The sequence below is a fragment of the Mastigoproctus giganteus genome, chromosome 1 (assembly GCF_048544385.1).
Source record: "Mastigoproctus giganteus isolate SK-2022 chromosome 1, ASM4854438v1, whole genome shotgun sequence".
In the NCBI taxonomy this organism is placed as follows: Eukaryota; Metazoa; Arthropoda; class Arachnida; order Uropygi; family Thelyphonidae; genus Mastigoproctus; species Mastigoproctus giganteus.
In genome coordinates, this window is record NC_143575.1 from 116,644,161 (window position 1) to 117,797,593 (window position 1,153,433).

Sequence of the window (1,153,433 nt, forward strand, 5' to 3'; positions counted from 1 at the left end):
TCCAAAATTTAAGGAAGAGCTGTTTTTGCAGATGCAGAATAAGTTCCCTTTTTTTGAATCATCATGCCAGTGCTGATAGGATATAGTGACTGTCTAAATACGGCATTACGTTCTTCCTGTCTATAAATTAATACCTTAAGTTTAAACACTGATTAGAATGATTGTCCCTCCCGGTTCACTTGATAATATATTTTTTTTTAAGTACAGTACTGACGTTTAAGTTGTTCGCTTGATTTGAGATTTAAATTCACTTTTCTAGGGATAATATCTGACATAATAAAATTACGTTTCTACCTAGGAATGGACTTCCTTCTCTCGTCTCTGTGTATGGTTCCAATTTTGTAGCGAAGGCTGCATTATTATTCATAACATATTCCATTAATTAACCAACGATTTTGTCACAAAAACAAGTTAATTTCTTCAGATTCATGGTTTATTTGTCTTCAGTGTAAGTCCACTCACGTTAAGAATATTTTAAACCTGTTTTTTTACTTCTGAACTTAGGAACGTGTTCTGCTCAATTCGTCTGAGTTTCATTCAACGTTCGAAGCTCAGGTTACAACTATCGAAAATGTTTCGAAATGACGCCTAGATACTATTATGTATAAAGTTTCCCAAATCCGGAAGCAGGCTCTGCATATCGTTTCATGGAACGAATATCTTTGAGTCTCTCGTGCGTTATTTACTGTATAGATCTCCGTCTTATCATACAAAGGAAAAATATATAAAAATCCATTAGTTAACAAAAATAAAATATTGAATAAGTTACTAAAACTTGAGAAGTTTAGAAATATGAAAGTTTCTGCAGACACTGATTTCTCTATTTACGTCGAGGAACTTAGTTGGGCAAAAAGATTTTCCTCATGTATAAATTTCATTTTGGAGGAATCGATAAACCTACTCTGAAAATAAATTTTTCGAAGTGGGTGATTGAAACAGACTGGCTTAGCAGAACGAAAGCGCAGTATCAAATCTCTCAATAGTTTTCTATATAGAGAATTTAAAATACACAGCAGGTATGAAATATAAGAAGACTGGCCGGATACTTCAAACTCGCAAGCTCGCACTAAATTGTGAAAACTAGAAACTATTCCGAAATTTTATTTGAACTTTTTACTCACCTGCTGGCTTTTGTGATGACCGAGTGGAAACTGACTTTGTCCTCCTCTGGGGCGTTTCAGAAGTAAATTTTGACACTTTAATACATATTTCGCCTGAAAGTTTAAATAAAGCAATATTAATGCCATTAAATAATAGTCACGTAAACATAAACGTAATACGGTTTGAACAAAATGAAAACGTTTCACATAATATAAAATTTGCATATTTTTTTGATTAAAACAAGAATATTAACACTCAGGGATGCACACTTTGGACCGTTCAAAGGCGCTGTGCCTAAAAGTAGCACTCCTGTGCCGATTGTGACATCCTCCAATTGCATCTTAGAATCTTCACTGTTATTATGCAACTTAACTATATCCTTTTTAATATTCTTTCTTAATTTTCTACTTTCCTCTCTTCTCATTGATACTGACGTGCTTCTTTTTGGTACTAGGGTTCATATGGTATCTATCTTTTACATCGCGCTGAGCTTTGAGTCTCAGTGCTGGATTTTTATTTCTTTCCCCCAATTTTATGAAGTTTATTTTATTATTTATTTTTCGCTGTTAGCCATTTTCAGAACCCCTCAGTTTGCTTGGGACGAATTTATTTTTATTTTATTTTACTTTTTTGCTTACCTTCAGCCTCATGCTGGATTTCGCTGGTGCTCCCTGGGTACGAGATTGCTGACATCCAATGGTCCTTAGCACCACCAGTGGATGTGGACGTTTTATTAAGAATCCCACACTCGCTTTGGGCATTCTGTATGGATTGTCGGGTCTACCACGACTAACTCTGAGTTTGTGGTTGGTTCACCTCCTCGTGGTCTATACGGGCACTGGGCAATCAACTCCTGGTGGAAAAGTGGCCAGAAATAATTGAACAACACACATTTCTGGCTGTTTTAGAATCCTGTAATATCACATGTACCATAGCGAGTTGAACAATCGTCCTGGTACCGCCCTACGTAAGCTGTTATATTTCTTCTTTTATTATTTTAGCCTGATTAATTCAGACATGGTGTTACAAAGCCGACAAAAGTCGCTTCGGTCTAGAAGCAATTCGAACCTCGGCTGATAAAAATGACCATCCGCAGTGAGGAAGAACGGTCATTCAAACCGTCCACGAGTGCTTCTGACAAGTAAATGTTATTAAAAAGCATCCACCTGGGTATTTTCAGATGTTCTCGTGATAAATAGTCATTCATCATAACAGATAAGACGTTGAAAGAAAATTTTATTGCACTGTCGAGGAAGAAAGAAAGGCGAAAATTACACTCATAAATTGTAATTTTCCATGAGAAATTAGTTTCAACATTTAAGGAAGTCGATTCCTAAATAGGCACAAGAGTCGGTTACTGCAGCAAGAGTCATGGCAATGTTAACCTTATATCAGGTAATAATACCCCCCCCCTACAGACTTGGTGAATGAATATTCTATTTAGAAGATGACATGTTACCTGACACCAAAAGGATGATGTTCGTCATAAACACTCGACATTTAAACCATGAATGCATAATGCCATTCAGATAAATTTTCAAAGGAGTCTCCGTATTAAGAGACCTGAATGAGGGAAAATTGCTGTATGAAATCCTTTTCCCCAGGCGCAGAGATATAATGTATACGATGTGTAAGTTCTTTATATTTGAATCTTGTGATACATTTCAGTTAAAATCGCCCGAAACTAAAAGCTTGCTTATCTATAAATTTCAACGAAGTCTATCGCAAAAATATGCAATAATTAATCTTGTATTCAACAATAATAATTTGAACGAGTTAACACAATGGCAAGTATATGGAAGGTTGTTTGGTTGGTTTTAATGGTGTTTTATTGGTACAAGATCATTATGGTCATTAGGTGAAGGTGGTTTATTGGCACAAGGTCATCTAAGGCCAAATTGTGCCTGTCACAGTAATTCTGCAAATCAAGTTTTTTTTGTTTTTTTTTCGGTCCCGGGTCAGTTAAGTTCGTATAAATGAATTTTCTTTAAAAAATTAAATAGGTCCAACTGATTTACATCATCACTGAGAGAATATGGTTCATCTGTAATGAACTGCTGTATATTTTGATTAGAATTTGTTAATCGAGCAGCATGATTGTGGGGACAGTCAAGAAGGATATGTTTCACTGTTAGTACAGCGGGACAATGACAACAATGAGGAGGTTTCTCACAGTTAACAAGCGAAGGTGGGTGAGATGGGTATGCCCGATGATTTGTCCTTGCAAGCACAACCTCTTCTCGTTTGTTTAATCGTGCAATAGATTTCCAGTATTGTGTCATTTTCTTTATTTGGAAGAGTTTATGGGTTTGTTGCTGCATTACTGATGCCCATTGGTCAATATCCCTGTTTCATAATGAGTTTGCACTCTTTATAGGGATCGAGGCAAGTGAAGACACGGCGGTTGACTGGATTTTTAGGTGCTTGACCTGCCTTCTCATTTCCCTGTATTCCAGCAAAACCTTACCGCTGTGTTGTATTCTGTGAGATATATCAACTGTGCTCTGATTTCTTTCAAAATAGAATGACAGTTGGGACATTTATGTTGTAAAGCAGTTACTGCACTCTAGGAATCTGTATAGATTATTATCTCTTGATTAGACATATTGTTGACGTGCTCAATAGCTATTTCGATTATACGAGGTTTAGCGGTGTAAATACAGCAACAGGGGAAATTGTTTCGATATAATACAAGTTGGGAGAACCACTGAAGCACCTACACATGTATCAGATTTGGATCCATCAGTATATATTTGCAGACAGTGCGTGTTTGCTGATGCATGAGCTGAATGTAGTTGCTGTATATTTTGATTGTCCAACGCTTGTTTTCCCCACTTAAGGTTTAAATGTGGATCATGGTGGCTCCATCTTCCCAGCGTGTTGGTGGATATTGTCCAGTGGGTCACTCCAATTCTGCATTACGTTTTTCAATCTGATTCCAGCAGGTTTATGTTCATTCGGTTTATTCCTGTGGCAGTTTACGAAAGACGGGTTAAGAGATAAGATCAGAGAGGATGTGAGGAGAGGGAGAGAGAGAGAGAGTCCATAGTGTATATATTATATTCCTAGTTAACTATAAACTTAATGTTAGTAGTGAAAACTATACTATACATTACTAGTTTTAGGAATATAACTACTAACCATATACACCTATTAATAGTTAACTGTATACTACTATATTAGTATTAATACCATACACTATAATTACTAACCATATACTAGAGGTCTCCACGGACCAGGGCCTTGGGTCGGGTAACACGAACGACGTTCGGTAACGATGTACAAATAATCGAAATGAATTATTTCAAACATTTCGGGCTATTTCTTACGTATTTTTTTAAAATATTTGTATGTATTTAAAATTTTAAAGGTTTTTAAAGGCGCATTCGCCAACGTCTCCAAAATATATCGAAAATTTGCACTCTTTCGTGGAAATAACCCGCCAGCAGTGTAAGCTCAGAAAGAAATTTTAGTGCAGCCTGAACAGCGATGCAAGAGAGTCGAAAGTAGCGACAATGTTGACTCGATTTTAATTCTGCACAACAAAAAGCGTGTGAAGAGGTGGTTGGTGGATATCGATATTCGTTTTGAAATTATATTAAGTATGTTGAATTGAAAATTTATTTTATTTTCTGTTTTTATAATTAATATTGATAATTATTATTGCTATATAATTATTAATATTGAATTTTGAATCTGAAAGTTTATTTATTATTATGAAACTTCAGAAACTAATGTTGACGATCATATTTTATATAAAAAGTTTCAGTCAGGCCAGGATAAAATTCGGTTCGACTGGGGTCGGGTATGTGTAATGAATTTGAAAAACAAATTGGGTCGGGCCGTCTAGACTTCGAAACGGGCCGGGCCGTCTAGACTTCGGAACGGGCCGGGTTAAGCGGGGGAAAGCTTCTTTCTTGCATAACATATGCTACTTACTCTACCGAATCAACGTCAGTGACTGAGTTAGCGTTATTTAGGAAATTACGCAATTTCCGTCTTTTAATATGAACAATGTAAAGTTTTATTCTCATGTCAGCCACTTTCTCTACCGAATTAACGTTAGTCACTGACTTAGCATCGTTAAAGCCATTTAGGAAGTGACGTCATTTGCATCACTTCTATAAGAAAATTTCGTTACCAATTGATTTTGATTCAGTCAGAACATGTAGTAGGTGCAGCCAAAGATGTTTTCACATAAAAAAAAAAAAAAAAATCATTTAAAGTTGGAATGGCTGGACAAATGTCTGAAATAGCCCAATACCGGTTCTTCACAAAAGACGAGTTGCTACATATGAACGAACGGACATGTTTAACATTTGCGAACCTGAAAAACAAAGCACTAGGACATTGCGTTTTGCCTTAGCAGCGGGAAACTCTTGTGTTTCAGTCATGTTACAATTATTAAAGTTAACATAGCAGTTAACAAATGCAAGACAAGCAGTGATCTAAGTAGCAAATACTACTAGTGTTTTTAAAGAACCAGCAGGTATAAGCAGCAATGGGTTTGAAATTACCAGCATCAACAAATCCAGTTCTTTAGTGAAGCAAAATCTTAGAATCTTAATTCCCACGTAAGCCTTTCAACTCAACACATTTCAACGAAATTTAGCTTAAGCGAAAAAAAATCTCAGATGACTGAAATTTTAATCTTGGAAGTACATGAAAAACCTATGCTGTGTTATTTATTAAGCAGTTTTAAAATGGCCAACTAAAAAACCTGACTCATTTAACTGAGAATAGGACGCTTTCTCCGCCCGGCAGAATGGCGATGATACTTTAAGATCTTACAAATATAATAGAAATATCTGTTTTGCTAAAATAAATCCAGGAAGGGCGATGGAAAAGGAATATTAAGTTAGAGATAGTAAGTATTAAGACTGAATATTAAGTTTTAATGTAAATAAGGTTAAAGTTAGAGAAACGCTGGATTTGGGGATAGGAAAATTATAGACGTATATGTTAAATAGCGGCTAAATGAAAACAAGTAATTTCGAGGGACAGCGGTAAGCACTACGGAAGGGGTTCCATTAGCGAACAGGGGCGTGAAAGGGTTGCTGAAGGCAAGAACAATAGTACCGTGAAATGGGATTATGAAGTGTCTCTTCCTAAGCCACCGTTAGGAAGTAAACAGGAAATTAGAGGGAGTCCAGTGTTCGCGTCAAAAGAAAACGGCGTCAGTGTGAATGATATTTTGGCAAGTTGACCATATTTAGCAGAGGTGTGAACACAAAAATGAATGTTTTGGAGGTGAATGGCAAACATGAAAAGGTCATACTGCCGTGTGAAAAAAATAAGAAATTTCTAGAGAAAGGTTGGTTTGTGCGCTACGGAGACAGCTGTGGTCCGATTTTTTGGCAAATAGGACGAAATGAAAAATTAAACAGTATGGGGATTGGTTACGAGACCTTGGGGGAGGCATTCCAAACTTGAGGGAAAAAGAAAAGATCGGGGGGAGTAATTAGCATTAGCATGGGCACATGATGCAAGAAAGCAAGCTTATATAGGATCAGGCAAAAAAAAAAAAAAAAAAAAAAGACACACCCTTCTCATTTCACCATCAACTTCTACAACGACAGATGGAAGTTTATTCCAGCAATCAACTACCCGCTGGCTAAAGGCAAACCTCCGTACATCTATCCTACAACTGTATTTCCTCAATTTGCATTTATGCCCTCTCTGGCGATTATTCTGAGGAAGAATCCCATCAGCATTGAGCATGCTCAAACAATTTAAGGCTTTATACACCTCATTCAGATCACCTCGCTGGTGCCTAGTCTCCAGACACTGTAATTTGCAAAATTTAAGCCTTTCTTTGTAAGAGCAGCCCTTTGTTACATTCACTAATCTTGTTGCCCTTCTCTGTAGTCGTTCCAACAGCTCTACATCTGTTTTGCTAAAATAAATCCAGGAAGGGCGATGGAAAGGAAATATTAAGTTAGAGAGAGTAAGTATTAAGACTGGATATTTAGTTTTCATGTAATGAAGCCTAAAATGAGGCCTCCAGACCTGTATACAGTACTCAAAGTGTCGCCTGACCATTGCCTTATACAACGGGATGATCACCTCCTTATCTCTGCTAGATAAACTCCTGTATATTCCTGTATACTCTTGCAGACCGTCTGCACTGCTCAGAAAACTTCATATCTGCCTGCACAATTACCCCCCAGGTCCTTTTCACTCTCTACCACTAGTGGTAATTGAGCAAGTGTCCACTCTGTGTCTGACTTCTCTGTGGTCCAGGAGAGAAAGTCGTGAGTTGCGGGTTGAAGTAAATTTTTTGGTGGTGGGAGTTCGCATCTCGTGGTAGTAAGAAGAAGAAAAAAAAACAAACATGCAAGAACGAAAGCCTTGTCTGGCATCGGAGTGATAGGCCGTGAAGGCGGTGGTTAAGTTTAAGGGTAGAACAAGATAGAAAGAAAGCCTGGTCCAGCATTGTAGGGCAATGATAGGGTGATCTGCGTCCCCTAGCAACGAAATTGCAAGATAACCTCCGTAGTTTTGTCGTGTAAGAGCCTACGCTTGTGTCCGGCCCGTTGAGAAATAGCCAGTTGTGCAGATATGTGAGCCAAGAAAAGAAAGAACGCCTGTCCGCCTCTAAGGAAAGCAGAGTGCCCAAGAAATGGAAGAAAGCCTGTCTGCCACGAAGGAAGCCTGAACGCAAGGAAATTGGAAGTAGCGCCCATTCCGGAACGCAAGTCTGTTCCTGTTTTTTATTGAACCCGAACTCAAAGACTCGTAATCTAGCTCTGTAAGGAACTGAGTGATAGTCCTTAAAAAAAAAAAAAAAAAACATTCCTGTTGTATAGGCAAGTTAGTACTAAGGTTGAGACAATTCGTTATAAATGTTAATGATAATGAAATAACGTAAGGGTGGTAAAGGGGATGACCAAGATGATAACTAGAGAGTAATTAAGGTAGAATGGGGGATTTATAGCGAACATTACTGAGGTAAAAGGACACCAGTTGTAATACATTTCATGTGTTAAAGGCTATAAACAAATATACAAAAAGAGTAATAAAGTTGTTTGTTATTTGGTTTTTAGGAGCATTAACAACTAAGGCCATATTGCTCCTAGGATATGCGGTGGTCATTCCCTCACCTTTCCGCTTCCTCCGTATTTGGTGGTTACGGGCTCGAACCTCGGTCTAATCAAGAAGCGTGTACTACGCACTGCTGCTCCTGCCCACGGAGGCGCCAAAAGGGTAATAAGAGTTGAAATGAGTTTTATTGATGTAATTGATAGAAATTGGTAATGTAAGAGAATGATTGAGTAATCATCGAGGATTCACATTCAGTAAGATACAACTGATACAAACTGATGTTAATAATTTGTAAATTGAGAATAGTTGATGAGAGACAGTGTATTGTACTAGTATGGTACAATAAAAATGAAATGTGCATATGGAAATTGGTGTGCTTGTATTTATTTGGTTTTTTTATGTAAATGCTGTATATAATGTTCATTAAAGGTTGTAATTTTTTTTTGTAAATAAATGCGTCTTTAATGTCCTGCTAACACCCGCTTTACACACTAGAATCTAGAATTTTCTGTGAATTACAGTCAGATTTGCGTTTGTGGGGTGGGCTTGTAACATCAGTAGGGTGGAAGTCAAAACAAAAAATAAATAAACTTTTTTTTTATTCCCCACAGTACATTAGCTGCCGACCGGGCTAGCCAGGTGCCTGCCTGGCAACCCAAAGGTCGCGGGTTCGAATTCCGCCTCGGGCTTGGATCAAAGCACTGCAAAAACCTTGGGAGGTGCATTATGGCCACACACTTTTTTTTGGTAGTTGTTGGCACATGCTAACAACTACCAAAAAAAAAAAAAAAAATTAGCTTGAATACCGCACGGTAGCCAGCGCGTAACGTGCTTGCTTACGGAACTGTAGGATGTGGGCTCGTTTGTTTGTTTGTTTGTTATTTGGTTTTTAGGAGCATTAGCAACTAAGGCCATATTGCTCCGGGGATATGCAGTGGTCATTCCCTGACCTTTCCGCATCCTCCGTATTTGGTGGTGACGGGCTCGAACCCCGGTCTAAATCAAGAAGCGTGTGCTACGCACTGCTGCTCCTTCCCACCTGGCTACGGAGGCGCCTGTGTGTGGGCTCGTACCTCATAAGGAAGCATAAAGGAAGTTTTTCCTAGCTCTCCTCGGATAACCGTGTTGAGTTAGTTGGTCTCAGGTGGGGATTAACCGCTCACAAACCAAAACCGACCGAAGAACCATACACGAATACAGACCCCTACATACATAATTCAACACACCCGTTTTTGGGTGTATTGAATTTTCAAGGGGAAACTACCCGACTGGACAGGGTATTCCTTACTCCCCATAGAAAAAATATTCATTGTATTAAGGGTGACAAAAAATTAAACAAAAAAAAAAAAAGAAAAAAGTTCATTTTCTGAAGCAAACCGAAAAAGAAAATGAAACAAAATTTAATAGTACAGCATTTCAAAAATTCAACTTTAGGCACAAACGTGCCTACAGTTGAAATGCTGTACTGCTTTTAAATCATTTTCTTTTCAGTTTGCTTCTTAAAATAAACTTTTTTTTTTGATTGAAGTCCTGCACTACTTCTACCACTTTATGAAATGAAGTATTAAATGTAAAATGTATAAGTATACCGTAAATATTATTTTCTTCTCATATTACTGATAAATATTACCAGTTAAGAGCGCTAGTATCATCCTCACTAAGTAATTTTTTTATTAGGCTTTCACAACGTGAAAAATGATTAATCTCATAAGGAGAACTTTTTTCACCCTACTTGTCAAAAATAAGCTTAAAAAAACAAAACAAAAAAAAAATATATATATATATACTTAAAATTAGTAACTACAGTATTCTTTTTATAAAATAAACTGTTGATGTAATTTTTCACAAATTACAGTTAGTTTTTACCGCCAAGCTGTGCTGATATTTTTATTTTATTATACTTTTTCTTAGAATAAAATATTTTATGTCGTACAAGCATTGTTATTTAAACATTCTTCTCTAAACATTTCATTCCAGCTCGCTACTTGGGCAATATTTTGACCCGTAGCAATCTCTGCACTGCATTGCTGTTATGCAGAACTGTCCATTCCTTCACGAACTTATCTTGAAAAGTGCAGGGGGGAGGGAACTTGCTAAATTCATATTACAGAAAATAACAGTTCATCGAAATCTTTATTCTAACTCTCTATTCGTTTTAAAAATACAGTAAAACAAGGTTATATATTTCGTGAAGTATTAAGATATACCGTAGCTATTATGTAAATTTTGCATTCACACTAGGCTAATTGCTCTTGACAGCAGTTTTTTTTTTTTTTTTTTCACTCCTTCCCTTATTGTATTTAGAGGGTTTAGTGTCAGACAACGTTAAGTACAAAATCATTTTTATGTAAACTTTTTTTGTAATTAACCAAGAAAAAGTCATTTTGACGTTTTCTTGGTTTACCGAAAATGTGCTTATAGCCCAAGCTAACTTGTAACTACCAAAGAAATACATTTCTATGACATGATATGAAATGTTATTTGTAGTTAACTCAATTTTGAAGTTAACGTTGTCTGATGCTAAGCCCTCGAATTTACACACCGCTTTGCACAAATGTAAGGGGTAACTCAAATGATACTGTCTGGCCTTTATCAAATAATTAGCAGTTTACCGTCAATTAGTAATTAGTCCTATAATTATTAAGTTAGAAAAATACTGAAAATTCCTTCAAATGGACGTCATGGAATACCTCAAGCTTAGAGAAAAACAAATGCCAAGTATATATTAGATTTTACTAATAGTTACAAACCGGAACCTTATTACTTTTGTCATCCTGTATCTATAAGCCTTTGTCTACTTTAATCTGAAAGTAACGAGGAGTTCAAAGACTTGTTTTTTCACAATTTGAAAATTTACACTTTTAAGAACCGTAATTAAGGTTTGTCTCCTCGCATTTCGCCTTTCGAAATAATATAAAGCCGAATATGAACACTCCAATCATGTTAAACGAAAATTAATATAATTGAAATAAAAGCAAAAAAATAAATTTTAAGTTACCTTTACACAGCACGACACATCCGTACGGCACAAATCTAAATTTCGAACTAACCGCAACAGTTGAACAGGCAGCGCCACCTTTACGTGGCGTATTAGGAACTAGTCTTAAATTTCACGATTTTTTTTTTTTAGTTAAATCATTATGTTTATAATTGCTGGAACTCGATTAAAAGGATCCAGATTAATTTACCAGCATAAGAAGTTAATTTTTTTGCTCCCCATAAATGCTATAATAACAAATTCCACACTAGGATTCCACTCTTAAGAAAAATTTCGATGTAGTGGGGAGTGATAGTGCAAATAGTGATTACTCTATCTCATTGTGTGAAGAAAAAAAAAAACCGATGAGCTAATATTCGTTGGTACCTCACCCCAAGCCTTTGCCATACGCGTCATTTAATGGTAATAGAAATACTAGTAGTAATAGCGATACAGTGCAAGGAAGCAAGAGGCTTTTGCTGCATTGACGAAAAAAAAACAAAAAACCTGTAAATAAATTAAAAATAATACTTGCTTCCCCCTCACATGGGTCAAGTTGACCTTTGAATTTATTCAAACTGTCAGCCTGCGAAAGCAAACTGTTCCAGCAATCAACGACTCGCTGACTAAAAGGAAACTTCCTACAATCTAGGTTAAACCTCTTCCCCTGTAATTTGAATTTATGCCCCCGAGTTGTAGAATTCTCTTTAACAGTAAAAATTTCGCCTTCATTCATTTTAAACCACTCTCAGAGCCTCAATTAGGTTACCTCTGAGGTGTCTGGTTACCAAGCTCTGTAACCCACATAATCAGTCTTTACTCGTATGGTCACCCTTTTGCTGATCTCACCATCAAAGTTTTCGCCTTCGTGGGTAGCACAGTTGGTAGAATCGCCGTCATCCCCCACACAGAGTGGAAAAGACTTGAGTTCGAGTCCCATCGATAACATGAGGAATATTATGGGCCTTTTTCACAACCTGGCTGAGTTGGTCGGGATCAGGCGAGGGTAGCAAGGTTTCTTTCTCCCAGAAACTCTGGTTTTTCGTCCAGCAAACAGAAAATCGACCGCAGAACACATGCAATTTACAGATAATATATACGAGGCAATATGGCCTTAGTCGCCGATGACCATAAGACTCTACTACAATAGAAAGTTGCGCGCCTTTGGAACTTTTCAAGAAGTTCAATGTCTTTTTTTTTCAGATGAGGTCTCCAAACTTGAACACAGAAAACTTATACAATGGGACTATCACCTTTATATCTCTACACGATATTGTTCGATAAATCAGCAGTCTAAACAGCCAACCAGGACACCATGAGCTTTCCTGTTAACACCGTTCAGAAAACTTCATTTCTCCCCGTATTATAACTCCCACATCCCTTTGTTCCTCTGCTGTTTTTAATTCAAAACTACTAAGCGTATAATTTATTTTAGAGTTACCATAATAATAATATATAAGCCTTTTGCTTGTATTTTGCTGCATTAAAATATAGCGCCACTTTTCTAATCGTTCTTGCAGGCTGATCGTTCTTGCTTGGTAATGATCATTAACTTGCTTGGTAATGATCATTAACTACTCTAGCAATCTTTACTTCGTCTGCAAATTTTGACTTCAATCCTTCTATCTCATCGTCGATGTCGTTTATGAAAATTAGAAACAACCGTGATCCAAGAACTGTACGACCCTACTTCTGACTTTACATCAATCTGAAGAATATCCATTAATGAGAGCCCTCTGCCTTGAAGCCACCCAGCAATCCATCTTTCCAGTCATCCCAACATGTGAGGGACAGAGTCAAATGCCTTGCTAAAATCCAAATAAAGTATGTCAAAATTGTCCCCTACGTCCAGCTAATGAGTAAATGTATCAAAATAGCCTACTAAGTTAGTTAAACGAGATTTTTCGCTTAACAAAACCATGTTATGTGCTATTCAGAATGCCATATGTATCTAAATATCTCCCTGGATTGCACTCTTAATCAATGCTTCTAAGATTTTCCCCCGCTGAAGTCAGACTAACCGTTCTGTAGTTACCAACTTCGCTCTTAGAACCGCCTTTATATATTAGTGATACGTTGCCACTTCTCCAATCCAAAGGAATCTCTCCCGAGTCTTAAAATGTCCTCATAGTTAACTTCAGTGTATCTATGCACTCCCTATCGCCCTATCTCAAAATTACCTGGTACATGCCGTCAGCTCCAGGAGTCTTACACTTTATGCTTTATGCTCGAAGGTTTTGCTAATAAAAAGTCATTCATCTGTAATTTCGAAACCATTAATTTCATATGACAGCCTCACTCGCACAGCGTCTTCTTACTAAGAAGGTTCTTTCTTCATTAAAGACAAATGCAAAGTACCCATTCAATTCAATTGCAATGTCAGTTGGCTTATCTAAGACTGCTCCACACCGAGTGCACAGACTGTTCTAAGACTGTTCCGATCTGATTGACTTTTTCCGGCATTGTATTCACATACATGAAAAATTCCTTGTCCCCATTCTTTGCTCTCTTAGCCAGTGCTTTCTTATGCAGCCTTGGCCTCACCAACCTTATCTGTGATACCATTACAAATCAACTTATAACTGTTGTAGGCTTCGTTACTTTTCATCGCGAAGCAACTGTCCCATGCTATCTTTTTCTGTTCAATTTGACCGGCCAGCTCTGCAATCATCCATTTCGGCATCATTCTCCTGCAATATTTTTTTTAATGGCATGTATGCGTTCATGGCTTCTGTGATTTTTGCTTTAAAAGTATGCCATAATTCAAATGTATTTACCCTCACTCGGAATTCCACCCAATTAAGAGATACCATATAGCGCCTTAAACTATCAGCGTCCTCTATTCTGAAGTTAAAACCCGTGCCTTCAATTTTAATTACTGGAACATCTTTCAACTGACATCATGCCATATTATGGCCAGATAGGAACCATTGAAATAAACATGTAACATAGCAAGGGAGAGGCCTATCCTTTAGCTGCAAAGCTACTTGCATCGAAGCCGGTATCAGATCATTCTCTGTTGTCTTCTGCACACCTGATAGACAAGTTATCAGTCTGTCCGTCAATTTCGACCTCTACGTAAAATATACGAAGCATTAGCTATAAATTTCCTATCCTCTTGGGTAAAGCTAATAGGTATCGTCCATAAATCATATGTCTTGTTGAACGTTGACAAACTCTACACTTGAGGACACTGTGCACAGTTTGTCCACACTTCACTGAGGCATATGATACAATGGGTGATATCTGACGTGAAAACTTACAGCGATCTAGCCATCAACCAAACATACAGCTCCGATTCACACAACTGAACAGACTCTTAAGGAATCTTAATACGTTTGTACTCAATGGTTCTAATCACGAACTATTTATATTTCTTCAAAAATTCCTACAACCCATTCAGTCTTATCGAAAATACCAACATGAATTTCTCAATTGGATTACATTCGTACATAAAGTAAGTACTAACCTGCGACCCATCCCGAATAAAAACTTAGTCTGAATGAAGAAACCAAATAGATCCAGCCAACATCTGCACAGCCTCACAGCTACTACTCAAAATTATCTTCCTGGAGAAAGTTAACAAAACTTAAATCGGCTGGTCAACCAGTATACCATTTCAACAAATAATGTACTTCCTACAACAAGAAAACATATGCATATCTGGCTCCGACGGCATATTAATCTTCGTTACTAAAGCTCCCAATTTCCACATTTTTCTGGCGCACGTTAGCACGTGATCAAAAGGCTCATTATCAAACATAACTTCCTGAAATTTGAGGAATCTGAAAAATTAATTTCATTCCAAGGCAGATCAATTCCAAGGAGACATCAACTTATTACAAAAATCAGAAAGTCCCAAAAATTATTGAAAAAGGTTTTACTTGCATTCCTTCAAAAATAGGTTAATATCAGCGAACCGCTGATATTGGCCTATTTTTGAAGGAATGCAATTAAATGATGTACTTGTTCAAGATGAACCTTGGTGGAACCAAGGTTCATCTTGAACAAGCACATCACCTTCACCTACTGCTGACGTACTTACGCGTATATAACCCTCATTACAAAAATGCTCAAGCGATATTCTAGACATATTTGTTGACAGAAAAATTTCTTTACAAAATAAAATTCTAAAAATCAAATAAACTTTTCATAAAGTTAAAGGAGCAGCGGAAATACTTAATATATACTTTCGGATAAACATGATTTAAGTGGCCAACATATTTTTCGTGTTCACAAGTGAAAGATGCAGGGAAAGAACGATCAAAGTCACTAGTGATTTTCGACCGTTTTTTAATAACGGCACCCCCAAGTAATTTATTTTATTTTGTGGCACCCCTACTGAATTTTCTGCTTCTATAAGCCAAATATAAAATATTTTGAAGATCCATCTACTAGAAGTCGAGTTATTACATCAGAACGGATGGACCGGCAGACGGACATGGTGAAGACAACAGGCGCTTTTCGCATATATGCAAACGCCCCTGAAAACGAAGCTTTTAATCCACTCTATAACTCACTGAAACGTCACCAAATTTTTACCTACAACGAAATTTCATGCGTCAATTTGTCTCATACACCGAACCATCATACATCGAATTATCGCATACAGCGAATTGTCATGCACCAAACTATCTTGCAACAAATTGTTTTAGTAGTAATAGAAGTAATGGCAATTGATGCAAGAAAGCAAGTTTATATAGCATCAGCCAAAAGAAAAAAAAAGTTCAGACATTCGTACCCTCCAATAATTTGTCTAGTTCTCTCTTGAATTTGTTCAACCCATCCACTTCCACAACAACCGATGGAAGCCTGTTCCAACAATCAGCCACCCGCTTACTGAAGGCAAATTTTTGGACATCTTATCCTACAACCAACCTTCATCAACTTGAATTTATGACCCCCTCATGTGTGTAGTATCAATAAGTGGCAGAACACCATTAACATTCAGCTTACTTAATCGAGTCAAGGCTTTATACACCTCAATCAGATCTCTCCCGCATTTTGCGGGTCTCGAGACGCTGCAATTTCAGAACTGAAGCCTTTCTAGGTAACAGCATCCTTTTGTTTCTTTCACCAATCTGGTTTCCCTTCTCTGCATCCGTTCCAGCAGATCTACATCCTTCCTAAAGTGAGGCCTTCAGACCAGTATGCAGTACTCTAGATGCGGCCTAACCATGGCCTTATACAAAGAGATAATCACCTCCTTATCCCTGCTAGAAAAGTTTCTGTATATCATTGACAAAACCCCATGATCTGTCCTGGAAACATGTCTGCACTGCTCAGAGATGTATTTTTCGTGTAGTACTACACAGTTGATAAGTTACTCTGGAGTTACTGCTACCCAAGTTCAATAACTTGAATTTGTCAATTTTAATTTTCAACTGCCATTTATCAGCCCATAGGCCCAATTTTCCTAGATCTGGTTGCAGTAGCTCACCTTGATGAATGTCGTTAATCACCATGCCAATATTTGTATCATTTGCAAACTTAGATATTAAGCATGATATCCTTCATCAATATTATCGATGAAGGAGTCTTTTTTTTTTTTTAATTTAGAACAAGTGGGCTATATTAGTGGTACATGGCTTTTATTTGGGAACACATGAAGGCGGTGATGGTGTATACGTTAATTATCGAATAACTTTAAATTCGCTATAACGGAAACCCCAAATACGTATAAAGCATAAGGAGAATGTCAAGATGTACGCATAAGGCGCTGACCAAGTTAACAGAGCAAAAAAAGTTGGGCCAGTTATAGAGTGATGAAAAGCACTGCAGTATGCAACAGAAAGTGTCAAAGTATATTCTTATATTCATTTTGTCACGATTACTAATGAGAAAATATATTAATAAAGAATATTAACTTTCCAGAGTAATATACATATATATATATATAAGACAATTGAGAGATATTCTAACACAAGATAGAGCAGTAGAATACACATGATACCATTGAATCACGCGCCAGCCATTGTGGCCCATAAATGAGCTCCACCTTGTACCTAATAGCAAAATTTACCCGCAATAATTTGTTTTTTAACGCTTATATATAAAACTTTTGTTGAATTGAAATATTGCAAAACATTGACTCCTGCACACCCAAAAAAGAATAAATTAACATTAAGTTTCTTTGATTTTACACTAAAAAATATTATTAATGGAAGACGAAATGACTCATTGGTGTTGCTTGGATTTCCTTATGTATACTTTCAGATTCCTGCCCCTCTCCCAATACTGATCTGAGGTTGGATTCAGTAAGAATCCATTAAGGTAAACAAATTGTATATTTAAGTGCGAAAGTTCTTGAAGTGTTCCCCCTATCCCAATAAACTGCAGTTTATAAATAATTTAAAGTGGTAATAGTGTTTTCCTTCAAATATATTCCCTCAAATAATACCCCCGTCCATGAAAAAATAACCATTATGATAATCCTATAACGAATAACATCCAATATTTTAAACGGTACGATAGTGAAATTGTAGTAACCTTATAATACCGTGATAAATCTGACTAAAAAATGAATAGCAAATATAACGATCTTATTGAATAGCAAATGCTTAGAAAACGGTACTCACCTTGTATAAATCTGCAATAATTTTTTTTTTTTTTTTTTGGTAGATGGTGGTTAAATTTAGGTTGGAAGAAGCAATAAAAAGAACTAAGCCGGGGAATGGGGTGAAAATATTTTAAACAGATTTTAAAATGAGCGCAAGGAAGTAGAAATGCAAATCTCCAATCCTTGGTTGTCATAAAGAGGTTAAAAGACGTAAATGAAAAAAGGGAGAAGACCGGTGGTGCCAATAGTCGTTGCGAAGGACTTTCGTTGAGTAAACCGTCATCAGTTGGCAAATGGAAGAGAAGTGAGCGCGTGTTGTATGGAAGTTTAGATAAACTTTAAATAATATATAGAGGAAGCAGAGGACGACAGCTATTTTTATAAAAGAGAATAAACAAAAGGTAACCAGATTAATGTTTATGTTTTTATTGGCTAAATATAAATTGATCTATAACGGCAGATACGTATATTTTTTTCAGTTATTTATCACGAATTTATTCTGAATTTACTAAGCAGATACCGCAAATGTTTCTTTTTATCTATTTATTATTTTTTTTTTTTGGTCGCAGGTCATAAGGCCCCACTACATTATACTAAACATGGGAACATGCCCTTGCGTTAAATCTCATTTGTTTGGTATAATGTAGTGGGGCCTTAGTCGGGGATGTCCTCAGGAATCCGTCCTGGGGCCGACATTTTGGAATGCGGTTCTGGATCAGTGGCTAAACAGAACGAGTGATTCACAGTGCCTGCAAGTGGCTTATGCAGATGATTTGGTTGTGGGAGTTTCCGGAGGATCTAGAATAGTGTTGGAGCAGAAAATACAAGAAATTTTGGAGGACCTCTCCTAGCGGGCTGCCTTCAATAAGTTAAAAATTTCGTCTAAGAAAACAAAGTTCATGGTATTCAAAAACATTTTGACTACAATCGTCTGCCCAGAGTGCTATTAAATGGAAATCAAGTTCCTTTTGTGTCTAATATTAAGCATATAGGAGTAATATTGGATGACAGATTAGGCTTTCATCTACATGTGTTGCATCTGTCTGACAAACTCAAGAAATTTACTTCCTCTGTGATTCGTATTTCAAAGAAAGAATGGGGACTTAATAAAAGAACTATGTCCTTGTACTATAAAATTATCTTTTTGCCAATCGTTGCCTATGCTGCAGGGGTGTGGATGAGAGCAGTGGTCAAAGGTAGAATTAGAAATAAACTCATGTCGCTTCAGAGATCAATGTTGTTGGCTTCGTTGCTTGCTCCGAGAACTGTATCTACGGCTGCGCTGCAGGTGATTGCGGGGTCCATTCCTCTTGACTTGTACATTGTTTATCGTGGAATGCTTTATGCACTGAGAAAAGCAATTCCTACTCATTATCTGGATATTTCTATTGATCTGGCTACTGGTATTAAAGAAGAGAATCTGGAACGGTCTAATTGAAATATGGAGGACTCGTTGGAACTCTTCTGAGGTTGGAGAGATAACAAGGAAAGTTATTCCATTGGCGGCTTTTGCCATTTCGAAAACAGTTTCACCATGGTTTTATCCTTCGGTATTTACCAGTTATATACTGACAGGACATGGTTCCTTTCGTGACAAATTGTATTCAAGGGGATTGGAGCCGTCTCCGTGGCGTTCTTTTGGTGAGGCGGAGTCTTCGTCCCATGTACTGTTTCTTTGTCCTCTTTATGGTGTTGAACGGCGGTGGCTTATTGGAGAGATTTCTGATCTTGCTTGATAATGTACAAGTTCTTCTTAGTGGAGTATCTAGTTTTCAGGCTTTACAGACTTTTGCTGCTGCTGTATTTGCTAAGAGACTGATCATAAGAAATCTATCGGTTATTGAATTGGCAGCGTATATGATCAACGTATGAATGCATCTGGGCTTGGGCGCTTCATACCTGGCAGTGCCTTGTTTGGTCTGTGGCTCCCGAGCATGTACCACTATGGTGGGTTTTTTTTTTTTTTTTTTCCGGTTCTCGGGTTTGGACGGCCTGAGACCGGGAATGCGGGCACCCACCAGTATTGCACTTCCTCTGGTGAGTGCGGGATTGTGCTTTTGCACTACAAAATAGTAGAAGCAGGTCCGGTTCCACGTGCCGGGAACGGGCATCAGTTAGCAGCTGCTTTGGTGTCAGCTGCTTCCTGATGGCAAAGTGACCTGATATTAACAACATACTACACTCACAAACATTTCTTTAACACATTTTTAATCTTTCCTATACAAAATTTTTATTATTAATTTTAGATATTCGCTCAAAATTGTTATCAACTCAAAATTTCTCTTGTTTTGAAAATTCTGTTTCTTTTCTATTTATCAAGTCCGCTTTACAGTTTTTCTGTTAACTATTTATGAATTAGGTGGAGATGGGCACATGCATAGGAACCAACCCGACATAGTATAAACACACTCGCACAGTACCTCGAACCCTGCTGAAAATGGGGCTGCGTAGCTGCAGGCCGCTCCGAGTTCCCATGCTAACCACGGTTCACCGGTGACATTGTAGGCTCGCGTGCCTACAATGGGCACGCGAGCATCCAAGCTGGACCTTGAGTGATTGGAAGAAGGTTGTCTGGTTCGTTTCTTATTGCACCATGTGGAAGGCCGGGTACGTGTGTGTCTGGGGTCTACCACCTGCGCAGGTAGCACAATGGTATCATCACCTACACCCCACACCTGGTGAAAAAGACCTGGGTTCGAATCCCGTCGATGACGGAATGAAATTTATTGGGCTTTTTTCACTCCGTGACTGAGTTAGTCGGTCTCAGACGTAGATTGCAAGGTTTTTTTCTCCCAGAAACTGGGGTTTTTCGTCCAGCAAAACAGACAAATCGATCAGAGATCACACTCAATTAACAGACATAAGACTCACAGCACGGCAGATGAATTTAATTATTCGGGTGGCCTAAAAATAATAATTTTAAAAATAATAGTTACCTAAACATCATTGCTGACTAGGTATACCCTTTCATGGGCAACGGTCTTCCTTTCTGGAGGTGTCGTCTTTCAGCAGGATAATGCACCATGCCACACCGCCCGGATTGTTCGAGACTGGTTTGAGGAACATGAGGAAGACTTCCGGGTATTGCCCTGGCCTCCAAATTCCCCAGGCATCAATCCCATCGAGCATCTGTGGTTTGTGTTGGAACAGCAACTCCGATCTACGGCGTCTCAACCACGGACCTTACAGGAGTTAAAGGAGGTGCTGGTATCAGATACCACAAGACACAATTAGGTATCTTGTAGCGTCCATGCCTCCCCGGGTACGAGCTGTTTCGGCTGCACGTGGAGGACCAACATCATATTAGGTAGGTGGCCATAATGGTTTGGCTCATCGGTGTACATGGAACAATATAGCCTTAGTCGCTGATGCTTCTAAGCCATACTGCAACGTCATCATTTTCTTTACTTGGACAATATATGTCAATGCAAATCAAATAATATTAATTTTGATTTTGTTAATAATGAACCCTCCATTTTCAAGCTATATCTTTAAGTTTCTTCAGATAGCAAAAATAAATGTCTACTTGTAGTAATGTGAATAAATTTTTCAACTGTAATGTGGTTTGTTATTTTTAACTTTTTTTTTCTTTTGAAGTTTCGAGAAAGTCATAATTTTTCATTTCACATAAACTTATCTTACGCACATCTATCAAATTCGCTCAGTAATCATTGACTAACGTAGTTTTTGTCCTGCGTGTTTGTGGTGTAATTTCGCAGTCAGAAATGAGAATTCAAATAAATCCATTAATTATCCAGAATCTCATTACAACCATTATTATTACATCTATTTCCTTGATTACATTTCTTTTCTCGTGAAAACTGCTTTTTTTTTAACGAAAACTTTCCTTTCTGTTTAATAATTTTATTTCAGTGTGCAGAATGAAATCGCTACAAACGTGGAAAAGTTTGCGAAATTACGATCTTGCTGCCCTGATCGACTTCAATCTTTATACTTAAACGATTTAGGTCATTTTAATTAAATCAATTAATTAACTTTAATGAAGCTGACGTAATTAATATGGATTATTAAGCTTATTCTTCAATCTAACAAAGCAATTTAGTTCTGATCGTTTCTATAACCTCTGACGTTATTTTGAATGATTGCATCTTCTATAAGTAGCCTTAGTAATGAATTAGTGCGCAGTGTTTGCGCGCTATTAAAATTAATTAGAACTGTTGGAGATATTGCTGTACCCATAAACCCACTGTACAAGAAAATTAAAACCCGAGACAGAGAGAGAGAGAGAGAAGAGAGATTGAACGCTGAACAAAACCGTTAATAGCTTGCATAATTGTTGCTGCCTGCTTGAATTTGATTAGGTTAGATTGGTTGCAATAAGTACTGAGGCAGCTAAGGACACGAGGCGTCAGTTATCATTGACTGTAGTTGGATTTGAGGGATGATAAACCCGAACCTGATTTGCCAACAACAATGGCTTACTGCATTAAATTAGTACAGTGCTTTACTATCGTACATTATTGGGAATTTCAGTGCGACATTTATAATATTGTGACCTACAGAATGAAAGAACTATTCAAATAAATCAAGAGAGAAAGCAAACAATTATCAAATTTTTCCATATCATGTGCAGGTTATGTGACGTGTGTGGCTACAGAAAGAAATATTTAAGCAAAAACTGCAAGTACATTATGTTGTTTCTTATAACATTACTCTCAATACTGTTATGATATTAATCTAAGGGGGTCTCCCCAATAATGAAAGCGGCTTTATATTTTATAGCATCTTCACTATTACATTTTAAAGGAATGTCGTTAAAACTGGCACCTTATAAAAATTTCAAGGAAATTTATCTTATCTATAAAAACTTAGATAAAATAGGACAACCTCAATGTAACAAAGTAAGTTCTCTCAGCAATCTAATTTATTTAATGTGCGTTCCTACGGATTTAAATGTTTGGACTTCAAATGCAATTAGCCGATTGAGTCGGCTAACAATAAGCATTAACCAAATACTGGTCTAAAATGCTGATTTAGCGTTCACTTCATATCCTATAAGACAGCAACCATGTCCAAGAGTGTGGTGGGAGGTACTTTGCCGCCCCAAGCAAGCTCACTTCTCTTTTATTTTGCCTGTGCAAAAATAGGAAATGAACAACGTTTTCGGATCCTTAAATCGCGTTCGAAAATGTAATGCCCCAAGCGGACTTGCGAAGGCCAGCCAAGACCGAAGAGACCACACGAGGTGAAGTGAAGCAGAAGTTTTGTGCTGGTGGCTTTAAACAAGATTTCTTGCTTTTCTTGTATGCTTTTTTTTTTTTTTTTGATTTGGTAGTTATTGGCGCATCGGCTTCTGTGGCCATATTGCACCTCCCAAGGTTTTTGCAGTACTTTGATCCAAGCCCGAGGCGGGAATCGAACCCGCGACCTTTGGGTTGCCGGGCAGGTACTTTACCCACTCGGCTAGCCCGGTCGGCTTTCTTGTATGCTGAACTTTCTAACCGGTATTTCACATTTCTAACATTTCTCTATTCCACGAAAAGGATTAAAACAAACTTATAAAACATTCTGAGAATTGAAGAATTGGGAATTTCAATGCAAATCGTCACCCAAAAAACAGGATTTTTTCAGAATTCTGGTACACTTCACAGAGGAAAAAAAAAAAAAAAAGAACGAAAAGGTCGCTGATTTTAGCTACGGTTTCTCTTTATTGTTTTTTAGTGGAAAATTTAAGAAATATTTGCTCTCTCTTTCGTGTCTTGCAATAGTCCTTTCTTTGGTTCGAGAGCAGTGTCGCTTTCTAAGGCGCGAGATGTAGCTAAGAGAACACACATATCGCATTAATGTTTCTTTGCACAAAACGTTCTGACATACCGAAAGGTATTTTTCTGAGCCAGCAGATATCAAACCAGAAAAAGTCCTTATTTTTCACCTGATGTATTCGTATGTAGATTTGTATTCATAATAGCGTTTCCCCACAATCGATTGAAAAAAAAATCTTATTTTTCCGTAGGATTCTCCAGATAAACTGCTGCTGTAAGAAGATATTTTACTTTTTAAGTGTTGGAACATACGGGCGCTCTTGCTGACAGTGTGCGATGAACAACGAGAGTACTTGTTAACAAAAAAGAAACCAATGTAACGCATTTTTGCTGCTGCACAGTGCGAATGCTTTATTTCGCTTGAGAGAGAGACAACTTTATTTTTCCTTTGGCTCACCCGATAAAATATTATTTTACTAAAGTTAAACTCTTATTCTCAGTCATTTCGTGAATGGCCACACAGTTCTGAGTAGACTACCTGATTTTCTCTCGCATAACTACGAGCGATATGGCCATTTAAAAAGCGACCGCGTCCCTATCTGCAGAAAATACATATATTGTCCAAAATATTTGAGGTTCTTCAGATATTGCGACATGAAAGATGTCAAGACGAATGTTACGCTATTCCTACTTATGCATAGCTCTGATTTTGATATGATCGAAGTAGAATTGCGCGACTTCATATACTGTACTTCATTTAAGGATATGTGCTAATTCTTTAAGCCATGATTTCTCATACTGTGGGTCGCAACCCCCGTTTGAAACCCTTTGTTTAAGCATTTGAGAAATGTTGAATGGATATGGGGGTAGCGCAGTAAATAGCGTTATTGCCTCTCCTCTCTCTCTCATATAGTGCGGAAAAGGTGCAAATTACTTCCTCGCAGTGAGTTAAAATTGCAAAATACTTCTTGTGAAGGTGAGGCAATTTATTAGGTTATTTTAACACTGGATAGAGGGCGCTCGTTTATTCCTTCTGAAAACTATAGTTTTCCATCCCTCAAAACACGTGGATCGATCACAGAATGCAATTAATTTACATACATATTATACGCTTGCATAGCTTAACTTAACTCAGCCCAAATCTTAAATAACTCACCCCCACTGTGGAGGCTGTGTTGTTTCTGATTTAGTATTTTCGCACACGAGCTTCGATGGCTATAGTGAGCCATTCTTATGATTAATTTACGGATGAGTTTTGTGGTGATTTGATACTTGCTTAAAATACCCACTCTTGTAGTTTCTGCGTAACTGATACCTCCTTAAAAAATAGGCATATTTAAGATTAAAAAGCCTCATTTTAAGGAGGATTTAATATAAATCAAAGATTCTGTTTTATAGTAGGAGTATTTAATATAAATAGAGGACTATGTTTTATATTAGGTTATAATAGTTTATAAGTTTTATGAACTGGAAAACTTCGGCTGCACCAGTCTGTTTGTTAACGTTGTTTGTAAGGAAATAGTTTTGATGTCACGAGCAAGGTTTTAAAGGCAGGCACGATCTCTTAAACTCTGCACGATCGTTCTCGTGCAGCGTTTTGACAGTCAAGTAGAAGATTTTGGACTGTTGGCATTGTTAGTCAGAGCAGCAAGGTGGAGATTCGGGCCTGAACAAGTAGGTTTCGATTTAATTTAATATGATTTTAATAGGTCAATGGTAATGACCTATTAAAAACTTAGGCTATGATGATCCAACCCAAAAATTAAAAAAAAAATCAAAAACTACAGCAATCTACAAATAGATTACCATGTCAGTGTATATAAAACAAGCATTAAATATCTATAAAAACAAGTAAAGAATAAGAGTATATATGGTAAGCATTAAAATGCATTTCTATACATTTGCATAAGTTTACAGTCTGTTAAAATTGAAGCAATTCAGACATCCTGTCTGTCAAATAAAATCGGAGAGGTGTACATACATACAAGCCATGCAAAATTAGAATTTGTGGTATTCAATAAATTTGGGGTAGTCATCAGAACTTATTATTCAATAAGTCATCAGAACTTATTATTCAATAAGTTCTGATGACTCTCCTATTTGCACTACTCGCAAATAGGAGAGTCATCAGAAAGATTGGCGCTGCATATGAATCCCGGCATATCTTACTAAGGAGTTCGTGTAATGATTGTGGGCAGTTCGTGGCGCTTATAGTTATAATTAATTATAACTATTATTTTAACAAAACCTGACCAAGCTCATATCCGTATGTGTGTATTATGTCAGTACAAGTGTGTGGCCGATTTGTATGTGGGGCGGAGCCTTCGTGGGTAATATAGTTGGTATCATCACTGTCTTCTCCCCACGCCGGGTGGAAAAAAGACTTCAAATTGAATCCCGTCAATGACGCAAGCAATTTGTATGGGTATTTATCTCAACACGTCTGAGTTAATCGGTCTCAGGCTAGAGTAGCACGGTTTCTTCTCCCCGAAACTCGGGTATTTTGTCCAGCAAACTGCAAATTGCAAATCAAACACAGAATACAAGCAATTTTACAGACACAATACGTACAGCGCAATATGTTCCAAGTTTATGATGCACCAAAAACCGAACAACAGCCAACCAACCAGCAAGTGCTTCTGGGTTAAAAACCTCGGAATAAATCACGGGGAAAACCCTACTCGCGTCCCATGAAATCTGTCAATTACTTCCTCAATTGAAGAGGACTTTAGAAATTACTCCAATCGTATATGGGACTCGAATCCAGGCCTCTCTAAACGAGTGACAAGTAGGGAATCCACAATACTGTCATGGAGGATTGCTGTTAGAAACGGTAGGGCCAGCAGCCATCCGTGACAGTAGAAAACGGCAGGATGTGGCTGACTGATGGTATCAGAGTCTGACTGACTCTGATTATATCACGGTGAGAAAATGCATCAGAAGGTACGTGAATTAACACTATAAATAGTTCTGGCCTGTCTCTGCTGGATAGGAATGGACACCAACTGGATTCACACTCTGTGGTTTCCTTGGGCCAGTCAATCAATATAGCAACATTACCCAATACTAAACAACGGAGGCATGCACACTACTTCACTGATTAGCCTTTTTTGTAAAACCAGAGAAAAATATATGCACCTCATTAATTGTATGATATTGTAAAAATATGGCGGCGGGGTTGCCGAAAGCTGGCTGAGAACGCCTAGTACAATAAATAAATAAATAGTCTTCAGCAGAAACTGAGGACTTTTTGTTAACATACCACTGATTTGTCTGCGCGGGTATCACAGTGGTATCGTCACCGTCCTCCCCTCACCGGGTGGAAAAGGCCTGGGTTCGAATCCCGTCGATGACGCGAGGAAATTTAATGGGCTTTTTTCACTCCGTGGCTGAGTTAGTTGGTCTCAGGCGTAGATAGCAGGTTTTTCTCCTCAGTAACTGGGGTTTTTTCGTCCAGCAAAACAGGCAAATCAACCATAGAACATACGCAATTTACAGACACAAATACGGGTTAATGTATTTAATTAGGGGTAACTCTAAAATAATAATAATAATAAATACCACTGATTTTTTGGGCAATTACAAGTGGGAGGATAAGATGCTAGCAATGCTAGAAGGTCCCAGCCATAAGAATGGCAACACTATTGTGTTGCCATTCTTATGGCTGGGACCGACTACACAAATAAATAATAAAAAAAGTGCCCTAAAAGGAGCTGAGTGGAACAGCTTCTTTACGATTCCTGTGCAGACAGGACTGCTATTGTTAGAGTAAAGGCTTCAGCTCGTATAATCCGATTGAAGCCAATTCATATCATGAGCGTTACCATTGGGAAAACAAATTCTTTCGTATTGCTTGCCAGTATAATATAGGGAAGTTTTTTTTTTTTTTTTTTTGATTTGGTAGTTGTTGGCGCATCGGCTTCTGTGGCCATATTGCACCTCCCAAGGTTTTTGCAGTACTTTGATCCAAGCCCGAGGCGCGAATCGAACCCGCGACCTTTGGGTTGCCGGGCAGGTACTTTACCCACTCGGCTAGCCCGGTCGGCTATAGGGAAGTATCAGGCAAGCGATATTTACAATCACTGTTCATTTGGCTGCAATGTAAGTCCAGTCATTACCCGTGATCTCAATGCGGCGCGGCTTGGATCTTGCAGAAGCCAATATAGAAATCTGATTCCAAAAGGTAATATTGCCTCTGCTGCACCATAGACAGTTTTTATTATTATTATTATTTTTTTTTTCTTATGGGTGGTCGATCCTAGCTACACTATGGCACTTCATGTATTTGTGAAGATCCTATACCCAGAAGGAAGGTCAATTAGTGTTGTAATGCATGTGTACCGTAGGGTGGAGTTGGTTATATTGTTTGTATTGAGTGATCGGCCACTTAGCTCAGTAGTCAGTCAGCAGAGTACAAGTATTTTTCTAAGTATAAGTATTTATTCAATAATATACATTACAGAGTTAACTCCAATGACAGTTTATATGTACAGTATTACAAGTCAAATTAAATAACAGTGCATTTAAGAATGATATACATCTATACATATCAGTGAAGAAGAGAAGGTACATGCAGGATGCAAAGCGGCTAGATGAACGCGCAAAAGCTGCATACCCATATTGAATGCAGGCTGTATCCGTAGAGTAACACCAACTGCATTTTAACTATTTTCAATACTAAAGCCTGCAATGAACTGAGAGAATTGGCATACACAATATATTTTTGGTAGTGGTGGGTTTGTATGTGATCCAAAGCTACACAACGTGCAACTGTGCAGTGTATGCTACATTTAAGGGGAATCTTCTAGGATACCGTGACGTCTGGAACGACATCAACAGCAGATCCCACTGACAGTTCTGACTTCGAACCATCTGTACAGATCGACAAGAAAGGTACTGAGTATACCTAAGGGAAGACAGAAGAAGGAGTGCCAGCCTTCTCCAGTCGCGGATGTAGCAGGGTGAAGGAGGTTTTCTTTGGCGACGGGATAATTTTCTCTTCCGTAATACGTAAATCTCTGAGTAAATCTGAGAAAAGTAGAAGTGGGTGAAATTTGCGTTTCTTATTCTCAATCTTCTCAGTATAAATTCTTCTTTTTTATTTGTTTGTTTTCGTACGGGTGTTCCAGTGTTGTAATGCCTGGTTTTATTTAAAATAGTTTTTATTGGCTTTTTTCTGCCATTTTGTTGCCATTGTCATATACAGTGCGAAAAATTTTTATTTTGTTGCACAGAGCATTAAACTACAATACATAAATAAGCTTTCGGCTGGGTGGCAGCCTTCATCGGATTAAAATACTTCAAGTATTTTAATCCGATGAAGGCTGCCACCCAGCCGAAAGCTTATTCATGTATTGTAGTTTAATGCTCTGTGCAACAAAATAAAATTTTTTCGCATTATGAATCCGGAGCACGTAGGCCTCTTTTATTATGTCATATACAGTACTGCTATTTCGACTCGTGATTTTATAATATAGGTATGGTACCTTATAGTTACATTAGTCTGACCGATCTTTCGTCTTTCTGCATGGTCTACTTGTTCGTCTCTGCCGATTTCTACATATCCCAGTACGCAGCGGAATGTTATGTTTTTATTCCGTTCTATTTGTTTTATTAGCTTTTTCTGGTCTGCTCTATAGAATCAAATGGATATTCGTAGCGCACTGTCTTAATGCTTGTGGAGAACTTAGCGTGCCAGTAAACATTATACCATTGGGTATGTTGGTTAGCCGTATATAATTCATTGCTTGCTGTATTGCTTCGAGTTCGACGGTATAAATACTTCATTCTGCTTGGAGTGGTTGTGTGTTGATAGTATTCGAGAACTTGTCTGCTATTCCAGTTGTGGTTTTTGTTTTGGAATCATCTGTGTGTGTATATCAGGATGAAATGGCAATATTGGTCTTCATTGGCCGTATGTAATTGTTCGAAATTATGTTCAGGTAAGAAATTCTTGTTCTACTTACACAAATGAGTAAGTAGAACAAGAATTGCATGTTACATGAATAGGGCGATATGAACTTTAAATGGAGTTGCTATCAATCGTATAGATTTAAATTACGTTATAAGATTATATTGTAATTCTTTTATACTCTTGCTAGTTTATTGATACTGTACTTAGTGTAATCTATATATGTTTTGCAACCTTGGTTCATATAAGGTTATTCATAGAGGGAAGTACTGATCTTACTTCCACAGCCTAGTACAACAGCAAGTTCTGTCTCCGTAGTTGGGTGTACTCTATATATTTTTATAGTCATTTAGGTGTACTCTATATATTTTTATAAGAGGACCAATGTGCGATGTGCTCTTAAAGCTGTAAGCAGAGCGCTATGACGCACTGGATCCAGCCATCTTAGGGCACTCTGTTTGGCTAAGCTATACATTGGTGCTCCGCAGCCTAGTCCAGTCTTATCATTGTTCTGTATAGTTTCAATAAGATGTAGCGGCCTATACCCCTCGTTGTTGCCGATAACGCTCTCAAAATAAGTGTTATCAGTACTATCTTGAGCTAGTTTGTTCTTTGTTGCTTCTTACGTGCTAAGAACGTCAGTTATGTTTATTATTATTATCATTAGCAATGAGTTTGAGAAATATTATGCCAAGTTTAAATTAGGATTATCTAATCAAGTTTTAGGTCAGGGTCTAAGTGCAGGCCCACTGTCTCTTTTATGTAAAGATTGCGAAGCGATTTGTCTGGGACCAATTGATGACTTTATTTATTGCACCCTCTGTACTGTGTTATGTTGGGCTTATTTTATAGAATTAGAAGGAGATACTGAAATCATCATCATAGAGAGCCTGTTTATGGTAGATAGTATCTTTGGGTTATCGAGTTTATTTTTATAACAAATAGGATGATGCTGAGAACTGAATCCTGTGTTAGCCCTTCTTCTTGCTGAAAGACCTTTGAGAGAGTGGTTTATATTCGTACTTGGAAGTTTCCAAACTATTATTTTTAGGCCACCCAAACAGTTAAATTCATCTGCCGTTCATTGTGTATTATATCCGTAAATTGTGTGTTCTATGGTCGATTTTCCTGTTTTTGCTGGATGAAATACCCGAGTTTCCGGGGGGTTGGGGAAACTTGCTATCTACGCCTGAGACTGACTAACTCAGGGCCACAGAGTGAAAAAAGTTCATTAAAGTTCCCCGCGTTATCGACGGGATTGGAACCTGGGCCTTTTCCACCCGGTGGAAAAGGCCCAGGTTCCAATCCCGTCGATACCACTGTGCTACGCGCGCAGAAAAAAAAAAAAAGTGGGAGGTGCCCTCTTAGACTCAAGTCTCGAATACATGTCATAGATTATACTAAAACGCCAAGGTACCATATGCTTTCTCGATATAAAAACCTGACTAAATGCTCTTTCATGACGAAAGCATTCCGATGTTTTCTTCGATTTTTATTAAGACGTCTGACGTTGACCTATATCTGCTGAAACCGCATTGTGCCAGATCCAAGAGATTATGATTTTCCAGATGCCAGATAACATTTGGATTTATGACCTTAAATTTTCCTAGGCAGCTGGCGACAGCTACCTGAGGATAGGGTTTGAAGGACGTTTGAGAAAGAAAGAAGGCTTGTGTGATGCCATTTATCAGGAAACTTGTATTCCATATAGATTTTGTGGTATCAAAGGAGTAGAGATCATACCGATTCGTCTCTACTTTCTTTAGAGTAATATAATGGATTCCGTCAAAGCCTTCCGCGTTTTGTCTGGTTCATGATAACTGTTTATGATCTGATATTTTAGGCGGTTGATTTTTTTCATTTTGCGGAGAAATTTATGCATTTTTCTGTACTGTACTTATATTGCTGTAAATTTAACTGGAGAGTAGTAGTTGTAGTAGTGGCATGTGATGCAAGAAAGCAAGTGTATGCAGCATCAGCCGGAAAAAAAATCACACCATTCCCTCCAAATACCTGTCCAGTTCCTCCTTAAATTTATTTAACCTATCAACTTCCACAACGACAGATGGAAGTTTGTTCCAGCAATTAACCACACCCTGGCTAAAGGCAAATTTCCGCACAATCAATAGATGTGCGGAAATGGCCTGACCGCTGCCTTATACAGAGGGACAATCACCTCCTTTTCCCTGCTAGCAAAATTCCTATATATCATTGACAAAACCCCATGACCTGCCCTGGCAGCCTGTCTGCATTGCTCAGAAAACTTAATATCTGACTGCACAATTACTCCCAGGTCTTTTTCATTTTCTACCACCTTAAGTGTATTACCACACAGTTGGTACTTTTCTCTGGGGTTACTTCTACCCATATGCAGTACTTTGCATTTGTCAAGGTTAAACGTCAGTTGCCACTTCTTAGCCCATCTGCCCAAATTATCTAGATCATGTTGCAGTAGCGCACTGCCATTACTGTCATTAACAACCCTGCGAACCTTTGTATCATCTGCAAACTTCGATATTAAGCCTGATATACCTTCATCAATACCATTGACAAATATACAAAACAACAGAGGACCCAACACCGAACCCTGTGGGACTCCACTAATAGCATTAGTCCACGAAGAGCAGCACCCATTAATTACCACCATCTGTCCGCTCCCACTCAACCATCCTTTTATCCATTGTAGCAACTTACACTTAATACCATTCTGCTCCAATTTGTACAATAGTCTTCCATGCGCAACAGTGTCAAAAGCTTTCCTGAAATCCAAATATATGATATCAAAATTATTTTTTGCATCCAGTTCCTTTGTAACCACATCATAATATCCTATCAAATTTGTCAGACAAGACTTTCCCTTAACAAACCCATGCTGTGTCTGAATTATTGCTGCAGTCTTGTCCAGATGATCCTGAAATGCATCTTTAACCAGTGAATCCATTATTTTACCCGGAACAGAAGTTAAACTAACTGGTCTGTAATTACTCATGTCACCATTCGATCCCCCTTTGTGAATTGGGAAAGATTTGCACAACATCTCCAGTCCGTGGGGACCTCCCATGAGTCCAAGGATGCTCTCATAATTATGGCTAAGGGTTTGCTTAGTTGCTTTGCCGCCTCCTTTAATATAACTGGATAGATCCCATCCACCCCAGGTGCCTTTCTTATGTTTAACTTCAACAATTTCTCCTCCACTTTGCTCTCAGTTATTACAAAATCATTAGGCACCCTGCTACAATTTGATAACCTTCTGGCACTTTCAAACCTTAATAACTCCTCATGTGTGAATGTAGATGCAAAATACTCATTCAGTTTGTTTGCTATCTGAGCAGGATCATCAACAGTCGAACCATCGATGTCAAGTGGACCAATCAGATTCATCCCCTTCCTTTTAGAGTTTATATAAGTAAAGAAATCCTTGCTGTTTTTCTTAGCATCTTTTGCCAAAGATTTCTCGTAATCTGCCTTCGCTTGCCTAACCTCCTTTGTGACCTTATTACAGACTAGCTTATATCTGCCATAGGCTTCTGAGTCGCTTGATAATTTATATGCATCCCATGCATTTTTCTTTTCTGTCACGAGTCTCATTAGATAGCCATTTAGGCCTAAACCTTGAACAATATTTCTTAATAGGTATGAAACTTTTAGTAGCATCCATGAATAATTCCTTGAATGCTTCCCACTTAGAATTTACTGTTGGTAACATCGTCAGTTGATCCCACTATACTGTGATCACTGCCATCTAGTGGTTCCTTTATCTGCAAATTCTTAATACACGAATGATCACTGCTGCAGAAAACAATCATCCAATAAATCCACAAAAGTCTTACTAGTGTGTGAGTGACCAACCCACAAGTTCCAGTCAATATCTGGGAAGTTAAAATCCCCCATTATAAGACATTCTGAACTACTAGCCCAGTCTATTTCTCTGTACAATTGTTCATTGTACTCATTCGAGTCATTAGGCCTATAACACACTCCTATTCTTATTTTTGCTTTCGCAGTGCTTAATTTTCGCAGTGCACACCAAACTGACTCAACAGTTCATCTATATCAACTGGATACACTTCTTTTGATTTTATGTTTTTCTTAATTATTTATTTGAAGTAATTCAATAGTAGCTATCTTGTTGTGAAGGCAACCACATTATGAGATACATTTAAAACGATGCCTTCTACGCTACAATCGTAGCTCAAATATATGGGTTAACTATGGTGTATTTACACCGATATTATATAGTTAATTAACAGCATAACACCTCCTCCCTTCCTATCCTGACTATCCTTTCTGTACACATTGTACTCCCCAAATTCCAGTTCTGCATTCCTTATTTCTGTGTGACACCACGTCTCTGATATCCCAACAATATCCGCCTTCGATGTCTTCACCAACACTTCGAATTCATCAAATTTATTTGCTATATTTCTAGCATTGGTATAGATGCAAGTATACATGTACCTATCCTTATTATTAGTTACCATAACACATCCCATATACCCGCCTGTTTCACGATGACTGCCATCAATCCCTGAAACCCCCAGCAACCCTCGCTCCAGGTCGCTACTTATTCTAATAGAAGTTGTGCAAGAACCACCTTCACCTCTGCCTGCGGCTACGTTTAACCTTTTAGTCTGTGAATTCCCCCAAGCTAGCAGTTTTCCGACCCACCTAACATTGCCTCGATAGCATCAGCAAATATTCTTGCACCCTTTCTATTTAAGTGTATCCCATCCCTGTAGAAGCAGTCTCTCCTGTTAACAAGCACAGACCACGCTGAAAAAAAATTCTACCCCTTGAACCTTGCACATTCCCTCCAGGGCCGAATTCATGCCGAGGCAGATATTTTAGCGAAAGTTTCACCTATGGCATTTGCTGCACCTTTAGATTTTGCTGTGACTTATCATTGCCATTGATAATTAAATGGTGAAATTTCGGTATCTGATATTTATTTTTTTTTAATTTTATTCTTTGCTGTCTTACTGCAATTAATAGTTCAGGAGAAAGTATCCGGGATACTTTATTACATGCACGTCTAACATCTCTCGCTCTCGTTTGCATTTCTTCTATAATGTATTAGATTATATGTGGTACAATTCTTGCGAAAGATATTCCTCGCTTTATTTCTCGCTCGTTTCGCTTGATTGTATTCCTTCTCCCATAAAGCTGATGTAGAGAAGATGTGGATGTTTTTAATATAAGTAGTGCTGGTGCTTGGTTAATTTTATCTATTACATATTTAAATGTCGAATTTTTTGCTGTTCACTTACTGCTCGATTTTTATATTTTTTCTTATCTGCTAGATCTAGTCTCCATCTAGGTTAACGCTGGATTAGCAAGACTACAACATGGCTTTGTAGTTTTTGGTGTTTTTTCGTTACATTAGCTTCTTAATCCATATTGCACCTTTCATATAGCGTTCCGAGATATGTACATATCCTCCTAGTTGGTGTCTTAAATTTTATCATAGTCTCTATTAGTTTTATGAAATGGAAGAATTTTTTGTGATATTTTTGCGTATTTTCATGCAGCAGCAGAAAAATCAGAGAAACAAGCAAAATCAAGCATTAAAACAGTCTATAAGAAGACGAATACAATTATCTGCAATAACAGCAGCTATAGAGAAAGGTAACATACGCGCTTTAGACTTTTCAGAAACGAATTGAGTAATCGCAGAAAATAAACTAAAACTGGGCTTTAAAGTAGTCCTGCTATTTGAGTTTAATTTAGTCATTTACGCTTAGCAAAGAATTCTTTTCTCCTTCATATTTGAAATTATCTGTCACACAGGCATAATTGTTTTAGAATCTGCCTTGAGGATGGCAGGTGGGAATTCCCTGAATATTGATTACCTGCTTGTCAATATGTGAAATGCCGCACTACCTCCGACACTGACTAAAAAGAAACTCTAAAAGACTAAGGAGGCAATTTGAAACTTGTTTTACATTGACAAGCTTACACTGACTGGCATTCTAACATCGTGTTTTACTTGTATGAATGAATGCATTGAGTCATCCTTGTCTCTACAATATGCAGCCATTAGCGGCTTTTAGAGATGCCAACCTCTTCACACACTTAAATCTCTCACATACATCAGACATGGAAAAAAATTACCTGCTTTAGCGACTGTTGGAACGTAAGTACATGAATGTGCACTTAAGCTATCCCAATTATCTCTGGTTGCTGTTAGCAAGAGAGGAAGAATGTTCTAGTTCCTTTGCTTGTACAAGGGAGAGTTATAGATAGAAACCAACAAAGAAGCTTGCCATTGCTTCTGTCAACAGTTACCAAATAGCGAATCAAAAAACAAAAGAAAACATTTTTATTATGTGACAACGCTGAATAAATAGTAATGCTCCTAGAAAATCCAAATAGAAACCGGCTGCAAGAAAAGATAAACCCTGTTGAACTTTAAAATGATACTGAATTGAAGGGATTGAATCTACCCATTCTGTAGAGTACTTAAATTACGCAATACACCAAGATATTAATATTCATTTATTATGTGTACCTCATTCAATATTCACCCACATATTACCAGACACTGTGTCGTGGAATCCACATCATTTCCTTGTGCTGCTTGTGCAATCTTTTCAATAGTTTTGTACGCTGACAAATTCAGATAAAAATGAATCAATTTCCTATCCACCAATATTAACTACAGAATTTTAAAATGCAACATAATGTTGCATTTGTCCTTATAGATAAGACCTACAATCCTTGCTGCTAAGAGAGTCGTTGTCTTCGACCACTCTTTTCACTTAGTTTTACCATAAGGGTAGAACAGTTGATAGAAACTGTTCTCCTCCCCACACAGAGTAGAAAAGACCTGAATTCGAGTCCTGAGTTTGACTTTCACCTGAGTTCGATGGCGTGAGGAATTATCATAGGCCTTTTTCACAACGTGGCTGATTTAGTCGGTCTCAGGCAAGGATAGCATGGTTTTTTTCTCCCGGAAACTCGGGTTTTTCTTCCAGCAAACAGAACATCGACCTCAAAACACGCAATTTACAGACATCATATATATGGCGCAATCTGGTCTTAGTTGCTGATGCTCCTAAAACCCAACAACAACACTTAGTTTCTATGGATTATCATCATATTACAGGATTAACTGATAGATTGATCGATTTATTTCGGTTTTAATGGCGCAAAAACGACTAAGGTTATAGCGCGAAGGCAAAGTTAAAATTTAAAAAATGATCGAAATTTTGGTGACTAACCTTTTGAATAAGTTACCCCGTCAAAAAGTTCACTTATAGTGCATGTATTAGAGTGTACTTATAGATCACTTATAGTGTACAGAAATAAATAAAATGCAATATAAGAATAAAAATAAACTGACTATTTTATATATGCGTATACGTAGCTTGTAAAAACTTAAAAACTGCTGACACATCATCATTGTCGGATAACATCTGACTGAGTTTATATGACTCACTCAGATGGTTAAAAGCGCTAAAACGTGCATTTATAAAATTTGTATATATATGCTTAAAACATGTGAATGGGGTCCTTCAAGCCACCGAAGAACGCCATAATCTAATATTCATCATAGAACTGTATGATACGGACTGAGTGAAGTGCACCGGTCTGCACTCGAAGAAGTAGAAGAGGGAGGGAGAGAGAGAGAGAGATCACTGAGAACGTTCAACCATCTCATGGGTTTTGCGTAGATGAAGAATGTGTTGGAGAAATGTGAGCTTTTTTTTCAAATATGAGTCCCACTATTCCATTAGTATCGTCTACGATACTAATGGAATAGTGGGATCTTCTGTTGTGAGAACCTGAATCCATTACACTGTACCCAGGAGTTAAAGCAACAAAAAAAAAAAAAAGATAAATAAATAAAGTTGGTGAGGAGTGGGGTAAAATGGAAGGGATGGGAAGTACATAGAGAAGTACGGGAAGAAAGATAGAGACATCCCCAAGAAACGTAGAATTACAAGATTAACAAAGAAAAGTTAAAACAAAGAAAGTCTTGACAGTGGCGTCAGGTAATCCGAACTGGTGAGATCTACTGGTAGCTCTTAGGAGAGCTTTTGCACCCTACCATGTTGCATTTATTTCCGGACAGCCGATAATGCGCTGTGTCATCGGGCCCCCACTGTGCCCGAGTGGTTGGTATCGCCCATTTTGCTTCACTTCATGACGAAGGCTTTACGTAGTTCGATTCAATTTTGACAAGTAAATCTAGGATAGACCTGTTTTTATGGAAGCCATATTGGTGATCAAAAAGAAGGTTTTGGGAGTGCAGAATCCAGGTGAGCCTCTTATGCACCATCCTTTCAAAGATTTTGCCCAAACAGCTTGTCAATGATATCGGTCTATAATTCTGAACTAGAGAGGGATGTTTGCCTGGTTTTGGTAGAGCACAAATATAGGAATGGCGCCATGACAGAGAATGTGTATTTTCTGAAAAGGTATGGTTATTAGAGCTTAAAAATATTCCTAGATCAGCTTCACATAGATGTTTCAGTATACTAATGGCAACCCCGCTGTCAGTTACACATAATTTAGCAGTACGCTTATATACTCCCTCTCCTGTTTGCCCAAATACAGGGAGGGAAAAAACCTGCCATGACCAAAAAAGATTGATATGAACAAATTGAAAAATAATCAAATTACATAAAAAATAAATATGCATATAATTAAATTTCAGAGAAAGTCCAAACTTCATTGGAAATATCTGCATCTCTTCACAGTCTATTGGAAAGCCAGCAGCGCTAGGAGCTGCCGAAAAGAGAAATACCAGCGCCAGGAGCTGCCAAGAGCAGAAATTCCAGCAAAAGGAGCTGGAGTTATAGTGGATATAGCAGTCTCAAGCCTCCACGATTTCACAGAATTCTAGGTAATTCGGCTTACACCATACCGCATTACAAATCCATGGCTTCCAGAAGTGTCTTCCGCCTAAGAAATATTGCAGTTAAAAAGGCTTGGAAAGTCAAGAATCAACTTGGAATCAACTAGAATTGTCTCGCAGCTTTCTGCCATAAGATTGAGATTACTAACCCGAGATACCAATTCAATTCGTAGATCGCGATCGCTGTACTCCTCACAGTTGTACATAATATGTTCCCATGATTCTCTTTCACCACAATGGCAACTAGACCTTTCATTAATCCCTAAATCATGCAACTTTGCATTAATCGAACCATGACCAGTTAATAAGAACATAGCTTGTAAGTTTGGAACAAACCATTTGCAGTGAATGCCGTATAGAGATTTGCTCAAGGATTCTGTGAGCGCTTATTTAATAACAAAATAAAGCTATTTATGCCAAATGCACACCAAGCCAATATTTTTCATCTGTATAACTGAGTGTGTTCTGGAATGGAAAACACATAAACAATGCATAATCCGTTGTTTATGGGTTTTCCATTACGTAATGTCTGTCAAGGAAATCCTACACATCAATTTGAGGACCAGCTAAATATACAAACGGTAAGAGAGAAAAATGTTATATACTTAATACTCTACTAGGCCTACGTAGTTAATACAGTACTATTTATGCTTGTACAATTTATGCTGTACTAAAAGTATAGAAAAGTAGAAATGAAACTCATTATGAATTCCGTTATGCTAATTCTATTAAATATTTTAATAGCAGGGATTCAGAAGAAGGAATTTATTTGCGCAATTCTGTAGTCCAAAGTTAATGGTGCTATTGCCCTGGTTGGTAAATGGAAAATAAAGAATAATCGCTTTTTCTAAAATGATCAGCAGCGTGACGTTGGTGAGCAGAAAGCATATGAAGATTGTACTAATTTCGATTTTAAAAGAAAAAATCCTGGTACAATTATTACATGGAAAATTTGTTTTCCTTATATAGCAGAAATGGAATTACAACATTTGAGATAAGAAGTGAGTACAAAAGAAAGTCAGAAAAGGAATCTGGGAATTGAGTGTCACCAAATGGCCGCTAGAGTGGCTCTTAGAGACAGCTGAAGCAGCAGATATCGCTACACGTGGAACTGAACTGAGCGGATGGCAGATGGAATTAAAGCCGGGGATCACTTATAATTGACAGATAAAGGCAGTTGCAAGTGTTCGCATTACAGTTAGAAAGATGTGACAGTAGCTATTAGAAACAAAATTCTTTCGTAAAAGCACAGACCTTTGAAACACGGAAGAATGCATGTTTCCTCGCCAAGCAAATGCGTTTTCTGAACTCTCCCATTTTTAGGTTTTGAGTATTTACAACTACTGATCTCCACATTTCTATGCGTGATATTCTTTATTGGAGTACACAACTTTAAAGCTTTCATGACTGACGTAACGAGCTTGGAAAGCTGCAAAATACTGATTAAATATCCATATTTATTCGGACTGTATTTATCCTGTTTGAAGTTTTGCTCTGTTGATTCGATAATAGAAAATAAATAAAAGCTGATTATTCAAAGATTATTCCCCAAAGTCATCGTGCTAATTTAACAATTATAAATGCCTGAAGGATTAGTTATTAACCCTTTCAGAAGAGTGGCCAACAAAAAAGTGGAGTCTTATGAAGTGGGGACAACGGTGGAGTCTTATTTATTTCATGGAAATTATGCAATTTTTTTATTATTATTATTTTTTTATTTGGAATGACAGATCGTTCAAACTTACTTAAGACATTTATGAGAAAAACGGCTTAGATTTGCATTCTTCTTAAGTGTATTGCTTCATCAATATTTGAATTCACTGCCGATTACGCTCGATTTTAAAGTTGGAAAAAACTAAGTTTCTATTATTTACAGCAACAGGAACTGTCACTACAACTGGTTATATGGACAGAACTACACAAAGAAAACGTTATTTTTTCAAAAACATCAAAAATTTGGCTTGGGATAGAGAACATGTATCGAGAAGCTGGTATCTAACGACATATCAGTATCACTCAACTGGTAAACAAGATTCACCTCAGATAAATTTATTGTCAGTCACCAGTCTGGATATTATCCAACAAATTTGATATTTTCATTGCTGTCAGAGAATAAAAGAATGTGTACTGTTCTTTGTCTAAAGTTCCTTAGGAATACTGACATAAAAATGGTATTACGCACATTTATAGTAAGGGTGAACTGTTTTCTTTTTTGCTATGGTGTGTTTGAGTTAATTGGCAAACCTTAACACGCTGCAGCATTTTTCCAAATGTGCTTAATGGAAGCTTGATAATTTACCCATTTTAATTTGAATTTAACCAATAATTATTTGCATGTCTTTCCAAAAAAAACAGATTGTAACACTGCATTCTGTTTTTTTCTGTTGTATACCGTTCCATATTATGGTAACGCTTTTGCAGTTTTGGGGGTGTTTAAATCCCTGCTCCGATTAGTTGAAAGGCGTTTATGTAAAATTTCTGAATATTTTTCGTGCGATACTTATCGTTTTAATGTAACAACTGTTGTGTAATCATTATAAATGCTTAACGCAATTTCTCCGCATCCCACGACTTTCTGGATTTCAAAAATCGGGAGGGAAAAGAAAGTCTTTATAATTACTGCGAAATGGGGGTAAAATTAAGCATTGCATTCCAGTATTTCATTTTTTGATAATTATGCTTTCCATTACTTATACCCCACCGTCCTCGTGGGTAGCACAGGTGGTAGGATGCCGTCCTCTCCACACCAGGTGGAAAAGACCTAAGTTCGAGTCCCGTCGATGACGTGAGGAATTTTTATGGGACTTTTTCACAACGTGGCTGAGTTAGTCAGTCTCAGGCGAGGTAGCGTGGGTTTTTCTCCTGGAAAATCGGGTTTTTCGTCCAGCAAACAGAAAATCGACCTCAGAACACACGCAATTCATAGAATGCGATTAAAGTTGGAATAAACATGCTCAATCTGAAAGTCTACCTACCGGTGTTGTGCTCCACTTGAGTGAGTAAGCATGCTGTTAAGCATATATGGGCACGCATTCCTGAAAGCAGTCGGGTTTCCGATAATGTCACTGTTTTAAGACCACACGAATAAGGGTTCTTATTCGTGTGGTCTTAAACAGTTAAATACAGTTAAATTTACAGGTTCGATAATTCGGAAATACTTTGCAGGCAGTTTCATGCATAAAACCCTTATCAGTCACATGACACTTGGGCCACATGCATAAAACAAGTGATGTAACCTACAAAGGCTTCATGTATAACAAACTACCATAAATGCCAGTTATCGAACCTACAAACTTAAGATATTATGTTACATAAATCATAATAAAAATACAAGAATAATCGAATGGAAAGCCGTATGTTAATAATGGCTTTAATGTGGATTCAAAATCGTAGTTGCTTTCCTAAATACTTCTAGAAAGCATTATTGCCATTTCAGGTGTGACGGAGTTGAGGATAATTTAAATAATTTGGAACTTTTTTTTTTTTTTTTTTTAATATTAAGAAATCACAACAATAAAGAAATATTTAGGTGGTGTCCCTGTCCATGATGGAGTTACATCAAAGTTGTTGTTATTGTTGGTAAAGCTGTTTAACGGTACGACGATTGTAGGGCCAAGATTTACAGGTTCGATAATTCGGAAATACTTCGCAGGCAGAGATTGCCTGTGAGGCAAAGCCATTTCATGAAGAAGCTAAAGCAAATCAGAATTTATGATATAACTTGACCTGTTTTAAATAGTTGAAAGTGCCAGTCAGATTACATCGTTTCCCATAAAATATGTCAATGGTGACTGTAATTAGGTTAGAGATTGCATATTTCTTATGCTGACATTGTGGTAGTAGATGCAGTCAGCAAGGATGTGTATTATTGAAAGCAGTGTATTATAATGAGGGCGGTTCATTGAGGGGGGAATCTCTCCCACTAGTAGATATAGGCGAGTGAGGCGTGTATACCGGATGTGTGTTCTTGCTAAAACTACCTCTTCCTTCCGATTTGTTTTATAACTAGATTGCCATAGTTGTAGTTTCTGTTTGGTCTGCTACAGTTTGTCAATGGTTTTGTACCTGCCAACTTTGAAGCCATTTATCATTACAAGTTCTTTATTTATCATTATACACTGCTCAATAAGATTTCAAAACAAAATATTTTTTTATGAATATTTTATTGTGAACAGTGCCGCCGAAGGCGAATTTTTGATATAATAGACATCCAGGCATGCGAATTCTGAGTATTCAATAGAAATCAATAGCATTAAAATATTTCATGCATATAAAAACACGAGTTGCGACCACATCACTTCATTACCGTTTCTTGGCTTGCTCAGTGGGATAGCCAGAACATCTCCAGAACTCAGGATGGAAAGTCACCATAGTATAGAACTTTAGATGGTTCTTTGAGATGGTAGGGTTGAAGCCTGGCTGAAGCGTTGGAGAGGATTATGCGTAGTGTAATCCCCTCTAACCCATATAGTGTGCCCATAGCTTCGAGCATCATGTATCGACTTCTGTAATGTGACCCTTTTGGTAATTCTTATACAACTCCTATAAATGTCTTTTATACCTGTCAGAAGTTTTTCTCGGTGTCTCCCCATTTCATCGTTATTCTATGGTACGTCACCGCACCAAATTTTGCCCTGCTTCATCGCAAGTGCACGAGTTACACCACGTTTTCTACCTGTTCTGTTAATTTTATCGACTATTGTATGTTTTAAGTAATTTAAAAATTGTGCTATGCTTTACGTAATTTAGATATTTGGCAGCTAGCTTTTTCTGCTACATCATTCCCAGAGATTCCAATATGCCCTGGAATTCAGCAGAACGTTACTGTCTTTTTTTATTTTATTTTATTTTTTTTTTGGTTTAGAAATCCGAAATAAGCTGCAATTTGTTGCAATGTAGAACATATAGAAGAAGAATTGTTTTTAAAGCTGATATCGTACTCAGAATATCGGTGTAAATTTTTAAATCTGTGAAGTAATCGTTTGTGTTTGTTTGTTTGTTATTTGGTTTTTAGGAGCATTAGCAACTAAGGCCATATTGCTCCGCGGATATGCAGTGGTCATTCCCTGACCTTTCCGCATCCTCCGTATTTTGGTGACGGGCTCGAACCCCGGTCTAATCAAGAAGCGTGTGCTACGCACTGCTGCTCCTACCTACCTGGCTACGGAGGCGCCAGTGAAGTAATCAAATTATTAAAATGTTCTGAAGCTAGTTTAATGGCATATACCTGTAGTTCAGCAGTATATATACTACATTCTATCGGTAGAGAGACAGTATTGTATAATGCATGAGATACTGCTACTGCACCCACAGTAGTATCCCTTTTCCAGTCATCAGTGTAAATTTGAAAACAATGCGAATGATCAATTGAATGAACTGTGTGTAGTTTCTGTATGTTGCTAATGAATATTTCTCCCAACTTTCAAAGCAGTTGTCGTAGGAAGCTATTTCTAGGGACCAGGATGGATCTCGTTGCAATATTTTTTTTGGAAAATGTTGTCAAGATGAATGTTCCAAGTGTTTATCATATTTTGTAATCTAATTCCAGCAGATTTGTTTTCATTTGTCTTATTTTCATAAAATATCAACAGTGAATCAAAAAAGGTATTTGTGATTTGTGGGTAGGATGTAATGGTAAACTCCGAATTTTAACTACTTAGCTGCATACAGTAGTGTTTCTGTATGAAGGCCTTATACTGGAGATGTTCGAAAAGCTTCCTTCGCGAATCTGAGGGAACTATGCTGGGTGATGTGAGCTGAAAATGCAAGTTTGCTATCTAGTATTAGATACAGAAATTGGAAGGAGTTGGTTATTAGGATTAGTTGACCTTTTAATCTTAATTCTGCTTCAGGAGGTATACCACAATTCTAATAGAAACGGAAAACGGTAGGTTTCTGTTCTAAGAGTTTAATGGCAATAACCTGCCGTCCATTATGTGCCGTCCAATATATTATTCTTTTTTTGAAGTCTGTAGTTGTCTTTCAATAGAGTACGTATTCTGACAAGGACTCCAGACTGTGAGATCGTCTGCAGTCAAATAAGCTTTAACCGTATTTGGGACGTCTTGAAACATATTTATTTCAATAGAAAACAAAATAGCAATAAATATTCTTCCTTGCTCTATACATTTTTCTTGAATGTATGCTTGAGTCAGTATGTTTTTGTATCGTACTTGGAAGGTTCTGATAATCATAAAACTTTGCATGAAGCGAGGGATTAATGTTCACTTATTCCATAGGAGTGAAGGTTTTGTAGGATTCCGAACCCTGAAAGGCTTTTACTCCTATATTATGCAAAAAGCTCTTTCGACATCGAGACACCATAACTAAATGTTCCTTTTGATAAATGCGTTACGGATATTTTAATCTGTTTTGATCATTGTATTGAGTGTAAGTCTATTTCGCCTAAATCCATACTGATTTTCAATCATTCGTTTTTGTTAATTTCCGAAATCCCCGTGATCTCCTTATGTATCAGTTTTTATAATAGTTTTCCTAAGCAACGGGTGAATGATATTTGTCGATAGTTCTATAGGACTGACTGGTCTCGGTCTCAGTTGAGGGTAATATGCTTTTTCTCCCGAAAAAAAAAACATGCTATCCTCGTGTTTTTCGTCCAGCGAACAGAAAATCGACCTCAGAATACCTGTACATGTAATTTATAGAGAGTATACACGCAGCAATATGGCCTTAGTCGCTGCTCCTAAAAACCCTACTGTAATAAACAACAAGCAGCTGACCGGTCTTATCCTGATAAGGGAATGCTGCAATGATTGTAGGTATGAATTTTCCAATAGGATCCAATTATAAAAATTCAGCAGTGAATTTAACAATTTAATTTAATTTTAATGCTATTTCATTTAAATGTTTTAACATACTGTTATATATTCCATCTGGAACTGCAGCGCTGTTGGATGTCCTAGTTAAGGTCTTCTTGAGTTCAATTACTTTGAAAAGTTGATTATAATCAAAAGTATTTATAATAATTAGTATTTATTCTTAAAGTTTATTTTATATCAGTCAACTATCTTTTTTATATGTTGGAAAGACTGATCGTATGCAGTTACTGCTGATGCTTTACAGAATGTTTCAGCAAAGGCATTTGCAATCCCCAGAGGGAAGGATACATCATCTCCATTCCAGCTGAAAATTAGGGAGGATACCTGTGGATATTTGCCAACCTCTTTTTATTTATTTTTATTTTTTCAAATTATGTCCATTTCTGTGTCTTTAGTTGATGCAAAATTTATCCAAGAGTCTTTTTTTGCAGTCCGTCTAATTTTCCTAGATTTCGCTCTTTCCCTTATAATTAATGAGGTTCGTTGTTATGGGGTGAATGTGAAATAAGATCCATGCTCTATTTATTTCTTTTTTTGATTTATTGCAAGATTCATCCTACCAATGGTTGATATATATTTTTGCGTTTTCCACAGTGTAACTGGAGTACTGACTTCGTAGTTTGCTTTCAGTATTTTCTTAGTTATGTATTCCGTAGGTTGTCTGTAGGTTAATTCTGTATAATGTGACTTTTAAGAAGATATGATTGCAGATTTTTTTTTTTTTTACAATCTGCTTTGGAGAATTTCCAGGTTCGATTTTCTCTATGTAATGATCTCGATGTTTGTAATTTGCAGACGAAAGGAAAATTATCACTACCAAAAGGTTCAATTAAAAAAAAAAAAAAATTCTTGTTTATACTCTGGCACGACCACCAGGCCAGCGGAGTTTACACTAAATCATCAATACAAACGTAATCGTATTTCAAAGTCACGGTCTTGAACTCTGGTCCACTCAAAGAGCGCGTACTACGGCATTTATGGTGACTACTCAGCTACGTCAGGCCTAGTACTGCCCACTCTATGCTCGGGAATAGGATGGGGAGCATATAGAAAGGTCAATAGCAGAGGTGGATTCTGTTGTTAAATGCGTATTACTATGTGATCCTCTGTTAAGTAATGTTAGGTTTTGCTGATCCAGTAAATTTCCTAAGATTTGCCCTCTTTCTGCTCACAATGGGCGGTGCCCATTGAAGTTTTAATATCTGCTTAGATCGTCTTTATTGTGTAACCTCTATTAGTAGAGTTTTAATAGATTAGTATATTGGAATCCCGTTATCATTTTGAGCGATCTTGCTGTATTTTCAAACCCTTTTGGATAACGAAAGGAGAGAAATAATTCTCAGGCTCAGTTGACAATGCGTGTACAATCAAGAAGCCTGGAGGCTCTTGTTCATTTATGTCCTTTTTAATCTCTTTGGGTATGAGAGATCATGATCAGTCTCATGTAGGTCATTTCGTTGAGAGCTCGATGGTCGTAATGGTGGTCCATTGTGTCCATTCTGCACTCCTTTTTCGGCCTTGGGGGTTAGCTTTATCATCCAAGTTTCCGGCCCCGCTGTAGGGAGGTCGGAGCAGTGCCACCAGAGTTAAAGTTAGTCTGTTAGATAAAGAGGAGAAAAAAATAAAGAAATATGGCTTTCCTTTTTAAGACTTGCTTGCAGTTCGTAAAGTAAAATCTACTCTTTTTTATGAAAACGGAAAAAAAATCTTCAACAGTCTCTTTGAAACAGATCGCTTTACAAGTCGCACAATAATTGGTTTGGCCACAAGAAAGTTTGGTATCCGTGGCCACAGCATCAAAGAAAACATGACGAAGAACGATAGAATTTTGATGTCATTATCATAATACGTTAATTTTATTTATTTATATATATTTATTTATTTACTTATAGTTTTTTTATTTATATATTTATATTTTTTATTTATTTATTTACTTATATTTTTTATTTATTTATTTACTTATATTTTTTAAATTATATATATATATTATTAATTTACTTATATTTATTTATTTATGCTTATATTTATATTTTATTTATTTATGTTTATATTTTATTTATTTATTATTATTTACTATTATTTAAACAAAATTTTTTTTTTTGCTTCTCCTGCTATTCCGCATCACGTCTCACCCGTAAATGTAACGGAAGGACTTCAGCAAATGGCCTGCTTTTTATGTATCACGATCAATCGATCATTGTGACAAAGAAAGAGAGATTGCGATCAATAAAAAAGAGGTGACAGCATTCGTAGATAAGAAATAGTTTCGTTATTTGATTAAAAAAACTTTTATTTCTATAAAAAAAGTTTATTAGCCACTTATTTTTATTTTTGTTACACGCCTTGCGGTAATGATGCTCACATTCAGGAATTTGGTTGCCTTTTTAATGTTTTATTTAATTAGTGAGTTAATGCCTTAGTAAAATTCTTTCGACCAAATGTTCCAACAACTTCTGCAGTAGATAAATCTTCATACCAATCTAAAATGCCCTTTTTTTGTATACTGTTGACAGATGCAATTTCTTTCCATTGCATTATTTGTTTAAACAGAGAACATTCGTTTAATGGCCGTAATTTTCGTGCGGTTTTAAAATAAAATAGTTAAAATAATTTAACCAAACTTAAAGTTAGGCTAACTTAGTTTTAACTTAAATTTAACAATTTAAGTTAAAAAATACAATTCACATTATCACTGAAATTATTTAAGTGGGATATTGGATGACCCCGAGAAATTTATTATTTGGTGTTTTCCATATTTTTGTTGTTATTTTATTTTTATAATACTTTATATGAAGCCCATGTGATATTCACTTCTCTTTTTTTAATTCTAAAGCAAGCTTGCAAAAGTCTTAGCAGAATCCAATTATCACGTTTATAAATTATTAAGGAGCACCAGAGTCTTTGTTCAGAACTCAGACTACAGTAGTTTTCTCTGCCGTATAAATTGGCGATTTGAGCTTAAGGGATTAAGGTTCTACATTAGGACTGCACTGCTAAGTTAAAACTCCATTAAATCGCTTCTGAAACTACTGTTAAAGTAGCGAAATTTCAGTTACACATGCGAGTGTTTATCGTTAGGTCTTAGCTTGGGAAAAAGCTCAGAAAAGAAAGCGAAATAACAAAATGATTAAATTGGAAAAGACAAAACTATTTAAATGAAATAAATCTGAGAAGATACAAAAAATATTTAGTTTGCTATACGTGATGGGTGGAACATATTTTATTTTATATTAATGCTCTGAATACATTATAAATCTAAACATATTCATATCCTTTCGTTCAAAATTTGGATTTCTTGATATACATGAAATGCAAATGAATGTCATCCAATGTGATTTCTAACTCGATGGAGAGTTCAAAAATTTTTTCATATGACGATGCTGTCTAGTTATTGAAACTACAGTAGAACCTTCTAGCACATGCCAGCTTTTTAAAAATCACAGTTTTTTTAAAAGTTATGAAAAAAAAAACGCATAAAAACTATTATTTTTAGGCCACCAGAACAATTAAATTCTTCCGTGCTGTGTGTCTTATGTCTGTAAATTTCGTGTGTTCTATGGTCGATTTGTCTGTTTTGCAGGGGGGAAAACCTTGCTATCTACGCCTGGGACCGATTAACTCAGCCACGGAGTGAAAAAAAAGCCCATAAAATTCCTGACATCATCGACGGGATTCGAATTGGGGTTTTTTCCACCCTATGTGGGAAGGACGGTGACGCTACCACTCTGCTACCAGCGCAGACAGGTTATGCACTTAGCCATAGTATACTGGTGTGCAAAACTTAAGGACCAACACTTTCTAAAGTTTACAACCACAAAAACTTTACTTAAGGCACGCTTTACTGATGAAAGTAGATTCAGTCACAGCAGCGATTCTGGTCGTCAGCTAATCTGGCAAGGGGTTGGCACACAGTATCACGCCACAAACATCACTGAAAGGGATCGATATGGCGGTCGGTCGAGATGTTCTCGTCTGGGGAGGCATAATCTTGGATGGACGTACACAAGTCTAGATACTGGAAGGCGGTACTGTAACCGGTGCACGCTACTCTACTGAGGTAATCCTTCACCATGTGCGTCTGTTCCGAGGTGCCATTGGCCCCGAGTTCGGGTTTATGGATGATAACACCACACCCCATCACACTGCTGCTGTTGATATGCTTTTAGAAAGTGAGGACATTGTTCGTATGGATTTGCCTTCCCGTTCCGCCGATCTAAATCCTATCGAACACATTGGAAACTCTGGGGAGACGCCTAGCAGCACGTCCACACCCATCAGAAAATGTTCAACAGCCGAAGATGGCGCTGACAGAAGAATGGACGATGTTATTGAAAGAACTTATCAACAACATTGTTCTAAGTAGGGACAAAGCCTGCATCGACATTAAGGGTGGCCATATCTCCTACTGAGGACCATCTCTTCCCTATGTTCCATCTTTTGGCAGTGATGCATCTGTGTCATGGCAGCCAGTGATATGTTGCCATTTTTGAATAAAGTTCCTATGTACCGTTTTGTTTCCGTTGTTGTGTCGGTGTTGTTTCCTTCATCATTTCTGTACCTGACGAGGTTCATTTTGTTTGATTTTCCCGTATCCAGGCCACTCCTATGAGAAGCTACAGGTAAAACCCTGACTGGTTCTTAAATTTTGCACACCACCGTTTTTATTTTTTTATTTTTAGCGTATTATTTTGATCAAATAATACGCTAACTCTGAACCTTGTAATCTCACACAAAACGGCAGTCGCCAGTATTAAATCAAAATGCTAATCTGTGTTGGTTCAGTGAGTAAGATATTTATTTGAGAAATAATGGCTGCGGTTTCGAATGCTGCTAATGGTATGTGAATTGTGATTGTCTGATGTTCGATATTGTCTGATATTAATATTCTGATATTGTCTGAATATGACCACCCCTATGAAAACTGAATACGACCCGTTGACCATGTGAGGTACGAGAGTGCGGAGTTAGTCGCCGTACGTATCATAGATAAGGTATCAGTGGTTTCAGTAGGTAGTAAAATTCCGAGCGTGATAGGTAAAAGGAAGGATTTATCGGACTTTGATAAAGGACAGATCGTGGGTGCTCGACGAGCTGGTGCCTCGATTTCCCAAACGGCTGAACTGGTGTAGTGTTCGAGAGCCGCCGTAGTTAAAGCGTACCTGGAATGGCGTCAAAATGGTCAAACAACAACCCGACGGCAAAACTGCAAAGGTCAGCGAAAGGTTGATGTTATACGTGAGCGCCGGGTCCGACAACTCGTACAGGCGAACAGGCGCAGCACTGTTGAACAGTTGACCACCCAATACAACATGGGCCAGACCGGAACAATATCTGGCATGACCATGCGTCGCACGCTCGCACGTATGGGCTATACCAGCAGACAACCCTTACGGCATCCTCTTCTAACCAAGACTCGCCTGGTGCAAAGAGCATGCAAGTTGGACATTAGAAGACTGGAAGGTGTGCTGGTCGGATGAGTCACGTTATTTACTCCACACCGTGGACGGTCGTGTACGGATTTAGCATTAGTAGAGGCATATGATGCAAGAAAGCAAGCTTATGCAGCATCAGCCAAAAAAAAACAAAAAAAAAAAAAAAAACCCTTCCACTTCACCCCTCCGTTCGTTCGAAATACCTGTCCAGCTGAGCCTTAAATTTATTTAGGCTATCAATTTCCACAACAAGGGATGGAACCAACTACCAGCTGGCTAAAGGCAAATTTCCTGTCTTTCCTCAATTTGAATTTATGCCCTCTCAGGTGATTATTCTGAGCAAGAGGCAGTATCCCATCAGCATTGAGCATGCTCAAACCATTCAAGGCTTTGTACACCTCTATCAGATCACCTGGCCGGTGCCTAGTCTCCAGACACGGTAATTTGCAAAACTTAAGCCTTTCTTCGTAAGAGCAACCCTTCGTTCCGTTCACTAATCTTGTTGCCCTTCTCTGTACTCGTTCCAGCAGCTCTACATCCTTCTTGAAATGAGGCCTCCAGACCTGTATACAGTACTCAAGGTGCGGCCTGACCATTGCCTTATACAAGGGAATAATCACCTCCATATCCCTGCTAGAAAAAGTCCTGTATATCATTGATAAGACACCATGAGCTACTCTTGCAGCCCGTCTGCACTGCTCAGAGAACTTCATATCTGCCTGCACAATTACCCCCAGGTCCTTCTCATTCTCCACCTCTGTCAACAACATAAGGCTCTTCATCCATCATGTATGGTATCAAAAGTGTAGGCCGGTGTAGGCGGTTGTATGGTGTGGGGCATGTTTCATTGTCAGGAACTTGGACCCCTGGTGCATGTGGAACAACGTATCAGTGATCACCGCTTTCGTCAACTGCTTGCTGACTGTGTAAACTCCGCTATGTTACACTTTTTCCCGAATGGCGATGGTGTCTTCCAAGGTGACAATGCACCGAGCCATCGGGCACTTGTTGTGCAGGAATGGTTTGAGGAACACAGTTCTGACTTCCAGCATATCGATTGGCCTCCGAATTCCACCGATATCAATCCCATAGAGCGCCTTGTGGGACACTATGGAAAAGCATATCAGGCGCCTGGATACACCAATCACCTCCATACCTGCATTGCTGACCGCATTATACACAGCTTGGTTGGCCATACCTCCCGAACGCTTCCAACATCTTGTTGAAGTAATGCCACGTCGGATAGCTGTACTGAGAGCAAAAGGAGGAACTACGAAGTATTAGCTAGGTGGTCATAATTCAGTGTAAAACCAATGCAGGACTTTTTCACCATGTATATCTCTAGGGGACTGAAGGCCGATACAATTGTCATACTGTATGATAAGTAACACAACATTTTTGTCCTCCCTCTGGTTTCTGATAACATGAACGGTGTGAACATTGGCAGTTTATAGTACAAATCTCAGGCTCAAATGACTGATATGTAAGTCACTGCTTCTTTATGGGTTACCACTTCCACTTAATGATAAGAAATAACCGCAATTTCTGGGGGTGATGTAAGCATTCCTTTTTCATTTAAGAAAATTATTACCGTAACCTGCCTACTAAGCTTAAGTGGTTAAACTTTCAAGAAAAGTGTGTCTCGAGAATAATAATCATTCATATAATAATAATAAAGACATAACAATAATTACCCTGTGTACTTGGTAGCAATACCCGTCACGAGGTGGAACCCCCAATCAGGGAGAAATAATATAAGAGCAGCAATAATAATAATTAAAATTCGAATAAATTTCGTGGGTTCAACGTCAAGACGGGGTACTTTTTAAATTGACAACATAGCCGAGGTAATTACTCTTGGTGGACTTTTATACGATTAATAATGGTCCAACCGCCTCCAGAGAAGCACTATCCGTCTTTCTCTTGGAAACGAGGGTTTTTCATTCAGCAAAACAACAGGCCCACCACATAATGCAAGCAATTTACAGTGGTACTTTACAGACTTGGATGCTTTGGCGCAAAAACAAACAAAAAGTAATAAGAGTTATGACACACATCTACACTAACCCTTTTCTCGGGATTCCAAATCAAACAAGTTTAAAACACCACTGCCAAAAGCAGATTACTCTTTGCCCAGAAAATAATGCTCGTGACATCATTCTAGAGCCAGTAAAATTAACTGCTCCATGTTCCATCAAATGCCACAGTTCTACAAGTATTAAAACAGAAATCACTCTGTATTATTCTGGAACACCACTGTAGTCGCATATCGTTTCCATAATGAAATAATATACAGTGCCTGTAAATTATTCACCTGATTATGAAGCTCGATTAAAATGTTATTGTAATAGGTGTCTTAACATCGTTTGCTACAGTTCTCAAAGCAACCCAATGAGTATTTTATCATGCAGTTGGCAACAAGGACTGCGATACTATAGCATTAAAATAGCGACAGTGCAGGAGAAAGCAATGCGTCTGTCGTGGCTGTGAGATTCCAATCTCCAGTGACCACAAAGAAATCTGGGCATAACAGGACCCTGTCATATGTGCCGACCTTTCGCACAAGGAGATGCAAGAGAAAGAGTTCCAAAATGACATACGCAATCAACTGTTACTGGATATAAATTTAACCACACTCAGTCCGGAAAGCAACCTGTCAAAATCAAAATAAGCGTTTTTTGATTTTAGCAGGTATGCTAAAAGCAGTCTTCAAAAGGTCTTCAAAAGGCGTTGGTATCATCTCTTCACGTATAATCCCACAACATGGACGTTCAGACGTTCCTGAAACCGCTATGATCTCTCCTCGTACCTGCTCTTCCCTCATCACCGGCCACTATCAGAACTGAATGAACACTTAACTGGACATCTTCCTCGTTGGAATGATGGCACTGAACTGATGGAAATCAAACTCAGACACTTCCCATTGCGCCTACCCAACTGTGCAGACCTCCCTTGTTCTGCAAGCTGTGTTCCTTTCCCTGGCCTTCGGTGGGCTCCCAGACCAGTGGCGATTCCTACTTCTCCCTTCCCACCTTTTTTACGCTGGAGGATGCCTTCTTTCCTCATCCTCCTTTTGCCTACTTTGACTCCACCACTTCTACTGTCTTCCCCACTCTCTCTTCCTTTTTTATTTTTTTTTTTTTTGTTTGGTCTCCGTCCAGAATGCTCAGGCGACCCTGGCGGAGATCAGCCAAAGTATGAAGGCAGCCTGGCTCACCTCCCAGTAGTGGTGGCGGGAAACGTAGGGTTTTACTAGGGCCCCTGCGACCAAGTATCCAGAGACAGAACAACAGAACATAACACAATACTGCATAAACCAGACACTACACTTTTTTCTGGCTTATGCAGTACTGTAGTTCTGCATTCCATCACAGAGTACATACGGCGCAGATGTGTCAAACTACAGGTGGCCCCTAATCCTAAATACAATGCCACTATGCCACATGCGCAGTAGGTAATCTCTTCGAAGGTTCAGCGGACGTTCCGATGCATCTACACACAAGCTGTAAATTGGAGAAGTTCTAAAGGCTCCTAGAGTATGCGGAGAGCATGATGGCGAATGGTATCTAGGCGATTTAATATGCTCCTTCTTGCTGAAACGTATACAGGAGATCAATAATCCAAATGAGATCTAATCGAAGTTTTATATAATTGTAGTAATGTATACCTGTCGGCTTCCCCAGGCCATTGAAGGCCTATGCGCAAGGTGTTAAATTTTGCAGCTATTTCGAAGGCAGCTAGTTCGAAGCCTTAATATATGTTCATGAAAGATAGTCTTTTATCTAATATTAAACCTAAGAAGGAGAAATTTTTAACAGCAGGTAGAGGAGTTTTATTTAAGTATAAAACCGGTTCAGGATGAATACCACGCATTTTACAGATGTGTATAACAGCTGATTTTTTCTCAGATATTCTATATCCATTATTTTTAGTCCATGCTTCTATTTTCTTTATGGATAATTGAAGCTGTCGTTCAATAGTGTTCATGCAAAGGCCAAGATGTGTCTTCCTAATTTTTTTGATATAAATTAAATTTAATTAACTTTCTTAAATGTGTTTATCAAATTGGATTTTCCGAATGAAATTAAACAGTTCAGCTAGATTTGAAGAGGTACCTAATATCTGTTGAAGGGTAAGTGGATTCTGATTATTTCATAAACTCTGGAAACAAAGGAATATGGAATTTCTGAATCGAGGGCATACCAAAAGGATGTCTTTTACTGTAAGCTGAACTTGGCATTGAAAACAGAGCGGGGGGATTTTTATTAGCTAATTCATGATAATGCGCAAGATGTGTGTGGCCAATTCGCAGCCTCGCCAGCATTACTTCTTCTCTGCGTCTTTCTGTGATGTTGGAGTCCCATATTTCTGGATTTGGTTTTATTTCCTGTAGTTCAGTGGTTCCCAGACTACTGAGATTTACGGACCCCTTCAAAAATCAAAACAATTTTACTGACTTCCCTTCAAAAAAGAAAACCCAGTATGAACACTGAGTTTTCTGAAAATAAAATGCAAAGTTTAATATGTGAAACAACTCAACTTTATTCTTATTTTTATACAGGTACATAATAATAACTTTATTTATCATCAATTTGCTATACATAGAACGAATGATTTGAAATATGTATACACTAATCGTATCGAAAATAAGTAATGTTCAATGACGAAGTTCGTTGTGATTCTATCGGTATATATTTTAAGAAAATAAACGCATATTACTTGATACCTTCTGAACGTTTCGCGGACCCCCTGAAACTGGTATACGAACCCCAAGTTTGGGAAATGCTGCTGTAGTTTATTGATGGTTTGATTTCTCCATATCTGGGCCCATTCGTCTTCACTTTCTCTAATAATAATTGGCCTAAAATCATTGTATGGGACTATCGTTGTTTTGTTTCTCAGTTCTGATGCTGAGGAGGTCTCCACTACAGCCCTTCCTTTCCTTTCTCCGAAACGAGCCCAGCCGGTATCAAACAGCTACTGTTATCACAGTACTTATTATTTAAACTAAATGATTGCAACAAAAAAAAAAAAAAAAAAAAAAAACAGCCAGCAGACGAACCGCCAATACTGGGCCTAACAGGCCCTGGTCATGCGTGCTGATCGTTCTGCATTAGCAGACGCAGGAGAAGGACTTGCTGCGTCCCAGTGAAGTTTCAAAGATGCTTCGCAAGGAGATGTAACATGTCTCTCACCAGGAAACAGAAGTTAGCGCATCGCAAAGAGATACAAACGTTGATTTTTGTTGCACCTCAAGGAGCTGCTAGTTCGTTGCCGCATAAGGAAATAGCAGGTGTTGCCCCACAACGAGATGAAAAAAATTGACCCGAAGTCTGTAATCTATCCAATAAGATATCAGTTCTGATTCCTGTATACTACGGAAACATCCCTTGTAGGAATAAAGGAAACAATTGAGGTCGAATGAACCCTTCCTTACACAAGCAAGTAGAGCGTTGCTGAACTCCATCTGCATTTGAATGGGGCTTACATAGTCCGAGCATTCGTTATCATGAAGCAGGATTATACCTCTGTCACCTGTCCTATTTGCAAGTCTGCGCGGGTAGCAGAGTGGTATTATCATAATCCTCCCCATACAGGGTGGAAAAGGCCCGGGTTCGAATTCCGACGTTGACGCGAGGCACTTTAATGGGATTTTTCACTTCGTGGCTGAGTTAGTCGGTCTGAGGCGTAGATAGCAAGGATTTTTCCCCCAGAAATGGGGTTTCCTCATCCAGAAAAACAGGCAAATAGACCAAAGAACACAACGCAATGTTATCCTATTGATATGCGTTTTATTCTGAGACCCGCGGGAGTAGGAAGTTATAGGATTTCAGTATATTGTTCCGAGTTATTGTTAATATCAGTTTCTTTCCTAAAAATACAGTGGTCGAAGAAAATGATTGTCATAATTTTCTTTCTTGTTTTTTTATTACAGAAATATGGAATGAATATTATTTCTCGCATAGAGACATAGGGACTGATTTTTTATAACAATGTTATCTTCATTATACACAGTCAACGCTGTTATAAATTTCTAGTGGTTCGGGTCCAGCAGCAGTTGAATATTAATCATTGCATAGTGTATAATTTTCATGTATAATTTCAAATAGATGGTACGTCTTGTACGTACCATCTATTTGAAATTATACATGAAAACAGACACCATAACAGAAAGCAAACAAAACAGGTGCTCTTGCTGTGAATTAACGTCTCGCCGTGTGGGATTTAGCATACGCGCCAGAACTAGTTTCTCTTAGTTTGCTAAGAACTTTTAATATATGGAGTGTTTCTCATGTTCGTGCACATTTTAATTGAACAGTGTTTCGCGTTCTCGTAAGCAGAAAGCTTCTTAGAAACTACACAGTAGTATTTTATTATAACCGTGTATATTGTATTGCACTACCATTGTCACCCGTGACCTTATTCCCTGTCTGTCAGTCTATGTATACATCCGACAACAAAACACCGATAGATGTGTCGTTTCAGACAAGATAGGCACCCGCCTTCTGATACTAAAATCATTTCTCTTGCAATCTCTGACAAATTGCAATATTTGTCCCTGCTTGGCACACTTGCCAGTCCGGAAATGTCGCACACGTTAGCATAGCGTAAATATTGCTGACGTTCCACAGCCAAATAATCTCATATTTTATTACGCTGGAATGATTCCCTCTCTGTCAATATGTGGTAGTCAGATTTCAATGTCTATTTAAATAATAATTTATAATATAAAGCAAAGAAACTAGGGAATTAAATCAGAAAGCCAAATGCTGACTTTCAACGAAAGCGAATTCTATGCTTTGGAAAGTAATAAAAACAAGTTAAAAAGATTGTATAAATTACTGTTAATCCAGTTAATATCAAACAGCAACGAATCAGTGTGAAAATTCAGTAAGTCCAACATAAATAAATGTCAGAAATATCAACGCCACTGACGTCGTATATCATTCTCGGGTATATCTTTTTCGTGATATATCATTTTCTCCTAGCAAACAGAAAATTGACCTGAGAACACACAATTTACAGATAATATACATAGAGAAATATGGCCTTAGTCGCTGATGCTCCTAAAACTCTACTACAACAACATTTATATAGCACTAACCTTCCAAGAAATCTTTTCAGTAAATGGCAGATTCAAGCGACGTATTTTTTCAATTTTTGTAACCTTCAAAAAATGAAATCGAAAAAAGGTTAATAAAAGTTAAATATATGAATTTAATATGAGTGAACGTTGTTTAACGTCTGAGCTCATGCTCAGACTTCAAACAATAACGAGTAAGAGCTCTTGCAATCGAAGCCCTGCGGGGCAGTTTTCATTAGGCTTATAATGATATAGAATGGTATATTGAGGGTCAAACAGATACTGTCAGCTGGGTTGGGATGGAATACATTTAATCTTTGCAGCATAATTACACAGTAAGGATTTTCTTCTGAGATGTATGGGGGTTCATTTGCCTCAATATGCAGGCTGTGGACAGGAGATGTCCTGAAGGTTCCCCACTGACCTAGGAGCACCATGCTGGATGGTGTTCAGCCGTAATAGAGAACCTTTCCAAGAGGAGTCATAGACAGATAATCCAAGCATGACCTTATTAAGGTACTATAGAGATCGAGGAGGGAGCTTCTATCAGTACCACAGGACATAGCGGAGACAGCTCTTATATTCAGTTTTTAAGGCAAGTCGTCCAAAGATTTTTACATGAGCAGCAAAATTAAGTTTAATATCTAAATATAACCACAATAAACGAAAATTGTTGGTAAAACGAATCAGGCTGTTTTTAAAATATATTTATGGGTCCAGATGTAGTTTGCGTATTACACAGAAATAAATTGGAGAAGATTCTTTTCTGCCAGGGAATAACCATTCCGTAGCTGTTGTTGGATTTTAGGAGCATTAGCAAATAAGGCCGTATTTCTCCGAGTATACTGTATGTAAATTGCATGTGTGTTGTGGTCGATTCTGTCTGATGGACGAAAAACTAGTTTCCGGGAGAAAAACCCATGCTACCCTCTCAATGAGACCGACTAACTCAGCCACTTTGTGAAAATGGCCCATAAAAATTCCTCGCGTCATCGACGTAACTCGAACTGAGGTCTTTTCCACCTGGTGTGAATATGACTGCGATCCTACCAACTGTGCTGTCCACGAGGGCCATTCCGTAGTGCCCATGATGCTATTTTAGTTATGGAAATTTAAAGTTGCCTTTCAATAATGTTCATAGTTTGGAATGACAAGACGTAACGAACTCTCTTGTGTAGCATAGTTAGTAGAATCACCGTCCTCTGAGTGGAAAGGATCTTAGTTCGAAGTTCGAGTCCCGTCGATGACGTCAGGAATTTTTATGGACCTTTTTCTCAATGTGGATGAGCTAGTCTGTCTCAGGCGAAGGTTTCGTCCAGCACACAGAAAATCGACCGCAGATCACAAGCAATTTACAGACGAAATACACGGAGCAATATGGCTTCAGTCACTGATGCTCTTAAAAACCCTACTACAATGACAAGAGGTAATGAGATCGCCAGAAAACGTATACGATTCTACTGATTTGGTTCATTGATTTGGAAAACCGAAATGATTTGGAAAAATTGTTCATATATCTGACCTGAAACGTACTGCAGCTTAGGAACTTTTGTATAAATTGGGCTAACTGACTTCTCAAGCCGAAAGAATGAAGATCTTTAAGTACTCCCTATCACCAGGCTTTCTTGATATCGAGATTAATCATGACTAAATGTTGTGTGCTTATGAAGACATTACGGATATTTGCCTATTCCGGATTCTCTCGGAACCCGTCCTGGTTACTGAGATTTACGGAACCACGTTAGCTGCCTGGGAACCATCTTTTCTACAACTTTGCCTAAACTCCTAGTTAATGAAATCGGCTTATGCGCTGAAAGATATGATCCTTTCCTGATTTGGGGAACACTACGACAATTGCGTAATGCCAAGAGTTAGGATAAGTATTTTCTAAAAACAATCGATTGTAATATTTTAACAATGTTCTTTTTGCTCTGTTGTTTAATTCTTTTAACATTACGTAGTACTGTAGATCCCATCTGCACCAGCACTACGTGATGTTTTTTGAGAGACCCTAAACGTTCTGTTGGTGTGAATAGCTGGTTGTATAGGTGTATAACGATCGTAGAAAAATTGATCTTATGCTGTTCTGCAGATTCTTTAATTTGCTGAAAGATTGGGTTTTAAGTGTATAATGTCGAGATACTGCCAAGTGATTCGGCTAAGGCATTTGCTATTTCTCCCGGAGAAGACAACGCCTTCCCTTCCCAGTTTAGTAATGAAGCTGGGTCTGCACGTATTTGCCATTATGTGTTTTTATTTTCCCCCAGATGAGTCTTGTATACGTGTCCTTGTTTATACTTGAGGAAAAGCTAATCCAGGTAGCTTTCTCTGTTTTTCTTCTTGTTTCGTGGAACTTGGCTTTCAGTCTTTTTAACTTAATTAGATTACTCGTTGTGGGGAATTTGGGAAACAAATTACAAGCTCTATTTTTTTCCCTGTTTAGCGTGTGTACAATCCTTATTCCACAACTAATTACTGTGTTTGCGTTTCCTCGGCAAAAATTTTGATATTGTAGAGGTAATAGCGTGTAATATTTGATTAGTTTTATGTTCTGTGACATTACTATGGATTGGACTATTTCATCATGTAACTGGACATGAGAATCCTCTTCGTTCCAGCGTGCCCTACGAAATTTTAAACTGGAGATACGCAGTGAAAGGGAGTTTACTCGTGTTTGGAGCTTGCAGAGAATCAGTAGATCATCGCTATTTAGTGGGTTTTTAAGAACAGACCACTCCATATATGGAGGGAGAATAGATTGAAAGGTTATTACATCCATGGATCCTAAATGAATATAGGTAGGCTCACCAGTGTTCAAAACGGTAAGTTGACAAACATCAAGAAGGGATTGTATTAGTTTACCTCTCTTGTCGATTGTAGGAGATCTCCACAGCGATTGATGAGAATTGACGTCTCCAAGAAAGCAGAACGGAGATGCTAGCTGGTCTATTAGACTTTTTAGGTCATCTGAAGAGAACAAGAAATTAGAAGGAATATATACAGTATAGATGCTATTGTAAGAGTGACGCCAATTACTGCGCGCACTGCCACTACTTCCACTATTTCAAAAGAAGCGTGAAAAGCAACATGTTTGCATGGAATGTTGTTTCTAACAAGAACCAGTACTCCTCCACCGCCTGGAGAGCCAATTCTCGTATCTCGTTTGAAGACAGTGCATTTTTAATGGTAGAACGTACTTGTGAATTTAAATAAGTTTCCTGCAGGGACATGCCTGCTACTTCATAGTGGTCGATGAGATCGTGAAAATCATCTTTTGTATTACGAAAGTCCCTACAATTAACATTGAAGGATTCTTTCCGTTAAGCAATTTTGTTGGTTGTTTTTGTTTCTGACTGCTTTTTAGTTGTAGCTTGCTTATATTAATCTACTTACTTTCGCTTTGTCTTTCTTAGGAAAGAAAGGACCTGTCACGTCCATGTCATCGGTTGCGTGAAGTTCTAAAATCCTCATCTGAATCATTCTGTTGATTAATATCCATTTCGGTTGAAAGCGGTGGTTTTATTTTATCATGGTTTCTGTCACTTTTGGTTTTGCTGTTGGAGGAACATCGGCTTGAATAGTAATTGGAGTGTTACTGGCTTGTTCAGTATTTTGTTACGCAGGACACTGTTTAGAAGTGGAGAGCTTGGAACGTGCCAATTGGCGATAGGTATATTTGGCGGAACTATAACATCTGTTTGAATACCTACTGACTGGAAATGTTATCAGCTGTGGTATATGCACGCTTTGGCTCTGTTTTTATTATTTCTATTCTCGCTTCTGAACATGTGACTGTGTTCTCCACTTTATATGTCTGGATTTTTTTTCCCTTGCTTCCATCGTTCGCAAATTTGGAAACGCCAGGTGATTATCCTTAAAATTTGAGAAATGAGAAGATGTGGTAGCAGTGCAATTAGATTGATTGTGCTCCTTTGATCCACAGTTATGACATAGTGCTTCACCTCGATTGGCAGTGTCCGTATTTTTGACACATAGCACCTGATGGAGTGCGGGATACAAAGAATGGAATGGAGATAGCTTGCTTTGACAGATGTTGTTAGGATGAGAGAGCTAAAAGTGAGGATTATGCTCATTATGGGAAAAAGGATACGTCTTTCCCGCAATGGGGAGGCAGGAGCTGCGCCGCTAGAGTGTGACAAAGCGGTATAAAAGTTAGAACTGTATGTTAGTTTAAAAAAAAAAAACGAAAGTAGTTTTCCTTTCTGAAACTTGCTTACAATTCGTAAGACTAAGTTGACTGTTAATTAAAGGGAACGTAAGAAAACATAGAACCGAAGAAATCTGTATCTTTGAAAAAACGCTCTAGAAATGACTTAGAGAATCTCTTAATCACTATAATGCTTGCCACCCAGGGCCATGATCTTAATAATTATCTTGTAACTAGTGCTCTCTATTTCATACAGATGTTTCTTGTGCCATGTTTTTTTTTTTGTTCATTTATTTATTTTTTTCATGAAAACACCAAACACGAAAGGTGTTGGAACGTTTTATGAAAACTCAATTGTATGTTTGTTTGTTTGTTTGTTTTTTTTTCCCCGAAATTTACACTTGTCCGAAATTTACCCTATTTTTCGCTCATTCCGAGAAAAATGCAAATGCTCTTTATTTCTTTTTTCTGTCTACAAACTCTTTGCAAAGTCACATGAAATTTTATTACACTATATTTACATGCATTTGTATTGGGGCATACACTTTTTTTCAAGCATGCACATTCACTACGTGGGTTTAAGAATGATTACATATGCATATATTAACAACTTCTTCCTATGGGTCTCCAGGCTCTGCTCTATATCAGAGGAATTTTCGAAATTGTAACTTTTATACCTCTAAATTAAAACAACCTGTTGCTAAATGAATGGCAGATTAACCTATTAGCCACGCATTTGCTGTAGGTAGTACAATAGCATGGAAACTCGTCGTGAAGACAAAGTTTGTTCGGCTGTAAATGTGTGTGTGGGGGGGGTGGTAATGGGTTTAAGGACACAAGGGTTACTGAGGTCAAATTGTGTCTATTCGTAGTTTTTTTTTTTTTTTTTTTTTTGAAACACCGTTTATAAATGTTAATTTAAATGCTACTGTATAGGCCAATAAATTTTAAATAGATTATAAGTTCTTCTATATTTCCATAATTTCCCAGAATATAAGTTAAATCATGTGAGATGTTCAGCCTTGAGACCGACTGAAAAGTGTTTGACCAGATGGTTGAATATAAGGGACAATCGGATCGTAAGTTGACCGTGACAGGATGAGCACTAGGGTAGGTCTTCTCTCAGTAACAGGAAGAGATGGGTATGATGTGTGAGTCCAATTCATAGTCTTACCAATACCACTTCCTCTAGTCTGTTTCGTCTGAAGCCTAAAAGCCACAGCTTTGGTTCTTGTTTTCTCTGGTAAAGTTGATTGTTGATGTTACCTTTCCAGATCTGTGACCAGTTGTAGTATCATGCTTTGCGAATGATAGCTTATAATCAGTGTAAGGGACCTGATGGTGTTGTGAGAGAGGGTTGAGGATGTTTAGTAGCAAGGTTAGAACTTTCATTTCCCTGAATGCCAGAATGGCCAGAGATCCAGCAAAAACTGATTGGACACGCTGTAGGTGAATAGCTGGGAAATGTATTTCAAGATGAGATGAGAAATTCTTCCTTATGGCAGAGACAGCACTGAGGGAGTCGGTGTAAATAATGGCAGGTAAGATGGAAAGCTCAATAATTTTACTAAGTGCTAATTTGATAGCATATAATTCAGCTGTGAAGACGCTGCATTATAGCGAGGCTGTAATTGTAAGCGAAGGAAAAACTGCAGCAGAACCTACAGTACTGGCAGCTTTCGATCCGTCAATATAGATTTTACAGGCATGGGCGTTCAGCGTAGTGTGAGCTGAGTGCAACTGCCTGATTTGCAGGGAGGTACAGTATTCTTCCCCCACTGGAGAGAATGTGTATTGCACCTGTTCCAAGGTGAAACACCTGCAGTTGTGTCCTAATAAGTATCACTTAAATTGATATTCCAACCTTGGAAAAGCTATTTAATCCTGAGTGAAGCAGGTCTATTTTCATTTGGCTTGCTCTCATAGAAGAAATTCCACCGAGTATTATAAAGATAATTCCAAATGGGGTGCGCTGGAAGACGATGGATCTTAGTAGCTTAGTGGAGCAGTAATGTTCCACTACGAAGATGTAATGGAGGATCATGCGTTTCACAATAGAAAGTCTTTGGATTGGACACGTCCTGAAATCTCCCTATGTAATCCTCAGAGCACTGTGCCACTGTGCTGGATGCCATTTATAGGTTGTAAAGTAATGCTTCTGGCAGAGTCATATACTGGACAACCATAATTTAGGCGTAAACGGATTAAAGTTCTGTAAAGATGCAGCAAAGTATACGGATCAGCGCCCCATGGCATTAAAGAGATTGATTGAAGGATATTCAAAAGTTTTAGACAAGTATTTCTTAATGGAGTGATGGGAGCTTGAAAGTTTAGCTTGCTGTCTGATATCAAATCTGACGCTTGCAAAAGTCAATGGTAGCGCATTTATTTTTCGATAGTCGATAATCATTCCGTGAAATCCAAGGTTCTATTTCGGTTATGGCTAGCTGGAGCTGCCGTTCAATGGTGTTCGTACTTTGAGATTGACAGGAAATTCTAAGGTCGTCTGCATGTAAATTTCAACGGCTTTTGGGATATCTCGTGTCATGTTGCTAACACGAATTGTAAATAGTGTTGGACTTAGTGTCGACCCCTGCGGGACTCCTTCTTTCTGAATGCAGAGAGTAAGTTTTTATAACGGACCTGAAAAGAACGCAACTGCAGAAAATTTTAAATTATTTCAGGAAAATGGTCCCTTAGTCTTAGACGGTAAAGATCCATAATAATACCATGACGCCAGGTAGTCTCAAATGCCTTTTCAAGATCTAGGTTGACCATGACTAGATGTTTTTTCATGACAAAGGCACTGCGAATATGAGATTCGGTTTTTATGAGCACGTCTAGCGTTGATCTGTTTTTCCGAAAGTCATACTGATGAACAGACAGGAGATTCTGTGACTCCAGGATCCAAGTGGGCCTTGCATGAACCATTCTTTTGAAAATTTTACCCATGCAGCTCATAAGAGATATTGGCCTGTAACTGTGAACAAAGGAAGGATCTTTTCCAGATCATGAGAAGCATTTTCCCGTTCTTTTTTGGGCGTGCAGTATCTATAGTGTTATTCGCATGAAGTTCCTCATAATCTGAGGGCACATCTACTTCCATACTGCTGGTGCTTTTCTTGCTAGCTTTACTAATTTTCAAATTTTTCTGTCGCACTGTCATGCGAGACCGTTTTCGCAAATTCTAAATACACTCTGGGTGTATTTGTATTTTCAGGATACTCATTTTACCTTAAAATTTGAAAAGATATAGTATGTGTATTCGTTTTCGATTAAATTATTTAAACGTTTTAAAATAATATTTTTAAGCATGATTATTATCAATGTCTTACAAGAATTAAAGTGAGGATCATTTTTATGATGTCATTTCCCGAAATTTGAATTATCTTTTTCAGTCGCCTCCAGAAAAACTTAAATACGGATTTCATTGTATATAATTTTCTTTAAAACTTGGAATTCCGAAATATATCTTGCTCTCCTTAATAAATTACCGTGACTGAGTTGGTAGGGGTTAGGTGAAGTTTGCATGGATTTTTCTTCCGGAAATTCGAGTTTTTTTTATCCAATAAACTCACCAAAGAATATATGCAGTTACAAACACAATATACTGACGTTTCGCTTCAGTCTTAGGTGTTTTGGCGAACCTAACTATCATAAATTGCATTTTATTTAGTTTCACTCATACAACACAATGCTTATTTATAAAAACAATTCTGTTATAACACCAAGTTTGAGGTTACATCTTTATGCCATTTATGGTCCGCAACATTTTACAACGTTCGATTTGATCTAACACAGCAGAACCTATTCTTCAGCTATTCAAAAAATAAAAGAAAAAAAGCTATTCATCTTAAATTCTCTAATAGTGGAAGTATTTACTACTGAAGGGACAGTTCATATACACCCCTTGCTGGAGCCACTTACAGAGCAGATGTACTTTTATGTGAAAAGTCAAAAGCATCTCTTTCAATATATAGGTACCATTACGCTGCTTTTTCTTTGATTTTACATATTCATACATATTCATCTAGAGAGAGAGAAAGAGAGATGGAAAAGGAATCGAAATAAAACAGCTGGGAGGGAGAAAGTAATTACCGAGAATTTTCGAAAGGTTTTAGTGAAACGAGAACTCAATAAAACGATAACATAGAAAGAAATACTGAAACACAGAAGCAATTGAAGAACGCTGATACATTAGAGTTAGCTTAAGTACCATCAGGAGAACCGTACAGTTTGTTCAGATTAATAGAAATGGTGAGACACAGAGTAACAATTTGCGAAACAAAAAAGCAGGCACAGAATAATTAAGAAAGAGTGTGAGAAATAAAATTCATATGGAGAAGAAAGATGACAAGATGTAAAAGGGTAGAGAATTCGAGAGCAAACGCAGAAATACATTAAAAATAACAAAGTTTATCGGAAGGTGGGCAACTATTTGCAAATCTAAAGAAGTGTCTTTCCCTATAAACTTCTAGCATTCTTGTAGGTTAACTAATCAACTATTTGCATTTTCGATCTGGCCCAGATGGCCGTGATGCCAAAAATTTTCTAACGTAACAAAACAACTTGCATTATCTAGCTTACGCATAAGAGCTCAACTTCACAATTATCTTTTATCACATTTTATCATAAGGAAGCTTGTTTATATAGTCGTGGAAGGATTCCTTGCTTTTCTCCAATATTGAAACAGCACAACAGAAGTTTTATTTTAATAAAACCCAGATCCTACGATAGGAGGGATGGATAAAATAGTAACCAGTCATTGTAAGGCAGGGTGGGTATGTGTATATAAATAAATAAATCCTCTTAATTGTACTACTAGTAAAATGAAACTACTGTTCTTCAAGCGCTTCACAGCCAGAAGTCTAGGGGTTAATAGCATAAGGTTTGTAAATAATAAGAAAAAAATAATCAAAGCATACAAATAAAATAAAAGTTAACAATTATACACTACAAAATTGGGCAGATTGAGAAATTATACAATATGAAAATGAGACATTTATACAAAAGAAAATATGTTCTTCAAAATATCCGTTTGCTAAAGATGGGTACACTGGTATACATGTGATCTTGAAACAATCAGCATGCTAGTTCAAAAGATCGCTCAAATAGTTCTGGCTCACCTAAGGACAGAAATCAGGTGATTGTTTATTTTGCAATCCCATGGGCTAAAGCCATGGGATTACAGAATAAAGCCATTCAACACGAACAACATAATTCAAAACCACACTATAATACATAAAAACCCACTTCACCTATAGCCTTTTATCTAATATATATCTTAATATATTACGCAACGCACTTGACAAATGTTGGCTGGGACCGCGAATTCATAATAAATAAAATAAAAATTTTATGACTATGCTTCCTTTCTCTAACCAGAGATGCAGGGACGCTACCCAATATTCTTCCAATAGACCACGAGAAAGATCTGTCAATCTCTTGTGGGACTAATAATGGGCTGCCTCGATTTGAAATATAAATGAACAAACCATCTTCGAGAGAGTTGCAGTGCAATTTATTTGAAATGCACTGACAATCACCCAAACGATTGTTTCATTCATAAATTCATACTCGTAAAATGCTCGTTTGCAAAATATGAGTACAACTATCGATAGTAATGCACATACATCATTGTATGTGTAATTATTATTTTTAATTTAATACCAAAACAACTTTTTTTTTTATTTTGCGAGGTGCGGATAAATGCGGATCTATAGATCAAAAATAGATCAATCAGGATCTATTTTTCATAATATTTAGATATTCCATCAATCAGGAGAAATAGACTAAAATTTGTTGTTGTTTTAGGCGCATTATGGACTTAGACCACGTTGTACAGTATATTTTATATTTGTAAATTCTGCGTTCGATTTCATTTGCCTGTTTGCTGGGCGAAAACCAAAACATCCAATCTTCACCTGAGACTGACTGACTAACTCAGCCACGTTGTGGAAAATTGCCAATAAAAATTCCTCTTGTTACTGAAGGGATTCGAAATCAGAACTTCTCCAAATTTTTATATGAATTTTTTTTTTTGTAGTGGAATAGTTTTAGGAGCATCAGCGACTGTGTATATTGTCTGGAAATTGTGTGTTCTGAGGTCTATTTTCTGTTTTCTGGATGGAAAAACCCAAGTTTCCTAGAGAAAAAACCATGCTGCCCTCGCATGACCCAGACTAACTCAACCACGTTGTGAAAAAGACCCATAAAATTGCTTCCATCATAGACGGAACTCGAACTCAGGTCTTTTCCACCCGATGTTGGGAGGGTGGAGATCCTACTAACTGTACTACCCACGAGGGCAGTTATATGCAAGGTAAAACTGTTTGTAATAGATTTAATAGATTATCAGATTATGATGGCGAATATGATCATATTGTTATAAAATAATTTGAAACAGTAAGCAAATGCTATTTAAAGAATAGCTAAGAGTTTCTAAATCTGAAGTTACTGCATCTTACCGAGCACATTTATACTGGACATCACATTATCCAGGCTAAAAGTTTAGAAGCAGAGCTTATGACAACAGTATAGTTAGTTATTTATGTATTATTATTTTTATTTTTTTTGAAATTACGAAATATTTTAAGATTTTTTATTAAGCATTGGGAAATTAACGATAAAAAGTACTGGATTGGCGATCTGTAAGGTTCCCCATATTTATTTTGAAGATGGACAGGTTTGACGAACTTGATGGTCTAGATGATCTCATAAAATTTCTGTGTTGAGTTTAAATCAGTAGTTGGAGCGGCCACACTTAATTTGCAATATCCCTCTTCCTGTTGTTTATTTGCTAGAAAGTCCCTACATAGCTAAGAGCTATTCTTCGGGTCATTGTCACGTTGTAATATAAACTTTCTTATCCACAGTCGAAGTCCGGAGGACATTGCATTTTTTATAGCATTTTACTTTTCTTCAAATTTCTTAATTCTAACGACGTCACCCACTGCAGAAAACTGGAAGGAATCCCGGATGATGACGAAACAGCCACCATGCTTGAATCGTCGAATGGTAGTTTGTGCTCTTTAAAGGAAACAATACTCCCAATTTCTAGGATATTCTAGAATCAACCACAACGTTCTACCACATTCGGGAATCTTCTACAGTGTTTATAACATTCAGGTGTCTTCTGCACCTTTCTGGGATATTTCCGAATATTCTAGAGAAATTAAAATTATTTCTTAAATATTGAGTTTTTGATTTTTATACATAATAGAAAATATTTTAATAAAAAATGGTAAACAAGTTGATTCTATTTTAATAAAAACTTTGAAAATTAAGAAAAATTAAACTTTGTTCCAAACTTTTAGGCGGGAGTGTAGATAAAAAAATATCGCATTAGGTTTATCCGAGAACAACATCATCTACCCACATGTATTATTACCATAAATTGCTCTTGTTTTCTTGTCGGTTTACCTGCTTTTCCTGACGAATAACCCGATTTTTCGGGGGATAAAAATCTTGCCTTACTCAACTGAGACCACTTAGCTCAGCTACAAAGTGAAAAAAAGCCCATCAAAGTTCTTAAGATCATTGAATGGATTTCAACCCGTACCTTTTCCATCTGGGGGTGGCGAGACGGTGATTGTATCCACTTTGTTACCCGCAAGGACTCTAAACTACATCAGGCGAAGTGTTCGACACCACTCTAGAATTCATAGCAATATGGTGTCTACGTATTTGAAAGTGACTGTGTTTAAATCCTGCCATGTGCAGGTGAAATTTATAAAGTAGTTTTCAGCAATGGATTTGAAGGGTAGTCAACAAAAGCAACGAATAAAAAAAAAAAAAAACGTATACTTCCGCCTTACTACGAGAGAGGTGATTTTTATCTAACTCGAAAACAAACATACTTGTATATTTATATTATATTACTATTATACATGATTTCAATAAGAAACCAAATGCGATATACCTGTAACTGAGAAACCCCCCAGTTACAGAAAAATCTAATCAAAAGGAACTATTTATTCTAGTATCCGGCTTCTCAGTAACATGCATAATACTTTTCTGGCATGTAAAAGCAGACAAATAAAATATGTGACCTGTTATGATGACTGGAATGAAAGTGCAGTTCATTTCAACAGAGATTAAGCATTTGCGCTACTTGCTATTAGAAAATTACCACAGCTTCCATAAATTAGCAGTAAAGCCTTTTCAAATATTTATTCGAAATTATTACACGTGGATGTAGGCTTATGTTTCTATAAATATTAGCCAGCCTTTGCGTGATAAGAATATTTTTGGCATGTTCGTTAACTGTGTTAACTTGGCTGCAGTTTATTATTTACTCTGACGTCAAGAGGAGAGACATCTTGTTCAGAAAGTGTGGCAACTAAGATGTTTTTAAAGAGTCTTCGTCTTTTTCTGGGCATGCTCGATTCATTTCGCAAGGCAGAGACTTCACTTAGTAGGATGCAAAGACCTGACTCCAGTTCATCAGCATAAGAATAGGAAATTCTTGATTATGCGGCAGCTTCGTTGAGATGCTGGGTTTATAGTGAGTGTTCATGCTGAGTATCACTTTGGGTCGGCACTGCGGAAAGTGTAACGTTCAAGTACCAATTAACTGAATGTAGTCCTCCAACTGATTATTCTGTTCTCAAACAGAATATATTAATTAATGCTGAAATTAATAAAATTTGAAGGACAGCTGCCATTTAATACTCGAATAACTAACAAGTTATAGAAAGTTCGCGCGCTAAACATAAAATCTTGCACCAGTCCGCGAATTAAATGATCACCCCTCGTATACGAACAAATGTACTTTAAATATTTAGGAAACTTAGTTTATAAGAAAAAGTGCAGCATTGTAGAAGGTGAAATCTAGAAATTTGTGTCACCCATTTGTAACAATGCTTTTTAACATGTTATTACTCATACCCATGGGTAATGACATTGTTACAATGGGTATGGGTAATAATATTGTTACAATGGGTATGGGTAATAATATTGTTACAATGGGTATGGGTAATAATATTGTTACAAAGCATTGTAACTACTGTATATTATAACCCATGTCTGTATGCAGGTTCACATAATGTCTCATTTTCCAAAAACACCAGTTTGTTGATCTTGGGAAGTGGGGGGTAGAGGTTTGGTTATCACTCCAAGTTATTCCAGGGTGTTCAGTTGTACACAATATGAAAATGAAAATTGGCCTGTAACATAGTACACGATAAAAATCATAGATAGTATTTACTATATGTGATCCCACAAGCCAAGACCAAAGTAAGCTAAGGAATCCTCCAATCAACAAATGAACTTGTAGTTTGAAGGAATCTGTTTTGTGGAGACGGGATACATTAAACAAGGGTAGTGGAAGAGTTTTTTCAAGTGTCACTGGTGATATCTTAAAGGTTCAGGAAAACTGCTAGTCTGGGAAGACAAGTATAATATAAATACGCTTTTATCTGATAATATTGGTCAAAGTAATGCTTGCACATACCTCAGCAGTTCTTGTTTGTTACAGCAACAGATCATATTAGCAAATGTTCTGAGAGCAGAAATGTTTCAAATGAGCGGGTAGCTAATACCAGGAAAGCGAGCTGAAATAACTTCAAGGGGTGTGTCCGGGTAGTGAACTATACAAGTACACCAAGTCTTAATTGTCTATACAGTAATGCCAAAAGTGTCATCAATACAATGAGTGAATTCGATCTGCTGGTTAGGGCAAGTAATGCTGACACAATAGAGCTTATGGAAAATGGTGCCACCCGGAAATAGGGAATCATGAGTTTCAGTATGGTATGTACAATGAATTTAGAAAGAATAGGGCAGATAGAAGGGGTGGTGGGGTAATTCTTCTTATCACATGAGCGCGACAAAAGCTTTCTGGATTCAGACTTTTCGAATGCTAGTATAGGATCTGTATGATGTGAGAAATTTGGAGGTAAAGGTATAATGAGAGTGGGAGTAATTTACAGGCCAAGTGATTGTGAAGATTACGATTAGAGCCTCTACATGAAAGTGGAATGGACAATTAAGCATTGATGTCTTATTGTGGGTGATTTTAATTTGTCTCTAATTGATTAGTGCAACTGGGAAAGAAACTCGACATGGACAAAATTTTTAAATAACCTACATGATTGTTATTGGTATCAATATGTCAGGGAAAGTACTAGGGAAAAGAATATTTTAGAACTGATCATCACCCATGAACCAGATGACATAATAGGGCTGAGAGTAAAGGAACCAGTAGCAGGAAGTGATCATGGGGTTCTACGGTGGATGATAAAGAGAGATGTAGCAGTATTTAAAGATAAATGAAGAATGGGTTATAATTTCAGGAAAGGAAATTACGACAGATTAAGGTGTTACATGGCCTCTATTATTAAGGTAGATATCTCACAGCGAATACAATTGAATTATGGTATACTTTTAAAACATTAATCACAGAAGTCTTGAATGCGTGTATACCATTAAAAAATACTCCACGGCGAAGAGTCCAAGTTGAATGAATAATGAAGTTGCCAGATTACTTGGGCAGACAAAAGACAGCATGGAAAAGTTACAGAGCAATAAAAAGTACTGAAGCCTATAACAGCTACAAATTGATCTGTAATAATGCCACAGAAAAGGATAGGCTGGCAATGGCAGATTATGGGAAATCGCTGGAAAAGAAGGGGGGGGGGAATAAGGAATTCTTCACATACAGTATATAAATGCAAAGAAGAGAAGGATAAATCAGATACAACCCTTATATAATGGACGTGGGATAATAATATATACCCCATCTGAAGTTGCAGATGAACTCAAGAGTTACTTTGCATCGATATTTACAGAAAAAAACCCTTTATGCCGATGGAAATTATGGGAATAAATTTGAAAAATATGTAATTAATGATATTGAATTTTCACATGATTATTTAATGAAAAAATCTTCGAACCTACAGACCAGTAAGACTCCTGGGGCCCATGGCATATACCCTATAATTTTCAGGGAGGCGGCAAGTGAGTGCATTGAACCATTAAAGCTAATTATTAGAGCATCAACGGACTCAACTAGAGGTATTCCGTTGGATTGGATAAGTGCCAATTATGGCACTTTTCCAAGGCAGTTCTAAGAGTGCAGTGGGAAATTACCTACCTGTCAGTTTAACTTCAATAGTAGGGAAAACAGCCGACCGGGCTAGCCGGGTGGGTAAACTGCTGCCTGGCAACCCAAAGGTCGAAGGTTCGAATCCTGCCTCGGGCTTGGATCACAGTTGAGCAAAAACCTTGGGAGGTGCATTATGGCCACAGAAGCCGATGCGCCAACAACTACAAAAAAAAAAAAAAAAGTATGGAAAATCATGGAGGCAATGAGTAAAGGTGGAATTCAGGATCATTTAGATAGAAATGGAATTCTGAAGGATACACAACGTGGTTTTGTAAAGGGAAAATCATGTTTAATAAACCTGGTTAACTATTTTGACAGGGCCACTCATGAGCTGAATTTAGGGAATAATTTTGACATTGTTTATTTAGATTTCAGCAAAGCATATGACTCAGTCCCACATGAGCGGTTACTTTATAAGCTTTAACAGGTTTAACATAGGGAAAATCCTTAGATGGACAGCAGGATGGCTTCAGGGCAGGAGTCAGAGGGTTGTAAGAAGTGGGGTTCCCTAACGATCAGTATTGGAACCACTGTTGTTTTTGATTTTCTTAAATGACATCAATGAAGGGATAGAGGGTGTGATGTCTAAATTTGCAGTTGATGTAAAGATCGGTAGAGTTGTTAATGATCACACCATGCACAGCTTCTTCAGAATGACCTACATAGACTTGAGGGATGGTCAGAAAAGTGGCAGCTATGCTTTAATTCAGCAAAATGGGAACAGTCCTTGGGAACAGTAACCCCGAATTAACTTGCAGGCTTGAAGTGGTGAAACCCATGTTTAGTCTCTAGAGCAAAGTTTCCGGCATTACCCCCCTCCCCCCCATACTTCTCTTTCAACCCATGCACCGTACTAAGTACTATAGGTTTTGACACCTTTCATGTTTGGGGTTTCCATAAAAAAAAAAAAAACTTATACACTTGGTGGAGTTGAACTTGTTGTTGTTGTTGTTTAAGAGCTATTGGTGCAAGAGCAGCTTAGGCTAGGGAAGAGAGTTTCGTATATCAGCATTTTTCACTTTTGTTATTGTGGTTTAGAATAAAGCCAAGATTCTGCTTTATAATCATGTAGCTTGTCTATAAATGGTATACTATTAATTTTATGTATTGGAAGTATCCAGTTAACTTAAGGAAGAAGAAAACGTCAGTAACATTTGACTGGTTATCTAAAATTGTTTTAAACATTTAAGTTGTTTTGCGTACGAGATCCAATGTGAAATTTTTTCCTCCTGAAACCAAATTAACTTTTATAGTAAAATTAGCTCATAATTAGCTTAGAATCGTTTCGACAACTAACAAAACATATGCTGAAAATTTGGTGTTAGTCTGACTTTTCCTTGCCCGGGCAAAACCTGAATGTTCGAAACTAATACATGAATAGGTCTCCGTTGAGGGGAGGATGGAACTGAGTGACAACAATCTTCTGATCTTTTTGGGATACCATAAGAGATGGATGAGTTACTGATATGGTATAATGCCCTTTACCAATAAGAGATATTTTAATAGCGGCAGTTGAATGAAGAAGGATAGACTTCGATCCCTCTGGTGGTCATTCTTTTAAGCATTATAAATACAGTATTTTCCATCTTACTAAAGAATTTATATTATTTTTTAATATAAATTACCTTGTTAGACATTGTTTCACGAATGCATTTCTGTTTCATTATTTAATATATTTAATTATTTAAATTATTTAATTATTATTTTTGTTTAATTATTTAATTTCATGAATATATTAATGATATTATGTATTTGAGTATTACGAATTGTCTTTTTTTAATATATGATTTTTAAAATATGCCGTTTTCATGCGCTTTCCAGATGGATTGATACAGGATAGATGTCAGATTGATGTCGGATTTTACTGAATTATTCACAGTACTACCTAGAAAGATGTGAGAAAAGTTATCTTTGAATATCACTTTTTATGCTCATAAAATCGTACAGTTAATGATTAATATATAAAAAAAGCATACTCTTGAGTTTTATGACGCAGATACGTGTATTTTTTAAACAGCGCATAAATGAAATTCTTTTCCTTACTCATTGACATATTTATACAGTTCAGTTTGAATTAATAATTAGATTCGAACCTTATCTCTGATTTAAAGAGAAATATGTTCCTAATTTTCGGACACATTATCAGAATATTTTACTACAGAATTTATTCAAGAAATTGATTTATGCGTGTTCTCTTCGTACATGACAATTGCTAATTTCTAAAATCCGCAGTGTGATATGTGAATGCTTCCTGGGAACTTTTATCCCCTTTCGTTCTATCGTGTTTAGAACAAACAAATTCAGTATGTTCAACTTGAAAGAAAACAGAATACTTTTGTCAAAATATATGCTATCAGATTACATAGACATCAAACAGAAATATATATTGTGTTGTTGACTGTACTGTGCATCCTTCCCATCCGAAAATTTACAGAATGCCAAATTATTTGCCACTTTTCCTGCATTTAGTGTGTAGGATTTTTGGTGTAGTTCTGAATTTTTGAACGATGAATATAGCGGTTGATTACATTCCTTCAGAAACACCCTCTTATTTGGTTCGCAAAGTCTTTTCTGACTACGATACGTTGTTTCCAAGCACTTCAAAGATGCCCGACTGGATCGATATCAGGAGAATGTTGTGGCCAGGACAGATTTACGAAATCCATGGAATGTTGCGGAAGCGATACGTTACCATAGCATTAGCGACCTAAAAGACCATAATAACTCGGGAACGATGAAAGCAGCGAAAGTGATCCTGAAAAGAAAAAAAAAAAAATCTCGCCGCGATCTGCAATATCAGATGAACCTTCCCAGCTACAAAGTTCCCTAAATCTTCTCGGATTGTAAATCATATGAAACATAAAACTTAGTCCAAATTGGGGTCAAGTTTAATTATTATTTTCAGAAGGAAAAATATTTAATTATCACTTAAAACAGAGACAAAATGTATAAAAATATTAGCAGAGAGAAAAAAAACAAAAATCTTATGAACAGTTTAAAAATTCACATTTTTTTTTCACATCGAGTGGTAATAGCGGTAATTTCTGTTATCCACGTAAAATATTGAAGCTGCTTTTTTTTTTCTTTTTTTTTTTTTTTTGTGGATCAGAATTTCTGAGCAGTAGAACTGTTTTTGATGATACTTTTTCAAAGATTCCTCTCAATTCACGTCATTTGTCATGATCGCATCTGTTATATTGTTCTTGTTATTTGCGGATTTTTGTAAAAAAGTTACTTTGTTTATAATGTGCCTGTTATGATTTTGCGGTCAGCATAGGTGTACTTTTGCTGATGTGAAGTTTGTATTAAATGTGATTCTAGTTTAAAGAAAGTAAATATGTTATTAATGTTTGATTTGTCTCCTAAATCTGAAGGGTTAACGAGTCTGACATTTCCTACTTCTGAATACTGTCAACAGTATGATAAAGTAGATATTCTATGAAAATGTGCTGTACTTCATTTAAGAATGGCATCTGAAACATTGCGAAGGATCACCTTTCATCAGAAGAAATTAATGTGGTAGATATGTATGCTTAATAACTAGCGCCGGGCAAAGACGCCTTCTTTATATCTGTTTGAGCGAAAGTTTAATTGTCAAGTTTTATTATACTGTACATTGTTTGTTTATCACATATCTATTTTTTTTCGAGGTTTAAATCCGTTTAGTTTCGTAGGCTTTTCTAATGACGGTGATGAAATCATTTAATGGCACGTGGTGGTTTGTTGAAAAAGCACTAGACGGCTTTTGGCAGCTTAATCATCTCCATGGAATTCCAGAAGAAGACTCTAGCTAGTTGCTGCTTGTTCCTAAGATGAGATAGAATTGAAAGAATTTCCCTTAGGTGTGGACTGGAACAGGAATCCTCTCGCTGCAAGGCATATATCACTTATACAGTGGGTGAAGATGTTTTTTTTGCAAGGGAAAATGTAACAACGTGTTTTAAAGCTAGCAAATATGACGAAAAGTTCAGCAGTATATATGATATACTGCGAGAGACTGAAAAAAAACAGATAAGGCTCTAAAATAGACAGGCAGGACCTGTCTATTTTAGAGCCATGAGTATACAGGATACATATAGCTGGAGAATTGCATTAAATATGCAGAATGCAACTGTCTGATATGCTGGTGAGATCTTTTCTGTTGTGTAAGATCCATGCCACAGTCAAGTAAACTGATTTCCCATACCGGATGGGATATCAAATCATCTCGGAAGATTCTGTCTATATTTATATTCCATTCCTCAAGTTGTTGTTGATGACGGAGAGGGAATTTAATGGCGCAAAGGCTACTATGGCCAAATTGAGTCCCTAACTTTGTGTAATGATCACATTAGTAAACAAAAGGATTTAAAAGTCTACTTCATTCCCATCTGGAGGCCATCTTCCCTGTCGGCCCCCTCCTTCTGCCTCCCCACCCACTACTTTCTCTTTACATAGAGTAAACTTCCTTCCCACACAAGTCCAAATTGAAATACACCAAAATTATTGCCCGAACAAGTTTTTGCGAATAACCCCATGCACTGCTAAAATCAACAACCGCATGTTGAAGAAACCTTGATCTTGTTTGTTTGTTTTTTGAACCAGGTCCTAGCCACTGAAATCTCAGGAAAGTAGGTGACAGGACCACCCAGAATACTTTATAAAATACTGGTAACACCCGGCCAGCCTCCCCGTTTGCGAGGTATGGTAACGCCGGGTCCCATCTGGGGCCCGGCGGCTAACAGGCCGGAAGAACAAGGGGCACAACACATTACACAGTACAAATCCCACGCACCATTTAAATCTTCGGCTTATCCGATGCAGGGGTCTAGCAGCTAAATGGCCAGAAGAACAACGATACACAACACTATACTCATACAATATCCATACACTTTTAAATCTCTGGCCTTTACAGTGAATTGTTACATCCACAATGAAAGCAACGCGGAGATGGGGGAAACCCCTGGTGCCGTTAGACACGAACACACTATACAACAAACACAACTTACCGAATGGGGCAGCCCTGGCGCTCGGACTGAAGCCACCCCACATTTATGCCCTGTTGGCGATCAGGAAGGCTCTCTTGTCTGGCCTAGTTTTTACCCTTCCCTGGCGGGGGGAGACAGCCCTGCTATCCCCTCCCCTTCTCGCCACCCCTTCTTTTCTTTTTGGTGGGGCATGGGCATGCACCACTGTAAACTGGAGTTGTCTTCCCTATCGGCTCCATACTTCTATCTCCCCCCAGTCTTCAGCCTCCCTTTCCACTCTACCTGCATTCTAGTGAACGCCCCACGCAATCTAAATTCTACAATTCAAAATCAGTTTCGCCCACCATTCTTTTGACCTTCTCCTAGCGCGATCACATTTTTTTTCAAGTCCTAGCCACTGAAATCTCAGGAAATTAAGCGGCAGGACCTACCATAGTGAACTATATACTAGTGGGTACCTGGTCTGCCTCCACGGGGCGAAAGTGGGGCGACGTCGGGCCTCAGTAGAGGTCTGGCGGCTAAACGACCAGAAGAACAACAGTACAAGGCATCACACATATACAAAGTCCATACACTTTTAAATCTCTGGCTTTTCCAGTCAACTAGTTCACCCACAATGTAAACTACGCGGAGATAGAGAAAACTCCTGGTGCCGTTTGACCCTAAACACACTTTACACTTTATTTTACAACAAACACAGGCGGAGATGGGAGAAACCCCAGGTGCCGCTAGAACCCAAATATACCTCATACCTCCCATCCGATTGCAAACAGAAGTCAAATACCTGAGTCTTTACATCGACTCAGGCTTAACGTTCCTTTACCACCTCAAGTACCCAGCCACTAAATCCCAGAGATATGCCACCGTGATCAGGAGGGTGAGCAGGGCCGACTGGGATCTAAAACACAAAGCTTTGACCTTAATCTACAGAGCAGTTTATGTTCCCATAATGTGCTGTGGTGCTTCCATTTGGTTCAAACAAGCAACGCTAGTGAAAAATCGAAAAATAAACCTCCAGTTTGACCTTACAATTGACTCCAAGATTGAAAAGAAGCGAATCACACAACACCTAAAAGCGATATGGCAACAGAAACGGGAAACCGAAACCACGCCGAAAGAAGAGAGATCACAAGGTGATTCCTACCAACCATCAGTGTAACTCACCCAAGACCTCCTCCTTGGTTCTCGCCTAGGCTGCATGTGACATTCGTCATTACCAGACACGGCGCCTTCCGCTAAAAACTGACAGCCATGGGAATTGAAAGAGATCCGCAATGCCATTATGGCAAAAAGGAGTCCTGAGGGCGACTCAGCGTGCCCCGTCTACGACACCAGTAGGCTCAAATTCCATATGTAAATCCAAAAAACACCCCACGAAACCAAGAGTCCTTGCTGCTTATGGACGAAACCACGAACAAGGCACTAACTACATACGTGTAGGATACCTTTGCGCTTAGACGAATAAAGATCGCTGAACAGAGAACAGCGCTGGATCAGGTGTCTCAAGTTCCGAACCGAACGGGAGTGGGACAGTCCTCCTGGCGTCACTTGGTGCGGGATTGCTGGCTCTCTTGGAGAGCGGGATTTAGCTGCTAACCCATAGTGGGTAGGATACTGCTGCTGGCATTCGTCAGGGTGCGGGATACAGAAAGTTCTAGGCCAGATGGCCATCATACATGAGCACCCTCCCCCTGCAACTTTAACTCTCCAACCCCATCCCCTACTTCACCTTACCTAAGGTGGACTACCTCCTTACCTATCAGTCTGATCTCTCTTTTCCCTCTTTAAAACCCAACTTGTCTATACCCCACACTCATATCTTCCTCTTTTTTTTTTTTTTTTTTTCAACTTGGTCTCCGTCAGGAAGCTTAGGCGACCCTGGCGGAGACCAGCCAAAGTATGATGGGCAGCCTGGCTCTCCTCCCAGTGGTGGTGGCGGGCAACGTGGGGTTCCACTAGGGGCCCTGGGTCCAAGCAGCCAGAGACACAACAACAGAACATAACACTACTTTGACACAAACTAGACTTTACACTTTTCTGGCTTTTACAGAGATTCTGTACTTATTCCAGAGTACTATGGCGCAAATGTGGGAAACCACTGGTGGCGCCTTCCACAAAACACGATGCCACTAAATTGACTATTTTTAGATACGTGAAGAGTTCTTAAATGATCTCTTCAATTTAAATATTGGTGTTATCTCCAACAATGTGGCTTATATTTAGCAATTCAGTTAAGTTACCAAGAGATCGGAAGATAGAGATTTTAGCAGGATGATAATGAGCATGAGCACATTCCATAAGGATTTCATTTTATAAAAAAAACAAGTGTGATGGATCAATCCCGAGCAAAAAAAAGAGATATGTTAAATGGATTTGACCAATTCTTGTTCTTGCCAGTACATCTTCGTGCCTATTCCATCGGAAGATGGATTTTCATAACTGCAGTTTCTGCTTCATTTGTAGAAATTTATAACATGTTTGGGTGCTCTACAGCTGAGGACCATGTTCATTAGATAAGTGTAGTATGATCGATTTATAACCTGTAAAGAGAATTGGAATAGACGTCACTATAGAGTTTCTTGCTGTTTGATCTGCATGTTTGTATTCCAGGTATTCCAAGGTGTCCTGGATTTTGTCAATGCGCTTGTTTCTCAATGTTGGCCTGTTAATTGTCACTGATTTAAAATATTAGTGATCCGATTTGTATCAACAGTAGATGTCAGTTTCGGAAATTATTTTTCAGAGCCATCAGTGTACTCATAACAGTCCATATAAATTATGATCTATGAGCTGAAAAGGTTAGTTACTGAGCAAGCATGATCAAAGCCATTATAATGGTGTAACGTTCTGCTGAAAAAACACAGCATTCGTTTTGTAAAAAGATTGAGACAGGAGATTTTAGGAGGACCACTGAGCCCTCACAGCTGTATCAGTTTTTGATCAAACAGTATAAATTTGCAAGTGCTTGTACTTTGGCCATGGTGTAGGCGCATGTAGCGTTTGAAAAGTTTTTTGTCCAGGGAGTGTTTCTTCTATTCCGAAAGTGATCAGATACCCGCTCGCTTCCATATCATTATGACTTGACTTGACGGCCCGCTGCGGCCCAACACCTGAAAACAACAAACCAGAATGGGGACCCAGACGAGAATCAAAATAGGGTAACAGATATAATACTTGCAGCGAGTGAAGCATCGATGAAGAGGAGAAATCCCAAACCGGAAGCAGTCCCTGGTGGACTCGCGAGATCCAGCAACTCAGAAGGGAGATTATGAGAAGAAGAAAGCTCTTTCAACGGGCAAGACGCACATGGCCTGCTGCTGAGGTCCAGATACTGAAGGAGCGCTATAGAGAAGCAAGAAACAGATATACGGATGCCATAAAAAGAGCAAACAAAGAGCCTGGGAAAACTTTGCAGGCATAACAGGAAATAATGAGCCATGGGGGGAGGGGGTAGTCTATAGGATAATGACAAACAAACTCCCCAGGAGGAAGTTATTTCTACCACACTGACACCACAGGGGAGCCAAACCACCACATGGCAAACATTCAATCACAAATATTGTGGGCGCTATTTTCTCGGAGACTGCAATGCCTACTTCACCTGAACAGCATAGACTATGCCAAGAAAATGACATGTACACCACTGACTCCTGTGAACCTCGTTCACGCTGGAAGACTGCGGGACTGAAGCTGATCCCAAAAAGGCCCACGAAGCCTCCACAACAGGCAACCACCTACAGACCGATAGCTTTGCTACCGGTGATCAGCAAACTATTTGAGAGAATGCTATATGCCCGAATTGACACACATTACGAGAGTGCTGAACTGCACATGTCTACCCAGTTCGGCTTTAAGCCCGAGTCTTCAACAGTAGAGGCACTTAGACATCTTCTGCATGGTGCGGCCAGTTCCAATAGTAAATACTGCCTAATCATCTGCATAGATTTCCCGGGGCGTTCGACACCATTTGGTGGCCGAGTGTCCTGGCAAGACTAAGGCGGATCAACCTTCCCTGCAACTTGTATCTCACTATCAAGTCTTAACTTACCGACAGGAGTATTAGTGTCGTGGCACCCTATGGTTGAGTAAACCGCCGTGTCTGCAGTGGTTGCCCCCAGGGTTCTGTCCTGGGGCCACTCCTGTGGAATATTGTCTTCGATGAGTTCCTGGCCACGGACCTTGGTGACGTCCAAACCCAAGCTTTTGCCGACGACTTGATCTTGAAAATTGCTGCCCACAGTAGAGCACAGTTGGAGGTAAAAGCAAACCATGCCATCAAGATACTATAGGACTGGACCATCTTACACTGCCTAAAAATCTCACCGACTAAGACATCCTCAATCTTACTGAAAGGCTCCTTTGACCTCTGCAGGCCGCCTAAAATAAAGGTGAACAACACCACAATTACACTCCAAAGCCAGCTTAAGTACCTGGGGGTGATATTAGATTGTAATCTTTCCTTCAAGCAGAATCTCACACATATAAGGACAAAGATAAGGAAGTATTCTGCACTGTTAGCCCGTGTGGTCCGTCGTGACTGGGGACTTAAACGTCGCATACTCTCCTTATATTATAAAACGACATTCCTATCAGCTATAACATACGCCTCTGCGGTTTGGTATCACAAGGCATCAACTGCTGTAAATAGAAGCATAATCGGTTCAATCCACAGAACTATCCTGTTAACCATTACCAGAGCCTGCAGCACCACTAGCACTGTTGCCCTACATGTCTTGGCCGGAGCCTTTCCCCTTGACCTGGACATCACACGCACAGGAATAGCCTATTATATAACCAAAGGAGTGCCTTGTACCCATCTAGAATACACAGTGGATAACAATGCAACCCACAAGGCTGAAAAGAACAGGCTGCAGAAATACCTAAAACAAACCTGGCAATACCGCTGAACAAACACAGCAAAAGGGAATATCACCAAACAGTTCATCCCAGATGTAGACAGAGTATACCCCATTCTCCCAACCTGGCTGCAACCCGGACTTTACACAACCTACCTCCTTACGGGTCATGGTGCTTTCAATGCAAAGCTTACAGCATTGGGAATAGTGGAGGATCCGCGCTGTACTTGCGGGAAATAAGAAAGCTGGGTGCACATTATGTTTGAGTGTGCCCAATACGAAGACCTTAGATGCAGACTAATAACTAGAGTTCATTATCTACCGAGGGATCTTGAGTCACATCTACTAGATGCACAAGAAGAATATTTAGCCTTAACTGATTTTGCGCAGGGATTATTTACCAGGCGCCAAACACTAACCGCCATATACAGAAGACCTTAACGGAATGAAACAAAACAAACCTGCAAATAGCAGCGAGACGACACAGAGGAGCCGACTATACAGACCTTGGACTGACTACAAAATGCACTGGGAAAAGACAAGTGACAATATATTGTTGTTGTTGTTGTTATTTGGTTTTTAGGAGCATTAGCAACTAAGGCCATATTGCTCCGGGATATGCAGTGGTCATTCCTTGACCTTTCCGCATCCTCCATATTTGGTGGTGACGGGCTCGAACCCCGGTCTAATCAAGAAGCGTGTGCTACGCACTGCTGCTCCTTCCCACCTGGCTACGGAGGCGCCCACACACACAATATATTGTCTAACCACAAGAGTCATTATTACCGCCAATGGAAGCGAAAAATACCTTTAAATAGTCGTGACATCAGAACAAAGGGGCACTGCCCCAAGACCTTGCAGCATAGACCCACTACATAATGACAAAAGGTAGTGTGAGGACTAGCAAACATCACGGAAGGGATAAAAACGCATAATGACAGCCAGTAGACTTGATTATGACCCCAAGATAATGACCAGAAAATAGGACCCAGACCACATGCAGTCTGGAAGGATGACATCCCAGATTTAACCCCCTATTAGTGTCCCACCTAGATGAGACTCATCTAGGTGGGATAAGTCTCGTCTAACTGCAAACTGACGGAGACGACATACTACGGTGGCACTCTTCCGCCGGGACAGCCTATTAGCGACCCAGATTCACACTCTCTTGAGCGGATATTTCTTTCCAAACTCCTGGGGAGGGGGGTGGAGAGGCTTGCCTCTCTCTCACTCTGGTGGGGCACAGGCATGCCTCACTACCTGCAGGGGCCATCTACTCTGTCCTTACGTACAATTTCTTTCCCCCAGTCTTCATCCCCCCCAAACATTTGTCTTGCACAGCGTTTTGCCCTACATATCAAAATCAAAAGAGAACATCAAAATTCTTGCCCGAACCTATCTGGTTTTTAAAACTCACTTTTACCGCACAGTCCCACGTTGCATACTATTAATACTAAATTGTCAAGTATCACTAATTCCAACCGCTTTTTTTTTTTTTCGGTCTAGCCACTGAAATCCCAGGAAAGTAAGTGGCAGGATCTGCCAGAGTACAAATATTGGTAACACCCGGCTGGTCTTCCCGTGGTGGGTATTGGTAACGTCGGGTCTCACTAGGGGCACGGCGGCTAACAGGCCGGATGAACAATGGGCACAACAAACTACATAGTACATATCCCACACACTTTTAAATCTCTGGCTTGTCCGATACAGAGAACATACGCGGAGATGGGAGAAATCCCAGGTGCCGTCAGACCCTGAACATACCTAATACCTATGACTTGACGTAGCCGAGTGGTGAGGAGCCTGAGTGCAGTGGCTTGCGCTCTTTGATTGGACTGAGCTTAAAGCCCGTGACTGCTAAATACGATTAACATTTGTATCGATGATTTATTGTAAACTCCACTAACCTGGTGGTCGTGATGTCAACATATGGCCCAGTTCTATAGAACGGCCAGAAAGTGAATGTCGTCATTGATGGATTTTTGGGGGTACAACCAATGGTCCGATTCTAAACCATGAGAAACGACCCCGAGCCATGACAACGCCTCCACCGATCATCATTGTAACTATAATACACCTCTAGTAGAGAACTTATTCCTGGCATTCTCCACACTCAGAGTGTAGTCTACATAACGTGACTTGTCTCTCCAGGGGAGAAAACAAGTCGCGTTATGCAGACTTTATTTATGTAAGACTAAATGCAGCTAGGCATAATATTTTAAGAGTTCTATTTATCTATATAATATCGGAGTAAAAACACCACAGACAACCCTTAAATGAAATCTACGATAGTAGTGTAAAAGGGCATAATTTCAACTGTATCTTATATTGTGTTCATCCTTCATTATGCTTCACAACAAGTTACCATGTATTGCACTGCCTCGAATAAGTAACGCTTCACTAATAGAGAAGAATATTGTTACTTGTTCTCATTGGGCACCACCAACCAGTCGGCACCGTTTCAAGGCTTGTTGGTCTTTCATCGGTGGGTGGGCAGGCACCCTGGTATTGAAAACATAAAACTCTATTTTCTTCACAACTGGGTTGTCATGTTGCAGTACCAGGGTGCCTGCCCGCCCACCGATGAGTGGTGGTGCCCAATGAGAATAAGTAACAATAGTCTTCTCTATTAGTGAAGCGTTACTTATTTGAGGTAGTGCAAAACATAACTCTTTGTGAAAGATCAGCACAATATGAGACACCGTTGAAATGATGCCCTTTTATACTATTATGGTAGATTTCATTTAAGAGTTGTCTATGGTGTTCGTTTGCTCTGAATCTCCATAAAGTCCTCTCCGTCGCTTATTCTGCTGTTTATATTACAGTGGCGGACAAAAAAACTCCATCACCTTAAAAAAAAGTAACATCTGTAGTGAAACGTATAAAATATTGTTTGATTACAGTCATTTTGTTTGTCGCAAAGCAAAGGTATTGCGTCAGATAACGCTTCTGTTGCATCGCAGTAATTGCAAGGTATTGCACCAATACGGCGTTGGAAGGGTATACGCGCTCATCAGTATCCTGTTTTGCGGAGATATAAGCATGGCTTCATGCGTTCAGTTGACAGCAAGGAAAAAAAAGTGTAGCTGTTGCTCTGTCCCACGAAGGGTTTTCTACGCGTGCTGTGGCTGATAAAATAGGCTGCCACCAGTCAACAGTATCCCGGGTGCTGGAATTAAAGCGTAAAACAAGTAATGTTAAGAGAAGACCTGGATCAGGCCGTAAGACAGTGATTGCGCCTTCCCATGATCGATATTTGAAACCGCTATACCTTCGTAATCGCCATCCTAGTGCTCCTGATCTAAAACTGGAGATGGCCTCTGGTGTTGAAACAAGTGCACGAACAACTATCCAAAAACGGCTTTCGGAATATGGCGTGCATATCTATCGGCCCAAGAAAAGGTTGCATCAACCTTTGTTGATCCAACAAATGAGGAAGAAGCGACTTGCTTGGGTTAAAACCTATGTTTCATGGACAAAAGAGCAATGGCACACCGTCATTTTTTTGACAAATCGAAATTCGACCTTCATGGCTCGGATGGGAAGCGATATATCAGAAAACGAAAATGGGAGGCATAACATCCTGACTGCATAACACCGACTGTAAAGTTCCCCGCCGGTCAGATGGTCTGGGGATGCATAACAGTAAAGGGGTGGGGCGAATTAAGATTATTACCGGAACGGTGAATGCAGAAACTTATACTACTATCTTGGAGGAGTGCCTGAAACCCGTTATTAGGGATTACCACACAGACGTCCAAAACTGCATTTTTCAACAGGACTCCGTACCTTGCCACACAGAAAAATTGGTAAGTTTTACGCTATTTAGATTTAATGACGAGTTTGTTTTCTTGTCTCACAAGGCTTAAAACATAAACATACTTACACCAAGATTTTCCCTCGTTTTTCTCCCTAAAGGTGAGTCATACCTCAGAAATGCTGACATTACAGTGTTGGACTGGCCCGGCAATAGTACAGATTTGAGGTCTGTTGAAATTTGCTGGCGCACGATGTCGTCTAAAATTGCTGAGAAGTTGACAAACAAGATTCAGCTGCCGGAGAGCATCGTAAGGATATGGTACCACGAAATTAGACAGCCGTATGGGCAGAAGTTGATTAACTCTATGCTAGATCGTTGCAAGGCTGTAATTGTAGCTCGAGGAGGAACAAAAAAATATTGAGGACTTATTTTGCTGATTTACAGTACATAATACTATTACATTAACTTGTCATTTCAGTTTGTTCACGTAAATGCAATAAAATGTATGTTTGGTTGTCATGATTGCTATTTGCATGATTTCTCATATTTCTATTAAATACGTATTTTACCCTTTGGGAAGATATTTTTGGCAATTAGGTATATCAGGTGGAATCTTTTTATTGGATTTCATTCACAGAGATATGTATATCCCATCTGACAAATGCATTTCGAACATTTCTGCAGCCCAAAATGCAGCGGAAAACACATTATTTGCAAAATTCACAAGTGATGCAGTTTTTTTTTTTTTGTCCGCCACTGTAGTTCTGTCATTTCGTATGTTCTTTTAACCCTTAATTGGTATAGTAGGACCACAGAATTAAATTTCTCGTCTGTGCCGGTTTTATTTTATTCATAGTCATAGAACATTTCAGCCTTTTTACTAACTGGTCGATAGCATTCTTACAAAATTTTACCTTTTATTTTCTTTTAACCTAAATTAGCTCAGAATCTGCTTGAAAATAATATACAATAAAGATGTGGTATTCTGCTTGTCTTCTGACAAACTGAATTCCCACTACTTAAATAATATTTTTGAGTATATAATAATTAACGCGTAATTATGATTTTTTTTAATAATTTTGCTTCTAATTTAGATGTATTTCTGTTTTTTTTTACAAATTTATATTTAATCTTTCAACTTTCGATAAACTTAATTTTTTTAATGTTTTATGTAACACTTTCTGTAAAACGAAATATAGAAGAAAGTTTAAATAATTTTTTTTATAAAAGTTATTCAATATTACTTTATATAGTTCAAAATATATTCCTAGTGTAACGAGACATTTTAACAAAGTCGGCAATCAGCAGAATTAAAAATACGAGCAGTGTGCGAAACCTCACTGTACTGCTAACGCAACAAAAATCACACCGAACTAGTTAAGGCAACGGGTTCCTCATATTTTCCGATACTCTCCCTAAAATGATAAACGCATTTCTGGAAAATCCCCATGACTAAAATTAATAATTTTATTTGGCGAACTGGGCAAGAAATAAATATACGATTTCCTTTTAATGATTAACTTTGAATCTAAACAAGTATACCTCGTATATCAAATAAAAGTGATAGAACCATACAGCTTTATGCAATACACCATCCAGCCAGGAATGCAATTATACTGCAGTCATTGCATGGATTTGTTAAGGCGAGATCTTGTCTGACAAATCTGATTGGATACTATGATGGAGTAACAAAAGAATTGGATATTTCGATTTCAGGAAAGCTTTTGATACTGCTGCACATAAAAGACTGCTGTAAAAATTGGAGCAGTGTGGCATTAGAGGCAAGTTTCTGCTATGGATAAAGTGATGGTTGAGTGGTACACTGGCTAATCTGCGCCTGTTCATAGGGATGTGTTAGGAAATAATTCAGAATTGAAGCCATTTCAATTTAATTTTAGAAAACTATTCAGAATTGATGATATATTCCAATTTTTTTTTTTTTTTTTGAGAAAGCTGAAAAGTTCATAAATGCCTGATCGCCAATAAAATGCTCTAGTGATATCGGTTGTTGAAGATTTGCTAAAGAATGCAGGTCGTATGTTTTGTTCTGTTCTGTTTATAGTGAGGACAATCAATAAGAATAGGTTTGACTGTTAGTTGTGCTGGGCAGTGTAGACACTGAGGAGGATCATCATCTGTGAGTAGATGGAGATGAGTATGCCCTATTTTTGCCCGTGCAAGTACCACTTCTTCCCTTCTCGTTGTCTGGATGCTCGAATGCCAAAATTTTGGGTCTTGTTTAAACTGGAAAAATTTATTATTGGACACAGGTCAAATCTAAGGTTGACGAATTTTTTGCAGACATAGCTGCCAGTTTGTTCCCCTTTATCCCTGAATGTGCTGGAATCGAACAAAAGTTAACTAATTGTTGATGTTCAATTTTCAACAGCAACCTCCTGATTTGGCATAAAACAGGGTGATTCTTAATCTGTGTAAATTAATATTTTGGAGATATGTAAAAATTCATATTTTGCAGAGGAGCTGACGAATTGCCTTCGTCGATATCATTTATTAATGAAATCGACGAAGGCATATCAAGCTTAATGGTAAGTGTACAGATGGTTACAAAGGTTGGCAGGGTGGTTAATGACAGTAAAGAAGGTACTGCAAAGATCTAGAAAAATTAGGCAGATGAGCTGAGAAATGGTAGCTAAAGTTCATTGATAAATGAAAGGTACTGCACATACGTAGCAGTAATCCCAGATTAACATATCAACCGTGTGGTATAACCATTCGTAATGACAAAAAATGGAAGGGACCTGGGAGTAATTGTTCAATCAGATTATATGAAATTCTCCGAGAAGTGCATTCATGCTGCTAGGAAAACTCATGGGGTATTGTCAATGATACACAGGAACTTTCCTAGCAATAATAAGGAGGTGATTATTCCATTGTATAGGGAAAGTTAAGCCGCATTTGAGTACTGCATACATTTCTGGAGGCCTCATTTTAGGAAGGATGTGGATCGGCTGGAATGGGTGCAGAAAAGGGCAACGAGAATGGTGAAGGAAACAAAAGGGTTGCCTTACCAAGAACGGCTTCTCTTCCTTAAACTGCAGGGTCTGGAGACTAAGCACCTACGAGGTGATGTGGTTGAGGTGTGTAAAGACTTTGAATGGACTAATGATGATGGCATTCTTACTTTCGCTTAGACTACACACATAAGGGCAGTGCCACGTTAACGCTACGGCCAAAGTGACCATAGCCGGGGGGGCCCCGTCCAAAGAAGGGGCATTATTTTCAGTGTAAATATTTTTTAAAGTAGTGCTAAAAATTTCTAATAATAATAGTTTTTATATACATATATATTAAAGGGGCCTCAAATTTAAATATGGCCGAGGACCTATTTCATCTTTAATCCGGCCCTGCATAAGGGGACAAATTTTAAATTGAAATCGAGGAAGGAAGGTTTTAGGGCAGATGCGCAGAAATTTTCCTTCAGCCAAGGGGGGGGGGGAAGACGGTGAATTGGTCGGTTGGAACGAAGTTTCATCTATTGTTGTTGTTGTGGAAGTGGGTAGTTCGTACAAATTCGAGGAAGAACTACACAAATTATTAGAGGGGGGATGGACATGTGATTGTTGGAAGTGCCGGCTATTTTTTTCTTTTTGACTGATGCTGTATAAGCTTGCTTTCTTGTATCATTTGCCACTACTAATACTGTTAAAGTGTGTTTTGTTTTTAAATAAGCAACAAACCTTAGCATTACTGAACAGTCCGATCTCGATTAGCATGCTTGAGGCAAAATATAAAAAAAACATTCTACCCATGGGATCGCTACTCACAGTTCGAGGGCACCTGAATTATGGGTTCAACTTGATTCGCACTGCTCGCAAAAATAGGAGGGCCGTTTAAAGACGTCAGTGCAGATAAATTAACTGTTTCCTTTTTCATAATGAGGATGCAAATGGTGTAATCAGTTTTGAGAAACATAACAAATGTAAGCATATATTAATATTCACCTGATTATGCATATTTATATCTCAAATCAATGAAAAACAGATCATCAGAGAAATATAAATCTTGTTTTAAATAATACATACTTATGTTCGTGAGAAATCATGTACACTATGATTAATATTCTCGATGCGTTATAATTACCAATATGAAGGTACTTCAGAAGTCGAACCTTTGTACAAATATCCATTTCGAAATGACAATACATTGTTTTTAACCTATTTCCCTCAGATAATGATAATTTTTTTTTTTTTTTAATCATGAAGCAAGAGGGTTAAGACTTGATAAAGACGGTGATAACTTGAGATAAATGACATTCCTTATTAAGATAAATTTTATTTCATTTATATTTTCAGCGGGAAATATTGATTACAAAATATAAAAAGTTAAGATATAAAGTGGTGCAGTACTGTCAAAGCTATGATGGTAAGTCTGGGGTGGGTTGGTCACAATACTGTCCCTGCTATCGCTGACATAAGTGCACACGAGGACTGTCTAAAAAGTTATTTCACACAAATGCACTGATGCAAAGTACATATATAAATAATATGTTCTCGTGACATATTTTCCACAAATATCAGTTTTGGGCAATTTTCTCTTTCAAGGTGTGTTTCCTCTTGCACTTTGTTGGTGTCCATTTTCAATAAACAATATCCTGGCATATTTCTAATGTCCAAAGGGAATTATGTTTGTTCATCCGTTCTGAACCTGCAAGAACAAGAACATATCAGTCTGCTGATGGCGAAATTTGACATTTTATTATTATTAGGGTGCCTTACACTATCACAGCAAGAATAATAGTTAATTGCCTACTCAAAAGCATTATATTTATAGAATATCTTCTATAAATGGCTGGAAAGTTGAAAAACTCAACTTTCATAGATAAATTAATTTTACATAAAATTCTGAAAGCATTGTAATTACATGCAGTAATTTACTAAAGTACTTTGTTAAAGTGACAAATTTTCTAATAAACCTTGTATTCAGAATTCTTACTGCTAATAATTCGTTATATATTTACCGTAAAAAGCCGTGGGCACTGTAATGTATTTTTTACGCCAGCCAAAATTAAAAAAAAAAAGATACTAGTAAACATTTCTAAAAACAAAGAATGAAAAAAGCAAACTTAGTGTGAGAAATTCACGTACCAAAAATCAGAAATTGTCTGATTTTTCACAGTCAATTCCAAATCGTTTATTTCTACCACAATTTACCTTCCACCACACACTTACATTACATATCCAATCGCCTCAAATTCTTTATCTGGAGCTATTCTCATATACCGCATCAATTTCAAGTTTGCTGATTTGCTTTCAAGTTTGCTTCAGGAAATGTTTTTCTCACAGTTGATTTAACAACATGAAATCAAAGCAAGACAAGGAGAACCGAAGGAAAGGACACCATTTCATTAAGGAAAATGGTGAAGCAAACAGACTGTAAGTTTTTTTTTTTTTTTTTTTTTTTTGCGTTATATTGTGTTATAGGCGCATCAGCGACTAAGGCCATATTGCGCCGTATATATTTTCTGTGAATTGCTTGTGTTCTGTGGTCGATTTTCTGTTTGCTGGACGAAAAACCGGAGTTTCTGTCAGAAAAAAATTATCCTACCTTCGCTATATTTAACGAATCTCCCATTCATCTTGCATTCTCTAGTAGTGTTATATATTTTATTAACATGGAGGGGTTATTAAGAATTTTTGCATGGCAACTAAGGCCACTAGACGTCACTATTTTACAGATACTATACACTGGTATCTATTGTTATATTAGATTTCCAGTTTGTCAGTTTTGGTGAATGAAAAACCAGAGTTTCCTTAGAAAAAAGAAATATCTCTTATTGAGACCAACTCGTCCACGGTGTGCAAAAGCCATAGAAGTTCTCTTCTTGAAAGGGTATTTTATCCACTTCAGCCAGGGACGTGAATCGATGTCGGCGTTAGAGCATCACAATGCTATCTATTGCACTACCGTGAGAATCGCATTAGCACAGTACATTTAACATTTTGTTAATTCTACAATACCAGAATATATCCATATAAACTCTTAGGTCTGCTTACGTGGCTGTCGAAGAAAGTTTAAAGATGTATCAGAAAATTACTATTATTATATTTTTAAATTGTGGATCGATCGCCTACAAACAACTATTTTTTAACACCAAAAAATTACCTGATCTAAATAACAAAGTATGTCCCAAAAGTTCCAAGATTGTCTTTTTTTTTTAAATTTGTAGATATTCGTGTAATTTTGTTTACCTAATTAGTTAAGCGATTCAGTTCCCTGCTTGGAACTGAATGTGATGGGTATTGTATGCTATCTTTACGTACAATAAATATTAATTATTATATTATTACTTCCATGAAAATTATTGCTGCTGTTGTTGTTGTTGTGGTGTTTCTGGTTCAAGGGCAACTTAGCCCATATTGCGCCTCCCAAATCAATTTAATTTACACATAAGAACTGCTTGTACAGCAGTTAGAAACAGTGATACATTTGAATTTGTTTAAATAGAAAAAAGAATTCAGAGAGATTTGCTTCTTTACCTATGATGCTATTGAGAGACAAGTTGTAGATCTGAAATGATACTAAAAGATGTTCGTTGGACATTGTTGAACAAGCTACATTCAAGAAGTATATGTTTTACTGTAAGTGGTTGCAAGCAGTGCGCACATTGCGGAGGATCATTTCCGGTAAGCAGACATAGATGTGAGGTGAGTGTGACCTATTCGGATTCTGGCTAAGATTACTTCTTCTTTTCTATTTTTACTACTTTTACGAAAGCTAGAAGTCCATAATTGTGATTCGGGTTTTATTTGAAAGAGCTTGTTATTTGTTTGCATTTTCCACAGAAGTTTTCACTGTTCCTTGCATGTTCTCCGTATATTGTGTCTATAATCAGGATATTGGACTAGAGGCTATGTTGGAAGGATGCTTTGCAGCATCATCTGCACATTCATTTCCTGGAATACCACTGTGGCCAGGAATCCAAGAAAAGATAAATTTGCTGATGCTCATGAGTTTTAAAAAAGGATTGTTAGGTGAAGAAGTGCCTTTCAAAGCTAAAATAGCACTTTGTAAATCAGTATATATTATGCTTTTATTTATTAACAGGAGTGAGATATTTTTCAGAGCAAGCTTAATGGCATGACTGCTGCATTCGGCTGGAAGTGAAAATGAGAAAGTTGAATTTGGGAAGACAGCAGCTGCACCCACTTGATTGTCACTCTCTGAACCATCAGTATAGATCTTGGTGAATTGGGGGTACTTTTGTTTATGAACAAAATGTAGTTGTTGGATGTTAATCTCTGCTATGGAACGTTACCTCATTGTTCAAAGTATTCATCAGAAAAAGTGTGAAGGTAGTCCACGGGGGATCTGTATCATTTGGTTCTCTGAGGATATTATCAAACTGGATGTTCAGGATTTCTGTTAGATTCTGCAGTCTGATACCAGTAGGCCGAATTGTTCTGGGTTTATTTGCATAGTAAGTTTTCCACTGAGAATTATTCAGGAGTGACCAAACAGGATGAGTAGGCAGGATTTTAATTTTAGCCGAGTAGTTCATCAGCAACATCTTTCTTCTGATGCTAAGTGGAGGTTCGTTGTTGTTATTTGGTTTTTAGGAGCATTAGCAACTAAAGCCGTATTGCTCCGGGGATATGCGGTGGTCATTCCCTGGCTTTTCCGCATCCTCCGTATTTGGTGGTCACGGGCTCGAACCCCGGTCTAATCAAGAAGCGTGTGCTTAGCACTACTGCTCCTGCCCACCTGGTTACGGAGGCGCCATGGAGGTTCGTGAGCCTCAACATAAAGACTTTGAACTGGTGATGTTCTGTATGCACCTAGGGCTATCATACGAGAAGAATGTTTGATGGGCGCAAGACGGGCTAAGGTGCTCTCCCTAGCTTGGTCATAAACAGGTGCTCCATAGTCTAGCCGAGATCTAATTAAGGACTTATATAAGTGGAGCAGGGTATAACGATCTACACCCCAAGATGTACTGGAGGTGACCTGGAGCATATTAATTTTCTTTGCGCAAATGGCTCTTAGATATTTTATGTGCTCCTGTAAGTTTAATTTATTATCAAAAATTAGCCCTAGAAGACGAATACTGTTCACGAAATACTGTCCATTTTGTGCCATCCATGATTCAATGTTATTTATGGATATTTGTAGATGCCTTTCGATATAGTTCATATCGAGAGGCATCTACAAATATCCAAACACCTAACTGAGACAAATCAGCTCGCGGAACCTAATAAAACCAAATTAAAGTAACCAAGACAATAACAGAAGCCAGCAATGCAGCAATAAAAAGAAGAAACCCGATCCGGGGGGGGGGTGTCCCTTGGTGGACCCTGGAAATTCAACAGCTCAGACGGAAAACAATTAAAAGAAGAAAACAATTCCAACGTGCAAGGCGCACATGGCCAGCCCATGAGGTTGAAGCTTTAAGGGAAAGATATAGAGAAACCAGAAACAGCTACACAAATGCGATCGTTAAGAGCAAACGCAAGGCCTGGGAGACTTTTGTCAGCACAACAGGGAACACCGAACCTTGGGGAGTGGTATACAAGATAGTCACGAGTAAACTTCCCAGGGGGGGAAGTTATTTCAACCACCCAGACACCACAAGGTGATTATACCACCACGTGGCAACAATCTATAAACAATATATTGGATGCCATCTTCCCAGAACCAATAGAGCCAACACTCCCAGAGCAACTTATCATCTGTGAAGATAAAGCTTCCTCAACGGACACTCAGGAGCCACCCTTCACACAGGATGAACTAAAACAAATGACAACACAGATAAGTAACAATAAATGTCTGGACTACTTAGAACCCGAAATTATTAAGAAGATTGGGGAGATCGTTCCAGACCTCCTCTTACACCTCCATAACAGCTACTAGGCTAAGGGCATCTTCCCTAAAAATGGAAGACAGCAAAGGTAAAATTAATCCACAAAAATTCGAACAAACCACCCCACCAGCCAAACTCCTATCGACCAATAGCCCTGCTGCCGGTTGCAAGCAAACCGCTAGAAAGACTACTCTACACAGGGATAAACCAGCATTACCAGGCAGCGAAACTCACAGAGACATCGCAATACGGATTCAAGCAGTGTTCCTCTACGGTGGAGGCCTTACGTAGCCTATAGGAATCAGCAACAAACTGTAATAATAAATATCTTCTAGTCATCTCCGTTGACTTCGCCGGGGCGTTCGACACCATTTGTTGGCCGAGCGTCCTGGCAAGACTAAGGCAGGCACACGTACCGATCAACTTATACTCCATAATTAGGTCATATCTCTCTGAGAGACGCATCATGGTGGAAGCACCTTATGGTAGAGTGAATCGTAGTGTCCGCAGGGGCTGCCCCCAGGGTTCTGTTCTGGAGCCACTCCTGTGGAACATGGTTCTGGACGGGTTCTTGGCTTTGGACCGCGGCGATGTGCGCTCCCAGGCCTTTGCCGATGATTGGGTCCTCACCATTGCTGCGGATAGCAGGGCCCAGCTACAGGAAAAGGCCAACCAAGTAATGCTGATATTGCAAAACTGGACCTGACACCATAGCCTGATACCACCACCACAACAAGCAAACTTTTGTTGATCTGCAAGCTTCGCTTAATGAAAATGTCTTGATTACTTCCATTATTGCTGGAGATAAAAGTTGGTGCCTCTTTTGTTCCCATTTCATGGATCGACAACCGGCTTGAGGATTTCAAAACTGTTATTTCCTAGCAGTTGTAATACTTTTATTGAGTATAAAAACTTGATAAAAATTATATAAAATATGGTTGCAAAGTTAAGTTTGGAAACGCAGGATGATTGAAGTTTTTCTTTTTACCAGGCGTCTTGTTTTCTCAAAACTGTTTTCTTGGTGAAGGTGTTCATAACCACTAAAGGAAGTTCCCTATAGCAAATAGGAAACGTCTGTATGAAGTGACTACACTAAATACCATAACTCTACTTGCACTATATAACGTAATACTTCCTCTACGCTGTGTAAAGAAAAAAAAGAAACAACAACATTCTCTTTTCAGGTCGGTTGTGTATCTTTCCTTGTCTTATTCTAACCAACTTCTAGAACTGACCGTGGCTACTGGTGTTTAGTCAAACTTGTTTTCTAGGATTTTTTAAAGAAATAAACAATGTTAACGATTTTTCCAACTTCTGTTATTTGTCTAAAATAAATGGATTGTCTTCTTTGAAGGACCATTATAATACCATTAGAAATCTTAGCCAGATGGGATTTCTAATGGCATCTAGAAGTTTTCAACTGTTTCCAGGTGACCCTGGGAAGAAAATCGACTGAAGTTGCAAAGGCTCTTCAAACTGAAGCTTCAGTTTTTTGGAGATTTAATAAATATACTTTAGCACACAATAGTGTCCTTCTAATAATATCTTACTAATGCTGATTAATTGTGAAGGTTAATGAAGTAAAGGCGGTGCATAAAAATATAAATGTTAAGCAAATTGGAAGCTATGATGAGTATAAATGACATATTATATAAAACATATGTAATTTCAACGAACTGAAATGGCATATGTTTAGAAGTGCAGTTTCTTATTCTGCTGCCAAAACAAACGCACTACCTCCTATGTAAAATTTTGGTGTGCAGCAATTAAATTACTGCTAGCAGTATCATATGTCCTTGAGTTGATTGTGATTCGAGCCTACGTCACTACTAAATACGGAAACTGAAAAATTCGAAACCACACCTGCGAGCTGTCGTGTCGAAGTATAAACAGAACTTATTTTCTTTAAAATAAAATTTTGGGAGTTATTACTAGTTGCTGCTGCACCTCTAACGAAAAACTGAGTATGCATTTATAAAAAGAAAAAAAAAAGAAAATTCTGTACTCTGCATCTGCATGTTTTCTATGGAAGTTTTATTTAAGTGGTAATGCTATTGTACTGCCACACGGGTTTCAAGATAGAACAGCAAAGACTATCCAATCAGATAAGCAATTAAAAGGTTCGTTAAAAGGTTTTCAAAGGTTTGCTTGGTTTGTTAAAAGGTGTTGGAAATGACAACGAGAATGGATTTACTGACAGAAAGGAGAAGTGTGAGCCCGCTGAAACCATTGAACAGAAACAATTATTCAGTCCTGGAAACTGTGAAAACCACTCTAGCAACAACTGGATTTTTTTTTTCGACAAAAGAAAACTCTTTCCCTAAAAAATTCAGATACAACAAACTCTGAGAAATTTACAAAGATAGGCGATTCTATGTGTGTGGTGCATTTCAGAAATTCGTCGAAGACACTCCAACTCGAATTCACTGAATTTGATTCACCGATAAGTAACATTACTAAACAAAATGTGCGGTGCTAGACCGCAGAAAATTTCCACCTAGTCATGAAGGCACTTTGCATCCAGAACAAAGTATGGTGTGGAGATCTGTTTTATTTCCTGGATTTGACAAATCATTTATTATGTCTACGCGGTAGCACAGTAATATCGTCACCGTCCTCCCCAAATCGGGTGGAAAAGAAAAATTGGAGTTGTGTAATGAAGTTATCTAATACTGAATGGGGAAATGGTACACTACGATCTAAGCTATAAGGCCGAAAAGCGATGGTGAAATAGCACATATGTATGTGTTTTGTTTAAAATAATTAAATGCACTTGGCATAATACTTTAAGAGTTTAATATCTATATAATATCGGTGTTTAGGTACACCATAGATAACTCTTAATAAACTACAAAGTAGTTGTTGTAGGCATCATTTGCTGTTTCTCATATTGTGCTCTGCCTTCACGACGAGTTGCCATGATACTGCACTACCTAAAATAAGTAACGCTTCACTAATAGAGAAGACTATTGTTACTTATTCTCAGTGAGTACCACCACCCAGACATGTTTCAAGGCTATTTGTATATGTGTGGGATAATAGCTCTACTATCCACTTGTCCCTATTAGACTTAGAAAGCAAAAAAGGTAGAGGGAAAGTAATAGTAGGAGTGGAAGAGGAAAAAGAAACATGTAGAAGAATGAAAGGGACTAACTCCTTCAACTCACACCACTCAAAAACTCATAAACTCCTCGAATGGGTAACGCTTCCCCAGTAGAGAAGACTGTTTTTACCCATTCTCGGAAACTCCGTGAATATCAGGCTCCCCAGACATGTTTCAAGGCTATTGGCCTATCATCAGTGGGTGGGCAGGTACCCTAGTATTGCAGACATGACGACGCAGTTGTGAAGTTAATCGCACAATATGAGAGATGCCAAAAGGCGTATAAGATAATATTTAAAATAATTAAATGCACTTGGCATAATACTTTAAGCGTTTAATATCTATATAATATCGGTGTTTAGATACACCATAGACACTCTTAAAAAACTACAAAGTAGTTGTTGTGGGCATCATTTCGTCGTGAAAGAGCACAATATGAGAAAGAGCAAATGATGCCCACAACAACTACTTTGTAGTTTTTTTAAGAGTGTCTATGGTGTATCTAAACACCGATATTATATAGTATGTGTTTTGTGTAAATGAGAGAGAGAGAGACATTGATAGTTATTTGATATTTATTACTTAAAGCGGTTCTTGGCAACCCCGCTGTCAGTTACACATAATTTAGCAGTACTCTTATATACTCCCTCTCCTGTTTGTCAGGGAGGGATACAGGGAGGGAAAAAACCTGCCATGACCAAAAAAGATTGATATGAACAAATTAAAAAATAATCAAATTAGATAAAAAATAAAATATATATATAATTAAATTTCAGACAAAGTCCAAACTTCATTGGAAAGATCTGCATCTGTTCACAGTCTGTTGGAAAGCCAACAGCGGTGGGAACTGCCGAGAAGAGAAATACCAGCGCCAGGAACTGCCGAGAGCAGAAATTCCAGCACAATGAGCTGGAGTTGCAGTGGATATACCAGACTCAAGCCTCCATGATTTCATAGAACTTTAGGTAATTGAGCACAAGGAACTGGAGTTGCAGTGGATATAGCAGACTCAAGCCTCCACGATTTCACAGAATTCTAGGTAATTCGGCATACACCATACCGCATTACAAATCCAAGGCTTCCAGATGCAGAAGAGTCTTCCGCCTAAGAAATATTGCAGTTGCAAAGGCTTGGAAAGCCAAGAAGTTCTCCTGTTTATCAACTAGAATTGTCTCGCAGCCTTCTGCCATAAGATTGAGATTATTAACCCGAGATACCAATTCAATTGGTAGATCGCAGTACTCCTCATAGTTGTACATAATGTTCCCATGATTCTCTTTCGCCACAATGCCAACTATATCTTTCATTAATTCCTAAATCATGCAACTTCGCATTAATCGAACCATGACCAGTTAATAAGAACATAGCTTGTAAGTTTGTTTGGGGCAAACCATTTGAAGTTTATCGAAGCTGCATTTCTTAAATCTGTGAAAAATGTTTATGTAATCTGCCCTTTATCACAAACACTCCAACACTCTTGCCAGACTTTTACCAAAGAATCCCAGATTCTTGTCCTTTCCCTCCTTCGATCTGCCAAAATGTCCACCTGTATATTCAGAAAAGAACAGGGAATGCCAGTGAGAGAGAGAGAGAGAGAGAGAGAGAGAGAGAGAGAGAGAGAGAGAGAGAGAGAGATGGTGGAATACAAATGGAAACAAAGGCAATTGAAGTCCCAATGTGAGCCGCCACAGCTTCTAGGGAGGTTAGAAATTGAATATGCCTGAACGGTATGTTAGAATTAACAAGAATAGCTTCTCCTTCAAAGACAGACGACTCTGAATTCCTATTTTGATATGATATATGTAATTCTAAATTTTGTCAAAACTTGCGGTGAGAAGAATGTTTCCTGCAGGATATGTTATAGAACTGATCAAGTAAATCCTTTAAGTCATCAGAATGGTTGTTTAGTTCCTCTGCAGTTCCATTGTATGATGTTTTCCATTAATTAGGTTTGGCTGTGGAATATCGTGTGACTGTTTTTTGTCAGCGGAGCATTACTTCCAGTCTTTTGTAGGGAAGCTGGGGTGTCCAGTATCCATAGAGTCGTTAGCATGAAGTTTTAGTATAGGTTATCTAGTAGTCTAGTGTAGGTTATCCTCATTATCTGAATGTTCATCCACTTCCATACTGTTGGTGGGTGATTCGGTTTTCTTACAGTTTTTAGCAGTTTTCGATTTTTCAGTGTCATGTGACAACGCTGAAGTATCAGTTGGGAAGCTAATTGTTAATTGTTGGGATGCTAAGTGTTAGTGGCTTCGATCATTTTAGTTTGAGGAGGGTCTTTTCTAGAGGTTGATAGCGTAGCTTTAATCCAGTTAGCTACAGAGATGTTGGGCGGTACTGACACATCTGTTTGAACTGCATCTTAAAGATAGCTGCAAGTGTGAGACATATAAGATCAACTAGGAAAGCTCAACATAACACGTCCGCGTGCCTCAGGATATGTAACTATATTTCTGTGAATGACTATATTTTTGGCATTAAAAACAAAGACTACAATTCGGAATGCAAGGCCGAATTTGGCACTTTAGCCAGATTTTATTGTGGATGGCAAATCTGTAGCGCTGAAAGTTAAATGAGTCTAGTTGGACTGAGATTTCTCTTTTTTAGTCATGATTCGTTTGGTCCTGATTACCTTTTGATTGCCAATTTTCTGAACTCAGCAATTAAAAGGTAATTACAGCCAGAGAGACTGTAAGTAAGTCCCATTCTGTGTTGATCACTTTAGAAGAGTTCAAAGTATTGAGGGGAGTACAAGAATCGCTTGGTCACGAATACGCTTGGCACTCGGGTCACATATTCATGTACAGGAGATGCAAAAAAAAAAACCCCAAAGTGCTATTAATTATGAATTATATTATGAAATGAATGTATAAAACCAATCAAACTCCGTCGCATTTAGAAGCAAATCTCTGAATTTTTTTTTTTTTTTTTAAACCAAACAGTGAGAATTGCACTCAAGTGAGAAATTGATCAATGGCACTGTCTGTTGTTACTGCGTGTTATCAAGTATTTCTGTTAATAGCTAACTAAGGTTGGAAAACTACACACTATAGCAAGTAACTACAGTACTTCTACCAGCTGCAAAAGTACAGTATAACGCTGGGAGATAATTTTAGCCGCAAAAGATTTTCATTTATCGACAAATTCTACCAATTATGGAATCGAGGAAATGCGAAGAATATAAAAGGCAGCTAATTAAGTGTAAGCAAAAGCTAATACTATTCATTACAATTATATGAGATTATAAACGTTGCCAAGAATGCTAATTCCATAGCGTTTCTTTCGATACAAATTCAAGAGTAATTCACTGTTAATGCACACCACTGCTAAAGCTCTATTTTATAGTTCGAATGAATTTTATAATAAAATTGAAATTAAATAGCTGAAATACATTGGAATTACTAGTAATGGGAGTTGTGCAATGATGTAGCTGTAGTATTCTTCGGTCACTGCTGTATAATACACAGCAACACATTAGGGATCCGAAAAAAAATAAAATAATAAATAAATGAAAATGGGTAATCAGAATATGACTGAAACTCAAGAACCATTCATTTACATATATTAATTATAAAAGCAATAATTAAAAAGGAAAATCCTAAAAATTCACGAAAAAAGACAAAAAAAAAAACTTTAAATGATGTGACTATTTCTTAAATTTATACTGGAATTCACTCAGAAATTTCTATTACTCTCATCTGATTTATCATTAAAAACAAGTGAAATTCGAGATTCCCTATAAAAAAATTATGCTGCCATTTTCCCCCAATAATTAAGGAGCTATAACGGAAGAAACTCAATAAGGCTCCAATTCGGAAGTCCAAAAGTTGCCAAAAATGAACTTTTTTCATTTCTTCAATTTAAAGCCGAAAGTGGAATTTTTTTTTTTTTTTTTTAATTTAGTCAGAAGATTTATTCCAAGAGACTCCCGCCTAATTCAGAGGAGTTGGTAAACTCAGCAGCAAGTAATAGAGATCGTGCCTGCAATTGATACCGATGACAATAAGCAAGACATTCTTCACACGGTGTATTGGAACCGAGTTCAATCTCATTCATCTTCGTGGCCTACTCGAAATCATTCTTTGAGGTTAAAGATAGCTGGCGCAATACCAGCTTACTATTTCCTTTTGTCATATTAGGGAAAAATACCAATACAAAGATATTCTTGGGTGAAATAGCTTTCCAGTGGTCTTTCCTGGTTTCTAAGCATTGGTTCCCCATATTGTCTATAATATGTTCACGCAACCTTTCTGGATCCATTAATCTATATTGCCACCTTATCCAGTGACTGACTGTTCTACAACAAGAGTGCCTGCTGTAAGTTATCGTAAGAACTTTTATTATATACCATATTATCTATTTTATTACCTGTGATTAAGCACGTTATCTCTACCGGTGATGGCTTGCTATCTTCATGCTTAATCACAGGCTTAACATTTAAATGGCGCTATTGTTAATTGGCACCTTTTTAAAGGTTTCAATAATTTGCAGATTGCAAAGGACGTAGATGAATTTCAATTATATATATTCCAGATTTGCATGCAGAACAAACATCGTAAAGAATTTACACTTTATAATTTAGAGTAGTCAATTTTTAACGGTAATTACAGTAGTAATTACTGTTTTACCTTCTAATTTACAGTAGTAAATTTAAAGGCGAAACATTAATGACAGAAGGGATGACAATGTTACTATAATTCTGTCAAATGTAAAGGTTCCTGAAAGCTAATTTATCGGTTTGTTGTTTATTTAGATGTGCCGAAGCAGCGAAGGTAAGAACCAGCCTCTAAAAGTGTAGATTGAACCTATTTATGACCCATTTACTCCTTTTGTGGAATAAAAAAAAAAAAAATGTAGAATTTACAGGAGAGAAAACTATTCAGCCTTTGCTCAAGACATACAACTGCTTTCTCGAACAGTAAAGGAAATGAAGAAAAGTGAGAAAGAACTTTAAAAGAGGACTAACAGAAAGCTCAGGGAATAAGCATTTATGCCATCCATAACGCAGTCACATATATAAACGTACCTCCTGAATTCAACAGATCCTATCAAAATGTAAATTAAATTTCACAACTGAATACGAGTGTTAATTTTTCTCTGTACTTATAGTATAAGGGGTCTATCTCTGTGGGTACATTTTTAATGGGTCAGAAAACTGCACTGAACTGCCTGTAGTATACAGTTATGAAAATCGATTCGTAATCTACTGTGTTTTTGCATTTTAAAATTATAAGTAAAACATTAGGCATGCATAATAATCTATGGGAGGGGGAGAAAACTGGCGAAGCGACCATCACAGAAAATATAGAAATTAATAAAGAATGAAAACAAAACTTTCTCTCCCTGAGGAAATTCTTTTTCATTGGCTATTTTCAAATAGATAACTTGCCTTACTAAAGATAATTGTTGTCTTTATTGTAGCCTTCATCTGAGAGGCATAAACCACCTCACATAGACATTCTGTAATTTAATTATAAAATGGCCAGACAAAAGCAGATATTTTCGGTAACGACAAAATGTGAGATTAATTAACAAGAAATTAGTAAGGAAATTATGGAGTAGAATGTATGCTATTTATAAGTATTCTGCATTTAAGTATTATTATGCAACAGAATAAAAAAGATTATATAACTGATATTAATAGTAGTAATAGAGGCATGTGATGCAAGAAAGCAAACTTATATAGCATAAGACAAAAAAAAAAAAAAAAAAAAAAAACATTTCACACATCTATTCCCTCTAAAAGTTTGTTCAGTTCCTCCTTGAATTTATTTAAGCTATCAACTTCCACAACAACAACAGATGGAAGTTTGTTCCAGCAATCAACTACCCGCTGGCTAAATGCAAATTTCCGCACATCTATTCTACAACTGTCTTTCCCCAATTTGAATTTATGCCCCCCCTCTCAGTTCGCAATCTGAGCAAGAGGAAGAACTCGATCAAAATTGCGCCTGCTCAACTCATTCAAGGCCTTATACACATAAATCATATCACCTCGTAGACGACTAGTCTCCAAACACTGCAATTCGCAGAACTTAGGCCTTTCTTGGTAAAAGGACCCCATCGTTCCCTCACCAATCTCGTTGCCCTTCCCTGTACTCGCTCAAGCAACTCTACATCCTTCTTAAAACGAGGCCTTCAGACCTCTACGCAGTACTCAAGGCGTGGCCTGACCATTGCCTTATAAAAAGAGATAATCATCTCCTTTCCCTACTAGAAAAATACCTGTATATCATTGACAATATCCCATGATCTGCTCTGGCAGCCTATCTGCGCTGCTCAGAAAACTTCATATCTGATTTGTTGTTGTTGTTTTGGTTTTTAGGAGCATTAGCAACTAAGGCGATATTGCTCCGGGATATGCGGTGGTCATTCCCTGACCTTTCCGCATCCTCCCTATTTGGTGGTGACGGGCTCGAACCCCGGTCTAATCAAGAAGCGTGTGCTACGCACTGCTGCTCCTTCCCACCTGGCTACGGAAGCGCCCATATCTGACTTCACAATTCTTCCCAGGTCTTTATTCATTTTCTACCACCCTAAGTTTAATACCACACAGTTGGTAGGTTTCTCTGGGGTTACATCTACCCATATGCAGTACTTTGTATTTGTCAATGTTAAACTTCAGTTGCCATTTCTCAGCCCATCTGCCCAACTTTTCTAGATCCTGTTTTAGTAGCACACTGTCCTTACTGTCATTAACAACCCCGCCAACCTTTGTATCATTCTGCAAACTTCGACACTATGCCTGATATACCTTCATCAATATCATTGATATATATACAAAACAACAGAGGACCCAACACCGAACCCTGTGGGACGCCACTAATAACATTAGTCCACGAAGAGCAGTGTCCATTGATTACCACTCTGTCTTCTCTCACTCAACCGCCCTTTTATCCATTGTAGCAACTTGCCCTTAACACCATACGTCTCTAATTTGTACAGTAGTCTTCCATGCGCAACAGTATCAAAAGCTTTCCTGAAATCCAAGTATATGATGTCAAAATTATTTTCTGAATTCAGTTTCTTTGTAACCATATCACAGTATCTAATCAAATTTGTCAGACAAGACTTTCCCTTAAAATACTGTGTTATTTTATATGAATTATCACTGCAGTCTTGTCTAGATGATCCTGCAATGTTTCTTTAACTGATTGACTCCATTATTTTTTTTTCCTGGAACAGAAGTTAAACTAACAGGTTTGTAATTACTTGTGCCACCCTTTGATCCCAGTTTTGTGAATTGGGGATACATTTGCACTTCTGTAGTCCTTGGGGACTTCTCCTGAGACTGCTCTCATAATTATGGCTAAGAATTTGCTTACTTGTCTAACCGCTTCCTTTAATTTAACCGGATAGATCCCATCCACCCCAGGTGTCTTTCTAACTTCAACAATTTCTCCTCCACAGTTATTACAAAATCATTAAGCTCCCTGTTATAGTTTAATAAGCTTCTGTCTTCCACTTCCCTACAGAATTCCACATGCGTAAATGTAGATGCAAAATACCCATTCAGTTTGTCAGCTATCTGAGCAGGATCCATCAGCAGTCGAACCATCGATATCAAGTGGACCAATCTCATTCACCCCCTTCCTTCTCTAATTTATATAAGTACAGAAGTTCTTCTTGTTTTTCTTAGCATCCTTTGCCAAAGGTTTCTCGTAATATGCCTTCGCTTGCCTAACCTCCTTTGTGACTCGATCACAGACTATCTTATACCTACCATACGCTTCTGTGTCGCCTGATAATTTATATGCATCCCACATGCATTTTTCTGCTCTGCCACGCGTCCCATTAGTTCATCTGACAACCATTTAGGCTTACACCTCAAACATTATTTCTTAATCGGTATGAAAAGCCTAATAGCTTTCACGATTAATTCCTTGAATTCTTCCCATTTAAAATTTTCTGTTGGTAACATCATCAGTTGGTCCCACTGCTGCATGGAATTTAAATATACACTAATATATATACTTAGTGGCCAAAATAGTGAAACTCTTCTGCCAGAGCGCGAATTGCCTAGCTGTACACAAAACAGGAGGAATTGACAATACTACATACAACGCTGCCTAATATGAATCTCAGATGTCGATTAATAAACAAAGATCCATGCATTAGGCGTAGGTAGGAGAATTATTTTCTGCATAGATGTGGCAAATCGTTCGTGCGAGGCTATTTAGAGTAATGAATTAATTTGTGACAGTGAAGTGAAACCCTTCATAATGTCCAAAACTATAACGTGAGAAGGTGGGTAATACAGCAAATAAACTAGTCCTAGTCAGAGAACCTTTTGGCAGATACCGATTGTTTCAATCAAGTCAGTGTAGAGCGCTAGTCAGGATAGAATATACATCTTAATTGCAGCATCATATAAATACGAGGTCAATTTTAACAGTACAATGTATTCGAGGGTTTAGTGTCAGACAACGTTAACTACAAAACTGCATTTTTGTTTTGGGACGACTTTAACTTTATACAAATAACAACGTATATCATGTTACAGAAATGTATTTCTCTAGTAGTTTATTAGTTAGCTTGGGGTATAATCACATTTCCGGTAAACCAAGAAAAAGTTATTTGACATTTTCTTGGTTAATTACAAAAACGTTTACTGCAAAATCATTTTGTAGTTAACGTTGTCTGACACTAAACCCTCGAATACACTGTACTGCTAAAATTGACCTTTCACAGCATATGCTAGGGGTTCAGCATCAATAACAGGCAGAGTATGATAAATTATTAAATATAGAAATGGATTAAATATTAAAATAAAATAAGGATCAATACTACGTAAATACAATAACAGATTTTCACTATTCTTAAAGTAAGGCTACTTTCAACAGGGACATTCTCTGCTCAAAAATGAAAATGATGCTTTAGCCCCAATAGATTCCACTACATATTTTTATGTATAGGAGGTTCGCGTATGGAATTACCGCATGATTTGCTTCAGCATATTAAGTCAGGGATATAGAGTGTATTGGTGAAGGGACCGACAATTTTTGTTCCACATGTTTAGCTGAACAATTCTACTTAATAAAAAAAACATTGTAGAAGATATCGTGCACCAGACTGCATTATGACATCAAATTAAATCAAATTCTGTAAGAAACTGAGACCCGAAGGCTATAGAGCCAGCGTGCATGGGATATCCTTGAACTTGGTGTCATTTTTGAACTTCTGTGTCGAGCAGCAAGCAACATTAACGCATGGAATTTCCCAAGTCGGAAATTTCTTCTATCGCGTTTGTAAATGGTGAATTTTTGAAACCTGGTTTTCAGTCACGTAAGACATAACGATTCCACCATTTTCCACAGTGTATTTCTATGCCCAGGAACAAAATTTATAGATAGAAAGATCACCGCTTCATTATCTGAATGTCTAGAATGTTAGAAGTATAGCATTCTAGAACACAGGCGCAGCTGATTTCAAAGTGTTCAGTGAACACTTTGCGGCAGTCACTAATGTGAAAATTTTAATTGCTGCAGTAAGCATCTACTACAAAACATATCGTGCAGTAGTGTTGTGAAATTTGATGAAGATTTCGTTTGGTGGAATATGAAATAAATCAACAAAGGAAAGAGAAAGATAATTAACGGTGACAGCTAATGAATAAAATTAACACTCGAACGATGTATGCAATTAAAGGAAAATTAAAGCTGTAAAAGAACATGAACGTGGAAAGGAAAGGTTAAGGAAATGTGAAGGAAAATAAACACTTGTAGTAAGGGAAGAGAAAATGGCGAAAATGCTAAAACATTTACTTAGAAAACAACAGAAAAACACATTTTTCAATTAGTTAGTTGTTGTTATGGAGGTTTAATGGCACATAAGCTAATGTGCCTTCAATTAGTTGGTGTTTCGATTTTATGAACACACGTGACACTTTCGCAGGTAGCAATAGCTAACGATTGCAGTGCTTCTACACTGTGAAAATGGACTGGGTTTGAATTTTGTCAAGATAAGGGGATTTTTATGGGCTTTTCTCATCTCGGGTTAGTAATCTCAATCTTATGGCAGAAGACTGCGAGACAATTCTAGTTGATAAACAGGAGAACTTCTTTGCTTTCCAAAAGCCTTTGCAACTGTAATATTTCTTAGGCAGAAGACTCCTCCGCATCTGTAAGCCTTGGATTTGTAATGCGGTATGGTGTATGCCGAATTACCTAAAGTTCTGTGAAATCGTGGAGGTCTGAGTCTGCTATATCCACTGCAACTCCAGCTCCTTGTGCTGGCATTTCTGTTCTCGGCAGCTCCTGGCGCTGCTGGCTTTCCAACAGACTGTGAACAGATGTAGCTCTTTCCAATGAAGTTTGGACTTAGTCTGAAATTTAATTATATGTATATTTATTTTTTATGTAATTTGATTACTTTCAGTTTGTTCATATCAATCTTTTTTGGTCATGGCAAGTTTTTACCCTCCCTGTACTTGGGCAAACAGGAGAGGGAGTATATAAGAGTACTGCTAAATTATGTGTAAGTGATAGCGGGTTGCTATTGGTTCGCTGGGACCGCTTTAAGTAATAAATATCAATATCGTGGCCTAGTTAGTCGAGTTTATGCTACAGATGCATAGCTCTAACTTCGTCCAGAAGCTCATTTTTTGGTGGAACAGTATCACAAAATAGACTCACTTTAGAGACAACACACTTATGCCTCAAAGCCGTGGTTGTTTTGCCTCAAGAACAAAAATATAATTAGGAACACATGAGCTTGCTTGCTACTTAATCATACAATGATTTTATCAAAGACGGCTATATGTGTGAAATGGGCATTTTATAAATGTTTATAAAGTATTTGTACATGGGATCATTAAGTGATTGGAATTCTCACTGAGACGTTAACTGTTAATGATAAAAAGGATTTCCCAATTAGTTTAAATGTGACAGATGACTTGAAGGAAACAATACACTAAACAAAAAAAAAAGATTTCTTTGATAAAACAGTTTAAATATTTTATCTTCATGATAATTTATTCAGATATATTCATTGGAGATGAGATCCAGTCCAATCCATGATATTACTTTCATATCCATCGTAATATCCTGACATTACATTTAAACATAGTTGGATCACTCTTCCAGTTTGTTAGTTGCGTTCTCATAAATGTTTTGCCTTCATTAGAGGATTTTTTTTCTGAAAGAACTTCTTGTAATGAAACTTTAATTCTTGAAAGAGGGAAGGAGATAAGCTGACACGACAAAATTCGCGGCCCAATCATCCAAAGAGCAATGCAATTTTCTCTGCCAGTGACGCAGTAATCTTAACTCATGAAACTTGGATTACTAGAAATTGATTACTTTGAGCTGTTTCTACAGAGATGATCCTTAAATTCCATAGCGTACCGGGGAAGAATTTGGAACAGACAATGCACGATTTTGCAAAGGTAAGTACGGTTAATAAGGTCAAAATTATTCAGGTGTAGCAAATAGGCATTTATACATGTAGGTGTGAAAGAATTTTTAAATCCACTATATTTCGTCGATAGGTTTTATTAAATTATAAAATTCTAGACAATTTCTACTTTCTGGTATGTAGACCTACCGAACTTTTTACCTGCGGCTACAATTGTCAGTGAAGATGTTCCTTTTAGTCGTCGTTTAAACTAGAATTAATTTACATAAAAATGGGAAGTGTTCGAAATTTAATGGAACATTTTAAACGATGAATAATACACTGCTGAAACAAGAGGACTGAAGTTAGTGTTTATTATCCTTCTACTGTTATTACATGAATGGTGAGTATATAAATAGTATACTCCTACTTTATGATTCAGTTTTGCATTGGTCCCGATCTATCAGATGTGTACGATTTATCAATCTTTGCTAATTTTTCATTTATTTATTATTCCCTTTCCGCAAACTTCTATTAGTTATTCGAAATCTCTTTGAGCAGATGTGCAATATGAAATAAAGAAAAAAGAAAAGAAAAAGATTATGAAATCAATATCATTTTTTTATATTTTTTTCATAAAGGTCGGACCCATTCACATGATTCCAACTCACAGCATTACCCTGCGGTTAAAATAAACACATCATCCGCGATAGAACACGAAGTCACGAACTCCTTTTTTGCACAAAGTGTAAACAAAAAAAAAAAAAAAAAAAAAAAAAGGCTGGATTCCTGTTCATTTTTGTGTATGTTTAATACACATAAATAAATAAAACAATGTTTTATTTATTTTTATATATAAAATAAATAAAAACGTATGTAGAAGTGCGTATTTAGAAACTTTTAAAACTTTGAAAGAAATAAGTCTGAAATTGTTGTTGCAAATAGATATATACCGCACGCACAAACCAACAGTATTAGTAAATTAATAAGAGGAGTTTACCTCAATATAGTACGTGGAACACTTCCGTATGATACCCTCCAGAAATTAAAACGGAAAAAACGAAAAAAATCGACAACTTACCGGTACATTAAAGTAAAGTATAAATAATTAAAGTAAAATATAAATAATCAATTTAACACAATTCAAAATCAATTCAAAACAATTAAAATTCAAATTAACGCAATTAAAAGAATTCTTTTAATTGCGTTAATTTGAATTTTAATTGTTTTGAATTGATTTTGAATTGTGTTAAATTGATTATTTAATTATTTATATTTTACTTTAAATATTTATACTTTACTTTAACGTACCGGTAAGTTGTCGATTTTTTCGTTTTTTCCGTTTTAATTTCTGGAGGGTATCATACGGAAGTGTTCCACGTACTATATTGAGGTAAACTCCTCTTATTAATTTACTAATATTATTATCAACGTAGAACATATTGAGTATTACAGCTCTGATTCATACTATCAAACCAACAGTATATATCTATCGGATATTTCAATAATGTTGGATTCAACATTTAATGGAAATCACAAGAGATGCAGAAAAATCTTTAAAGATGCTGTAACAGTCGTTCAAGAGTGTGAAAAGCACATATCCTTTCTAATTTTTACATGCCTTCGAAATGGTAGCAAATTGAAGACACTTTCTAAATGAATAGAGATTAAAAAATCCTCCAGAACCAGTATCCTTGGTATTTGATAACGATTAAATGGTATTGCTAGGAAGTGTTAATGAAAATGGTGTCTTGGACTGGGTGTTTATAGAAATTTCGTTTTTCCTTTGCATATAAAAGAGAGCAAATGAAAAACGAAATTCGAAGCGATCGACAAGCGAATGTATATAGACACCATTTAACGGACAACAAATAAAGAATTTTATAGAGGTAGTTTGCAGTTTTAGAGGTAGTTAGAAGTAGATTTTATAGGTAGAGATAGTTAGAGGCAGATTTTAGAGATAGAGGTAGTTAGAAATTTTCAGAGGTAGGTAGTAAATAAACAAAAATAAACATTTTTGTTTGGGTCAGAAACATACAGAAATCAGATGTAAGTGCAGAGGTCATAAATGAATAGAAGTTATAAAATGTTCCACAATTTTTGATTTTTGTGCATTTCCTTTCTAACAGATAATGCGTAATAATTCAAATTCCACTCTCAAAGTTTAAGTGCAAATCCGTGCTCTGAACGCTTGTAACACAGCAGTTGCGAACATTGTCCTTCCTCACCGTGTGGAAAAGGCCTGGATTCGAATGCATTCAATAGGGGAGGAAATTTTATAAGCTTTTCTCCCAGATTCAGTATGAAGATTATCGTAAGATTCGTAAGTATTACACTTACAACAAAATGTACGCAAAAGGTCTTCTGCGATTTTCTCTCTGAACTCTTTGGCTGCTAAAATCTAAATCAGCTATTCAAGAGTTTAGGTGGTGTATTACTTGTTATTGTTGACCAAAAATTGAAACTGCATCTGCGACTTCACCCTTGTCCAGGATTGAGTTAACTATGTCGTTTATTTCGGGGTTTAAACTTTTATGATTTATAAGGTTATTTTCCTCAACTGTTGTAATCGGAGGTTTTACTGCACAACAGCAGCTAAAGGCCAGTATGCGCCAAACAATGGTAGGAGATATCAGGTGTTATTAAAAGTGAGATATGTGCATTATGTGGGATTTAAGCATTAAATTATGTCAGAGCATTTTAATTTTTTTTGGAAAGTAAAAAACTGCATTAATGTCAGATCTGTTGTCTAAAATTTATTGCAAAGTAGGGATGATTTGGGCTGCATGCCTTGATAAGAATGTGGCTTGCTGTATAGAGAGGGCAGTTAACTACAATGGTGTGCAGAACTTAGAGACCAATACTATTTCTAAAGGTTACAACCACAAAATCTTTACTTAAGGTACTCTTTACTGATGAGAGTAGATTCAGTCTCAGCAGCGATTCTGGACGTCAGCTAATCTGGCGAGAGATTGGCACACTGTATCACCCCGCAAACATTACTGAAAGCGATCGATATAGCGGTCGAGGCGTTATCTTGGATGGACGTACACAACTCCATACTGAAAGGTGGGGGAGGGTACTATCGCGCTGCAGCTGTTGATATGCTTTAGGAAAGTGAGGACATTGTTCGTATGGATTAGCCTGCCCATTCCATCGAACACATATAGGACGCTCTGGGGAGACGCCTAGCGGCACGTCTACACCTACCAGAAAATGTTCACCAGCTGAAGATGGCGCTGCAGAGGAATGGACGTTACAGCAAGAACTAACTTATCAAAAACATTATTCTAAGTATGAACAGGCGGTGCAAAGCCTGCATCGACATTTGGAGTGGCCATATCTCCTCATGAGGATGACTTCTTCCATTTATTCCCTCTTTGGTAGTGATGCATCTGTATCATGGCAGCCAGTGCTATTTTGCCATTTTTGAATAAAGTCCCTCTGTACCATTTTGTTTCCGTTGTTGTGTCGGTGTTGTTTCCTTCATCTCTGTACCTCACGAGGTTCCTTTGGTATGCTTTTCCCATATCCTGGCCACTCCTATGAGAATCTACAGGTGAAAACCTGACTGGTCCTTAATTTCTTCACACCAATATATGATATGCTAGACTGTGACTTACGCTTGGTAGTTCGGACAGAAAGGCGGATCTGAGGAAGAAAGAACATAAAAGTGAGTAAGGTGTGTGTGTATGCCCTATTCGTAGTTTTGCAAGCGTGACTTCTTCCTTTCGATTGAAGCGGAAGCTAGATATGCTAGATATAAGCGGATGCCAGTAATTTATACTTCGACTTAGTACAAAACTTTTATAGTCTGTGGAAAGGGATTTTGAAAGAAACGTCAACTGGTTCCACAGTAAATTTGCTGCAGGAACAGCATTCTCATTGCCAGGTATTGCCATGTTGGCTAGCGACACAACAAAATTTTACTACATTGATGTCCATTCTCTAGGTCAGTCAGCAAGTTATGAATATTGCCAAGTAGGTAGGTGTGATGTTTCTTTGGTTGTTGTAACCAAAGATTTTTTGTGTTTTGGTGGACCTCGTAATCGTTGAAGCGAACCGTTTCCAAGACTCTCTTTTGCTAGCTCTAGGTTTTTTAAACTGCACTAGAGCAGCAGCGGTTATGTTTCTCTCGTTTGCATTTGATATTCCACCAGGTTTTGGTCTTATTCGATGACTTATGGATGATAGTTTTGGTATTGTTGCTTCAGTGATCTACCATATTTGGTTTGTCATATAAGCAACGGTAGTATTAATTGATACATTTGGAACAACTGTTTTTTTCTAGGATTGTTAGCTGCCTATATTTTTTCCAATCATCTTTTGCAAAGTTCGATTTGGCTGTCTGATTATGGCAGGGTGGTAAATTTGCTTCTATATGACAAATTATTGGGTAGTAGTCACTATCCAATAGACCATCATGAACAACATGAAACTGTGGGAAAATGGGCTGGAGAGCATATCGAGAGGTTAATTGCTGAACTTGTCTCAGAAGGCAATGAAAATAAATGGGTAATGCAGAATTCAGTAGCGTCAGATTTAACTTATCAAGTAACTTTATAATATTTTTCTCGTTTATCCTATCACCCCATAAAGGATTATGTGCAATAAAATCCCGCAAGATGCAAAAGGGGGAGGGTGCTGAGATACAAGAGTTTTAAGATCATTGTAAGAGATATCTTGGTTAGGGTGAAGATATAATGAGACAACGGTAAGAGAAAAACGAAAAGATATTCTAGCGGTTACTGTTTCTAGTATTGTTTGTAATATTTCGATGGTTTAGTGTCAAACACGTTAACTACAAATCATTTTGTGGTCAGCGTTTTTGTAATTAACCAAGAAAGTCATTTGACATTTTCTTCGTTTATTGGAAATGTACTTACAGCCCAAACCAACTTGTAAAGTACTAGAGAGATACAGTTCTATGGCATAATATGTTTTGTTATTTGTATAAAGTGAAACTAACGTTATCTCAAAAAAAAAATGCAATTTTGTAGCTGAAGTTGCTTGACCTTCGATTTAATGGTCGGTAAGAAATATTGGAGCTGACTACAATTGCAACCCATCCATGAGTCGAATTGGTTACACGAGAAACTAGGAAAGGGAACTTTTCTGTAGATAACACTATGTTCAAGTGAGGTAATATAACAGAAGCAGTTAAGTTAGTTTCTCGAAGGAAAGAGGCAATTGGGTTATACTGGAGAAGGAGAGCCCGAATGTTATCAATGTTGCTGCGATATACCCTCTACAATTCCATTGAAGGAAACTGGTCATTATCTGGGAGTGCGGTCCTCAGTTTCTGTCCAAGGGCGATGGTGAATAGGTTTTCTTTTCGGGAAGTACAGTCTTGTCTCCATCTCTTCCTCTGGGAAGAGGTTGAGAATTGATTCTTCATGGTCAACGTTTCCTTCCATTTCCATGCCTAATGAGTCATTTTTAGTAGTATTATCACTTTTTGAGTACTTTGGGTATACTGTTCGGCATTATTAGTATGCCGAACAGTGGCTGGTGTGTTAACAGCCTTGTTTGTCTTAGATGTTTTACTAGATAAGGGCACACTTTCCAAAATTGACCGCGCCTAGTCTAACATTGATTTGTTTGGAGAAAATTTTACTTCTGTTTGAGTACCAGTCGTTCTTCTTTGGACAGTAGTGGTTACTGGAGCTGGCTTTTGAATTACTTGAGTGTTCAATTGTGCCTGTATCGATTTTTTGGCTTCTTGGTACGAGATGTTTTGTTCGGCTTTGACCGGTTGAATGTTTTTCTTTTTTTCCAGGGGGGACCAATCTCTGGAGTAGGCAGTATGTGGGCCGTTGCAGTTTGAGCTGCTCTGTTTTACAGTCCGAGTAAATGTGCTCGCGTGAACCGCAATCAGCACAAGTGGCTAAACCTCTGCACACATTTAGAGAATGTCCAAATTTTGGGCATTAGAAACAGCATATTGGGTTAGGAATACAGTATACAGTTTTATTTGACAGTTGAAATACTCTGCTTTTATCAATTTTGGAGGTTTTGGGCTATCAAATGTGAGTAATATGTTCCGAGTTGGAACTAGAGCATTGTCTCGTTTAGTATATATGCGCTTTATATCCACAATTTCCTGTAATTAATTTTTCAACTCTTTATTTTGATAGATTTATGAGATCCTACTCAGCTATCACACTTTTAACAGTGTCATCATTTTTTTTTTTTTTTTTGGCGTTTAGCATTGCATGAGTTAGAGTCTTCTACCTCATGAGTATTCACTTTAGGATCCCTAGATTCCGTAGGGGATTTCATTTTGCTCCTTTTGGCCCTGGAAAGATAACTTTTCTTTCCAGGTTTCTGGCCACTCCATGGGAAGGCGGGGGCAGTGCCAAAAGGGTAACCAACCTCCTGAGTTAGTTTCGTTAGTACTACTAACAAGAAACAAAAAAGATATATTTCCTTTCTGGAATCCTGCCTACTTCTAGCAGAAAACCATTTGCTTCGTGCACACACTATAGAGGTCGCTTAGAATCGCTTGGTTACACTAATAATCGTTTGTCACCCGGAGCCTTCCCCAAATGAAACTCATTTGTACAGATTTGTATAAATGAGATTTAAATAACAGACTTTATTTTATTTATATCCGTTTCCCAAATAGACATGGAATTTGTTCAAGGAGTCTAAATAGTACAAGAAATAATAAGCACACATTCTCTTTATTAGTGGATTCTATTTCTCTCTCTCTCTCTCCTAGAATAATTATCAAATACAGGTTAAATCCACACTGTAAACATTACATTTATAAGTTATTCATATTCATTCACAGACTTACTGCTGATATTCAGCTTGAGATTAGTTTAATCCCTTACAAGAATAACAGCTCTTTCCAAGAATATGCGACATCTTCCAATGACAGGCAAATTCGCAACCTCTTTGATGTAAATTGCTAACTGAAACCATGATTAAATTATTCAGATCCTTTAAGGATTTGAATAATTTAATTATTGTCTTCAGTTAATAGAAATTCTCATTGTTTTACCTCTTCGTTATTCGCTCTGTTGTTATTCTGTTTGCAATTATCCTATTTGCACAGACACTGTGACTACACTTTATTATGTCAAGATCGATAAGGCATAGCTACAAAATTAAATAAAATGTGTGTTCTGTTTTTTTTTTTTTCTTTTTTTGGTTCAACTTATTTCTGAAGTTGAAAATCTTAATTAAATTATTTCAATGCAAAAATAAACAGCATATTTTATATATACAGCTGCTACTTTTCTGCTCGATTTTAAATTCAGTAATAAAAAAATATCTTATAATTATTATTCTTGAAAGCATTATACGTCGATCCTTTCAACCTAAATTTAAAAAATATCTTAAAAGCGATTTTACGTCTTTCACATTAAACAGTGTGAAATGATTACTCTGTAAACCGAACATAAAAAAATCGAAGAATTTCAAGATAAACAAACAGGTGTATTTGTCCAACAAAATAAACTCAATGAAGATTCAAAGCCTACCCCATTACATTTTGAACATTAAAAATGGTTGAATAATAATTACATTTTCTGACTAAACAACAATTTAACCTCTCTTGTGGTTAGCAATAAGCACCACTACGCGCTAACAATTTATAAATCCTTTAAAAGACAGGACAAGGATATTAATGCTGTTGTCCTCGAAATCCTACTTTGCCAAATCTGTCACCCTGCTTAATTAAACTACATCCGAGTTAATTATCAACTAAAGCAAGAATTAAACGCAATGTAATGAAGGTACGTGCTAAACCCTAGTGCACACGCATATCTCATCCCCGTTAAGTGCATGTACAAAACGGCTGCCAGGCGTGTCCGTCATGCTTACTACAGAACTCACGGAAGTCTTCGCCGTGAACAAATTTACGTGTATGTAAAGATAAGTTGGTGTTTCTCTGCCTGACGTACGCATACAAAACTGACACCCAATTTATCGCCACGCCGAATGGCATGGCAAGAGCAGATCTCGTTTACCACCGGCTACTACTTACATTGTAACTTCCTGTGGTGGTTGCCAGCTAGGAATCCCGGGCTCCGTTGTCGCGAGAAGAGGCTGCGCTTCAGGGAGGGTATCCTTCGGAGGAGACTTCGTATTTCCTTGAAGGGGAATCTTCTGAGGCATAACATTTAGCGTTTTCGTCGGTGAAGGTGGTAGGCAGTCTCGTGGTGGACCATATGGACTCATCATGTTGGGGGCCTCCTTCAGTATAAATGATTTTGGCACATCTGGGTTCAGTTCCCCGTCGTCGCTGGTTCTGGCCTTACGAGAAAAATACATGTTGGATGGGCTCGTAATGGTGTAAAACAAATTCATTCGATATCACAGTTTGTCTAGATGGATATAAAATAACCAAATTAACCATACCATCCATCAGATTACAGCAAATAAAAAAATTCTACATAATTACAGAAACACCCTTCCTAATTGTGCGTAAAAAACGAAGCTTGTAAGGGAAAAATACACTTAAATTTCAGATCCATTTCTTGAAATGACACATCAACACAAAACTTGCAATTTATTTTCCTAACCCAAAAAAAGTTAATTCTGCTGTAGATCTTACAAGTTAAAATAGAAATATTTGTTTTGCTAAATAAATCCAGGTAGGGCAATGGAAAGTGAGGTTAGCATTAATGCCCGAGTATTAATTAAAGATAGTAAATGTTAAGATTTGATATTTAGTTTAATTGCAAATAAGGTTAAAGTTTGAAGAACACTGGATTTAGAAATGGACAGTTTTAGGCGTGGGAATTAAAATAGTGGCAAAAAGGTAAACAAGTAATTTAAATAATACAGGAGAACAAACAGAGACAGTGCAATGACTAGAGACGGTGTGCCATTTGAGAACAGACGTGAAAGGGTTGCTGAGGGAAAGAACAACAGGACGTGAACGGGATTTAAGAAGCCTCTCCTTTGATCTAAGCCACTGTTAGAAATGAAACAGGAAATGAGTGGACGTCCAGTGTTCGCGCCAAAATAAAACAGCGTCACGGTGACTGATAAATATGGGTAAGCTGGCCCATATTTAGAGAGAAAGCGTGAAAACGAAAATGAGCGTTTTTGGAGGTTACCCGCAAACATGAAAGGTCATACTGCCTTGTGAAAAAAATAAGACATTTCTAGAGAGGGGTTAGTTTGTGCGCTAGGGAAACAGCTGGGGAGAGTTATTTTGGCAAATAGAAAGGAATGGAAAATTAAAGAGAAAATGGGGATTGGTTGGAGTCCTTAGGGGGAGGCGTTCCAAACTTCAGGGAAAAAGTAAAGATGGGGGGGGGAGAAAAATAAAATTGAGAGTGTGTCCATTCTGTATGGTGTGGTCTAAGAGGAGAAGGTCGTGAGTTGCTGGTGGAAGTAGAGGTAGGCGAGTTTGGTAATGTAGGACTTGTAGAAAAAGTCTGAAGAGTAGATCGCGACGGAAACGCTCATGGGTTCCAGCTCCCACCCGTAGAGAATGAGCCAAGAGTGTACACATGTGCCTATATAGCCTACCTGAAATGGTGCGTCCTGTCTGCCACTAAGGAAAGCAGAGTGCCCAAGAAAAGGGAGAAACCCAGAGAGCCACATAACTGAAGTAAGCCTGTTCGCCACGGAGAAACCCAGAGTGCCACAAGACTGAAGTAAGCCTGTCAGCCAAAAGGAAGCCTGGACGCAAGGAATGTGGGATCAGCGGCCATCTCGGAACGCAAGTCTGTTCCTTGTTTTTTATTGAACTCCGAACTGTTAGACTTAATCTGAACTCCTGTTAGAAATTGATTAACAGTTCTTTCGAACGAAGTTAAATTTGAAATAGGCAAATTAGTGCTAAGGTTGAGATACTGTAGTTTGTTATGAATGTCGATGATTATGAATTAATGTAAGGGTGGTAGAGGGGATGACTAAAGAGTAATAGTGAATTAATAGTGAATATTACTGATGTATGAGAATACCTGTTGTAAAATCATTTCATGTGTTAAAGGCTAGAAACAAATATTCTAAAAGAGTAATAAGAGCTGAAGTAAATATTACTGATGTAAGAGATAACAAAAAATTGGTAATGCAAGAGTATGATTGAGTAATCATCGAGGATTCAAATTAAGTAAAATACAACTGATACAAACTGATGTTAATAATTCGTAAATTGGGAATTGTTGATGAGAAAATGTACGTGTATTGTGGTATGGTATACATATGTATTTGGAAATTGGCATGCTTGTATATAATTATATGTTTCTTTTATGTAAATGTTATCTTTAATGCTCATTAAAGGTTTGTAAATTTTTGTAAAATAAATGTGTGTCTTTAATGTTCTGCTAACACACACACACAGCGCTTTACACACCCTAGAATTGGGAATTTTCTGAAAATTTAAGTCAGATTTTAGTTTGTGGGGTGGGCTTGTGATGTCAGTAAGTGTTCAGTGAATTGCAGTTAATAAGTTATAATTATATAATATTCATTCATATCCCCCTACACTGTATTAAGCATTTAAAGAACTGCTGATACCAAATAAATCCAGTGATCACGAAACGATTGGATGGAATACAGTTTAAACTCGATTAAAATTTTATAGTTAATAGGTATCTTAAAATCGTTTTGCAGTTACTCAATGAGTTGTTTTCTCATGTCTTGATCACAGAAAATACTGCGACACTACATCATTTAAATGGCGACAGTGCAGAAGAAAGCAATGCGCGTGTTCTGGCTGTGGTATACCAAATCTCCACTGACTATAAACAATCATTTTCAACAGGAATTTCAGAAAGATCCACCTAGGGAACAATAAATGAGGCGTTGGTTGAAACAGTTTCAAGAAACCGAAAGTGTGCTTAATCAGCAAGGAATAGCTAGGCCTAGTGCATCTGCAGATAAAGTTTCGGAAATTCAGGAAGTGTTTACCCGAAGTCCTACAAAATTTATCAGCCAGGCAAGTCTGCAGGTGCAAATACCGCGAGCAACATTGCAGAGAGTGATACGCAAAAGATTAAAACTTTGTTCTTACAAAAAGTGCAAATCGTCGAGGAAATTACGCGTCACGACAAATCACAACGAGAGGAATTCGGTGTTCACATTCTCAAACGTACAGACGAATATGGGCACTTTCTGTATTTTTTTTTTTTTTTTTTTTTCAGTGTTGAGGCGACATTCTACTTGTCTGGTAAAATTAACAGTACACAACTGTTGCATATGGGGATCTGCAAATCCCAACACAGTTCGAGAACACGGAGGAAATATTTCCAAGGTAAGCGTGTCGTGCTCACTGTCCTTCACTGGTGATTGGGCCATTTTCTTCACTGTAAACACTGTAAAATCCACAAATTACCTATATATGCATCTTAGCTGGAAGATAACTAGCCACATGTGTTCTATCAGCAAGATGGGGCACCACTACACTGGAGCTTGCATGTGCGCCATTATCTCAATAAAAATTTCCTAATCTATGGATCGGCCGGGATGGTCCCATTTCACGGCTCCTCCTTTCCTGGTTATCACACCTATGGTTTCTTTGTATGGGACTACATAAAGGACAACGTGTATGCCAATAAATTTAACAACAACAACGCAAAGTTAAAAGATCGGATCGAACAGGAAATAAGTTCATATCTCTAAAGATGCTTCAATACACTTGGAATGAAATTGGCTAACGTCTTGACATTCTACCCAGGGTGCCCATGTGGAGTTGTACTGAATTTGAGTTGGACTGATTTATCAGTCAGTAATACAAAATCGTTTCACAGTAACAGTGTATTAAATGTTTCTCTAAAGTTAATTTTTCCAAATTATCATATAGCGTTTTCAAGTTACTTGTCCGCGTATAAAAGATGAAAGTATAAGTATCAAGGAAGGTTTGCAGAGTAGTCATAACTTTAAAAATTTATTAAAGACGTCAATTCCTGTCCTCTTGTAGAGAGAATAACATCTCAACTACTTAATTTTCATCAAACTGAGAGAATTCCACTGGCAAGGAAGACTATTTCCGAATTCCAATCTACATTTAACCGAGAAATTTCAACATGCTGGAAGGATTTTCGACCTTTATAGACTAGATCAGCCATTCATATTATTAAATATAATAGTAGTAGAGAATACGTATAGGAGGGAATAATCATAAATGAATATGTGATTACGGATTGTCGCTCGGCCGTTGCCTACAAACATCATATATATACTCTTCTCATAAAGTTCAGAACATGGTAAAGTATCACGTACAAAATTGCACGCATTTTGCCAATCTGAAAATGTAATTTCGTAAAACTGGTCATTCAGAAAACCTGGCAATTCTAACTGATCAATATTGATCGGTTCTTACAGAAACAATTTTCACTAATTTCAAACAAATACGAGAAACGGTGCAATGTGAATCAGACTACAACTATAGAACTTTTAAAAAAGTTTTATCCAGAGAAATAGCATTCTTTACAAATTAAAGATAATGTGTAGTCAGCTGTAAACGGGAATTTTATCAGTTTTATTTCTGTTTCATGATTTTTCAATTAGCAGACAAAATGTTTCTTTCTCAGAAAATCTCCATTACAAAACAACAGAAGAGCACTGAACTCATTTTATTTTTTTTATTATATTTTAAATAATATGACCAAAACGAAAGTTAATTAGTTAATTTCCATGGATTTTAAATTTCCAACTGTGTTCATCTAATCGCGGAGTTTTTAATCTAGACTTAATATTTCTTTTGTAATGTTTGTAATATACTGAATCATACTATGTTTCAAGTTTTCAGTATGAAATCTTCTGCAGAAATAGAGCAACAAGATGGTTTTTAAATACGGTGACGTAACACGTTGAGTAACGTCGAAGAATTCTGAATTTATTTATCCTGCAGAAACTTGGCGCAGGTCTGTAATTATGTCTTATCCATCTTCTTGAAAGTGTTTCTATTTCCGGTTTCTTTGAAGACGCTGTTATGGTAACAAATTTCTATAACACATTTTGATAATGCTAGGCAGCGATAATAATTGTAACTCCATCCTTTTCGAAGATTAAGATCTATTACTACCGTAGGCAGATATGACATACTAAACTGTCGCTCGGACGAGATTCAGCTATCCCTCACGAATAGCATAAAAGTTATTTTTACCACACCAAACCGAGCTCTGTTTATTGACTTCACCGTCACAATTAGGTTGAGTTTCATCTGTTATGAAGCTCAAGAAAATAAAGAACACGCCATTCTCCTCACACATTTGAAGTAAACATTAATGAAAATGGTTGTAACCTATGTCAACTGAATTTTACAATGAATTACATTCAGAAAACAATCAGGCCTTCACACATGGGATATATTTATTCTCGAGCATTTATCCTTAAGAATTTGTGAAGTTCTTATGACCGATTTTTGTATATTCTACTGAATGGTTCCATATATGACTGCAGCCATTTCTAATGTTGCAATGGTAGTGAGATTGTAAAATGATTTATTTTTTAAACAATACAGCTCATGACATAAACAAGTGATTTGTGAAAAAAAAAAAACAGTTTCAGAAAAGAACAATTTCTGAAATCTACATAAAAAACTGAGTTCAAAACAGCTATTAGTTTACAAACACCGAAAACAATGCAGGGTGATTCATTTGTTTTCATTTGCAGTATGTTCTGTTGGGATAAAGTGTGTTTTCTTCACGCTTTGAATGAACGGTCGCACTGCGGTATATGAAACGTCCAAGGTGGGACTTTACGAGAGGCAGTAGGCTGTATCTTACCAAGGTCACGTTGCTAGTCAGTGAGTAGGGAGCGAAGGCGTATCCCTGTTGATGGGTTTGTAGATGGAAAACTATGTAAAGGTGCTCCCATTTGTGTGTGCGAGAAAAGTCCATTCCAAGTAGGATTGTCCGGTTGCCCTTTGAATTTTACTACGTAGTTTAACAAAAGCATTTGTCTGCGTAGATGCAAAGGAGGTTTCATTTGCTTCTGCATATAAGCTCTGAACTGCCAACTTACGGTATGTCCCTAGTGCAAAACGAAGAGAACTGTGGTGTGCGGCATCAAGCCGAAGTAAACAACGTGGTATTGCAAAGTTGTGTGTAGACTGCAGAGCCGTAGTCTAGACGTGACAGTATTAGTGCATGGTACAAATGCAGTAGTGTGTAAAGGTCGGCTCCACATGTTGTGCCAGATAAGATGTTTTGTTTTTTAAGACAAGTAATCCGGAACTATTTACAAGGAAGGTAAGTTTTTGATCAAAAAATCACACCAAGAAAGCGGACACTACGAACCACTGGGATTCCGGGTCTGGATTTAGGTTAGGCTTCCTACAGAACTGCATTCTGACAATCCTTTTGGGTGAGAGGCGAAAACCGTTAGTTTGGGACCATTTAACAACTTTGTTGATGGCACCTAGCAACTGTCTTTCTACCATTCGCATATTAGGGGAATGGAAGGAGATACTGAAGTCATCGGCATACACGGTAGTGAACACTGCTTGTGGTAGGTCCTGAGTTATTAAATGCATTATTATAATAATAAAACACGCCTGCGTGCTCTGGATTCATAATTTATTTATTTTTGTTACACAGAGCATTAAAACTATGATAAATGAATTAGCTTTCGGCTGGGTGGCAGCCTTCATCAGATTAAAATACTTTGAATGGCAGTTAGAATAGAGATGCACTGCCAGGATGGTACGTGAGACACGTGGTTAATTGTTTGTTGATGTTTGTGGCTGTGACGTATGGTGGTGACGTGGCCAGCGTTTGTCTATGGACAGAATTACTGTTTCTGTGATGGGGTTAAGTTGACAACCACTGTTCCTGTTCAACGAGGTATCCGAGCATTTTATACTTAACGATTCCAACCAGGTGCGCCTTAGGTAATGGTGGGACTTGTCTACAACCACGACATCGCGGTGTGGGTCGATGTCGTGGTGGGTTGTCCAGACATGCTCGGCAATAGCTGAGTGTTCTACATCCGCCAAACGGATCGCCCTTTTTATGTTCTGAGAGGCGTTTCTCCAGACGACGACCAGTCTCTCCAAAGTAGCAGCTCGTGCAGTCACGGCAAGAGATGCGATAGACCACACCACTCTGTAGAAGGGTGGGGACAGGTGTTTTTATGTTGGAAAGGAGAGAACGCAGTTTCTTGCCTGGGAGTTGGATGCACTTTACCCCATGCGATCTTAGGATTCTACCGATCTGCTGTGATAGGTTGGGGTAGTATGGGATGAATGCCCTCGTGGAAGACTCGTCACTGTTGGCGTTGCTGTTGGTCGTCACGTTGTCGCGTGCTTGTAGATCACATCTGTTAAGGACATCGATGGGGTAGCCACACCTCGTAAGGTCTACTTTGACTCTGGTGATCTCTTTGCGCCTTTCATCTGCAGAGCTGGAGTGTGTCCAGGCGCGAGTTAGCAAGGTTCGGGCGGTTGAGAGGAGGTGGCCCCGTGTGTGTGCTGAATGGAAGTTGGTAAATTGGCCAGCACACATAGGCTTACGATAAACCGTCGTCTTCAAGCATGTGTCTTCGCGCCGGACAAGTGTATCTAGGTATGGTATAGAGTTGTTCGACTCCAGCTCAACCGTGAATTTTATGAAGGGCGACAGTGAGTTGAGGTGGGTTAGGAGTCGCTGACTTGAGTCTCTAGGGATCACTACGAACACATCGTCTACGTAGCGACACCAAAAGGCGATGTGATCCGGTGCGTGTGTAAACGCACGTCCCTCTAACTCCTCCATCACGATGTTTGCTGTGACCGAGCTGACAGGGGAACCCATGGCTGTGCCATGTATCTGCTGGTAGATTGAACCATTAAACATGATTGCACCCCCTGTTAAGCACAGTCTGAGGGCGGCGGAAATGTCATCAGGCGTCAGCTTAGTTCTGTCGCTGAGGGTTCCATCATTGTCCAAGAGTTGTTTTGCGCAAGAGATGGCAAGTTCCACAGGGATGGAGGTAAAGAGTGATACGACATCGAACGATGCCATGACTTGATCTTGCGAGATGGATATAGTGCGGATCCTTTCTATGAACTCAACACTGTTGGAGACGGTGTAGGTGGTCTTGCCAACTAGAGGAGAAAGAAGTCTCGAGACAAATTTAGACAGCTCGTAAGTCGGTGATCCACAGCAGGATACAATAGGTCTTAGTGGCGTGCCTTCTTTGTGCACTTTCGGCAGGCCGTAAAACCGTGGGATCTGACACCCGGAGGCACGGAGGTGATTACGGGTTGACTGTGTGATTTTCCCTTGCTTCAGCCAAGTGTTGGTGAGGATATTCACCTCTGACTCCCATCGTTCCAAAGCCTTGTTGGGGTCGATGGTTAGGGGTTTGTAGACGGTAGTGTCTCGTAAGAGCAGTAAGGCTTTCGCCATGTAATCAGTGTGGTTCATTACAACTGTACGACGGCCTTTGTCCGCCGGTAGAATGACGATGGACGAATCCCGTTTCAGTGCCTTGAGGGTAGAAATCTGTATACGGCTGAGGTTTGAAGAGACGGGGCGAGCATGGTGTAGAACTGCTGCAGTCTTTAAGCGGATTGCGTTGGCTACATCTTCTGGGAGGCGTGATAAGCTTGCTTCCACACCCAAGGCGATGTCGGTGATTGGTGGGCGCTTTGGAAGAACGGCAAATGTCATGCCAAGGGTCAACAAGTTTGTTTGTTCTGCAGATAACTGCTTGTTGCTTAGGTTCAATACGAAATCCGTGCAATTTGCGGGAGGGGCATTACGCTGGCGCCGAAATTGACGGGATTCATTAATCAAAGTATTGAACTTACGTTTCTGTCGGGCACAATAACGATCTGATTCTCTGACGGCCTGGCAACATAAAGTATTGATTACCTTGGTGTAAATAGGATCGGGAATCAGAGCCTTAAGGTAGGCAAGTAGGGCTGCTTTGCTCGTTGAAGCACGTTGTATGTCAAGATGGAGGCAGCCGATCCATATGCGTAGAGTTCTGAAGCCGAAGTTCCGACAGGCACGTCCCATACGCTCACTAGGAAACGGTTGTTTGTAGCGAAACCCTTTCGGTATAATCCAGTTAGCTTTGCATCTATGTGCAAACCTCAGGTGTTGCCTGCTACGGGCTATGAAGATAAAATCTTTCCTAAGCACCCACCAATCACCGACATCGCCTTGGGTGTGGAAGCAAGCTTATCACGCCTCCCAGAAGATGTAGCCAACGCAATCCGCTTAAAGACTGCAGCAGTTCTACACCATGCTCGCCCCGTCTCTTCAAACCTCAGCCGTATACAGATTTCTACCCTCAAGGCACTGAAACGGGATTCGTCCATCGTCATTCTACCGGCGGACAAAGGCCGTCGTACAGTTGTAATGAACCACACTGATTACATAGCGAAAGCCTTACTGCTCTTACGAGACACTACCGTCTACAAACCCCTAACCATCGACCCCAACAAGGCTTTGGAACGATGGGAGTCAGAGGTGAATATCCTCACCAACACTTGGCTGAAGCAAGGGAAAATCACACAGTCAACCCGTAATCACCTCCGTGCCTCCGGGTGTCAGATCCCACGGTTTTACGGCCTGCCGAAAGTGCACAAAGAAGGCACGCCACTAAGACCTATTGTATCCTGCTGTGGATCACCGACTTACGAGCTGTCTAAATTTGTCTCGAGACTTCTTTCTCCTCTAGTTGGCAAGACCACCTACACCGTCTCCAACAGTGTTGAGTTCATAGAAAGGATCCGCACTATATCCATCTCGCAAGATCAAGTCATGGCATCGTTCGATGTCGTATCACTCTTTACCTCCATCCCTGTGGAACTTGCCATCTCTTGCGCAAAACAACTCTTGGACAATGATGGAACCCTCAGCGACAGAACTAAGCTGACGCCTGATGACATTTCCGCCGCCCTCAGACTGTGCTTAACAGGGGGTGCAATCATGTTTAATGGTTCAATCTACCAGCAGATACATGGCACAGCCATGGGTTCCCCTGTCAGCTCGGTCACAGCAAACATCGTGATGGAGGAGTTAGAGGGACGTGCGTTTACACACGCACCGGATCACATCGCCTTTTGGTGTCGCTACGTAGACGATGTGTTCGTAGTGATCCCTAGAGACTCAAGTCAGCGACTCCTAACCCACCTCAACTCACTGTCGCCCTTCATAAAATTCACGGTTGAGCTGGAGTCGAACAACTCTATACCATACCTAGATACACTTGTCCGGCGCGAAGACACATGCTTGAAGACGACGGTTTATCGTAAGCCTATGTGTGCTGGCCAATTTACCAACTTCCAGTCAGCACACACACGGGGCCACCTCCTCTCAACCGCCCGAACCTTGCTAACTCGCGCCTGGACACACTCCAGCTCTGCAGATGAAAGGCGCAAAGAGATCACCAGAGTCAAAGTAGACCTTACGAGGTGTGGCTACCCCATCGATGTCCTTAACAGATGTGATCTACAAGCACGCGACAACGTGACGACCAACAGCAACGCCAACAGTGACGAGTCTTCCACGAGGGCATTCATCCCATACTACCCCAACCTATCACAGCAGATCGGTAGAATCCTAAGATCGCATGGGGTAAAGTGCATCCAACTCCCAGGCAAGAAACTGCGTTCTCTCCTTTCCAACATAAAAACACCTGTCCCCACCCTTCTACAGAGTGGTGTGGTCTATCGCATCTCTTGCCGTGACTGCACGAGCTGCTACTTTGGAGAGACTGGTCGTCGTCTGGAGAAACGCCTCTCAGAACATAAAAAGGGCGATCCGTTTGGCGGATGTAGAACACTCAGCTATTGCCGAGCATGTCTGGACAACCCACCACGACATCGACCCACACCGCGATGTCGTGGTTGTAGACAAGTCCCACCATTACCTAAGGCGCACCTGGTTGGAATCGTTAAGTATAAAATGCTCGGATACCTCATTGAACAGGAACAGTGGTTGTCAACTTAACCCCATCACAGAAACAGTAATTCTGTCCATAGACAAACGCTGGCCACGTCACCACCATACGTCACAGCCACAAACATCAACAAACAATTAACCACGTGTCTCACGTACCATCCTGGCAGTGCATCTCTATTCTAACTGCCATTCAAAGTATTTTAATCTGATGAAGGCTGCCACACAGCCGAAAGCTAATTCATTTATCATAGTTTTAATGCTCTGTGTAACAAAAATAAATAAATTGCATTATTATGTTAAATAGAATGGCACTTAGCACTAAATCTTGTGGGACCCCTTCTTCCTGGATAAAATTTGAAGATCACTGGTTGTCGATTCTAACTTGAAATGGGCGGTGATTTAAGAAGTTTCTGATAAACTGTTGCAGGTGTCCGCGTAGTCCTAGATCATATAGGTTTCATATAATACTATCTCCTAGTTGCGTCAAAAGTTTTTCTATGCCAGAAAGAACCATGACATGGCGTTGTTTTCTACGAAAAGAACGCCATGTCATGGTGCTTTCTGGTCATGGTTCTTTTCGTAGAAAAGAACGCCTGATCAGTAGGTCTAGAATGGATCTGCCTTCACGGAAACCACATTTCACTAGGTTAAGGAAGTTATTTTTAACTACAAACCAGGTTATGTGGGCATTATATATATATATATATATATATATATATATTATTTTTTTTTTATTATTTTTTTTTTTTTTAATTTTATTTTTTTGTTTTTCCAGTACCTTGGGAATAGTGGAGACATATTTGCGGAGGCTGGATTTGCGAGAAACAATAAAGCTGGTTGCACATTATGTTTCAGTGTGCCTAATACCTTAGATGCAGACTAATGACTTGAGTTCACTATCTAACGAGGGCCCTTGAGTCCATCTACTAGATATGCAAGAGGAAACTTAGCCTTAACTGATTTTACTCAGGCGCCAAACACTAACCGCCATATACAGAAGACCTTAACGGAATGATACAAACCAAACCTGCAAATAGCAGCGAGACAACACAGAGGAGCCGACTATACAGACCTTGGACTGACTACAAAAAGCACTGGAAAACACAAGTGATAATATATTGTCTAACCACAGGGGGCATTATTACCGCCAATGGAAACGAAAAACACCTTTAAATAATCAGAACACCAGAACAAAGGGACACTGCCCCAAGATCTTGCAGCATAGACCCACTACATAAAGACAAAAGGTAGTGTAAAGATTAGTAAACATCACGGAAGGAATAAGTCCCCCATAGTGACAGCCAGACTTGATTATGACCCCAAAATAATGACCAGATAATAACGGGACTCAATGGCCAGCTCTTCAGGGCCTGCAAACTGACGGAGACCATATATGGTGGCGCTCTTCGCTCGGGACAGCCCATTGGTGACCCAAATCTGCACTGTCTTGAGCGGATCTTTCTTCCCAAACTCCTTGGGGGGGGGGGGGGCTTGACTCTCTTCCCCTCCCCATTTTTCTCACTTTGGTGGAGCACGGGCATGCTTCACTGCCCGCAGGGGCCATCTACTTTATCGGCCCCTTACTTCCAATTTCTTTCCCCAGTCTTCAGTCTCTCCCAAACTTTTGCCTTACACATCGAAAATTAAAAGGGAACATTAAAATTCTTACCCGAACCTATTTGGCTTTTAAAACTTACTTTTTACCGTACAGCCCCACATCGCATACTATTAATACTAACTTTTTAAGTATCACTAATTCCAACCGCGATCTTTTTTTTTTTTTTTATTTGGTCCTAGCCACTGAAATCTCAGGAAAGTAAGTGGCAGGAGTCGCCAGAGTACAAATATTGGAACGCCCGGCCGACCTCCCTGTAGCTGGTATTGGTAACGTCGGGTCTCACTAGGGGCCCAGCGTCTAACAGGCCAGACGAACAATGGGCACAACATAGTACATATCCCACACACTTTTAAATCCCTAGCTTCTCCAATATACAGAACATACGCGGAGATGGGAGAAATCCCAGGAGCCGTCAGATCCTCAACATACCTAATACCTAGAAATGATAGTTAAGTCAAAGTTAACTCGTGCTGCAACTGCCTCAAGAGAGAAAGAATCTTTATTTGTCCTATCAAATAACGGAAGGTTTGTTTTTTTAGTGGGATTGGTTTGTAAGTGCGATTATCAGCGCTACACCTCCATATACCAGATTGTTCCGGTTGTGTGTAACACGATCTTGCTGATAAATTATGTAGTTCCGGAGGGAAACAGTTATATGTGGGATTAGATTGGTTTCCTGTAGGCAGAACGCGATAGGGTCATATTTTGATGTTTTCGTCCAGAAAAACAGAAAATCGACCAGAGAACACACACACAATTTACAGACAATATGTACGGCCCGCTATGGCCTTTGACGCTGATGTGCCTAAAAGCCTACTACAATTACAACTTTCATATTGTGAGAGGTGTCCTTGGATGTCATATAAATTACCACGATGTTCTCCACAGTTCCACTGCAGAAATGTAAGCATTATTTGGGTTTAGCAGAACTCTTTATTTGTTTTCGAGGGGCTGAAGGTTTGTTTCGCTCAAATTTACCATTCCCTTCTTTGGAAAGTATGGTTTCTCCATGTCCATCTCCTAGTTAGTGAATAGTTCTATAACCTGCTCACCTTGCTGTGAGCTACCTTCTAAGTCCATGCAATCTGTTTGGGTTGCATCAAAAAGAGTAGAGTACTGTAGTGTTTTGCTCTAGAGTGGCACCTGATTGTATAGTAATTGGCGTATTTATAGCTTTACTTTGTTTAGTTGCGTTCGGTTTATTGGTACAGTGGCCAATAAAACAATATTGGTACAGTGGCCTAAAGTGACCAGATCCTTAGCATTCCAATGAGGGACATCTAGTGGGGAGGGAGGACTTAGTCAATACCCCTAGAAGAAATATACACTTTTTTTAAATTTTTTAATATATACAAAATATAAATTAAATACAACGACTTTTTTTCGAATAACCTTATAAAATAAAAGATCGAACTTCTTAAAAAAAACAAATATATCGAATATATATATAATTTTTTTTTTCACAGACAGCCTGAAATTCAGTTTATAGTACCCCTCGTTTTACGCTACGTAACGAACAAAGGGTTGCGTGAAGGATATGAACTGAGAAAAATAATTATAATTAGAAGGGAAAAAAAAAACACTTATTACATGTTTTTAATCGATTTTAATTTTTGTTTAGTGAAAAAAGGCCAGGTTTTTTCTTTGAAATAATAATAATAATGGCGGCCATAATAACCTCAAAGAAGGAAGGAAAGAAGGAAGAATGTGTACACCCTCATCCACCTGATGTACATGGATGACATGAAGCCCTACGCGGCAACCGAGAAGCAACTCCAGCAACTACTCCGGATCACCGAAGAATTCAGCAATGATATTATGACAGAATTTGGTCTAGACAAATGCAACACTCACGGACTGCACCAGGGAACATTAGTCAACCGAAACTACCAGCTGCAGACTGGTAAAGAGATCGAAGCCATGACAGAAGTCTACAAATACTTGGGGATGATGCAGGCTCAGCAGTTACAGTACAAGGAAATAAGGCCTGCCTGACCGAAAAATACCATCAGAAACTCAGAAACCTGCTGAAAGCAAAGCTGAAGGGAGCAGACACAGTTAAAGCCATAAACACCTATGCAGTCCCTTGGGTCATAGATTGGACTAACACCGAGCTGGAGGATATCATGAGAAAGACAAGGACAATGATTACCATGAGGTGCCAACACCACCCGAAGTCAGCCGTGGAGAGACTGACAATTGCTCGGAAAGGAGGAGGAACGGGCCTGATAGACCTCGTCGAACAACAGAAAACAGCGATTGCTAACCTGAAGGATTACTTCCAGAAACACAGAGCAGCACGCCACCAGGCCATAAGGAAGACAGACAAGCAGTATGCCCATTCAACCTAAGCGAGGAGTCCCTTCCCATCCAGAAGGCACAAACGAAGCTAGAAAGATGGTCCAAGAAGACACTTCATGGCAGACACAAAAACACATAGATCAAGATCACATAGATAAAATTGCTTCCAATGCACAGCTCACGAGCGGGACGCTCTTCCTTGAGACTGAAGGATTTATGCTCACCATCCAAGACCAGGTAATCAACACCAGAAACTATAGAAAATACATAGTCAAGGAGCCCGGAGTGTCAGATAGCACACGTCGACGATGCCACTTGGCCTCAGAAACGATCCAACACATCACCTCGGGATGCAAGGTGATCACACAGACTGAGTACAATCGTAGACACGACCAGGTAACCAGGATAATAGATCAGAAGCTAGCAAGGAAATACGAGTTGATCAACGAAAGCGTACCGTAATACAAGTACGAATCCCAGGCAGTAATAGAGACCCCAACCCGTACTGGAACCGTGCCATAATAACGGATAAGACAATACCGCACAACACACCGGACATAACCCTTGTGGACAAGAAGGAAAAGACTACTTATCTGACTGACATAGCGGTACCCAACACTGGCAACCTGCAAAAAACCCATGGGGGGAAAAATCAGGAATTACACGAACCTAAGACAGACGATCAAACATATATGGCATATGCAATAGGTAATGACCATCCCGATCATCGTGTCAACCACAGGTATAGTGCCAAACACCCTACATAACAGCCTAGCAGCAATAGGTCCCCCAGTGAACACTTACAAAGAACTCCAGAAAGTCGCAATCCTGAACAACTGTAGGATAGTCAGAGTTCCTCAACCAACAGTAATTCTCCCAGGGATCACATCTGGTGAGTATGGGCTTGGCACACCCAGGGTCCTGGGTGTGCCAAGCCCATACTCACCATACTCTCTCTCTCAGGGTAACTCAGAAATTTTTTTGGCTGGTGCGGCATAAGCCTCAGGCTTCCTTTCACTATATGGCTAATAACAATAATAACAACACCAGACATAACAACAACCACTCTGAGTACTTGGTAGCAATACCCGTCACGAGGTGGAACCACTAATCAGGGAGAAATAATAGAAATAATATAAAAGAGTAATAAAACATACATACTTTTTTTAACAATAAAAACAGTGAATTTTTCTTAATAATTTTTCATTATTTTCAAAATTGCAAATTTCAAAATTGCAAAAAAAAATTTCATTATTTTCAAGAATTAGCAAAATTGCACGTAACTTGTAGTACTGTTTTCAGCGTTTCTACGGTCAGTTGATTTTTGTTGATGTCCACACCTTATTTATTACCGAAAAAACTCTTTCCGTTGTACCACTGGTTTCCGGCAAACACAATGCAAATGATTTGCATTATGTTTTTTCATTAAGTATGGAGGCTAGTTGTCCAATCCGGGACATTTTCCCCGACAGTTTGCAATGCGGGGGGGGGGGGGGCAAACGACTGAAATCCGGGACGTCTGGTCACTTTACCAATACTAACTGTGTCCACTCAGATAGCGATTCGCTTGGTGGTATTGTTACCATCGTTTCGGTTGCAATTGATATTTGTCTTTTGGTTACTATTATTTTTTAGGCCACCCGAATAATTAAATTCATTTGCCGTTCTGTGTGTGTTCTACGTCGATCTGTTTTGCTTAACGAAAAACCCTAGTTTCTGTGGGGGGACCTTGCTATCTACGTAAGTCTGAGACTGACCAACTCAGCCACGGAGTAAAAAAAGCCCATTAAAGTTCCTCGCGTCATTGACGGGATTCGAACCCAGGCCTTTTCCACCCGGTGTGGGGAGAACGGTGATGATACCACGCACAGACTCTTTTGGTTACTTGAGAATAGGTTGGTTTATTCAGAGCTGATAAGGATTTTTTGGCCTCTTGGTAGGTGACATTGTGTTAAATTTTGTATCGCTGTATTTTTTTTTTTTTTTCACGTTTCCAAATGGGACACTGCTTGGAAAATGGTGAATGTGCTTTTCTACAGTTAAAACAACTGGAAGTTGTAGCTGTGCAATCAGTATTTGTGTGCAGTGGATCCACATGCGGCACATTCAGCCGCTCCTCTGCAGACTGTCTATAATGCCCAAACTTCTGGCACTTGTAGCAGCGTAAGCAGTTTAGAATATAGGCTTTAACATTACAGTTAAGCCAACCTACTCTGATCACTGTTGGTGGTTTGAGGTTGTCAAAAGTAAGTACATAATTCTTCTGACACTGATCACTCCCTGATCTTGCAGTTCTTGTTTTAGCACTTCATCTGAAACGTTGATGAGGTCCCACTCGGTGATGACACTTCTTGACTTGTTCAGGGAAACGTGTGGTGAAACGGTAACTGAAGTTCCACGAAAAGGTTTTAGGTTTAGTAGTTGCTCAGACTGTCGAGCAGTGGCAACTTCAACCAGTAAGTCCCCCAATCTTAAACGACGAACTGTCTTGAAGGTACCGATTATGTTTTCTAGGCATGTCTGCACTAGAAATGGCAAGAGTTTGCCAATCGGTTGTTCTTGGGTTGAGTAGATAATAAGAATGGTTAGAGTTCAGATTCTGTCTAAGTCAATCTTTAGATGTTTAGCTGCAACAAAAGCAGGCTCCGATTTTTGCGGCACTGTAAGGAGTTTCATCTATGCATGCAGTGGATTTCTGGATTTTATTAATTGTTTGCTCCATTTCGCCCTGGAAGGGAGAGCTTTTCCCCTCCAGGTTACCGGCCCCGCCACGTTGAGGCAGATGCAGTGTCACCTCTGTGACCAAAAGGTGGTGGGTTTTTGTTGAAGGTTACTTTTCCCCCTGGTTTAGTAGAGTGCTTTCTTTACTGAATATTATTTAACTGAGTGTTAGTTGAATACAATATGCACAACACTGTCATTAAACATCCGTAGTCAACTTTATATTATCATATAAAATTAGTACGATTATTAACAACTTTTAACTCTTAAGGCCATCTTGGCAGGATCTAGTGTTAGTGTAACGCTGAAAACAAGGAAACGATTTTATTTCTTTAAGAGAGAGCGCAAATTTACTGACAAAGACATTTGTTCACAAAATCTCTTGGGGCCAACATTTAGCGGCTGCTGATTTGCTGACTTAATAGTCCTTCCACCGTTTATATCGAATTAAAACATTGTTTCTTCATATCTGTATAGAACTGTATAATTAATCTTACGAGTTTTTCGTTTCAAGAGAAACTCTTGTAATACTGCCTACTGGATGCTTCAATCCATTCCAAGGATGTGTGAGTCTACAAACGTTAATTATAGGCATCCATTAATTTTCATAAAATGACTTATTTCTTGTACACCTTCCAGTTGTGAAGACCCCATAATTCCCTACAGGAGGCCATTTTCTCAAGTATATATTTGTAGTGCATTTAACGTTACCTTCTCCTTCCCAACTTGTTTTTGTCTTATATTTGTCTTGTTTTTGTTTTTGTCTTCATTCCTCGTGTTCATTTGGAGTATGAGTAATGAGCTCCAGCTTCGTAGCCTACCAACTAACGCCTAATCACACAGAAACTGTTGTGTTCATATTACACAACATTTTATTTTATATTCTGAGTATTTTATTTCGTATCTTATGCGTCTCGCTATATTCGGAACCAAAATATAGTTAATACTATACGCACTTGTGTAACTTCTATTTATGAAAACGCCTACGTTGTTTTTGAGGTAGAACAACTGAAAGTATGGAACACCAATGTATTGTATCTGTAAATTGAATGCACTCGTACTCTATCGTCAGTCTGACTGTTTTATAGATAAAACCCCGGGTTTCCAGGAATAAAATCTTGCAATCCTCGCCCGAATCCGATTAATTCTGTTACAGTTTGAAAAGCCCATAAAAATTTCTCCCGTCTGTACGGAATTCGAGACCAAGCTTTTACGCACGGTGTGGAAGGAGAAAGATCATGACTGAGACTTTATGTTGGCGGTAACGCTAATACAACTGCAACATAGTCATATTTATCGGCTGAGTGGTTAATAAACAAACTCAGATCATTAAATTAAGAGGTAGAATTCTAAAATAGGTGTTCAGTTTCCAAATATTTATAGTTTTTTTCAAAATGGTACACTTCTCTTTATAGGACAAAATGGGACGTTGTTTACCATCTGACGTACTATCCTTCCATATTTTCTTTAACAACGTTTAAACACCTTCTGACCTATCATATCCTATCCTTTTCAAGTGATCTAGTTATGCCGGCGTTAATGCATTTGCTGCTCTTTATGCATTTCTGGACATCTTGTGTTTCTCACTCTTCGTGGAGTTTATATTACGTATTTTCTAATATTCAATTGCAGTCTTTCCAAATTTCCATTATTCTGATTACAAGAAGTAAAATATTCCAGGATTTTTCTTTAAATAATGTAGCTGATTTGACATAAGCAAAGATATTGAGGCTAATAAAATTTCCCACAACACAATAGGATGTAGAATATTTTGGTTACATTTCCCAGATACTTTTAGTGAAACTGCTTGCTAACGACCTGTAAAAGAGACGAACCTTTCTTATGGAACACCCCTTTCTGAACTAGACTAGTATTATATTATCATAATTACTTTATTCTGTTATGCAATTTTCTCCATTTGCTGTTGCACGAAGTAGATTTCACAAGCTCAGCAGAAATTTATATTCAAATGAAAAAAAAACTGTTATCCATATTCACCCTTAAGAAATTAATAATTCGTAAAATGCAGAGGGAATCTTCAAAGAGACAGAAACAATAAAGTTCAGTTATTGTATAATTCGATAAATGTGAAGCGTTTATAGTTAACTGGACATTATTTGTACAGAATATCGAAAACAATTCCTTAATTGCAATCTCCTGCACGGGATATAACTAATTATGTAGTATATTATGTAAACAGGGGTGCTCAAAGTCCTGCAGCTTTTAAATTTGAAAAAAAAAAAATAAAGTTATACAAATGATGGAACAATTTAGTACAAATTATTATGAAAGTCCAAGTCTTAAAATTTTTAATATAATAATTTTATTCATGTAAAACTGATTTTTCTTTTGTTGTATTTATATTTTATCAATTTCTCTTTTATTTGCAGATATTGAATCTGCAAATAAAAGAGAAATTGGCCCAAATGGCTACAACTGAAGAAAAAGTTAAATGTGTGCTTTGGCTTGCAGAGTTTAAATCAACAACAGCAGTTGTGAGAAGAAAGTTCACTACTCGTAATAAAAAAGATGCACCCCAAAAAAAGTCAATAACTAGTTGGATGAAAAATTTTCAGTGTATTTATGGAGTTCCAGAATCAGCTTGAAAGTTGTATCAACAATGATGGCGGCCATGTTGAATTGTGAAAATTAAAAAACTGCTTTAAGACTTGAACTTTCATATAATTGTTACTAAATAGTTCTATTATTTGTAAATCTTTAGTTATTAAAATTTAAAACGGGTGCAAGACTTCATGACGCCTATGTATAACAATAATAAAAAGTTCTTTATTAACTGCAATTAGATACAATCATGATTCAGTAAAGAGATAAATACTGTATTAGCCATTGAACAACTTTTAATAACAAATGGCGTGAAGCTTTCAGGGTTAAATGAGCCCCTTCATCAGCAAATTCTAACGGGATAAAGCCGTTAGAGACACATTTTAACAGATATAGAGTTGTGGGCCCAGTGATGCGTGCATGGTCAAGAGATTAAACATTCAACTACATACTAGATTGCTGCTCATTGTTGTTGTACGGACGTGTGTGTATTTGCTGCCAGCGTTTATCCAGTTTCAAGATAGTTGCCTCCAAGATAGGGTGTAGCCTCGTGCCCTTGCAGCGATTCGTAGTTCTTGAATTGCATGATATATTAAGCGACTCTAGCCAGAGGTTGTGTCGAAAGTGTCGAGATGGCCTCCAAGATACGGCTACACCCTCTCTTGGAGGCAACTATCTTGAAACTGGTTAAACGCTGTCAGCAAATCCAAACACATCCGTGCAATAACAATGAGCAGCAATCTAGTAGTTGAATGTTTAATCTCGTGACCATGCACGCATCACTGCGCGCACAACGCTTTATCTGTTAAATTTTGTCTCTAACGTCTTTATCCCGTTAGAATTTGCTGATGAAGGGGCCCATTTAACCCTGAAAGCTTCACGCCATTTGTCATTAAAAGTTTTTCACTCGATTATACAGCATAGATATCTTTATGCAATGGAGTCCAGTACAACAGGCCCATTTATTTTCATGATTTATTACTCAGATGACGAGAGGAATCTTAGAAAATTTGTCTACAAATGCAAAATTACGCTACGTATATCGTCATCCATCCAATAATATAGCCAGAGGGCGTCCGGTAACATTAATTTAACAAAAATTCCAATCAAATAAAATAAATAAAAAAATAAGAACAAAGGGAAAAAAAGAAAAAAAAATGTTAGTAATTAAAATAAGATAAAATACGAATTAATAATAAAATAAAATTCCATTATCAGGCAATGACACAATCGCCCTTTGATATTTATTAGTTTTATGTGGTCCAGCGCTAGCTCTATAGCATACACCTCTGCTGTGTATATACTGCAGTCGTAGGGAATCTTCTCAGATATTGTGCAGCCTGGGAAGGCTGCACAATATCTGACTTTCCCCTGTTAATAAGGAACAAGTTGCATGATGGTAATTGGGCATGCCAGGGTGGAAGGGGGCTGCCTTGGTGACTGGGCGATATTGTCTACCGTGATGTTCAGTTCTTTGAGCAGCTCTTGGACCAGAATACCAAAGGGTCTGTTGGTAGTCTGATGGTTGTTGTAGAGATTTTCATAACGTGGTTGGAAAACAGATGTCCACGTAGGGTTGTCTGGCAGGGACTCCAGTTTAAAAGTATATTTGAGCAACAATTGCTTTCGTCGAAGCGGCAAAGGCGATTCATTTGCTTCGACATATAAACTCTGGACAGGGGATGTTCTTAATGCTCCAGTAGCGGTATGGATGGCTTGATGGGGAATTGGGTCTAACCACCACAGTACATCTTGTCGTCTCCGCATAGGACATAGCCATCTTATACATGCTTTTCTGCAGAGGGCAGATGACCCTCCTATGTGCGAGTACACTTGGGACCCATAATCTAATTTAGATCGCACAAGTGTACGATATAGGCGGAGTAAAATACAGCGGTCTGCACCCCAGTCATTACATATAAACTCTGGACTGGGGATGTTCTTAATGCTCCAGTAGCGGTATGGATGGCTTGATGGGGAATTGGGTCTAACCACCACAGTACATCTTGTCGTCTCCGCATAGGACATAGCCATCTTATACATGCTTTTCTGCAGAGGGCAGATGACCCTCCTATGTGCGAGTACACTTGGGACCCATAATCTAATTTAGATCGCACAAGTGTACGATATAGGCGGAGTAAAATACAGCGGTCTGCACCCCAGTCATTAAAGGAGATGGAGCGTAAGAGATTCAGCCCCTTGTGCACTTTGTCCGTTGTTGTCGGATGTGTGATAGAAAAGTTAGCCTATATTCCAATATGAGCCCCAAGAATTTTGAATTTTGTCTCCGAGTCTACTGGAATGATATTTTGTTCGAGTTTCAGTTCTGGTTCAGAGTGAAGGTTCTGTTTGCCGCAAAAGCGTACGCAAACGGTGTTCTGATACGAGAACCTGAAACTATTACTCATTACCCAAGGGTTGACACCGTCAACGGCATTTTGCAATTGCCTTTCGATAACCCCCATGTTTCATGACTGAAAAAAGATGCTAAGGTCATCAATAAAAGAGGGCACTGTTTACAGTTGGAGAAAGTTGTTCATTAATAGAATTAACTCTGATAGCAAAAAGCGTAACACTAAAGAACTGACTGACCCTTGGGGAGCACCTCCTTCTTGGCACAAAGTTCGAGAGAGATAAGACCCCACACGGACTTGAAATGTGCGGTTTAACAAAAAAAAAAATAATAAAAAAAAAAAATAAATAATAATAAAAAAGAGCTAGATGTCGCCTAAGACCACGGATATAGATATCTTTTAAAATTCCAAATTTCCAAGCCATGTCATACGCATTTCCATATCAAAGAATATCAACACCAGGTGCTCGCGTTTTAGGAAAGCATCTCGATTGATATTTCCAATCTTATAAAATGGTCGAGTGCTGATCTGTTTTTTTTTTCGGAAGCCACATTGAATTCTAGAAAGGAAGTCATTTGCTTCTAAGTACCACATGAAGCGGGCATTGACCATCCTTTCCAGGATTTTGCACAGATAGCTTCTCAGAGAAATTGGATGGTAATTGGTCGGAATTTTTTTATCCTTCTGTGGCTTCGGAAACGCAAGCATGCTTGCCTTATGCCAGGAGGTCTGGAAATTCATCTTCAAGATATATCCTGTTGTACGGGAGGAGCAGCCGATCCATAGATTCAGATGAAAAGTGTTTAATCATCTCATAATGGATGTCATCTAGCCCAACGGCACTTGCCTGCGTTTGAGGTATACCACTCAGTTTCCACTGTGTGAAAGGCTGATTGCATGCCTCAGAGTTGCTTGAGGACAGCTTCAAATACAGTTTATCTTCTTTTCGTTTTAAAGCCAGAAACTCAGGGGGGTAAGATGTTTCAGCAGACACTTCAGCAAATGTCTTCCCTACAGTGTTCGCAATTGTAGTTGGGTCAGTAATTGCACATTCAATATGTTCCAGGATCGATGTTGCACGTGATGTGTATCTGCCCATCATTTTCCGGACTTGATCCCAGACGAGCTTAGGGGACGTAGTCTGGGTGATGGAAAATGTGAAGCGGATCCACGATTCTTTCTGACTCTGACGTCTAATGTAACGTGCTTTGGTACGTGCACGTTTGAAGGCGATTAGATTATCTGTGGTGGAATAGGACGAAATATCTCGCACGCCTTGTTTTGAGCCTTTCTTGCTACTGTGCATGCGGCATTCCACCATGGTTTTAGAAATAGTGGAAAACGGGTCAGTGTTTTCGGAATTGCTATTACCGCTGCCTGGACAATAGTTTCTGAGATTTTAATTGGCTCCGATTTTAATTAACATCATTAATCGGCTCCTTGCTGATTGTATTAAATGTTGCCAGATGTTTTAAGGCATTCCAGTCAGCATAATCGATCTTCCACCGTGGTAGCCTAGGCGGGTGGCATGATTTCTCTTTACAAAGAGTGGATATCACGGGGAAATGATTACTACCATAAAGGTAATCCTCTATCTGCCATGTACACGCAGGGAGAAAAGATGGGGAGCATATCGAAAGATCAATTTCAGTAAATGTACGGGTAGCATGTGGAAGAAGGTGTTAGAACCCACATTTAGAAGTACAAGGTTATTGTTATCGAATATACGGTCAATAGATCGACCCCTTTCATTGATGTCAGAACTACCCCACAGAGTATTATGTCCATTGAAATCCCCTAGTAATAGAAAAGAGGGCGGCAATTGCCTAACGAGATCAAGTTCTGCCTGGGTGATGTCATTTCCAGGTGGCAAATAGATCGAGTAGATGGTTAGAAGAAACCCTATTGAAGGATGTATGGCTACGGCCTCTAAATCAGTAGTGAGCGGCGTAACTTGAAAAGGGATATGATTACCCACAAGGATGGCGACTCCTCTGTAGGTTACTACTGTTATTTCAAAAATTACTATTTAAAACTAAAACTAGTACTTGAAAGCATCAATTTAAGGCCAGACTTGATGTGAACTATATGGATAGTAATTTTTTTATTTTCTTTGTAAGAAAGTCGCACAGATTTTTATGTCTTCTGAATTACATTTCTAAATTATTAATACAAGCACTTTAAACAAATGAAAGGCATCAAATATTGACATTATGAAATGCATTATTCATTCTACCTATAAAATGTATAAAGGTGTAAATATTCTGTTATTTAAAAATGTCTCTAATGTTTATTAATATTCTCAGAATTGTAAGATAATACTCCCCTTCTCGAATATAAGGGAAACAAAGACTGCAACAGAAACAAAAGTTCGTTGTTTGACTTTCGCAACATTGCCGCAATAAAGGCATAACCATTGTTTGGAAATACTTCTAGTGGAAGTGAGACACTGCGAAATTCATCCGAGAATTGGACTTTTGTTTATATCTACAAAATGAAATTTATGTTATCAAAACCTGGAGTAGATTTATTTTAAGGTCTATTATTTGGTGACAACAGTATTAAGGTGATTATATTTAACTATTCTTCTAACAATCCTAAAATACTTATTAATGAATATGAATCATGGTCAGAATCATGCTAGAATCATGGTCAACTCGTTCGCGTACACGGCTGTGCCTTCATGTTTAACCGTTCACCTACAGCGGTCATAGTCAAAGTAGCCAAACGCGAAGGCATAAAATATTGAATTTATTTGAGAAAGTTCCAAATTTCCGTTACTTCTGGTTTATCACCCATCATGCGTCAGGTGTACGATAGGTTGGCATGAGTGTGTTGTGACTTTGTGATGGAGAGATGCCCTCCCATCGGACTGGCTGCAGTGGAGACAACTTTCTCTTGAAACTCCCTGCCACTGCTCGTGTCATGCTAACTCACCCTGAGGGCATGGAATGGGGTTCTGACACTGGCTCCAACTAGTCTGGTCAGTGTGGGGGGGGGGGTTCGCTATAAGGATATCGGTGAATAAACCCACACTGATCAGACTAGTTGTAGCCAGTGTCAGAACCCCATTCTATGCCTCAGAGCACACTTCCCTATGACTTTATCCCCCGTTACCTTCCACCAACTACTTTCCCCTGGTAGACCCTATCACCCAAAACACTTTATGCTGTCCTTAACAGTACCCCTCCCTTTGGTGGAGAGTAGGATGCTGCTACAGGGGTGCCTCTAAATTCCTTCAATTTCCTGGTGGAAGTTTTACTATCACCCACCTCTTTTGCCTTCACCTTTACTCCACACCTAAAACTCTTTTCCCAAGCGCCCTTTCTAATAAAAACTTCCCGCTACTTTTTATTTTTTTATTTTTGAGTCCTCTTGGCAAGTTGACGGTTCTCACCGCCAGAGAACCTATCACCTCACAACCTGGCCCAATTCCCCGTGGTGGTGAAGAACGTCAACTAGGGGACTGTAGTGTTCCGCTGGCCCGCTAGGCTAAGGGGTTAGATGAACAACAGACCAACATAAGCCAACTGCCCATCGCAGAGTTCGGGAGAACCCCCTGTGGGGGTTTTCGCTATACTACCTCAACTACGCGTTTCGGAGTGAATGGTTCTTAGAATCTGGTCTACAAAAGAAAAAAATGACTGCCTGGCACTGGATAAGCAGTACTCACCCTGAGGGCATAGAATGGGGTTCTGACACTGGCTCCAACTAGTCTGGTCAGTGTGGGGGTGGTCGCTATAAGGATATCGGTGAATAAACCCACACTGCCAGACCAGGCCAGTGTCAGAACCCCATTCTATGCCTCAGAGCACGCTTCCCTATGATTTATCCCCCGTTGCCTTCCACCAACTACTTTCAGGCGAAAGTAGTTGGTGGAAAACACTTTCTGCTGTCCTTAACAGTACCCCCCCCTCACCTTTGGTGGAGAGTAGGTCAAAACTTCCGAAATTTCCACTTCATAATGTGATTTTTTCACATTATGAAGTGCTTCCTTGCATCATTTAAACATTCTAAAACCCACTTAGAATGCTGGAATAAAAAATAATAAATTAAATCATAAAAATTACAGCTTAGCAAATAAGCAAAATAAACTGTACCAACACTCACTATGAGAAACAAATTCGTACCTGAAAAGGCGCAACTGCAGGCTGTATAAACGCCAAGAATTGTACTGCCATACCCACAACAAATAAAATAACAATGCTTAAATAAAGAAAAAAATTATGTGCACTTGTGTTTATAAGTCTTTAAAAAGATCCCCATCTCTTAACAAAGGAAGAGCATTATGCATTACCTAAGACATTAAAAAGACCAAGTGAAGCTTTGTTTTTTGGAAGAGCATTATGCATTCTTAAGATATTAAAAAGACCAAGCTTTGTTTTTTTAAGAAAATGCGAAATATCCATCGCCATATTATTTCTCATTCTTAATATTTCTTGTAGACATCTGAAAAGGAAGGTGACAAAAAACCAAACAAACTGGCAAATTAACAAGGAAACTAATGGCATAGCTACAGCCAGATTGACACCAGTGTCCTGATTGATCAATTGCCTAGTGCACACAGGGGTCTCTCGCCTTCCGATCAAATCAGCTTAACCTTGTTAATGGGACGACAGCTGACTGTCTGAGCAAGGAGAATATCCAGTTTTGTGCTGTAGTTTGTACTTTTTACCATTAGCAGTTAGCTACTCATTAACTACCTTAGAAATCTTGACCAGCACCGGAAATGTTGGGGTTATTCTCATTGCTGTCTGACTTCAAGGAATGTTCTAGCCGGAGACGAAAATTAAATAAATAGAATTACCTTCGACAGAAAATCGTAATTATAACTATGTATGCTTCTAACCTAACCTAGGAATCACAACGAATTAGTGTAATCTATACATAGCAGTGTGATTATCAAATAGGGTGCAGCAGGACTTAAAAACTTTTATTCTTTGTGAAGCACTTACCAAAACTTCATTCTGTGATGTTCACATGATGCGTATTTAGGATTTGTGTGGCAGTTATTTTTAAATGTGGGAGAGGGGTAAGCAACCGGAATTTGATCTAAACCATGCATGATTTGCCAATAAGAAGGTTTGATATGTACATCTCTATCAACTCAACTTTTTTATTCTCACATAGGAAGCACACCACACACCGTGCACGTAACGTACCCACGTAAAGGGATGCCCTCGAACAAAACCCTGTGTTTCCGAAGAGGAAACAGATATCAAACTCGCTCGAGACCAGCTAACTGACAGAAGCCATAGAAAAAAAAAAATAATAAATAAATAAAATAAATTATTTTAACGGCACCCAAGCTCATCGCTGGTATCCTTATGCGCAGTTGCTATACAGGAGTTCACGCATTGGCAACTGCCCATACTGAATTAAGATTCATGGAAATCTTCCCGCGAATACATGGGCAAATTTCGATGTGGTGGCTGAAAAGTCCTATTCTCTCCTCGTGAGGTCAGTTAACCACACCCTTAATGAAGAGAACTTTAGAAATTCATCCCATCATTGACAGGAATCCTGTATTTGTTTTTGCTCAAAGCATATGATAGCTCAATTACAAGAATTTATCTAATAAACTTTTAACTTTCATATGATATGAATCAAAACATAGTCGAGTATATCCCGAGTCAGAAAAACTTCAACACATCAATAAAATATTCGTTATTAACGTTTACATGATGTGCGAAAACAACATATAATGAACAAAACCCAAAATGCTTGTTATCGTCTTATGCACTGTTAAACATGACCAACATTGTTCATTTGTCCTCACTTTTGGTTAACACCGTATTATTCTACTACATGACTATGTTATTCCCAGAAAATAGCATAAACGAACATTTTATAGCAAATTTTACTTCTTCAGACTGTTTAGTATTGTGAAATAAAATTATAATTAATAGAACTTTTTTTTGACATTATCAGAAGTAGCAGTAGATGTATCGGCATAACGCTTTATGTGCCAATAAAATACTACAATGAAAATGATGTTTTGAGCATAAGTTAATTTAACTTAGGGGTTAAAGGAAGGAAGGAGTAAAATGCATTTTTGGAAAGTGAAAAATCCTCCATTTCCAGGAGGATTTTTCACAGATCAGATTCTGAGGAGGTCTTTTCATTACCTCGAGTACCGCCACATCCATGATTATCCACGAATGCTAAATCAGAACGTAAAAAAACGCTGTAAAAAAACGCTGAATGAAATACATGTATTAAAAATACTCAAACACAAGAGCATAATATCAGTGAAAAAGAAAATAACATAAAATTCTCCCTTCGAATTGCTGTTTTATACTTTAACGATATTTTTAGGAATTTAGTATAACTTTATGTTTTAGACCCCATTCCAAGGTTAATTCACAATAAAAAGGCACAGCATTTTATCCGTATTCACTAAACGACCTACCCCTCCAAAACTGTTACACAAAAGTTAGAATAAACTGTAACACAATACTGTAATCTTTAGTTATGTAAGAAAACATGTAAGGCAGCTGACCTGATAAAAAGCTTTTTGCAGCTTGTTTTCTAGGTTTTCTTTGTCCCTCTGGTAATAAACTCCTGCGAATATGAGGACATTAAGGATGAGCAAAGAACATCCAACAGCGATTGTGACACTGAGAGCAGTCGAGTATATCCCGTGATGGATGGTAAGTGGCAAAGACTCCGTGATGTTGGACGCGGCGGTTGATGATGGCACGTTCGAAGCATTTTCAGGAAAATGAGATGTCAACGCCGAGTCAAAACTCTCGCTTTCATTTTGCAATTCAGACAGGGTGAACAGCGACGTACTTGATCTAAGGGTAGTGTAACTGGGTGAAGGCGGTGGGGATGAATACGATGATGAGGAAGAAAAATCATCTAAGGCATCCTGTTTTACTATTCCGTCGTATGTGTAAGGATTGTCATGCTCCTGTAGGAGGTGATGTTGAAGGGAAACGTTTGCGTCCCCTGACCGATGGAGTCTCGGTATCAGGTGAAGCCAGTAAGAAAGACGATGGGCGTGATAATGATCCCTTACTTTAGGCTTCATTGCTAGAAAAATAATAGTTTTCTACCATTAGTGAAAAAATTAAACAAAACAAAACAAAACAAATAAACATATTTACTGTTATACAGTAACGGTAAATTATTTTCTACTAATTATGTAGAAGACTCGTGCTATGGATATTTTATTCGGCAATAACGTAAAATAGAGGTTTACTGGATAAACTTTATCAGGTACAATCTCATAGAAAATGATATTCGAAAAGCTTTCATGAATATGAAAACAAATATTTCATATTAAGCTAACAACAAAAGAAGGATGGCTGTCAACAAAAAACGAAGAGTTATCTCTCCGACTAAATTAGAATATTCCTAGCAGTTTTTAGATATCTTTACGTCAAATTTTAAATAAATAACTTCAAATTAAACATAAATTTCAAAGATATAGAACTGTGAATAACAGTTACCTTTACTTGCTAATAAGAGTTCTTACTGCACAACCTTTAATCAGTTATTAGTTTAAATGCGAATGCAATTATTTATTTGACTCAGTTTAATTACATGAATCACCTCTGTACGGCAGTAAAGGCTAGAACGGCGAACACTGTATGCTATTTTAAAAATGCTCATTACCAACAGTATCAAACATTTAAAGTATGTTTCGATTTTATTATCGGTAACCAGATAACTGATAAAGAAAATGGCTGTTACGATCACAAAACAGCTTACGCGCCTTTTATATTGAAGAATAGGAGTAGATGAATTTTATTAACCTTGTGAAATCAAGATTATTTAAGTTTTATTTCCAATTTGATATAGTCCTAAAAAGATATTTACCACCTTCAGGTAAGATCGCAGAATTATGGAAATTCTTTCAACTGTAATATGTTTAGGATATTTTATGGTCAACGTTAAATGCAGTTGTAAGGAAACATATTTCTAAGAAACTCTTTAGGCGTGTTTAGGACTCAGAACAGGATGTTGTCCGCCTTTGAGCGGCCTCCTGGGTAAAAGCTCGATCTACAAACTGTTAGATATCCGGTGCATGAATTCAACGAGTTAAGGAGTTGAACAGGGATGACAACGTTTCGTTCTGTTAGAATCGGTCTAGTTTTCTAAACTAGATCTTACCTTCAGGTACTCTCGTTAGTACTATAGTGGTTATAATCACTGTCCTTCCTTGCAGAGGGGAAAAGTGAAAATGAGTAAAATGTGGTCCATTTTATCCATCGTTCAATTTGTTCAGGCACATCACTAAACACTTATTTCTTATTATTTATATTTTCTTTATGAAATCAAAATACCAGTCACCAGCTAGAAATGGCATGAGACGTAGGAGGATGCAAAGAACATTGGTGAAAGCATTTAATTGGCCTGAGTGCAATTGGTTGGTTGGATATCTAGGAGTTAAGCATTTGAAAATAAGGGCAGCATAAACAACCTTTTGGTGTCTGCGATTCACTGTTTAGTCCGTCGAACAGAAAAAAAGTGCCGTTCAGAAACTAATACCTAAATAACTAATAAACATTAAAGAAGCATTATTGAACGAAAGCAAAGTGGCGTGAATGAGTTCAATTTCGATTAAATGAGTCTGCAGCTTGTGAACGCTGTTTCAAAGAAGCAGCTAATCTGAATTACTGCATGTTAATAGAAAATAAAATGGAACGGTGACAATGGATTACTTATAATATTCTTTGCTTTAAAGATCTTTGTAATTGAAGACACCAAAGTAGAAAGCATTTACCAGTGACAGCTTTATTCCACTTGGATAATGACGGATTTTCAGGAGAGTAATTAATATGGAACAATTTTTTTCATTAACAGAATACACTCTAGTTAGCACTGCATTGGAAGACTTAATTGTTTGGATAAAACAAATTTTAATTTTGAGAATGCTATAATAATAATGGTGCAAGGGAAAGGAATAACTATACTTAACTTGAATTTGATTCTACTGGCGCAAAAACAAAGGAAAAAAGTTCAAATACGAAAAACGATAGATTCTGATAACCCTTAAAAAGGTTACCTCGTCATATATATATATATATATATATATATATATATATAGAGAGAGAGAGAGAGAGAGAGAGAGAGAGAGAGAGAAGCAGTATAAGTTTAAAAATAAATTATCTAATTTAGATACGAGTGTATATACAGTATTAATGGCTTGAAAAAAATATTCAAAAACTTAGCTTGAATATTTTAGACTTTCCCTGTTTCTGTATTAGTAGTATGGTTGCTGTTAATTACAGCGTTATTTAATAGGATTTTTCAGTGATGTTTTATCCAATTCCTCTATATATTATTTCAAGGAGAGAGATTATATCTGCAAGGCTATTATAAAACCCTAAATTCACAAAGGATGCTATCTTCTTTAGCTCTCTTTTTTTCAAAAATGCTATCGGATTCTCTATCAGAAAAAAAAATCAGTGATAAATAGCCAACCGGTGTTCCTTATTATGATGTTGTCCATATAAAGGGATTTTTAGGATTGCAAAGATGAATTTTACAAGGATGGAGAAGGATACAGTTGCGTTTAAATGATCTCGCTTTCAGAAAGTTCTCTTTTCCTTTTATATTTGTACAATAAATAAGGAAGTGGGAGAAAACAGTTCTATCGATGGCTGTATTTATATTTTACCTATGTAAAAAAAGTCTCGTTTTTCTGAAATTTTTAGTTCTCCAAATTACTTGTGATTTTGTACCCGAATCTGTTTGCACTGTATTTTCTTGTAAATTGCTTTGGAATTATAATTATGAGGTATATTTTAGGTGTAATAAAGTAACATTCCGCTATTTATACAAAAACACACATTTTTACCGTACATTGCTGGAGAAAAAAAAAACCGAGAATCTCGTTTTAGTAAAGACCTGATATACAAATTCAAACTTCACTAAACTGAACAGGAAAACAATTGACATTTGTACTTAAAAATGTGGACTTTCCCTTTCGTATTAATCATAATGATGTCAGTGAACTAGTTATCTTGTTATTATTTAACAGAAATAACGTCAAAAGTGCAGAAAACATGCAAACCAACTAGTGATTCTGCGAAACATATGCACGCAAATTAGGACTAAAAGAATCAATTCAAATCTTTAAATCCGCTTCTAAATGCATTATAATGTGTTCAGAGAAGGGCAGAGTTTTATTAGGTGTCATCCTGACTACTTAAATCAAATTCTGTAATTCAGGGATTCAGCTTCATCGGCGATCTGAAGCTATTTTGAAGACTAATCAAGAACTTAACCAGAAATAATTGAATTATACCGTTATTCGAATTCCTGAGAGAACAACGGTGTTCGCTATTTACAAGTGACTTTAATATGACAGAAGACAACATGCTTCTCGAAAAAAATAGTTACTGGGTCCACAGAAGCACATAAATTGATCTCGAAGGTCAATTTTACTTGTCTTGTTTGCAGACAAGGAAATTTAATCTGATTTGCTTCTCATACGTGGACCATTTATGGATATTACAAATATCCTTGGTATCGCCTAGGGTTATACTCATTGTGGAGCGTTTGAAGTACAAGAGAATTCAGTAACCAGTTAAGTAATGTACACCCATTTTATTTCAGGTGCATTTAATTATAATGGAACGCACTGGTTGATAATTACCAAATAATGTACCTCTGGGATTAAAATCTGTTGTATGGTACTCAAAAATTGATTATGAAAACTTGCCTACACAATAGCCACATGATGAGTAGCCTAATGTTGTAGAATATTGTTGTCTGAAATGGGTGCGTCAGAATTTTGTAGGAATTTTTGCCACAGAAGAGAAATTTTAACCAGTAGTCTTAGAAGTTGGTACAAAAGTCTGTTAGAATATTTTAATAGGTCATGGAAATTTCAGAAACATAGACATTCTAAATTTCCAGGAAAGTTTCTTATAAGTGGATGTTATATTAGAAACACCCTTAATATATTAAAGGTGCTTCTAATTTGAAACAGACTTTAACGCAGGGTATTTCAAAATTGCACGGAAAAAATGTATAAGCATATTGCATAGCTAAAAATACGGAAAAAACTCGTATAAACACGCCTCAAAAGTCTTCCTTTCAGACATAATAACATTAATCATAAATGACAAATGTCCTGTAAAAATGCTTCCTCTGCAAAGCTATACAGGACATTACATGAACAGCAACTGTATTCATATCACAGTACGTCTATACAAGAATTATTTTCTCAAGATAGGAATAAATGTAGACATTTTTTTCGGTGCACACATAGCCATCAGTTTCTGAGTATGTTCTAATTACAACAGCAACATCATGTTTTACAATGCATGGAATTCTTAAACCACTCATACTTGGGACGAAGGAAACCCACATGCGATTGTCAGTATTCATTATCGACATACTTTTTCTTTCCTTTTAATGTATGGTGCGATGTCTTTGGGAAAATCTTATTAATCTTTTTTGTTTTTTTTTTCAGGCAAGGTTTTCAGGAATTCCAATTTTTGAAACCTACTGGAACACACGCCTGACGTAGCCGAGTAGTCAGGAGCGTGGATATAGTAGCATACGCTCTTTGAGTGGACTGGGGTCAAGCCCGTGGCTGCTAAATACGATTAGTATTTGTTATTGATGTTATTGTAAACTCCACCGACTTGGTGGTCATAAACAAGAACATGCCCTAGAAAATTGATAATGTTTCTGGATAATGTTGTGGCCTGCTACCCCGTCGAACTTTTATGCACTCATCCCACTTTTCCCGTGTTGTTTCTGGCTTCTAAAATACTGAATTATAAATCCTTCAAAGATGTTTCGTTATCGGACAGCAGATAACATGCTATTGTTGCTGGCTTTAGGCACATCAGCGACTAAAGCCATATATTGCGCTGTATAGATTGTGTCTGTAAATTGTATATTCTGTGGTCCATTTATCTGTTTTCTGAACGAAAAACCCGAGTTTTTCTGGGATACAAAACATACAATCCTCACCCGAGACCGAATAATTCAACCACGTTGTGGAGAAGCTAATAAAATTCCACGATTTACTGGATTCGAACTGTGGGTTTTTCCTCCCTCTGTGGGAGGGCGTTCATTATAACTACGCTCCTACCCTTGAGGCCTATAAATATTAAGCCTCTTTATGCGTTTGGTAAACGAGTCTTAAAATGGTTGAAACTCCTTTCATCTGCTTTCGGTGCTCTTCGGTAAGCGGAGTTTAAAAGCCTCCGCTTACTGGAGGGTCAATCGAGTTTCAACTTTGTTTGTTGAATTCTCATATACCAAATACTTTTCTTTGTTAAAGTTAGAAATTTCTCTATAGAAAATTAATGAAATTCGAAAGAATGATAATGCCTATAAATTACCGAATATATAGGCATCATCATACTCTCGAATATATCAAGGCTGTCATCTCTTGTCTAACATATCAAGGCTCTTATCTCTATAAGTGCCTCGATATTTTACAAGTAATAACAGAGGAAAGATTAAGGTGAGAGTGTATGTCGTCAGAGCAGGGAGAACACAGACAAATAAACATATACGGGGAATATTAAAGAAAGCAGAACGAGGGTGCGAAAGTTACTGTAGCTAAAGTCAAACTGACTAGCACACTATTCGTAACCAAAAAGATGAAGATCAGTAAATGTCACGGAAAGGTCAGGAGCTAAAGTAAGATCCTCCCAACAGTTATGCCGAAACCATTTTTCTTGAGCAAAGCGACCAATAACTTCTCACAATTATCTGAAACATTATATTTATTAGTAAATTTATTACCTTCTTATTACACATATTACACATGAAATATGGAAACCTTTCATTTCTTATTCAATGAAGGATTGTTCAACCTTGTTTACTGCTAGTAAAAATTGCGACAGTTTATGAAGAATTGATAAAAAAAAATTTATAACGATTCTTGCTGATTATATGTAACAAGGTATCAAGTTAATAAAATAATTTAAAATGAGTCCAGTCATCCCCTATACTTATTTAAAAATGACTACTCAAATCTTTTTCTTTCTTTACAAAAATAGAATCTCTCCTGTTGTGTGCGAACTGTTCTGAAATTATGTTAAACTTCTTGATTCTGTTTACCATAATTAATAAGATTTTTTTAGAACCTTATTGAGCAACATGCGCAACAGTGTCAAAAGCTTTCCTGAAATCCAAGTATATGATATCAAAATTATTTTTTGCATCCAGTTCCTTTGTAACCACATCATAATATCCTATAAAATTTGTCAGACAAGACTTTCCCTTAACAAACCCATGCTGTGTCTGAATTATTGCTGCGGTCTTGTCTAGATGATCCTACAATGCATCTTTAACCAGTGACTCCATTATTTTACCCGGAACAGAAATTAAACGAACTGGTCTGTAATTACTCGTGTCACCCTTCGATCCCTCCTTTGTGAATTGGGAATACATTTGCACATCTCCAGTCCGTGGGGACCTTCCCTGAGTCCAAGGATGCGCTCATAGTTATGGCTAATGATTTGCTTAGTTGCTTTGCCGCCTCCTTTAATATAACTGGATAGATCCCATCCACCCCAGGTGCCTTTCTTATGTTTAACTTCAACAATTTCTCCTCCACTTTGCTCTCAGTTATTACAAAATCATTAAGCACTCTGCTACAATTTGATAACCTTCTGCCATTTTAAAACCTTAATAACTCCTCATGTGTGAATGTAGATGCAAAATACTCGTTCAGTTTGTTTGCTATCGTAATCTGCCTTCGCCTGCCTAACCTCCTTTGTTACCTGATTACAGACTTGCTTATATCTGCCATAGGCTTCTGAGTCGCTTGATAATTTATATGCATCCCATGCATTTTCTTCTCTGTCACGAGTCTCATTAGTTCATTTGATAACCATTTAGGCCTAAACCTTGAACAATATTTCTTAATAGGAATGAAACTTTTAGTAGCATCCACGATTAAATACTTGAATGCTTCCCACTTAGAATTTACTGTTGGTAACATCGTCAGTTGATCCCACTGTGCAGAATTTAAAAAAATGCCTGAGACCCCTGTAGTCACCTGTATGAAAGCAAAAACCTTTTCCTTTACCCCTGATGGTAATTATATCTTAAAGTAAATCCCACATCAGTACACTGTGATCACTGCCCCCTAGTGGTTCCTTTATCTGCAAATTCTTAATACACGAATGATCATTGCTGATAACCAGAACAAGAGTATTACCCTCCCTGGTTGCCTCTCGAACATGCTGGTGCAGAAAACAATCATCCAATAAATCCACAAAAGTCTTACTAGTGTTTGAGTGACCAATCCACAGTTCCAGTCAATATCTGGGAAGTTAAAATCCCCCATTATAAGATATTCTGATTTACTAGTCCATTCTATTTCTCTGTACTATTGTTCATTGTACTCATTCGAGTCATTAGGCCTATAACACACTCCTACTCTTATTTTTGCTTTCACAGTGCTTATATCACACCAAACTGACTCAACAGTGCACTGTTCATCTATATAAACTGGATGCACTTCTTTTGATTTTATGTTTTTCTTAATTAACAGCATAACACCTCCTCCCTTCCTATCCTGCCTGTACACATTGTACTCCCCAAATTCCAAACCACAATTACTTCCTGGACGATACAAAACTAGTCGCTGTTCCTTGCCAATGGGAATTGGTTGTCCTCAGATCAAACTGGCGTCGTGCCATTGATTTACGTATGTGGTGTTACTTCTCCAGGTTTCAACCATTAGCAGATCCAGTTGGGCGTGCACTAAGCGCTAAAGCATCTAAAGATACGAGGCGTCAGTACATTGTCTACTACCGTATTTTTCGATTCCATTGCTGTTTTCTGGACGAAAACCCGAGTTTAGGAGAGAAAAGACCGTGCTGCCCAATCTCGGGTAACAAACTCAGCTACGTTGTGAATAGGTCCATAAAAATTCCTCACCACATGAACAGGTTTCGAACTCAGCAGTTTCCGTCCGATGTAGGCAGGAATGACTGTGTCACCAGTGTGATCCGCCGTTCCTGTGCTATCCACAAGAACGGCGGATCCACTAAGGTAATAGAATAGATCTAGAATATAAGAACGGGGCAATTTCGTACCCCCAGAACCTGAGTAAATTGGAACAAATACTGTGTATTTTAAAATATTACTTCAGTTACTGTCAATTACATAAATCATCAACATGATATCGTTCCTCCGAGAAAAACAGTACGGATCCAACCCTAGTTTCATCCAAATAAACAAACACGCGATTTACAAGTACGAAAACGTTTCATTTAGCGGATACAAATGAAATGCGATTCTGCGATGATATCTATGTGAATCCGTCCAGTTGAAAAATATTAGTTAATGATTTTTAAAAGGGAAAACAGCGTTTAACAACAAAAGCAACTGAACTTTATAATTCTTGTTTTAATATTTCTAATTTACGATAAATAACTTTTTGGAGAAGTGTTGCAACTGTTTCCCAAACAACATACAGTACGAATAAAAATTGCACAAATGACTTAACACAGACATTTCTGGTTGGTCGTTTCTTGTGGGGTGTTTAAAACATTGGTTATCTGCCTGCTTTTATGCTCGGTTCGGCGTGTGAGATTATTCGCAAAACAAATGATAGAGAAGAGTATATTCGTGCGCGTTGTGTTCTAATGTTGGGTGGCTTCTGAATCAACTCCACCGTGGTACACAGTGATGATGATACATAAACTCTGTGATATATATCATCAAAATGTTGTAGTTTATTTGTGTTGTTTTAATTGTTTCTGACCTCTATGCTACAGGGGGCTTAGAGGAGAACAGGTATTCTGTGTGTTATCAGACACTCAGTCTAAAACACTGATGGAGCCAATATCTTTCTATTACAGAAGATTTAGAAGTCCGGTTAGCCTGCCTCCCTAAAATCCACTGATGCACACCTTTTCGATGGTAAGCCCTCTTACGTCACTTAGGTGGCAACGCACGTGTAGAGTGGTTCTCTTCAAGACGCCTCGTCAGCGTCAAGAGGAAAAGACCAAAACCTCCGGCATATGACAGCACGACGAAACAAATGGCCCTAAGTCCCCAGCGGCTTTCACTCCCCCTCTTATGGCAGCGAGAGGATCAGAGTGGAAGCAGAGGGTGCTAAGAATCTCTGGGTACGACCAGGCTGCCATGCACGGAAACTGAACTTGGCCTGTTACAATGTAAGATCACTCATTGGTGAAGACAGGATATTAGAGCTGGAAAAGGAACTAGAAAATTGGAATATCATCGGTTTGGTTGAAACAAGCAGAAATGAATCACTTATAAGTTTATCAAGTGGAAATCTGCTGTACACCAATGGAAACAGTGAAAGGAGTGAAGGTGGAGTTCGGTTTCTGGTCCATAAAGATTTAAAAAACAACATTTCCGAATTCAAAAGTACATTACCAAGAGTGTAAAGACTAATACTCAAGATTTTTAAGTGGTACAAGCTAAAGGTTATAATGATTTATGTACCAACATCGAGCCATTATGATAAAGAGGTTGAAAAAATGCACACCGAAATTGAGAGTCTTCTAGATGAGCAGAAAACTCGCTACAATATTATTATGGGGGACTTCAATGTTAAGATAGGAAAAAGACAAAACAGCGCAGAAAGGGGAACTATAGGAAATTTTGGAATTGGTGAAAGAAATGAAAGATGTGAAAGACTTGTGAAATTTGCAGAATCTCGAGGATTGTCAGCAATGAACACTTTTTTCAAGAAAAGGGTGAACCGAAAGTGGACATGGAAGAGTCCAAATGGATTAACAACTAATGAAATCGACTTCATCCTCACTAAAAGAAGATACATCGTGAATGATGTTACCGTCCTGAATAAGGCAAATGTTGGAAGTGATCACAGAATGGTAAGATGCACACTTGATATAGATGTAAGAAAAGAAAGTAAGAAACTGACTCGAGTAAATAATACAAAGGTCTTTGAGATAACAGAAGAGGAGAAAAAAGCAGTATGTACTAAAACTTAACAAGTTTGAGCTTCTGCAGATTGCTCACGACCAAGATATCGACGAAGATATTACAACTTTCTGAAAGTGATAAAGCTCAAGAAATCTATAGGGAAAAAGAAAGCCAAAGAAGAAAAAATTGTCAAGAAACACTTGTTATGATGAACCGAAGGCGGCAAAACCGAAGGCGAGTTGTTAAAATTGGGAGGAAGAGACATAACACAAAAACTGGCAAGGCTCTTCACAAAGTGCATTAGAAAAGGTGTGACGCCAAAGCAGTGGAATAATGCAATCATAGGTTTGCTGCATAAGAAAGGAGAAATCAGAAATTGGAAATTATATACCAATTAGCTTCTTATCCCACATCTAGAAGTTGTTCACAAGGGTCATTACTAAGAGATTAGAAAGAATAGTTGATGAGAATCAACCGAAAGAGCAAGCTGGCTTTAGGACAGGATTCTCAACTATGGATCACCTTCACGTAATATCACACCTAATGGAGAAAGCAAATGAATATAAAACACCATTATGCCTGGCATTTGTGGATTATGAAAAGGCATTTGACTCCATACAGCATAAGGCAATGTTTCGGGCACTGGAAAGACAAGGCACAAATATCCCATACATTATGATTTTGAAGAAAATATATGAGAACGCTACCTCCTTTATTAGACTAGACAAAGACAGAAGGAAATTTAAAATCGAGAATGGGGTTCGAAAATTAACACAATATCTCCGAAGCTGTTTACTGCTGCCCTTGAGGAAGCTTTCAGAAGATTAGACTGGTCGCAGAAAGGAGTCAATGTGAATGGAGAATACCTAAACCATTTACAGATGACATTGTGGTCATAAGCCACGATCCCAAAGAATTAGAGGAATATCTTAATCAGTTATGCACAGTTAGTAAGGATTTTGGACTAAAGATGAATATGGCTAAAACAAAAGCAATGATGAACAAGTAAGCCACAGAAAGGGATATAATGATTGAAGGAACAGTAATCGAAAAGGTGGAGTCATATACTTATCTGGGACAAGTTATTAGCTGTAATAATCATAAATGGCTGGAAGTCAAGAGAAGAATAAATTTTGGATGGATAGCATTCAGGAAATATAGTCACATACTGAAGAGTAATATCCCAGTTTGTCTGAAACGTAAAATAATGAACCAATGTATACTTCCCACATTTTTGGTGAGTGGCACTCACACAAAAGTGAGTGCCATTCTTGGGCACTCACCAAAAGAATGGAAGAGAAGCTGAGAACTACACAGCGAAGAATGGAACGAATTATATTGGGAATCAGACTGTTAGAAAGAAGAGAAACACATGGATTAGGCAGCAAACTCAAGTAAAGGACATTCGTATCAAAACTAAAGAATTAAAATGGTCTTGGGCAGGACACATAGCTCGAAGTCATGATGACAGATGGACTAAGAAAATAACAGAATGGTACCCAAGAGGAGCTAGAAGAAAACCTGGAAGACAACGGCGGAGATGGATAGACGAAATTCATGAGTTTGTAGGTAGTAAATGGATGGCCATTGCACAAAACAGAAGGAACTGGAAAGTTGCTGGAGAGGCCTTCATCCTGCAGTGGATTGAAAATGGCTGCTGATGATGATGATGCTACAGGGAAGCAGCGATCCCAAGGAAGGCGGCTTTCAAGACGACGTGTCCTCAACTACACTCGAACTGTCTTTAGCGGACTAAATCCCGCGCCATATGGGTGTCACAATACCATACCTCTTATGCCCAATCAGTGGTTTAGCCATCACCCTCCACAAGAGTGAACAGGCCAGTGAAACAAAACCCACCTCAAGATGAGCCCAGCAAAAAAAAAAAAAAGAGGTTTATCCTTCACCAGAGAGGGTCTGATGCTAGCAGTTTTTGAAGGTTGATCACCGGAAATCAGGTTTCTCGAAGCACAGGAAAAGCAGCAGAGCAGGAGTCGTCGAATAATTGAAGGAACGACAGCTGTCAAATATTTTGGATGAAAAGGTTTGGAGAGCAGTTAAAATTTTTTGGTCAGCGTGTGCTAGCATGGTCTTTCTGGAAGAAAGACCATGCTACCCTTGCCAAGTGTGTGTATGTGTTTTTTTTTTTTTTTTTTTTTTTAAGTCTACTTGTAGAGATCAATTTTCATTTCTTTTTTTTTTTTTTTGAGAAAACGGACAGGAAATCCAATGTCATGCTTTGGATGGATCTTCAAGATTGTTTCATCTGGAAATTTCAATGGTGTCCATCAGGAAGTGTATTTCTTTCTGACAGAATCTGCGTTTTCTGTTTGGACTTTTTATAGGAGTTGTAGTTGTATTAGCAGCCAGTGGTCTCCGTTGTCTCATTTACTTTCATTTCTATATTCTATTTCTGTATTTTTTTTCCTCATATTTCCACTGCCCTCAAGTTTTATAAGAAGCTGAATGGTTGATTTTGCAGTTGGAACAATGCGAAGATTGGATATTACAATCAGCATTAGTATGCTACTTGAATTCACATTTTTAGCATACTGAGGCTCCTCCTCAGACTGGTTTAATGTGTCCAAATTTCTGACACTTATTATATCTTATTCTGACTATAGGACCAATGCAACAGTTCAAATATCTGGCTTTTAATGATGACAGAAAGTTTGGTAAAGTAAAGGTCAGCATCATACTGACACCTGTAGTTTACCAAAGTTTACTGTGAGTTGGAATAAGCTCGCCATCATTTTTTTTTTTTTTTTCCAGCATGCTTCTTTTTGCCTGTGTGACTTTTAGTTCTTGCAGTTCCTAGATAAGTTACTTCTCCGTGACATTTCATTCGTTTCCATTCTAAAATGACACCTTCTTTATAGGTATTGAATGTGGTATGTGGAGGAAACCTTGAGTGCAACTCCACTGAAATGAGCCGAGTTTGAGAAGAAACTCAGAGTGTCTGGTAGCTGAAAGTCTCAACCACCAGATAAGTCTCTGTACCATTCTCGGGGGGGGGGGGGGAGATCTACTCTTTTAAGGCAGTTTTATGTGAGAAATGGCGATAGACTGCCCTCCCTTGGGCTAGTTTGTTAGTATCAAGAATTAACTGGAATCTACAAGAATCTACTTCCTTGATTCTACTGGCATGTAGAATCAAGGAAGTAGGATATCCATCCTGGGGAAGGTCTTTGTGATCGAGAGGCTGAGTTAGTTTGTTGTACTGTTAGAGAAAGAAACAGAAAGGTGAATTTATTTTCTGGATCTCTATCTACTTCTTGTAGTGAGAAAGAGCTGCACATTATAATCAAATAAGAAAACGGTGTTTGTAACAAAATGAGTCCATTCACTGAAAAGACAACTCCTTAGAGACAACGCTTGAACGCATTATTTTTTAATTTTTTTTTTTTTTGGTTTTTTTTTTTAGGAACATTAGCCACTAAGGCCATATTGCTCCGGGGATATGCATTGGTCATTTCCTGACCTTTCGCATCCTCCGTATTTGGTGGGCACAGGCTCGAACCCCGGTCTAATCAAGAAGCGTGTGATACGCACTGCTGCTTCTGCCCACCTGGCTACGGAGGTGCCACGCAAGAACAGATGCCAATACAACTAAGTACCTGCGTTACTTCCGGGATATTTCTGAAATGCTTGGCCATTTCAACTTCCTTACCTTCTTTTCACACCTACAATCATTTACTGGGCTGTTAGAAAATCACAGTTTCTTTGGAAAAGATAAAAAAAAAAAAAACAATCACAGTATTTTCACAAAATAAGCACAAGTACAGCATTCAAAGAATGCCGACACCTTTTTTTTTGGTTGAATTTAATTTCAAACACATTCGGCATCTTTCCGAGTTAAGTCTTCACTGATTCACTCACTGGAAGGGCGCTCGGTTCCTATCGACAATAATTATATAAGCGATCATCGGTCGTCTTGGAAGTAGTACCATATTATTAATATTTTAATAAATAATTATTAACATTAAAATAATTAATATTTTTCTTTTCAGAAGTGTTCTATTTGTTTCAACACACTGCACAGAAGGCGAGAACACTCTGACGGTACAAAATATTTTCCAATAGGAGCATTTGGTTTGCTAAGAGACTTCTAAAATAAACAAACGAACATAAGATTACATTAAAGATATTTAGTTTACTCTTAGGTCGGTATATATATTCAATATATTTAAGTTAGTCTAAGAATTCAACTACAGTTTCTATTTATCAGTAGGCACGTAGTTTTTCAGGCTCGCTTTTGTTGTATAATAAATATCTTTTCACTAGTATAAGATATTTGTGAATATGCAAACGAGCAAATGATAACAATTTATAGAAGTATAAATTTATACATGTATGAAAGCGGATCCTTCTGCCTACCGTTATTAAGTTACACCCACTTCAGTTTTCATGCACAGCCATTAGGAAAAATTAATATCGTGAAGGTTTTAAGAATAGCATCAATTCCAGTTTATTTACCTTTAAATCTCAACAAGTGTTGTGACGTAATAGTAAACAACTCTGAGTAATGGCAATGGCAATATACAACGCTGGTAAAAATGGCAAAATTTAATTCTTATTCCGAACGTTGTTGCTTTCCAATATGAGTCCTTTTTAACATTGTATTCATTGAATTATTTACTGAAATGGCAGATACACATCTGATTCTCTGTACTTCTAAAGGAATTTAATTGCAACTCAACGATCTTACACTGATAAATATTCTAACTATGGTGTCGTCGATAGCAAAACATTTCAAAACTGCGATAGCCGATTAAGAGAGGATTATTCATGCCATCCTCGTCATTTGGAAGAGCATTATGTCCTGGTACATTAATAATGAAATATAATTAAAAGAGTTTATGAAACTAGTGTTTGAAGAATATCCGCTACGGTTCTTTTGCCGTGTACTTCTGTAAGAAATACACTCTGTCAATGCACCTATGATTTCTAATGGGTGTAGGCTTGAGAGATACTGCAATAGCAATAATTCTGCCAGCGGATTTGCAAATGATCCGGTCTACTGTGCTGAAAACAGGATTTGTGGAGAAGAATTAAAAATGTTGGTGATTCAGTACGGGTTATACCGTGCTGAAAGAATGCGTTCAGGGAAACTGAACGCTTGCTTAATTTAAGCAAAAGGTAAAATTTTAAAAAGTAAACCTGTTCTTTCCAGCTTATTAAAGTTATAGTTCATGATCTTTCTAAACTTATTGATCTTTTCTTGCAGCAGAAGATAATCAAAGCACCAGATATCAGCCAGATCGTCACCAACGTTTCTGCTAGAGACAATTCACGTGGTTTTCTACTTTTATAAAAAAATGCACAAGAATCCACCAGTTGGGCAGGCTGTTCCCTATTTCAGTATTAAAACTTTTAAATTTCTTCAAAGTTAACTGTCCTCAGTACCTAAACAGTAAAATCTATCGATAAATCCTCGGCCTGCTTATAAACAGCTTATCTTATGAAGTGTGCAACACAGAACAACAGAAAGAAACCATCAGTTAGAACACGAAACAGAAGGTAATTCACCACACCAGCTAAAATTCAAGTAGTCGAGACTCCAAAGTTTCCATAAAATAATTGTTTTGCAGATAACAGCTTGTTGCCCCTAGGGCCAGAAAGGATTGTCTGTTTCTTTACAGAAATACAATGATTTATTTCTTTATTTATATTATAATGTCACTATTATAAAGACATTTTCAAAGTTTTATTTACGTTAAAAAATAATCGGGTTTTATGTACATAATTGTAAAATAAACTCATTAAAAAAGTTCAATTTATGGGCACGAACGTCAACAATGCCACTAAAACCTTAAACTGTTTCTTCGACAGAATTAACCTTTAGAGTTATAAATGCAGTAAGGCGAAAATAATTAAGAACCTTGTCGCTTAAAACCCTTACGAGTTTTTTGATACTTTTTAACTAAGGTAGTTGATGAGTTTCTTTACTAAAGTTTCGGATACTCTTCTTATATTTGTCGTATAAAAGCCTGTGAAAGAATTACAAAAAAAATAGTCCTATTCATCTCATTAATCATGTTCAAACGACATCATTACTGAAAAAAAAAAAAAAAAACTGGCGAAACAAATACAGGGAGTTAACCTTATACGTATATATGACACGCGAGTGTCATCCATCACTTATTTTCCAAGCTTCGTTTCCTTGATGTATATATTCTCCGAGCTGACCCAGTAAAGAGGCAGAACTTTAATTAGGAGCAGCTTAACCGCCATGCACGTAATAATCTGCAGGGAGTGAAGATTAAAAGTTAAATAAAACACTTCCTTCATTGACTTGCGCACAAGTACCAAAGACCAACCGAAATTACATTGGAATAAAGAGATACTTGAAACCTGTGAAATCACGCTGGACATTCCTTTAACTCTTAATTGTGCTGGCAGGGTCTACTAGAGCTCAGCAATTGCTTGTAATTTTTACAACCTTAGCTAAATAGTGTTTTGTAATATCCAGATATTCTGTTTATTACTAAAATCTGAACTGCCAGCATGCTTTTCAATTTTGAAGTGTATTTTTCCTTGTTAGAAATAGCATTGAGTGCAATGTACCCCACTAACAGTTGTCTTAGTATTTTGTATTTTTCCGCTTTTTTTTTTTTTTTTTTTTTGAGGGGAGAGTACTTTATTCTTTATATTTTTCAATAAATATTTTTGGAAAATAAAAAAAGTTCGTTTTAATACAGCAGATCCTAATAAATCCGATATCTTTTTTTATTTACTTATTTTTTTGTAGTTGTTGGCGCATTGGCTTCTGTGGCCATAATGCACCTCCCAAGGTTTTTTTGCAGTACTTTGATCCAAGTCCGAGGCGGGATTCGAACCCGCGACATTTGGGTTGCCAGGCAGGTGCTTTACCCACCTGGCTAGTCCGGTCTGCGTTTTATTTTAAAGATTATGCATAATACAGAGTGTATCATAACATGTGCGACCCACTTTAGGGATGGATTTAGCACCCAGAAACAATAAAAAACAGTTCATATGAACATTGGTCTGATATGGCCTTATTTCCAGTTACATTCATTTTTGTGGTCCAGGAATTCTTTTTACAAACCGAGTTAGTATAGCTGGCTCCATTCAAGTGTTTACGAACAATACTCGATATTTCATACAGGGCCTTGCTGTAGATATGTAAACAAGATCCCCTTTGACTGATTTCAGTTAGTTCTCCTGGCAAGGGCACGACATTTAGAGCGAGCTTGTTATTAACATTTTGATACTGTGCATTTGCTGTGATAATGAAGGCTTATTCAAATCGAGGGACGGCAGACATGCATCTCATGTATGGACTTGCTACACGCAATGCAGTCGAGACAAGACGCCTGTATGCTGAAAACTTCACTAATCGTCATATCCCAAATAAGAGGAGCGTTCAGAGAGTACATGAGCGCCTTGCGGAAACTAGTTCATTTAGAAAAGAAGTTTCAGATGGTGGTAGACCCAGCAGCACCATAACAGCAAATTCGACAGACACTTGGAACTTTTGAACATGCGAGGTGGTCCATGATGGGACGCTTGCAGGCATGTATTTAGGTGTACGGTGAACTGGTCATTTTGAGCATTTCCTATATAAACGTAAGCACATATAAACGTTACAGCCCTTTTTGTTGAAACAGAAAAATTACTAACTTGGAAAGAAAGGGAAATCACACCTATGTTTACAATACCTTTTTAGGGTCCGTAGTCTAACGAAGGGCCCTTATAATGTCAGTCGGTTGTCTGCCTGTCCGTCCGTCACAGCATTGTATTTCTGGAACCACTCAATCTACGGACTTGAAATCTTGCATGGGTTTGTACATCATGTTGGCCAACATAACGCTACATTGATCGTTGTTGACAAAAAATTGTTTGATAAATGGGGGAGTAAAATTGGGGGGACAAAAATGTTGTCGACAACCTGTAACTTATTATACACCATTGGAACGAGCTGAACGAGCAGGTTTAGTGTATAGTGTATTCGTTAGACACGAACACACTAGCTACGCGTTATTCGATGCTTATCAAGGGAAAACTATTCCGATTAAAATCTATCATTTACTTTTTGTGATAAAATTAAAAAAAATTTTATTGCACTTCGATAGCGCGCTTCTTTGTACTAAGTAACTCTCATTTTGGTGACAAAAATGTTGCTAAATAGTTAGTTAATAATTCTATAAAGGTCACTTATAAATTTTACGATGAGAAGCATTTTTTAACAATTTTCAAAGCTGGAGTTGTCCCTGAAAGGAGGTACTCAGAGAGCCAGTGCTGAGGCGGCAGTGGTGGGGAGGCGCCTGCGCGGAGTCTTTCACGGCCCTCACCTGCCAATCGCTTCTTCCTCAAGGCTTTAATCGCTTCTCCAGGAAGAATGTGGAGTCGCTTCTCCCACCCTTGTCATTCACAACAACTGGAAAGACTCTAATAGACAACGTTTTCGTTAGTATCTCAGTTTTAGGACAAGCCAGGGTTCTAGAAACTTTTTTCAGTTACCATAAAGCTCTCTATTTGAGATACTACACTAAAGAACATTCGTGACTAAGGACCCTTCATCCTGAGTGCTCGGCACTCAGGATGAAGTTGACCGATTTGTGTGTGTGTGTGTAGGTCTTAAATTCATCCCTGAAATGGGTCCCACATGTTATGGTACACCCTGTATATTTAAGGTTCGTTTGTTATTTTTATTATATAATAAATTATTTATCCTATGACTCAGACAACGACGGCCGCCAGTATTAAGCCAAAATGTTAACCCGCACTGCCGGATTGGGCCAGTGAGTAACGTATTTATCTAAGAAATAAAGATCGCAGTTTCGAATCCGTCCTCCGGTGAGGGTGTTGCGATTATTTAATATTTTTTTTTTTATGTGAGATATGAATAGCACGATACGATTTCGACAGTCTATTCGCCTTAAAAGGAGAATACGTACTACTGTACTATTAGGTCCATTACTGTGAACAAGTGTTCGATGTTTTCAGAAATGGATATGCGTTTCAAAAGCGTAGTAACAATGACATATTGTCTAAGAAATATGCGAAACAGAAAGAAACTGGTGTTTTAAATTATTAATAGAACATAATGCATAAATCTGGCAAACGCTTTTTTTAAATCCGGCCAACATATCTTACCCCTGCTCTTGTATGGTCGACTACCCTTGAAGAAATATTCAAAATATTTCTGATTTTTGAGGTTCTACTGTATTTTTTGCAGCACCTTGAATAAGGAAATTATGTACCATGATTGAACTTCGTTCGTTGAGTACTCGCTAATTCTGATGTGTCCATTCTTCGATGAGGTGATATGTATAATGGTGGAATGTATAATATTCATAATGAGAATCTGACAATTCTTAATAATTCTCATACAAGGGTCAAAACCAGTTTCCAACGCTAGTTTGCATGGTATGGAGTTGTTGAGAATTAATTAATTGAACCATATACGTTCAAGAATCGTCTATTGAGGGGTGGGGAACATACCTTGCTTTTTTTTTTTTTTTTTTTTTTTTTTATTATGAGTTGCCGGGCCTTTTAGATGATCCTTTATTAATGCGACAGCATATATATTTCCATCATGATAGAGCCGCACTGCATTACTTTATTTTTTTTTCACGACAGGTTTCCAATTTATCTGAATCGTCAAAGTCTCGACTAGTGGATGAGTTCAAAATGTTAACGATAAGAATGCACGCATTTCGTCGAGGAATATTGGTCGCAACGTTTGAATTGCCAAACAAGCGATAGAAAAACCACGCAAAACCATTACGTGAAACATTTTGGGAAACTTCTATAATATCGTCATTAAGGTTCATTTTTAAAAATAATTGATTTTCTAACATAAGAGTAGGCTTTAAGATGATTTTAAAATATTTTGGAACTTATAATTCTGAAATAAAAGTTTAACACCGTATTACATTTATGTATTACTTATTTTTCCCTACAATTGCCTTATCTCCATGTGTTGATATGAAACTTTTGATAAAAATCGTTCAAAGAATAAAACGATGATATTTGACAGATTTCTCTTCGAAAGCTCTGCATAATTATATCGATATGTGACAGAATAACACTGATATGACAAACGGTATACATAATACTGAATTAATATTATTAATATAATATTGTTTGAGTATTTTTATACAATGTTTGCTTAATTAAGTGATTGTTTTTTTAATAAAAAAAGCTGTTTTATTAAAAAACTAATTATTCAACATAATCAGACTACAATTGGGTATTATTTAGTATTAGTATTAGTAACGGCCGCATGGTGCAAGAAAGCCTATGGCTTATGCTGCACCAGCCAAAAAAAAAAAATCCGAACAAAACAATGATAAAAACAAAAAAAAAAATAATAATAATAAATAAATAACTAAATAATAATAATTAATAAATAAAAAAAATAAAATAAAATAAAATAATTTTGGTAAAATCGAATCGAATGGTTAGTAATATCCATATTGTGTGTACACGTGCATTCACGGGCCGATTTATATGTTGCGAGGGTTGAAAAACACGGAATAATTCGCAGGGGAACCATACCTCCTTCCTCTGAGATTGGGTAACTACAGCTTGGATGAAAGAGGATTTCCCCAGTCATGGACGGGAATCGAGCCTTTACGCGAGTGACAAATAGTGATGTATTATGCTTACTAAGCTACCACAGAGAACCCTGAAGTAAAAAAAAAAAAAAAAAAGAAAAAAAAAAGAAAAAAAAAAAAAAGAAAAAAAAAAGAAAAAAAAAAAGAAAAAAAAAAAAAGAAAAAAAAATTAGGGATTATCCGAGCTCATACCCCCAAATGCAAATTTTTCATAATTATATAGATATAATTATGCTTCTGGTGTATGATCAAATTAATCATGTCAGTTACACTAACATGCCTGTTTTGCTGGGGGATCGATTTCCGGTAGAGGAATGCACGGCACCTTCTTGATGCCGACTAACTCGGCCACAGTATGTAAAAGTTTGTTTGTTTGTTTATTTGGTTTTTAGGAGCATTAGCAACTAAGACCATATTGCTGCGCGGATATGCGGGGGTCATTCCCTGACCTTTCTGCATCCTCCGTATTTGGTGGTCACGAGGCTCGAACCTCGGTCTAATCAAGAAGCGTGTGCTACGCACTGCTGCCCCTGCCCAACGGAGGCGCCTATATGTAAAAGAATCCACAAAAAGTTTTATCATCACTAACAGGATTTTGTTGTCCATATTATTTTACTTACATAAAAGTGTATTTTCAGGGGCTTATTTGCATGTTATGCAAATCAGGTTGAAACAATTGCAGATTGAAACAATTCACAGAAAAAAAAAGCCGTACACACATTTTGCCTGAGATTGAACCAACGGAAGCTTTGTAAATCCCTCCTATCATCAAAGGGAATCGAACTCAAATTTCTCCAAACGAGTAGTATAGGGCAAGATGTATCTCCATGCCGACTAAGCTGATAAGGAGAACCGCCTCCAGCTCATTATAAACCAGTCTTCAACATCAACTATACTAAAGCCTCTAGAAACAGCCTTCCTGCCAGTTCTGAGTGATACGTAGAATCATGCGTCACTACAGTTTAATTTTGCACTGGCTAACATATATATTATCGCTCGTATATTTGTTAACTAGAACGGAATCCTCAAATCCTTCGAATCTAAAGAAGAACTCGTCATTGAATATGCTGTGACTTAGAGACGGCCTTTGACAGCTACAGTTTGAGTGTCCCATTAGATCTACTTAATTGTTACTTTCTAATCTGAGGAGAAGTTTCTTTTTGTACAATTCTTGTTAAAAAACATCCATCCACTTTAAATATCAAAAGCAGAGCTGTGTCAAAACAACTGTGTAAGGCTGTGATGTGCTTTTACCGCTATTGTTTTTGAATATGCACAAGACAGCAGTCTCCTAATATCGATAAGATATTATGAGACTGTCAAGTCTTGAGTGCAGCCTCCCTAGAGGTTGTTGCAAATTAGATTCTTGTTATTTGCTCGCTTTTTTTTATGTATATGGAATGTTCCACCGAGCGGTGGGCAAGGATTGTGTAGGAAAGTTTGACGGTACCCCAAATGCATGCGGAGTGTTTCTTGTGCTACTAACAAGTTTCTGGATTTCACTTCAATCAAGAACCTGCAGGAAAGATTCATTACAATGCAATCACAACTACTAGCGAATATATAAAACTAATGAGCATACATTTGCTCATTTAGCTGAAGACTAACATTTTGTTCGGGCAGTGTAGATATATGCTGATTGCATCTTGTAGGCAATGGTCATTGTAGTAAACAGCTATACTGCCACTATAAACCACAAACTACCTCAGAGCTGATTTCACCATTACAGGAAACCTCTGGCGGATATTTCAAGCAGCGGGTTCAAGAAAAATATTTTTAAAGTATTGCACGTTTGAAGGCAGCGTCAATAATACCTAGGATTTTTCTGTGAGGATATCAACTAGTAAATGAGCACAGATAATCGAGAGCGTTTTAATGATAGATTATGACGATGTGAGGCCGCAGTAATTCAACCTCAATAAGAAGCAGACTAATGCTGTAAAGGCCAAGAGATTACAAATCGAGCGTTGGATACGCAAAATAAGACTTATTGCAATACGATTTTCTGTTAGGATGTTTCCGACGAGACGTTGAATAAAATAAGGAGTATTAACATCATAAAAGAAAGTGTAACAAAGATAGCTATACAAAAGCAAAAGGAATTTGTGTTCGGAGTGAATGAAGGAAAATCATTCAATCTCATCTGCTAGAGTGCTTTCATTTGGTTCAAAGAAGAAAATTTAAATCCCAATGCGAATCCAATAAGTTTCATTGCTGATAATTTACGAGTATTTCGTGGTTTTCAGCTAATCTAACCAATTTGAAACGATCTGCGACTGTGAAGCAGACTCATGACATCGTTAGACAATCACGCAACTGTTACTCTACGCACACATTGAACTGTCGTTCAATACAGCGAAAGCACACAAGCATAAAACTATTGTTGCCATTTAAATGTAAGACAAGAAAATCTCTAGTCTCGTCTCCCTCCCACTTCTCTACATATCGACACAATGAGGAACATTCGATAAGACTTCTGCAACACACACACAGTTTCACCAGAACAAACGCTACCTACTTCGACCGATATTCTATAAAACACCGATGCAGTTCGACCGACATCCCACTTTATGGCAAATTTTGTACTCCTGAAGGGTGCAGGAGCAAAAATACGGGATATTGATATTTCATACTAAAATGAAAGAACGAGGCTCCCTATTATGCAAAGAATTTTTCCCACAAACATGCTGATTTACGAACTCATTTCTTTCTTTATTTCCTAGAAATATCGCGCTTGTCACAATAAAAGTGATATTTTTAAAACGCAGTTACAGCATCGAGTTTTAAAGAGAAAAATAATTGAAAATTTAGGATATTCTAAAAGACATTATTGCGAATTACCCTAAATTAAATCATTAAGATCACTATTTATCCTGCATCACTATTTATAGCACGTGCTAAGTATTTCAATTCAATGTAATTTTAAATAACCAGTAGAGATATTTAAATATTAAGTGGAGTACGCATCAGACGTGTCATTTACCCTTCCATCGTAAAAGAAAACGGTAATTGGCTGTTTTTAAACTGGAAATAATGGCAACCGAATGAATAATAAAAATTTATTGAAAATAAAGAGAACTGTGAACATATCAGCAGGTATGCGGCTTATCGACTGATTTCCATTTGACACTTTTGATTTAACATCTACGAAGATGCAAACGAGTATGAAGACGATTCAATAAGATAAGAAACGTGCAATAAAAATTTGTAGTGTTTTGCTAAAATATGCTTTATTCAACATAAAGCTACTAATTCAAAAATAAAAATTTTAATTATCACTCAGGATTATGTAGTTCCGTATAGATATAGAATCTTTCTATACATTAAAATAATTTTCCTCCCAGTGATATTTATTCAGCCAATTGGAGAAGACAGATGCGGATTACGTGTAATGCGTAACAAATACAAAAATACGTAACAGAATCTTGTTTTACAGTGGTAAAATGCTTCTGTTTAAACGTGGTCACGCGCTATGTTTATCTAACATGACCACGCGGTACCATTCTTGATTTCCATATGTAACGTATTTATTTAAATAAGCTAAATGCAACAAGGCGTACTATTTTAAGAGTTTATAAGATTCTATATCTATATAATATCAGTGTAGATACACCATAGACAACACTTAAAGAAAAACTACGGTCGTAGTGTAAAAGTCACCCAACGATGAAAAGCCAACTAGCTTTGAAACGGTGCCGTCTGGGTGATGGTGCCCACCGAGAATAAGTAACAAGAGTCTTCACTAATAGAGAAGCGTTACTTATTCGAGGTAGTGCATACTAAACCATGTAGTGCAATACATGGGTTATCATGTATTGCACTACATCGTTGTGAAGGATGAGCACAATATGAGAGACACATGAAATGCCTTTCACACTACGATCGTAGTTTTTCTTTAAGAGCCGTCGATGGTGTATCTACACTGATATTATATAGATATAGTAACGTATTTATGTATTCATAGTAGAGGAAGAGACATACACAGAGTCGAAAACTACTGTAAGTATTTTATTATATTTTATCAAAAGAAGCGAGCCCAGCGAGCAGGGGGCGAAGCCCCCTAGTTATGCATTAATTGAATAAATGCAACAATAATAGTAGATAAGAGAATTTGGGTTTTGATCATAATACGTCGATTTGGAAAAATGAATTCTAATATGTCCAAAACGCATGAATGAGCTAATCTAAAATATAAAGACAAAAAGTAAACAGCTATTCGCAACTATAAATGCAGCGACATCCGCTCCTAACAGAAATGTAATTGATGATCAGAAGCACTAAACCTGAAGTTTTAAAATTCATTTTGCAATAAATGGGAACTCCCATAAATTCTACCCAACAAATAAAACAACAACAAACACTAGTTATGCAGAGAAAATAGTCTCCAATTTTAAGCCAGTTCTCATAGCATGCTTTCTTCTTACATTAACAGCAATTTAAAGTATACTGTATTTTATTCTGCTTTAAATACAAGGTATGTCAAAATTATGTTAACAATTATATGGAATGAACATTTTAATTTTATTTTATCTGTCAAGCTTGCCACCACTCTTCTTTCTTCTAGCATTAACCTATCTGCCATTATATCTGAAAAAAAAAAAAATAATAAAAAAAAAAAAAATAATAATAAAATTCAAATAAAATTCCATATAAGTGTTAACATAATTTTGACATACCCTGTATTATGCAGGTCTAATTCGAGCACGATAATATCCAATTGTGTATACATGTACATCTTCAACACAGAGTTAAAACGCCATTATCCTTCTTGCCAGTTTGTCTTAGCTACTTATCAACGTCGGAAGCTGATGACTGTGGTCGCATGGTCTCCGTCAGTTACACGATGTCTGTAAAACAAGAGGAAGCGGCACAGCTCAGATCAAGTCCTTTCAGTGATCATCACTCAAACAGATCCGGTAATTCAATTTTACTATTTTCATTTGTGAAAGAGCCCTTTCACATAGATATATTGAAGTAAAGGACTTTTATTCAGAAAACAGCAGTGCTTAGCAAAGGTTTTATTGTTGAATGTATGTTAAAGGTCAAATTCTTCAACTCCAACTTTCAGATGAATGTTGATATCGTTTCTGTTGATGTCAGGAAGAGAAAACCACTAAAATTCTATTTTTCGCGATGCTGTGCGAAAACTGGGTCAACATAAATAAAAATGCCCAATGGCTATTTTGACTGGGTGTCGCTCGTTAATTGTGATACTTGCAAACTATGGTTGCTCTTTAAAATGCTTTGATACATGTTACCTTTTTGATACATGTTATAGGCTCACGCAAAACGTTTAGTAAAAAAAAAAAAAAAAAAAATTGAGAATGAAAAACTTTTGACGATGAAAGATCGTAGGTGTCCAAATATTTTATTATTTTAATGTGGTTATGTGCTTCTCTGGAAGACCTCCTGCTGCTAGGTTGTTATATTTTCTCGGGCATCTCAGGCTAGTAGCGGCTTTATTATGTTCTAATTGGTAATTGCTTGGTCTATAGTCTTATTTCCACAGGTTGTACTTGACTACCTCAAAAACAGAATACTACAGGCCAAGAAATTCGCACTGATAACCTCAGAAGCAGAAAAAAGAATTCTCACTAAGGAACCAACAACGTCTTACACGCATCAGATGTGATTTCGAAGTGAGAATAACCACCCAAAAGCACTTAGTCCACCAGTAGGTTTCCATATTTACAATAATTTATTGCAGTTTGAGAAACGGAAACAGCTTGAATTTCGAGTCTGCCTCGAAGAATTTCTATTTCATTCGACTTTCTGTTATTAAGCGTACGATATATTTGAATTTTATATATTAGCAGATAGTGTTATATGTTCAGCGGATTATTAAGTGACGTCCAATTATACTTGGTAAGAGAAATGGAGAGCTAAGGCAAAATTATATAGCTGACTTTAGGGTTGTAGGGAGATGGATGTAAGGTGAGAAAATATTCAATAACGTTGTATTTCGTATGTCAATCCGATCAGTATTTCAGTGAGGTTTCATCGGCATTATGCAAAGGGAGAATCCCATAATGAATGGTATTCATTAAATAATGCAAGAAAGGAGACGCTGACTATAGCACAAAATCTTCGAGTTCATGGATGGTATAGGAATGGTTGAGGGGAAGATAGATCGAGACAAGTGACAGAGTAATACCAAGCACTGTACGCGTAGTAACGGCTTCTAGGGAGATTTGTAGTGAAATAGTGGAATGCGTTTGAAAGGACTCACCTATTCAATGGTATATTTACTCCCTCAAAGGAGTAACTCAATTTGTAGTAGATCTGTACTGTTGAAGTTGTTCTTAAATTTGCTTCATATAAGCAGATTATAATTTGCTTCATATAAACAGGACTATAATGTTTAATTAGCTCATCGATGCATCATTACTGCGAAAGCCTGAACAAATTAATTTCATTAAAAGATTTTGTTCATCCCTTGGATTTAAATATAAAAGTCCAATCTGTATGCTTTATGGCAATCTTGAACCTAACCGGTGTCTAGACTTTATATCTAGATTTGCCTCGGACTCGGAACAATGTACTCATCTTGAGACACCAACAACTGAAATCCCACCTGACACGCTATCTGCAGTATCAATTTCCAGGGAACAGCTTATTGCTGCCATAAATTCTATACCGGCTTCTGCTAAGGCAGGTGCAGATGAAATACCCCAATTCATTATTAAATGAATTAGCCCATACATTTTGGGTCCCCTTCTAACTATTTTTAATGCTATTTTGTCAAGTAATTTCTTTCCCCAGCAGTGGAACATCTATCTCGTGAAGCCTATACCAAAAATTCAATCGCCTACTCTTCTTAAGCACTACCGGCCAATCTCCAACGCCTCAAGTCTTCTAAAACTCCTAGAGAAGGTACTTCTCCCCATTCTAACTAAACAACTTCTTCCACATCAGTCTCATCAAATCCACTATTCTCTTCCTCATAGATCCACTGTGACTAATCTCTTAGCCACCACCAGCTCTATCTTCTCTGCGTTTGAATCTCATGCAGAGCTTGCAGTCACCTATGTAGACCTCGAAGCAGCTCAATAAAGCTATAAATCAATAAATCATCAATAAATAAAGCAATAAATCAGCAGCTCAATAGACCCCGAAGCTCAATAAACGTTCCTGCAATGCTGAAGCTACTTTCAGACCATTATCAAATCAAGGGAGACACTCTACAGTTCCTCACTTCACTCCTTCAAAATAGAATAATCCGGCTTACTGTCCACAGCCAAACATACGAGCGATGTGTCTCTTCAGGCATGCCACAGGGTGGTGTCTTATCCGGCCTCTTATTTACAGCGCTTATCTCGCCGCTTGTTGAGTCCAGGCATGATACTCTATGTTATGCTGATGATATGAAATTCCTCACACTGATTTCCCCACATGATGATCTTATCATGATAACAGCATCAATTAACAATATACTCCTGGAATTTTCAAACTACCTCAACCAGTTTGGAATAAAAATAAATCCAGAAAAGTCTGAATTTATGATATTCTCATTAAAGAAAACGCCTTCCTATATTCAGCCAACACTATGCAATTCCCCTATTCCCATCGTCCGTCAATAAACATACTGATTTGGGGGTTGTTTTTGATCCTAAGTTCTGCTTTGGTAACCACATGGAAAAGCTGCTCACCCAGGCAGCTCGACTCCGATGGATGTCCAAACAGCATTTGCATTATATTAATGAAGTAACGACCACCAGAAGATATATAAAAAGCACGGTATACTCTCCGCTTCTATATGCTGCAGAAGTATGGGCATCTGCCGCCCCTAGCACAATTCGACCACTCTTTTCTACTGAGTTTTGGCTCTTAAAATGGGCCATAAACAAACAAACTTCCTCCACAGTTAAGGACAACTGAAATGGCCAGTTTGATAAAAATTCACAGGCTTCCCAGGCTGATTAGGTTGAAATGCCTTACCACAACTGTAAAAATGATCACTGGAAAGATCTCGGCACCATCATTCTGGGACCTTGGAGAGTCCCTCAACCTTCCCTCAGAGCGATTCCAACTCTATGCCCACATCTCAGCCGTCTCCACCTATCCGATAGGTTTCTGCCATATCAGCTACTTTCATGTGCCTAGTCTTTGGATGCTGATCTTAAGTATTCTAATGATAAGGAGTACAGATGCCGCATCCTTAAATTGTACTTCCCTATCCCTGATTCTTCTCCTTGAAGCTCGCCTTAACGCCGCAGTCCAGCAATGCGACATGAAGATGGCTTACCAACCAACCTTGCAGTTTTCCACCTATATATTCTCTGTACATTGTGATGTTTTTAATTGTATTATACTTTTAGTTGAGCTGTATTTACTTTTATTCATTCACATATGTATTTTATATTTAATTTATTAATTTCTTTTTCTTACATATCGTAATATTACTGTTAACCCCTGGCCTTGTGGCCGTGAAGGGCTTATTGCAATGTATCCATTGTATTACTATTATTATTATTATTGCAATAAAGATTTCTTTCGGGTGGGAAAGTTACAGAAATGAGTTAGGGCATTACTAAGCTAAATGCTGCAAAATTGCTTAGTCAGTGAATTTGGTGAACGTTTGGGGTCAAAAGCAATTGGGACCTTAAAATCATCCAGAATAAGTGATATTGCTTTCGGAGGTTTCAAATGGATCGCTGCATCAATATCCTCTAATTGTTGAATAGTGGCTAAAGAAACTGGGGGAGCAAGGTAAAAAAGCAAAAGCAGGAGAAACTTTCCTGCACGATTAATTAATAAAGAGATACCATCAATGGAAGAATGTTTAGTGAACTGCAGCACTTTGACCAAGTGATGGGTAAAGATAGTAACACCACCCTTCGAGTCTCGATCCAAACGATAGACAGAATAGGAAAAATATGAAATTTCATTGTCAAGTACGTGAAGATTTAACCAGGTTTCAGTAAGGGCGACTAGGGCAAAATTTTGTTGCAGAAGGAAGAGACGAAAAGCAGTGATATATTTTACAACACTTCTACAATTTACATAAAATAGTAACGATAATGATGACGACCTTGATAAACATTGGGAAGATAACTGCTAGCCAGTATGAGTAGGTCTGACAAGATAGGCAGCAGCGCCAGAAGACGACCTGTACGGCTTAATAATAGCATCGACTGGCCAAATATCAGTATCTAATACATGTGCTTGCTCAGATGGATTACTTAAGATTAGAAACGACGCATAGTCTGGATAACGGGTGGACAACTTCCTCACAGAGCTGTGAAGACCTAACTCAATGTTCAGAAAATCCTCAATATCTGAAGGAGCAAGCTGACTGACGAAAGACCGAGCCTCGCGAGGAAAAGCTTGAAATCTTGAGCTCTTATTAGTTCCGAAGGCAAATAAGGGCGCTCTACTTCCGTTAGATGAAGAACGAGATAAGTCAGCTGATATTGTTGAGTGTTTATGAGATAGACGCTTGATTATAATTGATGTGACAACGACTGTTCGCAGGCGCTGAGGAAAAGAATTGAACTGTCAAAGCAACGCACTGAGGTGCTTTTATAGGGCCATTCACATTATTCGACATCAGTACTCCAGAAGAGCAAATAGAATCGAGAAATATATTTGAAGGCGTAGTGGAGAACTTGACATTAGCATTAGTAGAGGCATATGATGCAAGAAAGCAAGTTTATTCAGCATCAGCCAAAAAAAAACACACCACTCCCATTTCACCCCTCCGTTCGCTCGAAATACCTGTCCAGTTGAGCCTTAAATTTGTTTAGGCTATCAACTTCAACAACAAGTGATGGAAGTCGGTTCCACCAACCAACCACCCGATGGCCAAAGGCAAATTTCCGCACATCTATCCGAGATCCGTCCTTCCTCAATTTGAATTTATGCCCTCTGAGCTGATTATTCTGAGCAAGATGAAGAATCCCATTGGCATTGAGCATGCTCAAACCATTCAAAGCCTTATACACCTCTATCAGATCACCTAGCCGGTACCTAGTCTCCAGACTCTGTAATTTGCACAACTTAAGCCTTTCTTCGTAAGAGCAACCCTTTGTTCCATTCACTAATCTTGTTGCCCTTCTCTGTACCCGTTCCAGCAGCTCTACATCCTTCTTGAAATGAGGCCTCCAGACCTGTATACAGTACTCAAGATGTGGCCTAACCATTGCCTTATACAAGGGAATAATCACCTCCTTATCCTTGCTAGAAAAATTCCTGTATATCATTGACAAGACACCATGAGCTACTCTTGCAGCCCGTCTGCACTGCTCAGAGAACTTCATATCTGCCTGCACAATTACCCCCAGGTCCTTTTCATTCTCCACCACTGTCAGTGTAGTACCGCAGAGTTGATACGTTGCTCTGGGGTTACTGTTTCCCATATGTAGTACTTTACATTTGTCAATGTTAAACTTCATTTGCCACCTCTCAGCCCATCTGTTCAACCTTTCCAGATCCCGTTGCAGCAGCATAGCGTCAGTGGTGTCCTTAACAACCCTGCCAACCTTTGTATCATCTGCAAATTTGGACATTAAACTTGATATCCCATCATCAATATCATTAATAAACACCGAAAACAACAACGGACCCAACACTGAACCCTGAGGAACTCCACTAATAACATTAGTCCACGTTGAGCAGTGTCCATTGATTACCACTCTCTGTCTTCTGCCACTCAACCATCCCCTTATCCATAGCAGCAATTTGCCTCCAATGCCACACTGCTCCAATTTGTGGAGCAGTCTTCCATGTGCAACAGTATCAAAAGCCTTTCTAAGATCCAAATATATAATATCAAAGTTATTCCCTGCATCCAGTTCTTTTGTGACTACATCATAGTATCCAATCAAATTGGTCAGGCATGACCTGCCCTTAACAAAACCATGCTGCGTCTGAGCTATAACTGAATTCTTGTCTAGATGATCCTGCAGTGCTTCTTTAACCAGTGCCTCCATTAATTTACCTGGAACAGAAGTTAAACTAACAGGTCTATAATTACTTGTGTCAGCCTTTGATACTCCTTTGTGAATTGGGGTTACATTTGCACATCTCCAGTCTATGGGTACCTCCCCTGAGTCCAAAGAAGCTCTCATAATTATGGCTAGGGGTTTGCTTACCTCCTTTGCTGCCTCCTTTAATATAACTGGATAGATCCCATCCACCCCAGGTGCCTTTTTTATGTTTATCCTCAACAATCTCTCCTCCACTTTCCTCTCAGTTATTACAAAATCATCCAGCTCACTGCCAATGTTTACTTTACCTACATCATTCTCCTTCCTGAATAACTCCTCATGCGTGAATGTAGATGCAATATACTCGTTTAGATTGTTAGCCACCTGAGCAGGATCCTCAACTGTTGAACCATCAATATCCAGTGGACCAATCTGATTCTTCCCTTTCCTTCTAGAGTTTAAATAGGTAAAGAACTCTTTTCTGTTTTTCTTTGCATCCTTTGCCAAGGATTTTTCGTAGTCTGCCTTTGCCTGCCTAATCTCCTTTGTGACTTGGTTACAGACCAACTTATATCTATCATAGGCTTCCATGTCACCCATTAATTTGTATGTATCCCATGCATTTTTCTTCTCTGCCACATGTCTCATTAGTTCATCTGACAACCATTTAGGCCTAAACCTTGAACAATATTCCTTAGTTGGTATGTAAAGCCTGGTAGCCTCCAAGATTAGTTCCTTGAATGCTTCCCATTTTGAGTTTGCTGTTGGTAACATCATCAGTTGGTCCCACTGTATAGAATTTAAATACTGTCTCAGACCATCATAGTCGCCTTTACGAAAACAAAAACCCTTCCCTTTACCTCTGATGGTAGTTACCTCCTTGAGTAAATCCCACTTCAACACACTGTGATCACTGCCACCTAGTGGTTCATTTATCTGCAGATTCTTAATGCATGAAGAATCACTACTGATAATCAGATCAAAAGTATTGCTCCCTCTTTTTGCCTCACGAACATGCTGATGTAGAAAACAATCATCCAATAAATTCACAAAAGCCTTGCTAGTGTGCGAGTGACTAACCCACAAATTCCAGTCAATATCCAGGAAATTAAAATCCCCCATTATAAGACTCTCTGATTTACTGGCCCACTCTATTTCCCTGTACAATATCTTATTATACTCATCAGAGTCATTACGCCTATAGCACACTCCTACTCTCAATTTTGATTTCTCTATGCTTATGTCACACCAAACTGACTCGACACTGCCCTGTCCACCGATGTCGACTGGCTTCACTTCCTTGGACTTTATGTGTTTCTTAACTAATAGCATAACCCCTCCTGTCCTGTCTATCCTTTCTATACACATTGTATTCCCCAAATTCCAGTTCCGCATTCCTTATATCTGTGTGACACCACGTCTCTGATATCCCAACAATATCTGCCTTTGATGCTTTGAGCAATACCTCAAATTCATAAAATTTATTTACCAAACTCCTAGCATTAGTGTACACGCAGGTATACGTGCACCTGTTTCTATTCTTGGCTACCCTAACACAACCCATGTGTTTACTTGTACCGCAATGACTCCCAGCAGTCTCTGAAATATCCTGCATCTTGTTTTTCAGGCTTCTGCTCATTTCAATAGAAGCAGTGCAAGAATCACTTCCACCTCAGACATTGTCAGACAGAGGCCTAGGTAACTGGGCAGCATCCAAAGACAGGCGAGCAACTTGATTGGGAGTATCTTTACCATCCAAATGTAATGGTAACGACGTGACAGGACTTATAGATTCAGCTGATTCATGAAAATCACTGAAGGAAATCTGTTTAGGATGTAGGACAGGAGGAACTGGAATAGGTTCTGTGCGATCATTCTGGATGAACTCTTTTACAATTTCACAATCAGAAGCATCAGCAATGGAAGATTAATTGATAGTATTTGTTGGGTGAGGCTTAGGCTCTTCAGTAGTCCTACAGTTGAAGGATGTGAAGAACGAGCTTGGAACGCTACATTGTACGTCATGAAGCGGATAAAGGACTTGGGATTTCCCAGTGGGCACAGCGTTAAACTGTAGCATGGAAAAGTCTGAAGGGTGAAAATTTGTGCAGGAAGAGTATGAGACCGAAGCTTGCATAATTTCAGGATTGGTTGCTGGTTCTTTACTGGGAGCCCTGGAAAATTAGAATTTTGCGGAGATACTCAATCCTGTTAAGGTGGGGTGAGACTGATGAAATTGTAGAGGCAGGAGGCCCATTAGAACTCTATACAGATTGAAGATGAGACGATGATTTATTAGAGATTGGTGCTGAATTGGAAACACTCAGAGGGCCGACAGCAGACGGAGAAGTAAAGTAGCACTTAGGGCAAATGTGAGATCCAGGGTTCTGGTGTGTATGAACATCGTCAGGCAACGCTGACATATATAGCGACACTGGACTGCAGTAAAAAAATTGCCAGAACAGCAGACACAAATACGAGATGCAGTGACAGATGTACAGTCTTCAGTTACAGTAGAGTTGTGGGTATGTCCAAGCGTCATGCGTAGAATCCTTACTGTGCATTTGGAATAGGTTTTATACTTTTTGTAGTAGACTATTCATTGAATCCAAGAGATTACTTGTTACAGCAATTTGCCATTCGGGATGGCTAGATAACAAAGAATTACTACCCTATAAGGATCGCATTTCAGATGAGGTTTTTGTTTGTTGATCTTGCATGCTTAGAAATTGTTTTGCTGGATGCAGCATTTATAGCCTCACAACGTTCTCTGATAGAATTAAGTTCATTAAAGACAAGCTTCAGATCATCAATGCGACTGACTAAACGTCTTTTAGAACTGTCATTCGAAGTGATATCAGTATTAGACGAAGGAAAACTGAAAGAGTAGGTGGAAGATTTAAAGATGGGGAGGCAGTCACCACACTTCCAACAGTTCCGGGCTTTTCTAGTTAGCTTGCGACTGGTGGGAATGCAGCTAAAACAGTAGAAGTGAGAATAGATGCTACAACATAGGTATTCATTTCACATAGAGTCACAGATAATACACACCTGCGGCTCCATTTATACAAAATAATGATATACAAGGAAATGTTCTATAAATAAATAATGAAAGATGCGATGCAGCCCAGACTACATTACTCGAACTTTATAATATTTCACACAAAGTGATTTGACAGTTTCTAATAACTACAAATAAAAATACATTCGTTGGCTGTGAGCAAGAATCAGTGCTGTTAGACGATTCACTTCAAATTAAGCTCTACTGCCACAATAGCAATAAAATTGGTTGTTTTGCGAATAGATTTAAATACAATCCAGACATGTAACGTTGTTTATTTGTGATTTCGGACTGGTTTAAAAGCAGACTAGGACGTAAACTTTAAAACATAGTAGAAAATTTACAGCGAATAATCTACAAAGATGCATGTAACTTCACTAGGTTAACGTCGACACTAAACTAAGCTAGCATATAAGCTGGTTAGCATATCCAAGTGATGTGGAAGGTAACTAGGCCTAACAAATATAAATCCGGTGTAATCAATATAAAAAAACACTTATCTGCGAATCAGTAAAGCATTGATCACGAAGGCTGGGAGAAACAACTGTTACAGTGCAAAATCCGCTGTAAAATAATTAAACTATAATAAATCACTCAACCAATTGACAATTGGTTGAGTGATTGAGTTTAGTGGGTCGTGTTCCAAGCCGCTAAGTGGATTTTTCTTATTTATTGATTTGAAATTATTGTTTTTCTAAAACTTTTGATTTAAATTTAGTAGTATAACATTATTTTGTGATTTGTTGATTAATTTGGTGTATTTATTCTTTACTCGGCCTTGTAAAAGTATCGGTAAGGGTTTCCACGTGTTCGTAACTACCGTTAGTAATTTTCCCGCCATTGTGATACCGTACTAGATATACCGTAGGTTATATACCGTACTAGATAGCGTTAGTTAAACTTCTTTAGCAGTTAAATTGTACGTTTAAATAAATACATATAACGACTTAGATTACAAACGTAGTATAATTAAAAACATAATTAATTAATAAATTAATAGAATCATGACTCAGACCAGAGCAGCAAAGCAAAAGGCTCAAGCTAATGGAAGTGCTGTGGCTCAGAGCAGAACTGAGGGGGGGCAGTTGTCCTCTGACTCACAGCCTTATAAAATGCACTGTTTGCTTGATGTTTGCAGAGCAATCGGGTACGGGACATGATACTGCCAAGGGGGATGTCTTTGTGTGTGCGCGATGCAAGGAGTGTATCGATATCAGGCAACAACTCGGCGTTCTTATGGGCCTATATGAGAGCTTGAAGGACAGGGTGGATGCCCTCGAAGAAACTAAATTGAGGGGCCCATCAAGCTCTCAGCTGCCTACATCAACGCCAGAGCTTGCACTTGGGCATCGCGTGACACAGAGACAACCCCCAAGGCAGAATGCGCTGGTCCCGAAGGAACTAGTAGTTGTTGGTGACTCTATTGTCAGGGAAACGGGGAACATGCTTTGTAAAAAAGATAGGTGGAACAGGACCAGGGTATGTCTGCCAGGGGCAAGGGTTGATGACGTTGTAGAGCGAATATCATCTTTTAAGGGCACAAAAGGTGATATAGTTGTACACGTTGGCACTAATAATATTAAGAGTAGGAGACCGGCAGAATTACTTAACAAGTACAGGTCACTGTTGAACAAAAGCCGAGAATTAGGGTTGAATTTGAAAGTGTCTGCAATTCTGCCCAGACACGATAGGAGGGAGTATATGATGAGAGCCTTGTCGATCAATTCGGCCCTGGAAAGATTGTGCAAGGCTCAAGGGGTAGAATTTTTTTCAGCCTGGACTGTACTTGTTAACAGGAGAGATTGCTTCTACAGGGATGGGATACACTTAAATAGAAAGGGTGCAAGATTATATTTGCTGATGCTATCGAGGCAGTGTTAGGTGGGTCGGAAAACTGCTAGCTTGGGGGGAGACAAAGACCAATAGATTGACAGTAGCCACTGGCAGAGGTGAAAGAGATTCTTGCACTGCTTCTATTAGAATGAGCAGAAGCCTGAAAAACAAGATGCATGGTATTTCAGAGACTGCTGGGAGCCATTGCGGCACAAGTAAACACATGGCTTGTGTTAGGGTAGCTAAGAATAGAAACAGGTGCAGGTATACTTGCGTGTACACCAATGCTAGGAGTTTAGTAAATAAATTTGATGAATTTGAGGTATTGCTCAAAACATCGAAGGCAGATATTGTTGGGATATCAGAGACGTGGTGTCACACAGATATAAGGGATGCGGAACTGCAATTTGGGGAGTACAACGTCTACAGAAAGGATAGACAGGATAGGAAGGGGGGAGGTATTATGCTATTAGTTAAGAAACACATAAAAACCAAGGAAGTGAAGCCAGTCGACATCGCTGGACAGTGCAGTGTGGAGTCAGTTTGGTGTGACATAAACATTGGGAGATCAAAATTGAGAGTAGGAGTGTGCTATAGGCCTAATGACTCTCATGAGTATAATAAGGAACTGTACAGGGAAATAGAGTGGGCCAGTAAATCAGAGTGTCTTATAATGGGAGATTTTAATTTCCCAGATATTGACTGGATTTTGGGGGCTGGTTACTCACACACTAGCAGGGCTTTTGTGGATTTATTGGATGATTGTTTTCTACATCAGCATGTTCGGGAGGCAACTAGAGGGAGTAATACTCTTGATTTGATTATCAGCAGTGATTCTTCATGCATTAAGAATCTGCAGATAAATGAACCACTAGGTGGCAGTGATCACAGTGTGCTGAAGTGGGATTTACTCAAAGAGGTAACTACCATTAGGGGTAAAGGGAAGGGTTATTGCTTCCGTAAAGGCGACTACGATGGACTGAGACAGTATTTAAATTCTATACAGTGGGACCAACTGATGATGTTACCAACAGCAAATTCAAAATGGGAAGCATTCAAAGAACTTATCTTGGAAGCTACTAGGCTTTACATACCAACTAAGAAATATTGTTCAAGGTTTAGGCCAAAATGGACGTCAGATGAACTAATGAGGCATATGGCAGAGAAGAAAAATGCATGGGATACATACAAATTAACACATGACACAGAAGCCTATGATAGATACAAGTTGATATGCAACCAAGTTACAAAGGAGGTTAGGCAGGCGAAGGCAGATTACGAGAAATCCTTGGCAAGGGATGCAAAGAAAACAGCAAAGAGTTCTTTACTTATGTAAACTCTAGAAGGAAGGGGATGAATCAGATTGGTCCACTTGATATTGATGGGTCAAGTGTTGATGATCCTGCTCAGGTAGCTAACAAACTAAATGAATATTTTGCATCGACATTCACACATGAGGAGTTATTCAGCGAGGGGAATGCCAGAGGTGTATTCAACTCTAGCAGTAAGCTACAGAATCTTGAAATAACTGGGAGTAAAGTGGAGGAGAAGCTGTTGAAGATAAACACAAGAAAGGCACCCGGGGTGGATGGGATCTATCCAGTTATATTAAAGGAGGCAGCAAAGGAAGTAAGCAAACCCTTAGCCATAATTATGAGAGCTTCCTTGGACTCAGGGGAGGTACCCATAGACTGGAAATGTGCAAATGTGACCCCAATTCACAAAGGAGGATCAAAGGCTGACACAAGTAATTATAGACCTGTGAGCTTAACTTCTGTTCCAGGATAATTAATGGAGGCACTGGTTAAAGAAGCACTGCAGGATCATTTAGACAAGATTTCAGTTATAGCTCAGACACAGCATGGTTTTGTTAAGGGGAAGTCTTGCCTGACCAACTTGATTGGATACTATGATGCAGTCACAAAAGAACTGGATGCAGGGAATAACTTTGATATTATATACTTGGATCTTAGAAAGGCTTTTGATACTGTTGCACATGAAAGACTGCTACACAAATTGGAGCAGTGTGACATTGGAGGCAAATTGCTGCTATGGATAAAGGGGTGGTTGAGGGGGAGAAGACAGAGAGTGGTAATCAATGGACACTGCTCATCGTGGACTGATGTTATTAGTGGAGTCCCTCAGGGCTCAGTGTTGGGTCCATTATTGTTTTCTGTATTTATAAATGATATTGATGATGGTATATCGGGCTTAATGTCCAAGTTTGCAGACGATACAAAGGTTGGCAGGGTTGTCAAGGACACTACTGACACTATGCTGCTGCAACAGGATCTGGAAAGGTTGAGCAGATGGGCTGAGAGGTGGCAAATGAAGTTTAACATTGACAAATGTAAAGTACTACACATGGGAAACAGCAACCCCAAAGCAACGTATCAACTCTGTGGTACAACACTGACAGTGGTAGAGAATGAAAGGGACTTGGGGGTGGTTGTGCAGGCAGATATGAAGTTCTCTGAGCAGTGCAGACGGGCTGCAAGAGTAGCTCATGGAGTATTGTCAATGATATACAGGAATTTTTCCAGCAGGGATAAGGAGGTGATTATTCCATTGTATAAGGCGATGGTCAGGCCACACCTAGAGTACTGTATACAGGTCTGGAGGCCTCATTTCAAGAAGGATGTAGAGCTGCTGGAACGAGTACAGAGAAGGGCAACAAGATTAGTGAATGGAACAAAGGGGTGCTCTTACGAAGAAAGGCTTAAGTTTTGCAAATTACAGTGTCTCGAGACTAGGCACCAGCGAGGTGATCTGATAGAGGTGTATAAAGCCTTGAATGGTTTAAGCATGCTCAATGCTGATGGGATTCTTCCTCTAGCTCAGAAAAATCACCTGAGAGGGCATAAATTCAAATTGAGGAAAGACAGATGTAGGATAGACGTGCGGAAATTTGCCTTTAGCCAGCGGGTGGTTGGTTGGTGGAACAGACTTCCATCCCTTGTGGTGGAGGTTGATAGCCTAAATAAGTTTAAGGCTCAGCTGGACAGGTATTTTGAACGAACAGAGGGGTGAAGTGGAAGTGGTTTTTTTTTTTTTTTTTTGGCTGATGCTGCATAAGCTTGCTTTCTTGCATCAAATGCCTCTACTAATGCTAATGCTAATAATTCCCAAAAGTCAAACGTAAAGTGATACAGAACACGACCACAGCCATGCTGACCGTGTAGTTTTGTATTATGCTGAGCGATTAAACAACAAAAGCTTTCACATAAGGGCCACCCGTGAACAGCTCATCTGCAATATGTCCATAAATTGCGTTCTCTGGTCGATTTGTCTATTTTGCTGGTGAAAAACCTTTCTATCCACGCTTGAGACCGACAAACTCAGCCACGGAGTGAAATGAGTCCATAAAAGTTCCTTACCTCATTGACGGGATTCGAACCAGGGCCGTTTCCACGCGGTATGGAAAGGATGGTAATATAACAGTGCTATCCACTCAGTTTAGCTGAGTGTCTTGGTATGAAACCCTAAGGTAACTAGAGTATCAGGAGGAAGATGGCCCTTGGAGGTTGTTCAGCAACTGTTTGATCCTAAATACTTTGACATATACAAATATTGAATAGATTAGCCATAGGCGTTGAGAAGCTCTGCAAGGCCAGAACCTACAGATCTTCCATTCTTGCAGACATGTATGTCCTCTTCTTGTTCTAGGTGGACTCTCTGAGATGTCGCGCTATCCACGCCCTGTTGTATCTGTATGTACATTTATATGTTGTATCTTTTTTTATCTTCAGCAGAGGCTGTTTAAGACCGTGTATTGTATCTGGGCTCTGTACACAATGCATTTGTCTGTCATTTATATTTAATCTCTGTATGTAACTCATGTCCTCTAGCTAGCAGTAAAGGGACATTTCTTCGGAAATTAACTGATATTAATAATAATATAATGGTCTCCACTCTAAACAAATTGTTAAGATTTTGAAACCGTTACAACGAAGTTCCAAATATGGCGATAAATTTATAACTTTATAACAAAGTGCAAAAAGTTAGAACCAATAACGTCTAGCATTTTTATAAATCAAAGAAAATATTGGGGTGAAACTCTGGAAATGGAACATAAATAGCTTTGGCATGAGCATCAATGGTTTAAATCTTTAATAATATGGTAAGTATTAGGACTGACATTCAAGAGTACAGTTACACTCACAACAATAGCAGTTAGCTATTTGTTGCTTGTTTAGTATCTATTGTTACAACAAACGTTCAGCAACGGTTATTATTAATATATCCGTTGGCACAGTTTACTTATTTAAATATTGCATCATTGGATAAATTTTCTCGGGGTAACATTTGAGGAGGAACTCATGTCAGTTTAGTGTGCTGTTTGATTTTTAAGTAAGCTTGACATTTAAAATAATTTTTTAAAGGATTTTATGTTGTATTCTGCAGTGCTAATAATGGTGAGCCAAGGCAACTTTATTTCATCTAATATATACCAAAAAATTAAAGATTTAAAGTATCTATACAGTATAATTACCCTACCCCCCGACACGCACCTATTTTGTATATATTACAGTTATGAAGATACGCATTGAATTCGCTAAAATCATTTCATGCCGAACGATTTCCCAAACTGAATACCATGATTTACAGCAAATGTAGAATTAAGTTCCTGCAGGTACATACCAATGCTGAGATACTTTTGATGTACAGGATCATATGGCGGCCAGGTGGCTTTCTCAAACCTTCCTCTTACATTGTCTCCTAGCGTTTCGATTTCTTGAGTCATTATATTTGGATCGCTGTAAGTAAAATGGCAATTTTTTAGGAAATCATCAAATAATATTGCTAAATAATCAAGTAATATCAATATTTACATATTTTCTGTCAGAAGGTCTTCTAATTGATGTTGATATGGGGGTTTCTCAATTACAAGTGCATTATAGCCAAAGCATAAGCTGCTTTGGCTATAATGCACTTCTAATTGAGACTGGCTAAATTGACATATATGAAAATATGTTTGTTTTTTTTTTTAATAATTTTGTCAATTAGCACCAGTGCTACTAAGGCCATGAGGTGTCATTACTAATGCGTGTGTGTGTGTGTGTGTGTGTGTGTGTGTGTGTGTGTATATATATATATATATATATATATACTGAGAATATTTATGACCAGTATCTGTTTCGCTGGATGACAAGCCCTGTTTAGCTGATTGAAAAATTCCTCACGTCATTGACGAGATTCGAACTCAGGTCTGGTCCACCCGCTGGAGTGGGAGAAGGCGTTTTGTTTTTTTCGGTTTAGGTTTTATTGGCGCAAGAGGAACCTAAGACTATAATGAGCCAAAAAACAGTCACGGAAAGATTAAGTTAAAAAGATTGCGGTGACCTATAAAGTTAGCTTCCTATGTCAGTCTGTGCGGTAGCACAGTGGAATCGTCACCATCCCCGCCACACTGGGTGGAAAAGGCCAGGGTTCGAATCCCGTCGATAACGCGAGGAACTTTTAAATGGCTTTTTCACTCCGTGGCTGAGTTATTCTGTCCCAGACGTAGATAACAAGGATTTCCCCCTCCAGGAAAATCTGTGGTTTTTCCTCCAGCAAAGCAGGCAAATCGACCAGAGAACACACGCAATTCACAGACACAATACATATGGGTAGTTGAAGAGACTTTCGAGGTGATCCTTATATAATAGTTTCATTTAGGTCACTATGTCAAATGATATAACGATAAAAGTATATAAGCTATAAAAGACATTTTTAAATAAGATTAAACATTTTTAAAGATTTTAAATAATTAAGGACGGCTGAAACGTCGTCGTTGTCGGATAAAATTTCGCTGAATGGCGAAGACTCAATCAGGTGACTAAATGCGGTAAAATAAAAGGCTCGTTCGTGTCTGTAACGTGGACGCTCAGTGACAATATGCTGAATGGTTAAAACATTATCACACACAGGAGAGGTATCTTCCCTCAGCAGGAACGAGTGTGTCGATGACGGCGTCCTATCCGGAGGCGAGCAAGAACAACTTCGTACGCAACGAGGAAGAACAACTTCTGTAATCCAACGAAGTTGGATAACAGACTTTGTCTGATAAAGTTTGTTCATAACTTGCCCATGCCAAGATTGTTGCCACTGGGAGAATAATTTAGAGGGTATCACATGCATGTTGTCTGTCCTTTCTGGATAAAGAACGGTGACATTTTCACTAAAGGTTTCTCACTTGTAGAGTGCATTATCAGGTAACGGAGTATTGGGCTTGATATTACTTCTGTTTTCTGCCTTTTTTTAATGAAGTGACACTATCACGGTCCACATCTAATTTTTCAGGTAGGGAGCGTGTTAGAGCCCCGATAAAATACCTTTATCAGATTCATAGGTTTTTTTTTTTATTTTTGTTCAGGGTGCAGGCTCCCCACTCACCCCAAATCGGATACGCACTATCCGGAAAGCAATAAAATGCGCTCGGAAGTAAGACCAGGGCTATCCAAACACTTATTCCCATTGCTGCCAGACTAAATCCTGCCCTTGGACCATAAGTGTAGGGACATGCCATTGAGACGGTTAGTCCTCGCAGGCGAATCTGCTAGCCGATTGGTCCTATGCCCACTCAACCACCAGTTCCCCCTTTCCGAATTTCCACGGGTCGCAGCGCACGGCAAATACTCCGTATTCCTATGGTGTTAGCCTGGAACGTAGGCTGTGGGCGTTGGATCCCAGTAATACTGGGATCCAACGTCGAGAGGGCGATGGTGATTTTATCAACTGTGCTACCAACGTACAACACAATGCTTCACAACTCGGCTGCTACGGTGGCACCCCAATCTTCTCAATACTTTGATAAACACGCGCTCTTATCAAAGGCTCAGTTAATCCACTTGCGTCTATATTCAATTACAGATCTGTCACCAAATCAGCTATTGCCAGACTCGTATAGACAAGACTGGAGTAATAATTCAGACACATCATGGGTTTATTAAGGGAAAGTCTTGTCTGACAAATTTGATTGGATACTATGATATGGTATCAAAGGAATTGGATGCAAAAATTAATTTTGATAACATATACTTGGATTTCAGGGAAGCTTTTGATACTATTGCGCATGGAAGACGATTGTAAAAATTGGAGCAGTATGGCATTAAGGGCAAGTTGCTGCAATGGATAAAGGGATGGTTGAGTGGGAAAAGACAGAGTGGTAATCAATGGACAGTACTCTTCGTGGACTAATGTCATAAGTGGAGTTCCCCAGGGTTCGGTGTTAGGCCCACTGTTTGGCTGTATATTTATCAATGATATTGATGAAGGTATATCAAGCTTAGTGTCGAAGTTTGCAGATGATACAAAGGTGGGCAAGGTTGTTAATGACAGTAATGGCAGTGTGCTCCTGCAACAGGATCTATAATAGATGGGCAGATCGGCTGAGAAGTGGCAACTTAAGTTTAACATTGACAAATGCACAGCATTGCATATGGGTAGAAGCAACTCCAGAGAAACGTACCAACTGTGTGGTGTTACACCTAGGATGGTAGAAAGTGAAAAATACCTGGGAGTAATTGTGCTATTGGTCTGAGAACGAAAAAGGCCTGCGTTTCGAATTCCGTATCGACGGTAGGAACTTTTATCAAAGTTTTTCAAAACATCACCCCGTTAGTCGGTCTAGGGTGCATAATTTGATATCCTTAAAAATTTAGTCTTAAAAAATTCAGTTTTTAGGTTATTACAAACACAATATATTCATATATTGCGTTTGAATATTTGAAATTCATATATGAATATATTCATACCTTAATTGGTTTACAACCTTAATTGGTTTTATGCTTACGCCACTAACTTTTATGTATTGCGTTATTTGGTCACTTTTTTTTTTAATAAGTAATGGTACCAATTCTTCTCAACAAAAATCATAAGGTGGTAGATGACTCATCAACCGGTACAATACCACCACTTTGCTTATTGGAGGCTTCAAGTGGTGAAACCCATGTTTAGTCTCTAGAGCAAAGTTTCCGGCAACTCCCCCCATACTTCTCTTTCAACCCATGCACGGTACTAAGTACTATAGGTTTTGATACCTTTCGTGTTTGGGGTTTTCATATAAAAAAAAAAAAACACAACGCTAATAAAATGAGTGACAAAAGCTGGGAAGCAATATGGTACATGTTAATGTGGAGAACACTTTCTTCTTACAAAAATAACATTACGAAAATTAATTCTTACCCGGTAGGGTTGTTAATGACAGTAAGGACGGTACGCTACTGCGACACAGGATACAGAAAAGATGAGCAGATGGGCTGAAAGGTGGCAACTGAATTTTAACATTGACAAATGCAAAGTAAAATCTGGGGTTACCCCAGAGCAACATACCAACTGTGCTCTACTACGATTCGGGATAGTGGAGAATGAAAAAGAATTGGGGATAATTGTGCAGTCAGATATGAAGCTTTTTGAGCAGTGCAGACAGGTGCCAGAGCAGGTCATGGAGAATTGTCAATGATATACAGGAATTTTGCTAGTAGGAAAAAGGTGTTATCCCTTTGTATAAGGCAATGGTCAGGCCACACCTTGAGTACTGCGCACAGGTCTAAAAACCTCATTTTAGGAAAGATGTTGAGTTACTAGAACGAGTACAGAAAAGGGCAACAAGATTGGCGAGTGGAACAAAGGGTTGCTGTTACCAAGACAGGCTTAAGTTCTGCAAACTGCAGTGTCTGGAGAGTAGAAACACCCGCGAGGTGATCTGATTGAGGTGTATAATGAATGGCTTGAACAGGCTCAATGCTGATGGGATTCTTCCTCTTGCTCAGATTACAAACTTGAGGGGGCATAAATTGAAAGTGAGGAAAGACAATCGTAGAATAGATGTGCGGAAATTTGCTTTTAGCCAGAGAATAGCTGATTGCTGGAACAAACTTCTATCTATCATTGTGGAAGTTGATAGCTTAAGTAAATTCAAGGAAGAACCAGACAAACCTTTAGTGGGAATAGATGTGCGATTTTTTTTTTTTTTTTTTTTTTTGGCTGATGCTATATAAGCTTGCTTTCTTGCATCACATGCCTCTACTAATGCTACTACTATTTCACATTGCTCTTTTACTGTTTCAGGGGATATATGTTTCATAAAATACCTTCGAAAAAATAGCCTTATGACTGCGATTTCAATATTTATATATAAAGAGAGGCTCTTTTCTTTACTATATAAATACCCGGTCTTTATACATAAAGAAAAATCTCATGTTCTCTCTTAGTTTTGTCGTATGTGACTGAGTAGAATGGTGCCAGTCTCCCATGATCGGGTGTGGGGGGGGAGGGCTTGGCCTCTCGGTACTGGCGAGGCTCCGTCCCGGAGGCAGTTCAGTCGTTGGTTTCCGCGCTTTCCTGGCATGGGCATTTCACCGACTATGCCAACTTGCGGCTCTGCCGCCAGCGCTTTTTTGGCGATCTGTATCGTGCTCCCTTGCGCGGTATCTTTACTCCCTCTCCCCTGGCGGGGGAAGAGGAGTTCCCTCCCGCCCCCTCTTCCCCCTGGTGGGGTCTGTCCTCACTGATATTTTTTGCGGTCGCCTTCCTTATCGTCCCCATATTTCTATCCCTAGCCACTGAAATCTCCAGAAATTAGGTGGCAGGGCCTGCCAGAGTACGTTTTCTATTACGATTCCTCTATGACTGACCTGCAGTCACGTGGCAAAGTGTGGGCAGCGGGAGTCTAGGGGTTCAACGGCTAAAAGGTCAGAGGAACAACATAACGCGAAATTACACTACGCAACCACACAGCACTTTTTATAAAATCTCTGGCCTTCGCAGAGTTTCTGAGCTACACAGAATATACAACGCGGAGATGGAGAAACCTCTGGTGCTTTTAAACCCAAAACACTTTACTTTATTCACTCCTCGTGAGCTTTCAATTTACATTTTAATGCTGTTAAATAGGTAGTATATTAAACAATTCTCGTTATAGATATTCATAATAAGTGGATTTTATTGCATTTAAATTTAATCTACACTTATTATTTTAGCTTAAAGTAGGGACGAAATTTCTCCACTTTATTTTTTTTTTGCAATCAGCGAATCCTGCAACAATACGAAAATGAGACTTGCAAACTTTTGTTTCTAACTTGAACCAAAAAGACACATTTTCTTTAATTCTTCAAATATATTACTTTATTTCCAACCTATTAATATTATTACTTCACATTGAAATTTACCTTTAGACACAACAGCCTAGTTAGAAGGGGGTGAATATACTCGTACTAAAGAAATAAAATGATTAAATGTGATTTGAAATGATTGAAATTGAATTGAAATATACTACTGAAATACTTGTTATAATGAAAAGAAACGACTTACTAATGAAATTGCAAACTTGAACCCTTTCACACAATTCGGTGATCTATCTTCGAATTTTTATCTGAAAATAACAGACTACACTGCCAGTAACCAACTCTAATTCGAAATATAGCGAGGTTTAGCTACCACCCTAAAAAATCCGGAATGTCACCTTGTTATAATTGCTGTCATGACAACACTTCACTAGTATTGATTTTCGTGGTTCCAATAAGTACTTCCTAAAAGAACACTAAATTATATTTTAGGCCTTCTAGATAGTGGGCATCAACCGACTTCAGCCCTCTTCATTAGAGAAAAGCTAGAAAAATCCACTGATATACTAGATTTCGTTGAATCAGTGTCTATTCCTGTAACACCAAGAAAAGCCAGGATGATAGCTTCGCATTTCTTGATAAGAGATATTTCGTTTTCTTTATATAAATAAAATAGAATTCAAAAATGAGTTTATTTTTTGCGAGTTGCAGCTATTACTGCAGCTGTCATATAATAAACTTGAACTGAATAATTTAGTTTATTCCTTTACGGGATATATTTTTTAAACGTTTCGTGTAAATTTGGGCGAACGTTATAGTTGGGGAGGTTGCAACGAGCATCCTATATTTTCGCCTTTTGTACCTAATCAAATATAGTCAATTTATATACACTTAATGTTCTATGAACGGTGTGCTAGTTTAAGAAGATAAAAAGCTGCCATTACAAGAGAAAAACCCTACTCTTCCGCTCGACAGACACTGCCAAACTACTCTCAGTTTGAAAAACAATCTATAAAATCTTTCCATCACCAACCAAAACATAACGCTAAATCCCGGCTGTGAAAATTGGAATTTACAGTTCTGTTTAATACAGAATTTGTAATTATTTAAGAAAACTGATTCACTGTATTAAAACGGAAACAGGAATAATCGAAACTGGTGGCGAAGTCACCAGTTTGTTACAATCATGGAGGAATAATTATAATATGGGGCATTCTTTTCTTGTTTAATGGAGCCTTTTTTTTTTCTTTTTTGTTTGTTTAATTGTGAATGGTCTTCTGTACACATTAGGGAAAAGTATACCAGAATCAGTTCAAACAGTTCTGGCCTAGAAACATGGCTATATTTCCAGTGCGTATTCTGTTCGCTACATTCCAATGGGAAATGCCATTACTGTACTATTCGTGTACCATACCACTTTGCAAACCCTTCTTAATTAAAGCATTTAAGCATTAGCTTCGTAAAATAACATAAGTCGACAATAGAGTGTGTGTGTGGTATGGGTGTTTAATGGCGCACAAGCTGCTGTGGCTATATTGCGCCTATTCATAGGTATGTTGAAAAGATAAAATAAATAATTAATGTAAAGACGGTTCAATCTCATTTCATTCCAGAAACTAATCACAGTCGCTTATACATTCCTATTTGTTTTAAATAACAGAAAAGTTCATTAATATTGGCATTTTCACCAATGATATCATTTAATGTTATCCATTCACGGAAATTAGCCAGAGAATGAAATATTGAAGTTCGATGTTGTTGAAAATGTGGACACTCAATCAAAATATGTTTGACTGTTAGATGCTCAGAGCACTGTGAACAAAGAGGAGGATCATCGCCTGTGAGTAGATGGAGGTGAGTTAGATGGGTATGACCTATTCTAATCCGCGCGAGTACCACTTCTTCTCGCCGAACTGTCTGAATGCATGAGTGCCAAAATTTTGGGTCCTGTTTTATCTGGAACAGTTTGTTATTTGTTTGTTTATGCCATAGCTCTGTCCATTGTGCATGAAAAGCTGTTTTAATTATAATATTATAATCAGAAACTGGAATAAAGGCAGAGGTTAAATCTACTGTTGATGGATTTTTAGCCGAAATATCAGCCAACTCGTTCCCTTTGATGCCTGAATGTGCTGGGATCCAGCAGAAGTTCACTCGTTGCTGGCGATCTTCAATTTTCAATAGCAAATACTTGATTTGATTTAGTATAGGGTGATCCTTATAAGAGAAATTCTGCATTGCTCTAATTGAGCTGAGAGAGTCGGTGTAAATTAAATATTTTGCAGATGGGTGAAGACTCAAATTTTCTAGAGCTAATTGAATTGCATATAATTCCGCTGAAAAGCTGCTGTACTCAGGTGGAAGAGAGGCTGATATGATAGCAGAGGGAAACACTGCTGCTGCTCCAACAGTTGAATGAGATTTGGAACCATCAGTATATATCGGTAAGAAGTCAAAACAGTTTTGAATATGGCTAGCATGGAGTTGTTGCACATTCAGAGTTGGTAGACGATTCTTTCCCCATTGGAGAAAATAATTATCACAGGCTGGTTGAGGAAATGGGGTCCATGGTGGGCAAGAATCATTCTTTCTGTGCTGCCTACTCTGGAGAGGAACATTCCAATTTTGTGCTATTTCAAGGAGCCGTAGGCCTGCTGGGCGTATTTTATTTGGTTTATTTCTATAGAGATTGTGAAATGATGGATTAAAGAGATATGGTTGGATGGAGTGCGAAGAACAGTTTCGTATTCTGAATGCATATTTAAGTAGTAACATTTTTCTGCGGAGGTAAAGAGGGGGCTCATGGGCTTCAATATGTAGACTATAGGTTGGTGATGTCCTATAAGCACCAAGAGCAATCCTCAGTGCATTGTGTTGTACAGGATCGAGCCAGCGTAATACACTCTTTCGAGCAGAATCATAAACTGGGGCACCGTAATCTAACCGAGATCTAATCAGTGCTCTATATAAGAGCAGCAAAGTTGTACGATCTGCTCCCCAAGACTGGGCAGATAGAGCTCTAAGCATGTTCAGCTTTTTCAGACAGGTAGTACGTATTACTTTAATGTGCTCAAGGAAATTTAACTTGCTGTCTAATATTAATCCCAAGAATCTAATATTGTTGGTAATCGGGATGCTGGAATTTGATATCCGGAGTTCAGGGTCTAAATGTAATTTGCGTTGGTTACAAAAGTGGATAGCAACTGTTTTCTGATGGGAAAGCCGATATCCATTGAACTCAGCCCATTTTTGAATTTTATTGAGGGACATTTGCAATTGCCGTTCAATAGATCTCATGTTCTGAGAGTGGCAAGAAATGGAGAGATCGTCAGCATAAAGATAGGCTTCTACAGTATTTGGAAGTTCTTTGGAAATGGAATCAATTCTAAGGGCAAATAGGGTTGCACTCAAAACCGACCCCTGTGGTACTCCTTCTTCCTGCAAGAAAGTAGAAGAAAGGGAGTTTTGGTATCGAACCTGGAAAGAGCGGATCTGGAGAAAGTTCCTAATGAATATAGGCAGGTTGCCTCGTAGACCAAGATTATGTAGGTCACTGAGAATGCCATACCGCCAGGTTGTATCGAATGCCTTTTCTATGTCAATGGAGACCATGACAAGGTGTTCATTTTTCACAAAGGCATTGCGAATTTCAGATTCGGCCTTGATCATCAGATCTAGAGAGGACCTATTTTTGCGAAAGCCATGTTGACAATTACTCAATAGTTGTTCAGTTTCAATGATCCAGCTGAGTCGACTGTGGATCATTTTTTCAAGAATTTTACCAAGGCAACTTGACAGAGAGATTGGCCTGTAACTATTAGGACTGGAAGGATCTTTTCCAGGTTTCAAAAAGGGCAAAACTGTAGCATGGTGCCAAAATGTTGGATAAGTATTTTCCAGGAAGATCCGATTAAAGAAAACTAGCAGCATTTGTAAGTTTTGCTCATTGAGATGCTGCAGCATGACATAATATATGCCATCTGGCCCAGCTGCACTGTTTCTCGTTGTTTTTATGGCTCGTAAAAGTTCACAATATTCAAGGGGCTGATTATACGGAAGTAATAGTGAGGTTCTAAAGTTAATGGGCCTCTGTTCGGTGGAGGTCTTAATTTTTTGGAATTTCGGAGTGTAATTTGATACAGCAGAGACTTCGGCAAAGGTTTTACCCAAGGCATTCGCTATATCTAGAGGACCAGAGAGTTCTTGTCCATTGTATGAAAGAATTGGGGAAGGGATGATTGGAAACTTCCCAGAAAGCTGTCTAATTTTCTTCCATATTAATCTGGAGTCGGTATTTCTGTTGATAGTACATGCAAACCGAGTCCAAGAATCTTTCTTGGCTTGCCTGTGAATGAACCGCGCTTTTGCCCTTAGCTTCTTGTAGCTAATTAAATTAGCTGTTGTCGGAAATCGACGGAATAAATTGAATGCTTTATTTTTTTCCTTCTTTGCTTTCGTGCACTCTTCGTTCCACCAGTAGTTGAAGTGCCGTCGGGTTGGGGGGTTTGATAATGGAATTGAGTATTTTGCTGCAACTAAAAGACTGGATGTGATATAATCGGTTACTTTATCTATAGGTTGTAGCTGAATAGTTTCTTTGTCCAGAATGATTGCTGATTGAAATTTGGCCCATTTGGCTTTAGAAAATTTCCATTTTCTGCAGGGTTGATCTAATGGTAGTTGTGTAGTGAGCAGGTTACAGACAATTGGAAAATGGTCACTTCCCATTGGATCATCCATGACGGACCACTGAATGACTGGAAACAGTATCGGAGAACAAATTGAGAGGTCAATTGCAGAGGTCTGTCCAGTAGGTAACTGTATATGGGTGTGTGTACCAGTATTAAGAATGGTAAGGTTTTGTTTATCTAGTATAGTTTCAATCAGTCGGCCCTGTCTATCTAATTTAGAGGATCCCCATAAAGGGTGGTGGCCATTTAAATCCCCTAGCAAGCAGACTGGTGAGGGTAGCTGTACTAAAAGTTCTTCAATATCTTTGAAAGTGTAGGAATTGTTTGGTGGGAGATAGACTGAGACTAGCGTAAATGCAATCTCAGCAATCAGACGCACAGCAACGGCTTCAATTTTGGTTTGAAGAATGATTTGACTAGCAGGGATCTTTGAGTTAATCAAAATAGCTACACCACCACGAGCAGAGTCAGATGAATTCCGATCTTTTCGGTAGACTGAGTAGTTATTTACAGAAACAGAAATTTTAGCAGTTAAATAGGTTTCCTGCAAACAGAAACCCACTGGAGAGTAGCGTCTAATTAAGTATTGAATGTCATCAAAGTTGTCTCTAAAGCCTCTACAATTCCACTGTAAAATATAAGGCATTATTTGAGTTTAGAAGAAGCTGTACCTGACGTGGCTGTCTTGTGGCGTTCTGGCTTTGGTTTATTTCTTTTTGGAAAGGTGGGGCGACCTGTGTCCATATCTTCTTCTTCTTCTTCTGCAAATATTTCAAAAATCGGATCTTCCTGTTTAGATGGGTACTCTTGATCCATTGATGTTTCCTGAATACTCTGTTTTGAAGTTGAACTGGGATTATTTGGTGTAGTAGCAATCATTGATGAATGAGGAGATTTTGCTGGAATCGTAAGAGGCGTATTACTTGCTTGATCTGAGTGCTTCTGGATATTGGACTGTTGCTGAGAAAGAACATCTCGAGCCCAGTCGGAGATTGATATGTTGGATGGAACAGTAACATCAGTTTGCGTGGCTATTGTTTGATATTTTTTTGAAATACTGGCATAGCTACGGTTAGATATACTGGGTGCAATTAATTTTCTTGCTTCCTGATAAGTAACTTTGTTTTCGACTTTATATTTTACAATTTTTTTCTCAATTTTCCACTTCTCACATGTTTTAGAGTAAGCAGGATGATTACCCTTGCAATTAGGACAATTCATTTCTTTTGCCGAACAGTCGTTTTGACTGTGATCAGAAGATCCACAGTTGGGACAAGCTGGGTTCCCTCTGCATGCCGTCTGAGAATGGCCATACTTTTGGCATTTGTAGCATCTCAACGGATTAGGAATATAAGGACGAATGCGACAGAGTAGATATCCTGCTTTTACTGTTGAGGGTAGATTTGGACTGTTAAAGGTGAGAATGATACTTCTGGTGGGTGTGAGTATATTGTCCCTTTTAGTCATGATTCTTTTGACAGCAATTACATTTTGTTCATTTAGCTCTTCTTTAATTTCTTCTTCTGTCACATTCAAAAGGTCCCAACTAGATATAACACCCTTAGATGTATTTAGGGTTGCATGGGCAGTTACCTTTACTGGAATTTTTGCAAAGTTTGTCACTTTCAGGAGTTTTTCAGAATGCCTGCAGTTGACAGTTTCTACTAGTAAGTCCCCCGATTGCAATCTCTTAACCATCTTGGGAGACCCTGCAATACTTTCCAAGTGTTTTTGGATAAGAAAGGGGGATAGCTTACTAAGAGGCTGTTCTGATAATGAATGCATTATTAAAAATGCAGGAAACTCGGTCGCAGAGGAAATGGTTTTTAACCTCTTTGCTTGCGAAGAGTCATGTTCGTGCTCTGTGTTTAGCCGACTGCTTGTCGGTTCTAAACAAGGAAACATATTTTGTTCCATCTTGGCTCCTTTTAGCCCCTGGCAGATGAACTTTTCTGCCAAGGTTACCGGCCCCGCCAAGGGGAGGCAGGAGCAGTGCCTGGAGTGACCAAGCGAAATTAGTAGGAGTTAGTCGATTAGATATGAAAAATAAAGAAAGGTTACTTTCCTTCCTTGCTCTCTACCAGTACTTTTGATACAAGAGCTACCAAATTAAAGGATTTCTCAAAGAGAGGAACGTAAAAGAGAACGCAGAATTCACCTATCAAAGAGTCGCAGTGAAAGCACAAATAGAAATCGCTCAGTCAATCGCTTGGCACCCGGGGCCATCGACAATAGAAACATCTTGTTAAAATCAAATAAAAAACCGGCAGAGCTGACCTACTCTTGATGCTAGCCACTTTCCATCATTATAAAGCACTCGGTGACCCACTGGTAGTTCAAAATTTGTCAGTTGTAAAAATTAATACGAAATATAATTAACCAGTTTTAATCTGCGAGGAATTCCATTTTTCGTAAGGTGAGAAATTTGTTATTTTCTGGTCCTCGGTTGCTTTATTTTTATTGTTCTGGTTTACCTTAGAAATATGAAAAATTACATCTTTCGAAAGGTGACTATACGAGATTTCACTAAATATAGTTGCTATGAAATGATCCTTTATACGGGCTTGTTTGAAACTTCTGAAATAAAAAAAGAAGAAAATCCGGACCGATTTTTAAAAATCTCATTAATTTAATAGGGGAGGAAACTAATTAATTAGAATATCTGAAGACTCCATTAAATTTCTCATCAGTCCAAAAGGCCATCATGCGCTTTCTTTTATCTTAGAATGTAATGAAGTTAATATAAAAAGTTATGAAGAATTAGTAGACTACTGGAGGTTTAAATGTTTTTTGTTTTTTTTTCTGGCTTTTAGGTGCCTATATAGCCTTTAATTCCTGAAACAACAAAAAAGAGTGAATCACAGTTTTGTTGTTTTAAGTACAGTCAACAGTATAAAAATGAAATAAACTCTTAAATATAACAGAAACGTTATTCAGTGTTTTGTAATTTTCAGAGAGAAAAACTATTAAAATCAATGCTTTAAAAGCTGCATGATTTATTTATTTTTGAAATAAAAAACTGTCATAATGCATTCGGTTTTCAATACTAATTTGAAAGAACTACAACAAATACGGTGCTGTTTCGTGTATTCTCTCTATCTTGTGGATTCCTCTGACCATCTGGTCGTCCCGAAGTATAAACAGAAAACTTATTTATTTAAAACTTATGCATGGTGTGGAGCATTCACCAGGAGCTGATTCCAATCTGGAATTTTCAGCTAATAAACCAGTACGAAAAAAATACCAGCTACCAGTTACATTATATGCGCCCCGCATATGTTCATCCGCCCACTTATATAAGTATCCGATTCCGAACGGTTACCGAGTTATTGATGTTAAATTTTACCAAATCGGTCATGCAGTTTTTTTTTTTTAATAGTTATAAAAACATTAAAATAATGAATTAGAATAGGCAGACATTATAAATAACAAACCTTATTAACATAATAAGAAAATAATAACTTAGAATAGAAAAATTTTATTCGTACGAGATATGTTTTCTTATTCTTATTTATATTTTAATTATTTTTATACAGATGCTGAAAACTCCACCTCCACAGCTACCTTTTTTATTTTAAATTCAAACATCCATAATTCAGGAACTGTTCAGAATCGGACACGATTTTTTTTCATTGTTTCTAGTCCTGAATCGATCTAAGAGTAGGCCCATTTCAATCTGCCAATTTCCTGCATCTTTCCAAAAAAAAAAAAAAAATCCTGTAAAAACATCGTGGAAAATACAGATACTACAATTGTTCAATATTTGTGTGCGGAGGAGATTATGTTATACAAAAAAAACCTACAGAAACTGAAAAATCAAAATGCATTTTACATTAAACGAGCACCAGCTAATTCTCTTCACAACTCTGAATCGTGTTCTTCATTAAATTGTATTTTGATTTTTATCTTTTAAAATTTTCTGTTTTATTATGATGTTAAAAATTACAAACAGTTTGATTTATAATTAGTTGCTACTTGCAGTTTCGCTTAAGTGTAGAAAACCTCTATTCCATTTTGCTTTTTTCTTCAGTTCAAAGAAAATATTATTTCCACATTGGCACGATGATACGGAATTGAAAATAATAATACTGACACAGCTTCAAGACGTCTGAGAACGAAAAAGGCTTCGTTCGAATTTCTTTTCGACGTGTTTCACAACGTGACCAAGTTAGTCGGTCTCGTGCCAGGGTTGCATAATTTCATCTCACTGAAAATTCAGTTTTTCGTCCAGCAAACAGCAATTACGACTGATAAATTCAGGCTATTACAAACACAATATATGACTGATTCATAATCTTAGTTGGTTTTATGCTCACGCCACTACCTTTTATGTATTGCGTTATTTGGTCACTTTTTTTTAAAGTAATGGTACAAGTTCTACCAAGCCTTAATTCTGGGTCAGGATGAAGATTACGTTTGGGACAGAAGTGTATACAAACGGTCTTCTGTGATGAAAATCTGAACCCATTAGACAATGACCAAGATGTAAGGTGATCAATGTTCACCTTACATCTTGGTCATTGCATACCAGATGTAAGGTAAGGTGATCAAGGTGTTTGCAGTTTCCTTTCAATGACCCTCATATTGCATGAATGACAAAAAAAAAAGCAAAATCGTCAACGTAGAGGAAATTGTTTACCGTGGGTGGAAGTTGTTCTGTAACAGTTTATTTTGATTACAAAAAAGCGTGACACTTGGAACGGATCCTTGTGGGACTCCCTCCTCCTGACAAAATACTCAAGAGAATGTGCATCCTAAACGGACTTGTAATTGGTAATTCGAGAGAAATATTTTAATAAAAAGAGATAGGTTACCCCTACGACCAAAGTTATAGAGGTCTTCTGATATGCCAAATCCCCAGGCTGTGTCGTACGGTTTTTCAATATCAAAGAAAACTGCTACCAGATGCTCGGATTTAATAAAAGCGTCGCGAATGTACGTTTCAAGTCGGATTAAATGATCCAAAGTGAATCTGTTTCTTCGGAAGCCGTACTGTGTCCTGGAAAGCAGACCATTTCTTTCTAAATACCATACAAGGAGATTAACCATTCTTTCCATGACCTTGCACAAACAGCTTGTCAGAGCAATAGGACGATAGTTACTTGATTTCTAGGATCCTTTCCTGGTTTTGTGAAGGCAAAAGCGATTGCCTTTCGCCAGGAATCCGAAAATTGTTTATTATGAAAAATTATATTCAATAAAATTAAAAGGTGATCCTTACATTGTGGTGAGAGGTGTTTTATCATTTCGTAATGGATATCATCTGGCCCGATAGCACTTGCACGCGTGAGAAAGAGTGCTGCATTTAACACTTCAGCGTAAAGGGCTTGTTATATGTTTCAAGCCTTTTTGAAGAGAAGTTTAATGGATATTTCTCATATTTGTTTTTCAGGGCCAGAAACTCTGGGGGAATGATGTTATTGCAAATATTTCCCCTAGATTGCTTGCAACTGAAGTTCAATCTAATTGGACATCCATTGTGCTCGAGGATCACTGAAAGGCTTGGTGGGCATTTACCCTTAATTTTCCAGACCTTATCCCAGATTGCTTTTGAGTTAGCAGCCTGAGTTATGGATGATGTAAAACGGATCTAAGATTTCCTTTGGCTCGAACGTCGGACATAACGTGCTTTAGCACGTGCAAATGATATTAAATTTTCAGTCGTGGGACATCGGCGGAATATCCCCCAGGCTTTGTTCTTTGCTTTTTTCGCTGCTGTGCATTCTGAATTCGACCAGGGTTTGGGAAATAGTGGGAATCGGCTGGTTGTTTTTGGAATTGCAATTTAAGCTGCATGGACTATTGTTTCTGTGACGTACATGACTGCATCACTGATGGGCTCCTGATTGAATATAGTGATGTTAAGATTTGCCACATGTTGAAAGGCATTCCAGTCAACCTGATCAATCTTCCACCGTGGTAAACTAAACGGCAGACACGGTCTACCACCAGTTAGCGTGGTTATCACGGGGAAGTGATCACTTCCATATGGGTTTTCCTCCATCTCCCAAGTAAGTGAAGGAAGGAGAGACGTGGAGCAGATAGAAAGATCAATGGCAGACAACGTACGGGTAGGCATGTGGGAGAAGGTGTTTGTTCCCACATTTAGGAGACAGAGGTCATTGTCAGTGACCATATGCTCTATGACTTTTCCCCTTCCCATATGTTAGCACTACCCATATGAGAGTGTTACGTTCATTGAAATCGCCAAGAAATAAGCAAGGGGAAGTGTAACTTCACAAAGGCACCGTGTGAAGTATAACTTCATAAGTTGCCTTTGTGAAGTTATACTTCATAACTGGGTTGTCTCTATTGAAACACCAGGGTACTTGCCCACCCACCGAGGAGAAGCCAACAAGCTTTGAAACGGTGCAGTCTGGGTGGTGGTATCAGCTGAAAATAAGTAACACTAGTCTTCTCCACTGGTGAAGTGTTACTTATTAGAGCAGTACAATACCATGACAACTCGTGAAGGTATTAACAATGTCAATTTAATTAATTAACTACTTTGGTAGATGGCTACGTTAAAATGATGCTTTTGCACTAATCTATATGTTAGTCATTCTACCTCGTAGCATGAAGCCTTTGCCCTTACATATTTTATAGTAAATTCGAAAAGCAAACTTGTTGCTAATATACAGCTGGCAATCACGAAATAATGGGAATGACAAACATCACACGAAATAATGGGAATGACAAACATCAGTGAATAAGAATTGCATTCCTTCACGAGCGAGATAGGAAAGATTGAATAGACATTATTAGAAGTAATTACCATATTCTTAGTTATTATATAGCTAAGAATTCCATTTCTACTAAATAAGCAATTTAATTGAATTCTAATGTATCTCTACATTTACATTTGACAGAAGTCCAAATCACGTGGTGGGAGAATTATTTACATGTTAACGTCGTTTCTCGTTTATAGTTCTAATGGCACAGTAGCAGTACTTGAAGTAGAAATATCATTTTCAATATTTATATTTTTCAGTTTATTTTTTGACTATTGTGCCATAGACGTGGATTGTTTCGGCTTTTTTGAATTCTCGAACATTTAATTCCTGTATTTATAAAAGATATTTTTTTTTTTTTTTTTTTACAAAGGTTTCAATATTTTAATTTCTGGAAATAAGAAAAAAAAAAAAAATTATAAAAGATATGAATCTTTATGTTCTATCCAGTTATCCAGTGTTAGTGAATAAGAATGGTTCTACTGTACATTCTATCCGGTTATCTAGACATTCTATTAATGTAGACACTCTATCCAGTTATTTAGTGTTAGTGAATAAGAATGGTTTTACTATATTAATATTTCTCATTCTTGACGAAGGCCACAAATTTCTTCACGTCTTAACATTGGTGGGAGATAAAGACATGAAAGCCAACATCTCAGGCGAGGTAGTGTTATTGCAGCAATATGGCTTTAGCCGCTAAAGTTCCTAAAACTACTACTATAACGACAACAGTATAAACACCAATTACATGTATTACAAATTCGCAACATCCATGATTGTTTTATTCCACATATCTGTTAGTTTGCGATTTTCGCTCGGAGTTTTCTTTTATTCACTAATGCCTCTCAAAACAGTGGTGGCAAATTCGTCGTGTAAAATTAATGCAATTTGTGTGAAATGATAAACACCTCGTATTTGAACTAAGAACCATTAAAAGAATACTATAGAGCGAAACCATGAGAATTTATTAAACGTACCAGTTTTATTGTGAAAGTTGGAAAATAAAAGGAAGGGAAACATGAAAAAAATCATAATAACAGCGACTGAAAATGTTTAGAAGAGGAATGAACGGATATGATATAGAAAAATACAGTGTAGTGATAGTGTACAGTGATAGCTTAATAACAATGGTGAAAAAAATGTTTTATTTATAAAAACTGTACAACAGAGAGAATGAATAGAAATGTGATAAAAGGAACCATGCGAAATAAATTGCAAATTTGAAGAGAGAGAGAGAGAGAGAGAGAGAGAGAGAGAGAGAGAGAGAGAGAGAGAGAGAGAGAGAGAGAGAGAAATCAAGGTTTAAAGAATTCTCTGAAATGAGATAAGTATAAGCAAAAATTTATACAGTAGAAGCTTTGACAAATGATGTTAAACAGACACCAATAAAGGCTGACAGCGAAACACTGAACATAATGCCAAAAAGGATATCTAGATATGAAACCATAAATCATCGGGGCAAAAAAAAAAATCTGAATTGAAATTTTTACGAAGGAAGACAGAAACAAGCCTAGACAGAACATTTATAGAGATGGTTTAAATAAAGATGAAGAAATGACTTACTCAGATTTAACTGGCAGTGAATAATTGTGATATATGAAATCCGAGATGTGAATACTGAATAAACGAAAAGCAATAAATGGTAGGAATTGCGAGATCTAAGGAATGCGAAGCATCCATTCAGAATTAATCAGGTAAATATTCTGTGGAGGGAAGAATGAAACTACTTAAAAAGTAATAAAATAAATTTAAAGATATATTTATTTAAATGTATATACATTTAAAGTAGTTACCTTCGGCAACGACTGTACTTCACACTTAGATCTACTATAATCCTTCTTCATCTCCGTAGTTGTTTGCTCGATAGTTTCATCAAAAGATCAAAACTAGCTCTGATTATACTTTTGTAATGAACAATGAGGAACAACAAAAATTAAAATAAGGTAACCAGCACGGTTAAAGAAATTGGGCGTGTTTTGTTAATGGAATTTATTATATTAAAGAGAGAGTTTTACTACTGGAAATTAAAACCCTGCGCAACAACGAGGGGCATTCAATAAATTACAATGAAATGAGCATTGGGTTATCATCAAGTTTTTTACAAAAGAAGGAAATAGGCCAAAATTTATTATAAAAGCTATTTATGATGATGATGCTGTCCCTTCTGAATATCACATGCACTTTTTTTTTGGTCTAAGCAGTTTAAACGAGGTCTTGATTCCATATCATATAAAGTGATACCCGCTCTGGACGATCAACTCCAGAAATGTCCAAAAATGAAGTTTATGCTCGATAAAAGCATTAAATTTAGCGTCTGTAGTTGACAGAGATGAAATGTTTCTTAGGGATCGATATTAACCATCCTCCATGAACACTTAGCAATTTCAAAAGTCAGTTCTCGCTGGATGCCAAGGTTGCTCTTGCCTCATCAGAAACGGCACAGGACTCACTCAAATTTGTGCAGGATGTAGATCCGCAAGGGTTTCTTTCAAAAATTGACTGATGGATTCGTCACTGGAATTTGGAAACAAAACAGGAATCTATGCAATGGAAACACCATAGCACACCACCGCATGAAAAATAGCTCAACTCTCCGCCGGGAGAATCATGGCCATTTTTTTGGGATATGGAAGGAAATGTTTTGATAGACTACATGCCATAAGAAAATGATTACTGCAGATGGCTGCTGCTCTTTTCAAAAATTTTAAGAGGGCCATAAAAGAGCAGTGAAGATGGAAATTGATACACGGCATCCTGATTCTTCATGACAATATTCCATACACAAAGTAATATAAATTGCTTAAAGTCCTATAAAGCAATTTATGCTTTTAACGATTGGGAATTCCAGGAATGTAGGATAGACAGTTGGTCTGGACTGCAGGTCTAAACCATGTTTGTTTTCATCACCAGAGATATTACTAAAAATTACCAAGCTCCAATAGAACTATTACGTTAACCTCTTATATAGTTATAAACAATTCGAAGTTTCGACTTCGTAATTTTCACTCTGGGCTAGCCGACTTTATGCTTTTTGCAAAGACAGAATACTCCACTCCATAAAATGCAATGGAACAGATGAGAGGGAGGAAAAAATTATATTTCGTCTTCTTTTCAATTGCGCCATCTACATACATTCTGGGCCTTATGGCCGTGATTTCACTCTGTATACTGTAAATTGTAATAAAAAAAACTCTGTCAATTTGGTGTAAGACAATTCGCGAATGACAGTTTGGTGCTTAACAATTCATGTGTGCTGCAACTGAATGCACAACGAATTCACTTTGCTACAAGTGGATGCATAACAATTCAGTTGTGCTACAAGTGGATGCATAACAGTTCACTATGCCCGCCTCAGTCGGATTCAGTCAATTACTTGTATCGCACAGAAACCAGAAATTAAGAAAATCAGTGTAGTAAGTTGTTTGGGAAACTAAAAACAAAACTTTGATCACTTATAAAGATGGAACGCAGAAATTCAGAAAATGAAGGAAAAAAGAAAATAATGCATATTTTCGTCTAATTATTTTGTATAAGAATATTCAAGCTGATACTACTACCCATAGGCAAGTTGGCTACTAGAACAACACCTTTCTCCTGAATTTGGATCAATAAGTTTCTTTTTACTTCTGAATTCTCAGTCAGGAAGAGCATAGGCCTCTACAGCCTTGGAGGTATCGCAATATAATATAAATACAGAAAAAAACCAGAAATATAAATACAGAAAAAACCAGAAATATAAATACAGAAAAAAAAACAAGAAATATAAATACAAAAAAAAAAAAAAAAAAAAAAAAAACAAAATGATAATCTTCATTTATTTCTTTGTTTCTTGTTTCTGTGTCAATGATAAATTTCTTCTAAACCCTCGGGCAATCCATACTGCTAGAATAGAGTACAGTTTTCTTCAAAAGCTTTCCAGAAAGAAAAAAGCCACCCTTCATTAACTTAACTTTTTTTCCCTGTGGTTTTTGTGTTAATAAGTTTGCCTCCAGCTTCCCAACCCTCGACTAATCCAGGCCAAAACAACGGCATAACATTCAACGGTCTTCAAAAAAAAAAGTAAAAAAAAATAATAATAATCTTCATTAAAATAAGTATAATGCGTTTAAAACGAACATTACAAGATGCGTATTTAACAACCCGTACCATTTAAAAGGGCTCTTCTTTTGACCCCAGGAATAACTTACTTCCATATGCAGAGTATTTCCTACAGAAGTGAAATATGAATAAGTTTCTTTTGTTTCCGAATTTTTAACCTGTCCGGGGTACTTAATATAGAATCGCCATTAAAAATAAAAACAGTAGCATGCGCATTAAAAAACGAAGGTGGATAGTGCACTCTATCAAAAATATCAAGAACCATTCGGGGATCAATAAATTAACTATTTACGGCACGGTATGTTAAAAGTTTTGTGTTTTCGGTCTTGCTTTGTCATACACCAAGTTCTCGCATAGATTCTCCGAATTGACGTACTCTCTAAATTGTTTCACCAAATTGTGACATACAGCGAACTGTCATGCACCAAATTATCTCATACACCGAACTGACGTGGATCCCTGTCCCACCACCATTGCTGTGAAACTCTCTCTCTCTCTCTCTCTCTCTCTCTCTCTCCCTCCCTCCTTCTCTCCCCCCGTATATAAATGAAGGGCTGCTTATTGAAAGTTTTTTTTTTCGCATGCCTTATCTTAGCAACAAAATATAAATACATTTTAATTTATGTCGCCATTTATTCTACATGCTTTTTTTGAAATGTTTTAATTAAAAAAAAAATACTTCTGAACTTAAAGAGTCGCTGGCAGATGCTAATATATGACAAACACCAGCCACCTGTAATGACAAGTACTGTAATATAGCGAGCTGCAAAAACCTCAAGGAATTCCGCAGTGTGTTCTGATTTTAATAAACTCGCAAGTCGACGAACAAGGTTGGCTTGATAAAGTTTACTTGACACTGCAGACTGCTCACAAGAAGGAAAAAGAATATGAAAGTTGGAAACTGAGGCCATCAACTTTTCTAATGATGGAAGTGGTCACGCTTGTAAAGAAGTAAATGAGGACTGCTAATCAAGTGCAGACGTCTGAGAGCTAGAAAAGGGTTAAAATAGAACTCCCAAAGACACGGGAAGTTCCCATATTCGTTCTACAATGAATCTACTGATCAGCAGTGAAACAGGAAGTGGGAGTAACTCTGAACAGATGTAGAAGTAACACACGCAAGAAGTGTTAAACTTGAACACAATGCTTTTTTTGAAATGTTTTAATTAAAAAAAAAATACTTCTGAACTTAAAGAGTCGCTGGCAGATGCGGGTATTTTGACTTATTATAAATCAGTTATCAAAAGTTTAGTTTCCCTGGTGTTTTAATTCTACGCAAGGTTGGTGAAAAAAGACTCAAAAAAACAGTATGGATATACCCAACCGCAGAGGCCTGTTTGGAGAATTATTTCGATGTTATGGCCGTCCATTTGTGCAGTGCGTCAGAGAATTTCAGAGGCATAGTGTTAGGGAGGCGAAGCATGAACAACATTTGAGGTTTGCCCATCGATGCAAGACGCATAATCTCATTCCACGAGGCTTTCAAACAAAGCTACCCTTTGAGGATGAACGAGTATTTAACATTACCAAGTGGTATCAAAGGAAGATCCTTAATATATGGATCGGAAAATTACATAATGATTTATACCACATTAGGAGAGGTAAAAGGCAGTGCTTGGATAAGTTAAGTGATAAGTTGTCTCCGATACACTTAGCAGGAGTGGTTAGTGTAGTAACAGCTAAAGCAAAACGAATTTCGGACAGTTATAGACGGAGACAAATGGGGAAGTTTGACAAGCTTAAAGAACGATCCAAGCCTAGGGGCAGTGGTGATAGCACCACCAAGAATTTTGTGGTGAATATGAGCAATAAACAATTAACTAAGGAGCAATTGGAGGTTCTAAATTTAGGACCGGAATTTGCCATGGTGCCGCCCAGATTACCCGTTGCAGAAGTAGCTATGGGCGTGGAAAGGGCTATAAGCAAACTTCCCGAAGCTACAGCTAATGAAGTTCGAGTAAAAGTAGCAGCGATCCTGAGTCAAGCTAAGGATGCCCCCTCCAATCTTAATGTGAAGCAAAGAATTGCGTTAAGAAGCCTTAAACAGGATGATAGCATCGTAGTCCTACCCGCGGACAAGGGTAGAGCAACTGTGGTTCTTGATAAGGAAGCGTATAGAAGTAAAGCGTTGTGTTTATTGGAAGATCAGATGACTTATAAAGTTATTCAGAAAAGTCCTCTTCTTAGTTTGGAACGCCAAGTGAACGGTATGGTACAGGGTTGGCTTAAGTCCAACAAAATTTCTAAGGAACAGTATTGGATGTTGCGCGCTACAGGTAGCCAAATGCCAAGATTTTATGGCTTGCCTAAGATTCACAAAGTGGATGTGCCACTTAGACCCATAGTCTCATTTATAGGCAGTCCAACCTATGCACTTTCTGGTTTCTTAGCCAAATTGTTATCCCCACTAGTGGGACTTTCAGAATACAGTATTAAAGATAGTAAAGACTTTGTGCAGTTTATTAGAAGCCAACCCATAGAAGAAAATGAGATCATGATTTCCTTCGACGTGAAATCGCTATTTACATGTATTCCAATTGATCATGGGGTGTGGTGTGCACGCTTGGCATTACAGAGGGACACCACCCTAAGTACTAGAACACAGCTAAAGCTAGAGGATATTGAGAAAGGAATAGAGTTATGCCTCTCAAGTACCACTATGGTATTTGATAATACTATGTATAAACAGGTTAATGGTGCAGCCATGGGCTCCCCCATCAGCGCAATTATAGCTAATTTAGCTATGGAGGAGCTCGAGGCCAGAATATTTAATGCTAGTGTTCTCCCTATGCGCCCCTGGAAAAGGTATGTGGATGATACGTTTTCAATCATTCGGAAGGGGAGTGAGGATCAAGTGTTGATCAGCTTAAATGGCTTCTCCCCATTCATACAATTTACATCGGAGGTGGAAGAAGGAGGAGTTTTGCCGTTCCTAGATGTGTTGGTCTGTAGAGAAGGTCGACAGCTGAGGACTAGGGTGTTTAGGAAGTCCATGTGTAAAGGGCAGTATACGCATTACAGCTCAGCCCAAACCAACCATCATAGGAACAGTGTGGTAAGAGCTTTAGTTGAAAGAGCAAAATCACATTGCAGTGCCTCCGATGATAGAAAATTAGAGTATGAACGGGTCGCGACGGATCTTGCAAAATGTGGTTACCCCCGGAGGATTATAGAGAAATATGTTAAAGGAAATCAGAGGAGAGGCGAGCCATTTACACCGATAGCCACTGCATACATTCCCTACTACCCGGGTTTGACTGATCATATTGCTAGAATACTAAGAAAGTACCAGACGCGTTGTGTGCAGCTTCCAGGACGGAGGCTGCGCACAATCGTGTCTCAGGTTAAAGACCCCATTAAAAAAGAGAACACTAGTGGGGTCGTATATAGCATTAGATGCCCGGATTGTGGGGAGTGTTATGTAGGGGAAACAAAACGCCGTCTTAAAGATCGTTTGGGGGAACACACTAAGGCAATAAGAAATGCGGAATATGGCAAGTCCGCCGTGGCCGAGCATTTTAGGAGAAGCAACACCAGATCTCCCCGGACGATGCTATCATCACCGATCGGGCGCATAAGTTCTGGGACCGTAAGTGGCTCGAGAGTTTGCGGATTTGTTCTACCATTAACATAAATAGGGATAGAGGCACGCGGATTCATCCCATCTTTGAGACCACTATCCTCAAAAGGGATGAACGATTCCGTGTGGCTTCCACTCGAGCCGCTTCCAGTTCCACAACGCGAGAGAACGAAGCACACGAGAATGGAAACACGTGAGGAGTACCGTTAGCCTGCTGATATTTAAAGTTGTACTGCATAGCAGTGTTTACCGCTGAAGAAGAAGGCTGAGCCTTTGAAAGCTACGGTTTTTATCGTTTTAATCAGTATATTTTATGCATTTTATTGATTGTAATGTAGCAGATTTTAATAATTTATATGTAGAGTTTATTGTAAAGTTAAATTTGTTGTAGATGCGGGTATTTTGACTTATTATAAATCAGTTATCAAAAGTTTAGTTTCCCTGGTGTTTTAATTCTACGCAAGGTTGGTGAAAAAAGACTCAAAAAAACAGTATGGATATACCCAACCGCAGAGGCCTGTTTGGAGAATTGAACACAATGTTTTAACTCTGAGCAATTTTCCTTTTTAATTGTTTATGCTTGGATTAAAAGTAATGCACCGTAAAGCTTTTCGCTATAATAAAGAGATACCATTTGTCAATTAAAAAAATAATCTGCTTAGCTTTCAAAGTTGTGTTGTTCATGCGGTAAACACCTGCTCAGCATTTAAAAATATCTAGAAATCACATGGTCTCGTTGATTGCATTTAATACCATTCTGTTACCCTGAAAAAGTTTGCTGCTCTCTCAGTTTTGCGTTTTTCGCAAATCAAAATACCTCGAAAGTGCACTATTTCCTGTTTATCGCAAGTTCATATTTTTCAGTGCACTTGCAGCTGCTTGAATTGTGTTGAAAAAAATAAATGGCGTCAGTGATGCATGCAAAAATCGAATTAATGGCTCAATGAAGACGCCTACAAATTTCAAAGGAGAACGTGGGCTGGCAATGCTCTGAACTGAGAGTCTTCATTAAAAAAATGAAGACACTGTTTCAATCGGTGATTAATTTGTTTTTCCTTTCATTTGCTTAGTTTAGTAAAAGTTCATTCATTTGAACTCTACATCTGAGATTTGAGCTGTGAAAAGGATTGGAGGCCCTTTTTTAGTTGACGATTCGAATACACAAGCTGTATCTCCCTGCCCTGATATAAGTTACACTACTTATAAACATGGACTAAAAGCGAGCCCACAGTGTAAAAAATAAAAGCTGGTATAAGTTAAAGTGAATGGAATCCCTTCACATCCAGTACAATGCATGTGCATAATTCAGTATGCTGTGGCATATTCCGAAGAATACGCCACAGTTCACTGAATTATACATACGCGACAGCTTATTGAAAAATGTAATGAGTGCATTAAAGATAGTATCCTGACGTGCCAAAATGGATGACAATCAGATGGGTTAAATGAAGAGCACGGAAGAGGTGTTAAAGTGGTGCTGAAATGTAATCAAAATGAATAGTAATTCGCTTTGAAATATTATGTCAACAGTTGGGGAGAAGTGGACACAAGCAACAGGAATAACAAGTTAGTTAATGTAAGTAGTGTGTTACATTTCAGGCACATTAGTGTATAGTGTGTTTAGGGTCTAACGGCACCAGAGGTTTCCCCCATCTCCGCGTAATATACATTGTGGAGTGATACAGAACACAACACAATGTATATTACGCGTTCATGTTTTATTTATTTATTTTTTTATTTTAGTGTGGGGCTTGTGTAGTTTTGGCAAGGGTCAAACGCTAGTCGCAAGATAGCTAGAGAGGGAAGGGAGACTGAAGACTGGGGGGGGGGGGGTGAAAGACAGAAATATGGGGTCAATAGTGAAGATAACCACAAAAGTCGGCGGGGCAGCCCATGCCTCACCAGGTGAAGATAGGGGATGGCAGGGGGGGAGGGTACAGAGTAACCATCCCCTGCCAAGGGAAGGGAAAGAAAGAGAACCGAGTGAGGGTACCCGGTTCAGATCGCCTAATGATGTTTCGGCAGCAAACTGCATAATGTCTTTGTCAGGTCTTCGTATGCCATTCCTGGGACATGTTGTCCCGTCCGTGTGAGTGGTCAATTCCAGATAATGATTCCAGTTTAAGCCAGTGGTCAGATCCAGGTTAAAGTTAATGATTAGTTTTTCAGATTGTAGCTGTTAGGTTTTTGTTTGGTTGACACATCTAAGGATCTTTATTATGGATGACGATTGGTTAGTTTGTGGGAAAATTCCTGCTAAGGTTGTGGGTATGTTCTTCTTCTAGTAAAAAGATCCTGCGCAATCTGCGTTAAGGCTTTATAATTGTCCTCGCTCTCCAGGAGATATTGTTCTTGGTTTATTGGCGAGAAACGTATTCTAGTTATTAAGAGGCAGCGGTTGTTGTTATTTGGTTTTTAGGAGCATTAGCAACTAAGGCTATATTGCTCCGGAAGAGGCAGCGGAGGTCTTCGTATAGTTGGCAGTGGTGCATGAGGTACTCCCATGTCTCTGGCTGTCCACAGTGGCAGAGAGTGGTGTCACTCAATCCGAAACTGGAGAGTTTTGCTCTTATTGCGCCGTGTCCGTGAGTAGGTAAGATGTCAGCAGTCCCGGTGAAAACCAGTTTTGGTTTTTGGGAAACACTAGTTGATTATCCGGTATGAATCTTCGGGTAACTTTGTCCAGCGGGTTTGCCAGGCCTGCTGTAGGTGGGTGAGAAGGCGTTTTTTCTCGAGTTTACGATCGTTCGCCGGATCAGCTGTGTAGTCTAGGCAGGTGATTGCTTTGCGTTTGGATAGTTGATAAAGCAACCCAAAGCGGACGATCTCCAGGTCCAGGGGGAGAGCGCGCATGAGGACCTGGAGGGCGTGGGTGCTTACAGTGCAGCAGGCTCTCAAGATTGTCAGTAGGACTGAACGTTGAATGGTCTCTAGCTTCCTTTTGTGTACTGCTGTTACCGCCTTGTGGAACAAGACTCCTGATGCATATGTTATTGCTGGTAAAAAGACTGCCTTATAGAAGAGGGCTAGGGTCCTCTTCTTAAGACCCCAGTCGCGACGAGTGATTCTAGCTATTAGTGCGGAGTATTTTTTGATTTTTCTTCGGAGGTAAGTAAGATGGGGTGTGAATTTCAGATTTTTATCCAGCAGAATACCAAGATATTTAAGTTCGGTGGAAAGCTTAATTGTTGTTTCCTGAATCTTTATCTGGGGAGGCCTTCTGATATTGAAAGAACTTTTAAGTAGGATAGAGCAGGTTTTTTGCTGGGGATATCTTTAAGTGGTTTTGGGTGGCCCAGTCTTGTTGGATATTTATAGCACGGTTTGCAGAGATCACTAGTTGAGTTCTTGAGTCTGCCGCCAGCATCAGGATCAGGTCATCCGCATAGGCCTGTGACCTCACATCACTAAGGTCGAGGTTTAGAAAGCTGTCGAGCACCACGTTCCAGAGAAGTGGGCCAAGTACTGAGCCTTGTGGGCATCCTCTATAGACTGGTCGTGTGACTGAACAGTACGGAGCATTGACGGTTACTGTTCTGTTTGCAAGATAAGTTTTTATACAATTGTACAAATTAGCTGGTAGTTTTGCTTTCCGGAGTCTGCCGAGGACGCTTGGCCACCAGTGGGACGATTTATAATAAAAAACGAGAAAGAGCAACAGCTTTAATGCGCGAAACGAGACCATTTTGTTTTTGCGCAGCCTCAATTTGTCCATTCATTCCTCCAACCAAAGCATAGCAACAATAATAATATCTAGTGCTTCATCTGAAATATAGGGTATATAGTCAACGTGATATGTATGAAAAAAACATGACAATTACGCGATCTCTATTTGTCTAATGCTAATTAAATTTGGGAAGGCTCGACAAATCGTTCTAAAAGAGACAATTATAAATTACATGAAAATCCATCCACTAGAACTTCAGGTATTACATACGCACGGACGGGCATGGAGAAGCTAATAGGCGCTATATGCATATATTCTAACGAACATAATGAGCACTTCGAAAGGGAATAATCGGAATGCTACTATGGGGGATAGATAAGAATACATATAAACCTGGATTTTCGGACTCCATTTAATCAGATATTGAATTTTCTGAACAGCATGTTCGATCAGAGGATGGAAAGAGGTTGTCCGGATAACCATATATAGATTAATATAACTTCTGATAGAATATATGCATGCAGGGCAGCGATAAAAAAAAATGTCCAAACTTTATGAATGTTTAAGATAAAATGCAGCTAATTTCATCATCTGTGTTAAGAGAAAGATAATCTTTATTGCAACCAACAATATTTACAGGCTCATGTTGCAATGCACCCTTCATGGACAGAGGACCAGTTGTTGTTATTTGGTTTCTCGGAGCAGTAGCAACTAAGGCCATATTGCTCGGGGATATGCGGTGGTCATTCCCTGACCTTTCCGCATCCTCCGTATTTGGTGGTGACGGGCTCGAATCCCGGTCTAATCAAGAAGCGTGTGCTACGCACTGCTGCTCCTTCCCACCTGGCTACGAAGGCGCCCAGAGGACCAGGAGTTCAAGATCAAAATGAGACTGAACACAGAAACAGAGAAAAAAAAAAACCATAAAAATGAAACACCTTCTGACTGAATTTTGTGTATTAAGTGCAGCATGTACAACCGTGAAAACATGAAAGTGTTCTGTCGTGGATCTTGTGACAATTCCGATTCTTACCTAAAAATGATATAGAGTATATTGTTATGCACATAAAACTATTCACAAGACCAAGGGTATAAAACTAACACCCCGCGGAAGTGATTCTCGGGAACTTGCGGTTTTCATTATAGAGTAGACAACACGGCCATGTGCATTACTGAAGGAAGTATTTTTGCGTGTTTTCATCTTAAATTGTATATATAATTTATATATATGAGCAAAGTTAACAGTTAAGCGAAAGAAAGAACTGACAGATGGAAATGTAAAGAGCACAAGGTGCCTAACTAGTAGTAGATAGAAAGAAAGAAAGACATTTTAGGGGTGGATGACAGGGAAAGAAGGTGAAAAAACTAAGTGAAACATTAAATAATAAGGAATTAAAGGCTGAGTTAGAAAGTCAATTACATGGAATAAAGCTACAAAATAAAAGTAAAAATAAATGATAAATATTGATGATTACAATAAAACAGCATGCATCAGATAAGGGTGGGAACGTTTGATGAAAGAAATCTAAAGATGTGAGAAAGTAATGAAAAGCAATATAATAAAATTTTATTTATTTTTTTTAAGCACTGCTTTATTTTGCATTCCAACTCGTTAAATTGGGCTCCTCACGTTGAGAAACTCACTAGTACATTATCTCTGTTCAAATGATGTTTTAAGGTAACAACTGAAAAAACGCCCGACTTTCCAGCAGCACTTCCCCAACATTAGGCAAAACCTTGTCGGCCATATCGACGATAAGACAGAAACTTACTTAAGAAAGCAACCAAAAACTTGCCACTCAGTATACACAAACATGTCTGGTTCCGTTTCCCATGTACGCCTAGGTTATATGGTTCTCTACTTCTCTCACTAACAACAAAAATTTTCGGAGTATCGAGTACTGGATATTAAAGTTGCTGAACCGTGTTACCGGTAATCCATTAACCATCTTCATATCTAACATGCATACTAACCATGGCACCATTTAACTGCCTCATGAAGAAAATATCCTCTTTCAGCTCATTACTGATTGTCTTAACTTCCTCAAAGTCTACAACCGGATGGAGTGCTCTAGGCTGGTCCACAGACTTCAAGATGACGAGTGGACTTTCCATAGCAGCTCGTCACTGAATTTGGCGATCAGAAAATTTCTCTCTCTAATATAGTTCGAAGATACAACACGCCAAAGACTGACTCATACAAATTCTTTGGTGATAAAGCTTATAGAACTCAGAAGGTACAGGATATTTACCGCTAACTATTAGAACCATAGTAGTTTTCACCTTGTTGGAACCTTATCTTGAAAAAGTTCTAACAATAGTTTTGTTCTGCCCTAACTTCGTCCCTCTGCCGAGGAGGATATTGTATTTAGGTTTCATTATATATAGTAATGTATATTATTCGTATGTACCACTAACACTAACTGTGTGTCTATATTAGATCCGTGTATATGTATATATCCACTTTTTAAACAAGCAAATGACAATAGGCAATATGGCAAAATATTACAAAATAACAATGCCTATAAAAATTAGTATATATTCGTATGTATAAATATAATTTATATTATTTGTGTGCATATCTTGAGTTTCTGTATATATATATATATATACACACACACACACACACACACACACATTTGTGTAAACATAAAGAAATGTTTCCACATTTTTTATGCATAATTTGCATGTTTACTATTCTGTTGCAATGTATAAACAGCTTTCAGCTAGATACTCCCTAGTCGAAACCTGCTTAATGGTGAAGTAAAGCAATAACTTAACAGTAACGTATGTGATAAATATTTAACTTAATAGTGAAACAGAAGCTGAACAAGGTGGTTACCCATTGAAGTTCATTTAAATTTTTTAATCATTTTGGTCTCTCAGTTGAAAACACAGAAGTAGGTTTAACCCTCAACACTTATTTTAAATGATTCAAATTTCAAAGCGTGCAATGTGGAAAGTAACTGCTACAAAATCCTTGAAATATCAGCATTAGTAGTCAGCATATGATGCAAGAAAGCAAGCTTATGCAGCATCAGCCAAAAAAGCAACAAAAAAAAAAAAAAAAAACCCGCTCCCATTTCACCCCCTCCGTTCGTAACAAATACCTGTCCAGCTCAGCCTGAAATTTATTTGGGCTATCAACTTCCACAACAAAAGATGGAAGTCTGTTCCACCAACCAACTACCCGCTGGCAAACTTTCGCACATCTCTCCTACAACTGTCTTTCCTCAATTTGAATTTATGCCCTCTGATTATTCTGAGCAAGAGGAAGAATACCATCACCATTGAGCATGCTCAAAGCATTCAAGGCTTTATACACCTCAATCCGATAATTTCGCAAATGCCTAGTCTCCAGACACTAATCTGCAAAACTTAAGCCTTTCTTCGTAAGAGCAACCCTTTGTTCCATTCACTAATCTTGTTGCCCTTCTCTGTACTCGTTCCAACAGCTCTACATCCTTCTTAAAATGAGGCCTCCAGACTATATACAGTACTCAAGGTGTGGCCTAACCACTGTCTTATACAAGGGGATAATCACCTCCTTACCCCTGCTAGAAAATTTCCTGTATATCATTGACAAGACACCATAAGCTACACTTGAAGACCGTCTACACTGCTCAGAAAACTTCATTTCTGCCTGCATGATTAACCCCAGTCCTTTTCATTCTGTCCACCACTGTCAGTGTAGTACCACAGAGTTGATACGTTGCTCTGGGGTTGCTGTTTCCCATATGTAGTACTTTACATTTGTCAATGTTAAACTTCATTTGCCACCTCTCAGCCCATCTGCTCAACTTTTCTAGTGTACAATGGTCTTCCATTTTGTAATCATAGAAGGTAAACAGAATTTTAAAACCGAACTGAGATTTTTTTTTTTTTGTTAGTTGTTGGCGCATCGCCTTCTGTGGCCATAATGCACCTCCCAAAGTTTTTGCATTTTACTGTGATCCAAGCCCGAAGCGGGATTCGAACCCGCGACCTTTGGGTTGCCAGGCAGGCACTTTAGCCACCTAGCTAACCCGGTCGACATTTTTGATGATAATCAAAAACATTTCGTTACAAAATTTTGCTGCAGATATTTGATTTAGATGCATAAATGATGAACATACACAGTGTTAAGTAAGATAACACGAAGCATGAAAATATAACCTCTACAAGTAATAAAACTGCCACATCAAAGAGGGACACAGGGGCTTTTCTTGAGAGAGGAATGGCGATGGCGCTGCAGATATATTATTTAAATTTCCATCCAACTGCTAGCCAAAAGGCTATATTATTATTGTATTAAAACTGTACTATGCTATATTATTATGACTTTTTCTCCTTATGAGATTTTTTTCACCCCGTGGAACCAAATGCATGAGGTGGCTAGTTGTGTCCGGTTATTATTATTACTGTTGATCTAGGAACTCTGAGTATCCTACAGGTGTTCAGGATCGCGGCCTTCTGGATTTAATAGTATTCATAATTTATCCCAACAGGAAGAAATAATATAATGATATTTGTTATTATTATTATTATTATTATTCAAAAGGCAGATAAACTTTACATAAAGCCAAAGATCAATATTTTACACTAAAATAAGGAAGCTAGACTTACCCGACTTTGGCAAAATTACTCCAGTGAGTCATTACAACCTCTGAAAGCACCATCTCAGATTTAGTATAGTTCCTGGAGAAATGAGATAGTGTTCCTACTAAGGGTGCTCCAAAGACATACGGTAGATCCTCTCCATGGATGCATCCCAATCGTGGAGCGTAATCGCCATCCTCCGTCTGGTGACCGAACATATAAAAATACGATCGCATTTGAACAGCGGAGGAATGAAGATTGCCTACACGAATCAACGGTGCTACGATAAGAGCGTCTCCCACTGCATCTGCTGTGCCATCAAAGATATCCGTTGGATGCAACATGGGGCGAGACCAGTCCATGTACTCATTTACGATAGTGAGGAAGATCTCCTGCAAATGATAGGTAAACAGGTTCCGCACTAATGTCCGTAATAATCTGTCTCTCCGGCTAGTTTCTATTCCGAAGCGTTCTTCCATTGCAGAAAAATGGAAATAAGACTCCATTCGGGTTACACCAAACAAGAGATCATAGTGAGCATACAAATCATTATATTTTTCCATTAACACTGCTGGCTCGTGCGGAAGCACAATTCCATCTATCGTTGGCCCGAAAGACGTCAGGTGATCCGGTACTATAAGTTTCACGCCCATAATCTGGGACATAGATTTTTTTCTCAAGCAGTCCACTAGCGCTGTATTGTCAATAGCGGGACAATTTAAAACACGAGCAAGATAAAGAGCGTATGTCACAGCATCACGAGCGATGGCCCACGGACTAAGAGCTGATCCACTCTGCATAATAGCTCGATGGAAAAGACCTGAAAATTATAAAATTCTTATAAGTAAAAAAAAAAAAAAAAACAGTATCGCATGTTTAGTAGAACAAGATTATTGTAATACATATTTAATATGTAAACATCTTAAATAAACAAGCTTTCCTTTAAAAATGACACAAGTTATATTTTTCAACAAAGATAACACGTTTAAACCAAATTTATGCAAAACGAGAGATAAGTAAATTATGCTCTAGTAAATTCGCTATAAAATAATTGCAATTCAGAAACTTTCTATTACAACAAATTTTCCATGTTTATTTTCATAAAAATAGTTTGTACATATCTTTTCTGTGTCGGAGATTTCTTCATTAAAACTCTATGGCAATAAATCTTATCAGAATTATATTTAGAAATGATTTTCTAAAAAAATGTAATAAAACCAGTTATTGCACGACTTGTTTTTAAGTTGACCTCCGTTAAATGTTAATTCATGTCCACTTCACAAGATCTGTTACAAATTTAAGTTTATTGTGATGTCTGACTACTTGACAACGGCATACCTTGAAGCTATGAAAAGGTAAATTGTGGAATCCACGTACCCTATATTTCGCGTTTCAATAGTTACAGATGATTTATTTATTTATTTATTTATTTATTTTAACATCCAACAGTGTTTTGCTAACTACGCAACTTTAGCTTTCCGAGCCTACGAAGGTCTGGCAATCAGTGCTTCATGTTTTTATCCTCCGATTCTGCCATCAGACGTTAAGGAAAACACTTCTAAAGCAATTGAATTTCTCTTTAGGTGCTTCTAAGAAATGCGGAAAAGAGAAATTCAAGAGAAGTCGCGTTCTGTGCATCTCTTTACCACTCAACAAGAGGTAAGAGACGCACAAAACCTAGAACGCCAACAGAACCGCTCACAAGAAACTAAACGGTAGTTGACGTTTACAAATGTGGCAAAAAGCGTAATCCATTCCACTGAAGACGTCAACTACAGCCAAATTTTCGATTCAAAATTTTCGCAAACCATCTTTAGAGCGATTGAGGGAATCACGCGAAATGCTTGACGCCCAGACACAATAGATAGCAACACGAGTGGGAAAGATCCAAGCTTATAATTAGGATATACCAACGGAAATTTCTGGAAGTTGGAATTTTTTTGCAACTTGAATACTTCAGAATCTGTATTTTATTTTGACATCAAAGGTGCTTTCGACAACATAGATCTCAAGAAAGCGTTTGAAATACTAAAAAATCATTTTCCCGTTGACACAGTGATCATTTCCTATCTTCAGTACAGCCTAAATGGCAGATTTCTCCTCTTCCCCACTAATACTGACAACATTCTCGTCACAACTTCAACAGGCATTCCTCAAGGTGTTCTCTCCAGTACTATATTTTTAGCATCTCTTCAACGACTTCTACAAGAAAATCCAAATCTATTTGCATATGCGGATGATTTAAAGTTATTTATAATCTCCAAAGCCAGTGATGATATTCGCAAAGTTATTCATGATGCGAATTTACAGATTTGTCAAATCATCAAGTATCTGAAAGACCGCAATCTGACTCTAAATGCAAGCAAATCAGCTAAAATTAAAATTACTTATTCCCTTCAGAAACAACCCAACCACATAGAAATAAAAAATGCAGATTTTTATTTCTATGTGCAGAAATCCCACAAAGACGTTTTTAGTTGTTTTTTTCTTTCCTTTAATGACCACTATTTATATGTTGTTCAAAAATTCAAAAAGCAAGAGGATAAATCAAACAAAAAACAGCAGCAGCGATTCAAGACAACAACAACAACAAAAAAACAGCCATTAAGCAAAGATGCATCTTTCCCATTCTGTCCTATGCTTCCAAAATCTTGTCTAGAACGTAACCGTCAAGAAATTCATTGCCCTAGAATATTGGGTTCATAGATGGCTCAATAGTAAGCTTCGTTTTCGCCATACAATATCCAGGCACCAGCTTTATGAAAACTTAAAAACAAAGCCTCTGCAGCAGATGATCAACGAGACTGAAGTCCTGCTTCTTGCAAAGTTAATTAATTTTGCAAGAAGCATGACTTTTGCATGCGATTCACCAAACTTAACCAATATAATAGCTGCTCCCAAAAGAGAAAATTAAAGAAACCAATTCAAATCCAACCTCTCCAGGCTCAAACAGATGGACAGAATTTTCCCCCAATGCATTCCTTCATCTCATAAATCATCACAACATTGATTGCAGAAGGTTACTTAAAACTCTGAAGTCAATAGGAGTCAGATATCCGATAAAATGAAGAGAAATAAAAACAGCAGCCTGCTTCAATCCAGTAACTGCAACTGAAAGCCAAATGTACTGTTCTGCAATTTTTTTTTATTAATTCAAAAATATAATTCCTATTCATTATTAATGGTTATATGAAATCTGCTATGTATTCGATTATTTTATTTTATTTCCTTTGCACCGTATTACTTTCCCTTGCCATGTGCTGTGATGGGCTTGCTGTTTTTGCAATAAACGAATATTTATTTTATTTTCCTAGCGGTGTGTGCGGGAATGTCGGGTTCCACCAGGGGCCCAGCGGCTAAAAGCTAGAAAATACAGAACCCAACATAATGTCATATATGACACTTTCTGGCTTTCACTGTGATACTGTTTATCTCCCCAGAGTTCATATGGTGCAGACATGGGAAACCACCGGAGGAGGAGGAGGAGCTATTCTCTAACACTGTGCACTCCCGACTCATATACATTACATGGGCGAGTTTAGAGGCAATGCTGGATTTAGGTAGACTCTGGGACACATATTTTAAAAGCCTTAAAAATAAAATCACGAAGACTGTCTCGCACCAACTCACTGAGTTGTTCTGAGGTCCCTGCGAATTCGGGGACTCTGAAATAACTGAGATACTCTAAACAAATCTGCGTTGTTGGTGCATAGTGCAGACGTATCGTAATGACGAGTGAGTCAGTACGATATATACCAAGGGTCGTCAATTTTTTTTTTTTTTCGTCGTCGGTATTATAAAAAATGAAACCAACTCATTAGGGTTCATATATCTTTTTTTTGCATAAAATTAATAAAACGCCAAGTAAAGATAAAGTATTTTTATTTCATTTTATTGCAGACCACGAAGATAGATATATTCACCCATGATATGAAATATATGATGATTTCTTAACTTAGCAATAGTATCACGTAACCTGACAGTCTCCACGTCGATTTTAACTTCAGTATTTGAAGAAGAAGAAAAAAACAAAAGTTTCAGGGTTTTTTTTTCTTCGAGTGTACTAATTCTTGATCTTTTACCAGCAAATTGCAATGCTTATTAATCTTATTTCTTCATTTTTTTAAAAATAATAATTGAAAATTTTGCAAATGTATTTTTTTATTACTAAAAGTATTCATTAGTTTGAATGAAAAAAAAAAGTTTATTAATTATGATTAAATTTTCAGAAAAATATTGGTAACATTAAACAGGAACATGAAACAATTAATCTCTGCCAAATTTAAGTTTGTGGATCCGTTAATTGCGCGAAATTTCGGCATTACTCGAACACAACAAATTGAGCCAATTTTTGGAAAAAAAAAATAAAAAAAAAAAACAACTTTGAAATTAATGTATTCCAATGAAAGAAATAATAATAGATTTCTGTTAATTCTGCCTCTGAACGTAATGAATATAAAAACACTAAATTATTCATATCCTTTTCTTTTTCCAGGGTTCTTGCAACATTCACTACATAAAAATTCACTGAGGTTAGTTGATTTACTGTTTATGACCACAAACTACTACAATTTCTTTTATTTTCCGTGATAATTCTCACAAAGGTGAGTGGCAAACTTTGAGAACCTTTTGAAAACTAGAAAGTATGCCACTCAGATGAAAAGCAGTGTTGCACTACACGACGAATTATGCTTTGCTGGGCACAATGCTGTAACTTAAAGGATATCGCGTAGCCTCACAAGCTCACTCACCTTGCATTGGGTGAATAACACTATGAAAGGACTATAAAAAGCAGGATATACAAGCCTAAAGACTTTATTAGGAAGATAAAAAAAAAAAAAAAAACTACTTATCTCCAACCTGTGAGTCAGCAGGATTAAATATTTTCCCGTAGGCGACGAGCTACCACCACCAGTTTAAATGTCCGTTTAATATGTCAAATTTGGAGAACTTAAAAAAATGGAAAACTAAGATACTTTATGCACATATTATTGACTTAAGGACTCGCGGTCCGCGAATATTGAGATCCATTTTTGCTCCTTTAGCTTTAATGGTTGGCGTGGGCTTTAATGGTTCCCGCCACGTGGAATCAGTAGTGATGCCAAGGAATGACCAAGCAGCTTGGAAAAGTTAGTTGAGTTAATGGGTAGTATGAAAAGAGAAACAAAAATCCAGAAAGGTAACAATACTTGGAGATTAGAAGCTGCTGATTAGAACAAAAGAGGAGAGACCTCGATATATATATATATATATATATATATATATATATATATATATATATATATATAAAAAAACTAATATACAGTATAACTATATTATAACTATATTATATATAGTATAACTATATACAGTATTTCTATAGAAACCACTATACAGATCACATAAAATCGCTGGATAACTGAAATTCGCTTGGCAGCTAGGGCCAAAGAGGATATAGGTAATGGTTTCTTCATGCGTCAATAGTCCTTATGTAAATGTTCTAAAACGCTACCAGAAACATAAAAAAAATTATGTGCACAGTTGCGATACATTTTTGGGTCAAAATATTTTTAGGGCTTATGAAAAACTAGTTTAGCACTAGTATTTATAAATAAAATGCTAATGAATGGAAGAATGTGCCCTTTTTGCTAGAAAGGTGTGATTGTCGTCGTCGTCCTCGCACACGATAAAAAAAAAAGACCGATTCCAATCCCTTCTAGACGAGAGGAATTTTGATGGCCTTTTTCACGATGAGTAGTTAGTTGGGATAGGGTTGCAAGGTTTACAGCTCCCGGGATATTGTTATAATCACTGTCCTCCCGCACCGGATGAAAAAGGCATGATGTCGAATTTCGTCAGTTATGTAAGGAATTTTTAGGGACTTTTTGCACGTCGTGACTGAGTTAGTCAGTCTCAAGCGAGGGTTGGATGGTTTTCTCCGGTAAACCCGGTTTTATGTGCAGCAAACCGAACGAAGTATTTAACGGGTATTTAGTAATTACAGGATACTTCATAGACTCAGTTGCTTTGGTGTTTAATTGATGCACAATCCCTTCCAGCAACTTACTGCGTTCGATATTCGATGGCTAGGAGCAGAATGATCCCCATAATCGAATATCGAATGCAGTAACGAGTATTAAATTTATTTGATTTCATCTGCAGTGTTGAAATACCTTCTGGAGTCCTATAGTAAAGTGAACGCTTTACTATCAATTAAAATGAACACTCAATCAACAGAAGCCAACTAAAATGGACAACTTCTCCTGCTGGACAAGTCAGAACTTTTTGTTTTGACATAGTGTTTCTTTTCAGAAAACTGTAGTCATTTTTTCTTTGCTGATAGTGCATTTTAGCGGTATTTCGAAAAGAAAGAGGCGTTGCAACATTTACGATCAGCAACAGTTTTACAGCGAAACAGAGAACTATTTAGTTCTAACGGTAGTCACAACTATTTGAGAATTTAAGAGTGGCAATGTGTTACCACACTTAATGTTTACTTGGCATCTTTGTTTCTTGGCGTATGTTTATCCACCGAAATTAAAACTATAAGAAGAGCGCCAAGGTGTCATAAGAAGCACCAATTATGCCCAGATAAATTTTATAATTATTTTCTTGAAAATACAATCTACTTGCAGGAAATAATTCTGATAGAAAAGGACGTGGAAAATCCAACTCTTCTTTGGTCGGCTATTTTTTAAAGTTTATACAAAGAACATAAAGGTGAATCTTTTCTCGTTTATTGATAAATTTACTGTTACAATAAATCTAAACAAGAGTAAACTCCACCGAATTCAAACCAAGCTTCGTTTTTGATTAAATTAAATAATGTGCTGAAACACATTATTGTTGGCGAAAGCCATTTTTGGTATATACCATTGAGTAAATTAAATTTGCTACTTAGTGCACTGATGTTATTGGAGAATCTTCCCCACTGGGGAATTGCGTTTTATTTACAGAAATGCAATTCCACGGCTACGAGTGTTTAAGTGTATATTATAGAAATCGTAATATTCTCTTAAACACTCGTCTATCGTTATCCTTTAACACGTGTAAGGAATGAACAGTAGACTTTTCATAATAAGTTTCACAAATTTATCCATGATAGCTGGAATAGATTCTCGGTTATCTATCGGGGATGCGCGTAAATTTGTAACTAATTATTTCAGTAAATGTCTTCAAAAACTTCAACAGCAATAATTGGTTGAATGTAATCGATTTTCTCTTGTGATCAAACCAAATAATTATAGTTCTTCTGGATTCCATTCGCCTGTCTATAGCTACTTGCATTAATGTTTATTACGCATGAATGCCACAAAGAAACGCAATAGCAATGATGACGATCTAAGAAAAAACAATTTGAAAGATTTGTTAGGTAATAATTCAAGTTCAAAGAAGCATGTAAACGCGCAGCAATTGATCCCAATTAAAATTTCGGAAGCCAAGAAAAGAAAGGCATGAATAAAGGACAAAGTGAGACTCAGATTTTGTTAGCTAATCGTGCAGTGGCATGGTTCATTTCCAGTAATTATAAAGTGTGGAAAGATCATTTAGCGAATAGATCGTTAAGATAATAGATAAGAGTAGAATAACTAGCTTTACCTCAGGTAAAGCTAGTTGCTTATAATTTTCTTCATGTCTTGTCACACCCTACATGTTAACAAATATGGGATGCGATCTAACCCCATATTATCCTCCCCATCCAATTCTGCCTACTTCTGGATTATTATCCATTACGAGGGTACTGCCAACTGGGAATGCCACTCTTCAGTTTTAAGATGTTGCATTTATTCCTCATTTCATTATTCATTATATATGTACTTGTTTATGGTGGCACCCAGACTAACGTCTATATCCACCTGTATATTCTGTGTTCAAGTATTCTACAAATGGGCCTGTAGTGTAAAGTGTGTGTGTAATATGTTATAAGGAAAAAAAAAAAAAAAACACAGGCCACTCTGCCACCAGGGAACAGGCACTATCCTGCTAGCAGAGATTCCTCACAATGCATTTCCCATTCTCTTTTAATGTAGATGCGGTAACGGTCTTACATGAGAATATTTTATTAGTCCTATATTAGAATAGTTCGCTGGAGGACAGATGTGAGGAAATTTGCCTTCAGCCAGAGTAACTGAATATTGAAAAACCCTCAATTCATGGGAGTTCCTTATGTACCGGTGATTTTGCGAATATCTTCACTTCACAACGGGGATCAAAGAGTGAAATAAGTTAGTAAGCAAGGAAAAGTAATGGAGTCACTAGTTAAAGAAGAAATGCAGGACTATCTGGACAGGAATGCAATTACAGCACGTTTTGTTAAAGGACGGCCTTATCTGACCAATCTGATTGGATACTACGATGCATTAAAAGAAGGAACTGTAGGATGCAAAATATAATTTTGATATCATACCTTATACATTATGTACGGCTTTGTACGCCATACATTAAATTTCGGAAAAGATTTTGGGCTGTTACACTTTTTTTTTTTTTTTTTTTTTATGAAAACTCCAAACACAAAAGGTATCAAAACCTATAGTACTTAGTACCGTGCATGGGTTGAAGAAGTATGGGGAAGGGGTGCCGGAAACTTTGCTCTAGAGACTAAGAATGCTGTATATTTCGGATAAAGGAATAGTTGAGTGGAGAAGGCAAAGAATGGTTGGTTAAATAAATAAATATTCTGTTTATATTCCGGGACGACCAAACGGTCAGAGGAGTACACAAGATAGACAGAATGCAAGCAACAGCACCGCATTTACCAGTCATAGGTAAATGCGGTGGCTTGAACCCTGGTCACTCAAGGCACGTGTACTTATGCTCACGCACGTCTGACCACTCGGCTACAGCGGCCTGTGATATCAATGGGAACTGCTTTTCTTGGACTAATGTCATTAGTGGAATTCTCAGGATTCAGTGCCGCGCCCATTGTTATCCTTGATGAGCTCCTTGGACTGGACCTAGGTCCTGTAGCTATACAAGCCTTTGCTGATGATGTGACCATCTCGATTGAGGCTGACAGCAGAGCTTCTCTGGAAGCCAGAGGAAACCAGGCACTTCAAATCCTTCAGAACTGGGCAGCCCTACACAAACTAAGACTCTCACCCCAAAAGACACAATCCATTCTCCTGAAGGGATCACTGCAGCCTACTAGAAACCCCACTATCAAACTTCAAGGCCAAACCGTCAAGCTAGTTTCTACGTTAAAACTACTGGGAATAGTACTTGACCCTAAGCTCACTTTCTCTCCGCATCTTGCACACCTCCACGCGAAAGTGAGAAACTACACTGCTCTCATCGCACAGGAGAGTCGTCGCGATTGGGGATTGAATCGACGCACCCTTAAGATTCTGTACAAATCAATCTTCCTTCCCTTCATAACGTATGGATCAGGGGTCTGGTTTCGCAGGGCAACTCTTTACAACAAAAAACGTAAACTGGGAACCATCCAGCGCACCATCCTTCTTACTATTACAAGGGCATGCTGTACAGTTAGCAACCCAGCCCTTCAGGTTCTTGCGGGCGTCCTTCCGCTTGATCTGGAGGTTATTCGAAGGGTCCTCCACTACTGTCTATCCAGGGGTATACCAGCAACTATCCTTGGACACTCCATCAATAACCTGAATGAAATCAGGCAGGAAAAGAAAAAATTGCCATCCTACTACTTCAGACCTGGCAAGACAGATGGACTGCTACCGACAAGGGCCCAATCACCAAGAAATTTATAACGTATGTGAATGCCGTATTTCCTAAATCTCCAACTTGGTTTTCTCCTGGTCTTTATACCACCTACCTCATTACTGTACACGGATCAATAAACCATAAATTAACATCCATTGACAACCCCTACTGTGCATGTGGTGAAATAGAAGACTGGAACCATCTAGTATATACCTGTCAACACTACGAGGACCTCCGCAGCATCCTGTTTACTCGTATACAAGATAACCCTCAAGGAAATGAACACTTATTCATCACAGAAGAAAACTACTACTATGAGTTTACTAAGTTTGCACAAGCCCTCTTCACAAGACGGAGCACCCTATTGCCAACACAAAATAGGAACAACCCAAACATCTGATCCTAACCTAACTGGCCAACCGATCTTAACCTGGATAGGATCAACTGGCGTATGGACCACCTCATTCCTCAGTGGCAACTTGCACACGGTTCTCTTGCTGTGTCTTATTTATCGTCCTTCCCGGGTTCCCCTTTCAACTGATGGCGCTTATTGCTCCATTGATAACCTGGAGGATACCTTCGCCTACATCCTCCATATTTCTAGCTATACCCTCCTTTCTTGCGTACACTCTGTACTTCCCCGACTCTACCTTTTTTTTTTGTCTCCGTCCAGGAAGCTCTGGCGACCCTGGCGGAGACAAGCCAGAGAATAATGGGCAGACTGGCTACCTCCTAGTGGTGTGTGTGGGCAACGTGGAGTCCCACTAGGGACCCTGCGGCCAAATGCCAGGACACACAACAGAACCTAACACAATATGTCATATACAACACACAACACTTTTCTGGCATTTACAGTAGTACTGTATTCCTTCACAGCGAACATATGGCGCAGATGTGGGAAACCACAGGTGGCGCCTGACCCTAATACTATGCACACTATTGTTATCCAGATCAAAAGTATGCGGAAGACTAGGCACCCAGGCGTGGTAATTGAAACCAGCTCCAGAGAAGAGGCACAAACAATCTTAAGTAATGAAAATATGACCAAGTACGGTTTAAAGGCAGAGGCTCCCAAGAAAAAAGGATTCAATTGTCTTATTTGACATACACCAAGGTGTAACCCCAGAAGAACTCAAAGAGGAAATTTACCACAAAAACATAAGTCTGCACCTACCTGAGGACACTGTGGAAGAAGACGTTAGCCCAAAATACAGTACTAAATCTAAAACACATTTAAATGTCAATTGGGCAATCCAGCTCTCCACGCGAGCATGACAGAGTCGCATTTTCATAGGCTGGAGAAGCCATAGGTTTAAGGATCATATTTCAGTTACGAAATGTTACAAGTGCCTCCGCTTTTGTCACACATCACACATGCAACCAGCGTGATTCAACATGTGGCCACTGTGCCCAAAAAGGGCACAAATACAGAAACTGCCCAGCAAAAGACCAAGCTCCCAGTCAATGCAAACCTGCAAAGCAGTGAAAGCTCTTCATCAACACTCAATCAGGGATGGGAACTGTATGGTATACCTAAAAGCCAAAAGCCAATACCAAATGAGAATCAACTATGGATAGAAGCCCCTCTACAAACTGCCACCATGAAATTTATTTATTTATTTGGAATTTATTTATTGGAATTTATGGAATTTATTTTTCAAAATTACAAGAGTAATTTTAATTAATAAAAGTGGATATTTTTTTATTATTATTTATTTTTTTTTTTTTTTTTAGTTGTTGGCGCATCGGCTTCTGTGGCCAAACGCACCTCCCAAGGTTTTTGCATTTTACTCTGATCCAAGCCCGAGGTGGGATTCGAACCCACGATTTCATAATTGACCCAGCGAGTAGTACTAAAACAGAAAACGTCCGATTACAGGCCTACCTACTTCGGGAGTGGCAACAAAGATGGACCGATACAACAAAAGGAGAAATTACAAAACAATTCCTCCCCAACCTTAGCAAAATATACCCCAAGCAACCGGCCTGGTACTTTCCGGGGAAGCACTTGACTTCGCTCCTTACTGGTCGTCGCCCCTTTAAGGAGAAGCTGCTCGGGTTCAGCCTTGTTGAGGACCCCAACTGCACGTGTGGGGAGGTCGAGAACTGGAATCACTTGGTCTACGACTGCCCAGAATATGAAGATCTCAGAAGCATCCTGATCACAAAGATACACTACCTTCCGAAAGGACTGGAATCCCATTTCATTGACACAGAAGAGGAATACAGAGCACTTTCTCAATATGCGCAGGACCTCTTCGAGAGGAGAAAACTGTTAATTACCATAAATCGTGTCTGACGAAAGACCACCACAAGTTAAACTATATCCAACGGAGTGACTACAGAGAAAAACCTTGAGACAAGTTAGTGAAAAACACAAGGACGGGGCTTACCCCATGAGCGACTGGACTGAAATCGACTCGACATTGAAGAAAAGAGATTTAACGCAGCACAGCTGCCAAACGCCATTTGGCGACTTGAAGAGGGCGCCCCAGCCTCCATCTTTAATATCCCTATCCCCGGTGGGGGGGAGGAGACGGTCTTACTGTCTCCTCCCCTCCTCACCATTCCCACTTTCCCTTCTGGTGGGGCATGGGCATGCCCCACTGTGACTTGGGGTTGCCTCCTCTCTCGACTCCATACTTCTGTCTTTTCCCCCCAGACTTCAGTCTCCACACCCACTCTACCTGCACATACGCAAGCGAATGCCCTACACGTCGGAATTGATTTAATCATCTCCAAATGTCTCAGGAAATTAAGCGGCAGGACCTGCCAGAGTAAATCTTAGTCTACTGGTGTTTCCTGGTCTGCCTCAACGGGGCGAAAGTGGGGCAACGTTGGGTATCAGTAGGGGTCCAGCGGCTAAACGACCAGATGAACAACGGTACATGACACTACACATATACAATATCCATACACTTTTAAATCTCTGGCGTTTCCCAGCGAACTGCTTCACCCACAATGAAAGCAACACGGAGATGGGGGAAATCCCTGGTGCCGTATGACTCTAAACACACTTTACAGTGTGTTTAGAGCCATACACTTTACCTTTGGGCCACATAGTCTATGATTGTCAATACTATGACGATCTCAGAGGGCTACTAATAACAAGATTGAGATACCTCCCAAAAGGACTGGAGCACCCCTTCGTGGACACTGAGGATGAATATAGAGCGCTCTCCCAGTAAACGCAAGACCTATTCACCAGGAGTAAAACACTAATAGCTATCTACAGCAACGTACATAGAAGAGATTGACAAAAATCGCCGCCAAATGTGACAGAAAACTGAAACCCGCAGGGGACCAGTACTTGGACAAGAAGAGTGCCGATCACACGGAAAAGAAAAGCAAAGATGGGGTCGCCCCACGTGTGACAAAACAGAACAGAATGCAGCACAGAGAGTAGAGAACAGACTAAACGCGGCACAGCTGTAAACAGCCTGATGGCGATCTGAAGTGGGCACCATAGCCCTCTTCACCTATTATTCCCACTTCCTTGGGGGAAGGGGACGTTTTATTGTCCCTCTTTTCCACCCCCAAACTTCTACTCTGGTGGAGCATCGGCATGCCCCACTGAAAACTGGGGCAATCTACTCTATTGGCCCAATCTTCGGTCTCTCTACCTTCATCATAGCGAAAGCCCCACACGCCAAAAACTTAATATGACAAAATTACCTTACGCCCAAAACTCGGTCTGGCAAACCAAAGCGATATTACCCCTACGATAGCGCAGATTTTTTATTTATTTTTTTTCTTTATTTATTTATATATATATATATATATATATATATATATATATATATTTTTTTTTTTTTTTTTTTTATTATTATTTATTTATTTATTATTTTTTATTAGGTCCTAGCCGCCGAAATCCCAGATAAGTAAGCGGCAGGACCCGCCAGAGTGAATCTACAGCTACTGGGTTTCTGGTCTGCCTCCATGTAAGTGGGACAACGTCACACACTTTTAAATCTTTGGCATTTCCCAGTGAACTGGTTCACCACAATGAAAGCAACGCGGAGATGGGATAAACCCCTGGTGCCGTATGACAACAACACACACTTACCTGTGGGTTGCCAGGCAGGCACTTTACCCACCTGGCTAGTCCGGCCATCCGGTGTATTTGAACACTGTTACACTGTTTCTGATAGATAGAGATTACCAGAGGCTTGCTAAATGTTATGATAACGGTACGCTGTTGCATTGAAACTTAAAACATACAAATGATCAACGACTGGAAGAGAGTTCCTACTCGGGTAAAGTTAACATGAAACAGATGATTTTTTCGCAGTGAGATTATACAATGAAACGTTAATAATACGCATATGACACGTCAAATAAAAATCGTCAAATACATGATGCTCCGTCAGAACAGAATTTTATTATTATTTTTTTTTTATAATTCTTGTCTACTTAAATCATCAGCTATTACGTATATATATTGAGTGGCAACTTCATTAGCTACAACTTGCTAACAGTGAGCATATTGCCATTTAGCCCTCAGAACAGCCTGAATTTTGTGGCAAGGAACCTTCGAGGTTTCGGAAACGTGTCACATGGATGCTAATCTCGGCAGACTCAATTGCTTCCCGCATTTGCTGTAAATTGGAAGGTTGTCAATCTCTACTCTGAACGGCTCGTTACACTTTGAGCGCCTGTGGGATGCCCCAGTCACCACATGTTCTCAGTACAGTGGACTACGGTTTAGCCAAACATGGAGGTGCATTGACATTAGACAAAATAAAATCGTCCCTTGAGGTTGTCCAAGATGTTTTAAACATAATAAGAAGTACTTGGAGCCTATTTAAATCTTATTTGAAGATTAGTTATCGAAATAAAAACAGCTACGCCAGATTACCGTTTGCACCCTCATGAACTGTAATTTTAGTTTCATTCGAATCGCAGACATTGAAGTTATAATGGATAGTACTTATAATCTGAGAACGGCCATCTTTATAACTATCTGATCAGAATATGCATACTTTTATATAAAGTATGCATACTTTTATATAAAGTATGCATACTTATAAATAAATGTTACGTGAAATCTGTTTATTTGCAATTATTTTAGAAAGGGGATTGATATTTATGAAACAGTTTAAGGGAGGTGCAAGATATAAAAGTTTTTGCGAACCTCACTCCTAGATAGCAAAGGAAAGGACACCTTCGCACGGACTTATAATTTGGGTTTGAATCGGGCTGCAAGCAAGGGTTGTTAATAGAGAGAACAGATAAAACCCGGATTTTCATATTTGCAAAGTATTGCAAAAATGAGATTATCAAACAATACCTTTGATAATTGCCAATGTGTTTGGTCATTAAAACAGTTGGACAACTTTTCCATAAAAAAAAAAAAAAAAAAAAAAAAATCAGAACTGAAATATGCAACTTTTACAAAAATCCCTTGGTATACAGTACATTGCATACTTTTGTAACGTTATAGCAAAGAGTGTTTTTATGCATTTATTTCTATTACTAGTACTTTTAAGTGATTTATATAGAACTTTATTATATTATTAAATTGTATTTATATGAATTATTCTGCAGATGCAAGAATTTTATTGTGCCTCATGCAGTTTGCTAGATTGGGAACCTGTAATTAATCAGATAAATGCATATATGTAATCCCAAATTTTTAATTAACATACACGCAGCAGAAATTGCTAAACTTAGCGGTTGATGGGAATTTGACTGTTGAAATTGACAGGAATTTCACTGTTACTTGTATTAATTCTATTATAATGAAAGAACCGTTACTTAAAGAAATGCCCTTTCCCTTACTTTCTACTCGTTTCACTGATTTTAAGATTGAAACGTGTGGCTAGAATAAAACAGAATTAAACATAAAGCAAGAGAGAGTCGAATTAATCACATTTCAATAAGACTACTGGCACTGAAATTAGTGCTAACTTATCGTAATTCTGTTTTTGTCAAGATTTTGAATTTTGTCTTCAGTCAAATTGTGCTTTAACCCTCATGATATACGTAATTCGTATAATTATACATCAGTAAATGTGATACGGTCACTCGCTTAAATTCTCCTAATGGGATTTTGTTCTAATACAAAATATGTAGGTCAAGATTCGTGTTTCAAATCTGCTTCTCCAAGTGGGAGAGTTAGGAGTTAAATATGGCATTAGCATTGAAACGAAATTGATTTCTGAACCGTGTGTCTCACTCTAAATATTTCGTGTTTGTGATAAAAGATGAATTCAAAAGAAGTTTTGGAACATTGAATTCCTGAAAAGCATGCTTGCACGATGTGAATTATTCATGTGACCGGCCTCCTCATTTACAAAGAAAATCGTAAACTTCGGAGACACAGTGGAGAGGGCGAGAGACAGAAACGAGAAAGTAATCTATAAATATTTATTGGACGTCTCAAAAGTGCAAACTTTCATTCACATCGAAACGAGGGAAGCTGAATGGACGAAACCAAATGCAGATAATAGAACGGAGTTATTCTGAGCTTCACAGAAATATCTGCGAGAACGAGATTTGTTTCCTTGATAACTCTTGGAACATTGTATTCCAGCATAGCTTAAGCCAAGATGAGATGAAAACTGCAAAATGCGTATTTACTGTAGTAAAACTACTGCGTAATGCATTTTTTGCATTAGTACATTATCGTTAACGTTTACAAATTATATATAAAATTTACTGGTCAAAATTTTGTTTTAGTTCTTTTGTTAACTTTATTCGTTTTTCTTTATATACCCTATTGCATTCAGAAAATAATACAAAGAAAATTAAAAACTAAATAGTTATGAGATTTATGAGGTCAATTAGTCCGGGAGTTAAATGCCACAAGGAAAACACCACTCCAACTTGATAAAAGAAAACTTTGGCCGCAGTTAAATAGCTAAAATTTAATTCTGGCCAACCCATTGGCCAGAATTAAATGTGACCCTGTGGCCCTCTAGAAGAGAAAAAGAGATATAAGAAGGAAAAAAAAAACAGTCTTTGTTTGCAAATACAAACAAAACACAGTATTATGATTGTTTATATATTTGTAATGCATATATTACAGTTAAATATATGATGTAGATTATTAGCCTCTAAAAAATTGAAGATATTTGACAATTTACACACTTGGACACTTTTCGGTTTCATCGGCTGAAGCGTAGGTTTCGGGTAAAAATTTCTCCTTATTCCTTTTATGCTCTATTTTCCAATTCTACCATGTCAATGCGTGCATCCGTATTTGGAGAAAGCAACACGAAACCATGACACCTGGATGATCTACTGTGGTGTTTGGCAGGCTAGACGCGGTGGTGTTATGGTTTTAGGACTGCTTTCATGGCCTGTCCTTGGTCCTCTGAACACCATTATTCAACAGCTCGATGCAAACGCCTACCTTTCTATCGCTGCCGACCAAGTACACTCCTTCATGATAACTTTCCTCATAACTCCAGGGTTTACAACCATAAGGCCATGGCAGGTTGCTAATTGGTTTCAGAAACACGAAAATAGATTCTGCGTCCTCTCATGGCTGCCAAAATCACTCGACTTCAACCCAATTGAGCATACTAGTAGTCTACTCCAAAAGGAAATTCGATGCGACGACCATCCACCTGACAAATGTGCGGCACTACTGGACACAGTGTGCAACATATGGGTACCACTACCACAGGACACCCTGCAACACCTTGTGGAGTCCATGCGAAGACGTATATTTTACGGGCAACATGCTCCACGAGATATTAGATAGGTATTGCTAATGTAAAGCCAACTCTGTGTACTTATAACCTCTAATAAATAAACTAGCTTCCTAATGGCTTTTATACGGTCTAGTCCTTTAAACAGATCCTCGTATTTGCATAACCGTCCATCTATGATGTATTAATTTCCCCTGCAGCTCTCAATTTTTTCGTCTTTCTAAACAATTACCTAGCTCGACACGTCTAGGTTTGGTCTACAGAAAATAGTGGACTTCACATTCTTCTAAATACGAGGTATATTTGATGAGAAGTAGAATAAGTTGTTGGAGTGGGATTTATTGGTGCAAGGGCTGCTATGACTAAATTGCGCCTATTCGAATAGGTGATATTCGCTATAAATTTCCTAATAGCAAGGATAAGAAGGAGGAAGATAATAAATTAGGTAATGTATAGAAATTTAAAGCAGCTGAAGCGCAGTCAAGTAATTGATGTTCGCCTAAAAATTAATATTTGAATAGACATTGATTGTCATCGCACTAAGAAAGAGGCAAAAAAAAAAAAAAAAAAAAGTTTTCTGTCACATCAAAGGGTATCACCAAACACAATAAGATCACCGAAGATGAAGAAATTGCTCTTCCCCGGGAATGACATATCAAAGACTTTAACGAGTGCCTCGATGCTGAAGACGACAGCTTGTTGTGACCAGACAGTTGACAGGCAGTGGCATCAAAAGATAGCCGATAATGTGAACAGACCGAAGAATCTGAGGAAGGTAAGCCAATAGCAGAAGTCAATCAAAGGTCTACATCACTTCGTTAGGCATTGTCGCTATCGCAAAAGTGAATTCCGATTACGCGTTGCCGATGCGATGTTGTTTTTGCACAAAAGAAACTAAGGCTATGAGGTATTAACACGCTGTGCCCCTAATTTGCGTGTTTTCAAAGGTTGGTTTCAGAGTTTTGGCGATGAAAATTCGTACAACTATCGTCTAACTAATTCGGCAAGAGGGTGGGAAAAAGACCCTCACCATAAGGGATTGGACTTGAAAGGAGAGCAACTGTATGCTGGTTGGGAGGGTTACCGATGGGCAGCATGATGTTCTACACATTCAATTTAATATTCTATTTTATTACCTGTTAAACTACTCATTCTTAAATAATATTCTGATATTGATATTAATTTGTGACACGAGGCAAGACACATTTGTCATTCCCATATGAATCGCTGGGATACAACACATTCTCCTTCCTACAATTTTACTTATGGTTACAGGAGAAAGTTTAGGAAAAGTTAGAGATCGAGTTTTGACTTTTTAACGATTTTCTTAAAGTATGTTCAGAATACCAATGTGACCACTATTCCACAGCAATAGCACGCGCATTTTAGGGCTGCATTTGAAGTCATATTAGAACTATTTTTTATCGGTTTTTACATTTTAGGAAATATATGAACAGTCAAGAAATATTGAATTCGTTTATTAAAATTATTTATTGTGGTGTACAAAGTGTGTGAATATTTATTTCATGATGGATAACACTTGCGAAGAAAAAGTCTAATTTAAAGCCATACTATCTGAACTAACTTAAAACAAGTCTTTATACTGCTATACTAAGGCAATGCAACCTCATGCAGAATAAAAAATTCAGCCAGCATATGAAATTTTAATTTTGTGTTAGAAACCCGTTTTATTTTCGTTTAAAGAGAAAAGATGGGTCCACTCAAATTACGATTCGATTTACTTTAAATTTCTTACCAGTCTTAATAAAAAATTGATTCATATTTGAGTGATTTGAAATTTATTCAAATTCCTGGGATCAAGTGAAAATACACAATTGGTTCTTTCTTACAGACATCCCCAAAAGAGTTTAGGCGTGACTCATCACTCAAGTCTGCGATAAAGGTTCTCTCGATTGTTTTTTTTTTGTCTCATTTTCGGTTACTTTGAACGGGTAAGTTTCAAGTTCATTAAAATATTTTAAGGTATTTGCCTCGATATGTGAAAACATAAGCGAAGCAAATGTTCACGAACTAACCAAATCCATTCAGCGCATAAAAAAAGATTTTTCAGATTGTTAGTTTCAGGTTGTTAATAAAAGATGAATAATTTATTCTGAATGGTAACTGATTTAGCATATGCCATATGTTTCTGAGAGTAATAGTATTTTTTTTTCCTTATTTCGGAGATTACGCTACCCTGCAAAATTTATTCGGACATCCTTCCCCAATGCAGTCGGTGGTGAGAACGAGATTTGTGTAAAGCATGAATACTTTACGTTCGCACAATAGCACAAACAAACAATCAGTCTCAAGGAAGCGCTTACTATATTTCACTGAGGTTCGATCATCTGATACCATTTCAGCAATTTGTTACTGAGTGTGACAGCCGCATGTTTGAACAGTGCAGATTCAAACGAAGCCGACATAGCGAAAAGATAGAAGAACGAAGCCGATGTGAGCGTGCGCAAAGCTATGTAACTAACGAGATAAGAAATCAAAGACCGCTGAAGAAAGTAATGAAAGCGAACCTAGAGAGATCCATGGAAAGCGTGATGTAGGACCCCAAAATGTCCATAAGAGCGCCCAATGTCCACAGTTAGCTACACAGAATAGATTGTCCTGAGTGCTTCCCACAAGCCCATAGATATCACCCCAACGCCTTGTCCACTGTTGAACGGGGAACAGTGGGAACAAAAAGAGGTCGAATGAGCTAGTTTGTACATTTTACAATCTGCACGCTTTACCTTAAATTGAAACAGGGTACGGTTGAATTATAACATAAAGTATCCATACCAATTTTATCCACTCGTATCATTTTTTTTTTAAACTAATGGGTTCTCATCATTTATATATGTATAACAGTGTACATTTATCACATCGAAACTGACAGAGAAGGAAGGAAGGAGAGGTTTGTATCTGTATTTTCAGCGGTCGACGATTCGTTTAAAATCAGCTCACCCTCACTGGCACAAAAAAATAATATAATGGAAGAGATGACTGCAAACTATAAAGCTGTAGTTTTTGGATATATAGCGTATAATGAAAAACCAGTTTTAGCCTTTTAAAAAGGAATTAATATCACACGAACTTGAAGATAAATATTAGTGAGGATGCGAGCTCTAGTGACCGAACAATTTTTAAAGTTTTTTCTATTCATGTTCAGTAGTTAGTTATGAACGGTTAAAAACCTGAAGAATCTTAGTTTATGAACTGAATCTGTAAATTTCGTGTATTATTTGTTCGGTTTGTTCTATGAAGTATCACAGTGTCTGGGAACTAAAGAAATGAACCATAGCCAGAACCAACTAACTTCGTCACAGTCCAAAAATCCCCATAAAGTTTAACTCGTCTTGACGGGACTGAAATCCTTGCCCATTTCTACACAGTGTGGTAAGACAAGCATTACAATCATTGTGTTAGGCTCGAGGGTTATACACGTTCAGGAAGTTATCATAGTAGTTTAGGGGTTGCAAAGGAACTAAGCACATCGGTTTTCTCTGCAGAAGAAATATTTATATTTGCAGAACATAAATTGTGATAATGTAAGCAGGACTCTTCTTTTTACCTACAGTATAATTACTAACGTCAACAAACGTTCGCTTACCTCGCTAACTTATAACAGAGACAACGAATTAGTTGTCGTTTATTCACTGTGTGCTGGAAAACTTTGATGAAAGGTTAATCCGGTTTTCGGCATCTAAATTCATGAAAGCGGCGGAAACGTAAGCGGCCATTCAAATTACTCCGATGCATTTCTAAAGAATTTGCAAAAACTATGAAAACAGTTTGTTGGTTAAGTACCTTTGCTGTTGTTTCGCATTTTAAATAAGGTTTAATTCCATGTGGCTTACGTATAATTTTATCTTTGTTGAAATTTTTATAGTGAATGAAATACTCTTAGGAGCATTACAAAACAAATTACAGTTTCGAAATCGGTAGAGAAAATAACATTACTTTGATGCTGCCAGATTCCTTCTTTCTTCGGAAAAGGTTAGAGAAAATTTAAAAATATATATTAGGTTAATTAAATTGTACCAGACTACAGATCAACCGCCTATGAACTTAATGAGTCAGACATAACGTTACATTTCAACTGAATGTTAATAGATTCTGCAGAGTAAAGAGGCCGGCTAATCAAAAACTAGTTAACAGATTTAAAGTATTATGTGACACATGCCATGCTTCAGAACTTCGAAACTGGATTTTAAATAAAGGCAATTTCACTCGAATTTTTGATAGCTGGTGTCACACAGAATTGTGCGGTTTCTCTTTGAGTAATTCCGTTTTTTGTTTGTTTTTTTTTTCTCTAAAGCAAACAGGAAAACTAGTCTAGAATAAGCTTAATACATTATTCCATATACCGTTGCTTTCACGTGGATCAGAAGGAGATCGATTGAGATTTGCGGAGGATCTGGTATTTGTAAACTTTGTTTGCTTTTTAGAATCCGATGCGTTTGCACTAACTTGCACGATGTAGCAACTTTTTTTTTAAACTGTTGCAATCTTTACTATAGGCAGGAAATAAGCTGGGGATTTGGATACAAGTCAATTGCGATATGCTGTTCTTATCATGGAGATATTAACTGTGTACTTTGAAGGATTGTGGTGAGGAAAAATCTGTTACCTGTTGATGTTTGAAAGCACAAGAGCAACTTTGGCTATAATGGGCCTAGCTGAGGTTAAAAAGGAGGAGAGTTTCGCACAGCGTTCAGAAATTTTGGCTTGTCTCCGTAGATTTCAGAATACCGTGACTCGGAATAATGATCATGTAGTTTCTACAGAAATGGTATACTAACTATTAAATGCCTAGACTATGTGTTGCAAGTAGCAAATTAATTTCAGAAAGAACAAATCCTCAGTAATATATGGTCAGTCATCGAGAATTACTTTGAGAGTCGGATTTTCCTGTGTAATTATTACAGCTTGAAATGGATAACGATCCGTGGATAACTTCTGCAATATATAGTTTGAATTTTACTTACTTTTTTAAAATAAAATCTAAATATTGTTACAGACTGGACGTCGCACCCGACATAAGAATTCAGTTGTCTACAATCACTTCCAACTTTAAAGGAGTTTTTGAGACGAAAACAACAATATTCTTCACACAAGTAGCCTATGAGGTACAATTAGGTACGTAAGTATACGCAATGAGGTAAGTATACGCAAATAGTGTCAGTTTATTATTCATTAATTTTTTGTGTCGGTCTGAAAAAGGTAGACAGCAAACATAATATATCAGTTCCGAGATATAAATTTTTAATTCTGGATACCTATCGTCTTGAACACCCCATATTTCAGTGAGCTAGGATGTGAAGATTCGTAGTTATTTTTCGAAGCCAAAAGGGGTCCGCGAGCAAAAATAAATTATACAAAGTTACTCCAGAACGCTCCCTCTCAAATTTATGGCAATTTGGTATAAATTTCTGTAATAATAACAGTGGAACTCGACAGTTATGACACTGAGGAGGGTCTTCTCCCTCTGAGAAGGAAGGAGTGAAGCATTAGTGCATGCCCGATTCGTAACCAAACAATTATCACTTCAACTCGGTCAGAGGTTAGTATGCCATGCCATAGCAGAATTGTTCGTTTAATTTTGTGAAGTTTGTTGTTGCTCTGATCTTCCAAGACACTGGCCAAATTTGAGTGAAAAGCATAATTAGAGTTGGCGGCTTCTTTTGCTCTTTTGTCTTGTTGTTCGTTTCCAGTGATTCCTAACTGGCCCTCGTGGGTAACACAGGTGGTAGAATCGCCGTCCTGCTCCACACTAAGCGGAGAAGAGCTGAGTTCGAGTCCGGTGGATAATGTGAGGAATTTTTAGGGGCATTTTTCACAAAGTGTTTGAGTTAGTCGGTCTCAGACGAAGGTAATATGTATTTTTTTTTCCCGAAATTCGGATTTTTTGCCCAGCAAACAGAAAATCGACCTCAGAACAAAAGCAATTTACAGAGAGTATATGCGGAGAAATACAGTCTCTGTCGCTAACGCTCCTAAAAAAAAAAAAAAAAATCCAACGGCAACATTCCTAAGTGTCCTGGGATCCAGCTGAATCTGATATTGTGATTACTTTGCATAAGCGCTGATAGCAAAATGGATCTGTTGTAGAATTGGATGTGCTGTGGTTTAAGCATTCTGAAAGGCAATGAAAGAACTAACAGTGCTTCAATTCAATCTGGTTTACAGCCATCAAGATGGATTGTAATTTAGCAATAAAAATACTGCATTCTTGTGGGAATCGTTGGATGAACGAGCAATCTTGAAAAGTGAATGGCGACTCCTATACAAGTTTGTTTTTTACCCACCAGTATACACTAAGTTGGTTTTGCATTAGCAACACCCCCCCTTGTGTAGGAGTGGACCGATCTGTGAGTTTGGTGAAGGCTCACAGCCGGAAATGGCTGATAAAAGATTGTGGGTCGCACACGTGGCGATTAGATATTCAGTGTTTGAGAGAAAGAATAGGCCGAAGTCGCAATCTTTCCGACTTTGAACATAGAATGATCGTGGGGGTAAGACGTGCAAATGCCAGTATCTCGGACAAAGGCCAAAATTATTAATTGCTCCAGTTCTGTGACTACTGTGACTGGCTCAACACGTATGGTTGACATTCGCACTGAGTGTCGAGTCTCATAACGCAGTACAAATGGCCCCGCTAACCACCCAGTACGAAGTATGAATTGCAAGACCAATATCCACATGGGCTCTAAGCTGGACATTAGTTCGTACAGGTTATAGAAGTCGACAGCCATCACGAGTACCCATTACCCATTCTCACTGCAAAACACAAGAATCTGTGCCTTCCATGTGCATGTCAGCACCAACACTGGACCACGGCCGTATGGAAATGTGTGTGGGTGTGGTATGGGTGTTTAATGGCGCACAAGCTGCTGTGGCTATAGTGCGCCTATTTATAGGAATATTATATATAATAATTAATATGAAGCCATCTCAATTTCATTTCAACTCAGAAACTATTTATATTCGCTCATAAATTCCAATTTCTTTCAAAAAACAGTAAAGTTCACTAATATTTGCCTTCTCTCCAATGATATGATTTAATGTGATTAATTCTCGGATATTAGCCAGAGAAAGTAATATGAAGTTCGAAGTTGTTGATAATGTGCACAGTCAATCAAAATATGTTTGATGTTAGATGTTCCGAGCAGTGAGAACACTGAGGAGAATCATCGCCTGTGAGTAGAGGGAGGTGAGTCAGATGAGTATGTCCTATGCTAATCCGTGCGAGTACCACTTCTCGCCGAACTGTCTGAATGCTTGAGTAACAAAATTTTGGATCTTGTTTCAACTGGAAGTTTATTATTTGTTTGTTTATGCCATAGCTCTGTCCACTGTGCATGGTATGCTGCTTGAATTATTATATTATAATCAGAAGCTGGAATGAAGACAGAGGTTAAGTCTAAAGTTGATGGATTTTTAGCAGAAATATCAGCCAGCTCGTTCCCTTTAAAGTTTGAATGTGCTGGAATCCAGTAAAAGTTCACTCATTGCTGACGATCTTCAATTTTCAACAGCAAATTCCTGATTTGATTTAAAACAGGGTGATCCTTATGAGAGAGATTTTGCATTGCTCTAATTGAGCTGAGAGAGTCGGTGTAAAGTAAATATTTTGCAGATGGGTGAAGAGACAAATTCTCTAGAGCTAATTGAATTGCATATAGTTCCGCTGAAAAGCTGCTGTACTCAGGTGGAAGAGAAGCTGACATGATAGCAGACGGAAACACTGCTGCTGCTCCAACAGTTGAATGAGATTTGGAACCATCCGTATATATCGGTAGGAAGTCAGCATAGTTTTGAATACGGCTAGCATGGAGTTGTTCCACATTTAGAGTCGGTAGACAGTTCTTGCCCCATTGCAGAAAATATGCATCACATTTCAGTTGAAGACAGGTGGTCCATGGTGGCGGGGGGTAATTTTCCACCTGTTACCTATTGCACAGAGAAACATTCCAATTCTGTGTTATTTCGAGGAGCCATAGGCCTGCTGATCGTATTTTACTTGGTTTATTTCTATAGAGATCGTGAAATGGTGGATATGGCTGAATAGGATGCGGAGAGCAGTTTTGTATTTTGGCTGCATATTTGAGTAATAACATTCTTCTACGGAGGTACAGAGGGGGCTCATGAGCTTCAATGTATAGACTATAGGTTGGAGATGTCCTATAAGCGTCAAGAGCAATCCGCAGTGCATTGTGTTGTATAGGATCCAACCAACGCAATACACTCATTCGGAACGAATCATAAACTGGAGCACCATAATCCAAACGGGATCTAATCAATGCTCTATATAAGAGCAGCAAAGTTGTACGATCTACTCCCAAGCTAGGGCAGATAAAGCTCTTAGCATGTTCAACTTTTTCAGAGGTAGTGCGTATTAATTTAATGTGCTCAAAAAAGTTTAACTTGCTATCAAGGATCAATCCCAGGAACCCGATATTATCGGCAATCGGAATGGTGCAATATTATATCCGAAGTTCAGGGTGTGTATGCAATTTGCGCTGATTGCGGAAGTGGATCTCAACAGTGTGCCGATGGGAAAGACGATATCCATTGAGCTCAGCCCACTTTTGCACTTTATTGAGAGTCATCTACAGTTGCCGTTCGATAGATCTCATGTCCGAAGAATGGCAAGAAATAGAGAGAGACGTCAGCGTAAAGATATGCCTCCACAGTATTTGGGAGTTCTTTTCTAATGGAATCAATTCTCAGGGCAAATAGGGTTGCACTCAGTACTGACCGTTGTGGTACTCCTTCCTGCGAGAAGATAGAAGAAAGGGAGTTTTCATATCGAACCTGGAAAGTGCGGCTTTAGAGGAAGTTCTTAATAAACAAGGGCAGGTTTCCACGTAGACCAAGAGTATGAAGGTCACTGAGAATGCCATAATGCCAGGTGGTATCAAATGCATTTTCTATATCTATTGAGACCATAACAAGGTGTTCGTTTTTTACAAAGGCATTGCGAATTTCGGATTCAGCCTTGATCATCAGATCTAAGGATGACCTATTTTGGCGAAAGCCATGTTGACAATTACTCAGTATATGTTGAGTTTCAATGATCCAAATGAGTCAACTATGAATCATTTTTTCGAGAATTGTACCAAGGCAACTTGACAAAGAGATTGGCCTGTAACTATAAGGATTGGAGGGATCGTTTCCAGGCTTCAAAAATACTAAAATTGTAGAATGGTGCCAGGAGGTTGGAAAAATATTTTCGAATAAGGGCCGACTAAAAAGGACTAGCAGCAGTTGTAAGTTTTTTCCATCGAGATGCTGCAGCATGACATAATATATGCCATCTGGCCCAGCAGCACTGTTTCGTGTTGTTTTAATGGCCTGTAAAAGTTCACAATATTGAAGAAGCTGATTGTATGGAAGTGATTGTGAGATTCGAAAGTTGATAGATCTCTGTTCAGCGGTGGTCTTAATTTTCTGGAATTCTGGAGTGTAGTTTGAAGCAGCTGAGACTTGGCCAATGGTTTTGGCCAATGAATTTGCAATATCTAGAGAAGAGAATTCTTGCCCATTGCAAGAAAGAATTGGGGAAGGGATGGTTGGAAATTTCCCAGAAAGCTGTCTGATTTTTTTCCATATTAATCAGGAGTCGGTGTTTCTATTGATAGTAGATGTAAACTGAGTCCATGAATCTTTCTTGGCTTTCCTTTGAATAAAACGCGCTTTCGCCCTTAGCTTCATGTAGTTAATTAGATTAGGTGGAGATAGACGGAATCAATTAAATGCTTTGTTTTTTTTTTCCTTCTTCGCTTTTGTGCACTCTTCGTTCCACCAGTAGTTGAAGCGCCGTCTTTTCGGGGGCTTTGATAATGAAATTGAGTATTTAGCGGCAACTAAAAGACAGGTTGTGATATAATCAGTGGCTTTATCTATGGGCTATAGTTGAATAGATTTTTGTCCAGAGTGATTGCTGACTGAAATTTGGCCCAATTGGCTCTAGAGAATTTCCAGTTCCTGCAGGGTTAGTCTAATGGTGGTTTTGTAGTGAGCAGGTTACAAACAATTGGGAAGTGGTCACTACCCATGGGATCTTTTAGAACGTACCACTCTATAGTCGGGACCAGTACTGGAGAAATAATTGAGAGATCGATTGCTGGGGTGTGTCCATTTAGGAGCTATATGAGTGTGTGCACCAGTATTGAGTATGGTTAGGTTTGGGCATCTAGAAGTCTTTCAATGAGTCTACCCCATTTATCTAATTTTGGAGCGCCCCATAAGGGGTGATGGCCATTAAAATCCCCTAATATACAAAAAAGGTGGAGGAATCTGTAGGATGAGATCTTCAAGGTCTTTTAAAGAGTAAGCATGGTTTGGTGGTAAGTATATTGAGACAAGCGTTATGGCAATATGGAGAGTTATACGGACAGTAACAGCTTCTAATTCAGTCTGAAGAGGGATATGTTTAGTTGTGATCTTTAAATTTATGAGGACTGCCACACTGCCATGGGCAGCATTAGCTCTATTACGATTTCTTCGATAAAGGCAGTAGTTCTTTATCGAAGGAGAAATTTGTAAGGTTAAGTAAGTTTCCTGGAGACATAGGGTAACTGGAGAAAACCGGTTAATTAGATCTTTTATATCGTCTGTGTTGCAACGAAAGTCTCTGCAATTGCATTGTAAAACGGTGTGCATCATTTAGGTTTTGTTGAGGATTATTCATCTGACTGTTTTTTGAATGAGGAGCATTTTTCCTGTCTTTTTTTGGGAAGGTTGGGCGTCTAATATCCATTGTGTCATTCGCATGGAGTTCAAGTATACGTTCCTGAATTTCTGAATGGACACTGACTTCCATGCTGTTGGTGCAGTTTTCTTGCATTCTTTAGTGGTTTTCAATTGTTCACTATCAAGAAAAACCTTTGCATTATCGGTCGGGATGCTAATTGAGTGTTGGTCGCTTCGCTGGTTTTAGCTTGAGGTGTGTTTTTTCCAGAGTTTGCTAATGTAGTTTTAACCCAGTTAGCTATAGATGTGCTGAGTGGTATAGATACGTCAGTTTGAGCTGCTGTTGAGTGAGAGATGCATATGAATGGCTGGCATTGTCAACATAACTTTTCTGCGTGCCGCATGGTATGTCAGTTTATGTTCTACTTCATATTTTCCTGTTTAATCCTGTTTTCCACATTTCACATGATTTTGAAAAGGCCGAATGACTTTCTTTACAGTTGGGGCTAACGGGAGTAGAGGCTGTACAATCTGCTTGAGTATGTACCTTGGAACTGCATATAGGACATAGGCATCACCTCTACATGCCTGCTGGGAATGTCCTTATTTCTGGCATTTAAAACAACGAATGGGATAAGGGATATAAGGCCGAATTCTGCAATTTAAATAGCCAGCTTTTACTGATGATGGCAATTGTGGAGTGTGAAAGTTAAGATTATGGATCGAGTTGAAACGAGATTTCCATCTTTCTTAGTCATTATACGTTTGGCGCTTATTACCTTTTGATTGCTCAATTCTTTAACTAATTCTTCCTCATTCACTGTAATTAGGTCCCATTCTGTGATGACACCTTTGGACGAATTTAACGTATTGTGAGGGGTGACAGATACTGGCAGCCCGCCAAAAGTTGTTGTTTTGAGCAGCCACTCAATGTTTGGAGGATGCTGTTTCTATCAGGAGGTCTCCTGATTGTAGACGTTTAACCATTTTTGGTGTTCCAGCAATTGATTCCAAATATCTCTGGATAACAAATGGAGATAACTTGCCTACAGGCTGGTTGGAGAGAGGGTGTATCACCAGAAAGTTTGGCATCTCATTGCACTGCGCTTCTCTTCGAATTCTTTTCGGTTGATTAGTGTCATTGATATCAGACATTTCCTATCTTGAGCTTTAAGACCCTAATAGCGGAAAATTATTCAAATCCATGCTTGCTCCTTTTAGCCCTGGGAAAGGGTGATTCTTCTCCCAGGTTACCGATCCCGCCACGTGGAGGCAGGAGCGGTGCCAACCAGTGACCAAGCGATCAGAAGATTAGGAGAGCAGTACGATGCTATCAGTATGGAAATATGTTGCCTGGTCTAGTGAATCCTGTTTCCAACTCTCTCATGTTAATGGGTATATTCACATTTGGAAAAATCAACATGAGGCCATAGCTTCTGGATGCACCGTTGGTTTCGGTATGCCGGAGGAAATGGCGTAATTGTTAGGGGTCTGTTTTCGTGGCATGCTACGGGTACACTAATCACTGTTAATCAACGGCTCGATGGGAACGTCCACCTTTCCATTCGTCGCCAACCAAGTACACCCCGTCATCATGACAGAGTGTCGAGCAACACTTCAGCGTCCATCATCGAAATAATTTGCTGTGGAAGGTTTCTGACAGATTTCAGGAACATGGCAATGAATTCTATGTCCTACCATGGCCTTCCAACTCACCTGATCTCTACCGAATTGGGCGTGTTTCGGACTAACTGGAAGAGGCAATTGATGCGGTGACCATGCACTTAATATGCGGACATTACTGGTCACGCTATACAATGTATAGGTAGCATTACCACATAATCTGCATCACTTTGTGGAGTTAATGCCAAGAGGTGTGCGGGCTGTATTACGCGCAATACCATTTCTAAAATAAGCAATTTGGTTTAATTTATTTTTTAATTGTAATAAGAGTACATTGGTGTTTGAATATTTTAAATGTAATACTTATAATATAAAAGTAAAATCAACTCACATCACCAACGAAATTGTCAAAAATATTACCATTAAATCTTATCCAGTATACATTGGGTACCATAGTTCGAGTACTCTTAGCCGAAGATTGCGTGCGCATCTTAACCTATTCTACACCCTCAATTTTTGAACCCTTTACTTAGTCGATTGATTACAGATATAACACTATGAAATGTTCCTTCAAATTATTAAAAACTCAATCATAAATATTTCATACTAAAGATGCTGCTATCCGGGAGCGGTCCTGGGTAGGGGTTATAGCGTTCTCCTTAAAATCAAAATACTGGGGATTTTTACTGCTATAAATTGCTTTAGCGCACCATTATAAATTAGAAAATTCTGGGACCTTCCCTACTAATAACTAATTTTTAAGCTATATTCTAATAAAAGTGCTATTTGTCTTTTTTTTTCCTTTTTGGAAGCTGCTAACAGTTTTCGAAAAAGTGCGCATTCTTAGCCAATGCACTTTTATTCCTTTCTTTATTTCCCTGCCTTGCCCTTTAGTGTATTTTCATTTTCTACATTACGTTACGAGTAAGTTCAACTCGGCGCAGACAAATTAATGGCACCGAAAAGTAAACTAAATAAAAACAACGTCTGTAATTTTATTAACAAGAAAAGCACAGCAAGAAAATAAGTCAATTTTAGAAATAAAAGAAAGCCAATGCAGAACAAGTATGCTTTTACATTCTCGTTCTGTCCTGGAAAGAAATCCGATTCTCAAGTTGAAACAACGCTTTATATTCCAAAGAATAATTCACACATAGTAATTTATGCAATTTCTTATACGCTGTCTTCACAGTGCGTGATGTGGCAATGGAAAATAATAAAATTAAAGTTGAGATGACAGCAGCTGAGAATACTGCAGTAAAGCCAACAGCAGAAAGGAGATGAATAATATAATTACCAGAAGTGTAGATCGCCAGATTAAAATAAATATTTTTAAAGTTTCTAGTCACTCAAAGATTAGGAGTCGCTTCAGACTTCTTGTTCACAAAAACTGATGAAGTTACCAACAGCAAATTCTAAATGGGAAGCGTTCAGGGATAGTATTGTAGCAGCTACTAGGGTTTTTACACCAACTAAGGGATACAGTTCAAAGCACAGACCAAAATGAACGTCAGATGAACTGAGAATACTGCAGAAAAGCTAACAGCAGAAAGGAGATGAATAATATAATTACCAGAAATGTAGATCACCAGAATAAAATACTATTTTTAAGGTTTCTAGTCACTCAAAGATTAGGAGCCGCCAGTTCAAAGCACAGACCTAAATGAAAGTCAGATGAACTGATGAAACTCATGGCAGCGAAGAAAAATGCATGGGATGGATATAAATTATCAGATGATACCGATATCTACTGTAGATATAACATAGTCTGAAATCAAGTCACAAAGGAGATTAGGCAAGCTGGGGCAGATTACGAGAAGTCTCTGGCAAAGAATGTGAATAAAACTAGTAAAAACTCTTTCTTTCATAAACAGTAGAAGAGATTGAATCACATTAGTCCACTAGATATGAATGGATTAACCGTTGATTATCCTGCTCTGGTTGCGGTTATTTTGCAGGCACATTTACAAATTTTTAGGAATGGGGATGACAGAAGTGATTCAAATTCGGCTGGGGAATTGAATGGTTTTGTGATAACTGAGAGGAAAGTGGAAGAGAAATTGTTGAATTTAAACTTAAAAAAGGCGACTAGAGTTGATGGAGTTAAAAAGAAGCAGCGAAAGCTCTAAGCAAATCTTTAGCTATGATTATGAAAGCATCCATTGATTCAGAACAGGTTCCTAATGTATCCCTAATTCACAAAAGAGATCAAAGATAATTAAAAATTTGTTAGGAAAAATAATGAAGTCACTGGTTTAAGAAGTATTGAAGAACCAGCTAGAGGGGAATGCAATTATACTGAAGTCAAACATGGATTTGTTAAGGGGCGATCTTGTATGAACAATCTGATTGGATGCTACGGCAAAAGAACTGGATAAGTAATGGTATAAAAATTATTTTGATACCATATAAAAAGTTTGTACTTACATTTCAGAAAAGCTTATGATACTGTTAAAAATAACAGTACACTGCTATACAAATTGGAGCAGGTAGGCATTAAGGGCAAGTTGCTGTTGTGGATAAAGGGAGTGGGAGAAGACACACAGTAGTTATTAATAGGCATTGCTCTTCTTGGACTAATGTTAGTGGAGTCTACCAGTATTATATTAAATGCTGGCCCAGTGTTTTCTATACTTATTAATGCTATTGGTGAATGCTTATCAGGCTTAATATCTAATTTCAGATGATGGAAGTTGGCAGGCTAGTTAATCGCAATAATTAGAGTATGTACTGCAACAAGATTTAGACAAAACATGAAGATGGACTGAGAAGTGACAATTGAAGTTTAATATTGGAAAATGAGGTAATTAACAAGGGGAGAAGTAATCCCAGATTAAAGTAACAGTTGCCTGTACCACTCAGGGGAGTGAAGAATGAAAGAAGACCTCTGATAATTGTGCAGTCAGATATGAAATTCTCTGATCATTGCAAATAGGCTGCTAGGGCAGCTTATATGATTTTTTCAATGATATACAAGAAATTTGCCAGAATGGATAAGGAGTGATTATTCCATTGTGTAAGGCAATAGTTAGGCCAAATCTTGAATACTGCATACAGATCTAGAGACTTCATTTTAGGAAGGATGTGAACCTGTTGGAATGGGTACAAAGAAGATTGGTGAGGGGAGCAAAAGGGTGCTCTTGCCAGGAAAGGTTTAATTTTGCAAATTACATCGTCTGTTAACTACACATACGCGAGGAGATCTGATTGAAGTGTTTAAACCCTTGAATGGATTGAGTAAGCTTAAGTACTGAAGTAGTCCTTCTTCCTTCTCAGACTACACACATGAGGGGGAGGGCATAAATTCAAGTTGAAGGATGGTTGCAACTTGAAGGCATGATGTGTGGAAATTTTTCTTGGGCCAGAGGGTGGTAGATTGTTGGAAAAAACTCCCATATGGCGTTGTAGATGTGGATAGGTTGAATAAATTCAAGGAAGAATTAGATAAACTATTAGAAGGGATGGGCAGGTGAAATGGGAAGTGTTGGCTTTGTTTGGCCGATGCGGTATAAGCTTGCTTTCTTGCATCAATTGTCACTTACTACTACTGAAGCACACAACCATACTCAGTGACGAGTGCAACTCGTCACTGAGTATGGTTAAGGGCGGCTTCTACAACGTCAGTTCAAATCCGCCTCGTAGTCTATAATTTTACAGACTTTTGTAAAAATGGGCTACACGTGTAGTAGTGTTATGTTTCGGTGCGTGTTGTGTTGTTTTGTGTTCGCAGCTTGGCTACCCAGAAGCAGGAGTAGGCTGGAAAGCTGCTTATGAGTACTCTCTACGCCATGGGAAGGTGGGCCAGTTCCAGTAGATAGGATACTTGGAGTCTCAGTTTATGAGACAACAGCAAAAAAAAAAAAAAAAAAACAGAAAAAGAAAGAATTAAAAATAAAACTTAAAATGCTTAACACTTCCCTTCACTGAATTCTTATGTACTGTCTTTATAAAGTATTTATACTACTATACATATTATTTTTCTTTATAAAAATTATTAACTGTCCACTCAATTTTTACAACACCTATCCAAGGCCATTCGTATCAGCAGAAATTGTCGGCTTTTAAACACCTGATTGGCAAACACATGAAGCGCATTTATATTAAAGGGTGTCTCTTGTCCAGGAGAAATTGTTCCCACAGTAGTTTCAAGTTCTGTCCCGGTGTCCAGATAATGTGCATAGTCATACAAAATATGGCTCCAACTCTCCACAAAAACAGTGATGTGTATTGCTCAATCCTAACTTATACAATTTCTCATTTAACGAACCATCTCCTGTAAGAATATAAGAGCTGAACATGCCCATGGAGAACCACTTATTTGTCCTTATGTCCATCAAATAAATAAATAAATTTCTTAGTCACTAATCCAGCTTCGGATGTATCCTACCTGTCCTACCATTTGTTCACCAACTCAATCCAACATCTTTCTTTTTCTCTCCTAACATCTTGTTGTGTGTCAATCTCAATCCCTATAAATGCAGTCAGAATCTGTTTACAGATATGAAAACATAGCCCTTGAAATACTAAGAAAAAGTCCAATGGTAACACTCCGGCTAATACCTGCAAAGCTGTCTGCTTTGCAGGAGCAGCATACTGTTCTACAAAAACGTAGGACAATACCAACGGCATTGTCCTTTGCAATGACACAAGTTTTAATTTAAATATAACAATTACTGCCCTATGGTACCATGCTGCAGCAGCATATGTAACCATCGGGAGGAAGACTGCAGAAAACTATAACTTCAAAGTTTGTAGCAACAATCCCCACTCTGCACTTGCTGTCCTAAAAACAGCTGCAGTGAACTTCTTAACTTCACTAGATAAATAAGAAAGATGTGGAGAGAAATTTAGCTTGTAATCAATTGTCATTCCTAAATATTTCACTTCAGTTGCAAGAGGAAACTGAGTCCTATTAATTTTAATTTGAGGAGGTCTGCTTAGATCAAATTTAGTCTTAAAAATAATCATGTTAGTTTTTGAAGGACTAATGGTAAGCTTGTTCTGAAGAGTCCACTTATACTGATCCTTTAATACCTGGTTGGCAGAAGACTAACGCTCTTCAGGAATTACCTTCAGTGACATTGATGATATGAACGGTGATATCATCAGCATATGTAATAAGTCTAGTACTGTCAAAAGTTCATGCTAAATATTCCGGTAATACCATATTTCACATTAACGGTCCCAAAATCGAGCCTTGAGGACACACTCCAGTAACCTTCAGCTCTATTCACAGAAATTTTGATTTCACCAGTATTTTTCTTTGTGAAAAATAACTTCGTACTAAGTTATATAACTGCTGAGGACACTTAGCTTGACGTAATTTTGCGAGGGAGCTCTCCAACCAAAGGAAATTGAAAGCCCTCAAAATACGAAAATAGCAAGTTTTCTTTTTTATCTGACTCACAAAATTCACAATTGCTTCTTCACTGGATCTTCCAGGGCAAAATCCATGTTGCTGAAGGGATAATAAATTAGCCTCAAAAAGCGAAGCTATTCTGGAAGCCGCAATGCGATCTCATTTAGAGAGAGAGTTATGGTTTCTACGTAAGTTATTCTGGGTTTTTCAGCCTGCACAACACTCAAATCGGCTCATGATCAGACGTACTTGTACAGACATCATAGAAACAGCACAATATGCCCTTCCATGGCAACTGACTATATAAATAACAACTTCGCCCATTCCACATGTTTCATCTGTTTAGATCTTTAAACGGTCTGGCAGGGAATCCATTCCAATGAGAATGACCCTGAATTTTTATGACAGATATATACACTACACTCGTGACATGACGGAAAAAGCACTTAATGATAGGCAACCATGCTAAAAACTAATGCATTGTATTACTTTTTAATATGTGCAATTTCGCTGTCCTGTGATTATTTTTTTTTCTAATAAGTCAGTCTTAATTTTCAAATCGCGCTCTCTCTCTCTCTCTCTCTCTCTCTCTCTCTCTCTCTCTCTCTCTCTCTCTCTCTCTCTCACACACACACACACACACACACTGATAAACGTTTCCCTTGAATGCACTTAGTTTTTAATTTATTTAAGACTAGTAAATGAAAGAACAACAAGGCTCAGTAAGTCATATGTTATTAATCAGTTTTAAAAATAAAGGGAATTACCTCAATATATGCATGTAGGACATGTTTTTCATTAACACTCTCCTTGAATTCAAGGAGAGGGTTAGTGAAGAAACGTCCTACATGCATATATTGAGGTAATTCCTCTCTTTATTTTTAAAATTTATTGAAGACTGGAACAGACTAAATTAGGTGCATAACTGGACCTTCATGCTTATTGCTGACAATGCTGCTATATACCTTTAATTCGAATAAGTAATACCAGGCCAGGCCATCTTTACTTACACATTAAAGAGATCCACTCATGTCACGCACCGAGCATGATAATTCCTTTAGATTACAGACTTCGTATATTTCTTGAAAACATCTTCATGTGTTTTCTAGATCACGGCCATCGGTACTTGTAAAAAAAGTTGCAAATATGAAAAGAACTACACAGGACACTGTATCTGTTTATGCAACTGCACATAAGAATGTTGACATTTCAGTTTTATTATACAATCTATCAACAATCTATCCATCCAACTATCACCAACTAATCATTGCAATTAATTCCCAGTGTCCATCATGTACAGCTGGAATCGATCAAATCCCACACTTTATAATAAAGTGCTTGCGCCCGTATATTACTGACCCATTAAGCCACATATTCAATTCCATCTTGATTTAGCAGGCTTGTCCAAACCAGTGTAACAACTATCGTATGATAATACTTGCTAAAACCCGGTCTACAGTTCACCTGCATCATTTTTAGACCAATATTGAATGAACCAACTTTATTAAAGCTCAAGGAAAAAATAATCCTTCCGAATTTATCTTTTAGCTCGAATTCTAAACACCATTCTCCTCTACCAAACACATCCAGAATTTCGTAAAGTTCCTTGCAATTCAAACCTTTATTCTCAACGACGTCGAAGACGATGCTAAACTTGCAGTCTCTTTATCAACATAAGAAGTAGCCGGATAGCCTGACCACCCCCCTGCCATTCATTCTTCTAGAATCCTTCTTCTCCAATATCACTAGGAGGAAAACTTTTTTTAATGTATAGAGAGATAAACTGGAACCTGAGGCACTAAATAAATTTTCAGTACATTAATCGCATATAGAAAAATAAACAATATTACAAATATACATATTATAAATATGTATGGTATGAATAGAATAAATTAGATTAAAAATTTATAAATATTAATACATTTGATCATTTTCATGTTCTTAATTAGAATATTTATGCATTCTTTATTAAAGTTAGGTGGCTAGTTAAAAGGATATAGTGAATTTTCTGCAAAGGAACTAAGAGAATGAAGCTATTTAGATTATGAATGTTACTGTACATTCGATACCTGAACCACAGAGTCTACAGATAAAAGTAGAACACTACTTCTCAAAAGACCACCAGCCATTCCTAATAAAGGACATGCACTCAAGAATCAACGTTCATTCAAATATTTTGGTATTATCCTAGATGACCGCAGAACGTTCATGCCACATCTAAAGTCCATGAAAGAGAAGGCCAAAAATTATATCAACATGCTTGCTCGCTTCACCCGCAAAGACTGGGTTCTTAAGGGACCCGCACTCCACTTTCTATATTCAGCTGTTTTTACCGTTCATACGGCCGTATGTTACGAACGGTAACATACGGCGCTGCCGTATGGTTCCATCGTTTGTCCATCATCAGCACTAGGAACGTTATCCTGCAGATACAACGGATGATGTTATTAAAAATGACTCTGTCTTGTAGAACGACATCAACAGCAGCACTACAATTCGTAATAGGCTGTATCCCTCTTGCCTCCAAGCGGCTTTCACAGGGCTTTTAGCATTAGTAGAGGCATTTGATGCAAGAAAGCAAGCTTATGCAGCATCAGCCAAAAAAAAAAAAAAAAAAACACTTCCACTTCACCCCTCTGTTCGTTCAAAATACCTGTCCAGCTGAGCCTTAAACTTATTTAGGCTATCAACTTCCACGACAAGGGATGGAAGTCTGTTCCACCAACCAACCACTCGCTGGCTAAAGGCAAATTTCCGCACGTCTATCCTACATCTGTCTTTCCTTAATTTGAATTTATGCCCTCTCAGATGATTATTCTGAGGGAGAGGAAGAATCCCATCAGCATTGAGCATGCTCAAACCATTCAAAGCTTTATACTGTGGGGGGTGGTAAATGATGTTTTATTTTACTTGTATCTTCTTTTTTTGTATTAATTTATATTTATTTATTTATTATATTTATTTTATTTATATATATATCCCCTTATAAACCCCTCCCACTTTAACACCTGACTTGATTGATCTCAGAAAATCCCAGACTCACGGGGACCCCAATTATATTAGGTATTCTTCCACTGGACTGGCTGAGTTTCAGAATAACAGACACACACACATGAATGTAGAATGATACAATGTTTATTAACATATCATACATAAAAACTTGCAATAATATCTAACTGATTAGAATATTTGGTTGGAAACTTGTTATCTTTCTAACTTTTAAATGTGTATATATCTTGATCTCAAACCAATTATCTCACCAACAATTATCCAATTCTAATACATATTCTTATACTTTATATCATGATGTCTCTTCATGTTTTTACATGGGCTTCGATAGGGCGTAGTATTCACCTCATACAATCCGTCTCACTCTACTCCTAAACAGTCTGTATAATGGAACAACAAACTACCAGTCAATGAACTGGCTAACAAAATCCTTAAGAGTTCGTTTCTCAAATTTGTAAGGAAAGTACATTTACTCAAACATTTTCTTGTAGCCAGGTTAACAGTAAACATTAATCAACTCAATTAAATAGTACCCTTCTGATCAATTAGTCCACAACTCCTTAATAGTTCACCTGTTAATCAACTCCTACTCCAATCAGATATACTCACAATAATTCAACTTTCATAATAAATTAAAGTTCAACCTTAACTTCACACTAGTTAGAAAACCTTTACTCAATCGTAACAATTCTTAGTTAATTATTACCTCTTTTCTTTCTATCAAACTTTAATATATAGGACTTCACTTCCAATTACAGATTACTTACGCCTTAATTATATTACACTTATATACATATATTCATCACTTAGACATCCCTCCTTAACTATATAGCATTCTCCTATAGTCCTTCCCTTATTAATATAGGTACATTTATTCTCAGTAAACTTCCTAACACTTACGTGATTGTCTGGACTTTTCTCCCTGCTCGGATTCTTTTCCTATCTGCCCTTCGTGTACTGGAATGCAGAAGGCGCCCATCCGGGATCACGGTAATCTTTCTGATGTTTTCCTACAGGGTACTGCGCGGCTGGATTTAAATCTGGATCCTATATTCCTTTCTAGTCGGCATTTTTTTCTTCCGTGGACTGAGGTGCTTTCCTAGTAGGCCAGTCGTTCGACTGCTCATTTGATTATTCTTTGCCTAAAGAATTCTCAGAGTGTGTTTCTCTTTTCTCCTTCCATACTGCTTCAATGTCTACAGGTGAACATTCCTTCCTATTGTAGTCGTACGCAGTTCTTATCACAACTTCCATCTACCCCAGGACTTAGACCACGACTCCAACTTAGACCACGACTTTCCTTCCTCAGAAAAACTCCTCGAATCTCCCCAGTATCAATTTTTTTTCAGACCCTTCTCTACGTTCTCTCAAAAATCCCTCCGCTTTCTTCCTGGCCAATCGTTGACTTCCACACCCTTTCCTTCGTGATTCTTATTCGTCTCCTTTCATTTCCGTGGGCGTGTTTTTTCATCCTTTTTGTGTCCGAACTTCCGTTGATCTGGAAATTACGAGATCATTCTAGAAGGTAAAACGTAAGTTCCGGTCAACTAAGAAAGTTTCAGGCTTTCTTTGTGACCTCACAATCACATCCATTACTACCTCGCCCACACCTGCTAGAGTCGCACCGTGAAATTTTTAAAAAGGGCCACTCCCGCACTCAGTGCCCTTTCTATAGAGTATATGCTCCTGTCTTAAGTGGGATTTGTTTCGGTCAATTACTTTTACTGACTCGCTTAAGGAATCCTTTACAAACAAGATATAACTAGAGCTAGGCGTGGCTGGAATAAACTTCCAAATTCCAGTGGTTCCTAACACATATTATTTGAGCTGAAAACTAACTATTTACACTACAATTAATTCTCCCAATATTTAACAAAACTTTATTAAATTATTGTAAGGATGGGTCCTTACAATACACCTCTATCAGATCACCTCTCTGGTGCCTAGTCTCCAGACACTGTAATTTGCAAAACTTAAGCCTTTCTCCGTAAGAGCACCCCTTTGTTCCATTCACTGATCTTGTTGCCCTTCTCTGTACTCGATCCAGCAGCTCTACATCCTTCTTGAAATGAGGCCTCCAGACCTGTATACAGTACTCTAGGTGTGGCCTGACCATTGCCTTATACAAGGGAATAATCACCTCCTTATCCCTGCTAGAAAAATTCCTATATATCATTGACAATTCACCATGAGCTACTCTTGCAGCCCGTCTGCACTGCTCAGAGAACTTCATATCTGCCTGCACAACCACCCCCAGGTCCCATTCATTCTCTACCACTGTCAGAGTAGTACCACAGGTTTGATACGTTGCTCTGGGGTTGCTGTTTCCCATGTGTACTACTTTACATTTGTCAATGTTAAACTTCATTTGCCACCTCTCAGCCAATCTGCTTAACCTTTCCAGATCCTGTTGCAGCAGCATAGTATTAGTATCAGCCGCATGGTGCAAGAAAGCCTATGGTTTATGCTGCACTAGCCGAAAAAAAAAAAAAAAAATCCGAACAAAACAATGATAAAAACAATAAATAAATAAATAAATAAAATAAATAGCTAAATAATAATAATTAATAAATAAGAAAAAATATATATAAATAAAATAAAATATAAATAAAAAGGAAATTAAACCTAAATCCTATGCGCTTCCCTTACCCGAACGTACTATCCAGATGACCTTTGAATTTCCCCAAACTGTCGGCCTCTATCACCCATGAAGGCAACTTATTCCAGTAATTTATAACTCGCTGGCTAAAATAAAACTTCCTGCAGTCCAATCTAAACATTTCCCCCCGTAACTTGAATTTATGTCCCCTAGTTTTAGCATCATTTATAACCTTGAAAATTTTGTCCTCATTCATTTTACTGATGCCTCTCAGAGCCTTAAACACCTCAATCAAATCTCCTCTAAGGTGTCTAGTTTCCAAACTCTGCAACCCACATATTCGAGGTCTTTCTTCATAAGGACGCCCTTTTGCCAATCTCACCAGGCGAGTTACCCTTCTTTGCACCCTTTCAAGAAGCTCGATGTCTTTCTTTAGGTGCGGTCTCCATACTTGAACACAGTATTCCAAGTGTGGTCTAACATAAGCCTTATATAATGGGATTATCACTTCCCTATCTCTACTTGCAAAAGTTCGATAGATCATCGATAGGACACCATGGGCCTTCCTTGCAACCTGTTTACAATGCTCAGAGAATTTCATGTCTGACCGTATCGTAACATCCAAGTCCCTTTCCTCCAGTACTGGGTTTAGTTGAACTCCACCAAGTGAATAGGTTTTTTTGGGATTACTGTTTCCCAGGTGTAATACCTTACACTTTGTTGGATTAAAGCACAGCTGCCATTTTTCTGACCATTCTTGAAGTCTATCTAGGTCTCTCTGAAGAAGCTCAGCTTGACAGTGATCATTAACTACTCTACCAATTTTAACGTCATCTGCAAATTTAGACATCACGCCCTCTATCCCTTCATCAATGTCGTTTATGAAAATTAAAAACAACAGTGGTCCTAATACTGATCCTTGGGGAATCCCACTTCTTACATCAACCCAATCTGAGTAATAGCCATTTATCACAACCCTCTGCCTCCTGCCCTGAAGTCATTCTTCTATCCATCTAAGCATTTTCCCAGTGATTCCAACCTGTTCCAGCTTATAAAGCAACCGCTCATGTGGGACTGAGTCAAAAGCTTTGCTGAAATCTAAATAAACAATATCGAAATTATTCCTTAAATCCAGCTCGTGAGTGACCCTTTCGAAATAGCGAACCAGATTTGTTAAGCATGATTTTCCCTTTACAAAACCATGCTGAGTATCCTTGAGAATTTCAATTCGATCCAAATGATCCTGAATTCCACCCTTGATCATTGCCTCCATGATTTTCCCTACTACTGAAGTCAGACTGACAGGTCGATAATTTCCAAATTCACTTTTACAGCCACCCTTATGTATGGGAGATACATTTCCACTTTTCCAATCCAAGGGAATCTCCTCAGAGTCTAGTGATGCTCGCATAATTAGCCTCAATGGTTCAATGCACTCGCTTTCGACATTAAGCTTGGTATATCATCATCAATATCATTTATGAATACAGAAAATAATAATGGACCCAACACAGAGCCCTGAGGGACTCCACTAATAACATTAGTCCACGACGAGCAGTGTCCATTGATTACCACTCTGTCTTCTCCCCCCTCACCACCCCTTTATCCAGAGCAGCAATTTGCCTCCAATGTCACACTGCTCCAATTTGTGCAGCAGTCGTCCATGTGCAACAGTATCAAAAGCCTTTCTAAGATCCAAGTATATAATATCAAAGTTATTCCCTGCATCCAGTTCCTTTGGTGCTGCATCATAGTATCCAATCAAACTGGTCAGGCAAGACTTCCCCTTAACAAAATCATGCTGTGTCCGAGCTATAATTGAAGTTTTGTCTAAATAATCCTGCAGTGCTTCTTTAACTAGTGCCTCCATTAATTTTCCTGGAACAGAAGTTAAAATCACAGGTCTATAATTGCTTGTGTCAGCCTTTGATCCTCCTTTGTGAATTGGGGTCACATTTGCACATTTCCAGTCTATGGGTACCTCCCCTAAGTCCAAGGAAGCTCTCATAATTATGGCTAAGGGTTTGCTTACTTCCTCTGCTGCCTCCTTTAATATAACTGGATAGATCCCATCCACCCCGGGTGCCTTTCTTGTGTTTATCTTCAACAATTTCTCCTCCACTTTACTCTCAGTTATTACACTGTTCTCTAGCTTACTGCTAGAGTTGAATACACCTCTGGCTTTCCCCTCGCTAAATAACTCCTCATGTGTGAATGTCGATGCAAAATATTCATTTAGTTTGTTAGCTACCTAAGCAGGATCATCAACAGTTGACCCATCAATATCAAGTGGACCAATCTGATTCATCCCCTTCCTTCTAGAGTTTACATAAGTAAAGAACTCTTTGTTGTTTTTCTTTGCATCCCTTACCAAAGATTTCTCGTAATCTGCCTTCGCCTGCTTAACCTCCTTTCTAACTTGGTTACAGATCAACTTGTATCTATCATAGGCTTCTGTGTCATGTGTTAATTTGTATGTATCCCATGCATGTTTCTTCTCTGCCATATGCCTCATCAGTTCATCTGACATCCATTTAGGCCTAAACCTTGAACAATATTTCTTTGTTGGTATGTAAAGCCTAGTAGCTTCCAAGATAAGTTCTTTGAATGCTTCCCATTTTGAATTTGCTGTTGGTAACATCATCAGTTGGTCCCACTGTATAGAATTTAAATACTGTCTCAGTCCATCGTAGTCGCCTTTACGAAAGCAATAACCCTTTCCTTTACCCCTAATGGTAGTTACCTCTTTGAGTAAATCCCACTTCAGCACACTGTGATCACTGCCACCTAGTGGTTCATTTATCTGCAGATTCTTAATGCATGAAGAATCACTGCTGATAATCAAATCAAAAGTATTTCTCCCTCTAGTTGCCTCCCGAACATGCTGATGTAGAAAACAATCATCCAATAAATCCACAAAAGCCTTGCTAGTGTGTGAGTGACCAGCCCCCAAATTCCAGTCAATATCTGGGAAATTAAAATCCCCCATTATAAGACTCTCTGATTTACTGGCCCACTCTATTTCCCTGTACAGTTTCTTATTATACTCACCAGAGTAATTAGGCCTATAGCACACTCCTACTCTCAATTTTGATCTCCCAATGTTTATGTCACACCAAACTGACTCGACACTGCACTGTCCAGCGATGTCCACTGGCTTCACTTCCTTGGTTTTTATGTATTTCTTAACTAATAGCATAACCCCTCCTCCCTTCGTATCCACTCTATCCTTTCTGTAGACGCTATACTCCACAAATTCCAGTTCTGCATGTTATGCTTTCCCATGTTATCATAAAGAACAAAAACTGAATTTCTGGGGATAAAATTGTAGTCGATGCAGATTCGAAATAAGAACTCCGGCGTACTTGGCAGGAACCTTTTCTCTCTGGCAAATCCCAACTATCAAGCTATTTCTACCTAGTGTCTCCTACCTCAACAAACAAAGTCTTGGCTGGTTCTTCCCTAATTTACATACTACCTCTCTTCTGACAGGACATGGGTCTTTCAAAAAGAGACTTCAGGCTTGTAAACGAAGCCCATTATGTATCTGGAGAACTGGAGGCCTGGCAACAGGTAATGACACATATAACATCTACCTGGACCTACGTAAGCCAACTGTTACTGGATCTAAATTTAACTACACTTAGTCCGGAGAACAACCTGTTAAAATCAAAAGAAGTGTCTATCTTTTAGCAGGTATGCTTCAGCAGTCTTCAAAAGGCGTTGGTATCATCTCTCCACGTATGATCCCACAACATAGACATTCAGACGTTCCTGAAACCACTATGATCTCTCCTCGTACCTACTCTTCCCTCATCACCGGCCAATATCACTACTAAATGAACACCCAACTGGACATCTTCCTGGTAGGAATGACGGCACTGAACTGATAGCAATTCAACTCACACACTTCCCATTGCACCTACCCAACTGTGTAGACCTCCATTGTTTTGCAAGCTGTCTTCCTTTCCCTGGTCTTCGGTGGGCTCCCAGACCAGGGGGTGATTCCTACTTCTCCCTTCTCACCTCTTCTTTCCGCTGTAGAATGCCTTCTTTCCTCATCATCCTCCTTTCGCCTACTTTGCTTCCACCACTTGTACTATCTTCCCCACTCTCTTACCCCTTTTTTATATTTATTATTTTTTTATTTGGTCTCCGGCCAAAAAGCTCAGGCGACCCGGGCGGAGATCAGCCAGAGTATGAGGGCAGCCTGGTTCACCTCCCACTGGTGGTGGCGGGAAACGTAGGGTCCCACTAGGGGCCCTCCGGCCAAGTAGCCAGAGACAACAACAAAACATAACACAATACTGCATAAACCAGACAGTACATTTTTTTTTCTGGCTTATGCAGTAGTTCTGCATTCTATTACAGAGTACATACGACGCAGATGTGAGAAACCACAGGTGGCGCTCAATTCTAAATTCTATGCCACCTGAACCATAGCTTGCTAATACAAGCCATAAACGGTAGGGGTCGACTAGTTGGACATTAAGTTGATGTATTTTATGGCAGCATTCCACAATGCCAATAAAATGCCTGTCTTAAGATCGACTACTAGACGAAGCTCCTTTGATACTGTTTCAGAGAATGTCGAGAATACAAGTTACCAGATGCAACTGGACTCCAAGTATCGATTATTGAAGGGAAATTTTATATAAGGGAACGTATAATATGCGAAAAATTGGAATTTTTGTATTTTATTCAATAACAGACACATAAAAAATTGGAGCCACAACAGAACAGAATATTGCAAGCTTTACCAAAACAATTACTCAAGGTTGCTCGTAAATTTTTGTGATGCACGTGCTTAAATTAATAACAGTAAATTTAATGGCCATAAATCCAGAGGTGCCCTAATTAATAGAGCAGCTAACATGTTTTTCGAGACAACTTTTCCTTTTTATGATCGTTTCGCATCCATCTACATTAATGCGATCACATTTCGTATCTAAGAAAGCGAGTTAGTGTAACAAATATCAGTGTGATGTGTTTATCTAGCTTGTCTCCACCCCTACCCTCTAGACATCTCAAGACGGAAGTCAAAACAATTCTTCACACGAAAAACTATGTTGGCTATTATTGAACGCAACGACCACAAAAGGCTGTTAAAAAAAAAATATATATATATATATACTGTATATATATATCGCAATAACAAAGTCAGACAGTTATCAATTCTCATCACTTTGCGTACTTGGTACACACACTGTTCTAAGAAACTATTGGCTGAAATAGCGCATCAGAAATAATATGTGCGATTCAACCAGAGGTCAGACATGAGCCAACCAGCAGATAAGTTTCTCTTAACATCGAAGGTTTGTAATCGCTTCACTGAAAATCCTGTACTGTGGCACAAGCCAGTGGAGAACACGCCAATAGATGAGCAGCTCTGGCACACAAAAGCCAGATGTCTGTTTATTATGTGACTAACAAGGCAGATGAATTTGCGATAAAGTATTAGCTAGCAGCACACAAGAATCGATATATCTCTTGAATGGATTCCCATATTGGAGCAAAAATGAGTCATCCGGAGAATCTGTCACTATCTGAAAGTGTGATTCTTCTCCTGAGAGAAACATATCAGTGGAAGGGTAGACATGTCACCGCAAACAATTTCTTCTCTCTATAAACTAAATAAAGCGAAGAGAATGTACATTAACTTCTATGGCTCCATAAAATTCCTGGGAATCGCTCCAGAAGAATGCACTCCTGTCCCACCTTTAGTGCATTAGTTTTGCTTGTATAAATTGTTCATGTATTCTGATTGTCTGACCTTGTAATTATAAGTGTATACAATTATCATTCATAATATCATTATGAATATAATTATAATATTCACTGTTCAAATACATAGAAATAAAGTACGGTAAATGTATAGTAGAAGAAAATAAATCAACAAACATGTGTGAATATATGTATAAATCAAGAAAATAAATCAACAAACATGTGTGAATATATGTATAAATCAAGAAAATAAATCAACAAACATATGTTAAAAGTCCATAGAAAATAACCAAATGGCAATAAATATTTCTCAGCCCATCACTCATTTGGACAAGTCTAGGTCGTAGCCCATCGACGATTGGAGAATTCCTTACAAGCTGTCCGATTCAAGGTTGCAGTATTAAGAATTTTTATCTTTTCAAAACATGAAAATCAGCCAATTAGCACAAGCTTTTCCAGTCTCGATACTCACCAATTTATATTAGAGCTTACTTCGCTTTACTTAGTAGCGTAATAATTGAATAAATAGATACCAAGACTTTAATATTAAATGAACTGGACAGATTTCTGATTCCTCTGTACGTTAACAAATTTCCAAATAAACGCTTTACTCATGAGTGTCGGTCTTCATCAAATATCCAAGTCTATTTGAAATTTATTAACAATTCACATAATGGGCAATGAAAAGCAGATCCAGACCTTCTGACCTATTGACAGAACATTACAAAACTAGTTTGGATAGAATGGGAAACTGATGAAACCGTCAGTATTCTGTATGTTTAATTTCAAGAAATTCTGCAGGGCCTCTGTGATAAATAACATCTGCCATGACATCTACATAATAACATGTGATTGACATAAGGAGACAATGTAGGTATTTGCACTCAGTCAACAACTGAGTGCCGGGCACTCACGATGAAGGGTCGTTAGTGTAGTATCTCAAATAGAGAACTTTATGGTAACTGAAATAAAGTTTATAGTACCCCAGCTTGGCCTAAAACTAAGGAAGTAACGAAAATGTTGTCTATTTGAGTCTTTCCAGTTGTTGTGAATAACAATGGTGGGAGAAGCGATTAAAGTCTTGGAGGAGAAGCGACTGGCAGGTGAGGGCCGTGAAAGACTCCGCGCAGTCTCCTCCCCACCACCACCGCCGCCTCAACACTGGCTCTCTGAGTATCTACCTCCTTGCCGTGACAATTCCAGCTTTGAAATTTGTTAAAAAATACTTATCGTCGCAAAATTTATAAATGACCTTTATAGAATTATTAACTAACTACTTAGCAACCTTTTTGTCACCAAAAGGAGAGTTACTTAGTACAAAGAAGCGCGCTATCGAAGTGCAATAAAAAATTGTTTTTTTAATTTTAACACAAAAAAGTGAATTATAGATTTCAATCGGAATGGCCTCCGTAGCCGGTCAGGAGCGGGAGTGCAGTAGCACACACTCTTTGAGTAGACCGGGGTTCAAGCCCCTGACTGCTGAATACGGTCGATCTACCAACCCGCACTGGACCAGCGTGGCAGATTATGGTCCATTTCCCTCAGCATGAATTGTTGAGGAGGCTTCCATCCTGCAGTGGGTTGATAATGCCTGCACTTTACCTTTTTTTTTTTTTTTTTAACGCATTGCTAATGAAGTATGGGGTATGTTTGGGTTCTAGTGCACCTGTGATTTCTCCCATATCCGCCTGTGTTCGTTGTAACGGACAAGCCAGAGATTTGAAAAGTGTGTGGGATTTGTACTGTGTAATACCCCTTGTTCTTCCAGTCTGTTAGCCGCCTGGCCCCAGATGGGACCGGACGTTACCATACCTCGCCAACGAGGAGGATGGCCGGGTGTTACCAGTAGTTTGTAAAGCAGGTGGCAGGACCACCCAGGTTATAGTATAACCTGGGTGGTCCTGCCACATACTTTCCTGATATTTCAGCGGCTAGGACCTGATTTGAAAAAAAAAAAAAAAATCGTGGGGTTTCTTCAAAATGCGGTTGTTCATTATAGCAGTGCGTGGGGTTATTCGCTAAAAAACTTGTTTTAAAGGCCTAATAGGTCGGGAAATAATTTTGTTGTATTTAAATTTGGGCCTGTAGGAAAAGAAATTTACGCTGTGTAAGGAGAAAGTAGTGGGTTCGAAGGCAGAAGACTGGGGATGAAGGGTCGTTCGTATCTCAAATAGAGAACTTCATGGTAACTGAAAAAAAAAAAAGTTTCTAGTACCCCGGAAGGGGCGCCTCCGTCGCCAGGTGAGCAGGAGCAGCAGTGCGTAGCACACGCTTCTTGATTAGACCGGGGTTCGAGCCCGTGACCACCAAACCAAATACGGAGGATGCCGAAAGGTCAGGGAATGGCCACCGCATACCCCCGGAGCAATATAGCCTTAGTTGCTAATACTCCTAAAAAAAAAAACAAATAACAACAACAATAACCCCGGAAAGGGTACTACTAAACAGAATGAGGCCGACAGGGAAGATGGCCTTCAGAGGGCAGCAGAGCATGCCCATGCTCTGCCAGAGGGGAGAAAGTAGGTTGAGACAAGCGTATCCAGCCCAGTTTGCCATATGGCTATTCGTCAGATCTGAAGTGCCTCTTTAGTGCATTCGTAGTTGATTTGCTGTCTTTGGGGAATCAATGGTCTTTAATGTAGTATCCGAGTGACATGTTTTCACATCTGGTTTTTGCCTGTTTAATGCATTCCTTGATGGATTACTTTCAATGGGGAATCATTTGTCTTGCCAGTCTTATTCGGGTATCATGTCCACTCATCTCAGGTTCGTCTGTTTAGCGTATTCCTTGTTGGATTGCTATCATTAGGGGATTATCCATTTCAACAGTCCTGTCCCGGTGTCGCAACACCCGATCTGATGTTTGTTTCTTAGTGCGTTCCTTGATAAATTGCTATCATTGTTTTTCGTCTACTGAATAATGCCTGCGCAAATTTGCTGAGGGCAGCAAATTCCTCCTTGGAGTCAAGTAGGCGTTATTCTTGGTTTGTGGGGTGTAGCTCATTCTCGTGACAAGTTCTCCTCTTAGATCTTCATATAATTCGCACTCATGGATAACGTGCTTCCAGGTTTCGATCTCGCTAGAGGGGCAGTGAGGTTCCTCAATAATACTGTGGAGCTTATCTTTAAAAGGTCCATGTCCTGTGAGGAGGAAGGTAGTGTTCAGTCCTGGGCAAAGCCATTCTGGAGCCTTTGGATATAGTTTCGTGACATTGTATATGAATTTACGGGTGATCTCGCCTTTACATGTCTTGTACCCCGGACTTTACATGTCTAGTCCACCTAGTCTGCCACTGTTGCGTCAGATGATCCAATATTCTTGCTTTTTCCTTTTTATACTCCTTAGTCATATCCATTGTGTATCCATTCGTTGTTATGGGAATTTTCCGTGATAGCTAATTTCAGGGGGGGGGGTATTCATGTGTTGTTTAGGCGGATCCCAAGGTTTCCCTCATCAGCCGCCGTCGTACATCTTGTGTAGAAGTTTACGTCAAAACCGGCCATTTTATGTAGTGTGTTGGATGTGTAAGTGCAGTGATATGGTGTGTTGCTATGTTTTCGGCCGGTACCTGGCTCTTAGCAGATGGGAAGTAGCAACACCTGGTCACCACGTCCCAATCCCGCCACGTGGAGGCGGCCAGGATCTACTATCACCTGCTGGACTAACCCAGGGCAAAAGACCCGAGAGAGTCCAAATTAGGATGAAATGAAGCAAGACTAAAGGAGATAGCGGTGGAGAAGTGGACTGACTTCTCATGCTATGGGAAATAATCCCATCTTAGAAGCTAGGATCAGCAAGATCGTTTTAAATATAATTATGTATAATCTCTTGTAGACATTGCTCCAAGCACTTATAATTTTTTTATCCCAATCACGCTATAAACAGGTTCCACGTCTTCAGAAGAGCACCAAGAATTTGCGCACACTAAATACAGGAACACATTCAATGTCCAGGAGGTTATATTTGATTACAATGAGTGTCCAATCATCATCAACTTCTGATAAAATTATCCCAAATTAGCAAGTCTAAGCTCCTCTCTTCTTTTAAAAGCAAGGCAAAGGTGTTCAGTGCTATAAATGCCGCTTGAGATCGGAAAAGCGCAGGTTTATTTCCCATTGTGAAGGTATCTGAAACAAGCTGAAATTCAACGCCTGTATTCTTGATAATATTGACAATCGAAAATAATGTGGTCAACATTCTCTTCCTGTCCACAGAGACAAAGCGGGGTAGGAGACAGTCCTATTTTGAATAATTTGCTATTAATACTCTCGTGGCCGGTGAGTAAAAATGTACCATGCAAGACACGTACAAACCACCAAGGTTCTCTCTTCCTGAACACCTTCACCGATGGTAAAAACTCTCTGGTCACGGCGCCAAATTCCGAAGCTGACCAGTCTCTTTGCCATTTATCTACATAAATGGAACGAAGCCTTCTTTTCTCAGACGTTAAAGAAGCATCTAAGTCGAGTTGCACATCATCCAAAGTGACTGTATTGATTTTTTCAGGTGATACATCATATATCTGTATTGTATTTCACAATGTAGGGGTAATTTTCCCACTAACACCTGCAAAGCCATAGTATAAGTGGTTCTACACGCCCGTGACATCTTCAGGAGGGCAGCACGCTGGGCCTGCAGAAGCTGTTTCATAATTGCGGACTTGTTGGCCCTCTGTCTCCACGCTCCAGCCGCATAAGCAATGATAGATAAAAAAAACACAGTTATAGTATCACCTGAGTGAATTACCTCTCAGGCCCCATTCTTGCCTGGTTACCTGTCTCAATCGGGATAAGAAAGACTTGCACTTCTCTTTCACATATCTTGCATGGGGTAGAAAACTTATGGAATCATCATGTTGAATACCTAAATATTTTGTAATGGCAGTATATTTAATTGTCTGTCCTCTATACTTTACAAGTGGCGGGCGTTCTCTACCTAATTTTCCTTTTAAAAGCATCTGCGATGTTTTAGTTGTTGAAACTTGCAGTTTGTGAATTGCAGACCAAGTTGAAAGTTCTTGTAAGACGGAGTTAGCTATGTCTTCCAGGTTCTTCCTTGAATTTCCGCGGACAAGAATAGTAAGATTATCTGCATAGGCAATCATCTTTGTTCCTTCAAATTTCTTGGTGAGCCATGAATCGAAAAACATTCCAACACAAGGGGCTAAGAATTGATCCCTGTGGGTAACCCCTTATAACATGTCTAGAGACCTGTTTAGTACCACTCTTAACTATAATAGAGCGCTGGTAAAAATAGCTAGTAAGTAATTTGAAGATATTGGTCTAGATACCCCAGCCTCCTGGAACATCTCCAGGAGGAGTCAAAGGCCCCTTTGAAGTCCACAATGAGGCCAAGAAGGTATTTTGTATCAGTTTCCTTTTGCAAAGTAAGGAGACTGGCAATTGCATCCTCAGTCCCCTTGCCACGAGTAAAACCAAATTGATAAGGGGATGATAATGCTTTATTGGTATGAATAACTAATAGCCGATTAGAGATCACTTTTTCCAGTGCCTTGCCCATAACTGGTAGCAAGGAAATCGGCCTGTATGAAGCCCGGTCGTTCCTCAGATTTCTTAAGATGTTTAAGGAGTATCTTAAGATTTGCAATTTTCCAGGTTTAAGGAAAAATTCCATGTTGTAAACAAGAATTAAACAGCTTGAGAATAAAAGGAGAAACAACTTTCCAGGCTCTTTTGAGGACGTCCACTTCAAGAACATCAAAACCGGGACATTTCCCAAAGCGCATTGAATTTATTGCATTATCTACTTCTTCAAATGTGAAAGGAGGCTCTTCAGACTGTCCAATATAAGTCGAATTTTTAGATTTAATTTCCACCTGCTCCGGGAGCTCCAACGATCATCGTCCTGGTGTATGATTACATCAAGAATTCTATTAATAGTAGACGTCCATGAAAGGGTGTCCTGTTTCTCTGTAGTTTTAACTGAAGCCAACCCCTCTCCAGGTGTGATCTTGTTACTCTATAACTTGTACGCCAGTCCCCAGGGATCAGCATTTCCCTGGGAACTCCCAATACTTTCCCATGAAGCCTTTTTCTGTCTGTCTGTCTATATATATATATATATATCTTGGTGATATTGCCGTCGAGCTTGCTTATATCTATTTTGTAACACCAGTATTTCCAGGGATGAACGGGTTCTATCAATTTTTTCTCTGTGAAATTTAGGTCGTGTTCGCCTAGTTAGCGATTTTTGGTTCGATAAAACTAGTGACCGCCAGGGCACATAAGATTTCCTCATCGATATGTCACACGCCTGTAGTATATTGTTCTGAATGAAATTTACCTGGTTGTCAACAGAAAGAATTCCCATGACGTTCAGCTGGTCCGATGAAAGAGACTTCATGAGGGAACTATCAAAAATTTGCCATTTGGCCGATTGTGTATGATACCTAGGGTTATCAGTTGTATTCGATCTGGTTTTAGAGATATCAGCACCCAAACAGAAGGTGATTACATTATGGTCGCTAGTGGACCAGCTTGTGTGTAATTTCCAATCACTAATCTTAGAGGCAATGGACGAGGTAATAAGAGACATATGGATGTAGGAATGCCCTTAAGGGGTTATACAAGTCGGAGGAGGTCCAGAAGTATTAAGAATTCTTAAACGTTGTGAAATAATAAGGTCCTCCAGCAAATCTCTTTTTTGATTTGTTTGTGGACTGTTCCACAAGGTGGACTCTGCATTCGCATCCATCAAAACGATGACCTGTTTATCCGTAAGAGATAGTAATGTTGCATCCAGATGGCATAAAGGGTGACCCCTAGGCATAGCCCACCTCCACCTAGTGGATCTGTATTGAATGTAGCAGCCAACACCTGGGCAGCTACTGCCTGGTGCCTGTCCCCAGGCACGAGTAGCCGAGTTCCCTTTTCTTCCTTTTTTTTAACCTCTTACATGCCAAAGTGCACAAAATTCCCACTCACTGGAGGTAGTGCAATACCAGTGGGCGCCAGCTATCCCGCTCCCAGGCTGTCCAGGCCTTAGAGCCCGCAAAAAAAAAAAAAAAAAAAAAAAAAAAAAAAACCAAGGCGAAAAACCAATGAAATCACACAGCCAAGGCAAACATTTTTAAAGACACAGCATGCATGGAACACAGACTAGGAATCTTTGTTACCGTTAGGGTTGGATCTGTAATCACGACTAAAGCCCAGATCCATCGTCGAGCATTTCCGCCAGTCAGTCCCTACTGTGATAGGGTTGGACTGTATAATCCGATAACGAATGGGTAGACCCTTAACAAAACCTTTATTTGAATAAGGTTCTTGAAGAGCAAGAACCTGAATGGAATGCTCTTGAGCAATAGTAGTTAGATCATTCATAACTGAAATTGACGCTGGCAATTCAGTTGTAAGAATTTAAGTTTGGGGTAATTTGAAGAACTTGAAGCTGTACCTATTGATGGTGTCCTATCCATAAGGGGTCTTGGACCTAATCATATTAACAGCTTAAATACTCAGGACATTTAGAATCCCTAAATGAATGCTGCGCACAGTTCCTTTTCCTCTTCTTACAATTTAGACACTCTGATGGTTTATTTTTATTTGGGCAGTCGCCAAAATTATGATCCATAAGTCCACAATGCCTACAGGTTTTCTGCTCCTGAGTACAAACTCTTGCAGAGTGGCCATATCCCAGGCATTTAAAACACCCGGGGAACAATGGTGTAATCTTTCACTGTATGTGAGGTCCAACCGCTAATGTGAATTTTAAATTTTTAGCTCCATGAGCGACGTAAATAGAGGGGGGAGACACGAAAATCACTCCCATTTTCCTGTCTGGCGCCGCCGTTTTTAATTTTAAAAATATTTTAAACCTACTCTTTCAGCTCTTTCCAACGGTGTATAATAAGCTACACGTTGTCGAAAACAGTTTCCCCCGACATTTAACCTCCCATTTCTCAGAAAAAGTTTTGTCAACAACGATCAATATAGCGTTACGTTGGCCCATATGACGTACAAACCCACGCAAAATTGCAAGTCAATAGGTTGAGTGGTTCCAGAGTTACAATGCTGTGACAGACGGACGGACAAACAAACAGACAACCGAGTGACATTATAAGGGTCCTTCGTTAGACTACGGACCCTAATAATCAAAAAATGAAATTTGAAAACTTCGGCAATATGATGAAATTCTACCATTACTCTCCTACTGATACGTTGTCATGGGCGATGCGCGGCATCACAGCGAATTAGGTAATTATGTCTGGCCCAAATAAGACCGCATCGAATGATTAGCACACCTAGCTTTTGGGTTGTCAGTAACCTTGAACTAATTTTATCTAAACCACCTTTCCAGTCAATTATCAAAAATGCATAATCAATTATGACTTCCCATTTATGCCCACACTAGTTTTACAAGTTCCAAATGATTAAATTATGGCGATTCTCGCTATCGGAAAAAAAAAGCCTAATCACTGAAAATATTTTTTTTTTTCAAGAAAGAATTGTCTTTATCAAGCAGTTAAAAAATAAGTTGACATAGAATTCATAGAAGAGAAGTTAACCCGTTTGGCTTCAAAGCCTTGCTTTTCACACTAACATATCTTAAAAGCCAGTACACGTACTCTGCTGATGAATACTTCATGCGCATATGGAGGTTTCGATGCTTATAAGCGTTTTGGAGAAGTCTGGAATAAAATCAATCCTGCCGGTGACTGGATTATATTAAGTCTCTTCAATCATATCCCCCTCCTCTAAAATCGGAGGAGGATATCATTATCTATGTGAATTAAATTGGATTTTTCAGTCTATACAACAGGCATAATCGGCAACAAAACCGTATGAACTATCGCACTCTGGCCTGAGCAGCCGATGTGGTAAAATTTCCATAAAGGCACGAACTTCAATCGACGATTAGCAAAATTCAGTAAGCGGAAGGAGTGTTAACAAAAGAAGAAAGAAAACCAGAGTACCAACCATAGAATAATGGTCCACGCCTTGGGTGGTGTCCCCAGTTCCACTCTCACGCTCCTAGACTGCATCCAAAAAAGAGCAATCAGGTTAATTAATGACATGTTTTACACACTCTGTAGCCGAGTGGTCAGGAGCGGGAGTGCAGTAGCACACAATCTTTGAGTAGACCGGGGTTCAAGCCCCTGACTGCTGAATACGATTGATCTGCCAACCCGCACTGGACCAGCGTGGCAGATTATGGTCCATTTCCCTCAGCATGAATTGTTGAGGAGGCTTCCATCCTGCAGTGGGTTGATAATGGCTGCACTTTACTTTTTTTTTTTTTTTTTTTTTTTTAATTACACACTCTCTCCACTCTTTAGCACACAGATGTTCAGGCTATCCTACACGCCTTTTGTATAGGTATTTCCATGGCACTCTTCATTTGAATTAGCATCGGCAACAGCTTTCCTCCTTCCAAACTTTTCTGAACACGTTTCTCAGATAGTCAACGTCCATTCATTTTCTAACTCTAAACTCTTAAGAAAAAAATTTCCACTTCTTCATAAATTCACGTTATAAAATATTTTCTACCTTCTCTACATGTTGAGAAAGTAGAAACCTATATGTAGTACTAAAATACTATAGGTTCTAATAACTTTCGTGTTTGGATTGCCAAAAAAAAAAAAAAAAAAAAAAAAAAAAAAAAGAAAGGTTTGCAAGGATTATCTTTTGTCGCATATACAGGGTGATTCAGGAAGAATAGTAAATATTTTGGGAGGTTATAATATCGATTATTTTGAGTAAAAAAATTATATAAACACGTGTCCCTTTCTCAATGGATACGGAGATACAGCGTTTGAATCTTTTCTTGAACGATAGATCGGCCACGGTGGTCCCGTTCGTTAGCCAGAAAGGTCTCCAAGACCTCACCCCGCTAGATTTTTGTTTGAGGGCTGGATGAAAAGCGCAGTATACAATGAAAAGGTGAATACAGGAGACGAATTGATCTCTCGCATTTTGGATACTGCTGCCCTCATAAAGGAACGCCAAGAGGACCTCAGAACAACAACACGTCATATTACCACTAGAGTTGCAAAATGCATTGAGGTTGAGCGGTGGGATTTTCGAACATTTACACACAATGTGAACTGTAAAAAAATTGTCAATTATTTTTCTTTTGTATCATTCAAAAAGTCAATAAATGCAAACAATAGTCATTTATCGTTCTTTAGTACCTCTTTTGTGCGCATCAGTTTCAAACAGCTGTATCTCTGTATCCATTGGACATATTTTATATGAACTTTTTTTTACTAAGAATAATCGATACGATAACCTCCCAAAATATTTATTATTCCTCCGGAATCATCCTGTATAGTGTGTTAAAAAGCAGGGAGTACTGTCGAGGGCCGTGCAAAAATGGAAAATTTAAGGTAATGAGTATATTATTTAAGTCTCAAAGCAACAACGGAATGAAACTGTTCATCGTCATAAACATTCATTTTTCCCTTGCACATAATACGATAAACAGCTCAAGTGGACTGCAAAGTTTGACAACTAAACATCTAAGGGGAGGTCTGATTGAGGTGTACGTGATACTGAGGGTTGACTAAACAAATGAGGAAGATCTTTCATATTTGTGCCCCCACAAGAATGTGGGGGCACAAATAAGAAATCACAGGGTATAAGCAGAAGAATGAATCTGATATACTTTAAATTTTATCAGCGAGTTGTAAACTGCTGGAACAATTTGCCTCCTAATGTGCCGAAGCAGTGTATGGCCAAGTGAGTTACTAGCAAGTTCAAAGAAGAATTATACAGTTACCTTGCGGAAATGAGAGAAAAACAATCGAATATTCATAATATTCGATTGTCTTTTCTTAATGCGGAAAACGTTTCTTACATCATTTGGCCTTAATAATTCCATTACATTCAGTTTCTGCGTATTTAGGAATGTTCGTAATTCAAGAAAGCGCATGTCATCTTCTTGCCCGCCCGCTGCATAGACTCAACTGAGTGGATTCAAATATAAAATTTCATATTTGGATCTTTCAGGAATATTTATCGAGCTCTCTCATATTTCATTAAAATCGATAGACATTCGGTTACTGTCTTTTTTTTTTTCGTAAATGGGCATACAGGGCGACTTTTTATTTCATTGTAATTTTCGTTTTCTCTGTAGTTTCAAAAGCTTCAAATTTTTCTTATCGACGACATCATCATTGTTCTAGAGAGAATAGTTTCGAGATTGGCTGGCAACGCTGGCATGGAATACTATCTAGTTGAGATGAAGAAAACGACAACATGCAGTAGCGAGCAAAAATGTTTATTATTACGGAAAACTACGGAAGTGGGAATTCAATTCTTTCTACTCAAGAAGACAAAGACTTCGGCGTCGTGATAGACCAACATAAGAAACAGCGTTGAGGTCAGTGGATCAATTTGAGAGAACAGGCAGAATTTTAAAAGGAAAGAAAAAGTCATCCGGCCCGACCGTCATTAAGAGCGCCAGAAAGGGTTGATGAAGCTCTGGAAATCTTGCTGCGAAGCCCAAGGAAGAGTTTATGCCAACTTTCGAAACAGATGAAGATATCTCACAGTGCAGTAAAGAAGATTTATTTAAGTTACTTGTTTGCATATTCCTACAAGATTCAGCTCAGCCAGCCACCAAATGCGAAAGAGCGGCGTCTTCATTTTGCTATGAAATCAAGTGCATTCTTAGAGAGAGAGAGAGAGAGAGAGAGAGAGAGAGAGAGGACTTGACATTACAAACAAAGTTTAATTTTCTGACGAAGCACACTTTCTTTTAGATGAGTCGTGAATAAACAAAATGAAGATTTTCGTTCTGAAGAATGCAGCATATGCACAAAGGGTCACTGGTGGAGTGCCAGTTCTGCATTTTGTATTTTTGGGCCATGTCGTTTACCTCAGTGTCATTGCGGACAACTGTATACTTCTTTTTATGCGCTATAATACAAATTGATGTGGATAACAATATGTGGTTTCGACAGGGCGGTGCGAGGACTCCATACTGAAGGAGTTGTTTTGGAGTTCCTGGACGAAATTTTTGACAACACAGTGGTTCATAAACGCCACCCTGAGGTGTATGACAAAGGACTGGCATTGTGCTAATATGCCCTCGTGAGTAGCACAATTGGTAGGATCGCCGTACTCCCCACACCGGGTGGAAAAGAATTGAGTTTGAGTCCCGTTAATAACATGAGGAATTTTTATGGACCTTTTTCTTTTATCAACCTCAGCAATAAAAACGAAGTGAGCATGATGATTACTACAATTTTATTGTTAATTTAACAAACTGATGGTGGAGAAAGTTCGGTATCACATGGATCTGAGATGACTGCATAAAGGGCTTTCTTAAACTTATTACTTTGCCAATGTTGAGACTAAGATCTTATCTGCCAGGGGAGGGTAGTAGCATGGTACCCTCCCCTGGTAGGTAAGATCTTAGATCATACCAACTGTGATACCCACGAGAGCAGGGTGCCCTCGTGGGTATCACAGTTGGTATGATCACAACCCTCTCCAGATCGGTGTAAAACACCTGAAATCGAATCTCGTCAATGACCCGAGGAATTTTTACGGATCTTTTTCACAACGTGACTAGGTTGGTCAGTCTCAGGTTTTTTCCTTCCGAAACTCGGATTTTTTTTTTATTTGTATAAAAACAGTAACTTGACCATAGAACACACGAAATTTACAGACATTTTATATACTGCGCAATATGGCCTTAGTTGCTGATGCGCTTAAATCCCTACTACAAATCCCTACCAACTAACATGTACCATCGCATTGGCTATAATTCAAAACTTTTCGGATCACCTATCTATGTACGCTATCCCAATGTAGACCCCCTTCTCTTCACATTATGAAATTTATCAGCATAGAATACAGGATGATGAGGCGAGAAACTTGGCCGCAGTACTCTCAAGCAACAGTAACATTCTTCAATTCATCATGTGCTGACAAGCTATATGAAAAGAATTAAATTAATTAGTTCTTTCAGGTATAATGTGCATTGCGGGCGTCTAGGATAAAAAGAATATGTTTGGATTACCAAATGCGGTAATAATGTTTCTACCAATGTGAAATAAAATAAATAAATAATTCTATTTTTGTAGAAGAGATGTGAGCAATACTCTAAGTAATGTGAGAAAATCAGAAAAATAATCTCAGTTCACCGGATACTAGAACGCATTCAAAATATATCCATTACCATCCACGTCATTTCCCCATCTTCGAGATAAATGAGCACTCAAAGTTTTCACATTTGAGTTAATGTCATGGCGCGCGATTCTATTTAAAATATTTAGTCGAGTACAGATCGCCGATAGTTGACATGCTCTCCCACAGCACTCTGAAAAAGGTGAAAGCTTCAATTAAAAAATGGTCTTACCATTCTTCTAATAACTGTGATATTGAGCAAGTCCATCCTTAGGTGGACAAGATTTATTTTATGGTGGATGGATAGTTTGATGAGGTCAGTTCTCTTTTCCTCCATCCCACTCTAACAAACAAAAAGGGCGTTTTTTTTTTAAAGTATAGCTATAAGTAGTACTGTATTTAAAAAAAAAAAATCCTGTTTTCAATTAACTGATGTAAAGTGATAAACAGCACAATTTCTGTGCAGTTATGAATGTAAACTCATGTTTCTAGATAACATTTTCTATGATGCATTTCACTAGAAAATGCGCCTTGTTTAAACAGTGTTTACAAAAAACGACTTTAGTTGCCGCTAAATGTGTAGTGATAAAGAAGAATATGCTTAGTAATGATGTTAGCACATGTTTATTTTCTTTTTACAGAGAATTAATTTACTTTTTGTTTTCTCTGAGTTTGCAAAAGTTATACAGTACTTGGAATTTACTCAAGGAACTACTAGGCAATTTCTCTCATTCATTTCATTCATCTGATTCATTCAAAGACAGAAATCATAATGTGTACTGTTATTTTTTTAAGTCATTTTAAATGACGTCTTTCCTATAGAGCAGAAGAACATTCTCAATTGCTTAGAAAAGTAGCCGATTCCCAGAAAAGTTGAATAACGCTTCCCTAGAAGACAGGCCTCGTGTTTCTGGTACCACTAATAGGTTAATTACTCTTTCTTTTGTTACATATAGATTTTCTGGTGACCGTACAATACCACTGTGCCGATTGACAGTGTCGTTGAGTTTAAAGTTGCTTCATCGGACCGATTAAGTCTGGAAAAGTTTAATTTTAATAAGAAACTAGTCAAAGTGAAGTGTGTATTTGTTTTCGGAACGCCAGTAGTTTCCTCTTCAATATGTACTTTTCTTCTGCACGGTACAGTACACAATCGATCTGAACTCTCTAGCTGTCAGATGTACATTTAACAGCTAGAAATTTCAGCAGCTTATGATAATAAAAGTGATTTATTATTATCAAGTGTGCGTGTGTTAAGATATTGTGCCCAGCAAAACCGATCAGCGAAGTAATGAATGTGTCTGCATAAGTGGTGGTTTGCGTTAAACGATTAACCTCTTAGGTATAAGGCAATGATCAGGCCACGTCTTTCGTACAAATCTGGAGGCCTCATTTTAGGAAGGATGTAGATTTGCTTGAGCGTGTACAGAGAAGGGCAACAAGATTGGTGAGGTGAACCAAGGGGTCCTCCCACCAAGAGAGGCTTAAGTTCTGAAAATTGCAGCGGCTGGAGACTAGGCACCTGCGAGGTGATCTGATTAATGTGTATAAGGCCTTGAATGGGTTGAGCACGCTGAATTCTGATGGGATTCTTTCGCTTGCTCATATTACGAACCTAAATTCAAATTGAGGAAAGACAGCTGTAGAATAGATGTGCGGAAATTTGCCTTTAGCCCGCAGGTGATTAATTTCTGGAACAAACTTCCATCTGCCGTTGTGGAAGTTGATAGCTTAAATAAATTCAGGGAGGAACTGGACAAACTTTTAGAGGGAATGAATGGTTGTGTGAATGAATTTTTTTTTTTTTTTTTTTTTTTTGGCTGATGCTACATACGTTTGCTTTCTTGCATCACGTGCCTCTATTACTATTAGCCCATATAGCAAGGATATACACACCACTTGTTTTCGTTTCTGCACACCATCTAATACTATCATTCTAAGCGTTTTAGTGCTGATAGAAGAATCCCACCCTTTTCTCTCGCACTGCGACATGGTAAAAAAAAAATTATATATATATATATATATATATATATTCAAATAAAATGAAAATAAATGAAAAAATAAAGTCCATGATATATAGTGCACAGCTGGGATTATGAGTCAAGTCTATAATATAGTCCAAGGTTGAGATTGTGAGTCAAATCCGTAGTACACACAAAAGTTCAAATTATGAATCAAGCCTATAAGTGTATTACAAGGTTAAGGACGTGAGAAGAACACCAGGAACTACCCTGATCTTGAAATTGTAAGTGACCAAGCAATCTTCTATCTTTGAGCTAAAATACCCAAGTATCACTGCAGAATATCAACAGAATGACCAGTACCAACCTGATAACGCAAGTTGAAGATATCAGCATTCGTTAATTGGTTTTTAGGAGCATTAGCAACTAAGGCCATATTGCTCCGGGGATATGCGGTGGACCCCTGACCTTTCCGCATCCACCGTATTTGGTGGTGACGGGCTCGAACCCCGGTTCAATCAAGAAGCGTGTGCTACGCACTGCTGCTCCTTCCCACCTGGCTACGGAGGCGCCGATATCAGCATTCAATGACCATAAGTAGCACATTGATGGCGCCAGCACTCGATGTGTGACAAGAAGACATTCAACGCAGTACACTGAGCTGCAAGATACCTACACAGCAAAATAATGATGGCAGCACCTGATGTGGCACAAGGAACCAATCAGTGCGGCACAATGAGTCGTAACTACCTCTTAAGGAAAAGAAGGATACAGTATGACAATAAGTCACTGTTACAGCAAGCAATTATAATGACAGCTTCATAGGGAAGAATACAACACAAGGAATATTGCTAGCCATTTCAGTACAGTGAACCACACCAGCCACAACACAATTAACAGAGTCATTATTAGAGTTCAAGGAGCTACTGTTAGGCACGAACATTATCATTTCAATGAAGTCTGATGTGAAATCCTCCAGTCTGACACAAATAAGCGTCCATTTGTACCAGCTTGGTTTCGCAATACTGGTTTAATGGTGAATCCGGCGCATAAACCTAACAGACTTCCTTGTCCAGGTATGTTGCAATTTTAAGTACATGGAAATGAGAGGTGATTTTCATTAAAAACACAGTTGTAGTTTTTTTTGACATTATAGAGGTTTCGTCACTTGTCACTCATTTGGAGAAGTTTGTGGTCGAAACCCGTCAATGACTGGAGGAATTTCTGATGGTCTCTTCAATCATGACTGTACTTAAGCGGATTTCAAGGAAAGAAAGTAGGCTTCCCCATGAAGTATTCCGGGTTTTTTAGTCGCACAATATAAAAATCGGCCCATGAATAGACATCGGAGTAATATATTCGATAAGTCAGTGGTAGAGATCAACAACTTTAAAAAAAATTAAACTGAAAAAAAATTAAACACCTTAAAAACATTTAATCAAAAGCAATTCTTTAACAATATGCATAGCACTTTATGATAACTAAACACACAATGTACGTCGAATATTTTCAACCAATTATGTCATGAAACAAAATTCTGCCTTGTTCATTTGTAAATGCACACTATACGCAATTATTCCATTATGAATGTAAGAGAACTAAACGTTCAAAGGAGACACCTTTGTTACATAAGAATTACTTAAAGTTTTGATAAATTAGTGCAACGTAGATAAATGCGTTCCCCTACAGCAACAAGAGAATTGTAGTTTCGGGAGCAACACACGACCGTACATTTATTCAAGAGCCTGAAGGTCAGCTGCGCAGGCTCTCAGACAGCTGCAAAGATTACATCGCTCAAGTACTATGATCAAAACGGCAGATGGTAGACTCGTGCCATTTCTGCACGGCATCGTATACCGAATAGAAAGGACAAGTACAATTCGTATGTATACAGATATCAAACTACTTTCTCGGTATATCCGAACACGTTACACAGTCATCAACAAATCAGAAACAAACATTTGTGATTCTTTCATACTTTTAACTTTAAACATTTGTGATTCGCCCATACTGTCCCACATTTTAATATTATCAACAAAGTTACGATCTGGAAAAAACTGTTGAAAGTAATCTATTTAAGATGTAGTATGAATACCACAAAATCCCACATACATTTAATTGACTTCAGAATATATATGCAATAAAAAAATTGTAATAAAAAAAACAGTAAAATTAGCGATTTTACGTTTCGACTTTTATCGGACCTGATGAAAATCCAATGAGAAAAATGTCGTCATTAAGCAGTATGTGCGCGTGTGTGTGTGTGTGTATATATATATATATATATATATATATATATATACATACACATATATATACACACACACACACACACACACACACACACACGTTTTAAAACAACAACATTTTTTAGAGGAAAACTTTCAAAATTCGAATTGATGATAAGGAAAGAACGGTATCTGTTGAGACATCGATACTCCATAAATTGCCCTTCTGATTCGCCCATACTTAACCGTAATTCTCCAGAAAGTAATTACGACCTATTTTCGTTGTGTTACTTTCCTCACATGGTCAGGCGCCTCCGTAGCCAGGTGGGCAGGAGCAGCAGTGCGTAGCACATGCTTCTTGATTAGACCGGGGTTCGAGCCCGTGAGCCACCAAATACGGAGGATGCGGAAAGGTCAGGGAATGACCACCGCATATCCCCGGAGCAATATGGCCTTAGTTGCTAATGCTCCTAAAAACAACAACATCACATGGTCAGGTTGACAACTTGCAGTTTAATGACCTTGAGAGTTGGGCAATTTAAGCAACGGATATATTGGCTCTGTAAACTGTGCGTGTGTTTTGCAGGTTGGTTTAGACGTACGGGAGAGATAAAACCCCACATTCCCAAATTCGACTGATATCTCCCGCTGCAAACCTGTGAAATTAAGTCCCAAACCTCATCGAAACGGAGACGAGTAATTAAACCACGAGAACAGGCAGGGGAAAACGTAGAGGTTAAACGTTCAATATATTATTCTATTTCCATTGTCAGAATTAAAGTTTAGTAAAGATACTTTACCACGTGAAGTATTTAATTAGTTATTGAAACGAGAGGATAACTATTACAATGTACCCAAACACACCCAACAACCAAATAAATTGGCTACGTTTCGGATTTCTGTGTTGAAATTGTCCGGATTTCTGTATCTGTCTTCAAGGCCTGGAATTCAACGAATTTCAACCCACAAATCCGAAACGTAGCCAATTTATTTGGTTGTTGGGATTGTTTTTGTCTTTTGTAATAACGTCCTCTAAGTTTATGGAGCTATTGGAGGATCGGTCAACAACTCTAGTGAAAAGTTACCAACTAATTCTCAATCTGCTGAACTCTCTGCATAGCTAGCGAATAATATTCCTGATTCTGATTGTAATCCATCATTTAACCTGTGTTGGAAGGATGTTTGCAAACATCCTTCCAACACATATTAGCATGTCCATCTCAGCATTTTTCTTCAAAATGTAAGAAACATAACAAATAAACTGTCTATGCTTATTTCATTAATGGTTGAAGAATCGCATGACATCATATATTTAGTTGAAACGTGCATGCAGGAATCTCTACATGATGTTTTCCTACTGCCGAAGAATCTCAGCTTACACGCCATACATGACATCAAGAATTCATCGTAGAGGTAGTGGGACAGCAATAATTTTAAAATCCAATATTAAAGTTCTGAACACATACAACTCTAATACCTTCAACTAAGAGGGAATTTCCCTACTAATCCAAGTTAAGGATTCTCTGCTTCAAACTTATAATATTTATATTCCGCCTGGGTCTACTGATGACATCATTAATGAAGTAATAACCTGGATCACTACTGTTCTTAAGCTTCAAACTAACATCATTATAATGGGCGACTTTAACCTTCCCCTGCCCAAATATAATTTACAAATGAAGGTGCTGTCCGACTCATTTTTCGTCCTAGGAGCTAAAAAAACCAACGTCCCTGTTACAAGAGGTAACCAAGCGCTTGATCTTGTATACTCTAACTTTCCACTGCATGAAAAACTTAGCAGGAACATTACGTTTAAATCTGACCACAAAAGTAAACAACTGCAAGCAACAATTTGCTGCAGGAATCCTCGCTCTCTTCTGGAAATCACTAAAAGAATATCATCAATTAAATTCCTTCAGAAAGAAAAGTTTTTGCAGCTCTTAAAATACTACCCATGAGATTCTCTTAAAAATATTCCTAAACAGGACGCCACCTTTCTTCTTATAAAATGGCTGAATCAACTGAAAACAGAGTCGGCATCCAAACTTGTTAGAATATCTTCTCACTCCAAACCTTGGTTCAAATCCCGCCTGAAACCATACTTTAAAAGTAAGCAAAAATACCACAGACAGTGGAAGAAATACGGCACTTCAGCAGCACACATAAAATATAAAAAGAGCAGAGCTTTGTTTCAACTCAAAAAAATTCAGTCATACAAAAATTATGTTATGACCACGCTAAAGCACAAAAAAGAGCACTTTCTACAAAAACAACAGATACCTTACAGCATGATCTAGATTTTGAATGGATAAGATGCAATATGGAAACAAGCAGTTCTGACATTTTCACTGAAGGTATACAAAACAGATTTATAGCATTTAATTCTTATGAACAAGCAGACAACGAGCAACATGATGTGTCTCCGGGTCAAGCCCTGCTAATTAACCAACTTGTGAACAAGAATACAGTTCAGCGTGCAATTAACCAAATACATCCTGATAGTAGAAAAGGTCCTGACGGAATCCCTGGTTTTATTATTAGATTGTCCAGCGTATACATTATTTCCAGGTGCATCTCCCAGCCATTCTTTCCAAGACAGTGGTAAACTTTCAGGATTACGCTGATTTCTTAAAACGCTTGCAGAAATAACCATCCCGGCCATCGACCAATTGCTGTTTCGTCAATAATCACTAAAAGTATTGAAAAAAATCATGCTACCATATCTTTAACATGCAATCTTCGCTAATGCACCTATCAATATGCATTTTGTCCTATAGGGCGCTCCACAACAACAAACCTAGCTGACACCATTGTACGCATCCAAACTGCGTTTCAAGATAAGGCGAGTATTTTATTTTGACATCAAAGGTGCTTTCGACAACATAGATCTCAAAAAAGCTTTTGAAATACTAAAAAATTATTTTCTCGATGACGCAATGATTATTTCCTATCTTCAATACAGCCTAAATCGCAAGTTCTCCTCTTCCCCACTAGTACTGACAATATTCTCGTCACAACCTCAATAGGCATTCCTCAAGGAGCTGTTCTCTCCTAGTGCTATATTTTCAGAATCTCTTCAACCACTTCTACAAGAAAATCCAAATCTACTGGCATATGCCGATGATTTAAAGTTATTTATAATCTCAAAAATCAGTGATGATATTCGCAAAGTTATCAATGATACGAATTCACAGATTTGCGAAAACATCAAGTATCTGAAAGATCTCAACTTGACTATACGTGCAAGCAACTTTGCTCAAATTACTTATTCCCTTCAGAAACAACCCAACCACAGAAATAAAAATTGCAGATGTCCCAATCCCAAATGTTTACGCTCACAAAGACCTTGGAGTTGTTTTTGATAAAAATCTTTCCTTTAATGCCCACTATTTACCGTAATTTCCCCAAGTATAAGACGCACCTTAATTTTGGGCCCCGAAATTTGAAAAAAAAAAAAAAAAATGTATTACATAAAGTTATTGAACTTAAGTTTGATTCATCATAAAATTCATAACTGTCAAAGCTCCCATCCATTAGCTTGTCCTCATCTGTGTCTGATGACGAATCACTGTCTTCATATATTGCCTAGTCCTCAGTTCCATCTATGGCATTTGAAATGCCACACTTCTTAAATGACTTGACAACGATCTAAATCTTGATATTATTCCAGGATCTTTTCACCCAGGTACAAACTTCTCCTATAGTTGGTTTCTTCACTCCTTCACTCTTCCTGCTGGTGTCAAATTCTCCCCAGAAGACTTCATCCATTGGTTCCATTCGTCTCTCATGTCAGCTTTGAAGGGTTTGTTAATGCTGACATCAAGTGGTTGGAGCTGGAATGTCAAGGTATGACGGCAAGTTTTGTTTTTTGCTCTGCAGCAATCTTCTTTGTATTTTTTGTTATGTGTGCCCTGAACTGATCAAGCACCAATAGGGCAGGTTTGCGTAAGACCCTCACCTGGTCTCCTGCTCCACACTTTCTCAAACCAGATCTTCATCCCATCCTGATCCATCCAACCCTTGTCATGAACGTGGACAATCACTCCTCGAGGAATGTCTTCTTTTGGCATTGTTTTGCGTTTGAAAATCAGCATAGGAGGCAGCTTGGTTCCGTCGGCACAACAAGCTAGAACAACTGTATAATGGCTCTTTTCATGTCCACTTGTCTTCACAGTTACAGTTTTCACCCCCTTCTTATCAACAGTTCTGTTACTTGGGACATCAAATTGAAGGGAGACTTCGTCCATATTTGCAATCTGTCCCAACTCAAACTGATGTGTCTCCCGACATTGAATGACAAAACGATGAAATTCAAGGACCTTCTGCTCATAGCTTTCAGGCATCTTTTGGGCAAGTCTGGTGCGTGTACGCATGCTTAGTCCATTCCGTTTCATGAACCTGAAGCACCAATTGTGTCCTTCTTTGAAATCAGTAACTTCTTTTTCATCAGCAATTCTTCTTGCCTCATGCTGAACCATCTTTATGGACACAGGAATTCCAATTGCCCTTTGCTCCTCAATCCATATCTTCAATTCCCTCTCTAAATCAAGCCATTTTGCTGACTTGCCTCTAATGGCCTTCTTCTGCCGTGGCGTTTTCAGTAGGGTTTCTTCTTTCCGTAGCCAGTCTCGGATTGTTTTCTTAGTTGGAGGAGGACCAAACTTACGTTCAGCAGCACGATTTCCATTCACTTTTGCAAACTGGATCACTTTTAACTTGAATTCAGCACTGTACGAAAATCTTTTCTGAGCCATTTCTGGGCAGAACGTGGCAAAACGTAACCTAATATGCGAAACAACTGTATAAGACGCACCCAGTTTTTAGACCCCAAATTTTTCGAAAAAAGGTGGGTCTTATACATGGGGAAATACGGTATATGTTGCTCAAAAATTAAAAAAGCAAAATGGTTAATCAAAAAAGAAACAGCAGCGATTCAAGACAGAAAAATCAGTCATTAAGCATGTTCAAAGATGCATCTTTCCCATTCTGTCGCATGCTTCCGAAATCTGGTCTGGTGCCATCAAGTAAACGTCAAGAAATTCCTTGCCCTAGAATATTGGGTTCTCAGATGGCTCAATAGTAAGCTTCGTTTTCCCCATATAATATTCAGGCAACAGCTTTATGAAAATCTAAAAACAAAGCCTCTGCAACAGATGATCAACAAGTCTGGAGTCTGCTTCTTGCAAAGTTAATCACTTCTGCATGCGATTCACGAAACTTAGCCAATATAATAGCTGCTCCCAACAGGAAAATCCAAGAAACCAGCAATTCAAACCAACCTCTCCAGGCTCAAACAAATGGACAGAATGTTCCCCAATGCATCCCTTCACCTCATAAATCATCACAACATTGATTGCAACAGGTTAATCAACTCTGAAGCCTACAGAAGTCAGACCTCCAATAAAATGAAGAAAAATAATCCAACCCGGTAATTGCAACTGAAAGCCATATGTCCTGTTCTGCAATTTTTTTTTTAAATTCATAAACTAAAATTCCTAGGCATTGTTAATATCTATATGAAATCTGCTATGTACATTTCCTTTTATTTTTCCTGCCCCTAGCCATGTGCTGTGATGGGCTTGCTATATTTGCAATAAATGAATATTTATTTATTTATTATTAAACACTTCACGTGGTAAAGTGTCTTCACCAAATCTACTTAGTAATAATTCCATATAATATCCTTCTCAAGTTTTATCATATTTATTTGATATGACTGAAATTTTATAAAACATAGTGCAAAATTTAAAAAATAAGGCTTGAAATTCCTTATAGAAGGATTTCAATCAATTTACTCTTTTTATGTACTTTTTACTATTTTATTATATATTTATTTGTTATTTAATTTTTATTTTTAATAACTTTTTGAATTTGCTTTCCACGGAAACCGCAAACGTTGCATCTAACTTGTTCCTAATGGACCTGATATTTTGAAATACCCCCATATGACAGGTTTGCTAGGGAAATTGTGCTTAATGTATTTTACTTCATATACAATAAAGATTTATTAATTAATTTACGTATATCCAGTTATATGGTGCTCCATTTTCCTTTCAAAGCAGAAGTGGGTTTTCAGCAGTACATAAGACCTTTGTAGGCGCATCGAAATCCAGCATTCTAATTCATCCCACAGGCACTCCTGGGTTGAAGGCGACCATACACACTCAAGAATGACAGTAAAGCCATCGCGGTCGGAACAGTTGGTATAATTACTGTCCTCCCTACACCGAGTGGAAAAGACCCGAGTTCGAATTCCGTCAATGATGCGAGGATTTTTATGGTTATTTTTCACAACGTGGCTGAGTTAGTCAGATTCAGACGAGGGTGTCATAGTTTTTCTCCCGGAAACGCAAATTTTTTATCCATAAAACAGCAAACGTAATTTATAGATATATTATACATGGCGCAATATGGCCTAAGTTGCTAATGCAGCTACAACCAATCACCAACCAATGAAGTCAGTTTATAATTAGCACAGATGTGTCAATTTTGCGAGCTGACACATGCACAAGGACGACAGTAGGTCAACAAAGCCTAGGCATATTTTTTATTTATTGCTGGAGTCCATCAGTAAGCCTACCCTGGGAACTGCACCCCCCATTCGCAGTCGGATCAACATTCGGGACAAGTGGAATTTGACTCTTGCCTTATGCGGCCACCACTGAAGCCCCCTCTCTGCATTTGTTTCTCCCTCTTCCCCTATCCCAGAAGGTACGAAATCATGGGTGACGAAATCCGCACCTGTCACAATAATATGACTCCCAACCAAGGCAAAACTAGTCTCAGAAAAGAGATCTTTCTGAACAGAGCAGAAGCACAACATGGTCATTGGCTCCAACCGTAACACATGGGGTATCAAAATCATACAGCGTAGAGGAAGGAGGCCAAGGCCCTGCAGCATTTTTATGCCCGGAAACAACGGTGAAATAATTCGAAACTCTGCTCAAGAAGCTCAACATACTCGGTACCCCTCTCAAGGTCAAAACCAGACATCCATCCTATGCCTCATTCCGGATCAAGATTGTTTTAATATCGACGAGTATTTAAACGCAGTTATCTCGCCTGCATGTCTCTTGGTGATGTCATCATTTGGCGACATAAGGAAGAACTGCATTCACAGGCAAAATCTGATGGGGACGGTGTGCTCCTCTCAGCGAACCGGCGCCTCCGTAGCCAGGTGGGCAGGAGCAGCAGTGCGGAGCACACGCTTCTTGATTAGACCGGGGTTCGAACCCGTGCCCACCAAATACGGAGAATGCGGAAAGGTCAGGGAATGACTACCGCATATCCCCGGAGCAATATGGCCTAAGTTGCTAATGCTCCTAAAAACCAAATAACAACAACTCAACGAACCAGGCAGTCGCTTTCAACCGTCCAGCAAAACAGGCAAATCGACCAGAAAACACAGGCAATTTGCAGACATAACACATATAAGGGCACATATAAAAAAATTATGGGTGGCCCTAATATAATAATTTGAGTCTCCTTCAACCAGCTGAAAGAAGAGCAGCTGCCACCCCGACTGAGTTTGGCAAATTAACCAATTCAGATAGCCAGATTGAAGTGCACGTTACGAGGAGGTAGAGTGCTAGTTCCAGGCTCTGCTCAAGAGGAATCTGGCTCCAATCATCTACCCTTCTCAGCATTTCTTTGAAAAACCTAATCCAGATTAAGTTCACGAACGACAATCATGTAAAATGCTTCATACAAAACATACGAAGCCTAAAGAACAAGCTCAGAGCACTGACTGATATGTTTCTCAGAGTGGATTACGATGTTGTTGTCCTAATTGAAACCTGGCTTCGCGACGACATGTACATATCGTCCTTATTCACCAACTTCGGTTATCAGTCAATTCTGGCGAACAGGAAAGACAAGAAAAGAAGCGGGGTCTTAATCTGCCAGAGGCAACAGCTCCCTCTTATCAAATCTTGGGCATGCCCTGGTAGCAATTTTGAAGCGGTCCTTCGCTACTAATCTGTGGAATCCAGTTTCTAGCATGCGCAGTTTATTTACTCCCATCTTCAATGCATTATTAACTTCTTTGCCTGGCTCTTGACCTCAATTGCAAACCAGAGAGTGATAATTTTGGGAGGCTCCAATCTGCCCCTGCTATCTGCATCGAAGCTCCTTGATAGGTTAATTATGGATCTCTCTCTCTAATCCCAATATCCATGGCATCTATGTACCATCCTCTCGTGAAGAAGCCACATTGCAGAGAATTTTTTCCAGCTATGGCAGTGTGGAAACTGTAAGCATCTCTAATTCGACATACTTCCGACCACAGGCCAACTGAAGCATCTATGATCCTCGTTGCAAAGGAATGCTGTAACAAATCGAGCCCGATTCAAAAGATCAATAAGGTTGTCTATGATCCAAAATACTTAAAAATTTAAACATCAATTGACCTCTTTTCGCCCTCGTAACCTGCGTGAAATTGATATTGAGGAAGCAGCGTTTTGGTTTCAGAAATTGCTGTCAATCATTGTTATGTTATTTGTTATTTGGTTTTTAGGAGCATTAGCAACTAAGGCCATATTGCTCCGGGAATATGCGGTGGTCATTCCCTGACCTTTCCGCATCCTCCGTATTTGGTGGTGACGGGCTCGAACCCCGGTCTAATCAAGACGCGTGTGCTATGCACTGCTGCTCCTTCCCACCTGGCTACGGAGGCGCCATCATTCATTGCAAGAGTGGCCATGTGAACAGTACGTGTCATCAGCCCACGCTCTAATCCGTGGTGGTCCAACACATTATGTACCAATTTAAGAAAAAGCAACAACTACATGCTCAATTCAAGAGGATACATTCAAAAAGTTCATACTCAGCTTATTCACTAGCCAGAAGCACCTTCCAAAAATCCAAGAAGCAGACAACCAACACGTTCGTGGAGAAAAGAATAACCTGTGGACAACGAGCCTGGTCGACCAATCAAATCCGGATTAACACAATCGTTAAGCCTGGCCCAATGGAGCGATCATGTGACTCGGTTCTTCAAAACAGATAGTGAAGCGACAGGCTGCCCCCTGGAAAAATAGCCATTATGACATAACTAACCTCACTAAAGTGTCGCTGCAAAGAGGAGCTAATCAAGGCCATCAATGCCCTGGTCGATAATAAAACGATGGAAAGTGACTATTCCCTCCTTTTGGCTAAAAATTACTTCCTACGTCATCAGTGAGGAGCTGACTAAGATGTACAATAGGGAGTCGACCCAGTCGCTTCGCTCAATTACAGAGTTGTAATTGAGAAAACCTGAGAAAAGGCAGAACTTCTAAGAGAGGTTTCATAGAATTATCATCGTAATAAATTACCTAGCAACGGCATGGAAGTGGAGAGTTTGTTAAAATTTAAAGTGGAACTGGATGATCTCTTTTAGGAGATTATTAAATTATTTAGTGACGGATCAGATATGAGTGATTGGCGATTTATATAAATAAATTTCAAATCACTGTATCTCTCATAAAAAAGGCAATGATGTCTTTTTATGACAGACACAGAAAACGTTCACTTCCTTAAGTTCTACTGGAGACAAATATGAATTACCAGCTCCTTTCTTCGCCAGCGTTCTAGGCTAGGGCACGGAAAACTACGACCCGTGGCAGAAATGCGGCCCTTTGCCTGTTTTTGTACGGCCCGCGAGCTAAGGGTGGTTTTTCCATTTTTAAATGGTTAAAAAAAAAAAAAAATCAAAATAAGAATAATATTTCGTCACAACTTGAAAATTTTATGAAATTCAAATTTCAGTGTCCATAAATAAAGTTTTATTGAAACACAGCCACACTCATTCGTTTACGTATTGTCTATGGATATTTTCGCGCTACAAAGGCAAAGTTCAGTAGTTGCGACAGATACCGTATGTGGCGCTCTCATCGCTTTGCACTGGACTCGGCACACTAGTTTTCACAGTGACGCAGTGATAACTTGACAGCGTTTCGAGTGCCGCGCGTTTTTCCATACCGCGACATTTTATTTTTATTTTATTACCAGTGCGTACCCATCATGTCAAAACAAGAAAATATGAGAAAAGTGGACTTCGAATGTCGCACTTTCAATGCTCTGTGGAGTGTGGATTATTTTGTTATCGGATTAAATGCCAAAGCATTGTTTATTATGCAATGACACTACAGCGGTGCTAAAAGAAAACAGTATACGTTGACATTACCAAACTAAGCACTCATCACAGTATTCCCAACTCACAAGAAAGAAACGGCAGAAAAATTAGAACGGAATACCTCGTCACAGCAGAATTTCTTCGCAAAAATAAAAAATTAAAATGAGGCTGCAACAAATGTAAGTTTCCGAGCGACTCATTTATTAGCCAAGCAAGGAAAGCAGTTTACCGATGGTGATTTAATTAAATCGTGTTTGATTGCAGTAGCCAAAGAAATGTGTCCAGAGAAAATAGACTTGTTTAAGACTATTAGCCTTTCGAAGAGAACAGTTTCTCGAAGAGTTGAGGACATTGGGAGTAACATCAATAGTCGATTAAAAAAACAAGGCGAATGATTTCGAGTGGTTTCCTTGGCTCTTGATGAGTCGACAGATGTTTCCGATGCTGTTCAGTTGTTTATTCGAGGAGTCAATGCCGACTTCAAAGTGACTGAAGAATTAGCCTCTATGAATAGTCTGCGTGGAACAACTACAGGCTAGAATATTTTCATAGTTGAGAAAACACTAATTCAGTACAACTTGAAGTAGAATCTGCTAAGATGTGTTACAACTGATGGTGGTAAAATGTGTGGAGCAGGAAAAGGCTTAATTGGACAAATTTACGAAGGTTGTGAAAATGAAAGTTGTTTAAAGCCTATGGTTATTCATTGTATTATTCATCAGCAGGTACTTTGCGGAAAATATTTGAATCTATCATGTGTCATTGAACCAGTAGGGTCAACCGTGATCTTCATTCGCTCTCGTGGACTTAACCATCATAAGTTCCGTGAATTTTTATCTGAAATGGAAGCTGAATATCCTGACTTGCCCTACCACACAGAAATTCGATGGAATAGCATTTGTAAGTTTTATGTGTAAAGATTTTTTGAGCTCAGGACCGAGATTGAAATTTTTCTGAAAGAGAAGAATCGCCCTCAACCGCTATTCATAACGTATCTTAATGAATTCAACCTAAAATTACAAGGAAAAACAGCGCTTATATGCGAAACTTATACTGCGGTAAAGTCATTTAGACAACAACTAAATGTCAAATAAACTAACGTTTTTTGAATCAAAAGTAATGTTAAGCTGATTTATACACTTTTCGTGCTGTCAAAAGTTAAACCAAGAAGCGAGATCTCCTTTTCCATACAAATTTGCAGAAGACATATTTTCCAACATCAAACCACAGTTCCCAGCAGCGTTTTCGGATCTCGATGCAATGGCAAAAGAAATTAGCATATTTCAAAATCCATATAATTGCGCAATTGAGGAGGTGGTTCCACCTAACCTTCAATTGCAGTTGATTAATCTGCAATGTAATGACATGTAAAAGTAAATATCAAGAAAATAATCTAATGGAATTCAGTATTTGGATATCAGTATTTGGCACTACCTATCTGCGTGAAAAGACATTTAATATGAAATACGCAAAATCTCATTACAGATCAGCATTAACAGTTACAATTGAGTTTGATGATAGGGAACATTAACTTTGAATCCCAACATAGCGAAATATTTTCTCCAAAAAAAAAAAAAATTCCATTCTTCTCATTAGTAGACCTGTATTCCAAAAAATTGTACTCGATAATTATAATTTGAATTTCGTCAATAAAAAATTAGTGGAAATTTGTTCTCTCTATTATTATATAAGTACCTACATAATAGCCTCGACTTTGCCTCTTGGCCTGCAAAGCCTAAAATATTTACTGTCTGGTCCTTTACAGAAACAGTTTGCCGACCCCTGTTCTAGGCAAAGAAATACTCAAAGCAATTAGCTATAAATAATTAAACTGCTTTTTCTCAGCAATGTTTAACAAAATGATTTTCTCCAATTAGGCTGTTTAATTATAATTGGTAAGTATCGGTAGGTATATCCTCAAAAAGGTTACAAATAGGATGAGGACTTGGTGGCGATTACCACCCCGAGGCCCAAAAGCGCTTCTACTTGTTATTGCTGCTAAGGCCAAAATTGTTGGGAACCACCGGGGCCAGTGCACCCTAGAAGGATGTTTAATATATTTAAAATGCATCAGCACATTTTAACAGTAAAATATTGAACGAAACATCATGACATTAGCACTGTTACATATGATCACGACCAACAGTATACACAGAGTAAAGTAAAGAGTCTAGATAAGCGCCATTGCAGTTTATAGATACCCACTGAAAAAAAAACTTTATAAAAAACGACTGCAGCTAGAACGTCACCACCTGTCAGGAGTCTTTAACAGCCAGAAGAGTTCCGGCTCTTAATCAGCTCTGTGGGCCACTGGGATTTGTCTGTCGGTGAAAAAAATCACAACTGTTAAATCATACACTGTTATTTCCCTATACATTATAAAGAAATTATGCTTTTTATTGTTGTCTCCCATTACTTCTGTTTGTGACTTCCTCCCCAGGTACCCTTAGTGTAACGGAAAACTGACATTCTAATGTAAGTAGGTAATATTTCAAAAGTTTCTTACTAGTATGGAATGCATGGGATTTTTTCTGATGGAAAGGAGGGAGATTCCCTACTTGATCTATTTTCCCGAAAGGCAATTAAATTGTTCACATAACAGCTCTGTACTAAGAACAGGTCTGCAGGTTTCTGCTCCTTCAGGAGAACTATAAATTCTTCCTGTTGGGGCGGTGTGCATGCACGTATACTTTGTACTGAAAACGCTTGTGTGCCGCGTAAAATATCTCATTCTGGCTTATTTCCTCCACTAACTAAATAAGGAAAGAACCTTTGCTCAGTTATAGCGTATGTAGCAGCGTGACTCCTCAAAACATTTTAACTAACGAAAAGCTTTGTGTGTGTGTGTGTGTGTGTGTGTGTGTGTGTGTGTGTGTGTGTGTGTAAAAGATCAAAAATTGCAAACAAGTGTCAAGAGGGAAATGTCAGAGTGCATATTCAGTCACTAATGCATTAGAGGGGAAACCATAATTTTCCTTGCGAAATTTATATTTGCTTTGAGGGCAGAAAAAACATCCTTTTGACTGCCGGGTTGCTTCTTACTGTTGAATATTTGATGCATTCAATTGACATGGGACACATATTTTAGATTTAAGTGTTAAAGTATCAACTTACCTCTTGCCATGGGAGATAACATTAGTAAATTAACGCAGGCAGCTCCATAACTCTGACCAAAAATAGTAACATTATTAGGATCCCCTCCGAATTCAGCAATATTTTCTTGTATCCAATGAAGCGCCGCAACTTGGTCCATTAAGCCATAATTTCCCCTGGTTGAACTGTCGATCGCAGGTAAAAATCCTACAAATAGTAATTCCATCAGATGCAAGACTTTCTCAGTTTATACATTCCGTGTACAGAAGAATGTTATAAGAAAAAAATATATATTATTTAAATATGTGGGTAGTTAGCCAAAAAATAATATTTTTGGTTATTTATAATACTTAAGTGCTTTAAATTCATTGAATATTAAACGAAATTTTACATTTTTTAACCAGATTTATAATAATAAAAAAACAGATATTCACATTTGTAAGAGTTTTAATTCTATATTCAGAATAAATCTGATGGACCACTACAATAGTGATCGATCAGAGACTCAGTGGCATAAGCTGTACAGAGTACTGTATTATTGTTTTCTTTTATAAACAAACTTTCCCTTCCTCGTAACTGAATTGGGCTGCTTTGAATAACCGCAAAGCCAGCTAATATACACTTGCACTGGTATCGTATTTACATAAATTCTTTTTTTTTTTTTTTCTTAAGGGGAAGCGCTTTATAAATATTTGTGTATATTTTAAGTATTTTAATCATAGTTTGTGTTTTGGCAAGGTGTCATTACAAAATTCAAATGACTACTCTTTGAAGGTTTTCATAGTTTAAAAAAAGAAAAAAACAATAATCACCATACTACGTTATATATTGTATATATTATACATTACACTTATTACACGTATACTTGTATAATAATTGTTCACAGTGTATTCTTGAAATCTTCCTCGTATTCTTCAAACCCCCGCTGTTATGGGAATTATTGCATCAGGCATCCATATAACTATTCACTGCATGCAATAAAGATATTATATAAACCAGTCTTTCGCACATTTGACAAGGTGGATGCTGCATCTTCAAGCTGAAAACATTTGTCCACCTTGGAAAACCGATCCTCAACAATTTTAAGATGTGCTGTAGCGTTCAGTTGCCTTCTCGTGGAATTGGGGGGAAAACGGAATATCACGTAAACATCTCCACACTATTAACTCCTACCCTAGTAGCCAGAACTGTTGGTACACAACGAGTTGATTTCAGGCAACTGTGCGGTTTCCTACGTATGTGCGCTATTCCATCAGTTTTGAAAATAGCGAATCGTAACTCAGCGAACCACATGACTTGCTTCCAGTATTCTCAGCACCAACGCAATGTAATGTATGTATATATTACAGCTTGTGTGAAGGAACAACTTAAGCAAGTTTCTATTAAACTGCATACAATTATGCAATTGTATGAAATTAAAACAGCAATAAAATCTAAACACCTCTGTAACATGTATAAGCTAGTAATATCTCTACAATCAATAAATATCTTCAAACATCTCTATAATCTACAAATATCTCTAAATCTCTGAAAACATCTACAATACAGTATCTGCAGTATACCGTAGTTATTGCATTCTGTTGGAGAGATGCTGAGACCCATAAATGTTCTTGTTTATACTCCGGCGCGACCACCAGGTCAGTGGAGTTTAAAGTAAATCAGTCAATACAAACTTTAATCGTATTTAGTAATCACGGGCTTGAACCCCGGTCCACTCAAAGAGCGTGCATTATGGCACTCGCGCTCCTAACCACTCGGCTGCGTCAGGTCAGTGGACGAAACAGCTGCAATCACTCAGACCTTTATCCGTTTTTGAGCATCATTATAGATGTGTAGTTCTGTGAACATTCTAGGACACGTGCTGCATGTACCCTGTAAAATAGCCGGACCAGGAGAATTATTCCATTTGTGCAAGGATGAAAGTAGAACCTACTATGATGAAACTATGATGAAAGTAGAACCTACAATGGCTCTGGGAGGCATCTTGGAAGAATATTAACATTCCAGCTTTGTATCATCGTTTGAAGTTTTTCATTACGTTTCGCGTCATGTAGTGTAGTTGATTCAGATATGTCCAACTGAATGAGAAGGAAAATTTCAGATTTTTGAAATATATTCTCTTCCTGAGCAAAATAGCTCAGGATGAATGTGCGAGTTTATTTTCTTCTGAAGAACAGGGATGTTATGAAGGCGTCTAGAGTTTTTGAAGGGCACTGTTCCGAACAGTATCCAGACATGGTAAAGAGTTCTTCCAGAGAGAGTCGTAGATCCATAGTCTAAGGACGGAATTAAGACAAATTCCGTCTCAATAAATGTAATAGATGGCCCCATTGGCACCCCACGATACAGTGTAGGCTACCCTTAAAATATGAATTTAGTTTCTTAAGATACAAGTCAAAAATAAGTTATAGGTCGAGTTCTTATTGAAGCAAAATTCAAATTATTACATTAGGGCCACCCGTTTTGCCAGTTTTTCTGGGCAAAGAAAACCCCCAGTTTCTGGGGAAAAAAAAAACTTTGCTATCTATGCCTGAGACCGACTAACTCAGCCACGGAGTGAAAAAAAAACATTAAAGTTCCTCGCGTCTTCGATGCGATTCGAACCCGGGAGTAAGAAGCCAAAAGGGACAAATACGGAATCAGAAATCAGATGGAAATTTTGTTACGCTACTCTATACGAGTATTTCTGACTGTTGATAAAATTTGTGTTTTTTTTTCTGAAATGGATGGCTCGAGATTTCTGTTCTGCAATACCAGTCTTCCCAACTTCCACAGTTCAGAAATTTGCGTGGTGTCTGGTTTATCACACCGATAACGGGGGCGATACCGCAAAACCCAACGTTTGTAAAAAAAGCTGTATCAATATTACGCTCGGAGATTTCATTAGACCAGTTGAAAATAAGTATATATTACAAATTTTTGCTTCTATTTTCTTATCTAATGATTGTTCTGTAGTTATGATCCAACTGATTAAAGCTGTAATGTCCGTGACTTTTTTGAAAATTTCGGTGAAAATGCGTTAAATATAATATTGAGTTTTTCATGATCATAATTATGCATATTTCATTTCGACAGAAATGTCTTAGAAATTCATGAATACACTATCAAATTATTGCTAAATTTCTGGCACACTAATAATGCTACAAAAATTAAGAATTGTTGCACTCCGTATCAGAATTCTTGTAAATTGCAACAGATGCTCGAAGTACTAGTTACTACCAATTAGGCACAAAAACCCAAATTAATACTACATAATGAAAAACAAAATAAAAATACCAGAATTGACACGCACTCGTTTAGGAAGGCATAGCGGCAGCAAAATCCTGCGATCAAATTATACAAGTGTTGCCTGATATCACACAAGGAAACCCCTCCCCTGCACCAAACCATTGGATGAATACAGACACCTACTAAGAAAGAAAAAATAACAGAAGAGAAAATTTAGGGGAACCACTAGCGTTGCGACCCAATGTGCCCCTATTAGGCGAAATAAAATTTGCCGCCCTAAATCGTGCTCCGTGTGCATAGTATTAGGGTCATGCGCCGCCTGTGGTTCCCACATCTGCGCCATATGTGCACTGTGAAGAAATACAGAACTACTGTAAATGACAGAAAAATGTTGTGTTGAATACGCAGTATTGTGTTCGGTTCTGTTGGGTGTCCGGGCTAGGCTCTACCAGGGTCGCCTTAGCTTCCTGAGAGAAACCAATGTTGAAAAAAAAAAAAAAAAAAAAGATAAGAGTGTGTGGGCTTTAGAGTCAAGAAAGGGGGGGGGGAACAGGTAGAAGTATGGGAGGTGAAGAAGATATCCCTCAGGTACAATTCCATTAGGCGAAAATACGATCACGCTTTGTGCTCTCTTGCTGTGCAAGAGAGCACAAACGTGATTGCCATTTGACACAATCTTCTTACTCTTCTTATTCAGGTCCGGTCGTGATATCAATTTCAGTGGTGATGTCGTCCGGCGATCTGTGTCTAAGTCAGTAGGAATATAAATAGGAATGCAGCTGTGGCTGTCCAATACTAGATCTACTCAGATTTTGTGGTGGTGTAGTCGAAATGCTAAGGAATTCTGACTATTTAGAATTTATCAAAAAAAATCACACAAAGAAAAACTCCAGATTCCTTATTAAGAGGTGACAGATCCTCTCAGCTAATAGACCGAACCAGACTACACACCAGTTACCAGCTGCAAAAGGAGAAATAATGAATCAGAACACCAGAAGACCAACTAAAGTGGCCGTCAGAGGTTCAGAATTGAACTCCAAAAAATCCAAACAACCCAAATCAAGCTATCTGCAGCAAAACGCAGCTGCAGTGAACATACAACAGCATTACTTCCGACCAACAACGAACAGTAATGCAACAAATACATTTGATGGTCACAACATGCCGTTTGAAAAAACAGTTCCAAGAATTGGAGCTGCTTTCAAACGGCATTTTGTGACCATCAGATGTACACCGACAGTTGAACCAAGAGCATGGAGGATGAAATCAGCACATATCAGCAGTAAAGTTACTTCCAAGCAAGACAAGATCTTCTTCACCCAAGCAGCTCAGAGTCGTGATGCAGTTATTGGCTCCAACCCTAACACACTGAGTATTAAAACGGTGCAGCGTAGAGGAAGGAGGGAAAGGCCCCTCCAGCATTTTTTGTAAGTCGACTATTCCCGGAAACAACAGTAGAACAAATTTAAATCCTTCTGAAGCAGCTCAACATATCCAGTACCCCCATAAAGGTCCACACCAAGCATCCATCCTATTCCACTTTCCGGATTAAGATCAAAAGGTTCCAATATAGAAAGATATCTAAACACAGATATCTGGTCCGCAGGTCTCTTGGTAATGCCATTGTTTGGCAATCATAATGAACAACCAGGTACAAGCGATCTCGAGACCAGAGACGGGCAGTGTGCCTCTCTCTTCATAGCTAGGCAGCGAACCAGACTGTCCCAACTTACAATCATGCAGATCAATGCACAACACTCTAGATGCGTTGCTGATGAGATCAGGCTCATTGCAACGGAAAATTTATTTGATATTATATGCATTCAGGAATCTCATGTCTCTAAGCACATTTATGGGCAATCTTCCAAAGTTATGAGATATCCCATGACTACAAGAATCATCGAGTCCTCTGCAACAGATCCTAAATCTGCCATCATCATATTCAACAGCAAGCTGCATATCACTGTTATCTTTGGCTTGTGTAATCAATCAAAATTCCACCTGTATTTTAGTCTCTACATCAACTTTCTGTCACTATATTGTCCACCATTAGCAGATATTAATTTATCACAAAGATATCTAGAACAGGTGTTTGTTATTTTAAATCCCACATATTTAATAATTACAACTGATTCAAACGCAGAATCTTTCTTATGGTTCAGCAGTGTCTTGGACAACAGGTAGGATTTTCGAGGAATTTTTACTCACCTACAATTTAAATCTGCACAACTTACCCAACCAACCGCACACCTTCATATCTGACTGAACAAGTACCCCCATGTCTTTTTCATTCTCCACCTCCCTGAGTGTAGTACAACATAGTTGATACATTTCTCTACGGTTACTGCTACCCATATTGAGTACTTTGCATTTGTCAATGTTAAACTTCAGTTGCCACTTTCAGTCCATCTGCCTAACTTTTCTAGATCCTGTTGCAGTAGTATACTGTCTTTACTGTCATTAACAACCCTGTCCACCTTTGTATCATCTACAAACTTGGACATTAAGCCTGATATACCTTCATCGACATGATTAATAAATACACAAACTAAATACATACAAAATAAATACATTAATAAATACACACACAACAATGGGCTGGGCCCTGCACTGAACCCTGGGGACATTCGCTAATAACATTAGTACACGTAGAGTAGTATCCATTTATTACCACCCTCTGCGTCTCCCACTCAACCATCCCTTTATCCATTGCAGTAACATGCCCTTAATGGCATACCGCTCCAATTTGTACAGCAGTCTTTCATGTGAGACAATGTCAAAAGCTTTCCTAAAATTCAAGTATATGATATCAAAATTATTTTTTGAATCCAGTTCCTTTGTGACCACATCGTACTATCCAATCAAATTGGTCAGACAAGACAACCTTTACACCACACAAGGCACCTGCTCTTGTGTGGTGTAACTTTTGGTATCTTCTTACAGTTGTATTTGCTGCGGAGTGGATGGGGCAGCTGGCTGTTTATTACACCAAGTATATTATTTATCCATGTGTGCCAACTTGTGGGCATAGTTCCAAAAGGGATCTTTGTGGATGGAATCACTTCACTCTGTGGAGCTTGTTGGTAGTGACCTTGAAGACTAACCCCCACAGGGATCCAAGTTGCCAAAAGTAAAAACAAGGTCTTCCCGCGATTTTCATTTGCGCCTCCTAATTGATGCAGTGTAGGTATTCCGAACTTCCCTGCACTACCACCTGAGGGCTTCTACCGCAGCCTCTGGCCATGATCTGCGAGCGCGCTGGAAATTTTTAAATGTTGAATATTGATAAACGTTAGCCAATCAAAGAGCAATGCCAAAAAATAATATAATAATAATAGTGTAAATAAATAATTGGCGCCGTCCTGAACTCCCGCTCGTGTGCGACGCCCACCTCGCCTACCCACTTGTGGCGGTACTGTGGGAAAACTACAGTGACCGCTTCATCATGTTGGTACTTTTCACTTTAAAAATTCCCGAACAAATCTGTCGTTGCCTTCTAAATAAGAAAAACGACCATGATGAGGGCAATAAAGACAGGTTCAATAGAAAACGTTTTAAACATGGTTAATCCAATAACTAAGCAGGAACTTAAACTGAAAAAACGAAATACAAATTTCTCTGTAAATCGGAACCAATCAACACGCCTAACGAAAATGCAATTAAGCAATGTGAAGGCTACAAAGTTTAGAAAGTAAGACAAAAATCAAAGGAGGCGTGGAGCACAAACAGGTTGGGAACCACTGCGCTATACGATAATCATGCCATAATGACTATGATTCAATTTTGGAAATTAAGTTGAATATCCTTTTCGATGGTGCTGATACATTGCGACTACTAAGAGATGCGATCAGCGAGCCCAAACGCAAACCTTCCAAAAGTATTCGGACGCAATCACGTTTGGAAAAACGTGAACAAATTAACGAATCCATAAGGTGTTGGCCCATCTTATTTGCCCCAATCTGTCGTGGTACACTTTTAACCAGTTCCTTATGGCAGGAATTTATGTCCATTTTTCCTTCAGTGGACTGTCAAGTTGAGTTGTAGAACAGAGAGGCGTACTGGAGATAACCCTAATCCAGCATTCCGATTCATCTCAAAAGTGTTCGAAAAACGAGTTGTTGGACTTTTTTTTTTCTCATGTAAGGTTTTTGAGCTACTTGAATATTCCAGTGAGCGTTAACGTTTTGGAACATGGAATGGCTGTTTCCATGTAACTGTCATAGTGTGGCTCTGCAGAATTCATCAAGAGGCTAGCGTACAACTCAGCATTGATGGTGTTTTTTTTTTCACTAAAACCAACTTTCGGTCTGAACTACAAAAAGTAGCCGCACACTATTAACCCGTCTCCTCCGAACTTGGCATAATATATTGCGGTAGATGACCTTCCTCAAGTATTCTCAACACCAGCACGGCGAGTCGTGTTACAATCTGAAGACAGTAACACAGCTCGCCGCTAGGTAGGCCTTGTTTTCATTGTTCCATGATTCAAGAACGACGGGCTAAACCTGTGGTCTGCCACCTATGGCCCAGGTGTCAGAAAGTGACTCGCCAACAATGGTTACCAATAGCCCAACATTTTAATTCATTTAAAATAATTAAAAATCCACGACGGAATTTCAATTCGAGTACCTTGCATGCATGGTTCTCGAATAGTTGTAATAGGCGGCGGGTGTGCTGCATTCTTTATTATTGATATATCGATATGTAACACCCGAAATTTCAATCACCATTCTACCTGAATTTGGTTCTTCCTATGTTCTTCCAGGATAGAGGGCGCTGACCAAGTACTGGTCACACGCATAGTTTTGGTGCTCCGTTATTTGTTGTGCCGTTTATTGGTTTCAAGTGTCACATTTTCGTTTATTTTGTGTCCATTAAGTTCCTCTTCTCAAGATGTGTCCATGGACATCAACTTCGTGAAGATCGGCCAAGGTAATCGAAAGTTATGGTAATTTTTATTAGCTTTGCTCTCGCCGGGTCACAACGTGATTTTGCATTGTATATTGTTATATTGCCAATTTTGTTAAAGTGAACAGTACCACAAATAACTCCAAAATATTGATCATAGTAACTATCGGGAACAGTAATTGAACAGTTCTACAACCACATGTAACTTTCATGATGAATTTTGGATCTTTTTCTAGTTTTCCTTGTTTGACTTTAGTATGCTGGTTAATAAACAAAGGCCTTTGTTCTCAATGTACACCACGCGGTCAAGCCCTGTTTGAGTGACCGTTAGCGTGAGTTGGTAGCTACGTACCTCAAGACATCTATATCCAGAATATTTATTGGTACTAAATTTATTTGATTTAAATATGGTAAATAGAAGTTATTAATTTCATTACATTTAAGATATTAAGAACATATATATATATATATATATATATATATACACAAATTTTTGTATATATAAAATAATAATAATAATAATAATAATAATATGTGCAGAGCTGTGCTCCCAATGGCTCACCAGGACGACCAATAAACCAAGCTCATCATCCAGTATTCTTCATATCTAGGGGTTAAGACTTCCCCCCTCCCACTCGTAAAACTCCGAGATTCTGAACTAAACACTGCACCCCAGCAGCAAAGCAACTCAGCAACTGCCCTTCAGAAGCTTTCATCCCGCAGATTTTCATCCTGCTGCAAAAAATTATCTTGGCACCATTATCCAATTCTGGATATGGGAACACAAGACCTGAAGGAGAGGCCAGACAGTAAAACAAGGCCAGCTAGAGGGTTCCCAAACATCTACCGACAAGCGAGCGGTGAAACCCACCCTGGACAAACCAGAAGAACAGGACGAAACCAGACAAAACACCACCTGCAAGAGGAGAAACAAGAGGTACAATATTGAAAAACCAGACCGGGAAATGAGGAGCAATAGTGAAGCAAGAGATCGACAGGAACCAAGCAAAAACACAGACGAGCAAAAACAAAGGGAAAAAAATCTTCCCCCTGGATCTCTCGTTGCCACAGGGAACAGTCCTTGAGCAAGTGCTCACGCTGCTAGCCACTCTAGAAAACATAATGAAAGATAACAGTAGCAGAATTTTTTCAACCTTAAGAGCAGACATAGTCTTAATGGACTAATACTTCAATGGACTAAATTAGAAACAATCCTCCTGCAAACAAATGTGGAGCACCAGAGGGCGCTGGCGCTTGCAGCCCTAGAAGCATATAAAGATGCTGAGGTGACAAACAAATGCTACAGCGTGCCCCATCATATGCCCAAGCGCTGAGGCAAACCCCAAGTGAGAGGGAAAAAACCAGCGAATTACAAGTTTAAAAGAAGAAAGTACTCACAAAAACTCCAAATATAGTGATACTGAGACCTACCGGGGACAGCAACCAATCAAGTGAGCAAATCAAACAAAAAGTCATAGATAATATGAAGGAACACTTTCAAAACACCAGGATAAAGTCTATCCGCAAAACCCGGAACCCAGGAATGGTGATTGAGACTCAGAGCGAGAAGGAGATAGAAGAAATAAAAGCAAATGAGAAAATAACCACATTAGGGCTAAAGGCAGAATTACCGAAAAAGAAAGGCCCAACTATACTAATATTCGATGTAGAGTATGACATGGATCCACAGCGATTAACCAACAAGATTTATAGAAAGAACTTACAGAGCCACTTCCCAGAGTTGGAACCCTCTGAGCTGATTTTTCCAAAGTTCAAAATAAAAGCAAAGAACGGGATGGGAGTAAATTGGACGGTGGAACTGATGCCATCTGCTTGGCAAATCTTAAGCACCCAAAACAGAATTTATATAGAATGGAGCAGCCTGAGATACAGGGAACATATGTTCATTCCCAAGTGCTTTCGCTGCTGCAGATATGGCCACACCACCCATACTTGCACACAAAGAGAGCCGACCTGCGGCCACTGCTCTGGCAAAGGACATGAGTACAATACCTGCCCCAACAAAACCGACGCACCAACCTGCGCAAACTGTAAGAGTCTGAAACTGGGGCACAAAGACGCAAGGAATCGATACACAAAATTAATAAAGGACACCAAGCGCAAAACCTGGGAAAATCTTGTTTCCACAGCAGGGAACGCTAACCCCTGGGGAGTTGTTTATAAAGTAGCCACTAACAGACACTCCAGAGGAGAAGTCGCAGAAGCAACAATGACCCCGCTGGGTACCCTGACCACTACGTGGGATGACTCGGTGACCAATATCCTAAACACCACCTTCCTGGAACACGTAACTCCTACCCTCCCGGAACAACTGCGGATCTGTCAAGAAAATGACTCATACTTCACTGACCAACAAGAAACACCCTTCACTGTGGATGTGCTGCATGCGGCCGCCATGCAAATCAGAAGTAAAAAATGCCCTGGCTCAGACCTAATTGAACCGGAAATTGTGAAGAAAACGGTGGAATACACCCCGGATCTGTTACTCACGCTATATAACAGCTGCCTCAAAGAAGGAACTTTTCCTAATGACTGGAAAATTGCCAACATCAAACTTAAATTGAAAAATCCATCAAAGCAGCCAGAAAAACCAGAGTCTTACCGTCCGATCGCCCTACTCCCAGTTGTAAGCAAACTATTCGAGAGAATGCTGCACAAGAGGCTACTCCACTATTACGAAGGGGCAAATCTAACAAACACAATGCAATTTGGATTCAAACCTGGCCTATCCACGATCGAAGCTCTCAAGACACTGCTGGATAAAGTAGAAGCCTGTACTACCAAATATTTTCTAGTTATCAGTATTGACTTCGCGGGGACGTTTGACGCCATCTGGTGGCCGAGCGTCCTCGCGAGACTTAGGCGGGCTGGAGTTCCCCTAAACCTGTATAACACAATCAGGAGTTATCTAACACAGAGAACGATCGAAGTACATGCACCGCATAGGAAGCTAACTAGACAAATCCACAGGGGGTGCCCGCAGGGCTCTGTCCTAGGACCCCTGTTATGGAATATGATTTTAGATGAATTCCTGGCCCTTGATATTGGCGAAGTCGGCGCCCAGGCTTTCGCCGATGATTTGATAATAACTGTTGCTGCTAACTCACGACCGCAGATGGAAGAAAAAGCCAACCACGCGATAGGAATTCTGCAAAACTGGGCTACAATCCATTGCCTGCGGATTTCTCCAAGTAAGACCTGCTCGGTACTCCTGGAGGGCAGACTCGACCTTGCCAGACCACCGCAAGTGAAAATCCAAGGCACCACAATTAAACTTGCTACAGAAATCAAATATCTCGGAATCATCATTGACAAAAATCTGTCTTTTCAGCCCCATCTAAAGTACATTAAACAAAAGATACGGAAATATTCTACATTGGTTGCAAGAGTGACCAGGAGGGACTGGGGGCTAAACAAGCGGACCCTGTCCCTCTACTACAAATCTACCTTCATCCCGGTCATCACATATGCTTCACCAGTTTGGTACAAAAAGGTAACCACAGTGGTAAATAGAAGAACCTTGGACAGCATCCAGCGGTCAATAATTCTGACAATCACACGAGCTATCTCCACAGTCAGCACGCACGCACTTCAGATTCTGGCCGGAGTCCTCCCGCTGGACTTGGAAATCATCAGATGCGCCCTGACATATAATATGGCAAAAGAAATACCATGCACTATCCAGAACTTCACGTTGGATCTCGCCAACAACAGGAAACTTGAAAAAACCAGACTTCTCGACTACCTCCGACAGGAATGGCAGGATCGGTGGACAGAATCCACTAAAGGTGAAATCACCAAGAAGTTCCTCCCTAGCGTTAACAGAGTCTTTCCAAAACCCCCGAGTTGGTTTCAACCAGGGCTCCACGTCACCTCTCTGCTCACAGGGCACGGGCCATTTAATGCAAAACTATCTAGCTTCCGAATCACTGAGGATCCCCGTTGTCTCTGTGGCCACGAGGAGACATGGCAACATCTCATGTATGACTGCGACCAGTATGAGGACCTGCGATGCAGGCTCACCACTGCTATCACCTACTTCCGGCAGAACATGGAACAGCATCTTCTCGACTCGGAACAAGAATACAAAGCCCTTACCATTTTTGCACAGAAACTCTTTGCTAGAAGGCGAGCACTTATAGCAAACCACCATGCACAGCACCCAGAAGCTGATGATGAATCCCAAAACCAGGACTAGAGAAAACCGGAATACACAAGAAAACTGTACCAAATAACCCACGAACATGACCATCATTTAGCCTTGTTCACGAGGGAACTGACAACCAGGAAGACCTATGTCTGAACCAGAGACAACCTGACACAGGACTTCATTCATGTATGACCCTGCGACTGGGATCTGAATCCCACATCGAAAAAGAACACCAAAGAAGATCCGGTTCAGATCGCTTGGACCAGCACGTGCTCACAACTGTCAATGCCTGATGGCGATCAGTAAAGGGCTCCCTTGCCTGGTACCTTTACTCCCTTTCCCCTGGTGGGGAGGAGGAGATAGTCTTGTCTCCTCCCACCTCTGCCAACCCTGATTCTTCTCCTGGTGGGGCTTGGGCCTGCCTCACTGAAAATCCTGGGGTCGTCTTCTCTATCGTCCCCATACTTCTGTCTTTTCCCCCCAGTCTTCAGTCTCCCCCCTACTCTGCCTAATACGCCAGTGTATAACCCCACACAAACTGCAAAAACTTAACTTCGTCCAAATTAAATCGCATACACCTCAATTGGCTTTTCTAATTCCAGCGCTCACCCCTACCGAGTTTTTTTTTTTTTTTTTTTGGCCCTAGCCACTGAAATCTCAGGAAACTAGGTGGCAGGGCCTGCCAGAGTAGAATTTCATTCTGTGTACCTGGTCTGCCTCCACGAGGCAGAGTGTGGACAACGTTGGGCCTCAGTAGGGGTCCAGAGGCTAAACGGCCAGATGAACAACGATACACAACACTACACATATACAAAATCCACACACTTTTAAATCTCTGGCTTTCTCAGTGAACTGGTACACCTACAATGAAAGCAACGCGGAGATGGGAGAAATCCCTGGTGCCGTTAGACATCAATACACTTTACACTTTACACCAACAGAGAATAGATTATGGCCACACACCATAAACAATTCAACTCCAGCGTTCTCACATTCCACCAACTCATTGCACAGCATGCCAGAGCGGTGGCGGAGCAAGTCCGACTAAAAGCCGACGATGAAAACGCTGACATCCTCATAATATTGGAACCGTACACGCACCAAAAGCAAGTACGGGATATCCTATTAAATACAAAATTGTGCAGTACACAGATGAAACTCCATGGGCAACTGTGATAATCAGTAACCCCCATATCACGGTCACAAAAATCCCACAAATCTGCACACCATGGGCAGCATGTGCCCACCTTGTCACCTCCCTGGGAAATCTTTATGTGGTTGCTTTATACTGCAGGCCAGGGGCAGAAATCGACTATGCGATAACATACCTGGAGAATCTTCAAACTGCACTAAGCGGACACAAGATAATAGTGGGGGCAGACGTCAACTGCAGGTCTCCCCTCTGGCACAGTACCACGCCTGAAAGAAGAGGCTCAACGAATGGGCAACGGCTCGAGGAGCACCTGGCCAACTCCATATTTGTTGTTAAAAACCAACCCTTCTGCCTCCCGACCTTCTGCAACACCTTATGGAAAGCAGAGATTGACATAACATTAGTCACAAGAAACAGACACCCACATCACAAATTGGACGACCTCGGACCATCGTACAATAACCTACACATTAGAAAGGAACCTGACAAGAACAACTACCGACAGGCACTTGCTAAATAGATTCGCCCTCAGCAAGGCAAACTGGGACACCTTCCGAGAGAGTCTACGCACAGCAGGCCAGCAATACCTGCACACACTGAGGGAGCAGGAATGCGGGAGCGAAAACCAGGAACGACTCCAGAAGGATTTAACAAAAATAACAGAAGCAGCAGAGAAAGCCATGAAGAGAAGAATCCCCATTGCAGGGGCCACGCCCTGGTGGACTCCAGAGCTCACACGAATGAGGAAATTAGTTCAACACAGAAGAAAACAATTTCGGAGGGCTAGGAGGAATTGGCCGCAACAAGAAGTCACTGAACTCAGGAACCAATATAGAATCGCTATAAATTGTTATACTGAACAGATAAAGAAAAAGAAAAGAGAATCATGGGAGAGGTTGGTACAAGGGTCAGGAAACAGCAACCCCTGGGGGGGTGGTATACAAAATTACCACTCACAAACTCCACAGGGGGGAAGTCGTGACAGCCACCAAAACAGCACAAGGAAAGTTAACCATAACCTGGGAGGCGTTGATTGGGAACATCCTGGACAACATCCTTCAGGAGCTGCCAACAACACTAACAGATGAGCAGAAGGCTATCTGCCAAGCAAACAATTGCTATAATAATGACCAAATAGAACCCCCCTTCACCTTAGAAGAAATTCAGGATGCAGCAAGTCGCGCAAAAAAATAAGAAATGCCCTGGACGGGACTTAATTGAACCGGAGATGGCAAAAGAAGCAGCAATGGAACATATACCGGAATTACTGCTAAAACTATTCAATTGCTGCCTGGAAGCAGGTAAATTTCCACTACAGTGGAAAAAAGCAAATTTAAAACTGCTCCTAAAAAACCCAACAAAGCCACCAGAGACAGCTAGTTCCTACAGACCCATAGCCCTGCTACCAACCCTCAGTAAAATATTCGAAAGGCTGCTACATACCAGAATCACAAGGCATTATAATGAAGTAAATCCTAACATAACAAAGCAATATGGATTTACTCCTGGCAAATCCACTATCGAAGCAATACAGAACCTCCTCTCTAGAGCCACCCATTTCCAAAGGAAATACTTCCTCGTCATCGCATTCGACACCCTCTGGTGGCCCAGCGTCTTGGCGAGACTCAGAGCTGCCAACCTTCTATTGAATCTTTATTATTGCATGAAGGATTACCTGGCTGATAGAGCAGTGCAAGTTACCACACCATATAAATGCAATCGCCAATATGGCTGCCGTTGTGAACAGACGTGTGTTTCATCGCTCCGCTAATTTCAGTTTAAAATATGTGTTTTACTTCTGTCAGTGCCATGAAATGTATCCTCACTTGAAGACAAACTGGACTGGATTCCTTTGGTGAGAAAATTTTGCCTATATATTGGGAATTTGGTCAGGTTGAAGCGTTATTTATCTGTATCCTTTGTTGCCAGACCGCATGGTCACCATGTCGCTGACAACAGGGCTATAGAGAGGCTGCCGATATAACACGGCGGCCGCGTTTCCACCTGACACCTTGACTGGGGAGGTGCCCCAACTAGTGCAAACTGAGCAGTTGTTGTGCTCTATTAATCTGTGCCTTTACCGAATAATATCACCAAAGAAATATGAATTTAATGTGTCCCCCCCCCACCATAAACTCTCCATGGAGAGAGAGAGAGGCTATCTTCGCACCTGTGCTTCTACCAGAAATCTGACTGCCATGAACGTCTTCGCCGCTACTAGATATCCCGCTGGGAAAGTAGTCCCGTCCTTTTAGGAGCATTTCTATATCCGGCGTTTCCCCCCCCCCCCACCATAAACTCTCCACGGAGAGAGAGAGAGGCTATCTTCGCACCTGTGCTTCTACCAGAAACCTGAATGCCATGAACGTCTTCGCCGCTACTAGATATCACGCTGGGAAAGTAATCCCGTCCTTTTAGGAGAATTTATATATCCGGCGTTCCCCTCCCCCCGCTCAAAGTGCTGTGGGGAGACCCAAAACTTTCACAGTCCATTGTGTGCCTTCAAATACACCCACGAAGTTGTGGTCGGCATCAATCGCCATCATTTTTAACAAACCATCTAACCCCAACATTGTGAACCCGATTAACCGAACAGTCCCGGTAATCCGGAATCCACGGATATGGAGGGGAAAGATAAGCACAAACATTCCCTGACAGAGACACAAAATGATGATCCCATCATTATTGATCAACTGGAGGATATAGAGGACACCCGACCTGGGACCCCCCCAACCAAGCGGAAAACCCGCAAGCGATTGGTTCCCGAACCGGAACGCGAAACACGATCTCGGGTTGAAACAAAGGAACAGCCAGAAGCCAATGCATCGCAAAAAGAAAGAAATGATGAAAAACAACAAGAACTATGTCTGGACCATACCATACCAGAAGGCTCCGTATACGAGAAAACTCTCTTTCTGAAAACGGCCCTCGAAACCATTTTTAAGGAGAATCCCAGTAGGATATCGTCTGGCCTGAGATCACAGATTGTCACCATCTTTCACAAGATGGAGACAATCCTGCATGACACATATGTTGAAAACGAGAGAGCCATCACACGGCTACACGCCTACATCGAATGCGGGGCAAGACAAATGCCACAGCGCGCCCCGACATATACAGAAGCGCTGAGGACCCCACCGGAAACGCAACAGACAACAACGCACCAGACAATAACAACGCACCAGAAGAGGAAGACGCTACTACCAACACCAAACCTGGTGATACTTAGACCGAAACAAACAGGGAAAATTCCCACAAGCGAAGACCTCAAAGCAAAAGTAATAAATAACATGAAGGAGGATCTGAAGCTAACACGAATAAAAGGGATGAGAAAGATGAGAGACGTAGGGCTGGTAATAGAGACAGAGACGAGGCAAGAAATCCAGAGCATCATTGAAAACCCCAAGATTGAAGCCCTTGGATTAACGGCCCAGCCGCCCAAAAGGAAGGGACCAAATATAATAATTTATGACGTTAGCCCAGAAATTACAGCCACCCAGATAGCTGAAGAACTTTACCACAGAAACCTCCAACGCGAGATCCCGGACAAGCAGCCACAAGAAGTGATAACACCAAAGTTCCACATAGAGGCGAGAGGAGGCTTAAAAAACAGCTGGAGTGTGGAACTAATCCCGGAAGCGTGGCAAGTCCTAAAGGACCGGACAAGGGTCTACATAGAATGGGGAAGCTATCGTTTTCGTGAGCGGGTGGCAGTACCGAAATGCTTTAGATGCTGTAAGTTCGGCCACTCCAGCCACGTCTGTTCCCAGACAGTCCCAACATGCGGACATTGCACTGAAAAGGGACATGAATATAAGGAATGCCCACACAAAGACAAGGAAGCCACATGCGCAAATTGTAAAACAATGAAACTCGAATATACACACTCAATCAGGGATCCTAACTGCCCAATCTATATAAAAGCCAAGAGCACCTACCAAAACAGAATCGATTATGGGTACAAAAATTAAGAAATATAACACAACCATGATAAAAATAATACAAACAAATGCCCAGCGAGCAAAAGCGGTGGTTGACCAGATTCGGGTCAAGGCCGATGAAGAGAACATAGACGTTATTATATTACAGGAGCCGTATGTCCATGCAAGGCGGGTGGCGGGCTACCCATTACAATATAAAGTGATCCACACAGAAGAAGACACCCCGTGGGCGGCGGTATTGGTCAGAAACAAGAATATTACCGCAACAAGAATAACGCAACTATGCACGGCTTGGGCAGCCTGTGCCCAACTCATCACAGCACTGGGTTCCCTCTACGTGGTGGCTCTATACAGTAGACCGGGACAAGAAATAGAGATCGCCATCAACTACCTACGCTACCTACAGAACATCCTGCCAAACGAAAGAATCATAATAGGCGCGGATGTAAACTGCCGCTCCCCACTATGGTATAGCACTACAGATGATAGAAAAGGGACATCAAACGGACAGCAGCTTGAGAATTACCTGACAGGATCACAGTTAGCGGTCCTAAACCAGCCACACCAGTTACCGACATTCTGTAACACCCTCTGGGAGGCCACAATCGACATATCCTTAGCCACTAGGAACCTGGCGAACCACGTGGCCGACTGGAGGGTGGAGGAAGCCTGGACCACCTCGGATCACCGAGTTATAACTTGCACAATAACAAGAACAATGACAAGAGCAACAACAATCAACCAACGATGCCATAGATATGCAGTTGCCAAAGCGGACTGGCCGCTATTCAAAGAACTACTAACCACAGCGATCAACAGTAACCCACTAACCCTGAACCCATTGAACAGCCCAGACGACCTGCAGAAAGTTACTACGGAACTGATGACAACTATCAGTAACCAAGCAATAAGAAAAAAACACCCCCAACTGGGGGCAGTACCCTGGTGGACTCGAGAAATTGCCATGCTCCGGCGGCAAACGATAAAAGCAAGGAAGGACTTTCAGAGGGCCCGCAGATCATGGCCTGCAAACGAAGTCGAAGTCCTGAGACAACAATATAGGGAGATAAGAAACCGCTATACTGATGCCATTAAGAAGAGCAAAAGACGCTCTTGGGAGCTCTTAGTATCCACAGAAGGAAACACTAACCCCTGGGGCCTAGTCTATAAGGTAACCACCAACAAAATGCCCAGAGGGGAGGTGAATGCCACAACCAGGACCCGGCAGGGAAACCTTACCACGACCTGGGAGCAGTCGATGGACAATATACTGGACACAATCTACCAGAAACCAGCGATGCCGATACTAACAGCACAGAGAGAAATATGCGAGAGCAATGCCAGTTACACCAATCAGGCAATGGAGCCCCCCTTTACCAATGACGAGCTCAGCGTGGCAGCTAGTCGAGTAAGAAGCAAGAAATGCCCAGGTCTCGACATGATTGAGCCGGAAATCTTAAAGAAAACTGTTGAATACGCACCGTACCTATTGCTCACCTTATACAACAGATGCCTGGAAGCCGGCCACTTTCCAAAGGCATGGAAAACGGCCAACTTAAAACTAATTCCAAAAAAACCCCAAAAAAACCCAGAAAGCCCAGATGCATATCGACCCATCGCACTGCTCTCGGTGGTAAGTAAAGTATTCGAAAGACTACTTCACAGAAGAATAATTGCTCACTACGGAAAAGCTGGACTCCATGCCGCGAATCAGTATGGCTTCAAGCCAGGGACCTCGACAGTGGACGCACTGGGAAACCTACTCAGGACGGTACAAGAATGTAGAAACAAGTACCTGCTTCTCATCTCGGTTGACTTTGCTGGGGCGTTTGACTCACTTTGGTGGCCAAGCGTCCTGGCGAGGTTGAGGGAGGCACGGGTGCCAACAAACCTATTCAAGGTCATGGAAAACTATTTATCACATAGAAGAGTGGAGATCAATGTAGAATACCATAAGGTCACAAGAGAAGTACACAGAGGCTGTCCGCAGGGGTCGGTGCTGGGACCACTCCTGTGGAATATGGTGTTAGATGAGTTCTTAGTGATGGATCTGGGACCCGTCAGGACACAAGCATTCGCTGATGATCTGATATTGACCGTGGGAGCGGATTCCCGGGCCCAGTTGGAAACCCACGCAAACCAAGCACTGCAGCAACTCCAGCAATGGGCCGCAAAACACCAGCTAACAATTTCACCCACAAAGACCTCTTCAATCCTGCTTAAAGGAACCCTGCAATTGCGACGACCACCGCAAATAAAAATTAACAATGTCACCATTAAGTTTGTAAACCAACTTAAGTACCTAGGCGTGGTGCTGGACAACAACCTCTCGTTCCAGCTGCACCTAAAGTACATAAGAAAAAAAATCAGGAGCTATTCTGCACTGGTAGCCAGAGTTACTAGGAAAGATTGGGGACTCAAAAAAAGAGCCCTGACGCTATATTACAGGACAACGTTTCTCCCAGCAATTACTTACGCCTCAGCAATTTGGTTCCCAAAAACTGCACTGGCAGTGAATAGAAGAATTCTGGACATGATCCAAAGGACCATACTCTTAACTACGACGCGTGCGTGTAGTACAGTGAGTACTCCAGCACTACAGGTACTCGCTGGAGCGCTTCCTTTGGACCTGGAGGTCGTTCGCACAGGTCTGCTATACTTGCTATCCAGGGGAGTGGCGGCCACACATCTGGACTACACAACTGACCCAGCGAACAACCTAAAAACGGAAAAAACTAGATTACAGAACCACCTGCTAAAATTATGGCAGAGAAGATGGACGGAGACCACCAAGGGTGAGATAACCAGAAGATATCTACCTGACCTCCAGAAAATCTACCCAAAACAGCCGACCTGGTACTTCCCAGGGTACCATTTGACATCTCTAATAACAGGACACGGACCCTACAATGAGAAGCTGCACGGATTCGGACTCACTGAGGACCCAAACTGTACGTGCGGGGAGACAGAAAGCTGGAATCACATAGTGTACGAGTGCCCACAATATGAAGACCTCAGAGGAGTACTTATAACAAAAATAAGATACCTACCAAAAGGATTGGAATCCCATTTCATAGATACTGAGGATGAATATAGAGCATTATCCCAGTTCGCACAAGACCTCTTCATCAGGAGAAGGACATTAATCACCATCTACAATGACTGACATCAAGTACCACTATTGAGACACCAGCCAGCACAATGTAAAGGCTGCAACTAAAGATGAGGGACACAAGCACAAGGACGGAGCTTGCCCCATGAATAAAGAAACTTGAAACAATAGCTGCCAATAGCCATATGGCGATCTGAAGAGGGCACTCTAGCCTCCTTCACCTTTAAACCTACTTCCCTGGGGGGAGGGGGGACATTTTCGTCCTCCTCTCCTCTCCACCCTATATCTTCTACTCTGGTGGGACATGGGCATGTCCCACTGAAAACTGGGGCTACCTACTCTATTGGCCCCATATTTCTGTCTTTCTCCCCCCAGCCTTCTGCCTCCCCCCCTCTCTATCTATAAGCTAGCGAAAGCCCTACCCAAAAACCTAACATATCTAAATTACCTTACGCCCATAACTTGGCCTAGCAAAACTAAGCGATTCTACCCCTACGTCGACGCGTTTCTGTCTCTTTTTTTTTCTTTTTTTTTTTTTTTTTTTTTTTAAAGGTCCTAGCCGCCGAAATCTCAGGAAATTAAGTGGCAGGACCTGCCAGAGTGAAACAGACTACTGGGTTCCTGGTCTGCCTCCACGGGGCGTAAGTGGGGCAACGTTGGGCCTCAGTAGGGGCCCAGCGGCTAAATGACCAGATGAACAACGGTACAAGGCATCACACATATACAAAGTCCATACACTTTTAAATCTCTGGCTTTTCCAGTCAACTGGTTCACCCACAATGTAAACTACGCGGAGATGGGGGGAACTCCTTGTGCCGTTTGACCCTAAATACACTTACACTTACACACTTACACTTACCATATAAATGCTGGGGCATGGGCATGCCCCACTGAAAACTGGGGCTATCTACTCTATTGGCCCCATATTTCTGTCTTTTCCCCCCAATCTTCGGTCTCCCTCCCCTCTCTACCTTCATCATAGCGAAAGCCCCACACGCCAAAAACTTAATATGATAAAATTACCTTACGCCCAAAACTCGGCCTAGCAAACCAAAGCGACATTACCCCTACAACAGCACAGATTTTTTATTTATTTATTATTTTTTTTTTTTATTTTCTTTATTTATTTATTTTATTTTTATATATATTTTTTTATTTTTTATTATTATTTTTATTATATTTTATTTATTTATTGATTGTTTTTTTTTATTTATTTATTTTATTTTATTTTTTTTCTTTTATTTATTATTTTTTTTATTTTTATTTTTTTTAAGGTCCTAGCCGCCGAAATCCCAGGAAATTAAGCGGCAGGACCTGCCAGAGTGAATCTACAGCTACTGGGTTCCTGATCTGCCTCCACGGGGCGTAAGTGGGACAACGTTGGGCCTCAATAGGGGTCCAACGGCTAAATGACCAGATGAACAACGGTACAGAACACAACACATGAACAATTCCCACACACTTTTAAATCTCTGGCATTTCCCAGTGAACTGGTTCACCACAATGAAAGCAACGCGGAGATGGGGGGAAACCCCTGGTGCCGTAAGACAACAACACACACTTACACTTACCATATAAATGCCTCAGTCGCCCAGTCCGCAGGGGCTGCCCCCCCTGCCGAATTTTGTCTTAGACGAATTCCTCACCATGGATCTGGGTGGCGTGGAGCCCCAGGCCTATGCAGATGACGTGGTCTTGACCATCGAGGCTGACAGCAGATCCTCCTTAGAAATGCAAGCAAATGATGCCCTGCAAAAGCTGCTAGACTGGACGAAGCTACACTTGCTCAAACTAGCACCCGACAAGACAAAATCGGTGCTGCTAAAAGGTACGCTAGACTTAAGGAGACCACCACAAATTAAGATTGAGAACAAAACAGTTAAGCTGTGCGAACGGATTAAATACCTAGGAATAATCCTGGACAGAAAATTAAATTTCAAGCCGCACCTAGAATATATTAAACAAAAGATAAGAAGATACGCTGCACTCATCGCTAGAGTCACTCGCAGGGATTGGGGACTCAGACGTACTACTCTGTCTCTGTACTACAAAGCTCTCTTCGTCCCTGCCATCACATATGGCTCCCCTGTCTGGTACGCGAGGGCGGCACTAGAAGTGAATAAACGGATCCTCGAAACCATTCAGAGGACCATCCTCCTTATTATGTCGAGAGCAACTAGAACAACTAGCACGACTGCCCTCCAAGTCCTGGTAGGAGTTCTGCCCCTGGATCTCGAAGGTATCGGCTGTGGTCTGCTCTACCATCTTGCCAGAAACATATCGGCTACAATGTATGACCTCACCACTGACATCACTAATGACCACAACTATGAGAAGAGAAGAATCACCGACCACCTCGTCCAGATTTGGCAGAGGAGATGGAGCAACACAGAAAAAGGTGCAGTGACCAGAAGATTCCTCCCCACTGTCACCAAGCTGTACCCTAAGACGCCAGCGTGGTTTCACCCTGGTCGAAATACCACCTTCCTCCTTACAGGGCACGGCCCGTTTAAAGCTAAACTTCACCAACTTGGCATCATAAATAACTGTCCCTGTGGCAACCCAGAGTCCTGGAGACACTTAATGTTTGAGTGCGAATTGTATGATGGCCTACGACTACGCCTAATAACGGCAATCCAATATATCCCAGACAACCAAGAACCCAGATTATTAGACACTCAAGAGGACTACAAGGCACTCAGTCAATATGCCCAGGATCTATTTTCTAGAAGGAAAACAATGATAGAATTATACCAAAGGCAACCCGACTAGAAAGAATGCAGGAGGTCAAACAAATAAAAAAAATAAAAACTCAGCATACTACAGAAAGTCAAGACTTTAGGATGATTTGGTTGGCCTACTGTCGACCCAAAACTGCACTCCCTTGTGCAGTTTTTTTTTTTTTTTTTTTTTTTTTCGGGGAGGGGGTATTTGCTCTTCTCGCCATATTTTTTTTTCTCCTCTCCTCGCCTCCCCATGTCGTGGGGCATGGGCATGCCCCACTGAAAATGGGGGATCACCTTCCTATCTGACCCCCTCTTCTTCCTATTTCATCCCCCGTCTACACCCTCCCTCCCATTACTTTCTCTTGTACAGCGATTGCCCCACATGTCCAAATTTAAATCACATCAAATTTTGCCCGACCGTTTAGGCTCTCTACAAATAGTTCTTTCAGCGTAAAACCTCACGCAGCGCTTTCTAAATGCAATTTTACTTAAATCAACAGCGATAACTCCAACCTTTATTTTAGGTCCCAGTCACCGAAATCCCACAAAAGTAAGTGGCAGGACCTGCCAGAGTATAATTAGTCTCTTGGTACACCCGGCCGGCGTCCCTGCCGCTAGGTATGGTAACGCCGGGTCCCACTGGGGGACCGGCGGCCAACAGGCCGGATGAACAATGGGCACAACAAACAACATACCACATGACCGATACATTATTTTTAAACCTCTGGCATCGACAGGGTACTGTCACTCGATACATAGAACATACGCGGAGATGGGAGAAATCCCCGGAGCCGTCAGACCCTCAACATACCTATACCTATGTTCTTCCATAGGTGTGTATAGAGTTCTTCTGCTGATGCTTTTGACTGTTGCTAGTGGTTATGGATATGGTTTTAGCTTAGCGATTACCTTGAATCTTCTTCTGAGATTGTTGAAGTATATTTGCTGTTCCACTTTTCTTCAATGTGCTTTGAACTTGAAGAGGATTTTGCTGATAATGTTAAGGGATTGTGTTAACTTGAACTGAAGAACTGCACCTTCATCTTGCTTTGAAGTTGCTAAGTGATGAGTCTTTTGGTTTGGAGCTTGTTTTATGGACATCATGGGATAAGTCTCTCATTGTTCTGGTAGTGTAAATTTATCCTGCTACAACCTTAGACTGATGTAAAGCATTTTTATCTCATTGCATCTTGTTTTCAACCCCTTACATGATTGGATTTTGTTAAAAGAACTTGTTTTGTGGTCACTGGAATAAGTCTCCCAATGGGCACAACAATGGACACAAATTGCTGATCCTGATAGGGATGGACTTCGCGGGATAGATTTCTCCCACTGGAGACTGATGAAAAAGATCTTCACTGTTTGCTACCCGTTGGGATGGGACTCTTCCAGGATACCTTCTTCCACGGAACTTGTTTGAAGAGAATTCCTTCACTTCCTTCTATTTCTTTATTCTTTTACTTCTATCTTCTGCTTCCTAGTGGATCCCTCTGTCTGGTTCTCCTCTTCTCAATTCTTTCCTTTCCCTTACCATCCCAGACTGCTCCTACTATTTCCATTTTCTCACTATTCCAATCCATATTGGGACTTGGTCCTAGTATGGATCAGCAATACAATAGTTCCTGGCAGCAAGTGGCGAGGATAGAGATGCGGAACGCGGTGATCAGGTGTTGCTGCTTCCCATGTGCTGAGAGCCAGGTACCGGCCGTCAACACTGCAACAGAACATATAACAATACTTACACATCCAACACACTACATAGAAATGGCCGTTTTGGCGCAAGCTTCAACACAAGAAGTACAATAGCGGTTAATGGGGGAAACCCAGGGATCCGCCACAACAACACATGAATATCCCAGAATATGTGCGAACAAATATTTTCTCAAATGAATTGTGCTAAATACATTACGAACAGGTTAACAGGAGACAATTCAGAATTGTGTTCAGCTAAAAGTAGCAAAATACCAACCAGATTCAGTAACCCTTTCGGTAGAAATTGAGCATCAAGGGAGCCATTAAAAATTCTTTCAATATATTACTGAAAATCATATTTAAAAAGGTATTAAATATTTTTATTACTACGGGTATATAAATAAATATACTTAGAATTGAATTTAAAATTGCTTGAATGATTTTTTCTTTTATTAATTGCATTGTACATTATTTACGATATCTACCGATCGAGTGTTATTACCCATAATATTAAAAAAAAAAAAAAAAAATGAAAAGCAAGATGTGACCCGCCATAGAAAAAGGTTGCCGACTACTGAGCTAGATGCTCATCTCCTGGAAACTCGAGTTTTTTGTGAACAAAACAGGTAGAGTAACGAAACAATTCTTCAGTTTTAAAAGATGCGCACACAATGTATTTTTGGGAAAAATATATATACGCAATAATTTATAAATATATTAGTATTAATTCGTACCTTTCTAACCTTTCGCATGTAACTTTAATTCGTTTAAGATTTTACATTCGGTGTATAAGTCGACCTTAAAATTTTATACAATTTTTTAATGCTTCACAGGTCGACTTATACGGCTGAATATGCAGTAGTTATCGTTGTCCTTGTAGAATGAACTTATTCTAGAAATGCAATTCAATTTGCAGTATGGACGGTGCTTTCAAGTGATCTGTGTACTCTTTCATGCATACATGCCAAAACAGTACTTGACTTTCTCAGTAAATAATAAACGATAGGACCACTGCGACTATTCAGACAATGAAACTAAGGCGTATATATTGAAATTTTATAATATCTTAAGAGAGAAAACTGATGGGATGAAGACATCAATTTTCTATCAGTCAGTATTTCCACCAGCACGTTACGGTTATAATACTCACCTAATATCCCTAGCCTGTAATTAATCGTGACAACCACTACATTCCCAAAACTGGCGAGGACACTACCATCATATGGGTTGCCGGAGTTCCATTCGTACGATTCCCCATGGATGAAGACCATAACAGGTAAATTAACTGGCTCACGGCCCACTATTTGAAAAGAAACAAAATGAGAATGTAGTATGCTGAATTTCATTTAGGCTTATACCATTTATTTTCACAACTTTACACTGTAATAATTACTTATGATAGGCACAATATAATTACAGTGATAATAATAAATTCAGGTAAATTTAAGGCAAAAGCCTCATACAAAAAGGAGTATAAAGCATTTCGTATTAGTAACGCATAGCTTCAATCCGTCATAGCAAATAGAAAAATTAGCAATTAGAATAGTTTGCTACTTAGTGCATCGATCTCATATTGCGAAGGCTTCCCACCATGAGTTGTTTTGGTGTTGCACTACTATGAATAAAATTCCCTGCTCCAATGGAGAAATGTTTTTTGCTATTTTTAAGTGTCTGCTGCATTGCTGTCTTCCACCCTACTTACAATCAAGTCCTATTCTCTTCGAGTTTGTATCACCAGTTTGTCTGTGACAAGAGAAGTATTACAAGCAAGCTCTGAGTATGAAGAGGTAATGGACAGGGGATATGTTGGTCTTTTCCAATTGCGGAAAGGGCCTTGGCACAAGGGTATTTTGATGTGCTTGCGAAACGCTAGCAGCGTTATGGGGCTCGTTCTGACGATTGAGTAGAAAAGTCATAAATGTATGAGGAACTTATCTCCAATGTCCTTTTTTTTCCGTGCAACTCTGTTTATGAAATAAACATGTTAATTACGTTTAGTATAACTCACATAATTCAGAAATTATTCAAACCTTCAACGTGACTTGCTCCTGAGTTACTAAGATATTTCAATTTTGATTTAGAGATGTCATCATTGGATCAATAAAGTAGATAGTAAATTAAATAAAGCAGCACAATTAATAATAATAATGAAGAACAAAAGGGAAAGAAATGAAGAAAAAAGCGAAACAAAAACAAACAATAAAATTAATTAAGAATAAGAATGGCCGAATACATTTTGCAAATCCCAAGATCGGGTACACATTTGAAACCATAAGGTTATCGTCCCCCTGTGTGTCATGCAATAACTATTGAATTAATGAATTTCTAGCTAATACAGGAAGTACTAAATTAATGAGCAGAGTACAGGTAAGTGATCTGGCTAGGAATTTTCATTCTCAGTTGGATCAACATCCAAGTCTTGTTTTGTTTCAAGGATTCTTTATTATTATTCTTTTATAAATGGTGTTCTGTGTTTACAATAATTATCACAAGGGCAAGCTGAAAGAAAAATTAGCTTAATTAATTTCACTTATGTCTTTTTACGTATTTGTGTGGATATCTTCCTCCCAGTTTCCTTCTAGGTAAAGACTTTTTTATTTTATTTTATCCTAACATAGAGCACAGCTAGATCACACTCATTATGATTCTAATATTGCCAGTGTATCCTTTATGATAGTATTGGTCTCGCCATTGTTCTCGTTTATACTCCGGAACAGAAAAATACAATAAATATGAATACAATTCGTTTAATCGTATTGAGCAGTCAGTCTTCAACCACTGTCCACTCAAAGAGCGTGTGCTACTGCATTCTTGCTCCTCACCATCAACTACGTCAGACTTATCACTCGTTTGGAGAGGATGGGTTTCCTATCCCATCAAGGACTGTGAGAATTCCTTAAAGCCTCCTCAACAGGGGCTGTAATTAGCTAATCGTATATATTTTTTTCATATAACGAAAAACGTAATTCCATGGCTATTTTTTTAATATCTTTCTATACATTCAAATAATTTTCCTCCTAGTGATATTTATTCAGCCAATGGGAGAAGAGAGATACGGTTACATGGTAATACGCAACAAATACTAAAATACGTAACAGAAGCTTGTTTTATTGTAATAAACCAAGCTTCTATTTCAGCGTGGTCATGCGATATGTTTATCTATACATTCAAATAATTTTCCTCCTAGCTTTCTAGCTAATACAGGAACAATATCACAATGATCGCACGGTACAATGCTTGATTTCGATATGTATTCACAGCGCAAAGAGACAAACACAATGCCGAAAGCTTCTCTAAGTATTTTATTTTACTTCATCAAAAGAAGCGAGCACAGCGAGTAGGGGGCGAAGCCCCTAGTAAATTATTATTTCAATTCTCAAATACATAGTGTCAATCATCAGAGGGCGCGAGATGAACACAGAAATAGAGAGAATGCTCAGACGGGCCGAATCGTCTAAATGCATCTAGGTTTTACGAACAATTCAGGGTTAGACTAAAGAAAGACTGTACCCCTTTGTTATTGGAGCATGAGCATTGTACCGCCTTATATATCAAAAGATTATTATATCTATTTTTTTTAACATATTGGGTGCATGAAAGCACGTGGCTTACAGCACAAAATCAGAATAAGGATTGATTTCTTCGTTTATAAAGTGCAATTACTTTTGTTTCCCAGAAATATAATTTATTCTGATTAATCTGAGGAAAATATTTCTATCCAGACGAAAATTGATTACTCCCGTCGAAATTATAATTAAATGTTGCATAAACTTCATTAATTTCAATCGCAACGGCTATCTAAATTAGCAGAATATATCCAATCTTGGCAATGCACATAAATACAGAAGTATCACCTGTTGGTAGTTAAAACTATTTCATCAAACGTACAGTTCCACCAGTCTCTAAAGGCAACTATTTACGACCTTCAACTATTGCAAAACAACTTGCAAATGCCGACTAGATAAATGCGTGAATAAGAATTCTCTCATTACCAAGTGAACGTCTAACTTAATAAGAGCGTTAATTTGTCTACATTCTACGCGACGCCTAATTTAATTTACTCTTAATCAATTTACTGCACACGAAATAAGTGAACTAAATTCCTAAATAAGGAAGACATCAAATAAATATTGAACCTTCTCTAGATGTCTTAACTTTTGGCAATTTTTCTTTTGCGTTATATTTATTTCTTTAAATCTTTGTAGTTTTAAAATTTCTTATTTATCGTAAGTAATATTCACTTAATAAGTGAATTTTATTATTTCATTTCTTACCATTGGTATAATTTCTGAACGTCAAATACTGTACAGAAATTTCGCAAAATACGTCGAGGTATTCTAAGAAAAAATTTATTCTAATGCTGATGATTCTAAGAAATTTTTTTAAAACCTTATTTTGAAAAAGTTGTGCTGTTCGTAATGTTTTAATAACTTTGTCATTACTGTATTTTGCGGCACAGAGCACATTCCATGTATAAGAAATGTACTCCCAAACGAAACTTATTGCAGGTTACATTCCCCATAAAACATAGTACCATATTTACATTCAGTGGTCACTGAATTCTGACCACCCCAATCATAATGAACTGTGCCGCATAGCTAACAGTACAAAAAGACGAACAGATTCCTGCGCTAGAGCAGTAGTAATTTGTATCTGGTCCATGAAAATCAAAGCGATAAAGCAGCAGTTATGGGACGTAGTAAAGATATCATGGAGTTTCAAAAGGGAATGATTGTAGGAACTCGTGCGTAGGATGCTTCCATTTAGGAAACAACATATCTTGTTAGTTGCTCACGGCCCATTGTGGACAAGATGTATAAAGAATGGTGTCGAACGAATCAAACCACCTCTCGCCGACAAAACTGAAAAGGATTACTCAAGATGGATTACGTTCGTGGTCAGCGAAGGGTGCAGGGCGTTGAACGGCAGGTCATTGTGCGACAGATGATATCGCAATAGAATATGGGGAATGCAAGAACAATGTTACAAATAACGATACGCTACACATTCAGACATTATCATTACTTTCTTATAATAATGATGTTATGTTGTATAAATATTTACGGTTTTTATTTCCATGAGCTTTACCACTTTTTCCGCCACTCTTTTATTGCTATTCTGTGCTGGTTTTTTTTTTTTTTTTTTTTAAGGAGCATTAGCAACTAAGGCCATATTGCTCCGGGATATGCGGTGGTCATTCCCTGTGGTCATTCCCTGACCTTTCCGCATCCTCCGTATTTGGTGGTGACGGGCTCGAACCCTGGTCTAATCAAGAAGCGTGTGCTACGCACTGCCGCTCCTTCCCACCTGGCTACGGAGGCGCGCCTATTCTGTGCTCTATACGTTTACAATTCTTAGTTTTTCTGCCATATATATTTCTTTAGTTTCGTTCCTCTGTCATTACATCTGCCACATAATTATTGTTATTTTTTATTTCCTTGTGATCCGTGCCACCCTTATTTCGTTATGCCGCCTGTTACTCTTGTTATATAAATTTTCCCGCTTGTGACTGCTTGCTACTCTTGGCTTTTTCATATATTTATGTGCATGTGTACATAGGTATGTAAGGTGTATTGATGTCATGCGGCACCAGGGGTTCCCCCCACTTCCGCGTTGCTGTCATTGCGGGTGTACCAGTTTGCTGGGAATGCCAGAGATTTAAAAGTACATGACATTACATGTGTAATGTCATGTACCGTTGTTCATCTGGTCATTTAGCCGCTGGAGCCCAACGTTGCCCCACCTTCGCCCCGTGGGGGCAGACCAGAAACCCAGTAGACTTAGTTACTCTGGCAGGTCCTTGGGGGTTTGATATTACGTAGATGGATAGGCCGAGACTGGGCGAAGATTATTTTGAGTGTTGTTAAATTTAGTGTGTGGGGCGTTCGCGTTGTGTATAGATAGAGTAGGAGGGGACACAGAAGACTGGGGACGTTAAGATAGAAGTATAGGAGCGAGAGAGGATGTAAAGTGTAAAGTGTGTTTAGGGTCAAACGGCACCAGGGGTTTCCCCCCCATCTCCGCATAGTTTACATTGTGGTGTGATAAATACAGTTCACTGTAAAGGCCAGAGATTTAAAAGTATATGGATCTTGAGGTGCGTAATGTTGTGTACCGTTGTTCTTCTGGCCATTTAGCCGCCAGACCCCAGCTAAGGCCCGACGTTGCCCACACTTTGCCCCGTGGAGGCAGACCAGGTAGACTAGTATTACAGTTATTTACTCTGGCAGGCACTGCCACCTAGTTTCCTGAGATTTCAGTGGCAAGGACCTTCAAAAAAAAAAAAAAAAAAAAAAACATTTGCGTGGATTGATCGCTAGATTGAAAGACCGAAATGTGAGCGAAATTAATTTGGAGCTATTAAATTTTGACCTGTGGGATATACGCTGGCGAGCTGATAGAGAGGGAGAGGAGACTGAAGACTGGGGGGAGAAAGACAGAAGAAATGGGGTCAATAGAGGAGGCGACCCCATTATAAGTCAGTGGGGCATGCCCATGCCCCACCAGGAGGAAATCTGGGTTGGCGAGTAGGGGGGAGGCAGGAGGGGGATGTGCCCCCAGTTGGTCAGTGAGGAATGCCCATGCCTCACCAGAGAGGAAAGGGGGGGGGGGTTGGCGGGGAAGACAAGGTGTCTCCTCCCCGCCGTGGTAGGGTTGGAAAGGAATCGAGTCAGGTGCTCAATTCTGATCCCCAACGAGGCTTAATGGCAGCGAAGCTGCATGGTTCAGGTCCGTGTGGCCCTTTTGCAGATTCAGGGTTCAGTCAGTCAGTCATAGACCTCAGTATATACTATTCTTTATATTACTAACTGGGTTGCTGTGATGTGTAATTGTATTCCTACTGCACATTTTCGCTAGCTATACTCTGTAATACTTGCAAAATAATAAGAGAAGTTTACCTCAATGTAGTACGTAGAACACTATATAATTCATTTTTTAAATTCCAACGTAGAACGTATTGAGCGTTACAGCTCTTTTCATACTATCTAACTCTATAATACAAAGAAATCATTTATTTTTAATTGATATTTATTTTAATTTCAATTAAAATATTAGTTATATTAATTTTAATACTGATATACTAGTAGCATTCAATTAATGTAACTTAGTGGCAAATAATGCACGGAAGCAGCCTTATACAACAGTAATAAAAGAAAAAAAAAAACAGCCTTATATTTCATCGATGGAATTTTGTTCCACCCGTTTGAATCCATTGCAAGTGATTGCTTACAATCAGTTCAAATCATGAAACAGTTTAATGAGGCCTACTCGCAGGTTTGTAGTTTCAAAGCGCTGCAATTTTTAGATCTGAAAGATCTGATTTCGGAATTTCATCTGAATGATCTTTCAGATGTGTGTCAGCGGTATCAGGCGCCCCCCCCCCCCACAAAACGGCAACTTTTTGCGACCACCGTGAATATATTTTTTTTATGGAAATGGTGACTATACTTTTAAGTTAATGGACATGCTGAAGACAATATATGCGAACAAACCTAAAAACGTAAATAAAACAAAAAGCATTTTATTAGATTATAATAAAAACTTTAATGAGAAATTTGATTTAATGTCTTAATAATACACAAGGACAAGATAAGGCGATGGCGAACATATTGCATCCTACGTGCCAAAAATAAGCTGAAACAAAAAACAACAATTTCGCTTTCCGTAGGAAAAAAAAAGAAAAGAAAACTGACTAAAATTAGTAAATGGTCTTATTTAGAGTGTTATTATTATAAAAATGTAACAATATATGGAAGTTTCTAATGAGAACTTGGTTGCTTATAGTATGCACACAATCGAACTTATGGTTTTCACTACCGGATGTGGCTGACAGATCGTAATAACAATTGTCTTCAACGAAAAAAAAAAGGCACTTTTTTTTTTTATATTATAAACTATTTTGGCTTTTACATTTTCAATAGTATCATTGGGTTACACCTCCAGTGTTATGGGTTTACCAATCAACGTTTTCACAAAAATCTACATGGTTTTACTTCACCATTGCTAAAATACTCAAACGCAGTTGTTATCGCTTAGAGTTCCAATAATAAAGTGGGTGGCCGCATGCCCGTATATTTTCCTATGCGTGCCTCATCGTGGTATGTGTACCATTAGTTCACCATCTCTAAACTAGACAAATTTCGATTTAAAATTATTGATTTATGCAAATGATTTCATGAGTGGCCATAAACATATGATCATAATCTGGTAAAAATTTATGGAAGTACCCTGAGACGTGTGATCACCATAGACTGAAATGCAAAATAACATTAGCTCAGCATGCTGAGAATGACTTAATTCGCGCTGATGGCATCAATTCCATAATGATTTCTGAGAAAAGGACCAGTACCTGGAAACTTTAACAGAATCCTCGGCTGGACTGAGATCTGACTGGCTATTCCATACAGTCTCTCTCTCTCTCTCGATATTCGTACACTATGAGAGCTCTGCAAGTGCAGTACCATCAGAGCAGTACTATGAGAGCTCTGCAAGTGCAGTACCATCACACGGTTAATCATACAGATGAAAGTACTGAAGTACTTTCATCTGTATGATTAAAACTGTATTTCGACTTAATAGTGAAGAGCACCCTGGCCCAATGCACCTGGGTCCAGTCGACGTTCTGTCAGCACGAATTTATACAGACTACTTTACGTATCCTGTCCAACGTGCATAGGAAACTCTCTGGTGAAACCTCATATAGGAAAGATCTAGTTCCTTTCAGTAGATGAGACATATCATCTATGGTATGCCTGAACACAAGTTCTCCTATAAATTGAGCAATGTCTAATACATATTGTTCTGGTGGTGAAGTTTCTATGTCATATAGCAGTTTGAGAGACTTAATGGCGATCTTGAGTGACTAAGCCATAAAACAGTTTGGGCGTTTTCAAACTGGTTTCGCAGTTTGCTTGCAACACTGTCAGTCCTATTATGCTACATACGCGGAATACTGATTCCGAAAACAGGTTTGTATATTGGTTGTTTCTATCTTGTAAACTAGCTTTTCTTATATTTAGAAATAAATTCGCGTTGTTTGTTTTTTTGTATTGTTTGTTTGTTTCTTAGCTTCTGAACCCCAGTGTATTTTCTTAGTTTCTGTATATACTTCATTTGTATAAGTTTCTCATTCAGACCCTCTTAGCTAAGAAGGGCGCTACGATAAAGCATTGGTTCGAATACCACTCTGATTAAGGAGAGATTTTATTTAGCCCATTTCAGGCGATCTCTTTCTCTCTGAAACTCGAGTATTTCATCCAGAGAAATACTAAAAGCTGATCATAGAATATACTCAATTTACAGACATGACATACCGACACCTCACTCTCACGGTTAGCACAGCTGTTACGAACACCACCCTTCCTCGCTGTGAGCAAAACGCCAGTGTTCGACTTTCAGTCTGGATGGTAAAAACTTTTATCAGCTCTTTTCCAGTGGGCAGAATTAGTCAGTGTAAGAAGAAAGATTTGCACTGTTTTACCTCCTGGAAACTGACTTTTGTACAGCAAACAGGCGAACCCATCAAAGAATGCACACTAGTAGTCTCAATATACTGACTTCGTCAATTCTGATAGTTCAGGGAGTCAACAGCCTTGGCACAATATGTATTAAAAATATCAAGCGATCCTTATTCGGAAAATGTGCTTATAATTTCGAACTTAGAAATATATATAAAATTACGATAACATTACCTTTCACAAAAGATTACACATTAAAACATCTCTACGAGTTAGTATCTTATTAAAACTTAAGAATTTAAGCGGTAAATAAATCTTCCTCATTTTCTGGGAATTGTGCTTACGCGTCGCTTAATCTTGTCAGCAACCTGCATTTCTCTGTATCCAATTAGAGGTATGTCTTCGGGCTGTATTGCTCTCTAATTCGCTTTATCAATAGTTTATTCAATTTAGAAGAAGTCTTATTGGATTAACTCCTTGTATATTTCCACCTCTTGCTCAACTTTTGTTTCGCCATGCTAATACCAACGAAAGTACTTCAAATTCATCTGTTCTATGTTTTCAATCAGAGTGGGACGCGGATAGTGGATGAGATGTTAAGAATATAGATGCAGTTATTTAATTAGGGTATTTTATTTTTAATCTAAATTTGATAAAGCAATGGCTTACTGTAAACGCGGGAGAGAAAACTTAGCATTACTCTGAATTTATAAGCAGCTGATTTGCACAAGCATGCAATATAGTAAATCATACTATAATAAAATCCTACATATCGTCGCTACTTTTCTGTATAGAATAGATTTTCAATTAAGTTTTAACCCTTCGAACTTGTCATACAAACAGAAATCTATGCAGAAATTACTTGAGAAAGGATGAACAGTGTTAGCATCCAAGATAACGTTTCGTAAGACAGGAAAATGATCATCATACATTTCTTATGTGTTTGATTGGGTGAGGAATTTAACATTGATAATCAGGAAAGACTGCGCCATTAATTACATGTAGAAAGGTTTTTATAACCAAGTTAAAATGTAGAGATAAAATAATTTGAAAAATGATCCATACAGTGCAAATTAATATCAGCATTATTGCCAGCATTCAAGAAATGAGCAGAGCTTTTTTTTTTTCGTGATAAACATAAGTTTTCATCAATGTTAATCACGATTACACTTATAATTGATTGAACACGTGTACCTGATTTCGTATATCAAGTAAACAACTCTTTTAGAGAATGAAATTTTAATACTAGCACCAATGCACGGAATTGTGGATAAACCATTTGAAACTGAAAGGTTTGCGCTCGCGCACTGACGGCAATTTCGGCATAATCTCCCCACAGCATTGGTCTGCAAGTTAACCCTGCATGTACAAACACCTTTCGTGGCAATATAATGGCCATAGGTCTTCCTCCCATTTAGGAATGGGTATCCGATTTCGGAAGCTGGCCCGGTTGGTCTCCAGATGAAGTGTAAAATTCCCCTTTCCTTAGGAAACGAGTTTTCACTTCATACAACGAATTACCGAATGAACGCTATTTATAGACGACATACAGAAATGTCAAGGTTTTCGTTGCCTCAGCGTTAATCTGAAAGAACCCGGCCCTTGAACAACCGGTTGTTCAAAAGCGAGTGTTCCAGTCTACTATCGCATCGGAAATACTATCCGCTAACTATAATTCATCTGAAGCATTTTATTATGTTAATGGATAGCATTTTATCTGAAAATAGTAAGCATAGTGCTTACTGCTGTCTCAGATCAAATACAGCTATTGAACGTGGCAGTATATTAACGGAACATAGCATATCCGTCTCCCAGTTTTCTTTATGTTATCAAGTAGCTTCTTGAGTACGCTATAGTTTGTTACAAACTGAATACGTTAATGAATTTTAATGAGACTTATCATTATGTCTAATTTAATCTAAACAATAACTGAGGAAAACTGAAAATGTTTAATGCTTGGAAAGCTACGTAATTTAGAATTTCTTAACTTCTAACAGTTAAGTTTGCTAACAGTTATTGTTTTGACGAGGGCTTAACAGTGGAGATGGGCAACCAAGGCCAAAATGTCTTTTATGATTCATTTAATAGTAGGTTCTTCAAAATGTTCTTTGTCTCCGAGACCATATTCTAATATTCAAGGAACCTGTAAGCTAGAAATCGTTCGCAAGGTGTGGGATTTCACAACTAAATAGCGGATCCTAACAGGTTCCGTACTTAAAATGCTAACAAACGTTTTCAGTGTGCTGCAGTTCAAAAAAGATAGAAAACTGCTTTAATGATTTTCTGAAACTCAATCACTATTAAATACCAAAAGTAACTAGAAATGTCTTAAGTCAAATAAAAGAAGATTCTAGTATGGTGTTTAAAGGACATTAAATAAATAAATTTTCTGTTTATACTCCGGCACGACAACCAAGTTAGTAGAGTTTACAATAAATCGTCAATAAAAATGTTGTTGTTGTTTGGTTTTTAGGAGCATTAGCAACTAAGGCCATATTGCTCCAGGATATGCGGTGGTCATTCCTTAACCTTTCCGCATCCTCCGTATTTGATGGTGACGGGCTCGAACCCCGGTCTAATCAAGAAGCGTGTGCTACGCACTGCTACTCCTTCCCACCTGGCTACGGAGGCGCGTCAATACAAATATTTATCGTATTTAGTAGTCACTGGCTTGAACCCCGGTCCACTCAAGAAACGCATGCTATGCACTCTAGCTCCTGACCACTGGGCTACGTCAGGCCTAAATTCGTAGACGTAATTGTAGATTCTGAAAATAATTCATAAAGCCTAAAAGCATATTAAGTTATAAATAGTCACATAACAGAATTCTTATGTTATTCGATATAACAATTCAAACCAAAAAAGTCAAGCAAAATTATGTCTCCATTTCGGGGGTTCTTTGGGATCTCTTTTCAAGATGAAAAGATGTTTTTACATTCAAGTTGCTGAGTTTTTTTTTTTTTTTTTTTTTTATGTAAACCCCAAACACGAGAGGTATTAGAACCTATAGTACTTGGTACCGTGCTTGGGTTGGAGGTTGAGAAGACGAAAGAAGATACTTGTTGACATTGGACTTGAACTTCTGTAGACTGCAATTTTCACGAAATACGTATGAAGGAATGTTGTTCTAGAAAACGGCAGTTGAATGAATAAACGAGGAAGATGAAGTTGATTCTGTGAGTTTGAAGTTAGACAGTAAATGGGTGTTGGCTGGTGGCTGCACGTGTTCGGACTGTTTTGAAAGAGAGAGAGAGAATTACAGAAGCCAATTCAGAAGAACAGTGCCAATGGAAATATCTGTTGAAGAGGCATGCAGCAGAAACAGTACGTCTATGAGACAGCGAGTGGAGAGACTCTGTTAGAGATGAATCGTTAATTAACCTAACTGCCCTCTTCTGAATGGAATCAAGAAGCCTAAGAGAGGTTTTTGGGCACCACCCCAGATATGGGAACAATATTCTATGGTAGGGCGGATTTGCGATTTGTACAGAGTGAACAGCTGTTTAGAAGAAAAGTAAAGCCGAGAGCGAAAGAGAAAACCAAGTTTTTTAGATGCAGAGGAAGCAATATTTGTAATGTGCTTGTGCCAAGAGAGATTAGAAGTCAGGGTAGTCCCCGAAAGAGATATATCATTTTGCCTAGAAATCGGAGTGTCACTAAAGATAAGCATAGGAGCAGAAGAATCCTTTTTTGCAAGATATAATAGAAGATTGAGTTTTAGAAGGATTGAAATCAATTAAGTTGTCTTTGCCCCACTGGAGAATTACCTGGAGTTCGGCATTTGAGGAATTGGTTCCAGATTTTCGAGAAGTTGAAGCTGATTGAGCAGGACAAGGTTTCTCAAAATGGAAAGTGGAATGCAATGTGCTATCATCGGCAAAACTATGGATAGGATTTCCAGTCAATGGAAGAAGGTCATTAATATACAAGAGGAAAAGAGTGGAGGAACTGAACCTTGGGAGACACCAGCATTAGTGGAGACGTTAGAAGACATCTACCATCACCCTCAGTGAGCGATCGGAGAGAAAACTGGATAACCAATTACAAAAGACAGTTGGCAAACCATAAGATGAAAGCTTGTTTAGAAGACCTTTATGCCAAACACGATCGAAAGCCTTTGAGATGTCAAGAGCAACTGCTTGTGTTTCACCGAACGTTTCCATTGAATTAGTCCATAAATGAGTAACATAAGCCAGAATATCACCAATGGATCGACACTGATGTAATCCATACTGGGGATCGTTGATCAGACGGAAGGATGTTTAATTATTAATCAGGAATAAAGAGAACGAACGCCTTGAGAAATTTCTGTTATCTGTTCAATTGATTCACACCCTCGCAACTCGACCATATCATCTTACCTGATGAAACTTCAGAAGACCTAATGCGCTTCATCATCCGACTGGGATTAGTGCCCCCTTCAATATCCATTTTAGAAGCCTGAAGATTTAAAACCTGCAGGAGGAAAATCAGGACTCTAAAAGCGAACTTGGACACTTCCCACCTAGTTTCACGTAACACTCAGTGGCTTATCTAAACATGGATAGACGGTTGTTTAAGCACAAGAATTGTTACATAACTACTTACCTCCTGAGAAATCTTCGATAATGAAGTTCCCTGCAACCGAAAACTGCAAAAATAACTCTCCGATTCTTTTTAAACGGTAATTAAATATAATATCCCGTAATTTACAACCTCCCATAGATCACGCATTTGTTTAAAAGGTGCCACAGGATCGACATAGTCATCAGCTCTCCTGACGGAAATGAAAAGCAGCAAACACTCTCGAGAGGGTATCTATTGAACTGGTCTTGTAATTATTATGATCGTCCTGCTAATTTGTGATACAACATTAAGACAAGATATTGCAAATTTTTGTACACTTTTTTGTTGTTTGATTTTGCTCCCAAGCAACTAAGGCCCTGAGGACTTGTAATAGTTGTAGTAGTAAAGTATTCAGAGCATCAGCGATTAAGGCCATATTGCTCTGTGCGTATTGTCTGTAAATTGCTGTGTTCTGTGGTCGATTTTCTGTTTTCTGGATGAAAAATTTGAGTTTATGGGAGAAAAGTCATGCTATCCTCCCCTGAGACAACTAACACAACCATGTTGTGAAAAAGGCCCATAAACATTCCTCACGTCATCGATGGAACTCGAACTCGGGTTTTTTTCACCCGGTATAGGGAGGGCGGCGATTCTACCAACTGTGCTACACGAGGGTCGAAGACTTTATGTATTGTCCACGAATCGCGTGTATTCTGTATTCGATTTGCCTGTTTTCTGGATGAAAATCCAGAGTTTCCTATTTGGTAAGTGTCAATTCCTCCAATTACGTAACATCATTGACTAGCGCCCTTACACAATTACGCTATCGGTCGGTACTTGATATAGTTGTATTTAATACAAAGTAGATAGGATCGGAAATGACAGGTAGAACAAAACATCAAAGAACTGTAAAGACATAGGCAAACAAAGTAAAGGAAGACCAAGCAGATGGATAGGTTATCTATCCTGAACCCAAAAAGCAATATACTTAATGGAAAAAACAAAACGAAGAAGCAGATCCGAATAAAGAAAAATGCTCGAACTTAGAATTAAATTTAAAAAAGGTTACTAGTACATATCATCAGATATGTACTAGTAGCATATCTGAGATTAGAATCATTATTGGAATGCAAAATTAGAACGCATTTTCTGAAAACAAAGTAATATCACGGGTTTGATGTAGCCAGAACAAACGTTCTGGCTAAAAACAAACTGCTTGAATTCAACAATATACACGATATATATAAACCGATATACACTACTGCCAAAAAGATATGGATAACCCTGGATTTGCAGTAAAATGAACTACAGTGAAACTTCCCTTTAACGGACAGCCATGGGGAACGAAAATGTGTCCGTTAGAGAGAAGTGTCCGCTAACAAGAAGTCTGAGGGAGAAAAAAAAAAAAAAAAGAAAGAAAGAAAGAAAAATCGTTAAACGTTTAATGTAAAATTAAATTAAAATATATACAGATTTTGAACAATATTTTTGTAAATAATATACATACAATTGTGCTATGCATATTATGACTTTATCTTAAGAAAAATACATACAGTAATCACTTATTTTCTTCTGCACCTTCTTCCGGCTGATAATTTTGTTTTCAACATTTGTTTGGAGTGAAGAAACCATCGAAAGTCCTTCAGTATCTTCTTCAGCGGCGAAAAACATTTTTAAACGATTGATTTGTATGAGCGCTTCTTCTATTTTCATCGGTGGTTCGTCGTTAATATGTTCTTCGACAGAATGACCTCCTTCAATTTCTTCATCCTCATGAGGAACTTCTTGAAAAATATCGATGATAACGTCGTTGATATCTAGAGCACCATCTTCTGTAGTGAGGTTCGAGTCTATATCTTTGTAGCCAGGGTCACTTGTAGCGGAAGTGACCATTATCAATAGATGTTGAAGTTCTTGTTCTTCTTGGTACGTACTCCACATTGCTGTTCACAACTTCAATTTTTGCGTTTGAGAAGGCAGACTTTACAAAACAGTTCACGACAGTTTGTTTTCTAATTGCGTTTACTGAAGAGGAAATCCATTGAATCGCATCTAGGATGCTGATTTTCTTTGCAAGGTCACTCGCACATGTTACATCATTCATGTTTGCAATGAGATGTCTTAAAACACGTTTTCTGTAGTGAAGTTTAAAATTTTTTATTATCCCTTGATCCAAGGGCTGACACTCTGCAGATGTGTTTGGTGGCCGAAAAACGATTTGAATGTTGGACAATTCAATGTGCGGGTGAGATGCAGCATTATCCATGAAAAGAATATTTTTTCTGTTTTGACGAATCATGTTTTGGTTAAAGTCGCTCGTGATATCTCGTGTCATCCACGCTTTTTTATTAGACTTCAAGTCAACATTCAAAAGATTCAACTTTATGCCCTCGAAACAACGAGGATTTTGTTGTTTTCCTATAACAAGAGGTTGTTCAAAGTCTCCCAGCATATTTGTACACAATAGTACAGTCAAGCGTTCCTTAGATATTTTTCCGCCCTGGCGCTTTTCGTTTTTTAGACTCATTGTATTTTCAAGAAGAGCTTTAAAAAACAACCCTGTTTCGTCACAGTTGTAAATATCCTTGGCTTCAAAATCATGACATAAATCTTCCAATTTGACGGTCCACTCTGTTACAACCCCAGTATCAACAGATCCACCTTCACCACTTACGGTTTTCCAAGAAATTTTATGCCGAGTGTCTAGCCATTCCACAGAAGCTTTGAACTCATTTATTCCCATAGATTTCGCAACCTCCAAAGCCTTTTCCCTAATAATAGGCCCATTAATGGGAATTTTTTTAGCACGTGCGCGACAAAACCACTCATACGTAACATTGTCAGTTTGAAGTCCAACAGTTTTCGGGAATGATTTTTGAACCTGTTCATTTCAGTGTTGCCAAAATTGTTCGAGCAGTTCATTTTTTTTTCTTTAGGATGTCGCTTACCTGCGTCTTCCCGATTTTGAATTTTGCAGCGAGATTGCGAACACTATTTTTTTGCCGATCATACGCATTAAAGAGTTCGACTTTATCTTTTAAAGTTAAATGTTTACGAGAAGACATTGTGCACTTCACACGACACTGAACAAAACTGAAAACTGAAACGACGAAAGGCCGACCATATCCCCCCCCGCACACATCGAATTCATCAGAAGTTTTACACGTGCCTAAAATTCTTGAAAAAGGGTTTAGAACCGCGACGTAAACCTTGATAAAATTCAGAAAATCGGAAATAGAAAATAGATTGAGGCAAAATGTGGAAGAAAAGTTCCTTGAAAAAGGGCCGTGAGCTCTCCCGCAGTCCGTTATGGGGAGAGCAAATTAAGTGCTATCTGAACGAAATAGTGCAGATTGCCTGTCCGCGTCCGTTACAGAGAATGTCCGCTAGACAGAAGCTGCAAACACGTTAAAACCAATGGAGGTGAGTTGGGGAATTTGAAAATGTCCGTTGTAGAGAGGTGTCCGTTAGAAGTTTCACTGTATTTACATGTTAAGGAACAGATATAAAAGCAACTGTGTTCACGGTAGAAGTAAACAGATCAAAGAAATACAGCAGATGGGTCAAGACGTTGAACTTAGCAACTGCTAACAGAGAGTCATATCAGTGATCAATGTTTGTGCCATTGCAGCAACAAATCAACACATTAGATTCAAGGTGGCTTATGTTCGTCCAAAACAGAAACGTCGTGGTGCTTGTTAACTCGCCTACTGGAAAGTTAATGATGCGAAAGCGATCACTTTCTCCTTCTGTCAATCATGTCCCTCCTTTCCCCTAAGGATTTCCTTAGGTATTGTACTAAAAACGCGGATTGTAACCATTTTTACCAAGTTCTTGAAGTCTTGCTACCTACTGATGTTTTTACCTTGATCCAAAACACTCCTGATAACACAGTACTGCAATAACACTAAGGCTCCCCCGTAGCCAGGTGGGAAGGAGCAGCAGTGCGTAGCACACGCTTCTTGATTAGACCGGGGTTCGAGCCCGTTACCACCAAATACGGTGGATGCGGAAAGATCAGGGAATGACCACCGCATATTCCTTGAGCAATATGGCTTTAGTTGCTAATGCTCCTAAAAATAAAAAAATAAAATAATAACACTAACCAAAAAGTATCCAACAAAAAGCTTGCTCTATTGCCATTCCAAAACATAGGCCTTTTTGCACTGTCGTCCCTTGGTGGAACATTGGACAGTCAGAAAAAGAAGTGCACTTCCAGAGGGCTCGTGCTTCACTACCACTCCCTGAAATTGACGCTGCCAGAGAAACCTACAGATTTCTCTGAAATGCCTACACAGATAATATCAGAAAATCCAAGAAAAATTCCTGGCAAGAATTTTTCCCATGACTCCTGATCAACAACACATTACCAGGAACATGCAATCTATCAACACTGAAGCGCCCTTTTTCAATGGAATAATTTCAAGCTGCTCTGCACAAAACCAAAGACAATAAAACCTGTGGAAATGATCGTCTTGAGGTGGCGGCTTCAAAGGTTTTGCCGAAATGTTCCTTCACCGCCTACTAGCTACCTTTAACAATTCTCTCTCGAATCTGGATACTTTCCCAAAATCTGGAATGAGATTACTATAAAACTTATCATCAAAGGTCCTAAAATACTTTCAGAAATTGCCAACTCCTAATGTATGCTTCCTGTCTTCTGCAAACTGCTTGAATAGCTTCTTTACATTCGGATGGAAAGACACTATACAGAATCAAACCTGACATCTTCCCACCAATTCGGAGTCAAACACGGAACTGGTACAGAAGATGTTCTTCAGTACCTACGGCTAAAACCAATCATGTCAAATACTCCCTTGCCATCAGTGGACTTTGCTGGTGCTTTTGATCGCCTGTAGTTACTAAGCATACTGAGTTGTTTCGTCGACTATAGTAGTACGTTATCCGATATCAGAGTCCACCTAATGACAAATGGTTGATATATCACTGATGTGTTCGCTTTGCTTCTGTTAGAACTGCGCTCGAGATTTAATGGCAAAGCTGAGTGTCGATTATAATTTTGTTTAGTTGTGATCAGCGGATGCATTTAGTAATTTCAACTGAACGCAGTCAGCTATATTGTGCAGTTCTCATCCATATTATCCTCTGATCTGAAAATAAAATCCAGCAATGTTTCTTTTCGTGCAAAGTCATATTCTTCGGATGTTTTAGCCAATTCAGATATTTATGCTGTTGTTTGAGATATTCTTGAAACAAAAAAAAACTTTCCTAAACCATATTTTTGCGAAGGTTCATTATCAAATGGAAAATAAGATAAATAAATAATCTATTTATACTCCGGGAAGACCAAACGACCAGAGGAGTTCACAAGATAGACAGAATACAAGAAACAGCACCGTATTAAGCAGTCACGGGTTTGCACCCCGGTCACTCAAAGACACGTGTACTTATGCACCCGCGCGCCTGACCACTAGGCTACGGCGACCTAGTTAAAAGATATATAGTTAGTCGTATGATCAATGCATTCCATTGATCATATGATCAATGCACCTCTTTGAGTAAATTTTTTTTTATTATTCATATATCCCGATAAGGGTTAGCGATGATAATATTTTAAAGCCGCTAATAACACTTATAAAATTTTAGCGACACGTAATTTAATGATTAATAAGTAAATACCAGAAAACCGAGAAAAACCAGAATAAAATGACCTGGTTAACCCAGGAATTTCAATAAAATTCCTTGGCTGACGAGGTCGGCTGGAAAGATAGCAGAGACTCAAAAAATCGTTTGAGTTTGGAAGAAATTCAAAAATATCTATTTAGTTGAGTGCAATATTGATAAATCGATATTGTTGAGCCTTATCAATAGGTTTTGATTAATGTACTGATAAGGCTGAACTGTCCTAGATTGTTGTTCAATAATGTCATATGAAACTATTCCTGTCATCAAGTAAGCATAGTACATAGTCGGTTTAAAAACGTATTAGGTTGAGTGAATTCTACATGGTTAATGGTTGGTATTCGAACATGGTCTAGGCCCCATGTTGCGTACACTAGCGATATGATAGCTTTCCTGTCATGTTCCACTGCGAAAGAGAATTGACCACATTAATTTGGCAGCTAATCTTAATTGGTTTGCTGGGTGGATTAACACTCTGGCACCATTTGTACGCGGATTTCTTCCAGCGCCGATGCTTGAAAAAATCACACAGTTCGAACGATAATATATATAAAAAAAAAAAAAAAAAATTGTGCAGATGAAGTCTGACATCGTGTTTCTGCATCGCTGGACATCTACAAAATTTACGTCAAATGATAACAATTAGTCAGTATTCGAAATGAAGTGAATTTCAGTACCATTCAGACCACAAATGTTTTTTTTTTTTTTTTTTTTTTTTTTTTTTTAAATTCTGGGTCTAACTTATTTCAAAACGGTGCTATCCCACCTCCCAGTACTGAGCGCCATGGAACCATACTTAAATTAAGAGATCAATATTTTTCAGGATATGTATTTAAAAAATATATATTTTCCCTCAATTTTCAACGTGGTGGCTATTAAATTCCTAAACAATGAATAGTTCCTTTCTTTTGATACTCACCTGTTCTCTTGTGTACACTCAATCAATAAAACTGGTAACAGAAAGAGCGCCGATGCGGGAACAGCGTATGAAAGAATAAGAAATTATCTTCAAACGGCAGACTTTAATTACGTAATAATTTCCAACAGCACGATATCCTTAAAATATAAATCTAATAAATCATGAAGAAGTACGCAACACCATCATTTTATGGACAATTTTACAGACCAACTGCGTAATGAGCTGTGTTATAGGAACTTCCCAAAGTCGATTCTAGATAATGAGCCCTAGAATTTTCGAGTTAAGGAAATTCACTTTTTTTTGGAAATAGATATCGCGAAATCAATCGCCAATGCACGCATAAGTCTTTCCTTCAGGGACAAACTTTTATTGAAATATGCTTGTCTTGAAGATTAATCCATGCATGTCTAAGTACATACTTAAGCAAGGTAAAAATCAATTACCATGACTTTAAGGCAATGATGTGCAATAAAAAAAACCTGGTTCAGCACATGAAAAAATAAAAAAGAAATCATTTCTCAAAAGGATGAAGAAACGATTACGATCATGAGATTTTCAAAATTCGAGTTTTTTAATCACAATTGCAGCCTTGTATACTATAAAAGTTTCTAACTTATTAATTACCATAAAATTACTGTTATTGGCAATCTTTTGGGGGTAATTAATGCGAAATTTAAACCTATGACTCGTCTGTATGGTAGAGTAGTTTTGTTTCTAGATCAATCGAAATAGATTTCTAGGGAGCATTGCACAACTGCTTCATGTATTACTTTATTTCTGAACTAGTCAATATAACGGAAACTGACTTCCCATTGAAACTTTCATACAGGCACCATACTCGGATCACAACATTTCATTCCCTATACAATATATATATTTTGTATAACGACAATCTTCTGAACTATATATATTCAGTACACGTATGAACGGAACGCAAAAGACCGAAAATTCGATATTAATTATGGATTACGCTATACTATATAAAATGCATATTTAAATTAATTTCGATGATATATTTGTTTGTAATATTTGTTCCAAAATTCCTTGATGAGATGTCATAAAACTTGATTACGGAGCAGATGTCATCAACAGATTATATTATAACAAATTACTTTAATATATATACAAAAAAAAAATTTATTCAGTGCGTTACATTTCAGAAGCGTTAATGGCCCTACTTCATGATATATATATATATATGAACAACAATAAACATAATATCCAGTGCCTCAGCTATAATGTATGATATATGGATATCTTATACGATTGTTTATGAGAAAAAAAGAAAAATTATAATTGCCGGATTTCTTTTGGTCTGAAATTTGGGATCGCACGACTGGAAAATAACCTAAGATCAAAGCTAGTTGACACAAGTTTCCTTCAACGAAAAGAATAGCGAAAAACAGAACTTAACCTTGTCATTAAAATATGGCTTAATTCTTGACCAACTAAAAATAGTTAAAACTGAGTCTTCAAGCGAATATACAAGCAGCCTCTTTTATGTATTTTATGCAACGACTATAATTTTTTTTTAATTTGGCAGAACAGAATCTCTGTAATTAATAAACATTCTTCGATTACTATTTAAATTAAAATTGAAGTCTAGGATTAGAATGGACGTTTATTGTCTAAGATTATGCTGAAGTTTCGAATTGTACATATTGCAAATTAACTCTGTAAATAACTTTTAAATTACGAGGTCTAACAATTAAGTTATTTATTTATTAATGACATTTTATTTTATGTTTTGGTAGTGTTAAGTATAATCTAAAACCATCTGAAAATAGCAACTGTAGCCTCGTATATAAGATCAAACAACTAAAATTCATCCAATCAATAGTCGCACTCAATTTTTTAGATGTATCTATGTATTTAAATAAAAATATATATATTTATTCTTTAAATAATAATTACTCAGTTACGTGCGATAATTATCATGTAAGTGGTGTCAAAAAATGCTCAGCTAACGTGATAGCCAACCTAATCCACCTTGCTATCATCGAAGAACATTGGCCACATCCTAGGTATTTTTGGTATTTGGTATGTTGAGGGTGTAACGATTCCAGAGATTTCTCCCATCTCCGCATATGTTCTCTGTATCAGTAAAGCCAGAGATATAAAAGTGTGTGGGATACGTACTATGTAGTGCCCATTGTTCATTCGGCCTGTTAGCCGCCGGGCCCCTAGTGAGATCCGACGTTACCAATACCAGCGACGGAGAGGCCGGCCGGGTGTTACCAGTGATTGAATCAGTACTCTGGCAGGTCCTGTCACCTACTTTCCTGGGATTTCAGTGGCTAGGACCAAAATAAATGAAATAAAAAGTAGAGAAATAAATAGTCTCGAGGATGTTTTATTGTGGTTTCTTACTGCCTCACGACAGGATATCAGACAAGATATTAAAAAAAAATATATATATATATATATTACGTGGGCAATATTAGATGTAAATAAAATCGCCACAAGGTTTCCTCTGGGATTATTTAGTTTTCCCTATCAATGGAAGCCAAACGTTAGATACGCGAAATCTTTAGACAGCTGCACTGGCAAGTGCAAGAGAATTTCCTGCCCTTAAGTGTTAAAAAGGATATCCGGACATAAAATTTATGTCCGTTTGTCTACATACTCCGAAATTCTTTTGAAATCAGCCGGTGAAATGAGAAAAAAAAAAAAAATAATAATAATAGTACTAATAAAAAAATAATGACATGTCCTCAATAATAAAATAGAGTGAAAATTTAATTTCCGTGCTATATATAGCTTGTATGTACTAGCCTGGAGAATGAAGAAATTTGGACTTATTACTGATTCATAGATCAGTAGTTGCAACTGTAACATACAGCTAACATCCTATATTAGCCGTATTGTCAACTTTAATCAATGGAACGAGCCAAGTTTTTCAGAAGCATATAACTAAGCAAGTGGAATTATCCAGTTCTTATTTATTTTATTCTCCCTTCTACATGTCTTTGTATTTGGTGCTCTTGAACTGCTCCTTTCACTACATTAAAACCACAATTCTGTGTATTAATCGATTTATCTATTTATTTGTTCAGTTTACCAGTTGATACATGCCACCAAATAACAATAGCTAGCAAGGCAATGGAGTCCACGTAGCGCTTCTTAAATATACAGTTTTTTAATACCGGAATTTCCCAGGAAATTTTACTGATTCCCGGGAATAATTGTATAAATTTGGAAAAAATCGACTGTTTATGTTTATATATTTAAAAATTTATAAAAAAATTACAGGAAACAAAGAAAAACTAGAACATTCTATTTCTTTATTTACAACTAAAATAAATTTCTCTGTGAAAAAATAACAAAAAATTAACTTTCTTTAAAAAATTGAAACCTTTATTTAAAATTTCGACATTTACAATCAAAAATGAATTTTTTAATGTATTTTGATAATAACTCCTTAAAAAAACAAAGCATCAATACTCCTATCACTAAGGCTAGTTCTCAACTTTTTGATAAATAAACCGACTGCAGAAAATGTTCTCTCTGATTCAACAGAGGTCGGTGGAATGGTTTTTAGCGAATCAACTAAATGCATAATGTTGGAAGCTCTGTCCCTAGTTGTCTCGAATAATTGCAATTTTTACTTAAAAACCACGCCTAAACACTGTTTGTGATCCTGAGAAAAAGTTTAAGATTGCACAAGTTTTTTCTTAGATTGAATCACTGCTTCTAACTTGTCTCTCAAGTTAGAAGCAGTGATATCCTTGAGCAATTGAGCAAACTCATGGTTTGTTAAATTTTTTGATTTTCTTCATTTGATGCTTGTGTTGGGGCTGGGGATTCGTCTTCGTTGAAAAAGTCTAATCAATGTCAGCTTAGCAAATTCAAATAATAATTCTTTGTTTGGTAAAGATGGGAGGGCTAAGAGTCACTGGAAAATTCACATAATTTTCCCTAGTATTTAAATACTGAAGCAGGCTAACCAAATTCGTATTCCTTCTCTCGTGTATAGTTTATCTTCTTGGCGAATTCTGACTTTTGTCGTTGTAACTCATTAATAATGAAAGCAAATACTCCTTCAGCAGTTAGCAGAGTTGCATAACTTCTCCGCACCAATTATCACTGGTGCAGGGTTGAAACAGTATCTTGCAGGACACCGAATTCTTCATTAGGGAAACTTTGATTTTCTTTAATATCAATTAATGCTTTATAAACGGCTGCTCTTGTTTCTAAAATTCTCTCAATCATATCCAATAAACTGGCCCAGCGAGTTGTCGAATCTAAAATTAGCATCTTTTCGCAACCATGTTCTGCTTTCACGTGGTTTTGAAGAATTTCATTCTTGAGAGGGGATAGATATCCTGAATATTTTAACAATCTTTCTTACTTTTTTATAGTTTCATTAATGCCTGTAAAATTTTGGTGCTGCTTTCTTCATCTACATTGGCAATTAGATCTATTTTATCAGCAAAAGCTAACTCCTCAATTTCAATTGCTGTAGTCAAATCATCTAACTCATTTTAATGATCGTCATCTGACTCGTTTTCTGCTTGATTTCTACTTGAATCGATTATTTTCTTAAAAATACATCACATACAGCCAGGTGTATGCCATGTGCATAACATAAGTGATGTTGGTAGCTCATTAATTATCTAGATTTAATCATCACACTCGCACCATCTATGACGCATGCAACAATGTGCCTCTGAACAGTACTCAGCCCGAATTCTTCTAGCTTAGCTTCTACTGCTTTAACAGCGTCTTCTGCAGAAAAATAGCCAAGAATTCTTAGCATACCTAAATCCACCTTCACCCGTATAAACGTTCATATTTAGGTATCGTCTGTTTATCTATTTAGGTAAAGGTGGTTTTTCAGGGAAGAATACTTGTCAAGATATGCTAAACCTAAAAACCTTTATTTAATCTTGTCGAAATTTCATTTTTAACATGGGTCAAGCACTAGAATTTACAGGAAGAGAATAACCTTTGTCTCGCATTGCCTGTCTCACGAAGTTACTCTTTGTAATTGCATTTACAGTGAATTCATCTACAGCAACAAGTTTACTTATAATTTCTTCTAGAGTTTTTCTCCTTCTTGACAAAATACGTTAGTAATGTTCCCTTTCGTTTACCTGCAGAAGAGCATACTTCATTGTCGTCAGCTGTTTTGCGCTTACCTAAGCATTAAGGGAAAACAAAGGATTTAAATCAGCAGCCATGAGCAGTAATACAGAAAGACAAATAATACTGAAACTGAAGAATAGCGATGGTGTACTTATAAACAGCAGAGAAGGCATAATTCAAATAGCAGAAGACTACTATAGAGAATTATACAAGGAGCGAGGGAATGATAGCAGCAGTGGGAAATATAGATTGCAAAGTAGCAACACATACGACATACCCGATATTCTTCCTGATGAGGTAGAACATCATCAGCCCCGGGGGAAGATGAAGTTACTGTAGAGTTGTTAAAATTGAGAGGAAGAGACATAACACAAAAACTGGCAAGGCTCTTCACAAAGTGCATTAGAAAAGGTGTGATGCCTAAGCAGTGGAATAATGCAATCATAGTTTTGCTGCATAAGAAAGGAGATAAATCAGAAATTGGAAATTATAGACCAATTAGCTTGTTATCCCACATCTACAAGTTGCTCACAAGGGTCATTACTAACAGATTAGAAGGAATACTTGATGAGAATCAACCGAAAGAGCAAGCTGGCTTTAGGACAGGATTCTCAACTATGGATCACCTTCATGTAATATCACAGCTAATGGAGAAAGCAAATGAATATAAAACACCATTATGCCTGGCATTTGTGGATTATGAAAAGGCATTTGACTCCATACAGCATAAGGCAATGTTTCGGGCACTGGAAAGACAAGGCATAGATACCCCATATAGTATGATTTTGAAGAAAATATATGAGAGTGCTACCTCCTTTATTAGACTAGACAAAGACAGTAGCAAATTTAAAATCGAGAAAGGAGTTCGACAAGGAGACACAATATCTCCGAAGCTGTTTACTGCTGCCCTTGAGGAAGCTTTCAGAAGATTAGACTGGTCGCAGAAAGGAGTCAATGTGAACGGAGAGTACCTAAACAATTTACGATTTGCAGATGACATTGTGGTTATAAGCCACGATCCCAAAGAATTAGAGGAAAATCTTAATCAGTTATGCACAGTTAGTAAGGATTTTGGACTAAAGATGAATATGGCTAAAACAAAAGTAATGATGAACAAGTATGCCACGGAAAGGGAAATAATGATTGAAGGAGCAGTAATTGAAAAGGTGGAGTCATACTTATCTGTGACAAGTTATTAGCTGTAATAATGATAAATGGCTGGAAGTCAAGAGAAGAATAAATTTTGGATGGATAGCATTCAGGAAATATAGTCACATACTGAAGAGCAATATCTCAGTTTGTCTGAAACGTAAAATAATGAATCAATGTATACTCCTCACCATGACTTATGGAAGTGAAACTTGGGCACTCACCAAAAGAATGGAAGAGAAGCTCAGAACTACACAGCGAAGAATGGAACGAATTATATTGGGAATCAGACTGTTAGATAAGAAGAGAAACACATGGATTAGGCAGCAAACTCAAGTAAAGGACATTCATATCAAAACTAAAGAACTAAAATGGTCTTGGGCAGGACACATAGCTCGAAGACATGATGACAGATGGACTAAGAAAATAACAGAATGGTACCCAAGAGGAGCTAGAAGAAAACCTGGAAGACAAAGGCGGAGATGGATAGATGAAATTCATGAGTTTTTGGGTAGTAAATGGATGGCCAGTGCTCAAAACAGAAGGAACTGGAAAGTTGCTGGAGAGGCCTTCATCCTGCAGTGGATTGAAAATGGCTGATGATGATGATGAGCTGACATCATCTTCAATGATTAAAGACGCAGTGATCTTATTCATACTGTACCTCAATTTTAAGCCACGGCACAATAAAGTGGAATAACATTTTATGCATTTTGCGCTTTAGAGTTCCTTATGAAATATTGCCAGACAAAAGATTTAGAATTAGATATGGGGGTTTTAATTTGAAATCTAATACTATGAATGATACAAAAAATTGCACTGAAGGGAAAAAAGAATGAGAGTTGAAACTGCACACGATCAATATTAACTGCTAACTAACTAGTAGCTGCCAGGTTAAGACATGTCACATGATTCCAATTCAATGAGTTGCTTGAAGCACACACCACAGGCAGTAACTAAGCAAAGCAGCAGTTTCAGGGCGCGGCGCTGTGTGAGTCAAGGTTGCCAACTAGCATTTTTCACTACCAAACTGGCATTAATTTGGTACGGTAATTAAGAATTTGGTTGGTAATGAAGATAAATCATTCGGTATTCTGGTAATGAAAGTGGTGATATTTGGTAATAATAAAGTAAAATATCAAGTATGAGATATAGATATATATATATTTTTTTTTTTGAGTAATTGGTAATAAAATCGAGAATTTCGTAATAATCTTGGTAGATTTGGTAATACACCAAGAATGAGACTTGGCAACCATGGCGTCAGTTGCCAAGTATTACTTGAGGATATATGAGATGCCTGGAATTGCAATAACTCTTTCATAATCCATAGTATATTGAACACGGTTGTGTTCAATATACTAGGAGCGCAAGGAGGATTTTTCTTAGAGGAGGGTGCAAAGTACATACAAGTCACAAATTTAATATGCACTGATCTGCAAAATTTCATACATTTATATTACATATACCACACTAAAAACAAAATCTAACCGTCTTTTACTTTTAGATAACATTATCAAAATTTTAGTTCTATGCAAATGAATTTTTTTTCAAATATTTCATCTTTTCAATTTAAAATTTTTGTCTTGTGGATACAAATGCCCTTTGCATAACTCTAGTCGCACTCCTGTCCTATACAACATATACAAGTCAGTGGGGATGAAAATACTACTATACAATTAAGCCGATATTCAAACTATATTTCATGATATATATATAATATCGTTTCAAAATTAACCTGTGGTATTCAGAAAGTGAGAACACTTCGCGGCACAAATACAGTAAACGTGAATGTATGCAGAATTTTTCTTAGAGAAATTTTAGTGGTTAATATAAGAGTTTATATAAACACCGAGTTCTAATCGGTCACAGTACTCTTTTTCTTCTTCTTTTATTAGTTCTCGATTTGAGTCCTCCGAAACGCGTTTTATATTATGTTTCGGCTTTGCTATTAAAAATATTTTTCTCAGTGTTATTATTTTCAACAGTAATCAAAAGTAAAGTTAAACAAATAAACTAAATGAATCAGCAGCTTTACATATGGATGAATTTTTTTAACTGTTAATCTAATGGCATTAAGTCCATACGCGGCTACAAATTACTCCATACAGTCAATGTTCATTAAAGTATTCAAATTAGTTAAGACTATTCGCCACAGCAATACTTCAGTCGGCAGCTGTTTACCCAAGAGACAGGACGCAATGGAATGAGACTTGCATTGTGCTTCTATTCGAAAGAAAAATTTCAAACTACCTAGAAAAGTCTAAGCCTGAAACTCGGCATTGTCTTACAGTAAATTCCAATTTATGGTGCACGAAACGGGTATTTCAACAGGAGAAACGATTTCTTTCAAGGCAAGTAGTGAAAATTACAGAAAATAAACTGCGTAGCTGCAAAATCTTTTCTCAACCTATATAAAAGTATATTTGGAGAAAATAAAAATATTTATTTTTGATATAATTGGTAAATATAAAAAAAAAAAAAATCAGATTTCGAATATGTTATATAACAAATAAAATGAATATGCTTCACTGCGTTCGATTTATATATGTTTTGTATAGACTATCGAAATCATTTCATTCTAACAGAGTTAAAATACCAAAGTTCATTCATTGTTAAAACGTTTCGCGAAATGAAAGGGAGTTCTATGGCTGGTTGTTGCTCTTATGCATCCCAACGCTGAATAAAACAATCACAATATGTATTCTGCACTCACTGACCAAAAAATTATAAACCTTCATCAATACCTAGTAGGGCAACCTTTTGGCCGAATTACAGCCCGCGTGGATTGCAGTAGGTGTCTAAGGGAGTCTAGCTCCAGGTTTAACCATTCTTTTATTAGGATATTTTTCACTTGCTGGCTGTACTGTGGTCTGTAGAGAACTGCGAAACCGAACTGCCCTTTCCAACGTATCACAGACATTTTCAATTATATTCAGATTTGGAGAATTAGGCGACCAGGGTAGATGTTGAAAACCTTTGGAATGTTCCTCGAACCATTCAAATGATGCGTTATTGTTTTAAAAGAATCCATCGCAATCCGGTTAAAAATGAAGCATTGCAAGGTGAAGTTGGTCCCATACGACAAAAAGTATTCATTTGAGGTAACATGACCTTCTAATGGTATGAATGAACCCAGTGCGTACCAACAGAACATAATCCACAGTATGATACCACCTCCAGCCGCTTGAGCGGTGGAAACGAGACAGCTTGGATGCATGGCTCCATGAGGTTCATGCCATACTTTCACCCTAACACTGGTGCAAAAAAGTTTAAATCTAGACTTCAGATCGCATGAGCTTTTTCCACTGTTATACAGTCCAGTTTGGCGTTTCTATCATCAATCCAGTCGACTCTTCCGATAGAAGTGGGTTTTATAGGTAAACGATATTAAATCGAAGATTCTTCAACCCTTCCACGTAGTTCGGTTAGAAATGGGTCTTTATTTGCCTAAAGTGAATTTTTCAGTCATTTTCTGCACATTAGACCTTCTATTCTGACGCACGCACAATTCGCTTTAAACTCTTCGGTATGTTTATGGCAATAGTCGCGAAACAACTATTTAACATCTACACTGGTGTGTAAAATTTAAGGACCAGTTAGGTTTTCACCTATAGCTTCTCATAGGAGTGGCCTGGATATGGGAAAAGCATACCAAAGGAACCTCGTGAGGTACAGAAATGATGAAGGAAACAACACCGACACAACAACGGAAACAAAACGGTACAGGGCGACTTTATTCAAAAATGGCAACATAGCACTAGCTGCCATGATTCCGGTGCATCACTGCCAAAGATGGAACAAAGGGAAGAGGTGGTCCTCAGTAGGAGATATGGCCACCCTTAATGTCGATGCAGGCTTTGTACCGCCTTGACAGGATGTTACATACTTAGAACAATGTTGTTGATAAGTTCTTGCGGTAACATCGTCCATTCCTCTGTCAGCGCCATCTTCAGCTGATGAACGTTTTCTGGTGGGTATGGACATGCCGCTAGGCGTCTCCCCAGAGCGTCCCATATGTGTTCGATGGGATGTAGAACGACGCAACAGGTAGGCCAATCCATACGAACAATGTCCTCACTTTCCAAACGCCTTTCATAGCTGCAGTGCGATGGGATGTGGCGTTATCATCCATAAACACGAACAGGGGTCCAATAGCACTTCTGAACAGACACGCATGGGAAAGGATTACCTCAGTACAGTAGCGTGCACCGGTTACACTACCTCCTTCCAGTATCTAGAGTTGTGTACGTCCATCCAAGAAAACGCCTTCCCAGAGAACACCTCGACCTCCATATCGATCCCTTTCAGTGATGTTTGCGGGGTGATACCGTGTGCCAACCTCTCGCCAGATTAGCTGACGTCCAGAATCGCTGCTGAGACTGAATCTACTCTCATCAGTAAAACGTACCTTAAGTAAAAATTTTGTGGTTGTAACCTTTAGAAATAGTATTGGTCCTTACGTTTTCACACCAGAGTACTTAGAACTTCTAAGTTAACATTCTACTTATAAAAAGCAAGAAGTTCTACTTAGGCTAATTGAGGCTAATTTCCATTTCTGTCAACTAGGTAAATAATGGAACATATTAACTTATTTTCGAGAGGGGAGGCTTAAATAAAATAATATATCACGTTAGCTGTAGGATCCTGATACACGTAAAGAGGATCTACGGCTAGAATAATGCAACACTTTGCTTGCATCGGATTGTTATATGCATGAGTTTGAAAGAAGTAGTGATTATAATTTCAATGCCATTCGTCTTAAGACAAGACGGCTGATCTAAATAAACGCATCCATTAGGGTAGTCTAGGAGCCCTTCATAAAAAAGTATAGTTCTAAATAGGCTGTGTTTATAATCTTTGTGACTGTCATCTTGTTTCAAAATGATGGGGCCAAATAAATCCTGGATCAAGAAACTTGGCATTCGTATGGCAAACATTCTTTGAGGTGGACTAAACACACAAAAGTTATTTGCGGTAGAGGTACAAAAGGATATGGCGAACTCAAGATTTCCTTCGCTTTTATAAGGAAGGTAAGAAAGTTGGAAACCGTAAAATTAAAAACTGAATTTGTTTAAGCATCGAGATTATATTTAAAATTCATTCTCTAGAGTTTCATTCTCTACATCGGAAAATGTATTCTCTATTTAAAATTTTCTCAGATTTGTTTCTCGTGAATTTCTCAAATATTGTTATCTATGCAAAATACACTTCGCTCAACTAGATAGTAAACTGCTCTGATAAATTGTTTTGATTTATGCGCTGAATAATTTCTTAATTATTTTCGAATTAATATACTACCTTTTAAAAAGTTTCTTCTTCCGATCTGAAACTTAGTTTTGATAAAAGCTTGATCAAAATAATTGCCGAATCGCTGTCCCAGCAATACATACACCCTCACCAAAGAAGAAAGATCCATGAAAACTTGATCCAAATGATTTCTGAATCCAGTGAAATTTGGTAGCAGGAAAATTAAATTATTTCAGAGGTAAAATTTTTAGCTCAAAACATCCTTGACTTTCCTTCGTTAGTTGTTTTGATAAACTGTGGTAGGTTATCATTTAAAAGGTAGTCAGAGAATTGATGAAAGATTTGACGATTCCATTTTAAAAACACAGTCATAATACTCTACCACAAGCCTTTGGATACACCTATGATTGCAGAAAAGGAGCGCGATATCAATTTGCCTTTTGATTCAGCAAGCATAAATACCTTTCACCACCTGTGATAAAATAAAAATTATCACATCCGGGGAAATAAACTTGCTTTCCTCCACTGTCTCCTTACTTTGAAGCAGTATCATACAATGATTGGGTCAAGGCGTCTTTATCCGTTATGTTTTTCAGGTGTTCCTCAAGGAGTGGCATCCTCTTGTGGAATCAAAGTCCACACGTCGAACCAAAACATCTTTTTGAATGCCTCGGTTCAATGTGTGGGTTCCCTGTAGGTGAATGTACTATCATAAGTTGGCACAAGCCACAGGACATGGTACAGAAAGAGCATTATTTTCCCATTGTGATAATACTATTGATAAGGGATGCTGAGATTTCAAAAATTTTGCCGATTTATCAAAGTGTGGATATCCCCACCCATGTTTTAGACAGAAATTGACTACATAATTATAAGTATGTTTCCCGTTCTGATCGCAATACTGAGCTTATTGCCACTGCTTATATTCCCCACTATCCGGGAGTATCTGCACGTCTTGACAGGGTGTTACGTCGCTACCATATTGGTTGTGTTAACCTCCCTGGCAAGAAGTTGCAGTCAGTGCTTTCTAGTTAAATCGATTATTCATTTGTTCATTTCGGTTTATCGGATGATATGCCCGGTTTGAGAGGTTTGTCACACTGGTAAGTCCGAAAGGAGACTTTGTGATTGTATTTCGGAACACAAGCTATAATGTCGAAATTTTGAACCGTGCACAAGATGCTTATCATCGTTCCTGGTTAGAAGCGCTCCATATATGTGGCGGATTCCAACATTAATCGTAATTGTGAACTTGTATGCATCTCATTATGGAAGCGATCATTTTGCAACATGCGTAATGGCGAGTTAATAACGTGGCAAACATACGTCCTACCCCCCCCCCCACAGAGTCTTCTTACCCTCCACCCCCCCCTCTCTCTCTCTCCATCCACGATCAGAACTAGTTTGGCTTTAACGCATGCACGTATGTTACACGATTGCAGGGTTTAACGATTTGTTTCATACTTCCCCTCTAAGTTGCTAAAGGGGCACGTCGTTCCGAAAGCTGCTTGATATATATATATTTTTTTTTTAACACTTAGTTTTTATATTTACTTTTAGTATTTATTTCTTTAAAGTATTATAATTGTTTCCATATTTTTGTCTTTTATTATATGTTTATTTCTTAATTCTCACTGTATATATTTTGCATGTGAATCACGTATTTGGCATTTACTTGATTCACATGCGACGACGGGTTTCATTCAATTTAACGACAGCCAAAACACCGAATAGATCAAAAGATCGTCAATACACCAACAGTTCAAAATGCTTCATTTTAATTTATTCGGCGTTCTTTATAATATAAACATATTCACTGTCTGCGTAATTTGATGCGGTTAATTCCGAAATATGCAATTTATTAAAAAACTTGTTTTATTTCAACGTTTTTCAGTTGTAGCAATATTTATTTCCAGTATGCTTATTATCGACTCTCAAAGCCTTTTCTAATTATCTGATGTGCCGATGATAAAGAAATCCTAAATATCATAAAACCGGGATAAGACGAGCTCCACATAATTAATTATCCCGATATGAAAGTTAATTTTTAGTCACTTTCTCTATTTCCTTCAACTCCAAGAAATCTAAGGTTGGTATTTTTTTTCCTTACACGTTGCAAGGCGTGTTCATTCAAAAAGCATATTTTGTTGATCGTGGTGCACAGCAATAAATATATAATTTTCTGGGAACACTAATGCAAGAAATTTCATTAATTACTCCAAATTTTTATTTACCGAGTGAATATTTTTGATATATATATATATATATATATATATATATATATATCAATAAATACAATTGTACTATCTTCTTCTCTTTTTTTTTTTTCTCTCTGAACAGTTAACCGGTTAGATTGTGACAATCACTGAAAAACAAGAACCTCAATTCCCTTCATCCTATCCGAACTGTAAGCGAAAACTTTCAACATGTAGATCGTTAACCTTTCAGGATGATTCTGTATTTCAGGTTCCCCAACATCTTTCCCTGTGGATTACTAGTCATTAGCACGATCGGTAATAGAAAGAATAATTTTCGCACATTTGTTCTCCTGCATTCACAGCTCGCTATGGATTATTAATTATAAATATTAATGAAGGAGCTCATTTTACTGGGCATTTGCAGTTTCCATTTGGACTAGCCATATATTTCTCTGAACGAGCTGAAGTATTTCTGAATTAAAAATGAGGACAAGGCGAAATTTTACTTAATGTATAGAAAACTAATTGTAGGAGGTTTTTCATACGGTCTACCAACGATTTTCGATGGAGATTCAATTAGCTTGCAGGTGATGAACAATAAAATCGGTCAATTAATTTTCTAATAAAAATTCTTAAATGTTTAAGCATTTACAAATAATTTTCGATGAAAAAATTAGGTTTGAGAAGCACATAAGATTATTACCCATTAAATGTATTCATGCTTCACGAAAAACCAAGCAAAAGCTGGCCCGCCCACATTAGTTTTGAAACTTCGGGATTTTTAATGGACTGACAATATGAAGTGTTACTAAAAACGACCTGAAAATAGTTATTTTGAGGGACATAAAAAATATAGACGTTGAAACAAGTCAAAAAAGAAAGCGTGAACGCACACTGTGATATTAGAAATACAACTTATTATTTTGACATCACGGGCAGGGGTGGAAGCTGAAGGCACTGGCCAAAAATATTTTGTGGGAATTTGTTTTTTATTACTTTTAAATTATTTAAAATTTATTATATTTTTTTAAATTTTAAATAATCATAGTCCCGATTTCAGTCGGGGTCTGTAGTTAATCGATCTCAGGCGAATGGTGCAGGAATTTTCCATCCTCGCAATATGAAAATCGGCCTGGAAATACAAATACATCGTGAAGCCAAAGTAGATAATTTTCATCAATATCAGAAAAATCGCTGTCTTATAAACTGCATAAGTTAGTTTACCTTTGCAATCTTTCATGAGATTTGCAACGTACACGTTGTTAAGTAATAATAATACTGACCAATGATGAAAGAAAGCAAGCTTATACAGTATTAGCCAAAAGGAAGGGAAAAAAAAAAAAAAAAAAAAAAAAAGTGAATGCCGAACACGCACAGCCGTAGTTAAATGAAACTTCTTTAGAATCTTTTGATACGCCCGCTACGCGTTGAACAATTTGACGGAGTACTTCTGGCAGTCGGTTTTGGCTTCTTCGCTTTTCGTTTACGACTGGGCTTCGAGGACTCTTCAATCGTTTTAATCTGCAGTATCAACTTCCATGATTCCTTCGTCCAAATTCACTTCTAACATTTCTGGGGAGATGTAAGGCTCTGAAGATGTAGATGGACCTTCTCCAGCTTCTTTGTTCAACTCTATCGCACGTTGAAAAATCCACGGACGTAAGTTACACCCATGTGAAAACTGCCCTGGACGCGCTTAAAGAAGTTTCACTTCAAAAATAGCGTGCTTCAATCAGTATGGGTACTGATTGGATCATGCGTTGCTCGTGTCTGGTACAGAGTGATACAATGGCGAGGGGATGAATCATTTCGAGTCGCATTTTCTTGACGATTTTTGTCCATCCACGGACGCATTGCACGTGGTACATGCTCTATACACCATAACACTCACCGGAGTGGCTTTACAATTGATTCACTGTATGATCAAATCCCTTTACGATGGCCACTCCATAACAAAATACCGTTCACTGTACGATATGTAGTAAGCGCCGGTAATTGTGATAGGTTTACCAACTGAATTTTAATTCTGTTAATTAACGGTGATTCTAATAAGCGAAAATAGAAGGAATATTATCCACATGTTATAAAAGTAAAGATATAAAGCACAAATTTACGCTTTATTACCTTACCAATTAAAAAGAAAGGAAGGCAACTACACCGGGTATTCCCCGGTGATCACCCTCCCCATCAGTAACCAGGCTTAACCCTGCTTAAACTTCGGTGATCGGATTCAGCCTAGTATGATAGTTGGCTGTTCAGAGCGCGTGTAATGCGTTTACTTATGGCTTAGTTTGCTGTGTCGCATTTTTGTCAATTCATGAACGCAAGGTACTCCCATGTGAAAACTACCTGAAGCGCGCCTAAAGAAGTTTCACTTTAAAAAAAAAAGAAAGAAAAAAAAAAAAAAAAAAACACTACCCACCCATTCTGTCCCTCCAATCTAATAATATATTTAATTCTTCCTTACCGTTCAAAATTAGTCACTTCTACAACTCCATATTCTCTGGGTGAAAGGAAATTTTCGGACAGCCATCCATTTTCAGTTTGAGTTTACGCTCACTTCTGTGTGCTGTCCGAGAAAGAATGCCATCATCGTTTAATTTACTTAATCCACTTAATGACGTAAACATTTCAATCAGATCTTCTCGAAAGTGTGCCAAGCGTTGCAATTTGTAAAACCGGTCTTTGTGCTAAGTGTACCCCTTTATGTTCTTCACTAATATGTTTGCTCTTCTCTGCACCCGTTCCAAGAGACCCACATCTTACTTAAAATGAAGCTTTCAGACCAATATGGCAGTACTCAAAGATGTGGTCTAACTATTTAAATATACCTTTCATAATCATACATTCCCATACAAATAGTTAAACATACGATAAATAAACATTTCTTTGAGATACCATTCTCTAGCAAAATATAATCAGCATGGCTTGAGAGAGAGGTGAGATACTGTCTGAGCCAGACGTAAATGTAGGGCAACATCCCACTCCAAAACCATAAATATATATGAATAAAATCAATACAAACAAATAAAAACAAACAAAAGCAAAATTTTTATAAGCTTTAATTTATATAACATAAATTATTTATCATACCCATTAAAATGCCGCACAATTTCCATATACTTTAAATTTATTTGAGACATAATTTGACGACTGAATAACATTACCCAAATTGGAATATGAAAGGAATTAATTATTTTAAAAATGCTTAGTTCAAATTTATTTATTATATTTGAAAAACCTATTGCCCATGTCAGAATTTATGTTAAGAACTGATAACCCATTTAGCCGTTCTTCAGCCATTATAGATCTCTTAAATTTCTTTACTTTCTTCATGATGCTAAAACTTCTTTTCGCGGAAGCAACGGATGCGGGTAGACTCAAAAATAGTCTAAGTGCTACGGGCAATTTGGGAAACAACATGATTAGATTGATTTTAATTATGTTCTGTAGCAAATTCGCTGGAGTTTGTTTTGAACTAAAGTTTTTCTGTAAATTTTCTTCGTAAAAACCCGTTCATCGCATATTTCGTGTGAAATATCGTTAGCATACAGTATTTCTGTTGTAATTTTTTGCTGAAGTTTTTATTTTTTCATCTGTTAAATCCTGAAAGGTCCAAATAAGTTAGATGTCGCGCAAGGATCCAAAACGCCGTGTCAGTCCAGATATTACTGAATCAATAATATCATTTCCAGCCAAGGAAATAAAGAGAAACACCATTAGATACATTTATTTATAAATTCAAATGGAGGGGATTTTATGTCAGTAAAGTTCATTGTATCAAAAGAAATGGCACCAAGAGAAAATATAATCAAAGTACAAAGTTGAAATCCTCCTATTTCAAACCACCAGGTTTGCTGTCAAAAACACAAGTTCTCCCAAAAACCATCTCCAAAAGGAACTGCAAGATATATTTGTTTAAAGGTCCCACTATCTCATGCATTTCATCGATGTTTAAATGTGTCATATTACATGGAACGGCTTCCAGGGAATAATTACAAGACATGGAAAATAGAACTATTTTTAAAATCGCCTTGCGAAGGAATTTCAAGACCCAATTATTTATAATTGAATTGGGTTATCATTTAGATTTTGCCAAATCAACATTTTTCTCAATGGATTCCCGCCCTCGGTATACTTCTGCAAAGGAACGTGAGCCGATTTTATTTGCAGGAAAAAAAATGGAAAAAAACAGCGATTGTATATGATGCTAGCTCTGAAGTATATCTATCTATACTTTGTGTGGCAGGCTGGGTTTTCTATTTTCTTATAAGTTTGAAACTTGATAGATAGTTTTACACAGCGTTCGGCTGTGCAAAACTGCGACCTGTACGATGGCAGTTTGTATTGCTGCAACTCACGCTGCAGCACTTTTTTTTTGTTTGTTGTTTTCTTTCTTCAAACAACATCTGTTTATATTCATTTCAGTAGTACATTGATGTTGTTAGCCTAAACGGGGCAAAGAAGAACCAGACGACAAATATCCTAAACCTAAAAGATAAACGCCGATGTTTTTGACTTGAAACCCCTGTAAGATAGATAGATGTATGGATTGTTTAATATTGTATAATGAATAAATGAAAGTCACTGAGCAAAAGAACTTCCTATGATTTTTTTTATACAAATATGAAATTATTAACATTTTCATCTGTAGTAAAGACACTTAAACTTCATTTTAGTTTCCTTTGTTTAGAATATATAAATTTTTTTTCTTACTCCTAAGATAAATTGCGAAATTTTTATGAATTTATTGAAATTTCAAAACAACAAAATCGGTTACATTTTCGATGCAAATCAGAAAGGGGAGGGTGGGACGTGGAAACCTAATTGACCATTGTTTCGGTCATTAAAAGAGACGTGATAGCTGGTGTAGATTAATAATGTTTGCTGTATTTTAGGGATTAAGTTGTGTTAATTCTTATGAAAGAAATGATTATTATTAACAAGCTATCTAGAATTGTAGATTACTTTGTTCTAATGCTGAGTTAACAGCGATGAGGATATAGCTCTTTCCGACAAGCATGGACTTACTCTCTAAATTCTAATGTTGAGAATTAATGATAGTTATAAATACAGATTTTACTGTAGCTCTTACGCTTACCAGCTATAATTTCTAAGAACAACGAAACTTAAGTGTCAGTCTTATTTTGCTTGTTTATTAAAAATAAAAATATAAACCATTTTGGTGAAAGAGTTGGCTTATGCATGGTTACTGCACGTTCATCATTTCTACTACCAAGGCGGATACCACCACCTAGACTGCACCGTTTCGAAGCTTGTTGGCTTATTCATCGGTGGGTGGGCAAGTACCCTGTTGTTGCAATAGTGACAACTCAGTTATGAAGTATAACTCCACAATATGATAGAAGCTTGAAGGTGTGCGTGGTTTAATCTAAAAATATTTCTCGGCTAAATGCCTAAGGGTTGGGTTTACATGGTTACTGCATGTACATCATTTCTACTACCAAGGTAGTATATGAATGCATCGTTTAAGCGATGCTTACATTAAAGTAAGTCGATCATCGTATTTTCTGTTCCGTATGAAAATATCGCATTATTTTTGTCATTGTGCATTATACAGAGATGCAGACCTGTTATTGTCACAATTCAAAAATACCTTTTCTTATACATATGATCGAATATGAATGCCACTTTTCATACTCAGGTTGGAAATATTTTTTTTGTATGAATAGCCGATGTCCTTAAAGATTACCTCTATTGAATAATCGTTACATGCCTAAAGAAATCTGCTGAATAAACATCTAAATTGTTTTGCGAACTTAATGCATTATTCATTTCCGCTAATGTTAATGGGATTCTCTTAAAAAAAAAAAAAAAAAACACACCACCAGCTTTCGACAATGAAATAGTCACCGCGTCAATAATGGTGTAGAGGTGTTGCAGTAGTTAAATAAAGCCAAAATTATTGTATTAGTGTATCTGATGTAATTTTGGTTTCATTTAGTCGAGAAACTATAGACAAAAACAGAAACACTTCTCTCAGCGATTTACCATGTTCAGATGTTCGAGGAAACTTGCTCATTTCGAATGGGAAGAATAAATAAATATAAAGTTTCAGTTTATACTCAGACCATCACATGGTATGAGAAGTTCACAAGATAGAGAGAATACAAGAAACAGCACCGTATTTAGAAGAAACGGGCTTCAACTCCCGGTCATTCAAAACACGGGTACTCATGTACCCTCGCACCGACCACTCGGGCTCAGGCATGAGCTACTGTACTCACCTAAACCTTATGGTTATATTCTCAAAGAGCCCATAGAATCGTTTGGCAGATACAGATGAACGCAGACAAAAAGAATTGATTTCTACAACTCTCTCTCTCTCTCTCTCTGACTAATTTATGTTCTGAACGTGAAATTATGCTGGTCGATTATTTTTATCAAGCTGAAAAATATAACCGAGGAGATGGAAGAGCGTGTGCACACAAGCAAATCTATTCGATGTGTACACTGATGCTATTTTCGCAGCACTCCGGAACAGGACAAATTTTTAAAAGGGAAATTAATTCCTTACTTGTGTTAAGATAAAAAAGGCATTTCGTGCTATAACGTTATTAGTTATGGCAGTATGCTCTGCATCATTAATATTAGGCTCATTAGTGTTAGACTGCCTACTTTCTTGGTTCGATATTTTTACTGAATTAATTTATCTCGCAGAGCTGAGCCATCGAAACTAAATCTGCATAAAAATAGAAAAGACTGAAGATTTGGTTAAGAATGCATATAATCAGTCACGTACTTAAGAATAACTTGGGGTAATAAGTTTCCAGAATTTAGGAGAGACGAAATTAAACATATTCGTTAATAATAATAAAAATAAGAATTATATATATTGTTCTCTATGTTTATCCTTTATAAAATATGTTATTTAATAACAAAATAAGGTTGTTTGTTTGTTTTTTAGGAGCATTAGCAGCTAAGGCCATATTGCTCCGGGGATATGCGCTGGTCATTCCCTGACCTTTCCGCATCCTCCGTATTTGGTGGTCACAGGCTCGAACCCCGGTCTAATGAAGAAGCGTGTGCTACGCACTGCTGCTCCTGCCCACCTGGCTACGGTGGCGCCTAATAAAATAAGGACATCCTACCAGGCACTAAAAGCATTTGCGCTTTTTTACTCTCTAAAATGCTAAATGCAGCTACTGAATACGAGTTACATTCAAAAAGTTCCAGGAATTTTACTATAAAAGTCTAATGAATGAAAGGTTGCGCTTGTTAACTTGCTCCATCGGTCTTCTCAACCTGTGAGACATTATTTAAAATCTTGGGTGTTTTTTTTTAGCTTGGGCAAGTTGTTATGCCCAGAATAGTCCTTCTAATATTACGTTTTGTATAATATAATAATCCAGCCACCAAAACTCCGTACTGAACAGGAAGCCTTCCAGAAATAATCTGTAAAGCTCCAGAGGAGACATTCCGGAATGCACGTGTGAACTCGAGAAGAGCGAATCTCTGAGCTTGAATCAAATATTTCCATATTATCACATTATTAATTCTGTGAACCCAAGTTCCAGAGGTATAGATTAGGACTGGGAGGAACAAACAGTCATATAATAAATTTACAGATCGTCTTTTGATTCTCCAATCGGTCCTAACGATCCTCCGAAGTTTGGCATATAATGTTCTAATTTTAGTTTTCAAAAACTTGACGTGCTCAGTAAAAAAGAGACACTCCTCAATATATAAACCTAAATACCTCGTGACTAACATATCGAACGGCATCCCCATAAAGCCTAACAGTAGGGACTGTTCAGATGCAGTTGCTTCTGAAGCGCCGCTTCAGAAGCAACTGCATCTGAACTTGTAATTTTGCGACTTGTAATTTTGACACCAATTTTCTAACATACCTAAAACCTCTGGTTTCAATCAAAGAACGAGAGGTTCCTTGTACTAATACTGCTAAATCATCAGCATACGCTATAAATGTTATGCTGGAAATCTGTTTCTTTAAAAATTCATCTAATTCGATGTTCCACGCAAAGGGGCCAATCACCGAGCCTTGTGGACATCCACATGAAACCTTCTTAATAATTTGGGTATAGCTTGTCTTAACTATTTCTCTACAACAAAAATAACTCTTGAACACAGAATATAAATTCTGAGAACAATTAGAAATCCTTGTTCTACTCAAGATACCCTCCCACCATAGCCGGTCGACTGCTCCCCTGAAATTCACAAATATAGCAAGGACGTACCTAGTATCACTCTGCTCGACCATGTGTATCAATAGATATACAGCGCCATCTGTGGATATTCCTTTTCTGAAACCAAATTGATATCTAGAGGATTTTCTGCATCATATATAATCATTAAGCGATTGATCAACAGCCGTTCACACACTTTGCCTAAAAGAGGGAGCAGAGCAATAAGTCCGTACGACCCTGTCGCATTAAGCATTCTATCCATGCCTTTAACAATTAATTTCACCCGAGAATTCTTCCAGCATTGGGGGAAGACTACTCCACCTAAACACTTATTAAATAACTCAATATACAATTCAGGTTTCAATACATATGACTTTTCATAACAGCAACTTCAATTTTATCTAGGTCCAGCGACTTGCCATCCTTTGTGCGGCCCATCGCTTCACTAACGTCTTCGTTCGAGAACTTTTGCTCCGCATTCATTGATTGGTAGTGATCATTTTCGATAATCATTTGTTGTTGTTCCAGGCTTTCATTCCCAATTCCAATATCAGGAAAGAGGTCTTCCAGAATTCTGTCCACAGAACAGTGCAAAGTTAAAGTTTGATTTTCGCCAACTCCAATGGTATTAACAACTTCAGATAGATTTTTCCTGTTTATTAGTACTTTAAAAAGAGTACTCCATGGATTTCGGGATCCTTGCTCTTCAACATATTTTCTCCACGACGTAATCCTAGCCCTGTTGACAGCTTTAACATAGTTTACTTTGCTCTCTATATAACTCTAAATAAATACTACATAGATCTAAATTTCTATACCTTTGTTGCCTCTGATATTGCCTTCTCAGTTTCATAGTTTGAGACCTGAGTTACACTTTTACAGCAGTTTATACAGTACTTCTGTGTAAAATGGCCTTTTTTTCAAAGGATCATCTCCATAAACTTTATGTAATGCTTGCAGAGACAGCACTTTTCCCAAGTTTAAAGAACTTCATGTTAGCAAGCTGTTCAAACTGACATTCTGCAACAATCAATTGTGACATACGAGTGAAGTAGTCGAGCCAAATCCCACTTGGTATGCGTGCGCACCAAACCATCTAGCTTACCCCAAACAATCCAGCTGGCTAACCCTCCCACCCACCTTAACATGATATACCTACTAACATGGCGCGTTCAGAGAGAAATTAACCAGCTTTGGAATTGGAAAGACCCCCACTCTGCCACTAGGGGGGAAACAGAGAATTGGCAACATCTGATGTTCGAATCCCCACTATATGAGGACCTGCTTTGCAACCTCATCACAAGAATACAACGTCTAACCAAAAATCAGGAGAACCATATCATAGACCATCAAGTTCACTACAAAGCTTTTACCTTCTATGCCCAATACCTATTTCAGCGGTGTAGAACCCTCCTGGAACCGCATTAGTCACTGTCCAACTACTGCAAATAATGGAAAACGTGGCATTCCAGGATGCAAAGTGCCTCCTTCCCCGAAAACGGGACCCCACGATAAACCACAATCAACCATGCGCAACTGTAACTGGACCACGTGCCAGCAAACTGAATGTCCCACAGACCGGGACTCCTTCAACAAACAGGAACAAAACTGGTCTCAGACCTAATGACTATTCTGGAAACTACAATTCGGGACACTACCACCAAAGTGGACAATTATCCTGGACAGTGATACTGACTTAGATTACTCGGAATAGAAAACCTCTCACGACGTTAGAGCCAACACAGACGGAGGGACAACATACCACGTTCGGCTACAAAGGCAACTTGAAGATGTGGATTTATCCGACTTGACTTTTACTGGACATGAGTTCAACTGGACTTGACGCAATTACAAAACGACAAAGTTCCAATTAGACTCAACTAGCATTGCCCTGATTGCCGATTAAACCAAAATAGCCACATAGCGATCAGTCCATATGCCCCATTCCTTTCCCTCACCTTATTGAGCCCTGCCTCCATTGCTTCTTGGGGAGATGTCTTCTCTTTCATCCATACCTTTCCCTCCCACTTTTCAATCTTGAACCCCCTCACTCTACCTATACGTTTTTTTTAAGTCCTTGCCGCTGAAAGCTCAGGTAATTAGGCGGCAAGATCTGCCACAGATTTGGGATTGCCTGGCTACCTCCCAGAGGTTAGTGGCGGGCAACATGGAGACGATGTTGTCCGCCACTAACCTCGGTGCAGATGTGGGAAACCCCGCCCAAAGACTATGCCACTATAAACAAAAATAGATTCGCGGTATGCAAGAATCCTATAAAGCTCTTTATTTCAAGAAAGTCGAAGCGAAGTGGCACTCGGAAGCTTTCACAAACAATCCCATTAAAGTGTTGCACCGATATCGTTCGTACTCGAGTTCTTTGACGAATAATTGAAGAAGCTATGATTTCCTTTTATTGTACCCATAACTGCTTCAACTGTGCGTTGTTTCTCACACCCTAAGACAATTTCTAAGAGCTTACGACATCCTCTAAACTAACGTTATTGTTGTATTTACCACGTGGTAAATCCCTCTGCTCTTTCCCCTTCAACCAGGTGGGCGCCTTCACTACCGCCCTCTCTTTCTCTCTACCACTTCCACTCCTACCACTTCCTAACTTCGCAATACTATCTTCTAATTGTCACTTTTTTAATTTTTTTAAAAATATTTTTCTGGGCTCTCCTGTAGCCTATCTGTAGCCTTGGCTACCACAGGGTTTGCCCTGCAAGTGCTTCATACTCTCTACTGCCCGGCCGGCCTCCTCGTGGCGCTGGACGGTAAACTAGAGGTTTCTGTGTAAAATCACCAGCACCTAGGCTAAGAGGCCAGCTGAACAACACCACCGATATAACTCACACTTCACGAATACTCACTAAGTTACAAAAATCTGGCCTTTACAAAAAGTTTTGTATTCATCACATTGCTTGACGCGGAGTTGGGGGACCCCCCGGAGCCGCATTAGAAATAACACTATACGCTATACCACGTGGTATATATTAAAACAGAATGCGGCTGTTATGAGCAACTTCATATTCCATGCACAGATTTTCTCAGATACAGTACATTTATTATATAACAGCGTTTTTTTGTTTTGTTTTAGTTAGCACATCGGCTTCTGTGGCCATAATGCACCTCCCAAGGTTTTTGCAGTACTCTGATCCAAGGCGGGATTCGAACCCGCGACCTTTGGGTTGCCAGGCAGGCACTTTATCCATCTGGCTAGCCCGGGCGGCATGAAACAGCGTAAATGACTACATTGCACAATGTTCTGGGTCTCCAACACAACGTTTCATATGTGTCTAATTTCGAGTGATTATGATTAGACTGCTATTATTATTTCTTTCTTCTCCTCATGTTTTTTTTTTGCCTCCATTCTGCTGTGGGTACTAGACCAAGGACGTAGGGTGGTTGTTATGTCGGTTACTATGATTGGTACAGTAGCTCTCTGACTATCCTAGAGGTGTTCAGCATCGCGGCTTTCTGTAGTTCGTTGTCGGTAATCCCTGGGAGGTTTCTTGCTGCTAATTCTTATGTAGGGTCCTTGGCACCTTGCTGGTGGTTGACACAGTAATCAGGATATAATTATCTATTCCATATGTTACATCGCTTCAGTCTGTATAACTCCTAATCTTTTCGTCATACGTTTTCTGGAGGTTGATGGTGCTGGGTATCGCTGTGTTGACCAAATAGGTGGTCTTTTTATCATTATTATTAAACTTTTTCTCCTTCAAGGGATTTTTTTCCTGCCACGTGACGGATACTGCTACCAAGTGCAAGGGGTGGTTGTTTTGTATCCGGTTACTATAATTATCATAACTGTTATTACTGTTGGTCGAGGCACTCTCTTACTGTCTTATAGGTGTTCAGGATTGCGGCTTTCTGGATTACATGTAAGCATTCTCTGGCAGGACTACTGCTGCTAGCTTCTTATTTTTCTTTGGCACATTGCCGGTGATTCACACGGTAATCGGGATGGTCATTACTTGTTCCATATGCCACATATCTCTGACTTCCTTAATTTTTCCTCGTATGATTTCGGGATTTTGCTGATGTTGGGCACCGCTATCGATCAGGTAGATGGGCATTACCTTCATGTCGATGAGGGTTATGTCTGGTCTGTTGTGCAGACCGCCTTGTCCCTTATTATGGCCAGATGCCAGTATAGACTGAGCAGAGGTCTCCGCTATGGCCTGTGGCTCGTACTTATACGGTAAACTTTTTTTGATCGGCTAGTATTCTTGCGCTTGCTTATGATGTATTACCCTGGCTATCTGCTCGTGTCTATGAGTGTACTCTATTTACGTGATCTCCTGCAGTGGTGGACTGGATTGTTTCTGGAGTCAGACGGCATGGATAACATGTGGGATCCGTTACTCCGGGATCCTTGGCGATGTATTTCCTAGTAATGATTAACTAATCTTGGATGGTGAGCATTAAATCTCCCATCCCAGGGAAGAGTTTTACTTTCGTGAGCCAAGCGTTTGAAGCCATCTTATCTATGTAGTCTTAATGGAAGTAATTGTGTCTGCCATGGTATCTTCTTCTCCTATCTTTCTATCTTTGTTTCTTCTATCTGTATGATTGTGGTCTCCTTGTTGTTGATGTTGAGTGCCATTTATCTATTCTTCTTATGGCTTGGAAGACTGGAGCGCTGTTTCCCTGGAAGTAATTGCGCAGGTTCTTTATCGTTTCCTTCGATTGTTCAATGAGGTCAGTCAATCCCCTCTCTCCTTCTTCTACAGGCTGTTAGTCTCTCGATAGCAGACTTCGGCTGGTGTTGGCGGTTCCTGGTCATCATAATCCTGGCCGATCTCAATCTCCTCATTGGATTAAGCTCGGCCTTGATCCAATCTACGATCCCGAAGGAATACCTTAGTACTGGGACTACATAAGTGTTTATGGCAGTGACCATGTTACCACCATTCAGCTTTGATATTAAGGCTTCTTAGTCTCGCATGGTACTTCTGAGTCAGGCGGCCTTGAGCTCCTTGTGTTCTAACTGGTGAACCAGCATGATTCCCAGATATTTGTCTCTCCCTCTGTCATGGCTTCAATTTCTTCACCGGTCTTCAGGTGGTAGTTCTGTCCGACTAGACGTCCTTGATGTAATCTATGGGTCTTGAATTTGTCTAGGCCAAATTGCATCCCGATGTCTGAACTCTTCAGTGATCCAGAGTAGCTATCGGAGTCGATTCTACATTTGTGGCACAGAGTTTGATGTCATCCATGTACATACGGTGTGAGAGGGTGTACAGGTTCTTCCTTCCTTCTTTTACGGTAGAGCATGGTGAACAGTGGGTTGACTGCTGGACAGAACGATAATAGTCAGTGGCGAAAACATAACTGCACTTGATAATTAACATGAAATCGGGCACTATTATCATGTGAAAATTGTATGATTTAATGTAGCTGAACTTCTGTCACCTGTTTCTTCATAGTGCTCGTTCACAAGGAACCAGGTCGGATGTGGTGTAAACTTGTACGCAGTAACGGATGTATTGCCATGCTGCCATTCAGCAAAACTGTCGATTGTTGCTGATGTGCCTAAAAACATCGCCAGATGTTTTTTGGCATATCAACAACGTAGCCCATATTGCTCCTGATACATTATGTCTGTAAATTGCAGTATGTTCTCTGATCGATTTGCCTATTTGGTGGAAAAAACCTTTTTTTCCTAGGAACTAAAGCTTAATATTAACGCATATGTAAGAAATATTACCCAAAAAATACAACGCACAAGTTTCAGATATTGACTGGAATTTGTTGGTTGATCACTCAGAGACTAGCAAGCCTTTTGTGGATTTATTGGACGACTGTTTTCTATAGCAGCGTGTTATAGAGGCAACAAGAGGAAGTAATACTTTTACTCTGATTATCAGCAGTGATTATTCATGCATTAAGAATCTGTACATAAAAGAACCACTAGGTGACAGTATCGCAGTTGTATTGATTTTGGATTTACTTATAGATGTAACTGCCATCAAGGGTAAAGTGTAGGGGGGTTGCTTTCGTAAAAGTGGCGACAGTGGTCTCAGACAGTTTTTAAATTCTTCACAGTGGGATCAAATGATGATGTTACAATCAGCAAATTTTAAATCTGAAGTATTAGAGGAATTAATCATAGAAAGAAGCTACTAGGGTTTTCATTCCAACAAAGAAGTACTCTTAAAGTTATAGGCCTAAATGAATGTCAGATGAACTGATGAAAATCGTGGCAGAGAAGAAAAATGCATGGGATGCATATAAATTAGAGGGAGACACAAAAGCTTATGGTAGATATAAACTAGTCTGTAATCAAGTCACAAAGGAGGCCAGGCAAGCGAAGCCATATTAGAGGAAATTTTTAGCAAAGAAAAACAGCAAAGACTTCTTTACTTATGTAAATACTAGAAGGAATGGAGAAAATCAAATTGGTCCATTTAATATCGATTAAGTGACTGTTGATTATTCTGCTCAGGTTGTTGACAAACAATAAGTATTTTGTATCTACACTTACACATCAGGAATCCTTTAGGGAAGAGGATGCCAGAAGTTTATAAAGTTCTAACATGAAGCTAAATGATTTTATAATAATTAAGAGGAAAGTGGAAGAGAAGTTGTTGAAGTTAAATACAAGAAAGGCAGGTGGGGTAGAGCAAACCCTTAGCCATAGAATTATGAGAGCTCCCTTGGATTCAGGGTAGGGCCCGGCGGATTGGAGATATGCGAATGTATCCTCAATTCACAAAGGATGATCAAAGGGTAACACGAGTAATTACAGACCTGTTAGTTAACTTCTGTTCGGGGAAAATAATGAAGTCACCATCTAGACAAGGCAGCAATTATACTTCAAATATAACATGGGTTTGTTAAAGGGAAATTTTGTTTGACTAATTTCATTGGTTACTAAGATGTGCTCACAAAGGAACTGGATGTAAAAAATAATTTTGATACCATATTCCTGGATTTCAGGAAAACTTTTGATACCGTTGCATATAAAAGATTGCTGTACAAATTGGAGCAGTATGGCATTAAGGGAAAATGCTGCTATGGATAAAGGGATTGGTGAGTGGGAGAAGACAGAGGCGCAATCAATGGACATCTCTCTTCTTGAACTAAGTTTATTAGTGGAGTTTCCCAAGGTTCGGTGTTGGGCCCGTTGTTGTATGCTATATTTATCAATGATATTGATTAAGGCATATTAGTCTTAATACCCCAAGTTTTCAGATGATACAAAGGTTGGTAGGGTGGTTAATGACAATATGCTACTGGAAAATGATCTAGAAAATTGTGGCAGGTGGGCTGAGAAATGGCAACTGAAGTTTAACCTTGATAAATGAAAATACTACATATGGGTAGCAGTAATTCGAGAATAACGTATCGAGTGTATTTTCCACTACTCTGAGTGTAGTATATTACACTCAGAGTAGGGGAAAATGAAAAAGGCCTTGGAATATTTGTGCAGTCAGATATGAAGTTCTCTGACCAATGCAGACAGGCTGCCCGGATAGCTCAAGGGGATTTTCTCTATAATATACAGGAATTTTGGTAGCAGTAATAAGGAGCTGATTATCCGATTGTATAAGGAAATGGTCAAGCCACATCTTTAGTCCTGCATACAAGTCAGGAGGTCTCAATTTTGGAAGGATGTGGGGCTGCTGGAACGAGTACAAAGAAGGGCAACGAAATTGGTGAGCTGAACAAAGGGGTGCCCTAACCAAAAAAGGCTTCAGTTCTGAAGATTTCAGTCTGGAGACTAAGAACCTGCAAGGTTTTGAATGGTTTCTTGGAAGAATCCTTTGGTATCCGCTGTTTCACGCATAGTGTGAAACAGCGGAAACCAAAATCACACAGCACTATTTGTGATAGGGCGTGGTATATGAACAGTATTATTTACATACTTAAAATTTTACCAGAACTTTGCAATTATCTTTGCCTACATAATGGCTAAACCATTCTTCATTCATTTTTTTGAGGATGAAATCAAATATGGCCGTTTTATTATTAGCACCGAGGCAGCTAGACTTTTTTTTTTTTTTTAAGCTCCGCCCCAGATTAAAAAAAAAACAAAACTGTCATCCATTAAAATGGGATTCTAACCATATCCTTTTCTACACTGTATAGAATGGCAGCGCTTGCATAATTATAGTATGAGGAATAATAAATGAACAATAACCAAACGGTTATTGTTCCGGCATTGTTCCTAGTCACACTTCCAACCATGACATGGATAGAGCAACTAGTAATCTCTTTCGGAATGGCATTGCTGTTAACTTCTCAAGCCACTTTGGATAGATGACATTATAAACCTTTAACGAGAAAAATTTGTCCTGACCTAATTTTGTTTTCCCACTCAGTGATTTCTAGCTACAATACAGAAAGACAAGGAACGTAACAGAAAACATTTATTATTCTGAACATTACTATCGAGAATTAAACATTTAATTAAGTTTAATGTAGCGTAAAGTGTAGTTATTTCAATTAATCACAGTGCTTCCTTCCTTTTCTACCTCATTCAACAGCTAACAAAATGACTTCCTGTCTGCCAGCCATTAAAGTTAATTTCCAGCGACAGAAAACACATCAACTTTCTGTAGCTGGAAATTCCAGTAACAGTGCCTGTAAATACTCCCCTAGCGAGGCCATCAAAGACCAAAAGTGTAAAGCAAGAATACAAAAAAAAAAAAAAAGCCATTCTCAGCTTTTCCCTAATCTGGTCTATTACACTGGTCAACACACAAAATGTTACGAAAACACCCAATCTTGACTAATTTTATGCTACTAAACACGAATATCACATTAAAATTTGTCTATTGGCTCTTGTTTTAGAATTGCAGTTAGTGTCCCAGTATTAGCGAGTTACTCTACATTATCAACTACGGCTCTCGGCAAAACGCATAGCAACACAGCAGTTTCAGTACCACCGCGCGCTTATCAAGTGATCGGCAACTGCCGCCTTGCTCTGCATCACGTGATAAGTTGTCGCCAAAAATGTGTCTTCAACTCGGTTGCAGTAATCCTCGAATACGGCTAGGTACTGGGTGATTTGTACTCTGTTAACGGTTCTTTCCTGAGATTCCTACTTTTTGTCCAGTAGTTGTGTCATGTAAGATTAATACGCCCCGTAATTCTGTGAATAGTCCGGATAATTTCCGTTACGCACTTGGAAAAGTCACGTTAGCTTCAAGAAAGCGTCCTTTAACTCGAGCCATAAAAAAAAAGCCTACTTCTTGAACTTTAGGTGTGAAATAGGCGACCAGGACAAGAACTCGGCTCTATACATATGATTCACTACCTGTTCATTAAAACGCAATGGTTTTGGTGAACAGGTAATTCATCAAAACCATGTGGGTGAATCGAAATGGACGTTTTATGCTATTCGCAGTGCCCATGATATGGAGGGAGCAATAAATCACGTCACAGGCTGCTGCTTCTGTATGGTGTCTCCTATTAGAAAAGGGATGACAATGAAGAAAAAGTGGACAATGCCGTACCTAAATATTCCATCTACAATTCGTTCCGTGCCTCACGGTGAAATACTACCTGTTCCTGAATCACCCAACCGTTTTTCTGTACCCTCTGATGAAAATCAACTTGATATACATGAAGTACAGCAGCCGTCTACGTCAAGGGATAGACCATTTTGTCCAAACCTTTATCCTTCTGAACCACATAAGATCACGAAAGTGAGCTTAATGACCTCATCATGGATCTCCAAATGCCGAAGAATAAGGCAGAGCTTTTGGCCTCGAGGCTACAACAGTTAAATCTTCTAGATCTGTGAAAGTGACAACATTTCCTACTCGAAATAAAGACGATGATAAATTCTATCAAACAGAAGGTGAACTCACTGTTTGTAACAATGTTGATGATACAAACAGTGAGGTCTCATGACAGCAATGAACATGAAGCACGTTCCCGAAAAATGGCGACTATTTATAGACCATTTAAGGTTAGCCTTAAGGCTGTATACAATGGAAATATGCTATCTTCAATATCTGTTCCGTATGCCGTCCGCAAAAACGAAACATACGCAAACATGGAGAACATCCACTTTGGTGTACACTTTTAGAAGTATGAGTGGCAGATATCTGGAGATTTAAAGGTAATCGTCATTTTATTAGGACTACAAAAGGGTTACACTAAGTACTGTTGCTTTCTCTGAGAGTGAGATAGTCACGTCAAGGATATCATTCCAAGAAGATGAGATAGCCTCAATGAAAATCATCAAACAGGGGTTTCACGAAAAATTTCGTGAAAGCTTTGTAAGTGAACGGTCCTGCATTCATATACTTGCAAGGGAAATTACCAAGACTTAGTACATACAAGGCAAGCGTTTTTATTGGTCCACAAATACGGCAACTTTTCAAAGACGAACAGTTCGAATGTGTTCTCGGTAATAAAGAGAAATCAGAGTGGAAAGCCTTTCGAAATGTTTCGATTGGTTTTCTAGGAAATGTTAAAGCCTGCAACTATGGGTAGCTTGTGGAAGACCTCATTAATTCTTACGAAAAACTGGGGTGCAACATGTCATTGAAGATGCATTTCTTGCATTCACACCTAAATTTCTTCACGCCAAACAGTGTAAAGTGTATTGATGTCTAACGGCACCAGGGGTTTCCCCCAACCCCGCGTTGCTTTCATTGTAGGTGTACCAGTTCACTGGGAAGGCCAGAGATTTAAAAGTGTATGGATTTTGTATAAGTGTAATGTTATGTATCGTTGTTCATCTGGCCATTTAGCCGCTGGACCCCTACTGAGGCCCAATGTTGCCCACACTTGGCCCTGTGGAGGCAGACCAGGTACACAGTAGTATGGAGCTTTACTCTGGCAGGCCCTGCCACCTAGTTTCCTGAGATTTGAGTGGCTAGGGCCTATGTAAAAAAAAAAATTGTAATGCAACACCCGGCGATTTTCAGGGTAAGACGCTAAGAGATTATTAGAGGCCAAAAGGGCATGCGTGACTTGATTTGAACAATTAAAATTTTGGTAGTGTGGGGCATACGCTATGATATTTAGTCAGAGTGGGGAGGAGACTGAAGGCTGGGGAGAAAAGTCAGAAATATGGGGTCAATAGGGAAGACGGCCCCAGAGAAGGTCAGTGGGGCATGCCCATGCCCCACCAGGAGGAAAAGAGGGGTGGGCGAGGGGGAGAGAAAAACAACAGAGCCGTCCCCTCTCTCCCCCGCCCAGGAATTGGAGTAAAAGCCCTGTGCAAGTGAGCACAGGTGTAGGATCGCCTTGTGGCGTCGGCAGCAAAGCTGCGTGTAGTCCCAGTAGTTGAAGTGTCCAAGCCGTGAAAGTTCGTCATTCTTGGGACAGTCCCGACCTGTCTAGTAGTAGTACTGTATATCCATTTTTGTGCAGGCGATGCATGAGCGGGTATCCTCACACTCGTCATTCATATTTCCGCGTCTCTATCAGATAGGTTGTTGTGCTAAGAGTCCGCGAGGTCCCTCCTTATTGAAGTTTCTTATATTCAGAAGTTGTGTTTTGCGCTGGAGGGGTAAGCAGCTCTTGCACAAGTTTCTCCTTATTATTGTGGTTCCTTGTGAACAGCAATTCGTGTTTTGCGCCGGGTGAACAACTCCTGCGCGAATTTGGCTAGTGCCTTGTACTCTTCGCATGAATCTAGTAGGTGCGACTCGAGATGTCTTGCGAAGTATGTGGTTGCTGTCATAAGTCTGCAGCGTAGGTCTTCATAGTTGGTACATTCATACATTATGTGTGTCCAGGTTTCTGGCTCCCCACAAGAGCAACGTGGGTCCTCTAGGATTCTGAAAGATGCTAATTTCGCGTTGAACGCTCCGTGGACTGTCAGCAAATAGGTTGTGAAGAGACCGGGTTGAAACCAGGGTGGGGGCTTGGGGTACACCCTGTCTATGGTGGGCAGAAATTTTTTTGTAATTTCGCCTTTGGTTGTGGCAGTCCATCGATCCTGCCATACCTGCTGTAAGTGCCTTTGTAGTCTGATTTTTTCTTCTTTCTGATTCGCAGCTGTGTTTACTGTAAAGCCAAGGAAGGTGCAGGGTTGTCCTTTTGCAATGCTGTGAGTGATGCCGCAGCGAATAGCCTCTAAGTCCAGAGGAAGGGCCCCCGTTAATACCTGTAGGGCGGGAGTGCTGGTGGTACAACAGGCACGGTTGATTGTTAGCAGTACTGTCCGTTGAGTGGCGTCCAATGTCAGTCGATTTACGGCGGTTACGGCTTTTTGAAACCAGGCTGGAGAGGCGTAGGTTATTGCTGGTAGGAAGGTTGTCTTATAATACAGTGACAGGGTGCGTTTGTTGAGCCCCCAATCTCGTCTTGTGATTCTGGCCACAAGTGCAGAGTATTTCTTAATCTTTGCTCTAATGTATGTCAGATGGTGCTGGAATGACAGTTTAGAGTCAAGTATAAAGCCGAGATGTTTTAGTTGGCCCACTAGTTTGATAGTCTTATTTTCCACTTTGATTTGTGGTGGCCTGCGTAGGTCTAGTGTTCCTTTGAGCAAAATCGAGGAAGTTTTGGTTGGTGATATCTTCAGTAGATGAGTCTGTATCCACCCCTGAAGTATCCTCAGGGCCTGGTTCGCCTTGTAGTCCAGTTGGGCCTTGCTGTCTGCAGCGACCGTCAAGATTAAGTCATCCGCGAAGGCCTGGGAGTGGACTTCGCCCAGCAGTGGTGCCGTCAGCGAGGAACATAGTGAGCGCTTCCATCAAGATAACGCAGCGATGGAACAAAGATACAAAAGAAAATGGAGTGCCGCCATGTTGGCCGATTATTGTTGGATGGTAAAAAGGGATGCTCCCGAAGCTGAATATAAGGAAAGGGTCCCATGTTTGATACAGCTATGTTCATAGCTGCATTTTACTGCAATATAAATAAAAAAATATCTTGTATAAATATAAAAACAAGTTAAAACAAGAGCCAATCTGCCATTTTAAGCACAGTTTTCGTGTTTAGCACCCCGGAATCTATAAAGTAAACACACTTTCATGCCCGTAACAAGATATGACCCAAAATTTGTTGTTCAGTGCTGTTATTTATTCTCTCTCTTTCTCTCTCACAATATGTCAAAACTGTGTGTTCGAGAGAGTCAGAGGCTTGGATATTTCGTCAGGTTGGATTTCCGTTCGTAGGATGATCGAGAAACAGCGAAATTTCCCGGCAGTACCGCTTAAAATCGGCCAACTCTAGTTCCTTCCTCGCATCACCAAAGCAAATTTAATTTATCTTTGCAAGTGGATAACGCTCATCAGAGCTTCAGTGACTTTGCTGCGTACATGTTAAATGATTACCATATAATGGTACATCATAATTTTCTGCTTTTATCCCAAAAGTGTGTGTGTATATATATGGAGATAGATTTTTTTTTTAAAAAACTAATATTTATTGTAGTTTTAAAGAATGAAAACAATCAATTTAGAGGAGTTATTAAGTAAATAGAAATGTTAACTGCTACTTTCAAATTACTTAGTGATATGGGTAATAGAATAAAACAGATCGCTTCTACTGTACGAAGATCATAATAGCAAGATCAAATTCTAAGGCAGTGGTTTTCAATCGGGGTGCCGCAACAACATTCCAGGGGTGCCACGTAATTTGGGTTTAAGTTACTTAAACGTATTATTATTTTTTAATTTATGTTTATTTTATTATAAAAAGGTGTACAGTCTCTTTTTAATTTTGTGGTGATCTATAATTGATGGTTACTTAGTACCTCTATATAAAACATAAAATTATTACATACTGTATATATATAATTTGTATCATGAAATGTAATTTTTATAATTATTATTATAATAAATATCATATAACATTTATATTTTTAATATTATATATATACGGATATATACAGAGAGAGAATCGGATCTAACAGGCAGAAAATTGAGTAGGGATGCCGCAAAATAAAATAAATTATTTAGGGGTGCCGTTATTAAAAAAAGGTCGAAAAACCACTGTTCTAAGGTATTGTTGATTATTACCACAATTTAGAGGTAAGAGTTTTTGTTTTTTTTTTGTGGATCCCATGGAGAATAACGTGAACTATTATATTAGGAAGTAATTTATGAAATATTAAGAAAATCGGAGATGAAGTAAAATAATAACAGAGTAATAACGTAAGGTAAAATAAAAACAAGTATATTATAAAATTAAGAGAAATTTCAATTGAAGGACAGCGCATCATAAAATAAAATAAGACATTACTGACTAGAGAACTAAGCAGGTGTTTTCTTCATTTCAGGTTAGGCATAAAGAAACAAAACAATTTTATAATGGCGAGAGCTGATATTTATTATCAGAATAGAAATAACATCAACCATAATCGTCTTTTTACAAAAACGATTTGTTATTTAATCAAGATTCGCTCTTCGGTATAAGTTGTCGAAAACTTCAGCCAAAACAGTTGAAGCACATGGTATTTCCTTTTAAACGATTTTTCCCGTTTCCTGTTTATCTACAGCAAAAACAATCAATATAAAAGGTTGAAAATGTCAGATCGGACCACCGATTTTTTTAATAATTTCATTATATTACAGATATGCACGCATATCCGTGCAGTAATGAAATTAATAATGTATTATGTACTTTACAAACAACAGCACTTGAATATGCAAGTAATCTGATAATTCTGTACAGCAGACATAATTGTTTTAAACGCTGTTTTCTAACAACATACCCTTTAAGAAAACGAAGACAGTTCTTGTGTGATAATATACAACCCGATTTCATTTGTATTTCTTTACTCGCCCATACTTTTAAATGCTGTACTATAACTTTTCCAGTTAATGAATGAGAAAATGTGGGATTTTGATTTATCTTAAGATGACTGGAATGCGATCTCAAGATAAATCAAATATAGAAAATTTGCAGGTACATTTTATCAAAATAATGGTCTAATCAATAGCTTATCATTAAATCATGGAATCTGCGGCACTGACTGATGACAGTTAATTCATCTTCAAAATAGCCCCATAGTTCAGGCACACGTTTCTGAGGAAAACTGGTCAAGTATCGCAATATTGCACGTTTACCGAAAGCAACGCTTAAATTCGAGAGGAAATACCGAACATTATATTGATTAGTTTTAAGATGCGCTTTTTAGCCAGACTTGCGATTATGATAATCAAAACAAAACTTAACACTAAGTAGACTGTCGGAATAAGTAGCGAAATATAACAATGCACGAAAAACTGAAAAGCTTCAATTTCTCGAAAGCCGCTAGCAATTCCTTAAATGCTGATCTGGTAATTCTCAATGGCGCACAGATAACTTATTTAATTTCGATCCTTCTAAAGCTCAGTCCTGTTTTAGATCTCCCAAAAAGGAATCTTCCACTCCTATTCTTAACTTCGATTACATATCAAATTTCTAGACAATATCGCATGATTCTATTAGGCATCGACTTCTAAGCTCTCTTGGCAAAAGAGCATCACAAATATTGCTTACTCTGCATCTTAAACTAGGTTTTCTTTTTCGCTCTCGGCGTTGCTTGTCTTCTAAACAGCTACTCATTCTGTACATACCTAAAACCTTACCAATGAATATTGCTCCCGCATCTAGGGTGATGTCCCCTATAACCTCTCTCTCTCTCTCTCTCTCTGACTTCTAGACGCCATTCAAAAGAGGACAGTTGGACTAATTAATGACCTATCTCTTACAAAATCGCTCCACCCTCTGTCTCTGCAGAGACGTTTTGTTTCTGCTGCTTGATTTTTCTATAGACACTTTCACTGGCACTGTTTTCTGGATTGGCTTCTATAATTCCCGCTCTTTCTTCCAAACCAGATATGAATATGTGCCGCACCCAGTGAATATCCATTTCCTGGTCAACTTCAAACTCACAGAACCAACTTTTCTTCTTCCTCATTTAATTCTTTGACTTCCATTTTTTGGAACAAACTCCCTTCACACGTTCCTGAAAATTACAATCTACAGAAACTTAAGTCTAATGTCGAAAAATATCTTCTTTTATCTTCTCAGCCCCCAACGCACGCAGGATAGCGTTCCAAGAATGGGCTCAGGCGACTTTTTATCAGTGCAGCCATCCTCTAAATAAATTGGATCTTACAGTTTTTTTTTTTTTCCTTTTTAAATTGTCCTAGGCGGTTCCTGCTAAAATTTGGAAACAGGATCATCCATTATCGTACAGATTAAAATTTGGAATGTCATACATAAAAATTTAGAGAATATAGTCTAATAACATGCAAACAATATCGTGCAGATAGGCACACACAAAAAAACCAAAAAAAAAAAAAAAAAACATCTATGTGTTCTGTATCATCTCAGTTGATACAGTACAGCATACCATGACACGTTTTAAGAGCATCATACGTTGAACCAAAAACAGTTTCCTACCATTTTTTTCTTGAGTGCACATCACAAGATACATTTGTAAGGAAGATACAGTCGTTCAGAAAGTTTAGTGCTTTGTCCCTTATTCTCCATTTATTTCAATGTTGTAAGTGACACCCAATCAAGAAAACTTTCCCTTCAGGAGTAAAATTTTCATGTTTGTGTTAGATAGTCAGTTTGTACAACTTGCACCATTCGCTCATCAATCGATTTGACCTGTTCTCAACCTCCAAATATGCTTCACCTTCCACAAGCATTATGAAATAATTGGCATTTTCACACGTGAGAAATTCTTACGCAACCAGTCTTTCAAAGTTAAATTTCATATATGGGGAGCCTAAAACCGATCTTTCTGGATATTCCCTTATCACCTTCGGGTTATTGAGCAATTAGCTGATTTTACCGTAACCATAATACCCTTAAGGTAACCCTGATTACACTGTAGATTTAAGAACTGTGCTTGGCTAAACACAACATCATAAGGACGTTATCCCAAGAGGTGGTGTCAAATGCACCCGCAAAGACCACAAATATCAAAAGAACATACTTGGAAGTCGAGCTATTAACTGAATTCATCAAACAGCGTAGTGCATAATCTGTTCTTCTACCACGGATAAAATATGTTGCCCACTGGACACAGGCTATTTTCTTCAGTGGAAACCTTTATGCGTTCTTCCAATATCGTTTCTGGGAGAACGCATAAAGGCTCAAAGGCCTGCCAACAAGGAAATAGGGTGGTATGTTACTGTTTTGTTCCTTGGTTTCTTTGGAGACTTTAGCAAATCATTCTTCCAGGAGGAAGGGGGAAAATACTCCATCTCGGAGACAGTTATTGAACACTATTAGCAGAGCACTTTATAAAGATGTTTGACAGTATCATTCTCGATCAGATCCATTCTCGAACGCGTATTACGCCTTATCGTATTTTCTAGCTCATCAACTGTAAACTGTAGTTCACAGTTCCACTAACATATCTTAAATTTAAATATTTCAAGCGAGCAAGCACTTGAAGCTTCACGATTTTATCATTAGTTCTGCCAAAGCGATCGAAGATTCTATTCACACTACGTTCCAAACTGGAGCATTCATCCCCTTCTCGTCCTATAGAGAACGTAATGTCGCTTGATGGATCTTCCCTTACCACAACCAAGTTTTTATACTATTCCCCACGGTCATCGTTTCCTGTTGTTTTTACTAACGGCCCCCATGATTCATATTTTCTTTCGTCTAGTAGGTGGACAGATACTTACGTCGTAGTAGGAGATACCTTTTCCTGAATTCCACATCTTAGTGATCATCTTCGTGTTTCCTGCGCTGGAATTGGTTCCTGGTTTTATGAACTTTTTTTCGGAGATTCGTTAACTTCACCTTTCGTTAACACTACCTTTTCATTGGAATTCATGTAATCTGTATTTGTCTCATCGAGGCCACCAACGCATAATAAAAGAACCGCTGAACTAGGTTTACTACATCCCTTTTCAGTCATGCTAGTAGATCCTCCCAACCCTCGTAGTAGCACAGTTGGTAGAACCGCCGTCCTCCCCTTGCCAGGTGGTAAAGAGTCGGCTTCGAGTCCCGTCGATGACGAGATGATTTTTATGTGCCTTTTTCACAACGCAGCTGAGTTGGTCGGTCTTAGGCGAATGTAGCATTGGTAACTAAGGCAATATGGCCTTAGTTGCCAATACTCCTTATACCCCATAACAACGACGGATCCTCCGATAAACTATCTAGACTCCCTTTGACGTCATCATTAAATGGAGTCCAATCAGCATACCGCAGAGAAAATCGTCTCAATTCTCTTTCATGGACGACACTAACTCTTACCTAGGGGTTCTTATTAGAATAAGATTGCTCGATGATTACTACAACCCCAATCTATTTTAACGCCCAATCACTTATTATTCGTGAATTTTGGAACTTTGACTAAGTCAAGTTAACGTTTGACTCCCTGTTCACTGTCAAAACGATTGAATCTTTACCAGGTTTTTTATGGACCACTAGATTGTGGGCTGATATTAATTCATCCAGCAGTCTGCTTTTAATGTCTATAATTTGTACTGTACTACGAAGTAGATGAATAGGGTAAAAACCCCTAATGAACCATTAGGATTACTCGTGTTATCCTGAATAAAATTATAAATAAGGACCCAGTGAGAACAGAAACAGACGGTGTTCCACAGCTTTATTAAGGTATGCAGTACGTTCATCCTAGACTCTTTCTAAGATCTCTTCAACCTGAACTTAAGCGAGACAACTAAGTGAAACCAGTGCCCAAACTAAAGAACCGAAGAGAATCCAAGCATTTCAGGACAGTATCCACTTGCCCCACCCTACTAAAAATAGCTGAAAAGGTAATACAAACGGATTTTGCTCAGCACTACTTCTGGCATAGGTCGTGACTTGCATATAGCAAACAAGGGCAGATCGACGATCATAAAATTGCTGGAAACCATGCTAAGAATTCAGCATGCACTCAACAGTAATGTACAGCTGGGTATCCTCTTTCTGAATTTAAAACAGAAGATATTTTAACATAGATTGGGAACTACTAGACGTCACTGAGGCGTTCATTAGGTATTGTCACCTCTTAGTCAGCCACAAAAATCTTCGAGCGTGATACAGATTTAGTGAAGGAGTACCCCAAGAATAGTATCCTATCGGTAACCCCATTTGCAGAGGCACCGGAACCTTTCTTGGTCCTATCTGTTGACTTTGTTTTTTTTTCACAGGCGACATTAAATTCTTCATAATCAAAATCAGCAAACTGGGAAGCCTTTGATACTTCCTTTTCCTCCGTGCTCCTAAAGCACCTCCAGAGAAAGCGAGAGAGAGAGAGAGAGAGAGAGAGAGAGAGAGAGAGAGAGAGAGAGAGAGAGCGCGCGCGCTTTGGGCGGCTTTCCGCGGTTGAGCTTGTCGACTTGGTCATCAACTGTATTAAATCTGCCTGAAGTAAGTAAATGGCCAAGCTCAAGAGGCTGCCAACGAGTGTGCCTTGGTAGGCGTCGTCTCCAACGCGTCAGCAGCAGGGCTTTCACCTAATTGAACCTCTCTCTCCGATCAATTCAAGACCCTCAGGAGGTAGTACGTCAACTCAATACACCAACAAAAACAAACATCCTAGCAGAACCTTGTATCTATCAAATGCAACAGCGACAGTTCGGGCCCTGTCCACAAGATAAGGCAAAAACTCTTCACGCCCAATATCATCGACTATCACCGTACAAGGCACCCTAGAAACCGCCATCTGGAGAGACATAATGAACAGAATCATTGACTAACTGTTTATTATGGATCATCCCAACATGATTAATGACGAAAAATTTAGGATCATTACAGAGAACTTCCTACTCTCCCGGCAGGAAGACTTCACCATCTAAGTAGCGGAAGCTATTGCCATGTTCAAGGATTGCAAAGCACCTAGAGTCCTGACCTTATTAAGGGGGAAGTGGTGAAACTTGCCTGATTCCTGACCTCCTCCACACGGCGTATAGGGGAAACCCTGGTTACCGCATATTATACAAACAATACTTGAACTTGACCTCCTCCACAGGTGTTTTCACGTGGAGGAGGTCAGGAATCAGGCAAACCTCCGCCTCATTTAAAACGATCAAGCTGCTTCAAATATTCACCCAACCACATACCACCCAATTGCACTTCTCCCGATCCTGAACAAGGTGCTTGAAAGATTCTGCTTACCAGGATGTAGAATTTCTCAAAAACACGTTTCCTTACAACACAGTCTCCGTAATGCTCTTGCCATAGATCCCTACGAATTTTCCAACGACATTAGCTACAAGAATCCTGAACTCAAGAGTATCAACCAGTTCACTGATAAACAGCACAGCAACCAATTCTGAAGTCGGATAGGAACGAAGTAACAAGAATGATCAGTTTTTCATAAAAACTTAGCATACTGATGGCAAGCCTCCAGTGTTAAAAATCATGTCAAGCACTCACTGAATCTTCAGAAGAAACGTTAGTGACTATGCTCTAGACATTCTGTAAAACTGTCCAGGAAAACAGCAAGCCGACAGAAGAATACAATTTAATTGTTATTATTATTAAACACAAGGTTTTGCCCACACAGAGCCTGAATGAAAGGAAGGCGTAATACAAGTTAATAAAATTAAAGTTAAAAATAAAATGCATCCATCTCTGTGAAATTCACATATGCATTCAAGTTAGAAGGTTTGAAATAATATAACTTTATGATAATGTGCACACTTTTTACAAATGATGTTTTTAAATATTAGTTCAGATAAAATGATTAGAGGTCAATGGAAACGTGTATAAATTTTTACAGTTTGATCTGCATTTCGGACTATCCAGGATGATATCTATATTTATTTATGGTTGCAAATTCAGTTTAGGGGGGAAAAAATCTTCCCTGAAACGCGGGAGGATTTTTCCATCCATAACCTGAGAACGACTAAATCAGTTACGTTGTGGGAAAAAAATATAATAAATAAATAAATGTTCCTTGTTTTCTCTAAAAAAAATTACAGCACTGCATTTTAAAACTGACGAACGCAGACTTCGTGTTTGCTACAGAATGCCAGTTTTCAATGAAATCGTACAGTGCCCTAAAGAAAAAAAAAAAAAACAAAAAAACAGAATTCCTTAGGTTTTTCAAAAATGGTGAATTTTGCATGGAAAAACCTATTCCTGAGTTACGATATACATCTGCATTCCAATTATCCTTTTTCAATAGAGAAAACTATCAATTCAGAATATTTGTAAAATCCCCATGCAACCTCATGAGAGCTTATGCAACCCGGTTCAGTAATTGTTTTGTACCTTGGGCAAAATGTCATCTCATTGATCTTGTATTTCTGGGGAGCAGATTGCTCCAAAGAACAAAATACATTGCAATATACTCAGAATGTGGACAGAGTGTAAAATAATATAACTAACTAAATACACTGTCTATTGTATTGGTTCGATTCTGTAGGAGTAAAAGGGAAATATGTGAAATTACATTCTTTTCCTTTTAGGCAAACCTACATAAACTGATAAATTGTAAAAAAAGTTTTGCGCATTTATAGTATCAGTCTATTTCACTTAAAAGTATGAAAAAAAAAAAAAAAGAAGATTATCCTGTAGTATAGAATCCTCGATTGCTATATGTATATAAACTGAGCTTCTCTTGATAAGAGATCATAATATTCTTTACCGGAGAACCTGGCTATCTGAGTCCTGAAGTTTCTTTAACTTACTCCGCCTTCACTTTTTTTTTTTTTGGCATTAAGAGAAATGGTACTTTAAAATAACTTCAGCTGCTGCAGTAACCATGGTTACCAAAATAATGCCTATCTTTTTTGATAAGAGCGGAAAGAGAAGAACTCGCGTCATTTCACATTTTCTTGTAAATCAGTGTTTCCTCACTCCTTACGGTACAATTAACTCGAAGCCACGTGGTTAGCTGAGCGATCGCATGGATAGTTGTTCAGGATGCATTCACGCTAAAAGAGGTGCGGATCCTGCGGTACAAATGAAAGATACGCCGAAATCACCCTCAAATATTTCAGTTCATTTACAGAACCTCTTTAAATACGAAATAGAGACTGCCACTCAATGTATTTATGAATAAAGTTTGAAAGAAAGCGTGACGTTCATGTATGTATAGCCATACATAATGAAAGAAACAGCAGATGGTGAAAGATATATACAGAATTTCTATATTTTACGGCGTTTATTACTACTTTTGTAATGGCACAAATCGTAAAAGCATTTTAAAAAGCGGATTATCTAGTACCCGCCTCTTATCCGTATTTACTTGGCGACATGCTTAAACATGTATAAGTTGAAATAGCATTTCCATGTAAACTAGAAATCAATTTACAGCAACGTGGTGTAAAAATTAAAAATAAAAAACTGATCTATAAGAGAGCGAATTGGAGATCAAAACGTTTCTTTCGATTGCAAACTTTTACTATCCTCAGCGGGTAGCGCGGTAAATAAAGTTACTACTCTCGTATACCGTATGAAATGAGTTCGAATTGTATCGGGGCCAAAGTTGAAAAAACCTGCATGTTCCGAATATCCCACACAACACTTTTTTTTTAAAGAATGAATACGAATTTATTTTCTGTATCCAGATCGTGTTTTAATATCGGTGATAAACAAATACTTAATTGAAACTAAAGCCAGAGAGACGTATTAAAACGTAGCGTTTTTATTTTCTCGTTTGGCTGTAGCTTTAGAAGAAACTTGAAGCTTCGGATTAAATTCACAAATAAGCCGAAACTCAACTTTTTGCACCCGCTCCCTTTTTTGTTTTAGGAAAAATGATTTCGAGTCATTATTTTAATGTATTCACAGTTTTTTATTCTTCTTTCCACCTCATACTATGTCTGAATTCGTCTAGCTCAGAAGCTAGCATGGGTTTTTCCGTTGGAAGTTAGGCTTATTTTAACCCGAAAAACAGGAGAAACGACCATAGAATATACAAAATTTACAGAAAAGATATGCAGTACTAACATTTAAAGGTCTTAGGTTCTGAACAAACCAACTAACTAGGTCTCAACAACCATCGTATTTGAGATCACAATGATTAGTAATATAACCACTCATCTGACGTAATGAGTTGGGCTTTGCTGAGCGTAGGCGAAAACAGGGCAGCGGCGACTTTACAGGATTACGAAATGCATCTAGATATGTGTCTCATCACTGTGGCGCAATAATTGATAGTGGACTACTGTGGTGCAATCGTCTGGAAATCAGGTCCGACTTCAATCCACAGATATTTTTTTCTCTTCTTATTCCGGAATGGCTACATATTCTCAGATGAACTCACACTGCAGAGAATACAAGAACATGTCATCTTTAGGGATCACGTGGGCCAGAACTACTGTACTCTCAGAGCGAATACTGCTCGCGACAGGCTTCAGATCTGGAGAGTTTGCGAATCAACAAAGCCGACCGGGTTAGCCTGGTGGGTAAAGTGCCTGCCTGGCAACCCAAAGGTCGCGGATTCGAATCCCGCCTCGGGCTTGGATCAAAGTACTGCAAAAACCTTGGGAGGTGCATTATGGCCACAGAAGCCGATGCGCCAACAACCAACAAAAAAAAAAAAAAAAAACAACAAAGCGGGTCAGAATCTTCAGAACATATCTGCACACTTATCAGCCAGTGGCATGACGCACTGTGCTTCTGAACGATGTAATCAGCTTTGGAAATCAATGAAAACATTGACAGCGGTACCTGATCCGAAACAAATGATTAGAAACTCCAAAGCTGATAATATTTATTGCGTTTGTATTAAATGATTGAAAGAAATTAAACAAAACTTCCTCAAGACTATAACACCGTCACCAGCCTGCGATATCATAATCATGCACTTAATGCAATGTTCTTCGTGTTCTTTTTTTTTCACAAATATCTTTTTTCGGCACGATTCAAAAGAAAACGTGATTCGGCAGTTTAGCACATCTTTTATAGTCATCTAGTACTTCACCGCGAGATTCCTGTATCGGTCGCAACTGTAGTGATGCGAGAGTATCCAGTAGTGTTACTTTCAAAACCTGCTTTCATGCCGTAAACGGTGGTGCAGGGCATCTTACAAGAAGTGTAACTGGACTACTTGCTGTTGGATTCAGAGTTGGGCGCCTAAATTCTCTCTCTCTCTCTCTCTCTCTCTCTCTCTCTCTCTCTCTCTCTCTCTCTCTCTCTCTCTCTCTCTCTCTCTCTCTCTCCTATTGGCAAGTACTAACCATTCCTTCTTTCTTTCACACTTACTTTCTCTTCCGATCGGAATGAATATCGAGTACTCAGGAATCTTGCGCGCAAGCATAACCTTACGAATGACATACACACACGCTACCACAAATAGAGTACTGTACCTTCAAATACACACCGCGCAAAAGAATGAAGAAAGAAGACTGCCTGCTACCATAAAAACTAATTAAAAGCTAAATCAGTTCTCTTAATTAGTAGAATACATGTCGCATGAGACCCTCAAAACCGTTCCTCATCCCTCAATAAATACAATACCTTCTTTAATACCAACCTGCTTCAGAGACAGCCCAGATTTTTTGATAAACGGGAAGGCAGTCTTTCGCTCCTTCAACTGTCAACGCAGCTAATAATTTCGAGCGTGTACCCTTGGCCAGATTCCTACGTTCCACTTCATCCTAAAGCTGCTCAATGAAAGATACCGGTCAGGCTCATGAAGCTCTGCACACCCATGTCTTTAAACGAAGTCACTATATACTGTGCAATATGATATGTTGCATTCTCATTCCGAAAACAGCCCTCCCCATACTATTCCCACAGAACATGAACAGCAGGAATGTCCAGAATGTCAACATACTGCGAAATATTAATTATTCCAAAAACCCAAACCACGATAAACAATACCAGGCCGTGACAGCCCCTCCGCCAAAATTCACACTTGTGACTGCAAACTCTGGTAAATAACGTTCTCCGGAAAATCCGCGGACCCAAACACGTAGATAAGATCGGAAAACCATGTACCGTAATTTCGTTTCCCAGGCAAATCGATACCGTGAATGCCTGTGTGATGTTTGTTTGTTTGCTGCAGCTCTTCAGTAATATCTAAAGCTGTGCAGCACACTGTGTATTCTGCTTGTACCGATATCAGTTCCTGTAGCCACTCTGAACTCCTCGTTAGCCGTATTCGATTAGACTGATGGTATGTATGTACGTACCGTTCTTCTGATTGCCCTCATATCTCTCTTTGCTAATTTTTGCGGTCTACTTGAAAAGGTACCAGTTATAGTAGCACCATGCCACTTCTATTTGGTTATTACGTCAGCTACCATTGAATTTAGTGCGTTGCAATTTTGCTCCAGTTACACGAACAGACTGATTGATAAAGTTCCTATGATGATTGTTGTAAGTCGCTAAGCTTCACAATTTGACCCATCCACTGGATTTTATTTATCTGCTTGCAGCATGAAGGCATTTGCTTTTATACCTCATTCTTGTCAAATGGATGGCAGATATGGTTAATTTTTCTCTAAAATACCAGAGTCCAGTTACTTTTGGTAATGTGGTATGTATTTGTATACTGTAGTTCTTAGAGTAATTGTTGACCTCAGTAAAATTTTGTAGAATAATTAAAAATTTATTACTCACTGGCCAAGTCGCAATATGCTAATCCCGAATTAAATTGAGCGTTTATACACTTAATCATGTCTATATCAACGTAAGGAGGGAAAATTCTGTCTTAACTCCTTCAAGTTGCCACTCAATTCCGTCCACGTAACACGAGAATTCGTCTCACCTTCGCTTACTGCTATCCTGTTCCAAATACAATGGAATACACTGCTTCATGGAAGTGCTACTGGAATGTTCCTTTTTTGCTGTTGTTTTTATTTATTTCTTTCTTTCACTTGTCCCTGCTAAGTCTATTTATGCTTTGCTGCTTCTTACGTACATTGGATCTTCTCTCTTTCAAGAAAGCTTTGGTTTCTTTTCTTCCTTTATTTTATTTATTTCGTTTTTGTCTTTTCCCTAAATTCCTTTATTCCAACATTTGACTAATGCAACTTTCTTTTTGAAGAGTGCTTAATCTGCGGATGACTAAGCGAAAACAAAAACACCACAGCAGATGAAAGGGCTGGTGTGCTGTTGCCAAAGGAAATATTTCTGTCACTAAGCATTCCTGAATTTGTAACACAAATGCTAGCTAATTTAATGATGAGCACACTGCTACATCGGAAAGATGTATTTTGCCAAACAGAGAAGGGAATAATCACAGATTAACAAGACGGCAGTTGAACACTAAATAATCGCATTCCGATTAAAGCAAATAATTGAGTGACCTGCTGTCATTCAATATAAAAAAATGTGTCTGCTAGATATCAGGAAAAGTATAGCATTTTCCAATTGAACTTGATGCAAAAGCACCGAAAGGGTTACTGATAACTGTAAATCAACAATTACATAGAACATCAAGCTTTTTTTCTTTTTGACCAAGGACCAAAACCGATAAATTTTTGAAAGGTCGCAGGCATAAGAGCTAATTACGCACAGAAAGAAACATCCCAGCAACGATTTGTTTATGCTTGCAATGTATTTATTTAATTTATTTTTTTCATTTAATAATCAAACACGAAAATTAACAATTACACTGGGCAGCAAATCAAAGTTATCGATTTTTTTCCCCTTCCGAAATGAGGTGCATATCGTAGATTTTTAAGAGCTGAATACAGATCTAAAGACAGATATTGCTTAGAATCCAAGGATTTAGAGAATAATGCAAGTTACCCTTACTGAAATTTTAATGGACTTTAAAAAAAAATAAATAAATGGCATAAAAATAGTATTTTTCTTTTGTAATGGTTAGGAGCCTTTCTGGCACTCTGAAATACGAAAAATAGGGCGTCCACCTACCTTGCTACCCTTTCTCCATAGGAGCATTTTATTGATGAATACGCACGCAGTGTTCATCAGTAACGTGTTCAATGATATCAGGAAAGAAGTCAAAATGAGAGAATGAAGTTTAATTTCAGAGAACATATTGATCGAAATTTTGGTAAGTCTGTAATAAATTCTCGGTCATGATGTTATAGCTGTTTACTCTGTTGTTGCCCAAAAACGTTCAATTTTTCTTGGACTTTTAAGCTTCCAAAGGATTCAGCACTCTTGCAAAATGTTTACCTTTCAGAATCGTAATTTTATTTCTTATGCTGACAACAAAGTATTTTTTTGTCTAAAGAAAGAGCTCTTGTATCTGTCGTCAATATCCACGCCAACACCAAGCTTCAAGAACTGCATTTATACTTAGATAAAATAGGTTTGTGGCTAAATTCTGACAAGTCAGCACAACTGACAATAACTAACAAAAAGATAAAAAATCAAATCGAATTATCTATTAATTGAGCAAAGGCGAAGAAAGTCAGCTCATACACCGACCTGAGAGTGACGTGAGACGGGGGCCTCAGCATCCAAAGGCATATTCAGAACATCAGATAAAAACCTCTTGCTGCCATATGGGCTGTAAGATAACTGGGATTCGAAACCAGCAACTAGTGAGCCAATACTGAATCTTGAAATATCAGATGAACTAATTACACATGCAGCAGAGAATAAAAATGCATGGGATACATATAAATTAACAGGTGACACAGAAGCCTATGATAGACATAAGCTGGCCTGTAACCAAGTCGCAAAGGAGTTTAGGCAGGCAAAAGCACATTACTAGTAATTTTTGGCAAAGGATGCAAAGAAAAACAGCAAAGAGTTCTTTACTTATGTAAACTCTAGAAGGAAGGGGGGCGAGATGAATCAGATTGGTCAACTTGATATCTATGGTTGAACTGTTGATGATTCTGCTCCAGTAGCTAACAAACTGAATGAATATTCTGCATCTACATTCACACATGAGGAGTTATTCAGGGAGGGGAATACCAGAGGCGTGTTAAACTCTGGCAGTAAGTTAGATAATCTTGTAATAACTGAGAGTAAAGTGCAGGAGAACTTGTTGAAGATAAACACAAGAAAGGCACCAAAATGGTGTGGATGGAATCTATCCACACCATTTATATTAATGGAGGCAGCAAACCCTAAGCGCCATAATTATGAGAGCTTCTTTGGACTCAGAGGAGGTACTCATGGACTGTAGATATGCAAATGTGACCCCAATCCACAAAAGAGGATCAAAGGCAGACACAGGTCATTACAGACCTGTTAGTTTAAACTTCTGTTCTAGGGAATTTAAGGGTAATTGGGTTAATTGCTGAAACAAAACTTCCATTTGTCGTTGTAGAAGTTGATAGCTTAAATAGATTCATGACCGAACTAGACAAACATTTGGAGCGAGTGAATGGGTGAAATACGGGTGTTTTTTTTTTTTTTTGCCTGATGTTATATAAGCTTGCTTTCTTGCATCATGTGCCTTTGCTAATGCTATATATATATATATATATATATATATATATATATATCGTTCCTGTATCCCTATATGCTTCGACAATTTGGTCCTCTGCTCCAAATATTAGGAAATTTCTAAGCCTGGAATACAGGCTGCTCCGATGGCTAAATAGGATTACCAGGAAGCCATTTACAATTTCAAAATCCATACTGTATGCAAACTTAAACGTAGCTCCCTACATAACATTTGCACAACTTTTGACTGGGAGTTTAGATGCCCCTCAAATTGAAAATCTTGTGGTCAGTCCCCGTCGGGGAGCCCGGCTCCACTACCCTCGTAATCTCCGTAGCGCTCTCCACCACTCAGACGGATTAAGGCGGTTGTTTCCTACCAGTACTTTGGAGCTCTTTAGAGTCTTCAAAATAGACCCAGACAGGTACTGCCCTGACAGAACCTACTGGAAGCTCATTGCAGCTGATCTGTACACTAAACTACATATATAATGAAGAATGCATTTCAAGAAAGAGTTTTGTTCATAGCAAAAGACTTCGAAAGCCCATGAACTCATAAAAGCTGTAATGAACGCTTTATAGTGTCTTCAAAAGACTCATAGGACTGACGATATTCCGTTCAGCGGAATGACTATGACATTCAATTCAGGTGTAAAATGACTGTAGTTAAATTTATTTATTTATTAATTAATGTATTTTCTGATATTTTATCTTATGTAACTATATGTGTTCCTATCTAATAAGTTAAGTTCATACATAATAAGTATGTATGAACCACCCTCCTAGACAACTTCTGTATAGGAATGTTTGATTAATAAACTGATAACTTTCTGATCAGCGGACTGACAGGTATACTTTCTTTGATTTTAGCAACACAAAAAAAAAAAGTTATTCTTTATACTCTTAATTAATAAATTGTAAACTCCATTGTAAACTCTTCTTCTGAATCAAAGGAGTTTACAATTAATTATTTAAAAAAAAAAAGGAATACAATCATTAACCATATTTAGTAGTCGTGCGACTTTGAGCTACGGTCCAATTAAACGCATGTACATTACTAGACTCTCACGCTTTATCACTCGGCTACGTCTGTTCTAATGCGTGAAAACTTTAGTTTTAAATATTGTATGCCATTTCCTATCCATTGCTTTTACGAAATTCTTCGTTAGATCCAACTTTATGCAATAGTGGAAAAAAAAAAGTTTGTTCGGTTAAGCAGCACACGTGACATTTTTCTTTCCAGGTCAAGATTCAGGCGAGTAGGCCAAATCTTAGTTCCCTAATGAACACAACCTTGCTATACAAAAAGCAACACTGGTATGCACTTTTTTATAAGATTCTTTTCCCCCTTTTATTTATTATACTAGGCTGTACAAGCAGGCCTTTAGCAGTCCTATGGTCCATGTACAGTATCATAGGAATAAAAGTGGGAAAAATAAAATTATTTTTTCGGATGACCATTGCATGCTTCTGTTGTGAAGTAGTACAGATTTTAGGCTAATATTCGAAGAGTCAAATTTTAATCGACTCTTAGAATATAAACTCGAAGAATGGAAGTTTTTAAACTTCCATTCTTCGAGTTTATGTTCTCTTCCAAGGGCTCAAGGCAGTCCACCAACGTCATTACAGTTGCTTAGTGCAATCTAGAGCGTTATATGAAGAAAGCTCTCTGGTGTCCGAAATACAAATATAGTCGTATTGTTTTGCTAAATTCCGTTCCTTCAGACTAGATTACAAAAGCTCTACCTCAGCTTTAGAGAGATTTAAATCACGCAGAAGCTTGTTTTAATTCACTTTGAGTTATGAGATGAAGCGTGTTTGGATTCCCAGCGCATTCACATTCTGAGCCCACATGGACCATTTCAATAGGACCATCATTCTTCTAATGACCAAGTTTATGGTGGAAAAGGTAGTCTGTCACTAACTGGTCTTATAGTTAACAGGATATTCGGATACGAAATTTTTTTTTCTATCTTGCCCTTTCCGTCCTTCAATTTCAGTTACATAAAAACAGTTGTCTTTCAGGCTTTCACGGTTTGGTTTGGTTTGGTTTTTAATGGCGCATTGGCAGCTAAGGCCATAATGCGCCAAGACAAATTTAAATGTTATTAAACATTTTGGTAGCAAAGGCTACCACGTCAAACAATTAATTATTATGTTTAACAAGGTATAAAAGTAAAAGCATAAAACTTAGATCTTTGTATAAACATTAATAAATTGTAAAAAGTTAAAAACGTCAGACATTGTCTCTGTCACATATTATCTGACTGAGTGTAAATGGCTCAGTCAAATTATTAAAATCAGTAAAACACATGCGTCGTGCTTCAATAAAAACAGGACATTCTACAAAAATGTGACTGACGGTTAAAATTACATTACATATCTCGCACATAGGTGGGTCATCCGCCCTCAGGAAGTAGGAATGGGTTAGATGACTATGACCTATGCGGAGCCGAGCAAGAACAACTTCCTCTCTTCGGTCCCTGCGTAGACTGGACTGCCATTGCGCAATTACAGGCTTAATGCGATGTAATTTATTTGTGGCCTGTCCGTGCCAAGAATCTTGCCATTGGGAAAGCAGTTTAGAACGTATTATTTGCCTGTAGTCTGTATAGGGGACTGACAGACAATGATTATCCAGGGAAATGGCTGATTTAGCAGCGGCATCAGCCGATTCATTTCCCCGGATCCCAATGTGGCTTGGGATCCAGCAAAAAGGCTTTCGCGAAAATCAGTAACAAAAGCTTTGGTTAAAATTTAAGTATACAATATCAATATTATTTTGTGCATCCAGTTCCTCTGATGTTAAGTCGTAGTAGCCAATCAGATTGGTCAGACACGATCTTCCCTTAAGTAAATCGTTTTGTGATTTCCGTATAATTTCATTCCTGTTAGCATGAACCTGCAATACTTCTTTGACCACTGACTGCATCATTTTCCCTGGAACAGAAGTCAAGCATTCAGGTTTATAATTACTCAGTTCTCCCTTTGAACCCCTTTATGAACAGGGGAAAAATTTGCACATCTCTGATCCATAAGACCTCCTGAATCCAAGAATGCTCTCATAACTACAGCTAAACTTCTAAAGAAGTAAGATCTTTTTCTGCTTCTTTTAATTCAAATTGGATAGATTCCATCAGTACCAGACGCTTTATTTACTTTAATCCTCAATTTCTCTTCCACTTTCGTCCCAGTTATCACAAAATCGCTCAGCTTCCAGTTATAAGTTGGTACACTTCTAGTATGCCCATCCATAAACACTTCTTCATACGAGAATGCAGATGCAAAGTATTTTTTCAGTTTTTCAGCAACCAAAACAGGATCATTAATAACACTACCCGACAATTTTTTTTCGTCATACCTCTGGAACGAAAGTTGGTAATTCTGAACAAAATTAATGTCCTGATTATGAAAATATCAATCTTTTACTTCTGTCACATCTACATTAAAAGGTATACGTATTTGTTTAAATTCCTTGTTTTTATACAAGGAATTATTACACACAATATATGTTACTTAGACATATTTCCCACTCAATGATTTCTTTTTATAGTCCAGATTGCTTTCGCGTTTAAGGAACCAACAGTAATCTCCCATCATGGCAGAGTCCGTCCCATCGACCTTGATATCTTTTTCCATTGCAGATACGTCCTGGTTGAAGCGCCATCCTTGTTTATCACTGACATCTGCTAAATTTTCAGGAAAGAAATTCAGATTGGAATGAAGGAAATGCATTTTCAATGACATTCGGTACCCCATGTTTTGTAACATTTCAGCAAGTTTTTCACCAGTTGCTCATAGTTCTCTTCTTTTCTCTTTCCGAGGAATCCATGTACCGCAGCCTTGAAAGATCTCCATGCAGCCAGTTCAACATCATTCAGGTTTCTTTGAAATTCTTCATCTTTTAGGAGCTTTCTTATTTGGGGATCTATGAAAATTCCTTCTTTCAGCTTTGCATGAGATAAATTTGGAAGCATTTTCAGTAAATATGCGAATCCTCTGCTTTCTTTATCCAGTGCCTTAGTGAAATTATTAATCAGTCCAAGCTTGATATGTGTAAAGGAGGAAGGAAAAACCTTTTGTGGATCAACCAATGGAACATGCTTTACATTGCTTTTGCAGGGAATATATTCATCTCTCTTATCCCAGTGTTGTACGACGTAGTGTTTGGCTGTTGTTCGACTATCCCACAAACACAGGAAACAACAGTATTTAGTGAAACCACCTTGCAACCCAACAAGCAGTCCAATCACTTTGAGATAACCACAAATATCCCAACCATAGTCATTGTAACGTGTAGCAGCAAGAATCTGGGATATATTATCGTAAGTCTCTTTCAGGCGAACAGCATGAACAAGAGGAAATTGATGGCAAAGTATTTCCATTATAAAGCAGTACTGCTTTCAAACTTAGCTTTGACGCATCAATGAACAAAAGCCATTCAGAGGTATTGTGATCAATGTTCAGTTCGTGCATAAGACCAGCGACGTCTTTACATAAACACGTTGTTTTCCATTGCAAAATATCTTGAAAACTCTTCATTTCGCTTACGGTATATTGTAATGTTTGTACCTTCGGCGAGCAAGTTCCACTGTTGTAGTCTGAATTCGAGTAATTCAGCCTTCTTTAGTAAGCCCAAGTCTCTGATCAAGTCGCTTAATTCTTCTTGTTCAGTTTAGTGTGGGCCTTTTCTTTTTCTGGCTCGTAGTCCAAATCGTATGAGGTACATGGTTCAGCGACATCTGGTAAAACAATTTCTTCTGTACCTTCATCACTACTTCCAGTACAGCATGATTTTGATGGCACAGCTACTGGCAGTTCTTTACCGTGTGGCACTGGCCTAATTGCTGATGGGATATTTGATGCAGTGCTTGCTCTTTTTGGAAATACCTTTTATCTTTGTTATGCAGAAATAGCAGTCATCGAAATGATTCTTGGGCTCGCACCACACCCACCATAGGGACGGCAAAAGGTAATGCTCTCAGCTTGCCATATAACCACAGCCTTAAGTTCGTTGTACAAGTAATACAACAAATACGTTGAGCCCAATTTTTTTTTTTTTGGTCACCGATCTTGCAGCCGAAGTACAATGAATATGCAACTTTTGTGACATTGTATATTTTCTTCCTCTGCGTTTTTGGGGTTAAGTGTCCACAAACATAACAGAAGTTGTCTGGGTGATTGACGCAAGTTCTGTGCTTTGTGTTCTCCATTTTAATAATGCATTAATCTAAAAACAGTAAAAGCAATTGGTAAATTTGAACAGAAGGTGAATTCTTGTAGCGTAGTTTAGTATACACTATATATTGAACAGTTGAATGGTGTAATAAAATTAATAAAAATGCTGATTTGCCTGGAAAAGTGCGTCAAAATCAAAATATACTATATTGCAAGAACAGTAATGATGTACTTGCTTAACTTTTAGCCCAATAAACAAAACCAACGAAAAGTTAATAAGTTTAAAAATTGTATCTCAAACAGTAATGATATCTTTGTACAGAATCCAGTTATCTAAATCTTAAAACTGAGACCCGATAGGAAATTTTTATGATTGATTTTAAATCCTATACATAAAGCTTGACCAGAAACAACCATTGATTTACTGAAGGTAAAAATCATGTTGGGTAGTGTAATTTTTATATCATTCATATCTAGTTTCTTTTCTTCTATTGTAGTTAACACGACTGGTTGCGCGCACGCACGCACACACACAACGAATGGCAATGATATACGTTTATTTTTTAACCCGCCTCTGAGACGCAAAGCACAATTAAAGCAACATATACTGTATAAGGAGCCTACTTGTCCAGAATTTGCAGACAAAATGAAGTTCGCATGCTGTCTTAATCTATAATGCTTAGGTGCATTATAGATTGTCTGTGAAATTTAATATGTAATCACTGCACATATAACAGCTACCTAGTGAATAAACCCACTGACGTGACATTTTAAAAGTACATTTAAATGCAATTGACACAATGAACTATAAAAAAGCACGAGTTTAATAATATGCAATAACGTTAACTAACACTGATAAATTTGACTGATTTATATCCATCTGACATGCACGAGCAAATGGAGTAAGAACAGTCTAGAAACTGATCACTGCAGAAAGATTTTGAAAACTGCTGATTCCAGAACTTCTCACTCAGAAGAACAGCTAATACGAAGAGATAAACCAAAATCTGCGTACGTGAAAATCGAACTATCTAAAATTGGCAAGTGAATTCAAACTAGCTCTGTTCAAAGTGCCACCCAGGCTTCTTCGGTCTAAAAGATCATACTGAAAGTGACTGATCATCGGAAATGTCTTCGTCATGCAGTGATAAAAATATTTTGATAAACTGGTAATTATTACAGTTAATCATTATTAACTACATACGGCCAGTATACACAAGCACGGCGATACATTATTTCGATCTATATGGTAAATTCTAGCGTATCATACTAAATGCAAATTAAAATATGTTAAAATTCTCTCAGTTATCAAAATAATAATAATTCCACATTGCTGTATACCGCGCTACGAAGTAATCGTATTTATATTGCAATACCAGCAGACAAACTGGCATAATTTTCTGGAAAAACATTATTTAACAGTATAAATTTTAGTTCTTGCAAACTAAGTTGGGTAAATGTGATCACTTGTTAGTTGGGCATCTTACTGGCCTATGCTGATTTTTCCTGACGCCACATGGCAATTTTTTTTATTAAACCCCGATTTCTTGTGAAATTTCTATTTTAATTCAGCAATTTTTAGGACATCACTAAAATCGTTTTCTTTCTAATCCTTCATCGGAAAAAGTCGTTTGCACTGAGTACGGGGGGGGGGCGTATGGATGGATATTGGAGACCATGCAGTATCGCCAGACCTCGAAACATGATTGGGAAACATGTTATATAAGACTCAAGTTCAAATAGCAAAACTTAGTAAACGGTACTCACCTTAGATAATCTGCAGTTGTTACTTGAGGTAGGATGGATGAATAATTTTGGGGTTTAAGAGGTTGAATAATTTAGAATTTAAATGGGTTAATTAGTAAGGATACGGAATTAAAATAGAAATGCACAACTTCGTCCCTGGTTGTCACTGAAGAATTAATTGATTAAAAACTCTAAAATATATGGAACCGGTGAAGCCAAGCTATTTTAGAGTTTTTAATCAATTAATTCTTCAATGACAACCAGGGACGGAGTTGTGCACTTCTACTTCCTTGAGCATATTTTAATTCCGTATCCTTACTAATTAACTCATTTAAACTCTAAATTATTCAACCTCTTAAACCCCAAAATTATTCATCCATCCTGCCTCAAGTAACAAATGTAGATTATCTAAGGTGAGTACCGTTTACTAAGCTTTGCTATTTGAACTTGAGTCCAATCAAATCGGTACTTTAAGAAATCCTATAACTTATCTAGTTATATAAGACTTGCATAATGGCAAAGAAGCGCGCTTTGTTTTTTCGACTTCTTGGAAATAAGCCCTGTTCAGGTCTAGTCCTAGTTTCCTTAACTTATTTTGAAAAGAAAAACGACTGAAATAAATGAACGTATCGTCTTGCATTATATTGTCATCAGTCCTTCATGCAGGTCTAAGAATCCATTCTTTCGCGAACAGAATTGGTCGGTATATCCGATGGAAAGAGTTTTCCTCAATTACCCTTCAAATATCTCTGAATTAAAAGAGACGATTCCAGAAGAATTCTGAATGATTAATGGGAACTTGTGGTGCCATGGAAGATTTTCAGCACAGATGGGAGATTTTTGTAACTGACGAGGCAGCGCACATGGCTTTTAAAGCGCTAAAAGCTTTTGTACTGTTAATTTTTTTTTTTTTTTTTTTACAAAGTTTGCCAATTTGTTCAACTGATATTGAAAAATAAAACCACAAATTCGCAGTGCCATATCTTGGGTAAATTTCCATCAATAATCAAGACTCATCAACAGCAAATATTTCAAAAATAAACAGTACAGTAAGCAATATTCGGTAACGAATCTTAAAAGTGCTATAGCAATTCCTCCTTTCACAGCTTTTTCATGGAAACACGACTCACCTATTTCTTTAATGAAACTAATTCGTTCCGGTTAGCTTCACACCTGGAATGACAACAAAAATCTTCACACCATTTTTCTGGATATGAAATCTCTTTCGACTCAGTCCAAATCACGCCCCTTCTTGCCTTACTTGAAAGATTCTACGGGATATCCGGAAATATGCTCGAGATCCTCAATAATCTGCTATCTAGGAGAATGCTTCACTTCACAGGCAATAGCATTATGATCTGCAAAAGCGCGGAGGTAGGGATCCGACAAGGTGGTTCTCTCTCAGCCTTGCTATTTGCAGCAATATTCGTCCCACTAATGTATCAAATTCCAGCGTTCCTATCGTATGCTGATGATATTGTATGCTACTTGCCATACAAACGCCATGTTGGTGATTCACAAGAAAGGCAAGCTTCCTCTGAATCTGTAAACAGCTACCTAAATACATTCTGAAAGTATGCCAAATTTTTGGGCTGTCAGTTAATCCAGAGAAGTCAAACTATCCCATCTTTACTCCAAGTCGGATCACTTCTGACTTTTACTGCATCTTCTCTACGTCCGGATTTAGCAGGAAATGTTCCGACTCCCACAGACAGTATTAAATTCCTAGGAGTAATTCTTGATGCCGACCTCACCTATAAACAACAAATCCAAGTTCAGTATTCCAACGCCCTAAGAGCCTTCTTGGGAAAGAAAACTGTGCAAAACGCACAATAAGCAAATAATCAGGCAATACACTGCAACTTACTTCTTTGGCAATACCTTGTAACTTACTTATTGAAGTAAACCAACTTGTTATCGCACCAGATCTACACGACATCTAAATCTGCACTCTGCTCCAACCTGCAATAGACGCCCACAGTCCATAGAGCCCATGTTCTAAAAATAAAGGCATTCCTTCATCTGTGCTAGCTAAGTATGATCACATCAACATCTGGAACACGGTTGGTTGGCGCTTGCCAGGCAGACATCTCTGCAGTACGCCCTCCTTGTGGTCAATGCTCCAGAGGTTACAGAGTTTCAAGAGACACTTTCCAAATGCGACTCTGGACACTCAACTCGCTCAACATCGACCTGTGGTCTATTGACAAGGCATATCGCGATGGCATATTTGCCTATCTTTCTGTTTGTAAAGGACAATTATGTAAGTTGCGGTCTTAGTTAACCGATGTCATTTCATGTTATGCTCAACTTGTAGTCCTTTTTCGTTTTAGTTACTATTACATTTTGATTATTATTGTTTTTGATTTTATTTTTCCTAATAAAAATAAAAACACTTGTATAAATAACGTATTGTAAGATTCCTCTGGGTTTCTGTGTAAGGAATCACTATTGTATACTATAGTGATTCCTTACACAAAATGTTCGAAATGTTCTGGAAGGCAACCGTACAATTCGAAAGAACAGTAGCCATGGAAATATGTGAGTATAACGCATACAGTGGAAACTCGACGTCGATGTGACAGAGTGGAGAGTTTTGTTCAATGGATAAATTAACCTGATTGTCGTTTTCTCGATGGACTCACCACTCTAGGTGTCAGAACAATATTCGATGGCAGTGAACATTGATTTTTTTTAAAGAATCAATAGAGGAAAAGTAATGCCAAGAGCGAAAAAGAAAACCTTGTTTTCTATGCACAGAAAGCAACATCAGTAATGTGTTTATGTGAAGAAAGAATAGGAAGTCAGGTAACTTCAATTGAGATAAGTGATCTTATATAGAAATCTGAGTATTACCGAAAATGAACAAGCGAGAGTTTTTTTTTTTTTTCCAAGAACTAACAAAGGACTGAAGTTAACTAACTCTTCTTCGCTCCGTTGAAGAATTACATGAAAATCCGCATTTAGGATTTCTCAATGTTGAATGAACAGATAATAATAATAATAATAATAATATAGCTGCAGAAAGACCTATAGTGGTCTAAAGAAACCAGAATAAGAAAATGGCTCTCCGCATCGGAATTTCAGTTTCAGGTGAATTCTGAATGAGCATATGGGAAAAACAATATAAAGTCATGTTAATATATCGTATTTAGTGAAGATCTTGCGGCATTGGATATATATATTTTTTTTTTTTTTTTTTTTTTTTTGCTGGAAGACATTGCACTTGCAAGTTAACACCATGGATAGCAAACGCCATATTTATAAACATGATAAATCACACAGGGTTTTCTTTTTTTCTATTTTTTAATATGTAAGAACATATACGTGTATGTCGTCAACCGCGCTAAACTGCAGAGCCCATACAATTCAAAAACTCGGAATCACAATTGAAGTTTCACGATTCTTAGTTTTTAATTTCCAATCGAAAAATTAAATGATCAGCGACATCTGCCGAGTACGAGACCAAATTCGGACAACTGCAATTGGCAACAATCCTTACCTGCGTCTTTTCACTTACCAGTGAGCTACCCCCAAATAATAAAACAATTGCGTACGTAATCTGAGAAAATACTCTTAAGGAAGATTACATCAAAATAAAACTATAATAATTATCGGTCCAGAAACAATCTGAATTGTTTTAAATAGAATACAAAAGTTTCCAATGAACGATTTAAATTTCTCTTCACCTTGATTATGGATGACCAATTACACCACATTATTTCCTAATTTCGAGTTAAAGTTTCTCATCACAGTATTTACTAATACTGTAATGTGCTGCTAAGCTTGTCCAGTTAAAGGGACATTCGATGCAACAGAACTGCGCTAATCACAATTAAGAGCATATAGAGCACGGCCTAGACTGACAGCTAACAACATTTCATTGCCACTTTGTAGTAACGAATGGCTATATGAGATACAAAATTATCCTGATGGAAAAATGCTTCCGATTAGAAAATGCATTATTTGATTCAGAAAATTACTCCTAACCGGATAAATATCTTTCCGAGATCCGCTCATATTTTCCACCGAAACTACGTTCTAATTATACAATAACTGCCCTCAATTTAATACGAATGGTCACCTGGGTTATTGCGTGTCTGGGCACGAGGCTTGCAAACATCTGTAATGAGGTAGATTATCTGCAACAATTTCCCGACAACTCGCACTGCAGAAATACGATTAAATGGGAATCCTCACAGTCAGCAGCCAGTAATCAGTTCTGAGCTTCTATTACATGTCTTAATACCCAAACACGCCCATCTATTTGGAACATTGTGTATCGACTTTCCACTCATCGAGTAAGCTGACGTAGTTAGTGGTAAGAACAGTTAGCGACTAGTGAACTGAAGCGTAACCATGGTAGCCAATGATGTACGGACACCACAAGTTACCATGATGTGTTTGTAGTCTTGGCATACTAAGTTTGGCGCTGGATCTGTATATTACAGTACAAAGCGTCATAGTCTACATTTTTCGACAATTCGTAGTAAATTCTTCTGAACTCTTCTTTATAGTCTGCCCTCTGTTACAGATAAGTATATTGGGAGTACACGGCCTACAAAAAATGGCCATTTTTTATGATAAAAACTGTAACAAAGATCTCTTCTTAAATAAATTTTATATATAGCAGGGATAGGCACAATGCACGTACACAAGGAGGCACAGTCATCCTAATATTTTTTTTTTTTTTTTTTTTTTTATGAAGTGAAAGAAAGTAACACAAGAGCTGGGCTTTTCGAGATTTGTTCATTACAAAATCAGAGCAATAACATCTTCAAACAGCACATTGATCAAATCAGCTGACATGGCACGTTACACATTGTTTTGGCATCAAGAAAAAAAAATAATAATAAATAACTATAACTATTTCAAAACTCGCTGAAGTGCCTCGTCGCCTCACCTTCATACAGCGAGTTAAAGACAAAGGCCTCGCCTGATGATAATTTCTGCAATACATAGTAAAAAAAGTAATTAATTAAAAGTTAGAGATAACCTGACTAACGCAGCTTCCAATTATCATTTATAGATAGCTTTCCAAAATGCAGTCTTCTGACTGGGCTAGTATTAAAATTTCCTAAGCAACAAATTCGAACGTACATATATTTTTTTTCTTTATTTCTCGGTATTAAAATATTTGTAGTCCTAATTTTTTAAACATTTTTTGTACTGTGCACCACAGCACAATGTGGAAATATTACCTCCTGGAAAGGACGTAAATTTTTAAAGGTGTCTCTCTACCTTGGAGAATTTTATAAACTCATTCGTTCGCCATAATAAAGACAATAGGAAAAGAGAAGGTTTTTAAATATAGTTTTAAATTGAAATTAGTTTGCCACGTGGTGTAAACCTGCGAACTTTGCTTAGAACTAAACGTGTTTACGATAGTAGTTTAAAGCAGAAAAGATCAAAAGTTATATCTGGATATACAACCAATAGAAAAAAAAGCTGGGGTTACTGTAGCATTCATTATGTCTCTTCCGCATAAATTATTAAAACTGATGTAAGCAGGCGGGATTCTCAACCACCTTTCCACTGTATAACTGTCGTTTTTGTACTATTGTAAAGTCAACCAAACAATCAATCAATAAATATTCCTTTACTGCCTAGTATTTTTGCAGCAATACATGAAGCAATTTATCACAGATGAAAGATATACCGAACTTTGAGAGATGGAACTAATATAACTGCAACACAAGCAAGAGACCCCAAGTACCTAGTAAAACAGAGTGAAATGTCTTAATATACATCATACAAGAGCAAGAGAAATGTGCAAACAGAAAAGCAAGACAAATTGAATATGTGCAGTTACATATTCAATCTGCAAAAAAAAAAAAAGCTTTTAAATCTGGCAAAAATATTAATATATCAACATTTACTATTCCACAGATTTCACAGTTTAAAAAAAAAACGATTACAAGAACAAACTTTAATTTAACCATCTGGAATTAATAATCACATTATCTTAACTTTCAACAAAACAGACAGACCATAATATGATAACCTTACATTATATAGAATTAGTGTTTACAAATATTCAGTGATAACAAGAAGTATTCTAAGTTTTGGTTGAATTTATATGTGCAAAAAATGCAGGTGCTAAGCATAAAAATACAAAACAATTTATTGAACCAGCTGAGAGAAAGTTACACCCAAATACGCCTTTCCTCGAGAATTAAAGAAATATTTGGACGATGTACTTACAATCTCATTCATTTTAAGTATGGAAAAGCAACCATCAGATATGACAGAACATATCTGATGGTTGCTTGTACTATATGTAAGAACGCAGATAAAAACGCCATTAGATGTTCACCATCTAACAGCATAATTGGGAGCTGCAGTTGCTAAATTGGTATAGTACGCTTAAATCTAAAGATGTAAGTTTGCTCAAGGCGTAAGTCCCCTAACGAGAATGACAAAACAGAGATGCATAAAAAAACAACTGAAGCGGAATTTTGTGTCACTAGCGACTCGGAAACTGAAGAATCCATGCCACAGGTCTCTGACAACGTCACGGTAACGTAGCTGAACGGGAAGCTAAATAACTCATTGGCTGAAATCTTAAGCTGTGACGCATGCCCAGACGATTGCGAACACAACATATGACGAACCCCAAGATGTAAATGACACTCTTGATTGTATAAAAGAAACGAGCTGTAGCAGTGCTCGGGATATTTATAAAAACAAAACAAATGACGTTCACTTAATGCGCAACACACAGAAGCAAAAAGATTTACAAAAACCCTTTGGGAATCCAAGAGGATGAATTGGAAAGAAGAAAAGAATCAACTAATATCCAAACAGAAGCTATTTAATAAATTAGACAGTCCTACACGCAATTAAGAGACAAATAAGACTACACAAACACTTGAAAACCCACAAGCTTGCTCAGCTGACAAATCGGAAGACACATAGAAACACAGCTCAACACTACCCTCAAATTCAAAATTAGAACAGAGATGCATAAATGTCACTACAAACCAATCTTCCAACAAACAAAAATAAAAAAGGAAACAGCCTCTAAGCCAAAATCGCATTGAAAAGAAACCAAGTACCCTATCAGATCCTTGTGAGAAGCAACAACCTACCTTCGCTCACACTGTTTCTCTCCCGACAAAATCAGTTTATCAGAGGTCCACTAAAAATAATACCTTCAGCTAAGTGTCCATCGGCAACAACAGGAACGCGGACAAATGTCCGTGCGCATGTTTTTGATCCCGCGGATTAAATTCCAGCACCACGTCGAGTTTATCATCAAAATATGTGAAAGGTAGGATAACAATCTTTTTTAGAGGCGAAACTGTCTTCCCCAATGGTGGAAAGGCGCCAGTTTTTCTAGGAATCTTTGGTATTTTCATAACTCAAGACATTGATGTCTATTTTCATGTGAATAAAACTGAAAATAATTAGATATTTGGTCTCGTTCAGACGTATATGAATACATACATAAAAAAAAAAAACGCAGTAAATCAGCGTTTCGCTTTTTTGTCATTTTTTTCCCGTTATTGCGCTAAAAAGTATCGTAGTTGTACTCTTACCAATCTGCCTATTTTAAAGTAGAGCCTTAATCCTTTTCAAATTCTTGATTTTAGTATTTTCTCTATTGTTTTTAATAGTTTGTATGGATTTCAGAAACACTGTGACAGCTTCATTTTTATTGATGACTTTTCTCGAAGTAGACAGTAAAATTAAAATATTGTATGTATTTTTTATTGCTTGATTTTCATGTTTTCTTTCTATTTACGTTCAACTTTTTATCTACACATTTTCATCAATAGAGAACGCTGAACCACCTACATTCTTGTTTCATCAATTAATTAAGCTGCGTACCGAAGTGATCGTAATAATCGGCTTCCACTGTATACAGTGGTATACTTGTACACACACACACACACACACACACACACACACACACACACACACACACACACACACACACACACACACACACACACACACACTTGTATATTGAATCTGTTTGTAGGCTAAAACGGGACTCAGAGAATAGAACTATACGCCATTTGTCAGGGCTCCAAATCACATGTTCATGACACTAGTTTCGACGAGTTCTGCGGTTGTTTGGGATTAATGGGATTCATGTTAATCAAGGAAAACATGGACTTCCAGGGAAATATGGAGTGGAGGGGGGGAAAGACATGATTTTTTTCCAGTCCAAGTTTTCCTTGGAAGCTACATTTAAGTGTCAAAGCGAGTGCCACGCTTTGGGAAAGTCTGTCATATACAGAAACAATAGTTATGATAATATAAAGAACAGTCTACGTAGACTTGCTGAACTTTAAGCATTTTCAAATTGAAAAAAAAAAAAAAAAAAGCACACGCATGAATAGGAATAAAACAGCTGAAACCATCACTTTAGGAGGCCGGTGAGATATAAATATAAGCTGGCCAGTCACTAAAATTGGAAAAAAACAGATAAATCTAGAGAAAATTTTAAGGAACATTGACACTTAGAATTTCAATAATACTTTTGGTTGCATGAAGTCTGTAGTTTAATATTTCTGATTTCTTGAGTATGTTGAGCTACACAGAGTTCTGAAATTTCATAATAAAAAGTGATTCCTGCCAAAGTACCGAGAAATGCTATTGTAACAATAAAGATATTCTCTATGGCATCTGGGTAAAGCAGACTGGGTAAAGTTATCGATCTACTGTTTTTTTTTTTACAGTCATCTTTCGCATGAATTCAAATTGAGGAAGGACAGTTGCAGAACAGAAGTGCGGAAATCCTTCATCCAACAGGTGGTTGAATGCCGGAACAAACTACCATCGGTGTGAAGTAGATAGTTAGTTTGAATAAATTCAAGGAGGAACTAAACAAACTATTAAAGGGGATGGATGGGTAAAATGGTTTTAATGTAATGCATTAAAAATAACTGCTTTTTAATTCAACTATATCTGCCGTTTTTTGTTTTTTTTTTTAAGTTTGTAACGTTGTGATATTTTATTTCACTGCACAGTGAATAAAACTATAAAAAAAAAAAAAAAAAAAAACTGCTGAAAAACTCCAACTGGTAATCAAATCATTAGATATTTCGTCACGATCAGCGTATATGAATACATAAAAACAGACATTGATTGCAATTAAAATAGTAAGGTATACCAAACTCTATAATGTTGGGCAAAAATAAATTTGGCTGATTAGACTCGGTTGAGTCATTACAGAAAATGTTACATTACTTGAGCCGTCGAGTCAGTTGGAAATAAAAGTTGCCATTCAGCACAATAGCAGTTCACTTATTCCAGTCATTGATGCTTTCGCACTATACTTATACATGTCACTGTGATTCAATACCAAACCTGTCCGACGGAAATAGCAGCTAACTTTATACGCTGCTCGTCAAAATTAACAAAACACGTAGAAAACGTAGTGAACTGGTGCAGCTTGTGATGAAGCGGGACAAATTTTGGTATGGTGGTGTACCATAAAATAACGATGAAATGAGAAGACAACGAGAAACTTCAGGCAGGTATGAGGCATATTTATAGGAATTGTATAAAATTTACAAAAAAGGTCACATTACAGAAGTCGATAAAAAATACTCGAATATATGGTCGCATGATATCAATACGGCTGAGCTGGTCGGTCTCAGGTGAGGTTAGAATGTCCTAAATTTCCTAAACATTACACCTTAAAAGAACACGAACTGTTAAGGATTGCATTCATCGCGAGAAATTCAAAATTACTGCATAACCTGAATAGCTTATATACATACAAAATCGTCTGCTCATTTTTTTCTGTTTATTAAAATTATTTTTGCTAAGTATTCATATTCCAGTTTCATTTTACAATTTATATTCATTTCTCCATTCGAGTTCATAAAGAAATGTGGATATAAAGATTGTTTGATTTGAATTTTTATGGCGTATGTACTATTGCATTAATTGCCGACTTGTAGAAAATTTTATATAAATTTTCTTAATACGTAATTTATTGTTTTTTTATTTGTTTTATTCTGCTAGTTGCGGATAGAAACAATGCATATTGGGTTTGGAAACGGTACCGGTTTCTGCGGATGCGAGTCTAAACATTGATTCCCCCCCCCCTCCCAAGTCTCGGTGCCATACAAATTCTAACAATGTTCCATAACGTAAGCACATGGTCAACTACACCATGTTTAGGGTATGTAATTACATTTATTGCAAGAGGAAAGCTTTTTTAAAAGATCATGAGGTTCTGCTTTTTGTGAGTAAGATAGTGACTGATTTCTAGGGATCATCATCATCATCATCATCAGCCATTTTCAATCCACTGCAGGATGAAGGCCTCTCCAGCAACTTTCCAGCTCCTTCTGTTTTGAGCACTGGCCATCCATTTACTACTCAAAAACTCATGAATTTCATCTATCCATCTCCGCCTTTGTCTTCCAGGTTTTCTTCTAGCTCCTCTTGGGTACCATTCTGTTATTTTCTTAGTCCATCTGTCATCATGTCTTCGAGCTATGTGTCCTGCCCAGGACCATTTTAGTTCTTTAGTTTTGATAAGAATGTCCTTTACTTGAGTTTGCTGCCTAATCCATGTGTTTCTCTTCTTATCTAACAGTCTGATTCCCAATATGATTCGTTCCATTCTTCGCTGTGTGGTTCTCAGCTTCTCTTCCATTCTTTTGGTGAGTGCCCAAGTTTCACTTCCATAAGTCATGGTGGGGAGTATACATTGGTCCATTATTTTACGTTTCAGACAAACTGGGATATTGCTCTTCAGTATGTGACTATATTTCCTGAATGCTATCCATCCAAAATTTATTCTTCTCTTGACTTCCAGCCATTTATCATTATTACAGCTAATAACTTGTCCCAGATATGTATATGATTCCACCTTTTCAATTACTGCTCCTTCATTCATTATTTCCCTTTCTGTGGCATACTTGTTCATCATTACTTTTGTTTTAGACATATTCATCTTTAGTCCAAAATCCTTACTAGCTGTGCATAACTGATTAAGATTTTCCTCTAATTCTTTGGGATCATGGCTTATGACCACAATGTCATCTGCAAATCGCAAATGGTTTAGGTACTCTCCGTTCACATTGACTCCTTTCTGCGACCAGTCTAATCTTCTGAAAGCTTCCTCAAGGGCAGCAGTAAACAGCTTAGGAGATATTGTGTCTCCTTGTCGAACTCCTTTCTCAATTTTAAATTTCCTACTGTCTTTGTCTAGTCTAATAAAGGAGGTAGCACTCTCGTATATTTTCTTCAAAATCATAATATATGGGGTATCAATGCCTTGTCTTTCCAGTGCCCGAAACATTGCCTTATGCTGTATGGAGTCAAATGCCTTTTCATAATCCACAAATGCCAGGCATAATGGTGTTTTATATTCATTTGCTTTCTCCATTAGCTGTGATATTACATGAAGGTGATCCATAGTTGAGAATCCTGTCCTAAAGCCAGCTTGCTCTTTCGGTTGATTCTCATCCAGTATTCTTTCTAATCTGTTAGTAATGACCCTTGTGAACAACTTGTAGATGTGGGATAACAAGCTAATTGGTCTATAATTTTCAATTTCTGATTTATGTCCTTTCTTATGCGGCAAAACTATGATTGCATTATTCCACTGCTTAGGCGTCACACCTTTTCTAATGCACTTTGTGAAGAGCCTTGCCAGTTTTTGTGTTATGTCTCTTCCTCCCAATTTTAACAACTCTACAGTAACTTCATCTTCCCCCGGGGCTTTCTGATTCTTCATTTTCTTCAATGCATGTTCTACCTCATCAGGAAGAATATCGGGTATGTCGTATGTGTTGCTACTTTGCAATCCATCTTCCCCACTGCTGGCATCATTCCCCTGCTCCTTGTATAATTCTCTATAGTAGTCTTCTGCTATTTGAATTATGCCTTCTCTGCTGTTTATAAGTACACCATCGCTATTCTTCAGTTTCAGTATCATTTGTCTTTCTGTATTACTGCTCATGGCTGCTGATTTAAATCCTTTGTTTTCCCTTAATGCTTGTTCTACTTTTCTTGTGTTAAATCTTCTTATGTCCTCTCTGAGTCTCTTTCTAATGGCTTTGCATAACTCAGTATACTCAATTTTCTCCCTGTCAGTGTTTTTCTTGCTTTTCATTTGTCGTCTTCGGTTCATCATGACAAGTGTTTCTTGACTAATTTTTTCTTCTTTGGATTTCTTTTTCCCTATAGGTTTCTTGGGCTTTATCACTTTCAAAAAGTTGTAATATTCCTCGTCGATATCTTGGTCCTCAGCAGTCTGCAGAAGCTCATACTTGTTCTTAAGTTCCAGTACATACTGCTTTTTCTCCTCTTCTGTTATCTCAAAGACCTTTGTATTATTTACTCGAGTCAGTTTTTTCCTTTCCTTTCCTACATCTATATCAAGTGTACATCTTACCATTCTGTGATCACTTCCAACATTTACCTTATTCAGGACGGTGACATCATTCACAATATATCTTCTATTAGTGAGGAGGATGAAGTCGATTTCATTAGTAGTTAATCCATTTGGACTCATCCATGTCCACTTTCTGTTCACCCTTTTCTTGAAAAAAGTGTTCATTACTGACAGTCCTTGAGATTCTGCAAATTCCACAAGTCTTTCACCAATTCCAAAATTTCCTATAGTTCCCCTTTCTGTGCTGTTTTGTCCTTTTCCAACCTTAGCATTGAAGTCTCCCATAATAATAGTGTAGTGGGTTTTCTGCTCATCTAGAAGACTCTCAATTTCAGTGTAGATTTCTTCAACCTCTTCATCATCATGGCTTGATGTTGGTGCATAAATCATTATAATCTTTAGCTTGTATCTCTTAGAAATCTTGAGTATTAGTCTTGACACTCTTGGTGATGTACTTTTGAATTCCAAAATGTTGTTTTTAAAATCTTTATGGACCAGAAACCCAATTCCACCTACACTCCTTTCACTGTTTCCATTGGTGTACAGCAGATTTCCACTTGATAAACTTATAAGTGATTCATTTCTTCTTCTTGTTTCAGCCAAACCGATGATATTCCAATTCACATCTTCTAATTCCTTTTCCAGCTCTAATATCCTGTCTTCACCGATGAGTGTTCTTACGTTATAACAGGCCAAGTTCAGTTTCCGTGCATGGCAGCCTGGTCGTACCCAGAGATTCTTAGCACCCTCTGCTTCCACTCTAATCCTCTCGCTGCCGTAAGAGGGAGAGTGAAAGCTGCTGGGGACTGAGGGCCATTTGTTTCGTCGTGCTTTCATATTGCTGGAGGGGTTGGTCTTTTCCTCTTCATGCTGACCAGGCATCTTGAAGAGAACCACTCTACACGTTCGTTGCCACCTAAGTGACGTAACAGGGCTTACCATCGAGAAGGTGTGCATGAGTGGATTTTAGGGAGGCAGGCCAACCGGACTTCTCCTAAATCTTCTGTAATAGAGAAATATTGGATCCATCAGTGTTTTAGGCTGAGTGTCTGATAACACACAGGATACCTGTTCCCCTCTAAGCCCCTTTCTATTTCTAGGGATAGAAAACTGTAAAGAGTTTCTTTCGGTTCCAGTTCGTACTTTTAGATTCATATAAACAGCTTCCTATAGACTGTATGCAATATTGTCATACCTTTCACTGGTTTTTGTACCCAGAAGGACTCAATGTCTGGTCAATTCAACAGTATCATCGCAAACAGCAGAGCGACCTTTGCCTTCACAACTACTGCAGTTTCAATGAAAATTACTGAATGAATGACCAAGTGACAAGTCGTGAAACCGGCTGTTTTAGCAGTGTCCGACCTTCCAAATAAATGGTAAATTAGCCTTTTGGCGATTCCACTTGACCGAAATTAGTAACTTACTTATGAAGCCAATATTTGCTTTCCATATTTGCTTTATTTAGGCTGTTTAAATCCTTCTGGCCACAAAAACACATGAAAGGACAAACAGTACTTCACGTAATTCCATTAAGACAAAATAGCATTAACTATTTTATAATTTTCATGTTCTAGCTGCTTATTATTTACTTTTATTTTGCGTAATCTAAAATTTATACTTTGTGAGATGTTGCCATTCCACCAAATTAAGTGCTCGCTAACATGATTCAGTGCAACGTGTATAGCTCAATTGAAATTCACGACACTTGCAAAAAGGCGAATTTAAGCATCTATCACTTGTCATATAAATAAATAAATTTTCTGTTTAAACTCCGGGACGACCAAACAGTCAGAGGAGTTCACAAAATATAGAGAATACAAGAAGCAGCACCGTATTTAGCAGTCACAGACTTTAACCCCGGTCACTCAAGGCACGTGTACTTATTCACCGGCGCGCCTGACCACTGGGCTACGGCGGCCTTTCTCGTTCTAGAATATAATGCAGTAAATATAAAAAGGGGCAGTCAATAGAACAACCTGTTTAATTATTTATTGGACAGTTTCACATAACCACAGGATAAAATAGGCGCCTCCGTAGCCAGGTGGGAAGGAGCAGCAGTACGTAGCACACGCTTCTTGATTAGACCGGGGGTTCGAGCCCGTCACCACCAAATATGGAGGATGCGGAAAGGTCAGGGAATGACCACCGCATATCCCGGAGCAATATGACCTTAGTTGCTAATGCTCCTAAAAAAAAAAAAAAAAAAAAAAAAAAAATCATATTCGAGTTACCCAAGCCTCCTACTTGAGACGTCTGTACAACACAATGCACATGCCATCTCGCATGTCGAACCGCAAAGAGAAAGACCTGATTGCCAGGTCTTAAGACAGTGTTAAATGGCCAAGGATATCATTTCAACATACTGCAGTAATTAACTGATCAAATAAGTGGCTACCGTTTTAGTTCGATTGAATTTGACTGATTGTTGACTGAAATTAAATGTGTTTCAACTTGACATTATTCTTTTATCAAAAATTAAACGCTAAAACGTGGACTAAATGAATAATTCATTGCAGCAAGTAAATAATTAAAGTACTGTACAGAGTTGTTAAAATTAAAGTATCTATATGTAGAGGGCTCTGGAGCGAGTTCTAAGGCTCGTACTGAAGAGAAATTTAGACTACAGGTACAATAAAGAACGCGCTCGCCATTTATTGGGAAAAAAATTAGTTACAAAATTTGTCACTGTATGGCGCGTAACTATCTTAGTTACGATTATGAAAATAACGCAAGTTATTTGCTTAATCGTAAGTTATTGCCACAGCGCCACTACTCAGCTCTACTGAACTGTATAAAAGCAAAGAAGTCTCTTCAAAATCATACAGTACTGTAGATGTTGGCCTGCACTACAGCAGCAATGCCAACAACGTTGCAGGAAAAGGCGCTATTAGTGAAGCTGTACTGTCGGATCAACAACAATGCAGCTGCGGCTATCAGAGAATTCCGGCGTCAGAAGCGCATAAGGCCCACGTGGATCTATGGCTGTTTGTGCTGTCCACAAAATGATTGCGAAATTTGAAGCGACAGGATATCTTGGTGTTCAACCAGGTAGAGGTCGAAAACGAGTGGACTCCTCTCGTGTTGAAGATGTGACTATGGCTGTCGTGGATTTATCGAATCGATCTCCATGTGGCAGCGCAAGTGTACCAGTTGTTTCTCGTGAAGTGGACGTGCCGTATTCCACTGTAATGCGTCAATGCTAGTAATGCGTCGGGTGTTGCGGTACTATCCTTACAAGATGCGCATGCTACAGCAGCTAAAGCATGGTTTGGTTTTTAATGGCGCATTGGCAGCTAAGGCCATGATGCGCCAAGTCAAGTAAAGCATGGTGATGCAGATATTCGTTTCACATACGCACTTCAGCTTCTGGCGCGAATGACAGTGGATATCACTTGGCAATGGAATGTCCTTTGGAGTGATGAAGCCCACTTCTGCTTAAATGGACAAGTGAATACACACAACTGTCGCATTTGGGCAACAGAAAACCCTCCAGTTATCCAAGAGAACCGCATTCTCCAAAAGTGGCAGTGTGGTGTGGATTTACGGCCACATTCATGATTGGGCCATATTTTTTTTGAATGTAACACCGACTGGACGCTTCACCTGTTACGTCACTGGACAGCGATATTAGTATTAGTAACGGCCGCATGGTGCAAGAAAGCCTATGGCTTATGCTGCACCCGCCAAAAAAAAAAAAAAAAAAAAATCCGAACAAAACAATGATAAAAACAAAAAAAAAAAAAAAATAATAAATAAATAAATAAAATAAAAAATAAATAAAAAGGAAATTAAACCTATCATCCTATGCGCTTCCCTTACCCGAAAGTACTATTCAGATGACCTTTGAATTTCCCCAAACTGTCGGCCTCTACCACCCATGAAGGCAACTTATTCCAGTAATTTATAACTCGCTGGCTAAAATAAAACTTCCTGCAGTCCAATCTAAACATTTCCCCCCGTAACTTGAATTTATGTCCGCTAGTTCTAGCATCATTTATAATCTTGAAAATTTTGTCCTCATTCATTTTACTGATGCCTCTCAGAGCCTTAAACACCTCAATCAAATCTCCTCTAAGGTGTCTAGTTTCCAAACTCTGCAACCCACATATTCGAAGTCTTTCTTCATAAGGACGCCCTTTTGCCGATCTCACCAGGCGAGTTACCCTTCTTTGCACCCTTTCAAGAAGCTCGATGTCTTTCTTTAGGTGCGGTCTCCATACTTGAACACAGTATTCCAAGTGTGGTCTAACATAAGCCTTATATAATGGGATTATCACGTCCCTATCTCTACTTGCAAAAGTTCGATAGATCATCGATAGGACACCATGGGCCTTCCTTGCAACCTGTTTACAATGCTCAGCTTCATATTGTGAAACGTTGGCAAATTTTGCAATACCAGAGCTGCAACAACGGAGGTGCCTTCAGGATACCATATTCATACAAGATCGTGCGCCACCCCACATCCACTGTTGTGTCCAAATATTGCTAAGGCAATCGTTACAGACGAACGGGTCATCACCCCATGCGACTGCTGGTTGTGGGGTTTTTAGAAGACCCAGGTGTATTGGCAAGGATGTCAAACTCTGACAGATCTGAAGGACAGCACGTCATGTGCTGGCTATTCCAGTTGACATGTTACGGTAGTGGTTTTCAACAGGGGTGCCACGTGATTTGGGTTTAAGTTACTTAAACTTATTACTATTTTTTAATTTATATGTTTATTTCATTATAAAAAGGTGTACAGTTTCTTTTTAATTTTGTGGTGATCTATAATTGATGTTTACTTAGTACCTCTATAAAAAAAATAAAATTATATATAATTTGTATTATGAAATGTAATTTTTATAATTATATTATTGTAATAAATATCATATAACATATATTTTTTAATTTTATATATATATATATACACACACACACACACACACACACAGAGAATCGGATCTAACAGGCAGCAAAGTGAGTAGGGTTGCCGCAAAATAAAATAAATTACTTAGGGGTGCCGTAATTAAAAAAACGGTTGAAAACCATTATGTTACGGTCTGCTGTAGAAAATGCTGTTCTTCGAATGGAAACTGTTGTTGACCAAAATGGAGGACACATTGAACAACTGTAACGCTGTTCAAGTGATTTGTATTGCCACAGCGTCATATAGTGACAAATTTTGTAACTATTTTTTTCCAATAAATGGGGGGGCGCATTGTTTATTTATTATGCCCATTGTCCAAATTTCTCTTCAGTACGAGCCTTAGAACTCGTTCCAGAGCCCTCTACGTAGGGATACTTTAATTTTAACAACCCTGTCCTTTGACACTTGATGGTATTATTTAAACCAGTGAATACGGATATGTAGAAAATAAATTAATCTCAAAATTACACTTAAGGCATTTGAGCGCTTCTCACGCGGACTTCTTTTGTACATCCGTAAAAGTAACCAAAGTTCATTATCATCTGTTTTGTTTAGAAAGGTGCTTTAACTTTTTCTTCTAGTTTATATTTCTCTACCTTAAGTTTAATTAACGCAAGGAATGGTGCTAAGTATTAATACTACTGAGGAATGTCTACTAAATTTTCTAGTCGAAGAACAAAGGGAAATGGCCCGTTTAACTTTACTGAAGTAGATTGCAATGCTTAAACATAAACATCAAGGAAAGTAAAGTGCACAACTGACTGGAATGCAAAAGGATAAAGCTAATTATTGTAAATTTAATGCGTTTTCTTATTTTTCACTCCTTCTTAGACATCAGTGAACTTCTACTTCCTATGTAATTAAGAGGCAAATGAAATCCAGGTCCCCCAACCATATTGTAAACTCTTTAAATAATCCGAAAGACTGAAAATAATTTGGAATTAGCTGAAAAATTAATACTTATTTTACTAATTCACGTCACATTTTTGTTGCATAAGATCATATTTATACCTCATCTTTCACCGTTTTATACAGTACAATTTCAGAATAACGGCACCTTCGGGTATTCAAGGTGCCTTTATTTCGATTTTTCCGTTATATAAAAAAAAAATTTTAATCTATTTAATGGGAAAATAACGAGGCTAAATAAGAAATAGAGCGATTAAGGATGCGATTTTATTAACTGCACATAAAAAACAAACATGTTGACGACCCAATGTTATATTCTGAAATTAATACACCCCTGCTTACGCTCCACTCTATTTTCTTTATTATATCAAGTTTAATCTGTGCAGTAGCACAGTGGTATCATCACAGTGTTCCCCACACCGGATGGAAAAGGCCCGGGTTCGAATGCCATCGATGACACGAGGAACTTTTATGGGCGGTTTTTACTCCGTGACTGGGTTAATCAGTTTCAGGCATAAATAGAAAGGTTTTTCTCCCAAGAAACTGGAGTATTTTTTCCAGCAAAACAGACAAATCGACCAGAGAACACACGCAATTTACAGACACAATGCACATAGGTATATGAATTAACTTTCCGATTCACCCTAATGTAATAGACTGGATTATATCAAGTTTGTCACTAAGCTTTAAATGTTGTTCTTCTTTTCTGTATGAGGTTTATTAACTTTAGGAGCCATAGTTTTTAATTTAAAATAATTGTAAAACAGCGGTATAATCCGTGATATCAGTACAGAATTCACTTTTAAAATGGCGAACGTAAATAAATACAGTAATCACGTGACTTGCCGTTTTCTTTTTTTTTTCGTCACTTTATTTACACAGACAATTTTATGCACATTTTCAAGATTTATACATTAATTTATATACAATTTTAAATATACATTCTCATATGGGAATATCTGTATGTATGTGTATGCGTGCGTATTTGCGTTTCTGCGTGGCTCTCAGGCTAAAAACCCACCTTCTCTGTTGGTACAGGAACTCTGTATAGACTGCCTGGAAAAGTGTAAATGTTTGGGTGTGATATGTTAGTGTGCGTTCTGTTTTCTGTCAGGCCACTTTTCCACCAGGGAGCAGCCAACAAACAGAGAGTTGTTGTTATCAGGAGCATTAGCAACTAAGGCCATATTGCTCCTGGGAGGGATATGCGGTAGTCGTTCCCTGACCTTTTCGCATTCCCTGCGTATTTGGTGGTCACGGGCTCGAACCCCGGTCTAATCAAGAAGCGTGTGCTACACACTGCTGCTCCTGCCCACCTGGCTACGGAGGCGCCCAGCCAACAAATAACTGGGCAGCTGCTGCCCAACGCTGGCACTAGGATGCAGGCCTGGGTCGATTATCACCTGTGATGTCCGATTAAGCAGTAAATCCCGCACCGACTGGATGTAGTGCAATACCAATGGGTGCCAGCAATCCCACTCCCAGGTAGCCCACACCTGGGAACCAGCAAAAAAATAAAATAAATAATTAAATAAAATAAAATAGTTAAAAAATGATAATAATAGAATCATTACTGAAAAAAAAAATTGACGAGAACACCTTAATTACATCCTCTGAGAAGCCAGAGATCTTAGTTAAATACGCTTCTTGAAAACATTTGTAGCAAAACCTTGAAGGGCTTTAAAGTTACTGGCACACTCTACAAGAATGCTGACTTTTTTTTCTAATAACTCTGGAACATGACCAACTAAAGTGTTTCCGGGCAAAATAAGAGAACATGTATCCAAGTTTCGAAGTCATTGCATTTACAGTAGGGATCAGGTTCGAGTCCACGTTTAAAGAGCTTAGCCCGTAAGCAGATAGGAAGAGTACATATTTGGCGTAAACCAATAGTTGACAGCTGGGGATGTTAGATAGTCAGCCTTTTTGTATATATTTCCTAGTGATGAGACCAAATTGGCTTTCATTCCATCTGCGTTGCCAAATTCTAGCCTTTTCTTGCTCTATGTTATTTGCGGGATCGGTTGTTATTCCGTATTCTGTGATCGAAAGTCCCTTTTTGAGATTGCACAACATTCCTCGATAAATGACATAAAGGTCAAGTGGCATAACTCCTCATAAAACCTGCAAGGCGTTTTGTGAGGAGTTATGCCACTTAGAAGTAGTTCTTGGAATGCGATGAACGGTCAGTAAGACGGATCTTTCAAGGATATTAGCTTTATTTAATCTTGACTTATGTAACATTTTGATGCCATATGCTGGTGGCATAAGAAACTACAGGCAAAAATATCGTCTTATAATACAGTGATAATGTCTTCCTAGTAACACCCCATTCTTTCATAGAGATCCTAACCAGTGAGGCAGTAAAATTTTGAATTTTGTTCTTCAATTTTGAAAAATTCGACTGAAAACTTATTCTGTCATCTATTATAACTCCTAAATATTTAGTCTTAGAGACATATGGTATCTGCATGTTATTATGAAGGATCCTAGGAGGTCTGCTGTAGTTGAAGTGATTGCCAAAAGTCATAAAAGTCGTCTTACTTTGTGTAATTTTTAATTTGTTTGGATTCGCCCAAATTACCAAATCGTCAATAATTGGTTGCATACACTCCTCAAGCACCTTTCTGGATCTCCCCTCGATGGCCCCCACTAAATCATCGGCAGATGCAATTTTAAGTACACCTTGATGATCTCTCAAACGTCTAGAACTGCATTCCAGTGGAGAAGCCCCAACACCGATCCTTGAGAGCATCCACTTTATACAGGAGAACTATATATCAGGTGCTTTGCAATTACCTTTACCATACGATCAGTGAAATAAGATCTTAAGACCTTGTAGGCATAGTCATCGCAATTACCAGCCCTTAAGGACTCGAGGGCCCTCTCCCACAAACGGGAGTCGAAAGCACCTTCGAAGTCCACAAACACAGGCAAAATATACTTTGAATTAGAATTCCGAGCAAAAGTAGTTAGAGCAGATATGGCCTCCACCGTAGATTTTCCTTTTTTGAAGCCAATTGTAGATTAGAACAAAGTTGTTTTTCATGTAACATCTTATGGGGTCTCCAGGGTTGGAAGTCTTTCAAAGAGTTTTCAGAGTTTCTCAAGCAATGAAATTGGCCTGTAAGCACGGGAATCGGATGTTGGTTTCCCCGGCTTGTGAAGAATCTTCAGCAAAGCCACTTTCCACTGCCTTGGAAAAATACCCTCAAGGAGACATTTGTTCATAATATTTAACAGAATTTGTGGAAACAGGTCAAAAAATTTAACAATAACACAATTCTCAATAAAGTCAATCCCAGAACTTTTTTTAAGTTTAGTTTACTAACGGTAGCGCCAAGATCAAAGTAGATAAACGGGACGATGTCCGTAGGACCATTATAGATTTCATTACTGTGTCTTATCTCCTGTTGTTCCGTTGTATCAAATTCAGGGGTATCCAAAGGAAAAAGGATGGAGACGGTTGACCTTATTGTGGAAATCCAGTCACTTGTTTTCTGCCCTTGCATCATAACAGTATTATACACTGTCTCCTGCAATAATTTTATTTTTGTAATGCGGTAAATTAAACCCCACGATTCCATATTCCCTATTTCTTTAACTAAGTTTTGCCAACAACTGCTCTTGGAAATCACATCACGCAACTAATCAGAAGTATAAAATGTGGCACAAGGAACCACAAGACAGCAGTCTTTTCCTGTCCTAGGGAGAACGAAAACCGCACAAACTGGTAGTGGGTGCTAGATTGTCTAGCACCAGTGGGTGCTAGATAATCCTGCATTCACAGCTATCCAAACTAGTGTACCAGCTTGGAAAAAAAAAGTATATGGCAGGCGATACAAGTTTTAAGAGATATCGATAGACATTGCAGGTGTTGGGTTGGTTCCTTGTTGTTGATAAACTTGAGAAGAGTTGCTTTCTTTTGATGAAAATAGCAGAATTGTTGTAGAGCTGAGAACGATTGAGAATTTTCAGTTAGTGTCACTTCATTTCCTTCAGAGAAGTTGCTGACAGCAGCTTGTAGTGTAGATCTGTCGTCATGGTACAGGCTGCTGCGATATAGAATGTGCGTCCAGGTTTCCTCAGCACCACAGTAAGTATATACGATGTTGTTAAGCTGGGAGAAAACCATTGGTGGACGTTCTTGTTGATAGGAAAGGTAACTGCGGGAACAAAAGAGCGGGTGACTTGAATAGTAGTACTGGAATCCAATCGTGATTGCCACACGCTGATTGTCTCGCCAGGAACTCTGTTCTTTAGACGATAGCATAATCCTCTGAATATGACATGCAGGTCTAGCGGTAAGACTCCAGCAAGGACCTGCAGGCCCGGAGCATGGCAAGCAAAAACAGCATAATCCGTTGAATGGAGATGAGCTTGAAACGGAGTTTAACATTAACGGCTCTATGAAACTAGACTCCCGAAGCATATGTGTGTTATTGGTACAAATACTGCTGTATAATATAGTAAGAGTCTTCCGATTTAGTCCCCAGTCCGATTTTGGAAATTCGGATAATTGCTGCGGTGAACTTCTTAATCTCCCAGGAGAGGTGATTAATATGAGAGAGGGTTAACCTGTGATCCAAAATTACGCCAAGATGTTTTAATTAAGGTACAAAAGGGATTTTCTTACCGTCTATCTTTATATTAGGAGGTCTTCTGTAATGTTACTTGCCCTTAAAAACGATCAGCTGTTTTTGTGGCAGATATTCGCTGTTTATTACTTGACCACTTGATTAGCTAGCTCAAAGAGAGTTATATTGGCTGATTCTTCTAGTTCAAGACGCGATCGACCTGGAATTAGAAGATCCAAATCATCGGTGTAGGCGAAGCCAGAGATATTGTCAGGTTTTTGCATGAGCCAGCTGTCCAAAGCTATGTTCCGGAAGATGGGTCCCAGAACTGATCTCTGGGGCATCCTATTGAGATGGTCCTTGAGAGAGACTGCTGTTTCGAGATTACTTGGATGAGTCTATTTTGGAAGTAGCTTCTAATAACTTGATTAGCTAGCTCAGAGAGAGCGCTCAATTGAGAACAGTTGAAAACAATTGAGAGCGCACTCCCACCAGAGAGAATAAATCTTTATCGTGCTACACTACAGCAGGGGTGGGCAACCTCCGGCCCGCGAACGTGCGTAATTCAGTCTCCAGAATATATATAATAAACAACCCGCCGAATAATATATATTATTAGCCATATGGTGCAAGGAAGCCCAAGGCTTGTGCTGCAACAGCCGAAAAAAAAATTCCCGATTTACCCTAAGAGAGAGAGAGTGTCAAAAGTAGAAAGGAATCACCAAGAAAGAGAAGAATAATGATATTCAGCTCAGGACCCTGGTGTGCCAAGCCCTGGGGGTTATCAGGAAATTATCTTTGTCATTTTTATTATATTTTCTGTTATTAAATTGTTTTAAAATTTTGATTGCACGACGTCTAATGAATCATTTGAATCTATGCCATAGATCACGGCTCGAGTAAGCTGTTTTTTTTTTTTTTTTTTTTTTTTTGTTATTTGGAGCATTAGCAACTAAGGCCATATTGCTCCGGGATATGCGGTGGTCATTCCCTGACCTTTCCGCATCCTCCGTATTTGGTGGTCACGGGCTCGAACCCCGGTCTAATCAAGAAGCGTGTGCTACACACTGCTGCTCCTGTCCACCTGGCTACGGAGGCACCGCTCGAGTAAGCAGGCACAGAATTGCACGTAATCAGATTCAGCCGTGTCGGATTCACGGCCTTGCAGAATGTGATTGCAGTACAAGTGAAAACGTGCGTTTCAACGACAACAGTCAGCGAATAACCGACGAATAAAAGTAAATAATTTTTGGAGGATTTACCGTTTTATTTTTACGAAGGTATTTATTGAAACCTATCGCAATGCATAATTGACAATCTAAGATTAAGGTTTATAAAATCTTTGAAATCATAATTTAATTTAATTTTTTTATATGCTTGTATACTATAATTGTATTTTTGCAATTTTATCTTGAATTTGTATTTCGTTTTTCTTATTAATAAAATTAATAAATTATGTACGAGTAGGTATAAATATTGCAATAAATAACATAAAACTGCTTATGATAATTTGTTGATTATACATTTCCATTTTAATAATCCTAAAATTCGTGGAAAGCTAAAAAAAATTGACACGCGTGTATCTCACTGATATTTTACTTGGCCCGCCATTTAAAAATGGTTGCCCAACCCTCCACTAGACTACAGCCACCTTCCCATCGCATCTTAAGCGGCTAACAGTTAACAGTTTGCATCGTAAAGTAGTACCGGACTAACATAGATGTTCGCAATCTTTTTATTTCATAAATTTCACACCTCCCTTCCAAAGAAAGGGAAAATAAACAGATTTGATATAAAATTTCGCTATGAGTATATTTACATACACGCCACTCACACACATACATATATATTCAAAGTATTTTATTAAAGTTTTGCGGGATCCAGGGTTTCCCCCTATCTGCCGCTAAAAGGTAACAGTATACATAGTGTACAATTTAAAGCAACTATAGACAATGATGATGATATATAAAGGCTATTTACAATGGTAATGATACAAAATAAACACTGGACTTTGGATACCAGCAGACCGATTAGTACATCAGGTAAGAGATCCAAAAACGGAAACAGTCTACAAACAAGCCAAGGGTATCAGTCCCCAACAACCAGCTGATTATTACAAAGATTTATACTTCAAAAGAATGGTTACAATTTCTGGTTTCCAAAACAATAAAAAGGGCCCTAAACATTTCCATCTAAAGTTAAAAAAAAAAAAAAAAAAAACACAGTAAAATCTTTCCAACTAACCCACTGACGGCGGTATTTTTCTATCAATTAACATTAGGTTAGTATTTTACTGAACCTCAGGAGTAAGAATTCTTTTCCTCAGTTTAAACATTTTCTCCGCATAGGTTGAGAAGGCAGCATAATACTCAGGACAGGTAACTAGACTTGACATTTCAGAGAAATTGAATACATTTGTGAGAAGTTGAAAGCCCGTCTTAAATCATCATACAGAGGACAATGAAAGACGAGGTGCTCAAAAGTTTCTTAAGCACCACAAATGCAGAGAGGAGTGTTACTTAATCTGAATGAGAACAATTTAGAGTTAAGACTGCCATGACATTATGACATCCACCCTTCCCTATCTCTTCCATCATGCAGTATGATTGATGACTTTTGAGGTTATGATGAACATCGTGGCGAGATCCAATATTCCTTACATTTCGAGGGTACAGCTCTAAAACGGTTTTCGCAGGCCGGCCGCTAGTTAGTACACCGGACCGGACTTATTGGTAACTCTCTAGGAGGCTTCCGGATCAGGTAGTGTATAATCTTGCTACCTCTACTCTGCCAGACAGTGACTGGAGGGAGTCCGAGTAGTGTGTATGCGGGGAGCATTGTCGAGGCCACGTTATGTCAAGGATCTGGGTATATTCTTACCACATGTACGCCATATCCAAAAATTTCATTACTTCATACAGCATGTCCCACCAACTTTTTCTTACTATTGAATACACCATGAATTGTCAAACTAATAGAGAAAGCTTATCTGCGAAAAGATCTAAACCTCCCAAGGACTTCCTAATTCATTTCACAAATATACGTGGTCTCAGTTCTAATCTCAACGATGTCCATTTCCACTTGCAGTCTGCCAAACCTCATGTGCTTTTTCTGACAGAATCTCAGTTATCGGTTGATTCACCTACTGCTCATCTCAGATGCCCAAATTATTTGCTGTATGATTCCTTTCGCCTCAAAGGTGGTACTTGTGCATATGTCCGTTGTGATTTTCCCTGTCGGAGACTTGGCAATTTGAAATCTCCTCTCTTTGATCTTCTCTGGCTTAGAATCTCTCTACCTCATTGTGTCAAATTCATCTGTTGTCTCTACCGTTCTCCCAACTCGACTAATCACTTGGAGCTCTTTGACTTCCTCTCGTTGCAACTTGACTTTCTCCAGTCCAACTCTCCTAACAGTGAGGAAATTTTCCTTGGTGATTTTAATGTTCACAACCCCAGCTGGCTTCCGTTTTCTAGTCACACCGACCCAGCAGGTCGAGATGCGGAGGCTTTTGCAATTACTAATGACCTAGCACAGATTGTTCATTTACCTACAAGAATACCGGACAATCCTAATCATACAGCCAATACGCTTGATCGTTTTCTCACAAACAACCCTTCTAAGTAGATGGTCGACGTGAGAACTCCTTTAGGCACTTCAGATCACAACTTGGTGATTGTCTCTTCTCCAATGGAACCTTTATCTCATGGCTATTCCCAACCTCGTGTTGTTTGGCATTACAAGAATGCAAAATGGGATGACCTGCGAGACTTCTTTTCTTCTTTTACTTGGTCAGATTACTGTTTCAAAAGTTCTGATGTCAACGTTTGCTCAGATCGTGTCAGTGAAATTATTCTTGCAGGAATGGAATCCTTTATCCCACACTCCACTTTAAAATCTCGTCCTTTATCTAAACCTTGGTTTTCCAATAAATGTGCTAAGGCTGTCCAAGAGAAGAATGCTGCATATTGTAATTGGCTTGTTTCTAATTCTTCAGTTTCATTTTGTGCCTAAACCAAAGCTTGAAACAATTGTAAAGCAGTTATTAATCAGTCCAAACAAGAGTTTGAAGAGGCTAAGAGTAGAAAACTTGCTTCTTGCCCTAATGGTAGCCGAGCATTCTGGTCTCTTGCCAAAGCTATTGGCCGCAACTTTTGCCCATCTCTGCTCCCACCTCTGTCCAAACCAGATGGTTCTGTTGTCACTTCAGCCAAGGATAAAGCTGACCTGCTAGCATCCCATTTTTCTTCCAGCTCATGTATTAATGATCTTGGTAAAACACCTCCCACCATTCCCAACACACTCCATTCAATGCCTCCGGTGGTCTTCCGTCAAAAGGATATCAGAAGGATTTTGATGAATCTCGATGCTAAGAAAGCTCCAGGTCCCGATGGTATTTCTCCACTTGTTCTCAAAACCTGTGCTCCTGAACTTACTCCTATTCTTTGCCACCTTTTTTCACTTTCTTATTCCAAAGGTGTTTTTCCTTTTGCTTGGAAATTTGCTCATATCCAGCCAGTTCCTAAAAAGGGTGACAAATCCCTCCCATCCAATTATCGTCCCATTCCAATTACTTCTACTCTTTCTAAAGTAATGGAGAAATCAATTAACCGCCAACTCTTAAACTACCTAGAAACCTTCCGTCTGATCAACGATCACCAGTATGGATTCCGTCAGTGTCGATCTACTGGTGATATTCTGGCTTATGTTACCCATTTATGGACTAATTCAATGGAAAGGTTCGGTGAAACACAAGTAGTTGCTCTTGACATCTCAAAGGCTTTCGATCGTGTTTGGCATAAAGCTCTTCTAAACAAGCTTCCATCTTATGGTTTGCCAACTGTTTTTAGTAATTGGTTATCCAGTTTTCTCTCTGATCGCTCACTGAGAGTGATGGTTGATGGCTCTCTGTCTTCTAAATTCTCCACTAATGCCGGTGTCCCTCAAGGTTCAGTTCTTTCCCCCACTCTTTTCCTCTTGTATATCAATGACCTTCTTCCATTGACTGGAAATCCTATCCATAGTTTTGCCGATGATAACACATTGCATTCAACTTTCTATTTTGAGAAACCTTGTCCTGCTCAATCAGCTTCAAGTTCTCGAAAATCTGCTGCCAATTCCTTAAATGCCGATCTTCAGGTAATTCTCCAGTGGGGCAAAGACAACTTAGTTGATTTCAACCCTTCTTAAAGTCAATCTTGTCTTATATCTCGCAAAAAGGATTCTTCTGCTCCTATGCTTATCTTTAGTGACACTCCAATTTCTAGGCAAAAGGATATATCTCTTTTGGGGATTACCTTGACTTCTAATCTCTCTTGGCACAAGCACACTACAAATATTGCTTCCTCTGCATCTAAAAAACTTGGTTTTCTCTTTCGCTCTCGGCGTTACTTTTCCTCCAAACAGCTGCTCACTCTGTATAAATCGCAAATCCTCCCTGCCATGGAATATTGTTCCCACATCTGGGGTGGTGCCCCCAAAACCTCTCTCAGGCTTCTTGATTCCATTCAGAAGAGGGCAGTTAGGTTAATTAATGATTCATCTCTAACAGAGTCTCTCCATTCGCTGTCTCATAGACGCACTGTTTCTGCTGCATGCCTCTTCTACAGATACTTCCATGGGCACTGTTCTTCTGAAGTAGCTTCTCTAATTCCCGCTCTCTCTTTCAAAACAGTCCGAACACGTGCCGCCACCAGCCAACATCCATTTACTGTCCAACTTCAGACCCACAGAACCAACTTTTCATCTTCCTCATTTATTCATTCAACTGCCGTTTTCTGGAACAACCTTCCTTCATACGTATTTCCTGAAAATTACAATCTACAGAAATTCAAGTCCAATGTCAACAAATATCTTCTTTCGTCTTCTCAATCTCCAACCCAAGCACGGTACCAAGTACTATAGGTTCTAATACCTCTCTTGTGTTTGGGGTTCACATAAAAAAAAAGGATTGAACCAGTTCATTTTCTTATCATAATCAGCAACCTCGGGAAAAAACCTAAAGGTCTACCTACCCAAGGTAGAAGTAAACCAGGTATTTTGCCACGATCTACAACATTCATTTCTCATTCTTTTAATGTCTACATTTTCTTGTAGGTTAGTATTATATGTTATACCATTTACAATCGCAGGAACATTTTTTCTTCTACGATATAATAGATAACGTAACATTACTTCATATTAGATTAGCAGTCGATGACTGAGGACCTGGAGAGCAGCTGTAGAGACAGTTGGACAAGCTCTACTTACAGCGAGAAGAAAGAATCTTTGTGCTTGAGTAAGATATTTTTGAACAAGGGAGTTACCGATTCTGTATCCCCAGGCCCATAACACACAATTGGTATAAATATACAAGAGTAATATAATTTAATGGAAGATTTCTTTACACCAAAAGTACTCCTGGTAACCTTAATAATTTGATAGGTCATAGTTTTATTTTCTGAAGTACATATTTTGCATGGTAATTAAAATTACGACGGTCATCAAAATAAATTCCTAAATATTTATGCTGCCGAGTACTCCTAATCAATTCTCCATTCAACTTAATAACAGGTGGTCTATTCACATCAAGAGAGTCCTTTAGCAACATTTGTTTTGTTTTATTAGTCGAGATTTGAAGTTTGTGTTTGACACCAGATCAAGTCCTCTAGAACTTCATTTGCTCTGCACTCTAGCTCTATATCAGAATAGCAAGGTCGTCTGCATAAGCTGTCTGAAGGATGTTGTCTGGATCAACCGAGAGCCACCCATCAAGAACCATGTTCCAGCACACAGGGCCAAGAACGGAGCCCTGAGAGCAGCCCCTTAAAAACAGATCTGGTGACAGAGCAGAATCCTGAGGAAACTGATGCTGCGAGGATCAAAGTAATTCGAAAGGAGACGGTAAATAGGAGCTGAGACCCCGGCGTCTCTGGATCTCGCCAGGACACTCGGCCACCAAACAGTGTCGAATGCCCCTTTGAAATCAACAAAAGACCGAGGACATATTTAGAATTAGAATTTTGAACAGAACTCAAAACCTGACAAATACCATCAACAGAAGACCTTCCACGTGCAAAGCCAAATTGAAGTGGGGAACTTAGGTTTCTGTCTAAATAGTAATTTAGACGATGAGAAACAATTAATTTTTCCAAGACTTTGCCAAGGATGGGCAACAGTGCAATGGGCCTGTAAAAGGCCAGATCATTGGAGGGTTTGTCAAAGGACTTAAGCAGAAGTTTAAGTCTAGCCTGTTTCCAAGCCAGCGGGAATAATCCCCAAGACAAACAAGCATTCAAAAGATTTAATATAATTAATGGGCAATTTTTCCAAAATCTTTTAAGACAGAAACTTCAAGGAGATCCTGTCCAGGACATTTACCATCTCTTAAGGTTGAGATAGCAGATTCCAGTTCAGTATCTGTAAAAGGAGCTTCGGTTCGGGGCACTTGGTATGATAAATGATCTAATCTCATTGTAGTTTGGATGGTGTTTTCACAGGAGGCAGTGTCCTCATGGAGCAAGCCGTCCAAGATGGCATTAATTCACAAACTCCAGTCCAAGGTTTCATTACCATTTACAATAATAGAAGAAAGAACATCGCCGGGATGAACCTTGTTAGTAACAAGTTTGTAGGGTAATACCACGGATCTTTATTTATGTTATGCTGAACAAACCTTGCCCAAGCAAATTTCTTTCCTTGGAAAATGGTATTGAAATAACTCCTTCTATTGGATTTATACAACTCACCAAGTCTCTGGGTCTGTTAGCTCTCTTTGCTCTCTGAAAATTACGACGAGCATTTTGTAAGTTTCTTCTGAGAATTGTGAGATTTGGAGTCCATCATGAAACACTATTCATTTTTCGTTTTTTCTTTTTTAGAGTGGATTCACAGACAGTGATTAGAATCTTTTGAACCTAGAAACCTGCATATCAGCAGGAAGCAAGCTAAGTTGGACAATTATATTTCTTCTGAAATAAGCTCACGAACCTTTACATCAAAGATATTCCAATCAATGTGTTTTGTCTTAAACCGCGGGAAGTCAAAACAGCACTTGATAACCCTAGGATCGTTGCTTAGACTACAAAATGGATTATTGAAGAGGACTTTAGAAATTCCTTCAGCTATCAACGAGGCTCGGAGCTCTCCAAACGAGTGACAAATGATGAAATCACTATACAATTACCAAGACAGCATCTGGCTTGTTGATAACTTCACTAAAAATTCACTGTTGTTATTGGATTTTATAATCATCAGCGACTTAGATCTTATAGCACCGTATATATTATGTCTGTAAATCACGTTTTCTGTGGTCGATTTACTTGTTTGCTGGACGAAAACCATGCATCCTTTGACTGACACCGACTAACTTAGGCACGGAATAAAAAACCCCCATAAAGATTCCTCGTGTCATTAATGGGATTTGAACTCAAATATTTTCAACCTGGTGTGGGGAGGGCAGCGTTTATATTAACTGTTGTTACCATGAGGGCAATGTATGGAAGGTTATAAGCTTCAATGGAACTATTGCCAAACCTAGCTGTTCCCATCGATGTTAAACTGGGATTCATCAGAAAAGATTTCCACTGACAATTGTCCAATTATATTATTTTTGCAGTTTTCCCTCGTGGATTCGGTCAGTAAAGATTTATTGCGAGTTGGTATGTTTATAGGCCCCTCAATGGCAAGAAAACTGCCCGAAAGTTCATTAACATGCCTTCTATATTTTTCCATGTAGTTTTTAGGTCTGTGGAATTTGCAATGGAGACTGAAATTTTAAAAAACCGTCCTGCAATATTTTCTGTCTTAAAGTCGGATGAAGGAATTTCAGCTTACGCAACACAGATTTACAGTGCACACACATTTGTCAATTCTGAGCAGTAAATTTTGACATCACACCACATTAATTTTTAGAAATTATTCTAGGGCTGAAATAAAATACCATACCTGGATTAAGTGGGATGGTTTGTCCGTATGTTGTGCTTCATAAAAACAACACGCCACCCAACCAAGTGCAAAGGAAGGCGACCTCACATATTGAGAATAAGTGGGCTAAAATAACGATTAATGAAATGATTATTCTCTCTTGGGATTATTCGAACCATGCTTTTCAAATAAAGTTTTCCTTATTAACTGTAAACAAATATTACGATAATGATTCCCTACATAATATCGGTGTAGATACACCATAGTTTACCCATAAATTCAACTACATAACGTAGTGTAAAGGCATCGTTTAATTTTATCTCATATTGTGGCTGCCTTCACAACGAGATACCAGGTATTGCACTACTTTGAATAAAAACACTCCTATTTATTCAAAGTAGTGCAATACCTGGTATCTCGTTGTGAAGGCAACCACAATATGAGGTAAAATTAAACGATGCCTTTACACTATGTACGTAGTTAAATTTATGGGTAAACTATGGTGTATCTACGCCGATATTATATAGTTAATTTAAACCCATATCCTATTATGTCTTGCGCATTTAATCTTCAAATAATAAAGCAGTCCAGAGGAAGCTTATGAATGAAAAATTAATACAACCTTCAAGCGAAACCAATATTTATTATGCGAACATTTATGTGTGGTTTTTACGATCACATGTTCATGTAATAAATATTATGACCTTCCCTAATATAAAGAATTCCATCGCAGGTATTGCGATGGAATTCTTTATATTAGGAATTCCACAAGAGGAAATTGGAGAATTCTTATAACGCTGCTCACGAAAATGCAACATTGCAGCATACTATAAACAAAAAAAAAAAAAAAAAAAAAAAAAAAAACTGTCCCCATTATAATAATAGTTAACCGTTTAGTTTCAATATTATCATCAAATATCGCTAAGGATTAACAAATTATTCTGGAGTACCAAAGTTGCACGATTCCTCGCTGTGTGAGAAGGTCTGCGTGCAATTCCTTTCCCCTCAAGTACTACCCTCAGTTCGAATGGCAAGAAATTTTAAGTCCTTTCTGAATGGTGAACGAGTTAGTACGTATCGAGCGGAATTCTGTAGGAATCCTCTTCTATGCTATCCTGCTTTTTCATCTCGAAAACTGCAATCTGGCCCATAAACAGATGTGGTGTATAAACAAAATGCAACATGCTTCCCTATCTGGGTTGAGGCAAAAGGAAGTGGCTCGCCAGCCACAACAGAGTTAACCAAACAAATCCCTTCGCTTTTCTATTTAGGGGAAGGGGAATGTAGTGATCTGGCAGAGGGGAGCATTACTGCAGTGATCCCTATTCTTCGGTTAATTAGAGTAATACTCTGTAATACTGTTGTACGGCAAATATACGTATATTTGCGCTACAACAGTATTACATATACTTGATTGTTTCATGAATGAGCACGTTTTCTTTTCTTAAATATCTTTTATTTACCGATTCCCCTTTTCTTAACCTTACTGGACGCAACACTTTCCTTAAGATAAGTTGGCTTAGGGAAATTAAGAAACCTCCGCCAAGGCTTCTTCCAAAAGGCAAATTGAGATCAACGGCATCTAATTGTTTAATGGAATATTGAGAAAGAACGTGCAACATAGTTTACTTACTTATCGTACCACTAAGGTGTTTCAGACAACTTTCGTTCAGAAAAATTCACTAAAGTATTAAAAGAAGATACTGCTCTCGTTCGAACTGCTAATTATTATGTAACGGTGAAAGAAAGCCAGACTTGCCTGGCTTTCTTGCACCTTTTTGGCCTTCAGTAATAATAAAATAATGCGGCTAAGTACAAGAAAAATAAAGGTAAAGTATGTAGCTCAATGCCGATGCGTTCATCACGTACCACCCAAAATTCCACTGCGGCAATGTCTGTAGCGCGCTGCGGTGGCTGCACGGTACGTTTCTGAATTGCAGGTTTCTCCTTATGCAAATTTCAGTAACCTAACCTTAATATAATAACACTGTTGTGTACGGTTAGGCTACGGAAATTAGCTAGATTATGAAACGAAAATAAACCGAAGTTGGCTAAGTACGTGGCTGTCTGTAGCTCACTGCCGATGCCTCACCGCAGCGAAGTTTGCGGTGGCTACATGATGAGCGCATCAGCAGTGAGCCACATACGCCTCATACTTTGTCTCTGCTTTCCTTCTTCTTGTACTTAGCCAATAATGTTTTATGAGACAGCAAGCTCCGCTGATAAGTTTTCCGTGCCAGTGACGGCATGTTGCGTCACCGGAATATTCGTTTGGTTAACTCGGAGATAACGCGACTCCAGAAATACAGTGCAGCGATACAAACTTGCAGCAAAAATATTGCCTTCATTATTTATTAATATAATTAATGCTTCTTACCTTCATTAAAAGAGATGCTGAAAGCAGTGTCCATCAGCTCTGATACAGTCAGTCCATACACCTGAACAGATTCTGGCTCACACATACCGCAGCTGTTTCTGGATATATTAGTCACTAACACTTTTCCCGAGGTCTTCCGTAAGAACACGTTCTGTGTGATTTATCTGTATGTACTGGTCCTATAAGTTCTTTATAACACACAAGAAAAAAAGATAGATGGCAATGCTTACTGGACAACGAGGAGACCGTAATCCGTGACTTTAAAATCTGTTCACCGAATACGTTTCTGTGTCCGCATTAATTCCATTAACTTTTTGTTTTGTTTGTTAGTTCCTTAAAAAAAAAAAAAAAAAAAAAAAAAATTGGTAACGCAATATCATACTTCTTGCAGAATAACACATGCACGATAATCCCCTCTTTCATTCAAAGCGAAGCGAAGCGAAGCGAACCGAACAGCACTTATACACTTTTGCAACTGCATGCAGATGTGTGTTTATGAAGTTTCAATGACTGTTGCTTTCGCTGTTCATTTGTCCATTCAAATAAAACCATATCTTATCCATAAAAAATAATAAAAAAAAAACAAAACAGCAATTCTGTGTCAAATTTTTCCGTTGTATACCGGCTGCACAAACCATTTGTAATAATTTACTCTGGAAATTGAGATCTTGTAACTGCAAACGCGGCACTACTGTTGTTTCAGGGGCACAGTTTTATCAGTTCTATTGTCAATCTCGCAATGCTTTTCGACACTCCCTTTTCTTGCGCGAGGCGCCTATTTACACGACAAATGTTCCAGAAGAGCACAATTTCGCCTCTATTCTCTCGCTGGTGTCGGTTTGGTTTAGCGTTGAATAATGAAACACCTTTGGTTGTATTTAGTGTATTTACTAAGTTATGTTATATTCTTATGCGGAACTCATAGGCTAGAAAACTTCCTCCTCACACTTCAGAATTATGCAGTACATAATAGACGAACACTAGCTGCCACGAAGTTATCTATGGCTAATAACCTGAGATAAACTCACGTATAAATAGCCAAACGTAGTTATAGCAGCGAGGGTCACGTGTCAGCTTCTTTGCGCCTTTCTCTTAAATTTCTTATTGCTGGAGTTGACCTTGTGGAAATGCCGAGATGGCCGTGTTAGCTCATCAAGCGAAAATACCGGTAATCAACATGCGTTGTTCTTACAAGGCAGTCTTAAAATGAAGACTTTATATGAAGAATGGTTAAAAATTCAGCATAATTTTTAATTACTGTTAACCACATATGTTATAATGCCCTTCCCACCAGTAGAAAAATTGTCTGAACATGAGGAAATAGTAGATAAAACACTTATATTTCAAGTTATCATAGTTGACACCAAGCATCGAAGTTCTTAATACATTGGAAACTGCAAAGGATTTCTCATAAGAAAAATTAATAATATAGACACTTCCATTTAATATTTGCATATCCTCAAAATCGTAAATACATACCGATCTCTGAAATATATTTCATTAATAGTTTACAGTTGCAGTTACTTGTATTTGGGAATTAATTCATTGTCATTTACACGATATATTCTATGAATTAGTGACTCTGAATTAGCGGGTTCACCACTTGTCACTCGTGGGTAGGGCAGTTGCTATAATCACCCTCTTCCCCGCACTGAATGGAAAAGACCCGAGTTCAAATCAATCATAGAACAACCAAGCAATTTACAGACATGTTGTATATGGCGCAGTATGGCTGATGCGCTTAAAACCCTACAACATCCAACTTGTCTCTCGTTTATAGAAGTCTGAGTTCGCATCTCATTGGTGACTGAAGGAATTCATAAAGCTCTCTTCAGTCGGAGCTGCAATTAACCGATCTCAGGCAGAAGAACTAGGGTTTTTCCCCAGGAATGATTCCGGATTTTCTAGTACGCACAACATGTAAAACTGCCCCGTGTTCATGAGCATATACACTATTTACATAATAAGAAAACGCGACATACTATATATATATTTTTTTTTGGTAGTTGTTGGCGCATCGGCTTCTGTGGCCATAATACACCTCCCAAGGTTTTTGCAGTACTTTTATCCAAGCCCGTGGCGGGATTCGAACCCGCGACCTTTGGATTGCCAGGCAGGCAACTTTACCCACCCGGCTAGCCCGGTCGGCACATACTATTGTATTTACTGGTTAAATTAATTTTGATTTTTAATGCAAAGTAAGCTGAATCTAGAAATGTAATAGCAGTTAGTTTTCAGTACATTGAAGTACCGTGCCAACAAAAAGAAAGGTTTTTTTTTTTAAGAAGTATGCAAAGAAAGTAAAATTAGCGAAGGCGATATTACTAGTTATAAAATTGACTGTTATTTGTAATATGAGCAACTACTTGAAAATTAATGAATAAAGTTTATAAAACTACCTATTGAGTATCAAATCATTTTCAACATCACACTGAGTGGCCAATTTGAGTATAAGTCTCCCACTCCTTTAGCTCTCATAATGGTATCTATTCTGATTCATCCTGACATGGATTCAACGAGATGTCCAAAACATGACACGGGAATGCTGGTCCATGCTGACTCAATTCGATCCCACAGTTGTAACAATTGAATAGTTGCGCATATCTACTCCGAAAATTTCGTCCACTTCATCCCACAAATGCGCAATTGGATTGAGATTTAGTGACTGGGAAGTCACCGTAGCAGATTAAATTCACTCTCATGCCACTGGAATCAGTCAGTTTTATTCAATTCTGGTGACAGGGCATATTATCTAGTGCACAAATCTTGTGACAAGGCACATTATCCTGTCGGAAGAACCTATTCGCAAATGGATATACTGCAGCAATGAACGGATGCACTAGTCGAAAATAATTTTCAGGAAATGTGTGTCACCTAAATGTTGTTCCATAGATCAAGGGGTACAAAACGCACCACAAAAACACTTCTCACAACATTACATTGCCACCATCAAGCTACATTTTTCAACACTTGACAGGAAGAGTCGATGGACTGGGAATATTTTCGCCATAACACGGCGAAAACATTCCAAAAAACATCCTGAAACACCCAGACAAATGTTGGTGTTTCCAAGTCTGCTGCTATCGTACCTTCTTGTTTTTGCTGACAGAAGTGGAATCCGTTTTGGCTGTCGGCTGTGATAACCCATTTCAAATATTGCACCGTATTATTTGACTTACTGTAGCCTTTTCGTTACCCTGCACAAGTTACGTCAGCCTCTGTTGGCTTCTCGTATAAACGAGCTGGTTTTAATCACAGGATTTTCGTTGGCTGGTTGCTATTTAATTATTTCACCAATCTCGATATAACAGTTATACGTGAAAACCCCAGCAGGATTGTGGTTTCCAAGATACTCATACCGTTGTCTCTGGTGTGACAATTTACAGAACAGAAAACATACACGGAGCAATATGGCCTTAGTCGCTGATGCTCCTAACACCTACCACCACAACAACTGAAGGAACTCTCCATTCCATGAATAGGGTAGGCGTGCTAATTAATTAGCTACTCATTGTAAATACTACTGTATCTTCATAAACAATTTTATGATTACTGCATAATTAATCTCTTATAGAGTTTGCAGAAAAGAAAAAAAAAACCTTTTACATCAGAAATTAAAGATTAAATCCATGGCTACTGCTCTTTTCACATGAATCCTCGAAAAATAACATCGATACCCTCTACTTCAACTATTGCAAATAAAAATCATATAATAAGACGAAGAAGAAAAAGAAGAGATTCACTTATTGTAAATATAATTACATAGAAAACTGCAATAAGCCATCAGGGCGAAAAGGCCAGGGGCTCACAATGAGATTGATTAAATTATACATAATTACTATTGTAGTGGCATATGACGCAAGAAAGCAAGTTTGCAAATCATCAGCAAAAAAAAAAAAAAATCCCCACATCACCTCTCCATCCCCTCCAATAATTTGTCTAGTTCTTCCTTGAATTTATTCAACCTACCTACCCACTTCCACAAAAACAGATTGAAGTACACTGGTGTTCAAAGAAAGTGGATCACCCCTTAAAAGTATAACTGTCATCCGAATAACGTAAGTATATGGCAATATTTCTTACAGATTGCATCAGATAAGATTGACACGCGTAGGTGATGACGTAAAATTGCATCAGTTCTTACTTTCAGCTATATAATCACGCTCTGCAAGAGTTGCAGTCATTCCTTGCTTGTGTCAGGATGGCGAGTTACGTGCAGTTGACTCCACGAAGAAAGAGTGCTATCTTTGATTTACGTGAGGAAGGATGTTCTTCCCATCATATTGCTTATAGATTGTCTGGTAATCAGTCGACATTGAGTAGATTTCTTTCCAAATTCAAGAATACTGGTTCTGCTGATAGGAAAAAAGGAACCGGACGTCGCAAACGAGTCTCTACGCCAAAACAGGACCGCGTTTTGAAGCGCTTATGCCTTAAAAGCCGTAAAGCTTCTTCGTCTGAGATGAAAAGAGAATAGGAAGAACATACAGGAGTGGTAGCAAGTGCAGTAACAGTCAGAAGACGCCTCTTCAAAAATGAACTTGTAGCCCGTCGTCCTAAGAAGCCCCTACTCACACAAAAAATGTAAAAGGCCGATTAAGTTGGTATAAGAGCATGTCAAATGTACCCCGGAGCAGTGGAAGTCAGTTATTTTCTTGGATGAGAAGAAATTCAACCTACATGGCTCTGATGGGAGACAAACGATTTGCCGTAGACGTGGTGAAGAATACCATCCAGACTGTATGGTGTCTACAGTGAAATTGTCTACCAGCCAAATGATATGGGAGTGCAATTCGTATCGCGGAGTAGGTCACCTGCAGTTTATAAAAAGGTTCCGGAAATGCCAATGGATATCTAGCAACATTGGAAGGCAAATTGCTGCCAACCATTAAGGACCATTTCAACCTGCCAAATAACTGCATCTTTCAGGACGACTCTGCTCCTTGTCATCGGGCGAAAAGTGTAAGTAGGCACTTCTGTAGTTACTTTAGCTTCATTTCTGCACTAGAGGTTCGACAGCAATGTGTTTACATTTGTTACAAGTGAAAAAATGATTGGAAGAACGGTCCATTATAACTGTTACCTGGCCAGGAAACAGCCCGGACCTGAATCCTACAGAGAACTGTTGGCATCGTGTGTAATCTGCAGTTGCCAGAAAGAAACCAAAGACCCTTCGTGAACTTCAGAAGCCATGATTCGTGTTTGGAACCACGAACTATCAGTTAATTATTTTCAGAAATTGTTCTTGTCAATGCCACGACGTTGTGCTGCTGTCATTAGGGCCAGAGGCGGTTCAACTAAATATTAGTTTTCACCTGGTGAACTTTTCATTTTATTTTCCATTTAAAATGATAAACTGAAGCAAATCTTGGGCTTCTGATAACATTTCAGCCACAATTGTCGTGTTTACCAAAACTGTTGTATAACGGTTGCAAATGCTCATTTTGGAATATTTTGAGATCACCTATCAAATATTACTTAACTTTTCTTTAACTATTAATAAATATCTTTTGTCTATATTTCTTTTTGTGATTCTAGTCATTAATGTAACATACCATCGCGAAAAAGGGTTAGAAATTGAAATTCCTAGGTGATGCACTTTCTTTGAACACCAGTGTATGTTCCAAAAATCAGCCATCCGCTTCTGAAGGGAAATCTCGCCACATCTATCCTGCAACCATCCTTTCTCAATTTGAATTAGTGCCCCTTCATGTGTTTAGTCTGAACAAAAGGAAGAATGCCATCAGCATTGAGCTTGTTCAATTCTTCAAAGCCTTAAACACCATAATCAGATTACTTCGCAGGTTCCTAGTCTCCAGTCTCTGCAATTTGTAGAACTGAAACCTTTCTTGGTAAGACCACCCTTTCACCCTCATGGATAGCACACCAGGTAGAAAAGACCTGAGTTCGAGTTCCGTCAATGACATGAGGAATTTGTATGGGCCGTTTTCACAACGTGGCTGAGTTAGTCGATCTCAGGCGAGTGTAGCATGGATTTTTTATTCCAAAAACTAGGATTTTTCGTACAGCAAAACACAGAAAATCGGCCACAGAGCATACGCAATTTAGAGACAGTATACAGAGAGCAATATGTCCTTAGTCGCCGATGCTCCTAAAATCTTACCACAACAATAACAACAACCCTTTGGTTTCATTCACTAATCTCGCTGGCCTTTTCTGCACCCGTTCCAGCAGAATTTCCATCCTTCCTAAAATGAGGCTTCCAGGTTTGTATGTAGTACTCAACCTAACCATTGCTTTGTATAATGGGATAATCACCTGCTTGTCCATGCTAGCTAAGTTCGTGTATATCATTGACAAAACATCTTCAGCTGTCCTGGCAGCCTGTTTGCCTGTCTGCACCCCCCCCCCCCAAAGTATTTTCTGTTTTCCACTATCATGGGTGTAGTACCACACAGCTGGTACGTTAAACTGAGATTACTACTACCGTACTTTGCATTTGTCACAGTTAAAACTTTAACTGCCATTTGCCTATTTTTTTTTTTTTTAGATCTTGTTGCAACAGCTTCCCGTGATTACTATCATAAACCACCCTGCCAACCTTTGTATCCTCTAAAAACTTAGACCTAAACCCTAATATACGTTCATCAATATAATTAATAAATACAGAAAACAATGGGCTTAGCACTGTGAACCCTGGGGGACTCCATTAATAACTTTATTCCCTGGAGAGCAGTGTCTATAAATAACCATTCTCTGCTTTATCCCACTCAACAATCCCTTTATGCAAAACAGTAACTTGCCTTAATGCCACCTGCTCCAATCTGTACTGCACGCTTTTATGTGCAACATTAAGTTTTTCTGAAATCCAAGCATATGATATCAAAATAATTTTTGCATCGAGCTCATTTGTCAGTGCATCATAGTATCCAATGAGATTGGTCAGGCAAAGGTCGCCCCTTAACAAATCTGTGCTCTGACTGCGGTATAACTGCATTCCTGTCTAGATGGTCCTACATTACTTCTTTAAACAGAGACTCTATTATTTTCCCTGGAACAGAGGCCAACCTAACAGGTCTATAATTACTCATGTCACCTTTTGATCCCCCTTTTGAACTGTTGATACATTTGCACACTCCAACGGTTAGAGGCCTCCGTTGAATCAAAAAATTCTCTCATAATTATGGCCAAGGGTTTTCTTACCTTCTTCGCTGTCTCACTTAATATAATTGTGTAAATCTCATCCACCCAAAGAATCCACTAATAACATCGAATAAGTTAATGGAAATATGATATGTGCAATGAATGGATATCAGTAAGGTTAAAATATGGTTAAATGTTAACCAGTTTTAAACAGCAGCAGTTATATATTTTTGTTATTATTATACAAAATTACAGAAGGGAACATGAAATAAAGAAAGTAGTTCCAGAGTTACCTTGTTTTTACTTTATTAGGAAGTATTTGTTAGCTGTTCTCTTGTCCTGACTCAAAGTATCAAGAGTTCAAGGATCATTAAAATCATTTTTGGAGGCAATGAAGTTAGTACAATATTCTTTTAGGGTCTTAGGTTCACAGTCAGAACTAGTAGGCAAGTTGAGTACTGTACTGAAAAATCTGGTGACGAAGGCGTTAGTGTCACTCAATTTTTCGATGGTACTGCTACAAGAGACAGTTACAGCTGCCTTTTAATATGCTGTTCCTGTAGGTCGGCGGTGAACTTATTCACAGTTAGAGTTATACGAAGAGTATAACTTTAATCATCATCGGAGTTATACGAAGATGCAGCGTCTGGTAAGGTATGAATCGATCCGTGAAATTTAGGTGGTGGCAATTGTTCCTAGTGATGTGGTCGAGCGTAATCCAGGAGGCGGGACTAGCCAACAGCAAGTATTTTATAGCGAGGGTAATGATAATTGTCCGATTAGTAATGTCTTCGCGGTAGCACAGCGTTTATAATCACCGTCTTACCCATACTGGGTTTGAAACCTGTCAAAGACGCGAGGAACTTTTATGGGCCTTTTTCGCACCGTAGCTGAGTTATTCAGTCTCGGGGAAGGACAGCAACCTGTTTTCTCCTGGAATCCTACTTTTTCGAGTCCAGAAAATCAGGGAAACCGATCAGAGAGCACCTACAATTTACAGACATAATAAGCACGATTGTATGAGTTTGTTCTCTCGAGTAACCCTAACATTAAATATTTATTTATTCATTTTGTGGTCTGGTGGTAGATTTTATATCAAGTTCGCCTGTTTTAGTTACCAAAATTTGTTTGCTAACAGAAAATACGTCCGCTCCATATAAATGTTGTGGGTATGTTGTCGTTCTGATGTACTTTGTATTGTTGGTGTCTCATTTATGCATTATATTTCTTGTTTCGACATACATCTGAGGCTTGTAACACGTGTCGAAATCTTTTCCATCAATAAGACAGATTATAATTGTACAATAGCACGAATTATTAAACCAGCAAGGTTTGATAATTCGTGTAGATTTATTATAAAACTAGATTACAGCGCGATTTCTTGAGCACATTATAAGTTTCGGATTTAAAAGCATACATCTTCTGGTAAAGTATGACATATGCCGTGATCGATGCACGATATCACGTTTGATGAAGGAATTTCGACAAACATTCTCAAACAATAGCAGCTCAACGATAACGGAAAGAGAAAACCCGAAGAGAATATTACAAAAACAAATTGCTTCTACCCGTCTATTGCGGGCCTTACAGTATACAGTATATTCATTAAGAATCCGCTGTTGCATAAAAATGAATTGTTGTATCTAAAAAAGATGGGCTTTAATACAGAAAACTACAGGAACATAGTTTGATGAGTGTATCCCAAGCCACTAGAGAATAATAATGATTATTGGAGAGTAAAAACAACCAATAAAATTCTTCTCTGCATTGTCAAAATACAGTAGGAAAACTTTTATTAGAAATCCACATGCATTTATTACTGCAACTTTTTTTAAAAAACGTTAATGAACATCAGCAAAGAGTTCGTAAACACAACACTAAGTAATAATTGAATGCGATAATTATGCATTGGTTTACGCAAAGTTTGGCTACTATTGCCAGAGGATGATCTTCGAAGATTCTTTATTAACTAATTACCTATGAAATCAGGCAAAAAAGAGTGGAGGGGGAGTATTTTTCCTTTGCATTTCGTTTAAAACTTTTCATAGAGATAAGGTTAGCTCATTAACCTTGATTTTTTATTTCATTAATTTTATTGAGTATATTGTGACAGTTTTTGTATTTTAGGATAATTTTTAAGGGGAAACATTTTAAAGTCTAGTTCACTAAAGCTTATTTTGATATTTTTTTATCATTTAAATCTTTACTTTACTTTTATTTAAATTATGTTTTAAATTGGAAAAAGGTATTCGTAGTATGTCACAGGATGATATGACTGACACCGGAATTTTTCATTTTTTCACTCACAGAACAATTCACGTCGTGATTCAATCGGACCAACGACTGAATCTTTCAACACAAAATGCGTTGGTTCCACGGAAGATGGGGAAGTCAATTGTAAGAAAGACTGAATATATATTCTGTAATGAAGGCTGAACCAGAGTTGTTGTTGTTGTTATTTGGTTTTTAGGAGCATTAGCAACTAAGGCCATATTGCTCCGGGAATATGCGGTGGTCATTCCCCGACCTTTACGCACCCTCCATATTTGGTGGTGACGGGCTCGAACCCCGGTCTAATCAAGAAAGCGTGTGCTACGCACTGCTGCTCTTTCCCACCTGCTACGAAGGCGCCCTGAACCAGAGTACAAGTATGTCTACCAAATGCGTAAATAGATACTATGGCTAACCAGTTATAAAATATTACCGATAAAAACGGTTGTACATTGATCCATGAGAGTACCAATAACTTAAAACATAAACGAGTGAATGGCTTCATTAAGAAATATAAGGTCATCCTGGAAAAAGTGCCGCGAGAAAGGACAAAATGTTCTTCTCTATACAATTCTGCCCAGACATGATAGGAGGGAATATACAATGAAAGCCTTGTGGATTAAATCTAAACTCGATGGACTGTGCAACGCTTGAGGTAGTGGAAATTTTTCCCAGCGTGGACTGCCCTAATTATCAGAAGAAATTTGTTTGTAAAGACGGAATTCATTTGATCAGAGGAAGTGCAAAAGTTTTTGTTAGTGTCATTGAGGAAACAATGGTTCAGGAGAAACTGCTAATTTGGAGATGGAAGGATTTAGAAGAGCCACTGGAATGGCGCAAGTTAGCGAAATGGGAAACTGCACACGCCCGGTGTACGTACTTCTGTCAAATGTAATTACTTTATATATAGAAAGAAACACTGAAATAAGTTCAAAACTATCATGAAATTCGTGTTTAAACAACTTTAAGGGTGGTATGATGCCAAAGGATATAAAATTTATTTTTTTTTTTAATATAAAAATGCCAGTATGTTTAATAAACAAATTTGAGCTTTTGATTACATCAATTGATGCTAACATAATAGAACTAACCTAACCGTCTAATGATGATAGGAAGATTGATCCGGTTTAATTTATGTGTACCAAGTTCAAGCGAAGAATTCTGTCATTGGGAATATAGTTTTATACATATTATTTGGCTGTAGCCGGTATAGGAGATTAATAGGCAAGAGTAATGCAAGGAAATTGCTGATTTCGCAGCTATGTCGTTAAATCACTCCCCCTGTTCCTGATCAAGTCATATTGACAGCCCGAAATAAAACAGAAGTGGATATCAAATTCAGATTTAAAGGAGAACATCTAATCTGATTCTGTGGCATTAAAGTGTAGGTGCATTTGCTGCTTTCGGAATTCGATTAGATGCATTGCTGTGTAAGAGACTATGCAAATTGCAGCATCTGGAGAAAAGCACCTGCCATGTGATCTGGTTGAGAAAGAAACACTGAAATAAGTTCAAACCTACCAGGAAATTCGTCTTTAAACTTTCAGGGCGGTATAATAGGTGGTGTATAAGGCCTTGAATGGTTTGAGCAAGCTCAATGCTGATGGGATTCTTCCTCTTGCTCAGATTCCGCACCTGAGGGAGCATAAATTCAAATTGAAGAAAGACAGTTGTAGCATAGATGTGCGGAAATTTTCCTCTAGCCAGTGGTTGGTTGATTGCTGGAACAAGCTTCCATCTGTCGTTGTAAAAGTTGACAGCTTAAATAAATTCGAAGTAGAACTAGACAAACGTTTGGAGTGAATCGGAAAGCAGTTTTATTTTTTTTAGCTCTCATGCTGTATAAGCTTGCTTTCTTGCAGAATATGCCTCTACTAATGCTAGAGAGACTATTAGCTGATCACGGGATCATTCTGACTTCGAGCCATCTGTGTAGACAGGCATGACAAACATTTGGGTTTATTTTATAATTTAACAACTCCATTTCAATCGTGCTAATTTCATAGTTGAACCAATCGGTTTTATGGTGATGGAGATTGGTTGCCAGAGTGATCACCAATAATCATAACTGAAATAATCAGTGGAGAGAATCAACCACTGATTATTTCTGAGTGACTGGTTGACCGGAAAATCCTTTATAACAGTATCCAGTACCTCATATTAGCAACAGGGTTCATTGTTTTGGTCTTAATTATTGGTTAGGTGTGTGTGTGTGTGTGTGTGTGTGTGTGTGTGTGTGTGTGTGTGTGTGTGTGTGTGTGTGTGTGTGTGTGTGTAAGGACCAAAGCAACTAAGACTATAAGGCCTATTGCGTCTGTAAACTGCGTGAATTCTGTGGCTGATTTGTCTGCTTACTGAATCAAAACCCACAGTTTCAGGGAGGAAAAAACATACAACCTTCGATGAAAGCAACTAACTTTTTTGCTCGGATCATGTCAATGATATTATTCTTGTAGGGATGAAATCCATTATTCCATACATACCCCGCTTTAACATCTCGTCCTTTATTTAAACCTGCTTGGTTTTTCAGTAATTGTGCTAAGGCTGTCTGTTCACGATAAGAATAGTAAAATGGGATAATTTGCAAGTTTTCTTTCTTCTTTTCTTTGCTCGATTACCATTTCAATTCTTCTGATGTCAACGTCTGCTCATATCATGTGAATGAAATTATTCTTGTAGGGATGAAATCCTTTATTCCATACTCCACCTTAAAATCTCGTCTTTTATCTAAACCAAGGTTTTCCAATAAATGTGCTAAGGGTGTTCAAGCTAAGAATGTTGCATATCGCAACTGGCTTGCATCCAAATCTCCAGGTTCATTTTCTGCATGCGCCAAAGTTTGCAATAATTGTAAAGTAGTTTGTAAACAGTCCAAACTAGATTTCGAACAGGCTAAGAGTAGAAAACTTGCTTCTTGGCAAAACGGTAGTCGAGCATTCTGGTCTCTTACTAAAGTTATCCGCCGCAAATTTTGCCCATCTAACTCTGTTAAAACCCAGCGGTTTTATTGCTACCTCAGCTAAAGATAAAGCCTATCTGCTAGCATCCTACTTTTCTTCTAACTCTTGTATTGAGGATCATGGTAACCTACCTCCTACCATTCCCAGTACACTCCATTCAATCTGTATGGATAATACAGTGCCATCCTTACCGTCCTTCCTACGCCGGATGGAAAAGGCCCGGAGAACTTTTATGGGCTTTCTTCAATCCGTGGCTGAGTTCATCATCATCAGCCATTTTTAATCCACTGCAGGATGAAACGCCTCTTCAGCAGCTTTCTAGTTCCTTCTATTTAGTGCGATGGCCATTCATTTACTGCCCACTAACTCTTGAATTCATCTATCCATCTCTCTTGTCTTCCTGGTTTTCTTTTAGCTCCTCTTGGGTACCATTCTGTTATTTTCTTAGTCCATCTGTCGTCATGTCTTCGAGCTGTGTCTTGCCCAAGTCCATTTCAGTTCTTAACTTTTGTTAAGAATGTCCTTTACTTTAGTTTTCTGCCTAATCCATGTACTTCTCTTCTTATCCAACAGTCTGATTCCAAATATATTTTGTTCCCTAGTTCGCTGTGTAGTTTTCAGCTTCTCTTCCATTCTTTTGGTGAGTGCCCAAGTTTCACTTCCATAAGTCATGGTGGGGGAGTATACATTGGTTCATTATTTTACATTTCAGACAAATTGGGATATTGCTCCTCAGTATGTGACTATATAGTACTTCCTGAATGCTATCCATCCGAAATTTATTCTTCTCTTGACTTCCAGCCATTTATCATTATTACAGCTAATGACGTGTCCAAGACAAGTACATGAATACACTTTTTCAATTTCTGCTCCTTCAATGATTATATCCTTTCCTGTGACATACTTGTTCATCATTACTTTTGTTTTAACCACATTCATCTTTAGTCCGAAATCCTTATTAACTCTACATAACTGATTAAGATTTTCCTCTAATTCTTCGGGATCATGGCTTATGACCACAATGTCATCTGCAAATCGTAAATGGTTTCAGTACACTCCATTCACATTGACTCCTTTCTGCGACCAGTCCAATCTTCTGAAAGCTTCTTCGAGGGCAGCAGTAAACAACTTTGGAAATATTGTGTCTCCTTGTCGAACTCCTTTCTCAATTTTACATTTGCTACTGTCTTTGTCTAGTCTAATAAAGGAGGTAGAGTTCTTATATATTTTCTTCAAAATTCTAATGTATGGGATATCTATGCCGTGTCTTTCCAGTGCCCGAAACATTATCTTATGCTTTATGGAGTCAAATGCCTTCTCATAATCCACAACCGCCAGGCATAATGGCGTTTGATATTCATTTGCTTTCTCCATTAGCTATGATACTGCAGGAGGGTGATCGATAGTTGAGAATCCTGTCCTAAAGCCAGCTTGCTCGTTTGGTTGATTCTCATTAAGTATTCTTTCTAATCTGTTAGTAATAACCCTTGTGAACAACTTGTAGATGTGGGACAACAAGCTAATTGGTTTATAATTTCCAATTTCTGATTTATCTCCTTTCTTTATGTAGCAAAATTATGATTACATTATTCCACTCCTTAGGCGTCACGCCTTTCCTAATGCATTTTTTGACGAGCCTTGCCAGTTTCTGTGCCGTGTCTTTCCGCCTAATTGTAACAACTCTACAGTAATTTCATCATTTTCTTGCTCCTTATATACTACTATAAAGTATTATATGTATAATATACACTGAGTGATCACTGAATTATGACCACCCCTATGAAAGCTGAATGCAACCCATTGACCACGTGAGGTACGAGAGTGAGGAGTTAGTGGATGTACATAGCATAGATAAGATGTCAGTGGTTCAGTAGAAAGCTAAATTCCAGGCGTAATGGGTAAAAGGAAGGATTTATTGGACTTTGATAAAGGACAGATTTTGGGTACTCGACGAGCTGGTACCTCGATTTCCCAAACGACTGAACTGATGGGGTGTTCGAGAGCCACCATAGTTTAAGTGTACCAGGACTGGCGTCAAAATGGTCAAACAACGAGCCGACGGCAAACTGCATAGTTCAGCGAAAGGTTGACGTTAGAGGTGAACGCCGGGGCCGAAGACTCGTACAGGCACAGCACTGTTGAAGAGTTGACTACCTAATACAACATGGGCCAACTCGGAACAATAACTGGCATGACCATGCGTCGCACACTCGCACAAATGGGCTACACCAGCAGACGACCCATGCGGTATCCTCTCCTTCATCCAAGGTTCATCGGCGTAAAAGACTCCCATGGTGCAAAGAGCATGTAAGTTGGACGTTAGAAGACTGGAATAAGTAAGGTGTGCTGGTCGGATGAGTCACGTTATTTACTCCACATCGTGGATGGTCATGTACGAGATTGGCGTCAACAACATGAGGCTCTTGATCCATCATGCATGGTATCAAAAGTGTAGGCCAGTGGAGGCGGTTGTATGGTGTGGGGCATGTTTCACTGGCAGGAACATGTACCCCTGGTGCATATGGAACAACGTATCAGTGGTCTCCGCTATCGTCAACTGCTTGCTGACTGTCTACACCCCGCTATGTTATACTTTTTCCCGAATGACGATGGTGTCTCCCAAGATGACAATGCGCCGAGTCATCGGGCACTTGTTGTGCAGGAATGGTTTGAGGAACACAGTTCTGACTTCCAGCATATCGAATGGCCTCCGATCTCTCCCGATATCAATCTCAGAGCACTTGTGGAACACTATAGAAAGCATATCAGGCGTCTGGATACACCAATCACCTCCATACCTGCATTGCTGACCGCATTACGCACAGCTTGGTTGGCCATACCTCCCGAACGCTTCCGACATCTTATTGAATCAATGCCACGTCGGATAGCTGTTGTACTGAGGGCAAAAGGAGGACCTACGAAGTATTAGTATTCTTTAATCACTATTCTTTAAATGTATTATCATTTGTCTTTCTATATTACTGCTCATGACTGCTGATTTTAGTCTTTTGTTTTCCCTTACTGTTTGTTCTACTTTTCTTGTGTTAAAACTTCTTATTCCCTCTCTGAGTCCCTTTCTAATGGATTTGCACAACTCAGTATACTCAACTTTGTCCTTGTTTATCCAAAGAAGAAAAAATTAGACGATTGTCTAATATTTTTCTTCTTTGGATTTCTTTTTACCTATAGGTTTCTTGGGCTTTATCACTTTCAGAAAGTTGTTGTATTCCACATCGATAACGCGGTACTGAATGGTCTGTAGAAACTTGTTCCTAATTTCCAGTACATACTGATTTTTCTCCTCTTCTGTTTCTCCTTTTTACACTCTTATTCCACTGGTGTTTTTCCTTCTGCTTGGAAACTTTGCTCATATCTAGCCAGTTCATAAAAAGGATTTTTTTTTAAATTTTTTAATAAAAAAAAAAAAAAACTATTATTTTCAGGCCACCCGAATAAATAAATTCATCTGCTGTGCATTGTGTATTATGTCCGTAAATTGCGTGTGTTCTATGGTCGATTTGTCTGTTTTTCTGGACGAAAAATCCGAGTTTCCGGGGGGAAACTTTGCTATCTGCGCCTAAGACCGACTAACTCAACCATGGAGTGAAAAAAAACCCATTAAAGTTCCTCGCGTCATTGACGGGATTCGAAACCAGGCCTTTTCCAAGCGGTGTGGGGAAGACGGTGCCGATACTACTATACTACCCGCGCAGACAGCTCTTTCTTAAGTAAAGGAGAAATTCATTAACCGCCAACTCCTAGAAAGAATCTAGAAACCTTCCAACTGATCAATAATTGCCAATGTAGATTCCGTCAGTGCCGATCCACTGGCTTATATTACCCATCTACGGACAAATTCAATGGAAAAGTTTGGGGAAACTCAAACAGTTCCTCTTGAAATTTCAAAAGCTTTTGATCATGTTTGGCATAAAGGTCTTCTAAATAAGCTTCCATCTTATGGTTTGCCAACTGTTTTATGTAATTGGGTATTCGGTTTTCTCTCTGACCGCTCACTGCAGGTCATGGTAGATAACTCCCCTGTCTGCTAACTTCTCCACTAATTCTGCTGTTCCCCAAGGTTCAGTTTTTTTTTCTCCAACTTTTGTCCTCTTGTACATTAATAACCTTCCATTGACTAGAAATATTATCCATAGTTTGGCTGATGATAGCAGATTGCATTCCACCTTCCAGTTTGAAAATCCTTGCCCTGTACAAACACCTCAACTTCTCGAAGATTCACTACCAATTTCTTAAATGCTGATCTGCAGGTAATTCTCCAGTGAGGCAAAGCTAACTTAGTTAATTTCAATACTTCTAAAATTCAAACCTAGCAAAAAGGATTCTTCTGCTCTTACGCTCATCTTCAACGACACTCAGATTTCTAGACAAGGTCACATATATCTATTAGAGACTACGTGACTTCTAATCTCCCTTGGCACAAGCACTTCACAAATTAAGCTTCCTCTGCACCTAAAAAACTGGATTTTCGTTTTCTCTCTCGTCGTTACTTTTCTTCGAAACATCTACTCACTTTATACAAATCATTCTCAAATCCGCCCTACCATTGAACATCGTTTCCATATATGAGGCGGTGTTCCCATAACCTCTCTTAGGCTGTTTAGACTAAATTCAAAAGGCTAATTAATGACCTATCTCTTACTAAGTCTCTCCACTCTGTTTCATATTTGTTCTATTTCCGCTGCATGTCGTTTCTAGATCTTATCACATAGATACTTCCACGGGCACTGTTCTTCTGAATTCGCTTCTATAATTCCGCCTCTCTCTTCGAAACTAGTCTACCACGTGTCGCAACCGGTCAACATACTTTTACTCTCCAGCTTCATACTCACAGAACCAACTTTTCTTCCTCCTCATTTATTCTTTCAAATTCCGTTTTCTGGAACAACTTCCCTTCATACGTATTTCCTGAAAATTGCAATCTAGAGAAATTCAAGTCTAATGTTAACCAGTATCTTCTTTCTTCTTCAAAACTTCAACCCATACACGGTACTGGATACTAGAGGTTCCATACTGTGGGGGGTGGAATTTAATGAAATGATGATTAGGAATTTATGAAAATTCCCTTCGGACAAAAATGATATTTATTTATTTTTTTTTTAAATTATTTATTATTTTGTTATTATTTATTTATTTGTTCCCTTATATGATATGTTGTCCACCTTATTTTAATTTCCACACTTACACATCTGACTTTACTTTACAGGAGAATTCCAGATTCAAGGGAACTTCTCAATTATTTATAATTCCCTTCGGACAGGCTGAGTGTTTAAGAATGACAAACAACACACACATTAATATATAACATAACATTTTATTTACACTTATATACACAATATAAAAATTAACAACTCTCAAGCACATATTATTATTACTCAAATTTGCCTATGTATTATCAGTTATATATGGCAATTAAATACATTGGTTTTACACTAGAAAGGTTATTTCTTTATATACAACAAACATAATATCTTTACAAAAACTGCTATAGCTTCTTCTTCACACATGAACAATAATTACTTAAGAGGATTAGGTACTCCCTTTCTCCTATTTAAATCAAATCCTTACCTTATACATTGATTTAGGAATTTCACTCTTAACTTCCGTTTTAACTAGTGCCCCATCTTCTCTTGGGGAATATAATTTCACAACTTTCTCTAATCATGACAGATAGTACATTTGACACCAATTTCTGGACTAATGCTGGTCCCAAGTGTTAGCTACATTCATAAGGCTATTTCTTTCTCTGTATTCTCTACCCTTGCCTTCCAAAATATATCATACCTATATGTTAAACAATAACTAATAACAAATATCAAATTTCTCCCCTTTGCCTTTCTACATATGTCTAATTATACATTAATCAAAACCCAAAACTATCATCTGACTTATCTCTATATTTATGTATATATTTATATCTTTGTATAGCCTTCCCTTAACATCTTTCTAAACATTATACTAATCTGATATTAGAGTTCCAACAGTCCTTTATTTGTGAGGGAGAATACTATATAACTAGTCACTTACTTAATTTTACGAATCGGATTTCTCCGTTTTGGGGCCTTCAGCTCCTTGTCTGGGAATGGCATCATCGTTTACCAACTGCATTCATCTCAGAACTTCAAGTTTCTCCATGGGCTGTAGTCTACGTCTGGATAGAGCATCATTGTGTCTTTTAGGAATTTATGGGCTCGTCTTCGATACTGCTACTTAACCTTCGGTTCAGCTATTCTGGCGGACTCGGGATTACAACTTTACCTTCTCAGCTCACTTATCTGCGCCTTGCCTTTATCACTGCCTTCAGATGATGGATTAGGGTTATTTCTTTCCTTACACTACTTATTTTCACGCTGGCCACTTTCACTACCTTCCTATAATGGACAGGTTATTTCTCCATACACTTCAGTCATTTGCATACGGGCTACTACCCTTGCCTTCCGACGACGGACTGACTTATTTGCATACAGGCCACTACCCTTGCCTTCCGATAACGGACTACTCGACTGTTCTCTTCTATTATTAAACTCCACTAACTTTTCTTAACTTACTGACTGCACTAAACTTATCTAACCCTTCACTACTCCATCTTACCTTGTCGGATCTTTCCTAACTGGCTGACAGGACTTATCTAACCCCACACAACTTATTACTCAATTTTCCCACTAACACTGTCAAAAAACTCACGTCTGTCTTTCCTAACTCATCTCCACAAACCGCCGACAAAAGCCCAACTCTGTGTTCTTTTTAATCCATTTTTACAAAACACTAACAAAAACTCAACTCAGTAACTTTTAACTCATTCTTTCCCTAACACCGTCGAAAACTCAACTCTATGTTTTTACTAACCCATTTCCACAAACACCAACGAAATCTCAACTGTGTGTGTCTCGTCTCTCCCCGTTCACTCACTTTTGTCATCTCAATTCAGCAACACCCCTCATAATTCCTGCCCGCTTTTTTTTTTTAGTTTACCCAATCTTCTCATTTTGTCAACTTTCATCATTTCCTATTCGTCCTTTAAAATTTCTCAAGCTGTATATTCAGAGCTCATTTTAATAAATTTCCAAATTTTTTCCAGGCAATCCGCTGCTTTGAAGTTCGCCGTCACCTTCGCCACTCCTCGTTAAACTTAGCAGATTTATTTTACATGCTCTAACGACCTTGCCATCGCCGACAGTCAGACGCAAACATGATTGCTAGCCGGAGTAATTTGACCCGTATTTACTACCTGGCCGATATTTTAGGTGTCACCGGACAAAGGGATGTCCGACAATGTTCAGTCTACAGCCCTATGTTCTTCAGAGCCATAGTATTTCGCACCTGCTCGTCAGCAGTTGCTGTCACCATTCCCGTTGTTATTGTTTGTTCTATGCCATGGTGGGAACTGAAATGTACTCCTAATTGCTTACCGCTCCCTTCTCTAATTCAACCTTGTCTAATTTTTAATTCCTTGTGAGTGACCTAGAATAATATTTGTGACTGAAAATGTTTACTGTCCTATTTTGCAATTTCCTAAGCTTTATTTTAAATAATTCTCACTCATTTCTAAAATATTAACATGTAAGATTTTTCATCTTACAATACCTTTCGTGTTCGAGGTGTTCATTTAAAAGCTTTTTTCATTCCCATAAATTTTCTATTCTATAAAAGTGGCAAATGAAACAGAAAATATGCAATTTACAAATTCAATATACTGAACTTAAATGCTAAGGTGATTAAGGGTTTAATCTTAAGGGCTAAGACGATTTAACCATCTTAGAACATATTCTGGATCATCCGTCTAACCTCATTTTGTTTATTCTCATATTGCTATACTGTATATTTATTTTGCTTTTAAGGCCTTTCATCTTTGATTTATTTCTGTGCTTGGAATAAACATAAAATTGTTTATCTTTTTGCTAATTCATTAATGTAATCAGCTTATTTTTTTCTCAAAAAATTAAAATGTATATATATATATTTTTTTTTTGGGAATAGATGCTCATTTTTCAAAATTCTGAAGAATCAAGGTTGAAAAATTTCATAAAATGTGCAGAAAAACAAAACGTACAAAGTATAGCAACTGAAAAAATTCCAAGAAAAAAAAATGCAATGAAGGCCTTTATGATAACTCTTGCTCCCACGTATATTTTATGCCGTTTCAACATAAAGCGTATTTTGTCAGACAACCGTTCAATTAATAAATTCTTTAGGGATTGAATTCACGTCTGATCACTTAATTTTTCTGAAGAGTGCGGAACACCTGAGCATTCCCGCAGTCAGCGAGCACGCTTTTGCGGTTGTCTTTTTTGGTTCAATGGAATCAGTCACAACGATTCTGTTTTTTTTTTCTTCACAGAACAAGAATATACGAATATAAGAGGGTGAAACAAGTAATTCCCAGATGCAATATATGTACAGTAGAGGAAAACGCAATTGGAAACCAATTTTCGCTCTACAGTTATTTTGTTTTTAAAATTAAAAGAGTCTTTATTGCAACATTAAGATAAAATAAAATAAAACTAGATGCATTTTATTTTATTATATGCAGTTTAATTTTATAAGCTCATTATGGCAGCTAACCAGAGGTTTACATATTAAGCCATGAGAAACAATCAAAAGAATAGTATTTACATATTTTGAATGTCTTATTAAATTTAAATATCATTTTATATCGTAGTAAATCACCGAAGTAGGTGAAATGACATCTTTAAGTTACATCTCATGCTGTGAACGCCTTCATAATGCGTTGCCTGTTATTTCACTAACTCGAATAAACAACACTTCTCTGTAGAGAAGATTAATATTACATATTAATCCTGACTAATAGCTAATAAACGGAATTTATTATTACTATCATTATATTCTCGGCACCACCCAGCACCACCCAGGCGGCACCGTTTCGAATCTTGTTAGCCTCTCATCGGTGGGCGAGTAGGTAAAGTGTGTTTAGGGTCTAACGGCATCAGGGATTCCCCCCCCCAACACATGACAAGACACGCGTAGCATGCCTTGTCATGTGTTACAGTACGCTGTAAAGGCCAGAGATTTAAAAGTGTGTGGATATAGTATAGTGCAGTGTCATGTACCGTTGTTCATCTGGCCATTTAGCCTTTGGACCCTTATTGGGGCCCACCGTTGCCCACACTTAGCCCCGTTGAGGCAGACCAGGTACCCGGTAATTTCATTTTATCACTCTGGCAGGCCATGCCACCCCAGTGATACAATGAGTGACTTAGTTATGAAGTTATGCCAAGAAGCATCGAAAGGGTGATGTCTGGATTTTGGTACCCGCCGAGAGCAAGTAACATTAGTCTTCTCTACTGGGAAAGCGTTGCTTATTCGAGGAAGTGCAATAACAGGCAACTCGTTGTGAAGGCGTTCAAAATATGAGATGCAGCAAAAACTATGCCGTTTCAACTACTTCAGTGATTTACTACGAACTAAAATGATGCTTTGCCCTAACTTGTTCGTCTTGTAAATTTCCCGTTGTCTCAGGCTTTCAGCTCTAAACCCTTTTCCGTAAATGTAAATATTTACAGTAAAAAAAAAAAAAAAAAAAAGCCTAAGTTTTTTGGAAAAACTTAGGGACACTCTTATATTGGGACACTTCCTTTGATAGTTCGTTATGTTCTAGCCAAACATCACGTGTCAGACACAACAAATATATTCTCGTTCGTACACCCACTAGGAGATAGTAGTACGACTGTAAAGGCAAGATGTTACGACAGAGGGAGTTAACAAACTTCCAATGTGGAATAATAATAGGGTGCCGCATAAGCAATCGGTCTATGCGTGACATTTCTACGACAGTGAAGATCCCTAGTTCGATGCTTGGTGATGTGATCTGCCCAGTGCAAGCAATCTGGTGCTGAAACTATCATGAAACGACCAGGAAAACTCATGAAGCTGATGGGGTCTGGTTGCCCACAAGAATCGCAACTCCTCCATGTTCAGGTCCATCCCCAGTTCTGTCCTTACATATGATGGTAGTATTATGAAGGAAGGGTTTTCATCTTCCCTTAGATATGTCTCCTGCAAGTAAACAGAAACGCTCATGCTTCTTCTTCAGGAAGGCTTTGATGACGTCAGTATTTCGCCAGAATCTACTGCAAGAATTTAGCCATTATTTTGGCTTGATGGGTCCATCAGGCAGCTTCTGAATTGCTGAAGGCTTACTATTTTCAGTCCTGTGTGTCCATACACCTCACTTCCCATTGCATAACATTCCACAAGTGCTCAAATTTACTAGGAAATTTACTAATAGTTCGTATGCCCACTAGGAGATAGCAGTAGGCAAAGGCAAGATGTTACGACAGAGAGAAGACTTCCAAGTTAGTCTAGCGAATTTGGATGCCAATCAAGATGGGTGATATTTTCACTGTCTTCCTCGAACTGCTTGTGCACAGTGCAGGCCCAATGACACGGCATATTATCATCTTGAAAGAGCCCGTTTATGTCCAGGAAAAATTGCAACATGGCAGAGGGCTAATTTTCTTTGTTTGTTATTTGGTTTTTAGGAGCATTAGCAACTAAGGCCATATTGCTCCAGAGATATGCGGTGGTCATTCCCTGACCTTTCCGCATCCTCCGTATATGGTGGTCATGAGCTCGAACCCCGGTCTAATCAAGAAGCGTGTGCTACGCACTGCTCTGCTCCTGCCTACCTGGCTACAGAGGCGCCGAGTGCACGTGATCTCCCAAGAGCTGCTGGTTGACCTAACCAGTGAAGCGTTGGTCCATATGCACCACGGGTCCTTGTTCTTGCCAATAAAATGTGCACCGTATTAAACAATCACCGCCACCTACCTGAATATGCAGCACCATTCGCTATGGATCCATGGGCTTGTTTTCCTTGCACTACTCAAGATGGCGTCCGTCGGCGTGTTGCACCACATATTCAGACTTATCCGACCAGCACACTCGTTTCCAGTCCTCCAGTGTCCAGCCAGCGCGTTACACCAAAGCATTCGCCGTTGACGATGATCAGCGGTGAGGTTATGATGTCCCTTGGGTCGTCTAATGTGGAACCCCACACGTCTGAGTGTGCGGCGCATTGTTGTTTGGAATATTGTTCTTGCATTCCCTATACTGTATTGTGATGTCAAGTCTTGCGCAGCGACGTGCCGTTCAGACCTTACAACGTGTGGCAGCCTTCGCTCCCCACGAAACTTGCACCATCCTTTACAGTTCTGTCGGAAGGATATTCGGTCCGTTCGACACCATTCTTTGTACATCTTAACTACAGTGGGTTTCGTTAGCAACTAACAAAACGTGCCGTTCCCGATATGGAAGCACCCGACACAGGAGCTCCACACTCATGCCCTTTTGAAATTCCGTGATATCTTTACAGTAGCAGTGTGACGTAACTGCTACTTTATCAGTAGCAGTTACGTCCCATGACTGCTACTTTATCACTTTGACTTGCACGACCAGATGCAAATTACCATTGCTTTAGCGTAGGAAGGCGTTCGGCTATTTATACTGTGAACTATGCGGCATAGTCCATTACAGATGGGGTGACCACAATTTAGTGATCACTGAATTTGCATAATGATTATGAGATTGCATAATGAATCTGTGGAGATTTATTTATTCATTTAACAATAACGTACATAATATGCCAAAGTTCATTGGTAGTTGTTTACTGATGAGTTCTTTGGTGAGGGATGGTAACGACATTTTATCAAATAGATTTAGTAAAGTTAGCGCCTTTCAGATCAGGTTGTAATTCTCGACAAGAAATGGGTTCCGGAGGCCTGATACGGTAGCTGTTCCACTTAATGGGAAACGATCGATCTTCGGTATACCATTTAGGATAGCCAGGAGCAGATGTATAACGAATGGGCTTAGATGCTCGATCATGAATGGGGGACATTTTCAGATCCTGAAGCTGCGGAAGCAGGCACTGAATCGATAGCTTTTGCAACTTGAAGTTCAATGAACATATAAGAATGAAAGATATAGACATGGATCATGTCATCTTGCAAGTATATGTTGAATAGCAGCGTTTTTGACGATTTAAATCTAGTGATGAGGTCGACCCACTTGTTGAGATCAACTTGAATGGAATTACTGAGGCATTTATGACTGTAAAGGAGCTTCTCATTTTGTAGCTGCGTATTGAAGAATCCTAGAGCTGCTATTGGGCTCGCCCTTTACAATAAGATATAATATTAACAACGTCATTGCAACCCCTTCCAAGTTTTATGACTGTGTTGTTTTGGTTGAAAACAATCGCATCCCACTTAAATGCCTTTAAGTGGGATATGATTGTTACTATCTCAGAGGAGGAAACTTTGTATCCATATTAATCCAGCTCGTCAGAAGGGGGATGCAGCTAGGGATGACTTCACACTCTTCATGGACGTTCCTAAACGTGGGCAGCTTCTAATAGACATTTTTAACTATTGAGAAAATTTGGTTTTATAATCGTGGATCTTTTGGAAAACGTGAGGGTAGTTGCATTACTGGAAGACAGTGACATTTGAGCGAAAAGTGAGCCATGATCAACGTTAGAACGTATTTTAGGAAGATCAGGTAATGCGCACAGTGTGGATGCAAATAGAAACTCGAGATGGTTACTTTCTCTTGTGGGTCTGTCACCAATAAGAAGAATTTGGGAAGGTTTTATGCATTAAATTAGGTGGTGAACTCTTAAATTATCAAGCTAAAATGGGAAGTTGAAAGCTCCAATTATAACACGGACTGCTGAAGGTAAAGCAATATCCTGTTAGCAACTTCGATCATGATGTCACAGTTAGGTAGTGGGGGATGTATACAGCACAGACACCAGTCGTGGCTATATTGTGAGTGAGAGTTACACCGCAAAAGCGATACATTCTTGATTCCTAATCCGTTCATCGTTGATAGTTTTAGCAGAGAGCATAAGTTCATTTCACAAAACATTCATTAATTTCGAATTAATTAGTGATAATTATATTTAAAAAAATACACTGTGCTGCCACATTATTAGGTACACCTGCCTAGTAGCATTCTTTAACCCTCAAAACAGGCTGAATTCGTCTAAGCTTGGATTGAACAAGATGATGAAAACGTTGTGCAGGAATGGAGTACCATGCAGATATGAGTGTGTCACGGAGTTCCTTGAGATTTGACGGAGGTGTAGGCATGCAGCGAACAGCCCTTTCCAGCTTATCCCAAAGATGTTCAATAGAATTGAGATTGAGATCCACGGACTGAGCGAGCCACTGCAGCAAAGAAAAGTCATTGTCATGTTCCTGGAACCATTCCATAGTGATTCGGGCTTTGTGCATCGGCGCATTATCCTGCTGGAAGTAACCATCTGACTGAGGATAAACTGTCAACATGAACGAATGCACTTCGTCAGCAACGATGTGGCAATCAGACGTGAGTCTATGGGTATTAATGAACCCAACGTGTACCAGGAAAACATTCCTCACACCATAACACTGCTCCCACCACCTTGTACAGTAGTTGTTAGACATGATGGGTCCATGGATTCATGTTGTTTTCCCCAAATTCTGAACCTTCTATCAACATGATGCACCAGGAACTTCGACTCGTCAGACCAAGCAACCGTTTTCCAATCCTCGATAGTCCAGTGCTGGTGTTTCTGTGCTCACAGGAGGCGTGCTCTCTTTTTCTTCATTGATAACAAAGGTACGCGATGTGGCCGTCGGTTGTTCTAGCCCATTCGCGACAAAGTGCGACTAGTGGTCCGTTGTGATATTTTGTTCTGCGCACCAAGGTTGTATTCTGACGTGATGTGCGACATTGTGGCCCGTCTGTTTGCTTGCACAGTTCTAGCCATCCTCCTCAGACCTCTCTCATCAACAAGCGATTTTCTTCCAAAGGAGTGCAGTTGAGAGGACGTTTTCTGTTCGTTGCACCATTCTCGATACACCGTTGAAACTGTGGTGCGTGAAAAGTTCAGGAGAACTGCCGTTTCAGAGATGCTTTGTCCAGCACCTACTACTATGCTACGTTCGAAGTCCGTTAGATCACTCCTTTTCTCCATTCTTGCTACGGTTTGCACGCTAAACTGATATTAGAAAGGTTGTTCTTCTGCATTTATATCCACAACTGTGGTCATGTGACTTGCAAAGTTGTGGGGCAAACCATTTGTGTGCACAGCAGGAGTGTACCTAATAAAGTGGCAGAACAGTGTAGATTACTTCAGTTATCTCTGTTATAGATCAATTTTAATGTTTCCACTAAACATCCTTTACAGTTTAGGATATAAGATATGATTGGACGCAGAGAGAGAGAGAGAGAGAGAGAGAGAGAGAGAGAGAGAGAGAGAGAGCAGCATTGGTTTAGAGGCCCTACATAAATGCGATTATGGAAACTAAACATGGCCCAGGATGTCACAAATACTATTATTGGTTGAGAATTCCGGATATCGTATGTTCTGAAAACAAACACGAGACTTATTTCTCCTGTAAAATGGCAGTAATCCTTTGACCGGACGTATAAAACACAGGTTAATTTATTTTGTAACGATAACGTACAAGTTAGAAGTATCCATTAAATCGTGGCAACGCTGAATAATTTTAACCTTGATATTCAATTAAGTATTACGAAGTATTTAAGTCTAAATCCAAGCATTTTCCTGTAACTATTGACAATTTGCACGATCTATTAAGTGAAATAATACCACTACATTTTCGTGTTTCAAGAAAACTGATCTATTCTTTTCTACCAGAAAAAAATTCAGTTCTTCTTTCAGAAAGAAAATATTTCAGACTTTATTCGCCCTTTTTGTTCTAAATATAATTGTATATAATGCAAGTTTATCAATGTAATTTTAATTCATCATCATTATAACCCTGCCATGGTCCTTGAGGTTGTCACAGACATTCTCTCCGATATGCCAGACAAGCTGCACTTGCTACCTGCGAGTCTAAAACGCTGATGGAACCGATATTTGGGTGATACTCAAGTCAAGTGGACCCAATTTCAGTGAAGTCCGGACGGTCTGTGACAGCCAAATCCTCTCGTGCACCTTCACGATGGTGAGACTGTTAGTAGTCCTGGGTATAACCTCCATGTACAAGTACATGATGGGTGACCACTCAGGTCTGAATCAATGTAAGCAGGGGTCGAGGTGTGGTGACCACACCACATGGAGGAATGCCGCCCCTCTACCAGGCAGTACTAGGTGGTAGATGACTCTCATCAACCGGTGCAATACCACTACTTTACTTATTGGAGGCTTGAAGTGGTGTAACCCATGTTTAGTCTCTAGAGCTAAGTTCCGGTCAACCCTTCCCCATCTCTTCCATCATGCACTATGATTGATGACTTTTGACGTTATGATGAACATCGTGGCGATCCAATATTCCTTACATTTCGAGGATACAGCTCTAGAACAGTGTTCGCAGGCCAGCGGCTAGTTAGTACACCGGACCGAACCTATTGGTAACTCTCTAAGAGGCTTCCGGATCTGCTAGTGTATAATCTTGCTACCTCTAGGTAGCAAGGATCTGGGTATATTCTTACCATGTGTACTCCATATCCAAAAATTTCATTACTTCATACAGCATGTCCCATCCACTTTTTCTTACTATTGAATGCACCATGAATTATCAAACTAATAGAGCAAGCTTATCTGCGAAAAGATCTAAACCTCCCAAAAACTTCCTAATTCATTTCACAAATATACGTGGTCTCAATTCTAACCTCAACAACGATGTCCATTTCCACTTGCCGTCTGCCAAACCCCATGTACTTTTTCTGACAGAATCTCAGTTATCGGTTGATTCAACGACTGCTCATCTCAGATGCCCAAATTATTCGTTGTATGATTCCTTTCGCCTCAAAGGTGGTACTTGTGCATATGTCCGTTCTGATATTCCCTGTCAGAGAGTTGGCAATTTGAAATCTCCTCTCTTCAATCTTCTCTGGCTTAAAATCTCTCTACCTCATAGTGTCAAATTCATCCGTTGCCTCTACCGTTCTCCCAACTCCACTAATCACTTGGAGCTCTTTGACTTCCTCTCGTTGCAACTTGGCTTTCTCCAGTCCAACTTTCCTAACAGTGAGGTAATTTTCCTTGGTGATTTTAATGTTCAACAACTCCAGCTGGCTTCCGTTATCTAGTCACGCCGACCCAGCTGGTCGAGATGCTGAGGCTTTTGCAATTACTAATGACTTTGCACAGATTGTCCATTTACCTACAAGAATACCGGACAATCCAAATCATACAGCCAACATACTTGATCTGTTTCTCACAAACAATCCTTCTAAGTACACGGTCGAAGTGAGAGGTCCTTTAGGCACTTCAGATCACAACTTGGCGATTGTCTATTCTCCAATGGAGCCTTTATTTAATGCTATTCCCAACCTCGTGTTGTTTGGCATTACAAGAATTCAAAATGGGATGACCTGCGAGATTTCTTTTCTTCTTTTCCTTGGTCGGATTACTGTTTCAAAACTTCTGATGTCAACACTTGCTCAGATCGTGTCAGTGAAATTATTCCTGCAGGAATGGAATCCTTTATCCCAAACTCCACTTTAAAATCTCGTCCTTTATCTAAACCTTGGTTTTCCAATAAATGTGCTAAGGCTGTTCGAGAGAAGAACGTTGCATATCATAATTAGCTTGTTTCTAATTCTTCAGTTTCATTTTCTGCCTACACCCAAGCTCGCAACAATTGTTAAGCAGTTATTAATCAGTCTGAACTAGAGTTTGAACAGGCTAAGAGTCGAAAACTTGCTTCTTCACCTAATGGTAGCCGAGCATTCTGGTCTCTTGCCAAAGCTATTGGCCGCAACTTTTGCCCATCTCTGCTCCCACCTCTGTCCAAACCAGGTGGTTCTGTTGTCACTTCAGCAAAGGATAAAGTTGACCTGTTAGCATCCCATTTTTCTTCCAACTCCTGTATTAATGATCTCGGTAAAACACCTCCCACCAATCCCAACACGCTCCATTCAATGCCCCCTGTGGTCTTCCGTCAAAAGGATGTCAGTCGGATTTTGACGAATCTTGATGCTAAGAAAGTTCCAGGTCCTAATGGTATTTCCCCACTTAGTCTCAAAACCTGTGCTCCTGAACTTACTCCTATTCTTTGCCGCCTTTTTTCACTGTCTTATTCCAAAGGTGTTTTTCCTTCTGCTTGGAAATTTCCTCATATCCAGCCAGTTCCTAAAAAGAGTGAAAAATCCCTCCCATCCAGTTATTATCACATTGCAATTACTTCTACTCTTTCAAATGTAATGGAGAAATCAATTAACGGCCAACTCTTAAACTACTAGAAACCTTCCGTCTGATCAATGATCGTCAGTATGGATTCCGTCAGTGTCGATCCACTGGTGATATTCTGGCTTATGTTACCATTTATGGACTAATTCAATGGAAATGTTTGGTGAAACACAAGTAGTTGCTCTTGACATCTCAAAGGCTTTCGATCGTGTTTGGCATAGAGGTCTTCTAAACAAGCTTCCATCATATGGTTTTCCAACTGTTTTTTGTAATTGGTTATCCAGTTTTCTCTCTGAACGCTCACTGAGGGTGATGGTAGATGGCTCTCTATCTTCTAACTTCTCCACTAATGCTGGTGTCTCCCAAGGTTCAGTTCCTCCACTCTTTTCCCCTTGTATATTAATGACCTTCTTCCATTGACTGGAAATCCTATCCATAGTTTTGCCGATGATAGCACATTGCATTCCACTTTCCATTTTGAGAAAACTTGCCCTGCTCAATCAGCTTCAACTTCTCGAAAATCTGCTACCACTTCCTCAAATGCCGATCTCCAGGTAATTCGCCTGTGGAGCAAAGACTAATTAGTTGATTTCAATTCTTCTAAAAGTCAATCTTCTATTATATCTCGCAAAAAAGGATTCGTCTGCTCCTATGCTCATTTTTGGTGACACTCCGATTTCTAGACAAAATGATATATCTCTTTTGGGGATTACCCTGACTTCTAATCTCTCTCGGCACAAGCACATTACAAATATTGCTTCCTCTGCATCTAAAAAACTTGGTTTTCTCTTTCGCTCTCGGCGTTACTTTTCTTCCAAACTTCACTCTGCACAAATCGCAAATCCGCCCTTCCATGGAATACTGTTCCCACATCTGGGATGGTGCCTCCAAAATCTCTCTCTCAGGCTTCTTGATTCCATTCAGAAGAGGGCATTAAGGTTAATTAATGATTCATCTCTAACAGAGTCTCTCCACTCGCTGTCTCACAGACATACTGTTTCTGCTGCATGCCTTTTCTACAGATACTTCCATGTGCACTGTTATTCTGAATTGGCTTCTAAGAAATTTCCGCTCTCTCTTTCAAAACAGTCCGAACACGTGCAGCCACAAGCCAACACCCATTTACTGTCCAACTTCAAACTCACAGAACCAACTTTTCGTCTTCCTCATTTATTCATTCAACTGCCGTTTTCTGGAACAACCTTCCTTCATACGTATTTCCTGAAAATTACAGTCTACAGAAGTTCAAGTCCAATGTCAACAAATATCTTCTTTCGTCTTCTCAACCTCCAACCCAAGCACGGTACTAAGTACTATAGGTTCTAATACCCCTCGTGTTTGGGGTTTACATAAAAAAAAAAAAAAAAAAATGATGGATAATTATGTAAATATCTCAAGTAATATTAAAATTTCTCAATCAAAGTGTAAAGCTCGTGGCCTCCTGCCGTGATGAGCATATACTAATAATACATTGAAGACAATATTATGGACACTTTCTAGTAATAAAGAGTATTTATGGATTTATTTCGATACCGAGACATTTTGAAGTTTCCACTTATTTCATAGAAGTGTTTCAAGTATTCAAAATGACCAACACGTAACAGAGCAAAACAGAAGTGACCCTTACTGTCATCTATGAATAGAGTTGCCAGACGTCCTTTATTTCAAAGGACAATCCATTATTTTAGTCAAACTGTCCTTGTCCTTTACTGAAATGAGAAAGAGCGCAATTTGTCCTTTTATTTTCATTTTTCAATGCCTGTGCCTCGTAATGGCAGTGGCGGATTTACGCACAGGCATAGGAGGCGTACGCTTCGGACCCCACATACACAGGGTCCCCCAAACCGACAAAAAATTGCAATTTCGTTTCAAAGCTTTAACAAGGGATATGTTTAAAACCCCTTCAAATGCAAAATCGCCACTGAGAAATGAATCATAAAGAGATAATCTTAACTTATTTTGGCCTTTCCGGCTCATATATGTAGTTTCACGAACACCATGCACTTAACTTCGTACTTCTCGATGAAATTATATTTTTTTGACAAAGCATAAAAACTTGCACCTGTGTGGCCATGATCTCATTTTCACGAAAATCGTGCGACTGGTAGACAATTAATAAAATCATGGGTAATTTTTATAAAAATTACTCCATATTATAAAAATAAAAATTATAAAAACTCCATATTATAAAAATCAATTTTTATAATATGGAGTTCAATAGCTTTGTTTAAACTGTTTTTCCTATAACTTTGCAAAGAAACATTTATCTATTTCATTTATATGGTTATAGGCACCTACATATTTCATGTTATATACAAACATATTTTATTTTTTAGCCATCAAAAATGGAATTTCCTCCAAAAAAGAAGACGAGGCTTTGTTCTTATAACAAAAATTGGGAGCAAGAACACGAATGACTAGCTTCAACAAATGATCCTCATGAGGCGAGATGTCTCATATGCAGAAATGTATTTAAAGTTGATTATATCTTAGCAGTTACTCAGCGTAAAGGCTCACAAGCTCAAAAATCGGCAAATTCTTCAAATCTTCTTGATAGGGTTCTTGTGAAAAAGAATACGAATGAAAAGGATTTAGTTACTGCATAAATATGAAATAATTCATATTTATCATTCAATTAAGTATTATCATAACTCATTAGATTGTAGCATGAAATTGAACTCTAAACTTTACAATGATTCAAAAAAGATCGTGTGGAAGAACTAAATCTGCTGCCATCGTTTGTGATATTTTAGGTTAAAAAGCATTGCAAATTGTTTTGGATGATTTAAATCATTATGATCCACCATTATTTTTTTGTTTACAGATTTATGCTTCTAATAAAAAGAATATGAAAATGTTTCCTTTGTCAATTCAGTACCTCAACAAAGAATATGGTCCTACAAACTATTCAGTTGATTTTTTTTGAAAATGCTGGTGAAAGTGCAGTTGAAATGTTTGGGTGCCCAAAAAATTCAATGAGTAATTTAGGATTGGGTTGGCAAAGGGTATCTAGTTTCAGTGAAGACAATGCAAATTGTAATTTTGGGAGTAATATATCCTTATTCCAAAATATTAAGAAATTAAATGAAGACGTAATTAAAGCAAACTGCCATGCTCACATTCATAATTTAGCTAAATATGCTTTCGGTAATTTAGATATTGATAGAGAAAACATTGTCTGGAAAATATATGGTAATTTTTCTGTTTCACCTAAAAGAAGGGATAACCTTAAAGAATTTCATGAGTTTGCCGAAACGAAGTTTAAGGAAATTTTAAGGCATACCAACTAGATGGCTTTCTTTACAACCAAGCATAGAACTAATTTTGCTTTCCTGGAAGGCTTTGAGCCTTTATTTCGTAAGCAAACCAAAAGACAGTTCCAAACAGCTTTTTAGACTCCTTCAAATTAATGAAAATTCAACCGAGATTCCTATAATTGTAGAATTGTATTTTCTTTTCTCAATGTATGCGATCGAAATAATTTACAAAGTAATAAAAGAGTTCGAAAAGAATAAAATGTGTGCCACTGATATTTTTTATGAATATAATGAATGAAATATGTAATGAATGATCTAAAAAATTCACTGAAGAATCGTCTTGATCAAGAATTTTTTGAGAATCAAGTTCATCAGCATTTTTAGAAATTAGATCCTGTAGTTAAAAGCACAGTAATAAATAATTTCAAAGCATTTTATAATACTGCATTGAAATATTTAAGAAAGAAATTAAATTTTAATGAAAACACCCCTTTTCTGAAACTGAGCAAATTAAGCTTTAAAAATGGTTGTCCTAACTATGACTCATTTGTTGAAGTAGCAGAATATTTTAAATTAATAGAAAAACTAAAGTTGGATAAGAATGATTTATTTGATGAGGTTTCAGTACTGAAACAAATTATGAAACTGTCAACAACTGAAAAATATAAAACTTGTTCGAGTACTTCGAGTCAATGGTATTTAATTTTGAAAAGTGTTGATTTTAAGCTTTCAAAATACGTGTTCAGTTTCACTCATAAAAAGCGAACTAATGATCTACTTAAATTTTAAAGATAATTGTTTAGATTTTTCACAGAAAATTAAAAGTGATGCCGAAGTTTTTTAAAAAAGGCTGCTCGAAGTAGTACAAAATATGTTCAATGTGAATTATTCCTAGCTTTTAACAAGTACGTTTTTTTTTTTTTTTTTTGCTTTGTTTCACCTACCTAAAATTACTTTAGTTTGATGTAAATTAATGCACTAAACTTGCATTAAAATATTTGGATCAATTCATGCTATTCATATCATCCATATTGTTAATTATCCTTATATATCAATCCATATCCTTCCCCATAGAAGCCATGGTTTACCATTAAATATTTTAAATTCTAAGTTAAACTAAAATTTGCGAATATTTATAGTCAATATGAAAACTATAATTTTTAAACCAAAATCTAAAAAATATAAACAAAATGTTTAATTATTAACTAAAAATTCATCCAATTTTTCTTTTTTGGGGTAGGACGGGGTGGAGTGAGAATTGGAGAGTGGCAGCATTAATTATTTTTGAGTGCCCTTTAATCCAGTCATAAAAATCTGGCAACCCTATCTATGAAAGCCATGAGAAACGATCGAGCTTCAGTATACCATTCAGAATAGTCAGGGGCAATTGTATAACGAATACGTAAGACAAACACTTTCTATACATAGAACTAAAGAGATTTACTAAGCAGCCTCGAGAATAACTGCCAAAACATTCAGGTCTTTCGTTGTTGGAATGAAAATGATGCCTTATTTTACTGATAAACGTCTTCATTCCTTTCACAAAACTGAGTTAATGAGATCACGCATTAAATGTTTTTCTTTTTCTTTTTTTTTTTTTATGATGCTTAAATTTTTATTCTCTACTCGTATACTGAGTTGGCATGGCACTAGCCAACTGAGTTGGCATTGAAGTAGCAACACCTACCAATACCTCTTGGGACCACCTTTGGCTGTAATACAGCTTGTAAGCCTCTGGAGCACGTTGGCTCTTATCGAGATACTGGTACGTGCATATCTTGTCCCCACAATCAACCCACGCTCGAAGTCGGAAAGATCTCGACGCCGACCCATTCTTACTCCCAGACACTCAAAAGCCGATCGCCGCGTGTGCGAACTACATTTTCATAGCAGCTGTTCCCTACTTTGAGCTTTCGCCAGCGTCACAGACCAGTCCATTCCCACAAAAGGAATATTGCTAATGCAAATCCAGCTCCACGAAAATAAATACTGCTGTTATCATATTAAAAAAATTCATTCATAAACGAGTCAAATTAATTAAATTAAACAACGAAAATCTACTTTCACCACGAGAAGAGCACTCAACCCTTCGCGAGACTGATGCGATGCTGTTACCGATATCACGCAAAAAATTACTACAGAAAAAAAAAATCTTCACAAAAGCAGATTCTCAAATAAGAAACTAACTTAGAATATATATATATATATATATATATATTTTTTTTTAATATATATATATACACTGATGAGCCAAAACATTATGACCAGCGAGTAGTTATGCAAATCGAAGCAACTGTAGGTGAACTACGGCGCATGCGCGGGTCGGGACACGGTATAAAAACACCTGATACTGAGCTGTGTTAATCAGTGTTACCCTTGTCTTTCAGGTGGGAGCGGACCTAAGCGAGTTTGACAAACACCAAATTGGTAATGGCCAGACGACTGGGTCAGAACATATCCGAAACGGCACGGCTGGTGGGATGCTCACAGTCAGCCGTGGTTAGTACCTACCGGAAGTGGTCCGAGAAGGGGAAACCCACGAAACGCCAGCGAGGTGTTGGACGACCACAGCTCATCGATGCTCGAGATGTGCGAAGGCTCTCCTGTATGGTACGTGTCAACAGAAGGCGACTGTGGAGCAACACGCCGGTAATTGGAATGCTGGTGACAGGTTGTTTGTTTGTTATTTGGTTTTTAGGAGCATTAGCAACTAAGGCCATATTGCTCCGGCTGGTGACAGGAGTAATGTGTCACAGTACATTGAACCCTGCTGAAAATGGGGCTGCGTAGCCGCATGCCGCTCCGAGTGCCCATGCTAACCACGGTCCACCAGCGACAGCGCCTACAATGGGCACGCGAGCATCGAAACTGGACTTTGAGTGATTGGAAGACGGTCGTCTGGTCCCATGAATCACGTTTCCTGTTGCACCATGTGGACGGCCGGGTAAGTGTGTGTTTACCTGGGGAAGTGATGGCGCCTGGATGCACCGTGGGACGAAAACAAGCTGGCGGCGGCGGTGTCATGCTTTTGGCTATGTTCTGCTGGGTTACCCTGGGTCCAGTCTTCCATGTTCCGGGCACTATTCCTGGTTCCGTTTGACCCTCAACACACTTTATTGTTCGAGACTGGTTCGTGGAACATGAGGAAGACTTCCAGGTATTGCCTGGCCTCCAAATTCCCCAGAAGACATCAATCCCATCGAGCATCTGTGGTTTGTGTTGGAACAGCAACTCCGATCTGCGGCGTCTCGACCACGGACCTTACAGGAGTTAAAGGATCTGCTGATTACCTGTTGGTACAAGATACCACAAGACACATTTAGAAATCTTGTGGCGTCCATGCCTCGCCGGGTATGAGCTGTTTTGGCTGCACATGTAGGACCATCATATTAGGTATAATGGTCATAATGTTTTGGCTCATCGTTGTATATATATTAAAAAATAAACAAAAAATATATATATAAACACAAAAACATATAGAAAAATATAAACCAGTTAGCCAGTACTAATTAATATTGTTTCATTTATTTTATTTATTTCGTTTCATTATGTTCGATTCGATTATTTTCTTTAGTAGCTTCAGTAGTTTGACTTGATAATTTTCTTTCGTATTATTTTTTGACTTAGTTAATTTCTTACTTGGGAGTTTTCTTTTGTCTTTGGGATGGATTTCTTCTGCGTAAGATAGGTAGCAGCACGTGCTAATCTCTCAAAAAGGTTGAAGAGCCCTTTGAATTTTTAATTTCTCATTAATATAACTTAATTATAGCCATCGTACACTAACAGAACTATGGCAAAGACATGAAAAATTGCTGCCCATTAGTATTCTAATTGCTTCATATTTCAACAATCTTTGTGTTTTGAAATCACAGTCTCAATTGCTTTCAGCTGTGTGGAAACCAATAGTAGTACTGAACATTGTGTTATTTTAACTATTAATCACTGCATCTTTTCTTCTGGCTTTTGCAACTCCCGCCCCTTGTTACTTACGAAGTTTGCTAGCTACTGCATTTCAAATTGCCAACCTCCTCTACTGATTTCTTCTCACGTCCCGCCATTTAACCAAACGTAATTATCTACACCACCGTCCCTGGACCAATTATGTCCCTGGCCTTACGGGCATCAGGAAGGCAGCTAAATATAAACATCAAACCCAAACAAATCACGCACTCAAGCAACTCAACAAAACAGCATCACCGCGTGTTGTGAATCTGAAGAAAACGAAGGAGTGATCTTGCAGTTAGCACGAACATAAGATTGCTGTTACCAAAGTTTGTTTCAAGATACAATCACGGAATTTTAAATTGTGTACTTAGGTCAAGTTATGTTATTAATGCTCAGTTGTTTAAGAAAAGAATTTTTCCCAGCACAACTTCTTATGGTGATAATGCGATCGTTTGCAATGTATATCATTCAAAGAGTTTAATAGAATATTGCTTGAGTATAGTGAATTGCTTGTAATAAGTTTTACTGTATGAGTTATAACCGTGGTTTTCAACCACGGGTACGCGTACCCTTAGGGGTACCTCGGGCGTTGCATCCAAAATGGCGGATTTTCATGTGTTCAGTTTTTAGCGAAATTTTACTGATTTTGCCTTGTTTCTTTATTTCTTATGCCCTAGAGTTTATCGTGTTTTGAGTAAACTAAATCAAAACCAAATAGTCCGACCTATCATAATGCAGAAGTGAAATAACGTGATTTCTCCATAAATTCTCACTTCATCTATATTTTTGTCTAGTTTATCCTTTAGCAGTTTTTGCTATTCTAAGTGTAACTAAGTGCACTTGACAAACGGTAGCCGTATTCCCCTCCAGAGGGATTTGTTTGTAATTAGTGTTCTACAGAAATACGCTTCTATTGCATCTCCAGCTGAGGGCAGGAACTGGGTAAAAAGTGAAGAAAAGATAACAGTTACAGTTATTCGATCATGTTTATTTTATGAATTATTTACTGGGTGCTAAACACTGCGAACTGAAGGCCCCACTAACTGTAACTGAAGCCAAATATGTCGGGTGCTTGCAGAAAATTAAATGTGAGTGATGAAAAGATTAGAATGGTATGGACATGTTTTGAGAATGGAGGAAGAGAGACTACCTAAAAAGCAATTAAATGGATGCCCACTAGAAGGAAAAGGAGAGGAAGACCTAGAAGCACATGTATAGGGGGAGTGAGGGCAGCTATGGAAAAGAGGAAATTGAAGAATGGAGACTGGGAGGACAGAAAAAAGTGGAGGAACAAAATTAAAAAAAAAAAAAAAGTTATACCGAGGATAACCGTTGATACAACGGATAAATCCAAGAAGAGGAAGAAGAAGAAGAAGAGATAAAAACCATTAATTTGCATCGACTGAAAAATGTTTACAAACTGAGAAGCTGGGTGCTGCATACATTCAAAGACGAGAAGCAACTCCAAAGACTGCTTTAGTGGCTCAACAATGAGCCATTTTTGGCAGGTTGTTAATGTCCTATATCAGCAACACCAAATGGCCGCGTAATTTGTTACTATCACGTGGGATGTCGCGGACATCAAAGTCTCCACTTCGCAAACAGATGTGCTGTGTACCTCGTGAAGGATTTCCAAATACTACGATATTCTACTCTCTAGCCACACAGGGCAATAAAGAGGGGGTAATGCCCTCTTAATTGCCCTCTGATCACAGAGGGCAATGAAGTGTTCTGTTCATTTTTTTTAATACGGCTTAATTTTATCCTAAAAAATCCTCATGAACATTTTAATCATCTGGTATTGATAGTATTATTTATATTCATTTAAATATATTATTTATAATTACCGAAAGAAAAACTTATAAAATGATGGGTTTTAGTACCAAAACATTACCGTTAAGATCAGCTCTTTATTCAACCAAGAATAACCTTTTAAACACTTGATTGATTTAAATACTTATCTCGCTATGTGATCAGAGCGATGAAAACTATAAGAATTTAGATAGATTTTTAGCGCATATAAATGAAAAACGAAAAAAAAAAAAAAAAAAAAATCACCAAAAACTCAATAGGTAATCTGGAGCTATAAATAAATGCTACTGACTTTAATCTCGCCAAGTCTCGTTTTTGTAATATGACCAGTCCTTATGTGTATAATAATGTAAATATAGTCCCACAATATTTTCGACGGTGTTATGAGATAGGCCAAAATGACATGCAACGCCGTTCATTCCTTGCGCATATCCCAGTGCATCCTCCTCTTCTAGAATCATAGCAATATCTGTTACCTCATTGTTGTTGCTCTAGAGTGCAGCACGGTGGTTAGTTTGAACCCGTAAAATATGAGATTTGAACTAACTTTCTTCGGAGCGACAGCAGTAATTCAGTTGCTTCGACATATAAACTCTGGACAGGGGATTCGGAATGCTCCAGTAGCAATGCGGATGGCTTGATGGTGAACTGGGTCTAGTCATCGAAGTACACTGTTTCTGGTAGATGCATGCACTTGGGACCATAATCTAATTTAGATCGGACAAGAGCATGGTAGAGGTGCAGTATTCTGTCCCTTATCGAAAATGAGTCCAAAGCATTTTGTCTCGGATGCTACTGGAATGATGTTTTGTCTGTGCTTGAATTCTGGTTCAAGATGAACGTCCGTTTGCGACAAAAGTGTACGCAGACGTTCTTCTGAGATGAGAACCTGAAACTTACTCACTGCCCAAGTATTGACGTGGTCAACGGCGTGCTGCAATTGTATTTCGACAACCTCATGTTGCATGACTGTAAGAAGATGGTAAAGTTATCAATGAAGAGGGCACTGTTCAGTAATAGAATTAACTTTGATAGCAAAAACCGTTACGCTTAGAACTGACCTTTGGGGGACTCCCTCCACTTCGCAAAAAGATCGAGAGAGAGAGAACGGATCCCACACGAACTTGGAATGTGCGGTTCAGTAAAAACTTTTTATTAAAAAGGGCTAGATGACCCCTAAAACCAAGATTATAGATATCTTTCAGGATTCCAAATCTCCAACCCATACGCTTTTTCCATATCAAAGAAAATCGACACCGGATGCAGTGTTTAAGGAAAGCATCTCGAATAGATGTTTCCCTTCTTATTAAATGACCGAGTGTTGATCTCTTCCTTCGGAAGCCACATTGTACATTTGAAAGGAGGTCATTTGTTTCTAGGTACCATGTGAGGGTCATTGGCTATCCTTTCCAGGATCTTGCACAAGCAACTTGTCAGTGCAATGGGACGGTGAGTGTTCGGTGTTTTGGAATCCTTTCCTGGCTTGTGGAGGGTAATAACTATTGCCTTATGCCAGCAGTCTCGAAACTGATCTTCAAGATATATTCTGTTGTACAGACAGAGCAGGCGATCCACAGATTCAGATGAAAGACATTTGATCATTTCAAAATTAATTTCATAATTCTGGCCCGACATCACTGGCCTGGGACAGAAATAGTGCCACTAGAATTTCCCATTTTGTGAAAGGCTGATTACATGCCTCACACTTATTTGATGACAACGTAAAATACTGCTTTTCAGCTTTTTGTTTGACAGACAGAAACTGAGGAGGATAGAATGATTTAGCAGACACCTTTGCAAATATCTCCTGTAGGGTGTACGCAGATGGGTCTGCAATGGCCCATACATTATATTCTAGGATCGATAGAGTGTGCCGTTCATTTTCCGGACTTTGTCCCAGATAATTTAGGTGACGCCGTCTGGGTAATGGAAAATGTGAAGCTGGTCCAAGATTCCTTCTGTCTCTGAAGTATAAAGAAAAATGCTTTTGTGCGTGCACGTTTAAAGGCTATTAGGTTATCTGTGGTGGGATGACGATGAAATTTCCCCACTTTTCTTATTGCGTACTGTGCATTCAACATTCCACCATGGCTTTGGGAAAGATGGAAATCGATGTCTTCGGAATTGCAATTGCTGCTGCGTGGACAATAATTTCTGTGACGTACATAACTGTATCATAAATTGCCTTCTTGATGACCGGGGCGGTATTAATAATAATAATAAGATTCTTTGTTAACTTAAATTATATACATTCGTGATTCCGTACAGAGATAACCAGAGGAATCTCAAAATACATTGTCAATACAAGTGAATCAAACATAGAGATACAAAGGTAAGCAACAATAAAATGTTAAGCTACATAAAAGAACAAATAAAGACAAAAACAAAAAATCCGAAAAGAGAAGTAGTAGTAATTAAAATAAAAAGACTACAAAGGGAGCAGAACATAAAATGACATCATTACACTAGGACCGGGACTTACACAACTATCCTTTGCATAGAGAAAGAGAAGCCAAGATGTCGTCGCGATGTGCCGTGTCAATAGACCATAGGTCAATGTCCATGTTCAGCAAGTTAAGTGTCCAGAATCACATTTGGGAAGTGTCTATTGAAACAATTAAACTCTGGCACTCCGGCAATCCGGAGTACCCCTCCTTGAGCCCAAGGAGGGGGTACTCCGGATTGCCACATGTTTAAAGGCATTCCCGTGATCAATCAGCGTGATCAATCTTCCACCGTGGTATCCTAGACAGGTGGCATGGTCTCCCTTGGCAGAGGGTGAATTTCACGGGGAAGTGATCACTACCATAAGCATTGTCTTCAACTTCCAATGTACAAATAGGGAAGACAGAAGGGAAGCATAAATATACGGGTAGACACGTGGAAGGCGTTGGATGCCAAATTTAGAAGAGCCAGATCATTATTTTCTAGCATGCGCTCGACAATCCGACCCCATTCATTGATGTAAGTTCCCCTTGTAAAAGAATATTGGGCGATACTGCTGAATGAGATCATTAAGTTCTGCCTGGGGGGGGGGGATGTCGTTCCCAAGTGGAAGTAGACAGAACAAACTGTTAAGAGAAGCCCTACTGTTAGACGAACTGCTATCGCCTTTAATTTAGCAGTAAGTTGAAAATGGGTTCAGTTACCCACAGGGATGGCAACTCCTCCGTGGGCAGGTCCATTCCCCGCTGTACCTTTACGAATAATTGAACAGTTGGACAAATGACGATCCTCATTTCATGATTCACCCCTCGAACTTATGCAGGAGGGCTTGTTGTCGTTACAATTCCGACGGAATCCACGGCAATCGCATTGTAAGAATTTTAGTGTGGTGGTCATTATTTAGATTTCGTGGGTATGTACGATGGCTTCCGAAGGGCTGAGGGTTTTATTTTCTCAGTCCTGGGTTTTTCTCTCTTTGAAAAGGATGGACGTTGGCCTGTATCCATTTCTTCTTCAGTAAAAAGTTCCATGACCGAGTTGTCCAGTGCCTTTTTGTCTTCATCATCTATTTTTTCTTGTTTTTGCTGGTGCTTCTGCTTTGTGTAGCTTTTCTTTCCCGCTTGGTTTCGGTAGTGGTGGAGCGCTAGAAGGTATTGATTTTGCAGTAGCAGCTGACTGTTTTGTTTTTTTTTTGCGTGGGTTTATGAGAGCTCAATAAATAACGTGCAATGTGAGTGAATGGCTTTTTTGGTGGGACAGACATATCACTTTGCGCCGCAGTAGAATGTTTCCCTGCAACTTTCTCCACATATGTAAGCTTTTTACTATTTATTGGCTTGACTGCTTTCCTTGCCTCTGATAGGAAATGTTCCGCTCCGCCTTCAGCCTCTGTATCTATGGTTCTTCTTTCCACCATCGGCATGCCCTGGAGTACGCAAGGTTGACGCAAGTGGATTTGAATGGCTGTGCATGCAGTGTTTTCACGGTCTTATGCACCACAACAAAGACAAGCAGTCCCTTCACGGCATGCCATCTGCGATGCTCATATTTCTGGCATTTAAAACATCGCAGTGGGTTTGGGATGTATGGCCGTACGTTGCAATTTATATATCCAGTTTTATCGAGTTAGGAGACGTTGGAGAGTTAAACGTAAGGACGAGGTTTATAGTTGGTACCAACTTCCCATCCTTACACATGGAAATTCTTTTAACGGCTACCACTCCATGTGGTTTTAGTTCGGAGCAGATTTCCTCCTCAGTGACCTCAAGGAGACCCCACTCTGAGATGACACCTCTCGATGAGTTTAGTGTTCCGTGTGGTGTCATGGTTATCGACATTTCTCCGATCAATGTTGCTTGCAGTAGATATTCTGACAGCCTTCCGTTTTTGTTTCAATTAAGAGGTCCGCAGAAGCCTCTTAACTGATTTAGGGGAAACTGCTAGTCCCTCTAAACCCTTCAGTATGAAGAAGGGTGACATTTTCCCAATAGGTTTCTCAGTTTGTGAATGTGTAATCAAGAATCTTTGAGTGAGACCTCACCGTTCTTTGGTTGGTGATCTCTGTGCTTCATTGGCATTGTCTACTACATCGGTTTGGTTTTCAGTTAGGGACCAGATTGAGACCCCTAGAATAAATTATTTTATCAGGATTCAGTGTTTTTTATTATTGTTCAGTGCCTGGGCTCCACCACGGAGCCCAAACGATACGTCCACTACCTGGCATGTAATAAATGAGCGGGATGCCAGGGCTACCCAGACACCATACCTGCACCGCCGCCAGCCTGAATCCTGTCCCTCAGAACATGAGGATAGGGCATGGCATTGGCACGGTTTACCCTGGCAGGAGAACCCACTAGCTGAGTGATCCTGGCTGGGCGTTCCAGGACCACTCGTCTTGTCGAAGCAGAGGACAAAAGTGGTGTGTTAAAGCTAAGTTCCTCAACCATCAGGATCCCCATTTCCGAATTTCCACGGGTCGCAGCGCACTGCAAACACGTAGGGTTCCTACGATGTCAGCCTGGAACCTAGGCTGTGGACGTTAAATCCCAGTGATGCTTATCCATAAATCCAGCAGCGTCACTGCGAGGTGTAGGAAGAAGCTGGTTGTAACCACTGTGCTGCTCGCGAGAGCAACAACAGTGAGGTAACACATTGTTGTTAATCTCTTGCACAGCAATGTTGTTGGTGTTGTAAGGTTTAAGAGCATCGTGTATATTTTCCGTAAATTGCGTGTGTTCTGAGGTATATTTTCTGTTTTCTGTAGATAAAACCAGAGTTTCCGGGAAACAACCATGATACCCTCGCCTGAGCTCGACTAACCCAGCCAAGTTGAAAAAGGCCCATAGAAATTCTTCCCATCATCGACGGGACTCGAACTCAGGTCTTTTGCACCCGGTGCAAGGAGGACGGCGATCCTACCAACCCACAGCAATGGAGCGAGCAACAACAATATGAGGTAATGCTGTTGCTCTCTTCCACACAACATACTGAAGCGAAGGTACGATTCGACCACTGGATCTCGTTTCAACTGTTTTATCCCACCAAACACTCTTAATATCGCTGATGTTTTGCTATTATCCTAGTAACCATTTAGCCACTATATCATGGCTTTGTAATCACAGCTATTACGTGATTCGTGGGATAAAAATCTCGAGCATCTACTCTTTCATACCTTTTACACGGCTCTTATTTTATTTTCATTGTATTAACAACATGTTGACCTGTGGTTATCGTTTGTAACAGCTTTTATGCATAATTCTAGCCTATGCCATTTTCCTAGCATGCACGCTAAATTATGAAGAATTTACAAACCCATCTTTCTCTAAAAATGAATTACTGAATTACCCCAGGAGAACTTTGTTCACTGCACATTTCCTAACTCTGCTAGACGATGGTCAATTATAATGATGCTATACAGTCGCACACGTTATGAATAGGATTTATATCACTCTTAGTGGAGAATACCTTTTTTCTTCTGGCATTTTTATCAGTCAAGTTGGTAGAGATTTTTTTTTTAGTCTGGCTGTACCAACCTGACTGATTAAAAGTTTTTCTAAAAAGAGCATTTGTCGTTCACGGTAAAACACATTTATAAAGTGGAAAATCCAGAATTTTGAAGACTTCTATTTTTATAATAAACAGGAACTTCTTACAGCCTGCTACAATTTCATTATACGGTGCGTATCATAATTTAATTATAGAGTATTATAGTTAAATTATTAGTTTAATAGAAGAAATACCACAACGTTAAATTTTGCGATGTTATTTCTGCGTGCGCGAGCCAATTTATTTTTCGGGCAGAGCACCATCGCCACATTATTTCTCGGTAGCCTTCGTTTCATTTCTTTCGTTTCATCTAGTTCGCGAAGTCTTTTTTTCTTTTTTGTTTTACTTTTAAATCCATTATGCTATTTAGTTGATTACCTTCTCTCTTTTTCTCATCTTTAATGTGAGTGACGCTTGTGAAAAAACCTGAACAGATTTAGGTATACGAAATTAGCTTGCTTCCATACTAATGATTTCAAAGTTCCCTAATTAAAAGCACTGTATAATGAAACTTTTTTTTTTCTTAGCTGAACCCTTGTATCTTTAACGAGAATAAAAATTATATTTTTTACACACAAATTTCATAAAATTTCATAAACCTTTTATAGAGAATAAGTTTAACATTTAATTAAAACAATTTGATTTCGTCCATAACTCATCTAAAAGATGAATTATTTAAGGTGCTTGGAGACAAGAAGCACCTTCTATATCGAGCAGAAAAATAATTTAAGCAAATCCCGTATCAAAGAAAAATTAATCCACCACTTGTGAACACAAAGACAAATGTAATATCAGTCATTACATTTTACTGATTTGTTATGGCTATGACATTTTAGTAGAAGGGAGTGGCAGAAGCATTTCATACAGAAAGTTTGTAGTCATTCTGAAGAATCGTAGAAGCAGACGTGCCTGCTGTCACAAGTAGAAAATGCACTCATATTATACCTTGAACTGTTTTAAAGCACTTCTACCTATTAATGAATTATGAAATAGCTGCTTAATCTCAATTGAAAAGTGGTGTGTGAGTTGCAATTTGAAAGTGGTAACCGAGTTAGTCGAACATAGATGATAAATGACAGATGAAAGTGTAGAGTTTTCTAGATTCATCTGAAGTTTTGGTTCGATGAAACAGAAAACCCGACTATTGAAGGTATGCAAATTTACAGACATGATTTGCTCATGTCGCTCGGCCTTGGCTGCTGAGGGATATCAAAATTAAATGTGATTTTAAAGCACTTCTACCATCAACTTATTATTATTATTATTATTGTTTACAAAATAGGTAAAAATTCTCTATGAATAAAATAATAAATTAAATTACTCGATTTAAAAAAATTAAATTACTCGATTTAAATAAATTAAATTACTCGTATTTAAAAAAAAAACGAATAGATAATTTAATTAAAATTCTTCTATATATTTTGTTTGGTGCAACTCTCAGAAAAATGTCTTCACCAATGAAGCAAATGTTTTTCTAAATGTTTTGTTTCAGTGAGTTCAGGGTAAAATTGCATAAGCATATGTGTATAAGATGTTTACATGTGTGCTTTAGGTCCTACAAAGGCTTTCAACAGCCTCATAGCCAGTGGTTTACATTTATGAACTATCCTCCTGTTGCTCTATATCTTCCACTAAATTTGAGAATATACTGCTAGATAGTGGCACTATTATTTACAATTGGGGATATATACTTGAAATTTATATTTTGGTTTTATTAGTATTATTTTAGCATTTAGTTACAATTCACAATTTATATCCAAAATTTTCATTAGATCATATTAGTTGCTGTCTTACTAGTTCAACTGATTTTGTTCAAAAGATTCAGGTGCTATGTTTCAGTATTAGTACTAGCAGTAAATGCAAAGGGATTACTATTCCCAAAGTGTAACCTTGCAGTTTGCCATATTAAAACACAGACGTCATTTTTCTGGCCATCCCCGAAGCCAGTCCAAGTCATCCTGAAGGAGCTCCGCGTGGTGCTCATCAAAACCCACTCTCCCAATCTTCACAACGTCTGCAAATTTTTACATCACGCGTCCGAAAAGAGATATTTCGGGAAGCCCTACTTCTAATGTTAGACCAATTTGAAGAGTACCAATTCACCACAGCCCTCTGCTTCCATCTCTGCAGCCACCATGCACTCCATCTTAAAATCTAACCTGTGATTCCAACGTGTTCTAACATATACCGTAATCTCTCATTAGTGACCAAGTCAAATTATTTTCTTATTTTTTAAGAAAACCCCAAACGAGAAACTATTAATATTACAACCTATAATACTCAGTGCCGTGCATGGGTTGAAGGATGAAATGACGGAAGATAGTTTTAGGCATTAGGTTTGAATTTCTATAGATTGTAATTTTCATGGTCGGCATGGTCAGGTTGATGTAATCTACACTGATCTAACTAAGGCTTTTGACAATGTCCTGCACTATCATCTTGCTAAAAACCTAAGCCAGCATGGAACACTTGACTTTCCTGGTTGTTAAGTTATATTTCGAATATAAAACATAGGGTTATCATCGGACAGGAAATTTCAAGGGAATTTATTCCATCTAAAGGAGTGCCAGAAGGAACATCTCATGAGCCTCTTTTATTCACCATCCTTATCAACAACCTACTGCAATTTTTAACGGAAGGTAGTATTAAGATCTTAATGTTTGCTGATGATGTGAATCAACAGCCAACAGGAGCTGATTAAGGTTGGTTGAGGCCCCGGGCGCAAAAGAAAATATTGGGCCCCTTAAAAAAAAGAAAGAGACAGGGAAAATAAAAATACATCTTAACCAATTTTTTAAATAAATAAAAAATATTATGTGCTATTAATGTTTTATTTCCAATAAAATTTGAATATATGTATAATATAATTAATAATAGCATAATAATAATCACAAAGTTTTGAACTAATATGTTCAACTAATTTGTTGGGGTTTTGCGTGGGCCCTTCAAAAGTCGGGGCCCAGGGCGCGCGCCCGGTGCGCCCGCCGTTAAATCCGCCTCTGACAGCCAAGCTGATGCAAGTAAACGTAGCTCAATTTCATTCATGGTTCGAGGAAAACTATGATTTTAGTAAACCAGTACTACATCAAGGATATTCTGATTATCAGAGTTTCTGAAGTTAATCTGGGAGTTACCTTTACAGCTGGATGTGGATTTGATAAATATATTAATCTTAATTATTAGTTAGTTAGGTGTGTGTGTGTGTGTGTGTGTGTGTGTGTGTGTGTGTGTGTGTGTGTGTGTGTGTGTGTGTGTGTGTGTGTGTTTTCACTCTGTGGCTGAGTTAGTCGGTCTCAATCCTAGATAGCAAGGTTTTTTTCCCCAGAAACGTTTTCGCCCAGCAAACAGACAAATCGACCATAGAACACACGCAATTAACAGACATAAGACACAGCAGATGAATTTAGTTATTCGGGTGGCCTAAATATAATAGTTTGGTTTTAGTTTTCCGTGTGTGTATGTGTGTGTGTCCTGCTACTGCCTACTTTCTGAGATTTTCTTCGGAATACTGGACTAATGATGTTATTCTTCTATTTATTTATTTATTTGTTTATGCACAATCTTTATATCTTCACGTATTTTACTCCTCTGGTATAACAGCGCTTGCCTGTTGTGTATATATCTATGTTAATAATAAATAAATAAATTTTCAGGAAATACATGTGAAGAACGAAAGAAACGTCCCGGGTTCGAATCCCGTCGATAACGCGAGGAACTTTAGTGGGCTTTTTTTCACTCCATGGCTGAAATAGTCGGTCTCAGGCGTAGATAGCAAGGTTTTTTCCACAGAAATTAATGTATGTACAATATACAGGGTGATTCACTACCAGTGCGACAAACTTGCAGGAGTTGTAGGGGGCACAAAGACGAATCGGAATCACATAGCATTGCAGGGTCCGAAATGCTTTCGTCATGTGGTAGAGGACGTTGAACGGGAGGTCGCGTGAAGTCAGCATTTGCGAACCGGTTCCCGAGGCAGTAGGATGGACGAGTATTCAAACGTTGAACTGGCCGACATGCACCTCGCGTATGGAGCTGCGGACTGTAACGGGCGCGCCGCTCTGCGCTTGTATCAGGAACGTTTCCCGCACAAGCGTGCTCCTCATCATACGATTTTCGCACGTGTGCACAGAAGGTTACGTGAGACTGGTTGTTTCGCGAGAGGTACCATGAATCGAGAACGAATGACGAGGACGCCAGCCAATGAGGAGAATGTCCTACGTCTTTCAGAAGGCAATCCGAGTACCAGTACTCGAGCGATAGGCCAACGATTGGGTATTTCCCAATCCACTGTATGAAGGATACTGTCAACAAACCAAATGAGTTCATACCATCTGCAACGCGTCCAATCATTGGAGCCTGCGGATTATCCACTCCGGAGGACTTTTGCTACTTAGTTTCTTCAACAGAAACGGGTCGCAAATGCTAACTTACAGCGGGATCGCTGTTCACGCGACCTCCCGTTCAACGTCCTCCACCGCATGACGAAGGCATTTCGGACCCTGCAATGCTATGTGATTCCGATTCGTCTTTGTGCCCCCTACACCTCCTGCAAGTTTGTCGCACTGGTAGTGAATCACCCTGTATATGGGTAGAAGTAATCGTTTACGGAGGCCCGTAATATCATAATTTGTTTTTTTGTTTGTTCCAGAAAACAGTCTGCGCGGTAGCACAGTGGTAACGTCACCGTACTCCCCATACCGGGTGGAAAAGGCCCGGGATCGAATCCCCTCGATGACGCGCGGAACTTTAATGGGTTTTTTCACTCCGTGGCTGAGTTAGTCGGTCTCAAGCGTAGATAGCAAGGTTTTTTCTCCAGAAACTGGGATTTTTTCGTCCAACAAAACAGGCAAATCGACCAGAGAACACGCGCAATTTACAGACATAATACATACACGGGTATATTTAAGAAATTACGGGTGGCCATAATACAATGATTTGAATTTTTTTTTTTTTTTTTTTTGTTCCAGAAAACAGAAGTATAAGGGTAATGAGGAAAAGTTTGATTCTGTAGTTCGAAGTTGGACAGTGAATGCACACTGACTGCTTGGGTCCATACAGAAAAGAAAATAAAGTTTTTTTTTTTTTTTTTATACAGAGGGTGTAATGTTTGTGGTGTGTTTATGCCAAGAGAGTTTATACGTCGCGGTAATCCCTAACAGATATATGTGATAAATGTGAGAGTCATTGAAGATGAGCATAGGAGCAGTAGACTCTTTTTTTTTTTTTTTTTTTGCGGGAAATAAGGCAGGATGGAGTTTTGAAAGGATTGAACCTAAGTAAGTTTACTTCGCCCCATCGGAGAATTATCTGGAGGTCAACATATAAGAAATAGTTGATGTATTTTTGAAAAGTTGAAGCTGTTTTTTCAGAGTAAAGTTTCTCAAACTGGAAGTTGGAAAGTATTGTGCTTTCATCAGCAATATGATTTCCAGTCAATGGAATATCATTAATGTACAAATGCACAAAAGAAACGGAGTAAGCGAAATAATTGAACCTTTGGAATTTGAAATGCCGGCACTAGTGGAGGGGAGAGAGAGAGAGAGAGAGAGAGAGAGAGAGAGAGAGAGAGAGAGAGAGAGAGAGAGAGAGAGATCTACATCGCTCATAACGAACCAAAATGTATACACTGTAAGGCACAATGACTTCCCAAACCTTCACCTATAGTCATAAATAGAGTATATCATAAGATTTTCCTTCTACTGCTATCGTCTTCTTGACTGCACAAAGTACACAATCAAGATATTTTGAATTCTGGTTAATTCTGCTATCAATTCTTCACTGCCTGCAGAATGCACAGATCCTACAGTTACTGGGAAAGGAATCTGCGTCTTCATCATCGACACGATTCTGTGTACTTTCAATGACACCTTGACCACACGCATATCTTTCTGCCAGCCTGAAATCCATCCTGATAGCTATTCAATCTACCCTATTCCTAAAGTTCAGACACACTACTAGAGATTAATGCATCTTAATGTCAATGGAAAAATGCCTCCTTGTTGGTAGTTGCCATAATGACAAACTGCTAATGAGGGGTTCAGAAAGCATTTTAAGAAAAGACATTCACGCTGCCTTTAATGTCATAAGCATTAAAGCATCCTTCTCTTCTATGCGCAATTAAGGGACACTACAATTTTCATGGTGCCCTATTATGGTTCCTGAAAAGCGTTCTAATGAAGAAGACAACATATGGACATATATTGTGTCTTACGTAAGGCAGGTCTTAAAGATCAGTTGAACTCTGACTCGCCACAATGTGATGATATAAAGAACTCTGTAAAATGGCCAGAAATGGTGTAGTGCAATGCGTGTACAGCGAGGGTGTTGTTTAGTTCTTTCTGGCCACTTTACTACCAGGAAGCAGAGATTCCCAGGAAAGCTGCTTCCTAGTATGAAGGAATTGTTTTCTCTTTAAATTCATTCAATGTCTCTTCATCTTTCCCCCATCTGCTGTCTTTTCTAGTTTTACAGAAATATGTTTTAATACTTAAGGGGAAGAGAGTCCAGTGATTCACACAAGTGTCACCCGATCCCTCTTCCCTCTCTATTTGTCCAGCTTGTACTATATTGCCTCTATCTTTCTTAGACTTTACCTCTATACATACGCCAGCAAAGATATTTAGATTACCGTGACAACAAAATCAGAGATTCACACTTTACAAATTAGGCTAAACTCTTTCTAAACATACAAAACTGCTCAAATTTAAACTCTACAAAAGAAAAAATTTCAACTGTATAAATAAAATAAATATGAACACAACAAAATTCAGATAATGAATGTGTTGTTGTGATTGTTGTGTGAATTCTGATCTCATTCCAACGTAAATGAGATCAGAATGGACCTCTTTCAATCAGAACAAAAAACTTGTTAGGAGTGGTCCTTAACTGAACAGCCTAAGGCATGGAAATAGAAGATTCCCTTCTTCCTGATCTATCGATATTTCTGTTGCCATCTATGGAATTCTCCCTGAGTACCCACCCAGACCGTTGGGGAGGTGAGAGCAACCAACAGACAAATCTGATATGTGCGCAATCAGCACAACTCAAATGTATACAATAAAATTACAATTATAATTTATGAAGAAATCTTCAGCTGCTAACCCAGGCAGCAAAATTCACCCTGAAAAATTGCCCCTGGGCAGTAAAGAGAATGTTGATACATCATATTACTCGTCGATCGCGGCTTTAATTTCGGTCGATCACGACGAATTTTAAATATGTATAAAAAAGATAGTAGTCAAAATCTAAATGTTATTATTATTATGTGCCCCACAGCATACGTGACTACTCTTGTTTTCGGGCAGCCAGCTAGGGCCTCTTGTGAAAATTCACGCAGTTACGTTGTGGAGAGCATAGTGTATGTGTCGAATTCTTATTTAGCTTACTTAATATAATAACTGGGCAGTACTAATACTTTAATTTAATACCCTTTGATTTAAAATAAATACTATGAGAAAGAGTAAAACGTATCATTTTCATCAAGAGTGGGAACTAGAATACTTTTATGTAATGATAAAAGAAAAATGTTGTTCCATTTGCAATGCTTCCGTGGCTATACCCAAAATAGGAAATTTAGGAAGGTACTTCAACAATCCACGGTAAATACCAATCGGATTTTCCGCCTAATAGTGACCTTAGAAAAAAATAAATTAAAATAACGTAAATCCAGATTATTCGCACAACAAAATTTCTTCGTGACACCTAATTTACAATCTACAGCAGTAACTGTAGCATCATTTAAAGCGAGTCATCTTCTTGCAAAAAATACAAACCATTTTCTGATGGTCAATTCATCAAAGATGCATTTTTAATAAATAACAGATTATCATTTCGAAAATGTTAAGAACAAAAATGAAATTAAAAGTGCTCTTCAAGATCTGAAATTATCTCGAAATACTGTGATGCGACGCATCGAAAAAATAAGTAAAAATGTGACCGAACAATTGCGCGCTCATTTTGCTAATTTTGTGTCCTTTTCTTTACAACTGGATGAATCTACAGACGTCAGTGATACAGCTCGATTGCTCTTTTTTATTCGTATGGTTTTCGATGATTCTGCCACTAGAGAAGAACTGTTGGGTATGGTTTCGTTAAAAGAAACCTTACTTCAAATTTTGAAGTCTATTTTACTTCCTAGACATCTGTCTGTGACCCACAATGACTTTCAAGTAACTACTGACGTCTCAAGAGCCATCCCACAAGGAAGCGTACTGTCAGCTATCCTGTTTGCAGCAGTTTTGGAGCCTTTCCTTGCTCAGAATCCGAACTTTGTTTCTTATGCCGACGATCTGAAGTTCTACGTGAGCTCAGATCATAATCATCAGATTCATAATATCAACCAACAAGCTTCTAGGCAGATATTGAGCTTGGAAAGTTATCTTGCCACAATAGGGCTGCATCTGAGCCCTTCCAAATCAGCACAACTGACGATAACCAAGAAGAAAGCCAAAAATGATATCCAAATCCTTGTGAGTGGGGAACCGGTGCAAAAGGTGACCTCTCATACTGATCTTGGCCTCACCTGGGACGTTGGGCTCACATTTCAGCCTCACTTTGCCAGGATGAGACAGAAGACGTACGCTGCTGTTGTTATTTGGTTTTTAGGAGCATTAGCAACTAAGGCCATATTGCTCCGGGAATATGCGGTGGTCATTCCCTGACCTTTCCGCATCCTCCGTATTTGGTGGTGACGGGCTCGAACCCCGGTCTAATCAAGAAGCGTGTGCTACGCACTGCTGCTTCTTCCCACCTGGCTACGGAGGCGCCCGACGTACGCTGCTCTTTGGGCAGTGCGTCAAGAGCTCGTTGGTGTGCATCGGCCAGCGCTGCTTATTCGGCACATCCTGAGGTGTATTACGCCGATTCCTCTCTATGCTTCAGAAATTTGGTCATCTGCCCCTGCCTCATACCTTCAGAAGTATCTCAGTTTAGAGTACTGGTTTTCTTAGATGGATGAACAGGGTGGTAGGCCACCCCCTAACTATCTCCAGATCTATCCTACAAGCAAATCTAGGCACCACTCCCTGGAGACATATCATCATGACAAAAAATGTTCTCAAGCTTGCACGGCTTATAACGAGGCGAATTGATGCTCCATCAGTATCCGCATTAATCTCTGGCCCGAGGAGGGCAAGAGGGAAGCACCCCGACTCCTGTCTCCCTCTACGTCTTACTCTGTCAAACATCGATTCCCTGAGGAACATGTTTCCAGCCAATTGTCTTCAGATTTTCAATAAATTTAGGATCCACCCTGATAGGTTCTGTGAAGACAAGCCCTACAGGAAGGAAATCCTCAAGAACTGTTACCAGATTATGAACCATAATACTCACCTGCTCCAGGACAGACCTTTTTTTTTTTGTTTGTTTTTTTTTTTTAACTTGCCTATTTGTATATGACAAAGACTTTCTGTCTTCATGTAATCATGTATATTAATGTATATTACTGTATATTTTGTACATTGTTTATTTAATCCTGTAAAAGTCTCGGGTCGAGCACGAATGTACCCTTGTTTATTGTACATTGTGTTCCTCGCACCTTGGTCTGTATTCACACCCTTCTGGACAGAGCCGTCCCGGGGTGACCCAAGTTTTTTTGGGAAATAAATTTATTTTAATAATAATAATAATAATATTTAATGCATTCAAAAATTTTATTGAAAAAAAAAATAAATTACCACCATTTAAGCTCGTATCAATAACAACAGATGGAGCTAAAACAATGGCGGGGCATCTTAACGGATTCATTGCATTGTGCCAAAAGGATGGTGAATTCCCAGATTTTTTGAGTTACCACTGTATCTATCATCCACCAACAATTGTTAGCCAGCAAAAGATTAAATACTGAAAGTGTTATGGACATAGTTTCGAAATCGTGAATTCCATTAGAAGACAATCTCTTCAAAATTCAACTCAATGAAAATGAACCAGATCTGATATTACACACAGATGTGAGGTGGCTGAGTCGGAATAAGTTTCTACAGAGATTTCGAAATTTGCTGAATGAAATTTAAAAAAAAATTGTTGATCAAAAGGGTGATGATTATCAGTAGCTACAAGATACGGAGTGGTTGTGTGATCTGGCTTTTTTGGCAGATTTTACCAGTAAATTAAGTGATCTGAATTTGGAATTAGTGACATGATTAGTAGTATTTCTGCATATAAATATCAATTTTTGGCAATGACTAAGTATCTCAAAGAAAACAAAATTCGATCATTTTGCCAATATTCAAGGTCATTATCAGCAGCTACATTGTTCAATACATTTCTTATCAATTTAATCTCGACTTAGATACGAAACAAATTTCAGAAAAAATCGTTGAGATTTTTCACATGGAGAAAATATTACTTGAAAATGAAATTATTACATTGCGAAACGATATCTTCCTAAAAGCCAGATAATCAGAAAAAGACCTTTGGAAATATGTTTGCCGAGAAAAGTACACAAATGTAAAAAAAAATGCAGTGAATTTTTAAATTTCTGGTTTGGTTCCACATATTTATGTGGAACCAAAACAGAAATTTTAAGCAAACAAAGACGAAGACTCGCTCTACTCTTACGGATTTACATACAGAAGATTCTTTATGGTTCACAGTATATCCCCGATTTTGAAAGCATGGCAAATGGCATGAAGACACAAACATCACATAAATTAAAAATTTAAATACGTATGAATTTAAAATAAGAATTCTGAATTCCATTTAATTTTAAAATTTATAAACGTTTTTCAATATGTGTTGATTAACTTTTTTAACCATGTGCAATGAAATTCTTGAGATGGTTGATCGCGGCACATTTTGAAGAGAAAAAGTGGACCCAAGCATTGCTCATACATGCATAACTTCACATAAAACTATTAAAAGTACACTCATTTTAAGATTACTCAGCCTTAACTTGCAGCGTGAACAGACATTGCAGTGTTAGTTACTGCCCCTGCCCTCAGAAGTTAGTTCTATTATTTAGAATGAGTTCTAATGCGCAAAAATGACTTCATAACACCTCCTTTTTCTTCTTCCACTCACGTCATACATAATCTCTGCGTATAAATAAAATTTAAAACTACTAACACTTATAGATCTATTTATTTTTCCTATTTTAAACAGTGGTACTAAATCGCAAAAACATATACTTTTCCAATGTGGTGCGGGCAGTTTACCAACTATAGATCGGGCCACTCCCCTAGCTATCTCAGCAGCACCACCCGTACCCTATTCTCTCGTGCTTGGAGCCATTCCAGCTCAGATGAAGCTAGGCGCACCGAGATTTCCAGAGTGAAAACGGACCTGGCCAATTGTGGCTATCCAACCAACCCACATATTAGACAAGTGCTTAATGCAAGCGCAAGAGCTCACGATCCAACCGAGACCGTCATCGACGCATGACAATATGCCTACCGCCTACATTCCCTACTATCCGGGTATGTCGGGCCAGATTTCAAAAATCCTCCGGGAATAGCGCATCAAATGCGTGCAACTACCCAGTAGGAGCTTGCGTTCTATGGTTTCTAACGTGAAGACTCCGGTCGCCCCTCTTTTGCGCAGCGGTGTGGTATACCGCGTAACTTGCAAAGATTGTGGCAGCTGCTACACAGGAGAGAGCTCGAGACGCCTTCAAAACCGCTTTGCAAAGCACGACAGGTCAATTCGCCTTGGTGAGACTGACCAATCCGCAATCGCGGAACACTTCTGGACGATCCACCATGACCTTAACCCCAAGCGCGATTACAAAGTCATTGACCAATCCCGACGCTTTCGCCACTGCCCCTGGCTAGAGTCGCTTAACATTTAGTGCAATCCAAGAACTATGAATTGCTGCAAGGGCACGAGGCTACACCCTATCATATAGGCAAATATCTTGAAACTGGATAAACGATGGCAGCAAATCCACACACATCCGTACAACAACAGTGGGCAGCAATCTAGTATTTGAATTTTTAATCACATGTCCATGCACGCATCACTGCGCACACAACTCTTGTATCTGTTAAATTTTGTCTCTAAGGTTTTTATCCCGTTAGAATTTGCTGATGAAGGGGCCCATTTAACCCTGGAAGCTTCATGTCGTTTATTATTAAAACTTTCTGGATTATACAGAATTCATCTATCCATATACGTTTTCTTCAAAGAGTTCATGAAGCTCTCACTGAAGTGCCAACTTTCTGAAAAAAATTTGATCTACTTTCAGAGGACAGCTCCACAAGATATGCTGTGTATCTTCTATTTCATCACAAGGACATCTAATCTCTTGTGTAATTCCTAGTTGACATAGTCCAGATTTCAGTGCATGTCCTGTTATAATCATAGCACCAAACAGGTCCAAAGCAGAGCACGACCTATTTCTTATCACTGTCCTCACAGCAGATGTAAAGGCGTATGTAACCTTTCGCATGTGAGGTTCCCCATCTTTCTTACCAGTGCCTTAAATGCTGGAAGCAAATCCACACAGGCCGTCTTCTCCCCACACCAGGTGAAAAAGACCTGAGTTCGAGTCCCGTCGCTGACGTGAGGAATTTTTATAGGCCAACGTCGCTGAGTTAGTCGGTTCAGGCGAGGATAGTATGGTTTTTTCTCCTGGAAACTGGGGTTTTTCGTCCAGCAAACAGAAAATCGTCACAGAAAACATGCAATTTGCAGACAGTATACACGGGGCAATATGGCCTCAGTCGTTAATGCTCATAAAACCCTACAACAACAGCAACATGCTTAACAAATCGTCTTGAAACCGTTTAGGCTTTATACTTTTAAATCTATCCAATTCGGGACAAGATCTCATCCAACATATCTCAATAAAAAGGTTCTGCAGATATCAGCCAATGGGCTCATACACAGCAAGTACTTGTAAAACATCATTACAGACAGTATAACATACTCAAGTCACACCACGAAGAGCATATCCCTCTGCCGATATCAAACTTCTTTTGACAAAAGCATTTTATAACTGCACGCCCCATGCACCACATCCATACAAAACTACTGGGAGAAATACACACTTATATAACAAATATTTTGATTTGTTATATAAGTCTCGTAATGCTTTTTTATAGAGTAAACAATTCTTTCTCCCTAATATAGTTAACATGAGGTAAGAAAGTTAAACGTTCATCCACTTGCACACCCAAATATTTGACAAAGTCATATCCAACAAGACTGTGGAAGAGAGCCACTGATCGATGTCGTTCATCACTTTTTGTAAGTGTATAATCCTATTTAATTCTGCAGAATATAAAGCAATCAGATATTGTTATTTTAATTTATCACTTTAAGCCTAACGCCCTTAATGTAATCATCATGATTTAAATTTAATTGTATTGTTATTTTCGGAGACAATCAAGAAAATCTACTGATTTCTAGCAATCACCAATTATTGGCCTGCAATACAAATTCGGATCCATTATTCATGGATTCTCCTTTCAAGAATCGTTAATGACGATGATATTATTACATTATTTATGATGTTGGCATTACTGCCAACAGCTGAACAAATAAACCGTTTTGCATAATTAACATCAGCTCGCTTGCAAATAGAATGATGGCGGCCAGTTTCCAGAAGACGTTTTAACTGCTACACTAGTTGTCCTCCGTGGTAGTTAACTCGACACGATATAGCCTTCTGCTACCGTTTGGAGATGTCTGAGTTCGATTCCTGTCATGTAATTGAGGCGTATCTAAAGTCCCAGCTGAGGTTGTAATCAGGCGATCTCGGCCGGAAGAGTAGAATTCCCTGACTTATTTCGGGTTTTCCAGCCCACACAACGTACAAATCGGTTCTTGAACACAACCTTCTACAGAAAGCCACATATACTGATACGAGCGACGAGCTCTGGCGTTAAAACACGAATTTTAAATTTGAATTTGGTGCATTAATTGTTTCACTGACATTAATCACAAATATGAACATACAGAAATAACTTAAGAAACGCAGCTTTCATATTGCATAAATATACTGTACCAACATTGTTTGGTGAAATCAAAACACAACATTTTAAGGAATTATTTCCACTTTTCACTGACATAATACGACCCATGTAAACTCCCCGGGATGAAAGGTAATTAACTTGCCTCAGGTACCGATCTTACATTGCGATCCGAACTTCAGTTCCGGCGTCACAAGAATTTTCTAAGTATGTAATTAAACCTTCAAGAAAAGCTGCAACAAAAAGAAATATCTGTGGAACCAAACCCTTATTTTCAATTGTGGTGATTAAGTCTTCTCTGCAGACTGCTGTCAAAAGTTCTCCTTCTTTGAAACACAGGAGGTAGAATCTGACACTTCCAGTTAAGCAGCTGAAGTCTCGTTGGCTATGTTCTTGGATTTCTTTTTCGTGAAATAAAAATGCACTCGCACAGGTATACATATTAGTGTGATTCTTCTCCTTAAAGAAGATTCTGTAAAATTAATTTTAACTGTAACTGATTTCAATTAAAAATTAAAGTGAGAAACCCGAGAAGTAATTCCAGATATTTCCATTATTCTAAACGCTAATGCTGCGCTGACTGCCACAAGACGTTCATCGTTCCTTTATTAACAACTTATGTGATACGTGTTTCTTAATTACGTTCTGCTCTTAAATATAAATAAGTATTTATTTAACGCTGGTATTTTGTTACTTGAGCGAAACAAGGAATTAATGAGTTTTAGTAATTCAGTGAAATTGATAAATGATTTATCCAAGTGAACTATTTTTCTTCAGAAAAGTATTTCTTTAACGATTAATGTCGCTAACTTAAATCGAAAGGTTTCTTCTGTTCACTTCGTTACGTTATAAATTCAGCAGACACTAATAGCATTAAAATCCATTTGAAAATGTAAAGTTGAAAAGTTATTCCAATTAAATAAATTACCGAAACAAAAAGCTAGTTCAAGATATCGAACGATACAAATCTTTCTTTGTGGCTATATCTTTACCGTTTAATGTGACCATTATATATGACCATTTATTATATTAATATATGTGACCATTTAATGGAGTAAGAATATGTCTTCATACCTGAAGACTGTCTCTAAAAACATCATTAAAGTAATCCTGAAATAGGAAATTAAGGTTGTACATGCAAAAGTACTACACATCTACTTGCATTTTTAAATTTATTTATATTTTTAAGTGACTTACTGTTTTATCAAATTAGAAGGTCTACGTGAGAAAAACACTTAAACAGCTTCCCATCTTATGGATTGCTGACTGTTTTTTGCAGTTGGGTATCTAGTTTTCTCTCTGATGGCTCTCAGAAAGTGATAGTAGCTCCCTTTTCCACTAATTCTGCTGTTCCCCAAGGTGCTAAAAGTTATACAACTCAATTGTCAGAGGTCAGCTTCGGTTGCTAATGACTTAGCAAAAATTGCAATTGATAAAAAGATTTCGTTTATGGGTTTACAAGAATTATATTCAGTAAAGGGTTTGGTTAAAGGCTTTTCTTTTTCGTTTCGAATAGTCTCTTCTCATATACAGCATATTGGTACTGGGGGGAATGCCAGAGCTATGGTTTGGGCAGCCCTTCTGGTGGCTGACCCCTCATTGGTTGTTACTAAAATTAATACCTTGTGTTCTAATTTTGCTGCCTGCGCCTGCATAGAGGGTCCGTTTGAAAAGTTTTATGCTATATCATTGTACATGCGTTGTTCACAAGATGTACAGCCAATTGAGCCTTTTTTAATCTATCTGGACCACGTATTATCGCATTTAGCTGGTGAAAAACTACTAATTATGACAGATTCTAATTCTTCTTCGTCGCTCTGGTCTTCTTTTCCTCCAAATCTTAAGGGTGAGTTGTTTGAGGAGTTAATTATTTCTAAAGGTTTAACGGTTTGGAACATTCCGAATTCACCTCCAACTTTTGTTTCTGCTTCCGGACAGTCCAGTGTTGATGTAACTCTTACCAACAGAGCCTTTGGCAGTAACATTCATTCTTGGTCGGTTCAGCCCACGTGGTCCGGTAGTGACCATAATGCCATTGTATTCCACATTAAATTTAACGTTTCCTTGGGCCCTTCCAGACACACAGCTGATTTTCCCAGATATAGAACAGTTAATATAGATTGGTCACTTTTTGATGCAAAATTTTTGGATACTTTTACTCCTACCTGTATTGCTTTTCTGAATTCTCTGGACACTAATTCCCATCTTGAAGAATTTATGAAGTTATTCTCTTTTGTTTGTGACTCTACATTGCAGAAATGTTCTCGTTCCCCTTCTTCCGTCCCTTGGTGGATGTCTGAGCTTTCGAACCTGAGAAAAGCTTTTAGCTCTGCAAGGCGAAAATTTCAAAGGGCTAAGCGTTCTCACAGATCCCAGGCGGAAATACAGACTTTTTACGAACAGTATAAAACATCAAGGAGAACTTATTTCAATACTATATATAAATGTAAGAGAAAAGCTTGGGATGATCTAATTTCAAAAAACTTAAATTCTGACCCTTGGGGTTTTGTGTTCAAACTGGTTACTGAGAAGATTCACCCTGGTCTGATCCATTCTTCAATCCTAAAACCAGATCTCACGGAAACTCTTTCTTGGAAGGAATCCATCACTCTCATTTTACAAGAAATAATAAAGGATGATATCACCGTTCCTGAGAGTCCTTTGCAGACTTCGTTAAGACTGAATCATCTTTGTTACTCTACTTCAAGTGTTGAGGAACCTTTTTCCATTTTTGAAATCGACAACTCCATCAGTTCACTTAATTCGGGCAAATGTCCCGGTCTGGACTTGATGGAGGTGTCCATACTGAAGCGAATCTGGAAGCTTTGCCCGACTTGCATTAGTGACTTATTGAATTCTTGTTTGGCTGGTGGTTGTTTTCCTGATTCTTGGAAGGTAGCAAATTTGAAAATATTATTAAAACATCAAGACAAACCGGCAAATTTGGTTACTTCATATAGGCCTATTGCTTTACTTCCTGCTTTAAGCAAAGTACTAGAAAAATTAATCTCACTTCGTTTTCAGATTTATTATAACAATCATTCTCTTTCGGCACGTAATCAATTTGGCTTTCGGAAAGGGTACTCAACGGTGGATGCCATTAATGCCACCCTTGATTTGACAGCTGCTCTCTAATAGCAAATATGTCCTTGGTCTCTTTGTAGACTTCAAGGGGGCCTTTGACACCTTATGGTGGCAAAGTGTCCTCGCGAGGTTTCGGGAGGCCGAGGTTTCCATTCCTTTATACAGGTTAATATCAAGTTATTTCTCAAACCGTAACATTGTTGTCTCCTCTGGCTTTGAAGTTGTAAAGAGATAGGTTACTCGTGGCTGCCCCCAGGGCTCTGTTCTGGGACCAATTTGTTGGTCCGTTGTTCTGGATGGGTGGCTCACTCAAAATCTACCATATACACATAAGGTTGCTTACGCCGATGATTTGGTCGTTCTCATCCTTGGTAATTCCATGTTGGAATTGGAGGAACGTGCCAATGAGGCACTCCTTGATCTTGACTGCTGGTGCCAACTGCATAAGCTCGAGGTCTCAGTCTCAAAGACAAAGCAGATGCTGTTGAAGGGGCGGCTAGCTGTTACCAGACCACCAACCGTAAAACTTAATGATAATTCTATTGGCCTTGTACCTTCTTTCAAATATTTAGGAGTCATGCTGGATAATAAGCTCAATTTCGTCCAGCATGCGAAATACTTGCTAAAAAAAATTAAAATCCTCACTGGCAAAATACTTCATATAGCAAAATGTACTTCTGGTTTAAAATCCAGTGTGCTTCGAACATATTACAGATGCATCTTTATCCCGATTACTGTCTATGCTGCTGGTGCTTGGGGCCGTAAATGTACTACAACTGTGGTTGCAAAGTATCTTATACAAGCGCAACGTTTTTTCCTTTTAGCAACATCACGTGCTTGCAGAACCATTTCTACCCCAGCCCTGTTAGTTTTAACTGGGAAATTACCAATTCAATATGAGGTTATTCAAAATTTTCTTATGTTCCATAAAAGTCGAGGTATTCTTGTCCAATTGAACCAGTATTCTAACAATTTGGATCTTACCTATAAGGAGGAATGTAAAAGGTTGACAGCACTCTTTAAAGATTCCTGGCAACAGGATTGGAATCTTAATACAAAAGGAAGAGTAACTTATAGTTTTAAACCTACAGTAGAAATTTTTACTAGGGATAACTTTCCCTGGTTTACGCCAGGTCTATATCTCACCTTTCTTCTTTCTGGGCACGGTAGCATTAATTTTCAGCTTTTTCATTTCGGTCTTGCTAACTCTCCAAACTGTTTGTGTGGTGAATTGGAAACAGTTCCACACATAATATTAGACTGTCCTTTATATGTTGATTTACGGCTTCCTTTTCAATTAATAACAAACGTGTTTGATGTTTCTGAGTTTCCTCTTTTGGTTTCCTCTTTGGAATTGTTTGGGGCTTTTTCAACTTTTGCGGATAAGGTTTTCAAACGTCGGAAAATCTTAATGTCAGATAGTTCTTAGCTAACATCGACACCATTAGGAATCTAACTCTTGTGTTTTAGGTATAATAATGCACAGCTTTTGTTTTGCCCTGGTTGGGGTGGAGTCTTTCTTCTTGTACTTCTGTTGTAAATGAGATGTCTTAGCTCGTAGTTACATGTAAATATGTAACAAAGTTTTAACTTTTCTAGAACTTTTGTATTATATTGTAACTTACAGTTATTACCTGGTTTTGTTTTTGGGCTTCTGAGTCTGTTCTGTGTTTGTTTTCTAGTTTTGTATATATGTATATCTCTTCTCAGAAATTGAAATTTTGTAAATTTCAGCCCCATTCGGGCTGGTGGCTGATTCATTAAGTTAAATGGTAAATGTAATTATTTACTTAAGTGTTATTCCAATAGTTGCTGAATTTTGTCGTAATGAGTTAATTGGTGTTATTGAATCAAATTTAACTTAACTGTAGTTGAATATACTTACTTATTTTTGCTTTCAATTGGAAGATTTTATATAACAAAATATAAATAATATTTTGTAATAGTAAGAGTTTTAAAGCAATATTTGTTGAAATGTTTTTAATTATTTGCCACTAGTGTTGAGGAAATTCTTTTTTCCTCTTCTGTTTCCTTTTCTAACCTATTTCTTCCGTTTCTTTCTTCTAACTATTTTCCTACTAAGTCCTTCCCATTTATTCTTGATGTTTTGCATCAGTATGAAGTATAGTAGTTCCTGGCTGCCTCCACGTGGCTAGGGACGGGAGTCTGGGGGTAGAAGGAAATTGCTTCTGCCCCCAGACTGCGAAATGCCAGGAGCCGGCACACAACATACAACAGAACACACACTTACACACAGTAACGGGTTCAAACATTTTATTAGTTGTTCTTTCCTTGAAACGTTTTTTTTTTTTTTTTTTTTTTCCTGCCGGCTCAGCGATATGCTTTTAGAGTACACTGCGGTGTATAGGGGAAACCCTGGATCCCGCCTAGCAAACACAAATACTTGAATACTTGTTCCCCAAGGTTCGGCACTTAATCAGATTATCAGCTATCTAACAGATTTATTATAAAAGCTCTGCTTTTATTCTGCTCTGCTCAAAAACAATTAACCCGTTTGAATTCTCGTTATAAAATTAATTTCTCACTGCCTGTTCCTCGTACTCATCACTTACTTGGCAGTCCTCTGTTTCGTTTATTTCATGTAATGAATAACTACAATATTGGTTTTACTCTTAATCCATCATCTATAAGAATTTGTTCCTTACTCTGTTTTCTTAATGTATATATTTTAATCCTAGTTTTGTATTCATTATTACTGTTTTATATTTTCTGTAACTCCTAACGTTCTCACCTTTATTTAGGGTCTGTGTGCCCTGTGTGTTTGAAACGTGCATATATATAAATAAATAAATTAATTAAGATATTTTTATGAGCAAACTAGAGCAGAGTATTTTTTTTTTTCGAAAGTTAAATGTTTATTTGATGGATAGCTGCTGAATCAGTAAATAATAACAGCGAAAAAGAGAAGTATCTGATTCTTCTGTAAAAAAATGTCTTATAATAAAAGATGGCGATGGAAACGCCAGGATACTAATGAATCTACAAAAACATTAACGAAATATTTTCTATTAGGTTATTCTGTTAACCTGAAAGGTTATGCTGAAAAGTACTTAAAATGATCTGATATAGTTTTTGCTTAATAACTAGTGTGCATTGTGGTATCTATATAATGGTAATCGTTAATAGTAATCCGTCGTAAAGATTTCACTACGATCTGTTAAACGAGATTCAGCTTTCAATTATGCAACCTATTATTTCGCCAAACCAGGATACCCTTATCGTAAGACCACCTTCAGTTGCTGATTAAACCAATTGCAGACACGATGTTGTTTGAATGAAACTCGGGTTTCGTCCCACGAAACGTGCAAACCAACCATAAAATCATGCAACTTCCAGAGTGCAGAAACTACGTTTCATGGCCTCATTCATCACGATGAAGCTTATTTTGAACACAAGCCAACAAGACAGGAGAGAAAGAGAGAGAGAGATTTAAGCTGTAAGTCAGATTATGCTCCAAACTCTCCCGTTACATTCCACGTAATACAGTTTTGAGACGATTTGCTGCATGAGGATGAGCTTTGTCATGAGGTTAGATTCCCCCTGCGAGTCTGCGTGCGCGCATATTACCAAGGGCTACGTGCAGACGTAGTGTAAGCAAGGCCAATCAGAAAGGAGCTATTAGTGCTAATTACTCTGAACCTCGAGCTCAAACAGTTTTCAGATATATTTTTCATCAATAAATAGAGTATCTGCACAGCAAATTGCTAGAAAAACATTGCATTTGCTAAAAAAAATATATTCAAATCATATTTCACTCTTTTGTACATATTTCGCTTTCATGTGCTTCATTTCTTATTATGGTTAGGGGACTGGAAAGCCGCCTCTCTCTCTCTCTCTCTCTCTCTCGCTCTTTCTTTCTCCCCCCCCCCAAGGAAATACCAATTTCTGCATTGTTCCATTCACCTACATGCTGAAGCGTTTCAACTTTCACTCAAAGTAAGAAATCGAAAGTCGCCACCAGCGGCAATTTCTGAAGTAAACTTTTTCCGCAGCATTTATTACTTCTCGTTCAGCAGGCATTACACCCACTTAGCCCAAAGTGAGGCCCTTGGGTATCAAAAGCACACTTTTTTTTTTTTTTTTTTTTTATTTACTATCAGTTTATTAACACAAGATTCACCCCCTGTACAGCAAGTGGGCTACGCCTGAGACTGACTAACTCAGCCACGGAGTGAAAAAAGCCCATTAAAGTTCCTCGCACCATCGATTGGATTCGAACCCGGTATGGGGAAAACGGTGACGATACCACTGTTATTACACGCGCAGACTTCCTGCTTCTGCACAAGGCTCCCCCCTGCCATTTACCTTCATGTATTATGTTTCATGTTTATTATTAGTCAAGGGACTTTCTTCTTCCAGGTTCAAGGCCCCGCCATATGAAGACAGGAGCGATGCTAACCAGTGATCAAGCAATTAGAAGAAGAAGAAGAGACGTTGCTAGAGCGGGTAGCAGTAACGATGAGAGCAGAGAAAGAGCTTTGAAACCCTAGTAGTCGTCCTAGAGATACACTAGAAATCGCGTGGAAACTATCGCTTGGCACTCGCAGCCCCTGAGGCAGCATTTTCATTTAAAACCCATTTTAAAATAAAAAATACAAAAGTAAATATTTCTTTTCTCTGTATTGTAACGAAAAATATTTTTTATAAAGTAGAACAGGAGGCAAAACAGGATCACTCGCCCAGGGGGGGTGACTGTGTGTATTAATAATTTATTGGTAACTTCGTGATGTCCTAGGTTTAACGACTGTGACTATGTTTAATGACTGTTACTTTTATTCTCTAATCCATGTCCCTTAATACTGTATGTATGTAATATTACGTTATTTAATCCAACCTTTGTACTTGGTGCTGATATTATGTAAACCCCTGATGTTTTTGGCGCGATGGACACTATTGTACTCAACGTTACCTTTACAGTAAAGATTAATTTATTTCATCTCCACGTAAGCACCGAAGGAAAACAGGGAGAATACTCCAACAAAATGCTATTTTTCATCTAGCAGCCTTGACAAAACAGAAAAAAAACATTACTCTGACCAAAAAAGAAAAGAGGTAATGCTTTTAAGATTATAGCAGCATGTAAAACAACAGTGAAAATACATGTGGCATTTGTGCGCTAAACAACGATCTAAAATCTGTTTGTTTATGATGCCAGCCGGCGAAACGTCAGAAGGGAAGCGAAGAAACGGACAGGAGGAGATCGACGCCATGTTCGATATGCAATATCGCTTTTTCATTCGGACAAATAAGAATTCCTTACTTGAACTAGATGACACCTTATGGACTCATAAGAATGATAAAGTGTGTCTTTGACCTAAAACACAGCCTCCCCTAAAAGTACACATTTTACGAATCCCACCTGACTGGAACCGTCTTTTGGTGTTCACAAGCCTTGGAAGGCAACCTCTACAAGTTTGCAGTCGATAAGAAATATAGACAGAACATACTCCATAGACTTCTTTCTCAGGACTACGTCAGAGGACATCAGAACCTGCTCCCGGGGAGTTGTCCATCACTGCCATGGATCCATCGCTCCAGTGTTCTTCTCATCTTTGTTTATTATTTTGTGTTATTCCTTTTATGTAAATCCCTGACTTGTAGCCGTGAAGGGTGTTGTGTACAGCAATGTGCCTTCTGTATACAATAAAGAGTTCTTCTTCGGATAGAGAGCGCTTGCTCTCCGGCTGATCCGAATGAATGAAGATCATCAAATCGTCTGCATACGATGTCATGTTTTGGAAATTTTCTAGCAGAGGTTCAAAAGCTGCTGCGAACACACAAAACACAACTCTGTGGAATACCTCTGAATATAGTAAAGGATCGTGAGACCATTGTGCTCAACAAGGAGTCGTCTTTCTTGAAATTTTTTGAGTACAAGGAGGACGTTATCGGAGATGTAGTTCTTCAGGATATTAAGTAAAGATGGGATGGAATTCCTATCATATGCAGATTTAACGTCAAGATAAATTATGTCGAGCTGCGTTCGAGAATTAAAATGAGTTGGGTAGTGTTTTTTCTTGTTTTTTTTTTTCCTTGAATCATTGTCACTACTACTAATCAATCCACAAATGCTGTGATCATATAGTCCCTCCCATTATGTCTAGGTAGAATTGCAGACAAAATAATATTCCAATATATCTCAAGGCATTTTTCTTGCATGATTGTGTATTGCCAAGTTATCGGTTCCTTTTTGTTTTAAATCATTAATTCCCAAATGTAAAACCACAAACCCTTCTTTTCTATCTGTGTCGATTATGGAATACATTCTCAGTTTACTTGACAATTGGATCAGCCACTAAAATTACCCCGCTTGGAACCAGAGTATTCTCCATCTGACGATCCAGTCCTGATACCCAGGAGGAGGATATCCCTTAGCTGGACAAGTGAGTAACTGACAAGTCCCTAGATTTGTTATTCTCCAAGTCAACCACCTGCTGTCTAATAGACTAATTCTCGCCTATTAGTTCAACTTATTTTAACTTACGATCCACAGAACGTTTTAAAATTGTTGAAATCATTATTAAATGATTGCGACTACACCAACTCCTTTGCGCCCTGCATGAGAACAGATGTAGGGAATGTAATTAATATGACTAGGGGAAGAAGATGCTTATCATCCGTTAAGATTCAGTTCATATTTCTTCCAGGAAAACGACACCAAGAGTAAAGTTGATAAGAATTCCAAGAAGGGTAAGCAACTTCTTTTTATACCAAATAATCAATCTATTCGTGCTTAACATTTGACAGAAACAGACTGATTTCTAAATTTCGCAGTTGTGCACATTTGTAGATTACACTGTCTGGCGAATCATTGCAGACAAAGTCGATAAGGCTTCTGTTTGAATGAATATTGGTAGCTATATAACAACTACGTTTTATCCATGGTCTATTTCTTAGTAGATTCAGAAGTGGCAGAGTAATGAGGACCACAATAAGATGAGGACAGAATATCTTCTGACCAATAGCCATGATCTACTGTTACAATCTAAAAGATGCTAAAATTGGTGGTATGGCTTTATATTTGGTGGCTTTTCTTTGAATATTGAGTTATGATAATAACAGTTTCGCTTCTTCAGTACTGTTAGCATTAGTAGAGGCACATGATGCAAGGAGCAAGCTTTTGCAGCATCAGCCAAAAAAAAAAAAAACGTCCCATTTCACTGATCCATTCGTTCCAAATATTTCTCTAGTTCTGCCTTGAATTTATTTAAGCTATCAACTTCCACAACAACGGGTAGAAGTTTTTTCAGCAATCAACTACCCGCTGGCTAAAGGCAAACTTCCGCACATCGATTCTACATCTGTCTTCTCTCAGTTTGAATCTATGCTCCCTCAGCTTTGTAATCTGAGGAAGAGAAAGAATCCCATCAGCATTGACTGCTCAATCCAGTCAAGGGCTTATTCGCCTCAATCAGATCACCTCGCAGGTGCCTAGTCTCCATAAGTTGCAATTTGGAAAACTTAAGCCTTTCTTAATAAGAGAGCCTTTCTTGCTGCCCTTCTCCGTATTCGTTCCAGCAACTCTACATCCTTCCTAAAATGAGGCATCCAGACCTGTATGCAGTACTCAACGTGTGGTCTGACAATTGTCTTATACAAGGGGACAATCACCTCATTGTTGTTGTTGATGATGGAGTTTTAAGTGCAATGGCTACTTAGGCCATATTGCACTTAGAAGAGTGGTTCATACTGCCTGTGTTGGTTCATGTAGAAGCAGTTAGAAACGGCTATACACTCCTATTCGTTTCAGGAAGGAGAAGAATTCTGCGAGATTTGATTTTTCGCCTATGATGGCTCAGTGACAAAGGTTCTTTTAAGCTTGCCAAAGAACTGTATGGCACTAGTCGAGCATTATTATACAGAGTACATGCCAGAAGTATGTGTTTGACTGTGAGTGGTGTATGACAATAGTTACACTGAGGAGGGTCATTTCCTGACAGGAGGAATAAATGAGTTAAATGAGTATGGCCGATTCCGGCTCTGGCTAGTCACCTCCTTATCACTGCGAGCAAAATTCCTGTATATCATTGACAACACCCCATGACCTACTCTGGCACCTGTCTGCACTGCTCAGAAGGCTTGATATCTGACAGCACAATTACTGCACTGCTCAGAAAACTTGATATCTGGCTGCACAATTACCTCCAGGTCTCTTTCATTCTCCACTACCTGAGTGTAACACCACCCAGTTGGTACATTTTTGGTAAATTTACTGCTACTCATATGCAGTACTTTGCAGTTGTCAATGTTAAACTTCAGTTGCCGCCACTTCTCAGCCCATCTACCTAACTTTTCCAGATCTTGTTGCAGCAGTATACGGTCATTACTGTTATAAACAACCCTGCCAACCTTTGTATCATCCGCAGACTTGGATATTAAGCCTGATATAACCTCATCAATATCAATGAAAAATATACAAAACAAAAATGGGCCCAACACCGAACCCTGAGGAACCCACTAATATTAGTCCACGAAGAGCAGAGTCCATTAATTACCACTCTCTGTCTTTTCCCACTCAACCATCCTTTTATTCATTGTAGCAACTTGCCCTAATGTCATACTGCTCCAATTTGTACAGTAGTCTTCCATATGCAACAGTATTAAAAGCTTTCTTGAAATCCAAGTATATGATATCAAAATTATTTTTTGCATCCAGTTCCTTTGTGACCACATCATAATAACCAATCAAGTTGGTCAAACAAGCCTTCCCCTTGACAAACCCATGATGTGCCTGAATTATTACTGCTGTCTTGTCTAAATGATCCTGCAATGCTTCTTTAACCAGTGACTCCATTATTTTCCCTGGAATAGAAGTCGTGTCACCCTTTGATCCCCATTTGTGAATTGGGGATACATTTACACATCTCCAGTCCGTGGAGATTTCCCCCGAGTCCAAAAATGTTCTCATAATTTTGGCTAAGGGTTGCTTACTTCCTTTGCCACCTCCTTTACGTAACTGGACAGATCCCATCTACCCCAGGTGCCTTTTGTGGGGGTGGGGATTTGAGATGCTTATTTATTACATATATTTTATCTATCCCCTTGTGATTAGATCCCCTTTAGAATATCTCCCCACTTGCGCATCTGACTATTAACTTCACAGAAAATTCTAGGTTCAAGGGGAAAAGCTCTTAGATGTATTTAATTCCCTTCGGATAGGCTGGTACCCAGAACAACAAAAAAACACACAAAGGTTATATATAAAATTCAGTTTATTGTACATATTTACATGAATACTTCAAAACAAAAATGATTAAACACAAACATATGACAACATGATCTAGTCGCATCTTCTTATATACATATATCTTAATCATGCATCGGTTAAAACCATTAATAACAATACCAATCCCGTTCAATTCCCTTCTGTATACATTCAATCCTGCATCATTTAAAACCATCAATAACAAAAAATCGATCCCTTTCTATTATTTCCTATATATATTGATCATGCATCAATTAAAACCATTTATAACAAAATATCAATCCTCTGTTATTTCTTACATAATTCAATACTTATTCATTTACTTATCACAATGATTATTAACAGGTATCACTCACTTCTAATTCCCATCCAAAACATTTAATTGTAGCCTGTCAAGCAATTATAAACAAGGCATCAATTACTTCAAATATTTTATATATATGTACTCCCTTCCAAATTTTTTTATATATCTATTAACTTGCCCTGGCTAATATCCTTCAGCACATATCCTAAAATAACCTATCCTTACAACTGAGTAATTCTTATACACAGTATCTTTTAAAAGTCCAGCTAATCAAATTTCGAGGTTCCTACAGTTCTTGGTGTGTATGAGAAAACTTATGTAACTAGCCACTTACTTAGTTATCTTGAGGCTCTGCGGCATGTCCTTCATCTTTCTCGCGGTGAACAGCAGGTCAACTCCATCTGGAACGCATCTCGCAAACCTTGGAGAGTTCGACAAGAGTTTCGGGTTTGCTTCTTGGGTTTCGAGTACCTTTGCTCCTAAAAAAACGATTAATTTCATTTGGTCAGCACGTTTGTTCTCCCTTCGGTCCGGCTCCGGATTCTATCAGCTTCAGCTCCATTATCTCCTGGGCATCAGACATCTTGTTTATCCTACAATGAACTAACTTCGCAGTATTCTGCTTTCTCAACTATTTTAGTTGCCTTCTGCTCTTTACTGAACTCTGTAAAAAAACTCTGAACTCTCTTTACTAAAACAAAACTGTGTCTGCTACTGGCTGACGGATTGGCTAACTGCTACATCTTAACTTGATCCCCTTTCTTTTCTCCAACACTAATTTATATTACAACTACTCAACTTACCGACACTGACTGACTATACCATCTTAAACTGGTCAGCACTTACTCAATTCTGACCGGCTAAACCATTTTCACTCACACAGACAAAAATCTCAACTTTGTGTCCTCTTTTCCAATCCTTTCACTGCCTTTTTCCTTCATCTTATTCCCGATTTCTCCACGCCTAATCTCAGTGACTCCTTCCAATCCTATATTCATTTACGGATCCTTCTCATTTGATTTGTTAAAAGGCCTATACTCAGCCTGCCCAGTAGCACGTGTTATCATACACCCACTTTTTTACAATTCTACCAGATTTTCTCCCATACTGTGTGCCCTTAGATGTTTGTCGATTATCCAAAAAACAACTCTTCCCCTGTCATATAACGTCTTTGTCTCCGTAGAGTTCCAAAACCACGAAAATCACATCTCCTGACCACAGCACCTATCTTTGGAAACTTGTGTGCTCTTTAAGAACCCACTTCCTGTTGGCGACTGTTTGAGGTAAACTGTCCCTACTATTTCGACCCTGCATATACCTTAATTTGCCTGTTGTTGTTTGGAACCATGCTGCTTTGCCGTAGTTTCCCTGCTTATAACGGAAGTTTATGGCTAATGGCTCTGCTTTTATTACTTACTACTCTTTAAATTTATATTCCATGCTGAAAAATTGTTATTATTGAACTCAGACGATATTACTTTCTTATTCACTAGCAGCAAGAATTCCTATTTCTTAATTAATAAAAACAAACTTCTTATTATTTTTATTCTGTAAGATTTTGAATCTTACACTTTCTTATGTTCAACTTCAACAACTTCTCCTCCACTTTGCTCTCATTTATTATAAAATCATTTATCTCCCTGTTAGAGTTTGATAAACATCTGGTCCTCTCCTCCTTGAATAGCTCCTCATGTGTGACTGTAGATGAAAAATGCTCATTAGTTCGGCAGCTATCTGGGAATGATCATCTACAGTCAAACCATTGATATCAGGTGGACCAATCTGATTCATCACCTTCCTTTTAGAGTTTATATAAGTAAAGAAGTCTTCGCTGTTTTCTTTGCATCCTTTGCCAAAGATTTTTCATAATCTGCCTTCGCTTGCCCAACCTCCTTTGTGACTTGATTACAGACTAGCTTCTATCTAGCATAGGCTTCTGTCTCCCCTGACAATTTATGTGCAACCTATGCATTTGTCTTCTCTGCCATGAGTCTCATTAATTTATCTAACATCCATTTGGATGTTAGATAAATTAATGAGACTCATGGCCTGAACCTAGAGCAGGATTTCTTAGTTGGAACAAAAAGCCTAGTAGCTTCCAAAATTACTTCCTTGAATGCTTCCCATTTAGAATTTACTGTTGGTAACATCAGTTGGTCCCACTGTATAGAACCTAAAAAATCTCTGAGACCATCGTAGTCGCCTTTACGAAAGCAAAAACTCTTCCCTTTACCCTGATTAGTAAATACCCCAGTAAGTAAATACCACATCAGTAACTGTGATCACTGCCATCTAGTGGTTCCGTTATCTGCAGATTCTTAATGCATAAAGAATCACTACTGATAATCAGATCAAAAGTATTACTCCTTCCTGTTGCCTCCCGAACATGCTGCATTAGAAAACAATCATCCAATAAATCCACAAAAGCCTTGCTAGTGTGTGAGTGACCAACTCACAAGTTCCAGTCTATTACCTGGGAAATTAAAATCCCCCATTATAAGACACTCTGATTTACTGGCTCACTCTATTTCTCGGTATAATTGTTGATGGTACTCATCAGAGCCATTAGGCCTATAACAATCTTCCACCCTCATTTTTGCTTTCCCAGTGCTTATGTCACACCAAACTGACTCAACATTGCACTGTCCATCTATGTCGACTGGATGCACTTACTTAGATTTTAAGTTTCTTAACTCACAACATAATCACTCGTCCCTTCCTCCCTGTCTATCCTTTCTGTACATATTGTTCTCCCCAAATTCCAATTCTGCATCATTATCTCTGAGTGACAACACGTCTCTGATATACCAACAATATCCGCCTTAGATGTCTTAAACAGCATTTAAAATTCATCATATTTATTTACTATACCCCTTGCACTGGTGTACATCAAGTATACATGCACCTGTTCTTATTCTTAGTTACTATAACACAGTCCAGTTGTCTGGATGTAAATAACAACCTTGGAAGATGTGGCCAATCGTGTTGGTGGGCTGAGTGTTTCTGCTGATTATATTGACATATTTTGCGAATATTAGTTATGCATGGTTTGTTATGCTTATTTAGAAAGAATATGTGGGGACTAGTATTGGCTGGAGATGAGGGGGAGCACGATGGATACACACTTCAGGGTAGAAAGTTGAGGGAAGTATCATATGAAGTAAGGCCGGAGGTTGTAATATGGTTGGGATTCAGAGTGGGGTTATTAAAGCTGACTAGACCTGAAGAAAAGTTGGTTAGGAACAATTTGTGTGGGTGGACGGAAGAAGTATTGGTTAATGGTGAGATACCATGCGTCAGTACTTTGCATTGCTGAGGTAGTACAAGTTCCAAGGCATGTGGACTAAGAATGTAAAGTTTGCTAGGCTGATGAAATGGCCCAGAATTTGAGAGGTTTTCTATTCCAGATGGTAGCCTGACTAGCACGTGAAGAAAGAGAGAGAGAGAGAGAGAGAGAGAGAGAGAGAGAGAGAGAGAGAGAGAGAGAGAGAGCAGTGAAAATCGGTTTGCATAGATGAAACAAGTTTGATTGATTGGGTTGATGTGAAAATAAAATAGTGTTTGCTACATAGTCTGTAAACAGTATTGCATAATGCTTTGCCATCAAAAATCTGCATAACTGGACGATGAGAATGGGTCAGGAAGGTTTTGGGAAGGGGCTATTTTCAGGAAGAGATAAAATTGAATTAGGTTAGGGAAAGGAGTGTGGTATTTCTGCAAGAATAAATTGAGGATACTGGCTGCCATAGTAGTTAATTTTTTTTATACGTAATCCATTCTGATAATCTCTTGAAATAGATTACACATTTCATACGAATTGTCATGCATTTTAAAATAGTAGATATGGGCAAGCATAACTCTATCTGCTTCCGTTAATAGAGCAAACAAAAACAATAGTTATTGTTAAGGTTAAAACAATAGTTATTTTCACTTAAATTAAATCCAATGCAACTAAACATGGAAATCCATGGAACTCTCATCACCCCAATAACCAAGCACAGAGATCGCAGCGTTATCTTTGACCCGAAACAGTTATTTTCACTTAAATTAAATCCAATGCAACTAAACATGGAAATCCATGGAACTCTCATCACCCCAATAACCAAGCACAGAGATCGCAGCGTTATCTTTGACCCGAAACTCAGCTTCAAACACTGTGTTGCAGATATTCACAAAAAGGTCCGCAGATCCAGATGTCTCGCCAAACAACACCTCTTTAATATCACAGACAGAGCCCGAGCCCCATACACGCTCCAATACATATACCGCTTTCTGCAGCCAGTTATCACCTACGAATCTGAAATCTGGTCGTCGGCAACGAAATCCACGCTAGAGACCATTGCATGTAATGAGTACTGGGTTCTTCGCTGGGTCCTCTTCAAGCACAAACTTCCACCTTCCCTCACACACACACACTTCAGATTTTACCAAACTACTTAATTAGAGAAAAGTCTCGGAACGGATCTTCACCCTCCGCTTACTCGTCTCAATTAAAATTTGCTGGTAAAATTAATACGCCAAATTTTTGGCAGGTGTGTAATTGGAGGATTGCCCAGAAACCCTTAAGAGCCGTCCCCTCTCTGCAATCTGGCGTGGCGGCCTAGGATAAGCAACAGATTTCTGCCCATGGAGATGCTCTACAACATCCAGGAGATGAATGTCGACTACAAAAAGTTCATAGAGGACAAATCCTACAGGAGACGCATAATGAGGGAACAGCTTTCGTCTTCAGCTGAGTGACTGCCATCGTTTTTTCATCGCGCTGTGATTAGTATGGAAAAAAAAATGCTCTTTCATTTCTCGTGTTAATAATTTGTTTTATGTAATTTTTCCTGTATTAGTTAATTTTTATTTTAAACCCCTAGCACTGTCGCTGTTATGGGTATTGCATTAAGCATCCGTATTCACTGATTGCAATAAAGATATTAGATGATATTTGACGGGTAATCACATGGAACACTGCGGGAAATAACGCCAATTACAAAGAGGAAGCGGTTCACCGATGAACTGCAATGCAAACATTGCAGATAAACACTGAAAGATATCTTCAATGGACAAAAGTCAAATAGTTTTGGTGTCTAAAGATGTAACAATCACCACGAAGAATCTGGTTTCTCATATTAAAAAGAAAGAAAAACTTTTATATTTCAAAATCTTTGCCAGTTAGGTTGTTTCTGGCAAGGGTTTTACGATGTTTATCTTCCTGAAATCTCGGAACGATCTCAGATCGTTCATCCTGCAAAATCAGCAACGCATTCATAGAATATATTTTGTATACGCGATGTATTTAGCGCCTCATAGTCTTAGATATCGCTGAGAAAATTCTAAACAACCCAACGTAATCAATCCTCTCTTATCCAAAGTCCTTAAACTAATATTTTAATTAACCAGAGTAGAACCTTCTGCCAGATTCTCCTCATGTTCTTACGTTCTGAAAATTGTTTCACTTTGCATACTCCCTTTCGTAATTATCCTCTTGATGGATATTATTTATGTCAGCTTATGCAACTCATCCCACTGTAGTGACCCCTTCCGTTATTTGCTTTCTCCAGTGTCTCTCCAATAGACAGCATACGTCAAACTGAATCGTATGACGTTTCACTCATTAAAACGTATCTATGGATTGATAACTGTATATAGAAATACCGCCTACATATCCATACATCTACAGAATTCATCCACCCACTATCTTTCCTGTTCGGTTCAGAATGAATTTTTTGAATTTGAATTTATTTTTAGTCACATGCTCATTGCAGCTTCCCGTACATACACAGATAAGGGCGGACGCCTCCGTAGCCAGATGGGAAGGAGCAGCAGTGCGTAGCACACGTTTCTTGATTAGACCGGGGTTCGAGCCCGTCACCACCAAATACGGAGGATGCGGAAAGGTCAGGGAATGACCACCGCATATTCCAGGAGCAATATGGCCTCAGTTGCTAATGCTCCTAAAAACCAAATAACAACAACAACAGATAAGGGCCGATGCAGTCTAGCGATCAAACGCATGAGAGTAATGCGCACGCGTTTGAATGAACGGCCATTGAAGCCCGCATGATTGATGAATATGTTTAATAATTGTATTCACTGTCAGAAAAATTAATTTCAAACTACTCTTGTTTATATTCCGGTCGGTCTTGACAGAGTATAAACAAGAATATATAGCGACCCATATTTGAAATCAGAATTTCATCCCTCGAACCTTTATCGCGTAGCGCTATAATAAAATGCTTTATTTTTATCTTTAACCCAGTGTTATGCTCGTATTTCTAAATCTAAGAGTGGGATAGTGCATGTGATCAATAAAAAAAAGCATATTTATGAATGGTGCGCAGCCACCATTAAACTCCAAATTTGTCAGAAGTTTACTACATGTTCGCGAATTCCTTCTGTAGCCCTGAAGAATACCAAAGGTCGTAAAGCGCAATGATCTAAGGCTATTTTCAATTACGGAATGATCGGAATAAGTTTGGAACTTCGTCTACATCTCTGTAGGTTTATTCTGAACACTTTGTTTGCGACATTCCAGCGCCACTAAGTCATAACACACAGAAATGTGATGGAACACATTTATTGTAGAAGCTATTCGCTAGCTAAGCTAAGCTATAAAAGAGAAATAGCGGAGAGTAGAGTATATGTTTAAAAAAAAAAAAACAAAAAAAAACGCAAGTTCAATGCATGCTTGATTGACCAATTGTGAACAAGGTAGTGGTGAGATATGGAAGTTTTCCATATAAAACTGACTCTAAAACTACCATAAAAACTCTGGTTTAGAAGATCACTTTGGATAATCACGCGCGATACGAGAACGAGTGTTGATGCTTCTCTCCTTTTCTGAGTCATTAGCTTTAGTTATTATTCATATTCTTCGTCAAATCGGCATTATTTTGTTTATCATTCTCGCTATACCAGCCAAATTAAAGCGACAAAATAGAATTCACTGCTTTTATAGGAAAAATGATATAGAAATAACAGAACACTCCAGAAATAACAATATCTGGATTCAAATGATAGTTGACAAAATTTATATTAAAGTAACATTTCATTATATATGATGAAAAAGACTAAAAGGACTTTTGGATAAAACGCCGAAGTTACAAAACCTGAAAGTGTCATCATATTGTATTTGTAATTTGCGTTTATTTTTACGTCCTTTTGTCTGTTTTTTGGGAAGTGAAAAAACAAAACGGCAGGGACTTCCTGGATCTTATTTTACCATCAGCTACTCAAACTTCATGAACCAGTTCTTTATTATACTTTTAATTCACGTGGTATATTATTTACATGAAGTTTATTATATCTTCAAAAATATGTTTAAGGGCCGATCTGCATGTTGTGCAAAAAACAATGAGCTTTAATAGCTCATGGGGGAAAGCTGTAAAAAGACCCGCTAACTATATCCTCCAATGGAAAGAGCTTTAAGAATTCCTCCAGTCTCTGAAGTGATGCGAACCCAGACCTCTTCAAAGGTTTAACAAGTAGTAAAACCACAATATAGATTCGTAGAACATAGCTGCAGGAAAAAAAAAAATCTCCACCGATTCTTAATGCTGTGGAGGCAAAGTGATATAGTTCCTTCCACTAACGACAGTAATACAGTATTAAATATGGGGATAAATCGAGGATGTAGGGAATAAATAAAATAGAGGAGAAAACAAGGACAAGTACTAGGCAAATGTGTCCTTTTTATCAAAAACAATATTTCTAAATCCTCATAAAAGTCGATTTTGTTTTACAGTTCAAATTGAAATAAAATGTAACATAACAATACATTTATGGAATACACGTATGCCATTTATCTCTCCTTAATATGGATCAGGGGTGGGCAACTTTTTTCGTCAGCGGGCCGAATGAAATTTTCGCATCATGATGCGGGCCGGAATAGATTGAACGATTTAATAAAAAAAAATCAGAACCTAAAAAATGTTATATTACTTGAATTACCAAATTATTAATGTATTTTTAAAAAAAATATCTGAATGGCCAATTATCATTGAAAATGCGGCATTCGGCATCAATTTTTCTTTTTTTTTTAATTGGCTCATTTTATGGACTATAAATTATATTAAATTAAAAATTGTAATAATTAGAAAAGGCATAAAACATAAAATATCTCGCACCAATATTATTTTTTTCAATAAGAAGTCAAACCCAAAGGAACTTCGTTCGATCGATGCTACAATAATAATTAGGAAATAACTCTTTGACGCTGCGTATAATCACTTGGTTACTGTTGTACTGGCCGCGATTCCCGATTGAACCGAATTAAGCCGAACGTTTACGGCGAGTGTAGTCAGGTATGGATTTTCTATATTTATGCATTTACCGAGGGGGCCGGATTCAACATCGTCGAGGGCCGGCTGTTGCCCACCCCTGATATAGATGGTAAAGAATACACTGGAATATGCAGTTATTATTATTTCTTTAATCATTGTCTTAACGTCTACTAGGACGTAATAATAACTGCTAAACATGGAGATACGAAATCTGTTTTTTTTTCCAAAGTTGAGTCAAAACCTGATGACAAAATAAATCAGTAATCGGTAAGTTACTGATTCTTCCTCCATAAGATTTAGACTTAAAAAAAAAAAAAAAAAAAGAGAGTTTTAAATAAAATTAAAATTACAATATTTTAATAGTTTTAAAGGTAATGAGCAATTGCACACTTATAAGATCGCTCGTAGGTCTGCTGAAAATAATTTAGGGGATTAAAGGTAATAATCTGCAATATGTAAACATTAGCATAAGTTGCATTAGCATTAGTTGAGGCATATGATGCAAGAAAGCAAGCTTATACAGCATGACCTCAAAAAAAAAAAAAACCTTTCCATTTCACCCATCCTTTCACTCCAAATGTTTGTCTAATTCAGCTTTAAATTTATTTAAGCTACCAACTTCCACAACAACAGATGGAAGTCTGTTCCACCAATCAACTATCCGCTGGCTAAAGGCAAACTTCTGCAAAATCTATTCTACAACTGTCTTTCCTCAATTTGAATCTATGCCCCCTGAGGTTCTTAATCTAAGCAAGCGGAAGTATTCCTTCAGTATTGAGCCTACTCAAACCATTCAAGGCCTTATACACCTCGACCAGATCACTTCGCAGGTGCCTAGTCTCCAAATGCTGCAACTTGCAGACTTAAGCCTTTCTTCGTAAGCGCACCCATTTGTTCCTCTCATCAACCTTATTACAATTCTCTGTGCTCGTTATAGCATCTCTACATCCTTCCTAAAATAAGGTTTCCAGACCTGTACGCAGTACTCAAGGTGTGGCTTGTGGCCTGAACATTGCCTTATACAAAGGAATAATCACCTCCTTGTCTCTGCTATCAAAATTCCTATATATCATTGACAAAACTCCACGACCTGTTCTGGCACCTGCCTGCACTGCTCAGAGAACTTCATTTCTGACTGCACAATTACCCCCAGGTCTTTTTCATTCTCCAGCTCCATGAGTGTAGTACCACACAGTTAGTCCGTTTCTCTTGGGTTACTGCTACCCATATGCAGTACTTTGCATTTGTCAATGGTAAACTTCATTTGCCACCTCTCAGCCCATCTGCCTAACGTTTCTAGATACTGTTGCAGTAGCATACTGTCTTTACTGTCATTAACAACCCTGCCAACCTTTGTATCATCTGCAAATTTGAACGTTAAGCCTGATATACCTTCATCGATACCATTGATAAATACACAAAACAACAATGGGCCCAGCACCGAACCCTGGGGGACGACATAATCTCATACTTTGGCAAACACTACTACTACTACTTGACAATCAGTGCAGAATGCGTCCTAGCGTTTTGTGCAATAGCTCAATTCTTTTCGTAACTCAAGCTTTTTAATTGAATAATCGATAATTTGTACATAATATCTTTATTCACCGCCTTATTACTGGCGGAACAAATTACTATCAATATCAGTAAGGCAAAATGATATAAAGAAGGTCCCTTACTGCATCAGCAGAAAGAGGAAAAAAATAATAATATAAAAATAAATGAAACAGAATTTTCCTAGTATCCCCATTCTCACAAGGTAACCATCTAGTTCGTCTTTGAACTTAGCCAGACACACAGCCTCTGTCACGTTGGGAAGCAACTTATTTCAGTATTCGGCAACCCGCTGCCCACAAGTGAACTTCGTAAGATCCAGTCTTTTTGTTTTTTCCTGAGGTTTTTAATTTGTGTCTCCTGATTCGCCTACGCGAGAGAATACGCCTTCTTCATTCATTTTTTTTTAATCTCTTAGTGCCTTATGCACCTCAATTAGATCTCTCCTTAGATGTTTAGTTGTCAAATTTTGCAGTCCATACCGTCTAAGCGTTTGTCATATGTGCACCGATTTACACTCATCACCTATCTGGTCGCCTTTCTGTGAATCCTCTACAGACCTGAATATTATTTTTGTGCAAAATCTAATGTCCAAATGCAGTCTAACTATTGTCTTGCATAGAGGGATAATGGCGTCTTTCATTCTACTACCAAAGGCCTATAAATTAGAGACAGGATACCATTTCACTTCCAAGCCGCCTTTTTGAATCACTTGTACGTATGTGATATGCTGAAATCCAGATTGTTCGGGAGATTGTTTTCACAAGGCTTAAACAATAGTTGTCTAAATAGATTCTTGTAGTATTTATCAAACTGTTTGGCCTGTAATATACTTCCATTATCACCTTTCCTTTACTGGAAGTTATCTCACACAAGATAGGCTCAGCGCCCAACTGAATATGATCTGACTGTGTATACAGTCTAGTTACTTTTTGGGAGCATTTGATAAGAAGCATGTACCCCTCCGATCTCCTATGCCTCCCCAATAAATTCACCTTCAACGTAATGAAATTCTTCATGGCCTATCTCTCGATTGCAATATGCACTCAAAGATTGGCGAGTCATTATAGCTGCTTATGCAATTTTTTACCTGTGGTCACTGACTGCTGCATGGTTTCTGCTCCTATTTCCATGTCTCTTTACATGAGGAAGGTCACACATAAGTATTCACAGGAAGTGTACAAGTGTAATTCTGGCCTATCTCCTAACCTACGGCCTCCTTGACCGCCCCCAAATTTACGAATTTACAGTACCTCTGTACTTTGTATTTTACACCACATCTATTCTATCTTTATAAAACTAATTCCTTCTGCTAACTAGGGCAATTTGGCTAATTATGGGAAAATTATAAGGAAAATTAAACTATGTAAAAATGCCTTCGTGATTTTAAAAAGCATGACGGTACAGCTCCCCCCATTATGTAAATAAATTCGTATTTTTTTAATTTGATTATGGCTCTGCTTTACAACACAGCAGAGGAGCACAAAAGCTAATTTACTGAATGACATAAGTGCTTAAATTTGTTGGATATATTTTGGAATAATAAAGTTTCAACTATTGTTAATAAAAAAAAAAGCAGCACGACTGAGAGCATATTATTTTCGTTAATATTTTGGAAACTGCTTGTAGGTTGGTAATTTTCCGTTTGTAGGCTGGCTGGGAATTTTCTTGGCAATCGATCTTCACCGTCTTTGTCGTCAACGTTAAATATTAACTTTCATAATAATTGTGTGGGCAGTATTAATAGCGCACAAAAAAACTGAATTTATGCAAATTCAAGTGGAAAATCCAGGATTAAACAAATAAGTCTGCAATGAGCAATATTCAACCAGTTTATAGCAAACAGAAATTACACAGTGGTGGTTACCTAAGTAATGCCTCTTTGGCCGTAAAAGAAAACAAAGTTGTGATTTATATAAGTTATTAAACAAACACTAGGAAAGAAGTACATATATACACATTATGCTATGTATCCACCTTTTTATCGATACATTTTGACATCGTTTTATTTAACTCACATATGACTATGGTAAAAGGACGGTCCCTACTGTTGAAACCAACCTGTCACTGTCTTTTTCAGCTCCTCATCACTCAAATAGTGTTTTCCAAAAAATATGAGCCTTCATATGCCCAAACAGAAAAATGAATCAGACGGAGCCAAATGCGGTTGAGGCATAACTCACTACCCTAGACCTGCCATTTTTATTTGAATCATACAGGCAGTGTGTGTGTCCTAGCGTGTAATATGATTTGGTGTTCTGTTAGAGCCTTCTTTTTTTATTTTATACTTCTTTTAAGCTTATTGAGTGTTTAGCTTTCCTTATTTATAGTCTGACTTTTCTCTAAAAAATCAACTAAAATTGGACTTTCTCTGTCCTAAAACGCTGGTTATATTTTTTTGTGATGATCTGGCAATTCAAGGTTTTTGTTTCATTGGAGATGACGAATGCGTGCATTCCGTAGATTGACGTTTAGAATAAGGATCATAATGGCAGCTTCAGGTCTCATTACTTTAAAAAATATCCCTGAAAGTTATTGCACTCTTGCAACAGGTCTTGGCAGATGTCCAGTCTGGAGAATTTAATTTCTTTTGTACATAAGCTTAGGTACATAAGCAATATACACCTACAGGATGCTAACTCAATTACGAAAAAAATTTGCCGCCCAACAGACATTACTTACGGACCGATCCGTTTAATAGTGAACAATATTAATAGTCTGACTTCATTTCTGTAGTGAATAGTTATTCGTTCAAACAGTATTAATACGTGAGTTGGCGTTAACAGTTAACTTAAATTCACTAACCAAAAAGATAAGAGGGCTGCTTGAAGGGTACCATAACATGTTTTGGAAAGAAATCGTGTCGTTACACTGCAGGAACGTAGCAGAATTAAGAACAACTTCAAAGAATGGATAGGCTATTTCCCGCTCTCGCAGACAGCCCAAGGGTAAAATCACTGTCCTCCCGAATGAAAAATACAGATCTCGCATCCTCTCAATTTCGTGAGCTTTTTCTAAAATGTGGCTGAGCTAGTCGGTCTCAAGCGAGGAGTACACGGTTTTCCTCCCGAAAACTCTCGTTTTCCGCCAAGCAAACAAGCTGAAAAACAAGCAATTGCAGACTTACTATACTGACCTCACAGCTTTAGTTGATTTAGCCCTTAATATACTGAGTTACTTGTAGTGCTGAGTTGGAACATACCTAATAGATGTGCTCTAACTCAGCACTACAACTCATAAGTCATTTCAATAATGAGCATCCTCAATACACAGCGCTGGTGGGTAGCACAATCGTAATAATCACCGCCCTCCTTCACACCAGGTGGACAAGACCTGAGTTCGAATTCCATCAATGATGCGCGAAAATGTTGTAGGCCTTTTCCATGACATGGCTGAGTTAGTCAGTCTCAGGTGAGGGTACAATGGATTTTTCTCCAAGAAACTAAGTTTTCCGTCTAGCAAATCTATTACAGATATTGTAATAGGGGTTTTAGGAGCATCGGCAACTAAGGCCATATTTCTTCGTATACACTGTATAAATATTGCGTGTGTTCTGTAGTCGATTTTCTGTTTGCTGGACGAAAAACCCGAGTTTCCGCGAGAAAAAGACCATGCTACCCTCGCTGGGACCGACTAACTCAAGCACGTTGTGAAAAAGGCCAATAAGAATTCCTCACGTCATCGACGGGACTCGAACTCAGGTCTTTTCCAGCCGGTGTGGGGCGGACGGCGATTCTACCACTCGGCTACACACGAGGGCTCAACTACAGAAAAAACCCAATTTACAGATGCATTATATACGGCGCAATACGACCTAAGTTGCTGATGCGCCTAAAATCCAACAATAACCATATCGTCAGTGCCTAAATAATACCTTATAAAAAGTTCTTCCGACGAAGCAGAATGCACAACAACAACCAGTTAGAACTCTAAATAGCAAATAACCCACTCCACCAGGCAGAAACTAATTCATGAAACTCTTGTGGGTAGCACAGTTGATATTATCACCATCCCCCCACACAGGGTGGAAAACAACCGTGTTCGAATCCCGTCAATGATGTGAGGAATTTTTTGCGTCTTTTTCACAATATATTATGTTTATTGTATACAAAAGTGGTATATACAATACGCCCTTCACAGCAGTATAATGGCTGAGTTAGTCGGTCTCAGGTGAGGGTGGCATAATTTTTACTAAAGGAAAATCGAGTTTTTCTTCCATCAAACGGCAAATCGACCACAGAACACACAATTTTTTTTAGACATATTATATACGGCGCAATATAGCCTAAGTTCAGGGCAGAATGCGCTGGTCCCAGAGGAGCTAGTTATTGTCGGTGACTCACGTGTCAGGGAAACAGGAAATATATTGAGCAAAAAGGATAGATGGAATAAGACCAGGGTATGTCTAACAGGGGCAAAAGTTGATGACGTTGTAGAGCAGATATCTTTTTAGGGCACAAAAGGTGACATCGTTGTACACTTTGGCACTAATGCATTAAGTTAGGAGATCTGCTGATTTACTTAAAAAGCAGAGGTCAATGTTGAAAAAAGTCGTGAATCAGGGCTAAATTTGAAAGTGTCCGCAATCCTGCACAGACACGATAGAAGGGAGTATATGATGAGAGCCTTGTCAATCAATTCGCCCCTGGACAGATTCTGCAAGGCTCATGGGGTAGAATTTTTCTCAAAATGGTCTCTGCTTGTTACCAGGAAAGATTGCTTCTACAGGGATGGGAAACAAGTAAAAAGAAAGGGTGCAGGAATATTTGCATATGCTATCGAGGCAATGTTAGGTAGGTCGGAAAATTGTTAGCTTGAGGGAATTAACAGACTAATAGATTAACAGTAGCCGCAGGCAAAGGTGAAAGCGATTCTTGCACTGTTTCTATCGAAATGAGCAGCAGCCCGGAAAGCAAGTTGCTGGGGATTTCAGGAACTGCAAGGAGTCATGAAACAAGTAAATACATGGGCTGTGTCAAATCTCTGTCCATCTATGTCAGCTGGATGCATTTCATTAGATTTTATGTGTTTCCTAACTAACGGCATAACGCCTCCTCTCTTTCTGTCCTTTCTGGGATATTATATCTGTCACACAGATATAAGGAATGCAGAATTCGAATTTAGGGAGTACAATGGTACAGAAAGGATAGAAAGACAGGTGGTGTTATGCTGTTAGTTAGGAAACACATAAAATCTAAGGAAGTGCATCCAGTTGACATAGATGGACAGAGAAATGGTGGTGTGACATTAGCATTGGGAAAGCAAAAATGAGAGAGAGTACGAGTGTGCCATAGGCCTAGTGACTCATAATTACAACAAACAATTGTACAGAGAAATAGACTGGGCCAGTAAATAATAACGTCTTATAATGGGGGGGGGGGGGGTTAACTTCCCAGATATTGACTTGAACTTGTGTGTTGGCCACTCACACGCTAGCAAGACTTTTGTGGATTTATCGGAGGTATTGTTTTCTACAGCAGCATGTTCGAGAGGAAACCAGGTGGAGTAAAACTCTTGATTTGATTATGAGCAGTGATTATTCATGCAATACGAATTTATAGATAAAGGAGCCACTAGGTAACAGTGATCACAGTGTACAGATGTGGGATTTACTTAAAGATGCAACTACCATCTGGGATAAAGGGAAGGGTTTTTTCTTTCATAAAGGTGACTACAGTGGTCTCAGAGATTTTTTTTTTTCAATTCTATACACTGGGACCAAAAGCAAATTCAAAATGGGTAACATTCAAGGAAGAAATCTTGGAAGTTACTAGGCATTTTTTTCCAACTAAGAAATACTGCTGTGGGTTTAGGCCCGAATAGATGTCAGATGAAGTAATGATACTCGTGGCTGAGAAGAAAAATGCATGGGATGCATATAAATTACCAAGCGACACAGAAGCCTATGGTAGATATAAGCTAGTCTGTAATAAAGCCACAAAGGAGGTTAGGCAAGCGAAGGCAGATTACGAGAAATCTTTCTTTGGCAAAGGATGCAAAGAATAACTACAAAGACGTCTTTACTAAGAATCAGATTGGTCCACTTGATCAATGGTGTGACTGAAGATGATCATTCTCAGATAGCTGCCAAACTAAAATTGTATTTTGCATCTACATCCACACATAAGGAGTTATTCAAGAAGGACAATGATAGATGTTTATCAAACTCTGAGAGGGAGTTAAATTATTTTGTAATAACTGAGAGCAAAGTGGAGGAGAAATTGTTCATGTTAAACATTAAAAAGACAGCTGGGGTGGATGGTATCTATCCAGTTATATTAAAGGAGGCGGCAATGGAAGTAAGCAAACCCTTAGCTTTAATTATGAGAGTACTATTGGACTCAGGGGAAGTCCCACGGACTGAAGATGTGCAAATGTATATCCAATTCACAAAGGTTGATCAAAGGATGACACGAGTAATTACAGACCTGTTAGTTTAACTTCTGTCACTGATTAAAGAAGCATTGCAGTATCATCTAGACAAGATTGCAGTAATTATTCAGACAGAGCATGGGTTTATTAAGGGGAAGTTTTGTCTGACCAATCTGATTGGATTCTGTGATGTTGTTACAAAGGAATTGGATGCAAAAAATAATTCTGATGTTATATACTTGGATTTCAGAAAAGCTTTTGATACTTGAGAACCGTGGTTGATATTTAGGCCACCCGAATAATGAAATTCATCTGTCGTTCTGTGTATCTTATGTCTGTTAATTGAGTGTGTTCTATGGTCGATTTGTCTGTTTTGCTGGACGAGAAACACCAGTTTCTGCGGGAAAACCTTGCTGTCTGCGCCCGAGACCGAACTCAGCCACGGAGTGAAAAAAGCCCATTAAAGTTCCTCGCGTCATCGACGGGATTCGAACCCGGGCCTTTTCCACCCTGTGTGGGTAGGACGGTGACGATCCCACTGTGCTACCACCGCAGACTACATGGAAGACTACTGTACAAATTGCAGCATTACAAATATCCCTCTATCAGTAATAGGACATAAGAACCACCCTCATGCATCTGGTAGCAGTATCTGTCACAGGATGGGGAAAACCGCATTAGAAGAAGGAAGAGGAAAATTATGTTGGGGCTAGAATTAAGCCTTTCGGAACGTATTGAATCACTAGAGCTAGGTTTGATATTCCTAAAAGTTCCTATCTAATGGCTACTAGGGCTGAATATGTTTCGTCTTTCTTTCAGAAATTTCCTGTGGAAAGGTCATATATATGACCTTTCCATATATGACAGACACAAGTCATTATGATAGCGAATATCGAACATTTTCCAAATGTTTCTTATCCTAATTACCACACAACTGACAATACTGATTTATTTAAATTAAAGAGGAAGGAATTATTACAAAAAAAAGAAGTAATAATAATAATATCACATCTTCCATTCATCCCATGACGAACTGCTGAGCATCACGATTGCATGTAATCGAAAAATGACAATATTTTCTGTTAGAATGAAAATGGTGTTACCTGCCGTGTCGATGCAATTACAGAAGAAAGAAATTCTACTTAGCAGCGCTTATTTCTCCCCTTTTTCTCAGAGAGAATTTTTTTATGTAAAGAGGAGTTGATAATTTAAACAAAGTATCATCCCTTAGCTACCACTTTATTTGATGCTATTTCTTTGTCCACTGTTCTATGGGCTAGCGTATACTTTCAGGGAATATCGACCGCATATGTCACTCTCGTACAAGAAACGCGTTTACATTGTCTAAACTGGGCCAAAGAGCACATTCGACCGGTCAAAATAGCAAAATGCAGTAATTTTTTTCGATGAAAGCAAATTGAATTTGTACATATCCATTGGCCAACAGTTTGTCAGACGTTAAAAAGAAGAATTTCATCTTGATTGCCTGCAGATATCTATGGACTTTCAGTAGAATCGGACAAAGAGCAGGAAGGTGAAGAATGGATACGATAACTGAAACTTTATAAGTTGCATGAACTACAACGTGAATAAAAGATGCTATAATGCGATATCTCTCTAATAATAAAACTGGTATAAATGATTCCTCCTCTCTAATGTTACTAAAATTTTTCATTCATGTTAGCTACACACACAATGTTAAAAGAAAGAGGTGATTGTAAGTTGTCTAAAAAAAACAGCTTAACAGCAGAATCGTGGAAGAATCTTAATTAAACTATATTAATGCAACTAAAGATCTAAAATTTTAGGAGATCACTAATTACACAAGGTTCATCTTAGTTTAATGAGATGCTAATGGCATGTTTACAATTATTTTAATATACTCTTCATTTTATAATTGTTAAAATTAGAAAACAGAAGCATCCGGATTATGCTAAAGCGCATGTTCGTCTTTATATGATATGTGATCTATAATATTCTATCTTGTTTCTTTCAGACATTTACCAAACACTTAAAATATTTCCCAAATGGTTAATGTTTAGAACTTTGGTTACCTACTAAATATGTTTGCACTTGTGGATAGCACGTTAAATAGTATCAGATGCGTTTTCCATATAAGACCTCATCATAACCATTCGTCCTTTCTTAATGAATGCATTGCGATATTAGAATTTACTTTGATCATAAAGACAAAGGAGGATCTCTGCTTGCAAAAGCCAAACTAATATTTAAAATTTTTTTGGTTTCCGAAAGCCACGCGTTTATGAATCATCCTATCAAGAATTTCAAAAGAGATCTAGAGGAAAGTATCAAGCGATAATTTCGTGCATTTTAAAAGATTCTGTCCAGCATTTAAAAAGGCTACAATTATTGAACAGCTTCAAGAACTCGGATAAACATTTTGTAGAAAATATGGTTGTCTTGCCAAGACTGCTTCTTTCAAACTTAGCATTCAGTTAAAAAATTCCACAACCGTGAGCTTTGATTACAGATAGTTTCAGTTCTGATGACCCAAGCGGCTGGTTATAGGGGAAGGAGGTATTCGTATGAAAATGAAGTTTACGTTTTTCAGCTTGATATTCGCTTTTCTTAAGGTTTGGACTGAATGTCGCTACTGCTGATACCTGAGAAAATACCAATCCTAAGTTCGGAACGTATTGCGGAGAGGAGAATTCACTCCCGTTCTTCCAGCTAATGATCAGAGAGCGATCTGGTGGAAACTCGCCATTGAGCAAGTTGATCTGTTTCCAAATTAGTCTGATATCGGTGTCTTTTCTAACTGATGAAGCAAATCTAATCCAGGAATCTTTTTCTTTACTTTTCGGGCTATTTCTTATAAGTTCTTTATAGTTTTAGGGTAAAAAAATAAATAAAATAACTCACATTAGGGGAACTCGAGACTGACTCATCTGCCCATGTATAATATGTCCATATTATGCATCACAGAAAGTTACTGTGATGGATGTGGGAGGATTTTATTCTCTACAGGTAAAGTATATTGCATTTGGAGAAGCAGTCAGTTTGTGATAGCTTCAATTCAAGACCAGGCAATGGAGTTATAAATAGTTACAATATCACTTTAAGGTATAAATGATTGGTATATAACAATCATTAGTATATCATTGGTATATAGCAATCATCTTTAAGGTATATAGCAATGCCTTATAAGTCAATATTAAGAAAACCTTAATATTGCCCATCAGCAATAACCCTCTCCAAAACTCTTCAAATTGTAAATTGTTGCATTGGAATTTGAACCTACAGGTAGAAGTGTGATTTTGAGTATCACAAGAAAACCGAGGCCAGAATCGATTGTTAAAATTAAGAGAATTAGCCTATATCTGTTAAAATAATTTAGTATGTCATACACTACTGGCTAGATTATGCGAAATTGTCATATTTTGGTAAAAACGTAATTCCCTCTCTATTTAATAACTGTGACATGATGTGAAACTATCATGGTGATTTTCGAAATATACGCATAAAAATTGGTTAAAAACAGCTTTTAAGTTCTTGGAGATAAAAATCGTGTTGGGTAGTCTTTAAACTGAGAATTTTGTGCCAACGGATTACACAACTTTAGGGCTGACTACTGGTGAGATTCTTCTGAATTTTTTAGGGTATGCAAGACTGCAATAATCCTCACTACTCCTAAAAGTGCAGAAAATTCAAGAATTGTCATCCAAATTGGTTGATACAATGAGCTAATAATTGTTTCAATAAAAGTATCATAACTAATCGCAAAATATACCGCAATCCTCTTCATTAATCCATTAAAATGGAAGCACAGTCAAAGCACAGTCCTGGTAAGATTCCAGAAACAGTTCCAAAGTAATTGCGAAAACAGTCGCTGATAGGATGATACCTTCAGGTAAGCCCTGTTCTACAATAAGGGAAACACTGACTGCATCGTTAAAAAATTTTAACTTCCTTCGTCTTAAGTTATTAAGGATTGCCTAAAGAGTGGCACTTTCAAAGACAAAGTATCCTTCAAGAATTATCTGGATGGAGTTTATGATGATATTATCGAAATCTGATTTAATATCATAGAATATTATGTCCATTAGGTTTGTTAAGGCTGATCTCTACTGAATAATGCTGTGAAAAGGAGAAAGTCGGTGTGCAAACACTAATTCACTATTTCTGGCTGGATAGTCTCGAAAACCTTGAGCAGCCGATTGTTATCATTCTATAATCTTTTGCTGTTGATGGTTTCTTTTTTCGCAGGTATTGGTCTTACGTAATACTCTCTCTACATGAATAACTGTTTATTGTATACAGAAGGCACATTCCTGTGCACAACGCCCTTCACGGCTACAAGCCAGAGGTTATGCTCGGGATAATGCCATCCTTAAAGGTCTTTTCGAATAGATTTAGTAGCACACCTACAATGCAAACAGAACATATCCTTAAAATAAAAAGGGGAAATTTGTCTGGTGCTATGATTACTATGTTCGGAAGATTATTGATAACTTTGATGATGCTGTCTTTGCTGAAATTAAATTTCTTTAGCGGTAATATTATAACAGATAGCTACTATCACATTCTGACCCTGGTCAAGTAGTTGAGTATTCGGAGTCAGCGAACGGCGGGCTACCATTCTCAATACTTCTGTGTGAATGGAAAGAGAGACTGCTGTTTTTCTGGTCAAGAGAAAGGGAATAACCTTCGTTGAGTGATCAACCAGGAAAACCTATCTCCTTTTCTTCAAATGTTTCGAAACTCGTCTCATATCGGTTCTAGAGGATTGTACCTCTTCATAACTTCCTAGCAATGAAGATTAGGGTCCTACGTGACTCTATCAGAGGCCCTGGAAATCTGGGAGGCTGCATTCGCTTAAAAATTGCTTCAGAGCATTGAAGTTGTCTATTATACCCTGTAAAATTTTGTCATATTGCTCATGGATTGCTACTGTGCTCGCTATTATATTCTTTCAATAACTTGTTCTCTTCTTTTGTAACTTTTATCTCTTGGCTTAGCAGCATGAATTTATCATCCGGGGAATGAAAGATATCAGTTTGTTGTCGTGCAATCATCAGCAGTAGTTCTTTCCCCCATACGCTTGCCATCGAAGGCGTTGCTGCTTCAAACAATGATCAATGATTTGTGATTTCTGTAATTTTTTTCATGGCGGAGAGAGGCTATTTCTTCTTCTTCTTTTTTTTTTTTTTTTTTTTTTTTGGTAGTTGTTGGCGCATCGGCTTCTGTGGCCATAATGCACCTCCCAAGGTTTCTGCAATACTTTGATCCAAGCCCGAGGCGGGATTCGAACCCGCGAGAAATAGCGCCCACCTGGCTAGCCAGGTCGGCGTTATTTCTTCTGCGTATGACGGTTTCCGTTTGGGTAATCATTTGGCTCAGTAATCATTTGTGGGTAATCATTTGTGGTACATTTGACACTGAATTTGCTGCCCTGGCATATCCAAAGATAGGCTTGACTCGTGATACAAGTGATATATTTTTCTCACTTGTACCTTACATGCATTTCTAAGTTCATCACCTTGCAATGCCTTGTGGGACTCACTTTCTGCAGGCAATTTTTCTCATTGTTATCGAAGGAGAAAAATTTGTCATTTTCTTGTGTGCGTGTCTCCTGGGAAGTATGACTACATAAGGGTCATGCGAATCGTTTTCTTCTTGTTTTCATTCGTGTGTTTTAGTTTACTACATCCATAACAATATCATTTGGAACAGATAGAAACAGACGAGCACTGTTTCGTGAGTGAGGCATAAAAACATATATTTGTGTTTCTTTCGCCGATGTGGTTTCAAGCATGATGACTGCTATTCTTTTAATTAGTACCAAATAAGCAACTTTTAGATGCTTATTGGTTGATAATTTAGAGCCTACTATTGAGTTGATAATTTAGAGCCTACTAAGAGAATCTCGGGAAGACAGGCAGGAATCCCTCGAGAATTTGCTATTCTGTCACTGAAAGTAAACAAATTACTTTAAGTGGTGCTATAGTATATTACCCTTTGTTCCCATTATACTTACTCTGGATGGATTAATGAAGCTACCAGTTGTTTTTGTAAGATTTTAGGGGCATCAGCTTCTTAGGCCTTATTGAGCTGTCTATAATATAAACTCTGTATTCTGTGGTCGATTTTCTGTTATCTGGACGAAAAACCTGAGTTTCGGGGGGGGGGGGAGAATAAGAGAGGAAAATGCAATAAATACCTGTTCGGTTTGATGGCTGGTGACAATCATCTCGTCACTTACCTCTTGTGCTTTCAAATAACTCCCAAATCATCTTCGAATCTAACTGAATATTGGAAAAAATTGCTATTAACTGTAATTTTCTGTAACACTCATGAGAAGTATATATACAGGGTGTCTCAAAAATACACGGCATAACTTCAGGAATGAGTTACTCATATGTAGACAATAAAAATATTTTATATCAACATAATTCCGAAAATGCTTGGTTCCCGGGTTATTAACCGGAATGTCTTATCTCCCGCAGGTGATTTCCTTCATCACTAGGTACTGACAAATTCTGGTGGTTTTCCATTTCGACCATGTACTCAAATCAGGAGCAAGCGGATATGCACTGTATGTACGGTTTGGCGGACGGCAATGCTCTGGAGGGTCGTCGTTTGTACCACGAAAGGTTCCCAGAACGAAGATGTCCAGACAGGAAAACGTTTGAAGATATCCATCGCAGCTTTTGTGAACATGGGACCTTTACACCTCGTGCTGCCGACCAAGATCTACGCCTCCTGAAGGAGAGGAGGAGATTTTGGATGTTGTGCATGCCACTCCTGGATTCAGCACACGCAGAATAGCAATGCAATTGGCTGTTCAACGTTCGACTATTTGGAGAGTGTTGCGAAAACACCAACTGATGTGGAAACTCTCCGCAATCGAATTGTGGCAGATTGTGAGACAATACGAAACATGCCAGGAATTTGGCATCTTCTTCGCGAGTCCATGAGACTTCGATGTGAGGCCTGTATTCAGGCAGAAGGTGAACATTTTGAACAATTACTATAAGGTTATGTGAACAGTTAAGTGTCATAGACAGACCTTCAAAAACACGGAAACCAAGCATTTCCGGAACTATGTTGATATAAAATATTTTTGTCTACATATGAGGAACTCATTCATGCCGTGTATTTTTGAGACACCCTGTATAAACGCATAATTGCACGGTTCTCGTTAGGTGAATGTTTTTCTACCTATATTGTTAAAACGATGCATTCATACTACTTGGGTAGTAGAAATGATGGAAGTGTCATACCCCTGCATAAACAACCTCTTTCGTACGTTAAATTGCTGGTAATCTTCGATTGGTTCATGTGTTTGCTGAATGAAAAACCCGTAATTCCAGGAAATAAAACCTTGGGCCCACTAACTATACCATATTATACAAATATTTATCGTATTTAGTAGTCACGGGCTTGAACCGCGGTCCACTCAAGGAATTATTTGCGGTTCTTTGGTTAGCATAACCACTGAGTTCGAATCACATCAATAACGCGAGGAATTCTTATGATAAGTTAGTTCGGTCACTGGCGAGGGTAACATGATTTTTTCTCCCAGAAACTCGGCTTTTTGTTTCAGCAAATCGACCACACAGCACACGCGATTTAGAAACATTACAGATGGCGCAATATGGCATAAGTTTGTAATGTGCCCAAAACCACCGAACCAACGTATTCATTCAATATCATTCTGGATAGATCAATTCTGCTAGGAGAGTGTACTTTAAGAAAGGAATTAGCAGCATTATTTGAAAATTTCAATATAACCAACGATATATTTTTTAAATTTCTTTGAAAAACGTATACTAGTTTATTTACGTGACAAAATTTCGGCTAGATCGGACCAAATTTTATGATCATTTTTGTTAACCAAATACATTTACTTACTGGATTCCAATTATTGAGACAAAAAAAGAAGTACGTGATTCAGGTTTATCTTCTTTCACATGCACTCACTACGCTCCAAAAGGTATTGGGACACTACCATTATAAATAAATAAATTTCCTGTTTATATCCGAAACGACCGCATATATCAGCAGAGTTCACAAGAACAGCATCGTTTTCAGTAGTGACATGGGATTCAACCATGGTCGTTCAAACGCAGCAGGTGTAAGTCTGCTACGACTGAGTATTTGTTTATGCGGGAATGTCCAATAACGTCACCGCCTTCTCCACACCGGGTGGAAAAGGCCCTGGTTCGAATCCCGTCGATGATGCGAGGAATTTTAATAGGGTTTTTTCATTCCGTGACTGAGTTAGTCTGTCTCAGGCATATATAGCAAGGTTTTTTCTCCCAGAAACTGGGTTTTTTTATCCAGCAAAACAGGCAAATCGACCACAGAAGCATACGCAATTTACGGAAAAAAATACACAATGAACGGCAGATGAATAAAATATATTCGGATGGCCGAATATAATAGTTTAGTGTGTGATACACGGATATAGTCTGATAAGGTCTATCAGGTTTGAATATTTTTAATCAAGGAAACGTAATATTTAAGCTAAATTTACAATAGGTCTGTTTTGGCAGTTAGAGCATTCTTTGTTCTAACTGTCAATTCCAGCTGGCTATGCTTTAAAGCAGCGCTGGTACTTCAAAATTTGAAGAGCTACTTTTTAAATTCTGCAAGGTATGGATGACGGGACCATAAATAGGTGGAAGAAAGCCTATACAACTATTGTTAACGAAGAAAGAAAGCTTATAGTGTCCCCTATATAGAAGACGCTAATAACCCTATATTATTAGTGTCTTCTATCTCTTTATGCACCAGCATATATATTACTTCTGTGTCCTCTTTTGGAAATTCCTATGGGGATATAATATTATATATAATTTTTATTTATTTATTTTTTTATTATTATAATAAAGAAAAAGTATAAAATGGACACAGATACACACAGCTATGATCTCACATGTGAAAACATTTGTGGTGTTTAACTGGAAGATGTTGTAGGTTTTACGAACCTTGAAAATGGTGCTAAGGAGTCTTATCTCACTGCTGGTAGAGAGACTGGCAAGCCTGAAAATATGAAACATAAATTAATGAAGAATTGGAATTCTTCGAATAAGCTGGAATTTCAGGATCCAAGTACCCCGATGAGCCAAAAGATTATTGTTTTGGGGCCAAAAGATTATTGAAAATGGGACTGCGTAGTCGCAGGCTGCTCCGAGTGCCTAAGCTAACCACGGTTCACCGGTGACAGCACCTACAATGGGCACGCGAGCATCGAAACTGGACCTTGAGTGATTGGAAGGAGGTCGTCTGCTCTGATGAATCCCGTTTTCTGTTGCACCATGTGGACGGCCGGGTACGTGTGCGTCGTTTACCTGGGGGAGTGATGGCGCCTGAGTGCACTGTGGGTCGAAACCAAACCGTGGCGGCGGTGTCGTGCTTTGGACGATGTTCTGCTTGGATACCATGGGATTCTCCTCTGGCGGTGCCGTCTTTCAGCAGGATAATACGCCATGTGACACCGCCCGGATTGTTCAAGACTGGTTCGCGGAACATGGGGAAGACTTCCAGGTATTGCCCTGGCTTCCAAATTCCCCAGACATCAGTCCTATCGAGCATCTGTGGTTTGTGTTGGAACAGCAACTCTGATCTGAGGCGTCTCAACCACGGACTTACAGGAGTTAAAAGATCTGCTGGTTACGTGTTGGTTTCAGATACCACAAGACACATTCAGAAATCTTGTAGCGTCCATGTCTCGCAGGGTAAGAGCTGTTTTGGCTGCACGTGGAGGACCAACATCATATTAGGTAGGTGGTCATAATGTTTTGGCTCATCGGTGTATATCACAAGGTAAATTGTCAATGAGTGGAAGAAAAGAATCTTCTGAGGCTTCTGTCTCTGGAGGTGTAGGTGAGAAAATGTCGGAATGGGAGGAGGTTCTCTCGGGTAGCGCTATCATGTTGACGCAATTGGATAGTGAGAATAATAGGGATGATAAACACATTGCACTTTTGACAACTGGTGGAGTATAGATCTCCTGAATGTCCCATCAAAACACTTCATCAACGGCGGAAATGCTATGGTGGGGAAGAAAGTTCAGTTCGAGTACTGTGTCCATCGTGCAGTAGATCTCATGTTTTACAACGAAGTAATAGGAGAAAAGTCAAGGCTAATACTCCTAAGAATGATTGAGATAAGGAATTCTGTAAAATTAAGAGAAGTGTTCAGAGTGATATGGATTTGGCTTGAAAATAAAAATTCTTCAGCTAAAATTGAAATAGAGAACGACACTGAAACTAGTATTTTGTCGTCGTGTTAAAAAGAAATTGGGAACGAAAACATGAATTTCAGTCCTGATATCCAAAAATATAACTTTTTTGGGGAGAGAAACTGCCTCCTGCATATGGTGAATTGGAATTGGGAAACACTAATACCGTTACAGAAATAACATTTAAATTACGCATAGATTTGGAAGATTTCCTTTTTGAAAAGGAGAGTGGTATTAATCGAAGTTCAATCAGAGGGATGCTGTCTAGATGTCATCTTTTGAGGCTATGGTTTTGGAACTTGGAATACAGAATGAGAAATTTAAGGAATGGATATAATGTGAATATGAATTTCGCATATATGAATCTTCTCAGGATTATAAGCAAGATACGGATATCGGACAGAATCAGAAACTTTATAGTGATGTAGTTAAGATGGGCGTGACTTCTGCTGCGAAGGATGCTGGCTGGAAAGTGAGTTCCTCAGATGATGAAGCAGCTAGATGGGGATCATGTATTATTATTTCAAGCTAATGACGACTCTGTACTTAAAAGTAGTGAAGATGTCCGAATAGCTGTGGAAATGAGAAATTCGTTCAGATGGGTCAGGATTCGTAAAGTACGAAAGGTATTTGATCGTGGCATTGTTTTAGAGACGCAAACTAAAAAAGACAGAAGAAATTAAAAAGTGTGAACAGTTGACACGTCTTTTTTTAGCTTTCGGGTTTCCCAAAGATCTGGAATGAATTTAATTGTGTATGACGTTAGTAAAGAAATTCAGACAACTGGTGAAGAGAAATAACATGTATGAGAAATATTCTTTGCATTGGCGAAAGAGGAGATGGTTACTGAGGTCACTGTTTGCTTCATAAGTAGAAAGAGGAGTAATCCCGATAATAACTGGATTTTGGTTAATCCCGATAATAACTGGAATCACAAAGAATTAGAATGTTTCTAATGCAACAGCAACGTTTGTTTGTTGGACTGATGTCATACATGACATCATTCCAATAGATACAGCTTAAATGATTTATATCTTGTGACGGTATGCTACATTTGTCAGGGTTTTGGACATACTGCCAAAACATGTAGACGACGAGATCCTATATGTAGCCATTGAACTGGGAAAGGCCATACATATAAAATTTGCAAAAACATTAACAAAGAGGCTGCGTGTTCAAACTGTATTTCTGGAAATCATGTAGGAGATCATTCTGTTCTTGATAAAAAAGGGTCAAGAATATCAGAGTGCTTAAACTAATTTACTGCGCACGGTTGATTTCTTTCGTAACTATAACCAATAGTCCGAATTACAGTAACTAAAATCAGTACACTCACAATATAAGTTCTTTTAAAGGTTTGAAAATAATGCAGCTGAATGCGTAGCGTTCTCGATCTGTTGCGATTGAAATAAAAATTGTATGTCAACGATGTTGCATGCATCCAAGAACCTTATTATGCGAATGATAAGAATAGTTCGTTATCCTCTTTCCTGTAGGGTCATTTATAATCCTTGTCCAGTTGTGAGAGCTACAATAATTGTTTTAAATTCTGATTTAGTATTAACCAAAACTGAATCCTTATGCAACTCCCATGTGGTTTGTGTTAACATTCGGTGTATTGTTCGCGCATTTCTGTTTGTTTCAATGTATTTTAAATATAACTCTGGCATTCGGCCATATTTTGTTTATATTGATAGTATTTTTGATAGGCTAGGAGATTTTCTTGTATTGTTTGCAATTAATTCTAATGCTAAGAGTTCGCTTTTGTTCAGTGGCACTACTGATGACAGAGAGGAAAGCTTTACATGATATGAAACTGCGCGGAAGCTTATGATTCACAATCAACCTGGGGAGGACTCCACCTTTCGACAGTAACTGGAGAATCAAACATCGCTGTAACTCTTACTAACTCAATTGGCGCTAAGTTTGTCTGAGGATGGAAATTAAAATCTGACTGGGTATTGAGCGATCATCGTGCGATATTTTATGAAATCAATACACATAGAGAAAACAGTCTTGGGTTGATTCAGTTAGGGTGCTTTAAAAAAAGGCTTCAGCGGTCTCTGAGTAATCTAACATGACAGGCAGGAACTCTGTGTAGCTGGAAACAGATAAAACATTGAGCGGTTAAGTGGTGGACACCTCAGCTTACTCTATTGAAAAAACAGGTTAATAAGGCTAGGAAGCAACTTCAGAACACCAAACGTACAGAAAGTGCCTTGGAAGTTATTCGATTAAAGAAACACTATCAAAGCTTCGTAACAAGTATATCCATGCTATCGCTAAACACAAATAAGACTGCTAGAAAACGTTAAAACAGCAGAAAATAATGACCCTTGGGGATTGATTTATAAAATTTATACTGCCAAATTCAGAGCAGCTGTTGGTGTTATATATTCTATTGGCAAGGGTCCACTGGGACGTGCAATAGGGAAGATTCCAAGAGTGCAATCTTAGATCGTCTTATAGGTAATGGTAATTTGAACGATAATCCATAGGTTAATCTAGAACATGGTTAAATGAGTCTTATGGTAATGACATTGAAGAATACCCTTTATCCATGATGAACTTCTCACCGTTGTTAAGTCCATTAAAAAGACCAAAGGTCCAGGTGTGGAACTACTGGAGGGAGAGGTAATCAAAAAAGTTCTCAAATCTTTATTCGAACGAATTATTACAAGTTTTTAATAATTATCTAAGAGATGGTGTATTAGTATTAGTAGAGGCATATGATGCAAGAAATGCAGTCAGCCAAAAAAAAAAAAAAAAAAAAAAAAAAACAACTTGCATTTCACCCATCCATTCGCTCCAAAAGTTTGTCCAATTTTTCCTTGAATTTATTTAAACTATCAATCTACAACGACAGATGAAAGTTTTTTTTTCCAGCAATCAGTTACGCGCTGGCTAAAGGCAAATTTATGCATATCCATTCGACAACTGTCTTTCCTCAGTTTCAATTTATGCTACCTCAGGTTTGTGAAGGTAGCAAGAGGAAGAATCCCATCAGCATTGAGCCTGCTCGATCCATTCAACGCCTTCTACACCTCTATCAGATCATCACGCAGGTCCCTAGTCTCCAGAGGCTGAAATTGCCAGAACTTAAGCCTTTCTTCGTAAGGGTGCCCATTTGTTCCCCTCACCAGTCCTGTTTCCCTTCTCTGTACTCGTTCTAGCAACTCTACATCTCTCTTTAAATAAGGCTTTCCAGACCTGTACCAGTAATCAAGGTGTCCACTGACCATTTCCTTATATACGGGGATAATCAACTCCTTATCCCTGCTAAAAAAGATATGATATTTGGGTCCCCTGTAAATGATTACATCTACCCGTATTTATTTTGCCTGTAAATTGCGTGTGTGCTCTGATCGATTTGCCTGTTTTAAGGACGAAAAAACCCCAGGTCTGGGGGAAAAAAACCTTGCTATCTACGCCTGAGACCGCCTAACTCAGCCACGGAGTGAAAAAAGCCCACTAAAGTTCCTCGGTCATCCACAGGATTCGAACCAGGGCCTTTTCCACCCGGTGTGGGGAGGATGGTGACGATACCACTGTGCTACCCGCGAAGAACCTTATCCCTGCTAGCAAAATTCTTGTATATCATTGATAAGACCCCATGACCTGCTCTGGCAGCATGTCTGCACTACTCAGAAAACTTCATATCTGACCGCAGAATTACCCCCAGATCCTTTTCGATCTCCAATAACCTGAGTGTAGCACCATACAGTTGGTACATTACTCTCGAGTTACTGCTTCCCATATGCAGTACTTTGCATTTGTCAATGTTAAAATTCAGTTGCCAATTCTCATCCCATCTGCCCAACTTTTCTAGATCCTGTTGCAGCAGTATACCGTCATTACTGTTATTAACAACCTTTCCAACCTTTGTATCATCCGCAGACTTGGATATTAAGCATGATATACCTTCATCAATATCATTGATAAATATACAAAACAACAATGGGCCCAACACCGAACTCTAGAGAACACAACTGATAGCATTAGTCCACGAAGAGCAGTGTGCATTGTTTAACACTTTTTGTCTTCTCCCACTCAAGCATCCCTTTATCCATTGCAGCAACTTGCCCTTAATGCCATACTGCTTCAAGTTGTACAGTAATCTTCCATGTGGTACAGTACCAAAAACATTCCTGAAATCCAAGTATAGGATATCAAAATTATTTTTTGCATCCAGTTCCTTTGTGACAACGTCATAGTATCGAATCGAATTGATCAGACAAGTCTGCCCCTTAACAAACCCATGCTATGTCTGAATTATTACTGCTGTCTTGTCTAGATTATCCTGCAATTTTTCTTTAACCAGTGACTCCATTATTTTCCCCGGTACAGAAGTTAAACTAACAGGTTTGTAATTACTCGTGTCACCCTTTGATCCCCTTTGTGAATTACAGAAAGATTTGCAGATCTTCAGTCGGTGGCGACCTCCCCTCAGTCCAATAAAGCTTTCGTAATTATGGCTAAGGGTTTACTTACTTACTTCCTTTGCCGCCTCCTTTAATATAACTGGATAGATCCTATCCACGCCAGGTTCATTTCTTATGTTTAACTTCAACAATTTCTCCTCCACTTGCTCTCAGTTATTATAAAATCATTTAATTCCCTGTTCAGAGTTTGATAAACGTCTGATCTTCACATCCCAGATTAACTCTTCATGTGTGAATGTAGCTGCAAAATACTCATTCAGTTTGGCAGCTATCTGAGCAGGATCATATACATTGAAGCCATCGATATCAAGTGGACCAATCTGATTCATCACCTTCCTTTTAGAGTTTGTATAAGTAAATGTCTTTGCTGTTTTTCTTTGCATCCTTTGCCAGTGATTTGTCATAATCTGCCTTCGTTTGCCTAACCTCCTTTGTAACTTGAATACAGGGTGATTCACTACCAATGCGACAAACTTGCAGGAGGTGTAGGGGGCACAAAGACGAATCGGAATCACATAGCATTGCAGGGTCCTAAATGACTTCATCATGCGGTAGAGGACGTTGAACGGGAGGTCGCGTGAACATCGATCCCGCTGGAAGTCAGCATTCGCGAACCGGTTCCCGAGGCAGTAGGATGGACGAGTATTCAAACGTTGAACTGGCCGACATGCACCTCGCGTACGGAGCTGCGGACTGTAACGGGCGCGCCGCTCTGCGCTTGTACCAGGAACGTTTCCCGCACAGGCGTGCTCCTCATCATACGATTTTCGCACGTGTGTACAGAAGGTTACGTGAGACTGGTTGATTCATGAGAGGTACCTCGAGAGCGAACGACGAGGACGCCAGACAATGAGGAGAATGTCCTACGTCTTGGAGAAGGCAAACCGAGTACGAGTACTCGAGCGATAAGCCAGCGATTGGGTATTTCCCAATTCACTGTATGGAGGATACTGTCAACAAACCAAATGAGTTCATACCATCTGCAACGCGTCCAATCATTGGACTCTGCGGATTATCCACTCCGGAGGACTTTTGCTACTTGGTTTCTTCAACAGAAACGGTTCGCAAATGCTAACTTCCAGCGGGATCGCTGTTCACGCGACCTCCCGTTCAACGTCCTCTACCGCATGACGAAGACATTTCGGACCCTGCAATGCTATGTGATTCCGATTCGTCTATGTGCCCCCTACACCCCCTGCAAGTTTGTCGCACTGGTATCACCCTGTATATCTACCGTATGCCTCTGAGTCGCCTGGTAATTTACCTGCATTTCATGCATTTTTCTTCTCTGCCACAAGTCTCATTACTTCGTATGACATCCATTTAGGCCTAAACCTAGAACAGTATTTCTTAGTTGGCATAAAAAGCCTAGTATGTTCCAAGACAGATTAATTCCGTGAATGCTTCTCAATTAGAATTTGCTTTTGGTAACATCATCAGTTGGTCCCACTGTACGTCACCTATACAAAAGCAAAAACCCTTCCCTTTATACCTGATGGAAGTTAAATTTAAATCTTTAAGTAAATCTCACATCAGTACACTACTAGCACTGTTACCTACTGGTTCCTTTATCTGTAAATTCTAAATTCATGAATAATCGCTGCTGATAATCAGATTAAGAGTATTGCTCCCTCTGGTTGCCTCTTGAACTTGGTGCTGTAGAAACAATCATTCAATAAATATGCAAAAGCCTTCCTAGTGTGCGTGTGATCAACCCACAAGTTCCAGTCGATATCTGCAAAGTTAAAAGTTCATTGTACTCATCAGAGTCATTAGGCCTATAATAAACTCCTACCCTAATTTTTTTCTTTCCCAGTTCTTGTCATCCTAAATTGACTTAACATTACTCTGTCCACTTCCTTAGATTTTATCTGTTTCTTAACAAGCAGAATAACTCCTCCTCTCTTCCTATCCCGTCTCTCCTTTCTGTACCCATTGTACTCCCCAAATTCCAATCAATTCTGCATTCCTTATATCTGTGTGACACAGATATGATATCCCAACAATATCCACCTTTGATATTTTGACCAGCACTTCTATTTCATCAAATTTATTTACTATACTCCTAGCATTGGTGTTCATAGAAGTATACATGCACCTGTTCTTACTGTTAGTTACTCTAACACAGCTCATGTATTTACTTGTTTCATGACTCCCAGAAGTTCCTGAAATCCCCAGCAACTTGCTTTCCGGGCTGCTGCTGCTGCTGCTTATTTCAATAGAAGCAGTGCAAGAATGACTTCCACCTCTGCCTATTGTTAATCTATTAGTTACTGAATACTCCTGAGCTAGCAGTTTTCCGACCCACTAACATTGCCTGGATAGCATCAGCAAGTATTCTTGCACCCTTTTGTGTATCCCATCCCTGTAGCAGCAGTCTCTCCTGTTAACAAGCACAGACCACGCTGAGAAAAATTGTTCCCCAGTGAGCCTTGCACATTCTCTCCAGGGCCAAATTGATTGACGAGGCTCTCATCATATGTTCCTCCCATCGTGTCTGGACAGGATTGCAGACACTTTCAAGTTTAATTCTAACTCGCGACTTTTTTTCAACATTGGCCTGTCCTTTTTTAAGTAAATCCGCAGATCTCCTACATTTATTGTCATTTCCCTATCCATGGAAAGCTGCACTGCCCAAGATTATCCTAAAATCTCAATCCAACCCAACGAGTTCATCTGCTTCAATATAGACCTATTGCATTGTTTTCTGGCCTTGGTAAAATTCATGAGAAGCTTTTAGCCATGCGGATTAATATCTACCAAATAAGTAATATTGGGCTTTCTAAGAAACAATGTGGTTTCACTCTTGGTGTAGGTACTCGGATGCGCTGCACTCTTTGGTTTGTAATGTTCGGGAATCGAATTATAAATATACCTAAAGAATTTTTGTAGACTTTGCTGGCGCCTTTGATTCCATTAATTGGAACAATTAATTTGTGATGTTACGCATGGCTAAACATTCTTTTAATATATTCTATGTAATTAAAGATTACTTTAGGATTCGCTCAGTAACAGTTCAGTCGAATTTTGGATCAATTACACGTCGTGTCACTCGCCGCTCTCCACACGGATCTGTCTTTTGCCCTTTAATGTGGAACTTAGTTTTGGAAGATTGACTCAAGAGAGAATTTGCATATCATCTTATGCAGACGATGTGGTAATACTTGTGCACAGAAATTCCAGAAAGGAGCTTGAAATGAGATCTGATCGCATATTGAAAAAAATATGGAAATTATGTTTACATAGGTTGACAATATCCACATCCAAAACTAAAATCATGATGTTGAAGGGTAAATTGGCTCTTACTGGACCTCCTCTCCTAAGGTTAATTATTTCCTTACAGCAGACGTTAATGAATACTTGGGAATATGTTTTCCTGTAGCTTGAACATTATCTTGCATATTAACTATGTATCAGAGAAGGTGAAGAAATTTATTGCAATGATCTCAAGAATAACGCGGGTGTAATGTGGGATAAAGGGGAAAGCACTCCATTGATTTACGATCGTATCTTTCTCCGATTGTTACGTATGGTGCATCAATCGCGGTTGGCCATGCAATAAAGGTAAGCAACACATTTATTCTTATACATTGAGTTATGTTACTCAAAATATAACCATTTTGAGTAACATAACTCGATGTATAGAATAAATGTTATGGCCTGCAGAACGTTTTTCACAGAAGCTTTGCAAGTGTTAGCTGGCAAGACGCCACTTGATTTACTGGTCCTTTTATTTGAGAAGAGGTATAAAATCTAAGTTGCTGGGCATTAAAATTAACACATTAAATGAATCAAGAAATGAAAAGAAGAGGATTTGGGAGCTCCTTTTACAAAAAAAAAAAAAAAAAAAAAAAGGAGATGAAAGAAAAAAAAGGTAGTATAACATTCAACTTTTTTCGTTATGTTAATGGTGTAAAGTATATTATACCGATCTGGTTAGTACCTAATCTACGTTGTACACTTATTAACGGGTCACGGATCATTTTTTGCTATATTGCATGTCTTCGAATAGCCGATCGGGCTAGCCGGGTGGGCAAAGTGCCTGCTTGGCAACCCAAAGGTCGCGGGTTCGAATCCCGCCTCGGGCTTGGATCAAAGTACTGCAAAAACCTTGGGAGGTACATTATGGCCACAGAAGCCGATTCGCCAACAACTACCAAAAAAAAAAAAAGTCTTGGAATCGGAGAAAGATGAAGTGTGAGTGTGCTGATCTAGAAACATGGGGACATGTTGTTTTTAATATGCTTATTTACGTTTGGATTTACGGAAAAACATTGTTAATTAACATATCGGTTAATGCTATAGCATTATGTTTATACGTAGCCAACTACTAAGTAGCTACAGAATTACCATCATTTAAGTATATCTTAAGTTGGAACGCCTTCACAACGAGTGCCATATTATTACACTACCTCGAATAACTAACGCTTCTCTACTACTATTTCCTATTCTCGAAACGGCGCCTCCGTAGCCGGGTGGGCAGGAACACAGTGCGTAGCACACGCTTCTTGATTAGACTGGGGTTCGAGCCCGTGAGCCACCAAATATGGAGGATGCGGAAAGGTCAGGGAATGACCACCGCATATCCGCGGAGCAATATGGCCTTAGTTGCTAATGCTCCTAAAAACCAAATAACAACAATAACAACAACCTATTCTCGGCGGATACCACCATCCAGACGGCACCATTTCAGGGCTTATTTGTATATGTGGGATAATAACTCTACTATCTACTTGTCCCTATTAGACTTAGAAAAGCAAAAAGTAGAGGGAAAGTAATAGTAGGAGTGGAAGAAGAAAAGAAACGGTGTAGAAGAATGAAAGGGACAGTAACTCCTTCAACTCACACCACTCAAAAACTCCTCGAAGAGGCAACGCTTCCCCAATAGAGAAGACTTACCTATTTTCGGCAATTCCGGGCAGCATCAGGTTCCCCCTGGTGACCTTTTTCAGAGCTATTGGCTCTTCATCGGTGGATGGACAGGTACCCTGGTTATGCAATGATGACAACCCAGTTGCAAAGTATAACTCCACAATATGAGAGATGTCTGATGGTGTAATTGAAAATTACGTGGTTTGTAGGGTAATAGCCTCAGGTTACGAAGAAGTTAACTAACGTACAGGTTTGTGCTATAGCATCATGTTTATACGTAGCCGATTACTAAGTAGTTACAAAATTGGCATAATATAAGTATATCACATATTGTGAATGCTTTCACAACGAGTTGCCATGGTATTAACACTACCTCGAATTAATTAACGCTGCTCTGATAGAGAAGACTTACTTATTCTCGACGGAGACCACCACCCAGACGGCACCGTTTCAGAGCTTATTGGCTTTTCTCTATCAGAGAACCATTTCAAACCGGGCAATTGACACCATACAAAACAGAACCACCTAACGATATCACCTACTACAACATGCCCAATACTCCTCAGGGGATCTCTCGACACCAGAAGGCCACCACAAATCAAAATAGAAGGAACCACGATTAAACTAACTACAGAATGAATTAAAATACCTCGGAATCGCATTGGATGAAAATATATCCTTTACTCCACACCTCGTCTATCTCCAGAAAAAGATCAGGAACTACTCAGCCCTCATAGCAAGAGTCACACGAAAAGTTGGGGGCCTAAGGAAAAGGACCTTCCCCTCTTTTACAAGGCTTTTTTCATCCCGGCCGTCTCATACGCTGCAGGGATTTGGTACAACAAAGCAACCACGGATGTCAACAAAAGGAAATTGGAATCAATACAGCGTAGCATCTTGCACACCATCACAAGAGCGTGCTGCACTGTCAGCTCACATGCATTGCAGGCCCTGGCAGGATCACTCGCCATGGACTTGGAAATTGTCCGCTGCGGCATGCTCTTTAAACTATCAAGAGGGAAAAGCTTAGCCTGCGTCGGCTTCATTACCGATCCATCCAACCAACCAACAACAGGAACATAGAGAAAAAACGTCTTATTAAACCATCTCTGGAAAAGTCGTCTTATCAACCATCTCGGGACCTGGCAGTCCCGATGAGCGGAATCAACTAAAGGCGCTTTAACGCTGAAATTCATCCCGGATGTTACCTAAGCCAAGCGCCTCCGTAGCCAGGTGGGAAGGAGCAGCAGCGCGTAGCACACGCTTCTTGATTAGACCGGGGTTCGAGCCCGTCACCACCAAATACGAAGATTGCGGAAAGATCAGGGAATGACCACCGCATATCCCGGAGCAATATGGCCTTAGTTGCTAATGCTCCAAATAACAAACAAACAAACAACCTAAGTCAACCCCCCCCCAGAGGTTGGGTTGGCAAAGGCAGATTATGAGAAATCGATGGCAAAGAGAGCAAATAGTGGGGAAAATGATTATATATATATATATATATATATGCAAATAAGAGAAGGACAAACCATATCATGCCCTTATGTATCGGGCGTGGGAACAGTATTAGATACCCTAGCTGAAGTTGCAGATGAACTCAATAGTTACTTTGCATCGATATTTACTGAAGAAAAACCCTTTGTGTCAATGAGAAATTATGGGAGCGAAGTTTCAAAAAATGTAAGTAATAATGTTGAAGTTTCACATGTTTATTTAATGAAAAAAAACTTTCAAGCCCACAGGCCAGAAAGGCTCCTGGGGTTGATGGCATATACCCTATAATCTTAAAGGAGCCAGCAATGAGTGCATTGAGGCTAATTATGAGAGCATCACTGGACTCGGGAATGATTCAGTTGGATTGGAAAAGCGCCAATGCATCTTTAATACATAAGGGCGGTTCTAAGAGTGAAGTGGGAAATTACCGGCCGGTCACTTTAACTTCGGTAGTAGGGAAAATCGTGGAGACAATGATCAAGGGTTGAATTCAGGATCATTTAGACAGAAACAGAATTCTGAAGGATACTCAGCATGATTTTGTAAAAGGGAAATCTTGTTTAACTAACCTGGTTAGCTATTTTGACAGGATCACTCAAGAGCTGGACTTATGGAATAATTTCGACATTATTTATTTGGATTCCAGCAGAGCATTTGACTCAGTCACGCATTACTTTATAAGCTGGAACTACAGGGAAAATCCTGAGTGGATAGCAGGATGGCTTCAGAGCAGGAGGTTTGTGATAAATGGTTATTCCTCAGATTGGGTTGTGGGGTTCCTCAAGGATCAGTATTAGGACCACTGGTGTTTTTGATTTTCAAAACTCAAATCGATGAAGTGATAGAGGGCGTGATGTCTAAATTTACAGATGATATAAAGATTGGTAGAGTAGTTAATGATCACCGCCAAGCAGAGCTTCTTCAGAGTGACCTAGATAGAGTTCAAGGATGGTCAGAAAATGGCAACTATGCTTTAATCCAGCAAAGTGTAAAGTATTACATATAGGGAACAGCAACCCCAAAATAATTTATACACTTGGTGGAGTTGAACTAAAGCCGGCAGTGGAAGAAAGGCACTTGGTGTTACGATACGGTCAGACATGATATTCTCCGAGCATTGTAGACAGATTGCAAGGAAGGCTCGTGGTGTCCTATCGATGATTTATCGAACAATTGCTAGTAGAGCTAAGGAGGTCATAATCCCATTATTGTTAGACCACACTTTGAATTCTGTGTTCAAGTACGGAGACAGCATCTAAAGAAAGCCATTGTTCTTCTTGAAAGGGTCCAAAGACGTGTAACTTGCATGTGAGATTATAGATCGATATGGCGGTATGAGGAAAGACTTCGAACATGTGGGTTGCAGAGCTGAGAAACTAGGCACCTTAGCGCAGACTTAATTGGGGTCTTTTAGGCTTATAGGATGTATCTTGTTTACAGTGCGAGATGATCTTTTGCTCCTGGATACCCAAATGCAGGCTTGCATTTGTTGATGGACTCTAAGTGGAGATAACGTTAATCTAAGTGTTAATATTTCTAAGTGTTATTGTTAAGTTAATGTCATTCTAAGTGTATGTATTTGCTATTTAAATGTAAATAATTGTATAATGTTGCTTTTGTTTCAACAAGTATACATTGTTCTTAGTTGGAATTTTTTTTATTATTATTATTTATTTTTTATTTCTTTATTTTTTTTGCTGGCCTCCAAGTTTGGGCAGCCTTGGGGGCGGGATTGCTGGCACCTACCAGTATAGCACTACTTCCGGTAGGTGCAGGATTTGTGCATTACAGCACACACAGAGAATGGTTGATCCAGGTGTTGGTTAATCCCTGGTGGCGAAATGGCCTGACTTAACGCTCCTTTTTCAGGCCTGTTTTGCAGACGTTCTGAGCTTTCACAGGAGTAAAAGGTGGAGATGGACTTATGTCTAGAAGCCACCCTTCATATCAGGACACACACAATCAAATGTACAGAAAGACTACAGTATATATAAGAGTATGTATATAAAATCTGTATATAAATATTGTATATAAATTGATTAATATATCTTGAGAATGTATATACAGTTGTGTGTTAATAAATAAAAAAATAATAAAAAAATCTCAGAGGCATAAGTAAAATGAATGAGGACGAAATTTTCACCGTTATAAATGATTCTAGAACTGGGGGGCATAAATTCAAGTTACGGGGAAAGATGTTTAGACGGGATTGCAGGAAGGTTTATTTTAGCTAGCGAGTTAAAAATTACTGGAATAAATTACCTACACTGAAGGTAAGGGCTGAAACTTTGGGAAATTCAAAGGTCAGCTGGGTAATTACCTACTGACCAACTGGAGGCACCTCCTCTATCGCTCCCATACTTCTATCTTTACCCCCCAGTCTTCTGTCTCCCCTCCTACTCTATCTATATACAACGCGAACGCCCCACACACTAAATTGAACAACACTCAAAATAATCTTCGCCCAGTCTCGGCCTATCCATCTACGTAATATAAAATCTCCCAGCGGTGTGTTCGGGCATACAACGCATGTTGTATGCAGACAAGCAAAATGAGTGTATACACATAATGAATTTTTTTTAAAGGTCCTAGCCGCTGAAATCTCAGGAAACTAAGCGGCAGGACGACCTGCCAGAGTAACTAAGTCTACTGGGTTCCTGGACTGCCTCCAAGGGCGAAGGTGGGGCAACGTTGGGCTCCAGCAGGGGTCCAGTGGCTAAATGACCAGATGAACAACGGGGATGAACAACACGATATTACAGATGTATAATACCCACACACTTTTATATCTCTGGCATTCCCAGCAAACTGGTACACCCACAATGAAAGCAACGCGGAGATGGGGGAAACCCCTGGTGCCGCATGACATCAATATACCTTACACCTACAGGAGGAGGGAAACGCATAGATTGTCTATATCCTTTTCTCCTAGTAATTAATTTTTGATCGGCATTCTTTATAGTAAACGAATGTTGGGAACCTCCTCAAAAAATTTCTCGGGTTTTCATGTAATTCCAGTCCGGCTGGCCATGACCTCATTTTCCTTCTCCTATTTTATCGAACTGTTCTACCCATCAGCAACAATTCAAGTTAATCAGCCAGAATTTTCTCCGCAGCCTCGAACATCTTTCTTTGACATCATTGACCGAACATCTTTCTGAGAAATCAATGTGGACAACATCAAGAATGCTGATGGGACCTTCGTGCGATCACCGTCCGAACGCCTGCAACGGTGGAGTGAATTCTTCAAAGCATTGTATAATCACGATTCACCTCAGGGACCGCCAGAAGCCGCACTATCGATCGATCCCCCTGAAGTCTCCATGGTCGATGTTGAGCCTACAGTAGAAGAAGTGAAAGCAGCCATACAATCCCTAAAGAATGGCAGGGCACCAGGAGTGGACCAAGTCACCACAGAAGCGATCAAAGCCGGGGGAGATGTACTGCTTCGCCGACTACACTCACTCCTCAAAACCATCTGGTGCACTGAACAAATTCCGCTAACATGGAGGAAAGCCATTATCGTACCGATCCACAAGAAAGGTGATAACCGGGATTGCAAGAACTACCGTGGCATCAGTCTCCTTTCCATCATCGGAAAGGTCTTTATGAAGATCATCCAGTCAAGGCTGCAAAAACATCGCGAGCAAACCAGTCGAGAAGAACAGGCGGGATTTAGACCCGGGCGAGGATGCTGTGATCAAATCTTTGCCATCCGTCAGCTGATGGAGGAGAGGATCCGGTGTGGACAGCGAACCGTCATTGTTTTCATTGACTTTAAGTCTGCATGTGGTGAAATAGAAGACTGGCACCATCTAGTATATACCTGTCAACACTATGAGGACCTCCGCAGCATCCTGTTTACTCGTATCCAAGATAACCCTCAAGGAAATGAACACTTATTCATCACAGAAGAAAACTACTACTATGAGTTTACCAAGTTTGCACAAGCCCTCTTCACAAGACTGAGCACCCTATTGCCAACACAAAATAGGAACAACTCAAACATCTGATCCTAACCTAACTGGAAAAACCGATCTTAACCTGGATAGGATCAACTGGCGTATGGATCACCTCCTTCTTCAGTGGCAACTTGCACACGGCTCTCTTGCTGTCTTATTTATCATCCTTCCCGGGTTCCCCTTTCAACTGATGGCGTTTATTGCTCCATTGATAACCTGGAGGATACCTTCGCCTACATCCTCCATATTTCTAGCTATACCCTCCTTTCTTGCGTACACTCTGTACTTCCCCGACTCTACTTTTTTTTTTTTTTTTTGTCTCCGTCCAGGAAGCTCTGGCGACCCTGGCGGAGACAAGCCAGAGAATAATGGGCAGACTGGCTACCTCCTAGTGGTGTGTGCGGGCAACGTGGAGTCCCACTAGGGGCCCTGCGGCCAAATGCCAGGACACACAACAGAACCTAACGCAATATGACATATACAACACACAACACTTTTCTGGCATTTACAGTAGTACTGTATTCCTTCACAGCGAACATATGGCGCAGATGTGGGAAACCACAGGTGGCGCCTGACCCTAATGCTATGCACACCATGCCTTATGGAAACTATTAGAGGTCGAACATGTACCTCGAAAAGTCATCACACTCCTCCAAACTGCATACAACGGTTTAACCAGCCAGGTGCGCATCCAGAACGATTTATCTGAGGAATTAACCATCCAAACTGGAGTCCGCCAAGGGGATGTAGCCTCCCCGTTGCTTTTCAACATCGTGGTCGACGCCATTATGAGGCAAGCATTCAGAAACAGACGGGGCATACAATATGATAAGGATCACTATGTGACTGACCTGATGTTTGCCGATGGTAGTGCTATCTTTGCTGGTAACGACTCTGAAGCCGCGGACATCCTCTACGACATTGCCTGCATTGCCCGGCCATACGGTTTGAAGATCAATGCTGATAAAACAAAGGCCCTGACAACAGATGGGTCGCAAGCCACCATCTATCTCGAAGGCGTCCAGATCGAGCAAGTGCAGGACTTTAAATACCTTGGATCGCTGGTCCGGGAGAAGAAAGTTGCATCCAGCATGGAAATCCACAGCAGAATTGGACAGGCGGCCACTGCGTTCGTCTCGCTCAAATGGTGTCTGTGGAAGAGGACCAACATTTCCTGAAAGACTAAAATCCGACTCTTCCGGACTTTGATCCTGCCCATTCTCCTTTACGGATCAGAGACATGGATTTGTCTCAAGCTAGATTTAAACAAACTTGAGGTATTCCAAATGCGATGCCTGCGGCAGATTTTGGGCATCTCACTTCGTGACCGCATCACTAATGATACCATCCGCACCAGATTCCAACAGCAACCAACCATTGCCGACCAAATCCAGAAGCGAAGGCTTAGATGGTTTGGCCACGTATGTAGAATGGGCACGAACAGAATACCATCCACACTCCTTTGGAGACAACGACCCACCCAATGGAGCATCCAACGGACCGCGCCTAGGAAAACGTGGGCCAAGCAAGTGGAAAATGACTTGAAGAGCCGACGTCTCGACCTTAACCAGGCCAGGACTGACGCCATAGATCGTAAAGTATGGAAGAACATCACAGAGCAAGTCCGAAACCCTGCGGCACCTACAGCAGCATACTGTTTGCGTGGTCAACCGCCTCCCCCAGCTGCCAGCTAAGGACCAAGAAGAAGAAGAATGTGGAGGTAATATATTCCAATCCAGTAATCAACTACATTAAAAATACAGCAATCTCGAAAGCAACAAGAAAAGAATATGGTCAATGGAGGAGGCTGTTTGACAGAAGAATAAACTAGGATACCCAAGTATATCCCTCCTGTTTTTGGTAAGTCAGCCAACTTGAAAATTTTTGATCCTAGTTACCAGATCCTCCAATACTGCGTTGTACAAAGGGGTTGAATCACAACTTGATGTAATGAAGATATCCCGCTCTACAGTAGTAGAGCGGAGATGCATTACGAAGGTAAAAAGGTACAAACAAGCTAAACTACTGAAAGCTTATAGCTTGCCTGTTGACATTAGACTTTGGATCGAGTAGTCAAAAACTGAGTTTTCAATGTCAATCCTATTTTTCTAATATAGGCTAAACTAAACTATGATTAATATAGGACTAATTATGGCTAAACTAAAACATGAGTAATGCAGGCCTAAACGCCTAAGTACACTGGTGTGCAAAACTTAAAGACAACACCCAACACTATTTCTAAAGGTTACAACCACAAAATCAAACGAAACAGCCTGTGGCCATTTGCATAACCGTGGCCGTTCAGTAGAAAGCTGGTGCATATGCAAAATTTTGAATCGTAATGAGAGGGCTCACATAAACAGATAAAAGCAGCAGTTAAGTGCAAATTTCCGACTGGCGAGCACGATTGTTACAGAAGGTCGATTGGCTTCATACAGTGCTACAGACAACATCTCGATGACTTTACCCGAGGTCGAATAATTGGAAAGTTAGAGGAAGGTTAAAGTGCGAGGCTGTGGCTGCAGAGTTCGGTACCACCCATAGCATCGTCTCACGCGCGTGGTCGGCCTTCAGAACGACAGGTACAGCTGTTCTAAGGAGCAGCTGTTCTAAGGAGACATCACGAGGTGATTCCTCCGAACTATAAACCATACTCACCCAGAGCCCCCTCCCTGGTTTTCGCCTGGTCTCCACATGACGTTTATTATCACTGGACACGGCCCCTTCCATCAGAAACTTACAGTTATGGGGATTGAAAGAGACCCGCGGTGTCACTGTGGAGAAAAAGAGTCCTGGGGGCATCTCATGTATGAGTGCCCTGCCTATGACAACAGTAGAATCAAATTTGTTACCGCAATTCAAAGCAATCCACGTAATCAAGAGTCCTCGCTGCTGCTCGATGAAAACACATACAGGGCACTAACTGTGTATGCGCAGGAAATCTTCGCAATGACGCTAGCCAAGATTGCTGAAATGAGAACAACATTGAATCATGCTGCCCAAGGCCTGAATCAGACTGGCGTGGGTTAGCTCCTTCTCTGCTAGAGGACACTGCCCTGACAACTTGCTAATCCTTTAAGGATAGGAGCACTGCGGGATACTGCTGCAAACCTCTTATAGGGTAGGATCAGCCGGCACCGTTCTGGTGCGGGATTGCTGGCACTCTGGAGAACTGCTGAGTGCAGGATACAGAGTCCACTGGCCTTTGGTGATCATGCAGGGGCACCTGTCCCCTGCTACTTTAACTCCCACACCCCTATTTTCAACTCACAAAGAGCGGACTGCTCCTCAACTTCAGTCCATCCTCCTTTTCCCTCTTTCTGTTCCTTCTAACTCGTACCCCTGTTCTATGTTTCTCCCCCCCCTTTTTTTTCACTTGGCCTTTGTCAGGAAGCTCAGGCAACCCTGGCAAAGGCCAGCCAGAGTATAATGGGCAGCCTGGCTCACCTCCCAGTGGTGGTGACGAGCAACGTGGGGTCCCACTAGGGGCTCTGCGGCCAAGCAGCCAGAAACACAACAACAAAACATAACACTACTCTGAAAGAAACCAGACATTACACTTTTTCTGGCTTTTACAGAGATTCTGTACTTCTTCACAAAGTACCATGGTGCAGATGTGGGAAACCACAGGTGGCGCCTTTCACAAAACACTATGAGGACCACCTCTTCCCTTTGTTCCATCTTTGGCAGTGATGCATCTATATCATGGCAGCCAGTGCTATGTTCGCATTTTTGTATAACGTCCCTTTGTACCGTTCTGTTTCCGTTGTTGTGTCGGTGTTGTTTCCTTCATTTCTGTACCTCACGAGGTTCCTTTGGTATGCTTTTCTCATATCCAGGCAACTCCTTTGAGAAGGCACAGGTGAAAACCTGACTGGTCCTTACGTTTTGCACACCAGTGTATATGTATTACTAATGAAACCGAAGTAGAGCTTATTTGTATTTTAAATTAATCATTAATTTAATGATTGCCTAAAATACTCGAAGTAATCAATATGTATAAACGATTGCTTGCACTTCAATGCACGCAGGTTACAGGCACAATTAGTATAATGACGCCTGATGGCCTTAGTTTCTTTGGCTTAACATCTAAAAGAATATTTTCTTCCTGGTGAAGGTATTGTAAAGTTTCATAAATGAAACGAAGTGTTCGTTCAGACACGTTTCATTGTAACTAAACTATGAAACCTAGAGTCTTAGTATACTGTATGATAATCATCCATGCACTGTTCACTGGCACGGATGATAAAAAAAGAAAAGATAATGAATTCTATCGTAGCTGAATGCGTTAAAAATTTAGCAGAGTTATTCTTCGCTAAGAATTATAACTCATTTCCAAAGTTGTTTTTTTCTCTCTCTCTCTTTTTTTTTTTTTTTTTTATTTGCGATCGATTTTCGTTCATCGGTTTGTTGGTAAATTTAACTTGTTTTTTTGCTTACATAAAATGTTCTTTGGATTCAAGAAAGGAAATAGTGCCTGGTTCTTCTATTTCTCGCCGGATGTTCTTGAAACGTAGATTGTTTTTTGTTATTGTTTTTTTCTAGAATAAGGCACATTTTGTGACGCTTTACTCTTTTGTGGCTTGAGATCCTCACTAGTAATTTGTATAGTTCTTTGTTCGGAGATAGCGTCATTACTGCATTTATTTTTATCTTTACTTCTTTCTTTTAAAAGACTAAGCATGCACACAATAGTTGGCTGGGGTGAGTGAAACAACAGATATCTTTATGTTCCATGAATAATGAATGAGATGTGACATATCCTATTTATCTTTGTAAAATAGTTAAGTGGCTAGAATTTCAAAAGTCGTGTATACAGTTTTGGATTAAAAAAAAATTCTTAATTAAGAAATAAGAGAGAAATAACATTGCATTTTTGTTAAATTTGTATTTAAGACCAACTATTAAAACTTTTCGCAGCTTGCAGTAAATATAGATTTCCACAACTGCAGTACGGATGGTGTTCCGTCTATGTAGATAAAACTAATGTATATGCATACTTCTGGACGACCACAGAAGGCGAAGCCAGTTAACAAGACAGAGGGAACACGAATACTACGGGGTTTTGAACACGTCATCCGTCTTACAGCTATACTTTGAACTTATCCACTCCGCTTGTCCTGGTGATATGCAATGATAAACAAGCGTTTCTGCTTTGTTATCGTAAGATTATGAAACTGAGTTCTAGACTTCCATCTCTTCTTTTGTTCAAAGAACGCATGTTACTCGGTGAAACGCATAACCGAAATCAGCTAATCGCAAGCTCTTTAAGTATTCTACATCCGAACCGTATATAATTAATAAACTACTAAATTTCTGAATTTGTTTATTCTCCATGATTTTAAAACAAACTTATGTGTAAAATTCTAAAGTTAGAGGCGTATCTTCGAAACATACCATACGAATCTCAACAAATGTTTGTACTGAGCGAAGAAAAATAAATGCTAACATATCGATAACAGAACTGTGAACAAATAATAAGCTGATAACATAATAATTGCGAAAATTATTAGGCCCATTCGTACATGTATATATTGTGTGTATATGCACCGATTGCGTTCACCATGTTCGTCCGTACGCATGTAACAACGTGACTCCCAGTTACATGAGATTTACATGAAATTTTATATTTGGATCTTTCAAAATATTTGTCGAGCCCTTCCAAATTTCACTAAAATCGAACTAATAAATGTCCGGAAATTGTTTATTTTTTAATGCAATTTATACGCAAACAGATTAGTTAATGTGCGTTACATTTCAAGTGCGTTAAAGTTATTGATTTTTTTTTTTTTTTTTTTTCCGTTCTGTGATTAATAGAAGTGAAAAATAAATTTGGTTATCTTCTTATCAATTTATAACTTTTATAGAACACTTAATAAAATGCTATAATTTTAAGTCCTCTAAACTTCCGTTCGGTTTAATTACGCTGTATAATATTTATATTATTTATTACTATTCTCCAATATACTTTTTTGAAGTCTCTTTTCTCTTTACATATGCATCTCGTCTTAAGCGTCAGCACGTTTATGGGTCTTGCATAATAATAATAATAATAATAATAATAATAATATATCCCTATGTGGATTTTCTTTAGCCTGTCTGTGCTTTGCTTAATAACGCTGCATTAAACTACATTTAATCTATGAATTTCTAATTACCGGACTATTCATCCGATTTTAATTAAATTTGTAAATAGCTCGACAAACGTTTTTAAAAAGCCCAAATATAAAATTTCATGAAAATCCGTTCACGGGGGGGGGGGTCCCACTGTTGCATGCACGTGCATATATATACAGTGTATATGCGAATGGGCTAAAAAGAAATTTATTGATCAAATGTAGCTTTATTGGCTTTAGACAATCGTGCAAGCTTTGCATCTATTGTTAGGTCAGACTCTGGAACGTGATGTCGTATATAATTTTTGATAATAGGAAGGAGATATTTGATCCATTCAACCAGTGATTGTGTGCGTGTTGGCTAAGCTAACGCTCCACTTTATGCTATAAAATCCGTCGCACTCAGCTCCCTACCTATCGTCCCTATACTAATATCAGTTTCTGCGGCCTTCTTGAACAGTATTAATATCACAGTATTAACACATATGGCAATATTAATATTAGCAGTATAATATAAATATTAGTTCAAAGTACTAATATTAGCCATATGGTAAAAGAAAGCCCGAAGCTTTTGCTGCACCAGCCAAAAGAGTAAAATAATACAATAAAATACCTATTTGACTTCCTCTTCACAGACGGAATCTATATAACACCCTTCTGATAATACTATTCGGCACTTTCTGTCAAGTTTTGCGGTCTATCCGAACGTTTCCCGGTTGTAGTAGCATCATGACGCAAACTCAATTAGTGAGCTATATCAGCTACCATTCATCCAGAGTGTTGCAATGGAACGAATAGATTGATTTCTGCTATGGTATCTCATGATAACGCTCCAGTGGAAGTCACTAAGATTAACACTTAGACCATTCTACTATACATTGTTGGTCTGCTTACTTCTGGATTGGTCGGGTTCGACTACTGCTTAATGGCACTGGCAGCTTAGGGCATTAGGCAATAGTGTACAGTGCATAGTGTTCGTGTCTAACGGCCCCAGACGTGTTCAAAGCCACTAAGTGGATTTTCTTATTTATTGATTTGAAATTATTGTTTTTCTAAAACTTCTGATTTAAATTTAGTAGTATAGCATTCTTTTGTGATTTTCTGATTAATCTGGTGTATTTATTCTTTACTCGGCCTTGTAATTGCATAAAAGTATCGGTAAGGGTATCAAATCCACGTGTTACAAGTTGCAGCTCCGCTGAACGAGAGGTTTTTTAGCCATATTTAGCCGCTTTACTGACCAATTGTTACATCAAATTATTTTCTATAAGTAGCTTATAGACCTAGGATCGTTAGTTTATTCTGAATTGAGACAGCGAGATTTGGAAGTTAATTAATACTTAAGTGTCCGTAGATTTACCGTTCGTAACTTGCTGCCTTTGTTATACGATACAATGTATATCCCGAATTATACAGCGTTAGTATAGTATATAATATAATATTATCAATTAATCAGTGAAATCTATTAATTTTGTTAAACTTCGTTGTCAATTAAATTGTACTTTTAACTAAATACATATAACGACTTAGATTACAAACGTAACATAATTAATTAATACATAACTTGATGTTGTTGTTGTTTGGTTTTTAGGAGCATTAGCAACTAAGGCCATATTGCTCCGGGAATATGCGGTGGTCATTCCCTTGACCTTTCCGCATCCTCCATTTTTGGTGGTGACGGGCTCGAACCCCGGTCTAATCAAGAAGCGTGTGCTACGCACTGCTGCTCCTTCCCACCTGGCTACGAAGGCGACCATAACTTGATACGGAAGTTATATAAACGGAACTCGTAGATAATACTCGATACTGAAAAATATATATAGCGTTATAACTGTGTTGGGATACAAGTTTAAGGTTATAATTTTGTACTGAAATTAAAATTTTATTGAAATTAAATCGAAATCATGATTCATACCAGAGCAGCAAAGCAAAAGGCTCAAGCTAATGGGAGTGCTGTGGCTCAGAGGAGAACTGAGGGGGATCACTTGCCCTCTGAATCACAGCCTTTTAAAATGTACTGCTTGCATGATGTTTGTAGACAATCAGGTACGGAACATGATATTGCCATGGGGGAAGTTTTTGTGAGTGTGCGCGATGCAAGGAGTGTAACGAAATCAGCCGACAACTCAGCGTTATGGGCCTACATGAGAGCTTGAAGGACAGGGTGAATGTCCACGAAGGATCTAAATTGAGAAGTTCATCAAGCTGTCAGCTGCCCACATCAACGCCAGAGCTTTCACTTGGTCATCATGCAACACAGCGGCAACCCCCAAGGCAGAATGAGCTGGTCACAAAGGAACTAGTAGTTGTTAGTGACTATTGTCAGGGAAACATGCTTTGTAAAAAGGATAGGTGGAACAGGACATGTCTGCCAGCAGCAAAGGTTGATGACGCTGTAGAGCGGATATCATCTTTTAAGGGCACAAAAGGTGATACAGTTGTACACGTTGGCACTAATGATAATAAGAGTAAGAGACCGGCAGAATTACTTAACAAGTACAGAAAAAAAAGTCGTGAATTAGTCTTGAATGTGAAAGTGTCTGCAATTCTGCCCAGACACGATAGGAGGGAGTATATGATGAGTCTTGTCGATCAATTCGGCCCTGGAAAGATTGTGCAAGTCTCAAGGGGTAGAATTTTTTTCAGCCTGGTCTGTACTTGTTAACAGGAGAGACTGCTTCTACAGGGATGGGATACACTTAAATAGAAAGGATGCAAGAATATTTGCTGATGCTATCGAGGCAGTGTTAGCTGGGTAGGAAAACTGCTAGCTTGCGGGGATACGAGGACTAATAGATTAACAGTAGCCACTGGCAGAGGTGAAAGTGATTCTTGCACTGCTTCTATTGGAATGAGCAGAAGCGGGAAAACAAGTTGCAGGATATTTCAGAGACTGCTGGGAGTCACTGCGGTACAAGTAAACACATGGGTTGTGTTAGGGTAGCTAAGAATAGGAACACGTGCACATACACTTGCGTGTACACCAATGCGAGGAGTTTGGTAAATAAATTTGATAAACCTGATGTATTGCTCAAAACATTAAAGGCAGATATTGTTGGAATATCAGAGACGTGGTGTCACACAGATACAAGGAATGCAGAACTGGAATTTGGGGAGTACAACGTCTACAGAAAGGATAGACAGGATAGGAAGGGAGGAGGGGATTATGCTATTAGTTAAGAAACACATAAAATCCAAGGAAGCGAAGCCAGTCGACATCGCTGGACAGTGCAGTGTCGAGTCAGTTTGGTGTGACAAAAGTATTTGGAGATCAAAATTGAGAATTGGAGTGTGCTATAGGCCTAATGACTCTGATGAGTATAATAAGATATTGTACAGGGAAATAGAGTGGGCCAGTAAATCAAAGAGTCTTATAATGGGGGATTTAAATTTCCCAGATATTGATTGGAATTTGTGGGTTGGTCACTGACACACTAGCAAGGCTTTTGTCGATTTATTGGATGATTGATTTCTATATCAGCATGTTCGGGAGGCAATTATAGGAAGTAATACTCTTGATTTTATTATCAGTAGTGATTCTTCATGCATTAAGAATCTGCAGATAAAGGAACCAGTAGGTGGCAGCGATCACAGTGTCCTGAAGTGGGATTTCCTCAAAGAGTTAACTACCATCAGGGGTAAAGGGAGGGTTATCGATTGGGTAAATGCAACTACGATGGTCTGAGACAGTATTTAAATTCTATACAGTGGGACCAACTGATGATGTTACCAACAGCAAACTCAAAATGGGAAGCATTCAAAGAACTTATCTTGGAAGATACTAGACTTTACATACCAACTAAGAAATATTGTTCAAGGTTCAGGCCTAAATGGATGTCAGATGAACTAATGAGACATACGACAGAGAAGAAAAATGCATGGGATACATAAATTAACACGTGACACAGAAGCCTATGATAGATATAAGTTGATCTGTAACCATGTTACAAAGGAGATTAGGCAGGCGAACGCAGATTATGAGAAATCTTTGGCAAGGGACGCAAAGAAAAACAGCAAAGGTGTTCTTTACTTATGTAAACTCTAGAAGGAAGGGGATGAATCAGATTGGTCCGCTTGATATCGATGGTTCAACTGTTGATGATCGAGCTGATGTAGCTAACAAACTAAAAGGATATTTTGCATCGACATTCACACATGAGGAGTTATTCAGCGAGGGGAATGCCAGAGGTGTATTCAACTCTGGCAGTAAGCTAGAGAATCTTGTAATAACTGAGAGTAAAGTGGAGGAGAAATTGTTGAAGACAAACACAAGAAATGCACCTTGGGTGGATAGTATTAACCCAGTTATATTAAAGGAGGCAGCAAAGGAAGTAAGCAAACCCTTAACCATAAATTATGAGAGCTTTCTTGAACTCAGGGGAGGTATCCATAGACTGGAGATGTGCAAATGTCACCCCAATTCACAAAGGAGGATCAAAGGCTGACACAAGTAATTATAGACCTGTGAGTTTAACTTCTGTTCCAGGAAAATTAATGGAGGCACTGGTTAAAGCAGCACTGCGGGATCATCTAGACCAGACTTCAGATACAGCTCGGAGACAGTATGGTTTTGTTAAGGGGAAGTCTTGCCTGACCAATCTAATTGGATATTATGATGCAGTCACAAAAGAACTGGATGCAGGGAATAACTTTGATATTATATACTTGGATCTTAGAAAGGCTTTTGATACTGTTGTACATGGAAGACTGCTGCGCAAATTGGAGCAGTGTGGCATTGGAGGCAAATTGCTGGATAAAGGGGTGGTTGAGGGGGAGAAGACAGAGTGGTAATTAATGGACACTGCTCATCGTGGACTAATGTTATTAGTGAAGTCCCTCAGGGTGTTGGGTCCATTATTGTTTTCTGTATTTATAAATAATATTGATGATGGTATATCAAGCTTAATGTCCAAGTTTGCAGACGATACAAATGTTGGCAGGGTTTAAGGATACTACTGACGCTATGCTGCTGCAACAGGATCTGGAAAGGTTGAGCAGATGGGCTGAGAGGTGGCAAATGAAGTTTAACATTGACAAATGTAAAGTACTACATATGGGAAACAGCAACCCCAGAGCAACGTATCAACTCTGTGGTACTAAACTGACAGTGGTTGAGAATGAAAATGACCTAGGGTTAATTGTGCAGGCAGATATGAAGTTCTCTGAGCAGTGCAGACGGGCTGCAAGAGTAGCTCATGGTGTCTTGTCAATGATATGCAGGAAATTTTCTAGCAGGGATAAGGAGGTGATTATTCCCTTGTATAAGGCAATGGTCAGGCCATACCTTGAGTACTGTATACAGGTCTGGAGGCCTCATTTCAAGAAGGATGTAGACTGCTGGAACGAGTACAGAGAAGGGCAACAAGATTAGTGAATGGAACAAAGGGTTGCTCTTACGAAGAAAGGCTTAAATTTTGCAAATTACAGTGTCTGGAGACTAGGCACTGGCGAGGTGATCTGATAGAGGTGTACAAAGCCTTGAATGGTTTGAGCATGTCCAATGCTGATGGGATTCTTGCTCAGAATAATCACCCGAGAGGGCGTAAATTGAAATTGAGGAAAGACAGATGTAGGATAGAGGTGCGGAAATTTGCCTTTAGCCAGCGGGTAGTTGGTTTGTGGAACAGACTTCCATTTCTTGTTGTGGAAGTTGATAGCCTAAATAAATTTAAGGCTCAGCTGGATAGGTATTTCGAAAAAACGGAGGGGTGAAGTGGAAGTGGTTTTTTTTTTTTTTTTTTGGCTGATGCTGCATAAGCTTGTTTTCTTGCATTATATGCGTCTACTATTGCTGCTTTCATTGTTGGTGTGTAACAGTTCGCGGTAAAGGCCAGAGATTTTAAAGTGTATGGATTTTGTAAGTGTAGCGTTGTTTATCGTTGTTTCCCTGGCCATTTAGCTGCTGAACCTCTGCTGGAGCCCAACGTTGTTCACACTATGCCTCGTGGAGGCAGACCAGGTGCCAAGTAATTTCACTCTGGCAGGTCCTGCCACTTAATTTCCTGAGATTTCAACGGCAAGGACCTAAAAAAAAATAATAATGATAAATAAATAAAATTTAAAATAATAAATAAAATAAAAATAATAATAAAATAAAATAAAACGGGGAACTCTTTAACTTTAGAAAAGCGATGTGGTTAGGCCATAATGCGCCAAGTTAAAAAAAAAAAAAAAAAAATTATATATATATATATATATATATATATATATATATATATATATGTGTGGTAACCTATGAAAAATGTTGGCAAGACCGCCAAGTCAGAACTGTTTGCAATACATCATGAATACAATGGTTAATCGTATTTAGCAGTCACGCAGCTTGAAATACGTCCGCTCAAAAGAGCGTGTGTGCTGACCATTCAGCTAAAATAAAAGAAAAATATATATCAAGAATATTAAAGGATTAATTTAAATATGTATATAAATTAACGAGCTGTAAAATATTAAAAATGTCGAACGTACTGTTCGTGTCACCAAAGATCTGGCTGAATGTAAATGGTTCAGCCAGATGTTCAAGGCCGTGCATTTGTAATAAAGAGACATTCTTTAAAAATATTATGGGGTTAAAAATAGTTTCGTAATTCTCCCGCATAGGTGGGCCATATGCCCTCAGCAAAGAAAGTCCGAGGCATTTTCTGCACCAGCCAAAAATGTAAAATAAATATATAATAAAATACCTATGTGACTGCCTCCTCACAAGGTTACACGACAGAAATAATCTATGTAACGCCCTTCTGACTATGCTATCACCTGACAGTGTATATGCTATCAGATGACTGTGCCCTATGCAGAGCCGAGGGAGGACAACTTCCTTTCTTCGAACTCTGCGCAGACTGGACTGCCTTTGCTTAATTACAGGCTTAATGATCTGTGTCATTTAATATAATGTGAGTTGTAGTAGAGTTGCTTTCATAATTATCACAGTTATTAGAGACAATGCAGGTTGCAGTAAGTTCATTATTTTCAGAAGTAACTGTACTTTTAGTATCCTCTGAAACACGATTTACTCCTGCACTAACAGTAGAAACATTAGTTATATAGTTAATTGGGATTTGGCATTCTTTGTCGTATACCTTGGAGACTGTATCTAAAGGTAACACAGCTAAGTTACCTTGCGCTGATAATTCCTCACATGCATTTGACAAGTCTGAGTGAGTGTTTATTATAGCTGGCTGAGATTTAAGTGAATCATACTTTCTAGAGTGCGAAGAAAGGGGATTACTATCTGCACTTTCGCTTTTTTTTTAATTCATGTTTAAATTTAAGTTAATTTCTCTCAATAAAATTAAGCATTTAAATAGCAAATCCATTGAATGAGCGTGAAAGATCTTAATAAATCCTATTTCTGATATCAAGGATTGAATTCCATTCTGCGAGTCCATTATTAACGTAGGTAATATCTTTTAATTAGAAAAGGATATTTCAAAATTGTCCATGATCACTTGGTAAGGCTTTAGTACCTCATTGTTTCTTGTACGCAACTGAATTTTAAAGTCCCGAAATTCTGACAAAAGGTTATCTGCAAAATCTGTTAAAAATGAGGCAGATAAAAGGTCCGCTGGCGGAATTTCATTATCGTTAATTTTGCTAGTTGATAGCAAATCTAGGGATAAAGTTGAGAAGTGATTGTTGTTCGAACTAACCTGGACTGCTGTATGTGAAGTGGGCACAAGTAGCCGTTTATACGCAGAACATTTTGGCTGTTTCACTTGGCTTGACATCTTGTTATATGAAAATGTCTAGTCAAGATGTCCCCTATCTAAAGAGTGCGGATGGATTCTACACGAACTTTAAGTAGAAATCAGGAAGAACGTTTATAATGAAAATAAGGAAGGTGACCTCTAAGACAAAAGTTGTAGAGCTCCTGTAATACGTCAGATCGCCTATTTTTTTGTCATACATTTTTTCCATATCAAAGAAAACTAACACAAGATTCGATTCGGAGTTTATAAAAGCATCACGAATATAAATTTCCAGTCCGACTAAATAATCCAACGTGGAGCTGTTTCTTCAGAAGCGAAACTGCGTCCTGGAAAGGAGGCAGTTTAATTTTTTTTTCTATATACCATTCTTTCTAATCATTCTTTCCAGGACCTTGCATAAAAAGAGGAATAGAAAGATAGTTAATTAGATTTTTAGGGTCCTTTTCTGAATTTGGAAAGACAAGAACGATGGCCATTCTCTAAGGATCCGGAAATGGGAATTCTTTCCTCAGAAAGATTCTATTAAATAAGATTGCAAGGTGATATCCTACAGTAAGATTATGTTGGAAGGCAGTTTGTTTATTTCATAGTGGATGTCATCGGGACCAACAAGCACTTGGTAGTGAGAGAACGAGTTTTGCTCTTAAATTTTTCTGTGTGAGGGGCATGTCGTATGGTTCAAGATCTTTTGAAGTTGAGAAGTTTAATGCAGTATCTCACTTTTCTCTTTTAAGGAATAAACTAAAAGAACTTAAATCCAAATTATTCGCACAACAAAATTTCTTCATGACACCTAATTTACAATCTAAAGCAGTAACTGTAGCATCATTTAAAGTGAGTCATCTTCATGCAAAAAAATGCAAACCATTTTCTGATGGTCAATTCATCAAAGACGCATTTTTAGAAATAACAGATTCTCTTTCTGAAAATTTTAAGGACAAAAATGAAATTAAATGTGCTGCTCTTCAAGATCTGCAATTATCTCGAAATGCTGTGATGCGACGCATAAAAAAAATGGGTAAAAATGTGAGTGAACAATCGCATGCTCATATTGATAATTGTGTGTCCTTTTCTTTACAACTGAATGAATCTACAGACGTCAGTGATATAGCTGAATTGCTCGTTTTTGTTCGTATGGTTTTCAATGATTCTGCTACTGGGTATGATTTCGTTAAAAGAAAGAACTAGAGGTCTTGATATATTTAACGCTTTCAAAAATTTTATTGAAAAAATTAAATTACCACTATTTAAGCTCGTATCAATAACAACAGATGAAGCCAAAGCAATTACGGGATATCTTAACGCATTCATCGAATTGTGCCAAAAGGATTATGAATTCCCAGATTTTTTACTCATCCCAGATAAGGATGAGTTACCACTGCCTCATCCACTAACAAGTGTTAGCCAGCGAAAGATTAAATACTAAAAGTGTTATGGACATAGCTTTTAAAATCGTGAATTCCATCAGAGGACAATCTCTTCCTTTGAAGAGATTGTCCTTGTCCTCTGATCGAGTTGCAAAATGCAACTCGATGAAAATGAACCAGATCTGATATTCAACAAAGTTGTGTGGTGGCCGAGTCAGAGTAAGTTTCTACAGAGATTTCGAAAGTTACTGAATGAAATTGAAAATTTTGTTGATCAAAGGGGAGATGATTATCAGCAGCTACAAGATACGGAGTGATTGTGTGATCTGCCTTTTTTGACAAATTTTACCAGTAAATTAAGTGGGTGTCATAACTAGTGGTATTTCTGCATATAGATATAAATTTTTGGCAATGGCCAAAGATCTCAAAGAATAACAATTCAATCATTTTGCAAGTATACAAGATCATTTGCAAAAATATCTATTTTTTTAAATTTAATAATGAGAAAGTTTCCGAAATTGAGAAAGTTGTGGATGATTTTGAAATCAGATTCAGTGATTTTAAAACAAATGAAGACATTGTTCAATATAAACTGCCCTACCATTAATATCCAGAAACAGGTCCTATGCATGCAACACGTCACAGAACCTGCTATAAATATGCACACTTGAGCTTCGAACAGAAAATTGTAAAAGCGGGCATACAAGATGACACATTCAACAGGATTAACAGACTTCCAACGTAGAATAATAGTAGGATGCCACATAGGCAAGCATTCTGTACGAGACATCGCAGTCACTCTGAGGATCCCTAGATCAACGGTTAGTGACGTCATATGCAAATGGCAGAGGAATGGAATTTAATTTGCCAAAAAAAAAAAACGGCCTGATATACCCAGTAAACTAACAGAAGGGGACAAGAGAATTCTGCGAAGAACTGTGCGCGCAAATCGTAATTTGCAATTGTCTCAAGTCACACAAACCCTCTATGAGAGTATTGGAACTAATGTCAGCACTAGTACAATACGAAGGATACTCCATGATATGGATTCCAATGGTCGTGCAGCTGTTCGCAAGCCATTCAACAAATGCTAGACGCCGATTAACGTGATGTAAGGAGCGCGAATCCTAGACTGTAGAGCAGTGGAAAACAGTCCTATGGACAGATGAGTCTAGGCTCGCACTCTGCCAGTCTGCTGGCCGTTTCTGGGCGTGGCGAATGCCAGGGGAACAGTTCTTTCCTCATTATATCCTCCCAACAATGAAGTATGGTGGAGGCAGTATGATGTTATGGGCTGCTTTCATGGTTTGGCTTGGCCCATTAGTCGTTATCGACAAAACCACGAATGCTGTGTAATACCAGGACAACCTGGACAATTATGCACTTCCAACATTATGGCAATACTTCGGGGAAGGCCCATACATGTATCAGCAAGACAACGCGATACTCCTCGGGTCGTAACAGAGTGGTTTGAGGACATGGGTGTGGAAAAGTTGGATTGGCCAGCCCAAAGTACTGATCTGAACCCTATCGAGCATCTTTGGGTACGTACACGTTGAGGTTGCCCAAAGAACAAAGTCGAACTGGTGGCTGCGTTAAAGACCGAGTGGAGGAACATATCACCTGACATTTATAAAAAGCTGGTTGAGAGTATGCCGCGAAGATTGAAGGCGTCATAAAAGCAAAAGGTTTAAGCACAAAACATTAAATGACACAATAAAAGCTCTCTTTTTCTTTCTTTTCTTTTTTTTTTTTTTTTTTTGTCTAAAGGCAGGTGTCCGGATAGTAATGGTAGGGAAGTGTATTTCTTATCCATTTAATGTCGACTTAGATACGAAACAAATTGCAGAAAAAATCTGCTGAGATTCTTCACATGGAGAAAAAAAAATATTACTTGAAAATGAAATTATTACATTGCGAAACGATATCTCCCTAAAAGCCAGATCATCGGAAAAGACTTTTGCAAATATGTTTTGCTCCAAGCGCGAGGTAATAGTGTCTACTGAATGGGCTCCATCATCCCTGAAGCCCATTCAGTAGCCGCTGGAGTGGTTGAAGAAGCTACCATTTTGAACGATCATCCTTGGTCAGTGATGTTTTCCAGAGCTGGAACTCTCATACTAGTCAACAGTCTGTGCTACACGTTACAGTAAACCAAGTCTGGGTTCTCAAAATATTTATCATACAGTCTGGTAGTAGACTCTCTCATATCAACGGTTTCAGATTCTCTCATCAAATCATTTGAACACTGATTTGAACACAGTGATTCACTGATTTCCATCATGAGTCAAATTTCTATCATGTCCCTGAACATTCTCTTCCACCTTCTTTCTTCCAAAGTGGAATAGCCCAGAGACAAAGCCCATTAATAAGTTCCATCTACTCAGCACACCATTATATATCCTTGTTCAAGCTTATTTAAGAAGGAAATCATTGTCGTTCAAAACATCAAATACAGTTCAATTTGAGATTATCCAAATCTTTCAAATCTAATGAAGGAACTTCCGATAAACCAATATATTCACGCTTCTTCTTTTCCTCCTTCCCTATGCATCTGTATTGAACATACAGAGATCGCAATGAATACAATATTTTTACCTGATCCAAATGAATACTATTGGCCAGCTTAGTCTCAATAGTCTTAGCGCCCAACGTTAAACTCTTCATTATTATGGAGATCGAAAAATTCCCACATCACGGGCGGAATTCAAATTCAGGTCTTTTCCACTCAGTGTGGAAAGTTGGCGATTCTACCCACAAAGGCAAAAGAAATTCTGGAAAACGCTTGTCTATCTCTGATTAGATGGATACTCCCACGTAAGCCATGACTAATTTCATCATGAGGCCTATAAGAGTTCCTCACGTCATTGACGAGATTCGAACCCGGGGCTTTTCCGCCCAGTGTAGGAAGGATGGTGATTATAACCACTTTGCTACTCGTGGGAAACGGAAACTGCGACTCTTGTGGACTGTTCGCAGAGTGCTGTAGTAAAGGCGTTCCAATTGTGGACAGAAAGTGGACAGAGCCCTAGTGGCCAGGGTCAATGCCAGAGGCCTACCCTTGATTGATTATTGTGGCGAACATAGGCTGTCCCGCCTTATGCAAGCCGATACGCGGAAACGGTGGAACGACTGAGCATGGACTTTAACTAGGGTGCAGCCAGCGGTGTTTCCATGAACAAACTGCACTGAACTCTCCTCCGGGGGGGAAAAGAATCACCGGAGCAGGCGCCTAGTCAACGTACCCATGCTTACGGCCAACCCTCGCCAACGACGCGTAAAGTTTGCGTCTGAACGGTGTCATTGAACCATCCATTGACGACTAGTAAAAAGTTGGCTTTACAAATGAATTACGTTTCCTGCTATGTCGTTTGGACAGTAGATGGCGAGTACGGCGATAAACTGGGGAGAGGAATCACACCGATGTTCTGGTCCAACAGAAACAGCCAGGGGCAGCAGTGTTTTGGCATGGGGACGTTTTTGGGGGAACCCTCATATCCCCCTATACTACACTGGATGTTAAAACTACGTATCAATTGTGGGAGATCAGATACAGCCCTTGATACGATTGACTTACAGGAAGGCACAGGTGTATTCTAGCAGGACAACGCACCCTGCCATGTTACCAGTATTGTTCGAGAGTGATTCGCCGAACACCAAAGTGACTTCCAGAGGCTATCTTGCAATCGAATTCGCCGGATATGAATTCCCATGGTACATTCCTCCTGTAGCGTTCAGAGGCCTTCTATTGTCGCGGTGTGGCAGCGGTACTACTTTCGGTAAGAAGGACATACCCAATATTAGGTAGTTGGTCATCAGGTTTTGACAGTATAGTCAAAACGTTAAAGAAACAGTAATGTTTATAATGAGCCATTTCTAACCGGTAAACCCCTTTAGAAAGTTGGTTGTAAAGAGCCGGTGAAGGTGGACTGTTGTCAATAAATTAATGTAGTAATAAGAAATGAGCTGTTCATACGCATTTTATGTGATTTCCATAGGTTTCCTCTTTAGCAGAGACACAAAATAGAATCTATATATTTAGAACTGCGTATTTATAGAAGTTGTAACCCCTAACCATCTGGCCCCCTTTAAAACTGAAAGTACAGTACCACTTTTGATTTTTTTTTTTTTTTTTTGCGAGAAATTGGATGTGTTATTGAACAAGATATTTATTAAAATATAGTTGTTGAAAACAAAAAGAAACAAATCGAACGTTTATTTCGAAAATGTGAGTAAGAGATCTTTTATCAACTACTATTGTTTTCTTCATACATTGCCAGTAGAATACTGGCATTACAGCTTTGCTGCCTAGAGATTTGTGTAATATACAATCAGAGCTCCAGTCAGCGTCAGAGTTCGTTTTTGATGGATGGATGGATGACTGAAATAAAAATGCTTTAGCTTGACAACAAAACCTGAATAAAATAGCCAATACAGATTTAGCTACTTTGTTTTCACGTAATAGCTATATTACGTGAAAGCAAAGTAGCTAAATCTGAAGCAAGGGTTTCTTCGGTGAGAGCAAAAGATTGTTTCAAGTTTTCCAGCTGAGGAACGCATAAAACTGTATATACAAATATATTTCAACCATACTTTCTTTGCACTGGATTTCATTCATCTGATGATCCATCGTGTTTTTACATTAATTTGATAACCGCAAACAAAAAAATATTTCCCGTTATCAAATTTCGGTTATTGAAATATTTGTTCAACTGACACTGTTGCAGCAGTTAACGTTTTAAAAGAAATTTTAATAACATAAGTTTTTTTAGAAAATAACATTGGTCTGCATAGATTCCTATGTTTCCAAAATTCAGAAACAGGCAAGTATAGTTTCTGAGTGTATTTTTAGTACGAATTCAAAACATTGAAACCGTTTTTGCCTACCACGTACAGCATTTTTTTCACAGACAGTAAGAATTTTTTTCTTAGATACACATCCCATGAATGCACGATATGCACAATTCCTGTCAATCCCTAAGAATTGGCAGGACCAGATTGCCATTACGTGTTTAGACATGTCAAGACAGGCAAGTCAGTTACCTAAATAAACCTGCGAATTGTTTCTGCCGCATTCATTTGTTTTCTAGAGCAGTCGTGTTAACCAGTATCTGCTTCAAAAACAGAATATGAAAATATTCTGCCTTTGACAACTCCAACTTGTTTTTAGCGAGAAAAATCCAAATATTTTTTTTCATTTGCGATAAATAAGTTGTGAAGAAATCATTTGTGAAAAATATATGTCTCATATTTTGGAATTAAAGTAGGTGATTGGGATAAAAGTTGTCTCCCCATTAAAATGCCATACGTGTGTGTGTTTGTGCAGGAGTGCAGTAGTGCACACTCTTTGAGTAGACCGTGCTTCAAGCCCCTGACTAAATACAGTCGCTCTGCCAATCCGCATTAGACCGGCGTGACAGATTATGGTCCATTTTCCTCAACATGAATCGTTGAGGAGGCTTCTATCCTGCAGTGGATTGATAATGGCTGCAGTCTACCTTTTTTTATTATTATTTTATTTACTGTATTCAGTGTAATAAGTTTCTTGTTCAAACCTGTTACGCAGTTCATCTGCAGATAATAAAAATTACTCCCTTCAGCTGCCATGATATTCATGTTTCCGTTGGGCTAATTTATGTAACAAAACTAATTTCCAATCTCTAAAATTTGCATATTTATCAAGCCAAATTCCAACTTTTGTGCATGTTCAGTTTATAAAGGTGGTACCAGAATGGAAATGAGTAATTAGACTGACTTGTAAATATAGAAAATTACAACACTACCTAAAAAATTACAACCTAAAAGAAAAAACACAAAAAGGAGAACTTGCATGGTATTTTTAACCAATAAAAAAACACTTCAGCTACCACATGAAGTTAATAAAGCTGAAACTATGGCGCATTACTTATTTAAATAAAAAGGTAACTTTTTAAAACCAAAATGAAAACACCTACTTTCACCACGGAAAAAATTCCTCCCCCTCGGTCCTTCGCGAAATTGGCCCGTAGCTATTGCTTTCCTTGCGCAAAAAGACTAAAGATATCAATCCCCAGAAACAACCTTCCTAATTAGAAATTAACTGAAGTACAAAAATAAACAATAAGAAATATATGAAAGAATAAGAGTATTACAGACATAATTTCTTCTGGACTCACTCACACCTGTCGAAACCCGAAATATAATGTTTTCCTAATGAACTGCCCGAAAGTAACCAAGTGTAACGTGCCACTATGAGAGAACAAACCGAGAGAACTAACTAATCTGCAAAAATACAGCCAATCCTCTTCAGGCTGACTTAAAACTAGCATATGATATATAAATATTTTGACTCGACCAATGGCGAATAGACAGAGCAGAAACATTTGCAAATTTTCAAAATAAAAATTACCAAATCAAAGTAATGAAATAAACAGTCAAGACTAATTAAATAAATAAATTAAAATGAAACAATATAAATTAAGATCGGTTAAGTAAATAAATGACAGCTATTAACTAAAATAAGTTAATAAGAGTAAACATAAACAAGATAACACTAACTAGTTAACAAAAAATATTTTTTTCATACCTCCGCAATTAAAATATGTGATTCTGGAGGAAATAAACGCGCTGATTCCGAAAATCGCCATAAAATATCTATCACGTCTACATCAAAAGGTGTACCAACGTTTAATGTCAAAAAAGGATATATACTATCAAGTATAATTCAGGTTTGTAATACAAATGTAAAAGAATTATACGTTCGATTATATGTTTGGAGGATAGATACACAACCCTAAGAATATGTCACGATCAGTTAATACTTGGAAAACCTTAGCACAGCCTACAAAGGTCCTCACCAAAAATGGTAAGCGTGATCTCTTCAATTTGTGTATTGTTATATCAGAATTTGAACCTAAGAACCATAGGTGGAAGTCTGATTATGTTTATCACAAGAAAGCCGAGGCCAGAATTGATTGCTAAAATTAAGAGAATTAGCAATCTGTTAAAATAAATCAGTATGTCATATATTACTGGCTAGATTATGCGAAATTGGCATATTTTCGTAAACGTAACTCCCTCTATATTTAATAACTGTGAAGCGATGTGAAACTACTATGGTGATTTTCGAAATCTACGCATAAAAATTGGTTAAAAATAGCATTTAAGTTCTTGGAGGTAAAAATCGTGTAATTGGAGCAATATGAAATTTGAGGCAAGTTACTACTGTTTAAAGAAAGGTGATGGTTCAGTGGCAGAAGAGAAAAGGAGGTTCTTCTTAAACTAAGGTTTATAGTGGAGTCCCTCAAAGTTCAATGCTGGGTCCCTTACTGTTTATAATATGTATTATTGATATTGATTAAGGCATATCAAGCTTATTGTCTAAATTTCAGATGACAAAGTTGTCGGGTGGTTAATGATAGTAGTCACGGCATACTGCATCACATTTCTCCTATAAAAATTAGGGAAATGTGATGGGCCGAGAAATGGAAATTGAGGTTTAACATTGATAAATGCAAACTAGTGCATGTCGGCAGCAGTAATCCCAGAATAATGTATTAGAAGACGAAATGCACAAGGCATAACGAGATACAATTAAAATGATGCCTTTATACTACATACGTAGTTCAAATTTATGGGTAAACTATGGTGTATCTACACCAATATTATATAGTTAATCCCAGAATAACATACCAATTAGGTTTTACCACACTCAAAGAGGTGGAGAACGAAAGAGATTTAGCGATAATTCTACAGTCCGACATGAAATTATCAGAGTAGTGCAGAGACTGCTAGTACAGCGCATGGGGTTCTGTCAATAATATACAGGAATTTTGCCAGAAGGTACAAGGAGAGGATTATCCCACTGTATAAGACAATGGTCAAGCTAGATCTTGGGTACTGCATACAGGTCAGGAAGCCTCGTTTTAAGAAATATGTGAATCTCTTGGAAAGGGTGAGAGAAGAGCCATCAGATTAGCCAAGAACACAAATGGGTACTCTTACCTTAAAAAAAAAAAAAACTTTTGGAGAAGTGAATGAGGTTGTTGTAATTGGGTTATTGAAAATCTGGGTACGGGATTAAGTATGTGCTGTTTCTTGCGAACATTCAAGATTGACATTCACAGATCGAGATTACTAAATCATGTTTGCGGTACTTTGGTCTGAGACTTTTTGACCGATTTAACACAAGCGGTGTTTGAATCAATACGTCCATTAATATAATGTGTTATACCAAGTCAAAATTTAGGATCAAATAGTCTCAAACTACGGAAAAGATTACTGACATACAAGTTAGTGCGTGCTATGCATCATTCTCAGTGGATACCACCACTCATGCGTGATGGTATCCACTGAGAATAAATAACAAAATTGAGGAAGCGTTACTTATTACAAGTATAACAATGACAGGCAACCTGTTATGATGGTATTCACAATATGAAATTTAACAAAACGATGTCTTTTAAATAAACTCGGTTATTTTTTATTACGTAAAAAAATGATGCATAGCACTAACTTTGTTGTTTGTGGTTTTATGGCACAAAAACTGCTTCGCTATATTGCTAAATCTTAGCACTAACTTGTATGTCTATGAAGGATTATTTTCAGTGATTATAAGAAATAACATTAGCCAATTAATTACTGGATATTAACATTGGACCAACCAACCACCAGCTAGCTAAAGGCAAACTTCCGCACACCCAGAGGGGGTTGGTTGGTGGAACAGACTTCCATCCTTTGTTGTGGAAGTTGATAGCCTAAATAAATTTAAGGCTGAGCTGGACAGGTACTTGGAACGAACGAAGGGGTGAAATGGGAGCGTGGTTTTTTTTTTTTTTTTTTTTTTTTTTGGCTGATGCTGCATAAGCTTGCTTTCTTGCATCATATGCCTCTACTAATGCTAAAGTTACAAACGCTTTTAGCTCTGCATCAAGGATTTCAGACTTGTGAGAGGGAATCTGTCAGAGAGAGAGAGAGAGAGAGAGAGAGAGAGAGAGAGAATGTATGCGGTTGTGCCAGGGGGCAAAATGAAGGTGTTGATCTAAGGGCTACCTATAGAACTTTCCAGCAGGACATGTCGAGGAAACACGGCGCAGAAAAATTCCTAACTGATCGTGTTTATAGTCAGGAAGTGCTTAATAGGCACTGAGCCCAGCATCGCTATCTCTCAAGGCTGCGAGCCGCCTCCGTAGCCAGGTGGGCAGGAGCACTCGTTTCTTGATTAGACCGGGGTTCGAGCCCGTGATCACCAAATACGGAGGATGCGGAAAGGTCAGGGAATGACCACCGCATATCCCGGAGCAATATGGCCTTAGTTGCTAATGCTCCTAAAAAAATATCCAAATAACAAAAATAACAAATCTCAAGGCTGACCTTCGTGTCAATCTGTCTGCCAGCTGAAGATTGATGCTTGTATATTTTGACTATAAGCAATGCTCAATATCAGTGTTTTCCAAACATTTTTGCTCACAAACCCCTTTTTCGCTTCGAAAATAACCACGGATTCTCATATCCTAGCTCATTTAAATATGGGGTGTCAGGACGACAGGTATCCAAAATTAAAAATTTATATCTCAGAACTGATTTATTATGTTTACCATTATCTTTTACAGACTGACACAAAACATAACTGAATAATAAACTGTCACTATTTGAGTATACAATCAATCGTACCTCATAGGTTACTAGTGTGATTGTAGAAACTAAATTCTCATGTCGGGTGCAACATCCAGTCGTGAACATGTGTTTTTGTTAAGGGCGGCTCCTAGAACGTCTGTTCAACTCCGCCTCGTATTTCTGTGAAGAACAGTATCACTACAAATGGATCAGATATGTGTGTGACGTAGTTGTGTGTTCTGTTGTTGTGTCTGGCAGCTTGGCTACCCAGAAGCATCAGTCACCTGGACAGATGGTTCTCGGTATTTATCCACACCACGGGAAGGTGGACCTGTCCCAGTAAAACACGTACCGTCTCAAAAGAGACTCTGCCTCACTTGATGTTGCAACATCCAGTCAGCAACAATATTTATATTTTGTTTTAAAAAATAAGTAAAATTCAAAGTAGCCATTAAAGAAATTATCCACGGATCCCTTGCGGAGTACACGTTTGGGAAACATTGCTCTATACAGTGTCTATATCTTATAGATCTCATGCTATATTTCCTCTTTATCACTTTTTGTAACCTCAATCAGTTTCATTAATTCACTATTCCATATGCCACTTGTTAAAGATTACTCTGCAATGTAAGTATAAGGCAATGGTCAGGCCACACCTTGAGTACTACATACAGATCTAGAAGCCTCACTTTAGGAAGGATGTAGAGCTGGAACGAGTACAGAGAAGGGTAACGAGATTGGTAAGGGGAACAAAGGGTTGCTCTTTCCAAGAAAAGCTTAAGTTCTGCAAATTGCAGCGTCTAGAGCCTAGGCACCTGCGAGGTGATCTGGTTGCGGTATTTATATAAGGCTTTGAAGGGTTTGGGCAAGCTCAATGCTGATGGGATCTTCCTTTTGCTCACCTTTTATTTGCCTTTAGCCAGCGGGTGGTGATAATAATAATTATATCTTATAAATCTGATATATATATATATATATATATATATATATATATAAAGCATCCATAATATTACTGAGTTTAGGTTGTAAAGATGTAAAATTATAGTTAAAGTGTAATATATAGAACACCCAATTAATGCCATCAAACGATCGAACATTACATCGGACGTTATGTATATACTAAATAGATACGTTATAGTGTAAAGTTAATATCTTTAAAGTTTGAAAATCCATATAGCCATAGTCCTGCCATATCTCCAGTATACATGAAAACCAAAATATAAATCATATTAAGTAAATTAATAAAATAATAAAATAATAAGCCCAACACAGGAAAATTATTTTGCAAGGAACTTTGTCGAGGGCTAAACCCTTACAAAATAACCAACCCATGCTAGACTGAGCCATCGGTTTCTGTTATCATCTGCCTGTATACTAAAGCCAAAATAATATAATAGTGGAAATGTGGAATAATTTAGTATAACATTAACGTAAGATTTGAGACAAATGTAAGTCTAGAATGCCAAAACAACAAGTGTCGTACCGTAATACATAACAACAATTTATAAATGATACAGGCTGGATGATATTTAGCCCGACCGATCGCTACCACATTATAAGCACAACTGAGTAATTATTAAAATTTTTGCTGAACACAATTTAGCATAAAATTTTGCAGAAAATAGCTAATAAAGCTAACCGAAGGAGAACGGAAAAATGTATAGTAGAGCAATAGTACCTCACTCCCCCTCGAATTACTCTAATAGTTCGCGAGGTATGAAAAATAAGGCAAGAGGAAAGCTAAAAGCAAAAAGAAAGAAAAGGTCAATTTATCGATAGTACATCGGATATTAACCGGGAGCGTAACTTCCCGACCCTAAAAGTAGGGATCCTGGTTAGGTAGTAAAGGCCTGTAAAAATATATCAATCGAATAAAAAGAAAAAGAAGAAAAAGAAAAAGGAAAAAACGGAATGGCTAATTCCTAATAAAGTTTACTTTAAGTATGACATAAATAATGTCAGATAAAGTCAAATTGTCAGTAATGCTAAGAGAACGAAAGACGGAACCTGTCAGATAAGGTCGAATTGTCAGTAATGCTTAGAGAACAAAAGAGGGGACATGGTAAAAACCCCGTAAGGAATCTACCAAGCATACTTTACCGTAGCCCAAGGCGGGAAAAACAAAACGCCTGCAGCAACACTCACTAGACTTATATAACTACAAAGCGTCATGCGCCACCTAAGATTTGTCAAGAATTAGCCGGTGTTTTTTGGATGAACAAAAGCATAATAGCGCCCTCTATAATAGAGAAAACAAAACCAATAATACTCAGATGTAGAAGAGAAATCCTAGTATAATATAGAATTCATTCCTACTGTAAAGAACCCATATAGGTACCACTTTTCTAAGGCGTAAGCTATATATAGCGAGTTCAAAACAGCAGTCCCTAGTATGTACATGTATATACAAAGGCTAATTAGTACACCACTCGCTATATCTATACCCTATATTAAAAAACAATAATGATTACATTAAGACCACGGCAATATCCAAAATGTATATAACAGTTTAATAAACTGCCTGCCTAATATTTTCGATAATTTCCAACTGGTTTAAATTATCGTGGTACTTTTTTAGTGCTATGGATAAAGCAGTACTCATATGTTTCAAAATGAAATTATATGGGAAACCGTTATCCAATAATTTATGCTTAAGATCGATAAGCGCATATATAACATCACTTTTATTATTACAAATATATACTCTTCTGATAGTTTGTGTCACTATAATGTTTTTAAGTATACGTACAGAGATATTAGTACCCCAACGGGTTAAGTCTATAGTTTTGAAATTGAATTCTTTGCGTTTGTCAAATAGCTTGGTAGATAGTGTATTATTATTAATCTGAATATCTATGTCCAGATATGCTACTTTAAAAGGGTCACCGTTGTTAGTGACTTCTAGAACCAACTCCTGCGGGTAGTGTTTAACCGCTTCTGTAAGAAAGCTAGTATTGTTGAACACAATTAGGTCATCAATATATCTGAACATATGGATATCTTTAACAAAGTTGTTTTCAAAATGATGCAGATATAAGTTGGCGATGAGACACGAGCTACTCGCCCCCATGGCAATGCCAGCATGCTGTATGAAAATATTACTACCATTATAAATATAGCTGTTGGAAATACAAAGATTAATCAATTAATCAAACAAAGATTAATCAAGCGGATAACTTGATTAATCTTTGTATTTCCAACAGCTATATTTATAATGGTAGTAATATTTTCATACAGCATGCTGGCATTGCCATGGGGGCGAGTAGCTCGTGTCTCATCGCCAACTTATATCTGCATCATTTTGAAAACAACTTTGTTAAAGATATCCATATGTTCAGATATATTGATGACCTAATTGTGTTCAACAATACTAGCTTTCTTACAGAAGCGGTTAAACACTACCCGCAGGAGTTGGTTCTAGAAGTCACTAACAACGGTGACCCTTTTAAAGTAGCATATCTGGACATAGATATTCAGATTAATAATAATACACTATCTACCAAGCTATTTGACAAACGCAAAGAATTCAATTTCAAAACTATAGACTTAACCCGTTGGGGTACTAATATCTCTGTACGTATACTTAAAAACATTATAGTGACACAAACTATCAGAAGAGTATATATTTGTAATAATAAAAGTGATGTTATATATGCGCTTATCGATCTTAAGCATAAATTATTGGATAACGGTTTCCCATATAATTTCATTTTGAAACATATGAGTACTGCTTTATCCATAGCACTAAAAAAGTACCACGATAATTTAAACCAGTTGGAAATTATCGAAAATATTAGGCAGGCAGTTTATTAAACTGTTATATACATTTTGGATATTGCCGTGGTCTTAATGTAATCATTATTGTTTTTTAATATAGGGTATAGATATAGCGAGTGGTGTACTAATTAGCCTTTGTATATACATGTACATACTAGGGACTGCTGTTTTGAACTCGCTATATATAGCTTACGCCTTAGAAAAGTGGTACCTATATGGGTTCTTTACAGTAGGAATGAATTCTATATTATACTAGGATTTCTCTTCTACATCTGAGTATTATTGGTTTTGTTTTCTCTATTATAGAGGGCGCTATTATGCTTTTGTTCATCCAAAAAACACCGGCTAATTCTTGACAAATCTTAGGTGGCGCATGACGCTTTGTAGTTATATAAGTCTAGTGAGTGTTGCTGCAGGCGTTTTGTTTTTCCCGCCTTGGGCTACGGTAAAGTATGCTTGGTAGATTCCTTACGGGGTTTTTACCATGTCCCCTCTTTTGTTCTCTAAGCATTACTGACAATTCGACCTTATCTGACAGGTTCCGTCTTTCGTTCTCTTAGCATTACTGACAATTTGACTTTATCTGACATTATTTATGTCCTACTTAAAGTAAACTTTATTAGGAATTAGCCATTCCGTTTTTTCCTTTTTCTTTTTCTTCTTTTTCTTTTTATTCGATTGATATATTTTTACAGGCCTTTACTACCTAACCAGGATCCCTACTTTTAGGGTCGGGAAGTTACGCTCCCGGTTAATATCCGATGTACTATCGATAAATTGACCTTTTCTTTCTTTTTGCTTTTAGCTTTCCTCTTGCCTTATTTTTCATACCTCGCGAACTATTAGAGTAATTCGAGGGGGAGTGAGGTACTATTGCTCTACTATACATTTTTCCGTTCTCCTTCGGTTAGCTTTATTAGCTATTTTCTGCAAAATTTTATGCTAAATTGTGTTCAGCAAAAATTTTAATAATTACTCAGTTGTGCTTATAATGTGGTAGCGATCGGTCGGGCTAAATATCATCCAGCCTGTATCATTTATAAATTGTTGTTATGTATTACGGTACGACACTTGTTGTTTTGGCATTCTAGACTTACATTTGTCTCAAATCTTACGTTAATGTTATACTAAATTATTCCACATTTCCACTATTATATTATTTTGGCTTTAGTATACAGGCAGATGATAACAGAAACCGATGGCTCAGTCTAGCATGGGTTGGTTATTTTGTAAGGGTTTAGCCCTCGACAAAGTTCCTTGCAAAATAATTTTCCTGTGTTGGGCTTATTATTTTATTATTTTATTAATTTACTTAATATGATTTATATTTTGGTTTTCATGTATACTGGAGATATGGCAGGACTATGGCTATATGGATTTTCAAACTTTAAAGATATTAACTTTACACTATAACGTATCTATTTAGTATATATATATATATATATATAGTACTAAAAAGCATAAGCAATACTCCTTAACAGGGCTTCGCGTAAAAACTTCCTCGAACCAACTCCACAATACCCTCACTGATTTTTGTTCGGCCACCACCTCAACCGTGATGATTTCACAAACAGGTTCTCCGTTAAGAATTTTCCTTACCATTGCAGATCTATGGGTATACTCAGTGTTCTTTTTAAACCGTGTTTGGAATTTACTGCGCCTTCTCGGGCTTGACAAATTCCGCCATGATCACAGTTTTAATTATGCTACCATCCACTGAAGTGCACAAATATTTCGGTTCGTAATAAAAAAAAATGAATGTATCATCTATCAGCTGGAAGTGTCCGCTCGGATATCATCGTCCTCCCACACAGGGTGGAAAAATCCCAGTTTCGAACTCCGTCAATGACCCGACGAACTTTAATCGGCTTCTTTTCACTCTGTTGCTGAGTTAATCGGTCTCAGACGTGCATAGGAAGGTTTTCGCACCTAGAAACTCGTACAACAAAACAGTAAAATCGACCAAAGAACACACAATGGGCAGATAAGTTTGTTCTCTGGCCCTAATATGACAGAATTTTTAATCACCTGCAAGTGGTTTCAGGTTTGTATCATATACCCTATTCATACAACAACGTTTCAGTCTTGTAAAGGAAGTTTGTGGATAGTCTGTATATAATTGTCATGAAACATCTCACATTAAGGTATTTTGTAAATCATGGGGTATCGTAAATGTAAAGACTTCAAAGTAAGACAGAATATCTAAGAGATTAAAAATAACTGTAAGAAACAAAATAATTCCGTACGTTGAAGACACTTGCAAACAAATAAAATTTAACTTTTCATGATTGTCAGCCATCCTCGGCAGGGAATGCGCCCGACTTCCCGTTGATGGAGACGCACTCTTTAAAAAATAAAGTGAATTAATAAAAACTTATTATGCTGCTGCTTTTCTTAACTGGACTCCTATTTGATCGTACTAGAATTTTTCTGATTCGGGAGAGAATTCCAGGACCCTGCGGCTCCGCGACTTTGGCTCCTGGAACAACTGCGCCACTTTAGTAAATCAGCTTTGCCCATCATAATTGAGCACCTTGAATGTTGGAAAATTGGGTTATAGAGTTTTAAAAAAAATCACAGCGCATTGCTTTCCGATATAATGCCCGTATTTGGGTGTGGCCGCTGTCCAAATAAAGTTATTTACTAGAGTGTGTGTAGCCGAACTCCAAGTTTGACAGAAATGTTGTCACCTTGTGGAGCTGTTTTTCGTGGTTCGGACTGTAGATCCCATGAGTCACAGGGCGGATTTATGCACAGACGATGACGCACCAGCTATTTCCTATCCTTTTGACCAGAGACGGCCAAGGAAATGTTTCAGCGAGGCACTCATTTGGAAAATGCATAGAATTATTGACTATCCACTTATTGACCATTTACGTCGGATCTCTTAACAGTATACATTCCTCCCTACTTGGCCCATTGATTTTCGTTCCTGGAAAATCGAATGTCATGCAATACACTGACATTCTGGGCAATTCTGCTCTTCCTATACTAGGGAGGGCTCTTTTTCTGTTACAGAACAACGACAACGTATCATATGATACTGCACACTCTCTGGTGACTTGATTTGAATTTATGGACGCGTGAAAGCTTCACTGGCTTGCTCAGGACTTCAGCCCTAACTCAAATGAACACACCTTTGAGATTAACTGTAACTCGTAATCAGTAGCTGAACTGATTGCTGTGTTGAGGGAGGAACGGAAAAAAAATACCACCTTCCTGTTGTCAATCACTGATTCCGAGTCTGCCGAAATCAAAAGGTGGACCAACACATTAAGTATTATATCAATAAAAGCTTCTCTGAAACATGTAGGGAGCCGGTTACTTTTTGGCAATACAGTGTATACGGCTTAAAAAAGACAGGTGAAATAATGGAAATGGCGGGTAAAGCACAAAGTTGGTATTTCCTGACTGCAAATCAATTAGGAATTTCATACGTAGTTTGAAATTCGAGGTTGTTTTGCAGTAAGGTTTTGTGCCTTTTTAATAGATGATAAATAGTGATACACTCATTATAGGTCTCGCTATCAGTTTTCTTATCAACACTGAAATTAAGATTTTAAGATAATTATACACTCTTAATTAAATTAACGTGTCTTGTTATTTATTATGAACACGCAGATAAATACACCTGAATTAAGCTCAATTTGAAATTTTGCATTATTGTCTCCATAATTAATGGCAGTTAAGAATAAAGTGGAAATCCTTAGTATAGTGGAAATGTTACGGCATAACGGAAAATGGGAAAATTTTCAGCTTTGCCTCGTATTTCTAAACTTACATATTTGAAGGTACGCTTATTATAAATAAAATTAAAAAAAAAAAAAATTCCCACTATTTTTTAATATACAGTAGTTGGGAAGGACGTAATGGTGATTTTCCATAGAATTATACTTTTAGTAATGACCACTCTTATACTATGTGAATATTAAGTTAGTTTATTCAGTTAGTAACTAAATTCCTATATATTAAGGTGACGTTTCGGGAATAACGAGAAACGATATCATAAGTTCATCTTCACCTATAGACTGGCTACTTATCAAGTTCACAAATTCCTTGCTATCCTTAACTACTAAACTGGAGCGTCCCACTATAGGAGCAATAACTCTAGCTAAAAATCCAGATAAATGGAATTTGTGATCTTTATAATAATCCAGGAATTTGTGAACTTTATAAGAAGCCAGTCTATAGGTGAAGATGAACTTATGATCTCATTTGACGTTGTATCTCTGTTCACATGTATCCCCATTGGACATGGGGGGCATTGTGTAAGGTTGGCCTTGGAGCAGGATGATAACTTAAGTGCTAGATGTTTACTAAGTATTGATGATATTTGTAAAGGCGTTGAGTTTTGCCTCGCTAGAACTACCATGATCTTTCAAAAAGTTATGTACAAGCAGGTCCATGGCATGGCCATGGGTTCCCCCCATTAGTGCCATTGTGACCAATTTGGCAATGGAGGAACTGGAAACCAGGATGTTTCATCAGTTGGATTTCCCCATGCGCGAGTGGAGATATGTGGACAATACGTATACCATTTTAAAAAAGGGGAAGGAAGATGAGGTGCTCAGTTTACTTAACAGCGTCTCCTCATTTATACAGTTCACCTCGCAGTTGGAAAAAGCTGGGTCCCTCCCGTTTCTGGTTAGCAGAGGTGGGTCTAGAATTAAGACAACGATTTATAGAAAGCCTATGTGCCGTGGCCAGTATGTTCATTACAGGTCGGCACAGGCTTATCATCATAAGAATAGTGTAGCCAGGGCGTTGTTGAATAGGGTGGGGACCCACTGTAGTACCCCCGAGGATAAGGAAATGGAAATTTGCAGAGTCACAGCAGACCTCAGGAAGTGTGGGTACCCCCAGAGGGTCTTGGACAAATATATTTATAGGGTAGAGTCCAATCGTAGGGAGTCGCCTGCCCCTGTGGCTACCGCATACATTCCTTACTATCCGGGCCTTTCAGAACGCATTGTACGGGCACTGCAGGAGTGTCAGACCCGCTGTGTGCAACTTCCGGGACGGAGATTGCACACAGTGGTGTCTCAAGTTAAAGATCCTGTAGCCCAGGACTATACTAGTAGTGTGGTCTATGAGATTAAGTGCCCGGATTGTGAGGAATATTATGTGGGGGAGACGGGGCGACGTTTAAAAGACCGTCCGGGGGAGCACATGACCGCTATTAAGACTGCTAATTATGCGAGGTCTGCTGAGGCAGAGCATTTCTGGGAGTAGCAGCATCGGATCCCCCCTGAAGACGCGGTCATTACGAACCGTGCCCATGGATTTTGGGAACGCAAGTGGCTCGAGAGCTTGCGAATCGGTTCATCCAGTCGTAATACTATTAACAGGGACAGGGGGACACGTTTACACCCCCTGTTTGAGGCGGTTGTCCTCAGACGGGATGACCGGTTCTGTTTATCACGCTCCCGAGCCACTTCCGTTTCCGATGCGCGCGTGGGGAATGCCGACCACGTGCATGAGTGCCATGGGTCTGCTACTTAAGGATGTGTCATTACAGTAATAGTATACTGTTGAAGAAGGAGACAGCAGTCTCCGAAAGCTTCAGGTTTTATCGCTTTTAATCCAGTTTATTTTAGATAAACTTATTGCTTCGGTATATATTCAACTATATTTTTAACGTTTTATCGTAGTTTATTTTATCGTAATTTATTGTAATATTTTAGTCTTCCGATAGTGTATCACATTATTTTTATAGTAAAAATTTTTTTATTTCCTTGGCTGGTGTTTGTCTTTAATTACTGCAGTGTTTCAATTGTTAGATGAGCTTTCTGGCTGAGTGCAGAATTATCAGCATGGCAAGCAATTGTGCGATTTTTCTAATAACAAATAAGTATCGCATTGTCATTAGTTTTTAATTCATATTGATCCATATATACAAATGTTTTGGTAGCTAAAAAGGAACATTTGTTGTGCCCTCGCACTGCCCTAATGTAGTTGACACACTGTGCTTGAGGTACAAAGGACAAAATGAAAAATGTTATAGTTTCAGTTGCGAGAGCAAAGTAGTCCCGAGCGAGGACCGGTGCTTTGAATAACCGGGGTTTAAGCCCGCGACTACTAAATACGGTGATGTTTCTTGTATGCTTTCGATTTTGTGAACTCCTCTGACCGTGTGGTCCTCCCGGAGTATAAACAGAAAATTTATTTATAATGTAATTACTGTATAACGAACGTAAGCCATTTTATCGCAGCATAATTATTTGCAATACGTAGGCAACATCTGCCAGTGCCATAGGTACAATATTTCACTCCTCTCAAACATACACACTGTCAGATCCAAATGAACTGAAGTTTCCACCTTCACCCCAGCTTTTCATATAAACAGGAAAACGTTATTTGGTACTTGAACACTACATTATATAGCCTTTTCAATCTATCCCACCCCCAAAAATACATCATCCAGAATCTCTTGATTCGTATCTGACATCAAATTCTATAAATTCATGTGATGTCTAGTGAGCATGGTTTTTGCATTCTCACCAAACAGAGAAATGTTGAAAGTGGTGCCATTGACTCTGATGCACTCCTTAAACCTTTTGAAAAGTTTTTTTCTCATGTGAGCAGTTGTTCCCTGGATATGTTGGCCACTTCACCTTTACTGTTTTCCCTCTAGTTATTCTTTCATGTGAGGATTCATTCTGGTTACTCTATCTTTTTAATAACCTTACAAGAAAAAATCAGAGGGAGTAATGTCTGGAGAGTGAGGCTGCCATAACCCATGTCTTATTAGGCGCCTCCGTAGCCAGGTGGGAACAGTGCGTAGCACACGCTTCTTGATTAGACCCGTGGTTCGAGCCCGTCACCACCAAATACGGATGATGCGGAAAGGTCAGGAATGACCACCGCATATTCACGGAGCAATATGGCCTTAGTTGCTAATGCTCCTAAAAACCAAACAACAAGTCTTATTATTATTTCGCTGAACACATTTCTCAGCATCTGCATTGAGTGATTGGAGATTTGTGTGTTTAGCAGAATCTTGTTGGAAATGTCCATAGAATTTTCTTCATTTTTTGAATGCCAGATTCTCGTACCTCTGATTTATTATCCATGACTTATTATTGTGCATCCATATTCTTTACAGAGTGCAACGGTATTTGGTGCATTTTCAGATGCACTAAATACCCACTTTTACATCATGGAGAGCAATTGCATGTAGAAGATGTGGGTTTTCTTGATCCATTACCTGTTGACTTGTTCATTCAAATAAAACCATGATTCATCCAAAAAAATGTCAATTCTGGGTCAATTTCTTTGTTGTGAACTGATTGAAAGTGCCCTTTGTAGTAATTGATTCTGGCTATAGGATCTTATGGCAAAACTGTACCACTGTTCTGTGGGTTGCAGTTTTAGCCATTATTGCCATTCTTGTAGTACCCATTAGTCTTCCATTTCTTGAGCAAATTTCATGAGGGTTATGCATTGAATGTTTACTAATTTTTCCTAGTTTCACTTATTTTAATATTTACTGAACTTGCTTTAGTTTATTTACTGTTCAGTAATACACTTCTTAGCAGAATTATGCAGCATATAATAGTCGTATGTGAACACCCGCTGTTTTTTTTTTTAAGTGCAGAGACCACACAGAAAAAAAAAAAAAGACATCGAGCTTCTTAAAGGGTCTAGAGATGAGTAACTTGCCTGGTGAGATCAGCAAAAGGACGTCCTTGTGAGGAAAGATTTTGAATATGTGGGTTGCACAGCTTGGAAACTAGGCACCTTAGAGGCAACTGGGTTGAGGTGTTTAAGGCTCTGAGAGGCAATAGTAAAATGAATGAGGATGAAATTTTCACAGTTATAAATGTTTCTAGAACTAGGTATCATAAATTCAAGTTACGTGGAGAGATGTTTAACCAGCTAGTTATAAATTACTGAAATAAGTCACCTACATGGATGGTAGAGGCTGACAGTTTGGGAAAATTCAAAGGTCAGCCTGATAGTTACCTACGGGAGGAGGGAAATGCATGGTTATTTATTTCCTTTTATCTTATTATTAATTATTGATTATTTTATTTTCATTATTATTTTATTTATTTATTTTTTTTTTTTTGGCTGGTGCAGATAAGCCTTAGGCTTCCTTGCACCACATGGCCATTACTAATAACTCTAGTATGAGTTATCTATAGCTAATGTATAAATCCACAAAATAATTCAGTGCGTTTTTGGTAACTTCGTTAAGGTACGTAAAGTTTTGTGTTTTAATATATTATATAAATGAGGATATTTTTTTTTCTTTTGCAGGTGGCGGGCAGTAGAGTAGTAGGAAAATTCTGTTTTAGTCAAAGAGTTGAAAAATTATTGAAATAAATTACATTGGTCTACATAGATTATGATTTTCAAAATTCATGGTATTTCTGAGAATTAGCGCTAATTCTAAAAATCCAAATCTGTACAAAATTTGCCTTACCATAAATTTATTTTTCTCATAGCTAGAGGCGGAAAGGCTCGAAAACCTCTTTCAAGCTCCTCGACTATTTAAAATAGGACAGTCATTTAATTAACGACCTCTGTCTTATATAGTTTCTCCACTCTGCTCAAAGACGTTCAATTTCCGCTGCACACCTTTTCTGCAGAGACTTCCACGTGCACTGCTCTTCTGAACTGGTATCTGTAATTCCATCGCTCTCTTCGAAAACAGCTGAACATATTCTCGACAAGTCAACCCTCTCACTGTCCAGCTCCAAACTCGGAGAACTAACTTTTACTCATCCTCATTTATCCGTTCTGCTTCTGTTTCTGGAAACTCCTTCACTTGATTTGTCGAAAACTACAATTTACAAAAATTCGAATTTCGTGTCAAAAAGTATCTTCTAGCTTCGTAACCTTTAATCTATCAACTGTACAAAGTTTGTACTATAGATTCTAATATCTTACGAAGTTTGGGTTAATAAAAAAAAAAAAAAAGAAAAAAAAAGTAGCATGTTGTGTTTCTTTCACAAGGCCAGCGACATGGCACCAGAACGGCAGACATTACATGGCCAAACTTATATTTTAAAATAATTAAAAATTATTTTAAAACAAAATTTGTCACTTTCTAATATGCTGTACAGTAATTGTTTGAAACAAGCAAATGAACAGTATGCATAATTCATGTGATGCTAACTCAATGACCGCCTGCTCTCACAGTGCATGCCAAATGACTCATGCAATGTGCAAGATGTCATAGCAGTGCAGCAACAAAATTGGTGCTGCAGGAAACTATACTGTTCCTCGAGGTCTTGCAGATGTAGCGAGAGTGTAGCATACAACCCCGATTTTCGCGTAACCTTAAAATCCAAAAATACAGAAGCGTTGTCAGGCGACTTAGTCAACAAACTTCGATACTTCTGAATTTCAGTTTGCTCGTGTGTGCATATTCGTAAATAGTCATAGTGCAGGGGTGTTGAGATTGCGGGCTTGTGCCAAGTGAGATGTGCTGACCTACAACTTATTAATGAAGTTCCAACCAGGAGGAATAACCTCTTAGATCTAGTTTTAGCCTCTTTCCCTTGCACCCTTGATTACATTGCAGAAATGTCATTTGACTCTGATCATGTCCCGATACATGTGACCGCATATCTGCCAACCCCCAAATTAGAAGCCAGAAGGACAACAACAAAGGTTGACACCACTAGCCCCAACTTACTTGACGTAGATAAGTGCATCAGAGCCGCCTCTCTCATTCCCTGGGTGGCCTTAGAGACTTATGACCCAGAACTAGCTGTGAACATTCTCACAAACTGGATCAACACGGTTGCCAAATATGCTGCCTCTAAAAAGATCAAAATCAGTCCATATACAAGGCTTTGGTGGAATTCTGAACTCAAAATGAGTTTCCAGCTGAAGCAACAGCTCCATCGCACATGGAAACAGTCGCAAAATGTCAATGATCGTATCGTTTATTCAAGGGCACGGGCTCAATTTAATCGCCTGAAATCTGAGGCAATCAAATTATACGTTAACCGTGAGCTGGCTAAAGGAAAAATTACATACAACAAAGTGAACCCTCATTTTCCTTTACAACTTGATCCTGAATTGTGGCTCGATTTCATCACAAGATTTAACCGTAATCCTATGCCAAACTCAGATCGAGCTCTACTAACAGAGCCCATCGAGCAAGAAGTGTTGAACAACATTCAGATTACAAAACAACAGCTGATCGTAGCCACCAATTCTCTACCTGCCTCGTCAACCACCGGTGATGATGGAGTTCCCCAATTCATGTTCAAATGCCTAAGTCCGTACATTATGCAGCCACTTTTAATAATCTTCAACCAGTTACTCTCCAACAAAATTTTCCCACAGCAGTGGAAAAACTATCTCATCAAACCTTTAGCCAAAGTTCAGTCGCCATCGAAACCTAAACACTTCCGACCCATCTCCAACTCCTCCAGCCTGCTGAAGCGCCTGGAGAAGACTTTACTCCCCATCCTCACTAAGCAGATCTTGCCCAGTAATCAAACCCAAATTCACTACTCCCTTCCAAACAGATCAACGATCACCAATCTGCTAGCCACCACGAATACTATCTTGTCAGCATTGGAGAATAGGCAGGAACTAGCTGTGACTGACTTAGACATTGAGGCTGCATTTGATGCCGTCCAAGTAAACCAACTTCTCACTCTCCTGGAATGCCACTTTCAGATCACAGGGAACATATTATGCTTTCTCTCCTCTCTTCTGAATAACAGAGTTATAAAGCTTCATACAGGAGATCGCAACCTTACTAGATCCGTCACCGCAGGAGTCCCACAAGGAGGGGTCCTTTCGGGCCTTCTGTTTTCATCCATTATCTTCCCACTGGTTGCACATTCTCGATGTCTACTGAGCTATGCGGACGATATCAAGATACTCACTCCCATCATCCCCGGTCAAGACCTAGATCTGGTAAAAGGGGAAATTAACAACACTCTCACCACAGTCACATCTTACCTCTGCCAGTTTGGGCTCAAGATCAATCCTGCTAAGTCCGAATTCATGGTGTATTCATTGAAGCAAACTCCTTCTCTCCAGCCTTCGGTCGGCAATACCCTCATCCCAATTGTGTCCAGCCATCGTGATCTGGGCGTTGTATTCGACCCAAAACTTCGATTCAACGCCCACATGGATATGCTCCTCACACGTGCTTCAAGACTCCGGTGGATAGCAAAACAACATCTCCTTCATATCACAGATAAAAAGATAACCGTGAGGTACATAAGAACAGTTATCTTTCCTCCTTTACTCTATGCTGCTGAAATTTGGGCGTCAGCGGCACCGTCAATAAAGAAACCACTCTTTGCCATAGAATTCTGGCTCCTAAAGTGGGCCAACAGGAAGCACAACCTTCCAGCTCTGATTCGTACCACACAGCTTGCCAACTCTCTCGGAATTCCACGGCTTCCCACCTTAGTTGACGACCAACGCCTCCTAGCAACAGTCAAGATGATAACAGGCATAATGGCAACACCTTCATTCTGGGATACCTGTGGCTGGAGGGTCCCCCTTGCTGCCCTTAGGGTCAATCCCGAGCTCTATTCGCATTCAGCACGACTCCATCTCTCGGACAGGTTCCTTCCTCAGCAGATGCTCAAGCAAACCCAGGCACTGAACGCCGACCTGAACAAATTCGCTGCTGACCGGACTTACCGGAAAAAAATTATGACGAGTAGGACTAATCAGCAATGACTGATGTATACCTTGCATCTGTTCCTATCTGATTGAGCTGGTCCTCTTATCTCGATGTTAAGCCAGCTCAATCAGACTTAATTCTCGTAAGAAGTTCTCTCCTTTGTATTATGATATGTTTTCTTTGTAAAATTACCTTTTTGTAAATAATTGTTCAATTTTCCCGGAAGTTTGGGAAACTGTAAGCCCCTGACTTTATGGCCGTGAAGGGTAATAAAGATTATCTCTCTCTCTCTACAATGATATTACAATGATGTACCCCAAATTTGCAATTCGCTCTTTTTTATATTCGCAATTGAAGTGACATTGCTTTTTTTTTTTTTTTTTTTTAGTTGTTAGCGCATCAGCTTCTGTGGCCATAATGCATCTCCCAAGGTTTTTGCATTTTACTCTGATACAAGCCCGAGGCGGGATTCGAACCCGCAACCTTTGGGTTGCCAGGCATGCACTTTACCCACCTGGCTAGACCGGTCGGCAAGTGGCATTGCAATTGTTGCTAATTTCCAAAACAGGCCGCTAGGAACGCATTAATCTAGCTTTCGAATCTGTTGAATTAGATCCGCACTGACAGTAACCCAAATCCGCAGCAACCAGTTAAAAAAAAAAAAAAAAATTAAGAAATTTAAAAAGCATATTAAAAATTTTAAATGTTCTGCATATAAGTAATCTGAATGTGTATAATATACCATAAATATGTGTATAATATACCATAACATAAATATGCAATATTTTTGGTAAATTTCTGTGCAGAAACAGGGCATCAGCAGTTTTCAGTTCAGGTGTATTCTTCTTTCTTGAATTAGAAATCCAGCCGTAGAAAATACTTTCTATGACTTGGCAAGAATGACAAGAATTAAATCTTTCCAGTGTCCTCGCAGGAAATACACAGAAGGCAGGCAGGGATGTATTTGAAGGACGGACGAAGCCGAATGGTCATAACCCAAGAGTGCAGAAGCATATGCGTTTGAGTCGACCGTGGTCCAATCCGGCTTGATTACTAAATACACGACCGCATTCATTATGAAATTGATTAATTGCATACTCCTCCGACCTAGTTGTTGAAATGTTACCTGCCGTCTAGCATGTTCTATACCATTTGCCAATTTACCAACGATGCTGCGACTCTTCTTACGAAAGATCTTGAAGGTTACTTTTAATGAGGTCAACAAGGTCACTAAAGACGTCGCTAAGACAATTCTTCGCAACTGATGCGGTACGGAACATGCTCCTAACAAGTTAATAATCGAAAATGAATGGCTTTTCGCTGACCTGGAGGTATCTGAAAAGTATACTTCAAGATCTTTTTCACATGCTGCCTCTTCTCTTTCTTAAGCAGAAGCACTACAAACAAATATGGTTACCGGTTTTGCAACAGTTCTGATCCCAGTAAAGTTTCGAAGTCCATTTCATGGCCTCATCCTGATTCCTTTCCCAAGATCAGTTCTCCTTCTCAGGATCAACATATTATATCATTTTAAAAGTTAATGAAAACTCAACGCTAATTACCAGTCAGGATATAAAATCAAAGTTTACTACGGTTCTCAGGCAAAATCTTAGGGAATTAATATTTAGGCTATGCGTTAACACGCATAGCCTAAATACACAAAAATTGTTGAAACAGACTCCAAGATTGATTCTGCAAAGATTACTTCTCTTCAAGATTTATCTTCGGCAGGTGTCTCCACGTCATCCGGGGGGGATGACGTGGAGACACCTGCCGAAAAGAGCGGATCCCGTTATGTTTATCTACTACTTAGATAAGGATCTTTTTAAGGATGATCTGATACAGGATTTATTCTGTAAACATTTTCAAGGCGCTGCTGGCATAACTCTGGAAGAACTCTCAAAGAAATTAACCTTTAAATCCTACACAAAGTACACGAATAAAACTGTGTTCATTAGGTTATTGGAATAACTATTTGGCTTAATCAGCTTAGTTTTAAGCAACAACGCGTATACCTTGGTTTTACAGCCCACACACTTAGATCTTTCGTTGTGGTAACTAAGTGTTCATCATGTCCAGGTTTTGGTCACACACTCCCATCTGTCTACAGAAGTCACCTATATGTGGTCTTTGTTCACACAAAGGCCATATATATTCTCCGACTGTCCAAACAAATCGAGTCTTCCAATATGTACTAACTGCCGTTCCAGGAGGAGAGATCCTAGGCATTCGATTCGCGATCCTAACTTCTCCGAGTGTCTGAGATATAAAGATCTTTTACATCAAAAAACTAACTATGGCTAATACAGTTTCTTTCAGTTCTCACCGTACAGGCTATCTGTCTATTCTAAAACCAAATGTCACGCCTCGTTGCAGATGGGTTTCATAAATCTATTGACAACCACAAGTTTAACATAACTGCACTACAACAACCGTATTATCATTCAAGCAAAATTTGACCATCCTCTATCACTTCGAGTAGTCCGACAAAATTACCGAGACCCTCGATCTGCTTTTGTTGTCGACAATAAAGATCTTGACGTTGTGAAGATTGGTGGGCTGACTATGCAACACGCTGCCACTTGTATAGTTGTCGGGTATGACAAGCTACTTGTCCTATTTGATGTTAATACCAAATCTGTTCTATGGCCTTGTAACGCTTCTGAACCTAAAGTACAACCGATTGAGAACCTTCTTGCCCACAAACTTGACATATTAAACCAGCCAAACATCTCTTACATTTTTAGCTTCCTTAATGGAAAAAGTAATATAATCTTTCCTGTAGCCTCCCACACAATTTCATTCACTGTTTTTGATTGGACCGTTATACAGGATTTTTCTTTATTATTTATTTATTTATATGGGAATTTGCTCTGGTGATCATAGGGCGATCGCTTTTACTGTCCAACCTGGCTTTACCCCTCAAGCTGCTCCACTGCAAGAACTTTTAATATTCTCACACGGGCGTATTAAATGGGACTTATTTGAACGCATCATTAGATCATCACTTATTGCATCTGTAATTAACACGTTACCAGATTTGACAGCTACAGTTCTTGCAAATTTAATAAATGACATCCTATTCAGAGCTTGCTCTAATGCTGCTTAGGAACAAGGTTTTGGTACAGCGTCTAACGCCATGGTGGAATCATAGCCTGACTTTTCTACGTCAAGGTGTTTTTCGTACTCGTCGTGCCTTCCAAAGACATCGACGGAGCTGACCTCCTGCTGATACACAATAACTCAAGGAAACCTAATCAAGCACTGAAATGGCAGTATATTAATGCTATTCGTAACAGCAAATGCTCGAAATAGAATTTTGTCCATGTGGCAATGATAATCCTTGGGGTCTTCTTCATAAACTCACTTGGAACAAGCTTTACCCCGCCCCCCTTGAAATATACAACTCGGCTACTGTCAACAAAGCAGAAACCATCACTTAGCATGATACTATTGGTGCTAATCTAAACGCCTTACTCTATACAAACGATCCAACCCTTGATCAAAAATCTTGACCATACAACTCTTGAAGTCAATGGCTCATTAGGACCTTAAATAATAATTACTGTTGTTCTTTTGCTTCTACACCTCCTTTCTGTCTAGAAGAAATAGATTACGCTGTGTCAAAAATCAACAACGACAATTGTCCCGGTATACGTCGTATTGACTGGATATTTATCAAAACGTTCCGCAGTCTTTGTCTCTGTTTAATAAATGTTTAGCAAAAGAGACCTTTCCGGATTGGAAGCAATCTCTTCTTAAACTGATTCCCAAGACGTCTGGCTCTACTTCAGCTAAAGCATATCGTCCGATTGCTCTGCTGCCAAAGTTGGGCAAGACTTTAGAACAGTGATTGCTATAAGGCTTAATACTTTATTTTCCGAACGATCCTTAATGTTATCGAATCTATCCTCGCAAAACTTAAAAGTATCCCTACGCGTTATACTGACCATTTTTGTAGTTTTTTCAGGAGCATTCGACTCCCTGTGGTAAAACTGTCCGTTCGCCCGTCTCAGGGTTGCTCAATGTTCAAATTAACTCTACCAGATCACCAGGAATTATTTTGTAAATCATACATACTGTCCGTGTTATTTTAGGCTAGCAACCTCCTTAGATTACCTCTTCTGTCTCTAAATTGGCTTATGCTGAAGACCTCGTCCTGCTGGGGCTGGAAATTCGCGTTTCTTCACTAGAACTCACAACTAATTCTGTTATGACTGATCTTTGCTCCTGGGCTGGTTGTAATAAATTATCTATCTCCTCGGAGAAAACAAAACTTTTATACTTGAAAGGCAATTTTGACATTCGACGTCCTCCTGTCTTCAAATTGTTTGATCAATCATTTTTCATAGTCAGCTTCCATAAATGCTTGGGTTTCATGTTAAATCGAAAACTAGATTTCAACAGCATGTTCTCCATATTCATGAAAAAGTTTTTAAGTATACATCTGTTTGCTATGAATCTCAAAAATTCTTGGAGATTTAATTACAGAGCTTTACAAATTCTTCACAAAGAGGTATTTTTGCCTATTTGCACGTACGGAGCAGGCACGTGGTTTTGGTTCTCCAGTTCTTGCTTACTGTTCTTAGTCTTTTCATGTATAATTACATATATAGGTTTTATATACATTTATATGAATTTCAGATTTAAATTGTGTTTCTAGGTCTATACACATGTCATTTTTGACACACAATGTCGGTATTCCACTTCTCCTTAGTTGCGCTTGCAACTATTTCCGCCATTAGCCACTTAAAATTACATTAAATTAAGTTTTTTGGCTAGTAGGGTATATGTACAGGGACTATTGAAACGTTATAGGCTGTATATATGGACAATTTCAGCAAATGGATATCATCATTCTTCTCTTTCTTGGTGATTCATTCCTCTCTCTCTCTCTCTCTCTCTCTCTCTCTCTCTCTCTCTCTCTCTCTCTCTCTCTCTCTCTCTCTCTCTCTCTCTCAGGGTAACTCAGAATTTTTTTTTTTTTTTTTGGCTGGTGCAGCATAAGCCACAGGCTTCCTTGAACCATATGGCTAATAATAATAATAATAATAGCTGTACTAGAGACCTCAACCCACAAGCTGTACTGGGACTGGGCCATAATAACGGATAGGACAATCCCGCACAACAGACCGGACATAACCCTTGTGGACAAAAAGGAAAAGGCTACCTATCTGATTGACATAGCGGTACCCAACACTGGTAACCTACAGAAAACCCATGGTGAAAAAAATCAGAAAGTACACGAACCTAAGACAGGAGATCAAAGATGTGCCATATGCAACAAGTAACGACCATCCCGATCATCATCATGTCAACCACAGGTATGGTGCCAAAGACCCTACCTACCTAGCAGCAATAGGTCTCCCAGCGAACACCTACAAGGAACTCCAGAAAGTCGCAATCCTGAACACCTGTAGGATAGTCAGAGTTCCTCGACCACCAGTAACACCAGACTAACAACCACCCTGTGTACTTGGTAGCAAAACCCGTCACGAGGTGGAAACCCCAGTCAGGGAGAAATAATATAACGAGCAATAATAATACATACATACTTCTTTTAACAATAGAAACAAGAGAAATTAATAATATAATTAAATATATTTTTCTGCTGAATGAATTTTTTCTTAATAATTCTTCATTATTTGCTATTTCTTCGTAAATTTCTTCACAAGAATTAGCAAAATTACACATAACTTGTAGTATTGCTTTCAGCGTTCCTACGGTCAGCTGTCTTTTTATTGACGTCCACAGCTTCTTTTACTTACTATCGAAAAAGCTCTTTCCGTTGCACCATCGGTTCCCGGCAAACATAATTCAAATCATTTGCATTATGTTTGCCATTAAGAATGGAGGCTACTTGTCCAATCCGGGACAGTTTGCAATGGGGGGCAAACGACTGAAAACCGGGATGTCTGGTCACTTTAGCGTGTGTAAGGAGGCCTGAGGCTTATGCTGCACCAGCCAAAAAAAAAAAAAAAAAAAAAAAAAAAATTCCGAGTTACTCAGAGAGAGAGTCGAAAGTAGAAGGGAATCACCAAGAAGAGAAGAATGATGATATCCAGCTCAGGACCCTGGGTATGCCAAGCCCATACTCACCAGATGGGAGCCCCTGGTGTTAGACGTCCTTTCCTTGACGCACGCACGTCAAATCTTATGAACCGCTTAATTTCACGAAAGTTGTTACTTGATATTTTATCATGAAAATATTGGGTCACATACAGCTGACGACAAATTATCCAGTTCTAAATTTCTAGCACTATATGCTCGTGAGCTAAAAGTATCAAGTTTTGAATCGATGTAAAACAGTTATTATCCTCAAATTGCCTTCGTGCTTCGATTTCAGTGCAGTTCTGTACATGCTTTATCGTTGAAGTGTCTACAAATAAACGAAACGCACCTACCACACGTTTCATTTTGCATAGGAGTTCACCCAGAGTTATCGTGAATTACGTTCCTTTGTAGTGCATGTCCAGCTGAAGGACCACCATTTTATAACTTCCCATATGTGCTCAGATTTTGAAATATGTTTGCTGCCCACTGATAGACATATAGTTTTTACGATTATAATGCCGTGTATTATCATTTACAGTATTACTTGATGTACAAGAATAAGAAGTATTATTTTCACTACTATTACTATATTCCTCGCCTCTTCCATTAGGAATCCATTCGTCACATGTTTTTCACAAGATAAATAAATGCAAATCTTGATTAAGTGTATAAAAATTAGCTAATTTTATCGAAAATTCGCGAGCAACTTGACTGCTTTAGCGGTTTTAGATATAGACCTAAAATTTAAAAGAAAAGTGTATGCAAAATTATTTGCATTCATGCATGCTGTAATTTAAGGGAGAGTTAAGAAATTTCATGGACTCGCGCTTCTGTAGTTAAAAGGGCTACATTTAAAATAGGAAGTCAAATTGGCAGCAGTGGCGATTCTAGCGTTAATCAGGATGTTAAATTTAAATATATAAAAGTATAAGTACTATAATCCTCTTCTCCTCCAATCTACCTGCAGCAATTCTTGGGGTTTGAGTACTGGCTGCTGCGATCCCTCAATAGGTCTTCAGGGCCTTACTATCTCTAGGGCTATACTGCACTCACTGCATGGAATGACCTCTTGGAAACAAATAATCACTACTCGCAATATAATGACCCTCTCCAAGCTTATTTCTGGTAGACTTGATGCTCCTATTATCGATAGGTTCATCATTCTACCCAACGATAACGGAAGAGCAAGTAATCATCAAACATCTTGGATCCAACCTGCCTTCAACCAAATCAGCTCGCTCAGTCATTTCAAGTCAACTGCGCTCTCCACAGACTTCTGTGTCTGTGGACAAACCGCACTCCTCCCCTGTTCCGGAGAGCCTTCTACAACTTTCCTGCTCTCTTGCACTGTGCTTCGAGAAATTCTGAATTTATTTAGAACATTTATCCTGAATATTGTTTTAACTTGCGGTAATAAATTTGAGCTGTATCCTTTATATTAATGTCTATATTGTTAATCTGTTATTGCTATGTTCATCCTCATAACAAATATTTGCTGTTTAAGGGTAGATTCTTTTTCCTTTACTTGAAAATCAACCGGTGAAATACCACCACTTTGCTTATTGGAGGCTTGAAGTGGTGAAACCCATGTTTAGTCTCTAGAGCAAAGTTTCCGGCATCCCCCTCCCCCCATACTTCTCCTTCAACCCATGCACGGTACTAAGTGCTATAGGTTTTGATACCTTTCGTGTTTGGGGTTTTCATAAAAAAAAAAGAATAAATAATAATAATAAAGTAAGCAGTTGAAACAACAGGTGCGACATCAAAAATTAAATAATTAATCTCATCATTAACACAAACAGGTAATTTTGATATTTTAGGTTTTCGATCTTTTTATTGTTAATACGTTTTCATACATTCGTATTCGACTGAGAGATACACTTTATTTTAAAAGAGTAAGAGAAATTTACCTCAATATGATACGTAGAAGATACGCGTATGTTACTCTCCAGAAATGAAAACAAAAACAATTAAAAAATAAATCAAAAATCTTACATTACAGTAAGAAATAATTAAAAATCAAATGAACACAATTAAAGATAAATTTAACGCGATTAAAAATTAAGTAAAAAATTAATTTAACGAAAAAACTGCAAAACGATTTTTCTTCCTGAAGCTGACAATGCTTTTCGAACGAATGTCGTGATCACAGAAATGAAAATTACCGAATAGGAGTGAGCATGGAACTTAAATAGGGATTATTTGTCTTCGCGCATGGGCGTAAAAGACCACGAATTGGAGATTAGATATGGCCGGCAAAACATTAACAGAATTCTCATGTAATTTAATTTCGACGGTTTCTGCAATTAATACCCTCATATAATTACGTTGGGCAATAAGTATTTTGGTTTAATAACAAAGTTTATTTTTCATTAACGGCACGAAAGGCTAATTCTGACGCTGCTCAACGAGAACACGAACTGAGGCTGCGTGTTGATTAACACGAAAATTCAGAGGAAATCGCGTAGAACCCTGATAAGACGAGTCACAATCACCGCAAGAAACGTACACTAAGGTATTTATTTATGTTGCGAACGAGAAAAGGACTGAGTTATTGTTCAGTATAGTGTGTAATTTCCGCATTGGCCTGGCTACAATTTTAAATTCGGTATCTATAAAGAATCTGCTAAGTTGTTTGTGCCACTGTTCAACACATGGGACAGAAATAAAGTATGTTTTTACCTTACTATTTTTGTTGGTGTGTTTTTTTTTTTTTTTGTATTTTATCCTTAGCTTGTACCCTAATTCTCTCTATTGTAGCAAGCGGGTAAAACCTGTTTAAGAATCTGCTGGTTAATATTTGTATTTCTTAGTCCAAAGCAGCTTCCGTCGTTCGTTAATATTTATAAGCATTGAGAAATTGATCAAAGATAATCGATCTTTTGTAGGTGAACGGGTGATAGCTCTATAATAATGCAGAAGCATACCGGTGTTTTTAGATTTACGATAGAGGTTAAATTGGATTTTATTCGCGTCCCGAGTAAGTGTGAAATTTAGAAAATTTCACGACTTAGTATCCGTATTCTCCCTCTTCAGTGGGAATTTGAGTCTAGAATGAATATTATTTTAAAAGAATGTAAAATGTCTTAGATACTGCTACTATCGGTAATAATTAGAACATCGTCAATACCTCCCGCAGTAGATACGGGATAGAAAAGGCGTCAAATGTATACGTTCAGAGATAGATTACCAATACTAAGCCGCTCAGGCTTAATCCCATTGGCAAACCAAAAATTTGTTTGTATACTTTGTCTCGAAAGGTGTTGATAGTTGGCTTCAACTAAAAGTTTAATTAAGTGAAAAATTTTCTTAATAGGAAGCTTCGTATAATTAATCGGTGTCGAGTTATTATTTAACATATCCCAAAAAATATCTAATATGCATTCAACATTTACATTCGTATATAACGAGGTAACATCTAGTGAGAATAAATTATCATTACCGCCAAGTCTACAGTCCTTAAGGTTATTAAATAATGTATCGTAGTTCTTAATCCCAAACTGTATCGCCTGTCCTTTTATAATGCTATATACATGGGTGGCCAAGGATGAAAATGCCAAGTTTCTGCAGGAATAGGAAATCCGGTCTTATGTAATTTTACCTGACCGAAAAGTGCAGGAATATTGTATGTTTTGGCCTTCAATTCCTTTAACTGAGCCATTGTAATGTAGTCGGTTTTTTCGATACGTGGTTAACATATCCCAAATATGGAAACTTCGAGACAAATTAAAAAATTATCTGCATCCTAACTATTGATTTGTACTGAATACCTCCATAGATTTGCGACGTGAAGCACAGGCTGCAGAAATAAAAAACAGACACGTTAACAAATTGAATACATTATCGGGAGGGTTAAGAGACGTTCATACGTGTTCTAACACATTGTCGCCAGCTTGCGACCAAATGCATACGAGTTGTATGACGCCCCCCCTCCCCCGCAAGTGCACAACGGCCTACCACAGAATACTTCAGCTAGTTTGCGAACACCCCGCCTCGCCCAACATTCAACGAACCGACATATCAACAGGTTTCAAATCTTTGCTCGTATACGCTATCTCAGGACCAGATTTCACTTTTATCCAAAGGATTAAATTATAATTTACCACCTCGAAAACTACCTAAAAAACAGTGTGTAATTGATATTGAGTTTGGACTTCGTAGTATTCCACAAAAAAGATTTATTTATTCGCCAAGTGGTGAATAACATAAAAGAAACGGGACTTCCTAAATTGAATACACATGACAGTTCAGCTTTACGTGAACTTCAGAAAAATAAAGACATTATTATTCAGAAAGCTGATAAAAGAGATGCAGTGGTAATACTCAATAAACCAGATTAGTTTAATAAGTTAGAGTCAGTTGTACCAGATAACTCCACTTATCTTGAAGTAGAACCGGCACTATCTACCAATTTGCTCAATCAATACAATAAAATGTTAACCACGTATTGCAAAAATGATTACATTACTATGGCTCAGTTAAAGGAATTTATGGCCAGAACATACAATATTCCTGCACTTTTCGGTCAAGTAAAATTACATAAGACCGGATTTCCTATTCGGCCTATTGTTTCCTGCAGAAACTTGGCATTTTCATCCTTGGCCACCCATGTATATAGCATTATAAAACCCTTTAGACAGGCGATACAGTTTGGGATTAAGAACTACGATAAATTATTTAATAATCTTAAGGACCGTAAAAAATGACTACATTACTATAGCTCAGTTAAAATAATTGATGGCCAGAACATACAATATTCCTGCACTTTTCGATTCGACTTTTCAAGACTTGGCGGTAATGATAATTTATTCTCACTAGATGTTACCTCGTTATATACGAATGTAAACGTTGAATACACATTAGATATCCTTTGGGATATGTTAAATAATAACTCGATACCGATTAATTATACGAAGCTTCCTATTAAGGAAATTTTTAACTTAATTAAAATCTTAGTTGAAGCCAACTATCAACACCGTTATTTGTTCGTTATTTGGTTTTTAGGAGCATTAGCAACTAAGGCCATATTGCTCCGGGATATGCGGTGGTCATTCCTTGACCTTTCCGCATACTCCGTATTTGGTGGTGACGGGCTCGAACCCCGGTCTAATCAAGAAGCATGTGCTACGCACTGCTGCTCCTTCCCACCTGGCTACGGAGGCGCCCACTATCAACACCTTTCGAGACAAAGTATACAAACAAATTTTTGGTTTTCCAATGGGATTAAGTGTGAGCGGCCTAATATCGGAGATCTATCTCTCAACGATTGAACGTATACATTTGACGCCTTTTCTACCCCGTAATACTATGGGATGTATTTAGACGATGTTCTAATTATTACCGATAGTAGCACTATCCAATACATTTTACATTCGTTTAATAATATTCATTCTAGACTCAAATTTTCATTGGAGAGGGAGAATATGGATACAAAGTCATAATATTTTCTAAATTGCATGCTTACTCGGGAAGCGAATAAAATGCAATTTAATATCTATCGTAAACCTACAAACCCCGGTATGCTGCTGCATTATAACAGGTATCACCCCTTCACCTACTAAAGATCGATTATCTTTAATCAGTTTCTCAATGCTTATAAATATTCAACGACGGAAGTCAGAAATACAAATATTAACCAGCAGATTCTTAAACAGTTTATCCACTTGCTACAATAGGCAGAATTAGGGTACAAGCTAAGGATAGAATATAAAAAATACACCAACGAACAATAGTAATATCAAAAAATAGTTTATTTCTGTCCAACATGTTGAACAGTGGCACAAACAACTTAACAGATTCTTTAAAGATACAAAATTTAAAATTGTAGCCAGGCCAATACGGAAATAAAATATACTGAACAATTGCTCAGCCCTTTCCTCGTTCGCAACACAAATAAATGACCTAGTACATATTTCTTGCGGTGATGTGATTGTGATTCGTCTTATCAGGGTTCTACGCGGTTTTCTTGAATTTTCGTGTTAATCAACACGCGGCCTCAGTTCGCGGTCTCGTTAAATAAAAAAAAAAAAATAAACATATTTTTTTATTTAACGAGGCCAAAATACTTAGTGTCCAACGTAATTATACGAGATTTAATTGCAGAAACCGTCGAAATTAAATTACATGAGAGTTCTGTTAATGTTTGGTTTCCATATCTAATCTCCGATTCATGGTCTTTTACGCGCATGCGCTAAGACAAATAATCCCTATTTTATTATTATTATCAGTTTATTTCTCTGTTGAGGAGACACCCCTGGGACAGCCATTGGCTAGAATGGTATGAGTTACATTCTAAAGTGTGAAGCGGACCCCACGAGCAAAAGGTTACAAAGTCCATGGGACGTTCACCCTGAAATGTTAAATACAGAATTTTGAAATACATGAGTAATTATGATTTTATAATAGAATATCTAAAATTTTGGCATCTTAGGTTGACATCTAGAATACTGAGAATATATAGTTAAAAGGGATTAAAATTAAATGCAGTCTTTGAGCCGAGTGGCTGTGCACTAGTTTCACAAGACGATTGGAGTCGGCAAAGACTTTCAATCTGTAGGTTTTTTGGTTACAGAGCTTTTCCGGTTCAATTCTTAGTTGATTGAAGGGAGTTCTATTGTGTTTGCTGGAAAAAAAGCGGCTTAGGCTGTCCAGGTTTTTTAAGTTGCTTTGAAGAGGATGTATTCTTTCAGCATTCTTGGTGGCTTCTCGCTAATGTGAAAATGTTTCTTGTGTTAATTGCCTGTTTCCAGGGAAGAATACTGAGATTGGAAAGTAGAATAGCTCTAGAGATAGTAAATGGGTGATTCGAGATCCTGCTCAGCCATCTCAAGAGCCAGTATTTAATACTAAGGAAAGCTTTCAGGGCAGAGAACCAAATCTGTGAAGCATACCGTGGAATGGAAAGTATACATTTCAAGATATACTTTTTAACAAGATCTGGGTTTCTAATGCCAATCAAAATGCTCGGAGAATGTTAGTTCCTCATCCCATTTTAGGCTAAGGTCTACGTGCGATTTAACCTTTAGAACTTCGCATCCACTTACCAGGATAGAGATATTGTTCCTGCTCCTTTTCTTTGTAATTGTCATCTGGGCAGATTTGTTTGGGTTTAAATGTAGTCCAGTACAGTCGAGGTAATGCTCCAATTCTTTTATTGTGTTATTGGCTTGTTGATTTGTTTGCTTAACTTGTTGTCTATCTTTAGATTTGACGAAGAATTTCGGGTCATCAGCATATGTAATAAAGTTGTCTTTATGGGATGCAAAAAATGGTTCCAGAGCTGCAGCAAATAAGTGAGGAGAGAACGATTCCCTGTGGCACTCCCTACGAAATGGAGTAATGGTCAAGAAAATAGTCATTACAGATTATTACGAGGCATCTTTTCTTCAGAATGTTACATAAAATCTTCAGGATATTGTCTTGTATTTTGAAGTAGAAAGATGAAATTTGTTCCAGAGCCGTTATTGAGATATTGTCAAAAGCTGCGGATATGTCGAAGAAGATAATATCGTGCTGTTCCTTATTGTTGAGAGCTTTCTACATCCGTAAAAGGGTCTCAAGGAGATTTGTGACAGTTGATCTTCCAGATAAGACGGAGTGTAGGTAGAGAGTACGATGCTCGAAGCAGTGTTGGGTGAGGGCTGAGAGAAGGGTCTTCTCAAAAGTTTTCAAGATGGTGCAACTTATGGCTATGGGTCTATAGTCTTTGGCTTCTTTATTTTGGGAGTAAGCCTGACTATGTAGCTGTTCCATATACAGGGGAGAGTACCTCTTTGAACGATTTCATTGAAGGTGTGATGCAACACCTCAATAATGTAAGGGCTGCTGATTTTCGTCATGAAAAGAGGGAAGTTATCAAGACCAACAGTTGCTTTATTAGGAAGATCATTTATGGCTTTCATGAGGCTTTCTTTGGTAATTGTGATGATTGTTAGAGGTGTCTTTCTGAGTAAGTTTGAGATGGATTCTTCTTTTACTACGGTTCGGTGAAGGTCAGTTATTCTCTTCCTATTTTCTTCGGTTGCTAATTGGTTGGACGCGCGAAGTTGTCCAAATGTCTTCTTGGACCATTCGGTAAAGACCTCGGCAGTCATGAGACCTTTTTTTTTCTGTTATCACCAACGATCCGTTTTCCCTGCTTGAACATATAATACAGTTGCGTAATGTGCTTGTCTTTTCAGCTTTATGAAGTGAGCACTCTTTTGTACAGAATGTAGTCATTAGGATGTCCTGTCTTCAGCCACTTCCTGTAAAATCTTTGCTTTTTAAGAAAGACATTTTATTTGTAGATTAAACCAGTTTTTGTATTTCCTGGTTATCGTTATGACCCTTGAAGCTCCTCCATAGCAATTTTTGCGAGCTTTAGTGCCAGTAGCCGGAGAGCTTCCTCTGCCGGCTTCGTGTTTAGTTCTTGCCATTTGTATTCTCGAAGTTCTTTGAGGATGACGTTTGGCTTGATATACTTTAAAGAAAAGGTTGTTCTGGCATGCCATTAACATTTCCGTCGTCTCTCTGATTGGTTCCAGCAACATTTAATGGGTTCGCTACAGCTAAGTTCCATGCTCACCCCTATTCGGTAATTTTCATTCCTGTGATCACGACATATGGTCGTAAAGCATTGTCAGCTTCAGGAAGGAAAATCGTTTTGCAGTTTTTTGCTAAATTAATTTTTTACTTAATTTTTAATTGCATTAAATTGATTTTTAAGTATTTCTTACTGTAACGCGAGATTTTCGATTTTTAATTGTTTTCGTTTTAATTTCTGGAGAGTATCATACGGAAATGTTCTAACTATCATATTGAGGAAAACTTCTCTTATTCTTTTACAAATTTTGATATCAACGTAGAACATATTGAGCACTATAGCTCTGGTTCATACTATCAAATTCATTTTAAAATGAAAGCATTCGCTGATTTGTGGCCGTCGAGTACCTTTTTGATGCCATGAACTCCGAAAGTTGATCATTCATTAATGAACTGCAGAGTTCCGTAGTTCTCATTGTGTCTAACTGCGAATCGCCGATTATGTCACAGTTTTTGTCCTCGTCTTTACCTTTCCTTTTGCATATTGTTCTTTAAGTTCCTTTTTATATATATTAAGCTTGAAGCGACCTTAGTATATTGCACGTATCAACTGCGAATCATAATGGCTATGCTACAATACAGTCTCCTAAATTTTACTTGTTTTATAAATATGAAAAATATTCCACAAATATTTTTCTTTTTTATGGATATGTTTTAATAGAATTTTTGCTTCGTATTTTAATTTCACTTTCTCTTAGTCAACCGTAAGTTCCTGATTTACCCTTTCAAGAAGTATGTTATGTTTCTTCCGTTTAATAGCTATTCACCGATTTTTTTCACACAAGTGTTGCAGGCAATTCCATAGAGAATGCCAACGTGTTATCTGAAAATTTCATGCTATAACATTTTTCCGTGAAATATGCCTAAGATGAAGTATGTTCTGTATTCCATCGCATTAATTCAAAATTAATGAGCCGTCCCGTTCTTCCTTATTCCTTAATGAGGCTGCAGCTTCGTATCTGAGGAAAACTAAAATATTTATTATCTTGAGAAGTACAGCCGTTCCAACAGCCTACTGAAACGAAGTAAAGCGAATAAAGGCAATCTCAAGGGGATACCGTTCGCTTGAGCTTCAGCCCTTAGTCTTTTGAGTACCGATAACTAATATTCCGTTTATTTAAATTTAATTTATTCAGTATGAATTATAACCTTAATAGGAACGGTACACAAAGTTAGCCTGCCGACTGGTTTACATAGAAATTACCTTATGATGGTATTAGTTATTTTATTACCTTTACATTATTTCAAAGTCCAGAAACATTTATTCTTGTTTCCTTCTGCATATACTTTATGTGTAACCTGCTTCTGCGGAAAGCTACAAATAGCGATTCGTTTTGTATAATTACAAAAATTACATACAAAAAGGAAACGATTCATTTTCCGAATATGCTCTAATTCGGAAATTAGAGCATATTTGGAAAATGCAACTTTAGAAAAAGAGCCTTTGTTGTTTGGAAATTTAAAAAATAATTATGTTACGGTACAAATCTCGAAATCCGGCAAATGGCCGTATTTCAAAGTTCGCGTTGATAAAAGGCCGAAATACAAACGTATTTCAATTTATTTGTGAGTTCTTTTTCAATATATGACTGAAGTACTGCATATTAGGCGCTCTGAATGTGTATACACTCCTGAGCTCTGAATATACATTCCCTCGCATTATAACAGCGTATCAAACAGTGTGTTGCTCGTCTATCGGCGTGATCACCATTTGCACCCGATGTGGCATCAATTGTACAAGACAGAGGAAGGTGTCTTCAGTGTCCTGGATAGTAAGGCATCCAGCAACGGACGAGGCACTGGCGTGGACTGACGCGTTGATATAAGTTGACGAATGTTGCGTTCCACTGCATCCTACAAATGTTTGGTGGGATTGATGTCGGCCAGAGGAGTACACGAAATGCTTGGACATGACCCTCGAACCATTTTTGAACAATACAGGCCTTATTACACGGGGCGTTGTCATGCAGAAATGGTCCATTGCCATCTGGATGCACAATCACCATGTAGAGCAAAACATTGTTTCAAAAAAAAAAAAAAAATGCTTGTGTAGGATCTGGCGGTAATGGTAAGGGTATATTCGATGGGGATGAGAGTACCCAATGACTTTCATTAAAATATCTCAGAAACCATGATACCGTCACCACCGACCTATTTTTGCCCAACCGTTCAGTCTAGTTGCAGCTGTAGCCTTGATTCATTAGGCCAGGTGGCTCTTTCAAAGTCGTTCAATGTCCAGGAACGATGCTCCCTTGCAAGAGATGTCGCGGACGGTTGGTCAGCATGGGAACATGAACAGGTCACCTACTCAGTAGTTCTATCCATAAAAGCGTCCGCTGGATGATTTGCTCGGCAAAAGTGTTTCTCTTTCTGCTCTTGTTTTAGTCTGCCATTATTTGAGGGATCTTGATCCGTCTATTGTCCAGAACAGCATGTGCCATTCACCTCGAGTGTCACCCAGTGGTAGTCCCCAGTCCCGGCCACGTTGCGTGGTTGTTTGTCCTAATTCGGATCATTCCCTAACACCTTCAACACGGCGTTCAAGATGCTAGATCATTGCCTTCCTAACACCGCAAATCATTCCCGGATAAAACTTTCAGATTTTTCCTTTTCCCCATACTGACGAACTGACAGGCGTACCGTGCCGTCAGTATGTATGCTGTGCCGATCGGTGACGTCACCCCTAGATGTATGGGATGCGTCCACTTGTGTAGATAGAAGTGTTCATGTTTTTACTTATGAGTTATGACTTATAAGCCAATACATTAGGAGCACTCTTATCAACACAAGTGGACAAGTAGTGAATAAGATACACAGCCAATTTTGCGGGGATAACAAATATGCCCTTGCTTGAAAATCTAAAAAATGAATAAACCAGAAGGTGATCATTGGTTCCGTATTTGCACTATCTGATTATCACTTTTCCGATTTTTATACAAGGGCATAGGAGAGGATTGTTGATAATTTTCAGTTTAATTTTTAATCGATTCAGAAAAAAAAAAAAAAAAAGATGGTGGGGCATATATTCCAAACACAGCAAGTATGTTATCCAGACAACCATCGGGGAGGTGTTATAGCCTCCCCTGTGCATAAAAATGAAAATAATTAAAATAAAAACTGCTTAAAAATCTGAAAATGCGTGAACTAGGTAAATTATATCGCGGCTTCCGTTTTCGCACTGTTACCAACAAATCTTCCCCTCTGCCCTTGTTTAAAAATCAGATAAATTGAAAAAGGTAAGCAGTGACAATTCTCGGTTCACTTACTTTTTCGATTTTTAAACAAGGACATATCTCGCATCCCCCATTGGATTGTCTGGATAACATATTCACTATATTTGGAGCTCCTGATATACAGGATTCAGTCAGAGAATGGAAAAAATTCGTAAATGCCATTATTAAAGGTGGCTTTGTAGATCAGTGTTTTTAGATATTACTTACTGGTTAAGTCGGGTACTACATTAGACGGTATTAAACTTGCATGAATTAGCAAGGCCTGTTTTCAAACTGCAACCAAAGACAGCGTCATAAAGCTACCGCTTAACGCCTCCATGGCACGCTTTGTTTTTTGTAGCATCAAAAAAACTTCAGTGACTCCGACCATCGCTTACTTTTTCTAAAACGAACTTCTAAATTCTAAGATTTGCAGCTTAAGTGTTTGTTTCTTTGTTTTTAGGAGCATTAGCAATTAAGGCCATATTGCTCCGGGATATGCGGTGGTCATTCTCTGAACCTTTCCGCATCCTCCGTATTTGGTGGTGACGGGCTCGAACCCCGGTCTAATCAAGAAGCGTGTGCTACGCACTGCTGCTCCTTCCCACCTGGCTAACTTAAGAGTGATATCTAGTACTTTTTCCTGATATTATTCGGAAGTCCTAGGATTTACTGAATTATAGTGATCTGTGCGTGTTCACAGGAAAGACTGCTTATACAGGGATGGGATACACTTAAATAGAAAGGATGCAAGAATGTTTGCTGATGCTATCGAGGCAGCGTCAGGTGGATCGGAAAACTGCTAGCTTGGAGAGATTCACAGACTAAAAGGATAAAAGTAGCCGCATGCAGAGATGAAGGTGATTCTTGCACTACTTCTATTAGAATGAGCAGCGGCCTGGGGCGAGGGGTGTTGGGGATTCAGGGACTGATGGCAGTCATCATGAAACAAATTAATACATGGGATGTGTTAGGGTAACTAAGAATGAGTACAACGAACAATACAGAGAAATAGAGTGGGCTAGTAAATCAGAATGGAGAGGATTTTAACTTCCCAGATATTAACTGGAACTTGTGGTTTGGTCACTCGCACACTAGCAACATTTTGTGGATTTACGGGATGATTGTTTTCTGCAGCAGCATGTTCGAAAGGCAACCAGATCTGGTTATCAGCAGTGATCTTTCGTGTATTAAGAATTTGCAGATAAAGTAACCACTAGGTGGAAATGATGAGAGTGTACTGATGTGGGATTTACTTAAAGATATAATTACTATCAGGGGTAAAGGAAACGGTTTTTGCTTCCGTAAAGGTGACTACAGTGGTCTCAGACAGTTTTTAAATTCTGTACAGGGACACCAACTGATGATGTTACCAACAGCAAATTCTAAGTGGGAAGTATTCAAGGAATTAATCGTGGAAGCTACTAGATTTTTCATACCTATTAAGAAATATTGTTAAAGGTTTAGGCCCAAATGGATGTCGGTTGAACTAATGAGACTCGTGGCAGAGAAGAAAAATGAATGGGATGCAAATAAATTATCAGGGGACACAGAAGCCTATGACAGATATAAGCTAGTCTGTAATCAAAAGGCGCCTCCGTAGCCAGGTCGGAAGGAGCAGCAGTATGTAGCACACGCTTCTTGATTAGACCAGGGTTCGAGCCCGTCACCACCAAATATGGAGGATGTGTAAAGGTCAGGGAATGACCACCGCATATTCCAGGAGCAATATGGCCTTAGTTACTAATGCTCCTAAAACCAAATAACAACAACTGTAATCAAATCACAAAGGAGATTAGGGAAGCGAAGGCAGATTACGAGACATCTTTGGCAAAGGATGCTAAGAAAAGCAGCAAGGATATCTTTACTAAAATAAACTTCAAAAGAAAGGGGATGAATCATATTTTTCCACTTCATATCGATGGTTCGACTGTTGATCCTGCTCAGATTTCAAACAAACTGAATGAGTATTTTGCATCTACATTCACACATGAGGAGTTATTAGGGAAGAAAAATGCCAGACGTTTATCAAACTGTAACAGAGTGCTTAGTGATTTTGTAATAACTCGGAGCAAAGTGGAGGAGAAATTGAAATTAAACATAAGAAAGGCACCTGGAGTGGATGGGATCTATCCAGTTATATTAAAGGAGGCTGCAAAGGAACTACACAAACCCTTAGCCATAATTATGAGAGCATCCTTGGACTCAGGGGAAGTCTTCACGGACTGCAGATGTGCAAATGTATCCCCAATTCACAAAAGGGGATCGTAGGGTGACATGAGTAATTACAGCCCTGTTAGTTTTATTTCTGTTCCGGGTAAAATAATGGAATCACTGGTTAAAGATTCATTGCAGGATTATCTAGACAAGAATGCAACAATAATTCAGACACAGCATGGGTCTGTTAAGAGAAAATCTTGTCTCACAAATTTGATTGGATACTATGTGTTTACAAAAGGAACACATAGTTCCAAGTATATGATATCAAAAAATAATTGATAACATATACTTGGATTTTAGGAAAGCTTTTGACACTGTTGCGCAAGGAAGACTACTGTACAAATTGGATCAGAATGGTATTAAGGGTAAGTTGCTACAATGAATAAAAGGGTGGTTCAGTGGGAAAAGACAGAGGGTGGTAAATCAATGGACGCTGCTCTTCGTGGACTAATGTTATTAGTGGAGTCCCACAGGGTTCAGTGTTGGGCCCACTGTTGTTTTGTGTCTTTATCAATGATATTGATGAAGGTATATCAGGCTTAGTGTCGAAGTTTGCAGATGATACAAAGGTTGGCAGGGCTGTTAATGGCATTAATTGCAGTGTACTACTGCAACAGGATCTATAAAATTTGGGCAGATGGGCTGAGAAGTGGCAACTAAAGTTTAACATTGACAAATGCAAAGTACTGCATATGGGTAGAAGTAACCCCAGAGGAACGTACCAACTGTGTGGTATTATACTTAGGGTGGTAGGAAATGGAAAAGACCTGGGAGTGCAGGTCAGATATGAATTTTTCTGAGCAATGCAGACAGACTGCAAGAGTAGCTCATGGGATTTTTTCAATGATATACAGGAACTTTGCTAGCAGGGAAAAGGAGGTGATTATCCCTTTTTATAAGGCAGTATGCAATGGTCAGGCCACGGCTTGAGTACTGCGCACAGGTCTGGAGGCCTCATTTTAGGAACGGTGTAGATTTGCTTGAGCGTGTACAGAGAAGGGCAACAAGATTGGTGAGGGGAATGAAGGGGATCCTCTTACCAAGAGAGGCTTAAGTTCTGCAAATTGCAGCGGCTGAAGACTAGGCACCTGCGAGGTGATCTGATTGAGGTGTATAAGGCTTTGAATGGGTTGAGCACGCTGAATTCTGATGGGATTCTTCCACTTGCTCAGATTACGAACCTAAGGGGGCATAAAATCAAATTGAGGAAAGACAGTTGTAGAATAGATGTGCAGAAATTTGCCTTTAGCCAGCGGGTGGGTATTTGCTGGAACAAACTTCCATATGTCGTTGTGAAAGTTGATGACTTAAATAAATTCAAGGAGGACCTGCACAAACTTTTAGAGGGAATGGTTGTGTGAATTTTTTTTTTTTTTTTTTTTTGGTTGATGCTGCATAAGCTCATACGCTTGCTTTCTTGAATCACTTGCCTCTATTACTATTTACTAGTTTACTTTAGTAAAAGTCCAAAATGTTTTGCGTGTCATATATACGGCAGCACCTAGACGCTTTTAATTTCAATTGTAATCTGCCTTACAAACCGGAGATCTAATATATCGAAATCAGTGCATGCCAATATCATCTTATCCCAATGCCTGAGGATTGCTTCTAACTGCAGTAAAAATACAACCTGTACAGCAAACAATAGCATTCTACAATAAGTTGATAAATAATAATTTCCCTATCTCTTACCTGAAGTACCACTTCAGGAAGGCGATAAATATAATTAATTTCAAAAAATTATTTCCTGAACCCATTGCTCCAATATATAGTTACCATAATTTACTGATTTAGAGCCATGTATATTATGTACATAAGAATCAATTAGATGGCGCTACTGGCCACTGTCTATGCTTAACGCGGCTACTGTGTGCTCCTGGATTTTATGTTAAAATGTGATTTTAAGAAGAGTTATTTGATTTTTCTTAGTGATTAACGAGTTGCATTGTAGTTAGGGTTGAGTGTTTTTGCACCATAGCAGGTAGTATTCAACTACTTATAGACATGCGTTTATTTGAAAGTTGGAACGTTCTTACTTCTAACGGTAAGCTGATTGTTTGCCTATGTTACAGCGAATCCCGGAAAAAATATCTCCGGTAAAAATATACCGCTTAGCGCCTAGAGTGTTTCTCCCCACTTGACGATGTTTTTAAATCATTTTTAAATCAGTAAAACTCGTTTACTGATTTTAAAACAGCTGGATTGGGGTAAAATACCCTACCTAAGACCACCCCCCTCGACGACACAAATCAATCAGAAAGAAAACGCTCTCGCCTTCACCGAATCACAAAATTCGACTGTACAATCAATCCATTTTTACCGGGGCGCCTAGCCTAGGGGTGTTTTTTTCCGCACTTGACGATGTTTGTAAATCACGAACTCGTTCACTGATTTTAAAACAGCTGGATGGGGGAAAACACCCTACCTCAGCTAAGAACCTCCCCCTCGACGACACAAATCAATCAAAACGCTCGAGCGTAGAAAAAGCCACCAATAACTTTGCCATTATATGTAAAAAATTCTATGCTGAGACACTGAAAGATGAAATTACTAAAAGCAACACATAAAGAAAATCAGTAAGAACATGGGAAGTACTGTTAACAAGATACTAGTATTACACAAAAAATTAAAAGCAAGAATAAACAATGCTAATTTACCGTTCCTATATATGATACCCAATTCCATAAAACACCAGTTAGTTTCAGATTTATTACCAGCGGAAGAAATTGCAACACCAATGTCATAGCCAAAAAAAGTTCGAAAAAGTACTAAAACAAATATACATGAACATAGAAGAAACTTGGATAATAAATAGTAACTCCTAAGTGATACAATATATCAAAGAACATCATAATACAACCAAAATAGAAACACATGACTTCTCCAACCTATTCACAGCCATATCGTTAGATAAAATGAAAACAGTAGTGGACACATGCTTTAGCGATCATGAAGAAAAATTAATAATAAATGATAGCCAATGGGCAGTATATACAGATTTCTGCCTATTCAACAACTACAAATACGATGGCAAATACATATATAAACAAGTGATAGGCGTCCCAATGGGATCCAAATTCTCAGTACAACAGGCAGCAAACCTTTTCCTACATCATTACGAAAAGGAATACAACAAAAAGAATAAAAACCAAATTAAAACATACAGATACATCGACGACATGATTTCCTTTGACAGCAATTTAGAAGAGGTCAAAAAAGGATATCTATCCCATAACCTAAAACGAACACAGACAACACAAAGGTAACGTTTCTAGACCTAAATATAAATATCAAGACGAATAACCAAATAGAAATAGGAATTTACAATAAAAGAGAAGAGTACAATTTCAAAATAATGCACCTTAGCCATTGGAGTTCAAACATACCAATTAAAATAAAAAGAAACATAATAACTTCACAAGCAATAAGAATAATAAGAATCTGCAATAACAGTAAACTTAAATTTGAAGCACTTGGAACTTGAAAAGACAAGCTTACTAGAATAAAATTCCAGACAGATTCATCGATAAATACTTAAGAAGGTAATAGAAAATTATAAAATAGAGGAAGTATAGCAAACATCGACAGAACCATTTTGTATATAGTTTGTATATATCTTTGTAATATTTTTGTAAATAAATTTAATTACTGCCTACATGGGCTGTTCACTCCCTGTAGCGTGTAAAGAGAATACCCTCCCGGAGGGCAGCTGTATGATTGGCATATCTTAGTATAATTTAGTTTCATCTTAGTATTATTTTAGCCACGTTAGCGTTTTTTTTTTTTTTTTTTTTTGCGAGCATTACAATTAGTTTGCCTTCATCACATTGGTATGTCTTGGACCGTAAGAGGTCGCGATCTATGCCCACGACTAGGGCGGCAAACTCAAGCAATTGTTCTCACTTTTTGGTTCTGGCTGCCACGTGCGGGTCGGTAAGTCCTAACAGCGACTTCATATAATATATATATATTTTTTAATTTCCAAATAGCAGCAATCAACAGCTTAAAAGTATCGATAACTTAACGTAGATGCCACAGTTCCCTGAACATTAGATAAATTCCTTTCTTTTTAAAAATTTTCGGCCCCAACACAAAATTATATGTACAGGAAACTATTGAAACGTTAATGGTGGCATATATGGACTATTTCAGTATAATTTACTGAAATAGTGAAACAATGTGGCATCCTGAAGAGATACCGTTTCACATATATCTGCCAATTACCTTCTAAATTTTAATTCTTAAATAATTTGTAAAACTTATAAATAATTTTTAAAATAATTTTATTTTTAATATTGAGATCTTAATGTTAATTGGTTGATATATTTCTAATTATAATAGTTAATAGCTTTATGGTTAATATGAGCATTAGTGTAGACATTAACATAACATTTCGGATATACAGAGATACTAACGCATCTCCTTCCAAATTGCAAAAACCTACCCAATCCAGGGCCGTTACGAATACGGACGAGAAATTGCGCCCCCGGATTACCTGAGCACCTAGAAGAAAATCTTTATTGTACAGTAAAGATACAATAATGTGCCCGCCACAGCCAGGAGGCCAGGGGCTTGACAATGATATAGGGTAATATAAAAATATGTACAGTGTAAAAATTTGTGCAGTATAAAATATTACATAACAATTAAAAAAGTAGCATTAGCCATTCAATAGATATGAGTAGGTACATAGTTGTGAGGCAGACAGTGCACCAAGGTATGTGCACGTTCATATGTACAAAGCACATATTTAAGCATATTTCACAGTGCCAAATTATTGTTCGGTATTGCATTTTCTTGTGAACCTACTGTATTTTCTTCAATCATATTCTTTTCACTGTCCTCCCCCTAAAATTCTTCAACACTTTGAGCTATTAGTGCAATACGGGAGCAGGAGTGTCTATTGCTATCCTAACTACTTTCCTAACTTCGCCTCCCATTAGCTGTATAGATAGACATGGACTGCTTATGGAAACTACATAATAGTACATTTAGATATATCAACACACACACACACACACACACACACACACACGCACGAGTGGACAGAAATCATGGGATACCTACATAGTAACGAGTAGGCCCACCTTACGGCCGCATAAGGGCAGTCACACGACGAGGCATTGAGTCCAACTAGGTCACGAAAGCGTTCCACAGGTATTTCCATAATTCCGTCGCATTCATTCCTCTGTGGAGGATCCAAAGCTCGAACGGACTTTTCCACAGCATCCCAAAGATGCTCCACAGGATTCATGACTGATGAACGTGGAGGCCATTCCATGGTGGTAAAATCTAAGGAATGCTTTTTCTAACCATGTGCTAGTCACCACGGCTCTGTGGGGAGGCGCGCTGTGGTGCACGATGACCATGAAGGGATGCAGATGGTCTGCAAGGATGGACACAAACCTGGATCGTTCAGAGATTCGTCTAGAAGTACTTGAGGTCCCAACGTGTGCCAGTTGAACACGCACCAGACCATTACCGACCGTCCACCTGCCTGAACAGTTCCTTGTTGACATGACGGGCGCAGAGCTTCGTGCGGTTTCTGCCAGATACGCACCCTCCCGTCCGCTCGAAATAACTCATCGAACCAAGAGACACATCTCCAACCATCCAAGCTCCAGTGCCAATGTACTTTCACTCAGTTGAGGCGTAAAGCCCTGTGTCGTGGTGTTAGCAATGGGATGGGGTGGGGTGGGTTGGCGGCTCCCATAAACTATTGCGGCTAATGAGCGCCTGATGGTCTTAGTAGAGACGTTTCTGCCACCTCCCTCGTTGAAGTCGGCGGTGATGTGTAGCATTGCCGCTCTCCGGTTGGGTGAAAGAATGCGAGACAGACGTCGACGGCCACTTTCATCCATATAGTGCAATTTGTGTACCACCTCCGTGATAAGAGTGACCCATCTGTCAGGCACCCACTATCACCCCTCTTTCAAAGTCACGACATTTATTCATAACTCACGACATTTATCCATACTGACATCGAATTACCATCTAGGTGAATGCAGCGTACATATATACCTGCCAAGCGATGGGTTCGTAAACTAGCGAGAGGGATGACAGTGTCGCCCATGTATCAGGAACTGGGTTTCTATACCTATACTTGTCCATAGTAGTAGGAGAAAAGTGGAAGGCCAAAAAGCAGCAAAAATGAAATTAGCGTATTCTAATACAGTATGGTTTTGGTTTTTTTTTTTTTTTTTGGTTTGGTAGTTGTTGGCGCATCGGCTTCTGTGGCCATAGTGCACCTCCCAAGGTTTTTGCAGTACTTTGATCCAAGCCCGGGCGGGAATCGAACCCGCGACCTTTGGGATGCCAGGCAGGCACTTTACCCACCTGGCTAGCCCGGTCGGCTATACAGTATGGACAAGGTAGTCTCAACGCAGTGTAATTTATATAGGTAAAAATAAGGATCAAGTTAGAATAAATATGATTAATACAAATATGTAGAAGTTAGTGTAGGATTTAATTTTGTATAGATAGGAATTCAATGATTCAATAAATAAATTTGGAACAAGCACATGGTATAGGGTGAGGTATTAAATTGAGGATGGGGAAGGGAAAAAGGAGTATTTAAATAAATAAAGACGAAAAATAGTAATGGTAGGAACGTTCGTATCACCCTCGTATACAATAAAAGTTTTACGAACGGGAAGAACAGTAGAAATAGACAGCAAAAAGACTAAAGAATGAAAAATAAATAAATCTGTATTTATTTACAGTTGTATTTATTTATGTTTTTTTTTGTTAGTTGCTGAAGGAAAGATATATAAAGTCAACCTGTGTATTTATCACTTCAATTATTAAGATCTATTTTATTTCAAAGTGAATACAATTAAGTAATACAATACAATTATATTGCAAAGATCTTAAAATTTGTATAAAAGTGTATAATGTATATTATACACCTTCCTAGCCCACTAGCTGTACAGGGGATGAACCTTGAGTTAATAAACTGATAATAATAATAAAGCAAAGTAAAAGTTATTTAATAACATTAAGCTTGCTGAGGTTGTGAAGCCCATCCTTATAGTAAGGGCTCTGGCATTTCTACGCTTTAGTATAAAAGGGAACTAATACCAAATGCTTGTATTGAAAGTAAAAATATGTGTGTTGAAACATGCCGAGAATCTAAAACGAAATAGAAAGTGAAAGATACCTGGAGTATTTCAAGAAATGCATAGCAGAAATAAGTTGACGGGAAAAATATACGTAGCAGAAGGAAAAATACGGGATGATGAAGTGTACATATTCAGTAGAGTTGATGAATGCACATAAATTTCAACTACATTGGCGATATATCTACATCAGGGGTGGGCAACTTTTTTCGTCACCGGGCCGAATGAAATTTTCGTATCATGATGTGGGCCGAATGAAATTTTCGCATCATGATGCGGGCCGGAATAGATTGAACGATTTAATAAAAAAAAATCAGAACCTAAAAAATGTTATATTACTTGAATTACCAAATTATTAATGTATTTTTTAAAAAAATATCTGAATGTCCAATTATCATTGAAAATGCGGCATTCGGCATCAATTTTTCTTTTTAATTGGCTCATTTTATGGGCTATAAATTATATTAAATTAAAAATTGTAATAATTAGAAAAGGCATAAAACATCTCGCACTAATATTATTTTTTTCAATAAGAAGTCAAACCCAAAGGAACTTCGTTCGATCGATGCTACAATAATAATTAGGAAATAACTTTGACGCTGCGTATAATCACTTGGTTACTGTTGTACTGGCCGCGATTCCCGATTGAACCGAATTAAGCCGAACGTTTACGGCGAGTGTAGTCAGATATACATTTTCTATATTTATGCATTTACCGAGGGGGCCGGATTCAACATCGTCGCGGGCCGGCTGTTGCCCACCCCTGATCTACATGATACAGCATCTTTTAGTGGCGTAGCGGACTTAATAGTAAGCTGCAAAGAAAGCAAAACTGTGGGAAAAATAGTAACCTAAATTGTCGTATTTAGAATACAAGTGTATGGAGATAATTTAAAATTAGTGTTTGAAAAAGAAATACGGTTGGAACAGTATGAATTTGCCGAGATAATATCATACAAAATTATAAAAATAAACATACTAATAACATAGATAAACAAAGAGTGTTGAACAATACAGTAGCAAAAAACATATGCCCGTTAGACCAAATGGTGAGGCTACGTTATATTAAGCTGAATAATCTCATATAACGGAATGATTGTATTTCTGGGCTGACTTGGAGGCAGTGAATACTACCTTACTGGTGGAAAATGAACGTTTGAGGGTACGCTCAGCCGAGCTAGAGACTCGTGCAGAGCTTTTTGGAAATTTACTGAAGACGCAGACCGAATCTGGTAAATTGCGTCCTGGACATAAAACATTTGCTAAGGCTGTCGGAGTTGGACCGATTGAAGAGGATGCATCAGCTTTTTCGAAGTCAGCTGGGACTCGTGAGAGTGCCCGTGGTACTGTACGTGGAGCTCCTGGATCCTTGTCTGACCCTAATAACATCGTTATTTTTTCCGTCCTTTAGAGGGTTCTGATATTGACTCTAGTCTGAGTGTTAAATCGTCAGTGACTGAACCAATCCAAAAAGAACATAGGAACATGAAAATTAAAAATATTCGCTTGTCGCGAAATAAAGGAGTCCTGATGGAGACAACTTGTCAAGATGATGTGAGAAAGATAACAGAGTTTATCATTTAAGCAAGCAGGTTTGTCGGTTGAGAAACCAAAGTTCTCTAATCCAACCGTTTTAATCTATGGAGTTCCTAAGGAGCTCACAAAACAGGATATTCTGGAGGACTTGTATTGCAAGAACTTTCAGGATTTTGATGTTACTCGGGAGGAGGTTGACCAGGAGGTCTCCTTCAGGTTCAGTTCGGGTTCTGGGACAAGTGTTACAAATTGGATCATGGGTTTTAGTCCGCGTCTTTATAAATGTTTGTTCAAGAATAACAGAATCTTCTTGGGATACGGTTCGCATCGTTTTAGGAAGTTCACTGTGGTTAGCAAGTGCTTTCGTTATCTTGGCTACGGCCACTCTTCGCAGAACTGTTCACATAAAACGGTATCATGTGGCCATTGTGCTAATAGTGGACATATTTTCAATGAATGTCCCAACAGGGAGAGTTCCCCCAAGTGCATCAACTGTAAGAGAAGAGGTCGAGACCATGATCATTCAGTTCGAGATAATAAGTGTCCAGAATATATCAGAGTTGTTGAGATGACAGACAGGAGAACATACAATGAATAATACAAACCTTTTGATTGCTAATACAGGTTACTCTATAAATAACAGGTGTGTAAAAATTTTACAGATCAATGGAGAGAGGTCTCGTGCTGTTGCTGATGAGATTAGGGTTGCTGCCTTTGAGGGCAATTATGATCTTGTGTGTATCCAGGAGCCTTATTATACAGCGCGGGTGGGACGACACGATCACATAATAACAGGATATCCAGCATCATGCAGAATAATTGCAGTTTCTGAAGTCCCTCCTAAATCGGCTATAGTTGTGATAAACCAGGATATTGTATTGACTGCCATTTCTGGTTTGTCTTCTGCCTGTGTTACGTGTGTCTCTGTGACACTGATGGATTTTTCCTTTTGTTTGGTTTCGGCATATTGTTCTCCAGCGGAAAAATTTCAGAACCTATTGCATCACATAGATGCAATCTGCTCGAGGTTTGCTGGGCGAGGTCTGGTTTTGACGGCTGACTTTAATGCTAAATCTAATTTTTGGCATAGTGGAGTTCTTGATGTTCGTGGCTCTCTCCTGGAGGATCTGATTTTGTTGTATAGTCTATGTGTCCAGAATTTACCGGGTAAACCGTTTACCTTTTCTACTCGTAATGGCGAGTCGAACATTGATGTGACCATTGTTTCATCGGCGTATGAGGGACGGATTCTTCACTGGGATGCGAGTCCAGGTTTGGTGAATAGTGATCATAATGCTATTTCCTTCTATATTGCGCCAGGACCTGTGCAAGAGAAGACTAGTATTGGGAATTTGAGAAGATTCTCAATGGAAAAAATGAAGTGGGATAAATTTGGCAATTATCTCAAATCAATATACAGTGACAGTAACACATCAACTTTGAATAATTTTAATGCACAGGAATTTGTGGCACATGTAGAGTATCACTTAGATCAAGCAATGATACAGAGTACTACACGGAAGCAAATTAAAGTGACTCCAGTTCCTTGGTGGTCTCGGGAGTTGTCGGTAAGACGATCTCAGGTGTTTAAAGCTAGAAAAGAGTTGCAGCATAATCGGCATTTGTCGGACCGGGATGTACAGCAATTACAGGATAACTATAAATCACTGCGTCGTGAGTACCACAAGGAAATTGCTCGAGCAAAAATTAACTGCTGGCAGAGTATGGTAAGAGAGGTCGGCAACTCGGATCCTTGGGGACTGATCTACAAGATCTCCCGGAACAAGCTTATGCACAGAGATATTTATAATACTGTTGTGTCTGAGGGAGAGGAGACTGATAACTGGTATGATACTGTAGAACAAATAATTAAGAATCTTTTCCCAGAGGACCAGATTGATTTGGATACGCCGGATCAATCCAGAATACGTATGGGTAATGTTATGTATGAGGGCCCAGCTGAAGCAAGTCTTTTTTCCTTGTCAGAGCTTGAAGCTGCTATTGCCAAGTTAAGTGTTAAAAAATGCCCGGGTTTAGATCTGATTGAAAATAAAATGTTAATTAAGTTCTTTGATATTTGTCCACAAATATTACTACAAATGTATAATAAATGTTTTCCTGAGATGACCTTCCCGAGATCCTGGAAGATGGCACTGCTTAAGATCCTTCACAAGCCTGGGAAACCTAAGGCTGATCCTCGGGCGTATAGACCCATCTCGCTGTTGGCAAATCTTGGGAAATTATTTGAAAGACTGTTGGTCCCTCGAATCGTTGGAGGTTTAACGGAGGGTCATATGGTGTCGGATTCTCAGTTTGGCTTCAAAAAGGGTCATTCAACTGAGGAAGCAATTTTAGCGTTAATTAACTATATAAATTCTTCTGCCGAGAAGTATGTGCTGGCTGTTTTTGTTGATTTTGAAGGTGCTTTTGATTCTGTTGGGTGGAAGAGTGTGCTGATGTCTCTGAGGAGATCTGGTTGTGATAGATATATTTATGGAGTTATCCGTTCTTACTTCAGTGATCGGCTTGTGAGAGTATGTGCAAGACACCTTACGTTTTGTAAGTATGTTAATAGGGGATGTCCACAGGGTTCTGTCCTTGGGCCGATATTTTGGAACTCGGTTCTTGATCAATGGCTAAACAGATCGCAGGTTTCTCAGTGTTTACAGGTGGCTTATGCGGATGATCTGGTTTTGGGAGTTGCTGGTGGTTCTAGAGCCGTAGTGGAGTTGAAAATTCAGGAAATCTTGAACAATCTCTCAGAGTGGGCTGTGTTAAACAAATTAAAGATCTCATCTAAGAAAACCAAGATGATGGTATTTAAAAAGCACTTTGATTACAATCGCCCGCCCAGAGTATTGTTGAACGGAAGTCAGGTTCCTTTGGTGTCTAGTATTAAGCATTTAGGTTTGATTTTGGATGACCGGCTGGGTTTTCATCTGCACGTGTCACATTTGAGGGATAAACTAAAGAAATTTACTTCTTTTGTGATGCGTATTTCTAGGAAATAGTGGGGTCTTAATAAACGAACTATGCTATTATACTACAAAGACCATTTTCTTGCCGATTGTTGCATATGCTGCGGGTGTTTGGATGAAGGCTGTGATTAAGGTCAGAATTAAAAATCAACTTATGTCACTGCAGAGGTCTATGTTGCTAGCATTGTTGTATGCTCCCAGGACTGTTTCGACGGTTGCACTGCAGGTGATTGCAGGGGCTCTTCCTGTTGATTTATATATATTGTACCGTTGCATGTTATATGCACTAAGAAAAGGAATTTCTACTCAGTGCCTGGACATCTCTATTGACCTGACTGTCAATATTAAAGAAGAAAAAGTTAGAATTTGGAATTCCCTCATTGCTATATGGAGGATTCGATGGAGTTCTTCTGCATTTGGCGAGATTACAAGAAGAATTATTCCATTGGCGGATTTTGCTACGTCAAAGACAGTGTCTTCTTGGTTCTGTCCTTCGATGTTTACAAGTTATATATTGACCGGACACGGATCTTTTCGTGATAAACTATATTCAAGAGGATTGGAGCCTGACCCGTGGTGTTCGTGTGGTGATGCAGAAACTTGGACGCATGTGTTGTTTGTTTGTCCTTTTTATGGATCAGAGCGTTGTCGACTTTTTGATGAGGTTTCTCCCTTTACTGAGGTCAATGTGGATATTATTTTACGAGATGCATCTAGCTTTCGGGCTCTGCAAAGGTTTGCTGCTGCTGTGTTTGCCAGAAGGACAATCATAAGGAACTTTTCAGATGTGGAGTTGGCAGCTTATGTAAATCATGCATGATTGCATCTGGGTTCGGGAACTTCAGTCTGGGAAGGTATTTTGTCCAGTCTGTAGCTCCTGAACATGTACCACTACGGTGGGTTTTTTTTTTTTTTCCCTTGGTTCTCGGGCTTGGGCGGCCTGAGACCAGGGATGTTGGCACCCAACAGTATTGCACTTCCTCTGTTGGGTGCAGGTTTGTGCTTTGCACTTCAGTATAAAATAGTAGAGACAGGTCCGGCTCCACGTACCGAGGACGGGCATCAGCCAGCAGCTGAAGATGTCAAGTGCTTCCTGATGGCAGAGAGACCTGACATAAACAACATACTAAGCTCATAAACATTTCTTTAATACAATTTTAATCTTTCCTATACAAAATTCTCTATTTTTACTATAATTAGTGTAATTTATCTACTAAAATTTTCTTGTTTTGAATATTCAATTTCTTAGCTATATTTCAGGCCCACTTTACAGTTTTCTGTATTATTAAATGAATTAGGTGGAGATGGGCACATGCCTGGGAACCACCCCGACACAGTACACACACACACACACACACACACACACCCCTGATCTACATGATACAGCATCTTTTAGTGGCGTAGCGGACTTAATAGTAAGCTGCAAAGAAATGTAAAACAGTGGGAAAAATAGTGACCTAAATTGTCGTATTTAGAATACAAGTGTATGGAGATAATTTAAAATTAGTGTTGGAAAAAGAAATACGGTTGGAACAGTATGAATTTGCCGAGATAATATCATACAAAATTATAAAAATAAACATACTACCGTTAATAGATAAATAAAGAGTGTTGAACAATACAGTAGCAAAAAACATATGCCCGTTAGACCAAATGGTGAGGCTACGTTATATTAAGCTGAATAGTCTCATATAACGGAATGATTGTAAACGTATAATCATCAGCCATTTTCAATCTACTGCAGGATGAAGGCCTCTTCAGTAACTTTCCATTTCCTTCTGTTTCGTGCAATTGGCCATCCATTTACTAACACCAAACTCATGAATTTCATCTGTCCATCTCCATAGTTGTCTTTCACGTTTTCTTCTAGCTCCTCTTGGGTATCATTCTGTTATTTTCTTAGTCGATCTCTCATCATGTCTTCGAGGTATGTGTTCTGCCCAAGACCATTTTAGTTCTTTAGTGGCGCCTCCGTAGCCAGGTGGGCAGGAGCAGCAGTGCGTAGCACACGCTTCTTGATTAGACCGGGGTTCGAGCCCGTGACCACCAAATACGGAGGATGTGGAAAGGTCAGGGAATGACCACCGCATAACCCCGGAACAATATGGCTTTAGTTGCTAATGCTCCTAAAAAAAAAAAAAAAAACAAATAACAATAATAAATAAGTTCTTTAGTTTTGATAAGCATGTCTTTTACTTGAGTTTGCTGTCTAATCCATGTGTTTCTCTTCTTATCTAACAATCCGATTCCCAGTATAATTCGTTCCATCATTCTTCGCTGTGTCGTTCTCAGCTTCTCCACCATTCTTTTGGTGAGTGCCCAAGTTTCACTTCCATAAGTCATGGTGGGGAGTATACATTGGTTCATTATTTTAAGTTTCAGACAAACTGGGATATTGCTCCTCAGTATATGACTATATTTCCTGAATGCTATCCACCCAAAATTTATTCTTCTCTTGACGTCCAGCCATTTATCATTATTACAGCTAATAACTTGTCCCAGATTGAAGGCCGCCGTAGCCTAGTGGTCAGGCGCGCGGGTGCATAAGTACACGTGCCTTGAGTGACCAGAGTTTAAGCCCGTGACTACTGAATACGGTGCTGTTTCTTGTATTCTGTCTATTTTGTGAACTCCTCTGACCGTTTGGTCGTCCCAGAGTATAAAAAAAATAATAAGTACCGGTATATATAACTCCACCTTTTCAAGCCATATTCATCTTTAGTCCAAATTCCTTACTAACTCTGCATAACCTGATTAAGATTTTCCTCTAATTTTTTGGGGATTGTGGCTTATGACCACAATATCATCTACAAATCGTATATAGTTTAGGTACTCTCCATTCACATTGACTCCTTTCTGCGACCCATCTAATCTTCTGAAAGCTTCCTCAAGGGCAGCTTTAAACAACTTCGGAGATATTGTGTCTCCTTGTCGAACTCCTTTCTCGATTTTAAATTTGCTACTGTCTTTTTATAGTCTAATAAAGGAGGTAGCGTTCTCATATATTTTCTTCAAAATCATAATATGTGGGATATTTATGCCTCGTCTTTCCAGTGTCCGAAACATTGCCTTATGCTATATAGTGTCAAATGTCTTTTCATAATCCACAAATGCCAGGCATAATGGTGTTTTACATTCACTTGCTTTCTCCATTAGCTGTGATATTACGTGAAGGTGATCCATAGTTGAGAATTGTCCTAAAGCCAGCTTGCTTTTTCGGTTGATTCTCATCAAGTATTCTTTCTAATGTGTTAGTAATGACCCTTGTGAACAACTTGTAGATGTGGGATAATAAGCTAATTGGTCTATAATTTCCAATTTATTTCCTTTATTATGCAGCAAAACTATGATTGCATTAATCCACTCCTTAGGCATCACATCTTTTCTAATGCATTTTGTGAAGAGCCTTGCCAGTTTTTGTGTCATGTCTCTTCCTCCCAATTTTAACAACTACACAGTAACTTCATCTTCCCACGGGGCTTTCTGATTCTTCAACGCATGTTCTACCTCATCAGGAAGGATATCGGGTATGCCGTATGTGTGACTAATTTGCGATCCAGCTTCCCCACTGTTGGCATCATTCCCTCGCTCCTTGTATAATTCTCTACAGTAGTCCTGCCTCCTCTTAAATTATCTCAAAAGATCTTCGTATTATTTAATCGAGTCAGTTTTTTCCTTTCTTTTCTTACATCCATATCAAGTGTGCATCTTACCCTGCTGTGAATTATGCCTTCTCTGCTATTTATAAGTACACCATTGGTATTCTTCAGATTCAGTATCATTTGTCTTTTTGTATTACTGCTCATGACTGCTGATTTAAGTCCTTTGTTTTCCCTTAATGCTTGTTCTACTTTTCTTGTGGCAAATCTTATGTCCTCTCTGAGTCTCTTTCTAATGGCTTTGCTCAGTATATTCAATTTTCTCCTTGTCAGTGTTTATCTTGCTCTTCATTTGTCGTATTCGGTTCATCATGACAAGTGTTTCTTGACTCATTTTTTCTTCTTTGGATTTCTTTTTACTTATAGGTTTCTTGGGCTTTATCACTTTCAGAAAAGTTGTAATATTCCTCTTCGATATCTTGGTCCTGAGCAGTCTGCAGAATCTCAAGTTCTCAAGTTCCAGTACATACTGCTTTTTCTCCTCTTCTGTTATCTCAATGACCTTCGTATTATTTCTCGAGTCAGTTTTTCCTTTCTTTTCTTACATCCATATCAAGTGTGCATCTTACCATTCTGTGATCACTTTCAATATTTACCTCGTTCAGGACGGTAACATCATTCACGATATATCTTTTTTCAGTGCGGATGAAGTTGATGTCATTAGTTGTTAATCCATTTGAGCTCTTCCATGTCCACTTTCTGTTCACCCTTTTCTTGAAAAGGGTGTTCATTACTGACAATCCTCAAGATTCTGAAAATTCCACAAGTCTTTCACCTCTTTCACCAATTCCAAAATTTCCTATAGTTCCCGTTTCTGCATTATTTGTCTCTTTCCCACCTTAACATTGAAGTCTCTCATAATGATAGTGTAGTGGGTTTTCTGCTCTTCTAGAAGACTCAATTTCGGTGTGCATTTCTTCAACCTCTTCATCATCACGGCTCGATGTTGGTGCATAAAGCAACTTTTATAACCTTAAGTTTGCGCCTCTTAGAAATCCTGAGTAGTAGTCATGACACTCTGGTGATGTACTTTTGAATTCCAAAATACTGTTTTTTATATCTTTCTGGACCAGAAAGCAAACTGCACCTTCGATCCTTACACCGTTTCCATTGGTGTACAGCAGATTTCCACTTGATAAACTTATAAGTGATTCATTTCTTCTTCTTCTTTCAGCAAAACCGATGATATTCCAATTTACATTTTCTAATTCCTTTTCCACCTCTAATATCCTGTCTTCGCCGATGAGCTATTTTACGTTGTAACAGGCAAAGTTCAGTTTTCGTGCATGGCAGCCTGGTCGTACCCAGAAATCCTTAGCACACTCTGCTTCCACTCTGATACTCTCGCTGCCGTAAGAGGGGGAGTGAAAGCCGCTGGGGCCTGAGGGCCATTTGTTTCGTCGTGCTGTCATGTGCTTAGAAAACAAGAATCAAATGTTTTGAGATATAGTTTAATAATTATAATCTATAGTCCAAAAAGGTGTAGTAAGAATCCAATTTAGCAAGAAACATCCAAGGAAAAATAACTAATTACATTCATGGATTAAAAAATGTGATATAATTCCAGGGATATAAGTAACATGGTGACTTATAAAAGAACAGGAAATAAGTCCATATATATGAAACAATTCCAAGGAAACAACTATAGTAAGGAAGAACAGGAAATAATTCCTTGAATATAAAACTAGATGAATCCGCTGGTAGTATCAAGTGTGAATTCACTGTGAAAAGAATAATAAATGAATCCAAGGATGAAGTACCAGTTGATATATCCAATGGTAGTGCAGTTAAGAATCCAATTATGAAAGAACAGGTAACAAGTCTACGGATATGAAATAGTTCAATCTTAAGGAATAACAAGAAGTAATTGCAAGAACTAAAAATTTTGGATGTCTCTTTACCTAATAATGATGTAGTTAGGAGATTGTATGAAATGATTAAACAAAGTTTAGAGGTAAAGACAAAAGTAACTAAAATCTGATGGTTGCTATATAATTTTAGTAGAAAATCTAGAGATGGAGTAGTATGTTAATTTCAATGGTGTAGTAGGTTAACACATGCTTTTAAGATCCAAGACCCATAAATAATATGCAAATTCAACATATAATATAAACTGTATCTTAAATTTTAGTAGAAGTCAGCAAACACTCAACATGGGCAGTTGATTATAAGTAATTTCATGAATGATTATCAAAACAATGGATACATGAGAAAAGTGAAAACACAACAGTAGAAACTTAGTGAGTAAAGAGACTAAGTAATCAATCCGAAGGAAATAGTTGCATCGGAAATCGTGTATAGCTATTACTTACCAAGTAGTGGAATTCCACCAGATAATTTTACAACTATACATATACTTTTAGAACTGACCAGTACATAGTAAATTATAACTGAATTTATTTCTGATAACATGGGAAACTATATTGAAACAGTATTTTACAAAGTAAATAGGGATATTAGTTTTGACCAGCTTATTATAAAGGAGTTGTAGAGCTTTGGTGAACAGTAGTTGGTTACTACATGTGTTAGCTAATCTGATAGTTTGGGTACAAATTATATTTTTATGTATTTTGTTGGAAATATTGGAATGTCAGTTGGTAAGGTAGATGACATCAAACGTAAATTTATTTCTTTTATCATATATGTGAATATTATATGGAGATGAAGTATTGCTAAGAGTAATATTGAGGTCAAGGAAGTTGGCTGTGTGATTAGTGGAGTTTTCTTTATTTAGTTTAAATTCACTAGGGTAAATAGCGTTGGCTATTTACCTGTTTATATGGGAAACAGTAACCGCTGGGGTTACTGTTTCCCATATGCAGCACTTTACATTTGTCGAGGTGGCAAATGAGGTTTAACATCGACAAATGTAAAGTGCTGCATATGGGAAACAGTAACCCCAGAGCAACGTATCAACTCTGCGGTACTACACTGACAGTGGTGGAGAATGAAAAGGACCTGGGGGTAATTGTGCAGGCAGATATGAAGTTCTCTGAGCAGTGCAGACGAGCTGCAAGAGTAGCTCATGGTGTCTTGTCAATGATATACAGGAATTTTTCTAGCAGGGATAAGGAGGTGATTATTCCCTTGTATAAGGCAATGGTAAGGCCACATCTTGAGTACTGTATACAGGTCTGGAGGCCTCATTTCAAGAAGGATGTAGAGCTGCTGGAACGGGTACAGAGAAGGGCAACAAGATTAGTAAATGGAACAAAGGTTGCTCTTACGAAGAAAGGCTTAAGTTTTTGCAAATTACAGAGTCTGGAGACTAGGCACCGGCGAGGTGATCTGATAGAGGTGTATAAGGCTTTGAATGGTTTGAGCATGCTCAATGCCAATGGGATTCTTCATCTTTCTCAGAATAATCACCTCAGAGGGCATAAATTCAAATTGAGGAAGGACGGATGTCGGATAGATGTGCGGAAATTTGCCTTTGGCCAGCGGGTGGTTGGTTGGTGGAACCGACTTCCATTACTTGTTGTTGAAGTTGATAGCCTAAACAAATTTAAAGCTCAACTGGACAGGTATTTCGAACGAACGGAGGGGTGAAATGGGAGTGGGTTTTTTTTTTTTTTTTTTGGCTGATGCTGAATAAGCTTGCTTTCTTGCATCATATGCTAATGCTATAGGTTCAACGTTAATATTTAAGACTAGAATGACATCTACATATCTGAAAGCTAACAGGTTATAAGTAGGATTATTTATGGTGTACAGTTCTTCATAATAATGCAAGAAAAGGTTGGATACTAAGCTGGATATTCAGGAACCCATAGGAACACCAATAGTTTGTTTGTGGGTAAGTTTGCCATCGAAGACATAGTTATTGAGTAAACTGAGGTTTACATATCTGGTTCATGTATTTTCATATATATTTGTATCTGTGATAAAGTTGTTTTAGCACAAATATCAGTAAATTATGTGGCACGGAGGTAAAAAGGTTGGTAAAATCAAATGTTTCTATGTTTGTTATGGTAATATTAGATTTTAAGGTGATGATGACAGCTAGATTATTATTTTATTACCCGAGTAGATGTGAGATCATTAAAAATAGGTTTTAGTAGTTTGAAAAAAATTTTTGGCTAGAAGAGCCACTGTTTTTTGAGCTGGTAATGAATCTTAAACCTACGGGTTATTTATGGAATTTAGCAATCATTTAGGAAAATGGTAGGGTTGAGTTGTAGTATGTGTAAAGCAATTAGCTTTTTAACTGTGGCAGAAGGATTAAAATGGCAGGGAGTGAAAGTGGAATTATTTTCTATTTAATTTTTAAGTTGATTACAGTAAAATTGCTTACAAAATATGGCAAAGTTGTTGGAAGCTTTTTCTACCGGGGTGATGATAAAAATGCCTTGTAATTCTTTTATATGTTGAGTTGTAGTATGGTATACTGGGGTATATAAGGTTGTAGTAGGGTATATAAAAGTTATTGTACACTTTGTAGGCATTAGATGTAGCTTTTTACTATGTCATGATATACGATGGTGATCCAATTTTGGTATGCTTCATGTAGAATGTTGTATTTTGAAGCAAGCAAAATGTATTAGATTTAAATATAATACAGTTTATATTATTAAGGTTAGCTTTATTTATAGGTCTGTATTTAAAACCATTGCTCATAGTAGTTTTAGGTCATGGTTCTTAATGATATTAAGATTGCCAGTTATATATATGCCCATGATATTGATCAATACATGAGGCATAAATAGGGTTATTGTAGTAGCATCGGAGATCAGTGGGTAGAATATTACCTACGTTAGTAGCTAGTTGTTATAGTTACAAATTTTTAAGCCTAATGAAGGATCGTAATTGTAAGAATGAGAATGATGTATATCAAATTTGTATAGGCTGTTTGAAGGTAATAGGTTATGCTTATTGAGTAGGGAGGACCAGGATATATTGTCAAACCATTTTTGTGTAAATTTAATATTGCAAAATGTAATGCAGTGGGTAGTAAAATAGCCAATTCTATAAAGACCAGTGTCTTGTATGATGTGTTTTAGTTGGATATTATTGAACCTGAATTCATGACAGAATAAAACTAAAGCTTAAGGATTGATTTTTTTTTTATGTTAATAAGGAAATGGTTTATCATGGATAAATTAAGAGTAGTATGGTCCCAAGAACTGAGTAAGTTATTAAAATCAAAAACTTTATATTTTTGTATGGATTATGCTTTTTGTTACCACGTGAGTGTCTGCGATTTTTAGCTAGCATGATATGACTAAGATGAAATAATTGGTAAATACAGTGTTTGGTGTTTTAAGAACTATTGCTAAATAAAATCTTATTGAAGAATTTGTTGTTTAATCCATGTGGATACAGGGATTTGTGGATACACATATAAATGTTTTCGTAGTACTCACGTGTGTGGTTTAGCAATCACTTCAATTATTGCTAAAATTTTTATGACAGCGTTAGTGAAAGTGTAATAGTTCTAAATCAGTGTCGTTGTTTTTTTACAATAGTTAGGTTTTTCCTTTTTGATCTATGTCCATTAATTCTTATATTTAAGGAGTTAGATGTTTGTCCTACATAATTGATATTGTAAATTTTACAGGTAAATAGATAAATGACATTTTCATTTTGTAAAAGGGTACGGAATCTGTTATGGTGATTTCAGGTTTACCCATAGCAGGACAGGTAAGACGTTTGTCGTGGCATTTGGAAAAAGACAAGGTCTAATTTAGAATATTTTTATTAATTTCAGGCTTAAAAGTAACAGAATTTTGAAGGTCGGGACTAAAAGTATGGTTCTCCTGTGAAAGATTTAACATACCATCTCCAGGAGAAGGATGGAACGCAACACGTTTTCTAGAAGTACTAGAGGTGACGCAGTGTTCACTCATCGTATTCATTCGGTGTAGAATATAAATTACACATTGCAAGATGTGTAAAAATCAAATCCATTAAGAAGTATTAAGTAGGTGTAGTTTAAAGAATAGCTTCTCGCAAAGCAGCAGAAAGGCTAAAACTTAAATGAATATTAAATGTATGCGTTGGAAATGTTTAAAAAAAGTTACATAGGATAAAGAGATATTCAGTTGATGAAATGGTTTCAGTGAATGAAAGATCAATAAAATAAATCAGGTATGACAGATGCATATATAATGTATGATTAAAGAAATAAATTTAACTATGATGTGACGTAGCCCAGTGGTCAGGAGCGAGAGTGCATAGCACGCGTTCCTTGAGTGGACCGGGGTTGAAGCCCGTGACTACTAAATACGATAAATATTTGTATTGACGATTTATTGTAAACTCTACTGACTTGGTTGTCGTGCCGGAGTATAAACAGAAAGTTTATTTATGTCATCTATCTACCTTACAAACTGGCATTCCAATATTTTCAACAAAATAAATAAAAATATAGTTTGTACTCAAACCATCTGTTCATTAAAGCTCTGCAACTCCTTTATAATAAGCTCGTCAACAATAATATCCCTATTTACTTTGTGTTTTTTTTTTTTTTTTTTTTTTTTGGTAGTTGTTGGCGCATCGGCTTCTGTGGCCACAATGCACCTCCCAAGGTTTTTGCAGTACTTTGATCCAAGCCCAAGGCGGAATTCGAACCCGCGACCTTTGGGTTGCCAGGCAGGCACTTTACCCACCGGGCTAGCCCGGTCGGCCATTTACTTTGTAAAATACTGTTTAAATATAGTTTCCCATGTTATCAGAAATAAATTCAGTTATAATTTACTAATTTATTTACTTATTTTTTACAGAAAAAAAAATTGATGTCATCCCACATGCTCCATATTCTCCCGATCTTGTAGGTAGTGACTTTTCATTATTTCCAAAGATGAAAGATTCTCTTCGGGGCAGAACTTCTCAATCCGACAAGTAGCCTCTTCGGAATTTTCATTCACCAGTGAGCTAAACACACTTTGTACATTTAGAGTCATATTGTATCTGTAATAATGTGTATTCTTCGGCCGATTTGCTTATTTCTTTGAAGAAAAACTCGATTTTCAAGGAGATCGAATCAAGCAGCCCTCGTCCGAGACCAACTAAACAAAACCAAGTTGTAAAAATAGCTGACAAAAGTTACTTCCGTTAAGGCGGGTTCGAACTTAGTCCTTTTTCCCACACTTTATTCCACAGTGTTGAACAACAGTAATCAACAGAACTGTGCTAGCAGCGAAAGCGGCTCCGAAATAGTTATTACTTTTCAGTTCCTTACCGGTAATGATTTCAATGAATATCAAGGTACGTCACGTATCACAGCACAAGTGTATTCCCAGTGGCAGGCATCAAGAAACGTCATTTATTCATTTAACTTGGTGCATGCCAACCTCTATACCCCCAAAATGACTAGAAGACTGTGGTGGCACTTTTCAAGTTATCGTTACAGCAGACTGCTATTATTAGCACACATTTCAAATAACATAACATTAAATTTCATTAACTGTTAATAGCTGTTATTTCATGTCACAGATCGAAAGGAGTAAAAAAATTCTGAACAGAAATTCACCATTTTCAGGGAAGGTTGCACAGTAATAAAGGTTCTCTCGCCTGTAAAATCCTAAAATAAAGACTGGCAGAGAAATAAAATGTTTTCTTAAAGGTTTCTGTTATTACTGTATTTCTATATTCCTTATCACTACACAGTTTTTCATAGTCAAAGTTAAGTGTATTTCACAGTTGTATGGTTTTTGCAGGAAACATACCTAGTAGGAACTCAGTTGAGTGTGTTTAGGCTGAGAAATGAACTCAGTTTCTCTGGCTTTTCCTGGATTCAGTTTAATCTACAAAGTGGTGAACATTTGGTGCATCCATTCGACGGACAGGAACTGAGAAAGGGTGGCAACGTTTCTTTCCATTAAAATTTGTCTCAATAGGATCACGTTGAGCGATGTACATAGGACCGATTTCGAAATGGTAAATGGATTCTTGGTAGCTGTATTTATCCATTAGGAAGTTCCTAATACAGGATTGGTCATTGAGAGTGTCGCAGACATTCTCTAAGATATGATGTAACTGATATTCGGGTGACACTCAAGTAAAGTGGCCACATCCTTAGTATTTCAATGCGGAAATCGATTTTACAACCGCTCTCCCTAAAAAGACTTATTTTTTAATTTTTTTTTATAAAAAAAATTCACATACAGAATATAAATTAAATACATATACTTCTTTGAACTGAACTTATAAAATAAAACATCACACTTCTTTAAAAATAAATAAATAAAAAAATACATATATATATATATATATATATATATATATATATATATATATATATATATATCTGTTCTTTTTTTCACATTTGTTTTATTTCACAGAAATACCTATATGATAGGTATTCTTGTGAAATAATAATAATAACTAGGGGGCTTCGCTCGTCAATCCCCGCCGATGTAGACTCGAACGAGAAAACGTTCGAGTCTACATCAATCCTTTTCACTCTTTTAGCTCGTTCCATTCATCTGTCGAAACGCGCTGATCAATATCTAATCAGGAAATTACCTATGTAATGCACGAGCAATATTGTTGCATCAGCGCGTTTTTTTTTTAATGTATACTTTTTTTTAATGTATAGAGAGATAATAATACATACTTGTTTTAATAACAAAAACAATATAAATAATATAATTAAATAAATATTTTTCCCGGAGTGAATTTTTCTTCATTATTTTCTATTTCTTCGTAAAATTCTTCACAAGAATTAGCAAAATTGCACTTAACTTGTAATATTGCTTTCAGCGTTTCTACGGTCAGTTGTATTTTTTCTGACGTCCACAACTTATTTTCTACTGAATATTCCATTGCAGGATTTCATTCCATTTGAAAAGAGTAATTGGATTTGCATTATGTTTGCCAGGAACCAATGCACTACAGCATTGATTCCTGGCAAACATCATGCAAATCCAGTTACTCTTTTCAAATGCCTGCATGGTATGTCCCTTGTGTCAAAATATTTAAATATATCGACCCCCCCTCATATCTGTTGGCATTCTTTCGTCATTCATTCTTTTATTTGTTAAATGATCAGCATATTTTTTTTAAATATGATATCTCGTCATAAAGCCCAGTTTCTTCTTCATCCGCATCAATTGACATAATTTTATCGTACGTTGAAAGGTATTCAATATATTTCACTGCACTATGGAATGTTGATGACTGACTGTGCATGAAATACAACCATACTTCTGAGAGATATTTTTCAAAAAAAAAATTAGCAGAATCCTTGGACAGTTGTTGAAGGAAATACAATTTTAGAGGCGAGTAAAATTTTAAAAAACTTTTTCAATCGCAGGCATCAAAGTCAGCCATATGGTCTTACTGTATCCCAGAAAGTGCATGTACTTCGCCTCTGCATTTTCGCAGATTTCTTTTAATAACGCTACCCTTACTGTAAATATATACAAATGGCTATAAATTTTTACCATGATTCCCTCAATATCAATAGGAAGTTGATCTGCTGCTGACTGAACAGTATTGTGCACTACACCGATGAGCCAAAACATTATGACCACTTACCTAATATGATGTTGGTTATCGACGTGCAGCCAAAACAGCTTGTAACCCGGCGAGGCATGGATGCCTCAAGATTTCTAAATGTGTCTTGTAGTATCTGGTACAAACACGTAACCAGCAGATCCTTTAACTCCTATAAGGTCCGTGGTTGAGACGCCACAGATCGGGGCTGCTGTTCCAACACAAACCACTGATGTTAGATGGGATAGATGTCTGGGGAATTTGGAGGCCACGGCAATACCTGGAAGTCTTCCTCATGTTCCGCGAACCAGTCTCGAACAATCCTGGGGGTGTCCCATGGCGTATTATCCTGCTGAAAGCGGCACCACCACCACCAGAGGGGAAGACCGTTGCCATGAAAGGGTGTACTAGTCAGCAATGATGTTTAGGTAGGTGGTAGACGTCAGAGTGGCGGCACATGGATGACTGGTCCCATGGCATCCCAGCAGAACATCGCCCAAAGCATGACACCGCCGCCATCTGCTTGTTTTCGTCCCACAGTGTATCCAGGCACCATCACTACCCCAAGTAAACGACGCACACGTACCCGACCGTCCACATGATGCAACAGGAAACGTGATTCATCGGACCAGACGATCTTCTTCCAATCACTCAAGGTCCAGTTTCGATGCTCGCGTGCCCATTGTAGGCGCTGTTGCCGGTGAACCATCGTTAGCAAGGGCACTCGGAGCGGCCTGCGGCTACGCAGCTCCATTTTCAGCAGGGTTTTATGTACTGTGTTTTGTGACACATTACTCGCGTCACCAGCATTCCAATTACCGGCGAGTTGTGCCACAGTCGCCCTTCTGTTGCCATGTACCATCCGGGAGAGCCTTCGCTCACCTCGAGCATCGATGAGCCATGATCGTCCAACACCTCGCCAGCGGTTCGTTGGTTTTCCCTCCTCAGACCACTTTCGGTAGGTACTAACCACGGCTGACCGCGAGCATCCCACCAGCCGTGCCGTTTCGGATAGGCTGTGACCCAGTCGTCTGGCCATTGCAATTTGGCCTTTGTCAAACTCGCTTAAGTCCGCTGCCATCTGAAGAACAAGAGTAACACTGATTAACGGAGCTCAGGTGTCAGGTGTTTTTCATACCGCGTCCCGACTTGCTCACGCGCCGTAGTTCACCTGCAGTTGCTTCGATTTGCATAACGACTCGCTGGTCAATGTTTTGGCTCATCGGTGTGTGTATGTGCAACGCAACCTACTCCAATAATTGGTTTCTGAAGATGGTTCTTTGGCTTATTATAAACATTAATTGTTCCTTTTCCTAGATTATCTCCAAAGTTTGTATTAGCATTATCAGCACAAACTGCTAGGTTATTTTCTAAATTATTCTTTTTTATTATTTCTACAATTTAATCTGTAATTATTTCATTAGTTTCTCCTGGGAGAGATACAAAATCGAAGAAGTTTATTTGTACCCCTACTTTGTAGTCAAAAAAACGAATTAAAAAGGGAGATATTTTGATGGCTTTGTGATTTGATGCATCCGTAAATATTGTTCTAAAAGCAACACTTCCTAAGGTTTTTAAAAGTTTAAAAATTGTATAAGGCGCAAGTACTTTTTTTTATAATTGCTTCGGTTTTTGTTTTTTTTTTTTTTTTTTTTTTTTTGGTAGTTATTGGCGCATCGGCTTCTGTGGCCATATTGCACCTCCCAAGGTTTTTGCAGTACTTTGATCCAAGCCCGAGGCGGGAATCGAACCCGCGACCTTTGGGTTGCCGGGCAGGTACTTTACCCACTCGGCTAGCCCGGTCGGCTCGGTTTTTGTATGACCACAGGTAAATTTTTCTTTAAATAATTTACGAATAAGTGTAGTGGTACAATCCATTGTGGTACGAACTGATTAAGTAAGTGGTACATTTCTTAGACCAACAGTTCGTTGATCATAAGGCGGGGAGTTTGCGCGTGTAGCGCAATGGTATTGTCACCGTCCTCCTCACACCGGCTGGAAAAGGCCCGGGTTCGAATCCTGTCGATGACGCGAGAAACTTTAATGGGCTTTTTGTTCACTTCGTGGCTGATTTAGTCTGAGGTCTCGGGCGTAGATAGCAAGGTTTCTCTCCCAGAAACTGGTTTTTTTTCGTTCAGCAAAACAGGCAAATCGACCAGAGAACACACGCAATACAGATGGGTATATGTAAGAAATTACCGGGTGACACTAATATAATAAGTTTGACTCACTTATAGAAATTCTGTCTAGTATGGAAGGATTGGTGTGTCTGTAATGCAGACACGGTTATAAAAATAACTAAATACAAAAAATTTAATATTTGTATATTTAATGTCAGAAACACTGTAAATAAATTAAACTAATTGGACCACTTAATTCTTTGAACCAATAATAATATAGCAGTATCAACGGATATGTGGTGTCATCCAGACGTAGAGGATGAAGGATTTCATTATGGTGAGTAGTGTACTGACGTGAGAAACGGAGGGTCGACAGAAAGAAAGACTCAAGCTTCTTATCAACAGCACTGAAATAGGAAAGCAATCACACTATACCAGAGTATATTGCAGATGCACTTTGAGGTATGAAATAACTTACGATAAAGAGAAGATAACAGTAGATGTATATTATAAGCCAAAAGATCCTGACAGATATAACAAAACTATCTTTACGCAACTAGAATGGACAAGCAAGCTGACTTACCGACTTTGCACAACTTCAACCTACCTCGCACATAAATATAAATTGTAGACTGTCAAGCGGTAACAGATTTTCTGCACAATCTGAATGATTGTTATTGTCACGGAAAGTATACGTGGTTCTAATAACATCCAACTAGTTCTCACCAACCTTATATGAAGCTGGGAAACTGGCAAATGTGGCTAGGGAAATGAAACGTTGTGAAGTAGAAATTCTCGGTTTAAGTGAGACGAGATGGACTCAGGAATCCACCATTCCGATGGCATGGTCTTATACTACTCTGGGACAGGTGACAATACACATAAAACGGTGTGGGAATTATAATCCACGAGATTCACTGAAGAAATTAGTAGCTAATTTTATTCCATACTCGGATCGCATCATTATGCTACAACTACTGGTTAACACAGTTAATGTTAATGTGATACAAATATGCACCTACAGCGAATAAGAGTGATGATGTTATTGAAGAATTCTACAGGCAATGGAAATGCATCACAAGTAACATGAAATATCATCATGGGAGACTTTAATGCCAAAATCAGCAAAGGAAAGGTACTTGACATTGTGGGTGATTTTGGATTTAGTTTACGAAATGAGCGAGGAGATCGGATCACACAGGAGGGGAGAGCATGATAATAGCAAACTCATGGTTTAAACTTCCCACCAGATGTCTTTATAGTTGGAAATCCCCCCCCCCAAGACAAACCAGGGAATATAGTGAGAAATCAGATTGACTTCATACTGATAAATAAGCGTTTTAGGAATAGTCTCAAAGGCGCCAAAATCTACCCTAGTGCAGATGCTGATTCCGATCATAATTTATTAACAGCTACTATCAAAACAAGGTTGAGATTCATTAGGAAAGGAAATAAGACAATCAGATTAAATTGTGAAAAACTCAAGGTCTCAACTGTGAAAGAAAAACTGAGTAAAGAACTGAACATAAAATTAAACAACAGAGTAAGAGCTGAAGATGTAAATGACGAATGGAAGAAGTTTGGTAAGATCGTTATCAGTACTGGAAAAGAAATTCTAAGTGATGAAAAACAGCCTGCAAAAAGCAGTGGATGACAGAAGAGTTCCTAAATCTAATGGATGAAAGAAAGAAGTTCAAAAATAGTGCTCCAACTAAATACCATCAGATCAAAAAAAATGATAAAGAGGAAAATTAACAAAATACGAGTGGATGCTCGAAAAACAACAGAGATAGCAGAATTAGAACGAAGGTATGATAATTGCCATTTACATAAGAAGCTAAAAGAATTAACAGGAAATACAAACAGAAGAATGCCATACACAATAAAGAATGCCCAAAATCAATTAGTTTTAGGAGGTGATCACAGAAAGATGTGGGAAACTTACATCACGATGCTTTTTGATGATGCCAGACAGGATGTAAATGTTGAAATACCTATGGAGGAAGGCCTTATAATGCTACAGTCTGAAGTAAAATATGCTCTGAGTGGCAATTACTGGCAAGGTAGTTGGCCCAGATCTAATCACAATTGAAATAGTGAAACTTATAGATCAGGGGAGGGCGAACCTTTTTAAGGGTGCATGCCAAAATTGGCTAAATCTTTTAAAAAACTACTCTCGCGTGCCACTCGGAATTTTGCAAAGTACAGTATCGTTATTTTTCTCATACACGTTTTACTTGGCAAAAGTGTAACCAAAAAAAAGAATGAAATAAAAAACATTATTTCAAAGATGCTTTAATAAACATATTAAATTAAAATCCTCCATAACAAAAATGTAACTTTTAGCTTACAGAACAAATTTAATATAAAATGACAAACCTCTCTTATACAGTATTTTAAATATAAAACATCAGCGAGACTTCTGTTGCTGCACCACTCACGACAGATACTTTACATCAGACTTATAATTTGTAACTTTTAGAGCTATGTCTGCAGCACTAGTTTCATCTGTAAGACTACTCCTATGACTAGACTTAACAAGGATCATCACTGAGAACAACGATTCACAAGAATATGTTGATGAGAAAATTGCTAGTAATGCTGTTGCCAGATTTTTTTAAATAGACAAAAACGTTTCAAGAACTTTTAATACCTCATTTTCTGCAGTTTTCTTTGTCAATGCCATCACTAATATCACTAATTGTTCCTTTCAATATTTTCTAAATCAGCTCTGAGGTGGATAAATTTTTTGCGTTCATTGGTTATATATATACAGCTGCAGTAAAGTAATCGTTATTCATCTACCCTGTTCTAAATATGCCTGAGAAATTTAGTCTGGTCCTTCGAAATCCACATTTCAAGAAATTCCTTGCCACAGAATACTGTATCTTCAAATGACTCAATCGAAAACTGCTTTTTATTCGATCTCCAACACAAATTTATGAAACAGTCAAAATTAAACCACTAGAACTACGAATTAAGGAAGCTAACATCCTGTTGCTATCCATGCTAGTCTCTATTATCTGGCTAACATGAAGTGCTTTGCACTTCATGTTAGCCAGATCATTAAATGGCAGGTACTTCAATTCCTACCGTCTGAATAATTACAACAATAAAATGCTTATTTGTTTACAGTATAAGGCACTGAAGGGATCAGTAAAATGAACGAGGAAGGAATATTTTCGATAGTAGGAGGAATAAAAATCAAGTGCCAAGAATATAAAATCTTAGGGAGTAACAATAATCTTCAAGGTGGTAAACTTCATTTCATGAAGTTTACCACCTCAATAATTTACAAGGTGGTAAACTTCATTTCATGAAGTTTACCACCTTGTAAATTATTGGAATAAATTAACTGACAGTGTGTCCGGGGAAGGAGGATAGTTCCAACAGAATTGGATAATTACACATTCCATTATCCAAAAGGATAATAGCATTAGCGATTTTTTTTTTTTTTTGGCAGATGCAGAAATGTCCCTCTTGCATCATGTTTTCATTCTAATACTAAAGTGGCCAACAGACTTTGTGAGAAAGAAGCAATATTTAATTTCAGCACGATGGACAAAAGACTGTTTTAGGGGCTCTTTCTCGGCCGACATATTTAGAGAAATCCTAAATACATAAAATTACCCTGAATATATAGGGTTTCTACAAATATTTCGAGAATCCTGTATTTAATTCTTAACTTGTTGTGCTTTTATTAAATATTCTAAAGGAATTAATCCTAAAGCAAATAAACTTTATCAGTGTTCTTCCGGTTTGATACTTAGGGAAAGAATATAACGGGCATTCTAACTAAATCATAAATGTACAAGTAGAAGTTTAAAAACCACACCAAACCAACCATTGGATCTCCGCAGTAGCGGACCTAGTGGTATCCTTTACGTATAGATTATATTTATTTGAAATAAATATAATATATATAAAGCTCATATCTGATACAAAGTTTATACATATTTGAGAAAGCAAGTTCTCTCAAAAGAATTTTAACTTATGTAACAAGAAACGCATAATACCATTAAATTATTTAATATTAGAATATTAAGTTAGATTTTAACTAAAGACGAATAGAAAGGACACATGAATCCTTAGTTTTAGGAGAGAATTTTATTTATTTACAAATTTGTTATTCGTAGAGCTACGGAAACTGTTTCGGTAATGCTGTTCACAATAAGGAGAAATGAATTTATGTAAGCACGTCTGGTTCAAAAGAATAATGGAGACATTTCAGATATACCTTGTGCTACACAAAGTCACGGACCATACCTAATGAAATATGTGCCAGCACCATGCTTCGTCTTACATTTCCTTTCTTTCTAAAATAGTGTAACATAAAGAAAAATGTACATTAACGATGTAAGAATCAAGAAGAGTAAAATTGTTAGCCACCGAAGGAAAAAATATTAAAAAAAAAAAGCACTCGAAGTGGGGATCCGTTGCTATCGCAGACAATCCATAAGATAAAAGTAACAAATTGAAGACAACGAAATACATAACACAAAACTGGCTGTCAGGTGTAAACGCTATTAAATTTCGTGCTTGTAATAAATGAAAGAAAATATTCCTTACATATATCGCATACAACTGAGGAACACTAAAAAATAAAGCCATTCTTTTAACTAAAATATCTCTATCTTGAAGTTGATTTTTTTTTTCTCCTGCAGGCGCAGTAACATGATTGATCTTTGCATTTTTAAGATCACGCTTTTCTCACATGCACTTAACTAAATGCACTGTTCTTCATCAAATGCATTTATGAAGAAAGAAACCTTTAAAATTTTCTTCCAGGAGGTATAATAAATCAGAACGGATGGATTATCGTTTTTTTTATTAAATTCTCCACATCCAAAAACAGTTTCCTACACATCTGATCCAGTAAACTGGTTTCATAATCAAGCAATAATTAGTATGCAAACATTTAATGTACGGCTTATTTTAGAGTTCGTGTCAAGCCAAGCACGTCAGTATGTACTTGTAAATTTATCATTGGGTCAAGAAAAGCAATTATATTATTAATTTATACTGTAGGTGGAAAGTATTATGCATACTTTCCATCGTTTTTTTGCTAATTTGTTATTCGTAGAGCTATGAATACTGTTCCGGTAATTTTCTTCGGTAATGCTTTTCACAATAAGGAGAAATTCAATTGTGTAAGCACGTCTGATTAAATTAATTTTAAATTAGGCAGAGCACTCAGTGCTGCTCATAATGGTTAGTGGAGCACAAGGGTATTACAAAGTAAATAAATATTTCAATATAAACGTTTCCCAACATTACATTGATGCTAGTCTTGTATCCTCAGGTGTCAATTATTAAAATATTTATACGCGTCGACTAATACATTTGTACTTTTATCTGGGCAAAATATCTCGAAGTCCATAGCTGTTATCAAAATGTTTCTTTGGAACAAGGATAGTCTTATTGTAAGAACAGTGAAATGCCTGAAAAACTGACCAAAACAAATTAACTAAATATGCAGTGTTTCAGGAATATTCTTGTATTAGAATTGGGAACAATTAGAATGAGAATAAAAGAAAAGAAAATGCTGTTCCATACACGTTAAAATCATTGTATGGTTTTCAAAATAGGCGAAAAAATTCCGTCAATATTCATCAAAATCTGTTTCAGTTCTGTAAAAGAGCCATTTTCGATTAGGTCGGCCGTGAATGATTTTTTAACATGATTTTTTATCTCCACTAATATTGGCCAACATGATTTTTTATCTCCACTAATATATCCGCTGCTTGCAGTCAATTTTTATTAGTAGATGTCAAAAATAATTCTTAAAATTTTACATCAAATTTCACTACATACGCAGGATTCTCTCTTTACCTACAATATCATTATCCGTATTACTACAATTTAGTTAAGTAAATATGAAACTGATCTGTTATTTTCCTACAAATATGTTTGCATGTGCTCATAGGTACTTCGTACCTGTGAGCACATGCAAACATGTTTGTACTTTTATTTGTACAAACTTATTTGTACTTCGGTTGCAAGATTAAACCACATATGTCCCGTATTAACAGCACCACAAATCTTCGAATGTAGCCAACTGGAAAAATAATCTGTTTTTTGCTGTTCCTATAGTGAAACTATAACCGCGCAACTACATTGACGGTTGCTATGATTGCATTACAAAACTATCACTGACGTGTAGGAAAAAAGCAAGCACAGCATCAAATATCCTAAAGTATCACTTGCAATAAGGCCTGATCCATAATGAAGACAAGATCCTTCACAATCATGGGATAAAGTAAGCAATAATCAATGCAGCGAGGATTCTTGCGCTACAGACTTTGCTGGAACTTCCTCTTGAACAGAACAGGACTACCAACCAGAAAATTATAACGCATCGTGAATAATCATGCAAGGCGAGTTGAATGACAGTTCATGATTTAAACATCTGAAAAGTAAGAACTCCTTGGTTCTATGTTACTACAACGGCGCTTACCTCTAAGCAGGAACTAAAATTACAATACAGTAAACCCTCGATTTAACGGATTAATACGGGAGAAGGGGTGTCCGTTAATGCTGAAAGTCCGTTAAATCGAATGTAACCTATGGGGTACTTTTTATTGTTCTTAATGTAAAAAAAAAGCTTTAATACAATATACAGTACTGCACAATATAAAATTATGTTGAATTTGGCATTTGACTTAAGGATATCAGAAACAGTTCGTTTTTTTTTTTTTACGCCGTAAATTTCACAAACACGTGCTACTGAGATGTCTTGTTCTAATTTCTCTATTAGCTCTAATTTCTGTGTCACATTTAAGTTCACAAGCTTTCTTTTAACTCCTCTATCACTTGACGCCATTTTAAATTGTAAGGATTGCAAAATTATTTACTAAAATAAAGTCACAATTCAGAAATCACAGACACACTGCATACAACCTGGCCAAAACAAATCGAGCCGGTAGACCTGCAGTTTCGTCCTGAGTTACGTTCAGCTCTCAAGTCACCGCCTGCTCTTATCTGGGAAAACAGCTATTTGAATATGTTTTCAGAAAGAATAAAAAAAAAAAAAAAAACAATTTCCTGAATTTGATTATAAAAAAAAGTAGGGTAATTATCTAAAAAATAATGGAAATAGGTAATTATTATTAATTTTTAATTAATAATAAATTGAAGTTTTGTATAACTTAAAAAAATAATATGGTCGAGATTAATATGTACATTACATTTGTCCGATCCGTTAAATCCGAAATCCGTTATATCGGGGTCCGTTAAATCGAGGGTTTACTGTATATCGAAAACGTTAAATTATTTTCATGGACATTTTAAATATTCACATAGTGCATCTACTAATAATATACTGTACTTCCCTACAGGAATATTTGAGACTGCATGCTTGTACAGAGTTCAGCTAATCTTGAACTAAATTTGGACAGAAAGAGTTCTCTTAAAGATTTTTGCTTTAAAGCGTACACTGAATTCTCCAAGCTAGGTGAAAAGGAGCTGAAAATCTTCCTTTCGTTTTCGTAGATGTTTCTGTAAAAGTGGCTTTTGTCCAATTACTGAAACAAAAAGCAAGCTGTAATGTCAATCTGTTAACGTGCAGCCTCAGGAAAGATGACTTGTAACTACTTTTTCTAGGGATATGTTATTTATCATTATTTCCCTCATTATAATTAAGCGAATTTTCATTAAACTGATTATCATTAAACGGATTTAATACCCACAAAATATCTACTTCTGGATCTTTGTTTGAAGAAAAATATTTATTAAATTTAACAATAAGGGTATATGTATTCGAAAGATTGATAATGATCAACTGAAGTTCTGCAATTAAATTCTTAATTGTTTTTATCTTTAACTTCGTGTAGCATCTCTGTTAATCCCCGAAACATATCAAAATAGCTGTCTTCGGCCTCTGTTAATCCCTAACTTCAATTTTTTTTTAAATTCTTTACGTAATTTATTATGCCTTAGAAAAACATTTTACAGTGGCCTTTATTGAGATGAATTTAAGTCATTCAAATTCCGAAAAACTGGAAAATAGTACTTAAAGGATATCAAATGGTACTTTCAAGTACCATTTGATATCCTTTAAGTATTTAAACAGATAGTATTACAATTAGCAAATGACGCAAGAAAGCAAGCTTATAAAGCACCTGCAAAAAAAAAAAACATACACTTAACACGTCCCTATCCTCCAAGAATATGTCTAGTTATTCTTTGAATATATTCAAACTACTGTACCCTCTTTCACAACAACAACAACAGATGAAAGATTGTTTCAACAATCAACCACCCCCTTGGCTGAAAGCAAACTTCCACACATCTATCCTGCAACCATCCTTCCTCAATTCGAATTTATGCCCCCTCATGTGTGTGTGTAGTCTCAGCAAGAAGAGAAATGCCATCAACATTTAGCTTACTCAGGCTGCTATTCAAGGCCTTAAATACCTCAATCATATCTCGCTGCAGACGGTTTCCAGACGCTGCAATTTGCAGACCTGAAGAGTTTCTTGGTAAAAGCACCCTTTTCTTGCCCTCACCAATCAGGTTGTCCTTCTCTGAATTCCTTGCAGCTTATCAACATGCTTCCTCAAGCGAGGCCTTCAAGACCTGCATATAGTACTCAAGACGCGCCCTAACCATGGCCTTGTACAAAGGGATAATCACCTCCTTATTCCTGCTAGCAAAATTGTTGTATAAAATTGGCAGCCCCATGAGCTATCCTGGAAGCCTGTCTGTAATGTGTGGTACACAGGTATTACCCTGGGATTACTGCTACTCATATGCAGTACCTTGCATTTGTCAATGTTAAACGTCAACTGCCATTTCTTAACCCATCGTTCTAATTTTCCAAGATCTTGTTGCAGTAGTTCACTAAGATCACTATCATTAACCACCCTACCAACTTTGTATCATCTGCAAACTTAGACATTAAGCCTGATATACCTTAATCAATATCATTAATAAATATTGAAAACAATAATGGGCACAGCACTGAACCCTGTCCACTAATAACATTTGTCCACGAAGAGAAGAGCAGTGCCCACTGTAACCACTCTGTCTTCTCCCACTCAACCATCCCTTTATCCGTAACAGTAACTTCATTTTAATGCCATATTTTTCTGGTTTGTACGGCAGTCTTCTATGTGCTACAATATCAGACGCTTAAAAAGACTTATGACTTAAGACCACCTGGGTGGGCTTATTGGAGGAATATTGTCGAGAAGGCTAAGGCCCACCCTTTCCTCTTGCTCAGGTCTCTGAGCAGTTTAGAGTTCAAGTGGAGTCCACTTAAGGAAGCCAATGATTTGTATCCCATGAACCCTAAACTACCGCACAGCTCGTCGAAGCCGTTGCCATGAACATATGACTTGGAGCCCTGACAAATGGGGTACAGTTCTGTTGTCTGATAAGTCCTGTTTTAGCCTACAAACATTCTAAACATTATTTCATCTGGAGACAATGACGAATGCGGTACCATCCCTCTAACATCAGAGTAAGGTACACTTACGGTGGTGGCGATGTTCTCATGTGGGGCAAAATAATGATAAACGGCCACATCCCCTTCACCTTTTGATAGAGATACCGTAATTGTGGAGAGGTACCGAGAACAGATGCTCAAACCTTATATGCAAATTTTTAGGTGTGTGGTTGGCCCAGATTTTCTTTTCATGCACGCCAACGCCACTGCACATAGAGCCCAAGTAGTGGAGGAACACTTAAAACTGAAGATATCCAACGACAACCGAGGCCAGCACGATCATCAGACTTAAATCCGATCGAACATGTGTGGCGTCGCATTCCACGACGACAGCCAACTCTTCGGTCATTTGCTGAGCTAAGATCTTCGGTGGTGAAAGAATGGGATTTGTTGCCACAGAATCTTACAGACGCCTTTATGTTCTGCATTGTCAGGCATGTTTAGTCTTTGGAGGGGATCATATGCCATACTGATGTCATGCGACCATATTTTCGAGCATTGTTTTCGCCTTCTGTAATGTGACCTTTTTGGTTACCTTATACGACTTATGTGACCTTATGCGACTCCTATAAATTCCATATACCTGTCGTAGATTGTCGCTGTCTCCTCGTCATTCTATGGTACCCCACTACCATGCCAAATTTTGTCCCACTTCATCGCAAACTGCACGAGTTACATGGCTATTTCTACGCGTTGTGTTAATTCAGTGTAGAACTTCATACCCGCCCGTATCGTGACTCGCTGATCCCTTTCTTCCTCTACTATTTTAATTCAACTCCACCCAGTGTATAAATTATTTTGCAGTTGCCATTCCACAAGTGTAAGACCTTGCATTAAAACATAGCTGCCACTTTTCAGACCATTCTTGAAGCCTGTTCCATAATCCTGAAGCAGCAATGCTTGGCACTGATCATTAACAACTACCTCACTCTTTACGTCCTCTGCAAATTGACTTCTCGCCCTTTATCCCTTCGTCGATGTCGTTCATCAAAAATCAGAAAAAAATGGGCCAGTTTCCCACTTATGACGTCACAGCAATCTGAAGAGTATCCATTAATCACAACCCTCTGCCTTCTGCCCTGCAGCCATCCTCCACCTATCTTAGAATGTTTCGATTAATCCCAACATTATCCAGATTGTAGTGTAATCGCTCATGAAGAACGGAGTCAAAGGCCTTGCTAAAATCCAAAAACTATATCGCAATTGTTCCCTACATCTAGCGCATGTAGGGAACAATTGCGAGTAGCTGTGTCCAAAAAGCTTACCAAGTTAGTTAAACATGATTTTTTTTTAACAAAACCATATCGTGTGTCCTTGAGAATGCCATTTCTATCTAAACGTCCCTGGTTTGCGCTCTTAATCGGTAATAACTACAGAACGGTTAGTCAGACTAACCGGTCTACAGTTATTACTGATTTCACCCTTAAAACCGCCTTTATTTATTGGCGATACGTGGGCACTTCTCCAACCCATATGAATCTCTCAAGTCCAAAGACTGGCCGCCTCTCCCAAAATTACTGGAAATATGCCATGAATTCCGGGAGCTTTACTTGCCTTCAGGCTGGAAAGGTTGGTTTTAAGTTTTCAAGTTTGGTTAGTCGAATAGTATGGTTTTAGATACCTACTCCTGCTTTAACCGTCCATGCCGTTGTAATATCCGTTATGAATAATGTAAACGGAAATTCAAAATAAATATACGAGCACTGTCACATCACTGAAGTTAGTTGAGAAGCAGGTCAGATAAAAGCTAAAAAGTCCAGTTCAGCAAGATAATTGTTCCGTATGCCTGAAATGACTGAGAAGTGTCCTTAATGCTATAAACTTCTCACATCCAGATTCCAGGGCTGGCCAAGTTGAAACCGTTTCCAGAAATCCTCCCTAAAAACTTCATATTCTTCACATACATTACGTGTTCCCAAGTCCCAAACGCTAACAGATTACTAAGTAATGCAGTTTAGCCTAAAAAGACCCATGGCCTGTTATGAAAAATGTAGTCAACAAAGTTGGTTAAAACCAACGCGACATCCACCTATCTTTTTTTGCCAAGTGTGGGAAAAACTTTCTGGTTATACCCCTTTTTCCTTCTTGATTTTGACAAACAGTTGTAAGAGAATTCCATGCATGTTTCTTCTCTTGCTTATAGCCTTGCCTAGAACTGTATTTGTATAGCAAATCGCTCGAAAGGGACTGTTCATCGTAGATGGAACACATACTTCTGAAGATAAGAACCAAATCTGGTGGAATACGTCCAGTTATAACTTGAAGTGCCCAATTCAAAACAGACCAGCAAGCCATGAGCAGTTGCAACACAAACGTTCGCTGTATAGAGTATACTTTCCTGACGTTCCCTTCTTTCAGTGAGCAATCTAACCACGTATATAGGTGGCATACGTGATCCATAGGTGACAATTGGAAGAAAAATGATTTCATAAAGCAACTCCCAACTATCTGCCACGAATTCCCTGATCTTTTCTAGTTACTCTGGCAATGATATGCACAAAATGCCGGATGTTTTCTGCAATATGCGTAACATGTGATATAAATCGTAACTGTCGAATTTATCTTTATTCCTAGATATTTTACACTTTTAAGGCACTTCAAGCTGGCCCACCAATGTATGTCACAGGGTTTCTTTTTAAAGACAAGTGCCCTTCTAGAAAAATGGTTGTGCTCTTACTCCGTGAGACTGTTAACCTATGTAGTTCACTCCAACACTGAAATTTTGTCAACACACTGTTCGATGTTTCCTCCAACTGAAGCTGAGAATTATCCTGCACTGGCAAGACCAAATCATTTGCATATGCTATTGTCGATATATTGCTGTATGGGCCAAGCAGCCGCCCATTCAGCACCAGGTTCCACATCAATGAACCGAAAACGGAATCCTGTGGAGACCCCTCACACCACTCTTTGTTGAATGCATCCACAACGTGATTTTACAGTGAAAAACCTGTTGCGAAATTAGTCTTTAATTACAGAATATACACTGAGTGATCACTGAATTATGACCACCCTATGAAAACTGAATGCGACCCGTTGACCACGTGAGGTACGAGAGTGCGCAGTCAGTCGACCTACCTAGTGTAGATAAGGTGTCAGTGGTTCAGCAGGTAGTAAAATTCCGAGCCTGATGGGTAAAAGGAAGGATTTATTGGACTTTGATAAAGGACAGACTGTGGGAACTTGACGAGCTGGTGCCTCGATAACCCAAACGAATGAACTAGTGGGGTGTTCGAGAGCCGTCGTTGTTAGAGTGTACCAGGACTGGCGTCAAAATGGTCAAACAACGACCCAACAGCAAAACTGCTAAGGTCAGCGAAAGCATTAGCACATGATGCAAGAAAAGCAAGCTTATCAACCTAAAAAAAAAAAAAAAAAAAAAAAAAAAGCGCCCTTATTTCACCCATCCACTCCCTCCAAATGTCTGTCTAGTTTTACCTTGAATTTATTTAAACTATCAACTTCTACAACGACAGATGGAAGTTTGTTCCAGCAATTAACCACCATGAGAAAGACAATATGGCCCTGGCAGCCTACGTGTCGTTAAATTCGACAACCAGCAATTGACGACCCCTACGGCATCCTCTCCTAACCAAGGTTCATCGGCGTAAAAGACTAGCCTGGTGCAAAGAGCATGCAAGTTGGACGTTACAAGACTGGAAGAAGGTGTGCTGGTCGGATGAGTCACGTTATTTACTCCACACCGTGGATGGTCGTGTGCGGATTTCGCGTCAACAACATGAAGCTCTTCGTCCATCATGCATGGTATCAAAAGTGCAAGCCTGTGGAGGCGGTTATATGGTGTGGGGCATGTTTCACTGGCAGGAACTTGGGCTCCTGGTGCATGTGGTCTCCGCTATCGTCAACTGTTTACTGACTGTGTACACCCCGCTATGTTACACTTTTTCCCGAATGGTGATAGTGTCTTCCAAGATAACAATGCGCCAAGCCATCGGGCACTTGATGTGCAGGAATGGTTTGAGGAACACAGTTCTGACTTCCAGCATATCGACTGGCCTCCGAACTTCACCCGATATCAATCCCATATAACAGTTGTGGGTTATTATATAAAGGCATATCAGGCGTCTGGATACACCAATCACCTCCAATATCTGCATTGCTAGCCGCATTACAGACAGCTTGGTTGGCCATACTTCCCGAACGTTTCCGACATCTTGTTGAATCAATGCCCCGTCGGATAACTCTGTACTGAGGGCAAAAGGAGGATCTACGAAGTATTAGGTAGGTGGTCATAATTCAGTGATCACTCGGTGTATTTGTTGGCTGCATTTTGCCAGACACAGAACCATTAGTATGCTGTCCTATTGGATTGTGTCAAAGGCGCCTGCCAAATCCAAAAAGATATCCAAGCAGTACTTTTTGTCACAGTTCCGTACAGTTGTCATCATTGTTACAGCGCGTCGTCTGTTCCCTTTCCTAATGTACACTCATGTGGTTTTCTGATAAACGGCAATTACTGCAAACAGAGCGTAGTATTTGCGCAGATAACATCCGTCCATACACATGCCCTAGTCCACCAAGCAATGCAATAGAATTCCATACTGTCCCAAGATTATGCTGGTGATTTTAAAATTTAATTCATTTAATGTTCAGCAGATGTAATGGGACAACCTTGAAGCTGTGCTTGATGGCCTCACCTTCAACCAAATTCAACCTTGAAGCTGTGCTTGATGGCCTCACCTTCAATCAAGTTCATCCGTTTTTCTTGATTCTCCCTATTGCCATTTCTAGTTCGTCTAGTCTAAACTCAGCCTCTTCTCCCTCTCTGATAAGCTTTATTATGCATCCTCATTGTATTAAATATTTCTGAGCTGCATCGATCAGTTACAAAAAACAACCCTTGCTTTCTTACCAAGGTGCTCCAGTACTTTATCCACACTATCAGCCCATGTTTTAATGGCGTTGCCATTCTTTTTGATCGCGTACATCACATCTCCAGCGGGGTTTTCAATTTATTGGTGCAACACTTATATACCAGCTCCCAAGGGTCTCTATATCCACTCATTCGAACGAGTTCTTTCCATGGTTTGAATTTTTTCTTTGCAATTTTCTCGTGTAGATCCTTTTCAGCGGCTGATGTTCCAATCGGAGTTGCTGCTAACGATCACTTCTCCCAACGCTTACCTCCTTGATACTTCTTTCTTGCTCGATTTTGATTCGGCCGTAATTTTGTAAATTCAGTCGTTCACCATTTTTTTTTAAAATTTTATTTATTATCTTTATTTTCTCCTAAGAGAAAATAAACTCGCTTACGCCTATTAACCAGGGGGTGCACATTCATATATACAAATATAAGTTATATACATAATTATCCATTTATAATTTATAGAGGGAATTTGACTGGCGTGTGCTTGTTCTGGTGCCTCATTGATGCTTAAGATACCTGATACATTCAAGTTTGCACCCGTTCCACGGCCTCTGTTCCACCACCGAGTTCACTTAACATGGCATTCTTGGAATCTGAGGTGATGCGGGAAAGCTCTTCATCGAATTCGTTCCAATCCGCCCAAGCATAATGAAAAACGTCGCAGCTGCCCAGGTATGAAGTCCTAAAGCAAGCTGGAACCTTGAACTGTACTGAATGTGAATATTAGATTCACCGTTAACTGTCCAAAATGTAGTTGGCGGTGTTGGCACTGATTCCAGATCCCAGAGATCTCTTCTGGTGCACACCCTCTGTCATTGGTTATATCAAATCTTAATCTTAGAATCGCTTTCCATGCAAATACAGCTGTGCGCGTGTAGTGAGAACAAGTGATTTGCATGATCTTAACTTTTTAAAAGCTTCCAGTTTCCTCCCATTTATCAAATTTAAATTTATAATATATATGCCTTATTGGATGCTCCTCTCGTCCTTCAACTTACGTTATGCAGATTGTCATCAAATAACCTCTTATTCGAAAAATTTCTTATCTGAAATGTATATGCTTTAATATACAAAGACAAGTGCAATCACTCCTCCCGCGATCCTCACTGTCGAAAATATCTTCGGGTCTTAGAAATTGCTTGTTCGAAGACACTCCACGGATAACTCAAACCTACCAAACTCCTTTTTCCAAGATACAAATAATATCTCTGTCTTACAATCCGTTACTCTGTCGATGAAGTGCGAAACAAAGTCAAAGTTTTCAGCTATAAAGGCTTTATAGTCATTGGCTGCGAAACAAGGTCAAACATTTCTATTTCTGCGGCTCTGTGAGCAGTTAACGTGTCATCCTAGCCCCCTGTTAATTTCCTTACTTGGAGTGATGGTGACCTTTCTTGTGCTCTTTCTTCTTCGGGACAGCGTTAACTCTCAAAAGTTTACCACACAAACATTGTCCTACCATGAATGGTGATCAGAATAACGTTGATACTCTTCTTGTGGGTATTGCCCCCCACTTTTGCCTGGTCCTCGCACCGTAATAAAAAGTGATAATGTCGTTTCAACAAGTAAAGAAAACATCACTACTGTAGTTTTGACTGTGTCCCTACGGCTACCCTTACAGGTACTGATGAAACTCCAGGCATTGTTGATGCTTCCCAGGATGTTCCAAATTCTCAGCGCTCTAAGGAGCCCCAAAAACATCTTCTTCCCGTGTAGAAGAAACGACCTGTGAAGAGGTGTCCTCTGTTTATGAAGTTAAAGAAAGATGTGGTTAAATTCTTAACCAATCTGTCCAGAAAGATCAAAGTCTGCATTCAACTTCTTAATGGAAAAATGGACCAACTTACAGACTATAACCACTGCGTTAATGATAGAGAATGAACGTCTAAGAGTTAGATCGGTTGAATTGCAAATTAGGGCAACTCACTTCACAATATTATGAGTGATCCCTCACAACTACAAAGGCATTCGACCTTTGCTCAAGTGTTAATGAAACAATTTACTCCTTACTTGAATTCTGTTCCCGAAACTAGGAAGTCTCAAGATGAGAAAGTTACTACTTCTAGCTGTATAAGGCTAAACAAAACTTGTCAATACTCAGCGCTACGCCAAATTATCAACTCAACACACCAATCAGGAAATAAGATATAGTCGTCAATACCTTAAAAAACGACAACAAAAAGAGGTCAAAATTAAAACTGAGCACGATCAAGAACAACGATTTCATACTTTAAACAGCCAAGAAGCAAAATCTTGAGAGAATCGCTACCTCAGAATCATTTTCACGAGTAGGAAAAACGCCAGACAAACCGAAACGCTCATCTCTTTTAATCTACGACGTTCCCAAAGACATGTCCAAGGAAGACATCACACGAGATCTATTCTACAAAAATCTACGAGACTATGGAATCTCTATTAAAGATATTAAAGAGCAAGTTACGTATCGTTTTACCAGATCATCTAAAGCCAGGACCACAAACTGGGTCATTGGTTTTTCTCTTCGTGTCTTGTTTATGTTTTCTTAAATATAATAGAATTTATTTGTGATTTAATTCGCACCGATTTCGCAAATTTACTGCAGTAATCAAATGGTTCAAATGCCTAGGCTTCTAGTTAGCACTGCTCACAAAGAACAGTAAAATGTGGACATTGTCCCCTTGGTGGTCACTTACATGTGGACTATCCATATAAAAATGAATATCCAAAATGCATGCATTTTAGAAGGAAAAACAAGGATCGCAATCACTCCTCCCGCGATCCTCATTGTTGAAAATATCTTCGGGTCTTAGAAATTGCTTGTTCGAAGACACTCCACGGATAACTCAAACCTACCAAACTCCTTTTTCCAAGATACAAATAATATCTCTGTCTTACAATCCGTTACAATCATGCAGAACAACGCACAACGCTCTAGAAGTGTTGCGGATGAAATCAGGCTCATTGCAACTGTAAACTTATTTGATATTATATGTATTCAGGAACCTTATGTCTCTAAACACTTTTATGGACAATCTTCCAAAGTTATGAGATATCCTATAACTATGGAAGATTGTCCAAGAATCATTCAGTCTTCTGAGATAGATCATAAATCTGCCATCATCATTTTCAACAACAAGCTTGATATCACTGTTATTTCAGGCTTGTGTAACCAAAATTCTACCTGTAGTTTAGTCTTTACATCAACTTTCTCATTGTACTTTTACATCATCAGCAGATATTAATTTATCACAAAGATATCTAGAACAGGTGTTTGCTACTTTAAATCCCACAAATTTAAAAATTAAAACGGACTAACTCAAGATCTTTCTTATGGTTCAGCAATGTCTTGGACAACAGAGGTAGAATTCTCGAAGAATTTTTACTCGTCTATAATCTAAATATACATAACTTACCCAACCAGCCGTATACTTTTTCAAACATCCATGAAGAATCAAACATTGATTTAACCATTTCAACGTCTGCTATTTTCTCGATAATTTCTGATTGAAACCTTAAAGGTTTCTTTTTTTTTTTTTTTTTCCCAACTACCTCTATTGGTTCGCCTCCTCCTCCACCACCAGATTTTAGATCTTCTACCAAACCATCAACTAGCCTTTATGTTGTCGATTCACCAGGATTTTAATGCTGACATTCATTCCTCTTTGAACCATTTGAATTCCTCAGAATATGCATTCTATGTACAGGCTACTTTACTTCGTGCTACCGAAAGCTTTGCTGAGAATAAAATTAACAAGCATACTACAGGTCCATGGTGGACATTTATTTTTATTAACATATATATGTTAATAAAAAAACATACAAATGTTTTTATGTACAGAGTTGTTAAAAAGTATCCCTATGTGGAGGGCTCTGGAACGAGTCCTAAGGCTCGTACTGAAGATAAATTTGGACAACTGGTACAATAAAGAATGGGCTTGCCACTCTTGGCAAATGGAAAATTCTTGGGTAAAAAAATTCGTTACAAGATGTGTCACTATATGGCGCTGTGGCAATACAAATCACTTGAACAGCGCTACAATTGTTCAATGTCTCCCTCCCCTTCTCTAATTTAGAACTAGCGTCCGAATTGCTTGAGCGCTACACCCAAAAACTTAACATCAAATCGCCCAACTAGTACTCCTTTTGTTTTGACTGACCCCTATCTATTTTGGTCAACATCAGTTTCCAATCGAAGAACAGCATTTTCTACAGCAGAAAGTAACATGTCAACTAGAACAGCCAGCACATGACGTCTAATGCTGTCCTTCAGATCTGCCAGAGTTTGACATCCTTGCCGATACACCTGGTTCTTCAAAAAAACCCCATTACCAGAAGTCGCATGGGGTGAGGTCCGGTGAACGGGGTGGCCAAGATGTCTGGAAACAACGGCTGATGACCCGTTCGTCTGTAAAGATTGCCTTAGCAATCTTTGGACACAACAGTGGATGTGGGGTGGCGCACCATCTTGCATGAATATGGCATCTTGAAGGCACCCACGTTGTTGCAGCTCTGGTATTGCGAAATTTGCCAACATTTCTTAATATTGCTGTCAGTAAACTAGACTCCATACAGCGTTCTATGCTCCTTGCCGTAACAAGGGCGTTCCGTGCAGTAAGCACCCCAGCTCTACAGGTTCTAGCTGGAGTATACCCCTACACCCAAAGGTAATAAGAAAAGGATTGTATCAACGATTGATGAAGAGTGTTCCCACCGAAACAGCAGGCATCACTCTTAACCTTGATAACAACCCAAAACAGGAAAGGAAGAGAATCTCTGAAGTTATGTACAGGACCTGGCAAGAGACATGGGACACCACAAATAAAGGATTAATAACCAAAACGTTCAATCCCACTGTGAAACTCCTCAGTCAAAAGCCTCCTCCCTAGTACTCACCAGGCCTCCATACTACATTTCTATTGACAGGCCACGGACCCTTTAAAGGGAAGCTAACATCCCTAAGCATAGAAGATGCTCCATTGTGTCACGGAGGGGAGGGGCTGAAGAAACGTGGGATCACGTAATGTATAACTGCCATGAATATAAATAATAATAAAAAATAAATAAATAAAAAATTCTGTTTATACTCCGGGACGACCAAACGGTAAGAGGAGTTAACAAGAAACAGCACCGTATTCAGCAGTCACCGGTTTGAACCCCGGTTACTCAAGGAACGTGTACTTATGCACCCGCGCACGTAACCACTAGGTTACAGCGGCCACTAATATGACGGGTTCCGGCTAAGGTTTGCCACTAAAATCCAAGATAATCCCGGGCATTGTCAGCACCTGATTATAATGGACGAGCAGCGCTACGCCGCCTTTACTGAGTTTGCGCAGTCTGTCTTCATTCCTATAAGGGTTAGTCACCTAAACACCACCCATTGAAGATCAAAATAAGAAACTTCCTGGATATGATGACAGTCCTCTCAGAGTAAAAAAAAAAAAAAAGAAGGGAAAAAAACCTCCTACCTTGGTTCGTCCCAGAAGTGACAACCACCAGCACAGCTTAGCTGCAGCCATTAGGCTTTCCTAGCCACGCTCCCTTGCCCTTTGTTCTTTGCCTCCACTCCCCGGGAGGTAGGGAGAGGTGACCCTGGTCTCTCCCCTCTCCGTCCCTCTTCTTTCATTCTGGTGGGGCATGGGAATGCTCTCCTGACTTGGGGGCATCTTCTCTATGGACCCCCCGTATCTCTATCTTTTCTCCCCAGTCTTCAGTCTCCCTCCCCTTCTCTAATTTAGAACTAGCGTCCGAATTGCTTGAGCGCTACACCCAAAAACTTAACATCAAATCGCCCAACTAATACTCCTTTTGTTTTGACTGACCCCTATGTATAGCGGGTTTTTTTTTTAGGTCCTCCATACCACTTCAGTAGTATGGAGGACCTAAACTGAAAACTCAGGAAATTAGGTGGCAGAGCCTACCAGAGTAAATAACTATAATACAGGTGTACCTGGTCTGCCTCTACGGGGCGGAATGGGGCAACGTTGGATCCCATTAGGGGCCCAGCGGCTAAATGACCAAAGGAACAACGATACACGACACTACACATATACGAAATCCGTACACTTTTAAACCTCTGGCATTGACAGTGTTCTGTCTCACACCCACAATGTATAGCATTCGGAGATGGGGGAAACCCCTGGTGCCGTTTGACACTAAACACACTCTACACTATTATCGCTGTCAGGCGAAGGAACAGATGCAGGGTACAGTCAGTGTTACCTGTTCAAACAAAAATATGGCCCAATCATGAATTTCGTCGTAAATACACACCACACTGTCACTTTTGGATGGATTTAGTAATGGCTGCCTTCTTGATAACAAGTGCTGCAAATCGCTCCGTGAATATCGATAGTTTTCATCAGTTTAAAATAGTGCCAGTTTTTGGGTTATTGCCATACAAGGGTTTTTTAAGGAAGAGGAACACAGTGGTGCGATCTGTTTCTTGTTTTTCCGGCCTTTTTCGTGCATTTCAACTCGTTTTCATCCAACACTAGTTACAATGTGTCGACCCACGTTGGCGGCATTGTTCTAGAATTGGAGAGTGTGGCAAACACGTATTCCTGTTGCTGCTGTTATTTGGTTTTTAGGAGCATTAGCAACTAAGGCCATATTGTTCAGGGATATGCGGTGGTCATTCCCTGACCTTTCCGCATCATCCGTATTTGGTGGTCACGGGCTCGAACCCCAGTCTAATCAAGGAGAGTGTGCTATGCACTACTGCTCCTTCCCACCTGGCTACGGAGGCGCCTCGTTCATCTGGTCTTTTAGCCATTGGGTCTCAAATGAGACCCAATGGCTAAAAGACCAGATGAGACGTTGGGTCTCAAATGAGACCCAACGTTGTGCATACTATACCTCATGGAGGCAGACCAGGTACACCAGTATTTTAGAGATTTACTATGTACTCTGGCAGGCCCTGCCACCTAATTTCCTGAGTTTCAGTGGTCCTGTTGATACCACGGCTGAACTGCACTATTGACTGGGGAGGGTACATTTATAGCTGAATGCCGTTTAAGCCTCCCTTAGTGAATGCCGTTCTGTCGCACTATACCGCCTCAGGCATCAATTGCCCTCCCGCGACCACCTGCTTCTCACACCGCATTCCATCGTCCCGCTATTCTCAAACGAGTAACATTTTTCCTGCATCTAGTGATAAACTATGTTCCACGTGCTTTCCCCCCTCCACCAGGACTTTACATGGTAAGATACAAACCTTTCTCCAATGCATCTTCCTGCAATTTCTACCTCACCATCGAATCCAGCGCCCCTGAAAACCTAAGGGGAAAGTAGCCCCACCTTCCTACGAGCATTTTTCCACTTGGGCGTCCTCCCCCTCACGTGACTAAGCGGTTAAGCCCAAAACTTTGCCAGCCTGCTGATAGGCACCAAATTTCACCACAGACTTGTGGTTGCCATCTTTCGGCGCCAAATTTCACCGCTCCTAACTCACTGGGTTGAAAGCATCGATTAACCGTTTCACATAGGTAATCCAGAATTCTGCGAACGTCGTGGAAACTATCATTTATATTGACAATGAGTGGAAAACAAACCGAAATCACGGCCGAGCCGAATGAGCGAAAGCAGCCCGAGCAAGAGAATGATACGAATAACGTGGAAGATACACCAATTATTCAGAAAAAGGACAAGAAAACGGTGCCGAGGTTCAATATAGAGACTAAGAGCCAAACTGAGCTCAAGGATGCGCAGGATGGAAACAGCGTGCAACCCCACCAAAGCGAGGACCCAAAGCACAAGGACAAACCCCTGGATTCGACTCTCCCTGAGGGCACTGTCCTGGAAAAAACCCTGATACTTAGAACTGCCCTGGAAGATATTTTCAAAGACCAATCGAACAGGGTCACAACTGGCGTCAGGAGGCAGATAGCATTAGCAGAGACATTTGATGCAAGAAAGCAAGCTTATGCAGCATCAGCCAAAAAAAAAAAAAAAAAAAAAAAACCACTTCCACTTCACCCCTCTGTTCGTTCAAAATACCTGTCCAGCTGAGCCTTAAACTTATTTAGGCTATCAACCTCCACCACAAGGGATGGAAGTCTGTTCCACCAACCAACCACCCGCTGGCTAAAGGCAAATTTCCGCACGTCTATCCTACATCTGTCTTTCCTCAATTTGAATTTATGCCCTCTCAGGTGATTATTCTGAGCTAGAGGAAGAATCCCATCAGCATTGAGCATGCTTAAACCATTCAAGGCTTTATACACCTCTATCAGATCACCTCGCTGGTGCCTAGTCTCCAGACACTGTAATTTGCAAAACTTAAGCCTTTCTTCGTAAGAGCACCCCTTTGTTCCATTCACTAATCTTGTTGCCCTTCTCTGTACTCGTTCCAGCAGCTCTACATCCTTCTTGAAATGAGGCCTCCAGACCTGTATACAGTACTCTAGGTGTGGCCTGACCATCGCCTTATACAATGGAATAATCACCTCCTTATCCCTGCTGGAAAAATTCCTGTATATCATTGACAATACTCCATGAGCTACTCTTGCAGCCCGTCTGCACTGCTCAGAGAACTTCATATCTGCCTGCACAACCACCCCCAAAGTCCCTTTCATTCTCTACCACTGTCAGTGTTGTACCATAGAGTTGATACGTTGCTCTGGGGTTGCTGTTTCCCATGTGTAATACTTTACATTTGTCAATGTTAAACTTCATTTGCCACCTCTCAGCCCATCTGCTCAACCTTTCCAGATCCTGTTGCAGAAGCATAGTGTCAGTAGTGTCCTTGACAACCCTGCCAACCTTTGTATCGTCTGCAAACTTGGACATTAATCCCGATATACCATCATCAATATCATTTATAAATACAGAAAACAATAATGGACCCAACACTGAGCCCTGAGGGACTCCACTAATAACATCAGTCCACGATGAGCAGTGTCCACTGATTACCACTCTCTGTCTTCTCCCCCTCAACCACCCCTTTATCCATAGCAGCAATTTGCCTCCAATGTCACACTGCTCCAATTTGTGTAGCAGTCTTCCATGTGCAACAGTATCAAAAGCCTTTCTAAGATCCAAGTATATAATATCAAAGTTATTCCCTGCATCCAGTTCTTTTGTGACTGCATCATAGTATCCAAGTATCCAATCAAGTTGGTCAGGCAAGACTTCCCCTTAACAAAACCATGCTGTGTCTGAGCTATAACTGAAGTCTTGTCTAAATGATCCTGCAGTGCGTCTTTAACCAGTGCCTCCATTAATTTTCCTGGAACAGAAGTCAAGCTCACAGGTCTATAATTACTTGTGTCAGCCTTTGATCCTCCTTTGTGAATTGGGGTCACATTTGCACATTTCCAGTCTATGGGTACCTCCCCTGAGTCCAAGGAAGCTCTCATAATTATGGCTAAGGGTTTGCTTACTTCCTTTGCTGCCTCCTTTAATATAACTGGATAGATCCCATCCACCCCGGGTGCCTTTCTTGTGTTTATCTTCAACAGTTTCTCCTCCACTTTACTCCCAGTTATTTCAAGATTCTGTAACTTACTCCTAGAGTTGAATACACCTCTGGCATTCCCCTCGCTGAATAACTCCTCATGTGTGAATGTCGATGCAAAATATTCATTTAGTTTGTTAGCCACCTGAGCAGGATCATCAACACTTGACCCATCAATATCAAGTGGACCAATCTGATTCATCCCTTTCCTTCTAGAGTTTACATAAGTAAAGAACTCTTTGCTGTTTTTCTTTGCATCCCTTGCCAAGGATTTCTCGTAATCTGCCTTCGCCTGCCTAACCTCCTGTGTAACTTGGTTGCATATCAACTTGTATCTATCATAGGCTTCTGTGTCATGTGTTAATTTGTAAGTATCCCATGCATTTTTCTTCTCTGCCATATGCCTCATTAGTTCATCTGACATCCATTTTGGCCTAAACCTTGAACAATATTTCTTAGTTGGTATGTAAAGCCTAGTAGCTTCCAAGATAAGTTCTTTGAATGCTTCCCATTTTGAATTTACTGTTGGTAACATCATCAGTTGGTCCCACTGTATAGAATTTAAATACTGTCTCAGTCCATCGTAGTCGCCTTTACGGAAGCAATAACCCTTCCCTTTACCCCTAATAGTAGTTACCTCTTTGAGTAAATCCCACTTCAGCACACTGTGATCACTGCCACCTAGTGGTTCGTTTATCTGCAGATTCTTAATGCATGAAGAATCACTGCTGATAATCAAATCAAGAGTATTACTCCCTCTAGTTGCCTCCCGAACATGCTGATGTAGAAAACAATCATCCAATAAATCCACAAAAGCCCTGCTAGTGTGTGAGTATCCAGCCCCCAAATTCCAGTCAATATCTGGGAAATTAAATCTCCCATTATAAGACACTCTGATTTACTGGCCCACTCTATTTCCCTGTACAGTTCCTTATTATACTCATCAGAGTCATTAGGCCTATAGCACACTCCTACTCTCAATTTTGATCTTCCAATGCTTATGTCACACCAAACTGACTCCACACTGCACTGTCCAGCGATGTCGACTGGCTTCAATTCCTTGGTTTTTATGTGTTTCTTAACTAATAGCATAACACCTCCCCCCTTCCTATCCTGTCTATCCTTTCTGTAGACGTTGTACTCCCCAAATTGCAGTTCCGCATCCCCTATATCTGTGTGACACCACGTCTCTGATATCCCAACAATATCTGCCTTCGATGTTTTGAGCAATACCTCAAATTCATCAAATTTATTTACTAAACTCCTAGCATTGGTGTACACGCAAGTATACCTGCACCTGTTTCTATTCTTAGCTACCCTAACACAACTCATGTGTTTACTTGTACCACAATGGCTCCCAGCAGTCTCTGAAATACCATGCATCTTGTTTTTCAGGCTTCTGCTCATTCTAATAGAAGCAGTGCAAGAATCTCTTTCACCTCTGCCAGTGGCTACTGTCAATCTATTGGTCTTTGTCTCCCCCCAAGCTAGCAGTTTTCCGACCCACCTAACACTGCCTCGATAGCATCAGCAAATATTCTTGCACCCTTTCTATTTAAGTGTATCCCATCCCTGTAGAAGCAATCTCTCCTGTTAACAAGTACAGTCCAGGCTGAAAAAAAATTCTACCCCTTGAGCCTTGCACAATCTTTCCAGGGCCGAATTGATCGACAAGGCTCTCATCATATACTCCCTCCTATCGTGTCTGGGCAGAATTGCAGACACTTTCAAATTCAACCCTAATTCTCTGCTTTTGTTCAACAGTGACCTGTACTTGTTAAGTAATTCTGCCGGTCTCCTACTCTTAATATTATTAGTGCCAACGTGTACAACTATATCACCTTTTGTGCCCTTAAAAGATGATATTCGCTCTACAACGTCATCAACCTTTAGTGTCCCTCTGGACAAAACTGGAGACCATGCTCCTCCAGACTGACAAGACAAGCCAAGCCAAGCGCTACAGCGTGCTCCCACATACGCACAAGCGCTAAGGAATTCAAACACTGCAAATACTACAACCATGAGTGTCCAACCAAGGAAACCCCCACTGATAAAAATCCCAATGTGGTAGTGATAAGACCTACAGAGACCAGCGAAACCTTGACCAGCGAAGAGCTGAAAAACAAAGTTATGTCGAACCTCAAAGATGACTTCAAAACCACCAAGATTAAGGCAATAAGAAACACAAGAAATGTAGGTATTGTCATAGAAACGGAGACAGAGAAAGACATGGAGAATATCCTGACCAACCTCAAGATAACTACCATGGGTCTGACTGCAGAGCCACCAAAGCGGATAGGACCATCAATTATTATCTTTAATATAGAATGTAGACAAAGAAGTCAACCCACAAATCCTAATACAGGAAATATATACCAGGAACCTGTCAGGAGCATTGCCAGATCAGGAACCTCAGGCTGTGGTACAGCCGAAGTACTCAACGAAATCGAAGACCAGGACTAACAAAAACTGTGTTGTCGAGATTGCGCCGGCCGCCTGGCAAACACTGAAACATCAATCCAGGATCTACATAGAATGGGGAAGTCATAGCTTCCGTGAGTGCGTGGCCATGCCCAAATGCTATAGATGCTGTCGGTATGGTGAGATCTCCCATACATGCACCCAGGTTGCTGCCACCTGTGGCCACTGCTCAGAAAAAGGGCATGAATATAACAACTGTCCGAACAGGGCTACACCACCAACCTGCGTAAACCGCAAAGCACTCAAGCTGGAGCATAACCACCCAATCAGAGACCCCAAATGCCCTACCTACATCAAAACCAAGTCTTTTCCAACAAATAATAAATTATGGGGTCTAGGCCTAAACACTACAATAGAGCCCTCCTAAAAATCATGCAAGTCAATGCCCAACTAGCTCGAGCAGTGGTCGAGCAACTTCGAAAGAAAGCTGACGAGGAAAACAGACATACTCATCCTTCAGGAACCATACACGCAGTTAAACAAGTACGAGGTTATCACGCCAATTACAAGATCGTCCAAACTGACGAAGATACCTCCTGGGCGGCCATCATTATCCGAAACCCAGCCATTACAGTAACGCGAATATCTCAACTATGCACGGCCTAGGCTGCTTGTGCCCATATTATCTCCCCGTTGGGCGCTTTCTTTGTGGTGTCCCTGTACTGCAGGCCAGGGGAGGATATACCCTCGCAACTGGATATCTCCAGACACTCTTGTACACATTGCCTAATGAGAGAATCATCATAGGGGTAGATGCTGCCGCTCCCTGGCCTAGCACAGCATGACCCCAGACAGGAGAGCCACGAGAATGGCCAGATCCTGGAAGATCACTTGGCAAACAAAGAGATTTGAGAACCTCAACTTGTCACACCAACTGCCAACTTTCTGTAACACTCTGTGGGAGGCCACAATATCACTCGCAACTGCGAACATCGCTCGATACATAAAACACTGGACGGTCAAAGACTCCTGGACCACGTCCGACCACAGAGTGATTACACACCAGATACAGAACCAACTCAGTAGAACCCTGATGACAAAAACATCACTAAACCGCTTCGCAGTTAATAAGGCAAATTGGGAAACTTTCAAGGAAAAACTCACTGCTGAGGTTGGGGAGCACTACATGCGGCCGCCGTGCAAATCAGAAGCAAAAAATTCCCTGGCCCAGACCTAATTTAACCGGAGATTGTGAAGAAAACGGTAGAATACACCCGGAATCTGTTACTCATGCTATATAACACCTGCCTCCAAGAAGGAATCTTTCCTAATGACTGGAAAACAGCCAACATCAAACTTAAATTGAAAAATCCATCAAAGCAGCCAGAAAAACCAGAGGCTTAGCGTCCGATCGCCTTACTCCCAGTTGTAAGCAAACTATTCGACAGAATGCTGCACAAGAGGCTCCTCCACTATTACGAAGGGACAAACCTAACAAACACAATGCAATTTGGATTCAAACCTGGCCTATCCACGATCGAAGCTCTCAAGACACTGATTGATAAAGTAGAAGCCGGTACTACCAAATATTTTCTTGTTATCAGTATTGACTTCCCGGGGGCGTTTGACGCCATCTGGTGGCCGCGCGTCCTCGCGAGACTTAGGCGGGCTGGAGTGCCTCTAAACCTGTATAATACAATCAGGAGTTACCTAACACAGAGAACGATCGAAGTAAATAAATAAATAAATTTTCTGTTTATTCTCCGGGACGACCAAACGGTCAGAGGAGTTCACACGATAGATAGAATACAAGAAACAGCACCGTATTCAGTAGTCACGGGCTTGAATCCCGGCCACTCAAGGCACGTGTACTTATGCACCCGCGCGCCTGACGGCTAGGCTACGGCGGCATACATGCACCGTATATACTAGGCTTGACGTAGCCCAGTGGTCAGGAGCGAGAGTGCATAGTAGGCGTTCCTTGATTGGACCGGGGTTCAAGCCCGTGACTACTAAATACGATAAATATTTGTATTGACGATTTATTGTACTCTACTGACTTGGTTGTCGTGCTGGAGTATAAACAGAAAATTTATTTTATTTTATAGGAAGCTAACCACACAAATCCACAGCGGATGCCCGCAGGGCTATGTCCTAGGACCCCTGTTATGGAATATGATTTATTTATTTTATTTATTTATTATTCAATTTATTCCATATGCTTCACCCCTGAACAGCCTTCAGCTAGGAGGGTGCCTATATACATTTGTACATTTTGACTTAGACAGCAAACATAGAAGTTGTACATAAATTACACATATTATTATTATTTCTATTTTATAGAAACAGTTTCTATATAATATTATGAACATTAGTTTCTTTATCCAAAAAACATCTAAAGTGAGCAAATATAGCAGATAAAAATATATACAGTGACACGAGCAAAAGGTAGAGACATATAAACACATACGCGTCCTAACGTGTGCATATACAGCCAATACATATACATACAAAACACATAATGATTTAAAACAAATTAATTCTTCAGCAAAGTAGAGTTGATGGATCAGGAAACTTCTACAGTTGTATGTGGTGGTACACGTCCTGTATCTTCTGAGATCTGTACGCTTTCTCATCACAGAACTTGTGGGGATCAATCTTCAGGGTGTTGTACGTTTGGAGGATGTTAGACGGAAAACATCTTCTAAGCATAGTTAAATTCTGTAATAAGCTTCTTAGGGGAATCCATGAACTATTGCAAAGGACGCGGGAAAGCCTAGGGCCTGCAACAAGATTATGGACATTTGGAGCGTCAAAGCGATCGGTGAGGAGTTGACAGAGATTACGCAGATTTCCTGTGATGAGCAACTGATTCCAAGGGGTGCAACCAAGGTTAGCATACAGGGTTAGATTTCATATGAATTCCTAGCCCTTGATATTGGCGAAGTCGGCGCCCAGGTCTTCGCCGATGACTTGATACTAACTGTTACTACTGACTCACGAGCGCAGATCGAAGAAAAAGCCAACCACGCGATAGGTATTTTGCAAAACTGGGCTACAATCCATTGCCTGCGGATTTCGCCAAGTAAGACCTGCTCGGTACACCTGAAGGGCAGACTCGACCTTGCCAGAACCACCGCAAGTGAAAATCCAAGGCACCACAATAAAACTTGCTGTAGAAATCAAATATCTCGGAATCATCATTGACAAAAATCTGTCTTTCCAGCCCCATCTAAAGTACACTAAACAAAAGATACGGAAATATTCTGCATTGACCGCAAGAGTGACCAGGAGGGACTGGGCGCTAAACAAGCGGATCGTGTCCCTCTACTACAAATTTACCTTCATCTGGGTCATCACATATGTTTCACCAGATTGGTACAAAAAGGTAAACACAGTGGTAAATAGAAGAACCTTGGACTAGTATCTCGTGCATTCTGACAATCACACGAGCTGTCTCCACAGTCAGCACGCACGCACTCCAGGTTCTGGCCGGAGTTCTCCCGCTGGACTTGGAAATCATTAGATGCGCCCTGACATATAATCTTCTTCTTTGTCTTCGCCTTTTCCCACGTTATATGGGGTCGGCATTCAATGTTCCCAATTCACACTTTTCATCCTCTTCTTCTCCTCTAGTTGGATTAACTTCTTAACGGGAACACATCTATTGTTTTTGGCATAGGTTTTACGACCGGATACCCTTCTTGAAGTGAACTCTCACCATTTATCCGGGCTTGGGATTTAAGCTGCCGATCTACTAAACCTGCCGCAACCATATAAATGTAGTACCTCTTATTCTGTGATGAAGCTTCCTGGTGATGTCACAATTTAATAATTTTACGCAATTTATGCCGAATTTCTAGTCACCACTGAACAAACAGGTGGCACTTCTGTAGTTCTTTTATCTCCTGGAAACATCCAAATGCTTGACTCGGTAGAAATGGCAAAAGAAATACCGTGTACTGTCCTGAACTTCACGTTGGATCTCGTCAACAACAGGAAGCTTGAAAAAAAACCAGACTGCTCGAACACCTCCGACAGGAATGGCAGGATCAGTGGACAGAATCCACTAAAGGGGAAATCAACAAGAAGTTCCACCCGGGCGTAAAGGTCTTTCCGAGTTTTTCCAAAACCCCCGAGTTGGTTCCAACCGGGGCTCCACGTCACCTTTCTGCACACAGGGCACGGGCCATTTAATGCAAAACTATCTAGCTTCCGAATCACTGACGATTACCGTTGCCTCTGTGGCCGCGAGGAGACATGGCAACATCTCATGTATGACTGCGACCACTATGAGGACCTGCGATGCATTCTCAATACTGCTATCACCTACTTCCCACAGAACATGGAATAGCATCTTCTCGACTCGAAACATGAATACGAAGCCCTTACCATCTTTGCACAGAAACTCTTTGCTAGAAGGCGAGTACTTATAGCAAACCACCTTGCACAGCACCCGGAAGCTGATGATGAATCTCGAAACTAGGACTGGAGAAAACAGGAATACACAATAAAACTGTACCAAATAACCCACAACCACGAACATGACCATCATTTAGCCTTGTTCACGAGGGAACTGACATCCAGGAAGATCTAAGTCTGAACCAGAGACAAACTGACACAGGACTTGACATGAACTGGATACAAATCATTCGCACTGGACCACTAGCTGTATGACTAAACCAAATGACCAACGCAAGAACTAAGAAAATTAAACAACCAGGACCCAAGGCTGCATCCTCATAACATGCACAATAGGCGACCTGTACATGTTACATGACCAACCATAGGACGAGACCGCTCATGTATGACCTTGCGACTGGGATTTGACTCCTACATTGAAAAAGATCACCAATGAAGATGCGGTTCAGATCGCTTGGACTCTCAGGTGCTCTCAACTGTCAATGCCTGATGGTGATCTGTACCGGGCTCCCTTGCATGGTACCTTTACTCCCTTTCCCCTGGCGGGGAGGAGGAGACAGTCTTCTCTCCTCTCCTCCCCTGCCAACCCTTATTCTTCTCCTGGTGGGGCACGGGCCTGCCTCACTGAAAATCCTGGGGTCGCCTTCTCTATCGTCCCCATACTTTTGTCTTTTCCCACCAGCCTTCAGTCTCACCCACTACTCTGCCTAATACGCCAGCATATAACCTCACACAAACTGCAAAAACTTAACTTCGTCCAAATTAAACCGCATAAACCTCACTTGGCTTTTCTAATTCCAGCGCTCACCCCTACCAATGTTGTTTTTTTTTTTTTTTTTTTTTTTTATTTAGGCCCTAGTCACTGAAATCTCAGGAAACTAGTTGGCTGGGCCTGCCAGAGTTAAATTTCATTCTGTGTACCTGATCTGCCTCCACAAGGCCAAGTGTGGGCAACGTTGGGTCTCAGTAGGGGTCCAGCGGCTAAACGGCCAGATGAACAACGATACACAACACTACACATATACAAAATCCGCACACTTTTAAATCTCTAGCCTTCCCAGTGAACTGGTACACCTATAATGAAAGCAACGCGGAGATGGGGGAAACCCATGGTGCCGTTAGACATCAATACACTACACTGTCACTTTTGTTGAATGAAACGGGACCTCTTGAATAACTCGAGGCTTTTCTGTTGTCCAAATGCAACAGTTGTGCGTATTCACTTGTCCATTTAAGCAAAAATGGGCTTCATCACTCCAAAGTATGTTCCATGGCCAAGTGATATCCACTGTCATTCGCGCCAGAAACTGAAGTGTTCATGTGAAACGAATATCTGCGTCACCATGCTTTAGCTGCTGTAGTATGCGCATCTTGTAAGGATAGTACCGCAACACCTGACGCATTACTAGCCTTACAGTGGAATACGGCATGTCCACTTCACGAGAAACAGCTGCCACACATGCGCTACCACATGGAAATTTACTTGATAAATCCACGAGAGCCATAACCACATCTTCAACACGAGAGGAGTCCACTCGTTTTCGACCTCTACCTGGTTGTCCTGACGCTTCAAATTTGGCAATCATTTTGCAGACAGCACCAACAGTCATAGGTCCACGTGGGTCTTATGTGTTTCTGACGCCGGAATTCTCTGATAGCCGCAGCTGCATTGTTGCTGTTCTGATAGTGAAGCTTCACTAATAGCGCCTTTTCCTGAAAGGTTGTTGGCCTTGCTGCTGTAGTGCAGGCACACATCTACTGTATGATTTTGAAGAGACTGCTTTCCTTTTATACAGTACAGCAGAGCTGAGTAGTGACACTGTGGAAATAACTTACGTTATTTCCATAATCGTAACTAAGATAGTTACGCGCCATATAGTGACACAGCGCCATATAGTGACAAATTTTGTAACTATTCTTTTTTTTCCAATAAAAGGCGAGCGCATTCTTTATTGTGCCTATTGTGCAAATTTCTCTTCAGTACAAGCCTTATAACTCGCTCCGGAGCCCTCTACATAGGGATACTTTAATTTTAACAACCCTGTATATATAAACATATATACAAACTTTTCTTGTGCAATCGGCGGGTTCCGCAGGGAAACCCATGATTAAAGATCATATACAAATCTCATACAAAATCGCGATGTAGTTCGCTGAAGCTACTGTCGCCTAACACTTCTGTGCGTTTTTTGAACAACTGCATGTACTCAATGGTGTGCTTATAGTGTATTCAGTGGCGGTGTTGTTATATTGAGCAATTTGCAAGTTAACTGTCAGGACTCTAGACAGATATGCAGTGTAAATCTGATCACTATGTTTTCTGTTCCTTGCACCGGGCCACCAATTCCAAAATTAGGTTAAAACTGAATTCCATCCAACGGAGCATGCTGCTCTCCATTCTCTGAGTCTGTAGAACAGTTTCCACTGCTGCAGTGCAAGTTATAGCGGGGTCCCTTCCGGTGGATCTATTTCTCATCTACCGTGCCCTCTGATTTCGACCCAAAAACAAATACCTTCAGAATTACTTGGTATCTAGCTAAATTTAAATGAAGTCCTAAAAACGAGAAATCCAGATGCTTTAACGAGCTAATTAGCATCTGGTAGACAAGACGGGACACCTCCCCACTTGGAGCTGCCACAAGAAAATTCCTGCCTGATGTGACCTTCTTACTCTCTAAATCGGTTAAAACGATGTGCTCCTTAACTATGGAAACTTCCATTGTGTTAACTGGACATGGCTCTCTCAATCAAACTCTTTCAGTTTTGCTTGCATCACACTGATCTCTGAAGTTGCGGGAATACAGAAGACTGGAGTCACCTCCTCTTTAACTGTGCAATCTACGACGATCTTAGGGTGAAGGTCCAAACTGACGTTTCAGATCTCTCTCCAGGGCGGAAGGAATTGCTTCTGCAGAATAAGAACCATCTCTCAGCTCTTCAGAACTTTGCCTCTGAGGTGTTTGCTTTAAGAAGAAAGAGAATCAACGCGGGAGTAGTAAACCAAAACAATCCACCAAATACACCTGTGTAAGTGGGACAATAGTTTTCTTCTCTGCTATTCTGGATGACAAAACATGTACTTTCGGGGAACGCTCAAAATTCCACATCTGAATTATCCCGGATACAAGAGTACTAATTGAAGACTACTTTTCTCTTTTTTTTTTCTTTTTTATCAACCAGCGGCATTTTTTTTTCTTTTTTTTTTTTACAAGCACCAGTCTCTCTCTCTCTCTCTCTCTCTCTCTCTCTCTTTTTTTCTTTATTCTTTTTTTTTTTTTTTTTACCAGCACCAGTCTCTTTTCTTTTTATTTGTTTATTTTTTATTAATATCACAAGTGTGTCTTTTTTTTTGGCAGTAATGTTTTATTTATTTATTTATTATTATTATATTTTATTTCAACCAGCACTATGGATTGGGTTTTTTTTTCCCCTTCCTCTCTTTATTTTCCTCTGGAATGGGTCCCAGAGGATCCTGGACCACCTTTCGGCATCACTAGGTCTGTCAGAGTCTCTTTTGATACATCACGTGCTCTATTGGAACCGGCCGACCCTCCCGTGGGGCGGAAGAGTATCCAGAATCATCTGTCCAGGTGACTGATGCTTCTGGGTGGCCAAGCGGCCAGAACATAACAGAACACACACCGAATGCACACAAACCTACACCAACACATTTCTGGTCTATTTACAGTTGATTCTGCTCTTCAGAGAGACACGAGGCGGAGTTGAACAGACGTTCTAGGTGCCACCCTATACATATGTCCATATGTATTCCATTATATTGTATTATAAGTAAATGGAACCTGGAACTTTACTGCAGTGAATGGAATTTGTCACTCAACGAGGTAACACTATTTATTTTGGTAGGACAAATAAAGATTTATTTATTTGCTTTAAATTCATAAATAACAATAAAACACTCAAAGGCTAAATAAAAACATGTATGCGTGTATACATTTAACTGATCAGTGTAGCGGCGGCAACCGGAACAGAGTTCAACTCCGACAGTTATCGTATTGTTTACAGAATGCTATAGTTTCATTCATTTTTTTTTTTTCATTTATTTACACACCCAAATATTATGTACAATTTCAAGAAACATAAACAATAATCTATATACAATTTTATGTACATTTTCATTCTCATTTATATAATTACCCTAGCATATATATATATATTTTGTTCACAATACAGTTGAGGAAACAGTACAAAACACGTGTGTGTGTGTGTCCTGGTATCAAGGGTGGCCCCTAGGCATAACCCATCTCCACCTAGTGGATCTGTATTGAATGTAGGACCTCTGCAAAGGAGCAGCCAATACCTGTGCAGCTGCTATCTGGTGCCTGTCCCCAGGCGCGAGTAGCCAGACCTGGTTTTTTTTTAAACCTTTTACATGCCAAAGTGCACGAAATCCCGCACCCACTGGAGGTAGTGCAATACCAGTGGGTGCCCGCTATCTCGCTCACAGGCTGCCCAGGCCTAGAGCCAGCAAAAAAAAAAAAAAAAAAACAAGGCTGGAGCTCCAAAAACCCATTGAAGTCACACAGCCAAGACAAACATTTGTAAAGAGACCTTCGGTTATCAGTAGCATTATACATCAGTTATCCTATTAAGTTTAGCATTAACAAGGAAATAAACTGTTAACATTGATCACTATTTACATTACAGTGAGATTTAACACTCTCTCTGTTTGACAGTTCTAGCAACAGAATTTGAAAATTATTTACAGTCGGTTTTACAGCAACATAAGTTGTTACTTACCAATAGTTACATATAAATTTACATTTACATATAAATATTTAAGTTACATATAAATATTACAATTCTTCGAGGTTAGCTTCCTAATAATTTAGGCCAGTTTATACACAAAGCTTCTTGTAATCCCATCCAGCATCACTTAGAGGAGAAAGGGGTCTACCTGTCATTTCCTGTTGCGTTGATGGCTATCTTCCGATATGTTCTTCCCAAAAGTGAGTTAATCTGGATCATTATGACACCACAGTAGAGTTTCTAGCCGCAAGTCTTTTCTTGAAAACTGCCGCAGAGAACTGTTGAAATGTAGTGAAGACATCAGAATTTTCGATGAGCAAATGTACATTATTTTCTGAGAGATTATTTATTTTACTCAGCAGTACCTGTCTTTCATTGGAATAATCATTACATTCAAAGAGAACGTGCTGCCATGTCTCAGATGCTCCGCAGTGACAGAAAGGGTCAGGCTCAAGGCTCCTTTCGAAAAGTTTAGCCCTGAGCGATCCGTGGCCAGTCATTAAATATGATGTAGTCATGCTAGGCACAAACCATTTTGAGACTGTGGGTAATGACGCGAATTCAACATTTGAGATGTATCTTCGTGTGACCTCACCGTGTTCACTTTCAGCCCATCTTTGCTGCCAAACAGCGGTGAGTTCCTTCCAGAGTCTTCGTTTTTCCTCTTTTATTCTGTTCGTAGGGTCTGTTACAATGTTAAAAATATTTACAGAAATTCCTTTTTTGAGATAGTAGATCATACCCCTGTAGGAGATATAAAGGTCCAGAGGCAGGGTTCCTGCTAGAACTTGTAGGGCATTATTCGACACCGTCCGAGGAGCTTGTAGAAGTGTGAGCAACACCGAACGCTGTAATGAAAGAAGTTTAGTCCTGATCTTAGTTTTTGAGACCCTCCAGAACCAAACACCTGCTGCGTACGCAGCAATTGGTAGGAAGATAGTCTTATAGTATAAAGACAACGTCTTTTTGCTGAGGCCCCATTCTTTTCTGGAAATCCTTGCAATTCCAGCCGTGAAGTTTTTAATTTTCTCAGAAATTTTGGATACGTGAGTATGAAAGTTTAGTTTGTCATCTATTGTAAGTCCCAAGTACTTGGTGCTGGATACGTAGGGGATTTGTGAGCCATTTAGGATAACTCTGGGAGGTCTGCCATAATTGAATTGCTTTCGAAAAACCATGAAATTTGTTTTTGTAGGGGAAATTTTGAGCTTATTTAGATTTGCCCAGTTGGATAAATCATCCAATATTGTTTGGATCTTTTGTTCCAAGATTGTTCTTGACATTCCAGTAACGCCAACCGCCAAGTCGTCTGCATATGCAATTTTTTTGCAATCTCCATTTTTCTTTGTCAGCCATTGGTCTAAGACCGCATTCCAGAGGAGAGGCCCCAGGACTGAACCCTGCGGGCACCCTCGGGAAGCAGTTGTGCTGTAAGTCAGGTGTTTGGCACAAACCTTGATCTGTCTGTCTTGAAAGTATGATCTCATAATTTGGTAGATATGATTATCACACATGGCTGAACGTAGCGACCCGAGGGCGCTCTCCCACCATAGGGAGTCGAATGCGCCCTCGAAGTCCACGAACACCCCCAAGACATACTTACTGTGAGAATCCTGGATGTATTTCAGAAGAGAAATTATAGCATCTTCGGTCGAGTGACCCTTTTTGAATCCGTGTTGATGATCTGAGCACAATTGCTGGTCCGATAACATGCTTGCAATTCTGGGAGAAATTAATCTCTCAAAAAGTTTCCCTAAGTTAGCCAGGAGGGATATTGGTCTGTACGCCCTTGGGTTTGTTTTGACTTTTCCAGGTTTATATAAAATTTTCAGTAGAGCTAGTTTCCAGGGTTTGGGAAAAAGTCCTTCGAGGAAGCATTTATTGTACATATTCAGTAGTATATTGGGAAACAGTTTAAAAAATTTCACAATTACCAAATTCTCTAGCAAGTCAATGCCAGGGCATTTTTTCTTATTGAGTTTAGCAGTAGCAGCTCCTAGTTCCACGAGAGTAAAAAGGCAAACATCGGTAGATCCAACATAATTCTGGTTTTTCCTCCTGATCTCTGCCTGTTCTGGAGTATCACAGTGAGGTAGATCCTTTGGAAACAAATTATCAACGATCGTTCCGACAGTAGAGTGCCAGTCTGTTGTTTCTAGGTTATTACTAATTACAGTCTGATAGATATCTCCACTTATCAGTTTATTCCTCATTATTTTATATATGATCCCCCAGGGGTTGGTATTCCCAACATCTTTGACCAAGTTTTGCCAGCAGGTCCTCTTACTTTCAGATATGGCTCGATGGAATAATTTTCTTTTCTCTCTATAACTGTTTTTCAGCCTTTCAACGTCCTCGTTAGAAAGATGTCTACTACGCTGATATAAGCGTCTGGCTTGTTGAGTTTGAAGCCTCAAATCAGAAAGCTGAGCGTTCCACCATGGCACTGAAGGCTTTCTTATATGTTTCCTTTTACTTGAGTTTGACATAGCTATATATAGATGTTGCTGAACAGTGTCTACATATTCTGAAGCCGATAGTTGGTTTAATGCTTCTGCATCCTCCCCATTAAATACTGTACGCAGATAATTCTCGAATTTTTTCCAGTTGACTTTATCCGTACGGTATCTTCTTAAGTCATGGACAGGGACAGTCAAGTCATTGTGTTGGGAGTTCTTTGATATGTTGAACGTGATAGCCCTGTGATCGCTGTTCACCAAGGAGGGTTTCACGTCCCAGTTTCCAGTTTTGTCATCCATCCTTATGGAAGTAAGTGTGACGTCAATGTTTGATTCTCCGTTGGTAGTGGAGAAAGTAAATGGTTTATTTTGTACATTTTTAATACAAAGGCTGTGAGCCATAATTAAATTTTCAAATTGGGCTCCCCGAGGATCAGTGAAGCCACTGTTCCAGAACGTCGATTTGGCGTTCAGGTCCGCCGCCACCACCAAGTTATTATTTGCGAATTTATCACAGATCTTGTCCAGTAGATGCAATGCTATATGCACATCTTCTGAGGGGGGACAGTATAGTGAAGTTAGGTAGAAAGAGATGGAACTAGAGGATACGAGGATACAGGTAGCATTCGCTGAGCATTCTCCTGTAATCGCAGTAATAACTAGTTCGTTATTAAACACAACAATTGCAGTTTTGGGTGGAGGATCACAAGTTGCTATGGTTCTAGTGGAATTGGGGTAGCCCATGATTTTATGCGCCGTTCCACCTACTTGGGATGAATAATATGGTTCCTGTAGACAGACAATGTCATAATTATGTTCTATGGCTACGTTTCTGATCTCACCAGCTGCGGCTCGAGAGCGCTGTGCGTTTATCTGTAAAATTCTAATTGTGTCTGTATTTTGAGAATAGCCAAAGTTATTTCTGCTTGTTGTTGTATTATCCATCAACGATACGCTTATTTGCTAGTTCCATCGCTTTTAAAAACTCGGGGCACTTGCCATCCCTGACTGAGTGATTGGAGTCCTTGTTCTTGCGTTTACAGTTTATGCATTTTGGTGATTCTTCTCTGTTGGGGCACTCTGCGAAGATGTGACCCCCATTGGCACAGTGACTACATGACACGGTTTTATGAGAGCAATTTTGTGCAGAGTGCCCGTAGGCCAGGCACCTGAAACATTTGTTATAGTTTGGCTAAATGTAAATCACATGTGGTTTGTATGTGCCTCCTTAACCGAGCAGCAATTCCCCCCCCCCCCTCTGCACTCCCTTTGTTACGCCTCTGCAATCTTTATGAATTCAGTTTTCTTATTGACGCCACGCTCTCCTTTAAGCCGCATCTCAACTACACCAGGAAGAAAGTTATTGTCTACACGGCCCTCGTCACCAGGGGAGCAAAAAAAGGACTGGGGTCTAAACAGCAAAACCCTCAAGCTCATACACAAATCAGCCTTTATACCGATAGCAACTTATGCATCGGGAGCATGGTACTCTAAAGTCACCATGGCAGTTAACCACAGGTTACTCGACTCCATCTACAGAGCCATGCTATTAGCCATCACACGGGCCTGCAGCATAGTAAGCACACATGCGCTGCAGGTGCTGGCTAGAACCCTTCCACTCGACCTGGAAGTGGCCAGAATCGGAATCCTCTATTAATTATCTAAGGGGAACGCCTGCACCTTCATTGGCTTCAATGCAGATCCCACTGCTAACCGAGCGATCGAGAAGAAAAGACTCACTGCCCACCTCAAGCATATATGGCAATCTAGATGGGACAACTCTCCCAAAGGAGAGATCACTAGGAAATTCCTCCCAACGTGGAGAAATTACATCCGAAGAGGCCGCTGTGGGCCTCTATACAATCTTTTTACTTACCGGACACGGAGCATTCAAGGCAAAACTCACAACCCTGGGCATCACAGAGGACCCTGCCTGCTGTTGTGGAGAGTCTGAGTTGGAGTGGGATTTATTGGCGCAAGGGCTGCTATGACCATATTGCGCCTGGAGAGTCTGAGAGCTGGCAACACCTCATGCACGATTGCCGGCTCTACGATGACCTTCGCTATCGGCTCATCTCCAGGATCACCTTCTTGCCCAGAAACAGGAAAAAGCACCTACTCGACAGTAAAGAGCAATATATTGCATTCTCCAAATTCGCAGAAGACCTCTACAAGAGGAGATGTAACCTCATCGTACAACAACCAAACTGTGACCAACAGCAATAAATCAAAACGGAAGAAACCTTCGAAGACAGGCCAAATTCAAGCTGAGAACTGATAACGACTAGGTGTCATGACTTCTGCATCGTAGAATCTACAAGGAAACCAACTCTACTAAGAATAAAAGACACTGCTTACAACCGTGAATGACCTCAACCCTGAACTTGTCAAAGGAACGCACCGACCTGGACCGTGCAGTTCGCTGCCACCAAGCCATACTGGCGAACAAAATCGAGCACCTGACTCGATTACTTTAAATCCAAACCCAGGCGGGAGGAGGGGACACACCCTGTCCCTCCCCGCCGACCCTCCTTTTCCTTCTGGTGAGGCATGGACATCTACTCTGTCGCCCCCATAGAGCGCGTTTTATGTCATAGCCTGTCTTTACTTTTTATGTCTTTACTGCCATCCGGGTGAGGACATCGACTTCGCAGTAAGGTACCTAAGTCTGGCTAGTGATATACTCCCAAATGCAAAAATCATCGTGGGAGCAGACGTTAACTGCCGGTCGCCAATGTGGCACAGCCATACCCTAGATAGACAGGGTACCAGAAACGGGACCAAGTTGGAAGAGTTCCTGGCAACCTCAACATTAACTGTACTAAACTTACCCAACAATCTGCCTACATTCTGCAACACATTATGGGAGGCCACTATAGACGTTACCATGGCAACTAGGAATGCTGCCAACAACATTTCCAAATGGACCGTCCGTGAGGCCTGGACAACGTCTGATCATCGCGCCATTACGTTCAGTCTAAACAAATCACTGGCCACAGTACCTGTGAACAGACAAACTGCCCATAGATATCCCATAGCAAAGGCAGACTGGGAACTCTTCCAGACCACCCTACGGAATAGCATACAACAACGACAGAGAGAACTCCAACGTATCGAGGACCCAAGAATCCTCCAAATTAAAACGACTGAAATCATAAAACAAGCCAGCGACACAGCCATCAGGAAAAAAAATCCAACACCAGGGAAAGTGCCCTGGTGGAATCAAAACCTCCAGCGACTCAGGAAGGAGGCACAGGAAAGAAGAAAGGCCTTCCAGCGAGCCAGACGCTTCTGGCCGATGGCGGAAATTGAAACCCTACGACAGAGCTACAAAGAGGCGAGAAACGCCTATACAGCACAAATTAGAGAAAGCAAAAAACCAATCTTGGGAGCGCCTGGTCTCCACCACTGGAAACAAGGACCCTTGGGGACTTGTATACAAGATCGTCACCAACAAACTTCCCAGATGGGAAGTAGTTGAAGCCACTAAAACACCTGAAGGAAACTTGACTATCACTTGGGAACACACCATCAACAATATCCTTGACGCTGCCTTTCATCCAGAGATACAAACGATGACAACAGAACAGAGCCGAGTTTGCCAGGCCAACGAGACTCATCAAACGGCAACAAAAGAGCACCCTTTCACCATGGAAGAGATCAGCAATGCAGCAGACCTAATAAAGGGAAATAAATGCCCTGGACCGGACCTTCTGGAACCCGAAATTATCAAAAAAAAACGGTAGAGTACGCCCCGAACTTACTACTAAACCTATATAACCTCTGTCTCAGAGAAGGTATCTTCCCGAATTCCTGGAAGATGGCAAACGTTAAACTCATCCTAAAGAATCCAACAAAGCCACCACACCTTCCGGATTCCTATCGGCCCATTGCACTTTTGACAGTTATCAGTAAGCTATTTGAACGACTACTTTACACACGGATCCAACATTACTATGATGAGGCAGGCCTGGCCTCAGCAAACCAATTCGGCTTCAGACGGGGAACCTCCGCCGTGGATGCCTTAACTCACCTCCTGACCAAGGTAAACAGATGTAATACAAAGTACTTCCTAGTGATAGCCGTGGACTTCGCTGGGGCGTTCGACTCACTTTGGTGGCCGAGCGTCCCAGCGAGGTTGCGCGAAGCCAACATGCCGGAAAACCTCTATAACACAATCAAAAGTTACCTAAGCAACAGAACAATCAAAGTCACCGCCCCCTATGGCACACTCTCCAGGCATGTCCATCGGGGCTGCCCCCAAGGTTCGGTCCTTGGCCCACTACTGTGGAATATTGTTTTGGACACCTTTCTTAACATCGATCTCAATGAAGTACAATCTCAGGCATTTGCGGACGACCTCATTCTGACGATACAGGCAAACTCAAGAGCTGCGCAGAGGTCCTCGCAAATCGGGCCCTGACCACTCTCCAAGAATGGGCAAACCGAAATCAACTCAAAATATCCTCCACAAAAACAAACTCCATCCTACTAAAGGGACGCCTTGATCTTAGGCGGCCTCCGCAAATAAAAATTGGGCAGGAAACAATCAAATTCTCCAACCAACTGAAATACTTAGGCGTGATATTGGACCAAAAACTATCATTTCAGGACCATCAGAAATATCTCCGTAAAAAAATAACACGCTACGCAGCCATGGTTGCCAGGGTCACGCGTAAAGAATGGGGCTTAAAAAAGCGAGTCCACAAACTGTTCTACAAAGCTATCTTCACTCCGATACTCACCTACGCATCCGGTGCATGGTTTCAAAAAACTACAACAGCAGCAAACAGACGTATCACGGACGAAATTCACAGATCCATCCTCCTAACCATCACTCGCGCTTGCCGCACGGTGAGTCCCCACGCCCTGCAAGTGCTCGCAGGCACTCTCCCGCTGGACCTAGAAATCATACAACGCGGCCTACTATACTACCTAGACAAAGGCACCCCACAGACTTTTCTGGGGTTCACTATTGACCTAACCAGCAACAGAAATGTGGAAAAGAAGAGGATACAAACTCACCTGCAGCAGGCATGGCAGGAAAGGGGGAGCAACTCTCAAAAGGGAGAGATCACAAAGAAATTTCTACCCCATATTGAACAAAACTACCCAACCTCACCCAACTGGTTCTCCCCAGGTCTACAAGCAACGTACCTCTTAACTGGACACGGAGCTATTAATGCCAAACTGTCTCTACTTGGGATTCAGGTTGATCCAACTTGCACTTGCGGGGGGCTGGAGAGCTGGCAGCACCTAATGTATGACTGCAGGCTCTATGAAGACCTACGTGGTGTTTTACTCACCAGAATCCACTACTTACCACAGGGACAAGAACATCACCTTCTAGACACAAAGGAGGAGTATCAAGCCTTCTCGGATTATGCACAGGCACTGTTCACGAGGAGGACGACGAGGAGGAACCAAATGGCCGCAGCCCACAACCCACTACCATTATAACCAAAGAACATCTGTTCTTCAGCTCACCGGGCTCCCTTGCCCGGTGCCTTTCCACCCCCTCCCCTGCGCCGGTGGTGGAACAGTCCCCCCGGCGCCCCCTACTTTCTCCTGGTGAGGCATGGGCATGCCTCACTGACTTCTGGGGTTGCCTACTCTATCATCCCCATATTTCTGCCTTAACCCCCCAGCCTTCAGTCTCCCACCCACTCTATCTTTATGCTAGCGAATGTCCGACACACAAAAACTTAATTATGTCAAAATTCCCGTTCGCCCATTCTTTCGGCCTTTATTATGCAAGCATTATCCCCCTCACCTAACGATCATCAAACCGACGATGATGGATATATGTCTCTGTCTGTACGTACGTGCATATAAAAGGGCGCGCGCGTTTTTTTTTTTTTTTAGGTCCTAGTCTCTGAAATCTCAGGAAATTAGGTGGCAGGACCTGCCAGAGTGAAACTAAAACTACTGTGTTCCTGGTCTGCCTCCACGGGGCGAAGGTGGGGCAACGTTGGGTCTCAGCAGGGGTCCAGCGGCTAAACGACCAGATGAACAACAGTACACGACATCACACAGATACAAAGCCCACACACTTTTAAATCTCTGGCATTTCCCAGTGAACTGGTACACCCACAATGAAAGCAACACGGAGATGGGGGAAACCCCTGGTGCCGTCTGACACTAAATACATCTTACACCACCTTTAGCTTTTACCGATCAAAAGAAATTACCAACAAAGATAACTCTTCATTCATGATCTGGTGCAAATGGCCAGGCCTGATGCTCTCAACGAATATGACTACCTGAATTGACATCAAAGCAGTACTACAAACTGACCAGAGTCATCACTCCTCTTCCTTATCCCATAAGATGAACACGAGACAAGTGAGACTGAATCAAGACTGTGACCTACCTGAAGTGACACTGAACTGAACATCCAAAAACCATGACTGTGATCGCAGCTACGCTGTTGCCTCGCCTTTTGGCGATCTGGGTTGGACACCTAGTCTGGCCCACTTTCTCTCCATATCCTGGCGGTGGGAGGGGCCGGGACCGTCCCCTCCCCCGTCTCCCCCGTTTACTTCTCCTGGTGCGGCATGGGCATGCCACACTGATATCTGGGGTCGTCTACCCTATTGGCCTCATACTTCTGTCTTTCCCCCCACTCTCTCTCTATACATCAGTGTACGCCTACACGACAAAAACTTAAAACTTCCAAATTATAACAGCCAAATCGTGCATCAATTCCGAAACTTAACCTCATTAGCGAACCACCCCTTAAAATTGCGTTATTATTATTATTTTTATTTATTTTATTTATTATTACTTTTTTTTTTTTTTTTTTTTTAAGGCCTAAGCCACTGAAATCTCAGGAAATTAGGTCGCAGGGCCTGCCAGAGTAAATAATTATGCTGGGTGTACCTGGTCTGCCTCCACGGGGCTGAGTGTGGGCAACGTTGGGCCCCAGCAGGGGTCTAGCGGCTAAATGGCCAGAGGAACAATGATACACAACACAATACTTCCAAATCCCATACACTTAAATCTCTGGCCTTAACAGTGATCTGTTACACCCACAAAGAAAACCACGCGGAGATGGGGGAAACCCCTGGTGCCGTTTGACACGAACACACTTTACACTTCCTTTAGCTAGAGTAGAGCGCCATCTGGCTCTCAGATCCTGCACCTGCAGGATCCTCTTTAAACCCCATTTCCTCGCAGGGGGAAACCCTCTTCTCCCCTTGCCACCCTTCTTGCCCTCTGGTGGGGCATGCTCCACTGAAAAACGGGGGCATCTTCTCTATCGACCCCTTTGCTTCCTATTTCCACCCCCAGTCTTCTGCCTCCCCACCCAAAACTGTCATCTTACATAGCGATCAGCCCAACATCAAAATTTAAGACACCAAATTTTATGCCCGACCTTTTAAGCCTTACAGACTTTCAGTGTAAACCCCCAAACGATGTTTAAAAGAACCTTAACTAACTAAACTACGCTCGCGACTTCTCCAATGTATTTTATTTTATATATATATTTTTTTAGGTCCTAGCCACTGAAATCTCAGGAAAGTAAGTGGCAGGACGCGCCAGAGAAAAATAGCCTCATTGGGTACACCCGGCCAGCCTCCCCGTGGCAGGGTGTGGAAACGTCAGGTCCCACTAGGGGCCTAGCGGCTAATAGGCCGGATGAACAAAAGGCACAACACGCCACATAGCTCATGAACCATATATATTTTTTAAAAAAAATCTCAGGCTTGCCCGAAACATAGAAAATACGCGGAGATGGGGGAACCCCAGGAGCCGTTAGACCCCAACACACCTTACACCTACCTTTACTCCCCAAGCCTTCTGCCTCCTCTCTCCCACTGTACTTACACACGACGCGAACTCCCTACATACTAAATTTAATCAAATCCAAAATAATTTTCGCCCAGTCTCGGTCTATCACACGCATTGCCCTACTCCTGCCGTATGAATGCATGGACGATATGCGCTGTATGCAAACATTCAAAGTAATTACAACTGCATGGATATATATATTATATATGTATATCTTCATTTTTTTAAGGTCCTAGCCGCTGAAACTCAGGAAATTAAGCAGCAGGACCTGCCAGAGTAACTTAAGTCAACTGGGTTCCTAGTCTGCCTCCACGGAGCGAAAGTGGGGAAACGTTGGGCCTCAGCAGGGGGATCCAGCGGCTAAATGACCATATGAACAACACCACACACTTTTAAATCTCTGGCTTTTCCAGTCAACTTGTTCACCCACAATGTAAACTATGCGGAGACGGGGGAAACCCCTGGTGCCGTTTGACCCTAAACACACTTTACACTTTCTACGATTTGCATATTTGAATATAACAAAACAAAAATATGAAAGAAAAAGAAACTTACAAATATTCGTTTATATCTACAGAGAATTTAATTCTATATAAACTACAAAGAAAGTACATATAACTACAAATAAATTAGAAAACCAGATGGTTTATGTTTATATATCTGTATAAAATCAAAGAAACAAAATATTGTGAAATATAGTACTTTTAATATAAACTAAAAATATGCAATGAAGGTGTATTATTTGAATTGAATTTTTCTCGCTTTGAAGGACCTTTCACAAGAAGCTACTGTTACAGGCAGGGTAAGAAAAATTCATAGCGCTATTTCTATATTTAGATAAAGATTCTATTAGACAATACTCATGAACGAATTGGAAAAGTTGTAAATGGGTTACAGATTTTATATAATGCGGAATTGATAAAACATGATTTTTCAAATATCTGTTTCAAATAAATTTCAAATATTTGGTTTGTCTGACGACAAACCAAAAAGCTCAGAGGTGCGACATCACAAAACGGCCCGTACTTCATAGAATTATTGGAGTTATTCCGTTATTTTCGAAATTTGTAAAACACTGTTCTTCGCTGATATTTTTTTCCATAAGTGATCATAAATCCCGAATTTATAATTTTTTTTCACTCTCACAAAAATTTCTGGAATCATAAATAGCACGTACAAAGATAATGCAGTATATCTTTTAATATTTTTTTTTATTTTAAACAAAGAACACAAGTTGACCAGAAGCTATTATCCGTGTCGGGAATACGCCTTAATCTTTTGACTGGCTATAGAAAGCAGTTGACTAGCATGATTTCTCGGTATGTGGAATAGGTGACTGCATACATCTTACATCCGGTTTACAGAGGCTGCCCCCAGGGATCCATCCTGGGGCCGCTCTGTGGAACCTGATGCTTGATGAGTTTTTAAATCTGGATGTTCCAAATGTCATTACACAGGCATACGCTGATGATCTGATTATGATGCTTCAAGCAGACAGCAGGGCTCAAATGGAGGCCATAGGCAATCAGGCCACACACATGCTACAGGATTGGGCCAAGAGGAATCTTCTAACGATCTCAACTGAAAACACAAACTCAATACTCCTCAGGGGTGCTCTTGACCCTGGTAGACCTCCACTAATCAAAATAAATGGAGCGACCATCAAACTCAAACAGGAACTAAAATACTTAGGAATAATACTAGACCAAAACTTGAACTTCACATCTCAACTCTGTTATCTCAGAACGAAAACAAGGAGGCTCTCGGCTCTGATAACCAAAATCACCAGGAAGGACTAGGGACTAAAGAAGAGGGCCCTTTCCCTTCTATACAAAGCTCTCTTCATCCCTATCCTTGCCTATGGTGCAGGCGCCTGGTATCAGAAAGCAAACACAGCAGTCAACAAGAAAAAGCTGGAGTCGATCCACCGATCCATACTATTGACAACTAGAGCCTGCTGCACGGTGAGCACCTATGCGCTCCAGGTCCTGGCGGGCTTCCTTCCCCTGGACCTGGAGATTGTGCGCTGTGGGCTGCTACACCAACATTCGAAAGGAAGAACCACAACTTATCAAGGCTACATCAACAGATCCACAGAAAAACAACTCCTCAGAAAATAAAGGCATACGCTGATGATCTGGTTAACGGAACACCTGCAATCTATCTGGCAAAATACATAGAATCTTACCACAAAAGGGCAAGTCACCAAAAAATTTATACCCGATGTCAGCAGGGTATATCCTATTTCCCCGTCCTGGTTTTCCCCTGGCTTTCACACCACCTTTCTTCTTACAGGACATGGCTCCTTCAGAGGGAAACTCCACGAGCTGGGAATCTCCGACAACCCGAGCTGTAACGGCGGTCAGAAAACCTGGGAATATCTTATCCATGATTGTGACAACTATGAGGACCTCAGTTGTCAGCTATATACACGCATCAATTCCTTGCTAAAAAACCGAGAAGAAATAATATTGCAAGAAGAAAATAATTACCGGGCTTTCACTGTCTTTGCCCGCAAACTCTTTGAAAAACAAAGATCCCTGCCACATCATCACTAACCTATGAAAACACAGACGTAACTACCTGAGATGACTGCGAAACTCTGAACTAGTGACCACCTAAAGCAGATACAACACATGAACGTAACAAACTGGACATGTCTTCTGGACTTGGACCTCCACCAGACCAATGCAAAGACGAAGATTGCAACTTGGACTCGGACCTCGAAATTGCATCTTATGATGCCATACAGCCATATAGCGCCCCAGCTCTGTCTAGCCTGCTTTTTACTCCTCTTTCCCTAGCAGGGGAGAGGGGACGGCCTGCTGCCACCCCTCTTTCTCCTCTGGTGGGGCATGGGCCCCACTATTTCAACAACAGTCATCTTCCCTATAGACCCCTTACTCCCAATTTCCAACCCCCCCAGTCTTCCACCTCCCCTCCCATCTCTTTCCCCTTACAACAGCGCCCGTCCCCCACACAAATTTAAAACACCAAAATTCATGCCTGACCTATTAGGAAATCTTATCACCTCCAGCGCTTATCCCTTATAGCCCCTCTAAACAGCGTATAATGTACTATCTGTGCCCAAAAGAAAAGAAGAATTTTTATTTTAATTATTTTTTATTATTATTTATTTATTATTATTTAGGTCCTGGCCACTGAAATCTCAGGAAAATAGGTGGTAGGACCTGGCACAGCAAACATTAAGGGAACACCTTGCTGGCCTCCACGTGGGGGAGTACGTAAACCACAAGTCCCAACTGGGGCCTGTCGTTTACGTACTCCGCCACGAGATGGAACCAAACCATACAAAGTGAAGTCTCTCGTAATCCGTTCGTTATATGGAAAATTTCTTCATTCTACAGAAACTTAAATGTAATTTAAAAGTTTCTGTAGAATAATTTACATTTTGGTTTAAAATTACATTTTAAACCAAAAGAAATTCAAAAAATTCGCTGTAAAGTTAATTAAAGACAGGTCCGACTGTAATTAAATCAAAAATGAAGCAATTTTAAAATATATAATTGGTAGGATGCACCCTTAAAATGCTGCAATTGGGGTTAGTGATCCGCTCGCCCGACCCTAGTTCCGGCTCTGTATATTATACAGCAGTATTCATATCAATAACAATATATGCTTCGGGAGTGTGGTTTCATAGAGCAGTTGACGTTAAACTTCGTTCCAAGCTTGTCTCCATTCAACGGATTATGCTACTTGCTATGCTCTGGGCCTTCAGAACAGTGTCGTCCGCTGATCTGCTAGAGTCTTACCACTAAACCAGCATGTCATCTTCAAAGGACAGTGTTATCATCTAAAGCATGGATTTCCTGGCAATGTACTCGGCATCTCGTGTAACCTAACTGCTGGCATCAAAAATGAAAAACATAATTTGGAATGAACTTACCAGTGTGTGTGGCAATCACGATGAGATTTCGGTATTACTGATGAAGTCACCCACTCTTTTATACCTATAGTTACCTTCCCCCTCAACAAGAACGTTAGAAAATGGTTTTCTCCCAGTTTTATATACTGTGTATACACACATACACACACACAGTTGGGATCTACCACTGACTAGGTGAAATGTACAGAATTGGGATCCACCACTGACATGTTTGTTTAGGTTTACTAGATGGCAGGACCTGCCAGAGTAAACTAAAACTACTGGTTACGCTCATTCACTCCGTTTCCCCTCTCTCAATGCTCTGAGACGTATCAGGCATACTAGTATTTGTCAGGGGATAGTCAACGTGGAAAGACGTTACAGCAACGAAGAGTATGCGGACATGCACGTCATGTATGGTAAAGCCAACGACAGTGCACTCGAGGCTGCACGTTTGTACCAAGAAGTATTTCCCTGCCGAAGGCAGCCCAACAGGCGCACATTCATCAGGGTACATCAATGCCTTAGACAACATGGGCGCTTCGCACATGGAGTACGAGCAGGTAGGCCCCGAAGCATAACACCTGATGTTGAGGTGTTAATGGGGTCTTCTCTATTGACCCCATTTCTTCTGTCTTTCTCCCCCCAGTCTTCAGTCTCCTCTCCCTCTCTATCTGCTCACCAGCGTATACCCCACAGGTCAAAATTTAATAGTTCCAAATTAAGTTCGCTCACATTTCGGTCTTTCAATCTAGCGATCAACCCACGCAAACGTGTTTGTTTTTTTTTTTAAGGCCCTAGCCACTCAAATCTAAGGAAACTAGATGGCAGGACCTGCCAGAGTAAACTATAACTACTGGGTACCTGGTCTGCCTCCACGGGGCGAAGTGTGGCCAACGTCGGGCCTCAGCAGGGGTCTGGCTGCTAAATGGCCAGAAGAACAATGGTACACGACATCACACCCATATACTTTTAAATCTCTGGCCTTTAAACTACGCGGAGATTGGGGGAACCCCTGGTGCCGTTCGACCCTAAACACACTTTACCTGATGTTGAGGAAAGGGTGTCAGAAAGAACATCCTCTAACATCTGTAAAATCCAAGGTGGTAATTTAAGGTAAACTTGGTGTATGTCCGGAATAAATTTCCTTGTCACTTCTCCTTTGGTACTGTTTGTCCAGCGGGTTTTCCGTTCTTGCCTTCAGATGCTCCAATAATCGGGTCTTTTCGGTCTTTCTATCGTTTGTAGGTTCGATGCTGTACCCCATGAATGTGACGGGCATCCCTTTAGATAGGTAGTATGACAGGCCACACCTGACAATCTCCATATCCAGCGGGAGAACCCCAGCCAGCACTTGGGGCGGCTGCATACTGACATTCCTGCATGCGCTGGTTATTGGTAAAAGAATTGATCTCTGTATTGAATCAACAGTTCTTTTATTTATGGCCATGGCTGTCTTGTGGAAACAGATTCGAGCAGCATATGAGATTGCTGGTATAAATTTAGCCTTATAGTAGAGAGAGTTTGCTTTTTCAGGCCCCGGTCGCGTCTCGTAGCACAGGCGACCAGTGCAGAGTAGTTTCTAATTTTTATTCTTAGTTGCTTGATGTGATGTTGGAAGGAGAGATTGTTGCCAAGGTTGACACCTAGATATTTTATTTGGGTGGTAAGCTATATCGTTGTTCCTTTTATTTTAATTTGCGGAGGTCTTCTGATGTTTAATGCTCCTTTGAGAACAATTGATGTTGTTTTTGTCGGTTCAATTTGTAAGAGGTTTTCTTCTGCCCATTGTTCCAGGATCTATTCAGTTGTTGTAGGATCGAATTGAATTTCTCAAGGATACTCAGCATGGTTTTGTAAAAGGAAAATCATGTTTAACAAATCTGGTTCGCTATTTTGAAAGGGTCACTCACGAGCCGGATTTAGGGAAAAATTTCGACATTGTTTATTTAGATTTCAGCAAAGCTTTTGACTCGTTCCCACATGAGCAATTGCTTTATAAGCTGGAACAGGTTGGAATCACTGGGAAAATCCTTATATGGATAGTAGGATGGCTTCAGGGCAGGAGGCAGAGGGTTGTGATAAATGGCTATTCCTCAGAATGGGTTGATGTAAGAAGTGGGGTTCCCCACTGTTGTTTTTAATTTTCATAAACGACATCGATAAAGGGATAGAGGACGTGATGTCCAAATTTGCGGATGATGTTAAAATTGGTAGAGCAGTTAATGATCACCGTCAAGCTGAGCTTCTTCAGAGAGACCTAGATAGACTTCAGGAATGGTTAGAAAAATGGCAGCTATGCTTTAATCCAACAAAGTGTAAGGTATTACACCTCGGAAACAGTAATCCCAAAATAACTTATTCACTTGGTGAAGTTCAACTAAACCCAGTACTGGAGGAAAGGAACTAGGGTGTTACAATACGGTCAGACATGAAATTCTCTGAGCATTGTAAACAGGTTGCGAGGAAGGCCCATGGTATCCTATCGATTGTCTATCGAACTTTTGCAGGTAGAGATAGGGACATGATAATCCCATTATATAAGGCTTTTGCTAGACCACACTTGGAATATTGTGTTCAAGTATGGAGACCGCACCTAAAGAAAGACATCGAGCTTCTTGAAATGGTGAAAAGACGGGTAACTCGCCTGGTGAGATCGGCAAAAGGACGTCCTTACGAAGAAAGACTTCGAATATGTGGGTTGCACAGTTTGGAAACTAGACACCTTAGAGGAGATTTGATTGAGGTGTTTAAGCCTCTGATAGGCATCAGTAATATGAATGAGGACGAAATTTTCAAGATTATAAATGATGCTAGAACTAGGGGACATAAATTCAAGTTACGGGGGGAAATGTTTAGATTGGACTGCAGGAAGTTTTATTTTAGCCAGCGAGTTATAAATTACTGGAATAAGTTGCCTACATGGGTGGTAGAGGTTGACAGTTTGGGGAAATTCAAAGGTCATCTGGATAGTACCTTCGGATGAGGGAAGCGCATAGGATGATAGGTTTAATTTCCTTTTCTTTTATTAATTATTATCATTGTTTTATTAGGTTTTTTTTTTTTCTTGTGGCTGGTGCAGCATAAGCCATAGGATTTCTTGCACTATGCGGCCATTACTAATACTAATCTCTAGGGCATGGTTTCCCTGTATCTCCAGTTAGACCCTGGAGTCTGCCGCTACCATCAGTGCAAGGTCATCTGCGAAGCCTTGACACTTTACTTCCCAAGTTGGTGTCGAGGAAGTCATCAACGACTATATACCAAAGCAGGGAGCCAAGAACGAACCTCTGCGGGCATCTTCTATGGATTTTCTTGTTATTCTTTGGAAGGGTGGTATGACTTGAATTCTTCGTGGGGACAGGTATGCTTTGATAGTATTGTAAAGGTTTATGGGAGCATGCGCTTTGCGGAGTCTTTCAAGTACGCTCGGCCACCAGAGGGAGTCGAACGCCCCAAAATTCACAGTGATCACCAGAAAGTATTTACTTTGACATGCATTGGCATGTATTTATAAGGTTTCTGATGGCTTCGATTGCTGACAGTCCTGGCCTGAAGCCATATTGGTTTGCAGCGGAGTAGTAAAGTTGAATCCGTGCAAGAGCTGCTTTCCCCCTCGAGCGCAAAACACAGCTGCTGCATATAAGAAACTTCAATAAGGAGGGACCTCGCAGACTCTTGACACAACCTACTTGATAGATGATAGAGAGCGGAAATATGACTGACGCGTGTGAGGATACCCGCTCGTGCACAAAAATGGATATGCTAACAACGGGACCGGACTGTCTCAGGAATGACGAACTTTCAGGGCTTGGACACTTCAACTACTGTGACTACACGCAGCTTTGCTGCCGACGCCATAAGGCGATCCTACACCTGTGCTCACTTGCACTGTGCTTTTACTCTTCATTCTGTGCGGGGGGGGAGAGAGAGAGAGAAAGGCTCTGCTGTTTCTTCTCCCCCTCTCCCACTCCTCTTTTTTTCCTGGTGGGGCATGGGGATGCCCCACTGACCTTCTCTGGGGTAGACTTCCCTATTGACCCCATATTTCTGACTTTCACCGCAGCCTTCAATCTCCCTCCCACTCTGACTAAACATCATAGCATATGCCCCACACTACCAAAATTTTAATTATTCAAATGATGTTACGCATGCCCTTTTGGATTCTAATAATCTCTTTAGCGTCTTACCCGAAAATCGCTGAATGTTGCATTATTTTTTTTTTTATAGGCCCTAGCCGCTGAAATCTCAGGAAACTAGGTGGCAGGGCCTACCCGAGTAAAGTTTCATACTACTGTGTACCTGGTCTGCCTCCACGGGGCCAATGTTCGGCCTCAGCAGGGGTCCAGCGGCTAATTGGCCAGATGGATACACAACATTACACTTATGCAAAATCCATACACTTTTAAATCTCTGGCCTTCCCAGCGAATACCTACAATGAAAGCAACGCGGAGATGGGTGGGAAATCCCCTGGTGCCGTTAGACTTCAATACACTTTAAACTATATATATATTAACAAACAATTTACAGTAATTTGCTACACATTTTTAACAGACGGTGCGAATTACTGAGCTGACTTCTGTACTCAAAACTATTCTTACGACCTTCCTGTGTTGAAGTTCAGCATCATTATTTCCCAAGGATAGTGTTAACCTTTATTACACCTTCTCTATCTTTTTTTCCCCTTAATTATTTTATTTATTTTTCTTTAATAATAATAATAATAATTTTTTAACATTTTAGCTAATTAACTTTATTTTTTTTGAAACGTAATAATATTTGGTCCATTATTTATTATTTTTTTTCTAAAATTGTTAAATTTTCCTAGTCCCTTTGGGAACAGTTTTATTTATTATTATTTTTTTTTAATACTAGTCCCTTCGGGGACAGGTTTCGCTGGTCTCCAGTTTATTAGAGACGTGATTTTCACTTGCATGTACTAAGAATTGGGCTTCCTGCGTAGTTAAATATCAAATTAAACTAGAACTGCTGGCATCCACTGCTATTACACTTCCTCCCGTGGATGCGGGATTCTTTGTGGTATTCACCACCGTACTTGATTATAGGAGACTGCTGCCCCCATAGGATTTGCGCTTCTTCATATGGGTCCTGTAAATATTACGTTCAGTTTCGTAAGTGTATGGTTGAACCAGCCTCCTCGTGGCGTGGATGGGTCCTGGGAAGTAGCATTCCTGGTGATCGCTGCTTCCTGGTTGCAAAGCGGCCAGAAGCAATTAAACAATATACACAAACATAGCACTACTCTGATTTCTGGCCATTGTACAGAGTCATATATATCATCACAGAGAATCATGGTGGAGATGAACTAACATTTAGGGGCCGCCACAACACATGTCCACAATATAAAACAGTTTTTATTATTAATATTATTAAATTATGCTAACAACTATAAAGTATGATACGATAACAAGTGGGCAAAAAGAAATCAACCGTGATATGACTATTGTTACCAAATGCAAATCTCGCTTCCCGCTTTATGTTAAGCGGTATAGCGAAAATTACACTTTCAACTAATTGATACATTCATCGGTCAATTTGATTTAAATTAACCAATTCACTCAACCAATTGAACCTTCGAAAGCCATGTGCTGATTCTTAATACTATACGTAAGAAGCGAAATTTATGAAGAAAATTTTAAATTTACGCGTACAGAGTTCGAGAAATATCAATACACGTGATGGGCCTAAACAGGTCAAATATCAAATTAAAACAACAAATATACATTAAAATGATTAAATAAACGATAAAAATTAAATGGGCAATAGGCGTCAAGGGCATTACGGTATTATAAGAATTCCTATTTTGTTTCAATTTTTTTTTTTTTTTTTTTTTTTTTTTTTTACCCCGTTGTTGATAACGTCAAACATTTATCGAAAATAATATTTATAAAATATATAAAGGTTACGTTTTTATCTTTATGGGGAGGGTGAATTGGAAAGGTTTTTTCAACTTCGCAACACACGATACTCGTCTGTGATGTACATATCTTGCTTGTAACACCACTTCCTTGAGGTCGAGATTTGAATACATGATAACACTACGATTGAATTAATCGAAATACAATAGAACAATATCGATTTCTTTAGGATGATAAAATAACGCATTTTGAATTTCAAGTTTCATCATGAAAGCCGTAATAAAAATTCAAAATTCTAAACTTAATTCATTCATACAAGTGACGGTTTCCAAAAACAAAACCAAAACACCCACTCACCAGTGCTCAGAGGCAGCTAAGTAAAATGGTGCATTAGGAAAAAGCAAGCAAACCATGCTACCTTCGGCCTCTCGTTCCAACTGACAAAAAATTAGATTACCAACTTACCTGACAAAAATCTGATCACAAAATGCGCACACACTAGTAAGAGAAACAACGAAGAGAAATAGATGTAACTATATTCGTACCTGAGAGATATTTTTTTTTTTTTTGTAAAGGAAAGAATTGTTTCCATGCTTTGGTTTATAAATTATTTACTAAACTTACTTCAGGATTCTTCCCCTCGTTAAAATTCTAAGTTCTATGAAGCCTTAGCCTTTTTATACTGTGCGTATCAATTATTAACTTTCGTAAAAATATTGTTCGCCCATTTTAATCGAAATTTTATCCTTTTTTTTTTTTTTTTTTACACAAAAAAAAAAAAAAAAACCCAACGGAAACCAACATTAGTTTGGAGCAGAGAGTGAACATAGGATTACTTGGATGTCAGGGGGGGGGGGGCCGCTTTTAGACTTTGACTTGATCTCGTATTATTGGGTTTTCCTTAAATCTATTTGAATGTAATAAAAAGTTATGTATGAAAAAAGGCTTTAACATATGTGAAATGTTTTTTTTTTTTTTTTTTGGCATTTATTAAAATTCGCCCTGCCTAAGTTTTTCCATTCTTTCATACATATTCGGTCCTTTACTGATAATTGACATTAATAACTGGTTACAGTGGTAGTGTATCTGTCATTCTGAAAAAAGTCAATTTTACTTTTATCTGGTCAAATTATTACAAACATCCTATTGTAGGTTTATTACTATTCACTTTAAGAAGCAATTTAAAAATAATAATAATAAATAAAAGGAAACGACGTCATTTCCTAAGTTAAAATAGAATTTTTTTTTTTTTTTTTTTTGTATGTACAAAAATAAGCTATGTCCAGTATGAGTTTTGCCCAAAATTACTTTCTGGTTGCATCTCAGTCAAATAATATCTTCATGAATTCGAAAAATCAGCATCCATTTAAGTTTGAATGGATATGGGCGCCATCTAGGGGGATAAATATTAAATAAAACTTACTAGGATGTTACGTTACCTATAAACAACCTCCAGTTCAAAAACTAGTAGCAAATTGAACAAATATGAAGCGAAATATTAAAAGTTAATAAATGAACAGCATACTGTTGTGAGTCTAACTTTAGAATTAATAAGGTAACTATTTTCATCTAATTAACAATTCATATTTCCAGTACCTGATAAATTACAACTAAGTGTTAAAGTATTGTATAGAAACTGTCTAGTACAGTGGTTCCCAAATCTTTATACGTTGCTTCCCCCTTGAAATATTTCATAAATTTCACACGCCCATCTTCCAGAACAAGTTAAAATAAACAGATTTGATATAAGATTCGGCTATGCATTTAATATATACTTTAATACATTTATTCTCAGGGATTGAAAGAAACGCTTCGTACTTTTAATAGTGGATTGATTTATTCATATTTAGTTTAAAAGTGCCTCATAAAAATGGACCCTTCTGGGGCTTCATACTTTGTGAACATCTGTTAAACAATATTAGACCGCTAACTGCGCAATTCTTTCAAAGAAAAATTTTATTCTACAGATATAAAGTGGTTATTTATTTTTTTGATAGTTCGTCACTTGCTTCTTTTTGTCTTTTTTTTTTTTTTTTTTTTTTTTACGAAAATCGACACACTGTCAACTATTTTGAATTGGGCGAGGGGAATCTTGTAATCCTTCGCTTACCATAACATCGATACAAGGATACTACCATTTACACATCAAAGTAGCACTGTTACCAAAATCTGCAGTAAATACTGTAATATTATCTAAGCATAAGACTCCGCCGTTATTTCGAAAACTTGTTTGTAACAGATCATTATAAAACCTTACCTCTCCTTGTTTGTTTAAACTTACCCACAGCTGGAGCATATATGTTGAGATACAAGCAGTCTTCACTCTGATTGCTGAGATACGGCATTAGCCTTCGCAGATAATACAGACGTCCGGCTGGCATTCGACGGAGAGCAGCGGTCTCGTTGCTGATGTCCGGTAGCCGCTGCGGACAAACGGCACTGAAGTGGTCAGCCATACGAATTCCTCTCCAATGAGGTGATGTTACGGGTGGCATGAACCTCAGAGACCCCATGGGGGCACCGGCATAAGGCACTCCAAGAAACACTTCCACTGGCTGTAATTGTCGGTTCGACAATGTCGTAATAAACCCTCTTAACGCTCCGTATTTTGTAGTCACCACACGGGAACTTAAATGACGCGTTTCCCCGTTCGTGATCTGGCTCATCGCCAACAGAAATAGCCAAATGGCTAAGGTAAGTATTTGTTGATGAGGCAGCATCTTGTTAGTTGGAAATCTTTCTCGTGTTCGGTCGGGAGGATAGTATGTAATAAGGGATGCCAAAAAAAAATAATAAAAAAAAGTAAATAAATAAAAATGCTATTTATTCCTCCCAATGCACGATAAGCCTTAAACGATTAAACAGAATTTTGCGATAAGCCAATATTAAACCAGATGAGGAAAGTATCAATGGCCTAATCATTATCCATTTTAAGCATGGGAATATAAGAAAAAAAAAAAAAGCTTGATCTTATCACTAGAATGCCTTAAATATCCCTGTATAATAGATGAGGTACGAAGAGCACACAGAAAGTAATTTTAAAGGTGTAAAAATCAAAAAAGAATGTAAAAAATATGCAACACATTTCATCCAATTTAGCAGCAGAAGTATGGTAGATCTCTGAAGTCCACATCTCTGTTTACGAACTGCATTACTCTAAGAACTAACTTCAAACGACAGTGGCTTTTTTTTTTTTGAATAAAAAGAAAAGAAGTTGTTTGCCATTAGCAAGTATCCAGACATCCACTCCGTGACAGAAGTTTAATGCTTCTCGTCTTCTCCGATGTCATTAATTCCGAGTGAAAGGAAAGAAAATGCCTAATCCATAACGCAACCAACACAGTAGCACTATCACGGACTGCACTGCACGCTGTCACTGTTCTATTCTTCCCTTCACATGTTACACGCCGATTTGATGATCGAGAACGCATGCGCAAAAGTCCGGCATATTCCATTACTCCCAGAAGGAAGGTATAGTCCTTTCATTTGTTGGGATCCAGTGCGGGGTTTCTTTTGCCCCTTTGCAGTAGGTAATAAATTACTGGAGTGATAATTTATTTTAGTTATTACTTCTCGGCTTTACACAATTTACCAGTCTACACAGATTTCACGATGTTTCTTGTTTTACTGTATTCATTAAAGATTCCTTGGAAATGAAGAAAACAGTTCGGAGTTCATTGCAAATTAGAAGGTGATATAATAAACGAATATTTAGATAGAGAAATATATATATTTAGATTAATTGTAAGTTACGAATGAAGGACAAAATTACGGATTTAAAATTGGCCCACTCCGAAATTTTCTTTCTTAGGATTAAAGTGGATCTAATACATCTGAAAACAAACTATGTTATTATTCTATCCAGTACAGCCATTAACCAGGGAGTATATAGTATATACAGTGTTCATTCTGTTATACAAATGAATGTAATACCATACAATTAGGCAATTAATTAAGTACTCGTTATTCACCAAAGGCTTATAACATTTATCAATTAATTTAAATGGTTGGTGCATAAACTTAATATTTCACTTATGATTTAACAAAAAGCTGAGGAAAATTCATCCACATTTTACATAAACACAAATATTTACAGAAAGACAAAGCACAACAATAAAGAATAAAACAAGGTATTTGCAAGTAAATAACACAATATAATATAAAATTAAGATTTGTACAATTAGGTGCATTACGCGCCTCAACCAAAACCAGCTCGATTCTACTAAAACGAACCCTAGACATAAGGAGACCTCCACAAATCCGCATATATGGAACCACCATAAAGCTTACAAAAGAATTAAAACGCCTTGGTGTTATACTGGACAACAATTTCTCATTCACGTTCCACCTGACTTACAAAATAAAATTAGAGGATACTCAGCCTTGTTTGCGAGGTTCGCCCGCAGGGACTGGGGCCTACGAGAAGGACCCTCAAACTATTTTACAAAACCGTCTTCCTGCTTGCCATTAGGTATGTCGCTGGCGTCTGGTACCGAAAGGCCAAAACGGCCGTCAACAGAAGAAAAGTGGAAACCACGCGGTACTGCTCACGATCTCGAGAGCCTGTAGCACGGTAAGCACGCACGCACTCCAGGCCTTAACAAGGGCCCTACCGCTTGACCTAGAGATTGCTTACCGTGGTCTAACTTATCAACTCTCCAAAGGATGAGGAGCCACCCACCTTGACTTCATATTGGACCCTGAAAGTGACCATAAAATGGAACGTAAGCATCTCTCTGCACATCTCAATCAGGTCTGGCTAAACCACTGGCAGACATCTAGCAAGGGCGAAATCACCAAAAAATTCATTCCTAACATCGAACTGGTATACCCAAACAACCCATCTTCGCTTTCTCCTGGACTTCTCATCATCTATATGTTGACCGGACACGGCGCCATAAGAGATAAATTCCAGGGATTTGGACTACCAAAAAAAAAAAAAAAAAGAAAACCACCAAATTATGATGTTAGGCTCCCCCGCAAATGATTACATCTACCCATATATTTATTTTGTCTGTAAATTGCGTGTGTTCTCTGGTCGATTTGCCTGTTGGCTGGACAAAATAAACCCCAGTTTCTGGGCGAAAACTTGCTATTTACACCTGAGACCGACTAACTCAGCCACGGAGTGAAAAAAAGCCCACTAAAATTCCTCGCGTTATCGACGGAATTCGAACCTGGGCCTTTTCCACCGTGAGGAGGATGGTGCAATACCATTGTGCTACCCCATAGACAGGGATTGGGACTAAGTGAAACGCCCCCTTTTATCACTGCAACCAACGGGAAACATGGAGGAATCTGATGTATGATTGTAAAATTGTACGAGGATCTCCACTGTCGATTTATTACCGCCACCCAAATAACGTTAGAAGACCAGCAGCACCTAGCGCTAATTGAAAAAGACACCTACAATGCCTTGCCTTCACCCAATTTGCACAAGACTTCTTTATGAGAAGACAGATATTTTCTGTACCCACAACCACAACAGTACCTACTGAACACCCACCCGGCACAGACCATGGTTAGACTATGGAGGACTACTCGACTCCAGGGAGAATAAAGGAGCGTAGACAAGTACACCCTATGGACGAGACCTGCCCCGTGACAATTAACCATCACAGAAACTGACTCTCAGAAAACGGCATCATCTGCCACTCAGGACCTGTGAACGGAAACCACATAGAAGGTCATCCGACTACTGAGAGAACAAAGGGCAAAACAAGAACATTCCACTGACAGGACTTATCCCCATGAATTACTTTCGACCACACAACAAACTGAACTCCTACAACCTACGATCAGGACACCCCAGGATTGACCTCCACATGACAAAGTGGCAGCAGAGTTTTATGCACAAGCCTGATTGGTGATCTGAGCCGGCGATCTTGCCTGGCTCACCTTTCTTTCCTTCTCCCCGGCGGGGGGGGGAGGAGACGGCTCCCTTGTCTCCTCCCCTCCTCGCCATCTCCAAGTTTCCTCCTGGTGGGGCATAGGCATGCTCCACTGGCACATTCGCAGTTATTGTAAGAGGTACTGTTGGTGCTGATCGTGGGAATCAGCTTCCGCAAACTTCCAGGGCTCAGACGTCTTCTCAAGAAGATAAAACCAGCCTTCTGAGCAAATCCCTGTATCTGGTAACACAAGATTGGACAATGCGACCCCAATAATATAATCATATTGAGACCATTGCCTGAAAGCAATATCGCTTACAGCCAAGATATTCTTAATACAGTTACTGAAAACATTAGGAAGGAACACCTTAATATTAAGATTAAAAACATCAGATTGCTTAGGAATAATGGTTTATTGGTAGAAACCACCAATCCCATTGATGCCAATATGATTCGAAATTCGGCTACTCTGACTGAGGCCGGTTTATCAATGGACAAACCGAGATTACAAAACCCCACGGTTCTGATATACAGTGTACCAAAGGATTACTCTAAGGAAGATTTCTTAGAGGATCTGTATATAAAGAATTTTCAAGACCAGGGTTTTGTCCGGGATGAAGTGACTCGGGGCACTACTTTCCGTTTCAGTTTTGGCTGTGGTATCAAGACTGTAAACTGGGTTATTGGCTTTGTCCCAAAATTGATGAATTACCTTCCGCAAAACGACAGAACTACAGCAATAGAGCATAAAATTGATATCATCTGCTTGCAAGAACCATTTTATTCTAGGCAGGTTGGTGGAGCAGTTAATAAGATCATGGGTTTTCCTTTGTCAGTCAGATTAATACACTCATTAGATTCTCCTCCTAGGGCAGCTATTATTATCTTCAATAATGATTTAATTGTAACTACTGTTGTTGTTGTTGTTATTTGGTTTTTAGGAGCTCTGGGATATCTGGTGATCCTTCCCTCACCTTTCCGCATCCTCCGTATTTGGTGGTGACTGGCTCGAACCCCGGTCTAATCAAGAAGCGTGTGCTACGCATTCCTGCTTCTTCCCACCTGGGAAGCGCCAATTGTAACTACGATTTCAGGAGATTGTTCTGACACTTTAATTTGTGTGATGATTTCTACAACATCAACTGCCTTCTATCTAGCATCGGTGTATTGTCCACCTTTTGAGGAATTCCAACTGTCGCTTCATCGCCTTGACAGTATATGTTAAAAATTTTCGTCTAAAAACTTAATTATAGCAGCTGATATGAATGCAAAATCCAATTTTTGGCATAGCAGAATTATTGACCCTAGAGACTTGGCCTTAGAGGACTTTATCCTATATTTTAATCTTTGTGTCCAAAACTTATCCGACAAACCTCCCACCTTCTCCACATCCAACGGAGAATCTAATATCGACGTAACCTTAACATATGCTAAAATGGATGGTTTGATTGTGGACTGGGATGTAATTCCAGGATTTATTAATAGTGACCACCAGGCTATTATTTTCGGGATCTCATCTAGACACATTTGCGTTGATGAACAACCTAAAGATCTTCGACGATTTTCTGTGAAGTCGACAAAATGGAACAAATTTTTAGGAGTGCCTAAACGCTATCCTGATACGTGATATTCAAAACGCCTTAAACTCAATGACAGCACTCGAATATGTCAACTTTACCCAGACTCATCTTTTCCTAGCTATGCAATACGCCAGCAAAAGAAAACAGTCCAAGAAACCTTTTGTCCCGTGGTGGACGCCTGAACTGTCACACTTACGAACACAAGTCCTTCAAGCGTGGAGGAACCTTCAGAGAAACAAACATCTGTCAACTGTGGATGTGCAGACTTACCAGGAAATTTATGGCAGTCTCAGGAAAAGATACCATAGGGAGATTTCCAATTCCAAGAGCAGTTGTTGGCAAAACTTAGTTAAAGAAATAGGGAACAGAGAACCGTGGGGTTTAATTTACCGCATGACAAAAAATAAATTGATTGCAGGAGACGTGTATAATACTGTTATGGAACAAGGACAGGAAACAAGTGACTGTATTTCCACAATAAGGTCTATTGTCTCCAACCTTTTCCCTTTGGACTCCCCTGAATTTGATACACCAAAACAACAGGAGATAAGACACAGTAATGAAATGTATAGTGGCCCTACGGACATCGTACCCTTTACCCTCTTGGATCTGGGGGCTGCTGTTAGTAAACTAAAGAGTAAAAAATGTCCTGGGATTGACCTTATTGAGAATGGTGTTATTGTTAAATTTTTTGATCTGTTTCCGCAAATTATGTTAAATCTTATGAACAAATGTCTCCTTGAGGGTATTTTTTCAAGGCAATTAAAAGTGGCTTTGCTGAAAATTCTTCACAAGCCAGGGAAACCAACATCCGATCCTCAAGCTTACAGACCAATTTCATTGTTTGCGAATCTCGGAAAACTCTTTGAAAGACTTCTAGCCCCGAGACTCCATAAGATGTTAATTGAGAAACAACTTTGTTCTAACCTACAATTTGGCTTCATAAAAGGGAAATCTACGGAGGAGGCCATATCTGCTCTAACTACTTATGCTCGGAATTCTACTTCAAAGTATGTTTTGGCTGTGTTTGTGGACTTCGAGGGGGCTTTCGACTCCCTTTGGTGGGAGAGCGCCCTTGAGTCCTTAAGAGCTGCTAATTGTGATGATTATACCTACAAGGTCTTGAGATCTTATTTCAGTAACGGTATGGTAAAGGTAACTGCAAAGCACCTGACATATAGTTCCCCTATATCCAGAGGATGCCCTCAAGGATCGGTGTTGGGGTACCTCCTCTGGAATGCAGTTCTAGACAAATGGCTTTTGTGAGAACACCAATATGTGCTTAAAATTGCATATGCCACGACTTAATGGTGGCCATCGAGGGGAGATCCAGAAAGGTGCTTGAGAAGTGCATGCAACCAATTATTAGTAGAATTTGACGATTTGGTAACATGGGTGAATACAAACAAATTAAAAATTTCACCAAGTAAGACGACTTTTATGACTTTTGGCAATCACTTCAACTATAACAGACCTCCTAGGATTCTTCTTAATAACATACAGATACCATATGTCTCTGAGACTAAATATTTAGGAGTTATATTAGATGACAGATTAAGTTTTCAGTCGCATGTTTCAAAATTGAAGAACAAAATTCGAAAAAATTTTACTGCCTCAGTGGTTAGGATCTCTAGGAAAGAATGGGGTCTTACTAGTAAGATATTATCATTGTATTATAAGACGATGTTTTTGCCTGTAGTTTCTTATACCGCCAGCATTCGGCATCAAAATGTTACCAAAGTCAAGATAAAAACAAAGCTAATATCCTTGCAAATATCCGTCTTACTTACCATTCACCGCTTTCCACGAACTACTTCTAACAATGCCTTGCAGGTTTTGGGAGGAGTAATGCCACTTGACCTCTATATCATTTATTGAGGAATGTTCTACAATCTCAAAAAGGGACTTTCGATCACGGCGTACGGAATAACAACCGACCCCACAAATAACATAAAGCAAGAAAGGGCTAGAATTTGGAGTGAATTAACTGGAATTTGGCAACGCAGATGGGATGAAAGCCAATTTCGTCTTATCACTAGGAAATATATACAAAAGCTGACTACCTAACATCCCCAGCTATCAACTCATGGTTTACGCCAAATATGTACATTTCCTATCTGCTCACGGGACACTGTTCCTTATGGGCTAAGCTCTTTGAACGTGGACTCGAACCTGATCCATACTGTATATGTAATGACCTCGAAACTTGGATACATGTTCTCTTAATTTGTCCGGAATATGAACAATTTACACAGACTTTAGTTGGTCTTGTTTCAGAGTTATCAGAAGAAAACGTCAGTGTTCTTGTTGAATGTGCCAGTAACGTTAAAGCCCTTCAAGATTTTGCTACGAATGTTTTCAAGAAGCGTCTTCAACTAAGATTCCTGGCTCTCAAAGGATGTAATTAAGTGATCTCCTCAACTTCTTTCTCTCTCTCTTTTTTTTTTTTTCCAGTAAGGATTTTACTATTATTTTATTTATTTTTTTATAACTATTTTTATTTATTTATTATTATTATTATTTTTTTTTTTTGCTGGCTCCCAGGTGTGGGCTACCTAGTGGCATTGCGAGTACCCACTGGTATTGCACTACCTCCAGTGGGTGCGAGATTTAGTGCTTTTCGCACATCACAGGTGATAATAGAACCAGGCCTGGATTCTAGTCCCAGGGTTGGACACCAGGCAGCAGCTGCCCAGCTGTTGGCTGCTCCCTGGTGGAAAAATGGCCTGACACAAACCAGAACACACTAACATCTCACACCCAAACATTTACACTTTTCCAGGCCCGCTATACAGAGTTTCTGTACCGAAACAGAGGACAAGGTGGAAATGGGCTTTCAGCCTAGGAGCCACCCGGAAACGTAAATACGCACACACGCACACCAAACTGGGGTGGCCTTTCCTATTGACCCCATACTTCTGTTTCTCTCCCCCCATCTGTATAGTAGCGAATTCCCCACACACATCTAAATCGAAATTTCCAAATTATGATTTCGCCCACTCTTTGTAAATTTCAAATTCAAGCGTCGATCAACAAAGTGTGTGTGTGTGTGTGCGCGCGTGCGTGTGTGCGTTTTTTTTTTTTTTTTTTTGGTACTAGCCACCGAAATCCCAGGAAACTAAGTGGTAGGACCTGCCAGAGTAAAATTCAAACTACTGAGTTTGAATTTAAACCTCGGGGCGAAGTGCGAACAACGTCGGGCCTCAGCAGAGTCTGGCGGCTAAACGGTCAGAAGAACAAAGGTACACGCCATTACACATCTCATGTTCCATACACTTTTAAATCTCTGGCCTTTACAGCGAACTATATCAATCACAATGAAACCTACGCGGCAATGGGGGAAACCCCTAGTGCCGTTTGACCCTAAACACACTATACCCGCCTAATAAACTGTACAAATTTTTATTTTGTGCAGTTTTTAAATTTCATTAAAATCAGAACCACAGAAATCTTTAAATTATTATTTCTTTGTTTGTCTGTCTACATGTAACGACTCCACCCGCAGTGAATGAATTTTCATGAAATTTTATATTTAGAAAGATATCCCAAATTTCATTAAAATCAGACGAACAGAAATCTGGAAATTATCATTTCTTTTTTCCATGCATATCACACAGGCTATACATATACCTTGTTGTTGTTGTTGTTGTAATAGGGTTTAGGCGCATCGTCTACTAAGGCCATATTGCTCCGTATATACTATCTGTAAATTGCGTGTGTTCTGTGGTAGATTTTTTGTTTGCTGGATGAAAAATTCGAGTTTCCAGGTGAAAAAAACCAGGCTACTCTCGCCTGAGACCGATTAACTCAGCAACATTGTGAAAAGGGCCCATAAAAATCGACGGACCTCGAACTCATGTCTTTTTCCATCCGGTTTGGGGAGGACGGCGATTCTACCACCTGTTCTACCCAAGAGGGTATAGCTGAAATACTGGATATTATGCTTGTTGCTGTGCGCTGATTAGCGGAATGATTAAATAATATGGCAAATGCGAAGGAACGTAGTCTTCTCGGTTCACGCATAAAATTCCCATTTTTGTTCATTTTATTTTTTTACTTATGAATTATTACTATTTGTCACTTGTTCTGAAATGCGAACATTAACTGATCACTCGGAGTTACCCCCAAGGCTCGGTCCTTGGGCCATTCTTTTGGTCTGGTCCACTGTCCTTGACAAGTTTCTCGATTGTTAAGTTCCTCGCTTTTGTGGAAGAGCAGGTCTTGATCGTCCAAGCTGACAACAAAAATCAGCTGGAAACTTGGGCAAACTAAGTTTACAGGTTTCTTAAGATCCGTCAGACTTCAAATATCATCACACACAGACTTCAAATATCTGGAGAAAAAACCAAATCGATCCTTCCCGAGGGTGACCTTCAGATAATAAGACATACTGTTATGAAAATAGCTAACACCTCCATTAGGCTCTACCCAGAAGTGAAGTACCTGGGTATTATTATAGACAGCAAACTAACTTTTCATCCTCACTCTGTCCACCTCTCTACAAAAATACGGAAATGCACCGGAATGATAATTACAATGTGCGGTGCGAACTGAGATCTCAAAGACAAAAAGACCTCACTAGCTCTTCTGTACAAAGTCATATTCTTACCAATCGTTTGTTATAGACCAGCGGTTTGGTTTGCTAGAGTTACTCAACTCCTTTTACTGTCTACTTTCTGTTTAATACTTAAGTAAAAAACAGAAAATAAACTTTATCCAGACAGCAATGTTACTGAACGTAACTTTGCTCTCTGGATGAAGTTACCAGAGCTTTCTGCGTTGTGAACACACCAGCCCTCCAAGTCCTAGCTGGTCGCCTACCATTCTACTTGGAGGTGACAAAGAGTGGGCTAAACCGACGCCTGAAGAAAGACGTACAAACGGAAATCCTGGGTGATTCAATTTGACGTCAATAATGTTCACAAGAGAGAATGAAAGCGCATTGCTGAAAACTGCAGACCATCTGACAAGCCTCCTGGACTGCCACGACTAAGGGGCAGTAACCAAAAACATTTTTACCTGCAGTGGCCTTTACTAGACCATAGCCTCCTCCCTGGTGAGAACCAGGGAGGAGGCCTAAAACGACCAGCACTTGGCATTCAGCAAAACCCAAACTGTGACTGCGGCGAACTGGAAACGTGGGACCACGTTATGTATACTTGCCCACAGCATGAGGAATTCTGACTCAGGATGATAACAAAAATTCAAGGCCTCCCGCGCCATCATGAACGTGTTTTCCTTCATGATGAACATCACTACGCAGCTATTTCGGAGTTCGTGCATTCAGTAATTCAGCTTAGGCGAACAAAACAAAGAAGAAATACCTAGTCTGCCTACATCTCACATGAGGGAAAACGCCTGTCACAAACTTCTGGGTATTTAAAGGCTCTAGACCTCCGCTCAAAATGGAACTCTACATGGGAAACAACCACCCTTGACAACTAGCGCACTTGGCAGCTAACATTGACTGTAGTGTTCACAGCCACTGTTATGTCATTGGGAAACACTGCCCAAGGCATTCAAACCTTATTAGAGGCAAGACCTCTATGCTAACACAACACTATGCGGGATCCTCCCCCCCCCATTGGAAACCCCCTCCTGTGGTAGGATTCTTGCAGGTGCTGCTTGGTAGTGCAGGATTGCTACCCCCAGCTGGAGTAAGATTTCATATGCTGGCACTCCTAAGTGCGGGATTCTCCACCTTGCTAACCCCTATGTGGGATAGATTTTTTTGCTGGCATTCTTGTGGAGAGTAGGATGATATTTCCTACCCATGCCTGAGTAGGAACAACCTAACTTGCAAACCCTCACAAGGGTAGGATTCTTTGCCGACACCTTCAGGTAGGTGTGGGATAACTATTCACCTGTTCACCATAGTCAGGTGCTACTAACATCCTCAGCTGTAGGATGAGCCTGCACCTGTATACCATAAAGTGTACAGTATAAAGTGTATTGATCTCTAACGGCACCAGGGGTTTCCCCATCTCCGCGTTGCTTTCATTGTAGGTGTACCAGTTCACTGGTACACCTACAAAGGCCAGAGATTTAAAAGTGTGCGGATTTTGTATATGTGTAGTGTTGTGTATTGTTGTTCATCCGGCCGTTTAGCTGCTGGACCCCTACTGAGGCCCAACGTTGCCCACACTTGGCCTCGTGGAGGCAGACCAGGTACACGGAATGAAATTTTATTCTGGAAGGCCCTGCCAACTAGTTTCCTGAGATTTCAGTGACTAGGGCCTAAAAAAGAAAACCTCAGTAGGGGTGAGCGCTGGAATTAGAAAAGCCAATTGAGGTTTATACGGTTTAATTTGGAGGAAGTTAAGTTTTTGCAGATTGCGTGGGGTTATACGCTGGCGTATTAGGCAGAGTAGGGGGGAAGACTAAAGGCTGACGGGAAAAGACAAAAGTATGGAGATGATACAGAAGGCGACTCCAGGATTTTCTGTGAGGCAGGTCCGTGCCCTACCACGAGAGAATAAGGGTTGGCAGGGGAGGAGGGGAGACAAGACTGCTCCTCCTCACCACCAGGAGAAAGCAAGTAAAGGTACCAGGCAAGGGAGCCCGGTACAGATCGCCATCAGGCATTGACAGTTGAGAGCACGTGAGAGTCCAAGCGATCTGAACCGGATCTTCTTTGGTGATCTTTTTTAATGTAGGAGTCCAATTCCAGTGGCAAGGTCCTACATGAGCAGTCTCATCCAATTTGGTCATGTAACCTGTTCAGGTCGCCTATTGTGCATGTTATGGGGATACAGACTTGGGTCCTGGTTATTTCATTTTCTTAGTTCGTGCGTTGATCATTTGGTTTAGTCATCCAGCTAGTGGTACAGTGCAAATAATTTGAACCTAGTTCATGTCAAGTCCTGTGTCAGTTTGTCTCTGATTCAGACGTAGGTCTTCCTGGTTGTCAGTTCCCTGGTGAACAAGGCTAAATGATGGTCATGTTCGTGGTTGTGGGTTATTTGGTACAGTTTTATTGTGTATTCCGGTTTTCTCCAGTCCTAGTTTCGAGATTCATCATCAGCTTCTGGGTGCTGTGCACAGTGGTTTGCTATAAGTGCTCGCCTTCCAGCAAAGAGTTTCTGAGCAAAGATGTTAAGGGCTTTGTATTCATGTTTCGAGTCGAGAAGATGCTGTTCCATGTTCTGCGGAAGTAGGTGATAGCAGTGGTGAGCATGCATCGCAGGTCCTCATAGTGGTCACAGTCATACATGAGATGTTGCCATGTCTCCTCGCGGCCACAGAGGCAACGGGAATCCTCAGTTTGGAAGCTAGATAGTTTTGCATTAAATGGCCAGTGCCCTGTGAGCAGAAAGGTGACGTAGAACCCCAGTTGGAACCAACTCGGAGGTTTTGGAAAGACTCTATTTACGCTAGGGAGGAACTTCTTGGTGATTTCCCCTTTATTGGATTCTGTCCACCGATTCCTGCCATTCCTGTCGGAGGTGTTCGAACAGTCTGGTTTTTCAAGCTTCCTGTTATTGACGAGATCCAACGCGATGTTCAGGACAGTACACGGTATTTCTTTTGCCATATTATATGTCAGAGCGCATCTAATGATTTCCATATGTCAGGGAGCATCGAATTATTCCCGGCCAGAACCTGGAGTGAGTGCGTGCGTGCTGACTGTGGACACAGCTGGTGTGATTGTCAGAATTATTGACCGCTAGATACTAGTCCGAGGTTCTTCTATTTTGTACCAAACTGGTGAAGCATATGTGATGACCTAGATGAAGGTAGATTTGTAGTAGAGGGAAACGATCCGCTTGTTTAGCCCCCAGTCCCTCCTGGTCACTCTTGCGACCAATGCAGAATATTTCCGTATCTTTTGTTTAATGTACTTTAGATGTGGCTGCTAATACAGATTTTTGTCAATGATGATTCCGAGATATTTGATTTCTGTAGCAAGTTTTATTGTGGTGCCTTGGATTTTCACTTGCAGTGGTCTGGCAAGGTCGAGTCTGCCCTTTAGGAGTACCGAGCAGGTCTTACTTGGAGAAATCCGCAGGCAATGGATTGTAGCCCAGTTTTGCAAAATACCTATTGCGTGGTTGGCTTTTTCTTTGATCTGCTCACGTGAGTTAGTAGCAATAGTTATTATCAATCATCAGCGAAGGCCTGGGCGCCGACTTCGCCAATATCAAGGGCCAGGAATTCATCTAAAATCATATTCCATAACAGGGGTCCTAGGACAGAGCCCTGCAGGCACCCCCTGTAGATTTGTCTATTTATCTTCTTATACGGTGCATGTACTTCGATCGTTCTCTGTGTTAGGTAACTCCTGATTGTTATACAGGTTTTGAAGCACTCCAGCCCCTAAGTCTCGCGAGGACGCTCGGCCACCAGATGGCATCAAACGCCCCCGCAAAGTCAATACTGATAAAAAGAAAATATTTGGTAGTACAGGCTTCTACTTTATCTATCAGTGTCTTGAGAGCTTCGATCGTGGATAGGCCAGGTTTGAATCCAAATTGCATTGTGTTTGTTTGCGCCTTCGTAATAGTGGAGTAGCCTCTTGTGCAGCATTCTCTCGAATAGTTTGCTTACAACTGGGAGTGAGGCGATCGGACGGTAAGACTGGTTTTGCTGGATTTTTCAATTTAAGTTTGATGTTGGCAATTTTCCAGTCGTTAGGAGAGGTTCCTTCTTGGAGGCATGTGTTATATAGCATGAGTAACAGATCCGGGGTGTATTCCACCATTTTCTTCACAATTTCCTTTTCAATTAGATCTGGGCCAGGGCATTTTTTGCCCTGGCCCAGACCTAATTGATTTGCCCTGGCCCAGACCCTGCCCTGATTTGCATGGCGGCCGCATGCAGCTGATCCACAGTGAAGGGTGTTTCTTGTTGGTCAGTGAATTATGATTCATTTTCTTGACAGATCCGCAGTTGTTCCGGGAGGGTAGGAGTTACCTGTTCCAGGAAGATGCTGTTTAGGACACAGAGTCACGAGTCATCCCACGTAGGGGTGTCTGTTAGTGGCTATTTTATAAACCACTCTCCAGGGGTTAGCGTTCCCTGCTATGGAAACAAGGTTTCCCCAAGTTTTGCGCTTAGTGTCCTTTATTAATTATGTGTATCGATTACTTGCATCTTTATACCTGTCCCTCATGGCCGCGACTTCAGCAGTCGGCCAAACCCCCGCCCCCGTTGGAAGTCCTTTCATCGTCTCATTACTTCATTCCTAGGTTTTCAATGTCGGGGATCACCAGGGCATGGCGCCTGGCTTTGGTATTTTCCTTTTCAGTGCCTGTTCGCTAGCTTTTGTGATGATTTCAGTTACTTCTTTGCAGATAATTTGCCTCTCTGGGTCGGCTCGCAGTCTGGTAGTGCTTCCCAACCTCAGCAGTGAGTTTTTCCTTGAAAGTTTCCCAATTTGCCTTATTAACTGCAAAGCGGTTTAATGATGTTTTTGTCATTGGGGTTCTACTGAGTTGGCTCTGTATCTAGTATGTAATCACTGTGTGGTCAGACGTAGTCCAGGGGTCTTGGATCGTCCAGTGTTTAATGTATCGGGCAATGTTCGCAGTTGCTAGTGATACACCTGTTGTGGCCTCCCACAGAGTGTTACAGAAAGTTTGTAGTTGGTGTGGCAAGTTTAGGATCTCAATTGTAGTGTTTGCCAAGTGATCTTCCAGGATCTGGCCATTTCTCGTGGCTCTCCTGTCTGGGATCATACTGTGCCCGGCCGGGGAGCGGCGGTTTACATCTGCCCCTATGATGATTCTCTGTTTAGGCAAGTTGCTCGACCACTGCTCGAGCTCGTTGTGCATTGACTTGCATGGTTTTTAGCAAGGCTGTATTGTATACCGTAAAGTAGGTTAGCTGCCGCTGACCCGGGTATGAGATGCCAAATAGCCTCCTCTATGCAGGGTTCTTTATCCTGCAAACTCTTCCTTTCGCTGGACTTGGCTTCCCTGCATAGGGGTGTCCAACCTCTAGTTCCTTCCCTGAATCCCTCATCTAGAGGGCGCCTTCTTTCCTCGTCCCTCCACGCTTTCATTACTACTCTTCCATTATCACTCTTGCTGACACTTTTTTTTTTTAACTCCGTCCACGAAGCTTAGACGACCCTGGTGGAGACCAGTCAGAGAATGACTGGCAGCCTGGCTCATTTCCTAGTGGTGGTGGCGAGCAACGTAGGGTACCACCAGAGGCCCTGCGACCAAGAAGCCAGAGAAACAACAGAACACAACACAACACAAAAAATTCAGAACCCAGATCTGAATTTTGTGGACGAGATTATACGTATAGGTGCAAGCGGTGAATTTCCAGCTTCAAGAAATCACAAGTTTTTAAGACGTTTTGCAGTTTTATTGACTTAACTATCATATTGTTTCCTACTCTATAAGTAGTTTTATTGTCCTAGTCATGATCATATTTTAATTTTTAATTCAGCTAGAAATTTTGTAGGTTACTACTTAATATACGCAAAAGCGTTGTTTCATTCGAATCTTGCGCCATTGTTATAAAATAAATTCAAAATTTTAATTGTGGGTGGCATTAGGTTTAATTAGGTTGGCGTTAGTTGAATAATTTTGTTATGCTATAATTAACTCCAAATCACTTGTTGGGCACGTATCCAACAAGTGACCAGATGAACAATGGTACACGCCAGTACACATGTACAATATCCATACACTTTTAAATCTCTGGTCTCAACAGTGTTCTGTTTCACAGGAGATGGGGGGGGACCCCTGGTGCCATTTGACACGAATACACTTTACTTCACCGGTTTATTTTTTTTTTGTGCTCCGAGATTTGTGATTATTAAAGTGGTTATAATAGCATTTCTTGGATTAATTTTGTGTGATCCTGAATCCGTTGGTGACGGTGAGTCTTTCGATGTGTTTTTCATACCGAATTTCTAAGGCGTTTCATAGTTATATCGACTTTAAAAATTTGCATTGTGTTCGTGGACGTTGTGCACAATGGCTACGAGAAGTTCCGCTAGATGGCGGAGATGAACAGCAGTATATGAGTTGCGCTCCGTCTTTTTGTCTATTTTCACTTATCTATTAGTCAACTATATAAAATTAATACCAATAGAAAGCGTCCGACTCCCTCCTTCTGAATATACCAACAGAAGATATCAATGCTCAGGTAAAGTTTTATTAATGATTTTCTGAATGCATATGACTTGCTATTTCATCTTTGTTCCCATGCAAGTATCCCTCAAGGTCACGCACCCTGCTGCACTAAAGAATTAGACACTCTCGCCTAGAGTTAAAGTCGGAAAGTAGCTCTCCTTCAACAGCCAACCCTTCCCTGGAGGATTAAAGAATTCAGTTTCGTATTATGGTCTCATTCAATTTACCCTTTAGCATGGAAAAACAACCATCTGATTCAACGGAACAGGCGTGCAGAGTTTGTAAGACCACAAATGAATACACGATCAAGCGTTCACGGTGCAGAATCAGAATTGGAAGCTCTGCTGTTCTCAAGTGTATATAGTGAGTTTGAATCAGAAACGAAGCAAGAAGTTTCTTTGCACAAGTTGTAGGTCCACAAATGAAAATGACAGAAGAGAACAACTGAATAAAACAACTGAAGTGCCATCATGTATCATAGACACTAGTAACACAGAAAATGAAACCCCCCCCCTCCCACAGCATGCTAGCAACCACACGGTAACTGAGAACGGGAAACTAAATTACTCCTTAGCTCCAATTTTAGGCTGTGACACATGCCCAGAAGAATGTGAACATAAGAAAACAAGTGACGACCCCCAGGATATTAGTAACATTTTAGACCATATTATGGAAGGGAGCTGTAATGGAACTCATAGAGAAAATAAAAACGAAGCGAATCACAACCAACTAGCCCACGACATACGGAAACAGGAAGACCCGCTTGAAGAACTCCTTCTCTCCATTTTCAAAACTCCAGGTAATCCAAAAGGAAAATCACGAACTAAGAGAACAAAACATGAAACTAATTGCCAGTCAGAGAGTAATGGTTAAGAGACTGGACACCGTCCTAGCACAGCTACAAGATATTAACAGACCAGATAACCAGACACCTGAACACTTACGAGCTGGCCCTGCTACCTACCCTAAAGAAGCAAAGAAAGAGCATGATACTCGCCTCAGGACTACCTTCCCAAAATAAGTATTGCTCGAAGGTGATCCCTGCAGAGAACAGATACGCCCTGAAATTATGTAAAGTACAAAAAACTACTTCCTGAACATTAGAAATCCAAACTGCCCCAACTTAGAACCATATGCACAGAAACAACCTACCTACTCATAGATGGTTACCCTGCCGTCAAAATTGGCTTACCAAAATACCTCGTGCCTATACTCAAGCATAAGTTGTAACACCAATGAAAAACCCACTTATGCTAATATTGTCTCCCAGCAGTCACTCTTACAACAATCGCGACCTAAATCCCCTTTGGAAGTGACATTAATGGCCAATGATCCAACTTCTCACCACTATAGCTCCATAAATAGAACGGTTACCAAGAGAGCTAGTCCCATTCAAGGAACAACACTAGCATGGCCCAATAAAGCCATACCAATCGATCAATCCAGCATATTGGAGACAATATACAATATAACATCCATCCAAACAAAATCTAAAATCTTCATATCACGACTCGGGCCTTCAACAATCGGTACCAATATCTAAGTTCTTTGAGGAGCAAATAGGGATCAAGGTCGCTGTGAAACCTTTGAAAACAAGATGTCCCTCCTATGTTTCATTCATTATTACTTGTGTCAAACATGATGAACTAAAAGTACTGGATACTAGCACCTAGCCACCGGGAACTCTAATAAAAATGTACAAAGAACGAACCTCTTCCTCACCCTACCGCATGAGATCAAATACAACAGAGGGATAGCAACCAACATCAACCTCATGCAGCCTTGTCCCAATACTTCCCCTTAAATGCTTCTACCAAAATGTATGCGGTATCAAAAATAAACTACACCCTCTACAAACAATCATGTTACTATCTGAACATCAGTTCATCTGTTTGACCGAAACCTGGTTATCTCACGGAAGGAAACTGGATGTAATAGGCCAGCCTCTCGATTATCTCAGCCTCCATAACTTCAGGGATGACAGACTTGGGGGCGGTGTTGCATTGCTGTATTCATCTAGTTTTAAGCAATCGAGATTTCAGGTGACCAAATCAGATAACTTCGAAGCACTATGTGCCACATTTAGAAAAGATGCCATAATACTACAAATTTGTCTGGTGTACCTACTCCCCGATCATACAGAAGATTTCAGGAGTGAACAAGCATGGATAGCAGCCAATCTAGCCCCCAATACCCCAACATTCATCATAGGCGATTTTAACATGCCTACGCCTAGACATGATGAAGCCACTGAAGATCTCAGAATAGTTGTTGGTACATTTGGCTTAGTTCATCAAACCACACCTCCTACCAGGGTTCATCAAACCACACCTCCTACTAGACACTGGATCAGTTATTCCACAATCTCCCGCACCTTAATCTGACCACTGAACATTACAGCTTCCTTTCTGATCACTCTCCCATCACGTTTTGAGTTCAACGTTACTAACGACTCAAACGCTGGCGAAGCCTTCGGGAATGAATTTCTGACCAAAACAGTATACTCCATCAAATACTTAAACCCAGAGATCGTCTTGGCACGTCTCACAGAAATGAACTGGATCTACAGCAAGAACCAATAGACATCGCTATATCTAGCCTTGCTAACCAGATAGTTGAAATTGCCACCCAAGGAGCTTCCAAGCAAATAAAATTATCTGACAGATCCAATGCATGGTTCAATGCTGAAGTCAGAGAAGCATTCAAGAAGAAACAAAAATCTAGATCCAGTTGGAGTTTTTTTTTGTTTTCCCAGTGCTGTTGTCACACCAAACTGACTCAACTGTGAACTGGCCACCCATATCAACTGGTTGCACTTTCTTAACTTCCATTTGCCTCTTAACTAATAGCATAACCCCCCACCATCCTGTCCTGTTTGAGTTTTCTGTACACACTATACTTGCCATATTCAAATTATGCATTGTTTAAATCTGAGTGACATCATGTCTCCAATATCCCTACTATATCTGCATTTTATGATTTTACCACTGCTTAAAATTCTTCAAATTTATTTACCATGCTCGTAGCATTAGTGCACACAAAAGTATACAAGCAACTGTTTTAACCCTTAGTAACACTAAAGCATTCCATGTATTTGCTTATTCTGTAAGGACCTATGGAATAGCATGAAATTCTCCCACCTTGTTTTCCAATCTGCTGCATATTGCAACAGGAACAGTGAAAGAATCACTTTCACCTCTGCAACAAGCAGAGGTGTAAGTTATTTTTGCACTGAAGGTATACCATTAGTTTGTATATACACGCAACCTAGAGGTTTTCAGGTCCACCTAACAGTGCTTTGATAGCATACATAATAAAATCCAATATTTCTTTACATTTTGACTAAAGCTTTAAATTGGTTTTTACAGGCATGCCTAGATATTCTAACAGGCCAAATATATTGATAATTCTCTAGGATGCATCCCAATTAGCTAGTATATATCTCACTGTCTCTAGTTAGATATGAATTTCTCTGAGCAGTGCAGATGGGTTGCCAGGACAGCTCTTTGGGTTTTGTCAGTGATATACAGGAATTTTGGATACCCCACTCTGTAGTGACTGAGGGGTATCCAAATAATATACATGCACAAGGTATTGCCAAGACCATATTATTAGTATTAGTAGGAAATATTCAAGAAAGCAAGCTTATAAAAAAAAAAAAAGCTTCCCCACCACCTGTCCATCCTCTCCAATAGAGTATCTATTTCTTCCTTGAAGTTATTTAAATTATCCACATTTGGAACACCAGATGGAAGTTTGTTCCAACAACCAACCACCCACTGGTTAAAGGAAAACTACTACACATTTATCATGCAACCATTCTTCCTCAATTTGAATTTTTGCCCCCTTATGCGTGTAGTACTAATGCTAGTCTGAGCAAGAGAAAGAATGCCATCAGCACTGAGCTTGCCAATCCATTCAAAGATGTCAATCAGATCACCTCATAGGTGCCTAGCCTCCAGATGCAGTTCAATCATTTCTTCCCCTTACAAATCTGGCTGCCCTTCTCTGGTCACCCAATCCAGATCTACATCTTTCCTAAAATGAGGCATCCAAACTTGTATGCAGTACTCAAGATGCTGCCTAACCCTTGCCTTGTACAATAAGATAATTACCTGCTGGCAAAATTCCTGTATATCACGGACAAAACCCGAAGAGCTGTCCTGGCAACCCATCTGCACTGCTCAGAGAAATTCATATCTAACTGCTCAATTACACCCAGGTATTTTTCCTTTTCCATTATCCTGAGTATAGTACTACACAGTTGGTACTTTAATCTGGGATTACTGCTATCCATATATAGTACCTGCCGACCGGGCTAGCCGAGTGGGTAAAGTACCTGCCCGGCAACCCAAAGGTCGTGGGTTCGATTCCCGCCTCAGGCTTGGATCAAAGTACTGCAAAAACCTTGGGAAGTGCAATACGGCCACAGAAGCCGATGCGCCAACAACTACCAAATAAAAAAAAAAAAAAAAAAAAATATATAGTACCTTGCATTTTTCAATATTAAATTCAACTGCCATTTCTCAGCCCATGTCTAACTTTTCTAGATCTTGTTGCAGTGGCTTACCTTGATTACTGCCATTACCCAATTTGCCGACTTTTATGTCACCTGCAAACTTAGACATTAAGCCTGATATACTTCCCATTAATAAATATAGAAAACAATCCCAGCACTAAAACCTGGGGTACTCCACTAATAACATTATTCCCTGTAGAGTCCATTAATAACACTATCTTCTCCCACTTAACCATCCAGAGCATTAACTGGCCCTTAATGCCACTCTGTTCCAATTTGTACAGAAGTTTTTTATTATAAGTTTAGATTTTATCTCATACTGTGGCTACCTTCACAACAAGATACCGAGATACATATGTAGTTAAACTTATGGGTAAACATATAGATAATGTGATTTTTAAATTTTTAGCTCCATTAGCAACAGAAAGAGGGAGGGGGGGACATGAAAATTACATTTTTCTGTCTGGTGCCGCCATTTTTAATTTAAAAAATATTTTAAAATTATATTTGAAACCTACTCATTGAGCTCTTTCCAATGGTGTATAATAAGCTATAGGTTGTTGACATTTTTGCCCCCTCCCACATTTTACCCCCATTTCTCAGACAAATTTTTGTCAGCAGCAATCAATATGCCGTTATGTTGGCCCACAAGATATACAAACCCATGCAAAATTTCATGTCGATAGGTTGAGTGGTTCCAGAGATACAATGCTGCGACAGATAGACAACCGAGTGACATAAGGGTACTCCGTTAGACTATGGACCCTAAAAATGAAAATTATTGTTATTAACTTTTTTGCTTTTACTTCTCATAAAAAACAACTTATCGCAATATACTTTTGGTTGTTTTTTACAAATGCAAGCCTATTTTTTGAATCGATAAATTATGAATGTGCCAACGGTATGCATTAAATCAGAGATTTACTTAATTATATGCTAACAAGAGAGGCATCTAAATTGTGGATCCTTTGATCCTCACATTTCATATTCTGAAACCGAAACTGATCAATGCATTGGAAAGAACCCTTCTCGTGATTAGTGTTTATCCTGTGACATTCAGAGAGCGGAATAAACAATGACCAGGCAGAGTAAAGTGTCTACTTCAGCCACTCCAAAGCATGCAGTTTCATTCAATTTATGGTTTAAGATTCAATTTGCTATTTCACAACAACATTCTACCCTTGTCTATTGTTTTGTTTCTATACAGCCAACAGGAAACAGGTTTGGTCGGTGGAGATGAATAATACATTTTATAACTCTTTTATATGGATCTGTTCTGTTTTCATTTGTGGTGTGAAAATTTGTTGTAATATTACTTGAATTTGGGAAACGAAACAAAAAAATTCCGCCAATCACAGAGATTTTCATTTGCTTTATTGGCAGAGAAAGAAAGTTCTACAGTTGTTATCTGGCATCATCTACTATTCTGTGATTCTAAATTTTCAAGTGTACTGATTCTACAAGTTTCTCAGAGGACGAAACAAATTTACCCATTACCAACATTCCTTTATAACTTGTGATAGAAAGGCTGAAGACGTAAGTAAATTTATTATTCCAGTTTTCATTAGTTTACATGATGGACCATTCTCAAATTATGAATGATCCATTACGTCAGCAATTGCAAACGCTATCCAGTTTTGATAATAATATGTTACTCAATGCTGTAGATTTATATATTTTTCATTTTATTTTATTTTTTTTAACTATTCTTTGCATTTTGTTACAATTTGACAGAATGATTCGTAATTTTATTATTTTGATGCCAGTAACATTTTTTATTGAAATTTAGCATTAGCATTAGTAGAGGCATTTGATGCAAGAAAGCAAGCTTATGTAGCATCAGCCAAAAAAAAAAAAAAAAACCCACTTCAACTTCACCCCTCTGTTCGTTCAAAATACCTGTCCAGCTGAGCCTTAAACTTATTTAGGCTATCAACCTGCACTACAAGGGATGGAAGTCTGTTCCACCAACCAACCACCTGCTGGCTAAAGGCAAATTTCCGCACGTCTATCCTACATCTGTCTTTCCTCAATTTGAATTTATGCCCTCTCAGGTGATTATTCTGAGCTAGAGGAAGAATCCCATCAGCATTGAGCATGCTCAAACCATTCAAGACTTTATACACCTCTATCAGATCACCTCGCTGGTGCCTAGTCTCCAGACACTGTAATTTGCAAAACTTAAGCCTTTGTTCCATTCACTAATCTTGTTGCCCTTCTCTGTACTCGTTCCAGCAGCTCTACATCCTTCTTGAAATGAGGCCTCCAGACTTGTATACAGTACTCTAGGTGTGGCCTGACCATTGCCTTATACAAGGAAATAATCACCTCCTTATCCCTGCTGGAAAAATTCCTGTATATCATTGACAATACTCCATGAGCTACTCTTGCAGCCCGTCTGCACTGCTCAGAGAACTTCATATCTGCCTGCACAACCACCCCCAAGTCCCTTTCATTCTCTACCACTGTCAGTGTAGTACCACAGAGTTGATACGTTGCTCTGGGGTTGCTGTTTCCCATGTGTAGTACTTTACATTTGTCAATGTTAAACTTCATTTGCCACCTCTCAGCCCATCTGCTCAACCTTTCCAGATCCTGTTGCAGCAGCATAGTGTAAGTAGTGTCCTTGACAACCCTGCCAACTTTGTATCGTCTGCAAACTTGGATATTAAGCTTGATATACCATCATCAATATCATTATAAATACAGAAAACAATAATGGACCCAACACTGAGCCCTGAGGGACTCCACTAATAACATTAGTCCACGATGAGCAGTGTCCATTGATTACCACTCTCTGTCTTCTCCCCCTCAACCACCCCTTTATCCATAGCAGCAATTTGCCTCCAATGTCACACTGCTCCAATTTTTGTAGCAGTCTTCCATGTGCAACAGTATCAAAAGCCTTTCTAAGATCCAAGTATATAATATCAAAGCTATTCCCTGCATCCAGTTCTTTTGTGACTGCATCATAGTATCCAATCAAATTGGTCAGGCAAGACTTCCCCTTAACAAAACCATGTTGTGTCCGAGCTATAAATGAAGTCTTGTCTACATGATCCTGCAGTGCTTCTTTAACCAGTGCCTCCATTAATTTTCGTGGAACAGAAGTTAAGCTCACAGGTCTATAATTACTTGTGTCAGCCTTTGATCCTCCTTTGTGAATTGGGGTCACATTTGCACATTTTCCAGTCTATGGGTACCTCCCCTGAGTCCAAGGAAGCTCTCATAATCATGGCTAAGGGTTTGCTTACTTCCTTTGCTGCCTCCTTTAATATAACTGGATAGATCCCATCCACCCCGGGTGCCTTTCTTGTGTTTATCTTCAACAGTTTCTCCTCCACTTTACTCCCAGTTATTTCAAGATTCTGTAGCTTACTGCTAGAGTTGAATACACCTCTGGCATTCCCCTCGCTGAATAACTCCTCATGTGTGAATGTCGATGCAAAATATTCATTTAGTTTGTTAGCTACCTGAGCAGGATCATCAACAGTTGACCCATCAATATCAACTGGACCAATCTGATTCATCCCCTTCCTTCTAGAGTTTACATAAGTAAAGAACTCTTTGCTGTTTTTCTTTGCATCCCTTGCCTAGGATTTCTCGTAATCTGCCTTTGCCTGCCTAACCTCCTTTGTAACTTGGTTGCATATCAACTTGAATCTATCATAAGCTTCTGTGTCATGTGTTAATTTGTAAGTATCCCATGCATTTTTCTTCTCTGCCAAATGCCTCATTAGTTCATCTGACATCCATTTTGGCCTAAACAGTGAACAATATTTCTTAGTTGGTATGTAAAGCCTAGTAGCTTCCAAGATAAGTTCTTTGAATGCTTCCCATTTTGAATTTGCTGTTGGTAACATCATCAGTTGGTCCCACTGTATAGAATTTAAATACTGTCTCAGTCCATCGTAGTCACCTTTATGGAAGCAATAACCCTTCCCTTTACCCCTAATGGTAGTTACCTCTTTGAGTAAATCCTACTTCAGCACACTGTGATCACTGCCATCTAGTGGTTCATTTATCTGCAGATTCTTAATGCATAAAGAATCACTGCTGATAATCAAATCAAGAGTATTACTCCCTCTAGTTGCCTCCCGGACATGCTGATGTAGAAAACAATCATCCAATAAATCCACAAAAGCCCTGCTAGTGTGTGAGTGACCAGCCCCCAAATTCCAGTCAATATCTGGGAAATTAAAATCTCCCATTTTAAGACTCTCTGATTTACTGGCCCACTCTATTTCCCTGTACAGTTTCTTATTATACTCATCAGAGTCATTAGGCCTATAGCACACTCCTACTCTCAATTTTGATCTCCCAATGCTTATGTCACACCAAACTGACTCAACACTGCACTGTCCAGCGATGTCGACTGGTTTCACTTCGTTGGTTTTTATGTGTTTCTTAACTAATAGCATAACCCCTCCCCCCTTCCTATCCTGTCTATCCTTTCTGTAGACGTTGTACTCCCCAAATTCCAGTTCTGCATCCGTTATATCTGTGTGACATCACGTCTCTGATATCCCAACAATATCTGCCTTTGATGTTTTGAGCAATACCTCAAATTCATCAAATTTATTTACTAAACTCCTAGCACTGGTGTACACGCAAGTATACCTGCACCTGTTTCTATTCTTAGCTACCCTAACACAACCCATGTGTTTACTTGTACCGCAATGGCTCCCAGCAGTCTCTGAAATATCATGCATCTTGTTTTTCAGGCTTCTGCTCATTCTAATAGAAGCAGTGCAAGAATCTCTTTCACCTCTGCCAGTGGCTACTGTCAATCTATTGGTCTTTGTCTCCCCCCAAGCTAGCAGTTTTCCGACCCACCTAACACTGCCTCGATAGCATCAGCAAATATTCTTGCACCCTTTCTATTTAAGTGTATCCCATCCCTGTAGAAGCAATCTCTCCTGTTAACAAGTACAGTCCAGGCTGAAAAAAATTCTACCCCTTGAGCCTTGCACAATCTTTCCAGGGCCGAATTGATCGACAAGGCTCTCATCATATACTCCCTCCTATCGTGTCTGGGCAGAATTGCAGACACTTTCAAATTCGTAACTGGATCACTTACAGATCAGAGAAAGATATTATAATATGAATTTCTGCCAATCACTCAGAACTCTTCAACTTCCTTTCTTAGAAATTCCACTTTCTGCAGTCTAACTTTTCTAATATAGAGGGTCGCTTTATCCTGGTTCACTTTTTGAATTACTGGAGTATCTTGCCCAAAACACAGATGCAGTAACTTAAATCGTTTCTGCATGCAAACCGCTGTTCTGAATAGGTTTAACAGAGTGTTAACGAAAACTTGTCCTTTTTTGTTTGTGTTGATTCAATTACTTTGAGAAGGTAACTTTTTATTTTTTTCCGCTTGTGATTTTCATATTAAACTGTAGTGTGTAAATTTTTCCCCTTTGTGAAAATGAGAAAAAAATATATTCAACACTTTTGTGATCAATGGCTCAAATATGCTAAATATAAGAACTGGCTCTGCAAATTAAATGGTCATTATTTAAAATGTTTTTGTAAATGCATGTTGACAGTTAAATGATATTTGAAAAAAAGGCATCACACATCTTAATACAAACAAAGTATGAGAAAGCCGAAGAGACCTTTAGTTTACAGCATCGTATAGTATTGCCATTCAACAAAATTGGTGATACAGAAGGTGCAAAGGCAGAAAATAACATTACATTTTTCATAGCTATGCATTGTGTTGATCATTTCAGGCAGAGGGAATATATGGATTTCAAACTGCACAGAAAAAAATGTAAATGTATGGATTTCAAACTGCACAGAACAAAATGTACTTGAATAATATGTAATGCTATAGCACCACATATAAGAAAATTTTTACTAATTCGTCTGTTGCCTTATAATTTCTTTTTAGGTGAACTCTTCTATTACTACACCAATGGATATAACAGCATCAACATCATCTTTTACAGCACAAACTACAGATATAGATGTAAAAAATTAAATGAACACCAATGAACTACAACTATTATAAAATTTAGTTAGTGAACAATATCCAAATGACATTGCTAATTATCCAGACATAATAACAACAGATATGAATAGATTTATTTTACATCATAGACCTTGTAGACCTAATGGCCCGTTCCCAAAAAATCACAGCAACAGGTCATTCTCAGAAAGGTATTACAAAACAATAAAGAAATCAGGTCTTAAAATGAACAGATTTGGTTGTGTTATTCCCTAAAATTGGACACAGTGTGCTGTGCAGTTGAAAGACAGAATATCTTTGTACTGGGAAAGTGGCAACTTTTACCACTTCTCTGTTGTTCAACAGAAAGTATAACAAACATTACTGGACATGCCGACAATGTTGTATAGTTCAATATTAATTGCCAAGTGATGTGGTAAAAATTTAATTTCATTGACTATCAGAAGATTTACATATGCTGATTACCAAAATACAGAATATCATGTTGAAAAATCACTTGTTTTATTGTATGCGACCAAAGCAAATTCGATTAATAAGCCTGATATACACAGTATACTCTCTGCTTTTTTTTAACATTCATTGAGTATACCTCTGTTATTTTACGACTATAGCACTGCTATAGGGAAAAGTGGGGCAAAACTGGGTAGCTAATCTTTTGTCAGACAGATTGCTTTCAGTGTTTTATGAATGTATGATCTTGTTAAAGTGAGCAAGACTTTAAGAACAGTTTAAAAATAATATACATATTATTACAATAATATTAATTAATATTATAAATCTTTATTTAAATTGTAAGGTGAGTTAGAAACATTTTATGTAACATAATTTACAGATAAAAATAATATATTGACAATAATAAAATAACAAATTTAATAATCTAAATATATAACAATAAAATAATCTAAATAAATAATGAACTCACATAATGTCATTTGCAATATTGTAATGAAAGCAATAGGGAATAATTATCTACTAAAATTTCAAAATTTTAGTTTTTACATTTTTTACTTATCTGAAATTAATTTTTCTTAGGATTAAAAAGGAAGAGAAGTTTTGCAAGCAGATATCACAAAATAGGAAGAATAAGAAGTTATTACAGGCTCATTTATCTAGTTTACCCAAAATCGCACTTTAAAGTAACACAAATAAACAAAGATTCATCTGAGGAGGAGGAGGAGGAATGAATCTGATGTATCAATACCAATTATTCCTACAGATATTTCAAGCACAAATGCAGACTATTAATTTTATTGCAGACTAAAACAGAAACTATTCCTAAACTATTGAAATATTTTTAAGGCAACTACATCTGATCCTGATATTTCAGACTATGATACAGAAAAGAATCAACAAAACATCTATACAAAATACAATGATGTGGGTCTATGGAGTACTTTAACTAAGGATGATATCTCATTTTGGGTTCAAAAAGGACCTGCTGACTTAAAACACTGGAAGGATTCATTTGAAAAATCAAAACAGATATTTAAAAATCAAAAAGGTATTGCTCCCAAGGACTCTTCACTCCACAAAAATTAATGGTGAAAAATATAGTCTAGAGTGGCTAGTATAATCTCCATCAACTGGATTGTCTACTGTTTTGTACACAACTGTTTTTTCACATTCAAGTTGCGCTTTAGCCAATGATGGCTTTAAAGATTGGCAAAACCCTGGTTTAATTAAACACCAAGAGAATAACTGATCATAGAGCAGGTTTGCTCACATATTTATCAAGGAATTCCTGGATACTGAATCACTGATACTGTATAATAATTACAATTGATGGAGATAATGCAAATGCACCTTCAAAACACAGTGATACAGGACATAGTGAAGAATTTTTGAGTGTTTCATGTTTTATTAGTTGAGCAATTTACAAATCAAAAGGGTTCCTGGGGGTAACAGGTAAAAAAAAAAGTAAAACTTAACTGACTGCTGGATGTGGTACACCTGGTAACCTCATATCCAAGTGTGTTGGCTGTGATTTGAATTTTGTGTGCCCCAGTTAATTCTAACTTTTGTTTTTAGTATTATTTCTGTTTAATATGTTATCCAGATCACTTAATGAACTGCCATCATTAAATAACTCTTAAGACTGAGTCTATGAAACAAAACAGAGTACGAAACCTTTGAGGTTTAACAGCAACTTAAAAGTCATCAAACAAAATTAAGTCTCAGTCCTTATGTTAACAGAATCAAAAAAAAAAAATATATATTTATATATCTATAAAATATAAAATTATTTCATTACAACTTCATGAATGCAAAAATATACTTGCTGATATAAGAATCACCACATGCATTTGCTGTCGAATATTATATATATTATGATTACATTAACAAAATAGATATGGCATTTTATGAAGATTTTGTAAATGGCAAAGAAATGCACAGGCATTTCGGCCTATTTCCAATGTGACAGAAGTCTAAGTAACTAAAGTATTATAAGTAAGCCGATTCATAAACCACACATGCATGTGAATATTACTGAAAAGAAAAACAATAAAAACTTTAAATCTAAAATTCCAAATTTCACATAAGTTGTGTAAAAGACTGCCATTGGGGGTGGACCTTTTTCACATATGTGGTTGCTAAGAAAGTTAATGGCACAATAATATATCAATAATAAGGGCACTGTCAGCTAAGAGGATTGTTATTACCTGCCTGAGATTCTACTTTTTCTATTGTTTCTTCAAAAAGGAGAAATCGTTTGAGCTGTAGAGGAATATGCAGTTTCTGAACATTTAGTACAACACTGTCCCTAAGACTACGTCGAATAACAATACGACATAAATCTACTAAATTCATTGGATTGCATTTCATATATATTAGCCAACCTTTAATACTCTGTATACTGTAACTGTGCTGAAATGTAGAAGGAAGAATTTCTAACCAAGGAGTCCTCCATAAATGAAATCCAGAATAAACTAATAATTTCACTGTTAAGAAATTATTTTTTCTTCTTGCAAGGCAGAGATTATCAATATTACAAGAATACACATGACCTAAATTAGCGTCACTGCCATTTCGAATCAATTCTTCAGCAAAGTGAAATTTTTCTATGAGAATAGCTCGATACAGTGGCGTATCTCCAGGAGTGAAAGATTCAATGTTTAGCTGACAACCATGTTGAAGAAGCATACGTAAAATCAAGCTAAATGTTTTGATATCTTGTTCCTGAATTCCATCAACAGCTTCATGGAGCAATGACTGGCCTGACAGGCTATTTCGCATATTGACACTTCCACCTACAAAAACAAAACAGATACTTGCAAAGAGATTAAAACTGCAATTATTAATACCTATACCAAAATGTTTCACATACAACCCAACCCTTATAAACTTGATAGCTTAAATTTACTTCAAAAATAATGATACAGAATCCATTTCTGTTAGGCTTTTCTTTCTAACAATGGCATAGGATGAGTGCAATTATATCAAGATAGTAGGGTTAAAAAAAAACTTGTATACATGATTAATATCAATTTTATCACACATAGAAATCTATTAAGTGGAATGAATTGATGCTAGAATGTTTTTACTTATACTCCACCTAAGAGCCAGCTCATACTTCAGCCCAGGTATATTCCTGCCCAAGGAACACTTGAATTTCTCTCCTCCCCCTTTCTTACATCTGCACTCTCCACCAATGTGGCAATATGCTATGCATTTACATTTTCTAAAAATAACTTTTTGTTAACAAGGCAATTCAAGTATGTATTTATCTAATGCACATGGAGAGACCAAGAAAGTTAAAATGTCAAGTAAATATGAGGAATACTTCTGTATATTTTTATTTTCATATATTACTTTTTGATGCCCCAAAGCCGGCTGCCTCAACTAGCTTACTCCACAATCAGGCTCAGTCCATAGAAATATATATAATATTGGTGTAAATACACCATAGTTAACCCATAGATTTCCAAATACGTTACCACCACACCCTTTTGGCATCTCTCATAATGCGGATATAACTTCCCAACTGAGATGGCTTGTTGTATTACCTGGGTACCTGCCCGCCCACTGATGATGAAGCCGCACAGCTTCGAAACAATCGTCTGGGTGGTGGTACCGCTGAAAATAAATAACAGTAGTCTTCTCTACTAGAGAAGCATTATTTATTTGAAGTAATTCAATAGTAGCTATCTTGTTGTAAAGGCAACCACATTATGAGACACAATTAAAACAATGCCTTCTACGCTACAATCGTAGCTCATATCTATGGGTTAACTATGGTGTATTTACACCGATATTATATAGTTAATTATCAAAACCCATAAGGATTATGCCTAGTGCATTTAATTTTCCAAATAGAAATATATGTACAGGATATTATGGTACCAAAAAACAATAAGTTTTCTAAACAATATTTTTGTGAACATATTTTAAAATTCTGATTTGTTTTATGACAATTTTACTCTAGTATCAGCAAATGATGAAAGAAAGCAAGTTTATAACAGCATTACAGAAAAAAACTCATCACCCAGATGGTTTGTTGTTTGTTATTTCGTTTTTAGGAGCATTGGCAACTAAGGCCATATTGCTCCGAGGATATGCGGTGGTCATTCCCTGACCTTTCCGCATCCTCCGTATTTGGTGGTCACGGGCTTGAACCCCAGTCTAATCAAAAAGCGTGTGCCACGCACAGCTGCTCCTGCCCACCTCGCTACGGAAGCGCCAATCCAGATGGTAGTCATGCATTTATAAGTCATCATCATCAGCCATTTTCAATCCACTGCAGGATGAAGGCCTCTCCAACAATTTTACAGTTCCTCCTGTTTTGTGCATTGGCCATCAATTTACTATCTACAAACTCTTGAATTTCATCTGACTATCTCCGTTGTTGTCTTCCAGGTTTTCTCTCAGCTCCTCTTGGGTACCATTCTGTTATTTTCTTAGTCCATCTATCATCATCATGTCTTTGAGCTATGTGTCCTGCCCAAGACCATTTTAGTTCTTTAGTTTTGATAAGAATGTCCTTTACTTGAGTTTACTGCCTAATCCATGTGTTTCTCTGCTTATCTAACAGTCTGATTCCCAATATAAATCGTTCCATTCTTCGCTGTGCAGTTCTCAGATTCTCTTCCATTCTTTTGGTGAGTGCCCAAGTTTCACTTCCATAAGTCATGGTGGGGAGTATACATAGGTTCATTATTTTACGTTTCAGACAAAGTGGGATATTGCTCCTCAGTATGTGACTATATTTCTCGAATGCTATCCATCCAAAATTTATTCTTCTCTTAAATTCCATCCATTTATCATTATTACAGCTAATAACTTGCCCCAGATAAGTATATGACTCCACCATTTCAATTACTGCTCCTTCAATCATTACGTCCCTTTCTGTGGCATACTTGTTCATCATTACTTTTGTTTTAGCCAAATTCATCTTTAGTCCAAAATCCTTACTAACTCTGTATAACTGATTAATATTTTTCTCTAATTCTCTGGGATCGTGGCTAGTTTCCTCTAATTCTTTGGGATCGTGAAAATCGAAAATGGTTTAGATACTCTCCATTCACACTGACTCCTTTCTGCGACAAGTCTAATCTTCTGAACGCTTCCTCAAGGGCAGCAGCAAACAATTTCGAAGACATTGTGTCTCCTCGTTGAACTCCTTTCTCAATTTTAAATTTATTACTGTCTTTGTCTAGTCTAATAAAGGAGGTAGCATTCTCATATATTTTCTTCGAAATCATAATATATGGGGTATCTATGCCTTGTCTTTCCAGTGCCCGAAACATTGCCTTATGCTGTATGGAGTCAAATGCCTTTTCATAATCCACAAATGCCAGCATAATGGAGTTTTATATTCATTTGCCTTCTCCATTAGCTGTGAGATTATGTGAAGGTGATCCATAGTTGAGAATCCTATCCTAAACAGCCAGCTTGCTCTTTTGGTTGATTCTCATCAAGTAATCTTTGTAATCTGTTAGTAATGACGCTTGTGAACGACTTGTAGATGTGGGATAACAAGCTAATTGGTCTATAATTTCCAATTTATTTCCTTTCTCATGCAGCAAAACTATGATTGCATTATTCCACTCCTTAGGTGCCACACCTTTTCTAAAGTATTTTGTGAAGAGTTTTGCCAGTTTTTGTGTCGTGTCTCTTCCTCCCAATTTTAACAACTCTACAGTAACTTCATCTTCCCCCATAGCTTTCTGATTTTTCATTTTCTTCAACGCATGTTGTACCTCATCAGAAAGGATATCGGGTATGTCATATGTGTTGCTACTTTGCAATCTATCTTCACCACTGCTGGCATCAATCCCTCGCTCCTTGTATAACTCTCTATAGTATCTTCTGCTATTTGAATTATGCCTTCTCTGCTATTCATAAGTACACCATTGCTACTCTTCAGTTTCAGTATCATTTGTCTTTCTGTATTACTGCTCATGACTGCTGATTTAAATCCTTTGTTTTCCCTTTTCTTTTGTTAAATTTTCTTATGTCCTCTCTGAGTCATTTCTAATGGCTTTGCATAACTCAATATACTCAATTTTCTTCCTGTCAGTGTTTTTCTTGCTCTTTATTTGCCATATTCGGTTCATCATGACAAGTGTTTCTTGACTGATTTTTTCTTCTTTGGATTTCTTTTTAGCTATAGGTTTCTTGGGCTTTATCACTTTCAGAAAGTTGTAATATTCCTCGTCGATATCTTGGTGCTCAGCAGTCTGCAGAAGCTCAAACTTGTTCTTAAGTTCTAGTACATACTGCTTTTTCTTCTCTTCTGTTATCTCAAAGACCTTTGTATTATTTACTTGAGTCAGTTTTTTCCTTTCCTTTCCTACATCTACATCAAGTGTACACCTTACCATTCTAGGATCACTTCCAACATTTACCTTATTCAGGACAGTTGTTGTTATTTATTGTTATTTGGATTTTAGGAGCATTAGCAACTAAGGCCATATTGCTCCGGGGATATGCGATGGTCATTCCCTGACCTTTCCGCATCCTCTGTATTTAGTAGTTACGGGCGCTCTAACCGCGGTCTAATCAAGAAGCGTGTGCTACGCACTGATTCAGGATGGTAACATCATTCGCAATGTATCTTCTGTTAGTGAGAATGAATTTGATTTCATTAGTTGTTAATCCATTTGGACTCTTCCATGTCCACTTTCTGTTCACCCTTTTCTTGAAAAAAGTGTTCATTACTGACAATCCTTGAAATTCTGCAAATTCCACAAGTCTTTCACCTCTTTCATTTCTTTCACCAATTCCAAAATTTCCTATAGTTCCCCTTTCTGCGCTGTTTTGTCTTTTTCAAACCTTAGCATTGAAGTCTCCCATAATAATAGTGTAGTGGGTTTTCTGCTTATCTAGAAGACTGAATTTCATTGTACATTTCTTCAACCTCTTTATCATCATTGCTCGATGTTGGTCCATAGATCATTATAACCTTTAGCTTGTACCTCTTAGAAATCTTGAATATTAGTCTTGACACCCTTGGTGATGTACTTTTGAATTCCAAAATGTTGTTTTTTAAATCTTTATGGACCAGAAACTCCACTCCTCCTTTACTCCTTTCACTGTTTCCATTAGTGTACAGCAGATTTCCATTTGATAAACTTATAAGTGATTCATTTCTTCTTCTTGTTTCAGCCAAACTGATGATATTCCAATTCACATTTTCTAATTCCTTTTCCAGCTCTAATATCCTGTCTTCACCGATGAGTGATCTTATGTTGTAACAGGCGAAGTTCAGTTTCCGTGCATGGCAGCCTGGTGGTACCCAGAGATTCTTAGCACCCTCTGCTTCCACTCTGATCCTCTCGCTGCTGTAAGAGGGGGAGTGAAAGCTGCTGGGGACTGAGGGCCATTTGTTTTATTATGCTGTCATATGCTTGAGGGTTTGGTCTTTTCCTCTTCTGGCCGACCAGGCGTCTTGAAGAGAACCACTCTACCCGTTCGCTGCCACCTAAGTGACGTAACAGGGCTTATCATCGAGAAGGTGTGCATGAGTGGATTTTAGGGAGGCAGGACAACCGGATTTCTCCTAAATCTTCTGTAATAGAAAGATATTGGATCTATCAGTGTTTTAGATTGAGTGTCTGATAACACACAGAATGCCTGTTCCCCTCCAAGCCTCTATGCATTTATAAGTATTAAAACTCAAATAACACATCAAACCCATTTGTCTAATTTTTCTAGTTCTTTTTTGTAGTAGTCTGCCTTGATTGATGAAGCACCCTGTAAACATTTATATCATCTGCAAACTTAGGTGGCCATTGAATTATTAGCAAAAGCTTATTTCCCAGTACTCACCTTTCAGTACATTTCTCAGAGGTGAGTACTGAGAAATAAGCTTTTGCTAAAAATTTAATGAGTTTACAGACAGTACTCTCAGCTTTAGCTATAAACTCTATAATTGTCACTAGATCTTCCATGAATTTATTCAAACTATCCACTTCCAGAACAATGGATGGAAGCTTGTTCCAGAAATCAAACACATGTTAGCTATGTGTTTGATTTCTGGTTGTAAAGGAAAACTTCTGCACATCTATTTTTCAATCATCTTTCCTCAATTTATCCATTGTAGCTTTCTCAAGTTACAATGGATAAAAGTATGGTTCAGTGAGAGAAGACAGAGAGTGGTGGTCAATGGGTGCTGTGCTACATGGACTAATGTTTTCAGTGGTGTCCCTCAGGGTTCAGTGTTGGACTCGTTGTTTTGTATATTTATCATTGATATTGATGAAGGTATATCAAGCTTAATGTCAAAGTTTGCAGTTGATACAAAGGTTGGCTGTTAATAACAGTAATGACAGTATGCTGCTGCAACAGGATCTGGAAAAGTTGGGTAGATGAGCTAAGAAGTGGCAACTGACGTTTAACATTGACAAATGCAAAGTACTGCATATGGGCAGTAGTAACCCCAGAGAAATGTACCACCTATGTGGTGTTACACTCAGCATAGTGGAGAATGAAAGAGACTTTGGGGTAATTGTGCAGTCAGATATGAAGTTTTCTGAGCAGTCCAGACAGGCACCAGAGTAGGTCATGGGGTCTTGTCAATGATATACAGTACTGCGTACAGATCTGGAAGTCTCATTTTATAAAGGATGTAGAGTTGCTAGAACGAGTACAGAGAAGGGCAACAAGACTGGTGAAGAGAACAAAGGGGCGCTCTTATGAAGAAAGGCTTAAGTTCTGCAAATTGCAGCTGCTGGAGACTAGGCACCAGTGAGGTGATCTGATTGAGATGTATAAGGCCTTGAATGGATTGAGCAGGCTTAATGCTGAGGGAATTCTTCCTCTTGCTCAGATTACAAACCTGAGAGGGCATAGATTCAAACTGGGGAAAGACAGTTGTAGAATAGATGTGTGGAAGTTTGCCTTTAGCCAGCAGGTAGTTGATTGCTGGAACAAACTTCCATCTGTTGTTGTGGAGTTGATAGCTTAAATAAATTAAAGGCAGAACTAAACAAACATTTGGAATGAATGGATAAGTGAAATGGAAAAATGGAAAGGTTTTTTTTTTTTTTTTTTTTTGGCTGATGCTGTATAAGCTTTCTTTCTTGCATCATGATGTGCCTCTACTAATGCTAATGCAATTTGAATTTATGTTCCCTCTTCAGCAAAGTCTGAGCAAGAGGAAGAATTCTATCAGCATTGAGTTTGCTCAAGCCATTCAAAGCCTTAAATACCCAATCACTTTGCAAGTGCCTAATCTCCAGATGATGCAATTTGCAAAACTGAAGCCTTTCTTGGTAAGAGCACCCCTTTGTTCCTCTCACCAATTTTGTTGCCCTTTCTATATCAGTTTCAGCAGCTCTGCATTCTTCCTAAAATAAGGCCTCCTGCCAGCCGTACTCAAGATGTGTCCTGACCATTGCCTTATACAATAGGATAAGCACCCCTTATCCCTGCTAGAAAAATTCTTGAATATCATTGACAAAGCCCTATGAGCTGTCATGGCAGCCTGTCTGTATTGATCAGAGAATTTCATATCAGACTGCACAATTACTCTAGGTCCTTTTAATTTTCTACTACCCTGAGTGAAGTACCACACAGTTGATAAATTACTCTGGGATTACTGTTACCCATATGCATTACCTTGGTCAATGTTAAACTTCAATTGCCATTTCCCAGCACATCTGCCTAATTTTTCTGGATCTTGTTGCAGCAGTATACCTTCATTACTGTTATACCCTGCCAATCTTTGTATCATCTGCAAACTTAGACATTAGGCCTGATACACCCTCATCAATATTATTAATAAATACACAAAACAACAGTAGGCCCACACCAAACCATGTGGAAATCCACTAATAACATTAGTCCACAAAGAGCAGTGTCAATTTAAAACCTCTGTCTTCTACCACTCTATCACCCCTTTATCCATAAGCAATAACTTTCAATTAATGACACAATTCTTCAATTTTTTATATCACGTGTTGCACATCTTTCATATTCAACAGTATCAAAAGCTTTTCTGAAATCCAACTATATAATAACAAAGTTATATTTGGTCCTTGAGGCTGTCACAGACATTCTCTCAGATATGTAGCACACGCTTCTTGATTAGACAGTGGTTCGAGTCCGTGACCACCAAATACGGAGGATGCGGAAAGGTCAGGGAATGACCAGCGCATATCCCCGGAGCAATATGGTTATTTCCCTGAATGCTTTCCATTTAGAATATTTGTTGTGGTTAACAACGTTAGTTCATCCAACAATTTTGCCTCTAATTAGCATTAGATTTAGTAGAGCCATATGATGCAAGAAAACAAGTTTATTCAGCATCAGCCAAAAAAAAAAAAAAAAAACCTTCCCACCTTCCCCATCCATCCACTCCAAACGTTTGTCTAGTTCAGCCTTGCATTTATTTTAGCTGTCAACTTTCGTGATAGATCGAAGTATATTCAAGCAACCAACCACCCTTTGACAAAAGGCAAATTTCTGCACATTTATTCTACAACCATCTTTCCTCAATTTGAATGTATGCCCTCTCAGGAGCAAAATCTGAGCAAGAGGAAGAATCCCATCAGCACTGAGCTTGCTCAAACCATTCAAGGCCTTATACCCATCAATCAGATCACCTCACAAGTGTCTAATTTCTAGATGCTGCAATTTGCAGAACTTAAGCCTATCTTCATAACAGCAACCATTTGTTCCACTCACTAATTTTGTTGCCCTTCTCTGTACTCATTCCGGCAGCTCAACATCTTTCTTAAAACAAGGCCTCCAGACCTGTATGCAGTACTCAAGGTGTGGCCTGACCACTGCCTTATATAAGGGGATAATCACCTCCTTATCCCTGCTAGCAAAATTGCTATATATCATTGATAAGACACCATGAGCTACTCTTGCAGCCTGTCTGCACTGCTCAGAAAACTTCATATCTGACTGTACAATTACCCCGAATTTCTATGCCTTGACCTCGGGGAGGTTCGTTCACAAGCCTTTGCTGATGACCTCATCCTGATGGTGACTGCAAATTCCAGGGCCCAGCTTGAAACCTTGGCAAACCATGCACTCCAAATCCTCCAGGACTGGGCAAAAACACACTGCTTGACCATATCACCATCAAAAACAAACTCTCTGCTTCTTAAAGGAACTCTCTGTATTACAAGACCACCACAGATTAAAATTGGAAACAAGACCATAAAGTTGTCAGAGCAACTGAAATATCTTGGCATAATACTAGACAGAAAACTCTCCTTCCAAGCTCATCTCAAATACATCAGAACCAAAGTGAGAAACTATACTGCCATGGTTGCTAGGATATCCCGTCGGGACTGGGGTCTCAGCAAGCGAACCCTCTCGTTGTATTACAAGGCTATCTTCATCCCTGTGATTAAGTATGCAGCCGGAATTTGGTTTGGCAAGGCTACGACTGCAGTAAACAGACGAATCCTGGATTCCACTCAACGCACGGTCCTGCTCTCCATCTCTTGTGCCTGCTGCACTGTGAGTACTCACGCCCTCCCCCTCGACTGGAGGTGGTGAGAAATGGAATGTTGTATCATCTTTCTAAGGGCGTGTCTCAGACCTGCTTGGGATTCGAGCTGAATCTTACCAACAACCAAAAATTTGAGAAGAGGAAACTTCAAGCACACATGCAGCGGGTGTGGCAGGACCGCTGGACAAATTCAACCAAGGGGGAAATCACCAGGAGATTCATCCCAGATGTTAGCAGAATCTATCCAAAATCACCATTATGGTTTTCTCCAGGCCTGTATGCCACGTATTTGCTTACTGGCCATGGTTCAATAAAGGCAAAACTAACAACCTTTGGCCTAGAAGAGGACCCAACATGCACCTGTGGAGGAATTGAGGACTGGGATCACCTCATGCACGAGTGCCCCCTCTACGATGATCTCCGCTGCCAGCTTATCACAAAGCTGACTTATATACCAAAAGGCAAAGAAAACCACTTACTGGATACTAAGGAAGAGTATCAAGCTCTCACCAACTACGCACAGCAGCTTTTCTTGAGGAGAAGACAACTAATTGCAGCAACATGATAACCCCTACTAAATGAACCCAGGGACCCTGATGGTACTGGAACAAGGCAGCTAAACTTGACCAGCATTACCATCACTGGTGTGAACTACCATACATTCTCCAAAATGTCACCCACCAAAGATAACTACCAAATAACTACCTTTGAATAGAGACAACCCACAAATTAAAACAATCTAAGAAAGACAAAAGGTTCTTATACTTCTGGACTTGTCTCTCACGGATGTGACCAATAAGACAATCTCCTAGATAAAGACTGACAACGCCACCGGCATGCCATTAGATGTCAACTGCTTTTCTTGGCCAACTAGCATTCCGAACCAGGTACCCTAACTTGGTTCACTTTAATACCCCCTCCCACGGTAGGAAGAGGGAGGGGATGGGTTTCTGTCTCCTCCCCCTCCCTGCTACCCCCTTTTTTTCTCCTGGTGGGGCCAGTCCCCACTGACCTTTCTGGGGTTGCCTTCCCTATCATACCCATATTTCTATCTGTCCCCCCCCTTCCTCAGTCTCCACCCCTACTCCAACTAAATATGCATTTTAATTTATTTTATTATTGTTATTATTTTTTATTTTATTTTAATTTTATTTTTTCTTATTATTATTTTTTATTTATTTATTTATTATTATTAATTTTTTTTTTTTTTAGGCCCTTGCCACTGAAATCTTAGGAAATTAGGCGGCAGGGCCTGCCAGAGTAATTACTTCTAATGCGATCCCTCTATGCCTGACCTGCCTTCTCGGGGTTAAGTGTGGGCAACAGGGGGTCCCACTAGGGGCTTGGGTTTGGGTTTGGGTTTGGGTTTTATTGGCGCATTAGCGACTAAGGCTATAATGCGCCAAGACCAGGTCATTTATAAAAAATTTTTTTTTTTTTTTTAAATTTTCAGTGACCTAATTAGTTAGGTCACTATGTCAAAAAGGTATAACAAATATATAAAAGCACAAAGTAAAAATTTTATATAAGAGTAAAAATATTTATTGTTTTTAAAAAGCAAAAAACAGCAGACACATTGTCATTGTCAGATAAAATCTGACTGAGTGTATACGGCTCAGTCAGATGAATAAAAGCGGTAAAACGGATATTGCTAAAATCTGGACATTCAACTAAAATGTGTCTAATTGTTAAAATTGTGCCACAGGACTCACACATAGGAGGGTCATCAGCCCTCAGCAAAAATGAATGAGTCAAATGACTATGTCCTATGCGGGTCCGGGCAAGAACAACTTCCTCCTTACGATTCCTGCGCAGACTAGACTGCCACGGTTCAATTACAGGCTTTATGTGATGTAATTTATTCGCAGTCTGTCTATTCCATGAATCCTGCCATTGGGAATGTAACTTTTGATGTACTATTTGCCTGTAGTCTGTATAGGGGACTAACAGGCAGCGGTTATTATTGGGAATTGCTGATTTGGCTGCGGCGTCAGCCAAATCATTTCCCCTAATCCCAATGTGGCTCGGAATCCAGCAGAAGCGGATGTCATATTCGCGTTCGTGGAGGACGTGAATCTTCTGCTGAATGCTAGACAGAACTGGATGAGGATTATATCTCAAGGATATTAAAGCCTGTAACACGCTGAGAGAATCAGAATATAAAATGAACCGTTGGTATTGGCATTTACTAATGTGATCCAAGGCTAACTCAATTGCATGCAGCTCTGCAGTAAATATGCTGCATTCAGAGGGAATCTGCTCCGATGTAGTGCTGTCTGTAAAGACAGCAGCAGATCCCACATATAATTCCGACTTCGAACCGTCTGTGTAGACTGGCGCGAAGTCGGGATATGCAGCTCAGTGTGCTGAATAAAGCTGCAGGTAGACCGAAGATGGAGTGTCCGACTTTCCCCAATTTCTAAGGGACAAATCACATGCCGGGACACGAGCATGCCAGGGTGGAAAGGGTTGCTTTGGTGTTTGGGCAACCTTGTCTACCTTCATATTAAGTTCTTTGAGTAGCTCTTGGAGACGAATACCAAAAGGACGATTGGCAGTCTTACGGGTGTTGTACAAATTTTCCCATCGTGGCTCAAAAACGAATGGCCACGTAGGATGGTCTGGCAGGGATTTCAGTTTTAAGGCGTACTTTAGAGACAACTGCCTACGACGAAGCGATAACGGTGGTTCGTTTGCTTCGACGTATAAGCTCTGGACAGGAGATGTTCGAAATGCTCCAGTAGCGATACGTAGAGCCTGATGATGGACAGGGTCCAGCCATCGAAGGGCACTGTCTCTGGCTGAAGTATAGACTTGGGACCCATAATCTAGTTTGGATCGCACAAGTGCACGATACAGCCGTAGTAGGGTGCATCTGTCTGCTCCCCAAGATGTAGAGGAGAGCGAGCGGAGAATATTAAGCCCACGCGTGCACTTTGTGCGGAGTTGACGGATATGATCCAAAAAGTTCAATTTCTTATCGAATATGAGTCCCAAGAATTTTATGTTCGCTGCTACTGGAATGGCATTTTGTCCGAGCCTTAATTCAGGTTCAGGATGAAGATTACGCTTGCGACAAAAGTGTACGCAAACGGTCTTCTCCGGCGAGAACCTGAAGCCATTAGCAAGTGCCCAGGAATTCAGACTATCAATGGATTTCTGCAGTTGTCTTTCAATAACCCTCATGTTGCACGACTGGCAAAAAATGCTAAAGTCATCAACATAGAGGGCACTGTTTACAGTTGGAGGAAGTTGTTCTGTGATGGAATTTATTTTGATGGCAAAAAGCGTGACACTTAATACTGATCCTTCTGGTACTCCCTCCTCTTGGCTAAAGGAGCGAGAGAGTGAGGATCCCACACGAACTTGGAACGATCGATTGGCTAAAAAGTTTTTTATAAACAAAGGGAGATGCCCTCTAAGGCCTAGGCCATGTAAGTCTTTTAAAATGCCAAATCTCCAAGTTGTGTCATACGCTTTTTCCATGTCAAAGAACACCGACACCAAGTGTTCCCGTTTTAGGAAAGCATCCCGGATGGATGCTTCCAATCTAATAAGATGGTCCAGAGTGGACCGGTTCCTTCGGAAGCCGCACTGGATGCTGGAGAGAAGGTCATTTGATTCTAAATACCATATTAAACGAGAATTGACCATTCTCTCCAGGATTTTGCACAGACAGCTAGTCAGAGCAATAGGACGATAGTTGGTGGTGACTTTTGGATCCTTTCCTGGCTTGGGAAAGGCAAGAATGATTGCCTTTCGCCAGGAGTCCGGAAACTGCCCTTCAGTAAAGATTCTGTTATACAGAAGGAGCAGACAATCCATAGATTTTGGTGAAAGATGTCTAATCATTTCATAATGGATGCCATCTGGTCCAACGACACTTGCTTTGGAAAGAGCGAGGGCTCTTTTTAGTTCCAGAATAGTGAAATCCCCGTTGTAGGGATAGATGCTCTTACATTTAAAGTTAAGTGCCTGTTTTTCGGTTTTGTATTTCAGGACCAGGAACTCTGGGGAATACGAAGATGTTGAAGAGATGTTAGAGAATGTTTCCCCAAGAGCATTGGCTATTGCAGTTGGATCTGCAATAGCGCATCCATTATAATCTAGGATTGAAGAAGGGTGGGATGTATATTTCCCCTTCATTTTCCGGATTTTATCCCAGACTACCTTAGAGTTGGTAGACTGGTTAATAGATGATGTAAAACGGATCCATGATTCCTTTTGACTCTGACGACGAATGTAGCGTGCTTTGGCTCGTGCACGTTTGAAGGCTATAAGGTTGTTTGTGGTAGGATATCGGCGAAATATCCCCCACGCTTTGTTTTGAGCCTTTTTTGCTGTTGTGCATTGTGAATTCCACCAAGGTTTAGGAAATGGTGGAAACCGGGCTGATGTTTTTGGGACAGCATTAGCAGCTGCTTGGACAATATTTTCTGTGATGTACTTAACTGCATCATTGATAGGCTCTTGACTGACTGTACTAAGATCAAAATTTGCCTGGTGTTGGAAGGCAGTCCAGTCAGCCTGATCAATCTTCCACCGTGGTAGCCTGAAGGGAAGACATGGTCTCCCACTGTGTAGCAAGGTTATCACGGGGAAGTGATCACTACCGTACGGACTCTCCTCCACTTCCCAGGTGAGTGAAGGGAGTAGAGAAGGGGAGCAGATAGAGAGATCAATGGCAGAAAAAGTACGGGTAGGCATGTGGAAAAAGGTGTTTGTTCCAGTATTTAGAAGGGAAAGGTCATTGTCATTGAGCATGTGCTCTATGACTGGTCCCCTTCGATTGATGTTAGCACTACCCCACAGGGTGTTATGTCCATTAAAATCCCCAAGAAGTAAGAAAGGGGGAGGCAGCTGCGTTAGAAGATCATCAAGGTCTGCCTGGGAGATGTAAGTCCCAGGTGGCAAATATATAGAGCATACAGTTAATAAGAATCCCACTGAAAGGCGAATTGCAACAGCCTCTATGCTGGTTGTAATTAGCAAGGGCTGCACTGGGGTATGGTTACCCACAAGGATAGCCACTCCCCCATGTACAGAGCCGTCCGCAATTCTATCCTTTCGGAAAACTGTGATGTTGTGCATGGTGGGATCGTCATTTGCCTTGAGATATGTCTCCTGCAAGCAAAAGCAAACTGGCTCGTGCTTTTGCAGGAGGGCCTTGATGTCATCTATATTTCGCCGGAATCCACGACAATTCCATTGTAGGAATTTAGCCATTATTTTGGCTTGGTGGGTCCATCAGGCGGCTTCCGAGGTGCTGAGGGCTTACTTTTATCTGTCTTGGATTTGTCTTTTTTGGGGAAGAATGGACGCTGTCCCGTGTCCATTTCCTCCTCCGCAAAGAGTTCCAAGACTGACTCTTCGGGTACCTCCTTCTGCTCAACATCCATCCTTTCTTGGGTACTAGGTGGTACTTCCCCTTTTTTGTTCTTTTCTTTAATAGTTACCTTTGGAACTTGTGGAGCGTTAGGAGGTACCGATATAGGAGTGGCAGCTGATTGGTCCTTTTGTGCGGGTTTTTGAGAACTTAATAGATACCGCGCGATGGGAGTGAAAGACTCCTTTGGAGGAATGGTCATGTCCGTCTGAGTTCCGACGGAACATCTCCCTGCTACCTTCTGGGCGTAGGTAGGTCTGTTGGTATTCAGGGGTTTGACCGATTTCCTTGCCTCCTGGTATGATATATTTAGCTCTGCCTTCAGCCGTTGAATTTCTTTCTCTTCTTTCCACCTCTGGCATGCTCGTGAATAGGCCGGGTGTTCGCCTTCACAGTTAATACAGGTGGGTTTTGCGGCTGAACATGCTGTTGTTTCGTGGTCCTTTGCACCGCATCGAGCGCATGCAAGGACTCCACGGCAGGCCATTTGAGAATGTCCATACTTCTGGCACTTAAAGCACCGTAAAGGGTTCGGAATGTATGGACGCACTGAACAGTTGATATATCCAGCTTTAATCTCATCAGGAGGTTTAGGAGTGTTAAAAGTCAGGATAACGCTCCTGGTTTTAACAATTTTTCCATCCCTTCGCGCAGTGATTCTCTTGACGGCAATGACTCCCTGTGGTTTTAATTCGGAGCAGATTTCCTCCTCGTATACGTCGAGAAGGTCCCACTCCGAAATGACACCTCTAGATGAATTGAGTGTTCTGTGTGGTGTCACTGTTATAGGGATACCTCCGATTGATGTTACTCGGAGTAGATGTTCCGATTGCCTGTCATTTTTAGTTTCAATTAAGAGGTCTCCAGAACGGAGCCTCTTAACTGATTTGGGAGAACCTGCTAACCCGTCTAACCCTTTTTGAATAAAAAAGGGCGACATTTTGCCAATCGGTTTTTCATTGGTGGAATGCATAATGAGAAATCTTGGGACAGGCCCTGATGGTGATGTTTCGGTTCGCTGCCTCTTTGTTGCAATAATATCTGCCTCTCCGTCTATGTTTTCAGATAGGGACCGGGTTGGGGCCCCTGAAGAAGTAAGTTTATCAGGATTCATGGAAATTTTTAAGTTGTTCAGTGCCCGGGCTCCCCACCCACCACGGAGCCCAAAGGGACGCCCACTACCCGGCATGCAATAAATGCGCTCGGGAGTGGGACGCCAGGGCTACCCAGACACTATACCCGCACCGCCGCCAGCCTGAATCCTGTCCCTCGGACCATGAGGGTAGGGGCGTGGCTTTGACACGGTTGACCCTCGCAGGCGAACCTACTAGCCGATTGATCCTAGCCGGGCCTTCCAGGACCACCCGTCTTGTCGAAGCAGGGGCCAAAGTGGTGTATTGAAGCTGGGCCCCTCAACCACCAGGATCCCCCTTTCCGAATTTCCACGGGTCGCAGCGCACGGCAAACACGCCGGATTCCATTGATGTAAGCCCGGAACCTAGGCTGTGGGCGTTGGATCCCAGTGATGCTAGTCTGGAAGTCCAGCAGCGTCACTGGGAGGTCCCCTCACCACGTACAGGTGCCCACGTCGAGGGGCCCACTAGGGGCCCAACAGCTAAAAGGTCAGAGGAACAACACAACATGACACTACACAACATAAACATGTACCTTACACTTTTTAAAATCTCTGGCCTTCACAGTGTTCTGTATTTCGCAAACAGAGTACACAACACGGAGATGGGGGAAACCCCTTGGGCCATTAGACAATGAACACTTTACACTTTTGTACAATTACCCTCAGGTCTTTTTCATTCTCCACTACCCTGAGTGTAATACCGCATGGTTGGTAGATTTCTCTGGGGTTACTGCTACCTATATGCAGTACTTTGCACTTGTCAATGTTAAACTTCAGTTGCCACCTCTCAGCACATCTGCTCAACTTTTCTAGATCCTGTTGCAGTAGCTTACCGTCCTTATTATCATTAACAATCCTACCAAACTTTGTATCATCTGCAAACTTGGACATTAAGCTTGATATACCTTCATCAATATCATTGATAAATACAGAAAACAACAATGGGCCCAACAAAGACCCCTGAGGAACTCTGCTAATAAAATAAAACTCCACTAATGCCAAACTACTGTGAATTCTACAGTATTATAGCAAAGAAATGGGACGTAAAATTATTATTTGCATCTAGTTCCTTTTTTAATGCATCACAGTAATTAAACAGATTGATCAAACAAAATTTATCCTTAAAAAAATCCCTGCTGCAATTGCTGTATAATTGCATTCCTATGACGATGATCTTGCATTACTTCGTTGACTGCTTTATTTTCCCTGGAACATATATCATGCTTACAGGTCTATGATTGCCCACTTTGCCATTTAATGCTTCTTTATGAATAGGCAAGATATTTGAACACCTGAACCTTTAGGGTTGTCCCCTGAATTCACTGATGCTCCCATAATTATTACCAAAGGTAAAGCTTTGTGCAAAATTATGAGCCCTTATATCTTTTGCTCCTTCTTTTAAGATAAATGGGTAGATTCGGCTAGTCCAAGTACCTATTCACTTTTAGATTCAACAATTTTCATTCCACCTTCCTCTCCGTTATCTTAAAATCATTCAGCTCTCTGTTATAACTTGTTATACTTGTGGTATTCCTATCCCTATAGATTTCTTCATGTGTCAGCAACCTGAACAGGATCATCAACAGTTATGCCATTCATATCTAATGGACAAATGTGATTTATCCCTTTCTTTCTAGCATTAACATAATGAAAGAATTCTTTGCTACTTTTCTTTGCATTCTTAGCTAAAGACTTCTCATAATCTGCTGTGTTTTGCCTAACTCTCCTAGTGACTCAATTAGATTAGTTTTTACTTACTATAGGATTTTTTGTACCCTTATAATTTATAATCATTCCAGAGTTTTTTCTTCTCTGCCATTAATCCTATCAAATCATTTGACATACATGAGTTGGTGGTTAATTGCTGGAACAAACTTATATCTGTCATTGTGGAAGTTGATAGATTAAATAAATTTAAGGAGGAACTGGACAAACATTTAGAGGGAATGGTTGTGTGAATTTTTTTTTTTTTTTTTTTTTGGCTGGTGCTGTATAAACAAATACACTTGCTTTCTTGCATCACATGCCACTACTACTACTACATTCATGTTGGTCTAAATCTAAATTACTTTTAAACTCTGTACAATATTTCTTAGTTAGTAATAACAAAACCCAGTAGCAGCTACTATTATTTCTTACTTCCGTGACTACTTCCCATTTATAATCTGCAGTCAGTAACATCATCAGTTGGTTGCACTGAAGCAATTTAAAATCTATCCCCCTTTACTATTGTCAGTAGTTATATCTTTACATAAATCCCACATCAACAGATTATGGTCACTGCCACCTAGTGGTTTCTTTATGTGGAGATTCTTAATGCACAAAGAATAACTCCTGATTATCATATCATATTGCTTTCTTTTCCTGCTGCTCTAACATGGTGGTGTAGAAAACAGTCATGCAATAAATCCAAAAAGGTTCCACTACTGTTGTGTGTGTGTGTGTGTGTGTGTGTGTGTGTGTGTGTGTGTGTGTGTGTGTGTGTGTGTGTGTGTTAGACCAACCTTCAAGTTCCAGTCAATATTTGGAAACATAAGATTCCCCAACAATATAAGACATTTTGATTTACTGGCTTATCTATATAGTTGTTACTTATACTATTAACAATCATTTGGTCTGAGCAGCCTTAACATCATACTGGCTACCCAAATCTGGTGGGTTCACCACCTTATATTCTATGTGTTTCTTAAGCAAGAACATAACTCTTCCCACCATTCTGCCCTGTCTCCTTGAATCGAGTAACAATGCAACTCCTTGTACTGCTAATTGACTAAACTACTGCACCATCAAGGGACTTCTTGTGCCAGTGACAAGAGAACAAACCAGGATGTAGCTTTCCATACCAACATGAAAAGAATACAGACTAGGATGGAGAGCACAAGTTGCTTCTTGTAACTGAACTACTACAGTCAACTCTTTGTGCTGCTGGATAGCAGACTATATAGCAGACTAGCAGACTAAAGCCATTTATGATAGTGGCTATCATAAATGATAGCACTATCATAAATGGCTTTAGGAAGCTGTACTTCCAAAAAACTTTTGGACTACTCAGTTCTGTAAAAAGAATGATACTGATCAGCTCGTTAATTCTCTTTCTGTCAAAAAAGAGGGAAATGTCCAGTAGCAATAACAAAAGGTCCCTCTATCTGTACAACATTGTAAATAGGTGGTGGTATTACCCACCACCTATTAAAAGGTAACAAGAAGTTTCTGGCAAAGAATTCAAAGAAACACACAGTAAAGACTTCTTTATTTATGTAAAAACACTAGATGGAAAGGGATGAATTACATCTTGTTGCCTAGAAGGGCAACAATATTAGAAGGGCAACGGCAACAATATTAGTGAATGGAACAAAGGGGTGCTCTCACGAAGAAAGGCTTAAGTTTTGCAAATTACAGTGTCTGGAGACTAGGCACCAGCGAGGTGATCTGATCATCATCATCATCATCATCATCATCAGCCATTTTCAATCCACTGCAGGATGAAGGCCTCTCCAGCAACTTTCCAGTTCCTTCTGTTTCGAGCACTGGCCATCCATTTACTACTCAAAAACTCATGAATTTCATCTATCCATCTCCGCCTTTGTCTTCCAGGTTTTCTTCTAGCTCCTCTTGGGTACCATTCTGTTATTTTCTTAGTCCATTTGTCATCATGTCTTCGAGCTATGTGTCCTGCCCAAGACCATTTTAGTTCTTTAGTTTTGATAAGAATGTCCTTTAACTTCAGTTTGCTGCCTAATCCTTGTGTTTCTCTTCTTATCTAACAGCCTGATTCCCAATATAATTTGTTCCATTCTTCGCTGTGTAGTTCTTAGCTTCTCTTCCATTCTTTTGGTGAGTGCCCAAGTTTCACTTCCATAAGTCATGGTGGGGAGTATACATTGATTCATTATTTTATGTTTCAGACAAACTGGGATATTGCTCTTCAGTATGTGACTATATTTCCTGAATGCTATCCATTCAAAATTTATTCTTCTCTTGACTTCCTGCCATTTATCATTATTACAGCTAATAACTTGTCCCAGATAAGTATATGACTCCACCTTTTCAGTTACTGCTCCTTCAATCATTATTTCCCTTTCCGTGGCATACTTGTTCATCATTACTTTTGTTTTAGCCATATTCATCTTTAGTCCAAAATCCTTACTAACTGTGCATAACTGATTAAGATTTTCCTCTAATTCTTTGGGATCGTGGCTTATGACCACAATGTCATCTGCAAATCGTAAATGGTTTAGGTACTCTCCGTTCACACTGACTCCTTTCTGCGACCAGTCTAATCTTGTGAAAGCTTCCTCAAGGGCAGCAGTAAACAGCTTCGGAGATATTGTGTCTCCTTGTCGAACTCCTTTCTCGATTTTAAATTTGCTACTGTCTTTGTCTAGTCTAATAAAGGATGTAGCACTCTCATATATTTTCTTCAAAATCATAATATATGGAGTATCTATGCCTTGTCTTTCCAGTGCCCGAAACATTGCCTTATGCTGTATGGAGTCAAATGCCTTTTCATAATCCACGAATGCCAGGCATAATGGTGCTTTTTATTCATTTGCTTTCTCCATTAGCTGTTATATTACGTGAAGGTGATCCATAGTTGAGAATCCTGTCCTAAAGCCAGCTTGCTCTTTCGGTTGATTCTCATCAAGTATTCTTTCTAATCTGTTAGTAATGACCCTTGTGAACAACTTGTAGATATGGGATAACAAGCTAATTGGTCTATAATTTGCAATTTCTGATTTATCTCCTTTCTTATGCAGCAAAACTATGATTGCATTATTCCACTGCATAGGCATCACACCTTTTCTAATGCACTTTGTGAAGAGCCTTGCCAGTTTTTGTGTTATGTCTCTTCCTCCCAATTTTAACAACTCTACAGTAACTTCATCTTCCCCCGGGGCTTTCCGATTCTTCATTTTCTTCAATGCATGTTCTACCTCATCAGAAAGAATATCGGGTATGTTGTATGTGTTGCTACTTTGCAATCCGTCTTCCCCACTGCTGGTATCATTCCCTCGCTCCTTGTATAATTCTCTATAGTAGTCTTCTGCTATTTGAATTATGCCTTCTCTGCTGTTTATAAGTACACCGTTGCTATTCTTCAGTTTCAGTATCATTTGTCTTTGTGTTCCTGCTCATGGCTGCTGATTTAAATCCTTTGTTTTCCCTTAATGCTTGTTCTACTTTTCTTGTGTTAAATCTTCTTATGTCCTCTCTGAGTCTCTTTTCTAATGGCTCTGCATAACTCAGTATACTCAATTTTCTCCCTGTCAGTGTTTTTCTTGCTCTTCATTTGTCGTCTTTGGTTCATCATGACAAGTGTTTCTTGACTAATTTTTTCTTCTTTGGATTTCTGTTTCCCTATAGGTTTCTTGGGCTTTATCACTTTCAGAAAGTTGTAATATTCCTCGTCGATATCTTGGTCCTGAGCAGTCTGCAGAAGCTCAAACCTGTTCTTAAGTTCCAGTACATACTGCTTTTTCTCCTCCTCTGTTATTTCAAAGACCTTTGTATTATTTACTCGAGTCAGTTTTTTCCTTTCCTTTCCTACATCTATATCAAGTGTACATCATACCATTCTGTGATCACTTCCAACATTTACCTTATTCAGGACAGTAACATCATTCACAATATATCTTCTGTTAGTGAGGATGAAGTCGATTTCATTAGCTGTTAATCCATTTGGACTCTTCCATGTCCACTTTCTGTTCACCCTTTTCTTGAAAAAAGTGTTCATTACTGACATTCCTTGAGATTCTGCAAATTCCACAAGTCTTTCACCTCTTTTATTTCTTTCACCAATTCCAAAATTTCCTATAGTTCCTCTTTCTGCACTGTTTTGCCTTTTTCCAACCTTAGCATTGAAGTCCCCCATAATAATAGTGTAGTGGGTTTTCTGCTCATCTAGAAGACTCTCAATTTCAGTGTACATTTCTTCAACCTCTTCATCATCATGGCTCGATGTTGGTGCATAAATCATTATAATCTTTAGCTTGTACCTCTTAGAAATCTTGAGTATTAGTCTTGACACCTTTGGTGATGTACTTTTGAATTCCAAAATGTTGTTTTTAAAATCTTTATGGACCAGAAAACCAACTCCACCTTCACTCCTTTCACTGTTTCCATTGGTGTACAGCAGATTTCCACTTGATAAACTTATAAGTGATTCATTTCTTCTCCTTGTTTCAGCCAAACCGATGATATTCCAATTCACATTTTCTAATTCCTTTTCCAGCTCTAATATCCTGTCTTCACCGATGAGTGATCGTACGTTATAACAGGCCAAGTTCAATTTCCGTGCATGGCAGCCTGGTCGTACCCAGAGATTCTTAGCACCCTCTGCCTCCACTCTGATCCTCTCGCTGCCATAAGAGGGAGAGTGAAAGCTGCTGGGGAATGAGGGCCATTTGTATTGTTGTGCTCTCATTGCTGGAGGGTTTGGTCTTTTCACGCTGACCAGGCGTCTTGAAGAGAACCACTCTACACGTTCGTTGCCACCTAAGTGACGTAACAGGGCTTACCATCGAGAAGGTGTCCATGAGTGGATTTTAGGGAGGCAGGCCAACCGGACTTCTCCTAAATCTTCTGTAATAGAGAGATATTGGATCCATCAGTGTTTTAGGCTGAGTGTCTGATAACACACAGGATACCTGTTCCCCTCATAGAGGTGTATAAAGCCTTGAATGGTTTGAGCATGCTCAATGATGATGGGATTCTTCCTCTAGCTCAGAATAATCACCTGAGAGGGCATAAATTCAAATTGAGGAAAGACAGATGTAGGATAGATGTGCAGAAATTTGCCTTTAGCCAGTGGGTGGTTGGTTGGTGGAACAGACTTCCATCCCTTGTAGTGGAGGTTGATAGTCTAAATAAGTTTAAGGCTCAGCTGGACAGGTATTTTGAACGAACAGAGGGGTGAAGTGGAAGTGGGTTTTTTTTTTTTTTTTTTTTGGCTGATGCTGCATAAGCTTGCTCTCTTGCATCAAATGCCTCTACTAATGCTAATGCTAAGAAGCATGTGCTTCACACTGCTGCTCCTTTCCACCTGGCTATGGAGGCCCCCCAAATCAGAAATGGGAATCAAAGGGTGAAGTGAGTATAGTTAGGGAAGGCTGTCATATGGTTGTTTTCCATTAACATTATTACTATATTTATAATCTATATTCTGTTGAAAAAGAGGGAAATGTCCAATAGCTATAACTAAATGTACCGTTAATCTGTACAACACTGTAAATAGGTGGTGGGATTACCCACTACCTATTAAAAGGCAACAAGAAGGTTCTGGAAAAGAAATTACTATTACTAATACCACACATATACCACTTGAAATTAATAATACAGTCTATTAAGGTATCAGCATTTTAGCATTACCATTAGCAAGGGCACATGATGCAAGAAAGCAAGCTTATATAGCATCAGCCAAAAAAAAAAAAAAAAAAAACACACACACACACACCCTTCTCATTTTACTCATCCACCCGCTCCAAATGTTTGTCTAGTTCTGCCTTGAATCTGTTTAAACTATCTACTTATACAATGACAGATAGAAGTTTGTTCCAGCAATCAACCACCCGCTGCCTAAAGGCAAACTTCTGCACATCTATTCTACAACTGTCTTTCCTCAATTTGAATTTATGCCCTCTCAGGCAATTATTATGAGCAAGAGGAAAATTCCCATTAAGCATTGAGCATGCTCAAACCATTCAAGGCTTTATTATTATTATTAGCCATATGGTGCAAGGAAGACTGAGACTTGTGCTGCATCAGCCAAAAAAAAATTGAGTACTGAGACTCTCTCTCAGTACTCAAAGAGAGAGAGAGAAGTAGGAGGGAATCACAAAAGAAAGAGTAGAATGATGATATCCAGCTCAGGACCCTGGGTGTGCCAAGTCCATACTCACCAGATGTGAGCCCCTGGGGTCATCCACCTCAATCAGATTACCTTGCAGGTGCCTAGTCTCCAAACACTGTAATTTGGAAAACTTAAGCCTTTCTTTGTAAGGGCAACCCTTTGTTCCATTTTGTTCCATTCACTAATCTTGTTGCCCTTCTCTGTTCTCATTCAAACTACATCCTTCTTAAAATGAGGCCTCCAGACCCGTATACAATACTCAAGGTGTGACCTCACCATTGTTTTATACATTGTTTTAATCACCTCCTTATCATTGCTAGAAATGATAAGGAGGTGATTATCGGGAAGACATCATGAGCTGCTCTTGCAAACTGTCTGCACTGCTCAGAAAGCTTCATATCTGCCTGCAAAATTACCCCCAGGTCCTTTTCACTCTCTACCTCTGTCAGTGTAGTACAACACAGTTGATGTTATTCTGGGATTACTGCTTCCCATATGCAGTACTTTACATTTGTCAATGTTAAATTTCAGTTGCCACCTCTCATCCCATCTACTCAACTTTTCCAGATCCTGTTGCAGCAGCATACTGTCATTAACAACCCTGCTGACCTTCGTATTGTCTGTAAACTAGGACATTAAGCCTGATATACTATCATCAATATCATTAATGAATACAGAAAACAACAATGGACCCAACGCTGAACCCTGGGGCACTCCACTAATATCATTAGTCCACTATGAGCAGTGTCCATTGATTACTACTCTCTCTCTGTCTTCTCCCCCTTAACCATCCCTTTATTCATAGCAGCAATTTGCCTCCAATGCCACACTGCTCCAATTTGTGCAGGCCTTTCATGTGAAACAGTATCAAAAGCCTTTCTAAGATCCAAATATATAATATCAAAATTATTCCCTGCATCCAGTTCCTTTGTGACATCATAGTATCCAATCAAATTGGTCAGACAAGACTATCCCTTAACAAATGTGTCCGAGCTATAACTGCAGTCTTGTCTAGATGATCTTGTAATGCTTCTTTAACCAGTGGCCCCATTAATTTCCCTGGAACAGAAGTTAAACAGGTCTGTAAGTACCAGTGTCTCTCTTTGATCCTCCTTTGTGGATTGGGGTCACATTTGCACATTTCCAGTCCATGAGTACCTCCCCTATGTCCAAGGAAGCTGTCATAATTATGGCTAAGGGTTTGCTTACTTCCTTTGCTGCCTCCTTTAATATAATTGGATAGTTTCATCCACCCCAGGTGCCAGAGTTTAATACACCTCTGGCATTCCCTTCTCTAAATAACTCCTCATGTGTGAATGTAGATGCAAAATATTCATTTAGTTTGTTAACTACTTGAGTACGACCATCAACAGTTGAGCCATCGATATCAAGTAGACCAATCTGATTCATCCCCTTCCTTCTAGAGTTTACATAAGTAAAGAACTCTTTGCTGTTTTTCTTTGCATCCTTTGAGAAAGATTTCTCATAATCTGCCTTCACCTGCCTAACTTCCACTGTGACATATCTATCATAGGCTTCTGTGACACCTATTAATTTATATGTATCCCATGCATTTTTCTTCTCTGCCACATGTCTAATTAGTTCATTTGACATCCATTTAGGCCTAAATCTTGAACAATATTCCTTAGTTGGTATGAAAAGCCTAGTAGCTTCCAAGATTTTTTCTTTGAATGCTTCCCATTTTGGATTTGCTGTTGGTAACATCATCAGTTGGTCCCACTGTATAGAATTTAAATACTGTCTCAGACCACTGTAGTCACCTTTACAAAAGCAAAACCTCTTCCCTTTACCCGTGATTTTTTTTTTTTTTTTTTTTGTTAGTTGTTCTTGCGTCGGCTTATGTGGCCATAATGCACCTCCCTAAGTTTTTGCATTTTACTCTGATCCAAGCCTGAGGCGGGATTCGAACCCACAACCTTTGGGTTGCCAGGCAGGCACTTTACCCACATGGCTAGCCCGGTCGGCCCCCTGATGGTAGTTACCTCTTTAAGTAAATCCCACTTCAGAACACTGTGATCACTGCCACCTAGTGGTTCCTTTATCTGCAGATTTTTAATGCATGAAGAATCACTACTGATAATCAGATCAAGAGTGCCTCTAGTTGCCTCCATTGCAAAAGCCTTGCTAGTGTGTTAGTGACCAACCCACAAATTCCAGTCAATCTCTGGGAAATAAAAATCTCCCAATATTCGCCTAAACTGCAATACATTAAGGTGATGTTTCTGGCATCTTACCAATGCCCATCATCAGACCATGCTGTTGGGGGAGCAGAAAATCAAAAGGGTTACAAATTTGAATTATTACAAATACAATTGCCAATATTATGATTACAATTTGCAAATATATGATCTCACTTTGAATTACTGGTAGTCAAAGCTCTTCATACAGTCGCTATAAAGACCTTTGACTGTACCATAGTAATGCCTCCCTTACAAAATTATCTGCAAAAAAAAAAAAAACACTCCAAAACACTTCCTCATTCATCTCATAAATATACATGGTTTAGTTTCAGTCTCACTGATATGCATTTCCACTTACAGTATTCCAAGCCACATTTAATTTTCTGACAGAATCCCAATTATCAGTTGATTCAACTACTGCTTATTTCAGTTATTCTAGTTATTTGCTGTATGATTCCTTTCGCTTCAAAGGTAATTTTCACAAACTAAAAATTGCCTCGCTGTCAGATAGTTAGTAATTTGGAATCTCCTCTTTTCGATCTTCTCTGGCTTAAAATTCCTTTACCTCATTCTGTCAAATTCATCTGTTCCCTCTATCGATCTCTCAATTCCACTAATCACTAGGAACATGAACTTACTTCTTTTCTTTGAAACTCAACTTTCTGCAGTCTAACTTTCCTAAAAGTGAAGTAATTTTCCTTAGTGATTTTAATGTTCACAACTCCAGCTGTCTTAAGTGTTCTACTCACATGGACTCAGCTTGTCAAGATGCTGAGGCTTTTGCAATTTGTAATGACCTCATATAGAATGTTCATTTACCTACCAGAATACCAAAGAGGCAACAATTTCGATCTTTTTCTCACGAACAACCCTTCCAAGTACACAGATTCAAGGTGAGTGGTAATCTAGGTACCTCAGATCAAAACTTGATGGTCTCTTCTCCAACGGCGTCTCCATAGCCAGGTGGCCAGAAGTAGCAGTGCGTAGCACATGCTTCTTGATTAGACTGCGGTTCGAGTCAGTGACCACCAAATATAGAGGATGCGGAAAGGTCAGGGAATGACAACCGCATATCCCGGAGCAATATGGCCTTAGTTGCTAATGCTCCAAATAACTAACTAACTAACCACTCCAAGTCTCCCAGACATTCTGTTTCTGCTGCATCCCTTATTTATAGATACTTCTGTGGGTGCTGTTCCTTTGAATTGGCTTCTATAATTTCATTCCCCCCCCCTCTCTCTTCCAAACCAGTCTGTATACATGCTGCAACTAATCAGCATCTATTTACTGCCCAACTTCAGACTCACAGAACCAACTTTTCTGTGTAACAATATCTAGACATGTAAACACAATGTGTGATAGGATTTCTCTGGTTAATTCATCAATTAATCCACTTTATTCCAATTCCAACAAGTTAGATCCCACTGGAATCAACAATATCACTCCCTGGCCTAATTCTCATTGTGATATTGAAGCCTTACATTCGTTCAGCAGATCTAAGCTATTAAATGAAAATTCTGGTTATCTGATTCATGAAGCTCTCTATAAGCAGCTAACCTCCTCGCTGTTATCTTTTATATCAACTCAACTTTTAAGTTTGAAGAGCAACTTTGAGAATAAGCTGAACTTGTTACAAAACAGAAACAAATTCCTTACTCAGTAGCTATATTAATTCTAAAGACCTTTACTGATAAGATCTTTTAAGGGAACAAAAGGTGATATTCTTGTACACGTTGGCACTAATGATGATAAGAGTAGGAGACCGGCGGAATTACTTAACAAGTAGAAGACAATGCCGAAAAAAACCGTGAGTTAGGGTTGAATTTGAAAGTGTCTGCAATTTTGCCCAGACATGATAGGAGGGAGTATATAATGAGAGCCTTGTCGATCAATTCTGCCGTGGAGAGATGGTGCAAGACTCAAGGGGTAGAATTTTTCTCAGCCTGGTCTGTGCTTGTTAACAGGAGAGACTACTTCTACAGGGATGAGATACACTTAAATGGAAAGGGTGCGAGAATATTTGCTGATGCTATTGGGGCAGTGTTAGGTGGGTCGGAAAATGGCTAGCATGGGAGGATACGAGGACTAATAGATTAACAGTAGCCACTGGCAGAGGTGAAACTGATTCTTGCACTCCTTCTATTGTAATGAGCAGCAGCCTGGAAAACAAGATGCAGGGTACTTCAGAGATCGCTGGGGGTCATTGCGGTACAAGTAAACACATGGGTTGTGTTAGGGTAGCTAAGAATAGGAACAGGTGTATGTATAATTGCATGTACACCAATGCTAGGAGTTTGGTAAATAAATTTGATGAATTTGAGGTATTGCTCAAAACATCAAAGGCAGATATTCTTCGGATACCAGAGACGTGGGGTCCCACAGATATAAGGAATGCAGAACTGGAATTTGGGGAGTACAATGTGTACAGAAATGATAGACAGGATAATAAGGGTTATGCTATCAGTTAATAACCACATAAAATCCAAGGAAGTGAAGCCAGTCAACATCACTGGGCAGTGCAGTGTCGAGTCAGTTTGGTGTGACATAAGCATTGGGAGATCAAAATTGAGAGTAGGAGTGTGCTATTGGCCTAATGACTCTGATGAGTATAATAAGAAACTGTACAGGGAAATAGAGTGGGCCAGTAAAATCAGAGTCTTATAATGGGGGATTTTAATTTCCCAGATATTGACCGGAATTTGTGGGTTGGTCACTCACACACCAGTAAGGAGAATCACACTTCTGTGGATTTATAGGATGATTGTTTTCTACATCAGCATGTTCGGGAGGCAACAAGAGGGAGTAATAATCTTGATCTGATTATCAGTAGTGATTCTTCATGCATTAAGAATCTGCAGATAAAGGAACCACTAGGTAGCAGTGATCACGGTGTGCTGAAGTGGGATTTACACAAAGAGGTAACTACCATCAGGGGTAAAGGGAAGGGTTTTGCTTTCATAAAGGCGACTCGGATGGTCTGAGACAGTATTTAAATTCTATACAGTGGGACCAACTGATGATGTTACCAACAGCAAATTCAAAATGGGAAGCATTCAAAGAATTTGTATTGAAAGCTACTAGGCTTAACATACCAAGTAAGAAATACTGTTCAAGGTTTAGGCCTAAATGGATGTCTGATGAACTAATGAGTTTCAATATGGCAGAGAAGAAAAATGAATGGGATATATATAAATTAATGGGTGACATGGAAGCCTATGATAGATATAAGCTGGTCTGTAACCAAGTCACAAAGGAGATTAGGCAGGCAAAGCCAGATTATGAGAAATATTTGGAAAATGATGCAAAGAAAAACAGAAAAGAGTTCTTTACCTGTGTAAATCCTAGAAGGAAAGGGATGAATCAGATTGGTCCACTGGTTATTGATGGTTCAACTGTTGATGATCTTGCTCAGGTGGCTAACAAACTAAAAGAGTATTTTGCATCTACATTCACACATGAGGAGATATTCGGGAAGGGGAATGCCAGAGGTGAAGCAATCTAGTGAGCTAGATGATTTTGTAATAACTGAGAGGAAAGTGGAGGAGAAATTGTTGAGGATAAGCATAAAAAAGGCACCCGGGGTAGATTGAACCTATCCAGTTATATTAAAGGAGGCAGCAAAGGAAGTAAGCAATCCCTTAGCCATAATTATGAGAGCTTCTTTGGACTCAGGGGAGGTTGTTGTTTGTTTGTTATTTTGGTTTTTAGGAGCATTAGCAACTAAGGCCATATTGCTCTGGGAATATGTGGTGGTCATTCCCTGACCTTTCCACATCCTCCGTATTTGGTGGTGACGGGCTCGAACCCCGGTGTAATCAAGAAGCGTGTGCTACACACTGCTGCTCCTTCCCACCAGGCTACGGAGGCGCCTTCAGGGGAGGTACCCATAGACTGGAGATGTGCAAATGTGACCCCAATTCAGAAAGGAGGATCAAAGGCTGACACAAGTAATTATAGACCTGTGAGTGTAATTTCTGTTCCAGGAAAATTAATGGAGGCACTGGTTAAAGCAGCACTGCAGGATCATCTAGACAAGACTTCAGTTATAGCTCGGACACAGCATGGTTTTGTTAAGGGAAAGTCTTGCCTGACAAATTTGATTGGATACTATGATACAGTCACAAAAGAACTGGATGCAGGGAATGACTCTGATGTTATATATTTGGATCTTATATTGTATATTATATAGTATTGTATATGACCATTGTATAAGGCAATGGTCAGGCCACACCTTGAGTACTGTATACAGATCTGGAAGCCTCCTTTCAAGAAGGATGTAGAGCTGCTGGAATGAGTAAAGAGAAGGGCAACAAGATTATTGAATGGAACAAAGCGTTGCTCTTACGAAGAAAGGCTTAAAATTTTGAAAATTACAGTGTCTGGACACTAGGCACCAGCTAGGTGATCTGACAGAGGTGTATAAAGCCTTGAATGGTTTCAGCATGCTCAGTGCTGATGGGATTCTTCCTCTTGCTCAGAATAATCACCTGAGAGGGCATAAATTCAAATTGAGGAAAGACAGATGTAGGATAGATGTGCGGAAATTTGTCTTTAGATAGCGGGTAGTCGGTTGGGGGAACAGATTTCCATGCCTTGTGAAAGTTGATAGCCTAAATAAATTTAAGGCTCGGCTGGACAGGTATTTCGAATAAACGGAGGAGCAAAGTGGAAGTTTTTTTTTTTTTTTTTTTGGCTGATGCTGCATAAGCTTGCTTTCTTGCATCAAATGCCTCTGCTAATGCTAATGCTATTCTTAGAAAGGCGTTTGATACTGTTGCACATGGAAGACAGCTGCACAAATTGGAGGAGTGTGGCATTGGAGGCAAATTGCTGCTATGGATAAAGGGATGGTTGAGGGGTAGAAGACAGAGACTGTAATCAATGGACACTGCTCATCGTGACCTAATGTTATCAGTGGTGTCCCTCATGGTTCACTGTTGGGTCCATCGTTGTTTTCTGTATTTATGAATGATATTGATGATGGTATATCAATCTTAACACCCAAGTTTTCAGATGATACAAAGGTTTTAGGGTTGTTAAGTACACTACTGACAATATGTTGTTGTAACAGGATCTGGAAAGGTTGAGCAGATAGGCTGAGAGGTGACAAATGAAGTTTAACATTGACAAATGTAAAGTACTACATATGGGAAACAGTAACTCCAGAGTAACGTATCAACTCTGTGGTCCTACACTGACAGTGGTAGAGAATGAAAAGGACCTGGGGGTAATTGTGCAGGCAGATATGAAGTTTTCTGAGCAGTGCAGATGGGTTGCAAGAGTAGTCACGGTGTTTTTTCAATGATATACAGGAAATTTTCTAGCAGGGATAAGGAGGTTATTATTCCCTTGTATAAGACAATGGTTAGGCCACACCTTGAGTACTGTATACAGGTCTGGAGACCTCATTTCAAGAAGGATGTAGTTTGAACAAGTACAGAGAAGGGCAACAAGATTAGTGAATGGAACAAAGGGTTGATCTTACAAAGAAAGGCTTAAGTTCTGCTTAATTAAATTATTCCAAAGGCATTTTTCCTTCTGCTTGGAAATTTGCTCATATCCAGCCAGTTCCTAAAAAGGGTGACAAATCCCTCCCATCCAATTATCGTCCCATTGCAATTACTTCTACTCTTTCTAAAGTAATGGAGAATTCAATTAACCGCCAACTTTTAAACTACCTAGAAACCTTCCGTCTGATCAACGATTGCCAGTATGGATTCCGTCAGTGTCAATCCACTGGTGATATTCTGGCTTTTGTTACCCATTTATGGACTAATTCAATGGAAATGTTCGGTGAAACACAAGTAGCTGCTCTTGACATCTCAAAGGCTTATGATTGTGTTTGGCATAAAGGTCTTCTAAACAAACTTCCGTCTTATTGTTTTTCAACTTTTTTTTGTAATTGGTTATTCAGTTTTCTCTCTGATTGCTCACTGAGGGTGATGGTAGATGGCTCTCTCTCTCTTCTAACTTCTCCACTAATGCCGGTGTACTCCAAGGTTCAGTTCTTTCTCCCACTCTTTTCCTCTTGTATATTAATGACCTTCTTCCATTGACTGGAAATTCTATCCATAGTTTTTCTGATGACAGCACATTGCATTCCACTTTCCATTTTGAGAAACTTGCCCTGCTCAATCAGCTTCTACTTCTCGAAAATCTGTTACCAATTACTTAAATGCCGATCTTTAGGTAATTCTCCAGTGGGGCAAAGACAACTTAGTTGATTTCCACTCTTCTAAAACACAGTCTTGTCTTATATCTCGCAAAAAGGATTCTTCTACTCCTATGCTTATCTTTGGTGACACTCTGATTTCTAGGCAAAATGATATATATCTTTTAGGGATTACCCTGACTTCTAATCTCTCTTGGCACAAGCACATTACAAATATTGCTTCCTCTGCATCTAAAAAACTTGGTTTTCTCTTTCGCTCTCAAATCTGCCCTACCATGGAATATTGTTCCCACATCTGTGGTGGTACCCCCAAAACCTATTTCAGGCTTCTTGATTCCATTCAGAAGAGGGCAGTTATATTAATTAATGATTCATCTCTAACAGTCTCTCCACTCGCTGTCTTATTGACGTACTGTTTCTGCTGTATGCCTTTTCTACAGATACTTCCATGAGCACTGTTCTTCTGAATAGGCTTCTATTATTACCGCTCTCTCTCTTTCAAAACAGTCTGAACATGTGAAGCCACCAGCCAACATCCGTTTACTGTCCAAGTTCAAACTCACAGAACCAACTTTTCATCTTCCTCGTTTATTCATTCAACTGCCGTTTTCTGGAACAACCTTCCTTCATACGTATTTCCTGAAAATTACAGTCTACAGGAGTTCAAGTCCAATGTCAACAAATATCTTCTTTCATCATCTCAACCTCCATCCCAAGCACGGTACTAAGTACTATAGGTTCTAATACCTCTCGTGTTTGGGGTTTACATAAAAAAAAAAAACGAAAAAAAGTTGGATATGAAGTTCTCTGAGCAGTGCAAATGGGCTGCCAGATCAGGTCATGGAGTTTTGTCAATGATATATAGGAATTTTGCCAGCAGGGACAAGAAGGTGATTATACCTTTGTATAAGGCAATGGTCAGGCTACACTTTGATTACTGCATACAGGTCTGGAGGCCTCATTTTAGGAAGTATGTAGAGTTGCTAGAACAAGTACAGAGAAGGGTAACAAGATTGGTGAGTGGGACAAAGGAGTTGTGTTACCAGGAGAGGCTTAAATTCTGCAAGTTGCAGCATCTGGAGACTTTGCAACTGTGAGGTGATCTGATTAAGGTGTACAAGACCTTGAATAGTTTGAGCAGGCTCAATGCTGATGGGATAGTTCCGCTTGCTCAGATTAAAAAACTGAGGGGCATAGATTCAAATTGAGGAAAGACAATTGTAGAATAGATGTGCAGAAGTTTGCCTTTAGCCAGCCAGCAGGTGGTTGAATGCTGGAACAGACTTCCATTTGTTGTTGTGGAAGTTGATAGCTTAAATAAATTTAAGGCTGAACTAAACAAACATTTGGAGTGACTGGACGTCTGAAATGGGAAGAGTTTTTTTTTTTTTTTTTTTTGGCTGATGCTCAATAAGCTTGCTTTCTTGCATCAACTAATGCTAGTGCGAATTACCTTCCAAATTTCGCCTCTCATTAGCTAAAGAGCCAGACAATGCCTTTTAATTGTAATACACAACGTTTACATAAAATTTATATATATATATATATATATATATATATTCAGACGGACTTCTCTTTAATGAACATATAGCAAATTTTTTTTAATTTTCCCCTGGTCATTACATTGAAAATAGTTTCTGTACAATGAAGAAAATTACCACATAATGAATTGATTTCGAGACATGGTTACGCATTGTTTGCATCTCTCGCCTTTAGGCAATAAAGCTGATGGTGTAGAAAGCATAAATTTAGAGCTAAAACATTCCACAATTTAGTGGTGTCCGTAAAACCTACACTATCAAGAAGTCACGCTGGTCAACAGCTATCTATGTGTCCACAGCCACTGGCAAAGATTAAGGCTTATTCCCGATGCAGACTATTTTTTACCGTAAGCATGATATTATAGAATTACAAGAGAGTGATTTTCCTTTATCCTGGAAATTCATCTGCTGTTTCGCTGAAATGAGTCATCGACACTTTCACTAAATTTTGCCCCTCTTTGTTTACACAGTAGAAAAAAGTGGTCTCTTAATCACCGCTGTTTTAGCTGCTGTGCAAGTAACCTTACAATGTCTAAGAGGAAATCCTTGAGTGTACTGGAAAAAGTGGAAGTGTAGATCAGGACATTAAAAAAAAAAAGAAATTGTTTTAAATTTTGGTATCCTTGCCAGTAGTGTGTCAACCATTCTGAAAAGCCATGTTTCGATTCTCAAACTATTTGAGGAAAAGAGAGCCAGTCAGAAGCATGCAAAATTATACCGGTAAGAAGATGATGTAGTCGAAGCCGTTTTTAAGTGGATGAAATTGATTTGAGAACGAAACATGCCGATATCAGGGCCATTAATAAGAGAAAATGGCTGTGGAGTATGTATCTTTTCTGGGGCATAAAATATTCCAAGCTAGTTCTGGTTGGCTGGACAAATTTAAAAAGCTCCATGGCTTAGTAGAAAAAGTTATCTGTGGTGGAAGTGGAGTTGTAACCAAAGAAGACTGTACCCATTGGAAAGAAAGTTTTGAAAAAAAAATTACGGAGGACTCCGAACCCAAAGACAATATATATTCAACGTTGATGAAACAGGTCTATTTTTTTAAATGTTTGCCAAAAAAGACACTGACTTTTAAAAGCAATAAATGTTTAGGGTGGCCGGTAATGAAAAACTAAAACTTTTGGTAATTCAACTCTTAACGACTTTTCTCCTTTTCACAAAGGAGAAAAGTCGTTAAGAGTTGAATTACAACTACAAAAAAATCTTCCGCACATCTCTCCTACAACTGTCTTTCCTCAAGTTGAATTTATGCCTTCTCAGGTGATTATTCTGAGCAAGAGGAAGAATCCCATCAGTATTGAAACAGCTCAATCCATTAAAAGCCTTTTTCAAAGGACACCGCTGCCAATTTGTCTGCAGATAGTTTCTCGCCTTGAATATCTAGTTCACGTATACTGTGTCTCAGTTTAAAGTTTTTCAGCCAACTTGTGCTTGCCTTAAAATCTTCATTACCTCTTAATTTCTGATTAAAATCCAATACCTTTTCACACAACATTGGGCCAGACACTGGTTCACCTAAACTTCACTTCTGAAGAAACCACAAATTAAGTGCACACTTTAAAGTCGCATTTTTAAGTTTCGACATTGTCTTATTACTGCTAGATCCTCCTTCACTATCCATAATTGACACAAATTCTGTCGTGGCATTGGAATTTTTCTTGATGTCGCAAATTGTTGAAGTCACCACATTAAACTCTTTGCAGAGATTTCCTAAATTTTCAATTTTTCTAATTTGATTAATAATTTCTGTTTTTTGTTGCAATGTTAATACTATGCATTTTCATTTCATTCACATTTTACTGTAAAAAAATAGAAAAAAAAAAATTAAATAATAATAAATAGCACAGTTTCAGGCCGATATTATTCTGACTGAATCTAGAGCTAAACTAATCTGAAATTATCTCATGGTTTCCGAGAAAACCCAGTAGTCTCTGTGATATTTTTCTAAAGCACATTTCTGAAGGCCACATAGAATTCTAGAGGTCACAACCATAAAAAAATAAAAACAATTCAATTTGTAGTTTTCAGTTTATTTGGGCTTTTTTTTGTACAATCTGTTTTAAACGGATAGTAAACTCGATCTTTTGCCTATTATAATCAAAATTCAATTTGCAAACGTGATCACTAGAACTGTACTACCATTAATAAAAAAAAGGAAAAGAAAATCAGCCTTTCAAATTATTCCGGAAAACCGAAGTTTTACTGTATATGATATCGAAATTATTTTTGCATCCAATTGCTTTGTGACCACATCATAGTATCCAATCAAATTGGTGAGACAACACTCCCCCTTGACAAACCCATGCTGTGTCTGAATTATTATTGCTGTCTTTTCTAGATGATCCTGCAATACTTTAAACAGTGAATCCATTATTTTCCCTGGAACAGAAGTCAAACTAACAGGTCTGTAATTACTCGTGTCACCCTTTGATTCCCCTATGTGAATTGGAGATACATTTGCACATCTCCAGTCCGTGGGGACTTCCCCTGAGTTCAAGGATGCTCTCATAATTAAGGCTAATGGTTTGCTTACTTCCTTTGCTGCCTCCTTTAATATAACTGGATAGATCCCATCTACCTCAGGTTCCTTCCTTATATTTATCTTCAACAATTTCTCCACCACTTTGTTCTCAGTTATTACAAAAACATTTAACTTACTATTAGCGTTTGATAAACACTTGGCCCTCTCCTCCTTGAATAATTCCTCATGTGTGAATGTAGATGCAAAATACTCATTTAATTCAGCAGCTATCTGAGAATAATCATCTACATTCAAACCACTGATTTCAAATGGACCAATCTGATTCATCCTATTCCTTTTAGAGTTTATATAAGTAAAGAAGTCTTTGCTGTTTTTGTTTGCATCTTTTGCCAAAGATTTCTCATAACTTGCCTAACCTCCTTTGTGACTTGATTACAGACTAGCTTGTATTTACCGCAGGCTTCTGTGTCGTCTGACAATTTATGTGCATTCCATGCATTTTTCATCTCTGCCACAAGGCTCATAACTTTATCTGATATCCACATGGGCCGGAAACTAGAGCAGTATTTCTTAGTTGGAACGAAAAGCCTAGTAGCTTCCAAAATTACTTCTTTCAATGCTTCCCATTTAGAATTTGCTGTTAGTAACACATCAGTTGGTCCCACTGTACAGAACCTAAAAAATTTCTAGGACCACTGCAGCTGCCTTTATGAAAGCAAAACCCTTTCCTTTACCACTGATGATAGTTACATCTTTAAGTAATTCCCACATCAGTACACTGTGATCACTGCCACCTAGTGGTTCATTTATCTGCAGATTCTTAATGCATGAAGAATCACTGCTGATAATCAAATCAAGAGTATTACTCCCTCTAGTTGCCTCCCGAACATGCTGATGTAGAAAACAATCATCCAATAAATCCACAAAAGCCCTGCTAGTGTGTGAGTAACCAGCCCCCAAAATCCAGTCAATATCTGGGAAATTAAAATCTCCCATTATAAGACACTCTGATTTACTGGCCCACTATTTCTCTGTATAATCATTCATTGTACTCATCAGAGTCATTAGGCCTAATACAACTCATGTCCTCATTTTTGCTTTCCCAGTGCTTATGTCACACCAAAACTGACTCAACATTACACTGTCCATCTATGTGAACTGGATGAACTTCCTTAGATTTTATGTATTTCTTAATTAACAGCACAACCTTTCCTCCCTTTCTATCCTGTGTATCCTTTCTGTACACATTGTACTTCCCAAATTCCAATTCTGCATCCCTTATATCTGAGTGGCACCACGTCAATGATATCCCAAAAATATCCACCTTGGATGTCTTAACCTGCACTTTAAATTCATCAAATTTAGTTACTATACTCCTAGCCTTGGTGTACATGCAAAGTATACATACACCTGTTCTTACTCTTGTACTCTAACACAGCTCATTTATTTACTTGTTTCATGACCCCTAGCAGTTCCTGAAATCCCCAGCAACTGGCTTTCCGGGCTGCTGTTCATTCCAATAGAAGAAGTGCAAGAATCATTTTCACCTCTGCCTGCGGCTACTGTTAATCTATTAGACTGTGAATCCCCCCAAGCTAGTAGTTTTCCGACCCACCTAACATTATCTTGATAGCATCAGCAAATATTCTTGCACCCTTTCTATTTAAGTGTATCCCATCCCTGTAGAAGCAATCTCCCTTAACAAGCACAGACCATGCTGAGAAAAATTCTACCCCATGATCCCTGAACAATCTCTTCAGGGGCAAATTGATTGACAAGGCTCTCATCATATGCTCCCTCCTATCGTGCCTGGGCAGGATCGCAGACACTTTGAAATTTAACCCAAACGTGTGACTTTTTTTCAGCATTGACCTGTACTTGCTTAGTAAATCAGATCTACAGTTAATGTAATTAGTGCCAATGTGTACAACGATATCACCTTTTGTGCCCTTAAAAGATATCTATTCTACAACATCATCAACATCACCTCCTGGCAGACATACCCTGGTCCTATTTCACCTATCCTTTTTGCAAAATATATTTCCAATTTCCCTGACAACTGAATCGCCAACAATAACTAGCTCCTGTGGGACCAGCACATTTTGTCCTGTAAGTTGCCTGGTGCATAAGAGTGTGCTCTGGCATTGAGTTGGGCAGCTGAAAACTTGATGGTCCTCCATTTTAATTCCTTCGAGGGCACCCACATGTTTCTTCAAGCTCCCATCAGAACATTGAGTTGGGCGCCTAATTTCTTCACATTCTCTGCACCTACACACACACAAAGACATCTTCCATGGCTAGATCATGTCCTGTTCGAGATAGATCCACAAACATATCGCATTTTGCACATTTTTTTAGACTGTGATACATTGGAGAATCATCCCTTATGGTTCTCCCACAAACCACAGCACTTCTGCTACTTTGCACGAGTTGCTTTGCTGCTCTAGTCTGGGGCATGATTTCCGTTTAAATACAATTTAGTTAACAATAAAAATTAAAAGGATTTATATATTTAACTGAGTAATTGCCTATACTATACTAAGCTAACAGATTCCTATTGTAGAGCCACGTATTACGCTATCTAGTTTTACGTTATGCCTTACGCTATCAAGTTCGAGATATATATATAGCTATTCCATATCGATACTACACAATGGCAACAAGTTCTAAATGGTACAAGTTTTACCGATACTAAGTAATAAAACAAAAAATCTCTATTTAAGTTCAAAGTAATAACCCACAAAATCTCTATCTAAGTTCAAAATAATAACCCACAAAATCTTTATCTAAGTTAAAAATAAACTAAGCATTGTAGCTAGGAATTTAAGCTACTTCTAGAAAATTAATATGCTAATTAAGTCAATAAAATGGTAAAAATTTAAGAAAAACTTCTTAATCTGCTGGAGCCGTAAACAATGGAATAAATTAAAAACGCCTGCAAAGTATTAGCATAGGCATTTGATGCAAGAAAGCAAGCTTATGCAGCATCAGCCAAAAAAAAAAAAAAAAAAAATTAAATTAATTTATTATAAAATTAAAAAAAGTAAAAGCAGACTACCTGAAAATAAATAATAACATTAAGATTAACATAAAAATAACTGAAAATAATAAAATAATACTTAATGCTGTAGGTCCTAAGATTTTAACTACGTTTTCAAGGGGCTGGCAGCCAAAACCGAAGTAACTACCACAATAAACAAGTCTCTGTTTCTGTTATGATGTAAACGTACAAAATGTATACATCATAGCCAGCCCAAAAAAGACCGGATTATAATTCTAAAATAAATAAATAAAAGCAAAATGCAGAATTATGCTAAAATAAAACAGATAAATTCTGTCAAATAAAAAATGAGTGAAAGTTTGAAAGAAGACAAAATGCCCAGTTTGAAATTTGAACAAGTAAACTTAAGATGAAAGAATAAATTCAGGTATTGACAACTTACTGTAGCATCAGACCGGAGTCTCTGAAATTAGCAGAGTGTAGCGAACGTAGCACTGTATGGGAGGCCGAAGAAATGAGCCAATAGTTCCCCCCACACACTTGGAGCTACTTCAACCGATATTGATAGTCATTTATTCTCCCTTTGCTGACTGACACATCTGCCTCATTTGTTTAATTGCTTACTTCTCCGTCACACAAGCACGGTTCAATTTGACCAATTCACCCCCCCCCACACACACACATAAACACACACTTGGAGTTACTTCAACCGATATAACAGAGAACTATAATGGAATGTGCTATAGGCCTAATGACTCTGATGACTACAATGAACAATTGTACAGAGAAATAGAGTGGGCCAGTAATTCAGATATTATATACAATATTCCTGATTATGCATTCTAATACCCAGAAACCTATTGGACTATTCCAATAGTCCAATAGGTTCCTGGGTATTAGAATGCATAATCAGGAACCTACATATAAGACCTGCTTCAGTTATGGGTGATATCAAAATCAAATTTTTCCTAGTTGAAGCCCCAGAAGAAAAGTTTACATTATCAGGATTCATGAGAGTTTAATTTTGTAAAGTGCCTGGGCTCCCCAACACAGCCAAAAGGGATATCACTATTTGCAAGAAATAAATGCATTCTGAACTGGATATCAGAGCTACCCAAACACTATACCTGTACCTAAATTGGTCTGAATCCTGTCCCTTGTACTATGGAAGGGATATGGAATCAGCACAGCTGGCTTTATCAGGCGAGCAGCCTAATCGATGATTTAGCGTGGGCAAGCAATCCAAGAAAGGATCCCTCATCTTGCTGAATCAAGGGTCAAAGCATTGTGTTGGAACTGAGCCCCTCAATCACTGGATCAGCATTTCTAAATTTCCATCAGGACTTCTATAATAACCTGTGAGCACTGGATCATGTCAGCTAACCTTGAGATTGATTACATCATTTGTAGCTCCTATCACTCTTCCAAAACTGGATTACTTGGTGGCCCAATTTAGAGGATGGGGAGAGGAAGGGGAAAATGTTTCACAGGTATGTGTACTATGTTATATTGTTTCAGAAGCCCAATGTTATAATGCATCTGCAACAGCTATTGAACCTCTACATTTAGCCTTCCATTTGCTGATGGCATATTCCTCTTTGCCCTCACCCTCAACAATGAAGGTTTTTTTTTTTTTTCCAGTTATAACTATCTGCTATTATTATAAATTAAACGATGCAGGGAAGTTGGCTTTTTCGCCATCTACAAAAAAGACAACAAAAAATCCTATTATTCATAACTTCCCCATTGCTAAAAACTGCCTATCCAGGCACATTTCAAAATTCCACTTTTCTTAATTGCCTGTTTGTTCTTTTATATATTTTGCAGCATCCCCCCCAAAACCATCCTGCAATGGTTCTTATCTTATGTTGATGTGAGTTAGGGATAAATATGATGAAAGTGCAATTCTGCCCAGACACAATAGGAGGGAGTAGATGATGAGAGCCTTGTCAATCAATTTGGCCCTGGAGAGATTGTGCAAGGCTTGTGGGATAAAATTTTTTTCAGCGTGGTCTGTGCTTGTTAACAAGAGAGATTGTTTCTACAAGGATGGGATACAATTAAATAGAAGGGTGCAAGTATATTTGCCGATGCTATCAAGACTGTGTTAGGTGGGTCAGAAAACTGCCAGCTTGGGGGAAATTCATAGATTATAGATTAACGGTACCTACAGGCAGGGGTGAAACTGATTCTTGTATTGCTTCTATTGGAATGAGCAGCGGACAAGAAAGCGATGTACTGGGGATTTCAAGGGCTGCTGGGAGTCATCATGGAACAAGTAAATACATGGGTTATGTTAGGGTAACTAAGAGTAAGAACAGGTGCATATACAGGAATGACTTACGGAAATTCGACTTTGCGTAAGTTTTTGCCAGCCAGTGCAAACTTAAAAAAATCGTGGAAACGTATTTTGAAACCTGTAGGAATAAATGGAGGTATCATGAAAATATCGTAATGTGAACCTAATAACACTTTTTTTTTTTTTTTTAAATTTGTTCCAAGTTCTTGGAAGTTGAAAATTTTGCTATATTACTAAGCTAAAAGGTCATATTTATATTTGAAATTGCACTAGCCTTTCATCGTTATCATATGTTCTTGTTATAAGAATCAATTTTGAATGCCTTTGTGACATTTTTCTAAAGCACGTTTCTGGAGGTCATGACAATAAAATAAAAACAATTTGCCCTTTCCAGTTTATTGGGCTTTTCTGTTAGTGCATCTAATTATAAACGGGTAGTAAACTCGATCTTATTGCATTTGCAATAATACCGATAACTGCAATTGTGTGGGTTTTACGCTATTAGGGTGAAATGTTTTCCCCTTCACTGAAATCTTCAATCATATAAAAACAAATTTTCAGAAACTTCTCTTCATTCCTATTGACGTATTACAATGATGAAGGGAAAGCGACTAACGAAAAATGAAAGTGGCGGTACTGCCAGGAAACGCAACAAATCTGATTTAGAAATGAAGATGAAAATGATTAAAAAAGTAGGAAGCAGGAAAACGTTTGTCATCTATTGCAAGGGAATTAGGTCTCGCTACTTCAACAGTGAATACTATTTTCAAGGACTGTGCACATATAAAAGAACATGTCAAAGGATCAGCGCACTTAAGATCAACAGTGATCACAAAACAGCATTCAGGTGCTATTAGCATTAGCATTAGTAGAGGCATTTGATGCAAGAAAGCAAGCTTATGCAGCATCAGCCAAAAAAAAAAAAAAAAAAACCCACTTCCACTTCACCCCTCTGTTCGTTCAAAATACCTGTCCAGCTGAGCCTTAAACTTATTTAGGCTATCAACCTCCACCACAAGGGATGGAAATCTGTTCCACCAACCAACCACCCGCTGGCTAAAGGCAAATTTCCGCACGTCTATCCTACATCTGTCTTTCCTCAATTTGAATTTATGCCCTCTCAGGTGATTTTTCTGAGCTAGAGGAAGAATCCCATCAGCATTGAGCATGCTTAAACCATTCAAGGCTTTATACACCTCTATCAGATCACCACGCTGGTGCCTAGTCTCCAGACACTGTAATTTGCAAAACTTAAGCCTTTCTTCGTAAGAGCGCCCCTTTGTTCCATTCACTAATCTTGTTGCCCTTCTCTGTACTCGTTCCAGCAGCTCTACATCCTTCTTGATATGAGGCCTCCAGACCTGTATACAGTACTCAAGGTGTGGCCTGACCATCGCCTTATACAATGGAATAATCACCTCCTTATCCCTGCTGGAAAAATTCCTGTATATCATTGACAATACTCCATGAGCTACTCTTGCAGCCTGTCTGCACTGCTCAGAGAACTTCATATCTGCCTGCACAACCACCCCCAAGTCCCTTTCATTCTCTACCACTGTCAGTGTAGTACCACAGAGTTGATACGTTGCTCTGGGGTTGCTGTTTCCCATGTGTAGTACTTTACATTTGTCAATGTTAAACTTCATTTGCCACCTCTCAGCCCATCTGCTCAACCTTTCCAGATCCTGTTGCAGCAGCATAGTGTCAGTAGTGTCCTTGACAACCCTGCCAACCTTTGTATCGTCTGCAAACTTGGACATTAAGCCCGATATACCATCATCAATATCATTTATAAATACAGAAAACAATAATGGACCCAACACTGAGCCCTGAGGGACTCCACTAATAACATCAGTCCACGATGAGCAGTGTCCATTGATTACCACTCTCTGTCTTCTCCCCCTCAACCACCCCTTTATCCATAGCAGCAATTTGCCTCCAATGTCACACTGCTCCAATTTGTGTAGCAGTCTTCCATGTGTAACAGTATCAAAAGCCTTTCTAAGATCCAAGTATATAATATCAAAGTTATTCCCTGCATCCAGTTCTTTTGTGACTGCATCATAGTATCCAATCAAGTTGGTTAGGCAAGACCTCCCCTTAACAAAACCATGCTGTGTCTGAGCTATAACTAAAGTCTTGTCTAAATGATCCTGCAGTGCTTCTTTAACCAGTGCCTCCATTAAGTTTCCTGGAACAGAAGTTAAGCTCACAGGTCTATAATTACTTGTGTCAGCCTTTGATCCTCCTTTGTGAATTGGGGTCACATTTGCACATTTCCAGTCTATGGGTACCTCCCCTGGGTCCAAGGAAGCTCCCATAATTATGGCTAAGGGTTTGCTTACTTCCTTTGCTGCCTCCTTTAATATAACTGGATAGATCCCATCCACCCCGGGTGCCTTTCTTGTGTTTATCTTCAACAGTTTCTCCTCCACTTTACTCCCAGTTATTTCAAGATTCTGTAGCTTACTGCTAGAGTGGAATACACCTCTGGCATTCCCCTCGCTGAATAACTCCTCATGTGTAAATGTCGATGCAAAATATTCATTTAGTTTGTTAGCTACCTGAGCAGGATCATCAACACTTGACCCATCAATATCAAGTGGACCAATCTGATTCATCCCCTTCCTTCTAGAGTTTACATAAGTAAACAACTCTTTGCTGTTTTTCTTTGCATCCCTTGCCAAGGATTTCTCGTAATCTGCCTTCGCCTGCCTAACCTCCTTTGTAACTTGGTTGCATATCAACTTGTATCTATCATAGGCTTCTGTGTCATGTGTTAATTTGTATGTATCCCATGCATTTTTCTTCTCTGCCATATGTCTCATTAGTTCATCTGACATCCATTTTGGCCTAAACCTTGAACAATATTTCTTAGTTGGTATGTAAAGCCTAGTAGCTTCCAAGATAAGTTCTTTGAATGCTTCCCATTTTGATTTTGCTGTTGGTAACATCATCAGTTGGTCCCACTGTATAGAATTTAAATACTGTCTCAGTCCATCGTAGTCGCCTTTACGGAAGCAATAACCCTTCCCTTTACCCCTAATGGTAGTTACCTCTTTGAGTAAATCCCACTTCAGCACACTGTGATCACTGCCACCTAGTGGTTCATTTATCTGCAGATTCTTAATGCATGAAGAATCACTGCTGATAATCAAATCAAGAGTATTACTCCCTCTAGTTGCCTCCCGAACATGCTGATGTAGAAAACAATCATCCAATAAATCCACAAAATTCCTGCTAGTGTGTGAGTAACCAGCCCCCAAATTCCAGTCAATATCTGGGAAATTAAAATCTCCCATTATAAGACACTCTGATTTACTGGCCCACTCTATTTCCCTGTACAGTTCCTTATTATACTCATCAGAGTCATTTGGCCTATAGCACACTCCTACTCTCAATTTTGATCTCCCAATGTTTATGTCACACCAAACTGACTCCACACTGCACTGTCCAGCGATGTCGACTGGCTTCACTTCCTTGGTTTTTATGTGTTTCTTAACTAATAGCATAACCCCTCCTCCCTTCCTATCCTGTCTATCCTTTCTGTAGACGTTGTACTCCCCAAATTGCAGTTCTGCATCCCTTATATCTGTGTGACACCACGTCTCTGATATCCCAACAATATCTGCCTTCGATGTTTTGAGCAATACCTCAAATTCATCAAATTTATTTACTAAACTCCTACCATTGGTGTACACGCAAGTATACCTGCACCTGTTTCTATTCTTAGCTACCCTAACACAACCCATGTGTTTACTTGTACCGCAATGGCTCCCAGCAGTCTCTGAAATACCATGCATCTTGTTTTTCAGGCTTCTGCTCATTCTAATAGAAGCAGTGCAAGAATCTCTTTCACCTCTGCCAGTGGCTACTGTCAATCTACTGGTCTTTGTCTCCCCCCAAGCTAGCAGTTTTCTGACCCACCTAACACTGCCTCGATAGCATCAGCAAATATTCTTGCACCCTTTCTATTTAAGTGTATCCCATCCCTGTAGAATCCCATCCCTTTGATCCTCCTTTGTGAACTGGGGTCACATTTGCACATCTCCAGTCTATGGGTACCTCTCCTGAGTCCAAAGAAGCTCTCATAATTATGGCTAAGGGTTTTTTTACTTCCTTTGCTGTCTCCTTTCATATAACTGGATTGATCCCATCCACCCCAGGTGCCTTTCTTGTGTTTATCTTCAACAATTTCTCCTCCACTTTACTCTCAGTTATTACAAAATTATCTAGCTCACTGTCAGAGTTTAATTCACCTCTGGCATTCCCCCTCCCTGAACAACTCATGTGTGAATGTACATGCAAAATAATCGTTTAGTTTGTTAGCCACCTTAGCACGATCATAAACAGCTGAACCATAAATATCTAGTGGACCAATCTCATTCATCCCTTTCCTTCTAGAGTTTACATAGGTAAAGAACTCTTTGCTGTTTTTCTTTGCAACCTTTGCCAAAGATTTCTCATAATCTCCCTTTGCCTGCCTAATCTCCTTTGTCACTTAATTACAGACCAGCTTATATCTATCATAGGCTTCCATGTCACTCATTAATTTATATGAATCCCATGCATTTTGCTTCTCTGCCACATGTCTCATTAGTTCATCTGACATCCATGTAGGCCTAAACCTTGAAGAATATTTCTTATTTGGTATGTAAAGCCTACTAGCTTCCAGGGTTCATTCTTTGATTGCCTCCCATTTTTAATTTGCTGTTTGTAACATCATCAGTTGATCACACCGTATAGAATTTAAATAGTCTCAGACCATTGTAGCAAAAACCCTTCCCTTTACCCCTGATGGTAGTTACCTCTTTGAGGAAATCCCACTTCAGCACACTGTAATCACTGCCACATAGTGGTTCCTTTATCTGCAGATTCTTAATGCATGAAGAATCACCACTGATAATCACATCAAGGGTATTGCTCCCTCTAGTTGCCTCCCAAACATGCTGATGTAGAAAACAATTATCCAATAAATCCACAAAAGCCTTTGTAGTGTGTGAGTGACCAAACTACAAATTCCAGTCAATATCTGGGAAATTAAAATCCCCCATTATAAGACTCTCTGATTTACTGGCCCACTCTATTTCCCTGTACAGTTTTCTGTTATACCCATCGGAGTCATTAGGCCTATAACACACTCCTACTCTCAATTTTGATCTCCCAATGCTTATGTCACACCAAACTGATTAGACACTGCACTGTCCAGTGATGTCGACTGCCCACACTTCCTTGGATTTTATGTTTCTTAACTAATAACATAACCCCTCCTCGCTTCCTTCTGTCTATCCTTCCTGTAGACGTTGTACTCGCCAAATTCCAGTTCTGCATTCCTTATATCTGTGTAACACCACGTCTCTGATATCCCAACAATATCTACCTTTGATGTTTTGAGCAACACCTCAAATTCATCAAATTTATTTACCAAACTGCTAGCATTGGTGTATACGCAAGTATACATGCACCTGTTCCTATTCTTAACTACATTAACACAACCCATGTGTTTATTTGTATCGCAATTACTCTCATCAGTCTCTGAAATACCCTGAATCTTGTTTTCCAGGCTGCTGCTCATTCCAATAGAAGCAGTGCAAGAATCACTTTCACCTGTGCCAGTGGCTACTGTTAATCTATTAGTCCTTGTATTCCCCCAAGCTAGCAGTTTTCCGACCCACCTAACACTGCCTTGATAGCATCAGCAAATATTTTGCACCCTTTCTATTTAAGTGTATCCCATCCCTGTAGAAGCAGTCTTTGTTAACAAGTACAGTCCAGGCTGAAAAAAATTCTACCCCTTGAGCCTTGCACAATCTTTCCGGAGCCAAATTGATCGACAAGGGTATCATCACATACTCCCTCATATCGTGTCTATGCCGAATTGCAGACACTTTGAAATTCAACCATAATTAAAGGCCTTTTTTTGAACAGTGACCTGTAGTTGTTAAGTAATTCTGCCGGTCTCATACTCTTAATATCAGAGGCTAATAAATTAAGAAAAACTGCAGGCAGAAGTGAAAGTGATGCTTGCACTGCTTCTTTTGTTTGTCTCACATGTTTAGTTTGTAGTTTAGTTTAGTTTTTGTTTTTGTTTATGTTTAGTTTTTAGCAGTCTCTTAGATGGAACAGTATCAAATGCTTTGTGAAATCTAAGTATATAATATCAAAATTATTTTTTGCATCCAGTTTCCTTTGTTATAGTTGTTGTATCTAATCACATTGGTTAAAGAAAATCATCCCTTAACAAATCCATGCTGTGATTACTGTATAACTGTATTCCTTTTTAATTTGTCCTTCATGCTTTTCTAACCAGTTACTCCATTATTTTCCCTGTATCAGAGGTAAAGCCCTGAAGAATGGCAGGGCACCAGGAGTGGACCAAGTCACCACAGAAGCGATCAAAGCCGGGGGAGATGTACTGCTTCGCCGACTACACTCGCTCCTCAAAACCATCTGGTGCACTGAACAAATTCCGCTAACATGGAGGAAAGCCATTATCGTACCGATCCACAAGAAAGGTGATAACCGGGACTGCAAGAACTACCGTGGCATCAGCCTCCTTTCCATCATCGGAAAGGTCTTTATGAAGATCATCCAGTCAAGACTGCAAAAACATCGCGAGCAAACCAGTCGAGAAGAACAGGCAGGATTTAGACCCGGGCGAGGATGCTGTGATCAAATCTTTGCCATTCGTCAGCTGATGGAGGAGAGGATCCGGTGTGGACAGCGAACCGTCATTGTTTTCATTGACTTTAAGTCTGCTTTCGACTGTGTCCACCGGCCTGCCTTATGGAAACTACTAGAGGTTGAACATGTACCTCGAAAAGTCATCACACTCCTCCAAACTGCATACAACGGTTTAACCAGCCAGGTGCGCATCCAGAACGATTTATCTGAGGAATTTACCATCCAAACTGGAGTCCGCCAAGGGGATGTAGCCTCCCCGTTGCTTTTCAACATCGTGGTCGACGCCATTATTAGGCAAGCATTCAGAAACAGACAGGGCATACAATATGACAAAGATCACTATGTGACTGACCTGATGTTTGCTGATGATAGTGCTATCCTTGCCAGTAACGACGCTGAAGCCACGGACATCCTCTACGACATTGCCCGCATTGTCCGGCCATACGGTTTGAAGATCAATGCTGGTAAGACAAAGGCCCTGACAACAGATGGGTCGCAAGCCACCGAAGATGGAACAACTGTTAATAATAAAGATCAAAAAGGAGATTCAGAAGCGAGTGCCCCTGAGTTTAATGACCATTCAAGCAAAAGCGACAAGTATTTATAAAGATATTAAGGATAAGTATGGTGAATCCCAACCCAAATTCGTGGCAAGCAATGGGTGGTTTAATAAGTTTAAGCATTGTGCTGGTTTCCACAACATTAAAGTATGCGGTGAAGTTGTCGGTGCCGATTCTGCAGCTGAAGAGAAATTTTGTGATGTGTTGGAAAAAAGTATTGATTAAGGAGGCTATTCAACACTGCAAATTTTTAACATTTGCAGCATTGAATCTTTGAGGATTGGGTTTAAATGCTGCTTCATTCCTGAGGTTGAAAAATATTGTAAAGACAACAATGTTAATTTCAAGATTTTGCTTCTATTAGATAATGCTCCTAGACATCCTACACATCTCGATGATTTCAATTCGAACGTGAGAGTTATATTTCTACAGCCAAACATGACTTCACTCATCCAACCTATGGATCAGATTGTTATTTTGAATTTAAAAGCATACTATTTACACACAACATTTGCTCAGGCATTGTCTGCGGCAGACGATGAGAAAAATTTAATGTAAAGAGACTTTTGGAAATCTAACAATACTTATCATGCCATCTTAAACATTAATAAGGCCTGGATGGAAATAACTAAAAGTTGTTTAAAAGGCGCAAGGAAGAAAATATGCCCACGGCACGTAAAAGGCTTCGAAGGATTTGAAAAAGACAAATCATATGAAGAGGTTACAGATAAGATTGAAAAGGTTGCAGAGCTACTTCAGTTGGAGGTTGATGCCAAAGATGTGGAGGAGTTAATAGAGGAAGAACAGAAGGAATTATCTAACTTACTGACTTGCAGACAGTGATAGTGAAAGAAGAAAATGCTGCTCTACGATGAAAAGAAAAAAGCCACTGTCTGGTTATTCATAAATATGTTCTTTTGTAAGATTGAGTGGCCGATCCCTTCTAAATCTCCACGCAACGTACTTATCAGCTGAAGATGTTGATTCTGGTAACGATGCTCGAGAGGTAAAACTTACTGACCTTATGCCAGTCTCCTCTTTTTTTTTGTAATTTTATAATTTTGAAATTTTTTTAAATCACACGCTTTTGTAATTTTTCCTGTGCATGAGATAAAAAATTGAATAAATACAATAAATAATTCTATTTACATGTTCATCGAACATTTCTTTTTTTCTTTTTTGATTCAATCAATTTAGCGAGCACAGTTGCGAGTGCTGCACAAGCATGGGGGAAATTCCACTTATGTAGCGTTCCGTAGAACACAATCCATACTTAAGTCGTGGAGTTCCTTTATACTTGCATGTACACATACACCAATGCTAGGAGTGTAGTAAATAAATTTGATAAATTTGAAGTGCTGGTGAAGATATCAAAGGCTGATGCGGTTGGAATATCAGAGATATGGTGGCACACAGAGATGAGGAATGTAGAATTGGATTTGGGGAGTCCAATGTGTACAGAAAGGATAGAGAGGATAGAAGGGGAGGAGTGGTGATGCTGTTAGTTAAAAAAAATTAAAATCTATGAAGTGCATCCTGATGACATGGGTAGACAGCGCAGTGCTGAGTTAGTTAGGTGTGACATAAGCACTGGGGAAACCAAGTTGAGATTAGGAGTGTGTTATAGGCCTAATGACTCTGATGAGTACAATGAACAACTGTACAGAGAATTAGAGTGGGCCAGTAAATCAGATTAGTAGTAGTAATGGAGGCATGTGATGTAAGAAAGAAAGAAAGCATGAGCTTATGTAGCACCAGACAAAAAAAAAACAATTTCATACATCCATTCCCTCAAAAAGTTTGTCCAGTCGCTCCTTGAATTTATTTAACCCCTTCACGGATTATCCCGAGATATGTCGTTTTTAGTTTAAAAAGTTATTTGGAACTACAGGAAATATCTCGGGATACAATAATACCCGAAGCAAACAATAATACCTCCAAACTTAGGACTGAAACGTATTTTCTCGGGCATTCACCGCGCTAATTTTGCATTAGCCAGGTAAATACCGAGATTTCTCAGTATTTTCTTACGCATGGACAACTGGCTTTCGTTTTAATTATATTGTACAGCAATGTAAGAACAGTAGTGCGTGTTCCTGTGCTGTCAGTAGGCAAAATATAATTTGCAGTCGTAAATGCAGAATACTGAACCCATGAAAATAATTCACAAAAACAATATCGAAAAATATTTCGGTGCCCTCTTGAACTGCCACCACCAATAAGCAACGTTTACCTCACCTATCCACTTTGGGCAGCCGTGTGTCAAAATGTAGTCAGTTCGCGATTATTGCTTGTGGCGGGAGGTTAATGCTTGCGTTTCACTTGATTTTTTAAATTGATTTTATATGAGTAATGAAGAGTTTTTCTGTTACTTTCTTTTAGCTCAAGCGCTAATTTATTAAAAAAAAAAATTGGTATAATTTGCCCACTTTTTGGCATACACGAAATAACTCGGGATAGCCAAATGAGTTAATTACTCCCACGTATTTTCTACGAAAAAATTAATGAAAAACACAAAAACTATACAATGAGTATTTGCATGATGCATACTTTTAATTTGGAAAATAAAATAAGTCGATCCGTTATGGCACATTTTCCAGAAAAAATGTTCCAGGAAGGGGTTAAAGCTATCAACTTCCACAACGACAGATGGAAGTTTATCCCAGCAATTAACCACCAGCTGGCTAAAGGCAAATTTCTGCACATCTATTCTACAAATGTTTTTCCTCAATTTACATTTATGCCCCTGCAGGTTCATAAACTGAGCAAGCTGAAAAATCCCATCAGAATTCAGCGTGCTCAACCCATTCCAGGCCATATACACCTCAATCAGATCGCATAGTCTCCAGCTGCTACAATTTGCAGAACTTAAGCCTTTTATGGTAAGAGAATCCCCTGCATTCCCCCACACCAATCTTGTTGCCCTTCTCTGTACACAAGCAACTATTTAAAATAACTAAATGCATAAGGCATAATACATTAAGAGTTTAATGTCTATATAATATCGGTGTGTAGATACACAACAGACAACTATTAAGAAACTACAAAGTAGTTGTTGTAGGCATCATTTGCTCTTTCTCATATTGTGCTCTGCCTTCACAACGATGTTGCCATGATATTGCACTACCTAATAGATAACGCTTCACTGATAGAAAAGACAATAGTCTTCTCTATTAGTGAAGCGTTACTTATTCGAGGTAGTGCAATATCATTAGCATTAGCATTAGTAGAGGCATTTGATGCAAGAAAGAAAGCTTATGCAGCATCAGCCAAAAAAAAAAAAAAAAAAAAAAAAAACACTTCCACTTCACCCCTCTGTTTGTTCAAAATACCTGTCCAGCTGAGCTTTAAACTTATTTAGGCTATCAACTTCCACGACAAGGGATGGAACTCTGTTCCACCAACCAACCACCCACTGGCTAAAGGCAAATTTCCGCACGTCTATTCTACATCTGTCTTTCCTCAATTTGAATTTATGCCCTGTCAGGTGATTATTCTCAGCGAGAGGAAGAATCCCATCAGCATTGAGCATGCTCAAACCATTCAAGGCCTTATACACCTCTATCAGATCACCTCGCTGGTGCTTAGTCTCCAGACACTGTAATTTGCAAAACTTAAGCCTTTCTTCGTAAGAGCACCCCTTTGTTCCATTCACTAATCTTGTTGCCCTTCTCTGTACTCATTACAGCAGCTCTACATCCTTCTTGAAATGAGGCCTCCAGACCTGTATACAGTACTCTAGGTGTGGCCTGACCATTGCCTTATACAAGGGAATAATCACCTCCTTATCCCTGCTAGAAAAATTCCTATATATCATTTACAATACACCATGAGCTACTCTTGCAGCCCGTCTGCAGTGCTCAGAGAACTTCATATCTGCCTGAACAACCACCCCCAGGTCCCTTTCATTCTCTACCACTGTCAGTGTAGTACCACAGAGTTGATATGTTGCTCTGGGGTTGCTGTTTCCCATGTGTAGTACTTTACATTTGTCAATGTTAAACTTCATTTGCCACCTCTCAGCCCATCTGCTCAACCTTTCCAGATCCTGTTGCAGCAGCATAGTGTCAGTAGTCTCCTTCACAACCCTGCCTACCTTTGTATCATCTGCAAACTTCGACATTAAGCTTGATATACCCTCATAAATATCATTTATGAATACAGAAAACAATAATGGACCCAACACTGAGCCCTGAGGGCCTCCACTAATAACAATAGTCCACGACGAGCAGTGTCCATTGATTACCACTCTCTGTCTTCTCCCCCTCAGCCACCCCTTTATCCACAGCAGCAATTTGCCTCCAATGCCACACTGCTCCAATTTGTGCAGCAATCTTCCATGTTCAACAGTATCAAAAGCCTTTCTAAGATTCAAGTATATAATATCAAAGTTATTCCCTGCATCCAGTTCCTTTGTGACTGCATCATAGTATCCAATCAAATTGGTCAGGCATGACTTCCCCTTAACAAAACCATGCTGTGTCCGAGCTATAGCTGAAGTCTTGTCTAAATGATCCTGCAGTGCTTCTTTAACTAGTGCCTCCATTAATTTTCCTGGAACAGAAGTTAACTCACAGGTCTGTAATTACTTGTGTCAGCCTTTGATCCTCCTTTGTGAATTGGGGTGACATTTGCACAAATCCAGTCTGTGGGTACCTCCCCTGAGTCCAAGGAAGCTCTCATAATTATGGCTAAGGGTTTGCTTACTTCCTTTGCTGCCTCCTTTAATATAACTGGATAGATCCCATCCACCCCGGGTGCCTTTCTTGTGTTTATCTTCAACAATTTCTCCTCCACTTTACTCTCAGTTATTACAAGATTCTCTGGCTTACTGCTAGAGTTGAATACACCTCTGGCTTTCCCCTCGCTAAATAACTCCTCGTGTGTGAATGTCGATGCAAAATATTCATTTAGTTTGTTAGCTACCTGAGCAGGATCATCAACAGTTGACCCATCGATATCAAGTGGACCAATCTGATTCATCCCCTTCCTTCTAGAGTTTACATAAGTAAAGAACTCTTTGCTGTTTTTCTTTGCATCCCTTGCCAAAGATTTCTCATAATCTGCCTTCGCCTGCCTAACCTCCTTTGTAACTTGGTTACAGATCAACTTGTATCTATCATAGGCTTCTGTGTCATGTGTTAATTTGTATGTATCCCATGCATGTTTCTTCTCTGCCATATGCCTCATCAGTTCATCTGACATCCATTTAGGCCTAAACCTTGAACAATATTTCTTAGTTGGTATGTAAAGCCTAGTAGCTTCCAAGATAAGTTCTTTGAATTATTCCCTTTGAATGCTTTCATGCCTAAACTAAATGCATGTCTGCAATACCAGGGTATTGCAGACATGCATTTAGTTATTTTAAATATTGTCATATACACCTTTTGGCATCTCTCATATTGTGTGATTATCTTCACAACTGGGTCGTCATGTCTGCAATACCAGGATACCTGCCCACCCACTGATGATAGGCCAATAGCCTTGAAACATGTCTGGGTGGTGGTACTCACTGAGAATAAATAACAATAGTCTTCTCTATTAGTGAAGTGTTACTTATTCAAGGTAGTGCAATATCATGGCAACTCGTCGTGAAGGCAGAGCACAATATGAGAAAGAGCAAATGATGCCTACAACAACTACTTTGTAGTTTCTTAAGAGTTGTCTATGGTGTATCTACACACTGATATTATATAGACAAGCAACTCTACATCCTTCCTAAAATGAGGCCTGCAGACCTGTATGCAATACTCAAGTGGCCTGACCATTTCCTTATACAAGGAATAATCAACTCCTTTTCCCTACTAGCAAAATTCCTGTATATCACTGAAAATACCCCATGACCTGATCTGGCAGCCTGTCTGCACTGCTCAGAAAACTTCATGTCTGACTGCAGAATTACTCCTAGATTTTTTTTTTTTCATTTTCTACCACCCAAAGTGTAGTAACCACACGGTTGGTACGTTTCTCTGGGGTTACTTCTACCCATATGCAGTACTTTGCATTTGTCAATGTTAACCGTGAATTGCCACTTCTCAGCCCATCTGCCCAAAATTTTCCAGATCCTGTTGCAGTAGCATACTGCCATTAACAACTCTGGCAACCTTCGTATCACCTGCAAACTTCGACATTAAATTTGATAAATAAAAAAAAAAACAACAGTGGCCCAACACTGAACCCTGGGGGAATCCACTAATAACATTAGACAACGAAGAAGAGCATCCATTGATTACCACTCTCTGTTTTCTCCCACTCAACCACCCTTTTATCCATTGTAGAAACTTATCCTTAATACCACACTGCTCCAATTTGTAGAGTAGTCTTCCATGCACAACAGACGATACGAAGTTTGGCAGGGTTGTTAATGACAGTAATGATAGTATGCTACTGCAACAGGACCTGGAAACGTTGAGCAGATGGGCTGAGAGGTGGCAACTGATGTTTATCATTGACAAACGTAAAGTACTGCATATATGGGTAGCAGTAACCCCAGAGTAGCATTAGTAGAGATATATGATGCAAAGAAGCAAGCTTAGGCAGCATCAGCCAAAAAAAAAAAAAAAAAACACCCTCCCATTTGACCCTCCATTCGTTCCAAATGCCTGTCCAGCTCAGCCTTAAATTTATTTTCGACTATTAGCTCCTACAACAAAAAACAAAAGAATTTTCCACCAATGAACTACCTGCTGCCTAAAGGCAAATTTTTGCACATCTATTCTACAACTATTTTTCCTCAATTTGAAACTGTGCCCCTTTTCAGGTTCCTAGTTTTTTTTTTTTTTTTTTTTAATGTGAACCCCAAACACGAGATGTATTAGAACCTATAGTACTTAGTACCGTGATTGGGTTGGAGGTTGAGAAGACGAAAGAAGATATTTGTTGACATTGGACTTGAACTTCTGTAGATTATAATTTTCAGGAAATACGTATGAAGGAAGGTTGTTCCAGAAAATGGCAGTTGAATGAATAAATGAGGAAGATGAAAAGTTGGTTCTGTGGGTTTGAAGATGGACAGAAAATGGATATTGGCTGGTGGCGGCACATGTTCGGACTGTGTTGAAAGAGAGAGAGAGAGAGAGAGAGAGAGAGCGGGAATTATAGAAGCCAATTCAGAAGAACAGTACCCATGGAAGTATCTGAAGAATAGGCATGCAGCAGAAACAGTACGTCTATGAGAAAGCGAGTGGAGAGACTGTTAGAGATGAATCATTAATTAACCTAACTGCCCTCTTCTGAATGGAATCAAGAAGCCTGAGAGAGGTTCTGGGGGCACCACCCCAGATATGGGAACAATATTCCATGGCAGGGTGGATTTGCCATTTATACAGAGTGAGCAGCTGTTTGGAAGAAAAGTAACGCCAAGAGCGAAAGAGAAAAATCAAGTTTTTTAGATGCAGAGGAAGCAATATTTGTAATGTGCTTGTGCCAAGAGAGATTAGAAGTCAGGATAATCCCCAAAAGAGATATATCATTTTGCCTAGAAATAGGAGCGTCACTAAAGATAAGCATAGGAGTAGAAGAATCCTTTTTGCGAGATATAAGACAAGACTGAGTTTTAGAAGGGTTGAAATCAACTAAGTTGTCTTTGCCCCACTGGAGAATTACCTGCAGATCGGCATTTAAGGAATTGGTAGCAGATTTTCGTGAAATTGAATAAGGTTTCTTATAAAGAACTGAACCTTGGGAGACACCGGCATTAGTGGAGAAGTTAGAAGACAGAGAGCCATCTACCATCACCCTCAGTGAGCGATCAGAGAGTAAACTGGATAACCAATTACTAAAAACAGTTGGCAAACCATAAGATAGCAGCTTGTTTAGAAGACCTTTAGGCCAAAAGTGATCAAAAGCCTTTGAGATGTCAAGAGCACCATCCCAATACTTGTGTTTCACCGAACCTTTCAATTGAATTAGTCCATAAATGGGTAACATAAGCCAGAATATCACCAGTGGATCGACACAGACGGAATCCATACTGGCAATCGTTGATCAGATGGAAGGTTTCTAGGTAGTTTAAAAATTGGCGGTTAATTGATTTCTCCATTACTTTAGAAAGAGTAGAAGTAATTGGAATGGGATGATAATTGGATGGGAGGGATTTGTCACCCTTTTTAGGAACTGGCTGGATATGAGCAAATTTCTAAGCAGAAGAAAAAACACCTTTGGAATAAGAAAGTGAAAAAAGGCGGCAAAGAATAGGAGTAAGTTCAGGAGCACAGGTTTTAAGAACAAGTGGAGAAATACCATCAGGACCTGGAATTTTCTTAGCATCAAGATTCACTGAAGTCCTTCTGATATCCTTTTGATGGAAGACCACAGGAGGCATTGAATGGAGAGTGTTGGGAATGGTGGGAGGTGTTTTACCAAGATCATTAATACATGAGCTGGAAGAAAAATGGGATGCTAGCAGGTCAGCTTTATCCTTGGCTGAAGTGACAACAGAACCATCTGGTTTGGACAGAGGTGGGAGCAGAGATGGGCAAAAGTTGCGGCCAATAGCTTTGGCAAGAGACCAGAATGCTCGGCTATCATTAGGGCTAGAAGCAAGTTTTCTACTCTTAGCCTGTTGAAACTCTAGTTTGGACTGATTAATAACTGCTTTACAATTGTTGCGAGCTTTTGTGTAGACAGAAAATGAAACTGAAGAATTAGAAACAAGCCAATTACGATATGCAACGTTCTTCTCTTGGACAGCCTTAGCACATTTATTGGAAAACCAAGGTTTAGATAAAGGATGAGATTTTAAAGTGGAGTGTGGGATAAAGGATTCCATTCCTGCAAGAATAATTTCACTGACACGATCTGAGCAAACGTTGACATCAGAAGTTTTGAAACAGTAATCAGACCAAGGAAAAGAAGAAAATAAGTCTCGCAGGTCATCCCATTTTGCATTCTTGTAATGCCAAACAACACGAGGTTGGGAATAGCCATGAGATAAAGGTTCTATTGGAGAAGAGACAATCACCAAGTTGTGATCTGAAGTGCCTAAAGGACCTCTCACTTCAACCGTGTACTTAAGAGGGTTGTTTGTGAGAAAAAGATCAAGCATATTATGATTAGGATTGTCCGGTATTCTTGTAGGTAAATGAACAATCTGTGCTAGGTCATTAGTAATTGCAAAAGCCTCAGCATCTCGACCTGCTGGGTCGGTGTGACTAGAAAACGGAAGCCAGCTGGAGTTGTAAACATAAGAATCACCAAGGAAAATTACCTCACTGTTAGGAAAGTTGGACTGGAGAAAGTCAAGCTGCAAAGCGAGGAAGTCAAAGAGCTCCAAGTGATTAGTGGAGTTGGGAGAACGGTAGAGACAACAGATGAATTTGACACAATGAGGTAGAGAGATTTTAAGCCAGAGAAGATCAAAGAAAGGAGATTCCAAATTGCCAAGTCTCTGACAGGGAATATCAGAACGGACATATGCACAAGTACCACCTTTGAGGCGAAAGGAATCATACAGCGAATAATTTGGGCACTTCAGATGAGCAGTAGTTAAATCAACTGATAACTGAGATTCTGTCAGAAAAAGTACATGGGGTTTGGCAGACTGCAAGTGGAAATGGACATCGTTGAGATTAGAACTGAGACCACGTATATTTGTGATATAAATTAGGAAGTGCTTGGAAGGTTTAGATCTTTTTGCAGATAAGCTTGCTCTATTAGTTTGACAATTCATGGTGTATTCAATAGTAAGAAAAAGTGGGTGGGACATGCTGTATGAAGTAATGAAATTTTTGGATAAGGTGTACACGTGGTAAGAATATATCCAGATCCTTAACATAACGTGGCCTCGTCAATGCTCCCCGCATACACACTACTCGGAATCCCTCCAGTCACTATCTGGCAGAGTAGAGGTAGCAAGATTATACACTAGCTGATCCGGAAGCCTCCTAGAGAGTTACCAATAGGTTCGGTCCAGTGTCCTAATTAGCGGCCGGCCTGCGAACACCGGTTTAGAGCTGTACCCTCGAAATGTAAGGAATATTGGATCTCGCCACGACGTTCATCATAACCTCAAAAGTCATCAATCATACTGCATGATGGAAGAGATAGGGAAGGGTTGACCGGAACTTAGCTCTAGAGACTAAACATGGGTTCCACCACTTCAAGCCTCCAATAAGCAAAGTGGTGGTATTTCACCAGTTGATGAGAGTCATCTACCACCTATTATGAGCAAGAGGAAGAATCCCATCAGCATTCACCTTGCTCAACTCATTCAGCGCCTTATACACCTCAATCAGATCACCTCGCACGTGCCTACTCTCCAGGTGCTGCAATTTGCAGTGCTTAAGCCTTTCTTGGTAAGAGTACTCCTTTGTTCCCCTCACCAATCTTTTTGCTCTTCTTTGTACTCGTTCTAGCAACTCTACATCCTATCTAAAATGAGGCTCCAGACCTATACACAGTACTCTAGGTGTGGCCTGACCATTGTCTTGTATAACGGGATAATCATCTCCGTGTTCCTGCTAGCAAAATTCCTATATACCATTGACAAGACTCCTTGACCTGCCCTGGCAGCCTGCCTGCACTGCTCAGCAAACATCATATTTCACTGCACTATTACCCACCCAGGTATTTTTCACTTTCCACTTCCCCGTGAATGTAGTACAACACAGTTGGTACATTTCTCTTTGGTCATTGCTACCCATATTAAATACTTTGCTTTTGTTAATGTTAAACTTCAGTTGCCACTTAGCCCATTTTCCCAAATTATCTAGATCCAGTTGTAGTAGCATACTGTCTTTACTGTCGTTAACAACCCTGCCAACCTTTGCATCATCTGCAAAGTTGGACATTAAACCTGATATACCTTCATTAGTATCATTCATAAATACTGAAAACAACAATGGGGTCAACACCGAACCATGGGGAACTATACTAATAACTTTCAACCATAAAGAGTAGTGTCCATTACCACCCTCTGTCGTCTCCCACTCAACCATACCTTTATCCATTGTAGCATCTTACCTTTAATGCCATACCTCTCCAATTTGTACAGCAGTCTTCCATGTGCAACAGTATCAAAAGCTTTCCTGAAATCCAAGTGTATGATATCAAAATTATTTTTGGCATTCAGTTTCTTTGTGACCATATCATAGTATCCAATCAAATTGGTCAGACAAGCTCTCCCTTTAACAAACCCATGCTGTGTCTTAAGTATTACTGCAGTTTTGTCTAGATGATCCTGCAATGCTTCTTTAACCAGTGATTCCATTATTTTCTCCAGAACACAAGTTAAACTAACAGGTCTGCAGTTACTTGTGTCACCTTTTGAATCCCCTTTGTGAATTGGTGATACATTTGCACACCTCCAGTCCATGGGGACCTCCCCAGAATCCAAGAAAGCTCTCATAATTATGAGTAAGGGTTTGCTTACTTCCTTTTGCATCCTTTAATATAACTAGATAGATCCCGTCCACCCCATGTGCTTTTTTATGTTTAACTTCAATAATTTCTCCTCCACTTTGCTCTCAGTTATTACAAAATCACTTAGCATTTGATAAACTTCTAGCCCTCCCCTCCTTGAATAACTCCTCATGTGTGAATGTAGATGTAAAATACTCATTCAGTTTATCAGCTACCTGAGCATGATCATCAATACTCAACTCATCTATGTTAAGTGGTCCAATCCGATTCATCCCTTTCCTTCTAGAGTTTACATATAAATAAAGAACTCTTTTCTCTTTTTCTTTGCATCCTTTACCAAATATTTTTCGTAATCTGCCTTCGCCTTCCTAACCTCCTTGGTGAATTGATTACAGACTAGTTTATACCTGCCATAGGCTTATGTGTCATCTGATACTTTATATGCATCCCATACATTCTTCTTCTCTGCCACAAGCCTCATGAATTCCTCTGACATCCATTTACGCCTAAGTGGATGTCAGTAACACCTGGTTGTGCTACACTCAGGGTAGTAGAGAATGAAAAGGTCCTGGGGGTGCAGTCAGATATGAAGTATTCTGTGCAGTGCAGTGCAGACAGGCTACATGAGTAGCTGATGGTGTCTAGTCAATGATATACATGAATTTTGCTAGGAGGGATAAGGAGGTGATTGTCCCCTTGTATAAGGCAATTGTCAGGCCACACCTTGAGTACTGTATACAGGTCAGGAGGCTTCATTTTCAGAAAGATGTAGTGTTGCTAGAACGAGAACAGAGAAGGGCAACAAGACGTGAGTGGTGATCTAATTGAGGTGTATAAGGCCTTGACTGGTTTGAGCAAGCTCAATGCTGATGGGATTCCTCCCCTTGCTCAGATTACTCACCTGAGAGGACAAATTCAAATTTAGGAGAGACAATTGTAGAATCAATGTGCAGAAATTTGCCTTTAGCCAGAGGGTTGCTGATAGTTGGAACAAACTTCTATCTGTTGTAGTGGGGGTCAACAACTTAAATAAGTTTAAGGCAGAACTAGACAAACATTTGGAGTGAATGGATGGGTGAAATGGGAAGTTTTTTTTTTTTTTTGGCTCATGCTATATAAGCTTGCTTTCTTGCATCATATGCCTCTACTAATGCTAATAAGTTATTTTTACTCCAACATTCTGAAGGCAGGCAGTTTCCACTAAGAGAGGGCAAGAATGCAGTTTCCATTAAGACTGCAAATGTTTGTCGTCTAGTTCTGCCTTAAACTTATTTAAGTTGTTGGCTTCCACTACAACAGATAGAAGTTTGTTCCAACTATCAGCCACCCTCTGGCTAAAGGCAAATTTCTGCACATTTATTTTTCAAAGGCAAGAATGCAGTTTCTATGTTGTAAGGACATGAATTCCTTCTTTATATAATTAGACAATTTGACTTTTTTGTTATCATATAATACAGACTTCACATGAAATCTGTTATTTTATAAGATTTCATTGAATGCAAGTGTCCAATGCTTGCTGAGACACACGTGTCTCAGAAATCTTTGGCCATTTGCATCAGAGCCTGCAAAAATAATCATTCTGATTTCAACAACAGTGTAAGATACTTACAGCTAAAAAATCATTTTATAAAGCAAATGTACAAACATTTTATACAAACCATATTCAAGCAGTTCTTTCAGAATGTCTACTTGTGATCCTCTAACTGCAATGTGTAAAGGCGTATCACCTCTGTCATCTCGGATGTTAACAAAAGCACCAGATTGGAGAAGAAGTAATGTCAGTTCTGTAGAACGATGAATAACACAGTAATGCAGAAGATGGTGCGTTCCTGTTACTTTAGCACCAGCTTCTAATAATAGTTGTACTAATGGACAATCTTTTTGCCAAACAGCTTCAGTTAAGGGAGTATAACCTAAAAGTACAAATCTGTTGAAGACTCAAATAATATTAACAAAGGCCATGATATTACTTTTAATTACATAAATATGCAGGATTTAACTGAAGCCAGAATAATGTACATATTAGGGGTATCCCATAAACTGCAAAATTAATATTTTTATGTATGAATAAGATTAATATTGTATAATAAAACTGAACAACAAATTTTGGGCCATATGTTGTTATGGGCATGAAAGTAAGTTTATTTATAGATTTTGGACTGCTAAACATAAAAATATTTCTTAAAATGACAGATTGGCTCTTGTTTAAAAAAAAAAAAAAATAGTAGTTATTTATATTTAAGCAAAGTATTTTTTTATTTAAATGGCAGTAAGATGTAGCAATGAACATACCTGTATCAAATACAGGACCTTTTCACCTTTCGCTTGGTTTCAGCTTTGGAAGCATCCCTTCTCACCATCCATATCAGCTAATACGTCGGCACTCCATTTGCATTTGTATCTTTCTTCGATCACTGCAATATCTTAGCATTAGTAAACGCACATGATTCAAAAAAGCAAGCTTATTTAGCATCAGCTAAAAAAAAAAACAAAAAAACCCTTTTCTCATTTCATCCATCCACTCATTCCAAATGTCTGTTTAGTTCTGCCTTGAATCTATTTAAGCTATCGACTTCTATAATGACAGATGGAAGTTTGTTTCAACAATCAACCACCCACTCGCTAAAGGCAAAGCTCTGCACATCTATCCTACAACTGTCTTTCCTCAATTTGAATTTATGCCTTCTCAGGTGATTATTCTGAGCAAGAGGAAGGATCCCATCAGCATTGAGTATACTCAAACCATTCAAGGCTTTATACACCTCAATAAAATCACCTCACAGTTGCCTAGTCTCCAGACACACTGATTTGCAAAACTTAAGCATTTCTTCATAAGAGAAACCCTTTGTTCCATTCACTAATCTTGTTGCCATTCTCTGTACTCATTCCAGCAACTCTACATCCTTCTTAAAATGAGGCATCCAGAACTGTATACAGTACTCAAGGTATGGCCTGACTATTGCCTTATACAAGGGGATAATCACCTCCTTATCCCTACTAGAAAAATTCCTGTATATCATTGACAAGATACAATGAGCTACTCTTGCTCAGAAAACTTCTGCCTGCACAATTACCACCAGGTCATTTTCATTCTCTACCACTGTCAATGTAGTACCCCACAGTTGATACGTTACTCTGGGGTTACTGCTTCCCATATGCAGTACTTTACATTTATCAAGGTTAAACTTCAGTTGCCACCTCTCAGCTCATCTGCTCAACTTTTCTAGATCCTGTTGCAGCAGCGTACTGTCATTAACAACCCTGCCGACATTCGTATCGTCTGCACACTTGGACATTAAGCCTGAAATACCCTCATCAATATCATTAATAAATACAGAAAACAACAATGGACCCAACACTGAACCCTGGGGCACTCCACTAATAACATTAATCAACAAAGAGCATTGTCCATTGATTACTACTCTGTCTTCTCCCAATCAACCATCCCTTTATTCATAGCAGCAATTTTCCTCCAATGCCACTCTGTCCCAATTTGTGCAGCAGTCTTCCATGTGCAACAGTATCAAAGGCTTTTCTGAGATCCAAATATATGATATCAAAATTATTCTTTGCATCCACTTCCTTTGTGACCACATAATAGTATCCAATCAAATTGGTCACACAAGACTTATCCTTAACAAACCCATTCAATGTCCAAGCTATAACTGAAGTCCTGTCTTGATGATCCTGCAATGCTTCTTTAACCAGTGCCTTAATTAATTTCCTTGGAACAGAAGTTAAACTAACAGCTCTGTAATTACTCGTGTTGCCCTCTGATCCTCCTTTGTGAATTGGGGCCGCATTTGCACATCCCCAGTCCATGGGTTATTCCCCTGAGTCCAATGAAGCTCTCATAATTATGGCTTAAGGTTTGCTTACTTCCTTTGCTGCTTCCTTTATTATAACCAGATAGATCCCATCCACCCCAGGTGCCTTTCTTATGTTTATCTTCAACAATTTCTCCTCCACTTTGCTCTCAGTTATTAAAAAAATCATCTAGCTCACTGCAGGAGTTTAATTCACCACTGGAATTCCCCTCCCTGAATAACTCCTCATATGTGAATGTAGAGGCAAAATATTCATTTAGTTTGTTAGCTACCTGAGCAGGATCATATAATATCATAACAGTTGAATATAAAATCATAACAGTTGAACCATCGATATCAAGTGGACCAATCTGATTCATTCTCTTCCTTCTAGAGTTTACGTAAGTAAAGAACTTTTGCTGTTTTTCTTTGCATCCTTTGCCAAAGATTTCTCATAATCTTCCTTTGCCTGCCTAACTTCCTTTGTGACTTGGTTACAGACCAGCTTATTTCTATGCTAGGCTTCCACGTCACCTGTTAATTTATATGAATCCCTCGCATTTTTCTTCACTGAAACATGTTTCATTAGTTCATCTGACAATCATTTATGCTTTAACCTTGAGCAATATTTCTTGGTTGGTATGTATAGCTTAGTAGCTTCCAAGATTAATTCTTTGAATGCTTCCCATTTTGAATTTGCTGTTGGTAAAATGATCAGTTGGTCCACAGTACAAAATTTAAATGCAATCTCCGACCACCGTAGTCACCTTTATGAAAGCAAAAACCCTTCCCTTTACCCCGATGGTAATTAACTCTGAGTGAATCGCACTGCAGCACACTGTAATCACTGCCACCTAGTGATTCCTTTATCTGCAGATTCTTAATGCATGAAGAATCACCACTGATAATCAGATCAAGGGTACTGCTCCCTCAAGTTGCCTCCCGAACATGCTGATGTAGAAAACAATCATCCAATAAATCTACAAAACCTTGCTAGTGTGTGAGTGACACACCCACAAATTCCAGTCAATATCTGGGAAATTAAAATCCCCCATTATAAGACTCTCTGATTTACTGGCCCACTCTATTTCTCTGTATAATTGTTTATTATACTCGTCAGAGTCGTTAGACCTATAACACACTCCTACTCTCAATTTTGCTGTCCCAGTGCTTTTGTCACACCAAACTGACTAGACAGCCATGTCGACTAGATGCACTACCATAGATTTTGTGTTTCTTAAATAATAGCATAACCCTCCCCTTTGTATCCTGTCTATTCTTCCTGTACACATTGTACTCCCAAAATTAAAGTTCTGCATTCCTTATATCTGTGTGACACCATGTCTCTGATATCACAACAGTACCTGCCTTTGATGTTTTGACCAACAGCTCAAATTCATCAAATTTATTTACCAAACTCCTAGCGTTTGTGTACACCAAGTATTCATGCACCTGTTCCTATTCTTAACTAATGTAACACAGTCCACATGCATTTACTTTTTCCGCAATGACTCTCAGCAGTCTCTGGAATCCCCTGCACCTTGTCTTCCAGGCTGCTGCTCATTCCAATAGATGCAGTGCCAGAATCACTTTCATTTCTGCCAGTGGCTACTGTTAATTTATTAGTCTGTGTATCCTCGCCCCATGCTAGCGTTATTCTGACCCATCTAACACTGCCTGGATAGTATCAGCAAATATTCTTGCAACCTTTCTATTTAAGGTTATCCCATCTTGATGGACGTGCTCCCCATGTGTGTCACTGATGGCACCACAGTTTGTCAGGAGGAATTTCAAATGTGAGTGCAAAAAATGCATCTTCCATGAAATGTTGCACCTCAGTTTTTCATAAGAAGTAATGAGATCTTCCACCAACTGTCTGTAGTTGCCAGCTTTAACATTTCCTAGAAAACTAGTCGAAACATTTCGAAAGGGCTTTCCATGCTGATTTCTCACTATCACTAAAGACAAATTCAACTGTTCATCTTTGAAAAGTTGCCTTATTTGTGGCCCAATTAAAATGCTTGCCCTAATCTTCTCTGTACTAAGTCTTGGGAATTTCTCTTGCAGGTATGTGAATGCAGGACTGTTTACTTCTAAAGCCTTCACAAAATATTTCATGAGCTCCAGTTTGATGTAGAGTGGTGGAAGCAAAACTTAACTTGGATCTACCAGAGGTTCAAATGCTAAGTTCTTCATTAGCATTAGTAGAGGCATGCGATGCAAGAAAGCAAGCTTCTGCAGCATCATCCAAAAAAAAAAAAAGAAAATTCATTGAAAATGCCTGTCCAGTTCAGCCTTAAATTTATTTAGGCTATCAACTACCACAACAAAAGATGGAAGTCTGTTCCACCCATCAACTACCCACTGGCTAAAGGCAAATTTCCACACATCTATTCTACAACTGTCTTTCCTCAATTTGAATCTGTGCCCCCTCAGGTTCTTAATCTGAGCAAGAGCAAGAATCCAATCAGCATCCAAATTGCTCAACCCATTTAAAACTTTATACACCCCTTTGTTCCTCTCACCAATCTTGTTTTCCTTCTTTGTACTCGTTCTAGAAACTCTACATCCTTCCTAAAATGAGGCTTACAGTCCTGTACACAGTAGTGTAGGTGTGGCCTACACCTCCCTGTCCCTGCTGGCAAAATTCCTATATATCATTGAGAAGACTCCATGACCTGCCCTGGCAGCCCCTCTGCACTGCTCAGCAAACTTCATATTTGACTGCACAATTACCCACAGGTCTTTTTCACTTCCCTGTGTGCAGTACCACACAGTTGGTACTTTTCTCTTCAATTATTGCTACCCATATGCAGTACTTTGCATTTGTCAATGTTAAACTTCAGTTGCCACTTTTCAGCCCATTTTCCCAACTTATCTAGATCCAGTTGGAGTAGCATACTGTCTTTAACAACCCTGCCAACCTTTGTATCATCTGCAAACTTGGACATTAAACCTGATATACCTTCATCAATATCATTGAGAAATACTGAAAATAACAATGGGCCCTACACCAGGGGGAACTATACTAATAACATTCATCCATGAAGAGCAGTGTCCACTGATTCCGACTCTCTGTTGCCTCCCACTCAACCATCCCTTTATCCATTGTAGCAAATTACCCTTAATGCCATACCTCTCCAATTTGTACAGCAGTCTTCAATGTGCAACAGTATCAAATGCTTTCCTGAAATCCAAGTATATGATATCAAAATTATTTTTGGCATTCAGTTCCTTTGTGACCACATCATAGTATCCAAACAAGATCTCCCTTTAACAAACCCATGCTGTGTCTTAACTATTACTGCAGACTTGTGTAGATGATCATGCAATGTTTCTTTAACCATTGATTCCATTATTTTCCCTGGAACACAAGTTAAACTAACAGGTTTATAGTTACCTGTGTCACCTTTTGAATCCCTTTTGTGAATTAGTGATGCATTTGCACACTTCAGGTCCATGGGGACCTTCCCTGAGTCCAAGGAAGCTCTCATAATTATGGCTAAGGGTTTGCTTACTTCCTTTGCTGCTTCCTTTAATATAACTCGATAGCTCCCATCCATCCCCAGGTGCCTTTTTTATGTTTAACTTCAGCAATTTCTCCTATATAATCAACCCATCTATTTTATAATAGTCAACCCATCTATTTTAAGTGGTCCAATTTTATTCATCCCTTTCCTTCCAGTGTTTACATAAGTAAAGAACTCTTTGCTGTTTTTCTTTGCATCCTTTGCCAAATATTTCTCGTACTCTGCCTTACCCTGCCTAACATCCTTTGTTACTTGATTACAGTGCGCCTCCGTAGCCAGGTGGGAAGGAGCAGCAGTGCATAGCACACGCTTCTTGATTAGACCGGGGTTCGAGCCCGTCACCGCCAAATACGGAGAATGCGGAAAGGTCAGGGAATGACCACTGCATATCCCGGAGCAATATGGCCTTAGTTGCTAATGCTCCTAAAAACCAAATAACAAACAAACAAACAAACTTGATTACAGACTAGTTTATATCTGCCATAGGCTTCTGTGTCACCTGATAATTTATATGCATCCCATACATTTTTTTTTTTTGTCACAATTCTCATTAGTTCATCTGACATTTAGGCCTTAACCTTGAACAGTATTTCTTAGTTGGAATGAAAAGCCTAGTAGCCTCCAAAATTAAGTCTCTGAAGGCTTCCCATTTAGAATTCAACGTTGGCAGTATCATCAGTTGATCTCACTGTACAGAATTTAAAAACTGTCGAAGACCCCTGTAGTCACCTTTACGAAAGAAAAAGCCCTTCCCTTTAGCCTTGATAGTAGTTTGATGTTGGTGGACAATGTTGGTGGACAATTGTCCACCAACATCTTTAAGTAATTCCCACATCATTACATTGTGATCACTGTCATTGAGTGGTTCCTTTATCTGCAAATTCTTAATGCATGAATAATCACTCCTGATAATCAGATCAAGAGTATTACTCCCTCTGGTTGCCTCTCAAACGTGTTGCTGTCCAATAAATCCACAAAAGCCTTGCTAGTGTGCGAGTGACCAACCATAAGTTCTAGTCAATATCTGGAAAGTTAAAATCCCCCATTATAAGGCATTCTAATTTACTGGCCCACTCTATTTCTCTGCACAATTGCTCATTATACTCATCAGATTCATTAGGCCTATAACATACACCTACTCTCATTTTTCCTTTCCCGTGCTTATGTCACACCAAACAGACTCAACATTGCATTGTCCACCAACATCAATTGGATGTACTTCCTTAGATTTTAGGTGTTTCTTAACTAACAGCATAACCCCTCCTCCCTTCCTCTCTTGTCTATTCTTTCTGTACACATTATAATTCTGCAATTCCAATTCTGTACTGCTTATGTCTGTGTGACACCACATCTCTGATATCCCAACAATATCTCCCTTTGATGTCTTGACTAGCACTTCAAGCTCATCAAAATTTATTTAAATATACTCCTACCATTGGTGAACATGCATGTACATGCAAGTATACATGCACCTGTTTCTACTGTTAACCCTAACACAGTCCATGTATTTATTTGTCCCACTATGACTCCCAGCAGTCCTGGAAATCTCCATTGCCTTGCTTTCCAAGCTGCTGCTCATTCTAATAGAAGCAAAGCAAAAATCACGTTTGCCTCTGCCCGCGGCCACTGTTAACTTTTTAGTCTGTGTATCCTCCCAAGCAAGCAGTTTTCCAACTCGCCTAACACTGCCTCAATAGCATTAGCAAATATTCTCGAATCCTTTCTATTTAAGTGTACCCGAGTCCTGGAGAGACTAGTTCTACAGAAATTGTGTACCCGATTCCCGTAGAACTAGTCTCTCCTGTCAACAAGCACAGACCAGGCTGAAAAAAATTCTACCCCTTCAGCCTTACACAGTCTCCCCAGGGCCGAATTGTTCAACAAGGCTCTCATCATATATTCCCTCCTATCGTGTCTAGGCAGAATTGCAGACACTTTCACATTCAACCCTAACTCACAACTTTTTTTTTTCAACACTGACCTGTACTTGTTGAGTAAATCTGCAGATCTCTTACTCTTAATGTCATTAGTTTCAATGTGTACAACAATATCACCTTTTGTGCCCTTAAAAGATGGAATCTGCTCTACAACATCATCAACTTTTGCCCCTGGCAGACATACCTGGTCCTGGACCTGTTCCCCCTATCCTTCTTCCAAAGTATATTCCCCATCTCTCTGACAACAGTCACCAACAATAACTAGTTCCTTTTGGGACCAGCACATTCTGCCTTGAAGATTGCTTCTGTGTTGATAGCAGAGCTCACTCCTGATGCACAGGAATGAGCTCTGCTGTTGAGCTGGGATGCTGAGCTTGATGGGCCCCTCATAATAATTTCTTCAAGGGCATTTACCCTACACCTCAAGCTCTCATATATGCCCATCAGAATGCTGAGTTTATTCCAGGTGTTAATGATTTTCATCGAGGCCAACTCCTCTTCTCATAGGGCATCTCCTCGGATCAACTATACCACTCTCAGAGAACACAATAATACTTAGTGTAACCCTGCCACTCATACTTCTGGCAGTGTACACCTACGAGGATGTTCTCCATGTTTGTGCATGTTTCATTTTTGTGGAGGGCATATGCAAGAGGTATCGAAGGCAGCATATTTCCATTGTGTAATAAAACAGTCTTAGAAGCATCTATAAATAGTCACCGGTCTTCGAGTCTCATGTCTCATTGCTACCATTAGACTATCAACATTCTTACAGTGAGTTCACCTTCTGTTTGATAGTATTAATTGTAGTCTTTATTTTGAGTATGAAATGTTGTTACTTTCACAGAATGATCTAGAAAATTCCACTGTTGCAGTCTCAAGTCCAAAAGCTCTGCTGCCTTCTACTTCAGCAGTTCAAGATGCCTGATGAGATCATTAAGCTCACTTTCTGTGATCCTATGTGGTTCAGAAGGATAGAGGTTTGGACAAAATGGTGGATCCCTTGATATAGATGGCTGCTGTACTTCTTTGGGTATATCAAGTTGATGTTCATCAGTGTCTTCATCTTCATCAGAGTCTACAGAAAAACAGTCAGGTGATTCAGGAATAGGTAGTACTTCATTGTGAGGAACGGGATAAATTGCAGGTGGTATTTATTTGGGTATGTCACTGTTTACTTTTTCCTCATTCCCATTCCTTTCCTATTAGGAGACCCCACACAGAAGTAACAGTCTGTGACATGACTTGTAGGCTCCCACCATATCAAAGACACTGTAAATTGAGTTTTGATGAATAGGTAGTGAAGCATACGTGTGGAGCCCATTTCTTGTCCTGGTCACCTACTTCACACCCAAAGTTCAAGAAATAGGCCTTGTTTATGGCTCGAGTTAAGGGACTCTTTCTTGAGCTAACGTGATTTCTCCATGTACGTAACAGAAGTCATCCAGATGATTCACACATTACGAGGCATATTAATCTTACAAGACACAAATACTGTGCAAAAAGTAGGAATCTCACAGAGAACAACCTATCCAGTACCTAGCCATATTCGAGGATTACTGAAACCGAGTTGAAGACGCATTTGAGCAACAACTTATCGCGTGAAGCAGAGCGAGGCGACAGTTGCTGATCATATGATAAGTGTGTTGTGGTACTGAAATTACGATGTTACCACGCCTTTTACTTTTACCAAGAGCCGTAGTTGATAATGTAGAGTAGCTCGCTAATAAGAGACCCCAACTGTAATTCAAAAACGAGAGCCAAATGACAAATTATAATGTGATTTTCATGTTCAGCAGCATAAAATTAATCAAGATTGGGTATTTTCGTTTTCATAACATTTTATTTGTTGATCAGTGTAATCAATTCTTTTCACTGACCCTCTGTAAAAGGACATCCATTTTATGGTTTACTTCCATTAAGCACTAATACCAAATTAATCACAGAAGTATATTTCATTAATTTTAAAATATAATTATTATTTTTTAATTTTGTAAATTTTAATATATACTAATTTATTATATAAGCATGATGCCCAAGATATTATACTGGCACCTAACACACAAGGTAACTAAGTTAAAGAAATCTTTTATTATATATTGTTTGAGATTAGCATTAGAAAAGGCGCATGATGCAAGAAAGCAAGCTTACATAGCATCGGCCAAAAAAAAAAAAAAAAAAACCTTATTTCACCCACCAAAGTTTTGTCAAGTTCTGCCTTGAATCTATTTAAGCTATCAACTTCTACGACAGATGGAAGTTTGGTCCAGCAATCAACCACCTCCTGGCTAAATGCAAACCTCCGCACATCTATCCTACAACCGTCTTTCCTCAATTTGAATTTATGCCCTCTTAGGCGATTATTCTGAGCAAGAGGAAGAATCCCATCAGCATTGAGCATGCTCAAACCAATCAAGGCTTTATACCTCAATCAGATCACCTCGCAGGTGCCTAGTCTCCAGACACTGTAATTTGCAAAACTTAAGCCTTTCTTCGTAAGAGCAACCCTTTGTTCCATTCACTAATCTGCTGCCCTTCTCTGTACTTGTTCCAACAGCTCTACATTCTTCTTAAAATGAGGACTCCAGACCTGTATACAGCAGTCAAGGTGTGGTCTGACCATTGCCTTATACAAGGGGATAATCACCTCCTTATCTCTGCTAGAAATTTTCCTGTATATCACTGACAAGACACCATGAGCTACTCTTGCAGACCGTCTGCACTGCTCAGAAAACTTCATATCTGCCTGCACAATTACCCCCAGGTCCTTTTCATTCTCTCCCTCTGTCAGTGTGGTACCACCAAGTTAACACGTTACTCTGGGATTACTGCTTCCCATATGTAGTACTTTACATTTGTCAATGTTAAACTTCATTTGCCACCTCTTAGCCCATCTGCTCAACTTTTCTAGATTCTGTTGCAGCAGAGTACTGTCATTAACAACCATGTCAACCTTCATATCGTCTGCAAACTTGGACATTAAGCTTGATATACAATCATCAATATCATTTATAAATACAGAAAACAACAATGGACCCAACACTGAAACCTGAGGGACTCCACTAATAACATTAGTCCATGAAGCGCAGTGTCCATTGATTACCACTCTGTCTTCTCCCACTCAACCATCGATTTATCCATAGCAGCAATTTGCCTCCAATGCCACACTGCTCCAATTTCTGCAGCAGTCTTCCATGTGCAACAGTATCAAAGGCTTTTCTAAGATCCAAATATATGATATCAAAGTTATTCTTTGCATCCAGTTCCTTTGTGACTACATCATAGTATCCAATCAAATTATTCAGACAAGACTTCCCCTTAACAAACCCATGCTGTGTCCGAGCTCTAACTGGCCTTTTCTAGATGATCCTGCAATGCTTCTTTAACCAGTGCCTCCATTAATTTCCCAGCAACAGAAGTTAAACTAACAAGTCTGTAATTACCTGTCTCCCTTTGATCTTCCTTTGTGGATTGGGGTCACATTTGCACATCTCCAGTCCATGGGTATCTCCCCTGAGTCCAGGGAAGCTCTCATAATTATGGCTAAGGGTTTGCTTACTTCCTTTGTCGCCTCCTTGAATATAACTGGATAGATTCTGTCCACCCCAGGTGACTTGCTTGTGTTTATCTTCAAAATTTCTCCTCCACTTTACTCTCAGTTATTACAAGATTATCTAGCTTACTGCCAGAGTTGAATACACCTCTGGCATTCCCCTCCCTGAATTACTCCTCATGTGTGAATGTCGATACAAAATATTCATTTAGTTTGTTAGCTACCTGAGCAGGATCATCAACAGTTCAACCATCAATATCAAGTGGAACAATCCTATTCATCCCCTCCCTTCTAGAGTTTACATAAGTAAAGAACTCTTTGCTGTTTTTCTTTGTATCCTTTGCGAAAGATTTCTCGTAATCTGCCTTCGCCTACCTAACCTCCTTTGTAACTTGGTTACAGACCAGCTTATATCTATCATAGGCTTCTGTGTCACATAGTAGTACTAGTACTACATGTTAATTTATATGTATCCCATGCATTTTTCTTCTCTGTCACATGTCTAATTAGTTCATCTGGCATCCATTTAGGCCTAAATCTTGAACTATATTTCTTTGTTGGTATGAAAAGCCTAGAAGCTTCGAAGATTAATTCTTTGAATGCCTTCCATTTTTAATTTGCTGTTGGTAACATCATCAGTTGGTTCCACCGTAGTCACCTTTACGAAAGCAAATCTCCTTCCCTTTACCCTTGATGGTAGTTACCTCTTTGAGTAAATCCCACTTCAGCACACTGTGATCACTGGCTCCTAGTGGTTCCTTTATCTGCAGATTCTTAATGCATGAAGAATCATTACTGATAATCAGATGAAGAGTATTACTCCCTATAGTTGCCTCCCGAACATGCTGCTGTAGAAAACAATCATCCAATAAATCTACAAAAGCTTTGCTAGTGTGTGAGTGACCACACCACAAATTTCAGTCAAAATCAGGGAAATTTAAATCCCCCATTATAAGACACTCTAATTTATTGGCCCACTCTCTGCACAATTGCTCATTATACTCATCAGATTCATTAGGCCTATAACACACACCTACTCTCATTTCCCAGTGCTTATGTCACACGAAACAGACTCAACATTGCACTGTCCACCAACATCAATTGGATGCACTTCCTTAGATTTTATATGTTTCTTAACTAACAGATTAACCCCTCCTCCCTTTCTGCACACATTGTACTCTCCAAATTCCAGTTCTGCACTGCTTATGTCTGTGTGACACCATGTCTCTGATATCCCAACAATAACTGCCTTTGATGTCTTGACTAGCACTTCAATCTCATCGAATTTATTATTATAGTGATGTTAGTTGAGCCAGGAACCCAGTGATTAATCATGCTTCGATATGAAGCATATAAATTTCACATGTAACACACAATCTCCAAGAAGTATAATTACTCACTGTTGCAGGCTCTAATGACAGCACATAATGTAGATTCCTTGTGACCATATTTAGTTAACTTGAATTGTAATCAAGGAACTGGTATAGGTTCTGGAACATGACGCTTAAAGAACAAATTAGTTTATTTTTTAAGCATCATCAAATTTGAACTTAACAGTGTGCATGTTTACACTGCAAATTTTGTTATGATTAATTCCTTTTTCATAATTTTACAGGACCCACAAGGTGACCTAGAGAAATGGCAATTAAGAATCTGCAGAAATAATGTACAGAATAAGAGCCTCAATCCACAAGCCGTACATACTGACATGATGCCAGAGGGGATACTGTACCCTTTTACGTCACTGTTAAGAAGTGGGCAGCTGAATTCGAGCACAGCAGAGGGTCACTTAAGACTAACTTACTCAATCAGGAAATACTTTCCATGTTATTATTCCAAAAACCCGCACCGATGTCCATTAATGCATCATGAGTGGCGACAAACTAACAGTCCAACAGACTACTGACACTGTGGGCTAACCAAAAAACAACAGTGATTAAATTGAGATAGGGCACATGGAGATAAATATTTCTGTGCACTAGGTTTTGTATAATCTGTATGAAGCTTTACTTGTTACAATTAAGGTTTATGCCTCATTAACTGACAGAAGAGTAGTTTACATCCCACCTAATCTATACAAGTAAACAATCAACTCTATGACAGGATGTGGCTGATGAATCAGCTGCATACTTCAGCTTGCCATATAAAAATTGTGATAACTTCAAATTAACTGTGCTACTGCATAAGTCACTTGAAGCTAAGCTGTACACCAATGCTAGGAGTTTGGTAAATAAATTTGATCAATTTGAGGTATTGCTCAAAACATCAAAGGCAGATATTGTTGGGATATCAGAGACGTGGTGTCACACAGATATAAGGAATGCAGAACTGGAATTTGGGGAGTACAATGTGTACAAAAAGGATAGACAGGCCAGGATGGGAGGAGGGGTTATGCTATTAGTTAAGAAACACATAAAATCCAAGGAAGTGAAGCCAGTCGACATCACTGGATAGTGCAGTGTCGAGTCAGTTTGGTGTGACAATAAGCATTGGGAGATCAAAATTGAGAGTAGGAGTGCGCTACAGGCCTAATGACTCTGATGAGTATAATAAGAAACTGTACAGGGACATAGAGTGGGCCAGTAAATCAGAGAGTCTTATAATGGGGGGATTTTAATTTCCCAAATATTGACTGGAATTTGTGGGATGGTCACTCACACACTAGCAAGGCTTTTGTGGATTTATTGGATGATTGTTTTCTACATCAGCATGTTCGGGAGGCAACTAGAGGGAGTTGATCTGATTATCAGTAGTGATTCTTCATGCATTAAGAATCTGCAGATAAAGGAATCACTAGGTGGCAGTGATCACATTATGCTGAAGTGGGATTTACTCAAAGAGGTAACTATGATCAGGGTTAAATGGAAGGTTTTTTGCTTTTGTAAAGGCGACTACGATGGTCTGAGATAGTATTTGAATTCTATACAGTGGGACCAACTGATGATGTTACCAACAGCGAATTCAAAATGGGAAACATTCGAATAACTTATCTTGGAAGCTACTAGGCTTTACATAACAAGTAAGAAATATTGTTCAAGGTTTAGGCCTAAATAGATGTCAAATGAGACATATGGCAGAGAAGAAAAATGCATGGGATACATATAAATTAATGGGTGACATGAAAGCCTATGATAGATATAAGCTGGTCTGTAACCAAGTCACAAAGGAGATTAGGCAGGCAAAGGTAGATAATGAGAAATCCTTGGCAAAGGATGCAAAGAAAAGCATAAAAAGAGTTCTTTACATATGTAAACTCTAGAAGGAAAGGGATGAATCAGATTGGTCCACTGGATATTGATGGTTCAACAGTTGAGGATCCCGCTCAGGTGGCTAACAAACTAAACGAGTATTTTGCATCTACATTCACACATGAGGAGTTATTCAGGAAGGGGAATGCTAGAGGTGAAGTAAACTCTGGCAGTGGGTAGATGATTTTGTAATAACAAATTCACAAAGGAGGATCAAAGGCTGACATAAGTAATTATAGACCGGCGAGTTTAACTTCTGTTCCAGGAAAATTAATGGAGGCACTGGTTAAAGAAGCACTGCAGGATCATCTAGACAATATTTCAGTTATAGCTCGGACACAAGTTTGCAGACAATACAAGTTTTGCAGGGTTGTTAAGGACACTACTGACGCTATGCTGCTGCAACAGGATCTGGAAAGGTTGAGCAGATGGCAAATGAAGTTTAACGTTGACAAATGTAAAGTACTACATATGGAAAACAGCAACCCCAGAGCAATGTATCAACTCTGTGGTACTACACTGACAGTGGTAGAGAATGAAAAGGACCTGGGGGTAATTGTGCAGGCAGATATGAAGTTCTCTGAGCAGTGAAGATGGGTTGCAAGAGTAGCTCATGGTGTCTTGTCAATGATATACAGGAATTTTTCTAGCAGGGATAAGGAGGTGATTATTCCCTTGTATAAGGCAATGGTCAGGCCACACCTTGAGTACTGTATACAGGTCTGGAGGCCTCATTTCAAGAAGGATGTAGAACTGCTGGAACAAGTACAGAGAAGGGCAACAAGATTAGTGAATAGAACAAAGGACAATAGAACAAAGTTGCTCTTACGAAGAAAGGCTTAAGTTTTGCAAATTACAGTGTCTGGAGACTAGGCACCGGCGAGGTAATTTGATGGAGGTGTATAAAGCCTTGAATGGTTTGAGCATGCGCAATGCCAATGCAATTCTTCCTCTTGCTCAGAATAATCACCTGAGAGAACATAAATTCAGATTGAGGAAAGACAGATGTAGGACAGATGTGCAGAAATTTGCCTTTAGCCAGCAGGTTGTTGGTTGGTAGAAGAGACTTGCATCCTTTGTTGTGGAAGTTGATAACCTAAATAAATTTAAGGCTCAGCTGGACAGGTATTTCGAACGAACGGAGGGGTGACATGGAAGTGTTTTTTTTTTTTTTGGCTGATGCTGCATAAGCTTGCTTTCTTGCATCATATGCCTCTACTAATGCTAATGCCAACAGTTAAAGGCTCTGCTGCCCTAAAATTAATAAATGATCAACCAACAAGAGAGCAGAATAAACAATCTAATCTTGATCTCCACTGATTGTACTTTAGATTCCAAGGATGAGAGAGTATTTATATCACACCATACAAAAGCTGATTTTCAATTTTTTTTCAGCTCTGACTCACAATTTCCATATCGCAAATGTGAAAAGAGAAACAGTCTCCAAAAGATTGTCTTTAGACTCCTATAACATGAACTAAAAATTATCTTCGCAAAAAAAAAAGATACGCTTTTTTTTTTTTGCCACATAAAAAATGCAGTGTTTTTTGGCCATTGCATTTTATGAAGTAGCAAAAAGGCATTTCACCAAGCAGGAAATAAACACTCCACATTCCTGTAAAAGGACATCCATACCCATGATACTCAGGACAAAAAGTCCATACAACTGACAAGCCAACGTCACTTAAAATCTTGGAAATTGTAACTCTACCTATGTTATCAGTTCATTTCCTGCCATTATGGCCCTGTAATTGAATGCCCATTTCACCCAAAAACTAGTCCTCCACAAACTCTGGAAACAATCAGGCTTTACAGGAAACAGGATACCATTTAAAGAGCATAGACCATCTCCAATAGACATAAGTGATCAAAAATAAAAAGGCACCGACACAAATATAGGGAAAGAGGAGAAAATATAAAAACTGCCCTGATAACCTCATTGAGAATTCATATCCAGAAGAGTGGATGAATTTCTTATCTAAGTTCTGTTCAGACATGAATTAGCCAGTATTAACTTTACCTCAAAGCCAAACCAATTTCCCCAAACTAGATAAAATTCAGTTTAATACCTATCAAAAAATCTAATCTGGAAGCTCCATGCAAAACCATGCACTGCTAAACCTATGGTAAACATTTTCAGTGCAATCCTCTCTAAAAAAAGAGTGCCCACAATGGTTGCTGTTTGTTATTTGGTTTTTAGGAGCATTAGAAACTAAGGCCATACTGCTCCAGGCATATGCGGTGGTCATTCTCTGACCTTTCCACATCCTCCGTATTTGGTCGTCACGGGCTTGAGCCCCAGTCTAATCAAGAAGCGCATGCTACGCACTGCTGCTCCTGCCCACCTGGCTAAGGAGGTTGCCACCCACAGTGCCTAGAGTACTTCAGGCCCATATGATTGGAATCAACACCACTCAAAATCCTGGAAAATGTAACTCTACTTGTGTTAACAAGTCACGTTCCATTACAGCACCTGCACTGCTGCACCATTTTAGCTAACCTGTCTATGGTAATAAACCTTTCAAGTTGTTCATACCACATACGAATTATAAACAAACATTCAGTCCACAGTGAATTAATTAATGTCTTGTAAATTAATTCGCAAGACATTAATTAAGCATGATGCCCCGTCACTGTATTTCTTCAAATGGAATGGCAGGACTGTTTACTAGTACAGTATTAACTTATCCAAGAATTTTCTGTCTGTGGATTTTATTTTGGATTGTATAGTGGACACCAACTGATTATGATTACTTTGAGAAAGATATCGTTGCAGACTTGGAACTTCATCAGAAACACAGAGTCAAAGTTTTGCTCAAAACAATGTCACTGCTATCTAGCCTTGGCTATCAAGAGTATTTCCAAAGCTTCATCAGAAACAGAAGATTTGAATTCAGTTTTTTTTTCTTTCCTTCTTCTTCTTATTATTTTTTTTTTTTCACTTGGTTAAATACTCTCTGACAACAGAGATTACAGCAACCTACAGTAAGTATGAGAGGGGTATCAAAAAGTATGCACCCTAACCTAGATAAAACATCAAGTGGAAGATGCAGTTTTTAATATAAGTTGTCATATTCAATAACTAACATATGAAATTTCATTTCCGGAAATGATCGTACACCAGAGGTGGAGCCCAGAATCTGAGAAAGGAGGCTATGGTTGACAAAGTGGGGTATCGAGCCGTGATCAAGTTCCTGCAGGGTAAGAAAGCTAAGGAAATTGACAAAGAAATTAAGGCTATGTATGGGCAGAATTGTCCATCCTATGACACTGTAAGAAAGTGGAAACGGGAGTTCCAGTGTAGCCGTACAAATTTCTTTGACGAGCCAAGAGAAGGAAGGTCATCAACATTCACAGACATTGAGACGGTTGCAAAGATTGAGCAGCTGGTGCTGAGTGACAGACGTGTGACAATTCACTTCATTGCAAATGCAGTGGAAATTAATTATGGATCTGCCCACATCATTTTACATGACTATCTGCACATGTCTAAGGTCTCCGCAAGATGGGATCCGAGATTGCTGATGCCTTTACAGAAGTAATGTTGAATGCAATGTTCTCATCAACAATTGGATTTGTGCCACTGCAGCACCCATCCTATTCTCCTGACCAAACATTGCAGGACTTCCTGTTTCGAGAAATGAAGAAACCATTGCATGGATGCCACTTTGATTCATCTTAGGAGGAAGTCATCAATGAAGTGGAATCGTGGTTTCAGGCAAAAGTGTAGACTTCTATGATCAAGGCATTAAACAACACATAGAAGAGGATTAAGTTCCTGTGAAGTTTCACCTTTCTAAGGCTATTACTTCTAGGTAAGGGTATGTACTTGTTGATATGCCCTTGTATAAACTAGTCTACAATCAATTGACACAGGGATTAATTAACACATTAGGCAAGCTAAGGCAGATAATGAAAAGTCTAAGGCAAAGAATAGGGGGAGAGAGCCTAAATATCTTTACATATGTCAATACTACAAGAAAAAGGTTGAATCACAATGGTCAACTGGATATAAATGATATAACTATTGATGATCCTGTTCAGGTTGCTGAAGGAAAAACTGAATATATATTTTGTATTAAGATTTTATTTTGTAACTATATTTTATGTAATGAGATATTTTTTGTGATTATATATATATTTAACATAATGATATATTTTTTGTAATTAATTATATTTTGTAATTACGATATTTTGTATTATATACATCAAATTCTAATAGGGAGGTAAATGATTTTGTGATAACTGAGAAGAAAGTGGAAAAGAAATTGTTGGAGTTAAAAGCAAATAAGACACCTCGAGCATATGGGATTTATCTAAAATTATATTAATAGAGGCAACACAAGAGGTAAACAAATCTTTGGCCATAATTATGAGAGCCACCTTGGATTCAGGTGAGGTCCCAATGAATTACACATGTGAAAATGACTCTACTATTCACAAAGAAGGATCAAAGGGTGAAGTCAATAATTAAAGACCTATAAGCTTTCTTCTTCTTCTTCTTTGGTCCTTAGCTGGCAGCTGGGGGAGGCGGTTGGCCACGCAACCAGTATGCTGCTGTAGGTGCCGCAGGGTTTCAGACTTGCTCTGTGATGTTCTTCCATACCTTACGATCAATGGCGTCAGTCCTGGCCTGGTTAAGGTCGAGACGTCGGCTCTTCAAGTCATTTTCCACTTGCTTGGCCCACGTTTTTCTAGGCGCGGTCCGTTGGATGCTCCATTGGGTGGGTCGTTGTCTCCAAAGGAGTCTGGATGGTATTCTGTTCGTGCCCATTCTACATACGTGGCCAAACCATCTAAGCCTTCGCTTCTGGATTTGGTCGGCAATGGTTGGTTGCTGTTGGCATCTGGCACGGATGGTATCATTAGTGATGCGGTCGCGAAGAGAGATGCCCAAGATCTGCCGCAGGCATCGCATTTGGAATACTTCAAGTTTGTTCAAATCTAACTTCAGACAAATCCATGTTTCCGATCCGTAAAGAAGAATGGGCAGAATCAAAGTCCGGAAGAGTCGGATCTTAGTCTTTGTGGAAATGTTGGTCCTCTTCCACAGACACCATTTGAGCGAGGCGAACGCAGTGGCTGCCTGTCCAATTCTGCTGTGGATTTCCATGGTGGATGCAACTTTCTTCTCCTGGACCAGCGACCCAAGGTATTTAAAGTCCTGCACTTGCTCGATCTGGATGCCTACGAGATAGATGGTGGCCTGCAACCCATCTGTTGTCAGGGCCTTTGTCTTACCAGCATTGATCTTCAAACCGTATGGCCGGACAATGCGGGCAATGTCGTAGAGGATGTCCGTGGCTTCAGCGTCGTTACTGGCAAGGATAGCACTATCATCAGCAAACATCAGGTCAGTCACATAGTGATCTTTGTCATATTGTATGCCCTGTCTGTTTCTGAATGCTTGCCTAATAATGGCGTCGACCACGATGTTGAAAAGCAATGGGGAGGCTACATCCCCTTGGCGGACTCCAGTTTGGATGGTAAATTCCTCAGATAAATCGTTCTGGATGCGCACCTGGCTGGTTAAACCGTTGTATGCAGTTTGGAGGAGTGTGATGACTTTTCGAGGTACATGTTCAACCTCTAGTAGTTTCCATAAGGCAGGCCGGTGGACACAGTCGAAAGCAGACTTAAAGTCAATGAAAACAATGACGGTTCGCTGTCCACACCGGATCCTCTCCTCCATCAGCTGACGAACGGCAAAGATTTGATCACAGCATCCTCGCCCGGGTCTAAATCCTGCCTGTTCTTCTCGACTGGTTTGCTCGCGATGTTTTTGCAGTCTTGACTGGATGATCTTCATAAAGACCTTTCCGATGATGGAAAGGAGGCTGATGCCACGGTAGTTCTTGCAGTCCCGGTTATCACCTTTCTTGTGGATCGGTACGATAATGGCTTTCCTCCATGTTAGCGGAATTTGTTCAGTGCACCAGATGGTTTTGAGGAGCGAGTGTAGTCGGCGAAGCAGTACATCTCCCCCGGCTTTGATCGCTTCTGTGGTGACTTGGTCCACTCCTGGTGCCCTGCCATTCTTCAGGGCTTTACCTCTGATACAGGGAAAATAATGGAGTAACTGGTTAGAAAAGCATGAAGGACAAATTAAAAAGGAATACAGTTATACAGTAATCACAGCATGGATTTGTTAAGGGATGATTTTCTTTAACCAATGTGATTAGATACAACAACTATAACAAAGGAAACTGGATGCAAAAAATAATTTTGATATTATATACTTAGATTTCACAAAGCTTTTGATACTGTTCCATCTAAGAGACTGCTAAAAACTAAACATAAACAAAAACAAAAACATAAACTAAACTAAACTACAAACTAAACATGTGAGACAAACAAAAGAAGCAGTGCAAGCATCACTTTCACTTCTGCCTGCAGTTTTTTTTAATTTATTAGCCTCTGATATTAAGAGTATGAGACCGGCAGAATTACTTAACAACTACAGGTCACTGTTCAAAAAAAGGTCTTTAATTATGGTTGAATTTCAAAGTGTCTGCAATTCGGCATAGACACGATATGAGGGAGTATGTGATGATACCCTTGTCGATCAATTTGGCTCCGGAAAGATTGTGCAAGGCTCAAGGGGTAGAATTTTTTTCAGCCTGGACTGTACTTGTTAACAAAGACTGCTTCTACAGGGATGGGATACACTTAAATAGAAAGGGTGCAAAATATTTGCTGATGCTATCAAGGCAGTGTTAGGTGGGTCGGAAAACTGCTAGCTTGGGGGAATACAAGGACTAATAGATTAACAGTAGCCACTGGCACAGGTGAAAGTGATTCTTGCACTGCTTCTATTGGAATGAGCAGCAGCCTGGAAAACAAGATTCAGGGTATTTCAGAGACTGATGAGAGTAATTGCGATACAAATAAACACATGGGTTGTGTTAATGTAGTTAAGAATAGGAACAGGTGCATGTATACTTTGCGTATACACCAATGCTAGCAGTTTGGTAAATAAATTTGATGAATTTGAGGTGTTGCTCAAAACATCAAAGGTAGATATTGTTGGGATATCAGAGACGTGGTGTTACACAGATATAAGGAATGCAGAACTGGAATTTGGCGAGTACAACGTCTACAGGAAGGATAGACAGAAGGAAGCGAGGAGGGGTTATGTTATTAGTTAAGAAACATAAAATCCAAGGAAGTGTGGGCAGTCGACATCACTGGACAGTGCAGTGTCTAATCAGTTTGGTGTGACATAAGCATTGGGAGATCAAAATTGAGAGTAGGAGTGTGTTATAGGCCTAATGACTCCGATGGGTATAACAGAAAACTGTACAGGGAAATAGAGTGGGCCAGTAAATCAGAGAGTCTTATAATGGGGGATTTTAATTTCCCAGATACTGACTGGAATTTGTAGTTTGGTCACTCACACACTACAAAGGCTTTTGTGGATTTATTGGATAATTGTTTTCTACATCAGCATGTTTGGGAGGCAACTAGAGGGAGCAATACCCTTGATGTGATTATCAGTGGTGATTCTTCATGCATTAAGAATCTGCAGATAAAGGAACCACTATGTGGCAGTGATTACAGTGTGCTGAAGTGGGATTTCCTCAAAGAGGTAACTACCATCAGGGGTAAAGGGAAGGGTTTTTGCTACAATGGTCTGAGACTATTTAAATTCTATACGGTGTGATCAACTGATGATGTTACAAACAGCAAATTAAAAATGGGAGGCAATCAAAGAATGAACCCTGGAAGCTAGTAGGCTTTACATACCAACTAAGAAATATTCTTCAAGGTTTAGGCCTACATGGATGTCAGATGAACTAATGAGACATGTGGCAGAGAAGCAAAATGCATGGGATTCATATAAATTAATGAGTGACATGGAAGCCTATGATAGATATAAGCTGGTCTGTAATTAAGTGACAAAGGAGATTAGGCAGGCAAAGGGAGATTATGAGAAATCTTTGGCAAAGGTTGCAAAGAAAAACAGCAAAGAGTTCTTTACCTATGTAAACTCTAGAAGGAAAGGGATGAATGAGATTGGTCCACTAGATATTTATGGTTCAGCTGTTTATGATCGTGCTAAGGTGGCTAACAAACTAAACGATTATTTTGCATGTACATTCACACATGAGTTGTTCAGGGAGGGGGAATGCCAGAGGTGAATTAAACTCTGACAGTGAGCTAGATAATTTTGTAATAACTGAGAGTAAAGTGGAGGAGAAATTGTTGAAGATAAACACAAGAAAGGCACCTGGGGTGGATGGGATCAATCCAGTTATATGAAAGGAGACAGCAAAGGAAGTAAGAAAACCCTTAGCCATAATTATGAGAGCTTCTTTGGACTCAGGAGAGGTACCCATAGACTGGAGATGTGCAAATGTGACCCCAATTCACAAAGGAGGATCAAAGGGATGGGATTCTACAGGGATGGGATACACTTAAATAGAAAGGGTGCAAGAATATTTGCTGATGCTATCGAGGCAGTGTTAGGTGGGTCGGAAAACTGCTAGCTTGGGGGGAGACAAAGACCAGTAGATTGACAGTAGCCACTGGCAGAGGTGAAAGAGATTCTTGCACTGCTTCTATTAGAATGAGCAGAAGCCTGAAAAACAAGATGCATGGTATTTCAGAGACTGCTGGGAGCCATTGCGGTACAAGTAAACACATGGGTTGTGTTAGGGTAGCTAAGAATAGAAACAGGTGCAGGTATACTTGCGTGTACACCAATGGTAGGAGTTTAGTAAATAAATTTGATGAATTTGAGGTATTGCTCAAAACATCAAAGGCAGATATTGTTGGGATATCAGAGACGTGGTGTCACACAGATATAAGGGATGCAGAACTGGAATTTGGGGAGTACAACGTCTACAGAAAGGATAGACAGGATAGGAAGGGAGGAGGGGTTATGCTATTAGTTAAGAAACACATAAAAACCAAGGAAGTGAAGCCAGTCGACATCGCTGGACAGTGCAGTGTGGAGTCAGTTTGGTGTGACATAAACATTGGGAGATCAAAATTGAGAGTAGGAGTGTGCTATAGGCCAAATGACTCTGATGAGTATAATAAGGAACTGTACAGGGAAATAGAGTGGGCCAGTAAATCAGAGTGTCTTATAATGGGAGATTTTAATTTCCCAGATATTGACTGGAATTTGGGGGCTGGTTACTCACACACTAGCAGGAATTTTGTGGATTTATTGGATGATTGTTTTCTACATCAGCATGTTCGGGAGGCAACTAGAGGGAGTAATACTCTTGATTTGATTATCAGCAGTGATTCTTCATGCATTAAGAATCTGCAGATAAATGAACCACTAGGTGGCAGTGATCACAGTGTGCTGAAGTGGGATTTACTCAAAGAGGTAACTACCATTAGGGGTAAAGGGAAGGGTTATTGCTTCCGTAAAGGCGACTACGATGGACTGAGACAGTATTTAAATTCTATACAGTGGGACCAACTGATGATGTTACCAACAGCAAAATCAAAATGGGAAGCATTCAAAGAACTTATCTTGGAAGCTACTAGGCTTTACATACCAACTAAGAAATATTGTTCAAGGTTTAGGCCAAAATGGATGTCAGATGAACTAATGAGACATATGGCAGAGAAGAAAAATGCATGGGATACATACAAATTAACACATGACACAGAAGCCTATGATAGATACAAGTTGATATGCAACCAAGTTACAAAGGAGGTTAGGCAGGTGAAGGCAGATTACGAGAAATCCTTGGCAAGGGATGCAAAGAAAAACAGCAAAGAGTTGTTTACTTATGTAAACTCTAGAAGGAAGGGGATGAATCAGATTGGTCCACTTGATATTGATGGGTCAAGTGTTGATGATCCTGCTCAGGTAGCTAACAAACTAAATGAATATTTTGCATCGACATTCACACATGAGGAGTTATTCAGCGAGGGGAATGCCAGAGGTGTATTCCACTCTAGCAGTAAGCTACAGAATCTTGAAATAACTGGGAGTAAAGTGGAGGAGAAACTGTTGAAGATAAACACAAGAAAGGCACCCGGGGTGGATGGGATCTATCCAGTTATATTAAAGGAGGCAGCAAAGGAAGTAAGCAAACCCTTAGCCATAATTATGGGAGCTTCCTTGGACTCAGGGGAGGTACCCATAGACTGGAAATGTGCAAATGTGACCCCAATTCACAAAGGAGGATCAAAGGCTGACACAAGTAATTATAGACCTGTGAGCTTAACTTCTGTTCCAGGAAAATTAATGGAGGCACTGGTTAAAGAAGCACTGCAGGATCATTTAGACAAGACTTTAGTTATAGCTCAGACACAGCATGGTTTTGTTAAGGGGAGGTCTTGCCTGACCAACTTGATTGGATACTATGATGCAGTCACAAAAGAACTGGATGCAGGGAATAACTTTGATATTATATACTTGGATCTTAGAAAGGCTTTTGATACTGTTGCACATGGAAGACTGCTACACAAATTGGAGCAGTGTGACATTGGAGGCAAATTGCTGCTATGGATAAAGGGGTGGTTGAGGGGGAGAAGACAGAGAGTGGTAATCAATGGACACTGCTCATCGTGGACTGATGTTATTAGTGGAGTCCCTCAGGGCTCAGTGTTGGGTCCATTATTGTTTTCTGTATTTATAAATGATATTGATGATGGTATATCGGGCTTAATGTCCAAGTTTGCAGACGATACAAAGGTTGGCAGGGTTGTCAAGGACACTACTGACACTATGCTGCTGCAACAGGATCTGGAAAGGTTGAGCAGATGGGCTGAGAGGTGGCAAATGAAGTTTAACATTGACAAATGTAAAGTACTACACATGGGAAACAGCAACCCCAGAGCAACGTATCAACTCTGTGGTACTACACTGACAGTGGTAGAGAATGAAAGGGACTTGGGGGTGGTTGTGCAGGCAGATATGAAGTTCTCTGAGTAGTGCAGACGGGCTGCAAGAGTAGCTCATGGAGTATTGTCAATGATATACAGGAATTTTTCCAGCAGGGATTAGGAGGTGATTATTCCATTGTATAAGGCGATGGTCAGGCCACACCTTGAGTACTGTATACAGGTCTGGAGGCCTCATGTCAAGAAGGATGTAGAGCTGCTGGAACGAGTACAGAGAAGGGCAACAAGATTAGTGAATGGAACAAAGGGGTGCTCTTACGAAGAAAGGCTTAAGTTTTGCAAATTACAGTGTCTGGAGACTAGGCACCAGCGTGGTGATCTGATAGAGGTGTATAAAGCCTTGAATGGTTTAAGCATGCTCAATGCTGATGGGATTCTTCCTCTAGCTCAGAAAAATCACCTGAGAGGGCATAAATTCAAATTGAGGAAAGACAGATGTAGGATAGACGTGCGGAAATTTGCCTTTAGCCAGCGGGTGGTTGGTTGGTGGAACAGATTTCCATCCCTTGTGGTGGAGGTTGATAGCCTAAATAAGTTTAAGGCTCAGCTGGACAGGTATTTTGAACGAACAGAGGGGTGAAGTGGAAGTGGGTTTTTTTTTTTTTTTGGCTGATGCTGCATAAGCTTGCTTTCTTGCATCAAATGCCTCTACTAATGCTAATGCTAATGCTAAAGGCTGACACAAGTAATTATAGACCTGTGAGTTTAACTTCTGTTCCAGGGAAATTAATGGAGGCACTGGTTTAAGAACCACTGCAGGATCATTTAGACAAGACTTCCGTTACAGCTCGGACACAGCATGGTTTTGTTAAGGAGAAGTCTTGCCTGACCAATCTGATTATATATTATGATGCAGTCACTAAGGAACTGGATGCAGGGAATAACTTTGATATTATATATTTAGATCTTAGAAAGGCTTTTGATACTATTGCACACAGAAGACTGCTGCACAAATTGGAGTAGTGTGGCATTGGAGGCAAATTGCCGCTATGGATAAAGGGATGGTTGAGTGGGAGAAGACAGAGTGGTAATCAATGGACCATGCAATATCACGTGGTCTCTCATTTTGCTCAAAGTGTTTCACAATTTTATATATTTTCTCTATCGACAGATGGGGAATAGCCATAAGCGTTACCGTGGAAACCCAGGTGGGCCGGAGGAGAGAAGACTATGGAGGCCAGTGTGATTTTGGCCATAAACGCTAGTATGAGGCCGCTACAAATTTTGCTGGGTAAGATTTTTGACCCAGTACGTCTCTGTCTATCGATATACCTTTTCATTTTCTCTCTGAATCTGTAGTGTGAACTTCATTTTCACACCTTTTAAGTATTTTAATCATTTTAGGGAAAAAAGTACAATTACAAAATGAGGAGGCACGCTTGATACACATAAAAAAAGCTGGGTGCATGTAGCAACTGAATAAACAACACCGTAAAGGCAGAGACATACTATTAACACTTCATTAGGTCAGAGATTGACCAACGCATATCCCTAGAGCAATATGGCCTTAGCTGCTAATGCTTCTAAAAACCAAATAACAAATAAGCAGGCAGATATAAAGTTTTTTAAGCAGTGCAGATGGTCTGCAAGAGTAGCTCATGGTGTCTTGTCGTTGATATACAGGAATTTTTCTAGCAGGGATAAGGAGGTGATTATCCCCTTGTATAAGGCAATGGTCAGGCCACACCTACAGCAGTACTGTATACAGGTCTAGAGGCCTCATTTTAAGAAGGATGTAGAGCTGTTGGAACAAGTATAGAGAAGAGCAACAAGATTAGTGAATGGAACAAAGGGTTGCACTTACGAAGAAAGGCTTAAATTTTGCAGATTACAGTGTCTGGAGACTAGGCACCTGTGAGGTGATCTGATTGAGGTGTATAAAGTCTTGAATGGTTTAAGCATGCTAAATGCTGATGGGATTCTTCCTTTTGCTTAGAATAATCACCTGAGAGGGCATAAATTCAAACTGAGGAAAGACAGTTGTAGGATAGATGTGCGGAAGTTTGCCTTTAGCTAGCTGGTAGTTCATTGGTGGAACAGACTTCCATCTTTTGTTGTGGAAGTTGAGAGCCTAAATAAATTTAAGGCTGAGCTGGAGGTATTTGGAACGAACAGAGGGGTGAAATGGAAGCATTTTTTGGCTGATGCTGCATAAGCTTACTTTCTTGCATCGTATGCCTCTACTAATGCTAATTCTCTGCAATTCCCCCCCCCCAAGCCAGCATTTTTCTGACACAGTTAACTCTGCCTCAATAGCATCAGCAAATATTCTTGCTGTTTAAGTGTATCCCATCCCTGTAAAAACAGTCTCTCCTGTTTTCAAGCACAGATTATACTGAGAAAAATTCTACCCCGTGAGCCTTGTACATTCTCTTCAGGGCCATATTGAAGAGTGGCTATCAATGGGTAAATGGGCTTCTTTGACTAATTTTATTATTGGAATGTCCCAGGATTCAGTGCTGGGCCCATTTGTTTTTAGTATTTTTTAATGATATTGATGAAGACATATCATTAATATTTAAGCTTGCAGATGATACAATGGTTGGTAAGGTGGTTAATGACAGTAATCAGAGTATGCTGCTGCAACAAGATCTAGAAAAATTAGGCACATGGGCTGAGAAGAAACAATTGAATATCAAAGGGTGACACAAGTAATTACAGACCTGTTAGTTTAAATTCTGTTTCAGGGAAAATAATGGAGTCACTGGTTAAAGAAGCAATGCAGGATCATCTAAGACAAGACTACAGTTATAGTTCAGACAAAATATGGGTTTTTTAAGGAGAAATCTTTTGTGATGACCAATTTGATTGGTCATCACAAAAGAATGGGTGACAAAGGAACCGGAGATAATTTGATATCATATACTTGGTTTTCACGAGAGCTTTTGATACTGATGGCACATAAAAGACTGCTGTACAAATTGCAGCAGTATGGCATTAAGGGAGGAAAGTTGCTGCTGTTGATAAAGGGATGGGTGAGTCTGAGAAGATTATTATTATTTGGTTTTTAGGAGCATCAGCAACTAAGGCCATATTGCTCCGGGGATATGCGGTGGTCATTTCCTGACCTTTCCGCATCCTCCGTATTTGGTGGGCATGGGCCCGAATCCAGGTCTAATCAAGAAGCGTGTGAGTCTGAGAAGACAAAAAGTCAATGGACACTGCTTTTTGTGGACTAATGTTATTAACTGAGTCTCCCAAGGTTCAGTGATGGGCACATTGTTTTCTATATCAATGATATTGATGGTATAACAGACTTAAAATGTCCAAGTTTTCAGATGATACAAAGAATGGCAATGTTGTTAATGACAGCAATGACATTACGCTAATTTTTTTTTATGAAAACCCCAAACACGAAAGGTATCAAAACCTATAGTACTTAGTACCATGCATGGGTTGAAGGAGAAGTATGGGGGGAGGAGGATGCTATGCAACAGGATTAAGAAAAGTTGGGCAGATAGGCAGAAAAGTGACAACTGAAGTTTAACATTGACAAATGCAAAATACTGCATATGAGTAGCAAGTAACCCCTGAGTAATGCACCAACTATGTGGTACTACACTCAGGGTAGTAAGAATTAAAAACACCTGGTGAGTAATTGTGCAGTCAGATATGAAACTCTCTGAGCAGTGCAGACAGGCTGCCAGAGCAGCTCATGGGGGTCAATGACACAGGAACTTTGCTAGCAGGGATAGGGAAGTGATTATCCCTTTGTAAAATGCAATGGTCAGGCCATGCCTTGAGTACTGCATACAGGTCTGGAGGCCTCATTTTAAGAAGGATGTAGAGCTGCTGAAACAAGTATAGAGAAGGGTAACGTGATTGGCGAGGGAAACAAAGGGGCATTTACCAAGAAAGGATTAAGTTATGCAAATTAGAGTGTCTAGAGACCAGACACCTCTGAGGCGATCTGATTGAGGTATATTAGGATTTGAATGGTTTGAGCAAGCTCAATGCTGATGGGAATCTTCCTCATGCTCAGATTAAGTATTTGAGTGGGCATAAATTCAAACAGAGGAAAGACTATTGTGGAATAGATATGCAGAAATTTGTCTTTAGCCAGTGGATGGTTGATTGGCGGAACAAACTTCCATCTGTCGTGAAAATTGATAGCTTAAATAAATTCATGGAAGAATTGCACAAACGTTTGGAGTGAATGGATAGGTAAAAAATGGGAAGTTTCTTTTTTTCTTTTTTCTGATGATGTATAAGCTTGCTTTCTTGCATTATGTGCCACTACTAATGCTACTGCAAAGTACTGCATATTGGTAGCAGTAATCTCAAATAACCTACAAAAATTGTGTTATCACGCTCAAAGCAGTGGAGAATGAAAAGACCTGGGGTTAATTGTGCAGTTAGACATGAAGTTCTCTGAGCTGCGCAAATGGGCTGTTCATGAGATTCTAGAAATTTTTCAGCAGGGCTAAGGAGGTAATTATTCTGCTATAAAAGTAATGTATAAGCCACATCTTAAGTATTGGGGACTGCACAGAAGACTGAAACTTTAATTTTAGGAAGTATGTGGCTCTATTGGAACATGTGCAGTGAAGAGGAATGAGATTAGTGGGAAAAACAGGTTATTCTTAGCAAGGCTTTAGTTTGGCAAATTGCAGTACTTCTAAACGAGAGATCCGATTTTAGCTGTTTAAGGCTTTGAATGGTTTCAGTAAGCTGAATGTTAATGGCATCCTCACTCTTTCCTAAACAATACACAGAGGTGGGAAAAAATTTTAATTTAGAAAGCAAGATAGATATACAGAAATTTTCTTTTGGACAGGGGGTAGTTGAAGGTTAGAACAAACTTCCATCTGTTGTGGAAGTATGGTTTGAATAAATTTAAGGATAAATTAGATATATTACCAGAGGGGATGAGCATATGATGTGAAAGGTTTTCGGTATTTTCTTTTGTTGATGCTCAAAAAGCTTGCTGTGTGCATTATCTGTCATTATTAATACAACAGAGCCTTGAAAATCCAAACGTCAATAATCTGAATAAGCTAGCATTTATTTATTTATTTTTTATGCTGGTGCATTAAATAATTGCAGTAAGCAGCAGTTATTGTGATCACATTTGCAAATTGAATTTTGATTCTATTAAACAGTAATTGCAATAAGCAAAAATTGGAGGAATATTATCCACAGACTATAAAAATGAAGATATAAAAGCACAAATTTATACTTTTATTTTACCTTACCAATTAACAAAATTAAATGATATGTGAAAATCGGAATATTATCCACAAGTTAAGCAAATAAAAATAAATTTGCGCTTACATATATAGTTTAATTAATTGAAGATTAAAGGCGCAAGGCATAATATAATATGGGTTTAAATTAACTATATAATATTGGTGTAGATACACCATATTTTACCCATAAATTAAACTGTGTACGTAGTGTGCAAAGGTATCATTTTTAATATGTATCTCATATTGTGGCTACCTTTACAAGATACTGGGTATTGCACTACTTCGAATAAGTAATGCTTCTCTAGTAGAGAAGACTACTGTTATTTATTCTCAGTGGATACCAACACCCAGACACACCATTTCAAAGCTGTTGGCCTATCATCATATGAGATACAATTAAAAACGATGCCTTCGCACTACATACATAGTTTAATTTATGGGTATTATATAGTTAATTTAAACCCATATCATATTATGCCTTGCGCATTTAATCTTCGAATAATGTATCACCATTTGGCATCTCTCATATTGTGGGACCACTTCGCAACTGTGATGGCATGTTTGCATTATCAGAGTACCTGCCCACCCACCGATGATAGGCCAACAGCTTTGAAATGGTGCCACCGAGAATAAACAACAGTAGTTTTCTCTACTAGAGAAGCGTTACTGATTCGAAGTAGTGCAATACCTGGTATCTCGTTGTGAAGGTAGTGACAATATGAGATACAATTAAAAACAATGCCTTTGCACTACGTACATAGTTTAATTTATGGGTAAACTATGGTGTATCTACACCAATATTATATAGTTTAATTAATATACATATAGTACTAACTAAACATAACACTTTGTAATCTGACATTTCTGTTCACTGACTTTTTTTTTTTTTTTTTTTGGGTTGTAAAATCTAAATCAGTAAAAAAACAGATAAGCGTCCATCAATAACAAAGAACACAGCATGCAGAAATTGCAACTAACACGATAAGCGCAAGTTTAGGCCTGACATAGCCGAGTGGTCAAGAGAGTGAGTGCAGTAGCACACGCTCTTTGAGTGGACAAGGGTTCAAAGCCCGTGACTACTAAATACAACCCCAGGGGCTCACATCTGGTGAGTATGGGTTTGGCACACCCAGGGTCCAGAGCTGGATATCATCATTCTTCTCCTTCTTGGTGATTCCCTTTTGACTCTCTCTTAGGGTGACTCAGGAATTTTTTTTTTTGGCTGGTACAGCATAAGCCTCAGGCTTCCTTGCACCATATAGCTAATAATAATTATAAATTATAATTATAAGTGAGATATGGAGTAAAATGTTTATGAAGTTTATGAAGACATTCTGAACATTTATAGAGTTTTATTTTACCGTACTGAAGTTATGGTTTTCTTCTTCGTCTTTTAAAAGGAAGCAGAAATTTTTAACAATTAAATCAAAGATTGAGATTTTAAACAGACTTTCAAAGTGAAAAAGTGGGTTTCATTAGCAAGATTTTACGAGGTTGGAAAGTCAAACATAACAGAAATTAAAAACAGCAAGGAAAAAAATTTTAAAGTTTGCATTGAAACTTGATACAGATGATAGGGCAAAAAAAAAAAAAAAAAAAAGAGGAAAACTATGAGAACAGCTAATGACCCATCCCTCGAAGATGCTGTTTGTTGCTGTTGTAGTTTGGTTCTGGGAGCATCAGCAACTAAGGCCATATTGCCCTGTGTATACTGTCTGTAAACTGTGCGTTCTGTGGTGACTTTCTGTTTGCTGGACAAAAAAAACCGGAGTTTTGGGGGTGAAAAACTATGCTACCCTTGCTGAGACTAACTCAGCCACGTTGTGAAAAAGGCCAATGAAAATTCCTCCCATCACTGACAGGACTCAAACTCGGGTCTTTTATGCCCAGGGTGGGGAGGACAGTGAGTCTACCAACTGCTATCCATGAGGGCTAGGTATGAGCAACAAATTGAATACTGTCCAAACTCAACTACTCTTGCCAAAAAGAGTGAGAGAAAGTCTGGCAGCAAAGAAACAAAGTTGGAAAATGGTGCAGCAAAAAATACATAATTATTTTCATTAAAGGCCTATAGATATGTGTTTTGTTACCCATAAATAAAAATATAGAGTGGGCCAGTAAATCAGAGAGTCTTATAATGGGAAATTTTAATTTCCCAGATATTGACTGGAATTTGGGGGCTGGTTACTCACACACTAGCAGGGCTTTTGTGGATTTATTGGATGATTGTTTTCTACATCAGCATGTTCGGGAAACAACTAGAGGGAGTAATACTCTTGATTTGATTATCAGCAGTGATTCTTCATGCATTAAGAATCTGCAGATAAATGAACCACTAGGTGGCAGTGATCACAGTGTGCTGAAGTGGGATTTACTCAAAGAGGTAACTACCACTAGGGTAAAGGGAAGGGTTATTGCTTCCGTAAAGGCGACTACGATGGACTGAGACAGTATTTAAATTCTATAGAGTGGGACCAACTGATGATGTTACCAACAGCAAATTCAAAATGGGAAGCATTCAAAGAACTTATCTTGGAAGCTACTAGGCTTTACATACCAACTAAGAAATATTGTTCAAGGTTTAGGCCAAAATGGATGTCAGATGAACTAATGAAGCATATGGCAGAGAAGAAAAATGCATGGGATACTTACAAATTAACACATGACACAGAAGCCTATGATAGATACAAGTTGATATGCAACCAAGTTACAAAGGAGGTTAGGCAGGCGAAGGCAGATTACGAGAAATCCTTGGCAAGGGATGCAAAGAAAAACAGCAGAGTTCTTTACTTATGTAAACTCTAGAAGGAAGAGGATGAATCAGATTGGTCCACTTGATATTGATGGGTCAACTGTAGATGATACTGCTCAGGTAGCTAACAAACTAAATGAATATTTTGCATTGACATTCACACATGAGGAGTTATTCAGCAAGGGGAATGCCAGAGGTGTATTCAACTCTAGCAGTAAGCTACAGAATCTTGAAATAACTGGGAGTAAAGTGGAGGAGAAACTGTTGAAGATAAACACAAGAAAGGCACCCGGGGTGGATGGGATCTATCCAGTTATATTAAAGGAGGCAGCAAAGGAAGTAAGCAAACCCTTAGCCATAATTATGAGAGCTTCCTTGGACTCAGGGGAGGTACCCATAGACTGGAAATGTGCAAATGTGACCCCAATTCACAAAGGAGGATCAAAGGCTGACACAAGTAATTATAGACCTGTGAGCTTAACTTCTGTTCCAGGAAAATTAATGGAGGCACTGGTTAAAGAAGCACTGCAGGATCATTTAGACAAGACTTCAGTTATAGCTCAGACACAGCATGGTTTTGTTAAGGGGAAGTCTTGCCTGATCAACTTGATTGGATACTATGATGCAGTCACAAAAGAACTGGATGCAGGGAATAACTTTGATATTATATACTTGGATCTTAGAAAGGCTTTTGATACTGTTGCACATGGAAGACTGCTACACAAATTGGAGCAGTGTGACATTGGAGGCAAATTGCTGCTATGGATAAAGGGGTGGTTGAGGGGGAGAAGACAGAGAGTGGTAATCAATGGACACTGCTCATCGTGGACTGATGTTATTAGTGGAGTCCCTCAGGACTCAGTGTTGGGTCCATTATTGTTTTCTGTATTTATAAATGATATTGATGATGGTATATCAAGCTTAATGTCTAAGTTTGCAGATGATACAAAGGTTGGCAGGGTTGTCAAGGACACTACTGACATTATGCTGCTGTAACAGGATCTGGAAAGATTGAGCAGATGGGCTGAGAGGTGGCAAATGAAGTTTAACATTGACAAATGTAAAGTACTACACATGGGAAACAGCAACCCCAGAGCAACGTATCAACTCTGTGGTACTACACTGACAGTGGTAGAGAATGAAAGGGACTTGGGGGTGGTTGTGCAGGCAGATATGAAGTTCTCTGAGCAGTGCAGACGGGCTGCAAGAGTAGCTCATGGAGTATTGTCAATGATATACAAGAATTTTTCCAGCAGGGATAAGGAGGTGATTATTCCATTGTATAAGGCAATGGTCAGGCCACACCTAGAGTACTGTATACAGGTCTGGAGGCCTCATTTCAACAAGGATGTAGAGCTGCTGGAATGAGTACAGAGAAGGGCAACAAGATTAGTGAATGGAACAAAGGGGTGCTCTTACGAAGAAAGGCTTAAGTTTTGCAAATTACAGTGTCTGGAGACTAGGCACCAGCGAGGTGATCTGATAGAGGTGTATAAAGCCTTGAATGGTTTAAGCATGCTCAATGCTGATGGGATTCTTCCTCTAGCTCAGAAAAATCACCTGAGAGGGCATAAATTCAAATTGAGGAAAGACAGATGTAGGATAGACGTGCGGAAATTTGCCTTTATCCAGCGGGTGATTGGTTGGTGGAACAGACTTCCATCCCTTGTGGTGGAGGTTGATAGCCTAAATAAGTTTAAGGCTCAGCTGGACAGGTATTTTGAACGAACAGAGGGGTGAAGTGGAAGTGGTTTTTTTTTTTTTTTTTTGGCTGATGCTGAATAAGCTTGCTTTCTTGCATCAAATGCCTCTACTAATGCTAATGCTAATATGTAAGTACAGCTTAGCATACAGTCAGTCCTCGTATAACACGATAGTTGTGTTCCTAGAAACCCTTGTGCAATGCAAAATCGTGCAATATAAACAACAGGCCCTATGGGAAAAATAGGGTTAGGTGCCAACCACCCAAGATTGAACACACATTTTTAACCTAAACATTACCAAACACAATAAATAATCATAATAAAATACTTACGTAAGTATTTTATTACGACTATTACGTAATAAAATATTGCTAATGCTTTTGCTTCTATCGTAAGCAAACTTGTTTTTTGTTTGATTTTCTATCCAAGCAGATGACAGCCATTCCATCTCTTCCAATTCTTTGTGTCTTAATCTAATGGATTTTAATTACACTTTGAGTTGTTCCTGCTATGAAAGTTTTTATTTTCTCTGCATTCTTTGCAATTCTCAGCGTTGCCTCATTTAGGCCTGTAGTACGTGCAATATCACATGGTCTTTCATTTCGCTCAAAGCATTTCACAATTTCATATTTTTTCTCAATCGACAGAGGCAGACTGGCCATATGCCTAACCGGGGAAACCCCGGTGGGCCGGAGGCCAGTGTGATTTTGGCCATAAACCATAGTATGAGGCCACTATAAATTTTCCCGGGTAAGAATTTTTGACCCAGACCGCCTCTGTTTATCGATATTGCTTTTCTTTTTCTCTCTGAATCTGCAGTGTCTTCACCAGAATGTTTCCTTTTCACACCTTTTAAGTATTTTACTCATTTTTAGGGAATAAAGCACAATTACAAAACATGGAGGCACGATTGATAGCAATTGAATAAACAACACCGTAAAGGCAGAGATACACTATTAACACCTCACATTTTACTAAAGCACATTTGTAGGGGTTACTACCATAAAACAATAAAAACAATTTCCAGTTGCATTCCTGCTAGTGGAATATGTTATAAACTTGGTAGTAAACTCGATCTAATTGCATTGCAATAATACTGATAGCTGGAATTGTGTGGGTTTTTATGTTATTATGGTGAAATGTGTTTCCCTTTCACTGATATAAAAAACAAATAAAATTTCAGAATCTTGTCTTCATTCCTATCGTGTTGCGTTCGGTTGGGGTGATTCCATGTTCGACTGCCATTTCTTGTAAACACAAAGGCGAATCGGGCATAAGCGAATTCGGTTCGTGTTATATACGATATCGTTCCCCTATTTATAAATCATGTATGATCGAATTCGTGTAGTGTAAACACGTGTTATACAAGGACTAACTGTATATACTTGGATTTCGGGAGAGCTTTTGGTACTGTTACACATGAAAGACTACTTTAGAAACTGGAGCAGTATGGCATTAAGACAAAGTTGCTACGGTGGATAAAAGGATGGTTGAGTGGGAAAAGCAGATCAATGAGCAGTAATCAATGGACAGTGCTCGTCATGGACTAATGTTATTAATGGAGTCCGCCAGGGTTCGGTGTTGGGCCTATTGTTGTTTTGTATAGTTATCAATGATATTGATGAAGGTATATCAGACTTAATGTCAAAGTTTGTAGATGATACAAAGGCTGACAGGGTTGTTAATGACAGTACACTACTCCAACAGGATTTAGAAAAGTTGGGAAGATGGGCTGAGAAATGGAAACTGAAGTTTAACATTGGTAAGTGCAAAAGTACTGCATATGGGTAGCAGTAACCCCAAAGAAATGTACCAACTATGTGGTACTACATTCCAGGTAGTGGTGAACGAAAAAGACCTGGGAGTAATTGTGCAGTCGGACATGAAGTTTTCTCAGCAGTGCAGACAGGCTGCCAGAGCAGGTCATGGTGTCTTGTCAATGATATACAGGAATTTTGCTAGTAGGGATAAGGAGGTAATTATCCCCTTGTATAAGGCAATGGTCAGAGAGAAAGGCAACAAGACTAGCGAGGGGAATAAATGGGTGCTCTTACCAAGAAAAGCTTAAACTCCGCAAATTTCAGCATCGGGAGACTAGGCACCTGCAAGGTAATCCCACTGAGATGTATAAAGCTTTGAATGGTTTGAGTAGGCTCAATGCTGGTAGGATTCTTCCTCTTACTCGGATTACAAACCTGAGGAGGCATAAACCCAAATTGAGGAAAGACAGTTGTAAAATAGATGTGTTGAAATTTGCTTTTATCCAGTGGGTAGTAGACTTTTGGAACAAACTTCCATCTGTCATTTTGGAAGTTGACAGCTTAAATAAATTCAAGGTAGAACTGGACAAACTTTTGGAGTGATGGATGGGTGAAATGGGAAGGACTGTTTTTTTTTTGGCTGGTGCTGTATAATCTTGCTTCCTTGCAACATATGCCTCTGCTAATGCTAAGCAAATGAAAGCTTGAATGATTTTATAATCATATGAATCACTCAAACATTATATAGCATAATCGAAATAATCAAATAATTTGCAATAATTATTTTTAAATAATAAATAATAATATTTAAACAATAAAAATTCAATCAATTTAAGAAATAAAAATCTAATGCACCTGAAATATCATGCACTACATACACTGGCTAACTTGTTTAAAATTTATTTTTATTTTGTATGTCATCCTTTATAGCCTGGTTCATTTTTGGTTCGTTATTAAAATCACTTTAATTCACATAACACAAACGTAGAGAGCCTCAAGGATAAAATTACAAATTCTCATAAACTAAAATCATAGAAAAAGGTAAGTAACAAAAGAAAAGTTGATAGTGTTTGGCATAGTTTCAACTTTAACCTGTGAGTGACTGGAAAATCATTAAAAAACACTATGGCTATCAAAATTTTATGCCCAATTAAAATGTAAACTTATTAGTTGGTAGGTGACTATTACCTAGGATAATACAGTGGATTCTGGTTATTTGGGCCATCAGTTAATTGGAGCAGCCATTTATTTGGGACAAATCGTAAAGAATAGAACCCAATCGAGAAAATAGTCAGGGTTTACTTCATTTAATTGGGACAACATGCCGTTTAATCGGTCCAGGAGACTGCAGCACTGGAGATTACCCTACAATTGTCCCTGACCGAACCATGAGGTTCGGTCGATTTCTGGTGGTCACAACCATAAAAACAATTAGAAGTCATCTGTTTATTGAGCTTTTCTGTTAGTGCAATCTGGCCTAAATGGATAGTAAACTTGATCTTACTGAATTTGCGATAATACCAACAGCTGGAATTCTGTGGGTTATTATGGTGAAATGTGTTTACACTTCCATGAAATCTTCAACCATATAAAAAAATTAATTTTCAGAATCTTCTCTTCATTCCTATTTTTAAAGCTTCGTAACTTGTTACTCCGTTCTCACTTGCACATATCGTGTTACTTGCAATTTGTGTGTGCTGTGTTCATTGTTATTGATTGCTTATCTTTTTACTGTTTTAAATTTTAACCCCCACCCACAAATGTCAGTTAACAGAAATGGCAACTAGTTAGTATGTACATATTAATTATTCCGATTATCACGTATATTCTTCAGATTTTCACGTATCATTTAATTTTTTAATTGGTAAGGTAATAAAGGATAAATTTGTGCTTAATAAATCTTTACTTTTATAGCCTGTGGATAATATTCCTCCTATTTTCGCTAATTAGAATCGCTGTTTAATACAATTAAAATTCAATTCACAAATGTGACCACAATGACCGGCACTTACTACACATCGTATAGTGAACGATACTTTACTATGGTGAGTCCATCGTAACGTGATTTGATTGTACAGTAACCCAATTGTAAAGTGGAGGTCCACTGTATTTTTAACTATTTACATGAAACTTCACATAACTGGGGCAGCCGCTTAATCGGGCCAAAATGCACTAGTCCCGATGTGTCCCAAATAACCAGAATCTATTGTACCAGTTGCCTACTGGAGCAAAGTGGAGAAACTGGTATTTAATTCTAAGGTCAAATCTCTGTCACCTTTCATCTGCTATCATGCAGTATGAGTGATGTTTTTTGAGGGGCATCATGGCAAGATCCAATATTCGGATCTCGCCATGATGCCCCTCAAAAGATCCATAAATTCTGATCTATTTTAAGTTAACAGCTCTAAAATGTTTTATGCAGGGTGAATGCTAAATAGTCTGCTGGACCAAACCTATTAGTACTACATGATTACCAACAGGTCTTTTTTGTTCTCCACTGCCCTGATCATCGTACCACACAGTTGGTATGTTATTCTGGGATAATTCTTATAAGAAGCATCCAGATCAGCTAGTAAATAATATCATTTGCCTCAACTCTAATAACTAGTGACTGGAAAGAAACTGAGCAGTATTCATTCAAGAACCAATTATATTCTTGATGTGTATGCCAGATCCAAAAATTTAATTCATACAACGCATAGTATTAGTATTAATAGAGGCAAACAATGCAAAAGATGAAGCTTATACATCATCAGAAAGGGGAAAAAAAAAATCCCATTTTCTGTCCTTCCATGAATTTATTCAAATTATCCACTTCCACAACAATGGATGGAAGCTTGTTCCAGCAATCTACCACCTGCTGACTGAAGGCAAACTTCTGCATATCTATTCTGAAACCAACCTTTTTCATTTATGCCCCCTTGTGTACATAGTCTTAGCAAGAGCAAGAATCTCACCAGTGCTGAGTTTTCTCAAGCTATTCAAGCTTTAAACACCTCAATCAGATCATCTCGTAGGTGCCTAGTCTTAAAATGATGCAATTTGCAAACTGAAGCCACTCTTGATAAGATCACCAATCTCATTGCCCTTCTCTGTATCCATTCCAGCAGCTGTGCATACTTCCTAACTAAAATGAGGCCTCTAGATCTGTATTCATGATGTGGCCTGACCACTGCCTGTTTGTCTTGCAATGGGATAATCACCACCTTGTCTCTGCTAGCAAAATTCCTGTATGTCACTAACAAAACCCCAAGAGATGTCATGGTAGCCTATCTACACTGTTCAGAGAATTTCATATCAGACTGCACAATTACCCCACATTGTTTTCATTTTTTACTGCCCTGAGTGTAGTACCACACAGTTGATTACTCTGGAATTATTGCTACCTATATGCAATACCTTGAATTTGTCAATGTTAAGCTTCAATTGCCATTTCTCAGCCCATCTACCCAATATTTCTAGATTTTGTTACAGCAGCACACGTGAAACAAAATCCATTAAAATTAGGAAAAATCTAGATGATCTAGAAAAATATACACCCCCCAATGTAATTTTTAACAACAGCATCAGGAAAAAAAAAAAATTTCTCACATCATTTGTCCATCTCTCCAATAGTTTGTCTAGAACTTATTGAAACTATCCACTTCCACGACAACAGATGGAAGTTTGTTGCAACAATCAACTAACCTGTGAGCTGAAGGCACATCTAGCCTGCAACCATCCTCCTCAATTTGAATTCATTCTCCCACATGTGTGTAGTTTGAGTGAGAAGAATGAAAACAGCAATGGACTTGCTCAATCCATTCAAAGCCTTAAACAACTCATATCAGATCATGTAGCAGGTGCCTCGTTTCCAAGCAATTTTCAGAACTGTAGCCTTTCTTGTAAGAGTAAACTTTTGTTCTCCTTACTAATCTCATTGCACTACTCTTCCACTCTGACAGATACACATTCTTCCTAAAATAAAGCTTCCAGACCTGTAAGCAATATTCAAAACATTGCCTAACCATTTCCTTATATAATGGGATAATTGTCTCCTTGTCCCTGCTGGCAAAATTATCACTCACAAAACCCCATGAACTGTCCTGGCTGCACTTTTTTATTACCCACTACCCTGAGTGTGGCAACACATGGAAAAGTTCAACTTTAATTACCACTTCTTAGCCCATCTGCTTAATTTGTGTTGCTGTTTGTTTGTTTGTATGGGAGCTTTACGGTGCAAGGGCAACATGGTCATAATGCACCTATGGTAAAATTCAGTGCTTTTTTTTTTTTTTTTTTTTTTTTATCAATATGGAATGTGGTTAAAGTTTAGAGTGTGTGACAGATTTGTATCTGTTTGAGGAAAGTAAAGATTTTGTTCACGTATGGTGTATCTGCTAGATGAGCTATACTCTGTGTTTGTTGGTCACTGTTTTAAATGGGGCAATTAATAAGTACAGGAACTCCCAAATGACTTATGTAATACTCTACTTACACAAATTCGACTTGATGTAATTTTTTCCGGCCAATGAAAATTTTAAAAAATCATGGAAACATATTTTGCATCCCGTAGCAATAAATGGAGGTATCATGAAAATATCGTAATGTGAACCCGATAATTTTTTTTTTTTTTTTTTTGGTAATTCACTCCAAGACCTCAGAAGTGGAAATTTTCGCTATATAACTAAGCTATTTATTTCTCTCTAAAAGGTCATTTTTATAATGGAAATATAATGGAATTAGGTCTCACTGCTTCAACAGTGAATACTATTTTAAGGGATAGTGTGTATAAAAGAACATTTTCAAGGATCAACGTATTTCACACCGGGGCCAGACCGCCCCAACAGTGATCACGAAACAGCGTTCAGCGCAATGCTTATTATTATTAATAATAATAAGCATCGCGCTGGTTTCCAAAGCATTAAAGTATGTGGTGAAGTCACCAGTGCTGATTCTGCAGCTGCAGAGAAATTTTGTAATGTGTTGGAAAAAACCCCTTCTAAACCAGCCCTCAACTTCCACAGTGGGTGCGATTATCAGCTGGAGAGTTAATTCTGGCAATAATGCTTGAAAGGTAAAAATTGCTGACGTTATGCCTGTCTCCTCTCTCCTTTTGTAATTTTATAATTTTGAAATTTTTGTAATTTTGTACACTTTTGTAATTTTTCCTGATCATGAGATAAAAAAAACTGAATAATTCTATTTACATGTTCGTCAAACATTACTTTTTTTCCTTCTATCAAATTCAGCGCACATAGTTGCGAGTGCGGAATTTCCCTAAATGCTTATTTAGGGAAATTCCGACACGTGAAATCCGACTTGTGTAGCGTTCCGCGGAATGCAACCCTTATGTAAGTCTGGGAGTTCCTGTATATGCTGGACTGTAAGATGAGTGTTGCAGTTTGTGCATTGCGGTGGGTCAGTGGCTGCAAGCAGATAAAGATATGTCAGGTGCTTGTGGCCCATCTGTAATCGGGCTAATATGACTTCTTCATGTTGTTCTCGTGTATACTAGATTTCTATGGTTTTAGATCATTTTTTATACCAAGTAGCTTACTACTGGCTTGACTTGGCCAGATGTGTTGCCATTGTTCGAGACTGTTTTCTTATAATGTGTTTGTAATCAGATGCAGGTGCAGTAAAGGATTGGTCGATAGGATTGGTAGCAGTTTTGGCAGCTAGGTCTGCCTGTTCGTTTCCATAAATTCCACCATGACCAGGGATCCAATAAAAGAGAACTTGTTTCTTCTGGTTTAACTTAGAGTATTCCAGATCTATTTAAGAAAGTGGTTATCATTTTTTGTATTGTGTTGTATAGAATGGATAGCACTAATGGAGTCAATATATACTGTGCAATAATGGCTGTTAGGAGTATGTAATTTAAGGCTATGCAGATAACGAGTTCTGCAATATAGCTGCTACATTCAGTGAGAAGTTTCTTGGATAAGGCAATGTTAGAAAATAATGCAGCTGCACCAACATGACTGTCAGTTTTAGACCCATCTGTGTAGATTGCTGTACTGGCTATGCTGGGTTCTCAGTGTGGCATGTATTTGTAGTATGTTCTGTTTGGACATGGTGTGTTTTCCCTAGGCTGTGAATGAAAGATCAGACAGTGGTATATGATACGTCCAAGGTGGGACGTGTCATATACCATGTATGAGAGACAATATGCTGTATCTTACTAAGATCAATTTGCCAGTCAGCCTGTAGTGAGCAAAGATATACTGGTTGGTGGGTTTATAGATGGGAAAGCTCTATAAAGGTTTTCCCATTTAGGAGAGAAAGGTCCATTCCAAGTAGGGTAATTTGGAAGCCCATTGAGTTGGTTTTTTTTTTTTTTGCTTCTGTGGCCATAATGCACCTCCCAAGGTTTTTGCAGTACTTTGATCCAAGCCCGAGGCGGGATTCGAACCCGCGACCTTTGGGTTGCCAGGCAGGCACTTTACACACCTGGCTAGCCCGGTCAGCACCCTTTGAGTTGTGCTGCATAATTAAATAAAAGCATTTGTCTGCATAGCTGCAAGGGTGTTTGCATTGCAGTAGAATACACCAATCAATTTTGTTGCAGTAGAATACAATTACTGATATAAGCAACACTGCCAACCTTCGTTTCATCTGCAAACTTAGATATTAAACCTGATGTGCCTTCATCAATCATTAATAAATATAGAAACAACAATGGGCACAATATGAACCCTGGGGAACTCCACTAATAAGTCCTAGAAAGGCAGTGCTCATTGAAAACCATTCTCTGTCTTCTCCTGCTCAACCATTGCTGAAACTTGCCCTTAATGTTATACTGCGCCAAACTGTACAGCGGTGTTTTATATGCAACAGTATGAAAGGATTTCTGAAATCTAAGTATATAATGCAAAAATTATTTTTTGCATCCAGTTCCTTTGTTACTGTATCATAGGATCTAATCAGATTGGTCAGACAAGTTGATTTTCTCTTAACAAACCCATGCTACAACTGCAGCAGAGCTGCATTCTTTACTATATAGTCATGTACTTCTTTAACCAGTGATTCATTATTTTCCCTAGAACAGAAGACAAAATAACATGTCTCTAATTACTCATGCCACTCTTTGATCCCCTCCTCTTTGTGAAATGCACATACAATCGACCATCTCCAGTCCATAAGGCCCTTCCAATTACAAATGAAGTATGCTTACCTTTTCTGCTGTCTCCTTTAATATAACTGGATAGATCCCAACGACACTGGCGCCTTTTTTACATTTATCTTCAACAATATTTCTTTCACTTTCATTCCAGTTATCACAGAATCATTTAGCTCCCTGATAGAATTTGATATACTTCTAGCATGGCCATGACTAACCCACTTCTTTATTTAATTGTAGTGACTTAAAAACTGCATCTAGTTTATATCTATTGTAGGTTTCTTATCCCTGATAACACTTCCCTGCATTTGGAAAAAAAAATTATTCATTGATGTTTTCTCATGAAAAGGTAGTGTCTGAACCATTTTCTAATGCCAATTTCAAAAATGACTTCCTTTTGTTTCCATCAACATCAGGTTTCTTCAAACATCACAAAAAAAAAAAAAAAAAATTTGATCTCTCAGAAATATTTATTAATTTTGTGTAGAATCTGTGCATTGTAATTATAACAAAATGCTACCTTTACCAGACTTTTATATTTAAATGTTGAAAACACTATTAAAAAGTCCACTAAACACATGCTTCTCATTTTAAAAACTGATCTACTTTGATTTTCTTGCAGATCCTTAACTTTAAAGTCCCTCTTCAGCATTCAACAATAGTCAGCCAATAGATGAAATATGTTGATATTTCATCTCCTTCGGTACCTCATCTGCATGTCTTTAATGCTCTGGTTTAACTTCTCACCCTGTTCTTCACTAACACTTCCTAGCTTTTCTGGGAAGTAGTTGATGTGGGAGTGCAAAAAATATACCTTGACACTCGTGTTGTACACACTCTGTACTCTACATCTTCCTCGCTGTTCCAACCTAGGGTTGGGTCAAGTGAATCAACCTTCCATCTTTTTCCATCTTCCTGATCCAGATAGCCTCCAGAAGCTGATCCAGAAGCCTCCTAAAGAGTTACCAATAAGTTTGGTCCGGTGTACTAACCAGCGGCCAGTCCGCAAACACCGTTTTAGAGCTGTACCCTTGAAATGTAAGGAATATTGGATCTCGCCACGATGTTCATCATAACCTCAAAAGTCATCAATCATACTGCATGATGGAAGAGATGGGGAAGTGTTAACTGGAACTTAGCTGTGGAGACTAAACATGGGTTCCACCACTTCAAGCCTCCAATAAGCAAAGTGTTGGTATTGCACCGGTTGATGAGAGTCATCTACCACCTAGTACTATCTGGTAACATAGAGGGGCGGCATTGCTCCATGTGGTGTGGGTGCCACACGTTGAACCCTGCTTACATTTTGTGGTCACCCACCATGTACTTGTGCATGGAGGTTATACCCAGGATTACTAACAGTCCCACCATCGTGAAGGTGCAAGCAGAGGATTTTGCTGTTACAGACTGTCCGGACTTCGCCGAAATAGGATCCACTTAACTTGAGTGTCACCCGAATATCAGTTCCATCAGCGTTTTAGACTCCCAGGTAGCAAGTACAGCTTGTCTGGCATATCTGAGAGAATGTCTGTGACAACCTCAAGAAGTTAAGCCATATCTTATGGCTTAGCTTCTTGTCAAACTAAGTATTACTTATTTTTAATCCATTCCACAGGAACAGATCCACCATCCTTTTAAATCTCTTCTAAATATTTAAATTTTAAAAACTAATATGCAACAAGTGAAATACATTAAGAAGAGAAGAAATACTAGTACACTGCAAGCAAAATCAACATTTTCCAGAAAAGGTTTAAAAAAAAAAAAAAAAAAATCTGGACCCCAGTTGGTTATGGTGTAACAAACAATGAAGCAACTGCTACTGGATTAAAATGTATACTAATTCATTATGTAATTGACAATAAAAATACATTTTATTCATAAATAAAAAATTTTACCATGTATTTCTTGAATGTTGACTTTTGCTCCATGTTTTAGTAAAACTCTTACTACATCATGATTAGCCCGGCTCACTGCTAATACAAGAGGAGTACGATCAGATGCATCTAAGATATCAATTTTTGCTCCAAACTGAAGTAAAACCTTGACTATAGATACATATCCTCTACTTGCTGCAATATGCAATGCTGAAGACTTGTCACTACAATAATATCGATACAGATTTATTTAACAACACAAGTCATGTTCAGTAATAAAAAATCCAAAACACTTAAAGAAAATATTCAATTTGTAAAAAAAAATATCAGTAAATACAGCCATTCCCCAGCTTACATAATACTCGACTTATGGAAATTTGATTTTATGTAAGTTTTTGCCAGCTGGTGCAAACTTAAAATAATTGTGGAAATGTATTTTGCATCCTGTAGGAATAAATGGAAGTATTGTGAAAATATTGTAATGTGAACCCAATAACACGTTTTTTTTTTTTTTTTGGTAATTCATTCCAAGACCTCGGATGATGAAATTTTCGTATACAGGGTGTATTTAAATTGGTGTCAAATATTCTAGGGGAGTATTCCCATCAACCAAACGTTAAAAAAAAGTTCATATAAACATGGGTCTAGAAACGCTTAGTTTCTGAGGTGAAAGGAATTTTGTTTAACAATATCAAACAATTAATAGGCAATCCACCTGAACAAGTAATGCAGCAATTAAACAAGAAAAGGTTTAACAGAAACAAACAAAAACAAAGTAATCACAATGAAGCAGGAGAAAAACATCAAATTGTTTTCCTCCTGCTTCGTTGGATCCTCTCAGCCTGCGTTCCATGCTTTGTTGTACTCTGTTGGGTTAAAATCTGGTGATCGAGTAGGCCATTCAATGGATCCCCCATGACCAATCGAACTTTGAGTAAAATGGCCATCCAAATGCTGACTAACTCTCCGACTAAAATGAGCTGGGGTGCCATCAGGCATGAACCACATTTGTCAGACGACATCCAGAGGTACATTGTCCATTAAATGGTGCAATTCATTTTCAAGAAACTACAGATAAATGTCTCCTGTCAGACCCAAAGGTAAAAAATAGGGTCCTATCAAATGATCATGCACTATTCCAGCCGAAGCATTTAGACTGAACTTACGTTGATGTTTGTCCTGTCGCGCTGCATGAGGATTGTCATCACTCCAGATGTGGTTGTTCTGGTAGTTTAAAATCCTCCATCACGTGTAAAACCAGCCTCATCAGCGAACAAGATAAAGGCCAAGAAATTCAGGACCACAGCATACTTTTTTTAATGCGTTGGCTCAATGTTCTTCGTGGCAGAAAGTCTGCCTCAGTAAGTCCTTGCACCCGTTGAAGGTGATAGGGGTACAGGTTTTCATGGAGAATATTCCAAATAGTCGTATGACTAACTCCTTACCTTACTGCAATTCTTCTTGTACTATCTGATGGATTTTCGTCCACATTACAAAGAGCTCGTTCCTCAAGGTCAACATTTCATACTTCTCTTGGTATTCCAGTGTCAAAAGATCTTCTCTCAAATGAGCTCGTCTCTCGCAAACGTTGACGGATTCGTGTGAATGTTCTTGGACAGGGTAAATGCCTGTCGGGGTACCTTTCTGAATAAAGTTCATGAGATTTTAATGCATTCCCATTTGCAAGACCATAAGTGTACTGCATCTCTGCCAATTTCACTCACTGAATGCATTTGCTTTACGATTTCTTTAATCCAAAGTAATCTGCAGTATCTTCCACAACCAACTAACGTTTGTAAACAACAAAGCAAAAGCCAATCAGCAAAACAACACTACTACCTGTTGCAGATATCTTTTCCGCTGAGCGGTGGAGTCTCTTCTAGTATCATGTTTACATGACTTGACAGAAGTATCAAGGCATGTAGAGAAGAAACTAAGCATTTCTAGACCCATGGTTTATACGAATTTTTTTTTATGTTTGGTTGATGGGCATACACCCCTAGAATATTTGACACCAATTTAAATACACCCTGTATAACTAAACTATGTATCTCTCTCTAAAAGGTCATTGTTATAATGGAAATTGCACTACACTTTCATCGTTATCACATGTTCCATTATAAGAATCAATTTTGAATGCCTTTGTGATAATTTTCTAAAACATTTCTGGAGGTCACTACCATAAAACAATAAAACAATTTGCTCTTTCCAGTTTAATTGGCCTTTCTGTTAGCGCAATCTATTATAAACAGGTAGTAATCTCGATCTTATTATATTTGTGATAATACCGATACCTGGAATTGTGTGGGTTTTTACATTACGGTATTATGGTGAAATGAGTTCCCCTTCACTGAAATCTTCAATCATACAAAAAACAAATTTTCAGAATCTTCTCATTTCAATAGTGAAGGGAAAGGGGCCAACGAAATTAAATTAAATAGATATCAAAGTGATTAATTAAGCAGTAAGAAGCAGGGCAAAGTTTGTCATCTACTGAATGGAATTAGGTCTCACTGCTTCAACAGTGAATACTATTTTAAGGGTTAGTGCACGTATAAAAGAACATGTTAAAAGATCAACGCATTTAAGATCAACAATGATCACAAAACAGCATTCAGGTTTTTTTTTTTTTTTTTCTTTTGGTAGTTGATGGCGCATCAGCTTCTGTGGCCATAATGCACCTCCCAAGGTTTTTGCAGTACTTTGATCCAAGCCCGAGGCGGGATTCAAACCCGCGACCTTTGGGTTGCCAGGCAGGCACTTTACCCATACGGCTAGCCCGGTCGGCAGCATTCAGGTGCTATATCGAAGATGGAAAAGCTATTAATAATATGGATGGAAAATCAGATTCAGAAGCAAGTGCCCCTGAGTCTAATGGTTGTTCAAGCAAAAGCAAGGAGTATTTATGAAGATATAAAGGATAAGTACGGCAAACCCCTAGCCAAGTTTGTGGCAAGCAATGGGTGATTTAAGAGGTTCAAGCATTGCGCTGGTTTCCAAAATATTAAAGTATGCGGTGAAGTCGTCAGGTCAAATCAACCAGAAAACACACGCAATTTACAGACAAAGTAAATATATAGGTAGATGTAATCATTTACAGGAGATCCTAATATCATAATTTGAGTTTTTTTTTGGTGAAGTCTGCAGAGCAGATTCTGCAGCTGCAGAGAAATTTTGTGATGTGTTGGAAAAACCCCCTTCTAAATCTCCACAGCCCTCAACTTCCACAGCGTCGTGCTTAGCAGCTGGAGAGTTAATTCTGGCAATGATACTCGAAAGGTAAAACTTGCTGACGTTATTCCTGGCTCCTCTCGCTTTTTGTAATTTTATAATTTTGAAAATTTTGTACACTTCTGTAATTTTTCTTGTGCATGAGACAAAAAAAAATTTAATAAATAATTCTATTTACATGTTCGTCGAACATTTCTTTTTTGTTTCAATCAAATTCAGCATGTATAGTTGCGAGTGCTGCATAAGCATTTAGGGAAATTCCGACTTACGTAGAGTTCTACGGAATGCAACCCTTATGTAAGTTGGGGAGTGGCTGTATGCTAAAAGGATAATGAAATAGGACAACTACCTAACATTAAGTTGGGCCATTATGGGCTCATGAATAGCTTGTACATGTGGCATAGATGTCACAAGGTCCCTAAAAATTTCAAGTCTTCCATGGAAATATATTTGTATTCCATACTGCCGTAGTATGTGGAACAGTCGTTGAGACAAGTAGACTATATTATAACTGTTCCACACTGGAGGGGAGTAAATCAACATTTCCAACAATATGTTTAACTTCGTGCCACAGATGTCAGATGGGATTTGAGCAAAGAGAATTTCATCATTTGTGCTGTTGTGACTATCCCGTGGATCTGCATGAGCTACTGCAGTGATTCCCACCCCACTCATCTACTGTTGGTTTCACACCACGTTTTGTGTAAGGTTTGACATTCAGCTCCTTGTCTACTACTCCCGATACACTTGCATAATAGTTCAGAACAGCCTGCTAGGCGCTTTTCTTTGGAGATAGGCATACCTTACAGTGTAAGGCTTACACCAATTGCGCCTCACTGAAAGTCCAACATATTGTGGCCTCTTTCCATTCTCTTCACATGTAACAATCGAGCCATCTGTACACATTAGCATTAGCAGAGGCATATGATACAAGAAAGCAAGCTTATGCAGCATCAGCCATAAAAAAAAAAAAACACACTTCCATTTCACCCCCTCCGTTCATTCGAAATACCTGTCCAGCTGAGCCTTAAATTTATTTAGGCTATCAACTTCCACAACAAGGGATGGAAATTTGTTCCACCAACCAACTACCCGCTGGTGAAAGGCAAATTTCCGCACATCCCTCCTACATCTGTCTTTCCTCAATCTGAATTTATGCCCTCTCAGGTGATTATTCTGAGCAAGAGGAAGAATCCCATCGGCATTGAGCATGCTCAAATCATTCTAGGCTTTATACACTTCTATCAGATCACCTCACCGGTGCCTAGTCTCCAGACACTGTAATTTGCAAAACTTAAGCCTTTCTTCGTAAGAGTAACCCTTTGTTCCATTCACTAATCCTGTTGCCCTTCTCTGTACCCATTCCAGCAGCTCTACATCCTTCTTGAAATTAAGCCTCCAGACCTGTATACAGTACTCAAGGTGTTTATATCACTTCAAGACTAAATGCAAAAGATTTTTTCTTTTTTTTTTTTTTATACCTATTCATGTTTCAGAGTGAATATATTTCATCACACAGCTTTCACTTATTTCTATTCGGACAGCTGGATATTTCTCTCTAGTAATTTAGATACTGTGTTTTCTTTTTCCTTTATTACTATTTATTTACATATTTGATAAAAATATTATTTTTGGATGATCTCTTCAATCATTGCACAAGTACATGTTAGAGAACTAAAAGAATATGTGAAATAAAATAATGCAAGCAGTTAGATATAAATTATAAGTTTATAAGTAACTAATAGGTGTGTTTGTATAAACTGGTTTCAAATAAACAGTAACAAAAAATAATTTAATTTCCAGTTTGCAAGTAATATTTTTTTTGCACACAGTACACATTTTTTTGATATAGGACTGCAAAAATACAAAATAAAATATTCACTCGGGATCAAAAGTTAGCAATGTTCAAATTTCATGCACTTCACAACATACCAAATTTGAAATAAAATTTAAAAAAAATTTGAAAATGCACACACATACTTTTTTTTTTTTTTTTTTTTTAAACTACTTATACACATAATTAGAAATATGTCCATAACGATTTCTAAACTGGAAAATGGAAGAGATTAACAGTTTCATCTTTATGCCTATAACATTATTTAAAATTTTTAGCAGAATTAATTTTTTTTTTCAAGTGTGTAAAAATCAAAGCCTCATCATTTTTTAATTTATTTTTAATAAAAACTATAAAATTACATATAACAAGTATTATAACTTATCAGGAAAAGAATTAAATATTGGTTTACTCCAAGCAGCATTCAAAAACCCCATAAATGAAAAAGAAAGCTAAGACATGTCAGGTCGTGCACTACTATGTTTGTTACTATGAATGCTATAACTTCAGGGTTAATGGCCTTCTTCCAATAAGTGGAAATCTTACCCATAATTTTGCTGATAACAGTTCTCTGCATTTCACCTTCTAGTTCGCCAAACCCCGTTCTGCATAAAAGTTACAACTTATCAAATATACACCACTAGTTCTTTAAATGCTAATATACAGATGATACTACACTCAGGAGGAGATAAACTTTAATCTAGTCCTGTGTCGTGGTGTTGGCAATTTGAACTCTGGTGGGTTGGTGGCTCCCAATAACCTACTGAGACTAATGATCACCTTATATTTCAAAAAAATGTGTGCTGCACCAATGCTCAACTTAACTGACAGTCAGATCCATAAGATCATACATCTTTACTGGGAATAGCTCTGACTTTAGCCTTTTATAGCTGAAGCTCACCACAAAAACTACTTCCATAACATTTAAATAAAAATTGTATGTCTGCCAGGGGCAAAGGTTGATGACGTTGTAGAGCAGATATCATCTTTTAAGGGCACAAAAGGTGATATAGTTGTACACGTTGGCACATGCTATCAAGAGTAGGAGACCGGCAGAATTGCTTAACAAGTACAGGTCACTGTTGAAAAAAAGCCGTGAAATAGGGTTGAATTTGAAAGTGTCTGCAATTCTGCCCAGACACAATAGGAGGGAGTATATGATGAGAGCTTTGTCGATCAATTCGGCCCTGGAAAGATTGTGCAAGGCTCAAGGGGTAGAATTTTTTTCAGCCTGGACTGTACTTGTTAACAGGAGAGATTGTTTCTACAGGGATGGGATACACTTAAATAGAAAGGGTGCAAGAATATTTGCTGATGCTATCGAGGCAGTGTTAGCTGGGTCGGAAAACTCCTAGCTTGGGGGGAGACAAAGACTAATAGATTAACAGTAGCCACTGGCAGAGGTGAAAGAGATTCTTGCACTGCTTCTATTGGAATGAGCAGAAGCCTGAAAAGCAAGATGCAGGATATTTCAGAGACTGCTGGGAGTCATTGCGGTACAAATAAACACATGGGTTGTGTTAGGGTAGCTAAGAATAGAAATAGGTGCATGTATACTTGCGTGTACACCAATACTAGGAGTTTAGTAAATAAATTTGATGAATTTGAGGTATTGCTCAAAACATCAAAGGCAGATATTGTTGGGATATCAGAGACATGGTGTCACACAGATATAAGGAAAACAGAACTGAAATTTGGGGAGTACAACGTCTACAGAAAGGATAGACTGGATAGGAAGGGAGGAGGGGTTATGCTATTAGTTAAGAAATACATAAAATCCAAGGAAGTGAAGCCAGTGGACATCCTGGATAGTGCAGTGTCGAGTCAGTTTGGTGTGACATTAGCATTGGGAGATCAAAATTGAGAGTAGGAGTGTGCTATAGGCCTAATGACTCTGATGAGTATAATAAGAAACTGTACAGGGAAATAGAGTGGGCCAGTAAATCAGAGAGTCTTATAATGGGAGATTTTAATTTCCCAGATATTGACTAGAATTTGGCGGCTGGTCACTCACACACTAGCAGGGCTTTTGCGGATTTATTGGACGATTGTTTTCTACATCAGCATGTTCAGGAGGCAACTAGACGGAGGAATACTCTTGATTTGATTATCAGCAGTGATTCTTCATGCATTAAGAATCTGCAGATAAATGAACCACTAGGTGGCAGTGATCACAGTGTCCTGAAGTGGGATTTACTCAAAGAGGTAACTACCATTAGGGGTAAAGGGAATGGTTATTGCTTCCGTAAAGGCGACTACGATGGACTGAGACAGTATTTAAATTCTATACAGTGGGACCAACTGATGATGTTACCAACAGCAAATTCAAAATGGGAAGCATTCAAAGAACTTATCTTGGAAGCTACTAGGCTTTACATACCAACTAAGAAATATTGTTCAAGGTTTAGGCCAAAATGGATGTCAGATGAACTAATGAGGCATATGGCAGAGAAGAAAAATGCATGGGATACTTACAAATTAACACATGACACAGAAGCCTATGATAGATACAAGTTGATATGCAACCAAGTTACAAAGGAGGTTAGGCAGGTGAAGGCAGATTACGAGAAATCCTTGGCAAGGGATGCAAAGAAAAACAGCAAAGAGTTCTTTACTTATGTAAACTCTAGAAGGAAAGGGATGAATCAGATTGGTCCACTTGATACTGATGGGTCAAGTGTTGATGATCCTGCTCAGGTGGCTAACAAACTAAATGAATATTTTGCATCGACATTCACACATGAGGAGTTATTCAGCGAGGGGAATGCCAGAGGTGTATTCAACTCTAGCAGTAAGTTACAGAATCTTGAAATAACTGGGAGTAAAGTGGAGGAGAAACTGTTGAAGATAAACACAAGAAAGGCACCCGGGGTGGATGGGATCTATCCAGTTATATTAAAGGAGGCAGCAAAGGAAGTAAGCAAACCCTTAGCCATAATTATGAGAGCTTCCTTGGACTCAGGGGAGGTACCCATAGACTGGAAATGTGCAAATGTGACCCCAATTCACAAAGGAGGATCAAAGGCTGACACAAGTAATTATAGACCTGTGAGCTTGACTTCTGTTCCAGGAAAATTAATGGAGGCACTGGTTAAAGACGCACTGCAGGATCATTTAGACAAGACTTCAGTTATAGCTCGGACACAGCATGGTTTTGTTAAGGGGAAGTCTTGCCTGACCAATTTGATTGGATACTATGATGCAGTCACAAAGGAACTGGATGCAGGGAATAACTTTGATATTATATACTTGGATCTTAGAAAGGCTTTTGATACTGTTGCACATGGAAGACTGCTACACAAATTGGAGCAGTGTGACATTGGAGGCAAATTGCTGCTATGGATAAAGGGGTGGTTGAGAGGGAGAAGACAGAGAGTGGTAATCAATGGACACTGCTCGTTGTGGACTAATGTTATTAGTGGAGTCCCTCAGGGCTCAGTGTTGGGTCCATTATTGTTTTCTGTATTTATAAATGATATTGATGATGGTATATTAAGCTTAATGTCGAAGTTTGCAGACGATACAAAGGCAGGCAGGGTTGTCAAGGACACTACTGACACAATGCTGCTTCAACAGGATCTGGAAAGGTTGAGCAGATGGGCTAAGAGGTGGCAAATGAAGTTTAACATTGACAAATGTAAAGTACTACACATGGGAAACAGCAACCCCAGAGCAACGTATCAACTCTGTGGTACTACACTGACAGTGGTAGAGGATGAAAGGGACCTGGGGGGTGGTTGTGCAGGCAGATATGAAGTTCTCTGAGCAGTGCAGACGGGCTGCAAGAGTAGCTCATGGTGTATTGTCAATGATATATAGGAATTTTTCTAGCGGGATAAGGAGGTGATTATTCCCTTGTATAAGGCAATGGTCAGGCCACACCTAGAGTACTGTATACAGGTCTGGAGGCCTCATTTCAAGAAGGATGTAGAGCTGCTGGAACGAGTACAGAGAAGGGCAACAAGATTAGTGAATGGAACAAAGGGGTGCTCTTACGAAGAAAGGCTTAAGTTTTGCAAATTACAGTGTCTGGAGACTAGGCACCAGCGAGGTGATCTGATAGAGGTGTATAAAGCCTTGAATGGTTTGAGCATACTCAATGCTGATGGGATTCTTCCTCTCGCTCAGAATAATCACCTGAGAGGGCATAAATTCAAATTGAGGACAGACAGATGTAAGATAGACGTGCGGAAATTTGCCTTTAGCCAGCGGGTGGTTGGTTGATGGAACAGACTTCCATCCCTTGTCATGGAAGTTGATAGCCTAAATAAGTTTAAGGCTCAGCTGGACAGGTATTTCGAACGAACAGAGGGGTGAAGGTGGAAGTGGTTTTTTTTTTTTTTGGCTGATGCTGCATAAGCTTGCTTTCTTGCATCAAATGCCTCTACTAATGCTAATGCTAAAATTAAGTTCTCTCTCTCCTATACTCTCTCTACTACTTTTCTTCTAAACAAGTGCTTTTTTTTTTTTTTTTAATGAAAACCCCAAACAATAGGTATTAGAAAGTACAGTACTTAGTACCATGAATGGACTGAAGGTTGAGAAGATACTGGTTGATATTAGACTTGCACTTCTGTAGATTGTAATTTTCAGGAAATAAGTACGTTGGAAGTACGTTTTATTATAAAACGTAAACAGAAGTTGAATGAATAAATGAGAAAGAAGAAAAGTTGGTTCTGTGGGTTTAAAACTGGACAGTAAAAATACATCGACTGGTTGCGGCATGCGTTTGGACTGCTTTTGAAAGAGAGAGAGAGAGATCGGAAATTATAGACGCCAATTCAGAAGAACTGTGCCTGTGGAAGTATCTATAGAAAAGGCATGCAGCAGAAATGGAATGTCTAAGAGACAATGTGAAGAGGCTCTGTTTAGAGATGAGTCATTAATTAGCCTAACGGCACTCTTCTGAATGGAATCCAGAAGTCCAAGAGAGGATTTGGGAGCATTGCATCAGAGGAGGGAAGAATATTCCATGGTAGAACAAATTTGAAATTTATACAGAGTGAACAGCTGTATGGAAGAAAAGTAATGCCAAGAGTGAAAGATAAAGCCAAGTTTATTAGATGCCGAGGAAGTAATATCGAAAATGTGCTTATGCCAACAGAGATTAGAAGTCAGGTTAATCCTTAATAGAGATATAAAAAAACAGTTGGAAAACCATAATATGAAAACTTATTTAGACCTTTATGCCAAACATGATCAAGCCTTTAAAACATAGTGCTTGAGTTTCACCAAACTTTTCCATTGAATTTGTCCACAGATGGGTAACATAAGCCAGCATATCACCAGTGGATCAAAACTGATGGAATCCATACTAGCGATCATTGATCATATGGAAGTTTTTTGGACAGTTTAAGAGTTGGCAGTTAACTGATTTCTTCATTACTTTAGAAAGAGTAGAAGTAAGTGTAATGAGTCAATCATTGGATGGGAGGGATTTCTTAGTTTTTTTTAGAAACTGGCTGGATATGAGCAAATTTCCAAGCAGAAGGGAAAACATCTTTATAATAAGAAAGTGAAAAAAGGTGAAACAGAATAGGAGTAAGTTCAGGAGCACAGATTGTGAGAACAGGTGGAGAAATATCATCAGGACCTGGAACCAATAATTTTGGCAATAGACAAGAATGCTCGACTACTATTTAGACAAGAAGCAAGTTTTGACCAGAAGCATTTGGACAAGAAGCACCCTTAGCCTGATTGAAATCTAGTCTGAACTAATTAATAACTGCTTTACAATTGTTGCAAGCTTTAGAGTAGGCAGAAAATTAAACTGGAGATTTGGATATAAGCCAATTGCGATGTGCAACATTCTTATCTTGAACAGTATTAGGAAAGAAATTTATTAGAAAACCAAGGTTTAGATAAAGGACAAGAGTTTAAGATGGAGTGTGAAAAAAAGGATTTTATCCTTACAAGAATAATTTTCACTGACACGATCTGAGCAAATGTTGACATCAGAAGATTTGAAACACTAATTCAACCAAAGAAAAGAAGAAAACAAATCTTTCAGATTGTCCCAATTTGTATTTTTATAATTCCATACAACACGAGGTTGAGAATGGCCAAGAGAGAAAGGTTCCATTGGAGAAGAGACCATACTAAATTGTGTTCTGAGGTGCCTAGATGACCACTCACCTCAACCGTGTACTTAGACAGGTTGTGAAAAAAAGATCAAGCACATTGGCTGTGGGGTTAGGATTGTCTGGTATTCTGATAGGTAAAAGAACAATCTGTGTAAAATCATTAGTAATTGCAAAAGCTCAGCATCCCGACCAGCTCAGTCCATGTGACTAGAAAGCGGAAGCTAGCTGGAGTTGTGAATGTTAAAATCATCACGGGAAATTATCTCACTGTTAGGAAAGTTTGACAGGAGAGAGCCAACTTTCCAAGATTTGTAAGTAGTAGAGACTAATTGCAAGCAATTAGTAGAGTTGGAAAGTGATCGAGGCAATATGAATTTGACAGAATGTGGTGGAGAGATTTTAAGCCAGACTAGATCGAAAAGAGTAGATTCCAATGTACTGTCTCTGACAGGAAATATCAGAGAGGACATATGCAAAAATAACTCCTTTGATTAGCATTAGCATTAGTAGAGGCATTTGATGCAAGAAAGCAAGCTTATGCAGCATCAGCCAAAAAAAAAAAAAAAACCCACTTCCACTTCACCCCTCTGTTCGTTCAAAATACCTGTCCAGCTGAGCCTTAAACTTATTTAGGCTATCAACCTCCACCACAAGGGATGGCAGTCTGTTCCACCAACCAACCACCCGCTGGCTAAAGGCAAATTTCCGCACGTCTATCCTACATCTGTCTTTCCTCAATTTGAATTTATGCCCTCTCAGGTGATTTTTCTGAGCTAGAGGAAGAATCCCATCAGCATTGAGCATGCTTAAACCATTCAAGGCTTTATACACCTCTATCAGATCACCTCGCTGGTGCCTAGTCTCCAGACACTGTAATTTGCAAAACTTAAGCCTTTCTTCGTAAGAGCACCCCTTTGTTCCATTCACTAATCTTGTTGCCCTTCTCTGTACTCGTTCCAGCAGCTCTACATCCTTCTTGAAATGAGGCCTCCAGACCTGTATACAGTACTCTAGGTGTGGCCTGACCATTGCCTTATACAATGGAATAATCACCTCCTTATCCCTGCTGGAAAAATTCCTGTATATCATTGACAATACTCCATGAGCTACTCTTGCAGCCCGTCTGCACTGCTCAGAGAACTTCATATCTGCCTGCACAATCACCCCCAAGTCCCTTTCATTCTCTACCACTGTCAGTGTAGTACCACAGAGTTGATACGTTGCTCAGGGGTTGCTTTTTCCCATGTGTAGTACTTTACATTTGTCAATGTTAAACTTCATTTGCCACCTCTCAGCCCATCTGCTCAACCTTTCCAGATCCTGTTGCAGCAGCATAGTGTCAGTAGTGTCCTTGACAACCCTGCCAACCTTCGTATGGTCTGCAAACTTGGACATTAAGCTTGATATACCATCATCAATATCATTTATAAATACAGAAAACAATAATGGACCCAACACTGAGCCCTGAGGGACTCCACTAATAACATTAGTCCACGATGAGCAGTGTCCATTGATTACCACTCTCTGTCTTCTCCCTCTCAACCACCCCTTTATCCATAGCAGCAATTTGCCTCCAATGTCACACTGCTCCAATTTGTGTAGCAGTCTTCCATGTGCAACAGTATCAAAAGCCTTTCTAAGATCCAAGTATATAATATCAAAGTTATTCCCTGCATCCAGTTCTTTTGTGACTGCATCATAGTATCCAATCAAGTTGGTCAGGCAAGACTTCCCCTTAACAAAACCATGCTGTGTCTGAGCTATAACTGAAGTCTTGTCTAAATGATCCTGCAGTGCTTCTTTAACCAGTGCCTCCATTAATTTTCCTGGAACAGAAGTTAAGCTCACAGGTCTATAATTACTTGTGTCAGCCTTTGATCCTCCTTTGTGAATTGGGGTCACATTTGCACATTTCCAGTCTATGGGTACCTCCCCTGAGTCCAAGGAAGCTCCCATAATTATGGCTAAGGGTTTGCTTACTTCCTTTGCTGCCTCCTTTAATATAACTGGATAGATCCCATCCACCCCGGGTGCCTTTCTTGTGTTTATCTTCAACAGTTTCTCCTCCACTTTACTCCCAGTTATTTCAAGATTCTGTAGCTTACTGCTAGAGTGGAATACACCTCTGGCATTCCCCTCGCTGAATAACTCCTCATGTGTGAATGTCGATGCAAAATATTCATTTAGTTTGTTAGCTACCTGAGCAGGATCATCAACACTTGACCCATCAATATCAAGTGGACCAATCTGATTCATCCCCTTCCTTCTAGAGTTTACATAAGTAAAGAACTCTTTGCTGTTTTTCTTTGCATCCCTTGCCAAGGATTTCTCGTAATCTGCCTTCGCCTGCCTAACCTCCTTTGTAACTTGGTTGCATATCAACTTGTATCTATCATAGGCTTCTGTGTCATGTGTTAATTTGTAAGTATCCCATGCATTTTTCTTCTCTGCCATATGCCTCATTAGTTCATCTGACATCCATTTTTTGGCCTAAACCTTGAACAATATTTCTTAGTTGGTATGTAAAGCCTAGTAGCTTCCAAGATAAGTTCTTTGAATGCTTCCCATTTTGAATTTGCTTTTGGTAACATCATCAGTTGGTCCCACTGTATAGAATTTAAATACTGTCTCAGTCCATCGTAGTCGCCTTTACGGAAGCAATAACCCTTCCCTTTACCCCTAATGGTAGTTACCTCTTTCAGTAAATCCCACTTCAGCACACTGTGATCACTGCCACCTAGTGGTTCATTTATCTGCAGATTCTTAATGCATGAAGAATCACTGCTGATAATCAAATCAAGAGTATTACTCCCTCTAGTTGCCTCCCGAACATGCTGATGTAGAAAACAATCATCCAATAAATCCACAAAAGCCCTGCTAGTGTGTGAGTAACCAGCCCCCAAATTCCAGTCAATATCTGGGAAATTAAAATCTCCCATTATAAGACTCTCTGATTTACTGGCCCACTCTATTTCCCTGTACAGTTCCTTATTATACTCATCAGAGTCATTAGGCCTATAGCACACTCCTACTCTCAATTTTGATCTCCCAATGCTTATGTCACACGAAACTGACTCAACACTGCACTGTCCAGCGATGTCGACTGGCTTCACTTCCTTGGTTTTTATGTGTTTCTTAACTAATAGCATAACCCCATCCCCCCTTCCTATCCTGTCTATCCTTTCTGTAGACGTTGTACTCCCCAAATTGCATTTCTGCATCCCTTATATCTGTGTGACACCACGTCTCTGATATCCCAACAATATCTGCCTTTGATGTTTTGAGCAATACCTCAAATTCATCAAATTTATTTACTAAACTCCTAGCATTGGTGTACACGCAAGTATACCTGCACCTGTTTCTATTCTTAGCTACCCTAACACAACCCATGTGTTTACTTGTACCGCAATGGCTCCCAGCAGTCTCTGAAATACCATGCATCTTGTTTTTCAGGCTTCTGCTCATTCTAATAGAAGCAGTGCAAGAATCTCTTTCACCTCTGCCAGTGGCTACTGTCAATCTATTGGTCTTTGTCTCCCCCCAAGCTAGCAGTTTTCCGACCCATCTAACACTGGCTCGATAGCCACCTAACCTCCGATCCACCTAACACTGATGCGAAAAGGAATCATACAACTGATAATTCAGACAACTTAGAGGAGCAATAGATGAATCAATTGATAACTGTGATTTTTCAGAAACAGTACAAAGGGTTTAGCAGACTGTAAGTGGAAATGGACATCACTGATATTAAAACAGAGACCACATATATTTGTGAAATAAATGAGGAAGCATTTCAGAGGTTTAGATTTTTTCATAGATGCAAGAAAGCAAGCCAAGATAGCATCAGCCAAAAAAAAAAAAAAAAATCCCTTCTCATTTCCCCCACCCACTCGTTCCAATTGTATGTCTAGTTCTGCCTTGAATCTATTTAAGCTATCAACTTCTACGACAGATGGAAGTTTGTTCAAGCAATCAACCACCCTCTTGCTCAATGCAAACTTCAGCACATCTATCCTACAACTGTCTTTCCTCAATTTGAATTTATGCCCTCTCAGGAGATTCTCAGCAAGAGGAAGAATCCCATCAATATTGAGCATGCTCAAACCATTCAAGGCTTTATACACCACAATCAGATCAACTTGCAGGCACCTAGTCTCCAGACATTGTAATTTGCAAAACTTAAATCTTTCTTCATAAGAGGAACCCTTCGTTCTATTCACTAATCTTGTTGCCCTTCTCTGTACTCGTTCCAGCAGCTCAACATCCTTCTTAAAATGAGGCCAACAGACCTGTACAGTACTCACACAGTACTCAAAGTGTGGCCTGACCATTGCCTTATAAAAGGGGATAACCACCTCCTTATCCCTGCTAGAAAAATTCTTGTATATCATTGACAAGACACCATGAGTTACTCAATGCAGCCCGTCTGCATTGCTCAGAAAACTTCATATCTTCCTGCACAATTACCCCCAGGTCCTTTTCATTCCCTACCACTGTCAGTGTTGTACCACACAATTGAACGTTACTCTGGGATTACTGCTTCCAATATGTAGTGCTTTACATTTGTCAATGTTAAACTTCAGTTGCCACCTCTCAGCCCATCTGCTCAACTTTTCTAGATCCTGTTGCTGCAGCATACTGTCAGTGTAATTAACAACCTTTCCAACCTTCATATCATCAGCAAACTTGGATATTAAGCCTGATATACCATCATCAGTATCATTAATAAATACAGAAAACAACAATGGACCCAACACTGAACCCTTTGGACTTCACTAGTAACATTAGTCCATGAAGAACAGTGTCCATTAATTACCACTCTCTGTCTTCTCATGCTCAACCGTTCCTTTATCCATAGCAGCAATTTGTTTGCAATGCCACACAGCTCCAATTTGTGCAGCAGTCTTCCATATCATCATTCTTCTCTTTCTAGTGATTCCCTTCTACTTTGCTCTCTCTCTCTCTCTCTCTCTCTCTCTCTCTCTCTCTCTCTCTCTCTCTCTCAGGGTAACTAAGAAATTTTTTTTTGGCTGGTGCAGCATAAGCCTCAGGCTTTCTTGCACCATAGGGCTAATAATAATAATAATAATGTGCAACAATAAAAAAGCCTTTCTAAGATCTAAATATATATATCAAAATTAATCCCTGCTTCTAGTTCTTTAGTGACCAGATCCAATCAAATTGGTCAGACAATACTTCCCCTTAAAAAACTCATGTTGAGTGCCCAAGCCATAATGGAGTCTTGTCTAGATGATCCTGCAGTGCTTCTTCAACCAGTGCTTCCATTAATTTCCCTGGTACAGAAGTTAAACTAACAGGTCTGTAATTACTTTGTCTCACTTTGATCCTCCTCCGTGAATTGGAGTCACATTTAGATTTTTCTTCTCTGCCACATGTCTCAGTTCATCTGACATCCATTTAGGCCTAAACTTTGAACAATATTTCTTAGTTGGTATGAGAAGCCTTGTAACTTTCAAGATTAATTCTTTGAATGCTTTCCATTTTGAATTTGCTGTTGGTAACATCATCAGTTGGTCCCACCAGTTCAAGAATCACTTCAGCACACTGTGATCACTGCCACCTAGTGATTCCTTTATCTGCAGATTCTTAATGCATGAAGAATCACTACTGATAATCACAGTAAGAGTATTACTCCCTCTAGTTGCCTCCCGAACATGCTGCTGTAGAAAACAATTATCCAATAAATCCACAAAAGCCTTGCTAGTGTGCGATTGACGAACCCACAAATTCCAGTGAATATCCAGGAAATTAAAATCCCCTATTATAAGACACTCTGATTTACTGGCCCACTATTTCTCTGTACACTTGTTTATTATACTCATCAGGGTCATTAGGCCTATAATACACTCCTACTCTTAATTTTACTTATGTCAAACCAAACTCAGTTTGGTGTGTCAAGGAAGTACAGCCATGTTGACTGGCTGTACTTCCTTGGATTTTGTGTTTACCAATAATAGCATAATAGCTTAACTAACAGCATAATCCTTTCTCCCTTCCTATCCTTCCTGTACACATTGTACTGCCCAAATTCTGTTTCTGCATTTGTTATATCTGTGTGACACCATGTATCTGATATCCCAACAATATCTGCCTTTGTTGTTTTGACCAACACCAAAAATTCATCGAATTTATTTATCAAATTCCTAGCATTGGAGTACACATAAGTATACATGCACCTGTTCCTATTCTTAGCTATCCTAACACAGCTCATGTATTTACTTGTTCCGCAATGACTCCTAGCAGTTTCTGAAATCCCCTGCACCTTGTTTTCCAGGCTGCTGTTCATTTCAATAGAAGCAGTTCAAGAATCACTTTCACCTCTGCCAGTGGCTACTATTAATCTATTAATCCGTGTATCTCCCCAAGCTAGCAGTTTTCCCGCCCACCTAACACTGCCTCAATAGCATCAGCAAATATTCTTGCACAGATAAGTTTGTACTATTAGTTTCACAATTCATGATGTGTTCGTTATTAAAAAAAAGGTGGCAAGGATGTAGTAACAAAATTTTTGGATATGATGTACCCATATCAAGGCTGACTCGAAGACTCCTAGAGAGTTACCAATAGGTTCAGTTTGGTGGACTATCTACCAGCCTGCAAACACCAGCCAGTTTGCTCAGCCTGCAAACACCAGTTTAGATCTGTATCCTTGAAATGTAAGGAAGACTGAATCTCGCCATGATGTCCATCATAACTTCAAAAGACATCAATCACATTGATGATGGAAGAGATGGTGGGTGGGGTTGTGGGAGCTTTGCTCTGTAGACTAAACATGGGTTCTCGCACTTCAAGCCTCCACTAAGCAAAGTGGTGGTATTGCACCAGTTGATGAGAATCATCTACGATCTAGTATTGCCTGGTAACACAGATGGGTAGCATTCCTCTGTGTGGTAGAAGTACCACACTTCGACCACTGCTTTCCTTGGTTCAAATCTGGTCACATAAAATATCCTAGGTGCCATATATCAAGACTTGCACATCGGGGGTTATACCCAGGGTTACCAACAGTCCCACCATTGTGAAGGTGCAAGTAAGGGATTTGGCTCTCACCGACTGACCACACTTTGCCGAAATTAAGTCCACTTAACTTGAATATCACTCGAAATCAGTTCATCAGCATTTTAGATTCCCGGGTAGCAAGCCCAGCTTGGCATAAGTGAGAGAATGCCTGCAACAGCCTCAAGGATCAAGTCTGTATACAAATCATATATTTGCATCTTCCCAATTAATTTTCCAAACTCCAAGCTGTCTAAATGAGGGTAGTTTCGTTAATTAATGATTCCTCACTCATGGATGCAGACTCCATAGCCTAGTGGTCAGGCGCGCGGGTGCATAAGTACACGTGCCTTGAGTGACTGGGGTTCAAGCCCGTGACTACTGAATACGGTGCTGTTTCTTGTATTCTATCTATCTTGTGAACTCCTCTGACCGTTTTGGTTGTCCCGGAGTATAAACAGAAAATTTATTTATTTATTTATGCAATTCAGTTACTGTTGCATGCCTTTTCTGAACACGTTTTCATTGGTATTGTTTTTTAAGTAGTATTAGTAATTCTGCTATTTTTTTTTTTTTTTTTTCAAAGAATCCAGACATTCCTGAACTATTCAACATCGATTCACAATTCATCTCCATAACTGCTACACTAACCTAGTATTTCAAAAATGTGCAAACAAATGGAACAAAAATGCTGGAATTTACTCACAAAACACTGAACTGCATTGAAATAGAAAGAAATGAATTTTTGGAATCACAATTCCAAAAAATAATTTTTCAATTTTAGTACAGTGCGGTGTTTATAGGAGTAACTTATCCTATTTATCCTTTATACCTCTGATCCTCGTAACAACTTTCTTTCATAAGTATTTCCTCAAAATTACAATCTACAGAAATTCAAGTCCAATGTCAACAAGCAAAGCTGATGGTCAAGGAAACAAACTCTTCTGTTTCCTTGACAATCAAGCCATAACACTAGAGTAATACAGTTTCTAATTTCTAATATCTGAGGTGTTTCAGGCCACACAAAAAAATAAAAATATACAATGTTAATATAACAAGAATGAACATTTTGTCATAAAAAATCTTCATGTTCTATAAATTAAGAAGAAATACAAAAAACTTAAAAAAAGAGTATGGAAAGTAGTGAAATAATGAGCACTTCAACTTGCATGGTGTTTAATCTGTGTTAATTTCTTAAAGTGTCTTACATAAATATAATTAATTGTAAATGACCGTAAATGCTATCCTTATGGCGTCGTAAGGATAGCATTACAGAAGTAAGTAAGTATTCACAGCTATTTATTTACTTAACTTTAATTTTATTAAATTTTAACCTTATTAACTAAATTAACTGATTCAAAAAATTATTTAAATTGCCAAAATGAACCTTTATCAGATGTTTACTTATAGCTATCAGTTGACTAATTCATGTTCTATTACGCATAAACCAAAGGCTAAATATTAACAAGAAATGTGTAATCAAAATTAACAAATCTCTGTATATGATGTCACCATAATTTTCTAGTTTTCAGGCATACCTTGTCTTGCTATTTACACGACTTCCAGCTTTAAGTAAAATTTCTGTAACTTCTTCATGCCCTCTACTCACTGCCAGGTGTAATGGTGTTATATTTTCACTATCTGAAACATTCACTCTGCAACCTGGTTAAAATATTGGACGTATAAATGAATAGGAGATTAAAATAAACAAAAATTCCAAACCCAGTAAAATTCCAAAATAAAAGAAAAAAAAAATTACTACAATAACAAATTTTTTTTTAAAATAAATATACTGAATAAACATTAACCAACAGATAAAAACAAAACTGTAAAAAGAATTCCATTTATCACAATGCTTTGTTTCTCACTGTTAGGTTGTTTGTAATAAAGGTTCACAAATTCAAATCTTTTATTTCTGGTGTATAAGACTTGAATGAGATAAGAATGAGGTGTATAAGACTTGACAATGATAAACAAATAAAATATTGCACAAATCCAACTATTAATCGGAAATTCTTTCACATGTGAATAGCTTCCTTTCCCTAACATTCCAGTACATTTGGTTTGATCATTAAAATACTAATCAATAAATAAAGAATCCAGTTCTGAATCTAGGAAATGTTCCAGAACATTAACAATTAATTTAGTAAACATTTAGTAAACATTAATTTACAAAGAGCATTACATGATGAATATCCATTAGATAATGCCAATGATATTGTTAAATCAGTTAATGACAAAACTAAAAAAATTTGGGTATATATTGATAGAACAAGTTGCCTTTGCCCAATAAGAGTTGGTAATTAGTATTATTGAGAAATCAAGGTACATTAGCAGTGTTAAATGATGCAAGAAAGAATCAGCCAAAAAAAAAAAAAAAACACACGCAGAACTTCCCATATCAGAATTATGCAAACAGAACTGAATTTATACAAAATACCTACCTCCACAGAACAGAAGGAAGCTGGTTTCAACAACCAATTACCATCTAGCTGAAGGCAAATTTCAGCATATCTATCCTGCAACATCCTTCCTCAATTGGAATTTATAATAATTCATATGTGTAGCCTAGGCAAGAGGAATAAGGCCTACGGACCTGTATGCAGAAATCAAAATGTAGCCTAAACAATGCCTCATGTAATGGGATAGTCACTCCCTTATCCCTGATAACAGAATTCCAGAACATTATTCACAAAACACCTGACAGCCTATCTGCAATGCTCAAAGAACTTCATATCTGACTGCAAAATTACCCTTGAGTCTTTTTCATCTTTCATTTACGTTAATCTGGGATTACTGCTACCCATATGCAGGGCCTTCCATTTTTCAATGATAAACCTCAACTGTGATTTCTCAGTCCATCTGCCTTTTCTAGATCTTGTTGCAGGAGCTTAGTGTGATTAACATCATCAACCACCCTGCTAACCTTTGTCAACCTTATTATCTGCACACTTAGACATTGTATAAGACAATAGTCAGGCCACACCTTGAGTACAGGTCGGGAGGCCTCATTTTAAAAAAGATTTAGAGCTGCTAGAACGAGAGCAGAGTAAGGGAATGAGATTAGTGAGTGGAACAAAGGGTTGCTATTACCAAGAAAGGCTTAAATTCTGAAAATTGCAGCATCTGGAGACTAGGCACTTGCAAGATGATATGACTGAGGTGTATAAGGCCTTTAATGGTTTGAGCAAGCACAATGTGCTGATGTGATTCTTCCTCTTGCTCAGATTCTGCAACTGAGGGGGACATAAATTCAAATTGAGGAAAGACAGTTGTAGAATAGATGTGCAGAAATTTGCCTTTAGCCAGTGGGTGGTTGATTGCTGGAACAAACTTCCATCTGTTGTTGTGGAAGTTGACAGCTTAACTAAATTCAAGGCTGAACTAGACAAACTTTTAAAGTGAATGGGTGGGTGAAATGGGAAGGGTTCTTTTTTTTTGGCTGATTATTATTAATTATTATTATTATTATCTATATGGTGCAGGGAAGCCGAGGCTTTTGCTGCACAAGCAAAAAAAAAAAAAAAAAAAAATCCCGATTTACCCAGAGAGAGAGAGAGAGAAAAAATTAGAAGGGAATTGCCAAGAAAGAGAAGAATGATGATATCCAGCTTAAGATCATGAATGTGCTAAGCACATACTCACCAGATGAAGCTTGTTTGTTGCATCATATGCCTCTACTAATGTTAATAAGCCAAGTTTCTAATTGCTTGTCAACTTTGATTCCCATTTGTAATCTGGGAGATACATTTGGATATCTCAACTCCATAGGGACTTGTCCAAATACAAAGATGCTCTCATAATTATGACTAGGAATTTGCTTCCCCGCTTTGTTGCCTCCCTTAATATATTTAGATAGAGCCTTTCATCTCCAGATGCCTTTTTATGTTAAGCTTCAACAATTTCTCTTCCATTTTATTCTCAGTTATCACAAAATCATTTAGCTCGCTCTTAGATTATGATGAACTTCTGGCATACTCCACTGTAAAGAACTCCTCACACATGACTATAGATGCGAAATAACTATTGTTTGTCAGCCATCTAAGCAGGATCATAAACAGTTAAAAAATTGATATCAAGTAATATGATTCAAACCCCTTCCTTCTACTGTTAATATAATTAAAGGAGTCTTTACTGTTTTTCATAGCATTCTTTGCCAGAGACCTCGTAATTTGCATTAGGTTGCATAACCTCCTCTGTGACTTGATTACAAACTAGTTTATATCTATCGTAAGCTTCTGTATCACCTGATAAGTTATATGCATCCCATTATTTTTATTCTCTACCACAAGTCGTGTCAGTTCATCCAACATCGATTTAGGTGTAAGCCTGGAACGGTATGGTTGGTATGAAAAGCCTGGTAGCTTCTACAATTACTCCCCGAATGCTTCCCATTTAGAATTTACTCCTTGTAACATCACCAGATGGTCTCACTGCACAGAATTTACAAACTGTCAGAGACCATTTCAGTCACCTTTACGAAATCAAAAGTGCTTCCCTTTACCCTTAACAGTAGTTTTATCTTTCAGTAAATCCAGTGTGATCACACTGTGATCACTTCCACCAGGAGGATCTTTTTTTGCTTCAGGTTCTTAATGCATGAAGAATCACTGTTGATAATCAGATCAAGAGTGCTCCTTCCTATTGTTACTTTTCTAACATGCTGCTACAGAAAACAGACATCCAATAAATCCACAAAAGTCTTGCTAATGAGCAACTTGGGGATTGACACAAATTCTAGTCAATATCTGGAAAGTTAAAATCCTCAATAGAATATATGCAGATTTACTGGTCCACTCTATTTCTCTCTATATGGTTGTTTATTATAATCATCACAGTCATAGGGCCAATAACACACACATTCTCATTTTTGTTTTCTCGGTGCTTATGTCACACCAAACTGACTCAACATTGCACGAGCCACCTATATCAACTGGATATACTGCCTCAGATTTAATATACTTCTTAACAAAGAGTATAAGTCTGTCCTTTCTCTCTTTTCTGTACACATTGCACTTCCCATATTCAAATTCTACATCCCTTAGGTCTGAGTAACACTACATCCAGTGCTGTAGTCACAAAATTAGCAAAAGGTATACTCTATGAATGTTATAATGTTAAATATTTTAATAATATCTGTTTTTTTCAAGTCTTTCAAAAACCATAAAGTATACGCTATTCATCTAAAAAAATCCAGAGGGTATACGGTGTATACTCTCCACTACAGCCCTGACTATGTCTGATATTCCCACAATGCCTGCATTTGATATTTTAATCAGTACTTCAAAGTCATCAAATTAATTTACTATGCTCCTAGCATTAGTGTACATGCAAGTATATGTGCACCTGTTTATATGGGACGCCTCCGTAGCCAGGTGGGCAGGAGCAGCAGTGCGTAGCACATGCTTCTTTAATAGACCGGGGTTCGAGCCTGTGACCACCAAATACGGAGGTTGTGGAAAGGTCAGGGAATGACCACCGCATATCCCCGGAGCAATATAGTCTTAGTTGCTAATGATCCTAAAAACCAAATAACAAACAAACAAACCTGTTTATATTCTTAATTACACTAACACAAGCTATGCATTTACTTGTTCCATGATGACCAGCAGGGTTTGAAAATATCTACCACACCCTGTTTTCCATTCTGCTGCATACTCCAATAGAAAAAGTGAAAAAATCACTTTCACCTTTGCCTGCAGATTTAGTTAATCAATTAGGCTGTGCACCCTCCAAGCTTTCAGTTTTACGTCCGACCCAACACTGCCTCAATAGCATCAACGAATATTCTTGCACCCCTTCTGTTTAAGTGTATCCCATCATGCTAACACAGTCTCTCCTGTTAACATGCACAGGCCTCACCAAGAAAAATTGAACTTCATGAGCCTTGCATTGTCTCTTGGGCTGAACTGACTGACAAGGCTCTCAATGTGTACTCCATCCTATCGTGTCTGGGCATAATTGCACTTTCAAATTTAATCCAAACTCGTGACTTTTTCCCAACATTGTCCTATACTTGTTAAGCAAGTTCTCAGATCGCCTACTTATTAATATCATCAGTGGCAATGTGTACAACAATACCAGGTGACTCAAAAGTCTCCACATATAGGGAAAATGGTCACTTTTTTAAAATTTATTTATTTTTTTTTTAACAAACTGTCACTTTATTCACAAAACATGCTCTACATGGTTGCTTCCTTTTAAAACACATACAGATGCATCTCTCCCACTCACATTGAATTTGTGTTAACACGTCTGGTGTTATGCATGTAATTGCATTTCGAATGCATTCCTTTAGGTCAGTGGTTCCCAAACTACTAAGATCTATAGATTCCCTTAAAAATGAAACAAGTTCGTGGATCCCATATGTATATAATATCGGTGTAAATACACCATAGTTTACCCATAAATTTAACTACGTGTAACAGCATCATTTGAGTTAATCTCATATTGTGGCTACCTTCACAATGAGATACCAAGTATTGCACTACTTCGAATAAATAATGCTTCTCTAGTAGAGGAGACTACTGATATTTATTCTCAGTGGGCTTCTTTTTTTTTGGTTTTTTTTTAGGAGCATTAGCAACTAAGGCCATATTGCTCAGGGAATATGCGGTTGTCATTCACTGACCTTTCCGCATCCTCTGTATTTGGTCATGATGGGCTCGAACCACGGTCTAATCAAGAAGCGTGGGTTACGCACTGCTGCTCCTTCCCACCTGGCTATGGAGGCGGCTATTCTCAGTGGGCACCACCACCCAAATGCATTTCGGAGCTTGGTGGTTCACTCATCGGTGGGCGGGTAGGCAAACTATGACGCATTTACACCAATATTATATAGTTAATTTCAACCAGCCCATAAACGTATGCCTTGTGCATTTAGTCTTCAAAAAAAAAAAATAAATAAATAAATATATATATATATATATAGCATATATATATATATATATATGGTTTGCCATTTGCTGGCTTCAATCTTTATTCTATAGTTAATCTATTTTTTTCCTTGTGGCCTTTAGTGTTGCTTGCATTGGCATTTATATTATTTTCTATACATCTGCATCCTTTTCTGCTGCTTTGCACGCTTTGGTGCATTTGTTTGTCCAAACAATTTTTATCATTCTGTTATCTCTATTGGTTTTAAAGCACTATTTATATTAAGTTTTAGCCATCTGCTGCTTTGCGCGATGCTAAGCTTAAAACCACAGCCTCTCCCGTTTTATTTATTTATTTATTAATTTTTTTTTTTTTTTTATATATATATGGTCCTGTCTGGTACACTTCTCGCCACATTTCTTCTTATCTACCTAAATTTCACCTTACTCTGTATATTTAAAATACTGTCTTAAAAACTGATTATAGAGGTCACTAGTCATCTATTTTTTCGTTAGTAGCTGTTTTATTTGTTTTGTTTGCAGCTATCGTATTGACCTCATGTAATTTCGCGTCGCCATTTTCAGGTATAATATTTTTAATCTTCTACTTTTTATAATATTCACCCTTTTATCTTAATTATATTTTAATTATAATACTGCGTAGGGACTACCTTGTCCATACTTTGTAAGAGATACTTTTTCGTTTTTTTTTTATTTATTTATTTATTTATTTATTTACATTTATAAATTTTCTCTTGCATAACTATGGGCAAGTATGGAAACGCAGTCCATTGATGCTATGTCAGGTGTAGTCCCCCGATGAAATACCTGATTTAGCATCAATATTTACTTTGCTGACATCAGATTTCATTATTTATTAATTTCATATTTTCTTCCCCGTTTCGGAGTACTGTTTTTAGCAAATTTTTCCCGCCTTTATCTGATGTAAGCTATCGTAACTTTCTTTTGACGTTTTGATGTAATTTTTTAAGCTTTCCGGAGTTTCGAACTGCCATCTTTACTTTTATTTATCATATTAATTATAATATATATATATATATATATATATATATATATATATTTGGCTTATATAGCATCAGCCAAAAAAAAAAAAACCCTTATTTCACCCATCCACTCGCTCCAAATGTTTGTCAAGTTCTGCCTTGAATCTATTTAAGATATCAACTGCTACAACGACGGATGGAAGTTTGTTCCAGCAATCAACCACCCGCTAGCTAAAGGCAAACTTCTACACATCTATCCTACAACCGTCTTTCCTCAATTTGAATTTATGCCCTCTCAGGCGATTATTCTGAGCAAGAGGAAGAATCCCATCACTATTGAGCATGCTCAAACCATTCAAGGCTTTATACACCTCAATCAGATCAACTTGCAGGTACCTAGTCTCCAAACACCGTAATTTGCAAAACTTATGCCTTTCTTCGTAAGAGCACCCCTTTGTTCCATTCACTAATCTGCTGCAGTTCTCTGTACTCGTTCCAACAGCTCTACATCCTTATTAAAATGAGGCCTCCAGACCTGTATACAGTACTGAAGGTGTGGTCTCACCACTGCCTTATACAAGGGGATAATCACCTTCTTATCCCTGCTAGAAAAATTCCTGTATATCATTGACACGACACCATGAGCTACTCTTGCAGACAATCTGCACTGCTCAGAAAACTTCATATCTGCCTGCACAATTACCCCCAGGTCCTTTTCATTCTCTACCACTGTCAGTGTGGTAACACAGAGTTGATACATTACTCTGGGATTACAGCTTCCCATATGTAGTACTTTACATTTGTCAATGTTAGAATTCAGTTGCCACCGCTCAGCCCATTTGCTCAACTTTTCTAGACTGTTGCAGCAGTGTACTGTCATTAATGTCATTAACAACCCTGCCAACCTTCGTATCGTCTGCAAACGTGGACATTAAGCCTGATATACCATCATCAATATCATTTATAAATACAGAAAACAACAATGGACCAAACACTGAACCCTGAGGGACTCCACTAATAACATTAGTCCACGAAGAGCAGTGTCCATTGATTACCACTCTCTGTTTTTTCCCACTCAACCATCCCTTTATCCGTAGCTGCAATTTGCCTCCAATGTCACACTGCCCCAATTTGTGCAGCAGTCTTCCATGCGCAACAGTATCTAAGATCCAAATATATGATATCAAAGTTATTCTTTGCATTCAGTTCCTTTGTGACTACATCATAGTATCCAATCAAATTAGTCAGACAAGACTTCCCCTTAACAAACTCATGCTGTGTCCGAGCTGTAACTGAAGTCTTGTCTAGATGATCCTGCAATGTTTCTTTAACCAGTGCCTCCATTAATTTCCCTAGAACAGAAGTTAAACTAACAGATCTGTAATTACCTGTGTCTCCCTTTGATCTCTTTGTGGATTGGGGTCACATTTGCGCATCTCCAGCCTATGGGTACCTCCCCTGAGTCCAGGAAGCTCTCATAATTATGGCTAAGGGTTTGCTTACTTCCTTTGCTGCCTCCTTTGCCATAACTGGATAGATTCCATCCACCCCAGGTGCCTTTCTTGTGTTTATCTTCAACAATTTATCCTCCACTTTACTCTCAGTTATTACAAGATTATCTAGCTTACTGCCAGAATTGAATATACCTGTGGCATTCCGCTCCCTGAATAACTTCTCATGTGTGAATGTCGATGCAAAATATTCATTTAGTTTGTTAGCTACCTGAGCAGAAGCATCAACAGTTGAACCATCGATATCAAGTGTGATTCATCCCCTTCCTTCTAGAGTTAACATAAGTAAAGAACTGTTTGCTATTTTTCTTTGCATCCTTTGCCGCAGATTTCTCATAATCTGCCTTTGCCTGCCTAACCTCCTTTGTAACTTGGTTACAGACCAGCTTATATCTATCATAGGCTTCTGTGTCACATGTTAATTTTTATGTATCCCATGCATTTTTCTTCTCTGTTACATGTCTAATAATTAGGCGCCTCCGTAGCCAGGTGGGAAGGAGCAGCAGTGCATAGCACATGCTTCTTGATTAGACCGGGGTTCGAGCCCCTCACCAACAAATACGGAGGATGTGGAAAGGTCAGGGAATGACCACCGCATATCCCGGAGCAATATGGCCTTAGTTGCTAATGCTCCTAAAAACCAAAATACTAACTAACATGTCTAATTAGTTCATCTGACATTCATTTAGGCCTAAATCTTGAACAATATTTCTCTGTTGGTATGAAAAGCCTAGTAGCTTCCAAGATTAATTCTTTGAATGCTTTTCCATTTTGAATTTGCTGTTGGTAACATCATGAGTTGGTTCCACCGTATAGAATTTTAATACTGTCTCAGACCACCGTAGCCACCTTTATGAAAGCAAAAACCCTTCCCTTTACCCTTGATGGTAGTTACCTCTTTGAGTAAATCCATCCCACTTCAGCACACTGTGATCACTGCCACCTAGTAGTTCCTTTATCTGCAGATTCTTGGTGTATGAAGAATCACTACTGATAATCAGATCAAGAGTATGATCTGTTGCCTCTTGTTGCCTCCCAAACATGCTGCTGTAGAAAACAATCATCCAATAAATCCACAAAAGCCTTGCTAGTGTGTGAGTGACCAATCCACAAATTCCAGTCAATATCCGGGAAATTAAAATCCTCAATTACAAGACACTCTGATTTACTCACCCACTTTATTTCTCTGCACAACTACTCATTACACTCAGCGGATTCATTAGGTCTATAAGTCATTTTCCCTTTCCCAGTGCTTATGTCACACCAAACAGACTAAACATTGCATTGTCCACCCACATCAACTGGATGCACTTCCTTAGATTTTATGTGTTTCTTAACTAACAGCATAACCCCTCCTCCCTTCCTGTCCTGTCTATCCTTTCTGTACACATTGTACACCCCAAATTCCAGTTCTGCCCTGCTTATGTCTGTGTGACACCATCTCCCTGATATCCCAACAATATCTGCCTTTGATGTCTTGACTAACACTTCAAGCTCATGGAATTTATTAACTATACTCCTAGCATTGGTGTACATGCAAGTATACATGCACCTGTTTCTACTCTTAGTTACCCTAACACAGCCCAGGTGTTTACTTGTTCCACTATACTCCCAGCAGTCCTGGAAATTTCCATTGCCTTGCTTTCCAGGCTGCTGCTCAATTGCATTTCAATGTGAGAGAGAGAGAGAGCGAGAGAACACTGGGTTTTCTGAAAAGAAAATTCGAAGTTTTATATTTAAAACAACTGAACATTATTCTTATTTTTACATAAATATATAATAATAACTTTAGTTATCATCAATTTGCTATACATAAAACGAATTATTTGACCAGTTCCAGAGGATCGTTTCACGGACTCAAAAGTGATTAATGTTTTGCATCTTTTCTTGGTATACCATGGCCTTCAAGTGCCCCCACAAGTAAAAATAAAGTGGGCTGAGGTCTCGGGACCTCAGAGCCGCTCCGACAGGACCACAACGACCTTCTTTAGACAAAGGAATTTTAGAAGGGCACCTAAAAACAGAAACATTACTCCCTATGTATGGACACTTTTGAATTACCCTGTATTACCTTTCATGACCTGAAAAGATATGTTGTCTACAACATCTACCTTTTGCTCCTGTCAGATATATCCTGGTCCTACTGCACCTATTCTTTGCAAACAGCATATTCCTCATTTCCTTGACAACAGAGTCACCGACATGAATTATCTCCTAAGGGATCAGTACATCCTACCTTGGGAATTGGCACTGATGCACAAGCGAGGGCTGTGGCATTGAGTTCGGCAGCTGAGAGCTTGATAGCCCCTCTATTTTAATTCCTTCAACGGTATCTGCAACATTGTTCACACTCTCATAAATGCTCATCAGAACAGTGAGTTCAAGCATAATTTCCTCATATTCTTTGTACTGAACACACAAAGACATTCCCTTTGCTGTGTCATGTCCCATTTCAGATAGTCTGCAAACATCACACAAGTGACACATTTAGTAAGTCCATGATTATTCATAGGAGAACAGTCCCCTTCAGTTTCCTCCCAAGCCACACACTCCAACTATCTTGGGTCCATTGCTCTGCTCCTCTAGTCTGAGGCATGATTTCCATTTAAATTCAACTTAATTTGAGAATACTACATTTGCACATCTCCAGCCCACAGGATCTTCCCCTGAATCCAAAAATGCTTTCAAAATTATGGCTAAGTGTTTGCTTACCCCCTTTAACATAACTGGATAAATCCCATCCATCCCAGGTGCCTTTTTTTATATTTATTTTCAACTTTGTTCTCAATTATCACAATCATTTGTGATAATTTAGTTACTGGTCAAATGATATAATGTCAAAGTGTGGTTCAAGAAATAGGAAATATAATCTTTTAGCAGTATATATGTAGATCTACATTTTTTATGTGTGGATCAGGGAATTACATACATAGATCTGCATTTTGGTGGTTGTTTAAAACATTGTCCATTAATGGCATTATTTAAATTTTTGCTAGCAACGTGCTGCTATGTTATGTGTTTCCAACTAATTGCAGACAGCTGATACTAGTTGGCAGCATATAAACAGATTTGAAAATTGGACAAGATCATACCTGTTGACCTCAGTTGTCTAATTTGAGCTTACAGAATGAACATGAAATTGAAAATTTCTGTAAATTTAAGACCCAAACTTTGAAAATACCAAGTCAAGTAATACATCCCCAGGGGGCTCACATCTGGTGAGTATGGGCTTGGCTCACCCAGGGTCCTGAGCTGGATATCATCATTCTTCTCTTTCTTTTCTTGGTGATTCCCTTTTACTTCTCTCTCTCTCTCTCTCTCTCTCTCTCTCTCTCGCCTGGTACAGCATAGGCCTCAGGCTTCTTTGTACCATATGCTAATAATACAATACAATTCAATACAATTTTATTTTATCAAGAGAATTTGTTTACAATAAAAGTAAAAGTTTCCAATAATAATAATAATTATTGGATAATTATTACAAATTAAAAAACAAAAATGCTGATTTGATTTTTGACAATAATTTTACTCTGGTGTTGGACAACAAAATCAAAATAAGAACATAAATAGGAAGACGTCCGTTTATGCATGGGTAATGCACACACATCATTTCTACTACCAAGGTAGTTTTACTACATCATTTTAATTATACCTCATATTGTAAATACCTTCACAAGTTGCCACAGTATTGCACTACCTCGAATAAGTAATGCTTCACCTAGGGAGAAGACTATTGTTACTTATTCTCGGTACATTCCACACCATCTCCAAAGGCCACAGCTTCAACCTGAAACCCCAAGATCCTTTCAGTGAAGAAACACCAGAATAGGAGAGGAGAGACTTAATTGAAGATTCTCTTCACCCCTTCAACAAAAAAAAAAAAAAAAAACCAGGTGAAGATCACTGGGACAGTGATTGTCCCAGTGATACAATTCCTCACTCCTTCCTTCATTTCAGCCTTCCATCCTGCTCTTTCCATTTTCATCCACCAATATTTTCCTCTTCACTCGTCCAGATCCTCTGGAATCACTCTTTGCCTCCAAGAATTCCAACAATCCTAGCAGTTCAACACTACCAGCAGGAAACAAAGGGGTCCCCTATTTGTAATGCTCAGGTCAGCTAGAATAACTGCAAAACTCAAAATCTACATGAAGAAAACATGCTGCCTCTAACATTTCAGTGTGACCCTTACCTGCAGGCTGTTACATGACCACTTGCACTCCAGAAAGCACTCTGACCAAACAATACTCTCTCTCTTAGCAATTACCCTCATGATTGGCATTAGTAGAGGTATACGATACAAGTAAGCAAGCTTATGCAGTATCAGCTAAAAAAAAAAAAAAAAACCATTTAACTCGTTTATTCGTTCCAAATGCCTGTCCAGCTCAGCCTTAAATTGATTTAGGCTATCAACTTCCACAACAAAAGATGGAGGTCTGTTCCACCAATCAATTAGCTGCTGGCTAAAGGCAAATTTCCGCACATCTATTCTGTATCTGTCTTTCCTCAATTTGAATCTATGCCCTCTCAAGTTCTTAATCTGAGCAAGAGGAAGAATCTCATCAGCATTCAGCTTGCTCATCCCATTCAAGGCCTTATACACCTCAAAGAGATCACCTCGCAGGTGCCTACTCTCCAGGCACTGCAATTTGTAGAACTTAGGCCTTTCTTGGTAAGAGCACCCCTTTATTCCCCTCACCAATCTTGTTGCCCTCCTTTGTACTTCTTCTAGCAACTCTACATCCTTCCTAAAATGAGGCATCCAGACCTGTACACAGTACTCTAGGTGTGGCCTGACCATTGCCTTGTATAACGGGATAATGACCTCACTGTACCTGCAGGCAAAATTCCCATATATCATTGACAAGACTCCATGACCTGCCATGTGTACACGGCTGAGCGAGCTTCATATTTGACTGCACAATTATCCCCAGGTCTTTTTCACTTTCCACTTCCCTGAGTGTAGTACCACAAAGTTGGTAAGTTTCTCTTGGGTTTCTGCTACCCATATGCAGTACTTTGCCTTTGTCAATGTTAAACTTCAGTTGCCACTTCTCAGCCCATTTTCCCAACTTATCTAGATCCAGTTGGAATAGAATATTATCTTTATGGGGCTTAGAGGGGCACAGGTATCCTGTGTGTTGTCAGACGCTCAGACTAAAACACTGATGGATCCAATATCTCTCTATTACAGAAGATTTAGGAGAAGTCCGGTTGGCCTGCCTCCCTAAAATCCACTCATGCACACCTTCTCAATGGTAAGCTCTGTTACGTCACTTAGGTGGCAACGAACATGTAGAGTGGTTCTCTTCAAGACGCCTGGTCAGCGTGACAGCACGCTGACCACACGTAGACAGCACGACAAAGCAAATGGCCCTCAGGTCCCAGCAGCTTTCACTCTCCCTCTTACGGCAGTGAGAGAATCAGAGTGGAAGCAGAGGGTGCTAAGAATCTCTGGGTACGACCAGGCTGCCATGCACGGAAACTGAACTTGGCCTGTTATAAGGTAAGATCACTCATCGGTGAAGACAGGATATTAGAGCTGGAAAAGGAATTAGAAAATGTGAATTGGAATATCATCGGTTTGGCTGAAACAAGAAGAAGAAATGAATCACTTATAAGTTTATCAAGTGGAAATCTGCTGTACACCAAATGGAAACAGTGAAAGGAGTGAAGAAGGAGTTGGGTTTCTGGTCCATAAAGATTTTAAAAACAACATTTTGGAATTCAAAAGTACATCACCAAAGGTGTCAAGACTAATACTCAAGATTTCTAAGAGGTACAAGCTAAAGATTATAATGATTTATGCACCAATAGCGAGCCATGATGATGAAGAGGTTGAAGAAATGTACACCGAAATTGGTGTATATTCTTCTAGATGAGCAGAAAACCCACTACACTATTATTATGGGGGACTTCAATGCTAAGGTTGGAAAAAGGCAAAACAGCACAGAAAGAGGAACTATAGGAAATTTTGGAATTGGTGAAAGAAATAAAATAGGTGAAAGACTTGTGGAATTTGCAGAATCTCAAGGACTGTTGGTAATGAACACTTTTTTCAAGAAAAGGGTGAACAGAAAGTGGACATGGAAGAGTCCAAATGGATTAACAACTAATGAAATTGACTTCAACCTCACTAACAGCAGATATATTGTGAATGATGTTACCATCCTGAATAAGGTAAATGTTGGAAGTGATCACACAATGGTAAGATGTACACTTGATATAGATGTAGGAAAGGAAAGGAAAAAACTGACTCGAGTAAATAATACAAAGGTCTTTGAGATAACAGAGGAGGAGAAAAAGCAGTATGTACTGGAACTTAAGAACAAGTTTGAGCTTCTGCAGACTGTTCAGGACCAAGATATCGACTAGGAATATTACAACTTTCTGAAAGTGATAAAGCCCAAGAAACCTATAGGGAAACAGAAATCCAAAGAAGAAAAAATTAGTCAAGAAACACTTGTCATGATGAACCTAAGACGACAAATGAAGAGCAAGAAAAACACTGACAGGGAGAAAACTGAGTATACTGAGTTAGCAAAGCCATTAGAAAGAGACTCAGAGAGGACATAAGAAAATTTAACAAAAGAAAAGTAGAACAAGCATTAAGGGAAAACAAAGGATTTAAATCAGCAGCCATAAGCAATAATACAGAAAGACAAATGATACTGAAACTGAAGAATAGCGATGGTGTACTTATAAGCAGCAGAGAAAGCATAATTCAAATAGCAGAAGACTACTATAGGGAATTATACAAGGAGCGAGGGCATGATGACACTAGTGGGGAAGACGGATTGCAAAGTAGCAACACATACGACATACCCGATATTCTTCCTGATGAGGTAGAGCATGCATTGAAGAAAATGAAGAATCAGAAAGCCCCGGGGGAAGATGAAGTTACTGTAGAGTTGTTAAAATTGGGAGGAAGAGACATAACACAAAAACTGGCAAGACTCTTCACAAAGTGCATTAGAAAAGGTATGACGCCTAAGCAGTGGAATAATGCAATCATAGTTTTGCTGCATAAGAAAGGAGATAAATCAGAAATTGGAAATTATAGACCAATTAGCTTGTTATCCCACATCTACAAGTTGTTCACAAGGGTCATTACTAACAGATTAGAAAGAATACTTGATGAGAATCAGCCGAAAGAGCAAGCTGGCTTTAGGACAGGATTCTCAACTATGGATCATCTTCATGTAATATCACAGCTAATGGAGAAAGCAAATGAATATAAAACACCATTATGCCTGGCATTTGTGGATTATGAAAAGGCATTTGACTCCATACAGCATAAGGCAATGTTTCGGGCACTGGAAAGACAAGGCATTGATACCCCATATATTATGATTTTGAAGAAAATATATGAGAGTGGTACCTCCTTTATTAGACTAGACAAAGACAGTAGGAAATTTAAAATCGAGAAAGGAATTAGACAAGGAGACACAATATCTCCGAAGCTGTTTACTGCTGCCCTTGAGGAAGCTTTCAGAAGATTAGACTGGATGCAGAAAGGAGTCAGTGTGAACGGAGAGTACCAAAACCATTTACGATTTGCAGATGACATTGTGGCCATAAGCCACGATCCCAAAGAATTAGAGGAAAATCTTAATCAGTTATGCACAGTTAGTAAGGATTTTGGACTAAAGATGAATATGGCTAAAACAAAAGTAATGATGAACAAGTATGCCACAGAAAGGGAAATAATGATTGAAGGAGCAGTAATTGGTGGAGTCATATATTTATCTGGGACAAGTTATTAGCTGTAATAATGATAAATGGCTGGAAGTCAAGAGAAGAATAAATTTTGGATGGATAGCATTCAGGAAATATAGTCACATACTGAAGAGCAATATCCCAGTTTGTCTGAAACTTAAAATAATGAACCAATGTATACTCCCCACCATGACTTATGGAAGTGAAACTTAGGCACTCACCAAAAGAATGGAAGAGAAGCTGAGAACTATACAGTGAAGAATGGAACGAATTATATTGGGAATCAGACTGTTAGATAAGAAGAGAAACACATGGATTAGGCAGCAAACTCAAGTAAAGGACATTCTTATCAAAACTAAAGAACTAAAATGGTCTTGGGCAGGACACACAGCTCGAAGACATGATGACAGATGGACTAAGAAAATAAGAGAATGGTACCCAAGAGGAGCTAGAAGAAAACCTGGAAGACAAAGGCGGAGATGGATAGATGAAATTCATGAGTTTTTGGGTAGTAAATGGATGGCCAGTGCTCAAAACAGAACGAACTGGAAAGTTGCTGGAGAGGCCTTCATCCTGCAGTGGATTGAAAATGGCTGATGATGATGATGACGATGATGATTATCTTTACTGTTGTTAACAACCCTGCGAAACTTTGTATGATCTGCAAACTTGGACATTAAACCTGATATACCTTCACCAATATCACTGATAAATATACAAAACAACAATGGGCCCAACACCGAACCCTTTGGAACTCCACTAATAACATTTGTCCACGAAGAGCAGTGTCCATTAATTACCACTCTTTTGTCACCCACTCAATCATCCCTTTATCCATTGTAGCAACTTACCCTTAATGCCATTAAAGGTAATGTGATGTCAGAATTTAACTGTGCAGCTCTGTGACTGACACAAATAATCACAATTTTCTTATCAACTTTATATATTATATACCTTAAACATTAAATAACCGTAAATAGTTTAATTTTCACATGCTACTCATAAAGTTTCCAAGATAGGTTGTCATAACGAAGAGGAGCTTTATTATTACATGGCTTGATCAAAAATACTGGTAGATGAAAGATTGTGAACAGGGCTTAAAGAGACCTGTTTTCAGCACGAGCACACCAAGTTTTAACTTGTTTTTGTTTTGTGTGTGTGAACATCCTCAAATGAACTGTCAGACAAAGAACTGTCAGTCAAGCAGAGGACACCGCAGAGTTAACACTTGTTTTTCACATCTGTCACGTGTGACAAGTTCTTTTGAGCATGTGCACACCAAGTTACAACTTGTTAGCATTAGCATTAGTAGAGGCATTTGATGCATGAAAGCAAGCTTATGCAGCATCAGTCAAAAAAAAAAAAAAAAAAAAAAAAAACACTTCCACTTCACCCCTCTGTTCGTTCAAAATACCTGTCCAGCTGAGCCTTAAACTTATTTAGGCTATCAACCTCCACCACACGGGATGGAAGTCTGTTCCATCAACCAACCACCCGCTGGCTAAAGGCAAATTTTCGCACGTCTATCCTACATCTGTCTTTCCTCAATTTGAATTTATGCCCTCTCAGGTGATTTTTCTGAGCTAGAGGAAGAATCCCATCAGCATTGAGCATGCTTAAAACATTCAAGGCTTTATACACCTCTATCAGATCACCTCGCTGGTGCCTAGTCTCCAGACACTGTAATTTGCAAAACTTAAGCCTTTCTTCGTAAGAGCACCCCTTTGTTCCATTCACTAATCTTGTTGCCCTTCTCTGTACTCATTCCAGCAGCTCTACATCCTTCTTGAAATGAGGCCTCCAGACCTGTATACAGTACTCTAGGTGTGGCCTGACCATCGTATACAATGGAATAATCACCTCCTTATCCCTGCTGGAAAAATTCCTGTATATCACTGACAATACTCCATGAGCTACTCTTGCAGCCCGTCTGCACTGCTCAGAGAACTTCATATCTGCCTGCACAACCACCCCCAAGTCCCTTTCATTCTCTACCACTGTCAGTGTTGTACCACAGAGTTGATACGTTGCTCTGGGGTTGCTGTTTCCCATGTGTAGTACTTTACATTTGTCAATGTTAAACTTCATTTGCCACCTCTCAGCCCATCTGCTCAACCTTTCCAGATCCTGTTGCAGCAGCATAGTGTCAGTAGTGTCCTTGACAACCCTGCCAACCTTTGTATCGTCTGCAAACTTGGACATTAAGCCCGATATACCATCATCAATATCATTTATAAATACAGAAAACAATAATGGACCCAACACTGAGCCCTGAGGGACTTCACTAATAACATCAGTCCACGATGAGCAGTGTCCATTGATTACCACTCTGTCTTCTCCCCCTCAACCACCCCTTTATCCATAGCAGCAATTTGCCTCCAATGTCACACTGCTCCAATTTGTGTAGCAGTCTTCCATGTGCAACAGTATCAAAAGCCTTTCTAAGATCCAAGTATATAATATCAAAGTTATTCCCTGCATCCAGTTCTTTTGTGACTGCATCATAGTATCCAATCAAGTTAGTCAGGCAAGACTTCCCCTTAACAAAACCATGCTGTGTCTGAGCTATAACTGAAGTCTTGTCTAAATGATCCTGCAGTGCTTCTTTAACCAGTGCCTCCATTAATTTTCCTGGAACAGAAGTTAAGCTCACAGGTCTATAATTACTTGTGTCAGCCTTTGATCCTCCTTTGTGAATTGGGGTCACATTTGCACATTTCCAGTCTATGGGTACCTCCCCTGAGTCCAAGGAAGCTCTCATAATTATGGCTAAGGGTTTGCTTACTTCCTTTGCCACCTCCTTTAATATAACTGGATAGATCCCATCCACACCGGGTGCCTTTCTTGTGTTTATCTTCAACAGTTTCTCCTCCACTTTACTCCCAGTTATTTCAAGATTCTGTAGCTTACTGCTAGAGTTGAATACACCTCTGGCATTCCCCTCGCTGAATAACTCCTCATGTGTGAATGTTGATGCAAAATATTCATTTAGTTTGTTAGCTACCTGAGCAGGATCATCAACACTTGACCCATCAATATCAAGTGGACCAATCTGATTCATCCCCTTCCTTCTAGAGTTTACATAAGTAAACAACTCTTTGCTGTTTTTCTTTGCATCCCTTGCCAAGGATTTCTCGTAATCTGCCTTCGCCTGCCTAACCTCCTTTGTAACTTGGTTGCATATCAACTGGTATCTAACATAGGCTTCTGTGTCATGTGTTAATTTGTATATGTCCCATGCATTTTTCTTCTCTGCCATATGCCTGATTAGTTCATCTGACATCCATTTTGGCCTAAACCTTGAACAATATTTCTTAGTTTGTATGTAAAGCCTAGTAGCTTCCAAGATAAGTTCTTTGATTGCTTCCCATTTTGAATTTGCTGTTGGTAACATCATCAGTTGGTCCCACTGTATAGAATTTAAATACTGTCTCAGTCCATCGTAGTCGCCTTTACGGAAGCAATAACCCTTCCCTTTACCCCTAATGGTAGTTACCTCTTTCAGTAAATCCCACTTCACCACACTGTGATCACTGCCACCTAGTGGTTCATTTATCTGCAGATTCTTAATGCATGAAGAATCACTGCTGATAATCAAATCAAGAGTATTACTCCCTCTAGTTGCCTCCCGAACATGCTGATGTAGAAAACAATCATCCAATAAATCCACAAAAGCCCTGCTAGTGTGTGAGTAACCAGCCCCCAAAATCCAGTCAATATCTGGGAAATTAAAATCTCCCATTATAAGACACTCTGATTTACTGGCCCACTCTATTTCCCTGTACAGTTCCTTATTATACTCATCAGAGTCATTAGGCCTATGGCACACTCCTACTCTCAATTTTGATCTCCCAATGCTTATGTCACACGAAACTGACTCAACACTGCACTGTCCAGCGATGTCGACTGGCTTCACTTCCTTGGTTTTTATGTGTTTCTTAACTAATAGCATAACCCCTCCCCCCTTCCTATCCTGTCTATCCTTTCTGTAGACGTTGAACTCCCCAAATTGCAGTTCTGCATCCCTTATATCTGTGTGACACCACGTCTCTGATATCCCAACAATATCTGCCTTCGATGTTTTGAGCAATACCTCAAATTCATCAAATTTATTTACTAAACTCCTAGCATTGGTGTACACGCAAGTATATCTGCACCTGTTTCTATTCTTAGCTACCCTAACACAACCCATGTGTTTACTTGTACCGCAATGGCTCCCAGCAGTCTCTGAAATACCATGCATCTTGTTTTTCAGGCTTCTGCTCATTCTAATAGAAGCAGTGCAAGAATCTCTTTCACCTCTGCCAGTGGCTACTGTCAATCTAGTGGTCTTTGTCTCCCCCCCCCAAGCTAGCAGTTTTCCGACCCACCTAACACTGCCTCGATAGCATCAGCAAATATTCTTGCACCCTTTCTATTTAAGTGTATCCCATCCCTGTAGAAGCAATCTCTCCTGTTAACAAGTACAGTCCAGGCTGAAAAAAATTCTACCCCTTGAGCCTTGCACAATCTTTCCAGGGCCGAATTGATCGACAAGGCTCTCATCATATACTCCCTCCTATCGTGTCTGGGCAGAATTGCAGACACTTTCAAATTCAACCCTAATTCTCGGCTTTTGTTCAACAGTGACCTGTACTTGTTAAGTAATTCTGCCGGTCTCCTACTCTTAATATCATTAGTACCAACGTGTACAACTATATCACCTTCTGTGCCCTTAAAAGATGATATTCGATCTACAACGTCATCAACCTTTGCCCCTGGCAGACATACCCTGGTCCTGTTCCACCTTTCTTTTCTACAAAGCATGTTCCCCGTTTCCCTGACAATAGAGTCACCAACAACTACTAGTTCCTTCGGGACCAGCGCATTCTGCCTTGGGGTTGTCTCTGTGTCACGCGATGCCCAAGTGCAAGCTCTGGCGTTGATGTGGGCAGCTGAGAGCTTGATGGGCCCCTCAATTTAGTTTTTTCGAGGGCATCCACCCTGTCCTTCAAGTTCTCATATAGGCCCACAAGAACGCCGAGTTGTTGCCTGATATCGATACACTCCTTGCATCGCGCACACACAAAGACATCCCCCTTGGCAGTATCATGTTCCGTACCTGATTGTTCTGCAAACATCAAGCAAACAGTGCATTTTATAAGGCTGTGAGTCAGAGGACAACTGCCCCCCGCAGTTCTGCTCTGAGCCACAGCACTTCCTTTAGCTTGAGCCTTTTGCTTTGCTGCTCTGGTCTGAGTCATGATTCTATTAATTTATTAATTAATTATAATTAATTATGCTATGTTATTAATTATGTTAAATATAATTAATTATATTATGTTTGTAATCTAAGTCGTTATATGTATTTATTTAAACGTACAATTTAACTGCTAACGAAGTTCAACTAACACTATCTAGTACGGTATATAACTATCGTATCACAAAGGCGGGAGAGTTACGAACGGTAGCGGAGTTGAAACACGTGGAAACCCTTACCAATACTTTTATGCAATTACAAGGCCGTGTACAGCATAAATACACAAAATTAATCAGTTCATTTCATTTTTATTTCATTTGCATTTTATTTCATTTCATTATTTCAATTAATTCATTTGCCTCCTCTCAGCCCATCTGCTCTACCTTGCCAGATCCTGTTGTAGCAGCATAGCGAAAGTAGTGTCCTTAACAACCCTGCCAACCTTTGTATCATCTGCAAACTTGGACATTAAGCATCATTAATATCATTTATAAATACAGAAAACAATAATGGACCCAACACTGAGGGACTCCACTAACAACATTAGTCCACGATGAGCAGTGTCCATTGATTACCACCCTCTGTCTTCTCCCCCTCTCAACCATCCCTTTATCCATAGCAGCAATTTGCCTCCAATGCCACACTGCTACAATTTGTGCAGCAGTCTTCCATGTGCAACAGTATCAAAAGCCATTCTAAGATCCAAATATATAATATCAAAGTTATTCCCTGCATCCAGTTCAAAGTTATTCCCTGCATCCAGTTCAAAGTTATTCCCTGCATCCAGTTCTTTTGTGACTGCATCATAGTATCCAATCTAATTGGTTAGGCAAGACTTTCCCTTAACAAAACCATGCTGTGTCCGAGTTATAACTGAAGTCTTGTTTAGATAATCCTGCAGTGCTTCTTTAACCAGTGCCCCCAATAATTTTCCTGGAACAGAAGTTAAACTCACAGGTCTATAATTACTTGTGTCAGCCTTTGATCCTTCTTTGTGAATTGGGGTACCTCCCCTCAGTCCAAGGAAGCTCTCATAATTATGGCTAAGGGTTTGCTTACTTCCTTTGCCGCCTCCTTTAATATAACTGGATAGATCCCATCCACCCCAGGTGCCTTTCTTGTGTATATCTTCAACAATTTCTCCTCCACTTTACCCTCAGTTATTACAAGATTATCTAGCTTAGATAAGCTTACCGCCAGAGTTGAATACACCTCTGGCATTCCCCTCGCTGAATAACTCCTCGTGTGTGAATGTCAAAGCAAAATATTCATTTAGTTTGTTAGCTACCTGAGCAGGATCATCAACAGTTGAACCATCGATATCAAGTAGACCAATCTGATTCACCCCCTCCTTCTAGAGTTTACATAAGAAAAGAACTCTTTGCTGTTTTTCTTTGCATCCTTTGCCAAAGATTTCTCACAATCTGCCTTCGCCTGCCTAACCTCCTTTGTAACTTGGTTACAGACCAGCTTATATTCATCATAGGTTTCTGTGTCACATGTTAATTTATATGTATCTCATGCATTTATTTTCTCTGCCCTATGTCTCATTAGTTCATCTGACATCCATTTAGGCCTAAACCTTAAACAATATTTCTTAGTTGGTATGTAAAGCTTAGTAGCTTCCAAGATAAGTTCTTTGAATGCTTCCCATTTTGAATTTGCTGTGGATAACATCATCAGTTGGTCCCAGTGTATAGAATTTAAATAATGTCTCAGACCATCATAGTCGCCTTTACGAAAGAAAAAACCCTTCCCTTTACCCCTGATGGCAGTTACCTCTTTGAGTAAATCCCACTTCAGCACACTGATCACAGCCACCTAGTGGTTCCTTTATCTGCAGATTCTTAATGCATGGAGAATCACTACCGATAATCAGATCAAGAGTATTACTCCCTCTAGTTGCCTCCCGAACATGCTAATGTAGAAAACAATCATCCAATAAATCCACAAAAGCCTTGCTAGTGTGTGAGTGACCAACCCACATATTCCAGTCAATATCTGGGAAATTAAAATCCCCCATTATAAGACTCTCTGATTTACTGGCCCACTCTATTTCCCTGTACAGTTTCTTATTATACTCATCAGAGTTATTCGGCCTATAGCACACTCCTACTCTCAATTTTGATCTTCCAATGCTTATGTCACACCAAACTGACTCGACACTGCACTGTCCAGCAATGTCGATTGGCTTCACTTCCTTGGATTTTGTGTGTTTCTTTACTAATAGCATAGCCCCTCCTCCCTTCCTATCCTGTCTATCCTTTCTGTACACATTGTACTTCCCAAATTCCAGTTCTGCATTCCGTATATCTGTGTGGCATCACGTCTCTGATATCCCAACAATATCTGCCTTTGATGTTTTGAGCAATACCTCAAATTCATCAAATTTATTTACCAAAAGTTATTTGAGCGTGGCCTGGAGCCTGATCCGTACTGCACATGTGGAGAATATGAAACTTGGATTCATGTACTTCTGAACTGTCCATTGTTCTCTCAACTTAGAACGGATTTAATGTCTGTGGTTCCAAACTTATTGGAGAACAATGTAAATAGTTTAGTTGAAGACCATAATAACTTTACTGCTGTGCAAACTTTCTCAAGATCAGTTTTCATATTGAGGACTCAGCTAAGAAGCTTCAGCTTCTTCTGGGAATTGACTTCACACATGACCAAAAGACAAAAGTTTAAGTGTAAACAGAAGATTTAAGTTGTTATTGTGTTGACTTATATGGATTGATGTTGTGCTGATTTATGTTAATTAATGTTGCATTGATTTTGATCAATTGTTATTGACAAGATTTATGTCAATTATTATTGTAAAGATGTATGTTATATATAGTTTTCTTGGTTCTCAGTAATTCAGAGACTGAGTATATTTAAAAAAAAAAAGTATTGTATATATCTGTTTAATATAATAATTATTGGGTGTAAGTGAGGATAATTTGTGGAACTTCTCCACTAGAAATTCATTTTTTGACACCCACTGGTATTGCACTAACTACATCCGGTGGGTGCAGGACTTGTGCATTCGGCACAAATACATAACGTAAAACCGGGTCTAGAGAAGGGCACCGGGTAACATCTATTTTTTAATTATTTTTAAAATTAAAAATGGCGGCACCAGAGAGGAAAATTTGAGTAATTCTCGTTCCTCCCTCTATTTTCGTCACTAATGGAACTAAAAATTTAAAAATCACATTAGCTATGCTTTATTCAATGCTTATCAAGGAAAAACTATTCCGATTGAAATGTATCATTTAGTTTTGGTGTTAAATTAAAAAAAACAATTTTTTATTGCACTTCGATTCTTTGTACTAAGTAACTCTCCTTTTGGTAACAAAAAGGTTGCTAAATAGTTAGTTAATAATTCTATAAAGGTCATTTATAAATTTTGCGACGAGAAGTATTTTTTAACAATTTTCAAAGCTGGAATTGTCCCAGCAAGGAGGTAACTCAGAGAGCCAGTGTTGAGGTGGCGGTGGTGGGGAGGCACCTGTGCGAAGTCTTGCATGGCTCTCACCTGACAGTCGCTTTTCCCCAAGACTTTAATCGCTTCTCCAGGAAGAAGTCGGGGTCGCTTCTCCCACCCTTGTCATTCACAACAACTGGAAAGACTCAAATATACAACGTTTTCATTAGTATATCAGTTTTAGACCAAGCCGGGGTACTAGAAACTTTTTTTTCAGTTACCATAAAGCTCTCTATTTGAGATACTACACTAACGACCATTTGTGACTACGAACCCTTTATTCTGAGTGGCCAACACTCAATAGTTGACCGATTTATTTACTTATTTTTTCATATAATTGAATAATAAATTTATGCTTAATATACTGTGTTAATATGCTACATTTGTTGTTCTTATTCCAAAAACATTACTACTAAAGTAACAATATCAGGGAAAAAAATTTTAGAGTACTTTTCAAATCCTTTTAATTTTCAATTTTTCCCGATAGCAAAGAATGAGTACCGGTACCTATTTTTTTACAAAAAAAATAGCACTGTATATATATGTAATAATTGTGTGTGTACAAATGAAAAATGAAAATGAAATGCACCTGTGGAGGCTTGGAGACGTGGCACTATGTACTTTTCCATTGCCTATTATACTCACAGCTCAGATTGGGCGTACAAACCGCAATTCCAGATCTCACGGAGGCTAATGTAAACATACTTGTGGAAAATAAAACTAATTTCAAGGCATCACAGATATTCTCCACCTTGGCTTTCAAGAAGAGAACTGAGATGAGAGCTCAAACTGCTAGGCAATTCACTTAAGAGATCTTGAAAATCTAAAGTAATAGTTGGGAATTGGCTTTGGGGCATAGTTGCCATATTGTGACACATCACCTAACCTAGAACCACAGTATAAAACAACAGGTGCAATTTCTAGATGTCGTGTGACTAGGACTCTATTCACAGTGACTTCTTGGATGTGGACTTCAGGCGAAACACATGTTCGATGGCTCTGTATACTATCAACATTGCTGTTTTGGACAAAACAGTAGATAAACGAACTTTCTGCTTTTTCTGTCTTGGATATTATCTATTTATTAGACACATCTGATCCACTTTGGAGACTAAAGCAAGCATGTACTAATTACAATTAAACTACAGCTATGATTTTGTGTAAGTACATGGCTCTGAGGTAAGGACTTCTAAAGAATCCTTCAGTTTGGGAGAAGACATTAAACGTAAGATGCTGTGTTGGTTGCCACTGTATTTGCCAGAGTTGGGACTTGGCAACAATATTGTAAATAGTGTAGATAATGTAATGTTAAAAGCTTTACTAGTTTTGGTGCTACTCCTGGCCTTGTTTGGATTCTGCACCATTATGAATAAACTTAATTAAATACTGATAAATGTTAAATTGCTATAATTTAAACATTGAGTGCCATGCTTACCTAAAAATAGATAGTGATACTACTATGGTAACTATGCCACTACTGGTTTTTTGTTTTTTTTTGCTGACTCCCAAGTCTAGGCAACCTGGGAGCAGGATTGCTGGCACCCACCAGTAGTGCACTACCTCCAGTGGGTGCGGAATATTTTGCACTAAACACATAAAGTACAGTAGACTCAGGCCAGTTTCATCGTGCCTGGGGGCTGACACCAGGTAACAGCTGCCCAAGTGTTCACTGCTCCCTGGTGGCGAAGTGGCCCTAGAGTTTCTACACCAACACAGAGAACAAAGGTGGAGATGGTCTACTGCCTTCGAGCCACCATGATACACATACACACACAAGCCCTAGATGATGGAAATGTATATAAATCTATGTATGTTTTGTATATATATGAATGTATGTAAACTGTGTGTATTAATAAATGGAAAAAAATGTAATAGTACTACATCACTTCTTGGCCATTTGGCTAAAATCAAAGTGTAATAGTACCACAAATAAGATCAGGGAGGCCAGAGCTGTGTATGAGAAAGCATTGGCTAAGAGAGCAAAGAATGGAGGCAATGAATTTTTCAGCGATGTGAATACAAGGAAGAAAAAAGCAAATCAGATTGGATCCTTATGCACTCGGTGTGAGAAAGTCTTAGACAACCCAGCTGATTTTGTGGTTGAAATGAACAGGTACTTGACATGTCTTTACTGCAAGACTCTTTATGATAAGTAGAGGCTATGTGAGTGAGGCTGAGCCATATGAAATTAGCAACATTGTAATTACAGATGATTGTTTATTAGAAAAACTTTTAGCACTAGCAAAGGAACATGATGCAAGAAAGCAAGCTTTCTTGCATCATGTTCAGCCTTGAATCTATTTAAGCTATCAACTTCTACAACGACAGAGGGAAGTATGTTCCAGCAATCAACCACCCGCTGGCTAAAGGCAAACTTCCACACATCTATCCTATAACCGTCTTTCCTCAATTTGAATCTATGCCCTATCAGGCGATTATTCTGAGCAAGAAGAAAAATCCCATCAGCATCGAGTATGCTCAAACCGTTCAAGGCTTTATACACCTCAATCAGATCACCTTGCAGGTGCCTAGTCTCCAGACACTTGTAATTTGCAAAGCTTAAGCCTTTCTTCGTAAGAGCAACCCTTTGTTCCATTCACTAATCTTGTTGCCCTTCTCTGTACTCATTCCAACAGCTCTACATCCTTCTTAAAATGAGGCCTCCAGACCTGTGATTATACAAGGGGATAATCACTTCCTTATCCCTGCTAGAAATATTTCCTGTATATATCATTGACAAGACACCATGAGCTACTTTTGCAGACCGTCTGCACTGCTCAGAAAACTTCATATCTGCCTGCACAATTACCCCCAGGTCCTTTTTATTCTCTACCACTGTCAGTGTAGTACCACAGAGTTGATACGTTACTCTGGGGTTACTGCTTCCCATATGTAGTACTTTACATTTGTCAAGGTTAAACTTCATTTGCCACCTCGCAGCCTATCTGCTCAACTTTTCTAGATCCTGTTGCAGCAGTGTACTATCATTAGTGTCATTAACAGGCAGCCAAGAAAACCCATGGTGTCTTATCAATGATTATTGAATGCTATTCTGTAGAGAAAGGGAGGTCACAATAGTAGTAGTAGTAGTGGCGTGTTATGCAAGAAAGCAAGTGTATGAGCTTATGCAGCATCAGCCAAAAAAAAAAAAAATCACACCATTCCCTCCAAAGGCCTGTCCAGTTCCTCCTTAAATTTATTCAACCTATCAACTTCCACAACGACAGATGGGAGTTTGTTCCAGCAATTAACCACCCGCTGGCTAAAGGCAAATTTCCGCACATCTATTCTACATCTGTCTTTTCTTAATTTGAATTTATGCCCCCTTAGGTTCGTAATCTGAACAAGTGGAAGGATCCCATCAGAATTCAGCGTGCTCAACCCATTCAAGGCCTTATACACCTCAATCAGATCACCGCGCAGGTGCCTAGTCTCCAGCCACTGCAATTTGCAGAACTTAAGCCTCTCTTGGCAAGAGGATCCCTTCATTCCCCTCACCAATCTTGTTGTCCTTCTCTGTACATGCTCAAGTAAATCTACATCCTTCCTAAAATGAGGCCTCCAGACCTGTACGCAGTACTCAAGGCATGGACTGACCATTGCCTTATACAGAGGGATAATCACCTCCTTTTCCCTGCTAGCAAAATTCCTATATATCATTGACAAAACCCCATGACCTGCCCTGGCAGCCTGTCTGCATTGCTCAGAAAACTTCATATCTGACTGCACAATTACTCCCAGGTCTTTTTCATTTTCTACCACCTTAAGTGTAGTACCACACAGTTGGTACGTTTCTCTGGGGTTACTTCTCCATATGCAGTACTTTGCATTTTTCAAGGTTAAACTTCAGTTGCCACTTATTAGCCCATCTGCCCAAATTATCTAGATCCTGTTGCAGTAGCACACTGCCATTACTGCCATTAACAACCCTGCCAACCTTTGTATCATCTGCAAGCTTCGACAAGCCCGATATACCTTCATCAATATCATTGATAAATATACAAAACAACAGTGGACCTAACACCGAACCCTGTGGGACTCCACTAATAACATTAGTCCAAGAAGAGTAGCACCCACCCACCCTCTGTCTTCTCCCACTTAACCATCCTTTTATCCATTGTAGCAACTCACCCTTAATACCATTCTGCTCCAATTTGTACAATAGTCTTCCATGCGCAACAGTGTCAAAAGCTTTCCTGAAATCCAAATACAGTGAAACTTCTGCTAACGGACACCTCTCATTAACGGACATCTCTCTACAATGGACATTTTCAAATTCTCCAACTCATCTCCATTGGTTTTAACGTGTTTGCAGCTTCTGTCTAGCGGACATTCTCTGTAACGGACACGGACAGGCATTCTGCACTGTTTCGTTTAGATTAGCACTTAATTTGATCTCACCATAACGGACAGCGGGTGAGCTCACGGCCCTTTTTCTAGGAATGTTTCTTCCACGTATTGCCTCAATCGTGCGTTTATTTTCTATTTCCGATTCTATGAATTTTATCAAGGTTTACATCGCGGTTCTAAACCCTTTTTCAAGAATTTTAAGGTATGTGTAAAACTTCTGATGAATTCGGTGTGTGCAGAGGGTGGGGGGGTAGAATATGGTCGGCCTTTCGTCTTTTCAGTTTCAGTTTTCAGTTTTGTTCAGTGTCGTGTGAAGTGCACAATGTCTTCTCTTAAACATTTAACTTTAAAAGATAAAGTCGAACTCATTAATGCGTATGATCGGCAAAAAAATAGTGTTCGCAATCTCGCTGTAAAATTCAAAATCGGGAAGACACAGGTAAGCGACATCCTAAAGAAAAAAAATTAACAATTTTGGCAACACTTAAATGATCAAGTTCAAAAATCATTCCGGAAAACTGTTGGACTTCAAATTTGTCGCGCACGTGCTAAAAAAATTCCCATTAATGGGCCTATTATTAGGGAAAAGGCTTTGGAGGTTGCGAAATCTATGGGAGTAAATGAGTTCAAAGCTTCTGTGGGATGGCTAGACAAGTTCAAAACTCGGCATAAAATTTCTTGGAAAACCGTAAGTGGTGAAGATGGATCTGTTGATACTGGGGTTGTAACAGAGTGGACCATCAAATTGGAAGATTTATGTTGTGATTTTGAAGCTAAGGATATTTACAACTGTGATAAAACAGGGTTGTTTTTTTAAAGCTCTTCCTGAAAAAACAATGAGTCTAAAAAACGAAAAGTGCCAAGGCGGAAAAATTTCTAAGGAATGCTTGACTGTACTATTGTGTACAAATATGCTGGGAGACTTTGAACAACCTCTTGTTATAGGAAACCCACAAAATCCTCGTTCTTTCAAGGGCATAAAGTTGAATCTTTTGGATTTTGACTGGAAGTCTAATAAAAAAGCGTGGATGACACGAGATATCATGAGCGAATGGATAAGTCACTTTAACCAAAACATGATTCGTCAAAACAGAAAAATTATTCTTTTCATGGATAATGCTGCATCTCACTCGCACACTGAATTGTCCAACATTCAAATCATTTTTCTGCCACCAAACACATCTGCAGAGCGTCAACCCTTGGATCAAGGGATAATAAAAAATTTTAAACTTCACTACAGAAAACGTGTTTTAAGACATCTCATTGCAAACATGAATGATGTAACATGTGCGAGTGACCTTGCAAAGAAAATCAGCATCCTAGATGCGATTCAATGGATTTCCTCTTCAGTAAACGCAATTAGAAAACAAACTGTCGTGAACTGTTTTGTAAAGTCTGGCTTCTCAAACGCAAAAATTGAAGTTGTGAACAGCAATGTGAAGCACCAAGAAGAACAAGAACTTCAACATCTATTGATAATGTACAATACTTCCACTACAAGTGACCCTGGCTAAAAGATATAGACTCAAACCTCACTACAGAAGATGGTGCTCTAGATATCAACGACATTATCATCGATATTTTTCAAGAAGTTCCTCATGAGGATGAAGAAATGGAAGGAGGTCATTCTGTCGAAGAACATATTAACGACGAACCACCGATGAAAATAGAAGAAGCGCTCATACAAATCAATCGTTTAAAAATGTTTTTCGCCGCTGAAGAAGATACTGAAGGACTTTCGATGGTTTCTTCACTCCAAACAAATGTTGAAAACAAAATTATCAGCCGGAAGAAGGTGCAGAAGAAAATAAGTGATTACTGTATGCATTTTTCTTAAGATAAAGTCATAATATGCATAGCACAATTGTATGTATATTATTTACAAAAATATTGTGCAAAATCTGTATATAATTTAATTTAATTTTACATTAAACGTTTAACGATTTTTCTTTATCTCTTGTGTATGTAATTGTATATTATTTACAAAAATATTGTTCAAAATCTGTATATATTTTAATTTAATTTTACATTAAACGTTTAACGATTTTTCTTTCTTTCTTTTTTTTTTCCTCCCTCAGACTTCTTGTTAGCGGACACTTCTCTCTAACGCACACATTTTCGTTCCCCATGGCTGTCCGTTAAAGGGAAGTTTCACTGTATATGATATCAAAATTATTTTTTGCATCCAGTTCCTTTGTAACCACATCATAATATCCTATCAAATTTGTCAGACAAGACTTTCCCTTAACAAACCCATGCTGTGTCTGAATTATTGCTGTAGTCTTGTCTAGATGATCCTGCAATGCATCTTTAACCAGTGACTCCATTATTTTACCCGGAACAGAAGTTAAACTAACTGGTCTGTAATTACTCGTGTCAACCTTCAATCCCCCTTTGTGAATTGGGGATACATTTGCACATCTCCAGTCCGTGGGAACCTCCCGAGTCCAAGGACGCTCTCATAATTATGGCTAAGGGTTTGCTTAGTTGCTTTGCCACCTCCTTTAATATAACTGGATAGATCCCATCCACCCCAGGTGCTTTTCTTATGTTTAACTTCAACAATTTCTCCTCCACTTTTCTTTCAGTTATTCCAAAATCATTAAGTATCCTGCTACAATTTGATAACCTTCTGCCATTTTCAAACCTTAATAATTCCTCATGTGTGAATGTAGATGCAAAATACTCATTCAGTTTGTTTGCTATCTGAGCAGGATCATCAACAGTCGAACCATCGATGTCAAGTGGACCAATCAGATTCATCCCCCTTCCTTTTAGAGTTTATATAAATAAAAAAATCCTTGCTGTTTTTCTTAGCATCTTTTGCCAAGGATTTCTAGTAATCTGCCTTCGCCTGCCTAACCTCCTTTGTCACCTGATTACAGATTAGCTTATATCTGCCATAGGCTTCTGAGTCGCTTGATAATTTATATGCATCCCATGCAGTTTTCTTTCTGTCACGAGTCTCATTAGTTCATTTTGATAACGATTTAGGCCTAAACCTTGAACAATATTTCTTAATAGGTATGAAACTTTTAGTAGCATCCACGATGAATTCCTTGAATGCTTCCCACTTAGAATTTACTGTTGGTAACATCGTCAGTTTATCCCACTGTACAGAATTTAAAAACTGTCGGAGACCACTGTACTCACCTTTATGGAAGCAAAAACCCTTTCCTTTACCCCTGATGGTAATTAAATCTTTAAGTAAATCCCACATCAGTACACTGTGATCACTGCCACCTAGTGGTTCCTTTATCTGCAATCCCACTGTATAAAGCAATTGCAAGACCACATTTGGAATACTGTGTTCAAGTATGGAGACTTCATTTGAAAAAATGATATTGAGCTTCTTGAAAGGATCCAAAGATGGGCAACCCAAATGGCGAGATCGGCAGAAGGAAGACTGTATGAGGAAAGACTCCGATTATGTGGGCTACAGAGCTTGGCAACCAGGCACTTCAGAGGTGACCTGATTGAGGTTTATAAGGCTCTAAGAGGGATTAGTAAAATGAATGAAGGTGGGATTCTCACTGTTCTAAACAAGAACACTGCTCAATAGAAATCATATTAAAAAATCATATCTTGATTTTTTAATAACTTGGTTCTTGCCTGTCAACACCTATAGAGCTGGTGTGTAGTTTAACCTCACAGCAATAGTCAGAAACAGGAACAAATTAGAGACAATTCAGAGAACAATACTTCTCACTATCACAAGAGCTTGTTACACTGTGGGCATACCAACACTGCAGGTGCTGGCTGGTGCCCTCCCACTTTACTTGGAAATAGCCAAAAGAGGCTTGTACTATAGACTTAAGAAGGCCATACCCACAGAATTTCTGGGGCTAGCCCTTAACACAGCCAATAATATCAAGACTGAAAGGAAAAGAATAGCCACAAAGCTCTATGAGCAATGGTAATCAAATTGGGATCAGGAAACCAGTAGTCTGGTTACCAAAAGGTTTCTGCCACAGGTGGCAATGGTTATCCCAAAGCAATCAAAGTTGTTCGCCCCTGGACATTTCAAAACATTTATACTGACAGGTCATGGCTCCCTAAAGGGAAAATTAACCTCTTTAGTTTAAATTCTAAAGGCGAAATTAACCTCTAATTGTACTTGTGGCAAAAGTGAAGACTGGCCACACATTCTCTACGAATTAGAAGATGAAATGCACAAGGCATAATTTCTTATGGGTTTAGGTAATTAACTATATAATATTGGTGTAGATACACCACAGTTTACCATAAATTTTAACTACGTATGTTGTGTAAAGGTGTATCGTTTCAATTGTATCTCATGTTGTGAAGTCCTTTCCACAATATAAGAGATGCCAAATGGTGTAGGTAAAAATAATGTATTAGAAGATGAAATGCACAAGGCATAATTTCTTATGGGTTTAGGTAAGATGCTACACCGACATTATATAGTTAATTACCTAAACCCATAAGAAATTATGCCTTGTGCATTTCATCTTCTAATACATTATTATTACCTACACCATTTGGCATCTCTCATATTGTGGAAATAATTTCGCAATTGTGATGGCATGTTGCATTACAAGGATACCTGCCCACCCACTGATGATGAAGCCCACTAGCTTCGAAACGATCTGGGTGGTGATATCCACTGAAAATAAATAACAGTAGTCTTCTCTACTAGAGAAGCGTTATTTATTTGAAGTAGTGCAATCCAGCTATCTCGTGAAAGCACCCACAATATGAGATACAATTAAAACGATGCCTTTATACTACATACGTAGTTCAAATTTATGGGTAAACTATGATGTATCTACACCAATATTATATACCGTATTTCCCCATGTACAAGACGGACCTTAATTTTGGGGACCGAAATTTCAAAAAAAATGTATTACCTAAAGTTATTGAACTCAAGTTTTATTCATCATAAAATTCATACAACTCATCACTGTCAAAACTCCCATCCATTAGCTTGTCCCTCATCTGTGTGTCTGATGACAAATCACTGTCTTCATATATTGCCTCGTCCTCAGTTCCATCTATGGCATTTGAAATGCCACACTTCTTAAATGACTTGACAACGATCTCAATCTTGATATTATCCCAGGATCTTTTCACCCAGGTACAAACTTCTCCTATAGTTGGTTTCTTCACTCTTCCTGCTGGTGTCAAATTGTCCCCAAAAGACTTCATCCATTGGTTCCATTTGTCTCTCATGGCAGCTTTGAAGGGTTTGTTAATGCTGACATCAAGTGGTTGGAGCTGAGATGTCAAGCCTCCAGGTATGACAGCAAGTTTTGTTTTTTGCTCTGCAGCAATCTTCTTTGTATTTTTTGTTATGTGTGCCCTGAACTGATCAAGCACCGATAGGGCAGGTTTGCGTAAGAGCCCACCTGGTCTCCTGCTCCAAACTTTCTCAAACCAGATCTTCATCCCATCCTGATCCATCCAGCTCTTGTCATGAACGTGGACAATCACTCCTCCAGGAATGTCTTCTTTTGGCATTGTTTTGCATTTGAAAATCAGCATAGGAGGCAGCTTGGTTCTGTCGGCACAACAAGCTAGAACAACTGTATAATGGCTCTTTTCATGTCCACCTGTCTTCACAGTTACAGTTTTCACCCCCTTCTTATCAACAGTTCTGTTATTTGGGACATCAAATTGAAGGAGGACTTCGTCCATATTTGCAATCTGTCCTAACTCAAACTGATGTGTCTTCCGACATTGAATGACAAAACAATGAAATTCAAGGACCTTCTGCTCATAGCTTTCAGGCATCTTTTGGGCAAGTCTGGTGCGTGTACGCATGCTTAGTCCATTCCGTTTCATGAACCTGAAGTACCAATTGTGTCCTCCTTTGAAATCAGTAACTTCTTTTTCATCAGCAATTTTTCTTGCTTCATGCTGAACCAACCTTTGTGGACACAGGAATTCCAATTGCCCTTTGCTCCTCAATCCATATTTTCAATTCCCTCACTAAATCAGGCCATTTTGCTGACTTGCCTCTAATGGCCTTCTTCTGCCGTGGCGTTTTCAGTAGGGTTTCTTCTTCATGTAGCCAGTCTCGGATTGTTTTCTCAGTTGGAGGAGGACCAAACTTACGTTCAGCAGCATGATTTCCATTCACTTTTGCAAACTGGATCACTATTAACTTGAATTCAGCACTGTACGAAAATCTTTTCTGAGCCATTTCTGTGCAGAACATGCCAAAATGTAACCTAATATACCAATAACAAGTGTGAAACAATGAGCGCAGACAACAAGCGCGAAAAAGCGGGAAATGCAAGTAAAAAAAAATCTACAACCACTGTTGTTAGACCCCAAATTTTTCGAAAAAAGGTGCGTCTTATACATGGGGAAATACGGTAGTTATTATTTTTTTTTTTTTTGTTAGCTGATGGCGCATCCTCTTCTGTGGCCATATTGCACCTCCCAAAGAATTTTGCATTTTCTACTCTGATCCAAGCCCAAGGCAGGATTCGAACCCGCGACCTTTGGTTTGCCAGGCAGGCACTTTACCCACCCGGCTAACCCGGTCGGCATAGTTAATTCTCTATGAATGTATAATTTATAATATACTGAGGACCAAACTAATAGCAGAAATTGGCCCATACCCAGGGGACAAGAACTATTTATAATAGAAGAAAATAATTAAAGCTTTCACAAGTTTCACACAAATTATTTGAAATAAGTAGAAACATCCAGATACAGGCCTTACAGCAAAACAACAATCTATAGCCAAAGTTCCCATGTCTCTCACCAGCCAAGATGATGACATTTTCAACTGACAGGGTAGCTGTATGAGCTCCCTGACAGATACCCAAATCTAACTAAACCTGATGGACTAGGTCCCCCCCCCCAGGTTTAACACTTCCCCTAGTGAGGGGGGGCCCTGAGGGCCCACCAAACAAGTAAATATGGATAGGAGGGAGATGTACAGGCAGCCAGGGAAGCAGTTTACCTGAAAAAATTAGTAAGATAGCAGCAAGGCGATGCAATGTAGAATGAAAGAGTGTGAAAAACGAAGTGAATGTGCTGGACACTGAATGATAGAGTGAAATAGGAATTGTGGCAAAAGGGAATGAATATCAATTGTGGAGAGAGAGAGAGCGAGAGAGAGAGAGAGAGAATGAGTGTTATGGTAAACGGGAGTTTACCATAACACTGAGTGAAATTGGCTGCAAGAATACACAGTAACAACAATATTTATTAGAAATACTAACAATCTCAACTATATACTAACAACACACACACACACACACACACACACACACACACACACACACACACACACACACACACACACACACACACACTGAATGCCTAAGCTTGCAATATCTACAACCGAGGCTGAACTTTAACTGAAAAGTATTAGTAAGGTGAACTGCCTGTGGCGAGCAGTGCAGTAAGAAAAAACGAGTAAACGAGGGCATAAGAGTATGTCTGTGAGAATAAATGAGAGCATGTCTGTTGTCTGTGAGTGTGAAAGGGCACAAACTACATATTGATTAAGTATTTATTAACCTTTAGCCACAATTTTAATTACTAGATATTTAGTGTAGTAAGTACACTGCACAGCACTGCATTCCCCCATGTGAGAAAGAAGATGGATGTGTGGGGGAAAAATTTATAACCTAACAGAAATGTAAGAAAAAAGCACAAAAACAGTATAAAACATAAGAAAAAATTATAAAACCGAAACGAGAGAGTAGAGAGTGAATGAGGATTATGAGTGGTTAAAACTGCCTGCTTCACCCCCTGTCCCTTGAATGGATGATGGGCAGATCGCCATACCGGCCCTCTACCTATCCAAGCAGAAACCATGCCGTTGCTAGTTAGCTGGCATGGTGTGGGACACTGACACTGGCCAACAACAGCTTGCCCCTTGACTAGTGTGGGACAGAGCACCAACACAGGCACGCCAACGTACTTTTCCCTATTGATCCTTCATTCCTACCACCCAAGTTGGTTGTTCTATTACATCCCCATCCCTCCTCCCCCAACTTGGGCGGTCCCGTCTCCATCTGGTGGTTAACCCACCAGGCAAAGGGGGTTGAAAGTGATAGCATCTTCCCACTATCACTTTCAACCTTTCTTTTTTTTTTTTTTTTTTTTACTAGGCTCTCCCTGACAGTGGCTTAGGCTACCACAGGGTTTGCCCTGCCAGTTCTTTCATACTCCCTACTGCCCTGCCTGCCTGCCTGCCTGCCTTCTCATGGAGCTGGACGGTATACTAGAGGTTTTTGTGTGAAAACACAGGCCCCTAGGCTAAAAGGCCAGATGAACAACACAATCCCACACTAATTACTACACAAACACTCACTAACCTACATAAATCTGGCATTTACAGAGTTTGTATCCATCACACTGCCTGACACGGAGTTGGGGGAACCCTCGATGCTACATTACAATTAACACTATACACTATGTTCTAAACAATTCCAGACCCAGGGTTCATAAATCCAAATTACAAGGCTTGAGGTTTAGATTAGATTGTAGAAAGTTTTATTTTAGCCACTAAGATGTTGATAGCTGGAATAAGTTGCCCTGCAGGTAGTTGAGGCTGATAGTTTGAATAAATTCAAAGGTCTACTGGATACCTACTTTTTGTGAGGAGTGAAGCATATAATTTGTGTTTTTTGATCTACTTGGTTGTTTTTTTTTTTGTTTTTTTATAAATACCTACAGAATTGTAGGTATTTATAAAGAATATACTATTAGTATATTCCTTCAGATGCATCAAAATATAAGATAATTTACTTAATAATTATTACGTAATTAAACACAGATTACCCTTGATTTCGTCTATAGGGAAGCTTCTATCCAACTCTCCAAGGTCCAACACATAAAATGATTAAAAGGATATTAACTTCATCTTGATGTGTTCTATACCGGTAGAGTGAACGCAAATTAATAGTCCGGGATCAACGTTGAGACCCCAACCTGACACCAAAACCAGCAACCGCGACACAGCCATCGGCATCGAAAAACATTGTGTCTAATACTAAAATGGTTTCAAAATTATTAAGATTACGTGATGGCATATTTTCCTCCTGAAGTTGGATGAAACTTTTCGTTGATACGTATTTCATTCCGACCTGTGAACACGTATCAACGAAAAGTTTCATCCAATTTCAGGAGGAAAATATGCCATCACATAATCTTAATAATTTTGAAACCATTTTAGTATTAGACACAATGTTTTCCGATGCCGATGGCTGTGTCGCAGTTGGTGTCTCGACATTGATCCCCGGACTATTAATTTGCATTCACTCTACTGGTATGGAACACATCAAGATGAAGTTAATATCCTTTTAATCATTTTATGTGTTGAACCTGGAGAGTCGGATAGAAGCTTCCCTATAAAAAAATCAAGGTAATCCCTGTTTAATTACATAATAACTAATAGAACATAGGAGATATTGAGCATCTAATAGCTCTTATTACCTTAGCACAATAATTATGTATAAAATACATAAAAGTGCACAATAAACCACAAAAATCCATAAACTGATATAGAAAACAACTAGAATTAATTTTAAAATAAAACAAGATATAAATTAAATACACATTATATACCATAAATAAAATATAAATGCCATATTATGAGTTTAAAATACACTATAAAATATAGGTATAAATACACCATAGTAAACTCATAATGAAAAACTATATAAATAGTATAAAGGCATCGATTTAATTGTATCTCATATTGTGACTACCCTCACGAGTTACCATGCATTGCACTACCTCGAATAATTAATGCTTCACTCAGGGCCGGCCTTAAGCTGATTGGGCCCAATCGGGCCACGCACTTGACAGGAAAATTAACGAAAAAAAAACAACTTTTAACGAAAAAAGGGAAAAAAAAGAGAAGGAACGAGTTTTTTTTTAAGTTAAAGGACTCCTGTGAAACAATGACATTTTTTTCATAGGTTTAGAAAATATGATTAGCATTTTATTAATGAGCACAAAGGATGCAGACAAAAATAATGTTATTATTATTATTATTATTATTTATTATTATTTTTTTTAATTCATAATATATGAAAAGCAAAGGTGTGGAAATTTTGGCCATTGTCATATTTTTCTAATTATCTCAATGTCAGTTTATACACATCCCTTGAAATATCAAAAGTAATTAATTTTCACACATGTTACCCCACTTTAAGTATGGGCCAGACATAAGGTGTGGTATACAGGTAGGAAAATTGATCACTTTCGTCTGGCTCCCACTGTATGGCTGAGCAACCCCTCTTGCCCTGTCAAACACAGTATGCATCGCTATAAAGTTGTATTGTAATGTTGGTGTGTTTTTATTTGAATAATTGTGCTCCTTATGTAAGTAAGTAAAATTTATTATTCTTAAAATTATTCTTCATTTTATTTATTGAGTTGGAGCTGGAAGGTGACACAAACCCAGTGGCATAACTATGCCAATGCAGCTGCACTGGAATCAAGCTTGAAAGGATGCCCCCATGAAATTTGGAAGACAGATTCATTTCTCAAGATAATTCACGATTTTCATTCATAAACGAGTAAGTTTTTTTAAATTAAATATAACACATTCTTATCAACCCAGCGACTGGCCACCACCCGAGTATTGTTCAGACTGATTCCAAGCTTATAGAAATATTAGTAAATAAAAGATAGTTGTGAAATCAGCAACACCACTGTCAAATATAAGTATACATCACAGTCTGATTTTATTTTATATTTTTTGCATGTATGCTTACTCTGATTGTTGTCGTAGGGTATGGTAAAAATACGGTAAAAGTTTGTTGGGTAGGGTAAAAATGTTTTATTTTACAATACACAAATTTGTCGCATAATAGTCTGCCTATGGACAGTGTTGTCATTTTTAATGCATATCGTGCTAGATTTGGATCTCTTTTTTTTTCTGAAATGAAAAACCGCAAGGACTAGAAATGAGTTATTACTATGCTAACAAGAAACACATCTGAATCGCCCATCCTTTGATCCTCGCATATGGTGTTCTGAACCTAACCAGTGTTGGGAGGGACCCTTCCAGTAATTAGCATTTATCCCGTATTGTTTAGAGAGGGAATAAGCAATGACCAGGCAGGGTAAAGTGTCTACTTCGGTCACTACAAAGCATTAAGTTTGGTTAAATTTATGGTTTTGAGATTTATTTTCTATTTTCACAAGAACATTCTACCCTTGTCTATTGCTCTGCTTCTATACAGCTAACAGGCCTGGACTTTGTCGCTGGACATGAATAATACATTTTATAACCGTTTTATGTGTACTGTATCTGTTCTGTTTTCATTTGTGGTGGGAAAATTTGTTGCAAAGTTAATCAAACGAATAACTTGAGAAAAGAGAGTGGGAAATGAAACAAAAAAATTCAGCCAATCACATATGTTCATTTGCTTTATTGGAAGAAAAGAAAGTTCTGCAGCTCTTATTAAGCATCATGTAACTTATAAATGTAAGATTCTACATTTATAAGTTTCTCAGAACATGAAAAAATTTACTCATTACCACCATTTTTTTTTTCCAACTCGTGTTAGAAAGGCAGAAGATGTAAGTAAATTTATTATTCCAGTTAACATCAGTTTCCAGATTTCGTTCACAACTTGTGGATTCATAATTTGTGAATGTGGGCCATTCACAAATTATGACTGATCCATGACGTTGTCCAGTTTTGATACTAATATATGTTACTCATTTCTGTAGATTTATTTATTTATTTTAATATTCTTTGCCTTCTGTTGAAATTTGACAGAATGATTTTTAATTTTATTTCTCTGGTGTCAGTAATTTTTTTTTTTTTTTTTTTTTTTTGTTATTGAAAATTTGTTGAAGAATCATTTACAGATCAGAGAAAGATATAATATGAATTTCAAAAAGTTATTTTTCTTGTGCTTAGTGAACAATGAATGCACACCTCTGAATAGAGAAGTATGCATTGATTTGCTTTGTGTGCAATGCAATGCCAACTTTGTAGTGATTCTGTAATAAGTGATTTTATTATTAAATGTAAGTGAATTTATTATTCCAGTTTTCATAAGTTTACATTATGGACATTCACAAATTATGAATGGTTCATGACGTCAGCAATCATCAAACATTGTATAGTTTGTAATAATAATATATATTACTCATTGCTAGAGATTTATTTTATTTTATTTATTTATTTATTTATTCTTTGTCTGAGTGGGTAACATAATGGTATCGCCACCATCCTTTCCCCACACTGGGTGGAAAAGGCCAGAGGTCGAATCCTGTTGATGGGGCGAGGAACTTTAATGGGCTTTTTTCACTCTGTGGCTGAGTTAGTCGTCGGTCTCAGGCATAGACAGAAGGTTTCCCCCCAGAAACTGGGGTTTTTCTTCCAGAAATAACAGGCAAATCAACTAGAGAACACATGCAATTTACAGACAAATGGGTAGATGTAATCAATTACGGGAGACCCTAATAATTTTTTTTTTTTTTTTTTTTTTTTTCGGGAGCCCCTGTAAGAATGACGCCTCAGGCAACTGCCCTGTTAGCTCGTGCCTTAATCTAGCACTGATCAGAAAAAAAAGGTCCCTGACAATTACATACATCTCCAACGGAACGTTCCCCAATACGCCAGTCGGTGTGTATGAACAGCTCATAAAATTAACCAATGTAAAGTGCAGTACCGGAGAAAATTTGTACAATGGGCTGAAACAGGAATTCGAAATACTGTGTTAGGATAGATATAACTAATATCCGGCAAAGGTTATGACAATGGAGCTAATATGAAAGGAAAGGTTTCAGGTGTTCAGGCCAGAATTATACAAGAAAATTCAAGGATATTTTTTACACCATGTGCTTGTCACAGTTACAATCTAGTTCTAGGGGATATGGCCAAAACCTGCCCTGATGCAATGACCTTTTGGGACACTTCAACTTCTGTACGTGCTCTTTTCAGCATCAACAAAGAAATGCTCATTTTCCAAAAACATGTGAAGGGTCTCTGTGTAATGCCTCTGTGAAACAAGATGGGAGTATCGAATGCAGTGCGAAGGCTTTAAGGTATCAAGTTGGTGATCATTTTATTGATAATGTTGAAGGATTTCAAGAACCAGAAGAGACCATTCAAAATGAAACAGAAGCAGAAGCAGTCATAAATGTTGCTAACCAATTGCAGGTCGAGGTTTGTACAACTGACATCACTGATCTGTTTCAAACACACAAATGAAGACCTCATTGAAATGGAAAAATGTGGAAGCTGAGGAAGAAGGTTTAACAGCCAAAACTCCTGTTCATCCCTTCACTCTCAAAGGGCTTGACGAAGCTTTTCAACACAGAAAAAGCAACTGAGACTTTCTAGTCACAAGATTCAAATTTTGAGCACACTAGAAAAGTTGCTACAGATTTGACTTGGAAACAAACAACTCTTGAAGCATTTCTGAAGAAGACGACTCCTTGTTTGTTGTGCTTCCAACAAACCAACGAGTGATGAACCATCAACAAGTGACAAACCATCAACGGGTGTGCATTTAGTCAACGATGATGAAGAATAAACATCTTTAACATTTGTATGACATAAATAATTTCATTATTATTATAATTTGCTTGATTTTAAAGGGTATGTTTCATTTCTTTGGATAAATAAATCATTGTTTAAGAATAAACTATTGTTTTATTGGCCTTTATTTAACATTACAAAGGTCAAATTTCATTGTTGAGAACGTAACCCTTGTTTTTAATGTTACATATGGGATATAAATTCCTGCTTTAAGAGTGCGCGCTAGGAACAAATTAACTCATAAAGTCGGGAACTACCTGTATATGCTTTATTATTTTATTATAATTGGATTATATGATGGTCCCTCCCAATTGTATTGCAAATTCAAAAATAAAAGTCTTATCTCAAAAAAAAAAAAAAAAAATCAGAAATTTTCTGTTGAATACAGGTCTCATTGTATAACTATTTCATAATACATCATTTTTCATTTCATTTATATCATGAAAATATCTTTGGAAATTCTCATAAGAATTAGCAAATTTAGTAAGAGGGTCAAGGCAGCTTCTGCTTTCATGTAATTCAGCTTCTACAGATGACGTTTCACCTAGAGATTTTTTCCCCGTAAAATGTGACTGTTATTTCTTTTTCCATTGTCATATAATATCCAGCCGCATATTCATACATTCTTACATCCCCAAATTAATATCCTTTCCAACACTACTGTATAACACATTCTGGCATTTTCAATTTCAATTAAACCTAACTCAATAAGAACATTGTTACTGTTTAATAGTTCCCTCCCCCCAGTACTTACAATTCTACTCTGCTTTACTTCATTTCAACTTGCAATCCATTTTATATTATAATTCTGAATATACTTTAAAAAAAAATCCTTCCAATTGTTTTATTCAAATATGCCTACAGCTAAATATTACTTCATTATCCACAGGTCATATGACAGTTGTGGTACTGGGAGTTAAAAAGGCAGTCGATATTACTATCATAACTTCATAAATTTCAGCAGAAGGTTATGTAGAGTGCATTATCTAAAAATTACAATGCTTTGTTTTCATTTGTAGTTAATTTTTTCTTTTAATAGTTTTTCTTTTTTTAAAAAATGATTGGAACTATCTCAAAAAAAAAAAGTTTGGAAATGTATCATTAAATTCTTGTTTAGGCAAATCTTTATTCTTCATAAATAAAATACAAATGTAAAAAAAAAGAAGGCAGTCTGAATTAGTGAAGTTTTTACTATAACTGAATCTGGTGTGGAAAATTATTTTGTAGAATTTTTATATTCAAAAGACTTACCACCTGTTTAGAAACAACTCAAAGAACTTCATTATACAATACCTGTTCTAAGAAGCAGGACAAGTACTTCCTTCTGACCAGCCTCAGCAGCATAATGAATTGGCATCCTGTCATAAAAATCGGGCAAATTAACATCACATTTTCTTCTGTGTGATGCATATTTACAAAGAGACTGATACAATCCAAGACCATGGTGACTAGTTTGTGAATGGCTATCAGACTTTGAACTTTTATCCTCACTTGTTGATGCTAACTAATTGCAAAAGAAATTTATAAATGCATTAAAATCTGTGTCTCTTTGAAATCCTAAAATGCTTTATAATAAATAAGAATAAAATAAAATATAACACTAAGGAAATATCTTATCTACTTCTTCCATATATTATCTAACCCCTCTTTAAATCTATGTAAGCTCCCTACCAATATAAGATTCTCTTTCCTCACCTTGAATATATGTCTCAATGCTCCAGTTTGCATTATCTAAAAATTAGAAAGTTTGCTCAACCCATTGAGGGGCCCTAAATAGCACAATCAAGGAGATTTTCTCTCCAAACTGCAGTTTACAAATATCAAGAATATCACCTTGAATATCATATCTTTTCTGAAATGATTCCTCCAAACTAGTTTACAGTATTCAAGATGTGGTCTGCTCACTGGAATGTGGAATAATTATTTCCATATGCTCTTTTAATACCCCAGACACTGCTCCAATGTTATTTCACTGTTGAGAGAACTTTCCAGCATACTGTATTATAACAACTGGATCCTTTACACCATCAATAATATTTAGTTCTCTACCCAAAGTTCGTAATTTATCCTGGGTTTACTATGACTAAGATGCAGGGCCATCTGTTTACTAGCATTAAAGCTTAAGTGCCACTTTTAGATTAGATGTACAGGTTGGCCTCAATTAATGCGATTAATTCATCCTGCAAGTGCATCCATGTTAATCGAATATAATAATCAACAGGAAAAATTATAATTGGTCCATGGCCTTCAGAAATGTCCATAAAGAATTTTAAAAATACCTTTTAAATAAGTTTCTAACTGTATACCATGTAAAAGATAATGAAAAATTATAGAATTAAATGTTTATTGCATAAATAAACAATGAAGACACTATTTGTTAAGGAAATATTTGAACAGTGTTGGCTTTTCTTTTTCATCAATCAATTTCTGATAGCTGACAACAATCTTCTCTAGGCCCTGGCAAAATAAATATTGCAGAGAACCTCAAACCTTTTGTTTGAGGTTCTCTGCAATATGAAAGATTTCATCTAGTTATTTTACTGTTATAATTCAATTATGTGGCAACATTTTCATTCTCCTTTGCAGTAAGATATGGCTCATTTAAAAATTAGAATTTTTTTGCATTTAAAAATTAGAATTTTTTTTGCATTTAAATATTAGAATTTTTAAATACAAGTCTGCACATGACTTTATTAGTGGGAGACAAACAAGTAACAAGTCTTCTTCCGATGATTGATGGAACACACTGAGGAGGGCAAATGCTTGTTTATTGTTTGTCCAATGCGCAGTAAGCTTAGTGCACAATTCAAATATTTTTTAACTCTCGCATAAAAAAAGATAGTGTTAACTGGAAATTTGCATCATATAAAGTGAAAAGTGGTATAAGGTATATTTTTATCAAATAGTGGTGACTGAAAAATACGTTAATCGAACACGCATTATACGAGGCCTGTATAATTTTGTGCAAATTGCTTTCAGCAGTATTGTGTTATTCCTGACATTAGCAAGCCGGTTCACCTTAATATCATCAGCTAATTTTGATATTAATCTAATATTATCATCAATATATTCATGAAAATTAGTAACAACATAGTCCTAGTACAGAATCCTGAGGATGTCCCCATTAAAACACCGGTCCATTCGGAGTTGTGTCAGTTTACAACCATTCTTTGTCCTATATCAGTAAATCAACACTTTATTCATTACAGCAACCTATTCCCAATGTCACAATTCAACTTATAAGACGACATTCGTGGGTCAAAAGACTTAGTAATTTAAGTAAATCATATCATATCAGTTCCTTTGTGACCACCACTTCATAATACCTTAACAGACTTTTGAAACAATGTTTTCCTTACAAAATTTTGAATGGACTGAGCAAGCTGAATATTGATGCATCTTCCACTTGCTCAGACTACACCCATGTGGTGCACAAATTAAAATTGAGCAAGGATGGTTGCAGAATAGATGTGCAGAAGCATACCTTTAGCCAAAGGGTGGTTGACTGTTGGAACAAACTTCCATTGTTATTGTGGGGCTGAGTAATTTGTATAAATTCAAGGAGAAATTAGACAGATTACTGGAAAAGATGGAGGCAATGTGGGAAGATTTGTTTTTTGTTTATTTTTGGCTGATTCTTTATAAGCTTGCTTTCTTGCATCATTTTCAACTACTAATACTAAGCCCAAAAATCACATAGTGACTCATATAATATAACTATGTGGATCTGTTGGAATATACAGAGAGAAGGGTGACAGAATTAGTGAGGGAAATAAAAGGGTACTTTTACAAAGAAAGGCTTCAGTTCTACAAATTGCAGTGTTTGTAAGCTAGGCACCTGCAAGGTGATTCGAATGAAGTGGTTAAGGCTCTGAATAGACTGAATAAGCTAACTGCTAATGGAATCCTTATTCTTGCTTAGACAACACACAAGGGGGAAGATAAATTTAAATTGAGGAAGAATGGTTGCAGGATATATGTGAGGAAATTTGCTTCAGTCAGCGTGTACTTCATTGTGGGAACAGCCTTCCATTTGGTGTTGTGAAAGTGCATAGTTTGAATAAATTTAAGGAAGAACTAGACAAATTAACTAGACACACAAACCTTTCATGTTTGTGTGTGGGGGTGAATAAGTGTTCATAAAAAAAAATCTTTTTAAAGATACACAATGGTGTGTGTGCAGTTGATTACTAGAATCATTTTCCCCATTTAGGATGCATACTCTTCAGCATTTTTAGAAAAATGCAACACTGTGTGCCTTCTGGTCAATTGTCAGAATCTTTTGGATGGTACCCACACTTTCTTAAACAGCATACATGAATAATTTCCCATATATTTGCAAAACATGCAATATCACACAATATAATTTTTCAGTTTTCCAAAATCAGCTCTTTGATAAAATAAATGTAACAACTGTCGGCTATACCCATGAGCATATAAATATGTTAGAAACTTCTTCAAAGCATTAAGAAAATTTGTTTTGCAACCCTGTACACTTGCACGTGACAGAGTTTCTTCCCCACACTGATCACTTAACCTGTGGAAAATTTCAGATGGTTTCACTTCCTCTTTTAATAGAAATTTATAACACTATGGTCTCTACATTCAGAATAACAGAGCCTCACACCATCTTCTACTGCTTTTAATACACATATGGAGGGTATGGCAGTCTTTTAACAGAAACAATGATGTGATTATGTTCCTGACCAGGAGTCAGAAAGCAACTTTTTATACATATGAAAAAAAAAAAACCATATATGAAATGCAATAATGTTGTTTAGAAGGTTCTTACCAGTGGATACTTCTCAACCTACAACTTGATTGGATTGAACATATTAGATTTTCAGTTAAAGAAGAAAAAGAATACTTTATCAAAAGCGCGGCATCTGGAAGGAAGTTTTTATGAAGATTCTATTCTACATTCAGAATGACAGAACATGACCATCTTGTACTGCTTTATATGCACAAGTGCAATGGGCATGGCTACATGCCAGGGACTGTGACCAGTGCCACTGATACCCCTTTTGGAAAATTTATCCAGAGAAGTGTGTTTAGTTGCCATCTTGCTGTAAATTAATCTGTAGTGCACATAGTCAACTGAATGGTGTGTTAACCTTGGTGCTACTTTCTAGGTGGTTGGGATTCTTTTCTACAAAAATTTCTACGTTAACATCTAAATGTTTAAAGGCTTGGTTATCATGGAACGTGATCATCTGAATTCCTGTTTCTTTAAGAAGTAGGAAGACGAGGTCTTCACACAATTGCCAGATAAAAATTAAGAAAAAGCACCAGCAGTAAAAAAGAAGCTCAAAAATGTCCAAATATTTATATGGTTTAAAGCACATTTTAAAATTAAAAAAGTTTGGTACTTTCATTAGCACACACCTCATTTAATATTCTTCTTGTGTACAATCACAAAACATTTAATTTGTGCTACTAAACAAAATATTTAATTTGTTTTAATTTATTTAATTTTATTTAATTTATTTTTAATTTTTCATTTAATTTGTGCTACTAAACAAAATATGAGCTTAAAGTTCGATCCACTGTTAAAGAATGGACTTTTTACACAGTTAGCAAAAGAGAGATAAATCAATTTATGCTGTTTACTTTGCAATTTTTAATTCATTTTTATATTCATGCTTACAAATGGCATATATCTGAACCAGTTGTACAGTTCTCACAAAATAAATTCAAGACTGAAAAGTTTATCTTTTATAGATTTGCTACAACACAAATTAAGTGAATGTAAAATACACCTTACCAATGAAAAATGCTTCAGCCGTTTTTTTATTTTTATTTTTATGAAAGCATATTAAAGAATTTTTTCACCACACAAGTTACTACCCCCATAGGTCACCGAACTAATGCATTTTTGACACACAAATTTAAACTTTTGTGTTTTCATACACTCAAACAATATTACTACAGTAATATTAGTTTATAATACTGGTAATATTGATTAAACATGGTTACCCAGAACTTAGCTCTGGAGAGCAGAACTTAGTTCTCCAGAGCTAAGTTCTGCTCAACCCTCCCCATTCTCTTCCATCTTTTGGTACGATTGATGTCTTTTGAGGTTATGACGAACACCATGGCAAGATCCAAACTTCCTTATATTTCGAGGGTACAGCTCTAAAATGTTGTTCGTAGGTGGGTCGCCGCCATACCGGATCAAACCTAGTGGTAACTCTCCAGGAGGCTTCCAGATCAGCTAGTGTATAATCTTGCTACCTCTACTCTACCAGATAGTGACTGATGGGAGTCCAAGTAGTGCGTGCGCACGCACAAACAGCATTGTCCCAATGACATTATGTCAAGGATCTGGGTATATTCTTACCATGTGTACGCCATATCCAAAAATTTCATTACTTCATACAGCATGTTCCCCCCCCCACACACACTTTTTCTTACTATTGAATACACCATGATTTGTCTAACTAATAGAGCGAACTTACCTGCAGAAAGATCTAAACCTTCCAAACACTTCCTAGTTCATTTCGCAAAAATGAACTAGGAATACCGTGGTCTCAGTTCTAATTTCAATGATGTCCATTTCCACTTATAATCTGCCAAACCCCATGTACTTTTCCTGACAGAATCTCAGTTATCGGTTGATACAACCACTGATCATCTCAGTTGCCCAAATTATTCACTGTATGATTCCTTTTGCCTCAAAGGTGGTACTTGTACATACGTCTGTTCCGATATTCCCTGTCAGAGACTTGGTAATTTGGAATCTCCTCTTTTCGATCTTTTCTGGCTTAAAATCTCTCTACCTCATTGCGTCAAATTTATCTGTTGTCTCTACGGTTCTCCCAACTCCACTAATCACTTGGAGCTCTTTGACTTCCTCTCTTTGCAATTTGACTTTCTCCATCCAACTTTCCTAACAGTGAGGTAATTTTCCTTGGTGATTTTAATGTTCCCAACTCCAGCTGGCTTCTGTTCTATAGTCACACAGACCCAGCTGGTCGAAATGCTGAGACTTTTGCAATTACTAAAGACCTCGCACAGATTGTTCATTTACTTAACAGAATACCTGAAAATCCTAACCATACATCCAAAATGCTTTTCTCACAAACAACCCTTCTAAGTACATGGTCGAAGTTAGTGGTCCTTTAGGCATCTCAGATCACAACTTGGTGATTGTCTCTTTTCCAATGGAGCCTTTATCTCATGGCTATTGCCAACCTCATATTGTTTGCATTACAAGAATGCAAAATGGGATGACCTGTGAGATTTCTTCTTTTCCTTGGTCGGAGATCTGTTATTCCACATTCCACTTTAAAATCTCGTCCTTTATCTAAACCTTGGTTTTCCAATAAATGTGCTAAGGCTGTTCAAGAGAAGAACGTTGCATATCGTAATTGGCTTATTTCCAATTCTACAATTTCATTTTCTGCCTACACCAAAGCTCACAACAATTGTAAAGCAGTTATTAATCAGTCCAAACTAGATTTTGAAGATGCTAAGAGTAGAAAACTTGCTTCTTGCCCTAATGGTAGCCAAGCATTCTGATCTTTTTCCAAAGCTATTGGCTGCAACTTTTGCCCATCTCTGCTCCCAACTCTGTCAAAACCAGATGGTTCTATTGTCACTTCAGCGAAGGATAAAGCTGACCTGCTAGCATCCATTTTTCTTCCAACTCGTGTATTAATGATCTAGGTAAAACAGCTCCCATGATTCCCAGCATGCTCCATTAAAATGCTCCTGTGGTCTTCTGTCAAAAGGAGGTCAGAAAGATTTTGATAAATCTTGATGCTAAGCAAGCTGCATGTCCTGATGGTATTTCTCTACTTGTTCTCAAAACCTGTGCTCCTGAACTTACTCCTCTTCTTTGCCACCTTTCTTCACTTTCTTATTCCAAAGGGGTTTTTCCTTCTATTTGGAAATTTACTCATATCCAGCCAGTTCCTAAAAAGGGTGACAAATCCCTCTCATCCAATTATCGTCCCATTGAAATTACTTCTACTCTTTCAAAAGTAATGGAGAAATCAATTAACTGCCAACTCTAAAGCTATCTAGACCTTCCGTCTGATCAACGATTGCCAGTATGGAATCCATCAGTGTCGATCCACTGGTGATATTCTAGCTTATGTTACCCGTTTATGGACTAATTCAATGGAAAGGTTCGGTGAAACACAAGTAGTTGCTCTTGACATCTGAAAGGCCCTCGATTGTGTTTGGCATAAAGGTCTTCTAAACAAGCTTTCATCTTATGTTTTGCCAACTGTTTTGTCTTATGTTTTGCCAGCCTATGATAGATATAAGTTGATCTGTAACCAAGTTACAAAGGAGTTTAGGCAGGCAAAGGCAGATTGCGAGAAATCATTGGCAAGGGATGCAAAGAAAAACAGCAAGGAGTTCTTTACTTATGTAAACTCTAGAAGGAAGGGGATGAATCAGATTGGTCCACTTGATATCGATGGTTCAATTGTTCATGATCCTGTACAGGTAGCTAACAAACTAAATGAATATTTTGCATCTACATTCACACATGAGGAGTTATTCAGGAAGGGGAATGCCATAGATGAAGAAAACGCTGGCAGTGAGCTAGATGATCTTGTAATAATTGAGAGTAAAGTGGAGGAGAAATTGTTGAAGTTAAATACAATAAAGGCACCTGGGGTGGATGGGATCTATCCAGTTATATTAAAGGAGGCAGCAAAGGAAGTAAGCAATCCATTAGCCATAATTATGAGAGCTTCCTTGGACTCAGGGGAGGTACCCACAGACTGAAGATGTGCAAATGTAACCCCAATTCACAAAGGAGGATCAAAGGCGGACACAAGTAATTATAGACCTGTGAGTTTAACTTCTGTTTCAGGAAAATTAATGGAAGCACTGGTAAAAGAAGCACTGCAGGATCACCCTGACAAGAATCCAGTTATAGCTCAGACACAGCATGGTTTTGTTAAGGGAAGGTCTTGCCTGAACAATTTGATTGGATACTATGATGTAGTCAGAAAAGAATTGGATGCAGGGAATAACTTTGATATTATATATTTGGATCTTAGAAAGGCTTTTGATACTGTTGCACATGGAAGACTGCTGCACAAATTGGAGCAGTGTGGCATTGGTGGCAAATTGTTGCTATGGATAAAGGGATGGTTGAGTGGTAGAAGACAGAGTGGTAATTAATGGACACTGCTCATCATGAACTAATGTTATTAGTGGAGTCCCTCAAGGTTCAGTGTTGTTTTCTGTATTTATAAATAATATTGATGATGGTATATCAAGCTTAATGTCCAAGTTTGCAGACGATACAAAGATTGGCAGGGTTGTTAAGAACGCTACTGACGCTATGCTGGTGCAACAGGATCTGGAAAGGTTGAGCAGATGGGCTGAGAGGTGGCAAATGAAGTTTAACATTGACAAATGTAAAGTACTACATAAGGGAAACAGCAATCCCAGAACAACGTATCAACTCTGTGGTACTACACTAACAGTGGCAGAGAATGAAAAGGACCTGGGGGTAATTGTGCAGGCAGATATGAAGTTCTCTGAGCAGATGATACAAAGGTTGGCATTGGCAGTGCAGACAGGCTGCAAGAGTAGCTCATGGTGTCTTATCAATGATATACAGGAATTTTGCTAGCAGGGATAGGGAGGTGATTATTCCCTTGTATAAGGCAATGGTCAGGCCGCACCTTAAGAACTGTATATAGGTCTGGAGGTCTCATTTCAAGAAAGATGTAGAGCTGCTGGAACGAGTACAGAGAAGGGCAACAAGGTTAGTGAACGGAACGAAGGGTTGCTCTTATGAAGAAAAGCTTAAGTTTTGCAAATTACAGTGTCTGGAGACTAGGCACCGGCGAGGTGATCTGATAGAGGTGTACAAAGCCTTGAATGGTTTGCGCATGCTCAATGCTGATGGGATACTGCCTCTTGCTCAGAATAATCACCTGAGAGGGCATAAATTCTAATTGAGGAAAGACAGATGTAGGATAGATGTGTGGAAATTTGCCTTTAGCCAGCGGGTGGTTGGTTGGTGGAACAGACTTCCATCCCTTGTTGTTGAAGTTGATAGCCTAAATAAATTTAAGGCTCAGCTGGACAGGTATTTCAGAAGAATGGAGGGGTGAAGTGGAAGGGGTTTTTTTTTTTTTTTTTTTGGCTGATGCTGCATAAGCTCGCCTTCTTGCATCATATGCTTCTACTAATGCTAACTGATTTTTGTAATTGATTACCCAGTTTTCTCTCTGAATGCTCACTAAGGGTGATCACAGATGGCTCGCTACCTTCTAACTACTCAACTGATGCTGATGTCCCCCAAGGTTCAGTTCTTTCCCCCAATCTTTTCCTCTTGTATATTAATGACCTTTTTCCATTGACCAGAAATCCTATCCACAGTTTTGCCAATGATAGCTCATTGCATTCCACTTTCCAGTTTGAGAAACCTTGCCCTCACAATTAGCTTCAAATTCTCGAATATCCGCTATCAATTCCATAAATGCCAATCTCCAGGTAATTCTCCAGTGGGGCAAAGACAACTTAGTTGATTTTAATCCTTCTGAAACTCAGTTCTGTCTTATATATCACAAAAACGATTCTTCTGCTCCTATGCTTATCTTTGGTGACACTCCGATTTCTAGGCGTGATGATATATCTATTTTGGGGATTACCCTGACTTCTAATCTCTCTTCGCACAAGCACATTATAAATATTATTTCATCTACATCTAAAAAACTTGGTTTAATCTTTCGCTCTTGACGTTACTTTTCTTCCAAACAGCTGTTCACTCTGTACAAATCGCAAATCTGCCCTACCATGGAATATTGTTCCCAGATCTGGGGCGGTGCCCCAAAAGCTCTCTCAGAGTCTCTCCACCTGTCCCATAGACATACTGTTTCTGTTGCATGTCTTTTCTACAGATACTTCCATTGGCACTGTTCTTCTGAATTGCTTCTATAATTCCCATTCTCTCTTTCAAAACAGTCTGACTACGTGCCGCCACCAGCCAACATCCATTTACTGTCCAACTTCAAACTAACTGAGCCAACTTTTCATCTTCCTCGTTTATTCATTCAACTGCCGTTTTCTGGAACAACCTTCCTTCATACATATTTCCTGAAAATTACAGTCTGCAGAAGTTCAAGTCTAATGTCTGCAATATCTTCTTTCATCTTCTCAACCTCCAACCCAAGCACGGTACTAAGTACTATAGGTTCTAATACCTCTCGTGTTTGGGGTTTCATAAAAAAAAAATTTTAAAAAAAAAATTGAAAAAAAAAAAGTAATATTGGTTGAACCCATCAATAATTAAGGAATAAAAATTATTATCAATGTCTCAAGTGTTTTTTTTTGAACTTTTGTGATTGCTAGTAAAAATTTAGTACAATGGAGATTAACATTAAAATGTACCTTACATTTGTCAAAGTTAGACTTCAATTTCCACTTCTCAGACCTAATTTTTCTTTATCCAATTACAGTAGTGCATTCAGATTACTGTCATCAATCACCAATGCCAACCTTTGTATCATCTGAAAATTAGCATTAGCATTAGTAGAGGCATATGATGCAAGAAAGCAAGCTTATGCAGCATCAGTCAAAAAAAAAAAAAAAAAACTTCCACTTCACCCCTCTGTTCGTTCGAAATACCTGTCCAGCTGAGCCTTAAATTTATTTAGGCTATCAACTTCCACAACAAGGAATGGAAGTCTGTTCCACCAACCAACTACCCACTGGCTAAAGGCAAATTTCCGCACATCTATCCTACATCTGTCTTTCCTCAATTTGAATTTATGTCCTCTCAGGTGATTATTCTGAGCAAGAGGAAGAATCCCATCAGCATTGAGCATGCTCAAACCATTCAAGGCTTTATATACCTTTTAAGAACTTAAGTGTGATATGCCTTTATGAATATCATTAATATATATATACTGGAAACAGCAACAGGCACAGCACTGAACCCTGTGGAACTCCACTAATAACAGTAGTCGAAGAAGAAGAGTGTCCATTGATAACCACTCGGTCTTCTCTCATTAACGATTCCTTTATCCATAACAGTAATTGGACCCTGATGCCATACTGCTCCAATTTATATAGCAGTCTTTTATGTGGAACAGTATATTTTGATATTGTTTGACATTAAAAGAACCTTAGTATATGATATCAATATTAATTTTTGAATCCAGTTTCTTTGTTACTGTGTCATAGTACCCAATAATACTGATCAGAAGATGCCCCTTAACAAATCCATGCTGTGACTGCTGTATAATTACATTCCCATTTAGATAGTTCTGCATTACTTCTTTAATTATTGCATAGTTTTCTCTTGGAACAAAAGCCAAGCTTACACTTCTGTAATTACTCATTTCACCCTTTGGAGCCCTCCGCTATGAAGTGCAGGATCCATTCGCACATATACAGAAATGGGGATGCTCTCATAATTATGGCTAGGTTTGTTGCCCCTCTTTTCTTGGCTCTGTTAATATAATTGGATAGATCTCACCAGTCCCAGGTGCATATTTACATTTAGCTTCAACAATTTCTTTGAAATAACTTAAAATCATCTAGTTCCCTGTAATTTTATATACTTTCTATATTCCCATATAAAATTCTTCATGTGTGAGGACAGATATAAAATTCCTACTTAGTTTGTCAGCCAATAGTATCAGAAAGTATGGTAAGAACACTGTCTGCCACTGTGCCAGGCATGTATAAATATGTGCTCAAAATATATTGAGTGTTATTAAAATACTGGCACTATCACATACAGCATTGATATGGTATTGACACTATGATAGGGTGTAAATCAATCCCTGTACAGCGCTATTTTCAGCGGCATTGAACAATATGTCTAAGATATTTAAATATCCAACCTTCCTGATGGAAATAATATATGTCTCATTGTAAATTATTACAATGAGACATTAATATGATTTTAATAGACATTAATATCTAGTGAAAAATGAAATTATAAGAGAGAGAAAAAAAAAACTCAAACTAACAATGTTGGTCAAGGCATTATGCACAAGTAATGAAGCAGCAAAACAGATGAAAATTAATCGAACTACTTTGTGGCTGGATTTGGCTGTCACACACCAACCAAACTTCACTGAAATTAGGTCCATGTGTGTCACCTGAATCCTGAATATCAGTTTCATCAGTGTTTCAGACTCCCAGGTAGCAACCTGCTTGACATATCTGACTGAGAGAATGTCTGTAATAGCCAAAGGACCTCAAAGGATAAAGATAACTTAGTTAATCTCAATTCTAAAACTCAGTCCTGTTTTATCTCTTGCAAAAAAAAAAAAAAAAAAAAATGTCTACTACTCCTATGCTTATCTTCAATAATGCTCAGATCTCTAGATAAGATCACATACCTCTATTAGAGATTACCCTGACTTGTAATTTCTCTTGGCATAAGCAAATCAGTAATATTGTTTCCTATGAATCTAAAAATCTGTGTTCTGTCTTTTGCTCTCAGTGCTATTTTTATTTTACGCAACTGTTAACTCTGTACAAATCTCAAATCCGTCCTACCGTGGAATATTGTTCCCACATCTGGGGTGATATACCCCAAATGTCTCACAGGCTTCTACACTCCATTCGCCTTTTCTGAATTGCCATTTGTAATTCTCCCCTCTCTCTTCCAAACATGTATCACAACTGGTCAGGATCTATTTACTATCCAACACTTGAAATTTACAGAACTAACTTTTATTCATCTTAATTTATCCCTTCAACTTCTGTTTTCTGGAACAAGCTTCCTTCATGTGCATTTCCTGAAATTACAATCTAGAGAAATTCAAGTCTAATAATATTTTTCAAGTCAACAAATATTTTTAGCCTTCTCAATCTCTTCAACTCATATGCACTACTAACTACTAATTAGCAGATAACTATTAAGGGATTCAAGGTGCTGTTATTTCTTATACCTTTTGTGTTTGGGGTTTTCATTAAAAAAAACCGTGAATAACATGAGTTACAATAACATAAACAAAATAATTCCTTTTCTAGCATAATAACTGCAAAATAACAAAACAAATTTAGGTTATCCCCAATTATAAGACAGTATTATATAGTAAAAAGCCATACTTGCATATCATTATGGAAATTCTCGGTCCATGATAAAAGTTCAGATTCCACAAATGATTTTGTAAAACTGTTCTCTACTCCATCATTTACATCATCTGGAGGCAAATAATCTTCTGCCTGCAGGAGGACATGAATAACACCCAGATGTCCTAACTGTGCTGCTCGACCCAATAGGGTACAACCAGAATGAGCCAAGCTATTCACATTTGCACCTACAAAAATAATATGCACGATTCATCAAAATTTATAAAAGATGTAAATAATTTCTTCTTTACTACAGTAGACTTTCAGAATAATGGCACCTTCAGGGATTCAAGGTGCCATTTTTTCAATTTTTCTGTTATCTAGAAAGTTTTATTTTAAATATATTTAATTCAGAAATAATGAGACTAAATAAGAAACAGAGAGATTAAGAAGGCAACTTTATTAACTGCACATAAAAAATAATCATGTTGACAATACAATGTTATATTCCCATTAATCTGTTCTATTTTCTATTCCTGTTCTATTTTCTTTATTATATCAAGTTTAGTCTGTGTGGGTAACACAGTGGTATCATCACTGTCCTTCCCACACCAGGTGGAGGTTGTTGTTGTTGTTATTTAGCTTAACGACACAAGGGCTACTGAGGCCAAATTGTGTCTGCTCATAGTTTATTTAGTCAAAATATAGCACTGTTGACGTTAAATTAAATACTCCTATATAGGCCAATATGTTTTAAAAATATTACAAGTTCATTTATGTTTGCTTCATTTCCCAGGATATGTGTTAAATCATGTGAGAGGTTCAACCTAGAGACTGACTGAAAAGTGTTTGACCGTATGGTTGAATATAGGGGACAATCAAAGAGGAAATGCCTAACAGTAAGTTGACTGTCACAGGATGAACACTGGGGTGGATCTTCTCCCAGTAGCAGGAACAGATGAGTATGATGAGTGTGTCCAATTCTGAGTCTTGCCAGTACTACTTCCTCTCGTCTGTTTTGTCGAAAGCCTGAGAGTCACAGCTTTGGTTCTTGCTTTATCTGGTAAAGTTTATTGTTGGTGTTACTTTTCCAGATCTGTGACCAATTGTCGTAACTTGCTTTGCGAATAACAGGCTTATAATCAGTGTAAGGAACCTGAGGATGTTCTGGGCCAGCTGGTTGAGGATTTTTAGCTGCAAGATCCGCACTTTCATTTCCCGGAATACCAGAATGGCCAGGGATCCAGCAAAAACTGATTGATTGATTAGACACACTGCAGGAAAATAGCTGAGAATGAATGTGTTTCAAGGTAGGATGAGAAGATGAAAAATTCTTCCTTATGGCAGAAACAGCACTGAGCGAGTCAGTGTAAATTATGACAGGTGAGATGGAAAGTTCAATAATTTTACTGAGTGCTAATTTGATGGCATATAATTTGGCTGTGAAGACGCTGCAGACTAATGGTAGTGAAGCAGTAACCGTTAGAGAAGGAAAAACTGCAGCTGCACCAACCGCAGTAGCTGTTTTGGATCCGTCAGTATAGACTTTACAGGCATGGGAGTTCAGAGTAGTGTGAGCTAAGTGCAACTGCCTGATATTAAAGGAAGGTACAGTATTCTTTCCCCACTCCAAAAAAGTGTGTATCGTGGGAGGAAGAAACGTATGTCCAAGGTGGAACAGGTGCAGTTGTGTTCTGAAAACTATCGCTTAAATTGATATTCCAACTCTGAGAAAGCTCTTTAATCCTTAGTGAAGCAGGTCTGTTTTCATTTGGCTTGCTGTCATATATCAAATCCCACCGAGTATTATAAAGATACTCCCAACTGGGGTGAGATGGAAGACTCTGGATCTTAGCAGCATAGTGGAGCAGTAATGATTTCCTACGAAGATGTAATGGAGGATCGTGTGCTTCGATATAGAGACTCTGGATTGGAGAAGTCTTAAAAGCGCCCAACGCAGTCCTGAGAGCACTGTGTTGGACAATATTTAGACGTTGTAAAGTAGTGCTCCTGGCAGAGTCATACACCGGACAACAATAATCTAGCTGTGACCGGATTAAAGTTCTATAAAGGTGCAATAGTGTATACCGATCAGTGCCCCATGACATAGCCGAGACTGATCGCAGTATATTCAGATGCTTTGGACATGTATTTCTTAAATGAGAGAGGTGAGCTTGAAAATTCAGCTTGCTATCTAATATCACTCCAAGGAATTTAACGGTACTTACAAGCGGGATTGGAATATTGTTTATTTGTAATTCCGAATCGGGATGGAGAGTTCGTTTCTTGCAAAAGTGGGTGAGAGTGCATTTCTTTTCTGATAGTCTGTAGCCATTCCGTGAAGTCCACGATTGTATTTTGGTAATGGCAAGTTGGAGCTGCCGTTCGATGGTGTTCATACTTTGAGATCGACAAGAAATTGTAAGGTCATCTGCGTACATGTAAGTTTCAACAGTTTTTGGGATGTCTCGTGTTATGCTGCTAACTCGGATTGAAAATAGTGTTGGACTAAGTATCGATCCCTGTGGGACTCCTTCCTGAATGTGTGATGCAGAGAGTACATTTTTATATCGGACCTGATCCACAAGCAATCCACAAGTCTCGTTTCGCTTTCTGTCTAATCTGCCTTGCTTTTGATTTAAACCTTTTATAAGCAATGAGGTTATTAGTGGTGGGATTCTTACGGAAATTATTCCAAGCTCGGTTTTTTTCCTGTTTGGCAGTGAAGCAATCTGCATTCCACCAGTGATTTCGGTGATTGTGATATGTCTTGGATTTTGGAATGTAGGTATTTGCTGCAGTCAGAATCTGATTGGTGATGTAAGTATTTACATCATCAATAGGTTCTTTTTTAACGTAAAGTCTGTCTAGAAGTATTTGAGCAGAATAGCCATCCCAGTTCGCCTTTTTAAACTTCCAAGAGGATCGTTTATCAGGATTTGGTGTTACTCCTGTTTGTAAGGAGCAAATGATCGGAAAGTGATCACTACTAAAAGGATCAGTTAATACAGACCATGTCATGATTGGAAAGATGGAAGGTGAGCAAACTGACAAGTCAATTTGAGAAGTAGATCCTGTAGGTAGGTGGATGTAGGTAGGAGATCCAGAGTTTAATAAATTTAGGTCATTATTATATATAAATTCCTCGACCAACTTGCCTCTTCTGTCCATTGTAGCTGATCCCCACAATGGATGGTGTCCAATAAAGTCCATTAAATTGACGAGGCTACTAGAGACGGTCGTGTTCAAAGCCGCTAAGTGGATTTTTCTTATTTATTGATTTGAAATTATTGTTTTTCTAAAACTTTTGATTTAAATTTAGTAGTATAACATTATTTTGTGATTTTCTGATTAATTTGGTGTATTTATTCTTTACTCGGCCTTGTAATTGCATAAACGTATCGGTAAAGGTTTCCACGTGTTTCAACTCCGCTACCGTTCGTAATTTTCCCGCCTTTGTGATACGATAGTTACATACCGTACTAGATAGCGTTAGTTGAACTTCGTTAGCAGTTAAATTGTACGTTTAAATAAATACATATAACGACTTAGATTACAAACGTAATATAATTAATTATATTTAACATAATTAATAACATAACATAATTAATCACAATTAATTAATAAATTAATAGATTCATGACTCAGACCAGAGCAGCAAAGCAAAAGGCTCAAGCTAATGGAAGTGCTGTGGCTCAGAGCAGAACTGAGGGGGGCAGTTGTCCTCTGACTCACAGCCTTATAAAATGCACTGTTTGCTTGATGTTTGCAGAGCAATCAGGTACGGGACATGATACTGCCAAGGGGGATGTCTTTGTGTGTGCGCGATGCAAGGAGTGTATCGATATCAAGCAACAACTCGGCATTCTTGTGGGCCTATATGAGAGCTTGAAGGACAGGGTGGATGCCCTCGAAGAAACTAAATTGAGGGGCCCATCAAGCTCTCAGCTGCCCACAATCAAAGCCAGAGCTTGCACTTGGGCATCGCGTGACACAGAGACAACCCCCAAGGCAGAATGCGCTGGTCCCGAAGGAACTAGTAGTTGTTGGTGACTCTATTGTCAGGGAAACGGGGAACATGCTTTGTAAAAAAGATAGGTGGAACAGGACCAGGGTATGTCTGCCAGGGGCAAAGGTTGATGACGTTGTAGAGCGAATATCATCTTTTAAGGGCACAAAAGGTGATATAGTTGTACACGTTGGAACTAATAATATTAAGAGTAGGAGACCGGCAGAATTACTTAACAAGTACAGGTCACTGTTGAACAAAAGCCGAGAATTAGGGTTGAATTTGAAAGTGTCTGCAATTCTGCCCAGACACGATAGGAGGGAGTATATGATGAGAGCCTTGTCGATCAATTCGGCCCACGAAAGATTGTGCAAGGCTCAAGGGGTAGAATTTTTTTCGGCCTGGTCTGTACCTATTAACAGGAGAGACTGCTTCTACAGGGATGGGATACACTTAAATAGAAAGGGTGCAAAAATGTTTGCTCATGCTATCGAGGCAGTGTTAGGTGGGTCGGAAAACTGCTCGATTTGGGGGGATACAAGGACTAATAGATTAACAGTAGCAACTGGCAGAGGTGAAAGTGATTCTTGCACTGCTTCTATTGGAATGAGCAGCAGCCTGGAAAATAAGATGCAGGATATTTCAGAGACTGCTGGTAATCATTGGGGTACAAGTAAACACATGAGTTGTGTTAGGGTAGCTAAGAATAGAAACAGGTGCATGTATACTTGCGTGTACACCAATGCTAGGAGTTTAGTAAATAAATTTGATGAATTTGAGGTATTGCTCAAAACATCAAAGGCAGATATTGTTGGGATATCAGAGACGTGGTGTCACACAGATATAAGGGATGCAGAACTGCAATTTGGGGAGTACAACGTCTACAGAAAGGATACACAGGATAGGAAGGGGAGAGGGGTTATGCTATTAGTTAAGAAACACATAAAAACCAAGGAAGTGAAGCCAGTCGACATCGCTGGACAGTGCAGTGTGGAGTCAGTTTGGTGTGACATAAACATTGGTAGATCAAAATTGAGAGTAGGAGTGTGCTATAGGCCTAATGACTCTGATGAGTATAATAAGGAACTGTACAGGGAAATAGAGTGGGCCAGTAAATCAGAGAGTCTTATAATGGAAGATTTTAATTTTCCAGATATTGATTGGAATTTGGGGGCTGGTTACTCACACACTAGCAGGGCTTTTGTGGATTTATTGGATGATTGTTTTCTACATCAGCATGTTCAGGAGGCAACTAGAGGGAGTAATACTCTTGATTTGATTATCAGCAGTGATCCTTCATGCATTAAGAATCTGCAGATAAATGAACCACTAGGTGGCAGTGATCACAGTGTGCTGAAGTGGGATTTACTCAAAGAGGTAACTACCATTAGGGATAAAGGGAAGGGTTATTGCTTCCGTAAAGGCGACTACGATGGACTGAGACAGTATTTAAATTCTATACAGTGGGACCAACTGATGATGTTACCAACAGCAAATTCAAAATGGGAAGCATTCAAAGAACTTATCTTGGAAGCTACTAGGCTTTACATACCAACTAAGAAATATTATTCAAGGTTTAGGCCAAAATGGATGTCAGATGAACTAATGAGGCATATGGCAGAGAAGAAAAATGCATGGGATACTTACAAATTAACACATGACACAGAAGCCTATGATAGATACAAGTTGATATGCAACCAAGTTACAAAGGAGGTTAGGCAGGCGAAGGCAGATTACGAGAAATCCTTGGCAAGGGATGCAAAGAAAAACAGCAAAGAGTTGTTTACTTATGTAAACTCTAGAAGGAAGGGGATGAATCAAATTGGTCCACTTGATATTGATGGATCAACTGTTGATGATCCTGCTCAGGTAGCTAACAAACTAAATGAATATTTTGCATCGACATTCACACATGAAGAGTTATTCAGCAAGGGGAATGCCAGAGGTGTATTCAACTCTAGCAGTAAGCTACAGAATCTTGAAATAACTGGGAGTAAAGTGGAGGAGAAACTGTTGAAGATAAACACAAGAAAGGCACCCGGGGTGGATGGGATCTATCCAGTTATATTAAAGGAGGCAGCAAAGGAAGTAACCAAACCCTTAGCCATAATTATGAGAGCTTCGTTGGACTCAGAGGAGGTACCCATAGACTGAAAATGTGCAAATGTGACCCCAATTCACAAAGGAGGATCAAAGGCTGACACAAGTAATTATAGACCTGTGAGCTTAACTTCTGTTCCAGGAAAATTAATGGAGGCACTGGTTAAAGAAGCAACGCAGAATCATTTAGACAAGACTTCAGTTATAGCTCAGACACAGCATGGTTTTGTTAAGGGGAAGTCTTGCCTGACCAACTTGATTGGATACTATGATGCAGTCACAAAAGAACTGGATGCAGGGAATAACTTTGATATTATATACTTGAATCTTAGAAAGGCTTTTGATACTGTTGCACATGGAAGACTGCTACACAAATTGGAACAGTGTGACATTGGAGGCAAATTGCTGCTATGGATAAAGGGGTGGTTGAGGGGGAGAAGACAGAGAGTGGTAATCAATGGACACTGCTCATCGTGGACTAATGTTATTAGTGGAGTCCCTCAGGGCTCAGTGTTGGGTCCATTATTGTTTTCTCTATTTATAAATGATATTGATGATGGTATATCAAGCTTAATGTCCAAGTTTGCAGATGATACAAAGGTTGGCAGGGTTGTCAAGGACACTACTGACACTATGCTGCTGCAACAGGATCTGGAAAGGTTGAGCCGGTTTGGCTGAGAGGTGGCAAATGAAGTTTAACATTGACAAATGTAAAGTACTACACATGGGAAACAGCAACCCCAGAGCAACGTATCAACTCTGTGGTACTACACTGACAGTGGTAGAGAATGAAAGAGACCTGGGGGTGGTTGTGCAGGCAGATATGAAGTTCTCTGAGCAGTGCAGACGGGCTGCAAGAGTAGCTCATGGAGTATTGTCAATGATATACAGGAATTTTTCCAGCAGGGATAAGGAGGTGATTATTCCATTGTATAAGGCAATGGTCAGGCCACACCTAGAGTACTGTATACAGGTCTGGAGGCCTCATTTCAAGAAGGATGTAGAGCTGCTGGAACGAGTACAGAGAAGGGCAACAAGATTAGTGAATGGAACAAAGGGGTGCTCTTACGAAGAAAGGCTTAAGTTTTGCAAATTACAGTGTCTGGAGACTAGGCACCAGCGTGGTGATCTGATAGAGGTGTATAAAGCCTTGAATGGTTTAAGCATGCTCAATGCTGATGGGATTCTTCCTCTAGCTCAGAAAAATCACCTGAGAGGGCATAAATTCAAATTGAGGAAAGACAGATGTAGGATAGACGTGCAGAAATTTGCCTTTAGCCAGCGGGTGGTTGGTTGGTGGAACAGACTTCCATCCCTTGTGGTGGGGGTTGATAGCCTAAATAAGTTTAAGGCTCAGCTGGACAGGTATTTTGAACGAACAGAGGGGTGAAGTAGAAGTGGGTTTTTTTTTTTTTTTTTTGGCTGATGCTGCATAAGCTTGCTTTCTTGCATCAAATGCCTCTACTAATGCTAATGCTAAAAGTCACCGAAAAGACAAATTGGAGTTGGAAGTTGTGCGATGAGGTTGTCAAGTTCTGATTGGGCCAGTGATAGAGATGGTGGAATATAAATCGAAACAATGGTAACTGAAATACCAACTGCAATCCGAGCTGCCACAGCTTCTAGGCTGGTTCTTAATTGGATCGGTCTGGACTGTATGTTAGTATTTACAAAATGGCTACTCCTCCACGGGCAGGAGACTCTGGGCTTCTGTCTCGTCTGTATATCATAAAATTTGAGAATTTCGGCGAAACTTGGGGTGACAAGAATGTTTCCTGTAGGCATATACCTATGGGGTTAAACTGAGAGATTAAATCCCTTATGTCATCAGAATGGCTGCTTAGTCCTCTACAATTCCAATGTATGATGTTAGGCATTATTTTGGTTTGGCTGAAGATGATTCATCTGACTGTTTTTTATGTGCAGGGCATTTTTTTCGGTCTTTTTTTGGGAATAATGGACGTCCAGTATCCATAGTGTCATTGGCATGGAGTTCTAGGATAGGGTCTTCATCATTTTGGTGTATATCCACTTCCATAGTGTTGGTTGGTGGATCAGTTTCCTTAGAGTCTTTATTGGGTTTCAATCTTTCTGCATCATTTGAGACTATCACAGTATCAGTTGGGATACTAATTGGGGTGTTGGTGGCATGGCTGGTTTTAGTTTTAGAATTTTCTTTTCCAGTGGTTGATAAGGTTGTTTTAACCCAATTAGCTAGCGAGACGTTGGGCGGTATTAAGGCATCTGTTTGAATTGCAGTTGTATGAAAACTGCGGGTTCGAGAGGCATATGATGGACTTGGCATGGTCAACATTATTTGTCTGCGTGCCTCAGGATATGTGACTTTATGTTCTACTTTGTATTTTTGGATTGTCCTACCTGTTTTCCACATCTCACATGATTTAGAAAAGGCGGGGTGATTGCCTTTGCAGTTGGGGCAAATGGGAATTGCGGCTGGACAATCTGCCTGTGTATGATCTTTTGCTCCACAAATAGGACAGATGGCGTCACCTCTGCATGCCTGCTGTGAATGGCCATATTTTTGGCATTTGAAATAGCGAAGAGGATTTGGGATGTATGGACGAATTCGATAATTTAAATATCCAGCTTTTACTGAGGATAGCAAATCAGGAGTACTAAAAGTTAAAATGCTGGAACGAGTTGGAATGAGATTTCCATCTTTTTTTGTCATAATTCTTTTAGCAGCGATTACCTTTTGATGGTTAAGTTCTTGGACTAATTCCTCCTCAGACACCGTAATTAAGTCCCATTCTGTGATGACTCCTTTAGATGAATTTAAGGTATTGTGAGGAGTGACAGACACTGGTAATCCACCAAATGTAGTTGTTTTTAATAGCCACTCAGAATGTTTGGATGTGGCTGTTTCAACCAGGAGATCTCCTGATTGTAGTCGCTTCACCATTTTTGGTGATCTGCAATAGATTCTAGATGTCTTTGAATCATAAATGGTGATAACTTGCCCACGGGCTGCGTGGACAGAGAGTGTATCACAAGAAAATTAGGAATGTCTGGACACTGTGCTTCAGTTCGAAGCCTTTTTGGTTGATTAATATTATCATGACAGGATTCTTGTCTTGAGCTTGAAGGCTCTAAGGGTGGAAAATTGTTTGAATCCATGATAGCTCCTTTTCGCCCTGGGGGTTTATCTTTACCACCCAGGTTTCCGGCCCCGCCACGGGGAGGCAGGAGCAGTGCCACGAGGTGACCAAGCGGCTGAGTTAGTAAGTTAGTACTAATAGAAAAAAACAGAAAGGTGGTTTCCCTTTCTGGGCTTCTGCCTACTTCTTGTAGTGCAAGAGAGCTACTATGCTATAGAAATCAAGAAAACGGTTTTTCAAACTAAAATAGAAACTGTTCGCTCAAATGTTCTCTGTAGAAAAACGCTTTGGAAAACGCACTAGAATCGCTTGGCCACGGAACGCTTGGCACCCGGGGCCACCAGGTGGAGGAGACCCAGGTTCAAATCCCATCGATGTCATGAGGAACTTTTATGGGCTTTTTTTCACTCTGTGGCTGAGTTAGTCTGTCTCAATTTACAGACAAAATACAAAAAGTTAATTCATATATCTGTGTATACACACAGATATATGAATTAACTTTTTGGGTGACCCTAATGTAATAATTTGGATTATATCAAGTTTGTCACTAAACTTTAATGTTGTTTCTTTTCTTCTCTGTATGATGTTTATTAACTCAGGAGCCATAGTGAGTGGTTTTTAATTTAAAATAAATGTAAAACAGCGATATAATCCATGATATCAGTACAGAATTCACTTTCAAAATGGTGAACACAAACAAATACAATAATCGTGTGACGCCATTTTCTTTTTTCGGCAGTGCAAAACATCCAATCTCAATGTGCCATTAGCTCGAATGTTCTGTTATTTGAGGTGCCATTATTTCGACAATCTACAGTAATTTATGGTAACATCTATTAATTTTTGTGTTGGTTCAGTAATAATTGGTGCAATATTTTAAAATATATATATTTTTTTAAAAATCAGATCCTACTATACTCTTCTGTACCATTCAATAAACTCTGAAGGGCAGGTGATAAACTCGATTTAGATTCAGTGACTCTTTAAGAGATAGAGCATGCCACAGTCAATATGACCTTAAGAAAGGTTTTACAATTACCCCTACACTTGTGAAATTTCAGTAAAAGGCATAGCCGTGTTCCTCACAGCACAGAAAAACAGTTGCACCAATCATGTTCACCATTTTCCACAACAATACGAACCACTTCAGTGGCCTAAGAAGACAAAATAATTACCATAGTTCTCAATTTATTAAGGCAGCAAATATTAAAATTTGTTAACAGAAAAGTTTAGTTGTTAGTATTAATAGCACCAAAATGATGAAAGGAAGAAAGCTCATAGCAAAAGCCAAAAACCCACTCCTTCTGAAAATAAATTAAAACCATCCACTTACATAACACCAGGTGGTAGTTTATTCCATCAAATAATTACTCTGAAGGCGAACTATTTCATGAATTTGTCCTGAAATCATCCTTTCACATTTTAAATTTATGTTCCTTTATGTCCAGTTTACAGATATTGCAACATACAGGAACTCCAATCTTTCTTGGTAAAATCCTTGCCCTAGAAGCAAATGTAATGGGGGGCTCATCAAAGATTTGAGTATCTCGTGACCTATCAAGTGAGGTACACCAAATTCAGATCACAAAATAGTCAAATCCATACTGCTCTGTTTGAAGGATATTTGTTTTATTGGGAAACTATCGTCAGGGAATGAGGTTTAATATTTTGTAATAAAGATAGGTGGACCAAAACACAGTGTGTTTGCTAGGAACAAATTAAGTGAACAAATTGGGTGAAACTCAGTCAACAGACTGAATTTCACCCAACCATTCTCTCCAAAATTTTGTCTATTGCTCATGGAATTTATTTAAGCTATCAACTTCAATAACAACAGATGGAAGTTTGTTCCAGGAATCAACTAGCTGCTGGCTAAAGACAAATTTCTGCAACTGTATTCTATAACTGTCTTTCCTCAATTTCAATCTATGTCACCTCATGTTTATAATCTGAGCAAGAGGAAGAATCCCCTCAGCATTGAGCTTGCTCAAATCATTCAAGCCCTATACACCTCAATCAGATCACCTGGCAGATGCCTAGTCTCAGGATGCTGCGATTTGCATAACTTACACCTTTCTTGGTAAGAGGACCCCTTTGTGCGCCTCACCAATCTTGCTGCCCTTCTCTGTACTCGTTCTAGCAATTCTACATCCATCCTAAAATGAGGCTTCCAGACCTGTACACAGTACTCAAGGCATGGCCTGACCACTGCCTTATACAAAGGGATAATCACCTTTTTTCTACTAGCAAAATTCCTGTATATCGTTGAACAAATGACCTGCTCTGGCAGCCTGTCTGCAATGCCCAGAAAACACAATTACTCCCAGGTCTTTTTCATTCTCTACCACTCTGAGTGTAGTACCACACAGTTGGTACGTTTCTCTGGGGTTACTGCTACCTATACGTAATACTTTGCATTTGTCAATATTAAACATCAGTTGGCACTTCTCAGCCCATCTGCCCAACTTTTCTAGATCCTGTTGCAGGCATACTGTTATTACTATCATTAACAACCCTGCCAACCTTTGTATCATCTGCAAACTTAGACATTAAGCCTGATATATCTTCATCAATAGCATTAATAAATACAGAAAACAACAATGGACACAACATTGAACCCTGGGCAACTCCACTAAGTCCACGAAGTCCATATTAGTCCACGAAGAGCAGTGTGGCCAATGATTACCACTCTCCGTCTTCTCCCCCCACACTTACCTTTATCCATAGCAACAACTTGCCCTTTATGCCACACTGCTCCAATTTGTACAGCAGTCTTCCATGTGCAACAGTATCAAAAGTCTTCATAATATCAAAGTACAGTCATCCCTCGATTTGTACGGTTTTTTATTGCGTGGTCAGGTATTTACTACCAAAATTTTAAATTACACTGCGAATTTCAATATCTGTGCGATTTTGTTTATGAATCTTGAAAAATGGGAATGAAGGGCAGAGTCTGAAAATTTATTTACGTTTTTTACATGATTGAAGATTTCATTGAAAGAAAAACACATTTCACCATAATAACGTAAAATCCAACAGAATTCCAGCTGTCAGTATTACTGCAAATGCAATAAGATCAAGTTTGCTGTCCATTTATAATTATATTGCACTAACAGAAAATCCCAATAAACCAGAAAGTGCAAATGGCTTTTGTTTTATGGCTGTGACCTCCAGAAATGTGCCTTAGAAAAATATCACAGGGCGTTCAAAACTGATTCTTGTAACCAAACATAGCAATAAACGGTGGTGTGTTTGTCCAGTTATTTTTGAAACTACTTCCTCATTCGGGACCACCTTCATCAGTTATCCTATGTTAGCTGTTCAGACAGAATATTTTTCTGGTTCGTGTAATGTAAAGTGTTTTAATTGGTAAGCATTGCTTTTTCTAATTTAATATTTCTTGTCTATATGAAGTGTGTGTTTAATTAATGAATAAAATGAAGAAAGCTACAATGAAAAAAAATTTTTAATTTAGAGGAAAAATTATAAAATGTGTTAAGGAGTTAGAAAATGGTGAAAAGGTTGTGACTGGCCGAATTAGGGAAAATTCAAGAAAATTAAAAGTTCAGTTATCTATTCCACATCATTGTTGCTTCAAAAAAAAAAAAAAAAAAAAAAAAAAACACTACAAAAGTGAGAAATCCATTAATAGAGAAAACTGAACAATTACTTTCTTTCTGGATAGAAGACCTTAATCAAAAGAGAATGCCTCTTATTTCAGATATTATTCGTGCCAAAGCTCTGCAAATTTTTAATTGCTTACAAGAAGAAGCCAGTCCATCCAATGCAGACATCTTTCAGGCCAGTAAGGGTTGGTTAGAAAATTTTAAAAAATGCCAAAGTCTCCACAATCAAAAATTAATGGGCGAAGCAGCCAGTGCAGATACGGAAGTTGCTTCTTTGTATCCGAAAACTTTAAAGGATGTTATTGCCACTCAGGGTTACCTAGAAAGTCAAGTGTTTAATGCTGATGAGACTGGCTTATTTTGGAAGTGTATGACAAGCCAAACATTCATTTCAAAAGAAGAGAAAACCATCCCAGGTTTAAAAGCTGCAAAAGATAAGTTAACACTTTTGTTATATGGCAATGCAGAGGCTGACTTTAAGTGCAAGCTGCTTCTCTAATTTATACATCAGAAAATAGCTCAAAAAGCTCCTTACCAGTTCATTGTATATCCAGCAAAAAAAGCCTGGATGACAGCTATAATCTTTGAGGATTGGTTTTTAAATTGCTTTTGTGTCGAAACAAAAAGATATTGCCTGAAGAAGAACATAGCATTCAAAATCTTGCTCATTCTTGACAATGCACCCAGTCATCCTACATATTTGTCCGATCTGCACCCAAAATGTGTAAGTTACCTTTCTTCCAGCGAATACAAGTTCATAAATTCAGCCGATGAACCAATGTGTTATAGCTTCCTTTAGATCTTTATTACCTAAGATCTTTTTTTACAATTGGTAGAAGCTACTGATGGAATAGGCAGACTTTCAATTTGAGATTATTGGCGGAATAATAACATTCCTGATATTAAAAATATCAAATTTGCATGGGGTGAAGTTAAGAACTCAACAATGAATGCAATGTGGAAAAAGCTGTGGCCACAAAGCTACACTAAAGAAGCCACGGTCGAAATGCCAGAGGTAGCTGAGATTGTGAGAATTGGCAAAATGATTAGCAGAGAGGGATTTGAAGAACTGGAACCAGCAGATATCACAAAAGTCCTTGAATGTCATAGAGGACAATTATTGAAGTAGTGAATCGCAATGTGAAGTAGAAGATAACAAAAATGATAAAAACAAAGAAGATGCACACAAAAATTGGACCACAAAGAGACTAGCTGAGTTTTTAAGACTCGCAAATCAACTTAGCCAAGAAGCTCTGGATATTGATCTTAATTTGGAGAGGACTTTAAATTTTCGTAGAACTTTATCATTAGCTTTAGTTCCTTACGAACAAATTTACAGAGAAAAACAGCATGCTTCTAAGCAAACAATTTTAACTGGCACTTTTTGAAATGAAAAGTACCAGATACTGTTGCAGTTTATCACAAGAAAACAGCAATGAAGAAGCAATGAAATTAGATTAAAAATCTAGAGGTTAAGTATTGGCAAGATTAATTTTATGGCCAAGTTTCTAATTTTTTTCTTTTTTTTTTACCAAAGAAGGATTTTTTCCAATTTAATTTTTTTGCACTTTTTTTTTTTTCTGTACAGGTATGGAACCCTCATTATGTCATATAAACGTTTCGCATTGAGCGGGGTTTTCCCGGAACGTAATTTCCGCACAAATAGGGGAATGATTGTATTTTTGGGAGAGTGGCTACGAGGTTATAACCACGTCGTCCTAGATTTTTGCACCTCCAGCAAATGCTAAGTTTTCATTTATATTTAGTTGTTTTATTGACTTAATTGTTATACTAAATTATTTTCATTAAATAGCTTTATAGTTCTAGCCAAGCTCTGTGGTTTTTTTTTTAATTTGGATTGCAATTTTGAAAGTTAATACTTAATGTTCATAGATTTTACATTCGTAACTTGCCGCCATTGCTATACTATACTGAATAACGTAAGGTTTAACATAAAACTAGATATCAAAAAACATAGCACTGTATTAGAAATCTGTTAGATTACTATAGTATTATCAATTAATCAGTAAAATTTATTAAAGTTCATTGTTAATTAAATTATACTTAACGGAATCATGACCAAGACTAGAGCAGCAAAGCAGTGTTCACAGAATAGTCAGAGTGCTGTGGCTAGCGGGAGAACCAAAGGGGCAATTCTCCAACGCATCACAGTCTAAAATAATTTGCGAATTATGAAATGTTTGCAGAACTGTCTAAAACAGGACATGATCTAGCAAAAGGATGTCTTTGTATGTGCTAGGTACAGAGACTGTGAATAAATTAGGCGCCAACTCAGCATTCTGATGGGCATCTATGACAGTTTGAGGTGTAGAGTAAATGCCCTTGAAGAAATTAATACGAGGGCCCATCAAGCTCTCGGCTGCCCAACTCAATGCCAGAGCTCACTCTTGCGCATCAGGCAACACAGCAACATTCTCCAAGGCAGAAAGCACTGGTCCCACAGGAACTTTTTTTTTTTTTATGTAAACCCCAAACACAAGAGGTATTAGAACCTATAGTACTTAGTACCGTGCTTGGGTTGGAGGTTGAGAAGATGAAAGAAGATATTTGTTGACATTGGACTTGAACTTCGATAGAGTGTCATTTTCAGGAATTGCGTATGAAGGAAGGTTTTTCCAGAAAACGGCAGTTGAGTGAATAAACGAGGAAGATGAAAAGTTGGTTCTGTGAGTTTGAAGTTGGACAGTAAATGGATGTTGGCTGGTGGCCGCAAGTGTGTTCGGATTTGCTGTTGTTATTTGCAAGCTATTGGCGCAAGAGCAGCTTAGGCTATAATCCGCCTAGCCTAGGTAGGAGAGTTTTGTATATCGGCATTTTTTTACTTCACTTGTGATTTATGGCAGAACGAAGACTTTGCTATATATATTTGTGTAGCTTCTCTATAAAAGGTGTACTATTAATTTTATATGTTTTGAAAGTATCCAGTTAACTTAAGGAAGGAGAAAACTTCGGTTATATTTGGCCGGTCATCTAAAATTGTTTTAAGCATTAGATTGTTTTGTTTATTCATTATTGATTGAAAGGCTCTTTGACGTTCTCTATGAAACTTTGGACAGTTCACCATGAAGTGTTGTATAGTCAGCGGAACTTGACAGTTTTGGCATTGAGGGGGGGGTCTTCACCTCTGAGTAGATAACAGTGAGTCATATGTGTATGCCCGATTCGCAATCGAGCGAGGATCATTTCTTCCTGTCTATTCGATCGGAAGCTAGTAGACCATGGTCGAAGTGTTTCTTTTATTAGGCGAAGTTTGTTGTTAGTCTGATCTAGCCAGTGTTTTTCCCATTGTTTTCTACTGCTTTGGTGGATCAAGGACTTGTAATCTGTATATGGCATTGTATGAAAGGCATAATCAGATGTGGAAGCTTCTTTTGCTGCTTTGTCTGCTCTTTCGTTTCCGGTTATTCCTGTGTGGCCTGGAATCCAGCAGATTCTGATATTGTGATTTCTTTGTAATACCGTTGATACTGAAAATTGGATATGTTGTAGGATTGGGTGTCCTTTGGTATTTGTGTTCTGCAAGGCAGTAACAGAGCTAAGCGAGTCCGTGAAAATAATGCTGTTTGCTATCTGTTTATGTTTGATTTGGTTTATAGTCATTGAAATGGCTTGTAATTCAGCAGTAAAAATACTGCATTTTTTTGGGAGTTGTTGGATGAAGGTACGATCCTCAAAATGAATTGCAGTGCCTACACAAGTCTCTGATTTAGACCCATCTGTATATATGAAAGTGTGATGTGGATATTATTCTTTGTATGCTGCATATAACTGCTGGTAGTTTTTTCTGGATAGTGTTTTTCCCCCAGGTTTGAAAATACATATCATATATGGGTTGAACTATGCACCATGGTGGAATGGTCTGTGTACGTTGTCATAATCAAGCTCTCGGCTTAGTAGTAAATCTTTCAGACGGATGTTGGCAGGTCGATTCATCCGTGGATGGGCTTGGTATATGTTTTCCCAGTTATATGAAAACAGAAAATCTCTATTTGGATGATCACTGATAGATTTTATCTTGACGGCATAGTGCAATAACAAGTTCTGTCGTCTAAGCTCCAATAATGGTTCATGGGCTTCTGCATAAAGGCTTTGTATAGGTGAAGTTTGAAAAACGCCGAGTGCTATACGGAGTGCACTGTGGTGTATGGGGTCTAACCATCTCAAAGCACTTGGTTTAGCCGAGTCGTAAACAGCTGCTCCATAATCTAGTTTGGCACGAACTATAGATCGATAAAGTTTGAGAAGTGTATATCGATCTGCTCCCCAAGTTGTTGCGGAAAGAACTTTGAGAATGTTTAATTTCTTTAAGCAAGAAAGCCTGAGTTGTTTAATGTGATCAAGGAATGTTAGTTTCTTATCCAAAAGAAGTCCTAAGAATCTTATGCTTGGTACTACTGGGATAATATATCCGTCAAGTTTCAATTGAGGATCAGGGTGTAGGTTTCGTTTTCTACAGAAGTGTATACACGCAGTTTTTTGTGTGGAAATCCGGAAGCCATTTGTTTGAGCCCATTTGCTTATTTTGTTTACTGTTCCTTGTAGCTGCCGTTCTATACTTCGCATATTCTGAGAGTGATAGGAAATGCTGAAATCGTCAACGTATAAAGCTGCGTCAACAATTCTTGGAATTTGCTCGGTTATTGTATTTATTTTAATAGCGAACAGGGTCGTGCTAAGCACAGACCCCTGAGGCCCTCCTTCTTCTTGGATGAAAACCTTTGAAAGGATTGTCTGCAGCCTAACTTGGAATGTCCTGTGTTGCAAGAAATTTTGGATATATTTAGGAAGATGTCCACGTAAACCAAGGAGGTATAGGTTTTGAAGGATTCCATAACGCCATGCCGTATCGTAAGCTTTTTCTATATCAAAGCAGATCATGACGTGATGTTCCTTTCGGATGAAGGCATTCCGTATATTGTTTTCTAATTTTATAAGTAGGTCTAGTGTTGAGCGATTTTTCCTGAAACCATGCTGTGCCGAGTCGAGAAGATTTTTATTACTTGTCAAATACCACATTAAACGAGCGTTGATGATTTTTTCCATAACTTTGCCTAGGCAACTTGTTAAAGCAATTGGACGGTAGTTGCGTGGATTAGAAAGATCCTTTCCCGGTTTTGGGAAGGCCAGTATTATTGCATGATGCCAACTATCTGGAAACTTGTTTTCTAGAAAGATTTTGTTGAACAGTTCAAGTAATGCCATTTGGGATTGGTGGTCAAGTTCCTTTATCATCATGTAGTGAATTTGGTCTGGTCCTACAGCGCTTTGCTTTGTCTGCGACAGAGCTGTTCTTAATTCATGGAAAGTTAACAGAAGGTTGTACTGTTCGTCATTTCTTGTGGAAAAATTCAGTTTGTGTTTTTCTATTCTTGCCTTGTATATTTGAAAATTAGGAGTATATGATGTGGTTGCTGATATTTTGGCAAAGGTTTCGCCCAGTGCATTGGCTATTTCTGAAGGTTGTGCGGTGATTTGTCCATTCCAGTTTAGGATTGGAGGTGGATTAATCTGGTATCTGCCATTCATTTTGCTGATTTTATTCCAGACAGTTTGAGATGGTGTGGAACTTGTTAAAGTGGATGCAAATTTTATCCAGTATGCTTTGCTACTGGCTCTTCTAACATACCTGCCTCGCGCTCGTGCCTTTTTGAATAATACTAGGTTCTCTGTAGTGGGACATCTTCGGAAATTATTCCATGTTTTATTTCTCTCTCTTTTAGTGTGTGAACATTCTTCATTCCACAATGGTTTTGGATGTGTTGGAAGGTGTGGTGATGTTTTTGAAATAGTCTGCTCAGCAGCTTGGATTAGTTTATTTGTTACATATTGTACTGCTGCATCTAACGGTTTTTGCTTGATAATATCTGCATCTAATTTTACAATGGATTTATACTTTTCCCAATCCGCTTCATTTACTTTCCATTTGGGATTTCTACGTGACTGACATGTGGTTCCTGATATCATGGAAATGATTATTGGATAGTGATCGCTGCTGAGAGGATCTCTGTGTACAGACCAATCAAGTATTGGAAATAGTGTTGGGGAGCATAATGATAGGTCTATAGCTGTGCTGCTTCCCGATGGAAGATGCGTGTATGTATGTGTGCCATCATTCAACAGGGTTAAGTCATTCTGTTCTATCCATTTTTCGATCTGTTTTCCTCTCCGGTCTATGGCTGTGTTTCCCCACATAGGACTGTGTCCGTTGAGGTCTCCCAGTATACAGAAGGGTGGAGGTAACTGAGTTAATATATCTTCCAAGTCTTGTTGTTGTAATTCTTGGTTTGGGGGAACGTAAATTGTTATAATGGTTATGAGAGATTTAATGGCTATGCGTACTGCAACCGCCTCAAGGGTTGTGTTTAGTGGAAGAACTTGGGAAGGAATGTGTGAATTTACCAAAATTGCCACACCACCATGGGTCGTGCCGCCTGTTACTCTGTCTTTACGGTATGTGATATAGTTCTTTACTGTGGGAGAGTCTTGAGGTCTGAGATATGTTTCTTGCAGGCAAAGACACAGCGGGGTATGCTGTGCAATCAGATCATATATATCATGTATATTATTGCGGAAACCTCTGCAGTTCCATTGGATTATAATCCCCATTATTTGGTTTTGGAGAAAGTGTCAGACTGTTTCTTAGCTGTTGCTTTAAGCTTTTCAAGTTTATGTTTTTCCTTTGGAAAATATGGTTTGCCGGTATCCATCTCTTCTTCCGCAAAAATCTCTAGTACTGATTCCTCTGCTTGATTGGTCAATTCTGTATCCATTTGTTCCGTTGGCTTCTGGCTTATGACATTACGTTTTTCTGTGGCTTTTGTTTCTGAGTGTTTTGCATTTGGAGGTACAGATAGTGGTGTGTTTGTGACTTTCTCTTTTTGTTTCGGCTGGGATGTGATAAGTAGACCTCGTGCCCAATCCGAAATAGACTTCTTTGGGGGAATCGTGAAATCTGTTTGCGTCTCTATTGTACGCCGATTCTTTATGACCTGTGCATAGGAAGGTCTGTTTAAAATAGTCGGCAGTACAGTTCTCTTAGCTTCTTGGTATGTGACGGAGTGTTTTACTTTATATCGTTGAATCTGTTTTTCTCTTTTCCAGAATTCGCAGTTCTTAGAATAGGCGGAATGATCCCCCTTACAATTTGGACACTTTGGTTGCTCGGCTGGACAGTTCTGATTGGTATGATCTTGAGATCCATAGTTGGAACAGATATGAACTCCACGGCATGCCATTTGTGAATGACCATACTTTTGGCATTTAAAGCAGCGGATAGGATTCGGAATGTATGGTCTAATGTTACAATTTAGATATCCAGCCTTTACCGATGTAGGTGGTTTGGGAGTGTTAAAGGTCAGTATCAAATTTCTAGTTGGAGTAAGTATACCATCTCTAGTTACATTAATCCTTCTCACAGCAATGACACCTTGATCTTCTAGCTCATTTTTAATTTCTTCTTCTGAGACACTAATAAGGTCCCATTCAGAAATTACTCCTTTTGATGTATTTAGGCTGTTATGGGGAGAGACTGCTACTGGGATCCCTCCAAAAGTTCTCATATGGAGCAGTCTTTCTGCATGTTTGGCACTGGCTGTCTCGACTAAAATGTCGCCTGATTTCAGTCTCTTAACATTTTTTGGTGTTCCAGCTACACTTTCTAGGCATTTTTGGATTACAAATGGCGACAGTTTTCCCAATGGCTGTTCTGATGTTGAATGAAGGACTAGAAAGGTAGGTGCATGAAGCGATGTTATGTCCTTTTTTTGTCTTTTGGTAACATTTGTCTCATTATCCTCATTTTTCCGACTCAAAGGAGTTGGGTCTTTGGGATCTGTGGTTGTGATATTTGGATCATTCATGTTTGCTCCTTTTAGCCCTGGGAGTGAGAGCTTTTCCTCCCAGGTTTCCGGCCCCGCCACGGGGAGGCAGGAGCGGTGCCACCTAGTGACCAAGCGGAAGTTGATTAGTAGTTAGTAGAACTAGAAAATAAATAAAAGAAAGGTGTCTTTCCTTTCTTAGGATTCTTTGTGCTGGTACTTTTCAGCAACTATATATATATGTACAATAGAGAATTTTCTTTAAACTGTATAAATGTGTATCACTATCACTTTAGAAATCGCTTTATAATCGCAAAGATATCGCCTGATCACTAGAAACGCTTGGCACTCGGGGCCAGTGTGTTCGGACTGTTTTGAAAGAGAGAGTGGGAATTATAGAAGCCAATTCAGAAGAACAGTGCCCATGGAAGTATCTGTAAAAGAGGCATGCAGCAGAAACAGTACATCTATGAGACAGCGAGTGGAGAGACTCTGCTAGAAATGAATCATTAATTAACCTAACTGCCCTCTTCTGAATGGAATCAAGAAGCCTGAGAGGTTTTGGGGGCACCACCCCAGATGTGGGAACAATATTCCATGGCACAGCGGATTTGCGATTTATTCAGAGTGAACAGCTGTTTGGAAGAAAAGTAACGCCGAGAGCGAAAGAGAAAACCAAGTTTTTTTAGTTGCAGAGGAAGCAATATGTGTAATGTGCTTGTGCCAAGAGAGATTAGAAGTCAGGGTAATCTCCAAAAGAGATGTATCATTTTTTCTAGGAATCGGAGTATCACCAAAGATAAGCATAGGAGCAGAAGAACCCTTTTTGCGAGATATAAGACAAGACCGAGTTTTAGAAGGGTTGAAATCAACTAAGTTGTCTTTGCCCCACTGGAGAATTACCTGAAGATCGGCATTTAAGGAATTGGTAGCAGATTTCTGAGAAGTTGAAGCTGATTGAGCAGGGCAAGGTTTCTCAAAATGGAAAGTAGAATGCAATGTGCTATCATCAGCAAAACTATGGATAGGATTTCCAGTCAATGGAATAAGGTCATTAATATATAAGAGGAAAAGAGTGGGGGAAAGAACTGAACCTTGGGGGACACCGGCATTTGTGGAGAAGTTAGAAGACAGAGAGCCATCTACCATCACTCTCAGTGAGCGATCAGAGAGAAAACTGGATAACCAATTACAAAAAACAGTTGGCAAACCATAAGATGGCAGCTTGTTTAGAAGATCTTTATGCCAAACACAATTGAAAGCCTTTGAGATGTCAAGAGCAACTACTTGTGTTTCACTGAACCTTTCCATTGAATTAGTCCATAAACGGGTAACATAAGACAGAATATCACCAGTGGATCGACACTGACGGAATCCATACTGGCAATCGTTGATCAGACGGAAGGTTTCTAGATAGTTTTAGAGTTGGTGGTTAATTGATTTCTCCATTACTTTAGAAAGAGTAGAAGTAATTGCAATGGGACGATAATTGGATGGGAGGGATTTGTCACCCTTTTTAGGAACTGGCTGGATATGAGCAAATTTCCAAGCAGAAAGAAAAACACCTTTGGAATAAGAAGGTGAAAAAAAAAGGCGGCAAAGAATACCAAGAAGTTCAGGCAAAGAATACCAAGAAGTTCAGGCAAAGAATACCAAGAAGTTCAGGAGCCCAGGTTTTGACAACAAGTGGAGAAATACCATCGGGACCTGGAGCTTTCTTAGCATCAAGATTCGTAAAAATCCTTTTGATGGAAGACCACAGGAGGCATTGAATGGAACGTGTTGGGAATGGTGGGAGGTGTTTTACCAAGATCATTAATACATGAGTTGGAAGAAAAATGGGATGCTAGCAGATCAGCTTTATCCTTGGCTGAAGTGACAACAGAACCATCTGGTTTTGACAGAGGTGGGAGCAGAGGTGGGCAAAAGTTGCGACCAATAGCTTTGGCAAGAGACCAGAATGCTCAGCTACAATTAGGGCAAGAAGCAAGTTTTCTACTCTTAGCCCGTTCAAACTCTAGTTTGGACTGATTAATAACTGCTTTACAATTGTTGCGAGCTTTGGTGTAGGCTGGCTGGTTGGTTGGGTTTATTGGTGCATTAGCAACTAAGGCTATAATGCACCAAAACCTGGTCATAAAAAAGTAAAACTTTCAGTGGCCTAATGAATTAGGTCACTAAGTCAAGGTATAAAAACAAGTATAAACTGAAAAAGACAAATATCAATAAACAAGTAACAAGAACAAGGTAGATTTTTTAAATATGAGTAAAAAGGTTTACTGATTTCAAAAAGCTAAAAATAGCAGACATATGGTCATTGTCGGATAAAATCTGACTGAGCGTTTACGGCTCAGTCAGACCGTTAAAAGCGGTAAAACGTATATTGCTAAAAACTGGACAGTCAATTAAAATGTAACTGATTGATAAAATTGTGCCACAGGACTCGCAAATAGGAGGATCATTAGCCCTCAGAAAATACGAATGTGTCAAATGACTATGTCCTATGCAGGTCCGGGCAAGAACAACTTCCTCCTTACGATTCCTGCACAGACTAGACTGCCATGATTCAATTACAGGCTTTATACGATATAATTTATTCATAGTCTGTCTATTCTACGAATCCTGCCATTGGGAGTATATCTTTTGGTGTATTATTTGCCTGTAGTCTGTATAGAGGACTGACAGGCAGCGATTATTACTGGGAATTGCTGATTTGGCTGCGGTGTCAGCCAAATCATTTCTCCTAATCCCAATGTGGCTGGGAATCCAGCAGAAGTGGATATCATATTCACGTTCATGGAGAAAGTGAATCATCTGCTGAATGCAAGACAGAACCGGATGAGGATTATATCTCGCAGTTATTAAAGCCTGTAACACACTGAGAGAGTCGGAATATAAAACGAACCATTGGTATTGGCATTTACTAATGTGATCCAAGGCTAACTCTATAGCGTGCAGCTCTGCAGTAAATATGCTGCATTCAGGGAGAATCTGCCATGATATGGTGGTGTCCGGAAAGACAGCAGTAGATCCTACATATGATTCCGACTTCGAGCCATCTGTGTAAACTAGCGCGAAGTCAGAATGTTCAGCTCAGTGTGCTGAATAAAGCTGCAGGTAGACAAACAATGGAGTGTCAGACTTTCCCAAATTTCTAATGGACAAGTCACATGCTGGAACATGAGCATGCCAGGGTGGAAGGGGTTGCTTTGGTGTTTGGGCAACCTTGTCTTCCTTGATATTAAGTTCTTTGAGTAGCTCTTGGAGACGAATACCAAAAGGACGATTGGCAGTCTTACGGGTGTTGAACAAATTTTCCCATCGTGGCTCAAAAACAAATGGCTACGTAGGATGGTCTGGCAGGAATTTCAGTTTTAAACCGTACTTTAGAGACAACTGCTTATGTCGAAGCGATAACAGTGGTTCGTTTGCTTCGCCGTATAAGCTCTGAACAGGAGATGTTCGATATGCTCCAATGGCGATACAGAGAGCCTCATGATGGACAGGATACAGTCATCGAAGTACAACATCCACAACATCCAAAATCTCCTCCTCTACTTCAGGAGTCGTAGATCTTGGTTGTCCTCTGTCGGCAGCACGAGGTATAAAGGAAGGCAGCGATGGATACCTTCAAACGTTTTCCTGTCTGGACATCTTCGGTCTGGGAACCTTTCATAAATAATAAATTTTCTGTTTATACTCCGGGACAACCAAACGGTCAGAGGAGTTCACAAGATAGACAGAATACAAGAAACAGCACCGTATTCAGTGGTCACGGGCTTGAACCCCGGTCACTCAAGGCACGTGTACTTATGCACCCGCGCGCCTAACCACTAGGCTACGGCGGCCTGCTGGCCGCCGTAGCCTAGTGGTTTCATGGTACAAACGTAGCCTTCATGGTACAAACGATGAGCCTCCAGAGCATTTCCATCTGCCAAACTGTACATAAAGCGCATATCCGCTTGCTCCTGATTTGAGTACATGGTTGGAATGGAAAACCACCAAATTCTGTCAGTACCTTGTGATGAAGGAAATCACCTGTGGGAGATAAGACATTCCAGTTAATAACTTGGGAACAACGCATTTCCAGAAATATGTTGATATAAAATATTTTTATTGTCTACATATGAGGAACTCATTCCTGAAATTATGCCGTGTATTTTTGAGACACCCTGTAGATATATAATATATATATATTATTTTTTTTTTACATATATACACATATATATATATATATATATATATACATATTTATACATATCTATCATTTGTAATTTGTATGTAAGTTTAATGGCAGCGAAGGTTGCATTGCTCGAGTAGTGATGTAGCTAGTGGCAGAAGGATAACAGAAAAGTATTCACTTACATAAATGCTAACTTGTGCTGGTTTTTTTTTTTTTTTTTTTTGGTAGTTGTTGGCACATCGGCTTCTGTGGCCATAATGCACCTCCCAAGGTTTTTTTCAGTACAGTACTTTGATCCAAGCCCGAGGCGGGATTCAAACCTGCGACATTTGGGTTGCCAGGCAGGCACTTTAAAAAAAAGTGCCTGCCTTTTTTTTTAAAGTGCCTGTCATACCCCCCCACACTTTTTTAAAAAAAAGTGGGGGGAGGTATGATATTTTGCAAAAAATATGTATGTAATGGAGAAAAATTTATGTAATGCAAATGCAGAGCTAGGACAGAATGTAGCAACTGAGACACCTACCCAACAAGTTGGTATATGAGGATAAGAGTTAGAAATTTAATGATAGTATAGTTCATATAATATAATTAGTTGGGAAGGGGCAAACTTCTAAATATCTGTCTCAGGTGTAAAACTATCTTATCTTGGCTCTATTCAACTGGTAATTTGAAATATAATTTTCAAAGTGAATGTTACCTTTTCTTAATAAGGCTTTAGTAAGCTCAACATTGTTCTTATTTACAGCAGTAAAAAGTTCTTCTTCCAAATTAGACATGGTCAGCCATTTGCCTTCCCTATACGATATACACATATTGTTATATACATTATATTTATAGTAACTTTAACATTATCAAATCTTCTAATATTTTCTATTATAGTGAAGAGAAATTCTATATGCAATTGAAGGTCATTTGTTAGCAGCCTTATTCTCTTTCAACATATGTTTCACCCATATAAATTGTGGTACAAACTGCTTACATAAGCAGTGCATTTTTTAGACTAATAGTTTGTTGATAAGAAGAGGTTACATTGTAGTGTGAATGTGTAGCAGAATAGCTAGTAAATGACCATGACCCAGCTTTAGAAATTCTCTCTCTCTACTACAGTAGAAAATAATCAAGAATAAAAATAATAATATCAACAAAGAATACACAAAAATTAAATTGTTCTGCTTTAAGGAATTAATTAAAATAAGAAAGCCTCGAACTATGATACTGTTTAGTGCAATTCCACCATTACCACATAGTTCACTTTATCTATGTGGTAATGAAAACTACCACATAGATAAAGTGAAGTTTGTCTGTTAGGCAACATAATTATAACATCTCATAGTAAAAAAAAAAAAAGCAATGACAGAACTTCCCATATCACCTCTCCACCCCTTCTTAAATTTATTTAAAATATCTACTTACACAAAAAGGAGATAAAAGTTAGTTCCAACAATCAACAAAAATCTGCCTGAAGGCAAATTTCATCATGTCTATCTTGCAGCCATCCTTCTTCAATTTGAATTTATGCCCCCTCATTGCCTGAGCAAGAGGGAGAATATCACTGACATTGAGCTTGCTCAATCCATTCACCTTGCAGGTGCCTAGACTTCAGATGCTGCAATTTGCAGAACTTTCTTTGTCCTCCTCACCAATTCATTGCCCTACTCTGTATCCTTTCCAGGAGCTCTACAAAATTCTTAATATGAGGCTTCTAGACTTGTATGCTGTACTCAAGATGGGGCCTGACCATTGTTGTATACAATGGGATAATCATCTCCTTATCCCTGCTAGCAAAATTCCTGTATATCATTGATAAAACCCCCTTGAACTATTCTGGCAGCCTGTCTGCACTGCTTAAAGAACTTCATATCTGACTGCATAATTACAGTTTTACATGACAATTACAACGTTACACCAAACTAACTCAACATTGTGCTGCTCACTCACGTCAAATGGATGTGCTGCCTTAGATTTTATGTACTTCTTAACTAAAAACACAACTCCTTCTCCATCCCATGTCTCTCTTTTCTGTACACATTAGATTCCCCCATTTCCATATTCTGCATTCATTGTCTGAGTGACACCATGTCTCTAATATCGCTACAAAGACTGCAATTTGATGACTTAACCAGAACTTCAAATTTATTTACTATGCATCAAGCATTAGTGTACAATGCTTGCATGTACACTAATGCTTGGTGCACCTTCTACTCTTAGTAACCCTAACACAGTCCTTGTATTTGTTTCTTAATGAATATCCCCACAATGCCTTGAAACCCATGATAACTTCCTTGCCATGCTGCTTTTTTTTATGATCTGCCAGTAATAAATGGATATTTGACTCAATCTCCCTTAGTTTAAGAAAAAGATGAGGTTCTATGTCAATAAACCAATTCCATTTTTTTGGTTGATGTTAACCAGCACTGAGAATCTCAACTCATATATACCCATAGTTGGAATGGAAAAAAAATATATATAACTGACTTCTCTGATGGGATTGGATACTGAGAATTTCTAACCAAAATAATGTGAATTTTATTGATATAAAAGTTGATGAAAAACACATTTCTGTTTGAAGAAGCTGAATGAAGCATCTCAAGAAACTGTTTTCCTGAATGTGTCAAATTATAGGGTAATGCCTGCAGAGTGACAGAAAAAGGCTTCTTTTCTTTTTCCACTCACCACTGCTATCCTCTTTGGGAAAATACTTATGGTTATTTTTTATTAAGCGTTTCAAGTGTCTCTTTAAAAGGTTCAATATATTTTCACTGATTTTTTCGGATGAGCTCATAATCACATTGTTCAGACAACAAAAAGAATCCAAAAGAATCCAACAAAACGAATCATCACAATTGAGACATTATCCCACAGCTCCAGTGTTGCAATCATCATCTTCACTGTGTCATGAATGTGAAATACTGATGGAAGCTTGCCTTATATGGATAAATTTATCCTTATATGGATAAATTTAGACCAGAGCAGCAAAGCGAAAGGCTCAAGCTAATGGGAGTGTTGTGGCTCAGGGGAGAACTGAGGGGGACAGTTGCCCTCTGAATCACGGCCTATTAAAATGCACTACTTGCTTGATGTTGGTGGAGCAGTCGGGTACGGGACATGATACTGCCATGGGGGATAGGTTTGTGTGTGCGCGATGCAAGGAGATCAGGTGACAACTCAGCGTTGTTATGGGCCTATATAACAGCTTGAAGGACAGGGTGGATGCCCTAGAAGGATTAAAAGTGAGGGGCCCATCAAGCTCTCAGCTGCCCACACCAATGACAGAGCTTGCACTTGGTCATCACGCAACACGGCGGCAGCCCCCAAGGCAGAATGCACTGGTCCCAAAGGAACTAGTAGTTGTTGGTGACTCTATTGTCAGGGAAACGGGAAACATGCTTTGTAAAAAGGATAGGTGGAACAGGACTAGGGTATGTCTGCCAGGGGCAAAGGTTGATGACGTTGTACAGCGGATATCATATTTTAAGGGCACAAAAGGTGATATAGTTGTACACGTTGGCACTAATGATATTAAGAGTAGGAGACCGGCGGAATTACTTCACAAGTACAGGTCACTGTTGAAAAAAAAGCCGTGAATTAGGGTTAAATTCGAAAGTGTCTGCAATTCTGCCCACACACGATAGGAGGGAGTATATCATGAGAGCCCTGTCGACCAATTCGGCCCTGGAAAGATTGTGCAAGGCTCAAGGGGTAGAATTTTTTTCAGCCTAGTCTGTACTTGTTAACAGGAGAAACTGCTTCTACAGGGATGGGATACACTTATATAGAAAGGGTGCAAGAATGTTTGCTGATGCTATCGAGGCAGTGTTAGGTGGGTCGAAAAACTGCTAGATTGAGGGGATACAAGGACTAATAGATTAACAGTAGCCACTGGCAGAGGTGAAAGTGATTCTTGCACTGCTTCTACTGGAATGAGCCACAGCCTGGAAAATAAGATGCAGGATATTTCAGAGACTGCTGGGAATCATTGGGGTACAAGTAAACACATGGGTTGTGTTAGCGTAGCCAAGAAAAAGAACAGGTGCATGTATACTTGCGTGCAAACCAATGCTAGGAGTTTAGTAAATAAATTTGATGGATATGAGGTATTGCTCAAAACATCAAAGGCAGATATTGTGGGAATTTCAGAGACGTGGTGTCACACAGATATAAGGAATTCAGAACTGGAATTTGGGGAGTACAATGTCTACAGAAGCCATAGACAGGATAGGAAGGGAGGAGGGATTATGCTATTAGTTAAGAAATACATAAAATCCAAGGAAGTAAAGCCAGTCGACATTGCTGGACAGAGCAGTGTCGAGTCAGTTTGGTGTAACATAAGCATTGGGAGAGCAAAATTGAGAGTAGGAGTGTGCTATAGGCCTAATGACTCTGATGAGTATAATAAGAAATTGTACAGGGAAATAGAGTGGGCCAGTAAATCAGAGAGTCTTATAATGGGGGATTTTAATTTCCCAGATATTGACTGGAATTTGGGGGCTGGTCACTCACACACTAGCAAGCTTTTGTGGATTTATTGGATGTTTGTTTTCTATATGAGCATGTTCGGGAAGCAACTAGAGGGAGTAATACTCTTGATTTGATTATCAGTAGTGATTCGTCATGCATTAAGAATCTTCAAGTAAATGACCACTAGGTGGCAGTGATCACAGTGTGCTGAAGTGGGATTTACTCAAAGAGGTAACTACCATTAGGGGGAAAGGGAAGGGTTATTGCTTTCTAAAGGCGACTAAGATGGACTGAGACAGTATTTAAATTCTATACAGTGGGACCAACTGATGGTGTTACCAAGAGCAAATTCAAAATTGGTAGCATTCAAAGAACTTATCTTGGAAGCTACTAGGCTTTAGATACCAACTAAGAAATATTGTTCAAGGTTTAGACCTAAGTGGATGTCAGATGAACTAATGAGACATATGGCAGAGAAGAAAAATGCATGGAATACATACAAATTAATACGTGACACAGAAGCTTATGATAGATACAAATTGATCTGTAACCAAGTTACAAAGGAGGTTAAGCAGGCGAAGGCAGATTACGAGAAATCTTTGGCAAGGGATGCAAAGAAAAACATCAAAGAGTTCTTTATTTATGTAAACTCTAGAAGGAAGGGGATGAATCAGATTGGTCCACTTGATATCGATGGGTCAACTATTGATGATCCTGCTCAGGTAGCTAACAAACTAAATGAATATTTTGCATCGACATTCACACATGAGGAGTTATTCAGCGAGGGGAATGCCAGAGGTGTATTCTACTCTGGCAGTAAGCTAGAGAATCTTGTAATAACTGAGAGTAAAGTTGAGGAGAAATTGTTGAAGATAAATACAAGAAAGGCACCTGGGTGAATGGGATCTGTCCAGTTATATTGAAGGAGGCAGCGAAGGAAGTAAGCAGGGCCTTAGCCATAATTATGAGAGCTTCCTTGGATTCAGGGGAAGTACCCAGGACTGAAGATGTGCAAATGTGACCCCAATTCACAAAGGAGGATCAAAGGGCGACATAAGTAATTATAGACCTGTTAGTTTAACTTCTGTTCCCGGAAAATTAATGGAGGCACTGGTTAAAGTAGCACTGCAGGATCATCTAGACAAGACTTCAGTTATAGCTCAGACACAGCATGGTTTTGTTAAGGGGAAGTCTTGCCTGACCAATTTGATTGGATACTATGATACAGTCAGAAAAGAACTGGATGCAGGGAATAACTTTGATATTATATACTTGGATCTTAGAAAGGCTTTTGATACTGTTGCACATGGAAGACTGCTGCACAAATTGGAGCAGTGTGTCATTGGAGGCAAATTGCTGCTATGGATAAAGGGGTGGTTGAGGAGTAGAAGACAGAGAGTGGTAATCAATGGACACTGTTCATCGTGGACTAATGTTATTAGTGGAGTCCCTCAGGGTTCAGCATTAGCATTAGTAGAGGCATATGATGCAAGAAAGCAAGCTTATTCAGCATCAGCCAAAAAAAAAAAAAAAAAACACACACCACTCCCATTTCACCCCTCCGTTCGTTCGAAATACCTGTCCAGTTGAGCTTTAAATTTGTTTAGGCTATCAACTTCAACAACAAGTGATGGAAGTCGGTTCCACCAACCAACCACCCGCTGGCCAAAGGCAAATTTCCGCACATCTATCCGACATCCGTCCTTCCTCAATTTGAATTTATGCCCTCTGAGCTGATTATTCTGAGCAAGATGAAGAATCCCATTGGCATTGAGCATGCTCAAACCATTCAAAGCCTTATACACCTCTATCAGATCACCTCTCCGGTGCCTAGTCTCCAGACTCTAATTTGCAAAACTTAAGCCTTTCTTCGTAAGAGCACCCCTTTGTTCCATTCACTAATCTTGTTGCCCTTCTCTGTACCCATTCCAGCAGCTCCACATCCTTCCTGAAATGAGGCCTCCAGACCTGTATACAGTACTCAAGATGTGGCCTAACCATTGCCTTATACAAGGGAATAATCACCTCCTTATCCCTGCTAGAAAAATTCCTCTTTATCATTGACACGACACCATGAGCTACTCTTGCAGCTCGTCTGCACTGCTCAGGGAACTTCATATCTGCCTGCACAATTATCCCCAGGTCCTTTTCATTCTCCACCACTGTCAGTGTAGTACCGCAGAGTTGATACGTTGCTCTGGGGTTACTGTTTCTCATATGTAGTACTTTACATTTGTCAATGTTAAACTTCATTTGCCACCTCTCAGCCCATCTGTTCAACCTTTCCAGATCCTGTTGCAGCAGCATAGCGTCAGTAGTGTCCTTAACAACCCTGCCAACCTTTGTATCATCTGCAAACTTGGACATTAAACTTGATATCCCATCATCAATATCATTCATAAGCACCGAAAACAACAACGGACCCAACACTGAACCCTGAGGAACTCCACTAATAACATTAGTCCACGTTGAGCAGTGTCCATTGATTACCACTCTCTGTCTTCTGCCACTCAACCATCCCCTTATCCATAGCAGCAATTTGCCTCCAATGCCACACTGCTCCAATTTGTGCAGCAGTCTTCCATGTGCAACAGTATCAAAAGCCTTTCTAAGATCCAAATATATAATATCAAAGTTATTCCCTGCATCCAGTTCTTTTGTGACTACATCATAGTATCCAATCAAATTGGTCAGGCAAGACCTGCCCTTAACAAAACCATGCTGCGTCTGAGCTATAACTGAATTCTTGTCTAGATGATCCTGCAGTGCTTCTTTAACCAGTGCCTCCATTAATTTACCTGGAACAGAAGTTAAACTAACAGGTCTATAATTACTTGTGTCAGCCTTTGATCCTCCTTTGTGAATTGAGGTTACATTTGCACATCTCCAGTCTATGGGTACCTCCCCTGAGTCCAAAGAAGCTCTCATAATTATGGCTAGGGGCTTGCTTACTTCCTTTGCTGCCTCCTTTAATATAACTGGATAGATCCCATCCACCCCAGGTGCCTTTTTTATGTTTATCCTCAACAATCTCTCCGCCACTTTCCTCTCAGTTATTACAAAATCATCCAGCTCATTGCCAATGTTTACTTTACTTACATAATTCTCCTTCCTCAGTATTGGGTCTATTATTGTTTTCTGTATTAGTAAATGATATTGATGATGGTATTTCAAGCTTAATGTCCAAGTTTGCAGACGATACGAAGGTTGGCAGAGTTGTTTAGGACACCACTGGCACTATGCTACTGCAACAGGATCTGGAAAGGTTGAGCAGATGGGCTGAGAGGTGTCAAATGAAGTTTAACTTTGACAAATGTAAAGTACTACATATGGGACAGCAACCCCAGAGCAACTTATCAACTCTGTGGTACTACACTGACAGTGGTAGAAAATGAAAGGGACCTGGGGGTGGTTGGGCAGGCAGATATGAAGTTTTCTGAGCAGTGCAGACGGGTGCAACAGTAGCTCATGGTGTATTGTCGATGATATATAGGAATTTTTCTAGCAGGGATAAAGAGGTGATTATTCCCTTGTATACGGCAATGGTTAGGCCATACCTAGAGTACTGTATACAAGTCTGGAGGCCTCATTTCAAGAAGGATGTAGAGATGCTGGAACGAGTACAGAGAAGGGCAACAAGATTGGTGAATGGAACAAAGGGGTGCTCTTACGAAGAAAGGCTTAAGTTTTACAAATTATAGTGACTGGAGACTAAGCACCAGCGTGGTGATCTGATAGAGGTGCATAAAGCCTTGAATGGTTTGAGCATGCTCAATGCTGTTGGGATTCTTCCTCTTGCTCAGAATAATCACCTGAGAGGGCATAAATTCAAATTGAGGAAAGACAGATATAGGATAGACGTGCGGAAATTTGCCTTTAGCCAGCGGGTGGTTGGTTGGTGGAACAGACTTCCATCCCTTGTCGTGGAGGTGATAGCCTGAATAAGTTTAAGGCTCAGCTGGACAGGTATTTCGAACGAACAGAGGGGTGAAGTGGAAGTGGTCATTTTTTATTTTTATTTATTTTATTTTTATTTTTTTTTGGCTGATGCTGCATAAGCTTGCATTCTTGCATCAAATGCCTCTACTAATGCTAAAGGCCATATTGCTCCGGAAATATGCGGTGGTCCTTCCCTTGACCTTTCCGCATCCTCCGTATTTGGTGGTGATGGGCTCGAGCCCTGGTCTAATCAAGACGCGTGTGATACGCACTGCTGTTCCTTCCCACCTGGCTAAGGAGGCACAATGGGTAGCAGTAACCCCATAGAAATGTACCAACCCTCCAGGTAGTGGAGAATGAAAGAGACCTGGAGGTAATTGTGCAGCCAGGTATGAAGTTTTCAGAGCAGTGAAGGTAGGCTGCCAGAGTGGGTCATGGAATCTTGTCAATAATACAAAGGAATTTTGTTAGGAGAGATACTGGGGTGATTATCCCCTTGTATAATGCAATGGTTAGGCCACACCTTGAGTACTGGGTACAGGTCTGGAAGCCTCATTTTAGAAAGGATGTACAGTTGCTAGAACGAGTACAGAGAAGAGCAACAAGACTGTTGAGGGGTACGAAGAAAGGCTTAAGTTCTGCAAATTGCAGTGTCTCGGGACTAGGCATCTGCGAGATGATCTGATTGAAGTATATAAAGCCTTGAATGGGTTTGAGCAGGCTTAATGTTGATGGAATTCTTTCTCTTTCTCGGATTAGAAACCTGTGGGCATAAACTGAAATTCAGGAAAGGCAGTTGTTGAATAGATGTGCGAAAATTTGCTTTTAACCAGCAGGTGGTTGATTGCTGGAGCAAAGTTCCATCTGTTGTTGTGGAAGTTGATAGCTTAAATAAATTCAAGGAAGAAGTGGAAAAACGTTTAGAGAGAATGGATGGGTTGGGATGTTTTTTTTTTTTTTTGGCTGATGCTGCATAAGCTTGCTTTCTTGCACTAATACTAAAGAGAAAGCAATCTTATATACCATCAGCCATAAAAACCCCTTCCCATTTCACCCATCCAGTCACCCTAAATGTTTCTCATGTTCAGCCTTAAATTTATTTAGGCTATGAACTTCCACAACCACAGATGGAAGTCTGTTCCAGCAATCAACTACCCGCTGGCTAAAGGCAAATTTCCGCATATTTTCTACAACTGTCTTTCCTCAATTTGAATCTATGCCCCTCAGGTGCTTAATCTGAGCAAGCGGAAGTAGCACATCAGCATTGAGCCTGCTCAAACCATTCAAGGCCTTGTATTACAGTGACTACGATGCTCAAACCATTCAAGGCCTTGTATTAAGGCGACTACTATGGACTGAGACATCATTTAAATTCTATACATTGGAACAAACTGATGATGTTACCAACAGCAAATTCAAAATGGGAAGCATTCAAAGAACTTATCTTGGAAGCTACTAAGCTTTACATACCAACTAAAAAATATTGTTCAAGGTTTAGGCCTAAATGGATGTGATATGAACTAATGAGACATGTGGCAGAGAAGAAAAATGCATGGGATACATATAAATTAATGGGTGATGGAAGCCTATGATAGATATAAGCTGGTCAGTAACCAAGTCACAAAGGAGATTAGGCAGGCAAAGGCAGATTAGGAGAAATCCTTGGCAAAGGATGCAAAGAAAAACAGAAAAGAGTTCTTTACCTATTGCCTTTTTTGTTTATCCTCAACAATTTCTCAACTTTACTCTCAGTTATTACAAAATCATCCAGCTCACTGCCAGAGTTTACTTCACCTCTGGCATTCCCCTTCCTGAATAACTGCTCATGTGTGAATGTAGATGCAAAATACTCATTTAGTTTGTTAGCCACCTGAGCAAGATCCTCAACTGTTGAACCATCAATATCCAGTGTACCACTTTGATTCATCCCTTTCCTTCTAGAGTTTACATAGGTAAAGAACTCTTTTATGTTTTTCTTTACATCCTTTACCAAGGATTTCTCATAATCTGCTTTGCCTGCCTAATCTCCTTTGTGACTTGGTTACAGACCAGCTTATATCTATCATAGGCTTCCATGTCACCCATTAATTTATATGTATCCCATGCATTTTTTCTTCTCTGCCATGTCTCATAAGTTCAACTGACATCCATTTAGGCCTAAACCTTGAACAATATTTCTTAGTTGGTATGTAAAGCCTAGTAGCTTCCAAGGTAAGTTCTTTGAATGCTTCCCATTTTGAATTTGCTGTTGGTAACACCATCAGTTGGTCCCACAGTCATCATCATCATCAGCCATTTTCAATCCACTGCAGGATGAAGGCCTCTCCAGCAACTTTCCAGTTCCTTCTGTTTTGAGCACTGGCCATCCATTTACTACCCACAATATAGAATTTAAATACTGTCTCAGACCATCACAGTCGCCTTTACGAAAGCAAAAACCCTTCCCTTTACCCCTGATGGTAGTTACCTCTTTGAGTAAATCCCGCTTCAGCACACTGTGATCACTGCCACCTAGTAGTTCCTTTATCTGCATATTCTTAATGCATGAAGAATCACTACTCATAATCAGATAAAGAGTATTACTCCCTCTAGTTGCCTCCCAAACAATCATCCAATAAATCCACAAAAACCTTGCTAGTGTGTGAGTGACCAACCCACAAATTCCAGTCAATATCTGGGAAATTAAAATCTCCCATTATAAGACTCTCTGATTTACTGGACCACTCTATTTCCTTGTACAGTTTCTTATTATACTCATCAGAGCCATTAGGCCTATAACACACTCCTACTCTCAATTTTGATCTCCCAATGCTTATGTCACACCAAACTGGCTCGACATTACATTGTCCAGCGATGTTGACTGGCTTCACTTTCTTGGATTTTATGTGTTTCTTACCTAATAGCATAACCCCTCCTTCCTATCCTTTCTGTACAGATTGTACGCCCCAAATTCCAGTTCTGCATTCCTTATATCTGTGTGACACCATGTTTCTGATATCACAACAATATCTGCCTTTGATGTTTTGAGCAGTACCTCAAATTCATCAACCAAACTACTAACACTGGTGTACAGGAAAGTATACATGCGCCTGTTCCTATTCTTAGCTACCCTTACACAACCCATGTGTTTACTTGTACCGCAATGACTCCCAGCAGTGTCTGAAATATCCTGCATCTTGTTTTCCAGGCTTCTGCTCATTCCAATAGAAGCAGTGCAAGAATCACTTTCACCTCTGCCAGTGGCTACTGTTAATCTATTAGTCCTTGTATGCACCCCAAGCTAGAAGTTTTCCGACTCACCTAACACTGCCTCGATAGCATCAAAAAATATTCTTGCACCCTCTCCATTTAAGTGTATCCCATCCTATGTACACCTCGATCAGATCATATCGCAGGTGCCTAGTCTCCAGATGCTGCAACTTGCAGATTTTAAGCCCCTCTTGGTAAGAGCACCCCTTTGTTCCTCTTACCAATCCTGTTGCCCTTCTCTGTACTCTGAACTCTATATTCTTCCTAAAACAAGGCCTCCAGACCTGTAAACAGTGCTCAAGGTGTGGCCTGACCATTGCCTTATACAAAGGGATAATCACCTTGTCTCTGCTAGCAAGATCCCTATATAACATTGACAAAACTCCATGACCTGCTCTGGCAGTGCATCTGCACTGCTCAGAGAACTTCATATCTGACTGCACAAATACCCCCATGTCTTTTTCATTCTCCACCTCCCAGAGTGTAGTACCACACAGTTGGTATGTTTTTTTCTTGGGTAAGTGTGACCCATATGCAGTACTTTGCATTTGTAAATGTTAAACTTCAGTTGCCACTTCTCAGCCTATCTGCCTAACTTTTCTAGAACTTGTTGCAGTAACATACTGTCTTTACTGTCATTAACAACACTGCCAACCTTTGTATCTTCTGCAAATTTGGACATTAAGCCTGATATAGCTTCATTGATATCATTGATAAATACACAAAACAACACTGGGCCCAGCACCGAAACCTGGGGGAAACCACTAATAACATTAGTCCATGTGGAGCAGTGTCCACTGATTACTACTCTCTGCTGTCTCCCACTCAACCATCCCTTTATCCATTGCAGTAAACTTGCCCTTAATGCCATACTGCTCCAATTTGTCTTCCATGTGTAACAGTATCAAAAGCTTTCCTGAAATCCAAGTATATGATACCAAAATTATTTTTTGCATTCGGTTCCTTTGTGACCATGTCGTAGTACCCAATCAAATTGGTCAGACAAGACTTCCCTTCACAAATCCATTCTTGTCTGAACTATTACTGCAGTCTTCATATCCTGCATCACTTCTTTAACCTGTGACTCCATTATTTTCACCAGAACAGAAGTTAAACTAACAGGTCTATAATTATTTGTGTCACCCTTAGGGTTCATACAGAAAGACTAAGTTCCTCCTGCAACTTGAAAAAACAAGCAAAGAATTTTCCACAAAAGGGAATCACCAAGAGGTTGTTTATAAAGCCTGCTCATCTCTTCAAAAAGTTTTTCCAAAGCTGAGAAAAGTTAAGAATTCAGTGGTCTACCCTTAACATGACAATTTTAACAGCTTCATTAAGTACATCTCTTAAATCATTGACCATCTCAGGTGGTGAAGACTTCCTAGTGTATACAACAGCAGGTACATTTTACTTGCAGGGCACCAGCTTGAATATGTGAAACAAGTCATTTTATTGTACCAACCATGGCTTTAGCACCATCTGTGCTTATCCCAATACATCACTTCCAGTTTATACTATTGTCTGACACGAAATAGTAAATAAGTTTAAAAATCTCTTCTCCAGTTGTACGAATTGGCAAAGGTTTAGAGAACAAAATATATTCATGAACTTTATTTGGCATAAAAATGACGAAGACAAAAAGACTGGCGAGTTCACTATATCATCAATTTTCAGTTAATTAACTCCAAATACAGCTTTACTTTAACTTTAACACAAGAAAAGTAGAACAAGCATTAAAGGAAAACAAAGGACTTAAATCAGCAGCCATGAGCAGTAATACAGAAAGACAAATAATACTGAAACTAAAGAATAGTGATGGTGTACTTATAAATAACAGAGAAGGCATAATTCAAATAGCAGAAGACTACTATAGAGAATTATATAAGGAGCAAGAAAATGATACCAGCAGTGGTGAAGATGGATTGCAAATTATTAACACATACGACATACCCAATAACCTTTCCGATGAGGTAGAACATGCGTTGAAGAAAATGAAGAATCAGAAAGCTACGGGGGAAGATGAAGTTACTGTAGAGTTGTTAAAATTGGAAGGAAGAGACATAACACAAAAACTGGCAAGGCTCTTCACAAAATGCATTAGAAAAGGTGTGACACCTAAGCAGTGGAATAATGCAATCATAGTTTTGCTGCATAAGAAAGGAGATAAATCAGAAATTGGAAATTATAGACCAATTAGCTTGTTATCCCACATCTACAAGTTGTTCACAAGGGTCATTACTAACAGATTAGAAAGAATACTTGATGAGAATCAGCCGAAAGAGCAAGCTGGCTTTAGGACAGGATTCTCAACTATGGATCATCTTCATGTAATATCACAGCTAATGGAGAAAGCAAATGAATATAAAACACCATTATGCCTGGCATTTGTGGATTAATAAAAGGCATTTGACTCCACACAGCATAAGGCAATGTTTTGGGCACTGAAAAGACAAGGCATAGATACCCCATATATTATGATTTTGAAGAAAATATATGAGAGTGCTACCTCCTTTATTAGACTAGACAAAGACAGTAAGAAATTTAAAATCGAGAAAGGAGTTCGACAAGGAGACACAATATCTCCGAAGCTGTTTACTGCTGCCCTTGAGGAAGCTTTCAGAAGATTAGACTGGACGCAGAAAGGAGTCAATGTGAACGGAGAGTACCTAAACCATTTACGATTTGCAGATGACATTGTGGCCATAAGCCACGATCCCAAAGAATTAGAGGAAAATCTTAATCAGTTATGCACAGTTAGTAAGGATTTTGGACTAAAGATGAATATGGCTAAAACAAAAGTAATGATGAACAAGTATGCCACAGAAAGGGAAATAATGATTGAAGGAGCAGTAATTGAAAAGGTGGAGCCATATACTTATCTGGGACAAGTTATTAGCTGTAATAATGATAAATAGCTGGACGTCAAGAGAAGAATAAATTTTGGATGGATAGCATTCAGGAAATATAGTCACACACTGAAGAGCAATATCCCAGTTTGTCTGAAACGTAAAATAATGAACCAATGTATACTCCCCACCATGACTTATGGAAGTGAAACTTGGGCACTTGCCAAAAGAATGGAAGAGAAGCTGAGAACTACACAGCGAAGAATGGAACAAATTATATTGGGAATCAGACTGTTAGATAAGAAGAGAAACACATGGTTTAGGCAGCAAACTCAAGTACAGGACATTCTTATCAAAACTAAATAACTAAAATGGTCTTGAGCAGGACACATAGCTCGAAGACATGATGACAGATCGACTAAAAAAAATAACAGAATAGTACCCAAGAGGAGCTAGAAGAAAACCTGGAAGACAACGGCGGAGATGGATAGCTGAAATTTATGAGTTTGTGGGTAGTAAATGGATGGCCATTGCACAAAACAGAAGGAACTGAAAAGTTGCTGGAGAGGCCTTCATCCTGCAGTGGATTGAAAATGGCTGATGATGATGATGACAGGTTTACTCATACTCGGGATAATAATTCTGCTTTACATTTCCATTGATATCTATCAATTGTGGTTCAATACGACCTTGGAGAGATTGTGCAAGACTCAATGGGTAGAATTTTTCTCATTCTGGTCTGTGCATGTTAACAGGAGAGACTGCTTCTACAGGGATGGGAGACAAACAGAAAGGGCGCATGAATATTTGTTCTCTGATGTTATCAAGTCAGTGTTACGTTGATCAGAAAACTTTGGGGGATACACGGACTAATAGATTATCAGTAGCCATGGCAGAGGTGAAAGTGATTCTTGTGCTGCTTCTATTGGAATGAGCAGCAGTCACAAAAATAAAGTGTAGGGGATTTCAGACTACTAGGAGTCATTGCAGAACAAGTAAATACATGGGCTTTGTTATGGTAGCTAAGAATGGAAACTAGTGCATGTATACTTGCGTGAACACAATGCAAGGAGTTTGGTAAATAGATTTGACGAATTTGAGTTGGTCAAAACATCAAAGGCAGATATTGTTGGGATATCAGAGACGTGGTATCACACAGATATAAGGAATGCAGAAATGGAATTCGGGAATTACAATGTGCACAGGAAGGATAGACAGGATAGGAAGGGAGGAGGGTTTATGCTATTAGTTAAGAAACACAAAATCCAAGGAAGTACAGCCTGTAGACATGGGAGAGGGGGACAGAGCAGTGTCAAGTCAGTTTGGTATGACATAAGCACTGGGAAAGCAAAATTGAGAGCAGGAGTGTGTTATAGGCCTAATTACTCTGATGAGTATAATACACATCTGTATAGGGAAATAGAGTGGGACAGAAAATCAGTGTTTTATAATAGGAGATTTTAATTTTTCAGATATTAACTAAAATTTGTGGGTCGGTCACACACACACTACCAAGGTTCTTGTGGATTTAATGGATGATTGTTTTCTACAGCAGCATGTTCAGGAGGCAACTAGAGGGAGTAATACTCTTGATCTGATTATAAGTAGTTATTCTTCATGCATTAAGAATCTGCAGATAAAGGAACCACGAGGTGGCAGTGATCACAGTATGCTAAAGTGAGATTTACTCAAAGAGGTAACTACCATCAGGGGTAAAGGGAAGGGAACGAATTTTTGCTTTCATAAAGGTGACTACTGTGGTCTCAGACAGTAATTAAATTCTATACGGTGGGACCAACTGATGATGTTACCAACAGCAAATTCAAAATGGGAAGCATTCAAAGAATTAATCTTGGAAGCTACTAGGCTTTTCATACCAACTAAGAAATATTGTTCAAGGTTTAGGCCTAAATGGATGTGATATGAACTAATGAGACATGTGGCAGAGAAGAAAAATGCATGGGATACATATAAATTATTGGGCGACACGGAATCCTATGATAGATATAAGCTGGTCTGTAACCAAGTCACAAAGAAAGTTAGCCAGGCAAAGGCAAATTACGAGAAATCTTTGGCAAAGGATGCAAAGAAAAACAACAAAGAGTTCTTTACTTATATAAACTCTAGAAGAAAGGGGATGAATTAGACTGGTACACTTGATATCAATGGTTCAACTGTTGATGATCCTGTTCAGGTAGCTAAAAAACTAAATGAGTATTTTGCATCCTCATTCACACACAAGGAGATATTTAGGGAGGAGAATCCAGAGGTGAATTAAACTCTGGCAGTGAGCTAGATGATTTTGTAATAACTGAGAGCAAAGCGAAGGAGAAACTGTTGAAGATAAACATAAGAAAGGCACTGGGGTGGATGAGATCTATCCAGTTATATTGAGGAGGCAGCAAAGTAAGCAAGCAAACAATTACCCATGGACAGGAGATGTGCAAATGTGACCCCAATTCACAAAGGAGGAAGAAAGAACACCACAAGCAATTACAGACCTGTTAGTTTATCTTCTATTCCAGGGAAATTAATGGAGGCACTGGTGAAAGAAGCACGGCAGAATCATCTAGACGAGACTTCAGTTATAGCTCGGACACAGCATGAGTTTGTTAGGTGGAAGTCTTGTCTGATCAATTTGACTGGATCCTATGATGTGGTCACAAAGGAACTGGATGCAAAGAATAATTTTGATATCATATATATGGATCTTAGAAAGTCTTTTGATAAACATATACTGTTGCACATGGAAGACTGCTGCACAAATTTGAGCAGTATGGCAATGGAGGCAAATTGCTGCTATGAATAAAGGGATGGTTGAGTGGGAGAAGACAGAGTGATAATCAATGGACACTGCTCTTCATGGATTAATGTTATTAGTAGAGTCTCCCAGGGTTCGGTGTTGGGGCCATTGTTGTTTTCTGTATTTAATAATGACATTGATGATGGTATATCAGGCTTAATGTCTAAGTTTGCAAACAATACGAAGGTTGGCAGGTATGTTAATGACACTAATGACAGTACACTGCTGCAACAGGATCTAGAAAAGTTGAGCAGATGGGCTGAGTGGTGGCAACTGAAGTTTAACATTGACAAATGTAGAGTGCTGTATACAGGATGCAGTAACCCAGAGTAATGTATCAACAGTGTGGTACTACACTGACAGTGGTAGAGAATGAAAAGTACCTGGGGGTAATTGTGCAGTCAGATATGAAATTTCTGAGCAGTGCAGACAGTCTGAAAGAGTAACTCATGGTGTCTTGTCAATGATATACAAGAATTTTTCTAGCAGGGATAAGGAGGTGATTATCCCCTTGTATAAGGCAATGGACAGGCCACACCTTGAGAAATGTATACAGGTCTGGAGGCCTCATTTTAAGAAGGATGTAGAGCTGCTGGAACAAGCACAGAAGATTATTGAATGATCTTCTGTAACTGCTGAAAGAGCTGCTGAAACACATACAGAAGATTATTGAATGATCTTCAACAAGATTATTGAATGTCACAAAGGGTTGCTCTTATGAAGAAAGGCTTAAATTTTGCAAATTACAGTGCCTGGAGACTAGGCACCTGCGAGGCTATCTGATTGAGGTGTATAAGGACTTGAATGGTTTTAGAATGCTCAGTGCTGATCGGATTCTTCCTCTTGCTCAAAATAATCGCCTGAGAGGGCATAAACTAAAATTGAGGAAAGTCTGTTTTGGGATAGATGTGCGGAAGTTTGCCTTTAGCCAGCGGGAGGGTGATTGCTGGAACAAACTTCCACCTATCATTGTAGGAGTTGATAGCTTAAATAGATTCAAGGCAGAACTAGACAAACATTTGGAGCAAGTGGATGGGTGAAATGAGACGGGGTTTTTTTTTTTTTTTTTTGGCTGATGCTATATAAGCTTGCTTTCTTGCATCATATGCCTTTACTAATGTTAATGAAATAACTGCATTATTTGAGAAGAACCTTATCAATCGTTTTTCTTAAATTGTCCAAGATTATCACTTTCACCAATTCTCTGGCAGCAAATTTGATGAGTGTCTTGCCAATTACTTCAGCAGCTCTGGCCTTTGCAATTAAATACAACACTATAAACAAGGCTCCAGCAGCTTCTACATTTTCAATCCCATCACTCTGTACATTAGTTTCAAAGATGCATGAATGTTGTTTGACCTTGAAATAAAAATCCTGATAGTTTTGCCTGGTATTCCTTGCATGTTTCAAAAGGCCACCTGAGGTTGAATGGCAATATACAGCATATACCAGAATTTTTGTCTCCAAACAAATGAAACAATGGAATAGGTTCACTCTAGTCATCATTCAAATAATTTTCATCATATTTATGCTATATGCAAACCCCTGGCGCTCATCGCCGTGATGGGATATTGTGCTGTAACTCTACTTCACAATAAAGATTTATTTATTTATTTATAATATTTTTGATTTGATTTCTTTACTACTTTAATAACATTAACAGATGGTTCAAGTGAGTCATTAATTTGATCCTCATATGTATCTGAAAACACAAGACTGATTTCATCACAATCATCACTAGTACTCTCTTTTCTATCACAGTTTTCACCTTAATGCTTTAAAAATCCCATTTTTATCCACTGATCCATGATGAGTTCAATAGAAAAGCATAAGCCTGATTCCAATACAGAATTACAAATACACACTTCAGATATATAAATGACTGTCAACTTCTGGATGCAACATTTCAAAATATCACCAAAAAGAACAGAGCAATGTGCAAGGAAATTACGGAACTGTTAATTACAAATGTAATTAGCAATTACAACTAATTGCAGACCTGTTAGCTTAAATTCTGTTCCAGGAAGTCACTGTTTAAAGAAGTAATGCAGGATCATCTAAGCAGGAATGTAGCTATATTTCAGTCAGAGTATGGGTTTTTTTTAAGGGACAATCTTGTCTGACAAATATGAATGGTTACTATGAGGCAATCAAAAAGGAACTGGATGCAGAAAATTTTTATATTGTATACTTAGATTTCAGGAAAACCATCGATACTGTTGCACATAAAAGACTGCAGTACAAATTAGAGCAGTATAATATTAAGAGCAAATAAGGAGGAATGCACAGACCAATAGATTAACAGTAGCCATAGGCAGAGGTGAAAGTGATTCTTGAACTGCTTCTATTAGAATGAGCAGCAGCCTGGATAGCAAGGTGTTAGAAATTTCAAAAATTTCTGGGAGTCATCAAGGAACAAGTAAGTATATGGGCTGTGTAATGGGAATCAAAGAGTAAGAACAGGTTCTGTACACTTGCATATACACAAATGCTAGGAGTATAGTAAATAAATTTTATGAATTTGAAGCACTGGTCAAAACATCAAAGGTGGATATTGTTGGGATATGAGATGCGTGGTGTCAGACAGATATAAAAAATGCAAAATTTGAGGAGTACACTGTGTACAGAAAGGACAGACAGGATAGAAATGTAGGAGGGATTATGTTGTAAGTTAAGAAGTGCATACAGTTGACAAGTATGGACCATGCAGTCTTGAGTCAGTTTGGTGTGACATAAGCACTGGGAAAGCAAAATTGACAGTAGGAATGTGTTATAGGCCTAATGACTGTGAAGAGTACAACCCACAAATGGAAGAGAAAAAGAGAAATACAGTGGGTGAATAAATCAGAATGTCTTATAATGGGGGATTTTACTTCCCATATATATTGAGTGGAATTTGTAGGTTGGTCACTGAACACTAGCAAGACTTTTGTGGATTTATTGGATGACTGTTTCCTACAGCAGCATGTTCAAGAACCAACCAGAGAAAGTAACTCCTGATCTGATTATCAGCAGTGATTATTCATGAATTAAGAATCTGCAGATAAAGAAACCCTAGGTGGCAGTGATTATAGTGTACTGATGTGTTATTTACTTAAAGATGTAACTACCATTAGGGTTAAAAGGAAGGGTTTTTGCTTTCATAAAGGTGACTACAGTAGTCTCAGACAGTTTTTAAATTCTACACAGTGGGACCAACTGATGATGTTACCAACAGTAAATTATAAATGTGAAGCATTCAAGGAATTAATCTTGGAAGCAATTAGCCTTTTCATACCAACTAAGAAAAACTGTGAAACTAAGAAAAATATGGGCTGCATATAAATTATCAGGTAATACAGTAGCCAATGGTATATATAAGCTAGTCTGAAATCAAATCACAAAGGACATTAGGCAAGCAAAGGCAGATTATGAGAAATCTTTGGCAAAGGATGCAAAGAAAACCAGCAAAAACTTCTTTACTTATATAGACTATAGAAGGAAAGGAATGAATCAGTTTGATCCAGTTGATATCAATGGTTCGACTGTTGACGATCCTGCTCAGATAGCTGACAAACTGAATGAGTACTTTGCTTCTACATTCACACGTGAGGAATTCTGTAGGAAGTGGAGGCTAGAAGTTTCAAACTCCAAAAGAGGAGCTAAATGATTTTGTTAAAACTGAGAGCAAAGTAGAGGAGAAATTGTTGAAGTTAAACATAAGAAGGGGATATAGGGTGGATGGGAGCTATCCATTTATATTAAAGGAGGCAGCAAAGGAAATAAGCAAACCATTAGCCATAATTATAAGAGATTTCTTAGATTCAGGGTAGGTCCCCACGGACTAGAGATGCACAAACATATCCCCAATTCACAAAGGAGGATCAAAGGGTGACACACAGATAATTACAATCCTATTAGTTTAACTTCTGTTTCGAGAGAAATAAGGAAGTAACTGATTAAAGAAGCGTTGCAGGGTGATCTAGACAAGACTGCATTCATAGTTCAGACACAACATGGGTTTGTTAAGGGTAAGTCTTGTCTGACCAGTTTGAGTGGATACTACAATGTGGTCAGAAAGGAACTGGACGCAAAGAATAATTTTGATATCATATAATTGGATTTCAGGAAAGCTTTTGATACTGTTGCACATCGAAGACTGCAGTACAAATTAAAGCAGTATGGCATTAAGCACAAATTGCTGCTATGAATAAAGGATGGTTGAATGGGAGCAAACAAAGAGTAGTATTCAAATGGCATTAGTGGAGTCCCCTCAGGTTCGGTGTTGGGCCTATTGTTGTTTTCTTTATTTATCAATGATATTGATGATATATCAGCTTAATGTCCAAGTTTGCAGAGGATAGAAAGGTTGGTAGGGTTGTTAATGACAGTAATAACAACATGCTACTGTAACTGGATCTAGAAAAGATAGGCACTCTGGCTGAGAGGTGGCAAATAAAGTTTAATGTTGACAAATTCAAACTACTGCATATGGGTATCAGTAACCCAAGAGTAATGTACCAACTATGCAGTACTACACTGAGGTAGTAGAGCGAAAAAAGACTTGGGGGTAATTGTGCATTCGGATATGAAATTTTCTGGGCAGTGCAGACAGGTTGCCAGAGCAGCACATTTGATCTTGTCAATGATATACAAGAATTTTGCTAGCAGAGATAAGAAGGGGATTATCTTCTACTTTAAGGCAATGTTCAAGCCACATCTTGAGTACTGCATACAGGTCTGGAGGCCTCATTTTAGGAAGGATGTAGAGAAGATGAAATGAGTACAGAAAAAAGGCAAATAAATTGGTGAGTAGGACTAAGGGTTGCTCTTACCAAGAAAGTTTTTAGTTCTGCAAATTGCAACGTCTGGTGACTAGGCACCTGTGAGGTGATCTGATTGGGTGTATAATGCATTGAATGGTTTGAGCAATCTCAATGTTGATGGGATTCTTCCTCCTGCTCAAATTAAGTACTTGAGAGGGCATAAATTCAAATTGAGGAAAGACAATTGTAGAATAGATGTGTAGAAATTTGCCTTTAGGCAATGGGTGGTTGATTGCTCGAACAAACTTCCATATGTCGTTGTGGAAGATGACATCTTAAATAAATTCAAGGCAGAACTAGATAAAATTTGGAGTGAAATCGGGTTTTTCTTTTTTTTTGGCTAATGCTGCATAAAATTGCTTTCTTGCATCATATGTCTCAAGGCAATATGCTAAATTCAAGGCAGAACTAGACAAATTTTGGAGTGAAATCGGAAGGGTTTTTCTTTTTTTTTTGGCTAATGCTGCATAAAATTGCTTTCTTGCATCATATGTCTCTACTAATGCCAATAAAAGTCATTGTACTTCACTGCACCCGAGTTCTTTCATATGCTTATTTCAAGTCAACAGCATGAAATAAAGAAATTGATAGTAATGCATTTCCATTGTGCAGCAAGGCTACTTTTAAATTTAATTTTGAGGTGTCAGTAAATATACACCAGTCATTAGGACTGTGTTCAATGCCAAATTCATTCAGAAGACAACCAATATCATTACAGAAACAGTCTTCCCTAATAAAATATTTGGAAAACACTTTGTGAAATTTTTGATGTACTGTAATGTACTAATTTCAGTTCCTGCTTCACTGTTGTAACCTAGAACCAAGGAGTTCTACTTTCTCTGTAGTTAAGTTTAAATCATGAACTAAGTCATTGAAATGTTTTTGCTTCACTACTTCCTTTTTCCTATGATTTTGGAAAATCTGGTATTGGTCTTCATTTTTTGAAATAGGCCTTATTGTGGATGATACGTTAGGATATTTAATGCTATGTTTGATTTTACTGAACATCCCTGATATTCCTATCATGCAGAAATAGCAACCAATGTGGCTGGATGGTTCTCGCCACATCATAGGAAAAGCAAAACATGCACTTTTAATTTTTTGAATTAGCCACATCCTCAGATTTGGGATGTCAGTAATTCAGTGCATAGGTGTTGCCCAAGTTTTGTCCTGATCACCAATCTTAAAAGCCAAAATAAAAAGAATATGCATATTTAACAACACCGTGTATTTTCTTCCTTGCATTTTTACTGAAAACCATTCATACAATTAGCAGAAACTGTAAGGATGATTTTGACACTTCCTTTACTTCTACTTAAAATTCTGCTGCTCGAAATCTCCAGGTGATGGAGAAAACAATATGATCAGAGTAACAAGGGTTTGTTTAGGGCTTCTATCTCAGGTTCGTCCAATGTGAAAACAGCAGACCTCTGCAAAGAGATGGCACACTGAAGACAAAGATGAAGAAAATTAAAATGAAAAGTAACAGAATGTGAGCACTTTTGCTGCTGGTTTTTCCAACAACCTTTATGAACCAAATTCAAAAATTGCAGGATTGAGTCAATCTGGAATGGAGAATGTAGAGACATTTTTGGGCTTTCTTCTCACTATGGCTAAATCAGTCAGTTGCAGATGATGGTTTCTGGACAAAAATAATCAGTCTTTCTTCAATCAAATCAGAATAAAATAGTTCTTAAAATCAGGTGGTTTAAAAAAATGGATTAAGAACCCTACGATGCACATATGCACACCACTCAGTTAATGTGCTTTTCAACCATTTCAACAGTGTAATGCTAGGAAAAATATGGAGGAAACATAATATGCAGTAAACTGTACACACACACACTGCAACTGTCACTCCAATATTGAAAGAGAGAGAGGTGAGGGTAGATAAATAAGGATCAATAAGCTAACCCTCCAATGTTACTACCACTTATGGGCACATCAAACATTCTTTGCAAGTAATAGCAACAGATCAGTGTCCTATCTGCTTCCCTAAATCATAGTAAAATATGTGTATTATGGGTAGACACAAAACAGTGTATGTAAAAATCGGGATGTTATACATGTAATATGTAAACTACGTAACAGTTTTAAGAATTTATGCACAAAAACTGGCTGCAAATAGCTGATATATTAATGAAGGCAAAACTCATGTTGTCAAGTGTTATTAGAAGGAATTGACAATTTTATTTGTTTCTGCTGATCCTATATAACCTTGCTTCCTCACATCATTTACCACGACTAATATCAATTCTGGTTCACAAGGAATGTCTCAGTACAACTCAAGAAACACTCATTAAACTTAATGAGAGTTCCATTAATTTTCATTAAGCATAATGTGAGTCTCATTAAACATGGAAATTTTCTTGTGGGTTTATTGAAGCGTGGGGAAGCGATATTAAGAACTTGTGCTCTTTTCAAGATTCACTGAGTAATTTTTACACCAGTGTGTCCTCCGGAGTTTTAACAAACGTCACCATGAAAATAAGTGAGTTTTATTTATTCTAAACCTTCAAATCCATTCGGTGACTGTGGTTGCGGCCTGCCTCACTATCCCCAAGCTCTGTATGTCACCATATAAAATTAAATTCAAGTTAAAATACAATTTTTCTTTATCAACAATTTACCAATAGCGCAGTAACTAGGGGAACACTGTAGCCCAGAATGTTTTACAAGACTCAAAAACATCCGACAGGTGTCTTCTGCCTCTAAATTCTTTCCGAAAACGGATGGTAATCGACACAAAATAAAATGGATAAAAAAATACCACCAACTTTGACTGCAATAACGCATAGCAACTTTACACCATTGATAAATTATATTTTCTTCAATTAACGAAGCCGCCATATAAGTCCCCCCCCTAGCGGCTACTAGCGACACCAAGGGCATATACTTGAACTAAGATATTAATGACTAAAACACGAAGATGCAATGTCTTTGTGTCCAAACATATGAAAGCTGAAGTTATTATTATTATTAGCCATATGGTGCAAGGAAGCCCGAGGTTTATGCTACAAGTTCGTAGGTTACACGAGTTCTCTCGCGACAACAGTCACCATCACCGTCAAGGACCTTTTCGTCTGTTGCGGCCTCAACAAACAGTTCCGCACTGGCAATAATACAATTTTCAAAATAAAATCTAATTTCTTTAATCGAACGTGTAGATCTGACCTGCTTTCCCATTTATGTACATAGTTATAGCGTACCTCCTCATAGCACGGACGGATACTTGGAAGCAACATTCCTACACTTCTCGACAAAATTAACAGAACACATAGAAAACGTTGTGTAGCTCATGCAGCTGCGATGAAACGGGACAAATTTTGATATGCTGATGTACGATGCTGACATAGAATAAAGATGAAATGAGACATCGAGAAATTTCTGACAGGTATAAGGAACATTTATAGTGATTGTGTTAGAATTAATTTACAGAAGTCGACACAAGATGCTCGAAAATACGGTCATATGACATCGGCACGGCGTGTGACCCCCCCCCCCACGGCTAAACAGGACTGACAGGAGTGAACCAGGCTCGATATAAAATTCAGCGGCAACAAATCCCAGCGCAGATGATCATGCTGGCCACGACAGTCATTGGATATCTTCAGTTTCAAGACATCCTTCCACCATTTGAACTCTATCTGCAGTGGCGTTGTCATGCATGAAAAGAAAATCTGGGCCAACCTTCCAAGCATGGTACTAAGTAATATAGGTTCTAATACCTCTCGTGATTAGGGTTCACATAAAAAAAAAAAAACCTCACAGCTAAAAACTCGCACATGGGTTTGACGATTCGTTCTCAATATGTCTACACAGTTACATCAGCCCTGCTAAAAACATGACGAGGGGTGCGTGTGTTGATTATTATTCCTCCCCAAACGAGAACGCTGCCTTCTACGTAAGTGTTCCTTTCTGTGATGTAGGAGGGATGAACCGCATTCCTCTTGTCTGCAGATGAAATAACGTATAGAATTTGTTTCGTAAGTTAAAACAGGACTCGTCAGAAAACAGAACTGTCCCCATATTTTCAGGGGTCTTAATGATATTTTCATGGTAGCAGTTTCAACGAACTCTGAAGTGGTTTTGTATTAATGGGATACAAATCACTGGCTTCCTTGCATGGAGTCCACTGGGATTGAGCCTTCTTAATACAGTCCGGTTGGAAATGTTTCCACCTGTTGTCGCAGCAACTTCGAGAGACGTTGATGATAGGACATTATGGGGTTCCTTCTTGCGGTTAGAGCCAAATAGTGGCCTATTCTGGCTAACGTAGTCCTCGGTTAGCTTTTCTTGAGAAGGTTCCTGTCTCCTGAAACTGCTTCCATTCTGCCGAGACGGCTCTGAATAAAAGTTTAAGCCAACATGCTTCCTTTGCCTGAGAATACACGACTTCAAGTCATCCAAAGCCCCGACATCTCAAAGAATCGTCTAAATGATGATGACTTGCCATCCTGAGTACTGGACAGTGCCGTACCTAGGTACGGGAATGTAGGGGGGCGAATTCCGATTATAGTTTTTTTTTTTTTTTTAAACAAAAAAAATGGTGGTTTCTTAATACAATAAAATAAAAATTAGATTTTAAAAAAAATCAATATTATTTATATTACAGTAAATTTATTTATTTTATAATCAGATGTTAAAGAATTTAATTTTTGCCTATTTTTATTATTTAAACCTAGTTTTACTGCAATTTTGTTGCAGTAAAACTAGGTTTAAATAATAACAACGCAGATATACCCATAACAACGCAGATTTACATTTAAAACGGTTCGCTTTCATGTAAAGGCTAGCCATTTATCCTTATCACTGACGGTTTCAAATGACCATCGCTACTGGACCTTAAAAATGGTGGAAAGCATGAAGGGACTTGTTATTATTATTATTATTATTATTATTAGCCATATGATGCAAGCAGGGCTGGATTTTGGTGTTCGTAGGCACTTTTCTTCCGAAATGTGCTAAAAAAAAAAAAAAGGGAGAAAAATGTTTCTTCTATTTTAAAACCTTGACCGTGATCACTTCAATTAATGACTCAAGTTTCAATTATAGTAAATGATAAACCGCCTCAATTGACGGTCGACTATCACTTACTTCTATTCTTCTAGTTTCGACAACTGTCGCTAGATAGCGCATGCGTATTGAATTGAAACTCCTGAGTCGATTGCGAAAAAATATCACGCGTTACAAAATGATTTTCGAAAATGGTTTTTGAAAAAAAATTTTTTTTTCCTTTGTTCGTAGGCTTTAGGCACTGTGCCTACAGTGCCCAATGGGATATCCGTCCCTGGATGCAAGGACGCCTGAGGCTTATGCAGCACCAGCCAAAAAAATTTCCCCAGTTACCCTGAGAGAGAGAGAGAGAGAGAGAGAGAGGAATCACCAAGAAAGGGAAGGATGATGATATCCAGCTCAGGACCGTGGGTGTGCCAAGCCCATACACACCAGATGTGAGCCCCTGGGGTTGATATACTCGGGGAAAAAAAGGACGCGATTTTTTCTGCTTTTGTTGCAAATTATTTTGCCATGCAAATATTCTCTTGAAAACTAATGGGTTCTTGGCATCATTCACAAAATTAGCATTAGCATTAGTAGAGGCATTTGATGCAAGAAAGAAAGCTTATGCAGCATCAGCCAAAAAAAAAAAAAAAAAACCACCTCCACTTCACCCCTCTGTTCGTTCAAAATACCTGTCCAGCTGAGCCTTAAACTTATTTAGGCTATCAACCTCCACCACAAGGGATGGAAGTCTGTTCCACCAACCAACCACCCGCTGGCTAAAGGCAAATTTTCGCACGTCTATCCTACATCTGTCTTTCCTCAATTTGAATTTATGCCCTCTCAGGTGATTTTTCTGAGCTAGAGGAAGAATCCCATCAGCATTGAGCATGCTTAAACCATTCAAGGCTTTATACACCTCTATCAGATCACCTCGCTGGTGCCTAGTCTCCAGACACTGTAATTTGTAAAACTTAAGCCTTTCTTCGTAAGAGCACCCCTTTGTTCCATTCACTAATCTTGTTGCCCTTCTCTGTACTCATTCCAGCAGCTCTACATCCTTCTTGAAATGAGGCCTCCAGACCTGTATACAGTACTCTAGGTGTGGCCTGACCATCGCCTTATACAATGGAATAATCACCTCCTTATCCCTGCTGGAAAAATTCCTGTATATCATTGACAATACTCCATGAGCTACTCTTGCAGCCCGTCTGCACTGCTCAGAGAATTTCATATCTGCCTGCACAACTACCCCCAAGTCCCTTTCATTCTCTACCACTGTCAGTGTAGTACCACACAGTTGATACGTTGCTCTGGGGTTGCTGTTTCCCATGTGTAGTACTTTACATTTGTCAATGTTAAACTTTATTTGCCACCTCTCAGCCCATCTGCTCAACCTTTCCAGATCCTGTTGCAGCAGCATAGTGTCAGTAGTGTCCATGACAACCCTGCCAACCTTTGTATCGTCTGCAAACTTGGACATTAAGACTGATATACCATCATCAATATCATTTATAAATACAGAAAACAATAATGGACCCAACACTGAGCCCTGAGGGACTCCACTAATAACATCAGTCCACGATGAGCAGTGTCCATTGATTACCACTCTCTGTCTTCTCCCCCTCAACCACCCCTTTATCCATAGCAGCAATTTGCCTCCAATGTCACACTGCTCCAATTTGTGTAGCAGTGTTCCATGTGCAACAGTATCAAAAGCCTTTCTAAGATCCAAGTATATAATATCAAAGTTATTCCCTGCATCCAGTTCTTTTGTGACTGCATCATAGTATCCAATCAAGTTGGTCAGGCAAGACCTCCCCTTAACAAAACCATGCTGTGTCTGAGCTATAACTGAAGTCTTGTCTAAATCATCCTGCAGTGCTTCTTTAACCAGTGCCTCCATTAATTTTCCTGGAACAGAAGTTAAGCTCACAGGTCTATAATTACTTGTGTCAGCCTTTGATCCTCCTTTGTGAATTGGGGTCACATTTGCACATTTCCAGTCTATGGGTACCTCCCCTGAGTCCAAGGAAGCTCTCATAATTATGGCTAAGGGTTTGCTTACTTCCTTTGCTGCCTCCTTTAATATAACTGGATAGATCCCATCCACCCCGGGTGCCTTTCTTGTGTTTATCTTCAACAGTTTCTCCTCCACTTTACTCCCAGTTATTTCAAGATTCTGTAGCTTACTGCTAGAGTTGAATACACCTCTGCATTCCCCTCGCTGAATAACTCCTCATGTGTGAATGTCGATGCAAAATATTCATTTAGTTTGTTAGCTACCTGAGCAGGATCATCAACAGTTGACCCATCAATATCAAGTGGACCAATCTGATTCATCCCCTTCCTTCTAGAGTTTACATAAGTAAAGAACTCTTTGCTGTTTTTCTTTGCATCCCTTGCCAAGGATTTCTCGTAATCTGCCTTCGCCTGCCTAACCTCCTTTGTAACTTGGTTGCATATCAACTTGTATCTATCCTAGGCTTCTGTGTCATGTGTTAATTTGTATGTATCCCATGCATTTTTCTTCTCTGCCATATGCCTGATTAGTTCATCTGACATCCATTTTGGCCTAAACCTTGAACAATATTTCTTAGTTGGTATGTAAAGCCTAGTAGCTTCCAAGATAAGTTCTTTGAATGCTTCCCATTTTGAATTTGCTGTTGGTAACATCATCAGTTGGTCCCACTGTATAGAATTTAAATACTGTCTCAGTCCATCGTAGTCGCCTTTACGGAAGCAATAACCCTTCCCTTTACCCCTAATGGTAGTTACCTCTTTGAGTAAATCCCACTTCAGCACACTGTGATCACTGCCACCTAGTGGTTCATTTATCTGCAGATTCTTAATGCATGAAGAATCACTGCTGATTATCAAATCAAGAGTATTACTCCCTCTAGTTGGGAGTAATAAAATGGTTTAAGCTTGCATGAGAACGCTCAAAATCATAAAATAAACATGCAACAGTGGACGGAATTAGTGCTCCATTTAAAATCCAATAAAAGTATGGATCTTGCAGATCAAATATTGATAGAGAAATAAAAAAAAAATTTTGGAGAATGATTTTGGAACGAGTAAATGATATAATTAAATAATATTTTATATTATTATTTAAATATTATATTATTTAAGCTTCACGAAATTTGGCACTGAGAGAAAGCAATGAAAAATTATTTGAACCAAATATTATAATTTTTTTTGGAACAAATAGCGTAAAAGCAAGAATTTTACAAGAAAATAGAAGAGCTTTTTATGTTCCGTGCGTGGCGTATAATTTAAATTTAATTGTATCTGATGAAGCACATTCTTCAACAATAACACAATTGTTTTTTGGTACATTAAAAAGTTTATACGCGATTTGCGATGCTTTGCCAAGTAGGTGGATTATTTTAAAACGACACGTAAAAATTACTCTGAAATCTCCAGCAGAAAGAAGATGGGAAGGAAACATAAAACATGTTGAAGCAGTACGATATCGGTTACGGGATATTACAACTGCATTAAATGAAATCAAGGAACAGGCCAAAGGAAAAGATGCAAAGTGCAGTCTAAAGAAATGTTTGTTTACAGAAATTACTTCTTTTAAATTTATTACAAGTGTAGTTGTTTGGTATGCATTACTGAGTATTATAAATAAAGTAATAAAGCCATGTAAAGTAGACTGAAATGACAAAATTCAAGGGATATCTGGTTCCTGAGTAACACGACTCTGTCACCCGTCTCGCTAGTGGACGAACCCACCGCTTGGAAGGTATATAGGTACACTACATGCATGTAGACCGTAATTCGATGTCAGTATGGATAAACGGTGTGAGTTAAACCGACTTTGAAAAAAAAAAAAAAACTATTATTTTTAGGCCACCCGAATAATTAAATTCATCTGCCGTGCTCTGTGTGTTATGTCTGTAAATTGCGTGTATTGTACGGTCGATTTGTCTGTTTTGCTGGACGAAAAACTCCAGTTTCTGAGGGAAAACCTTGCTATCTATGCCTGAGACCGACTAACTCAGCCACGGAGTGAAAAAGCCCCTTAAAGTTCTTCGCATCATCGACGGGATTCGAACCCGGGCCTTTTCCACCCAATGTGGGGAAGACGGTTCCGATACCACTGTGCTACCGGCGCAGACACCCGACTTTGAAAGAAAGATGATACCGGGTCTGAACATGACCGTCGAGATCTGTCTCGTATTGTTTCAACCAACCGGAGAGCGACAGTGGCACAAATTGTTGACGACTTCAACAAGATAGGTGCCAGAAACGTCTCCACGAAGACCGTCAGGCGATCATTAGCCGAAATTATTATTATTATTATTATCTGTTTATTTCTCTTTCGAGACACCCATAGACAGCACGTGGCTAGAGGGTGTGGTTACATTATAGTATTTACAAGCATGTTTACATGAACTTATTTACAAAATTGGAGATGTAAAAACACAGAATATGTGGTTAATGAATTAATTGTTAAATTGGTTTAATTAATTGCAAATGGTTGTTAAATGCTAAATATTATTATATAAATTATTAAATTAGTCTTCTTATTATATTTACACTTGCCGATACACATTACCAAAGATTTCTGTCCTATACATTTTGTCTGTACATAGTTTCTCTGGATCTATATTTAAATTATTAAAATAATTCACAGTATTTGCTGGGAAAAATCTCCCCAGAGAGTCCAATCGAGTCAGTTGGCACTTGAGACTTGGTTCTTCCCTCTTTATTCTCGGTCGTATCATCCGGGGGCGAGTGATCACGTTTCCCACTTTCGGCGAATCTATTCTCTCCGTTAGTAGCTTTGCCAGAGTTAAGATGTTTCTGGTTGTGATGATATACTTCCAGGGTGTGATGTCCAGATTGGCAGACAGGACCGCTCTTGAGATGGTAAACGGTTTCCCGGCAATCTTGTTTAGCCATCTCAGGAGCCAGTATTCTACTCCTAAGAAGGCCTTGATGTTGCTCTCAGGGGCTGATGACCAGATAGTCGATGCGTACAACGGAATCGGTGTAACGCATTTAAGGATGTATTGAATTATAAGATGAGGGCTTCGGAGACCGGTGAGTTCTTGTCTAGTGCTCCACAGTGCTGCGTATGTCTTTTTCCTAATGTGTTCGAAGTGAGATATGAAGTTTAATCCTTCATCCCACTTAAGGCCAAGGTCAACATGTGCGGGGGAATTTTGGATTCTGGTATTGTTCACAAAAATCGTAATTTCATTTTTCTTCTTTTTGTTGGTGAAGGTCATTTGGGCAGTTTTCTTTTCATTAAGTTTCAGGCCAATGTAGTGCAGATATTCTTCTAGCTTCTTGATTGCCTCGTTTGCTTCCTCTGATAGATGGGGTGCAGTTTCTTGTTCTTTAGATGTTACAAAAAATTTCAAATCGTCAGCATATGTAATAAATTGTTCACAGTTTTGAGCTAAAAATGGGGCTAGTGCTATTGCAAAGAAAGTGGCGGACAATACGCCCCCTTGAGGTACACCCCTGGAGATACAGTAAGATGCTGTTTGTTTCCCGTTTATTGCGATAATTTGTCTTTCTTGAAGGGTGTTAGTGAGAATGCTTAAAGTGCTTCCTGAAATGAGGAAATACTCCTTGAGGATTACTGTTATAGCTGGGATTGAGACGTTGTCGAAGGCTGCTGCAAAATCGGTTATGGAAGCCGCCGACCCACCAGAGTCCCATTGCTAACACCACGACACAGGACTTGACGCGTCAACTAGGAAAAAGAACGTTAGCACTGGACCTTGGATGATTTGCGATGTCTGCTAGTCCAATGAGACCCGTTTCCAATTATTTGGAGCGGACGGGAGCGTCACCTTGTTGACAAGACATGTGCATAGCATCGCTCTGCGATGCTATGCACCTGTCTTGCAACAAGGAACTGTCCAGGCAGGTGGACGGTTGGTAACAGTCTGGGACGTGTTCAACTGGAACACGTTGGTACCTCTGGTAAATCTAAACGTATCTGTGAAAGGTCCAGGTTACGTGTCCATTCTTGAAGACCATCTGCGTCCCTTCATGGTCATCGTGCACCCACAGGGAAATGGACTCTTCCAACAGAACAATGGGCTGTCCCACAGAGCCGTGGTGACTAGAACATGGTTCGAAGAGAATTCCGCAGATTTTCCCACGATGGACTGGCCTCCCCGTTCACTGAACATGAACCCTGTGGGGCATCTTTGGGATGCTGTGGAAAAGTCCTTTCGAGCTTTGGATCCTCCACCCAGGAACACGACGAATTTATGGACAGTAATGCAACAAGCATGAATAGAAATACCTGTGGAACGCTTTCGTGAAGTAGTGGACTCAACGCCTCGCCGTGTGACTGCCCTTATCTGGCCTACCCATTACTAGGTAGGTACCCCATGATTTCTGTCCACTAAGTGTAGTACAATTTGATATAAACACTGCAATTATATTGATAGAAGGTTCTTTTAATCACCTAAATGAATTTAGAGCATCAGGATTTAAATTGCGTGTGGATATAGCTCAGTTACAATAGACATTGCAACTGAGTTGGAAGTACCGTCAGTTTGACCAGAAGTGCGAGTTTCTAGAAAAAAGCGTGAGTTTACCTAGGAAACTTCATCGGATGAGCACTCTATCGATCTAACCAAAATGTTTAAAGTTGATCGATATAGCTATCATTAGCAAGAAAAATTTGATGAAATGAATGAAATGTTCTCGGTGCAGCTACCTGGTAGAAACTTGCGTTCTATGGTTTCCAGCGTGAAATAGAAACGAAATGTCAACACCTTGAAGGAATTGTAATGGCGTAGACGGGAGCAGCGACATCAATGCCAAAGAGTTACATCAAGAAATCCAATCTTTGCGCCATGTCTTAAAAGGGAAAAAGTTTGGTTTGCTTAGAATTATTGACATTTATTCATATAAAAAATTAAATGAATTATATTTCAACATCATTTCGCTTCGAATATTACTAAAAGTGAACTGGATGAACATCTGTACCTATTACAAAATGGTGCAGATACGTCGATGACATCTTCACTGTCATCTCACGTGGTCCTGAAACAACATTTCTGGAGTACCTCAATTCCTTCTCAGTGTTCATCCAGTTCACTTTAGAGTTAGAAGTGGACGGATCCCTTCCATTCGTGGATGTCCTGGTAAAACGCGTGGGCCCACACCAGGAAACCACAGTATCCCGCAAGCTAATTCCTTCTCAGTGTTCATCCAGTTCACTTTAGAGTTAGAAGTGGACAAATCCCTTCCATTTTGGATGTCCTGGTAAAACGCGTGGGCCAACACCTGGAAACCACAGTATCCCGCAAGCCAATGTGGTGCGGTCAGTTCACCAACTACAGAACTGGCCATGTCCCAAGCCATCTCAACAGCACCGCCCGCACCCCGTTCTCCCGGGCTTGGAGCTACTCCAGCACAGATGAAGGTAGGGGCAGCGAGATTTCCAGAGCGCGGACAGATTTGATCAATTGTGGATATCCAACCCACATATTGGACAAGTGCTTAATGTAAGCGCAGGAGCTTGCGGTCCACCCGAGACCGCCATCAACTGATGGCAATGTATCTACCGCCTACATTCCCTGCCATCCGGGCATGTCGGACTAGATATCAAAAATCCTTCGAGAATACCGCATAAAATGCGTGCAGCTACCTGGTAGAAACTTGCGTTTTCTGGTTTCCAGCGTGAAGACTTTGGCCGGTCGCCCCTCTTTTACGCAGCAGTGTAGTATAACCTGCAAAGATTGTGACAGCTACTACATAGGGGGAAACCTCGTGACGCCTTCAAAACCACCTTGCAAAGCACGAAGGATCGATTCGCCTTTTAGAGCAGGAAAAATGGATTCGCCTTGCTGAGACTCACCAATCCGCAATCGTGGAACACTTCTGGTCGACCCACCAGGATCTTAATCCCAAGCGCGATAACGAAGTGATTGACCAGTCCCGACACTTTCGCCACCGCCTCCTGCTAGATTAGCTTAATATATCGTGTAATTCAAGAACTATGAATCGCTGCAAGGGAATGCGACTACACCCTATCTTGGAGGCAACTGTTTTGAGACTAGATAAGTGCTAGAAGCATAGCCACACACGTCCATGTAGCAACAATGAACACCAATCTATTGGTTGAATGGTCAACCTCGTGCCCACGCACGCCTCATTGCGCGTATAATGATATCAGCTAAAATTTTGTCTCTAACGTCTCCATTCCGTTAAAATTTGCTGACGAAGAGGCCCGTTTAGCCTCGAAAGCTGTAACCCATTTGTAATTAAATGTTTATTAAAATTTTTACTGGATATACGTATTTATATTTAAGGAACCATTACAAGAAGAGCTGGCCAGGTCGTCAGAGGGCTATCTCGACCAAAACAGACTGCTATCTGGCTCTAATAGCAAGAAGGAATCCTACGATATCTTATCCTCAACTCTCTCTTGAGGGTACTACTGCAACAGTTGAAAATATTTCCAAAAGACTGTGTCACGACGGCTCATTCGAAATGGACTCTATTCAAGGAAGCCAGTGGTTTGTTTCCCTTTAACCGAAAACCACTTCATAGCTCTTCGAAACTGGTGCCATGAAAATGTGATTTGGAGCCCTGAAAAAATGGGGACAGTTCTGTTCTCTGATGAATTCCGATTTAACGTACAGATTCTAGACGTTATTTCAAATGGAGGCAACGAGGAATGCGGCTCTATCTCTCCAATATCAGATTAAGCGGGGACATTTGCAGTGTAGGCGGTGTTCTCGTGTGGGGAGGAATAATGATCAACAGCCGCACCCCTCATATTTTTTATAATCGTGCTGCCGTTATCCGTACCGTAAGTGCGCAGAGGTACCGAGAACAGATCCTCGTACCCTATGCGCGATTTTTTTAGGGGTACGGTTGACCCAGATTTTCTTTTCATGCACAACAACGGCACTGCACATAAAGCTGAAGTGTTGGAGGAATATCTTGAAACTGAAGATATTCACGACCCTCATCGACAGCATGATCACCAGACTGATTGAACATGTGTGAGACGCCCTTTGGCATCGCATTGTGCGCCGACAGCCAACTCCTCGGTCATTGGGTGAGTAAGGTCTGCGCTAGATGAATAATAGGATTTGTTGGCACAGAACCCCTTATATCGAACATGGTTCACCGCTGTGAGGCTCAGTTAACTGTTTGGTGTATTATGCGCTGTACCGATGTCATATAACCACATTTTCTAGCAGCTTATGTCGACTTCTGTAATGCGACCTTTTTAGTAATTCTTATTCCACCACTATGAATGTTTCTTATACCTGTCCGAAGTTTTTCGCTGTCTCATCATTTCATCGTTATTCTATAGAAATCAGCATACCAAATTTTTTCCCGTTTATCGCAGCTCCGCGAGTTTCACCACGTTTTCGTCGTGCTCTGTTAATTTTGTCTAGTGGTTCTAAAACAGTAATCGTTATTCGTAGTGATCCTTGGGTAGGGCATAATGGAGAGGTCATAATTCATTACTTCGATTGTAGCAAATTATTTGTTATTTCGATTACACTTAGTCATTCGATTATATCATTCGAAGAATTCATTGGATTATGAAAAATCATTTCATTATTGCAATCGATTATTACAAATTATTAGATCATTTCATTCGATTTTTACGAATAATTCCATTTATGTCATTCAATTATATCTTCTTCTTCAAGAGGAGTGTTTCCATTTACAATGGGTTTCCTCAGCCTACAAGTTATTTCTCGTTAGGAATTTTTTTCCCGCCATAAAGTGCGGTTCAAGGTGTCTTGGTCGGTTAAGCCTCGGGCTGTCATGCACTCCCGTACGCCCTCCATCCATGTCCACCTAGGTCTTCCTCTTCTCCTTCTTCCAGGAGGTATCCATTCCAGGATAGCCTTTGGATATCTGTTTTCTTGCATCCGTTTTTCATGTCCATACCATGTTAGACGCTTTTCTTTGATGGTGTCAATAATAGTCTTTCTCACTTCTATTTTTTCCCTTATGTCTTCATTCCGTTTTCTGTCTCTTCTAGAAGTTCCTGCTGAGCGTCTCCAAAAATCCATTTCTGTGGAGAGCAATTTGTTTTCCGCTCGCCTATTCAATGTCCAGGTTTTCGCTTCATACAATATAAGACTTTGTACAATCGTTTGAAATATAAGTTTCTTTGTTTTATTTAGGATATTTTTGCTCCACAGAACAGAGTTTAACATGCCGATAACCATTCTGCCGTCTGTAATTCTCTTATTGATCTCTGCTTGGGATGATCCATCACTTTGTAAGATTGATCCCAAATATTTGAATTTATCGACTTGTTTGATTTTAAAACCTGCAATATTTAGAACGTGTCCTGGACCTGTAGACAACATTTCAGTCTTGCTAAAATTCATTTTTAGAGCCTATATTCCTCAAACAATTGACGACATGCATACTTTGCATCTTCTAAGTCTTGTGCTATCACCTACTGATCAACTGCAAAAAGTAAATTGTGAATATAGGCGTTGTTATTAATCGGCAATCCCATTTTATTACATTTTTTTGACCAGGATCTTAGGCAGATGTCAATATAAATTTTGAAAAGTGTTGGTGACATGCAACAACCTTGTAATAAGCCTTTTGAAGTGTGGAATTCAGGTGACAAAGCTGATCCCACTTTAATTCTGCATCTATTATTCCTGTAAATTGCCTTAATAATGTTAATCAGTTGTTCATCAATATTTGCCTCTTTCTGTGCTTCCCATAAGAGTTTTCTTGGAACACTGTCATATGCCTTTTCAAGGTCAATGAAAATCATAAAGATTTTTTTCCCTTTTGAGTGGCATTTTTCGAGGATCTGTCGTACTGTTGAGATATGATCTACACATGACCTCCCAGATGAAAAACCATTTTGTTCTTCTGATACCTCGATTCGGGCTTCTAAATGGTTCCTGATCCATTTTACAAGGATCTTTAACAGCGGGTTCAGAATATTCCTCTGTAATTTGAACAGCTTTTCCGATTGCCCTTCTTATAAATTGATGTAATATATCCTGTTATCATTTCTTTCGGTATTTCTTCTCCTCCCCGAATACTATTTAACAGTTTTTTTATAAGAACAGCCGCTCCTCTTCCTCCATATTTCAGAAGTTCGACGTAAACTCCTCCAGGTCCAGGTGATTTGCCATTCCTTCCTTCCTTCCTTTAGCAGGAGTTCCACTTCCCTAACAGAAACTTTGAAGCCCGAGTCTTCTACACCAAAATCCCCCATCGTCTTGAACTCTTCCCGGTCTTCTTTTAAAAGTCCTTCATAGTACTCCGTCCAGTCTTTCAAAGGTATTAATTGCAGACCAGCATTGTGTTTATTCTGTTTTCTCAAGTCTTTAAGGACCTTCCACGATTCCGGTGATTGCTTGAAGCCCAATTTGCTATTAATAGTTGCGCATTTCCTTTCCCATTTTTCATTTTTCGCATCTACTACCAACCGATTGGCTATTTTCTTTTTTTCAACATAAATGTTCCTATATGCATCATTCCTATCACCCAGCCATTTCTGATATGCAAGTTTCTTTTCCTCTACAGCAGCTCTTACTTTCTCTGTAATCCAGGTATTTTTTCGTCCTTGGTTCTTCTTTTGCCTAGGATTTCATGAGCTATTTTTTAACAGTATAAAAAAAAAAAAAAAAATTATTTTATTTATTTATTTTTTAAATTTCAATTATATAATTTCGATTATTGAAATCTCTCGATTACCATCCCTTGTAAATTCCAACACAGACTTAATCTACGCTATTTCCCAAAACTTTATTCATTACTTTCATTATGAATTATATGCGAACTCTTCGTTACTATATAATTCATAACGTTCGCATATAATTCATAACGTTTCGCACGTGGTTGTGGGCAGAGTGCCAATTTAGCGGTTTTCCCGCTAGATTTAGCGGATTTGCTTCAGGTTTGGCGGATTAAAATATGTAATAGCGGATAGCCGTTTTTTTTTAGTGGAATGAGTTTAAATGTAAAAATTTAAAATATGTTTAGCATTTTATATATTTTGGCAATGTAATATTTAAATTAAGAAATATTTATTTAACAATTAAATATTTCATAATTGAAATGTTGGCACCCTACTATGTTGGGTTCCAACATAGTAGGGATATCTTATTTAATAATTTTTTTTTATAAAGCGAAGAATCGGTTTTATATTATTCAGGGATCCCCTGAGGGGAACCACAACAATTTCAATACGTAGTTACACTCGTGGTCAAACGATATGACCGTTGGTTCATAGCTTTAAATTGTTGAATCAAATCTAAAAATGTAGAAAAAATTCTAATGGATTAGCCCCACCTTTTTTTGAAACCGCGAAGGCATGCCATTGGATTATTTTTCTTTGTCGTAATTGAATCATCTGGAGAAACAAAATTATAGCGATGAATAACCTCATCATGGGTATAATTAATGTCTCGGTAGATATCTTTATATGCAGGCCATCCATCACTGATGATTCTTGGACTTGACAATATTCTCTTTCTTATAATTGATAATAGAGTTGTTTTATCTCTATTTTCTATCGGAACTAAAAAAACAACGTTTAGTAATTCTTTCGAATGCACCAAAAACCCATTGTGTTCCTATTAGTTGTCCTCTATTATTTTATTATTAGCTATACGGTGCAAGAAAGCCTGAGGTTTATGCTGCACCAGCCGAAAAAAAAAAAAAAAAAATCTGAATTATTGAGAGAGAGAGAGAGAGAGAGAGAGAGAGAGAGAGAGAGAGAGAGAGAGAGAGAAAGAAGTAGAAGGGAATCACCAAGAAAGAGAAGAACGATGATGATATTCAGCTCAGGACCCTGGGTATCGCAAGCCCATACTCAACAGATGTGAGTCCCTGGGGGTTATTATATATTTTCTTTTGAAAAATGCTGATTCATCAATTTCAATTTCGATAGGTATTCCATTTTCTGAAATCCCCCTAGTTAACTATCTTAATCAATTATTGATATCATGCAGATCTCCCTCAGATCTTTACAATTTCCAAAAATAGTGTTTTTTAATTTTTTTATTGATATTTAAATGAGGAGCAATGCGACCTTGAGACCAATCTTAGGACCACAAGTATAGAAATAAATTTTGATATAACTTTAATGTACTATGATCAAAAAATGATTTATGTCTAATACTCTTTTCTTTTACGGCAAGGTTTCTTACAACCCCATCTAAACATATCAGTTTTACATTTACTTTTTGTTAGCCGCATTTCAAGTTTGCAAACTTCACCAAAAGCTGTACTTTGCAAAATGTGATTTTTCGCCAACCAAGAAATCAAGTGATTAATATTGAAATTAATATTTTAAGATATTAATATTTTAATTTAATTGATATTAATATTTTAATATTGCCGCTGCATAAATTCATCAAATCCGTTAAACGGTAGTTGTTATTTTTGACTTCTTCCTCAGAATAAACCGCATTTAATATGCAATTTGGAGGTTTTTTGTCTGGACATAAAGTAGGGTCTTAAAATTTTTTATGGCGCCCATTAATAGGATTTAACCGAAATGAAAATTTAAAAAGTTGGCGGGTTAAATGTTAAAAATAGCGGATTTTGAACATACGGCTAGCGGGAATTATTATTAAGAGTTGGCAACACTGGTTGTGGGCACAGAGAAGTAAGATATGTTACTACTCTGTGGTTGTGGGCACAGAGTAGTAAGATATGTTACTACTCTGTGGTTGTGGGCACAGAGTAGTATGTTACTATTGCGTTAGGAAGAATATGTTCATGTAGGTTTTGGCAGTGTGGGGATTAATAAAAATGATAAATAAAAGTTTTGTTTAATTTGGTATTTCGTAGGGTAATATCCATAACTATTTATTGAGCTACTTATGATTAGTGCAGTGTTTCTTCTTTTCTTACATTGATTTTCAGTATAAAAATGGGATACGGTAAGATTGCTTAAGTCCCAGACAGTGTTCAAATTTAGCGGTTTTCCCGCTAGTTTTAGTTTTTGCTTCAGGTTTGGCGAATTAAAATATGTAATAGCGGATTTTTTATCGGAAAGAATAGAAATCTAAAACTGTTAAATATGTTTAGCATTTTATATATTTCGGCAGTGTAACATTTAAATTAAGAAATATTTATTTAATAAATATAAATATTTCATAATTGAAATGTTTTATTGATATACACCGCAAACATAGAGAGATATCTTATTTCGCAGTTTTTTTTTTTTTTTTTTATAAAGCGAAGAATCGATTTTATGTTATTCAGGGATTCCCCTGAGGGGAAACCAACAATTTCAATACGTAGTTACACTCGCGGACAAACGACATGACCGTTGGGTCTTAGCTTTAAATTGTTCAATCAAATCGAAAAATGTGGATACGATACGGGCACAAAAGTGCTGTAAAAATTGTGTTTTACATGAAGAAGTGCTTCGCAAAATGGGTACACAAGAAGCATATGATGAGGAGGTATTGAATTTCGACTTTAATTTAGATTTTTAGATATTTATTTTATATTAAAAATAAATAACTATTTATATATAATATATTTTTTAAATCCTTACAAACAAATGAAGGCTAAATCCTATTAATGGGTGCCATAAAAATATATGCTTAAAAAATTAAAAAATAATAATAAATAAAGAATTAGGGAAAATCAAAAATTCAACTTTCAGAACACAAAAAAATTTACTTTTCTTATTTATTTATTTCTAAAATAAGATAAATAATTTTTCTTTAGAAATATTATTTAATTATCTAAATTTTCTTCTAAATAGAAACTCATATAGATAACCTTCTAGTAGACTATCCTGTGTTGTTCCAAACTGGTATTTTAATTTTCCTTTGGCATGTAACTTTGAGTATGAGCACTTGAATCATCTGGAGAAACAAAATTATAGCGATGAATAACCTCATCATGGGTATAATTAATGTCTCGGTAGAAATCTTTATATGCAGGCCATCTATCACTGACGATTCTTGTACCTGGCAATATTCTCTCTTATAATTGATAATAGAGTTGTTTTATCTCTATTTTCTACTGTAATTAAAAAATATCGTTTGATAATTCTTTCGAATGCACCAAAAACCCATTGTGTTCTTATTAATCGTCCTCAATTATATTTTCTTTTGAAAAATGCTGATTAATCAATTTCAACTTCGATAGATATTCCATTTTCTGAAATCCCCCCCCCCCCCCAGTTAACTATCTTAATCAATTATTGATATCATGCAGATCTTTGCATTTTTCAATAACAATGTTTTTATTGATATTTAAATCAAAAGCAATGCAATCTTGATTCCAATATTGGGAACAGAAGTATAGAAATAATAAATTTTGAGATAACGATAATCTACTATCATTAAAAATGATTTATTATTATTATTATTATTATTATTATTAATAATAATACTCTTTGTTTTACGCAAGGTAAAACAAACAAAACTTTTTGTAAGTTTTGTTTGTTACAAAACTTTTTGTAAGCCGCATTTCAAGATTGCAAACTTTACAAAAAGCTGTGCCGACCGGGTTAGCCTGGTGGGTCTGCCTAACAACCCAAAGATCGCGGGTTTAAATCCCGTTTCGGGCTTGGATCAGAGTAAAATGCAAAAACTTTGGGAGGTGCATTATGGCCACAGAAGCTGATGCACTAACGAAAAAAAAAAAAGGCTGTACTCTGCAAAATGTAATTTTTCGCCAACCAAGAAATCCAGTGATCATGCCACTACATAAATTCATCAACTCCGTTAAACGGTTCTTGTTATTTTTGACTTCTTCTTCAGAATAAACTGCCTTTAATATGCAATTTGGAAGTTTTTGTTCGGACATAATGTAGAGGTCTTACAAATTTTTAAGGCACCATTAATAGGATTTAACCCAAATGAAAATTTTAAAAGTTAGCGGGTTAAGTGTTAAAAATAGCGGATTTTGAGCATGTGGCTAGCGGGAAGTGTTAGAGTTGGCAACACTAGTCACAGAGAAGTAACTACTCTGTGGCTTAAGTTATTATTCATGGGAGTTCAAGGATTGTGGCAGCTACTTGCACCTACTGGAGTAACTGTAAATTTACCTCATTTTGAGAATAAAGTGCTAGCTGTTGGTATCCTTTTACTGCTATTCTTTTATAATTAAATACAGAGGATAAAAGAACAACGATTCATGAGATGATTTTGAAGTGCTCTGTAATTTTTGATCTATAGAGGTGGGGGATGGTGAGCGAGTAACTAGTAAGTGATCTGTTTATCGTAATATGAAATGACCTAAACTATGCAATTTATATTAATTTTTACTTAAGCTTCTATTTTTAGCTATTAATTAAATACATTGTGAATTACAGTGTACTCAAAGTAAGTAATAGTGGTATTCCTCCAGTATAGCGTCATAGTCACGGTTACCTCGCAAGCCACCGTTTACTCCAGCCTGGAACAGGTCCGACTTGTCACCGAACCTATAATTCTGATGGAGCATGCGCGGCGCTCTCCGAATTAAAAATAACATCTTTCAGTAATTGTTTTATACATTTTTTGTTCTAGTCTAGTGAACTGTTCACAAGAAAGTCATAAGCATGTTTCATTATTTATCTGTATCAGTATCTTTACTCCAATATCAAAATTATCCGAATTTTGATGCTAGAGTTCTAAGAAAGATACAAAAGAAGGGAAGCAAAGCTTATCCCAGTAACAGCATGGAATATATGTCATAGCATCTTTACAGTTTATGAAATCAAGGATTGTATTAAAGACTGTGATACACACTGCTTTATTATACTATTATTAATTTATTTAGTTTTGTCACTTGTACTGGGCATATAAGTTTTGTCTTGCTTGTAATTTTATGACTTAAATCAACATGCCTTATATATATATATATATATACTTAACTTATTTATACATTTCTGTTTTTAAATTGTAGTACTTGAGAGCATCAGGTTTAAATCTAAATGTCTTTTGACACAATTCCAATATATTTATATATATAAAGTTTGTATTAATATATTGAATAATGTATGCATAAATGTATGTGAAAGTTACACAAAGTAACTAGAAGAGTGAGGATAGTTGAAAAAGAAGTGTTGTAGTAGTGACATGTGATGCAAGAAAGCAAGTGTATGAGTTTATGCAGCATCAGCCAAAAAAAAACCACACCATTCCCTCCAAATGCCTGTCCAGTTCCTCCTTAAATTTATTTAACCTATCAACTTCCACAACGACAGATGGAAGTTTGTTCCAACAATTAACCACCCGCTGGCTAAAGGCAAATTTCCGTACATCTGTCTTTTCTTAATTTGAATTTATGCACCCTTAGGTTCGTAATCTGAACAAGTGGAAGGATCCCATTCAGAATTCAGCATGCTCAAACCCATTCAAGGCCTTATATACCTCAATCAGATCACCGTGCAGGTGCCTAATCTCCAGCCACTGCAATTTGCAGAAGTTAAGCCTCTCTTGGTAAGAGGATCCCTTCATTTCCCCTCACCAATCTTGTTGCCCTTCTCTGTACATGCTCAAGCAAATCTACATCCTTCCTAAAATGAGGCCTCCAGACCTGTACTCAAGGCCTCGCCTGACTATTGCCTTATACAGAGGGACAATCACCTCCTTTTCCCTGCTAGCAAAATTCCTATATATCATTGACAAAACTCCATGACCTGTCCTGGCAGCCTGTCTGCATTGCTCAGAAAACTTTATATTTGACGGAACAATTACTCCCAGGTCTTTTTCATTTTCTACCACCTTAAGTGTAGTACCACACAATTGGTACGTTTCTCTGGGGTTACTTCTACCCATATTCAGTACTTTGCATTTGTCAAGGTTAAACTTCAGTGCCACTTCTTAGCCCATCTGCCCAAATTTTCTAGATCCTGTTGCAGTAGCACACTGCCATTATTGTCATTAACAACCCTGCCAACCTTTGTATCATCTGCAAAGTTCGACACTAAGCCTGATATATACCTTCATCAAATCATTGATAAATATACAAAACAACAGTGGACCGAACACTGGCACTTTGTGTAACTTTCACATCCATTTATGCATACTTTATTCAATATATTAATACAACTTATATATACTCTTGCATCCTGTTATGCTGCTTTGCGCTTTTAGGTCTGTCATACCTGACTTATTAATCTTTCATTTACCGAACCCTGTGGGACTCCACTAATAACATTAGCTCACGAAGAGCAGCACCCATTGATTACCACCCTCTGTCTTCTCCCACTCAACCATCCTTTTATCCATTGTAGCAACTTACCCTTAATACCATTCTGCTCCAATTTGTACAATAGTTTTCCATGTGCAACAGTGTCAAAAGCTTTCCTGAAATCCAAATATATGATATCAAAATTATTTTTTGCATCCAGTTCCTTTGTAACCACATCAAATATCCTATCAAACCACATCACATAATATCCTATCAAATTTGTCAGACAAGATTTTCCCTTAACAAACCCATGCTGTGTCTGAATTATTTCTGCAGTCTTGTCTAGATGATCCTGCAATGAATCTTTAACCAGTGACTCCATTATTTTACCCGGAACAGAAGTTAAACTAACCGGTCTGTAATTACTCGTGTCACCTTTCGATCCCACTTTGTGAATTGGGGATACATTTGCACATCTCCAGTTCGTGGGGACCTCCCCTGAGTCAAAGGATGCTCTCATAATTATGGCTTAGTTGCTTTGCCACTTCCTTTAATATAACTGGATAGAACCCATCCACCCCAGGCGCCTTTCTTATGTTTAACTTCAACAATTTCTCCTCCACTTTGCTCTCAGTTATTACAAAATCATTAAGCACCCTGCTACAATTTGATAACCTTCTGCCATTTTCAAACCTTAATAACTCCTCATGTGTGAATGTAGATGCAAAATACTCATTCAGTTTGTTTGCTATCTGAGCAGGATCATCAACAGTCGAACCATCGATATCAAGTGGACCAATCAGATTCATCCCCTTCCTTTTAGAGTTTATATAAGTAAAGAAATCCTTGCTGTTTTTCTTAGCATCCTTTGCCAAAGATTTCTTGTAATCTTCCTTAGCCTGCCTAACCTCCTTTGTGACTTGATTACAGACTAGCTTATATCTGCCATAGGCTTCTGAGTCGCTTGATAATTTATATGCATCCTATGCATTTTTCTTCTCTGTTACGAGTCTCATTAGTTCATTTGATAACCATTTAGGCCTAAACCTTGAACAATATTTCTTAATAGGTATGAAACTTTTAGTAGCTTTCACGATTAATTCCTTGAATGCTTCCCACTTAGAATTTACTGTTGGTAACATCGTCAGTTGATTCCACTGTACAGAATTTATAGATATGTGAAAGAATGTTAATATCCTAAAAGTTATGATGAATTAAGAAAATTATGGGCTGAATTACTAAGCCAGTAGAAGGTGGGAGAACTGTAAAGTAAAATTAGTACTGCAAAATACCAATAAAATTAAAAATAAAAGTAGAAAGTGGTATAGCTGTCATCATGTATTAATATTTGTTTCAGCTGACATCAGATCAAGCACGTTTGCCTTACCTATATTTGACCATAATCTAAATATGTTCCCCCCCCCTATATCTGATGACAGCTGTACCACTTTTTACTTTTATTTTTGGTTTATTGGTAGTTTGCTATACTAATTTTACTTTACAGTTCTCCCATCTTCTATTGGCTTTGTAATTCAGCCCGTAATTTTCTTAATTCATCATAACTTTTAGGATATTAACATTGTTTCACATTTCACATATTCACTACAATTATTTTTAAACTACCCTCACCCTTCTAGTTACTGGCACTTTGTGTAACTTTCACATCCATTTATGCATACTTTATTCAATATATTAATACAACTTATATATACTCTTGCATCCTGTTATGCTGCTTTGCGCTTTTAGGTCTGTCATACCTGACTTATTAATCTTTCATTTACTGAAACCATTTCATCAACTGAATACCTTTTTATCCTATGTAACTTTTTAATCATTACCTTTAATGGGTTTCAATTAAATATTCATTTATATATAATTATCTAAATGTACAACTAATTGTGGAATGCTTTTGGTAAATGGTGTTTGCCTCTAGGTATTAGAGTGCTTATGGTTCAGGTGATCAGGTTAGACCTTAAAGGCTATAGGCCCTACAGAGTTAAGATAGCTTTTAAGAGCTAGCCTTATCACCTGAACCGTAAGCACTCTAATACCTATAGGCAAATACCATTTACCAAAAGCATTCCACAATTAGTTGTACATTTAGATAATTATAATTACAGGCATGTATAACGTCCAATTGGGTTATATACAATGGCGTTAATGATGCACTAAAGATCTCCTAAAAGAAATAGGTTAAAATCTAACTAAATTATCATTAAATATAAGTAATACTATTATAATATCCAACATGATTAACTTTATACATTCTTTTATTTATATATATATATATATATACACAGGGTGTCTCAAAAATATTGGTACAAATGTTTAGGGGAGGTAGGTAACATCTAAAGGAATGTGAATTACATAGGAACCCATAACCGGAAACGTCACCATAAGTTGGTACACGGCGCTGTTCATTAGTTCGCGAAAGGGAAAATTTCTGGTTTACTCATTCAAGCAGTAGTTGCCGCAGGAAGAGCATGCATCGATATACGAACTGTGAGCTGGCAGACATGCACCTAGTGTATGGATTAGCAGAGGGCCCACACGGTGTGCACCTCCATGTGGCACAACATCGCTTTGCAATAAATGTGTGGGCAGGTATGGTCGGTGACTGCTTAGTCGACCCATACCTGTTACCATCCCGCATTAACTCTGCTAAATATTGGATCTTTCTTGAACAAGTTCTACCAGGGTTACTTGACGATGTTCCAGCAAATGTGAGATGCAACATTTGGTTTCAACACGACGGGGTGCCTGCCCATTATGGAAGGTGTGTTTGTGACCATTTGAAGAGGCGTTTTGGGCGTCGATGGATTGGCCGTGGTGGACCCGTTGCCTGGCCCCCACGTTCAGCTGATTTATCGAGCCTTGATTTCTTTCTGTGAGGGCCCTTAAATCTATCGTGTATGAATCGCCTGTGGAGATGGAAGTGGATCTCGTGGCGAGACTCGTCTGTGCTGCCCCTACTGTCAAAGAAACTCCAGGTGTGTTCGACCGTGTCCGCCAATCCATGCTGCGTCGGTGTCACTCATGCATCGCGTCTCATGGTGGAACCTTCGAGCATCTGTTGTAACATCATGAAATGCATCCATCTCTTACTCCATTGTTAATATTATGTTAAATAACTGTTTGCCACTAATTACCGTCTTTTGTCATTTCTGCTTCTTGTGCCTCTGCTGCTACTTTCCCGTGATGTTTCCGGTTATGGATTCCTATGCGATTCACATTCCTTTAGATGTTACCTACCTCCCCTAAACGTTTGTATCAATATTTTTGAGACACCCTTTATATATATATGAAAGAACGCTAAATTACTTTTGTTAAAGATAATAACTAACTCAGTAATAAGGCAGTCAAAATTTAGTCACAGATAATTTTGTTCCAAATTTTCCATTGGTTCCAGATTCCTTGTATTTTTGTGTAGTAAACAAAAAAAATAATAATAATTATTATTATTATTAGCCATATGGTACAAGGAAGCCTAAGGCTTTTGCTGCACTGGCCAAAAAATAAAAAAATAAATAAATTTCTGAGTTACCCTGTGAGAAAGAGTCAGAAGTAGAAGGAAACCACCAAGGAAGAGAAGGATGATGATATCCAGCTCAGGACCCTGGGTGTGCCAAGCCCATACTCACCAGATGTGAGCCCCTGGGGTTGTTTTTGTGTTCTTGAAATATTTACTTATGTTTATATTTCACTATTCAGCCGTCTTTCATAGCGTCTTTTTTTTATAGAAATAATAATTAATTATGAATATATCATACTAATAATCAGTGAATTGATATAGTATCCATCACAACTAGAATATTTTCCAGGAACTCTTCGCAATGTTCCGGCCTGTTTCCAAGATCATACAATGATGGCTCCACTTTGTATGTGCTTTAACTGTAAAAGGAATTAACATCGCCTATGGAAGTGTCCACTTTGTATCTTATTAATCTGTGGCCAGTTTTTTATAGACCTTCAGATATAGTGAGCATCGTGCATGCTCAGTCAATCGGAGCTGATATAGTAACTTGCGATCTGTCCGTGATGCGTTAAACAACGTTCAACAATTACTGAAAATTTTAAAAATTACCAAATTCTTTCTGGAAACAGATTAAAAGTATATAAAAAATTACTGAAAGATATTTTTAATTTAGCGAGTGCTGCGCATGCCCAGTCAGAATTACGGGTTCGGCGACAAGTCGGAACTGTTTCATCAGAATACGATTGACATCAGGTTGGAGTTGACGGTGACTTGGGAGGTAATAGTAGTAGTAGTAGTACTGGCATGTGATGCAAGAAAGCAAGTGTTATGAGCTTATGCAGCATGCCAGTTCCTCCTTAAATTTATTCAACCTATCAACTTCCACAACGACAGTTGGAAGTTTGTTCCAGCAATTAACCACTCGCTGGCTAAAGGCAAATTTCCGCACATCTATTCTACATCTGTCTTTTCTTAATTTGAATTTATGCCCCCTTAGGTTCGTAATCTGAACAAGTGGAAGGATCCCATCAGAATTCACCGTGCTCAACCCATTCAAGGCCTTATTACACCTCAATCAGATCACCGCGCAGGTACCTAGTCTCCAGCCACTGCAATTTGCAGAACTTAAGCCTCTCTTGGTAAGAGGACCCCCTTCATTCCCCTAAACCAATCTTGTTGCCCTTCTCTGTACATGCTCAAGCAAATCGACATCCTTCCTAAAATGAGGCCTCCAGACCTGTATGCAGTACTCAAGGCATGGCCTGACCATTGCCTTATATGGAGGGACAATAATCGTGACCATGATGCTGTACTGGAGGATTACCAGTAAGAGTATATCCTCTGGTGCCACCCAGCTGATTCCCACAATTTACTATTACTATTTCGGTAGAAAATGGTGAAAAATGCAATAAACGCAAAAATAGAAGAAAAATAAAAGATTAGTGCACATGAATGATAATACTATTTGTGCTATAGGCATTCTAGTTTAATAAATTGTAACAGGAATAGTTCAAATAGTATTATTTTTTATTATTACTACCTATCTTATTATTATTACTAATAATAAATATTACTAATAGGTAGTAAAATGAGAGAAATGTATCATATATATATATTAATGCATTGATTCCATAATTTTGTCGTGCAGTCTTTTTTTTTTTTTTTTTTTATGTGAACCCCAAACACGAGAGGTATTAGAACCTATAGTACTTAGTACCGTGCTTGGGTTGGAGGTTAAGAAGACGAAAGAAGATATTTGTTGACATTGGACTTGAACTTCTGTAGATTGTAATTTTCAGGAAATACGTATGAAGGAAGGTTGTTCCAGAAAACGGCAGTTGAATGAATAAATGAGGAAGATGAAAAGTTGGTTCTGTGGGTTTGAAGTTGGACAGTAAATGGATGTTGGCTGGTGGCGGCACGTGTTCGGACTGTTTTGAAAGAGAGAGCGGGAATTATAGAAGCCAATTCAGAAGAACAGTGCCCATGGAAATATCTGTAGAAGAGGCATGCAGCAGAAACAGTACGTCTATGAGAAAGCGAGTGGAGAGACTCTGTTAGAGATGAATCATTAATTAACCTAACTGCTCTCTTCTGAATGGAATCAAGAAGCCTGAGAGAGGTTTTGGGGGCACCACCCCAAATGTGGGAACAATATTCCATGGAAGGGCGGATTTGCGATTTATACAGAGTGAGCAGCTGTTTGGAAGAAAAGTAACGCCGAGAGCGAAAGAGAAAACCAAGTTTTTTAGATGCAGAGGAAGCAATATTTGTAATGTGCTTGTGCCAAGAGAGATTAGAAGTCAGGGTAATCCCCAAAAGAGATATATCCTTTTGCCTAGAAATTGGAGTGTCACTAAAGATAAGTATAGGAGCAGAAGAATCCTTTTTGCAAGATATAAGACAAGACTGAGTTTTAGAAGAATTACCTGGATCGGCATTTAAGGAATTGGTAGCAGATTTTCGAGAAGTTGAAGCTGATTGAGCAGGGCAAGGTTTCTCAAAATGGAAAGTTGAATGCAATGTGCTATCATCGGCAAAACTGTGGATAGGATTTCCAGTCAATGGAAGAAGGTCATTGATATACAAGAGGAAAAGAGTGGGGGAAAGAACTGAACCTTGGGGGACACCGGCATTAGTGGAGAAGTTGAAGACAGAGAGCCATCTACCATCACCCTCAGTGAGCGATCAGAGAGAAAACTGGATAACCAATTACTAAAAACAGTTGACAAACCATAAGATGGAAGCTTGTTTAGAGGACCTTTAGGCCAAACACGATCGAAAGCCTTTGAGATGTCAAGACAAACTACTTGTGTTTCACCGAACCTTTCCATTGAAGTAGTCCATAAATGGGTAACATAAGCCAGAATATCACCAGTAGATCGACACTGACGGAATCCATACTGGCGATCGTTGATCAGACGGAAGGTTTCTAGGTAGTTTAAGAGTTGGCGGTTAATTGATTTCTCCATTACTTGAGAAAGAATAGAAGTAATTGCAATGGGACGATAATTGGATGGGAGGGATTTGTCACCCTTTTTAGGAACTGGCTGGATATGAGCAAATTTCCAAGCAGAAGGAAAAACACCTTTGGAATAAGAAAGTGAAAAAAGGCGGTAAAGAATAGGAGTAAGTTCAGGAGCACAGATTTTGAGAACAAGTGGAGAAATACCAATAGGAGCTTTCTTAGCATCAAGATTCATCAAAATCCTTCTGATATCCTTTTGACGGAAGACCACAGGAGGCATTGAATGGACCGTGTTGGGAATGGTGGGAGATGTTTTACCAAGTTCATTAATACATGAGCTGGAAGAAAAATGGGATGCTAGCAGGTCAGCTTTATCCTTGGCTGAAGTGACAACAGAACCATCTGGTTTGGACAGAGGTGGAAGCAGAGATTGGCAAAAGTTGCGGCCAATAGCTTTGGCAAGAGACCAGAATGCTCGGCTACCATTAGGGCAAGAAGCAAGTTTTCTACTCTTAGCCTGTTCAAACTCTAGTTTGGACTGATTAATAACTGCTTTACAATTGTTGCGGGCTTTGGTGTAGGCAGAAAATGAAACTGAAGAATTAGAAACAAATCAGAAACGATATGCAACATTCTTCTCTTGAACAGCCTTAGCACATTTATTGGAAAACCAAGGTTTAGATAAAGGACGAGATTTTAAAGTGGAGTGTGGGATAAAGGATTCCATTCCTGCAAGAATAATTTCACTGACACGATCTGAGCAAACGTTGACATCAGGAGTTTTGAAACAGTAATCCGACCAAGGAAAAGAAGAAAAGTCTCTCAGGTCATCCCATTTTGCATTCTTGTAATGCCAAACAACACGAGGTTGGGAATAGCCATGAGATAAAGGTTCCATTGGAAGAAGAGACAATCACCAAGTTGTGATCTGAAGTGCCTAAAGGACCTCTCACTTCGACCGTGTACTTAGAAGGGTTGTTTGTGAGAAAAAGATCAAGCGTATTGGCTGTATGATTCGGATTGTCCGGTATTCTTGTAGGTAAATGAACAATCTGTGCTAGGTCATTAGTAATTGCAAAAGCCTCAGCATCTCGACCTGCTGGGTCGGTGTGACTAGAAAATGGAAGCCAGCTGGAGTTGTGAACATTAAAATCACCAAGGAAAATTACTTCACTGTTAGGAAAGTTGGACTGGAGAAAGTCAAGTTGCAACGAGAGGATGTCAAAGAGCTCCAAGTGATTAGTAGAGTTGGGAGAACGGTAGAGACAACAGATGAATTTAACACAATGAGGTAGAGAGATTTTAAGCCAGAGAAGATCAAAGAGAGGAGATTCCAAATTGCCAAGTCTCTGACAGGGAATATCAGAACGGACATATGCACAAGTACCACCTTTGAGGCGAAAGGAATCATACAGCGAATAATTTGGGCATCTGAGATGAGCAGTAGTTGAATCAACCGATAACTGAGATTCTGTTAGAAAAAGTACATGGGGTTTGGCAGACTGCAAGTGGAAATGGACATCGTTGAGATTAGAATTGAGACCACGTATATTTGTGAAATGAATTAGGAAGTCCTTGGGAGGTTTAGATCTTTTCGCAGATAAGCTTGTTCTATTAGTTTGACAATTCGTGGTGAATTCAATAGTAAGAAAAAGTGGGTGGGACATGCTGTATGAAGTAATGAAATTTTTGGATATGGCGTACATGTGGTAAGAATATACCCAGATCCTTGACATAACGTGGCCTCGACAATGCTCCCCATATACACACTACTCGGACTCCCTCCAGTCACTATCTGGCAGAGTAGAGGTAGCAAGATTATAATATTCCTGATCCGGAAGCCTCCTAGAGAGTTACCAATAGGTTCGGTCCGGTGTACTAACTAGCGGCCGGCCTGCGAAAACCGTTTTAGAGCTGTACCCTCGAAATGTAAGGAATATTGGATCTTGCCACGACGTTCATCATAACCTCAAAAGTCATCAATCATACTGCATGATGGAAGAGATAGGGAAGGGTTGACCGGAACTTAGCTCTAGAGACTAAACATGGGTTCCACCACTTCAAGCCTCCAATAAGTAAAGTGGTGGTATTTCACCGGTTGATGAGAGTCATCTACCACCTAGTACTGCCTGGTAACATAGAGGGGGCGGCATTCCTCCATGTGGTGTGGGCGCCACACCTCGACCCCTGCTTACTTTGGTTCACACCTGGGTGGTCACCCACCATGTGCTTGTTCATGGAGGTTATACCCAGGATTACTAACAGTCCCACCATCGTGAAGGTGCAAGCAGAGGATTTGGCTGTCACAGACCATCCGGACTTCGCCGAAATTGGGTCCACTTGACTTGAGTGTCACCCGAATATCAGTTTCATCACCTTTTTAGACTCCCAGGTAGCAAGTACAGCTTGTCTGGCATATCTGAGAGAATGTCTGTGACAACCTCAAGGACCAAGTCTCAACTAGAACAACTGTATTTCCTTTCGCAAAGTAGTTTTTTAGTGTATATTTAATTATACTATGTAGTAATTGTACTGCAGGTGTATTGCATATATATATATTGGAACAGTACATATTTATCTGTTAAGCATGATGAAAAATTTGATATTGGAATTTGATAACCATTGCTTCATCTTCTTTAATAATTTTAATGTTGTTTTACAAATTTGTAGTAAAAATAAGTTCCATATCATCATCATCAAACTCTAAAGGCTTAGCCATGACGCTGCAACCATACATCTGTCTTCTGCTGAACGTTTCATTTCCTCATATCCCCTAGAGTTCATTTTCCTCATTAGGTTTTCCAAAATTTTCTTCCTTGGTTGTCGTCCCCTTCCTTTCTTTCCCAATATTTTTCCTTCTGAGATATTCACTAAAAATTTGTTTAGGGTGTGTCCTAAAAATTTAGATTGTGTTTTTGCCGCCGTCATGAGTAGCTGCCACTTTTTTTGCATCTCGTTCAAGACAGATTCGTTGGATCGTCACTTGGTCCAGCTAATCCTCAATATCATCCTCCAGACCCACATCTACAATGCCTCCAGTCTCTTGATATGTTGCTTGCATAATGTCCAGGTTTCACTTCCATACAGCAACACACTCCAAACAAATGACTTAGCAAACTTTTTTTCTGGTCTCCCTGTCAATGTGTCTGCTGGTTAGAATATTTTGCTTGTTACTGAAAGCTTGCTTGGCAAGGGTGATTCTTCTTCTGATCTCTGTAGTGCACTAGTTGTCCTGGGTAATGAAATTCCCCAAATAACAAAACTGTTTCACTTGTTCCATTTTGTTGTTCCCCATTTTGATGTTTGTTTGAGGTTGTTCATCATTCTTGGTGACAACAAGTATTTTAGTCTTTTGTGCATTTATCTTTAGATGTGAATTTTGTAGCCTTAATGATAGCCTTTCCAAAATCTTACACAGCTCCTGCTATGTCGGCCGCGAATCTGATGCTGTGAATCTGTTGTCCATTAATCTTGATACCCTTTGCTTCCTGCTTCATTTTTGTTATGGATTCCTCGATGAACATGTTGAAAATGTACAAGGATAAAGAGCAACCATGCTTCACACCTCTCCTGATCCTTGCTTCCTTTATAGTACCATTAATATCTATTTCAATACATTGTGTCTTATACAGATGCAGGACAAGCCTTCTGTATCTCCAGTCCAGACCAAAGTTTTTCATGACTCTGAACAACTTCGTCTAATTTAGGTTATCAAAGACTTTTTGTATCTTTCATACGTACACTAAAAACATGCTCCTCCCACCAGTAGGCAGACCAAACTGGTTAATACTTTTTCATGACACTTCTCAGTATTTCATAAAATTTTTAAAATATTTAACCTTCTTTTGGTAAAGATGGATAAAATGGTTAAATTTTTATTAATCCCTTATTTTGTATTCAGATATTAGCATATGGTTGAATCAAGCTTTGAAAGGATATAGAGATAGTAATGATCAACCACTTCAGAATGCTCATCTTCTGGGTATATTTAACAGATTGTGCAAACTGTTGTTTTTCAAAATAAAACCAGTGATTGTATTTGATGGTGGTGCCCCTGAGCTGAAGAGACAAACTATTGTATGTATACTGATAGCTTCAACTGCTGATTTTTATGTTTTTAATTGATTAATATGTTGAGAGTTAAAAGTTTTATATTTAGAAAAGTTAACTCCCTGAATGTGTAATGAATGTGTAAAAATTAATAGAATGACAATAAGAATATTTCTTTGAAATACTGTTTTAACAATATTTACATAATATAAATTGCTTATTTATAAATTACAGGTTGCGTCTCCTTGGTATTTTCATCTCAATGTTTTCTTCCCATGTTTTCAATATATGTGTAGAGGTCAAGGTTTCATACTAACTAATCCCATGAATGGCGCAGTTCAGTTTGAAATATGAATGTGCAATTCTCTTGGTTTGTTTTTAGTATGTATATTTCATTGTATAGAGTTGCCTTACTTTATCCTATGTGGTGCTTAGTTGAAGGGGTTTACCTGAAGAATGCTGTGCACCATGAAATCCATTAAAATGTATGACCAAGGACAATAACATATATTGTGGAAGGAATGCCACCCCAGTGTGTTCCATTGAAAGTGCTTTACTGAGTTTTTACCACATATTTTGTAATGATGTGAGAGAATTTGTAAGAGATGTGATGAGTAGCTGTTCATAATGTTTTTTTTTTTTTTTTTTTTTTTTTTTTTGTAGTTGAGTAGAAGTGCAGTATGGTTTTCTTTTTGAACATAAAAATTCAGTGTTAGAAAACTGACTTCTACCCCAGTTCATAGTCCACATACAGGGTTATTCAAAATGAAGTCCGGGGTTTCAGACAATTCCTGAACACACATGAGCAGACATAGGAAGAAAGAAATATTTCCAGAATGCAAGTATAGTAATGAAGTTTTTTTACATACCTCATAAATGTTCAATATGAGAGCCTTTAGTGAAATCGCCCAAAATTGCACATTTTGCTTATTCACTTTCCCCGACAAATGGAAGGTCGATTCTTCAGAAAAAATCACTCTGTCAGCAAAGTGGCATTGCACAACTGTAACAGATTTACTTACATGAAACTCCAACACAGTAAAAGCTTTCTCATTACATTCCGAAGCTATGTCACAACAGAGCAGAACTGGCGTCACAGGTAAACAAACAACTGCACAGCAGTATGTGTCCAACGCCATGTGGTGGTTAGCCGTATAGCATACCGAACATCGCGCGCGTGGGAACAAAACTTGAGATATTATGCGTTCTTTCAAGATGGCTACAAATGATTATGACACATGTGCTTTCCCAAAAAAAAATTCTGAAACCCCGGACTTCATTTTGAATAACCCTGTATATGTATACAATCAAATTCATTTGTATATTAACGGAATTTTGATTTCTGCTAACTATACTCCCTTTATGGCTTAAAATTTATTGGATTTTGATATCCTTTTGTTTCAAATATGTAATGAAGATGTTTGTGTGATTATGTAGGCAAAAAATATATTCTTACTTGGATGAAGAATTTTTTCATGTAAATAGCAGTCCAAATAGGAGAGAATATTGCAACTATTTTTTTAAACAAAAAAATCGCAATATGAAGATTTTAATATATGTTTGTGTAATTCTGTAGGTATTTAATTAATACTATAAGTGCTTTTATAAAGTCAGTAAGTTAAATTTTATAATATATTATAATTTTATAATTAAATGTTATAATAAAATAAAATGTTAAATTTTATAACGTATATCATTTTATTACAAAACACATAATGAAAGTTTATACCATAATGCATACATGCTGTTAATGTAACTGGGTATAGTGTATACGTTATATTTGTTGTATTCTCACGTAATTCTTTAAGTTTATAATAAATACTTTAAGTGTCTTTATAAGTTTTATAATGTAATAAGCAAGCTTTTACAACAACAGAAAAAAAAAAAAAAAAGAAAGAAACTATACCCACTTCACTTGTCCATCCTCTCTAATAATTTTCCAATTCCTGCCTAGATAATGGTGGCCTGTAAGGAAATTAAAAGTTGATATAATCCTTTAATAATTTATTTGAACTACCACTTCTACAACACTAGATGAGATGGAAGTTTGTTCCAACATTCAGTTACTCTTTTTCAATTTGTGTCCTGCTTGTGTGTGGCGGGATTGAGTTTACTCAATCTGTTCAAAGCTTTAAACTCTACAGTCAAGTCTCATTGAAGGAGCCTAGTTTCGAAATGCTATAATTGTGGAACTGAAGTTCTTTCCTGGTAAGAATACCCTTTATGTCCTTGCCTAATCTTGTTGATCTTCTCGCCTGTTCCAACAGTCCCACATCCTTCTTAAATGGCCTCCAGACCTATATGCAGTACTCAAGATGCAGTATTACCATTGCTTTTTTACAGTGGCATAATAATTTTCTTGTCTCTATGCAACATTTCTGTATATCATTGACAGAACCCTGTGACCTGTTCTAGCAGCCTGCCTGTGCTGCTCAGAGAACTACTTCATGTCGTACAATTACACCCAGCCTCGTTTGTTCATCACCACCTTGAGTGTAGTAGTACCCATATGTTATGTTATTCTGGAAATACCACTGCCCACATGCAGTACCCTGCATTTTAAATGTCACTTGCTACTTTTCCACCCATCTAACAAATTTTTATAGCTCTTGTTGCAGTGGTATACCTTGATTCCTGTCATTAACCACTGCCTACCTTTTGTATCATGTGCAAACTTAGATGATGCTTGATATTTCTTGATTGCTATCGTTAATAAATACTGAAAACATTAAGGGGACCAGCACTGAACTCTGAGGGATAACACTGATAACATAAATTCAAAAAGAGCAGTGTCCTTCTATAACAACTCTTTCTGTACTACCACTCATTTATCCTTTCATCCAAAGCAATAACTTTTCCTTAATGCCATACCGCCACAGTTTGTACAGCAGCATTCATGTGGAACAGTGTTAATTATATAATGTCAGAATTTTTTTTATCCAGTTCCTGTGTTACTGCGTATTAGTGTGACTCCATTGTTTCCCCTGGAACAGAAGTAAAGCTTACAGGTTTACAGTTTGTGAATAGCGGTGATATTTTTTACATCTGCAATCCATGCTTATATTTCTGCTCCCATAAATTAGGAACCACCTAGGTTCATGGTTCCTAATTTTTGAAAGCTGTGATCAAAGCGGTAAGCAAATTTTATATGTGGATTAATTTGCGGATTAATTGGATGATTGTTTTCTACATCAGCATGTTTGGGAGGCAACTAGAGGGAGTAATAGAATCACTACTGATAATCAGATCTACTTTGAGTAGATCTGATTATCAGTAGTGATTCTTCATGCAGTAAGAATCTGCAGATAAAGGAACCAGGTGGCAGTGATCACAGTGTGCTGAAGTGGGATTTACTCAAACAGGTAACTATCATCAGGGGTAAAGGGAATGGTTTTTGCCTTCATAAAGGCAACTACAGTGGTCTGAGACAGTATTTAAATTCTATATGGTGGGACCAACTTATGATGTTACCAACAGCAAATTCAAAATGGGAAGCATTCAAAGAATTTATCTTGGAAGCTACTAGGCTTTACATACCAACTAAGAAATAGTTGGTATGTAAAGGTATATATAATCTCCTTGTGACATGGTCTTTAACCATGTCACAAGGAGATTAGGCAAGCAAAGGCAGATTATGAGAAATCTTTGGCAAAGGATGAAAAGAAAAACAACAAAGAGTTCTTTACCTATGTAAACTCTAGAAGGAAAGGAATGAATCAGATTGGTCCACTGGATATTGATGGTTCAACTGTTGATGTTCCTGCTCAGGTGGCTAACAAACTAAATGAGTATTTTGCATCTACATTCACACATGAGGAGTTATTCAGGGAGGGGAATGCCAGAGGTGATTTTAACTCTGGCACTGAGCTAGATGATTTTGTAATAACTGAGAGGAAAGTGGAGGAGAAATTGTTGAAGATAAACATAAAAAAAAAAGGCACCTGAGGCGGATGGGATCCATCCAGTTATATTAAAGGAGGCTGGGAGCTTCTTTGGACTCAGGGGAGGTACCCATGGACTGGAGATGTGCAAATTGGACCCCAATTCACAAAGGAGGATCAAAGGGTGACACAAGTAACTATAGACCTGCTAGTTTAACTTCTGTTCCAGGAAAATTAATGGAGGCACTGGTTATAGAAGCACTGCAGGATCATCTAGACAAGACTTCAGTTATAGCTCAGACACAGCGTGATTTTGTTAAGGGAAGGTCTTGCCTGACCAATTTGATTGGATACTATGATGAAGTCACAAAAGAATTGGATGCAGGGAATAACTTTGATATCATATATTTGGATCTTAGAAAGGCTTTTGATACTGTTGCACATGGAAGACTGCTAAAGGTGCTAGATGACTTTCATCAACCGGTGAAATACCACCACTTTGCTTATTGAAGTGGCTTGAAGTGGTGAAACCATGTTTAGTCTTTAGAGCAAAGTTTCTGGCAACCCCCCCCCCCCCTCCCATACTTCTCCTTTAACCCATGCACGGTACTAAGTACTATAGGTTTTGATACCTTTTGTGTTTGGGGTTTTCATAAAAAAAAAAAAAAAAAACACAAATTGGAGCAGTGTGGCATTGGAAGCAAATTGCTGTTATGGATAAAGGGATGGTTGAGTGGGAGAAGACAGAGAGTGGTAATCACAACACTGTTCATCGTGGACTAATGTTATTAGTGGAGTCCCTCAGGGTTCAGTGTTGGGTCTATTGTTGTTCTCTATATTTATACATGATATTGATGATAGTATGTCAAGCTTAATGTCCAAGTTTGCTGACGATACGAAGGTTGGCAAGGTTGTTAAAGACAGTAATGACAGTACTCTGCTGCAAGAGGATCTAGAAAAATTGAGCAGATGGGCTGAGAGGTGGCAAATGAAGTTTATATGGGAAGCAGTAACCCCAGAGTAACGTATCAACTCTGTGGTACTACGCTGACAGTGGTAGAGAATGAAAAGGACCTGGAGGAAATTGTGGAGGGAGATATGAAGTTTTCTAAGCAGTGCAGACGGTTTGCAAGAGTAGCTCATGGTGTCTTGTCAATGATATACAGGAATTTTTCTAGCAGGGATAAGGTGATTATCTCCTTGTATAAGGCAGTGGTCAGGCTACACCTTGAGTACTGTATACAGGTCTGGAGGCCTCATTGTAAGAAGGATGTAGAGATGTTGGAACGAGTACAGAGAAGGGCAACAAGATTAGTGAATGGAACAAAGAGTTGCCCTTACAAAGAAAGACTTAAGTTTTGGAAATCTCCAGTGTCTGGAGACTAGGCACCGACGAGGTGATCTGATTGAGGTGTATAAAGCCTCTTGCTCAGAATAATCACCTGAGATGGCATAAATTCAAATTGAGGAAAGACAGATGTAGGATAGTTTGCCTCTAGCCTGCGGGCAGTTGGTTGGTCGAACAGACTTCCATCCTTTGTTGTGGAAGTTGGTAGCCTAAATAAATTTTAGGTTGAGCTGGACATTATTTGGAACGAACGGAGGCGTGAAATCGGAGCGTTTTTTTTTTTTTTTTTTGGCTGATGCTGCATATGGTTGCTTTCTTGCATCATATGCCTCTACTAATGCTAACTTTTTGTATGTGAAAATTAGCTCATTCGTAATTTCACTGTAATGATTTCTCTTTGCCTAAAAAGTTCCGGCAGACGTTTTAAAATGCCTTCTTGGCTCTCATTTCTGTAGTATTTAATTTTTAGCAAATTCCTCATCTTGGAATTGCAGTTTGATTTGAAGACCCAAAAAATTCCCTCTTTTATCTCTGCCTCACTGATTTGAGGAAACTTTGCCTCAAACAGGAAATTCCTTCTTTTTTTGTCCATCGCTTTCAGAAATATTTTTATATTTCTGAAAATTGTTTTCACAAATATAAATAGATTTTGGTTATCCACCAAAGGAGGATGTGGTATATTTTTCTGGCCTTGCATAGTTGCTGAATGGTCTGTCCATTTTTTATTCTTTGTTGATAATCCTTCGCTTGCCTGTCCCACTTGCATAAAAAGCAGCAGTATCAGTATTTAGTGTATCCACCTTGCAACCCAGTCAGCAAAGCTACCACTTTTAGGTCAGCACAGATATTTAATTTGTTTTCTTGATAGCAAATTTTTTGCAAAAGAACCTGTAGGTTCTCCAATGCCTTCCTTCATGAGCCACTGGTATAGATGGATACTTATTTCCATTATGGAGTAAAACTGCTTCCAACCTGATCTTGGATGAATCAGTGAAAAGTCTCCACTGCTGAGAGACGCACTCCAGATATAACCCTTTCATTAATTCCTGGACATTGTGACAATAAACAAAAGCACCATCCAAGGAATAATTGGTCTTTATGTTAGATTGACTCTTCCTGTAAAAAGACCTTGACATCCTTTTCAAGAAGATTCCACTGCTAAAGTCATTATCCTAGTAATTGAGCCTTGTTTTTAGAGGGATCCAAATCTCTGACCATATTGTTCAATTCTGCCCGAGTGATTAGATGCAGCTTTGCAGTATGAAGAGTTGAAAAGTCTGAATTTGTACATGTTCTGGGTTTTGCATCTTCTGGAGACTCCTTTCCGATCCTGAATCAGTCAAGTCCATAAGTTTTTGGTGGCTTTAGCACGGGCATTGTATCATCTTGAGGAACTGGCCTTAAAGCAGAAGGTATGTTGGGATACTCTACTTTAGGCTTGCAGGAAAAACCAGAAATATTGGTCATGCAAAAGTAACAGTCATTTATGTGGTCTCTAGGTTCCCACCATATCACTGGAACAGCAGAGGCATAGATTTATGACTACCCCTAAGCCAGCCTGTCTTTGAATATGAGCTACAGGAAATCTTTGGAGCCTATACTTTATCTTGATCTCCAACCTTACATCCAAAATAAAGTTCATAGGCTCTTCTCACAGTGGTGTGAACAGTATTACAGTGCCGGGTGGGTAAAGTGGCTGCCTGGCAACCCAAAGGTCGTGGGTTTGAATCCTGCCTCGGGCTTGGATCAAAGTACTGCAAAAACCTTGGGAGGTGCATTATGGCCACAGAAGCTGATGTGCCAACAACTACCAAAAAAAAAAAAAAAAGTATTACAGTGCCTTCCGCTGTGATTGTAATACCACTACTCTGCGTATGTAGCAAAAGCTATCAGGCTTATTTCAGCAAGAATATTTCATGTACATTTGATATATGTGCACATAAGAGTAGATTTTTATTTCTAATTTAAACACAGTTAACAATTTATGCTTATGCAAAAAGCACTTGTTCACTTTCTTCACCACTTGCTCCCTGAAACATACATTTCTGAAATATGAAAATCCTTACTTGGTGCAGAACTTGCTCGTATATATACTGTTAGAGAAGTTTCTAGAAGGCTCACTGTTTCTAGAGAACTTTGTCAAAATGTTCTAGACCCTTCCAGAAACATCTCGACCTTTCTTTCGCACATAACAGTATTCTAGAATGTTCTGGAACATTCTTGATTGTTGTAGAAAGCTCCCGAGTGCTCTACAAACCTGAATGTTCTATAAAAAAATAAATAAATGGAAAGGATGATTAAACCAACTATGGTTTTTGGTCATTAATGTACTATATTTGAAAAATGAGGGATGAGAACTTTTTAAGCGCATATCTGAACATTATTGTTCAGATGTGTGCTTAAGCACATTTTTTAACTTATTTCCTATGAGAATATGTTGAAATTATTTTGGGGAGGAAGTTAATGCCGACCAGTGTAATTCATCATAATCCTGTTTGTGTTTTTTTTCTCTACCATTAGTTTCATCTGATATCCATTTAGGTATAAACCTTGGACAGTATTTCTTACTTGATATAAAAAGGATCATCTAGACAAGACTGCAGTAATAGTTAAGGCACAGCATGGGTTTGATAAAGGGACGTTTTGTCTGACCAATTTCATTGAATACTATGATGTGGTCACAAAGGAACTGAATGCCAAAAATAATTTTGCTATCATATACTTGGATTTCAGGAAACTTTTGATACTGTTGCACATGGAAGACTGCTGTACAAATTGGAGAGGTATGGCATTAAGGTAAAGTTGCTACAATGGATAAAGGAATGGTTGAGTAGGAGACGACAAAGAGTGGTAATAATTGGACACTGCTCTTCATGGACGAATGTTGCTAGTGGGGTTCAGTGTTGGGCCCATTGTTGTTTTGTATATTTATCAATGATATTGATGAAGGTATATCAGGTTTATTGTCCAGGTTTGCAGATGATACAAAGGTTGGCACGGTTGTTTGACAGTAAGGACAGTATGCTACTCCAACTGGATCTGGATAACTTGGGCAAATGGGCTGAGAAGTGGCAAATGAAGTTTAACCTTAACAAATGCAAAGTACTGCATATCGGTAGCGATAACCGAAGAGAAACTTACCAACTGTGTGGTACTACACTCAGGGAAGTGGAAAGTGAAAAAGACCTGGGGGTAATTGTGCAGTCAAATATGACATTCGCTGAGCAGTACAGACGGGCTGCCAGGGCAGATCATGGAGTCTTGTCCATGATATATAGGAATTTTGCTAGCAGGGACAGGGAAGTGATTATCTCATTATACAAGGCAATGGTCAGGCCACGCCTTGAGTACTGTGTACAGGTCTGGAGGCCTCATTTTAGGAAGGATGTAGAGTTGCTAGAACGAGTACAAAGAAGGGTAACGAGATTGGTGAGGGGAACAAAGGGGTGCTCTTACCAAGAAAGGCTTAAGTTTTGCAAATTGCAGCACCTGGAGAATAGGCACCTGCAAGGTGATCTGATTGAGGTGTATATAAGGCCTTGAATGGGTTTAGCAAGCTGAATGCTGATGGGATTCTTCGTCTTGCTCAGACTAAGAACCTGAGGACACAGTTTCAAATTGAGGAAAGATAGTTGTAGAATAGATGTGCGAAAATTTGCCTTTAGCCAGCAAGTAGTTGATTGGTGGAACAGGCTTCCATCTTTTGTTGTGATAGCTAATAGCCTAAATAAATTTAAAGTTGAGCTGGACAGGCATTTGGAATGAATGGAGTGGTGAAAGGGGAGTGTTTTTTTTTGGCTGATGCTGCATAAGCTTGCTTTCTTACATCACATGCCCCTACTAATGCTAAAGCTTATCGCATCTGCAATTATTTCCTTGAATGTTTCTTATTTAAAATTTGCAGTTGGAAACATCACAATTTGGTTGGATTGTAAATAATTTAAAAATCAGTTTAATATAGTAGTCACCTTTATGAAAGCAAAATCTCTTCTGTTTACAATTAACAACTATACAGAGAAATAGTGGGCCAGTAAATCAGAATGTCTTATAATGGAGGATTTTAACTTTTCAGATATTGACTCAAACTTATTGGTTGGTTACTCACACACTAGCAAGATTTTTGTGGATTTACTGGATGATTGTTTTCTACAGCAGCATGTTTGAGAGGCAACCAGAGGGAGTAATACTCTTGATCTGATTATCAGCAGTGATTATTCATGCAATAAGAATTCGCAGTTAAAAGAACTACTAGGTGGCAGTGATCACAGTGTACTGATGTGGAATTTACTTAAAGATGTAACTACCATCAGGGGTTGAAGGGAAGGGTTTTTGCTTTTGTAAAGGTGACTACAGTGGTCTCCGACAGTTTTTAAATTCTGTACAGTGGGACCAACTGATGATGTTACCAACAGCAAATTCAAAATGGGAAGCATTCAAGGAATTAATCTTGGGAGCTACTTGGCTTTTCATACCATCTAAGAAATATGTTTTACCGTTTATGATTAATGGTTATCAGATGAACTAATGAGACTCATGGCAGATAAGAAAAATGCATGGGATGCATATATATTAAGAAGTGGCATAAAAGCCTATGGTTTAATATAAGATAGTCTAATCAAGTCACAGATTAGGTTTAATAGGCAAGTGTAAATTACGAGAAATCTTTCGCAAAGTATGCAAAGAAAAACAGCAAAGACTTTTTTACTTATGTAAACACCAGAAGGAAAGGAATGAATCATATTGGTCCACTTGATATTGACGGTTCGACTGTTGATGATCCTGCTCAGATAACTGACAAACTGAATGAGTATTTTGCATCTACATTCACCTATAAGGAATTCTGTAGACAGGCGGAAGCCAGAATAGGGAGCTAAAGTTCTTTGTAATAATTGAGAGGAAAGTGGTGGAGAAATAGTTGAAGTTAAACATTAGAAAAGCACCTCTGAGTGAATGTGATCTATCCAGTTATGTTAAGGGAAGCTGCAAAGGAAGTAACAAACCGCCTAACAATATTTACGAGAGCATCTTAGGTTTCAAGGGATGTCCCCATGGACTGGAGAAGTGCAAATGTATCCAAATTCACAAGGGGGGGGGACCTGTTTCTTTAACTACTGTTCCAGGGAAAGTAATGCAGTCACTGGTTAAAGAAGCAATACAGGTTCATTTAGAGAAGACTGCAGTTGTAGTTCAGACACAGCATGGGTTTGTTTTAGAGTCCAATTTTAGACTCTAAACATTTTAGACATTTTAGAGTCCAATGAAATTGTTCAGCATGCCTGACCAATTTGTTTGGACTCTAAAATGTGCTCACAAAGGAACTGGATGATAAAAATAATTTTGATAATATACACTTGAATTTCAGGAAAGGAGCTGTTATGGATAAAAGGATGGATAAGTGGGAGAAGACAGAGTGGTAATCAGTTGACACTGCTCGTCGTGGACTAATATTAGTGGATTCCCCCACCCCACCCCCCGGTTCAGTGTTGTGACCATTATTATTTTCTATATTATCAATGGTATTGATGAAAGTATATCAGGCTTAATGTCCAAGTTTGAAGATGATACAAAGATTAACAGTATTGTTAATGGCAGTAACGACACTACGTTGCTGCACCACGATTCGAAAAAGTTGGGCAGATGGGCTGAGAGGTGGCAACAGATGTTTTGCCAGATGCAAAGTTCTGCATATGGGTAGCAGTAACCCCAGAGTAACATACCAAGTGTGCAGTAATACACTCAGGGTAGTGGAGAATGAAAAGGACTTGGGGGCAATTGCGCAGTCAGATATGAAGTTTTCAGAGCAGTGCAGACAGGCTGCCATAGTAGGTCACGGAAACTTGTCAGTGATATACAAGAACTTTGCTAGTAAGGATAAGGAGATGATTATCCTCTTGTTTAAGGCAGTGGTCTGGCTACACCTTGAATACTGCATACAGATCTGGAGCCCTCATATTAGGAAGGATGGTGAGCTGCTGGAATGAGTATAGAGAAGGGCAAAGAGATTGGTGATGGGGAATAAGGTGGGTGCTTTTTACCAAGAAAGGCTTAAGTTCTACAAATTGCAGCATCTGGAGACTAGGCACCTGTGAGGTGATTTGATTGAAGTGTATAAGGGCTTGAATGATTTGAGCAGGCTCAGTGCCAATGGGATTCTTCCTCTTGCTCAGATTACGCACTTGAGGGGGCATAAATTCAAATTAAGAAAAGACAGTTGCAGAACAGATGTGTGTAAATTTTCTTTTAACAGCAAGTGTTTGATTGCTGGAACAAACTTTCATCTGTTGTTGTGGAAGTTGATAGCTTAAATAAATTCAAGGAAGAACTGGACAATCTTTTGGAGCGAATGGATAGGTGAATGGGGAAGTGTTTCTTTTCTTTTTTTTTTTTTTTGGATGTTGCTTTATAAGCTTGCTTTCTTGCATCATATGTCACTACCATTGGCATAACTATACTAATGTGGCACATTAGTATAGTTAGGCCCACAACCAAAAGGGGGGCACATTAGTATAGTTTGGCCCACAACCAAAAGGGGGGCCCACTGCCCTAAACAGAAAAAAATTTAATTGAGTAAATATGTAAGTTTTTTAGTTATGTTTATGATAAAATGTACTCTCTATGAACAGTAATTTTTTTTATAGCTGCTGCTTCCAGGGCAATTTTTAAGGATTTTTTTAAATTTTTACTAAAACAATATTTTGAGAGGGGCCAACACTAAACTTTGCATTGAGACCACTTTTTCTAATTACGAAATTGGCCATTATAATGCTAATAGGCTTGAACTTTCTTAAGTGATGGCAAGAATTTCTTTCACCAGCGTGACATGACATCAGAGGAAATATTTGCAAATTAGTACCTTCATTAAAGATGAATATGAGTATCTTAGAGACTGAGTTGTAATAACATCTTCTCATATGGTCTATAAAGTTTTTATTGATCTCAACTTGAAGAATATTGTTTAGGTAGTGCAGGAACACATCTCGGATCTTTTTGATGCAGCGGCAGGGGTGGAAACCAGTTACTGTTGGACTATTAAGTACCATCGGGTTTTAATGATCAGGCCTATTAAAGAGTATGAGAAAGCTTATCATTAGCATTAGCAGTGACATATGATGCAAGAAAGCAAGCATGTACAGCATGAGCCAAAAAAAAAAAAAAATCTGTTTCACCCATCTATTTACACCAAAAGTTTGTTCAGTTCTTCCTTGAAGTTATTTAACGGCAGATGGAGATTTGTTCCAGAAATCAACCACCTGCTGGCTAAAGGGAAATTGCTCTACATGTATTCTTTAATTGTCTTTCCTCAATTAGAATTTATGCCCCATCAGGTGTGTAATCTGAGCAAGAAGAATTCATATCAGCATTGAGCTTGCTCAAACTATTCAAGACCTTATAGATCTCAATCAGATCACCCTGCAGGTGTCTATTCTCCAGATGGTGCAATTTGCAGAACTTCAGATTTCTTGGTAAGAGCAACCCTTTCTTCCGCTCACCAATCTTCTTGATTTGCTCTCTGTCCAGCAGCTCTACATCCATCCTAAAACGAGGCCTCCAGACCCAAATGCAGTAATCAAGGTGTGGTGTGACCATTGCCATATACAAAAGGATAAAATCACCTCCTTATCCTTGCAAGCAAAATTCCTGTCTATCATTGACAAGACCCCATGAGCTGCTCTGTCAGCAAGTGTGCACTGTTCTGAGAATTTAATCCCTGACTGCACAATTACCTCTAAGGTCTTTTTCATTCTCCACTAACCTGAGTGTAGTAAACCACAGTTGGAATATTACTGTGAGGTTACTGCTACCCATATGCAGTTCTATGGATTTGTCAAATTTGTGAGATTGGTAATCAATGGACACTGCTTGTCGTGGACTAATATTATTAGTGGATTCCACCTGGTTCTGTGTTGGGACCATTGTTATTTTCTATATTATCAGCGATATTAATATTATCAGTGAAACTTCAGTTGCCACCTCTCAGCTGATCTGCTCAACGTTTCTAGATCCTGTTGCAGTAGTGTACTATCATTACTGTCATTAACAACCCTGCCAACCTTCATATTATATGCAGTATTGACTAGATCCAATATTTAATCAATTTTATTTATTTTATTTCTTATTATTATTGATATATTTATTTCTATGGGTAAGGAATTTCACTTTTTTTGTAATTAGTAAAAAAAAAAGAACATCTGGCATCCCGTTCCCTAAAAAATTCCTTATTATTAGCCAATTATTATTATGGTGCAAGCTATTATGTCATTTGGCTTTTTTTTTTTTTTTTTTTACGAACATCCCAAACACGAGAGGTATTAGAACTTATAGTACTTGGTACCGTGCTTGGGTTGGAGGTGCGCCTCCGAAGCCAGGTGGGAAGGAGCAGCAGTGTGTAGCACACGCTTCTTGATTAAACCGGGGTTCGAGCCCGTCACCACCAAATACGGAGTATGCGGAAAGGTCAGGGAATGACCACCGCATATTCCAGGAGCAATATGGCCTTAGTTGCTAATGCTCTAAATAACAACAACAGCAGTGGGATGGAGGTTGACAAGACGAAAGAATATATTTGTTGACATTAGACTTGAATTTCTGTAGACTGTAATTTTAAGAAAATATGTATGAAGGAAGGTTGTTCCAAAAAATGGCAGTTGAATGAATAAACAAAGAAGATGAAAAGTTGGTTCTGTGAGTTTGAAGTTGGACTGTAAATGAACGTTGGCTGGTGCCGGCACATGTTCGGATTGTTTTTAAAGAGAGAGTGGGAATTATAGAAGCGAATTCAGAAGAACAGTGCCAATGCAAGTATCTGTAGAAAAGGCTTACAGCAGAAACAGTAACGTCTATGAGACAGCAAGTGGAGAGACTCTGTTAGAGGCGAGTCATTAATCAACCTAACTGTCCTCTTCTGAATGGAATCTAGAAGCCTGAGAGAGATTTGGGAGAACCGCCCCAGATGTTAGAAAAATATTCCATGGTAGGGCGGATTTGCAATTTGTACAGAGTAAACAGCTGTTTGGAAGAAAAGTAACGCTGAGAGGGAAAGAGAAAACCAAGTTTTTTAGAAGCAATATTTGTAATGTGCTTGTACCAAGAGAGAGATTAGAAGTCAGGGTAATCCCCAAAAGAGATATATCATTTTGCCTACAAATTGGAGTGCTACCAAAGATAAGCATAGGAGCAGAAGAATCCTTTTTGCCAGATATAAGACAAGACTGAGTTTTAGAAGGATTGAAATCAACTAAGTTGTCTTTGCCCCACTGAAGAATTACCTAGAGATAGGCATTTAAGGAATTGGAGCAGATATTCGAGAAGTTGAAGCTGATTGAGCAGGACAAGGTTTCTCAAAATGGAAATTGGAATGCAATGTTCTATCATTGACAAAACTATGGATGGAATTACCAGTCAATGGAAGGTCATTAATATACTAGAGGAAAAGAGTGGGGGGAAATAAATAAACCTTGGGAGACACCAGCATTAGTGGAGAAGTTAGAAGACAGAAAGCCATCTACCATCCCTCTCAGTGAGCGATCAGAGAGAAAACTGGATAACCAATTACAAAAAACAGTTGGCAAACCATAAGATGGAAGCTTGTTTAGAAGACCTTTATGCCAAACATGATCAAAAGCCTTTGAGATGTCAAGAGCAACTGCTTGTGTTTCACTGAACTTTTGCATTGAATTGGTCCATAAATGGGTAACATAATGCAATGCAGTCAGATATGAAGTTTTCTGAGCAATGCAGACAGGCTGCCAGGGCAGGTCATGGGGTTTTGTCAATGATATATAGGAATTTTGCTAGCTGGGAAAAGGAGGTGATTGTCCCTCTGTATAAGGCAATGGTCAAGCCACGCCTTGAGTACTCTGTACAGGTCTGGAAGCCTCATTTTAGGAAGGATGTAGATTTGCTTGAGCGTGTACAGAGATGGGCTACAAGATTGGTGAGAGGAATATAGGGATCCTCTAATCAATAGAAGCTTAAGTTCTGCAATTTGCAGCAGCTGGAGACTGCGAGGTGATCTGATTGAGGTGTATAAGGCCTCGAATGAGTTGAGTACGCTGAATTCTGATGGAATTCTTCCACTTGTTCAGATTACGAACCTAAGGGGCCATAAATTCAAATTGAGGAAAGAGATGTAGAATAGAAGTGCGGAAATTTGCCTTTAGCCATCGGGTGGTTAATTGCTGGAACAAACTTCACATCTGTCGTTGTGGAAGTTGATAGGTTAAATAAATTTAAGGAGGAACTGGACAAACATTTAGATGGAATGGTTGTGTGAATTTTTTTATTTTTTATTTTTGGCTGATGCTGCATAAGCGTATACACTTGCTTTCTTTCATTACATGCCACTACTACTACTGTAAGTCAGAATATCGCCAGTGGATCAACACTGACGAAATCCATACTGGCGATCGTTATTGAGACGGAAGATTTCTAGATAGTTTAAGAGTTGGTGGTTAATTGATTTCTTCATTGCTTTAGAAAGAGTAGAAGTAATTGCAATGGGACGATAATTGGATGGCAAGGATTTGTCACCCTTTTTAGGAACTGGCTGGATATGAGAATTTCCAATCAGAAGGAAAAACACTTGTGAATTAAGAAAGTGGAAAAAGGCAGCAAAGAACAGGATTAAGTTCCGGAGCACTAGGTTTTAAGAACAAGTGGAGAAATACAATCAGCACCTGGAGCTTTCTTAGCATCATGATTCATCAAAATTCTTGTGACATCATTTGCGGAAGACCACAGGAGGCATTGAATGGCACTTGTTGGGAATGGTGGTAGTGTTTTACCAAGATCAGTAATACATCAGTTGGAAGAAAAATGGGATGCTAGTAGGTCATCTTTATCTGTGGCTGAAGTGACAACAGAACTATCTGCTTTTGACAGAGGTGGGAGCAGAGATGGGCAAAAATTGCAACCAATAGCTTTGCCAAGAGACCAGAATTCTCGGCTACCATTAATGCAAGAAGCAAGTTTTCTACTTTTTAAAATCTAGTTTCGACTGATTAATAACTGTTTTACAATTGGTGCGAGCTTTGATGTAATCAGAAAATGAAACAGAAGAATTGGAAACAAGCCAATCACGATATGCAACGTTTTTCTCTTGAACAGCCTTAGCACATTTATTGGAAAATCAAGGTTTAGACAAAGGACGAGATTTTAAAGTGGAATGTGCAATAAAGGATTCCATTCCTAGAAGAATAATTTCACTGACACGATCTGAGCAAACATTAACATCAGAAATTTTGAAAAAGAAGAAACAAAATCTCGCAGCTCATCTCATTTTGCATTCCTGTAATGCAAAACAATACGAGGTTGGGAATAGCCATGAGATAAAGGCTTCATTGGGGAAGAGACAATCACCAAGTTGTGATCTGAGGTGCCTAAAGGACCACTCACTTTGATCGTGTACTTAGAAAGGTTGTTAGCGAGAAAAAGATCAAGCATGTTAGCTGTATGGTTAGGATTGTTTGGTATTCTTGTGGGTAAATGAACAATCTGTACAAGTTCAATAGTAATTGTAAAAGCTTCAGCATCTTGACCAGCTGAGTCGGTGTGACTAGAAATTGGAAGCCAGCTGGAGTTGTAAACTTACCTCACTGTTAGGAAAATTGGACGTGAGAAAGTCAAGTTGCAAAGAGAGGAAGTCAAAGAGCTCCAAGTGATTAGTGGAGTTGGAAGAGAGTCGGTAGAGAAAACAGATGAAATTGACTCAATGAGGTAGAGAGATTTTAAGCCAGAGAAGATCGAAAAGGGGAGATTCCAAAATTACAAGTCTCTGACAGGGAATATCGGAATGGACATATGCATAAGTACCACCTTTGAGGCGAAAGGAATCATATAGTGAATAATTTGGGCAACTGAGATGAGCATTAGTTGAATCAACTGATAACTGAGATTCTTTAAGAAAAAGTACATGGGGTTCGGCAGACTAAAAGTGGAAATGGACATTGTTGAGATTTGAATTGAAACCACGTATATTTATGAAATGAACTAGGAAGTGTTTGGGAGGTTTAGATCTTTTCACAGATAAGCTTGTTCAATTAGTTTGGCAATTCATGCTGTATTTAATAGTAAGAACAAGTTGGGGGGGGGACATGCTGTATGAAGTAAGGAAATTTTTGGATATGGTCTACACATGGTAAGAATATACCCAGATCCTTGACATAACATGGCCTCGACAATGCCTCCTGTATACACACTACTCGGACTCCCTCCAGTCACTATCTGGCAGAGTAGAGGTAGCAAGATTATACACTAGCTGATCCGGAAGCCTCCTAAAGAGTTACCAATAGGTTCTGTCCTGTGTACTAACTAGCGGCCTGCCTTCGAACTCCATTTTAGAGCTGTACCCTTGGAATGTAAGGAAGATTAGATCTTGCCATGATGTTCATCATAACCTCAGAAGTCATCAGTCATACTGCATGATGGAAGAGATGGGGATAGGTTGATTTAAACTTAGCTCTGGAGACTATACATGGGTTCCACCACTTCAAGCCTCCAATAAGCAAAGTGGTGGTATTGCACCGGTTGATGAGAGCCATCTACCACCTAGTATTTCCTGGTAACAGAAAGGGGTGGCATTCCTCCATGTGTGGTGTGGGCGCCACACCTCGCCCCCAGTTTACGTTTGTTCACACCTGGGTGGTCACCCACAGTGTGCTTGTGCATGGAAGGTATACCCAGGATTACTAACAGTCCCACCATCGTGAAGGTGCATGCAGAAAATTTGGCTGTCACAGTCCATCCGGAATTTGCCGAAATTGGGTGCACTTTACTTGAATGTCACCTGAATATCAGTTCCATCAGCGTTTTAGATTCCCAGGTAGCAAGTACAGCTTCTCTGGCATATCTGAGAGAATGTCTGTGACAACCTCAAGGTTTTAGAATATTGTTTTCCCTGGTACTTTTGCTGACATTCTGATACAAATAACAATGATCTAGTTGATTTAAAATTTTGTTTCCCATGTAGAGCTCCCTTCTCATTTGCTCCAATCAATTAGAGGCAAATTAAAATCACCCGTAATAAGACGTTCACTGTTATTTTCCCTATTCATTTACATGTAGAGGCTCTCATCATAATCTTCACAATCACCTGGCTTGTAGATTACTCCCATTCTCATTATCCTTTGCTTCCATCTATCTCACTCCATACAGATTCTATACTAGCATGCAAAACTTCTGAATCTGTTCAAGCTTTCGTCATGGTCAGGCTGTTTTTAATAAGAAGCATGACCTCTCCCCCTTCTTCTGCTTTTCCTAAATACATTGTACATACCAAGCTGAAACTCATCATCTCCATTTTGTGGTGGCAATACGTTTCCATAAGCCCTATTATGTTAGCATTATTTGTCCTAACCAGCAGTTTGATTTCACTCATTTTATTGATGACACTATCCTCAATAATACTGGCAAAAACCCTTGCACCACCTTTGTTTAAATGTATCCCATCTCTGCAAAACTGACTCCTTCGAACTACAAGTTTGGGCCAAGCTGAAAAAATTTTCCACCCAAAATCCTTGCGCAATCCTTCAACAAGATCCAAAATCCTTTAATCCACAAGGCTTTCAGCATATAATCCCTCCTATCATGCCTCAGCAGAATTGCAGGCACAGACATTCTGACCTAACCCGCAGCATTTCTTCAGCATGGTCCTATATTTGTCTAACAATTCATGATATTGTGAGCTTAATATCATAAGTCCCCACATGAATAATAATATTCTCGTTACCCCCCTTAAAATCTGACAATCTGTTTGGGCCCCGGGTGACAAGTGATTGTGAATGAGCGATTTCTCTTTGTGCATTCACTGCAATTTTCTAAAAGGTGAATTCTAGTTCTCTTTTTACATTCCTCTCCTTAAGAAATCCCTTTATTTAATAGTAGCTCTTGTATCAAAAGTACTGGCAGAGAGCAAAGAAGGAAAGTAACCTTTCTATATTTTTCATAATTAATAGACTAACTCCTACTAATTTCGCTTGGTCACACCAGGCACTGCTCCTGCCTCCCTGTGGTGGGACCAGTAACCTTGGCAGAAAAGTTCATCTGCCAAGGGCAACATGGAACACAATATGTTTCCATCTTTAGAACCCATGGGTTCTGAAGAGGGTAGTGACCATTTTACAATTATTTGTAGCCTGCTCACTACACAATTACCATTAGACCAACCCTGCAGGAAATGGAAATTTTGTAAAGCCAATTGGGCCAAATTTCAGTAGGCAATCACTCTTCACAAAAAACACAATTCAACTGCAGCCCATAAATGAAGTTACTGATTATATTACATCCTGTCTTTTAGTTGTAACTAAGTACTCAATTCCATTATCAAATCCCCTGACCCGATAGCATTTCAACTACTGATGGAACGAAGAGTGCACAAAAGCGAAGAAGGAAAAAAAGCATTTAATTTATTCCTTTGATCTCCAACCACAGCTAATCTAATTAGCTACAAGGAGCTAAGGGCAAAAGTAGGTTGCATTCAAAATTAAGCCAAGAAAGATTCTTGGACTCGGATTGCATCTACTATCAATAGAAACACTGACTCCAGAAAATATGGAAAAAAATTACGCAGCTTTCCTTGAAGTTTTCAACCATCCCTTCCCCAATTCTTTCCTGCAATGGGCAAGAATTCTCGGCTCCTCTAGAGATAGCCAATGCCTTGGGCAAAACCTTTGTCCAAGTTTCAACTGCACCAAACTACACTCCGAAATTCCAGAAAATTAATGTCGCCACCGAACAGAGACCCATAAACTTTCGAACCTCACTATCACTTCTATATAATCAGCCTCTTCAATATTGTGAACTTTTACAGGCCATCAGAACAACACGAAACACTGCCACTGGGCCAGATGGCATATATTATGTCATGCTGCAGCATCTCAATGACAAAAACTTACAACTGCTGCTAGACTTTTTTAATCGGACCTTCTTGGGAAATATTTATCCAACCTCTTGGCACCATACTACAGTTTTGGCCTTTTTGAAACCTGGAAAAGATTCCTCCAGTCCTAATAGTTACAGGTCAATCTCTCTGTCAAGTTGTCTTGGTAAAATTCTTGATAAAATGATCCACAGTCGACTCATTTGGATCATTGAAATGCAACATCTACTGAGTAATTGCCAATGTGGCTTTCGCCAAAACAGGTCCTCCTTAGATCTAATGATCAAGGCTGAATCTGAAATTTGCGATGCCTTTGTGAAAAATGAACACCTTGTTAAGGTCTCCATAAATATAGAGAAGGCATTTGATACTACCTGGCAGTGTGGCATTCTCAGAGACTTTCATACTCTTGGTCTACGAGGCAACCTGCCCATATTTATTAGGAACTTCCTCCATAGCTGCTCTTTCCAGTTCGATATCAAAATTCCTTTTCTTCTACATTCTCACAGGAAGAAGGAGTACCACAGGGGTCGGTATTGAGTGCAACCCTATTTGCCCCTAGAATTTATTCCATTACAAAAGAACTCCGAAATACTGTGAGGCGTATCTTTATGCTGACGATCTGTCTATATCTTGCCATTCTCACAACATGAGATCTATCGAGCGGTAACTACAGATGTCTCTCAATCAAGTACAAAAGTGGGCTGAGCTCAATGGATATTGTCTTTCCCATCAGAAAATAGTTGCGATCCATTTTTTCAATCAACATAAATTGCATATAGACCTTGAACTTTGGATATCAAATTCCACCATTCCGATTGCCAACAATATCAGATTCTTGGGATTGATCCTTGACAGCAAATCAAACTTCTTTGAGCACATTAAATTAATACGTACTACCTGTCTGAAAAAGCTGAACATGCTGAGAGCTTTATCTGCCCTGTTTTTGGGAGCAGATCGTAGAACTTTGCTGTTCTTATATAGAGCACTGATTAGATCCTGTTTGGATTATGGTGCCCCAGTTTGATTCTGCCTGAAAGAGTGTATTACGCTGGCTCGATCCTGTACAACCCAATGTACTGCGGATTGCTCTTGGTGCATATAGGACATCTCCAACTCATAGTCTATACATTGAAGCTCATGAGCCCCCTCTGTACCTCCACAGAAGAATGTTACTGCTTAAATATGCAGCCAAAATACAAAGTTGTTCTCCCATCCCATTTGGCTTTTCTTCTTTAATCCACCATTTCACAATCTCTAGAAATAAACCAAGTCAAATACAACCAGCAGGCCTATGGCTGCTTGAAATATCACAGAATTGAAGTGTTCCTCTCCACAATAGGCAGCAGATAAAGAATTATTCTCACCCACCATGGACTCCTTTTCCTCAACCGACCTGTGATACTTCTTTTCTCCAATGGGAAAAGAATTGGGTACTGACTGTAAATGTGCAACAACTCCATGCTAGCCATATTCAAAGCTATGTTGACTTCTTACCAATATATATGGATGGTTCCAAATCTCATTCAACTGTTGGAGCAGCAGCAGCAGCAGTGTTTCTCTCTGCTATCATATCAGCTTCTCTTCCACCTGAGTACAGCAACTTTTCAGCAGAATTATATGCAATACAATTAGTCCTAGAAAATTTGACTTTTCACCCATCTGCAAAATATTTAGTTTACACCGACTCTCTCAGCTCAGTTAGAGGCAATGCAGAATCCCACTCATAAGGATCACCCTGTTTAAAATCATATCAGGAATTTTCTGTTGAAAATTGAAGATCGTCAACAAGTAGTAAACTTTTGGTGGATTCCAGCACATTCAGGCATTAAAGGAAATGAACTGGCTGATATTTCTGCTAAAAATCCATCAACTTTAGACTAAACCTCTGATTATAATATCATAAATCAAGCAGCATACCATGCACAGTGCACAGAGTTATGGCATACCCAAAGAAATAATAAATTTTTCCAATTGAAGCAAGAGCCAAAATTTTGCCATTCAAGCATTTAGACAGTTCGGCGAGACGAAGTGGTACTCGTGCGAGTTAGAATAGGCATACTCATCTGACTCACCTCCATCTACTCACAGGCGATGATCCTTCTCAGTGTCCACACTGCTCAGAACATCTAACAGTCAAACATATTTTGATTGACTGTCCACACTATCAACAACATCGAACTTTAATATTTCATTCTCTGGCTAACCTCCAAGAACCGATGATATTAAATCATATTATTGGAAAGGAGGCAAATATTAATGAACTGTTCTGTTTTTTTGAAACAAATTGGAATTTATAAATTAATTCGATTAGTTTCTGAGCTGAATTGAAATTGAACTTGCTTAATATTAATTATTTTTTAACATTCCTGTGAATAGGCACACTATAGCCACAGCAGCTTGTGAGCCATTAAACACACACACACACACACACACTGTTGGTGACATCATTAATTGTTTCTCCCGGTAGGCTCGTTCCAAATGCCTGTCCAGCTTAGGCTTAAATTTATTTAGTCTATCAACTTCCACAACAAAAGATGGAAGTCTGTTCTACCAATCAACCACCCGCTGAAGGCAAATTTCCAGACATCTATTCTACAATTATCTTTCCTTAATTTCAAACTGTGCCCCCTCAGGTTTTTAATCTGAGCAAGATGAAGAATCCCAACAGAATTCAGCTTGTTCAACACTTTTAAGGCCTTATATACCTCAATCAGATCACCCCGCAGGTGCCTACACTCTAGGTGCTGCAATTTGCAGAAGTTACGCCTTTCTTGGTAAGAGAAAGGCTTAACTTCTGCAAATTGTTAAGCCTTTCTTGGTAAGAGGTGATTATTCTGTAGAACAAGGCAATGTAGTACATTGCCTTGTACTACAGAATAATCACCTCCCTGCTCTTACTAGAAAAATTCCTATATATCATTGACAAGCCTCCATTACCTACCCTGGCAGCCTGTCTGCACTGCTCAACAAACTTCATATCTGACTGTCCAATTACCCCCAGGTCTTTTACAATTTCTACTTCCCTGAGTGTAGTACCACACAGTTGGTACGTTTCTCTTGGGTTATTGCTACCCATATGAAGTACTTTGCATTTGTCAAAGTTAAACTTCAGTTGCCACTTCTCAGACCATTTGCCCAACTTGTCTAGATCCAGTTGGAGTAGCATACGGTCTTCACTGTCGTTAACAACCCTGCCAACCTTTGTATCATTCGCAAACTTAGATATTAATCCTTATATACCTTCATCAATATCTTTGATGAATACACAAAACAATAATGGGCCCAGCACCAAATCCTGAGAAACTCCACTAATAACATTTATCCACGAAGAGCAGTGTCCATTAGCATTAGTAGAGGCATTTGATGCAAGAAAGCAAGCTTATGCAGCATCAGCCAAAAAAAAAAAAAAAACCACTTCCACTTCACCCCTCTGTTCGTTCGAAATACCTGTCCAGCTGAGCCTTAAACTTATTTAGGCTATCAACTTCCACGACAAGGGATGGAAGTCTGCACGTCTATCCTACATCTGTCTTTCCTCAATTTGAATTTATGCCCTCTCAGGTGATTATTCTGAGCGAGAGGAAGAATCCCATCAGCATTGAGCATGCTCAAACCATTCAAGGCTTTATACACCTCTATCAGATCACCTCGCTGGTGCCTAGTCTCCAGACACTGTAATTTGCAAAACTGAAGCCTTTCTTCATAAGAGCACTCCTTTGTTCCATTCACTAATCTTGTTGCCCTTCTTTGTACTCGTTCCAGAAGCTCTACATCCTTCTTGAAATAAGGCCTCCAGACCTGTATACAGTACTCTGGGTGTGGCCTTATACAAGGGAATAATCACCTCCTTATCCCTGCTAGAAAAAGTCCTATATATCATTGACAATACACCATGAGCTACTCTTGCAGCCCATCTGCACTGCTCAGAGAACTTCATTATCTGCCTGCACAACCACCCCCAGGCCCCTTTCATTCTGTACCACTGTCAGTGTAGTACCACAGAGTTGATACATTGCTCTGGGGTTGTTTCTCATATGTAGTACTTTACATTTGTCAATGTTAAACTTCATTTGCCACCTCTCAGCCCATCTGCTCAACCTTTACAGATCCTGTTGCAGCAGCATAGTGTCTTTTTTTTTTTTTTTTTGGTAGTTATTGGCGCATAGGCTACTGTGGCCATAATGCACCTCCCAAGGTTTTTGTAGTACTTTGATCCAAGCCCGAGGTGGGAATCGAACCCACGACCTTTGGGTTGCCAGGCAGGCACTTTACCCACCCAGCTAGCCCGGTCGGCAGCATAGTGTCAGTAGTGTCCTTGACAACCCTGCCAACCTTCGTATCGTCTGCAAACTTGGACATTAAGCTTGATATACCATCATCAGTATCATTTATAAATACAGAAAACCATAATGGACCCAACACTGAACCCTGAGGGACTCCACTAATAACATTAGTCCACGATGAGCAGTGTGCATTGATTGCCACTCTGTCTTCTCCCCCTCAACCACCCCTGATTATTGATTACCATTGATTACCAGTCTCTGTTGTCTCCCACTCAACCATCCCTTCATCCAATGCAGTAACTTACCCTTAATGCCATACCTCTCTAATTTGTACAGCAATCTTTCATGTGCAACAGTATCAAAAGCTTTCTTGAAATACAAGTATATGATATCAAAATTATTTTTGACATTCAGTTCCTTTGTGAACACATCATAGTATTCAATCAAATGGGTCAGACAAGACCTCCCTTTAACAAACCCATGCTGTGTCATAACTATTATTGCAGTCTTGTCTAAATGATCCTGCAATGCTTCTTTAAGCAATGACTCCATTATTTTCCATGGAACACAAGTTAAACTAACAGGTCTATGGTTACTTGAGTCACCTTTTGAATCCCCCTTTGTGAATTGGTGATACATTTGCATGTCCCCACGGACCTCCAGTCTATGGGTACCTCCCCTGAGTCCAAGGAAGCTCTCATAATTATGACTACGGGTTTGCTTCCTTCCTTTGCTGCCTCCTTTAATATAACTGGATAGATCCCAGCCATCCCGGGAGCCTTCCTTATGTTTAACTTCAACAATTTCTCCTCCATTTGCTCTCAGTTATTACAAAATCACTTAGCGCTGTGTTAGAGTTTGATAAACTTCTGGTATTCCCATCATTTAATAACTCCTCATGTGTGAATGTAGATGCAAAATACTCATTCAGTTTATCAGCTTCCTGAGCATGATCATCTATAGTCAATCCATCTATGTTAAGTGGTCCAACCTGATTCATCCCTTACCTTCTAGAATTTACATAAGTAAAGAACTCTTTGCCGTTTTTCTTTGCATCCTTTGCCAAGGATTTCTCGTAATCTGCCTTCGCCTGCTTAACCTCCTTTTTGACTTGATTACAGACAAACTTATATCTGCCATAGGCTTCTGTGTTGCCTGATAATTTATATGCATCCCATACATTTTTCTTCTCTTCCACGAGCCTTATTAATTCTTCTGACATCCATTTATACCTAAACCTTGAACAGTAATTTTTAGTTGGAATGAAAAGCCTAGTAGCCTCCAAAATTAAGTCACTGAAGGCATCCCATTTAGAATTCTATGTTGGTAACATCATCAGTTTATTTTCTATACAGAATTTAAAAACTGTCTGAGAATCCTGTAGTCACCTTTACGAAAGCAAAAGCCCTTACCTTTAGCCTTGATGGTAGTTACATCCTTAAGTAATTCCCACATCAGTACATTGTGATCACTGTCACCCAGTGGTTCCTTTATCTGCAAAATCTTAATGCATGATTAATCACTGCTGATAATCAGATCAAGAGTATTACTCCCTCTGGTTGCCTGTCGAACATGTTTCTGTAGAAAACAGTCATCCAATAAACCCAAAAAAGTCTTGTTAGTGTGCAAGTGACCAACCCACAAGTTCCAGTCAATATCTGGAAAATTAAAATCACCCATTATACAAAATTTGTAAGACATTCTGATTTACTGGCTCACTCTATTTCACTGCACAGCTCATTATACTCATCAGATTCATTAGGTCTATAACACACACCTACTCTCATTTTTACTTTCCCAGTGCTTATGTCACACCAAACAGACTCAACATAGCATTGTCCACTAACATCAGTTGGATGCACTTCCTTAGATTTTATGTGTTTATTAACTAACAGCATAACCTCTCCTCCCTTCCTGCCCTGTCTATCCTTTCTGTACGCATTGTACTCCCCAAATTCCAATTCTGCACTGTTTGTGGTCTGTGTGACATCATGTGCCTGATATCCCAACGATATCTGCTTTTGATGTCTTGACTAGCACTTCAAGCTCATCAAATTTATTAACTATATTCCTAGCACTGTTGTACATGCAAGTATACATGCACCTGTTCCTACTCTTAGTTACCCTAACACAGCCCATGTATTTATTTGTTCCTCTATGACTCCCAACAGGCCTGGAAATCTGCATTGCCTTGCTTTCCATGCTGCTGTTCATTCCTATAGAAGCAGTGCAATAATCACTTTTGCCTCTGCCTGCTGCCACTGTTAACCATTTAGTCTGTGTATCCCCCTCAAGTTAGCAGTTTTCCGACCCACCTAACACTGCCTTGATAGCTCCAGCAAATATTCTTGCACCCTTTCTACTTAAGTCACCCCAACCCTGATTGTTGACAGTCTCTCCTGTCAACAATCCTATCCTATCCTATCCTTATTACAAAATATATTTTCTATTTCCGTAACAATGGAGTCTCCTAAAAGAACTAAGTCCTTTTGAACCAGAGTAGTTTGCACTTGGTTATTCTGTTCTAGGGCTCGAATTGGGAGTGCATCAGTTGGTGGGTTACTAGAGTTTTGAGTCCCTGACGAGCTCCCAGTTACTTGATTCTAGAGGGCAACTGCCTGTTTTTTCAGTGACTCAAATTCTTCTAGCAATGCACCAAATTTTAACTTTAGATCGGTTCGTTCTGTACAATGGTGACAAAGAAAAGAATCGCCAGGTGAGCTATGATTATTCACTAGGTCGACCTTGAAATTCATGCCGCAGGTTCTGCAAACAATATAATCATGATTCAATCAGAAATCGCCATCGCCTATTTCTCTGCGAGTTATGATACCCTCTGAAGAGGTGTTCAAGGTGGATCTTGTACAACCATTGTTAAATTTACTAAATATCACAGAAAGTAAAAATTATATTCATAATATTATAAAAGTTAAATTTATAAACTATTACTGGAAACAAAGTTAGAGAGAGAGAGAGAGAGAGAGAGAGAGAATCTTTATTGCAACTAAATAAATACAATGTACATATATAGATGTAAGTGAAGTTGCAATTTCCCATCACGGCCAGGGGCTCACATCAGAATAGATTAGTTAATAGATAATAGATGATGCTCACATCAGAATGGATAATGCACACTGTAAAATTGTCATTACACTTTCTCATATTGCGCAGTATTAACTATATTTACAAGTTACATCATACGGTTATATTTACAATAAAAATATCTTATTTACAGTTTTATCATTTAAAAATTTTATTTACAATAAAAATATATAATATACATGAATGGCACTTCTCTGTCAAAGGAATTTTGTCGTGGCACAAGGGGAGCTTGGTAGATGGCATGGAGGGCATGCAAACTTGTTATTCAATTCTGGGATTGGAGCGAGCTACTAACACTTCTTTCCTGTGGGTTTTATTGCTGCAAAACCTATGCAAGTCAGCGTCGAGGTGCTGTACTTCCGGTAGCATTTGGTTTGGGAGGAAGCGGTCTGAGGTATGAAGCCTCCGATTCCTTAAGCACAGCATCTGGGTTGACCGAAGTTCTGGCTTGGGTATTCGCCAGTAACATGAATCCCGAATGGATGGTGTTGCGATCTTACCCGTGATCATTTTAACTGTAGCTATCAATCGTTGTATTTCGATGATATCAGGCAGTTGCTGCATCCCCCAGTGAGGTAGCTAAGGCTGTAGTTCTGTCTTGTGGTGGGAGACAAGCTTTCCGTTTAGCCCATTTAAGTAGCCAGAATTGTGCAGCGAGGATTGGTTTCTTCATTGTAGTAGTTGCTGATGCTCACACTTCAGCAGCATAGCGGAGTGGAGAATAGATTACTGTTCTGATGAATTTCTTAATTAAACGAGGTTCCTTAACATCAATTAGTTGTTGTTTAGCTAGTCATCGGAGAGAGGCTGTTCTGGAAGTGAGCTTCTCTACGTGGGCACGAAACTGGAGTTTTGGGTCAAATACTATTCCCAAATCCATATATGTAGGAGTAGCAGATATTACAATTCCATTGAGTGTTGGGGCTATTATTGTAGGGGTTGGTCTGAGGAAGAACACCATTAGCTTTGTTTTTTGTGGGTTGATCAAGAGTCTATTCTGTTTGAGGTAAAATTTTAACGCCTATTGTTGGAAACAATAGGCATTAAAATTTTTATATCATCTGCATAGGTGATGATTTTCTCATTGTTACGGACAAGAGGCACAATGATAGCTGTAAATAATAAACCAGATAGGAATCCTTGCGGAACACCAGCAGAGATCACCTTCTTGTGTGATTGTCCATAGGCATTGCAGCGAGGAGTGATGCTACGAACCAGAGGATTAGATATTGGATTAGATAGTAGTCTTCCAGTAAGCGGAGGAGCGCCGACATGTTGATGGCATCAACGGCAGCTTCAATATCCAGGTATTTCATTGCGAGTTCCTCTTGCTGTTCAAAGGCGGACAATATATTACATATGGTTGCAAGGAGGTTCGTCACTGTGGATCGGTTTCGGACTTCGCAGTGGACCTGTGCCAGTCTATCTCCAAGAATCTGATTCGTTAAGGTGGGCAGCATAGTTTTTTCCAGGATTTTCAGGAGTGTTGAGGAGTTAGATATCGCCGAAAGTGCATGGGTAGAGTGGGGTTTCGAACTTTTAGATTTGGTCTGACAAGGTAGCTATTCCAGGCTTTAGGAAAATTTCTTGTGGTTAGAATTCCGTTGAAGATGGACTTGAGCGGTTGGAGGATGAACGGACTGATGCATTTTACCATGAATTGTGGCACTTTGTCGGTCCCTGCTGTTGCTGTCGCGGAGTTTATTTCTGCTGTCAGCTAGTATGTAGAGATGGTGATGGAATGCAAGATGTCTTGTTGTAATTCATTGTTGGGACATAAAAGAGAGTTTAGTTGCTCTGCACGCGTATTGAATCTTGTAATATGATCTAGCCACTGAGCTGGGTCCAGCTCACTAGGAAAGCTATGGGATCTGAAGCGGTATGGGATTTTCCCTTTTTGAAGTTGGGTGCCCAGGTGTGCTGTTATTGCTCGTGATTTCTCCCTATTAAATTGCGCTCGTGCTCTTGAATAAGATATCTGGTCGGAAGTCTGAGTTCTTTTCCAGATCTGGTGTAGCTGCTGCTTTAACAGGAAGGCCATGTGTACATTTGGATTCCACCAGGCTTTGGAGTAAGATGAGATCCTTATCTTCTTTGATGCGGAATATTGTGCAATGGTGTTTACCCAGTTTGTCAATCGTGTTACCGCAAGCAAGACGTCACACATTTCAAGGACATGCCAAGGTGTAAGGGTGGCGGCTTGCAGGCATTTTTGGATGTTAAGGAGCTTGGGGCTGATGATGACGACAGTTTGAACATTTTTTCGGGCAGGTGGTTCCCGAGTAGGAATAATTAATTTTGCGTAGATAGGGTCGTGATCCGATTTGTAGTGCCTCTCAGGTGGTTCTTGAATACATGCTAAGGAGGAAAATAGCAAGTCAAGGTGGTTTTCTTCTCTAGTACGGCAGTGATCGATTAGGTGTATATTTGCCAACTTCATGTAGTCAACAAGGATTTTCTTGTGGGCAGTGGTGAGCTGAGAGGTGAAAGTTGGTGATTGCCCAGTTGGCTGCCTCATTGATGATATCAATTGTGGGTACCGGTGGGATACACATTACGCAGATATCTATTGTGGATGCATTTCTGAGCAGTGTCATGGCTAGGGCTTCGAAATTTGGTGAGTCACTGTAGATAGTGTTGATAAATTTGAAGGTCGCGTCTTTGAAGAACATAGCAACACCATCTCCCCTTCTATTCCTCCTGGAGGTGATCTCTGCCACGTAGCCTGCTCGTGTAGCTATCACTATTTTCTGCTACTCATGCTCAAGCCATGTTTCAAATTTAGTTAAAATATCGAATTTGCCTGCTAGCAGGATTTTCTCAGTAGTCTCTATTTTATTTCGCATGCTCCTAACGTTCTGATACATTACACTTCCAGTATCAGAGCAGTGCACTTGAATTAAATTTTTGGACCTTGAAAGAGAAAGTACCACATGAGGTCGTGGGTGTCTCATTGTGATCACTCTTGGGATTGGCCAGCGTAGCTTGTCTTGCTTGCTTGGAGAATTTGGGCTATGGGTTAAAATGGGGCCATTGTCTACTGCATTGGTAGAACCGACTGTCTTGTTTTGTGTATGGCAAAGGGGTGCAATGTAGAGCCTGGATCTTGAGTCAGCTTCCATTTAGTCGAGTGTCCAATGCATGCTCCACGATGTTTCTCCTTCTGACGCTGCTGCTTGGGTAGAACGATCGGACAATAACACCGATCGGCCAGGAAGAGGGGGTTACTGATAGCTTCGACGGATGTTGCTTCACAGGATAACTTGAATGAAGCATAATTATTGCTCTTGTTAGGTAACTTAGTGACTTCCGCACTGATGTAGAGGTCTCGAAGGAGGACATTAGCTACTTGTTCAGGAGTTCTTAGGGGATGCAGCCTCGAAATGAAAAAGTTCTTAGATGTTCTGTTGCGATGTGGCGTCATGGCTCTGAGCCTAGAACAATTTGACGTGCCTGTTACACATGCATTTTTCATTCATGCACCTGGTTTGTGTGACTGTTTGACCTTTTGGTGTTGGAGTGTTGCGAGTGGGATAGGGCTGAGATCTAGCCACAATCCCTGCCCATGTTGTTCTGATGGGCTTTTTATTAGGACGAATTTCAGTGCCATGAGCTAGCGGTTCTGTATGATGGCTGATGTCACTTCTTGGTGCAATTCTCGTGGGTACCGATGGCATAATTTCTGGTCTTTCTTCACGACTGCATGAATTGATTGATGAGTTGTGCATGTGTATAGGTTATGAGGCACTCGTGATGACTGTGCTACAGCTGGTTGGAAGGGGCATGGAATGCTCACTCGGTGGAATTTTTATCTTTTCATTTGATGTGTCAGTTGAGGACCACATTTCAGGTATATTATTGCCTTTGGCATGGGAATGTGATATTTTCTCTGTGTAGTGATCGATTTCTGCAGCTTTTCACAGCACTGTGAGTCAGGAATAGAATGACTTATGCTGAGTTTCACATCCTCACTAATTTTGCTAGAGAAAAGCTCGTAGCACTTATCGTAGAATGTATCAAACTCCGATTGTACACGTTTTAGTAGTGCAGCCTTGAAGTCACTCAGCATTGGCAACAGGAACTCATCAGTTATATGAGGTTTATTATCAAAATAAACTTAACATAATTTTAACATAACAGTATATTAAATATATTACTTAAATGCAATTATCTCACCTCTCTATCATAATCTAATCCTCTCTAATCACTATGCTTTCCGTGTTTGGAAGTAGAAGAAAAAGTTTTAAGGAGCCATTCGTGATGTTCCAGACAAGTGGTCCAAAAACAGCCTTGAGGGCAGCCCCTAGTGACACAGTGGAGGGTGGAGTTGGAACTAGAAATAATAGAAACTATGATTTTCAAAGTAACTTCTTTGAAAATCATAGTTTTTTTTTTGAAAATCTAGACCACCATAACAGATCAAAAGCCACAGAGAAATCAACAAAAATAGCAAGAATGTACTTAGTTTGCAGAATGAACTTGAGAAAGGAATTCAACGAGTGCTTTTTCAGTACCTCATCCAGGTGGGAAACCATATTGATAATCTGATACAAGAGAGGCAGTAGTGAAAAGAGAAGTGAGCCTTATAGCAATCAGTCTTTCAAGTGTTTTGGCCAAATAAGGTAACAGAGCAATAAGGCTAGAAGATCTGCCATTCAGTATGTTGGAAGGTTTAGAAATTAATTTATGAAGAGCTGTCTTCCAGATAACAAGAAAAGTAATTTTTTTTGAAAATAGTTGGAAGAACCATTGGACAGAGCTTGTGGATTTGCTTAATAAAGATGCCTTCATGAAGGTTGAGGCTTGGGTAACCAGAGTTCTTAATTTTTAGGACACCTCCATCGGTGTAAAAGGCTGAGATTCAGAATTAGTTATGCCATTCATATCTGGTGAGCCTGTTTGGTACATCCCTCTCCTTCTGGTATTTAATTCTTTGCTACTTTTCTCTGCATTCTTAGGCAAGGGTTTCATCTATCTTGGCGCTTGCCTTTACCCAATCAGTGACTTGATTGCAGACTAGGTTGTACTTACTGTTGATTTGTGGCTTCTTGCTGATTTATTATCGCCCTATGCTTTTTTTTTCTTGTCAGCCCCTAGTCTCATCAGTTTGACATCAAACGATATCTTTGTTGGTATAAAAAGCTTGTAGCTTCAATTAGTACTTCCCATTTAAAAATTGAAGTTGGTAATATCAGTTGGTTGCACTGATAAAAATTTAAAAATTGGCTGCAACCAACCACTGTAGTTGACTTTATAAAAGCAAAATCCCCTCCCTTTTACCTTAACTAGAGATATCAGTATATTTGGATCACTGCCACCTAATTCCTTTAACAGGAAATTTTGAATGCACGAATGTGTTTCTGTTCTCGTTTAATGTAACTGTCAATTGTTCATTAAGTTCTTGACATAGTTCTTGATCTGTTAATTTTTTAAAAAATATTTTGAACTTCTAAAATGATTAAGTTTTGATTTAAAACACTGTATACTTCTAATTTATTGATATATTTACATGCATTACATAATGTAGGGTTCACTCTCTTGGCCCATGCAGTTTATAAATTTAAAATTAAGTTGCATGCAATATCAGTATTACTACTTCCATAATTTTTATTTTGCAGTTTAGATTACAAAATGCTGTGTCCTTGATGGATTATCACTGTTGTGGTCCCCTGATAAAATTTTGCTGTGTTGTTCTATCCTCATATACTTTTAGTATTGATGTTTTCATTTTTTCCCGATCTTTGGTATTATATGTTTCTTTATTACAGTTTATTTACATCTTTATTTACTTAAGCATCAATGCAAACCTTATGTAATTCTGTCGATGTGAATTTTCTCTTATTGATTGTATACTTTGTTATTATTTATACAAAGTATGAAAAGGAGGTGATAGAGTACTTTTTCACTTTCTTTTAACTCACTATTATAGTTTAACTAGTGCTTTTTTTTTTTTTTAGCAGCATAGTTGTAAAAATTCATCACGTATATTCATGTCATGTTTTTAAATGCGTATGAATCCATTTTCATATTTAATCATATAAATGTCATTTCCACTCTCATTATAAATGAGAGTGGAAATGAAAGTCTCTAATAAAAAAATAAAACATAAGCCTGTAGAGCAAAAATTAACATAAAAATAACCCAAAATAAAACAAACGGAAAAAGGAGAGTAAAGGTAAGACATAAACAGTAGCCGAGAAACCCTTATATAATTTCGCACTTTAAATCCAATTAATAAGACCGATATAAATTTAAAATAATGCCAATTACATAATAATTTAGTGGTACCCCCCCCGAGAGGTACCAGCTCTGAAAGACGTGAAATATCACCAAAAAGGGTTAAAGGAACTACTAAAAGATAACAAAATCAAAATAAAATAGACTGACCATGAGGCCAATAATGGTCATGGAATTGCTGCATTTCAATCGCTATACAAATCGTCGCAAAGGCGAAAAGATCGAAGTACCAATCCACCCTTTCCCCTCCGATCGATCCACTAATGCAGAGGATTTGCACAGCGATCCGCTCAAAGCCCCAGATGAAGTAGCGGGTAGATGACCAGGTAAAGGAATGTTTAGTTGATATTGATTTGATGATTAATTAATGCGATTTAAAGTTTGTTCAAATAATTATAATTTTAACTTTAACTTCATTGAGTATTAATCATATCTTTAATACCATTACAGAACCCCAGGAATAGGTTAGACTGCACATTCTAACTGAATCTCATGTTCCGTATACACCTTAATACCTTTATAGAAAATAAATACCAGAAAATTGAAGTTGTTTAAACAGTCAAACTATAATATATCAAGCATGTATAATGTCTAATTGCCACACGGCAATAGCATTAACGTTGCAAGTGATAAATTGAAAATAATCATTTAGACATTTATAATAATAATTTAAAAACACAATATATATATATATATATATATATATATATATATATATATATATATATATGTATATAATAAAGGAGAGATGATTGCCAGGTGGGTAAAGTGCCTGCTTGGCAACCCAAAGGTCATGGGTTCAAATCCCACCTCGGGCTTGGATCAGAGTAAAATGCAAAAACTTTGGGAGGTGCATTATGGCCACAGAAGCCGATGCACCAACAACTAATAATAAAAAAAAAAAAAGAGATGATTGGTGGGTTTACAACGTTCATCGTGTAAGTTGTGAAAAAACGGTGAAAATCTGAACATGTTATATTAATATGTAAGTGAAGTGATGTAAAATAATAACATACAATAATAATAAAATAATAAAGTGCAACTAATATTACTTCAAAAGTGAAATAGATAATTGAAAGTAAATTAGAAGTTTGGATGAATGTGAATCTTGGCAAAAAGGTCTGATGGAACAAATGCTCAGCATAATGAAAATTATAATAAGGGTATGGGTAATGTGGGGAGTTTTTTCCCCAAAGGTTTTTAGTAACAATCAGAAAAGGGGGAGGGGTTGATATTTTTTTCAAGTACTGCCCTTGTTTAAGGATGGCACTGAGAAACAATGCCTACGAGTGAAAAAATACACAGCCTACACATATAAATGGGATCTGCCATGACTCGATATGCAATCATTGGTAGGTTTTATTGGTTAATTTTGAGTTGTGAACTGTATACAGCAGACTGTCAAAATAACGGCACATTGTGATCGGATGTATAGATACAGCTCAGATTTCTTGCAGTGCTGAAAAAAGAAAACGGCAAGTCATGTGATTACTGTATTTGTTTACGTTTGCCATTTTGAAAGTGAATTCTGTATTGATATCATGTATTATACTGCTGTTTTACATTTATTTTAAATTAAAAACCCCTCGCTATGGCTCCTAAAGTTAATAAACCTAAATCCTAAAGTTAGTAAACAGAAAATAAAAGAACAACAACAACATTAAAGCTTAGTGACAAACTTGATATAATCCAAACTATTACATTAGTATTGCCCAGAATGTTAATTCATATACCCATGTGTATTGTATCTGTAAATTGCGTGTGTTCTCTGCTCGATTTGCTTGTTTTGCTGGACGAAAAACCAGTTTTTGGAGGGAAAAACCTTGCTTTCTATACCTGAGACCCACTAACTCATCCACAGAGTGAAAAAAGCTTATAAAAGTTCCTTGTGTCATCAACTGGATTTGAACCCGGGCCTTTTCCACCAGTGGGAGGAGGATGGTGGCGATACCACTGTGTTATCCACGCAGACTAAACTTGATATAATAAAGAAAATAGAACAGGGCATAAGCAGAAGTGTATTAATGGCAGAATATAACGTGGGATTGTCTACATATGTTTTTTTATGTGCTGCAGTTAATAAAATTGCATTTTTTATCTCTCTATTTCTTATTTGGCCTCGTTATTTCTGCATTAAATACATTAAAAATAAAACTTACTAGATAAAGGAAATCGTAATAACAGCACACCTTGAATCCCTGAAGGTGCCGTTATTTCGAAAGTCTACTGTATAATCAGATATTCCATTCTTGGGCTCATGTTGCTTTCAGACATGAGTAATACACTGCAAGGAGACATGATTGAAATGTTTAAGGCTTGAAAAGGATTGAGTAAACTAAATACTGATAGCATCCTGACTATTTCTCAGACTGTAACTGTGAGTGGGCTGAAAACAAATTGGACAAGGATAAATGTCAGATGAACTAATGAGGCATATGGCAGAGAAGAAAAATGCATGGCATACTTACAAATTAACACATGAGACAGAAGCCTATGATAGATACAAGTTGATATGCAACCAAGTTACAAAGGAGGTTAGGCAGGTGAAGGCAGATTACGAGAAATCCTTGGCAAGGGATGCAAAGAAAAACAGCAAAGAGTTCTTTACTTATGTAAACTCTAGAAGGAAGGGGATGAATCAGATTGGTCCACTTGATATTGATGGGTCAACTGTTGATGATCCTGCTCAGGTAGCTAACAAACTAAATGAATATTTTGCATCGACATTCACACATGAGGAGTTATTCAGCAAGGGGAATGCCAGAGGTGTATTCAACTCTAGCAGTAAGCTACAGAATCTTGAAATAACTGGGAGTAAAGTGGAGGAGAAACTGTTGAAGATAAACACAAGAAAGGCACCCGGGGTGGATGGGATCTATCCAGTTATATTAAAGGAGGCAGCAAAGGAAGTAAGCAAACCCTTAGCCATAATTATGAGAGCTTCCTTGGACTCAGGGGAGGTACCCATAGACTGGAAATGTGCAAATGTGACCCCAATTCACAAAGGAGGATCAAAGGCTGACACAAGTAATTATAGACCTGTGAGCTTAACTTCTGTTCCAGGAAAATTAATGGAGGCACTGGTTAAAGAAGCACTGCAGGATCATTTAGACAAGACTTCAGTTATAGCTCAGACACAGCATGGTTTTGTTAAGGGGAAGTCTTGCCTGACCAATTTGATTGGATATTATGATGCAGTCACAAAAGAACTGGATGCAGGGAATAGCTTTGATATTATATACTTGGATCTTAGAAAGGCTTTTGATACTGTTGCACATGGAAGACTGCTACACAAATTGGAGCAGTGTGACATTGGAGGCAAATTGCTGCTATGGATAAAGGGGTGGTTGAGGGGGAGAAGACAGAGAGTGGTAATCAATGGACACTGCTCATTGTGGACTAATGTTATTAGTGGAGTCCCTCAGGGCTGGGTCCATTATTGTTTTCTGTATTTATAAATGATATTGATGATGGTATATCAAGCTTAATGTCCAAGTTTGCAGACAATACAAAGGTTGGCAGGGTTGTCAAGGACACTACTGACACTATGCTGCTTCAACAGGATCTGGAAAGGTTGAGCAGATGGGCTGAGAGGTGGCAAATGAAGTTTAACATTGACAAATGTAAAGTACTACACATGGGAAACAGCAACCCCAGAGCAACGTATCAACTCTGTGGTACTACACTGACAGTGGTAGAGAATGAAAGGGACTTGGGGGTGGTTGTGCAGGCAGATATGAAGTTCTCTGAGCAGTGCAGACGGGCTGCAAGAGTAGCTCATGGAGTATTGTCAATGATATACAGGAATTTTTCCAGCAGGGATAAGGAGGTGATTATTCCATTGTATAAGGCAATGGTCAGGCCACTCCTAGAGTACTGTATACAGGTCTGGAGGCTCATTTCAAGAAGGATGTAGAGCTGCTGGAACGAGTACAGAGAAGGGCAACAAGATTAGTGAATGGAACAAAGGGGTGCTCTTACGAAGAAAGGCTTAAGTTTTGCAAATTACAGTGTCTGGAGACTAGGCACCAGCGAGGTGATCTGATAGAGGTGTATAAAGCCTTGAATGGTTCAAGCATGCTCAATGCTGATGGGATTCTTCCTCAAGCTCAGAAAAGTCACCTGAGAGGGCATAAATTCAAATTGAGGAAAGACAGATGTAGGATAGACGTGCGGAAATTTGCCTTTAGCCAGCGGGTGGTTATTTGGTGGAACAGACTTCCATCCCTTGTGGTGGAGGTTGATAGCCTAAATAAGTTTAAGGCTCAGCTGGACAGGTATTTTGAACGAACAGAGGGGTGAAGTGGAAGTGGGTTTTTTTTTTTTTTCTTTTTTTTTGGCTGATGCTGCATAAGCTTGCTTTCTTGCATCAAATGCCTCTACTAATGCTAATGCTAATGCTAACAAGTAATTATAGACCTGTGAGCTTAACTTCTCTTCCAGGAAAATTAATGGAGGCACTGGTTAAAGAAGCACTGCAGGATCATTTAGACAAGACTTCAGTTATAGCTCAGACACAGCATGGTTTTGTTAAGGGGAAGTCTTGCCTGACCAATTTGATTGGATATTATGATGCAGTCGCAAAAGAACTGGATGCAGGGCATAGCTTTGATATTATATACTTGGATCTTAGAAAGGCTTTTGATACTGTTGCACATGGAAGACTGCTACACAAATTGGAGCAGTGTGACATTGGAGGCAAATTGCTGTTATGGATAAAGGGGTGGTTGAGGGGGGAGAAGACAGAGAGTGGTAATCAATGGACACTGCTCATCGTGGACTAATGTTATTAGTGGAGTCCCTCAGGGCTCAGTGTTGGGTCCATTATTGTTTTCTGTTATTTATAAATGATATTGATGATGGTATGTCAAGCTTAATGTCCAAGTTTGCAGACGATACAAAGGTTGGCAGGGTTGTCAAGGACACTACTGACACTATGCTGCTGCAACAGGATCTGGAAAGGTTGAGCAGATTGGCTGAGAGGTGGCAAATGAAGTTTAACATTGACAAATGTAAAGTACTACACATGGGAAACAGCAACCCCAGAGCAATGTATCAACTCTGTGGTACTACACTGACAGTGGTAGAGAATGAAAGGGACTTGGGGGTGGTTGTGCAGGCAGATATGAAGTTCTCTGAGCAGTGCAGACGGGGGCTGCAAGAGTAGCTCATGGAGTATTGTCAATGATATACAGGAATTTTTCCAGCAGGGATAAGGAGGTGATTATTCCCTTGTATAAGGCAATGGTCAGGCCACACCTAGAGTACTGTATACAGGTCTGGAGGCCTCATTTCAAGAAGGATGTAGAGCTGCTGGAACGAGTACAGAGAAGGGCAACAAGATTAGTGAATGGAACAAAGGGGTGCTCTTACGAAGAAAGGCTTAAGTTTTGCAAATTACAGTGTCTGGAGACTAGGCACCAGCGAGGTGATCTGATAGAGGTGTATAAAGCCTTGAATGGTTTGAGCATGCTCAATGCTGATGGGATTCTTCCTCTAGCTCAGAATAATCACCTGAGAGGGCATAAATTCAAATTGATGAAAGTCAGATGTAGGATAGACGTGCGGAAATTTGCCTTTAGTCAGCGGGTGGTTGGTTGGTGGAACAGACTTCCATCCCTTGTAGTGGAGGTTGATAGCCTAAATAAGTTTAAGGCTCAGCTGGACAAGTATTTTGAACGAACAGAGGGGTGAAGTGGAAGTGGGGTTTTTTTTTTTTTTTTTGGCTGATGCTGCATAAGTTTGCTTTCTTGCATCAAATGCCTCTACTAATGCTAATGTGCGAAAATTTGCTTTCACCCAGAGAGGGAGGGATTGATTGTTGGAACATACTACCATCTGGTGCTGTGGAAGTTGCTAAGCTAAATAAAAATAAGGAAGATTTAGACAGATTGATAAGGGGGCAGTGTGTGGTTTTTCTTTTTTTTTTTTTGCCTGATGCTGCATAAGCTTGTTTCCTTCCATGTTTTGCCACTACTAATACAGTGATTTAATGTAACTATAGTAATATGGTATTAATAATGGATGATAATATTGAAAATAGATAAGTTAAATGATTAAACTAAATGCATATGAAAAACACAATGCCTTTTTAGAGAGAACTAGTATTGGAATACAACATTACAGAATCATAATCATAGTGTAATTTTTAAATTATGCAGGAAAATTAATAAAAACCAGGATGGAAGAGAAACTTAAAATTTTTGAGTTTTGAAATTATTTCTGCATTGCAGCTTTCTAATTTAATTCATGGTTATTTTTCTCTGACATTTTTCTATAACATCATGAGAGATCCTGCAAAAATTAAAAATTCCTTCTTGACATGCTGAATACACTAGCATTAATAAGTGTTATTATGTTGTATGGAACAGATCTGTTTTAACACAGCAATAATTTTAAAAAAGTATACACATTGACATTGAATTTAGTGCACTGTGGCTAAAAAAAAATATATGTATTATATTGCAGTTTATTTTTGTTTAGGCATCTCGGCAGCAAAAAAAAGATGTAACAGAGAAAAAAAGGCACAAACTGGGAATTAAGATTTGTAGTAATTACCTTTTAAATCAGTTAGTTAATGATTCTGGCAAGAAATGCAACCTTCTTCGTTTAGATAATGACTTATACAAACTTCCTCCATTGGCAACAGAGGCAGTAGACAAGTAATGTTTTTGATATTAAAGTTATATATTTCTTTCTCAAATGTAATAAAAGTGAAAATATTAATTGCTTCATTCCTTATGAATTTTATACTTTCATTTTGAGGAGTGCATTATCAACCTGAATTGAAAATTTTCTCTTCAAAAACAGTCTTTATTATATCTTATTATATATCTTTATTACCATTATTGCCTCTATTTTTATTTATTTACTTTTTTATTACATTTAGCTTTCTTTTTTTTTATTACCTTTAGTACCATTATTGCAAAGAAGCCAGATGGACTAAAAGGAAAACGACTTAAGCACAGAAAAAGGACTATTGATATTGGTACATGGAATATTCATGGAAGCTGACACAAGAGATAGTTACAGAAGCAAAAGAGATGCACTTTGATATTCTTGTCATGAAGAAAAGAAGGTAAAAGGGAATGAACATATTGGAGAATATGCTCATTACTGGAATGAGGTTGAAAAATCAGAAAGAGCTAAAGCAGGTGTTGGTGTTCTAGTGGGTAAGAGACTAGGATTTGTTAAAGGGTATGGTCAAATTAATGAAAGATGCATTAAAGTTATTTTTAACATACACGGCCAGGAAATGGTTATGTTGGGTGTATATGTACCTGTAGACAATGCACCTGATGCTGAAAAGGATGAGTTCTACCATATGCATTATGAACAAATGGATTTTGTTAAGAAGAACTAACAAATAGTTTTGACAGGAGAATTAAATGGATGGGTTGGATCAAAAAGGAATGACGATGTAGTGGATCACTTTGTACGAGAGACTGTGAATGACAACAGTGAGAGACTTATCGGTTTCAGTAAACAGTACTACCTGAAAATTCTTAACACCTCTTTTCAATACAAAAACATCCATAGATATACACGGGAGTGACCATCACTCCAGCAGAAATCAATTATAGACGTTATAATTACTCACCAGAAGTCAGTATGGACAACAAAATACTGCAGGGTAATGAGAGGTGTCAACTGCGGGTCACATCATTACCTGGTGATTGCAGATATATTATTCAAATACCAGAATAAGGGGCAAGTGAGAACTAATACAGTCAGTAAAGACAATAGGGTAGTGGAAGAAAATATTGCTTATAAACTAGAACTACAATCTCATGACAGTGATAAAGATCTTTACCAGAGAAGACTCCAGAACTACCTATCTCACATTGGAGAAATATAAGAGGTGAATGCTGTTATATAAGAAATATCTTATATATATATATATATATTTCATTAAAACTGCCATACACAAGACTGCTAACGAAGTGCTAGCAGTAATAGATCACAAATATAAACAACAGTATTGGTAGAATGAGGAGGTAGCAAGTTTTGGTGAAAGAGAAGAAAAGAGCCCATAACAAATGGCTAATGAATAAAAATCAGGAAAATAGAAAAGAATACAGAAGGTGCAATAGAGCAGTTAAAAGGAAAATTGCTGAATCCAAGAATGCAGCATGGGAGAAAAGATGCCAAGAAATTGACAGCTTCTTAGGAGGAACACAGTCATCTGAAGCCTGGCGAAGCTTGAGAGCACTGAAAACAAATGAATCTTGATCGAATTAGAACTTTATAAATATGCCAACGTGGAAAAGTCATTATAACCTCCTAAACGAAAGACTATCTCAATATCAGAGCATAATTACCTCTCCACCAGTAGATAAAAGGGAGATAGAAATTACAAAACAGCAAGTTCTTGACTGGGGAAAATTAATGAAGAGCAAAAAATCTCCAGGCCCTGGGAACACAGCAATGGAACTAATTAAATATGGACGACCAAGTCTTTTCGATAGTATAGCACAGCTGATGTATACAGCCAAGGAAAATTCCAAATGAATGGAAAGTAGGATATTTCATCCACAAATAAAAAAACGAAATAAGCTGGATCAGGGGAACTATAGAGACTGAAGTGTTAATTGCACTATGTCCAGACTATACTCTAAAGTGCTGCAGTTAAAATTACGAGAGGTAAAGGATAAGATAAGTGAAGAACAAAGTGGGTTTAGGTCAGGTCGCTTTGTGCAGACAATTTGTTTGTTTGTTCCACTAGACAACAACTAGTGGAGAAAAGAAAAGCAAAGAATAAAAATACAGTCTTTGCCTTCATTGATTTAGAAAAGGCTTATGATTCCGTTCCAAGAAAAGAATTATGGAAAGCCCTTCAAAATATGTCAGTTGATCCAGAGCTTGTGGAACTGATTAGGGGATTGTACCATAATAATGTGGCATATATTAAAGTTGGGAATACTTAATCAATGCAATCTATCCAACAAAGATGAGACAAGGATGTAGCCTGTGATAGGGCTACATCCTTGTTGTTTAATGTTTTCTTGGAATGTGCTTTACAAGAATGGAAAAGAAGCTGTTATGGAATGGGAGTACCAATTAATGACATATCTTTGGAGTCTAAATTTTTCCGTTGATCAGATTATCATTGCCCAAGAAGCTTATGGTTTAGAATACACGTTTAGAAAATTGCATATGATCAATGGAGCCTCAATATCAATTTTACAAAGACAGAATCCCTAAGCACAGTGGAATGTCTTGATGAATTGAAAGTTACACAGTCTATACATCTAAAACCTGTTGACTTTTTCCAGATATCCTGGATGTAGATTAAGGAAGGGTTGGGGAAAGAGGAAGTTTACACACTAATTCATCAAAGTAGGAAGATTCTTAGTGCCCTCAACTCTATATGGTGGGACAACAGTATCTCCCGTAGAACTAAAAAAAACGTATCAAATAGTCGTTAGTGGAATTGTACTTTGCTACGGATATGAGGTGTGGACACTGAAAGATAAAAAGAAGCTTAGAGCCCTATAGATGAACTACCTGCTTCGGAGTGCTAGGGGTTTCAAAGCTAGACAGGGTAACAAACGAGGAAATAAGATGATGTATGCATGCAGATGAAGATATAGAATGAATAGAAAATAGGGGGTTGAGATGGTTTGGACATCTGCTACACATGAATGAAGTTGGATAGCCTAAATTATATATGAGTGGATACCACAAGGTAAGAGAAGGTGAGAATGCCCTAGAAAAACATGGAAGGAAGGTGCACTATCAGCCATGAGAAAGAGAAATTTGAAAGCTGAAAATTCCCACATCCAGTGACTTTGAAAAATGGGAACGACAAGGCGGCAATCTGCCATATGAAGTCAAACATAGATAGATAGATATATCTTTATTATATTATAATGCTAGTAACTCAGTTAAAGTACATTGAGAATAAACAAGAGCAATATTGTGATAATTAGATACATTATCCATGTTGTGAATATGAAAATGTTCCAGTTACATTATCAGATGGCAGATCGGCTGAGCATCTTTTTCATCTTGAGAGAGAGAGAGAGAGAGAGAGAGAGAGAGAGAGAGAGAGAGAGAGAGAGAGAGAGAGAGAGAGAGAGAGGTACAGTGTGGTGATTGCCAATTTCCAATAGGAGACTGCATCAAAAGGCGATGTTTCTGTTTTAGTTTGTGTGTCCATGTTATTTGGGATGGCCCGATATATTTCACAAATTACTTGCAAATACACTGCATTTAGGATTCTATTAGATAGCGTAGTATTGTCAATTAATTAATTAAATTTATTGATCTTATTAATTTAAAATATCATGCCCCAGACTAGAGCAGCAAAGCAACGGGGCACAAAGTTAACAGGAGCGACTGCTTCTACAGGGATGGGATTCACTTAAATAGAAGGGTTGCAAGAATATTTGCTGATGCTATCGAGGCAGTGGTAGGTGGATCGGAAAACTGCTAGCTTGAGGGGATTCACAGACTAAAAGGTTAAAAGTAGCCACAGGCAGAGGTGAATGTGATTCTTGCACAACTTCTATTAGAATAAGTAGCGACCTGGAGCAAGGGGTGATGGGGCTTTCAGGGACTAATGGCAGTCATCATGAAACAGGTGGGTATATGGGATGTGTCAGGGTAACTAGGAATAGGTGCATGTATGCTTGCATGTATACCAGTGCTAGAAGTATAGTAAATAAATTTAATGAATTTGAAGTGTTGGTCAAGACATCAAAGGTGGATATTGTTGGGATATTGGATACGTGGTGTCACACTGATATTAGGAATGCAGAATTGAAATTGGGGAGTGCAGTGTGTACAGAAAGGATAGATAGGATAGGAAGGCAGGAGGTGTCATGCTGTTAATTTAGAAAAACATAAAATCAAAAGAACTGCATCCAGTTGATATAGATGAACAGTGCACTGTTGAGTCAGTTTGGTGTGACATAAGCACTGCGAAAGCAAAAATAAGAGTAGGAGTGTGTTATAGGCCTAATGACTCGAATGAATACAATGAACAATTGTACAGAGAAATAGAGTGGGCTAGTCAATCAGAATGTCTTATAATGGGGGATTTTAACTTTCCAGATATTGACTGGAACTTGTGGGTTGGTCACTCACACACTAGTAAGACTTTTGTGGATTTATTGGATGATTGTTTTCCGCAGCAGCATGTTCGAGAGGCAACCAGAGAGGGTAAAACTCTTGATCTGGTTATCAGCAATGATCATTTGTGTATTAAGAATTTGCAGATAAAGGAACCACTAGGTAGCAGTGATCACAGTGTACTGATGTGGGATTTACTTAAAGATATAATTACAATCAGGGGTAAAGGAAAGGGTTTTTGCTTCCGTAAAGGTGAGTACAGTGGTCGTGGTCTCAGACGGTTTTTAAATTCTGTACAGTGGGATCAACTGACGATGTTACCAACAGTAAATTCTAAGTGGGAAGCATTCAAGGAATTAACCATGGAAGCTACTAAAAGTTCATACCTATTAAGAAAGGTTTAGGCCTAAATGGTTATCAAATGAACTAATGAGACTCGTGACAGAGAAGAAAAATGCATGGGATGCATATAAATTATCAAGCGACTCAAAAGCCTATGGCACATATACGCTAGTCTGTAATCAGGTCACAAAGGAGGTTAGGCAGGCGAAGGCAGATTACGAGAAATCTTCGGCAAAGGATGCTAAGAAAAACAGCAAAGATTTCTTTACTTATATAAACTCTAAAAGGAAGGGGGATGAATCTGATTGGTCCACTTGATATCGATGGTTCGACTGTTGATGATTCTGCTCAGATAGCAAACAAACTGAATGAGTATTTTGCATCTATATTCACACATGAGGAGTTATTAATGTTTGAAAATGGCAGAAAGTTATCAAATTGTAGCAGGGTGCTTAATGGTTTTGTAGAGCAAAGTGGAGGAGAAATTGTTGAAGATAAACATAAGAAAGGCAACTGGGATGGATGGGATCTATCCAGTTATATTAAAGGAGGCAGCAAAGCAACCAACCAACTAAGCAACTAAACCCTTAGCCATAATTATGAGAGCATCCTTGGACTCAGGGGAGGTCCTCATGGACTGGAGATGTGCAAATGTATTCCGAATTCACAAAGGGGGATAGAAAGGTGACACGAGTAATTACAGACCGGTTAGTTTAACTTCTGATCCCGGTAAAATAATGGAGTCACTGGTTAAAGATGCATTGCAGGATCATCTAGACAAGACTGCAGCAATAATTCAGACACAGCATGGGTTTGTTAAGAGAAAGTCTTGTCTGACAAATATCGATAGGATATTATGATGTGGTTACAAAGGAAGAGGATGCAAAAAATAATTTTGATATCATATATTTGGATTTCGGGAAAGCTTTTGACACTGTTGCGCACGGAAGACTATTGTACAAATTGGAGCAGAATGGTATTAAGGGTAAGTTGCTACAATGGATAAAAGGATGGTTGAGTGGGAGGAGACAGAGGGTGTTAATCAATGGGTGCTCTTCTTCGTTGACTAATGTTATTAGTGGAGTCCCACAGAGTTCTGTGTTGGGTCCACTATTGTTTTGTATATTTATCAATGATGTTGATTGAAGGTATATGAGGCTTAGTGTTGAAGTTTGCAGATGATGCAAAGTTTGGTTAATGACGGTAATGGCAGTGTGCTACTGCAACAGAATCTAGAAAATTTGGGCGGATGGGCTAAGAAGTGGCAACTGAAGTGTAACCTTGACAAATGCAAAGAACTGCATGTGGTTAGAAGTAACCCGAGAGAAATGTAACAACTGTTTGGTAAGGTGGTAGAAAATGAAAAAGACCTTAATGAAAAAGACCTACACTTAAGGTGGTAGAAAATGAAAAAGACCTGGAAGTAATTGTGCAGTCAGGTATGAAGTTTTCTGAGCAATGCAGTCAGGCTGCCAGGGCAGGTCATGTGGTTTTGTCAATGATATAAAGGAATTTTGCTAGCATGGAAAAGGAGGTGATTGTTCCTCTGTATAAGGCAATAGTCAGGCCACGCCTTGAGTACAGGTCTGGAGGTCTCATTTTAGGAAGGATGTAGATTTGCTTGAGTGCATACAGAGAAGGGCAACAAGATTCGTGAGGAGAATGAAGGGATCCTCTTACCAAGAGAGGCTTAAGTTCTGCAAATTGCAGTGGCTGGAGACTCGGCACCTGCGTGGTGATCTGATTGAGGTGTATAAGGCCATGATTGTGTTGAGCATGCTGAATTCTAATGGGATATTTCCTCTTGTTCACATTATGATACCTAAGGGGGCATAAAGTCAAATTAAGAAAAGACGGATGTAGAATAGATGTGCGGAAGTTTGCTTTTAGCCAGCGGGTGGTTAATTGGTGGAACAAACTTCCATCTGTCATTGTGGAAGCTGATAGGCTAAATGGTCCTTGAGGTTGTCACAGACATTCTCTCAGATATGCCAGACAAGCTGTACTTGCTATCTGGGAGTCTAAAACGCTGATGGAACTGATATTCGGGTGACACTCAAGTCAAGTGGACCCAATTTCGGCGAAGTCTGGACGGTCTGTGACAGCCAAATCCTCTGCTTGCACCTTCACGATGGTGGGACTGTTAGTAATCCTGCGTATAACCTCCATGCACAAGTACATGGTGGGTGACCACCCAGGTGTGAACCAACGTAAGCAGGGGTCGAGGTGTGGCGCCCACACCACATGGAGGAACGCCTCCCCTCTATGTTACCAGGCAGTACTAGGTGGTAGATGACTGTCATCAACCGATGAAATACCACCACTTTGCTTATTGGAGGCTTGAAATGGTGGAACCCATGTTTAGTCTCTAGAGCTAAGTTCCGGTCAACCTTTCCCTATCTCTTCCGTCATGCAGTATGATTGATGACTTTTGAGGTTATGATGAACGTCGTGGCGAGATCCAATATTCCTTACGTTTCGAGGGTACAGCTCTAAAACGGTGTTCGCAGGCCGGCCGCTAGTTAGTACACCGGACTGAACCTATTGGTAACTCTCTAGGAAGCTTCCGGATCAGCTAGTGTATAATCTTGCTGCCTCTACTCTGCCAGATAGTGACTGGAGGGAGCCCGAGTAGTGTGTATGCGGGGAGCATTGTCGAGGCCACGTTATGTCAAGGATCTGGGTGTATTCTTACCACATGTACGCCATATCCAAAAATTTCATTACTTCATACAGCATGTCCCACCTACTTTTTCTTACTATTGAATACACCATGAATTGTCAAACTAATAGAGCAAGCTTATCTGCGAAAAGATCTAAACCTCGCAAGGACTTCCTAATTCATTTCACAAATATACGTGGTCTCAATTCTAATCTCAACGATGTCCATTTCCACTTGCAGTCTGCCAAACCCCATGTACTTTTTCTGACAGAATCTCAGTTATCGGTTGATTCATCTACTGCCCATCTCAGATGCCCAAATTATTCGCTGTATGATTCCTTTCGCCCCAAAGGTGGTACTTGTGCATATGTCCGTTCTGATATTCCCTGTCAGAGACTTGGCAATTTGGAATCTCCTCTCTTTGATCTTCTCTGGCTTAAAATCTCTCTACCTCATTGAGTCAAATTCATCTGTTGTCTCTACCGTTCTCCCAACTCCACTAATCACTTGGAGCTCTTTGACTTCCTCTCTTTGCAACTTGACTTTCTCCAGTCCAACTTTCCTAACAGTGAAGTAATTTTCCTTGGTGATTTTAATGTTCACAACTCCAGCTGGCTTCCGTTTTCTAGTCACACCGACCCAGCAGGTCGAGATGCTGAGGCTTTTGCAATTACTAATGACCTAGCACAGATTGTTCATTTACCTACAAGAATACCAGACAATCCTAATCACACAGCCAATACGCTTGATCTTTTTCTCACAAACAACCCTTCTAAGTACACGGTCGAAGTGAGAGGTCCTTTAGGCACTTCAGATCACAACTTGGTGATTGTCTCTTCTCCAATGGAACCTTTATCTCATGGCTATTCCCAACCACGTGTTGTTTGGCATTACAAGAATGCAAAATGGGATGACCTGCGAGACTTCTTTTCTTCTTTTCCTTGGTCGGATTACTGTTTCAAAACTTCTGATGTCAACGTTTGCTCAGATCGTGTCAGTGAAATTATTCTTGCAGGAATGGAATCCTTTATCCCACAGTCCACTTTAAAATCTCGTCCTTTATCTAAACCTTGGTTTTCCAATAAATGTGCTAAGGCTGTTCAAGAGAAGAATGTTGCATATCGTTTCTAATTTGTTTCTAATTCTTCAGTTTCATTTTCTGCCTACACCAAAGCTCGCAACAGTTGTAAAGCAGTTATTAACCAGTCCAAACTAGAGTTTGAACAGGCTAAGAGTAGAAAACTTGCTTCTTGCCCTAATGGTAGCCGAGCATTCTGGTCTCTTGCCAAAGCTATTGGCCGCAACTTTTGCCCTTCCGTTGCCACTTCAGCCAAGGATAAAGCTGACCTGCTAGCATCCCATTTTTCTTCTATCTCATGTATTAATGATCTTGGTAAAATACCTCCCACCATTTCTAACTCGCTCCATTCAATGCCTCCTGTGGTCTTCCGTCAAAAGGATATCAGAAGGATTTTGATGAATCTTGATGCTAAGAAAGCTCCAGGTCCTGATGGTATTTCTCCACTTGTTCTCAAAACTTGTGCTCCTGAACTTACTCCTATTCTTTGCCGCCTTTTTTCACTTTCTTATTCCAAAGGTGTTTTTCCTTCTACTTGGAAATTTGCTCATATCCAGCCAGTTCCTAAAAAGGGTGACAAATCCCTCCCATCCAATTATCGTCCCATTGCAATTACTTCTACTCTTTCTAAAGTAATGGAGAAATCAATTAACCGCCAACTCTTAAACTACCTAGAAACCTTCCGTCTTTCCCCCACTCTTTTCCTCTTGTATATCAATGACCTTCTTCCATTGACTGAAAATCCTATCCATAGTTTTGCCGATGATAGCACATTGCATTCAACTTTCCATTTTGAGAAACCTTGTCCTGCTCAATCAGCTTCAACTTCTTGAAAATCTGCTACCAATTCCTTAAATGCCGATCTTCAGGTAATTCTCCAGTGGGGCAAAGACAACTTAGTTGATTTCAACCCTTCTAAAACTCAGTCTTGTCTTATATCTCACAAAAAGGATTCTTCTGCTCCTATGCTTATCTTTAGTGACACTCCGATTTCTAGGCAAAATGATATATCTCTTTTGGGGATTACCCTGACTTCTAATCTCTCTTGGCACAAGCACATTACAAATATTGCTTCCTCTGCATCTAAAAAACTTGGTTTTCTCTTTCGCTCTCGGCGTTACTTTTCTTCCAAACAGCTGCTCACTCTGTATAAATCGCAAATTCGCCCTGCCATGGAATATTGTTCCCATATCTGGGGTGGTGCCCCCAAAACCTCTTTCCAGCTTCTTAATTCCATTCAGAAGAGGGAAGTTAGGTTAATTAATGATTCATATCTAACAGAGTCTCTCCACTCGCTTTCTCATAGACGCACTGTTTCTGCTGCATGCTTCTTCTACAGATACTTCCATGGGCACTGTTCTTCTGAATTGGCTTCTATAATTCCTGCTCTCTCTTTCAAAACACTCCGAACGCGTGCCGCCACCAGCCAACATCCATTTACTGTCCAACTTCAAACCCACAGAACCAACTTTTCATCTTCCTCATTTATTCATTCAACTGCCGTTTTCTGGAACAACCTTCCTTCATACGTATTTCCTGAAAATTACAATCTACAGAAGTTCAAGTCCAATGTCAACAAATATCTTCTTTCGTCTTCTTAACCTCAAACCCAAGCACGGTACTAAGTACTATAGGTTCTAATACCTCTCGTGTTTGGGGTTCACATAAAAAAAAAAAAATAAATAAATAAATTTAAGGGGAACTGGACAGGCATTTGGAGGGAATGGTGTGATATTTTTTTTTTTTTTTGCTGATGCTGCGTAAGTTCATACACATGCTTGTTTGCATCACATTCCATTACTACTACTATCACTATCTGCATTTTTATCAACGACCCTATCGTCTTAATGTCTAGTTACCCATATTATCGTCAATCCAAGAGAGCTTGCACTTAGTTCTGTTAGTGTGAAGTTGGACAGTAAATGGATGTTGGCGGTACGTGTTCGAATTGTTTTGAAAGAGAGAGCAGGAATCATAGAAGCCAATTCAGAAGAACAGTGCCCATGGAAGTATCTGTAGAAAAGGCATACAGCAGAAACAGTACGTCTATAAGACAACAAATGGAGAGACTCTGTTAGAGAGGAGTCATTTATTAACCTAACTACTCTCTTTTGAATGAAATCTAGAAGCCTGAGAGAGGTTTTGGGGGCCCTGCCCCAGATGTGGGAACAATATTCCAGGGCGGATTTGTGATTTGTACAGAGTGAACAGCTGTTTGGAAGAAATGTAACGCCGAGAGTGAAAGAGAAAACCAAGTTTTTTAGATGCAGAGGAAGCAATATTTGTAATGTGCTTGTGCCAAGAGAGATTAGAAGTCAGGATAATCCCCAAAAGAGATATATCATTTTGCCTAGAAATCGTAGTGTCACCAAAGATAAGCATAGGAGCAGAAGAATCCTTTTTGCAAGATAAAAACAAGACTGAGTTTTAGAAGTATTGAAATCAACTAAGTTGTCTTTGTCCCACTGGAGAAATACCTAGAGATCGGCATTTAAGGAATTGGTAGCGGATATTCAAGAAGTTGAAGCTGATTGGGCAGGGGAAAGGATTCTCAAAATGGATAGTGGAGGGCAATGTGCTATCATCGGCTAAACTATGGATAGGATTTCCATTCAGTGGAAGAAGGTCATTAATATACAAGAGGAAAAGAGTGGGGGGAAAGAACTGAACCTTGGGCTACACCAGCATTATTGGAGAAGTTAGAAGACAGAGAGCCATCTGGAAAGATAACCAATTACAAAAAACAGTTCACAAACCGTAAGATGGAAGAAGCTTGTTTAGAAGATCTTTATGCCAAATATGATCGAAAGCCTTTGAGATGTCAAGAGCAACTGCTTGTGTTTCACCAAACGTTTCCATTGAATTTGTCCATAAATGAGTAACATAAGATATATATAACGGATCGTTGATCAGATGGAAGGTTTCTAGGTAGTTTGAGTTGGCGGTTAATTGATTTCTCCATTACTTTAGAAAGAGTAGAAGTAATTACAATAGGACGATAATTAGATTTGTCACCCTTTTTAGGAACTGGTTTTATATGAGCAAATATCCAAGCAGAAGGAAAAACAACTTTGGAATAAGAAAGTGAAAAAAGGCAGCAAAGAACAGGAGTAAGTTCAGGAGCACAGCTTTTGAGAACAAGTGGAGTAATACCATCAGGACCTGGAGCTTTCTTAGCATCAAGATTCGTCAAAATCCTTCTGACATCCTTTTGATGGAAGACCACAGGACGCATTGAATGGAGCTTGTTTGAAATGGTGGGAGGTGTTTTACCAAGATCATTAATACACGAGTTGGAAGAAAAATGGGATGCTAGCAGATAAGCTTTATCCTTGGCCGAAATGACAACAGAACCATCTGGTTTTGACAGAGGTGGGAGCAGAGATGGGCAAAAGTTGCGGCCAATAGCTTTGGAAAGAGACCAGAATGCTCGGCTACCATTAGGCAAGAAGCAAGTTTTCTACTCTTAGCCTGTTCAAAATGTAGTTTGGTCTGATTAATAACAGCTTTACAAATGTTGCTAGCTTTGGTGTAGGCAGAAAATGAAACTGAAGGGTTGGAAACAAGCCAATTACATATGCAACGTTCTTCTCTTGAACAGCCTTAGCACATTTATTGGTAAAACAAGGGTTTAGATAAAGGACAAGATTTTAAAGTGGAGTGTGGAATAAAGGATTCCATTCCTACAAGAATAATTTCACTAACATGATCTGAGCAAATGTTGATATCAGAAGCTTTGAAACAATAATCCGCCCATGGAAAAGAAGAAAAGAAATCTTGCAGGTCATTCCATTTTGCATTCTTGTAATGCCAAACAATACAAGGCCGGGAATAGCCATAAGATAAAGGCACCATTGGGGAAGACACAATCACCAAGTTGTGATCTGAGGTGCCTAAAGGACCACTAACTTCAATTGTGTACTTAGAAGGGTTGTTTGTGGGAAAAAGATCAAACGTGTTGTATGTATGGTTAGGATTGGCCAGTATATTTGTAGGTAAATGAACAATCTGTGCAAGGTCATTAGTAATTGCAAAAGTCTCAGCATCACGAGCAGCTTGGTCGGTGTGACTAGAAAATGGAATCCAGCTGGAGTTGTGAACATTAAAATCACCAAGGAAAATTACCTCACTGTTAGGAAAGTTGGACTGGAGAAAGTCATGTTGCAAAGAGAGGAAGTCAAAGAGCTCAAAGTGATTAGTGGAGTTGGGAGAACGGTAGAGACAACAGATGAATTTGACACAATGAGGTAGAGAGATTTTAAACCAGAAAAGATCGAAAAGAGGAGATTCCGAATTACCAAGTCTCTGACAGGGAATATCAGAACGGACATATGCCCAAGTACCACCTTTGAGGCAAAAGGAATCATAGAACGAATAATTTGGACAACTGAGATGAGCAGTAGTTGAATCAACCGATAACTGAGATTCTGTCAGAAAAAATGCATGGTGTTTGGCAGACTGCAAATGGAAATGGACGTTATTGAGATTAGAATTGAGACCACATATATTTATGAAATGAACTAGGAAGTGTTTGGGAGGTTTAGATCTTTGCACATAAGCTTACTCTATTAGTTTGACAATTTGTGGTGTATTGAGTAGTAAGAAAAAGTTGAGTTGAGTGGGGTGGGGGAAATGCTGGATGAAGTAATGAAATTTTTGGATATGGCGTACACATGGCAAGAATATACCCAGATCCTTGACATAACTTGGCCTTGGCAATGCCCCCCGCATACACATTACTCGGACTTCCTCCAGTCATTATCTGGTAGAGTAGAGATAGTAAGATCACTACCTGATCCAGAAGCCTCCTAAAGAGTTACCAATAGGTTCGGTACGGTGTACTAATTAGTACACCGTACTAATTAGTACGGCCGGCCTGCGAACACTGTTTTAGAGTTGTACCCTCAAAATGTAAGGAAGATTGGATCTCGCCATGATGTTCCCATAACCTCAAAAGTCAACTGCATGATGGAAGAGATGGGGAAGGGATGATCGGAACTTAGCTCTGGAGACTAAACATGGGTTCCACCACTTCAAGTTTCCAATAAGCAAAGCGGTGGTATTGCTCCAGTTGATGAGAGTCATCTATAACCTAGTATTGCCTGGTAACAGAGAGGGCCGGGATTCCTCCATATGGTTTTGGCGCCACACCTCGACCCCTGCTTAAGTTGGTTCACACCTGGGTGTGAACCAACACAGTGTGCTTGTGCATGTAGGTTATACCCAGTATTACTAACAGTCCCTCCATCATGGAAGTGCAAGCTGAGGATTTGGCTGTCACAGACCATCCGGACTTCGGCGAAATTAGGTCTACTTGACTTGAATGTCACCTGAATATCAGTTCCATCAGCGTTTTAGACTCCCAGGTAGGAAGTACAGCTTGTTTGGCATATCTGAGAGAATGTCTGTGACAACCTCAAGGACCATATTGTCAGGGTTCTGGAAGTACTATCAATATATTTAGACGACAAGATCCTATATTTAGCCATTGTGCTAGAAAAGGCCATACATATAAAAATTGCAAAGACATTAATCAACAGGCTGTGTGTCCAAACTGTATTGCTAGAAATCATGTGGGAGACCATTCTGTTTGTGACAAAAAGTGTCCAGAATATCAAAGATTGCTTAAACTAATTAAACTGCGAACGGTTGATTCCTTTCGAACTGTGGCCAATAGTCTGAATTACTGTAACTTAAATCAATACTCACAATATAAGTTTAAAGTTTTGAAAATAATGCAGCTGAATGCAGCATTCTTGATCTGGTGCGGATGAAATAAAAATTGAATGTCAACAAGAAAATAACGGTGTTGCTTGCATCCAAGAACCTTATTATGTGAATGATAAGATAGTTGGTTATCCCTTTCCTATAGAGTCATATATAATCCTTGTCCAGAAGTGAGAGCTGCAATAATTGTTTTTAATTCTGATTTAGTATTAACCAAAAAAAAACTGAATCCTTATGTAGCAGTCATGTGGTTTGTGTTACATTCAGTCTACTGTTGGTGCATTTCTATTTGTTTCGATATATTTTAAATAACTCTGACATTTGGCCATATTCAGTTTATACAGCTAGTGTTCTTGATAAGCTATGAGATTTGCCTGTGTTGTTTGCAATTGATTCTAATGCCAAAAGTTCATTTTGGTTCAGTGGCACCGCTGATGACAGAGGGAAGCTTTAGATGATATGATAATGGTGCCGAAGCTTATGGTTCAGAATCACACTAGGGAGGAGTCCACCTTTTGGACAGTAAATGGTGAATCAAACATAGATGTAACTCTTACAAACTCAATTGGCACTACATTTGTTTGGAAAGTCAAATCTGACTGGGTATTGAGTGATCATCATGCAATATTTTATGAAATCAATACACATAGGGAAACAGTGTTGGCTTGAATCAGTTACTGTGCTTTGCTAGTAAGCATCCAAACTGGGATAACTTTGAGAGAAATCTTCAGTGGGCCATGATTGTGATCTCTGAGTTATCTAACATGACAGGTGAGAACTCTGTGGGGTTTTGCAAAAAGTTATCTATGATGTATGTGTAGCTGCTATGAAATGGAAACAGATAAAACATAGACCAGTTAAGTGGTGGACACCTCAGCTTACTGTATTGAAAAAACAGGTTAATAAGGCTAGGAAGCAATTTCAGAAGAGCAAACGTAGAGAAGGTGCCTTGGAAATTATTTGATTAAAGAAAGATTATCAGAGTCTTCGTAACAAGTATGTTCATGCTGTCGCTAAACAGAAATGACTGCTGGAAAACGTTGGTGAAAACAGCAGGAAATAATTACTCTTGGGGATTGGTTTATAAAATTTGTACTGGCAAATCTAGAGCAGCTGCTGATGTTATGTATTCTATTGGCAAGGGCACCACTGAGAAGTGTAATTGGGAAGATTCCATTTGCGCAATCTTAGATCACCTTATAGGTAATAATAACATAGCTGATAACTCATGTGTTAATCTAGAACATCATCATATGCATGCATTGAATGATTCATATGGTAATGACATTGAAGAATTACCTTTTACCCAAGATGAATTTCTTAATGCTGTTAAGTCCATTAAAAATAACAAATGTCCAGGTATGGACCTATTGGAGGGAGAGGTAATCAGAAAGTTCTCTAATCTTTATTCAAACAAATTTCTACACAGTTTTTAATAACTGTCTAAGAGACGATGTATTTCCATCTCCCTGGAAGGATGCACTGCTGAAGATTATCCTAAAATCTCCAACCAAGTCAACCAGTTCACCTGCTTCATATAGACCTATTGCATTGCTTCTTGGTAAAGTTTATGAGAAACTTTTAGCCATGTGAATTACTATCTACCAAAGAAGTAATATTGGTGTTTCTAAGAAACAGTTGGTTTCACTCCTGGTGTAGGCACTGAGGATGCGCTTCACTCTTTAGTTCGCAATGTTCGGGAATCGAATTATAAATATATCTTGTAAATTTTTGTAGACTTTGCTGGTGCCTTTGATTCCATTAGTTGGGATAGAGTACTGATGATGTTGCACATGGCTAAATGTTCTTTTAATTTTTTCTCTATAATTAAAGATTACTTTAGGAATTACACAGTGACAGTTAAGTCGAATTTTTAATCAATTACGTGTCGTGTGACTCAAGGCTGTCTTTGGTCCTTTAATGTGGAACTTGGCTTTGGAAGAATGGCTCAAGAGAGAATTTGACTACTCACACACACACACACACACACACACACACACACACACACACACACACACACACACACACACACACACACACACACACACACACACACACACACAATAGCTTATGCAGATGATGTGGTGATACTTGAGCACAGAAACTCCAGAAAGTAGCTCGAAAATGAGATCTGATTGCATATTGAAAGAATTATGCAAATGATGTAATTTACATAGGTTGACAATCTCTACATCCAAAACTAAAATCATGATGCTGAAGGGTAAATTGGCTTTTAGTAGACCTCTGCTCGTAAGGTTGAATGGTATTTCCTTACAGCAGATGCTAATGATTAAATACTTGGGAATGTGTATTGCTAGTGGCTTGAACTTTATCTTGCATATTAATTATATTATTATTATCATTATTATTAGCTATATGGTGCAAGGAAGCCTGAGGTTTATGCTGCACCAGCCAAAAAAAAAAAAAATCCGAGTTACCCTGATAGAGAGAAGTAGAAGGGAATCACCAAGAAAGAGAAGAATGATGATATCCAGCTCAGGACCCTGGGTGTGCCAAGCCCATACACACCAAATGTGAGTCCCCCGGGGTCAATATCAGAGAGGGTGAAGAAATTTATTGCAATGATCTCAAGAATAACGTGGGTGGAATGGGGGGGGGGATAAAGGAGAAAGCGCTCCATTTGATTTATGATTGTATTTTTTTGCTGATTGTTATGTATGGTGCATCAATCTGGGTTCACCGTGCAATCAAAGTAAGCAACACCAGAAAGCTCTATTCTATACATTGAGTTATGTTACTCAAATGGTTATAGCCTGCAGAATGGTTTCCACAGAAGCTTTGCTAGTGTTAGCTGGCAAAATGCCACTTGATTTGCAGTTAGTGTTTAGAAGCCTATCCTTTTATCTGAGAAGAGATATAAAATCTGAGTTGCTGAGCATCGAAATTAACACTTTAAATGACTTGAGAAAGTCATTTAAAGTGTTAATTTCGAAACAGATGGAATTGTTCAGAAAATGGTAGAATGACATTCAAATTTTTCCTTATGTTATAATGGTGTGAATTATATTAAACCGATCTGGTTAGTACCTAATCTATGTTGTACATTCTTATTAACAGGTCATGGATCATTTTTTGCTGAACTGAATAGGCTTGGAATCATAGCAAGATGCAACTGTATGTGTGATCTGGAAACATGGGAACATGTGTTTAATTGTTTGGAATATGCTGATTTGCTTTTGGATTTACTGAATAATGTTGATAATGTAACTCGTCTGGGGGATGGGATTGAGCCAGTATTTATTAAAACAAGGAAAAAGTTTTATTGTCTTTCAAAATTTTGCAAATTCAGTTTTCACGAGAAGGAATATTCTTTTGCAGTTGGAAGAGTTAAGGTTGAATTGGTGGACTGCACCCTCTTATTTACATGGAACAGTATGTTATTTTTGATATAGGAACAGAGAAAATTCTTTGCAGAGGTGGACAGGATGTTGGTACTCTGTTTCCTTAATGGGTGGGTGTCCACTTTGCTCCTGCCAGCTGTGTTGGCAAGAAGACTTAGTTGTTGTTTTTCTTAGATTTGATCTTGCAATAACACCTTCTTCCAGCTTGGTTTTGCTGGTTAATATGAATAACTTCTGTTGAGCTCTCTGACTGCTGGTAGATGGCTGTTCGTTGAACTGTTTATCTTTTGGAGATTACTGGCGATGCTAAATCTCTAGGATGCGATGCTTGTGCTCATCTGTGGACACAGTGTCTCTTCATTGGTTTCTGTTGTAGCCTACTTGTCCGGTCGTTGTGCTGTAGCTGAGGACCCATTGCACAGTATAGTTGATTTGTAATGTGATAATTGAATTGATTGATGATATACAATGTCTCATGTATATAAGAATATTGTTAATAATTGTATAATGTACTATACCATGTCTATATGTATGGCAGATTTACGAGATTTTTTTTTGGCTAGGGGCTGCTTTATTCAGTAAATGAAAGAAAAAAAATGAATATTCCAATATCCTGGATTGCAATTTAAAATGTGTTTATAATTATTGTATATTTTATTCAACACAGATTTTTAGTTGGTTAGATCTATGCTAGTAAAAAAACTTTTGAAGTCAAACATTTGATTGTGTGTAATATTGCCATTATTCAGTGCATTTATTACAGGTATATTGTTATTTATAATTCTGCTATCTGGCAGGATATCCTTAACAGGTTTGAGTAGTTGTTCTAAGACTTTGCCAGGCATATGAGCATAACTGTATTTACAAGAAGTGATTAACCCGAAAAGTGGGGTTTTTGTTGAACTTAGGTATGTGTTATTAATGCTAATGTCCAAGTAATTGGCAAAAAGATCATTGTTTTTAGTTCTTTCCAGAGTTTTCATACCTAATACTATTTGGCATATATTTATGATAATATATAACACTACTGACTTAAACACGTGAAATATATACCCAAACCTATGTCCAGGGTTCTATTACAGATACGGGTTTCGCAACCCTGGACTCCCCGAGCACCACTGTATTCCTCTTCTTTCAATTACTTTTTTCTGTTCTTACACCCTTTATTTTTTATTTCTCGTACGTGATTAGGTTAACCAAAAGCAATATTCGAGATGCTGTTTTTATGCTATCTCTCCTTTTTTCGTCTCCAACAAAGTTCAGAGCCTTTTTTTCTGTACTTTGTCAGGTTGATATTTCTCCCCTATTCTGGGTTTTGCATGCTTAATTTGTATAATTGCCGACCTATCACATGGGTAACTTTGACCTATTTACGCTTTCTTCCCTTCCCACCTTGGGGTTACTTCAACTTGTTATGAATACTCAAAGAACTAATTTGCTAACTTCTTTGGTTTGCCGATACAGCGTGGCTGTATCCCCTCAGCCCATTTCACTGGCTCCTGCTTGACACCACCATGAGTTGTCTGCCTTTGTCAATATCATCTCCTCTGCATTTTACATTACTCTTATTTTTAAATTCTTTTTGGATTGCTTGTTATTTTATTTCTTTTTATTTAATATCATAATTTTTACTATTATATTTATTTTTTACTTTAGATTTGATCTGGATTTCATTCCTTTCCTTGGTATCTGTTGGGTCAGCTATGAAATATATGTCAGCCTACTTTTTTACATCTTGCTACGTATATTTCATATCAGAAACAGAAGCCTTACTTCTTGCTATATTTCCATTGGTTTTGGCTGCTGACCTTTGATGACAAAGTTAAAAATCATTGGATCTGTAGCATTAAGTACTATATGTATTTTTATTTAATTTTATTTTAATTTTCCTTTTATTCTATAGGTACCTATTTATTTTTTCCATTGTAAATACATCTGCTGTGGTCAGCATTCCTCCATTTAAACGACCATAATGGAATATCTACTTGTGTATATTCCATTATGGTCATTGGGTATTTCTGCTAATACAGGCAGTGCCCCTTGTCCATAATCCATACCAATTTTTTAATTATCATTTTTTTAATTTTTTAATTGTCCAGTGAGATATGAAGTTTTCTGAGCAGTGCAAAAAAGGCTGCAAGTGTAGCTCTTGTCAATGATATTAAAGAATTTTGCTAGCATGATTAAAGGGGCGATTGTCATATAAGGCAATGGTCAGGACACACCTTGAGTACTGTATACAGGTCTCGAGGCCTCATTTTTGGAAAGATGTAAAACTGCTAGAATAAATACAGTGAATGGCAAAGAGTTGCAAAGAATGGGAAATTGGTGAATGGAACCAAGAAAGGCTTATGTTCTGCAAATTGCAGCTTCTAGAGACTAGGCACCTGTGAGGTGATCTAATTGAGGATAAGGCCTTGAATGGATTGAGCAAGCTCAGTGCTAATGGGATTCTTCCTCTTGCTCAGATTACTCACCTGATGGGATGCAAATTCAAATTGAGGAAAGACAATTGTAGAATAGATGTGCGGAAATTCGCCTTTAGCCAGCGGGTGATTGAGCAAACAAACTTCCATCTATTGTAGTGGGGAGATCAGCAACTTAAATAAGTTCAAGGCAGAACTAGACAAAAATTTGGAGTGAATGGATTGGTGAAATGGGAATGGGGTTTTTTTTTTTTTTTGGCTGATGCTATATAAGCTTGCTTTCTTATAGAGAATACCCTTGACCATTTCTTAACCACAGAATCCCAGATTGAAGATCGTTTACTAGAGTTTAAACCAAACTGTGTGAGACTGGTACAGTTCCCAATGCTCATATTTCTTCTGAATGTGCAAATGAACAAAATGTGGATGAAATAGAACACATCCTTCATTCGGTAGTACCTAGTCCTACTATTAGCACACGAAGAATTTCTATGCATATCGGTGTTCCACAGACAAGAGTATAGCGAACATTACGTGAGCACGGCTTGTATCCATTTGACATACAGTGGATGCAACAGCTTCAACCAGGAGACGACACCCAGCAATTGGAATTTTGTCGGTAGGCAAGTGCTAATCGCTGATTAATTCCATTAATACTGTTCAGTGATGAAGCTACTTTCACCCGTGATGGAGCTCAAACTACTGCTGTCAACAACACCCGTAACTCTCATAGGTGGTAGTCAAATGAAAATCGACATGCCACTGTAGAAAAAAATTTTCAACGTTGCTTCTCTATAAACTTGTTGTGTGGTACCATCAACAATCAGTTGATTGAGCCTGTTGTGTTACAAAATCGTCGTACAGGGCCCATTTACCCAGAATTTCTGCAAAATGAACTTCCATTACTATTGGAGGATGTTTCCTTGGCTACAAGGATTAGTATGTACTTTTAGCATGATGGAACCCCTGCACATTATACCCGTCTGGTGATACAATATCTAAATCGAACTTTTCCTGAACGATGGATCGGCCGCTTTCAAACAGCTCTGTCTCCATATCCATTGAGAATTGGATGCGTGTTTATATGAAAGTTTTTACTCAGAATAATCAATACTATAATCTCCTAAAATATTTACTATTCCTCCTGATTCACCCCTGCATATGATAAAACCAAATAGGTGTTTATTGATACTAATATCAAATACTTGAACAATATTTAAACTAAATTGTTAACAGGTTTAGCACAGGTATTATTCATTTCTTTGTTGTATCAGTATAAATCTGTTTTGTTTTCCCTTTCTACTTGGCAAAACAGTGTCTATATATATATATATATATTTAAAACATATGAGGGCTGTTCAAAAAAGAATGATCATAATTTTTCAAGAACAACCATACGGCTTGCTCTTTCTAGCTGAGCTGCAGAATTTAAGACCAAACCAAATGGCATCCTGTAGCAACTACACAGCTGACTTGCATGCAGATGACTTGACCAACCACCTTGGTGGTTGGTCAAGTCATCTGTGCCTGTTCAGTTTCACCTACATAACAATGCATGTGACACATGAGGAACCATATGTTGCTCTCAAATTTTGTTTGTCTGAAGAAAACCTTAGCTAAAGTGTATGAACTGTTAAAAGAGGCTGTGCTATATGGATGCGCTGAATCTATGTCTTCATATAACACAGCTCAGGTGGTTTCGAATGTTTAAAGTGGACATGATTCTATCACAAAAATCGGCGGGCCTGGAGCTCAAACTACTTCTGTCACCACAGAAACCATAAATTCCACTTCTTAATTGTGAACAAAGATCATTGTATAACAGTAAGGCAACCAACAGAGATGTTGAAAATATCAGTAGGAAACACCCATGGTATATGACATGTTTGTCCATGCTGGGTTCCAAGACTTCACACACCTCAGCAGCAGCAAGTTCGCATGGAGGTTTGTCAGGAACTGTAACAGATGGTAAGGTTCTGCACAAGGTGATAATGGTGGATGAGACACAGCTTCATCATTTCAACCCAGAGAGTATGCAACAAAGCTCTGTTTGGAAGTCTGTCATCACCAACACTGATAAAAAAACAAAATTTGTTGCTTCTGTAGGACAGGTTATGGTCATCTTTTTTTTTTTTTTTTGACATTCAAGGAATGGTTTTTCAGCATGTTTTTCCATATCATACAGCTGTTGTGACCTTACAACAGAACTGTACTGCACACTTTGCAGGGCCACACTCATTGGAAACAACCAAAATTACATGCATTTCATGTGGATGGATGCTGCATTACTACAGTGCTAGACCTCACATTGCCCATACTGTTATCAAGTACTCAGCCAGCATTAATGTGAAATGTGTTCCTCATCTGCCTTATAGCCCTGACCTTGCTTTTTTTTTAATTTAAAAATTTGAAGGAGCTTTGAGGAAAGTATTTCCAATCATCGTCAGAAATAGTGAAGACATCGGAGGCGATTCTGAAATGCATGTCAGAAAATGGCTTCCACCATGTTTTTGAAGATTGGCAGAAATGTTGGAGTAAGTACATTTCATCAAATGGGGACTGCTTTGAAAAGCACCATCAGAAATGTGAATGATTAATGAAGGTATGTTGGGAAAAAAATTATGATCATTCTTTATTGAACAGCCATTATATATAGTTTATCTTATGAGATGATTCATGGATACCTTATGGCCTTAATTTCTTTGGCACAAATACAGACTCAAATCATGACATCTCCTCTGTAGGAGGTGGAATGAAACTTATTCATATCAGATTTGCAGTTATGAAGTTACTTCTTTATTAGCCAAATTTATTGCAAGGGAGTCGATATTTCTTGGAGGCTATCAGAATATCAGATATTTCACAACTTGGGCATAGAATCAATGGCTGCCAATATAACTATTTACTGTCACAAACAGTGCTCAATTAGAGAAGATTTTCTCTTTATTATTTGTTGCCTTACTGTCAGTTATGTTCTGTATCTCTCCAGCTGATATGTGACTTAAAAGTCTTGCTCTTGTTTTATTAGTTGCATAACTTAAGGTTTGAGGAGGCCTCCATAAAGTTAATAATGAAATGATTCTAATAAATGCATAACAAGATAGCTGTATTCCCCATTATATGTAAAGGTGTGAATACATATATTTATTTATTTATGCTGCTTAAATTTCATTACTGTCGTTAAAATAGAGGTATTGTTTTGTTCAATTTGAGTAAATGATTATTTCTACTTTACTGCACTCAGTCACTTGATATACTAACCAAAAGATTTTTTTTTATTTCTCAGAAATAATATTTAGAGAACAGGAGTATAGGATAGTATGCATCATTTATGTATGGTATATCATTGAATTTATTGAGGATATTATATTTAAGATTGTGAAGGGTAATGTTTTTCTTTCCCTGTTTTTTTGTAAAATTAAATTAGTTAATTTTTTCTAATGAACTACTCTTTTACCACCCAAATAATACCAGTATAGTTTTATTAAGTCTTAAGTACTTAAACTGTATTTGTACTATACGTATGGTAAAATAGTTTTTCATTACAAAATAAAACTATGTATAATCATTCTATGTAGCATCATTCCCTAATTATATTAATAAATAAGTCATGCGTCTACATGGTGATACCTTAGCTGTTATACTTTATTTTGTGACTTGGATTTTTTAAATTTATAATTTATAATAATTTATAGGATGGTTAACACTCAGGTTTTTCATAGAGCAAAACAGGCAAAATAACTATAGAATAAATGGGGAAAAGAGGGTTGCTATAAAGAGCTGTGAATGTCATTTTACTAGGTATTTATAATTTTTAGCATCATGTTTCTGATAGTTACTTTGCAATAACCATCATATGCATTCATTAAATGTGGAATTAGATATTTCTCCATTTAGCAATGATCGTGATGAAATCTGGAAAAATCTTGAAACACTGTCTTATGTTTTAAGTTCTAGTATACACTGATGAGCCAAAACATTATGACCAGTGAGTCGTTATGCAAATTGAAGCAACTGCAGGTGAACTGCGGCACATTCGCAAGTCAGGACATGGTATAAAAACACTTGATACTGAGCTCCATTAATCAGTGTTACTCTTGTTCTTCAGATGGGAAAGGCAGTGGACTTAAGCGAGTTTGACAAAGGTCAAATTGTAATGGCCAGATGACTGGGTCAGAGCATATCTGAAACAGCACGGCTGGTGGGATGCTCACGGTCAGCCGTGGTTAGTATCTACCGAAAGTGGTCCGAGGAGGGGGAACCCACAAACTGCCGGCGAAGTGTTGGATGACCACGGCTCATTGATGCTGCTCGAGGTGAGTGAAGGCTCTCCAAGATGGTACGTGGCAACAGAAAGGCGACTGTGGTGCAACTCTCTGGTAATTGGAATGCTGGTGATGGGAGTAATGTGTCACAACACACACACACACACACACACACACACACACACACACACACACACACACACACACACACACACACACACACACAGTACATCAAATCCTGCTGAAAATGGGGCTGCATAGCCGCAGGCCGCTCATGCTAACCACGGTTCACCGGCGACAGCATCTACAATGGGCACGTGAGCATCGAAATTGGACCTTGAGTGATTGAAAGAAGGTAGCCTTCTCCAATGAATCATGTTTCCTGTTGCACCATGTGGACGGTCGGGTACATGTGCATCGTTTACTTGGGGAAGTTTACCTGGATGCACCGTGGGACAAAAACAAGCCGGTGGCAGCATTGTCATGCTTTGGGCAATATTCTGCTGGGATTTCCTGGGTCCAGTCATCTATGTGCCGGGCACTCTGACAGCTACCACCTACCTAAACATCATTGCTGACCAGGTACACCCTTTCATGGCAACGGTCTTCCCCTCTGGCGGTGCTGTCTTTCAGCAGGATAATGCGCCATGCCACACTGCCCAGATTGTTCAAGACTGGTTCGCAGAACGGGAGGAAAACTTCAAGGTATAGCCCTGGCCTCCAAATTCCCCAGACATCAATCCCATCGAGCATCTGGGGTTTGTGTTGGAACAGCAACTCCGATCTGCAGCATCTCAACCACGGACCTTACAGGAGTTAAAGGATCTTATGCGTTGGTACCAGATACCACAAGACACATTAAGAAATCTTGTAGCATCCATGCCTTGCCGGTACGAGCTGTTTTTGCTGCACGTGGAGGACCAACATCATATTAGGTCGGTGGTCATAATGTTTTGACTCATTGGTGTATAGTGATTACTTTATATTCTTTTGTAACTGTTTACATTAAAACTTTAATATGTGTAGAACAGTGTTCTTTCATCTTAATTCATAACTGAAATTTTTTACTTATTAATATTAAAATATATTGCAAACGAATATTACAGGGGATAATTCTAATTCCTCTGTTTTTACAGGTCATAATTCTAATACTTTTACATGAGAGTAGACTTGGTTTTGAAAGCCAAGTGTTCAGATATGAGGAGGGTAGTGTGTGCTCACTCTAGTTTTTCCTAAAGACTCTCTCCCTCTTTCTGTCTTCGGTAGAGTAAACAATCTCCATGCTTCTGTTGAATTTCTTAATCAAAGGAGTTGACTCATTTCTATATTCTATAGAAGTTTGACACAGGAAAAAATTCAAATGGTTTGAGACTAGTTTATGCAAAATAAAGTAGGAAAAATCGTAGAAAAAAAATTGAATTAAAGTTCTTTTTAATTTAAATTTAAATTTTGTTTATTTATTGTAATGATTTCCATAAGGAACATATAAAATTTATAACCATAAACCAGCTTTTAAGTTTGGTTTTATCTAACCTTTATTTATTTATTTATTTTTTGTGGTTACTTATAAACTGTTTCATGTGCAAGTGACAATTAAAGACAAAAATGAATTAAATTAAGTTTTATGAGGTATGAATTTTATTTGAATATTATTGATTTCTCCCCACTTAATTTAAATGTAATTATTTTGCAGAGATGATTTAGAATTTGATTCAGATACCAGGAACGAACAAGTGAGTGTACTATTGAGTGATGAAATTGAATACCTGAATAAAATTGATATTGATTCTGAAGAATTTGGTACTTTTCCACCTGATATTAAGCAAGAGATCCTAATTAAAATGAAGGAAAACCAAAGAAAAAAAAGATGGGCAGACATTGAAGCTATGCCTGAGGTATGTTTTGTACTTCAAAGTATCAGTACAATTTTAAATAATTTTTTTTGCTTGCATTAGGTGATATTTTCCATGATAAAAAAAAAATACCAAAAAAGTCCCTTTGTTGAGGTCGGTTGTGATATAAATGTATAAGTTTGTTGCTAAATTGGATCAAACAAGAATGAACCAAAAAGTCAATCAAGACAGCATATCTCTGTTCACTCACAGTTTGATTCATAATTTTAAGGAAATCAACTAGAGTCCACCTATATATAAAGTACGGAAGTATCAAGGATGACTGGAAGAAATTTGAGATGTGAAAAACTTAAATGTTGGTGAGACATTTGCCAACTTAAAGATATCACAAACCGAAATGATAATTTTAGAGAAAGGATAAAATAAGGTCTATATAGTGAAGTACAGATGGAAGTGCATTGTTTATAAAAGAGAAATGGAAAAAAGTAGAAGCAGAAATTTCAACTCTGATGGCAACCTCTTCAAGACTTTCCATCTGATGAAGAGAGAATGTGGTTTTGATAACCCCCCTCAGTCTATCAAGGGATTACATTTAGCAGCTGTGTAGTCCCTTGTCATCATCAAACTCTGTCAGCAGGCAACATACTTCCTTATTTGACATTTTAAATTTCATTCTTATTTGTTCAGCACTTGTAAGAAAGCTGTGTCTGTCTTTCATGCTTTTTATTTGCTTAGTTTCCGATATCTGTACTAATGTTTTTACGAATTTTAAACTGTTTAACGAATTGAAAATAATTGGATAATCTGAAATCTTAAATGTGAAATCGATTAAAATTAATTTTTATATAGTATGAATATTTTTTATATCAGTGAAGGGGAAACACATTTCACCGTAATGTAAAAAACCTACACATTTCCAGCTATCGGTATTATCACAAATGCAATTATATCGAGTTTACTACCAGTTTATAACAGATTCCACTAGCAGGAACTGGAAATTGTTTTTATTGTTTTATGGTAGTAACCCCCAGAAATGTGCTTTAGTAAAATGTCAGCTAGTGAGGTGTTCATAGTATATCTCTGCCTTTATGGTGTTGTTTATTTTGTTGCTACACATGTGCAGCTTTGTTTATGTGTATCAAGCGTGCCTCCTCATTTTTTAATTATGCTTTATTCCCTAAAAATGAGTAAAATACTCAAAAGCTGTGAAAAGGAAGCATCCTGGTGAAGACTACAGATTCAGAGAGAAAAAGAAAAGCAATATCAATAAACAGTGGTGGACTGGGTCAAAATTTCTTACCTGGGAAAATTTGTAGTGGCCTCATACTAGCATTTATGGCCAAAATCACACCGGCCTCCGGCCCACTGGGGTTTCCCCAGTAAGGCTTATGGTCAGTCCGCCTCTGTCGATAGAGAAAAAATATGAAATTGTGAAACGCTTTGAGCGAAATGAAAGACCATGTGATACTGCACATGCTACAGGCCTAAATGAGGCAATGCCGAGAATTAGAAAGAATGCAGAAAAAATAAAAACAACTTTCATAGCAGGAACAACTCAAAGTGTAATTAAAATCCATTAGATTAAGACACAAAGAATTGGAAGAGATGGAACAGCTGTCATCCGTTTGGATAGAAAATCAAACAAAAAACAAGTTTGCTTACGATAGAAGCAAAAGCATTAGCAATATTTTATTATGTAATAGTCGTAATAAAATACTTACGTATTTTATTACGACTATTACATAATAAAATATTACTATACACAATAAATTATTGTAATAAAATACGTAAGTATTTTATTACGATAATTTATTGTGTATAGTAATGTTTTGGTTACAAATGTGTGTTCAATCTTGGGTGGTTGGCACCTAACCCTATTTTTCCCATAGGGCCTGTTGTTTATATTGCATGATTTTGCATTGCATGAGGACTTCTAGGAACAACTATCGTGCTGTACGAGGACTTACTGTATTCAATATATTGTTCTGCAGATGAGTCTGCAGATTATTCAGTTTTTAGTATTAGTAGTGGCAAAATAATGCAAGGAAGCATGTTTATACAGAAATCTTTGAGAAATCAATGTTGTGAAGATTTATAACACGAAAGTTTGGAAACATATGCACTGGGGAAAAAAAATATATTTTTTTGAAAAATTGGAGGTGGGTTGTGCGAAAAAAAATTTGCATTACCCACCTCCCGTCATTCTAGCCAAAAGCAAATATTTGGACCTCTAGTGTGTTTTCTGAAAAATAAAGAAATAAATATTTGTTGCATATTACAGCAAGCCCTTCACAGTGAAGCACGTGGCTAGGGACTGGTAATTTAATACAGAGGAAATAAAATAGTAAATAATCAATGTACATAAAACACTGAATGTGAATTATATTCATCTGTTAACAAAATAAGACAGTTAACAGAACATTATGTATTGAGTTGATAATTACTTGGTTGTAAGCAGGCTGCTGTTTGTATTTCTTTTCATGTGATTGGAAATCTGACTCCTGAAGGCTTGAGAGTTGAGAAATTTTTGGAAATCAATGTTGTGAAGATTTATGAGATGAAGGGGTGCATTTGGAATCAGTCTGTTCGCTTGCTTAAGTCTGTAGAGGTTACTTCAGAATTGTTGGTTTCTTGAATTTTCTCTCTTGGCAGTTGGAGTTATTATGTTGGCTATATTTGGTGAATTGCTGACAGAAGTGACAGAAGTTATTAACTTTGCAAGAAGCATGCCTCCAGACTTGTTGATGATATGTTGCATAGGCTTTGTGCTTAAGTTTTAATATAGCTGTTGCCTGGAAATAGGGGGAAAACTGTTTGCTATTGGGCCATTTTAGAACCCAATGCTCTAGGGCAGGGACCCTTCAACCTTTGCCGCCTTGAGGGCACATTTTTGAAATTATGTAGGTATTGCGGCTGCCATTTGAGCCCCGCAGTACTTCTAAGTTTTTGTTTATTTTCAAACAGATAAATGCATTTATTTAAATACAAAATTAATTAATTATAAACAATGACAGTCTTTAAAATTTTTAATAAGAAATTTGAATTTGTGCCTCTTCAGCTAGCTTAAACAGGCTGCTGATGGGCAATCATCAAGGTGGTCATCAGTCAAACCTGACTGAAGCTTCGATTTAATATGGCTTACAGTAGAAAATGTTGTTTTGCATAAATACATCAATCCAAAGCACAAGTCAATTTTTAGAAGAGTCCTCCATAGCACAGGATATTTAACCTTATCAAAAAGGTTCCAAAAGTTTTCCTCATTAAAATGAGCTTATAAGGACATATTATTTTGAAATACGTGATTTCTAACTCAAGCTCTTCAATTCTTATAGTTTTAAATATTGATGCCTTAACTTCAAAATTGGGAAAATATACCAACAAATTTCTAGCTCTACGAGTGAGTTGTCCTTAAATTTAATTTGCTTTAAATCCATTTATTGAGCTAATCATTTCAACATGCTTAAGATTTTTGCCCTGTAATTCTAAATTTGGCACATCCAGTAGCTTGTTCTCTTATTCAGGATACATTTCTTTTTTTTTTTTTTTGGCCCTAAGAATTCCTTAATCTCACTTTTGAGGCCAAGAAAATGTTGTAAGACTTTTCCTCTGCTGAGCTGCCTCACATCTGTGAGCAACAAGATATCTCTGTAAACAACACCTTTATCACTTAAATAAACAATGACTTGTAGCTGACAGTCTGATTGAATTTATAATTTTTGTTACAGTAGTAATTACATGCCAAACTTTCAACACTTTTGCACATTTCTCTTGATGAATGATACAGCGATACAACAAAAACGTAGGTGATAGTTCTCTTTGTAACACCAAAATTTTTCAGCTGCAGACAGCATTGCTTCTCTGACTATTTCACCCTCTTAGAATAGCTACTTTCATTTAGCACAAGTAAAAATAATACAGGAAAGTATTATTACGGACTGAAATAATACTTTCCTGTATTATATTTACTTATATTTTTTGTTCATGTGAACATCAACGTATTTTCATGTAACATTAAATGTATTTTTAATAACTGCAACCTGTCATTTTCTTTCTGTTTTTGCTGTGTGGCACAATAATTTATTAATATTAATATGAATCCAGGGCACAAAGGCCTTTTTGCTTATATAAAAAGACATGTCGTTTGGATAAATTGCATTTCATTTCTTGTAATTTTTTTCTTTCAAATTGCTGAATTAACAGGAAATTCATCATTTAAATTTGTATGAAGTCTTTCAATATTGCATTCCTTTGGTCGTACTCCCAGATCTTGCTGTTTATATCTGTGAAGAAAATTGTTCCACCCAGGCAGAATTGAAGAAATACTTTATTTTCCTCTTTACCATGATCTTAATTCCTAATTTAAAATAAAAAACGAAATAAAGTTCTAAAAAATTGTTAAATTTAAAAAAAGTAAATTACAAAAAGACAAAGCAGAAGGAATTCATAATTAAAATTCAAAAGTATATTTCATAATATTCTCTTGAATTTTATTATATTTTGCTGTATTTATCAATTATTTCTAGATGAGAGTAGGTTAAATTATTGTCTTTGTAATATAAGATTAGAGCAAGATTCTCCTTTTTTTTTTTTTTTTTCAATAAAAAAAATGTTTTTCACTAATATTGCAACCACAAACTACCACCTGATGGTTTGAGTGTCATTCTGATGGACGAGGCGGGAATAGGAGACTCAACATGGTACATATAACAATGAAATATTGAGTGTAAAATGTTACATTGTTTCTTTTCTCCTCTCTTAATAATGTTATATATTGAGCTTTCCTTTCGGATATAATTGGCTACATTGTAGCGAATTACCACAAACTCAGCAAAAACACAAAATCCATATAAAATGTTATCCATGGGGATGTGTATTACTACACCTCCCCAGTAAATGACTTGCCATAGCTTTAGTAGCGGGCACCAAAGAATTGTATAATGGGCACCATGGCACTTGCAGATGCCCGTCTGGTGGGCCCTGCTTTAGGGCAAGGAACTTCTTGACAGTTACTTGAGGAGCTTCACCCCAGATTTCAGAAGCATATGTTAGTGTGGAAAAGGTGCATCTTTGAGAGTGATTTATAATTGTGTTTTTATTTTACTTTGGCTCACTGCCATTACCTGTTTGATCAGCTATTTTATTTTTTGAATTTTTGAGCAATATGTAAATAGCGGGAACTAAAAGAAAGATTTTTGTTAAAACTACCAAATTTGCATAATTGCTGACTCTTTGAATATCATTATGGGCTTTTGAAATAATAAATAACTTTAAATAATCAACATATCAACATTTGGCAGAATGTGCTGGTCCTAAAGGAATTGTGCAAAAAGGATAGATGGAACAGGACCAGGTATGTCTGCTAGGGTCAAAGATTGATGACGTTGTAGGGCAGATATCATCCTTTAAGGGCACAAAGGGTGATTGTGCCCTTAAAGGGTATTGTTGTACACGTTGGCACTAATGATATTAAGAGTAGGAGACCGGCAGAATTACTTAACAAGTAGAAGACAATGCCGAAAAAAACCGTGAGTTAGGGTTGAATTTGAAAGTGTCTGCAATTTTGCCCAGACATGATAGGAGGGAGTATATGATGAGAGCCTTGTCGATCAATTCTGCCCTGGAGAGATGGTGCAAGACTCAAGGGGTAGAATTTTTCTCAGCCTGGTCTGTGCTTGTTAACCGGAGAGACTGCTTCTACAGGGATGGGATACACTTAAATAGAAAGGGTGCAAGAATATTTGCTGATGCTATCTATCAAGGCAGAGTTAAATGGGTTGGAAAACTGCTAGCTTGGGGGGGGGATACAAGGACTAATAGATTAACAGTAGCTGCTGGCAGAGGTAAAAGTGATTCTTGCACTACTTCTATTGAAATGCAATTGAGCAGCAGCAGCCTGGAAAGCAAGGCAATGGGAATTTCCAGAACTGCTGAGAGTCATAATAGTGGAACAAGTAAATACATGGGCTGTGCTAGGGTAACTAAGAGTATAAACAAGTGCGTGTACACCAATGCTAGGAGTATAGTTAATAAATTCGATGAACTTGAAGTACTAGTCAAGACATCAAAGGCAGATATTGTTGGGATATCAGAGACATGGTGTCACACAGACATAAGCAGTGCAGAACTGGAATTTGGGAAGTACAGTGTGTACAGAAAGGATAGACAGGATAGGAAGGGAAGAGGGTTATGCTGTTAGTTAAGAAACACATAAAATCTAAGGAAGTGCATCCAATTGATGTTGGTGGACAATGCAGTGTTGAGTCTGTTTGGTATTTGGTATGTTGAGGGTCTAGCGGCTCCTGGGATTTCTCCCATCTCCGCGGTGTTCTATGTATCGAGTGACAGTACCCTGTCAAGCCAGAGATTTAAAGTGTGTGTGGATCGTGTATAGTGTAGTCTGTTGTGCCCATTGTTCATCTGGATTATTGGCCATCGGGCCCTTGATGGGACCCAACGTTGCCCATACCGCACCACATGGAGGCTAGCCATGTGTTATCAGTAAGGAATTAGTACTCTGGCACGTCCTGCCACCTACTTTCCTCAGATTTCAGTGGCTAGGACCTATAAAAAAAAATTGCTTTAATCGCTGTTGGTGCTTTTGTTTGGGCGTGGATATTTGCCTTAAGTGCGAGAAGGGATTGTACGCTGGATGAGTTTTATTTTTGGCCGAAAAGGGTCAGGCAAGCAATTTTGGTGTAGTTACAATTTTGACTTGTGGGGCTGTATGCTGTGAAGGTAGACAGATTTGGGTGGGGAGAAGGAAGGCTGGAGGTCAGAAAAAGAAGAAAGGGACCGATAGAGAAGGTGGCCCCCAAATGTTCAGTGGGCATGCCCATGCCACACCAGAGGGAAAGTGGGTTTTGCAGGGAGAGGAGGGGACAGGGGTGTCCCCCCGCTGGGAGAAAGAGATAAAGCAGGCCCGGAAAGATGTTGGACCTGGGTCTCCATTAGATTGCAGCCTTGCAATCTAAGTTAATGACTTAGATTGCAAGGCTGCAATCTAAGTCGTTCACTTTGACTCTCCAGGTGGTGGACTTAGTCTCGGCAGAAGCCAGGATGCATCACCTGCACGTGACAGGCCAGCTACATCTAGGTCCCGGTGTTTGGTCGCATCTAGTGAGGACTCAGTTGTCTTTCAGTTGCTGTAGGTTGTCCCCACCACTTGTGTTCAAGTCATGTAGTCACTCAGTTGGTCGTCAATAGCCAGTTGTGTTCTTTGTGTCCATCAGTGGTCTAAAGTCTGAAGTTTGTTTCAGAGTGGTGGAAGTGCTCTTTGCCTCGCAAAGAGATTTTGAGCGAAAAGCGTGAAAGCCTTATAGTTTTCGTCTTCCTGCAGCACTATGTCCTCCTGATTTCTAAGGATGGAGCGTAGTTTGGTAAACAGCAGGCCATGGAGGTCTTCATATATATTACATTCGTAGAGGAGGTGCTCCCAAGTTTCTTCTTGTCCGCATCTGCAGTGTGCTATGTCCGAGATTCCAAAATTGTGTAGGTGCTTCCTGAAGGAGCCATGCCCTGTCAGCAGGTAAGTGGTATGAAGTCCAGGAGAGTACCAGGTTGGGGAAATAGGGTAAACACGTCCAATGTCTGGTATGAAGCTTCGAGTTATGCGGCCTTTAGTGGAGTCATTCCACCGATTCTGCCACACTGTTCTCATGTGATCTGTAAGATGTCTTTTTTCCTGTGGTCTAGTCAGAGCCAGTCTGTTTGGTGTGACATAAGGACTGGTAAACGAAAAATGAGAGTAGGTGTGTGCTATAGGTCTAATGAATCTGATGAGTATAATGAGCAATTGTGCAGAGAAATAGTGTGCCAGTAAATTAGAGTGTCTTATAATGGGGGATTTTAATTTCCCGGATATTGACTCGAATTTGTGGGTTGGTCACTCACACACTAGCAAGGCTTTTGTGGATTTATTGGATGATTGTTTTCTACAGCAGCATGTTCGGAAGGCAACTAGAGGGAGTAATACTCTTGATCTGATTATCAGTAGTGATTCTTTATGCATCAAGAATCTGCAGATAAAGGTGCCATCTAGTGGTTCCACAGTGTGCTGTAGTGGGGTTTACTCAAAGAGGTAACTACCATCAGGGATAAAGGGAAGGGTTTTTGCTTTCGTAAAGGTGACTACGGTGGTCTGAGACAGTATTTAAATTCTATATGGTGGAACCAACTGATGATGTTACCAACAGCAAATTCAAAATGGGAAGCATTCAAAGAATTAATCTTGGAAGCTACTAGGCTTTTCATATCAACAAATAAATATTGTTCAAGATTTAGGCCTAAATGAATGTGAGATGAACTAATTAGACATGTGACAGAGAAGAAAAATGCATGGGATACATATAAATTAACATGTGACACAGAAGCCTATGATAAGTATAAGCTGGTCTGTAACCAAGTTACAAAGGAGGTTAGGCAGGCAAAGGCAGATTACGAGAAATCTTTGGCAAAGGATGCAAAGAAAAACAGCAAAGGTTCTTACTCATGTAAACTCTAGAAGGAAGTGGATGAATCAGATTGGTCCACTTGATATCGATGGTTCAACTGTTGATGATCCTGCTCAGGTAGCTAACAAACTAAATGAATATTTTGCATCGACATTCACCCATGAGGAGTTATTCAGGGAGGGGAATGCCAGAGGTGTAATCAACTCTGGCAGTAAGCTAGATAATCTTGTAATAATTGAGAGTAAAGTGGAGGACAAATTTTTGAAGATAAACACAAGAAAGGCACTTGGGGTGGATGGAATCTATCCAGTTATATTAAAGGAGGCGGCAAAGGAAGTAGGCAAACCCTTAGCCATAATTATGAGAGCTTCCCTGGACTCAGGGGAGGTACCCATGGACTAGAGATGTGCAAATGTGACCCCAATCCACAAAGGAGGATCAAAGGGAGACACAGGTAATTACAGACCTGTTAGTTTAACTTCTGTTCCAGGGAAATTAATGGAGGCACTGGTTAAAGAAGCATTGCAGGTTCATCTAGACAAGACTTCAGTTAAAGCTCGGACACAGCATGGGTTTTTTAAGGGGAAGTCTTGTCTGACTAAATTGATTGGATACTATGATGTAATCACAAAGGAACTGGATGCAAAGAATAACTTTGATATCATATATTTGGATCTTTGAAAAGCCTTTGAAACTGTTGTACATTTAAGACTGCTGCACAAATTGGAGCAGTGTGGCATTGGAGGCAAATTGCTGCTATGGATAAAGGGATGGTTGAGTACGAGAAGACAGAGAGTGGTAATCAATGGACACTGTTCTTCATGGACTAATGTTATTAGTGGAGTCCCTCAGGGTTCACTGTTGGGTCCATTGTTGTTTTCTGTATTTATAAATCATATTGATAATGGTATATCAGGCTTAATGTCCAAGTTTGCAGATGATACAAAGATTGGCAGGGTTGTTAATGACACTAATGATAGTACACTGCTGCAACAGGATCTAGAAAAGTTGAGCAGATGGGCTGAGAGGTGGAAAATGAAGTTTAACATTGACAAATGTAAAGTACTATATATGGGAAACAGCAACCCCAGAGCAACGTATCAACTCTGTGGTACTACACTGGCAGTGGTAGAGAATGAAAGGGACTTGGGGGTGGTTGTGCAGGCAGATATGAAGTTTTCTGAGCAGTGCAGACAGGCTGCAAGAGTAGCTCATGGTGTATTGTCGATGATATATAGGAATTTTTCTAGCAGAGATAAGGAGGTGATTATCCCCTTGTATAAGGCAATGGTCAGGCCACACCTTGAGTACTGTATACAGGTCTGGAGGCCTCATTTTAAGAAGGATGTAGAGCTGCTTGAACGAGTACAGAGAAGGGCAACAAGATTAGTGAACGGAACAAAGTGTTGCTCTTACGAGGAAAGGCTTAAGTTTTGCAAATTACAGTGTCTGGAGACTAGGCACCTGCAAGGTGATCTGATTGAGGTGTATAAAGCCTTGAATGGTTTGAGCATGCTCAATGCAGATTGGATTCTTCCTCTTGCTCAGAATCATCACCTGAGAGGGCATAAATTCAAATTGAGGAAAGACGGTTATAGGATGTGAAAGTTTGCCTTTTGCCAGCGGGTGGTTGATTGGTGGAACAAACTTCCATCTGTCGTTGTTGAAGTTGATAGCTTAAATATGTTCAAGGCAGAACTTGACAAACATTCGGAGCGAGTGGATGGGTGAAATAAAGGTTTTTTTTTTTTTTTTTTTTTTGTTTGAGTGATGCTATATAAACTTGCTTTCTTGCATCATGTGCCTATGCTAATGCTGATATGCAACCAGATTTGAATTCACTTTCAGAAATAGTTGTAGAGATGTTGAAAATATACTGCCCCAACTAAATATAGTGCTTACTTGAGGAATGCATGTTGTTATTATGACAAGAATATCATCGGTACTAGTGGGGTAGAAGAGGTATCTGTGATTTAGGCTATACTGTAGATAGGCGATTACCACTCGCCTATCTACAGTACAGTAGAGAAAATAATTTCAGTGAGAAAAATGTGTCAGTGAGAAAATTTTTTAGTATCTCAGTAGCTTTCTTGCAGTCTGTGTTTTTTAAAGGTACCTTTGATATCTGTGGATGATGTTCTAAAAAAGAGGTTTCAAGATAAATCATCTGCTTTATGTTGAAACCCAATATTGATGTGCAGTGGTGTCAGCTGGAATTGTTGTTGTGGAGTGCCCTCTAGGACCAAAATGCACATTAACCCTTGACAGGTGCATTACCAAAAATTGTGCCTTGAAGGTATGGCAGCATGATTTTATCAATAATTTTAGTTATTACTGACAAAACAACAATTAGTCAGTAGCTTGTTATTACTGTTTATTAGTAGCTTTTTTAGGAATCAGAGTAATCCTGAAGGTTTTCCATTATCTTGGAAGGAATAGCTGAGAAATGCACCTGGTAATGATTTGCACTAAACAATCGATGCCCTAGACAGTTTAATAATAAAACTAGGGATCACATCAGGGCCTTCATTACTACCAAGGCATAATTTGTTAATCATCTGCTGTACTCAGTAGCATAGAAACGGCTTGACATTGGGGCTGGTGCCAAATGTGCACTGACAGGCCACATCAGTTCCGTTTCGACACACGAGGCTAGCTGTCGAAATGGTGCCCCTAGATGATGTCGCATCGGAATGAGAGCAGAGGGCGGGGTGAAAATTAATTTTAGCAAAATGGTGTATTTTCATAGGGCGATTCAAGCCTGCAATGCATCCTTAAATCTGAGTACATACTGCCTGGTAGCTTAGATCTATTTGTCCTCCAGAACCTAACTTTGAAGGGACTAATCAAGCAACCATTTCATCAGCGCATGCTTGAATGCAAAACAGTTCACAATTCACTCATTGTGTAAGTTCTACAATACTGAATAAGTTAGAAGTTATAAATAAAACAAAAGGAAGCTAGAGACCATTCAATGTTCATTTCTACTGACAATCTCGAGAGCCTTCTGTACTGTAAGCACCCACGCCCTCCAGGTCCTCTTGGGTGCTTTCCCCCTGGACTTGGAGGTCGTCCGCTGTGGGTTGCTTTATCAACTATCCAAAGGCAGAGTAATCACCTGCATAGACTACACAACTGATCCGGCGAATGATCGTAAACTCGAGAAAAAACACCTCACTCACCTACAGCAGGCCTGGCAAACCCACTGGACGACTTCGATAAAAGGGGAAGTGACCCAAAGATTCATATCAGATAATCAGCTAGTGTTTCCCAAAAGCTCAAACTGGTTTTCACCGGGACTGCTGACATCTTACCTACTCATGGGACATGGTGCAATAAGAGCAAAACTCTCCAGTTTCAGTTTGAGTGACACCCCTCTCTGCCACTGTGGACAGCCAGAGACGTGGGAGCACCTCATGCACCACTGCCAACTATACGAAGACCTACGCTGCCTCTTAATAACCAGAATATGTTTCTCGCCGATAAACCAAGAACAATATCTCTTGGAGAGCGAAGACAATTATAAAGCCTTAATGCAGTTTGCGCAGGATCTTTTTACTAGAAGGACATACCCACAACCTTAGCAGAATTTTCCAACAAACCAACCACTTGTCATCCAGAATAAAGATACTTAGATACCTCAACCAAACAAAAACCTAACAACTACAATCTGAAGAACAACTAATCGTTAACTTAACTTGGAACTGACCACTGGCTTAAACTGGAGCCATTATCTTGACTTGACCACTCACACGGACAGGACAACATGTCGACAAAGACATTGTGCAGTTTTCTGCCGAAATGTCATTAGGCCATCCGAACTGGGTACCCTCACTCAGTTCACTTTCCATCCCTTCCCTTGGCTCTGTACTTGATGGTTACTCTGTCCCCCGTCCCCCCATCGCCACCCCCTATCTTCACCTGGTGAGGCATGGGCCTGCCCCACCAACTTTTGGGGTTATCTTCACTATCGACCCCATATTTCTGTCTTCCCCCCCCAGTCTTCAGTCTCCCTTCCCTCTCTAGCTATCTTGTGACTAGCATTTGACCCTTGTCAAAACTACACAAGCCGCACACTCAAAAAAAAAAACAAAAAACTCTACCCCGCATAACTTATCTCTTTTTGCCTGAACCAATTTCTAGTGTTTCTTTCCCCCCCCCCACTTTTTTTTTTTTTTTTTTCCTAGGTCCTAGCCACTGAAATCTCAGGAAATTAGGTGGCAGGAAATTACTTGCCAGAGTAAATAGTAAATCTCTAAAATACTGGTACCTGGTCAGCCTCCATGAGGTATAGTATGGGCAAGGGTGGGTCTCATTTGAGACCCAACGGCTAAAAGACCAGATGTACAGCGGTACAAAACATTACTCACCATAATATCCATACACTTTTAAACCTCTGGCTTCTACAGTGTTCTGTATCACACCACAATGTATACTACACAGAGATGGTGGAAACCCCTGGTGCCTTTAGACCCTAAACACACTATACACTATACTATATAATCATGATGACAGACTAGTGTAAAGTGTGTTTTGGTGTCAAGTGGCACCAGGGGTTTCCCCCATCTTTGCATTGCTTGCATTGTGATGGGTGTGCCAGTTTACTGGAAATGCCAGAGATATTAAAAGTGTGCGGATATTGTACATGTGTGGTGTCGTGTACCATTGTTCATCTGGTCGTTAGCTGCTGGATCCCTACTGGGCCCAATGTTGCCCCACTTTCACACCATGGAGGCAGACCAGGAAACTCAGTAGTTTTTACTCTGGCAGGCCCTGCCACCTAATTTCCTGAGTTTTCAGGGGCTTAAAAAAAAAAAAAAATCTTAAAAAAAAAAAAAAAGATTTTTTTTATGCGCTCGCGTGGCAGGGAGGCACTAGGAGTGGAAGGCCAAAAGTAGTGGCTGAAGGTGATTTTAGATAGTTTATTTAGATTGTGTGAGGCATTCACTTGCGTGCTGGTAGAGTGGGAGGGAGCCTGAACACTGGGTGGGAGGAAGGCAGAGACATGGAGCCGATAGGGAAGACAGCTACAGTTTACAGTGGGGCATATCCATTCCCCACCAGAGAGTAAGAATGGGGGTGGCGGGGGTAGATGCCGGAACTGTGACCTCCCCAATCCGCCAGGGACAAATCTGTACAAATTGCAAATCTGCCCTACCTTGGAATATCGTTCCCATATCTGGGGCGGTGCTTCCAAAACCTCTCTCAGGCTTCTAGATTCCATTCAAAAGAGGGCAGTTAGGTTAATTAATGATTCCTCTCTAACAGAGTCTCTCCACTCGCTGTCTCATAGACGTACTGTTTCTGCTGCATGCCTTTTCTACGGATACTTCCATGGGCACTGTTCTTCTGAATTGGCTTCTATAAATCCCGCTCTCTCTTTCAAAACAGTCCGAACACGTGCTGCCACCAGCCAACATCCATTTACTGTCCAACTTTAAACTCACAGAACCAACTTTTCATCTTCCTCTTAGAGCAGTATGGCATTAAAGGCAAGTTACTACAATGGATAAAAGGATGGTTGAGTGGGAGAAGACAGAGTAGTTATGAATGGACACTGCTCTTCATGGACTAATGTTCTTAGTGTCCCTCAGGGTTCAGTGTTGGGATCATTGTTGTTTTCGGTATTTATCAATGATGTTGATGAAGGTATATCAGGGTTAATATCTAAGTTTGCAGACAATACAAAGGTTGGTAGGGTTGTTAATGACAGTAATGATAGTATGCTACTGCAACAGGATCTGGAAGTGTTGAGCAGATGGGCTGAGATGTGGCAACTGCAGTTTAACACTGACAAATATAAAGTACTGCATATGGGTAGCAGTAATCCAAGAGTAAAGTATCAACTGGGTGGTACTCCACTCAGAATAGTGGAGAATGAAAAGCACCTGGGGGTAATTGAACAGTATCATATGAAGTTTTCTGAGCAGTGCAAAAAGACTGTAAGAGTAGCTTGCAGCCTTTGTGTCTTATCAAGGATATAAAGGAATTTTACTAGCAGGGATAAGGGGGTTATTGTCCCCTTGTATAAGGGGACAATAACCCCAATAACATGCCCTGCTAATTCTAAAATGTAGTGAGACTCCATAAAGAAGAAATCAAAAAAAAAACACCATTCTGCTAGTATACAAATATATATTTGCTTACAATAAGCCACTTTAAACTTAAAAGTGACAACGAAAATGAACAAGTTGAATGAGGATGAAACAAATGGTGATGCCATTTGATAATGTCACTAGTAATTAAATTTGAATTTTTTTTTTTTTTTTTATTGAAACTCTCCAAAATGTTGCAGTCACTCGGATATTTAACTACTATAATAGAAACAGCGGAAATTTAGAAATTTATGGCAAAGTGTGGATGATTCACTTCCGTGAAACAACAGATGACCACCTGGGTTAAAGAAAAACCTGTCTCGTTCACAGCATGGTAGTACCAATGGTTTATAATACATATTTATCTTCACATCCATACAGACACAAGAGATACACACATAAGAAATACATATTACATAATGTTGAAACTTAAGATGCTCTCCATACTATCCAGCCAGAATAGTTCTAGAACTGCTAACAGCAATTATATCAACACCAGTGGCAAAAATGCACTGCAGTTCAGAGAGAGAGAAAGCCAGAAAAGTTTAATGTCAGGTTTGTGTCAGAGTACTCTTATGTTCTGTTATGTCTATGGCTCCTTGGCCACAGTGCCCCTGGTGGGACCCAGCACTGCCTGCCACCACCACTGGGAGTGAGCCAGGCTGCCCATCATACTCTGTTCATTAACCACAGGTCTGACTACAGTTTGGCCTCTTATTATTATTTATGATTTTACCAATTATCCAAAAAAAAAAGCATGCAGCCATGAATTTTCCAAGGGTGCTAAAAACTTAGCTACTCCTCTGGCTGTACTGTATTCTTGTTCGTGGGTTGGTTAATCAGCAGAGCTTGACTAGGATTGATGATGCACACAATCTGCTTGTTTGTTTGAAATGAATTCTTGAAATATGTGCTGCATATCCTCAGTGCAGATGACATAATTCCTTATTTCCATATTGCACTTTATCCATTCTAAAACTTCATCAAACTGTAAGGTAGCTCCTATTTTTGAAGTAATTGCTTTTTTTGTTAAGTTTTAGCCTGAGCATTTAATGATTTCTATGTGACCAAATGTTTTTGAGTTGAAATAATGCTCTGCTTTTTTAAAAATTGTGTGTGTGCTGATGAAGTGCCATATTTCTACACTTGTGTAGTATTTCTGTTACTTTTAAAGTATAGTTTTAGATGAGATTTGAACCAAGTTTTGAAATGATGTTTTTTTTACAAGATGCTGATTCAGCTTTTAGTTGTTTCAGTCATTTTTTTAGAATAAGGTGGTGTCCTGTAGTATAATTATATTTCATATATACATTAGATAATTTAATGATAAAACTAGGGATGTGATCAGGGTCTTCTACTGTCAAGGTATAATTAGTTAATTATATACTGTACTGTATTCTCGTTCACAGGTTGGTTAATTAGCGGGGCTTGATAAGAGAAAATCCCATGGGTAATATTTTAAGAGTTTCAGAAACTTTTTTTTCTGAAGGAATTTTTTTGATGATATTCTTTTGGTGATTTTTGGCACGAAGTGAGATCCTCCATAGTAAATTTCTACTCTATACCTCTGTAGTCAGGTTTAAATGTAGTTTTGCCGTGTAGTTTTTCTTGAAGTGGAAGATCAGAATAAATATGTAAATATAATCAAGTACTTATTAGTACTCTTAGAACTAACAAGGAATCGGAAAGTAACCATTTTTATTTTATTCTTTTTTTGAAACCCCCAAACATGAGAGGTATTAGAACCTATAGTACTTAGTACCATGCTTGGTTTGGAGGTTGAGAAGATGAAAGAAGATATTTGTTGACATTAGACTTGAACTTCTGTAGACTGTAATTTTCAGGAAATACGTATGAAGGAAGGTTGTTCCAGAAAACGGCAATTGAATGAATAAACAAGGAAAATGAAAAGTTGGTTCTGTGAGTTTGAAGTAAGACAGTAAATGGATATTGGCTGGTGCAGTATGAGTTTGGACTGTTTTGAAAGAGAGCGCGTGAATTGTAGAAGCCAATTCAAAAGAACAGTGCCCACGGAAGTATCTGTAGAAAAGGCATGCAGCAGAAACAGTACATCTATGAAATAGTGAGTGGAGAAGCTCTGTTAGAGAGGAATCATTAATTAACCTAACTGCCCTCTACTGAATGGAATCTAGAAGCCTGAGAGAGGTTTTGGGGTCACCGCCCCCAGATGTGGGAACAATATTCCATGGTAGGGCAGATTTGCGAATTGTACAGAGTGAACGGCTGTTTGGAAGAAAAGTAACACCGAGAACAAAAGAGAAAACCATGTTTTTTAGATGCAGAGGAAGCAATATTTGTAATGTGCTTGTGCCAAGAGAGATTAGAAGTTAGGGTAATTCCCAAGAGAGATATATCATTTTCCTTAGAAATCGGAGTGTCATCAGAGATAAGCATAGGAGCAGAAGAATCATTTTTGAGAGATATAAGACAAGATTGAGTTTTAGAAGGATTGAAATCAACTAAGTTGCCTTTGCCCCATTGGTGAATTACCTTGAGATCGGCATTTAAGGAATTGGTAGCGGATATTCGAGAAGTTGAAGCTGATCGAGCAGGGCAAGGTTTCACAAAATGGAAAGTGGAATGCAATGTGCTATCATCGGCAAAACTATGAATAGGATTTCCAGTCAATGGAAGAAGGTCATTAATATACAAGAGGAAAAGAGTGAAGAAAAGAACTGAACTTTGGGGGACACCAGCATTAGTGGAGAAGTTAGAAGACAGAGAGAGATCTACCATCACCCTCAGTGAGCGATCGGAGAGAAAACTGGATAACCAATTGCAAAAAACAGTTGGCAGACCATAAGATAGAAACTTGTTTAGAAGACCTTTATGCCAGACATGATCGAAAATCTTTGAGATGTCAAGAGCAACTGCTTGTGTTTCAAACTTTTCCATTGAAGTTGTCCATAAATGAGTAATATAAGCCAGAATATCACCAGTGGATCAACACTGACAGAAGCCATACTGACGATCGTTGATCAGACAGAAGGTTTCTAGGTAGTTTAAGAGCTGGCAGTTAATTGAGTTCTCCATTACTTTAGAAAGAGTAGAAGTAATTGCAATAGGATGATAATTGGATGGGAGGGATTTGTCACCCTTTTTAGGAACTGGCTGGATATGAGCAAATTTCCAAGCAGAAGGAAAAACAACTTTGGAATAAGAAAGTGAAAAAAGGTGGCAAAGAACAGGAGTAAGTTCATTAATACATGAGTTGGAAGAAAAATGGGATGCTAGCAGGTTAGCTTTATCCTTGGCTGAAGTGAAAACAGAATCATCTGGTTTTGACAGAGGTGAGAGCAGAGATAGGCAAAGGTTGTGGCCAATAACTTTGACAAGAGACCAGAATGCTCGGCTACCATTAGGGCAAGAAGCAAATTTTGTACTCTAAGTCTATTCAGAAGTCTAATTTGGACTGATTAATACTGCTTTACTATTGTTGCAAGCTTTGGTGTAGGCAGAAAATAAAACTGAAGAATTGGAAACAGGCCAATTACGATATGCAACGTTCTTCTCTTGAACAGCCTTAGCATATTTATTGGAAAACCAAGGTTTAGATAAAGGACAAGATTTTAAAGTGGAGTGTGGAATAAATTCCATTCCTACAAGAATAATTTCACTGACACGATCTGAGCAAACATTGAAATCTGACTAAGGAAAAGAAGGAAATAAATCTCACAGGTCATCCCATTTTGCATTCTTGTAATGCAAACAATATGAGGTTGGGAATAGCCATGAGATAATGTCTCCATTGGAAAAGTGACAATCACCAAGTTGTGATCTGAAGTGCCTAAAGGACCACTCACTTCAATTGTGTTCTTAAAAGGGTTGTTTGTGGGAAAAAGGTCAAACGTGTTGGATGTATGGTTAGGATTGTCCGGTATTTTTGTCGGTAAATGAACAATCTGTGCAAGGTCATTAGTAATTGCAAAAGCCTCAGCATCCCGACCAGCTGGGTCGGTGTGACTAGGAAATGGAATCCAGCTGGAATCGTGAACATTAAAATCACCAAGGAAAATTACCTCACTGTTAGGAAAGTTGGACTGGATCACAAATTGCAAAGAGAGGAAGTCAAAGAGCTCCAAATGATTAGTGGAGTTGGGAGAATGGCAGAGACAACAGATGGATTTGACACAATGAGGTAGAAAGATTTTAAGCCAGAGAAGATCAAAAAGAGGCGATTGCAAATTACCAAGTCTCTGACAGGGAATATCGGAACGGACATATGCACAACTACCACCTTTGAGGCGAAAGGAATCATACAGTGAATAATTTGGGCAACTGAGATGAGCTGAAACCAATAACTGAGATTCTGTCAGAAAAAGTAAATGGGTTTTGGCAGACTCTAAGTGGAAATGGACGCCGTTGAGATTAGAATTGAGACCATGTATATATGTGAAATGAACTAGCAAGTTCTTGGGAGGTTTATATCTTTTTGCAGATAAGCTTACTCTATTAGTTTGACAATTCGTGGTGTATTCTATAGTAAGAAAAAGTGGGGGGCACATGGTGTATGAAGTAATGAAATTTTTCGATATGGCGTACACATGGTAAGAATATACCCAGATCCTTAACGTAATGTGGCCTCGACAATACCCCTCGCATACACACTACTCGGACTGACTCCAGTCACCATCTAGCAAAGTTGAGGTAGCAAGATTATACACTAGCTGATTCGGAAGCCTCCTAAAGAGTTACCAATAGGTTCAGTCCAGTGTACTAACTAGCGGCCGGCCTATGAACACCGTTTTAGTTCTGTACCCTTGAAATGTAAGGAAGATTGGAACTCGCCATGATGTTCATCCTAACCTCAAAAGTCATCAGTCATACTGCATGATGGGAGAGGTGGGGAATTGTTGACTGGAACTTAGCTCTGGAGACTAAACATGGGTTCCACCATTTCAATCCTCCAATAAGCAAAGTGGTAACTTCATTTGTAAATTATATTTGGCAGTGGGAGATTAAAGTTGCCCATTAATATTATGTTAGTTTTAGGCTTATGAACAATAGTGATCCAGGTTATTACTTAATTAATGGAGTCACGAGTAGGTCCAGAGAGAATGTAAATATTATAAATTTGTAGTAGTGAATCTGTAAATTGGATTAGCAGGGAAATTCTTTCAAAGCTGTTTGTACTAGAGTTGTAGGTTCATAAATTTTTTATCGGACTTTAAAATAACCGTTCGCTTCCCACCTATTTTATTAATCCTTGATGACAAATATGGGGTATAGTTGAGATTTTTTGGCAGTAGGAAAATGTCCTGTATGGGTTCCTGCGTCCATGTTTCAACTAAACATATGATGTCATGAGATTCTTCTATTAATAATGTAATAAGCATAGACATTTTATTATCTCTCTATACATTAAAAAAGTTTTCCTCCTTTCCTTGTCATGGAGAAGAGGGCGGAGCAATTACATCACTTATTTGAGTCAGTGAGGGAAGAGGGCGGGGCAATTACTTCCCTACAAATGCTCAGGTAAATAATTACATTGTTATCTTCCATTGAAAGACAACAAACCTCGTGCACGTGCTTCACTGTTTAACAAATTATTATGCCCGGCATCATTTGATGTTCCAGTGTAATGTCAGCTGATGAAGGGATATAGTTTAGTATTTTGTAAATATTTTAAATATTTGTGTAGTTTGGAAATTAGTTAAATATTTTAGTCTTTCTGTTTCGGATACAACAATATTCCTTATGCATTATTGGAACCCTAAGCAAAAGGCCTCTTCCTGTGAGTGATCTATATGGTAATAGAGAGCTATTAAGTGCTCGATAATTACTATATTCTATTATATTATGAAACAACAGGGATTACCTTTATTTTAGATATAGGAAGCTTCTTTTCCACCCAACTCTCCTGGTCCAGCGTGCTGATAATTCTTTGGGAAGGCGATATCAATTTTACAAAACTTGTTGGACATCTTCCCCGCTGTCAGAACTGTAGTGTTCAGACCCCTTGGTCTGAACCTTGAGCACTCAAGACTTTTGTCTTCCAACACCATACCTCTGGCAGCAAGGAAACCATTACATGGATTGACATAAAATTAAATTTTGAAGGTCTAAACCACTTAATAAATATGGACCGATTATTTTCTTCGGTCCAGTAGCTTGACATTAGAGTTAAATTTAGGGGTCTAAAAAAGTTTAATGGATATGGTGTGGGGGGGGGATTATTCTCTACATTCCTTAAGTCGGACTAGAACTTTTCGGGGCGTTATGTTCACAGGAATAGAGCAACTCCCAATTAATCCGAAACTGTTGTTGTGTTTGTTCTATATGCATGCGTATCAGTGACCAATCGTCGGACAGTAGAAATGATCTGCGGATGTTGATTGAAGTTTCATGTAGTTTCATCTCTAAGGTTTTTGCAATAAGTAGTTTGTGGTAGTTGTGTTGAATATTTATAATTTTTGTTTCATTAAAGCCGAATGAATGTCGTTCATTTATTGCGTGGAACGAAAGTTCCGATGCATTTGAACGACCCGCCCGCACCGAAGCTTGTTGTTTTGCTCGAAGCTGTGCTACTCCCATTGTAGATCCTACATAAGCAGCGTCGCAATTTTTGCATGAGATGCTGTATACTAGCTGATGCTGTGATTGGAATGTGGTGTTTGAAGGTTGATTTCTGAAGAATGTGTATAATTTGTTCATGGGTTTTGCTATGATTATCATGTCGGTCACCTTGCATATTTGGTTAAGTTTATTGTACTAGTACTCGACATATGGAATGGTGATGAAATGTATTTTGATCTTGTCGGATTTTTGTGTAATGTCTGTTGCAAGGTTGTTGTTATTTATTTTTTCACGGACTATTGTTTTAACTTTGTTTATATAGGTTAGTGGGTAATCCCTATTTGAGAATCTTTTTGTTAATTCATTTAATTCTGTCGTTAGAGAAATCTGGGTGGAAGAATATTTAAAGGCATTAAGAAATTGATTCAGCATGACCGATTTTTTGTATGGTTGGAGATGATAACTGTGGAAATGCAAAAGCATCCCCTTATTAGTGGGTTTTCTATATACCCTGAAATTTAGTTTTTGGTCTAATCTGTGTATGGTAAAATTAAGGAAATTTATGGAGTGGGTTTCTGTTTCAATTTCTAATTAAAATTTTAATCTCTGATGGATGTTATTAAAAACCTGTAGAATATTGTTTATGGTCGAATGATCGGTGATAATTAGGATGTCATCCAGATATCTTCCATAATATGTGATCTGTGGTATAAATGGATCAAGATGGATCTTTTCTAATTTGTCTAAGTATAGTTCAGCAATGAGTCCACTGATGTTTAGGCCCATTGGGAGGCCGAAAATCTGTCTGTATATTTTTCCTTGAAAGAGTATGTAATTAGCATTTACTAATAGTTTTGTTAGTTCGAATATTCTGTTTTTGGGGAGTCTGGTGTTATTAATTTTTATGTGATCATCGTTTAAGTAGGTCCAGACTATGTCTAAGGCATAAGGTATATTTACGTTACTGTATAGTGAAGTCACATCCAGTGAATATAACTTCATATCCTCCTTGATATGGAGATCTTTAAGGTTCATGAATAAAGCATCATAGTTTTTTATTTATATGTTAGGAGTTCTCGAAGTGGTTTTAGAATTGGGTAGATGAACATGGCTAAGGAAGCAAAAGCTGAATTCTTATATGACATGATAGGACGTATTGAGTATCCTGTTTTGTGTAATTTTACTTGGCCGAATAAGGTTGGGATATTGTATGTGAAGGCTTTAATTTGTTTAAGTTGGGCCATAGTGATGTGGTCATCTTTCCTATAGGTGGTGAGCATTTTGTTATATTTGTCAACTAGGCTGCTGAACTCTGATGGTGCAACCTCTTCGTACGTCGTTGTGTCTGAAATGGTGGTGGTGTATAATTTATTTATATAGTCTCCTTTATTGAGAATAACTACTGTATCGCCTTTGTCGGCCTTTTGAATAATGATATCGCGGTTTTTGTCTAAGTGTGTGTAAAGCTTTAGCTTCTTCTCTATGTCGTTTTGATATTGAGGGGATAGTTTGGTTTATGATTCGATTAGTCTGTTGGATTAATACGTTTTTTTGAGGCAAGTCTCTAAGAGCGAACTCAAGATCAATAATCATATGTTTCTTGGGCGGGAATCTCGGCTGTAAATTATAATTTAAACCTTTATTTAATAGGGCTATTTGCTGAGAAGTTAGCATAACAGATGACAAGTTCTTTACATTATCTGACGGATTAGGGTCGTAATGGGAACCAGTGTGTAAATAGACCTTGTCTGTTTGTTTGTTCACCTGGAAGTCATTAATATGTGGTAGATTTCTATTGGGAAAGGTGTGGGAATTTCCGTAGAACATTCCTATTGTCTGATGATTGGTCACTTATACGCATGCGTGAAGAACAAACACTACAACATAAGACAAAAGTTTCGGATTAATTGTGAGTGGCTCTATTCCTGTGAACTTGACGCCCCGAAAAGTTCTAGTCCGACTTAAGGAATGTAGAGAATAATCCTCCCCCCCCTCACCATATCCATTAAACTTTTTTTAGACCCCTAAATTTAACTCTAATGTCAAGCTACTGGACCGAAGAAAATAATCGGTCCATATTTATTAAGCGGTTTAGACCTTCAAAATTTAATTTTATGTCAATTCACGTAATGGTTTCCTTGCTGCCAGAGGTATGCTGTTTGAAGACAGAAGTCTTGAGCGCTCAAGGTTGAGACCGAGGGGTCTGAACACTACGGTTCTGACAGTGGGGAAGATGTCCCACAGGTTTTGTAAAATTGATATTGCCTTCCCAAAGAATTATTAGTGCGTTAGACCAGGAGAGTTGGTTGGAAAAGAAGCTTCCTATATCTAAAATAAAGGTAATCCCTGTTGTTTCATAATATAATAGAATATAGTAATTATCGAGCACTTAATAGCTCTCTATTACCAAATCTATTAAATACCACAGATTGTCGACTTTACACTTCGCTTCTCCCTCTCCGCTCAAAATTCAAAATTTGATTGCCACCTTTTAGAACTTTACTTCACACATACGTGTATACTGACTTAATTGACCACTCAAGTTATACATTAATTACAACACTATGGCTGAATGTGTAACAGGGCTAAAACAAGACTATACTAGAATTACCTTGAAATATGCAGCCCAAAAATATCACATCCATATTAAAATAATGTCTCTCTGAAAATTTAATACCGAAATTTGCTAAATTTTGGCTAGGTTTGAAAATCCAAGGAATAAAAAAATTACTTACTACGTAAAGCAACATAGTAAAACTAGCTTTAAAATCTCGATTTAATCTAAAAAAGATGTATTTCAAACAGAATAAACGATATCGCAATATTTTTAAAAAACACCTAAACAGTATTGATTGGAATAATCTAAAGCAAGCGATTCAATTAAAAATTGACGTCCAATCCACCACATTAGAGAATAGATATAACCTAAAATTACAAGCCCTTAGGGCAGTGATGCCGAACCTTTTTGAAGAGTGGGTTAATTATTTTTATTTCTTTTTGAAATACTAGCCCGTGAGTCATAAGTTAGTGGCCTCAATTAGAAAGGGGGTGGGGTAAAAAGGGTGCCAATTATTTGGAAAAATCAAACATTTTGTTAAGATAAAGTTGACAGTTGAATCTTTTTGGTTCTCACTTTTGAAATAATCCAAAAAAGGTTTTAGTTTTCTTTTTGATTTATAACTTTAACTTTTGCAAGTGAAGAGCTAAAAAAAAGTAAATATCAAAGCTTGATTTGATACCTTGTACCGCACCAGGTGACATCATGACCAGTATTGCCTCTGCACAAAGTATTTGAATGAGCAAGGAATAAAAGAAAACGCTTTTATTTTGAAATATTCTTCATTAATAATTAACATAATTACAGATACAGTATGCCTAATAAAGTTGATAAAAGTATATTTAATGCGAAATTTGTTGTTGCTTACTTTCAGACAGTTTCTTAATATTAGGTACATACTTCGTGTTCATTACTTTAATACATTTTGCAGTCAATTCATTTCCAAGTTTATTCCTGTTGGAAGATTTAACAAAATTCATTGAGGAAAACAGTTTTTCGCATGAATATGTGGACCCGAACATTGTGAGAAGAGCGTTAGCCAGTGTCCTCATACATGTAAAATTTTTCGGTAAAGAATACCATGCGTTTAATATAATATTTTCAACTTTTAGTGTGGGATCTTCATTAGGCCTATCTGCATTACTTTCTGAAATTTTTCCTTCTACTTTGAAAATCAAGTTTTCAAATTTATTTTTCCACACTATGCTGCTTTGGAATTTAATTAATATTCCATTTCTAAATTAGTGATACCTGGCCACATAAAATCGTTTAGCTGCATTGTACTGTACTCTGCTTTATGTGGGTATAAAATAAAGCGAAATGTGTTTTCCAAACTTTTAAATTGATTATATCTCTCATGGAAAGCTTGTTTTATTTCTTACAAAATGGTTAAATATTTTTTAATTGCATTTTCTTGAATGTCAAGAATATTTTCAAAATCTTTAGTGTTTTGAAAATGTTTTTGTAATTGAAGAAAATATTTCATGGTGCTCATTTCCAAATCTTTAGTAAAGATGTCAAGTTTTTTCATAAATATTTTGATATTTTCAAACATAATTAATGCAATTTGTCCATGTCCCTGAAGTTTTTTATTCAGTTCATTGAAATGCTGAGTGATATCACATAAGAACATTAAATCATTTAGCCAATCTATATTCGAAAATTCGTAATAACTATTGTTTTTTTCATTCAAAAAGAGCTTTATTTCGTCTAATAAAATGACAAAACGATTGAGAACTTGGTCGCAACTGAGCCATCGAACATTGTTGTATTTCAAAATCCCAGAATATTGGCACTCAATTTCCTCTAATAATTGTGCAAATTCTCGCTTATTAAGACTTCTTGTGTTTATAAAGTTAATAACTTGAATTAAAACTGGCATTACATTAGAAAATGTTTTTAAACTTTGCTTCGCACATAGAACTTAATGGTGTATTATACAATGAAATTCTATCAGAGAATGTCTAATATTTTGCTTAAGCTGCTGAATAAAACCAATGTTTTTTCCCACCATATTGGGAGCACCGTCTGTTGTTACAGAAACAATTTTTTGTAGGTCAATTTCCAATTTTTTAAATGCATTATCAAATTCTTTAAAAATATCAAGACCGGTACACCTTCCTTTCAATGTTATTAGTTTTATTAACTCTTCTTTCATTATATTGCCTACATTATATCGAGCAAAAACTGCTAGTTGTGCATAACCATTTACATCAGTACTCTCATCTATAGCAATCGAATACATTTCTACAAACTTTAAGTCGTTATGTATTTGAGAAGAAATATTTCTTTCTAATTCTATTACTCGATCTTTAATAGTATTGCGACTTATTGGTAACTCATTTATATGCTTTATAATCAAGTCTTTTTCTTTATAATCTGTAAAATAATCTGAGTAGCACTACATTCTAAAAATGCTTGTTTTACAAACTCTCCTTCTGAAAGAGGTTTCCCATGGTGAGCAATGCAATGGGCCACTTGAAAACTAGCAGCTGTAATGTTATTTTTCGGAGTCAAAAAAGTTTTTAAAACACTTGTTTGTGAATCATTCTGTTTTTTCTTTTGTAAAAAATATTCTCTCCTTTCTTTGTCTGTTGAGAAGCCGAGATTTGAATGCAACTTTTCAAAATGTCTTTTTACATTGATACCAAATAACACACAGAGTTGTTTTATTCTTTTCAATCACACCATATTTATCAAACCATTCTGTTTGATATGGTCTGAAGCTTGTACCGTTAGTTTTCATTTTTTTAAGCACTGACATAGTTCAGGGCTACGCCTGCAAAAAATATATATAATATATATATTTTTATAACCTACATATATATTATATATGTAGGATGCAATAATTTTAGATGAACTTTTATAAACATAGGCCCACTTAATATACTTACATCGGTTATGTAGATGAGAAAATTTGACAATAGAAAAATTAAGTTATAATCAATTTATTATTAACACTTCTAGATGCGTACGTCAAGTCTTCCTCTTAGTCCAATACTGCGAGAGTGCGAGCTGGTAACTTTGTACTAGCCCGATACATCTCCTTTCTTCAATGCAACGACAAATCGCATCACCCACATGCGTAGTTTAATACAATAGAACACTGTTTGCCGACACGCGACGTCCACATTCCACTTGGATTTTTGTTATTTTTTATTTATATATTTTATTTTTATTTATTTATTTTTTTATAAATCTGACATTACATATTTATATTTTATAACTGTTTAATATTTCCGATTATCTTTTCTCTCTGTTATAATTAAAAAAAGTTTTATTTTTTATTTTATTTTTATTTTAAAAAAATTATTTTTTTATAAATCTGACATTACATATTTATATTTTATAATTGTTTAATATTTCCGATTATCTTTTCTCTCTGTTATAATTAAAAAAAGTAGGCCAATATTACAATAAACGCGTGCGCGTGGGTTACTTACAAAGCCTTCGTGGGTCGGTATCTGACCCACGTGTCATAGGTTCACTACCACGGCCTTAGGGGTTTTCCTCATAACAGAGGTCATTATTCGTCACACAATCGTTTTGAGAATCAGATAAAAATTCCCACACCTTTCCAATAGAAATCTACCACATATTAATGACTTCCGGGTGAACAAACAAACAGAATGTCTATTTACACACTGGTTCCCATTACGACCCTAATCTGTCAGATAATGTAAAGAACTTATCATCTGTTATGCTAACTTCTCAGCAAATAGACCTATTAAATAAAGGTTTAAATTATAATTTATCGCCGAGATTTCTGCCCAAGAAACAAATGATTATTGTTCTTGAGTTCGATCTTAGAGACTTGCCTCAAAAAAACGTATTAATCCAACAGACTAATCGAATCATAAACCAAACTATCCCCTCAATATCAAAACGACATAGAGAAGAAGCTAAAGCTTTACACACACTTAACACAAAACCGCGATATCATTATTCAAAAGGCCGACAAAGGTGATACAGTAGTTATTCTCAATAAAGGAGACTATATAAATAAATTATACACCACCACCACCATTTCAGACACAACGACGTACGAAGAGGTTGCACCATCAAAGTTCAGCAGCCTAGTTAACAAATATAACAAAATGCTCACCACCTATAGGAAAGATGACCACATCACTATGGCCCAACTTAAACAAATTAAAGCCAGCACATACAATATCCCAACCTTATTCGACCAAGTAAAATTACACAAAACAGGATACTCAATACGTCAAATCGTGTCTTATAAGAATTCAGCTTTTGCTTCCTTAGCCATGTTCATCTTCCCAATTCTAAAACCACTTCGAGAACTCCTAACATACAACATAAAAAACTACGATGCTTTATTTATGAACCTTAAAGATCTCCATATCAAGGAGGATATGAAGTTATATTCACTGGATGTGACTTCACTATACACTAACGTAAATATACCTTATGCCTTAGACATAGTCTGGGCCTATTTAAATGATGATCACATAAAAATTAAAAACACCAGACTCCCCAAAGACAGAATCTTCGAACTAACAAAACTATTAGTAAATGCTAATTACATTCTCTTTCAAGGAAAAATATAAAGACAGATTTTCGGCCTCCCAATGAGCCTAAACATCAGTGGACTCATTGCTGAACTATACTTAGACAAATTAGAAAAGGTCCATCTTGATCCATTTATACCACAGATCACATATTATGAAAGATATCTGGATGACATCCTAATTATCACAGATCATTCGACCATAAACAATATTCTACAGGTTTTTAATAACATCCATCAGAGATTAAAATTTGAATTAGAAATTGAAGCAGAAACCCACTCCATAAATTTCCTTAATTTTACCATACGCAGATTAGACCAAAAACTAAATTTCAACGTATATAGAAAACCTACTAATAAGGGGATGCTTTTGCATGTCCACAGTTATCATCCCCAACCATACAAAAAATCGGTCATGCTGAATCAATTTCTTAACACCTTTAAATATTATTCCACCCAGATTTCTCTAACGACAGAATCATTTCTGTCGTTAGAGATGGGATGAATTAACTAGAAGATTCTCAAATGGGGGGTTACCTGCTAACCTATATAAACAAAGTTAAAACAATAGCCCGTGAAAAAATAAATAACAACAATTTCGCAACAAACATTGCACAAAAATCCGACAAGACCAAAATACATTTCATCACCATTCCATATATCGAGTACTGGTACAATAAACTTAACCAAATATGCAAGGGGACCGACATGAAAATCATAGCAAAACCCATTCTTTAGAAATCTACCTTCAAACACCACATTCCAATCACAGCATGACCTAGTATACAGCATCCCAAGCAAAAATTGCGATGCTGCTTATGTAGGATCTACCATGGGAGTGGCACAGCTTCGAGCAAAACAACACTAAGCTTCAGTGTGGGTGGGTCATTCAAATGCATCGGAACTTTCATTCCACGCAATAAATAAACGACATTCATTTGGCTTTAATGAAACAAAAATCATAAATATTCAACACAACTACCACAAACTATTTATTGCGGAAACCTTAGAGATGAAACTACGTGAAACTTCAATCAATATCCGTAGACCAACTACTTATTGCGGAAACCTTAGAGATGAAACTACACGAAACTTCAATCAATATCCGTAGACCATTCCTATTGTCTGACGATTGGTCGCTTATATGCATGCGTGAAGAACAAACACTTCAGTATAAAACAAAAGTTTCGGATTAATTGTGAGTTGCTCTGTTCCTGTGAACATGACGTCCCGAAAAGTTCTAGTCCGACTTAAGGAATGTAGAGAATACCCCCCCCCCCCATATCCATTAAACTTTTTAGACCTCTAAATTGAACTGTAATGTCAAGCTACTGGATCGAAGAAAATAATTGGTCCATATTTATTAAGCAGTTTAGACCTTCAAAATTTAATTTTATGTCAATCCCCGTAATGGTTTCCTTGCTGCCAGAGGTATGGTGTTTGAAGACAGAAGTCTTGAGCGCTCAATGTTGAGACCGAGGGGTCTTAACACTACAGTTCTGACAGTGGGGAAGATGTCCCACAGGTTTGGTAAAATTGATATCGTCTTTCCAAAGAATTATCAGCATGCTGGACCAGGAGAGTTGGGTGGAAAAGAAGCTTCCTATATCTAAAATAAAAGTAATCCCTGTTGTCTCATAGTAATAAGTGATCTATGTAAACACAGATAAATAATTACATAGTGATATTTATTCCACCTTGAGAATGCCACATGGTGGGGTAGCTAAAGGGAGAAGAGGGATGCGGGTCATGTGGTACAAGTGGGTGGGGCAATTACATCACTACAAATGCACAGGTAAATAATTACATTGGTCATTTCCTGATTAGATATGGATCAATGCATTTCGACATGTGTCTTTTACGTAGATAAGATTTGACTTACTACGTCATACCTCTACATTTTAAGTAGAAAAGCATGCATGGGGTTTGGCGAGCAAAGCGAGCAGGGGGAAAAATCCCCTAGTTATTATTATTATTTTTTTAATTTTTTTTTTTTTTTTTTTGTTTTCTGCTTCTTACATTTTCAAGTAAAATGGTGAGATGCACATGTGTGTGTTAGAAAGATGTTTGGAAACAGATGTATTAAGTGGTAAGTTGAATGATGGATTATGGTGCAAACCAAGCAAGGTATTCTCTAGCTGTGTAAACAGTGCAGATTGGGAATTAAATGGTAGAATTTCAGTAGAGCTGGCGATTGTACCTCCAATAGTTCCATAATATAGCATGAAAGATGACTATTCGAATAGATATCAGGGTTTAGATATTGGTATATGTCACAATTCTTCAGCTTAATTTTGAAGGATGCATAAGTGAGATGTTTGGTTTTCTATTTCTATCTCTAAAAGTAGTTTATTCATCTGCTTGGAGTCAGTATTGGTATCTAGTCTTACTAACAAAAATATTATTAATGTTATACCTCACGCTATTTTGATTTCTTATTTTAACACAAGATTGCATATTTCTTGTACCTATTATGTTAACATATCTGTTGTTTCTGCAGGGAACTTTGAAACTTGCTGTGTTTGTTTGTAAGCATGTTAGGATTGAGATCAGAAAGATCATTTTGACAGTGCACATACAAACTGTCAGGTTTCTGTTGATTGTCCATCGCAGTGGGATTCAGTTGTATTCTTGGGTCAACAACATGTTGTGAGGAAGCTCGATTGCATTCACTGAGAGATAGAGCTAAATTTTAAAGATCATGCAAGTGTTTTTGCATTTTTTGTTGGAACAAAAACTTCAACATCTGAACTTGGCTGGAACTGTAACAACCTGATGTTGTTACAGTTTTTTCCTCAACATTTGTTCCAGGGTAGCAAATCTGCTCTGCTATTAATCTTTGGTATGTAAGTATAAGTATAATGTAAGTATAAGGTAAGGGGAAGGAAGTGTCATCTTTTTGGTTGGAGGCATCGTTAGTTAACTTCATTGAATAATGTGAGAGTTCAGGAGACTAGTAAATTGACAAAAGGAAATACCAGATGGTCATAGTTGTGAGGGAGATCAGTATCTGTTGTGGTTATGTTGTTGTTATTTGGTTTTTAGGAGCATTAGCAACTAAGGCCATATCGCTCTGTGGATATGCGGTGGTCATTCCCTGACCTGGCGCTTCCGTACCCAGGTGGGAAGGAGCAGCAGTGCGTAACACATGCTTCTTGATTAAACCGGGGTTCGATCCCGTCACCACCAAATACAGAGGATGTGGAAAGGTCAGGGAATGACCACCGTATATTCCCGGAGCAATATGGCCTTAGTTGCTAATGCTCCTAAAAACCAAATAACAAACAAACAAACATTCTCTGACCTTTCCGCATCCATATTTGGTGGTTACGGGTTCGAACCCTGGTCTAATCAAGAAGCGTGTGTTACGCACTGCCGCTCCTGCCCACCTGGCTACGGAGGCGCCATCTGTTGTGGTATTTTGAAATTTAACTCATATTGACTAGAAGGTGATTGTATATTTGAATGTTGGTTGTTAGTTCTTTTTTCGGCGCCTCCGTAGCCAGGTGGGAAGGAGCAGCAGCGTGTAGCACACACTTCTTGATTAGACCGGGGTTCGAGCCCGTCACCACCAAATAGGGAGCATGCGGAAAGGTCAGGGAATGACCACCGCACCGGAGCAATATGGCCTTAGTTGCTAATGCTCCTAAAAAAAAAAACCAAACCGTAAACCGTGAGTTCTTTTACATGAAGGGCATCTCCAATTATTTTTTAATATGATTGATGACCTAGAAAAATTTACCAGAGAGCATTCATCACAAAATACAAGCAAATAGAATATAACAAACACGTAAGGATACAGTAGAGTACAGCAGTGAAGAGTTATTGTGTCTGGGGTAACAAGACAACAGTTTGGCCTTAGGCATGACTAAAAGGATTATTTCTAGAGGACTACAGGATTTTACTCAAAGCATGGAACAAAGGCAAAATCACTAACAGACTTATGGCAAAGAAGACCCTTCTGTTCAAATGTCAATCAGAATTCCTAAAAAACAAAGCAAAACAAAGGCTCAGAGTAGTTTTTGTTGTTGTTGTTGTTGTGGGGGTTTCATGGCGCATAAGCAACTTTGGCTATAATGCGCCTACAGAGTAGTTTTGAACACTATGAAAACTTAAATGTAAATAATTAGTACTTATTTTTACAAAGATTTGATAAAATCCATCAAAACTGTGACAATCACCTAAGGAGCCTGGTAGTTCACAAATTTCACAAAAATGCAATTTAAAAACTACTTATAAATTACTATAAAGCAGGATCTAAAAAATCACAGATGTAATTTAGCTCCTGCTTTATACAAGGGTTTTTGCCAATACCACTAAGGAGAAAAGTAAAGATGCCATCAGCATTTAGTTCCCTCAACAAATTTAAAACTTTATGTACTTCAGTCAGGCTACTCACAGGTGCCTGTTTTCAGTTTTAAAATGCTGTAATTTACAGTACTTGTCAATATGCATAACCTTATCTAGAAAAAAGTCTTATGCAATAGATTAATTACCGCTTTCAAATCAGAATTCCAGTATATCATTGACAACACACACAATGAGTTATCCTAATAGCATGTGTGTACTGCTTAGAGAACTTAATGCTAGATGGTTTTAATTTCACCTAGTTCATTTTCATCCTTCACACTGTCAATTTTGGTACCACACAATTAATATATTGATTATGAAAAAGTGGTGGCTAAGAGGACACATTTTATTTTTATTAGTATCAGTGTTAGGCATATGGCAGAAGGAAGCCACAGTTTTTTTCTGCACAGGTCAAAAATAAATAGATAAGAATATAAATTGTGCTTCGCTCCTTATCTTTTTATTTGAGGTATTGCTCAAAACATCAAAGGCAGATATTGTGGGGATTTCAGAGAAGTGGTGTCACACAGATATAAGGAATGCAGAACTGGAATTTGGGGAGTACAATGTCTACAAAAAGTTAGACAGGATAGGAAGGGAGGAGGGGTTATGCTATTAGTTAAGAAATACATAAAATCCAAGGAAGTGAAGCCAGTCGACATTGCTGGACAGTGCAGTGCCGAGTCAGTTTGGTGTGACATAAGCATTGGGATTTCAAAATTGAGAGTAGGAATGTGCTATAGGCCTAATGACTCTGATGAGTATAATAAGAAACTGTACAGGGAAATAGAGTGGGCCAGTAAATCAGAGAGTCTTATAATGGGGGATTTTAATTTCCCAGATATTGACTAGAATTTGGGGGCTGGTCACTCACACACTAGCAAGGCTTTTGTGGATTTATTGGATGATTGTTTTCTACATCAGCATGTTCGAGAGGCAACTAGATGGAGTAATACTCTTGATTTGATTATCAGTAGTGATTCTTCATGCATTAAAAATCTGCAGGTAAATGAACCACTAGGTGGCAGTGATCACATTGTGCTGAAGTGGGATTTACTCAAAGAGGTGACAACCATTAGGGGTAAAGGGAAGGGTTATTGCTTTCGTAAAGGCGACTACGATGGACTGAGACAGTATTTAAATTCTATACAATGGGACCAACTGATATGTTACCAACAGCAAATTCAAAATGGGAAGCATTGAAAGAACTTATCTTGGAAACTACTAGGCTTTACATACCAACTAAGAAATATTGTTCAAGGTTTAGGCATAAGTGGATGTCAGATGAACTAATGAGACATATGGCAGAGAAGAAAAATGCATGGGATACATACAAATTAACACGTGACACAGAAGCCTATGATAGATACAAGCTGATCTGTAACCAAGTTACAAAGGAGGTTAGGCAGGCGAAGGCAGATTACGAGAAATATTTGGCAAGGGATGCAAAGAAAAACAGCAAAGAGTTCTTTACTTATGTAAACTCTAGAAGGAAGGGGATGAATCAGATTGGTCCACTTGATATTGATGGGTCAACTGTTGATGATCCTGCTCAGGTAGCTAACAAACTGAATGAATATTTTGCATCGACATTCACACATGAGGAATTATTCAGCGAGGGGAATGCCAGTGGTGTATTCAACTCTGGCAGTAAGCTAGATAATCTTGTAATAACTGAGAGTAAAGTGGAGGAGAAATGGTTGAAGATAAACACAAGAAAGGCACCTGGGGTGGATGGGATTTTTCCAGTTATATTAAAGGAGGCAGCAAAGGAAGTAAGCAAACCCTTAGCCATAATTATGAGAGCTTCCTTGGACTCAGGGGAAGTACCCATGGACTGGAGATGTGCAAATGTGACCCCAATTCACAAAGGAGGATCAAAGGGCGACACAAGTAATTATAGACCTGTTAGTTTAACTTCTGTTTCCGGAAAATTAATGGAGGCACAGTTAAAGAAGCACTGCAGGATCATCTAGACAAAACTTCAGTTATAGCTCAGACACAGTATGGTTTTGTTAAGGGGAAGTCTTGCCTGACCAATTTGATTGATACTATGATGCAGTCACAAAAAACTGGATGCAGGGAATAACTTTGATATTATATACTTGGATCTTAGAAAGGCTTTTGATACTGTTGCACATGGAAGACTGCTGCACAAATTGGAGCAGTGTGGCATTGGAAGCAAATTGCTGCTATGGATAAAGGGGTGGTTGAGAGGGAGAAGACAGAGAGTGGTAATCAATGGACACTGCTCATTGTGGACTAATGTTATTAGTGGAGTCCCTCAGGGTTCAGTATTGGGTCCATTATTGTTTTCTGTATTTATAAATGATATTGATGATAGTATATCAAGCTTAATGTCCAAGTTTGCAGACGATACGAAGGTTGGCAGGTTGTCAAGGACACTACTGACACTATGCTACTGTGACAGGATCTGGAAAGGTTGAGCAGATGGGCTGAGAGGTGGAAAATGAAGTTTAACATTGACAAATGTAAATTACTACACATGGGAAACAGCAACCCCAGAGCAACGTATCAACTCTGTGGTACTACACTGACAGTGGTAGAGAATGAAAGGGACCTGGGGGTGGTTGTGCAGGCAGATATGAAGTTTTCTGAGCAGTGCAGACGGGCTGCAAGAGTAGCTCATGGTGTATTGTCGATGATATATAGGAATGTTTCTAGCAGGGATAAGGAAGTGATTATTCCCTTGTATAAGGCAATGGTCAGGCGACACCTAGAGTACTGTATACAGGTCTGGAGGCCTCATTTCAAGACGTATGTAGAGATGCTGGAACGAGTACAGAGAAGGGCAACAAGATTAGTGAATGGAACGAAGGGGTGCTCTTACGAAGAAAGGCTTAAGTTTTGCAAATTACAGTGTCTGGAGACTTGGCACTAGCGAGGTGATCTGATAGAGGTGTATAAAGCCTTGAATGGTTTGAGCATGCTCAGTGCCGATGGGATTCTTCCTCTTGCTCAGAGGCCCCGAGTGCCAAGCGATTTTCTTCCAGTGATTATAGAGTGATCTCCAAAGTGATATAGTTTCTTTATTTTCCAGTGCGGCTGTTATTTTATTTACTTGAAGTGGTTCTGTGCTTTAGAAGTCAAAAGTAAGAACCCAGAAAGGCAAATCCACCTTTCTTTTCTTATTCTTTATATATATTACTAACCAAATCAACTAACTTAAACAACTGCTTGGTCACTGGTGGCACCGCTCCTGCCTCCACGTGGCGGGGCCGGTAACCTGGGGGAAAAACCAACCCTCGGGGCGAAAAGGAGCAAAGATGGAAACAAGCGAATTTTCACATTTAGAGCCAAAGTGCTCTCAACATGAACTTGACAATGACACCGACCATGACTTCTCTCTTTCAAAGAGACTTAAAAAAGACACTAGGAAGCAAGAATCTCCAGCTTTCCTAATAATACACGCTTTGTCATCCCAACCTGTGAGCAAGCTCTCACCTTTCATCATCCAGAGATGCCTAGAAAACGCTGCAGGTTCACCAAAAATGGTTAAACGTCTGCAATCAGGAGATCTACTAGTAGAGACTTGTTACTCAAGACATTCTGAGTTACTACTAAAACTTACTTCTTTGAGTGGAATACCGATTCAGGTCACCCCACACAACACACTAAATTCTTCCAAAGGAGTGATCTCTGAATGGGATCTATTATACGTTTCTGAGGAAGAAATTGTCCAGGAGCTAAAAGATCAAAATGTCTCTCATGCAAAACGTATCATGATCAGAAAAGACGGCAACTTAACTCCCACGCGAAACATAATCTTGACTTTCAGTACTTCAAATCTACTGGATTCTGTCAAAGCAGGTTACTTGAATTGCCGCATTAGGCCTTATATCCCAAATCCGCTCAGATGCTTTAAATGTCAAAAGTTCGGCCATTCTCAGACAGCATGCCGTGGAGACGCCATATGTCCAAACTGCAGCTGCAAGAATCACACACAAGCAGAATGCAAAGCTCCAACACTACAGTGTCCTAATTGTAGTGGCAAACAACCAGCCTACTCTAAAGACTGTGAACTGTGGAAGATAGGAAAAAAAATACAAAAATATAAAATTGAAAATAAAGTCTCTTACCAAGAAGCGAAAAAACAGATCAACTTAAGTATGCCAAAACGCACTTATGCTTCTACCACTCTCAGACAGGAATCAGTGGCATGTCAGACTGAAGTATCCATCTCTCCAAATATATCAATATCAGACTGGGCTCGATCAGTACTCTTGATCCAGCATCCATCTAAACCGAATTCAACAGACCAAAGCAATAACACGCCACTCTCAATTCCAACCCAGAGACTTCCTCATCGTCAGGCAGCAGAAAATTTGCAAAAATCGTATTCTGCTGAGACGAAAGTATCAGGTCTTACAAGCATGGATATGGATGATTCTATCGGTCAAGAAGAACTGCTTGAAATACATGCAGAAGATGATATGGACGATAGCAATGAATCGGGACGCCCCACTTTTCCCCGAAAAGAAAAACCAAAACCGGACCGTCATAAACAGTCAACTTATAAAAAACAGTCAGATACATCTTCCACGAACAAAACCAAATAATGGAACACATCATTCAATGGAATTGTAGAGGTTTTCGTAGCAACATCGATGATATTAATGAACTAATTCAATGCTTCAATCCGGTAGCTATGTGCCTACAGGAAACCAACTTGACTCCCCAAGTTTCCACTACAGTCAAAAATTACACTATTTACAGACAAGATAGATCTGACACTAATAGTGCTCATGGAGGAGTAGCCATCCTGTTGGACTCAAGAGTTCCTTCCAGATGCATTCCATTGCAAACCTCTTTAGAAGCTGTTGCCGCACGCATAGTAATTGGAATTACCATTACATTGGTCTCAATTTATCTTCCACCTAATCGTCCATATTCTATTCAGGAAATCGAAGGTCTCGTGTTGCAACTACCAGTTCCCTTCTGTCTACTAGGTGACTTTAATGCTCACCACCCATTATGGGGTTCATCCAGCTTAGACAGGCGTGGAAAACTTGTTGAAACGTTAATAGATAGACAGAATCTAACGTTGTTAAATACTTGCGCTCCTACCTATGTTCATTTTCCTACCGGATCAACCTCTGCAATAGACCTTTCCATCTGCTCTCCAGTGCTCTATCCAAGTATCCAGTGGGCAACGCTTAACGACCCTCACAACAGCGATCATTTCCCAATAATATGCAAAGTTCAAACTTCCTGTTCATTACCAACAGAAAATCCAGTAAAATGGAAATTTCCAAAGCCTGACTGGATAAAATATAGCATGCTTGTCTCGTTCGACAACCATATCATACAGTGCTCTCCTATCAACCATGTTACTGAACATATTACAAACCAAATTCTAACAGCTGCAACCGCTGCAATTCCACAATACCAAGTCAGGAAAAGGCGAAAATTAAATTATTGGTGGAACAAAGAGTGCAACAATGCAAAAAAAGAGAAAAACAAAGCTTGGAATCAATTCCACAAACATCCAACCACTTCCAATCTTATTAATTATAAGCGACTTAGAGCAAGAGCCCGTTATATCAGACGGAAAGCAAAAAAAGAATCTTGGATTAAATTCGCTTCCTCAGTTAATAAAAATACAGACATCAGACTGATCTGGAATAAGATAAAATTGTTAAATGGCAAAATTCCTCCAACATCTACTCCACTAATTAACTGGAATGGACAGGAACTCTCTACTCCTGCAGAAATCGCAAATGCACTAGGATCTGTATTTTCCCAGTTGTCCTCCTCAACTTCTTATGACCAGTCGTTTCAAAAAATTAAAGGTGTAACTGAAAAATCCAAACTGAATTTCACTGACAGATGTGCACTAAAATATAATCAACCATTTACCATGGTTGAACTTCAGCATGCTCTTACCAACACAAGGAATAGCGCTGCTGGCCCTGATGGGATATTTTATATAATGCTTAAAAATTTAAATACAAAGTCACAGTCATCACTGCTGTTCTTCCTCAATCGAATATTCACTGAACTACATACCCAAGCTCCTGGCGTCATTCCTACGTGCTGGCAATCCCAAAACCTGGTAGAGACTATTCTGCTCCTCAAAACTACAGACCAATTTCACTTACCAGCTGTCTGAGCAAAACCCTCGAAAAAATGATTCACAGCCGCCTGACTTGGTATCTTGAGTCCCAAAAGTTAATCAATAACAATTAATTTGGATTCAGAAAAAATCGATCATCATTGGACCTTATGATTAAAGCCGAAGCAAATATCAGAAATGCATTCATCAAAAAGGAGCATCTCGTTATGGTCTGTCTGGATATTGAGAAAGCTTTTGACACCACATGGCGTTTTGGCATTTTAAAGGATCTACATTCTCTTGGCCTGAGAGGAAATTTGCCATATTTCATCCAAAATTTTTTAGAACAAAGATCCTTTCAAGTTCGTTACCGGGGAACTCTCTCTAAAAAGTTTGTTCAGGAAGAAGGAATCCCTCAAGGGTCCGTTCTCAGCGCTACTCTATTCGCAATTAGAATTAATCACTTAACTGAAATTATTCCGAAAATAGTGGACTCATATCTTTATGCCGATGATCTAACAATCTCCTGCCACTCTCAAAACATGAACTATATTGAGAGACAATTGCAGATATCAATAAATCAGATCCAGATTTGGATGACACAAAACGGTTACAGACTATCCAGCCAGAAATCTACTGCCATTCATTTCTGCACCATGCGTAAAATGCATCCTGATCCTGAACTCCGATTAGATAACCATCTTATTCCAATTGCGAATAGTATTCGTCTGCTTGGCTTAATTTTTGACTGTAAGTTAAACTATCAAAAACACATTGAACATCTCCGGACAGCTTGCCAAAAGAAAATGAACATACTCAGAGCCTTATCAGCAACAACCTGGGGAGCAGATCGTTACACCTTGCTTCACTTATATAGATCCATAATTAGATCTCGTCTGGACTATGGCGCACCTGTCTTTGATTCTGCTAGGGAAAGTACCTTATCTCGTCTGAACCCTATTCAACATTCAGCTCTAAGAATAGCTTTAGGTTCGTTCAGAACATCACCAGTGCAAAGTCTTTATGTGGAAGCCTACGAAGCTCCTCTAAACATCAGAAGAAAGATGTTATTACTGAACTACGCAACCAAGGTCCAAAGCCAGTCAAACCATCCCAATTGGTCAATATTTAATGATCCGCCACTCAAGACCTTTTATAGAAACAAACCACAAGCAATTAGGCCTGCAGGTATTAGGTTAATGGAACTAGCAGAAAACTGGAACATACAACTCAAAGTCCACCAAGAACCTATAGATTACGTTCCTCCATGGTCTGTCATCATGCCGTGTTGTGATAATTATTTCCACCAATGGGGGAAACACTCTTTAACGAGTACTAACATCCAGCAACTCCACATTGCACATTTACAATGTTATCCCGACTTCGCGAAAATATATACTGACGGTTCAAAGTCCGAGAATGGATCAGGTGCAGCAGTGGTATTCCATGACACTATCACTTCTGTGTCACTTCCAACAGAATGCAGTAGTTACACCACTGAATTATATGCCATAAAGCTTGCTCTGGAAATCATTTTCCATCTCTCAATCGAAAAGAGCATAATCTACATAGACTCGCAAAGTGCCCTATTAGCAATGCAAAAGATTTCCCCATCTAGTCATCCGATACTACAGCAAATCAGATCAGAGTTGATTCGTCTCCAAGATCATCGGCAAAGCATTGTCTTCTGCTGGATCTCAGGCCATACTGGAATATCAGGAAACGAAATTGCAGATGATGCTGCCAAGCATCCATCCAGCACATCCGCAATGAATTTTCTGGTCCCGCTCAGTGACTACAAAATCCATATACGAAATATATGTAAGGAACGATGGACACTACAGTGGCAAACGCAGATGCATAACAAACTCCTTGAAATTAAACCTATACCCCAATTATGGGCCTCCAATTTTCGCACAAACAGACAACAAGAGGTTGTACTGGCCAGAGCCCGAATAGGCCACACCCATTTGACCCATCTATTTCTGTTATCAGGTAATGATCCTCCACAGTGTTCACATTGCCACAGGCCACTCACAATAAAACACATACTCCTGGAATGCACCTTGCATAACAACTCCCGTCTAATTTCATTCACTTCTCTGTCAAACTTACAAGAATTGTCACTTCGTCATATGATAGGCGAAAATTCAAACCTTACAGAATTTTTTTCCTTTCTGAAACGAATAGGTTTATATAACCAATTATAGAAGCCAATAAAATTAGTACTAACTACTATGATAGGTGCAATATGGCCTAAGTAGCCTTTGCACCAGAAAAATCCAAGCACAACAACAACAACAACAACAACAACAACATCCTCTTGCTCAGAATAATCACCTGAGAGGACATAAATTCAAATTGAGGAAAGACAGATGTAGGACAGACGTGAGGAAATTTGCCTTTAGCCAGCGGATGGTTGGTTGGTGGAACCGACTTCCATCCCTTGTCATGGAAGTTGATAGCCTAAATAAGTTTAAGGCTCAGCTGGACAGGTATTTCTAACGAACAGAGGGATGAAGTGGAAGTGGTTATTTTTTATTTATTTATTTAATTTTTTTTTTTTTTTGCTGATGCTGCATAAGCTTGCTTTCTTGCATCAAATGCCTCTACTAATGCTAATGCTATTATCTAAGTAACTATCCAGTTGACTTCTGAATTTTTTAAACTGTCAATTTGTAATTAAATGACTCACTGGCTAAAATAAAACTTCCTACAACCTTTTCCCTCTGTAATTTGAATTTATAGCCTTGAATTCTCTATAAAGGTGAAATTTCCACCTTCATTCATTTAACCAACCCGTCTCAGTGCCTCATAAACCTCAATCAGGTCCCCCTTTAAGGTGCTTGGTTGCCAAGCTCTCTAGCCCACATAATCAAATTCTTTACTTACACGACTGCACTTTTCCCAATCTCACCATGCAAGTTGCTCATCTTTGGACCTTTTCAAGGAGGTCAATATATTTTTTCATATGAGTTCTCCATACTTGGGCACAGTATTTCAAATGTGATCTTACAGTTACCTTACATGTGGGATTATGACTTCCCCATTTCTACAGGATATGTTTGATAAATAAAGCCTTTGAATGGTTTAATAAAGCCTTGAATGGTTTGAGCATGCTCAATGCTGATTGGATTCTTCCTCTTGCTCAGAATAATCACCTGAGAGGGCATAAATTCAAATTGAGGAAAGACAGTTGTAGGATACTTGTGCGGAAGTTTGCCTTTAGCCAGCGGGTAGTTGATTGGTGGAACAGACTTCCATCTTTTGTTGGTGGAAGTTGCAAGCCTAAATAAATTTAAGGCTGAGCCTCTACTACGTATGTCTCTACTAATGATAATGCTAAATCATTGATAGGACATCATTGGCTTTTCTGGCTGCCTTTTCACTGCTCAGAAAACTTCATATCTGCCTGTTTTGTAACTCCCAGATCCCTTTCTTCCTCAACCCCACCAAGTGTATAAATTATTTTGAGGCATTAAAAACATAGCTACCACTTTTCTGACTATTCTTGAAGCCTGTTTAAGTCATCCCAAAGGAGTGCTGCTTTGCACTGATTATTAACGACTCTCAAGACCTTTATTTTGTCTGCAAAATAAGTTGTTAATTTTGACATTATGCCCTTTATCCCTTTGTAAATGTGAATTATGAAAATCGGAAACAACAGTTGTCCAAGAACTGATCCTGGGAGAACCCCACTTCCCCAGTTCATGAAGGGGAATCAAAAGGTGACATGAGTAATTACAGACCTGTTAGCTCACTTATGTCCCAGGTAATATAATGGAGTCATTTGTTAAACAAGTAATACAAGACCATCTAGACAAGAAGGTAATTATACTGCAGTCGTAGAATGGATTTGTTAAAGGGCAATCTTGTTTGACCTATCTGGTTGGATACTGTGATGCAGTAACAAAGGAACTGGATGCAAAAAATTATTTTGATGTCATGGTCTTGGATTTCAGGAAAGCTTTTGATACTTTGCACATAAAAGACTGCTGTACAGTTGATTGATTGATTGATTTAGATTTTATTGGCGCATTAGCAGCTTTGACTATAATGTGCCAAGACCAGGTCCTGCTGTACAGATTGGGGCAGTGCAGCATTAAGGGCAAGTTACTGCTATGGATAAAGGGATGGCTGAGTGGAAGGTGACAGCGGTTATCAGTGGACAACTCTCTTTGTGGACTAATATTATTAGTCCACAAAGAGAGTTGTGAATCCCTGAGGAATTCACTAATAATATTAGTGAATTCCTCAGGGATTCATTGCTGGACCCATTGTTGCTTTCTATATATATTGATGAAGGTATATCAGGCTTTATGTGTAAGTTTTGCTAACGATAAAAAGTTGGGCTGGATGGTTAATGACTCTAATCAAGGTATGCTACTGCAAGGAGGTCTAGAAATATTTGGTAGATGGGCTGAGAAATTACAGTTGGAGTTTAATGATAACAAGTGCAAAGTACTGCGTATAGGTAGCAGTAAAGCCAAACATACTAGCTGGTGGTATTTCACTCAGGGTAGTGGAAAATGCAAAAAACCTAGGGATAATTATGAAGTTCTCTGAACAATGCAGACAGGTTTCCAGGAACACTCATGGGGTGTAGCCGAGTGGTCAGGAGTGGGAGTGCAGTAGCACATGCTCTTTGAGTAGACTGGGGTTCAAGCCCCTGACTGCTGAATACGGTCGATCTGCCAGCCCGCACTGGACCAGCGTGGCAGATTATGGTTCATTTCCCTCAGAATGAATTGTTGAGGAGGCTTCCATCCTGCAATGGGTTGATAATGGCTGCACTTTATTTTTATACAGGAATTTGCTAGCAGGAATAAGTTGATTATCCCAATGTTAAGCCTCATCTTGAGTACTGCATACAGGACCTGGAGGCCTTATTTTAGGAAGGATATAGATCTGCTGGAACAAGTGTAGAGAAGGACAAGAAGATTGGTGAAAGGGATGAAAGTTCAGTCTTACCAAAAAAGGTTTCATTTTTGCAAATTGCACTGTCTGGAGAATAGGCCCCTATAATGTGATCTGATTTAGGTGTTTGAGGCTTTGAGTAGATTGAACAAGCTTAATGCTGATGCGATTCTCCCTATTGCCGAGACCGCACACAGGCGGAAGCTGAAGGATGGTTGCAATATAGGTGTGCAGAGGTTTGCCTTCATCCAGCAAGTGGTTGATTGTTTGAGACTTCCCTCTGTTGTTGTGGAAGTGGGTAGTTTGAATAAATTCAAGGAAGAACTTGGAAAAATTATTGGATGGGATGGGACGGTGATGTGGGATTTTTTTTTTCCTGATGCTTTATAACTTAGCTTTTCTGCATCATATGCCACTACTTATGCTATTAGTAATTCTGAAAGAAACCTATTGGGAATATTTACAGAAGTTGCAGAAATATTATAAATGGGTCTTCTATCAAGGAGACTACTTCAAAGGATATTCATATGAATAGTCAGTACAATTTGATAACACCCCGTCTGTCACAAATCAGTTGCATTAAATCAGGTGCCTTTATTTATATTGTAATGGCAACGTGTGATGAATAACACACTTAGTTTCACCAAGAGAATGTATTTTCTTAACCTTATTTCAGGGCATTAAAAACAACTTCTTGTTGTCAAGGGCTATGAGTTACTGCATTACCTTGGAAAAATGCCATGCCAGCTTGAAAAAATGGCAGCTTTGCTTTTATGTATGAACTGTTTACACTATTAGAAGAATATGGTCTTCTAATGGTCTGCCCCATTCACGGCTACCTTGTAGCAATAAATTTTCAATGATTGTTCAATCTCTATGCTTAATAATTGCATCGTCATTTGCGGAACTCACTTGAATATATGCGTATTCACAGCATACTACAGCCACAACCCCCACCTTTCCTTGAGTATCTGACAGACACTGACTTTAAAGAGTATGTTATCTGTTCTACAGATGCTTCCATTCATTCCATGCAAATTTTAACTGTTTATTCCAAAAATTGTCTGTGTAATTTGAATGATCATTATATTTAAGGCAGAATAAAGAAGTTAACTAAATACTGGGAATGTCTTTAGTGTTTCTCAATCAGAAGATACAAAGGGACATATCTAAATTATGAATTAGGATTTAGCAATGACAAATGATGCAAGAAGGCACACTTATACAGCATCAACCAAAAATAAAAAAAAAAAAAACACTTACCACATCACATTTCTAACCCTTCTAATAATTTGTCTAGTTATTCCTTAAATTTCTTAAAACTATATTTCTTCAACACTTCTTTTCAGCAATCTTTTATGTGTAACATATGGAAGTTTATTCAGCAGTACCTACTGGCTGAAAGAATTCCTCACATCTATCCTGCAACCATTCTTCCTCAAATTAAATTATGCCCCCCCCCTCCTGTGTGTTGGCTGAGCAAGAGGAAGGATGCCATCAGCATTTAGCTTACTTGATCCATCAAAGTCTTAAACACCTCAATCAGATTTCTTAGCATGGCCATAATCTCCAGACACTCCAGTTTGCAGAACCAAAACTTTTCCTAGTAAGAGTACCCTTTTGTTTCCCTTACTAATCACATTGCCCTTGTCTTGCATACCTTTTAATAGATCCACATCCTTCCTAAAAGGAGGCTTTTAGACCTGTATGCAGTATTCAAGATATATCAACCATTACAAGATAGCCATTACCACAAGATAATCTTGTCAAACAAAAAATTCATTTCTTCTTAAAAAAGAAAATTCATGTTATATCATTGATACTAAATAATTGTCATTGTCAAATATTGTTATCAAAACTGCATGAGCTGTCATAGTAGCCTATCTGCACTGTTCAGAAAATTTCATGTCTTATTGCACATTTACTCCAGGTCTTTTTTTTTTTTTTTTTTTTGTTCTCTACTACTTCCATTGCATTACCACCTAACTAATATGTTTTTCAGCAACTACTACTACCCATCTGCAATACCATGCATAATGTTGATGTTAAACATCAATTGCTATTTCTCAGCCCATCTACCTAATATTTTCTAGATCGTGTTGCAGTAGCATATCCTGATTACAGGTGCCCCCCCCGCTTAACGCTGATCATTCGTTCTGGAAAAACAGAGCGCTAAGTGAATCCGCGCTAAGCGAGCGCCGCTTTCCCATAAGGTAACATATGTATTTATGAGCTGCGGTCAGTGCCATAGGATATTTCCTAATGAATAATAAACAGTAATGAAAAGATGCACAAATGTTGGTCAAAATATTTAATATTCAAATATTTGCACATATAAAATATTCTGCATTGCATATGTATAATTATGTGGTAACTACTTGCGTATCAAAAGTAAATTTAAAATTCCAATTAAAATAATGAATTTAATTTCATTGATGAATTTAATCATGAAAAATGTGTGGATTTTGAGTTGAACTTTGGCCCTCTTCCAAATAAACTAAAAGGGGTATTAATTTTAATCCCCCGCAGCGTTAAAACCAACAATAAAGTCAACCGATCCTTCACCGCTTTGAAACCTGGCATGTTTTTTCTTCTTTCAATATGAAACTTCTTTTAGGCATTCGTTTCCACAAAAGTCCTGCTTCATCTATGTTAAAAACTTATTGAGAAGTATAACACATAATACCCCTCTTCAATAATTTTAACAAAAGTTCTTTTTTGAAAGTTTCGGCTCCTTGATCTGCACTTGCGGCTTCTCCCTGGATTTTAAATCTATTCAACCAGCCCTTACCAGTTTTAAATGGTTCCACATTTTTTTTTTTTTTTTTTTTATAGGCGAGTTTTCTTCAGATCATCATATTGGCTAATCTCTTTCTCTCTCTTTTTAATATTTAACTTAACTGAATTCTGCATTGGAATATTATCTTCAATAAAATTAAAGCCTTTCCATTTCAATCCTAATAGCCGGCCTAGTCCTAGTTGCTTGCAGTGGAACAGCTATCTTTCCCGCTGCAAAAATTAATTCTTTATTTTTTTATAATTGTTCTTACAGTTAAAGTTGCAAGTCCTAAATTATGGCACACATCCGTTTGTCGTTGACCGGAATCGATTCGCTTCAAAACGTATAATTTACTTTTCAAATTCAGTCTTTTCCTTACATTTATAGTCTTCGTACTGTGCCCAGACGTTGTTGCTTTTTCATTCCTATCAGTCATTATTAGCTCTTCGCAAATGTAACTGCGTTGGTTGAATTAATTACGATACAATGTTCAAGTAAACTTTCTGTTACGCACGATGTCTAATACTCTACTGAGTGATGACTAGACTTCGGATAAATGCATATAACGCAAATATTACAAGCAATATACTTGATCATTTTTTAAAATGTTGATCGCGGAACTACGTTACAAGTCACTGTACTGACACTAAATTAGCGTGCAAGAAAATTTTACTGAGCGTGGGAAAATTTCTCAAGTCGGCGTGGGAAACGTTTTAATACTGTTTTGCTATTCATTTTCAAGCTATCGACTCCATCAAATGAAACGATTTCGTTAATATGTCAAAAATGTAATCTGTAAAAGAGCGTTATAGTGATCTGTGACAGCGTTATAGTCAGATACGGGTTATAATATAAGAACAGCGTTATAGCGAATCAGCGTAAAGCGAACCGCGTTATAACGGGTGCCTGCTGTACTGTCATTAACCGCATGCCAACCTTTGTGTCGTCTAAAAACTTAAATATTAAGCCTGATAATGCTCCATCAATATTTTAATAAATACTGTTGTTTTCAATATTTATTATTATTAAATATTGAAAACAACAATGCACCTAGCAATGAACCCCAAGGAAACTCTAATGTTGGTCCAAGAAGAGCAGTGTCCATTGATAACCACTGTCTTGCCCCACTCAACCATCCCTTTATCCATAGCAGTAACTTACTAATGCCACACTGCTCCAGTTATTACAGTAGTCTTTTATGTGGAACAGTATATTTTTACATTTTTATGCATAAAGGACTATTTAATGTGGAATGATACTACACAAAAGATACTATTCCACATATATAACACCAAAATAATTTTTTGATCATTTACTACATTAATATACTAAGAAAAAATATTAGACTCGATATAACAGCTTGCTTTTAACCAAGGAGTGATTAGAGCCTGTGACTGTAAATATGATTAACATTTGTATTGATTTATTGTGAACTCTATTGACCTGGTGGTCATGCTGGAGTATAAACAAGAACTTTTTTTTTTTTTTTTTTTTTTTATAAAGAAATGATACATGATTTGAAATTAGCTGTATTTTTTTAATATTGATGCATAAGCTTTTCTTTCCTATAGTCATTTTCTTAACATAAATAACTATGGTGACATTTTTTGTAACAAGATATGCTAGGGTAATGTTAATTTTAGTAAAGATAGTGTTGAGTGAAAAGAATTATAGTCGGACCTCTATATAATGAAATTGATCATTCGTTTGAAAAAATTTGTTAAACAGAAATTTCGTTATAAAGAAATATGATCTTTTCAACATTCAGAAATATGGTAAAAGATGGGAAATAAATCAGAAATAAGTGGGAATGAATAAATTTTCTAACATTTTAAAATAATTAATTTATTAATACATACATATTAAGAAATGACGACTTACACGATGCGCAAAATATATTATTACACAAAAAATTATTTTAAGAATAATTTTTTTGAAGAATTATTTCATAAAATATTTGGTTATTTTTTGTTGTACACTGGATTTTACTGTACATCCTTCATAAAGATGTTTGCATTTATTTAAACACTCAAATATATTTTCTTCACACTGAAGGCTTCGATGCAAAGTTGCAAATGCTGCCAACATTTTATGTTTGGAAGGTTTAATATTGCGCTCATTGCCTTCATTGCTCTTATTTTCATCCAACTCATTGTCAATATTGTCACTAGTTTTTTGAATACTCTCCAAAATGTCGGAACCACTCTGATATTCAGCTACTATGACATTGTTATCAATTCCAAAAATTCGTCAAGAACAGTTTCTCCACTGATTAAACCTCTCACTTGGAGTTCTTCCCAAGATTGCTCAATATCTTGTAGTAGTTCAACTCTCTCATAGCTTTAATTGGCATTTTAGCAAAACCTGCTTTTACAAAACAATTCTTAATCGTTGTTTCCATCACAGCTTGGCTGCACACATTTGCCATCTGCAAATCTACACTGGAAATTTCGCTGGAAACTTCAAAAATTTCGCTTTTCATCCAAGATATTTTGTTTCAAATTCTTGATAATGCCTTGGTCCATTGACTGCAATTTTTTATTATTATTATTAGCTATATGGTTGCAAGGAAGCTTGAGGCTTATGCTACACCAGCCAAAAAAAAAAAATTCCTGAGTTACCCTGAGAGAGAGAGAGAGAGAGAGAGAGAGAGAGACAAAAATAGAAGGGAATCACCAAGAAAGAAGAATGATGATATCCAGCTCAGGACCTGGGTGTGCCAAGCCCATACCAGATGTGAGCCCCTGGGGTTTAGATGAAGTATTCAAAGGGAAGAAAACAGCTTCACACTTGTAAGTTTTGAAATTACCAAGTGAAGGTGAACAAGGCAGTTGTGGACAATCAATGTGATTTTTCTGTTTTATTTCGTCATCTTTCTATCGAAATTTAAAATACACTATTCAAAAATTTTGCTTTTCATCCAAGATATTTTGTTGTAGTTGTAGTCCAACTCTAACGACTTTATTCCTTTGAAAAATTGGGTTGTTTACATTTTTTCCCTATTACCTAAAGTTTCAGTTTTTCATTACCAGCCAAACAAGACTAATTCTAACAAGACTAACTAAATAAGACAGTAAGGAAAGAATTAGTCTTGTGCCAAACAAGACTAATTCTCTCCTTACTGTTTTTTATCATCTAAACTTTTGAAAGTCAGTGTCTTGTTCGGCAAACATTTAAAAAAATAGACCTGTTTCATCAACGCTGAATGTATTTGGGCTCCCTATTTTTTTTTTTTTCAAAACGCTTTCTGTGGAATAGGTACAATCCTCTTCCAATGGGTACAATCTTCCAATTTCCAATGGATACAACCCCACTTTCACCAGAAATAACTTTTTCGAGAAAGTGCTTTTTAAATTTTTCCAGCCAACCAGAACTGGCTTGGAATGTTTTATGCATACACCATAGCCTTTTCTTTTATTAATGGCCTTAATATCAGCATGTTTTGGACTCAAATCAACTTCACTTCTTAAAAACAGCTTTATACAAGCATAATTTTGCATGCATCCGACTGGGTCCTGTTTCCTCAAACAGTTTGAGAATCAAAACAGTTTTTCAAAATGGTGACACACTACTAGCAGGGATACCTAATTTTAAAGCAATTTCTTTTTTTTTTTTTTAACTCCCTGATCTACACTATTATGCACTTCCACATTTTCCATGGCACTTAAGTATTTCCTTTTACAGTTTTAAGGTTACTTGCACAGCAGCTAAAACAAAACTGATTTAGCTTTTACCTGCCATATAAACAGACAGGTGAAAATGTAGATTACTCATTTCTGTGAAACAACAGATGAATTTCTGGGATAAAGGAAAATCACTCTCTCCTAATCCTCTAATAGGGTGCTTACAGTAGAAAACAGGTTGACCAGAGCCACTGGGTCGGAAAGATGCCTTAATCTTTGCCAATGCCCACATCGAAAATATGCCTTAATCTTTGCCAATGCCTGTGGAAACATAGATAACAGTTGACCAGCACAACTTCTTGGTACAGTAGAGGCGTTTGTATAGGTTTTACAGGCACCACTAGATTGTGGAATATTTCAGCTCTTAATTTGTGCTCTTAAGAATTAGCATTATTTTTAGCATTAGCATTAGTAGAGGCATTTGATGCAAGAAAGCAAGCTTATGCAGCATCAGCCAAAAAAAAAAAAAAAAACCCACATCCACTTCACCCCTTTGTTCGTTCAAAATACCTGTCCAGCTGAGCCTTAAACTTATTTAGGCTATCAACCTCCACTACAAGGGATGGAAGTCTGTTCCACCAACCAACCACCCGCTGGCTAAAGGCAAATTTCTGCACGTCTATCCTACATCTGTCTTTCCTCAATTTGAATTTATGCCCTCTCAGGTGATTATTCTGAGCTAGAGGAAGAATCCCATCAGCATTGAGCATGCTCAAACCATTCAAGGCTTTATACACCTCTATCAGATCACCTCGCTGGTGCCTAGTCTCCAGACACTGTAATTTGCAAAACTTAAGCCTTTCTTCGTAAGAGCACCCCTTTGTTCCATTCACTAATCTTGTTGCCCTTCTCTGTACTCGTTCCAGCAGCTCTACATCCTTCTTGAAATGAGGCCTCCAGACCTGTATACAGTACTCTAGGTGTGGCCTGACCATTGCCTTATACAAGGGAATAATCACCTTCTTATCCCTGCTGGAAAAATTCTTGTATATCGTTGACAATACTCCATGAGCTACTCTTGCAGCCCGTCTGCACTGCTCAGAGAACTTCATATCTGCCTGCACAACCACCCCCAAATCCCTTTCATTCTCTACCACTGTCAGTGTAGTACCACAGAGTTGATACGTTGCTCTGGGGTTGCTGTTTCCCCATGTGTAGTACTTTACATTTGTCAATGTTAAACTTCATTTGCCACCTCTCAGCCCATCTGCTCAACCTTTCCAGATCCTGTTGCAGCAGCATAGTGTCAGTAGTGTCCTTGACAACCCTGCCAACCTTTGTATCGTCTGCAAACTTGGTCATTAAGCTTGATATAGCATAATCAATATCATTTATAAATACAGAAAACAATAATGGACCCAACACTGAGCCCTGAGGGACTCCACTAATAACATTAGTCCACAATGAGCAGTGTCCATTGATTACCACTCTGTCTTCTCCCCCTCAACCACCCCTTTATCCTTAGCAGCAATTTGCCTCCAATGTCACACTGCTCCAATTTGTGTAGCAGTCTTCCATGTGCAACAGTACCAAAGCCTTTCTAAGAAGATCCAAGTATATAATATCAAAGCTATTCCCTGCATCCAGTTCTTTTGTGACTCATCATAGTATCCAGTCAAATTGGTCAGGCAAGACTTCCCCTTAACAAAACCATGCTGTGTCCGAGCTATAACTGAAGTCTTGTCTAAATGATCCTGCAGTGCTTCCTTAACCAGTGCCTCCATTAATTTTCCTGGAAGAGAAGTTAAGCTCACAGGTCTATAATTACTTGTTAAGCTCACAGGTCTATAATTACTTGTGTCAGCCTTTGATCCTCCTTTGTGAATTGGGGTCACATTTGCACATTTCCAGTCTATGGGTACCTCCCCTGAGTCCAAGGAAGCTCTCATAATTATGGCTAAGGGTTTGCTTACTTCCTTTGCTGCCTCCTTTAATATAACTGGATAGATCCCATCCACCCCGGGTGCCTTTCTTGTGTTTATCTTCAACAGTTTCTCCTCCACTTTACTCCCAGTTATTTCAAGATTCTGTAGCTTACTGCTAGAGTTGAATACACCTCTGGCATTCCCCTCGCTGAATAACTCCTTATGTGTGAATGTCGATGCAAAATATTCATTTAGTTTGTTAGCTGCCTGAGCAGGATCATCAACAGTTGACCCATCAATATCAAGTGGACCAATCTGATTCATCCTCTTCCTTCTAGAGTTTACATAAGTAAAGAACTCTTTGCTGTTTTTCTTTGCATCCCTTGCCAAGGATTTCTCGTAATCTGCCTTCGCCTGCCTAACCTCCTTTGTAACTTGGTTGCATATCAACTTGTATCTATCATAGGCTTCTGTGTCATGTGTTAATTTGTAAGTATCCCATGCATTTTTCTTCTCTGCCATATGCCACATTAGTTCATCTGACATCCATTTTGGCCTAAACCTTGAACAATATTTCTTAGTTGGTATGTAAAGCCTAGTAGCTTCCAAGATAAGTTCTTTGAATGCTTCCCATTTTGAATTTGCTGTTGGTAACATCATCAGTTGGTCCCACTGTATAGAATTTAAATACTGTCTCAGTCCATCGTAGTCGCCTTTACGGAAGCAATAACCCTTCCCTTTACCCCTAATGGTAGTTACCTCTTTGAGTAAATCCCACTTCAGCACACTGTGATCACTGCCACCTAGTGGTTCATTTATCTGCAGATTCTTAATGCATGAAGAATCACTGCTGATAATCAAATCAAGAGTATTCCTCCCTCTAGTTGCCTCCCGAACATGCTGATGTAGAAAACAATCATCCAATAAATCCACAAAAGCCCTGCTAGTGTGTGAGTGACTAGCCCCCAAATTCCAGTCAATATCTGGGAAATTAAAATCTGCCATTATAAGACTCTCTGATTTACTGGCCCACTCTATTTCCCTGTACAGTTTCTTATTATACTCATCAGAGTCATTAGGCCTATAGCACACTCCTACTCTCAATTTTGATCTCCCAATGCTTATGTCACACCAAACTGACTCAATACTGCACTGTCCAGCGATGTCGACTGGCTTCACTTCCTTGGTTTTTATGTGTTTCTTAACTAATAGCATAACCCCTCCCCCCTTCCTATCCTGTCTGTTCTTTCTGTAGACGTTGTACTCCCCAAATTCCAGTTCTGCATCCGTTATATCTGTGTGACACCACGTCTCTGATATCCCAACAATATCTGCCTTTGATGTTTTGAGCAATACCTCAAATTCATCAAATTTATTTACTAATCTCCTAGCATTGGTGTACACGCAAGTATACCTGCACCTGTTTCTATTCTTAGCTACCATAACACAAGCCATGTGTTTACTTGTACCGCAATGGCTCCCAGCAGTCTCTGAAATATCATACATCTTGTTTTTCAGGCTTCTGCTCATTCTAATAGAAGCAGTGCAAGAATCTCTTTCACCTCTGCCAGTGGCTAATGTCAATCTATTGGTCTTTGTCTCCCCCCAAGCTAGCAGTTTTCCGACCCACCTAACACTGCCTCGATAGCATCAGCAAATATTCTTGCACCCTTTAACTCTTAAAAGGTCACGGGATTATTCTTAATCATTTTAGCTCTTAATTTGTGCTCTCTACAGCATCAGCTCTATTGCTTAAAGGCCAGAGATGTGACTAATGCGTACCAAGGTCTCTCGAAATCAGTTTGTTATATGGAAATTTTCTCCATTATACAGAAACTATTTTCAATGTAACTATTTTCAAGGGGAAATCAAAAAAATTCACTATATGGAAGTTCGTTAAAGAGAGGTCTGACTGTATATTATTGTGCAATATACTTATTTTCATTGATCTTGATTTTGCTTAAAATATATTTTTTTTGCTCTGAAGTGATTTGTTGAAATATAATATTTAATCTCTTATTAAATATTTTTCTCTCTCTGGATAGGAATCTCATATCTTTTCACATTTTCAAGTTAACAATCTTTTGAAGAGAAGACATGTACAAAAAAAGATTGAAGAAGTTAAAAAGGAAATGAATAGATATTTATCATCTGATATATATTCATATTATGAAGAAGAAGAAACAAAAACTGGCTATGATGTTGAAATAAGAAAAATTATATCTGAGGACTGTGCTCAGTATGTATTGATGAAGAAGTTTGAAAACTGTGCAGCAAATCATGAAAATGACTCCCGTATGAGTTCAAATATCCAACTTCGTAAAATATGTATGGTGAAGGAGCAGCCATTAGCTAGTGAAACTTCAGCTGAAATTCATTTTATGTCAAATGAGAAACATCCATTGAAAGTTGAAACAGTAACTGTGGACTCTTCTCAAGATGAAATTAAGCAATCCGTTGTTAAAAATCCTAGCACATTTAATGCAGAGTCTGGTTGTCACGAAATTGAACTTGGCTTAGTTGAAAGAGACAACATTATCTTAGAAAATTCACTGTCACACTGTGATAAGGAAGTTAATTTAATCACATCTGGTAAGTCATGTGATAAGAAGGCTGTTGCTGAATTACACCCACAAACTAGACTGCAGAACTCGGGGTCCTTATCTTTGGAATCTTTGAAAGATGTTACAGAAGAAAATTATAATTACACTGATTCACTGTCACACTGTGATAAGAGAGTTAATTTAATTATATCTAGCAGTTCATCGGATAAGAAGGTAGATACTGAACTACACCTTCGAACTAAACTGGAGAATTCAGAGTCATCATCTTTGGAGTCTTTGAAAGATGTTAAACAAGAAAATTATAATTGTACTGATCTTAATAGCACATTAAAAATACAGTATCCTATATCAAAGGGACAACTTTCACAGGAATTAAAAGACATATTTCCGCTCCCAGGTATAAGAAGACAATCAGATGAAATTATGTGTGAATCTTTATTGACAAAAAATAAAATCAGTTTAGACGTTTCATTGTTACTGGGTAGTAAAGGAGAAGGCAAAATAAGTGACTGTTCTTCAGGTATTGTTCAATTTTATTTTGTACATTTTATTCAGTAATTGAAATGCCTTATTAATTACTTTCTTTCATGCTTTTTTATTATTACAGTTCGGACACGCTGCTAATTCGGACATAATTTCCGCAAAGTAATTTCAAATTTCCCGGGTCGGCACACTGACCTGCCGCTACTGTTTTGGTGGTGTTGGTTGCAGCATCAGCTGTTGGCATGAACTCGTAAACACTGGCAAACCATTCCCACTTGTTTTTCTGCATTTATTATTATAACCTGCTCACATTTAGCCCCAGCCATAGTTCCAATGCATAAAGGAAGTGCTTCTCGTGGTGTAAAGCGCAAACACCGCACATTGTCCATAACAGATAAAGTTGAACTTCTGAAAAAACTTGATAGCGGTGTGTCTGTGAGAAGTTTAACTCTGCTTAATTATAAATTCCAGCAATTTCTCTAAGTTCCTCTTATCTTAGTAATTTTCTTTTAGCCATTCCTTTTTAGATTTTTTTTTTTTTTTTTACAACAAACTTGTGGAAAAACACAACACAATATGATGGATAATACAGCGCGCTAATGAACTTGTTTTCACAAAATCTCTAACAATACTGACAAACTTATTGCGACATTTGAGAAGTTATTTTATCGTAATTAATTTTATTGCAGCACTCGCCACACGTGCAATAAACTAACCACAAACGACCTTCATATGTATACCGTACTGGTATAATAGTACGGTATACATATGAAGGTATAATACTGTCACACATATGTGACCGACATGGCTTCTCAAGAAATAAAGTAACCAACATACTTTAGTTACAAAAACATATATGTGACATAAAAAAATACTTTTTTTTATATATATTTTAAGCGAAAAAACGACAACACTGACATTACAATATTTATTTTAGAATTACTAATCAAATTATTTCCTAAATATTTTTTGGCCCCTGGGGAATTTTTTTCTTAAACTAGCTTGGCAGTCAACGAGTTAAAGGTAGAAGGAGGTGGTGAGTGGTGACAAATGGGCCTGGAGTACTGGGGTCCATAGTTTCAAATACAGATATATACAGTTATACCCAGATATTTATTAACAAATAAAGTACAAATAAAATAAAATATAAGTACAAAAATCAGTAGCTTTCGGAACACGTGTCCCTTTATCAACTGATAAGTTAATATAAAATTTGAATACACTATAAGCAAAGTGTGGCACGTTAATCATGCGTCATTGTTGTAGCACGGACGTGTGCTGCCTTACGCCAGTGATCATCCATCAATAAAACGGTTGTCTCTAGGATGGGATGCAGACGCATGCCTTTCTGGGGATTTAATGCCTTAGGGTTGTTTATTATGTTTAGTGACTCTAGCCATAGCCGGTGGTGAAAGTGTCGCGCGTGGTCCACTATCTCAAAGTCGCGCTTGGGGTCAAGATCGTGGTTGGTAGCCAAAAATGTTCTGCGAGCATGGACTGGTCAGTTTCGGCAAGCCGGATTGCTCTGTCGTGTTTCGTGAGGCGATCCTGGAGACGTCTCGATGTCTCACCTACGTAGCAACTGTTACAGGCCTTACAGGTGATACGGTACACTACATTGCTGCGTAAGACAGGTGTGACAGGGGGTCTTCACACTGGAGACAAGTGAACGTAGGTTCCTACCGGGTAATTGTACACATTTGATGTTGTAACTTCTAAGGATCTTCGAGATACGTCCTGACACTCCTGGATAGTACGGAATGTAGGCGGACGATATGCCGACTTGCTTCGGAGGTCTTGGGTTGAATGTAAGTTCTTCTGCCTGTAACAAGCATCTGTTTAGTACATGGGATGGATAACCGTTTAGTACATGGGATGGATAAATGCGGTTATCCATCCCATGTACTAAACAGATGCTTGTTACAGGCAGAAGAACTTACATTCAACCCAAGACCTCCGAAGCAAGTCGGCATATCGTCCGCCTACATTCTGTACTATCCAGGAGTGTCAGGACGTATCTCGAAGATCCTTAGAAGTTACAACATCAAATGTGTACAATTACCCGGTAGGAACCTACGTTCACTTGTCTCCAGTGTGAAGACCCCTGTCACACCTGTCTTACGCAGCAATGTAGTGTACCGTATCACCTGTAAGGCCTGTAACAGTTGCTACGTAGGTGAGACATCGAGACGTCTCCAGGATCGCCTCATGGAACACGACAGAGCAATCCGGCTTGCCGAAACTGACCAGTCCGTGCTCGCAGAACATTTTTGGGCTACCAACCACGATCTTGACCCCAAGCGCGACTTTGAGATAGTGGACCACGCGCGACACTTTCGCCACCGCCTATGGCTAGAGTCACTAAACATAATAAACAACCCTAAGGCATTAAATCGCCAGAAAGGCATGCATCTGCATCCCATCCTAGAGACAACCGTTTTATTGATGGATGATCACTGGCGTAAGGCAGCACACGTCCGTGCTACAACAATGACGCATGATTAACGTGCCACACTTTGCTTGTAGTGTATTCAAATTTTATATTGACTTATCAGTTGATAAAGGGACATGTGTTCCGAAAGCTACTGGTTTTTGTATTTATATTTTATTTTATTTGTACTTTATTTGTTAATAAATATCTGGGTATAACTGTATATATATCTGTATTAGAAGGAGGTGGTTAGCTGTTGGGTAAAATGTATGTGCTAAAATAACCACTGGTGATCCGGCAAACTCACTAATCTGGCACCACACAGGTCCCAGTGCTGCCGGATTAGTGATGGTCGACCTGTATTATGAATTCTCTCTGGGAGATATTGTCTATATATGATCATTAGATGAAATTAAAATGACTCCTTAGCAGAAAGCAAATATTTAAGAGATTTTATGGCAAAATAATTATATATGAAAAGTCAGCATGATTGACTATTGTTTAAATATTGTAGGCATAATATTTAAACAGTATCTATAGGTATAATATTTGAATATTTAGACAGTATTTATGGGTATTATATTATAGGTATTACAGGTAATTAATACGTAGGTAATATTACAGGTATAATATTTAAAATTTATTCTTAAAAGGATAGACTGCTTTTACAGGGATGGTATACACTTAAATAGAAAGAGCACAGGGATGTTTGCTGGTAATATTGAGGCAGTGTTAGGTGGGTTGGAAAACTGCTAGCTTGGGGGGGGGATTCACAGACTAATAGATTAACAGTAGCTGCAGGCAGAGGTGAAAGTGATTCTTGCACTGCTTCCATTGGAATGAGCAGCAGACTGGGAAGCATGTTGCTGGGGATTTCAAATACTGCTGGGTAGTTGTCATGGAACAAGTAAAAACATGGGCTGTGTTAGGTTAACTAAGAGTAAGATTGTTGTTGAGATATTAGAGACGTGGTGTCACACAGATATATGGAATGCAGAATTGGCATTTGGGAAGTACAACATTTACAGAAATGATAGACAGGATAGGAAAGCGAGGGAGAGGTTATGCTATTAGTTAATATTTAAAATAAATAAATGCACAAGGCATAATACTTTAAGAGTTTGGTATCTATATAATATCGGTGTTTAAATACACCATAGATAACTCTTAATAAACTACAAAGTAGTTGTGGTAGGCATCATTTGCTCTTTCTCATATTGTGCTCTGCCTTCACGACGAGTTGCCATGATATTGCACTACTTCGAATAAGTAACTCTTCACTAATAGAGAAGGCTATTGTTACTTATTCTCAGTTGAGTACCACCACCCAGACAGCACTGTTTCACGGCTATTGGCCGATCATCAGTGGGTGGGCAGGTACCCTGGTAATGCAGACATGACGACCCAGTTGTGAAGTTAATCACACAATATGAGAGATGCCAAGAGGTGTAGATGTCAATATTTAAAATAAATAAATGCACAAGGCATAATACTTTAAGAGTTTGGTATCTATATAATATCGGTGTTTAAATACACCATAGATAACTCTTAATAAACTACAAAGTAGTTGTGGTAGGCATCATTTGCTCTTTCTCATATTGTGCTCTGCCTTCACGACGAGTTGCCATGATATTGCACTACTTCGAATAAGTAACTCTTCACTAATAGAGAAGGCTATTGTTACTTATTCTCAGTTGAGTACCACCACCCAGACAGCACTGTTTCACGGCTATTGGCCGATCATCAGTGGGTGGGCAGGTACCCTGGTAATGCAGACATGACGACCCAGTTGTGAAGTTAATCACACAATATGAGAGATGCCAAGAGGTGTAGATGTCAATATTTAAAATAAATAAATGCACAAGGCATAATACTTTAAGAGTTTGGTATCTATATAATATCGGTGTTTAAATACACCATAGATAACTCTTAATAAACTACAAAGTAGTTGTGGTAGGCATCATTTGCTCTTTCTCATATTGTGCTCTGCCTTCACGACGAGTTGCCATGATATTGCACTACTTCGAATAAGTAACTCTTCACTAATAGAGAAGGCTATTGTTACTTATTCTCAGTTGAGTACCACCACCCAGACAGCACTGTTTCACGGCTATTGGCCGATCATCAGTGGGTGGGCAGGTACCCTGGTAATGCAGACATGACGACCCAGTTGTGAAGTTAATCACACAATATGAGAGATGCCAAGAGGTGTAGATGTCAATATTTAAAATAAATAAATGCACAAGGCATAATACTTTAAGAGTTTGGTATCTATATAATATCGGTGTTTAAATACACCATAGATAACTCTTAATAAACTACAAAGTAGTTGTGGTAGGCATCATTTGCTCTTTCTCATATTGTGCTCTGCCTTCACGACGAGTTGCCATGATATTGCACTACTTCGAATAAGTAACTCTTCACTAATAGAGAAGGCTATTGTTACTTATTCTCAGTTGAGTACCACCACCCAGACCACTGTTTCACGGCTATTGGCCGATCATCAGTGGGTGGGCAGGTACCCTGGTAATGCAGACATGACGACCCAGTTGTGAAGTTAATCACACAATATGAGAGATGCCAAGAGGTGTAGATGTCAATATTTAAAATAAATAAATGCACAAGGCATAATACTTTAAGAGTTTGGTATCTATATAATATCGGTGTTTAAATACACCATAGATAACTCTTAATAAACTACAAAGTAGTTGTGGTAGGCATCATTTGCTCTTTCTCATATTGTGCTCTGCCTTCACGACGAGTTGCCATGATATTGCACTACTTCGAATAAGTAACTCTTCACTAATAGAGAAGGCTATTGACATCTACACCTCTTGGCATCTCTCATATTGTGTGATTAACTTCACAACTGGGTCGTCATGTCTGCATTACCAGGGTACCTGCCCACCCACTGATGATCGGCCAATAGCCGTGAAACAGTGCTGTCTGGGTGGTGGTACTCAACTGAGAATAAGTAACAATAGCCTTCTCTATTAGTGAAGAGTTACTTATTCGAAGTAGTGCAATATCATGGCAACTCGTCGTGAAGGCAGAGCACAATATGAGAAAGAGCAAATGATGCCTACCACAACTACTTTGTAGTTTATTAAGAGTTATCTATGGTGTATTTAAACACCGATATTATATAGATACCAAACTCTTAAAGTATTATGCCTTGTGCATTTATTTATTTTAAATATTGACATCTACACCTCTTGGCATCTCTCATATTGTGTGATTAACTTCACAACTGGGTCGTCATGTCTGCATTACCAGGGTACCTGCCCACCCACTGATGATCGGCCAATAGCCGTGAAACAGTGCTGTCTGGGTGGTGGTACTCAACTGAGAATAAGTAACAATAGCCTTCTCTATTAGTGAAGAGTTACTTATTCGAAGTAGTGCAATATCATGGCAACTCGTCGTGAAGGCAGAGCACAATATGAGAAAGAGCAAATGATGCCTACCACAACTACTTTGTAGTTTATTAAGAGTTATCTATGGTGTATTTAAACACCGATATTATATAGCTATTAGTTAAGAAACACAAAATGTAAGGCAGTGCATCCAGTTGACATGGGAGGACAGTGCAATCTTGAGTCAGTTTGGTGTGAAATAAGCACTGGGAAAGCAAAATTGAGAGTAGGAGTGTGTTATAGGCCTAATGATTTTGATGTGTACAGTGAACAACTATATAATATCGGTGTAGGTACACCATAGTTTACCCATAAAATTAAACTACATATGTAGTGTAAAGGCATCATTTTAATTATATCTCATTGTGGCTACCTTCACAACGAGATACCAGGTATTGCGTTACCTGGTATCTTGTTGAATAAGTAATGCTTCTCTAGTAGAGAAGACTACTGTTACTTATTCCCCCCAGGACCCCACATCTGGTGAGTATGGGCTTGGCACACCCAGAATCTTGAGCTGGATATCATCATTCTTCTCTTTCTTGGTGATTCCCTTTTGCTTTTGTCTCTCTCTCTCTCTCTCTCTCTCTCTCTCTCTCTCTCTCTCTCTCTCTCTCTCTCTCTCTCTCTCTCTGGGTAGGCGCCTCCGTAGCCAGGTGGGAAGGAGCAGCAGCAGTGCGTAGCACACGCTTCTTGATTAGACCGGGGTTCGAGCCCGTCACCACCAAATACGGAGGATGCGGCAAGGTCAGTGAATGACCACCGCATATCCCGGAGCAATATGGCCATAGTTGCTAATGCTCCTGAAAAAAAAAAAAACAAAAAAAACAAAACAAAAACTCTCTGGGTAATTCAGGAAATTTTTTTTTTTTTTTTTTTGTTGGCTGGTGCAGCATAATCCTCAGGCTTCCTTGCACCATGGACAAGTCATAATTTCATATGGGTTTAAATTAACTATATAATATCGGTGTAGATACACCATAGTTTACCCATAAAATTAAACTACATATGTAGTGTAAAGGCATCATTTTCATTATATCTCATATTGTGGCTTCCTTCACAGCGAGATAGGTATTGGCATTAGTAGAGGCATTAGCATTAGTAGAGGCATATGATGCTAGAAAGCAAGCTTATGCAGCATCAGCCAAAAAAAACCAAAAAAAAAATCACTTCCACTTCACCCCTCCGTTCGTTCGAAATACCTGTCCAGCTGAGCCTTAAATGTATTTAGACTATCAACTTCCACAACAAGGGATGGAAGTCTGTTCCACCAACCAACTACCCGCTGGCTAAAGGCAAAAAAAAATATTTTTAGTTCTTATTTTGTACCCCAGATAGATGGCGCCACATTTTCTATTTTATTTAATTTTTTCCGAGGATCAAACCTATGTCATCGTCACTGGCAATCTGGTGCTTATCCCCACAGCTACCCTTTCAGTTGAATAAGTTGACTACTTCGAATAAGTAACACTCTCTAGTAAAGAAGACTACTGTTACTCATTCTCATGGCCCCGGGTGCCAAGCGAATTCGAGGTCAAGCGTTCAAAGTGCGAATATATAGCGATCTTTCCAAGTGATAAAAGTTTATATTAAGTTATATCGTTTTTTACTGGAAGTTCATTTATAATTCAGTTCTATACTTGAAAAATCACAAGTAAGAACAAGGAAGGAAACTCACCTTTCTTTTTAATTACATATATTTACTCTATTTTACTAACCAACTAACTTATCTAACCGCTTGGCCTCCTTGCGGCACTGCTCCTGCCTCCCCGTGGCGGGGCCGGAAACTTGGGAGGGAAAGTCAACCTCCCAGGGCAAAAAGGAGCCTAACATGGACTACGACAATTACCCAGAGCTTGAGCAGCCTAGGCGCTCATCCAGTACCATCAACAATGCTGATCATGAAATTTCTCACGATGTAACAAAGTCTAAACGACTGCGTACAGACACAGACCAACAGGAATGCCCATCATTCCTTATCTTACATAGTCTGTCGGACAAATCTATGAGCACTCTCTCACCATTTCTTATACAAAAATGTTTGGAAAATGTGGCGGGCTCTCCCAAAATGGTGAGAAGACTAAGATCTGGAGACCTCTTGGTAGAAACAGTGAGTCGTGCACATTCTGAGAGACTGTTGAAACTAACAGTATTTGGCGGGCTACCCATTCAAGTTACCCCTCATGCAACACTAAATACTTCCAAGGGAGTAATTGCTGAGTGGGATCTGATAAATGTAACAGAAGATGAACTGGCCCAAGAACTCAAACATCAGAAAGTAATACAAGCCAAGCGCATCATGATCAGGAAAGATGGAGAACTTGTTCCCACCCGCAACATCATCCTGACATTCGGAACACCTATCTTGCCATCCAGTGTCAAAGCCGGCTATCTCAACTGCCGAGTACGACCCTTTATCCCGAATCCTATAAGATGCTACAAGTGTCAAAAATTTGGTCACGCACAAATGGCTTGTCGAGGAGATCCAGCCTGCCCAAACTGTGGGTCGAAAGAACATTCGCACACAGACTGTGACGCCAAAACACCGCACTGTCTGAATTGCAAAGGCGTGCATCCAGCCTACTCCAAGTCATGCGATCTATGGAAAACTGAAAAAAAAATCCAAAAGTACAGGGTAGAACGAAAAGTCACATACCAAGAGGCAAGAAAGCAAATTATGCTTAACGCACCTAAGAACACCTATGCAGCAGCAATGCAAAAACACCAAACAACAGCAACACAAACTGAAGTATCAGTTCCCCCAACAATGTCGATTGCAGATTGGGCCCGATCTATACTGTCACCATCAATGAAACAGACTCCAAAAGAGCAAAAGGTAGTAGATAGAGCCAACAACACCCCTGTCTCAGTCCCACCAGCAACCCCACATAGACCACCAGATATTTCAAAGTCAAAAACCGACTCAGTTACAAATAGGAAGACAAACAATATCACTTCAGAAAATATGGACACTGATAACAATGCTGACCCAAATGAACCTATCCTAGATCTTCATGCAGAAGATGTCTTGGATACCGGACGCCCAAACTTTCCAAGAAAAGAGAAAATGAAACTCGATCGCCACAAACAGCCTGGAAATAAAAAAGACTCAGAATCTTCCTCAAGTAACAAAACCAAATAATGCACCAAATCATACAGTGGAACTGTAGAGGAATTCGCAGTAACATTGATGATATCCACGAGTTAATTGATCGTTATCATCCCGTAGGCATCTGCCTACAGGAGACAAATTTAACACGTCATGTGTCACTCTCAGTTAAAAATTATGCACTCTTTAGAAAAGACAGAACTGCTACAAATAATGCTCACGGAGGGGTAGCCATACTCATAGACTCCAGAGTACCTTGCAGATTAATTCCTTTACAAACCTCCATCGAAGCTGTTGCAACACGTATTGTGATTGGTATTACTTTGACAATTGTTTCTATCTACCTTTCGCCCAATCAGTCCTATACCATCCATGAACTGGAAGATCTTATTCAGCAGTTGCCAACCCCTATCTGTTTATTGGGTGACTTCAATGGACACCATCCATTGTGGGGTTCTCCCAATGCAGATAGACGAGGACAACTTATCGAACAGCTTGCTGACAGACAAAATCTGATTATACTAAATACTGGCTTGCCAACTTACATCCATCTCTCTACGGGTACAACTTCTGCAATAGACCTTTCGATATGCTCTCCGATCCTCTTCCCTAGTATTGAGTGGACGGCCCTCGACAACCCGCTAAATAGTGATCACTTTCCGCTAATATGTAAAATTCAAACAGCACAATCCATAATTTCCCAAAACTATGTAAAATGGAAATTTCACAGAGCAGATTGGGCAAAATTCACTTCCCGAGTGTCCTTTGATGAACAGATCATCGAAACCTGTCCTATTGACACAGCTACCGATCACATCACAAGACAAATACTCGCTGCTGCATGCACTGCGATTCCACAATCACAGTCAACAACCCATAGAACCACAAACTATTGGTGGAACGAAGAGTGCAAAGGTGCAAAAAAAGAAAAAAACCGAGCATGGAATCTGTTTCGAAAATATCCCACCACCGCCAATCTTATAAACTACAAGAGACTCAGAGCCAAGGCCCGTCACATTAGGAAGAAAGCTAAAAGAGAATCTTGGATTCGATTTGCGAGCACGATTAATAAGAATACTGATTCAAGAATAATATGGCGGAAAATAAAACAACTAAGTGGCAAAGCTCCCCAATTATCCTCTCCAATTCTGAACTGGAATGGACAGGATCTTTCTTCTCCTGTAGATATAGCCAATGCCCTAGGGACTGTTTTTTCACAGCTATCTGCCTCAACAGCATATGATCTATCATTCCAGAAGATCAAAGCATTAGCTGAAAAGTCCAAACTGAACTTCAGATCTACGAGTAAATGTACTTTACCTTATAATCAGCCGCTTACAATGCTTGAACTTCAAGAAGCCATATCTAGCTCAAAACACAGTGCTGCAGGCCCCGACGGAATATACTACATAATGCTCCAACACTTAAATAAAGAATCGGTCTGTTCACTGCTCACTTTTTTCAATCGCATCTTTCTTGAACATTGTTTCCCCAGTTCCTGGCACCACTCCTATATAATAGCAATTCCGAAACCAGGAAAAGATCATTCCATTCCTGAAAACTATAGACCTATTTCTCTCACCAGCTGCTTAAGCAAAACCCTGGAAAAAATAATTCACCGTCGACTTACTTGGTTTCTCGACTCTAAGAATATAATTTCTGACAATCAATTTGGATTCAGAAAAAATCGATCAGCCCTGGATCTCATGGTCAAAGCGGAAACAAACATCAGGAATGCATTCATTCGAAATGAGCATCTCGTCATGGTATGCCTTGATGTAGAAAAAGCCTTCGACACCACATGGCGTTTTGGTATCCTAAGAGATCTGCATTCCCTTGACCTGAGAGGCCACTTACCGTACTTCATATTGAATTTTCTTCAGCACAGATCTTTTCAAGTCCGATACCGACAAGTTCTCTCTCAAACATATATACAAGAAGAAGGGGTCCCACAAGGCTCTGTGCTCAGTGCCACCTTATTCACAATAAGAATAAACCATATGACTAAATATATGCCCAGCACTGTGAATTCATACCTCTATGCCGATGATTTCACTTTTTCTTGCAGTTCTCAAAACATGACTTTCATTGAGCGGCAGCTCCAAATTTCAATTAATAATATTCAGTTATGGATGGCACAGAATGGGTATAGACTCTCTTGTTCAAAATCTAAAGTAGTTCACTTTTGCAACAAAAGGAAGATGCATCCAGATCCAGAAGTACACTTAACAAATCAAACTATCTCAGTTGTGAGCAGCATTCGTCTGCTTGGTCTGACTTTTGATAGTAAGTTGAACTTCATAGAGCACGTTAAACATCTAAAGACGTCTTGCCTGAAAAAAATGAACATACTCAGAGTCATTTCTTCTACATCATGGGGTGCAGATCGGTACACGTTACTGCATTTGTATAGAGCCCTAATCAGATCTCGCCTTGATTATGGTGCCCCGGTGTATGATTCTGCTAGAGAAAGTGTGCTAGCGCGACTTGCACCAATTCAACACTCTGCCCTGAGGATTTCTACAGGCGCTTATAGAACTTCACCAGTCCAAAGTCTTTATATTGATGCTCATGAACTTCCTCTAACCCTCAGAAGAAAGATGTTAATTCTTAACTATACAACTAAAATCCAAAGTCTACCTACCCATCCCATTAGGCCGATACTTAACGACCCACAGTTCACAACATTCTATAGAAATAAACCAAGAGCAATTCAACCTTTTGCTCTCAGAGCTCAAGCACTATCAGAAACCTGGAATATAGATCCCGATAAAGTTCTTCAAGATTTAAGCAGTACGGATCCCCCATGGAGGTGTATTATGCCACTCTGTGACAGTTATTTTCTAAACTGGGGAAAACACTCTCTTGCAAATGTTAATATACAACAACTCCATATAGCCCATACACAAAATTATCTGCATTTTTCAAAAATATATACTGACGGATCAAAATCTGAGAGTGGAGTGGGTGCATCAGCCGTTTTCCCTCATAAAACCTTTTCTGTATCACTTCCCAATGAATGCAGCAGCTATACAGCTGAATTATACGCCATCAAAATTGCAGTGGAAAATATCCTCCATCTGACCATCCATAAAAGCATGATATATACAGACTCCCAGAGTGCGATTATAGCTTTACAGAAAAATTCTTCTAAAACACATCCTTTAATAAAGCTCATAAAATCCAAACTGATGCATCTTCAAGAACTCCAACGAGTGGTCATTTTCTGTTGGATCCCAGGCCATGCTGGGATACTAGGAAACGAACGTGCAGACTATGCCGCTAAACATCCATCCGACAGAGAATTATCACAGCATTACGTCCCATATCTTGACTACAAAAGTAACATTCAAAGAATGTGTAAAGAACAATGGAGAATTCAATGGCAAGCCCAAACACACAATAAACTCCGCCAAATAAAACCTGAACCGCAATCGTGGACCTCCAGTTTCCGTATGAACAGGAGGGAGGAAGTAATTTTAACTAGAGCGCGAATTGGCCATAGTCACCTTACCCACCTTTATCTCCTCACAGGTAATGATCCTCCACAATGCACACAGTGCAATTGTCCACTCACAATAAAGCATATTCTTATTGAGTGTACTTTATACACCACTGCCCGCCAAGTCTCTTTTAGCTTTCTACCAAACCTTAAAGAACCTTTGACACTCTGCCATATCATAGGTAACGACGCTAATCTACTGGAGTTCTTTCACTTCACAAAAATTATCGAATTATATGATCGTTTTTAAGTAATGCCATCACAACCACCATGCATATGTACCATTTATAACAGTGATAGGTGCAATATGGCCTAAGCAGCCCTTGCACCAAAAAACAACAACAACAACAACAACAACAACAACAACAACTCATTCTCAGTGGGCACCACACCCAGAAGGCATTGTTTTGAAGCTTGTTGGCTTAGCATCAGTGGGTGGGCATATACTCTGGTAATGCAAATATGGCATCACAATTGCAAAGTTAATTCCACAATACGACATATGCCAAATGGTGAACAGAGCTGCTGCTAATTCTAACTCCACTAATGTTATTAGTGTAGTCCTCCAGGGTTCACTGTTGGGCCCATTGTTATTTTTTATATTTATCAGTGATATTGATGAAGGTATATCAGGCTTAATGTCCAAGTTTGCAGATGATACATAGGTTGGCAGAGTTGTTAACAGCAGTAAAGACAGTATGCTACACCAACAGGATCTAGAAAAGTTGGACAAATGGGCTGAGATGTGGCAACCGAAGCTTAACATTGACAAATGCGAAGTACTGCATGTGTGTAGCAGTGAACCAAGAAAAACATACCAGCTGTGTGGTACTACACTCAGGGAAGTGGAGAGTGAAAAGACCTGGGGATAATTGTCCAGTCAGATATGAAGTTTGTCAAGAAGTGCAGACAGGCTGCCAGAGCAGGTCATGGAGTCTTGTCAATGATATATAGAAATTTTGCTAGCAGGGACAAGGAGGTGATTATCCCATTGTACAAGGCAATGGTCAGACCACACCTTGAATACTGTGTTCAGATCTGGAAGCCTCATTTTAGGAAGGATGTAGATTGCTAGAATGAGTACAAAGAAGGGGAACAAAGGGGTGCTCTTATGAAGAAAGGCTCAAGTTCTGCAAATTTCAGCACCTGGAGACTAGGCACGTGTGAGGTGATCTGATTGAGGCGTATAAGGCCTTGAATGTTTTGAGCAAGCTCAGTGCTGATGGAATTCTTTGTCTTGCTCAGATTAAGAACCTCAGCGGGCATTGATTAAACTTGAGGAAAGACAGTTGTAGAATAGGTGTGCGGAAATTTGCCTTTAGCCAGTGGGTAGTTGATTGCTGGAACAGACTTCCATCTTGATAGCTTTAAACTTAAGGCTGAGCTGGACAGACATTTGGAGTGAATGGATGGATGAAATGGGATGTTTTTTTTTTTTTTTTGGCTGATGCTGCGTAAGCTTGCTTTCTTGCATTGTATTCCCTCAATTAATGCTTAAGCCAACAGTGATTATTAATGCATTAAGAATTTGTAGATAAAGGAACCACTAGCAGCAGTGATCACAATCTACTTTACTCATATGTGATTTACTTAAAGATGTAACTACTATCAGGTGTAAAGTGAGGGGTTTTTTCTTTCATAAAGGTGACTACAGTGGTCTGAGACAGTTTTTAAATTCTATACAATGGGACCAACCGATGATGTTACCAACAGCAAACTCTAAATGGAAGCATTCATGGAATTAATCTGGGGAGCTACTAGGCTTTTCATACCAAATAAGAAATACTCTTCAAGGTTTAGGCCTAAATAAATGTCAGATGAACTGAAAGACTTGTTGCAGAGAAGAAAAATGTTGGATGCATATAAATTTTCAGGAGATACAAAAGCCTTTGGAAGGTATAAGATAGTCTGTAATCAAGTCAGAAAGGAGCTTAGGCAGATTACAAGTAATCTTCAGCAGAGGATGCACACCCAGGGTCCTGTGAGCTAGATATCATCATTCTTCTCTTCCTTGGTGATTCCCTTCTACTTCTGACTGTCTCTCTCAGGGTAACTCAGAAATTTTTTTTGGCTGGTGTAGAATAAGCATCAGGCTTCCTTGCACCATATGGCTAACATTGATAATGTAAAGAAAAACAGCAAAGACTTCTGTACTTATGTAAACTCTAGAAGGAAGGGGTGAATCAGATTTGCCTCCTTCAGGCACGGGCAACCTTTTTTTGTTCAGTGGGCCACACAAGACTTAAGTCCATCCTGATTCGGGCCACACTACTAAAAGAATGGCAAATTTATCTAATCGTCATAACTTGTAACATAAAATAACAAAATTGCAACTATTTTATTATAAATAAATTATAAAAATTATGAATTACAAAATATTAAGAAATTATATTTTTGAGGAAATAGTATTTTCATATATCTGATTGCCATTCATCAAATTCCAAAAATATATATTGTAATTATGATAATTACAATTAGTTCGAGGAAACACCGAATTTTGGGAACGAGAGTACGAGAGGCGACGTTGTTACGGTTCCTGCTAATAGAGAAGTTTTTTAAAATATTTTGTTTTATTAATTTAAATTGTGGCATATTAATTTATTTCTAGAGTAGCTTTATATTCCTAGTTATGATACTTAGTTTAATTTTTAACTTTGATAGAGATTTTGTAGTAGCTTTATATTCCTAGTATGATACTTAGTTTAATTTTTAACTTTGATAGAGATTTTGTAGGTTATTACTTAGTATCGGTAAGGGTATCCAATCCAAGTGAATACAATGCAAGTTTTTACAAGTATCCAATCCAAGTGTTTACAAGGATAGGGGGAACAGGACCAGGGGCAAAGGTTGATGACGTTGTAGAGCAGATATCATATTTTAAGGACACAAATGGTGATATTGTTGTACGTGTTGGCATTAATGATATTAAGAGTAGGAGACCGGCGGAATTACTTAACAAGTACACACTGTCGAAAAAAAGCCATGAATTAGGGTTGAATTTGAAAGTGTCTGCAATTCTGCCCAGACACGATGGCAGGGAGTATACAATGAGAGCCTTGTTGATCAATTCGGCCCTGGAGAGATTGTGCAAGGCTCAAGGGGTAGAATTTTTCTCAGCCTGGTCTGTGCTTGTTAACGGGAGAGACTGCTTCTACAGGGATGGGATACACTTAAATAGAAAGGGTGCAAGAATATTTGCTGATACTATCGAGGCAGTGTTAGGTGGGTCAGAAAACTGCTAGATTGGGGGGATACACATATTAATTGATTAACAGTAGCTGCTGGCTTGCACTGCTTCTATTGGAATGAGCAGCAGCCTGGAAAACGATGCAGTGGATTTCAGAGACTGCTGGGAGTCATTGTGGTACAAGTAAACACATGAGTTGTGTTAGGGTAGCTAAGAATAGGAACAGGTGCATGTATATTTGCGTATACACCAATGCTAGGAGTTTGGTAAATAAATTTGATGAATTTGATGTGTTGGTCAAAATATCAAAGGCTGATATTGTTGGGATATCAGAGACATGGAGTCACACAGATATAAGGAATGCAGAACTGGAATTTGGGGAGTACAATGTGTACAGGAAGGATAGACAGGATAGGAAGGGAGGAGGGGTTATGCTATTAGTTAAGAAATATAAAATCCAAGGAGGTACAGCCAGTCGACATCGGTGAACAGTGCAATGTTGAGTCATTTTAGTGTGACCTAAGCATTGGTAAATCAAAATTGAGAGCAGGAGTGTGTTATAGGCCTAAAGACTCTGATGAGTACAGGCAGTTCTCGCTTTACTAGTTTTCACTTTACGAGTTCCCAGGTTTACAAGTTTTTTTTCCTCAAGTATCAACAAAATCGAAAATATGAACATTAATTGCAAAAAACGTATGTTAAACATTCATAAATACTGCATTCCAAACCACGTTCAAAGCTATACAATACAGTTTACCCCGCTTTACGATATTAATCTATTCCAGAGACACCATCATATCGTTAAAATATCGTAATGTGAACCCAATAACAAATTGTTTTATGGTAATATGTTCCAAGATCTCGGAAGTTGAAATTTTCACTGAATGACTAAGCTATTTGAAGCTGAATGACTATTTATCTCTCAAAAATGTCGTTTTTAAGGTCATATAAAAGGTCATGAGAGTGATTTGTAAGTTGTATTAGTTACCAATTGAAATCATTAAAATGCACTACACTTTCATCATTATCATATGTTCCATTATAAGAATCAATTTTAAACGTCTTTGTGATATTTTTCTAAAGCACATTTCTGGAAGTCACGAACATAAAACAAAAAAAACAATTTACACTTTCTGGTTTATTGAGCTTTACTGTTACTGTAAGCAGTTATAAGTGGGTAATAAACTCTATCTTCTTGCATTTGCAAAAATACCAGTAGCTGGAATTGTGTGGTTTTTTACGTTATTATGTTTTTTATACGATTGAAGATTTCAGTATTTCCCCTTTACTGTAATCTTCAATCGTATAAAAAACATAAATAAATTTTCAGAATCTTCTCTTCCTTTTTTTTTAAGCTTCGTAAACTGTGTACTGTGTTACTCCACACGAATCAGGTTAGTTGCAATTTGTGTGCTGTTAAAAAATGCTTTTGCATGCAATCATATAATTTATAATTAAAAGAGTAGATTATCTTTGAAACAAACACCTCTTGAAACATTACTCAAGAAGATGTCTCCTTGTGCAACAAGCCTGTGAGTGATCAACAAGTGTGCATTTAGTCGATGATGACAAAGAATAAGCATTCTTTAATATTTGTAAGTCGTAAATAATTTCTCTATTATTATAATTTGCTTGATTTTACAAGTTTTCATTTCTTTAGATAAATCAATCTTGTTTAAATATAAACCAGTTAGCTAACTAATTTCACTGTTGAGAACATAACCCCTATTTTTAACCTTATGTCTATGGGACATAAATTCTCGATTTACGAGAGGGCGGTAGGAACGAATTAACTCATAAAGTCGAGAACTCCCTGCATAGTAAAAAATTGTACAGGGAAATAGAGTGGGCCAATAAATCAGAGTCTTATAATGGGAAATTTTAATTTCCCAGATATTGACTGAAATTTGTAGGTTGCTCACTCACACACTAGCAAGGCTTTTGTGTATTTATTGGATTATTGTTTTCTACATCAGAATGTTCGGGAGGGAACTAGAGGGAGTAATACTCTTGATCTGATTATCTGTAGTGATTCTTGATGCATAAAGGAACCACTAGATAGCAGTGATCACAGTTTGCTCAAGTGGGGCTTATTGAAAGAGGTAACTACCATCAGGGGTGAAGGGAAGGGTTTTTGCTTTCGTAAAGGCATCTATGGAGGTCTGAGACAGTATTTAAATTTTATACGATGGGACCAACTGATGATGTTATCAATAGCAAATTCAAAATGGGAAGCATTCAAAGAATTTATCTTGGAAGCTACTAGGCTATACATACCAACTAAGAAATATTGTTCAAGGTTTAGGCCTAAATGGATGTCAGATGAACTAATGAGACATATGGCAGAGAAGAAAAATGCATGGGATACATATAAATTAATGGATGGGGTGGAAGCCTGTGATAGATATAAGCTTGTCTTTAACCAAGTCACAAAGGAGATTAGACAGGCAAAGGTAGATTATGAGAAATTTTTGGCAAAGGATGCAAATAAAAACAGAAAAGAGTTCTTTACCTGTGTAAACTCTAGAAGGAAAGGGATAAATCGGATTGGTCCACTGGATATTGATTGTTCAACTGTTGATGATCTAAATGATAAACTAAATGAGTATTTTGCATCTACATTCACACATGAGGAATTATTCAGGGAGGGGAATGCCAGAGGTGAATTAAACTCTGGCAGTGAGCTAGATGATTTGTAATAAATGAGAGGAAAGTGGAGGAGAAATTGTTGAAGATAAATATAAAAAAGGCACCACAGTGAATGGGATCTATCCAGTTATATTAAAGGAGGCAGCAAAGGATAGCCATAATTATGATAGCTTCCTTGGACTCAGGGGAGTTACCCCCTGGACTGGAGATGTGCAAATGTGACCTCAATTCACGAAGGAGGATGAAAGGGCGACACAAGTAACTTCTGTTTCAGGGAAATTAAGTAGCACTGCAGGATCATCTAGACAAAACTTCAGTTGTAACTCGGACACAGCATGGATTGGTTAAGGGGAAGTCTTGTCTGGCCAATTTGATTGGATACTGTGATGTGGTCACAAAGGAACTGGATGCAGGGAATAACTTTGATATCATATATTTGGGTCTTAGAAAGGCCCAAATATCATATATTTGGGTCTTAGAAAGGCTTTGATACTGTTGCATATGGAAGACTGCTGCACAAATTGAGCAATGTGGCATTTGGAGCATATAATTTATAAATATCATATTTATAAATGATATTGATGATGGTATATCAGGCTTAATGTCCAAGTTTGCAGACGATACGAAAGTTGGCAGGGTTGTTAAGGACACTAATGACCGTATGCTGCTGCAACAGGATCTAGAAAAGTTGAGCAGATTGGGCTGAGAGGTGGCAAATGAAGTTTAACATTGACAAATGTAAAGTACTACATATGGGAAACAGTAACCCCAGAGTAACATATCAACTCTGTAGTACTACACTGACAGTGGTAGAGAATGAAAAGGACCTGGGGGTAATTGTGCAGGCAGATATGAATTTTTCTGAGCAGTGCAGACGGTCTGCAAGAGTAGCCCATGGTGTCTTGTCAATGATGTATAGGAATTTTTCTAGTAGCAATAAGGAGGTAGTAGTAGTAGAGGCATTTGATGCAAGAAAGCAAGTGTATGAGCTTATGTAGCATCAGCCAAAAAAAAAAATCAAAAAATCACACCATTCCCTCCAAATGCAAGTTTAGAAGCTTAGCATTGCTAAGCTTTTTCTATATCTGCAGAGCCAACCGGGCTAGCCGGGTGGGTAAAGTTCCTTCCCTGTAACCCAAAGGTCACTGGTTCGAATCACCCCTCGGGCTTCGATCAGAGTAAAAAATGCAAAAACCTTGGGAGGTGCAATATGGCCACAGAAGCCGATGCACCAACAACTAACAAAAATATATATATATCTATAAAACTTTCCTCAATATGTCTCATAACCATTCTTTGGGACAAGCTAATGGCATCAAACTCTTCATTCTTCTCTGGATACAAAATATTAATAACAGAGGTTAAGCACTCCTTGACAAATTCACCATCAGAGTAACTTTTTGAGTGCTTGGCGATTTTCTCTGATACAGTTATAACTTGCAAGCAAAATGTTGTCAGAAAATTTTTGCTTTTTTTAAAAAGAATGTATTCAGCATTTTAAGCTTTTAATCTGTTTCATAAATTTTTCTAATTTCATCTTTCTAATTTCTTCTTGAAGTTTATGATATTTACTGTTTTTTTTTTTTTTTTGTAATGACACTTAATATTGTATTCCTTGAAGACAGAAAGTCTCAGAACAAATTAAGCACACAGGTTTGTTTTTTGATTCAATGAAAAAATTGTTTGTCCACCTTTCTTGAAACACTCTCGTAGCTTTTTTTGTTTGACAATTTGGGTTTATGGTTTGGTTTTTTTTTTAGGAGCATTAGCAACTAAGGCCATATTGTTCCGGGAATATGCGGTGGTTATTCCCTGACCTTTCTGCATCCTCGAGGTCCTTGAGGTTGTCACAGACATTCTCTCAGATATGCCAGACAAGCTGTACTTGCTACCTGGGAGTCTAAAACGCTGATGGAACTGATATTCGGGTGACACTCAAGTCAAGTGGACCCAATTTCGGCGAAGTCCGGACGGTCTGTGACAGCCACATCCTCTTCTTGACCTTCACGATGGTGGGACTGTTAGTAATCCTGGGTATAACCTCCATGCACAAGTACATGGTGTGTGACCACCCAGGTGTGAACCAACGTAAGCAGGGGTCAAGGTGTGGCACCTACACCACATGTTGGAACGCTGCCCCTCTATGTTACCAGGCAGTACTAGATGGTAGATGACTCTCATCAACCGGTGAAATACCACCACTTTGCTTATTGGAGGCTTGAAGTGGTGGAACCCATGTTTAGTCTCTAGAGCTAAGTTCCGGTCAACCCTTCCCTATCTCTTCCATTATGCAGTATGATTGATGAATTTTGAGGTTATGATGAACGTCGTAGCGAGATCCAATATTCCTTACATTTCGAGGATACAGCTCTAAAACGGTGTTCGCAGGCCGGCCGCTAGTTAGTACACCGGACTGAACCTATTGGTAACTCTCTAGGAAGTTTCCGGATCAGCTAGTGTATAATCTTGTTACCTCTACTCTGCCAGATAGTGACTGGAGGGAATCCGAGTAGTGTGTATGCGGGGTGCATTGTCGAGGCCACTTTATGTCAAGGATCTGGGTATGTTCTAACCACATGTACGCCATATCCAAAAATTTCGTTACTTAATACAGCATGTCCCACCTACTTTTTCTTACTATTGAATACACCATGAATTGTCAAACTAATAGAACAAGCTTATCTGCGAAAAGATTTAAACCTCCCAAGGACTTCCTAATTCATTTCACAAATATACGTGGTCTCAATTCTAATCTCAACGATGTTCATTTCCACTTGCAGTCTGCCAAACCCCATGTACTTTTTCTGACAGAATCTGTTATTGGTTGATTCATCTACTGCTCATCTCAGATGCCCAAATTATTCGCTGTATGATTCCTTCCACCTCAAAGGTGGTACTTGTGCATATGTCTGTTCTGATATTCCCTGTCAGAGACTTGGCAATTTGGAATCTCCTCTCTTTGATCTTCTCTGGCTTAAAATCTCTCTACCTCATTGTGTCAAATTCATCTGTTGTCTCTACCGTTCTCCCAACTCCACTAATCACTTGGAGCTCTTTGACTTCCTCTCTTTGCAACTTGACTTTCTCCAGTCCAACTTTCCTAACAGTGAGGTAATTTTCCTTGGTGATTTTAATGTTCACAACTCCAACTGGCTCCCGTTTTCTAGTCACACTGACCCAGCAGGTCGAGATGCTGAGGCTTTTGCAATTACTAATGACTTAGTACAGATTGTTCATTTACCTACAAGAATACCGGACAATCCGAATCATACAGCCAATACGCTTGATCTTTTTCTCACAAACAACCCTTCTAAGTACACGGTCGAAGTGAGAGGTCCTTTAGGCACTTCAGATCACAACTTGGTGATTGTCTCTTCTCCAATGGAATCTTTATCTCATGGCTATTCCCAACCACGTGTTGTTTGGCATTACAAGAATGCAAAATGGGATGACCTGCGAGACTTCTTTTCTTCTTTTCCTTGGTCGGATTACTGTTTCAAAACTTCTGATGTCAACGTTTGCTCAGATCGGGTCAGTGAAATTATTCTTGCAGGAATGGAATCCCTTATCCCACACTCCACTTTAAAATCTCGTCCTTTATCTGAACCTTGGTTTTCCAATAAATGTGCTAAGGCTGTCCAAGAGAAGAATGTTGCATATCGTAATTGGCTTGTTTCTAATTCTTCAGTTTCATTTTCTGCCTACACCAAAGCTCGCAACAATTGTAAAGCAGTTATTAATCAGTCCAAACTAGAGTTTGAACAGGCTAAGAGTAGAAAACTTGCTTCTTATCCTAATGGTAGCCGAGCTTTCTGGTCTCTTGCCAAAGCTATTGGCCGCAACTTTTGCCCATCTTTGCTCCCACCTCTGCCCAAACCAGATGGTTCTTTTGCCACTTCAGCCAAGGATAAAGCTGACCTGCTAGCATCCCATTTTTCTTCCAGCTCATGTATTAATGATCTTGGTAAAACACCTCCCACCATTTCTAACACGCTCCATTCAATGCCTTCTGTGGTCTTCCGTCAAAAGGATATCAGAAGGATTTTGATGAATCTTGAAGCTAAGAAAGCTCCAGGTCCTGATGGTATTTCTCCACTTGTTCTCAAAACCTGTGCTCCTGAACTTACTCCTATTCTTTGCCGCCTTTTTTCACTTTCTTATTCCTAAGGTGTTTTTTCTTCTGCTTGGAAATTTGCTCATATCCAGCCAGTTCCTAAAAAGGGTGACAAATCCCTCCCATCCAATTATCGTCCCATTGCAATTACATCTACTCTTTCTAAAGTAATGGAGAAATCAATTAACTGCCAACTCTTAAACTACCTAGAAACCTTCCGTGTGATCAACGATCACCAGTATGGATTCCGTCAGTGTCGATCCACTGGAGATATTCTGGCTTATGTTACCCATTTATGGACTAATTGAATGGAAAGGTTCTGTGAAACACAAGTAGTTGCTCTTGACATCTCAAAGGCTTTTGATCGTGTTTGGCATAAATGTCTTCTAAACAAGCTTCCATCTTATGGTTTGCCAACTGTTTTTAGTAATTGGTTATCCAGTTTTCTCTCTGATCGCTCACCGAGGGTGATGGTAGATGGCTCTCTGTCTTCTAACTTCTCCACTAATGCCAGTGTCCCCAAGGTTCAGTTCTTTCCCCCACTCTTTTCCTCTTGTATATCAATGACCTTCTTCCATTGACTGGAAATCCTATCCATAGTTTTGTCGATGATAGCACATCGCATTCAACTTTCCATTTTGAGAAACCTTGTCCTGCTCAATCAGCTTCAACTTCTCGAAAATCTGTTACCAATTACTTAAATGCCGATCTTTAGGTAATTCTCCAGTGGGGCAAAGACAACTTAGTTGATTTCCACTCTTCTAAAACACAGTCTTGTCTTATATCTCGCAAAAAGGATTCTTCTACTCCTATGCTTATCTTTAGTGACACTCCGATTTCTAAGCAAAATGATATATTTCTTTTGGGGATTACCCTGACTTCTAATCTCTCTTGGCACAAGCACATTACAAATATTGCTTCCTCTGCATCTAAAAAACTTGGTTTTCTCTCTCGCTCTCGGCGTTAGTTTTCTTCCAAACAGCTGCTCACTCTGTATAAATTGCAAATTCGTCCTGCCATGGAATATTGTTCCCACATCTGGGGTGGTGCCCCCAAAACCTCTCTCAGGCTTCTTGATTCCATTCAGAAGAGGGCAGTTAGGTTAATTAATGATTCATCCTTAACAGAGTCTCTCCACTCGCTTTCTCATAGATGCACTGTTTCTGCTGCATGCTTCTTCTACAGATACTTTCATGGGCACTGTTCTTCTGAATTGGCTTCTATAATTTCTGCTCTCTCTTTCAAAACAGTCCGAACACGTGCCGCTACCAGCCAACATCCATTTACTGTCCAACTTCAAACCCAGAGAACCAACTTTTCATCTTCCTCGTTTATTCATTCAACTGCCATTTTCTGGAACAACCTTCTCTCATAAGTATTTCCTGAAAATTACAGTCTACAGAAGTTCAAGTCCAATGTCAACAAATATCTTCTTTCGTCTTCTTAACCTCAAACCCAAGCACTGTACTAAGTACTATAGGTTCTAATACCTCTCGTGTTTGGGGTTCACATAAAAAAAAAAAAAAATCCTCCGTATTTGGTGGTGACGGGCTCTAACCCCGGTCTAATCAAGAAAGCGTGTGCTACGCACTGCTGCTCCTTCCCACCTGGCTACGGAGGTGCCTTTGTTTGACAAAGATATTATAAGGGTTATTGTTCCTCAAAAATTAACAACCAAGCTTATGAAGTAAACGCACAAACACGGAACTGCGTACCACAAACAGAATTATTATGACTGTAGGAGTCAACAGGACTGCACATGCCGATCTAAACACATAGCTCATTTATCCAAGTTGCCGTTTAGTTCAAGTTTGCAAGAAAATTTCAAAATTTGAAATTCCACAAACTACCATCCGCAAAAGTAAAATATGTTCCTATAATGCTAGATAATTAAGTTAATTGCTGAAAAATAATTCAGAGCAAAGATCTTTGCATTCCGCAAAACTTTTCGGTAAAAAAAAAAGCGAAAATATGAACAGACTAAGATTTTTCCGGCCGAAATAAGAGAAAACGGCTGAGGGAAAGGATATGAAGGTAAACTTATCTAAAACAATGATTTGGACTTATACATGTTAAAATTTTGTCAAGTAGAACAGTCAATTTTGCCCAAATAGCTAACTTAATTTTATTTCATTTTAGGCATATATATGAATTAACATTATTATATTATTTATATTATTTAACTAAACACTTATACTTCTACAAGGTTATAAAATTGTCTGGCTAAGGTAAAGAAAGCCAACTTGAGAACGATGTGAAACATCAATAATTTACACGGAAATTTAGTTTCCCGACACTGGACTCTAGCACTGCTCACTCGGTAAACAGACGGTAGGTGTTATCTCTCTGGAGCCGAAATTGAGAAAGATATGTTGATTGACAGGTAGACACGGCAAACAATGAAATGATTGGTGGTGGGTGCAATAGATGACAAGCTACTGTGTAGTCATTGGTTGGCATTATAATGTGTATTTATGAAAAAAGAATGGTGCATAATAGTTTTGTGATGAACGGTAAACGGGTAATAGTAGCGATGAATCTTTTAAAAATGGAAGAAATTTGTAAGGAAAATAAAACCTTGGTTGATTTTTTGATGAAAACTAAATTAATAAAAGTTTTGTTCTGTTCATTTTTATGTTCTTTATTATGTTTTTTTCTCATTATTAAAAGCAGATTTTTGGAGTTCATGAGTGTTTTTACTGTATTATATACTGTATAACCAAACCTAATCAACAGTTTTACTGTTGATTAGGTTTGGTTATGAAAAAAGGAAAAAGTTTCTTTATTTTTCGTTATATTTCGTAACCTGACCTTAAAACTAAAAGTACAGTAATAAAAAAATAATATTTTTTTATTATGCTAGTCCACCCATGATTCTAAAGAAAACAGGTTAGGTTACCCCTCCATTTCGGGAGGGGTTCAAGCTCCCATGGGATTCAGGTGGAGATAATCTGACCTTTTTTCACCATTATGGAAAGTGTTCATTAGGGCAAGTTTCCATTAGTGCTACTATACTGATGTTATTGTGTGTTGTGTTCGCGCACCAGTCAGTGTATTGGTGCTGATTGGTGCGTGATTTAACCCCGGACGCTCACATCTGGTGAGTATGGGCTTGGAACACCTAGGGTCCTGAGCTGGATTTCATCATTCTTCTCTATCTTGGTGATTCCCTTCTACTTTTCTTTCTCTCTCTCTCTCTCTCTCTCTCTCTCTCTCTCTCTCTCTCTCAGGGTAACTAGGGAATTTTTTTAAATTTTTTTTTGACTTGTGCAGCATAAGCCTCAGGCTTCCTTGCACCATATAGCTAATAATAATAATAATAATAATAATAATATTGTTTGCCACGCCTACCTGTCAATCAATATATCATTCTCGACTTTGCTCCAGACCAATAACACCTACCGTCTGTTTACCGAGCGAGCAGTGCTAGAGTGCCATATCGGGAAACTAATTTTCCACTAAGTTATCCAATATTTCTCTTTGTTCTCGTGTTGGCTTTCTTTACCTTCGCCAATTGTCTTTCATAGCAAAATTTACACTTTACAGTATATTAAATATATTGTCTGTATTGGTTGCGGGCCACATCCTGGCCTCAAGATTGCCCATATGTGGTCTACTTGATACCGATGGTTCAACTGTTGATGATTCTGCTCAGAGAGCTGGAAATCTGAATGAGTATTTTGCATCTACTTTCCCTCAGGAGGAATTCTGTAGGAAAGTGGAGGCCAGAAGATTAACAAACACTAACAGGGAGCTAAATGATTTTGTAATAAATAAGAGGGTAGTGTAGGAAAAATTGCTGAAGTTAAACATAAGAAATGCCTATGATGGATCAAATCTACCCAGTTATATTAAAGTAGGCAGAAGAGGAAGCAAGCAAACCCTAAGAATTTGCAGATAAAGGAACCACTAGGGGGCAGTGATCACAGTGTACTGATGTGGGATTTACTTAAAGATATAATTACCATCAGGGGTAAAGGAAAGAGTTTTTGCTTCCTTAAAGGTGACTGCAGTGGTCTCAGACAGTTTTTAAATTCTGTACAGTGGGATCAACTGACGATGTTACCAACAGTATATTCTAAGTGGGAAGCATTCAAGGAATTAATCGTGGATGCTACTAAAAGTTTTAGTATTAGTATTAGTAACGGCCGCATGGTGCAAGAAAGCCTATGGCTTATGCTGCACCAGCCAAAAAAAAAAAAAAAAATCCGAACAAAACAATGATAAAAACAAAAAAAAAAAAAATAAATAAAATAAATAACTAAATAATAATAATTAATAAATAAAAAAATATATATATATATAAATAAAAAGGAAATTAAACCTATTATCCTATTATTATATTAAAAAATAAATAAATAAAATAAATAACTAAATAATAATAATTAATAAATAAAAAAAAAATATATATATATATAAATAAAAAGGAAATTAAACCTATTATCCTATGCGCTTCCCTTACCCGAAAGTACTATCCAGATGACCTTTGAATTTCCCCAAACTGTCGGCCTCTACCACCCATGAAGGCAACTTATTCCAGTAATTTATAACTCGCTGGCTAAAATAAAACTTCCTGCAGTCCAATCTAAACATTTCCCCCCCCGTAACTTGAATTTATGTCCCCTAGTTCTAGTATCATTTATAATCTTGAAAATTTTGTCCTCATTCATTTTACTGATGCCTCTCAGAGCCTTAAACACCTCGATCAAATCTCCTCTAAGGTGTCTAGTTTCCAAACTCTGCAACCCACATATTCGAAGTCTTTCTTCATAAGGATGCCCTTTTGCCGATCTCACCAGGCGAGTTACCCTTCTTTGCACCCTCTCAAGAAGCTCAATGTCTTTCTTTAGGTGCGGTCTCCATACTTGAACACAGTATTCCAAGTGTGGTCTAACATAAGCCTTATATAATGGGATTTTCACGTCCCTATCTCTACTTGCAAAAGTTCGATAGATCATCGATAGGACACCATGGGCCTTCCTTGCAACCTGTTTACAATGCTCAGAGGATTTCATGTCTGACCATATCGTAATACCCAAGTCCCTTTCCTCCAGTACTGGGTTTAGTTGAACTCCACCAAGTGAATAAGTTATTTTGGGATTACTGTTTCCCAGGTGTAATACCTTACACTTTGTTGGATTAAAGCACAGCTGCCATTTTTCTGACCATTCTTGAAGTCTATCTAGGTCTCTCTGAAGAAGCTCAGCTTGACAGTGATCATTAACTACTCTACCAATTTTAACGTCATCTGCACATTTAGACATCACGCCCTCTATCCCTTCATCAATATCGTTTATGAAAATTAAAAACAACAGTGGTCCTAATACTGATCCTTGGGGAACCCCACTTCTTACATCAACCCAATCTGAGGAATAGCCATTTATCACAACCCTCTGCCTCCTGCCCTAAATCCATCCTGCTATCCATCTAAGGATTTTCCCAGTGATTCCAATCTGTTCCAGCTTATAAAGCAACCGCTCATGTGGGACTGAGTCAAAAGCTTTGCTGAAATCTAAATAAACAATGTCGAAATTATTCCCTAAATCCAGCTCGTGAGTGACCCTTTCGAAATAGCAAACCAAATTTGTTAAACATGATTTTCCCTTTACAAAACCATGCTGAGTATCCTTGAGAATTTCAATTCGATCCAAATGATCCTGAATTCCACCCTTGATCATTGCCTCCATGATTTTCCCTACTACTGAAGTCAGACTGACAGGTCGATAATTTCCAACTTCACTTTTAGCGCCACCCTTATGTATGGGAGATACATTTGCACTTTTCCAATCCAAGGGAATCTCCCCAGAGTCTAGTGATGCTCACATAATTAGCCTCAATGGTTCAATGCACTCGCTTGCCGCCTCTCTTAAAGGCGCCTCCGTAGCCACGTGGGAAGGAGCAGCAGTGCATAGCACACGCTTTTTGATTAGACCGGGGTTCGAGCCCGTTACCACCAAATACGGAGGATGCGGAAAGGTCAGGGAATGACCACCGCATATTCTCGGAGCAATATGGCCTTAGTTGCTAATGCTCCTGAAAAGCAAACAACATCAGCCGCCTCTCTTAAGATTATAGGGTATATTCCATCAACTCCAGGAGCCTTACTGGTCTGTAGGCTCGAAAGTTTTTTCATTAAATAATCTTGCAAAATTTCAATATCATTAATTACATATTTTTTAACTTCGCTCCCCCAATTTCCCATTGCCACAAAAGGTTTTTCATTTGTAAATATCAATGCAAAATAACTGTTGAGTTCATCTGCAACGGCAGCTGGCGTATTTATTACTATCCCCTTTCCCTTACGAAAGGTCCGATCTGGTTTGTCCTGCTCTTCTTGGCATTTATGTATGTGAAGAATTCTTTATCCTCCCTCTTTGCTCTGTTTGCTAGTGATTTCTCATAAACTGCCTTTGCCTGTCGAACCTTTTCTGTGGCTCTATTACAGATCACCTTGTAGCTGTTATAGGCTTCAGTACTTTTTATTGCTCTGTAACCTTTCCATGCCACCTTTTTCTGCTCCAGTAATGTGGCAACTTCACTATTCATCCAACTTGGAACCCTTCTAGTGGAGTATTTTTTTAATGGTATATACGCATTCAAGGCATCTGTGATTAATGTTTTAAAAGCGTACCACAGTTCAATTGTATTCATTCTCAGCGCGATATCTACCCAGTTAATAGAGGCCATGTAGTACCTTAAGGCATCGTAATTTCCTTTTCTGAAATTAAAACCCATTCCTTTGCCTTTTACTTCTGCTACCTCTCTCGTCATCATCCACCGTAGAACTCCGTGATCAGTTCCTGCTACTGGTTCCTCTACTGTCAGCGCTGTTATGTCATCTGATTCATGTGTGATGATGAGGTCTAGGATATTCTTTTCTCTAGTACTTTCCCTGACATGTTGATACAAATAACAGTCATCTAGTTGATTTAAAAATTTTGTTCCCCATGTCGAGTTTCCTTCCCATTTACTCCAATCAATTAGAGGCAAATTGAAATCACCCATAATAAGGCATTGACGCTTACTTGCCCATTCCATTTGCATGTAGAGGCTTTTGTCATAATCTTCACAATCACCTGGTCTGTAGATTACTCCTACTCGCATTATACCTTTGTTTCCAACTATCTCACACCATACAGACTCTATACTAGCATGTGAAATGTCTGAGTCCGGGAAAGCTATCGTCGCACTCAGGCTGCTTCTGATAAGAAGCATTACCCCACCACCCCTTCTATCTACTCTATCCTTCCTAAATACATTACACAAGCCGTACTGAAACTCATCATCCCCAATTTCCGGGTGGCACCACGTCTCTGTAAGCCCTATTATGTCCTCGTTACTTGTTTTAACCAGCAGTTCGAATTCGCTCATTTTATTGACGACACTTCTAACGTTACTGTATAAACAATTAAGATTTACTGTTCTTGTATATTTAACAACCCTAACACAACCCTTGAAGTTTTTTAGGCTCTCTTCCCTGATATTAGCTACCCGCTCACGTGAAACGTCTTTGCCCCCAGAACATCTAGATAATACTTCCAGTTGGGGTAACAGATAAGAACTCTTAAGGTATGTGCAAGAGTTACATTGACCAATATTATCAGATAAACGCGTGTCAGTATTACCCACATCCCCCCTAACTAGCAGTTTCCCTGAACCTTTAAAGTATCCTCAATAATACTGGCAAAAACTTTTGCACCACCTTTGTTTAAGTGTATCCCGTCTCTACAAAACAAATTCCCTCTACCTAGAAGTGTGGGCCATGCTGATAGACATTTACCCCCTAAAGCCTTGCAGATTCCTTCAAGTCTTGAGTTAATCCACAAGGCTCTTAACATATAATCCCTCCTATCGTGTCTGGGCAGAATTGCAGACACATAGACATTATGGCCTAGCTCGCAACATTTCCTCAGCATGGTCCTATATTTTTCCAACAAATCGTCAGATCGTGTACGTTTAATATCGTTTGTCCCCACATGAATAATAATATTTTCTTTACCCCCTTTAAAATCTGACAATCTGTTGGTGACATCATCAATAGTGGCTCCCGGCAGACATACCCTGGTTCTGCTCCACCTATCTTTATTACAAAAAATATTCCCCGTTTCCCTGACAATGGAGTCTCCTAATAAAACAATGTCCTTTTTAACCAGAGTAGTTTGCACTTGGTTTTTCTGTTTTGAGGCTCGAATCGGGTGTGCATCACTTGGTAGATTGCTGGAGTTTTGAGTCCCTGACGAGCTCCCAGATGCATTATTTTCGAGGGCAAGCACTCGTTTTTTCAGGGGCTCAAATTGTTCCATCAGTGCACCAAATTGTAATTTAAGATCGGTGCACTCCTTACATCAATCACCTCCTTTAATATAACTGGATCTATCCAGTTACAGTAATACCCCGAAGTTACGCGATAGGTGGGTCCGACGAAAATCGCGTAAGTCGAATTCGCGTAAGTCGGGGTACAACTTTGCATATAAATACATATAAATTTTGCTTAATTGGGACCAAGGACTAACAAAAACACTAGCTTAGAAGAAAAATATTAATAAAATTGCAGTTCTTTATACATATTAATACAAAATATGTATTAAAAAACAAATGACTTACGTAAAAAAGTTATTTCGATGTCGATGGATTCATAAAATCTAACAAATTCGTCTGACGACACAGCGCCTTCTTTTTTTCACGCAGAATTTCTTCGTAGCAAGCTAATAATTTTTTTATTCCTTGCTTTGTAGCTATAACGCGTTCTTCGTTGGAGTCTGTTTTCTAAAATTTTTAAGCCCTTTACAATTGAGCCCTTTTCAATTTTCAACCTGTCAAGTTTGCAATTGTCATGTGCTTTTCGCCGTTGTTTCATTTAGGCCTGTAGCACGTGCAATATCACATGGTCTTTCGTTTCGCTCAAAGCGTTTCACAATTTCATATTTTTTCTCTATCGACAGAGGCGGACTGGCCATAAGCCTTACCGGGGAAACCCCGGTGGGCCAGTGTGATTTTGGCCATAAACCATAGTATGAGGCCACTATAAATTTTCCCGGGTAAGAATTTTTGATCCAGTCCGCCTCTGTTTATCGATAATTGCTTTTCTTTTTCTTTCTGAATCTGCAGTGTCTTCACCAGGACGCTTCCTTTTCACACCTTTTAATTAAGTATTTTACTCATTTTTAGGGAATAAAGCACAATTACAAAACGAGGAGGCACGCTTGATACGCATAAACAAAGCTGCGCGCATGTAGCAACTGAATAAACAACACCATAAAGGCAGAGATACACTATTAACACCTCACATTTCTAGGGGTTACTACCATAAAACAATAAAAATCCAGTTGTGTTTCTGCTAGTGAAATCTGTTATAAACTGTAGTAAACTCGATCTAATTGCATTTGCGATTATATCGGTAGCTGGAATTGTGTTGGTTTTTAGGTTACATTATGGTGAAATGTGTTTCCCCTTCACTGATATAAAAAACATAAAAGCAGCAAAGTTGAATTTTGTTCATCTTTCGCTCTCATTCTCCGCCGTCGCACCGTATATCGATAACATATGAAAAACGACCTTGAAGATAGTGGTCGGCAGCGTTGCCAAACGAAAAAATCAAGAACCGCGTAACTCCGAGTTCGCGTAAGTCGGGGTAGCGTAAGTCGGGGTATTGCTGTATATTAAAGGAGGCGGCAAAGCAACTAATCAAACCCTTAGCCATAATTATGAGAGCATCCTTGGACTCGTGGGAGGTCCCCACAGACTGGAGATGTGCAAATGTATCCTCAATTCACAAAGGGGAATCGAAGGGTGACACGAGTAATTACAGAACAGTTAGTTTAACTTCTGTTCCGGGTAAAATAATGGAGTCGCTGGTTAAAGATGCATTAGTCCAGACGCAGCATGGGTTTGTTAAGGGAAAGTCTTGTCTGCCAAATTTGATAGGATATTATGATGTGGTTACAAAGGAACTGGATGCAAAAAATAATTTTGATATCATATATTTGGATTTCAGGAAAGCTTTTGACACTGTTGTGCATGGAAGACTATTGTACAAATTGGAGAAGAATGGTATTAAGGGTAAGTTGCTACAATGGATAAAAGGATGGTTGAGTGGGAGATGACAGAGGGTGGTAATTAATGGGTGCTGCTCTTCGTGGATTAATGTTATTAATGGAGTCCCACAGGGGTCCTCTGTTGTTTTGTATATTTATCAATGATATTGATGAAGGTCAGGCTTAGTGTTGAAGTTTGCAGATGATACAAAGGTTGGCAGGGTTGTTAATGACAGTAATGGCAGTGTGCTACTGCAACAGGATCTAGATGGGCTAAGAAGTGGCAACTGAAGTTTAACCTTGACAAATACAAAGTACTGCATATGGGCAGAAGTAACCCCAGAGAAACATACCAACTGTGTGGTACTACTCATAAGGTGGTAGAAAATGAAAAAGACCTGGGAGTAATTGTGCAGTCAGATATGAAGTTTTCTGAGCAATGCAGGCAGGCTGCCAGGGCAGATCATGGGGTTTTGTCAATGATATATAGCAATTTTGCTAGCAGGGAAAAGGAGGTGATGGTCCCTCGGTATAAGGCAATGGTCAGAGTACTGCATTGAGTACTGCTTACAGGTCTGGAGGCTTCATTTTAGGAAGGATGTAGATTTGCTTGAGCGTGTACAGAGAAGGGCAACAAGATTGGTGAGGGGAATGAAGGGATCCTCTTACCAAGAGAGGCTTAAGTTCTGCAAATTGCAGTGGCTGGAGACTAATCACCTGCGCAGCGATCTGATTGAGGTGTATAAGGCCTTGAATGGTTTGAGCACGCTGAATTCTGATGGGATCCTTCCACTTGTTCGGATTATGAACCTAAGGGGGCATAAATTCAAATTAAGAAAAGACAGATGTAGAATAGATGTGCGGAAATTTGCCTTTAGCCAGTGGGTGGTTAATTGGTAGAACAAACTTCCATCTGTTGTTGCGAAAGTTGATAGGTTAAATAAATTTGAGGAACTGGACAGGCATTTGGAGGGAATGGTGTGATTTTTTTTTTGGCTGATGCTGCATAAGCTCATACACTTGCTTTCTTGCATCACATGCTACTACTACTACTAAGCCATAATTATTAAAGCACCCTTGGATTCAGGGGAGTTTCCCCCACAGACTAGAGATGTGTAAATGTCGCTATAATTCACAAAGGCACATCAAAGGGTGACACGAGTGATTACAGACCTGTTAGTTTTACTTCTGTTCTGGGAAAATAATGCTGTCACTAGCTAAAGTAGTAATGCATATCATCTAGACATGACTGCAGTTAGTTCAGACACAGCATGGGTCTAAGGAAAAATCTTATCTGACCAAATTGATTAGATACTATGATGTGTTCACAAAGGAACTGGAATCCAGAAATAATTTGAATATCACATACTTTGATTTCAGGAAAATGTTTTTTACTGTTGTACATAAAAGACTGCTGTAAAAATTGGAGCAATATGGCATTAAGGGCAAGTTGCTACAATGGATGAAAGGAAGGAACGTTGAGTGGGAGAAGACAGTGTGGTAATCAATGAACACTGCTCTTCGAGGACTAATGTTATTAGTGTAAAGTTAGTTAGTTAGTTAGTTAGTTATTTGGTTTTTAGGAGCATTAGCAACTAAGGCCATATTGCTCCGGGATATGCGGTGGTCATTCCCTGACCTTTCCACATCCTCCGTATTTGGTGGTGACGGGCTCGAACCCCGGTCTAATCAAGAAGCATGTTCTATGTACTGCTGCTCCTTCCCACCTGGCTATGGAGGCGCCTATTAGTGTAAAGGAAAATGGGCCTGTAGTACTGGATTCCATGGTTTAAGATAATAATAATAATTATACAGAACATCCAGTAGAGAAATAATAATAATAATAATGCAGCACATCCACTGTCCATGAAACGCATATTTCATGGACAGTGGATGTGTTGTATTAGTGTAGTCCCCAAGTGTTCGGTGTTGGGCCCATTGTTATTTTTTTATATTTATCAGTCATATTGATGAAATTATATCAAGCTTAATGTCCAAGTTTTCAGGGTTGTTAATGACATCAGTGATGGTACATTGCTGCAACAGGATCTTGATTAGTTGGGCAGCTTAGCTTAGAAGTGCCAACTGAAGTTTAACATTGACAAATGCAAAGTACTACATATGGGTAGCAGTAACCCCAGAGTAAAATTCCAACTGTGCTTTACTATACTTAGGTTAGTGGAGAATGAAAAAGACCTGGGGGTAATTGTGCAGTCAAATATGAAATTTTCTGAGCCATGCAGACGTGCTTTCAGAGCAGCTCAAAGGATCTTTTCAATGATGTATAAGAACTTTGCTAGCAGAAATAAGGATTTGATTATCCCTTTGTATAAGGCAACGGTGATGCCACACCTTGAGTACTGCATATAGGTCTGCAGGCCTCATTTTAGGAAGGATGTAAAGCTTCTGGAATGAGTACAGAGAAGGGCAGTGAGATTTGTGAGGGGAACAAAGGGGTGCTGTTTCCAAGAAAGGCTTAAGTTCTGCAAATTGCATAAATTCAAATTGAGGAAAGACAGTTGCAGAGATGTGCGGAAATTTGCCTTTGGCCAGTGAGTGATTGTTTGCTGGACAAATCTGTCATTGTGGAACTTGATAGCTTTTCTTTTAGCCAGTGAGTCATTGACTGCTGGAACAAGTTGCCCTCACATGTAGGTAGTTGAGGCTGACAGTTTGAATAATTTTTATTTTCATTATTCTCACATTAATGGCAGTGGTAGCCAACATAATACTGTAGTGAATAAAAAAAAACTGCATTACCTTAAAAAAAAATAACATTTGTAGTGAAACGTATAAGATATTGTTTTATTACAGTCATTTGGTTTGTTGCAAAGCAAAGGTATTGCATCAGATAACACTTCCATTGCATCAGACAATAATTGCAGGGTATCGCCTCAGCCAGTTCCGGCTGAGGCGATACTGCATTGGAAGAGTATATGCACTCATTAGTATCCTGTTTTGCGGAAGTGTCAGCATGGTTCCATTTGCTTAGTTCACACCAAGAAAAAAAAGTGTGGCTGTGCTCAGTCCTAACAAGACTTTTTACACGTGCTATTGCTGATAAAATAGGCTGCCACCAGTCAACAGTATCCCCGGGTGCTGAAATTAAAGCGTGAAACTGGTGACATGAAGAGAAGACCTGGGTCAGGCCGTAAGAGAGTGACTACACCTTCCAAAGATCGATATGTGAAATGGCTATGCCTTCGTAATCATGTGCTGCTGTTCTAAAACTGGACTTTGAGATGGCCTCTGGTGTTGAAACAAGTGAACGAACTATCCAAAGACTGCTTTCGGAATGTGGTCTGCATGACTATTGGCCCAAGAAGAAGAAGAAGAAGAAGCTTTTGTTGACCCAACAAATGAGGAAGAAGCGACTTGCTTGGGCTGAAATGCATGTTTCATGGACAAAAGAGCCGTGGGACACCGTCATACTCTCTGAAGAATCGAAATTCAACCTGCATAGGTTTATATATGAACTTGAATAGAAATCATGACTCAGACCAGAGCAGCATCTCCTCACCCAAAAAGCACCTCTCCTCCTGGACTTTCTCCTTCTCCTGCCTGGAAGAAACAGTGGAGACTGTCTGTGATTTATTCAAGTTGATAAGTAAACCTCTTTTATTCAAGAAAACATTAGCTCTCTCAAGAAGACACTGAAGACCTGTCGAGGTGTTAGCTGCTAGAATGAGGTTGTCAGCAAATGCCACTGCATTTACATTATGGCTCAAAAGGGATAATGTGACTAATTTGGTACACTTTTTAACAACATATCAATTTCCATGTTGAACGATAGAGAGGACAGGGGATCCTTGTAGGATTAGAGTGTAGAGTGTGTTTAGTGTCAAACAGCACCAGAGGTTTCCCCCATCTCTGCGTGCTATGCATTGTCGGTATGAAACAGAATACTGTCAATGCCAGAGGTTTAAAAGTGTATGGATTTTGTACATGTGTAATGTCGTGTGCCGTTGTTCCTCTGGTCATTTAGCCGCTGGGCCCCTAATGGGACCCAACATTGTCCACACTCTGCCTCGTGGAGGTAGACCAGGTACACCACTATTATAGTTATTTACTCTGGCAGGTCCTGCCACCTAATTTCCTTAGATTTCAGTGGCTATGACCTTAAAAAAAAAAAAAAACCGTTATGGGTCAGCCAAAAAGAAGTACTATTTATGCAAATAAATGTTAAGTTTTTGGGTGTAGGGCTCAAGCGATTTCACAATGATTCAGAGACTAGTAATTATAATTAAAAGAGAGAGAGAGGGGGTGGGGAGACTGAAGGCTGGGGGAAAAGACAGAAATAAGGGATCCATAGAGAAGATGACCCCCCAAATCAGTGAGCAGGCCCATGCCCCACCAGAGGGAAGAGAGGGGCGGCGAGGGGAGGAGGAGCCCAGAAGTCACCTCCCCCTCCTGCCCGGGGAGTGGAGGCAAAGGGCCACGCAAGGGAGCATGGCTTAAAAAAAAAAAAAAAAAAAAAATCTATAGAGTCCCAAAGGAAGATCTTGTATCTGGGTGAGAGCCAGTTTCGTTGAGTCCAAGGATGGTTAGTTTAGTCGTGCTGCCTGTTCTTGATCCCTGTAGATAGCAATAAGTGTCCTCCTTCGGGTGAACAGTCCCTGGGCGAATTTTGTCAACTCCTTATACTCCTCTTGCGAGTCCAACAGGTTTGATTCCCTATCGCGAGGGAAGCAAGTCAGCTTTGTCATCAGGAGGCAGCGGAGATCCTCATAGTTTTCACAGTTGTACATTATGTGAGACCATGTCTCCACTTCCCCACAGACACAGCGGGGATCGTTTACTAATTTAAAACTGTTTAGTTTGGCATTCAGGGCCCCATGACCTGTTAAAAGATACGTAGTGTATAGTCCAGGGTGAAACCATGATGGTGCTTTTGGGTATAATCTTCCGACATCAGGCAGAAATTTCTTTGTTATTTCCCCTTTTGTGGATTCTGACCACCTATCCTGCCAGACCTGCTGCAGGTGGGTGGCGAGTTTTGTTTTCTCTCTTTTCAGGTTTCCTGTATGGTCAATGGAGTGGCCCAGGAAGGTGCAGGGAAGCCCTTTTGCGAGATGCTGCACCATGGCACAACGCACCACCTCAAGGTCAAGGGGGAGTGCTCCCGCCAGAACTTGCAGAGCATGTGTACTCACAGTGCAGCAGGCCCGTGTAATAGAGAGGAGTATTGTCCGCTGGATGGAATCTAGTGTCCGTCTGTTAACTGCAGTAGTTGCTTTCTGGAACCAGATGGGTGACGCGTAAGTTATGGCTTGTATAAATGTCGTTTTGTAATACAGTCCCAAGGTGTGCCTCTTGAGTCCCCAATCCCTTTTAGCTATTCTTGAGACAAGTGCAGAATATCTCCTGATTTTCTCTCAGATATGTTTCAAGTGTGGGTTGAAAGATTGGTTCCTGTCCAGTATGATTCCTAGATATTTCATCTCACTGAGTAGTTTGATAGTTGTATTTTCTACTTTAATTTGCGGTGGTCTACGGAGATTTAATGTTCCTTTCAGTAGCATTGAGTAGGTTTTTCCCGGCGAGATCTTAAGAAAATGGACCTTCATCCAGTCTTGTAGAATTTGAATTGCTCGATTTGCCTGGGTTTCCAATTGAAGTCGATTGTCTGCGGCAACAGTCAGTATCAGGTCATCTGCAAATGCCTGTGAGTGGACCTTCCCCAGGTCGAAGGACAGAAACTCATCCAATACCATACTCCAGAGGAGCGGTCCCAATACCGAGCCCTAGGGCCAGCCCCTGTAAACAGGCCTGGTCAGTTTCTTGTACGGAGTCACTACTTGTATTTTTCTCTTGGATAAATATGACTTCATTATTTTGTAAAGGTCGATGGGTGTTTTTGCCTTCCGCAGTCTGGCCAGGACGCTCAGCCACCAGATAGTGTTGAACGCCCCAGCAAAATCGACCGAAATAACCAAGAAGTACTTCACAGGCAGCAGCCAAACTTAGGAGGCTGTTGAGAGCATCCACTGTTGAGGTTCCGGGTTTGAACCCAAACTGTGTGGGCATCATGAGATTTGCAGCTTCATAGTTGTGCAGGAGTCGCTTGTGAAGCATCTTTTCAAGGAGTTTACTAGCAACTGGGAGCAGGGAAATTGGCCGGTATGATTCAGGTTGTTCGGGTGGCTTCATAGGATTTTTTAGAATTAATTTGACGTTGGCCATTTTCCAGTTGGTTGGAAAGACTCCAGTCTTCAGGCATGTGTTGAAGAAGTTTAGTAAAGTCTGCGGAGAGATGTCTACTACATTTTTAATAATCTCCGGCTCCAGAAGATCTGGGCCTGGGCATTTTTTATTCCTTATTTTTTACGCTGCCTGTGATTAACGGGATTAACATGATGACTTTTACTGATGAACCTCATTACAGTACTTGAAGAGTTATATAGCACAGTCACATAATTTAGAGGCGCCTCCGTAGCCAGGTGGGAAGGAGCAGCAGTGCGTAGCACACGCTTTTTGATTAGACTGGGGTTCGAGCCTGTCACCACCAAATACGGAGGATGCGGAAAGGTCAGGGAATGACCACTGCATTTCCCAGAGCAATATGGCCTTAGTTGCTAATGCTCCTAAAAACCAAATAACAAACATAATTTAGAAATTACACAGGTACGTGATACCTCTGAAGAGCTTCTATAATATCTGGATGGGCCACAGAGTCGAAAGCATTTTTTATATTAAGAGTTGCAACATACAGATGGCGAAAATTCTTCCTAGATGTATAGCACCTCTGTAGCCAGGTGGGAAGGAGCAGCAGTGCGTAGCACACGCTTCTTGATTAGACTGGGGTTCGAGCCCATCACCACCAAATACAGAGGATGCGGAAAGGTCAGGGAATGACCACCGCATATTCCGGAGCAATATGGCCTTAGTTGCTAATGCTCCTAAAAACCAAATAACAACAACCTAGATGTATATAGAAGAGCTCACAACACTGCAATGTTCTCTGCGGTCCCATCAATTGGAACAAAAGCTCATTTCGAGGATCCAACTTGATAATTGTAGACAGATGGGACACCTTATGATATGTTCTAGTTATAACAAGAAACTGAAATTGGTCTATACTCAGAGGGGCTAGAAGCATTCTTCTTTGGAATAAACTCCGTGTGTGCCCGGTATAAAGATTTTGGAAGTTTATCTGCCCATAAGAACACATGCAACAAATCGATGACGATCTGAATTGGAATATTACGTAGAAATAGAGATGACACACCATCTGGTTCTGGTGATGAATGAACTCCAGGAAAAGCAGCCTTTAATTCATCTGAGATGATCCGTTCGTTTGTATAACTACAAAGCTCATCATCAGCTTGATAGATGACCTAGCAGGATACTGGAAACTAGGCATGCCTTCACAAAATAAGTCTGAGCAGAACTTAAAGAAGTCATCAATTGAAAAAATGTCGGGTGGCACAAGTAATTTTTGGGTAGCAGCATACTCCATTTTTCTTCTCATCCTTTTAGAAATAACTGGATGTGCAGTAACATCCTGAGTAACTAGGGGAGCCCTCCTGGCCCTCCTAATAGTTACATCCATGCCCATCAAAATAGTATTAATATACCGATCCAACTCCTCAAAATCCAATTTATCATCGAGGGCCTCTGCCAAAGAACTCTTGCTCATCCAATGACTAAACGTGGATTCTGGCAACTGTGCTAAGGATGCAGCAATGGCATCATAGAGCTCTTCCTTCTTGTTATCTGGGGGACCACTCTCCCAAACCTCTTCCTCTAATCGAAAAGAATCAGATTATAAAGCTTGGGTAGAAAAGAGTCTAGATGAAGGTTTAACTGGATGAAGGTTTAAATGAACACTGCTCTTCGAGGACTAATGTTATTAGTGTAAAGTTAGTTAGTTAGTTAGTTATTTGGTTTTTAGGAGCATTAGCAACTAAGGCCATATTGCTCCGGGATATGCGGTGGTCATTCCCTGACCTTTCCACATCCTCCGTATTTGGTGGTCACAGGCTCGAACCCCGGTCTAATCAAGAAGCGTGTGCTATGTACTGCTGCTCCTACCCACAGTGCACTGATGTGGGATTTATTCAAAGATGTAACTACAGCCTGAGGTAAAGTGAACGTTTTTTGCTTCCGTAAAGGTGACAGTGGAGGTCTGAGTCAGTTTTTAAATTATGTACAGTGGGACCAACTGATATTATTACCAACAGCAATGTTATGTTACCAACAGCAAACTCTAAATGGGAAGCATTCAAAGAATTAATCTTGAAAGCTACTAGGCTTTTCATGCCAACTAAGCAATACTGTTCAAGGTTTAGGCCTAAATGGATGTCAGATGAACCAACGAGATGCATGGCAGAAAAGAAAAATGCATGGGACGCATATAAATTATCAATGACACAGAAGCCTATGGTAGATATAAGCTGGTCTGTAATCAAGTCACAAAGGAGTTTAGGCAGGTGAAGGCAGATTACCAGAAACCCCTGGCAAAGGATACAATGAAAAACAGCAAATAGTGCTTTACATGTATAAACTCTAGAATTAAGGGGATTAATCAGATTGGTCCTCTTGCTATTGATGGTTTGACTGTTGACAATCCTGCTCAGGTAGCTGACAAACTGAATGAGTATTTTGCATCCACATTTACACACGAGTTATTCAGGAAGGGGAATGCCAGAGGTGAATTAAACTCTAGCAGTGAGCTAGATGATTTTGCAATAACTGAGAACAAAGTGAAACAGAAATTGTTGAAGGTAAACACCTGGGGTGGATGGAATCTATTCAGTTATATTAAAGGAGGCAGCAAAGGAAGTAAGCAAATCCTTAGCCATAATTATTAGAGCTTCCTTGGACGAAGGGGAGGTCCCCATGGACTAGAGATGTGTAAATGTGACCCCAAAGAAGGATCAAGGGGTGACACAAGTAATTACACACCTATTAGTTTAACTTCTGTTCCATGAAAATTAATAGTGGCATTGGTTAAAGACGCACTGCAGGTTCATCTAGATAAGACTGTAGTTCAGACACGGCATGGGTTTGTTAAGTGGAAGTATTGTCGGACCAGTTTGATTGGATGCAAAAAAGAATTTTGATATCATATACTTGGATTTTAGGAAAGCTTTTGTTACTGTTGCACCTGGGAGACTACTGTACAAATTAGAGCAGTATGGCATTAAGTGCAAATAGTAGTAGTAGTAGTGGCATGTGATGCAAGAAAGCAAGTGTATGAGCTTATGCAGCATCAGCCAAAAAAAAAAAAAATCACACCATTCCCTCCAAGTGCCTGTCCAGTTCCTCCTTAAATTTATTTAACCTATCAACTTCCACAATGAGAGATGGAAGTTTGTTCCAGCAATTAACCACCCACTGGCTAAAGGCAAATTTCCGCACAGCTATTCTACATGTCTTTTCTTAATTTGAATTTATGCCCCCTTAGGTTCGTAATCTGAACAAGTGGAAGGATCTCATCAGACTTCAGTGTGCTCAACCCATTCAAGGCCTTATACACCTCAATCAGATCACTGCACAAGTGCGTAGTCTCCAGCCACTGCAATTTGCAGAACTTAAGCCTCTCTTGGTAAGAGGATCCCTTCATTCCCCTCACCAATCTTGTTGCCCTTCTCTGTACACGCTCAAGCAAATCTACATCCTTCCTAAAATGAGGCCTCCAGACCTGTACGCAGTACTCAAGACCTTATACGAGGGACAATCACCTCCTTTTCCCTGCTAGCAAAATTCCTATATATCATTGACAAAACCCCATGACCTGCCCTGGCAGCCTGTCTGCATTGTTCAGAAAACTTCATATCCTACTCCACAATTACTCCCAGGTCTTTTTAATTTTCTACCACCTGAAGTGTAGCACCACACAGTTTGTACGTTTCGCTGGAGTTACTTCTACCCATATGCAGTACTTTGCAATTGTCAAGGTTAAACTTCAGTTGCCACTTCTTAGCCCATCTGCCCAAATTTTCTAGATCCTGTTGCAGTAGCACACTGCCATTACTGTCATTAACAACCCTGCCAACCTTTGGCAGGGTTGTTAATGGCTGCCCTTAATGTCGTACTGCTCCAATTTGGATGGTTGAGTGGGAGAAGTCATAGAATGGTTATCAATGGACACTGCTCTTCGTGGACTAATTTTATTAGTGGAGTCCCTCATGGTTCCGGTGTTGGATCCATTGTTGTTTTCCATATTTATTAATTATATTGATGAGATATATCAAGCTTAATGTCCAAGTTTGCAGACGATACGAAGGTTGGCAGGGTTTTTAATGACACTAATGACAGTACACTACTGGAACAGGATCTAGAAAAGTTTAGCAGATAGGCTGAGAGGCGGTAAATGAAGTTTAACATTGACAAATGTTAAGTGCTGCATATGGGTAACAGTAACCCCAGAGTAAAGTATGAACTGTGTGGTACTATACTCAGGGTGGTTGAGAATGAAAAAAGTACGGGGGTAATTGTGCAGTCAGATATGAAGTTTTCTGAGCAGTGCAGACAAATTGCAAGAGAAGCTCATGGTGTCTTGTCAATGATATACAGGAATTTTGCTAGCAGGGATAAGGAGGTGATTGTTCCCTTGTATAAGGCAATGGTCAGACCACACCTTGAGTACTGTATACAGGTCTGGAGGCCTTATTTTAGGAAGGATGTAGAGCTGCTGGAACAAGTACAGAGAAGAGCAACGTGGAACTGTGTTGCTCTTACAAAGAAGGGCTTAAGTTCTGCAGATTGCAGTGTCTGGAGAGTAGTCACCTGCGAGGTGACCTGATTGAGGTGTATTAAGGCCTTGAATGGTTTGAGCAAGCTGAATGTTCATGGGATACTTCTTCTTGCCCAGATTAGGCCCCGAAGCGTATATAAATTCAAATTTGAAAATAGAGTAGATGGGTGTAAATTTGCCTTTAGCCAGTGGTTGGTTGATTGCTAGAAGAAACTTTTATCTGTCGTTGTAGAAGTTGACAGCTTAAATAAATTCAAGGCATAACTAGACAAACATTTGCAGTGAATTTATTGGTGAATTGGGAGGGTTTTTTTTTTTTTTATAAGCTTGCTTTCTTGCATCATATGCCTCTACTAATGCTAATATAGTCGAATCCGGTTGTTTGGGACATGTCGGGACTAGTGCATTTTGGCCTGATTAAGTAGCTGCCCCAATTATGCGAAGTTTCACATAAATAGTTAAAAATACAGCTATACGATTGATTTTCTGTACAATCAAATCATGTTACGATAGACTCACCAGAGTAAAATACCGTTCACTGTACGATATGTAGTAAGTGCCAGTCATTGTGATCACGTTTGTGAATTGAATTTTAATTCTATTAAACAGCAATTCTAATTAGCGAAAATAACAGGAATATTATCCACAGGCTATAAAAGTAAAGATATATTAAGTACAGATTTACACTTTATTACCTTACAGAGCGTGTACAGAGAAGGGCAACAAGATTGGTGAGGGGAATGAAGGGATCCTCTTATCAAGAGAGGCTTAAGTTCTGCAAATTGCAGTGGCTGGAGACTAGGCACCTGCGCGGTGATCTGATTGAGGTGTATAAGGCCTTGAATGGGTTCAGCACGCTGAATTCTGATTTGATCCTTCCACTTGTTCAGATTACGAACCTAAGGGGGCATAAATTCAAATTAAGAAAAGACATGTAGAATAGATGTACGGAAATTTGCCTTTAGCCAGCGGGTGGTTAATTGCTGGAACAAACTTCCATCTCTCGTTGTGGAAGTTGATAGGTTGAATAAATTTAAGGAGGAACTGGACAGGCATTTGGAGGGAATGGTGTGATTTTTTATTTTTTTTTTGGCTGATGCTGCATAAGCTCATACATTTTCTTTCTTGCATCACATGCCACTACTACTACTACTACTACTACCTTACCAATTAAAAAATTAAATGATATGTGAAAATCGGAAGAATATTTTCCGCAGGTTAGCAAAATGAAAATAAATTTACCATTTCGTGCATAGCTTAATTAATATGTACTGTAATATATACATACTAACTAGGTGATATTTCTGTTTACTAACATTTGTGGGTGGGGATTAAAATTTAAAACAGTTAAAAGATAAGCAATCAATAACAAAGAACACGGCACACACAAATCGCAAGTAACACGATACTCAAGTGAGAATGGAGTTAACAAGTTGCAAAGCTTAAAAATTAGGAATGAAGAGAAGATTCTGAAAATTTATTTTTTATATGATTGAAGATTTCATGGAAGTGTAAACACCCACAGAATTCCCCGTGTCGGTATTATCACAAAATCAATAAGATCAAGTTTACTCTCCGTTTATAATAGATTGCACTAACATCAGAAACTGCTAATTGTTTAACGGTTGTGACCTCCAGAAATAGGACTGGAGAATGTGGTATGGGCGGTGACAATCGTATGGTAATCTCGAGTGCTGCGGTCTCATGCCCCGTTTGTTGTTTGTTTGTTTGTTATTTGGTTTTTAGGAGCATTAGCAACTAAGGCCATATTGCTCCGGGATATGCGGTGGTCATTCCCTGACCTTTCCGCATCCTCCATATTTGGTGGTGATGGGCTCGAACCCCGGTCTAATCAAGAAGCGTGTACTACGCACTGCTGCTCCTTCCCACCTGGCTACGGAGGCGCCCTCATGCCCCGATTAAATGGCATGTTGTCCCAATTAAGCAAAGTAAACCCTTGCTATTTTCTCGATTGGGGTTCTGTTCTTTAAGATTTGTCCCAAATAAACGGCTGCCCCGATTAACTGCTGGTCCAAATAACCGGAATCCACTGTATTATGATCAACATATTCATGATACTCGCTGCTTATATAAGTAGGGTGTTTCTCATCAACCAAACTTTGGTCTAAGAAACACCCTGCCTTCATTAACAGTAGGTACCATGAATTGTGACCAAAAGGTATATAGAATGAGAGAAAAAAGGCAGCTAATAAAGGACCTTCTGCTTGTAGACCTCTCCATTATGTATGCAAACACATGAGTGTTTTTATGACTTTAACAGAATCCATATAGTTGCTTACAGTAGTAATTTTATTTGGGGTTTTTCAGTTTTAAAGAAATTTTGTTGCAAATAGGTATAATTATATTGGTAGGGGAGTTGGTAGGGATCAGTTTGTCTTGTGAATAAACCTCATAACTTTCAGGGGATGGGAGTGCTTGAATTTTTGGTTTTTATGGGAATCCATAAATTAATGATTTGTGGATGCTAATTTAAAAATTCTTTTTAAATGTCAGCTTGCTACGTTTCTGTGGCATTAAATTTCTTTTCCCAAAAGTATTTTGTTTTTTTTTTAATAAATTAATTTACCATTTTAGTTTAGTGTTTTATCAATTATTATTTATTTCTGAGTTGTGAATATAAGACAGTTTGAAATGATAATGAGATTTTGGTTTTCTACATTGTTATCTGAATTTAAATTCTGTGCAGCCATTGGTGTAAATCTTGGGATCAGTATGAATAATAGAACTGATCGCTAGAGCAAAGTTGCTGGCCTGTATATGCCAAGAGTGACACAGAGAAACAATGATAACAACATTATTAATCAGTTTCTTACAGTGGAAGGCATCTGTCTAGCAGAAATTGGCCAACATGTGGAAATAGTATCCCATAATTTATATTTCATGTTCATAAGAGTACCGAATGGGTAACTTTGATTAGTATGAAACAGCTATGATGCCTAATACGTGTATTTCAATATTTGTAGAAGAATAAGAGAAATTTACCTCAATATGATACATAGAACAATTCCTAATGACACTCTCCAGCAATTAAAACGAATATAAAATTAACTCAAAATGATTACACTAATACAATTAATTAAACAATTAAAAAAACAATTTAAAAAAATTAAAACAAGTTTAATGTAAATTTAAAAAAAAAGACTCCTTTCTGGAGGTGACTGGGCTTTTTGACCAGGAATGGAAATTACAGAGTATATGTGAGCTGGAATCTTAAATAAAGAGATTATTTGTCTTCATGCATGCGCATAAAAGACCACAAATTAACCCCGTAGGCTCACATCTGGTGAGTATGGGCTTGGCACACTCAGTCCTGACCTGGATATCATCATTCTTTTTCTTGGTGATTCCCTTCTACTTTTCTCTCTCTCTCTCTCTCTCTCTCTCTCTCAGGATAGCTAGGGAATTTTTTTTTTTTTTTTTTTGGCTGTTGCAGCATAAGCCTCAGGCTTCCTTGCACAATATAGCTAATAATAATATTTGTCTTCACGAATGTGTGTAAAAGATCATGAATCAGAAATTAGATATGAACAACAAACATTAATAGAATTCTCGTGTGATTTAATTTCGATGGTTTCTGCAATTTATAGTCTCATATAATTACAGTAGACACTAAGTATTTTGGTCTTTTTTGAATAAAAATGTTTTCGTTAATGGCATGAAAGGTCGTTAAAAAAATACCAATTGTGACACTTCTGAATGAGAAGCATGGACTGAGCATGTATGCCGCTTTACTCTCAAATCTGGAGTGTATCAAGTCGAACCCTGGTAAGACGAGTTGCAATCACTCCAAGAAATGTTGTACACCAGGCCATTTTCTTGTGTAGTGAAAGAGGAAAGGACTGAGTGGTTTTGTATAACGTGTAATTTCTATATTGGTCTGGGCACAATTTTAAATTTGCTCTCTTGAAGGAATCTTAAGCTGTTTGTGCTACTGTTCAAAATATGGGACAGAAATAAAGTATTTTTTGATGTTACTATTGTTGGTTGGCATAGATTTGTGTATCCTGTCCTTAGCTTACACCCTAATTTGGGTTATTGTAGAAGGGGATAACCTCTGTTTAAGAATTTGCTGGTAATCTGTATTTTCTAAAGCAGATTCCATTGTTGAATATTTATGGGCATTGGGAACTTGATTAAAAATAATAAACCTTTTGTAGGTGAACGAGTGATACTTGTTATAATGCAGCAGCATATTGGTGTTTGTCAGTTTTCGGTATATGTTAAATTGAACTTTATTTGCATCCCGAGTAAGCATGAAATTTAGAAAATTTAATAACATTGTTTCAATATTTTCCCTTTCCGATGTAAAATTCAGTCTAGGATGAATATTATTAAACGAATGTAAAATGCCTTGAATAGTGTAACTACGGGTAATAACAAGAATGTAGTCTAAATACCTCCCATAATATGTAATACCAAGGTAGAAAAGGCATTAAATGTATACGCTCAATCATTGAGAGCTAGACCTCCAATATTAATCCACTTAGATTCAATCCCATTCGCAAACCAAAAATTTGTTTATATACCTTGTCTGAAATGGTGATATGGTTAGCTTCAACTAAGATCTTAATCAAGTGTAAAATTTCTTTAATGGGAAGCTTCGAATAATTAATCGGTATAGAGTTATTATTTAACATATTCCAAAGATTATCTAATGTGTATTTAACATTTGCATTTATATATAACGAAGTAACATCCAGTGAGAATAAATTATCATTATTGCTGAGTCTACAGTCCTTTAGGTTAGTGGATTCCCTCAGGATTCAGTGTTGGGTCCATTATTGTTTTCT

The 1,153,433-nt window shown here is 38.7% G+C and overlaps 3 protein-coding genes across 6 annotated transcripts in view; 1 reads left to right on the forward strand and 2 right to left on the reverse strand.

The window, feature by feature from the left end:
- Positions 1-90,708: 90,708 nt before the first annotated feature.
- LOC150091107 (neuroligin-4, X-linked-like) lies at positions 90,709-691,517 on the reverse strand. Of its 4 annotated transcripts, none has more exons than XR_016546982.1 (8): positions 690,977-691,517; positions 323,564-323,713; positions 297,504-297,689; positions 220,701-221,493; positions 187,918-188,033; positions 146,514-147,049; positions 117,643-117,906; positions 90,709-91,053 (listed from the first exon to the last, which is right to left on the reverse strand). XR_016546982.1 is itself a non-coding variant. In XM_090374327.1 (8 exons), exons 1-8 carry the CDS (start codon positions 691,413-691,415, stop codon positions 91,029-91,031), a joined length of 2,514 nt encoding a protein of 837 aa, XP_090230453.1. In that variant the 5' UTR covers positions 691,416-691,517; the 3' UTR covers positions 90,709-91,028. The 4 variants fall into 4 exon arrangements, 3 of the variants coding, with proteins under 3 accessions (XP_090230453.1, XP_090230470.1, XP_090230462.1); XM_090374327.1 differs by having other exon boundaries at positions 117,643-117,911; XM_090374344.1 differs by lacking the exon at positions 117,643-117,906.
- A 28,556-nt stretch (positions 691,518-720,073) lies between these two features.
- On the reverse strand, positions 720,074-953,336 carry LOC150091108 (uncharacterized). Its single transcript, XM_090381926.1, has 8 exons — positions 953,118-953,336; positions 929,085-929,182; positions 903,549-903,760; positions 890,796-891,006; positions 847,370-847,493; positions 827,688-827,890; positions 781,996-782,250; positions 720,074-721,000 (listed from the first exon to the last, which is right to left on the reverse strand). The coding sequence occupies exons 2-8, from the start codon at positions 929,161-929,163 to the stop codon at positions 720,390-720,392; spliced, it is 1,695 nt and encodes a 564-aa protein (XP_090238052.1). The 5' UTR covers positions 929,164-929,182; positions 953,118-953,336; the 3' UTR covers positions 720,074-720,389.
- Positions 953,337-971,370: 18,034 nt separating this feature from the next.
- The window catches only part of mus201 (rad2 superfamily protein mus201), a 289,622-nt gene continuing 107,559 nt past the window's right edge, over positions 971,371-1,153,433 (forward strand). Inside the window, exons 1-5 of the mRNA XM_090384178.1 lie at positions 971,371-971,536; positions 983,923-984,098; positions 1,024,284-1,024,462; positions 1,050,432-1,050,633; positions 1,104,477-1,105,515. Coding sequence (XP_090240304.1) covers positions 971,371-971,536; positions 983,923-984,098; positions 1,024,284-1,024,462; positions 1,050,432-1,050,633; positions 1,104,477-1,105,515 — 1,762 coding nt within the window. The remainder of the gene's footprint in view (positions 971,537-983,922; positions 984,099-1,024,283; positions 1,024,463-1,050,431; positions 1,050,634-1,104,476; positions 1,105,516-1,153,433) is intronic.

Excerpts from the sequence above, each read along its gene's own strand:
- LOC150091107 (XM_090374327.1), bottom strand. The coding sequence starts at position 691,415 with ATGCTGCCTCATCAACAAATACTTACCTTAGCCATTTGGCTATTTCTG. Across the intron at positions 323,714-690,976 it reads CATATATGCTCCAGCTGTGG|TGGGCCGTGAGCCAGTTAAT; the intron begins GTAAGTTTAAAC and ends CTTTTCAAATAG. Across the intron at positions 147,050-187,917 it reads TCAAAAGTATCTCAGCATTG|CAATGAAGCCTAAAGTAAGG; the intron begins GTATGTACCTGC and ends TTATTTTTCTAG.
- LOC150091108 (XM_090381926.1), bottom strand. The coding sequence starts at position 929,163 with ATGTCTAATTTGGAAGAAGAACTTTTTACTGCTGTAAATAAGAACAAT. Across the intron at positions 903,761-929,084 it reads TAAAGCCTTATTAAGAAAAG|GTGCAAATGTGAATAGCTTG; the intron begins GTAACATTCACT and ends TTATTTTTGTAG. Across the intron at positions 827,891-847,369 it reads CGTGTAAATAGCAAGACAAG|TGACAAGTCTTCAGCATTGC; the intron begins GTATGCCTGAAA and ends ATATTATTGTAG.